This window comes from Pan paniscus, chromosome 10 (genome assembly GCF_029289425.2).
Source record: "Pan paniscus chromosome 10, NHGRI_mPanPan1-v2.0_pri, whole genome shotgun sequence".
Classification (NCBI taxonomy): domain Eukaryota; kingdom Metazoa; phylum Chordata; class Mammalia; order Primates; family Hominidae; genus Pan; species Pan paniscus.
In genome coordinates, this window is record NC_073259.2 from 8,095,613 (window position 1) to 8,971,741 (window position 876,129).

Here is an 876,129-nt window from a genome sequence, read left to right on the forward strand (position 1 = left end):
GGAGCGTGGAGCTTCAGTATCACTCACTCTGACAGTGGCACCAGGGAGTCTGCACTGCAGATTTCTCAGCATTGTCGGGAAGCAATTATTGTCAAAATGTTGTTAAAATACGATGCTAATTACATTTTTAAGCAGCAGTGCAAACCTCTTCTTTTGGAATCATACAAAACAAGTACTTGAGTTTCTGGAAGGAGGTCCCAAACAGCAACTCTAGGGAAAGGCCTATAGGAAGGCTTCAAAGTCCTTCAGTTCTAGGCCTTTCTGTTGTCTTGCCACCAAGACAAGGCTTAGAGAGATGATCAAAGGCCCTGCAACTCTGGCTGTTGGGCAGGCCCAAGTCGCATACCAGGAGGGACTAGGGAGCTGGCACCAGGAAGTCACTTGAGTACATTTCAGGAGAGCATGAGGCTCTGTTAGGAAGGAAACATGATATTCCCCCACGGATGGAGGCTGGCAGTCTCCAGTGGATCTGTCGTTTGCTCAGAGCACATGCTCTGCAGCCTGGAGAGCTCTGCAGAAATGGTCCCTGTTATCCCCATGTTTAGCCACATTCGTACTCTGTGCATACAAAACGCTGAGTCACAGTGCCAGAATTATAATATGCCCCGAATAAAATGTGGTCTTTCCCCATCTCCCTACCTCCCACCCCGCCCCAGACAATGATGGGCCAAGACTGCCAGCATTCCTGGCGGGAGAAGCAGCATGGGAACTGAGATTGAGTGTGATGGTCTGAGGGGAAGTGAGTGACCGGGATCTTTAAAGCTAAGGGTTAAAAGTCTTATGTAATGAGGTTAGGTCACGATGAGGACTGCTGTGTAGTAAGGAGGCCTGGATGAAGACGGTTCCTGTTGGGGGAAGGGAGGAAGGAACTACGGCATGTTATTTCATGGCAGCAGGGGCAGGCGGGTGCAGGTAATGAAGAGGAAGGAGCCATCACAGTCAGGGAAGAGGATAATGAGGCGGAAGTGAAATCCGAAGCAGGAGCCCAGTTGGAGTGACCTGCAGGTGTCATGGAGACCACGAGATACGGAGGCCCGAAGCTCAGCCCTGAACAGGGGTGGACACACATGTTTGAGGTTGTCGGGATGAAAACTACCAATGAGGTGATAGGACGGGTTGTTCAGAGTGAAGTGGAAAACAAGACCAAGGGCTGAATCTTGGGAAATGGACACACAGAAGAATAAGACCAAGCAAGCAAAATAGACAAAGGAATGTTAAGAGAACAGGCAGCAGCGCCAGCCTGGAAGCCGCGGGAGGAGGAATTTCAGGACAGAGCTGTTTATCCGTGCATTCGTTCAACAGTCTGCCCAGCTTGGTGCTAAGGCTAGGTGGTGGTGACACACAACAGGGAGGAAATTGACACCATCGTGCTGGAGCTCACAGTCTAGTGTGGGAGAGACACTATGCAAATAAATAGGCAACTATAAATTGGGGTAAGTGTTATGAAGGAAAAGTAAGTGTAAAGTCGGGCTAATAACAAAGGTTTCTAATTTGGACTGGCAGGTTAGGAAAGGCTTCTTTGCAGAATTAAAATTCCAGCTGAGAACAGAAGGATGAACATGAGTTATTGAGGGACTGGCAGACCCTTAACCGTTTGGCTCTGCATCAGAAGAGTGTGAGAAGTCACTGAAGGGCATTCAGAACAGAGCTGAGTGGGAGGTTGATTTGGTTAGTTCTGAGCTCCTGAAGGATCACTGCGATGTCAGGAAAAGAGCAGGGAGGAATGAGAAGCTGCAAGAGCCTGACACAGGTGAGAGGTAACGTGGCAGCAGCTCAGGCTGCAGAGGGAAAGAAGGGCTGTGTTGTGTGTGTGTTCTGGGGTGCTACCCCTCAGGGTTGCAGGGCACTGGTCTTGGGAGTCGGTCTCAGTGAGGGAGATGGGGTGCAAATGGGCCACGACAGGGTGCTCACTCAGGCAGTGAGGCCATGGACAGGGAGGAAGATAGGAGCACGTGAAGAGGAGTAGCATGAGTGTGGGAAGCGCTGGCCTTCATTGTAATAAAGGCAAGGGCAAGCTTCAAGACAAGGAAGAAGTCACGGAGCAGGAAGAGGTGAAACAAGCTGTAGGGGAAGCAAGTGCTTATAGGAAGGCATTGCTTCTGAAGAGGAGAAGGGTGACAGCAAAGACAGTCTGAGGCCCTGAACTTGCTCAGGAAGGAGGAGTTTCTGTGCACCTGAAACTAATTGGAAAATGAAAGAAGAGGAGTCCCAGAGTCTAGTGCCCACCAACCTCCAGCTAGCCCTGGGATCTTGGCCAAAGCACTCCGCTCTGGGCCTCAGCCTCATCCTCTGGGAAAAAGAAGGGTCAGACTGACATCTCTGCAGAGGCTGGGGTGGGGGGCGGAAACCACCTGCAGCAGTGCAAGATTTCATGTGAAGAAAGCATTCTACACCTGGAGAAACTGCAAACCGTAGGTCCGTGTGGTATCTAAGGGTCCCTTCCAGTTCTGTAAAGCCTACAGTTCTGTAAAGAATACAGAATCAGAAACAGGCTCTGATGGAGGGGTCAGTGACAGGAGTCACTCCGAATGAGCTCAGCCATCTCATCTGCCAAAGCAAGGGTCAGGGGTCACAGGAACTTGAAGGACAGTATAGAGACTGAAACCAGTGAGTCGTCGAGAGGATGCTCAAAGGTTGCTGGGCAGCACTGATGCCACGGTGGAGACTGATATCATAAATGCGCAGTCAGCCATATTTTTGGCAGACTGTGAAGCCTGAGAGCACTAAAAAGAGACAGCGGCGTGACCCAGGGTGGGGCTTAGCCATGCAGGCATGGCAGAAGGCCCAGGCGGTGTGGAGTCTCTGTGGTATCACGGGCAACATTGCCATGACTGTAGTCAAGCCTGGTGTTAAAGGGTGAGAGTGATGGGGAGGATCCAGTGAGGACAAATGTTGGGTCCTCTACAAGAGCAGGAGGGATCATAGAAAGGGAGGCTCTGGCCAGAGTCATGGAGCATCTGAGCTCAGCACCCAGGAGTGGAAGCAATTCTATGCCGTGCAAGGGCAGGATGTGGCCCTCCCAATAATAACAGCTGTGGGGGAGAGGACGTCCTGGAGTTAAGGATGCTGAGTCAGACGCATTGTCAATGTGGATGATGACTGCAGTGCCATCTGACTTATGTTAAAGGGGAATTTGGGACAATTCAGGGAAATACTATTTTACACAGCAGGTAGTAAACATATGGCACTCTTTCCTCTAAGAAGAGGGGAGAGGCTGAAAATATAAATGGCTCTCAAGAAGTTCAAATATGTCTCAAATAATGAAAAATGCAAACTGAGTAACTAGGGGAAAAAAGGAGTTTGGGGTTTGTCTCTAATTCTGAACCTGAAAAGCACGAAGGAAAATCATGGTCTCCCAGAAGGTTTGTCTTGGAGTCCTGGGTGGAGAAAGTATCTGGGGTTGCATGAACTTCAGTTCCTACCCAGTGGATCTGTTCTGATGGTCTCATGTTCCTTACCAGCCTTCTCTCCCTCCTCGCTCTTCTTCAAGAATCCGCTCAACCTGAGGTAGGAATTGTGCCTCATTGGAACAACAACGGTGGAGAAAACCAGGAAGCCTTCTGAGTGTGCTGTGCATAGAGAAGCCAGAGCCCCCAGCTGTTCTCAGAGTTCTTTGGAGATTGTGAAGATCGGTAGCAGGGAGGCATTGGCCACAGTGAACCGGCCTAGGGTGTGGACCAGCACCATGGCACCAAGGCATCTGGGCTCCTGATGGCACCAAGGCACCCGGGCTCCTGGCTTGCGTCCTCTCACTGCAGGAGCACCTTTCCAGCCCAGAACCCTGGGCCACCTCCCAGGAGGCAAAGAGGTCCTATCATTAACGCCAAGGTGTGCAAAGGGAGCAGAAAGAACCAAGGCGTTCAGACGTCACAGAGTTCTCACCTCAGCTCCCCATGGGCATGGAGTTTTCCCTGGCCTCCAGACAAAAGCCGCTGAGCAGTGTCCTCCCCTTCGCAAGGAGTGGAGCCTGCCTGACATGGAACTTAGCCATTCGGCGGTTGCTTGTCAAAAGTGCCAGCCTTTAAAAGCAGATGAGGTTTTGATCCCCATGAACCTAAAATTCTGCTCACAATCCCGGAGGACAGCAACAATAGCAACAAAATCAGTCTTCAAGTGTGGTGCCCAGGCTTATCCAGCCAGACCTGTAACAAAGCAGACAAGAAAGCTCTGTCCATTTCGTGCTCAGAATGTGCCCGGATGCCACAGAAGGACCTGTAGTCCACGACTGTGCTTGAAGCAGGACCTCCTTTCCCAGCACCCCCAGCGCCAATCCTGCTTCCCAGGGTCATTTCCCCTGGAGACGAACACTCAGGATTAGGTTTCCCCAGAGGGGAGCTTTTCAGAGCCCACTTGCACTTGTGACCCGCTTGCACTGTGAGCAAGAGAACGCCTCATGGCAAAGGGCCGGTGGTCGTCATCAAGGGGCACCCCAGACAGGACTACTGAGGTGTTTCTGAAAGAAGGCCTGGGACCAGGCTAGGCTTGGAGTCAGAGTGACAAGGCTGAAGTCCGTGGTCACCCACTTGAGCTTATGGTTAACAGCAAGGGGAGACAACCACCCAAAAGCAGCCTGGGAAGATGCTGAAGGTCTGGGGCTCAGCATGGCCCCGCTGGAGAAGAGAGCACCTAGGTTCCCCAGCACCCAATTAGCAGCTGGGAAACATTTGTTTGCTGGTTAAACTGTGGCTGTAAATAACAATGCTGCCCTGGGCTCCCAGTCCCCCTCCCACACGCTGTTAACCTGTGATTAAGCCCTCCAGCCCTCACAGGCAGTCTTTGGGGGTGGGATGAGGTTATTAGCTAACCGTTCGGAGCAGTAAAGGCGCTTGGCTCAGACTCGCAGTGCCCCAGAGATGTAATTATCTCATGCACGATGGCTTTGCCACCTGTCACATCTTCTGGCTTAATTTTTTTTAATAAGAAATAACGAGAGGGGCTGGCGTTTTCTTGCTCTGCGACACAGCTAGCTGTGTGCCGCGCTGGGACGTCGCAGGCCTGCGGCGGTTGCCTCCCAGACTCCCTTCTCCTGTTTCCTCCCCATGCCTCTCCTTGTTGCTCCACCACTGTCTCCATCCCTTTCTTCATCTCTAACTTGCGTTCTGTCCTTCTGCTTCTCCATCTGAACATTGTCACCACCTGCACTATCCCCAGCATTCATGCCCTTCTCCTAGCACCAAAGCCAAGCTGACAGGTGCCTTCTAATGGTCTCAACTGTTTACATTCTCTCACTCTGCCTGTCTCTCTCTCTTTGGCTCAGCCTTCTCTCCTCCACACTTCTCTTTTACAGTCTGTCCCTCCTGCCCTCTTCTCCAGCCTCCTGCCTCCCCTGGACTCTTCCCTACATGAACTAGGGAGCCTCAGGACTTCCTTGAAGGTTCCGCCTTTCCATGGAACCTCCTCCCTGTTCCATGACCCTTCCAGGCAGCCACCCTCACACCCACCCTGAGGTTCTGCCCAGAGGTCCCCAGGTCTTCAGGGCTGCGTGTGACCGTCAGCATCCTGGGTTTCTCCTCGGAATCTGGGGCTGGCGCCTTAGGCCCCCTCTGCAGCTCTTGGGTGGGGGCTGTTGTGGCCCCTCCATTTCTGGCTGGCTCCTTTTGCTGGTCTTCCCTTCATAACCCTACTCTAGCTGGGCTCTGGCAGACAGCTGTGAGGTCTGTGCCGACCTGTTCTTGCCTGTGATTTTTCTGCTGTTGGGGTCCTCTTGTCATCAGGAGAGGCCTTTTCTTTCTCTGCAGCTTGTCTCAAGATACAGCTCTTCCTAACCTGACCTCATGGAAGTTTCTAGGCAGACCCTGAGGACCTGCTACTCTCCCTCTGCAGCAATGATTGTCTATACTTAGAAGATGCTAGCCAGGCCAGACCTCAGTCTCCACATTCAAATACATAAATAGGGTTCTATCTCTCCCAAGATGTTCTAGTTCACACCATGCCTCCTTCCAGCACCCACACGAAATTACCTGGGGAACATCAAATTTCCCTGGGACTGTTGAACGTCTTTGAAATGCACGTGTGTGTCCATCCTTTGGTAACATTTCCTTTTTCTTTTTCAGCCACCGGATCTCCAAGTCAAAGTTCAGGTGAGTGAGACTCACGCTGCTCTTCCTTCCTTCTGCCACCAGCTCTGTCCTCAGCCACCCTGTTGGGTGGCCCAAGGTAATACCTACAAGTTGCCAGTAGTGTAAGGGCTGTTCTTCTAAGGGGGTAACTACTTTCTGTATGGCCATCAAGAAAAAGCTTATGGCTCAGATCAGACAAATAATCCAGCGGTTGATATTTGTTGAATGATCTTGGACTGTCCATCTTTTTGGCAGCACAGTCCCTAGGAAGTTGTCAGACCAAATGTGTTTTCCTCCCTTCTAAGATGAAGTCCAGTTAAAAGAAACATAAAGTGAACCCTTGCGACTGTCATGACCTACTTCATGTTTATAGAATATGGTGAGATATGAACTTTGATGATGATGGAAAGCACATAGGATTATGACACCCGTCTGTGTCACTGCTCTTGACAATGACAGAACCTACAAAAGGATCCAGGGTCCTCAGCCCCCATCTGCCTCCCAGCCTCACTTCCTGCACTTCCATGAAAATAACCTTTGTTCCCCCCTACAAGGAACTTCTTGCAGTTATCCAGATGTTCCCTATCCTGGTGCACGCTGAGGCCCTTGCATGGAGCCAGTCCTCCACTTAAATCACCATGCCCCCATGCCTTCCTCTGGAGAACTCACACTTCTGTTCAGACCCTCAGATGTGACTGCTTCCGTGTTACTGCTTTCTCTCCCATTTCACTGGGCCTGGAAAATACCTTCTGCAAACTCCAGGGAGAGTTACTCAGCTCCCCCTTCCCTGGTGCTTTGCTGATGCCTCTGTCACAGCACTCAGCACCTGACACTCGGATTACTGGCTCACAGTCCCCTGCTTCCAAAGGCTCTGCCTGCATGCCTCCAGGGGTTATTTCCAGAGCACCCAGCTCAGTGCCTGTCCAGTGGTGAACGTCCATACATGTGTGTTGAATGAATGAGTGGACAGATGTGTGCAGGGAGAATGTGAATTCACTCCCACAAAGCTTGTATGTGCCAAAAAATATTGGTTATTTTTCATAATTGAGCTAATCTTGATTCCCTAGCCCTATCTCCTACATGGCAGGAGCACAGAGAAATTTTTATCCAGCTGAGTAAATGTAGCCCAGTGCTGTATTTTAAACAGTCCCTTAAGGTAAAGTGATTTGTCTCTCAGATTGCCTCTCTCCCAGCTCCTCTCTTGGACGGAGCTGGACACATGGCGGAGAGGGACTTTGAGATCCCAGGAAGCAGGGAATGATGAGGGCTGGTCCTAGAAGCCACGCGAGCCCTCTGGATGCTTGCTTATCTCTGCTGCATGGGGCTAGGCTGAACTGCTGTCTGAACTGGTACCTGCTGAGGTCCATCTGGTTAGGGCATCCACTGCTGGAGTCCATGCCCTCTGCTTGCCTCCGGCCTTGAAATCTCCACCTCTGCTCTCTGACCCTTGAGTTCTGTTGGCCCGCTGACTTTAGCACCTCTACACCTCAGCTGAGGACATGGACACTTCCAGGTCCCTCACACTCCGTGAAGGAGCTGGAGGAGGCAGCAGCCCTATGACAGGCTCATTGGCCTACCGGTGTCCCATCACAACCTCTGTAACAGCCAGGATAAGCTTCAAGCCAGGGGCTGACCTTCTCCCAGGGTCTGCCAAGGCACTCCACCAGCCCCAGTGTCGCCGGGCTTCCCGTGGCCATCTGGGTGTTTCTAAAGCAACCCCCCACCAGCCTCTTGGGGTGTGGTGACCAAGGGCTAAAAGTTAAGTGGGGACCCTGGTGTCTGACTTTTGCTCCACTTCTGACACCTTCTTTCTCTCCCGTTTCACTAGGACTGGAAAATGCAGACTTTTTTCCCAATCCCTGTTTCTCTCAAACCAAGACCCCGTCTACATAAAACATCTAGGGTCAGGCCCATCCGCTCCAGCTCTTATTACAGAGAAAGAGCTCCAGAAATATAAAAAAAATTTCTCTCTCTCAGTAATGCTTGGCTGTTACTGCTTTATCTCCAGCATCTGGAGAAGTGGCTGGTACATAACAAGAACCTAATAAATACTTGCTGGGTGAGTGAGTAATTAATAAATGAATGATCTTGCCCCAGTAAGACAATAGACTTGACACAGATTCAAACAAAATATCTAATTTGACAGTCAAAGCTGAAAAAGCATGTTGTGCTTTAACAGTTCCAAAGCCCCCACACAATAAGAGTAAAGGGATTAAAAATACACTTGAAAATATTTCCAAAATATCATTCTCAGTTCATGCAAGTGAGTAAATCATAAATTAATAAATGAATGAATGAATGAATATGATCCGGAGGATGGAAGGGAAAATTACCTACTTGTGTCTCGAGTTAGAGATTGCCTGGAACACTCTGGGAACATTATTTTCATCCAGTGATCTATGGTGCAAGCTGTGCTTTTGAACAAGAGGGAAAGAGCAGTGGTGCCTGTAAACCTCTGGAGTCTCCCTCGGCCCTGAGGCTTTGCTATGTGCTGACCATTCAGCCCTGATCATCTGCCTCTGGGAAGGCCTTCTCCTTCTGCAGCCACCCCTCAATACACCGCAGCAATGCGGACAGCAGATTTTGTTCTCCTAAAGGCTTACAGCTAGTAGATTGGCACTATCATTGAAACTCATTTCCAGATGAGGATCCTGAGGCTTTGAGAGGCCCAGGGCACAGGGCTCTAGTATGGCTGAGTCAGAGCTCATACCCAGGTGCTCTGCTGCCAATCACTGTGCCATCCTTGTGATGAGGTTCTGCCCGGGAATAGTAAACCCTGTTCCTGTATAGCTAGTGTGTCTGCAGAGTGTAACTCTAGAGCCATGCTATTCAACAGAAATATAGTGCAAGCCACATATGTACTTTTAAAAATGTTCTAGTAGGCAGGTTAAAAAATAAAAAGAAACAGGAAATTTCTTTGATTTAAACCAGTATCTCTAAAACATTACTATTTCAATATGTAATTCACATAAAAATTATTAATGACATATTTTGCATTCATCCTTTTGTGCCAAGTCTTTGAAATTCAGTGTGTGTTTTGCCCTTACTGCACATCTCAGTCTGGACTGACCATGTTTCCCATGCACGGTAGCTGCATGTTGCTAGCGGCTGCCACGCAAGGCCACGTGGCCCTGGAGGTTTCACACATGAGCAGGTATCACACAGCAGCCGTCTAATCTAGATTCAGCAGTTCACTGATGGTGTCTGATTAGGGAATATCAAAGGTTACAAATAGATTGAAAATGCCACCAACGTTTTCAAAGTATTCCTGATCATTTTCTCAAGTTAGGTGAAACAGTTTAACAATTACAGATAATGGAATTTGAGTCTCAAACTGGCCTTTTCTTTTGCAAAACAGAATGATCCAAAGTCACGGTTTCTTTAAAGAAGTGTAAGAATGGAGTCTTTAGGGAAAATGTGGCCAGTGAGTGGATTACAGCCATAGTAGAGGATTCCCTTGGTAATCCAGGTTTTCACTTAGAAGAATTAGTTAAAATAAGAGATTTGTGACATTTGGAGCTCACTGTTCAGAATAAATGTAAACAGTTATGAAACAAATGATTCAGGAAGTCTTTTGTAACCTGAAGGGATTAATTAGACAAGTTGGAGTTTCTGGATCTCAACTTTACGGAGTTCTGAAGTGAACCTCACAGGGTTCTGAAATTGGGAGGACTAGCTTGCCCAGTCTTCAGTGAAATGTGCTTCCAATGTTCTCTTCACTTCTGCCATACCATCAGCAACAAGGCACAAATCCAAATTTGCCCCAATCTCTAATAGTCCTTTGTAAAGTTACTTATTTACAAGAGAATTAAACTTAATGATTTTCTGTGGTGTTTGTTGTTGGTTCTGGTTAAAAAAAAAAAAAAAAAAAAAAAAGTGGAAACTTACTCTAGCCACCAGAAGGAGCCTGCAGGGCCCATCATTTTGATGTTGTCGACGATTCCAGATGCCTGTGCACCATTGCATGTCAAGCAAACTATTTTAGGAGCACTGCCCGCTCCTCACCTCCACCCTCAGCCCTGGTTCACAAGAGCTCCGGGAATCTTCAGCCTTGTCTTCCAGAGGGAGGTAGTACATTTGCGTAGAGTTCGTCTCTGCTGCTCAACCGTGCCATCAGCCAGGGGTTCCCGTGCAGGATGGACTGTGCTGAGTCCCATGGGTCTGTAACCAAGTGTAAGACACAACCCGATTCCTTCCTGGGTCTTGTGGGCTCCGCGGAGAGGCAGGAACCATACAAATGAAAGGTAACTGACAGTACAAGGAAATGGGAACTCATTTCCTCTGGGGACCCTTCTCGCCTAAGGTGTCCTTTCGTGTGCTCCCTGGTGGACCCGCCCAGCACTCAGGCCCTGCTGTGACTGCTCACTTGGTGGTCTGTGTCTCCGTGTCGGTTTTACGCAGAGGAGGCCTGTGAGCGTTGTGCTAGCTACTGAGTATCTGGTGCCTAGCCCGTGGTCAGTGTTTAGTAACTATTTCTTGGATGTGTAACTAAAACGAGTAATGCAGACAGTAAGCGCTGAAGAGTGCCAAGGCTGAGAAGACTAGAAGCATGCATCGTGGAGAAGCTGGGACTCAGTGTGAGCCCCACAGGAGGGGCAGGACAGAGAGGATGAAGCAACGGTGGAGTTTCCGGTAGCTGGGAGGACTTGCCCTGCAGCTGGACAGGCAAGAGGAAGGCCCAGTGTAGGGAGAAGGGCAGGCGGAGCTGGGGCTGCGAGAGCAGAAGTTTAGAAGCAGTGATCCCGAAGTTTAGAGACGTAGATGGGACCCATTCGTATCCATCCCTCTCTCCTGTGTCTACATATGGAAGGTTCTATTTCTAGAGAAAATGACTTCCAGTTAGTGTGAAGGGAACATGAATAGCAGGCAAATTTCTCCTCCCTATTTTATCATTTAATTTCTATATCCTCCATGCATATGTAAACATAAATAAATTTACACATTCTAATAAACCATTACATTTATTATACAGTAGGAAGTGTTGCCAGGAAACCAGTTGTCAAGCAAAGCTGTATTTTGAAGAGTGGGAGGTGTATAATTATCTTTAAATACTTTCTCCGGATAGTAATTACCCCACCCCCAAATCCATGTGACTCTCCCAATGGGTCTGCTCAGGAGCACCCCAGTTTAAAGGGACACCGTCCTGTCCGCTCCGGCCACTCCTCAGGGGTCTGTGTGGAGCAGCTCCAGACCCATGGGACCGGCCTGACCACACAGCACCCATACCCACTACTCCCAAGCATGAGGATAAAGGGGCATAATCAAGCTCTCATATTAAACCCACTCCAAGACAGCTCTACATACCGCAGAGAAAGCAACCTTGATTGCCTTGGACTCTGAATAACAATTATCAGTGATTTCTGGAACTTGAGACTGTATCTATTTAAAACATGTTCTTTGCAAACTTCACTGTCAGCTCTTTAAGATCAGATATGAGTTTGTCCTGAAAATTCATTTTTTAGGGGAAAAAACTACTTGCCAAATTTCTGTACAGTATTAATAATCACAATCACAGGAAAAAAGCAGAGGCATGCCCTGCAAGATAAGACTGTTTAGTATCAAGATCTGGCAAACTTCAGAGGTCGCCTCTCAAGAGGACCATCTGGGACTCATTGTCTCATTTCTTTGTCCCTCTGTCCACCCTCCACCATCCTCCCTCAGATCCAGGGCAGTATGTCTGGGGGTGCAAGAATCCCAAAGTGCATTTAGAAATCATAACGTTTTAAATTGTTAATGTTTATGGGCACTAATGGGTGTATATATTTATGAGGTGCATGTGACGTTTTGATCCAGGTGTACAATGTGCAAAAATCAAACCAGGGTTATCAGGGTATTCCTCACATCAAGCACTTATCATTTCTTTGTATTACGAACATTCCAATTCCAGTCTTTTAGTTATTTTAAAATATGCAATAAATTATCATGACTGTAGTCACCATCCTTCTCTCCTATGTTGTATGATCAAATATTACATCATATTTATTCTATTTAACTATATTTTTTCACCTATTTACCATCTCCACTACCCTTTCCAGCTTCTGGTAACCATCATTCTACTCTCTGTATCCATGAGTTCAATTGCTTTAATTTTTAGCTCCCACATATGAGTGAGAATATGTACGATTTGTCTTTCTGTGCCTGGCTTATTTCACTTAATATAATGGCCTCCAGTTCCATCCATGTTGTTGCAAATGACAGAATTTCATTCTTTTTTATAGCTGAACAATATTCCATTGTGTACATGTACCACGTTTTCTTCATTCATTTGCTGATGGGCGCTTAGGTTGATTCTGTATCTTGGCTATTGTAAATAGTGCCGCAGTGAACATAGGAGAACATAGGAGTGCAGATATCTCTTCAGTATACAGATTGAAAAGCATGTTTTCCACCTGGTGGCCTGCTTCCCTGTGTAGTGGATTTTCCCCCAAGTGGTAGGCCAGTGTCCCATGTAAGGTGTGGCCCTCACTGGAGATGGCCTTCAAGCTAGAGCAGAACACTGCCCGGATTAATCCTTTTTCCCCTCCCTGCTCCTCAAGCCAAAAACTAAGTTCTCCCTGCAGTCCTGAAGAAAGAGTACCCTTCTTTGATTACTCTTCACTCTCCTAACCTCATCTCAGATTTAGCAAAGTCTTGGTAACAGGATTTTCTGCAGATCATAGATAGAAAAATGACAGTAGAAAGGTGGATGAAGTCAGGCTACTCCAAGAGGCAATTCTGGGGGTAGGTGCAGGGATCCGTAACAGCCCAGGTTGGCATCTTGGAGTTTGCTGATGTTTGGAGGGGCTTCTGCTCTGGAAGTAGAGGACCAAGGCTGAGGGCAGTACACATAGCACGGAGCTGTCCCTGCCCCCTGGGGCACACCCACACGTGGTGCTGCTACGTGCCCAGGGGCTAGGAAGGAATAGGCCATTCACAGACCAGTGAGTTCACACAGATAGGGCTTGCTGCTCCACCACCAGCATAACTTGACCCAGGAGGTGACGCTGAGGCTTGATGGTCATCTCTGGCAGGAAGATTGGAGAAACGGACTCATGCCATGGACTCTGATTTAGAATGGAGGACCTCATTTCAGCTTCCTCGCGCTGAAGTGGAGGGCCGGTTTTCACATCCAGACTTAGTATGCCACACACAGACACACACACACACACACACCGGAAACAAAGTTTTATGTAAAAATATTTTTCCTTACTGCTTACTTTAAAAAGCAGTTTCCTTATGCTATGATACGCACTGTGATATTTTCCACTCTATTCCTTTATTCAGTGCCAGGCATGACCTACTCAATAGATTTCATGACCCACTAATGGGCTGCAGTGTGAGGTTTGAAACCTCTGCCCAGAGGCAGATTCTGCCTGCTTATTTAGAGGAATGTCTGTCTAGACTAGAGAGATTCATAGAAAGGAGATCATTTTATGGAAAAATACAGATATTCATGGACTTTATCACCAGGATTCTACTTTGTTTCTCCTCCTGCCTTCATTACCCAGGCAGGAGCTGTATCTTCAATGCCTCGTGGGTCTGCGTACAAGCCCTACAGGTGCCCCAAAGCCATGTGCAGAGCTAAGCACCCCATTTTTCTCATAACTGACCCCTCTGCCTGGAGCTCTACTCCCACTCCTCTGGCCCTCGTCTGTGCCGCCCTCCCAAATCGCCCCAGCTAAAAATGTTGGCAGTCCCTTCCATACCCGTCTGTCTTATTCTGCACATCCGCTCATCTCAAGGGATTCTGCCTCTAAAATTGCTACCAGCTCTGTGTCATCTTTTCCGTTAATATATCTATTGCCTTCATCATCTCTAACCTGGAGAACAGGAAGAGAATTCCTCATACTCTCCCTGGTCTAGAAGGTGACAGAGGGGCTCTTTTTGTGGGGTGTTCCGATCCAACCTGATCATGTCCTTTCCCCCTCCCCAAGCCCTCAGCATGGCCCCTGCAGTCTCCTCCTCAGCATGTCTCCAGCTATGGTTCCTCTCTCCTTGCACAGTGCAGCCATTTATTAACCATGTCGTCTACTGAATTCAACCAAACAGAGCTGTATATTTTCTCTGTATCAGGAAAATGAAAACGCCTCCACCATAGAATCTTAAAATGTGTTTCTTTAGGATCATCTCAGCCACTGGTTCTCAACCATCATTACACATTAGAACCACCTGGGGAACCTTAAAAATACCCAACCCCTAGAGAATCAGACTTAATTGGTTTGGTGTTGGGGCTTGCGGACCAGTGGGGTTTTGGGGAGGGTTCCCTAGGTAATTCTGTGTGTAGCCAGGTTTGAGAATCACTGACAAAGGCTCCTAAACCAAGATACGGGGAAGAGTCCATGGAGCATGGGTGAGCTTTGAGGGGCCTGTGTGCTGCGTGGGCTCTCATGTAAAGGTGTGTGTGTGGGCATGTGCCCATTTTTCTGAAAGGCAGATCTAAACATTCATCAGATTCTGGAAAGATTCTATAACCCAGAAAAACAAAGAGCCTGTGCTCCAGATGAACCCCTTCTACCATATGGATGTGGCACACAGAGTCAGGGCCAAGAGGCTGGGCAGAAAACTACGGACGGCTCTGCCTGCTGTGATATTGGTCGAGTACTCAATCTCCCCAGCCCTTAGTTTTCTCCTCCACAAAAATCAGGATAATGCGTGCTTTGCAGAGTTACTGAAAGAATTGGAGAGAAGGCATGAGAAGTGCCTGATGTGGTACTGGGCCCCTCCTCCACTGTTACTAATAATGCTCTTATTGCTTACAACACTATTTCTAAGAATGCTGTTTTACAAAAAATTTAAAAAAACTTCCATTTATTGAGCATCTTCAACTTCAAAGCAGCCAGATGCATTATAAGGTATTTGATCCATCCCCACAATAACCCCATGAGGTCGGCCCTCTTCCCGGGAGAACTGAAGCTTGGAGGAGTTCAGGGGCATCCCCAAGGCGGCAGGGCCTGGTTAGCTGGGTGAGAAGCTGGGCTCCTTGCCACCAGATTGGGCTGCTCTAGCAAGGCCAGATCAGTGAGGGGCGAGAAGAGCCACGGTGCTGCATCTTGGGTTGGAGGAAACCTGAATTCACAGCCAACCCCACCCTTCTCTCCCTGTCCCCTTTCCAGCCGCTACTGGCGCCGGTGGAATCGGTTCTGCAGAAGGAAGTGCCGCGCCGCAGTCAAGTCTAATGTCTTCTACTGGCTGGTGATTTTCCTGGTGTTCCTCAACACGCTCACCATTGCCTCTGAGCACTACAACCAGCCCCACTGGCTCACAGAAGTCCAAGGTGAGCGGCGGCCCCAGCTCTGCTCTGGTTTCCTCCTGGTAACTCAGCCCCAAGGCCCAGGGGAAGGCATAACCACAGGCAGAAGGTGGAGGGGAAAGCAGCCAATGGTCGTGGCTCTTGGCAGGTGCTGTGCTGGAGACACCAAGGGCCTGGCAGTTCCAAAGCCCCACAATAAAATGCGCTACCTTGTTAAAAACAGACACGGCTCTCCTGACTGGGCCCACACCATCAGCCTGCCCCAAAGTCACTGTTGGGCCCAGGTGATGAGGAAAGGGGCTGCAGCTTGTTTGCCTATCTCAGACCCCTGGCTGTCACCTCCCCAGCATGGATTTTAAATACCTGGGGGCCTTCCTGCAGCCCTGAGGTGGCCTTAACCAGAACACATGAGGATGGAATGAGCAAAAAGGCAGAGAAGAGAATAGGGCCTGAGCACAAGGAACCGTCTTCAATGGGTCGTTCATTCTCATTATCCTTCCTTGGGCCCCTAGACGAGGGTCCCACTAGCCAGGCCTCAGCATCATTGCTGGGCAGTCAAGAAGACCTGGCCCCATCCTCCACAGCTGCTTTCCAGAGTCCTGGGAGGCAGGGGGTCTAGTGGCGGAGAAGTCAGACTCAGACAGTGCAGCTCCAACTGTTGGCTGTTTGGCCTGCACAGGCTACTCACCTCTTTGAACCTCCTTTCTCATCTCTGAAAATGGGCATGACGATGGTGGTACCATCCCCACAGGCCTGCTATGAGGAGCAGAGATTGTGTGTGCTGAGCCTATGGTGCATGGGAGATGCTCAGTAAATGTCTGTTATGATTGTGACGAGAGAGCCCTTTCCCATTGGCTTGGCCCTAACTTCTGTTCTGGCCGAGGTGGATGGGAGAGGTGTCATGGGGGATCTTTTTTCCAATGGAGATAATTACTGTATTTCCTTTCCCTGCCTCCCTCTCTGCCTCCTCTGGCCCTGCTCGGATCTCATCCCTCTCCTGGGCCTGCCAGACACGGCGAACAAGGCCCTGCTGGCCCTGTTCACGGCGGAGATGCTCCTGAAGATGTACAGCCTGGGCCTGCAGGCCTACTTCGTGTCCCTCTTCAACCGCTTTGACTGCTTCGTCGTGTGTGGTGGCATCCTGGAGACCATCCTGGTGGAGACCAAGATCATGTCCCCACTGGGCATCTCCGTGCTCAGATGCGTCCGGCTGCTGAGGATTTTCAAGATCACGAGGTACTGGGCTCCCCCTCTCACTTTGAAGAGGGGACTCAGGAAGAAGTTCTTCCAGAGGGCAAGGGAGGTGGCAAGGCCTGGGTGGGAGGGGGGCTGTTCTTCCTCAAAGGGTGTCTCTGAAGTTCACATGCAATGGAGGTAGTTTGTGTTCATTTAGATGGCACATCATTTGGAAATTCCTCTGGCTGCTAATACCAGAGACTCAACTCAGTAATGTAAGCAAGCTAGGGACTTATTCAGCCATGGAAAAAAAGTCCAGAGGCAGCTAGCTGAGGTGCCTTCAAGAAGAGGGTCAGGGACTCAGTCTCTTCTCCTGTGCTTCACCAGCCTTGGTGCTGATTCTTCTCCAGGGTCATAAGATGACTTCTGGAGACTGAGCCATCACATTCAAATTGGAGGTGGGAAGAAGAGAAAGGAGCAAAAGGGCCGACCACCCCGGCCAAGTCAGCTTCTCCACTCCCAGAAGTCACTCCCAGACACACCCATTAGGACTGCTGCTGTCAAAAAAACTGAAAATCATAAGGGTTGGCAATGACATGGAGAAATTGGAACCCTTGTGCACTATGGGTGGGAGTGTAAAATGGTGCAGCCACCGTGGGAAATGGTATGGCAGTTCCTAAAAACGTTAACGATAGGATTACCCTCTCATCCATCAATTCCACTTCTGGGTATATGCCCAAAATAATTGAAAGTAGGATCTCAAAGAGATATTTGCACACCCAAGTGCCTTAGACAGATGAATGTATTTTTAAAATGTGGTCTACACATACAGTTCAATATTATTCAGTCTTAAAAAGGAAGGAAATCCTGACACATGCTACAAAGTAGATGAAACTTAAGGACATTATGCTAAGTGAAATAAGCCAGTCACAGAAAGACAAATACTGTATGATTCCATTTATACGTGGCTCTTAGAGTAGTCAGATTCACAGAGACAGAAAGCAGAATGGTGGGCGCCCAGGGCTGGAGAGAGGGGGCAGTGGGGAGTTAGTGTTTAATGGGTTCTGGAGATGGAGGATGGTGGTGGTTTCACAACAGCGTGAATGTATTTAGCACCACTGAATTCTACAGTTTAAAAAAAAAGGTTAAGATGGTAAATTTTATGTTATGTGTATTTTAACACAGTGAAACAAATTGGAAGAAATCTTCCAGAAATCTCAGCAAGGGCTTCTGTTCTTGAGCACCTGAGCTGTTAGGGAGGCTGAGAAATGCAGTATTCTAGCAGGACAAGTTCTGCTGAAAATGCGATCAAGATCTAGCCACTGTAAAGGGCTGTGGACACTGCACTGCAGATGGTGTTCACCCTCTGTCCACATGGCCACCCCTCCATATGTCAGTCCAGCACCTACCCAAAGCAGGCCATCTCCTTCACTGTCTAGGCCAAGCAGTGATTCTCAAGACAAGGACAGGGCTGAGGGCACCATGCTCTAGGACAATGATTTTCACCTGACTTATGACCACTGGGAGTGGTGGAATCAATTTATTGGATCACAACCATCATTTTAAAACATACTGAAATATAATTCATATCCCATATATTTACCCCTTACAATGTGTAATTTAATTGTTTTTTTATATTCACGGTTATGCAACCATCACCATGTTCTAGTTGTAGAACATTTTCATCACCCCAGAAAGAAACTCCATACCCATTCCACATTTCCCCCATCTTCCCTCCCAGCAACCAAATTCACTTTATGTCTCTATAGAGTTGCCTATTTTGGACCATTCATATGAGTGAAATCTTATAATATGTGTTTTTGTGATGGCCTGTTTTACTTAGATTAATGTTTTCAAGGGCCATCCATGTTGTAGCATAGATCAGTACTTTGTTTCCTTTTATGGTGAATAATATTCCATTGTAGGGATATGCTACATTTTGTGTATTCATGTATCAGTGATGGACATTTGGTTGTTACTATCTTTTGGCTCCTATGAATAATGCTGCTATGAACATTCATGTTCAAGTCTTCCTATAGATGTAGGCTTTTGTTTTTCTTGGATAGGTACCTCGGAGTGGAATTTCTAGATTATTTGGTAACAATATGTTTAAGATTTTGAGGAACTGTCAAACTGTTTTCCAAAGAGACTAAAGCATCTTACATTTCCACCAGCAATGTATAAGGGTTCCAATTTCTTCACATTCTCACAAGCATCGTTTTTAAAGAAAGAATGAAATAGAATAGGAAAACATCAGAGGGTCTCACATGAACGTAAACATTGTTTCATAAAAAGCTGAGATGCAGACCTGACTTGCAGTAGAATACATATTTCTTAATGTGCGTTATGATCAACCTTAGAAGACATATGGGAAACACCTGGAAGGAATTTTCAACCTGTGCCCCTCTAAGGTACAAGTCCCCTGTCCTTAAAAATCTGCTTTGGGGGCTCCCAAAATCTCTGCTTTGGGGAATCTTTGATAACAGGAGCACTAAAATCATCCGTTGGATTGTGATGGGTAAAAAGGGATGGAGGTTGGTGTCTTCAGTTCAGGATCTGGAGCTGATGGCATCTTGCTCAGAGCGTATTTCTGAGTGTCCCTGGGTATTGCTCTTCTCGTCACAATTCTCTTGGCAACCACCCAGAGCATGGTCACATGGTGTTGTGGATGGTCCGGGGAGGTAGACATTTAAAATGTTTCGTTTAGTGCACAGAAAGGACTCAATATGCAGAAGCTTTTATTATTCATCTAATATTATGACTGCTATTATTAGAAGGAAGAAGGAGAAGAGAGCTAATAGTGACCTACATATTCACATACTCTTGTTCTTACTTATTTACCCACTACGTATATACTGTGTATTGAGCTCAGAGAGATGGAAAAAATCGAAAAATAAGGCGTATGGCATGAACTAAATCCAGGAGAAATGTATAGTCTGGTTAGGGAGATGGAGTTTGTGCACATGAAGAGATTAAAGGAAAATCTATGACAGAATATAATGAGCTGGCAAAGTGTGGTGGGCGTGGGAATTACCTGCTGTGAGAAATTGGGAGCAGGAGATAGCTCCTGGAGAAGGTTGAATCTCAGATGAGGGACTTAACAGACACGCACGATTAAAATCCAGAAGTTTAATGCTCCTAAGCAACCGCCTTCTTTCCCTCTCTGATCCCATCGAAAGAGAGCTCTTCCTAAGTGTCCTCAATATGTTGGCATTACAGAAAGTCCTTGGTTTACAGTGAAAGTGGTAGAAATCCTTATATCAGCAATGATTACCATGCACCAGTGCTTACTCTGTGCCAGATAGGGTGAGCAGAGGCCTACGAATGTTAGCTTGAGTGATCCTCCCAAGTACCTACATGAGGATGAGGATAGGCTACTACTATTATTATTCCCACTTTGCAGATGAGAAACTGAGGCTTAGAGAGTTGTCAGTTGCCCAAGGTCACAAAACTGCTCAGAGGTAACACTGGGATTAAAAGGCAAGGCAGGTCTGTGGTCTGACTTGAGGTGCTATACTCCTAACCACTGCCATGCACTGCAGAGCTGAGAGCTGACCTGTCTTCTTGTCTAGGTCCCTGAGACAGGACTTAAAAGATCTTTATGCCCTGGTTCTTGTTAGATAATTGCCGATTCTACTTGCTCCTCCTGGGGTCTGGTAAAACTATTTTTAACTTGCAGTTTTCAATGCCTCTTAAATAATTCTCAAAAGTCCCTGTTTTGGGCTTTTATGTATATATTTCTATAGAAAAGAAATCTTGCTGCTATATATTGTTATGACATCTTGAAAAGATTTAACATTCATTCTATTTTTAATCACCAATTTATTTCTAATCTGAAGATATTGCCAAGAAACCATTTTTAAAAATCTATCTTAATCAGAGAGCTTCCTGTAGTCCCTCCACAAGAAGGAGTAGTAGTATTTTCAGATCTCTATGAAGTCTATAAACAGAAAAAATCATTGTCTAATTGAAAGTGACTGTGGCAAAGGCCGTCATCTTCCTATTTTCAAGTCTCCAAAGCCTCTGGGGGCTTTCGGAAAGCAACAAAGAGACTAATTAGGTTGGGGGATCCCATATGGGATTCATGGATCCCATAAGTCTGTCTTCAGCGCCAGCCTTGGGACTGGGTGATGGTGACCAAGAAAAATGCCTAAAATATGGGTTGGGAGTGGACATTGTGGCCCCTTCAGCTGAACCTTGAAATGGGTCATCTGTGCATGGTCCTGCCATCAGACAAGTGCATGCCTTCTTCTTTTAAAATATCTTGGAAAGTACTTTGCAATGTCTTGCTGCTACTCATATGTAGAAGAAATTTCTTCTCTTTTTTTTTTTTTTTTTTTTTTTACAATGTAGTCTGAACCAGTAATTGCAATTCTTAAACTTAGCTGAACCCATGAAGGAGTTCATTAAGGAGCTCATCTCTAGAGATTTTGGCCAGCAACTCCTGGAAAGTTCCATGCTAGTGGTCCAATGACCGACCTCACTTGAAGAACCACTGGCCTAATTTCCTACTGCTGCTCTTGGTCTGCTTTCTTCTCCTAAAATACTGCCCTTCATATGCAATCGGAAAACTTGATTATTATTCCTCCTCCTCCTCTTCCTCCTCCTTCTCTTCTTCCTCCTCCTCCTCTCCTCCTCCTTCTCCTCTTCCTCCTCTTCCTCCTCCTCCCCTCCTCCTTCTCCTCCTCGTCTTCCTCCTCCTCTCCTCCTTCTCCTCCTCTCCTCCTCCTTCTCCTCCTCCTGTTCCTCCTCCTCCTTTCCTCCTCCTCCTTTCCTCCTTCTCCTCTTCCTCCTCCTCCTCCTCTCCTGCTCCTCTTCCTCCTCCTCCTCTCCTCCTCCTCCTCCTTTTCCTCCTCCTTCTCCTCTCCTCCTCCTTCTCCTCTCCTCCTCCTTCTCCTCTCCTCCTCCTTCTCCTCTCCTCCTCCTTCTCCTCTCCTCCTCCTTCTCCTCTCCTCCTCCTTCTCCTCTCCTCCTCCTTCTCCTCTCCTCCTCCTTCTCCTCTCCTCCTCCTTCTCCTCTCCTCCTCCTTCTCCTCCTCCTTCTCCTCTCCTCCTCCTTCTCCTCTCCTCCTCCTTCTCCTCTCCTCCTCCTTCTCCTCTCCTCCTCCTTCTCCTCTTCCTCCTCCTCTCTTCCTCCTCCTCCTTCTCTTCCTCCTCCTCCTGTTCCTCCTCCTCTTCCTGCTCCTTCTCCTCTTCCTCCTCCTTCTCCTCCTCCTCCTCCTCTTCCTCCTTCTTCTTCTCTTCCTCCTTCTCCTCTCCTCCTCCTTCTCCTCTCCTCCTCCTTCTCCTCTCCTCCTCCTCCTCTTCCTCCTCCTCCTCTCCTCCTTCTCCTCCTCTCTTCCTCCTCTTCCTCCTCCTTCTTCTCTTCCTCCTTCTCCTCTTCCTCCTCCTCTTCCTCTTCCTGCTCCTTCTCCTCTTCCTCCTCCTCCTCCTCTCCTGCTCCTTCTCCTCTTCCTCCTCCTTATTCTCTTCCTCCTTCTCCTCTCCTCCTCCTTCTCCTCTCCTCCTCCTCCTCTCCTCCTCTTCTTCCTCCTTCTCCTCCTCCTCTTCCTCCTCCTCCTCTCCTCCTCCTTCTCCTCTTCCTCTTCTCCTCCTCCTCCTCCTGTCCTCTTCCTTCTCCTCCTTCTTCTCCTCCTCCTCCTTCTTCTTCTTCCTTTTCTTCTTCTTCTCTTCCTTCTTCTTTTTTCAAGACAGGATCTCACTCTGTCACCTAGGCTGGAGTGTGGTAGCATAATCATAGCTCACTGTAGCCTCAAACTCCTGGGCTGAAGTGATACTCCAGCCTCGTCTCAGCCTCCCAAGTAACTGGGACTATAAGTGTCATGTCTGGCTAATATTTTTATTTTTTGTAGAGATGGGGTCTCACTATATTGCCCAGGCTGGTCTGGAACTCCTGGCCTTAAGAGATCCTCTCACTTGGCTGACCACCTTGCCCAGCCAAAAAACTTGATTCTTACATCTCCACTGTCTTCTCCATACTGTAGTCTCTAATTCTGTCAAGATGGTACTTTTGATAGTTTTTGACTGAGAAAACACATCAAGGTAAGAACTACTATGAATTCAGCAAAGCTTTTAAATTTAAATTCCTACACATCTGTGTATGTTTGAAAAGTGGTAATATGAATGCAAGACAAGGCTGTTTATTCAGAGTAGTATAATGCTTGGTGTACACATGGATTCATGGATCCCTTTCTAGAATTCTAGAATTCCAGGCTGCTCTTCCCTCACCCAGGGCCCATGGTCCAAGGGTCGGGAACAGGGATCTAAATCAATGGTTCTTCACCCTGAGGTCATGACACAGTGGTACATCCAGAGCAGCTGGATAGTGTATAGCAAATAATTTATTACTGAGAGCTGAAATTCCAAAGTTTGTGAATAGTTTCTTTAAAAAATAAAACAAATTAATATTGTCCTTGTAACATAATAGCATCACTCCGTCACTTGCATTACAAAATGCTTCTATGAATGGGTGAGATCCGGGTGGACTTACAACTCATCCATGATGCCTGAAGGGAGCAGATGTCTTTGATATATCATTATGAGGAAAATGAATTATTTACATACTGACATTTTTTGTGTTTTGTCAAAATCTGAGAACACCTTAGGGAGTATGCTACATGTATGAAGATCATTCATCCTCTTGTTGAGAACACCTTAGGGAGTATGCTACATGTATGAATATCATTCATCCTATTGTTTCAAGACAAAAAAAAGGCCAGGAAGCCTGTACTAGACTGTAAGAAAATTACTTTATAGAAAAGATTGAGGAAGACAAGATTCCTGCTCATTGAAAACAGTGGGGCACACGCATGGCCGGAATCTTTGTCATCTTTGAGTAAATGCCCCAGTACGGTGGGCCTTCCAGCCTCATCATGGATTGGGTTCTTCCACCTGTGGCTCTCGGTGCTGCCCAGATTCAATATCCAGTTTTTCTACTCTTTGTCAGCCCAGTCTGACATATTCTGTGGGGTGGGAGAAGGGCTTCAGACAGATTCAATCCGGACGTGATACCAGTTTACTAATTGCATCTCATTTTTGACACACTTGGTTTTCAAGTGCAGTGAGGCCCCTCTAGCACCTGCTGTTTTCCCTCTCACACCTTCAATCCCTCTTTATTTCTCCTGCTGCTCCTCCCCTGCAGCTCCCTTCCCAGGCCTTGAAATGGGAGCTGGGGCTGATTCAGCACAGACAGATTGGCTCATAAATCTTGGCCACATATGGGCCCCACAGAGCTCCAGGTGAGAGCCGTTAGCCCATCTCCCAGGCTCGAAATGTCTCCATGTCCCTACCAGCGTCTGGCCTTGAGCAGCAGATCAGCCCCACACCTTCCCAGCTCTTCCATCATCCTCTAGCCCCCACTCTTCTCAGGCCCCCGGGAGCCCCCACTCTTCTCAGGCCCCCGGGAGCCTCTGAGCTCATTGAGGGCCATTATTAAGGAAGTCTGTTTGGCAGATGCCCAGTTCCCTGGCAGGGGTCTATGGCAAAGGTAGCTCAGACTCCAGAGCCTGCAATGTGGCTGTCAACACAATGGGTGGTTCTCCTCTGGAATGGGAATGGACTGGTGTCACCTACTAGGAGAAAGATTAAAAAGATGCAGGTGAGGATGACTCCCTAGCCCTGACACAACTGTGGTTGGAGGGGCCAACTAGGTGACACTGAGTAGCCCCGTGGCCCAGAAGCTCAGAGAAGCATGCTGCTAAGGCCATCCCCAGGTCCAGGCCAGACCACCTTGCCCGCTTGACCAGGTTACACTCCCCATGCAGGTTCCGTTCTTAATGTGACCGAGACATCTGCTGCAAACAGAGAAGACAAGACCTTTGAACTTGTTAACTAAGTCAACCCTTGCCTCAAAAGTGAAACCACAAAATGGTCTTCCCAGCCTGCTAGAATGGACGGGAGCAGGGGCAGGTACCAGTAGAAACTGAGCCGGTAGTTGAGGCATTGGGGCCCAGGTTGTCCCAGACCAAAATACTCTAGAATTCTGCTTGACTCCTCCTGGCCCAGCCCAGCATATACGGTTCTGCCTCTGGGCATCCTAATCCCTCCCAGCTCTATTGTGTCTTAAGGGGCTGGGGCTCAATTTGACGGAAGCTCTGCTCTGAGGACACCCACTCCTGTGCTCACTTGCTGGATGGATTCTACCTGCTTCCCCAGGTGGCCTCAGCCAATTCTCACTCCTCTTCACTCCATTGCCTCCCATGAAGCCCCAGCCACACAGATTCACCACAGGGGACTGCTTTATAAGTGCTCTTTTAACAATAGATCACTTGCCACCGAAACTAAGAATTTTTTTTTAGCCTTCAGGATGAGAACATTTTGGGCAGGTATCAAACTCAGTTATGACCTTCTCTGGAACACAGAGAGAATAGGGTGGAACATTTGCAGAGCATCCGAAAGTGGTGGGTACTGTTATTTTGAAGATCTCTTATTTATGGCAAGCTCAATGCTCTGCTCTATACCTAGAATAAAGGTAAAGGACCTGGTCCTGAGCTCTTTGAAGCAAAAGGTTCATGAGATGAAAGTTCCAGTTCAAGGAAGGCTCGGGTCACTTTATATTATAGGAGAGGAGGAAGAATTCCACAGAGCCCCAAACCCAGAGACAGACCTAGAGAAGGGGAAACAAATGGAGATAAAAGGATTTCTGAACAGATGGTGGTAACTTAAATCAGGAGAGGCAGAGGGAAAAGGTAACAGAAGTGACATGGTGGTCGGCAAGTGAGAGAGCTTAAAGGGAGGCTGGGAGTAGGAAGGTAGAGGGAAGGAGAGAATTTAGGCGGCAGAGAACTTGATGTGATGAAAAGCCCTCAGATGTGCTGTACTTTTAAGGATAAAACAGTGAGCCGAGTGGGTCAGATGGGGGATGGGGTGAGCAGGGACGCACAGTTTGGAGAGAATGATTCCAGCAGCCAGAGAATGGGAAAGGAAAGTTGATGCCAATGATGGCGACGCAGGCAGAGTGTCTGGGGGGTGATCTAGAGCTGGACACCGGCACCCAGGTGCTGTAGAGCCCACAGTACTGAATGTGAGCTTGTGGGCATGTGTGTGCACTGCTCTGATGAGAGAGTGCTTCATTTTTCTGCTTTTCCATGAGGCCTGTGACCAAAAGACATGAAGTGCTTTGCTCTGCTGCTGCTCGCTTCTCTCCAAAGCTCTTGCCTTTTTGGTGTGTGAGCGTGTGTATCTCATATTTTTGACCAATGAGGAAAAAAGCTTCAGCTGATTGTGAATGTGCCATTAACCCCTCTAGTTTACCACCAGTGAATCTTCCTAAAAAAGATGGTGATTCTAGGATAGGAGGCAATCATCCAATCTTCAGGCCATAGCTGTGCGAGCCATCAGACCACATTAAGAGGAGGGAGTGTGAGGACCTGCAGGACCGCCAGCTGTTTATTTAAGTGGTGTTTCACCTCACCCTACCCACCGCAAAGGCTGCCACCTGGACACCTCCAAATCCCATCCATATCAGTGATAGTGAGCCGCCACCCTCAACCTGCTACCAGCCAAGGCCTGCCAGTCTCCAGAATTCAGCCCATCTCCTCTGAACCCTATCAGCATTCTTTGCCACATCATCATTTCAGCAATTCCTTTGTCTCATCTTCTAGATGAGCACATAAAACATCCCTGATAATTTGCACGTTAGGAATGGAAGCCTTCTGCTCAGCAAGCTGAGCACCCCTCGTGATGCCAGGCCCCGGGCAGCAGCCTGCCCCCTTTATCCTGCTGCAAAGGAAAGGAAAGGACAGGTGGCAGGCGTGCCTCGGGCCCAACCCCATCTTTCTCCCTGTTGAATGGGAAGCAACAGTAGGCTGAAGACAAACAGCACAAACAACCATATCTCTGTCTGTCTGTCTGAGCCATGTTTTAACTGTGTTACTGGTCCCCAGGACAGTGTCTTTCCCCTCAGGTGTTTTTCATGTAGACAGTAGGCTGGTGCCAATTCATCTTTTAAACAGAGGCTGACCTGTGCCCTCAAAACTGGGACCAGTGAATTTGAGAATGTGAGTTCTTCCCCAAAGGTGACACATGTTCACAGTGATCTGGAAATCCTACTCCCAAGGTTTGCTGAAGCCACAGAAACCCTGTTTTCTGTAGGACATATTGATACATATTAGTTTGATGCATGGTCTGGCAATGGAACAGTCAGGAATCTCAGAAAATCCCTCCCCATGGATGTAGGGAAGCTATGGGAATAGGAAGGCTATGGGAGCAGGGGCAGGCAGCCACTTCTCACTGTTTGGCAAAGTGTGTTCAACTTAAGTGCACACGCACACAAACACACATGCACAGAAGCACCCATGCACCTCCATGGCCCCTTGCCTTTCCCTCCAGGAAGTACCAATGTGTCATACGAATAGTAAGGTTCATTCATTCACTGAACAAAATGTTTGCTCATCACCTGCTTTGGGCCAGGCACTGTTCTAAGCTCCAAGGATATAAATGTAACAGATGGGTTCCTTCTCCCATGGCCTCACATTCTGGCGAGGGCAAGCAGACAGTAAGCAAAGAAGTAATTATTCTTTGAGAGTAATGAGGGATAGAGCGGTGGCCAGGGGAGATGTGAGGCCTGAAGGAGCTGAAGGGGTGAGCCCCACCGACGTCTGCCAAAGAACCTGCCGACGGACAGCAGCATGGCCTTGGTCAGGCAGGAGCATGTATAGGAGTTGGAGAAAGTGAGGGGGCCCGAGGAAGGGGAGTGCAGCTGGCTGGTCGCTGAGGCTCTGGGGCCAGAATCTACAGCCTCTGCTAGGCCTTTGGGAGGACTCTGGCTTTGACCCAGAGGAGAAGGGGAGGTGACTGAAGCAAGACTGAGGCTTCGTGGGCCTCACCTCATAGCAACACCCACTGCTGCTGCAGCTTGGACATCAGCTGCCTGGAGCAGGGGTCCAGGCAGCGAGGATGAGGAGGCGGTGGGAAGTGGCCAAAGTCAGGACTCGTTTTGAAGATGGCGCAGAAGGATTTGCTGATGCAGAGTGTGAGAGAGCCAGGAAGATGACTCCGAGGACTTTGCCTTGAGCCAAAAGCTATGGTTCTCATTTCCTTGAGACGGAGAAGGTGATGGGTGGGAAGCAGGAGCTCCGTCAGAGCACGAACCCGGTGTCGTGCAGCTTGGACTTTCCCAGACACCCCAGGGGTTGAGGGAGGCAGTTTCCCAGACTTTCCCAGGGGTTGAGGGAGGCAGGGGCGGCAGGGAGAGTGGGCAGAGGGTGCTCCTCCAGACACAGCTCTGTGTCCCTGCCCACGTCCTTGCCTTTGGCCTTCGCTCTAGGAGATCCCTGCTAGTTTCCATGCTCCATCTCTGCCTTCCCAGGAGTGTTCTCCCCTCTTAGAGACTGGATCTGTTCCTGGCCCACAGCTTCCTCCTCCCTGGAGCCCCAAGCATTCTGAGGGGCTCCCAGGTCAGGAGGGCCCCCCCACCTCACCATCCCTCTCTGCTCCTCATCTGGGGCCTCCCCGAGACTTTCTTGCTGACGGCACCTGGCCCTCTCCCTCTGCAGCCATGACCTGCTTGTCATGCTCCCGTTGGTCCCCATGGCTGTCAGACATACCTGGGTCTCAGGTATAATCCCAGTTGCAGTTATTTCCCACATGCCTCTTTACTTCATGAAAACGAAGGCTCCAACCTTCCATGACCATTAAGGCTTTTCCAGAATCTTCCATGACAGTTGAGCGCACAGAGGATCTCTAGAGGATTTGTGACTTCAGTGCACATGCGGACACTCTTCCCTCGGATACAGCTGGAAATTCTTGTTATAAATATGCTTAAAGTTGCTGGTTCCCAACTCCCAGTGTATTGGCAGGTGTTGGACTGGTCGCGTGAGGATTACCCCAGCCCCAGAGTCAGCCCCAGAGTCAGAGATTAGGGTTTCATGGTGCAAGGGAGGGACCTGGGAATCAGGATTTAGGAAATGCTAACACACCCCTACTGGTATTATTGTTGTTGTTGTTCTATTATTAATTAATTAATTAATATTTTAGGACAGGGTCTCACTCCGTCACCCAGGATGAAGGGCAATGGTGCAAACATAGCTCACTGCAGCCTCAAACCCCTGGGCTCAAGTGATCCTTCCATCTCAGTCTCCCCAGTAGGTGGGACTACAGGCATGCGCCACCACACCCAGCTAATTTTTTAATTTTTTAAAGATGAGGTCTCACACTGCTGCCCAAGCTGGTCTCAAACTCCTGGCCTCAAGCAGTCCTCCTGCCTTGACCTCCTAAAGTGACAATCCTCCCAAAGGGGGTTATAGGCATGAGCCACCACCATGCCCAGCCACCTCTACTGATGTTGATCACCGGGCAGGCTTGGGAAAACTGCTTTAGCTGTAAGAGGGGAGGGTGTTCTACCCCCAGAGAGGTTCTCTTACTTTTTCCTTTAAGCAGATCACTACAGCCTCTAGCCTGCAGGGGCTCCAGGCAGTCCATCACACATACTGGGTTGTACAGAATTTATATAAGGACAGAGTTGGGAAGCTGGAGGGGGACAAAACCCTGCAATCTTCTGCCGTCTAAAATTTAGAGCCTATTTTGGTGAGACAAGACTGTATAGAACAGATACAAATAGATGTATATTAATATTCTGCAACAGAGGGGGTATGGCTGGCAGGCAAAATAGAAGTAAGGAAAAGCTGGATTTGTGGAGGCCAAAGGTGCCCTCGAGGCTGCAGGTTGGTAAAGAGTTCACGTTGCCATCCAAACTATGACCCCTCTGCTTCTGTCCCTTGGTGTGGAACCATTCTCTGCAGAGATGAGCCCAGGCTGTGGCTGCAATGGGAGTGGCTTGCATGCCACTCACTGAAGCAGCAAAAGCAATCCACTGTCTGGATTGGTGATGAGCTGGGAATCTCTCAAGGGAGTGACCTAGGAGGCAGGTGGGCCAGAGGGGGCCAGAGGGAAATGAGATTGTTCTGTTCTTGCTCTTGCTCCCTCAGGGCCATGTCCTTTTACCATGGTGCACTTCCTGGTCCTGAGCTGACCCTCACACAGGCGCCCACCCTGCATCCAGCAGTCATTAGTAGGTTCCCCCTCCCACTTTGTCATGAGAAAGGAATTTTCCCAGGATCGCTGTATTTATAGTGGAGAGAGGCCCCAGGACTGTAAGGAGTGGGGACCTCCTCCCCAGGAATCCCACTGAAAGCCTATGTCCCCTCAGGACCGAGCTCCTGCCCACTCAGAGGACTCGTGCTTTGAGCTGCCCCAGTGGGTGTGACAGGTTTGCTATAATCTAGGATTTCCCAGACTCACCTGCTGATCAGAATCCTGTAGGATGCTTGTTAGAAACAAAGATATGTCCCCTCAGGACCGAGCTCCTGCCCACTCAGAGGACTCGTGCTTTGAGCTGCCCCAGTGGGTGTGACAGGTTTGCTATAATCTAGGATTTCCCAGACTCACCTGCTGATCAGAATCCTGTAGGATGCTTGTTAGAAACAAAGATATGTCCCCTCAGGACCGAGCTCCTGCCCACTCAGAGGACTCGTGCTTTGAGCTGCCCCAGTGGGTGTGACAGGTTTGCTATAATCTAGGATTTCCCAGACTCACCTGCTGATCAGAATCCTGTAGGATGCTTGTTAGAAACAAAGATATCTGGGCCCCAAACTACAGCTAATGAATCACAATCTCAAGAGGAAAGGCCCTTAAAGAAACAATTCTTAGGACGGGGTAAACTTGGGAAACCACCAAGCCATGAACTCTCTCTTACCCGTGGGTGACCTAATTCCTGCCTCTGCTAGAAGGCTGCTGCCTATAGGCTGAGCTCAGACTGGCATTCATGGTGGGGGAAAAAAAGCTTGCTTTCTGTTTAGAGACCAACAGTGACAACAATGATTACCAACCTTTATCAACTATGTGCCAAGCACTCTACAGGGGGCTCTTTGGGGAAAGGTGGATCATGTCACCCAATCCTGCCATAGCCTAATGAAGTAAGGGCTACAACAATCTCCATTTTTTTTTGATGGGGATGCAGAAGGCAGGGAAGTGAAATGTCTTGTCCAGAGGCACATGCAGCGGGTAGCCGGCAGAGCTAGGTCGCGGGCTTCTGACCACTGTCCCCCTCTCTTCCCCAACAGATTAATCATCCTGAGACCTTGAATTAACTCCCTCCAGGGTGGCAACTCACACCACCACCAACACCCATCCCCCACGGGCAGGGAAAAAGAGCATAGAGTGGCAGCTCCTCTGAGAACCTGCAGTGGGCAGTTGTGAGAATGAGGCACAATGGGGAGGACAGCAAGGGGCAGAGTGCTGACCTCCCTCCTGTTGGCTCTCAGGTACTGGAACTCCTTGAGCAACCTGGTGGCATCCTTGCTGAACTCTGTGCGCTCCATCGCCTCCCTGCTCCTTCTCCTCTTCCTCTTCATCATCATCTTCTCCCTCCTGGGGATGCAGCTCTTTGGAGGAAAGTTCAACTTTGATGAGATGCAGACCCGGAGGAGCACATTCGATAACTTCCCCCAGTCCCTCCTCACTGTGTTTCAGGTACGGACTCTTCTCGGCTGGGATTCGGACTCGGGGTGGTTGAGTGGCGGGGTGGTGGGAGGAGTGTGGGAAGCTGCACCCTTTTACCGGGCAGCCACAGCCAGCCTAGATCAGCCCTGGAGAGCCCATGCCCGGGAGAGTCTTGAGTTTTTTCTGTAGTTTCCCTGTCCCCATCTGCCACGGAATTCCACTAGTGGGTGGACCATTAGGGGAAGCAATATAAGTGGTTTAAAAATGCCTTCTCAGGAGAATCTCTTGAACCCAGGAGGCGGAGGTTGCAGTGAGCCAAGATCGCACCACTGCACACTCTAGCCTAGGTGACGGAGCAAGACTCCGTCTCAAATAAAAAAAAAAAAAATCGTTCTTATCCATGGAATCCTTTACTCAAATTCTCCATGAAAGCCCAAAACATAAAGAAAAGCAGACTGCTCTTACTGGGGGAGGGGAGGGTGACGAAACCCTGGCTTTCCTACCATGCTTGTCCCTCGAAAAAAATATTACTAGCCCATCAAATTTGTGATTTCATAGATATTTTGGCTTAGGGCAAACTCAAAGTGGCATCTCTTTAAGTTTAAAAGCAGATCGATTGAGAGGTAAAAATGAATCATATGTAGATGTTGTCAAAATCTTGAAGATGATGCCCCAGTGACGAATGTTTGGGGAAAGCTGGTGTAGCCTGTGGCTGTCTCAGCAAACACACAACTGCAAAAGGGCCCTGACGCCTTACCCCCAGGAATGGCTGACGGTCAGCTCAAGCATGTGTGGGGAAAGTCAGAGATCTTTGGGCCAAAAAGCCCTTTTAGTCACCCTTCAAATAATATTATGCCAATGGCCAGGCATTTTGATTATGCCAATGGCCAGGCATTTTGTCTAAGGACAGTTCAATAGCTCAGAGCCCCTGGGGGGGAGAATTGGGGGCCAGGAGGAGGGAAAGAAGTGAAAGGGAAATTTTGGACAATTTTGTTGACGTAGTGGGGCAGGGCAGGGTGGTTTTGGGTTTGCTGTTGGTCTAACGCTGTGTCCCTTATTGGTGGGAATGTGTCATTCAGATCCTGACCGGGGAGGACTGGAATTCGGTGATGTATGATGGGATCATGGCTTATGGCGGCCCCTCTTTTCCAGGGATGTTAGTCTGTATTTACTTCATCATCCTCTTCATCTGTGGAAACTGTATCCTTTGCTGCTGCCCCCCACCCCTGCGGCCCCCAGCCCCCAGCCTGCAGCACAGTGCCAAACGGGCACGCCCCGCAGGTCCGGGCGGTCCTGCTCGGGCTCACACCACCCAGCCTAGAACCCCATGGCGGTGGAGGTGGGTCTGGGTGGAAACCGGCAGCTTTGGCATAGGTGAGGTTCACCTTCCTGAACCCTCCGAGCCCGCAGCGGCGCCGCGCTCCGGGCGGGCTCTCGTCGTAATCTAGGTGAGCGACGCCCCCTGGCGTTGCGGCGTGTGCAGCCACTCACACCGCCTGCGATAGGGACGCGCTGGAGCGGGCCGGCTGCCCTGGGGCCGCTGCGTCTGCTCAGAGGCGGGACGCTCCGTGAGGGAGGATGAGCCGTTGTCCTTCAAGTGACCTTCAGCTCTCCTCCTGCTTTTTGGTCAGCAGCCCTCTCTCTGATGCTGCTCCCCAGGACTTTAGTCACGGGCAGAGCTGCACAGACTTCAAACAGCCCCAAAAGCTCCTTCCTGATCCTGGCTCGGGCAGGTTTCCAGGGCACAAGCCACGGGTGCTGCTTCTCTTCCCCAGCTCATAACCCCGAGAGAGTCACGTCCAGAGCCAGGGGTAACATAGGAACAGCTCTGGGCCAAGTCCCAGCTAAGGCAGTGCAGAAAACACAGTCATGGAAGCCTGCAGACAAGGTTTCCTCTTTTCCCAGCTGGATGACCTCTTGCAGATTGAAGGTCCTCTACCTCAGTGTCTGTAAAATGTGGCAATGGAATCATAGAACCTACTACATAAAGGGTCGTTGGGAGTTTTCATGGGATCATGCATGCAAGGCCTCTGTCACATTCAGAAGCCACCCTGGACAAAGCCCCTCTTCCCCGGCCTGGGTTGCGGCTTCCCTGTGTGTGAAATGATATGAATGTCTGGGTGCCTGGGGCCGGGGGTTAGACTTCACAGACTTAAAGCCCCCTTCCAGCTATGCTTTCGTTGATTCTGCAGTTCTCTGACCCACAGTGTTTCTGTTGGTGGAGTGGGGTGAGGAGAAAGGGCAAAGAACTGTCTCCATTGGGAACTCCCAAGCCTTGGCTGGCTCCAGATGGACCCTCCAAGGGTCTTCGTGTGTGCAGGCTCACATTAAGAGTTGGCAGAGATACCAAGCCACCCCCTCAGCGCCCAGTTATAATAAACCGCTCTTAAGAGCGTTCTGCATCCTGCTAGAGACAATGCTGTTTATAATGTCAATTACAGCCAGTCATCTCAGCAGGGAAAGCAATCATGAAACCCAGCAATTAAAGTGCAAGGCAGGGCTTGCTGCCTCCCTCCCGCCTGCTCCAGTGTGCAGGCTAGCCTGTTCTCATCCCTCTTGATAGCTCCAGGTAGCTAGGAGGGTGATGGGGAGGAAGGGGAGGGGAGGAACACTGTTGGGGTCTGACTCCCTCAAACTGATTCACCCTCAAGCTCTCTCTGCTGAGGAGCTCTACCCTGCACGTCCTACATCCCCCGTGCCCCCTGTGCCCACCAAAACCCCAAGCCAAGGGTCATTTTCTTTAAGAATGGACACAAACAGATATCCTACTGAATGTGTTCTTGGCCATTGCTGTGGACAACCTGGCTGATGCTGAGAGCCTCACATCTGCCCAAAAGGAGGAGGAAGAGGAGAAGGAGAGAAAGAAGCTGGCCAGGTAACCCTCTAAGCTTGCCCAGGCCCGGGGCTCCAGGGCTCCCATTCTGGAATGTCTTCCCACTGGTGGCAGAGAGAGCCTTGACTGCTAGCCTCTGTTGGCTGTCCCTCCTAGGAGGACTCTGGGTTTGGGGCTTCCTAAGTTGGGCCTCTCTCCTAATTCCTAAGCATCACTCTGGTAGGGACCATCGTGAATTATAATAATCTCTGCAATGGTGTCATATTCTCCACCTGCTGGGATTATCTTTTGAGAAGCTGTGATAGGTGGCAGGAGTGTAGGGTGGGGAGAGAGAAAGGTAACCACTCAGTTGGGAAACGCAGCTCCAGCTTACAGAGGGAGTCCTCCTCACTACTTTATAATTCATCTCCAGTGTTAGGAAGGCAAGACGGGGCCCTATGTTGTATCCTATCATTATCTAGACGGGACAGTTCCAGGCCACACAGCTGCCGGGCACTGAGCAGAGCTCCTCCAGGAGCCAATCCTAGATGAGATCCACCATCCTTTTCTGCTTTGGTGACCCAGGCATCTCTGGAGCTGGAAGAGGCCAATTGCGTATCAGGCAGAGCAGGTGTGGCTCAGCCCCGTAGCACTTGTGACTGAGCTGCACACGGGAAGCGTCCTGGAGAAAGGAAGATGGACTCAGACCCAGGGGATCTGTCCCCTCTGGCCCCAACAGGCCACAGGGCGGTTCCCTCCTACACTGTTCCCTATCACTCCAGTAAACAGCCATTTATTTTTTTCTGCTGCTGACTGGCCAGGACTGCCAGCCCAGAGAAGAAACAAGAGTTGGTGGAGAAGCCAGCAGTGGGGGAATCCAAGGAGGAGAAGATTGAGCTGAAATCCATCACGGCTGACGGAGAGTCTCCACCCGCCACCAAGGTGAGGAGCTGTCTCCTTCCTGGAGCTGTGAGGCCGGTGCTCGGGAGGGAGGGCCACAGCCTTCCCAGGCCAGAACCCCCTGGAGAAGAGGAGAGAAAGAAAGACACCCGGTGGAAAGAAAGCCAGTGGGGATGAACAGGAGAGCTGGGAGGGGGAAGAGAAGGCAGATTGGCTGGATCCCAGCCATCTGCTGATGTCTTGAAGGAGATATGCAAAGTGACAAGTACCTATTTTTGAGCTAAGTCACTGACTAAAATGCAACTTCAAGGCTACTGCAAGCCTCTTAACTTGGGGACGTATCTAACTGTATTCTTCCCCCTTCTCCCCTGTGACTGTCTAGATCAACATGGATGACCTCCAGCCCAGTGAAAATGAGGATAAGAGCCCCTACCCCAACCCAGAAACTACAGGTACCAGTCCCACTGCCTAACCTGGGATTGGGAGATTGGGGGCAGAGATCTAAATTCTAAAGCCACGTGCGAGTGGCCATATATTAGAGACCATGGTTCCAGTGTCCCTCTGTAAGTACCTTCCACTGCTAGTGTCTTCTATCTCTGTATTTAAGCATCATCAGTCAGCATCTGGGAGGCAGGTTTGTTTCTGGTTTCCTCATAATGAGATCACATTTGAGCAGTGCTTTTGTGTCCTTTCCAAGCTGGATTCAGTGTACATTTAAATTTTTGTTACATTACATGTTGTAAAATCATTATTAATTTATATAATGTATTAGTATGGCATATGTTGCAACATTATGCTCACTTAATATTAATAGTCAATCCCAAGTCTGCCTTGCCCCTACTCAGGAGGCAGTGCCGAGTGCAGGGACAGCTGCCACCACAGATGTCCCACTTGTTGCTTTAGAAAATGATTTCAGGTCTCATTATAAAAGGCGCGCTTACTGACTCCATCTTTTTATGCTTCTATCTGATACCTAAATTGGCAGGCAGGCTGCTTCTCAAGAGCTTTAATGTCAGAGATCAGAGGTCCTCCCTCCAGGCTTCACTTCCCTGCTCCCTGAAATCCCATACCCTGTGCAAGGCCTGGGCTTGCCTTCCTCTGACTTAGGATTGCAGATATTATCGCCAGTTTCAAGCTTGAAGTCAATAACATGCTATCAAGGGACTGTTGATTTTACTGACATTTCCTTGTTCCTGTAGGTTAGGCTATATTTGGGTTGTTCACCAAGTTAGGTGGCTGAGAACCTCCTACATTTATGAGCAAAGCTCAGTTTCCCTTTTTGCTTTCCCTCCGCTGGTTCTCTGCTTAGAACACTCACAGGCATCCTTGGGAACCAGACTCCCTGTGGTCACACCATCCTCACTCCCCTCCTCCTGCAAGGGAATAGGATGTGGTTTCCTGGAGCTTGGATAGAAAGAACAGGAAGGGCGTTTTCATATGCCCGACATTAAGCCTTTGAAGTTCTTAAAACCCCTTCTAGGGTGAAACCGTTAGGGAATTTCAACGACGTACTAGAATTATTGAACAAATGCAATGGGAGGATCTTGCCTTGATCCTGGAGCAACAAATACACTTTAAAATGACGTTTTAGAGGGAATTGGGGGAAATTGAATATGGACTGGGAACTAAATGATTGAAAGTACTTTTGTTAATCTTGTTGGTATAATATTTTGTAGTTCTGTTTTTAAACTGCTGCAGTGCTTATGGCCAGAGTCTAAATGTTTACGAGTTGCTTTGCTTTTAAAATATTCCAACAAAAAAAAATGGGGACAGAGAAGATAAATGGAACAAGATTAGCAAAATGTCCAAAGTTGTTGAAGCTGGTTATATATATGAGGTTTAGTATGTGAGACTGTACTCTTGTGTAAATCTTTAAGGTTTAAAATGAAAGCCGGTAATAAAACAAATTCCTTAGAGCCCTGAGAAGAGCCCTCCCATGGGGCCAGCCTCCAGGATGGGCCTCCCTGCACACACAACAGGGCAGATCTAGCATGAGGGTCTTTTCACACAGGCAACCAGCTGCAGCCAGGCCTGTACGGCAGATACACCTCTTGCATCTTCAACAAAAATATCAAATTCTATTATTCTAAATCTATACTCTTGGCTTTTCTTTTCTTTGTTGCTCTAATGAAATCAAAGAGAAGAATGTTAAAAAAAAAAAAAAAAAAAAAAAAAAAGGGCTAATGAGGATTTTGTCACCAGTTCGGCCATCCTAGAAATGCCTCTCACGTAGCTACCCGGTGGCTCTGAGGACTGGGGGATGCTTACGCTTTCCAGCTGAAAAGCTCTTCCCACCCTCTGCTGAGGCCTCAGGATTCTTGAGATTTTTGAGTGTACGGCCCGCTCCCCGTCATTTCTGTTGGTTAGATGTGTCTCTTTACTTTCGTGTTGAGACCTCTGGTCCATACCCTGAGGCTGCCCTGACTGCCCCACCACGTACACCAGCCACCACTCCGGCCTTTGAAGCCAGCCCCAAGCATGCCCATTTGTGCACTATCCCTGGTCTCCAGGTCCTCATCCAGGAGGCCCAAAGGGCAACATGCTCTTAAAGCTGGTGGCCCCACACATCACCCTGCCCCCAAAGGCTAAGTCAGCTTGTGCTTCCCAGCTCTTCCTGCCTTCCCATTTCCTCCCCTCCCTGCCTCCACAGTCAGCTCCTGGATCCTTTAGTGCCAGGTGCAGCAGAAGTTCCCAGAGACTCCTCCGAAGATCACGTGGCCTGTTGTCTCTGTTCTGGTCAATCTCTGGTTCCTTCCTGCTTCTTGTTCTCCCGAACCACGAATGGCAAAGAGCCTGATCTACCATTGTGCTCCCAACCGCTGCCCCTTCCAGGCCACTGGCCCCTGCCATGCCTGGTTCATGCAGGTGCCCCTTAGCAGGCAGCACTGGTGAGCATCCCTCCTGCTCTGCCTTCAGCCAGACCACTAGGGAGAAAGGGCCGGTGTCAGGGAGCACACTGCCATGCTCTCCTGCTCCCTCCCTCTCTCTCTCTTGCCTTGTCTCCTAGGCTTGCCCCCTGCCCTCTCCCTCTCTCCTGGGCTGTCCAGATTGCACCCAAAATGATGTATCAGAGTGGCCAAGTGGGAGCTGGACTCCAGAGTGCACTCTGCTGGCTGCAGCTTCAATTGCCCTCGCATGACCACAAATACTCAGAGGAGGGGCCTGTTTCTAATTCAACAAGGGGCCATCGAGGCCAGCCATGGCCCTAGAATCCTTCCCTCTCTGTTTCATCTGAAAAGCTCGCCAGCTGCTTTCAACCTCCCAGATCGGTATACCCGAATTATAGAGAAAAACCCAACTCACTGAAAAGGAAAGTATTGTGCCCAGATGAGTGGAAGCTAATTCTACTTTTGTTTAATTTATTAATTTATTTGAGTGAGCATGCAGATGTTTGCAAGAGCCACTAAGGACTTAAAGTTAACAGGTACACACTAAAAAAAAAGGAGTGCCACCAGACACTGAGTAGTCAGCACCGCCTGTGCTGGGGGAGGCTTTCATTGCTGCAGAGGGTTCAAGGACAAGGAGAGCCATGAGGTGGTGGAGTCTGGGGGCTTCATGCAGAAGAGTGGTCTTGACTGAGCTTTGAATCAGGGAGTTGGAGAGGCTGAAGGAGTTTTTTCAGGATCGTACAATCATCAGAGATGCTGAGAGTTGGGAGGAACCTTGTAGATATTCATGAACTACTCATGAAGCATTTCATGTGTGCCAGGCATTGTGCTAGGTACCAGGGACATGGGGGTCCTTGTGGTGGGCAAACAGGGAAGACCCCCACCCTCCTGGAGCTGACATATCAGTGGGGAGACAGGCAGCAGACAAACCAACCAAAAAGGTGACATCACATGATGTGAAGATAGTAAAATCAAGGATTGTGTTAGGGGATACTCAGGGGTCAGGCTGCTTTGACTGTGTGGTCAGCAAAGGCTTCTCTGAGGACACAGCATTTGACTGGAACCTGAAGGATTCAAAAGAACTAGACATGGAATCGGAGCGAAGAGCTCTCTAGGTGGAGACCCTGAGTGCAGAATCTCTTACGGGGATGCACTTGGCTGTGGGGACTCCAAAGAGGGCCAGTGTGCCTGCAGCAGAGAGAACCAAGGGATAGTGCCCTGAGGCGAGAGGCCGGGGCAGGGCAGGAGGGCAGGGCAGAAGGTGCAGGGCCATGCGGGAGGGTCTGATCCAGTGCCCTAGAGGGCCACCAGAACGTCTGAGCAGAGGAGGCCCTGACCTGATGTCCGACTCACCCTTTCAGAGATTCCCTCTGAGTGGTGTGGATAAAGAGCAGTGGTGTTCGAGAGCAGAACGGGGGCAGGGAGGATACTTGCGCAGTATCCAGGCAGAGAGGATGGCAGCTTGGACAGGGGATGGTGCTGGAGATGCAGAGAAGTGGTCAGGCTTGGGGTACATTTTGCAGGTAGGACCAGCTGGATTCACTCATAGCTTAGATGTTGGAGAGAGGGAAAGAGGAATGTAGGGTGACTCTGAGGTTTTCTAATTGAGCCAGCGAAGAGAAAATCCCCAATGCAGAAACTGTATCCACCACCTGTGCTCCTTGTGCCCCAAGGCACTGCTCCGGGTGTCTGGCCCTTACCAACCAGGCACTCCCTTCAGCTGGTAGCAGACTCTTGCGCCCTGCTAGAAACTAAGCTCCTTGAGGACAAGAACCATGGCTTTGTCTTCTCAGCCTTGGGCTCAATACTCTGTAGGCACTAGATCTTACAAATGTCTTTACTTTATGTGGCCAAGAGCAAAATCACAGAAGTGAGGATGAGCATCAGATGGAGAGGGGCAAGGGTTGCCAAGGACCAAGGGTGGGGCTTTGAGTGCTACCCTGGTTTTACTTTGGAATCCTCTGACCTGCCTTCTGAAATGCAGCAGCAACTCCAGCGTGCAGCAGCACCTCACTTCCGATGCTTTTTCCAAACCTCCAAGAACAAAAATTAGAAAAGAAAGATCCCTAATGTATTCTACTGGCATTTGGGAGTAGGAGGCTAGGTGGTTCAGTTGCCAACCCCAAAATGAGCCTTGCCTGACTTTCCCTGATCTGTCAGCATCCCTCCTCATCCATAATACCTGCTAAGCATCACATGCTGTCAAAGTTGTGTTCCTTTACAAATCTGAGTTTGTCCTTCAGAAATCGTTTCCTCTTAAGCACTGTGCCTGAGGTTCAGCTGCTGTGTGTCTGAATGGACCAGCTAACTTGCTTCTCCCCAGGAATGGAGCTCAGCATAGAGCTTCATAAACAGGGGGGAGCTCGTGCAGATGTAAGAGCCTGCACCGTTTTCCATTAGGAAGTTCGAATGGCACAAAGCTATAGTAAATATGGGTTTCTGTAAACACAAATGATTAAAATAAGCATAAAATTACCTGTTTTCAAATTATCACAAAGAAGAAAGTGTTGGGTCATTTCGAGCAAAGCTGAAAAGAATGCAAACACCTAGGCAGGAATTAAAATCCTTCCCAATTAAATTTCACTTGAAATACCATGATTTAGGCCAATTCTGGTTTTACTTATTCGACTTTAAGTAGAAGACTTTTCTTTTACATACCAAGGGTTGGGTGTCACAAGAACTCCAACTCTTGTCCTGTAGACAGTTTTTCATCTTGGGCCTCTCTTCTGCTGAAAAAATATTAATTGTCTTGCTGGCCAGCTCTAATTACCCTAGGGAAAGAATCTGATTGATGCCTGTATGGTACTGGCCCTCCAAAAAAGCCTTGGGTCCCTAAATGCTTGAATGCTTTTTGCTTGATAAAGAATTGCTTTCTCTGCCAGGCATTTTTTTTTCTTTGCAGTACCTGGCTTTGTTTGAACCAGAAGAGGGAGAACATGCAGAGGCACAGCTGTGTCCATGAGACGAGCATCCCATAACTATCTTTCTCCAGCCAGACTAGTATCCCCTTCACCTTCATCTTATACAGAGTCCCCTTCCTTCTGAAGGGTGTGGAAGTTCAATCATCATCAAGAAATAAGGGCTTCTAGTGCCAGGCAAAGCTTTTCTTTCCAGGGTTTTCAGCACATAGGGAGAAGGGACAGACATTTAAAATCAGTCATCAAGGTACTGGAGGCAGAGGTTCTGCTGGGATTCACGGAAAGGTCATTCCCTGGAGCGTGAGTACTCAGGAAAGTTGGATGGAGGATGCTATCTGGATTGGGGGTCCTTGTGTGCTCTGCAGAGAGGGAGATGAAGAGCAGCTCAAACAGAGAGAGAGAGAGCATGAGGAAGGACGGAGCACACAGTGAGCTTGTCAGCTCACTAGGGCTGCCATAACCAGTGACCACACACTGGGCAGCTTAAACAGCAGAAATGCATCCTTTTACAGTTCTAGAGGCTGGAAGTCCAAAATCAAGGGGTCCGCAGGGCCAAGCGCCTTCTGAAAGGCTCTTGGGAAGAATCCTCACTTGCCTCTCCTAACTTCTTGTGGTTGTCGGCAGTCCTTGGCTTGTAGATGCATCCCTCCAATCTCTGCCTCTGTCTTCACATGGCCTTCTTCCCTAAGTGTGTTTTTGTGTCTCTGTGCCTGTCTTGATGAGGATAACAGTCATTACATTTAGGGCCCATCCTAGCCCAGAATAACTTCTTCATAACCAATTACATCTGCAAAGGCCATATTTCCAAATAAGGTCACATTGCAAAGTTCTAGGTAGGCATGAGTTTGCGGGGGAAACTGTTCAACCCACTGTAGTGAAGTGCTCAGAAAATAGTTTCGTGTGAGTGGACAGTTTGTTAGGGAATAATAGGTGGTAAGGACCTGACTGAGAAAGATGTTGAGCATTAATTTACAGGCTTCGAGTCTGTCCCATAGGTAGAGGTTGTAATAAAAGCAGCAAACACTTACTTACAGAGCGGCTGCTATGTGCCAGGCACCGTTCTGAGGTATAGAGGTACTGTTATTATTATTCCACCTTAGATGGAGAAACTGAGGCACAGAGAGACTCAATAAAATGCCCACAGCTAGAAAGAAACAGAGCCAGGATTCTGGTCCAGGCGATTGGCTGGAGAGTCTGCTCTTCACTCCCATGTTGTTACTTTCCCCTCTGAGCATCTTCAACACATTTGACCAGCCCAGGATGAGCAGTGCTTCCCGCCATGAGCATTGTGCTGGCAAGCGCAGGAATAAGCTGTCTGACTTTGGTCCACATTAAATGTGGCCACTGGCCGGGAGAATGAAGGCGCTTCTTTAATTGGTGTCGGTGTCTAAACCTTTGCATGAAGGGCCTGTTGTGGTCAGTAGTATTGCCCTGTTATCTCGACAGCACATGAATTTTTTTTTTTTTTTTAGTTGCAGAAATTGGGAAAGTGTTGGTTTCTAATTCCTGGAACTTCCAAGAGTGGGGTTATTTGCAAGGGATTCCACAAGCCAACTCAGCCATACCCTTTCCCCAACCTGCGGCCTAGATAGATGAGTAACACCTGGCAGTGCCCTGTCCTACCTGGTCACCTTTTTTCATACCTTACAACTAGGATGACCAACGACCCCAGTTTGCCCAGAACTAGGGGGTTTCCTGGGATGTGGGAATTTTAGTTTTAAAACCAGGACAAGTTGGTCGCCCTACTTACAATCCCCCTTATTGTGCACTGCCAGATATGACTTCTCCAACAGAGATGAGCTGCAGCAGCACCCACAGGGAGACAGCAGAATGTCTGTCTTGGTTGGTACCCTACATTTTCAGAGCCATAATCATGTCTGCCAGTAGGAAGGTCTCTGAAAGTGGTAAAATAAGTGGGAGTGCTGGAGTTATTTAGAATGGTGCTGTTCTTCTTACAGGAGAAGAGGATGAGGAGGAGCCAGAGATGCCTGTCGGCCCTCGCCCACGACCACTCTCTGAGCTTCACCTTAAGGAAAAGGCAGTGCCCATGCCAGAAGCCAGCGCGTTTTTCATCTTCAGCTCTAACAACAGGTGTGCAGCAATGGTGGGGAAGGTGGGGTCCTGCTCTCTCTAGTACCAGCCTGGCAGTTGCCTGTATTTTACCTGAACCTCTGGATGGAGACTGAGACTCTCCCAGCTCCTTGAAAATTGTATAAACAGACACTCATTTAGGGAAGAGTCCTGGATTTTGAATCAGAAGACTTGTGTTTATTTTTCTCTCCACTTTTTGAAATGTTTAAACTCTTTTTCTATTCTTTGGGTGATTACCCTTGATAATTTACTAATTCCATTTAACTTAACAAAATGTGATGTTAAACAATATCAAGAACCTCCTCCTGTATAATAGAGTGACCTTAGACTATTTTAACTCACTCATCTGCTCCTTACTTACATGGAATCGTCATTAGTATTTTAGTCCAACTTTTATTTTTAATCCAACAAGTTAGTGAGTCTTACTGTTATATAGATACTGTGTGTTTGGATATATGTACACCTTACCATTTTATTTGTTCACCATTTTTTTACTCATTTCAGTCCATCCTTTAGCTAGCATTTTCTTTCTTCCTAAAGTACATTCTTTAGAGGCTCCTTTAGTTCTGTAATGGCGAATTCAATGGGCCTCTACTTACCTATAACTGTTTTCACTTCTTGCTCTTGAAAGATAGTTTTGCTGTGTACACCATTTTAGACAGACAGTTTTTGTCCTGCAGCACAAGAAAGGTGTTATTCCACTGTAAAGTCAGCTGTCATTCCAACTATGGTTTCTTTGTGAGTAACCTAATGTTTATTTGTAGCTGCTTTTCACATATTCTGTTGCCTTTGTGGTTGTACAGATTTACTACCATGTGTCAAGGTGTGGATTTCTTTCCATTTGTCTTGCCTAGAATACATTCTGCTTCCTAAGCCTATGGATTTAGATTTTTATTCAGTTATTGAAAAAGTACAGCCATAATGTTTAAATATTGCTTCTTTTTAATTCTATATTTCTTCCTTCTGACACTCCAATTGGACATCTGTTAGACATTTTCATTCTGTCCTCCCTGTTTCTTAGAGGGTCTTACATATCTTTCATCTCCTTGTCTTTCTGTATTCTGGGAGATTTCTTCAACTGTATCTTCCGGTTTCTTAATTCTATTTTCAACTTAATCTATATTACTGTTTAAACCAATTTTTAATCTTGACCATTATATGTTTTTGTTTCAGTCAGTTCCATTTGTTGCTTGATTTTCCAGATCCATCTCTAAATCTAGTAGTTTCTATCGATTCCTCATCTTTGTGATTTAGTCCTTTATTTCATTAAATATTTCAAATATAGTTGTTTTATAGTCTATATCTAATATTTCCAATACCTCCAGTCTTTGGAATCTAAATCACTTATCCAGTGTTTCTTCAGATTTCCCATCTTAGTGGCTTGTCCTTTTGTGCATCTGATGATCTTTGATTGTGACCCCAACACTTCCTCTTCATTTGTGAGAGTCCTGAAGACCTAAAGTAGGTCTGGGGAGACTTTCTTCCAGATGCCCCTTGGAGGCGTTGGCTTGGCCTAAAATTCCCAGGCTTTCCTGCCCCACCTCAAGACTGGCTTAACCTGCAATCTCTTGACAGTACTGCTGTTATTGGCTTCCATCCTCAAGCAATTCTGCCCTCCTGGCTGGCTCTCTCTCCATACGTAGCCTCAGCTCAATGGAGGTTGGTGGGAGGGGTTGTTGGTTTGAAGCAGATGATTCTTACAGCCATCTCCTAACTCTTATAAACCAGAATTGTCTCAGAGAGTTTGGCCCTTCGAGGGTTTGGTGGTTCTGCAGCAGGAGGGCTTCTCAGAGCATTTAGTCAACCATAATGCCAGGAGCAGAAGTCTGAAGGCCTGGGTTGAAGCCCTGACTCCCCCACACTAAGGCTGTGTTTCTGGGCAAGCCTCTCCTACTTGGGTTTCAGTGTTCTTACCTGTGAAATGAAGATGATGACACCCATCCCTTCCTTCCTACATTGTTGTCAGGATGAGATGGTGTACAAGACACTTTGGCATTTAGGAACCTAGCATTTTTGGTGCTACCACTGAGTGCCTAGAAGCTCAGTTGGGTAATTGTGCTGGGGCATGGATGTGAATTGCACATTTAAAGCTATTACACAGGAGCAGATCACCTACAGAGAGCCGGTTTGGCCGGCCTCTCAGCATACCCAGCTCCGGGTAGTCCTATTGTTCCTTATGCATAAGCATAGAGTAGATCTCATAAAGTGATTTCTTTTCAATGATAGGGAAAATAAGTCCCCAAACAAAAGCCAGTTATGAATGTCAGAGCAGGATTTGGGAATTCAGAGATTCTCAAAGGTCTCAGATGTAACCTTCTAAAATATCAAAGATGATATGTGCACCATGGGGGTGAGCAGTTGTCATTACCAAGCAGCAGTAAGACTTCAGAATGAAGAGGTCACTTCAGGCCAACAAGCACCTGTTGCCAGCTGCTGGGGATAGCTGAGGAGAGGGGCTCCCAAGAGCCGACTGGTGCTTCCCCTTGTCTGCCTTGACTTGTCTCTCCTCCTGTCCCCCTCCCGTACAGGTTTCGCCTCCAGTGCCACCGCATTGTCAATGACACGATCTTCACCAACCTGATCCTCTTCTTCATTCTGCTCAGCAGCATTTCCCTGGCTGCTGAGGACCCGGTCCAGCACACCTCCTTCAGGAACCATGTATGCATCGCCTGTGTCTCCTGCACTCCTTCCCCCTGGGGCTGTGCCGGGCCCACAGCTTCTGTTGCTGACATCATTGTTCAATCAGGAGCCCAATTCTAGGTGTCGTAATTAGATCCACAACTAACATTTCATTAAGAGAGTAGGGCTTTGATAGAAAACCACCCTAGGACCACAAGCAAATAAGAGAGCATGTACCCAAATGCTCAGGCTGGTTTGATAATTGGCAAAGATCAGGACTTTCATTGCCTGTGGATGTTCCCCAGGAAGCTCTAGTTCCCTGCAAACTTAGTAAAATGTGGCCACTGACTACATGCCCTCCTTTGCTCCCAGCATACTCTGACCAGAAGGGGAGCATTGGCAAATAGGTGCCAATGATATGGCTGACCTTACCTAAAAGAGAGTCTTGGTACCTTTGGTAGAGTAGAACCAAATGTGAGGACCCACCCAAGGCTCTGGTGAACAATATTAAAGGCCAGTTTAAGAATTGCTCTATCTCAAAACCTCAAAACTTTGTCAAGTCCCAACCAAGTGGGCATGAAGACAGCCCGCTGATCTAAAGCCATACCCATGCCAAACCACTCTGCGCTCCTGGGGCCTGCTTGGTCCAGGGCTGTCTTACCGAGGTTAGCAGGTGTTGGCCCCATCCCTGATCCGTCACCTGAAATATAAGAAGTATGCAGTCCTGGAGCCGGTCCTCAGCCTGTGCAGACCTCACCTGAAGGATGCACCTCCCTTGCCCCAGAGGACATAACCCAGGAATAGATGTCCACCACCACAGGAAGCTGGCCAGCTCAGTCCCACCAACGTGAGCGAAGCATTTTGAATCTCCCTGCAAAAAGACAAACCCCATTCTCTGTCCTTTTGACAAGCATCTCAGTGGTCCGATTTGGGTTTGTAAGTAAATTGGATTAATGGGAAAAGCATCCAACCAGATGCTGCTCAGATCCAGTACCAGCTGAGGCATGCCCTGGAAGCTCACCTCACTTATCTGGGGGCTTCAAGGGAAGCCGCTGTGCTGCCTGAGGCTAGCCCCGCCTCAGGATGGCTGTGTGTGTGCCGCTTGCCCCCCATGTCCATCTGTGTCCCTGTGCAAAGGCTTAAGTGCCAGGCATCTCATTTTGAAGTGTGGCCCCTTTTCTGGTGAACATCCACTGACCTCTCTTCCTGTCCTGCTTTTCTCCCTTCCCCATCCCATCCCCACCCTGTTCCTTTTTGTTTTGCAGATTCTGTTTTATTTTGATATTGTTTTTACCACCATTTTCACCATTGAAATTGCTCTGAAGGTAAAGCCCCCATCCCCTTCTGCTCCTCCTGTCCCCCTTGTGCCAGCACCAGGTCTCTGCCGCTGTCTGTCGCTAACACACATGCTCCTTCCTGTTGGTGTGGGGTTCACTCTCAGAGCCACTAATCCAATTATGCTTATTTTTCAGATCCTAGGCAATGCAGACTATGTCTTCACTAGTATCTTTACATTAGAAATTATCCTTAAGGTAATGCAACCTGGGCAATGCATCCTCTGTCGCTTTCTTTGTCTATCTCTGCTCTGTCTGGCTGGATCTTTTGTCTTTTCTGTTTCTTTCACTCTCTCTTTTTTTTACTCCCAAGCCTGAAATTGGAAAAATGAGTGCCCCTCACTTTGTGTGATGCACTTTGCCCAGACTTAGAAGCCAGGGGCAGCCTACCCCACCACAGCTCCTCCCTCCAGCCACCCCTAAGCAGTCCGTGGCCTGGAAGGGACACGTGTTGGCTGTGCCAACATTAAGGCTGCCATTTCACTGGTTTGGGCTGCAGCCGTCAGCAGCGCCAGACATACATGCCCACGTGCACCAGCTCCGGTTAATTGATACCTGAGCCCACGTAGGACTCTCCTTCCCTCCTCCTGCTTCATACACTCTGAAAGTGGGAAACCTCCTGGGGCGTGAAAGAATCACTTGAGCTACTCTCTTTGGATGCCCATCCTTAGCACCTTCCTCAGTACTTGCAGCAGACATTGGGTCTAAGCTGGGGTTGGGGCCATGTCACAGTGATCACAGGCCTACTGTGAGATGTGGAGCTGGTCTCCCAGATGAGGGCTTTTAGCAGGCCATTACAGACTACTGCCGACCCCTCAGTCACCTGCTGCAAAGCTTTGTCACAGTGCCCCTTGCCCTGAGCGTGGGGGAGGGAGAATTGTGCTGGAGAGCTGAGTACAGCAGGATGAGAGCAGGTGCCGCAAGGAACCTGAGCACCCAGCCCCCAGCCCCCAGCCCTTGCCTGCTGCTGGCCCAGCTCAGTTCTGCTAAGGGAACTGCTGCAACATTGCTACCCTCAGAACAGGCAGAGCCCACCTCAGGGCAACACTGGGATGAGAGAGAGAGTATTCCTCCATTTTTCGGGTATATTTCTGAGTCTCTAAACCAATGCATGGCAAGCCAGTTCATCTGAGAGTCAGGGTGTGAGTTCCATGACCTCAGGGAACGTGTGCTCCTCTCTGAGCAAGGGGGTAGATTCTACCCTTTCCCCAAACAGAAGGACTAAGGCTCTGAAGCCCACGCTTCAGCTTTAGCTTCTTCCTGGGAGACTAGCCTGGGATTCCCCCTCCCAAGGAGTCCAGGCTCCCTTGTCATCCTATCGCTGTGGCCAATGCAAGCTGAAGTCCACACCTAACTGATGCCACTGCCAGCTGCCGGCCTCTCCTTCCCTGATGAGACTCCCTCATCATGGCCCAGCCTGTTGATGGACAGGACAGTTCAGACACATCCAGATACAAATTGAATGGGGCAGTTTTTATGTGCCTTCCCCTGTGTCCTTGTCCCCAGGACACTCAGGTGCCCCCAGCTGCCATCCCTGGTTCCTGCTAACCAAGTATGTGGCTCAGATTTTTCTATTCGGCTCGTGGAGAGTAGATCTGACCAGGCCCTGGTTCCTGGAGGTCGGGAGAGGGAACCGAAAGTTGCATGGCTGCACTAAGATGCACCGCAGCAAAACCTGTTTTCCATGGTGAGCTGCTTTGCTTCCCGGACTTCAGATGCAGGGAGGCACACAGACCCCAGAGTTCTTTCCCAGGACAAGAGACGCTCTGAGGCCCAATTCTCAGTGCCCTTCTACAGAGCTGCCCTTGTGGATTTCAATGGTGCTATTTCTCCTTCGGGATTGCCATACAAGCTGAAGTGAAAGGTCTCTTTGCAAGCATTGTCATGGCAAGGTCCTTCCATCCCGTCCCTCTTCTACTTTCTTCTATGCTCAGCATGCTTCTGAATAGAAACGCCGATGCCGGAACACTCCCCTGTACCTCCTTCCCACTGGGTCCCTCTTCCCGGCCTAAGGCCCGGTGTCATGTCATGGCACAGATGACCGTGGCTGTCCAAGGGGGACATTTAGCACAAGGAACAGTGGAAGGGCCTGGAGATGTTTGGCCTTAAAAAGGAAAGGCTTGTAGGCTCACAACGGTTGGCCTGAGTCATACAACGGACCGTCACATAGAAGAGGAAGAAGGCAGAATCAAGACCAATGAGTAGAAATCACAAAAAAAGACAGGTTTCATAGCTAGAAGAGCTGCCTGGAGAGGCAGGGATGGCCCGTGGTTGAACAGAGAGCTTTCCTACCCTTCCAGGCAGAGCTGGCGAGCCACGTCCCATTCCTTTCCTTCCTCAGGATGGAAACACCCCAGCAAGGGCCCCTTCCCAAGTAATGGTGTAGAATTAGGAAAGCAGGACCGAGGTGGCTGGCAATCAGAAAAAAGGGTCAAAGAGGAACAATTAGCACTGGGTACCTGAGTCTGGCTTTTCCTGATGCCCTGAACACCACAGATGACTTTCAAGTAAATGCTACATTTTCCCCGTGTCCATTTGCCCTTTCTTGTACAGCCACTCTTCCTCTGGCCCTGCCTGGATGCGTGTTCCCACCGCCCCCATATGCACACACATGCACTTGCTCAAGTGTTGGTCTCATTCGAGGGTCCCTAAACAAAACAGGAGCCCAAAACCAGAGGACAGAGTTGGCACTCTGAGCCTCATTAGTCCACCCATCTGAGGAATGCAGAGGGTTCTGTTAGAGCTCAGTAGTAGCCTCAGAAGATCCAAGCCAGGAGCAAGAAGGGATCAGACCCAGTGCCTTCCTAACACAAAAAGCAAGGTGGCTGGGGAAGTACTGGGCTTTCTGCAGGCACAATTAATATGAATTATGGGAGCCTCCTGAGTCCAGTCTCTGGGGGTCCCAGCTCTTCACCAAGAGGCAGGGAGGCAAGGCTTCCAGATGGTGGGCCTTCTAGAACTATACTCCCTTGCATCTTTTATGTAATCTACCCACTTCTAAAAACCATTGCCCAACACAGGTGCCTGAGTCCTTTGGGACCCCCTGCTGCAAGAGATAAATGGAAAGAATTAGGTTGCAAGAGCTATTTTTGCCCATTTCCCTCTGTGTTTGCTTTTGAATGGCTCTGCGGACACTCTGCCCTGGGCATGCTCTGATTCCAAAGAGATGAACTGGACCCCAGATGACCGGGGAGCCTTGCTCCACCTCTCCACCGTCGGCTCCACATTTTCCCTTTGGCCGATGCTTCCTGTCCGCTGCCTGTCACAGCCCTTATCCTGGATAACCACTGGCCCTTACGCAAGTCGGCAAAATGAGAAAGGCTGTAAAGGTGATTTGTTGAGCACCTGCAGTGCGCAGCTTTACACCAGGCTCAGAGGGTGGTAATAATGGCCAAGTCCTGTAGCAGTCATCGTCATCTTGTGTGTTCTCTTTTAAAAAGTTTCCAGAGGGCTTTCACAAAGCCAGGGGATAGTTTCCTCACCTTTTGATGAGAAAACAGAACTTTTCTCATCCAGGAAGCATCCAGAATTCAAATCCAGGCTGTAGTGACAGCTCACCCTTTTATGGGGTCACCATGTGCAGGGTGGCATCCTAAGTATTGTACATAGAAGTACCCACTTGATGCTTACAACCCTGTAGGGTAGACCTTATCCTCTTTTTTCCAGTGAGGAAACAGAGGCACTAAGAGAATTTGAGTTTCTTGCTCCAGGCCACAAAAATAAAATACCACAGGTCTGGGATTCCAGCCCAGGCTGCCTGGCCTCAGAGCCTGTGCTCTTAGCCACTGAGCCTCATAGCCCCTCTGATCACACAACTTTTGCCCTTAAAGAACTCCAGATGTAGTCTAGAAGCAGGACAGTAGAATTGAGTTTAGAATATTTGGCATCAATAATAAGCACCCTTTGAGGCCAGGAAGGGGAGGTATGCTAATTGCCAGGGTCACCGCTGGAACTTCTCACCAGGCACCAGGGTGACCAGCTGGCCTAGTTTGCCTAAGACTGAGGAGTTTCCTGGGATGCAGGATTTCTGATGATAAAGCAAATCTGGGCAAACCAGGATGGCTGGTCACCCTGCTGGGCATGCCCCGCCCCCCAACCCACCCACTCACGGCAGATGTCTGGTGCTCTCAGCTGGCCTAAGGACTCAAGCATTTGGAGAGGCAGTCGGGATGTGTGCTCCCAACCCGACAGCATCAGGAAAGGACCCTGCAGGCCCGAAGCCATGGACTTGGGATGTGGAACAGCGCGAAATTAGAGTGGGATGGTGGGGCCCACTTGAAAGGGCTTTGAATGGAGGACTAAAGAGCCTGGCTTGGCCTGGCAGGTGCAAGGAGCCACCCAGCAGTCCTGGGCTGCGAGAGTCTTGGGTGGTTGTGTGCATGGTAGCAGAACTCTTTTCTTGGCACTATAGCGCCGTCTTTGTCCTTCCTGTTCCCCATGGATGGTGCTTGGGACTTGCCCAAGGGATGCTGTGGGAGGAAGGGGTGGTGTGAGGGGTCTCTGGGCTAGGGCTAGGGCCACTCACACTGGTGTTCCTCTGTCCCTCCCTGCAGATGACTGCTTATGGGGCTTTCCTGCACAAGGGCTCTTTCTGCCGGAACTACTTCAACATCCTGGACCTGCTGGTGGTCAGCGTGTCCCTCATCTCCTTTGGCATCCAGTGAGTGGGAGCCCCTCAGCCCACGATGGGCCATGCAGCTAGCAAGGGTTGCCAGAGAGGACAACCAGACCCTGGAGGGCCTGCCTGCAGGGCCACCGCAGTGTGATGAGAGCGGGGTGGGGCCTCCAAAGCTGTGCATGGTGGCTTTGGGTTCTTGGATCTGTGTCCTCAGTGGTCTGATACTTGGGGCACATTGATCAGGTGAGAATATGTTTAATTATCTGGGTTTTGCCATGACAGGCAGGGCCAGGCTCAGCTATTAAGAAACAGTTGTCTCCAGGACCTTCCTGCCTCCTCCACCACAGCCCCAGTGCCCTAGGCTGACCTTCAGCAACCCACAGTCTGCCACTGCCGTGACCTCCCCTGACCTGGACCCTCCTTCTCCCTTTCTCTCCCCTCTCTCTCCAGCCAAAGCACCTCATGTATGAGTGTATGTGTGAATGTGTATATATATGTCTGTGTAAGTGTGGGGTGTATGTGTGCACGTGTGTGGATGTGTGGGGTGTGTGTATATGTGTATGTGTATTTGTGGATGTGTGGGGTGTGTGTATATGTGTATGTGTGTTTGTGGATGTGTGTATGTGTGTGTATGTATGTGTTTGTGTTTGTGTCTGCATATGTGTCTATGGGTGTGAATGTATATGTGTATGTATGTGCATATGTATGTGTGTGCATGTGTGTATGTGTGTGACTGTGTATATTTGTGTCTTGTGTGTGTGCGTGTGTGTGTATGTATGTGTGTGTATGTGTGTGTGTGAGTTTTTCATTTCACTGGTCTGGGGTACAGTCTGGGTGTGAGTTCTAAGAGCTTTCCAGGTGACTCCCCTGTACAGCCAAGCTTGCAGTCCTCGTTCAGGTGTGGAGGATCTGATTACTAGTTTCTACCAAGTTCTAACAGCTGATAGTGTGAATCCTACACTTTAACTTTCAAAGCACTTCCACATACACATTCTTCTGTGGTCCTCACACACACAAAACGATGGGGGAGACAGGGCAAGTGTTATCATGATTGTATAGATGGGAAATTTGGAGTTCAGGACATCATGACACTTGCTAAAGGTCACACCTGTGGTAGAGAAAGGCCTAAGTCCCAGGGTTCCTGGGTCTCTCCTCCCAAGAGTGTTTTCATGGTTGGCTGAGATCATGCAGGGACCAGGACCTTGGGAGAGACCCTTTTCTGTGATCATCAGTTATATTACCCCATATTTTCTGCCTGGGAGCCTACAAGTCCAGATTTGAATCCCAGCATGGCCACTCAGTCACTATTTAACCTTGAATGAGGAATTCTTCCTCTTTAGCCTGTGTTTTTCCCATCTGACCTTTAAATCCCTTCCATTGTGATTCAGTGCAAACTGACTCCCTCCCAGAGAGACTGTAGGAGAGACACAGTGATAGATAGGAATGGCCTTTGCATCTCTTGGAATAAAAGAGTCATGCACCAGAGAAATCGGATCTTTCCACCAGCCCCTTCTTGAGCACATCATCCTGACCACACAAAGCATGAAATCAGCGCTTGCTGGCCTGTCATTCATTGTTTAGGTCCCAAGGCAAGTATGAGGCTCTCCGAAAGCTTGAGAGGCTATCTCAGGTAGTTAGCCCGTGAGGGTTAGGATGTGCTCCATAGCTTCTCACCAAGGTGGTAGGGTTAATGAGCACCACCTGGGTAGGATGGACAGCTCCAAAAACCATCCAGGCATCTTGCTTAGGGACCTGTCTCCTGCTGTCTCCATTGCACTAGGGAAAAGCCATAGCCGGAGACTCCAAGAAGCTCTGGCTTGGCCTCAGCATCCCAGGTGTATGGAACCTGTAGTGCAGCGTAGGAGCCAAAGGGACTGGCCTTCTGAAGGGTCACTGAAAAATCAACTGACAAAAGAAAGGTTAATTGGAGAAAAAGCATTCACATTTATTTAACGTGTATACACAGAGCCTTCAGAATGCAGACCCAAAGATACAGGGGAAACTGACCATTTTTCTGCTTAGGTTCAAAAAAGTATGGGCAGCCATGTAGAAATGTGATTGGACAAGAAGCGTAGGATCTAATGCGAATGGACCGAGTGGGGAACCCAGCAAGGCCTGTCTCTAGGTTCTTCTTGTGCTCTCTGTGAAGCTTTCCCTCCTTCTGGGTCAGGGACAGGCTCCTGTCTGCAACAGGAGTCTGAGGATCTACACTCCCACATGGTGGATCTGGTCATTTTTTATGGCCAGTTTTTACACAGAAAAGCAGAGGGAAATTTTGAATAATATTTTTAGGTTGTGTGGCTGGCTTTGGGGAAACGGGGTTCTGGGTTCTGGTTTCTGTGACCCATCTTGGGGAAGAGGGATTCTAGTGTCTATGGCTAGCCTGGGAGGAGAAGGGGACTGAGACAGGAGGGCAAGAGAAGGTCAGAGAAAAACTTTTGCTTCTGAGACTGCTTCTAAGGCAGTCGTTTCGGGGTGTTGTTTCCTGAGCCCCAACAGCGAAGCCCATCCTTCCTTGGAGTCCTGAGTGTGCTCTGGGTGGGTTTTATGTGTAGGTGTCAGGGGCAATATGTGTTTGGAGATAAACACTAAGAAATCTCCTCCCCATGACATCACCTCCAGCCACAAGGCCCGAGATCCCACCGTTAGTACGGCATTCCTTTAAGTGTAGTAACGTCTTCAGCAGGCCTCATGAGCAGGTACCATTCAGGCAGTTTCTCAAGCACACGGCTGGGTGATTTACATAGAATTCTTATTTAACCCTTGCAAAGACCTTCTGAGCTGATTACAGACCCATTTTACAGATAAAGAAACTAGAGCTCAGAAAATTTAGGAAATTTGTCCTCAGTGCCTTGGCTAGCAAGTGCCTGCACTGGGGTCTGAATTCCCATGGCCTTGCTCTGAATTTCTTTCTGTGACACTGTGAATGCCCCTGTGAGTAGCACAGTACATTGCTAATGACCTGCCATGAGCCACCTTGCATATTATTTGGTCACCCACAGGAAAGCCCCAGGGTTACAGGCAAGCTCCAGGCTCTCACGGGATGGGAGACAGGAGTAGAGAGTGGTCCCAGAATGCAAACGTCCCCAAGATGGGCTTTATGTTTTCTCAGGTTTGCCTTGGATTCACCTGTCAGGACATTCCCTTACCACATTATTTTTGCTCCCCCCAGAAACAGGAGGAGCTTACTACCCTGCCTGTTTCCCTCTCCCAGGTCCAGTGCAATCAATGTCGTGAAGATCTTGCGAGTCCTGCGAGTACTCAGGCCCCTGAGGGCCATCAACAGGGCCAAGGGGCTAAAGGTGAGTTGAGGGCTTGGGTAGGGAGTCTCCAGCCAGCCCATTGGGGAGTGGGAGCTCCACAGAGGTGAGGGGTGGGTTGGAAGGAGATGATGGTCAGACCAAGTGGCTGCCATGTGGGGTCCTGGACACTGGTCCCACTGCATGTCCCGGTTCCGTAATGAACAGAATAGTAACAGAGGCAGCCATCCCAAGTGTCTGCCCTAAGCAGAATGTGCCAAAGGGAGATCCCACACAAACCCTGTGCCCCTGTGGTGCCGCCGTCCCTATGTTCCTTCCACTGTAAGATGGGAGGTTGGCAGGACTTTTGTCCTTGTAGTCACGGAGAGTCCAGTGGGGGCCTTTGCATCCCATTAGGGTCCATCACTTCCCGTGTGACTTTGGGAGCGTAGCTTTGCCCCTGTCAGCCCAATTACTCCCCGTTGTGGCAAATGGGCTGCCCCTGCTACCTCCTGGAAAGGCTCCTGGCATCTCCTGAAGCCACATCCCTCTCCCCGTCCCTTCCCACTACAGCATGTGGTTCAGTGTGTGTTTGTCGCCATCCGGACCATCGGGAACATCGTGATTGTCACCACCCTGCTGCAGTTCATGTTTGCCTGCATCGGGGTCCAGCTCTTCAAGGTAAAGTCTGGGCTCCGTTGTGGTCCTCCTACCTCCCCTCCCATCAGCATTCCCGGGGAAGGGAACTGGCAGATACAGTACAAACGAGACAGTGTCCTGAGCAAGACTTGGCCTGGATATAACCTCCACCTGCAGCCCAACTCAACCTTCAGACCAGGGGAGGGAGGCGCTAGAAGGAGGCATCGGGCCACCAGGCCAGAGGCCCCTCACCCTCTCCACTTCACCTGCCCTTGAGGTCACTGCCCTTCCTTCTAGAAAGGGAGAGAGAGGGACTTTCATCCTGTGGAACCTCTGTGTCAGTCACTTGCTTAAAGCCTGCAGCGGTGACCTATTATCAACAGCATCACGTCCCCACTGCACCACCCAGCTTTCAGAGCCCCCAATCTGTCAAAGTCAGCTCCTGCTGCTTCCTGCAGCACTCCTCGTGTCCTCCTTGGACTCTGGTCTTTTTTGCCCTCACCCTTTTAGTTCTGCTATTCTCCCACCTAGAGCATTCTCCCCCGCCACCCTCCACTGTGTAAACTCCCATCTAATTCATCCCTCTGAGCCCAGCTCCACTTCTCCCTCCCTGGCGAGACCTCCCCGGAGAGTACAGCTCCCATGGAGCCGAGCTCCTGTTTTTGCATTGCAGTGCTACTTGCAGCACTGGCGTCTGTATTCACCACTGTTCTGTGCGTGTGAGTCAGGCCCTGCCCATCTGGATTCTGCACTTTTTATCCCACTGTCCCTAGCACAGTGCTGGGCTATGGAGATGCTCACTAATTGCTTTTGGATTGACTCATTGATTACTGAACATCTCTGATACTCTATTCTCTGCCTTCCAGGGAAAGCTGTACACCTGTTCAGACAGTTCCAAGCAGACAGAGGCGGAATGCAAGTGAGTAGAGGTGGGAGGGCAGCCAGGGCCACGGCCGGTCAGCCCCAGGAGGCTGGAGGCTTGACCAGAAAGGAGGGACAGCTCATTTTCTAAGACTGCAGTGGCACCTGCGCTTTGCCTGTGTGTAATCTGGCCTCACGGACACAATGTGTAGCATTTTTTGTTCCTGAAGTTTCTGCCCACTGAAGCTCCTCCCATGGCTAGAACGGTGAAGTTCAAGCCAGGCAGTCCCATCCCACCCAGCATTCAAGGTCACTGGCAGGCCAGGCGTGAAGGAAGATGGGAGATCCCAGAGTAAACTCCTTCTCCTCCTCTCTCAGGGGCAACTACATCACGTACAAAGATGGGGAGGTTGACCACCCCATCATCCAACCCCGCAGCTGGGAGAACAGCAAGTTTGACTTTGACAATGTTCTGGCAGCCATGATGGCCCTCTTCACCGTCTCCACCTTCGAAGGGTGGCCAGAGTGAGTATGCAAAGCAAGGCCTCATGAACCCTGACATTCAAGGGCCACTACTGACTTTCCAGCCCATCCCCACGTTTTGTTAATGTCCCGCACTCCCTCTGGAGGTCATATTTACCTGGGTCCTCCCCAGGCAGTGAGGTGTATTTCTAGAACTTACAGTCCACTGTCACTGCTGAAACAGACTCTTCTTTCTCTAGAAGGTGTCAAGAAACTCCCACCAAAAGTGACCTTTTTTTAGCCCTCTTTCCAACCTCAGCATGAGCCACAATGTCAGAGATCTCTGTCATTACCCTTATGGCATCTGGGAGTTGGGTGTGGGGAGAGCTTCTCCAGGTGTGGGCCCTGTGGTCACCATAGGATTCAAGATTGCCACTCCCAGCGTGCCCTTCATTGGGTAAAGATGGCTGAGATGTCTTTGTTTTATTGACTGGATCCCGGTCTCCTTAGAAAAACCTTGCCTGTATTTACAGTGGAAAGCAAGAAAGGGATGGAAGCCCGGGCCCCACTTGCTCTGCAGAGGCAATGCGTTTGTGCGTAGAGCAGCCCATAGGCCTTGCACGCTGCATCACCTCTACCAGGCAGCTTCCCATCAGGTCCTTATATCTTTGTATAGATACCTGCTTTTCCCCCAATATGCATTCCAGTGAAATTAGAATCTGAAAGTCAGAAAATTCTAAATGTTTCTAAGTCAACAGCAATGCATGGATCTTAGGTAAGAGTCACATTATTATGTGGTAAGATATAGGTGATAGCTGGAGAATAACCAAGTGCTGTGCAGGGCTACAGAGGAAGGGGAAGAGATAATCCCTGTCCATGAAGAATAACAAGCTTCATGGAGCACACAGCCCAGGCTCAAATGAATGGCATATGTATGTAAACTGCTTAAGTCTAAAACCAGGCCATTGGTGATGATCGGAGTAGCATGGGTCATGTGAGTGTTTTTATCTAAGTGGATATTTGCTCTCGGAGAGATTTATTTTACATTCCTTCTAACATTCTCTGAGCTCATGCCAGTTTGCAAAGCTGTCTCAATATTTACCAATATTTCCAGTGTTTTAAATCAATGTCCATGACTCATGTTACATTTAAATAGCTCTTCACAGTTTCAAAACACCTTCCTATACATTATTCTAACTACCCTGCAAGGTAGGAAAGTCAGGAATTATTGTCTCCAATTTACAGATGAAGAATCTGAGTCTCAGAGAGGTTAAACGCTTTGCCCAAGGTCACACAGCCAGTAAGAGGCCGAGCTGGGACTCCAGCCCAGAGCTGTCTCCTGCACCCTGATCCCTAGGATCCCTGGAGCAGTGGTGCCATCCTTCCGCAGAGGGGACCCTGCTTCTCCAGTTCCCTCTGTGGGACCTGTCTCCTCCTGCAGGCTGCTGTACCGCTCCATCGACTCCCACACGGAAGACAAGGGCCCCATCTACAACTACCGTGTGGAGATATCCATCTTCTTCATCATCTACATCATCATCATCGCCTTCTTCATGATGAACATCTTCGTGGGCTTCGTCATCGTCACCTTTCAGGAGCAGGGGGAGCAGGAGTACAAGAACTGTGAGCTGGACAAGAACCAGGTAGCTTCCTAGGAAGGAGCGGAGGGAAGCGGGGCCCACGGAGGGAATTGCAGCCTGCAGCCCACCCCGCAGAGGGGCTGCAACAGGGAGAGGCCGTGCAGATACTGAGATCGTCTCTCTATTCCTCAACCAGAGTGGGCTGTCAGTCTTTTTGAGGGACCTGTGCAAAAGAAATGCAAATTCCTGCAAACCCCAGATCTGGCAAATGTACTCAGCCAACAAATATCTATGAAGCTTCTACGTAAGGATACTCTATGATAGGTTTTGTCAAATCTCATGCCCTATCTAGAAGTTAACAAGTTAGAGGGACCCAAGTGGGTCGGCACCATGATACGGAGGAGAGAAACTAGAACTGTGAGGGAGTGAGGGCTTTTGGGGTGGGGAACAGAACGGCTTCAGGAAACCACTCTTACATGGTTTCTTAAGTAAAACCCAGAGGCTTGTGTGGGAGGTGGGGGCAGGAAAGAGGCTTAAGTGGGAGTGAGATGGTGATGCCAAGTATCGTGACAGGTTCTGTTAGCCGTGAAGAGCTGGCAGTGCCGTAGCTGAGTCAGGAAGCTGTCATGGTGGGAGGTAGATGTAGTGCCTCAGGTCTGTTCTCTAGCTTGGCTCCCACTTGGAGGAGTCCGTGGGGAAACACATCCCTGTCTGTGAATAAGGAGTGCCCACGGGAAGGAGCGCAGCATGATGTGCCCCTTGTGACCCTCACCAGGCCAGCCAATCCCCTGTGGGTTTTCAAGTCTACATCTCAGGCATAGACTCACTCTGCTGGCTGCTGTGTGGACCCTGGATTGAAAGAAGACAGGAAAGAGAGGAGGCCAGTTAGAAAGTGGAAATGAGAGAGGATTAGACCCCGCTCTAGTATCCGGTTAATGATGGTAGCGATGGAAAGAATAGGAGGAGGTAAAAGCGTTAAGACTCAGGCGTTGGACACCGGGGCTGAGGGTTTGAGAAGAAGCTGGGGACATTCCCCAGTTCCTGATCTGGAAGCCTGGGCAAAGTACAGAGAAATGGACTGGCTCTTTGCCAGAGTCCCAAGAATCTAGTTAGCCCAGAATCTCCTTCCCTCTCAGTGAACTGTGTTTTTCCATCTTATGGACACTGGCAAATAAGAAAGATTGATTTAGTTGGCCAGGCACAGTGGCTCATGCCTGTAATACCAGTACTTTGGGAGGCCAAGGTGGGCGGATCACTTGAGGCCAGGAGTTTGAGACCAGCCTGGCCAACATGGTGAAACCCCGTCTCTACTAAAAACACAAAAAATTAGCTGGGCATTGTGGCGTGTGCCTGTAATCACAGCTACTTGGGAGGCTGAGGCAGGAGAATCGCTTGAGCCCAGGAGATGGAGGTTGCGGTGAGCCAAGATCATACCACTGCACTCCGGCCTGCTGGATTTAGGACAGGAAAGAAAAACTGAGGAGAGAAGTACCCAAGGAGGGTCTGTGGCATGGGAAGTAATCAGTGAGAATCACAGCTGTCAGTTGGTCAGGAAGCACATTCTTAGCGATGCCGACTCCCTGCCGAGGCACATGCCAGGCATCACCAGGGTGAGGAAAGGAGGTGTATGGTCCCTGCCTAGGACCTTGTTATGGGGATTTGACAAGAAGGGGCTCTCTCCTTGATTAAGGGGGCCATGGAAAAATCAAGACATTTTCCAAATAACACCTCCCACCTGTAAGTGAGCCGGAGCGGCCAATGATTTCTCAGACTTCCGGAGAACCCCACCCCACAGTGTGTGGTCTCATCACATCCCACACTTCTCTGCCAGCTCCCCCCACACCCTCCAGGTAACTAACCCCACTCTCCCCATCCTCCACCACCCTCCCAGCGACAGTGCGTGGAATACGCCCTCAAGGCCCGGCCCCTGCGGAGGTACATCCCCAAGAACCAGCACCAGTACAAAGTGTGGTACGTGGTCAACTCCACCTACTTCGAGTACCTGATGTTCGTCCTCATCCTGCTCAACACCATCTGCCTGGCCATGCAGGTCAGTCCCAGGAGGCGCACAGCCACGGTGCTGCAGAAGAGAGTGTGCCATGGGGATGGAAAGTGTAACGGAGCGGCAGGCAGCTCAGTGCATCGCTTTCCTGGTCACCAAGGGAGGCATTTGGAGAAAGACGAGTGTTCTCTGTCAAGGATGTGCTCCTCTCTGGGCCTTACGGAAGAATCCATGGCACCCTGGGTTGATCAATGGAGAGAGGGGAGGAGATGGAGAAGGGAGGGATGAGCTGGATGTGTTCATTGTTGGTTGATCAATGGGGAGAGGGGAGGAGATGGAGGAGGGAGGGATGAGCTGGATGCATTCCTTGTTGGTTGATCAATGGGGAGAGGGGAGGAGATGGAGAACGGAGGGATGAGCTGGATGTGTTCGTTGTTGGTTGATCAATGGGGAGAGGGGAGGAGATGGAGGGGGGGGGGAGGAGATGGAGAAGGGAGGGATGAGCTGGATGTGTTCCTTGTTGGTTGATAAGTGGGGAGAGGGGAGGAGATGGAGAAGGTGGGGGAGGAGATGGAGGAGGGAGGGATCAGCTGGACGCATTCGTTGTCGGTAAGGCGTGGCGTGTGGAGGTGGGTTCTGCATCCACCTGTCTTCAGGGACAGAGCTTGTTCCCAAGCTCTCTTGAGTGCCAGAGTCTCCATAAAGTTGTCACGGCCAACCAGGGAAATGAACACAGATGTGTTCAGAGATGGCAGAGCAGGGAAGATCTTGGAGGTTCTCCTGAGTCCTCCTGACTGCCCACAGAGAGGTGGGCAGCCCTCTGGGGGTTTGGTTCAAGGAAGGTCTTGCTGAGGCGAGGGCCTCCGAGAAGGCTGGGCAAAAGGTGGGGAGGAGGAGCGACCTCCCTGCCCCGTGTTCACAGCTCCTCCCCTCTCCTGATGCAGCACTACGGCCAGAGCTGCCTGTTCAAAATCGCCATGAACATCCTCAACATGCTCTTCACTGGCCTCTTCACCGTGGAGATGATCCTGAAGCTCATTGCCTTCAAACCCAAGGTAGGCCTCTGAGAAAGACCTTTGATTCCCAGGCATCAGGGGTGGACAGAATGGGGAGGTAGGGTGCAGGTATTGAAGGCAGAATGAGGGGAAGAGGGAAAAAGGCATCGGTGAAGGACCATCCCTGCTCCGATGGTCAGTGCCCCAACTCCTACACCTGCCCAGAGCTGAACCAGGCCAACTCCAGGAAACATTCTCAGCTCTCAGTGTTGACCCTGGCTGGCATGCACAAGCTGCAGATTCCTCGCTGAGCTGAACCTCTGAGCCTCTCCTAGGAGAGGCAGGTGACGGTCTTTCTCCTATGTCCCATCCTCTAGTACATAACCTGTTAATAGAAGAAACTATGCTCATAGACTGGCAGACCAAACCTCTCCAGGCCCAGCCCCCCAGATCCACTCAGGCCTCTGTTCCACCCTCCTCCCATTTCATCAGCCACACAGACCAACCTCATATAAAACATTCAGCCAGGGCTGGATTTGCTCAGGGCTCAGGACTCAGGGCTCCAGCCCATGGGCACTCCTGTTCCCTGCCTAAGAGGCTATGGCATTGCTCCTTACATGCTCTGGGGCAGGAAGAACAATTACCAGCAAATTTCTCTGCTTTGTTCCTTGTGTAAGGGCAAGAAGATTAGGCCTGCTGCTGAATGAGGCAGGGTCAGAATTCCTGTTCTTTGGATCATCTGTGCCCTTCCTAGCCAGTCACCCCCATTGTCCTCAGTGGTGGAGGAGCAGACACTGGTATGAGCCGCACCTTCCACCCTGGGCCTCTGTAGATGGGTCAGAATCACGGGTATCCACTGGCCGGGATTCACCACCAGGACAGCTGCTTCTGAGGGAGGCTATAAGAGCAACTGAGCAGCCCCCAGGCTACCATGACACCTTTTGGAGAAGGATGAGAAGGAACGAGTTCTAGGAGCATCATGCAGTTACAGACTTGAGACAATCTCTCCAGCTTACTGAGCCTTCTCCTCCCTCCTTTGGTAGTTTTCCCAGATGCAACACAGATCAACAGGAGGCCAAGAGCAAGAATCCCTGGCCATATCTTCTATTTTCATTCAAGTTTTTACTGGTCTCAAGATTAATTGGGGGTGGGGGAGGGTCCAGCTCGGCCTTTGAATCCATGTTCATTGAGGAGATATCCACAGCCTTCTTTGAATGAATATTCACTCACACTTTGGATTCCATATCATGTGCTACATGTATATCATCGCACGTCATTCTCAAAACGTCCCTTTAAAGTAGGTATTAGCATCCCTCTGTGCAGAGGGGGGAAGGGAGGCTCAAACAATTAAGTGTCCAGGATTAATTGATCCACTGCTAAGAACTGGCAGAACGGAGACTGGAATCCGGCACCTCTGACTTCACTGTATTTTCCACCACACTGAGGTTAACTATCATTTTCCCATGTCAAGTGTTCTGCGGGTATTTTTTAGAAAGAGGGAAACCACCTTGGAGGGACTTAAAAGATAAGACAATATTCCTACAATGCAGATTCTTCTGTCACTCAAAGAATGCCTGGGGATCCCAGCTGATTTTCATAGAGGAAGTCCTCTAAGGGGCATCCTTTGGTGATAGAACGGTGGTTTCCTGCCTTCTCCAGAGAAGCAAGTACACTCTTTTTCACCTTCCTGTACAAGTCCCATTTAGGAGGACAGATCTTGTCCTGACCTAGAGAGGACCCCTGGGTTGCCCTGACACCTTCCTTAGGGCACACGGTGTCTGTGCCCACACATGGTCCTATTCCAAGCCCTGCAGCCCAGGAGCTCTGACAGTTCACCACCCACAGCAGCATGACCAGCTGAGGCCAGGAGTGCAGTCACTGCCGAGCCGAGCCTCAGTCTCAGATGACTCCTCTCAGTGGAGAAACTGGCATCATTTTCATCCAGTGTCACGAGACATGTGGTTTAAATATTTCAAAGCCTTGAGTCATTCCACAATTGACTCAGATGCGTTTCTGACGATGTCTGAGGCAGTCTGGAGAGCCTGCAGTGGACTTTCTGAATCATGCCTCCTGAGCATGGGAGACATACAGACAACCTTCCCTGGGAAGTGCATGAAATTGACACCTGCAGGAGCCTCCGTCCTCCACCTAAAAGACACTCCACCTAAATCCTGCCAATCAAGGAACAAGCCAGTTTCCTAGGAAGTAACCATTGTGAGTGGTCTAATCTATAAAGTGCCTCCTAATTTCCTCTGTCCCTGGTTTTCTATTGTGAGAAGATGGGGCAAGATAACAGAGACTTTTACCCAAGAAGGAAGACAGCCATCCTGGGCCCATTTGCATTTCACATTCCAGGGTACATCTATGGTGTAAAGAGAAAGGAAAATGGATCTTTCCCTGTGAATTTCCCTAAAGGGGCTCTGGCAAGAGGGCGATAAAGGTCACCACCCCATTAGGAGCATCATGGAGCACAGCTGAGTCCCTGGATTCTTACTGAGCTATATTCTTCATTCACAAATAGACTCCAGGTAAAGCAGCTCCAAAATTTTCAGGCAGAAAACCAAACTGGAAAAACTTGAAGCTCTGGAAGAATATCCAGCTGGATCTGGCCCAAGAACCAGTGGCTTCTAACCATGACCTGAATCCATGACAACTTTCATTTCCCACCATTAAGTAGGACTCTGTGCTGCACTTTTTATTTCACTGGCATGGTTGTTTGTGTATGACCCAGATGAGCATCAGCATTTGCTGTGAAAGGATGGCTAGGAACCAAGGATGTTGAAGACAGTCTGAAGTTGTCACTGCTTATGTTTCGTCTCTGCAACTGGCTGGTTGGTTGGTCCATCAGCTGGTCAACTTGTATTCTTGCTTCATTCTTTCATTGTTTTCATGGTCATGGATGTTCCCAATTTCTTCATTTCTGTGTGTTCTCCTCACCACTCCATGGAAAATAAATTTACTCAAGTAAGTCCCTGCCTTAAATCTAACCATCCCACTCCTTAAATTCATACTCTGTTCAAAAAAAAAAAATCACACAAAGAAACTAGGAATCAACATAAACCAGTTTAGATTGAGTCGGTCCCTGACAAAGCCTCAGGAACCCGCGGGCATGGTTTGAAGAGAGTGAGGTGGATCATGCCATCATTGATTTGAACAGTGAACAGTTACCCAGAAGGATCTCCTTCCCTAGAAGTGAGAGGCCATGACCTGGAGATAACTGGATGGCCCCTGCACCCCACACGAAGGTGCAGGACCAGGCTGGGCAGCACGAAAAGTGCTGGCTGGAATATTCTGAAGGTAATTAAATAACTGGATAGTCCTATCATGAACTGAAGCTTGTCAGCAAAGACAGGAAAATAAATTTTAAAGGTACTCTTATAGATTTGATAAACTGAAAAATATGCAATGCCTGGGGAAAAAGTCTAACAGAAATGGCTAAGATCTCTACAGAGAAAATGATAAAATTGGAAGGAATTCAAGAAAAGCTGATAACTGAAGACATCTATCATGTTCCTGAATTGGAAAGCTCAATATTATTAAGATATCATTTTTCCTCAAACTGATCCATAGGCTCAATATCATTCCAGTTAAAACTCCCAATTGCACTTTGCTGGAGGTGAGGATGGCAGGAGAGGGAGCCACACCATAAATACTTTATGGCCAACAGGATGAGGCTGGGTGGTCCTGAGGCTTCAGCCCCTTCGGGCAGTTCTGAGGTCACCAAGGAGGGAATGCACAAGAGCCTGGCGCGGGAAGCAGCGTCTGTCTCAGCTACTCCAGTGTCAGCTGCTGGTTTGGTAGTGGGAGTGATGATGTCACTTAGTTGCCTGAGGTTTGCTGTCGAGGATGTCTCAGCAAGGGTACTGGGGGGGAGGAGCTGCAGGAGGCGATGAGTGAGAGGCTGCGCTCCAAGCTTCTCCTCCTCAGTGGAATGTGGTATGCCAGGAAGGCAGGGGTTCACCCCGTGGAAGGCTCCTAACTCCTCCCCTCCACACAGGCTCCACCTGGGCCGCAGAGGGGTGAAGCAGCTGAGACTCACCTCTGCCCCTCAGCTGAAGCCAGCCCACTCAGGGAGTAGCCAGTGCTCACCTCCCCAAGAGGAGGACGCTGGAGGGGCCTTGACCCTGGCAGCTCTCTGGAATCAAAGTCTCGGTCTCCCTTTTCGGCTTTCCCCCAGCCTGAGAATGGTCCAGAGGGGAGAATGGACCCAGAGTGAAAGCACTCATTGGCCCCTCTGACCCCCTGCTTTCTTGAATAAGCAGCTGAAACCTCGGGAGGTCTGGCCCCTTTCCCACACGTTCCCAGTCTCCGCTCTCTTTCTGTCTGGGCCTCCTCAGCCCAGCTGCTCCAGCTTCACAAAGCCAGATGGTTTCTCTCATCCCCCTACCCTTTCTTCTGGTGATTTTCAGCCAGAAGTTGACGCATATATAGTGGAGCCCCTCTTGACTGGGTTAGACAGTCTCTCGCCCTGGCCCGAGTGAGTTTCTTCCACTGTCAGTTACCCCAGCCATCCCTGGCTTTCCCCAGCCGGTGGCAGCTGCGAGCACCCAGGCCCTTTCCCTGCAGACTCTTTCCCACCCAGTCCTGAGCTGGTCCTAAGAAGGCAGCAAGCGCAGGTGAGGTCTGGAGTTAGTCTTGCTGCTGCGAGCCCCCATAGGGTGTGTCCCGTGAGCCATGGGGCACCCAGACACTCTTTTCCACAGTCGATTGGACTTCTGTCTAGATTTCCCCATTAGCATTTTATTGCCCTAGTGACAGAAATCTAACAGCCCTGAGCCCCTCTGGGTTCTTAGCTGACCCCCTCTGGGGTGCAGAGCCTTGTCCAGCTGCTGGCCAGACTTGCCGCCTCATGGCCTCCATGCCACTTCCGAAGTGGAGGCAGCCTCCTCACCACGGCTCCTCTCCAGACTTCCTGCCGGCGCCCTTGCCCTGCACGCTGGTCTCTGCTGGGCCCGACAGGCCTTACCACAGCCATCTGGGGCTGTGGCTCCTGTCTGCCACCACACACAAAGGATGTGGCTGGCATTTTCAGAGGATCAGCTAAGAATGGGGCAGCAGTTCAGTTGCCACAGTCTTGTCGGCTTTGAAGCCCCTGTTATCTTTCAGGAAAGAGGAAATGAAGGCAGTGAAGCCTTGGCCTTGGCTGCTTCTCAGAGAGTAGAGAGGCAGAAAGAGGAGCGGTTTCTCCGGTCCCCCACCTGTTGTCCTGAGGAATCCATCAACGAGTCCCTGGGCACTTCCTTTATCGAGAGTGAGGGATGAGTCAGGACTAGTCGGTAGCCTGGTGAATGAGATGCTACCAGAACCAGAGCTGCTCGGGACCCTGGAGGTCAAATGCTGGCTCTCTCTTGACCCTGGAGGTCAAATGCTGGCTCTCTCTCTTGACCCTGGAGGTCAAATGCTGGCTCTCTCTTGGGGCCACTCTTCATAGCACAGCTCTGGGCCCAGCCTTGCCCCGGTCTCACTGACACATGTGCCAGCTAAGCTATAGGGAGGGCCAGGAGGCTCTGGAATGGTCCTCCTAGTGGCGAGCACCTGGAGTTCGTGTGCCAAAACCAGCCCGCTCTGCATCGTGAAGGCTCTGAGCTGACAGAGGCTGTTGTTGGCCTTGGACTTTCCACACTCAGGGGCAGCCGTCCTCGTATCCAGTGTGCCCATGTGGGGGCAGGGATCCTGTGGCTTCCAGAGCAGTCTTTTCTCTGCAGGCTCTGCTGTTCTTAGGACTGGTTTCGCTCTTGCAAATGATTCTTGGCCCTGACATGGGTGGGCACAGGCCCTGCGGAGGGGAGAAATCTTTGGGGATACCCTAAGGATGTGGCTCAAATGGAAGGGTCATCACCAGCTGCCTTGTTTTCACTGGGCTTGTGTCGAAAGGCACAGATGAGGGCTAGGTTGGGGCTGTAGGTTCGCATATGGATGAGCAGAGGGAAAGTTGGAATGAGGAGGTGGGTGCATGGGGAAGAACACTTGCTTCCATAGAGAAACGACAGCCCAGTTTCTCATCTACTCTGTCAGCTCTGTCCGTATCTAGAAACTTCTGTCCTTTAGATTCAGCATCTGGCCTCTTTGGGCAAATAGCTTTCATCACATGACCCGAAGATGCTGTGGTCCCTCCTCCAGCCAGCTTGGGGTTCTCCAGGGGCATCCATGCCCTGTGCAGATGCAAGGGGACTTTGGAGGCTGAGGGTCCGGATTGCTCAGGTGTGGACCTGCTGTTTTAGGTATTGGAGTCTGTGGCACCAGGAGTGAGCTGCTCCCAGGAAAGGGACCAGATTCTGACATTCCCCTGGCAGGTGGAGAAGTTGGGAGGGCACCCTCAGCAGACAACTCAGCCCCCAAGTCAAAGGTCAGATCTGCTTGTCTGAGCAAGGGAAGAGAAACCACCTTTACGAACTGTGGGCCAGGCCTCTTTCCCCACCCAGGCCAGGGTGTCAGTCTGGATGGTAATCAGACATGTTCTCTGCCCCCGGGAGGAGGCAAGTGGACTGCACACCAAAGAACAGGCTCCTGAAGGTTGCCAGTGGCGACAGAAACAGCCACAGGAGAAGAGAGTGCATGAGCCTGTGTCAGAGCAGCAGCTCATCAGCCTAAGGAGAGGTGTGGCAAAGGCCACGAGGCCCCAAACTGCCCCACCGGAGCCCTGGGGCAGCCAGGGCTGAGGCAGTGGGAAGAAAGCCAGGGCCAGAATTCCTCTAAAGACACCAATGTGGCCACCTGAGGGGCCAGGGGAACCCTGCAAGCTAAATCCATCAGGCCTGAGCTGAGCCTGCCCCGGAGGCAGGAGAGACTCCGATGTCCACAGACTCTTCCATGGACTGTTGAGAGACATTTCAGAACGTGTTCTTAAAAGCTCAGTCAAGGACCAGGAGAAGGAAGGGGAAGTGGGATGGCCAGGAGGAAAGGATGCACACTGGAGCCCATTCCTCTTTTTGAAAGCGGAGAATCTTCTAGGAACTTGGTTTGTTTTTCAGTCATGTTTTCGGCAGCAATGACATTGCTGGCTGAAATGTACTTTCTCTCCAACTTGACCTCTGCCTCCACCTGCACCGCTCACCAGGAATCATCCTCTTCCAACTGTTTTAGATTAGCCATGCACTTCTGTATGATGCAGTAATTTTTGTGAAGTTTTAATTTTTACAAAGCAAATTTTGCTTTATGTCTTCGCTTCATCATCCACTGCCCCCAGATCCCACCCAGAGAGGAAATTCTGGTAGATTGAGACCCAGGAAGCCTAGATCCCACCTCAGCATCACCTTGAACCAGCCAGGGCTGAGCAGACGGGACAGGAAGAGCTTCCTACAAGCACTTGTTCCTTCCACGTCTGTTTCTCTGTAAAGTAGGAAGACTGCCTTAGCATACTGTGGTGAGACTGAGTGAGGTCATATCTACAGAGGAATGAAGGCTTCAGGGAAAGTGCCATTCAGATGAAACTCAGCCGGATCCCTACGCCTGGGGAGTTTGCACCCAGCCCTCTAACTCAGCACCAAAGGAACTTCACCTCCAGCCTGGGTGTGCCTTCTTGTCTGTGACCATTTTAAATGGGCCCTTTTGCAATATTGGTATTCTGTCGTCTTTGATCCTGAGCCCATGTATTCTATCCCTTCAGTCTGATTTCTGTCTCACACCATGAAATAACTTTAAGGCTCATCTTAATGCATCCTTGAAGTTGGGTTGTGCAAGCATCAACCACGCTACCAGCATCTAAACTATCACTCCCCTTTCCTGTGGCTAATGCAACCCATTAGTCGGCTTTTCAAGCCTTCAGCTCAGTTTTTCACCATTCCCTCTCTTTCTCGGTGCCTAGGCCTTGCCATTCTTCGTATTCTTTATTTCAAGGACTCTTTGTTTGTGTACTTGGCTAGTGTTTTGCTGCAGGCTAAAGTTCACCAACAACCCCCAAAATATTTTGTTGAGCAGCTCACGTGCTAGGCGGTGTGCTTGGTACCAGGGACTCAATCATGAATACAAGCAGGTAGGTAAGGCCACACTTGCCTGGGGCGACTTTGGCCCACTCTTGAGACTTGTAGCATCCCCAGTTCACCCTCTCATTTGTCACTAGGAAAACTCCTGTCAGCTGGCATTCATATTTCAACTTAAAAAGAAGCAGTCAATAATCAATGCCTGCACCTGAGATCAAGTAACATTTAGAAGCACTGGAGGGAAGCAAACAACATATATTGTCAATGAAGAACCAGACATGAAGCTGGATATTTTACTTGCCTTATCTCATTCAATCCATAAGACGAATATTATGGCCTCCCATTTTACATCTGAAGAAACTGGAGATCAGAAAAAGGCTAAGTCCAGAGCTGGCTTTTTGTTGTTATTGTCAGTTTGTAACAAACACCATCCTGCTTAGTATGCACCCTACACTGCTCTAAGCACCTTAATAGGAATGCATTTAATCATCGTAAAAATCCTGGGATTCTATTGCAGGCTTAGGTGACTCAAAAGCCACTCTTTCCACGACAACCCTATTGAAACAAGAAATGTGAATAAGCCATGTTGTTGCTATGCACTTAGTGAGTCCTCAGTAAATGTTAGCTGTCTTCCTTCTAAGATCCGAGACGAAAAGAAAGAAAGCCATTCTCGAGTCACTACCCTCTGGAATGGAAAGTGTTCACTCCACTCCTGTGTCCTGCCACCTTCTCTGAGGCCCCTTGCCACCCTTCCCTCTCATTCAGCCATTCTGTCTGTGGCCCCTGCATTCCCTAGATTGCTTTGGACCTTTGAATTTTGTTTCCAAATCTGAGTTGACAAGCACTTTCAGGAGAGGGGGCAGTCAGCTGACAGGTGGGCTCAGGAAAGTGAAACAGAAGCCTACTACACACTCATCTGCATGTGTTTCCCCACACACTTGCACACACATTTGCAATGGGAAGACTTACACATTGGGGACACAAAAATTGCCAAATTCGTCAATGGTGGGAGCTGTTTCATGTTCATCTCTGTGCCATGAGAGGCATTCAGTGAAAGTTTGATGCATGCATGCATGAATGGATGAATGAGAATTGTGAGCCCGGAAAAGAAAGTCGGAATATTAGTGTCAGAAAGGATTGAGACCATTGAGCTTCCATCAGTGCAGAAATCTCTACACAGTCCTACTTTCTGCCATACGAGTCTCCTTGTTTCTAGAGGTAGCTCTGTTGGAAATCCTTCTTTATACTGAATTAAAATGCACCCCTCTGTAACTTCCACTTATCCCTACTTCCTTTTCCATCTTTCCTTTCTATAAGTAGTTCTTGAGCGCCTCAGTGATGATGTTGAAGCATGGTACCATCTTTATAGGGCTCACAGAGTAGTGCGGGAGACACCAATACACAACAAACAAAGGTTTCAGATGGGGTAAGGGCTGGGGTGGGGAAACTGAAGAGTGTGGGTGAAGAGGCACCTGTTTAAAATAAGGAGGTCAGGAAGGCACCATTTCTGCTGAGCCCTGGAGGTTGAAAAGGAGCCAGAAGAGGAGCATTTCAGGCAGAAGGAAGAGCAAAGACCCCGAGGCAGGGGCAAGCTCAGCTCGCTCTGGAAACTGAGAGTGGCGCGTGAAAAGGACTGTGCCAGAGCCCACAGGCCCTTCAGGATCACGGTGAGGGGTGTGCACTTCCTCTGACTGTCCTTGGAAACCGCAGGGATGGGCCATTCAGTGGGGGGATTATATAATCTGATTTTCATTTTTTAACCAGCATGCTGGCTGCTCATTGACAAATGACTGGTGTGGTGAGATGGGGAGCAGCAAGGAGCCTGATGCTGGGAAGGCAGGTGGCAGTGGAAGAGATGGAGCGAGGGGGGCAGAGTCATGACATCACTGGATGGCGAATTGGATGTGAGGGTGAGGAACAGGAATCAGAGACGGCTCCGGGGTTCCTGGCTTTCCCTGAGTGGATGGAAGAGTGGTGTCATTTGCTGAAATAGAGAAGAACAGGAAGAAACCAGTTTAAAGTGAGAATGTGGGGATATATTAGGTTAGAAAATGTCACGTAGGCTGTGAAAATCTGGAATTCAGACAGGCGATCTGGGCTGGAGATGTATTTTAGGAGTCAGCGCCATCTATTCCCTCTGAAGATAGAAACTCCAAGAATCCTGTCCAGAAGCCTTCAAGTCCTGGGAGAAGAGTTGGAGAACGTGCAGAATCACAAGGAAACTGGGAGAGAAGAGAGGAAGGAGAAGGAAAGGGGTCCGGAGGCCAAGAGCCAGGAAGGCTGAAATGAGGGGTGGAGAAGAAAATATCATTCCCCAGGATAAGAGTAGAGATGAGTTAAGCCAGCTGCAGAGAAGGAAAGGGGTCCGGAGGCCAAGAGCCAGGAAGGCTGAAATGAGGGGTGGAGAAGAAAATATCATTCCCCAGGATAAGAGTAGAGATGAGTTAAGCCAGCTGCAGAGAAGAAAGAAACGGTCCTCCAGGCCTTCTAGAAACTGCAGACAGGCAGAGGGAGGCCAGAATGCTGCCCTGCTGTCCAGAGGGTGACACGAAAAGGGCCGGACAGAGGCCAGTGTGCGCAGGCCCTTCAGGACCACAGTGAGGGGTGTGGACTTCCTCTGACTGTCCTTGGAAACCACAGGGATGGGTCATTCAGTGGGGGAACTGCATAATCTGATCTGGGGTCTTCAGTGTGCACCTTTACCCTCACCCACGTCCTCCCATACTGAGCATCACAGAGGTCCCTGACTCTGCCCCTCCTTCTCCCATACTAGAAATCCTTGCCCTGGAGGAGCTCAAAAGCCAGGCCTTCCCAGACCTTGCTGGACATGTTTGCGACAGAACCAGGGCCCTCTCCTTTTCCCAGCTGTGCAGAATTGAATTTGCCGGCCTCATGATTCCATAAAAGGAGTTTCCAAGACAGACCTTCTGCACTTCTCTTTGGCTAAGAGGTTCTTTGCTATAAAAAACACAGGATAATGGGGGAGTGTACCCCGCCCCCAGCCCAGTGCTGAAGCTAGGGACAGGCGTTCTCATACAGCTCTCTTCTTTCCTTCACGATCTTTCCTCTCTCCTCGCTCTGCCCACCACCCACCACCTCACCTGTGTTCCGCCCCTACGATGGTTGGGGCCGCCTGAGGCTCAGAAGTCTGGCCGGCTCAGTTTTCCATCTCCTGGTGGCCTTCCGTGGGGCCTCAGGACAGATCTTCAGGGCCAGTGGCTGTTCTCAGCCTCGTGGGGACAACCCTGACCACAGCAAGAAATGCCCTGCTCTTGGAGTCACTTTTGAGGAAGACGTTTTCATCTCTATGTAGTCTTTCGATGTACAGGGAAATGCCTTAAAATCTTCTGCAGGAGCCCAGGCCTTCGTCGTTCACTGCTCTGTGTTCAGCCCTGCTCTTTGGGAAGGTATTCAAGAACAGTCTAAGATGTTGCCTGAAGAAAAAAAAGTGGCAGTCTAGTGGCACGAGGGTTTAGCATTTGGGATGAAAGGAAAGTGGCTGTGATTGGGTCACGCTCAAACATCGAGACTGTTGGTTCCTGCCCGGCATTCTCCCTCCCATCCCTCCCCTGCCGTAGCCTCTCTGGGTCCCTGCAGAAGCCTCGCTGTTCCTCGTGGTTCTGCTTGGTCCTGAGTGCCCCCACGAGCCTCTCCATGGTTCCCCATTGTCCACAGAGGAAGCTGCTCTGGCCGGCCCTGTCCTCCAGCCCTTGTCTCCTTTTCAGAGCCACCCATGCTCTCACCTTTTCCGTGTAATAAATAATAAACACCTCCAGTGCTGCATCCTTCAAGCTGCCTCCCGAGACCAGCCTGGCTAGAAGTGGTCTCCACCACCTCTGAGCTCCCAGAGCACCCTTTTCCCTCTTTCTGGTACTTAATCAGAGCTCTTGCTGGAAATGTCTCATCCTTCCAGCAGGACTGGAAAGTCTTTGAGCAGGACTGTCTCTTGGTGGCATCCACACTGACCTCCTTCCAAATGCTAGCCCAGTAACACCGTGTGCCTGTCATCTCTGTCAGTGTCAGCTGAATGAAGGCCAACGGAAGACAAGACAGGCAGCTTCCTCTGGGGTGCCCCTCCTCGCAAAAGTGACTCCAGCCCCTGGCTCACAAGCTCCGGCATCCAGCAAGGACACCCCCTTCAGTTCTCCACCCACCACAGGAGCTTGTCACTCTCTGGGGTGGTCTGCTGGAAAAGAAAGCAGAGATGGAAGGCAAAGACAGTGGCTCCGGAGCCGCCATCCGTGCCGTGCTCAGCAGGACTTAGCAGCATGGCCACCCAGGTCAGGGAAATTCTGGCTCAAGTGTGCTCAGACAGTTCAGTGCAGAACTCAGGGCCAGTGAGAGGTGCTGGGCCCTGAGACTACCTCAGGCCAAAGTTCTGAAATTCAACCCTCCCAGGCTTATTGGAGGATGGGGTCCTTGTTTGGGGGTTTCTTTTGTTTCATTGGTTTTTTGTAATGCTGATGAACACTTCCACAGACCTAGTGTTCTACAGAACACAGTTCTGGAAATCTGTAGGGCGTCACCATGATTCGGGGAGGTAAAACTGACATTTAGTGTTTAGCGGGTGGGACTGAGGATGCTGAAAGTCCTACAACATGTGAGAGGGTTCTGCCCAGTGAAGGAGCATCCTTGGGCCCTGTGGAATGATTGGGAAATACTTATCCAAGGAGCACCCTTCATGGGTGATGTTCAGTGACACCGATAGTGGGGGAGTCTTCAGTGGCTGGCCAGGGGCCGAGGCTCAGCAAGGATAACACTGCCACTAGAAATACGACCGTATCTTGGATTGTATGACTGCATTTCCTCACTAACCTGGAATATTCACATTGAAGAACTTGAAGAGCAAGCAAGAATTTTATTTCAAAAATCGTACAGAAACCTAGACATTCTCTTGGGCTAGGTCTTCAATCCTTTCTGGACCCAATGCTCTTCTTTTTGGAATAGTCTCCCCACCCACTGTATACTCCATGTCCCTACAGAGCTCCACAGCGCCCCGTGGTGGCCAGCGTCACCTCCTCTCTAAGAACCCACACATAGCCTCAGGCTGGCTGACTCAGCGTCTTAGTGACTTTTAGATGAAACCTGTTTATCCAATCTATTGAGAAACTGCAGTGTCTGCCACCGTCCACAGAAATCCCTAGGTAGAGAAATGCATTAAAAGGAGTAGAAAAGGGACCGGGAAAGAAGGGCAGCAGCTGCGGATGAAATGCGGCAACTCTTGCCCCAGCCTTCGCCATCGGCACAGAATTCAGAGGCCAAAGCTGTGTGGGCCAAGCTCCCGCATTCCCCTGATTATTATTTATTTGCAGAGTGCCCACGGGGCACCTGGTGCCACGCAGTGCTCCTTAGACAGGCAGGCCCCAGCTTTGCCAGGAGGACCTTCCCCCGCTCCCCCCGCCCCCCGTGGCTCTGCACTCAGGGATTTGCATTTTGTTACAACACTGTGACAGGTTTCTTTCCGGCCTTGCGCTGGAGAGCTTAAAAGTCACTATGAAGGATAAAAAATAATTATATGACTTGCATAAAGCCTTCATGTGGGAAGGGTAGTATTAGCTATTACATTTAATTATTTAATGTAGAAAATTATTCACACGGTGTAAAAAAGCCCGGTGGGAAAGTACACTGTGGTTTCCGTCTCTGGCCCTGCCACGGGGAAGGAAACTGGAACACGCCGGTCTGGTAGGAAGAAGAGGGATTCCCAGACCTACAGGGTGCGTCGGCGATAACCCGACCCACCGAAGCCCGAGGTGCTGCCAGTGCTTCCGGCCCTGCGCTGGGTCAGCCTGCCTTAGGGGCAGGAAGGACCTTCTGTGACACAGGCGGTGGGCAGTACAGGAAGGTAGCCTCTCAGCAAGAACCCCACCAACAACAGCAATAGTAGCAACTGTAGCAATCAGTGAGCACGTTCTCGGTGCCAGACAGGGCAGGTATGAACTTATATCATTCTCACAAAGCCCTATAAGGGGCCAGGCACAGTGGCTCACACCTGTAATCCCAGCACTTTAGGAGGCCGAGGCCGGAGGGCCATTTGAGCCCAGGAGTTCAAGACCACCCTGGGCAAGACCCCATCTCTAAAAAAAAGAAAAAAAAATTCTATTTTTTAATTAGACAGATATAGTGGCACACACCTGTAGTCCCAGCTCCTTGGGAGGCTGAGACGCGAGGATCTCTTGTGCCCAGGAGATGGAGGCTGCAATGAAATATTATTGCAACACTGCACTCCAGCCTGGATGACAGAGCTAAACCCTGTCTCTAAAAATAAAATAAAATAAAACCCTACAAGGGCAAGTACCCTGGTTATTCCCATGTTGCAGGTAGGGAAGCTGAGGCACAGAGAGGTTAGGTAACCTGCCTGCACAACCCGAGGCTCATTGTGGGAAGTGAAGGCGGTCTATCATTTTATTCACATCTTGTTCAAGAGTGTGGGTGCAGGTTGCCGGCCAGATGCCCTGGCCATGCCTGGAGCTGGGCATGGCTCCCTCCCCCACAGCCACCTCTGCCCAGCGCCCTGCCTGGCATACCTGTGCTCTCTCCAGGAGCACTCGCCCACTAGGTTAGAGAGGGTACAGGGCAGGAGTGACAGGATGGGCTGTGGGAGCTTTCTGAGAGTGCTGAGCAGGAAGGGACCTCTCTGATCGGGGTTTGGAAAGCTCTCTCCATGGCCTTGGTCCTGTGGATTGGACTGGAAGGGGTTCTAGGCAGGCAGGCGGTTTTGAAGGCTGCCACAGATTCAAGCCCTCCCATAGCAAAGGAGAGATTGCTCCTCCTCGTTCCAGCCACACCTGATGCTGCTTGTTTCCTGCCTTCCCTTCTTCAGAGTGCATGGTGCTGTTCATTTGAGCTTAAAGTTGCCTGTGTGTATGGCCATGTGTCTGCCTAGCCTTATCCCTCTCCAAGGAGGCATTGATTCAGCACCCTAGTCCTGGAGGCACCTTTGCAGAAAACGGCTCATTTATTCCAGCATGAGTAGTGTGAAGCAGCTATTGGGATCCCCTAATCTACCCAGGTACAAACTGAGGCAGAAAAAGAGCCTCCTGAGACCCCCAAATGGAGCTTAACCCATAACCCCAAATTTTCATCTGCTCTCAGTGGGGAAGATGGCAGGCTTCAGGAGGGCTGATTCATATTCGTATGCCCAAGCCTTGCATAGTTACAGGCCTCTAGTAAGTGCTTATTATGTGTTGATGAGATAAATAAATGAATGAGTAAATAAATGGACGAAGGCCTTCAAAAATGTCCTGGGGAGGATAAGCCTTAATTCCAAAGAAAAATGGGAGCAGAAAGTGTCCAGTTAACAGTGTGCATTCTAAGGAGTGTGTGTTCCTCCTGCAACTAGGAGAGCAGCCCCCCTCACCTCCACCCGCCTGGAGTCCTCTCACGAGGCAAGCACCCAGCCCCTGCCCACTCCTGCCCTTTGTCCAAGCCGTCCTCAAGCTAGCTGTGCAGCATGCGTCTTGGGGTGCTTCTGAATTAACACATCACAGGATGGGAGCTGACAGAGGAGGGCAGAAATCCCCACCTCCTCCCAGGCTGCTGGCAGCTGTGTGCTCCAGTTATGCCTTCTCCATTAGGCGCCACTAATTTCCATGATTACTGTTATGTCTAAATGGCATCCTGGTGTAATACAATTTATATTATCTCTGCTTGGTGTCGGTTACCATTGTTTTCATGATATTCAATGGGATCAACTCTGCATAGACACATAGACACGCACTGAGACTTCACCGCCGCCACCGCCACCGCCACCGCCAGCTGCCAGTGGGACCCAGCTCCTCTCCCCGGTTCATTCGGCTCTCATCATTTCTGGGACCCAGAAAAGATCAGTGTTTCCAGGAGCTGGGCACGGCTCCCTCCCCCACAGCCACCTCTGCCCAGCGCCGTGCCTGGCGCACCTGTGCTCTCTCCAGTGCTTGCTCACTCAAGCAGGACCTCTGCTCTCTTGCAGGGACCCCCTTCCCTAGGTCCGGTGAAGCCATGTGTTGCCCCTCCCTCCCTCAGCGCCGCCCCACCTTGGCAGCCTCCAGCTGCTTCCTGACTGATGTTCCTAACCCTGTCTGCAAGGGCCCTTCAGAGGACCCTTTGTCCTTTTCCACTCTCCGTCTCAATCTCAGCAGCCCCACTTCTAATCCAGCCCAGAAGTCCTGCAGCCCCTCCAGTCAGCACGCTCCGTGACCCATGTGTCCTAGGAGGGGAAACCAGGTGTTCAGAGTCAGCTTCCCCACAGGGCCGGGGAACTCAGGAGCTGGCTGCCTCCCCTGTGTTTCTTGGGGCAGATAAGGAAGGCAGGCAGGAAGGAACAGAGAAGAGAAAGAAATGAGTCATGGCAGTGACAGCACCTCTGCCCTCCAAATGCCTAAGACTGACAGCACCACCCCAGGCAAGGAGTGAAAGGTGTGCGGACTTCGTCGTGGATGCCTTCTTGCCGCCAGCCTGATTGAAAGCTGGTGCGGCCTCTGCTCTGGGCAGAGAAGGAGCGAAGGACTCGGAATTGAAGGGCAAAGGCGTGCACCCGTCACCCCTTCCACAGCAGTCCCCTCGCAGCTCTCCTGTAACAGACAGAAAATGGGCCCCTGCCGCCGCCCCTCTCGATAGAAGAGTGGCTTCTAAGAACCTAGCAGTTAACTGTCTACATGAACTCGAGTCTTACAAAATGCAGCCGTGACAACCTGCACCCCGTCGCCAATCCCAAACGGCGTCAGCCAGATTTCATTCAGGAGAGTTTGAATACTAGCGACCTGGAGGATGGGCAGAAAAGACCTGAGAGACAGACTAAAGGAGAACTCAAGATTCCAGAACCTTCAGCTTCCTCCTTCCTCCTTTCACACACCTAGGCTTTGTTTCCCTGCTGTTCAGTCCCACACCCAAAATAGAACCTGTGACTCCTACGTCACTAGGCAGAGCAACGCTGGTAAATAATGACAGTGGCTGACCGGGCGCAGTGGCTCACACCTGTAATCCTAACACTTTGCAGGGCAGAGACAGGAGGATCACTTGAGACCAGGAGTTCCAGACCAGCCTGGGCAACATAGCAAGACCTCATCTCTACAAAAAAAAATTAAACAATTAGAGGGGCGTAGTACTTGGGAGGCTGAGGAGCTTGAGACCACAATGAGCTATGATCACACCACTGCACTCCAGCTGGGGCAACAGAGAGAGACCCTGTCTTTAAAGTGAACATTTTTTTTAAAGGTAGAAATTCAGAGATTTTGGTCATCATCCTCTGTCTGGAACATTCACACATCCAGAACACCTATTCCTGAGGAGGCCGGATAGAGTCGGTATAAAGAATAGGCATCTCTTGGATTTTTTAAAAATGCTTCCCTAGGTATTGGTCCTCACATTAACCCTACGCAAGACATAGGACTGGTGCTTGTATGGATAATAATCAGATTATGATTACCTCCCCTCAGAAAGCTCAATCTCCAGCCAACTGGAATAAAGACAACGGTGATGACGAGATTCTTGAAATTGCACTTGAAGGTGTAATGAGGTGGAAGCCTCTGGACTCTGGTTGCTTTTTGTTTTAAGCGACTGCACACAGAGGGCTTGGGAAGTGTTCCTCCAGTTGGCAAGAGGCCCACGATTTCTTACATAGGTAGTCATCCCATCCCTTTTCCCACTGGGAGATGGGCATGTCTTGTCTCCAAAAAGCAGAGGACCCGGGAGGTAGGCATTTTACAGCCAGGAAGTACCACTGGACCATGACCCCACAGTTAAGACACAGTATCTGGGACCAGAAGAAAGCAATAAAAGGTCAGGACACATGTGCCTTGTGGATGGGAGCAGAAGAAATGGCAAGTTCTGAGTACTTTGGATGCATGGTCTCCTTTCACCCTCACCTCAACTCTGTGCTTTATCCCATGTTCTAGGTGTGGAAACAGTGGTATAGGGAAGTTAAGTTATTTGTTCAAGGCTACCCAGCTAGTCAGTGGCAGAGGTAGTGTCTGAACCCAGATCTGCCTCCAGAGATCAAGCTTTTCACCACTATGCTGCCTCTTTCAACTTGGTATATCTCCAACGATGGAGCCAAATCAGGGCATGGACAACCAAAATGGAAGAAAATCCACAATTCTCGTGCATGTGAAATGCATCCTATGATGCTTTTGCAGCAGTTGTTCCTTCCCAGCAATGATTTTCTGATGTCAATAACAATTTGGTGACCATTTTCTCAGCCCACCCCTATCAGTGAGTGGAGGTGCTGTGGCACTCAGGCCTAGGTACTGGGACCTGCCCTGAGATGGCCAGAGGAGAGGCCCATCTTATGAACACATCTCCAGAGTGGGGAGTTGGAAGGGGGAAATCCACTCAGCCTGTGGGATTGGGGGATGGCGAGGGCAAGGCTTCCAGCTGCAAAAACGCTTTCCCTTCCGGGCAGCCCGCCCTGCGTGGCTCTGAGGAGCTGGACAGTAGAGGTTTGGTTTGCCACTTCAAGGAGAGCCAGGAAAACCCTTTCTCCAACCCCTTACTTCTCAACCATTTGGGACACAGTCACCAGAGAAATAAGGGGCAACAGGTATAACCAGACTCCAGGTCAGACTGATTTCGTAAGACATGTATGATTTTCTTCCCACCCTCCCTTCTCCATTACACCCTTAAAACCCCTATTACTAATGGTTTCCAGCAACCGAGGGGGCGGGCAAAAACAGGGAGAAGAGAGATGAGACAGCATCAAGCCCTTCCACTCCCGAGAGTGTTGGGAAAAGTATTCCTCCTAGGACCCAACCACCTGGGGACTTGGGGACCAGCAGGAAGGACCTGGGCCTTGTTTCTGGGCAGGGTGTGGTCCAAGTGGGAGGAAGGGGCTGTTGAAATAGCGGGAGGAGGGGACAAAGGGGCAATGGGGATGGAGGCCTGAAAGCTGGCCCTGAAATTGTCTTCTTGGTCCAGCTGGAGGACTGAGGGGCTCTGGGCACCAAAGGCAGGACGGTGGGAGGATGGGTCAGGGTGAAGAGCTGCCTCTTAAAGGGACCCTGTTTGTGCCCAGACATGTACCCTCACCCACTGCATTCCAGCTCTGTGGAAATCCCCCAGGGCTGGGGCACAGGAGCTCTCAGCGACAAGGAACCTGGTTGGTTTCTGCAGCTCCCAGGTAGTGTGCCACCAAACAGATGTCAGTCTAAAGCCTGGAGTAGCACAGCCTGCTGAGGACAAGTGTGAGGCACAAGGCCTTAACTCCAACAGAGCCCAGCCAGTGCCAATCCAGTGAGAGCCAGCGTGGAGCCATGGGAGGAGGGGGCTCCCATGGTCAAGAAAGAGGGGGCTGTGCCTTCTGTCTGCACATATACAAAGAAATCTGGGAGAAAGGGTGACCAGGGGTGCACAGCCAGGCGGTTAACAGGGTTCCTTTAGGTCTCAGCCCTTCACCCTTGTGTGCCCGCTGATTAACTGTGTGTGTTTCTCTGGTTTTCAACACCAAACCTTTGCTCTGTTCTGTCCATTTCTTCCTTTTCCTTTCTCCATCTTAGAGGTGTTGCAGACCAAGGCCAACTTACCCATTTTGTTTCAGGTCTCTCTGGTGGATGAAGATTCCAACTCATCCTCCTTTCTTGAGCACTGACACTCACACCTTCCTCTCTCTCCTCCTTCTCCCACACCCAAATAATGTTTTCTTCCACGTTTTCTAGGCTGATGCAGAGAATTCCTGGATTCTTCTCTTGTTCTTGTTTGTCTCCCTTCTCTTCCTTGACTTCCCTGCCCTTCCCTTCTGAAATAGCTCTACCCCACAAAGACAGTATTCATATCGAGAGGGTCACCCAGTGTTTTCCAAAATCTAATTTTAAGTCTTATGCATAGCTGTAGTTCATCTGGGGTCTTCACTTCTTATTTCCCTCTCCCCAAAATCACTATTCTCCTTTTGCCCTGTGAATGATATCTGAGAACCTGAGAGCGAATTGGTTATTTCCTGCTCATAGCATGTGACTTAAATGGGAGAAAGAAGTCTCTCTGCCTCATAGGCTCCACTATATTCAGAAAAATACCCTGGGAAGCCAACAAGAAAGCCCCGATTTGAAGCTGACCCTCACCTCACCCATGCCCTGGTCAGCTAATCTCTGCTTCGCCCATCCTGGCTGTCCGGTCTCCGTGGTGGCATTTCTGTTTTCTTTCGGCAGAAATGCCTGGGAACCGAAAGGCCCCTTTCCCTGTGACCTGACCTCCCACGCTAAGAATAACAGCCCCAGGACAGCATGTCTTTCGGTCCCTCTGGAAAGAGGGCATGGCTGGGAAGTGGGAAGTTAAGGGAGCTGGATAGAGCTGGGAGGAAAGGGAAGAACACAGATTCTTGGCTTTGTGAGTAAAAAATGAAGAGGAAAAGTTGGCAGCCTTCAAGTGAGCTGGGGAGAGATCTGGGAACCTCTCGGAGGACGCTTCATGCTTTCATACCCCACTCCGACCTCAGAATTCCACCTCCTGGAAGCCCAGAGGGCAGGCAAATACTGGTCCCACTGAAAAAATGTGGCCAGCCCTGTCTTGTCCCCTTTGCAGACCATTTCTAAACTAAAGGCGTGAATGTTTTTTCTTAAAGAAGACAAATCTCTGTAGTACTCGGTCCTTTCCCCTCCACCCATGGGGAATATGACCGCCTGTAGCTGGGGGTGTATGGGGAATATGACCGCCTGTAGCTGGGGGTGTATGCCCCCATTCGGTCACAGAACATCGCTGTGCAGGCCCCTACACCTCCTACACCCAAGAAATCCATGTGCTAAAGAGTCCACTCATCCAGGACACCTGGGGTCCTGTAGGGCCTCTGGGACAGCCCATTCCTTGGTTGACCTGTTGTCCAAGTACATGAAAAAAGTCTTTTAAGAACATTCGTCCCTTCTCTTCTCCAAACATGGTGAAAAATAAACAAAATCCATAGCTACAGAATCAAGTGGTAAAGTCAGGATACTGGTCTTCCCCTTCTGTGCCAGAATCTCTCCTTCAGGGCACCACTGTCTTCATCCCCTTCTAGGCAGCCAGCCTCCCCCAACCTACCAGCCTATCCCTAGCAAACCCATCCTCAGGAAACGCTTTGATCACCACGTGCCCTCTGCGTGGCATCTGCATTCAGCAGGACCCTACCTCCAAATGACCATGAAAGAACCTGGGGAGGGGCTTAGAAAGCCTCAGAAAGCCCTGTCAAGAGCCACATAACCCACTCCCGGACTAGGAGCCCAGCCTTGCCTCTGTCTCCTTTCCCTTAGGAAGGTCTTTGCCAGGGTTGGAACTGCCCCTGGAAACACTGGGGCACCCAGTGCAGGAACTAGGATGCCCTGATTTGATCTGCAAGAGTTGCACTTATTATGGATCTTATTTTAACAATTTGGTCCTTCTTTTATTTTTGAGCTTTATATGAGTCACCTCTGAGCCCAGATAACCTGCCACCCTGCGGCCCACACTGATGGCTGTGGTTTTCAAAGCCTTTTTCATTCCCAGCTTCACCCATAGGACCGAGCCCACTACCCTCTGAGGGGTCACACACCTGTGTTCCCTCCCTCCAGACAGGCCCTTCTGCTGGAAGAGGACTGGGGGTGCAGGAGATGTTCAGCGTGGACTGAGAAGAGAGCATAGTAGCCACATCCTGCCGCCTGGCGATTTGCACCACCCCCCCCCACACACACACCCACTCCTGCCCCTGGTGGGACGTGGACAGGGCCTCTGTGGAGAAGGGGTAGGGTGGGTGGATCTGTAGGATGGGGGCCACGTGACCGAGGGAATGCGGGCAGTAGGGTTAGAGTGTCGCCTCCCTGCTGCTCCTTCCTTGCTGGTGCTCCTGGGCTCCTGGCCATGGTGAGGGCGTCCGGAACTCCAGAGGCAACACGGAGGTGCCTGGACGATGATTCTGATGGTGGTGTTGCTCTGTTCTTGTCTGTCTAATATTCCTTTTTAATCCCCATCCTGCCTGCCCTCCCTTATGTAGGGTTACTTTAGTGATCCCTGGAATGTTTTTGACTTCCTCATCGTAATTGGCAGCATAATTGACGTCATTCTCAGTGAGACTAATGTGAGTATTACTCTGCCCTCCCCAGGAAACCTCCTCATTCCTCCTCCTCTGCCTCGTCTATTTCTCTCTCTCTCACTCTCTCTGTTTACCTTCTTTTATTTTTTTTTTAATTTCCTGTTTTTACCCGCCTCCAGTCATGCCTTTTATTGAACCTGCCGTCGTCCTGTGGGGGAAAAAAAGTGGGAGCTTCTCCTCCTTTTTTTCCATTTACCTCAGCTCTGCCCGGCGCTGCCGGGCTGGGGCGTGGAGCTGAGCAGAGGGAGTGGCGGTAGAGGGGACACACCGCCCGGCTCCCCGGGGCGGCCACAGCCCCACGCCACCTTTGAACTAACCCAGCTTTTGTCAGGCCTCTGCACCCTGCGAAAACCAGGTTATCCAGGTTTGAGCTGCCAGAACTGTAGAGTGGTAAGAGAGTGTTTAATATGCCCACGTAACCTCTTTCTTTTCTCATTTTTTTTCTCTTCTCTCCCTTTTTCCATACCTTTTTTTTTTTTTTTTTCATTTTTCCTCTTCCCTTTTGTTTTGTTTTGTCCTTTGTTGTTGGTTCTTCTTCTCTCTCTCCCCGGCTGCTCTGCCCCATGCAGCACTATTTCTGTGATGCATGGAATACATTTGACGCCTTGATTGTTGTGGGTAGCATTGTTGATATAGCAATCACCGAGGTAAACGTAAGTACATGGCGTCTGTCCCTAACCGTCCGTGCCTGCTCTAACACTCATTTGCCTTTCCCCGGTTTGTTTCCTTCATTTTATTTTCTCTCCCCACCTTCTTATTTTTTTTTTTTAATTTGTTTGTTTGAATTGGTTTGAAGGTTTTTTTTTTCCTTGTTGCTTTATTTTGAAATCTTTTTTTTTTTTTTTAACTTTGGAACGCATTAGGCCTTCCCCTTTTCTGTTAAGTTCTGATTGCTGCATCTTTTCTCTCTCCCGTACAATCAGCCTGGCATGACTCACACTGTATCGGAGGAAGCAGCTCTGGGAGCTGTGGAGTGAGAACATGAGGGGATGTTTGCCACTCTGGGCAGCTGCTGGGGCAGGGACCCAAACCTCTTCTGACCTCCACCTTCTCCTCCAGCCACTGCCTTCCCTACTCTCTCCTTTCCATCCCCACAGCATCTCAGAAGGGAGCTCTCTCAAAGTGGAACACCCTGAGATAAGGCTAAGACTCAGCCTACACCGTCAGCCATAGCCCACCCTCGCCCAAGGACCACCCATGATCTTGGGTTGAATGGGCTCTGTTTTCATTTAACATCAGCAGCCCATGCAGGCGTCCAGGTCCCTGCAGGCTCATTTGGAAGAGGAACGAGAAGGGGAGGATCAGTCATGTCTGAACTCTTCTCTAGAGGTGGTGGGTGACGTACTGAGAGCTGCTCTGGGTGGACCTTTCCTCCTAGTTGCTGTGGAAGCAGGCCCCATGTGAGCGCCTCACTCCCACATGCACCTGCCACCCCTGCCCTCGACCCCTGACCTCTCACACCCCTGCCCCTGGCTCCCGAGCCTCAGACAGCACCCCAGCCTCTGCAAGGCCTCCTGCCACCTCCTTCTCCCAAGAGGGGCCTCCTCCTATACAGTTCCTACCAGTTCCTGCACATGTCTTTTCTGTTACCTGGCATGTTTAAATCTCTCTTTATCTATAGGCAAGCCTTCTTGCGGTCTTTAACATGTGTTGTTTAATTTTTTCGTCATTATTTTTCCTTAATTAAGAGACTTGGTAATGTTTGCATAGACTTTTGATGCACTGAACTATTGAATAACAGCACAGAGCAGATGCTTTAGAGTTTTGATCTAAGATGTTTGGAACTACCCAGCCCACCACCCCCAGCCCCTCCATGCACCCTTACTCCCCTCTCCACTCCATCTTTTGCTCTCAGTCAGTTACACTGCCGTGTTATCTTGCCGGCCAGATTCTTCCAGATTAGAGACCCCTGTCTGCTCCTCTTTTAGCAGATGGACTATGGAAAGCGGTTGTCACACTTGTCATATGTCCCCCACTGTAGTCTGGTGCCCCAACCCTGCTCACCCTATAGCTCCAGAGACCACGGCCCCTCTGTCTCCCTGTGTCTCTGAGAACTGTCTTTGTCCGGTGTGTGTGTATGTATATGTGCGTATATGTGAGTGCATGTCTGTGTGTGTGTGAGCATGTGTGCATGTGTGTGTGTGTGTGTGCACACATGTATGTGTGTGAGTGTATGTGTGTATGTGCACTCTCTCTTAACTTCTCCCAGTAAATCCTCAGATCATTTTTTTAAAATTAGTCTTCCTACTCATGCTCTGAGACTCCTCTCCCCTTTCTGAATGGGCCCCAGTTTTGCAGCTGGATGAGCCCCAAGTTGCTGTTCCCACTCATGCACATAAAGGCCAGAGCTTCTGTGCCCAGAGCTTGTGCCATGCAGTGCTCAGCCGTGGGAGACACTGCAGGGAGAGAAACAGGAAAGACAGGGCAGCAGTGGGCTCTGCCCTCAGGAGGTTTCCTTTCCAGACAGCAGTGCAGAGCCACATTAAAATCTATGCAGAGGGGCCGAGAGCCCCACAGCAGGAAAACGCAGAAAGGTGACAGCAAGCTGCCCCCCTGTACAGTGGCCCACTGCAGCTCTGGGGGTCCTATGAGTTCTTCCTACAGTCGCCAAGGCCCCTGTCACTCAGTCTGCAATTCTCTCCCAAACTATTCATGTCTTTAAAGAAAAAGAAAAAACAACAAAAAAGCATTTTCTAGGATATAAAATTTATAAGAAAAGGGGGCTCTGTTGGGGATAGGGAGGGGGCCTGAACCCATCCAGCAGCTCCTGACATTGGAATAGTGGTTTTCTATTTACAAGTCACTTTGCATTTATCTGACAACTCTAAACTACCCTTTAAATTTGACAGGTAAGAATTCTCATCCCCAATTTGCTGATGCTAAAGGTGATGATGGAGAGATTAAGTACCTTTCCAGTGCCTCAGAGTCAGCCTAGCCCTCCTGGGGCCAGCTCACTTCCTGCTAGGCCAGAATTCCTGGTTTCTGTACTCCACAGTGCCTTTTGGTAAACAGAAACCTCACCTGTCCCTCCTGGTGTACTGCCACTAGCCACGACTTACTCAGAACTTACGTTCTGTAATTGATATCTTAAATAAGCACAGGGTTTTTTCCACTTTCTAAATAAGCAATAATCAGCCACCCTGAGAGTTCCGCTGCCCCTGTGTCCTCCCACACTGAGATGCTCCGGACTGAGGCATTTGTGGCTTTGAAGTCCCACCGAAGGATTGTCGGGGGACAGAGTGGCAACTGTGCATGTGACTGACAGCAAGAGGAGGTGTCCTGAGACCCAACACCTATTTCAGAGCCACTTTCTCCCTCTCCCACACAACTGATGGCTTCCGAACCAAAAGAACAAACATAACATCCCCCAAGGCAGGAAGGCGGTTTGGGAGAGGAGAAAGCTGGACTTGAAGTCAGAAAACTGGCAGATTGTTGAGTCTTGCTGCTGCTTCCTGTCAAAGCGTTACCAACATGCCCAGAGACTCTGTTTTTTCATCTGTCAGAGGAATGTGGTATTTACAGCAGTGTGTTTTGAAGCTCAAATAAGAGCATCTATTTAAAAACTCTATATAAACTGGTAAAGCACTGTGGAATGGGAGGAACTGTGGCACCCAGGCAAATGACATTCCTTCCAAAGTTACTGCTGGTGTCACTCGGAGGGCCTAGTCTCCAACCAAGACCTTTTGGTTAGTCTAATTATAACTTACAACTCACAGTCGAGAGCCCTGTTTCCCAGATATGCTTAGACCCATAGAGATGGCCAACAGGTACAACCAGATCAAAGCCAGCACACACACACTTACCACGGCCCATAACTCTGGGCCTTGAGGGGCCTGCTCTGAAAGCACAGTCCGGCTTGACCCTGGGCTCACATCGCAGCCAGTGTGAGGGACAGCAGCTTAATTGAGCAAGGTCGCTCCCTCCCACTAGATTCTGCCTCCAGGGCATTAGCAGCTTATGGACGTCCCCAGCATTTTCTTCCAATCCCATGGGATCCTTCAGAAAATCCTGCATCCCTGGGCCCTGCTCCGGGCCTTCCCAGGTATTTTGAGTCATCCTCTCATCACAAGACATATATTCCCAGGGATATGGTCTATTTGGAAAGAGTCTACATTGTTAGCCTCAGTGTGATCCTTGAGGGCGTTTCACCTGTAACCTGCCATCTTTAACTCCTAAACCCCTCCCCAGATGCCTTATCCACCCTAACTTTCCTCCAAATATTCCCCACATTTAAACTCGTCTCACCTTTTCTCTTTCCCGGGCTATGGGGCCCTCCCTCTCAGGAACCATCATTCATTCATTCCACAGCATTTAGAGTCTCACTTCCTATATGTCAGGCACCGTTTGAGGCACCTGGGATCCATCAGTTGGCAAACCAAAAGCCCCTGCCTTCACAGATTTGCATTGTAGACGGGAATAATCAGACAATTCACAATGCAATGAGGACAGAAAATAAGGAACTCATACGGTGTGTTAGAAGATGATATACGTTTTAGGAAAAAAAGTAGTGCCAGATAAGGGGGCTCCAAGGTGCTGGGGAGCAGTGATGGCAGGCGTTGGTTTAAATAAGATGGGCTTCCTTAAGGAGGTGACAGTTGAACAGAGCAAAGGCATGAAGGAATTGAGGATTCTCCATGTGGAGATCGGGAGAAGAGGTAGCAGGGCAGGAGGAGCCAACCTGGCTGGTGCGGACTGAGCTGGGAAAGGAGAGGCGAGGGTAGCAGAGGGGTAACTAACAGGTTCCACTTTTGGGCTTTTACTCTGAGCAAGAAGGGGACATACTGGTGGCTTTGAGCAGAGGTGTCACGTGACCCGACTGGTTTTTAAAGAGACCACCCTGGCTGGCTGTAGGAGTCAAGGGTGGAATCTGGAAGATCATTTAGAAGGCAAATGCAGTCATCCAGGTGGAAGATGCATAGCGTGGAGCAAAGTTGTGGCAGTAGAAGCGGTGGAAAATGGCCAGCCCGTCACTCTGTTTTGCAAGCAAAATTAACAGTGTTTCCTGACAGACTGCATGGGGGCAGGAGGAGAATTGCCCAGGAGGACTGGGAGGTTTGGCCTAAATCAGAGGAGGATGGAGCAGGTAGGCAAGGAGGCGGGCTGGAGGCGGGGCCTGTGTGAGTTAGGAAATGCCAGAGCACAGTTTTGACGTATCTGTTAGCCCTTGGAGGGGAGATGTCAGGTGGACAGGTGGACACACGGGTCAGAGGCCTGGGGATGGAGTCATTCACAACAAGATGGTACCCAAAGCCCCAGCACTAGAGAAGAAGAAGCAACAAGAGGCAGAGGAGCGGAGAGGCCTGGGCCAGGGCCTCTGGCGTGAGGAGATCGGGACCCGCAAACTTCTGTTCATCTGGGAGATGCCGCTGAACAACTGCCAGGTGTCACAAGAGGACCGTCTTCAGGCCCCCTCATGCGGTCATGCTGAATTCAGCCTCAGCATCTGAGCCATGGGCCCCGGCCCTTCTCCTGCCAATGCATCACCTGGGTCTACATCCGAGCTTTTCTTCCTCTGTGAGCCGGGGAGGTAAGAGTGCGATGTTCTGCTGCTCTAGGGAAGCCTCTTGCTCTTCCTCAGTGCTTGGGTCTGAAATCATATTTTCCTGTGATTGTTCATGAAAGTTATGACAGCACCAGAAACTGCTCCCTAAACATCCCAAACTGGAATTAATTTGACTGCTTGGGCCAACAGCCTTTCCCAACACACTTCTTTTTCATTTTGTATTTTAAAATATACTGAACAATAGAAAGTGCTGGGCAGCCTGAATTCCTGCATTATGGACATAGAGAAACATTCCCAAGTTGTCAATGAAGAAGCCTTGATTATGCTTCCAGCTCTGGTGACTTAGAGCAATGAACTCCATTCTCTGGGCCTCAATTTCCTTGAATGCAAAAGTGAGGAGTGAGAGGTTTAGGATGGTCTCTTGCAACTCTAGCCTGCAGTGATTCTGACTTGGGCATTTTCTGACAGCTGGAGGTGGATGCTTCATTGCCCCCATTGCCTTGCTGGGTTCTGAGGTGCTGTTTCCTGTCATCAGGCACCCATGGTGTCATGGGGATGCTTCCTCCAGGGAATCATCTGCATAGAGATAATCCCTGAAGCCACAGTGCTGAAGGGCAGCAAGGGAGGACAGGCTCCCTTGGCTTTGGTGGAGCTCACCTGGAGATTCTCCAGAGAAAAGGAGCAGGAGAAAGACCTTCGGGGAGCAGAGCAGGCACAGGGAGGGGAAAGAACACTGGCCCTGGAGCTTCTGGGCACAGCTCGCAGGAGGAATTGCTGAAGGCTTTGCACGATGCACAGAAGTGTCCAGAGCAGGGAAATAAAGCTAAGCAAAGGTGGCACTGGCTGTGAACATGAGAAGAGGACCGACATGAGGATGACCTGATGAGCACGGATCAGGCATCATGCTGAGGACACCATACACATGATCGGATGAAACCCGTGTGCTTACTCTCCACATGGGGAAATCAAGGCTCAGACAGGACGAACATCTGCCCAAGGCCACACGGTGAATGGGAGGCAAATCTTGGATTCAAACTCATTTCTGTCCAAGAATTGGCTCTTGCATTTCACAGTGCCCGCTGGCTAAATCCCTGGGCCAGGCTGGCCTGGGCATCACTGAAGGGCAGGGCCCAGTGGCTCCTGCACTCATTCAGTGCCTCCTGGCAACGGGACTTGGGGCGGAGCTGCCTGACTTGACTTCTCTGTGTCGGTTGATGCTGCGGATGCTGGATCCACAAAGCCTGGGATCCCCCTGGGATGCTCAGACAGAATGCAGGCTAGACACCCAGATCCGTGTCTCTGGTTACAGGGACCAGAAAGCAAAGGCCAGGAGGCGCAGAGCAGCACCACTCCCTTTGCCCAGTTAGCATCTGCATCTGCAGCTGAAGAAAGAGACTGGGAGGAGGGGGGCCAGAAGGAGCAAGCAGCGACAAGGCAGGGCAGGGAGTGTCCAGGGATCAGCATGTCGGGATACTGGTCCCAAGTCTTCCCCACCTTCAGGCCCTGAAAGCCTTTCTACCTTAGTATCTTTCCACTATAGGCCCACAGGCACAACTTCCTATAACTGTCACTCAGTACTCCCCACAACAATCACAAGCAAGCCGGGCTCCTCTCTGGCTCTGGGTCCTGGAAGGATGGAGGAAAAGCAGTCAGTCCTGAGTCATAGAGAGAGCTACTTGCTGCACGTCCACCCCCTCAGGGGTGAGTCAGCTCAGCCTGCACGACTCCAGCCCTCTCTCTCGGCCTGCAACCCACAGTGCTTGCGTTGGACAGTGGGCCTGGCTGTCTCTGTCTGCCTTTGTGGCTGTAACCATGCCTCCTGCCCCCTGCCATGGCAGAGAAGGGGCCAGAATGGGCACAAGAAAGGCAAGGCTGAGTGCCCCCCGCTGCCCATAGTTGTGATGAGGAAGGAGGGTAGAGAGATGTGGTCAGAAAGCAGATTTGTCCAAGGACATTAGGGTGTACACACCTTAGAGACCACCTAGCCCAAACCCTTATTTGTTTATTCCTCAAAGGTACCTTGAGCACCCGCTGTGTGATGTTGCTTGAGGATATACACATTTTCTAGATGAGGACACAAAAGGCCAGAGGCAGGAAACAGCTTGCTCATTTTCACAGGTTTTTTCACAGCAAGCTGACCGGAACTCCCAGTCAGTAGGGGGCTCCAGTGGGTGCTGTTGCCAACCATTGTCTAGATGACATTGGTGGGTGTGGCCTGAGCTGGTTCTAGGTCACATAGATTAAATCAAGTTCCGTGGTCTCAGGACAGCTGGGTGGGGCAGAGCTTATCCTTGACATCTCCCTCCAGCCCCACTTCTCATTGCTGGAGCCTCCTGTTGCCCTCGGAGTCCCTTCCAGCTTCTTCCCACTTTCAGCAACAGCCCCCACCACCAACAAACCTAATGCTACCAAGGTGCCTTGTTTCAAAATGAAGTGATTCCAGCACAGTCATTCATGCTGGGTGGTAGCGACTCAGTGAGCTGCCCTTCTAATAAATCATTGTACCTTGAAGAGAAGGCCATGCTCAACCTGCAGGTGGAATGTTTATTGTATCTCAGGTGAGCCTTTAGCAACGTGACCCCTGAGTGGGGAGATTACTTTTGTGAGGTCCCTCCCCATCCCCCCACAAAGGCTGTTTTCTACTCTGCTTAAGAGTATGGCTGGCCCTTGAGAGAGTTAGCAGAGCCACCCTCATTCCTAGAAGTGGGATGAAGCATCTGACCATCAGCAGTCCCCTGGGAGGAGGCCGAATGCCCCGGATCTCAAGGTCTAGGGCGAGGCTTGTTGTGTGAACTGGTGTGATGTGGGGTTGAGGGGGTGGGGACAGAGAGACGGGCCTGAGAAGTGGCCTGGTGCAGCGAGTCTTCTCAAAAGCTTTTGCCTTGAGAAGTACCCTGCAGGTTTGACCCGAAAGGTCATGGGAACCTGTTTTTTTATAGGCATCCAATTTGGGTTGTTAATTCAGCTGTGTGAGATTGCCGAGGTCCTGATGCGGCTCTGACCCGTCCAGGCTCCCCTTGCCCTCTGCCTTCTGCCCCAAACTGTGTCACTTTTTGTTTCCCTCAAATGCTCTTTCCTTTCCTGTTCTCATCTTATCAACCCACATACGGCCCTCTATTCCCTTCCCCTCCATGTAAGGGTGGGAGGAAGTTGCCTAGCACACCCTTTGTTGTGGCCAGACAGCTGATTGTACCTGGCCAGTGTCTGACACTTCAGTTCCTACAGGCTCAGCAACCTGCTGCTGGGGTTTTTTCCAGAAAGCCTGTAAAGCAAAGGCACCTAGAAGATGCCATGAGCTGGTAGTGAGGAGACACAGGAAGGCTCAAAGATACGTAGGGTGCCTCGAGAAGCATGGCCACTTCTGTTGATGCCCATTTACTCTCATATTTGGTGCTCCCACCCAGGGAATCATCTGTTTGTTTCCTTTTTGAGTCTCTGTCCCGCCCTGCCCCACCCACTCTGTTTCTCTGCCTTTCTTCTCTATCTTGTGACCTCTCCCTCTGGCATAAGGAATTCTTTGATGTAGTTAGTACTACTGGCACCTTGATTTCATTCGTTTATTCTTCGTGGGCTTTTTGTTGGTGGAGGTTGGTTGGTTTGTTTGAATGACTAGATGCTGGGCTGTCCTTCCCAGGGGAAGATGAAACTCCCAGGCAATTCTGTAATCAGTCTTGTTTAGTGTGTGTTTCTGGCAGGTAATAACACCTTGGGAGCCATCAGGTTGCACATGATAACAGTGAGACCCTGAGGCTTCAGCCACTTCCAGCCAGCAAACTGGTCACTGCAGCCAGTAGCACAGGGCATAGCTCTCAGCCATCTACAGCTTCACACACAAAGCAGGAAGAGCAAAAGAGGGCCAGGAGCTGCAGCCCCACGCTGGGAGCCCAGCTGCCAGTCCCCTTGGGGCCAAAGACCCCTCGAGGGGAGTTCTGAAGGGGCATTTCAACTCAGTGTCTGTAACTCCAAACACACAAGAAAGGCAAGAAGGGCCCTCTCCTTCTAGCTGGAATTCCACTTTGGAGAAACACAAAAGCCCGTGGGTTTCCGACCTGGGGGTGGTGGCCTGGGACAGAGTCCTTTCCATGGTCCCCGTCCATCTTTAGCTTTATCCTGGTGCGTTCCCTGCCCTTTGTTTGTCTTCTTCTGCTCAGTGCTCCTCCTCCATCACTTCCGTCTCTCCACTCACACCAAACCAAAATGGGAATTCTGCTTAGAATCGCTTCCAACTACGCATACCTCATTCATTTGCTCTTCTGTCTGAAAGCCACTGGCCTCTACCCTCAGCTCCTGTCTATCCCAGCTAACGTTTGTTTAACCTTCGCCTCTCTTAGCAAGTACCTGTTCATTCAGCTTTAGAAGGCTTGCAGCTTAAAACATGCTTGCCTTTGGCCTCCTTAAAATGTCTTGCCCCGCTGCCATCCCCAGTGGCTCCAAGATTCAGCACCTCCCGACTCCTCCTGAGATATGCATTTCTCCTGGTGGGAAGGGGAGATAAAAGGATCATGAGGATCCCCACACACACACCCTTAACCTACACCTGCTGGCTCCTGGCCATGAAGTTGGCGTCAGATGTCTCCAGCAGCCCCTGACCCCTGCCATTCCCAGCTCTCTCTGTGCACCAGCCTGACCACCTCCTCCCGAACTAGATCACCTCCGAGGTCTCTCCCTCAAAGCCCCACCCCTTGGTCTTCCTCCACACCATGACACCCCCCAACAGAACCAGCTGTTGTGTCTTGCAGGTCAAATTGAGATTGGAGGTAGTACAAGCGGAGAAGCGGAGCATGGGGAGGGGGTACTGGCTGGATGGAGACCTTCAGGTGGCTTGGAATGAAATTTATATCAGATCCACCTCCCTAAGTTCTGGACAAGACATTTAAAAAAAATATAGCAAGGGTTCTGTAGCAGGACCACTATTTAGAGACTCACACTCTCATGACATTACTTTTGACATCTGTTTCAGAGGTGCGTGGAATCTTAGTGACACTGAGGTCATACCGTTGTCTCAATGGCAGCCATTGGAATTGGGCAGTGCTTTTCTGTAGGGCCAAGACCAGCCTTCTCTGGAGGAGATCAGAGGTAATCTGCACCTTTCAAAATCAGCCTGCCAAGGAGAATGCAGCCATGGCTTATGCCCCCTTCACAATGCTCTCTGGCCACCTGACCGCAGGAGAGTATTGTGGAGGACAACTGGGTTGGGTATTCCAGCCTAGAGATCTACTGCTCAGCCCCTGGATTTCTATAATTCTTACCCTTGGCTGTGCTTTAAAAAAATAATAATTTTTTAAAAACTTATTTTCGTATGGTGAAGAGCTATTTTTCAACTACCTTTTAAGTCTCCAGAGAGACCATGTAATGTGGCAACCAGGAAACACATCCTGCGGCCTCCCACACCATCCTGGTGGGAAAATCCTCCACCTGGGAGGATCCTGTCTCTGCTGGCCTCTGGCATTCCCTGAGTATCGCCCCTCAGCATCCTAAATGTGGCCTAGACCTGTCACTCCAATGAAAATAAGTGCATAGTGAGTGCCTTCCAGAAACAAAGACTTCATCCACTGAGGTGTTACTTCTCATTTGACCCTGAACTTAGTTCAGAAAGACAGCTTTCCAGAGACCTCCCTCTCATTAGCTGCCCTGCACCACTCCCCTCCTCACTGCCAGTTCTGCCAAAACAAGGCAATCTGCATAAGCATATTGAAGGAAGGAAATCATCTTTCCTTTCTGTTTGCCCTGAGCCTGTTATCTGGAACCACTAACCAGAGCTCTCTCTCTCTGAAAATGCCCGACCTCTGCCTCAGATACGGAATAATAACCTCATTTCATTTATATCAATTACGTGAACAAATTAAGTTAATTGCCCCAATATCATGAAATCGTTGAAAATTACCAGATCATTAGAAAACAAGGATGAAAGAATTGGCTGCTCAGAAATTTCTCCACGCCTACCATTAGTGGAGACAGTGCCATATTAAAAATCAGCCAGAATGTTCAGGTTATGTAAGCAGCTCTGTTGGCTGCCCTACAAGGGGAATGCAGTCTCCAGGCTTGGGGGTGTATGTCTTCAGGGAAACCTACGGCCCCTTTCTTCCCCAAGAAAGACCACAGCTGGAGAAACTACAAACTAACTCAAGGGCACCGGCAGCAAATCTGGGAAGGGGTCAGAGATTAATGGCCCAAGTATTGATGGCTACCAACAAATTCTGAATTTACATCCAAAGGTAGAACTGATGCTTTGTAGTTTCTCCAGGGGCCGTACTTGGTGTTTAAAGAGAGTGGCAAACCACAGAAACTAAAAGTGCTGATCCTGGGATACCACAGATGTCCAACTCCAGCAAGTCCAATCTCTCCTTCCCTCTCAGCAGGGGATTCATTTGCCAAGGGGAAAGGGTACCAAAGACTCTAAGGATGACGTGGGATCATGTAGGAAATGCCCAGGGCATCAGTAGACCTCGGGGGCCTTGGGGGCAGGGGCTGTGTCTTAGGCTGCTTCCTATTGTTACCATGTAGAAATCACTCAGGGATTGCTCTCTGATTTCATCGTGAGTGGTTACTCATTTGTGAGACCACGGACCTTGTAAACATAGCTCCTCATGTGGAAACAGGTGTGAGCGGTGGTAGAGGCAACACTGTCCTAGCTACTCAAAAATGCCCTGTGAACAGCATGGCTTAAGGCTCAAGAAAAACTTAATCTTTGAGTCTCTAGATTCTTCCAAAGTTGGTCTCTTTGGAGAGTTGTCATTACCGGGGCAGGAGAATGCCACACAGAGATCTCAGAGCGTCCTCATTCTTCCTCTTTCTACTGTCCTCATAGCTGCTCCTGACTTTCTCTTGTCTGCCATTATAGAGACATGCCATAGGAAATGTTAAATCAATACATGTTACTAAAATACAAAATACTATCAAGATTATCTGAACACATCCAAAGTCAAGTCTTGAAGTGAAATATGACTTAAATAAATGAGGTCTTAAATGGGAGCTATAAAATGCAACAAGAGAAAAGACAGTTAAGACAAATGTTTAAAAATCCCAAATGAAGGATTCTGAATGTTTAAGAAGTAAAACAGGTTTTTTTTGGTTTTGTTTTGTTTTGTTTTGTTTTTGTTTTTTTGATGCCTAGAGGTTGGTTCAATTAGGCCAGGTAAGCCAAGTACCTGGGTGCGTTGTCAGAATTATCTCCATTTTGGTCCTGTTCAGGCTGGGATTGACCCAGAAGACCCTCAAGCATTTGCCCAGGGTTCTTAGAAGTGATGAGCAGCTGTGATGGTTTGCAGGATGGATCCAAGAGGCCAGCAATGGCTCAAGCTTCCTGGGAACTCTGCCCAACACTCAGGAGTTAACATGGTGTAGGTTACCTCCCTCTGGACCTCCCTCCCTGCCCCACTGAAGCCTGAGAAACACAGAACTCCTTGTCCATGAGCAAGGGAGCTCAAGCACTGGGCCAGGAGCGGGGCAGAAAGATGCCAGTGGATAGCTAGACCTGACCATCCTGGGCAACTATCACACACCAGAGCAAAAGGGGTTTAGGTGCTTTGCCAAGAAATTTCTTCTGTGCATGCTTGTATGAGAGAGACAGAGAGAGAGAGAGAGAGAGAGAGAGTGTGTGTCTGCCTATGTTTGTCTCTGTGTTCAATCTCAGCCTGCTAGCCAAATACTAGGGACCCCACACCCTGCAATCACAAGGACTGACCTGGCAGGTGGAATCTTCATGAAGCAGAAGCTGAGATCTAGAGATCCAGATTTAGAGTGTTCTGTAAAGCCTAGAGAAGTGTCCCTTTCTCCTCCCTCACCTCACCCTATATCTCCACCATCCCCTAAAAGGGCATCCTACCAACTAGCTATGAAAAAAAAAAAGAATTTGCTGAGAAATCTGTTACCCAAGAAATATTTTCAGGCTGCAAGCAAATGTCTAGTTGTGCACATTTCCATCCTTCAAAAATTCCATAACACATTTTCCTTGTTTGTACCTTAAAAACAGAAATACGAGAGCAACCATCTGAAAGTGGAGAGTAAAAGCCAAGTCCTGACTTTCTAGAAAGAGTTAGCAGCTCAGATGGTCAAGATCAGTCGGGGCTGAGCCCTCTGTGCTGGAGCCCAAAACGTAAGGGCACCTTCCCAGATCCAGGCTCCAGGAACTCGGGGAGAGGGCTGGCCCTGGGATACTCACCAGAGGCCAGTTTCCTCAGCTTCTACCCCCAAATGAGTTCAGCAGTCAGACCCGTGAGAACAGCTTCCTGGGGTGTTAGTGTCCTAAATTGTGTGCAGGGCTTTCAAGTTTAGAAAACAATTCAACAGTCATTTTTCATGCCAACGGCCAGGGCTCGCCGCACCTATAGACCAACAGCTAAGCAAGGCCATCTCCTGCCCGAGCCTGAGCTTTGAGAACAAGCCCCATTATGGAGTGGGTTGAGGCCACCTCTGGAGGCCCTCCTCAGTGTTGACTTGAAGTCGGTCTCCCCTAAACCTGAGAGGCCACTGCCCTTGCTTTGTTTAAATATATGTGGGCAAGGATAGGCTCTGGGGTCAGCAAGGCCTCTGTCCTTCAGCTGGCCCTGCCTGGGGTAAGCTAAAGTGCACAAAGCCTAAGCCCTCATAGGTTAACAATGGCTAATAAAAAAAATTAAAACAGGCTTGGCACAGTGGCTTACACCGGTAATCCCAGTACTTTGGGAGACCAAGGCAGGAGGATCGCTTGAGGCCAGCCCACGAGTTTGAGACCAGCCTGGGCAGTATAGTGAGACCCTATCTCTAAAAAAAATAAAATAAAAAATTTAAATTAGCCGGGCATGGTGGCACGTGCCTATAGTCCTAACTACTAGGGAGGCTGACGTGGGAGGATCATTCGAGCCCAGGAGTTCAAGGCTGCAGCGAGCTGTGATGATGCCACTGCACTCCAGCCTGGGCAACAGAGCTGAGACCCTGTCTCTAAAACAAAACCAAACAAAAAATTTATAAACCTCCATCCACAAAATCCCAAAGACCTCATCTGCTTATCTAATAATATTATGAATGTGAGTTATTTAAAGGGCATAGGTAGGAGAACGCCTGTGGGTCCTTGATTGACATGAGACCCAGCAACACAGACCCCACACTCACGGGGACGCCCCAGGACCTGCCAGGCCTACGCTTTCACGTTTCTTTCACTTGTTTCCTTTTGCCCTCTTCTGCCACTGTGTTGCTCCCGTGTCAGCCAAGACCTAGAATACCGGGCATCTTCATGGGAGACTCATTACAGCTTATCTCTATCTGCCTTTCTTTAAAGCCAGCTGAACATACCCAATGCTCTCCCTCTATGGTAAGACCAACCCTCCCGACCATGCTCCCAGCTTCCGTGTCCCCCTCTAACACCCCCACTCTCCCCACCCCGAACTCCAGAGTCCCTGGGAGCCCCACCTGGCTCTCATTGCATGTGGCCACCGTGTCTGCCGTGTGCCTTGCCTGCCTGTTCCCTTCTCGTGTGAGCTGTGAAGATGCTGTTTGTGCAGTGGTGGTGTTTTACCCCTGAGCTTTCCTTGGGGTGGTAATTCACTGTGAGCTTGACTATCTAACAAGCCACTGGGAGAGAATGGGACCCGAGGTCCATTTCCTGTTAAACACCCTGAGGACTCCACCGGCCAAAGCCTCTGACCTTAATCTGATAGGAGAAATTTGCAGAGGGTACCTATGAGAGCCATGGTAGGGCTCCAGGGTAAGGAGGGAAGACAGGTGCTCTAGGCAGGAGATGGAAGGGTGGACGATGATTCCTGTTAATCAGTGTCTGTGGCTCCTAGCTTCCCTGTGCTTCAAGTGAAAGGCCGCCATAAAAGGTTTCAGCTGGGATTTGTTACTGAGCGCGTGATTGAATTTCCAGTCACTCCAACCTTGCTATCCCTTGCATTTTTCTAAATTCCTGAAGTCCGTTAAAATTAGGCTACAGCCACTGTTCCGCAGCAAGCTGGAAGCAGAAAAACAAGCTCCGTTGATTGGACCACTCCCGTTGTAGGAGTCTCTGATTCGCGTTGGTTGAAGTGATAAAAGAGACGCCATTCAGTGTGACCTTGAAGCCTCCTTGGCCCAGCCGCCTCCAAAAGGCTGCCGTTATGCATTTCTAACTGGGCCAAGTATGAGTTTTTAGAAGGACCAGTGGGGTTGATTGACCAAGCCATCAAGTCTGCAGGCCGAGGCAAGCTTGGGTGGGTTGATGTGTTCCCCAGTGCAGCCTGGCACTGCCTGGCCACAAGGCTGCCACAGGAAAGGCTGAGCCCGGGTGCTCTACCCCGCTTCCTGGGGACTCTGCTTCTGGGATCAGCCATCTGGATCTGCCTCCTTTTTGCATTGTTATTTGGTTTATTAGAGAAAATTGGTGCATCCAAATGGCAATGTGTTTATTCTCCTTCTCGAGCAGCATTAGGAAACTGCAGCCACAGGGGAGGGCTCTGAACAGTGGAATGGAATTCACACTGCAAGCTTGGTGTTTGGCGTTTTTTGGGTTTTTTTGTTTGTTTATTTTGTTTTTTTAACTGAGCAGATCCAGATGCCCCTGTGGCACCAACTTCTCAAACTCTTGACACTTGCAGCTGAAGTTCTCCACTTAAGCTTGTTCTTTCTTTTTTTTCTCCTTTCTCGAACACGGTGGAACTGACAGCTGAGTTATAAAATCCTAAGCCTCCTCTGCATACTCCTCTGGGGAAACACAACCTCCTTTTAAGGAGTGAAAATAGAATTTCAAGCAGATACACAGGTGATAGAAACACAGAGATTAAGGTCATCAAAGGCTTCAGAACACACAGGCAGGGAAGAGCCCAGGGCAGGACAGGGCTGCTGCCTGCAGCTCTTGACCCAGCCCCTCAGGTACCCCTGCAGCAGGTCCCGAGACCCACCTGTCTGTCCCCTGCCTTGAGGGGAACAGGAGCCTTAGGAGGAACTGAGGCAGCTCTAATTTTGAAGTATAAGAAATATTTTTGCTCTTCTCCTGTTTGGAAGATCTGGAAAGCAGGAGAGGTCTCTGGCTTGCTTCTGGGCAGAGTGGTGGCTGCCTTCGGGTCTCCCTGCTTCCCTCATAATCTCCTGTCCTGCATAGTGAGGGGAGCGGCCTCTGACGCCTCATCAGGGTGGGCCAGAGCAGGCAGCGCAGTTAGAAGGGCTTTAGCGCTGGATATTGCCAGTGAGACTCTGACCTAGAAATAATTAAAGATAAAAGGCAAGGTAAAGCAAGGAGTGGGGAGGGCCCAGGTGGCCCTAGTAACAACCTGAGCAACCTGGGAGGTGTGGACGGGACCAGTAACAGGAAGCCCCGAGGGTCCATTCTCTCCCGGTGCCCGCAGGTCTGGGTGAGCTGCACTAGCTCCGGATTTGGCAGTGGCTTCCTCCTGGGTTCCTGCTCACCAGGCCGATGTGGGCAGAAGGAGGGCCAAGTGGGGAGTCAGCTCATGTTCTCAGGTTTGGAGGCAGAGGACCGCAGGGCAGCCCGTCCTGCCCCCTGAGCCCTGGCCAGGCATGTGCCCAAGCCCCCAGGCTCCCCCAGGTCCAACAGCAGCAGCCCAAGCACCTCCAGTCACCTTGGCCTGCACTCCACCCTTCCTCGCCTTCACCTTCCCTCTCCCCTTCCCCAGGGCCCCTGAGGGAGACCATCTGCAGGAGCGTCACTTGCAAGGGAGGCCTCCCCTCCCTTACGCTGCCCCTCTCCCTTCCAGGGTCTTGTACAGCCTGAAGGGTTGGAGCCTTCTAGAGGCCCCAGGGCAGAGGGGAGTAGGAGGGCAACAGCTTCAGAGCAAGGGCTGCAAACCAGACCCTCTCCAGCACTGAGTAGCACCCCTAATCCCTCCCTTTGGGACAGGGGCTGTGGAAAGTAGAAGGAGGTGATACAAGGAAAGTGCTGGAGTCCCAAGCAGCTGGGGCATGAGGTCCTTCAGGGGGCAGCCCACCAGGACCCCCAAATCCACTCATACCTACAGCTGGGAGAGAGGCCAGCCACCAACCCACGTCCTCGGAGAGTGCTGGGCTCCACTTAGGACGCAGGACTGTCTGCCCACACAAACGGGAGACAGGCTAGGACTGCTTCCTCAGCAGTGCAGAGGAGGGGTTCCCAGGGCAGCTGGCTCTGGGCCTAGAAGATTCCAAAGCCTATGGTAGTTCCTGATGGAGTCGTCTGTGCTCCATCCAGGGCATTAAGAACTAGGAATGAAGGGGAATCGGGGAGAATAAAAACACAGGACCACAGCCCAGCGGCCTGGGCACAGTCTAGCTCTGCAGAGACCATGGGGCTGGGCTGTCCACTCATTAAAGTGGGCGGCCGCCCTCCCATCGGAGGGGGGAGTCTAGTGCAGCAAACCCTGGCCTGCCTTCCGCCACTGCCGCTGAGGTCTGTATTTCTCGGAGGGGCCCTCCTGTTCTCACCCCCCTCTTGCTGTGCTAACTGCACCTCCTGTTGCCGACGGGTTCCAGAACGCAGAGGAAAACTCCCGCATCTCCATCACCTTCTTCCGCCTGTTCCGGGTCATGCGTCTGGTGAAGCTGCTGAGCCGTGGGGAGGGCATCCGGACGCTGCTGTGGACCTTCATCAAGTCCTTCCAGGTAGCCGCCCCTCATGTCCTGCGGCCCGGGGATCGCGGGGCTGCCGCGTGGCCCAGAACACAGCTGACACAAGGAGGAGCCCTCCACTCTGGGGCCCTGCTCCTTCCTCTGTGTGGCAGAACTCGGCCGCTCTGCCTGGCTCCCTGTTTCCGCACTGAGAGGCCTAGATGAAGCATGTGGTTTCCAAGGCAGGCTCAGAGCCCCAGAAGGCCAGGTGGTAAAGGAGGGATGGGAGCTAAGGGGAGGCAGAAAGGGTCTGCCTTACTTTTAACCATCGTTTATGTCTTTCTGCACAAGAATTTACTGGACAAAGGGGTTTTGTGGTAAGGAACAAACCTGAAAAACACGGGCCTGGACAACCTGGTGACCGCTATGGCCCTTCGAGTTCAGCATTTTCAGAATCTGGCCATCGCCCTCCTCCCCGTAGGCGTTTCAGCAGCATCTGCTGACAGCACCTGTTATGTCCTCGGCCAGAGTCGCAGGACCCTGGTGTCCTCCGCTCGGCTAGAGAGGCCCTTCGAATGGGCCCAGGACTGCCTGGCCATGTGATCAGTTCCTCTGCTCAGCCATTGTTTTCCCGTTAAAACAGAATGACAATCAGCCCCTGCCAGCTCGGAGGAGTCTTTGTAGGTTTGAAGTTAAGGAGAAGCAAAGCGCTTGGGTCACTTGACTTCCCCCAGATGAGCGCAGAACCCGTGAAGGCGGTTTCATGCTTCCCTGGGCTGGCGGAACGCAGGCTTCTCTCCCCCCATGGAGGGGCCGCTCTCAGCCTTTCCAAGACGAGATTCTGTCAGGGAAGATGGCCTTTGTGTGCCCCACCCTGGCCAGTCCCTGCCTGGGGACAGGGCATGCCTGGGCCTGGTCCAGGTGAGGAAAGATGCCCATCCCCGCTCTGCCCCCAGCAGCCTCCTGCCAGGGACTGACCATCCAAGGCTCTCAAGGGAGCTCCCAATGGCCAGGCCTCCCCGAGCCGCCAGGGCTGACCCCTGCCTAGTGATGAGCTGGGGCTCCTGCACTCTGAGCCCAGCTCAGCCCAGGCTCTGGGGATTCGGAATAGTAGACACCAGCGGAAGCAGGACTGCCGCTGACTCTGTACTTGGGTGCATGCGGAACCCACGGCTGTGAGTTGCCATACTCTCCCTGCCCCCCCGACATCTCCTGGGGCTGGGAAGAGGCACAGACTGGGTGACTGCGAGGGCCTGATGGTGGCGCAGGCGTTCAGGCCAGGCAGCTGGCGCCTGCTCTGACGGCACCCTCTAGTGACCGGTGGCCACGGCTGAAGCGGCGCCCGGGAACACGGGCTGGGCCTCCCATCCTGGGGACCGTGGCCTGTCCCCAGAAGTCGCGGGGGCTCTGGAAAATTAGTTGTCTGAGTTGCCAGGCAGATAATGCATGGAGCGAATAGAACGTATGGAACCCAGCTCTGCAAGGCATTGCACTAAGCACTTTATAAGCCTTAAATCATTTAAATCACAAAACCGCTGAGAGGTATTATTATTATTTCCATTTTTCTGATGAGACTGAAGTTCAGAGAAGTTAAGTGCCCCAACCCTCATAGATAGAAAGTGGCAGAAACAGGATTTGAACCCATGATCTTTCTTTTAAATTTTTCCTTATTAAATTTTGTCATTGCAATAGTAATACCCGCTCCCTACAACTAGTGGGATGGAATTAAGCTGTGGAAAGAAAGGGTGTAACTTGCCACCACCCCACTCCTCCACAGGTCACCACAGTCAGCGGGGTGCTGTCCTCCACGATTTCTCCTGCCTCGTACAGACACACCGCACATGTGTAGTCGGAGGAGGTTTTGCTCGTTCTTGATTGTTTTGCCCAGGTAGTGTCGCACTATATCGTTACTCTGCGGCCTGCTTTGAAAACCAAGCTGAAAGGGGAAGTCAGTTCCGGTTTCTCAGACCTTCTCACAGGTTCCCCGTAGTCCTGTGGGACTCTTGGAAGTGTCCCCCAGGCCAAACCGGGCAATAGCTGATGGCTGCAGAGACAGGGATGCGGCGCTCCCTGGGAAGGGGCCCAGCTGGCCTCTGCACTCCGGCCTCACAGGAGTCTCCTGCACTTCCTTCCAGGCCCTGCCCTATGTGGCCCTCCTGATCGTGATGCTGTTCTTCATCTACGCGGTGATCGGGATGCAGGTAGGGAGGCTCCCACCACGGGGCTCCTGGCCTCCCGCTCTGTCTCTCCCCAGTTCCCAGCACCACATTCCCTAACGCCTTCCTCCCTCCCTTCTCCCTTTCATTCCTGACTGTCCCTCTCCCTCCTCTTCCATTTTCTGAGGCCCAAAAAGCCACAGGAATTGGAACTTTCCCTAAATGGATCTCCTGTAGGTAGCAGGAGAATGTCCCGGTACAGAATACAGAGCCCAGAGAGCCTCCCTCCCCGAGGCCTGGGTTCTGCTCTTGGTAGAGGAAAGACACTCTCGAGTTATGCAAGGGGCCTCAGGACAGACACAGCCCCTTCTCAAGAAACAGCAGCAAGGTGTGTCTGTTTGTGTCCAGCACCCCTGTTTGTGTCCAGGTCTGATGGGCCTGAGAGTTACCCCAACCAGATTCATTTGAAGCTAATGGCTGAGAGGGAGGGAGGGAAGAAGGAAGCAAGGAAGGGCCAAATCAACACAAGGTTCACCGCATCAAATGTGCAGCAGTTTTCTGGGGCCTCCCCTCCCAGGTGCCCACTGCACCATTCACCGCAAACCTAGGGCTCTCCATTCCCGTCTTGGGGCTCCAGCTTGAGTCCCAAGGCCAAACTTGGCAGGGCGCCCACACTAGCCCAAAGCGCTTCCTTGGCCGCTCCTTCAGGAAGTCCCCTACTTGCTCGTCGCAGAAAGACCCAAGATTCAGTTGCCAAAACCTTTTGAGACTAAAAGAGCTACCTTGATACCTGATAAAGGTGGCAGTTTCGAAGATAAGCACAGCTTTAAAAGACCAGGAAGAAAAGGGATTTCAGGAATGCATTAAGCTTGCCCTAGCCTCAGATCACTCACTCCACATCACTCCAAAATGCAAGAACTAAATTTGAAAGAGTGCTTGGACATGCAGAACTGAAATAGCAAAGAAAATAGCGCAGTGCATCCTGTGTCCTGTCAGAAGCAGGATCCCGGTCCCAGCATCCACCGCTCTCAGCCCCAGCTCCCACTGGGCTGCAGGGACTTTCCTGAGGCTGTGGGCACTTTGATTCTCATGCTTGTCCAGTGTAGGGATTTGGGCTCAGGGGCTGGGTGGGGCAGCAGGTGCCTGCCAGGTTGCATGGGAAGACTGTTCAGCTTGTGGCAGCCAGTTCCAGGAACACCTGAGACCCCTGAAGAGACCATTGAACAATGGTGGGAAATTAGGACCCTATCTGTCCACAAATCACTGAACACCTCTTCCTTCTCTCTCCTAGGTGTTTGGGAAAATTGCCCTGAATGATACCACAGAGATCAACCGGAACAACAACTTTCAGACCTTCCCCCAGGCTGTGCTGCTCCTCTTCAGGTGGGTCCCTGAAGACATAGGTGCACAGATACACACACACCTGCATGGTGCCACACTGTGGCCTGGTGGTAGAATGAAAGGGAACTGCTTCCTGGGGGGTAGGAAGGGAGAGGATGTGTGCTTGCTCTCTGCCTGATAAGGAGGCCAGTGGGTCCATTGTCATTTATGATAACTTTCCACAGAGCAACCCACTATGCACTGGCACACCTGCTGGAAACCAGACAAAACCATTAGGGGAGCAAAAGTCACATGCTAAAAGCAGCCTGGCTTGGAATCTGAACAGGCCCAAAGCCAACCTGCCGACACACTTTGTGACCTTGAGTGAGACATCTAACTTCTCTGAACCTCAGTTTTCTTGTCCAATAAGTACAGATATCTATCACTATACCAGCACCTGTGCCATTTGCCGTGCTGGGCGCTTATGTCCACATGCACTGGGCGTCATCCTCACTTAATCCTCAACACAATACTAGCAAACTGAATCCAACAGTACATGAGAAAGATGATACATCATGATCAAGTGGGTTTCATTCCAGGGGTGGTTCAACATATGCACATCAATAAATGTAAGACACCATATTAACAGAATGAAGGAAAAAAGACCCACATAATCATCTCAATAGATGCAGAAAAAGCATTTGACAAAATTCAACATCCTTTCATGATAAAAACTCTCAACAAATTAGGCATAGAAGGATGGTACTGCAACACAATAAAGGCCACGTATGACAAGGCCACAGCTAACATCATACTTAGTGGTGAAAAGTTGAAAGCTTTTCCTTTAAGATGAGGAACAAGACAAAGATGCCCACTCTCACCACTTCTATTCAACATAATAATACTGGAAGTCCTAGCCGGAGCAATTAAGCAAGTTTTAAAAAGTTATCCAAATAGGAAAGGAAGAAGTGAAATTTTCTCTGTTTGCTGATAACATGATCTTATATATAGAAAATCCTAAAGACCACCAAAATCTATTACAACTGATAAACTAATTCAGTAAAGTTGCAGGACACAAAATCAACCCACAAAAATGAGTAGCATTTATTTACACTAACAATGAACTATCTGAAAGAGAAATTAAGAAATCAGTCCCTTTTACAATAGCATCAAAAAACTAAAATAAAATACTTAGGAATAAATTTAATGATCTAAACTGAGAACTCATAAAACATTGATAAAAGAAATAGTTGGTGACACAAATAAATGGAAAGGTATCTTGTGTTCATGGATTGGAATAATTAATATTGTTAAAATGACCATACTACCCAAAGCAATCTACAAATTCAATGCAATTGCTATCAAAATGCCAATGTCATTTTTTATGGAAATGGAAAAAACAATCCTAAAATTCATATGGAACCACAAAAGACCCTGAATAGCCAAAGCAATCTTGAGCGAGAAGAACAAAGCTGGAGGCACCACAATGCATGATATAAAAATCTGTTACAAAGCTATAGTAACCAAAACAGCATGGTACTGGCATAAAAACGGACACATAGAGCAATGGCTCAGGAGAGAAACCTGAGGAATAAACCCACTGATTTACAGCCAGTTGATTTTCGACAAAGGTGCCAAGAACACACAGTGGAGAAAGAACAGCCTTGTTAATAAATAGTGTTGCCAAAGAGGAAAAAGGGAATTACTTTCAAAATCATCGTTAGCATTAGACTTCTCATTAACAAAAGTATATATGTAATAGAAGACAATGGAATAATATGTTCAAAATTATGAGGAAAAATGTATTTTTGAATCTGGCCCTCTAAATACAGTCTAATCAGCATTCCAGTAGTCAAGCAAAATAGAGACATTTCCAAGTGTTTAAGGACCCATAAAGTTTACTCCCCAACATAAGTCTTCCCTGGAGCAATTACTCAGGCTGTACTTCCACAGAATGAAAAATGAATCAAAGAAATAGAATGAGCAGAGTAATGATATGAGTAAAAAATAATGAAGTTTATAGTTATGAGTTATGAACAAGGACATTATAAAGTTTATATAAAGTCTAGATACTTGTTAAGGGGAAAATGTACAAAACCTTAATGACAATTTGGAAGTAATATTTTATGTTATCTCTACAAGGTAGGAAGTGAGGTGGTAGAAGAATGAGAAACATGAAACCATGCTAAGATTCTTCTCTTGTTTGGGGATAACAGTATATACTGTTTAATTCTGTACATAACTAAGGGAAAAGTGTGTATACATATATATGTTAAAGATTTAAAGGTCAATCACTAAAAAAATAGAAATGGAATGTATATATTCTAAACCACTAGAGGAAAAAAATGGATGGATAAAACTTAGCAATTCATCAAAAGGAAGCTAAAGTAAAAGTAGAAAAATAAATAAAACATGGAAATTAGAATAATAAAATGAGATGGCAGGAATAAGAACAAAGATAATAATTGCTAAACTTATTGAGCTAAAGTTCACTATTAAAACATAGATACTCTGATGTTGGCTTTAAGAAATCTAGCTCTAGCCTGTTTATAACAGATACAGTAAAACAAAATGGCCTAAAGAAAATGCAAATAAAAGGATGGAAAAACGAATACCATGTAAGGCTCACAATGTAGACGTAATAATAGCAGTAGCAGAAGAAATAGAATTCCAGGTGAAAGGCATTAAACAAGACAAAGAGGGATTTTATATTGATAAAAGGTATAATCCATCAAAAATATATAATAGTCATAAAACTACATGAGCCTAACAATATAGTTTGGAAATGTATCAATTACATACCAATAGAAGTATAAGGAGAACACACACACACACACACACACACACAGTGGAAGATTTAATACAGGTAGAGCATGACAGATCAAATAGACCAAAATAGAAAAAACGGTAAAGAATATCTAAATAATACAATTAACAGACTTGAACTTATCGAGTTATACTCAGTAAATCGCCAAAAAAACACATTCTTTTTAAACACCTCAGAAACATTCACAAAAATTAGCCAAGATTTAAGTCACAAAGAATTTAACAAATTCTAAAACTGCCCTTACTTTGATATAGCCAAATTAGAAATTAGCCATAAAAACAAAAACCCCTCCAAAATCTACTTAAAAATTTGGCACTCTTCTTAGTAACTCAAAGCTGAAACTACAATCTACAGTCATGCACCACATGATGACATTTCAGCCAATGACAGACTGCCTAAAATTAAAATGGAGCTGAAAACTTCCTATCACCCAGTGACGCTATAGCATCAAAATGCAGTGCAGTGCCTTACTCAGGTGTTCGTGGTGCTGCCAGTCATAGATAAGTATGGCCCACACAATTATGTACAGTACATAATATTTGATAATGAGAATAAATGACTGTGTCACCGGTTTATGTCTTTACTGCACTATACTTTTATCATTATTTTGCAGTGTCCTGCTTCTACTTATTTTTTTTAAGTTAACCGTAAAACAGCCTTAGGCAGGTCCTGCAGGAGGTATTCCAGAAGAAGTCATTGTTATCATAGGAGATGACAGCTCCATGCATGTTAGTGCCCCTGAAGACCTTCCGATAGGACAAGATGTGGAGGTGGAAGACAGTGATGTTGATGATCCTGACCTTGAGTAGGCCTAGGCTAATGTGTGGGTTTGTGTCTCAGCTTTTAACAAAAAAACTAAAAAAAAAAAAAAAAAAGTTCAATATTAAAAAAACATAAAATAAGGATATGAAGAAAAATATTCTGTACAGCTGTACAATGTGTATTTTAAGTTGCGTTATTACAAAAGAGTCCAAAAGTTAAAAAAAATTAAAAAGTTTATAAAGTAAAAATGTTACATTAAGCTGAAGTTAATTTATTACTGAAGAAAGAAAAGTACTTTTTATAAATTTGTGTAGCCTAAGTTTATAGTGTTTCTCGTCTCCAGTGGTGTACGGTAGCGTGCAGTCATGTCCTAGGCCCTCACAGTCACTCACCACTCACTCACTGCCCCACCCAGAACAACTTTCAGTCCTGCAAGCTCCACTCATGGTATGTGCCCTCTACAGGTGCACCGTATTTAAATATTTTTTACTGTTCCTTTTTTACTGTTCCTATTTTTACTGTTCCTTTTCAGTGTTTAGATATGTTTAGATACACAGATACTTAGCATTGTGTTCCAGTTTCCTGCAATATTCAGTACAGTCACATGCTGTATAAGCTTGTAGCCTAGGAGCAGTAGGCTGTACCACAGAGCTGAGGTGTGTAATAGCTATGGCATCTAGGTTTGTGTGAGTCCACTCTATGCTGTTTGCACAACAGAATTGCCTAACCATGCATCTCCCCACTGTTAAGTGACACAGGACTGTACTTAGAAATGAGGGCCAGAGCACCAGATCTTAAACGTATGAGATGCATCAATCAGCACCAAAGAAAAAATTCAGAGCCTAAAATTTATTTATTTATCTAAAAAGATGTATATTAAATAAGCTAATAGATGGGGAAAAGAATAGTAAAATAATCCCAGAATATGAAGGAATGCATTTTTAAAAATAAAAGCATAAATTAATAAAATATGGATTTTATCAATAAACCCTAAAGCTGATCCTTTGAAAAGACCAATAAACAGACAAACCATCAAATCCAATTTTTTTAAAAAAAACACAACAACATCAGAAATGCAAAAAGCAACATAATTACAGATGTGGAAGTGATTTTTAGAATGATAAGAGAATTTCATGCCTCTGTTTTGTGGCACTTCAGAGGTGATCATCTACTTCAAGATGAAGCAGAAAGTCTCCTTCCCAGCCAGTGGCTGCCAGAAACTCATTGAAGTGGACAGTGAATGCAAACCATACCTTTTATGAGAAGTATATGGCCTCAGAAGTCGCTGGTGCCACTCTGGGTGAAGAATGGAAGGCTTATGTGGGTGGAATCAATGGTACAAATGACAAGCGAGGTTTCCCTATGAAGCAGTGTGTCCTGACCTGTGGTTGTGTCCACCTGCTACTGCATACGGGGCATTCTGTTATAGACCAAGGAGAACTGCAGAAGGAAAGCACAGATTGTTCAGGGTTGCATTGTGGGTGCCAATCTGACTTCTTAATTTGGTTTTTGTAAAAAAAGATGGGGGAGAGAGAAAGATATTTCTAGACTGACTGATACTACTGTGCCTTTTCACCTGGGGTCCAAAAGAGATGGCACAGTCCGATAACTTTTCATTCTCCATAAAGATGATGTCCATCAGTGAGTAAACCCCTAAACAAAGGATGTCAGGAACCCAGGACCAAAGCACCCAAGACTCGGCATCTTCTTACTCCACATGTCCTGCAACACAAATGCTGACGTATTGCTCTGAAGAAACAGAACACTAAAAAAAAAAATAAGTAAGGCCCGGTGCGGTGGCTCACACCTGTAATCCTAGCACTTTGGAAAGCCGAGGCAGGTGGATCATGAGGTCAGGAGTTCGAGACCAGCCTGGCCAAGATGGTGAAACCCCGTCTCTACTAAAAATACAAAAATTAGCCAGGCACGGTGGCAGGCACCTGTAATCCCAGCTACTCGGGAGGCTGAGGCAGGAGAATTGCTTGAACCCGGGAGGTGGAGGTTGCAGTGAGCCGAGATTGTTCCACTACACTCTAGCCTGGGCGACAGAGCAAGACTCTGTCTCCAAATAAATAAATATAAGGAAGAGGTTAAACAATATGCTAAACTTTTGGCCAAGAGAATGAAGGAGACCAAAGAAAAATGCCAGGAACAGATTTCCAAGACATGGAGGCTATGCTCACTGAGAGCTTCTGAGTCTATCAAAAATAAGATTTTCACCAGGCATGGCAGCTCACACCTGTAATCTCAACAACTTGGGAGGCTGAGGTGGGAGGATCAGTTAAGACCAGGAGTATGAGACCAGCCTGAGCAACACAGCAAAACCCCATCTCTAAAAATAAAAAATAAAAATATTAGCCAGGTGTGGTGCCATGTGCCTGTAGTCCCAGCTACTTGAGAAGCTGTAGCGGGAGGATCACTTGGGCCCAGGAGTTTGAGGTTACAGTGAGCTAAGATGGCTCCACTGCACTCCAGCCTGGGTGATGAAGTGACATCCCATCTCTAAACACATACACACACACACACACACACACACACACACACACAAGATTTTTCTAAGAGTAGCAGACAAATAATATCAGACTTTTAAAAAGAAGACAGAGAACATCATGAACAAATATGCAAATATATTTGAAAACCTAAATGAAGCAGACGCTTTTATGTAGAAAATAAGAATTATAAAATTATCTTAAGAATTAAAAAAAAACAACTACAACAGAAATTGAAAAGGTAGTCGAAAATTTAGCCTTTGAAAAGGCCCAGGATTCAATATTTTTATTTGTGAGGTCTACCAGACTATCAAGGAGTGGATCATTCCAATGTTATATAAACTTCCCAGGAACAGAAAGATGTAGAAAACCTCTTCACTCACTCCATAAGACTAATATAAAGCTAATGCCAATGAGAAAAAGAGAAAAAAGCAAGCAGTTATAAATATGAAAATATGTACACATAACTGTCATTGTTTGCAGACAACAGGCTAATTCAAGTAGAAAATCCATGCAAATTAACTAAAAACCCTTTAGGACAATAGAATTAATAAAGTGGAAGATTAAAAGATTAACAAAGAAAAATAATTGCTTTCCTGTACTGGTAATAACTAATTAGTAAATGTAATAGACAAGATCTTATGCTATCACTTTTTCAATGTTATTATTTTGTAACTCTTACCCAATAAAATAAGACAGGAAAGGCCGGGCGCAGTGGCTCACGCCTGTAATCCCAGCACTTCGGGAGGCCAAGGCGGGCGCATCACGAGGTCAGGAGATCGAGACCATCCTGGCTAACACGGTGAAACCCCGTCTCTACTAAAAATACAAAAAATTAGCCGGGCGTGGTAGCAGGCACCTGTAGTCCCAGCTACTCAGGAGGCTAAGGTGGGAGAATCTCTTGAACCCAGGAGATGGAGGTTGTAGTGAGCCAAGATTGCGCCACTGCACTGCAGTCTGGGGGACAGAGAAAAACCCCATCTCAAAAAAAAAAAACAAGACAGGAAAAATAAAGGATAAGAATTGGAGAGGAAGAAACAAAATTAAATGCCAAAAAAGTTGATTGCCTGTGTATACATACAAGAAAAATTACAGAAAATTGCTAAAACTAATAGGATAGTTTAGCAAATATTCTGTAATATGAAATTAATTGTATTCCCTCTATATCAGCAGCAAATGGATATAGCTTTTAAAATATAATGTTGAAACTATACCATTTTAAATGTACAACAAAATAAAAGGAGAGAGATGCCACGTTTCTGGCCAGGAGACTTAATATCATAAAGATGTCAGGATTCTGCAAATGAATCGATAGCTCAGTGCAATTCTAATAAGACTCCCAACAGGATTATTCACAGAGGCTGAAACTGATTCTACGGTGTCTATGGAATAGAAAAGGAAACTGAATAGCCAAGACAAATGTTGAAGAACAACAGGTTGGCAGGACTCCTGCACTGTGAGAGGGCAGGACTTACTATAAGGCAACTTACTATGCAGACAACACAGTACTTCTGTACCAAGATAAACAAATAAACCTGAGGAATGCAATGAAAAGGCTAGAACAAGACCCACACGCCTACGCAAACACAACTTACGGCAGAAGAAATACTTCAATTAAGTAGGTAAAGATGTACTATTCAATAAATAGTATTAACAAAATGACTTATCTATACAGAAAAAAATAAAAGCATATTTCTACCTCATATCAAACATGAAAATAAATTTCAGGTCAATAAGTTATTGTGGAAAAACAAAACTTTAGAACCTTTAGAAGAACACAGAAAAGAATGTCTTTATGACCTAAAATAGAGAAGGATTTTTTAAACATGATGCAAAAAGCACAGAACATAGAGGAAAAAACTATAAATTTGACCTCATTGAAATAAAAAACTTAGATTCACCAAAATACACCATAAGTAATACCAGAGACAATCCACAAATTGGAAGAAGATATTTCTGTTGCATATAACTAACAAAGGGTTAAGAATAGGCATGAAACCACCATGAGACTCCACCTTACTCCTGCAAGAATGGCTGCAATTTAAAAAATAAAAAATAATAGATGTTGGCATGGATGTGGTGGAAAGGGAACACTTTTACCCCGCTGGTGGGAATGTGAACTAGTACAGCCACTATGGAAAACAGTATGGAGATTCCTTAAAGAACTAAAAGTAGACCTACCATTCCATCCAGCAGTCCCACTCCTGGGTATCCACCCAGAGGAAAAGAAGTCATTATGTGAAAGAGACACCTGCACACACACATTTATAGCAGCACCATTTGCAAAATGATGTAATGGACTTTGGGGACTCGGAGAAGGGCAGGAGGATGGTCAGGGATAAAAGACTACTGCTTGGGTGATGGGTGCAGCAAAATGTCAGAAATCACCACTGAAGGACTTGTCCGTGTAAGCAAAAACCACCTGTTCCCAAAAAACTATTGAAAATTTTAAAAAAGAAGAGAGAATAGAGTATCTTTTTTTTTTTTTTTTTTTTTTTTTTTTTTTTTTTTTTTTTGAGACGGAGTCTCACTCTGTCGCCCAGGCTGGAGTACAGTGGCGTGATCTCGGCTCACTGCAAACTCCGCCTCCTGGGTTCACGCCATTCTCCTGCCTCAGCCTCCCAAGTAGCTGGGACTACAGGCGCCCACCACCACACCCGGCTAATTTTTGTATTTTTAGTAGAGACGAAGTTTCACCATGTTAGCCAGGATGGTCGTCATCTCCTGACCTCGTGATCCGCCCACCTCGGCCTCCCAAAGTGCTGGGATTACAGGCGTGAGCCACCACGCCCGGCCAGAGAATAGAGTATCTTAAGCACCCTACAAACGAACAAGAAGACAACCTGAATCAAACAAGCAAAAACATGAACATGCAATTTAATGGAAGATAAAATTTAAGTTCTCAATCCACTAATCATTTTATAACCAAATTAAAACAGCAATGACATATTATCTCACACAAATTATATGAGCAACATTTAAAACAATTCACTAATGAACTGATGAGTTTGTACAGTAGTGTTATTTCTCCTACACTGGTAATAGGAGTCTAAGTTGGACAAACCCTTGGAGGTCATGGAATATCTAGTAAAAATAAAGATGCATGTAGTTTAACTGGCAATTCCACTTCTAAGTGGATACCCGAGATATAAATCTGCATGTTTATTTCAGTGTTATTTGTACTAGTAAAAGAAAAAAATGAAAAACCTAAACGTTCCTTAACAGGACAGTGGATTTTTTTACAGTAAGTTCATAGAGCATACTCCTGTACAGCAGTTAAGGTGAATGAACTGGAACTAAAATACATCCAAAGGGCTAAGTCTCAAAAACATCACATGGATTGCAAAAACAGCAAGTTTTCGGAAAAGGTGCAATTTGTTACTGTTTACATAAAATTTTAATAATGCTATGTGTTTCATATTTAGCAAATATATCAGAGCATTCAGGGAATGATGAACATCAAGTTCATTTTAGTAACTCCCTCTGGGGAAGGAGGAAAGGGACAGGTGGGGAGGGATGCAGAGGGCCCTCCTTGGCATCTGTAGGATGGGCTGCATGAATGTGGCTCTCCCTCCCCTCCAGGTGTGCCACCGGGGAGGCCTGGCAGGACATCATGCTGGCCTGCATGCCAGGCAAGAAGTGTGCCCCGGAGTCCGAGCCCAGCAACAGCACGGAGGGTGAAACACCCTGTGGTAGCAGCTTTGCTGTCTTCTACTTCATCAGCTTCTACATGCTCTGTGCCTTCCTGGTAAGCCAAGGGGGAACTCAACAGCCAGCAGCCATGACTGCCCAGTTCCAGGGCAGCCTGAACCCTCCATCTCTGCAGCTCATGGTCAGGGCAACCCTATCAGAGGAGCTGGCTTGGGAAGACTAAGTTGGCAGGGGTGTCCAGCCACATGGAGAGAAAGGCAGAAAGCCCTGGGCCAGAGTGAGCTCCACCAGCATCTTGCTTGTCTGTTCTTGGCTGTTGTCATGGTGGCATTGTCCCAGAGGACAACGGGGACATGTGGGGGCCTAGAAAGAACTGTACTTTTTTGGCGTCTTGCTGAGGAGTGAGGAAAAGGGGATAAAGTCCCCCTCTGTCCTGCACAGCCCTGCCCAGCAGCTCGGTAGGAGGGAAGCTGTCCAGCCCACGTGTGGGTTCATCACACACAACTCTCAGGGAAACTGTGTCAAGTTTATGTCCAAGAGACCCAGGTTCTCAGGCTGGTAGGATGCATGACTGGTCTTTAGAAATGTTGGCTTCTGCCATCAGTAGGCCCCAGCTGGCAAGGGGGTTCCAGAGGCAGGTGTGTAGTAAGGTCTTCTCACAGCACCTCATTGTACTGTTCCCCACAGATCATCAACCTCTTTGTAGCTGTCATCATGGACAACTTTGACTACCTGACAAGGGACTGGTCCATCCTTGGTCCCCACCACCTGGATGAGTTTAAAAGAATCTGGGCAGAGTATGACCCTGAAGCCAAGTAAGTTCCCAGAGGGAAATCCTGATTCCCCAAGCTGAGAGAGGGTATAGCTGACCATACCTGCAGGAGGGGCTCAAGGTTGGCCAACACTGGGTGGATCAATTAGAAACACTGGACTGCATCAAACCCTAGGGTGAAAGGTCAAGGGCCAGCAGGAGGAGGCCCGGCACCTTCAATTAAGTCAAGAATATATCTACTAGGTTGGGTGGGGTGGCTCACACCTGTAATCCCAGCATTTTAGAAGGCAAAGGTAGTTGAATCACTCGAGGCCAGGAGTTCAAGACCAGCCTGGCCAACATAGTGAACCCCATCTCTACTAAAAATACAAAAATTAGCCGGACATGGTGGCACATGCCTATAATCCCAGCTACTCAGGAGGCCAAGGCATGAGAATTGCCTGAACCTGGGAGGCGGAGGTTGCAGTGAGCTGAGATCACACCACTGCACTCCAGCCTGGGCGACAGAGCAAGACTCCATCTAAAAAAGAAAGAAAATAATATATCTACTATATTCAGTTGAATGGAAGGATAGGAAATTCTAGTATCAGGAATAACTAGTAAGTGCTCAAGTTAGGATAGGTAGGGCCGGGGAAAATCTTGACTCCATTCCCGCTTCTGGTCTAAAGATCAGTCACATTCGGCTGACCCTCAGTAAATACCTTTTGGTCAGAAGGTTAGTTCATTCAATCAGCAAGTATATATTGAGAATTTTGTTGCACTGCTAAAATCCCTTCCACCTTGAACATAGCATGGGCAGAAAATTATTCATTAAAATCTAAACACGTGTATATGTATATTGGTTTGGGGCTGTGTCATGCAATTCTGCAACTCTGTACTGAGTGTGACTAATAGGGCTGCCACACTGTGCAGTGTTGCCCATATGAGTGGGCCCTGCCCCTCAGGCGCACGCGTCCTGGGCTGCTGGCAGTGACCGTGGCTCTCTGATGCCCTGTCCCTCCTCTCCCTCCTCTTCTAGGGGTCGTATCAAACACCTGGATGTGGTGACCCTCCTCCGGCGGATTCAGCCGCCACTAGGTTTCGGGAAGCTGTGCCCTCACCGCGTGGCTTGCAAAGTAAGAGATAACGGGGTTCATGGGAGGGAGAGAGAAAACAGGGGAGGTGAAGTGCCCATTTCTTGTGATCCTTTAAGGGAATGAACATACTAGTTTATGTGCCTAAAGATTACATTTTAAGGGTCCTTCCAGCTCTAAATTCTCAGGCTCTATGAGGGAATAACAGAGTGAATGCCTCCTGTCCTACTGAGCCAGGGACCCAGCCCTGGATAAAGGACTTGTTCAGTCCATCCTACTGCACCATCCGGGCATCCTGGGGTGGGAGACTTCCCAGCCTAGGCTAGAGGGGTTCAGCGTTCTTTTCCTGGAGTTGGAGGGCCATTAGAAGGCCCAGGCATTGACTTCAGGGGTCTTTGAGTCCTAAAATTTTTCATAAAATCACTAAAATACAAAGTTTACCAGGGAGAGGATTTCTCACTTTAATCAGATTCCTTAGTGAGACCATGACCCAAAAAAAAAGTGTCGTTTCCATTTCTCCCTCCCCTCCACCATGGCCACTCTGTGCTCCTTTTCTCCCTCCTCTCCACCGTGGCCATTCCATGCTCCTTGTTGGGGCAATAATGAGCTGGCAGAGAGCTGGGGGAAGGGAGACCAGAGGGCTGGAGAGAGGAGGAAACTCAGATGGCAGGAGGATTCGGCTCTGTGAGAATCCACTCATGGAAAACGCAGATTGAGGGAACATAGAACCTTCTACTTGTGCTCTGTTTACCGAGTTTCTTCTCATTTGTGCCTCCACTTTGTTCTAAAAACAAACAAACAACAACAACAACAACAAACAGATTTTAAGAGATTCCCAAGGGCATAGAAAATATCAGAAAAAAGGAGTATAAAATAAATGCAAGGTACAAACACCATGCAAGGCGAGGGTGGGGAGGGGTGCCGCCTGGAGGGGGCTAAAGTGCGTCCATTGTGGCCTCCGGATGGGCCTGGGCAGGCTGAAGCCTGGGTGCGAAACTTTCCAGTGGCCACGATACAGTTCACACCATCCATGAGGCTCACCAAGATCTGGTCACTCAGGAGAAGTGTAACCCTTCTAGACACTGAGATTAGCAGGAGGTCACCGTGTGAGCTGACGAATAGCCCCCCTTGAGCATGCCCTTGGCATGGACGCTGTGGTGAGCTTCACACTGCGCTTGCTCGTCATGACCCATTGCATGCTGAAGGTCCCACACCAGAGCTCGGTGCCAGGGAAGCCTTTTCTGGGGGTGTGCTAGGAAAGAAGAGGGCAAGACAGCACTACCCAGTGTCAGCAAGCTTCTCAGTGCCAGGGAAGCCTGTTCTGGGGATGTGTGCTAGGAAAGAAGAGGGCAAGACAGCACTATCCAGTGTCAGCAAGCTTCTCAGTGCCAGGGAAGCCTGTTCTGGGGATGTGTGCTAGGAAAGAAGAGGGCAAGACAGCACTATCCAGTGTCAGCAAGCTTCTCAGTGCCAGGGAAGCCTGTTCTGGGGATGTGTGCTAGGAAAGAAGAGGGCAAGACAGCACTATCCAGTGTCAGCAAGCTTCTCAGTGCCAGGGAAGCCTGTTCTGGGGATGTGTGCTAGGAAAGAAGAGGGCAAGACAGCACTATCCAGTGTCAGCAAGCTTCTCAGTGCCAGGGAAGCCTGTTCTGGGGATGTGTGCTAGGAAAGAAGAGGGCAAGACAGCACTATCCAGTGTCAGCAAGCTTCTCAGTGCCAGGGAAGCCTGTTCTGGGGATGTGTGCTAGGAAAGAAGAGGGCAAGACAGCACTATCAAGTGTCAGCAAGCTTCTCAGTGCCAGGGAAGCCTGTTCTGGGGATGTGTGCTAGGAAAGAAGAGGGCAAGACAGCACTATCCAGTGTCAGCAAGCTTCTCAGTGCCAGGGAAGCCTGTTCTGGGGGTGTGCTAGGAAAGAAGAGGGCAAGACAGCACTATCCAGTGTCAGCAAGCTTCTCAGTGCCAGGGAAGCCTGTTCTGGGGATGTGTGCTAGGAAAGAAGAGGGCAAGACAGCACTATCCAGTGTCAGCAAGCTTCTCAGTGCCAGGGAAGCCTGTTCTGGGGATGTGTGCTAGGAAAGAAGAGGGCAAGAAGCACTATCCAGTGTCAGCAAGCTTCTGCTCCAGCTTGATGCAGAAGCATATTTGTCAATACACAGAGAGGACATGTAGCATCTCCTGCAGGCAAAGCTCCTGTGATCCTTTCTCTTCTCTGGGCTGCGGACGAATGCTGCCTGGCAGGTGGGCTCCCAGCACATGCTGGCGTACAGCTGGTCTTTGCTGCCAGTGGAGAGCACGCCTGCAGGCCTAAACAGACTTTCGGGCAGGGCGCAAAGCTGGGTGGCCTTCACATCCTTTTGTGGAAGTGAAGGTCTGATGAGGACAAATTTCATACCTCTCCCACTCCGTGAGGAGGGTCAAAAGTAGTTGTGGCAAAGGCAAGATTCTCCCTGGAATGCTTCAGGGAGCATTCACTCCCTGCCCACTCCAGCAACACCCACACAAGCTGCATGTCACCCCCAGCATCCTCTGTGTATTAGGCCATCCTTGCACTGCTATAAAGAAATACCTGAGACTGGGTAATTTATGAGAAAACAGGTTTAATTGGCCCACAGTTCAGCAGGCTGTACAGGAAGCATGGCACTAGCATTCTGCTTCTGGGGAGGCCTCAGGAAGCTTCCAGTCATGGTGGAAGGCAAAGGGGAGGCAGGTGCATCACATGGAAAGACAGGGAGCAAGAGAGAAGGAGGAGGGACCACACACTTAAACAAGCAGATCTCATGAGAACTCACTCACCAAGGGGATGGTACCAAACCATTTATGAGAAATCCACCCCATGATGCAATCACCTTCCATCAGGCCCCACCTCCAGTTCTGGGGATTACAATTCAACATGAGATTTGGGCGAGGACACAGATCCAAACCATATCACTCTGCCACGGTGTTCTGCAGTCCCCTAAGCACCGCCTGCCATCATCACCAGCTTTGCTTCTCTTCGCCTGCAGCGCCTGGTCTCCATGAACATGCCTCTGAACAGCGACGGGACAGTCATGTTCAATGCCACTCTGTTTGCCCTGGTCAGGACGGCCCTGAGGATCAAAACAGAAGGTAAGGTCGCCCGTGGGCACTGGGAGAGACACTCAGAAGGTCTAGCAGACAATCAGAGAGGAGCTCGGCAGCCTGCAAAGTGCTCAAGGGAACTTCCTGCCCCAGACAGCATCCGAGCGGGGATACGGGGGTAACCTGCGCTCCAGGACATCGCAGGGCCCCAGCCTGCTCATGACTTCTTTGCTTCCTGAATGGTCTCCCTGCCTCTAGCTCAGGGGTTTCCAATCTTTTGGCTTCTCTGGGCCACATTGGAAGAATTGTCTTGGGCCACACATAAAATACACTAACAATAGCTGATGAACTGAAAAAAAACAAATCGCAAAATACTCAATGTTTTAAGAAAGTTTACGAATATGTGTTGGGCCACATTCAAAGCCGTCCTGGGCCGCATGTGGCCCATGGGCTGCAGGTTGGACAAGCCTGCTCTAGCTTATTCATTTTGAACTCTAGCTTTCCGTGAAACTCTGGGACTCATTCTGGGTGGTATCTTGATTGAAGTCAGAGGGTATAGCTCACAAAACAGAAGGAGACGGGTGTTACCTGAAGCAGGACCAACCCCTGTCTAAAAGGACTTATACTGGCTACAGGTGGGTGTCTCAAATGCTCAACTCATTAAATTAATAGGACTGTGCTGGGAAGACGTGTGGGAAAGGGGACACAGTGACAAGTGGTGGCCGTGGTGGAGGTCATCGCACACATTGTGCGGGCTGAGCCTGGCTTAAGGCTCTTAGCCAGCGGACAGGTGAGGATTCAGACCTCACCTGTACCACCTAGTCAGACCGGGCTCCCTCAGGGCTGCGTCTACCTGGAGGGGCCCTTCTAGTTTTCACAAGGCACCCTAAGGGCTAGCAGCAGCCTGAGTGAGATAATCTGCTTGCTTTATGATGGATAAGAGTTTGCGAACCACTATGGGAAAGGCTGTATTAAACACACCTAACAAGATACCATTTCTCTCCAAGAGTGTCCAGCCTTGGAGTGTCTAGTGTTTCTTAGAGCGTGGTCAAAAGACCACCTGCTGCAGAATCAGCTTTGGGTACCTGTTTAAGCTACTGAGTCCCAGGCACCCACACAGACCTGCTGACGCCAAATCCCTGAGCATGGGGCCCAGGAATCTGCATCTTGAACCAACTACAGAAATGATTCAAACCCACTGGTGTAGTAATTACAGAAAACACAGATGAGACAAGCAGTATGCTTCCTTCCCCTTCCTACACTTCCAGCTTAAAGCTCAGGCTGTCCGTCAGTGTGTTCCTCGGGGCAACAGAAGGAGCCCCGGGCAGGTGGGAGGCTCAAATCCGAGTCCCTGCTCTCTCACTAATGACATGAGTATGAGCCATTTACTCTCTCTCTACTTCAGTTGCTCCATTGGTAGACTAGAGAAAGGTGATGACATCTGGGAATTTAATTCATTGAATAACCCAGACATGGGCCTTCTCTCCGTTAGATCCTTCAAAAACAATAACAGAAACATTTCAAATGAAGTGAAACAAGAACCAGTCCACCAAGACACAAGTCAAAATAATTAGCTGATTTTTAAAAAATAAAAATAGGGGCCAGGCGCGCTGGCTCGTGCCTGTAATTCCAGCACTTTGAGAGGCCCAGTCGGGCAGATCCCGAGGTCAGGAGATTGAGACCATCCTGGCCAACATGGTGAAGCCCCGTCTCTACTAAAAATACAAAAATTAGCCAGGCGTGGTGGCACGTGCCTGTAATTCCAGCTACTCAGGAGGCTGAGGCAGGAGAATCGCTTGAACCTGGGAGGCAGAGGTTGCAGTGAGCCGAGATCATCCCACTGCACTCTAGCCTGGGCGACAGAGTGAGACTCCATCTGAAAAAATAAAATAATAAAAATAGGACAAGTTCTGCTACTAAATTAAAAAAAAAAAAAAAGCAAAGGCTTAAAAAATATACCATCAGTAGCCAATGCAATCACTCAATCTGAAATGGGTGTAAATAGGCCTATTTCTGACTGCCAGAAAACCAAAACACACTTTTTTTTTTTTTTAAATGGAATCTCGCTCTGTCGCCAGGCTGGAGTGCAGTGGCACAATCTCGGCCTGCTGCAACCTCTGCCTCCCGAGTTCAAGCCATTCTCCTGCCTCAGCCTCTCAAGTAGCTGGGACAACAGGCACGTGCCACCACACCTGGCTAATTTTTGTATTTTTAGTAGAGACAGGGTTTCACCATGTTGGCCAGGATGGTCTCAATCTCCTGACCTTGTGATCTGCCCGACTGGGCCTCCCAAAGTGCTGGGATGACAGGTATGAGCCACCGTGCCCGGCCAAAACACACATTTAATTCACACATATGTGTGTATAACAAGGAAGAAAACTGGGAAGGAAATGTGTTCGTATGCTAACACTGATTATCATGAGTAGAAAGATCAGCAGTGACATCCACCTTACTCCTTTAGTTTTTTTACTTTCCAAATTTTCTGCAAGGAATGTTACTCCCCTATGTTCAGAGGGAAGGAGAGGCGATATAAATGACTGCCAGGAGGAATATGCTGTAATACTTAAAGATTGATGTAAATTAAGGATGTGAGATTTTGTTCCCTAGAGGAACAAAAGGCAGGGAGGTATGGAAGCAAGAATTCAGCAGGGTCGAAGGTTCACTGTCAAAGCCAACCACATGCCAACTGAGGAAGACCAATAGCTAGTAACAATGAGAAAGACTGACCAATCAAATGCAGGGACCCAATTCTGAGGAAATAAGAGTTCCAGAGAAAAGAGGAGAAGCCAGCCATGTGGGAACTACAATCCTGTCAAGAATTACAGACTATCTTTTAAACACAAAGACATTTCAGAACAGCTACCAAAGGGCCCGAAACGCCCCCACCCAAGGGTGAGCCTTCATCAGACACGGGCCCTCCACAAACTTGTTAAAATCCTAAGAAAGAAAGACAAAGTCAAGTCTTGGAAGCAACTAGAAAGAAATGTGAGAAGACATCTACATTTGTGAAGATGAGGCTTGCATCAGTCCTCACCCTTCAGACTTCTCAGCGTGGAAGGAATTGGGGCAAAATTAACACCTACCTCAGAGAAGCAGAGCTGTCATCCCAAGTCCAGTACCAAGCCAAACAAGCTTCTCTCTTGGAACATAGAAGGAAGAGCTCTCATCCCAAGTCCAGTACCAAGCCAAACAAGCTTCTCTCTTGGAACATAAAAGGAAGATAGTGAAAAATACTTAGATGACATGAAACAATTGTCGGTGAACTTCCACAATTACATAGACCATCATGAGAATAAATTAAGGCTGATAAAAAAAAATGAAAGGTCCTTTTGGAAGCTATGTTAATTTCTTAGGTCTGCTGTAACAAATGATCACAAACTGGGCAGCTGGAAACAAGAGAAAGTTCTCTCAGTTTAGGAGACCAGAGACCTAAAACTAAGGTGTCAGCAGGGTTGGTTCTTTCTGGAGGCTCTGGGGAGAGTCTGTTCCACCCTTTCTCCCAGATTCTGAGGGCTGTGGACGATGCCTGGTGTGCACTGGCTCACAGCACATCACGCCATCTGTGCCTCCGTCTTCAAATAGCCTCCAGGGTCTTGTGTCCTCTCCTCTTCTTGGAAGGACACCAGCCACACTGGACTTAGGGCCCACCCTCATCCAGGATGACCTCACCTTAACTAATTACATTGCTGAAAATCCTATTTCCAACTAAGGCCACATTCTGAGGTTCTAGGCAGACATGAATTTTGGGAGGACACTATTCAGCCCAGTACCGAAGCTAAGTATATTTGAATACCATGTGTGTTAGGATCTTGCACTGCGTGTGTCAGAAACCTCCAGCTACCTCTCCCGTGAAGGGGATTGATCATCTGTGCAGCTGGAAGGCCCAGGAGTCGTCCCCTGCCTTCAGGTCCTGTTTGGATCTGGCATTTGGGGAGCTCGGGATTCCGTCAATCCCTCTACTGCCACCTCTGCATGCTCTGCCCTGTGGCCCCAGAGGTGGATTTGAACCCAGGCAGTCTGACACAAGAGCCCTCAACCACAATACTGGACTGCCAGTCCTATGCGAGAGCAGTAAACATCCCGTGTTGGTTTCCTACTGCTGCAAAGCAAATTACTACAAGCTTTTCAGCTTAAAAAGACACCCCGTTGGCTGGGCATGGTGGCTCACACATGTAATCCCAGCACTTTGGGAGGCTGAGGCAGGTAGATTACCTGAGGTCGGGAGTTCGAGACCAGCCTGACCAACATGGAGAAACCCCATCTCTACTAAAAATATAAAATTAGCTGGGCATGGTGGCCCATGCCTGTAATCCCAGCTACTTGGGAGGCTGAGGCGGGAGAATCACTTGAACTCAGGAGGTGGAGGTTGCAGTGAGCCGAGATCGTGCCATTGCACTCCAGCCTGGGCAACAAGAGCAAACTTCTGTCTGAAAAAAAAAAAAAAAAAAAGACACCCTGTTAGTAGCTCATGGTTTTGCAGGTCAGAAGTCCAGCAGTGATGAAGCTGGGCTTTCATAAGGCAAATCCAGGATATTGATCAGGCCATGGTCTCTTCTGGAGGCTCTGGGGGAGATCACGTTGTTGATGGAATTCATTTGTTGCAATTGTAGGCCTGAGATCCTCACTTTCCTGCTGGCTGACAGCTGGGGACCCCCTCAGCTACTAGAGGCTGCCTCTCTCAGTTCAGCCCACATGACTGTTTGCTTTCTTCCAGGCCGGCTGGAGAGAACTCTGCCTTTAAAGGGCTCATGTGACTAGGTCAGGCCTGCCTAACGTCCCTGTCTTAGGTCATAGGTGCCGTGTGCCATATAACCTAATCTTAGGAGTAAAATCTATGATGGTCAGGGGCCCAGGCCTTTGGCAGCATGTGTACCCTATGAGGAGCATCTTAGAATCCTGCCCCCTACATCTGCCCTTACAGCTGTAAGGCTCAGCTTTCCTTTTTCACCACTGTAAGGCTAGGACCCCAGAGGCTGCATAAGGCAGGCATCTAAGTAGGGGAACTCGGGACAGAGCCCTCATCGACAGATGTACCCTCCAATCACCCATGTTCCCTGTGACTGCCCAAGGAGGTCCATGAGAAATGCCACCCATGGGGACCAGCTCCCCACTGCCCGTGGCAGGGCCATACGTGTTCCAGCTGGTGAGCGCATGGCCGCCATTGTTCCTGCCCAGGGGCTGGGCTCAGTCTACAAGGAAGAGCACTGAGTGCCGGTGGAGGGGCCCCCTGGCTGGCCTGAGCCACAGGCAGGGGGAAGGGGAGAGGAATGGCATTGGACGGGGCACAAGAGGGAAGGGGGAAGGAAGGAAAGTGGAGAGAGGAAGGGGAAGAGGAAGAAGGTGGAAAATGGGAAGACTGGGGAGAAGTGAAGCAAGCAAGCAAGAAACTGATGAGTCAGGGTTGCGTGGGGCAGATGCCACCATCTGTGGCTTCCTACCTTACGCAGAGGGACCCAGCCCATCAGAGGCCCACCAAGGGGCTGAGGATCCTTTCCGCCCTGCAGGGAACCTAGAACAAGCCAATGAGGAGCTGCGGGCGATCATCAAGAAGATCTGGAAGCGGACCAGCATGAAGCTGCTGGACCAGGTGGTGCCCCCTGCAGGTGGTGAGTGCTCCCTGGACTCCCGCACCTTGGCCACTGCCTGGCCGTGCCCCCCTCTGCCTGCCTCTCCTCCAGCTGTGGCACCCTTAGAATGCGGAAGCATCCCCTGAGACTTGCTTCTTGAGTCCCCTAGGCTTGCTGGAGGTCTGCCTTCAGACCCTTCCTGCGGGGCTCAGAGGCCCTATTGGTTAGAAGGGATGCAGGTGCAACGCCCTGCACAAACTCAGAAACAGAAAGTCAGGTTGGAAATCTGGTACAACCCTGCTTTTTACATAGGGTAACAGGCAAGTCCCTGATGCTTAGGGGTTTGGCAGAACTTCTAAAGAAACTCCACAAAGTATAGGTTTCCCATAAACCTGATTGCTGTAGGATTGCTCTAAGGCCCTCAAACGAGAATCCCCTGAGATTCCTCCCCTCTTGGATGACATTCTTTTTGTTCTTCCAAGAGCAGTGTTTCTTGACCCTATCAAGCCCCAAATCCCTTTTTATAGCAAAGAGTTTATATTGCCTTTACTATGATCCTGAATGAAAATTATAGATAATATAACTTTCCTATACATATAATTTCCAAAATATTAATATAATGCCTTCACTCTAACATAAAATCTATTAAAAGCAGATGTTTCCGATATGTAAATACTCAGGCATAACTATACCAGAAGGTACATTTAATTGATGAGATCTTCTCATGCACCCACTTACAACACATACGGCTGGGTTCACAGGAAGCAAGACAATACTGAATACTGTCAACACTTTGATTTGCCATTTTGAAATAAGGGGTAAATCAGTATATAAAATAAGTGTGTGTATAAATAGCCCCCCCACACATAAACACACACACATACTTACACATATGCAGAACAACCGTGATGTGACACTTACGGTGAGTGACCCACACACCATAAAGAGCATTGCCATCAGGAATACAGTTTTCCAAAATGCGAACCTCTCTTGGCCAAGTTTAAATAATCCAAAGTATAGTTTTCCTCAATTTACACAGCAGTTGTATTCCTGGAAATTGTCAGGTGTGTTAAAACCATGCAAAACAATGTCCTGTGTTCATTTGCAAAATGAAATTATGTTCCGAGCCCAGAGACTCCTAAGCAGAATCATGGATGTGTGGCATAAGCTTGAGAGCCATGCAGAGTGCAAAGCTGTGATTGCAGAACATGCCTGCACTTTAAGGGACAGGTCTGGAGCTACTTAATGCTAGTGGCACCCCCACAGTACCCCGACAACTAAAAACTACCCCACACATTTACTGTGCCCTCCTTAAGAGGCGACACCACTTGTGTTGAGAACCATTTGCCAGAGGGAAAGCCGGATTTGGGCTAAGTGAAAATCTCGCCAGTGCCATGTGATGTTTTACATACATCATTTTATTGAATCCTGACATTTCTGTGAAGTTTGCTCAGGGAACTAAAGTTCTTAGAAGCTAAGTTGCTGGCCCAAGGTTACCTGGAGAGTCCAGAGCAGATTCAGGATTCAAACCCAGGCCCCAGGGAACCTAGGACTCCAGGTAGGACTCCAGGCTTGTCCCACCATGCAGTTCTTCCTTCCTGACTGTGCTGGACAGGGGACCCTGGGTTTTTCCCTCCCACGTGGAAAGGGGGTGCTTGCCAGAGAAGGGAGGGGTCATCACTGCTATGGACGTGGCTATTTTGGAGGGACAGGTAGGAGGAGGAGAACCCTCACCAGCCCCTAGATTTAATCCCCAGCTGTCTCTTGGGCCCGTGGCATCTCTTCACAAAGAACCAGGAGGTAGATCCAAGGGGCTCCTCCCCAGGCATGAAATGTTTCCTCTAAGAACTTATGGCTTCTCCACCATCAGGTTTACTCCCAGGAAAGGGACTGATGATGTCACATATAATCTTGGGTATCCAGCCCAGCAGGGATGCAGCCAAGCCACCTGGCACAAAAACTCAATCGGGTTTGAAAGAAAAATCCAAACTTCCATGGGAAGAAAGCCCTCCTTCCACCAGCCCCTCCCTCCGAGCTAAGCTGAACCGTTTTGCACTTGCACTTGGAAGAGTGGCCAATTAATGAGGGACATTTGAATCAAATAAGAGTTAGCAAGTATCAGTTAAGTTAAAAAAAAAGCGGGAAATAATTTTGATGATAGGCTACCTTTTGCATAAAAAAAACAGGAGATAATATGTTTGATGATTTACATAACTAATTTGCACTAAGAATCTCTGAGAAAATACTCAAGAAACTAGATTATCTACAGGAGGTGGTGACTAGGCAGATAAGGGCTGTGGTGGGAGAGACTTTTCACCATAAGCCTTTTTATGTTTTTTTTTCCTCTCTTTTTAAGCCTTGTGAATGTATTACCTCTCCAAAAATATTAAACCTAAAAAGTTTTAAAAAGTTTTGGATGCTGAAAAAAAAAAATGAATGAAGTTCAACTGAATTCCCCTGCTCCCCTCTTACCCCCTCTCCCCTCTCCATACGTCTCAGATGATGAGGTCACCGTTGGCAAGTTCTACGCCACGTTCCTGATCCAGGAGTATTTCCGGAAGTTCAAGAAGCGCAAAGAGCAGGGCCTTGTGGGCAAGCCCTCCCAGAGGAACGCGCTGTCTCTGCAGGTGAGGGCCTGGGGGCGGGCCCACACTCCAGGAAGGTCCTGGTCATTGCCTCTGACCTCCAGTCAGGGTCCCGGTCCCTCCCCAGCAGGCTGGAGGCCAGGTCCCTGCAGAGGGAACCTTTCAGAGAGCTCCAGACCTTTCCAAAGATGGCTGTGAGAAGGGGGTGATGTGCCCTTCCCTACCTGCCACCCACCGACTACCCTCCATGGTCCTGCCTGCTGTCATAGCCCCCAGATCTCTCAAATACTTCACTGAGGCTCCCATGACAGCCCCTGACCCCTGGTGCCCCCTCCTAATAAGACTTCATCCCTCCTGGATGGGCGAGTGGATTGTTCTATCAGAGGGCAGCCCAGCCCCCAGTTCACACACAGACAAACCTTCCGGAGGGTCGACTGGCTGGGTGGAGGATGCCAGGGCCCTGGAGGGACAGGCCTTGGCCCGAGGCTGTGGCTGGCTGGGGAGCTTGGAGGAAAGGGAGCGTGGTCCTCACCATCCATCCCTTGGATTCCAGGCTGGCTTGCGCACACTGCATGACATCGGGCCTGAGATCCGACGGGCCATCTCTGGAGATCTCACCGCTGAGGAGGAGCTGGACAAGGCCATGAAGGAGGCTGTGTCCGCTGCTTCTGAAGATGACATCTTCAGGGTGGGTGGTGCCATGGCGCACTCTCGACCCCTATAAAGTTCAGTTTGGAGCAAGAGGTTGGGCTGGGGTTTTGCGGGGAACGTCCAGGGGAAGGAGCTGCACCAGAGGAAAGGGCTACTTCCAGGCTCTTCCTGATGAGCTGTCTCCTCACCCCTTTGCCTTTTCCAAGCCTGACTCCATCCCAAGGCAGGGCTCCCTGGAAACAGCAGCTCTCAGTGTCACTGGCTCTCAGAGAAGCGGGAAGGAACCACCTTCCTAAGGGAAATGTTTCCTAGGAGAAACTTCTGCATTAGAAGTTGCAGAGTGGTCACCCCTGGGGCACATCTAATCTGCAGGCTTGTTTTGTTTGTTAATATTTGAAAATCAAGACTTCTGGCATTCTTTGGAAAAGTCAGGAAACCTGGTAATATTGAGCTTGCATTCCCACAGGGCAGCAGAGGGCTGGAGCCTAGAGGCGGTGGCCCTTTGAGATGGAGCATAGCGTGTGTTCTCCAGGTCTCAAAGACCCCTCCACACCTCCCCTTTCCCTCTCCTTTCCTGGAGACTGAAGCTGCCCAGCAGTTGCAATAGTGAAAATTAAAACGGCTGTACCAGAATAAGGGGCGTTTATTACTCATTTGTGTTGCCTGCCTCACCACGCTGGTGTTTGGTTACAAATCCTTCTATAGCAAGGGAGAAGCTGCCAGCCATAATTGTGCAGGACCCTGCTCACACCGCTCTCTCCCGGCCCCGGGCCCAGTTCCCAGGCTGTGGAACACACAGGGGGCAAGCTGAGTCCATCCTGCCCCTGCTCCGTCTCTTCCTCATCCTTATTCTCATCACTGGTAGACAGACATTCGTCACTGAGTGGCCTCAGGGACATGGCATGGTGGTGACACAACCCGACAAGACACCAGAAACCAAAGCCTCAGTCACCAAGGCCCAGGGATGCTCTGATGTCAAGGGTTGGAACAACCGTGCAAATAGCTACTTGCCCACTTCCCCAGGACAAGGAAAAGAATACCGGGGAAAAACACTTGCTCCTGGTTTTAAATCTCTCTGAGTCCCCGAGGGGAAAAAGACCATCATGCAGGAAATTCTTCATTTTCAAAACCGTTTGGCCAACCAGCTTTTAGCTCTGTGAGCACACTGGGTTTCCATTTTTTAAATCTGGTTAGAATCTTCTGGTCGCTCTCCCAGCCCCCGCCCTCACGGTGTGCTGGCTGCTCTTAGGGACCACCATCCTAGACGTGCCCTGGAAACTCACTCCCAGCCTTCAGGGGCTTCACTGGAAACCTCCAGGGCAGCTCATACCAGCGGCAGCCCCTTGCCCAATCCCATCCCCACTGGTGGGTGGGTTCTCCCAGCTGCTGCAGAGGGGAGTCCAGAGCCTGAGACTCCGGGTCCCTCCCTCTCTGGAGCAGCCAGGCATGAAGAAGGTCCTCAGGTGCTCCTGGCTCCCAGCAGGGCTGTGCCTCCCCGAAAGAAGGCAGCCCGCCTTCCCAGGCCCTGCGCTTCCCTGACCTGGCTGTGGAGGCTGCTCTCTGGGAGGAGTGGGTGCTGAGGGGCTTCTCCACCCACCCCTCCTTCTTGCCTACAGAGGGCCGGTGGCCTGTTCGGCAACCACGTCAGCTACTACCAAAGCGACGGCCGGAGCGCCTTCCCCCAGACCTTCACCACTCAGCGCCCGCTGCACATCAACAAGGCGGGCAGCAGCCAGGGCGACACTGAGTCGCCATCCCACGAGAAGCTGGTGGACTCCACCTTCACCCCGAGCAGCTACTCGTCCACCGGCTCCAACGCCAACATCAACAACGCCAACAACACCGCCCTGGGTCGCCTCCCTCGCCCCGCCGGCTACCCCAGCACGGTCAGCACTGTGGAGGGCCACGGGCCCCCCTTGTCCCCTGCCATCCGGGTGCAGGAGGTGGCGTGGAAGCTCAGCTCCAACAGGTAAGTGGGAGGCTGGCCACCCCAGGCGGCACACAGGGCCCACGTGCTGCAACCCTCAGGAGACAGTGGAGGAGACGGAGGCCTCGGCCAGCCACTTGTCCCTCAAGCTTCCAGGAGGTTGCTGCCCCGGACTCCAGCAAGAGCAGGAGGCACTATGCTGTCTCCCAAGTCCTGCCCTTGATCAGACGTGGCAGGCTCAGGGCAAGTCAGCAGTGGCCTGCAGCGCTGGTTCTCCCACAGGGCCCTCTCCTCTCCCACGCTTCCTGAGTGGCAGAATGTGATCATCAGATGTTTGTGTTCCGGCTTCACAACAGAAACCATCCCGTCTGCCCTTCCCCGAGTCTCTGCCCAAACCTGGCCTTTCTCCCAGCCGAGATGGGAATGGTGTTTCCATTGCTTCCCTGGAGCCCCTTTGCCAGCCTCCCGGAGAGGGCATCCCACTGTGGGAGGCGCCCTCTGTAGCACTGGCCCATTCTGCCCAGCACAGGATCATTCCTGGAGGTCTTGACTGTACCTCTTACTCCTGACTCACTCTTTTCTCCTTGTCCTCTCATCCCTGTGCTCTACGATGCACTGCTGTGACATGCTGGATGGTGGGACCTTCCCTCCCGCCCTGGGCCCCCGCGGGGCTCCTCCCTGTCTGCATCAGCAGCTCCAGGGTTCCCTGGCGGGGCTGAGAGAGGACACACCCTGCATCGTGCCTGGCCAAGCTTAACTGTGCTGCTCTTCCAGAGTAGGAGAGTGGCTCCCAGCAGGCGGCACAGCCCCCCAGCATGCCAGGTTCTTGACATGCTCGCCCTCCAGCTCAGAAATTAATAGAGAAGTGGGAGCTTCTCTCTAAACCCCTGGAAAAGTGTCCATCCAAGGAGCAGGCACACCTGCCACTGGCCTGCCTGTCCCTGCAGAGGGCCCATTTCAAGAGGGCTGCATGCAAGCCCATGGGACTCAGGCATTTAATTGTGTCAGAAGACAGGCCAGTTAAAAGGACCATCTCCCTGTCTGCTTTCCTTTCCGCAAGGTTGGCTGGTTTAGCCACCCAGAAGCAGCACTGGGGGCATCCTTCAATTCATGAGGCCTGCACTGCTGCCTTCTGTGTGCACAGGGCAGTGTGCTGGGCACTGGATTTTATGTGCCGGCCTGAAGGGCTGGCTTTGCATAGGAGAGGATCTAATCTAGGCATCTAGTCTTGGGGGCCTGCACCTGTTGTGGGAGCCTCATCCTTCTCTGCAACCTCACTCCCCTTCCACGGCCTTTGAGGACTCAAGTACTGGGTCCCCACACCCCTTCTCCCCTCTGGCCTCATGAAGCTTCTGCTTAAGGAGGGCTCCACATCCGTCTTTAGCATCTCAGGGTGAACTAATTCCCCACCCTCTAAGGGCATTTTCATGTGAAGCTTTGTTCTCTGTGACATAAGGGGAGAGGGATGTTTAGAGGAGCTGGGGGAGGAGACCCCAGGGGATTTCCTTGTCCCCACAGATACATCTCTCCACAGAGCAAAATACATGCAAAGCACCCGGCACAGTGCCCAGCACACAGTCAGTGCTCATGAAGTGTCGGTTCCCTCTGCCCACTGCAGATGGTACAAACACCACACAGGGCATCAAGCTTCAGCTTGGTAAAGAGGAGGAGCATAGCCCACGTCCCAGCTCCCTTGTCCCCGTGTCACAGCTCAAGGCTAACGGCAGCTTTAGTGCCAGCATTGCTTGTGCTGAGGATGGGCCAGCACATCCTGTGCCCAGTGGCCCCCAAAAGTGCTGCTGCCTGCCTGCTGCTGCTCTGCGTCTCCAGCTCCTCCCTCCGTGCTTCACCAAAGCCCACTCCACCTCCCTCCCCTCCCAGTCCTCCTGGAGCTCCCACCTCTCATCTTTCCTTCCACTGCGGGGCGGGTGGCAGTCTGCAGTCCTCCTCCTCCTCCTCGAGAGAGAGAATTGCTTCTACCCTGCCTGGGATGCTCAGAGCCAGGGCACTGATTTAGCACTCGGCTCTGAGAGGATGGACCAGGATCTTTCTCGGATGCCCTCAGGGGTCTGAGGATAAAGTGGGCCCAGCATGCAAGGTCTATAGAAAGCAAGACAAAGGGAGGCACTGAGCTGAGCTCAGACAGGAAAAGGAAGAGGCCTTGGTCGAGAGCTAAAGCTGACCTGACCCTGTCCCAGCAGGGAAAGGCACGTTCTGGTGTGTGAGGATCTGGAGCTCAGGAGGGATTCAGGCTCAGCAGGGACTCAGGCTCAGTGCCTTCTGCTCAGGAGAGCAAACCCCTCTAGGTGAGGCTTCCTCTCTGTGCCTTTACCCCAGGGTGCCAGTGTCAGAATCAAGGGCACCATCAAAATAAGAGGCCAAGGACTTCTCAGCTATGCCAAATGCCAAAGACCCAGGTGTCATAGCTGGAGGTGAGTGGGGGGCAGCCTCTAGGTTAGGCAGGGCATATGTCATTCCAATTTCATAGGGAAACTGAGGCATGAGGTGGACCAAGTGACTTGGACCAGAGGGTAAGTGGATTGGGGTCAGGACTCCTGGATCCACATCAGACATCCTTCTCCCATATGGGACCCTCACCCTAATCTGAACACTTCTATGGATCCATCAGCAATCACAGGAGAACAAAGCACCAGCAACTGTATGCCTGTTCACGTGTGGGTGCTTGTGTTTGTGCACGTGTGTACACCTGCATGTGTGTGCGTGTGTGATGCTTTACTTGCTGAAGGAAGTGGAGGAAAGTTGGCAGTTTCTGATGTTTTTCTTCATCTTGGATATTGTAGGTGCCACTCCCGGGAGAGCCAGGCAGCCATGGCGGGTCAGGAGGAGACGTCTCAGGATGAGACCTATGAAGTGAAGATGAACCATGACACGGAGGCCTGCAGTGAGCCCAGCCTGCTCTCCACAGAGATGTGAGCTCTGCTGCCCTCTGCTGAGGCTGACCCAAGTGTGGGAACAAATGTGGGGAGGCAGAGGCAGGTCCCTGAGATCCCTCCTCTGGGGCTGATTGCAGGAGGAGAGGAGATCACAGAGAAAACATCTGCACCGCCTCTTTCATCTCCTCAGTGAAATGGGAGCCCCCCAACACAAACACAACACACAAACACACACACAAACAACACACAACACACAAACACAACACACAGCACACAACACACACAAACACCACACAACACACACACAACACGCAAACATGCGCGTGCACAAACACAACACACGCACCCACACACACCACACACACGCACACACAACACACACGTGTGCATACAAACAATACACACACAAAACAGCACACAACACGCACCCACACACCACACACAAACACAAAACACACGCACCCACACACACACCACACGACACACACATACACAAACACACCACACACACAGCACACACACAAAACACACGAACCCACACACACACAACACACACATACACAAACACACCACAAAACACACATAAAACACACCACACAAACATACAACACACGTGCACGCACACAATACACACAACACACACGCACACACACATGTGTGCGCACAAACTACACAACACACACAACACACATGCGCGTGCACACAAACTACACACAACACACACATGCGCACGCACACAAACAATACACACAACACACAACCCACACACAAACGCGCGCACACACACCACACAACACATACACAACACAAACGCACGCACACACACAACACACACAAACACAACACACAAACGCACGCACACACAACACACACAACACACACACAACACACAAACATGCGCACACAACAAAATGCGCGTGCACAAACAACACACACAACACACGTGTGCACATACAATACACACAACACAAAACACAGCAAACACGCACCCACACACCACACACACACAACACAAACATGCACCCACACAAACACACAACACACACAAAACACGCGCCCACACAACACATACACAAACACACCACAAAACGCACACCACACACAAACCACACACCACACACATACACAACACGTGCACGCACACAATACACAAACGCACACAACACACACAAACGCGCGCACACAAACACATGCGTGCGCACACAGTACACACAACACAACACACAAAACCGCACGCACACACACCACACACAACACAAACGCGCACGCAAACAACACACAAAAACGCGCACAAACACACCACACAACACACACCACACACATACACACCACACACAAACACAAAACACACAACACAAACAACACACAGCACACACGCGCGCACACACACCACACACAACAGCACACACAAACGCGCGCATACACAACACACAAACATGCACGCACGCACACACAACACAAACACCACACGCACGCACGCACACAAACATGCACAAAAACACCCACACACGCACACACAAACACACAACACACAAACACATACACACACCACACAACACACACAAACGCGCGCACACACAACACAACACACACAACACGCACCCACACACACACCACACAACACACACATACACAAATACACCACAAACACACAGCACACAAAACGCACACACACAAACGCATGCACAAACACACATGCGCACGCACACAATACACACAACACAAAGCACACACAACACAAACGTGCGCACACACAACACACAATACCCAAACGCGCACGCACACACAACACAACACGCGCGCACACACACTACACGCAATAGACACATACCCACACACACCACACACAACACACACACACACACACCACACACACAAACATGCACACAAACACACACGCACCCACACACCACACAAACACACACCACACACACACCACACAAACGCACCCACACACACCACAAACACACAAAACACAACACAGCACAAACGCGTGCGCACACAGCACACACAACACAGCACACACAAAACACAAACATGCACGCACGCACACAAACACGCACACACACCCACACACCACAAACCACACACCACACACACCACACAACAAACAGCACACAGACACAAACGCGCACACACACAAAACACACACCACACAACACGCACACAGCACACACACCACACACATACACAAACACACCACACACACAAACAGCACACAACACGCAAACACGCGCACACACAACACACGTGCGTGCACACAAACCACACAACACACAACACAAACGCACGCACACACAACACAAACACACAACACACATGCGCACACACCAACAAAACACAAACACACGCACACACAACACACATGCGCACACACCAACACAACACAAACACAAACGCGCGCGCACACACCACACGCAATACACACGCACCCACACACACCACACACAACCACACACACACCAAACATACACAAACAAAACGCACACGCACAAACACAAACATACGTGCATGCACACACAAACACGCACACACACACACCACACACAAAAACGCGCGCACAAACACAAAACACACACCACACACAACAGCACACACACAAATGCGCACACACACACAAACATGCACGCACGCACACAACCACACGCACGCACAAACACACGCACAAACACACCACACAACAGACACACACAGCACACACACACACAAACGCGCGCACACACAACACACACAACACACCACACAGAAACACACACACAACACGCACACAGCACACACACCAAACACACAAAACACGCACCCACACACACCAAACACACACATAAACACACCACACACACAATACACACACAAACGCGCACACACAACACACACATGCGCGTGCACACAAATACAACACACACAAAACACACAAACGTACACACACACAACACATGCGCACGCACACAATACACACAACACACACAACACAAACGCGCGCCCACACACAGCACAATACACAAATGTGCACGCACACAGCACAACACACAAACACGCGCACACACACACCACACGCGATACACACGCACCCACACACAACACACACACATACACAAGCACACACAACACAAAACACGCACAAACACAAACGTGCACGCACACACAACACACGCGCACACACACAACACAACACGCGCGCACACACACCCACACACACACAAACACACACATACACACACCACACACAGCACACAGACACACACAACACAAACACAAACACAACACAAACGCGCACACGCACACACAACACACACAAACACACAAACACACACAACACACACATACACAATGCCCTTTTTAGCTTGGGCTTTCCTCGCCAGGAAAATTTCTGAACATTGTTTTATAAACATTGTAGGCTGTAAGACACAGTCATAAATATATTTTCTGGTGAGACTCAGTATGCACATACATATATAGACAATTAAACAAGTGTTTCAAGACACTGCTTATAATGAAGCTGCCCAGAAGAGGGCACTGGTGGCAAAGCCAGGCCTGAGATTTTTGTCCTTGCTGCAATTCTTAAGAGTATTTTTAGCTGCAGTTCTAGATCCTTTAGAAGGTTGTGACATCCATTTGGTCACTAATGACTAGCCCTTAAAAGCAGGTGCAGCACAGCACAATATCAGAAACTATCAGAATGCGTCAAACGTCACAAAGGTAAGCGCTGTGCTGGGAAACACTTGCTTAATTGCCAACAGATGTGTGTATCTGGGGGTCTCCTTGAGAAACATCTTTATGACTCTGAGTGACATCCACAGAAGTTTGAGACACAGTGTTTCCGAAGCTTTTCTGGCTCTTCTCACCCTCAAAGCCCTGTCTCATCTGTTACTGTATACGTGACTCACAACAGGCCTCCGAGACAGAGAGGGCATATGTCATTTCAATTTTGTAGAAAGGGAAACTGAGGCATGGGGTTTTCCCCAGGGGGTAATGCCTGGGTCCCATGGGCTTGCGTGCAGCCACTTGAAAATGGGCCCTCTGCAGGGACAGGCAGGCCAGCGGCAGGTGTGCCTGCTCCTTGGATGGACACTTTTCCAGGGGTTTAGAGAGAAGCTCCCACTTCTCTATTATTTTCTGAGCTGGAGGGCGAGCATGTCAAGAACCTGGCATGCTGGGGGGCTGTGCCACCTGCTGGGAGCCACTGTCCCACTCTGGAACGGCAGCACAGTGAAGTGTGGCCAGGCACGATGCAGGGTGTGTCCTCTCTCAGCCCCGCCAGGGAACCCTGGAGCTGCTGATGCAGACAGGGAGGAGCCCCGCGGGGGCCCAGGGCGGGAGGGAAGCACTCACCGACCGCTCCCAGCATGTCAGTCCATTCAGTTCCTGAAAGGACTTCAGAGTGAGGAAGGACTAGCCTTGCAGGCTTTTGAAGACAGGAAAGGTGTGGCTGGAGGTGGTGGGAGGGGACACCAGGTGCCCCACCGTGAGGAGTGTGGGGAGAATGGCAGCCAGGCCAGCACAGCATGTGGCTTCCTGGGGTCCAGTGCTTTCTGCTCGGGAACTGGATGGGAAGAGTAGCAGAAGCACCTCCTTTTCCCCAGCATAGAAAGAAGAATCGAGTGAGTAAGGAAAAGCATGGAAAGAGTCCCAACCAGTGGCGCTTGACAAATCACTCAACTGCCCTGTGCGTTCATGTCCCCATCAGCAAAATGGGACGGTGGGGGTGACAGGCCTTCTACTTTTCTGACTCAGTGAAACACGGTCAATATAAAAAAGGGAAATACCTGAAGCTCCTTATGAGATAACTGTCTCTAAATTGATTCTTAGAGAATACAAACGAATGCCTGACCACCTACCCTAGAAATCAGGAAGAGCATATATTTTAACCTATTTCGGTTATTCTAGAGTGCTTGGTGCACCAGGCACTCTGCTAGGTTGTTAAGAACCCAGTCTCCATCCTCAAGGAAATTCCACAAACTAGGAAACTAAGAGGGTCTCAGGAGAGGAAGATAACACAGAGTTTCTCACTACCCCCAGAGTGGTACAACCCCCAGGGGTACAGGCGTTCAGAGAAAGTTGAGGGCAGGGTGACCTGAACTGGTACCATGCACAAGGTGAAACGGAAGCTGGATCTGAAAGAGCCGGGGTGATTTGCATAAGAAGAAAATACAATAGGGAGGCCTTAGCTAGCTGAGAGTAAGAGCAAGTCTTGAAGGTATAAATACTGCGGTCTGCACTCTACCAGCCTTCCTGCACATCTATAAATCATCCAAGTCTCTGTGCTGTGCCATGAGCAGGCGTGGAGTCACTCTCAGAGGTGTAGGGTGGCACCAGGGACCAGCGAGTCAGTGGTCTCATCTGGGAATGAGGTTGGAATGCAACTGTGCTTCTTGGATTGCAGGCTGACCCAGCAGAGATTGTGAATCAAAATTTTAATAAAAATAGAACAGACTAAAGTGGACTAGGACTCACCAGGGTGCAATGCATGCACCGAGGGTAACCAAAGGCTATGAGGTTTCATTCCATCAGGTGTGTCTGTGCATGATGAGAAGCTGTCAAATCTACTTCTCATCGAGTTTCCATCAAAGGCCTGGAAGCCATAGACTAGATGCCCCATGAGGTCCCTCACAGCCCTGCTGTTCACCTACTGAGTGACCGTAGAGTGGTTGTAGGCAGCTGCTTATGTGCTCTTGCTGATGAGGGGGTGGCAGGGTGGGAGAAATCGGGGGGTGGGTATAAGTTTGGGCGAAAGTTGAGGGTCACTGGGGAAAACAGCATCAGCTCATGCAAACACGGGAGCCAAGGCCATTCCCCAAAAGAACTTCATGGGCCTAGGATTCTTTCCGCTTTCTCAACACCTTTGACCCCAGTGTGCCTTCACTGCCCCAAGTCAGAACTGCAGGCTTATGAGACAGGCTGCGGGTGAGGAGCTGGCCATTCCCACTGAGCAGGCCTGGAAGACGCCAGGGGCAGGCCAGAACTTCTTGGGGTGGCAATTCCCCAAACCTGCATGTAAGCACAAAGTGGGCGTCCCTTCACTAAGGATCAGAGCAAAGTGCTTTCTGGGGGTGCAGCTGTCCCTGTGGGTGGCCACTTCTCAGCCTCCAGGAACAAGCCCCATGAGCTCTCTGTTCCAGGCTCTCCTACCAGGATGACGAAAATCGGCAACTGACGCTCCCAGAGGAGGACAAGAGGGACATCCGGCAATCTCCAAAGAGGGGTTTCCTCCGCTCTGCCTCACTAGGTAAATGCACCACTCGCTCTCTGGATGTGGTCGGCGGTTACTCCCAAGAGAACACTGGTCAGGGACGATTGGGAAATCGTTGTGGCCTGCCTCAAACCAGCCCCACACAGTGGGGCATTTCCAAAGCAAGGAGACAACATTCCAAAGGCAGGGTGTGCAGGGATGAGCCCTGGACACCAGAATACGTCTCAGACGAGGGGAGGGGAAAGGAGGAGCGTCTCGGGCCATAGTTACTGCTCCTGGCACCCCACCAGAGTGTGAACTGTCACAGGCCAGCGTCCTGTTTCCCTGCCCTGATCATGGCTCTCTGGCTGGCTTTGCAGGTCGAAGGGCCTCCTTCCACCTGGAATGTCTGAAGCGACAGAAGGACCGAGGGGGAGACATCTCTCAGAAGACAGTCCTGCCCTTGCATCTGGTTCATCATCAGGTAGCTCACACTTTTGGACAGGCCACTGTCACCTGCTAGCAGGCCAGACAGTCCCCAGGGTGACGGACAAATCCTGAAGACATCAGTGGGTCCTGCCTGTCTCAGATGGCTGGCACGTCCTGCCCCTGCCCTAAGAGCCATCCCTGTAGGGCTTCACACTCCTGTGCAGGTGAGAGCCACGGTAGGGTCTGCGGCATCGCAGGCGGGGGCCTAGGAAGGGCTGGTGCACAGGAGCTCTTTGTGTGATCCTGAGGACCCACAGCTGCAGGTTCCACCTGAGCTTTCTTCTTAGGCTGCCACAGATGCCACTGACGCCTCTGACACTGGCCTATGCCTCAGGGCACTCAGGAAGATGTACTTGTACCTAGAGTTTGAATATACCTGGAAATTTTGCCACACAAAAATCCATCCAGTGACATACAGAAGTGATTAAAGAACCCACCAGCAACATGGTCAAGAGTAGGGAATGACATCCGTGGGAAGCAGGTCCAGGGAGATTCCATAAATGAAATGTCTCTTGGCATGGCTGACTCCAGCTGAGACAGTGAAATCCAAGATGCCAGGACCAAACATACCTTAGTATCTTTGAACTTCAGTGTTATCTAAGGCCAGTCTATTAACCCCAGGCAAACTGAGGTCTAAACCTGGGTTTCCCAACATTCTGACCTTATTAAAGTTATACTCTTTTATAGCATGGACCTGTGTTTTAAATGGACCTATGCTTTGTACCCAAAGGCATTCAACTGCCAATCAAAACTCATAATCAGCATGAGATGGCCAGTGTGGCCTGGCTGAGTTTATAGTACTTCAGCTCCAAGAAATAAACAGGTTTTCTTAGCCTGTGTGGCATTGTCTTCCACTGGGCTTTCTGAAATAATGAATATGGCCTTACACTTTTCTCAGATTCCCAGGGACCCAGGAGCCCCAGGCTGAGGACCACCATGGGCAGGGGCAGGAGGTGGAAGGATGTGGGGACACTGTGTGTGCTATCTTAAAGATTTCTAGAAGTCGATTTCGCCTATCTGTTCTTGTCGTACTGGTAGGCACGAAACTCTCCTCTTCATCTCTTTCTCCTCCTGTACTCTGTGACCCTGGAGGTGGTCTTTCTCCACCACAGTGTCACTCTCTCCCGGGAGCACATCCCATCAGAGCAGCTTACCCTGCAGAGCCTCTGCCCTGGCAGGTTGTCATGGCAACAGCCAGGCAGGCCTGGTCCCTACCCTCAGGATGCTCAAGAATATTCAGGGGCAGAGGGCGTACCGTGTGACTTTTTTTTTTTTTTTTTTTTTGAGACAGAGTTTTGCTCTTGTTGCCCAGGCTGGAGTGCAATGGCACGATCTCGGCTCACCACAACCTCCACCTCCCGGGTTCAAGTGATTCTCCTGCCTCAGCCTCCCAAGTAGCTGGGATTACAGGCATGCGCCACCATGCCTGGCTAATTTTGCATTTGTAGTAGAGAAAGGGTTACTCCGTGTTGGTCAGGCTGGTCTTGAACTCCCAACCTCAGGTGATCTGCCCGCCTTGGCCTCCCAAAGTCCTGGGATTACAGGCATGAGCCGCTGCGCCCAGCCCTGAATCTTTTAATCACAATACAGCACCGGATTTAACAATGGCTCAAAGACAACCTGAGCTAGAGACTGGCAGGGCATTATGAACGGCCCCATTAACTGTAAGAACTAAAACCACAAATACCGGTTTTCCCAACTCTTTGTGAGGTGCACAGCGCTTCTTCACAGACCTCACTGCGCTTGAACCTCACACCTGCCCCGCAGGGCAGATGGATAGACAGCATTCGTTTTCTGGCTTTACAGACATGCAGGCCTCACCCTGCTCTCCATTCTATTGAGGACAAAACCAAGAGCGAGAGAATGCACGGCTGACAGGTGACCAGACCAGGGCTAAAAGCAGGTTACCACGACTCCACCCAATCCCAGCTTTCAGAAGTTACAGGAGAAAGAGATCACTTCAGACCCAGATGATCCTAAGATGTATTTTGAGATAGTTGAAAGTCATGCCAGGTTGAGATAGGACCGACAGGGGAAAACAATGGCATGGGAATACCAGGCAGGTGGAGCTAGCTGGACACAGCAGCTGCAAAGCAGTGCTTGCTCAGAAGCAGGGGCCTGCCTTGCTTGGGGTCAGCCACTCCTATTAACTCACACTCCTTGTGTGTCCGCAGGCATTGGCAGTGGCAGGCCTGAGCCCCCTCCTCCAGAGAAGCCATTCCCCTGCCTCATTCCCTAGGCCTTTTGCCACCCCACCAGCCACACCTGGTAGCCGAGGCTGGCCCCCACAGCTCGTCCCCACCCTGCGGCTGGAGGGGGTCGAGTCCAGTGAGAAACTCAACAGCAGCTTCCCATCCATCCACTGCGGATCCTGGGCTGAGACCACCCCCGGTGGCGGGGGCAGCAGCGCCGCCCGGAGAGCCCGGCCCGTCTCCCTCATGGTGCCCAGCCAGGCTGGGGCCCCAGGGAGGCAGTTCCACGGCAGTGCCAGCAGCCTGGTGGAAGCGGTAGGTGACTCGCAGATGGGCAGGGGGGAGAGGCCACGGGCAACAAGGGGACTTGGCATGTGGGGCTGAGAAGGGAGCACCTGGCTCTTGCCAAATTCATCGCAGTCAATATCTGAGCCGGAAAGACCCTCCCTCTCAGGGCTGCAGGAGGGCTGGTGTGCGGAAAGCCATGACTGCACAAGATGCTATGGGCTCTCTTGAGGCTAGACCCACTGCAGAGGGTGGCAGAAACCACTGAGCAACTTATCCCTTATGCTGCAGCTGCTCAACATGCAAATGTGAGCCTGGCTGCCTTTATACACAGACAGGCAAGATCCAAGGTGCTCAGGCCTGACTGCCCGTGAGCATCACCTGGGGAGCTTTGGAAACCCAGGACAGATTAACTGATGATTGTTAAAGCTCTTCGATGATTTTAACGTGTAGCAAGGTTGAGAGCCACTAGCCTAGAACAAGCGAGCTGTCAGTCCCACTGTGCTCTGCCTGGTCAGAGCATCTAGTGCAATCCCGGCACCACATTATTAGGGACCTTTGACACACTGGAACAAACCCAACAGAGGATGACCAGGATGGCAAGGTTCCTAGAAACCATTTCCTAGGAGAACCGTTTCAGGGAATTCGGGAAGAAAACCTGGAGAGGAGGTGACTTTGGAGGTTGCGATACACCTCTCACACCTGCAACGGGTGGGATGGGGAAAGGGTGGCAGGCTCAGCCCACCAGCGGACAGATTTCAGCTCACATGAGGAAGACCTTCCCAAATGAGCTCTTCCAAGATGAGACGGGCTTGCCTGAAAGGTAGTGAGCCCCCCATCATCAGACATAGCCAAGCAGAGACTGCGCTCATCTGGGCATCAGGCTGTCGTGCAGGAGGTGGGGCGTTAAACCAGGTGGCTTCCAAGGTTTACCTCTCAAAGTCTGGTATTCCTGTGGCCTCGATCATCCTGCATTCATTTCACAGACCTCCCCTGAGCGCCTACCATGTGCAGGCCCTGTTCTAGGTACAGGGACACAGCTGAGAAACAGAGCTTCTGCTCTCATGAGCTCACATCTTGGTGAGGAGAGACAGATAATAAACACACACATATATAACACATCAGGAAGGTCAGGAGTGCCAAAGAAAAACTAAGCAGGGCAAGGAGAGAATGAGTGTCGTGGGCAAGGAGCAAGACAAACAGATGCCTGGAAGGAGCGAGTGCCAGGCTGCACTCAGCTTCCCCCGACCCGCTGGCTCAGGAGCCGATTTTCCCATAGCCAGGCACTAAGCAGCCTGTAGGGAGGACAGAGAAGCTTAAGGGTCACCTGCTGGCCCTTCCCAGCAGAAGCAAGGCAGGGGCATGCGCCGTGTTTGCACAGATACCTCACCCCTGGAAAGGCAGCGGCAGGCAATGGGCAGTGGGCCTGTCTCAGCAGTTTCACCAGGGAGAATGGTTTCTCTGAAAGAATAGTATAAAGGTTCAGTGGGTGTCAGAAAGGAGAGAGGCAGGCTGGGATCTGCTGATACAGCATCAGGGCAGCCCCCCTGGCCCCTCTGAGAGCCAAACCTACTCTGGTTTTTGTTTTGGTTGTTTTTTGAGACAGGGTCTCGCTCTGTCACCCAGGCTAGAGTGTAGTGGTACAATCACAGCTCACTGCAGCCTGGGGCTGCTGGGGTCAAATGATCCTCCCACCTCAGCCTCTGGCCTTGCTAAGATCACAGGTGTGCATCACCACACCCAGCTAATTATTCTTAAATTTTTTGTAGAGACGAAGTTTCCCTGTGTTGCCTGGGCCTGGTCTCGAACTCCTGGGCTCAAGCAGTCCTTCTGCCTGGGCTTCCCAAAGTGCTGGGTGACAGGTGTGAGCCACCGTGCTGGGCCATAAGCAAGTCTTTATATATTTGATGACAGTGTTTGACCACCCCAGCCAAAGCTTCTCTGGCCTGCACATCCCTAATTCTGGCAGATGCTCCATCTCCACTTGTTCCCCATGGGTGCCCCTCCCAACACACACACGTACACGTGCACACACGCACACTTCCCCAAGTGACCTACCAGATACCCCTCGCTCTAGCCCTCAAGGGAAGAGCTGGGCTCCAGGAATAATGTTCCTTTGGTTCTTCATGGCTCCCACCCCGCTCCTTCAGGTCTTGATTTCAGAAGGACTGGGGCAGTTTGCTCAAGATCCCAAGTTCATCGAGGTCACCACCCAGGAGCTGGCCGACGCCTGCGACATGACCATAGAGGAGATGGAGAGCGCGGCCGACAACATCCTCAGCGGGGGCGCCCCACAGAGCCCCAATGGCGCCCTCTTACCCTTTGTGAACTGCAGGGACGCGGGGCAGGACCGAGCCGGGGGCGAAGAGGACGCGGGCTGTGTGCGCGCGCGGGGTCGACTGAGTGAGGAGGAGCTCCAGGACAGCAGGGTCTACGTCAGCAGCCTGTAGTGGGCGCTGCCAGATGCGGGCTTTTTTTATTTGTTTCAATGTTCCTAATGGGTTCGTTTCAGAAGTGCCTCACTGTTCTCGTGACCTGGAGTTAACCGGAACAGCGTCTTCATTCATTTCTGTTGGGACAAGACGCGGAGCCTGGGTGTGCGAGCCGCCCTCCGGGAGGAAGGCGCCCGGCTGCGTCTGCAGAGGCGGGGAGAGGAGGCGGCGAGGGTCCCGGGGCGCGAGGAAGGCGCCTGCCCTCTCCCAGCCCGCAGGCCCCGGGCCCGGCCGCGCCTCTGCGGGGAGAGCACCCCGGCTTCCCGCGCGCCCTCACCAAAAGGACCCTACAGCAAACGGGTGTCTTTCGACTCTGCTTGTAGAAACCATTTGCACATATTCTGTACGAGCCTCGCTGTCTCCCTAGAGCCAGGGCCCTGCGGATTTGGAGAAGGGAGCGGGGCAGGACTTCCAGGAGGACCCCAGCCCGGCCCGGAGAGGGAGGAGGCGGCCTCCAGGGGCGCGGAGCTTTGGGGACGGGCGTCGGGCCGGCAGTGGTGCCGCTCACTCCGTCCCTGCCCACCTGCGACGGGATCCCCCGACCGGCACGGGCCACGCCGAGCTCCCGGCCAGCCGCCGGCCCGCAGGCAGCGCGAGGGAGGAGCTGGGCCGCCGGCTCCGCCCAACCAGGTGGTGCTGAGCTTCCGCTGAGCGCTCTTTTGTTTTGTGGTTTGACACTTTTCTTGACAGCATGTTGCAGTTTCTTTTCGGTTTTGGTTTTTTTTTAATGTTTTATTTTGTTTTCCCAGGGGGAGGGGAGGAAGAAGAGTGTTTACAAAGTCCTGTAGCCCCCTCACCTTTCTGTTTTCACTTTTGCCAATGTACATCGGGTTTGGTTTTCTTGTATTATTTAAACGGTTGTGGTTTCCTTTTTCCACGGAGGTTCAATAGAAGCCGCTGCAGGAGAGTTTTACCAACCATTGTGTATGCCCAATAATTTGTTATCATTTCCTTAGGTAGTAACCTATTTTTGTTCTGGTTTGGTTCGGTTATCTAATGGAAAGGTAACTGGCAATGCACTTGATGTGGTCTTGCACATGTGGGTGATAGAGTTGGGTTCCTTTTTATGCTGGGTGTACAGGTGGGTTTGGGAGAGAGGAGCATGCGCGAGAGAGTCTCCGAGTGTGTGCGACGCGTGTGTGTGTGGTGGGTTGTCTGTGTGCATATGTCCTGCCTGTGTATATGCACCCACACCATGTGCCCGTGCACACCAGTGACTACGCAGTCCCCCCTTTCTGGTTTAGCTGTGGGAAGATCTGAATCTGGGGCCATTTGAAAGCAAAAACAAACCACTGTCTCTGCTTCTGAAATGGGAATCAGTAACTCTTTGCATTTTCTGTCCCACAAGATATGCAAAAACAATGCAATAATATTCATTTAAAAATACAATTGTGAGTTGTGTTGGCATTAAAACTGTATTTTAAAAAAAAGACACAGAAATTTAAGGGAAAAACACAAGAAGGCATTTTGCTTCAATATATTCCGTGTAATGTTTTATTGCATTGATAATGTTTCTGTTGAAGAAACCGTTATACTTGAATTCAGGTCAGTTCCAGTATTTTTCAAATATTTTTTTAAAACTGAATTGCAATTGTGCCAAGCGAATATAATGAATTGAATTAAGTTGGTTTTCGGATTCACTTCTTGTATATTTTGCTGCATGTAAAGTAAATCATTTTGTATTTGGAGTGTGACAAGCTTTACCTTTGAACTCAAGTGCTTTTCTATATGTGGTTCGGGGAAAGGGAACAAGTTTTCTTTAGTTTGCACAATGAGCAAAGGTATCACCAGTGTAGTCATTATTCTGCTCTCCACAAACAGGTTTGGACATTACTGTTTTGCATATCTTGTGTTTGCTTACATTTCCCTCAATTTTTCCAAAATCGTTTGCTGGGTATGTTCGTACCGCCTCTTGCTGTGAGAGACCAGGACCTATTTTATTCCAGTCTTCACTCTGTCCACTCTGCTCTGGTCATCTGATTTGGTACTTCTCCAAGAACAGCCCTTCACTGTGAGGTGCAGGGAGGCGTTCTGACAAGCCCTCAGTCACTGGGCTGTCATCCGCATCCCCCATGGAAGAGGTAGCTGGCTTTCCCTTCCCTTCCACCACACGGACTTTTCTCTTTGGCTTCCTTAGGAAAGTGTACACTAACCGGGAGGATAAAATTAAAGTCAGGCTGCTTGGAGGGAGGGGCATCCTCACTTCCGGATTCTGCTCTACCCAACAAGGACAGCAGGGGCTCAAGAAAGGAACTGGTGAAACCCTGATCCATCTGAAAGTCAACTCTGCGTGCTCCTTTCTCCATCCCTTCCTCACTCTGGAGCAGCCTTTCCTTCAGGCTTGCCCTAATGTTTGGGCTGCCAGGGAGGGGGCCAGGACAAGGGAAGAGGCATCCGGAGCTCACAGTGGGGGTGGGAACAGATTTTTGTGGGGGCATCTCTAATGCTCACTTATATCTCCCTAGAACATCACTCTTTTGGTGCTGTGTCCTTCAAATGTATGTCAACAGTGGTGGCTGAAAAGGGACTGCTTTGGGGAAAACAGGACCCAACCATTCACCCAGAATTGACCCATTAAATATCTTCCAGTCCTAGTGTTCCCTGAGCCCCTCTTGGCACATATATAAGTAAGCTAGAAATTATTATAATAAGGGACAGTCCATTCCTCTATGACAGCTTGATGGACTGATTCATGACAAAGTGGAGAAATGTACTCAATACTCCCCGGTTAACACAATCTAGAAACAGAGTTTCTTTACGGATATCCACACCCAAGTCATCCAAACTTTCTTGATTCCTTTTCACTGCCATCAAGGTCCTCTAGAAATTGAGTTTAGGTATCATCCTTTGAAAAGTTCCCAAGATTTCTACCAGGAGGTACACACAGGCGTTCCCTGTCTAGGGCAGGAGGACTATCCTAGCTTGACCTTCTGATCCACTAGAATAAGACTGGCGTACGATGCCTGTCATCAGAACAGACTGGCACAAGTAGTGACATCAATGAACCACAGCCACAATCTTCCAAGTGATGTCTACTCTCCACCTAAAATGGAATTTTCCCCATGACCTTGTAAAACATAATTGTCACATCTTCCATACCCCTCCTGACAGCCCCCAAGTGTCAGGAGAAAACAGTCAGGGGCTAAGGGCCCAAGGGACTTGAAGAAACAAGAGTTTAAGGTCTGCAGTTTGGTCAACTTAATTCTTGTCCTCCGACCAGCCCTGCCTCTTTCATTTCCAGACCTTGGAGAATTTTTCCCAGCTTTGATTCAGAAGGTACTAGTTATAACCCCTTTCCTTCTTCTGAATCAAATAGGCCTCACTCTCACTGGGAAATCCACTCAAAGGAGCAAGGCAATGTCTCTCTATTTCCCAGTTCCAAATTCCAGGTGCTTGTCTGGAGTGAAGCTACCCATTACTTTCTCCCAGCTTTTCTCCACCCAGCATGTCTCCTGCCCATGCAGCTGAAGACAGGGGGGCAACCTCAGGAGAAGCAGGCCTTTCCATGCCCAAATTCATCTCCTGAGCAACAGTGACACCTAGAAAATGAGGACTTTGGAAGTCACCCAAAAGATGGTGGCTACTTTATGGAGTCCTGAAGATACACAGCCACCACTCCTAAAGGCAAAGAAAGAAAACACGAATGTAGGTCAGGGATGGAGTGGAACCCTGGTCATCGGGGTTTTTAGCCTCATCGTGGGAAAGGTGGCAAAGGAGGATGATGGCATCTCCATCCCTAGAGGCCAAGAATTGAAATATCATTATCAAGGATGAGAAACAATTCAGCAAAGAGGCCACAAAAAGGGCCTGCTGACTCCCAGAAGACGTCTTTAAACCCCAGGGGAGGCAAATACTTGCTGATGGAGTCTGGGCTGATTCCATATTTTAAAGAAGACCTGCCTCTGGGGCAAATATCAGCACAGAGAGGACTGGGAGGAGAATGGAGGCAAGAAAAGGGCATAGTTTGACTCCCTCTGTGTCTCTTCCCAGTTCATGGAAGGACGTGTTCAGCTCCCCCACCCACAGTGACCAGTGTGGTGGAGCTGCTGACATCTCAAGGATCTATTTGGGAAGGTGAGAAGAGTACTCGTTCCATCTGGGGGTGTTGTCCCAGCCACGTCAGCCTACCTGGTGGGATGTGGGGGTGTCTGCTGCCCTGTCCCCCCTCTGCTGATGTCCCTCCCCTCAGGCTGTCCAGGTGCCACCTGACACAGGCTGCTGTGCAAAGGCAGGCGGGGAAGCCCAAACCTCACTCCCAGGGAGGCCCTCAGCCGCCAGAGTCCAGGTTCTCCAGAGGCTACGATTTGAGGAGGTTGAGGGGGAAGACAGGAGGGAAAGAAGAGTCCTACAACTGTCAGGAATGGGGCACCTTTCCCTGTCCCTAAGCAAAGCTCCCTCTTCCCACTGCCCTCCCCAGCCCCAGCTCCCTGTCCTCCCCAACACCTAGTGAGAAAGACGGTGCGTGGAAGGGAGTCCCATGGGCAGATGCTTACACAACCTCTTTGTGAAGCCTCTTCTGGGTTTAACTTCATTCATCAATTTATTCTTATGTCAAAGCAATGAAACGTTTCTTTCTGGAGCCAGATACCAATATAACAGGTGAACGGGTTTCTGCCACATCTCTACATTGACGGGGGATGCTTGAACCACCTCCCCAGGACACACACCATTAAGGCACAAGGGCTGGGGTTGAGCTCTAGATAAGGGACTTTCCTGCTCCTGCAAGGGTGAGCACTGTATACACAGACAAGGAGGGTGCAGCAGAGTGACTCCCTTGGGTGGAAGTAGTACCATCAGAACCTACTATTATTATGACATAAATTCTATTTACATACATTGAGAGAATACTACAATCAACACTTTTTTCCTGGGATGACTTTAAGAGGTTTGAGCCACAGCACCTGAAGTGGCAAAGATCCGTGGTCTTTGTAGGGTATTAGAGAACTCTTCCGGTCACCTCTGAAAGCACTCTAGATCTTGCAGCTGAGTGGATGAAGTGTAACAAATCTGTTGAGCGCTGAGAGGAGTCAGAATTAGCATTTTTCATGAAAGTTCCCCACGTCTCTACTAAGAATGAGGAAGAAAAGACTAAGACTAGGTAATTACACAGAGGCTTGAAATGTTACGTCACCAGAGCCAAGTCCTCTCCCTTCAGATCAGTTACTGGCTGCTACACAGGGACACCCCCACCTTTTCAGGGCATCCCATGCACTCCAATTCTCAGGATCTAAGGAATTTGACTTTGTAGGGATCCCAGAAAGGGCACTGTGCCACTTCCCCTGGTGTGAATCAGACATACATTGTACATTCATTTCTAAAATTCACTCATGCACCTCAAACCAAGGTCATTATCCAAAAAAATTTAAAAAAAGCTCTGGGTGGAAGAGTTCGTAAGTTTTAAGAGAGGGTCATTTCTATGTGAGGAAATGCAGAAATGGACAGAATGATTCTTATTCACTGTTTGGGTCTGGAGAATTCCCATTGTGGAAGTCTTAGAGATCTCAAGTTTATTACCAAGGGAATAAGGAAAAAAAGGTGAGCAGGCACCAGGCCAAGCAGTGGCTCCCTTGCCAAGGAACCTGAGGCTGCAGGTTTCAGGGACCCCCTTGAAGAAACCTCTCCTGGCCATTGGCCAGGAGAAAAGAGAAGTCTCTCCTGTAGAGTCACAAGAGAGGCAAAAGAGGGTGGGTCACTGGGTCCTGGACATAGCCCCCAACCCCAAGACTTCCCGATATGGAGAAACTACACCAATGTTTAAAAGGGGAAAAGGAAAGAACTTGTACATCAAGGGAAGATGATTTGTAAACACACAGTCCTGTGCAGAAAGATCCCCTTCAGGAGGTGTCTCCAGCATCCCAAAGCTGTGCGCACCTTCTCTTTTCCTGCCTCAGGCCACCTATGCATCCAGCTGCAGCCCATCCCCACACCTGAAATCCATCTCTTGAATCCCAGCCAGGTTATATACCACCCCATTGCCATGTCCTGTCCTGGCCAGAATGCATGCTGTTCCCCCAAGCCTCGTGGGAGTAAGGCCATGGGAAACAGAGATGAACATGTCTGGACAAGTCTGTGATGGTAGTGGATGAGAATAACCCATGGCAAAACACGCACATTCATTAAGAAATAGGGCGACAGATTCCCTTTGGTGAAGCACTGAAAGGTCTATTACTCTCATAATATTGCTGTTTTATTTTAATCCACCAGAGCTACCATGCAAAACTTTCCTCCTGTGAAACGCTCCAGATAAAGCTCCTCTAATCTCCCCTTCCCTCATGTCCTCCAGCTCAAACCCACCTTCATCCCCCAAACCAATCTGTATCATGCCTGTTATCAGAGAGGCACAGAAAGATGGGCAGTGCCTCCGTTGTCACCATTCCCCACACCCCTACACACCTCCACACCCTCCCCTCCAGGCTCCACGACTTCACAGTCTTACTGTTGTAAATATCATTGTACAGTTTGTAATCCTCAAATAATCCCATTGTCAGAGGCCTCGCCTGATGAGCCTTCTCACCCTCGAGAAAGGCCAGGGAATCTAGAAGGGACAACCTTTCAAGGAGAGAGCTTCAGGGTCATCTCTGTGTGAGACACTATTGTATATTCCTGTAAGATTGCATTTTTATCTAAGGAATGATGTTATTTAAAAAACAAACAAAAAAAACACAAAAAATAAGAATTGCAAATAAATTTCTTAACAATGTCTACATTGACTTCATTGAATCTTCCCTCTTCCTTATTTCTTCCTTTCTGTTTCCTAGAGGTCACAAATACAAACTTCACTCAGTTATCTCAACTGTCTGGGATCCCCAAAAGGAAGAAGACTGGAGAGAACACAGGAAATATGAATCCAATGATAATACCTAAGTCCATTCAGCAGTTAACCCATCCCCTATTTCTTCCTTCTCATGAAAGAGTTGACAGAAAAATGGCCAAAAGTTAAAAAGGAGACAAAATCAGAGGAATTAAATGGCTAATTCACATGGATTAGACAGGAAAAGCTGTCTCCGAAATTGGTTTTGAAAGAAGGACAGAAGGGAAGAGGGATGGAATGTAGGAGAGAAGAAAGGAGGGGGAGATATGATAATATATAAAGTACTATGAGGACTATACAAATGTAAGATTGCTTTTCTTTTTTTTTGTTATTATAACTTAATCTGATTTCGATAAACCTTTCAGAATAACCGCTTAAGTAAAAATAATTTGTCCCAGAGGATTCTGGGAAGATGGCAGAGTAAGGAGCACCAAGAATCCTCCCCGATAGACAACAAATACACTGGCAGAATCTGTTTTGTTTAACTATTAATATTTTGAAACTCTGGAGTCTAATGAAGGTTTGCAACTTTCAGGGGGAGGCTTGGACAGTAAATCAAGGTTGATTTTGGTCAATTTCAGCTCTTAGTACAGTAGCAACTAACCCACTCTCCTCCCCTAGCCCACTTTCTACTCCTGGAAGGGTGAGCACTGCATAGACAGGCATGAAGAGATAACCAGTGTGACTTCCTTGGGTGGAAATAGTACCAGCAGAACCTATTATTATTATGAGAAAGTACTATTTATCTCATAATACAGGCAGCTGAGCACTTGTCCAATAGCACCTTGCACACAGTGTGTAGAGGCCAGAGTGGGCTAAAAATATCCTGTTCTTCAAATTTCAGGGATCTTTGTTCAGGATACTTATTGCTGCTTCGAATCACAGAGGTGCAAACACAGAGGTGGGCAGCTACTTTTGTTGCACCTCTCCCCACTGCTGCAAGCCCCTCCACCACTAGCTGAAGTGACTCCAGATAATTTGAAGAACCAGCACCCCTCTTCCCCCTTCACTTTTCTCTTTTTCCTTCTTTGGGAGACAGACATTAAACACTAAGACACTCAAAAGCAACTGCATATACAAGGAAAATTAGAAAGTGACTGCACATACCCTGGGAAAGAAACAGGCTCAGAAAACACCTGAGAAGACCTGAAGTTTACACCTCATGCTGATGCTTGGCACAGAGTGGCCTAAAAAAGACAAAAACACCACCACCAAACCCTAAGGAAGGAGGAAACTCTGATTTTCAGGGTTATCACATTCTTAGATTCAAATGTCCAGTTTTCAACAAAAAGTCACAAGGCAAAGAAAGAAACAGGAAAGTGTGCCCCATTCAAAGGAAAAATAAATAAATTAACAGGAACTGCTCCTAGAAAAGACCTGATGGCAGATCTACTCTACAAAGAGTTTAAAACAACTCTCTTAAAGATGTTTAAAAAAAAAAAAAACTAGGGGAGGAGCCAAGATGGCCGAATAGGAACAGCTCTGGTCTACAGCTCCCAGCGTGAGCGACGCAGAAGACGGGTGATTTCTGCATTTCCAACTGAGGTACCGGGTTCATCTCACTGGGGAGTGCCAGACAGTAGGTGCAGGACAGTGGGTGCAGCGCACCCTGCGCAAGCCAAAGCAGAGCGAGGCTTCGCCTCACCTGGGAAGCGCAACAGGTCAGGGAATTCCCTTTCCTAGTCAAAGAAAGGGGTGACAGACAGCACCTGGAAAATCGGGTCACTCCCACCCTAATACTGTGCTTTTCCATGGGGCTTAAAAAACGGCACACCAGGAGATTATATCCCACACCTGGCTCGGAGGGTCCTACGCCCACGGAGTCTCGCTCATTGCTAGCACAGCAGTCCGAGATCAAACTGCAAGGCGGCAGCGAGGCTGGTGGAGGGGCACCCGCCATTGCCGAGTTAGTTGTTTGATTAGGTAAACAAAGTGGCTGGGAAGCTCGAACTGGGTGGAGCCCACCACAGCTCAAGAAGGCCTGCCTGCCTCTGTAGGCTCCACCTCTGGGGGCAGGGCACAGACAAACAAAAGACAGCAGAAACCTCTGCAGACTTAAATGTCCCTCTCTGACAGCTTTGAAGAGAGCAGTGGTTCTCCCAGCACACAGCTGGAGATCTGAGAATGGGCAGACTGCCTCCTCAAGTGGGTCCCTGACCCCCGAGTAGCCTAACTGGGAGGCACCCCCCAGTAGGGGCATACTGACACCTCACACAGCCGGGTACTCCTCTGAGACAAAACTTCCAGAGCAATGATCAGGCAGCAGCATTTGCAGTTCACCAATATCCGCTGTTCTGCAGCCACCACTGCTGAAACCCAGGCAAACAGCGTCTGGAGTGGACCTCTAGCAAACTCCAACAGACCTGCAGCTGAGGGTCCTGTCTGTTAGAAGGAAAACTAACAAACAGAAAGGACATCCACACCAAAAACCCATCTGTACGTCACCATCATCAAAGACCAAAGGTAGATAAAACCACAAAGATGGGGAAATAAACAGGGCAGAAAAACTGGAAACTCTAAAAATCAGAGCGCCTCTCCTCCTCCAAAGGAACGCAGTTCCTCACCAGCAACGGAACAAAGATGGACGGAGAATGACTTTGACGAGTTGAGAGAAGAAGGCTTCAGACGATCAAACTACTCCAAGCTACAGGAGGAAATTCGAACCGATGGCAAGGAAGTTAAAAGCTTCGAAAAAAAATTAGACGAATGGATAACTAGAATAACCAATGCAGAGAAGTCCTTAAAGGAGCTGATGGAGCTGAAAACCAAGGCACGGGAGCTACGTGACAAATGCAGAAGCCTCAGTAGCCAATGCAATCAACTAGAAGAAAGGGTATCAGTGATGCAAGATCAAATGAATGAAATGAAGCGAGAAGAGATGTTTAGAGAAAAGAGAATAAAAAGAAACAAACAAAGCCTCCAAGAAATATGGGACTATGTGAAAAGACCAAATCTACGTCTGATTGGTGTACCTGAAAGTGACGGGGAGGATGGAACCAAGTTGGAAAACACTCTGCAGGATATTATCCAGGAGAACTTCCCCAATCTAGCAAAGCAGGCCAACCTTCAAATTCAGGAAATACAGAGAATGCCACAAAGATACTCCTTGAGAAGAGCAACTCCAAGACACATAATTGTCAGATTCACCAAAGTTGAAATGAAGGAAAAAATGTTAAGGGCAGCCAGAGAGAAAGGTCGGGTTACCCACAAAGGGAAGCCCATCAGACTAACAGCTGATCTCTTGGCAGAAACTCTACAAGCCAGAAGAGAGTGGGGACCAATATTCAACATTCTTAAAGAAAAGAATTTTCAACCCAGAATTTCATATCCAGCCAAACTAAGCTTCATAAGTGAAGGAGAAATAAAATACTTTACAGACAAGCAAATGCTGAGAGATTTTGTCACCACCAGGACTGCCCTAAAAGAGCTCCTGAAGGAAGCACTAAACGTGGAAAGGAACAACCGGTACCAGCCACTGCAAAAACATGCCAAATTGTAAAGACCATCAAGGCTAGGAAGAAACTGCATCAACTAATTAGCAAAATAACCAGCTAACATCATGATGACAGGATCAAATTCACACATAACAATATTAACTTTAAATGTAAATGGGCTAAATGCTCCAATTAAAAGACACAGACTGGCAAATTAGATAAAGAGTCAAGACCCATCAGTGTGCTGTATTCAGGAAACCCATCTCACGTGCAGAGACACACATAGGCTCAAAACAAAGGGATGGAGGAAGATCTGCCGAGCAAATGGAAAACAAAAAAAGGCAGGGGTTGCAATCCTAGTCTCTGATAAAACGGACTGTAAACCAACAAAGGTCAAAAGAGACAAAGAAGGGCATTACATAATGGTAAAGGGATCAATGAAACAAGAAGAGCTAACTATCCTAAATATATATGCACCCAATACAGGAGCACCAAGATTCATAAAGCAAGTCCTGAGTGACCTACAAAGAGACTTAGACTCCCACACAATAATAATGGGAGACTTTAACACCCCACTGTCAACATTAGACAGATCAACGAGACAGAAAGTTAACAATGATACCCAGGAATTGAACTCAGCTCTGCACCAAGAGGACCTAATAGACATCTACAGAACTCTCCACCCCAAATCAACAGAATATACATTCTTTTCAGCACCACACCCACCTACTCCAAAATTGACCACATAATTGGAAGTAAAGCACTCCTCAGCAAATGTAAAAGAAGAGAAATTATAACAAACTGTCTCTCAGACCACAGTGCAATCAAACTAGAACTCAGGATTAAGAAACTCACTCAAAACCGCTCAACTACATGGAAACTGAACAACCTGCTCCTGAATGACTACTGGGTACATAATGAAATGAAGGCAGAAATAAAGATGTTCTTTGAAACCAATGAGAACAAAGACGCAACATACCAGAATCTCTGGGACACATCCAAAGCAGTGTGTAGAAGGAAATTGATAGCACTAAATGCCCACAAGAGAAAGCAGGAAAGATCTAAAATTGACACCCTAATATCACAATTAAAAGAACTAGAGAAGCAAGAGCAAACACATTCAAAAGCTAGCAGAAGGCAAGAAATAACTAAGATCAGGGCAGAACTGAAGGAGACAGAGACACAAAAAACCCTTCAAAAATTAATGAATCCAGGAGCTGGTTTTTTGAAAAGATCAACAAAATTGATAGACCACTAGCAAGACTAAGAAAAAAGAAAAGAGAGAAGAATCAAATAGACGCAATAAAAAATGATAAAGGGGATATCACCACCAATCCCACAGAAATACAAACTTCCATCAGAGAATACTATAAGCACCTCTATGCAAATAAACTAGAAAATCTAGAAGAAATGGATAAATTCCTCGACACGTACATCCTCCCAAGACTAAACCAGGAAGAAGTTGAATCTCTGAATAGACCAATAACAGGCTCTGAAATTGAGGCAATAATCAATAGCTTACCAACCAAAAAAAGTCCAGGACCAGACAGATTCACAGCAGAATTCTACCAGAGGTACAAAGATGAGATGGTACCAATCCTTCTGAAACTATTCCAATCAATAGAAAAAGAGGGAATCCTCCCTAACTCATTTTATGAGGCCAGCATCATCCTGATATCAAAGCCTGGCAGAGACACAACCAAAAAAGAGAATTTTAGACCAATATCCTTGATGAACATCGATGCAAAAATCCTCAATAAAATACTGGCAAACTGAACCCAGCAGCACATCAAAAAGCTTATCCACCATGATCAAGTGGGCTTCATCCCTAGGATGCAAGGCTGGTTCAACATACGCAAATCAATAAATGTAATCCAGCATATAAACAGAACCAAAGACAAAAACCACGTGATTATCTCAATAGATGCAGCAAAGGCCTTTGACAAAATTCAACAACCCTTCATGCTAAAAATTCTCAATAAATTAGGTATTGATGGGACATATCTCAAAATAATAAGAGCTATCTATGACAAACCCACAGCCAATATCATACTGAGTGGGCAAAAACTGGAAACATTCCCTTTGAAAACGGGCACAAGACAAGGATCCCCTCTCTCACCACTCCTATTCAACATAGTGTTGGAAGTTCTGGCCAGGGCAATCAGGCAGGAGAAGGAAATAAAGGGTATTCAATTAGGAAAAGAGGAAGTCAAATTGTCCCTCTTTGCAGACGACATGATTGTATATCTAGAAAACCCCATTGTCTCAGCCCAAAATCTCCTCTAGCTGATAAACAACTTCAGCAAAGTCTCAGGATACAAAATCGATGTACAAAAATCACAAGCATTCTTATACACCAATAACAGACAAACAGACAGCCAAATCATGAGTGAACTCCCATTCACAATTGCTTCAAAGAGAATAAAATACCTAGGAATCCAACTTACAGGGGATGTGAAGGACCTCTTCAAGGAGAACTACAAACCACTACTCAATGAAATAAAAGAGGATACAAACAAATGGAAGAACATTCCATGCTCATGGGCAGGAAGAATCAATATCGTGAAAATGGCCATACTGCCCAAGGTAATTTATAGATTCAATGCCATCCCCATCAAGCTACCAATGACTTTCTTCACAGAATTGGAAAAAACTACTTTAAAGTTCATATGGAACCAAAAAAGAACCCGCATCACCAAGTCAATCCTAAGTGAAAAGAACAAAGCTGGAGGCATCATGCTACCTGACTTCAAACAAGGCTACAGTAACCAAAACAGCATGGTACTGGTACCAAAACAGAGATATAGACCAATGAAACAGAACAGAGCCCTCAGAAATAATGCCACATATCTACAACTATCTGATCTTTGACAAACCTGACAAAAACAAGCAATGGGGAAAGGATTCCCTATTTAATAAATGGTGCTGGGAAAACTGGCTAGCCATATGTAGAAAGCTGAAACTGGATCCCTTCCTTACACCTTATACAAAAATTAATTCAAGATGGATTAAAGACTTCAATGTTAGACCTAAAACCATAAAAACCCTAGAAGAAAACCTAGGCAATACCATTCAGGACACAGGCATGGGCAAGGACTTCATATCTAAAACACCAAAAGCATGGCAACAAAAGCCAAAATTGACAAATGGGATCTAATTAAACTAAAGAGCTTCTGCACAGCAAAAGAAACTACCATCAGAGTGAACAGGCAACCTACAGAATGGGAGAAAATTTTTGCAACCTACTCATCTGACGAAGGGCTAATATCCAGAATCTACAATGAACTCAAACAAATTTACAAGAAAAAAACAACCCCATCAAAAAGTGGGCAAAGGATATGAACAGACACTTCTCAAAAGAAGACATTTATGCAGCCAAAAAACACATGAAAAAATGCTCATCATCACTGGCCATCAGAGAAATGCAAATCAAAACCACAATGAGATACCATCTCACACCAGTTAGAATGGCGATCATTAAAAAGTCAGGAAACAACAGGTGCTGGAGAGGATGTGGAGAAATAGGAACATTTTTACACTGTTGGTGGGACTGTAAACTAGTTCAACCATTGTGGAAGTCAGTGTGGCAATTCCTCAGGGATCTAGAACTAGAAATACCATTTGAGCCAGCCATCCCATTACTGGGTATATACCCAAAGGATTATAAATCATGCTGCTATAAAGACACATGCACACGTATGTTTATTGCGGCACTATTCACAATAGCAAAGACTTGGAACCAACCTAATTGTCCAACAACGATAGACTGGATTAAGAAAATGTGGCACATATACACCATGGAATACTATGCAGCCATAAAAAATGATGAGTTCATGTCCTTTGCAGGGACAAGGATGAAACTAGAAACCATCATTCTCAGCAAACTATCGCAAGGACAAAAAACCAAACACCACATGTTCTCACTCATAAGTGGGAATTAAACAATGAGAACACATGGACACAGGAAGGGGAACATCACACACTGGGGACTGTTGTGGGGTGGGAAGAGGGGGGAGGGATAGCATTAGGAGATATACCTAATGCTAAATGACGAGTTAATGGGTGCAGCACACCAACATGGCACATGTATACATATGTAATAAACCTGCACGTTGTGCACATGTACTCTAAAACTTAAAGTATAATAATAATAAAATAAAATAAAATAAAATAGAAAAAAAACCTAAAGAAAGATACAGAGAAAGTCAAGAAAAAGATGTATGAACAAATGGTGATATCAATAAAGACACAGAACACCTAAAAAAAATTCTAAATTTGTTTTTAAACAAAAAAAATTCTAAAGCTGAAAATACAATACTTGAAATGAAAAATTTGCTAGGGTGATTTAAAGTCAGATTTGAGCAGGAAGAAGAAAGAATCAGTAAACTTAAATATAGGACAATGAAAATTATTGAGTCTGAGGAACACAGAAATAAAATATTGAGAAAAGTAAACAGAGCCTAAAAAGACCTGTGGGACACCATCAAGCAGATTAATGTACACATTGTTGAAGTCCAAGAAGAATAAGAGAGAAAGAAAGGAGAAGAGATAACATATGAAGAAATAGTAACTGGAATTTTTCCAAATTTGACTAAAGACATGAATATAAATATCCAAGCTTAACAAACTCTAAGTAAGATGAAAAAGACCCATACTAAGACATCTTATAGTTAAGTTTTTGAAATATAAAGAGAGACTCTTAAAAGCAGCAACAGAGAAGTGACTTATCACACACAAGAGTAGTCTAAGTAAGATTAACAGAAAATTTCTCACCTGAAACTTTTGAGGCCAGAAGGCAGCGGGCCAGTATATTCAAAGTGCTAAAAGAGAGAGAAAAACAACTGTCAGACAAGAATTCTATATGTGGCAAAATTGTCCTTCAAAAGTAAAGAAGAAATTAAAGCATTCCCAGATATGCAAAAGCTGAAGGAGTTCATTACCACTAGACCTACCCTGCAAGAAATTCACTCCTGCAGGGTGAAATGAAAGGACACTGGGCAGTAATTTGAAGCTGTATGAAGAATAAAAGATCTCAATGAAGGTAAATACATGGGCAACTATAACTCTGCTTTTTCTTTTCTACTCCACTTTTTATTTTCTACTTAAGAGACTAGTACTTAAAAAATACTAATCTAAAAGGTAGTATTATTGTAACTTTAGTTTGTAACTCAACATTTTATTTTCTACATAATTTCAAAGACTAATGCATTTTCCAAAATTATTAGTTTGTGTTTTGGAGCACACAGTGTATAAAGATGTAATTTTGGGACAGCAACAACTCAAAGGGCTGAGGACAAAGTAGTAAAGAAGCAGAGTTTTTATGTTATTGAAACTAAACTGGTATAAATTCAAATTACAGTGTTATAATTTTGAGAGTTTAAATACAATCCCCATGGTAACCACAAAGAAAGTTGCTATAGAATATACACAAAAGAAAATTAGAAAGGAATTTAAGTGCTTTACTCCCAAAAAAATCAACTCAACACAAAAGAAGACAGTAATATAGGAAATGAGGGACAAAAGAAGGTATTAGAAAACAAATGGCAAAATAACAGAAGTAAGTCTCTCATTAGTAATTACTTTAAATTTAAATGGATTAAACTGTCAAATCAAAAGACAGAGATTGGCAGAATGTATTGAAAAATATGAGCCAACTATATGCTGTCTGCAAGAGACTCACTTAAGATCCAAAGACACAAAAACAGACTAAGAGTGATAGGGAAGATATTCTATGCAAATAGTAACCAAAAGAGAGCAAGAAGGGCTATACTAACATGAGAAAAAATAGACTTTACATTTTAAAAAGCTTACAAGAGACATTATATGTTAATAAAAGGTTCAATACAGCAAGAAATTATAACAATTATAAACAGTTTCACATCTAATAAAAGACCATCAGTATATGTGGAACAAAAACTTAGGCAGAATCAAAGGGAGAAATAGACAATTCTACAATAACAGTTGGAGATTTCAATACTCCAGTGCCAATAATAGATTGAATAACCAGAGAGGATAAATAAGGAAATAGAGGACTTAACACAATAAACCAACTATATCTAACAGACATACAGAAAACATTATTCAGTTACACAAGCATACAGATTCTTCTTAAGAGTACATGGAGCGTTTTCCAGGGTAGACCATATGTTAAGCCACAAATGAAATCGCAATAGATTTTAAAAGTTATCATACAAAGTATCTTCTCCAACCACAGCAGGATGAAATTAGAAATCCAAAATAGAAGGAAAGTTGGAAAATTCACAAATTTGTGGAAATTTAACAGCACACTCTTAACTATTGAATCAAAAAAGTAGATATCACAGGAGAAATTGGAAAATAGTTAGAGACAAATGAAGACAAAAACACAACATACCAAAACCTATGGAATGCAGAGAAAGCAGGGCTAAGGAGAAATTTTATAGCTATAAGTTCTTACATTTAAAAAAAAAATCTTAAATTAACAACCTCTCCTTACAACTTAAGAAATTATAATGAGAACAAATTAACCAAAAAGGAGGGAAAATTATAAAAATTAGAACAGTAATAAATGAAATAGAGAATGGAAAACAATAGAGAAGGACCAATGAAACCAAAATTGGTTCTTTGAGAATATCAACAAAATTGACAAAGTTTTAGCTAGACAGACAAGGAAAAAAGGAGAGGAGACTTAGATTGCTAAAATCAGATATGAAAGTGGAGGCATTACTACCAATTATACACAAATCAAAAGGACTATAAGAGTACTATGAACAATTGTACACCAAAAAATTGGATAACCTAGATGAAATAAACAAATTCCTAGAAAAACAAGACTCACCCAGACTAAATTACAAAGAACTGGAAAATCCACATCATGCTATAACTAGTAAGGAGATTAAATCAATAATCAAAAATCTCCCCATAAAGAAAGACCATGAACCGGATGGCATCACTGGCAAACTCTACCAAACATTTAAAGAACATCAATACCTGTCAAACTCTTTCAAAGAAAATTGAAGAGGAGAGCACACTTCCTATCTCATTCTTTGAGGCCAGCATTACCCTAATACCAAAGCCAGACAAAGATACTACCAGAAAAGAAAAATACAGACCATTGTCTTTTATAAACATTGATGCAAAAATCCTCAACAAAATACTAGCAAGCCAAATTCAGCAGCATATTAAAAGGATTATACACCATAACCAAGTGGAATTTATTCCTGAAATGCAAAGATGGTTCAACATATGAAAATTGATCAATGTAATAGACCACATTAATAAAATAAAGGGGAAAACACATGATCATCTTAATTGGTGCAGAAAAAGTATTTGACAAAATTTAATATCCTTTCATGATAAAGACATTCAACAAACTAGCAATAGTAGGAAACGACCTCAACATAATAAAAGCCATATATGTAAAGCCCACAGTGAGCACCACGCTCAATGATGAAAGACAAAAGGCTTTCCCTCAAAGATCAGGAACAAAGCAAGGATGCCCACTTTCACCACTTTTATTCAACATAATACTGAAAGTTCTAGCCCTAGCAATTAGACAAGAAAAAGGAAAAAGTCATCTGAATTAGAAAGTATGAAGTAAAATTAGCTCTGTTCACAGATGATATTATCTTCTATGTAGAACATACTGAGGATTCCAGACACCAAAAAAGTTAGAACTAATAAACGAATTCAGCAAAATAACAGCATATAAAGCCAAAGCACAAAAATCAGTTGCATTTCTGTACACTGATAATGAAAAATCTGAAAAAGAAATTTTGAAAATAATTCCATTTACAGTAGCATCAAAAAGATTAAAGTACTTAGGAATTAAGTTAACCAAGAAGATAAAAGACTTATACAATGAAAACTACAAAACATTGCTGAAAGAAATAAGAAAGACATAAATGGCAACATACCCCATGTACGTGGATTAGAAGAATTCATATTATTAAGGAGTGAGTGCCACTGAAAGTGATCTGAAGATTCAATGCAATAACTACCAAAAGTCCTAATGATACTTTTTGCTGAAGTAGAAAAACCCATCCTAAAATTTATATGGAATCTCAACAGACATCAAATAGCCAAAACAATCTTGAAAAACAACAAAGCTGGATGACTCACACTTTCTGATTTCAAGACTTACTATAAAGCTACAGTAGTCAAAATAGCATGATAATGGCATACAGACAGACATACAGACCAATGGAATAGACTCCAGTGCCCAGAAATAAACCCTGTATATAGTCAGCTGATCTTTGACAAGGGTGCCAAGACCATTCATTGGGAGAAAGAACAGTCTCTTCAACAAATGGTTCTTGGGAAAATGTATATCAACATGAAAAAGAGTGAAATCAGACCCCTATCTACTACCATATACAAAAATTAATTCAAAATGGATCAAATACCTAAATGCAAGGCCCAAAACAATAAAACTGCCATAAGAATTAAATTCTGCCATATACTACAACATGGCTGAAACTTGAGGACATTATGCTAAGTAAAAATAAGCCAGTCACAAAAAGACAAGTACTGTATGATTCCACTTATATGAGGTACTTCATGTAGTGAAAATATGCATTTCAATTTTACAAGATGAAGAGAGTTCTGGGGATGATAGTGGTGATGGTTGCACAACATTATGAATGTATTTGATGCCACTTAATGGCTATTTTGTTATGTGTATTTTGCCACAATTTAAAAACTAAAAAAATATAATCTGTCCCCAAAATACATGTATATTAGCTGAATACAGTTGTAGGAACTCTCCCAACCTCTCCCCATTGATGATCAAGTTAATTCTGAGAATTACAGAGCCAACTTCTGCAAGTTGACGTAAGCCAACTTTTCTGCTTCCCCACTAGAACCTCCTTCCACCCTGCCCCATCACCCAGAGCCTGAACCCTGGAGTCTCGAGTTGCATTGGGGGGGGGGGGAAGAGGAGTTCAAGAACTAGAGAGAGCAGCAGAGGATTGACCTCATCTGAAATTGCTGCTTGCCTCGGCTCCAGGAACAGGTTGCAGGTGTATTTACCAGAACCCGGCACACTAGGTCATAATCTATTGATAGATCACAATCAGCTGTAAAATGTTGTTACCAGTAATCATTAAAGCTTCAAAGTTTGCAAATGGCATTCTTAATCAACTATAACAGATTCAAGACTTATAAAGAAATTACTCTTTTTCATTTTGGTATGCTTTCTTGAATGAGAGTAAAAAGAGTGGAGGTATAACCGATGCCAGGAATTAAAAAACCATGGAAGCATTTCACCAGAGTAAAAGTCATCCAACGTGTATATAGGGCCACACTTCTGCTTTATAATTTGGTGTCAGCTGTTTAGGTCTATCCTGGCCTTCAGCCACCTTTTCCTGCACCAGATCTACTTCTGCCTATTTTATCCTCTATATAGTAATAGTAAGCAGAGCCAAGCATTCTCTCTATATATATCTAGCTCTTATTTTATCTCTCTCTCCCACTATTATCATATGGCTTACCAAGTAAATGGCTCAGCAGTCTGGCAATCTCTTGCTCTTCAGAAGCACATTTGGAAATATCAACTTGAGAATTCAGACTGTGGGAAGTGGTGAAATAGAAGACCCTGTACTGACCATGAACCAAACTGCTGGACGGCAATCCAGCATTTACAGAGCTCTATGCTGCACATTATTCAACATTATTCCAGCTAATAATGAAATAGGAGTTATAGTTTTAATTGACTGTAATTTCATGTTTATAATTTTCTAGGGAATCTCACAGGGAGGAGAGGCAGGGCAGGACTTGGCACTCTTGAACAGCTTTAATAAAAACAAAATTTCACATAACCCCATAAGATATGGTGGCCACTTAGCCCAGGTGTTTCAGTGATGTCCCCGTTGACATACCATGTGACACAATTTTAGAATCAGAAGACAGTTTATACATTTGTGTGCAACTGTCTGTATGGCATGACTCCTGGGACTCAATAAAGCCTTCACTTCTCACAGCTTATGCATGCAACTCTAGCATCAGTGACTCTGCCCTTTAACTTGAGGCATTACTCTCACAGTGTGGCTCCTGAAACAACTATCAAAATCACATGAGGCCTGGCGCAGTGGCTCACACCTGTAATCCCAGCACTTTGGGAGGCCCAGGCAGGCAAATCAGAAGGCCAAGAGTTTGAGACTAGCCTGGCCAATATGGTGAAACCCCATCTCTACTAAAAATAGAAAAATTAGCCAGGCGTGGTGGTGGGCGCCTGTAGTCCCAGCTACTCGGGAGGCTGAGGCAGGAGAATCACTTGAACCCAGAAGGCAGAGGTTGCAGTGAGCTAAGATTGCACCACTGCATACCAGCCTGGGCGATAGAGCGAGACTCTGTCTCAAAAAAAAAAAAAAAAAAAAATCACATGAGATGCTTGATTAAAACATGGATTCCTAGGTCCCGCCCCAGAACTTTTTAACCAGATTCTTAGGTATTGGAGCTCATCGATATGCATGTTAGAAAAGCTCCCCACATAGTTTTTTCTTACATCAAGGGACCACTGGTATCAGACTTTGATTCCTTCTAAAATGCAAAGTCACTGGGAGAGGAAATGTATAGTTTTTTATCATTCCATTCCCTTATAGTGGGTAACAAAGGTTTGAGGGTATAAATAAAAGACTGGAAAACAGGGTTTGATGGAAAATGGGTCCAAAGGCTGTCAGCTTTACGGTAAATTAATGGAGAGGGAGGGAAAATATGACAAAAGGTGGGAGAGTAATGGGTTAGGTAAAACAGCTAGAGGCATCCTAGGGCAAACCTCCTGTTTCACCTACCTGTAAATTTTGATTTGGCTGGAAAAGCAACGAAGTCAGCTAAAGCAGGAGTTCTGACTTCTGTTCCAAGGACCAGGAGAAGTAACAGATGGCTTGATCTTCTGCACATAGCTGCATTTTGGACATCTTATTAGGAAATTTGAAAGGCTTCTTCTGCAAAATGCTTTGTGGGTATCCTGGTCCTCAAAATAGGGCTATTGTCAGTGGGACTGTCCCTTAGTCATATTTATGGCATCTTAAGTTAGAGGAATGCCAACACTCAACAGCAGGAATTACACCAATGGGCTAGGGCTTGCCAGTATGAAGAAACAGCAGAGAAGAAAGGATTCTTAGGTGTTGATACAAACTATGTGTTTTCTCCCTCACTGGCCTTTGCATTTTAACAGGAATCAGTCTGGTACCAGTGGCTCCTATCCCTAGGTGGGGCAGTTGGCAGGGAGGTCCTGAGGAATTACCCATACTTCAGTCATTCTCCAAAGATAGCAATGATACAGCAGTCACTCCTAGAAATCCTGCCTAATGATCTTGAAATTCCAGGCTTCTTTTCAAGAAAGGAGAGGATTTGAGATAATGTTAGAACTAGGGTGACCATATAAAACATGGTCTCAGCCTATAACGTTTGAGAATAAAAAGCACATGAGCCCTAAGTTGTTGCAGGCCAACTAAGACAATTGATCGTCCTGGTTAGAACTCAGGAGAGAAAGTGCAGCCTGCGGAAGATGCAGGATAAGTTACCTGGCATTTGGTAAACAGGAGCCTCCCTTTTCTTCACTCTTGTCCCCTAAAGTCAAGTATCCTCGTAATAATCAGACTGATCTTTTTAAACAAATTAGACCACACCACACCCCTGCTTTAAACTGTTCAATGCTTTCCCATCACACTTAGATTAAAATCCAAAGTCTTTGCCGTAATCCATAAAACCCTACATGATCTGATTCCATCTACCTCTCTGCTCTCAGACCTCATTTCCTACATTGTCCCTGTCCTATTCACTCACCTCCAGCTGCAGTAGCCTTCTTTCCAACCATTAAACAACCAGATGTATTCACTCTTGTGCCAGGTATCAGTTTATTGCCTCGCAGCTCTAAATCCACCCTTCTTTACCCTGCTTTGAGATACTAGAGGTGGGTCCTGTAAACATTTCTCCTGTGCCAGATGACTCAATGTCAATAGAGGCTTTATCAATAGAGAGCCCTGAAGGGACGCTGCAAGGCAACTGCAAGCTAAAGGGACTTTTCCCCAAATTTGTGTGCTATTTTTAAGCATGGCAGCCCATGCAGTGGTATGTGAGAGATCTGGTCATGCTCATCTCAGTAGCCCTTGCAGACCAGCTCCAGCCTGCCAATGCCCTCTAACTAGTTTCTCCTCCACCCAGAGGCCACCCCTAGAAGCCAACGCTCTGGCCAATGCTCTCTGGAAAATTTCTTTACCACTGGCAGACTGTGCGTGCCAATGGCAGCCATTCCTTCCCAAAAAGGTACAAATCAGTGTTGAAGTGGATGGTAGGGAGAGCTTTTCTAAGTTCTCAGTTTCTTCTTAATTTGCCCCCCTCGGCCCTAGAGATAGATAGCCGCTTTTTGCATTTGCGACTTCTCTTTTGATAATTAATCACCTATCACAAGTTGCAATTATTAATACTAAATTTTTCTCATTTAAATTACTAGTGTGTTTTCTGTTTTCTGATTGAACCCTGCTATAGCATTGGTATTGGGAGTGGTCTGAGAAGATAGATTTTCAAAGATGGGATTTGAGAATTGGATTAGTCATGGATTTGGGTTTGACGGAAGTGCTGAGTTCATTGCCAATGGGAAATCAGATGCTAGTTATCCATGACATACAGTGACATTTCAATAAGTAAGTTAGATTATTACCTGTGGTTGATTATGATGATGTGCTAACTAAAACAAATGCCTTGGGAGCCCTAGTGGCTACTGAATTTGATTATAACAGCAGTAGTGATGACAACAGTTATTGCAGTGTGGAACTGATTTTCCTGAATGCATTACTGCGCTTACAGAAAAGGACAAGCTCAAGATCACAGTCTGAGAGTCCAAACATTTCCATGGCAGTTTTAGTACATTTTCATGTCTCATAACCACAGGGCCACTATTGCTGAAAATTGAACACCACATTTAACTGTGAAAGTGGCTAGATTACAATAGCACTGGTATTCGCAGCCTTAACAAGTTTTTCATATGAACATTAGGGAACTGATGGAGAAATAATGAGACCCTGAAAGTTGGAATTGGGAAATCTGGTAGGATTCTAATGAAATTGAGAATCTTACATTTTCAAGACACTCTGATCACCTTTGACAGTGGAAGTAGATCACTTCTACCATGACTAGCCTTCCTTTGCTGGAAAACCCTATGATAACATCATCTGGGGAAGAAGCTTTGAAAGAGTTGTTATTTCTCCTCAAGACTCACTGTAATTAACCCTTGTTGCCCATAGACCCACAACACAAGTCAAATCTCAGCATGTTTCAGATACACGGTATGACCCAGGAGAAAATAGCTCATACATGAAGATAGTTAAATATACACTTTTCATGTGTGTATGTGTATGTGCGTGTGTGTGTGAGAGAGAGAGAGAGAGAGAGTTTGGTTCTGTGTTCCCACCCAAACCTCATCTTGAATTGTAATCCCCACTTTTTTTTTCCTTTTTTTGAGACGGAGTTTCGCTCTTGTTGCCCAGGCTGGAGTGCAGTTGTGTGATCTCGGCTCACTGCAACCTATGCCTCCTGGGTTCAAGCAATTCTCCTGCCTCAGCCTCCCGAGTAGCTGGGATTACAGGCACCCACCACCACTCCTGGCTCATTTTTTGTATTTTTAGTAGAGACAGGGTTTCGCCATGTTGGGCAGGCTGGTCTCAAACTTCTGATCTCAGGTGATCCACCCGCCTCGACCTCCCAAAGTGCTGGGATTACAGGCGTGAGCCACCGCACCCAGCCAATCCCCATGTTTTAAGGGAGAGACCTGGTGGGAGGTGAATGAATCATGAGGGCAGTTTCCCCCATGCAGTTCTCTTGATAGTGAGTGAGTTCTCACAAGATCTGACGGTTTTATAAATGTTTGACATCACACATTCTCTCTCACCTGCCACCATGTAAGAGGTGCCTGCTTCCCCTTCTGCCATGATTGTAAGTTTCCCAAGGCCTCCCCAGCCATACAGAACTGTGAGTCAATTAAACCTTTGTTTTATATATATTACCCAGTCTCAGGCAGTTCTTATAGCAGTGTGAGAGTGGACTAATACAATATGTGTGTATAAACATATATATACACGCACACACAAACACACGCATATATAATATAGATTATACATTATATACATTATTCTTCTAATCTGCGCATGGAACATACCCTAAGATCAACTACATGCTCCGCCATAAAACAAGTCTCAATTTTAAAAAATTTCAATCATACCAATCATCTTCCCAGACCACAGTGAAATAAAATAGAAATGAATATCAAGAGAAACTCTCAAAACCACACAAATACATGGAAATTAAACAACTTGCTCCTGGATGATTTTTGAATAAATAAGAAAATTAAGGCAGAAATCAAAGAATTATTTGAAACCAATGAAAATAGAGATACAACATACCAAAACTTCTGAGATGTGTCAAAAGCAGAGTTAAGAGGAAAGTTTAGAGCACTAAATACCTACATCAGGAAGATAGAAAGATCTCAAATTAACAACCGAACCTTGTACCTGAAGGAACTAGAAAGACTAAAATGAACTAACTCCAAAGCTAGCAAAGGAAAAGAAATAACTAAAATTAGAACATAAGTAAAATTGAGTCCCAAAAAACCATACGAAGGATCAATAAAATGAAAAGTTTGTTTTTTGAAAGGATAAACAAGAAAGACCCATAGCTAGATTAACAGAGAAGAAAAGAGAGAAGATCCAAATAACCCAATCAGAAATGACAAAAGTGACATTAAAATTAATCCCACAGAAATACAAAAGATCCTCGGAGACTACTATGAACATTCCTATGTATGCCAACTAGAAAATCTAGAGGAAATAGATAAATTCCTGGAAATACATGACCTCCTAAGATTGAACCAGAAAGAAACAGAAATCCTAAGAGACAAATAAGAAGTAATAAAATTGTCCAGGTGCAGTGGCTCACGCCTGTAATCCCAGCACTTTGGGAGGCTGAGGCAGGTGCATCATGAGGTCAGGAGTTCGAGACCAGCCTGCCCAACATGGTGAAACCCTGTCTCTACTAAAAATACAAAAATTAGCTGGGCATGGTGGCAGGTGCCTGTAATCCCAGCTACTCGGGAGGCTGAGGCAGGAGAATTGCTTGAACCTAGGAGGCAGACGTTGCAGTGAGCCAAGATTGTGCCACTGCACTCCAGCCTGGGCGACAGAGCACGACTCCATCTCAAAGAGAAGAATAAGAAGGAGAAGGAGAAGTAATAAAGTTTAATTGGTAATAAAAAACCTAAAAAAAATCACTGGTCCAGATGGAGTCACAGCCAAATTCTACCAGACATGCAAAAACGAGCTGGTACCTATCTTACTGAAACTGGTTCAAAAAATCAAGGAGGAATTCCTCCCTAACTCATTCTATGAAATCAACATCATTCTGATACCAAAATCTGGCAAAGACACAACAGAAAGAAAACTATGGTCCAATATCCCTGATGAATACAGACACAAAAATCATCAACAAAATACTTAGCAAATTGAATCCAGCAGCACCTCAAAAAGTTAATTCATCGTGATCAAGTGGGCTTTATTCCTGGGATCCAAGGATGGTTCAAAATATACAAATAAATAAATGTAGTTCACTACATAATCAGAATTAAAAACAAAAACCATACAATCATCTCAATAGACACAGAAAAGCATTCAATCCAATCCAATATCCCTTCACGATAAAAATCCTCAACAATAGCCGGGCGTGGTGGCAGGTGCCCGTAAACCCAGTTACTTGGGAGGCTGAGGCAGGAGAATCACTTGAACCCAGGAAGCAGAGGTTGCAGTGAGCTGAGATTGCGCCACTGTACTCCAGCGTAAGCAAGAGCAAGACTCCATCTCGAAAACAAACAAACAAACAAAAAACCTCTCAGCAAACTAGGCATTAAAAGAACATGCCTCAAAATAATACAAGACATCTATGGCAAACCCATAGCCAACATCCTACTGAATGGGCAAAAGCTGGAAACATTCCCCTTTAAGAAATGGAACAAGACAAGGATGCCCATTCTCACCACTTCTATTCAACATAGTACTAGAAGTCCTAGCCAGAGCAATCAGGCAAGAGATAGAAATAAAAAGCATCTGAATAGGAAATGAGAAAGTCAAATTATCTCTCTTCACTGACAATATGATTCTATACCTAGAAAACCGTAAAGATTCTAGTGGGAGACTTCTACATCAAATAAACGACTTCAGCAAAGCCTCAGGATATCAAATCAATATATAAAAATCAGTAGCATTTCTATTCACCAATAACACTTAAAATGAAAGCCAAATCAAGAACATAATCCCATTTACACGTATCAAAAAAGTAAAATACCTAGGAATCTAGGATTTCTAAGATTACATCTAAGATTTCTACAAGAACTACAGAGAGGTGCAAATCAAAATCACAATGAGATACCGCCTCACACCAGTTAGAATGGCTATTATTAAAAAATCAAAAAAATAACATGTTGGCAAGGCTGTGGAGAGAAGGCAATGCATTGTTGGTGGGAATATAAGTTAGTGCAGCCCCTGTGGAAAACAGTTTGGAGATTGCTCAAAGAATTAAAAATAGAATTATAATTCTATCCGGCATCCCATTACTGGGCATATACCCAAAGGGAAATAAATCATTCTACAAAAAAGACACATTCACTTTTGTTTATTGTACTAGTCACAATAGGAAAGACATGGAATCAACCCAGGTGCCCAGCAACAATGGATCGGATAAAGAAAATGTGGTACATATACACCATGGAATACCATGCAGTCATTTAAAAAATGAAATTATGTTCTTTGCAGAAACATGGATATAGCTGGAGGCCATCATCCTTAGTGAATTAATGCAAGAACAGAAAACAAAATACCACATGTTCTCACTTATAAGTAGGAGCTAAACGTTGGGTATGCATAGACACAAATATGGAAACAAGAAACACTGGGGATTCTGAAAGAGAAGCAAGGGTTGAAAAACTACCATCAGGTCCTATGTTCACTACTTGAGCAATGGCATCACGAGGAGCCCAAACCTCAACATCACGATATACACTCATGTAAAAAATCTGCATATGTACCCCCTAAATCTAAAACAAATAATAATAATAATAAAATTTTTTTTAAGATTTGGATTGAGTCACTGCAATGAAAAGTCATGGTCTCTCACCCAGTTTCCAGTCCTAAGCCAATTTACAGGCCAAGAGTCCCATGGTTGAAGGGGCGGGACTCTGAAGCTTTGCTATTGTATATGCAGTTAATATTCCTCCAAGACTTCCCTCAAGAGATTTGCAGTCCCTTACTGGAGTGACCAAGCACTGGAGAAAGGGAACTACTCAGACTCCTTAGGGATCACTAGACATTGGCTCTGAGATGCTGCTAATTCCTAAGGACTCATGACATCATTGTGTCCCACCAGTCAAAGTAGGAGCTTATGGTCCCCCTGTAATAGATGGAGTCTCAGCCCAGGTTCCACTCACAGTGACCTTGGTTGCTCCACAAACCCACCCTGTGGCTCTTCTCTCAGTTCCTGAATGCATAATTAGAATAAATGTGCTTAGAAACTGGAAGAATCCCCACATTAGCTCTCTGACCCATAAGGTAAGGGTGATTGTGATACAAGGAGCTAAGTGGAAGCTCCTAGAACTTCCCCTCTTTACCAAGATGGAAGGAACATCACATCCCTAGAGGAAATGCAGAGATCAGTGCCACCATCAAAGACCTGAGAGATACAAGAGTGGTGATGCCTAACACGTCTGAATTTAGCATGCCTGTTGGGGCCATGCAAAAACTGAACGAATCTTGAAGGACAGCTGTGGATTATTGTAAACTTCATCAGATGGAAATTTTGATTGCAGCTGCTATCCTAGTTGTGGCATATTTACTACAGCACGTGGACACAGCCTCTGGCACTTGGTATGCAGGAACGGACCTAGCTAGTGCCTTTTTCCTCCACATTAATTTGCAAAAGATAACTAGAAGTAGATTGCTTTTACTAGGCAGAGTCAAGAATACATTTTGACAGACTTGTCTCAGGACTACATCAGCTCTCCTCCTCTACCATAATACAGCCCAGAGAAATCCCAGTCATTTGACAATCCACTAAACATCACACAAAATACCATTATGCTGATTGAGTCTGATAAGCAGGAAGGAGTAAATCATTTGGATGTCTTAGCAAGACATAAATGACCCAGAAGGTGGAGAATCTATATCACACAAATTGGAAGCCCAGCAGCTCCGTGAAGTTTCTGGGAATCCAAAGGTGTGGAGCGTGTTGAGAGATCCCCATCCAAGGTGAAAGGCAAGTTGCTGCACCAAGCACCACTTACCACACACACACACACAAATACACACACACAGAGACACACACACACACACACACAGACACAAACACAGACACAGACACACAGACACACACACAGAGACACACACAGACACACACACAGACACACACACACAGACACCCACAGAGACACAGAAACAGACACACACAGACACACAGACACACACAGACACACACACACAGACACACCCACAGACACACAGAGACACACACACAGAAACACAGACACACACACAGACACACACACACACAGACACCCACATAGACACACACACAGACACACACAGACACAGACACACAGACACACACACAGACACACAGAAACACACACAGACACACAGACACACACAGACACAGACACACACACAGACACACACATACAGACACCCACATAGACACACACACACAGACACACACAGACACACAGACACACACAGACACAGAAACACACAGACAGACACACACACACACAGACACACACATAGACACACACACACACACAGACACCCACAGACACCCACAGACACAGACACACACACACAGACACACACAGACACACAGAAACACACAGACACACAGACACACACACAGACACACACAGAGACAGACACACACAGAGACACACACACACAGACACCCACAGACACACACAGACACACACACACACAGACACACAGAAACACACAGACACACACACAGACACACAGAAACACACAGACACACACACAGACACACACACAGACACCCAGATAGCACACACACAGACACACACACACAGACACACACACAGACACACAGAAACACACAGACACACACACAGACACACACACAGACACCCAGATAGCACACACACAGACACACACACACAGACACACACAGACACACACACACACAGACACACACACAGACATGCAGACACACACACAGACACACAGATACCCACATAGACACACACACACAGGCACACACACACACAGACACACACAGACACACACACACACACAGACACATGCACACAGAGACACACACAGACACACAGACACACACAGACACACAGAAACACACAGACACACAGACACACACAGACACACACACACACAGACACACAGAGACACACAGACACAGACACAGACACACACAGACACACACACAGACACCCACATAGCACACACACACAGACACACAGACACACACACAGACACACAGACAGACACAGACACACAGACACACACAGAAACAGACACACAGACACACAGACACCCACATAGACACACACACACACACACAGACACACACAGATACACAGACACACACACACAGACACACAGAAACACAGACACACACACAGACACACAGACACCCACATAGACACAGACACACAGACACACACACAGACACGCAGACACACACACAGACACACACACAGACACGCAGACACACACACAGACACACACAGACACGCAGACACACACAGACACACAGACACCCACATAGACACACACACAAGGCACACACACACACACAGACACACACACACACAGACACACACATGCACAGAGACACACACAGACACACAGACACACAGAAACACACAGACACACAGACACACAGACGCACACACACAGAGACACACAGACACAGACAGAGACACACAGACACACACAGACACACACAGAGACACACACACAGACACCCACATAGACACACACACAGACACAGACACACACAGACACAGAAACACACAGACACACACACAGACACCCACATAGCACACACACACACATAGACACACAGACACACACACAGACACACACACACAGACACACACACACACACACACAGAGGTGCAAGTCTTGGTAGTCTGTATTTTGGAAGCAACACCTTGTCCTGGTTTTGACCCAAGTCACCAAAAAGGCTGAGAATTTTGAGTAACGATCAGCGCAAGGGAAAGTTCTGTACCAAGTCCAGGCTACAATGCAAATTGCTCTTTCACTTACTTTATTATCAAGCTGATCCAATATTTTCTGTGTCTGTGGAAAACAGTAAGGTTTTTGGAGTCTCCAGCAAGCACTAATAGGAGAATCACAGTGCAGACCTCTCAAATTTTTAAATACATATATGCCCTCTTCTGCAGATGAATATTCTCCTTTTTGAGAAATACCTTCTGACTTGCTACTGGCTCTTGATAGAGATCTCTTCATAGCATGTTAGGACCACACAGGCTGAGCTTTTTATCAGAAATTTTGTGTTATCTTATGTTAGTCAAAAGGTTGGGTGTGCACTGCAGCAATCCATCATCAAGTAGAAATGCTATACAAAATCTGGGCTCAAGGAAAGTCAAGAAACAAGTTATACGGACCAGTGACTCAGATTCCTTTGATACTAACACCTCCTACATTAACTTCTCTCTCCCGGTTCAGGCCTGGGACATCACGGGGAGTTCTGTAAGATCAACCGCCTGAGGAAGAAAGAGCTTGAGACTGGTTTATAGATGTTCTCCATGATAGATTGACCACCCAAAAGTAGACAGCTGCAGCACAAGACTCCACTAAGGAGTGCTACTTTATGGGAGTGAGAGGGAATGGTGAAGGAAAATTCTTCAAGGGGGCAGAATTTTGCCCAGTATCGTTGGTTGCCAAGTTTGCTGGACTGAGAAATGGCCAGAAATAAAAAATCTACGTGACTCATGAGCAGTTGTTAACAGTTCGAATGGTCTTGAACTTGGAAGGAACAGAACTGAAACACTGGTGAGAAAGAAGTCTGAGGAAAATATATGTGGGAGGACTTCTTCTCCGAATTGGCAGCCTGAAGATATTTTTGTCCCACGTGAATGCTCACCAAAGGGCACTCACTGCAAAGGAAGCTCTCAATAATCCAGTGGACAAAATTACACACTCTGTGACTATCAGTCAGCTTCTTTCCTCAACCACCCCATTGACCGCTCAGTGGACCCACGAACAAAATGGCCATGGCAGGGATGGAGGTTCTTCCTGGGCTTAACAATATGGACATCCCCACTGAACTGGGAACTTCACCTGATGGGTCATAATCTACTAACAGAATATATCAACACCGAGCCCCGTATGGATCCATCCGTCAGGGATACCAGCCATCCTCCTCATGGCAAGCTGATTACCTTGGCTCTCTTCCACTATTGAGAGAGCAGAGATTTGTCCTCACAACAGCAGACACATATTCTGGATATGAATTTGCCTTTCCTGCCTGTGACTAAACCTGGAAGTACCGAATGTAGCCAGCAATGGACATAATGTCTTTGGAAAGAGTATGAGAACTTCACTTGTACAAAGGACAGTTACAGCTTATTAGGGCATGTGTGTATAGAAGGATATATAGAGAATTTGGGTGGCCAAACAGATAGACTGTGCCAGTTATCAATGTATTGCCTCCCAACTCCAAATCCATCCCTTCTTTTTCTGCTTTGTTATACTGGAGCTGGACCCTATGAACATTTCTCCTTTACCAGATGGCTTGATGTTAGAACTTGTCAATAGTTAATACTAGGACACTGAGAGGCAATAGCAGAAAGAAAGGAATTCCTTCTGGTGTCCTAGTTTTTGGCGCAGCAGCTGGTTCTTTGGTTTTCAGGAGGCTTGGTAGCACCCACTCATGGACTGGCTCCTGCCTGCACCCTCTGGCAAGTTGCTCTGCTCCTACAGATTAGCTCTGACCCAGGAATTCTGCCAAGTTTTTTTAATCATCCAAGGCTACAGGTTTCTGTGGCAGCCACACATTCTTAGTGTGGCTAAGACTCTTTGTTCTCTCCCTCAGCCCTAGAGGTAAAAGCTGCTTTCTGAAATTGCTACTTCTGGACAATTCTAAGTCTTCTTTTTACCATGTTAAGTAGTCAGCCACTTTTAACTAGTTAATGAGTCTTTGTATTAAAGTCTCACCATTCAAATTACTGTGGTTTCTGTGCCTATTGATCCCTGACCAATAGACTATCTCAGTAAGGGTCAGGACCCTTGCCATTGTCACTGCCTGAAACAATCTTCATCTAGACCATCAACTGTTCAAACCCAGCTGCTGACTGACTGCTGTTTCTGTCCAAACTTTCCTTCTTTTATGGTTAAACTGAAGCCTCTGAGGCAGCCTCCATCTACCCTTTGAAACAAGATGGCACAGACCCAACCACTGGGGGCCATTGTCTGCAACCAGGATAAGCCCAGGAGAGTGGACATAAAAGGGTTACTTGTGACATAAACCAGACGTTGAGTTTTGAGGTTTGACTCTCAATGAACATGCTTGAGAACAGTATTTCCACTACTTACAAGCCCTAGAAACATCAAGATTATCTGAGCGGTTGTGGTTATACTCTGTGTGCCCAAAAAGTGTTTGTCAAGTCCCTACTATGTATCAGAAACTGTTCATAGGCACTAGGTATACAGCAACACTTGGTTCTTATTCACCCCTAAAACGTCCCACATCTCTGAGAGGCAATCCCTCTTTTAAATAACTACATAACTCCATGCGTGCATTGGGTAGACCCTCACCTGCATGGTGCCTGCTGGCCTTCCCACAAACTCAACTGCATTTCAAAAGGGAGACTCCAAGGGCCATGCACACAGTGGTGTAGGTTACTCAGTGCACAAAGATCCCCAGCTTAGGATGAGTGTGGAAGGTGGCATCAAGCAGCTCTAACTGCTGAGTCTTGTGCCTGCTGGGGTTGTGGAAGTCCACACACACACAGTTGTAATTGTGTGCACAACTGTACTGGGACCTCAAGTTTCACCTTGCTGAGCCTAAATGTACAACGGAATGGATCTATTCAGGACCACGAGTATTTTTGCAGGACCGGCCTGTGCAAGAGCTTTCTTATCCAGAGAGAAAGCGCAGGAGCTGCTGCAGCAGCAGAGTGGTCTCAGTCTTGGACACTCTACTAAGACTTGCTCAGGCCTCTTGCAGTAAGCTGGGTTTGCTGCTGCAAGAAGTGAAGGAGGATTGTTTTCTGGGAGGAAAGAAAAGGATGTCTCCACACATGCCTAATGCTGAGATCGCTCAGCTTCCCTTGGCTCCTGTACCATTGCAGGGGCCCCAGAGTCACTGTGTTAGTTTTCTAATGCTGTGTAACAAATGTCCACAAACTTAGCAACTTAAACCAACATACATATATCATCTCACAGTTGATATGGGAGACCAATCATGGGTCCTTAGCCTGTGGCCTCACAAAGCTGTAATGAAGATATATTCTGGGTTATATTCTCATCTTGAGGCTTGACTGGGGAAGAATCCACTTCAAAATTTATTAAAATTTTTGGCAGAGGCCAGGCATGGTGGCTCGTGCCTGTAATTCCAGCACTTCAGGAGGCCAAGGCAGGTGGATCACCTGAGGTCAGGAGTTCAAGACCAGCCTGGCCAACATGGTGAAACCCCATCTCTACTAAAAATACAAAAAAATTAGCTGGGCATGGTGGCGGGCACCTGTAATCCCATCTACTAGGGGTGCTGAGGCAGGAGAATGGCTTGAACCTGGGAGGTGGAGGTTGCAGTGAGTTGACCATGCCATTGCACTCCAGCCTGGGTGCCAAGAGCAAGACTCTGTCTCAAAAAAAAAAAAAAAAAGTTGTTGACAGAATCAATTCCTTTGCCGCCTATGACCAAGGTCTCCATTTACCTACAGGCTGTCAGCTGGGGGCCACTCTCAGCTCTAAAAGGGTGCCTGCAATTCTTTGCCATGTATCTCCCTGCATTGGCCTTCTCATAACATGGCAACTTACTTCCTAACAGCCAGCAAGGAAAACTTTTGCTCTGCCCTACTCAAATGGACTTCCACATAACATACTATGATCACAGGAGTGACGTCCTTTACCATACCCTATTAGTTAGAAGCAAGTCACAGTCTCTGTCTGCACGCAAAAGGAGAGGATTGCAATGGGGACACCAGGACACAGAAAATCACCAGGTCATCTTGAGGTGTATATGACTACACTAGGGGAAAATTTCTCTTCATTCAGGTGATCTGTGAACATCATGCTCACTTGAACAGCACAGACTGGATGCCCCTGCTCTACATCTCAACTTTAGCCCCTGGATGGAGCCCAAGCCTTGGGCACAGCATGGTCACTCAAACTACTTTTGAGGGTGATATGCCTAACACAGGATGAGGTGACTGACCATACCTTCTCTGAAACATCCTCCTCATTCTAATCCCCAGCTTTGCCCATCTCTAAATGTGAAGAGATTTTGCCATGTCTAGTCAAACTCCCTTGTGCTTGCAAACACCAGGACTTGGCAGGGAGCCCCAAAGAGTAGTTAATAACCTAGTGTAGACCTGAGCTAGGCTGAAGTTTATCTCAAGATAGATGGGTCAGGTCTGGGAGCAAGTCACAGTTCTCAGTACGGTGAACCCCAGTGGGTTGCTTCCACTGACTCTCGTTCTAACCCCCTTGCCAGACCTAAGCCAATTTTCAGACTGGAGTCCCTTTGTTGAAGGGGTGGGACTTTCAGCATTGCCACAATATGTACAGTAAATATTCTTATAAAATGCCTCCTGTTCCCCAATGGTACTCATCCAGGTATATGTAGTCCTCACCGGAAACTCAAGTGAGGCATCAAGACTGAGGGCTCTCCTAAGAGTTTGGGGAATTAATTCCAAGAGGAAGAAACAGGGTGACCCTACCCTGAAAGCACAGCTGAGAATTTTTCTCTGGGGAATAATGGCCTTCTCTGTATTTAAAACCAATGCTAGAGAGGCCAGAATACAAGCAAATTGATCTAAAGCTCTTTGTTCCAGGACTATAAGGACTCTTCCGGATTTGGAGACATTGGAAGAAAGCTTAGTGTCACAGGCTTCAGGTGAGAATCAAATTAGACAGCCTACGTGAAAGAGTTCTGCAAGATTCTCAACTGCATACCACCACCCGTAGTCAGACAGCCTTAGCTTGGCTGTAGAGAGAGAAAACTCTTAATGGAACAGCAAATGTTTATTTTTTAAAGGAGAAAACCAAAGAAGGTTAGCAGGAGGAAGCCCTGCCCCAGACACAATATTTACAGGAACACAAGCGTTGTGTGAGGGAGAAAAGACTTTAAGTAAGAAAGGTGTTATCCCTCCCAAATTTCAATCATCCAAAATTTAGAACTCAAAAGGCCCCTGAATGCATCATAAAGAGGATGGCCATGCAGGACAAGGTGATGAGGGTGTGGATGGACATCTGATTCTCCAGGGTTACTCACCTCAGGCAGAGAGAGGGGCCAGGGAAGCCATCGGTGCTGTAGTGGTTATTGGCTTTGCTCACCACAGGCAGGCACTGAAACAGGAGAAGGAGCAGAAACACATGCTGGGTGCCAACCTGCAGGAGAAAGCACAGGAGGTGGAAAAGCAAAATCATCTTCTCTGGTGGAAGTTCAGGATGGATTTCTCTGGGGAGGTGGTGTGTTCCTGGATTCCCACCATGTAGCCCTCCTCCACTTCACCTGCTCCCAGCTCCACTCATTCCCCTTCACCTTGCTTATGCCAAAGCTGAGCCATGAATTCCATAAGGAAGAATAGGACTGTGAGAGGAAGAAGTACCAAATTCCCATTATAGGATTGCCAAATTTTTTTCAAAATACTCCATCAAGCAAGGATAGGTGATTTTGCCAGGGCACTGGGAATCTTCACGGGTAGTGGTCCAGGGCACATGGACCACATACCCCACCACTCCATACATGGCAATTAAACCAAACCACAGCTGCTACCCAATGTAGTAGCCAGATGTTGCTGGCCACAGAGTACAGTACAGGGATCAGTGCAGCCACTGCCGCTGCAGTCATCTCCTTCGACTCTTAGGGGACCAGTGGAATCTAAGACCAGGAGAACTCTGACAGTACCTTAGGAGAAAAAGAAAAGCAAAGAGAGTTCAAGGTCAGAAAGGGAGAGAAGCTGCCAAGAATCCTAAGCACATCCAAGAAGGCTGCTCGAGTTTTAGATCCATCACGGGCTCTCAGTTTCATATCTCTACAGCTAACCTAAGCAGGAAGTGTTTGTGTTCCCATGATGTGGTTCTTCCTCTCTCTCTGTTTCAGTCTGTGATAAAGGCTGTCCACCTCTGGACACCACACAGCCCAACTACTGTATTATAATTACATTTGTAGATCTTATCTCTCCTCTTCCTAAATGTGAGGAATCAAGCCTTATTCACATGTACAATGCACATATCATCCAGCACAGAGTTTTCATCTAATAAGGAACTAATTATGCTTGACAAATGAATGAATGAATGAGAGAAGGAACAAATATATGAATTTAACAATTTTTCCTTTTCAACTGTTAGATTAAGGGGGTACATGTGCAGGTTTGTTACACAAGTAAATTGTGTGTCACCAATGTTTGGTGTATGAATAATCCCTACACTCAGGCAGTAAGCACCTGATAGGTAGCTTTTCCACCCTTACCTCCTCGCCCACTCCCTCCCTCTAGTAGCCCAGTGTTTATTGTTCCCATCTTTATGTTCATGTGTGCTCAATGTTTAACTCCCATTTATAAGTGAGGACATGTGATATTTGGTTTTCTGTTCCTGCATTAATTCACTCTGGATAATGGCCTCCAGCTGCATTCATGTTGCTGCAAAGGACATGATTTTATTATTTTTAATGGCTGCATGGTATTTCATGGTGTATATATACCACATTTTCTTTATCCAGTCCACTGTTGGTGGCATCTAGGTTGATTCCATGTCTTTGCTATTGTGAATAGTGTTGCAACAAACATACGAGTACATGTGTCTCTTTTGAGGAATGATTTATTTTCCTTTGGGTATACACTCAGTAGTGGAATTGCTTGGTCCAATGGTAAGTCCAAGCTCTTTGGGAAATCTCTAAACTGCTTTCCACAGTGGGTGAACTAACTTACATCCCCATCAACAGTGTATAAAGATTCCCTTTTCTCCATAATGTCACTAACATCTATTATTTTCTGTCTTTTTAATAACAGCCATTCTGACTGGTGTGGAATAGTATCTCCTTGTGGTTTTAATTTGGATTTCTCTAACGATTAGTGATGTTGATTCTTTTTTCACATATTTGTTGGCTGCATGTATGTCTTCTTTTGAGAAGCGTCTGTTCATGTCCTTTGCCCACTTTTTATTGGAGATATTTTTGCTCATTGATTTGTTAAGTTACTTTCAGATTCTGGATATTAGACCTTTGTTGGGTGCATAGTTTGCAAATGCTTTCTTTCATTCTGTAGGTTGTCTGTTTACTCTGTTGACAGTTTATTTTGCTGAGCAGAAGCTCTTTAGTTTAATTAGGCCTCACTTGTCCATTTTTGGCTTTGGTAAAATTGCTTTTCAGAGCTTAATCATAAATTATTTGCCAAGGCTGGTGTCCAGTATGGTATATCCTAGTTTTTTTCTATGATTTTCATAGTTTTAGCTCTTATGTTTAAGCCTTTAATCCATCTTAATTTTTGTATGTGATGTAATTTTTGTATGTGATGTAATTTTGTATGCTATGTGATTTTTGTATGTGATATAGGAGTCTAGTTTCACTCCTCTGCATATAACTAACCAGTTATCCCAGCATAATTTATTGAGTAAAGAGTCCTTTCCTCATTGGTTGTTGTTGTCAACTTTGTTGAAGATCAGATGGTTGTAGGTATGTGGCTTTTGGGGGTAGGGGTCCCCTATCCTGTTCCAATGGTCTAGGTGTCTATTTTTCTACCAGTACCATACTGTTTTGGTTACAGACTGGTAGTGTGATGACTCTAGCTTTGTTCTTCTTGCTTAAAATTGCTTTGGCTATTTGGGCTCTTTTTTGGTTCCATAAGAATTGTAGCATAGCTTTTCATAATTCTGTGAAAATGGTGGTAGTTTGACAGCTTTGGGCAGTATGGCCATTTTAACGATATTGATTTTTCCAGTTTATGAGCATGGGATATTTTTCCGTTCGTTTGTGTTACCTATGATTTCTTCTAGCAGTGTTTTGTAGTTCTCCTTGTAAAGAGCTTTCACCTCCTTGGTTAGATGTATTCCAAGGTGGGTTTTGTGTGTGTGTGTGTGTGTGTGTGGCTATTACAAATGGGATTGCATTCTTGATTTGGCTCTCAGCTTGAATGTTATTGGTGTACAGAAATGCCACTGATTGGGCCACACGTGGTGGCTCACGCCTGTAATCCCAGCACTTTGGGAGGCCGAGGTGGGGGTATCACGAGGTCAAGAGATGGAGACCATCCTGGCCAACACAGTGAAACCCTGTCTCTACTAAAAATACAAAAATTAGCTGGGCGTGGTGGCGCATGCCTGTAATCCCAGCTACTCAGGAGGCTGAGGCAGGAGAATCACTTGAACCCAGGAGGCAGAGGTTACAATGAGCCAAGATGATGCCACTGCACTCCAGCCTGGTGAGAGAGCGAGAGTCCATCTAAAAAGAAGAAAAAAGAAGAAAAAAGAAATGCTACTGACTTTTGTACATTGATTTTGTACCCTGAAATTTTACTGAAGTTGTTTATCAGCTCTGGGAGCCTTTTGGTGGTGTCTTTAGGGTTTTCTAGGTATAGAATCATATAATCAGTGAAGAGAGATAATTTCACATCTTCTTTTCTTATTAGGATGCCTTTTACTTCTTTCACTTGCCTGATTGCTCTGGCTGGGACTTTCAGTTCTATGTTGAACAGGAGTGGTGAGAGTGGACATCCTTGTCTTATTTTAGTTTTTAGGGGGAATGCTTCCAGCTTTTGTTCATTTAGTATAATGTTGGTTGTGCGTTTGTCATAGACGGCTGTTATTATTTTGAGGTATGTTCCTTCAATGCCTAGTTTGTTGAGGGTTTTTATTATGAAAGTATGTCAGATTTTACCTGCTGCTTTTCCCATGTGTATTGAGATGATCATATGGTTTTTGTTTTTAATTGTTTATATAGTGAATTACATTTATTGATTTGCATATGTTGAAACAGCCTTACCTCCCAGGAACAAAGGCCACTTGATCATGGTGAATTAACCTTTTGATGTGCTGCTGGATTTGATTTGCTAGTATTTTGTTGAGGATCTTTGTGCCTATGTTCATCAAAAATATTGGCATGTAGTTCTTTTTTTGTTGTGATCTTTGCCAGATTTGGGTATCAGGATCATGCTGGCTTCATAGAATGAGTTAGGAAGGGGTCTCTTCTCCTCAATTTTTTGGAGTAGTTTCAACAGGATTGGTACCAACTCTTCTTGTATGTCTGCTAAAATTCAGCAATGAATCCATCAGGTCAGAGGCTTTTGTGTTTGGTAAGTTTTTTATTACTGACTCAATTTCAGAACTTGGCATTGGTTTGTGAAGAGTTTTGATTTCTTCCTAACGAAGTTTTGGAAGGTTATGTATTTCCAGGAATTTTTCCACTTCCTCTAAATTTTCTACTTTGTGTATAGAAAATAGAGGTGTTCATAATACTCTCTGAGGATTTTTTGTATTTCTGTGGGATTAGTTGTAATATCACCTTTGTCGTTTCTGATTGTGCTTATTTGGAACTTCTCTCTTTATCTTTGTTAATCCAGCTAATGGTCTATCAATCTTGTTGATTTCTTCAAAGAACAAGCTTTTGTTTGTAGTGAGTCTTTGTATGGATTTTTGGGTCTCAATTTCATCCAGGTATGCTCTGATTTTGGTTATTTCTTTTATTCTGCTAGATTTGGGTTCAGTTTGTTCTTGTTTCTCTAGGTGCAATATTAAATTGTTAATTTGACATTTTTCTAACTTCTTGATGTAGGTGTTTCATGCTATAAACTTTCCTCTTATCATTGCTTTAGTTGCATCCCACAGATTTTGGTATGTTGTGTCTCTACTCTCTGGCCCTGTTAACCACTATTCTACCTTCTATAGTCAAATTCAGAAGAATTTCATTTGAATTTGACTACTCTAGGTACATCATATAAGTGAAATCATAGAATATTTATCTTATTATGACTAATTTATTTCTCTTAGCATATCTTCAAGGTTCATTCAGGTTGTAGCATGCATCAGAAGTTTCTTCCCCTTAAAAGCTAAATAATATTCCACAATAAGTATATATCACATTCTATTTATCCATCCATCAATCACTGAACATTTGGGTTGTTTCTACCTTTTGGCTATTGTAAATAAAACCTTCTATGGACATAAGGGTACAAATATCTGTCGAAGTCCTTGCTTTTGCTTATTTTGGGTAAATAACCAGAGAGGGAATTGCTGGATAATATAGTAAACCTGTGTTTCATCTTTTGAGGAATCATCACACCATTTTTTTTTTTTTAAGGCAGAGTCTCGCTCTGCTGCCAGGCTGGAGCGCAGTGGTGAGATCTCACTCACTGCAGCCTCCGCCTCCCAGGTTCAAGCAATTCTCCTGCCTCAGCCTCCCAAGTAGCTGGGATTACAGTCGCGCGCCACCACCCCCAGCTACTTTTTGTATTTTTAGTAGAGACAGGGTTTCGCCATGTTGGCCAGGCTGGTCTTGAACTCCTGACCTCAGGTGATCTGCCCACCTTGGCCTCCCAAAGTGCTGGAATTACAGGCATGAGCCACTGCGCCCGGCCGCACCACACCATTTTCTACAGCAGCTGCACCATTTTACATTCCTCCCAGCAATGCACAAGGGTTCAAATTTCTCCACATCCTTGCCAACATGTTATTTGCTGGTTGTGTTTTCTTCAATAGCGCTTTTGGTTTTCATTGAATAATGATCTCAGCTAGTGCTGAAGAGTCTCTTTAAAAGCTACCTAAGACTCGGCATATTTTAAATTTACTCCCAAGGATCAGATCACATTCAAGCAGATTACAGGCGGAATCAAGGGGGCAGCCTCCAGAATGGGCTGGCTCTTGTTCCCTCTCCTCCTTAGGTCTCCTACTCAAAGGACAACCTCTCCCCTCCCACCAACTGCTCCACCCTGCAGAATCTTCCAAGCGGCCCCATGAGCTGAGCCTCCTGCCTGTCTCTAAGTCTCCATGAATCACCACGCTCAGAAAAGCAGGTGCAGGAGAGCCTGAAGGCCTAATCTCCAAGAGTTTAGAAGGCAGGTGTTTGTGGGATCAGGGGCCTGCTCTGAAGACTGGGCAAAGGCCCTGGGGATGCTGTTGTTGGGACCTGTTTTTTTTCTTCCATCTGCCCCTAGATTCAGAGGTGCGGCAGTCTGACCTGGAATAGACCATCAGCAGGTCCCACAAGGGTATCAGCACTTTTTCCATTTCTTTCAAACCTCCAACCCCCCTCTCCCACACTCTCATCTCCTCTCATACTTTAAACTGAAAAAACAGAAACTGCCGGCCAGGAAGCGCCTGTTTTCTACCCTTCCAAACCCACAAACCTCCTTTTTCTTCCCCCTTGTCACAAGGCGGAAATACTGCAACTCATCTCTTTGAAGGCCCGTCCCGGGGGCGTTCCAGGTCTCAGCCCCAGGCCTCCTCAGAGACCCTGCACCATTTGTCAGCCGCCTCCCTCTAAATTCTCAATTTCTACCTCTCTGCAGTCATCCCATCTGCAGCCAAAGAGTGTCTCCCATCTGACCACCCATCCCCACCACAACATACCCTCTCTCTCTGTCCTCTTCACAGCCAAGCCCCTTGGCAGAGCGGACACCAGCCTCCATGCTGCCTTCAGCTCCTCACCTCAGATTCACCCTCAACTGCTCCCACCTGGTGAGGTCTGACCTCCCTCTTCTTCAGGCAGGTGATGTGCTGCTGTAATTAAGCAATGGGAATGACTAATTCACTGTGGTGCTTTGTTTTTATCTTGCCTGAAATAGCAGAGCTACATGGGTAGTTAGACTAATTCTATTACACTGGGTTCATGGTACATTTCTTTTCCTTTCCCCATAGTTTTAATGGTTACTTTATAGTGTGATACCACAGATCATAGTATAAGCGACCATAAAGTCTTTGGAGCTAAAAGTTCTAGAAAGACAAGGAGAGACACACCTGGTTCAGTTTGTATTTAACTCAAAAAGCAATTTCAAGGCAATGATGATATAAATTATAGCCCAAAGTGTGAAAAAACAGTATGTAGCCATTTAATTCTAAATCCCCAGTGATGGGCATAGAGAAGCTCTCAATAAATATTTGTCAAGTGTGTAAATGAATGATATAAAGTCAAAAGGGAAAAACCACAGATGTTACATGCTTGACAAACAGCATGGCCAACTGTGCGTGCCTACCAACACACACCAGACACATGCACAGAGAGACGAAACAGGTGAAGCATGGGATGAGGAGCTGCAGGCTGATATCCTTTTTCTGTTGTTGTTGTTGTTTGTTTCTTGTTTAATAGCATCACAGGGAATACAAGCTGGAGGGGGCGTGCCAGAGTGCTCTGCAATACAGTTCTACGCTCTGTGTGTTCCATTTGGTAGAAAACATGGTTTTGGTTCTCTATTCCCATACCCCTTGATGGCAGGAGAGATAAGGTCTCCTTGCAAAACTCCTACCAGGCAGGAGCTGCGGGTATGGTCATCTTTGGAAACAGTCTGCCACTGGGGACTTTAAGGACGTTTCCTTCTTGAAGTTGCAGGAAATCCTATCAAGGCACTTCTGCGATGATGGATTATTCCTAATGATTCATGGGCCAGCAGGTGGGGCTGCATCTGGCTAGCCTACTCTGTCCCACATAGCGTCAGCCTGGGTGTTCTTGAATGAAGTCCCAGTGGCCAGCAGCTGGGCTAAGCTGAGGATCACTCACACGATGCCTGCCTGGTCCACACACGTCCCCCCACCCCCACCCCTTGCCTGATTGCTCTGGCTGGGACTTTCAGTACTATGTTAAATAGGAGTGGTGAGAGTGGACACTTCCTAACTCAATCTCTTATCTTGAGTTTCTTCGTTGTGTGGCAACTGGTGTCCCCAGAGACAGGATCTTTGTCATGGCATGGCCTCAGAAGCCACACAACCTCACTTCTGCAGTCTCAGACTCAGGGGAAGGGGAAGGGGAAGGGAAAGGGATGCTGACAGATGCTCCCCCTTGATAGGAGGAGAGATAAGATCTTGCAAAAATCCTGCCAGATGGGAGCTGCAGGTATGGTCATCTTTGGAAACAGTCTGCTGCTGGGCCTTTAAGGACGTTTCCTTTCTGGACCTGCAGCAAAGCCTATTTCAAGGCACTCTTGCTTAGCAGGCAGCCTGGTGAGTAGACTCGGAGAACAGTTTCATGAAGCCCTGGGTGTTCTTTTTAAATATCTCAGTTGACATGAACACAAAAATGAGCAGCTGGGTCTGGAGCAGGTGGAAGAGTAACCTGAGGCCATCTAGTGGCATTAAGACCAGCCATGGTGGGGACCTTTATGTGACCTACCAACCATGGGCTCTGGAATCTTGACCACAGCCCCCAGCAGGGTACCCTGATCCATTTCTGTCTCTCTACAGTATTACCTGGGGGTTTTAGTTTTGTCACTTGGAATTGCATAAACAGTGTTTTAGTACAGTTATTTTTATTGTGGTAAAATATACATAACACAGAATTTACCATCTTACCCATTTTGGGCAACACGACACAGTGGCATTAAGCATGTTCACATTGTTGGGCAACTGTCACCACTCGGGAGGCTGAGGCAGGAGAATTGCTTGAACCTGGGAGGCGGAGGTTGCAGTGAGCTGAGATCGCGCCACTGCACTCCAGCCTGGGCAACAGAGCAAGACTCTGTCTCAAAAAAGGAGAAGAAGAAGGAGAAGGAGAAGGAGAAGTGAATTCATACAATATTTGTTCTTTTGTGTCTGGCTTATTTCACTTCACGTGATGCCCTCAAGGTTCATCCATGACATAGCATGTGTCAGAATTCCATCCCCTTTCAAGGGTAGATAATATTCCATTGTATGAGTAGACCACACTGTTTACATATTCATTCATCAGGGAATGCTTGAGTGGTCTCTACCTTTGGGCTATTGCGAGTAAGCCTTCTGTGAACGTAGGAGCAGAAATATTAAAAATGATTCATAAAGGAAAATTTATTCAGCCAGTACTTGAGCATCTGTTCTGGACCAGACGCTGTGCCAGGGACCATGATAAACAAAACTGTAGGCACAGCCAACCGTCTCCTGGAGTTCAAAGCCTAAAGCGGACAGAGAATCAGTGCGGTGAGGTAACTGTCAGGACAGGAGGAACAGGTGCCCCGTGGACACATGAAGCCTGACCCAACTCCAAGAAAAGGCCCCAGAGGGTGGTGTGACTTGGAATCTGGGATCTGAAAAGTCAGTCCGGGGCAAGGGTGTGGGAGCAAACAGGAGTGGGCAGAGAAAGAGGCAGAGACCCAGAAGCATCTGAGTCTGAGGGTGAAACTTGTGGGTGAGTGGCAAGCACCCAGGCCAAGGGACATGGGGGTTAGAGTGGGTGGTGTCGGCCTTGTGAGCCTGTTAACAAGCTTGGGTTTATCTTAAAATCATAGAAGTCACTGAAACATTTCAAATAAGGAAGTGACAGGATCTAGTCTACATTGTACATGATCAGCCTGTCTGTGGTGTGAGTGGATTTGAGTGGATAAAGGCAAAAGTTCAGGCAGGAAGCTACTGTTCACAGCCAAGCCATCAAGGACAGAGGCCTGAGCTCATTGACTAGCAGGGAAGGAGACAAGGCACAGTTGGGGGGGATGACTGAATCCAGGAAGTGAGAGAGAAGTTGGCACTAAGGAAAGAAAGCCACAGGTAGTTATTAAACAGTGGATTCAAGCATAAATCCAGGTGCAGTGAAATATTGACACTGTCGAGTGGCATCTGGTGCTCATGTTCAGTTCTCTTCCAAGGACCTGGGGATATCTTGGTCTTTGGTCAGATTTTTCTTCATCAGCCTCATTCCCTGCAACCTGTTAGGCCTCCTGGATGACGCACATCCAAAGAGTTACCATTTTCGGAGCATAATCTATGTCCTGTGAGCCTCAAAACAGTCTATAATGAATCGATTTGTGTCCCCCTAAAATTAACATATGGAAACCCTGACCCTTAATATGACTACTTGAAGACAGGGGCTGTAGGGAGGTATAAAGGTTAAATGAGGTTGTAAGCATGAGACCTTAATCTGACAGGACTAGTGTCCTTACAGGAAAAGGAACAGATGTTACAGATGTCTTTCTCTGCGTGTACATAGAGAAGAGGCCACGTGAGGACACAGCAAGAAGGCAGCCATCCACAAGCCAGGAAGAGAGCCCTCCCCAGAAAACAACCCTGACAGCATCTGAATCTCAGACTTCCAGCCTCCAGAACTGGGAGAAAATGCATTTCTGTTATTTAAGCTGCCCAGTCTGTGATATTCAGTATGACAGCCCAAGCAAGCTATGCACAGTCTTAAGAGGTAGGCATTATCATCCCCATTTATAGATGAGGAAACAGGCTCAGAGAGATTGACTTGACTAAGATCCACAGGTGGTAAGCTGCTCATCCGCTGCCCTGCAGTGGAGACTTCCTTATAGCAAGCCTTTTGTTTTTGCAGAGAGTTTTGTAGGCATATCTTTGAAGAACCAACCATTTGACAACTCTATTTCTAAAGCTCCAGCAGTGGCTCTGCATTACAGCCTGCTGTGCAGATCCACACAACGATGGAACTACACGGCCTGCTCTGCAAGATCACCCCAGAGATGGCTTCCCAGTCTTGGAGATGCAGAGATTTGCTGTACTTCTCTGTCCTCCTGCAATAGTGACAGATGTTTTCAGTCAGCTATACACTTTTCAGCTGGAAAAGCGTGACTTTGTGGCTATATAGGATTCCCCATGGGTCCCCTGCACCTCTCTTCTGTAACCGCGATGCTACAAAGTGCGCAGAGGAGCCCTGCCGCAGGGTTTCCAGTCACCTTCCTGTAAGCACCCTGCACTCCCAACCGTCTGGCTACAAGTCCAGTGGGACATGAGCCCTTACTGAAGCAAGCTTTGACGTTTTAGTTTGAACCAGATGAAATTATGATTTTTAGAGGTAAAAATGATCAAATATCAGCAATTTCATATGAATCAATGTAATCAATGCAGCTGGCCCTCACTCCTGCCCCCTCCCTCTCATTCAATCCTCTCAGGCTGCCCTCAGATCACCCCAGATCCCTGGCTTCCTCCTCCCACCCTCCCTGGCGGAGCCCCCGTGATGGACAGAGATGGACACCTGCGAGAGAAGTCCACAAAGGAAGAGAGAGGAAATGGTCAGAGAGGTAGGAGGACAGTGTCAGGGCCCAGAACCCATTACCCCAACATATGGCCCCTTGGCCTCCTGAGTATTTTCTATGGAAGCAAATGGAGAAAACGTCAGGAGCAAGAAGGTCACTCTCTGACCCACTTCTCCTTTCTCCCCTGAGTGTGGTCAGAAAGGAATTCTCCGACTTGCCTTGCCTGAAAGTAGGTCAGGAGACTCTCATTCCAGAGAGGTCCTGGCTCGGTCCCCATACCCCTTCTCCCCTCTGGCCTCATGAAGCTTCTGCTTAAGGAGGGCTCCATGTCCGTCTTTAGCATCTCAGGGTGAATTAAGTCCCTGCCCTCTAAGGGCATTTTCATGTGAAGCTTTGTTCTCTGTGACATAAGGGGAGAGGGATGTTTAGAGGAGTTGGGGGAGGAGACTCCAGGGGATTTCCTTGTCCCCACAGATACATCTCTCCACAGAGCAAAATACATGTAAAGCACCCGGCACAGTGCCCAGCACACAGTCAGTGCTCATGAAATGTCGGTTCCCTCTGCCCACTGCAGTGGGTACAAACAACACACAGGGTGCCAAGCTTCAGCTTGGTAAAGAGAAACATAGCCCGCGTTCCAGCTCCCGGGCCTTGTCCTCTGCGTCACTGCTCAAGGCTAACGGCAGCTCAGGCCCTAGCATTGCTTGTGCTGAGGATGGGCCAGCACATCCTGTGCCCGGTGGCCCCAGAAGTGCTGCTGCCTGCCTGCTGCTGCTCTGCGTCTCCAGCTCCTCCCTCCGTGCCTCACCAAAGCCCACTCCACCTCCCTCCCCTCCCAATCCTCCTGGAGCTCCCACCTCTCATCTTTCCTTCCACTGTGGGGCAGGTGGCAATCTGTAGGCCGACCCGAGAAAGAACTGCCCCTCCCCTGCCTGAGAGGCTTAAAGCCAGGGGCACTGATCCAGCTTTCAGCTCTGAGAGGATGGACCAGGATATTTCCCTGATGCCCTCAGGGGTCTGAGGGTAAAGTGGGTCAGAAGCAAGACAGAGGGAGGCACTGAGCTGAGCACAGATGGGAAAAGATCTTGTGGCCCAGAGCTAAAGAAGACACAACCCTGTGAGCAGAAGGCCCTATCCCAGCAGGGAAAGGCACGTCCTGGTGTGGGAGGGTTGCAAACCCCTCTAGGTAGCTTCCTGCCTGTGCCTTTACTCTAGGGAGCTGGTGTCAGAATCAAGGGCACCATCAAAATAGGATGCCAGGGACATCTCAGCTGTGCCAAACAAATGCCCAAAGACCCTGCTATTGCAGCTGGGGGTGGGACAGCAGCCTCCTCACAGGCCCACCCTGCCCTTTATGGCACAGCCCAGGACCCACTGTCAAAGCTGTCTCTTCCCAGTCTCAAAGCACTGTCTTGTCTGTTGCCTCATTTGTGACTCACTATAGGCCTCTGGGTCAGGCCGGACAAATGTCACTTCAATTTCATATAAAGGGAAACTAAGGCAAGGGGTGCACCAAGTGACTTGGACCAACAGATAAGTGAATTGAGGTCAGGACTCAGATCTCCTTGGCTCCACACCAGACAACCTGCCACATGGAGGCCTCACCCTAATCTTAACACTTCCATGGATCCATGGCTTCATCAGCCACCACAGGAGTACAAGGCCACAGTAATTGCATGCATGTCCGCATGTGTGTGCAGATGTGCATGTGTATATGCATGTGTGCAGATGTGTGTGTGAGTGTGCATGTGTGCATGTATGTATGTGTGTGTGCAGATGTCCACGTGTGTGCGTGTGTGCAGATATGTACGTGTGTGTGCATGTATGTATGTGTGCAGATGTGCATGTATGTATGTGTGCAGGTGTGCAGGTGTGTGCACACATGTGTACTGTGTGCATATGTGTAGATGTCCACGTGTGTGCATGTGTGCAGATGTGCACGTGTGTACAGATGTGCACGTGTGTATGTGTGTTTGCACATGTGCGCACGTGTGTATGCGTGTGTGCAGGTGTGTACCTGTTCGCATGTGTGTAGCTGTGCACGTGTGTGCATGTGTGCAGATGTGTACGTGTGTGTACATGTGTACAGATGTGCACGTGTGTGTGCATGTCACATGTGTGCATGTTTAATGCATTGCTTACTGAGGAAAGAGGAAAAGTGTTGGCAGTTCCTGATGTTTTTCTCCGTCTTGGATATTGTAGGTGTCACTTCCAGGAAGGCCAGATAGCCATGGCATGTCAGGAGGGGGGTTGGGTCCCAGGACAAAACCTATGAAGTGAAGATGAACCCACAACATAGGAGTCCTGCAGTGAGCCCAGCCTGCTCTCCACAGAGATGTGAGCTGCCCTCTCCCAGCCAAGCCCTGGTGTGGGAACAGATGTGAGGAGGCAGGGGCAGGTCCCTGAGATCCCTCCTCTGGGCATAATTTGCTGGAGAGGAGATCACAGAGAAAACATCTGCACGGCCTCTGTTATCTCCTTAGGGGAGCGGGAGCCCCCATCACACACACACACGCGGGCGCACACACACACACGCACACACGATGCTTTTTAGTTTGGGCTTTCCTGACCAGAAAAATTCCTAAACATTGTTTCTTAAACGTTTTAGGCTGTAACCAACAGTCATAAAAATGTTTTCTGGTGAGATTCAGTGTACACATACATCTATTGACAATTACACAAGTGTTTCAAGACACTGCTTATAATAAAGCTGCCCAGAAGAGGGCACTGGTGGCAAAGCCAGGCCTGAGATTTTTGTCCTTGCTGGAATTTTTGGAGGATTTTAGTTGCGGATCTAGATCCATTAGAAGGTGGTGACATCCATTTGGTCGGTTATGACTAACACTTAGAAGAATAGCATAGCGCAGCACAGCACAACAGAAACTATCAGAATGCATCAAATGTCACAAAGGTAAGCACTGTGTTGGGAAACACTTGTTTCATTGCCAATAGATGTGTGCATCTGGGGGTCACCTTGTGAAACGTCTTATGACTGTGGGTGGCATTTACAGCAGTTTGAGACACAGTGTTTAGAAGCTTTCCTGAAAAGATGTCAGAGTGAGGAAGGACTAGCCTTGCAGACTTTTGAAGACAGGAAAGGTGTGGCTGGAGGTGGTGGGAGGGGACACCAGGTGCCCCACCCTGAGGAGTGTGGGGAGAGCGGCAGCCAGGCCAGCACAGCATGCGGCTTCCTGGGGTCCAGTGCTTTCTCCTCAGGAACTGGATGGGAAGAGTAGCAGAAGCACCTCTTTTTCCCCAGCATAGAAAGAAGAATCGAGTGAGTAAGGAAAAGCATGGAAAGAGTCCCAACCAGCGGCGCTTGACAAATCACTCAACTGCCCTGTGCCTTCATGTCCCCATCAGCAAAATGGGGCGGTGGGGGTGACAGACCTTCTACTTTTCTGACTCAGTGAAACACAGTCAATATAAAAAAGGGAAATACCCAAAACTCCTTATGAGATAACAGTCTCTAAATTGATTTTTAGGGAATACAAATTAATACCTGACCACCTTCCCTAGAAATCAGGAAAAGCATATAATTTAACCTATGTTGGTTTTCTAGAGTGCTTGGTGCACCGAGGCACCTGCTAAATCATGCCTTAAGGAGATCCCACAAACTAGTAAACTAAGAGGGTCTCAGGAGAGGAAGATAACACAGAGAGTTTCTCATTAATTGCCCTAGAGTGGCAGAACCCCGAAGGGTACAGGCATTCAGAGAAGGTTGAGGGCAGGGTGACCTTAGTAGGTACCATGCACAGGGTCAAATACTAGCTGGATCTGCAAGAGCCGGGGTGATTTGCATAAGAAGAAAATATAATAGGGAGGCCTTAGCTAGCTGAGAGTAAGAGCAAGTCTTGAAGGTATAAATACTGCGGTCTGCACTCTACCAGCCTTCCTGCACATCTATAAATCATCCAAGTCTCTGTGCTGTGCCATGAGCAGGCGTGGAGTCACCCTCAGAGGTGTAGGGTGGCACCAGGGACCAGCAAGTCAGTGGTCTCATCTGGGAATGAGGTTGGAATGCAGCTGTGCTTCTTGAACTGCAGGCTGACCCAGCAGAGATAGTGAATCAAAATTTTAATAAAAATAGAACAGACTAAAGTGGACTGGGACTCACCAGGGTGCAATGCATGCACTGAGGGTAAGCAAAGGGCATGAGGCTTCATTCCATCAGGTGTGTCTGTGCGTGATGAGAAGCTGTCAAATCTACTTCTCATCGAGTTTCCATCAAAGGCCTGGAAGCCATAGACTAGATGCCCCATGAGGTCCCTCACAGCCCTGCTGTTCACCTACTGAGTGACAGTAGAGTGGTTGTAGGCAGCTGCTTATGTGCTCTTGCTGATGAGGGGGTGGCAGGGCGGGAGAAATCGGGGGGCGGGCATAAGTTTGGGCGAAAGTTGAGGGTCACTGGGGAAAACAGCATCAGCTCATGCAAACACGGGAGCCAAGGCCATTCCCCAAAAGAACTTCATGGGCCTAGGATTCTTTCCGTTTTCTCAACACCTTTGACCCCAGTGTGCCTTCACTGCCCCAAGTCAGAACTGCAGGCTTATGAGACAGGCTGCGGGTGAGGAGCTGGCCATTCCCACTGAGCAGGCCTGGAAGACGCCAGGGGCAGGCCAGAACTTCTTGGGTAGGCAACTTCCCCAAACCTGCATGTAAGCACAAAGTGGGCGTCCCTTCACTAAGGATCAGAGCAAAGTGCTTTCTGGGGGTGCAGCTGTCCCTGTGGGTGGCCACTTCTCAGCCTCCAGGAACAAGCCCCATGAGCTCTCTGTTCCAGGCTCTCCTACCAGGATGACGAAAATCGGCAACTGACGCTCCCAGAGGAGGACAAGAGGGACATCCGGCAATCTCCAAAGAGGGGTTTCCTCCGCTCTGCCTCACTAGGTAAATGCACCACTCGCTCTCTGGATGTGGTCGGCGGTTACTCCCAAGAGAACACTGGTCAGGGACGATTGGGAAATCGTTGTGGCCTGCCTCAAACCAGCCCCACACAGTGGGGGCATTTCCAAAGCAAGGAGACAACATTCCAAAGACAGGGTGTGCAGGGATGAGCCCTGGACACCAGAATACGTCTCAGACGAGGGGAGGGGAAAGGAGGAGTGTCTCGGGCCATAGTTACTGCTCCTGGCACCCCACCAGAGTGTGAATTGTCACAGGCCAGCGTCCTGTTTTCCTGCCCTGATCCTGGCTCTCTGGCTGGCTTTGCAGGTCGAAGGGCCTCCTTCCACCTGGAATGTCTGAAGCGACAGAAGGACTGAGGGGGAGACATCTCTCAGAAGACAGTCCTGCCCTTGCATCTGGTTCATCATCAGGTAGCTCACACTTTTGGACAGGCCATTGTCACCTGCCAGCAGGCCAGACAGTCCCCAGGGTGATGGACAAATCCTGAAGACATCAGTGGGTCTTCCCTGTCTCGACGGCTGGCACGTCCAGGAGTCCAGGAGAAACAGGCCTTTCCATGCCCAAGTTGGTACCTTTTTGGGTGAGAACACTCTGAAAATGAAGACTCTGGAAGTTATTTTGAGCCACACAAGATCAGAGATAGCCATGTCCAAGCATATTTGTGTCTGTCCACAATTGCAGCCTTTTATTCATTTATTTCCATAATAAAAGTCGTGAGCTACATGAAGGGTCCAAGGAGACAATTCTCCATAGAGCCTATTTCTACCAAGGAATTACTCATAGCAAGAGTGCTATGTACAGAAGTCATCCAAAGGGTCGTGTAAAGTAACCAACCTTTGGATGGTTACTTTACACCATCCTTTACAATAGGCCTGACAATACACGCCCAGCACTCCTAAAGGCAAAGAAATAGAACAAATGTTTAGGAGAAGGATAGAGTGGAACCCTGGTCGTCGGGGTTTTTAACCTCATCAAACCATCATAGAAAAGGTGGCAAAGGAGGATGACGGCATCTCTGTCCCTAGAGGCCTAGAATAATTAAAATATATTTAGAAACAATTCAGCAAAGAGGCCACAAGAGGGGCCTGCTGATTCCCAGAAGACCTGTGTAAACCCCAAGGGAGGAAACTACTTGCTGATGGAGCCTGGGCCAATTTTGTTTTTTAAACAAGATCTGCCTCTGAGGCAAATGTCAGCACAGAGAGGACTGGGAGGAGAATGGAGGCAAGAAAAGGGCATATTTTGACTCCCTCTGTGCCTCTTCCCAGTTCATGGAAGGACGCGTTCAGCTCACCCACCCACAGTGACCAGTGTGGTGGAGCCGCTGACATCTCAAGGATCTATTTGGGAAGGTGAGAAGAGTACTCGTTCCATCTGGGGGTGTTGTCCCAGCCACGTCAGCCTACCTGGTGGGATGTGGGGGTGTCTGCCGCCCTGTCCCCCCTCTGCTGATGTCCCTCCCCTCAGGCTGTCCAGGTGCCACCTGACACAGGCTGCTGTGCAAAGGCAGGCTGGGAAGCCCAAACCTCACTCCCAGGGAGGCCTCAGCCGCCAGAGTCCAGGTTCTCCAGAGGCTACGATTTGAGGAGGTTGAGGGGGAAGATAGGAGGGAAAGAAGAGTCCTACAACTGTCAGGAATGGGGCACCTTTCCCTGTCCCTAAGCAAAGCTTCCTCTTCCCACTGCCCTCCCCAGCCCCAGCTCCCTGTCCTCCCCAACACCTAGTGAGAAAGACGGTGCGTGGAAGGGACTCCCATGGGCAGATGCTTACACAACCTCTTTGCAAAGCCTCTTCTGGGTTTAACTTCATTCATCAATTTATTTTTATGTCAAAGCAATGAAACGTTTCTTTCTGGAGCCAGATACCAATATAACAGGTGAACGGGTTTCTGCCACATCTCTACATTGACGGGGGATGCTTGAACCACCTCCCCAGGACACACACCGTTAAGGCCCAAGGGCTGGGGTTGAGCTCTAGATAAGGGAATTGCCTACTCCTGGAAGGGTGGACACTGCATAGACAAACATGGAGGGAGAACCAGAGTGACTTCCTTGTGTAAAAAATTGACTTTCTTGGGGGAGACGAAAACCCAGAAATAATACAAGGTCAACACATGCAATACTTAATTCAATACTTACATGCTAGCAATAAATAACTGGAAATTTTAAATGTTGCAAAAATTACATTTATAATACTTCTGAAAAATGAAATCCTTAGGTATACAAGATTGTCTACTCTGAAAACTTAAAAAGTGCTATAAACAAAATCAAAGAAGGTCTAAATAAATGAAGAGATATTCACGGATGGGAAGATTCAACATAGTAAAAATTTCAATTCTCCCCAAATTGATCTGTAACTTAAATACAAATCCATCAAAATCCTAGCATAGGATATTTTGTCTATATAGACAAACTGATTTTTAAATTTATATGCAAAAGTGAAGGTTAAAAGATGAATTTAGTTTCGTTTAGATGAAAATACTGTGCTACAGTATTTTAAGTCCTACTTTAATGCAAGAGTAATCACAATCGTGTGGTTTATTGAAGGAATGGATACAGAGACCAATGGAACAGAATACAGAGTACAGAAATGAATCTACACAAATATGGCCAAGTGATTTCTGACAAAGGTGCAAAAGTAACTCAATAGAGAAAGGGCATTTTTTCCACAAATGCTATGGGAATAATGGAATTTTCATGTGCAAAATTTGAACCTCAACCTGAAATTCCTCCTAATATCAAAATTAGTTCCAAAGGGTCACAGATTTAAATGTAACATGCAAGACTATAAAACTTTTAGAAGAAAACATAGGAGAAATATTCAACATCTAGTTCTTAGACATGACACCAAAATAACAATTCATATGTGGAAAAACTTATAACACGGACTTCATCAAAATGTGGGACTCTTGATCTGTGAAGGATCCTATTAAGAGGATGAAAAGACATGCTACAGACTGAGTGAAAACATCTGCAAGCCATATAGCAGACAAAAGACTTATATCTAGAATCCATGAAGAACTCTCAAAACTCAACACATTTAAAAAAAAAAAAATCTCGGCCGGGCGCGGTGGCTCATGCCTGTAATCCCAGCACTTTGGGAGGCCAAGGTGGGAGGATCATGAGGTCAGGAGATCTAGACCATCCTGGCTAACATGGTGAAACCCCATCTCTACTAAAAATACAAAAAATTAGCCAGACGTGGTGGCACGCGCCTGTAGTCCCAGCTACTCAGGAAGCTGAGGCAGGAGAATCACTTGAACCCGGGAGGCAGATGTTGCAGTGAGCCAAGATCACAGCACTGCACTCCAGCCTGGGTGACAGAGCGAGACTCCGTCTCAAAAAAAAAAAAAAAAAAAGACAATCCCATGAGAAAATGGGCAAAAGACATGAATAGACATTTCACCAAAGAAAGGATGTGAACAGCACATGCACACATGTAAATATGATCAGCACCATTAGCCCTTAGGGGAATGGAAATTCAAGCCACGTGAGCTATTGCTATGCCTGTTAGAATGGATAACATTTAAAAAAAAAAAAAAAACACCAAATGCTAGCAAGAATGCTAAGAAACTGGACAGCTCATGCACCATTGGTGTGACTAGACCTTCCCTTCCTTCCCTTCCCTTCCTTCCCTTCCCTTCCCTTCCCTTCCCACAGCCACTGTGGAAAATATTTTGGCAGTTTCTTATAAAACCAAACATACACTTGCCATGTGACTCAGCAATTGTACTCTTTGGCATTTACCCCAAAGAAGGAAAATTTCTTTCTCCCTATTTAAGGAAAAGACCACTTAGCATCTTTGAAGAATGTTCTTTTTCTTTTCTTTCTTTCTTTCTTTCTTTTTTTTTTTTTTTTTAACAGATCTCACTCTGATGCCCAGGTTGGAGTGCCGTGGTGTGATCTCACTCACTACAACCTCTGCCTCCAGGGTTTGAGTGATTCTCCCATCTCAACCTCCCGAGTAGCTGGGACTACAGGCATGCTCCACCATGCCTGGCTAATATTTTTATTATTTTTTTATTATACTTTAAGTTCTGGAATACATGTGCAGAATGTGCAGGTTTGTTACAAAGCTATACACGTGCCATGGTGGTTTGCTGCACCCATTAACCTGTCATCTACATTAGGTATTCCTCATAATTGTATCCCTTCTTTAGCTCCCCCACCCCCAGACTGGCCCAGTGTGTGATGTTCCCCTCCCCGTGTCCATGTGTTCTCATTGTTCAACTCCCGCTTGTGAGTGAGAACATGCGGTGTTTGGTTTTTTGTTCCTGTGTTAGTTTGCTGAAAATGATGGCTTCCAGCTTCATCCATGTCCCTGCAAAGGACATTAACTCATCCTTTTTTATGGCTGCATAGTATTCTAAAGTGTACATGTGCCACATTGTCTTTATCCAGTCTATCATGCATGGGCATTTGGGTTGGTTCCAAGTCTTTGCTATTGTGAATAGTGCTGCAATAAACATACGTGTGCATGTGTCTTTAAAGTAGAATGATTTATAATCCTTTGGGTATATACTCAGTAATGGGATTACTGGGTCAAATGGTATTTCTGGTTCTAGATCCTTGAGGAATCGCCACACTGTTTTCCACAACGGTTGAACGAATTTACCCTCCCACCAACAGTGTAAAAGTGTTCCTATTTCTCCACATCCTCTCCAGCATCTGTTGTTTCCTGACTTTTTAATGATTGCCATTTTAACTGACATGAGATGGTATCTCATTGTAGTTTTGATTTCCACTTATCTAATGGCCCGTGACGATGAGCTTTTTTTCATGTTTGTTGGCCACATAAATGTCTTCTTTTGAGAACTGTCTGTTCATATTCTTCACCCACTTTTTGACGGGGTTGTTTGTTTTTTTCTTGTAAATTTGTTTAAGTTATTTGTAGATGCTTGATATTAGCCCTTTGTCAGATGGATAGATTGCAAAAATTTTCTCCCATTCTGTAGGTTTCTTGTTCACTCTGATGATAGTTTCTTTTGCTGTGCAGAAGCTCTTTAGTTTAATTAGATCCCATTGGTCAATTCTGGCTTTTGTTGCCATTGCTTTTAGTGTTTTAGTCATGAAGTCTTTGCCCATGCCTATGTCCTTAATGGTATTGCCTAGGTTTTCTTCTACGGTTTTTATAGTTTTAGGTATTAAGTTTAAGTCTTTAATCAATCTTGAGTTAATTTTTATATAAGGTGTAAGGAAGGGATCCAGTTTCTGTTTTCGGCACAGGGCTAGCCAGTTTTCCCAACATCATTTATTAAACAGTGAATCCTTTCTCCACTTCTTGTTTTTGTCAGGTTTCTCAAAGATCAGATGGTTGTAAATGTGTGGTGTTATTTCTGAGGCCTCTGTTCTGTTCCACTGGTCTATATATCTGTTTTGGTACCAGTACCGTGCTGTTTTGGTTACTGTAGACTTGTAGTATAATTTGAAGTCAGGTAGCGTGATGCCTCTAGCTTTGTTCTTTTTGCTTAGGATTGTCTTGGCTATATGGGCTCTTTTTTGGTTCCATATGAAATTTGAAGTATTTTTTTGCAATTCTGTGAAGAAAGTCAATGGTAGCTTGATGGGGATAGCATTGTCTGTAAATTACTTTGGGCAGTATGGCCATTTTCACGATATTGATTCTTCCTATCCATGAGCATGGAATGTTTTCCCATTTGTTTGTGTCCTCTCTTATTTCCTTGAGCAGTGGTTTGTAGTTCTCCTTGAAGAGGTCCTTCACATCCCTTGTAAGTTGTGTTCCTAGATATTTTATTCTCTTTGTAGCAATTGTGAATGGGAATTCACTCATGATTTGGCTCTCTGTTTGTCTATTATTGGTGTATAGGAATGCTTGATTTTTGTACCCTGATTTTGTATGCAGAGATTTTGCTGAAGTTGCTTATCAGCTTAAGAAGTTTTTGGGCTGAGATGATGGAGGTTTCTAAATATAGAATCATGTCATCTGCAAACAGAGACAATTTGACCTTCTCTCCTCCCATATGAATACCCTTTATTTCTTTCTCTTGCCTGATTGCCCTGGCCAGAACTTCCAATACTATGTTGAAAAGGAGTGGTGAGAGAGGGCATCCTTGTCTTGTGCCAGTTTTCAGAGGGAATGCTTCCAGTTTTTGCCCATTCAGTATTATATTGGCTGTGGGTTTGTCATAAATAGCTCTTAATTATTTTGAGATACATTCCATCGATACCTAGTTTATTTAGAGTTTTTAGCATGAAGGGATGTTGAATTTTATCAAAGGCCTTTTCTGCATCTATTGAGATAATCATGTGGCTTTTGTCATTGGTTCTCTCTATGTGATGGATTACGTTTATTGATTTGCATATGTTGAACCAGCCTTGCATCCCAGGGATGAAGCCAACTTGATCCTGGTGGATAAGCTTTTTGATGTCCTGGATCAAAATACTGGATTCGGTTTGCCAGTATTTTATTGAGGATTTTTGCATCGATGTTCATCAGGGATACTGGCCTGAAATTTTCTTTTTTTGTTGTGTCTCTGCCAGGTTTTGGTATCAGGATGATGCTGGCCTCATAAAATGAGTTAGGGAGGATTCCCTCTTTTTCTATTGTTTGGAATAGTTTCAGAAGGAATGGTACCAGCTCCTCTTTGTACCTCTGGTAGAATTCGGCTGTGAATCCTTGTCGTCTTGGGCTTTTTTTTTTTATTAGTAGGCTATTAATTACTGCCTCGATTTCAGAACTTGATATTCAGAATTTCAGAAGGAATTCGACTTCTTCCTGGTTTAGTCTTGGGAGGGTGTATGCGTCCAGGAATTTATCCATTTCTTCTAGATTTTCTAGTTTATTTGCATAGAGATTTTTATAGTAATATATGATGGTAGTTTGTATTTCTGTGGGATCAGTGGTGATATCCCCTTTATCATTTTTTATTGTGTCTTTTTTATTCTTCTCTCCTTTCTTCTTTATTAGTCTGGCTAGTGATCTATCTATTTTGTTAATCTTTTCAAAAAACCAGCTCCTGGTGGCTGGCAAGATGGCAGAATAGAAACAGCTCCGGTTTGCAGCTCCCAGCAAGATCAAGGCAGAAGGCTGGTGATTTCTGCATTTCCAACTGAGGTACTTGGCTCATCTCATTGGGACTGGTTAGACAGTGAGTGCAGCCCACGGACAGCCAGCCAAAGCAGGGTGGGGCATCGCCTTATCCAGGAAGCTCAAGGGGTCAGGGAACTACCTCCCCTAGCCAAGGGAAGCCATGAGGGACTGTGTCTTGAGGAACAGTGCATTCCAGCCCAGATACTGTGTCTTTCCCACTGTCTTTGCAACCCACAGACCAGGAGATTCCCTCGGGTGCCTACGCCACCAGGCCCCAGGGTTTCAAGCACAAAACTGGGCAGCTGTTTGGAGAGACATCGAGTTAGCTGCAGGAGTTTTTTTTCATACCCAAGTGGCACCCAGAACGCAAGCGAGACAGAACCGTTCACTTCCCTGGAAAGGGGGCTGAAGCCAGGGAGCCAAGTGGTCTAGCTTAGCAGATCCCACCCCCATGGAGCCCAGCAAGCTAAGGTCCACTGGCTTGAAATTCTCACTGCCAGAACAGTAGTCTGAAGTCGACCTGGGATGCTTGAGCTTGGTGGGGGAGGGGTATCCTCTAACCTTTTTTTCAGCGTTCTTAGTTTCCTCGCCTCCGCCGCGCTGCAGTGGATTCCACCCAGTTCGAACTTCCCGGAAGCTTTGTTTACACTGTGTAGAACTCTAGAGCTGTGCTTGGACATCCGCTGCTCTTTTCAGAGCCAGCAGGCAGGAACATTTAAGTCTGCTGAAGCTGTGCCTACAGCCACTCCTCCCCCCAGGTGCTCTGTCCCAGGGAGATGGGAGTTTTATCTATAAGCCCCTGACTGGGGCTGCTGCCTTTCTTTCAAAGATGCCCTGCCCAGAGAGGAGGAATCTAGAGAGGCAGTCTGGCTACAGTGGCTTTGCCGCACTGCAGTGAATTCCACCCAATTCGAACTTCCTGGAAGCCCTGTGAGGTTAAAACTGCCTACTCAAGCCTCAGTAATGGCAGATACCCCTCCCCCACCAAGCTCAAGCATCCCAGGTCGACTTCAGACTGCTGTGCTAGCAACGAGAATTTCAAGCCAGTGGATCTTAGCTTGCTGGGCTCCATGGGGGTGGGATCTGCTAAGCTAGACCACTTGGCTCCCTGGCTTCAGCCCCCTTTCCAGGGAAGTGAACGGTTCTGTCTCGCTTGCGTTCCAGGAGCCACTGGGGTATGAAAAAACACTCCTGCAGCTAACTCGGTGTCTGCCCAAATGGTCACCCAGTTTTGTGCTTGAAACCCAGGGTACTGGTGGTGTAAGCACCCAAGGGAATCTCCTGGTCTGCGGGTTGCGAAGACTGTGGGAAAGGCATAGTATCTGGGCCGGAGTACACCATTTCTCAAGACACAGTCCCCCACGGCTTCCCTTGGCTAGGGCAGGGAGTTCTCCAGCCTCTTGAGCTTCCCAGGTGAGGTGACGCCTCACCCTGCTTCTGCTCACCCTCCGTTGGCAGCACCCACTGTCTAACCAGTCCCAATGAGATAAGCTGGGTACCTCAGTTGGAAATGCAGAAATCACCTGCCTTCTATATTGATCTCATTGGGAGCTGCAGACCAGAGCTCTTCCTACTCAGCCATCTTGCCCGCAAATACTTTTTTTTAATTTTTATTAGAGACAGGTTTTCACCATGCTGTCCAGGCTGGTCTTGAACTCCTGATCTCAGATGATCTGCCTGCCTCAACCTCCCAAAGTGCTGGGATTATAGGTGTGAGCCACTGTGCACCTCCAAATGTTCCTTTTTGATGAGACTTGAGCATTGAGGGAAAATTGTTTTTCTGCTTTTGCCAGACAAGTAAACAAAACAATAACAACCAAAACAAAACAAACATGTGAGACTGAGGGAAGCGCAAATGGGCCATTGAGGAAGTTGGGGTAGAAAACAGCGTCTTTTTGGGGCCTGAATAGAATGTTGTAAGTCTGCCAAGCCAGATCACGTTAGATCATCACCTCTTCGATTCCATGCTTCTGGTCAACCTACCCTGTGAGCTAACATGCCCTAACCCAACTTCTCTAACTCTACAGCAGATGCAAGAAGAAAATTAGCTTTTATGGAATACAGGAAATCTTCACAAGTATCCCCCAGACTTAAAGCACACATGAAACTATATGAAGATGAGATTCCCAGCTCTACTTTCCCCTTCCTGATCCCCTTTAGCATAACCATTGTCAAGGCCAGGTGCTGACCAGGTGTGATTTCCTCCAGCTGTTCTTCCCTTTTGTTCCCCATGACCTGTCTAACCAGAGAAATAAAGCTGACATAGCCGCAGCCTTCCAGTACAGAGGAGAGCTCATGCCAGCCCCTTTCATGTCTTCTTCCCATATGCCTAGTTCACAGACCTCATGAATGAAGAAAGCTTTAGGCCCTAGGTCCTGGGAAGTTAACATTTTTCTCAGGACCCAAGATGAGATTTCAGTGATCAGCAGATAACCAAGAGGAAATCAGGTTTGCAGTTGCTGGCCTTAACAGGAAGATTTAAACAGCCAGGACATCCAAATACCAACTCCATCTGCCAACTGTCCCCTGTATCATCATTCCCTTTCCATCATGGCCAATGACCTTGCATGGAAATCCTTCTTGAGTTGAAGGAAAAAGCTATAACCAGACCAAGTCCTCAAGCTATACCTGAGTCCTCCATTAGTCTGATGGGATGCTTCCTTGCATGGCTTCAGCTCTGCAGGAATTCAGAAGAAAGGTGCCCCCTCCGGTCAGAGCAGAGAAAGCTTCCCCTAAAGAGCCACTCCTGGCTGTGACGCCCACTGCAACAGGTAAAGAGCTACACTTTCTCTTCCTCTGCCTCCAGCTCCCCTGCTTTCCCATATCACTCCTGCTTTTCAGCTATGTCCTCTGCCTCCTGAATTATCCTGTACCCGAGTACTATTCTTCCTGGGCCCCAGCCCTGTTAAAGCCCTTCACATGCCTTTTTCCCAGTCTCCATATTTTCATATCTCACTCACCATTCAAATACTTTTACTACCCAAACTTCCTTCCAAATTTTTCCTAACTTAAAAAAATCTTTCAGTGGTTCTCTTTTCTTCAGTTTAATCTTCACTCAAACTTCCTGCCAGTCTAGTCCCCTTTAAATCCGCCAGTTCTCAACGTCCCCAGTCGCTTAAAACCCATTTATTTCCTCCTTTGCCCCTACCGATGGTCTGGTTACTCCTTTTTTGCTCCAACATTCTCCAAAACTTTCTCAAGCACAGATATCGTTCCTTCGTCATCCCCAAATCTCCTGTCACGCTTTTGTCCCCAAGCGTCTTCTCACCCCTTCACGCCACATCACCCCGGTCCTTTAGACTCCTGCGCATTCTATTTCCCCGTTTCCTTCTCACACCCACTTTCTTCCCTTGCTCCCACCACAGCAGTGCCCATCTGCTCCTCCCCGCTCACTCAGGTCTCCTGCTCAGGACGCCCTTGCCGAGGGCGCGGGGCATTTGTACTGAAGAAGGGCTCCGGGAGCAGCGCAGCAACTCGGTGACCCCTCCTTCTACTTGTATGTAGCGGCCCCAAGTGTCCCGGGAGCTGGTGGGGCGCTTGGGCTGTATGAGCCCGGCAGCCAGGAGGCTGGGGCCGCGCCAGGAGCTGTCCGTGGTGCTTAAGCGGCGTCTGCTCGGGCGCGGGGTGTGGCGTGGCGGGTGAGCGCTGTCCCTGGTCCTGGAGAGGTTCCTGGCCCCCAGTGGCAACGGTGAGAGCAGTGGCCCAGAAGGCCAGTACCGGGAACGACGATGGCGGGCACAAGGGTGGGCTTGCAGCAGCTGCTGCTGGTGCTCCCACAGGCTGCGGTTCTCCGCGCTCAGCTCATCCAGCCGCCGCTCCTGCTCGTCGATGCGCTGGCGCTGGATGTGGACGAGGCTCTGTTGCTTCTGCACGATGGATGGCCCAGAGCCCTTGAGGTACAGCACGGCGCGCACCGGGTTCTCCAGCAGGCTCTCGATGCCACCCACCGCCGCCTGCGCCCTGCCTGCCCCTGGGCTGGCGCCTGGGAGCGCGAGGGCGCAGGAACCCAGCAGCCCAGCGGTCCTCTCCCACGGGCCCAGCCTCCCTCCCGCCGCCAGCCCCGCGTCACCGCCACCCCGATTGTCACACACTCACCACGGGGAGAGGCCGCGGCCCAGAGCACCCCTTCCTGTCTCTTGGCGTCCAGAGGAGGCTCTGTCTCCCGCTGGGCAGAGAGGAGAGGGAGGAGGCCAGCGAGAGGGAGCCTGTGTCGGGGCGTGGGAGGGAAGCAGGATAACGCAGGCGACCCGAGAAGGACGGTGAATCTGACTGGCAAGACGGGAAAGTAGGCGAAGGGGAAGAGGTGATACAGGGAAGGTGCGGTGGGGCCGGTAGGAGAAGAGAAGCAGGAAAAAAAGGAAGAGAAGGGGAGAAGCTGGCAGAGAGGAAGAAGAAAAGGGGAAGGTGGGGGCAAAGAAAGAGAGAAATGAGCTGGAGAAGAGGAAGGCGTGGGTCCCTGAAGGGGCACAAATTCTTTTCCCAGGCCCAGGCCTTCCAGGGGCTGGAATCCATCTAGAGACCTGCTGAGGAGAGCCCACACTCGCCTCTTGCTCGCAGCAATCTATTGTTCCGGGGAATTCCCTGGAACACAAGGATCCTGGAGCTCTAAGCGACCTTAAAGAGCATCTGGTCCTGCTCCTTCCTTCAGCCATGATGAAACTTGGGGTGGGAAGACTGTTCATGCTGGGTTTTCTCTGGGAGTGAGACCTCAGGACGGTTTTGGCTGTTTCTACTAGGAACACAAACTAAATAAACCAGGCCCTCTGTAGCAAGGACTAATTCTTCCAGAAACTTCTGAATAAATCATTCTATTTGACAAACATTTATGAACTACAGGAGGAGGTGACTCTTAAAGTGAGAAAAGTTTTCCAGAAAGGAAGGGCAGCATGAGCAAAAGCTCAGAGATACTAATCAGCATCAACCAAATCATTCATTTCTATAATAATTTTATGTAAAGGACCTGCCAGATGCATATGTGCAAAGTAATGTACTAGGATCTCCACCAGGCATAGATAAGAAATTATTGTTTCTGTAATCAAATTGATTCCAGTATAGTAGAGTAGATATGTCATGCACATGAATCAGTAAAATACAAGTCAAGATCTCTGTAAGAGCTCTTCAAGCCAAGTGCCACAGAGCTTAAGGGAGGGAGAGGCTTCATTTGACTATGATGATCTGATAAGGTTTGATGGAGGTGTTATTCAAGCTGGACCATGAAGAATGAGAAGGATTTCAACAGGTAGAGACAACAGTGGGCCACAGATGGGGAAGATACAGCAGATAGCAGTAAAAGACTAACAAACAGAAACAGAGCAGTATGGTTTAATCTAATTTGGCAGGGAAATTACCCTCTCTTCCCTTTTATAGGAGCAGGGTAGGAAGAAGGCTGGGATGTGGGTGTTAGCATATTTGTTGTTATGCTGTTGCATTCTTTACACAGGTGGCCCATCGGGCTCCTGTTGACCTCCTGCTCTTCCAGGATAGGCATATTTGTGGGTACCATGTGCCCAATGAGCCGGGCCACCCAACCCCTTCTAGTGCCAGACTTGCATGACCTTATAGGAAGTTATTTGTGCTATGAAAATACAATGACTTCTCTGCAGTTCTGATGTGTTTTTATTTTGCTTCTATCCCATGTACCTTCTTAGCAAAATTCCTTTTGTAAAGAATGAATGAAGGAAGCTTATCCACAGCTGAGCCCACGGCTGGGGGAAACAGCACCCTGGAGGATGCTTTGGTAGTGACCAGCATTCCATCTAAAGAATGGAGGTTGGGGGGTGGAACTAGGACACACAAAACCTCAAACTCTTTTCTTCTGAACTTTCTTTGCTTGCCTATTTGGTTTGTTGCCCAGGATTGTGTGCTGATAGAGACAAATACTATAAGTGAAACAGCCTGCAGCATAATTATCCATGGGGGTTGTTGAAAATGCAAATTTCTGGGCCCTGTATCAGTCCTGCTGTATTGGAATCACTAAGAATGAGGACCAAGAACTTTCATTTTTTAACTTCTTGCTGTTATTTTTTAAAAATCAACTTTACTGACTTACAATTTATATCCAGTAATAGGCACTCATCTTGATTGCACAGTTCAATGAATTTTGACAAATATATACATCTCCGTAGTCACCACTACAATCAAAATCTCCATTATTGCAAAAAGTAACCTCATGCCCCATTGCAGTCAGTCCTCCCCTCCTCAGCACCAGTTAACCACTGATCTGCTTTCCGTCAATATATGTTATTTGTGCCTCTTATGGAATTTCACATAAATGGAAATCATACAGCTTGTACTACTTCATGTCTTTCTTTTTTGCTCAGCATAGTGCTTTTGAGGCTTAATCATTCTGTTATGGGAATCTCTCGTTTGTTCCTTTTATTTTTGGGTCGTATTCACAAAAGATATACCATCACTTATGTATTCACCTGTTGATGAACATTTTGGTTGTTTCCAAGTTCTGGTTATTTTTAATAAAGTGGCTGTGATTTTTTTTTTTTTTTGAGCCAAAGTCTTGCTCTGTCACGCTGGATGTACTGCAGTGGTGCGATCTCGGCTCACTGCAACCTCCACATCCCGGGTTCAAGTGGTTCTCTTGCCTCAGCCTCCTGAATAGCTGGGATTACAGGCATGCGCCACCACACCTGGGTAATTTTTGTATTTTGAGTAGAGATGGGGTTTTGCCAAGTTGGCCAGGCTGGTCTCAAACTCCTGACCTCAAGTGATCCACCTGCCTTGGACTCCCAAAGTGCTGGGATTACAGGTGTGAGCCACCACGCCCAGCCTTGGCTGTGATTATTAATGGACAAGTCTTTGTGTGGACATATTTCATCTGTTTTATCAAGACTAAAATTATAGAATTGAAATTGCTGGATTACATAAAAATATGTATTTAACTGAATAAGACACTGCCAAACTGTTTCCCAAAGTGATGGTACTTTTTTTTTTTTTTTTTTTTTTTGAGACAGGGTCTTGCTCTGTCACCCAAGCTGGAATGCAGTGGCGCGATCTCAGCTCACTGCAACCTCCATTTCCCGGATTCAAGCGATTCTCCTGCCGCAGCCTTCCAAGTGGCAGGGATTACAGAAGCCTGCCACCAAGCCCAGCTAATTTTTGTATTTTTAGTAGAGATGGGATTTCGTCATGTTGGCCAGGCTCGTCTCGAACACTTGACCTGAGGTTATCCACCTGGCTCCCAAAGTGCTGGAATTTCAGGAGTGAGCCACTGCGCCCGGCCGATGGTACTATTTTTAATTCTTGCCAGCAACATATGACAGGGTCAGGTATTTCACATCCTTGCTAACATTTGGTATTTTCATCCCTTTTTTATTTAATCCATTTGAGTGGGCAAGTAGTTGCATATGAATATGGTTTTAATAAGTGTTTTCCTGGTGACTAACACCATTGAGTATCTTCACATGTGTTTTATTGTTTACTTGTGTATCTCCTTTGCCCACTGTTTCTATTGAATTGTCTGCCTTCTTATTTTTGAGTTGTAAGATGTGTTAGGACATTCTTGCATTGCTATAAAGAAATACTTGAGATTGGGCAATTTATAAACAAAAGGGGTTTAGTTGGCAAGGTTCTGCAACCTGTACAGGAAGCATGGTGCCAGCATCTGCGTACCTTCTGAAAAGGCCTCACAGAACTTTTACTCATGGCGGAAGGCAAAGCAGGAGTCAGCACATCAAATGGCAAAGGCAGGAGCAAGAGAGAGTGGGGGGGAGGTGCTACACACATTTCAACAACCAGATCTCACAGGAACTCATCACCATCCTGAAGACAGCACCAAGCCACGAGGGAACCGCCCCCAAGACTCAAACACCCTATCAGGCCCCACCTCCAACACTGGGGATTACAATGCAACATGAAATTTGGGTGGGGCCAAATATTTAAACTATATCATAAGACTTCTTACTACATTCTGGAAAGCAGTCTTTGTCAGATGTATGTATGGCAAATATTTTCTTCCAGCCTGTGGTTTTCCTTTTCATTGTCTTAATATCTGTTGAAGAGCAAAGATTTTTATTTTGATGGAAAATATACTGATTTTTATTCTATGCTTCATGCTTTTTGTGTCCTATCAAAAATTATTTGCCTATTCAGGGTTATAAGCATGCTCTCTTTTTTGTTTGTTTGTTTGTTTGTTTTGCTGGAGGTTTTATAGTTTTTGCTTTCAAGTTTAGGTCTATGATCCACTCCACGTTAACTTTTGTGTTCAATGTGAAGAGTTAAGGTTCATTTCTTTCTTAAGTGTTTGACAGAACGAAGCCATGTCTGCCCAGAGGTCTCTTTGTGGGAAGATTTTTAAACTACACGTTCAGGTTTTTTAATAGGTACAGGACTATTCAGGTATTCTATTTCTTTATCTATCCATTTTGGTATTTGCATCTCTGGTAGGCAGAATGACCTCCCAAGGATGCCCATATCTTTGTCCCCTGAACCTATAAATGTGTTACTGTACATGACAAAAGGGACTTTAAAAATGTTATTAAAGTAAAGGTCTGGAGATGAGAAGTTCATCCTGGATTATATGGGTGGATCCAAAGTAATCACAAGTCTTTGTAAGAGGGAGGCAGGGCCTATTCAACAAATGATGCTGGGATAATTGGCAAGCCACATGTAGGAGAATAAAACTGGATCCTCATCTCTCACCTTACACAAAAATCCACTCAAGATGGATCAAGGACTTAAACCTAAGACCTGAAAAAATAAAAATTTTAGAAGATAACACTGGAAAAACCCTTCTAGACATTGGCTTAGGCAAAGATTTCATGACCAAGAACCCAAAAGCAAATGCAACAAAAACAAAGAGAAACAGGTGGGACTTACTTAAACTAAAAAACTTTTGCACGGCGAAAGAAACAATCAGCAGAGTAAAAAGACAATCCAGAGTGGGAGAAAATCTTCACAATCTATACATCCAACAAAAGACTAATATCCAGAATCTACAAGGAACACAAACAAATTAGCAAGAAAAAAGCAAACAATCCCATCAAAAAGTGAGCTAAGGACATGAATAGACAATTCTCAAAAGAAGATATACAAATGGCCAACAAACATGAGAACACGAGTAACATCACTAACGATCAGGGAAATGCAAATCAAAACCACAGTGTGATACCACCTTACTCCTATAAGAATGGCCATTATCAAAAAATCCAAAAGTAATAGATGTTGGCATGGATGCAGTGAAAAGGGAAAATTTCTAACTGCTGGTGGGAATGTAAACTAGTACAACCACGATTGAAAGCAGTGAGGAAATTCCTTAAAGAACTAAAAGTAGAACTGTCATTTGATCCATCAATCCCACTAAGGGATATGTACCCAGAGGAAAATAAGTCATCATATGAAAAAGATACTTGCACACGCATGTTTATAGCAGCACAATTCGCAATTGCAAAAATGTGGAGCCAGTCCAAATGCCCATCAATCAATGAGTGGATAAAAAAAACTGTGGTATATGTATGATGGAATACTACTCAGCCATAAACAGGAATGAATTAATGGCATCCACAGCAACTGGATGGGACTGGAGACTATAATTCTAAGTGAAGTAACTCAGGAATGGAAAACCAAACATCGTATGTTCTCACTCATAAGTGGGAGCTAAGCTAAGAGGATGCAGAGGCATGAGAAGGATAAAATGGACTTTAGGGGCTCAGGGGGAAAGGGTGGGAGGGGATGATGGACAAAAGACTACAAATTGGGTTCAGTGTATACTGCTTGGGTGATGGATGCATCAGAATCTCACAAATCGCCACTAAAGACCTTACTCATGTAACCAAATGCCACCCGTTCCCCCAAAACCTATGGAAGTAAAAAATTAAAAAAAAAAAACAAGCCGGAGATGGGATGTGACCAGAGAAGCAGAGGTCGGAGTGATGTGACTGCTGCTGCGAGCCAGAAGCCAAGGGATGCTGGCAGCCGGAGGATGCTGGGAAAGGATGGAAACAGATTCTCCCCTGGAGCCTGCAGAAGGAGTACAGTGCTGTCAATACCTCGATTTCAGCCAGATGAAGCCCAGTTTAGACTCTTGGCTTCTGAAACTGTAAGATACTAAATCTGTGTAGTTTTGGGTCACTGTGTTTGTGGTAATTTATTACAGCTGCAAATGGAAACTAAACTAGGTTTCTAAGGTGGAAACTTAGAGTATTAATTTTAGACTTTTCTTCTTTATTAATTTAAGCACTTAGAGCTGTAAAGTTCCTACCAAGCACTGCTTTTGCTGGAGCTCACAAATTTTGTTTTCATTTTCATTCAGCGCAAAATATTTTGTAATTTCCTTTGTTATTTAAAAGTGGGCACGAAAGGTGGATTTTGGTGCTTGTGCCTCGGTTGACCTTGTTAAGAAGAGTGACTGAGACATGTCTCAATCAATTCCAGGTTTAATTAGCCAAATTTGAGGATGTGCTGAGTCCCCACACCCCTTCTCCCCTCTGGCCTCATGAAGGCTCTGCTTAAGGAGGGCTCCATGTCCGTCTTTAGCGTCTCAGGGTGAATTAAGTCCCTGCCCTCTAAGGGCATTTTCATGTGAAGCTTTGTTCTCTGTGACATAAGGGGAGAGGGATGTTTAGAGGAGCTGGGGGAGGAGACCCCAGGGGATTTCCTTGTCCCCACAGATACATCTCTCCACAGAGCAAAATACATGCAAAGCACCCAGCACAGTGCCCAGCACACAGTCAGTGCTCATGAAGCGTCGGTTCCCTCTGCCCACTGCAGATGGTACAAACAACACAAGGAGCCAAGCTTCAGCTTGGTGAAGAAGAGGCGCATAGCCCACGTCTCAGCTCCCGGGCCTTGTCCTCTGTGTCGCAGCTAAAGGCTAAGGGCAGCTCTAGTGCCAGTATTGCTTGTGCTGAGGATGGACCAGCATGTCCTGTGCCCTGTGGCCCCCAGAAGTGCTGCTGCCTGCCTGCTGCTGCTCTGCGTCTCCAGCCCCTCCCCACGTGCCTCGCCAAAGCCCACTCCACCTCCCTCCCCTCCCAATCCTTCTGGAGCTCCCACCTCTCATCTTTCCTTCCCACTGCGGGGCCGGTAGCGATCTGTAGGCCTCCCTGAGACAAAACTGCCCCTACCCTGCCTGAGATGCTCAGAGCCAGGGCACTGACTAGTGCTCAGCTCCGAAAGGATGAACTGGGATCTTTTCCCAATGTTGATGCCCTCTGGGGTCTGAGGATAAAGATGGAGGGAGGCACTGAGCTGAGCTCAGACAGGAAAAGGAAGAGTTCGTGGTGCAGAGCTAAGGAAGACACAACCCGGCGAGCAGAAGACCCTGTCCCAGCAGGGAAATCCACGCCCTGGTGTGGGAGGGTCTGGAGCTCAGGAGGGATTCAGGCTCAGCAGGGACTCAGGCTCAGTGCCCTCTGCTCAGGAGAGCAAACCCCTCTAGGTGAGGCTTCCTCTCTGGGTCTTTACTCCAGGGATCCAGATTCAGAATCAAGGGCATCATCAAAGTAGGATGCCAGGGACACCTCAGCTACAGCCAAACAAATGCCAAAGGCCCAGCTGTCACAGCTGTGGGTTGGCGGGGAGCAGCCTCTTCATGGGCCCACTCTGCCCTTTATGGACTCGGGACGCTCCGTCAAAGCTGGCTCTTTCAACCCTCAGAGCACCGTCTCATCTGTTGCTTTATTTGTGACTCACAACAAGCCTCTGAGTCAGGCAGGGCATATGTCACTCCAATTTCATAGAAAGGGAAACTGAGGCATGTGTTGGGCTAAGTGACTTGGACCAGACGGTAAGTGAATTAGGGTCAGGACTCAGATCTCCTTGGATCTATACCAAATGCCCTCTCACACGGAACCCTCACCCCGATCTCAACACTTCAATGGCTCCACGGCTTCAATGGCTCTCACAAGAGTATGAGCCCACAGCAACTGCACGCATGTTCACGTGCGTGTGCACCTGTGTGTGTGCATCTGTGCTTGTGTGTGTGTGTGTTTCTGTGTGTATGTATATGTGCGTGTGTGATGCTTTACTTGCTGAGGGAAGGGGAGAAGGGCTGGCTGGCAGGTCTTGATGTTTTTCTCTATCTTGAACATTGTAGGTGCCACTCCCGGGAGAGCCAGGCAGCCATGGTGGGTCAGGAGGAGACGTCTCAGGATGAGACCTGTGAAGTGAAGATGAATGATGACAGGGAGGCCTGCAGTGAGCCCAGCCTGCTCTCCACACAGAGATGTGAGCTATTCTGCCCTCTGCCCAGGCTGACCCAAATGTGGGAACATGTCTGGGGAGGCAGAGGCAGGTCCCTGAGATCCCTCCTCTGGGAATAATTTGCGGGAGGAGAGGAGATCACATAGAAAACACCTGCACAGCCTCTGTCATCGTCTTAGAGGAACAGGAGCCCCCAACACACACATGCACACACACACACACACACACACACAAACACACACACACACACAATGCCCTTTTTAGTTTGGCCTTTCCTGACAAGGAAAACTTCTAAACATAGTTTCTTAAACTTTTTAGGCTATAACCAACAGACGTTAAGTATATTTTCTGGTAAGACTCAGTGCACACATACATATATTGACAAGTGTTTCATGACATTACTTATAATAAAGCTGCCCAGAAGAGGGCACTGGTGGCAAATCTAGGCCTGAGACTTTTTTGTCCTTGCTGGAATTTTTGGAGGATTTTAGCTGCAAATCTAGATCCATTAGAAGGTGGTGACATCCATTTGGTCAGCTATGACTGGCTCTGAAAAGAATAGTACAGCACAGCATAGCATAATAAAAACTATCAGTGTACATCAAATGCCACAAAGGTAAGCGCTGTGCTGTGAAACACTTGCTAACTTGCCAGAGATGCATGTATCTAGGGGGTCTCCTTGTGAAACGTCTTTATGACTCTGGGTGGAATTCGCCGAAGTTTGAGACACGCTGTTTCAGAAGCATTCCTGAAAGAACTTTAGAGTGAAGGAGGACAAGCCTTTTAGGTTTTTTAAGAAAGGAAAGTGTAGCTGGAGGTGGTGGGAGGGGGGACCAGGCCCCCCCGCTTGGGGAGTATGGGGAGAGCGGCAGCCAGGCCAGCACAGCATGCAGCTTCTGGGGGTCCAGTGCTTTGGGTAGGAAGAGTAGCAGAGGCACCTCCTTTTCCCCTAATGTAGAAAGAAGACTCTAGTGAGTAAGGAAAAACATGGAAATAGTTAACACCTAGTTCTTAGAGATGACACCAAAATAACAATTCATAGAAATAAAAACTGATAAAGTGGACTTCATGAAAATGTAGGCCTTTTGCTCTGTGAAGGGTCTTATTAAGAGGATGAAAAGACACGCTACAGACCGATTGAAAATAACCACAACCACATATCTGACAAAGGACTTGTATCTGGAATCTAGGAAGAACTCTCAAAACTCAACACATTAAAAAAAAATCCCATGAGAAATCAGACAAAAGACATGGACAGACATTTCACCAACACAGTAGCCAAACAGAAAATGTGCACATGTAAATATGGTCAGCACCACTGGCCATTAGAGAAATGCAAAATAAAACCACAATGAGCTATCACTATGCCTGTTAGATTGGATAAGATATAAAAAAAAAAACAACCAAGTGCTAGCAGGAATGCAAGAAAACTGAACATCTCATACATCGCTGGTGTGACTGAAAAATGGTACGGCCACTTTAGAGAAGAATTTGGCAGTTTCTTAAAAAACCAAACATGGGCCGGGCGCGGTGGCTCACGCTTGTAATACCAGCACTTTGGGAGGCCATGGCGGGCAGATCACGAGGTCAGGAGATCGAGACCACAGTGAAACCCCATCTCTACTAAAAATACAAAAAATTAGCCGGGCGTGGTGGCGGGCGCCTGTAGTCCCAGCTACTCGGAGAGGCTGAGGCAGGAGAATGGCGTGAACCCGGGAGGCGGAGCTTGCAGTGAGCCGAGATCGCGCCACCGCACTCCAGCCTGGGTGACAGAGCAAGACTCCATCTCAAAAACAAACAAACAAACAAACAAACATGTACTTCCCATGTGACTCAGCAATTGTACTCTTTGGCATTTACCCCAAAGAATGAAAATTCAGGTTCACAAAAACCTGTACATGCATGTTCCTAAGAACTTTATTCAGGAACTTTATTCCTCACAGTGGAAACCACCCAAATATTTTTCAATGGTGAAGGAGTCAACAAAGTCTAGGATATCCATACAAGAGAATACCACCCAGGAGTAAAAATAAATAAACTACTGATACAGGCAACGGCGTGGAGGATCATAAGAGCAGGAAGCTTGGTGAAAAAGGCCAGTCTTACAGAAGGTTACACACTACACGGTTCCGTGTACATAACATCCTCCATATGACAAAACTAGAGATGGAGAACAGAGAAGGGATTTGTGGCTGCCAGGGACACAGGGGCAATGTGTGGGGATGTGGCTCAAAAGGAGAATCACAAGGGAGGTGAGCTCCACTCGGTGATGAGACAGTTCTATGGCAATGGCAGGGGTGGAGATGGTTACAAGATACTACACATGAGATCACCTTGCGTAGAATACACACACAGTGCATACAGACACTGAAAGCTGCATAAGGTCCATAGTCTAACAAGGTCCGTAGTCTTAACAATAGCCAACCGATGCCAATGCCCTGGTTTTCTCTCTACTACTTTTGCAACTACCTGTGAATCCACGATTATATCCAAAAAAAAGTTAAGAAGAGAACTAGCAGATAGCAGCAACAAGATGATTGATTAGAGTCAGCCCAATGCCCATCCATAGGGGACTGATCAAATAAACTAGAGTCCATCCACACGATGTATGCAACAATAAAAAATAAGGACTATATTTGCCACCTGGTGTGCATAAGTGATAAAAGCAAGATTCAGAGCACTTGGAGAGACTGCACTACCTACTGTGTGAGAAAAAAAGGGAAATCAGAATGTACCAGAAACACACATTTGCTTCTTTCCACAATAAAAATGGCAAGGACAAATCAGAAGCCAATGAATATGGTTCTCCCTAGGGGTGACTGAGGAACAGGTTAAGAGGATCCAGATAGAAGCAAAACTACTCTGAGTACAACTGTAGTTGTAACTTTTTAATTATGTAAATCCTTACATCACCAATATCTTCTATTAAGAAAGGAGAACAGAAATTCTAAAATTTAACACAAATTTTAAAATCTAAATTATATCAATTTCATGCTGTAACCACACAGAAAATGATTACCTCAGTAACTTCTGAACAAAATACTCTGTCTGTACCCCCGAGTGATCTCAATTCTGACAACAAAAGAACGGCAAAGAAAACTGAAGCTTCATGTGGTAAGTGGGGAACAGGGTAATCAAGAGAAGGCCGGAATATCACATTGACCTTAGCATAAAGTGAGCCAAATCTCTAAAAACACAGCCAAGCCAATTTAAACATAGGCAAACTGCCTGAACCTGAACTTCAACCCTTTGAGCCAAGTACTTTATAAACATTGTCTCACTCAGTTGCAGAACAGCTGCATAAACCAGGTACTACTGTTCTCCCATTTTCCCAGAGAAATTGGAGTAGGGAGAAGTGGCATAAGTCCCCAAGGCCACACAGCTAACAGGAGAACCAGGCTCTGGACCTGCAGGGTAGGGAAGTGCAGAGCCCATGCTTCTAACCTTTAATTCCTTGGAGGGAGCAGAGAGGAGGTGGCCACAGCCCTAGCTAAAGAGTAGAAGGAAGAAGGGAAAATTCTCCTCCAAGGGAGCAGACCAACATTGCTTAGACCCTAACCCTGATCACACTTCTCTCAAAGCTCTGTGCCCAAGCTTCATCCTCAGGTTGATCTCTTTTCCCGCCCTTGACTGCTCTGTTCTCAGCTCTACAGGGTTGACAAAATTCATGTCGACCTAAAACCCAGAAGGTGACCTTGTTTGGAAAGAGGGTCTTTGCAGATGAGATCAAGGTAAGGGGAGCTCACAGTGGATTAGAGTGGGCCCTACCTAGTACAATAACTGCTGTCCTTATTAGGAAGAGAACACACACACACATCACACACATCACAGACACACACACACGAGAATGTGCCCTGTGCAAATGGAGGCAGAGCTTTGAGTGATGTGTCTACGAGGCCCGGAACAGAGGGTGCCAGGAACTAGCAGAAGCCAGGAGAGAGCCATGGAGCTGATCTGCCTCAGAACCTCCAGTAGGACTCACCCTGACAACACCTTGACTTTGAACTTCTAGTCTTCACAACTGAGACAATAAACACCTGATGTTTAAAGCCAGCCAGCTATGGTGTGTTATTATGAGAACCCTAGGAACCCAATACACCGACTTTCAAGGGCCTTATCCCACTGACCTCCAAGCAGGCCTGGATCAGTGTGTCTCAGTTCTGGGAGCTCCCACGAGCCTGCAGAGAGACCGTGGGGACTTCCTGAACAGTGACTGAGGAGGAAAGAGGGACTCAGAGTATTGCCCCAATACTGCCCCTTCCTCCTCCTAAACTCTGCTGGGCTCTTTCTCTCCCCCAGGAAGGCTTCCCTGCTAAATTCTGCCCTGCAACTTGTCCTGTACATTTCCAAGTGCTGCCTTCCTGCTGTGAACTTGAATGGAGTCCTCTGTTTTTTGCACAAAAGCACAAATGTCTGCTTGGGATATAGCTCATCCTACTGGGTTGAGACTTCCCTGACAGATTCCCCCAGCCCTGCGTTCCCCACACCCTAGGCTGTGCCCATTCTGGGGCTCTGCTCCTGGTGCGTGCTGCTTGGGTCAGTAGCAATGACTAGGAGGTCGCTGGCACCAGGGAAGAAAGAAGGCTGGCCTGGCCATCTGCAGGGCAATCACAAACGCCAGGACAGGGCATTTCTCCCGCTTGCCCTTTCATGAATAATGTGGACCTGCCCAGAAAAAGTGAGTATCTGCCTTTAAACCAAAACCTTATCAAGAAAGTAGGCGATATGCCTGGAAGGTCTCCTACAAGATACTTGTGGGCCCGAAAAATGGCAAGAAGCGTGAAAGAAAAGGAAAGGCCACACTCTGCAGAACGAAGTCCTCAAAAGAAACCCAACTCCAGATTAAAGCCAATCTTGCTGGGCAGCCAGGATTCCCAGCCTGCCCCAAATACGAGGAAGCCCTGTCAAACGCCCACCCACCACCACCAGAACCACACGAAGCCAACAGTCCCTGAAGAAACCAAACTCTTTCATAAATAGTAGAATATTCTGTTTCAAAAAATTCTTCTTAATATCCTCAAAGAAATCCAAGCAGCTATGGCATCAATAAAATGAGAACAACCAGTCAAGATAAAGGAATACTCAGAGAGCAGGAAAGAGTTCCTAGGAGGAAAACAGAAGAATGCAGATGAACACACAAACCTGCCCTCCCTTGTTTCAAAAAATTCTTCTTAATATCCTCAAAGAAATCCAAGCAACTATAGCATCAATAAAATGGAACAACCAGTCAAGATAAAGGAATACTCAGAGAGCAGGAAAGAGTTCCTAGGAGGAAAACAGAAGAATGCAGATGAAGACACGAACCCCCTGCCCTCCCTCCAGGAAACCCTGGTGGCCCTGCAGGAAAGGGACTCAGTCTCCTACCCCTGGGTTCCCTGCAGTGGCTCACCCATGGGCCGTGAGGAAAGTCATGTCTGTACCTTCCAGCCTGGATTCAGCTGTATGACGGCTATAAAGGGAGCGAGTCAGCCGGGCACGGTGGCTCACACCTGTAATCCCAGCACTTTGGGAGGCCACGGTGGGAGGATCACGAGGTCAGGAGATCCAGACCATCCTGGCCAACATGGTGAAACCCCGTCTCTACTAAAAATACAAAAAATTAGCTGGGTGTGGTGGCACATGCCTGTAATCCCAGCTACTCAGGAGGCTGAGGGAGGAGAATCACTTGAACCCAGGAGGCGGAGGTTGCAGTGAGCCGAGATCACGCCACTGCACTCCAGCCTGGGCAACAGAGCAAGACTCCATCTCAAAAATAATAATAATAATAATAACAATGAAATAAATAAAGGGAGGGAGTCAGTGTCCACCTTTGGGCCAGAATATTCCAGGGGGACAGTGATCATCAATGAGTGCCCCGTGGAAGAATGATAATCTCCTGGGTGGAGGAGAGGCTGCCTCACCTAGCAGCCCCTTCCTCTGATGAGGCCTTCCTCTTTGTTTTTCTTAGAGATGACAAGAGGGCCTTCCATAAAACTTCCAAGCCTACAGCCTCCCACCCTCTCAAAAACAACAACAGTTGACAGCCTTCAAAGAGCTCATTACCACACTGGCCTGTCCCTCTGTGGATCTGGACTCTTCCTTCTGCATCACCTCTGACGGGGGCAGGCAGAGCATGCTCCAATAGCAGGTGAGAAGCAGCTTTGTTCTACTATCCAGCTCAGAGAGCGACAGGAACTTCCTAAGATCTGGGATGAGACAGAGGTGTGACCAGAGAGCAGAGCCCAGGAATGCCACTGAGGAGAGGGGACTTCATATTATAGAGAGGGATGCCAGAGGCCAAGGGATAGGCAGGGGCCAGACACGGGTGCCTCTGGTTCAAAGCCCACACTCTTCCGGGGTCCTCCACCCACAAGAAGAGACGGGAGCCACAGGACTCTGGACTGCATGTCTGCCCAGCATGGAGTGTGGCCCACATGAGCAGATCCACCCAGATGACGTTCCAGAGGGACAGGGAGGCTGCTCCCCTCCTCACCCAGAGGAAGATTCATCCCTCAGCTTGGAACTCCATCCCTTCCACAGTCAGCCCCACAGCCCAGCCCCACTTCTCCTCCCTTTCAAACAAGCCCTCACCCTCCAGGATCTGCAACATCTTGGGAACCTCCCACATCCACAGCTGGCCCACATTTGACTTGATGACGGGGTACAGGGAGGCGATGGGATGCGGAGCATATAACAGCTTTAGGGTGTTTTTTCCAAATGCCTTTTCTCTGTAGGGCTTCAGGGAGAACAACTGAACAGCCAGAGAAGCAAATGGGAGGCAGAGAAGAATGAAGGCAAAGAAGAAAATTAGAACAAACCCATGGAATGGTAGAGCTGAAGCTGAGCCCTCCCATTCTTTTCCACCTGCTGAACAAGTTCCCCAAAATGCCCTCAGATGCCACCTCCTCTGTGACGCCCTCCGTGACTCCTGGAGGCCAAGTTATCCATTGCTCTGCTAAGATCCCATTGCACTTGTTAGTACCTCTGTCACCTTTAACTGTGGGTGGTGAGGTTACTCCCAGGTTTGTCTCCCTCACTAGCACTGTGAACCCCTCGAAGCCAGGTGTATATCCTGTCTCTCCACTAGCACTGTGAACCCCTCGAAGCCGGGTGCACATCCTGTCTCTCCACTAGCACTGTGAACCCCTCGAAGCCGGGTGCACATCCTGTCTCTCCACTAGCACTGTGAACCCCTCGAAGCCAGGTGCACATCCTGTCTCTCCACGTGTTCTTTATGTCTTTCACAGCACTGGGAAAATTAAGAAACTCAAAACATGCTTGCTGAGAAAAGGAGGTCAGAAAGGCAGGGGGACTTGTCCCAGGTCAACAGAGAGAAGCTCACAACAAGGCCACACAGAGAAGACAGCCAGGCCCTCCCTATGTCCTCTGCCTCCCCCTGTTCCAGTCCTATCACTATGTGCCCAGGGCCCCCCCTCCAAGCCCGTTGGCCTGAGGCGCCTCTTCCCAGGACCCCCGTGACCCTCGGCCCTCCCTCCTCACTCCATATCTGGCATCAGGCCTGGAATGGAATGGCCCTGGGCTACTGTGAACTGATTGGATGGATGACACCATGTCCATCTCAGCACCACTATCCACAAGGTGGGTCAGTAGTCTTTGTGGGGAGATGACCTTGGAGGGTGAGTTAAAGAGAGGGCAACAGAAGAAGACACAGTAAGGGTGAGCTCCCAGGAGCCCACCTCCAGCCCCCACTGGCATCCCCCATCAGTTCTTCAGAGCAGGAGCACAGGCAAAGAGGAAATGAGCATCAGTGTCCATGCCGAGGCCTTGTGACATCTCCACTCAGCCTAAAGACCACCACTGCATGTTCCAATCACCTCGTGCTTATATATATATATAAATAAATTTTTAATCATTAACTTCTATATTACAAATGCTAAATCAATAGATTTTGTATATTCATTAGTATTATCTATGTAAACACTCAAGTTACCTGCAGGTAGAGAAATATTTATTTTTTCCATTCCAAATTATTACGCTTTTATTCCTTTTTCTTGCTTTATTCTAATGCCTGGGACCTTCAGAATAGAAGTGATAAGGGAGTGCATTCTTGCCATGTTCATAAAGTTATGAAAACAATATTCAGTCTTTCATTATGCACTATAGGGTAAGCTTTAGAATTTTGTCATTTCCAGAATTTTATATGATTTTAAATGATTGTCATTTCCAGAATTTTATAGAAATCTAATCATGAAACATGTACTCTTTTTTGTCTTATTTTTCTACAGAGCATCATTATTTTGAGATTCATCAATGTTGCTATGTATAATTAATTCATTTATTTATATTTCTCAGTATGTTGCTCATTTCCTTATATTGTTCACTATGTTGCACAGATATAACGGAACATTTCACCTGTTCACCTCTTGATAGACACTTGGTTTACTTCCAGTTTGGGCTACTACAAATAAAGTGGCTATAAAAAAAAAAAAAAGACCACCACTGCATCTTCAGCTTTAACAACAGTGACCACACCACTGAGGAAGTGCTGAACAGACACCCTCACCCCTTCTCTAGCCCCACTGGGTTTAGAGGTCAGGGATGGGACGAGTATAGAGCCAGGCTCAGAGTGGGGCAAAAAGAGGACAAAGGAGCAGGACTGTCGGTGCAGCCATGAGTTTGTAATTAACAAGAGTGCTTTTCCACCTGGATGCCAGTGTTGTGAAAAGAGGACTAAAGGTGACAAGGAACTGGTTCTACGGTGGCTCCCTTCCAAAGGAGGCTCCCTTTCTCCACTGCCAGGGGCTAATTGCCTCAGGCTGCTCCCTGACCTTTGACCTTCCCCTTCTCATCCTGGCCCTGGCTCAATCTGTGGCCTCATCCCCACCGCAGAGCTGTACCCTCTCCCCATCTCACACCCATGCAGGGCCTCAGCCTGCCCCCACTGCCCTCCATGCCCGCAGCAGCTGGAGCCTTCCTGGCTGCCCCTCCCCATAGACCACCCAGCCTTGTACTCACGCCTGCCATGGAAGCTGCTGAGGTAAGTGTGCGGCCCCAGGGAGTGGGCCTGCAGAGCCACCTTCCTGGCTGCCTTGCTGAGGACCACGAAGGCTGAGATGTGGCTTGGTTGGCATAGAAGGTTTATGAGTACCGGCAGGGATACCTGGCAGGTGACACGCAAGGACCTCAACTCCAAGCCCAAATCAGTCCCCGTTATGAGTTCTCCAACCCCACAACCCTGGATCCCTTTCCTGGAGGGGCAGTAGAGGCCTGGACGCACAGCCCGCTCTTCCCATGTGCTCACAGCATCTCTGACTCCATCTCTGACTCTCCCTCTCTCGCTCTCTCCTCTCTTACCCCTTATTGCTAAAAGGTAACCAAGGTCCTTATGAAAATCACTATAGGCTGGATAAAGAAAATGTGGCACATATACATCATGGAATACTATGCAGCCATAAAAAAGGATGAGTTCATATCCTTTGCAGGGACATGGATGAAGCTGGAAACCATCATTCTCAGCAAACTAACACAAGAACAGAAAACCAAACACTACATGTTCTCACTCATAAGTGGGAGGTGAACAATCAGAACACATGGACACAGGGAGGGGAACATCACACACCAGGGCCTGTCGGGGAGTGGGGGGCTAGGGGAGGGATAGCATTAGGAGAAATACCTAATGTAGATGACGAGTTGATGGGTGCAGCAAACCAACATGGCACATGTATACCTATGTAACAAACCTGCACGTTCTGCACATGTACCCCAGAACTTAAAGTATAATAAAATAAATACATAAATAAAAGAAAATCACACTAGGAAGGATGTGCTTAAACAGAGGGGCTTCTTAAAATTTGAAATTGTGCGACTTGTTATCGCCTTCACTGGGGAACATTCCAGAGAAGAGGAAATGTTAAAGGTCAGGAGACAGGGCTTGCTTGGAGGGAGAGCAGCTGTGCCTCCAGGAGGAGAGGAACTCACAATCCTCCTACAGAAGGGGCAAGGGCAGCCCAGAGAGCAATGTACTCAAGGGTCCACAGCTAGAAACTGACCTACAGACTCAAGGGTCCACAGCTAGAAACTGGCCGAGGGACTCAAGGGCCCACAGCTAGAAACTGACCTACAGACTCAAGGGTCCACAGCTAGAAACTGGCCGAGGGACTCAAGGGTCCACAGCTAGAAACTGGCCGAGGGACTCAAGGTTCCACAGCTAGAAACTGGCCGAGGGACTCAAGGGTCCACAGCTAGAAAATGACCGAGGGACTCAAGGTTCCACAGCTAGAAACTGGCCGAGGGACTCAAGGGTCCATAACTAGAAACTGACCGAGGGACTCAAGGGTCCACAGCTAGAAACTGGCCGAGGGACTCAAGGGTCCACAGCTAGAAACTGGCTGAGGGACTCAAGGGTCCACAGCTAGAAACTGGCCGAGGGACTCAAGGGTCCACAGCTAGAAACTGGCCGAGGGACTCAAGGGTCCACAGCTAGAAACTGACCGAGGGACTCAAGGGTCCACAGCTAGAAACTGGCCGAGGGACTCAAGGGTCCACAGCTAGAAACTGGCCGAGGGACTCAAGGGTCCACAGCTAGAAACTGGCTGAGGGACTCAAGGGTCCACAGCTAGAAACTGGCCGAGGGACTCAAGGGTCCACAGCTAGAAACTGGCCGAGGGACTCAAGGGTCCATAACTAGAAACTGGCCGAGGGACTCAAGGGTCCACAGCTAGAAACTGGCCGAGGGACTCAAGGGTCCACAGCTAGAAACTGGCCGAGGGACTCAAGGGTCCACAGCTAGAAACTGGCTGAGGGACTCAAGGGTCCATAACTAGAAACTGACCGAGGGACTCAAGGGTCCACAGCTAGAAACTGGCCGAGGGACTCAAGGGTCCACAGCTAGAAACTGGCTGAGGGACTCAAGGGTCCATAACTAGAAACTGACCGAGGGACTCAAGGGTCCACAGCTAGAAACTGGCCGAGGGACTCAAGGGTCCACAGCTAGAAACTGGCCGAGGGACTCAAGGGTCCATAACTAGAAACTGACCGAGGGACTCAAGGGTCCACAGCTAGAAACTGGCCGAGGGACTCAAGGGTCCACAGCTAGAAACTGGCCGAGGGACTCAAGGGTCCACAGCTAGAAACTGGCCGAGGGACTCAAACTCAGGTCTCCAGAGTTACCTTCAATGCCCGTCTTTCGCTGCACTGAGTCACGTCTCAGAGGAGACCCAGACCTTTGAGCAGAAACAGATGGAGATCAGAAGGGGAGGAAGAGACACTACAAGGGGCTAGATGGAGGGGAGGGAGGAAGAAGGCAGTCTAAGGGGGCAGAATAGTGATCTTGGGAGGCAGGGGAGGAGGAAATGGAGAGGCCTCTTTGGCCCTACCTGTATGTACCATTTGTAGAATCTTGGCACACATCTGCTGGGTATCTTCTTCATTCTGGAGAAACAAAAGAAAGGATCAAGACATGGAACCAATGCCAACTGAATCTCCCAGGTATTGGCCTCCCCTGGCCCACTGATCAGGGGTGTGGATGCCAAAGCACCTCCCTGTCAGGCCAGCCAGGCCCCTATTCTGTGTCTCTGCTCCCACCCCTTCCCTTCTCTGTCCCCTGCCCCTGGCTCACTCCACCCTCGGTCCCCTCACTTGCACCAGGTCCTGCTCACTGAGGGCTCTGGCTGGCTGAGCCTAACAAGGTGGTGGATGATGATGTACCCCTGGGGCAGAGTCAAGTAGCTGTGCTGCCCCAGCATCTTGATGAAGCTCAGCAGGGGCATGTGTACCTTTGGATCACAGACCATCACATGCATGACAGGAAGGGGCTGCAGGATGGCCTCTTGTTCCAGGTGAGCACACAGTGGACCAGAGCAGGTCAGGGAGGTCTTTAAGGACCTCAGGCCTCCTGACTCCAAGTCCACTGTGACTCTTCAGTGGGCACTGTGGCTGTGACAGACCACCCGTGACTGGACCTGCCCACTTCTGTCCTCTGCTCTGAAGTTCCGATCCACTCCAGCTCCATCATCCTCCTGGAGAACTCCAAGTACTTACTTCCCATACTTCATATGCCCGCAGATACTGAAATTGGCAGGAGTGTTGGTGGAGGGGAATCCAAGTAAAGGAAAGGTCTCGTGTTTTGGCCTCTGTAGGGAAAGCCAGGAAGCAATCTGGCAAGTCCTGAGGGCCCAGCCCTCAAGAGCCCAGCCTCCTGTGACTCTTCTGGAAACTGGGCCCTTGTTTTTCAGGCTGATGCATTGTTCTCTATTTAACACTCAAAACCAGCATGCCCTGCTGCAGCTATCCCAACGCACTGTCCTACACCATCCAGAGCTGGGAGTCTCTGCTGCCTGCACCCCTGACTGCAGAGCTTCTTAAAAATACAGCTTCTCAGGTCCCACTCCAGCCATGAAGCCCAAGGCTTTCTCCTCCCAAGCAACCTGTGGGTTCTTGGGGCCTGAGTCAGTGTCATTTGGAGCTCCGTGTCTCTCCTGAGGACACAACAGTGCTGCCCACAGAACAGGCTCAGAAGGGGGCATTTAGGCACCACCTCTCCACTTCTCAAACTCTTCTCTGGTTTTAAAGAACCCAAATGGAACTGAAGGACAGGGGTCTGAGCCTGAATTGGCTTGGTGAGGGTGCCTTCCTACTCATTCCCTATCTCCCTCTCCTCTCCATTTACATGACACCAGGGTCTCAAGAAAGCAATTGCCCTCCCAGCACAGACACACGGCCTCTACGCTCACAGGTCTCAGATCTTTCTGTATCAGCAGAACCACTGAACTCATCACCTCCTTCTTCAAGGTCTCCCTCTGGGGCACTAGAGAAAACACAGGCGTGCAGCTGGAGGTCAGCCTCCTCCCCGCCTCTGCTGCTTGGGGAGACATCAGATGACAGCCGGGCGGGAGGAACACCAGGTACAGTCCTGGCCGTCAAAGGCCAGGTGGAGTCTCCACAGGCATCTCAGCCATCCCTGTGCCTCCAACCACACTGAAACCCACCAGCCTGGCCGGTACTTTCCACAGGAGGGCATTTGAGCCCCACTCCTTGCCGGTCTCCATGACTGCCCACACAAATCCGCCTCTCCAGCCAAGCTGTCCTCTCCTCTGTCCATCTCAACCTTTCCAACCTCGGCTGCTGCTCCTCTCCCCTGTGGCCTCCTTGTCCTGATCCATGGTCACAGGCTCCTCTCTACTTTTGGCCCATCCCCTCTGTAAAGCCCACCCTGGCTTCCCTGACCTCCCCCTGCTTGCCTTCCTGTTGGCATCGCCACTCCCGTCTAAGCAGCCCAGTGCATGTTGTCCCGCACTGTCGCCATGTGGACAGCCTCACCCCCTACCCTACAGTGAGCTCGCTAAGGGCAGGGGCTGTCTTCTGTATGTGTATTCTCCGTGCCTGTCACAGTGCTTAGTGCACAGCGAAAGCTTAACATCCATACCTGACTGGAGGTGAAGCCTGCTCTTCCAGGCGGTAATCACAGATAAACCACTGTAAAACCAGCTGCAGAGCAGGCCCTGTTCTCAGCACCTCACATTTATTCACTCCACCCTCACTAAAAATCCCTAAAGGTAACAATTATTTTTACCTCTGTTTTTCAAATGAGGAAATAGAGGCACAGACTAAAAGTCATTTGCCCAAGGCCACATAGCTAGTGAGAAGCACAGCCAAGATCCCAACCCACTGAGATGACTGCATTTAAAATCGTGCTTCTAACTACTATACCAGACTGTCTCCAGAGAAAGGAGATTTCCTAGGAACGATCAAGTCCTAGAACCCCAGGACCGTGCCCCATTCCCACTCCCTCTACAGGACACATCCCTGAAGACTTGCAGGGCTGTCACTGCCTTGGCAGGCTCTTCGGGTTTGACGATGTTTTCCAGCAAAATCACCAGCTGATCCCTGCCATATAACTTGGCTATCAGAAGGGTGTGAATACAGGGCAGTCAGGGGTATGTTTAAATGGCAGGTAATACCCAGGCTTAAATCATGCTCACAGCAAACCACTGACCATGACTTGGACGAAAGAAAAAGAAAGAGAACCAGGTCCACCCAGCATTTGCCATGTGCCGAGCATGTGCCAGGTGCCCCTCCTGCCCCACATACCTGCCCACAGGCAGCGCACAGTTCCCATCAGTGCTGTCCTGTCAGGAGCACCTTTCTGAAATGGGGATCATGCCAGGAGAAAGGGGAGTCAGCCCCAGGTGAGGCAGTGGGAACAATAGGGGTGGGGTGGGGCCATGGCTATGCCCTTTCTGATTCACTCAATTTCAGGCAAAGTTCTCATTAATTACTTTGAATCTTGTCTCGGAGGATGGAACCCCCACCTTCCCATAGGAACCTAGGCCCCAACTCCGGCCCAGGGAGAGACTAAAGGGGTCCTGAGTTCACACGTGGGCACACACACATGCATGCATGTGCACACACATATGCACACATACACACACATGGCTAGGAAAACATATGAACTTACTCAGTATGTTGAAAGCCCTCAGAGCTAAGCTATGGTTCAGCATGGAGTAACAATCTGAGTAGTATTTGCCACTTATCTGTAGGGAGACCAAGGCCTTCAGGCCCAGGAGGATGGAAACCAGGGATCCTACATGTGGAGGAGGAAACTGAGGCATGAAGCCATGCAGTGCATGGCACCAGGCTGTAAGGAGAGCAGAAAAGTGGAGCCCAGGAATCCACTCCCAGCCCCAGAAGGAACAAGACAGAGGCCAGCCAATTAAATACAAGGAAGGCATCATCCTTTTACAAAATGTTTAATTGTCCTCTGCCTACTCCACAACACAGAAGACCTGGCACCTCCCACGGGCTGAAGGAGGGCCTTGAACCTTCTGCCTTTTCCCTAGAGTCCAGGGGGAGCCACAGAGGCTTGTCACCCCAGAAAGCACACAGGATGTATCCAAGTTACCTCATGGAAAACGTCCCACTCTGTGCCCAGAATCCAGGCATTTGCCTGTTTCAGAGAAGCCTGCAATGTGTGCAGCAAAGGTCACCATGTCAAAGACCCCTGTACCGTCTGGAGATGGTGATCTGGTCTGGGGAAGTCATCACCACCAAAGAAGAGAGAGGGCAAGGACAGGATGCCTCCGGCCTGCCGCACCCACCAGCTGGAACAGCACCCCTGTGATATTCCCCAGCTGGGACTCCAAGTTAACACCTCCACAGCCACTGAGAGCCAGAGTCTCGGCCAGCTGGCAAATGCACTGTGTGCACAAGGACAGAGTCAGGACAGGTCGTCCCAGCCCTTTCCACAGCCTCAAGGGAAGTATTCCTTCCTCATGTCTTCGAGGTTGGTCCAAGCCCTTATGATTTCACATGGCCCTCTCGAGCCTTCAAGGCAGGACCAGGGTGCCGCTCTCCCGTCGCTCAACACAACCAGGACTGGACCCCTCTTCCAAGACCCTGCACTTATTTTCAAAGAACCTCACTACTCCAAGAAAACCTTAAGGGAATCCAACACTGCAAGTGTTGGGTGACCTGAAAGAAACAGGAGTCAATCTAAGCATCCATCAACAGACAAATGGATAAAGAAATTGTGGCATATATTTAACAATGGAATATGATTTTAAAATGCAAATAAAAATCCTATAACATCGGCCTAACAGAGGCAGAATTCTGAGATGGCCCCCAAAATTCCAGGGCCCTGGTATACACACATCTTCTGTCAGTTAGTCACGCAGTAATCTCAGTGTTGATGGGAAGGGATTTTGCAGTTGACATTTATATAGGGGGATGATCCCTGTGTGCTTGACCTAACCACATGAGCTGCTCTACATCTGGGCCTAGAGGTCAGAGGAAGGGAAGGCAGAGAGACTCAAGGGCAAGAGGGATCCAACGAGGAAGCATTGCTGGCTCCAAAGCTGGAGGGTGCCTCAGGGCAAGGAATATGAGTGGCCTCCTTGAGGTGAGAGTTGGCCCTGGCTGACATCCAGCTGGAGAACAGGGAATTCAGTCCTACAATCATGAAGAGTACATATTTTGGTAATTTGTGACACATCAAGAGAAAACGGATGCGGCTCCACACTGTGCTTTCATGGCCATCCTGCTGACTGAGCCTCGTCCCACCCTTGGGAGGCAGGCGCGCTGTTACCATTTTACAGATGAGAAGGAGGTGGCTCCAGAAAGGCGAGGGATCAGCTCAAGCCCTCACCCCGAGTAAATACCACTTGAACACCAGTGGTCTGCACAGGAAGCCTGGCCACACTGCCTCCTGTGCATGCTCCTTCCAGGGCTGCTGTGAGGACAGAGGTGTAACAGCACCGCGCAAAGACCTGCGCGCAGGAAAGACGGCTCATCACTGAGTTAAGGCGGTGAGAGTTCTTAGCGAGTGCCCTGGGTCTCAGGGTCACCCTCCAGGAAATGGCCAAGTCGCGCCAGGATTCATGACTGCTCCATGATTTGTCTCCCCGTCGTCTTTTGCAGTGACTGCTGAGAAACGTAGCTTGCTTGTCCATCCAACACACAGGGCATGTCCTACGGAGATGCCCCAGAAACTTCTCCCCACGCACAGTGGCCTTTGACAAAGGGGGCAGGGCCACTCAGGACACGTGCATTCTGACCAGCCTAGGCCTTGAGCCAGTGTGTCAAGGTCACACGGAGGTCTCCTGGGTCACACTGCTCTCTTTCTCTGCGCCTCTTCTTTCCTCAGAGCCCCTTCTCACATCCCTATTCCCCGCAGAAATCTGCACTCCCCATCACCCCAGCTAAACCTTGTTCTTAGTCATTCTTTCTCACTAAGGCATAAACTGCAGCAGCATAAAGAGGAGTTCTGCACCTGGGGATTAGGGATGAGTTTCACAGGGCCTGAGACTCTCCGGGATTGTGTGCAAAATCCTGTGCAAATGTGTCTTTCACCAGCTTCTCAAAGGGCCCTGAGTCTCCAAAGGGGTCCAAGAATCACCGGATAAACGATTTTCCCAAAGTTCACGCAACCTGGCTCGTCAGTGCTTCCGTGTGTTTTATAAAACATGACTGCATCGCAGTCCCCAGGCAGCAGTCATCGCAGGCTCTGCAGGAACACGCGACAGCAAGCATCCATGAAATGGGAGGATGCTCCGGCCATGGGAGCATTTCCAGGGCATACAGAGGGCTTTTCTCTGCCCCTTGATTTCACTCCACGGAGTCAGCACCTTCTCATCTACCCAAAAGGTGGCCCCAACAGCTGGCCCTGCAGTGAAAAGGTTCTCCATGCTCATGCTGTTCCCTCTAATTGGTTTTTGTTTGTGAGCTGAGATTGCATGACTGCCCTCCAGCCTGGCAGACAGAGTGAGACTCTGTCTCAAAAAAAGGAAAAAAGAAAAATTGGATATATTTTGGATATAATTTGGATATTTATGGTGCACAATGTAGTGTTTTTCAAATATGAGCACACTGAGTTATGTAACATGCATGGCCTCACACACTTACCATTTTTTGTGGTGAGAACACTTCAAACCTACTCTCTTCACAATTTTCCTGTCTGCACTGTGGTGTTGTTAACTCTAATCACCATGTTATACAGCAGATCTCTGGAACTTCTTCCTCCTGCTTAACTCTGACAAGCATCTCCCCAACCTGCACCCCCAGCCCTTGATAACCACCATTCTACTCTCTGTTTCTATGAGTTCAACTTTTTCAGCTTCCACACGTAAGTGACACTATGTGGTTTTGCTTTTCTGTGTGGTTTCTGGCTTATTTGCTTAATGTTATGAATGCCCTTCGTATTCATTCATGTCACAAATGTCCTTTTTTTTTTTTTTTTTTGAGATGGAGTTTTGCTCCTGTTGCCCAGGCTGAAGTGCAATCTTGCAATCTCAGCTCACCACAACCTCCGCCTCCCCAGGTTCAAGCAATTCTCCTGCCTCGATCTCCCAAGTAGCTGGGATTACAGGCATGCGCCACCATGCCTGGCTAATTTTGTATTTTTAGTAGAGACGGGGTTTCTCCATGTTGGTCAGGCTGGTCTCGAATTCCCAACCTCAGGTGATCCACCTGCCTCAGCCTGTCAAAGTGCTGGGATTACAGGTGTGAGTTACTGCATTCGGCCAGGATTTCCTTCTTTTTAAAGCCTAAATCATATTCCATTGTTATATATATGCCCCATTTCCTTTATCCATTCATCTGCTGATGTAGGCTTAGGTTGATTCCATTTCTCAGCTATTGTGAATAGTGCTGCAGTGCACCTGGGGGTACACATATCTTAGAGGAAAAGCTTACAACTTTATCCCATTCTGTATGATGTTAGCTTTGGGCTTGCTATATACAGCCTTATTGCATTGTGGTACAGTCTTTCTATATCAAATTTGTTGAGAGTTTTCATTATGATAGAATGTTGAATTTTGTCAAATGCTTTCTTTGCATCCACAGAGATGATCCTATGGTTTTAGTCCTCCATTCTATGACTGTAGCATGTCCTATTTATAGACTTGTGTACACTCAACCACGCTTGTATCCCTGAGATAACTCCCACTTGATCATGGTGAATGATCTTTTTAATGTGCTATTGAATTCGATTTGCTAGTATTAGATTGAGGATTTTTGCATCTATGTTCATCATGGATCTTGGCCTGTAATGTTCTTGTAGCGTCCTCCTCTGGTTTTGGCCTCATAATTTTCTCCCAGATTTTGGGAAAAGTTGGAGCAGGATTGTTACTAGTTCTTCTTGAAATGTTTGGTAGAATTCAGCAGTGAAGCCATCAGATCCTGGGCTTTTCTGTGATAGGAGACCTTTTATTACTGATTCAATCTCCTGGCTTGTTATGTAATGGTCTGTTATGTCTGCCTCATTCTTCAAGGTGCAATTCAAACCTGGCCTCTTCTGAGAAGCCTTCCTGAAATCCCTCCAGGCAGAACTAATCCCTTCTCCTCTGGGCTCCAATAGCTGGTAATGCAGCCCTGCTGGTAATGCAGCACGTACCACGCCCAAGAACAGTTGTGAGGGTTTCCCTCCCCATAGATAGAAAGCAGCTCCAAGACACGCAGAGTGACTTGCACTTCCCTCTCTCCCTAGCCCTGTATAGGGAGCTACCCAGTCAATGTGGGATGATTGACTCAGGGCTCAGCAAACTTTCTCGGTACAGGATCCAAGAGGAAATAACTGAGGCTTTGTGAGCCATACATGGGGTCTCTGTAGCAATTGCTCAACTCTGCCTTGCTGCACAGAGGCAGCCCTGGATAATATGCAAACTATACGCAAATGAGCAGCCTGGCTGAGTTCCAGTGAAAACTTACAGCAACAGGTGTCAGGCTGGAGTTGGCCTAAGCTACAAAAGACAGGTTAGGGAGATGGACAATGGGTAGGAAAATACAGTTAGATAGAATGATTGCGATCTAGTGTTTGGTAGCACGATAGGGTGGCTGTAGTTAACAATATTATATATTTCAAAATAACCGACGGAGTGAAATTGGAATGTTCCTAACCCAAAGAATTGATGAATGTGTCAGGTGATGGATATCCCAATTACTCTAATTTGATTATTACACATTGTATGCTTGCATCAAAATAGCACAGGTACCCCATAAATATGTACAACTAGTATGTATCCATATTAATTAAATATAAAAAAATTAAGACAGGTTATAAAGAGCATAGATAACATTGCTTTAGACATATCCAATGATATGGATAATGGAGTTAAGTATATCCAGATTATACAGTTATGTATGTGTAAACCACATATATACACATATCTATACACATATGTATGTGTACATAGACAAAAACATATGAATGCACAGATAAAACTGAAAGGGCATACATCAAAATGGTAACATATCCAGATGGTAGATTTAGATATAATTTTTCTTTTCTTCTAAGGGTTTTTTAATATATTCTGAAATATTTAATATATTCTGAAATAAACATGTTACTTTGTCACTTTTAAAATGTTATTTTTAAGAATGTTCTCTTAAAAATGCATTTAAACTGACAAATTAGAAAGTGATCTAGTAAAAGCAAGGAGGCTTATAGATAAATCCTAATTCTAGTGAGTACAACAAATATTTTCTATATGCTGACATTTATAAGAGCATTTAAGATAAATCTAGTATAAATGCTGAACTCAGAGTGAGTAAAAATGACAAATACTTATAGGACAATGCATGCAATATTATAGGTGCATACAACGCTCTGAAAGAATACAGAGGAGGGCATAATTAACTCTGCAGGAGTTAGGAGGAGGTTCAAAGAAGAGGGTCTGGTGAGTACGGATTTTCAGAATGTAAAGGAATAGAGGGGATGATGTGAAAGGAGGAAGAACCTCCCAAAACAAGACAGCAGGGCAGGGCACGGTGGCTCACATCTGTAATCCCAGCACTTTGAGAGGCCGAGGCAAGAGGATCACTTGAGCCCAGGAGTTTGAGACCAGCCTGGGCAGCATAGCAAGACCCGTCTCTATTTAAATAAGTTCAATATTTTTAAAAGACAACAGAGTGGCCGGGTGCGGTGGCTCACGCCTGTAATCCCAGCACACTGGGAGGCCGAGGCAGGTGGATCACGAGGTCAGGAGATTGACACCATCCTGGCTAACATGGTGAAACCCCGTCTCTACTAAAAGTACAAAAAATTAGCTGGGCATGTTGGCAGGCACCTGTAGTCCAGCTACTTGGGAGGCTGAGGAAGGAGAACGGTGTGAACCCAGGAGGCGGAGACTGCAGTAAGCCGAGATTGTGCCACTGCACTCCAGCCTGGGCAACACTGCAAGACTCCATCTCAAAAAAAAATTTAACTGTAAAATTAAAAGGACAAATATTTAAAGCATCCCAGGCACACCTGACCTTAGTGCCAGGAACTGGAGTGCTTGAAGTAGCTGCAGACAGATTAGCAGCTAGTAACTCATTAAAATGGATAAAATCTCATTCCAGTAAACCCACAACCTTCCAGCATGGGCCTCATGGCCATCACAAATATGTCACAGTGCTGCAGAGATTTTGTTTATGGCCAGTTCTGGGGCCAGTTTATGGCCAGATTTTGGGGCCTGTTCCCAACACTTCATCATGTTGGTCAGGCTGGTCTCAAACTCCTAGCTTCACGACCCGCTCTCCTCGGCCTCCCAAGTGCTGACGTGAGCCACTGTGCCTGGCCTAAGAACATACATGAATGTCCAATAAGCACATTAAAAAGCGCTCAACATCTCTAGTCACTAGGAAAATGTAAATTGATCCACAATGAGATGTCACTTCACACCCACTAGAACGACTATAACCAATCAGCAGATAACAGTGAGTGCTGGAGAGGATGTGGAGAAATCAAAATCCTCATACACTGCCAGTGAAAATACAAAATGGTGCAGGCTGGGCGCAATGGCTCACACCTGTAATCCCAGCACTTTGGGAGACCGAGGTGGGTGGATCAAGAGTTCGAGACCAGCCTGGGTCAGGAGTTTGAGACCAGCCTGACAAACATGGTGAAACCCTGTCTCTACTAAAAATACAAAATTACTTTTTCACAAGATGGCACTGAAAGCAGAGAAGGAAGCTCCTGCCACTCCTAAAGCCAAAGCCAAGGCTTTGAAGGCCAAGAAGGCAGTGTTGAAAGGTGTCCACAGCCACAAAAAACAGAAGATCTACATGTCACCAACCTTCCAGTGGCCCAAGACACTGCAACTCCAGAGGCAACCCAAATATCCTCGGAAGAGCACCCCCAGGAGAAATGAACTTGACCACTATGCTGTCATTAAGTTTCTGCTGACCACTGAGCCGGCCATGAAGAAGATAGAAGACAACAACAACATGCTTGTGTTCACTAAGGACGTTAAAGCCAACAAGCACCAAATCAAACAGGCTGTGAAGAAGCTCTATAACATTGACGTGGCCCAATTCAACACCCTGATTCGGCCTGATGGAGAGAAGAAGGCGTATGTTCAGCCATCTCCTGATTATGATGCTTTGGATGTTGCCAACAAAATTGGGATCATCTAAACTGAGTCCAGCTGGCTAATTCTAAATATATGTATATCTTTTCACCATAAAAAAATACAAAATTAGCCGGGTGCAGTGGCACATGCCTGTAATCCCAGCCACTTGGGAGGCTGAGGCAGGAGAATCACTTGAATCCAGGAGGCGGAGGTTGCACTGAGCCGAGATTGCACCATTGCACTCCAGCCTGGGCAACAAGAGTGAAACTCCGTCTCTAAATAAATAAATAAACAAATAAAATGGTGCAGCCACTTTTTTGGAAGACAGTATGACAGTTTCTCAAAATGTTAAAAACAGAATTGCCTTAAACCCAGCAACTTCACTTCTAAGTATGTACCCAGGGAAGATGAAAATGTATGTCCACACAGAGGCTTGTATGTGAATGTTCATGGCAGCACCATTCACAAGAACCAAAAGGTCAAGACAACCCAAATGCCCATCAACGGGCAAAGGGATTAAAACATGGAACATACAACGGAATACTGTTCAGCAATCAAAAGGAAGTTCTGGTGCATGCTACTACATTGATCAACCTCAACAATGCAATGCTTCATGAAAGAAGCCAGATGCAAAAGAACTCACATTGCCTGATTCAGTTTATATGAAATATCCAGAACAGCCTAATATAGAGACAGAAAGTAGATAACTTGTTGCCTAGGGCTGGGGATGAGAATGAAAAGTAACTCTGATGGGCACAAGTTTCTTTCTGGGATGATAGAATGTTCCAGAAGTAGATTTTGGTGATGGTTGCACAATTCTGTAAATATACCAAATATACTAAAAATCATTGAACTGGACCAGTGTGGTGGTTCACATCATCAATCTCAGCACTTTGGGAGGCTGAGGCAGGAGGGTCACTTGAGCCTAGTAGTTTGAGACCAGCCTTGGCAACATAGGGAGACCCCATCTTTCCAAATAATTGAGAAATTTGTTGGGCATGGTGACACACGCCTGTAGTCCCAGCTATTCTGTAGGCTGAGGCAGGAGGATGGCCTGAGCCCAGGAGGTCTCAGGTCTTAGCATGGCCAAGGACGACAGCCCTCCGTGATCCTCCCCCTTTCTGAGATCCTCCTCCTGCCCCCAGTGCTCTGTGTTCAAACCTGAGCGCACCCTGTAGCGTCACACTCAGCCCCGACTCCCCTGCCTGGGTGCCCTGCCTGGCCTAGGAACCGGAAAAACCTACCCGCTTCCAAGACTCAGCTCAAGCACCTCTTCCTGCTGGCTGTGTGGGGTATTGTTTGTTTGATTGTTTTCAGACAGAGTCTAGCTCTGTCACTCAGGCTGGAGTGCAGTGGCGGGATCTCAGCTCACTGCAACCTCTGCCTCCAGGATTCAAGTGATTCTCGTGCCTCAGCCTCCCGAGCAGCCTGTAGGCACCAGCCACCACATCCAGCTAATCTTTGTATTTTTAGTAGCTACGGGGTTTCACCATGTTGGCCAAACTGATCTCGAACTCCTTACCTCAAGTGATCCGCCGGCCTCGGCCTCCCAAAGTGCTGGGATTACAGGCGTGAGCCACCGCGCCTGGCCTCTGCTGAGTGTTTTCTGATACCCCTCCTGGGGACCCCACAGTCCCCTGAAGAGCCTTCTGCCCCAGCGCCTCGCCCCGCTGGTCCTGTATGTTTCCATGGCTGCCTCGCCCTCCTAGACCACAGCCTCCTGCAAAGTAGGGCCCCGTATCTCAGTTGGCTTTGCGCTCCCAGTGCCTGGCACAGAGCCTGGCTCCCAAGAGCACTCAACGACCCTTGAAAATTGACCGGAATCCCGGACAGCGCCGAGGCAGCGCGGGGAATGGGAGCGTGATCTGCTGCCCTCTCCTGGCAATGTGAAGCATTGTCCTAAGCACAGACACTTCCCTCTTCGCTGTACAAAAACAACTGCAGGATCGGGAAGCTGGAAAAGGAGCTGATGGAGGATGGGGGATATGGATGCTGTCTAAGAGACAAACTGGATTGAGGGGTTGCTGAGACTCTGCCATCTCCCACACTTTTCCCACGTTCGTGGACGCAGGGGCGAGGTCAGTGCTTTCAAAGGAGGATGCATCCTCAGAGAGGCTCTCGCTCCCCCCATCAAACCCTATACTCTTGGATGAGATCTCGCTTGTCAATATACGCGGTTGCCATGTTGTAACTATCACTGCACCTTTAATTCACTTCAGTGAGCGATCACTGAGTTTTTTCCACCATTGTTGTAAAATTTGTTTTGCTCTTGTGTGTAAAAAGACTGTGAATTTAACCACTGGCTTCTCCTGATATTAACTCGGCTTTCTACTGCTGGGAGGTTGTCTCTGACATTCTGGGTTTCTCAGCCTTCTGTCAAAATCCAAATACAGTCAGTCCGCAGTATACATGGGGGACTGGCTCCAGGACCCTCCCTTGAAGATACTAACATCACAGGTGCTCAAGCCCCTGATACAGAATGGCACAGCGTTTGCAGACAACCTATGCACACCCTGCAAGCTCTTTCTTTCTTTTTGAAGGAATATAAAACTATTTGTTGACCACTGTTCACCAGTATTTACAATAAATTAAACAATATATAGTAGAATAACATTCTGCTTGCTACAGAGTTGTTTTTCCTGGCTTTTGCTGAACCAGTAAAGAAAATACTGAGTCTACATGTAAGGAATGAGTCAGGGTGTGTTAGCACTCCTCACACGGGGACACCAGCTGCAGGGGGTCTGTCCTTTGCAGACCTCTGACCCAGTGACAGATGAATGAAGTACACTGACACTCAGATATTCTGCTTTGCCAGTCCAGCTGAGTGTCTCCGAGCCGCTTACAGACTCCAGCAGAGTCCTGTAAACAGTTGCGACTCGGCCCTGACCAGCTAGTGAGACTTGGATTTATTGGTAAAGATTAATTGACAAAAGACTTGAGTCAACACCACTAGAGGGTAATTGACATTGTGGACTTCCCAAGTAGAAAGCACTTAAGCACCCACCGTACATCAAAGGTTAATCTTAAGACCATATGAGTAAACAAGCTAGCTAGGTAACTTCCCCACATTCTTTTGTTACTACTTTAATCTATTTAACTAAAGGTAAAGGGACCAGGCTGCCTTTAGCCAGATCTATTATCAAAATGATGCAAACTTCTCGGCCTTCCAAGAAGATTTCTGTCTATCTCTATAACAATCCCTAATATTTTTCCCACCAGCCTGACTGAATCTCTACATTGGGGTAAAGAAGAAACATACAGGTCAATAGTTGAGATTACCAAAGGTTGTTCACACATTTATGGCAGCAGGTCCTAGACTGCCAACACCTCTAACCATCTCATTAGGTTTCTATGAGCCAAGTCTTACATATTCCATGAATCATGACTTTAAGTCAATATAGCAACACAGATTTCAAAATGTTTTTAAGGAATGGCCCACTGGAGAAACTGTCACATGTTCACTTAACTCAGTTTTGTTTAGCTAATTAAAACACACCGGGATGTGTCTTGTTTCCTCATCTGGATGGGGAAACCTCCAGTGATGGCAGTGATAAAATTTTTCCATTTAGGAATTTTGCAAACAAACCACTTCATTTATAGATATAGATGCTTTAAAATTAGCCGATTTAAATTGTCCTATTAAGTAGAATTACTTATTTCCCTTGAAATGTATGGCTTCAGGAAGCTTTTCACTTTAACTTGAAGTGATCATCTCGTAGCTTGCTTAGAATAATGGCATCTCAAAAACATGGGTTTGCCTGTGGCTTTTGTTTCGGTGAATTTTTTTTAAGAAAACATTTACATGTGCATTTTATGTATATACAAACTAAATAAATAAATAAATAAATAAATAAATAAATAAATATCTAGATGGTCCTTAGGCTTATAAGAAAACAAGTTTGGCCAGGTGCAGGGGCTCATGCCTGTAATCCCAACACTTTGGGAGGCCGAGGCGGGCGGATCACCTGAGGTCAGGAGTTCAAGACCAGCCTGACCAACATGGGGAAACCTCATCTCTACTAAAAATACAAAAATTAGCTGGGCATGGTGGCACATGCCTGTAACCCCAGCTACTTGGGAGGCTGAGGCAGGAGAATTGCTTGAACCCAGGAGGCAGAGGTTGCAATGAGCCAAGATCACGCCATTGCACTTTAGCCTGGGCAACAAAAGCGAAACTCTGTCTCAAAAAAAAAAAAAAAAAAAAACACAAGTTCTGATGGAGTAATGACTGAAAATTTCCCCCAACATATAGAAAAGCTGTTCTTTAATGCAGAAGAAATAATATACCATGGTATCAAATGTTCTTTTCTAATAAAGGAAGTAACTACAGAAAGCTTTTATTTATTTGTTCAAAGTAACCAGTATTACTGATGAAAAAAAAACCCCAACAACTCTTCCAACACTACTTTCAAAACAAACATATTAAACTTGATTTTCATTAGAATGTAGTTATTTTGTCACATTAGTAAATCAAAAAGCAAGACCCAAATGTTATATATATATATATATATATATATATACACACATGTATTTTTTTTTAATGTGAACAATTATTGAGTTTCATCTTCTGGACAAAAATGCCAAGTTAGTCTCTCTTCATAAAAAGCAATTACTGGCCAGGCATAGTGGCTCACGCCTGTAATCCCAACACTGTGGGAGGCTGAGGCGGGCTGATCGCTTGAGGCCAGGAGTTTGAGACCAGCCAACCCAACATGGTGAAACCCCATCTCTACCAAAAACACAAAAATTAGCCGGGCGTGGTGGCGAGCACCTGTAATCCCAGCTACTTGGGAGGCTGAGGCAGGAGAATCACTTGAATCCAGGAGGTGGAGGTTGCAATGAGCCAAGATCATACCACTGCACTCCAGCCTGGACGACAGAGCAAGACAGTCTCCAAAAAAACAGCAGTTACAACTGAGAAAACTGCATACTTGCTTCTTTTGCCAGCATGAAGTCTGCCTCACCTGAATCTTTCCACCTCATGAGAAACATCCATTTTCCGCTGCCATCTGTGGCACCAATTACTCTTTCAGGATCAAGACCTGTGGCAAATCCTCTTGGTTTGTCAGCAGCATCTCTTTTCTTCTGTGATTTGCTGACATCAGATTCACTGTGAGATACAGATTTTCTTTTAGTACCATCTTTTTCTTTACCAGCTTTTTGAGAATTAAGAAAAGCTTCAATTAACTCTGGACAAATTAAATTAAAAAAAAACATTTTGCAAGTGAAAAGACATGCCACAGACTAGAAGATCATTACTATATATATATATATGTGTGTGTGTGTGTGTGCGTGTGTGTGTGTGTCAAAGCAAATTTTATCTATAATATATCAAGAAATCTCACAGATTAATAACCAGACAACAAAATTCTTTTTTCTTTAATTTTTTTTTTTTTGAGACAGAGTCTCGCTCTGTCGTCCAGGCTGGAGTGCAGTGGCGTGATCTCGGCTCACTGCAACCTCCACCTCCCAGGTTCAAGCAATTCTCCTGCCTCAGCCTCCCAAGTAGCTGGGATTACAGGTGCCCACCACCATGCCCAGCTAATTTTGTGTATTTTTAGTAGAGACGGGGTTTCGCCATGTTGGCCAGGCTGGCCTTGAACTCCTGACCTCAGGTGATCCACCTGCCTCGGCCTCCCAAAGTGCTGGGATTACAGGTGTGAGCCACCATGCCCGGCCAACAAAATCCTTTAAAATGGACCAAAGATTTAGACAAGTCTTTCACAAAAGAGGCTATCCAGATGGCCAATAAGTATATGAAAACTGTTCAACTTAATTAGCTATCGAGAAAATACAGATTATGTATTATGTATCTAGCTCTACATCCCCCAGGTGCACTACAATGAAAAGGACTGACAATACCATGTGTTGGCAAGAGTGTGGACAAACTGGTGCTCTTGTACACATTCGGTGGGAGTGTAACCTGAACCACAACTGCAGGCAATTGTCAGTATCTACCAAAACCAAATATAAGGAACACCCAAACCCAGCAATTCCACTTCTTAGGTATCTACCAAACTGAAATAAGCACGTATGTTCATCAAGAGTCATGTACAAAAATATTCAGAGAAGCTTCATTCATCATAGCCAAAAACTGGAAGCCCCAATGTCATCAACAATAGAATGGATACAGTGTGGGGTGTTCAAACCATGGAAGATTACAAAGCAGTGACAGGTAATGAGCTACTCCTGTCTGCCACGAGATGGATGAATTTCACAAACATAATGTGGAAGGAAGGAAGACAGTCATAAAAGAGTCTATACTGTACGACCCCTCTTGAATGATGTGCAAAACAGATACAACTAATCTGTTATGACAAAGGTCAGAAGAGTGGTTACTATTGGAGATGACGATTGACTGGGAGGGAACATCCAGGAGCCTTAAGGGTGCTGACATTTTCTACATCTTCATCTGGGTGACAGTTCTGTGGACACATACATATGGAAAAATGTATCAAGCTATACATTTAAGATATATGTTTTGTCCTTTGAAAAGTAAGTAAATATGATTTTCCATATTTCAAGCTCTTCCTCAAGTTCTAGCTCTTTGTGAGGACTTCCCAAATGCTTTTTCCAGATGCTGCCATTCTGCACTTTGAAACTGTGCCACACTGGCTAGTCCTGGGTTCTGCTCTACTTCTCTTTATAGGCAAGCTCCTTAAGGGAAGGTAGATTATGTCACAGACTCTGCACTCCACAGCCTCTGGTACAGACCTAGGAACCTAGTAGGTGCTCAATAAACATCTTTCCACCGGCTGGCCATCTACAGGAAGTATAAATTTGCGGGGGTGGGGGGGCAAGCCCTGAGGACAGGGGCTGTGGGACGTTCTCCATCATTTTCCCCTCAAGGAAAGGAAAGAGAGGATGGTTGGGGTGCCACATAATTAATCAATGAAGCCCCTGGCAAACAAGGGCCCCTTAAAAAAAAAGATACCCCCTCTTCTCCAAGGGCGTATGAGTCTAACGAGGGACAGATTGGTCTATCCAGGAATCTATGTGAGAATCCCCACCCCTGGCCAGGGCTTCCAGCAACCTTTCTCCCCATGAGGAAATTAAACCTGAGGAGGTAAACCCAATGGAAAACCAAAATAACTCCCCCAGAGGAGGCTACTTGTAGAGAGAAGGGCTACATAACATCTCATCTGTGAGCCCTATGTGAAGAGTGAGACTCAGAGATACTGTGAATACACATTTTGGCTAAATGCTAAAGGGACACATATTAAAGTCAATATCTGACTAAACAAAAACTATTACCAACAAAGAATGAACTTCCAGGATACAAGAATAAATATGAACTCTCAAATAAATTATTGTTCCTATTACAATTCATACCTTTTTTAAAAGTTAGGAGACTGATCATAGAAGTTGGATGTTATAGTGAAGGAACAATAATGTCTTAATTTCTCAATAATGACAGCTGCTGGATTGCTCTTGTGATCACTGCAGTGCACATTTATGATCTTAAATATACGTTTACTTTCAACTGAGGATGATGGAAGTTCAGACTATTTTTCCCAAGTGGCAATCCATGTCCTAGTTATGCTAATTAGATATGATAATAACCTAGACACATACATGATGCTTTTTCATATGTAAAATTTTGTGTTTAGTTTTTGGTAGAGACAGGGTCTCACTATGTTGCCCAGGATGGTCTTGAATTCCTGGCCTCTAGCAATCCTCCTGCCTCAGCCTCCCAAGGTGCTGAGATTACAGGCATGAGCCACCGCACCCGGCCACGTGATCCTTGATCACACACAAGTTCAAGGAAGACAGAAATAATGCTGAAATCAACCTTTGGCTATTTGACCCTCTGAAGATCCAGGCCAAAGCCAAATTTCAGTGCATCCACAGATACAGTAGGATGAAGATTTGCTACTTCCTATCTCCCCAAGAGCAAAACAGAAATATGCGTATTTATCAGAAGGAAGAAATTAGATTTTATAAAAGGAAACAAGCTTTGTTTCAGCAGGACAACCACCAAATATCCCATTACCTCCTCTCAAGGAGATCAGCTAATGGTGGGATTCATGGAAGTGTTGACACCAAGTCTACCTTTAAGGGGCTTTCAGTCTTGTTGGAATGACAGAATATCAGCAGGTGAAGCTACTGTGAGTTACATGAGATAGTCAAGTTCATAGTCAAGTGTCCAGGAGCATAAAGCACAGATGTAATTTAACATTAGAAGAGAAGCACTCCTCTGGAACTGATGGAGCAAAGCCTTATCTAGACCAGTGGCTTTCAACTTCAGGGCTGGAGTCTTCCACATCTTCAACTGCGTATTCCAAGGCCCGGGTCCTGCGGCTCATGTCTGTAACCCCAATACTTTGGGAGGCTGAGGCGGGCAGATCGCCTGAGCTCAGGAGTTCCAAACCAGCCTGGGCAACATAGTGAGACCCCATCTCTACAAAAAATAAAATTACTGGGTGTGGTGGCATGTACCCGTAGTCCCAGCTATTTGGGGGACTGAGGTAGGAGGATTGCTTGAGCTCGGGAGATTGAGGCTGCAGTGAGCCATGTTCACGCCACTGCACTCCAGCCTGGGTGACAGAGCTCGAGAGCCTGTCTCAAACAAACAAAAAACACAACTGCATATTCCAGCAATCAACAGGCTGAAATGTGGCACACACACTACCACTCACCTACGCCCTGTGTACCATATACAAGTTCAGGTACTTCACACGTAATATCCCATTGCCAGTCTCAGTGGTTCACACCTGTAATCCCAGCACTTTGGGAGACCAAGGAGGGAGGATCACTTGAGCTCAGGAGTTCAACACCAGCCTGGGCAATACAGGGCGATCCCATCTCTACAAAAAAAAATTTTTTTAAGTTAGCCAGGCATGGTGGTCTGTGCCTGTGTAGTCCCAGCTACTCCAGAGGCTGAGGTGGAAGGATTTGCTTCAGCCTGGGAGGCGGAGTCTGCAGTGAGCTGTGATGCACCACTGCATTCCAGCCTGGGCGACAGCGTGTGACCCTGTCTCCAAAAAATAAATAACCCATTTAATCTTCAGAGAAAACCCCTGAGAGAAAGGTATTATCATGACAGCCATTTTAGGGACAAGGAAACCTTCCTCCAGGACTCACACGGTGAGTTCAATGATGAAGCTGAGATTTGAATCCAGGTAAAGAGCTTGTGCTGGAATTGGAATCCAGGAGAATCCAATCCAGAGCCCATGAGCTTAACCTTCACGCAGGTCTTCACTATGCACAGGCCTCACATAGGGGCCTACTATTTTTAAATTGTATGAAAATGAGACTAAAATCACTAACATAAATAAATGTTTTAAGAAGTATGTAGAGGCCGGGCACGGTGGCTCACGCCTGTAATCCCAGCACTTTGGGAGGCCGAGGCAGGTGGATCACGAGGTCAGGAGATGGAGACCATCTTGGCTAACACGGTGAAACCCCGTCTCTACTAAAAATATAAAAATTTAGCCGAGCATGGTAGTGGGCAACTGTAGTCCCAGCTACTTGGGAGGCTGAGGCAGGAGAATGGCATGAACCCGGGAGGCAGAGCTTGCAGTGAGCAGAGATTGCGCCACTGCAGTCCAGCCTGGGCAACAGAGCAAGACTCCGTCTCAAAAAAAAAAAAAGAAAGAAATATGTAATACCTTTTTTGGTCAGTAGAGTTTCTATTTTCTCAATCAACAGACACCAAAGTTAACAAGAAAATATGTAAAGGTCTTTAACAACTTTTTTTTTTTTTTGGCATTACATTTTTGACAAATTATACTGGGAACATTCTAACTTAGGCTGGGTGACAGATTTCCAGCTTTCATTGTACTGGTATGCTGCATAACATGTATGCATACATGAACACACACACCTATATGCATTTCAGTCTTTTGAACGATCCAAATATCATACAATTATTTGGATGTTAAGTGCATTGTCAGCCTAGGAAGGTCAAGATATGAACTGTAGAAACAAGGGGTCTTCATGTGTAAATGATGGGCCCAGAGTTTGGGATCTGAGCCAGGTCAGCTCTAAGAGGCTCAGTGTGACAAGAACAAAGTTTCTGATCCCAGCAGGAGCCACCTACAGATAAGGTGGATGAGAAAAAGTGTGCTGACTTCCTCCCGCAAAAAAAAGGGGACATTTTGGAAGAATTTCGAGTGGTACCAGTCACACATCTTTAATGAGAATACTAACTTAAATGGCCTGGGGAAAGGGTGAGGAGATAGAGGAAAGAGACTAAAACATGTGCACACTTTCTACAGTATATGTAATTTTATGATCAGAAAAATATCACATAAACGACCAGGAAATATTCTAAGAGAAACAGTAAGTTCCTGCTCCAGGATTCAAGACCCCTAGTTTCCTCCTGTGGTTTCTCCTAGTTTCTGCCTGTGGTCCCCTAGTTTCCTCCTTCACCGTGTGGGGACAGAGCTTCTCACCGGGAACCTTGCCCTCATGCCCTTCCCTGTCTCACAGACCTCTGTTTTCTTAGCCCTGTGTCCCCATCTCCACTGCAGCGCCTATCAGATCACACTAAAACGACCGTTATTTACCAACTGCGGAGTTGGAGGCGAGCACTGAGCTAGATACCATACACAGATTCCCGCTTTTTTAACCATTAAATCACCCTCTTTTACAAATGTTACTATCTCTATTTTACAGACAAGAAATCGAGACATGAAGATTAACTAACCTGCCCCAATTTAAACAGCTAACATAACACATGGGCCACCCAACGTCCCTTACTCCAAAGCACATGCTCATTCCACTAGGGTATTAGGCTATGTGTTAATGTAACGGCAGGCAATCTGAAGGGCTCCACTATGTACGTGCCGAACAGAATTAAAGGGGGGGTCCCACACTGTCCGCTTCCGATGAAGAAAAAGACGCAGAAAAGAAACCGCCACACGTGGAGAATCAGTAGGTGCAAGCCAAGGACAGTTTGCGGTAAACTGCCACCCCGGAAGCCAGCACCCACCATCCTGGTCTCCCGGAGTTTGGGTGACCCCTGGCACTGTTACTTCTGCATAAAAGTAGTGGATTTAACCCCTACAGAGGCAGCGCCCCGTATCCTCTGAAGCTGTCTCCAGCCACCTAGAGACGTCTTCATTATGGCTCAACTCATTTGGGCTGTAAATTGCTGAAGCGAAGGGCTTTTTCTTCTGCATCCAAGTTCCCTCGGCAGGGACTACAATAAATCATCACATTATGACGCTGAAAGTTCATCTCTAAAAAGCTTTCAATTTAGTTTGATGAGACTAATGGCGTCCAATCGCACAGTGCCGGGCACATAACGGGAAGTCCAAAAATACAGTTATTATTGGAATAAAAATTCAGGCTGGGGGCAGTGGCTCACGCCTGTAATCCGAGCACTTTGGGAGGCCGGGGCGGGCGGATCATTTGAGACCAGATGTTCGAGACCAGCCTGAGCAACATGGCGAAACCCCGTCTCTACTAAAAATACAAAAATTAGTCGGCGTGGTGGCGGACGCCTGTAGTCCCGGCTACAGAGAGCCAAGATCGCACCACTGCACTGCAGCCTGGGCGACAGAGCAAGACCCTGTCTCAAAAAAAAAAAAAAAAAAAGGAAAAAAAAAAATCAGCCAAGACTTGGAAAAAGAAATTAAAAAAAGGAAAATTCATGCAGCCAGTAACTATTGGGACATCACTCACCAGGCACTATGCTAAACTGGGGTTAGGTGCTGAGCAAAACCAGGCCCCTCTCTAGATGGCTCTCTAGGTCCCACGACCATGGCTTAGGTGACACCGGCACCTGCGCGCTCCACAGCCTGTCGAAAAACACTCGGGAAGCAAACATTGAGAGGAAAATACTCCTTCTGTGGGCCTTTAGGAAAACCGAGTGACTTTTTTCGTGAGGGGAACCCATCTTTGTAAGCATTCGGGGAAACGGCAGTTTTATTACCGCCGGGAAGGGTCCCCTGAGTGTGTGCCCCGTCTGAGTTCCGAGCTGGGCGGGCCATGCCTTGCCAACCCCGCTGCTCGCAGCATCTGCAGGCGCTGAGCGAGGCATCGCTGCCCGGCCAGGGCTTCTCGGATCTGGGGAAATCGAGGTCGCTTTCCCCGGCTCTCTGCAGCGGGGCAGCGCTGTCCACTCACTCCCCGCTCCCCGCGCACGCCCTTACCCTCTTTCCCCCAGGTAGGGAAGGGTCTACGCGGGTCATAGCAGAGAGGCCACGCCGCCCGTGGTGACGGCCGGTCCCGGGGAGGGGGCGCCGCCACTGCCATCCCGCAGCCTGCGCTCCCCACACCCCGCCGCAGGCGCAGCGGACTGGTGGAGTGATGTCGGGAGATCGATCGAGAAGAATCTGGAAGAATCCGGTTAGACAGGGAAGCGGGCGGGGATGGGAGGGAGGGAGGAAGGGCCAGGGGAGGCCGCCGGGGAGATCCCGAGTCCGAGGGTCCCAGGAGAAGGGGGAGGGGGCAGGCAGCCAGAAGGAGGCAAGAACCGGAAAAAAAAAGAAAAAAAAATTCCGAAGCGCCCGCAGCACTGAGCCCGAACCGGCTCAGTCCCGCCGTCTCTAGAAAGTTCTGCACCCCGCCCCCTCTGTCCGCCCTCCCGCTCCTCCCAGCCCCTCCCTCGCGGCGGGGCGGGACCAATCGCTCCCCGAGCCGCTCCTGACCCACCTACCCCAGCTCTCGCGCCGCGTGCAGAAGTGCTCAAGCCTCCTCGCGGTCCGCAGTCAGTGCCGCCGCGCCCGGCCTCCCGCACGCCCCGCAGGTAGCGCCCCCGCCCGCGGCCCAGAGTGCGCTCGCGCCGGCACCAGCTCCCGGATAAACGGCGCGCCGCGCGGCGATGACAGCCGAGGAGATGAAGGCGACCGAGAGCGGGGCGCAGTCGGCGCCGCTGCCCATGGAGGGAGTGGACATCAGCCCCAAACAGGACGAAGGCGTGCTGAAGGTGAGGGGCGGCGGGGCCTGCGGAGGCGTCGGAACCCGGGGCCCCGCGGGCCGCCCTTCCGCCGCGCCCGGAGCCCGCGGCCGGGCACGGGTCGAGGCGGCCGCCTTTGCAGCCTCGCGGCTGTCCCGCCGGGGGCCGGTGGCATCGCCGTCCCGGACCGGGCTGCGTCGTTTAAGGCACCGAGGCCGGCCATGCGCTCGGCAGGGGGGCGGCCTAGGTGCGCGGGCCGAGGCCCCAGGCTCCCCAGCCGGCAGCGCCCGGGCCCGGGCAGGGGGTCGGGATTGCAGTGCCCACCCCGGCGCGCGCGGGGCGGCGGAGAGGGGCGGGGCGAGGCGACCGCCGCGGGCACCCGAGCCGCAGCCCGGGGCCAGGCCGGGCCTCCCACGCCACGCCGCCCCCGACCCCGCGGCCCCAGCGGAGCTGCCAGCCGCGGGCCGCCTCGTTGGTGGCGGTGCCAGGGCTCGCCCACCCGGGCGGTGGAACACGGGCCAGGACGGGGAGCGACTCCCCACAGTGCTTTCCTGGCCCTTCGGCCTTTGTGCGACACAGGCGTGACAGGGTTCCGGCGCCCTCCCGGGGTCCCCTGCCGACGCCGGGACCCAGCGAGGTCCCCACTCGCCGCGCGGCGCCCCCTCCCTCGGCCCCGGGGAGGCCGGGCGCGGGGCATGCCGGGAGCTGTAGTCCCCTCCCCCCTCCGCCGCCTCCCGGAGCCAGGGCTGCGGGGTGTGGGGCGGGGAGGAGGCGCTCTGCTGTGGAGCCTGCCGCCGAGTGACCGCTCGACTACAAATAGCCTGGGGAGCTGCGGGGAGGGCATCTTGACCTGGGCCAGGACAACCTGCCTTGGGTCGGAGCAGGTTCCAGGGAGAATCAGAGATGGTGAATTCCCAGCCTGCGTCTTATGCCTTCTCTCCATCCGCTGCTCCTCCTCATCCTGGCTTCCCACCGCTGAGCTCCGCGTGTGCGGCACCCACCTCAGGGGGCCTTTACCTGGTCCAGAAGTGCATCTGTCTTTGCACCAGATTATTGGGGACCTCAAGCGTCTGCTCCAGCGGCTCTCCTGTGGCATGTGACTTCCCCTTCTCGCTCCAGCGTCCTGCTGTTTTCTACGAGATTGTTATTCCAGGAAGGCTCATTTCCCCTTTGATCCATCATTCCTTCCCTTTTACCTTTCTACTCCTCAAAGCCCCTGTCTATTCTTCGTGGAAGCTTTCCCTTGGAGGGTAACCACACACCTACCAGGTGGCGCTAAAGAAGCCTTTACGTTTCTGGGAAATACTCCAGCCCTGGACTTACTACCAGAGGAATACTCAGCTCCCAAGTCAGAGTTTAAGGTCCCATGGAGAGCCTCCGGGTTCACCTATAACCTGGTTTCTTCCTTACCTGTTTTGAACTGTTTCTATTCTCTTCACTCATACTCCTCTCGTTCTCCTGTCTCCAAACCAGACCTTAGTCTGATGACCACTGGCATGAAGGAAGAAGGAGGAAGTGTGGCATAAATACTTCCCCCTTTGCCGATTATAATAATAATCTATTATTCAACCTTTTACTGGTCTAATCTTCCAACAACTGTAGGAGATAGGGATTATCATCACTGCTTTACAAATAAAGTGTGGAGAATTTTAAAAACTTACCATACAGCGGAAACTTGAACTCAGATCTCTCAGCCTTTTGTCTCCTTTTTCAAACCAAGTCTTGCTGCACCTCAAGAAAGACAAGAAGGTTAGTTGACTCCTAAGCCAAGCTGCTAGTAACTGAATCTGGAGGGACAAGTAGGCAGAGGAGGATGAACACAGAGAAGTCCCTTTATGTTCCCTCTGGAGGCTTGCAGGCAGTGCTGGTGCCCCTTTCTGCCCCAAACCCTGGGGTACTCACTTTCTCCCCCTTCCTCCCAGGTCATCAAGAGAGAGGGCACAGGTACAGAGATGCCCATGATTGGGGACCGAGTCTTTGTCCACTACACTGGCTGGCTATTAGATGGCACAAAGTTTGACTCCAGTCTGGATCGCAAGGACAAATTCTCCTTTGACCTGGGAAAAGGTAGGCGTGGTCAGTGGGCTGGTAGGATAGGTTCAAGGTGGACACAAGCTGTCACAAGCAGAAACCATTTTCTCAGGACCAAGCTCAGTGAGGAATGGTTTATCACAGTCTGTTAACTCCTTCGGTCACTCTTTTTTTTTTTTCTACCGTTCTGTAACTATATTGATCTCTGTCTCCCCTTCTCCTCATCACCTCCCAACACCTTACTCCCCCTTCAAAGGTGGACTGTCTTGCATCTTAAACTCTTTTGTTCAGGGTCACGTGATCTTTTACAGTTCTTAGACCTGGTAGCACTTAATACAACCAGGTACCTCACCTTCTGGTCCCATTTCTAAAGGATGTCCAGCTCCCCCATGAGTGTGGTGCAGTAACTCTTCAGGAGCACTGTTTGAGCCCAGAATCAGAACCCTGCTAAGGCGGTCCTGTTTGCTTCTGTACCTGCAGGGGAGGTCATCAAGGCTTGGGACATTGCCATAGCCACCATGAAGGTGGGGGAGGTGTGCCACATCACCTGCAAACCAGAATATGCCTACGGTTCAGCAGGCAGTCCTCCAAAGATTCCCCCCAATGCCACGCTTGTATTTGAGGTGAGTGTTTGGTCACTGAGATCCAGGCTAAGAGCCAGGCCTTATCTCAGCCCAATGCCTGGCTGCCCTCCAGCCCTTCCTGCTTCTTGGAGACAATGTAGCCAAGGCTGAGGGTCTGGCCTTATGGGAGGAGAAATGCAGAGGGCTCTGCTGCTGCTAGTAATGGAAGTAATAGAAGCTTCAGGTGGGAAGAGGCAGGCACAAGCCCCTCTCCAGACTCAAAGCATGGTCGGGGTTAAGGCATCTTTATCTCCAGAGCGGTACCCAGAAGAATACTGAAAGGAGTCGGGATGTCAGAAACTATGTCCCGTTATAAATGGCAGTACAGAATATTGGTGCTCTAGAGACCAGAAGAGGGAGCAGTAGCTCCCCTGTGGGTCAAGGGCTGAGAAAAGGCTTCACTGAGGAGATAGAACTTGACATTGTTCAATCTGAAAATGGTTGAGCCAATCCGTGGGCCCTTGAATACTGAGAAACTGCTGAGAGATGTTGGGTAATCATTTCTAATATCTACCAGGTTGGGCTTATCAGGTAGTGTGAATTAGGATTATCTGGGACGCGTCCTGATATGTCCGTGTTAGTAGAGCAGGTAGCAAATAGATTGCTCTCCTCAGCTTAACTGAAATCTATGTAGTCTGCCCACCTCTACCACAGTTGAGATTAGGGCAGCTCCCAAGAACTGAAAAAAAGTGCCACTCTACCCAACTCCTTGTGACTGCCTTTGTGGTCAGATCCGGCCTGGCAGTTAGTAGGGACTCTCTCGGATGAGAAAGATTGTGTTTCACTGCCCATGAGTTAGCATGGGAAGGAATTGTGTCACATCTTGTCCCACAGGTGGAGTTGTTTGAGTTTAAGGGAGAAGATCTGACGGAAGAGGAAGATGGCGGAATCATTCGCAGAATACAGACTCGCGGTGAAGGCTATGCTAAGCCCAATGAGGGCGCTATCGTGGAGGGTGAGACAGTACAGTCTGGGCTTTCAATTCTCATTCTGATATTTAGGCCTTGTGTGGCTTTGGGCAAGTCACTTCCCTTCTCCGAGCCTATCTTCTTGTCCATAAAATGATGGGTTGGACCATATTCTCTTCATATCACTCCAGATTTGAGAACACAGGAGAATCTTGGGATGATGGGGGTGATGCAGGGAGGCTGATGGCATCCTTCCTCAGTCACCTGCCCTCTTACAACTCTGGTACACTGCCTCTCTTTCATGCCAGTTGCACTGGAAGGGTACTACAAGGACCAGCTCTTTGACCAGCGGGAGCTCTGCTTTGAGATTGGCGAGGGGGAGAACCTGGATCTGCCTTATGGTCTGGAGAGGGCCATTCAGCGCATGGAGAAAGGAGAACATTCCATCGTGTACCTCAAGCCCAGGTGAGGGGTGGGCACTTCGTAGAGGAGGCAGGCAGGCAAACCAAGATCAAATATATAAAATGAATTGTAGAACCAGCTGTTTGTATCCTTTTTAACTCTGGCCACACCAAACATACACCATTATGATATCCTCAGTGTACTTAGAAGTATGGCCCAATTGTCTACATCTCCTTGGATCTAAGCCCAGTCTTTTCAGTCATAGTTGCTACAGATTCTCTCCTCTGCCATCAAGATTTTCCTCTCCCATTAATTCATTCAGTCATTACTGAAACAGCTACTACATGCCAGGCACTGCTGAAAATTCCTAGGGGTTCAGAGACTAATAGAACATTGTTTCTGCCTTCTAATTCTAGCTCATTGTTTAGTGAGGTGCTATTTAAATTAGTAATCACACTGCTGCCTGGCTATAAGTTATTAGAAGGGTATGAAGGATGCTGAGGGACCATCTGACAGTGTGAAGAGGCCAGGGAAGATTTGCCAAACATTTGAACCAAGTCTCAAGGGATGGGAAGGTACTTTCTAGGAAATGGACAGGAAGCCTCTTCAGCCTGGAGCAGGTTAAGTGTTGCCAAGATGATACATAGTGTTTTTCACCCCTCCAGCTATGCTTTTGGCAGTGTTGGGAAGGAAAAGTTCCAAATCCCACCAAATGCTGAGCTGAAATATGAATTACACCTCAAGAGTTTTGAAAAGGTAAGTTTGCTCAGGGTCTTCCCATCTAAAGTCAAGTTCCACCCTGTACGTGACTCTGGGGTAGCTGACAACTTTGTTTCTCTCCTGGGGTGTGGCAGGCCAAGGAGTCTTGGGAGATGAATTCAGAAGAGAAGCTGGAACAGAGCACCATAGTGAAAGAGCGGGGCACTGTGTACTTCAAGGTGAGCCAACAGTCACTGTCCTAAGGACACTCCCAGGAAGAGTTGCTCTGAGCCTCCCCTTCCCTTGGTGACTGAGATCATTTTCTGCCAAGAAGTGGACAGGTTGGCACCTGCCATCTTCACTTCATATATGTGAGCTTGCTGGCCTTGCCAGTGGGAAGGGTGGGAGCAGGAACCTCTTGTGGCCATGTGTCACTGATGTCTGCAGGGTATAAGAGCCTAGTACCACTGAAACTGTGCCAGGTGCCTGAGCCTCTCTCCCATTCCAGGAAGGTAAATACAAGCAAGCTTTACTACAGTATAAGAAGATCGTGTCTTGGCTGGAATATGAGTCTAGTTTTTCCAATGAGGAAGCACAGAAAGCACAGGCCCTTCGACTGGCCTCTCACCTCAACCTGGCCATGTGTCATCTGAAACTACAGGCCTTCTCTGCTGCCATTGAAAGCTGTAACAAGGTGAGGCCCCCTCAGAGGTCATGGAAGCAGCATTCACAGGCAGAGTTGGGTGAGCTGCCAGCATGTCTGAAACTTCCCCTTGGTGACTAGGGCAGGGATAGCAGGGTGGATCAGTGGGAGCTCTGAGGTTACAGACCAAAGGCACGGATGCAAGTATTCACAGCAAGAACCTTAGCTTTGGTGGGAAGCAGTTGGCAAGAAGTAGGAGGACATGGAATGGGAAGAATCACATAAAGAGTTTTCTTCCACCTTGGTTCTTAGCCTCTCCGCTTACCTACTTGCTTTATTCTAAAGTGAATGTTAATGTCTGAAGTCTTTATTTCATCCAAAGACCTGCTGTCTTCCCTCTCTGCCTGTTGGATTAAATGAGGTTCCTTCCTAGACCCTGGATTGTTCCATTTAATGCCCCAGGCCTTGTTCTTCCTGGGGTGCAGCCAGCCACTTGCATTCCTCCTCATCCTCCTGAGGGGTACCTTTGGAACCAGTCTAGGCCAGATGAGCTACAAGCCCTGAGCTCCCACGATGTGGCTTCCTCTCTGCATTCTTTAGGCCCTAGAACTGGACAGCAACAACGAGAAGGGCCTCTTCCGCCGGGGAGAGGCCCACCTGGCCGTGAATGACTTTGAACTGGCACGGGCTGATTTCCAGAAGGTCCTGCAGCTCTACCCCAACAACAAAGCCGCCAAGACCCAGCTGGCTGTGTGCCAGCAGCGGATCCGAAGGCAGCTTGCCCGGGAGAAGAAGCTCTATGCCAATATGTTTGAGAGGCTGGCTGAGGAGGAGAACAAGGTGAGGATTGGGGTGGGGAACAGTTGGAATAGCATCCCTCCACTTAACCTGGCTACTGTGGGCTCTTTGTGCCTTTGGTTGTCTGTGCCAATCCCGGAAACCAGAAGTTGCCTTTTCCCTGGAGCATTAAGGAGCACATGTTCCTGCTGTTGGGGCCAGTGTTCTGTGATCAGTGCGGGAAACCTACCCACAAGCCCCAGAAGTTGGGTTGGTTACCCTGAGTGTAATTCCCGATTTATGTTTTCTTGTGGGCCAGGCGCAGTGGCTCACACCTGCAATCCCGGCACTTTGCAGGGCCAAAGTGGGAGGATCACTTGAACCCAGTAGGTAGAGAGACCTCAGTGACTTAGGATGGCACCACTGCACCCCAGCCTGAGTGACAAAATGAGACCCCATCTCAAAAAAAGAAAAGCTAGATGCTTTTTGTGTGTGATTAAATAAATAATACACTTAGTTAAATTCAAACTGTACCAAAGCATACAGTCAAGTCTGCCTCCCCCACCAGAAGCAGCTGCCCCTTCGGGGTCTTGGATGGTCCAGTGTATTGCGTCAAGGCACAGGCAGAGGTTCCTGTTGCTTCCTCCCTTTCCCCTAACACGAGGCAACGTGCTCCACCTATGATTTGGCGCATACTATGCTTTTTTCACGTAATAGTAGCTAGAGGCTTATTTTACATCCGTATTTAAAGAACTTTTACATTCTTTCTTAGGCTTACATAGTATTCCATTGTATGGATATGGCTTATCTTAGTCAATCAGTCCCTTTTTAGTCTTCCAGTGGTTTTTGTTTTGTTTTTTTTTTCTGAGACAGAGTTTCGTTCTTATTGCCCAGGCTGGAGTGCAATGGCATGATCTTGGCTCACTGCAAACTCCACCTCCTGGGTTCAAGCGATTCTCCTGCCTCAGCCTCCCGAGTAGCTGGGATTACAGGTGTGAGCCACCACACCCGGCTACTTTTTGTATTTTTAGTACAGACGAAGTTTCATCATGTTGACCAGGCTCTCGAACTCCTGACTTTAGTGATCTGCCCACCCCTGCCTCCCAAAGTGGTGGGATTACAGGTGCCCGCCACCACACCTGGCTAATTTTTGTATTTTTAGTACAGACGAAGTTTCATCATGTTGACCAGGCTCTCGAACTCCTGACTTTAGTGATCTGCCCACCCCTGCCTCCCAAAGTGGTGGGATTACAGGTGTGAGCCACCACACCCAGCCAGTCTTAAACAGTGTTCTAAACCAGCACTGTCCAGTAGAAATATAGTATCAACCACATGTAATTCAAAATTTTCTGGTAACCATGTTAAAAAGGTGAAAAACAAATGGAATTAAATTTTAGTTGCATTTGTGTATTTTTCAAACCATCTTCAAAATCCAATGTATATTTTGCACTAAAAACACGAGTTTGAACTAGCCACTTACAGTAGTGGCTACCATACGGGACAGTGCTGCTTAGAACAGCATTGCAGTGAATAACCTTGTGAGTTCATAATTTGTACATATACAAGTGTTCTGTTTTGTTTTGTTTGAGACAGTGTCTCTTGCCCTGCCACCCAGGCTGGAGTGCAGTGGCACAGTCTCAGTTCACTGTAACCTCTGCCTCCAGGGCTCAAGTGATCCTCTTGTCTCAGCCTCCCGAGTAGCTGGGACCACAGGTGCATGCCACCACGCCCAGCTAATTTTTGTAATTTTTGTTGAGATGAGGTTTCACCATGTTGCCCAGGCTGATCTCAAACTTCTGGGCTCAAGCAATCTGACCACCTCAGCCTCCCAAAGTGCTGGGATTACAGGCATAAGCCACCAGGCTTGGCCTATACAGGTATAGTTTTAGGACAGATGTAGGAGAATGGGTGTATCTATGTAATTCTCCTAGAAATTAAGTGTGTGTTTTTTCACTTGGGAAGTCAGCCCGTTTGCTGTTCCTCTTCCTTGCAGGCCAAGGCAGAGGCTTCCTCAGGAGACCATCCCACTGACACAGAGATGAAGGAGGAGCAGAAGAGCAACACGGCAGGGAGCCAGTCTCAGGTGGAGACAGAAGCATAGGCCCTCTCCACCAGCCCTACTCCTGCGGCTGCCTGCCCCCCAGTCTCCCCACTCCACCCTGTTAGTTTTGTAAAAACTGAAGAATTTTGAGTGAATTAGACCTTTATTTTTCTATCTGGTTGGATGGTGGCTTTAGGGGAAGGGGGAAAGGTGTAGGCTGGGGGATTGAGGTGGGGAATCATTTTAGCTGGTGTCACCCCCTCTTCCCTTCCTCCATTGCACATGAACATATGTCCATCCATATATATTCATCAGAATGTTAATTTATTTTGCTCCCTCTGTTAGGTCCATTTTCTAAGGGTAGAAGAGGCAGGTGGTAGGGATGGGGTCTGATAAGAACCCAGGGTGGAGAGGGAGACTCCTGGGCAGCCGTTTTCCTCATCCTTTCCCTCTCCCAGTCCATTTCCAAACGTGGCCTCCATGTGGGTGCTAGGGACATGGGAAAAACCACTGCTATGCCATTTCTTCTCTCTGTTCCCTTCCTCACCCCCGACGGTGTGGCTGATGATGTCTTCTGGTGTCATGGTGACCACCCCCTGTTCCCTGTTCTGGTATTTCCCCTGTCAGTTTCCCCTCTCGGCCAGGTTGTGTCCCAAAATCCCCTCAGCCTCTTCTCTGCACGTTGCTGAAGGTCCAGGCTTGCCTCAAGTTCCGTGCTTGAGCAATAAAGTGGAAACAATAAAACCTGGGTGTCAGACAACCCTTTCTGTTCAGCCTTGGAGGGGTGGGTATGGGTGGGTACATAATGGGTAGTGGCACAATCAAGGGGTCACCCACTTAGTCCCAGTTGAGCTTAAATAAGTGCAGCATCTCATGTAGATGCCATAGTTGGGCAGGAAGCAGCCCCACCATGCTTGGCTTCCTGAGCACTGCACAGGCTGCCGCTGGGATTTGTGTCTATGGCTTCGCCCAAGGTTCCCAGCACTCCCTCCCTCCAGCAACCTGGCAGTTTTTAGTGCCTCTGGTTTTCTTCCCTGACACTTAGGAAGACGAAAGTATAAAGATCTCGAAGACTGGGACACCATGCATGTTCATTTTGAAGTTGAAATTGGTCTTCTGCCTACCTCTGATCTGGCAGAGGTATCTGCATTTTGGTTTGTTAACAAGGTAAAACTCCTGGTGTCACTGACCTCCTCCTGTCAGATAACTTACATGATTAAGGTTAAGACTAAAGCAGTGTGTTCACGTCCAGCTTCCTTCTCAGCCTTAACAGGAAAAGGCTTGTGCTTTTTTTCTAACTATGCTTTGACCCTTAACTCCTATGGCATGATGGGGCCCTGGGAGAAGCCAGGCAGCACAAGCCAGTCATGCTGAGCTGCCTCCAGATAATCCTGGCTCCAGGCCAGAGCCCATGTCTGCCCTCATCCCTCTCTCCTACTGTGAGCTCTCCAGTCCTTTCCCAACAGCGATGTGGTTGTCTGCTTAGCCACATGCCTGTATAGTTCCTTCCAGAAGAAATGTATAATGGTGGAAGATGTATTTCTGTGTGAAATTTTTCACCAAGTCATACAACACAGCTGATGCTGGAGCCAGGATTAAAATTGGGGTGTACAAGTCTCCCCGTGTGAGTATCCCTTGAGCCCAAGACACCAAGGATGCAGAGAACTGTGACTGTGCCACTGCACGCCAGCCTGGGCAAGAGAGTGAGACCGTCTCTTTTTTAAAAAAGTCCCTGTGTAACTGCTTTCTTACTGGGCTTACCTCACATCACAGCCCTGTGTTTGTGGTTTGTGTCTGGGTCCTCTTGGTATTTCAAAAGTAGTAGATTCTTAACGCCTGCAGCCAACAATAATCACTAACTCAAGCATTTATGGAGTAAGCCTAGCACTGTACTGACAGCATCACATGAGTGAAACTGAATCCTTGCAACCATCCTACAAAGAAGGTATAACTTTAATAACCCTATTTACAGATAAGAAAACCAAGACTCAGAAGTTAAATGGAAAGGTGAGGTCTCTGAACTAATCCAGACTCTCCCATGAGGTTCCTTTGGCAAGTCCTGGGCTTCTGTCCTCATCTGCAAAATCGAAAGCATTCCTGAGGTTTCTTCCAGCTCCGCATCCTGTAGGATTCCAAGAATGTAAAACTGCATTTAACCGTGGAACATCTAGAGATAAGTCTTAGTTTATGTAACATTAAAACTGTCTAGTGAGGATGTTTTGTTAAAATGCCTACAAGTCTTTCAGCCTAAAAATAATCCTGCCACATACTCAAGTCTGCCCTGGGTCAGTGCTACAAGTTCATTTCCCAGTCAGTTGTCCCTGCCTACCAACACTTAAATCTTTCTATATGCAGAGAAATGTGCCTGAAGAAAGAAAAGCTAGTAGCAAGCAGTACTGTGAGCTTTTAACAAGCTTTGCAGGTGGTCTCTAGAAAAATTTAAAATAGGGTTTATCTTGCCCTAGTGCTGGTTCTAACATCAAGTTCCATGAATTTTATCTCCCAAGTATTTCTACTCTCTCCATACTAGTACCGCTCCCTCCCATCACCATGCACTCCAGCCTGCTCTCCTGCAAAAGGCTCCTATCTGGGATTCCCTCCTGCCCCTCCTGCAGTTCACTCTGTACTGCATCCCAGTCGTGTCCCTCCGAGTACTTAAATCACTTTCAATGATTACCCATCCCATTTAGGCTAAAGAATCCTTATCATGGCCCACAAAACCCTGCAAGGCTTGGCAAAGTGCACTTAACCCTTGTCCTCACTCTATACCAGCTTCGCCACCCTGAGGGTGAATGGAGGACTGTATTCCATTTCCATTGGAGAAAAAATATGTGAAAGGCACTTTATGCAGGACTAGTAAAGTGTAGTATCTTTTTAGAAAATGTCATTACTGGAAAAAAAGTTAGAAAGCAGAACTTCTCAAACCTTATTCCTCTTACGTCTCAGTGACTAATTTTCCCTTTCCAAATGCAAAACACCTCAGAACCTTATAACAAGTTGAAATGACAATGCACTAAGGGCAGTGCTGAATACAACCAATGTAAGAGTCTGGACATTGTAAGTAAGGAAAATTTGTTCTCTTTCTGGAATTCATTATTGCTGCCTTATGGCTACAGTTCCCCAGCTGTTTGCCAACCTCAGATAATGTGGATGCATTAACTATCCCCAGTTAGAAAACCTAGGAATAATAAAAACATTAATTTATCCTGTGCTAAATAACACTACCAATTTTTTTTAATCTAATTTATTTTCTTTTTTTTTTTTGGAGATGGAGTCTTGCTGTGTTCCCCAGGCTGGAGTGCAGTGGCGCTATCTTGGCTCACTGGAACCTCCACGTCCCAGGTTCAAGCAATTCTCTCTCGGCCTTCCAAGTGGCTGGGACCACAGGCGCACGCCACCACGCCTGGCTAATTTTTGTATTTTTAGTAGAGACAGGGTTTTGCCATATTGATCAGGCTGGTCTTGAACTCCTGACCTCAGGTGATCCACCCGCCTTGGCCTCCCAAAGTGCTGGAATTACAGGCGTGAGCCACTGCGCCCAGCCTATTTTTTTTCTTTTTTTTGTTTTTTTGTTTTTTTGTTTGTTTGTTTAAGACAGGGTCTCACTATTTTGCCCAGGCTCAGTGCACTGATGCAATTACAGCTCACTGCAGCCTCAACCTCCTGGGCTCAAGAGATCCTCCCAACTCAGCCTCCGGAGTAGCTGGGAGGGACTACAGGCACATGGCACCATGCCCAGCTTTTTTTTTTTTTTTTTTTTTTGGACAGAGTGTAGCTCTTGTTGCCCAGGCTGGAGTGCAATGGCGCAATCTCAGCTCACCGCAACATGTGCCTCCCAGGTTCAAGCAATAATCCTGCTTCAGCCTCCTGAGTAGCTGGGATTACAAGTGCCTACTACCATGCCCAGCTAATTTTTGTACTTTTAATAGAGAAGGGGTTTCACCATGTTGGCCAGGCTGGTCTCGAACTCCTGACCTCAGGAGATCTGCCTGCCTAAGCCTCCTAAAGTGCTGGGATTACAGGCATGAGCCATTGTGCCCTGCCATGCTATACCAATTTGAGAGGCAAAGTAAGAGTGAACGGTCTCAGGGATGATCAAGAAAAAGCAATGCCTTTGTGAATGTCGAGGGTCCTGTGGCTAGAAGAGAGGATCAGCATGTATATTCTATATTCCATTGAATCTTCAGTCTCCTGTTTTAGAAGTGCATCAGACATAAACTGATTTGTATTTTTTTAGGTGAAATTCACATTTTTAGGTGAAACAAAGTTAACCATTTTAAATTCAACAGTTTGGTGGCCATTTAGTCTTTACAGTGTTATCTAGTTCCAAAACGTCTTCCTCATTCTTTGTGTTTTAACCCTATCTCCTAATGTTTAAGTGACACAGCGACAGTGAACTTCTCATCCATCAGTAGTCTTGAGCAGACAACCCTGATGAGTTAGTTCTAGGATTAAAGCATCCCAGAGTTGGTGGTGCATTTTAACAGGGGCAAACTTGAGGAAGGCAGTGAGACTTAGTAGAGCTCTGAATAACAGCATTTCTCTCAGTGCAGAGCTGCCCCACACTACTCTGCCAGTTTCTAGGACAAAAAACCTAACTTTTCCGACACTTTAATATGCTAAGGTGTACCATGAATGAGAGAGGGGAGGGGGAAATGGTGATACAAGCCAAACCGAGCCCATTAAGCCCTGGACCCTGCCCCCAAGGTGGTGAGGCTCTGGGCCTCATGTTTTGAAAGATACTTGGAGACCCTGATTCTTACCTGGGCACCCTGGGCAAACAGAAACCATTCTGTCTACTGTCGGAGGATGAAGTAGACAAAGAATCTTCCTAGAAATGCTTCCCACTGGCCGGGCGCGGTGGCTCACGCCTGTAATCCCAGCACTGTGGGAGGCCAAGGCAGGCGGATCACGAGGTCAGGAGATCAAGACCATCCTGGCTAACACGGTGAAACCCCGTCTCTACTAAAAATACACACACACACACAAAATCAGCTGGGTGTGGTGGCGGGAGCCTGTAGTCCCAGTTACTGGGGAGGCTGAGGCAGGAGAATGGTGTGAACCTGGGAGGTGGAGCTTGCAGTGAGCCAAGATTGCGCCACTGCACTTCAGCCTGGGCGACAGAGCAAGACTCCATCTTAAAAAAAAAAAAGAAAGAAAGAAACGCTCCCCACTTAATCCCCCCATCCCCTCCTATGGAGATTTCTATTGTTTGTAAAGAATATGCCACCCATACAACTGTATCCATGTCACCTAACCAGGAAGATACCCTAATTAGACAGTTTTGGGGAGCAAGACAAAAACCAGCAGAAAGAGTGCTTGGCTTAGACAAGATGGAGTTTAGATGGTGCCCAAAGAGACCTAGCAACGTTCCAACTAGAAAGGGGCCAAGACCAGGAGTGCTCTTTGTGGAGCCAGGGATCTGTCCGTATGGCTTTACAATGCCTAGTCATACAAAACACTCACTGGACTTAAAGTAACTGATGCAAGGTGGGGAGAGGCACAGGCATGGAAGGACTTCACTTGTGCCCTATTTCTTGGAGACCTATCTTTCCTGCCTAACTTTATTTGGCTCTCTTGACAAAAGCCAAAAAGCGTGGTATAGAAGTTGTGATCATACGTCTAGGCATGGTGGCCTGTAATCCCAGCACTTTGGGAGGCCGAACACTTTGATCACCTGAGGTCAAGAGTTCAAGACCAGCCTGGCCAACATGGTGAAACCCTGTCTCTACTACAAAAAAAATTATCTGGGCATGGTCATGGACACCTGTAATCCCAGCTACTCGGGAGGCTGAGGCAGGAGAATCGCTTGAACCCGGGAGGCGGAGGTTGCGGTGAGCCAAGCTCGCACCATTGCACTCCAGCCTGGGCAAGAAGAGTGAAACTCTCAAAAAAGTGAAAAAGAAGGCCGGACGCAGTGGCTCACACCTGTAATCCCAGCACTTTGGGAGGCCGAGGTGGGCGGATCATGAGGTCAGGAGATTGAGACCATCCTGGCTAACACAGTGAAACCCCTTCTCTACTAAAAATACAAAAAATTAGCCAGGTGTGGTGGCGGGTGCCTGTAGTCTCAGCTACTCGGGAGGCTGAGGCAGGAGAATGGTGTGAACCCGGAGGGCAGAGCTTGCAGTGAGCCGAGATCGTGCCACTGCACTCCAGCCTAGGCGACAGAGCGAGACTCCGTCTCAAAAAAAAAAAAAAGTAAAAAAGAAGTTGTGATCATAATTACATGACCTTCATGGCAAACATATTCTACAATTAAAAACAGACACCCTGTGTCACAGAAAGATCCAGACCAAGAAACCCAAATGATGAGGAAGATAAAACTAAGGCACTGGGGAATCCTGGGTTGGGGTCTGATCTTAGATAACTGGGTCAGGCCAAGGCACCTGATGAAAGAAGCTGGGTGATCTCATCTCTTGTTCTGAGTTATTTAGTAATATATTCCTTTTAAAACCACTTCAGAGGCCGGGTGCGGTGGCTCATGCCTATAATCCCAGCCTTTGGGAGGCCGAGGCAGGTGGATCACAAGGTCAGGAGTTCAAGACCAGCCTGGCCAATATGGTGAAACCCCGTCTCTACTAAAAATACAAAAACAATTGGCTGGGCGTGGTGGCAGTCTCCTGTAGTCCCAGCTACTCAGGAGACTAAGGCAGGAGAATCGCTTGAACCCGGGAGGCGGAGGTTGCAGTGAGCCGAGATCGTGTCATTGCACTCCAGCCTGGGTGACAGAGGGAGACTGCCTCAGGAAAAAAAAAAAAAAGAAAGAAAGAAAAAACCACTTCAGAGGTAAACTTTTTTTTTTTTTTTTTTGGAGACAGAGTCTCACTTTCACCCAGCCTGGAGGGCAGTGGCACCACCTTGGCTCACTGCAACCTCTGCCTCTTGGGCTCAGGAGATCTTCCCGCCTCAGCCTCCTGAGTAGCTGGGACCACAGGCATGCACCACTATGCCCAGCTAATTTTTGCATTTTTGGTGGAGTCATGGTTTTGCCATGTTGTCCAGGCTGGTCTTGAACTCCTGAGCTCAAGTGATCTGCCTGCCTCAGTCTCCAAAAGTGGTGGAATTACAGGCATGAGCCTCCACAGCCAACCTAGAGGTGAACATTTTGATACTGGTTTTGGTTTTCCCACCCCTTAAAGGCCTAATATGAAGCTTAGGATTTGAACTAGGATGAGATAATAGAGATGGGGTAGAACACGGGGTGAGGGAGCATGCAACTGCTCTGTAAATGAGAAAATGTATTCAAAGCACCAGGAATACCTGTGAGACCCAGTGCCTTTTAATGGACCTGGCCATCCCACAGTACACAACCAGAAATATGAACTTGTAACACAGTTCAGCCTCAGAATATATCTGCAGTCTCCAGTATTTGTCCAGACTTCCTCCAGTTTACTGTTCTGACCTGCTGTTCTTTCTTACCTGGCTGTCAGATCCACTGGGACATCCAGGAAAAAATCTGCCACCCCCTTACCCCAAGAAAAGGTCTTGCCCTCCAGCCTCCTCCCACTATGTACAGACATAGAAAGTAGGGACAAGCCGGGCATGGTGGCTCACGCTTGTAATCCCATCTACCTGGGAGGCTGAGACAGAAGATCTCGAGCCTGGGAGGCGGAGGTTGCAATGAGCCCAGATCGCACCACTGCACTCCAGCCTGGGTGACAGAGCAAGACTCTCAAAGAAAAAAAAGAAAGAAAAAGAAAAAAAGGGGCCGGGCGCAGTGGCTCACGCCTGTAATTCCAGCACTTCGGGAGGCCGAGGCGGGCAGATCAAGAAGTCAAGAGATCAAGACCATTCTGGCCAACACGGTGAAACCCCGTCTCTACTAAAAGTACAAAAATTAGCTGGGAGGCCGGGCGCCGGTGGCTCATGCCTGTAATCCCAGCACTTTGGAAGGCCGAGGCGGGTGGATCACGAGGTCAGGAGATCGAGACCATCCTGGCTAACACGGTGAAACGCCGTCTCTACTAAAAATACAAAAAATTCTCCGGGAGTGGTAGCGGGCGCTTGTAGTCCCAGCTACTCCGGAGGCTGAGGCAGGAGAATGGCTTGAGCTCGGGAGGCGGAGCTTGCAGCGAGCCGAGATCGCACCACTGCACTCCAGCCTGGGTGACAGAGCGAGACTCCGTCTCAAAAAAAAAAAAAAAAAAAAAATTAGCTGGGCGTGGTGGCGCTCGCCTGTAGTCTCCGCTACTCGGGAGGCTGAGGCAGGAGAATTGCTTGAACCTGGGAGGCAGAGGTTGCAGTGAGCCGAGATCGCGCCACCGCACTACAGCCTGGCAACAGAGCGAGACTCCGTCTCAAAAAAAAAAAAAAAAAAAAATTAGCTGGGCGTGGTGGCGCTCGCCTGTAGTCTCCGCTACTCGGGAGGCTGAGGCAGGAGAATTGCTTGAACCTGGGAGGCAGAGGTTGCAGTGAGCCGAGATCGCGCCACCGCACTACAGCCTGGCAACAGAGCGAGACTCCGTCTCAAAAAAAAAAAAAAAAGATAAAAAGGAACAGCCCCTGGTCCAAAATCCCAGATAAGGTAGAATCATTTTTTTTTTTTTTTGAAACACCAAGTGCGAGTCAGCCTGGGTTTTTAGACCTAAATCTAAAAATGTATTGAACACCTGTATGATTTCATAAATATTGCCCTGATTGATGAGGCACCCCAAAGAAAGGCAGAACTGGATTCAACATGGAAAGAAAGTATCCCAAGAAGCCAGCCATGAGAGTGAGAGTGACAGTCCCATCTGTGCTACAAGAGTAAGTTTACTGAGGTTGAGATGCAAGAGCTTTGTGCTGGGGGGCCACAAGACAGAGCAGATCCGGAATCCAGGCAACCTTCACTTCCAGCCTGAAGACTCCTACGAACTATGATAGTAAATGATGGAGAGGCCCTAGGGTTTGGGATCAAACAATTCTGGTTTGAGCACGCACCCCGCCCCCACAATCCTTCCTTCTGCCATTTTACTTAATCTTGCTGAACCTGTTTTCCTCAGCCAAAAAAAAAAAAAAGCTCGCATAGTGGCTGAACTAATTATGTGAAATATGTGAAATGTGCTTTGCAGCAGGTGGCTTTTAAACTATTGACCAGAAAACACATACACTGAAAAAAAAAATTTTTTTTTACATTATAAGCCAGTATACACATATAAGTACATACAATTGAAACAAGAGTTTCACAAAAACTGTACTTACCTTACTACCTGGGAGTCACTTGGTATATTATTATCGTGTTTAATTTTTTCTATGCTGATTGCAACTCACTACATTGTTTTCACTCCTAATGGGTAGTTTTTTAAAAACACTTTTCAAAACCATGCAATTATCAGTTATTACGAAGATTAGTAAGATTCTCAGGAATGGTCTGATGGCTAGGAATCTTCATTGCCAGGGAAACAAAGGAAAAAGGTCAAGGTTATTAGGTCAAGCCCTTGGGAGCCCTGTTGCCAAGGGAACAGATCGGCCCCGTCAGGGTTGGTTTACCCACGGGCTGCAGCCCTGTGGAGAAAAGGAGTGGCCCGTGGGCCTGTCACTCACATCAGAGTTGGGAAGCCCGCCTCCAAGCCCGGAAGACCCGCCTCCTCTGTAAGGTTAAAGGAGGAAGAGGCAGAGATTGGAGGTTCAGGCAGTGACGTAACTTTCTGCCTTAGGTGGCCTTCCGCTCTGGCGGCTGTCGCGACGGGGGTTCAGGGAATATTTACTGGGCCTCTCCGCTCCCTCTGCTCTTGGAGGTGCCATGAGGTCAGTTAGCTACGTGCAGCGCGTGGCGCTGGAGTTCAGCGGGAGCCTCTTCCCGCACGCAATCTGCCTCGGAGACGTTGATAACGATACGGTAGGTGCATGCGCACCGCAAGAGACAGCCTGGATCTGTGCAGGGACGGGGCAAGGGAAGTGGAAGAGGCCGCCTGAGCGTGCCACGTGAGCGTGAGCATGCGCGCTGTGGCTAGTTTGGAGCGCTAAAGAGAAAAACTTTATTGATAGCTTCAGTGTTCGTGGTTGGTTTTGTTCCTTGGGAGGTTTTGTTTGTTTGTTTTTTGAGACAGTCTCCGTCTGTCGCCCAGGCTGGAGTGCAGTGGCTTGATTTCGGCTCACCGCAACCTCCGCCTCCGGGGCTCGAGCGATTCTCCTACTTCAGCCTCCCAAGTAGCTGGGATTACAGGCGCCCGCCACCACGCCCGACTAATTTTTGTGTTTTTAGTAGAGGTGGGGTTTCACCATGTTGGCCCAAAGTGCTGGGACTACAGGCCTGAGCCATCGTGCCCAGCCCTTCTCGTTTTTTAAATAAATTACCACAGGTCAAGCAGGTAAAACAATGCCTGGCACACAGTTTAGTGCTCACTTAAGTGTTAGTGGTGGTGGTGGTGGTGGTGTTAGTATTTTATTCTGTTTTTCTGCAAATCTTTACTGAACTGCTCATTATGCACCAAGGACTCTACTACATTCTAGGAATTCAAAAATGAGCGAGAGAGTTCCAGTCCTCAGATAGCTCATAATCAAGCTGTGTAATAGTCACCGGATAATAAAATGTAATGAGATGCATTGACTAAAGTATGTAGAGGATTCTCCGGTGGACCATTAAAGGGAATAGTGTCTGAAGCTCTTTTTTTTGCAGACTTTATCTTTTCATTTATTATCTATTTCATAGTTCTAATGCAAAGCACTGTATTGCCCCCTTCTACCCTCTGCCCTATCTTCCTGCTCGGCCTCCCTGCTTCACAGTTCCTTAACTGTCCTGTACTTATTTCCCACCGCCCCCTAGTGCTGTGATGCAGAAGGTATTTTATGAGGCCTTTTTTGGCTCTACCCTCTCTGGGGAGGAAAGAGTTATTCTCATAAATTTGTATTATGTTTTCTGGGCTTTCGTGTTTCTTCATGAACTGCCAAGCAGTCCAATTTTATGAGAAAATTAGAGGAGGAATTTTTAAAATTTTTTTGTTTTTTATAGAGACAGGGTCTCACTCTGTTGCCCAGGCTGGAGTGCAGTGGTGCAATCGTAGCTCACTGCAGCCTTGAACTCCTGGGCTCAAATGATCCTACTGCCCCAACCTCCTGCGTAGCTGGGACTACAGGTGCCTGCCACCATGTCTGGCTAATTTTTTTTAAAGTTTTGTAGAGATGAGGTCTCACTGTGTTAACCAGCCTGTTCTCAAACCTCTGGCTTCAAGCAGTACACTGGCCTCAGTGTCCCAAAGTGCTGGAATTACAGGTGTAAGCAACCTCACCAGGCCACACTTTTAAACAGTAAATTAACAAAACACCTTCAGATATACATTATTTTCCATTTTATCTGATTGCCTTCTTTGTTTAAAAGCATTCCCTTTTTTTATAGGTTTATAGCACCAGCTTTTTTGAGATTGTACTTATCTAAAAGAATTACACTATTACACACTCACTTCTACAATGTTAGATATACTACCATTTTTTTTCACCTGAGTTGTAAGCTCCATTACTATAAGCTCCATAGGGATAGGAATGTTTTAATCTGTTTTTTCCACTGCTATATTCTCAACACTTAGAACAATGTAGGCACTGGCCGGGTGTGATGGCTCACGCCTGTAATCTCAGCACTTTGGGAGGCTGAGATGGAAGGATCATTTGAGCCTAGGAGTTTGAGACCAGCCTGGGCAACACAGGGAGACTCCGTCTTTACAAAAAAATAGAAAAAATTAGCCAGGTGTGGTGGTGCATGCTTGTAGTCCCGGCTACTCAGGAGACTGAGGCGAGAGGATTACTTGAGCCTAGGAAGTTGAGGCTGCAGTGAGCCATGATCACACTACGGTACTCCAGCTTGGGCAACAGAGTGAGACCCTGTCTCAAACAAACAACAAAAAAACAGAAAGAAAAGAAATAAGAAACACCAAGTAATAGAAGGTTTGATTTTAAAAAAACCAGTTTTATGCTTCTGTGATCTGATATTCTCACCAGGAAGTCCCATAACAATTATAACAATTAAAAAATAAAAATTTTTTTTTCTTTTTTTTTGAGACAGAGTTTCACTCTTATTGTCCAGGCTGGAGTGCAGTGACACAATCTCGGCTCACTGCAACCTCTGCCTCCCAGGTTCAAGCGAACCTTGGCCTGCCTTGGCCTCCCAAAAGTAGCTGGGATTACAGGCGTGAGCCACTGCGCCCAGCCAGAAATCAAAGATTCAAATAAATTCCAATTTGTTTCTAACTTTTCCTTACTGTTCACCTGTTTATCTCTGTTGCCTTTAGAACTAAATTTCTTGAGAGTATTAGTTCAATGTATTCTGGGAAGAGGAAGGGGATGTTGGCTGTACCCCCAAGAGGAGATCATAAAGCAATTTGCAGAAGTGGGGTTTGAAGCCACTTGGTTAACGTCGTGAGCCCCTGTAAAGGGCAGCTACCCAGATACAAATGGTGGAGAGGCTCCATACAGGGACCTCCCTTCTCTAGAGCTTAGCCATCACTTGAGGGCACTGGAGGCCCAGAGTGGGGAGCAACCCCTTCAGGCTCTGCCCCCTCAGGCCCCACCATCCTTTGTGGTTCCGACATACACCTCAAGATCAAAAGGCCTTGCTAGAGGAGGAAAGGCCCCAAGAGTTCACATTGTCTTTTTATTTGGCCCCTGATTAAACATGAGGTCTGAAGTTAGATTCTCCAAAACTCCACCATCTTGGGCTGTTTTCAAAACATGTCCCATTTGTAATGGGCAAATTCAAAGAGCCAAAGTCAGGCATGTGTAACCTAGAGCTGTTCAGGTGGCATACTTTTCTGGGGTGGGCCATAGATTGTGTGTAGCCTCAATTCCTGTAACCTCTCCTGCCCCCTAACACACACACCCCTAAATGGAAATAAAGAACTGGGAAACTATGGTTGTGTTGGCCTCAAAAGATTGTTTTGTTTTGTTTTTTGAGACAGGGTCTTGTTTTGTCACCCAGGCTGGACTGCAATGGCACGATCGTGGCTCACTGCAGCTTCAGGTTCCTGAGCTCAAGTGATCCTCCTTCCTCAGCCTCCTGAGTAGCTGGAGCTGCAGGTGTGCACCACCACACCTGGATAATTTTTTTTTTTTTTTGAGACAGAGTCTCGCCCTGTCATCAGGCTGGAGTGCAGTGGCGCGATCTCGGCTCACTGCAACCTCCACCTCCTGGGTTCAGGCAATTCTCCTGCCTCAGCCTCCCGAGTAGCTGGGATTACAGGTGTGTACCACCACGCTCAGCTAATTTTTGTATTTTTAGTACAAACGGGGTTTTACCATGTTGGCCAGGCTGGTCTCGAACTCCTGACCTCATGTGATCCACCCGCCTCGGCCTCCCAAAGTGCTGGGATTATCGGCGTGAGCCACCGCACCCAGCCTTTTTTTTTTTTTTTTTTTTTTTTTTTTTTGAGACAGAGTCTCACTCTGTCGCCCAGGCTGGAATGCAGTGGTACAGTCTTGGCTCACTGCAAGCTCTGCCTCCCGGGTTCACACCATTCTCCTGCCTCAGCCTCCCGAGTAGCTGGGACCACAGGCCCCTGCCACCATGCCCGGCTAATTTTTTGTAGTTTTAATAGAAACAGGGTTTCACTGTGTTAGCTAGGATGGTCTCAATCTCCTGACCTCGTGATCCGCCCGCCTTGGCCTTCCAAAGTGCTGGGATTACAGGCATGAGCCACCGTGCCTGGCCTTTTTTTTTTTCTTTTTTTTTTTCTTGAGAGACAGGGTCTCACTCTGTCACCCAGGCTAGAGTACAGTGGTGCAGTCTTGCTCACTCACTGCAACCTCTACCTCCCAGGCTCAAGCAATTCTCCTGCCTCGGCCTCCCGAGTAGTTGGGACCACAGGCATGCACCACCATGCCTGGGTAATTTTTATATTTTTTGTAGAGACAAGGTTTCACCATGTTGGCTAGGCTGGTCTCGAATTCCTGAGCTCAACCAATCCACCCGCCTCCACCTCCCAAAGTGCTGGGATTATAGGCATGAGCCACTGCACCTGGCCTCACCTGGCAAATTTTTAAATTTTTTTGTAGAAATGGGATCTTGCCATGTTGCCCAGGCTGGTCTCTAACTCTTGGCCTCAAGTGATCCACCCACCTCCACCGCCCAAAGTAGTGGGATTACAAGTGTGAGTCATTGCACCTGGCCAGACTTTTAATAAAGTAGATGAAGATACAAGTTGAGGTCTCGTGATTACCCTTGGCTAGGCTAAGTAGAGAAGAGCTTGAAGAGGTTCAGCAGAGTCCCATCCTAACGCTTTCTTCTCTCTCCATTTGAAGTTAAATGAACTGGTGGTGGGAGACACCAGCGGGAAGGTGTCTGTGTATAAAAATGATGACAGTCGGCCATGGCTCTCCTGTTCCTGCCAGGGAATGGTCAGTATTCACTTCCCTGGGCCTGGAGGGGGGAAGGGATCCCTTCTGTCCGGGGACCGCCTAGGGTGAGCCCCACACAGGTGCTCACCCATGTGTCCTGACTCCCTAGCTACTGGGCCCAGCCACTGACTTGCAGCCAATTTGATTCAGGGAGGGCAGCCCCCAGCTAGTGCTCCCATCTGTCCTCACACACGCGTGCGTGGGCTGGGGTGTTTTTGTGTCGTGGAGTACTCCTTGACACTTTATGGAAGTTGCCTAAGGTTGCTTAATCTTAAAGTATAGTCAAAAATGGGGGCAATAATTTGAATAAGTCTAGAAATGTGATAGCCTAGCTCTATTAAATACAGAGTTTCTATTTTATTTTAAGTGCAGGTTGTCTTAACCGCCTCAGGTCTTCATGTTGCTGTCTGGGTAAACCAAACCTACAGCACAGTAACGCCGTTAATAAAGACCATCACCATGGTTCATATGGCGAAAGTCTTCAGTGAGCGATGGTGATTCGAAAACCTGCCTGCTCCTCCTGCTTCACAGAGATCAGGGAGTACTGGTCTCCCTTAGCGTCTCCCTGAGCCTCCCTTTCTCTCTTACAGCTGACTTGCGTTGGGGTTGGAGACGTATGTAATAAAGGAAAGGTAAGAACTATAGGGGACCTTCCTTGACTCTTAGCTCACAGTGGAAATCAGTTGAAGGTTAAAGGCTTCAGCTCTGACCTCTGTGATCCGATTATCAGGCTTGTTTCCAAAACTCCCTCCCCAGTCCATCTCTACTATACCTCTGTTTGTCCTAGAACCTGTTGGTGGCAGTGAGTGCTGAAGGCTGGTTTCATTTGTTTGACCTGACACCTGCCAAGGTGTTGGATGCTTCTGGGCACCACGAGACACTAATCGGAGAGGAGCAGCGTCCAGTCTTCAAGCAGCACATCCCCGCCAACACCAAGGTCATGCTGATCAGCGACATCGGTGGGCATGCCTACCTTTGCAGGCAGCCAGGAGAGTAGGAGTCAGTGGATACTAGAGCAGATCCCAAGGGATTGGGGTGAGAGGGAGAATCCGTATTCATGTATGCATTTGTTATGTGCTGAGCTCCCATGATAAGCCAGGCATCACTCAAGGCACTGGAATTGCCGTAGTGAATAAATAGACAAAAATTGCTGCCCTCCTGGGCCTTATTATGAAGAGACAGAAAAGAAACAATACAGGCTAGGTGTGCTGCCTCTCGCCTGTGACACCAACGCTTTGGGAGGCTGAGATGGGAGGATCACTTGAGGCCAGGAGTTCCAGGCTGTAGTGAGCTATGATCTCACCACTGCACTCCACTCCAGCGTGGGACCCTGTCTCTTTAAAAAAGGAAAAGAAAAGAAACACTATACATTTTGTAAGATAATTAAGTAGTATATTAGAAGGTAGTAAGTACACGGCTGGACGCGATGGCTCATCCCTATAATCCCAGGACTTTGGGAGGCCAAGGCAGGCAGATCACTTGAGTTCAGGAGTTTGAGACCAGCCTGGCCAACACGGTGAAACTCTGTCCCTACTAAAAATACAAAAAGTAGCCAGGCATGGTGGCAGGCGCCTGTTATCCCAGCTACTCAGAAGACTGAGGAAGGAGAATCGCTTGAACCCGGGAGACGGATGTTGCAGTGACCCAGGATCATGCCACTGCATTCTAGCCTAGGCAACAGACTCCGTCTCCAAAAAAAAAAAAGAAAATAAGTGCAGCCAACCACGGTGGTTCACGCCTGTAATCCCAGCACTTTGAGAGGCTAAGGCAGGCGGATCCCTTAAGCTCAGGTGTTCAAGACCAGCCTGACCAACATGGTGAAACCCCATCTCCAGTAAAAATACAAAAATTGGGCTGGGCACAGTGGCTCACGCCTGTAATCCCAGCACTTTAGGAGGCCGAGGAGGGCAGACCACAAGGTCAGGAGACTGAGACCATCCTGGCTAACACGGTGAAACCCCGTCTCTACTAAAAATACAAAAAAAAAATTAGCCGGGCGTGGTGGTGGGCACCTGTAGTCCCAGCTCCTCGGGAGGCTGAGGCAGGAGAATGGCATGAACCCAGGAGGCAGAGCTTGCAGTAAGCCGAGATCGCGCCACTGCACTCCAGCCTAGGCGACAGAGCGAGACTCCGTCTCAAAAAAAAAAAAAAAAAGAGCTGAGCGTGGTGGCATATGCCTGTAATCCCAGCTACTCTAGAGGCTGAGGCAGGAGAATTGCTTGAGCCCGGAAGGTGGAGGTTGCAGTGAGCCAAGATTGTGCCACTGCACTCCAGCCTGGGTGACAAAGACTCTGTCTCAAAAAAAAAAAAAAAAATAGTAAGTGCAATGGAGAAAATAATTCACAGAAAGAGCTAGAGTGTCGAGGTAGAGGTAGCAATTTTAAATGGAGTTGTTAGGGAAATCCTCACTGAGAAGGTAACATTTGGTGAAAAAAAAAAAAAAAAAAAGTGGCGAGCAAGGGAACCATCCAGATAGGGGGCTTGTAGGTGGTGGGAGATACGTGGGATGAATTGGGACACTTTAAGTTGCGTGTTTGAGAAGTAATATGAAGGCAGAGAGCGGATAGGAGCTGCGGAACAGATGGACCAAATGGACGGGCAAGATGCCACAAACACAGGCAGGGGCGGGGGCAGACTGAGGGTGAAGTGAGTAGCACCGCAGATCGGGCGTGAAGCCGCACTGGCTGGAAGGTGCCACTGTTAGCAGAGGAGCGGGGGCTGCTCGTGGGACTCCAGAGCCCATCTTGTCTTTCATGCCCACAGATGGAGATGGGTGTCGTGAGCTGGTGGTGGGCTACACAGACCGTGTGGTGCGAGCTTTCCGCTGGGAGGAGCTAGGTGAGGGTCCTGAACATCTGACAGGGCAGCTGGTGTCCCTCAAGAAATGGATGCTGGAGGGTCAGGTAAGAAGCTGACTCTGGGGAACCAGGCCCCAGGGAGCTGGGAGGAAGGTCTCCTGGAGGAGGCAGTGGGAGAGCAGTCATGGGGCAGGGCCAGGGTGGGGAGAAGTGAAAAGTCACCTTGTCAAGAGAGACCCAAAGACCATTGCAAATCAGGGGCTTAGGGGAAATTGCTAGTAACAGGCAAAGAGAAGGGATGTTGGGCTAAGAATGAGGAGTCTGAAGGTCGGTGTGGAGTGGCCGCATCAGGACCTAGACCCCAGCTGGGACATGCACAGGGGAAAGCATGTGGTCTGTGTGGAGAGGACGGTGCCAGGCAGGAGCCCTGGAAACTCGAAATCCTTCCTCCTGCTGCTACCCTTGAAGTCCAGAGGGCTGTTCCCAGGACTGCTGCCCTGCCCCCGCCCCCGCCAGCCCCCCACACCCACTGCCCCCTGCTGTTCTCTGCAGGGACCCACTTCCTTCTCTCTCCGTCTCCCTTTAATCCCATTCCCTGGTGCAGGTGGACAGCCTCTCAGTGACTCTGGGGCCACTGGGTCTTCCTGAACTGATGGTGTCTCAGCCAGGCTGTGCGTATGCAATTCTACTGTGTACCTGGAAACAGGACACTGGATCCCCTCCTGCCTCTGAAGGGCCCACGGATGGCAGTAGGTAAGGGGGTACAGGCCAGTGGATGGTGTGGGGGTGCATGGAAGCAGGATGGGCTCCCAGATGCCACATGGTAGTAAAATGGGTCTGCAGTTGGCAGAGCTGCCTCACCTAGGTCCCAGCCCAAGCACCTTTGCCCCACTGGGGAAGATTACTTTAAGACCAAGGGAATCCTGGGCTCTAACTTTGTAGCACCTGAAAGAGGTCCTGAGATTCCAATCTGGCAGCCCCATCCCTGTCTTTTCTGTTTGCCACATGGGCCAGATAGGGTCAGTGGTAGGTTTCTAAGCTGATTCAAATCCCAGAAGCTCTTGCAGGGATAGGGGTTACAAAGGGCTGGAGAACTCAGCTCACTTGGTCTCCCGCTTGATCCATCCACCCTGCTGTGCACAGGGAGACCCCAGCTGCCCGAGACGTGGTGCTGCACCAGACATCTGGCCGTATCCACAACAAGAATGTCTCCACTCACCTAATTGGCAACATCAAACAAGGTGAAAGTGTGGTGGGTGTGAGGGAGGGAGATGAGGGGTAGCCGTCAGTTCTGGAGAAGTGGAAATCCATAGCTTTCCCCTCATTTCGAGCCCTGTCCTTCCCCTGCTGCTGCAGAACACCCCTCTCCCCGTAGGCTCTGACCTTGCCCTGCCCTTTACATTTTCTTCCTCTGGTCCTCACAGGCCACGGCACTGAGAGTAGTGGCTCTGGCCTCTTTGCCCTGTGCACCCTGGATGGTGAGCAATGCTAGGATGGGGTATGGGGGCTGTATGCCTGTATGGTCTGCTCGGGGCCTATCCCACCCACACTCAGCCTGCCTCTCCCCCGGCAGGGACACTGAAGCTCATGGAAGAAATGGAAGAAGCAGACAAGCTGCTGTGGTCAGTGCAGGTGGATCACCAGCTCTTTGCCCTGGAGAAATTGGATGTCACCGTGAGTGGAAAACCTGGCAGAGCAGAGCATTCCTGCGTTTTCCACATGGAGAGATGAGATTTGGAATAATCAGGCTATTCTCACATCCCAGGAAACTCCCAACCTTTATCTTTAGTCTCTGTCTCTTTTTTTTTTTTTTTCCTTTTTTTTTTTTTTTTTGAGACAGGGTCTCCCCCTACCACCTAGGCTGGAGTGCAGTGGCATGATCTTGGTTTGCTGCAACCTTTTCTGCTAGACTGAAGCCATTCTGTCACCTCAGCCTCCTGAGAAGCTGGGACTGCAGGCGTGTGCCACCACACTGGGCTAACTTTCCTAAACTTTTTGTAAAGATGAGATCTCACTATATATGGTTTCAAACTCCTGGGCTCAAGCAATCCTCTCGTCTTAGCCTCCCAAAGTGTTGGAATTACAGGCATGAGCTACTGTGCCTGGCCTTAAGTCTCTTTAGATAGGTCTAAATCCATCTGAAGCAAGTTTGTTTCCTCTTACTCTACCATATTTAATGCTATACTGTGCTGTTAGATGTCTGTCATTTCCATAACTTCAGCAGAAGTAGTAGCCCCAAAGAAAAGTTACTGTAAGAGCCTGGAAGTGTGTTATTCATCCCAACTCCAGAGGCATATTTTGTAGGTTTTTCTTGTCCATATATGAATCTCTATTTAATATCACTGTGGCCCCTGAATCAGCAGGTAGGGGCTATACTTTATATTGCCATCAGGCATGCTTGTTGGTTTAGGAGAAGAGGCAGACCTGGGTTTGAATCCTGATTCTGCTGCCTCCTAGCTGAGTGGCCTTGGGTGAGTGACTCTATTTCTATGAGCTGGGGTTTCCTCAGTATGAAATTGCCTACTTCCTAGGGTGGCTATGAGCATTATGTGAGGTGGCTCATTTGACAGTTGCGTTTACTGCCGAACCCATGGGTGAAATTCCTCCCCAGCTCGCTGTTTGTCATCCAGAATCCAGTCCACAGCTCCTTTATGTTCCTTGTCTCTGTCCTTTTTCAGGGCAACGGGCATGAGGAGGTAGTTGCTTGCGCCTGGGATGGACAGACATATATCATTGATCACAACCGCACCGTCGTCCGCTTCCAAGTGGATGAAAATATCCGTGCCTTCTGTGCAGGTGACCCCCGCCCCCATGGCCCCTTTCTAACCACACTTAAGTTAGATAGGCGTGTTAGGCATGCCAGGGAAGTGTTTGCCCCTCACTTCCCTTTCTGACGTATCCCCTGATGTAAGTCTTCATTCACCAGTGAGTTCTTCAGCTCTTTTGTTTGGGGGTGAGGGGTGGTCACTACATTGCCATCTTGACAATTTTAAATAAGAAGAAATAAAAGACAGTAACATCTCCACCCCGAATATTTTAAAGAATGGAATGAGTTTCTGTCATCTGTCTGGGGTGTGTGAAGACATCAGGAAGTTCTTTTCCACCTCAGCATGCCAGGTCTCTGTGAAGAAAGTTCTCCTAGATCATTTTCAGTAGTTCCAAATCAGGGGCCTTGGGAGGCAGCACTCACTCTCTGGGTGACTGGGGGATGCATTTGGAAGGAGGGATTGGCACCTAAGAGAAGCTTTACTTTCTGATCGTGTTTTGCTAGTCTCGCCCTTGGGCGAGCAAGGCCGTCCCTCATCACTCCAGGGATATCACTAAGATGGGAAAAGCAACAAATAGCACCTTTTTGGATGCTATTCTGCCCGGGTTTTGTTACTATGGTTTTTCTACATCTGAAGTGAGCCAGGTCTTTTCCCATCTTACTTGTTTTACTGAGTTCCCAACAGAGAAGAAATAGCCTTTAATTTTTTTCCTGACATCAGTGGGAGGATGGAAAGTGCTGACTCGGAGGTCTGTGTCTTGCTGTCTGCCCCCCACCGTCGGCACTGAAACTTCCTGACCTTTGTCTCCCTGCCAACATCTTCCAGGCCTGTACGCCTGCAAAGAGGGCCACAACAGCCCCTGCCTCGTATATGTCACTTTCAACCAGAAGATCTATGTGTACTGGGAGGTGCAGCTGGAGCGGATGGAGTCTACCAATCTGGTGAAACTGCTGGAGACCAAGCCGGAGTACCACAGCCTGCTGCAGGAGCTGGGCGTGGGTGAGTCCCAGAAAAGCCAGTGGCCCGGGTGCCCAGGAGACCCACAGCCTCTTACCCACCCCTTCTTGGCTCTCAGATCCTGACGACCTCCCTGTGACTCGTGCCCTGCTTCACCAAACGCTCTACCATCCAGACCAGCCACCACAGTGTGCTCCCTCAAGCCTCCAGGATCCCACCTAGCTGTACTTGCCTCATAGCTGGTGAAGGATTCTTCTGAACCCCCACCCTACCCCCTAAAGGTATCTGTGGTATTGGCAGGATAGGGAATATGCATTACAGAAATGCAGGATTTGACTCTGGGCATGAAAGATGGCAGCAGCCGTAGGGTGACCGTGAACTATAGACCTCGCAGTCTTTTCAGTGAAAGAAGAGACAAGTTGACCCTCTGCCCATTTCCTTATGGACCTCACCCATCACGCCAGCAGGGTCATAGGACCCTGGCCTTGTTCCAAATCGTCTGGGACATGACCCACTCCCCACTGTCACTGTGTTGAAAACAGAGACTTGTTTGTGTGGCCCCAACACCCATAAGGAAACCAGGCTTTAGGCCCAAGGGAGCAGTGGAGGTAAGGGCTCCACCCCATCTTAAGCTCTGTCTTCCGTGGCACAATTCCAAGTTCTTGACGTTAGTAATTGTTAAAGGAATGGCAAACTGTTTTGTTTTGAGGGATCTTTCTACAGTCTGGTCTTACCCATGTTCCTAGCAACCCTGAGATGATTTTCTTCCATTTACCAAAGCAGCCGGGTCAGTGCTTTCTCACGTTGCCGTATTCTTCAGGTATTAGTCAGCTTCAGAAGCCCTGCTCCCATTTTTCCACCCACCCATTCCCCCATAAAACAGCTTATTGTCTCCAAGACAATAGACATTTAAAATGTGATGCGGGTTTATGATCCAGACCACAATCAGAATTATATCTTGGGTCATTTGTGTGCCGTCTGTTCTTGATTCTCTATGCTCTAAATCGGTGTTTTTCAAACTGTGGTTGCAGTCCTTTGGTGGATTATGGCCAGCATTTTTTAAATAGGGAGAATAGAATAAAGTAAAATAGAAAATAGCAGAGTACGTTGCTCACAGTGTAGGTAAGTATTGTTTTGTTAGTCATATGTGCATGTGTGTACTGAGTGCCATGTAAAATGTATTCCTGCTGTGGTAAGCTGTGGTCAGAGGAGTTTGAAAGCCATTGCTTTCAAATTCCTCTCAATTATACTGACCCTAGTCAGATGGGTCAGCCTGGGCAAGGGCCCACATTTACATTTCCTTTCTGTAAGGGACAACGGGCAGTTATCATTCAGCTCTTGATAGGCAGGGAGGAAGACCAGAGAAGAACATCGACATAGAGAAACAAGAGTTTATTCCAATGGAGAAGCAGCTGAGCCGAGGGCTTGCCATTGGGCCTGGGGTCTGCAGTTACAGAAGCAGCAGGAGGCAGACAAGGAAAGGCACAGCACAAGACCCAGGAAAGCGGACCTTGTGGAGCAAGGCAGTGAGGGCGAGGAAAGCTTTTAGGATTTTGAGACCAGGTGCTATGGCACACGTGATAAGTGAACCCTCTCCTTTCCTTCTGAGGGCAGGGGAGGCAGCTGAGAAAGGGCAGGAGAGGCAGCTGAGAAAGGGCAGGCCAGGTGTCACAGGCAGCTCCTTGCATCCCGGTTCTTCTCTAACCCAGTCAACCCCAGGCTCAAGACTGTTTCAGCCCAACGGTCCCAGTTCCCTTGTTCAGGTTAGCTGTACCACTGTCTTTCTCTGCTCCTTTTTTGTTTGTTTTTGGAGACAGGGTCTCACTCCTTCACCCAGGCTGGAGTCCGATGGCACGAACTTGGCTCACTACAACCCCCATCTCCCAGGTTCAAGCAACTCTTATGCCTCAGCCTTCCAAGTAGCTGGGATTACAGGTGTTCACCACCATACCTGGCTAATTTTTGTATTTTTTAGTAGAGATGGGGTTTTGCCATATTACCCAGGCTGGTCTCAAACTCCTGACCTCAAGTGATCCGCCCACCTCAGCCTCCCAAAGTGCTGGGATTACAGGCATGAGCCATTGCGCCTGGCCTCTTTCTTTACTCCTAATCCATGATTTGAGAGACTCAAACCAGCCAGAAAGACTCTCAGGGGTCTGGTGTCTTAAGGTTCGGGTTCTTCTCTTCACAGTGAATTCAAAAAAGCCTCTGTCTCCTGACAGACCCCAAATTTAAAAAAAAAAAAAGCCTCTGTCTTTTTGCTTTGGCAAAGCCTGGCAGGGGATTAGAAAGCCACTGATTCCAGGACAACGCAAGCTTAAGCTCAAGAGACCAGAGATGGGGATAGGAAGAAGGCCTAATGAGGTGGATAGTTCTAGAAATCAGAAAGAATGCTGAATAGGTGAAGTCTGAGTGGTGACAACCTCACTGTCCTGTCTGCCTCACAGGAGCAGTTCTCTACAAGGCTTTTCCACACACACATGCAAGGCTCAGGGGCTCAGTGGGTACAAAAAGCCAGTGGAAGCGGATAAATACCTATAGCGTTAATAGCAGAAGTATGTCCAAGGTTTTGCACAGGGTAATCAAACAATAACTGGCTTCAGACATTTGCAGCCACAGGAAAAAATAGCTCTCAGCCTTATGAGATGGACATTCCTATACTAACTCCCGCTCTTTGTTGTATTGAATTCTGGCTGTTTTTTCCCCCACTCAACTGTGAGCAGATGTGCAGAGACTCCGAGAGGCAGACACCAGGAGGTCCAGGGACATAGGTTGGTGAGGCATGGCGGTCTAGTTGTGGGAGATAATGAGGCCCAGAAGGTGTAGTGAGAGACATGGTGGTGTGGGAAGTTGAGTTGTGTTTGGGGTGGTATTGGGTGATGGACAAGGACAGCGGTCAGCAGAGCCTTCGACCCAGCCCAAGCAGGCACCCCATTGTGCTTAGGTTCCTATCTGTGGTCCTGATTTGGCTTTGCTTTTCTTGGGAGGAAGATGAATCAGAATCCTGGCATTGTGGGCCCTCTAGTGAAAACTCGTCCTGGGGAGTAGGACGGCTGCTGAGAAGCAGAGAGGAATGCGGCCAGCTGGGGAAAATGGGACAGCAGGGGTCGGGGAGGTGATTGAAAGGGCAGACACCGTAGTCCCCAGCTACCTGGCTTCAAGAGCCCCCGTTCCCCACACGCCTCTTCTTCTAAGGCAAGGTCTTTCCCTCTGGGGACTGACTGAGACAGCAGTCACTGGCCAGGCTCTTGGTACAAAGGCAGGAAGGGTAGCTCTGGGAACGGGGCTTTCAGCCGCAGCACTCCGTGCTCCAGGTCGATGCAGCACTGCGGGGTGTAGAGCAGTCATGCCGGGTCACCTCAGCCCGCCACCTGCCTCCCGGCCGCTCCTTTATTTCCCCCTCCCACTTCCTACAGCTTCCACCTGCCTTTTGCTCTTCCCCCATCCCCATTTCCCTAGACTCCTGTTGAAGGGGGTGACCCAGTTCTCTTGATTTTTCACTTGGTGGTAAGTAAGGAACCTCTAAGGAAGCAAAGGGACAGTTGCCAATCTCTAAGTCACTCTCATCAGAACCTGGTCCAGGTTCCACACCTGTGCCTTCTACTGCTTTTTCCCAGTGCTTTGGATCAGGCCCTGAGTGGGTGCCTTACCTTGAGAGAAAGCAGAGTCTGCAGGCCCAGGCAGAATTCAGGACTCTCAGCATCTATAGGAACAATTTGAAAACAGAAGAGGCTGAGGGTTCCCGGTGGTCACTGCTGCCCTCCTCTTAGCCGTTGCTCCTTCTCTGCCCACCCCATCCCCAGATCCGAGGACACTGGCACAGAGATGGGGGATAGTCAGAACATCTCTGGGAACTCCTCGTGCTGCAGGGACTGAAAGTCTCGGCCTTTGCCCCACCCCGAAGAGAAAGGTGAGGTGAGCACCAGGGCTGTTGCAGAAGGGGGGACTTACCCACCACCTGTGCCGAGCACACCACAGTCTCCTGCCCCAGCTGTAGCTCCAACTGCTCCACCTGGGTTGGGGGCCCAGGGGACAGGTCCCCAGCTGAGGCTTTTAGGACCCTTTTCTCTAACCTGTGGTTGGGAAGCAAGGGTTATGGCTACCACAGCCCCTAGAGGGTTCCACCCCATTAATCAGCAGGTGTCCCTCTCTACTATGGGTTCACCTCCAACCCCTGACCTCACGTGGGGTCTAAATCCTTGCCTTCTCTGCCAGAGTCTTCTAGCCACTCTTTTGTTAAATAACAGCTTTATTGAGATAAAATATGCAACTGTCGTCACTATCTAATTTGAGAATATTTTCATCACCCCAAAAAGAAACCGTGTCCCCCACTTGCTTGTTTGGGCCACATTCTTACCCCAGGCGGCTGAGACATCCAGCAGAGATCCGATTGTATTGGGTGCCTGTGTCAACGGCCACTCTAAGCAGCTGGTCCTGGCACTAAGAAAGAGGAATCGTGGTGAATCAGTGAGTCCCTAGGGGAATGGGTTGGAATTGGATCCTTCAGTTTCCCAGCCCATTGATGATTCCCTCCTAGAAATGAGTGGAGAAAATGAACTGTCTTTAAAACTGGCTTTTATCGGGGCCAGGTGCGGTGGCTCACGCCTGTAATCCCAGCACTTTGGAAGGCCGAGGCGGGTGGATCACCTGAGGTCGGGAGTTCAAGACCAGCCTGACCAGGGTTTAGTAGAAACCCTGTCTCTACTAAAAATACAAAATTAGCTGGGTGTGGTGGCGCATGCCTGTAATCCCAGCTACTCGGGAAGCTGAGGCAGGAGAATCGCTTGAACCCGGGAGGCGGAGGTTGTGGTGAGCCAAGATCGCGCCATTACACTCCAGCCTGGGCAACAAGAGCAAAACTCTGTCTCAAAACAAACAAAAAAACTGGCTTTTATGAGACTCATACAATAGGGGCAGAACTCCCAGATAAATAAATCAAAAAAGGAAGTGGACCAGGTGCGGTGGCTCATGCTTGTAGTTCTAGCACTTTGGAGGCAAGAGGATCACTTGAAGCCAGGAGTTCAAGACCAGCCTAGGCAACATAGCAAGACTCTGTCTCTACAAAAAATAAAATGGAAAAAAAAAAAAGTGGTTATATGTGATGGGTTCATAAGTTTGGGGAAGATCTGCCAGAAACGGAGAAACGGTGATCTGTTTGTTTAGAGGAATCCTTGGGAGTTTGATGGCCTCCTGGTTCGAAAACTCCAGGTTAGGAATAGAGAAAGGATGAGAAGACTGGAATCCCTGTTAGGAAACTCAGATATGGGTAACCAAGAAGTTCGCTATTGGAAACAAAGGAAGACAACTTCACCTACTTTGTGACATAGACAGACATTTTGATATACACTTGGATATACACACACATCGTTTTCTCATTCCAAACATTCATTGAGTATCTACTATAAGATATGTTACCGGAAGGTACATCAATGAATGCTATTCTTTAGGAGTCTAAAGGAAGTATAATATAACTCTACTATATGGCAGAAAGTTTTATGGTCTATAAAAGGATGTGAATGCCCTGGCCCTGTGGCTCACACCTATCTATAATCCAAGCACTTTGGGAGGCCAAGGTGGAAGGATCGCTTGAGGCCAGGAGTTCAGGACCAGCCTGACCAACGTGGTAGTCTAAAAATACAAAAAAAGAATTAGCCAGCTGTGGTGGCACACACTTGTAATTTTAGCTACTCAGAAGACTGAGGTGGGAGGATCGCTTGAGTCCAGGAGGTTGAGGCTGCAGTGAGCTCTGATCATGCCACTACACTCCAGCCTGGGTGACAGAGTAAGAATCTGTCTCTAAAAAATAAACAAAAGGACTGGAAAAGTCGAGGGGTGTGGTGGTTCACGCCTGTAATCCCAGCACTTTGGAGGCCGAGGTGGATGGATCACCTGAGGTCAAGAGTTTGAGACCAGCCTGACCAACCTGGAGAAACCCCATCTCTACTAAAAATACAAAATTAGCCAGGCGTGGTGGCATTTGCCTGTAATCCCAGCTACTCGGGAGGCTGAGGCAGAAGAATTGCTTGAATCTAGGAGGCAGAGGTTGCGGTGAGCCAAGATCACACCATTGCACTCCAGCCTGGGCAACAAGAGCGAAACTCCGTCTCAAAAAAAAAAAAAAAAGGGCTCGGCGCAGTGGCTCACGCCTGTAATCCCAGCACCAGGAATTTGAGACCAGCCTGGCCAACCTGGTGAAACCCTGTCTCTACTAAAAATACAACATTAGCCAAGTGTGGTAGCGTGGGCCTATAGTCCCAGCTACTTAGGAGGCTGAGGCAGGAACATCGCTTGAACCCAGGAGGCAGAGGCTGCAGTGACACAAGATCATGCCACTGCACTCCAGCCTGGGTAACAGAGCAAGACTCTGTCTCAAAAAAAAAATTTTTTTTTAAAAAAAGGACGTGAGTAACATGCCTTAGAGGTTGGGAGGGAGGAAAGGCTGCTTCCTACTGGGGAAATCAGAAAAGGTTTCAAGGAGGAGGTAACATCTGAGCTGGGCTTTTGCCTGCAGAATGTGGACCCAGAATGATTGGAGAGCAAGAAGAGCAATCCACATAGAAGAAGCACAGAGCAAAGACGGTGGCCGAGGACCAGTGGGAATTTATTGCGAACGTTCAATAGTGACTGAGTGGTTAAGTGGTTCCAGAGATTACAGGGCCAATGCCTTAGAACACATGAGTTTTTTCCAGAATTACGTTATCCATGCACACACACCATTTGTCTGTGTAGAGCACACTGAGGAGTACTTACTTAATTTAAGTATTGTATTTTGACCAAGGAAGGGGGGCAGAGTAATGGTGGTGACAGATGGAGTTGCACCAAGGAGACATGGGTTGGGGCAGGGAGGAAGGAGGTGGAGGATCCTGGTTAGGTCCAGGCTAGGGAGAGAGGTGCCCTTTCTCCCTCCCTCCCTCTCCCATCAGGGCAGAGCAGAAAGGAGAGCAGGTGAAGTGAGTGATTCAGGGTTGTTAATGAAAGTGTGTCCCTGGGAGGCCTCTCACCTTGCAGTTGACCAGAAGAGCTGGAATCTCTGTCCTGCTGGTCTTCCTCCTGCTCTCCTGGCCATGAATCAGGGCCTGCATCCGGGGAGGCTCCCCCTGAAGCCAATTCGGGTTTCCCTCCACCAGGCGTCTTTGGATCACACTGCGCGGCTGCTGGCTCCATCACAAAACAATGAAGGTAGGCAGTTCTAAACCCAGGCATCCAGGCTGCTCAGTTACCCCACTTAGATACCCCAGGATGCTCCCCCAACCCCCCCAGACCTGAGCCTTGCCCTAGGAGTTTACCCTAGGGTCCCAGATAATGAGAGCAGAGTAAGCCCCAGTATCAAATCATGCCGTTTTCCTTGGACACCCATAGATTGCTCAGCAGTGAAGAAATGGGAAGAGGAGAATGGTCCATTCTCCGTGAAACTGACTTAGTAGCCGAAGGGACATTTCAGGAATTAGTATGCTTGGGGGAAGTTTTGTCTCAAACTTACATTTTTTTTTAACTAGGAGGGTTTTTTTTTTCTTCCCCTCTGACCTCATCCTTCAATGGGCTTCAGATCCCAGGGTTGGTGGTATGATGAAAAACAGTAAGAAACTCAAGAACTAGGCCAGGCGTGGTGGCTCACATCTGTAATCCCAGCACTTTGGGAGGCCGAGGTGGGTGGATCACTTGAGGTCAGGAGTTCGAGACCAGCCTGGCCAACATGGTGAAACCCTATTTCTACTAAAAATACAAAAATTAGCTAGATGTATTGGCATGTGCCTGTAGTCCCAGCTACTCGGGAGGCTGAAGTGTGATGGTCACCTGAACCTAGAAGGCAGAGGTTGCAGTGAGCCAAGATCACACCACTGCACTCCAGTCTGGTTGACAGAGCAAGACTCTGTCTCAAAAAAACAAAACCAACCAAACAAAAAAAACTCTTTAAGAGCTAGGATGCTGGGAGTCATCTTTGACCTGTCCCTCATCTACAACCACTCCCATTCCATCCAGTCACTTCCCAAATTCTGTAAGTTTTGCCTCCTGTGTAGAATCAATCTGTCCCTCCTTTCCTTCTCTCTCTTCTTTCTTTTTCTTTTCTTTCAAGATGGGATCTTGCTATGCTGCCCAGACTGGACTCTAATTCCTTGGCTCAAGGCATTCTCTAGCCTCAGCCTCCTGAGCAGCTGGGACCAAAAGCTTATGCCACAGCACTTGGCCTCCATCCTTCCTTTCTGTTACTGCCTGTGTTCCAGACTCCCCACAGCTCTCTCGGATCCTTGGAACACCTTCTTAAGTTCATAACCTGTCTCCAGACCTGTTACCTTTCAAATACATCTGCTTGGAGCTTCAGCCTGGAAGCTAAAAACCTTGCTACTCCAAAATGTGGTCCTCAGATCAGCAACTTTAACATCATTTCGAAGCCTCTTAAAAATGCACTCTCATACCTACCGAATCAGATGTTTCATTGTGACAAGATCCCCAGGTGATTCATGTACAGGTTAAAGTTTGAGAAGCACCAAAGTAAAACATGAAACTAACCATGTATTCTCTTATTTAAAATGCATCAAAGACCCCCCACCCTACCCCGCATTGCTTGCATGATAGAGCTCAAGCTTTTGAAGGTGATCCACAGTCCACATGACCGGGCCGTGCCTCCTTCCCTGCCATTCTGTTTATGGGCCCCAGAAGCACCGCTCATACCAGGCTGCTTTTTGCCTCCATGTCTTCACTCCTCTCTCCTCTCTTCCTGAAACTCCTCTTCCTCACTCTTCTCGAGGCTAGACTGGATGACTGGCTTAACACACTTTATTTGAGAGAGAGGTTGTATCTTAAGTTTGAGATTCTGTGGACATCCTATAATGCAGGATATACCCTCTCCAGGATACCCTCTCTGAGTTCTTCATGCTCCTCTCTCCATACATGCCAAGCTGGGGTCCCTTGTCTTAGCTCCCTTTGCCATGCTTCTCACAAATGTTATGTATGGATTTTACTCCCCCATTAGCCTGGAGAGCGCTTGAGTCTACCTCACTCATTTTTATATCCCAGGGCATGGCTCAGCATCTAGTAGGCACTCAATAAATGCTTGCTGCAGACTGACTCTTCCCCCAGGCTCTATGCACCTCTCCACCTGCCCTCTCTCCTTGGGAGCCTGGGATTGTTTTTCTTCCCTTAGATTAATGAGGCCCTTGGGGTTGCTCCTGGCAGCAAGGCTGCCAGCAGGAGACCCAGTGCTGGGAAAAGTTCAGCGAGCTCTGGGACTGGCTGGAGAGACTGGCTCTGCACTTCCCATCTTCCACCTTCCCACGATGAACACAGGCTTCAGGCCCCTCCCGCTGTTGTGCAGTTTGCTCCTCAGCCATCCCAGGGAGGGAGACGATGGGGTCTTCCCTGCCTGTTGTGCCTTTGCTCCCAAAGCCATAGGAGGTAACTGCTAGGGATCAATTGGGGATATCCTAGGCAGAGGGGAGAGGTGAAAAGCCCGGGACTTTCTCATCAGAAGGCGGGACCTGCCACTCCAGGATGGCAGTGTCAGTAGAGCACCTTCTCCTGGGGCCAAACACATGTAGGATGGTCCCCAGTAGGTTCTAGCCATTGAGAGCCGAAGAACCCGCTTCCCTGCTCCATCCCTGTTTTTCAGCTATGCTTGCTGCCACGGCAAGTAGGAATAAGCCCCTGGCAGTTCCCTGAATTAAGTCTCAGTGCAATCCCTTTTCTCATTGGGAGCTAGGGAATTGCCAGACCTCTGGGCTGTGGTCCTGGTGGGGGCAACCCAGGCTGAGAGGAGTCTGGAAAGGTGGAGCTAAGTAGGGAAAGGCGAGGTGCTGCACTGGCCTTCAGGTTCCCGGGGAGAAGCAGTTGGTGGAGCACAGGCCTGCAGACATGCTTCCAACCTGTCAGTACAGGCCTGGTTGAGTACCTCTTCTCAGACTAGGAGAGGGGACAGGGAACCGAGTGCTCCCAAGCCTTTCTACAAAGGATTTCCTCTCTTCCACGGGTCAGAGGCCAGGAATATTTCTCAGACTAAATGGAGTAATAGCTGGGGGAATAATAATAATAGCATTTAGATAGTGCCTGCTATTAGGCACTGTTCTAAGTGCTTTAAATATATTAGCTCTAACAACTCTCCCAACAATCCTATGATTGATTTGATTCTCATTTAACAGATGAAGAAACTGAGGCACAGAGACGTAAAGTCAATTGCACAAGTTAGTAAATGGCAGAGCCAGGATCTGATCCCAAGCGAAGTGGCTGCGCAGCCCCGCTTGTCAGCACTGCCTCTCAGAGGGGAATGCCTGAATCTGCAGTTGTCCCCCGCCCACTCACATCCTCACTGTTACTCCCCTGCCCCATTCCTCTGAGGCCAAAGCTGCTGCAGACATGGGATGGGAGGAGAGGAGCCTGGAAGGTTCATTCCACTCAGGAGTGGGGGGAGCAGCACTCAAGGCGGCCAGGGGGCCCCGGCAAGAGCCACACAAAACCCTGATGCCCTGGGAAGGATGGAGACCCCCGAAGTTTTGATTCTGAGGAGAAAGGACAAGTGGATAGACAGACCTGGTGGGGGGAACCTGTGGTTTGGGGGAAGCAGGAAGTCACAACCCTAAACTGGCCAGTCCTCCAGGCCCTCCTGGTTGTAAGTGACCACTCTAGAGGGTTCCTGTGTTCCTGTAAGCCCCCACTTCTAAACAGCCTAGCTCCTCACCACCCTCAAGTTTGGGGCCATTAGAGGAAAAAGGGAAGCCGAGCAATGAGAATAGGAACCCTCAGAGCCACCAAACCATGGGAACATCCCCGGTGAAGAGCCTTGAGTTGGCAGGATGACCTCTCCCCATCTCAGCAAGGGAGCGGGACCTGAAAGCTGAGGGTCTGCACTTTCTGGTCGTGCCTCCTGCTCAGGATCTGGGAAGTGGAAGGAAAAGGCCAGGGGACGCTGGCGGGGGAGGGGTGTTGCCTCACCAAGTCCTTGGAGGTGCCGAGCCTCTTGAGGCTGTCCAGCGGGAGCAGGTCAGCCGAGTCCTTGTGCAGGAACTGGGTGGCCTGTTTTAGCTGGCGCTGCTGGCTCAGGTGGGCTCGGTCTCGAAGCTGTGCCTCCTGCCCCCTCGTCCTGGCTTCTCCCTCATCTCTCCTGGCCTCCTGCTTGGTGCTCATGGCCCCTGCTGGAGGAGTGGGCCAGGGGCTGCTTGGTGGGGGCGTCACCGAGTCCTCTCTGCTTCTTCCTGCCTGTCTCCGTCCCGTCCTGTGCTGCAGCTCTCTTTCCAACAGGAGGGTCTCCACGGGAGGGAAAGAGGAAAAATAAATAACATGCAGGAGCAGCCGCGTCAGTCTCCAATTTCCCGAGATTGCTGTAGAGGGAGTGAGACTCCAGCTGGAAAAACCCAGTCCTAGAAGAGAGGGAGGGTTGGCAGGGCCCACAGCTGGCTGACTTGGCCGCGTCCCCAACGCTGGGGTCCTGGTCAGAGCAGGCAGTGGATGGGGCGTGTGTGTGTGTGAGAGAGAGAGAAGGAGAGTGAGAGACAGTGCTGTAAACTGTCAGGGTGCCCGTGCCAGGTGGTTTGCGAGGAAGCGCTTGTCACTGTGTGGGGGCAGCAGCCTTAGTGCACCTCCCAGCGTGTGTGGCCCCCGCCCTCCTCTGCATCCCTCCCAGGCTTCCCAGGACTGCCCAGCTGTTTTCTCCTGGCATTATCTGCAGCCCAGGGCTGGCGCGCAGGCCAGTAACTGGGTTCAGATCAAAGAGGGGCAGCATGAGAGCGTCCTTCCCTCCTCTCATCCCCCTAGCCTTACCTTGTTAGGTCTCTTGCCTCCCGCCTAGCAGATGTCAGAGTCTTTAACTAATTGACTCTGGATTCTGGGTTCCAGGGAATGACAGGAACAACTCTGAATCTTCCCACGAGTAGAAATTGTCCCTGGCATCTCGGTCTCCTTTATATGACTCTCCTCAAGTCCTGGCTCTTTAAAAAATGTTTCATTTCAAATATACAGAAGTTATAAAGAATAAGATAACCAGTACTCTTCACTCATCACCAGTTTAAAAAATAAGCTGTTGAAGCTCCCTGTGCACTTCCACTTCCGCCTGCTGAAATTGGTGTTTATCAGGCCCAGACTTCTTTATATTCTTTATGCAAATACTTACATATGCATTCTAAGCAATATGTCGTTGGTTTTGTCCTACTCACTGTATTTATTCTTCTGCAATCTGCTCTTTTTTGCTGAATAGTTTTTGTTAGTGAGATTCATCCATACGGTATGCCCGGCTCTAGTTAATTGACTTCACCTGCTGTGTAACATAGTATTCCATTAGATGCATGCATGACATTGAGGAAATGTAGGTTATTTTTCATTTTTAGGTCTAACAAACAATGCGGCTATGAATATTTTTGCACACATCTCCTGGGGCACCTATGTAGGCATTTCTCTAGAGTATACACCTACACCTAGGAGTGGAATTGCTGGGGCATCCCATATACAGCTTTGCCTTTTTGGCATGTTGCCAGAGTGTTTTTACCAGTGCACACTCAGACAGCTGCACACGGGCTCCTGAGGTTCCACATCCTCTCCAGCACTTGGTATCAGACTTTTTCTAGCCCTGGCTTATCAGCAGATTTTTCTCTCCAGCCTTTCCTCTTCACCATCAGGGAAACGCATTGGCCAAGCACCTGTTTACCTGTGTTGGATGCTCACAGGGTGATTACCCCACCTGAGCCCTGCTCCCTAAGGGTGCAGTCTGACTCAGACAGCTCCAAGGCACATGTACTTTCAGACAAACCAGATGTCTACTGAGCTTCTAGGAACCAAGCCTCTTTGAGACACTTTCACAACCACTGCAATTATATGAAGAAATACTGTATTCTAATCCCCATTTAGAGGGAAAGAAAGTGTTACGGGTTGAATTGTTTCCTTCACCCCCCAAATGTACCCCTACCCCCTAGTACCTCAGAAGGCGACCTCATTTGGAGATAGGGCCTTTACAGATATGGTGAAGTTAAGATGAGGTCATTAGGATGAGCCTACTCCCATATGACGGCGCTCTTATTAAAAGGAGGAAGTGGGACGCAGAGAGAAACGCACATGGGGAGAACGCCGCGTGAAGGCTGAGGTCGGGATAATGCATCTGCAAGCCAAGGAACACCTAAGAGGACCAGCAAACCACCAGAAGCCGGGGGGAGAGGCGTGGAACAGACCCTGCCTTACAGCTGTCAGAAGGAACCAACCCTGCCAACACCTTCCTGTTGTACTTTCAGCTTCCAGAACTGTAAGATGACAAATCTCTATTGTTTTAGCCACTCAAGCTTGTGATACATACTTTGTTATGGCATCCCCGGGAAACTAGTACATTAAGTCTTAGGACCCAGCACGGTGGTTCACGTCTGTAATCCCAGCACTTTGGGAGGCTGAGGCGGGTGGATCACCTGAGATCAGGAGTTCGAGACCAGCCTGGCCAACATGGTGAAACGCTGTCTCCACTAAAAATGCAAAAAATTAGCTGGGCATGGCCGGGCGCGGTGGCTCACGCCTGTAATCCCAGCACTTTGGGAGGCCGAGGCAGGCGGATCACGAGGTCAGGAGACCGAGACCATCCTGGCTAACACAGTGAAACCCCGTCTCTACTAAAAATACAAAAAAATTAGCCGGGCGCGGTGGCAGGCGCCTGTAGTCCCAGCTACTCGGGAGGCTGAGGCAGGAGAATGGCGTGAACGCGGGAGGTGGAGCTTGCAGTGAGCTGAGATCACGCCACTGCACTCCAGCCTAGGCGACAGAGAGAGACTCCGTCTCAAAAAAAAAAAATTAGCTGGGCATGGTGGCATACGCCTGTAATCCCAACTACTTGGGAGGCTGAGGCAGGAGAATTGCTTGAAGCTGGGAGGAGGAGGTTGCAGTGAGACAAGATTGTGCCATTGCACTCCAGCCTGAGCAACAAGAGTGAAACTCCGTCTCAAAAAAAAACCCAAAAAACAAAAACAAAACAAAATTAAAAATTAGCCAAGTGTGGTGGCATGTACCTATAGTCTCAACTACTCAGGAGGCTGAGGTGGGAGGATCACTTGAGTCCAGAAATTCGAGGCTGCAGTGAGCTATGATGGCACCACTGAACTCCAACCTGGGTGACAGAGCGAGACACTGTCTCTAAAAGAAAAAAATTCTTAGAAAATATGCCCAAGATTCAGTTATGATATAGCAGAGCAGGTGGTCCAGTCCTTGTGTTCTCTCTCCCAAGTTCTGTTCAATTTACACTGTGCCTAAAGGAGAATACTGATAGAGATGATAAACACGGAAAGAAAACCAAACTGCAATAGGATGCCATTTCTCAAGATTTGCCCCACCCAGAGCCCAGCTTCATTTAGACTTAGCTTTAGTGGAACTTTCCAGCTCCCTCCCATGTCTTGACATCCATTACCACCATATGTTTGCTTGGGATAGAGGTCAAAGAGGATCCTCTGGCATGTTTTGCTGGGTTCCTGTAGTCATTTCAACAGGATTAACTATAATCTATAATTGATAGATTATTGAGTGACACACAGCGTGATGCTGGGCAGGCCCCAAGCTGAAAAGCATCTCCTCCAACTTACTTTATTCTTAGCAATTCATTCCTTTGGTTTGAAAATTCTTCAGCATCTTCAAGAGTCCTTTACTAATGCATCCTTTGGGGGAGTTATGCTAAATTATCAACTCACAAGGATGAGATGGCTCTAGGGAGCCAGCCTGCCAACATGGATGGGCTGTCCCAGGCTCTCAAGTGAGCTCAGGTCTGTACACTGCACCCCAGGGAAGAGTAAACGTGCCTGGGGCATAGAATGGAGACTTTGGAGTTTGGAGTTTGGAGTGGGTTTGGGGACATCAGCTTCTCTTTTCCAGTTAGTCTGATAAGTCCTTTGTTGCCTGGCCCTGGAAACCACTTGTGCTCCGAAAATGCCATTCTCTGGAATGTAGCTGTGGAGTAGGAAGAGAGTTGGCCCCTGTGTTCTGTAACCCAAGCAAGTACTGTCTCACTGCCATCTTGGGGCAGGCTCTGCAGTAAGGAGAATCTCTCTTGCCTTTTTGTGTTTCTTGGTTTCTTCCTTTGTAAATACAAGGCATAGTCTCTGCCCTTCCCCCAGATTGCCAGAAGAGTGGGATATATTGTTCTAGCAATATAAAGCTCTGAGGCCTTTCTGCAGGACTGTAGACATCCCTTTGCTGTGATAGTGAAGAATGTGAGGAGTGTTGTGAGGCTAGGCGAGCGGCCCAGCCTTGCCCATGACAGCTCAGTCTCCTCCCCTCATAACTTTTTTACCTAACAGAGAATTAAAAAAAAACAATTTAGCTGGGCACAGTGGCTCATGCCTGTAATCCCAGCACTTTGGGAGGCTGAGGCAGGTGGATCACTTGAGGTCAGGAGTTCAAGACCAGCCTAACCAATGTAGTGAAACGCTGTCTCTACTAAAAATACAAAAATTAGGCAGGCATAGTGGCGCATGCCTGTAATCCGAGCTACTCAGATGCTGAAGTGGGGGAATCACTTGAACCTGAAAGGCAGAGGTTACAGTGAGCCGAGATCATGCCGCTGCACTCCAGCCTAGGTGACAGGGTGAAACTCCGGCTCAAAAAAAACCAAGTAATTAATCAACAAGGAATAACTCTATTGGTCTCTAATAATGAGACAGAGGGGGAAGAAACTTCGTCCAACTATTCAGGAAGATTAAGCAATTCTGAACCGTTAGGAGTAGAAGAAGTGAGCGTATTCTCGTCCAAAACACTTGGAAAATGTCTGTTATTCTCTGAAGTGAATGGATCTAAATTCAGAAATGCTGAGAGAAAAAATGAAAGTGAGAAATATGGCTCCTTCGCTGCATTGGTTCTTCTATGAATGAAGTTTTTTTTCCTTCAGAAAAAAGTAGTTATTGAGCACCTACTATGTACTGGACGCTGAGCTAGGCCCTGGGTGTACAGTGGAGAGCCAGATGAGGTCCCTGCCCTCATGGAGTTCACATTCTAATGGAGCAGGTAGATAATCAACAACTAAATTTATAACCTCAGGTGGTGGTAAGTGCTGAAGAAAATACACCATGGAATAGTATGGAGCCATAAAAAATAACAAAATCATGTCCTCTGCAGCAACATGGATGCGGTTGGAGGACATTATCCTGAGCGAATTAACACAGAAACAGGAAACCAAATATTGCGTGTTTTCACTTATAAGCGGGAGCTAAACAGTGAGTACAAATGGACACAAAGATGGGAACAACAGACACTGGGGACTCCAAAAGCGAGGAAGGAAAGAGGAGCTAGGGCTGAAGAACTTCCTGGTGGGTACTGTGGTCACTCTCTGAGTGACAGGATCAATAGAAGCGCAGACCTGAGCACCATGCACTGTGCCCTTCTAACAAACCTGCACATGTACCCCCTGAATCTAACCAAAAAAAAAAAAAGGCAAGATCTGTCAGGTTCATGAGTAGGAAGGTTCAATATCATAAAGATGGCCGGGCGCAGTGGCTCACACCTATAATTCCAGCACTTTGGGAGGCCGAGGTGGGTGGATCACCTGAAGCCAGCAGTTCAAGACCAGCCTGGCCAACATGGTGAAACCCCGTCTCTACTAAAAATACAAAAAAAAATTAGCTGGGTGTGGTGGCTCATGCCTGTAGTCCCAGCTACTCGGGAGATTGAGGCATGAGAAACACTTGAAACCGGGAGGTGGATCAAGTTGAAGTGAGCTGAGATCATGTCACTGCACTCCAGCCTGGGAGACAGAGCGAGACTCTGTCTCAAAAAAAAAAAAAAGGATTTAATTTCTTCCCCAATTTGTCCATAAACTCAATATAATTCTAAATATCATGCCTGTAATCCCAGCACTTTGGGAGGCCGAGGCAGGCGGATCACGAGGTCAGGAGATTGAGACCATCCTGGCTAACACGGTGAAACCCCATCTCTACTAAAAATACAAAAAATTAGCCGGGCGCGGTGGCAGGCGCCTGTAGTCCCAGCTACTCGGGAGGCTGAGGCAGGAGAATGGTGTGAACCCGGGAGGCGGAGCTTGCAGTGAGCTGAGATCACGCCACTGCCCTCCAGCCTGGGTGAGAGAGCAAGACTCCGTCTCAAAATAAATAAATAAAATTCTAAATAAAATCCAAATACAATTTTTTTTTTGTAGAAAAAAAGAGAAAAAAGCAGGGTAAGAAGAGAAAGTGGTGGAGTTGAGCTGGGCAGAGTGGCTCTTTTAGAAGCGATGACATTTACACATAGGTCACTATGGAGAGGGCCATGCAGACACCTGGAGGAGTGCCACAGACACAGGGAAGAGTGCAGGTAAGACAGGGTAGTCTGGGATTGTCCTTCTTATGTCCCCAAACCCGCCTGGGGCAAGGGGGTGGACTGGCCTTTCTCCATCCCCTCTGTCAGGCCCGTCTCCTCCTATGGCCAGTCACTCACATCTGCAAGACAACAGACTGGCTGCAGTACAGAACATCGTCTCTTGCTATGGAGAGAATAGGGTTAACTTGTCTATACCACGAGCAAGCCCTTGTCCTGGATCCCGCTGCTCAATCACCCTGGCATAGTGCCCATCCCACTGAATCTGTTAGGCTGCCAGAGCCTGGGTCCCTCTGCAGAACGGAGATCACGGAGTACCACTGAGTGCGTTCTCAGACTCGCCAGAGGGCTCTGGTGTTTTTGTATTTCTAGCAATGATGAAGGGGCGGAGAAGGGCTTAAAAAGGAAGGCTCCCTTGGCCTTCCAGCTTGATAAGCCCTCAGGCACAAAGGCCTCCTAAAACACTTTCTGTCTTTAGATAAAACCAGACCACACCTTGCATTTACCACTGGGTGTCAGACAGTTATTGGTGATCCTAAACTCATGCTGTCTGATACAGTAACTACTAGACATGTATGGTTATTGAGCCCTTGAGATGTGGCCAATCTGAACTGAGATATGCTGCAAGTTAAACCACACACTGGATTTTGAAAACAATACAAAAACCTGTGTGAAACATCTCATGAATTATTTTCTAATTGATTGCATTACTTTATATTGATTTTTTTTTTTTTCTTTGAGACAGAGTCTCACCCTGTCACCCAGGCTGGAGTGCAGTGGCATGATCTCGGCTCACTGCAACCTCCGCCTCCTGGGTTCAAGCGATTCTCCTGTCTCAGCCTCCCGAGTAGCTGGGACTACAGGCGCCCGCCACCACGCCCGGCTAATTTTTGTATTTTTAGTAGTGATGTGGTTTCACCATGTTGGCCAGGATGGTCTCGATCTCCTGACCTCGTGATCCACCCCCTTCAGCCTCCCAAAGTGCTGGGATTACAGGCATGAACCACTGTGCGTGGCCCCATATTGATAATATTTTTGATCTATTGGGTTAAATAAAATACATAAAAACAATAATATAATAATAATAACAATGTAATAATAAAAATTAATTTCACTTGTTTCTTTTTTTTTTGAGATGGAGTCTTGCTCTGTCGCCCAGGCTGGAGTGCTGTGGCACGATCTCGGCTCACTGCAACGTCTACCTCCTGGGTTCAAGGGATTCTCCTGCCTCAGCCTCCCAAGTAGCTGGGACTACAGGCATGTGCCACCACGCCCAGCTATTTTTTTGTATTTTTAGTAGAGACAGAGTTTCACCATATTAGCCAGGATGGTCTTGATCTCCTGATCTCGTAATCCACCCGCCTCGGCCTCCCAAAGTGCTGGGATTACAGGCATGAGCCACCACGCCCAGCCTTGTTTCCTTTTTTTTAAAAAAAAGTAAGAAATGTTTTAGGCCGGGTGTGGTGGCTCAAGCCTGTAATCCCAGCACTTTGGAAGGCAAGAGGATCACCTGAGGCCAGGAGCTTAAGACCAGTGTGGGCAACATAGTGACAGCTCGTCGCTACAAAAAAAAATTCAGCCAGGCATAGTGACATGCGCCTGTAGTTCCAGCTACTCGGGAGGCTGAGGCAGGAGAATTGCTTGAGCGCAGGAGGTAGAGGCTACAGCGAGCCAAGATCATGCCATTGCACTCCAGCCTGGGTTACAGAGTGAGACCCTGTCTCAAAACAAACAAACAAAAAATTTTAATTATAGATGTTGCTCCATTATGTTTCTGTTGGAGAGCCCTGATCTAAATAGATTCTACAGCTCCTTTCCTCTTTCCTGATAGAATCTCAATTCTCTCAGGAAGTTCTTTTTTAATCTAAGTTCTGGTGGCTGTATTCAAAGTTCATGCCCTCTTATCCAAGCCTAGCAGAGATAGAGATGAACTGTATCCCACCTTCCTTGTCATAGCCGTTCATGCCTTCAGAGATCTTTCCATCTTTTCAGCATTCTTTCCTCAAGGCTGAATAGTGCCAATTCTTGTCTCTGCTGGTGGGGATGGAGAGGAGAGCTCCTCTGGCCCAGTGAAATCACCCAGTCCAGTGCCCTGCCACATAAGGAAATTCCCGGAATATTCTTTATAGAATGGGTTATTCAGAGCTAGACAAACAGCTCTCTTGAACCCGTGGAGGGTTAAGGGCAGCCAGTTTCTATTTCAGGCTTTCTCCTCTGGGCCTGTCAGATCTGCTGAAGACAGGAATGAAGTTGTTTTCCAGAATTCTCCTGTCCAGCAAGGGCCGCAGGCAGCCCGTGCTGCCAGGAGAGCACACCTCCCTACTGCCATCCCAAAGAGGTGGATCTTCCAAAGGCTGCCAGGCAAGGACAACATTTTATATTTCTGACACTAGGATTATTTTCCTGTTTCATGGATGGCAAAACCAAGGCACAAAGAGGTCAAGTGCTTTGGCTCTGTTGATGAAAGCAGCCTGAGCATGGCATGGTGAACTCAGAGGGGCCTGATCAAGAGTTCCAACTCATGGCCGAGCACGGTGGCTCATGCCTGTAATCTCAGCACTTAAGGAGGCCGAGGTGGGTGGATCACCTGAGGTCAGGAGTTCGAGACCAACCTGGCCAACATAGGGAAACCCAGTCTCTACTAAAAATACAAAAATTAGGTGGGCATGGTGGCGTGCGCCCATAGTCCCAGCTACTCAGGAAGCTGAGGCAGAAGAATCACGTGAACCCGGGAGGTGGAGGTTGCAGTGAGCTGAGTTCGTGCCACTGCACTCCAGCCTGGGTGACAGAGCGAGACTCCATCTCAAAAAAAAAAAAAAAAAAAGTTCCAACTCTGTCCCTGTACTAGCTGGGTGACCTGGGGTGAAGTGCTTAATCTTTTGGCATTTGTTTCTTCATCTGTAAAAATGAAATAACACATAATCTGTAGAGTTGGTGCGAAGTTTGAATGAGACAGAATAGCAAAAAGTAGTAAACTAGGCCAGGCATGGTGGCTCACGCCTGTAATCCCAGGACTTTGGGAGGCCAAAGAGGGAGGACCTCTTGAGCCCAGGAGTTCAGCCTGGGCAAGCATGGCGAAACCCCATCTCTACTAAAAATACAAAAAAAAAAAAAAAATAGCCAGGCATGGTGGCACACGCTTGTGGTCCCAGCTACTCAGGAGGCTGAAGTGGGAGGATTGCTTGAGCCTGGGAGGTAGAGGTTGCAATGAGCTGAGATCACACAGCTACACTCCAGCCTGGGTGAGAGTGAGACCCTGTCTCAAAAAAAATAAAATAAGGCTGGGCATGGTGGCTGACGCCTGTAATGGCAGCACTTTGGGAGGCTGAGGTGGGCGGATCACATGAGGTCAGGAGTTCGACACCAGCCTGTCCAATGTGACGAAACCCTGTCGCTACTAAAAATACAAAAATTAGCTGAGCATGGTGGTGTGCGCTTGTAATCCCAGCTACTTGGGAAGCTGAGACAGGAGAATCACCTGAACCAAGGAGGCAGAGGTTGCAGTGAGCCAGTATCACACCACTGCACTCCAGCCTGGACAGCAGAGCAAGACTCTGTCTCAAAATAATAATTATAATAAATTAAATAATAGCAAGTTGTATGCCTCAGTTTAGTATCTCCAAGATGGAAATCATACAGGACCTACCTTCAGCACTCCTGTCCCTCCCTCTTTGTTTATCTTTTTTTATTTCTCGCTTCCATTCCCCTGTATTTTCTCCCTCCTCCTTGCCTAAGCTGTGGGCCTGCACTTGGCACCCTTGGACACGACCTCCCCTTCCTAGTGATACTCAGACTGAAGAAGTCACTGACTGTTGTTTGGGAACCATGTCATGATACCTAGTGTCAATGTTCAATAAACACCCAGTAAACATAAGGGTGGCTAAGGGAAGCCACACATCGAAATTCCTGTCTTGGAATTTGGACAACGGCAAGATGCAGCCACATTCTTTACAGGCGTGGAGGCATTCGTGAGGCTCTGCCCTGGGACTGGCAGGGAATGAACGGGCTTGGGACTAACGTAAGTGGAGCAGCTATGTGAAGAGCCACGGGAACCGCTACCTGTGATGGCAGGTGGGCAGCAGCCACCATTGACACTGTGTAATGAAAAGAGCAAATGTGTGCGGCTCGGTGGCAGCACAGCTAAGGACAGGGCTCAGTGATGGAAAAGAGGCATGAAGACAAGGGGCTCCCAGCAAGTGAGGCAGCGATGAGTTGGAATGAAGGCTGGAGGGTCGCAGGGAAGCTGGAAAGTGAGTTGGGGGCTGTCTGCAGAGGGGATCTTGGCTCGAGTTTGTCATCTCAAGGAGCAGCTATGGGGCTTTTTGAGGCATGGTAATTAGATGAGACAACCCTGGCAGGGCATGACTGGCAACGTGGGTGGCCCTGTATGGTCCCCAAGGGGTTCCCAGTCCCCACAGCTTCCCGACTCCCTGGCCCCAGCCATTCCTCAAGCTCCCAGCAGCTCAGGAACTTGCGTCAGCAGCTCAGGTCATGACACCAAGATCAGGCTTGGAAAGGGGGAGGTGGAGGGAGGGGAGTTTTTGGCCCGGAAATGGCTGGGGAGACTTCCTTTGCTGGGATTAACTATTGCCCGTGAAGCTGGTGGCATTCAGCAGGGCACACGGTGTTCTGGGGAGTGAAGTATGTGGGGGAAAGGGGTGTCCATACCTTCACCCCTGCCTCCCTCTCAGAGCTGCACTCCAGCTGTGGTGAAAGAGTGGATCTTTAGGCAGATACAGATACAGAGATTCCCCCCACCCCACCCCACCAAAGGCTTTCAGGACCTCTAGGTTCATTCGTGTGTGGGGATGGAGTAAGGAGGTTGCTCATGCTTGCCAGCCAAGTGTATGTAGGCTGAGCTGGGGTGATTTTCTTTTTCTTTTTCTTTTTTTTGTTGAGTTAGGGTCTCACTGTATTCCCCAGGCTGGTCTGAAACTCCTGGGCTCAAGCGATCCTCCTGCCTCAGCCTCCCAAGTAGCTGGGACTACAGGTGCACACCACTGCACCTGCCTGGCTGGGGGTTGCCTCGTTAGGGTCCCCAGGCCCGGAAGGTCGCGTGCTTGCTATTGCTGCCCCGCAGACCCCCATGGCCTGCTGGAGCTAGGGGGTGCCAGAAGCCTTACTTCTGTGTCTCTGGCCGATAAACAAGAGAGCCTGGATACTGCTGCAGAGCAGGGGCTGTTCCGGAGAGCAGGGCTGGAAGGTGGTGGGGCGGGGTGAAGTCCTGACTAGAGGCTGGGAGCTTCTGGGTGGGCAGGGTCTGCCAGGGCAGGAGCCTGTGTGAGTGCAGCTTCCTTTCTGCCCGCCCCTAGCTTAAGGCCAGAGAGTAGGCAGCTTGTTTTCAAGAATCCCAATGGCTTTCTTCTTCTCACTCCCTAAATCTTCTTGCCCACCCTCTAACCATGCCCAGGGCCTCTCGCTGTGAGGTGGCAAGTAGCCCGAGAAGCAGATGGTAGCCCAGGCCTTGCAGTCCCCGCTCCGGCACACCCCTCCCGTCCTCTCGCCAGGAGGCTGCCTGGCTTTGTGGTCCGGGGCAAGTCACTTCTTGACGGGCTTCACTTTGCCCATCTGAAGTCTGAGGTTGTTAGGCGTGTTTTCTAATGGCCTGCCCAGCTCTGACATTTTTGGATCCTATGTAAAGGGAACCCTCCTTTCCACCCTCATTCCCAGTCCAGAGTGAGGAGATTGGGTAAATTCCCAGAGCCCTGGCACTCCCGTGGAGCAGTCAGGAAACGCTCCTTCACCCCTCAATTCTGCTCTCACACACCCCGTCGCACATACACTCACATACACCAAGCAGAGAGGAGCAAAGAGAAGGACCATGTAAGACAATCACGGACATGGCGTTAGAAGGAAACTGAGAAACGCTCTACAAGAGTTCGATGTATTACATTATTTTTAATTTAGATGAAATTCACATAACACAAAATTTACCATTTTAAAGTGTACGTACACTTCAGTGGCTTTTCATATATTCACAGTGTTGTGCAACCACTACCCCTATCTAGTTCAAAAATATTTTCAGTTCTCCCCTCCTCCAGCATCTGGGAAGCATCCATTCACCTTCCAGCTCTGTGGCTTTGCAGGTTCTAGACATTTCATGTAAATGCAGTCATACAATATGTGGCTTTTTGTGTCTGGCTTTTTTCATTTAGCATAATGTTTTCAAGGTTTATCCATGTTGTAACATGTATTCTTTTAAAAAAATTTTTAATGTGTAAAATATACATATCATAACATTTACCTTTTAATCATTCATAAGTACACAAATCAGTGGCATGAGGTGGTCCATTCCCAATGTTGTGCTGTCATCACCACTGTCTGTTTTCAGAACTTTGTCATCATCATCCCCAACAGAAACCCTGTACCCATTAAACGGTAACTCCCGGCCAGGCACGGTGGCTCACGCCTGTAATCCCAGTAATTCCAGCACTTTGGGAGGCCGAGGTGGGCGGATCACAAGGTCAGGAGATCGAGCCCATCCTGGCTAACACGGTGAAACCCTGTCTCTACTAAAAATACAAAAAATTAGCCGGGCGTGGTGGCGCACGCCTGTAGTCCCAGCTACTCGGGAGGCTGAGGCAGGAGAATTGCTTGAACCCAAGAAGTGGAGATTGCAGTGAGCCAAGATCACGCCACTGCACTCCAACCTGGGTGACAGAGTAAGACTGTCCAAAAAAAAAAAAAAAAAAAAAAGCCCCCCAAAAAAATCACTGACTCCCCATGCCCTTCCTCCAAGCCCCTGATATCTTCTGTTCAACTTTCTGTCTCTATACGTTTGCCTATTCTAGGTACCTCACGTAGGTGAAATCATACAATATGTGTGTGGCCTTTTGTGTCTGGCTTGTTTCACTCAGCATGATGTTTTCAAGTTTCATCCACACTGTAGCATCTATCAATACTCCATTTCTTTTTATGGCTACATAATATTCTATCTACTTATTATTTTTATTCTATGAACACTGATTGACAGCTTCATTTCTGGAGGGCCGCCAGTGTGCTACACACTTTGCAGGTCCTTCACCTATATTCTTGTATTTATTCCATTTATTTATAAACGAATGGTCCCCATTGCGCAGATGCGGAACCTGAAAGCCAGAGGGAATAGCGACTTTTCCAGAGGTCACATTGCTGCGTAGTGGTTAAAGCAGCTCTAGAGCCCTGTGATGTCTTGATTCCCAGGTGCCTGCAGGGCTTGAGAGAAATGGAGACAAAGAAGGCCGTGGGCAGGAGGCCAAGAGAAGCCCAGCAGGTGCGACCATCAATGTGGGAATGTGATGGGGGTGGGAGGAGGTGAGGTAGGGCCCCCACCATTTCAGCTTCTTCCCCTCCAGCCACCTTCCCATCGCCCTCCCCAACCATCTCCACCCCAGCCAGGGCCAATACCATTCTGACTGTTGCTTTGCCTGCCTCTACTTTACCCCTGGTCTTTGACTCCCTGATAGAAAAAGCTGAGGCCCAAGGCCTCTGGGCTGACTGCTCTTTTGGCATAAGTCCTCCACACCCTTCCCCCACAGGTATCCCCAACAGGGTGTGGAGAGGCCGCTCTTTTACCTTGAAGTTCTACTTTGTTCTACTCTTGTTCCTCTGCTGAGACCTGGTTAGCCTTCCTGGGGCCTGACTCTCCCATTCTCCGGCACCAGCCCTGACCTGACCTCTCCTCCTCCAAACCCTGCATGGGGCCCTGCAACCAAGCACAGCTGTGTCTGGTCTTTGTCCAGACATCAAATGGTCCAGGGAGGGGGTGGCATTGTGGTTATTTTTGCCTAAGAGGCTTTCTATACCCTGACCAATCCCAGCCTCATTCCCAATGGGTTATGAGAGTGGAGATAGCTGTTTCTTATCCATGTTTCTTACAGTGCCTCTTCCCCCACCCCAACAGACACACACACACACACACACACACACACACACACACACACACTCCTTCCTTCCCACTTCTCCTCTCCTTAGGAACTGGAGCCCCTCCCTGTTCTCCCTGCCCTACCCAGCCTCCTGGCCGCAGTCCTCCCACCTTCGATGAGAGTCCTCCAAGGAAGAAATATAACAATTTAGAATTTCAGTTGAATCTCCAATAGCCTGGGGTACAGAGGTGGCTTGAGGCTGGGAGGATGGTGGAGAGGCTGTTCTGCAGAAGCCAGAGTCCTTTTGCTACCCCAGGGCCTCTTGCTGAAGGAGCATTGATTGAGAACACTGGAGCCTGAGGCTCTGGGTATCACGATCGTCCCCTCTGGAAGCCCTTCTAGAAGTGTCCAGGTCTTCTCTTCCTCTTCCTTGCTGGGGATTTGCTTGCTTGTGCCTTGGAGAGATGGTGGAGGGGTAAGGCAGTTCTGTCCTTTATCAGGGTTTGGAAATCCCTTATGAGGTCCTGGCTCAGGGGCGCGCTGGGCAGCAAGGCCAGCTTTAGCACCTTCTCCTGGTAGTGAGGCAGAGGGTTCGGGCAGGGCCAGCTCCTGGCGAAATTATTGGGAAACGGATTGGGCATGAGCTGGAGGCCCTGGGGTTCAAACCTCCCACCAGCGGATATGTGCCGGTACCTGTTGGGAGAAGGGTATGGAGAGAACAGAGAGATCAAAGAAGAGATCCAGGCACAGTGGAGAGACGGGGAAGGGGAAGGGTGATGCCGCTGTCCACAAGCTAGTTAGCCATCAGGTGGCAGGGAATCCCTTCTGTCTCTCCGCCTAATCGGATATTGACCTATGCCAAATGGCCTGCACCTTATGTGTGTGTGTTGGTGTTAGGCTGGTGAAATAATGTCGTGCAGCTGGTAAGCCTTCCATCCTTTTGACATACTGCATATAATATTATGATCCAGATCCCAATCCAGATTCTAACTGTCCTTCAAGTCTCACCTTTTCCACTAATGCAGTGACAGTGGGAAAATCACAGAACTCAACTCAACTGGATAACTGCCTCTTCTCAGTAAGCCTGCGGTATTGGGTCGAACAGTAGGAAACAGACTTTTGTTTCTTTTAACACAGCTGAATAGTGGCCAGTTTTCTATGACTCAGCACACTTTGCCCCTGGTTTGGCAGATAGTCCCCTGTTTGCTGTTGTTGGTTTATGCAGGGGCTCTCAGCCTGGCTGCACATTACAATCACCCTGGGAGCTTTTAAACACAACCCACCCACGCTGCCCTCAAGGTCAGTTAGTTAGAATCTCCAGAGGGAGGCCCAAACCTCAGCATTTGAAAAAAGAGCCCCTAGGCCAGACCCAGTGGCTCACACCTGTAATCCCAGCACTTTGGGAGGCCGAGGCGGGTGGATCACAAGGTCAAGAGTTCGAGACCAACCTGGCCAACATGATGAAACTCCGTCTCTACTAAAAATACAAAAATTAGCCAGACATGGTGGCAGACACCTGTAGTCCCAGCTACTCGGGAGGCTGAGGCAGGAGAATCACTTGAACCCGGGAGGAGGAGGTTGCAAGCAGTGAGCCCAGATCACGCCACCGCACTCCAGCCTGGGCAAGAGCAAGACTCTGTCTCAAAAAAAAAAAAAAAAAAAAAATGGGGCCCCAGGTCATGATAATGGGCTGCCAGGTTTACATGTAAATGTTGTATTTCCCCAACAAGATCATGCTTACATCTCATTCTATGTCTGAAGTCCTCTGGGTCCCTACAGCTTCAATGCTTCAATGTGCTCACTGACTGATCCAGAGTCTTTGTTTTTGTTTTGTTTTTTTGAGACAGAGTCTCACTCTGTTGCCCAGGCCAGAGTGCAATGGCATGATCTTGGCTCACTGCAACCTCCATCTCCCAGGCTCCAGTGATTCTCCTGCCTCAGCCTCCCAAGTAGCTGGGATTACAGGTGCACCACCACTCCTGGCTAATTTTTTATATTTTTAGTAGAGATGGGGTTTCACCATGTTGGCCAGGCTGGTCTCGAACTCTTGACCTCAAGTGATTCGCCCGCCTTGGCCTCCCAAACTGCTGAGATTACAAGCATGAGCCAACACGCCAGGCCCAGAGTCTTTTTTTTTTTTTTTTTTTTTTTTTTTGAGACAGAGTCTCGCTTAGCCAGGCATGGTGGCACGTGCCTGTAATCCCAGCTACTTGGGAGGCTGAGGCAGGAGAATCACTTGAACCCAGGAGGCAGTGAGCAGTGCCGAGATCATACCATTGCTCTCCAGCCTGGGTGACAAGAGCGAAACTCCATCTGAAAAAAAAAAAACATTAAAGATTTAAAGATGTATAGGGCACTTACCGTGAATGGAGTTTGCAAGACTGGAAGTTGCTCTGGGTAAGTGAGTGAGTGGAGAGTGAGTGAGTGAATGTGAAGGCCTAGGACATTACTGTACACTACTGTGGACTTCATAAACACTACATGATTTGGTGACACTAAATTTATTTATTTATTTTGAGATGGAGTCTGACTCTGTCCCTGATGCTCGAGCACAGTGGCCATGATCTTGGCTCACTGCAACCTCCACCTCCTGCGTTCAGGCGATTCTCCTGCCTCTGCCTCCCGAGTAGCTGGGATTACAGGGCCCCGCCACCATGCCTGGCTAGTTTTTGTATTTTTAGTGGAGACAGGGTTTCGCCATGGTGGCCAAGCTGTCCTTGAACTCCTGACCTCAGGTGATCCACCTGCCTTGGCCTCCCAGAGTGTTGGGATTACAGGCGTGAGCCACCACGCCCGGCCGCTAAATTTGTTTTATTTTATTTTATTTTATTTATTTATTTTTATTTTAATTTTTTCCCAAGATGTAGTCTTGATCTGTCACCCAGGCTGGAATGCAGTGGCGTGATCTCAGCTCACTACAACTTCCACCTCCCGGGTTCAAGTGATTCTCCTGCCTCAGCCTCCCCAGTAGCTGGGATTACAGGCATGTGCCACCACGCCTGACTAATTTTTGTATTTGTAGTAGAGAGAGGGTTTCACCATGTTGGCCAGGCTGGTCTTGAACTCCTTACCTCAAGTGATCTGCCCGCCTCGACCTTCCAAAGTGCTGGGATTACAGGCGTGAGCCACCATTCCCGGTCCACTAAATTTATTTTTAAAATGAGGTAATTGTGCTAAAATGTTAAGACAACTTCAACATCATCAGGCAGGAGTTTTTTTTTTTTAGCTCCATTATAATCTTATGGGACCGCTGTGGTATATGTGGTCTGTCATTGACCAAAAGGTTTTGTGGCACATGACTTCCTGTTATGTGTCCTGCCTTCTCTGGGGACCTAATTCCTTGTCTGAGACTTGTCTGAGACACATTCCTTCATTCCTGGTTCCAGGGCCTGGGCCTACAGCAGTAAACATGTGAGACAAGGATCCTACTGTCATGGAGATACCATACTAATAATGGTACAATCTATTGAGCCCCTTCTGTATGTATGCTAGGCCCTGTGCCATTTGACCCTCTAACCACCTTAACCACCTGCTGTGGGAACTGTTTTTTTTTCTTTTGAGCTAGGGTCTCACCATGTTGCCCAGCCTGGAGTGCAGTGGCACAGTGATGGCTAACTGCAGCCTCGACCTCCTGGGCTCAGACAGTCCTCCCACTTCAGCCTCCCATGTAGCTGGGATTATGGGCATGTGCCACCATGCCTGGCTAATTTTTTGATATTTTTGTGGAGACGGGGTCTCATATGGTGCCCCAGGCTGGTCTTGAACTGGCCTCAAGCGATCCTCCCACTTCGGCCTCCCAAAGTGTTGGGATTACAGGCATGAACCATCATACTCGGCTAGGCAAGATACTTGACCTGTCCAGCTCAGATAGCCCACCTGTAAAATGGGGTTAATGAGGCCGGGCACGGTGGCTCACGCCTATAATCCCAGCACTTTGGGAGGCCGAGTTGGGCCTGAGGTCGGGAGTTCAAGACTAGCCTGGCCAACATGGAGAAACCCCGTCTCTACTAAAAAGTACAAAAATTAGCCAGGCATGGTGACGGGAGCCTGTAATCCCAGCTACTCAGGAGGCTGAGGCAGGGAGAATGGTTTGAACCCAGGAGGCGGAGGTTACAGTGAGCCAAGATCACACCACTGCACTCTAGCCTGGGCGACAGAGGAAGACTCTGCCTCAAAAAAAAAGAAACAAACAAACAAAAAAAACGGGGTTAATGATAGTTTCTACTCAGAAGGTCCTGGGAGATTAAATAATACAGAGAAGTGTTTGGCAGAACACCACCTGGCACTGTCATGCCACTGTGAGTCTCTCTGGAGTGCTGTAAGTCTTTCTCCCCTTTGCCAGGGTCAGCACCTATCAGCAACTGGCAATCTTCAGGGCAAGGGTAGCAGGGAGGCAGGGAGAAGCCTGGGTCCCCACAAAGGAGACTGATCTCTCAAAGTCACCAACCTTTGGTGTGTTTTTTTTTTTTTTTTGAAACAAAGTCTCGCTCTTGTCACCCAGGCTGGAGTGGTGCAGTGGCATGTTGGCTCACTGCAACCTCCACCTCCCGGGTTCAAGTGATTCCCCTGCCTCAGCCTCCTGAGTAGTACAGGCGCCTGCCACCACGCCCAGCTAATTTTTGTAATTTTAGTAGAGACGGGGTTTCACCATGTTGGCCAGGCTGGTCTCGAACTCCTGACCTCAGGCGATCTGCCCGCCTTGGCCTCCCAAAGTGCTGGGATTACAGGCGTGAGCCACCAGGCCCGGCCTGGTTTTTTTTTGTTTGTTTGTTTTTTTGTTTTGTTTTGTTTTTCAGATTAAAAATCTTCACAGCCACTCCAACTCCCCAGTGCTTTGGTCCTGCCCTTGGGATTGGAATTTGAGACATTCCTTTTCATTGCCTTCCCCGTTTCTTGTTACTCTTGCATGCGTAGTGCCTGGGCTGGACACAGTTGAGAAGCATCCGTGAGTTCCCAGGGTGGCCGGGAGGGGGAGTTGCAGGGTTCACAGCGGCTCCTCTCAACGTTCCTGACTCCGCTCCGACTTCTCAGCCCTGCCTGGAGGGGCTCAGCCACTGCTTTTAGCTGTCTGCTGGCTTTCTACCCTTCCAGCCTGAACCCTGACTTCCCCATGAGGCCTTCCTGTGGCGGGGACACTCCAGGTCGCTGCACCCCTTCTCTCCTGAATTTCTGTAACAACATCTAACTTTTATTTAATTAATTAATTTATTTAGAGATGGAGTTTCTCTCTTGTCGCCCAGGCTGGAGTGCAATGGCACCATCTTGGCTCACTGCAACCTCCGCCTCCCAGGTTCAAGTGATTCTCCTGCCTCAGTCTCCTGAGTAGCCGGGATTGCAGGCACCCATCACCACACCCGGCTAATTTTGTATTTTTAGTAGGGAGGGGGTTTCTCCATGTCGGTCAGGCTGGTCTGGAACTCCCGACCTCAGGTGATCCGGCCGCCTCGGCCTCCTAAAGTTCTGGGATTACAGGTGTGAGCCACCGCGCCCGGCCATAACATCTAACTTTTGTTCAGTTCTTCCACATATTCACTAGCTCAATTTATCCTCCCACAGTGAGGTCAGTACCTGAGGCTCCCCCCTTCATCGGTGGGGGAGCTGAGGCTGGAGAAGCTGGGCACCTCACCATGGTGATGGGGTTGGAACTGTACTCCAGGCCTTCGGGCTACAGCTTTCCCTCCAGTTCTTTACATTAATAACTGACTTCCTTACAACACCCCCTGTCTCACACTCTGGGCCCTTTGCATGTGTAGCCTTTTTTTGATAGCTATCTTTGCAAAGCTCCTTGAGGGCAGGCACTGAGTCACACTTCTCTGTATCCCCAGTGCCTAGCAGGTGTCACCTGCATAGCCGTCCCCCAGATTTTAGTGAAATTCCTTGCCTCCACTCGCTGTTCTTCCCTTGTCTCCACCTCGTCCTTCCAGCTACACTCAGAAAAGAGTTTGGTTTTCAGATGGCCAGAGCGGGGAAGGACAGAGTCCCGGTTAGAAACAGGAACCCGAGACAGGGAGGGGTCACCTGGGCAGGGCAGGCTGGGTGGGCTCCCTGAGGAGGCACCGTCTTACTTCTTGAAGCTCGCTGGCGGCTGGATGTTGCCCTGGGCATCGAGTGGGGGTGCTCTTGCCTCACTCCTCAACTTGAGCTTCTCCACCTCCTTCAACTCCTTCACTGTCCTGAAAATCACCTGCTTCTTCCTTTTCATGTCCACAAACGTGGGATAACAGTGGATGAAGGTCAGGAAGCTGTTTTGCCCCATCCAGGAGGGAGGGGGGATGGGGTGCTCCGTGGGGGGGCATCTGTGGGCATTGGAGTCGGTCAGCCAGCGCCAGACATTGCTATCGTAGGGCCTGTCAGGCCGGGTGGGGAAGGTGGCAGGCAGACGGCACACATCGAGCCACGTGTGAAAGCCCCAGGTGTGCTGGGCGCCACCCTTCCAAGGGTGGATGAGCCGCTGACGCACCTTGGACTTCATATCTGTGCAGGGCGGCAGCTTCAGAGCCAGCTGGTGGTAGGCTTGCCGGGTGAAGCCAGGGAACTCCCAGGACTCACTGGGGAGGAAGAACTCACGCTGAGCCCACGTTTGGGAGGATGGGAGGGACTCGCTGGCCTGGACCATCTAGGGAGAGACAAAAGGGAGCCTGGGGAAGGTTGTGCAGACAGGGGTGCAGAAAGGTGGGCGAGGCACTCTGCTCTCCTTCCCAGGCACGACCTCTGCCAGCCCAGGATTCTCATGAGGACATAGAAGTCCTGGCAGGGCCGCATCTCCATCCCTCTCCTTCCCGGCGGAAGTTATGGCTGCTGCGTATCATCTTCACAGTCACTCATCTTTTGATCTCTTGCCATTGACCATATTTTGGCTTTGACTTCCCACCCTCTGTGCTCAGCTTTCACTCTTTACCTTCACCTGCCTCCTCCGTTCTGGCATCCCCACATTCCCACCCAGGAACTGGTGCTCCTTAGAGGGCACATCAGGCCTCAGGAAATCATGAAGGGAAATGCTCCCTACCATGCCAAGGGGGGCAGCCCACCTTCACTTGCTCCTGGTCTTGGCGGCATACCAGGAAAGTCCTCCAGAAAATAGGGCCAGGGGTTTTCCCATCCCAGACTCCTCTCAATACTCATTTGTCCGTCACTGATGCTTTCCTCCCACTCCTCATTAAAACGCTAGTATAGAAAGCATCTAGAATGGCAGCTCCTTCCCCTTTCTGCACCCTGCCCCCCATGAAATAAACAGCAGCAAGTACATATTGACGCTGTGCTAAATACTTACAAGCATCTTATTGAACCCCCACAACTCTATGAGCAAGTATTGCTATCGTCCCCATCTCAAAGATGCAGAAAGCAAGACACAGTAAGGGTGGGTGACTCACACAGGGTGCTGGTGCCTGAGTGACAGCTGGGACTTAAGCCCTCTGTCTGTGCTCTTGCTTGGCATACCATGCTGGCTGAAATGAAATGGCCTTACTTAGCACAGTGCCTGACTGCAACAAAAATGTGCCTCTTTTAAAATGCTTCGCCCTCCTATCCATCCCCAGGGACGTTTTCTCTTTTTAGATGGAGTTTCACTCTTGTTACCCAGGCTGGAGGTGCAATGGTGCAGTCTCGGCTCACTGCAACCTCCACCTCCCGGGTTCAAGTGATTCTCCTGCCTCAGCCTCCTGGGTAGCTGGGATTACAGGCGCGTGCCACCATGCCTGGCTAATTTTGTATTTTTAGTAGAGACGGTTTCATCATGTTGGCCAAGCTGGTCTCAAACTCCTAACCTAGGTGAACCATTCCCCTCGACCTCCCAAAGTGCTGGGATTGCAGGCGTGAGCCACTGTGCCTGGCCCCCAGGACTTTTCTGATTGCAAAAACCCACCTGTTTCTTGAGCTTGGGCCCCTAAGTCGTTTCTACAAGGTCACCCCAGTGGGTGGGGCTGGGAGATGTGGCACTAGCCAGGCATCTCCTCTCTTTTCTGAGCTCTGGGTTCCTAGTGTCATAGGATGAAAAGGGGAAGACAGCAGAAAATGTATGGGCCAGGCAGTCTGCTGCCCAGAAGAAAGCCTGGCCCACTATAAGGGACAGCCTGTAGCCCAGTGGGGTACAAAAAGGTAGGCAGCAGAGATGGGCCACCCCCTACCTGCAGGAAAGGTTCTTCCATATGAGATGGGTGACTGGGCCCTCTGAGTGATCTTTGCCGGTTACTGGCCATTCTTCTGGGCCTCAGAGCCAGGAGGGGCGGCTTTGTGGGGAAGCCCTTTCTGGCACCATTGTTTACTGCTGGGGTTGCTATGGTGATGCTGCTTGAGTGGTGATGCAGAGAAGAGGCCCTCACCTGTCCCTGGAGCCTCTTGTGTCCCTTGGGCCCCTGGCTGCTTTTCAGGTTAGACAGGCAGGGGATAGCACTTTCTTCAAGTTCTGACTGCAAAAAATGGTAACAGGAGCTGCTGCCAGGCAGAACAAAAGCAGGGCAGGCTGGCTCCCAGGCCTCAGGGTGGAGATGGCAGTGGGAATGAAGCACCTGTAACTGGGCCTTTCCTGCCCTAATGTTCAGGGGGCCCAACCCCCTTGAGCTTGTCTTATTAAGAACCCTCAAAAGGCCTAAGTTAACCAGCAGGTCCAAAGGTCCCAAGGAACAAGGTCGGAGATGCCAGGGAAAAGAGGTGAGCTGTGCAGGACTAGCACTGGGAAAACTGGCAATTTGTGTTGTCAAGTGTGTGCCTGTGCAAGTGCTCCAACTGCTGCTTTGGGTGAACTTCAGGCCTTGCCTCTTCCCTATCAATCACCATCGTCTCCATCAACACCCTCTTTCTTTTCCAACCTCTCCTGGTGCCTTAGGAATCAGACGCCAATAAACCACAGAGCCCAGCATGTCCACCTTCGCTTTTATTGAGTAGTTAGTGTTCTCAAGCTGGCTCACACCCATGCGGTCAGCTGGGGCCTAGGGTGGCTCTTTGCAAAGCTGAGGGGCAAGCTAAGGAAGCCAGGCAGGTCAGGGGCCCTTTCGGCCTTCTCAAGCCTCCACCTGAGTTCTCGTCAATGCCAGTCTCCCTGGTATGATTGGGGACATTATCAGAGAAACATCTAATAGCGCACATCTGGGCACCCACACTCTGCTTCAGTTGCATCCATCCTCCCACCCCAAATTCAACTCCTGACCCAATACAAAAGACTTTTTTAACCAGGATTTCTTCTTGCAGGAAAGCTGACTTGGAAACACGGGGAGGTGGCAGGGAGGGGCAAAAAGGACTCTGGCAAGCAGATCCACTGGTCTGGGTCCCTGCAGTGAAGAACCCAAGATCCAGGTACCTCAGCCTGGAAGAAACCGTGCACTGCAGGTCTTCCCTTCTCTCAAAACTAAAAGCAAGGAACAGAAGTCAGTTGAAACCCCAGGTCATCCTACCCACCTTCTGGCAGTCTCTGGATAATGATCTAAGGAAATAAGCTTACATTTATAATTAGAGGATAATTTGGAGAATTTATACTATTTACATGGGCCACCCTGCAAAGATCAGGGAAGGTAAGAGACTGCTGGGCAGAGAATGGAAACAGGCTGGGGAGTTCCTAATCTCTTTTCACCATTGCCTTTGTTGTTCCCACCCTTCAGCTCCTGGCAGGGACAGCAGAGGAATCAGATACTCTTAGGGAACACAAGGTCCCAGCAGTGGCTAGGGTGTGACTGCTACTTTTGCATCATCAGGCAGCAGGGAGCTAAGAGGAGCAGAACAGTCCCTGCCTGCTGTCCTCACTCAGAGGCTTGGGGTGCACTGAGCCTTGGAGTGCCCAGGACGGTGGACAGCTTGAGCACAAGGGCAAGGGCAGGGCTCTACTGTAGCTCAGGAATAAACTGGGACCAGTTGATGTTGTCAGGGCCCAGTGGGTCCTCGTCCAGGCCAGGAAAGCTGATGTCCAGCAGGATCTTGCTGAGGCTGTCATTCATTGTGTCTAGGACCAGGCCTTCTGTCAGAGAACGATTGGCTGCAAGGCCAGAAACCTGTGGCTCCGGGGAGCCTGGCTTGGGGACGTCTATATCTGAGGGAGAAGAGTTGCCAAAGGGGACAGAGATGAGGTCTAAGGGTTCTGAACTGAGGAGCTTTTGCGGTGATTCAAGGGGGGGAGCACTTTGCAAGGGAGTGGTGCTGAGATCCATCAGCCCCAGGGAGTCAGGCAAGGGGTCAGAGGCACCCTGGGGGGTTTGTACTGGGCTGAAATCCAGCCCCCCTACTTTGGCTGGGGGCGTGAGCCTCCAGGATTCAGGGGTTCTGGGGAGGACAGATTTGCTCGGGGTGGAGGAGATGGGCAGCGTTTCCTTAATGGGTGTCTTAAAAGGTCCTCCCACTTCCTGGGAGTAGCTGAGCTGGGAGGCAGGCTCAGAGGAGTCTGCTGGGAACGGGAGCTCTGCGGCCCAGCGGGAAGTACTGGGCCCCTCTGAGAAGAGCAGCTCCGGCTCATCCACACAGGGAGGCAGTAGATGCTGTTTCCTCCGAGACCGGCTCCTCTCCCTCCTCTCCCTGTGTTGAATCACAAGCATTTCCGAGACACACCGGGTTGGGGACCTAAGCCCACTGTAGGACTTCTTGGGTCTTGGGGTGGGAGATTGGGACGAATCCTCCCAGGAGTGAGACGATTCCTCTTTGAAAGATGGGGCCGGGGAGGGCCACTCTTCCAAGGGAGGGCTCTCCACTTTGATGGGTCTCGTTAAGTGTGGCATTTCCTCCCCAGGCTGGATTTCTTCCTCCTTGATAGTCTGAACTGGAAGCAAAGGAGAAAGCCCTTCTCCAAACAGGAGTTTCTCCTCTTTCCCTGGTCCTGCAGAAGAAAGAGGAGCTATCCCCTCCTCAGCTAGCAGCACCTGAAAGGTAAACAGAGACAAGGTGAACCAACGGTCACCAGACAGGACGCACAAAAATATCACATACTGGTTCTGATCCTCTTTGTGTCGTTTTGAAGTCTTAAAATCTATTAAATATGAGAATACAATGTATGTTGAAGTTGGTGGTTCAATTCTGGGGGTAAAAGATGAGGGTATGTAGTATGTAGTGGCATAATTATAATAGCATTCATCCGAGAGAAAATAAAATTGCATGCTTATCTTACACTGTATACAAAGATTTAATGCATGAAAATAAGAAGCTTAGGCTGCTCTGATGGTAGCGGGTAGTGACATTATTGTCACTAAAGTTGGTACACAACCCCCAACTGCTAAATTTGACTGGCTTAAAAAAAAATGAAAACCTTAAAATCATACAAATCCTGAAAGAGAATCTAGGAGACTACATATACAATCTGAGGGTGCGGGTGACCTTCTTAACCAAGACTGGAAACCCAGAAACTGTAAAAGAGAAGAGAGACATTTGACTACATAAAACTTTAAAATTTTACTGTAGCAAGAGATACCATAAACAAAGTTAAGAAACAACAAACAAACAATGCCTGTAATCCCAGCACTGCAAGACACTGAGGCCAGTTTGAGAGCAGCCTGAGCAACATAGTGAGATCCCATCTCTACAAAAAAATTTTTTTTAATTAGCTGGGTGTGGTGGCATGCACCTGTAGTTCCAGCTACAGGTGGGAGGCTGAGGTGGGAAGATCACTTGAGCCTGGGAGGTCAAGGATGCAGTGAGCCTTCATTACACCACTGCACTCCAGACTAGGCAACATAGCAAGATCCTGTCTCAGAAAAGAAAAGAAAGGAAAGAAAAGAGATAAACAATAGAAGTAGAAAAATATCTTCAGCATAAAAGAAAGAACATTATTTTAACAACAAAGAGCTCTCACAGGGGGCTGGGTGCGGTGGCTCACGCCTGTAATCCAGCACTTTGGGAGGCCAAGGCAGGCAGATCACCTGAGGTCAGAAGTTCGAGACCAGCCTGACCAACATGGTGAAACCTTGTCTCTACTAAAAATACAAAATTAGCCGGGCGTGGTGGCATGCACCTGTAATCCCAGCTACTCGGGAGGCTGAGGCACGAGAATTGCTTGAACCCAGGAGGCAGAGGTTGCCAAGATCACACCACTGTACTTCAGCCTGGGTGACATAGCAAGACTCCATCTCAAAAAAAAAAAACAAAAAAAAACAAAAAAACCAAAAACAACTCTCACAGGCCAGGCGTGGTGGCTCATGCCTGTAATCCCAGCACTTTGGGAGGCCGAGGTGGGTGGATCATGAGGTCAGGAGTTCGAGACCAGCCTGGCCAAGGTGGTGAAACCCTGTCTCTACTAAAAAATACAAAAATTAGCTGGTCGCGGTGGTGGGCGCCTGTAATCCCAGCTACTTGGGAGGCTGAGGCAGGAGAATCGCATGAACCCAGGAGGCGGAGTCTGCAGTGAGCTGAGATCACACCACTGCACTCCAGCCTGGGTGACAGAGCAAGACTCCGTCTCAAAAAAAAAAAAAAAAAAGAGCTCTCACAAATTGATAACAAAACCTATATAAAAATGGGCAATGTTCATAAATAAGCAATTCATAGAGGACAATTCCAAGTCACCAAACATAATGACAAGGTGCATCAGACTTACTGATAAAGAAAGAAAGATAAAATTAAACAAGCTGGTGATGGGTGTACCAAAATCTCACAGATCGCCACTAAAGAACTTACTCATGTAACCAAACACCACCTGTTCCCCAAAAACCTATGGAAATAAAAAATTTAAAAATAAATAAATAAATAAAACATTTTAAAAAATTAAACAAGAAGATATAACCTGTATATATTAGATTGGCAAATATTAAACAGACTAATAATACCAATTGCTGGCAAAGATATAGATCTTATCATATATTGCTGGTTTAAACATGACTTATCATAGCTTTTTTGGAAAGCAATCTAGCAATATTTAGTAGAATTTAAAATATCTTCTCACCCAACAATCTCACATCTGGGACTCTATCCTACAGAAATGAAAGCACTAGTAAGAGAGATCCTTGCAAACATATTTATTGCAGTGGCGTTCATTGGGCAAAATTTGAGAAACAGAATCTGTCCATAAAAGTGGAATGGCTGAAAAATCTGTGGTGTAGCCACATCATGGAATATTACATGGACACTAAAAAATAATGAATTAGGACTATGCCAAGTGACTTGGAAGAAATTCCATGAGGTATTGTTGAGTTAGAGACATGTAGAGGCTGGGCCTGGTGGGTCATTCCTGTAATCTCAACACTTTGGGAGGCCAAGGCAGGCGGATCATGAGGTCAGGAGTTCGAGACCAGCCTGACCAACATGGTGAAACCCCGTCTCTACTAAAAATACAAAAATTAGCTGGGCGTGGTGACGTGCGCCTGTAATCACAGCTACTCAGGAGGCCGAGGCAGGAGAATCGCTTGAACCCAGGAGGCGGAGGTTGCAGTGAGCCAAGATCATGCCATTGCACTCCAGCCTGGGAGACAGAGTGAGACTCCGTCTCAGAAAAAAAAAAAGAGAGACATGTAGAGAAGTATGTACAACAAGATTACATTATCAATGTTCTATGTGTTGTATGTGTACATATAAAATGGCTATCGCTATACATGTATATTATAACTAAGAGCATTGATAAAATATGCAAGAAAGCATCATAAATTATCAACCAGTTATCTTGGGAGTAGGGGTGATGTGGGTGATGGTAGGGTGGAGAGGGGAGCCAAAAAGGAAAGGGGAGAAAAAAACCACGGCATGAAAACCAAAACAGTGTACACGCTACAGCCACATTAATGAATTTACGCTAAATTATGTATGTTTGGTATAATTTTGTGTGTAATATATTTTATTTATAATTAAAGAAAATGTTTTTTAGAGACAGGGTCTCATTTTGTTGCCTAAGCTAGAATGCAGTGGCACGATTATAGCTCATTGCAGCCTCCAGCTCTGGAGCTCAAGTAATCCTTCTGCCTCAGCCTCCCAAGTGGCTGGGACAACAGGTATACATGAAAATGCCTGGCTAATTTAAAAAAAAAATTTTTTTTTTTTGTTACAGACAGGGTCTTACTTTGCTGCCCAGGCTGGTCTTGAACTCCTGGCCTCAAGTGATCCTCCTGCCTTGGCCTCCCAAAATGCTAGGATTATAGGTGTGAGCCACTGTGCATGGCCTAAAAGATTTTATATATTAAAAAAAAAGCAAACCCAAGTCGCTCTAAACTCCAGATTCTGTGCTATTTTCATCTCTGAAGGGGATGGGGGAAGCTTTTCACTTTGGTCGTGTGTCAGCCCTTACTCACAGAACCCTTTAACAGTGTTAAGTGCAGATCTGACGGCTGATCCAAGTTGGCTCTGAATTTACCCTTCTCACCTTCCCCTCAAGCTGGACCAGTGATACTCAAGCAGGGGTGATTCCCTCCCTGCCAGGGGACATTTGGCAATGTCTGGAAGCATTTGAATTGCCACGCCTGTGGTGGGTGCTACTGGCGTCTAGTGGGGAAAATAAGGGATGCTGTTAAACACCCTTCAATGCACAGGACAGTCCCTCCCACGCCCAACAAAGAATTCTCCAGCTGTAAACGTGAATAGTACTTGAGAAACCCTGAGCTAGTCTGACCCAGTCACTCTACTACTGCCAGGTACAAACTGCATTTCCTGCCTCCATGGCACTGCCCATTAGCATGCTCTCTCTACACCTGTTTGCTTACCCAAATCTACTTTTCTTTTCTTTTTTGAGACAGGGCCTCACTGTTGCCCCGGCTGGAGTGCAGTGGTGCAAACAGGGCTCACTGCAGCCTCAACCTCCTGGACTCAAGTGATCCTTCTGCCTCAGCCTCCTGAGTAGCTGGTACCACAGGCATGTACTACCACCGTGGCTAATTTTTTTTTTTTGCATTTTTAGCAGAGACTGGGGTCTTGCTATGTTGCCCAGGCTGGTCTCGAACTCTTGGCTGTAAGCAGTACCCCTGCCTCGGCCTCCCAAAGTGTCGGGATTACAAGTGAGACCCACAGCGTCTAGCCTCAAATCCACTTCTTTCTTTTCTTTTTTTTTTGAGACAGAGTCTCGCTCTGTCACCCAGGCTGGAGTGCAGTGATCTCGGCTCACTGCAACTTCCCTTCCTGGGCTCATGTGATTCTCCAGCCTCAGCCTCCCAAGTAGCTGGGATTACAGGCATGTGCCACCAAGCCCAGCTAATTTTTGTATTTTTTAGTAGAGACGGGGTTTCGCCACGTTGGCCAGGCTGGTCTCAAACTCCTGACCTCATGATCCACCTGCCTTGGCCTCCCAAAGTGCTGGGATTACAGGTGTAAGCCACAGCGCCCGGCCAAATCCATCTCTTTCTAAGGCCTGCCTCCCTTGTGTATCTTCCTTAATCATCCTAGCCCATCTATCACAATCACTTTTGTCTGAATTCTTACAAGCTCATCAGGTATTTATGGGCCTTCTGACACCACTTACATTGTAATCCAAATACCTTTTTAGCTCTTCTAATGCTATTACACTTCCCTATGTTTTTATGCCTTTTCTACCCAACTAGATTTATAAGCTCTCAAGGAACACTTATCAGAGTGCTTTGCAAGCTGAAGGTTCAACATTCTTAATTGGCCAGAATCTCTCTTCAGAGGAAAATAGGACACCCACCTTGGGGGCGATGCGGACTCGCTTGCTATGGCGGGCAAGCTCTGAGCTCATGAGGGAAGCCGCCAGGGGCAGTGGCACCTTCACCGAGGGCTGCAGCACCAGTGACTGGTTCACCGGGAACTGGATAGGCACCAGGTATGAGCTGACCCGCGGTAGCAGTGGCTTCATCTTCCGCCCTAGGAGGAAACACGAGAGATCAGGAGCAGGGGGACTGGAGTACACCCCTTCTCAGCCCCAGGAGCTTTGCTCTCCTTCTCTGGGCTCAGATCCCTTTGAGGTGGGAACAGAATCCCAGAGTCTGGTTCCCTAAAGATATGGCCCCAGAACAAGGACCAGGCCCGAGGCCCACTCTCCCATACTAACGTGCGCCCAGGGGGAGTTCGGTTTTGATGGTCATGTTCCGGCGGAGCTCTGGATTCGGTCGTTTCTGCTGCTGCTTGTGGCAGACGGGGACAGAAGGAAACCAATGTTAACACAATAAGGTAAAGAGGGGATGGCAAAACCCCACCAGCTGCTCTGGTGGTGTGTGCTTGAGTTAATGACAGCCCAGAGAGAGGAGGCCAACCTGAGGGGATGGACGTAGGCGAGCAGTCTCCAAAACTGTGATGAGTGGGCAGGTGGGTGGCCTACAGACACATGATGGCAGAGTGGCACTACCGCTGCACCCACGTGTCCTCAGCACCCCTGGGGGATGCCAGAGCAGGTAGCTATATGCGTGGCAAAGAAAAGCTAGGCACAAAAGTGAGCAAACGAACTGCCGCCCCTGAGGCTGGTGCCATGCGCTTGTGGCTGCTGCAGCACGCTCCCCTGCTGTGCCCCGCTCTGCTCAGTGTGCCCTTGTGATGCCCATGGGAGGGGAGGGAAGTGGGTGTGTGCCTGAGCCTCAGGGTGTTCTGTGTCTAGGGCTGGCACCTAGATAAAACATGGCCATAGGCACCCTTCCCCACATCACATCTTGTCTCTGTCCACTAAAGCCATGCTGAGCAGTGAAAGGAAAACAAGGCCAAGCCCCGAGCCAGAGGGAAAGAACCTTACTGATTCCAAGTGCTCGGGCAATTGTGGAGACCCTGGGTCCAGTGGCTGGTGGCGGCCAGGCATTGTGGGAGAGAAATGAGATGAAGTTACCACCAACGTGGTCAATTTGACCGGATTGGGAAAAACACCTATTCCTGACTGATGACAAAAGACACCCCAGACAACTGCCCCTCCCAGGAGAATGGTTACAGCTACCAGCAGCCTTATGGGCACTCTGAAAAACCAAAATAACTTCTTTCTGAAAAGACGTTCTGGTAGCTCAGCTTCTGGTCTCCAGCCTAAGGCAGGCTTTTTTTTTTTTTTTTTTTTTTGAGACAGACTTTCACTCTTATTGCCCAGGCTGGAGTGCAATGGTGCGATTTCAGCTCTCCACAACCGCCGCCTCCTGGGTTCAAGGGATTCTCCTGCCTCAGCCTCCCAAGTAGCTGGGATTACAGGCATGCGCCACCACACCCAGCTAATTTTTGTATTTTTAGTAGAGACGGAGTTTCTCCATGTTGGTCAGGCTGGTCTCCAACTCCCGACCTCAGGTGATCCACCTGCCTCAGCCTCCCAAAGTGCTGGGATTACAGGCGTGAGCCACCACACCCAGCAGGAAGGGCTTTTTTTAGAGCAAGCATTCCCAGAATTTCTTGTAAGAATCCCCTGAGATGCTTGCTAAAAATACAAATTCCTGGGCCCATCCCAGAAGCACTAAATCAAGAGCCCCAAGAGAGGGGTCTGGGAAGCTGTGTTTTAACAATGTCCCAGGCAATTCCCATTCACAGGGAAGTCAGGAAAACACTGCCCTGGGGAGCCCTTTCTGTTGGGTCAGAACAGCCTTCTCCTTGCTCTGGTCTGGCACAAAAATGTGTCATTTGGTATTTGTCAAGTGTACTTAATTCACTGGGTTTTGTGCAAGTCACTAATTGGGTGGCTGGCTTCTAACTTTCCCCTGATCAAATGAAAGCATCACTAGCAGAACTTGTTTCCTTTTGAGATGGCTATGACAACCTCCAACTTAGGCCCTATTTAGAGGAAAGCAGGGCGTTCACCTTAAACACTTGGTCCAATGTCAAGTAGCGGTTGGCACTGGGGTGAATGGTCCAGAAGGAGACCTTGCCATTGGCAGACGTCTCCCGGACAAACATGTCGTGCAGGGAAAGGTTGTGGCGGATGGAGTTCTGGAAGAAGAGCAAGACAACTGGTTATCAGCTATTTTAGATTCAGAAACATCACCCTTCAAACACATGGGGAAACCAGCCTCAGGCCCCTCCCACTGTGCTCAGCACAGGCTTCGTCTGGTGTCTTTGCAGGCCTGCCTCTCGGCAACTCTCCTGACACTCCACACCGCAGAGCCGTCACCCTCAGCCATAAACCCATCTATTCTATGGGAATAAAGACTGATGCCAACCTTAGACTGTGATAAAGAAAAGACCTAGATAGCTGTCAGGGGCTAGAAAAGCAGAGTAAGGCTGTGAGGTAGTGATCAATAGCAAGAAAGGTGGCTCAGAGAAATTAAGAAACTAGGGAATTAGGCCCGGCGTGGTGGCTCACGCCTATAATCCCAGCACTGTGGGAGGCCGAGGTGAGTGGATCACTTGAGGCCAGGAGTTTGAGACCAGCCTAGCAAACGTGGCGAAACCCTGTCTCTATCAAAAATATAAAAATTAGCCAGGCATGGTGGCGCATGCCTTTAGTCCCAGCTACTCGGGAGGCTGAGGCAGGGGAATCACTTGAACCTGGGAGGCAGAGGTTGAAGTTAGCCGAGATCATGTCACTGCACTCCAGCCTGGGTGACAGAGTGAGGCCCCATCTCAAACAAACAAACAAGAAACTAGGAAATTAAGGCTGGGTGTGGTGGCTCACGCCTGTAATCACAGTGCACTGAGAGGCTAAGGCAGGAGGAGTGCTTGAGACTAGGAGTTCAGACCAGCCTGGGCAACATAGTAACCAGCCTGGGCAACTGTTTCTACAAAAAAAAAAAAAAAAAAAAAAAAAAAAAATTAGCGGACTGTGGTGGTGCACCTGTTATCCCAGCTACTTGGGATGTTGAGGAGGGAAGAGCTTGAGCCCAGGGGGCTGAGGCTGCACTCCAGCCCAGGCAACAGTGAGACCCTGTCTCAAAAAACAAACAAACAAAAAACTAGGAAAGTAAGCTGATGGAAAGGAGTAAAATTAAAAGTTCTACCATGAATTAGCCAGGCGTAGTGGCAGGCGCCTGTAGTCCCAGCTACTCGGGAGGCTGAGGCAGGAGAATGGCGTGAACCCAGGAGGCGGAGCTTGCCGTGAGCCGAGATCGCGCCACTGCACTCCAGCCTGGGTGACAGAGCGAGACTTCATCTCAAAAAAAAAAAAAAAAATAGTTCTACCATGAGGGGCCAGGTGTGGTGGCTCATGCCGGTAATCCCAGCACTTTGGGAGGTCGAGACGGGCGGATCATTTGAGGTTAGGAGTTCGAGACCAGCCTGACCAACATGGTGAAACCCCGTCTCTACTAAAAATACAAAAAAATTAGCCAGGCGTGGTGGCGCATGCCTGTAGTCCCAGCTACTCGGGAGGCTGAGGCAGGAGAATCGCTTGAACCTTGGAGGCGGCGGAGGTTGCAGTGACCTGAGATCTGCCATTGCACTCCAGCCTGGGCGACAGAGCGAGACTCTATCTCAAAAAAAAAAAAAAAAGAAAGAGTTCTACCATGAGGAAAACAAAGCACACTTGACTTGGAATTGAGCACCCGTCAGAAGACCTCATCTGTGGCTCTGACACTGACCAACTGCGTGAGCTATGTTGACTCCCAGGCATCTCGGTCTTTCCATGAATGAAGTGAAAGGAAAACCCCTGCCCACTAGAAATGGTATGTGACGCTATAGGAGATGACATCTTGGGTCATGAGGCTCACAGACAGCATTCTTTTTTTTTAATCAAGACATTTTCATAAAACTACTTAGCCACTCTAGCTGCTGGCATCTAGGACGGCTGTTGAGTGTAGCAGAAAAGTGGGCTTGAGTGCTACATTGAAGACCCTCCATGGACTTTAGGTAGTAACACATGAAGTAGTTAAAGAGCTCTTCTTAATGATTTTGCCTGGATTCAATAAGATTGAGTCACAATCTAAAAGATACATTTGTTTATCATTCTAGTATCCTTTGCACTTAACTGCTGTCCCAGATACAAGTTGCAGTACAGCACTGGAGACAGACCGTCAGGCTGGACTGACCTTGATTTTGGTTGCTGTGGGACATATTACCTTCCAGCCTGGCTTGGCAATGTGCTTAAAGTAGGGAAAGTGGTCCTCAATCCACGTGTAGATGTCTTTCAAAGTCATGCGCTTCCTCTCAGTGCTGTTGATGGCGAATTGTATCATGGCCATGTAAGAGTAGGGTGGCCGCTCAGACACAGAGTTCTGCCAGGACGTTGATGGTCTCGAAGGCTCCTCAACCTGAGGGTTATGACACAGGGAATGACATGAAAGAGTTCATGAGAACTACCCCCAACCCAAGCCCTTGAAGAACATCTAGAGAAACCTTTATCCCATAGGACGGTCTAGAAACAAACTCATCTGAGACCACTATCTCATAGAATAAAATTTTAGAGTTGGGAAGAATCTTGGAGATGATCTAGCCTAGACCCTAGCCAATAAGAAACTGGTTTTGTCATCCATCATTTTGTTGAATTTAGAGAAAATCCAGTCCCTTCCAGTTGAAATTTCTCAGGAAAGTTTGAGTATGTACTTTGATTCTCAAAGCATTGATGTTACACTAAAACCACACCCATTTTTCAGACTTTTGGGTCAAGAAACCTAGGTCTTAGTCCCATTTCTATTCCTAATGTGCTGTGAATAAACGCATCTCATTTCAATGTTTGTATGAGAGAAACATTCTCAAGACTATGAGTCAGACAATGTCTGCAAAGCACACAGTTAGCTAAGTTTTAGGCAAAGAGCTGATCATTCACTTTTTTTTTTTTTTTTTGAGACAGGGTCTCACTGTGTCACCCAGGATAGAGTGCAGTGGCTGGATCACAGCTCACTGCAGCCTTGACCTTCCTAGGCTCAGGTGATCCTCCTGTCTCAGCCTCCAAGTAGCTGGGACTACAGGCATACACCACCACGCCCAGCTAATTTTTTTTTTTTTTTTTTTTTGAGATGGAGTTTCACTCTTGTTGCCCAGGCTGGAGTACAATGGTGCGATCTCGGCTCACTGCAACCTCTGCCTCCTGGGTTCAAGCGATTCTCCTGCTGTGGCCTCCCAAGTAGCTGGGATTACAGGTGCCTGCCACCATGCCCAGCTACTTTTTTTGTATTTTTAGTAGAGATGGGGTTTACCATATTGGCCAGGCTAGTCTCGAACTCCTGACCTCAGGTGGTCCACCCACCTTGGCCTCCCAGAGTGATGGGATTACAGGCATGAGCCATTGCACCTGGCAATTTTTTTTTTTTTTTTTTTTTTTTGGTATTTTTAGTAGTAGAGACCAGGATTTTGCTATGTTGCCCAGGCTGGCCTAGAACTTATGGGCTCAAGCAATCTGCCCACCTTGGCCTCCCAAAGTGCTGGGATTACAGTTGTCAGCCGCTATGCCCGGTCTCATTCACATTTTTAAAATTTGAGATATTACTTTCTAAAGTACACAAATTTTATGTATATAGCACAATTAATATTTACTTACATACACACGCATGTAAATTTTCACTTTTTTTTTTTTTTGAGACAGAGTTTCACTTTTGTTGCCCAGGTTGGAGTGTAATGGCTCACCGCAAGCTCTGCCTCCTGGGTTCAAGTGATTCTCCTGCCTCAGCCTCCCGAGTAGCTGGGATTACAGGCATGTACTACTGCACCCAGCTAATTTTGTATTGTTAGTAGAGGCGGGGTCAGGCTGGTCTGGAACTCCCGACCTCAGGTGATCCACCCACCTTGGCCTCCCAAAGTGCTGTGATTACAAGCATGAGTTACCGCGCCTGGCCAAATTTTCACTTTTAAAGATTGTTGAGCTGGAGGCTATGATCCTAAGCGATTTAATGCAGGAACAGAAAACCAAATACTGCATGTTCTCACTTATAAGTAGGAACTAGGCTGGGTACGGTGGCTCACGCCTGTAATCCCAACACTTTGGGAGGCTGAGGCGGGTGGATGACGAGGTCAAGAGATTGAGACCATCCTGGCCACCATGGTGAAAACCCATCTCTACTAAAAATAAAAAAATTAGCCGGGCGTGGTGGCGGGCGCCTATAGTCCCAGCTACTCGGGAGGCTGAGGCAGGAGAATCACTTGAACCTGGGACGCAGAGGTTTCAGTGAGCAGAGATTGTGCCACTGCACTCCAGCCTGGCAACAAAGCGAGAATCCGTCTCAAAAAGAAAAAAAAAAAAAAAAAAAGAGGCCAGGTGCAGTGGCTCACGCCTGTAATCCCAACACTTTGGGAGGCTGAGGCGGGTGGATGACGAGGTCAAGAGATTGAGACCATCCTGGCCACCATGGTGAAACCCTATCTCTACTAAAAATTAAAAAATTAGCCAGGCGTGGCGGCAGGCGCCTGTAGTCCCAGCTACTCAGGAGGCTGAGGCAGGAGAATCACTTGAACCTGGGATGCAGAGGTTTCAATGAGCAGAGATTGTGCCACTGCACTCCAGCCTGGCAACAAAGAGAGAATCCGTCTCAAAAAGAAAAAAAAAGAGGCCGGGCGCAGTGGCTCACACCTGTAATCCCAGCACTTTGGAAGGCCAAGGCAGGTGGATCACGAGGTCAGGAGTTCAAGACCAGCCTGGCCAACATAGTGAAACCCCATCTCTACTAAAAATACAAAAATTAGCCGGGCGTGGCAGCGGGCACCTGTAATCCCAGCTACTCAGGAGTCTGAGGCAGGAGAATCACTTGACCTGGGAGGTGGAGGTAGCAGTGAGCTGAGATCGCAGCACTGCACTCCAGCCTAGGAGACAGAGCAAGACTACGTCTCAAAAAAAAAAAAAAAAAAGCAGGAGCTAAACATTGAGCACACATGGATACGAAGAAGGGAACAGTAGACACCAGGGCCTTCTTGAGGGTGGAGAGTGGGAGGAGGGGGAGACAGAAAAACTACCTAGCAGGTACTATACTCACTACCTGGGTGACAAAATCATTTGTACACTAAACCCCAGCGACACACAATATACCTATGTAACACACCTGCACATGTACCCCCTGAACCTAAAATAAAAGTTGAGAAAAAAAAGAAAATAAAGGTTGAATGAATGATTTACACATATATACAGTAGAATCTAGATGTGTTATATTGGTAACTGTGGGAAAAAAAAACCCAGACTACACAATTGGGTTAGATCAATTTTGATTGCTAGGGAAGTATTTAAAATTCGTATCTAGGCCAGGCTAGTGGTTCATGCCTGTAATCCCAGCACTTTGGGAGGCTGAGGCAGGAGGATCACTAGAGCCCAGGAGTTGAAATCAGCCTGGGCAACATAGCGAAACCCCATCTCTACAAAAAATACAAAAATTAGCTGGGCATGGTGGCGTGCACCAAGCTGGCGAGTCCCAGCTACTTGGAAGACTGAGGTAGAAGGATCAGTTGAGCCCTGGAGGTCGAGGCTGCAGAGAGCCATGACTGCACCATTGCGCTCCAGCCTGGGCAACAGAGCAAGACGCTGTCTTAAAAAAAAAAAAATGTATATGTATGTATATATATAACTGACTTTATCTGCTATTAATATCTTCTAATAAAATTACCTTGTTATATTCTATTCAATTCATACTGTTCATACTGTTGGGTGGCATCTTTAAAGTTCAAGTGGATTCCCAAAATGAAGACCTCTTAATCATTTCCTGAATACCTACTAAGGACAAAATACTAGACCCAGTGCTGGCTGGAATACAGAGTGACCAAGGGAATCTGCCCTCAAGGAAATTTCACAGATGGGGGAGAACAGATCCCAGGCAGAAAAGTAGCTCAAAAATTATACAGAATAGCATGAAGTGGAGAGCTAATACCAGAACTTGGCAATTCTGGTCCATCAGGCCACTTGATCCATTTCCCTATCTAGGAATTCCCTGCACTGGATGTGATTTCTTTAGTGAGGGACGGAACAATTCACCTTAACCTGTCTCTGCTCCAGGTGACAATTCTCCTTTTCCTCCATCTCTTGCTTGATGCTGCAGGAGCCCAGTCCATCAGAACTCATCTTTCGAAGCCACTGGATGTTGGATAGGCTATTGTTGATAGTGCAGCCTGCTGCCTCACCATCTGCTAGAGGGAAAATAATCCAACACCCCACTTAGCTGCCTCATCAGATGCCCAGTGTGTCCATCAGAATTGGTGGCTAGCAGGCCGGGTGCAGTGGCTCACACCTGTAATCCTAGCACTTTGGGAGGGCGAAGCGGGTGGATCTCCTGAGGTCAGGAGTTCAAGACCAGCCTGGCCAACATGGTGAAACCTCGTCTCTACTGAAAATACAAAATTAGCTGGGTGTGGTGGCACACACCTGTAGTCCCAGCTACTCAGGAGGCTGAGACAGGAGAATCGCTTGAACCCGGGAGGCGAAGGCTGCAGTGAGCCAACATTGCGCCACTACACTCCAGCCTGAGTGAGACTCTGTCTCAGAAAAATAAAAAATAAAAAAGAATTGGTGGCTAGGGATCACTTGTCCAAGACCTCTGCCTTTAGGGACGGAGAACACATGCTGAATCTATTGTGGCTCTAAGTTACTCTGCCCCATTGTGCATTTCAGGAAAAATTTAGGAGCATAGTTCAAATTGCATTTCAAGCTGAGCCACACTGAGCCTTAGAGATCAATCAAGGCAGCCTTACAAAAGAATTATTGAGATATGCACACCAAAAAAGTCACTTTTCAGCCTGGGCAATATAGTGGGACCCCATCTCTGCAAAAAGAAAAAAAAAATTAACTGGGAATGATGGTGCATGCCTGTAGTCCCAGCTACTTGGGAGGCTGACGTGGGAGAATGGCTTGAGTCCAGGCATTCGAGGCTAGAGTGAGCCGTGATTGCGCCACTGCACTCTAGCCTGGGTGACAGTGCGAGACCGCATCTCTAAAGAAAAAGTCATTTTCCTCCTCTTGCTTCAGTTTTCTCCTTTATCAAGAAGGAAAATGAGGCCAGGCGCAGTGGCTCACACCTGTAATCCCAGCACTTTGGGAGGCCGAGGTGGGCGGATCACCTGAGGTCAGGAGTTCAAGACCAACCTGGCTAACATGGCGAAACCCTGTCTCTACTAAAAAATACCAAAATTAGCCAGGTGTGGTGGCGGGTGCCTGTAATCCCAGCTACTCAGGAGGCTGAGGCAGGAGAATCACTTGAACCCAGAAGGTGGAGATTGCAGTGAGCTGAGATTGCACCACTGCACTACAGCCTGGGCAACAGGGCAAGACTCCATCTCAAAAAAAAAAAAAAAAAAAGAAGGAAAATGAAGTCAGGCGCTGTCGTTCATGCCTGTAATCCCAGCACCTTGGGAGGCCCATATGGTTGGATCCCTTGAGCTCAGGAGTCCGAGACCAACCTGGGCAACATAGTGAGACCCCTTCTTTTTTTCATTTTTATTTTATTTTTTGAGACAGAGTCTCCCTCTGTGGCCAGGCTGGAGTGCAGTGGCATAATCTCAGCTCACTGCAACCTCCACCTCCCAGGTTCAGCGATTCTCCTGCCTCAGCCTCCAGAGTAGCTGGGACTACAGGCGTCTGCCACCACGCCCAGCTAATTTTTGTGTTTTTGGTAGAGACGGGGTTTCACCATGTTGGCCAGGATGGTCTCGATCTCCTGACCTCATGATCTGCCCGCCTCAGCCTTCCAAAGTGCTGGGATTACAGGCATGAGCCACCGCACCTGGCCAAGACCCCTTCTTAATAAAAAAAAGAATAAAAACTTTTTTTTAAATAGAAATTTTTTTGTTGTTGTTGTGTTTCTTTTTTTTTTTTTTTTTTTTTGAGACAGAGTCTCGCTCTGTTGGCCAGGCTGGAGTGCAATGGTGCAATCTTGGCTCACAGCAACCTCCCTGCAACCTCCGACTCCTGGGTTCAAGCGATTCTCCTGCTTCAGCCTCCCAAGTGGCTGGGATTACAGGGGCCTGCCACCATGCCCAGCTAATTTTTTTTATTTTTAGTAGAGATGGGGGTTTCACCATGTTGGCCAGGCTGGTCTCAAACTCCCGACCTCAGGTGATCCACCTGCCTTGGCCTCCCAAAGTGCTGGGATTATAGGCATGAGCCACCACGCCTAGCCAAGATTTTTTTTAAGAAAGGAAGATGATTTTTACTTTCTTTTGGGTCAATGGAAAGGATAAACAGAAATAATCCTTTTCTAACATAAAGAAAGCAATAGAAATTCTAAATTATAATTGTAACCCTTTCAACAGCACCCAAAGGAGCTGGGTCAAGCTTTCAGGATGAAGGCTAGATGCCTGATTGTTTTGGTTTTTTTGAGACAGAGTCTTGCTCTGTCGCCCACGCTTGAGTGCAGTGGTGCGATCTTGGCTCACTGCAGCCTCCTCCTCCTGGCCTGGGCAACATAGTGAGGCGATTCTCCTGCCTCAGCCTCCAGAGTAGCTGGGACTACAGGCGTGTGCCACCACGCTCGGCTAGTTTTTTTATATTTTTAGTAGAGACGGGTTTCACCGTGTTGGCCAGGCTAGTCCAAACTGCTGACCTCAAGTGATCCACCCGCCTCAGCTTCCCAAAGTGCTGGGATTACAGGGATGAGCCACTGTGCTCGGCCAGAAGCCTGACTGTTGCAAGCATCAAGACTGACTACAGACCTTGCCACTACAGAGGAAAGGCTGGGCTCCCTCACCCCTTTCCCTGGAAGACCACATACCACAGGTCTCCCGTTTCTGCTGGCAAAGGACTCCAGGTGGCCTAGGAAGATTCACATCCCTAGCTGCAGGTTTTGGTCCCAAGGTCTCCAGGGTCACTTCTGTCCTTTTGGCATCATAGCTGGTTTGGGTTTGAGGCTGGAGTCCTGGAGGCTGAGTTGGGGCTCCCCCACAGCTGATGAGGATGAATTTGTTGGGCCCACTACTGCCACTCTCTTTTCCCTTGGCAGTCAGTGCTGTGATGATGCTGTGAATATTAGCATTGTTGGGGATGGCCACTACTTGCGTGTTGGGCATGGTGGGGTGGTTAATAATCTTGATCCCAGCTGGAAACTTGCAAGAGTTGGACTCTGCCACTTCCTTGGAGGCCTCTGCTTGATTAGACTCCTGTTGGGCAGGGGATCTCTTAGGTTCCTCCTCTGATGTTTGACTTGGGGCATTTTGAACAGGAAGGGGCAGCCTCCGTCTTTTGAGAATCAGTGGCCGACGGGGGCTGGTTTTCATTATGAATCTGCGTTTTCACTCTCCATTGAGAATCACAAGTGTGGACCCTGGAAAATGCAAATAGTGGCAAGATGTTAGAGATTTTTTAGGCTGAGAAGAGGTTCTTTTAGAGAAAGGTGCTCCTCTTTATATGACCAGGAACATGAGCCTAAAGGCCCAGGTAAACATTCCATGGACTTTTGTAAAGACCTCAGATAATAAGGAGATAAGCTTTACTGACAAAAGAAGGCTAAAATTACAGCAGACAGAAGCAATTCAAAGGGCAAAAATGGGACTGGCTTGGAGATAAGACAAAGATCTCCTTGAAGCTTCAGAATATTTGGCTACAGAAATGGATGGGATAGCTACAAATATGTGGAAATCTCTATAATTGCCTACTATAATATAAATAGATCACTTGCAATGACTGTATGGACAGAAACGGAAGATGCTAGAATAGAAAAGCATATGGTAATTAGGAGTCCTGACAAAACTCTGATCCCATAATCCATTCAAGACAAAGGATTTTAATTTTTTTTTTTTTTTTTTGAGACAGAGTCTCACTTTGTCACCCAGGCTGGAGTGCAGTGGCACGATCTCAGTTCACTGCAACCTCTGCCTCCTGGGTTTAAGCGAGTCACATGTCTCAGCCTCCTGAGTAGCTGGGATTACAGGTGCCCACCACCACGCCCGGCTAGTTTTTGTATTTTTAGTAGAGACAGGGTTTCACCATGTTGCTCAGGCTGGTCTCAAACTCCTGACCTCAGGTGATCCACTCGGCTTGGCCTCCCAAAGTGCTGGGATTACAGGCGTGAGCCACCGCGTCTGGCCAAGCCTTTTAATTTTTATATTACTTTGTAAATAGGACCAGTGCACACAGAATCAGGGAAGAAAGGCAGATTGTACTGTTGCCACACTACTGGAAAAATCATCTCCCAGTTTACAAAACCTCACATAAAATGGAAACCTCTACTGAAGGCCCATGTAAAGTTGTGCAGCTTGTCACTGAACAACTCTAGAGGGTGACATTTATTTCACAGGCTATTATACTTGCTCTAATTTAAAAAGCATGTTTTCTTTTACAATTTGTATTGTATTTATACAGTGGCATTTTAGTACTTGCATGTGGTTATATATATTTTAACTAAGCATGCCACTTTATTAATTTCTTTTCCAGAAATAAGACTATAACCCCTGTCTTCTTAGTAACACAATGAGCTATCATCAATACACTAAGGTGGTTCTGAAATGCTAACAGTGTAGTCTTTTTTTTTTAAGTCTTTCGTTGATTTTTTTTAATTTTTTTTGAGACGGAGCTTCACTCTTGTCACCCAGGCTGGAGTGCAATGGCGCAATCTCAGCTCACTGCAACCTCGGCCTCCCGGGTTCAAGCGATTCTCCTGCCTCAGCCTCCTGAGTAGCTGCGATTACAGGTGTGCACCACCGCGCCCAGCTAATTTTTTTTTTTTTTAGTAGAAACAGGGTTTCACCATGTTTGCCAGGCTGGTCTTGAACTCCTCAGGTGATCCACCCGCCTCGGCCTCCCAAAGTGCTGGGATTACAGGCGTGAGCCACTGCGCCCGGCCTTTTGTTGATTTTAATAGATACATGGAATACTCTACCATTAAGCAAAATTGTGTAATTCTATTTCATGGAACTTTGGAAGACAGAGGAATTGGCTGTCTCTTTTTTAGGACACTTATTCTCTCCCTGAAAAGCAACTGCACTTCTTTGACATTTGTCATCTGCATAGAGTTCACAGGCCCTCCACACCTCTACCTTCAAATCTCAGTTTTACTTTCACCTCCGATCTTTCCAGGCTTCCCTCTCTCCCCGCATCAATCAGTAGATATTATTCCTCTTTTTCCACAGGATATCTAAGTCTTAATTTTCTCTTCTACTTCCTGACCAGCCTGTTGTTATTATTGCCAACACTTTCTTGCCCGGGAAACTTCCAGAGTGGCTCCTCCGACCCATCCCCATCCTGAGCGGGGAAATCTTGCTACATTCTCAAGAACCAGGAAAAGGGCCCTGCAAAAGGGTAAGTAAGATGGAGGCAGTGTTGCCTAGTGGTGAGACAGCCTGGGAGCAGGGGAGTGTGTATGCAGGTTGGTCTTTGACTCAATGTAGTACAATCTCAGTCTTCATCTCAGCCACAGTCGGCCTAAGAAGGTGGGTCACCCCAGCCCTCCCGAGGCCGCGGGCAGGGTGCAGAGGTCAGACTTCCAGGGAAGGCCAAGGGGCGCTTTTAGTAGTGAGAAGGCCACGGCCAGGAGGTGGATGCAGAAAAAATTTGCACCGTGGCTCAGATTCTTCCCGTGTGGCCCAAACCTCCACTCGTGGCCCGTGCCCTGCTGCTAGACGCCCTGACCTCCGCGCCCGGAGGCCTTGCTCCCCGCCTGTGCCCAGGCCAGGCCTGGGACTCCATTGCTGCATCCCGCTCACCTCCAGACTGCAGTCGCCGCCGCCGTTAGGCCGTAGCTCCGAAGGCGGGCTCCGGGCTCCTCCAACCTGGGGGCCGAGCCAGGGCCCCGGACGGGGGCTCGCGCCGGACCGGCCGGGTCCCCGGCGGTGCGGGCGGGGTGGGAACCCCGGGGGATCCCGGGAGGGGAGGGGGTCCCGGGCCGGGGCCGGGGGTGGGGTCTGGCACCGGAGCTTTCAGTTTGTTCCGCTGTTTGAAATTGGCGCCGGCGGAGCGTTAAGGTCACGTGACGGAACGTCGCCAATCGGCGCCGGCCTTGTCTCGGCATTCCGGGCTCGAAGGCTGTGCGGTCTGACAGGAGCTGCGGCCCCGTCCGGCCCGGGCTGGTAAGGCGGACCGCAGGCCGGCTTGTGGGGGAAGAAGTGGCCGTGGGGCCGGGGAGGGGCCGGAGGGGTCCCCGCCGCGTGGGTGGGCGAGCCGAGGCAGAGTTTGGGGACGCGCGGAAGCGGCGTGACAGGCCCGGGTCCCTGGGCCCGCTTTCCCTGCCGCGCTAGTCACGCCAGGCGACACGCCCCCGCTTCCCCTCAGGCTCCTCTGCTCCCCTTTTCAAAGGTCGGCTTTAGTTGATTTCCTAACTGGGGGAAATCGTACCCCATTTTCCCACAGTGAACGATCGTCTGCTCCCCCCGATTAGACTAAGTTCCTTTGAGGGCTGCGTATTACCTCCGCTTTCTTCCATCTTGAAAAAAAATGTCGGCACCATGAACCCTACCTCAGCGCGAAATCTTCAAGTACTGACCTGTCTTTTGCCCCTCCCGAAGCCAAGCCTTCGGATATAATAGACCGTAGTGCTTTATTTATTTACTTAGTCAACCAGTCTAGTTGAGCAACTGCTGTGCGCCAGGCACCGCTAGGCCCTGAAGATACAATGGCAGACAAGGTTCTTTCCTTCCCCTGGGCTCACAGCCCAATCCTGGAAGAGGGGCACAGACATTTTAATCAAATAAACAAATGTGGGCCGGGCATAGTGGCTCACGCCTGTAATCCCAGCACTTTAGGAGGCCGAGGCGGGTGGATCACTTGAGGTCACGAGTTCGAGACCAGCCTGGCAACATAGCGAAACCGCTTCTCTACTAAAAATTAGCCGGGCGTGGTGGTGCGTACATTTTAATCAAATAAACAAATGTGGGCTGGGCATAGTGGCTCACGCCTGTAATCCCAGCACTTTAGGAGGCCGAGGCGGGTGGATCACTTGAGGTCACGAGTTCGAGACCAGCCTGGCAACATAGCGAAACCGCTTCTCTACTAAAAATTAGCCGGGCGTGGTGGTGCGTGCCTGTAGTCCCAGCTACTCTGGAGGCTGAGGTGGAAGGATCACCTGAGGCCGAGAGGTGGAGGCTATGGTAAGCCATGATCACACCACTGCACTCCAGCCTGGGCGACAGAGGGAGACACCGTCTCCAAAACAAACAAATGTTGAATTATTGCTGTAAATTGAAACATTAGAGGTTAATGATACTTTGAGTATTTACAATAATGAGATCTTGAGAGGTAGGACAGGAAAGGCTTTTGTAATGAGAGCTTGGTGTGAGATCTGATGCCTTTTACAAAGAAAGGAGGGAACTCCTCTAAGCAGAGGGAATCAGGCGTGCAAAGGCTGGATGGCAGGAGGAAGCACAGTGAGTACAAAGGCTAAGGAGTATCTGAGGGGTTTGAGCTAATCGACCTGAATGGAGTGTGGTGGGAGTTGAAGCTGGAGCCGGAGGAAGCAGAGCCTTAGCCATACCGAGAAGTTTTGTGCTTATCCAAGAATTAAAGGAAACCAGTCATAAGCTTTAAGCAGAAGTGAACCCAGGTCAGATTTGCATTTTAAAAGGTCCCTCTATAGCCGGGATTGCTAGAGTGGATTAGGGCAGAACCGTTGGATATTGCAATACTCCAGGCAAGAACTGCTGGAGCTTGAAAAAGTGTGGCAGGGAGAGAGAGGGAGGAAGAGAAAGAAGGAGACAGAGAGAGTAAAAAAGGGGCATTAAGAAAACATGTTTAAGAGGTAAAGTTGAAAGGGCTTGATGGTGGGTTGGATGGGAGGTAGAAGTGTCAAGATTTTCAGCTGCATAACTGAAGGAATAATGACACTATTCCCTGACCAAGGGCCCTGGAAGATAATCACTTTGGCCAAGGGACGGGCGGGGGGTTGTCAGGGGAATGATCGTGAATTCAGTTTTTGTTTTTTTACTACAAAGCAATGCTCAGAATGAGTTTTTTTTTAATTATATATTTATTTTTATTTATCTTTTTATTTTTTAGAGACAGGGTCTTGCTCTGTCCCCCAGGCTGAAGTCCAGTGGCATGACCTTGGCTCACTACAACCTCAACCTCCTGGGCTCAGGTGATCCTCCCACCTCAGCCTCCTGAATGGCTGGGACCCCCTACAGGCACATGCCACTACACCCATCTAATTTTTGTATCTTTTGTAGAGACAGGGTCTCACTCTGTTGCCCAGATTGATCTTGAACTATTCGGTTCAAGTGATCCTCCCACCTTCACCTTTCACAGTGTTGGCATTACAGGCATGAGCCACTGTGCGTGGCCAAGTTCAGTTTTAAACTTGTTGAATTTTTTTTTCTTTTCTTTTTTTGAAACAAGGTTCTGGCTCTGTCACTCAGGCTGGAGTTCAGTGGCACGATCTCGGCTCACTGCAGCCTCCACCTCCTGGGCTCAAGTGATCTGCCCACCTCAGCCTCCTGAGTAGCTGGGACTACAGGTGCACGCAGCCGTGCCCACCTGATTTTTTTTTTTTTTTTTTTTTTTTTGAGACGGAGTCTCGCTCTGTCGGCGGGATCTCGGCTCACTGCAAGCTCCGCCTCCCGGGTTCACGCCATTCTCCTGCCTCAGCCTCCCGAGTAGCTGGGACTACAGGCGCCCGCCACCACGCCCGGCTAATTTTTTGTATTTTTAGTAGAGGCGGGGTTTCACTGTGTTAGCCAGGATGGTCTCGATCTCCTGACCTCATGATCCGCCCGCCTCTGCCTCCCAAAGTGCTGGGATTACAGGCGTGAGCCACCGCGCCCGGCCAGCCCACCTGATTTTTTGTATTTTTTGTAGAATTTGGGTTTCACTGTGTTGCCCAGGCTGGTCTCAAACTCATGAGCTCAAGCGATCTGCCCACCCCGGCCTCTGAAAGTGCTGGGATTACAGGCGTGAGCCACTGCGCTTAGCCTTACATATGTTGAATTTGAGGTGCGTTTGAAATATCTAGTTGCTGTTCAGGTAGGTAATGGGATATTTGGGTCCCAAACTTAAGGAATTCTAAAATATATAAATATTGAAGTCATCTACTTCTAGGTGGATACTGAAATACAGGCAGATGAGTTTGCCTAAGAAAAGTATATAGAGTGAGAACAGCTCCAAAGCACAACCAGAGGGGAAGGACTTAGACAGCAGAATGAACTGACCTCTAATTAGAGCAGAAAGAAGATAGATGTTGATACGCATAGGTTTGTATATTTGCTTTCTGGAAAATGAGAGTATTTCCTTTGATGTCTTCTGTATTCTTTGTCAAGTAGGAAGTAAAGTCATTTGTTAAGAGAAAAGGGGTGTTCTGAAGTTCTAAGAAAGTGGGCAGGGTGTGGTGATTCACATGTAATCCTCACACTTCAGGAGGCCGAGGGAGGAGAATCACTTGAGCCCAGGAGTTCAAGCAAGACCTCATCTCTACAAAAAATAAAATAAGAAACTAACTAACCAGGTGTGGTGGTGCTTGTCTGTATTCCTAGCTATTCGGGAGGCTGAGGCAAGAGGATCTCTCGAGCCCAAGAGTTTGAGGCTGCAGTGAGCTATGATCGTGTCACTGTACTCCAGCCTGGGCAACAGAACAGGACCCCATCTCTAAAAATAATTTTAAAAATTAAAATAAAAATGTTCAGGCTGGGCGTGGTGGCTCACGCCTGTAATCCCAGCACTTTGGGAGGCCGAGGTGGGCAGATCACCTGAGGTCAGGAGTTCAAGACCAGTCTGGCCAACGTGGTGAAACCCCATCTCTACTAAAAAATAATTAGCTGGGCGTGGTGAGGGCGCCTGTAATCCCAGCTACTTGGGAGAGTGAGGCAGGAGAATCGCTTGGACCTAGGAGGAGGTTGCAGTGAGCCGAGATCACGCTACTGCACTCCAGCCTGGGCAACAGAGTGAGTCTTTGTCTCAAAACAAACAAACAAAATTTCCACTTTATTTATTTATTTATTTTGAGATAGGGTCTGTCTGTCACCTAGGCTAGAGTGCAGTGGCACGATCATAGCTCACCATATCTTCAAATTCCCAGGCTCAAGTGATCCTCCCACCTCAGCCTCCCAAGTAGCTGGGACTACAGGTACATGCCAACATGCCAAGCTAATTATTCTTTTAAATTTTTAGTAGAGACGAGGTCTCACTATGTTGCCCAGGCTGGTCTTGAACTCCTGGCCTCAAGCAGTCCTCCCATCTCAGCCTCCTAAAGTTCTGGGATTACAGGCGTGAGCTACTGCACCTAGCTTGGAGAAGTTTTAAGATAATCTTTGTGGAGAATGAGTTGATCAAGGAAACAGGATTGCTGAGCAACGTACCCATTTGAAGCTGATGACTTTCAGCAAGTCATGAATTTCAAAACTATAGCCATTGCTACCACTGTTATCTTTTCACTGGATTTCTGTGGTAGCTTTTTGTTTGTTTGTTTTCTAGACTGAATCTCGCTCTGTTGCCCAGGCTGGAGTGCAGTGGCATGATCTCGGCTCACTGCAACCTCCGCCTCCCGGGTTCAAGCGATTCTCCTGTCTCAGCCTCCTGAGTAGCTGGGATTATAGGTGTGTGCCATGACGCCTGGCTAATTTTTGTATTTTTAGTAGAGATGGAGTTTCACCATGTTGGGCAGGCTGGTCTTGAACTCCTGACTTCAAGTAATCTGCCCGCCTCGGCTCCCTAAACTGCTGGTATTACGGGCATGAGCCACTGTGCCCGGCCTCTCTATACTTTTTATTCCTTTCCGACTAGAATGTAAGCACCACAAGGGCAGAGGTTTTATGTTATTCTCTGGTATATATTTTCAGCACCTGGAACAGTGCCTAGCACACAGTAGGCACTCAGTAAATATTTCTCAAGTGAATGAATGAGTGAATGAACAAATGGATATATATATTTTTTGTGTTTTCTATAAGATGTTAGTTCCTTAAGAATAGAAACTTTGGCTGGACATGGTGGCTCACGCCTGTAATCCCAGCACTTTGGGAGGCCGAGGCGGGTGGATCACGAGGTCAGGAGTTCGAGACCAGCCTGGTCAACATAGTGAAACCCCGTCTCTACTAAAAATACAAAAATTAGCTAGGCATGGTGGCGTGCGCCTGTAGTCCCAGCAACTCATGAAGCTGAGGCAGGAGAATCGCTTGAACCCAGGAGGTAGAGGTTGTGGTGAGCCAAGATCGCGCCACTGTACTCTAGCCTGCGTAACAGAGCAAGACTCCATCAAAAAAAAAAAAAAAAGAAAAGAAAAAAAGAAGAGAAACTGTGTCCTTTTTTTTCTTAACCTGTATCTCTACTGCCTAGTCATATAAGTCAAAGCATATTATTTTTTGTTGTTGATTGAATGGATCACAAATGCATAGAACCAACCTGCTCTGTTGTGTCTTTCCAGCATGCTCAGCTGCAACTCTCATTTACCTCTCTACCTATTGCATTCAACCTTGTGTCCCACCATTCCACCAAAGAAGCCCTTATTAAAGTTGATCTGGGCCAGGCGTGGTGGCTCATGCCTGTAATCCCAACACTTTGGGTGGGCGAGGCAGAAGGATTGCTTGAGCCTAGGAGTTCCAGACTAGTCTGGGCAACAAAGCAAGACCCTGTCTCTACAATAAATAAATAAATAAATAAATAAATAAATAAATAAATAAATAAATAAATAAAACTTTTAAAAAAGATGCTCTAGGCACCTTGTGAGAAAAGTCGGGTTGGAGATGGGGGTGGAAAAAGGAAGCAGGGAACTCAGTTAGAAGGCTACCAGAGGGGCCAGGCATGGTGGCTCACGCTTGTAACCCCAGCACTTTGGGAGGCCGAGGCAGGCAGATCAGTTGAGGTCTCAACTGAGTTCAAGACCAGCCTGGCCAAAATGGTGAAACCTCATCTCTACTTAAAATATAAAAATTAGCCAAGCATTGTGGCAGGTGACTGTAATCCAACCTACTGGGGAGGCTGAGGGTGGAGAATTGCTTGAACTCAGGAGGTGGCGGTTGCAGTGAGCCAAGATCAAGCCACTGCACTCCAGCCTGGACGAAAGAGTGAGACTCCGTCTCAAAAGATAAAAGTATAGAGAAAAATCAAACAGGTCAAGGGGTTGAGTTGACTGTTACTTTAGACATAGTTATTAGGGAAGGCCTATCTAAAGAATTGCTAGTAATCCCAGTATTTTGGAAGGCTAAAGAGGGAAGGATTGGTTGAGCCCAGGAATTTGAGACCAGCCTAGGCAACACAGTGAGACCTCATCTCTATAAAAAATGTTTCAAAAAAAGTTAACCAGGTGCAGTGTGCTCGCTTGTAGTTCCAGCTACTCAGGAAGCTGATGTGGGAGGATTGCTTGGGCTTTAGAGGTCGAGGCTGCAATGATCCATGATCACACCACTGCACTCCAGCCTAGGTGACAGAGCAAGGCCCTGTCTCAAAAAAAAAAAAAACAAAACATAGAAATCCTGGGGTGTGGTGGCTCACACCTGTAATTCCAGCACTTTGGGAGGCTGAGGTGCGCAGATAGCTTGAGCTCAGGAATTCAGGACTAGCCTGGGCAATACAACGAAACCCTATTTCTACAAAAATACGAAAATTAGCCAGCGCTGTGGCACGAGCTGTAGTCCCAGCTACTTGGGAGGCTGAGGTGGGAGGATCACCTGAGCCTGGGAGGTCAAGGCTGTGGTGAGCCGTGATCATGCTACTGTACTCTAGCCTAGGCGACAGATGAGACCCTATCTCGAAAAAAAGAAAAAAACGAAAATGGGAACACTGGCTGGCTGGATATTTGTTAATGTTAAAGAATTTATATATTTGTTTAGTCGTATTAATGGGAAGGATAGAATATATTTTTTCTTTTTTTTTTTTTTGAGACGGAGTTTCACTCTTGTTGCCCAGGCTGGAGTGCAATGGCGTGATCTCTGCTCACCGCAACCTCCGCCTCCCGGGTTCAAGCGATTCTCCTGCCTCAGCCTCCGAGTAGCTGGGATTACAGGCATGCGCCACCACGCCCAGCTAATTTTGTATTTTTCGTAGGGACAGGGTTTCTCCATGTTGGTCAGGCTGGTCTTGAACTCCCGACCTCAGGTGATCCACCCGCCTCGGCCTTCTAAAGTGCTGGGATTACAGGCATGAGCCACCGCGCCCGGCCAAATATATTTTCTTCCAAATAATCCAGGGATAGAAGAAGTGGCTAGGGGTGTAGATGGGTCAGGATTAGCCTAGCCGACAGTTATTGGAGCTGGATAATTGGTACACAGGGTCCATTACATTATTCAGTCTACTTTAGTATATATTTGACATTATCTGAAGTGAAAAATTTTTTAAAAGCCAGGTGGGATCAAATTATTCTGCTTAAAGTCCAAACTCATATGGTGTCACCTGTTTTTTTTTTTTTTATTTGTTTGTTTGTTTGTTTTGGAGACGAGTCTCGCTTTGTCTCCCAGGCTGGAGTGCAGTGGTGCAATCTCGGCTCATTGTAACCTCCACCTCCCAGGTTCAAGTGATTCTCCTGCCTCAGTCTCCCATGTAGCTCGGATTACAGGCATGCACCACCACACCCGGCTAATCTTTTTTGTTTGTTTGTTTGTTTGTTTGAGACAGAGTCTAGCTCTGCTGCCCAGGCTGGAGTGCAGTTGCGCAATCTCAGCTCATTGCAACCTCCATCTCCTGGGTTCAAGTGATCCTCAGCCTCCTGAGTAGCTGGGACTACAGGCATGTGCCACCACACCCAGCTAATTTTTGTTAGTAGAGGTGGGATTTTGCCATGTTGGCCAGGCTGGCCTTGAACTCCTGGCCTAAAGTGATCAGCCTGCCTCAGCCTCCCAAAGTGCTGGGATTAGAGGCGTGAGCCACCACTCCCAGCCTAACTTTTGTATTTTTAGTAGAGACGAGGTTTCACCATGTTGGCCACCTGGTCTCAAACTCCTGACCTCAGGTGATCCGCCTGCCTCAGCCTCCCAAAGTGCTGGGATTACAGGCGTAAGCCCCCTCACCCAGCCATGTCACCTATTTTTTTTTTTTTTAACCTCAGCCTGACACCATGTTTATCCTGAGTTCTTGCCATTTATCTTCTCATACTGTGTCCAGATACATTGAATTTGTAATTCCCAGAATTCACAATACTCTGTCTCGTCTCCATGCCTTTGTGTACACTGTTCCTCAGGCTGGAGTGCCCTCCTTGCTTTTTTGTTTCTTCTATGCCTTTCATACCTAGGTCAGGTATCTCCCTTTCCAGAAAGCCTCCTTTGGAATGAATGGAACCATACTGTATTCTCATACAGTGTTGTAAATGTCTGTTTCCCTTTGCTAGACTTTCAGCTCCTCGAAACAGGGATGACCTCTGTATCACTACAAGTGCTTTGCACTCAGTTAATGATTGTTGAATAAATGGTTATTCATCTTTAAATTCCCAGCACCCAGCATGACACTTAGCACATACTCAATAAATGTTCGTTAGATGAATGTTGAATATGAATATTGTGTTTTGCTTGGTGGTTGTAGGTATAGGAGGCTGTGCTCCCCAAAGCCTTGAAGTTTATGGTAGAATTGGCTGGCAGAGGATCAGGAAGAACTGGGGAATCATTTGAATTATTTGCTCCCAGCTTTTGTTTCTTCTCTACAGGCATGGGTTGGAATTGGAGCCTATCCCCCAACCCGAAGGCTAACAGCATCATGTGGTTACTAACTGTTCCTCATTCACCGGTTGATGCCTCCCAGAAAAAAACGCCGCCAGCCTTCCCAGAAAGCCCCGCTGCTGTTCCACCAACAACCACTGGAGGGCCCCAAACACAGCTGTGCATCTACACAGCTTCCCATCACTCACACTCGACAGGTGCCCAGCAAGCCCATTGACCACAGCACCATCACTTCCTGGGTAGGCCCATGGGATTACTATTTGACTTTTTTTTTTTTTTTTTTTTGAGACGGAGTCTTGCTCTATCGCCCAGGCTGGAGCACAGTGGCGCGATCTTGGCTCACTGCAAGCTCCGCCTCCTGGGTTCACACCATTCTCCTGCCTCAGCCTCCCGAGGAGCTGGAACTACAGGCACCCGCCACCACGCCCGGCTAATTTTTTTGTATTTTCAGTAGAGACGGGGTTTCACCGTGTTAGCCAGGATGGTCTCTATCTCCTGACCTCGTGATCCGCCTGCCTCGGCCTCCCCAAATGCTGGGATTATAGGCGTGAACCACCGCGCCCGGCCTACTTTGACTTTTACTCTGTTAGGTTTTCCAGAATGAGGACTCTTCTGCCCCTTGAACCAGGGACTCCAAAGAATAAGATTCATGGGGGCGGGGGCAAGGAGTTAATGTATTCTGTCTGTGGCCAGCCATCTTCCCTGGTACATCTTCTTTTCTCAGTTCAAACTGAGGAACGGGTTAGTTGGAACTGGAGTCTTTCTCTTCCCCTATTTTCCTCTGAAAGAGTTCAGTGTAAAAGTTTTTTTACCCATTAGCTGGGTGAGAATGCCAAATAAATGGCAGAACAAGTTAAAAATGAGATTGTTCCCTCAACTTCATGTGAAAGGTGGAGTACTTGGCTAGATACTCTGTTTATTGTGTAATGGATTGAACCTTGAAAAATAAAACCCCATAAGAATAGCATATGTCATATTTTGACCGCTTAAAAGCCCTGGGAAGAGAGGCCGGGTGTGGTGGCCCATGTTTGTAATCCTAGAACTTTGGGAGGCCAAGGAAGGAGGATTGCTTGAGCCCAGGAGTTCGAGACCAGCCTGGGCAACATGGTGAAACCCCATCTTTACTAAAAATATTAATAGAAAAATTAGCTGGGCATGGTGGTGCGCACCTGTAGTCCCAGCTATTTGGGAGGCTAAGGTGGGCAGATCTCTTGAACCGGGAGGTCAACGCTGTAGTCAGCCAAGATTGTGCTACTGCACTCCAGCCTGGGCAACAGTGTGAGACCCTGTCTCAAAAAAAAAAAAAAAAAAATAGAAACCCTGGGAAGAGAATATAGCTACTATACAACAGGAAAGTAGTATAGTAAAAGGGCCAGACAAAAGCATAAGCTTGGCTTAGGAGTATTTAATAAATGTAACTTATTCAGGACTGCTTGGAAGAACCATAATACCTGCTACAGGATTGTGGAAGAAACCTAAACATCAGAATCCTGTGGATGAGAGTAGGAATGAACATTTATTGAATATTCATTATATGCCAGGTCCTCTGCTAGTTCTCACCCGCTATGCTTGGAGTTGGCTATTCATTAACTGAGGGCCTTCTTTGTTCCAGGCATTCTGCTAGGTGCTGGGAATCAAGAACAAGACCACTGGTCCCTACCCTCATGAAGTTTAAAGATAAATAAGTTATATCTAGACCAGACGCTGTGGCTTCTGCCTGTAATCCCAGCACTTTGTGAGGCTGAGGTGGGTGGATCACTTGAGGTCAGGAGTTTGAGACCAGTCTGGCCAACACGGTGAAACTCTGACTCTATTAAAAATATAAAAATTGGCTGGGTGCCATGACTCATGCCTGTAATCCCAGCACTTTGGAAGGCCGGGGCGGGTGGATCACCTGAGGTCAAGAGTTCAAGGTCAGCCTGGTCAACATGGTAAAATCCTGTCTCTACTAAAAATACAAAAATTAACTGGTCGTGGTGGTGCGCACCTATATTCCCAGCTACACGGGAAGCTTAGGCAGCAGAATCGCTTGCATCAGGGAGTCGGAGGTTGCAGTGAGCAGAGACGTGCCATTAAACTCCAGCCTGGGCGACAAGAGCAAAACTCTGTCTCCAAAAAAAAAATACCTGGGCGTGGTGGCAGGCGCCTGTAGTCCCAGCTACTCGGGAAGCTGAAGCAGGAGAATCACTTGAACTGGGAGACAGAGGTTGCAGTGAGCCGAGATGGTGCCACTGCATTCCAGCCTAGACGTCGGAGTGAGACTCCATCCCAGGGGGAAGAAAAAAGTTATATCCATATGGTGTGATGAAGTGAAAGAGACATCATCCCCTTTCCTACACATGAGGAAGCTGAAGGCCGGAGAGATGGAATAATTTGCCCAAAGCTTCCTGTTATTATGCCATTAGACAGTTATTTTAGTTTTGTGTTCATTACTACAGTAGACCCCGATTTAAGAGTCTGGTCATCAGATATAGTTTCCTCTCTTAGGTTAGTACTTAGTTAGGCTCACCTCACTTTTTTTTTTTTTTAAGGTATCACCTGATTTTGATACAGCAGCAGGAAGCTTGTTCCCAGCCTACCAGAAACACCAAAACCGGGCGAGACACTCAAGTCGAAAACCTACCACCTCCAAGTTTCCACATCTAACTTTTGAGAGTCCGCAATCTTCCAGTTCAGAGACATTGGGGATCCCCTTAATCCGAGAGTGCCCCAGTGAATCAGAAAAGGATGTTTCCAGAAGACCCTTAGTTCCAGTGCTCAGTCCCCAAAGCTGTGGGAACATGTCAGTGCAGGCACTTCAGAGCTTACCTTATGTGTTCATTCCACCTGATATCCAGACCCCAGAGTCATCGTCTGTGAAGGAAGAACTCATTCCCCAAGATCAGAAGGAAAACAGCCTTCTAAGCTGCACTCTTCACACTGGCACTCCTAATAGCCCAGAGCCTGGACCTGTTCTGGTTAAAGACACCCCCGAGGACAAGTATGGAATAAAGGTCACATGGAGGAGACGACAGCACCTGCTTGCTTACCTCAGGGAGAGAGGGAAGCTGAGCAGAAGCCAATTCCTTGTGAAAAGCTGACTGCCATCAGTAATCTCAATAGAAAAGAGATATGTTTTCTGGAGTCATAAAGGAATTCAATTCCTAGGGTTTTTGTTTTTGTTTTTGTTTTTGTTTTTGAGATGTAATATTGCTCTGTTGCCCAGGCTGGAGTGCAGTGGTATGATCTCACCTTACTGCAACCACCACTTCCTGGGTTCAAGCGATTCTCCTGCCTCAGCCTCCCCAGTAGCTGGGATTACAGGCACCAGCCACCATGCCTGGCTAATTTTTTTGTATTTTTAGTAGAGATGTGGTTTCTCCATGTTGGCCAGGCTGGTCTCAAAATCCTGACCTCAAGTCATCTGCTGGCCTTGACCTCACAAAGTGCTGGCCCAGCCGAGATTTGTTTTCTAAGATACTTTGTGTCATGAACAGTTCAGTTTAGTGTCATGAACTATTCACTTCATATTTTTCTTGTATTAACTGTTTAAATTTTTAAAATATCTTGTAGTAACTCTTTAAAATGTATGTAAGTAAATGGCTGCAGAAAGTTTTTTTAGAGAATCCTGCTTCCATCAGTAATACAGCAATATTACCCCATCCACTAATGGTCTTTGTTTCCTTAACCACTACTCATTAATCCTTAATCACCTCATTCAAACTAATTCATTCTGCATTTTTGAGTACCAACTCTTGTCAGGCTCAGTGGCAGCTTCTATGACCTGATGGATGGAAAAAAATCAAACTCTGTGACTCTATGGTTGACTGCCACCTCTGCAACCTTGACTCATCTGCTGAAAAGGCAAGAAGAAGAAAGGGCAGCAAGCCCTGTTTTAGGGACTACATAAGATGAGGGGAGATAAGGGGGACATAGATGAGTTATTTAGGATTGCTTGTGTTTTGAGTTTTTGTTTCTAACTGAAGAAATCTGTCAATATTAAATAGGGTGGGAAAATGGTTTCTTAGAATAACTGTTCAACTGTGTGTAAATAAGGAAAGTTTTCAATGAGTATTACTTATTGTAATTAATGCAGAAGGACTTCCCCAGTCAACCGAATGTCTCGGCCTTTTACTCAGACAAGTAGCATCTCATTAAACCCATTCATTTAGCATTCATTCAGCTGGACCTACTGTGTCAGGTCCAGCCCCAACTAGATCAAGCAGGGATTACTGTATATTTTACAGATGGGAGTTTGATGCAGAGAATGAACCATGCACAGGTCACACAGTGAGTGCACGCTGACCCAGGCAGTGTAATGGCCCACTCTCAGCGTGTGCCTCCTAAAGTACTAACTTGTAGGTTCAAAACCAATGTGGAAACAACTTTGACCTTAGAACGCCATAAAGCCATTTGTGCAGTGACTTGTGAGGACTCAGGATGTTTTGTAGGGACTATAATGTGCATGTCGGTAGGGAGAAAGGGACTGACATTTGGGGACGGGATTTATTGGAGACAAGAGTACACATTTAGACAGGGGCTCTCACGGTGGGCTATGGATGTTTGAGGAAGGCCCACAGGAGGTAGAAAGGTAGATGGAAAGAGTCTCCAGGACGGGCCCACGCCTGTAATCCCAGCACTTTCGGAGGCTGAGGCGGGTGGATCATTTGAGGTCGGGAGTTAAGAGGCCAGTCTGGCCAACATGGTGAAACCCTATCTCTACTAAAAATACGAAAAATAGCCAGGCAGTAGTGGCCCCTGCCTGTAATCGCAGCTACTCCACAGGCTGAGGCAGGAGAATCGCTTGAGCCTGGGAGGCGGAGGTTGCGGTGAGCTGAGACCGGGCCACTGCACTGCAGTCTGGGCGAGAGAGTGAAACCCTGTCTCAAAAAATTAAAGTCTCTGGATTCCCTCGTGTGCTTTAGGGGAGTCTGTAGAGCAGGTCTAGGAATGACCTAAAAGCTTGGGCTGGAGTAGGGGAAGCTTAAGTTCTGTGCAGTCGAAGTTCAAGGCCAGCCTATGGAAGATGCGTTTCACTGGGAGTGACTGATGGAGTGGAGAGGGTACCAGAGGGGGTCCCCGAAGGCCGCTGGTATCAGGGCAGGGGCCAGAATAGGAAGCGGCAGAGGTCTGTACATCCTCACAGGGCAGACCTCGGGAAGCGCTCTGGGTGGGCTCGGTAAAAATGGCGGGGGTGCGAGGAGCCGTTGCGTGCCTGGCGGTTGGTGGGGTATAGGAGACTCCTCTGACCGGACTCGCCTGCTGGCCGCGCGGCGGGCGAGGCCCAGGCAAAAACAAAGTCTTCCCCCTCAGTACCGGCCCTGCGAGGCGCTCCAGAGGACCAAGCCTTAGCTCGCGTCACCCCACCCCCGCGCAGGCGCGTTTAACTCCCGCTCGCCTCCCGCCCCTTAGCAACCCTCCCGCATCGTTGGGCCCCGGCAATAGCCAATGAGACAGGAGCCACGAGAACACGGACCAATCGGCGTCGGCGACAGTGTGGAACGCGGTTGCCAGGAGGCGGGACGCGGCGGCGTGCCAGCCTAGCCACTCTAGCGACGGCGGGGAAGAGTGTGTACGTGGTGGGGGCTTCCTCGGTGGCGGGCATGGAGGCTTCGCGCTGCCGGCTCAGTCCCAGCGGCGACAGGTCAGACAGGGCCGTGGCAGGTCTCCTCCTGAGCGAGGCGGAGGGGCGAAGCGAGAAGGCGGAGGTCCTCTCCGGGAGCCCTGCGGGGAGAGGGCGGGACTCGGGACTTGGCGACTCAGGGAGGGACTGGTTTCGGCGGCGGGAGGCGACCCCCTCGCCCTACTCCCGTGTGGGGACCCCTTTCTCAAGTGGAGCGGCGGCACTACATCCCGCGCCGTGGGCAGAGACCTTTGGTTCAGGTCCCTGCTCAGGAACTTCTGGAGTTTTCGTGACGGGATCCCTCGGCCCCTCTGGGCCTCGGGTTTCCCTCGGGGGAGAGGCGCTGGCCCCGCTTAGCTCCCACTGCCCGGCGGTGTCACAGCCGAGAGGGGACCCAGCCCCTCCCGGGAGGCGGTGCGGGGTTCTGACGCCGCTGCTTCGGACGGGTAAAGCTGAATTCTGGAGCAGAGTCCGAGGAGCGGAAACGCGAAACTTCTTTTTCCTCTCTGCTTTCCAGTGTTTGTCTCTGATTCGGGATGGTCTGACTGATTTGCCAGTGGGCCACACCCCTTGTTTGTGCGCCTCTTTCTCTGCCAGAGGGAGAGCCTCGGAAAAAAAAGGATCCAAAATCTCAGCGTGTCACTTTCTTGTTCGCTAGGTTAATGAGAAGTTAATGGGAAGCCGTTTGAAATCATTGGTTAGAAACTTTGGCGTCATCTGAGGATTTAAGTCCTACACGCCAACTGTATACCCCGCTTTTTATTCCATTACCAAGACAAAGATTTGGGGCCAGGCGCCTTGGAACACGTCTGTTATCCCCAGCACTTTGGGAGGCCAAGGCAGGAGGATCGCTTGGTCTCAGGAGTTCGAGACCAGCCTGGACAAGATAGCGAGACCCCCATCTCTAGAAAAAAAATAAATAAAATAAAATCAATCAGTCAATCAATTAAAATTTGGCCGGACACGGTGGTGCGCGCCTGTAGTTCCAGCGACTCGAGAGACTGAGGAGGGAGGATTCCTTGAGCCCAGGAGTTCCAAACTCCTGTGATGGGCCACTGAGCTCGCTAGCCTGGGCAACGCAGTGACATCCTGTCACTTAAAAAAAAAAAATGATTTGACGTGTAAGGATTTAGTTTGATATTTCCACTAGTAGATATTTAAACAATTTTAAGCCATTTTAAACAATTGTCACAAAGTTGTTGGGGGTAAAGAACATGTATTTTCCTTTTTCGTCAAGTTCTATTGAGGTGATAGCTGCACTCTGAAATTTGTTCACTGTGCTTTTTTTTTTTCCCCAAGTCGAGGAAGAAAACTACATTTACAGGTGTAAGTGGTAGGGGAGATAAGGTTAGTAGTCAGCATCTCTGGTTGAATTCAGAAAATATTTGTTCAGTTGTGGGCTCTCAGTTTTAATTCCATGAATTTAAAGTAGTAAATTTCATGAGTACCAGATGTTTGATATGACTCAGATTTTTTGGGGAAAAAAAAAGGGATGCAGGATTGACTTTGAAATTGGGACCAAGAGGCTTTTCCTTCCTTTTTTTTTTCTGGGACGGAGTCTCTCTCTGTCGCCAGGCGGTAGTGCAGTGGTGCGATCTCGGCTCACTGCAGCCTCCGCTTCCCGGGTTCAAGTGATTCTCCTGCCTCAGCCTCCTGAGTAGCTGGGACTATAGGCACGCGCCACCACGCCCAGCTAATTTTTGTATTTTTAGTAGAGACGGGGCTTCACCATGTTGGCCAAGATGGTCTCGATTTCTTGACCTCGTGACCTGCCCACCTCGGCCTCCCAAAGTGCCGGGATTACAGGCGTGAGCCACTGCGCCTGGCCCCCTCCTTGTTCTTCCGAAAGAAACTAGCTCTTTAAATTTTCTTTTCTTTTCTTTTAATTTTAATTTTTTTTTTTTTTTTTGAGACAGGGTCTCACTCTGTCGCCCAGGCTAGGATGTGGTGGGCGATCTCAACTAATTTCAACCTCTTCCCCAGGTTAAGCGATCCTCCCACCTCAGCATCCCTAGTAGCTGGGACCACAGGTAAGTGGCACCACCTGGCTAATTTCTTGTATTTTTTGTAGAGGTGGGGTTTCGTCATGTTGCTCAGGCTGGTGTCGAAGTGAGCTCAAGTGATCTGCCTGCCTCGGCCTCCAAAACTTCTGGGATTACAGGCCTGAGCCACTGCACTTGGCCCTAAATTGTAAAATTGACATCAAAGGGGAATGTGTGAGTCACCAAATGTTTCTCCTGCCCTCTGTAATGTTAGTGCAACTTCTATCAGTGTTTAACTCATTTGTTACTAAGAGGGAGTCTCTTGCTTTTTTCTCTTTTTGGGCTTCAGGTTGTGTGTTTAATGTGTTTTTTTTTTTTTTTTTCCCAAACGGAGTTTCGCTCTCGTCGCCCAGGCTGGAGTGCAGTGGCGCCATCTTGGCTTACTTGCCTCCTGGGTTCCAGTGATTCTCCAGCCTCAGCCTCCTGAGTAGCTGGGATTACAGGCATGCGCCACCATGCCTGGCTAATTTTTATATTTTTAGTAGAGAGGGGGTTTCTCCATGTTGGTCAGGCTGGTCTTGAACTCCCGACCTCAGGGGATTCGCCCGCCTCGGCCTCCCAAAGTGCTGGGATTACAGGCGTGAGCCCCCCAACCCTGCCTGGCTGTTTAATGTTTTTGATGAAATACATTGATAGAATTTTCTGTATTACTGCCTTTCAATGTAAGGATAACAACCAACTTTTAGGTTTTCTGTGTTTTTTTTTTTCTTGGAATTATGTAACTTTTATCATGAAGCAGATTTATTTTCAACAAAATAGAGAAATTATTAACTACAAATATTTTTTTTAATTTTTATTTTTTTGTAGAGACAAGGTCTCACTATGTTGCCCAGGCTGGTCTTGAAGTCCTGGTCTCAAGTGATCCTCCTGCCTCAGCCTCCCAAAGTGCTGGGATTACAGGTGTGAGCGACCAGGCTTGGCCTATTTTCTTATATCAGAAATATTTAGTGAAAATTGGAGGTGAAATTTGAAACAACACTCAGGACCTTTGTTGAGGCTAGGCATTTTATAATATAGATTCCCTGGAGATGACAGGGGTTGGCTAGTGCTGGAACTTGAGCCCTATCTGGCCTTTTGTAAGTGATAGAGAATTGAGAATTGAAGGCGTGCTTCCCACTGTGGTGTGACCTTGTGAGCTGGAGTCATCTAAGAAATCCCAGTCGGTAGTTTGTCCATATGCCATGATTTCTCTTTAGAAATATAAACAGTAGGCTGGGCGTGGTGGCTCACACTTATAATCCTAGCACCATGGGAGGCCAAGATGGCGGGGGGGGGGGTGGGGGGGGTGGGGAAATCACCTGAGGTCACGAGTTCAAGACCAGCCTGACCAACATGGAGAAACCCTATCTCTACTAAAAATGCAAAACTTAGCCAGGCATAGTAGCAGGTGCCTATAATCTTAGCTACTCAGGAGCTGAGGCAGGAGAATCGCTTGAACCAGGGAGGTGGAGGTTGCAGTGAGCCAAGACTGTGCCAGTGCACTCTAGCCTGGGTGACAGAGCAAGACTCCGTCTCAAAAAAACAAAACACACACACACACACACACACACACACACAGAAGAGATCTGTCAAGATAAAAAGCTCAATAATAGGCTGGGTGCAGTGGCTCATGCCTGTAATCCCAGCACTTTGGGAGGCGGAGGTGGGCAGATCATGAGGTCAGGAGTTCGAGACCAGCCCAACCAACAGGGCGAAACCCTGTCTCTACTAAAAATACAAAAATTAGCCAGTTATGGTGGTGTGCGCGTATAGTCCCAGCTACTCCGGAAACTGAGGCAGAAGAATTGTTTGAACCTGGGAGGTGGAGGTTGCGGTGAGCCGAGATCACACCACTGCACTCCAGCCTGGGCGACAAGAGCAAAACTCCATTTGAAAAATAAAATAAAATGAAATAAAAATAAGAAATAGTGAAAATAAATAACATTCCCGAAGAGAGAAAATGTAACCCCTGAGAAGGGAGAATTGGGCAAAAGTTAAAATGAACTTAAGTTCTGAGTAATGTCTGTTTGAATCTACAAGTAATAAATGCATTCTTTTAACTTCTGGATTAAATCATACATCTTAAATAGCCTTTTTGTTTAGTTCACTCAAAAGAATGCTTTTTGCTTTTGCTGTGTGGTACTTGCAAAATCAGGAGGGGTTTACTCTAAAATAGTTTTCCCTGCAGCATTCTTTGGGGCTATGGGAATGCTCAAATCAGCGGCCAGCCTTTGCTTCTCATTGCCTCCCTCTCCCCAGGCAGTTCTCCCTGCTCTGATTGTGTCTCTACTAAATGGGCCTCCTAGGAAATGGATGTTCATTCCCTGGCTTCAATTAAGTTAGCTCCAGATTGTGGCCGTCTTTCAAGCAGAGGACAGCTGAGCTTAGAATACTAACATTTCTCCCTAGATGAGGAAGGATAGATGTCAAAGGAATTCTTTTCTGACACTTCTCATATGACCTTTTTGTGTCTTTTCTCAGAAGCAATATTTTGTTCAAGCCAGATGTGTTCTTGGTGTGTCAGTATGTGTAAAAACATGGCCTTCGAATATTGACATTTAGTATTTGGACAAGGTGAACCTATTTGTTAATTGAGTTAGGAAACATACTTTGTTAATAGCTCTTTCCACAATTATCTGAAATTGTTATCAGTTTGAACATGATGAAATCTGATGACTCTTTCACTCTATACAGTTATTTGCCACTTAATGATGGGGATGCATTCTGAGAAATGTGTCATTAGTGGATTTTGTTGTGTGAACGTCATAGTGTACACAAACCTTGATGGGATATCCTACTACCTACCTAGGCCCTGTGGTACAGTCTGTTGCTCCTAGGCTACAGAGCTATACGGCCTGTTACTGTACTGAATATTGTAGGCAATTGGAACACACTGGTAAGTATTAGCGTATCTAAACATATCTAAACATAGCAAAGGTACAGTGAGAATACTTTTTTTTTTTTTTGAGATGGAGTCGCACCTTTGTTGCTCAGGCTGGAGTGCAATGGCATGATCTCGGCTCACTGCAATCTCTGCCTCCCAGGTTCAAGTGATTCTCCTGCCTCAGCCTCCCAAGTAGTTGGGATTACAGGCGTGCACCACCATGCCCAGCTGATTTTGTATTTTTAGTAGAAACGGGGTTTTACCATGTTGGTCAAACTGGTCTTGAACTCCTGACCTCAAGTGATCCACCCGCCTCTGCCTCCCAAAGTGCTGGGATTACAGGCGTGAGCCACTGTGCCTGGCTGACAATGTAGTGTTATCATCCTTAGGGGACCCCCGTTGTATATGCAGTATGGTTGACCTAAATGTCGTTATTCAGGGCACTCCTCCCCAGGGCTGCTTAAAAATCCATTCACTGACTTGGAAGTTCTACCTAAAAATAGCAAGTCAGCTGGCATTTTTAATGAACATATTGAAATACCAGAGAATGAAATTCCTGCCTCTGCTGACCATTTTAATACACGTGTTCAATCGTGTGGTTTAACACATTCAGGTAGATTGGGAGTGAGACTTGTGATTGAATTCGGGCTCTTTCACTGATCAGCTGTTTGACCTTTAGAATATGAACTATAGTTGTAAGTTTAAAATTGCTTTCCTGTGATGTGTAGAAAATAAGGCTGTAACAAAGCAAGAAATATTTTTCAAATATGCTCCTGGAAAAATAAAATTATTGCTATTTAGCTTTGCAGGAAGAAACTTCAATAAATCTACAAGGTAGGTGCTATAATCTCATTTTACAGAGAGATATGAAACTCATATGAAAGGAGTTCACCTCCTTTCTCCCGAAATTCATTTAGAGCATCTATGAGTTTCATATCTGTCTGTAAAATGAGATTATATGCCTACTTTGTCAAGGTTATCGTGAAAATTATCACACATCATATGTGAAAAATAATATATATTTAATATAATTCCTGGCAGGCAGTATTAAATATTCACTAAGTAGAACTGTACTTAAGTGCAACTAGCAGAGTGACAACACATTTTAACAATGTTTCAATAACAATACAATTTTGGACTTTTAAATTTTTTTTTTGGAGTCTCGCTCTGTCACCTAGGCTGGAGTGCAGTGGCAGGATCTCGGCTCATGGCAACCTCCACCTCCTGGGTTCAAGCAGTTCTCCCTGCCTCAGCCTCCTGAGTAGGTGGGATTACAGGTGCCTACCACCACCCCTGGCTAGTTTTTGTATTTTTAGTAGGGACAGGGTTTCACCATGTTGGCCAGGCTGGTCTCGAACTCCTTACCTCAGGTGATGCACCTGCCTCGGCCTCCTAAAGTACTGGGATTACAGGCATGAGCCACTACGCCCAGCCTAAAGATTTTTTTAATACAGGGGAAATTATTAGAAATTTCTGGGTTTCCAACATTCGAAAGCTTTTGAAAGGTGATAAAGTATTATGATGAAATCATTAGTCTTCTCACTGAAGTGAAGATTAAGGTAACACATTCATTTGTAGTATTAAGAAGTATTGTAAAACAAAAATCTTCCCAGGCACAGTGGTTCAGGCCTATAATCCTAGCACTTAGGGAGGCTGAGGCAGGAGGAAGGAGATCACTTGAGGCCAGTAGCTCAAGACCAGCCTGGGCAACATAGTGAGACCCCCTGTCTGTCTGTTGGTCTGTCATGTTCGTTTGTTCTCTCTCTCAAGAGATAGGGTCTTGCTGTATTGCCCAGGCTAGTCTTGAACTCGGGCCTCAAGTGATACTCCCACCTCGGCCTCCCAAAATGCTGGAAAGGCATGAGCCACTCTGCCTGGCCGAGACCCTGTCTCTTAAAAAAAAAAAAAAAAAAGTCTAGGCCCAGTGCGGTGGCTCATGCCTGTAATCCCAGCACTTTGGGAAGGCAAGGCAGGCAGATCACCTGAGGTTAGGAGTTAGAGACCAGCCTGGGCAGCATGGTGAAACCCTGTCTCTACTAAAAATACAAAATTAGCCAGGTGTGGTGGCGCATGCCTGTGATCCCAGCTACTTGGGAGGCTGAGGCATGAGAATCACTTGAACATGGGAGGCAGAGGTTGTAGTGAGCCAAGATCGCGCCATTGCACTCCAGCCTGGGCAACAAGAGCGGAAACTAGATCTCAAAAAAAAAAAAAAAAAAAAAAGATATAATAGCAGTTGCAGTTTGAGTGCTTACTATGAGCCAAGTTTCATTTAATCTTCACAATAACCTTCTGAGTTAAGTGTCATTGTCCTCACTTTGTAAATTAGGGAACTTGAGGCTTTACTAGGTTAAGTTGTACTGGGAACTGTGCTGTAACCACATAGCACACGTCTCTAAATGGGGACTTACAATTAGTTTGAACTAATGTAGGCCAAGCCAGGGGTCAGCAGACCTTTTTAATTATTTTTTTTCAGATGGGGTCTTGCTTTGTTGCCCAAGCTGGTCTTGAACTCCTGGACTTAAGCCATCTTCCCACCTCAGCCTCCCTAGCAGCGGGGACTATAGGCATGCACCATCACCCCTGGCCAGTAGTCCTTTTCTGCGAAGGTCTTAACCAAAGGTTTTTGGTTTTGTGGGCCATACAGTCTCTGTCCCAGTTACTCATTACTCAGTTTTGCTGTTGTAGCACAAAAGCAGCCATAGATAATAGGTAAGTGAATGAATGTGTCTGTTTCAATAAGACTTTATGGACACTGGAATTTGAAGACTTTTTTCTTTTTATTCATTACTTCCTGCACAGTGATAATTTCTTTTTGGGCTGGGGGGACAGGTTCTCACTATGTGCCCAGGCTGAGTGCAGTGGTGCAGTCGTAGCCCACAACAGCCTTGAACTCCTGGGTTCAAGCAGTCCTCCTTCCTCTGCCTCCTGAGTAGCTGGGATTACAGGTGTGCACCACCACACCTGGCTAATTTTTAAATTTTTTGTAGAGACAGGGGTCTCACTATGTTGCCCAGGCTGGTCTCAAACTCCTGGCCTCAAGCAGTCTGCCCACATAGGCCTCGCAAAGTGCTGGGATGACAGGCATGAGTCACTGCACCTGGTTGGAATTTGAATTTAATATAATTTTTACATGTCTCAAAATATTATTCTTCAGATATTTTTAACCTTTTAAAAATGTGAAATTCATAGGCTGGGCACAGTGGCTCACGCCTGTAATCCCAGCACTTTGAGAGGCTCATGCGGGTGGGTCACCTGAGGTCAGGAGTTAGAGACCAGCCTGACCAACATGGAGAAACCATGTATCTACTAAAAATACAAAATTAGCCGGGCATGGTGGCCCATGCCTGTAATCCCAGCTACTCGGGAGGCTGAGGCAGGAGAATCGCTTGAACCCAGGAGGCTGAGGTTGTGGTGAGCTGAGATCACACCATTGCAATCCAGCCTGGGCAACAAGAGCGAAACAACGTCTCAAAAAAAAAAAAAAAAAAACAGCGAAATTCATTCTTAGCTCAAAGGCAGTACAAAAACTGACGGCAGGCCAGATTTGGCCCACACGCTATAGTTTGCAGCCCCTGTGCTAAATCATAAAAGTATTTTTTCCTGGAAGGTCATAGTTATTCATACTGTGAATATTATTTAAGAGAGCATTGAAGATTGTTTTTATATTAAAATGGAACCCGTTACCTTATGGAATAAAACCCAGAATTTAATTTTCAAGATAAAACTTGGAGGCGGGGGCCGGGCGTGGTGGCTCACGCCTGTAATCCCAGCACTTTGGGAGGCCAAGGTGGGCGGATCACGAGGTCAGAAGTTCGAGACCATCCTGGCTAACACAGTGAAACCCTGTCTCTACTAAAAATACAAAAAATTAGCCGGGTGTGGTGGCAGGTGCCTGTAGTCTTAGTTACTTGGGAGGCTGAGGCAGGAGAATGGCATGAACCCAGGAGGCGGAGCTTGCAGTGAGCAGAGCTCATGCCACTGCACTCCAGCCTGGGCGACAGAGCGAGACTCCGTCTCAAAAAAAAAAAAAAAACTTGGAGACGGCTGTGGTGGCTCACATCTGTAATCCCAGCACTTTGGGAGGTTGAGGCAGGCGCATCACCTGAGATCACGAGTTCGAGACTAGCCTGGCCAATGTGTTGGAACCCCGTCTCTACTAAAAATACAAAAAAAATAAAAAATTAACCAGGCGTGGTCGCACTCCTGTGTTCCCAGCTACAGGGGAGGCTGAGGCAGGAGAATAGCTTGAACCTGGGAGGAAGAGGTTGTAGTGAGCCGAGATTGCGCCACTGTTCTCCAGCCTAGCGACAGAGCAAGACTCTGTCTCAGAAACAAAAACAAAAAAACTTGGATTCTAAAGATACGTTGTTCTGTAGATGGTCTCTGGACCGTACTTTCCTCCTTTCTCCTCAATTTCATTTAGAGCATAAAAGCACTTTCTTAGGCTGTTTGAAGCACTTGGATTGGAAATGTTGCCTACAGTAACCTGTATAAACATCAATATATCAATAACAGATTATTAGTGCAAAATTTAAATGTCCGAAAACTGAAAGGGAATAATGATCGGTGACTGGGTCTATGAAATTACAAAAGTAAAGCCTAAGGGAGATGGCAAGCTTTCCTATTCTGCTACCCTTGTCAGCTGATGTCTTGGTATAATTAATAAAGTACTCTTTTTAAACTCAAAAACATCTGTTTTGAATAATACTTTTTTTTTTTTAACACCCTACCTTTGAGGTAACTATTGTTAATAGTTTGTGTATATCCTTCTGGAATTCTTCTATTCCTGTAGACCTTGCAGATACTTTTTTTTTTTTCTACTTACAGTTATTTTTATTTTTTGTTTTTTGAGAGTGTCTTGCTCTCTCACCCTGGCTGGAGTGTGGCGGTGTGACGATAGCTCAACCTCCTGGGCTCAAGCAATCCTCCCACCTCAGCCTCCCAAGTAGCTGGAACTATAGGCATGCGCAACCAAGCCGAAATACTTTTTTTTTTTTTTGTAGAGACAGTTTCACCATGTTGCCCAGGCTGGTCTTGAGCTCCTGGGCTCACGCGATCCTCTTGCCTCTTAAAGTGCTGGGATTACAGGCGTGAGCTACTGTGCCTGGCCATGTTGTGGTTTCAGTACACACTTACCTAATGACTAATCATATTGGATATCTTTTCATGTGCTTATTACCCATTCGGAAAAGTTCTTTTGTGAATATTTTGGGCCCTCTCCCCCCACCTCTTTTTTTTTGAGAAAGGGTCTCTGTTCCCCAGGCTGGAGTGCAGTGGCACAATCACGGCTTACTGCAGCCTTGACCTTCCTGACTCAGGCAATCCTCCTGCCTCATTCTCCTCAAGTAGCTGGGACCACCGGAGCGCTCCACCACACCTGGCTAATTTGACTTTTTTTTTCTTTCTTTCTTTCTTTTTTTTTTTTTTTGGTAGAGACAGGGCCTCCTTATATTGCCTAGGCTTTTTGCCCAATTTTTATTTTATTTTATTTTTTGAGACAGAGTATCACTCTGTTGCCCAGGCTGGAGTGCAGTGGCGTGATCTCAGCTCACTGCAACTTCCGCCTCCCGGGTTCAAGCGATTCTCCTGCCTCAGCCTCTTGAGTAGCCAGGAATACAGGCAAGCACAACCACACCTGGCTTATTTTTTGTATTTTTAGTAGAGATGGGATTTCACCATGTTGGCCAGGCTGGTCTCCAGCTCCTGGCCTCAAGTTATATGCCCGTCTCAGCCTCCCGAAGTGCTGGGATTACAGGCGTGAGCTACCATGCCTGGCTCCAATTTTTAGTTAGGTTGTTTGTCTTAATGTGTAAGAGTTCTTTAGATTCTAAATATAAATTTTTTGTTGGATATATGTTTCACAAATATTTTCCCTAGTTTGTGGCTTGCCTTCTAATTTTCATAACAGTATCTTTGCAGAACAAAAGTTTTTCATTTTGATGAAGTCCAACTTGCTGATTTTTAAGTGTGTGAATTTAAGTAAAAGTCATAATCATACCTACAGTTTTTCTTCTAAAGGATGTTAGTCAATCTTCAAATAAGCATGAATAACTAGATTTAAGAATAAAAAATTGTTTTTTGTAGTTGTTTTCTTGAGGTAAACCTTTTATTTCCTTTATCTTTCCTGTGTAATATCTTTGCAGTAATTCCTTGTCTCACACATACTATGTTTATTTCTGATAGGTTGAGTTGAACCAAATTTTTGTAAATTATATTTATTTTAGCTTCATGCAGCAGCTAATTACTAAATATTTACAATTATGAATTTCTCTAAATTGCCAAGTTGTCCTCTTTATCACTGCACACTGGCACTTGTTGCATTAATGAAAGAAGATAACTATATCTAATTTCTAAGTCTAAAAAATATCAATTTGTGATGTTCTGAAGCAATACTGTAGTCAGTAAAGGAAGCCTTCACTCAAGTTACTATCAGGAAAAGCAACGGGCTGCTCACAGGCTTTATTTTTACAAGTCTTATCCTGCTGCTTTCCTGGCAAGGATGGTGTTTACTCTCTCCAGTACCACAGAAGGAGCCTGTTTAGCCTCCTGCATCAGTGGCCAAATTGCAGTTGAGTGCTGATTACAGCATCCTTATCTGGCACAGTGTAGGAAGCAGCAAGAAACACTCTTGATTGTTTAGTGGCAATAGATTTTGTGTTACTGGCAGCTCGAAAAATTTACACTTAACAGGCTGAGAGAAGTTGACAGGAACATTGAGAGTCCCGAATAATCATAGATTCTTGAGGGTCATTAGTAACATTATTCAGTGCTTCAAAGTACTTGGCAGCGTGGTCTGTTGGGTATAGCACTAGACTAGCAATGGAGAGTAATGTTTTAAAGTATGCTCAAAGTTTCTCTGTTACTTATCTTTAGCAAATTTCTTCATTGTTCATACCATCTTCATTCCCTAGAAATACTGTGTGAGCATAATTTAGGTGCTAGATTAAAGGGCAATGGGATTTTTTTTTTTTTTTTTTTTGAGACAGAGTCTCGCGCTGTTGCCCAGGCTAGAGTGTAATGGCGTGATCCCAGCTCACTGCAACCTCCACCTCCTGGGTTCAAGTGATTGTCCTGCCTCAGCCTCCAGAGTAGCTGGGACTACAGGCACGGACCACAACGCCTGGCTAATTTTTGTATTTTTAGTAGAGATGGGGTTTCACCATGTTGGTCAGGCTGGTCTCGAACTCCTGACCTCAAGTGATCTCCCCACGTTAGCCTCCCAAAGTTCTGGAATTACAGGCATAAGCCACTGCACCTGGTAGCAGTGGGATTTTTAAAGGTAGCCAGTCCACAACAATGAAAAAAAAAATTACCGAAATGTATATTTTCTTTTTTTCTCTTTGAAAATGTATATTTTCTTTTTTTCTATTTTGAAAAAATTTGGCTGGGCACGGTGGCTCATGCCTGTAATCCCAGCACTTTGGGAGGCTGAGGCGGGTGGATCACCTGAGGTCGGGAGTTCAAGTCCAGCCAGACCAACAGGGAGAAACCCCGTCTCCACTAAAAATACAAAATTAGCCAGGCGTGGTGGCGTATGCCTTTAATCCCAGCTACGTGGGAGGCTGAGGCAGGAGAATTGCTTGAACCCGGGAGGCGGAGGTTGTGGTGAGCCGAGATCACGCCACTGCACTGCAGCCTGGGCAACAAGCGCGAGACTCTATCTCAAAAAAAAAAAAGAAAAAAGAAAAAAATGAAATTTGCTGAAAAGTCGCAAGAAAGCACAGTTGATAAACCTATGCCCTTCACCTAGATTCATCACTAATATTTTTTATACCTGATTTTAAAAAATCTTTTTAGACTTACAGAAAATTTGCAAAAATATTAGAGAATCCCTCTATACCTTTCACCAAGTTTCCCCTAATGTTAACATCTTCTTTTTTGTTTGTTTTTTTTTGAGATGAAGCCTAGCTCTGTTGCCCAGGCTGGAGTGCAGTCAGTGGCACGATCTCGGCTCACTGCAACCTCCGCCTCCTGGGTTCAAGCGATTCTGTAGCCTCAGCCTCCTGAGTAGCTGGGATTACAGGCGCCCACCACCACGCCCAGCTAATTTTTGTATCTTTAGCAGAGATGGGGTTTCACTGTGTTGGCCAGGGTGGTCTTGAACTCCTGACCTCGTGATCCGCCCGCCTTGGCCTCCCAAAGTGCTGGGATTACAAGCGTGAGCCACCGTGCCTGGCCTAATGTTAACATCTTATATAACCATAGCCACATTATCAAAATCAGGAAATTAATATAGAATCAGTACTGTTAACTGATTCACAGGCCTTATTTGAATTTTGTCAGTTTTCCCACTAATGTCTCTTTCCTAGTCTAGGTTTTTTTGGTGTCCGTAAATAAAGGTTCACCACATTGTCAGAAAATTCTCTTTGTGTACACTGTGCAGTGTTGTAAGGCCTTGTAGTTATCTTCAGTTAGTTTTTATTTTATCTGTCTGTCTCACCTATATCTATCTGAGATGGAATCTCGCTCTGTTGCTCAGGCTGCTGTGCAGGGTCACAGTCACAGCTCACTGCACCCTTGAACTCTTGGGCTCAAGCACTACTCCTACCTCAGCCTCCTGAGTAGCTGGGACCACAGGCTCATGGCACCATGCCCAGCAGGTATCTTCAGTTTAGCCTTTACTGGCTGGTAAATGGAGAATAGTTCAAGAGAATGGTGTTCTATGGGCATTCTCCTCTGCCACGCTTGAGTGTTTCTGTGTTTCTTCAAGATGTGTGTTTAGGGTTTCCCCTGTTTGTACCAAGAAAATAGGAAATTTTCTTTGAGAAAAATGAGAGGAAAAAGAATTACTCCACTTTTTTTTTTCCTGTAGAAATTCTTTCTGTTTTGTGTTGATTTATTAACCAGGCTTGGTTATGGTTAGGCTTACTATTCAATAACTAAGTTAAAATGAAGGAAAGAGAATATTAACACAGGCTGGGCATGGTGGCTCATACCTGTATCCCAGCACTTTGGGAGGCCGAGGTGGTCAGATCATCTTTACCTGAAGTCAGGAGTTTGAGACGAACCTGGCCAACATGGCGAAACCCCGTCTCCACTAAAAATATGGCAGGCACCTGTTATCCCAGCTGCTTGGGAGGCTGACGCAGGAGAATCGCTTGAATCCGGGAGGTGGAGGTTGCAGTGAGCTGAGATCGTGCCACTGCACTCCAGCCTGGACGACAGAGTGAGACTCTGTCTCAAAAAAAAAAAAGAATATTAAATCAGAAAAATGTAAATTTATTAAGATGATATTCCAGATTAGACTAGAAATTTTAGTTCAGATTGAATATGTCTATAAAATATCTTTTTTTTTTTTTTTTTGAGACAGAGTCTCACTCTCTTGCCAGGCTGGAGTGCAGTGGCGTGATCTTGGCTCACTGCAACCTCCACCTCCCAGGTTCAAGCAATTCTCTTGCCTCAGCCTCCCGAGTAGCTGGGACAACAGGCATGTACCACCACGCCCAGCTAATTTTTGTATTTTTAGTAGAGACGGGGTTTCACCATGTTGGCCAGGATGGTCTCGATCTCTTGACCTTGGGATCCACCTGCCTCCGCCTCCCAAAGTGTTGGGATTACAGGCGTGAGCCACCGCACCCGGCCTTATAAAATGTCTTTATAGGTTATAATTTAACTAAAGGTATAACTTTTTAAGTTATAATTTATTTAAACTTAGAACTCGGGGAAAGTGTGACTTTTGATATATAGGAGACTTGTAAATGTTACAGTTACTTAACATGTATTTATTGTCTCTTCTGTTCAGGTCAAAATGCTTTGATTATACCCTATTTATTCAGATTGTCTGTTCAGCTTGCCCAGGCTTGATGAAAGGAATCAAGTGGTGTCTAGATGTACTGTCAGAGACACACCTGTTTTTTTCACTATTTGAGGCCTTAAGAGAAACGTTTGAAAACTTTAGTCGTATGCCAGAACTTAGCATTTTTGAGGAAGTTTTAGCATGGGTGGGGAATGATTTGTTTTCCCCCATGCCAGAAGTCATCACACCTTTGGTTTAGTGTTGAGAACAGAGTGCAGATTTGTAGCAGCAGCTGTTTGAAAATACTAGTTCATGGTGGAGATTGCAGTGAGCCAAGATCATGCCACTGCACTCTAGCCCAGGCGACAGAGCCAGACCCTGTGTAAAAAAAAAAAATTTTTTTTTTTTTTTTGAGAGAGAGTCTTGCACTGTCACCTGGGCTAGAGTGCAGTGACGCCATCTTGGCTCACTGCAACCTCCGCCTCCCAGGTTCACACGATTCTCCTGCCTCAGTCTCCTAAGTAGCTGGGATTACAGGTGCCCACCACCATACCCAGCTAATTTTTTGTATTTTTAGTAGAGATGGGGTTTCACCATGTTGGCCAGACTGCTCTTGAACTCCTGGGTCTCGAACTTCTGGGCTCAGGCAATCCACCCACCTTGGCCTCCCAAAGTTCTGGGATTACAGGCATGAGCCACTGCGTCTGGCCTAATTTTTTTTAATTAAAAAAAAAAATGGCTGTAATCTCAGCACTTTGGGAGGCCGAGGTGGGTGGATCACCTGAGGTCAGGAGTTTGAGACCAGCCTGGCCAACATGATGAAACCCCGTCTCTACTAAAAATACAAAAATTAGCCGGGCGTGGTGGCACACGCCTGTAATCCCAGCTGCTGAGGAGGCTGAGGCAGGAGAATCGCTTGAATCTGGGAAGCGGAGGTTGCAGCGAGCCAAGATCACGTCATTGTACTCCAGCCTGGGCAAGAAGAGTGAACCCTTCATCTCAAAATAAGTAAATAAATAAATAATAAATTTTAAAAAATGAAACTACTAGTCCATAACAGTGGACTTTTTCCTCCAAGTTTTCCTTTTGCTATATAATGTCATTTTATGCAGAACTTTAAAAAATTTATACTGATACACGGCCAGGTGCAGTGGCTCACGCCTGTAATCCCAGCACTTTGGGAAGCCGAGGTGGGCAGATCACTTGAGGTGAGGAGTTCAAGACCAGCCTGGCCAACATGGCAAAACCCCATCTCTACTAAAAATACAAAAATTGGCCGGGTACGATGCCTCACACCTGTAATCCCAGCACTTGGGGAGACTGAGGTGGGCATATCACGAGGTCAAGGTCAGGAGATCGAGACCATCCTGTCTAACTGGTGAAACCCCGTCTACTAAAAATACAAAAAATTAGCCCGGTGTAGCAACGTGCACCTATAGTCCCAGGTACTCGGAAAATTGAGGCAGGAGAATCGCTTGAACCTGGGAGGCAGAGGTTGCAGTGAGCCGAGATCATGCCACTGCACTCCAGCCTGGGCGACAGAGTGAGACTTCGTCTCCAAAAAAAAAAAAAAAAAAATACAAAAATTAGCTGGGCATGATGGTGCATGCCTGTAGTTCTAGCTACTCAGGAGGCTGAGGCACGAGAATGGCTTGAACCCGGGAGGCGGAGGTTGCAGTGAGATGAGTTCAAGCCACTGCACTCCAGCTTGGGCAGGAGAGAGAGACTCTGTCTCAAAAAAAAAATTTTTTTTTATTCTTATACACACTGAACACCTGTAATGTTCTAGCACTCTAGTTTTGTTTTTGTTTTATCTTTTTTTTGTCACACTATATTAATGAAGGATTTTTAAATTTGGGATTTAAAAATACATGACTGCAGATAAAAAACATTAAAGAAACATAGGAACATATGTAGGTGAAACATGGGGGGCACAAAGTCAAGGCCAGAGGCTGTTGTATCTGACATTTTTGTTTATTTGTTCCTCTTTGGAGCTGGGAGAAAAGAGATTTATTGAGCACCCAGTGTTTTTGTATTTGTTTTTTAAACATGAAGGTCATGAGTGAATTAATAGAGAGGCATGTCAGAAAATCACAAAGCACCTGCACATCTGTGTGAGGGTTGTTAAACCTGCCTCCCAAGTGATGAAGAGGAAGAATCTTTGAGACAGCATGCAAATTGAAGTTGCTATGCATTAGTAAGATGCATAGAACCTTCTAAAATGTAGGAATATAGTGGCACACCATTAAGCCATACATAAATGCTTTGGTATATTTGCCCCAAATGTAGCAAAAACCATGTTTCTCTTTGTGGTAATGGAATTTGTCTTCTTAAATAGCACCTTGTAGTTCCAGTTTTTCTGGCGCTAAGTTCCCAGTAAACATTTATCATCCAAATAATTGAGAACCATTTATGCCTTATTTCATACTTCACACTTTCCAAGAATGCCGAGTCACAAAATAAAAGTCTTAAATTAGGAAATTGTCAAAAATAGAAAAGGCTTCAGAGAGAGGTTTTTTGTTTTTTTCCTGTTTGTTTGTTTTGAGCCATAGTCTCACCCTGTCGCCCAGGCTGGAGTGCAGTGGTGTGATCTCGCTCTTCTCCACCTCCCCGGTTCAAGCGATTCTCCTGCCTCAGTTCCTGAATGGCTGGAATTACAGGTGTGGCCACCACACCTGGCTAATTTTTTGTATCTTAGTAGAGACAGGGTTTCACTATGTTGGACAGGCTGGTCTCGAACTCCTGACCTTGTGATCCACCTGCCTTGACCTCCCAAAGTGCTGGGATTACAGGTGTGAGCCACCGTGTGCCCGGCCCAGAAAGTTTTTAAATGTTCAGAAGGGCTTGGTTTATCAGCTGAAGACTGGTTTTATTCCATTTTTATTGTTTTTTTCCTTCTTCAAGCAAATCTGTCTCTCAGTGGCGATAAATGTCATCTGTTCATCCATACTTACATTCCTCTTCTCCTTTGATGACTGGCATAGTAAGTGTTATTAATGACAGACTTGAGTAAGTTTAGTGAAATGCCCAGATCTTCAGGAATTCAGTAGGCTCTAGTAAGATGCTATACACAGTGAAATTTTTCCCATCTTAGAACTAACTCCAAAAAATAAATAAATATATTTGATTTTTCAGATGTAATTTAGATGCCAGAAGGAGACCAGAATTGGGGTCTGTTTCTGCTGTTTAGCCTTACACATGACTCTTCAAGTCTGTTTCTTCATCTTCAAAGTGTAAAAAATAATGGTACCTAGTTCCTAGGGCTGTTTGAAAGAATAAACAGAATAATACCATGTAAAATGCCTACCACTGTGTTCAGAGCATAATGCGTACCTAAGACATTGTTTAAAACAAAAGGAAATCCCTGCATGCATGGGGTCTGTGTTTTCATCTTTTTCTTGTCCTTGGAGTATTTCAGTCTCCTCAGGTCCTCTGGAATAAGTGTGGTGTTAAGGGTGGGAAGTCCTCCTGTAGCCAGTGTGGGTAGCCTCTAGAAGCTGATGCCTTCTATGAGGCAGAATCGATTGGTTCCAAATAGCCCAAAAGAGTACATACGTAAAAAGATGAAATTGACAAGGCGTTTTCTCTTTATATACTTGCTTTATTATTTTTTTTTTAACAGTGTCTTCCATGAAGAAATGATGAAGATGCGACAGGCTAAGCTGGATTATCAGGTGAGCAGAGTCTCCTCTTTTGAAATAGGTGGCCAACTGTACTGACCGTGATGCTGATGGTCTTGGCTCTGAAGCCTTTGGCAGGGCTATGGAAAGAAGACTGGAAAGGAGAAGGCTCGGTGGTTACCTGTGAAGCAGTGTCTGGAGTTAGTGGTTGCTGAACCAAGGCTCTGGCTATGGCAAGACCAAAGTGCTTTGAGGATGTCAGCAACAAGACTGGCCTTGGATTTACAATCACCAAAAATTCCTTGGCGCCTTTCTTTCTGAGGAATTAGAAGAGTGTTAACATTGTATTTCTGTGTAGTAATTTGGTTCTGCTACCTTAAGTACCTCTCTACGATGTCATTTCACTTAACTGCAAGATGGTGTTCTTATGCGAAAATGCATATCCGAGCTTGCTGCCGTGCTGCTTTCAAATCTCCATCACAGGGCCGGGCGCAGTGGCTCACGCCTGTCATCCCAGCACTGTGGGAGGCCGAGGCAGGCAGATCACGAGGTCAGGAGATCGAGACCATCCTGGCTAACACGGTGAAACCCAGTCTCTACTAAAAAACACAAAAAATTAGCCGGGCATGGTGGCGGGCACCTCTAGTCCCAGCTACTCAGGAGGCTGAGGCAGGAGAATGGCGTGAACCCAGGAGGCGGAGCTTGCAGTGAGGCGGAGCTTGCAGTGAGCAGAGCAAGACTCCGTCTCAAAGAAAAAAAAAAATCTCCATCGCATAGAGAATAATTTTCTTCACAGAGCTGCTGGCACATTTAGTTTGTTTTCTCCATTACACTAAGCTCTGTGAGAACAGAGCTAAGCATGTTTTGGATAACCATTATATCAGAAGTTCTCAGCACAGTGCTGGACATGTAGTAATCCTTCATTAGGTATTTGAACAAAGGAAGGACTAAATGAACGGTTTTGTGTTGTTACATGGTGTGATCATCATATTCAGGTAGCTTAGAACGTATACCCAACATACATTGCATTTATATTCGCTTTTTTCTATGAATCTATTCTAATTCAGCAAATTCTGTAGCTAGGATCGTTAACAGTCAAGATGTCTGGATTCAGTGGGTGACTAAAAGTCTCTAAAGTTTTGTCTTCTCTTCTTTATGTGGTTGGTGGAACTAATAATGGGACTTCTAGCCTAACAAATTATTTTAAAGGTGGAATTACTGAAAACTAAGAAACAAACTAATTTACTGTGATCTTGGAGAAAATTCTGTTACACACACACACACATATACATACACACTTATCCCTCTGCCCGCAGAGATCACAGTAATTGTGATGAGCCCTTAATTTTCTTCATTCTGTTGCAGAGCAAATTGTATTTAGGGAGAGGTGGGCACAAAAATGTAGATCTTTGATTTATTTTTATTCATTTTTATTCTTAGGCATCCTAGTATCGTAAGGCCCAATTGTACCTACTTTGTTAACATTAGATAAAATCTATGGTTCATCTATGGATCATGTTCTAAGACATTAGTCTTTAAATTTTGTATATAGATACATTTTCTGAGTTTTTTTTTTTAAGGTGGCCCTAATATTTTGTAATTGTATTCTTTTCATTGAAAATGCTACATGTGATAATAAATGTTGTAACTTCTGTAAGCCTTTTTGTAGCACAATTTTTTTTAAATTATGTTTTTACATAGGTAATAAAAACATAAGAATTCAAATAATATAAGATAGATGTTTGATGAAAACATCTCTCTCTGCTTGGCTCAGTTCTTTATCAGTGGCTATCACTGACTTTTAATATATCTTCCAGAGATAGTCAGTGAATTTTTTTTTTTTTTTGAGACGGAGTCTCACTCTGTCGCCCAGACTGGAGTGCAGTGGCGCAATCTTGGCTCACTGCAAGCTCCAACTTCCGGGTTCACGCCATTCTCCTGCCTCAGCCTCCCGAGTAGCTAGGACTACAGGCGCCTGCCACCACGCCAGGCTAATTTTTTTATTTTTTATTTTTTTTTTATTTTTACTAGAGATGGGGTTTCACTGTGTTAGCCAGGATGGTCTCGAACTCCTGACCTCATGATCCGCCCGCCTTAGCCTCCCAAAGTGCTGGGATTATAGGCGTGAGCCACTGCGCCCAGCCTTTTTTTTTTTTTTTGAGTCAGTGAATTTAGAGACATAAAATTTTATAGGAATTTTTTTTTACATGCCTAGGAGTTTCAAAGGAATATTTTAAAATTAAAAAATCTCTTTGGATCAGATGTATACATTCTGGTGTTAAATAATGTACGAGAAGCTGGCATGGTAGTGTGCACCTGTAGTTCCAGCTGCCTGGGAGGCTGAGGAGGAAGGATCCCTTGACCTCAAGTGTTTTAGTTCAGTCTGGGCAACACAGCAAGACACCACCCTCCATCTCCTAAAAAAAAAAAGTGTATGAGAATATTGTTAGAGCCATGAAATGCCAATACGTGCTTAAGAAGGAAGTCACTCAGTAGGGGGTAAGGGAATTTCCACAAATGCAAGCTGAGCGTTCAAATGGTGTATAACAGCAACAAAGGCAGCACCACATAATGAAGAAAACATTGGGCTGGGAATCAGAAGGCTTTGGTCTAGTTCTGGCTCTGCCATTATTCAGCTGTGTGATTTTAGGTAAAGTTCTTAAAGTCAGTTGGCCTCAGTCATTTCATCTGTAGAGTGAAGTTAGACTGGATAAAATAATAGAATGTTAGAAAGAATCTTAAGCGTGTCTAAGTTAGAGCCAAGATGGAGGCATATTGAGGAAGGGCAGGCTACAGCTCAGCCCAGGCATCCCAGGTGGAAAGTATCTTGGTGCGAGCTTCACAGTCCAGAGTAGGCCAGCCTGCCCAAGGGATACAGTGCACACCCATCAGTGACGGTGGCACATCCTAGCAGTTACCCTCAATGGAGGTGGCAGAGGCTGGGGAAGCCCTGCCCAGATGTACATTAGATTAGACTCAGGAATTCTGCTATGGCAGTGTCCCTTTGGTTGAGTGTCACTGGTCATGAGCTCTGTAGGATAAGAAACAGCTAAAAGCAACCAAAGTTAATCAGTCTCCCGAGGATTGGTTTGTATTAGCCAGTCTCGTAAGTGATGAATCTGAATCTGAGAATCACTTTCTAGTGAACTGTGTTCGAGAATTAGCTGGTCATTACATTCCCAGTAGAAATATCTGTGGGAAGTTTGCGATCAGGACATAGCTTGGTATATTCGAAATCAGAGCAGGTAGAGTTTGTAAAATGCTATTTATAGTGACACATTAAAATATGATAGTAGGATTAATTCACCTCTTCTGAAGGGATATACCTACCCAAGGAAGGAGATTCGCATGTGCCCAGGACATTCTCCCTGCCTTAGTGCTAGAGACATAGGGTAGATCTTGTTCTTTTCCTTCTCTTAACACATTCTTTTTTTTTTTCTTCTTCTTCTTTTGAGACAGTCTCCCTCTGTCGCCAGGCTGGAGTGCAGTGGCACGATCTTGGCTCACTGCAACCTCTGCCTCTGTGCCCAGCCAGTTTTTCCACATTCTTACCAACACTTGTTATTGTCTGTCTGTGATTTAGAGCCATTCTGGTGGGTGTGAAGTGGTATCTCATTGTAGTTTTGATTTGCATTACCCTAATGACTAATTATGTTGAGGTGTGTGTGTGTGTGTGTGTGTGTGTGTGTGTGTGTGTGTGTGTGGTGGCCTTTTATTTTTTTTATTTTTTTGAGATAGGGTCTCGCTCTGTCACCCAGGCTGGAGTGCAGTGATACGGTCATAGCTTACTGAAGTCTTGACCTCCTGGGCTCAAGCAATCCTCCCACCCCAGCCTCCCAAGTAGCTGAGACTACAGGCATGCACGACCACACTTGGCTAATTTTTCTTTTTTCTTTTCTTTTTCCTGTATTTAGAGATGGGATCTTGCAGTGTTGCCCAGGCTGGTCTCAAACTTGTGACTTCAAGTGATCCTCCTTCCTCTGCCTCCCAAAGTGCTAGGATTATAGGCATGAGCCATCATGCCTGGTCAAGTTTTATAGTTTTAGCTTTTACACTTTCTGTGGTTTATTTATTTTTATTTATTTATTTTTTCTGAGATGCAGTATTTGTCTGTCCCCCAGGCTGGAGTGCAGTGGCACAATCTCAGCTCACTGCAACCTCCGCCTCCCAGGTTCAAGCAATTCTCCTGCCTCAGCCTCCTGAGTAGCTGGGATTACAGGTGTGCGCCACCACACCTGGCTAATTTTTGTATTTTTAGTAGAGACTGGGTTACACCATATTGGTCAGGCTGATCTCGAACTCCTAACCTCATGATCCGCCTGCCTCGGCCTCCCAAAGTGCTGGGATTACAGGCATGAGCCACTGTGCCCGACCTCTGTGGTTTACTTCTAAAACTGACGTATAATAATTGTACATATTTATGGGGTACACATGATATTTGATACATGCACACAACGTGTAATGATCAAATTATTGTAATGATCATGTTATTTAAGGTATCCATCACCTCAAACATTTGTCATTTCTTTGTGTTGGGAACATTTCAAATCTTCTAGCTATTTTGAAATATACAATAAATAATTCTTTTTTTTTTTTTTTTTGAGACGGAGTTTTGCTCTTGTCGCCCAGGCTGGAGTACAATGGCGCAATCTTGGCTCACTGCAACCTCTGCCTCCCAGGTTCAAGCAATTCTCCTGCCTCAGCCTCCTGAGTAGCTGGGATTATAGGCATGTGCCACCACGCCCAGCTAATTTTGTGTTTGTAGTAGAGACAGGGTTTCTCCATGTTGGTTAGGCTGGTCTCGAACTCCCGACCTCAGGTGATCTGCTCGCCTCAGCCTCCCAAAGTGCTGGGATTACAGGCATGAGCTACCACTCCCAGCCAATAAATTATTCTTAACTATAGTCACCCTCTTGTGCTATTGAACACTAGAACATATTTCTTCTATCTAACTGTATGTTTGAATTAATTGATGTGTATAGTGTGAAACAGAGATTCAGCTTCATTCGGATATCCAGCTTTCCCAACACCATTTATTGAAATACTTTCCTGTTGAGTATATCTTGCTTTTATTTTTACCAGTTTCACTAGGATACTCTTTCTTGTTTTTGAGGAGAAGTCTTTCTCTGTTGCCCAGGTTGGAGTGTAGTGGCGCAATCTTGGCTCACTGCAACCTCTGCCTCCCAGATTCACGTGATTTTTGTGCCTCAGCCTCCAGAGTAGCTGGGATTAGAGGAGTGCACCCACCACGCCTGGCTAATTTTTGTATTTTTCGTAGAGATGGAGTTTCACCATGTTGGCTAGGCTGGTCTTGAACTCCTGGCCTCAAGTGATCCACCCACCTTGGTCTCCCAAAGTGCTGGGATTACAGGTGTGAGCCACCATACCTGGCAAGATACTCGTTTTCAGGGTATGTGGGCACCTTAGCAAGCTGCAGAATGGATTTTCTTTTCTTTTCTTTTTTTTGAGACAAGAGTGTAGCTCTGTTGCCCAGGCTGGAGTGTAGTGGCATGATCTTGGCTCACTGCAACCTCTGCCTCTCGGGTTCAAGCGATTCTTATGCCTCAGCCTCTCGAGTAGCTAGGACTACAGGCAGACGCCACCATGCCTGGCTAATTTTTTGTATTTTTAGTAGAGACAGGGTTTTGCCATGTTTGTCAGGCTGGTCTCAAACTCCTGGCCTCAAGTGATCCACCCATCTCGGCCTCCCAAAATGCTGGGATTACAGGCGTGAGCCACTGCGCCCAGCCCAGAATGGATTTTCTGATTCTTGCTGTGATATTTCTGACATGGATGCATATTAGGTAGAGTACATTTATTTCGTCTGATGAAAATGGATTAAAGTACAACATAGTTCCTTTGAGCCGAGTTGCTCATCTATTTGTATGATGAGAGGTCATCACTGCACTGAATGATATTTTAAGAAGTCTAGTTTAAAAATTTTAGTCTTACCTTCCTATGATCTTGCTTTGTGGGCGGGGAGATTAAGTTAGTTTATTTATTTATTTATTTATTTTGAAACAGAGTCTCGTTCTGTCGCCAGGCTGGAGTGCAGTGGTGCAATCTCAGCTCAGGCTCACTGCAACCTCCACCTCCCAGGTTCAAGCGATTCTCCTCCCTCAGCCTTCTGAGTAGCTGGGACTACAGGCGCATGCCTCCACGCCCAGCTAATTTTTTTAATTTTTAGTAGAGATGGGATTTCACCATGTTGGCCAGGATGGTTTCAATCCTTTGACCTCGTGATCTGCCCGCCTCAGCCTCCCAAAGTGCTGCGATTACAGGCGTCAGCCACCGTGCCCGGCCGAGATTTTTAAACAAACTGATAGACTGCAGACAACTAGCCTGATGCTGGTTGTACTCTGTGGTTGGTCAGTCTGTTGGAAAACTGTCATAGTGTAACCTTAGCCCATCACCTCTAGGGTGACTCCTTCTCTAGGAAAATTGAGAATTAGTTAAACTATCATTAATTTAAATGAGGTTTTATTTATTTTGAGATGGTTGCTCTGTTGCCCAGGCTGGAGTGCAATGGTGCGATCTTGGCTCACTGCAACCTTTGCCTCCCGGGTTCAAGCAATTCTCCTGCCTCAGCCTCCCAAGTAGCTGGATTTACAGGCTTGTGCCACCACATCCAGCTAATTTTTGCATTTTTAGTAGAGATGGGGTTTCCGGCATGTTGGCCTCGAACTCCTGCCCACCTCAGCCTCCCAAAGTGCTGGGATTAGCCGGTCAGAGCTTTATTATTTTATTGGATAAAGTTATTTCATGGAAATTTCCACCTATCTGATCTCCTTTAATTTCTTATTGTTTATTTTGACATCACCATTCAATATTTTAGCCCCAGGCAGTATAGTAAGACATACCACTAAATTCTTGGGAAGATAGATTCTTTTACAGTTCAGTTCCCAAGATAATTAGGAAATTTTAAAGTGATTAAATTTTAGTTTATATGACACTTAAAATCATGAAGGCAGTGTGTTTTAATTGCATTTAGGGCATCTAACCATCAGCTCTGGCTTTCTTCCTGGCTCCCTGACTTACTCTATCTTGGTAATGAGTCCTTCATTGATGTAGCCTCGTTTAAAGCACTCTTAGGTTTTCAGGGAAGTAAAATATAGATGGAATAGGAATTGACATTGTTACATTCAAACACAAGTAGCACTTCTCTCCTCCCCCATCCAAACTGCATGACAGTTTTCACCAAGATGGCAGCTTGCACATATATGTTTAATGGTATTTTTCTTATTTGTAAACTTGGACAGTAGTAAGATATATTCAATACTGAGGTATAGTAGCTGTGGCCCTGATTACAGTTTGAGTCTACAGTTGTTTTTTTCTTAAGCCATTGGTCTAAATGAGTTTGATTTGTCTTTAAGTAGATAGAGAGAGGCTTCCCCAGATACCTTGGCAGGAACACTGTGGTCAGGGGTCTAGTCTCCCCTTAACAAGTGAGAGCTTAGTTTGTCAGTGAACTGGATATAACCAGGTCCTTTGGCACAAATTCACACTAGTTAAACCCACACCAGTAAGTTTTAAAACCAGAACCCCAAGTTATTAATTTATAAAGGGAGCTCTACTCTTTCAGTGTGTATTCATGTCTACTGTTCATAATACTCTTTTCCTGGGAATACGATACCTAAGAAGTTAAACTTCAAATTAGAAGGCTTATTGGTGAGCAAGGAATCAGAGGGAATGAGGTCAGGAATTTGAGACCAGCCTGGTCAGCATGGTGAAACTCCATCTCTACTAAAAGTTTAAAAATCAGCTGGGCATGGTGGGGTGCACCTGTAATCCCCGCTACTCGGGAGGCTGAGGCAGGAAAATTGCATGAACCCGTGAGGCAGAGGTTGCAGTGAGCCGAAATCGCACCACTGCACTCCAGCCTGGGTAACACAGTGAGACTCTGTCTCAAAAAAAAAAAAAAAGATACTTCTCTTTCTTGGACAAACCTGATAACCCTATCAAATTCTAGCTCTTTGGCCTCCCTTTTCTAGACCACAGCAGAAAACTCCTTTTCTATAGAAAATATTTTCCTTGGCCAGGTACGGTGGCTCATGCCTGTAATCCCAGCACTTTGGGAGGCCAAGGCGGGCGGATCATGAGGTCAGGAGATCGAGACCATCCTGGCCAACACGGTGAAACCTCGTCTTTACTAAAAATACAAAAAATTAGCCGGGCGCGGTGCCGGACGCCTGTAGTCCCAGCTTCTCGGGAGGCTGAGGCAGGAGAATGGCGTGAACCCGGGAGGCAGAGCTTGCAGTGAGCCGAGATCGCGCCACTGCACTCCAGCCTGCGTGACAGTGCAAGACTCTGTCTCAAAAAAAAAAAAGAAAGAAAATATTTTCCTTGCATGTGAACCCCATCTCTACTAAAAATACAAAAAAAATTAGCTGGGTGTGGTGGCAGGTGCCTGTTATCCCAGCTACTCCGGAGGCTGAGTCAGGAGAATTGCTTGAACCCAGGAGGCAGAGATTGCAAGTGAGTTGAGGTTGCACCATTGCACTCCAGCCTGGGCAGCAAGAGTGAAACTCCGTCTCAAAAAATAGCTACAGCATTCGTTTTTGTTTTTGTTTTTGTTTTGAGACAGTCTCGCTCTGTCGCCCAGGCTGGAGTGTAGTGGTCCAATCTCGGCTCACGGCAACCTCTGCCTCCCAGGTTCAAGTGATTCTCCTGCCTCAGCCTCCCAAGTAGCTGGGATTACAGGCGCTTGCCACCACGCCTGGCTAATTTTATTTTTTAATAGAGACGGGGTTTCACCATGTTGGCCCGGCTGGTCTCAAACTCCTGACCTCAGGTAATCCGCCCACCTCGACCTCCCAAACTGCTAGGATTACAGGCGTGAGCCACCGCGCCCAGCCTACAGTATGTGATTTTGTTTCATCGATCATTTCACAGACTATGTATGAGACGAAATAGCTGTGGCCACATAGATAAGATATGGCAGTTTCTTATGATTTCAGTACTTCATATTTACCACCTTTTCAGACAAGTTACTTTTTTTTTTTAAATGGAGTTTCGCTGTTGTTGCACAGGCTGGAGTGCAGGGGCACAATCTCAGCTCACCGCAACCTCCGCCTCCCAGGCTCAAGCGATTCTCCCGCCTCAGCCTCCGAGTAGCTGGGATTACAGGCATGCGCCGCCACATCCGGCTAATTTTTGTGTTTTTAGTAGAGACGGGGTTTCTCCATGTTGGTCAGGCTGGCTTTGAACTCCCGACCTCAGGTGATCCGCCCGCCTCAGCCTCCCAAAGTGCTGGGATTACAGGCATGAGCCACTGTGCCCGGCCAGCAAGTTACTTTTTATCCATTATACAAGACTTCTTGGTTGCTAGAAGAATTTTTTTTTTTTTTTTGAGACAGAGTCTCGAGTCTTGCTCTGTCACCCAGGCTGGAGTGTAGTGGCATGATCTCAGCTCACCACAACCTCTACCTCCTGGGTTCAAGTGATTCTCCTGCCTCAGACTCCTGAGTAGCTGGGATTACAGGCATGCGCCACGACGCAGGCCAATTTTTGTATTTTTCATAGAGACGGGGTTTCACCATGTTGGCCAGGCTGGTCTCGAACTCCTGACCTCAAGTGATCCACCTGACTCTGCCTCCCAAAGTGTTGGGATTACAGGCGTGAGCCACTGCGCCCGGCTGCTAGAAGAATCTCAGTGGCCAATTCTGTTTGGTGGAAGTCATTATAGCCTCCTGTGTATTTAGTGTTCCTGGGTTAACGTCCTTCTTCTATTCATGGTAATTCATGAAATCTCAAAATAATCTCCAAACAACTTAGTCCTTGCTCTAACACCTATTCATTCTTGATGGTATATTCCGTATTGGCACGTTATCTTAACTCCCCAATCTTTTCCCTCTATATGCAAGCTATTGAATTAATCAGTGTGCTCTCATCAGCCCAGTTCAGGAAAAACACACTTCCTTTTTTGATAGTCTCACCCCTTGGAGTGACTCTTCTTCCTGGAGGCACTTTTCTAAAACAGTATTGATGGAAAAAAGTAAACAGATGGCTTCTTTTGCCTGAAAAACAGTAGGAAGTGGGTTATAATATATTTGTTTTTTAATCATGTCTTTATTTTTTAGCATGGGGCTTAACATTTTTCCTACTCTGAGTTATCCCAGATCAATAATAATTTCTATATATTATAAGCCCTTATGTGCCAAAAGGTACTAGTACTATGTGCTAGTACCTTCCTTTCCATTTCATTGGCTTTTTTTTTTCTCATAGTCTGTCATGCTTGTTTCCTGACTTTTCTTGCTACCATAGTCTTTATCTTGCTTTTATTCATAGAGTTGACTGCTTTCTATTTGATATGTTCCAACTGCCATTTTTTTCTTCTCACCCTTGATCCAAATTTGATTTCTAATTATATAAGGTAAACAAGAATGCCAAACTTACTGCCCTTTGACTAATTAGAACATGGAAATAATTTGAGTTTTAGAGAATAATGAAGTTTTTTTCTTCCATTTACAAAAGTAAGAAAACTTTGAAAAAAAAAAAAGACTAGAAAAGAGAAAACAATCATGCCATAGTCTGCCACCTGAAGAAACCACCCTTGCTGTGTTCCTCCATCTGTCCCCCGTGCATGTGTGTTTGTATGTTTTGAGCTTGTGGTCACATTTGATAATGCTATGATGATTCCCATACATCTTTAGTAGACTTGGTTACAAATGCACTGTGTGGGGCAGGTGCAGTGGCTCACGCCTGTAATCCCAACACTTTGGGAGGCCAAGGCAAGCAGACTGCTTGAGCTCAGGAGTTTGAGACCAGCCTGGGCAATATCGGGAAACCCTGTCTCTACAAAAATACAAAAAATAGCTGGGCGTGGTAGCACACACCTGTAGTCCCAGCTCTTCAGGAGGCTGAGGCAGAAGGATTGGGCGCGCCTTGGAGGTCAAGGCTGCAGTGAGCTGTGATGGTGCCACTGCACTCAGCCTGGGCAACTGAGTGAGACTCTGTCTCAAAAAAAAGAAAAAAAAAAATGCATCATCTGATTTTAAATAGATCTTTATAGGTGTTAGGTGTTCAAAAGTATTTGTTAAATGAAATGATTGAATCCTTACTCCTCTCTGTGCCTCAGTTTTCCCATTTCTTAAATGGGGAAAAAATAATTTACAAGATGTTTTGTGAGGATCAGTGAAAAACAAACTGGGCATGTTGAAAATGGTTTGGTCATGTCAAAACTCTCCTTGTTGGCTGTCATATCGCTTTTTTCCTAGAGGCTACTACTTGAGAAGAGGCAAAGGAAAAAGCGCCTTGAGCCATTTATGGTGCAGCCCAATCCAGAAGCCAGGCTACGTCGGGCAAAGCCAAGGGCCAGTGATGAGCAGACTCCCTTGGTGAACTGTCATACTCCCCACAGCAATGTCATCTTACATGGTGTGTATTTAGGCAGCATCACTTCCTAGTGGGGTACAATTTTCACAAACCTAGAAGGCACGAGGATTGTCAGACGGACCAAAGGGACAATATTATTAGCACCATTACTAGGTACCTTCATAAATCTTTATGATCACATTTGGGGTCTTTGAGGAGAATAAAAGCAATGATATAATCAGTGGAAGATGCCTTAAGGTTTGCGTCCATTTTAGAACTGTTGTTTTCTTTTTTTTGAGACGGAGTTTTGCTTTTGTCGCCCAGGCTGGAGTGCAATGGCGCGATCTTGGCTCACTGCCAACCTCCTTCTCCCAGGTTCAAGTGATTCTCCTGCCTCAACTTCCCGAGTAGCTGGGTTTACAGGCGCCTGCCACCATGCCCGGCTAATTTTTTTATAATTTTAGTAGAGACGGGGTTTTACTATGTTGGCCAGGCTCGTCTCGAACTCCTGACCCAGGTGATCCACCCGCCTTGGCCTCCCAAAGTGCTAGGATTACAGGCTTGAGCCACCATGCCCGGCAAGAACTGTTGTTTTCTAGATGCCAGATCAATGAGTTTAGAATGACCTATTTGAGGAGCTCTTGATTGTTAAATCGTGGCAGAGGTGAATCATGAAGCCGGGAATAGGTAGAGAGCGTCCGTTCTTCCAACAGATAGTTGAAAGGACCATCTGAGATGGTGAGGGGCGGAGGAAGAATAAGATTGTAAGTGCCTCTAAATCAAGCCACTGGAGCTATTGGCTTGTACAGGATCTGTACTATGGAGGACCTACTTTGTTTTCTTGGTCTCATTCTTAAGTTTCTGAAGTACATATTACTTCAGTTACTGAAGTACAAGTACATATGACTTTAGTAACAGAGCATGTTAATAAAGTGAACACCAGGCTGGGCGTGGTGGCTTATACCTGTGATCCCAGCACTTTGGGAGGCCAGAAAGGCAGATCACTTAAGGCCAGGTGTTTGAGACTAGCCTGGGCAACATAACAAGACTCCATCTCTACAAAAAAATTAACAATTAGCCAGGTGTAGTAGCACACACCTGTAGTCCCAGCTACTCGGGGGACTGAAGTGGGAGGATCGTTTGAGCCTAGGAAGTCGAGGCTACAGTGAGCTGTGATTACACCACTGCTCTGCAGCCTGGGTGACAGAGTGAGATCCTGTCTCAGAAAAAAAGAACACCAGTTCTGACCTACTCTCTTAACAAATGTTCTTACGGATGTTAAGAAAGGACGGAAGATAAAATGATTTGGTAGTTCTTAATTCTGATCACATACGCCAAATCTACCCAACTAGTGAATAATACTTTGCTCCTTTTTTAAAATTCATTTTATTTTGGCCCTTAGGTATTGATGGTCCAGCTGCTGTCCTGAAACCAGACGAAGTTCATGCTCCATCAGTAAGCTCCCCTGTTGTGGAAGAAGATGCTGAAAACACCGTGGATACTGCTTCCAAGCCAGGACTTCAGGAGCGTCTCCAAAAGCATGGTGAGGACTGGTAATGATTTTAAGGCAATTTGTCTTCTTACTCAATTGTAATCTTTTCCTTTCTTTTCATTGTGGGTAACAATCTACATGACTCAAAATTACTCATGGCTTACGGCCTCACAGAGGTGACAGTATTTAGCATCTTTTACATCTGAATGTTGGTAATTGTCAGCAATGGTAGTATTTATACTGTTGCCTGAGAAAAAGAAGATAATTAAATATAAAATACTAGCTACCATAGATGGCCATAGATGACTGTTTGTCTCTTTTTGACTATTTTCAGTTCCCACCCTCTTCTTCTGACAGAGTTGTCACTCAACCCCTCTACTCCACCTCCATTTCATAGTTGGTGATGATTGATAGCCTTTCTTCTAGTTGGAGCTCTCATATCCATAAATATTACCATACATTTCAAAGGTCCCTTGTAGTCTTCTTTCCTTTTTAGAAAAATAATTTTTTTTTTTTGAGACAAAGTCTCACTCTGTCGCGCAGGCTGGAGTGCAGTGACGCGATCTCGGCTCACTGCAAGCTCTGCCTCCCGGGTTCACGCCATTCTCCTGCCTCAGCCTCCTGAGTAGCTGGGACTACAGGCGCCCGCCACCATGCCTGGCTAATTTTTTGTATTTTTTTAGTAGAGACGGGGTTTCACGGTGTTAGCCAGGATGGTATCGATCTCCTGACCTGGTGATCCGCCCGCCTTGGCCTCCCAAAGTGCTAGGATTATAGGCGTGAGCCACCACGCCCAGCCGAAAAATAATTTTATAATGAGAAGGGATTAAGCATCCCCTTTGCAGATGAGAAAACTGAAGCCCAATAATGAATATGTATTGGGTACCTACTTTGCATTAGGCAAACATTGCTAGGTCCTGGCATATATGAATCAGGAGATTCTACCACGGAATGGCATAATAAATGAACGTTTAAACAAATTTGTATATTCACTTATTTAGAAAGTATGTTTTGGCCAGGCTTAGTGGCTCACGCCTATAATTCCAGCACTTTGGGAGGCCAAGGTGGGTGGATCACCTGAAGGTCTAGAGTTTGAGACTAGCACATGGTGAAACCCCTCTCTACTAAAAATATTTAAAAAGTAGCCAAGCATGGTGGTGGGTGCCTATTAATCCCAGCTACTCGGGAGGCTGAGGCAGGAGAATTGCTTGAACTTGGGAGGCAGAGGTTGCAGTGAGCCAAGATTGCACCATTGCACTCCAGCCTGGGCAACAAGAGTGAAACTTCTCAAAAAAAAAAAAAAAAAAGAAAAGAAAAAGAAAGTATGTTTTGAGTCCAGGCATGGTGGCTCATGCCTATAATCCTAACACTCTGGGAGGCTGAGGCGGGCAGATCACTTGAGTCCAAGGGTTCAAGACCAGCCTGGGCAACATGGAGAAACCTTGTCTCTACAAAAAATGCAAAAAAAAAAAAAATGGCTGGGTGCAGTGGCACACACCTGTAGTCCCAGCTACTTGGGGGGCTGAGGCAGGAGGATGGCTTGAGCCTGGGAAGTGGAGGTTGCACTAAGCTTGCGATTGCACCACTGCACTCCAGCCTGGGTTACAGAGCAGGACCCCGTCTCAACAACAACAACAACAAAAGTAAAGTAAGAAAATATGTTTGAGTGCATACCATATCTGAGGCAACATTCTAGGTACTTAGGATACATGAGTAAGCATGGTTCCTGCCCTCATGGAGCGCTTATTCTAATTGAAGCTTCATGCACTTAAATAGGCTAGAGCTAGAAAATCAAGGTGCTGAGAGAGCCCGACGCCTCACTCCACTTGGACACTTTCCCAGAGAAAGTGATATTTGAGCTAGTGCCTGACTCAGGAAGAGGTGCTGGCCAGTTCAGAATGGCAGCAGCTCAGGGCGTGTGGTCATAGGGTAGGAAGGGGGATGTAGAGAGATGAGCCAGGAGAGGGAAGTGGGCTCTAATTATATGGGACCTAATAGACCATGTCAGGAATTGGGACTTTATCTAAGGAGTAATAGAAGGCTGGACATGGTGGCTCACATGTGTAATCCCAGCACTTTAAGAGGCTGAGGTGGGAGTATTGCTTGAAGTTAGGTGTTCAGGACCAGCCAGGGCAACATAGCAAGACCCAGTCTCTAACAAAAAAATTTTTTTAATTAGCTGGGTATGGTGGTACACACTGGTAGTCCCAGCTACTTGAGAGGTTGTGCTAGGAGGATTGCTCGAGCCCAGGTTATTGAGGATGCAGTGAGCTATGATCATGCCACAGCACTCCAGCCTGGGTGACAGAATGAAACCATGTCTTTAAAAATTAAAAAAAAAAAAAAATTGGGTTGGGTGGAGTGGCTCATGCCTATAACCCCAGCACTTTGGGAGGCTGAGGTGGGAGGATTGCTTGAGCCCCAGAGTTCGAGGCTGCAGTGAGCCAAGATTGTGCTGCTGCACTCCAGCCTGTGTGTAGAGTGAGACCCTGTCTCAAAAAATAAAAATTAAAAATAAAAATTAATTTAAAAAAAATAGGGCTGGGCGCTATGGCTTATGCCTGTAATCCCAGCACTTTGGAGGCCGACATGGGTGGATCACAAGGTCAGGAGATCAAGACCATCCTGGCTAACACGGTGAAACCCTGTCTCTACTAAAAATTAGCCAGGTGTGGTGGCGGGCGCCTGTAGTCCCAGCTACTCGGGAGGTTGAGGCACGAGAATGGCGTGAACCCGGGAGGCGGAGCTTGCAGTGAGCCGAGATCACGCCACTACACTCCAGCCTGGGCGACAGAGCGAGACTCCGTCCGTCTCAAAAAAAAAAAAGAGCAGTAAGAACCTGTGAGGAATTTTAAGCTGAAGAATGATATGATCACAGTTGAGCTGTGGAAAAATTACTGTGTACCAGAAAGAAGGAATTGAAGGGGGCAAGTCCAGAAACAGGAAAGCTATTTAGGAGATCGTTTGACTGATGATGGCCTGACCTCCAGTTCCAATATAGTGTGGTGTTTGCAAAAGCACAGGCAGGGGAGATGCAGAATTGCTCTGCTAGGGCAATGAGAAGAGACAAGAGAGGTACCAGGAGGAAGGGAGGGGGTGATTCCACTGAACAAAGAAGGATGTGTGTCTGCCTACGTGCTAGGGGAGCGGGGAAGTAGCTGGAGCCTGACATTGTGAGTGTCCATCATGTGTCAGGCACTTGACATGTACTACCTCATCTGATTTAATAGTTGTAATAGTGCCTTGGGGGTTTGTAAAGACAGTTTTCCTGTCTTTAACATGAAGGTGACCATGGTACTTTCCTATTATTTTACTACCACTATTTTTACAACAAAAGAAAGTGAAAGATATGCATTGGACAGATAGGATGAGTCGGAGCAAAAATAATTTTCTATTTAACCAAAGCTAAATTACTCACCCTGAGTCAACTAGCTGAAAAGTGGCAGATTTAGATTTTCTGATTCTTAGTCTCGTTCTTTATCCCTGACTGTAAACACCACACTGTCTCCTTGTGCACTGCTCTATGAAATGGCTGTTCGTTTTCAGAATTGGCCTTCCAGTGCCAGGTGAGTTAACGCCTTTTCATGTCTCAACAGGTTGCATCTTGACTATAAAACCCATTAAGTGCTGTTTTGATTAAATTCTAAGAAGTGTCAGTTTGGCAGATTATGTCCCTGTAAGTGGGTCCAATTTGCTTGTCTTAAAAGTTTCAGAGAGATCTTTGATCTCTCAAGACAGATTCACAGGAACTGAGTTCTTGGTATTAAAATGGCATTTGAAAGCATAGTAATAGGTGAAGATAGCCATATGATAGTGATATCTCAGGAGTTTCTGCCTTTTTGCTACCAATAAAAAGGGGGGGTGCCAGGTGTGGTGGCTCATGCCTGTAATCCCAGCACTTTGGGAAGCCGAGGTGGGCGGATCGCTTGAGCCCAGGAGTTTGAGATCAGTCTGGGCAACTTGGTGAAACCCCGTCTCTACAAAAAAATTACCTGGACATGGTGTAGTCCTATGTACTCAGGAGGCTGAGGTGGGAGGATCACTTGAGCCCGGGAAGTTGAGGCTGCACTGAGCAGCTGTGATTTGGCCACTGCACTCCCACCTGGGCAACAGAGTGAAACCCTGTCTCAAAAAATAATAAGTTAATATTTTAGACAGCAGAAGGAAAAAGTGTCCTTCGCAAAGCAAATAATTTTTTTAAGTAACAACTCTTTTGAGATATAAATTACAGACCATACACCTCATCCATTTCAAGTAAACAATAGGCCAGGCATGGTGGCTCACGCCGGTAATTCCAGCACTTTGGGAGGCAGAGGCAGGCAGATCACCTGACATCAGGAGTTCGAGACCAGCCTGGCCAATGTGGTGAAACTCCGTTTCCACTAAAAATTCAAAAAAAAGTAGCCAGGTGTGGTGGTGGGCAGCTGTAATTCCAGCTACTCGGGAGGCTGAGGCAGCAGAATCGATTGAACGTTGCGGGTGGAAGTTGCAGTGAACAGACATCGCGCCATTGCACTCCAGTCTGGGCTACAAGAGCGAGACTCTGTCTTTAAATAAATAAACAATAAATTGGTTTTCAGTACAGAGTTCTACAACCATTTTCACAATCAATTTTACAAAATTTTCATCACCCCCAAAAGAAACCTCATAACCTTCAACAGTCATTTCCCATTTCCCTCCAATCCCCTCAGCCCTAGGCAGCCACCAGTCTACTTGCTGTCTCTGTGGATTTGCCTGTTCTGGACATTTTATATTGATAGAATCATACACTATTTGTCTTTTTGTGTCTAGTGTTTTACTTGCATAATGTTTTCAGGGTTCCTTCATGTTATAACAAGTGTCCGTACTCCATTCTTTTTATTGCTGGATAACACTCCATTGTATGGATAAACCACATTTTGTTGATCAGCTGATGGACGTTTGATTGTTCCCACTTTCCCTGTTAGGAATAATGTTGTTATCAACACTCATAAGTTTTTGTATGGACCTATGTTTTCAGTTGAGACTGATTTTTTTTTTTTTTTTTTTTTGAGACCAAGTCTTGCTCTGTCGCCCAGGCTAGAGTGCAGTGATGTGATCTCGGCTCACTGCAACCTCTGCTTCCTGGGTTCAAGGGATTCTCTTGCCTCAGCCTCCTGAGTAGCTGGGACTACAGGTGCCTGGCTAATTTTTGCATTTTTAGTAGAGACAGGGTTTCACCATATTGGCCAGGCTGGTCTCGAATTTCTGACCTTGTGATCCACCCATTTCGGCCTCCCAAAGTGCTGGGATTACAGGCGTGAGCCACTGTGCCCGGCCTGAGATTGTTTTTTTAAAAACTGACCTTTGTCTTATCCTTGTGTTCTTCAGTAAAGCTAATACCAATCTATGTATGTACCGTATAAAAATAGATCATTTTTCTTTCCGAGATGTTGAATGTGCACAAAAAGTGGTTCAGAGAAAAAAGCCACACTTGTTAATTCCATCTGTAAATCTGTGATTTGAGGACCATTTCAGTGAGGGGTAACTTCACCCCGCAGATACTAGACACAAGGGAATTTACTTTAGGTCTTGCTCTGCCTCTTTCTCTTGGAGAAATGATTCTTCCTGAGCCTGTACTCCCACATATAAATCTGAGGCTCGTCACTCTTTCATAACACACATCGATCACACTTTATTTCACATCTGCATTCCTCTCCAGATTATATACTCCATGAACAAGAAACAATAGAAAACAAAAAGACTATCAGTATCTCCTCCTCTAACTCAAATGTAAGAATAAAATGAAAAAATAGTTTTTCATCCAGCAGTTTTAAATTTCCTATAAAAGACGCTCCATAAATCCAAAGTACTAGTATTTCAAACATTCCTAATTAGATTTAGTTAACTAGACAGAGATTAAGAAAATGCCGGGGGGCCAGGCATGGTGGCTCACGCCTGTAATCCCAGCACTTTGGGAGGCTTAGGCGGACAGATCACCTGAGGTTGGGAGTTCGAGGCCAGCCTGACCAACATGGAGAAACCCCGTCTCTACTAAAAATAAAAAATTAACCGGATGTGGTGGCACATGCCTGTAATCCCAGCTACTCGAGAAGCTGAGGCAGGAGAATCGCTTGAACCTAGGAGGCGGAGGTTGCGGTGAGCCCAGATTGCAGCATTGCACTCCACCCTGGGCAACGAGAGCGAAACTCCATCTCAAAAAAAATAAATAAATAAAATAAAAAGAAAATGCTGAGGGGAATAAAACTGCTGTAAAGAATAATGCATCATTGAATTTTTTTTTTACTGTGGTAAAATATGCATCGTAACATAGAAGTTACCAGTGTTGGCCTGGCATGTTGGCTCACACCTGTAATCCCAGCACTTTGTGAGGCCAAGGTGGGCAGATCACCTGAGGTCAGGAGTTTGAGACCAGCCTGACCAACATGGTGAAACCCTGTCTCTGCTAAAAATACAAAAAAATTAGCTGGGCTTCGTGGCGCACACCTGTAATCCCAGCTACCGGGGAGGCTGAGACAAGAGAATTGCTTGAACCCAGGAGACGGAGGTTGCAGTGAGCTGAGATGGTGCCACTGCACTCCAGCCTGGGCAACAGAGTGAGACTCCATCTCAAAAAATAATAATAATTTACCAGTGCTGCAGCTCTTTTTAGAATTTGTCTAGCAAGTTTTCCTGTTTTTACTGAAGCCTTCCCTTCCCTTCCAAATAACAAAAAGTACACTTTTTTTTTTTAAGAGTTCGGGTGTCATTCTGTCACCCAGGCTGGGGTGCAGTGGCACAAGCATAGCTCACTTTAGCCTCAAAATCCTGGGCTTAAGTGATCCAACCACCTCAGCTAGCTAGGACTACAGACACACAGGTACCATCGTGACCAGCTAATTTTTTTTAAAAAACTTTTTATGGAGACAGGTCTCAAACTGGTGGCCTCAAGCAGTCCTTCTGCCTCAGCCTCCCAAAGTGCTAGGAGTTCAAGCACGAGCCACTGTGCCCTGCCTAAATTTGTTTTGTTTTGTTTTTTTGAGACAGAGTCTCTGTCTCCCAGGCTATAGTACAGTGGCACAGTCTCGGCTCGCTGCAAGCTCCGCCTCCCAGGTTCAAGCGATTCTCCTGCCTCAGCCTCCTGAGTAGCTGGGACTACAGGCGCGTGCCACCACACCCGGCTAATTTTTTGTATTTTAGTAGAGATGGGGTTTCACCATGTTAGCCAGGATGGTCTCAATCTCCTGACTTCGTGATCTGCCCACCTCAGCCTCCCAAAGTGCTGGGATTACAGGCATGAGCCACCGCGCCCAGCCTGCCCTGCCTAAAATTTACAACTTTAATCAATTTTAAGTGTGAGATTCAGTGACATTAAATGCATTAACAATGTTGTGCAACCATCACTACCATCCATCTCCAGAACTTTTTCATCATCCCAGAGACTTCACACCCATTCAAGATAATTCCTCATTCTCCCCTGCCCCCAGCCCCTAGTAACCTCTATTCTACTTTCTGTCTCTATGAATTTGCCTGTTTTATGTATTTGGACAAAATAGTTGTGTTTACGGTCAGAATAGTTAGGAATGTTTTAAGCAAGAAAATTAAAACTATCTTTGTTTCAAAGACCTTTTTTAAACAGTGTTGGCAGTGCTAACAGTTCTTCCTTTTCTGCTAGATATCTCTGAAAGTGTGAACTTCGATGAGGAGACTGATGGAATATCCCAGTCAGCATGTTTAGAAAGACCCAATTCTCCATCCAGCCAGAATTCAACTGTATGTAGTTCTGAAACTTCTTCCATTAGAGCTAATTTGACTCTTTCTCAAACATATCTTCAGTATTTATTTATTTATTATTATTATGTATTTTTTGAGGTGGAGTCTCGCTCTGTCACCCAGGCTGGAGTGCAGTGGCATGATCTCAGCTCACTGCAAACTCCGCCTCCTGGGTTCACGCCATTCTCCTGCCTCAATCTCCCGAGTAGCTGGGACTACAGACGCCCGCCATGACACCCAGCTAATTTTTTGTATTTTTAGTAGAGACAGGGTTTCACCATGTTTGCCAGGATGGTCTCGATCTCCTGACCTCGTGATCCACCCGCCTCAGCCTCCCAAAGTGCTGGGATTACAGGCATGAGCCACCGTGCCCAGCCCTCAAACATATCTTCAGTATTTAAATACCATTACTGAGTGAGGGTTCCTTCAGAAGTGTAAGCTCAAATTTAGTTTATGATCTAATTTTTTCTGTCTCAGGTCAGCTATTGTGAGGCTTTGTCCCATTTTGATACTTACTCTTCATTACTCTCAATATTCATATACTTAATTTAACTTTTCAGTTTTCCTCATTCTGTCAGAAGACTGAAGACACGGGTAAATTACTAAGTTGCTTTGTCCACTAAGTGTTTTTCAAAGAGAATCAGATTTTGAGTCTCGGCCTGTTGTTGCTCATGTATGGCTGTCCTTTCAGGATACAGGCACTTCCGGTTCTGCTACTGCAGCCCAACCAGCTGATAACCTCCTGGGAGACATAGACGACCTGGAGGACTTTGTGTATAGTCCTGCCCCTCAAGGTGTCACAGTAAGATGTCGGATAATCCGGGATAAAAGGGGAATGGATCGGGGTCTCTTCCCCACCTACTATATGTACTTGGAAAAAGAAGAAAATCAGAAGGTATGAGAATTGATTTCTAAGAAAACTCTTGAGAGAGAGAAGAATGTTGTGGGAATAGATTGTTGATGGGCCTTAGGGAACTAACTCTGGTATTAGACCAAGCCAGCTGGAAGTAGATTGTATCTTTCAGTCCCCAGATGCTGTGTTCTCATTTTCTGCAAAGAGCTCATGGTCTAATAGGCAGCAAGCTCTACCCTCCCACAAATAAGAGCTTTATCCACGAAGTGGGAAAATGGACGGGTAGTTGTTAATGTAATTATTTTCACCTGTCTCCCATGATTGAGTTTTTGAATGTTACTGTTTGTTCTTTTGGTTTTTCTTTTTATTACGGTAGAACATGACATTGTGGAAGGAGAGTGAGTTTTAGGGAATAGGAGGAATTAGAAATACAGAAGGACCTACAAGTTAAATGTCTTGTTTCTCACCCTAGAAATTCTAATTTATTTTATAAGTTTGAGCCAGCGATGAACTTTATTTTATTAATTTTGTATTAATACCAGGTCTTAACAGACGATTTTAAGAGCCTAGAAATAAGATAATGATACTAGGTGTTAATTCTTCTAACCACCATTTATTGAGTGTTTACGACAGACCAAGCATATGCATATATATCTATATATATTATCACCTGTAATCCTTGCAGCCACCTTGTTAGGTAGGATTTCTTGTCTCTGCTTTAAAGATGAGGTAACTGGGGCTTAGGGAGTGACTTACCTACCCCACATTGCACTAAGTGGTGGCAGAGCCAAATTCAAACCTATTTCTGCATAATTCTAAAGTCTTCCTGCTTAGCCACTGCTACTCTCCTGCTTCCCTATTATGGTCCTAGTCTAGGAGAGTTTAGGAAGGATGCCTATATAGGATGGTATTCATGCCATTGAGGTCACAGTGGTTTAACACAACAGCAGTATAGAAAAAAGAGTATTTCCTCCCTGGAGAGGCTTCCCTTTTGTCCCTTCTTGCCCTTTGCCTAATCAGAGTCTTTCCTGATATGCTTCACCAGATGTGGTTGACATTCCTCTGTCTGTGTCCCCATGGCATGAAGAAAGCTATCACAGGCCAGGTGCAGTGGCTCACACGTATGATCCCAGCACTTCGGGAGGCCGAGGCAGGTGGATCCCTTGAGGACATGAGTTCGAGACCAGCTTGGCTAACATGGGGAGACCCTGCCTCTAGCAAAAAATTTAAAAATTAGCCAGGAGTGGTGGCATGCACCTGTAGTTCCAGCTACTCGGGAGGCTGAGGCAGGAAAATCACTTGAACCTGGGAGGCAGAGGTTGCAGTGAGCTGTGATTGCACCACTGCACTCTAGCCTGGGTGACAGAGTGAGACCCTATCTCAAAAAAAAAAAAAAAAAAAAAGCCATCACAGTAAAGAATGGGAAGGTTTTCAGGATCCTGTCTCTCCTAAAGTTGGAAAGACTCTTAATCATGGCATTGGATGAACATTGATTGTTATTTATTTATTGGATTTTGCAAGGTTGCCCAGGCTGGCCTTGAACTCCTGGACTCCAGTGATCCCTCTACCTCAGCCTCCCAAGCAGCTGGGATTATAGGCTCATGCCACCTGGCCCAGCTTTGGAGATTTTTTTTTTAACTGGAAGTTTTAGGGATGAAGTTGTAACTAATTATATGGAGAATCAAGCTAGTGAATTTAGAAAAACTGTATAGGAAGAAAACCCTGATAGTGAATTCTTTTATTTTTATTTTTATTTTTTTTTTTGAGACAGAGTCTCATTCTGTCACCCAGGCTGGAGTGCAATGGCATGATCGTGGCTCACTGCAAGCTCCGCCTCCTGGGTTCATGCCATTCTCCTGCCTCAGCCTCCTGAGTAGCTGGGACTGCAGGCGTCTGCCACCACGCCTAGCTAATTTTTTGTATTTTTAGTAGAGACAGGGTTTACGGTGTTAGCCAGGATGGTCTCAATCTCCTGACCTTGCGATCTGCCCACCTCGGCCTCCCAAAGTGCTGGGATTACAGGCATGAGCCACTGCACCCGGCCTGATAGTGAATTCTGATAAGAGAGTTAGAGAAAGGGATAAAGGCCCAAAGATTAACAGCTTGACATATGCTGGGGACTTGCTAAACACTGGCTGAATGAATATGTAGGACAACCATGACCAGAGGTGGGGCAGGTTCTCTGGACTTCATTTTTGACTGACACTTTTTCTTTTCCCAGATATTTCTTCTTGCAGCTAGAAAGCGGAAAAAGAGCAAAACAGCCAACTACCTTATCTCCATTGATCCAGTTGATTTATCTCGTGAAGGAGAAAGTTATGTCGGCAAGCTTAGGTGAAAGCAACCTTAGATCACTGTCCTATTCTTTCTGATAGTCTTATTCCTATAGTTGCAGAACAGTCCTTATCTTGGTTACAACTAGCATGTATTGATGTTGTAATCTTAAAAAAAAAGAAAAAGGAAAAAAAAAAGCTGGGCGCAGTGGCTCACACCTGTAATCCCAGCACTTTGAGAGGCCAAGGCGGGCGGATCACTTGAAGTCAGGAGTTGGAGTCCAGCCTGGCCAACATGGCAGAACTCCCTCTCTACTAAAAATAGAAAAATCAGCCAGGTGTGGTAGAACAGCCTGTAATTCCAGCTACCCGGGAGGCTGAAGCACGAGAATTGCTTGAATCCAGGAGGCAGAGGTTGCCATGAGCCAAGATAGTGCCACTGCACCCCAGCCTGGGTAACAGAATGAGAGTCTGTCTCAAAAAAATAAAAAAATAAGGCTGGTGTGGTGGCTCAGGCCTATAATCCCAGCATTTGGGGAGGCTGAGGTTGGAGGATCACTTGAGGCCAGGAGTTTGAGACCAGCCTGGGCAACACACTGAGATATTATCTCTTCAAAAAACTTTAAAATTAGCCAGGCGTGGCAGTTCTCACCTGTAGCCGCAGCTACCCAGGAGGCTAAGGTGGGAGGATGACTTGAGCCTGGGAGTTTGAGGCTGCAGTGAGCTATGATCCCTGCCACTGCACTCCAGCCTGGGCGACAGAGCGAGACCCTGTCTCGAATTAGTAAGTAAATAAAAAGTTAAAAGAAAATCTCAGTTCCTTCCTTGCTTTAATGAGATATTTTTGAAAAAGTGATGATGAACATTGAGACATTTGGAGAACAGGCAAATAGGCTTCCATTTTCCTTCTCTTAGATTGTGTTTGTATGAGAAAAAAAATACAGATCATCATGGTGACTTTTTCTCCTGACTCCAGATCCAACCTCATGGGGACCAAGTTTACAGTTTATGACCGTGGCATCTGCCCCATGAAGGGCCGGGGTTTGGTAGGAGCGGCCCACACCCGGCAGGAGCTGGCTGCCATCTCCTATGTGAGTGCTGCTTTCCCAGGGCCGCTGCCTGCCCTCCTGGTGTCCTGCTGGCACTTTTCACCTAGTGTCGCTAAAGAACCTCCCTCCCAAGCTTGTTTCTATTTCTGTGATTTCTGTTGCTGTACCATTTTCTCCATGTATTTGAGTTTTCGTTATTTGAATTGCCAAGTTCAATTATTTTTCACTCTCAGACTATTTCTTCCCTTCTTTCCTTTTCTTTTTCCTGCTGCCGCTTAATTCAGACCTTTCCTTCTTATCCAGTGGCCAACGTTACAATAAATTAAAGCGGATCTTTTTTTGCTTTTAATCTTTTCCTATCTAGTTCACTCTCTTTTTTCTCTTTTTAATCTCTTTTTCTTATTTTTCTCCTCTTTTTGGCATTTATAGTCCACTTCTTTTTAAATTTTATCTTATTATTATTTGTTTTATTGTACTTTTTCATTTTATTTCACACCCGGGAAAGACTTGAGAACTATCTAGCTCATTCTCTGCTGCTACCAAATGAATCTTCCTAAAACGAGGCTCCAGTTGATCCTCCTGTTCTGCTTCAAATCTTTTAGTGACTACCCATTGTGTGAGATCTAACATGGTAGCATTTGCTTTCAGACTTCTCTATTGGCGTGCCCCTCCTTCCCATCATTCTAGCCAAGCAGCCCTCCTGTCATTCCTTTGTCCAACCACACTCATCTTTCCTCCTTGGAGAGGCTTCCCTTTTCCTCTTTCTTGCCTTTTGCCTTATCAAAGTCTTTTCTGATGTACTCCACTAGATGTGGTTGACATTCCTTCATCTGCGTCCTTGTAGCATTTGTAACCCACATGTATTTGTTGTTACTTGTTCAACATGAACCGTCTCCACCAGTTTGTAAACTCTTGTGAATTCTTACTCATGGCTATATCCATGCTAGCACATGGCTTGGCACACAGTAGATATTCAAAGAGTTGTTGAGTAAGAGAAAGCAAGAAGGAATTGACCCATCTCAGCTGGTTTTTTTATTCCAAAGTCTCAACTTTCTTAAGTTGAAATTAATCCCATGAGATCTTATCTACATGCCTGAGAACCATCTGACTTCACACTTGAATGTAAGGTGTCTTTCCTCTATAGCTTTCATATATAATCTGCTTGGCTTGGCTGGGCTTGGTGGCTCACACCTGTAATCCCAGCACTTTGGGAGGCCGAGGCGGGTGGATCACCTGAAGTCAGGAGGTGGAGACCAGCCTGGCCAACATGGCAAAAACCCGTCTGTACTAAAAATACAAAAAAAATTAGCCAGGCGTGGTGGCAGGCACCTGTAATCCCAGCTACTCGGGAGGCTGAGGCAGGAGAATCGCTTGAACCCAGGAGGCAGAGGTTGCAATGAGCCAAGATTGTGCCACTGCACTCCAGCCTGGGTGACAGAGCAAGACGCCATCTCAAAATAAAATAAGAATAATCTGCTTGGCTCGACAGGCATTTTTAATACCTAGTGCAGGCCTTATTTAACCACAACTCATTTTCACTGTATGTAATATAGTGCTATGCCCTCACTGGGAAATAAATATGTGTTGGTGCTGACAAAGTTGGACAGTTTGTTCACAGTTATCTCAAATCACATTTAAGACTCAAGAGTAAGAGGCCGGGCGTGGTGGCTCACTCCTGTAGTCACAGCACCTTGGGAGGCCAAGATGGGCGGATCACCTGAGGTCGGGAATTCGAGACCAACATGGAGAAACCCCGTCTCGACTAAAAAAAAAAAAAAAATACAAAATTAGCCGGGTGTGGTGGCGCATGCCTATAATCCCAGCTACTCAGGCTGAGGCAGGAAAATTGCTTGAACCCGGGAGGCGGAGGTTGTGGTGAGCTGAGATTGTGCCATTATACTCCAGCCTGGGCAACAAGAGTGAAACTCTGGTCCCAAAAAAAAAAGAGTTAAGAGTAAACTCTCAAGCCAAGAGATTCTGTTTTAAATGTGGGTGTTTAAAGAAGGTATAGGCCAGGTGCAGTGGCTCACACCTGTAATCCCAGCACTTTGGGAGGCTGAGGCAGGCAGATCACGAGGTCAGGAGATCGAGACCATCCTAGCCAACCTGGTGAAACCCCGTCTCTACTAAAAATACAAAAAATAATTAGCCAGGCGTGGTGGCATGTGCCTGTAGTCCCAGGCTGAGGCACGGGAATCGCTTGAACCGAGGAGGTGGAGATTGGAGGTTGCAGTGAGCTGAGATTGTGCCACTGCACTCCAGCCTGGCGACAGAGCGTGACTCTGTCTCAAAAAAAAAAAAGAGAATTATAAAGAGATATAATATTACTTTCCTGTTTTTGATTCTCTGTTTACAGCAAAGTAATAAAATTATTTTTGGTACACCTGATTTTTTTTTTTTTTTTTTTTTTCTGAGGCAGAGTCTCACTCTTGTCGCCCAGGCTGGAGTGCAACGGCGTGATCTCGGCTCACTGCAGCCTCTGCCTCCTGGGTTCAAGCAATTCTCCTGCCTCAGCCTCCCGAGGAGCTGGGATTACAGGCGCCCGCCACCACGCCTGGCTAATTTTTGTATTTTTAGTAGAGACAGGGTTTCACCATGTTGGCCAGGCTGGTCTCAAACTCCTGACCTCAGGTTATCTGCCCACCTCGGCCTCCCAAAGTGCTGGGATTATAGGCGTGATCCACTGCCCCGGCTGATACAGCTGATATTGTCAGCATCTTACATTCCCAAGAAAGTCTCATGTTATAAAAGAATGTGGTCTCTATTTTTTTCCTGTTTCCAAGTTCTGCTTTGTTTTCCTATCTTCCAGGAAACGAACGTACTTGGATTTAAAGGTCCTAGGAAAATGTCTGTGATCATTCCTGGAATGACACTGAATCATAAGCAGATCCCATATCAGCCACGAAACGTGAGTAAGAATGTATTTAAATCAGTGAAAGACTCTAAAAGACAGTAGTACAATACACAGAGATTAATACAAAAAAAAAAAAAAAAAAGATTGAGCTTCCAGAGCCCCACACTGGAGATAACTCCATACACTTCTTTAGGAAAGCTGCCCCTCCAAAACCTCAGGATAAGAGCAGTTGCAGAGTCGTTGCCTTGAAACCATTTTTTCTACAAAGAGAAATGCTGGATGATGTAGAATAATTTAAAAAAAAACCTGTCTTCATTGTTGGCTTTCATTCTTCGCTTCTGGTTTACCCTTTCTGAAATGGAGAAAGTATTCTCCTACTCTACCTTCTACGTCGTAGAGTTGGAGTTCTCAGTACAAAGTAATGATTTTCCCTTTGGACAGAACCATGACAGTTTGCTCTCAAGGTGGCAGAACAGAACTATGGAAAATCTGGTTGAGCTGCACAACAAGGCCCCCGTCTGGAACAGTGACACTCAGTCCTATGTCCTCAACTTCCGTGGCCGGGTCACTCAGGCGTCTGTGAAGAACTTCCAGATAGTCCACAAAAATGACCGTAAGCCTCCAGGAAGGGTTGGGTGGGAAGAGGAGGACAGATGCTCTTACAGGATGGGAATGCACATTCCCTGTACGTGATAGGAAGTGACAGTCAGCAGATAATCATGGAGGAGAGACAGGATTTCTTTGGAAAGATGAAACTACAGTTTTAGAGAAAACTTGTAAATCACTGTGTTGAGGAGGGGAGAGGAGTGTGAGAGAGATGCTATAGCAAATCAGAGAAGTTGGCTGGGCACCATGGCTCACGTCTGTAATCCCAGCACTTTGGGAGGCCGAGGTGGGCAGATCGCTTGAGACCAGCCTGGGCAACATGGTGTGAAACCCCATCTCTACAAAAAGTAGAAAAATCAGCTGGGCGTGGTGGCAGGCACTTGTAGTCCCAGCTACCCGGGAGGCTGAGGTGGGAGCATCACTTGAGCCAGGAGGTCGAGGCTGCAGTGAGCCGAGATTGCATCACTGCACTCCAGCCTGGGTGACAGAGCAAGAACCTGTCTCAGAAAAAAATAAAAAATCAGAGAAGTCATAGAGTAGGTTGTTTGGGAAACAAAGGCAAATGACCCCAATAAAGGTTCCTGGCAGCTCTAGCCTGCGGAGTTTATGACATTCCCAGCAAGCTGCTCTCTATTCTACAGAAACCTGGTGATTAACTGGCCTATTTGGAGGATTCTTTCTGTATCATAAATAGGATCCCAGCACTTTGGGAGGCCGAGGCAGGAGAATCACTTGAGCCTAGGTGTTTGAGACCAGCTTGAGCAACATAGTGAGACCCTATCTTCACAAAAAGTAAAATATTAGCCAGGCGTTGTGGCGCTTGCCTGTAGTCCCAGCTACTCAGGAGGCTGAGGTGGGAGGATCACTTGAGCCTGGGATGGGAGGTCAAGGCTGCAGTGAGCTGTGGTCATTCCACTAGGCTCCAGCCAGGGCGACAGAGCAAAACCCCATCTAAGAAAAGGAAGAAAAAGAAAAAGATTTCCCCGAGTGCAACCACATTATATTCTAACATGTTGATTTCTTTCTGTTTCTAGCTGATTATATAGTCATGCAGTTTGGACGTGTGGCAGATGATGTGTTCACAATGGACTACAACTACCCACTTTGTGCAGTACAGGCCTTTGGCATCGGTCTTTCTAGCTTTGACAGTAAGCTGGCGTGTGAATGAGAGAACAGTCAGGCAGGGAGCCCTTCTCCCCACAGAGCTTTCAGGAGCAGACAGTGGCCTCCCCTTCCCCTCCCTGCCCCAGAACTTAAAGAGCAATAGTTTGCCCCTTTTGGAACGACCCCTGAATATATAAAACACACACACGAAGAGCAACAGTTTGCCCCTTTTGGAACGACCCCTGAATATATAAAACACACACACGAAGAGCAATAGTTTGCCCCTTTGGAACGATCCCTGAATATATAAAACACACACACGAAGAGCAATAGTTTGCCCCTTTTGGAACGACCCCTGAATATATAAAACACACACACACCCCGCACCCTCTCACTCCTTTTCCAGGTTTCATAGACTTGGTGAGGGATCACAGCTTAGCATGGGTGAGAGATGATTTAAAGCACAGGGAGATTCTTGTCACATTGGGGTCTCCAAAGCTAGAATGGGATTTCATGTGCTTGGAAACTTGAAGTAGAATCAGGGACTGACATCGCAGTTCCTCTCCTCTCTTCATTCCCTCACAGCAGATTGGCCAGCACCAATCTTAGTCAGAGTGGCTGTGATCACATTTGTGATCAATTATGTGAGAATTTTATATAATTGTCTTCATTTCAATTAAGGCTGAAAGCATAAACTCTAGAGGTGACTCAGTCAGGACTGACAGTAATGTGATAATTGCCTTCATTTTCAACCCAGGAGTGCCTCTCACAGCTATATGACTACGGATCCATTAGTGAGGAGCGACACACACACCTGTAGGCATCCTGTGCAAACACTTTGTCATTATCAAGAGAGATGGCAGTATTGACCATTTAGTTTAGTTAAAAAAAAAAAAAAAAAAGGTGGCAGGAGAGGCTTTGGGGAGGATCAGCCAGCAGACATGAGCACTGCTGGCCCGTGCGGCAGAGCTGTGGACTTTCTTCTCGGCTCCCTCAACCCTGGCTCAGGCACAGAAGGTGTTTTGCTACGTTTTTTTGATTATTACACCCCTCCACGTATTATGTGACTCTTACACCAGTTCACCCTTCCCAGAACGTATCCAAACCTTGAGAATGCAGGAGCTCTGTGAGCTCCACCGTCAGCACCATTCAGCTGCATCCCTTGTGCACAGAACTGTTTGCCAGTGTTGGGTGGGACACCCATGGCGGCTGCTCCCTCAGACCTCCTTTCTGTGGACTGACCTCTCACCTCCGCCTGTTGTTCCTGCACCACATCAGATAAGCATGTGAAGGAGAGCCAGCTGGCAGCTGCGGGACCCTTGGCTTGTCCCCCACCGACAAGTCCCACCTGCTGGGTGAGGACGAGACTGTTTCCATCTCAGGCATGTATCCCACCAAGTGCCTCCCTCACAGCCATGCCCAGAAGCCTCACACCTCGTCACCACCACCACCCCCCACCCCATCCTGAGGCACAGCCTGGCAGATCACCCTGGTTGGCCACAGAAGCTATTAATACACGACAGCATGTGGGGAAGGACTTACGGTGGGCCAGGTGGACCTCATCCTGCTTCTTCCTCCCTCTGGTTTAAAGAGATATGTAAACTAATTTCACATAATTTGTGTGTGCAGGTGATTGGTTTTTACATAAGTCCTATTTATACCTTTTATATGTTACAGAAATAAAAGTTAATTTATATAAAAATGTGTCACTGCCTTTGCAAGTCCTATGCCTCAGGAAGTTCCTACTGTCATGTTCTATAATCATAATTGTCATCTTGGGCCACGTGCAGTGGCTCACGCCTATAATCCCAGCACTTTGGGAGGTTGAGGCAGGCAGATCACCTGAGGCCAGGAGTTGGAGACCAGCCTGGTCAACACGGCAAAACCCCATCTCTACTAAAAATACCAAAATTAGCTAGGTGTGGTGCATGTCTGTAATCCCAGCTACTCAGGAGGCTGAGGCATGAGAATCGCTTGAACCTGGGAGGCTGAGGTTGCAGTGAGCAGAGATCACACCATTGCACGCCACCCTGGGCCACAGAGTGAGACCCTTGCCTCAAAAAAAGAAAAAAAAATGTTTTGGTAACACATCAGTTCTGTAAAACCAGGTGATTACTAACAGACTTTTAATCCTGATGTAGAGCAGGAATCTACAGACTAAGAAGGCTGTGTTCCGGAAGCTACCTAGACACACTATACACATGATAGCCAGGGGCATCTGGACAGAGGACGGGACCGAGAGCTGAGCTTAGCAAGGCCACAGAGGGTAGAGTGTACATTCTTTGCATGCCTGCCCAGGTCCGCTTCCCAGGTTTGTTCTTGTTGGCATTCTTTACTGGTTCAGCAGCAACACAAATGAACTATCTCATAGACCCCATCGCTTGCGTCTGAGAGTTAACGTTTTGTTTGTTTTTTGAGACGAAGTCTTGCTTTATCACCCAGGCTGGAGTGCAGTGGGCATGACCTCGGCTCACTGCAACCTCTGCCTCCCAGGTTTCAGCAATTCTCCTGCCTCAGCCTCCTGAGAAGCTGGGACTACAGGCGTGTGCTACTACACCCAGCTAATTTTTGTATTTTAAGTGGAGAAGAGGTTTCACCATGTTGGCCACGCTGGTCTCGCCTTGGCCTCCAAAAGTGCCGGGATTACAGGCATGAGCCACTGCACCCGGCCTTTTTTTTTTTTTTTTTTTTTTTTTTTTGAGACAGTCTGGTTCTGTTGCCAGGCTGGAGTGGAGTGGGGTGATATTGGCTTACTGCAACCTCCGCCTCCTGGGTTCAAGCAACTCTCCTGCCTCAGCCTCCCGAGTAGGTGGGACTACAGGCGTAAGCCACTGCGCTTGGCACCCCCCCCTTTTTTTTTTTTTTGAGACAGGGTCTCCTGTTGTCCAGGCTGCAGTGCAATGGTGTGATCTTGGCTCACCACAGCCTCAACTTCCTGAGCTCAAGGGATCCTCCCACCTCAGCCTCCTGAGTAGCTGGAACTATAGGCATGTGCCACCAAGACTGGCTAATTTTTTGTATTAAAGTACAGACAGGGCTTCACTGTGTTTTTCAGGCTCGAACTCCCGGGCTGAAGTGAGCCTCCCACCTCGGCCTTACAAAGTGCTAGAATTACAGGCATGAAACACCATGCCCAGCCTTCACATTTTTAAGCTGCCCTATGTTCAGAAGTTGAAAAAAAATGCTGGGTGTGGTGACTCATGCCCAGCACTTTGGGAGGCCGAGATGGGAGGATCATTTGAGGTCAGGAGTTCCAGACCAGTCTGGCCAACATGGCAAAACCCTGTCTCTACTAAAAATACAAAAATTACCTGGGTGTGGTGGCGGGTGCCTGTAATCTCAGTTGCTTGGGAGGCTGAGGCAGGAGAATCACTTGGACTGGGAAGGCAGAGTTTGCAGTGAGCCAAGATTGTGCCACTGCACTCCAGCCTGAATGCGACTCTGTCTCAAAAAAAAAAAAAAAGTGTCCACAAAGCTTTCCTAGGCTTTCTGGCTCTTATCAGCATCACAGTGATGAACCCATGGAAAGAAGCAAGAAGAGCCTAAAAATCAGGACAAGAGCTGGAGTCGATTCTTACAACTTGATTTTTCCTTTTTTATTTTTTTAGTCTTCCACATGCACAACATGTATTTTCTTTTTCATATGATTCTTTTTGGCTAAGGTGCATGGCTGGCCAGTTTTTCTGTTTTTTTTTTTTTTTTTTTTTTTTTTTTTTTGAGACAGGGTCTGGCTCTGTTGCCCAGGCTGGAGTGCAGTGGTGTGATCTTGGCTCACTGCAACCTCTGCCTCCTGGGCTCAAACCATCCTGCCACTTCAGTCTCCTGAGTAGCTGGGACTACAGGCATCCACCACCCCCAACTAATTTTTTAATTTTTGATAGAGACAGGGTTTCACCATGTTGCCCAGATTGGTATTGAACTCCTGGGCTCAAGCGATCCTCTCCCCTTGGCCTCCCAGAGTGTTGGGATTACAGGCATGAGCCACCATGCCTGGCCCAAATAGATTCTTTGTGACACAGTTTTGTACACTAGTGATCAGGGACATACTGGTGGGCATTGACATGAAAGATTTCAGCAAGTGTCAATTACAAGTCTAAAAACAGGCCTGCAAAAGGCTCTTTTTGATCAGTTTAATAGATCATAGAAGAAATGAACCAGCATCAATTCATTTCCTTGAGATCAGCATTGTAAGTGCAGAAATAAAGTGATGGTTCGACTAAGGCAAAATCTTCCTGGGTTCTGACCCTATTTCTGCCAATGATTTGCCACGTGCCTCCTTTATAGATTGAGAGACTTTGAACTACGTGCCCTTTTACATTCTTTTTTTCCTTTTTTTTTTTTTTTGAGACAGAGTCTTGCTCTGTTGCCCAGGCTGGAGTGCGGTGGTGGGATCTCGGCTCACTGCAAGCTCCGCCTCCCGGGTTTACGCCACTCTCCTGCTTCAGCTTCCCGAGTAGCTGGGACTACAGGCGCCTGCCACCACGCCTGGCTAATTTTTTGTATTTTTAGTAGAGACGGGGTTTCACCGTGTTAGCCAGGATGATCTCGATCTCCTGACCTCGTGATCCGCCCGCCTCGGCCTCCCAAAGTGCTGGGATTACAGGCGTGAGCCACTGCGCCCGGCTACATTCTTGAATTACATGTTTCTCCGCACTCATGGTGACAACACTCTGGCATTCCCCTGTTTTGAGCTGAACTCACTGGTTACCCCTGGACAGCTTCATGTTCATGGCTCATGTTCATTAGCTCTGTTCATGGCTAAGGACGGCTAGCCTGAGAGGTGACACAGAGTTCAGGGAAAGCACAGATTGCCTCAGCGAAGGCACCATGGAGAGGAGACCGGAATTGTGGAAGAAACAGGATCGTGCACTGAGAACTGTCCTCTTTATTCTACCAAGTACGATTTATTAGCCAAGTTGACATTTGTCGATTTGGTTATAGTAACTCTTACAAGCAATTCTTAAGACACACACACAGCTTGCTCCTGAACTCCAGCATGTTGCAAGCTGCGTTTTTCCTCAGCCTCCAGCTCCTGCCCGGGAACTGTCTGCACGTCTAACACCTGCTTCTCTTCAGTCCACAGCTCTCTTAGCCTGGCCCACGCAGGCCCCAGCCAGGGGCATGCCAAGGACTTGCCAGTTTCTGTGCCACCTCCTGAGACACGTTTCCTGACCACTGGCATATTGGATCATTTTGCCTCCTTTCCTGCTTACGTCTCCTCGTTATCACTGTCGATGGATATGCTTTAAAAGTCTCACAGTCTTTTTTATCAACCAACAGACTCCCCTCATCCACTAAAAGCTGGGGCTGCCACAAATGAAGGGGTGCAGTGAGAACGGTAGATGGTTCCATGGCGCCACCTACTGTCCAGGAATGCATGTTGCAAGTGCGTTAAACGGGCAGACGCGGAAGTCACCAGGCGAAAACAGCAAGCCGACCACATGACCATGCAGTTACCAAGCACCTCGTGTTAGACCATGGCTCTCTTCTGAAAGCCTGAGAACACTAATATTTCTGGAGTTTAGAAAGTAGTTAAGGTGCCGGGCGCGATGGCTCACGCCGAGGCGGGAGGATGACGAGGTCAGGAGATCGAGACCATCCTGGCTAACACGGTGAAACCCCGTCTCTACTAAAAATACAAAAAATTAGCCGGGTGTGGTGGTGGGCGCCTGTAGTCCCAGCTACTCGGGAGGCTTAGGCAGGAGAATGGCGTGAACCCGGGAGGCGGAGCTTGCAGTGAGCCGAGATCGCGCCACTGCAGTCCAGCCTGGGCGACAGAGCAAGACTCTGTCTCAAAAAAAAAAAAAAAAAAAAAAAAAAAAAAAGAAAGAAAGAAAGAAAGAAATGAGTTAAGGTATTCCAGGTAAAATGCCCAGGATCTGGCCGGCACAGAATAAACACTAAGTATAGTGGCAGATATCTATATTATCTTTTTTTACTTTGAGGCAGGGTCTCACTCTGTTACCCAGGCTGGAGTGCAGTGGCATGATCTCACTGCAGTCTTGACCTTCCCAGACTCAAGTGATCCTTCCATTTCAGCCTCCGGAGCTGCTGGGATACAGGCATACAGGCGTGCGCCACCACGCCCAGTTAATTTTTTTTTTTTTTTTTTTTTTTTGTATTCTGTAGAGATGGGGTTTCATCATGTTGCCCAGGCTGGTCTTGAACTCCTGGGCTCAAGCAATCCTCTCACCTCAGCCTCCCAAAGTGCTGGGGTTACAGGTGTGAGCCATTGTGCCTGGCCATCATTTTTATTAATGTTCTTTAAAAATAAAACAATGAGCTCGAATGGTGGCTTGCACCTGTAATCTCAGCACTTTGGAAGGCTAAGGTGGGAGGGTTGCTGGAGCCCAGAAGTTCCAGACCAGCCTGGGCAACATAGGGAGACCCCATCTCTACAAAAATAAATTAGCCAAGCACTGTGGCACGAGCCTGTAGTCCCAGCTACTCGGGAGACTAAGGTGGGAGGATGGCTTGAGCCCAGGAGGCTGCAGTGAGCCAAGATTGTACCACTGCACTCCAGCTGGGCAAAAGAGTGAAACCCTGTCTCTAAGAAAAAACTTAACAGAACAATGATCTTCTTAACCACGCACTTATACAGAATGGTTTATACATGTTTATAAAGCAGATTTAGATGGTTTTTCAGAGACAATAGGAGAGGACAGAAGCACAGCATGGTTTAATCAGGTTACTCCACACACCCAGTGCTAGCCCAGCCCTGATCCTACCTCCCTTTCCTCACTTTGTACCCATCTCTCTTGTTTTTACTTGAAGTAACTGCCTGTACAAATATTAGCCCTGATGTTGTTGGAAATTTTTGAAGTATTTCAAATACAAAATGGGCCTCCAAGATTCTTTCTAGATGTGCCTTGTCTTTTGGTCCGTCAGGCCTGAGCCCCAACACGGCTTTGGCCATGACCAAAGCGGGGTAAAGCTGGGGGCGTAGGTGGGGGCAGGCTTTTTCCTGGTCTATCACCAGCCTTTACTATACCTCTTTGGTTTAACATTGGGGCTCTCAAGCCACAGGGTTTAACATCTAGTTAAGCACTTTCTACCTAGATTCTGCCCCTTGTCATGAATCTTAAGTGTTTCAAGAATAATTATCCAAGGCTGGGCGCGGTGGCTCACGCCTGTAATCCCAGCACTTTGGGAGGCCGAGGCGGGCGGATCACAAGGTCAGGAGATCGAGATCATCCTGGCTAACACGGTGAAAGCCCGTCTGTACTAAAAAATACAAAAAATTAGCCAGGTGTGGTGGCGGGTGCCTGTAGTCCCAGCTACTCGGGAGGCTGAGGCAGGAGAATGGCCTGAACCCAGGAGGAGGAGCTTGCAGTGAGCCAAGATCGCCCCACTGCACTCCAGCCTGGGCAACAGAGCGAGACTCTGTCTCAAAATAAATAAATAAATAAATAAAAATAATAATAATTATCCAGCAGTTCTCTTTCTTCCGTAGTTTGGGAGTAGGAAGATTAGGAAGGAAGAATGGTTTGAGGAGAAAGGAGGGTGACTGGCAGAAGAGGGCTAGGAATTAGAGCAGCATTTTTAAAGTGTGTCTAGGCCGGGTGTGGGTGCAGTGGCTCACACCTGTAATCCCAGCACTTTGGGAGGCCGAGGCGGGCAGATCACTTGAGGTCAGGAGTTTGAGAATAGCCTGGCCAAAATGGTGAAACCCCATCTCTACTAAAAATACAAAAATTATCCAGATATGGTGGCGCACGCCTGTAATCCCAGCTACTCAGGAGGCTGAGGCACAAGAATCACTTGAACCCGGGAGGCGGAGGTTGTAGTGAGCCAAGATTGCACCACTGCACTCCAGCCTGGGTGACAGAGTGAGACTGTCTCAACAACAACAACAAAAAAGGTGGGTCTAAGTTCCATTTCCAAAGTACTGATGCATACTTACGACAAACTATACCAGGCTAAAGTAGAAAGTGACCTTGAAAAAGGTTTCCTGATTTTTGCCTTTGGTCAGTCGTATGTTGTTGTATATCAGCTACTTTTTTTTCTTTTTTTTTTTTTTTGAGTCGGAGTCTTGCTCTGTCACCCAGGCTGGAGTGCAGTGGCGTGATCTCGGCTCACTGCAAGCTCCGCCTCCCGGGTTCACGCCATTCTCCTGCCTCAGCCTCCTGAGTAGCTGGGACTACAGGCGCCCGCCACCACACCCGGCTAATTTTTTTTGTATTTTTTTAGCAGAGACGGGGTTTCACTGTGTTAGCCAGGATGGTCTCGATCTCCTGACCTCGTGATCCACCTGCCTCGGCCTCCCAAAGTGCTGGGATGACAGTCGTGAGCCACCGCGCCTGGCGTATATCAGCTATTCAGAGAGATAGAGATACATAAATGTAATCTTTGGGCCAGGTGTGGTGGCACACACCTGTAGTATTTCCAGCTACTTGGGAGGCTGAGGTAGGAGGATTGCTTACGTGCGCTAGGATTGCACCACTGCACTCCAGTCTAGGGATAGAGCAAGACCCTGTCTCAAAAAAAAAAAAAAAAAAAAAACACACACACACACACATGATTAATGTACAAATTGCCTATCTACAGGGGACTAGTTAAAAACACTAAGGTAAGGCTGGACACAGCTGGCTTATGCCTGTAATTAATCCCAGTACTTTAGGAGACCCAGGCAGGAGTATTGCTTGAGCCCAGGACGTTGAGACCAGCCTGGGCAACATATCAAGACCCTGTTTCTACAAAAAACAAACAAACAAACAAACAAAAAAAACCACACAACACTTTTTTTTTTTTAATCAGCCAGGTATGGTGACACATGCCTGTAGTCCCAGCTACTCAGGAGGCTGAAATGGGAGGATCACTTGAGCTGGGGAGATCGAGACTGCAGTGAGCCATGATCACACCACTGCACTTTAGTCTGGGCAACAGAGAGAGACTCTGCCTCAAAAAAAAAAAAAAGAGGGAAAAGCCCACTAAGGTACTTCCCACAATGGAATACTGTGGAGAATCAACAAGTATGAGGAAGACTGTATTGATTGATGTGGAAATGTCTGCAGGATCCATTCAGTGAGAAGTGAGCTAAAGAACCACGTATACAGTATGCTTCCTTTTGTGCACAAGGGTGGGAAATTGCAAGCCCATTATTATTTTTGCATAAACACTGAAAAACTGGAAACTAAAAAGTGGGTTAACTATAGGAGCAGAACAGGGCACAGGAAGGCAAGACAGATGTGGGAGGAATCCTTTTCTTTTTTTTTTTTTTTTGAGACAGTCTTACTTTGTCATCCAGGGTGGAGTGCAGTGGCACAATCACGACTCACTGCAGCCTTGACCTCCTGGGTCCCAGTGATCCTCCCGCCTCAGCCTCCTGTGTAGATGGGACCAGAGGCACATGCTACCATGCCCGAGTAATTTTTTTTGTTGTTGTAGAGATGGGGTCTCACTATGTTGCCTAGGCTGGTCTCCAACTCCTGGACTCAAGTGATCCTCCCACCTCAGCTTCCCAAAGTGCTGGGATTCTAGGCATCCACCATCATGCCTGGCCAGGAGGAATCATTAAAAAAGAAGTTTTAAACCATATGAAATTACTACTATTAAATAATTAATTATTATTATTATTATTATTTTTGAGGCAGAGTCTCACTCTGTGGCCCAGGATGGAGAGCAGTGGCGTGATCTCGGCTCACTACAACCTCTGCCTCCCAGGTTCAAGCGATTCTCCTATCTCAGTCCCCTGAGTAGCTGGGACTACAGGCATGTGCCACCACGCATGGCTAATTTTGTATTTTTAGTATAGATGAGGTTTCACCATGTTGGCCAGGCTGGTCTTGAACTCCTGACCTCAAATAATCCACCCTCCTTGGCCTCCCAAAGTGCTGGGATTATAGGTGTGAGCTATCACACCAGGCCAATGAATTTTTGAGAATGGTTTCGTTTTGCTGACCAGACTGAGTGCAATGGTGCAATCATGTCTCACTGCAGCCTCAACCTCCTGGGTTGAAGCGATCCTTCCTCCTCAGCCTCCCAAGTAGCTGGGACAACAGGTGTGTCCCATTAGCCACCACACCAGGCTAATGTCATCTTAATCCTCTTCTTTCTCATTCTTCACACTTAGTAACTCCCATACGTTTACACATTTACACTTGCTTTCTCCCACAGTCCCACATTTTTTTGCAAGCTCTGCAAGTGTTATCCAGTTGTTGCTGGGCATCTCCCGCTGAGATGGTGCACAGCTGTGCTGGCCAACATGTGGCTATTTACATTCAAATTCATTCAAATTCAGTTCTTCAGTCAGGCTAGCTACATTTCAAGTCCTCAGGCTAGTGACTACCACAGTGGACAGTGCAGATGGAGAACATTTTTCTTTCTCTTTTTTTTTTTTTTTTGAGATGGAGTCTCGCTCTGTTGCCCAAGCTGGAGTGCAGAGGTGCGATCTTGGCTCACTGTAACCTTCAGCTCCCCAGTTCAAGCAATTCTCCTGCCTCAGCCTCCCGAGTAACTGGGATTACAGGTGTGTACCACCACGCCCGGGTGATTTTTGTATTTTTAGTAGAGACAGGTTTTTGCCATGTTGGCCAGGCTGGTCTCGAACCTCTGACCTCACGTGATTCACCTGCCTCAGTCTCTCAATGTGCTGGGATTACAGGCATGAGCCATGGTGCCCAACTGTTTTGTTGTTGTTTTGAGACAGAGTGTCATTCTGTTGTCCAGGCTGGAGTGCCGTTACGTGATCTCAGCTCACTTCAACCTTTGCCTCCCGGGTTTAAGGACTTCTCGTGCCTCAGCCACCCAAGTAGCTGGGATTACAGGCATGCTCCACTGTGCCCGGCCGAGAACATTTTCATCATCACAGAAAGCTGTGTTGGAAAATGTTAGTTGGTCTACAGAAATCTCAACTTCAGGTTCCCAAGCTAACTATCTTCTTAGCAATTCTGCTCCTGTGTTCCACTCGTAGCAGCCTGAGAGGCAGACATCATGACTCCTCTGTTTTCCACACATTCAATAAATGTGGAGTGAAAAAATGAGTGATGAGGAAACCGAGGCTCACTTAGTAGGTGGCCAAGCTGGAATTTAAACTCTGACTGTTTAACGCCCCAACAAGGTCATCGCACACAACTTAGTGAACTCTCATTTTCAGAATATTTTATCAAACAGGATTACTGCAGATGAAGATTTTAGCTGAGCGAGATTGGAGAAAGCCTTTCCTTCCTTTTGACTTTTTTTCAGGAAGCTCCTGGATAGCTGAGGATAAGACCCCGTAGGAACTTCACCCTGCTTGAGAATTGTGCAGAGAAGGCTTCCACCTCTGTGCAATGGAAACCTGTTGTTTCTTTCAGTTTGGAAATATATATACACTGAATTAGTCAGCCTGGACTGCCATAACAAAATCCACAGACAACAGAAATGCATTTCTTACAATTCTGGAGGCTGGAAGTGGAGGATGCAGGTGCTGGCAGGTGTGGTCTCTTCTGAGGCCTTTCTCCTTTTCTCCCTCTGTGTCCTCACATGGTCATCCCTTGGTCTGAGTGTTCTGTGTCCTCATCTCTTTCATGAGGACACCAGTTACAATAGATTATGGCCCACCCTAATGACCTCATGCTGACTTAGTCACCTCTTTAAAGGCCTTATCTCCAACACAGTCACGTTCTGAGGTACTAGGGGTTTGGACCTCAACATACAAATTTGGAGGGACACAATTTAGCCCACAGCATATACTGTTCCCCAGACAGTGGACCTAGGGCCTGTTCTCTTTCACATTTCTTTTTTTTTGAGACAGGGTCTTGCTCTATTGCCAGGTGGGAGTGCAGCGATACAATCATGGCTCACTGCAGCCTCGACCTCCCAGACTCAAGCAATTTTCCCACCTCAGCCTCCCAAGTAGCTGGGACTACAGGCACATGCCACGACACCCGGATAATTTTGTTTTTATTTTTTGTAGAGATGGAGTCTCCCTATGTTGCCTGGGCTGGTCTCGAACTCCTCACCTCAAGTGATCCTCCTGCTGCAGCTTCCCAAAATGTTGGGATTACAGTTGTGAGCCATTCCGCCTGGCCTACATTTGTCTTTCATGAAGACATAATAGAATGAATAGTATGCTTATCAAATTATTGACTACTTTTATTCTATAGACAGTTGGGGAAAACAAAAACAAAAACAAAACAAAAACAAAAAAAAAACCTTTGATAAAGATCCGTTTTGCCTAGGTGAGAGGATAGCTTGAGCCTGGGAGGTCCAGGCTGCAGTGAGCCATGATCCTGCCACTGCACTCCAGCCTGGGTGACAGAGCGAGACTCAGTCTCAAAACAAAACAAGGCCAGGCGCAGTGGCTCACGCCTGTAATCCCAGCACTTTGGGAGGCCGAGGTGGGCAGATCATGAGGTCAAGAGATCGAGACCATCCTGGCCAACATGGTGAAACCCGTCTCTACTAAAAATACAAAATTTAGCTGGGCGTGATGGCAAGAGCCTGTAATCCCAGAACTTTGGGATGCCAAGGCGGGTGGATCACCTGAGGTCAGGAGTTTTGAGACCAGCCTGGCCAACATGGCAAAACCCCATCTCTACTAAAAATACAAAAATTAGCTGGGCATGGTGGCGAGAGCCTGTAATCCCAGCTACTAGAGAGGCTGAGGCAGGGGAATCGCTTGAACCCGGGAGGTGGAGGTTGCAGTGAGCCGAGATCGCGCCACTGTACTGCAGCCTGGGAGACAGAGCTCTCGCTCAAAGAAACAAAACAGGCTGGACGCGGTGGCTCACACGTGGAATCCCAGCACTTTGGGAGGCCGAGACGGGCAGATCACAAGGTCAGGAGATCGAGACCATCCTGGCTAATATGGTGAAACCCGTCTGTACTAAAAATACAAAAAATTAGCTGGGTGTGGTGGCAGGTGCCTGTAATCCCAGCTACTTGGGAGGCTGAGGCAGGAGAATCGCTTGAACCCGGAAGGTGGAGGTTGTAGACAGCCAAGGTCGCGCCACTGCACTCCAGCCTGGGTGACAGAGCCAGACTCCGTCTCAAAAAAAAAAAAAGAAAAAAAAAGAAACAAAACAAAACAAAACAGGAAATGGTCTGTTTTGTCCTTCAAAGCACAAAATGAAGTTCAGCTGATGTCAAGTGAACATTCTCTTAAGGAAAAAATTAAATAAAAGTATAGGATGGGCCGGGTGCAGTGGCTCACACCTGTAATCCTAGGACTTTGGGAGGCCAAGGTGGGCGGATCACTTGAGGCCAGGAGTTCAAGACCAGCCTGGCCAAGATGGCAAAACCCCATCTCTACTAAAAATAAATAAATAATAAATATAGGATGGAGAGGTTAGAAAAGAAAAAGCACCTGAGTCACAGCTGACCAGCAGGAGTCATTACATAATACTTTCCAAGGTATGGGGAGCCGCTTTGGGGAAATCTCCAAAGCAAGATGTGGCCCGGCACAGTGGCTCACACCAGTAATCCCCACACTTAGGAGGTCCAAGGCAGGAAGATGGCTTGAGGCCAGGAGTTTGAGACCAGCTTGAGCATATAGGGCAATCTTGTCTTTACAAAAAAAAAAGTTTTTAATTAGTCAAGTGAAGTGGTGCACACCTGTAGTCTCAGCTACTTGGGAGGCTAAGGTGGGAGAATCACTTGAGCCCAGGGAGTGAAGACTGCCGTGAGCCCTGATTGCACCACTGCACTGCAGCCTGGGCAACAGAGCGAGATACTGTCTCAAAAATAAAAAAAAAGTAAAATATTTGCCTTTCACCTAAAAGCTAGGAAACAATCTCTCTTTACTCTGTCAGTTTCCTATTAGGCCATTCAATCCAGCTGTCAGTTGTTTGTTTGTTTGGTGGGAATGGTTTGATTTATCGGGGAAAAAAGTTTCTAGAGTTGTAAACTGGCAGTCAGCAATAGTTGAAACAAATATGTAGGATAATGAGTGGATCGATGAGAAGTCTAGAAGACTTACATGGTGGCGTTTACTCAGAACCTATTCATTGAGTTCTTCTAATCCTATATAACCTCTTTGCTACCACCACCAGCTTTATTGAGGTATAGTTAATAAAAATTGTATATATTTATGGTGTACAATGTGCATTTTTTTTTTTGAGACGAAGTCTTGCTCTGTCGCCCAGGCTGGAGGGCAGTGGCACAATCTCGGCTCACTCCGCCTCCTGGGTTCCATGGTTGGCCACGCTAGTCTCGAACTCCTGACCTCAGATGATCTGCCCACCTTGGCCTCCCAAAGTGCTAGGATTACAGGCTTGAGCCACCGTGCCCGGCCACATTTTTTTTTTGAGACGGAGCCTTGCTCTGTCGCCAGGGCTGGAGTGCAGTGGTGTGATCTCGGCTCACTGCAACCTCCGCCTCCCAGGTTCAAGCGATTCTCCTGCCTCAGCCTTCCAAGTACCTGGGAATACAGGTGCGTGCCACCACGCCCAGCTAATTTTTGTATTTTTAGTAGAGACGGGGTTTCACCATGTTGGCCAGGATTGTCTTGATCTCTTACCTCGTCATCCGCCTGCCTCAGCCTCCCAAAGTGCTAGGATTACAGGCGTGTGCCACCACGCCCAGCCTTTTTTTTTTTGAGATGGAGTCCCTCTGTTGCCCAGGCTGGAGTGCAGTGGCGCCATCTCGGCTCACTGCAAGCTCCGCCTCCCGGGTTCACACCGTTCTCCTGCCTCGGCCTCCCGAGTACCTGGGACTACAGGCACCTGCCACCACGCCCGGCTAATTTTTTGTATTTTTACAAAAAAGGCGCCAGGCCTTTTTTTTTTTTTTTTTTAATGGAAGACTTCACGAATTTGTGAGCTCGGGGGCCATGCTAATCTTCTCTGTATCAGTATCCAATTTTAGTATATGTGCTGCCCAGGCAAGCACCACAATGTGATATTTTCATATGTGTAAAGGGTTTTGTTTTTTAAAGATGTGGAGAAATTAGGGAAGGGTTAGATATATAGTTCTAGTCACATTTGTCCCTGATTATAAACTACAAGTTTGTTACAGAAAATAAAGAATAGGAGGCCGGGCGCTGTGGCTCACGCCTGTAATCCTAGCACTTTGGGAGGCCGAGGCGGGTGGATCACGAGGTCAGGAGATCAAGACCATCCTGGCTAACAAGATGAAACCCCGTCTCTACTAAAAAATACAAAAAATCAGCCCGGTGTCGTGGCGGGCGCCTGTAGTCCCAGCTACTCAGGAGGCTGAGGCAGGAGAATGGCGTGAACCCGGGAGGCGGAGCTTGCAGTGAGCCAAGATGGCGTCACTGCACTCCAGCCGGGGCAGCAGAGCGAGACTCCGTCTCAAAAAAGAAAAGAAAAGAAAAGAAAGAATAGGGCTGGGTGCAGTGGTGCATGCCTGTAATCCCAGCTACTGGGGAGGCTGAGACAGGAGAATTGCTTGAACCTGGGAGGCGCAGGTTGCAGTGAGCCAAGATTGTGCCATTGCACTCCAGCCTGGGCAACAAAAGCAAAATTCTGTCTTAAAAAAAAAAAAAGAATAAAAACAAGAAACTAGATCCCGTTAATTTGCAAACTTTCAGAGATAATCCCTTTAAAATACTTTTTCAACTTTTTTCAAAAACAGGGTCATCTGATATATAGTTTTTATTTATTTATTTATTTTATTTTATTTTTTGGAGACGGAGTTTCGCTCTTGCTGCCCAGGCTAGAGTGCAATGGCGCAATCTCTGCTCACCGCAACCTCCGCCTCCAGCGTTCAAGCAATTCTCCTGCCTCAGCCTCCTGAGTAGCTGGAATTACAGGCATGCGCCACCACGCCCGGCTAATTTTCTATTTTTAGTAGAGACGGGGTTTCTCCACGTTGGTCAGGCTGGTCTCGAACTCTCAACCTCAGGTGATCCGCCCGCCTCAGCCTCCCAAAGTGCTGGGATTACAGGCGTCAGCCACCACGCCCGGATATTTATTTATTTTTTGAGATGGAGTTTCACTCTTGCTGCCCAGGCTGGAGTGCAACGGTGCGATTTAGGCTCACTGCCACCTACACCTCCTGTGTTCAAGTGATTCTCCTGCCTCAGCCTCCCAAGTTGCTGGGACTAAAGGTGCGTGCCATCATGCCTGGCTAATTTTTTGTATTTTTAGTAGAGATGGGGTTTCACCATGTTGGCAAGGCTGGTCTTGAACTCCTGACCTCAGGTGATCCACCTGTCTCAGCCTCCCAAAGTGCTGGAATTACAGGTGTAAGCCACCATGCCCAGCCCCTATATATAATTTTTAGAATCTGCTTTTCCACTTATATCATGAATGTGTCTGGTTTATTTTATTTTATTTATTTTTTCTGAGACAACGTCTTGCTCTGTCGCCCAGGCTGGAATGCAGTGGCGCAGTCACAACTCACTGCAGCCTTGACCTTCCGAGCTCAAACAAGCCTCCCACTTCAGCCTCCCAAGTAGCTGGGACCAGAGGTGTGTGCTACTATGCCCAGCTAATTTTTTTTTTTTTTTTTTTGGTAGAGGTAAGGTCTCATTATATTGCTCAGGCTGGTCTCAAACTCCTGGGCTGAAGAGATCCTCCAACCTCGGCCTCCCAAAGTACTGGGATTACTGATGTGAGCCACTGTGCCCAATTAATGTGATTTTTAACTTTGACTTTGGAATATAGCCAACACAAATACCCCTACATGAAACCACCCAGCCCTGCCCACACCCTTACTCTCCTCCTCCTGCACAGTCCATCATCAAGCTTGAGTGAGGATCCATTTGTAGGATCCAGACAGCTGAAATATTTCCACCAAAAGACTCATTCCTGAGGGTCAGTGAATTAGGGTCCTGTCCCTTAAGAAATGTAAACATCCCTGGGAAGGGTTGATGTGTGGGTAAAATCACCTTGCCTTTAACTCTTCAGAATTTGTACATCTGTTAACTTTCCTTTACCTAGACATTCCTCAACAGCTCCAAGCCTGAGGTCCCCAAAGCTCCAGAGCTCTCCAGGAGACTATAAGGGTATGGGCCAGAAAGTCAAGATCCTGAAGATACACCTTCCCAGCTTGGATCACTGATGGTCTTGGATAGTTAAGACTTAGAGGGAATAAAGATCTCCAAGTTCGTTGTCAGCAGTCTACGCTAAACGTGACACCAGGGTTGCTTTCCTGTTTCCACTCTGGACTCTCCTGCTTTCCTCTCTGTCCCCTGAACCTGGCTGGATTCCCCTCCGACCTCACCCCACTCCCCTCTTGCTTGAATTTCTTTTCTTTTTTTTTTTTTTGAGACGGAGTTTCATTCTTTTTGCCCAGGCTGCAGTGCAATGTCGTGATCTCAGCTCACTGCAACCTCCACCTCCTGGGTTCAAGTGATTCTCCTGCCTCAGCCTCCCGAGTAGCTGGGATTACAGGCATGCACCACCACGCCCAGCTAATATTGTATTTTTGGTAGAGATGGGGTTTCTCCATGTTGGTCAGGCTGGTCTCGAACTCCTGACCTCGTGATCCACCCACCTCAGCCTCCCAAAGTGCTGGGATTACAGGTATGAGCCACCGTGCCCAGCCCTGAATTCTTATCTCACTTACTGACACCAACCATTGTTCAGCTGTTAAAGGTTAGCGATTTTTGTTTTCTCTCTCACTACACAGCCAAATGATCTGAACCGTTTCCTAGCTCCTTCCCCTCCTCCTCAACCTCAGGACCACTGCTTGAGTTTTAGGGCACCCCGAGTCTCCAGTCCAACTGCAAGACTGTTGCCAGAGGGTCTTCTTGATGGTGCTGCTGATTATGTCACACTTGTGTCTTTTTTGATGCCTAATTCTTCAGCATGGCACGCAATGACCTTCAAAGTCTGGTATCCACTTCCTTCAATCTTATCCACATCTCTATTCTCCAGCCACACCAGTTTACACAGCTTCGCTAAACACACCAGCAGACTGGCTGCCTCACCTTTGCAGGTGCTATTCCATGTGTCTTAAATGGGGTTTCCAGTCTCAGTTTGGCAAACCCTCATTTATCCTCAAGAGCTAGATCAAATGCACTGTAATTGGATTTCACTGTTCCTTCCCTTGGGTTCCCATTGAACTTTGCATAATTGTCTTCTCACCTAGACTGGAACTACTTGAGGAAAGGGACCTACCCCTTCCCTTAGTGCGGTGTCAAAGTCAACAAACACTCCAATGATTGCTGAATTAATATAATTATTATTAATTACTTTGAGACAGGGTTTCGCTCTGTCATCCAGGCTGGTGTACAGTGGTGCATTCACGGCTCACTGCAGCCTCAACTTTCTGGGCTCAAACTATCCTCCCACCTCAGCCTCCTGAGTAGCTGGGACTACAGGTGCAGGCCATGATGCCCAGGCTGGTCTCGAACTCCTGGGCTCAAGCGATCCACCTGCCTTGGCCTCCCAAATTGCTAAGGTGACAGGCGTGAGCCACCGCGCCCCCCATGATTGCTGAATTAAATAGTTGGTGCTTAGTGTGTACTTCACGTGGCGCTGATATGCTGCCTTGTGTTTTGGTCTTTTCATGTGCATGAGGTGTGACCAAGCCTTGACATGACTCATTATTTAACAAGAATACCACAATTCATCTATTCAGATGAGGGCTGCGTCTTCAACGCCTTCACCTTGCAGGACTGGATGCTTAGCTCAGTCATTGCTTGAAACACTTTTGGAATACCTGTCTTGGAAACAACTTTGGCATCGATAGCACTTTCCTTTCAATATCTTCCACGGTAGCAATTGTTTTTCATTTATGCAGCATTTATCATGCACTTCCCTATCCCAGGCACCAGGCTGGTTCTGTGTGAAAGATAAGATAAATCAGACATTACTCTGTCTTCAAGGAAGTTTCTGTTTGGCAAGGGAGATAAGATCTAGACAACCACCCAACACAAGGCTAAGTGATAATGCCCCAGAAAAGGTTGGATTTGATTTTTGGAAAAAGCCAAAAGTCCTTTGGTTTCAGTCTCCTGGCCAGGTAGATGATGGCGCTGCCTGCCAGCACACTGCTTTAAGCCCGTTTGTCCTAAGCGTCTCCAAACAAGGAGCCCAGCGTGTTTCCAGCACCTCCTGCCCCAATAAGAGATTCCTGGGCATGTGTGTCTGAAGTCCAGACTCTCACCGATGGCAGTATACACCGAGGCCTCCCCAGCTAAACTCTGAGCTCTTTGAGGGCAGGTGCTGACGGCTGATCCTGATCTTCACAGTATCTGGACTCATCATACACATTAGATGAATATTCATTGAGTCACTGAGCCCAGAAGGCGTCTCATGGCATGCCACATGGACTTCAAACCGAGTGCCCTTTCTCCCATGTGGTTTACTCGTAGTGGCTGTTTTACAGATGCCCAAGGGGCAGGAGAGAAAAACGGAAAAAGCTAAAGCCGGGGAGGGCAAGCGAGGGGGCACTGGCAGCGGATCTGGGAATGAAGCCCGCGAGTTCCTGCTTCCTGGTTCCCCGGAGCAAGTGTCCTTTGGTGGGAGCCGCAGGGAAGGGAGCAGCCCTTCCTGCGCGCCGGGAGCCCGCCCCTTCCCCGGCCTCCCAGGGACTCGTGCGGAGGGACGCCGGGTGGCGGGGCGGGAGTCTGGGCCCCGTCCACCCCCCCGCCCCCGGGACAGCCCCACCCCGGCGAAGAGGAAGGCTCTCGGCTCCTGGGAAAGGGAGTCGGGACCCCGCCAGGAGGGGAGGGCGCGGGGCGCGCAACGAGCAGCCAAAGAGTCGGAGCGGAGAGATCGAAGGGCTAGTGGGCGTGGGGGCCGCAGCCGAGGCCCGGGTGGAGGGGTCCCCGCCGTCCCTCGGCCCCCTCTTCCGCCGCCCGCCCCGGCCCCGGCCCCGGCCCGGCCCCGCCCCGCCCCGGCGGCCCGGCCCCTCGCCCGCCCGCGCGCGGCGCAGTCTCCTCCCCGAGGTGCCGGTGGCCCCGCCGCCACTCCCTCCGGCTCCCTCCCTCCCGCCGCGGCGCGCATCTCATTCCAGCCCTCATTCCGCGCATTCCAGCGTCCTCCTCGCACACTCGAGGCCAGGGGGCGGGAGGGCCGCAGCTCCGGCGCCGCCGCGTCCCGCCAGGTGAGAGGCGCCCGCGCCCGCCGCACCCGCCGGCGTCCTCACGGGCCGCGCGCCCCACGCCGCCGCAGCCGACCGCTCGCGCCGCGTGCTCGGCTGCTCTTTTCTTTCCGCCGCCCGCGTTCCCGCCTTGGACCTCTGCGCTTCGGCGCGCTCCGTCCCGACCTCTGGCTTCCCTCCGCGCTCCGGCGCTGCTCGCTGCCCCTCTCCCGCTTCCCTCCTGTCCGCCCCGCGCTCCCCTCCTCGCTCCCGGTTGACTCACTCCTCCAGGAATAGGGATCCCCGTGTTTTCCCGTCAGTCCCATTCTGGGAAAACTCCTCCCTCCGCGCGCTCCGCTCCGCTCCGCTGGGCGCACCGGGGCCGGTCGGCGCGGGGTGGGCTTGGCCCCGCGGCCCCGCCTTCACTGCGCCGCCCGTCGGCCCCGGCCGGAGCCCGGCTCTGCGCGCTGACGCCCTGTCGTCCCCGCAGAGCGATCGCCGCGGCCGGAAGAGTTGGCGCTCGGGGCGGACTCCTTGGAACTGGCTTAGCGCACCCATCCCACCTTCCCGCACCCTGGGACCGGTAAGGCTGGGGCGCGGGGACTTGGTAGGACTTTGCCGGAGGGCAGGAGTCTGCGCGGTGCGTGCGGAGCTCCCTCCCGGGACGAGACTGGGAAGAGCGAGGCACGTGGAGGCGGCGCGACTGAGGCTGGTGGAGGCGAAGCGGCTCCAGGGGCGGGTAAGGGGGGTGGACACTCGGGACTTTGGGGGAAAGGGAGGCCGGTGTGGAAAGGACCGGAGAGGCAGAACCGAGAGCATCGGCAACAGAAGAGACCCAGCACCCATGCCTCTTTTCTGCTGGGCCCTTTTCGAGCCTGGAAGGGAGAGACCTGGAGGTAAGCGGACTGCCTGTTTTAAGTGCAAAGGCGATGCGAAAGTGGGGGGACCCCTGCAAAAGGTCCTACACCTCAGGGCTTGGGAAGCTGCTGTGTTTCTTGATGGGGACTAGTGGATCGATCCAGGGAGCAGAACTTTCAAACCCCAAAGTGAACATTTCCCCCGTTGTGCTGAGGCACTTGAGGCCCCGCGGACTGACTGCGTCTGTGCTGAGTCTGTGTGACACCTGACTGCGAGTCCCCCTCGCTTTGAGTCTCTGTGTGGGTGATGTCTGTTCACGTGTGGCTCACCTTGGCTTCCAGTGGGCGTATTTGTTTGTGTTGAACGTGAGTGACAGAGTGTGTGTATATGTCTGCGTGAGAAGGGGCTGTCTGAAAGTGAGTATCTCTGAGTAGGTGTGTAATGCCACGTCTCTTGAGTATGTGTTTCTCTTCGAGGATGTTGGTTCTGGCTAGGACTGTTCTTCCTCCCTACATAGCCGTGGGCAAGAGTCAGTGTCTCTGGTTGCCTGAGTGCAGGGATAATTTGACTGTGGTTTTGGAGTGTGTGGCCTCCAGGCTCCGTTTCCCCTGGACCGGGCAGAGCTGGAAGGAAGCTGTCTCCACCTGCCTCTTGGAGCCAGGAGGCTGACTTTCTCAGGGCGAGGGTCTTGTGCTTGCCTGGAATAGGTCAAAAAGCCGGTAGGAGGCTGAAGGAAGTTGAGATCTTTGCCTTTGGGGGATGGGATGGGCGAGTGAGATTTGGGAAGGTTTGTCGGGGTGGATCCCCGGGAAAAGGAGACAGTTTTGAATCTGGAGACTTGTGTAAATAGTGCTTTTAAGTTGGCCCCAAGGACAAACAGGGAGGTATACCAGCCTGAACTACTTTTCCTGGTTTAACTCTCCTTGGAGCTGACCAGGTAACCCAGTAGAAGAATCCCTCATTCTTTCCAACTTGCTAGACTCTCAGCACTTCCTTTGAGAAGAGGAATGAGTAGCTTGTTGCATGAGGGCTTCAACGTGGATATCATGTGTAGGGCTTCTTGGAAGGAAGGAGCCAGAAACTGTCTCGGGGGTTGGGGGTTCTCGTCCTTGCTCCTCCATCCATCCTGAGGATGTGGATGTTCTTGTGGGAAACACCTCACCCTCTCACCTCTTCGGCCTGGTGTGCGACTGGTCTAAAAGCAGCACTGATGGAGTGGAAAGGGCACAGGTTTGGGGTCAGGCAGACCAGGGTACAAATCCTGAGTCTCTCACTACCTTTAAGGCTCTCAGGCTGTTTCCTGGTGGATAATACGAGCGGAGCTTTTCTGTCCAGAAAGTTTCTTGTGAAAAGTCGATGTCTGCAGAGACCCCACCCAGTAGCACAGTGCCTGGCACATCCCATGGACTCCATAGGATAGCTGTTGTATCCAGTGTTTCCTTCGCTTATTTCAGTAAGAACCCCTTTTTCCTAGGGATTAGTGTTTTTTGAATTAGTGTTTATCGGAGCACCATTTGAGAAACCTTGCCCTGTCTATCATGTTTATTTAGCAAACATGAATTGAGCATTTACTATGAGCCAGGCCCTACGCTGTGTTCCGCGTCCTTAGGAATCCAGGGTCCTAGTGGCCCAGGTCAGGAGGGAGGGGGACAGACAGGGCTTTGTCACCAGAGAACAGAGTGCCAGCTTCTATTTTCTGATTCCAGTTTTGCCTTGGCCCCAGGGTGAGCTTGCTGAACATTATTAGATACCCTAATGTCAGCATCTAAGTCCCCCATTTTATTTTACTTTATTTTCATTTTATTTTATTTTATTTATTTTTGAGACGGAGTCTCGCTCTGTCGCCTAGGCAGGAGTACAGTGGCATGATCTTGGCTCACTGCAACCTCCGCCTCCTGGGTTCAAGCGATTCTCCTGCCTCAGGCTCCCGGCCGGCTAGTTTCATATATATATATTTATATATATATATTTATATATATAAATACATATATATTTATATATAAATTTATATATATATTTATATAAATTTATATATATATTTATATAAATTTATATATATATAAATTTATATATATATTTATATATAAATATGTATATATATTTATATATATTTATATATTTATATATAAATATATATATTTATATATATTTATATATTTATATAAATATATATATTTATACATAAATATATATTTATATATATTTATATAAATATATATTTATATATATTTATAAATATATATTTATATATATTTATATATAAATATATATTTATAAATATATATTTATATATATTTATATATAAATATATATTTATAAATATATATAAATATATATTTATATAAATATATATATTTATATATATATTTATATATAAATATATATATTTATATATATATTTATATATATTTTTTTGGGATGGAGTTTCGCTCTTGTTGCCTAGGCTGGAGTGCGATGGTGCGATCTCGGCTCACCACAACCTCCGCCTCCCGGGTTCAAGCGATTCTCCTGCCTCAGCCTCCCAAGTAGCTAGAATTATAGGCATGTGCCACCATGCCCCACTAATTTTGTATTTTTAGTAGAGACGGAGTTTTCCATGTTGGTCAGGCTGGTCTCCAACTCCCAACCTCGGGTGATCTGCACACCTTGGCCTCCTAAAGTGCTGAGATTATAGGCATGAGCCACCACTCCCAGCCGTTTTTTGTATTTTTAGTAGAGGCGGGATTTCGCCATGTTTGCCATGCTGGTCTTGAACTCCTGACCTCAGGTGATCCACCTCGGCCTCCCAAAGTGCTGGGATTACAGGCGTGAGCCACTGCGCCTGGCCTAAGTCTCCCATTTTTTAGATGGGGAAACTGATGCCCCTAGAGGGACAGTCACTTGCTTAATGCCGCAACCCTGGTGAGTGGCAGAGCGGGGATTAGAACCTATGCTCTCCCCTTGGCGTTCTGTCTCCTGCCCTGTGGATTGCAGTGCTTGTACACCCCCTACTCCCCCTAGCCGCCTTCATCCAATAGGCGCGGAAGCTGGAGCAGACTGACGGGCCATGCCTTGTGGCTCAGATAAGGTTGGTAGGAGGCAGAAATACTCTGCTCCGTCCTGGCAGAAAGCACATAGCTGTTCTGGGGAAGGAGCCGTCTCACTGTGGAATCTGTGGAGTCAGGAAGGGGCCCTCGGGTCTTTAAAACACACCCTCCTCTCCCCTTGATGAGCCGGCAGGTGAAGGTTCTCCCTATCTTTTTAGATCTCCTGGGTTGCAAATATCACAACCTCCTTTGATTTCCACTCTGGAGTCTTGCCCCGGTGACTGTCACAAAGCAATGCCTGTTGCCAAACCTGTGGCTCCTCCTTCTCCTTCCCAGTGGAAGTGGAGGACGTTGGTCCCCAGCTTTGGACCTTGCCTTTCCTGCAGTTGAGGTCAGTCCAGTGGCAGTTGGAAATTCAGGGCTTGTGAGGGTGGCTTTACCTTGCCTGTCTTCCTTTGCCCCCATGACCCTTTGTTGGCCGGGGTTGGACGACAGCTCCCTTTAAAGCTCTGAAATTGGAGCTGAACAGCTGCTGTCCAGTAAAGGGGGGTGAGGGGGCTGTCAGCAGCCAGGGGGGCCCAGGTGGAGGTGGGGGCAGGGCTTTGTCACTGGGGAGCACACAGTCTCCAGCTCCTATCTTCTAATTCCAGTTTTGCCTGGACCCCTTCTGAGATGACGGTTCTTCCCTTGCTTTTGGTTTTTCCCGCTACTATCCGGGAGATTCTAATCACACCTGTGTGATCTGGCCCTGGGGCCCTTAGCTGGTGGGGACTGGATATTTGGGAAAATTTCCACTAGAACTCAGGTCTCCAAGATCTATGCCCACGTCCTCCTGCATTTAATACAGGGGGGCTCCTGGAAGGGCCAGAGGATGGGCCAGGCTCCCTGTAGCAGGGGCTGGCTCCTTGGCTTGGCGTGGGCAGGCGGGCCCCCATGGGTGGGGACTCTGCTTCCTTTGACCCAAACTTCATGGGAACAATAGACTTCAGAGGAGTCACCAGGGGCAGGAAATGGGAGCTGTGCAGAGGCAGGGGTGACCCTCCTGGGGGATGGGATTGCATATCCGGTAGAGGGTTGGGGGCAGTGCAGAGGGCGCTGGGGAGGGGCTGATGACACATAGGGTGGGCCTCTGGGGTGGGGCCCTCCTCCAAAGGGGGCCGTTGACTCAGTGTGAAGCTAGAGCTCAGTGCCGGTTCTGTGCTGAGCTTTCGGCTCTTACTAGCACAGGGCTCGTGTTTGCCAGCCTCCGCTCGTGCCACGCTCGCCCCTGCCAGGACTTGGTCTTCCCCTTCCCCTCAAGCCCCTGAGATGTCTTTGTGAATCATCCTGGCTGGGATAAAAGGCTGGTGTTGTTGCTCCCTGGCTGGTCTCCACCTTGGCCGTGAGCACTGGACAATTGTGGCTGGAACGGCGATCTTGGGTTGTGGGCAAAGCTCTGGACAGGGAGTCCCCAGGCTGGGGTCGCTGGACAACGTGAGGGATTTCTTTCTTTTTTTTTTTTTTTTTGAGGCGGAGTTTTGCTTTTGTTGCCCAGGCTGGAGTGCAGTGCTGCAATCTTGGCACACCACAACCTCTGCCTCCTGGATTCAAGCGATTCTCCTGCCTCAGCCTCCTGAGTAGCTGGGATTACAGGTGCCTGCCACCACACCTGGCTAATTTTTTTTTTTTTTTTTAATAGAGACAGGGTATTTCCATGTTGGCCAGGCTGGTCTCGAACTCCCAACCTCAGGTGATCCACCCGCCTCGGCCTCCCAAAGTGCTGGGATTACAGGCGTGAGCCACCACGCGCCTGGCCATGAGGGATTTCTTTAGCCGCAGGCAGAGCGAGACAGTGGGTGGAACGTTCTGGAGGTGGAGGACTCTTATCTTGCCTCCATCTTTATAAGGGTCGACCAGACTTTGTGAGAAGGCCACAGCTTACCCTGAGAGAATTGTGAGTCAGACCACACGAGCTGCTTTGCCTGAGTTCAGGTTGCCGGATTCTCACAGATAGGCTTTGGGGTCCCAAGAGAAGGTGTAGGAGTGACCCCAGAACTACTGCCAGGACCTGGAAGGAGGGTAGGAGTAGGAGAGACAACACATGCTGTCTTGATTTGTTTCTTCAAGGGAGCAAGATGGGGACCCTGGAAATGGCAGACTCCTAGAATTGATTCCTTGCCCAATTCTTGGTTAGATTTTGTTTTTTAATGATTTTTTATTTTTTGAGACAGAGACTCACTTTGTCACCCGGGCTGGAGTTCAGTGGTGCAATCATGGCTCACTCCTTGAACTCCTGGGCTCAAGCAATCCTCATTGCCTTAACCTGAGTAGCTGGGACTACAGGTATACTCCACCACACCTGGCTAATTTGTAGTTTTTTTGTGGAGGTAGGGTCTCGCTTTGTTGTCCAGGCAGGACTCAAGCTCCTGGGCTCAAGCAATCCTCCTGCCTTGGCCTCCCAAAGTGCTAGAACTGCAGATGTGAGCCATCATGCCCTGCCAATTTAAAATTTTCTAGTAGCCACCTTAAAAAAAAAAAACATGAAGTTAATGTTGGTGTTTTCTTAAACCCTAGTATTATCAAAAATAATTTCAGTGTAATAATTTTTTTTTGAGACGGAGTCTCGCTCTTTCGCCCAGGCTGGAGGGCAGTGGGGCGATCTCGGCTCACTGCAAGCTCCGCCTCCCGGGTTCACTCCATTCTCCTGCCTCAGCCTCCCGAGTAGCTGGGACTACAGGCACCCGCCACCACGCCCGGCTAATTTTTTTGTATTTTTTAGTAGAGACGGGGTTTCACCATGTTAGCCAGGATGGTCTTGATCTCTTGACCTTGTGATCCACCCATCTCGGCCTCCCAAAGTGCTGGGATTACAGGCGTGAGCCACCGCGCCCGGCCATAAATTTTTTTTAATTATCATTATTATTATTATCGTAGACAGTGTCTTGCTCTGTCACCCAGGATGGAGTGCAGTGATGCGGTCATGGCTTATGCAGCCTTGACCTCCCAGGATCAAGCAATCCTCCCACCTCAGCCTCCTCAGTAGCTGGGACTGCAGGTGTACACGGTTGCACTCAGCCTAGGTTAGATTTTTGAACAAACAATATGTGGAGAGTGTGAAAATGAAGTTGAGATACCTAGTAGCCAACCTGGGTTCACTCTACCAAGTCTTAGAGAAAACAACTCTAATTTGAGTGGAGGAATGTTCAGGAAGGCTTTTCAGTCTAATGATCTTCTTGGTACAAGAGAAAGCAGTGTGGTCTGGCTGATACAGCAGGGAGATGGATGTGTGACTGCTTGACCCACTACGCTGGACGCTGACTCCTGACTCCTGGGCTTGTGTTACTGTGAGGAGGTCCCTGTGATGTGCCGCAGGGCTGTCTTTGGCTTAGTCCTCTATGTTTTCCATAGATACGAGCCTCTCCCAGGAGCCTGTGTGTCCTGTGTCTTCTGTTTCTCATTTCTTTTTCTTTTTTTTTTTTGAGATGGGTCTTGCTCTGTCACCAGGCTGGAAGTGCAGTGGCGTGATCTTGGCTCACTGCAACCTCTGCCTCCTGGGTTCAAGCAATTCTCATGCCTCAGCCTCCCAAGTAGCTGGGATTACAAGCACACGCCACCATGCCCAGCTAATTTTTTTGTATTTTTAGTAGAAACAGGGTTTCACCATATTGGTCAGACTGGTTTCGAACTCCTGACCTTGTGATCTGCCCTCCTTGACCTCCCAGAGTGTTGGTATTACAGGTGTGAGCCACCATGCCCGGCCTATTTCTTTTTTTGAGATGGAGTCTCGCCCTGTTGCCTAGGCTGGAGTACGATGGTGTGATCTCGGCTCACTGCAACCTCCGCCTCCTGGGTTCAAGCGATTCTCCTGCCTCAGCTTCCTGAGTAGCTGGGATTACAGGCACCTGCCACCACGCCTGGCTAATTTTTGTATTTTTAGTAGAAATGGGGTTTCACCATGCTGGCCAGGCTGGTCTCGAACTCCCGACCTCAGGCGATCCACCTGCCTTGGCCTCCCAAAGTGCTGGGATTACAGGAATGAACCACCACACCTGACCCTGTTTCTCGTTTTTATGGGCGTTGAGGGTAGCAAACATTGGCTGATAGAACCAGGGTTCGAAATCATCTCAGTTGACTGGAATGCTGCCATTAAGTAGAAAGATGAAGTTTAAAAATATTTCTCTCTTAAAATTAATACATGTACATTGTAGGAACCCTGGAAAATAAAGAAAGGCATAAAGGAAAAAAAATGATACATAATACTATAATTCGGGTGGGCTGGTATTTAGGTGAATGTCCTTCCAAATTTGTGTTCATGCAAATCTATATATTTTAACATAATTGCAATTATACTCTATCCCGTTTTTTTCCCTACTGAATGCTATCTAATGGGTAATAGTGCATGTCATAAAAAATATTTAAAACCATAATTTTAAGGATCCAAGTAACATTGCATTCTATGACCATACTATATTTAACTATGCCCTACTGACTTTAAAAAATTGTTTTTAGTTTTTAGCTTTTAAAAATTACTTGACATTGAGCAATGTTGAACATATACTTATCTCAAGAAGAAATGTAATAGGTCTAAGTGTAACATCCTGCATTTAAGTTCAAAACATCAATTATGTAAGTCTAGAATAGAGTGGGACTTACTATTCATTCATGTTGAGGGAAAAGGCTTGGGGTTTTTGGCTGAAAAAGGAAGGAAGAGGGAAATGAACATTTTAATGCCTGTTAGGTGCTAGACCATTATTCTAGACATTTCTGCCTTCATCATCTCATTTCATCCTCTCAGCCCTGTGAGAAAGGTTTGGTTTGTTTTTGTTTTGTTTTTCAACCTCTACTTTACAGAGGGGACACTGTAGAAGTTATACTGCAGTTGGAGTTTGTACCCAGGTCAATCTGACTCTCAAACTGCCCCATTAAACCATAAGCCTGTGTGGGCCAGTGCTGTGGTAAGGTCTGTGTCAAGGGAAACCTTTACCCACTAAGCTCTGTGACCCTCCGGCCACATTGGAAGCCACATCTGGTTTTGGAAAGTTTATATATCCTGAGCTGTTAAGTATTGAGCTCGCCATTTTTGTGGGTCTTCCTCTACCCCCAACCAGTGATCTGATCTCAAACATGTGGGTCTTTTTTTTTTTTTTTTTTTTGAGATGGAGTTTCGCTCTTGTTGCTCAGGTTGGAGTGCAATGGCGTGATCTCGACTCACCGCAGCCTCCACCTTCCGGGTTCAAGCGATTCTCCTGCCACAGCCTCCTGAGTAGCTGGAATTACGGGCATTTGCCACCATGCCTGGCTAATTTTGTATTTTTAGTAAAGATAGGGTTTTTCTATGTTGGCCAGGCTGGTCTCGAACTCCCGACCTCAGGTGATCTGCCCACCTCGGCCTCCCAAAGTGCTGGGATTACAGGTGTGAGCCACCGCGCCCGGCCTTTTTTTTTTTTTTTTTTGTGAGACAGGGTCTTAACTCTGTCACCCAGGCTAGAGTGCAGCGTTGCAATCACAGCTCACTGTGGCCTCAACCTCCCGCGCCCAAGTGATCCTCCCACCTCAGCTTTCTCAGCTACTCAGGTCTCAGTAGCTGGGACCACAGGTGATACCATGCCCGCCTAACATTTTTTTTGTTTTAATTTTTATTTTTCATAGAGACAGGATCTTGCTGTGTTTCCCAGGCTGGTGTTTTTTTGTTTTGTTTTGTTTTAATAGATAGGATCTTGCTCTGTTGCCCAGGCTGGAGTGCAGTGGTGTGATCATAGCTCACTGTAGCCTCAAACTCCTGCACTCAGATGGTCCTCCTGCCTCAGTCTCCCAAGTAGCTGGGATGACAGGTTTGTGCCACCATGCCCTGCCAATTTTTAAAACTTTTTGTAGAAACAAGGTCTTGCTATCTTTATTTTGCCCAGGCTGGTCTTAAACTCCTCGCCTCAAGTGATCCTCCAGCTTCAGCCTCCCAAAGTGCTGGGATTACAGGTATGAGCCACTGTGCCGGGCCTGTGAGTGTCTTAACAGAGGCTGGATGAGGACTTAGAACCTGCCCAGCATCTGGGTGCTGTCATTTCTCATTTCTAGAAGGTAGGCACCCTTTACAGCAGTAGCAGGTTAGGTCCATCTGACCTGAAGTCTATTACTTCATTATGTAAAACCACATAAAACTAGTGGGCCCTCTGTATCTGTAGGTTCCACATGGATTCGACCAACCCTGGATCGACAGTGTTCAGGGGAAAACATTCCACAGAGTTCCAGAAAGCAAAACTTGAATTTGCTGCTCACTGAATGCTGCATTGAATCCATGCAAATGAAGTGATGTGCATGCGTTGTGTTAGGTATGATAAGTTCTCTAGAAATGATTTAAAGCACATGGGAGGATGTGCGTAAGTTATGTGCAAACACTATACCGTTTTATATGAGGGACTTGAGCATCCTCGGGTTTCAGTATCCTTAGAGGCCTTGGAACCGATCCCCCACAGATACCAAAGGACTACTGTACATAGAGTTTCATTATGTAGAACTTACTAGGGATGCTTTGGAGGAGTCTCTGCCCTGCATGGGAAAGGACTAGGTCACCTCCAGGGCCACTGCTTCCTCGAAGATTTTGTGGTCCTGGGCCTCAGTTTCTCCACATATCAGCATGCGGGGATTCCACTAGATGAAACACTTCGGGATTCCTGCTACAGGGAGGTAGAGCGAAGCTGCACCTGGAGTTGGAGGCAAGGCTTGGGACGAGGGTGCAGTGTCTGAGCAGTCAGAGGAAGCAGAATGGGGAGATGAGGGAATTATTGCGTGGCTGCCATCGTCTTTGTCCAAACGAGCATGGTGTTAGGAACAGGCGGAATCTGGGTCCTGCCCTGAGGCTGGAGGGTGGGGAAGATGACCCCCCACAACCCCAGAGAGCAGTGGCTATCAGTGCAGACTCCAGAGTGGTGCTGTCCAATAGAAATACAATGTAAGCCTAGGAGCTACATTTAAAAAGTAAAAAGAGCTGGGTGTGGTGGCTTTTGCACATGGTCCCAGTTACTCAGGAGGCTGAGGCGGGAGAGTTGCTTGAGCCCAGGGGTTTGAGACCAGCCTGGGCAACATAGCGAGAACCCTGCCTCTAAAAAAAAGAAAGGAAAACTTAACTGGTAAAATGCATTGTAATAATATATTCTTTAACCTATGACTACAATATTATCATTTTAATGTAATCAATAGTAAAAAGTATCCATGAGATAGTTTACCTTTTTTCCACAGAAAGCGCTAGAACTGTAGTGTGTATTGTACACTTAACACGTCTCAGTTTGGACTAACCACGTTTCTTGTGTTCAGTAACCACGTGGGGCGAGTGGTCGTGGTTGGCACTGTGTGGCTTTCCAGCCAGCCCGCCTGGGTTTGAATCTCTGTTCTGCCACTTAACACCTGGGTGGGATAATAAGATTAATAGAACCAACCTCATACGGTGTATGTGAAGACTAAGTGAGTTAATATCTGTAAAGTGCTTAGTTCTTTCCCTGGCACATAATAACCACTGTGTAAGTGTTTGTCAAATAAATGACCTATAAATGGTTCTTAAAAACTGTCGAAGCTGGAATTTGTAAGAGGTAGGGGGTCGATGATGTGTGTGGAAAAACCCAATCGTAGAGTGGCCCTGTGGAGTTACTGATAGTCCACGTCTGTACTGTGGTAGTTCTCCATAATGAAATGGACTTCAGATCCGAAGATCCTAATCTACTCTTTGCTGTGAAGAGCACCTGCCTTCTGGAAGTGAGAAATGACAGCATCCTGATGACAAGACAGGTTCCCATCCCTCAGCAGGTGCATCCTGAGCATCTGTCTGCCTGGGGCTTGAACTGTGCCGGGTGGCATGCAGGAAGCAAAAGCATCCTCGGAAATGCTCCATCATAAATTGCATGACCTCATGTTGGAATGAGAGGTGGGGTCACTTCCAGCACTTGGAGGTTGAAGCAATAGTTGCTGCTTATGCAAGAGAAGAAGTAAGCTGTACCAGTGCCTCCCATACCTCCTCAGGGCACTGCCAGCCCAGCACAGCCAGCTCTCCTCTCTTGGCATCAGCTCCCTCCGACTGCACCTGCCCTCACCCAATCCACAGCAGCCACAGCACCCACGGTGTGCCTGGCACTGTGCTAGGTGCAGCGGGAGTATGGAACGGAAGCCCTGGTTCCTGTCCTCACGGAACTTGCAGGGAAATGGACTGTGAAGCTAGCAGTAACATACTGCAAGACGAAAGAACGTGCACAAGCAGGGTCTGTGGCAGTGCCTGGTAAAGGATGATTGATTCTGTCCCAAGGTCCCAAGAGGAGGAGGCAGTTGAGCTGGCTTTGAGAGTGGGTGGGGTTCTGACAAGCGTGTATATGTAAGAGAGAGGGAAGCAGACAGAGAGGAAGAGAAACAACTATCCTTGAGAAGACAGAGAAAATGTAGTGATTTGAGGGCTATTGTCATGAAGTGATGAGAGGAGCGGAGGTAAGTGGGTTTTGTTTTTTGCAGGTTTTATTTTTATTTTTATTTTTATTTTATTTTATTTTTTTGACAGAGTCTCGCTCTGTCACCCAGGCTGGAGTGCTGTGGTGCGATCTCGGCTCACTGCAAGCTCCGCCTCCCGGGTTCATGCCATTCTCCCGCCTCAGCCTCCTGAGTAGCTGGGACTACAGGCACCCCCCACCACACCTGGCTAATTTTTTGTATTTTTAGTAGAGACGGGGTTTCACCATGTTAGCCAGGATGGTCTCGATCTCCTGACCTCGTGATCTGCCTGCCGCGGCCTCCCAAAGTGCTGGGATTACAGGCATGAGCCACCCCGCCTGGCTGTGGGTTTTATTTTTATATCCTTTTTTTTTTCTTTCTTTTTTTTTTTTTGAGGTGAAGTTTCACTCTGTCACCCAGGCTGGAGTGCAGTGGCACGATCACAGCTCACTGCAACCTCCGCCTCCCGGGTTCAAGTGATTCTCCTGCCTCAGCCTCCCAAATAGTTGAGATTACAGGCACGTGTCATGATGCCCGGCTATTTTTTGCATTTTCAGTAGGGATGGGGTTTTGCCATGTTGGTCAGGCTGGTCTCGAACTCCTGACCTCAAGTGATCCCCTGGCTTCAGCCTCCCAAAGTGCTGGGATTACAGGCGTGAGCCACAGAGTCTCACTCTGCCACCCAGGCTGGAGTGTGGTGGTGTGATCACAGCTCCCTTCAGCCTTGAGCTCCTGGGTTCAAGCAATCCTCCTGCCTCAGCCTCCTGAGTAGCTGGGACCACAGACATGTGCCACCACACCTGGCTAATTTTTAAAACATTATTTCTAGAGATAGGATCTCACTGTGTTGCCCAGGCTGGTCTCAAACTCCTGGGCTCAAGCCATCCTCCCGTCTCGGACCCTCAAAGTGCTTGGATTACGGGTGTGAGCCACCATACCCGGCCAAGTGGGTTTTATGAACAGGGTGGGTTTGAGCTAGGCCCTCTGGGCAGGATAAGAAGGTCTTATTTTACGTTTATTTTTTACGTTTATTTAGAATCAGGCATCATCTCTCTTTTTTTTTTTTTTTTTGAGATGGAATTTCGCTTTTGTTGCCCAGGCTGGAGTGCAATGGTGCAATCTCGGCTCACCACAACCTCTGCCTCCTGGGTTCAAGTAATTCTCCTGCCTCAGCCTCCCAAGTAGCTGGGATTACAGGCATGAGCCACCACGCTCCACTAATTTTTTGTATTTTTAGTAGAGACAGTGTTTCTCCATGTTGGTCAGGTTGGTCTCGAACTCCTGACCTCAGGTGATCTGCCCGCCTCGGCCTCCCAAAGTGCTGGGATTACAGGCGTGAGCCACCGCGCCTGTAGAAAAACATCTCATCCTATAAAATAGAGTGAATCTTTCCCTAAATTTATTTTTAACATACATACAGCAAAATACACTGTTTTTGGTAAGTAGTAGATGTTGACAAATGCACAGAATGTGTTTTCACCGCCACCATCAAGGTAAAGACTGTTCCATCCCCCAAACGATTCCATCATGCAGTGGCCCCTTGGAGGTCATCCCTCCCCCTTCCCCTCTTGGCATCCCCTGGCCACGCTGATCTGTTCATTCCTATAATTTTGCCTTTCAAGAATGTCTCACAAATGGAATCATGCAGTTACGCAGCTCTTTGGGTCTTTGCTTCTTTCACTCAGCAAGGTCATAGCTCACTGCAGCCTTGACCACCCAGGCTCAAGTGTCCCTCCCACCTCAGCCTCTTGAGTAGTGGAGACCACAGGCACACGCCACCACGCCCGGCTAATTTTTGTACTTTTTGTAGAGATGAGGTTTCGCCATGTTGCCTAGGCTGGTCTTGAACTCCTGGCTCAAGCAGTCCACCCGCCTTGCCTCCCACAGTTGTGGGTGTGTGCCACCATGCCCAGCTGTTGTTCTGAGAGTTCTTTAATATTCTGGATACAGGTTCTTTGTCAGGACAGTCAGATCTGTGATTTACAGATGTTTGGAGGAAATTAATTTATGGAGAAAATCTTCACAAGATGATGGGAGTGAGGAACTCTGAAAGTGAGGTGAGAGTTTGGTGTCCTGAGCTGTGGCCTTTCTCACAGTGCAAGATGGGACCAGGAATGAGGAGTGGGGTACACCTAGAGAATGACATGAAAAAGAGGAGTCACGGGGCCTTCCAAGAAGCTCTGTTCCTGGCGTAGAGCATGGTTCAGAATGAGAGGCACAGGTGGGAATTTTGGTTTGCCAGGCATCCTTCCTGCCTGGCGGGCTGCACCAGGTCTGCGGCTAATGGCCTGCTGGGTCAGGCCGGGCTGGCCCCATCCAGAAAAACAAATGTTCACGTCCAGCCTGCATTTCAACCACTTCCATGGCCTTGTTTCCAAACCGGATGAGCGTGCCTTCTGGAATGGGAGGCGCGGTAACTGGCAGGCCTGCAGGAGTAAGGTGCTGGGTGTGTGGCTGGTGCAAGACAGAATCAGTGGGGGTGAGTTTTCTGGGTCAGGGTGAGTCCTCTGGGATGGTAACCTCAGCCTAGGGTCTGAGTGAAGGCTTCCAGCTATTTTTTTTTCTTTTTTCTTTTTTCTGAGACGGAGTCTCACTCTGTCGCCCAGACCGGAGTGTAGTGTCACGATCTTGGCTCACTGCAGCCTCTGTCTCCCAGGTTTTCAAGGTGCCTTAGCCTCCCGAGTAGCTGGAATTACAGGCTTGAGCCACCACGCCTGGCTAATTTTTGTATTTTTAGTAGAGATGGGAGTCTCGCCATGTTGGCCAGGTTGGTCTCGAACTGTTGACCTCAGGTGATCCACCTGCCTCGGCCTCCCAAAGTGCTGGGATTACAGGCGTGAGCCACCGTGCCCGGCCAGCTTTGAGCTGTTAACAGAATGTCTGAAACATCATAATCTTCCTTCCTATCCCTGACCAGGCAGGGTGGCTCTGGGACAGAAGACTTACATGAAAAATGACCAAGGCCAGGATGGATGCCGCCTCCCACTTCTTGTCCAAGCTCATTCTAACCCCGCCTGCTCCTATGTCCTCAGAGCCATGGCCCAGTCCAGATGCTCGAGTCTTCATTCTTCCCCCGGGGGTGCAGATGCTTTTCCGGAGGTGCTTAGGGCGTAGGGCTGGAGAGTAGGGCAGAGCTGGAGTCCTACTTTCCCGGAGCTCCTAGTGCCCCACTGCCTCCAGCACGTCCTGTGGCTCCCTGAGGCTCTGGGTCCTGGAAGGCATTCGCTGGTGTGGAGACTCCCTCTTCTGCCTGGCTCCTCCTTCTCCCAGGGCAGGGCGTGCACCGAGGCCCCACCCCAGATGCCCGTGCTGCTTGCACACCTGGTTTGGGCTGACCCTCGGGTTCTGACAGGGTGGGATCCTCCTGCCTGTCTTTGAGACAGCAGCTGATTGAGGGCAAACTCACCCCCGAGGCTGAGGAAACAAGTGTGCTGGCTTTGACGGAATTCCAGGGCAAGTGCTTCTGCTAGTCACTCCCGGGCTAAATCTATTAATATTTTCAGATCTGCATTTTCCTAGGACACACCTCCTTAAAGTGAAGCCAACTGGTTTGGTTGAGTACTTTTGCCTCTCAAGTACTGTATTTTCATAATTTTTGCTTTTTGCTTTATTTCACTTTTAAAATTTTGTATTTATTTATTTTTTAGTATCCCTGTCATGGCAACTTTTGCTTTATTCTAGAACCCTGAAGAAAGGCCCCGAGGAGAAAAAGTCTCTCAACCCTTAAAAAAAAAAAAAAAGACTATAATTTTGAGTAGTTTGGGGTTTATAGAAAACTTGAGCAGAAAGTAGACTTCCCGTAGATACATTCTTGCCCCGCCCCCAGTCAGTTTCTCCTAGTCTTAACATCTTGCATTTGTTGCAATTGATGTACATTTGTTGCAATTAATGAGTCAATATCGGCACATTATTATTATTATTATTATTAGAGACGGAGTCTCGCTCTTGTTGCCCAGGCTGGGGTGCAATGGTGTGATCTCGGCTCATGGCAACCTCCGCCTCCCAGATTCAAGCAATTTTCCTGCCTCAGCCTCTCAAGTAGCCGGGATTACAGGCATGCGCCACCACACCCAGCTAATTTTGTATTTTTAGTAGAGACAGGGTTTCCCCATGTTGGTCAGGCTGGTCTTGAACTCCTCACCTCAGGTGATCCGCCCACCTCGGCCTCCCAAAGTGCTGGGATTACAGGCGTGAGCCACCGCGCCCAGCCAGCACATTATTAGAGTCCATAGTTCACATTAGGGTCCCTTCTTGGTGTTGTCCACTCTGGGTTTTGGCACATGGGTAGTAATGTGTACCCACCATTACGGTGTCATGCAGAATAGCATCACCGTTCCCCAAATCCTCCAGGTTCCGTTTATTCATCCCTCCTTCCCACTTCTGGCAACCATTGATCTTTTGACTGTCTCTGTAGTTTCGCCTTTTCTAGAATGTCATATGGTTGGAATCATACACTATGTGGCCTTTTCAGATTGGCGTCTCACTAAGTAATACGCATTTGAGTTTCCTCCATGTCTTTTCATAGCTCATTTTTTTTTTTTTTTGAGACAAAGTCTCGCTCTGTCACCCGGGCTGGAGTGCAGTGGCATGATCTTGGCTCACTGCAACTTCTGCCTCCTGGGTTCAAGTGATTCTCCTGCCTCAGCCTCCCGAGTAGCTGGGACTACAGGCACGTGCCACCATGCCCGGCTGATTTTTATATTTTTAGTAGACACACCATTTTGTGTTTCACCAAGACGCCGGGCTGGTCTTGAATTCCTGACCTCAGATGATCTGCCCACCTCGGCCTCCCAAAGTGCTGGGATTACAGGCGTGAACCTCCACGCCTGGCCAGCTCATTTCTTTTTTTTTTTTTTTCTGAATAGTATTACACCCCGCTCCCCTCCCCAACCTTTTGTTTTTGCAAATGGAGGCACTGAGGCCCAGAGAGGGGAAGTGACTGGCTCAAGAGGCACCACGAACCTGTGGCAAAGCTGCGCTTGGAGGCTAATTTGCCTTCCTCTGGGTACCTGTTTCCAGGGGCCTCTGGGCCGGGCGCTGTTCTGGAACTAAACCTGTATCATCACAGCTTTGTCCAGAGGCTGAGGGGAGGCCAGGGGGCAAGGCCTATGTTCACCACTTGCCTTGACCCACTTCCTGCATGTGTTGGGTGGGGCCTGCAGATACCCACGCCCCTGACGCGGAAGGGGTTGGGGGTGGGGTTCCCAGCTTCCACCTCCCTGAGAGCTGAGGAGATGGGATGCTGGGTCCAGGCAAGTACTCGCCACCCCACTGCCGCCCGGGCCTGGGGGCTGGGTGGGAAGAGACTGCTTGGGTTGGGCCTGGGCTGGGGCCTGCAGCATTTAGGAATCTTATCTCCCTCTGTTGCTCTCTGAGCTGCCCCTCCCACTGGAGACTCCTCCCAGCTGGCCTGCATCCCAGGCCATCTCCATTTACTTAATTTACCTCCCCTCTTGCTAGCCTGCAGGCCTCCTGCTCCTTCCTCTCCGTCCCGCCCTCCATCATCCCTCGTGATGACTACAGGGCAATGACCGTGAATCACGTGCGAGGAGCCCCTGTTTGGGCCGGGCTCTGTGCTCATGTCTCATGGACATGATGGAATTCAATCCTCACAGCCGTTATTTGGGGAGATTGAGATTGCACTGGTGCCTCTTCAGTGGTTGGGAGGACACTGAGGATTAGAGTAGCTTGCTCAGGACTCCCAGGTCCCTGTGAGGCTGGGCCAGGATCTGAGCTCAGGCGTCTTGAGTCCAGAGCCCAAACGCTAAATCTCTGCCCCAGGCGTCTCTCTCTCTCTTTCTCCCCTTCCTGCTCTCTCTCCCCTTCCCCCTTCCCTTCTTTTTCCTCTCTCTTTTGACCAGGCATTGCTCAAGGGGTCCAGCTCTCTGACTTTTGTTCCAACATCTCCTTAGCCTGGGAAGGATTGTGGGGCCTCCCCTCCTCTCACCTGCTCCCCGTTCCCCATCCTGTCCTGAAGCCAGGTGTGATGAAGGCCTCACACCAAAGGATGGCCGGGAAGGTGCTGCCGTGCATTGCCTTGCAGGGGCTTTACTTGCTTTTCTCAATCCTCAGTGGCTCTGCAGGCAGGAATGCTCATCCCCATTTGACAGGTGATGAAACAGAAGCTTTGGGGAGGTTCAGTAAGTTGCTGAACAGCTGTGCAACGTAGCTGGTGAGAGGCAGGTTTCACTCAGGTCATAGGACTCTGAGGCGTCTTTAACATGTCCCGGACTTCACGTGGCCTTTCCCGAGAACTTGTTGCATTTCAGGAGAGGAAGGGGCACTGCTCAGCAAGAGGAAGGCACTCCAGTGGTGGGAGCTCAGGCCCCGGGACACCTAGGTTTTCTTGGTCTTGTTTTCTGAGAAGGGCCCTTTTTTGGCCTCCGGCAGGCCCTGGCCCTTCCGAAATCACAATGGGATCTGTTTGTTTCTAACTGAGTACACAGCCTGGCCCGGCCCAGCCCAACCAAATCCATTTCTCTGCTGGGTTCTTTCCTTCTCCACCAATCCCTTTCCTTCCATCCCTCGGGACTCACCTGCCTGTAACCTGGGGACTCTCCTGTCCTTCTCTTTTCTTTTCCAGCTGTAACCAGGCCCTTTCCTTTGCTCCTGTATTTCGGGCCCAGGTCCCCTGCAGACCCTCTTTTCCTTCTGTGCCCTCTTCTTTTTGTCTTCTATCTCCTGGTGCACTTTAAACAATTTTTTTGGTGAAATATATGTAACATAAAATTTGCCATTTGAACTCCAAGTGTGCAGTTTGGTGGCATTAAGGACATTCACAATTGTGCTGCAGTCTCCTGCTTCCATCTCCAGAACTTTTTCATCTTCCGAAACTGAAACGCTGTACCCGTTAAACAGTAAGTGCCTGTTTTTTTTTTTTTTGTCTTTTTGTTTTTTTTTGTTTTGTTTTGTTTTGAGAGGGAGTCTCACTTTACTCACTTTATTGCCCAGGCTGGAGTGCAGTGGTGCGATCTTGGCTCGCTGCCTCCGGGATTCAAGTGATTTTTGTGCCTCAGCCTCCTAAGTAGCTGGGACTATAGGCGTGTGCCACCGCCCCTGGCTAATTTTTGTATTTTTTAGTAGAGACAGGTTTCACCATGTTGGCCAGGCTGGTCTCGAACTCCTGACCTCAGGTGATCCACCTGCCTTGGCCTCCCAGAGTGCTGGGATTACAGGTGTGAACCACTGCGCCTGACAATGACTGTTAATGTTATGAATGAAACTCCCCATCCCCAACCCCTGATAGTCTCTCTTCGGCTGTCTCTATGGATTTGCATATTCTCAGTACTTCATGGAAGTGAAATAACATGAGATTTGTCCTTTCATGACTGGCTTGTTTCACTTAGTGCAATGTCCTTAAGGTTCATCCATGTTGTAGCCTATGTCAGAATTTCATGCCTTTTTTGTTTGTTTGTTTTGGAGATGGAGTCTCACTCTGTTGCCCAGGCTGGAGTGCAGTAGTGTGATCTCAGCTCACTGCAACCTCCGCCTCCCTGGTTCAAGCGATTCTTGTGCCTCAACCTCCCAAGTAGCTGGGATTACAGGCGCCTGCCACCATGCCCGGCTAATTTTTGTATTTTTAGTAGAGACAGGGTTTCACATTGTTGGCCAGGCTGGTCTCGAGCTCCTGTCCTCAAGTGATCCGCCCGTCTTGGCCTCCCAAAGTGCTGGGATTACAGGCGTGAGCCACCGCGCCCGGTCTCATTCCTTTCTAAGGCCGAATCATCCTCCATTACCTGGATGCACCACATTTTGTTTATCCATTCCTCTATTGATGGACATTTGGGCTGCTTCCCCTTTTGACTATCCTGGTGCCTTTTGACATTCTGTGCTTAGGAACAGTAGACAGCACTTCCGCACTATGCTTGGGGCCACTGGAGGCAGCAAAACCACCTGCAAAAGTGCAGAAGTCATAGCACTAAATAGACCCAGAACAAGACACTTGCAGGAGAGCCGACCCAGGTAGACAAAGTGCGGCGTTGCCGACCTCAGCTGGGAGCGTGCGCGTCAGGCAGTGAGAATTTGTGGCTGCTCAGTGCATGCATGTGTCCGCAAATGACTGTGAAAATACTGGGAGTAGTGATTTGGGGGTTAGAAATTTTAGCAAGTTGGCAAACTTGCAAATACAAAATCTGTGACTATTCTGTGATTAATGAGGATTGACTGTACTTGAATCTTCATAGATGACTCTCCCTCATTCCCTCCTGAGATGACAGCGTTAATCCATTCAGCAAGGCCCAATCACATCTTAAAGGCTCCATCTCCCAACATTCTTGTGTTGGCGATTAAGTTTTTAACCCATGAACTTTGAGGGGCACATTCATACCAGAGCAGCGCCCAATGCCTGTCATATAGTACATGCCCAGTGAACAGTGAGTGAATGAAGGGCACAAGGACTGAAGTACCCGTGCTGAGTTGTTAGGCATGAGAATCAGCAGGGAGAGATCTTTCTGGCAGGGGAGCCTGTTCCTCTCCTCCCTGGGAACAAGCCCTCTCCTGTGCTCACCGAGAGGCATCCAGTGATGGTCATGGAGGTTGGAATTGTGTGGCAGAAAAGTGCAGGCCTGAGATGTAGTTCTAGTCCCAGTTTTAACAGGTTTTGTGGTCTTTGGCAAGTCACTTCACCTCTCAGGGCCTTAGTCTCCTCACTTATACATTGGAGGGCAGTTTTCTCCCCCAAGATTCTTTCCTCACACAAACCCTGGGAACCCTGCCTCTCTCCGCTGGGATCTTCACTGGAGGCTGTGGGAACAGTGGGGTCCACGCAATGAAAGAGACCAAGAGGTCTTCGTGTCTGCAGAGATGAACTTCTCTAGCTCCCTTAGCCTGCCAATCCAGGCTACCCCTCCCTCCAACTCTGCACATCTAACTTGCATCCCTCATGCTGCAGAGTCAGATCATCCCCCTTCCTATTGCCAACAGAAGTGTTTGCAAAATAGGCCGGATGTGGTGGCTTACGCCTGTAATCCCAGCACTTTGGGAGGCCGAGACGGGCGGATCACTTGAGGACAGGAGCTCGAGACCAGTCTGGCCAACATGGTGAAACCCCACCTCTACTAAAAAAACAAAAATTAGCTGGGCATGGTGGTACATGCCTGTAATTCCAGCTACTCAGGAGGCTGAGGCAGGAGAATCTCTTGAACCTAGGAGGCTGAGATTGCAGTGAGTCCATATCGCTCCACCGTACTCCAGCCTGGGTGACAGAGCAAGACTCTGTCTCAATTAAAAAAAAAAAAAAGTTGGCAAAATAGGTCAAAGAAGCATCATGGCCAGGCGCAGTGACTCACGCCTGTAATCCCAGCAGTTTGGGAGGGCAAGGCGGGCAGATATCTGAGGTCAAGAGCGAAACTCCATCTCAAAAAAAAAGCAGCATCATGATGGGCAGGAGGCAGCTTGCAGTGGGGAAGGGCTTCAGAGCCGCAGTCTGAGCCTTGTCTCTTACTGGCTTTGGGCTGGGACACAGCACTTCACCTTAGGAGCCTCAGCATCTTCACCTGCCAAATGGGGCAGTGCAGCTACCTCAAGGGGATGGGGGCAGGATTGGAGGAAGATGTAGTCAAGTGCTTTGCCCAGTGCCTGATGCAGAGTGGGCATTTGAAACTGGCACCTCCTAGTGTTAAAGTAGTAAAACGTGTGTTCCTCGGTGTCCTGGGCACCTCTTTGACACTCAGCCCTCTCACAAGTGCTGGGCTGCCTGTATCCGTCCTGCAGGGTCGCCTGCCCAGTGCACAGGGGCTTGCACTGTGTGAGGAGGCAGCACAGCCCACCCGGCACTACCTGCAGGATAGGTTCTTCTTTCCCGCCCAGGTCCCCTGGCCTCCTCCCTTTGTCTCCCAGCTCCTGAGTTTCCAAGCTTAGTTAGCGTGGAAGACAGCAGACAACTGACTGGCCAGAGTAGCACGGCACATTCAGGCAATCAGTGTAGCAGCTCAGGGGCCTCTGGGAACTGGGGCTCAGGGAACCCTTCAGGGTGGAGGGGGCCTCTCACTGCACCTGCTTGTGCCCTGTACCTACCTCCACCCAAGCCTCTGACTCTCCATAGCACTTACCTGTTTGCATGTCTGTCTAGTCTCCCATCCCCATCTGAAGTCTGAGCCCCATGAGGGTCTGGACCCTTTTCTCTAGAGTTTAGTCCAAGAACAGGTACTTTAAGTAAAGAGTTAGTTGATGGACTGTTGGCAGGAATTAAATTAGTACTGAGGCCCACCCTAAGCAGGGAAGCAGTATGAACAGACTTGGGGCTCAGGAGATGGTGAGAAGCCCAGGGGTGCTGGAAGGTAGTGGGGATGCGCCTGGAAGAAGGCTGGGGTCTGCTGCTCCTCTTTCCCGTCTCATTTTAAGAGATGATTTCTCTTAAAATGAAGAGACTTCTCCATTTCTTATTTTGAGAGATGAAGCCCAGTGACCCCCAAAATCAGGGTGTTTTCTTCTGAATTCTCTGTCTCAGCTCTAGAGGCTGGAGGAGTTGTGGGGGGCTTAGGGATCACAGTGGCTGCAGAAGGCTCTGAAAGGAGGGCTCTGGGAGCGTGAGATGGATCGGACTGGGGAGAGGACGTCAGGTTGGCCTGGGGTCTGGTTCTGCCTTTTCTCGGGGCAGGTCCTTTGCCCTCCCTGAGGCTTGGCCTCTCCATTTGGAACTTAGCATCCTGATTCCCTTCCTGTCCTGAAAGTGTTTTTGGAGGAGCTTACTGTTCTGAGTATTAGGGAGATCTTAATAAAAGCCCATACATTCCTGATCCTTCTGGAAATTCCTGAGTAATTAGCACCTGTGGGCCCTAGGATGGAGCAACCTGCTGTCTTCTGGGGTTGCCCTGGGGGCTACCCTGTAGCTTTTGGTTGGGGCTGAGGCAGAGTAGAGGCTCCTGGGCTGGGCCCTGAGAACCAAGTCAGGGATTATTTTTACTCTTCTGTTCACAGCGCATGGCCCAGCTCCACGATGCCATCTGTCCCCCGCCTCCGGCTCTCCCCTGGCAGGCCCTCCTGGGTCACTGTGGAGCACTTGGGGAAGGAGGAGGAGGCTGGTGCTGGCTTACCCCATTCCATGAGCCACAGGGCAGGGCGGTGCGTGGGAGGTTTGCCTGGTGGCGGGAGGCAGCTGCCAGCCCCGGGATGTGGGCCGCGGGCAGATAGGAGAAGCTCGCCAGTGACGGCTGTGAACCTAGAGCACCAGGGACACGTGGGGCTGGGAGCAACTCCATTTCGGTAACAAACCCTGTGGCCCAGGGCCTTGGATGACCTGCTGCCCTGCTTTTCCTGGGACAGACCCAATCCTAGGGACATGGAGTGCAGGTCCTCAGAAAACCCCACTCGTGGGGCAGGGTCTGGCATTAGGAGTCTTTGGTTCTCCCCAGGTGTGTGTTCTGCTGGGCTGCCCTAGGCCCAACTTCTGCAGGGACTGATGGTGCTCACTTCACCAAGCCAGTCCAGCTCAGCTTGGGTGAAGGAAGGGGAATTCTGAGGAGGAGCGGGGCCCAGAGACCATAGAAGGGGTCAGGTGGGGTAAGGGAGGTGGCGGCCCTCCTTTCCGTCTCCTGACATCCTGTCCTCCACCGCACCCTCCACCTGACTCAGGGCATCCATCTGTACTTAGTATCAGGTCCAGAAGAAAATCTAGGCTACAACCAGGACTTAAGAGGCCTCAGGTATTAAAATGATTAATTAAGTATTAATATTAGGCATTAGGGCTTCAGACTTTCTACTTGGCATTGTTTATGGCTTAATAACAATGAAGACAATAAGAAATAGCTCTTATGAGCACTGACTGTGTCAGGCCCTACGCTAGATGACATCTCACTATGTCATCTCTCCTGCGGGACAGCCTTCTGGGATGGATCAGTTCCCCAGCCTTCTGAGCAGAGCCACACGTGAAAGTCTGCAAGGTACTTCTAGAGGCCACTGGAGACTTCTGGGATCTGGGGAGGGAGTGTGAACCACAGATACTGCTAGCACAGAAAGGACCCTGGATCCCAATGAGGGCATCCTTCTTGTTTTACAGATGAGCAAAATGAGGCCCAGAAAAATGAGGTGGTTTGTCTGTGGTTGTGTAGTTGGTGGTAGAACTGGAAGCAAAGCCAGGCTCTTGCTTCCCATACATCACACTTCCATTCTACAAGCCTCCAAAATAAGCCCCAAAGGGATTTATGCACAATTCAAGCTCTTTTTCTGGTATGCCAAAATCCAGACATTTCCTGAGGTTTCTTTTGTTTCCCAAAACTAAGCACAGAGCAATCTGTTCTCCCCACAGAGAAATCATTATTCCACAATAACACTTAACAAATATGCCTTCGTTTGTTCATTCTGTGTTCATCAGCTCTGTGCAGCGTGCTGAGGACTTACAGAGGAAGACAGCTGTCCCTGTCCCCATGGTGTCTAAAGTGTGGTGGAGACCAGTCCTTACTGGGAGATGGGGGCTGGATATGGAAAGGCAGGAATCTGCTAAGGTTGGAGTCATCTTCCCAGAGGGGGTGACATATGGCTGGATCTTAAGGCTGAGCAAGGGTTGGTCCGGTGAACAAGGAATGGAAGGGAAGTTTCAGGTAGCAGCACCTCCACCAGGAGTGGAGAAAGAGCCTAGCATGTTGGAGGGTGATTTGGATGGCTGAGTTTGGGGCTTGGAGGTGGGTTCAAAGAAGGAAGTACAGAGGGTGGTGCCTGTGTGCGGAAGGTATGGCCGGAGAGCAGGGATCAGCAGATGCAAGCGCTAGAAAATCCCATCATGGAGTGTGTAGTGTTATCTTAAGAACAAAGAAAAGGCATTCAAAATTTTTAGGTAGCAGAATCATGTGATCAGGTTTGCATTTTAGAAAAATCACTCAGGCTGGGGTGAAGAGATTATGGAGCCTGAATGGGGTTGCACCCGTCATCCAGATGTGCATCGCTGGAAGCTTGGATTAGGGCTGTGAGATAGAGTAGATTCAGGAGACATGTAGGCGACAGAAAGACAGGATGTGGTCATTAGTTAGATGTGGGAGATATTAATACGAGGGAAAAGTCCAAACAGTCATGTGCTGCTTCACGAAGGGGATGCCTCCTGAGAAATGTGTCTCTTGGCGATTTCATCCTTGTGCAACCATAATAGAGCATCCTTACACAAACCTAGATGGTATAGCCTACGACACACCCGGGCTGTGTGGTACAACCTATTGCTTCTGGGCTATAAATCTGTACAGCATGTGGCTATACTCAGTTCTATAGGCAACTATAACACAGTGGTAACTGTAACTGTTAGTATTTGTATATCTCAACATTCCTAAACATAGAAAAGGTACAGTGAAAATAAGATATAAAAGATAACAAATGGCACACCTGTATGGGGTACACCATGAATGGAGCTTGCAGGACTGGAAGCTGCTCTGGGTGAGTCAGTGAGTGAATGGTGAGTGAATGTACGCTACTGTAGGCTTGACTGTACACTACTCTACACTAGGACATTACTGATACTACTGTAGACTTTATACAAACAGATACTTAGGCTACACACTAAATGTATTTAAAATGATTTTTCTTCAAGAATATATTAACTTGGCTTTCTGTAACTTTTTTACTTTATAAACTAATTAATTTTTTGATTCTTTTATAATAACACTTTAAAACGCAAACACCTCACGCCTGTAATCCCAGCACTTTGGGAGGCCGAGGCGGGCGGATCACGAGGTCAGGAGGTCGAGACCATCCTGGCTAACATGGTGAAACCCTGTCTCTACTAAAAATACAAAAAAACTAGCCAGTCGTGGTGACAGGCACCTGTAGTCCCAGCTGCTCAGGAGGCTGAGGCAGGAGAATGGCATGAGCCCGGGAGGTGGAGCTTGCAGTGAGCCGAGATTGCGCCACTGCACTCCAGCCTGGGTGACAGAGCAAGACTCTGTCTCAAAAAAAAAAAAAAAACAAAAAACAAAACCCAAAAACGCAAACACATTGTACAGCTGTACAAAAATATTTTCTTAATTTATATCTTTATTCTATAAGCCTTCTTCTGTTTACAAAATCTTTTTTTTTTTTTTTTTTTTTGAGACGGAGTCTCATTCTGTCCCCCAGGCTGGAGTGTAGTGGCACGATCTCGGCTCACTGCAACCTCCGCCTCCCGGGTTTAAGCGGTTCTCCTGCCTCAGCCTCCCTAGTAGCTGGGATTATAGGTGCGCACCATCATGCCTGGCTAATTTTTGTATTTTTAGTAGAGACGGGGTTTCAGCATATTGGCCAGGGTGGCCTCGAGCTCCTGACCTCGTGATCCACCTACTTCACCTGTTTTTTTACTTTTTAACTTTGTCGTTAAAAACAGAGACATACCAGCCGGGCGTGGTGGCTCACGCCTGTAATCCCAGCACTTTGGGAGGCCGAGGTGGGTGGATCACGAGGTCAGGAGTTCAAGACCAGCCTGGCCAACAGGGCGAAACCCTGTCTCTACTAAAAAAATACAAAAAATTAGCCAGGCATGGCGGCGGTTGCCTGTAATCCCAGCTACTTGGGAGGCTGAGGCGGAGAATTGCTTGAACCCGGGAGGCAGAGGTTGCAGTGAGCTGAGATCGCGTCACTGCACTCCAGCCTGGGCAACAAGAGCAACACTCCATCTCAAAAAAATAAAAACTAAAAAAAATAATAAAAACAGAGACAAACGCACACATTAGGCCTGCACAGCGTCAGGGTCGTCAGTATCACTGTCTTCCACCTGCATGTCCTGCCCCACTGGAAAGCGTTTGGGGCAGTAACTCGCATGGAGATATCATCTCCCAGGGTAACAGTGTCTTTTTCTGGAATGCCTCCCGAAGGGCCTGCCTGAGGCTGTTTTACAGTAATTTTTTTTTTACAAGTAGAAGGAGTACACTCTAAAATGATGATAAAGGCTGGGCGCGGTGGCTCACGCCTGCAATCCCAGTCCTTTGGGTGGTTGAGACGGGCCAATCACCAGAGGTCAGGAGTTCGAGACCAGCCTGGCCAACATGGTGAAACCCTGTCTCCACTAAAAATACAAAAAATTAGCCGGGCGTGGTGGTATGTGCCTGTAATCCCAGCTACTCGGGAGGCCGAGTCACGAGAATTGCTTGACCTCAGGAAGCAGAAGGTGCAGTGAGCTGATACTGCACCACTGCACTCCAGCCTGGGTGACAGAGTGAGACTCTGTCTCAAAAAATAAAAAAAAAATAAAAAAATAGATATAATAAAAAGAGACGATAAAAAGTATAGTATAGTAAATAGTTAACCAGTAACACAGTCGTTTATTGTCAAGGATTGTGTACTGTACATAATTGTGTGTGCTAGACTTACACAACAGGAAGCACAGTAGGTTTGTTTTACACCAGTGCCACCAGACACGTGAGGAATGTGTGGCACTGCCATGGTAGGATGGCTCTGATATCACTAGGCAACAGGAAGTTTTCACCTCCATTATCATCTTATGGGACCCCCTTTGAATGAACGTTTGGGGCTGACTGAAATTTTGTTATGCAGTGCATGACCGCGTTCCTAGCTTTCTGGTCTCTGTGTGGATAGTGGTTCATTTCCTGAGAGAGAGCCGAGGAGGTGGAACAGGATTTGGGGACAAGCTGAACACTTGGTTTTGGGCATGTTGAGTTTGAGGAGCTCTGGAGATTGATTAGAGATGCCTGGTAGGCAGTTTCTGTGAGGACCTTCACCTCAGGAAAGATACACAGATTTGGGGATTAAACCAATAGAGTGGGAATGCAAGCCTTGGGTGGGGATCCCCCCAGGAGTCTGTTTAGGGTTTAAAAAGAAGAGGTCAGGTCAGAACCCAGGGACACATCTTTATAGAATGAGTCTGGTGAAATATGGAGCCCAGGGAATATGGAGAAAGGAAGCCTGGAGCCGACTTGGAAGACTGCAGACTCCTCCTGCTTCTTCTATGTGTTTTCACAATCAGCTTGTTTTTTTGTTTGTTTGTTTGGTTTTTTTGTTTTTTTGAGACGGAGTCTCACTCTTTCACCCAGGTGGGACTGCAGTGGCGCGATCTCAGCTCACTGCAAGCTCCGCCTCCTGGGTTCACGCCATTCTTCTGACTCAGCCTCCCGAGTAGCTGGGACTACAGGCGCCCGCCACTGCGCCCAGCTAATGTTTTGTATTTTTAGTACAGACGGGGTTTCACCGTGGTCTCGATCTCCTGACCTCGTGATCCGCCGGCCTCAGCCTCCCAAAGTGCTGGGATTACAGGCCTGAGCCACTGTGCCCAGCCTGGAATCAGCTTGTTAAGCTTTGTGGAAAACTGTGTGGAATTTTTTAAAATCACAATTTCAGGGCCGGGCACGGTGGCTCACACCTGTAATCCCAGCACTTTGGGAGGCTGAGGAGGAGGATCACTTGAGGTCAGGAGTTCAAGACCAGCCTGGCCAACATGGTGAAACCCTGTCTCTACTAAAAATATAAAAATTAGCCAGGCGTGATGGTGGCACGTGCCTGTAATCCCAGCTACTTGGGAGGCTGAGGCAGGAAAATCACTTGAGCCTGGGAGGTGGAGGTTGCAGTGAGCTGAGATCACGCCACTGTTCTGTCACGCCTGGGTGACAGAACAAAACTCCATCTCAAAAAAATAAAAATAAAATAAAATAAAAAATCACAATTTCATTGAATTTATGATTTATTTGGAGAGATTCAACATCTTCGTAATATTGTTTTCCCATTCATGAACACAGTTTCTCTCCATTTATTTAGGTATTATGACACTGTGAAATACATACTAGGGGTCTGGCGCTGTGGTTCAGGTCTGTAATCCCAGCACTTTGGGAGGCTGAGGCGGGTGGATCACCTGAGGTCAGGAGTTCCAGACCAGCCTAGCCAACATGGCGAAACCCCGTCCCTACTAAAAATACAAATGCAAAAATTAGCCGGGTGAGGTGGCGGGTGCCTATAATCCCAGCTACTCGGGAGGCTGAGGCAGGAGAATCGCTTGAACCTAGGAGGCAGAGGTTGTAGTGAGCCGAGATTGCGCCACTGCACTCCAGCCTGGGCAAAAAAAGCTCAAAAAAAAAAAAAAAAAAGATATATTGGGACTTCATTCAGTTTCCTGCCATACAACTCCCAAAATCCTTGTAATCTTCAAAACGATGTGTCTTTTTGTATGCTAATGAGTCGATTTAGGGCTTGCAGTCCCTAGGTAGCTTCAGGATGGGACCAGACTCCAGAAAGACAAAGGGCAGGATTAGAGGGGTGGAACTTTCAGCCACACCCTCCAACCTCAGGGAGGTGAGAGGGGCTGAAGGTCAAGTTGATCACCAGTGGCCAATGGTTTAATAAGTCATGCCTATGTAATGAAGCCACCATAGACACCTAGAAGGACTGTGTTCGAGGAGCTTCCAGAAAGCTGAACAGGTGGAGGGACCTGAAGGGTGGCGTACCCAGGAGAGAACATGGAAGCTTCTCGAACCGTCCCACGTGCCTTGCCCTATGCGTCTCTATCCTTTGTGAGATCCTTTAGAATAAGCTGGTAAAGGTAGATAGTGTTTCTCTGAGTTCTGTGAGCTACTGTGGCAGGTTAATTGATCTTAAGGAGAGGGTTCTAGGAACCCCATCTATAGCTGGTGGGTCAGAAGCACAGGTAAAACAACCCAGGGCATGGGATTGGCATGGGAAGTCGGGAGGCAGTCCTGTGGAACCGAGCCCCCACCCTGTGTGATCTCCTGTCTTCAAGCAACCCTCCTGCCTCTCGGCCTCCCAAAGTGCTGAGATTATAGGTATGAGCCACCATGCCCAGCCCTGTTTTTCTCAGTGAGGCTCTTTGATTGGTAAATTCTCTATTAATAATTTTTGTCTAAAAATGCCTCTATTTAATCTTCACTCTTGAATGATTTTTTGTTTGGGTTTTAAATTCAAGATTAACAGATAGTTTCTTTTAACAATTTGGTGATGTTATATTGAGTCTTCTAGTGTTACTGTTACGAAGTTTGCTATCAGTTTGTTGTTATTATTGTTTTTGAAACAGAATCTCCTTCCATCGCCCAGGCTGGAGTGCAATGGTGCAATATGGGCTTACCGCAACCTCTACCTCCTGGGTTCAAGTGATTCTCATGCCTCAGCCTCCCAAGTAGCTGGGATGACAGGCGCCCACCACCACGCCCAGCTAATTTTTGTATTTTTAGTAGAGACAGGGGTCTCACTATGTTGCCCAGGCTGGTCTCAAACTCCTGGCCTCAAGCGATCCACCTGCCTTGGCCTCCCAAAGTGCTGGGATTACAGGCATGACCCATCACACCAGACCAAGAAGTTCAATATCAGTTTAATAGTCCTTCCTTTCTAGATAATCTGCCCTTTTTACCTCTCCATGCTTTTAAGATCTCTGTTTTGGGTATTCTGCAGTGTCCCTACGTTATGTGTTCCTTTTATTTGAATTTATCCTGGTTAGGATTCAGCATGGTTCCTGAATTATTGGAGTCATCTCTTCTATTAATCTGGAAAATTGCCTGCTGTTATCTCTTCAAATGTTGCTCTACTTTATTTATTTTCTATGTTCTCTTTTTCTGGAATTCTGATGTTGAATTGCCTTATTCTGTTCTCCTTGCTCTTTACTGTCATTTAAAAAATACATCTGGGTAATTTCCTCAGCTCTGTCTTCCAGATTGTTACTTCTTTATCTAGCTTTATCTAAGTTGTTAATCCCAACCATTGAGTTTTTAATTTCAATGACTACAATGTTTATTTTTAAATGTTTGATGTAGTTCTTTTTCCAGCCTACTTTGTAGTTTTGATAATATCTTGTTCTTTCCCATATTTACAATTCCTTATTTAGGTCAATAATCATTTAAACATAATCTCTTCAGAGATTTTCAGCCTGGGACCACTGTTTATTTTTAAGAATTGGCTAGAAGTTACTAAGTGATATAAAATTCAAATTTCAAATCCATTAAAGGGTAGGCCCTTGGTTACAAATTCTTTTTTTTAAGAATTATTTTTTATATCTACAATTTAGGCTAAGACAGAGAATTTTTTTTTTTTTTTTTTTTTTTTTTTTTGAGATGGAGTCTCTTGCCTAGGCTGGAGTGCAGTGGCGTGATCTCAGCTCACTGCAACTCTGCCTCCCAGGTACAAGTCATTCTCTTGCTTCAGCCTCCCGAGTGGCTGGGATTACAGGCGTGTGCCACCATGCCAAGCTAATTTGTGTATTTTTAGTAGAGATGAGGTTTTGCCATGTTGGCCAGACTGGTCTTGAACAGCTGACCTCAAGTGATCCGTCTGCCTCGGCCTCCCAAAGTACTGGGATTACAGGCATGAGTCGCTTCGCCTGGCCCAGAGAATCTTCGCTGTCATATTTTGTCAGTGTTCTACTGGTTCTCTGAGGATTTAGGTATAGTTCCCAGTTTCAGCTTCTCTGCATCTCTCAGGTCTAAGGTCTCATCTCTGAGCAGCCATTAAAACCCGATTGTGGCCGGGCGCCGTGGCACATGCCTGTCATCCCAGCACTTTGGGAGGCTGAGGCGGGCGAATCACAAGGTCAAGAGATCAAGACCATCCTGGCCAACATGGTGAAACCCCGTCTCTATTAAAAGTACAGAAATTAGCGGGGCATAGTGGCGCACGCCTGTAGTCCCAGCTACTTGGGAGGCTGAGGCAGGAGAATCGCTTGAACCCAGGAGGCAGAGGTTGCAGTGAGCTGGGATTGTGCCACTGCACTCCAGCCTGGCGACAGAGCGAGACTCCATCTCAAAAAAAAAAAAAAAAAAAAAAAAACCCAGTTGTGGCCGGGCATGGTGGCTCACTCCATGGGAGGCCAAGGAGGGAGAACTGCTTGAGGCTGGAAGTTCAAGACCAGCCTAGGCAACGTAGTGAGACCTCTACAGTAAATACGTAATCTCTACAGTAAATAAATAATTAGCCGGGCATGGTGGTGCGTGACTAGAGTCCCAGCTACTCAGGAGGTTGAGGCAGGAGGATCTCTTGAACCCATGAGTTTAGTGCTGTACTAAGCTATGATCTTGCCAGTGCACTTCAGCCTGGGCAACAGAGCAAGACCCTGTCTCTAAAAAATAAAAAAATATAAAAATTTAAGTGACGAAAAATAAAAAACCAGCTTCCTCATTACTAAGGGAGCTTTGCTCAGTCGTTTCTAAATTTATTTATAGAGCGAGAGTTTAAAATCATCTTATCTACTATATTGCCAGAAATTAAAGTTGACAACTCTTTTAAGTAGTTTGTTTTGGGCTGGGCATGATGGCTCACGCCTGTGATTTCAGCACTTTGGGAGGCCGAGGTGGATGGATCACCTGAGGTCAGGAATTTGAGACCAGCCTGGCCAACGTGGCGAAACCCCGTCTCTACTAAAAATACAAAAATCAGCTGGGTGTGGTGATGTGTGCCTGTAATCCCAGCTACTCAGTAGGCTGAGGTGGGAGAATTGCTTGAACTTGGGAGGCGGAGGTTACAGTGAGCCGAGACTGCACCACTGCCCACCAGCCTGAGTGAACGAGCAAGACTCCGTCCCCCCACAGAAAAAAAAGAAGTTTGTTTTGGAAGTATGGAAAAATGTTTTCATGTTCAGGATAGAATCAAGACCAGAATTTCTGGTAAGAGAATAAGCTAGTTTATTCCCGATAAAGCGACTCTGCCCCCAAACTCTCATGAAAACTTACTTTAACAGCCACAGAGACAACCGGCAACACTTGTTACACTAAAAAGGCCAGTGACTCTGAAGGGCTGAGAACAAGACCTTGATCTGCACCTTGGCCTCACTGCACGACCTGGGGCATGTCCTTAGCCCTCTGGGCCTCAGTGCCCTTTTCAGCAAGCTGAAGGAGCTGCTTAGGTTTCCTGGTGGCGGGGGTTGGGGGGGGCTTTCTGCTTTTCTTTTTGAGGCAGAGTCTCGCTCTGTCGCCCAGGCTGGAGTGTAGTGGCACCATCTTGGCCCACTGCAACCTCTGCCTCCCGGGTTCAAGTGATTCTCTGGGCTCGGCCTCCTGAGTAGCTGGGATTACAGGCACCCGCCACCATGCCCGGCTAATTTTTTTATTTTTAGTAGAGGCGGGGTTTCGCCGTGTTGGCCAGGGTGGTCTCGAACTCCTGACCTCAGATGATCCACCCGCCTCGGCCTCCCAAAGTGCTGGGATTACAGGCGTGAGCCACTGCGCCCGGCCGGTTCCTGCTTTACGTGTCAGTGGCTCTAACCTCTTTCCCACTGCATGTCTGTGCCAGCTGCTTTGCCAAGCTCCTTTTGACCTCTCCTCCTGGGATGTGCCTCCCACACTTAGCCCCTCCCTTCCCTCGATCCTCACCCCCTCCCTCACAGTGCCTCTCCGTGAAGGAAATTGTCCTTCTCACAGGCCATGGGTGGGAGATGAGGGGTTTGAGGGTATGGAGGGGAATGATAAGCAAGGAATGCTCTGGGAGGTCCCACTTCAGAGGATCCGAGGTGGAAGTGGTCGAACTCAGGGGTTTAGACCCCCAGCCTGGGTTTGGGCTGCTGGGCTGCATTGCTCCTCAAGGCTAGTGGGGGAGAAGGGACGGGCAATGTGTGTGACGGGGTGAGGTCCTCCTTTACAAGTGGACTCGGTGGCTGGGATGGGGAGAAGTTGGGGGCTCTGGGAGGGCTGTGGGAGGTACGTGGTTCCCAGCTGGTACTCATAACCCAAAAACTGCCTTAAGATTACTGGTATGTCCTGCTCCTTCACAAACCCCTGAGAACTATGTTTGGAAGCTTACAGCTTGGATGGTTGGAGCCAAGAGGTCACTGGATTTGTCTCATGTTAGGGGAAGGTGGGGTTGTGACCATGAGCCTCCAGAGGCACCAGAAAGTCAATCCTGCCGTTGCTCCAGTGTGTGAGGAGCTGCCCAGACTGTTTCTTTTAGAAAGAGCCTGAGTTGGGAAGGGAACAGGAGAATAGTGACCTACATTATATTGTATATGCATTTTTAAAAATTTTTCATTGTGGCAAAAAAGACCACAAAATGTACCATCCTAACCCTCTTGAAGTATGCAGGTTGGTAGTGTTAAGTATATTCACAATGCTGCGCACAGATCTCCAGAACTTCTTCATCGTGCAAAACCGAAACTCTGTACCTGTCAAGTCACAACTCTGTATCTTTCTCCCACCAGCCCCTGGTAACCACCATTCTACTCTGTTTCTATTTGTTTGACCACTTAAGAAAATTAAAAAAAAAAATTTTTAGTAGAGATGAAGTCTTGCTAACTCCTGGACTCAAATGATCCTCCTGCCTCAGCCTCCCTAAGTGCTGGGATTACAGGTGTGAGCCTCTGCACCCTGCCGACTACTTTATTTTTATTTTATTGTATTCATTTATTTTGAGACAGAGCCTTGCTCTGTCACCCAGGCTGGAGTGCAGTGGCGCAATCATGGCTCACTGCAGCCTTGACTTCCCAGGCTCAAGTGATTCTCTGCCCTCACCCTCCAGAGTAGCTGGGACTATAGGTGCGAGCCAGCACACCTGGCTAATTTTTTTTTAATTAATTTTTTGTAGAGATGGGGTCTCCCTATATTGCCTAGACTGGTCTGAAACTCCTGGGCTCAAGGGATCCTCCTGCCTCAGCCTCCCAAAGTGCTGGGGGTATAGGCATGAGCCACTGTGCCTGGCCTAATGTGACTGCTTAGATACCTCGTCAGCAGAATCATGCAGTGTTTGGGTTGTTTTGTAACTGGCGTGTTTCACTCAGCATAATGTCCTAAAGGTCCGTCTGTGCTGCAGCACGTGTCCCGGTTGCCTTCCTTTTTAAAGCTCCTATTTCGCTGTAGGTATACACCACATTTTGTTCATCCATTCATCCATTGATGGACACTTGGTTTGCTTCTGCCTTTTGACTCTTGTGAATAATGCTGCCGCGAGCATGAGTGTACACATATATCTTTGAGACCCTGCTTTCAATTTGCTTGGGTATATATCCAGATATTGGGTCATATGGTCTTGCTCTGTCGCCCAGGCTGGAGTGTAGTGGTGGGATCTCGGCTCACTGCAACCTCTGCTTCTCGGATTCAAGCGATTCTCCTGCCTGAGCCTCCCGAGTAGCTGCGATTACAGGTGCCTGCCACCACACCTGGCTAATTTTTGTATTTTTAGTAGAAACGGGGTTTCACCATGTTGGCCAGGCTGGTCTCGAGTTCCTGACCTCAAGTGATCTGCCTGCCTCAGCCTCCCAGAGTGCTGGGATTACAGGCGTGAGCCACAGCGCCCGGCCTGTACCATTTTGCATTCCCACCAACAGTACCCAGGATTTTGCATGCTTTTTGCCCGGGGTCGATTTAATGTCAGTGCATCCCCGGCACTGCATCCTTGTCTCCTACTTTTCAGCCCTTGTCTGGGTTCCTTGATATCAGGGAGTGCCTAGGTCATCGTGCTCATTCGACAGATGGGAAGACAAGCTCTCCAGAGGGGAAGGGACCTGTTCAAGACCGCAGGCCTGATTCTCACAGATCTTTCACTTCACGCTTTGCTTCCTGAGCAACTGATTCAGGCTCTGGCACTCCCCGGAGTGCCTTCATCCCATGGCCCACGCAGTTCTTCCACCGCTCACCGGGGCTGTGGTTCCTGTCCCCGCAGGTCCAACGAGCGCTCCTCCAAGCGGAGCCTTGGAGGGCACGGCCGGCACCATTACCTCCAACGAGTGGAGCTCTCCCACCTCCCCTGAGGGGAGCACCGTCTCTGGGGGCAGTCAGGCACTGGACAAGCCCATCGACAATGACGCAGAGGGCGTGTGGAGCCCGGACATTGAGCAGAGTTTCCAGGAGGCCCTCGCCATCTACCCGCCCTGTGGCAGGCGCAAAATCATCCTGTCGGATGAGGGCAAGATGTATGGTAAGGAGCCCGTCGGGTTCAGCCCTGTACCTGAGGCTGAGGCAAGGGGCCGACACCAGAACCTTGGGGTTCCTGCCGGGCCACGGAAGGGGATGACCACTTGGGGCTTTGTCGGGTGGACACTGCTTTCTTCCCTCCTGGGCTCCCAAGGGATGGGGGCATCTGAGGAGAAGCCTGTGAGGGGGTGTGGAGGGTGGGGCCCCTGGCGGTGAGCAGAGGTGGGAGTGGGAATCTTGGAAAAGGCGAATCTGGGTGGGGTAGAACATCCCCCCCAGAGCAGGTGGGGAGCACCCCACAAGCTGTACCCCAGCAGGTGCCTGACCAGCAGGCTGCCCACCTTGGCTGTGAAGGATGCTCACTCATCCCCTCTTTCCCTCATTCACTCACTCATTCATGCAACAAACAGATGCCGAGCCTTCTGTGTGCCTGGTGTGGGTTAGACGGGTCTAGTCCCAGCCTGTCATCTGGGGTGAGGGTAATGTGAGCTCACAGATACCTGCTCTGCAAGGCAGCCTGGAGAGCTCCTAGGAGAGGCAGAGTGCTGGAGACCACTCCCCTAGGAAAGGCCCCCCCCCAACCCAGCAGAGGGTCACCAGAAACGGCTTGATCTTTGTGAGTGGCTGGGGTTGCAGAACACAATGGAAACTGTTCAGCACTGCATGGGAAGGACCAAGCAGTTGGCATGGGGCCATGATGACTTTTGGATGGAAGAGGGGGCATCTGGAAAAATGAAGCAGGGGCTGGGCATGGTGGCTCACTCAAGCCTGTGATTCCAGCACTTTGGGAGGCCAAGGTGGGAGGATCACTTGAGGCCAGCAGTTTGAAACCAGCCTGGGCAACAAAGCGAGACACCATCTCTAGTAAAAATAAAAAAAATTACCCGGGTTTGGTGGTGCTAGCCTGTAGTGCCAGCTACTGGGGAGGCTGAGGCAGAAGGATCTCTTGAGGCCAAGAGGTCAAGGCTGCATTGAGCCATGATTGCACTGTTGCACTCCTGCCTGGGTGCCAGAGTGAGGCCCTGTCTCAAAAAAAAAAAAAAATGAAGCAAGAATAAAAACGGAATGGCTGTTGGAAGGCCCAGATCAGGCTTCTGTTCCTGTTGGAAAGTGCTCAGGAATCCTAGCTCAAAACAGTGGTCTTGGGGCAGGAGTGAGAGCCCTGAGTGGGTCTCTAAGTGGCTGAAGTCAGTGACAACGGGGCCCCTGCCTGGCTTCCAACAGGATGGCCCCAGACCATCTGCCCACCCCCACGGGTTTCCATTCATTTCTCCCCCACACCCAACGCTGGTGCCACCCCCACCATTGTTGCTTGGCTCGGCTTCCCCAGGGTCGCCCTTGCTTCTGGGTTGGCCCTCCAGACTGTCCCTGCTTTGACCACTTCTTGCTCTGATGGTTGCTTGGCTCGGCTTCCCCAGGGTCGCCCTTGCTTCTGGGTTGGCCCTCCAGACTGTCCCTGCTTTGACCACTTCTTGCTCTGATGGTTGCTTATTTTTTCCTTTTTCTTTTCTTTCTCTCTCTTTTTTTTTTTTGAGATGGAGCAACTCTTGTTGCCCAGGCTAGAGTGCAATGGGCGCAATCTCAGCTCAACGCTACCTCTGCCTCCCGGGTTCAAGCGATTCTCCCACCTCAGCCTGCTGAGTAAGCTTGGATTACAGGCATGTGCCACCACTCCTGGCTAATTTTGTATTTTTAGTAGAGACAGGGTTTTTCCATGTTGGTCAGGCTGGTCTTGAACTCCAGACCTCAGGTGATCCGCCCACCTTGGCCTCCCAAAGTGATGGGATTACAGGTGTGAGCCACCGCACCCAGCTTTTCTTTTCTTTTCTTTTCTTTTGTTTTTGAGACAGAGTCTTGCTCTGTCGCCCAGGCTGGAGTGCAGTGGAGCAATCTCGGCTCACTGCAGCCTCCGCCCCGTGGGTTAAAGTGATTCTTCTGCTTCACCCTCCCAAGTAGTTGGGTCTACAGGCGTGCGCCACCACGCCCAGCTGATTTTACAGGTGTGAGCCACCATGCCCGGCCTTGCATCTGTATTTCTAAATAAAGTACTTGAATGTGTTTGTGGCAGTTAAGATAAAATTTGTCTTTAGCAGATCCCAAATAACAGTGGCTTACATAAGGGAAATTTCCTTCTCTCTCCTATAAATGTCTGGAGGGTAGGTAGTCCAGGGAAGGTGTGGCAGCTCTGCTCCATGAAGCTCTCAGGGACCCAGGATGCTTCTGTCTTGTGGCTCATGAGCATGCCTTCCATTGTGAATGTTCCCTTAAGGCCCAAGCAGCTGCTTCAGCTCCAGGAGTTACATTGCAGCTAGCAGACAGGAGAATGGGATGAAGAAGAGTGACCTGGATACATTTAAGGAAGACACTGGGAAACTAACCCCTGAAATATTTACTGGCCAGAACTCCTGTGAAGTCCCTTCCACTTCTACTTGTGAAGTTTTGCTTCTTACTTTTAGCGCCTGGGGAAGCGTCATGGGGGAGACAGCTGTGTGTGGAGCACCTGGGGGTGCCTGGTGTGGTGTTGGGTGCTTTGCAGAGGTTGTTGCCATTTAGCCAGGAGGGACGCAGCCTCTGGGACCCCCCAGGCTCTTTCCTCTGCTTTGGTGGAGGAGGGGATGGGTATAGATTGTAGCTTAGGTGTGAAATGAGAAAGGGCAGGGGGAGTGTAGGGAAGGGCAGGTGGCTTGGCTGGGGAGTTGTGGTGTATGTCCTGGACCCTTCACAGGGCAGGTCTGTGTGCTTTAGAGGCAGAGGTGGGCCGGAAAATGTAAGTGTGCATGAGGCATCCAGCAAGGGGCAAGGGCGGAGGGCGCTGTGGGTGTCTGGGAGGGCCCTGTGGAGACGCCAGAATGCACTAAATCAACAGACATTTGTGGAATTGAGCACCCCTGGGGACCAAGGGCTTAAGGGCTTTGAGGACTTGCTTTTTGGGGGTGTGTGTGTGTGTGTGTGTGTGTTAAAAAATACGTAACATTTTCCATTTTAATCATTATAGTTTTTCAGTTTATAATTTGATGGCATTAAATATATTCACATTGATGTACAGCCATTACTACCACCCATCGCCAGAAATATTTCATTTCAAAGTGAAATTCTTTACCTTTTAAACAATAATTACCTATTCTCGCCATCCTCCCCGCCCTCCAGCCCTGGCAACTGCCGTTCTGCTTTCTGTCTTTATGGGTCTGACTCCTTTAGTTACCTCATATAAGTGGAATCATACAACATTTGCCCTTTTGTGACTGGCTAATTTCACTTAACACAAGGTCCTCAACGTTTATCTGTATTGTAACCTAGGTCAGAGTTTCCTTCCTTTTTAAGGCTGAGTAATATTCCATTGTATAGACCACATTCTGTTTATCTGTTCATCTGCCGACGGACATTTGGGTGGATGCTTAGTTTTATTTAGTTGTTATAGGTAGATGTTTCTGTCCCTGCTTCACATATAAGGATACTGGGGTTAAGAGACCGTGACCAAGCCTGGGGAAGCGCCAGGCTGTGGATCTCTGGCAGGACTTGGGTTGGAATTCTGTTTGGCAGGAGGGAAGCCACTGACTCAGGGAAGCAGACTGAAAACGGTTTGGCAAACTGTCCTGGCCATGTTGGCATCTCGGATGCTGCTCCTTCCCTGTGCTGAGACCCAGGGAGGGGCATGGGATGGGGACGCTCGGGAGGGCCTGGAGGAAGAGTGAGGAGGGGCAGAGGTGCTGCTTCACTGTGCTTCATAACACGTCAGCGCTCCCAGCATCCTGGGCATCCGTGATCTTTCGGTCCTTTCAAGGGTCCCTTCAAGGAGGGAGGAATGGCACCTCTGCTTGCAGATGCAGAAATGGAAATTCAGGGAAGCCAAGAGTTTCTCCCAGTCTCTCAAGTTGGAAGTGGAGAGTGGGGCTTTAACCCAGTTCTCCTGCCTCCGAGCTTAGCGTTCCTCTGTCAGCTGAATGGCCTTGCTCCTCCACTGCCTGGCCCTGGCTCCAGGTGGGTCAGGCCCTGGGCAGGGCCCTGGAGGCTGTACTGCAGGCTCTGACAACCGCCCAGCCCCCACAGCACCTGTCCTGCATGAGAATAGGTTCTGCTGGGATCCAGACACCCGCTCACCCCGTCTCTTCTTACCAGTCCCGGGGGCCGAGCCAAGGCAGGACTGTGTGGGGACTGATGGAGGGCTCTCAGCAGGCAGCGCTGACCAGCCCGGCTGGGAGCTATAGATAGCTCTGAGCTCACCCGCAGTGTGTGGGATGGGCCCTCTGGGAGGCGGAATGGGAGGCCGAGCTGAGAGCTGACTCAGACCTCAGCTCACCATGGCTGCTCCCCTCCTGTCTTCTCATCTTCCCTTGGGGGATCTGCGCTTCCCATCCTCTGTGTACCCCAGCCCCATTCTGAGCCCCCAGCTGCTTCCAGCATCCCCAGAGCTCTGGTCTTTTCTCCCCCCTCACTTCCCTGCATCCAAAGGCCACCAGCCCCTTTCCAAGTGGGCCGGCCCGGTGGGGTACGGGGTGGGGCTAAGAGGATGATTCCCGACCTGGGGACCGGGCCTTAGCTGTTTGAGGACAGGGGTTAGGCCTGCTCCGAGCTCCGCCCACGGCACATCCAGCATAGGACACGCTGACCAAGGCCAGGCAGACATGCAGATGACATGCAAAGCAGCACGGCAGATTAACACCTGCTATTTCTGAGCTGAGTCTCCCACGCTTGTTGGCTCCGGCCCTCCCCTTGAGCACCTCTTACCCTCCTGGGCCGGCTCCCCAGCCCGGGGTGCTTGCCTTCTCCTGCTCACGGCCGCTTTCATTTCTGCCCTGTCACTGTGTGACCCTCCCCCTGGCACAGCCAATGCTGGCCATGCTGACCTCCTTTGGCCAGGCTCACAGTCGGCCTATCCTAGCGTGCAGGTGGTGGGACTCGAACAACTTCTCGCCCCCTTCTGCCTGCTCCCCGCCTTCCCCGCTCCTCACACTCAGTGCTGGCCGGGTGGGCTCGTGTCCCGCCTCCTGCTCTCTGGAGGGCTGTGGCTGGCTCTGGGGTTCCCTCTGCATTCATCCCTTTCTGCCTCCTATGCTTCTCACCTTCCTGAGGTTGCTCTTGACTTTCCTGAGTCTTCCTGCCTCTTTTCCCTGCCTCTCTCTCTGCTTCTCCCCTCCTGTGTCCCAGGTGGGCCATCCTATTAGCAGCCCGTCAGTTCTGATTAAGTGACCACCCCCCACTGGGCAGGCCGGGCTGAGGCCGTGTGGTCTCTGCTCTCCACGACTTCATGGTCTAATGAGAGGGGCAGGAAAAACTTCTCTGGACAGTTAGCCACCCAAGCAGACACTGGGGTTGTCCACAGCCGATATTAACCAGATTTATCTTGGGAGTTTTCCTGAAGGAAGCAGAGCTGAGGGTGAGTGCTTGTCTTGGTCTGTTTTCTGTTGTTGATAACAGAATACCTGAAACTGGGTAATTTATAAAGAAGGAGTTTATTCCTTACAGTTACAGAGGCTGGGAAGTCCAAGGTTGAGGGGCTGCATCTGTGAGGGCCTTCGTGCTGGAAGGGACTCTGCAGAGTCCCGAGGTGGTGCAGGCATCCCGTGGCGAGGGGGCCGAGTGTGCTTGTTCAGGCCTTTTCTTCCTCTGAGACAGCCCCCAGTCCCACTCCTGCGCTCTGTTAGCCTATTAATCCCTGAGTGGATTAATCCATCGTGAAGGCAGTGCCCTCAGGGCCATATCACTCCTTAAAGGCCCACCTGTCAATACTGCCAGATGGGGATTACATTTCAACATGAATTTTGGAGGGGACTAATATTCAAACCATAGCAGTGCTCCAGGCAAGGGGGTGGAGAGATTGTGAGCATCAGCCTAGAGGCGAGACTTCACATGGTGGGTTTGGGGGACCCTGGTGGAGGATCAGGGCAAAGCACTGTTGATTCCTCAGACTGTCAGAGGTGAAGGGATTCCCTCGTTTTCTGGATGAGTCACACAGCTAATAAGAGGCAGAACCGGGACCAGACTCAGGCTGAGTTTGGGACTAGATAGAGCACGTCGAGGGTCTTTTCACAAAGGTGATGGGACAGAGGTCACGGAGTCTCACCTGGGCTCCTGCCCCCGCTTCTTCACCATGGCCTCATTTGCAGGATTCTCTGCTCCTCTTTGCTTTGTTGCCCTGTGGGTTTCCAGCTGCTCCTATGCTCCTCCCTATGGCCTACAACCCTGACTTCAGGTGCCTGGAGGCTTGATGACGGGAGTGTTCAAATCTACTCTGTCCCTGAGAGCTGGCGTGACCTTGGGCAAGTTATTTAACCTCCTTGGGCTTCATTTTCCTTTTGTAAAGTGGAGGTCATAATACTACTACCTTTGTGGGAGGTGTTTTGGTTTATTTATTTTATTGTGAGAAAAATATATATTACGTAAAATTAACCATTTAAGCCATTTTTATGTGTACAGGTCAGTGGCATTAAGTACATTCACCTTTTTGTGCAACCATCATCACCATCCATTTCCGGAACTTTTCCATCATCTCAAATAGAAATTCTGTACCCATTAAACAATAATTCCCCATTCCCCTCTGCCCCTATAGCCGCTGGTAACCTGTTCTATTTTCTGTCTCTATGATTTGCCTATTCTAGGCATTTCATAAAGGTGGAATCAAGCCAGCCGCGGTGGCTCACGCCTGTAATCCCAGCACTTTGGGAGGCCGAGGCGGGTGAATCAAGAGGTCAGGAGTTTGAGACCAGCCTGGCCAACATGGTGAAACCCTGTCACTACTAAAAATACAAAATTACAAAATTAGCTGGGTGTGGTGGTGTGCATCTGTAATCCCAGCTACTTCAGGGGCTGAGGCAGGAGAATTGCTTGAACCCGGGAGGCGGAGGTTTCAGTGAGCCGAGATCATGCCACTGCACTCCAGCCTGGGCAACAAAGCGAGACTCAGTCTCAAAAAAAAAAAAAAAAAAAGTGGAATCAGGCCAGGCGTGGTGGCTCATGTGGCTTATGCCTGTAATCCTAGCACTTTGGGAGGCCAAGGCAGGCAGATCACTCGAGGTCAGGAGTTCGAGACCAGCCTGACCAACACAGTGAAACCCGTCTCTACTAAAAATACAAAATTACAAAATTAGCTGGGTGTGGTGCGCACCTGTAATTAGCTACTCGGGAGGCTGAGCCACGAGAATTGCTTGAACCTGAGAGGTGGAGGTTGCAGTGAGCTGAGATCATGCCACTGCACTCCATCCTGGATGACAGAGTGAGACTCCATCTCAAAAAAAAAAAAATGTAATCATACATATTTCCTCTTTTATGTCTGGCTTATTTCAGTTGGCATAATGTCCTTAAGCTTCATCCATGTTGTAGCGTGTGTCAGAATTTCCCTCTTTTTTAAGACTAGGTAATGTTCCATTGTATGGAGAGACTGCATCTTGCTTATCTGTTCACCTGTGGATAGACATTTGTATTGCTTCTACCTTTTGACTACTATGACTAATACTGCAGTGAACATTGGTGTACAGGTATCTTGAGTCCCTGGTTTCAGTTCTTGTGGGATTGGAATTGCTAGCTCATGTGGTAATTTTATGTTTGAGTTTTTGAGGAACCACCAAACTGTTTTCCACAGCAGCTGTATCAGTTTACATTCCCGCCAGCAATGAACAAAGGTTCTGATTTCGCATATCCTCATCAACGCTTGTTATTTTCCATTTTTTGGATCATAGCCATCCTAGTGGGTGTGAAGCGCTATCTCGTGGTTTTTGATTTGCATTTCCCTGATGATTAGTGTTGTGGAGCATCTTTCCATGAGGTTATTGGAATAAGACATTGCCTTCTAGTGTTGTAGTAGGGATGAGAGCACACAGTAGGTGCCAAATGCACAGCACAGGGGTGAGGGGAACACGTACCTGCCCTCAAGGAACTCACAGTGTGGCGGGGGAGCATGACTAGGACGGACACTGAGGCAGGAATGGGCATGCCCTCTTGGGTGGGGAGCAGTGCAAGCTTCCTGGGGCTTCCTGGAGCTGTGGCCTTGAAGCCTGGCTGATTTCACCAGAAGCCTCAGAGCCCTCCAGGGACAATGGGAGGAACAGCTCAAATGTCAGGCCCAATTGCTGCCTTCTCAGGCTTCAGTCAGAAGTTCCTTCTCCACAAATAGCCTCCTCCTCCAGCCCCAGGTGTTTATGGCTTCAGTTGATCCCTGGATAGCTGCACCCCCCCACACACACACCCCGGCCCCCGCTTCCAGGCCATTGGGGATTAGGGTGGGGCAGCGAGGATGGGCCCAGCCTCCTCTCCCTGAGCCCCAACCTACAGGGGTGCAGTGTGGCACTTGCTCACTCCACCAGAGGCCTACAGTGAACCAAAGATGTCCACGCACACTTCCACCCACTCTTGGGTGGGGAGGCTTGTGCCCTCAGCTCCTCAGTCCTTTTCAAGTTTGAAAGCTAATAGCATTCATTATAATAGGGCTTCGTTAACAATATTAACAGTAATCGCTGACCTTGCTGGCCCTCTGCTGAGTGGTGCGTGCTTTACTTACTCCATGCCATTTAACAGTTTATGGTCTAGTGGGTGGGCTGCCATGGAGAGAGGGGACTCAGCACAGAGGAAATGAGATACAGAAATGACCTAGCCCAGGCAGGATTTTGCAGCTGGGGTAACGTTTTCAGCGGTGCTATGTGGCGGAGGTGGCCGGCAGGGTGTGTGTGAGGCTGGGTGTGGGGCTAGGAGAAAGCAGAGATTCCTCGTGGACGCTGCATCAGGAATGCTCCACCCTCAGCCTTTAGGCCAAGGCTCCTGTTCCTCCACGGGCAGCCTTCGCCCCCGGTGGGGTGGGGCCGTGGGTGTGAGCTGGGGGCTGTCGGACACATGTGCTCTGACAGATGGACAGATGGGCCCACAGTCTGGCAGGGGCGTCCTTCCCATCCCCACCCAGGCCTGCCCTGGGGTTGGCCGAGGCCACCTGCCACGTTGCAATGCGCAGCTGCCTGACTGGCCTCCTCCTTCCCCAGCCTGTGTTCTCAGCCACCAGAGGGGGAAGCCTGCAGTTATGCAGCTAGGGGCAGAGCTGGGACAAGGACAAGGACAAGCCCCTCCCACCGCCACCACCTCAGCTGGGTGCTTTACAAGTTTCTCACTGCCATGGCCCTTCTTTGCCGGCTGTCACTGTGGTTCCCACACTCTACCTGTAGGCCGACGCTCCCTACTCCCTTCCCCTCTTGCCCCTGACTCTGGGGGCCTTCTGGTGTCTACATGATCCAGGATACGCTGGCTCCCACCAGCTGTGGGTACCACTGTCCATGAGTGGTGGGCAGGACCTCAGGTCCAAGTAGTTGGATCTCCCTCCAGGACCTTACCTCATGCAGAGACTTAGGAATCGGGGGGATTGATCCAAAGGGAAGGAGCAGCATCGTCCCTTGCGGAGGAAGCTCAGCCCTGTCGGGGGAGCATATCCTGGGGGGAAATGGCCAGCATGTAATACTCTCGAAGCACTGGGGACAGCCTTGGAAAACATACCTTCTCGTGGTGCCTGGGACACTAGCAAGCCATGAGACTGTGAATAAGTCATTTCCCCTCTCTGGGCTTCCATTTCATCATCATCAGGCTAAACAGGACCTCTAGAGTCACGTGGTCCAGCCCTGCTTCTGAGAGAAGTGACCTCCAATTCCCTGTTCATTCGGAGTGGTACCATGCAGTAGCCACAGATGGGCACTGGCACCAGACTACATGGACCCGAATCTCAGCCACATGCTTGCCTGCGACCCTGAGAAAATTTCTCAACCTTGCTGTTTCCATGTCCATAGCGTCGATGAACCCTGAGGAAATTTCTCAGCCTTGCTGTTTCCCTGTCCGTAGCGTGGATGACAGTACCACCCTCATTTAGCTGTTGTGAGGATCGAAAGGGTGAATGCAGATAAAGCTGTCACAGGATACATATCCGTATCCGCACAGATACTTGTACTGATGAGGTATGCAGCAAGTGTTCATTGTCATTAACATTTTCACAGGAGTGACAGGCCACGGCAGCTCCCTCTGTGTGTAAAGCCTGGATTAGATGCCAGCTGGCCTGGAGGCAGGGAGATGGCTGCGTTGACCTCTAGAGCACCGCTGGTGGCAGGAAGGAAGCTGCTTGGGTCCCCTTGGCTCACACACCCACAGACACCCCACACTTCACTCCCTCACGGGGGGTTCTCAACTGCCGGCATCACCCCTGATCAGCACAACGAGGCTGGAGGGTCTGAGATGAGCCAAAAAGGGAGAGGAGGAGGAAGCTCCACAGACAGCCAGGGAAAAGCACAACTTTAACAAACACAAACCTGGAGGACAGTATGCCAAGTGAAATATACCAGACGCAGAAGGACAAATGCCGAGAGGGCTCACTTAGAGGTGGAATCTAAAACAGTGGAGCTCACAGCAGCAGAGAGTAGAATGGTGGTTACTGGAGGCTGGGGTGGGCGTGACGGGGAGATGTTGGTCAACGAATATAGTTTCAGTTAGATGGGGAAATGTTTTTGGTTTCTAGTTTTTGTTTTTCCGTTTTGTTTGTTTGTTTTAGACAAGGTCTTACTCTCTCTCCCTGGCAGAAGTGCAGTGGTGTGATCACAGCTCACTGCAGCCTCAATCTCCTGGTGACCCTCCTGCCTCAGCTTCCTGAGTAGTTGGGACTACAGGCATGTGCTACCACGCCTGGCTAATTTTTTATTTTTATTTTTATTATTTTTATTTATTTATTTATTTATTTATTTTTTTTTGAGACAGAGTCTCGCTCTATCGCCCAGGCTGGAGTGCAATGGTGCAATCTCGGCTCACTGCAAGCTCTGCCTCCTGGGTTCACGCCATTCTCCTGCCTCAGCCTCCCGAGTAGCTGGGACTACAGGCGCCCGCCACCATGCCCGGCTATATTTTTTTTGTATTTTTAGTAGAGACGGGGTTTCACTGTGTTAGCCAAGATGGTCTCAATCTCCTGACCTCGTGATCCACCTGCCTTGCCCACCCAAAGTGCTGGAATTATAGGTGTGAGCCACCGCACCCAGACTTATTTTTATTTTTTTGTAGAGATGGAGTGGGTTTCACTATGTTGCCCAGGCTGATCTTGAATTCCTGGGCTTGGGCGATCTTCCTGCCTCAGGCTCCCAAAGTGCTGGGATTATAGGTGTGAGTCATGACGCCCAGTCAAGGAGGAATGTTTTTGGAGACCTATTGCCCAGCATGGTGACTGTAGCGAATAATAACATATTGCATTTTTCATAAGTTGCTAAGAAAGTAAATTTCATGTTCTCATCATGAAAAATGATAAGTATTTGAAATGATGGATATGTTAATTATTTGATTCAATCATTGCACGTTATATACGTATATCATAACATCACTTTGTACCCCATAAATACAGGTTGAGCATCCCAAATCTGAAAATTCAAAATCTGAAATACTCCAAAGTTCGAAACTTTTTGAGATGTGCGCCTTGAAGGAGATGCTCGTTGGACCGTTTTGGATTTCGGATTTTAGGATTAGGGATGCTCAGCTGGCAAGTATATAGTGCAGATAGCCCCCAAATTTGAAAAAAACCCCAAATCTGGAACACTTCTGGTTTCAAGCATTTTAGATAAGGGCTAGTCAACCAGAATGTACAGTTTAAAAAAAGAAAAGCCAGGCGTGGTGGCTCACACCTGTAATCCCAGCACTTTGGGAGGCTGAGGTGGGCAGATCACCTGAGGTTGGGAGTTCGAGACCAGCCTGACCAACATGGAGAAACCTTGTCTCTACTAAAACTACAAAATTAGCTGGGCGTTGCCTGTAATCCCAACTACTTGGGAGGCTGAGGCAGGAGAATCACTTGAACCTGGGAGGCGGAGGTTGTGGTGAGCCAAAATCGCGCCATTTCACTCCAGCCTAGGCAACAGAGCGAAACTCCGTCTCAAAAAAATGAAAAGTAAAAATAAACAAAAATAAAGAAGAAAGAAAAAAAAAACAAAGATGGGCCGGGTGTGGTGGCTGATGCCTGTAATCCCAGCACTTTTGGAGGCTGAGATGGGCAGATTACTTGAGGTCAGGGGTTCGAGACCAGCCTGGCCAACATGGTAAAACCTGTCTCTACTAAAAATAACAAAAATTAGCCAGGTGTGCTGGTGTGCGCCTGTAATCCCAGCTACTTGGGAGGCTGAGGTGGGAGAATCACTGGAACCCGGGAGGTGGAGGTTGCGGTAAGCCGAGATCACACCAACTGCACTCCAGCCTGGGCGACAGCGAGACTCCCTCTCAAAACAAAACAAAACAAAAAAAAAAGAAGACGGCTGAGCTTGCCTTAGACCCTTGGTGTGGCTCCTGTCCAGCCCCATTACTAGCCTCTCGCCCGGGGCTGAGACGGCCTTTCTAGCAGCAGAGCCCTGGAACCTTGTGGCAGAGGGTGAGGGTAGTTGTGGGGTGGTGGGCAGGGGCTCCTTGCAGAGGCTGAGTCCTCTGTGATGTTTGGGGTTAGGGTCTCAGCTGATGGGGGCCAGGGCCTCCCTACTGCTTCTCACCACAGGCTGCAGAGGAAGCAGCACTGTTACGGGGCAGTCCTGCCTGATGAGAGGAGGTTCCATTAACTAAGCATCCTTGCTTGGCCAGGCCTTGGGCCATATTCAAGCACCTGAGCCAAGAGTCACACCTGGGCAGTTAGTCCTAGGTCTGCTGTGGGTGATCTGGTGCAGTTCTCTGGCAAATAGGTATAATTACCTGCCCATTGCAGGGAGGAGGTGGATTTACTGTGAAGTTAATGAGGTTTACGCGTTAGGACCCAGCACTTACATGGGCCCCTTCCAAGTCCCTAAACTTAATTTTTGCTTCATTGAAGTGTAACTGACATTACAACAAACTGTACATGCTTAAAGTGGCCAAGCTGATACATTTTGACAGATGTATGCACCTGTGAAGCCATCACCACCATCAAGATAATGAATATGTCCATTGCCCCCAAGTTTTTAACCTAATTTTGTATTTTTAAAATTCTTTTTCCCAAAGGGAGCCTCCCAATTGCTAAATGTCTTAGGCCTCACAAAAGTCTGGGTTTGCTCATGTACAGAAAAGTTCAATGAGACCAGGATAGGACACGCCTTAAAAGTTACGTCGGACTAATCAGAAGTAAAAGGTTATTTGCATGTATTTAACTTACCCCTTTGTCTTAGAAGGCTAAAACAGTTACGGGACATCTGACCAGTATCTTAGCATTCATTCCCTCATCATTCAGGCAGCAAGTATTTATTGAGCGCCTACAATGTGCAGGCAGTTTTCTAGGTGGTGGGTATAAATAAGTGAATAAATAGACCAAAAATCCCTATTTGCATGGACTGTGGTTCTGACGGGGGTGAGGGCACAGACAGTACTCAAATAAGTTAGATTATGTATTATGCTAGAAGGTGCTGTGGAGAAAAGTAAAGGCAGTGGGTGCCAGGGTGGGCGGGTAGGAGTATGATTTCAACCCTCAGTGGGGTGGTCAGGGAAGAGACAGTGGCACCCAAGGGGTGCAGGTGGTGTGGGACTCTGGGGCAGAGTGTTCCCTGGAGGAGAAACAGGAAGCACAAGGACCATAGTGGGGCAGGTGTGGGCCTAGTGTGTTTCAGGACAGCAAGAAGTTTAGGATGGATCGGGTAGACTAGATCAGAGAGGTGACTGAACTGGGGTGGCCAGATCCTGCAGGGGTTTCCAGGCCATTGTAAGGACTTGGACACTGTTAATCTGGGGCAGATGGAAGCCATTGGAGGGCTTTTGAATTTCGATAGGGTCGCTGCAGCTGCTGTGTTGAGCATGGACTTGGAGCAGGGAATACAGGTGGAAGGTGATGATCCTAATCCAAGTCAGAGATGGCGGGAGCTTGGACCCTGTAGGGTGCGGTGGTGCACAGTGGCTGTATGAATTCTGGATGTGTTTTGGAGGTAGAGCCACACCAGACTCATTCATTCATTCAGTGAGTAGGTGCCAGGTACTGGAGATGCAGACTTGAATGGAGGCATAGTCTCTTCCTCTGAGCTGTTGAGAGTCTAACAAGGAAAGACAGACACGGATAACTGATGAGCACACGATATCCTGTGTGCAAGGGACAGGCCAGAGGAGCAACCAAGAACCGTATCCCAGATGGTCTGCCATCCCCATCCCTCCTGCTACACCGTCACCCACTTCGCAGCTCTTGGGAACCTCTCTTCCTCCCTCATGCTTTTCCTTGCCCGTAGACTAGTCTCTGAGCTGGGTTACTTACTTGGGCCTAGAGCATGTTCATTTTACAGAAAAGGAAACTGAGCCACAGAGTGTTCTCACTGAGCCAGCGCTGAGGTCTATTTCCTACATCTGTAGAAATTTGGAAGAATCTGCGGGAAAAACCTTAAAGGAACTAGATTTAAGAAGAGACGGCTGGGCTGGGTGCAGTGGCTCACGCCTGTAATCCCAGCACTTTGGGAGGCTGATGCGGGTGGATCACTTGAGGTCAGGAGTTCGAGACCAGCCTGGCCAACATGGTGAAACTCTGCCTCTACTTAAAATACAAAAAATTAGCTGGGCATGGTGGTACACACCTGTAATCCCAGCTACTTGGGAGGCTGAGGCAGGAGAATCGCTTGAACCTGGGAGGCGGAGGTTGCAGTGAGCCGAGATCGTGCCATTGCACGCCAGCCTGGGGGACAAGAGCGAAACTTCGTCTAAAAAAAATAAAATAAAATAAAAAGATAAAAAAGAAGAGAAGGCTGAGTGAAAGTCCTTAAAGGGAAGAGACTTACCGTGCTCCCAAAGCTCATTGGTGGAGCTGCCAGGCTCTAGCCTGGCTCACCAGCTCCCAGGTCTGTGGCCCTACTTCATTCACCCACCGGTGATGACTTAGACCCGAGATGCTGCATGGGTGGCTTTAGTTAGACCTGGGGTAGAACTGTCGACCGTTCACTGGACCGCCAAAGCCTTTCCCTAGAAAGCTTTGAGAGGAGACATCTTGTGGACTCAGGGTTTCAGGTGCAGATCAGACCACAGACAGTGTCCCCAGACTCCAATTCTCCCCCGACTCCTTCCTCTGACACAGACGAGGCAGTGGTCCCAGGCCAGCTCACCTTTTCTGGCAGACCTCTGGAGAGTAGCCTCTTAATTCGGCCTTGGCACTGGGGAAAGGTCAGCTCGGGGGTCAGCTTGGCCTTGGCCGTGCACTCTGGTTACAACCCAGGTGGCAGGCAGCCCACTCCCCTCACCTCCCTGGGCATCAGCAGCTGCCTCCCACGGACAGCCGCAAGCCCTCCCGGTTCCGCAGCACAGGGCGGGCTGGCACCTGCTCCCTCTGATCCCCCCACTCAAACCCTCTTGCTCTGCCTCTCCTCATCCGATGCTTCTCCGTATGGTCTAACACTAGCCAGGGGTGAAGGGCCACCCAAGGGCTTGCCTGACCACCCAGCCTGAACTGGCCCCCGGTCCTCTGAACACGTCCCTGTCCGTAGCACCGGTGGATTCCATTGTGTGGGCACATGCTGCTCCTGAACTAGGTAATGCTTTGAAATAAGGAAGCCCTTTCCATCATCTTTTTCAATACTGGAAACCATGGATGCTCTGGGGTTTTCCAGGTTGCTTCAGGCACAGCAGCAGTCCCTCGGGGGCTGGGCCCATGGGGAGTGCTCAACCTTCCTTGTTGAGGGGTCTGAGTCAGCCATGGGGCTGCACATGTGCACTGACTGGCTTTTCTTTATGAGCGGACGGGCTCAGGCCTCCTCTCCAGGGACACTAAGTGTCTCCAGCAGTTGCACCCCCCCATGCCCGCTGCTGCCTGCAGACAGGACAAGAAGTCTGGACGCTCCTACTCATTTACAGAGGCGGAGGGCACGGTGGCAGTCACACAGGGCAAGGCCGAGGGCCGGGCAGCTCCCTGGAGCCTCCCAAGTGTGAAGAAGGCCCAGGAGAAAGTGTGGGGAGAGGAGAGGAGGCCGCCAGCGCTGGGTGAGGAACGGTGCCGGGGGTCAAGGGAGGCTCTGGAAGTTCCTCAGGCTGTGCGTGTTGGTGGCCACGGACCCTGCTAACCTTGTTCTCGGGTTTCAGTCCCCACAGTGAGGCCTTGTCTTCCTCTCGCTGTTGGGAGATCCCTGTGATCCAGAGAGGGAACCCACAGAATCCTCACCCCACAAATCCGCTTAGGATGGGCAGAGAGTGAGGGCAGGGCTCCTCCGTAGAGGGTACCCCGCACCCCCTCACTGCTTCCAGCCTTTTGTCCTTCTCTCCACTGAGAGGCTGCTGGTGTCTCCGCAGGTCGGAACGAGCTGATTGCCCGCTACATCAAGCTCCGGACAGGGAAGACCCGCACCAGGAAGCAGGTGGGCCTCAAGAGACGGGTAGGGGTCCCGGGGGTGGTACCCCAGCACCAGCCTGCTCCCAAGGTGGGCCAGGCCCTCCCAGGACCAGACGCAGGCTTTTGAGGGGCGGCAGCTCTGGATGAGTTATCCCTGTTGGGCGTGGGCGTGTCACGGGTGGTCCAGTTTTCTTTTTCTTTTTTTTTTTCTGAGACGGGGTTTCATTCATGTTACCCAGACTGGAGTGCAATGACGTGATCTCGGCTCACCGCAGGATCTCGGCTCCTCCTGGGTTCAAGTGATTCTCCTGCCTCAGCCTACCGAGTAGCTGGGGTTATAGTCACCTGCCACAATGCCCGGCTAATTTTTTGTATTTTTAGTAGAGACGGAGTTTCACCACATTGGCCAGGCTGGTCTCGAATTCCTGACCTCATGTAATCCACCCGCCTTGGCCTCCCAGAGTGGTGGGATTACAGGCATGAGCCGCCACACCTGGCCGGGTGATACAGTTTTCTTGGGGTCCCTGCTGCCATCACTTAGGAGGAAACCCCTTGCCTCTCTGGAGAGTCATCAGCCCCCATCTCATCCTTCTCCAGGACAGTAGGACAGACAGTAAAACATTGGCACTACTTTTCTTTTTTGTTGTTGTTGAGACAGAGTCCTGCTCTGTTGCCCAGGGTGGAGTGCAGTGGCGCAATCTCAACTCACTGCAACCTCCGCTTCCCGGGTTCAAGCAATTCTCCTACCTCAGCCTTCTGAGTAGCTGGGATTACAGGAATGCGCCACCACGCCCAGCTAATTTTTGTATTTTTAGTAAAAATGGAGTTTCACTATGTTGGCGAGGCTGGTCTCAAACTCCTGACCTCAAGTGATCCACCTGCCTTGGCCTCCCAGAGTGTTGGGATTACAGGTGTGAGCCACTGCTCCCTGCCGGCACTGCACTTCTGAAATATTGCTGGCTTCTGGATTAGCTGGGCAAGGCAGGACTGAGGCCCCACCAGTTGACCCTTTCATTCATTCATTCATTTGGTCCACAGATGTGGGTTGAGGGCTGTGGAGGGCGAGAGTCAGGAAGCCAGGCTGGGGAACACAGGTTGTTGGGAGGTAGAGACAGGAGCCCTCTCTCCCTGCCACAGGTCTCCAGCCACATCCAGGTGCTGGCTCGTCGCAAAGCTCGCGAGATCCAGGCCAAGCTAAAGGTAAGGAAACTGCAGTGGGGGTGCTGGAGTGGCCAGGAGTGGTGGCCAGCAGCATGTCTTCCCTTTGGGGTCAGGGCATCGCTGCTGGTGTGCAAGTCAGTGTGCTTCTCTCTGTTGAGGAGAGCCAGGTTGGGCCTGTAACCTCTCTCCCATCCGCACAAGAGGGCCAAGTGTGTGGATGCCTGGCTCCCCACACCCTGGGAGCTACAGGCCAGGCTCCTGCTGGGATCCCCCCTTGCTGGCTCCTGCTTAGAGGGGCTCACACGGCTCAGAGCAGCCGGATCACCCGCCAGCCCTCATTTCTTGAGGGCCCCTCAGTGCCCTCGACTAGAACATGCGCAGTGGCAGGGGCATGGGGGGGCGCCTGCTGTGGGGGTGGGGGTGGCGTTTATGGTACTGTGGGAGCTGGGGAATTCCTTCCTGCTTCCTGTCCTGTGGGACTGGGGGTTCCTTCCCTTCCGTGGGTCAGCCCCATCTTGCAGGGCCTCTGCTGATAGGTGACGGCCCTGGGGGGCCTGATGTTGCTGGCATTCCCCTCGGGGTAGCCCTGCTCCCCACAGGAGTCAGGCCTCTGGGACCCTGGAACCAGGGGCCTTTGGGTGAACACTGGGAGGGAGTGAGCTCTCCATCAGGGAGGTGATGACGACAGAGGCTGCACAGCCAGTTGGTGGGAAGATCTGACATTTGAGGCATTAAGTCTAGACCATTTATAAACATTTTTATTTATTTATTTTTAGAGACAGGATCTGTCTCTGTCACCCACGCTCAGTGCAGTGACGCAGTCATAGCTCACTGCAGCCTCGACCTCATAAGCTCCAATCACACTCCCACCTCAGCCTCCTGAGTATCTGGGACCACAGGCAAGTGCCACTGCCTGGCCATTTTTTTCTATTTTTTTATAGAGACGAGGTCTCCCTATTTTGCCTGAGTGGGTCATAAACCCCTGGGCTCAAGAGATCTTCCTGCCTTGGCCTCTCAAAGTGCTGTAATAATAGGCATGAGCCACTGGGCCTCGCCTGCAAACATTTTTTTTTTTTTTAAAAGCAATGTAGCCCCTTTTCTTTTTTTCCCCCAACAAAATATCACCCTGATGTGTTACCAGAGGAGCCGTTCTTGTCAAAGCTCCTCTCCTCCCGCGAATCCTTTCCCACCCCTTGGAACTTGAACTCTAGGGACCTCAGAACCCAGTTTAAAAGCTACTGGGAGGCCAGGCGCAGTGGCTCATGCCTGTAAGCACTTTGGGAGGCCGAGGTGGGCAGATCACTTGAGGTCAGGAGTTCAAGACCAGCCTGGCCAACATGGTGAAACCCTGTCTCTACTAAAAATATAAAAATTAGCCAGGTGTGGTGGCGCACACCTGTAATCCCAGCTACTCGGGAGGCTGAGGCAGGAGAATTGCTTGAACCTGGGAAGTGGAGGTCGCAGTGGGCCAAGATAGTGCCACTGCACTCCAGCCTGGGCAACAGAGTGAGATTCCATCTCAAAAAAGGCCACTGGGCTAGCTGGGCATGCACGCCTGTAATCCCAGCTACTTGGAGGTTGAGGCCAGGAGTTGGAGGCTGCGGTGAGCTGTGATTGCACCTGTGACTGGCCACTTCAGCCTGGGCAACATTGTGAGACCCCATCTCTAAAAATATTTTTTATATTAAAGAAAAGCCACTGAATTAGATGACCTTGAAAGTCCCATCTGGCCCTGGCAGTTCATGATCCTGACACTGGAATCTCAGAACGAGTGGGTGGGAACCACAGACCTTTCTGCCTCCTAGGAAGCCACACCCCACTGCCCACTCAGTTCCATTCCTCCTGCCATCAGCCCAGCTGTTCCCCGAGCCCCACAGCTGTGGCCTGGCACCTCGCTCCTTTTTCCCTGGGACAGCTGACCAGCCCTCAGCTGTTGCTCCCTGCCTCTCAGCCTCAGCTCCCACAGCCATGGAGCCCAGCCCTGCTCCCTGTTTCCCCTCTTTTGTCTGCCTCTGACTCACCGGGACCCTGCAGATGACCACGGTGAACAGACTTCCCACTACTGGGTTTAGGGCAATCCCTTGGGGGCCGGCTGTGTGGCCCACATTTGCTTCAGGGAATTGTACTTGTCCTTGTCCACAGGTTCAGACCTGGGGCCCAAGGACAGCCTTCAGTGGATGGCTGGACAGACACCAAGGGGAGCCATAAACTCCATAAAATATGCAAATTTTCATGTATATGTGAGTTGCCTTGGAGAGATTGCTGTGAGGATTTTGTCATATTCTCAAAGGATCTAGAACCCAAAGTGATTAAGCTCTGGGTTGGACAGTGATCCAGTAGAAATCCCTGAGTGAGAGGCTGGGTCCTAGGCCTGGATTTGCCCCGTGGCCGTGAGTGCTTGGGCAGAGTCACTGGGACCTCCTGGTGCTCCAGTTTCCTCATCTGTAAAGTGACAGGCGAGCAAGGTGACATCCAAGTTCCCCTCCCGGCCCCGGTTAGTGGCTCCGTGGCTCCATTGCCCGGCTACTGCTGTCACTCCCCATCAGGTCCTTCCCACTTCCTCTGACCCCTGCCCCACCCTGCCCAGGCCGCAGTTTCCTGAGCCCCAGCCGTTTGTTTAGATCGAGTATCCAGGAAGGCAGGCACTGAGCAGATGCAGCCCCGGCCTCGTGATGGAGTTGTTAAGTGCCGAGGTCTGCGGGCTCGCAGGGGTGTGCCTGCCAAGTCCCTCATGCCCTCCTGCGGGGAGAGGTTGGGGGCTGGCCTGGGCACTTTCCTCCTGAAAATTCCAAGTGTCCTGGGAGGAGACACACACTTAGACTTACTAGTTAGCTCCCTCTTTGGTTATCAGAGACAACCTCTGAGAGCAAAGTCCAAGTTTGGCCCCAAAAGGACAGTGGGGAGGGGGCCAGGAGGGGCCAGGGACAAACCTCATCTATTTCACTGCTTTGTCCACATTGACAATGGCCCACTACTCAGAACAGTTCCCCACTCCCCACCGCCCTCTATGGTGCATCTCCCCCGACCCCTTGGTTTGCATGGCCCCCCGTGTGCCAGTCTGGTCCAAGCTCACCTGGTCACCATCACCACTCTCAGCACCCTAGTCACCCAAATTCTCAGAGCCTCAGTTTCTTCATCTTAATGATCCTACAAGTCCTGTCAGTCTCACAGGACTCAGTGAGGTTGTGTTCTTGAAAACCTTCCGTGGGCTGCCTCATGCCACATGGGTGAAATGGTCACCTTGAGAGGATGAGTGGAAGGGCCTGCTGTGTTCTGGCTTCACACCTGCACGGCACCAGGATGGCGGGGGAGCACTGAGCCTCCCTGAGCCTCCGGGCCGCGGTGCTGCCCACCTCATGGAGCTGCGTGTGGACCGCGTAGAGGCATCCCTGGGAAGAGCTGGCGAGCTGCAGGGCTCACCGTTGCTCCTCAACTTCTATTTTTAGTTTGTGTTTTAGAGACTCCACTCTGTCACCCAGGCTGGAGTGCAGTAGTGCTGTCACAGCTCACTGCAGCCTCGACCTCCTGGGCTGAGGCCATCCTCCTGCCTCAGCCTCCCAAGTAGTTGGGAGGTTCTCAACCTTTGTATCACTTAAGGGAGATCCAGGTCTACCAAGTTAATTATTATTAGTTATTCAATAATGGTTTTATCTTTGTCATTAAAAAAAAATTCATGGCTGGGGGCGGTGGCTCATGCCTATAATCCCAGCACTGGGAGGTCGAGGCAGGAGGATCACATGAAGCCAGGCGTTTGAGGCCAGCCTGGGCTAATGAGATGCTGTCTGAAAAAATAATAATAATCAGAAAGATATTTATTTATTTATTTAGACAGATTCTTGCTCCGTTGCCCAGGCTGGAGTGTAGTGGTACAATCTCAGCTCACTGCAGCCCCTGCTTCCCAGGTTTAAGCAATCCTCCCACCTCAGCTCCTTGAGTAGCTTGGCCTGCAGGCACACACCACCACACCTGGCTAATTTTTGTATTTTTTGTAGAGCCAGGGTTTCTCCAAGTTGCCCAGGCTGGCCTAGAACTCCTGGGCTCAAGCAATCTACCAACCTCAGCCTCTCCAGGAGCTGGGATTACAGGCATGAACCACCGCTTCTGGCCAGATATCAAATTTCTAATCAGAGCCCCTGAGTTGACTCAGTCGAGCCATTTAGCCCCGATAAAGCTGCAGACAGTGAATAATACTTGCTGTTCCAGCCCGTGTGTGTGTGGTCTTATTTTGGATAATCGCTGCTGGGTACAGTAACGCATGCCCGTGGTCCCAGCTACTCAGGAGGCTGAGATGGGTGGATCATTTGAGCCCAGGAGTTTGAGGCTGTAGTGAGCCATGATTGTGCAGTACTCTAGCCTGTGCGACAGAGTGAGACCCTGTCTCTGGAAAAAAAAAAAAAAGAAGAAGAAGAAAAAGATACAATTTCCATTAGGCTTCTTGAAATAGGGAATGTTGTGTCATTGGTTTTGAAGACCTTTGGAATTCGGGCACTCAGGATGGAAACCACTGGCTTACATGAATATAACAAACGATTACTATTGTTACCCGTGCCATCCAAGTGGCTTTCCCTGTGTGCTTATTTGTTCCGGGCCTATTCAGGGTGAACCCATCCTCTGAGGTCTTGGAACCTTTGGAGGGCAGACAGTGGGTATTTACATTCTGACACGTGAAAGATGGGTGAGTCCCAGGTGCCTGCAGTGCCCAGGGAGATCCTTAGGGCAGGACTGAGGCAGGAGGGGCCACAGGAGATGGTCTCTTGCCTCCAGACAGCCCGTGTGGCCAGGGATGATGTTCCTGTGCACTCGAGGAGGGATCCAGCAGATATTCATGCATCGTTTTCACAAGACAGGTGCTGAGCTAGGCACCTGTGGTAGAGAGGTGAGCAAGGCATAGAAGGTGGCCCCATAATTAATAAAATGACAGATAATGTCTCTGTAAGCTCTGATGAAAGAAGCAGGGCAAGTATCATGCCCCTTTGACAGATGAGAAAACTGACCAGAGAAACCAGCTGACTTTCTCAGTTGCAAAACAAGTTAATAGCACGGCACAGACTTAACGCCTGGTCCCCCAGCTCTGGCCACTGGCAGCGAGACAGCTTCCCTGACCCGAGGGCCAGACCTGCCTGGCCTCAGCCTGACTAGTGACCCTGCTGAGGTCCTCCCTTGCAATGTCTCCCCCAGGACCAGGCAGCTAAGGACAAGGCCCTGCAGAGCATGGCTGCCATGTCGTCTGCACAGATCATCTCCGCCACGGCCTTCCACAGTAGCATGGCCCTCGCCCGGGGCCCCGGCCGCCCAGCAGTCTCAGGGGTAAGTGGGCTGCCGAGAGCTGGAGGCCAGGCCAGCCCTCTCCTCCTCCCTCCTCCCTGTTCAGAAGAGCCAGAAGCATTGGCCAGCCCAGATTTCTCTCACCTGAGTCCTCTTGGCCAGGGCAGTCAGGGAAGGAGGGAACAAGGACCCAAGGGCCACACACGTCCCGGCTTGGCTGGTATTGGGACGGCTTTCTTGGGGTCCTCGGCAATGACTCCACAGACTTCACAAGGGGGAAGGGGGAGCTTCCAGGAGCTGACCACCTGGTAGCTCTGCCAAGTTGGCCTAATTTACAGATGAGGAAGCTGAAGCCAAGGGGGCTGAACTGAAGCCTGAGACCAGCATGTACCTGGGCAGCTTGTGCCACGCAGCCTCATTTCTGCCCTCCTGCCAGGTGGAGAGCTGGTGCCCCAAAAACAAACCCCTGGTCAGATTTTAACTTTCCCAGCCATGACCATGTTGGCCACACTCTCAGAATGATCCAGAAAGGCCCCTTTTCAGAGCTGTCTCCTCACAGGGGCTTTCTTGGCTCCAGGGACTAAATGAGTCTTCAAGGCACCTGCAGCACCGCCCTAGGCACGTGGGGAAGGGGCAGTGCCAGGCCACAGCATTTTTCAAAGTGCGTCCCAGAGAGCACTAGTCCATCTGCATGTTAAACAGATAGGACACAGTGGTTCTGTGAGTAAGTTTGGGACCCTTGGCATTAAGTGGGTTCTTGGCACTGGGACTTTTCTGAGCCTTAGGTCTGCACTGTGACTCTGCGGGGGTTGCCCTGTGCCGTGTGGACCACACCTGGGTGCTTTTCCCATGGAGCCCCTCATCCACAGGGCCTGAGAGTCCCCTGAAACTCACTCTGGGGGTGCTGCTGTGGCCTGTTAGCATTCACTAGCTAGGCGAGGCCTCGGGCTCCAGCCTCTCCTCCCAGTGGAGGCCCTGCCCGGTCCCACCCCCACCCCCACGCCACAGGGCCCCGGGTGCACCTGGGGCTGTGCTGATTCCATGCCTTTTGCCTCCTCAGTTTTGGCAAGGAGCTTTGCCAGGCCAAGCCGGAACGTCCCATGAGTGAGTATGGCCTCTGGTTTCTCTTGCCAGTTGCTCCCTGAACTGAACTTGAACCCATAAACTCATGGCATTAAGCCTGGGCCCCAGGGTGTGCTGGGGCCGCTGCTGGGGTCGGCCTTTCAGGATGGCTCTGAGCTCAGGGATTGGGCTCTCCTACTGTCAGCCATCACTGGGCTCATCTGTGATGTCCACACCCTAGGGTGGTATTTGCCAAAACTCCAGTCTGTCCAGGGTATAGGCAGGGCCAGAGCTGGGGTCCCCCAGGGGAGGAGGCTGGGAAGCAGACCTCTGGCTGGCCTGGGAGGAGGAGAGGGAGGGGTGGATTTCTTCATCAGACACGCTGTGTCTGTGGACCCGCCACGAAACCCAGGGGAGTCGGCAGGGGCGGGAGTAGGAGGCCAAGGCCCATCAGGACCACTGAAATCCAGACCACCAGGACCTACCACACAGAGACCACTGGACCCAGTGCAGGGATCCGGGGCGGCGGCCTGCCCGATGCTGACACCTCCCCTCCTGTCTCTCCTGCAGTGTGAAGCCTTTCTCTCAGCAAACCTATGCTGTCCAGCCTCCGCTGCCTCTGCCAGGTGGGTGGGCGCTGCGTGGCCCCCTTTCTATCGCAGCCATGTGGCTCCTGCCTCTGGGCCCAGGCCCCCAGCAGCCGAACGCCTGCGTGTCCCTCTTCGATGCTGCCCCGTCATGCACTCTGACCACACGTCCTAGTCCCTGGCCACACCCCATTCCTTGCCCCCAGCATGCACACCTCAGCCGTGTGCCAAGCCCCTTCATGCCCCTCGGGTTGCCTTGCTCCTGTCTCCTCGAAGCTGTGCTCAGGGCTTGTGGGGCACGTGCAGTTCCAAGGGCAGTGCCTGTGCCCTGGCGGCTGCCCCACTTGGCCGGCCTTGTTACTGCAGTGTGCCTCACACACCTGGTCCTGGGAGGGCCGAGGGGTGTCTAGCTCACCAGCCTGGGGCCCCTCCCAAGAAGAGGGACCCTTGTGGGAGAAGACCTGGTGGAGGCAGCCAGCGGTGCTGACAGGAGCCCCCACCCCGCCCTCTCACTGACAGGCTCTGCTCTGTCCTCGCCTCTTTCTCAGGAGGGGCCCTCACCACCTCCCACTCTGTAGGACAAGACCAGCTCCTCACTCTTAAACTGCCCTTTCTGGTGTGGAGTCTGCCTGCCCGGCCCCTTGGCTTTCCCTGCCACCAAGAGCAGCCCTGCTGCCTTCTGCCCCCCAGGTCCTGAAGGCTGCTTTCTCTCGTTCACACATCAAAACAAAGTCACAGTGTCAGGTCCCGTCCACCCTCTGTCTCATGCCAGTCTTCTGTCCACACTGACCGTGTCTTCACTCCAGGCCTGCTGGCTTTTGCCTGCGTTCCTGCAGCGGCCTCTTCACCGGCTCGCTGTCTCGTCTCACCTCCTCTCGTCACCCTGTCACTCACCAGAGCTTCAGTCTCACGGTGTTGCTTCCAGGTTTATGGTGCCTTCCTGGCCCCCTGGTGCCTTCAGGACACGATCTAAACTACAGTAGGACTGGAGTAGGTTCATCTGTTAGCAACGCTGGATTGAGAGGCTCTTCTGGGCCAGGCCCTGTTCTGGGAGCGGGGGAGACACATGTGATGCAAACAGGAAACGTCCCCGTCTCTCCGGGATGATGCCATATTGTAATAGCGGATTCATCTGGTTATTTCCCCGACTGGAACAGAAGTTGCTTGAGGGCAGGAACTTAACAGTGCCTGTTCTGGAAGCCTCTCGGTCCCGCAGGGCCCCAGCTGCCCTCCAGAATCCAGTCTTGCTCGGCGGTTCCATGCAGAGTGCTGAGTGGCCCGAGTTGTACCAGGCGAGCCCCTCCCCACCAGGGCAGCTCCAGGATGCCCTGGCCCAAGCCTGGCACTCCCTCCACCACCTCTGATAGGAGGTCCATTTAGGGAGACAGGTGGTCCCCCAGGCAGCACGTGTCTGTCCGAGGAGGCCTGGGGTCCTTGCAGAGGGTGCGGGCAGGGCGGGTGTCCGTGACCAGGTTCCATGTGCCTTTCTCACTTTGTGCAGGGTTTGAGTCTCCTGCAGGGCCTGCCCCATCGCCCTCTGCGCCCCCGGCACCCCCATGGCAGGGCCGCAGCGTGGCCAGCTCCAAGCTCTGGATGTTGGAGTTCTCTGCCTTCCTGGAGCAGCAGCAGGACCCGGACACGGTAGGTCCTGGCCTCTGCCTGTCCAGCTCCCTGGTCACCCCCTCTCCCTCTGTTTCTGCTTCCGGCAGTCTTGCCCCACTCCATGCTGGGGCTTAATTCAAGTTCCCTGTTCCTTTCCGATCTTCCCTTCTGCCCTTCCCCCCACTCCTCCTTTCCTCCTTCACGTCACCCCTCTTCCCTCTTTCCCTCCTCCCTGGCTTCCTTTCCGTGTCCCAGCGCCCAGTCAGCGTCACGCTCCTCCCTCCCTGTCCTGTGTTCCTCCTCCCCTCCTAACCCAACCGACGCTTAGTCCAAGGTTGCTCTGGTCCCAGCCCCACCCCTACACTGTCCCAGCCTCTCTCTGGCTCTGAGAAGCGGGCAGGAAGCTGAGGAGTCTCCTGTGTCTGCTCCATATCCTATGGGATACCAGCCTGTCCCCTTCGGTGTCCAGTGTCCTGGGTGACCAGCGTCACCTGCAGAGGTCAGAGGGGGACCTGGAGGAGGTCAAGGTGACAGGATGCCAGGGCCCTTCTCACTCTGACATCTTCAAACTTCTTCTTCTTTTTTTTTTTTTTCCTTGAGACAGAGCCTCACTCTGTCACCCAGGCTGGGAGTGCAGTGGCATGATCTCAGCTTACTGCAACCTCCACTTCCTGAGTTCAAGCAACTCTCCCGCCTTAGCCTCTGGAGTAGCTGGGATTACAGGTGCCTGCCACCACACCTGGCTAATTTTTGTATTTTTAGTAGAGACTGGGTTTCACCATGTTGTCCAGGCTGGTCTTGAACTCCTGACCTCCAGTGATCCACCCACTTCGGCCTCCCAAAGTGCTGGGATCACAGGTGTGAGCCGCCGCGCCCGGCTCAGACTTCTTTTTAGCTGAGGAACCCATGAACCAAATAGACCTTTACTTAGAAGTCCAGGATGTAAAACAAAAGGAGTAGACTTTTACCATCTCCATTTTACTCATGGGGAAACTGTGGCCCAGAAAGGCCAAGCGGCTTGCACCAGGTCACGTGGTGGGCGCGCAGAGCCGGGGTTGTCTGTCTGACCGTCTGGCCTGTGCTCCGTCTCCCTCAGACCCACTCTCTCCACAGTACAACAAGCACCTGTTCGTGCACATTGGCCAGTCCAGCCCAAGCTACAGCGACCCCTACCTCGAAGCCGTGGACATCCGCCAAATCTATGACAAATTCCCGGAGAAAAAGGGTGGACTCAAGGATCTCTTCGAACGGGGACCCTCCAATGCCTTTTTTCTTGTGAAGTTCTGGGTAAGCCTGGGATAAACCCTTCCTTCCTGCCACCAGCGTGTCCGTGGTAGTGAGAACGGGGCGAGAGTGCCCAGAGTGTGCCCTTGCCACGGTAGAAACTTGGGGAGGTGGCACCAGTGAGAAGGGGAGAGTAAGCCCAGCATGGCTGTGGGATGGTCGGAGCTGAGCCAAGGAGCGGGGCGGTGATCCCAGAGAGCTGGCCTAGTCGAACGAGGCCTTGTCTCACGGGTGGGGATGCAGCTAAGCCCGGCTAGCAGTGGAGCCCTCAGGAGGTGAGGAGGTGTAGTTCCAGAAAAAGACAAACGGGACCCTGCGGGGATAAGTGAAGACATGACTAGGAGCGCCCTTGTCACCCAGGTCTTTGAATGACAAGTCCTGCATGGGTTTCCGGGCCTGGAGCTGGTCCTTCGGTGCTCGTGTCCAAGGCATGTTGGGCTGAACAGAGCTTGGAGAAGGGGAGGGAAGTGTTGGATGGGTCACCCAGCTGACTCTGCTCCAGGGCGAGGCCACCCCACAAGAAACACCCACCCAGCTTCTCAGATAGCTCAGCCTGTAGACTTGGCCTCTGCTGCCCTCCCACCGCACCCCGGGCAGGTAGTTTGTGGGCGGAACCTCCTCCATTGAAGCGTCTTGTCTGAGGCCGGGAGGTACAGTAGCTGCTCTGGGAGCTTAGCTTCCTGGGGGCCCAGTGTGTGCAGAAAAGGGGTGCGAGGAGAGAGTCAGACAGGTAAGTGCTAATGAAGCCAGCGGTGAGGAAGGGCAGGAAATCAGGCTCTGTGACTGAGGCCTCGAATATTCTCAGGACACGGACTGAGGCTTGGGCGGCTCTGCCCGCATTCCTCTTCCCCACTCCCCTTCAGCTCTCCTCACGCTCTTTTCAATGCCTCTTGTGCGGAGATTCTTACCCTTTATTTACTCCCAGACCACTTTCATAATCTGAAAGCTTTACTTTTCCTAGAAAGAGGCATATTCACACCAAAGTTTATATAGATGTTCAGATGGCTTGCCGGCTCCCAGTGAGCAGCTCCCAGCCTGGCTCTCATCCACAGCTGAACTTGGGGGCACGCTGTCTCCAGAAGGGGCAAGTGTTGGAACTGAGACCTAGGGCCCCTGACCTTTAAGACACTTAGCATTTGCGCTCTGCCAGCGGAATGGAAGTTGGACCCTGGCCTGAGGGATGGGCACATCTATTGGCAGAGATGGGAAAGGCTGTTGCGGCCTGGGAGTGCATGAGTAGTAAAGGCAGAAGGAGGTGGGCTCTGGAGTGAAGTTGAAGCCGTGGGTAAAGAGGGAATAAGAGGAGACAACTGGGAAAGTGAGTTAGATTCTGGAAGGTCTTGATCATACTAAAGTTTGAGTTTTAACCTGTTCTGGAATGAAAAATAAGTAGTATTTTATTTTACTTGGTCTTCTTTTTAAATCAATGCATGTTCATGGTTAAAATGTTAATTAATACCAGGAGGCTTATTTAACGAAAGAGAATGAAGGGCCAGTTGCGGTGGCTCATGCCTGTAATCCCAGCACTTTGGGAGGCGGAGGCGGGCAGATCACGAGGCCAGGAGTTCAAGAACAGCTTGACCAACATGGTGAAAACCTATCTCTACTTAAAAAAAAAAAAAAAAATTAGACAGGCGTGGTGGCACACGCCTGTAATCCCAGCTACTCAAGAGGCTGAGGCAGGAGTGATCACTTGAACATGGGAGGCGGAGGTTGCAGTGAGCAGAGATGGCGGCCACTGCACTCCAGCCTGGGCAACAGAGCAAGACTGTCTCAAAAAAAAAAAACAAAGTGAAAAGCATCATATTCTTGTCCTACTCCTCCCCACACCCAAATCCCAATCCCCAAAGGTAGTCACTGCAAATTTCAGCTGTTTATTTTGGGCTTTATCTCTTTAGTTCTAAGTAATATGCTTATATTGCTGTATCTCGATGTCAGGATTAAGACATTATATTTTCATTTCATTATGGTAGAAAAAATTAGCTGTGTTACATCACTTTTCCCCCTTATCATCCCAATGTAATAATATCCAACAAGTTATTTAATTTAGTAAAAGTCATAAAATGTTCACTTTTTTTTTTTTTGAGTCTTGCTCTGCCACCCAGGCTAGAGGTGCAGTGGCGTGATCTCGGCTCACTGCAAGCTCCACCTCCCGGGTTCACGCCATTCTCCTGCCTCAGTCTCCCGAGTAGCTGGGACTACAGGCGCCCGCCACCACACCTGGCTAATTTTTTGTATTTTTTTAGTAGAGACGGGTTTCACCATGTTAGCCAGAATGGTCTCGATCTCCTGACCTCGTGATCTGCCCGCCTCAGCCTCCCAAAGTAATGTTCACATTTTTTGACAATGTAGATTGAACACCAAAGAGCCAAGAACGGGCTGGGTATGGTGGTTCATCCCTGTGATCCCAGCACTTTGGGAGCCCAACGTGGGCAGATTACTTGAGTTCAAGACCAGCCTGGGCAACATGATGAAACCCCATCTATACAAAAAGTAGCTGGGTGTGGTGGCGTGGGCCTGTGGTCTCAGCTACTCAGGAGGCTGAAGTAGGAGGATTGCTTGAGCCTGGGAGGCAGAGGTTGCAGTGAGCCAAAATCGCACCATTGCATTCCAGCCGGGTGACAGAGCAAGACCCTGCCTCAAAACAAAAAAACAAAAAACAAAACAAAAGTACAAAGAGTCAAGAAGGGTATTATGATTACATTTTTACCTCTTGTACAACTTTTTTTTCCTGCAAATAAATGGCTCTTGCATATTTTTTAATAAGCCTATTCTTAAAATTTTACAAATTGCTCCATCAGAACCACCATATAAAATTAAAAATTTTTTTCCCCAAATATTCAAAACTATTAGATAATTTATCAGTTTCTCCTTTCTTCTGGAGATCTTTCTCCTGGCTGCCTCTGTTCTGCTCCAGTTTGAACGTGTTATTCTTTTTTTTTTTTTTGAGACAGAGTCTTACTCTGTCGCCCAGGCTAGAGTGTAGTGGCGCGATCTCGGCTCACTACAACCTGTACCTCCCCGGTTCAAGCAATTCCCCTGCCTCAGCCTCCTGAGTAGCTGGGATTACAGGCACCCGCCATCATGCCTGGCTAATTTTTGTCTTTTTGTAGAGACAAGGTTTCACCGTGTTGGCCAGCCTGGTCTTGAACTCCTGACCTCAGGCGATCTTCCCACCTCAGCCTCCCAGTGCTGGGATTACAGATGTGAGCCACTGCGCCCGGCCTGAGCATGTTATTCTCTAGGCTTGCCCTACAGTTGTCATCCTGAGCCTCCCCTATATTGATACAATTTCCTAGCTCTTGCATTTCTCTCTTTATTGGTATAACCCCTTCATTTTGTGGGAACACATCCTCTAGTACCTTCTAAGAAAAGATGCGTGGTACATAAATGACCTTGCTTCTTTGAAATGTCATTATTTTTATTATATCCTTATACTTGACTGATTGGTATTGGTAGTCTGGGTAAAGAATCTAGATCATACGTCATTTTCCCTAGAAAATGATGACTTTTTTTTTTTTGAGACAGGGTCTTGTTTTGAGATGGAGTTTCGCTCTGTTGCCTAGTCTGGAGTGCAGTGGCGCAATCTTGGCTTATTGCAACCTCCACCTCCCAGGTTCAAGCAATTCTCATGCCTCACCCTTGCAAGTAGCTGGGATTACAGGCGTGTGCCACCAGGCCTGGCTAATTTTTGTATTTTTAAGAGAGATGGGATTTTTCAGTGTTGGCCAGGCTGGTCTTGAACTCCTGGTCTCAAGTGATCCTCCCGCCTCGGCCTTCCAAAGTGCTGGGATTACAGGTATGAGCTATCGTGCCTGGCCTAGAAATGATTTTCGAGGATCATTCTTTAGTGCATTTGTCATTATCTTCTGACATAAATAGTCTGATAGCATTCTAATTCCCTATCCTTTATTATGTAACTTTTTTTTTCCTCTGGAAGTTGTAATATTTCTTCTTTCTCCCTAATGGCCAGTTTCACATTGGTGAGCTTTGGGATATGTGTTGTTTTACTTCCCCGTCTTGAGCCAGGTACTTGGTAGGCACTTTTAACTGTGAGATGAGCCTTTCAGTTTTAGGAAATTTACTCGTATTATTTCTTTGATAATTTATTTCCCTCTGTTTTCTGTTTTCTTTTCCAGGAATCTCTGTTATGATGTTGGAACCCTCTATGATGTTTACCATTTCTTTATTTTCTTGGACTTATCCTCTACGATTTTTACTGTTTATTTTCAATCTTGGTCTGTTTTCTTAGCGATTTCCTTAATTTTGTATTCTAACTCTTTTCTGAATTAGTTAAGGTTGTGTCCAAGTGCATATCACACAAACCCCAAAGAAACAGTGGCATAAATAGTTTTTCTTTCACATCAAGGAAGTCTGGAGGTAAAGACTGTCCAGCGCTGGCCCAGTGCTCCTGACATCATGAGGGACCTGGCTTCTCTCTATCTGCTGTCCTCAGTGTATGACTTCTGTACTCAGGGTCATGACTGCTGGAGTTCCAGCCACTGTAGCCATCTTCCAACCATCAAAAGAAGCCAGTTTAGCTCCCTGTAAGGGGCCTGCTGGGAAGCCCCATAATTAGTTGTGTGGCTGCATCTTGCCGTAAGGAACCAGGGAAAGGTACTTTTTTAGTTGGGTAAGTTGCTGTTTTGAATAAAATCAGAGCTGTAATACTGTAGAAGAAGCTGCATACATCCTTTTATGGATGTATCTTAGTTCAGTTGATGACATTTTGTTTTTTCTGGGTAGTTTATAAAGTGTGCATCCTACAGTTAAGGGTGAATTAGATGAGTGGAATACAGCAGCATCTCTGCCACACCTTCTGTTGAATATTTAATTTCGGCTCTGACATTTTAATTTTCCAGAGCTCCTTCTTGTTCTGTGATTGCATCAAGATGTTTGATGGATGTAGTTTTTCTCCTCTTTTTCTTAAAGGTATGAAGTAAGCGTTATTTCTTAAGTTTTCTCCTGCTCCTAACCCTCCCCCCACCCACGCCCAGACTAAGTCTTGCTGTGTTGCCCAGGTTGGAGTGCAGTGGTGTGATCTCGGCTCACTGCAACCTCCGCCTCCCTGTTCAAGCAATTCTCCTGCCTCAGCCTCCCAAGTAGGTGGGATTACAGGTGCCCGCCACCACGCTTGGCTAATTTTTGTATTTTTAGTAGAGAGAGGGGTTTCGCTATGTTGGCCGGGCTGGTCTCGAACTCCTGACCTCAAGTGATCGATTTACAGGCGTGAGCCACCACACCCAGCCTCCTGCTCCTTTCTTTGTCTTTGTTTCTTCTTAATTCCATTTTTCTGTTTGTTTTGGTCCTTGTCTTTCCAGCTGGAGGGTTTTCTTTGGTGTCTTTAGTTCTTAGCTGCCTGTCTGTATTTTTTTAACAGCTTTCTTGCAATGTAATTAACTTACCTTACAGTTCACCTACTTAAAACATACAGGCCACGCACAGTGGCTCACATCTTAATCCCAGCAGTTTGGGAGGCCGAAGCAGACAGATTGCTTGAGCTCAGGAGTTTGAGACCAGCCTGGGCACATGACAAAAACCTGTCTCCACAAAAATAATACAAAAATTAGTCAGGCGTGATGGCATGTGCCAGTAACCCCTACACTTTGGGAGGACGAGGCAGGTGGATTGCCTGAGTCCATGAGTTGGGGACCAGCTTGGCCAACACGGCAAAACCCCATCTCTCCTAAAAATACCAAAATTAGCCGGGCATGGTGGTGCGTGCCTGTAATCCAAGCTACTCAGGTGGCTGAGATGGGAAGATCGCTTGAGCCTGGGAGGCAGAGGTTGTAGTAAGCTGAGATCACACCACTGCACTGCAGCCTGGGTGACAGAGCAAGATCCCATCTCAAAAAATAAAGTATACAATTCCGAGTTTTTAAGTATATTCACAAAGTTGTACAACCATCACCACAATCAATTTTAGAACATTTTCATCATCCCGAAAATAAGCCCTGTTCCCTTTAGCTGTCACTCCCCACTCCCACCGCCCAGCCCTGTGCAATAATCTACCTTCTGTCTTTGAAGCTTTGCCTATTCTGGACATTTTGTATAAAAGGGTTTGTGGAGGATGTGGTCTTTTGTGACTGGCTTCTTGAACTTGGCATAATGTTTTCAAGGTTCAGCCATGTTGTAGCACGCACGTTCCTTTTTATGGCCAAATGCTTCCTTGTACGGAGAGTCCACATTGTTTATCCATTCATCAGTTCATGGGCATTTGGGTTGTCTCCTCCTCTTGGCTGTTAGGAGTAGTGCTACTGTGAACATTACGTACCAGTGTTTGTGTGGACATTCATTTTCATTTCCATATGCTTACGTCTGGAATTACTGGGTCATATGGCAACTCTCTTTCACTTTCTGAGGCACTCCCAAGAGTCTTCCGAAGTGGCTGCACCGTTTTCTGTTCCCACCTGCAGGGTATGAGGGTATGAGGATCCTATTTTCTCCACATCCTCACCAACACTTGATATTCTCTGATTGTACCCATCCTAGCAAATGTGAAATGGTATCTCATTGTGGTTTTTATCTGCATTTCCCTGATGACTGATGATGGTAAGCATCTTTTCATGTGCTTACTGGCCATTTGTATATCTTCTTTGTAGACATGCCAATTCAGAAATTTAGGTCCATTGCCCTTTTTTTTTTTGAGACAGAGTCTTTCTCTGTCACCTAGGCTGGAGTACAGTGGCGTAATTTTGGCTCACTGCAACCTCTGCCTCCCAGGTTCAACTGATTCTCCTACCTCAGCCTTCTGAGTAGCTGGAATTACAGGCACGCCCCACCATGCCCAGCTCATTTTTGTATTTTTGGTAGAGGCGGGGTTTTACCATGTTGTCCAGGCTGGTCTTGAACTCCTGAGCTCAAGCAATTCGCCTGCCTCAACCTCCCAAAGTGCTGGGATTACACGTTTGAGCCGCTGTCCCCAACCCCATTGCCCATTTTTATAATAAATAGGGTTATTTTTTATTATCGAATTATGAGTTCTTAGTTCTGGATGAAAGTTCCTTATCAGTTACATGATTTGTAATTATTATTTCCCATTCTGTTGAATGTCTTTTCACATTCTTTTTTCTTTTTTTCTTCAGAGACAGAGTCTTGCTGTGTCTTCCAGGCTGGAACGCACTGGCATGATTATTGCTCACTGCAACCTTGAACTTGGGCTCAAGTGATCCTCCCGCCTCAACTTCTTGAGTAGCTGGGACTAGAGGCATGCACTACTACACCTGGCCAAATTTTTTTTTTTTTTTTTTTTGAGACGGAGTCTCGCTCTGTCACCCAGGCTAGAGTGCAGTGGCGTGATCTCGGCTCACTGCAAGCTCCATCTCCTGGGTTCACGCCATTCTTCTGCCTCAGCCTCCCAAGTAGCTGGGACTTCAGGCGCCCGCCACCACGCCCAGTTAATTTTTTTGTATTTTTAGTAGAGACGGGGTTTCACCGTGTTAGCCAGGATGGTCTCGATCTCCTGACCTCGTGATCCACCCGCCTCGGCCTCCCAAAGTGCTGGGATTACAGGCGTGAGCCACCGTGCCTGGCCCAAGTTTATATTTTTATTTAAAATTTTTATAGAGGATGTCACTATGTTGCCCAGGCTGGTCTTGAACTCCTGGCCTCAAGTGATCCTCCTGCCTCAGCCTTCCAAAGTGCTGGGATTACAGGTGTGAGCCACTGTGCCTGGCTCCTTTTCACATTCCTAGTAGTGTCCTTTGATGCACAAACGTTTCTAGTGTTGATGATGTCCAGTTTATCAAGTTTTCCTTTTGTTATTCTGGTTATATTTAGTAGTGACTGGGAGCTGTTCGTGCAAGGTAGGACTTGTCACCTGGTGGGTTTCGCTTTAGGGTGATTGGGCTTGGGGAGCTAGCTGTTTGATTGGGGAAATCAATAAATATATGTGTTTACTGGACTTTTTTTTCCTCCTGAGGTGATTTAGTTTCTCCAGAGACGATTCATCTAATTTCCCTGGAAGGGACATACTTGGTCACAAGTGTTCTGGTAGTGGGATAAAGGGTCGGGGGTAGGGGCCCTGACCATTTCTGATGCTGGCTTTCACTTAACTCTCCTGTTCTTACTCCCCCTCTTCCCTCTCTTTTGAATAAGCCCCGTGTCCCTGAGACCCGTTGCCCTCCTGTTTAATTTCTGAAAATGGTCACCCTTTGGTCTTCTTTAAAAAGTTTTTTTGTTTGTTTGTGTGTTTTTAAATTTTTAATTTCATAGAGACAGTGTCTTGCTATGTTGCCCAGACTGGTTTTAAACTCCTGAGCTTAAGCCATCCTCCTGCCTCAGCCTCCCAAAGTAATGGGATTACGGGCGGGAGCCACCACACCTGGCTGACCCTTTGATCTTCTACCGATGCATGGGAGGGGTGGGCCTGGGGGCTGGACTGTCCAGTGTACAGACTTTTTGTCAGTTCCTGGGGACAAATCCTGTTCCCTCCGCTCCCAGCCACGCAGCTCAGCTTCTTATCTGTCACCCCTGAAGATATTGGTAGGTTGTGACTCTTTTTGCTTTCTCTACCCCGTGGAATCCAGTGTGGTCCTAATCAGCTTTGAGTCTCCAAAGCTTGCCCAGCTCTCTTGTCAGCTGGTCTCTTTGTTTTCTTTATCTTTGTGGTGCTGCATATTGTTTAAAGTTACTTGCTGTTGTCCTTCTAGCTGGGTCTCTGGAAGGGGAAAAAATAAACTTGGGTAGTCAGTCTCCCGCCTTTAGCCAGGTGTCCAGGATGATGGGGTGACCTGTGTGCCACTTTGAAGGGGTCGGCAGTCGCTGTTTGGAGTGCTGGGCTGAGAAGGCTCTAGCAGGGAGGAGTGCTGGGTGGACGGTCACGGCCACGTGCGTAGCCAGGGAAATATTTGTCAGCCCTTCTCCTTAAGCGATGAGGAGTCATTTAAGGTTTTCGAACAGGGCAGGACGTGGCCAGGGTTGTGCTTAGTTGGTTAACTCCGGCACCCAGACTGGAAGCAGGTGTGAGACTCCTGCAGTGGAGACCAGGCAAGACGCATGCGCCTCCTGAGGACCTCGGCCGAGAGGCTGGCTTCAGGGTGTGGCGTGGGAGTCAGGATGCTGTCCACTTTTTCTCAGGAGGGGCTTAAATCATCTCCCAGTCTCCCTTCCAGCCCCGGTTGTGGGAATTAGAACCTGTACAGCTGGCAGTGGTGCTTCCCAACCCTGCTGTGAGTCTGAGGGGGCCCCCAGCCCCCTGGAGAAGCCTTCACCCTTGCTTGAGCACTCACCGCCCCCGGCCTGTCCAGGCTCAGCCCTGACTCAGCAGAAGGAGCTTAGGCGAGCTGATCTGTGGCTCTTTCCCGGCATGGCTCAGGACCCTGGGGATACAGTTGGGGTCAGAGGGGAGACCCAGTTGGCAGTGGCAGGAAGCACTCATGGGAACACTGCCTTAGAGCGGGAGGTGGCATGTCCGGGACCCTCTTGCACTAGCTCCTGCCTTTAGCTATTGGTGATATTCTGTGTTCTTCTAGCCACCCTCCAGATGAGGACCATCCTAGGTCTCTTGTTTCACAAGTAGGGGAAACTGAGGCATGGAGTAAGCAGGGCCTGGCCCTGAGTCCCCCAGCCAGGGTGACCTCTGTCCTGTGGGCACTCCTGTTGGATACTTGCTGTGAGATAGATGGGTCCAGATAGACCGAGAGAGATGACAGCTGCACTCTTCTCACCACGTTACGTACAGTCACACGTCTCGTCCTCACCACAGCCAAGACTGTGGATAACCTCATCTGCAGAGGGGAAACTGAGGTACAGACAGGTAAAATCACCTGCCAAAGGTTGCCCAGTTCATAGTACCAGACCCATACCAGACCACGGATCCATACCTGAGCAGCCTGACCCCAGGGTGTGTGCTTGGAGCCACCATACTAAACAGTCCTCCTTGCGAAGTCACTGGCTGCCCTCCATGCAGCATCCTGGAGCTTCTCCTGCTCCCACTGGAGAAGGCTCTGAATTGTCTAAAACAGATCCCCAGCCCCCTGAGGAACAGCAGGCAGTGGCAGCGTGGGGAGAGCAGACTTAGCTCTGTGCAGTCAGTGTAGAGCCAGCCCCTTAGGCTTCTTGTGCGTTCTTGACCTCAGATATCCCTTCCAGAAAATAGGGCAGTGGCCCTACATGGAGACTAAGGTTGCCAGGGAGGAAGGAGGACCTAGAAGGTACTTTTCCAAACTTGGTAGTGGCCTGTGTCCTCTCTTTCTTTCTGACTCTTAGGGGAGTTTGGAGGTGGGGGTTGATGGGAGAAGAGAGGGTTGGGACAGCTGGTGCCAAGGACATGGGATCCGGCAGGTTCCCTTGTGGACTGTGTGCTCCGGCCATGTGCTGTATGGACCCAGCGCGGCCCTCGGCTTCCAGGAGCCCGCACTCTGGATGGGAGGATCCAGCACAAGTCTCAGGGTCCTGGGACAGGAGCCGCTGGACAGGGGGCTGTGGTGTGCCCACCAGCAAGGCCCTTCTGATGTGTCGTGGCAGGGCACGGTGGGCAGCAGTTGGCCCCAGCTGGGGCAGAGTCTCAGTTCTACCACTTGAGAACTGTGTCCTGGGCAAATATTGGCTTCTCTGTGCCTCTGCTTCTTTGTGTGAATAGTCAGCAGTTTGATCTTGGGGACCTGCCAGGGGCTGTGTCGCTGAAGACCCCGTGTGTGTGGCCGGCTGGTACTGAGTGGGGGGCTGTGGCCTGCCCTTGCCCCACCCCTTGCCTGAGCCCTCTGAGTGCCAGCGGCCTGGGCAGGATGAGGACGGGTGAAATCAGAGATGAGGGAGCGCTGGAGGCCAGGGCACCTTGGCGGTCATCTGCTCCCTCCTCTGCATGTGTGGGGCGGGCAGAGGCACCAGAGGAAGACACATGTGTGACGGGGAAAGGTACATATTCGTGTTTGCTGACAACGAGACTTTGCGTCAATCGTGAGTCCTCACAGGCTGCCCCGGCTCCCCCAGCATCGGGAAGCTCCTGTCTTCTGCTCCCTGGCCTGGTCCCGCCTTCCCCCTCCATCAGCTGGTGTGAACTTGGCCACACACAATTAGGAAGGAAAACTGCTCAGGCAAGGAAACGGTGTCGCCTCTCCCGGAGCCTTTCTTTTCCTGCCTGGCTGTTTTCTCAGTCCTGGCTCCCAGGCCCTGAATGTGCGTGCTGGAGAGGCAATCAGAACCCCCTTGGAGTGGGAGGAGGACTTGTCCGTCCCCAGTCCAGCCTCCCTGCCTGCCCCCTGAGTTACTGCTCTTACTGAGGGCGCTGTGGTGGTCATTCATAGACTCTCGGACTGCTGGGACACATTTCCAGCTAGAAGTAGCATCTGCCAGCCTGAAGGGCTGAGGCTGCTAGGGCTGTGCACAGCCTCAGCCCTATCTGATGAGCGCCACGGGGCCTGGAGCAAGGGACTGATGCGATGACGCCCCCTTCCTCCCCCAGAGCCCCGCAAGTCCAGCAGAGGCCACCTGTCTCTGGGGCCGGTGAGAGGGGGCCTTTGGTCACTGGTGGCCATTAACGCCGCTCTGCACATTGGAAATGCCAGGCAGAGCCGGGCTGCACCGTGGAGGCAGCAGAGTACCCCAGGCCTTCCTCCCATCTCAGCCTGCTCTTCCCTTTCAGGCCCTGACATTTCTCCCAGGCACATACCAGCACATGACAATGAATCTGAGCCCCTCCAGGCCCCCACACCCGGGCTGCGGCTGTCTCTGCTCATCTGTCAGTCACCCGATCCCCCACACCTGTTCCAGGCACAGCTGCCCACCCGCACGCACAGCTATGAATAGGGCGGAGGGAGGGTTGCAAGGGGGCACTCACAGGCCAGGGGGCCGGGGCAGCTCTCATTTTTTCTTAGGCCAAGAAGCGTAGCTTGTTGGGGTGGGTGCTCAGTGTGGGGGGATATGAGGGTGGACAGGAAATGTCAGGAGTATAGCTGCAGGAGAAGGGGTGAGGCTGTAATTAGAAGGATCCAGGCACTGAGGACCAGTCGAGGTGCTCTGGGGCGGGTCGTCCGCGTCGCCGGCTGGTGTGTTCCGGGTTTATGCAGTGTGAACATGAGTTCTGGGGCTGATTGTGGGATCTCTCTTTCTCCCCCTGACCCATTGCTCAACCCCAGCACTTGTATTCTATTTGTTCTCCCGATTATAAATTCCCTGAGAGCAGAAACAATGTCTCAACCTCTCTGGGCCCCCCTGCCTCTAGCACTGCTGGCCTGGGCTGGATAAATGGGCACCTGAGCGATGGGAAGAACCAGGGAGTGGGAGCTGATGACAGAAGAGTGTATTTGAGATGGGGGTGGAGCTGGGGCGCAAAACTCTCAGGGTGAGCAGGACAGGGTAGGTTCCTGCTTGCGACTGAGGGACCTTGCTCTTCTCACTGGTGCCACCCGGAGGTGAGAGGGTGAACAGCCGCCTGCAACCTTGATTGAAGGCCCACCCTACTAAGGCCCTGGGAGAGCTTAGTTCTTGCCTCCGGGGAGCATCGTATCTGGAAGGGGGCAAGGACATCTGGACAGATTATAACAAGCAGGGTAATAGAGGGGGATCTGCCAATTGCTCCTGGGGGCTGGGGGCAGCTGCTGCCTCTGTGTGTCTGGAAGAGCTTGGAGGTGTGGATGCCAGTCCTTCCCAGCTTGGCACATAGGATTCTTCTAAGGTGGCACATGGATATGCATTTTTTTTAATAGTTAAGTAGTTGCCCAGGCTCAGTGGCTCATTCTTGTAATCCCTCCACTTTGGGAAGCTGAGGCAGGAGGATCACTTGAGCCCAGGAGTTCGAGACCAGCCTGGGCAGCATGGCGAAGCCCTATCCCTGTGTTTTAAAATAACTTTATTTGAAAATATGAAAAATAGTTATAGGCCAGACGTGGTGGCTCACGCCTATAATCCCAACACTTTGGGAGGCCGAGGCAGGTGGATCACTTGAGGCCAGGAGTTCGTGACCAGCCTGGCCGACATGGTGAAACCCCATCTCTACTAAAAAAAAAAATACAAAAACTAGCCGAGCATGGTGGTGGGCACCTGTAATCTCAGCTACTCAGGAGGCTGAGGCAGAAGAATCACTTGAACCCGGGAGGCGAAGGTTGCAGTGAGCTGAGATTGCACCACCACACTCCAGCCCAGGCGACAGAGCGAGATTCCGTCTCAAAAAATAAAATTAAAAAAATAGTTATATAGTTATTTTCATATATATTAGAAAGAATAGAATCCTTGATTTCATGGATTTATTGCTTAGAACGGAATTAAGGAATAAAAGTGAGTTGATTTAAAAGAATCAGGATGTGTCGTAGATGGCACATGAATGTGGCATTGATCAGAGGGGCCATGCACGGTTAAAGTCTGAGGGTCACCACCATTGATGCCTGGCCTCATCTCTTGGTGTTCCCCACCATGTCCAGTGCATCCTTCCCAGGCAGCTGGGCTTCCTGCCAGCGGCATTTCAGGCATTGTTCACATTTCTGCCCTGTGCTTCCAGCTACAGCATATGTCCTGAGCACACAAACTGCCCCTTTTTAGGAACAGTCTGACAAAGTCAGTCTCCTAGGAGGAGCAGGTGACTTCGAGAAAATAGGAGACAGGCCAGGTGCAGTGGTTCACACCTGCAATCCCAACACTTTGGGAGGCCAAGGTGAGAGGATCACTTGAGGTCAAGAGTTTGAGACCAGCCTAGGCAACAGCGAGACCCTGCCTCTACAAAAAATTTAAAGATTAGCCAGGTGTGGTGGCACATGCCTATAATCCTAGCTACTCAGGAGGCTGAGGGGGGAAGACTGCTTGAATCCAGGAGTTCGAGGCTGCAGTGAGCCGTGATCATACCACTGTACTCCAGCCTGAGTGACAGAGCAAGATTCTGTCTTTAACAAAAAAAAAAAAAAAGAAGAAGAAGAAAACAGGAGCCCGAAAGCCTGGGTTCTGGTCCCATTCACCTTATATTTGCCTGTAAGACCTTCGGCCAGTCACAGCCACAGTTAAATCTAGTCCGGCAGAGGCCTCAGCCACCTCTGCCATGCCCCCCTGGGCACCCTGCCTACAATGTGTCATCCCCTCCCCCCCAGCATCACAGATGGAGACAGAGTGGGGAGACTGAGGCCAGCTCAGGGGTGGTAGTGGAGGGTGCTTAGGATAAATGCTGCTGTCTGTTTCAGAGGCTGAGCATTGACACGAATGCTTTTTTTCCCTAATGGCCTCATCAAAGCCGAGGCAGGTGCACTGAACCATATGCCATTCTGTTTCAGCATGAAAACAGCCTTTTTTTCCTCATCATAAATGTAATCCACCCTCATTCTGCTCCGTAGCCTGCTTTCCCACTCAGTGTGTTTGTAGTCATCCATGATAATAAATGCAGGTCCTTCTCAGCATTTTTTGTGGCTACATAATGTTTCTATTGTGCTATAGACAATCAACACCCCCCGCCAGTCTAGAGAAAGGTCCTGCTCTGGGAAACTTCTCCAAAGGAGAGAAAAATAACGATTGAGTGTCCCCTCATGGCCAGTAGTAGAATTGCTTGGTGCCTGGCTCTGAATCTGGCCAAAACCTTCTGGGGTTCTAGGGATCCCCTTATCTTTGCACGGAAGAGTCCTTGGTGTCAGAACCTTGACCAAGGCCTGACGCTTTACTGCATTCGTAGGGCTGCGCTCTGGGCACAGCTTGCAGTGATTTCAGACCGGGGTGTGGGTGGGAGGAGCGGCCTCCCCTGAGAATAAGCCTTTGTAATGTGCCTGTGCGTTGTTTCTGAGTCTTGACTTGTTCTCTTAGCACCCCTGGCTCAGATGGGGTGATTTGATGTGGGGCTGGAGTTCTGGGCATGGGGACCCCTAAGGCATAGGGCTTCAGGAATACAATTCCTGCCTCAGAGTCCCCGAAGCACCAAACTGTCTCATCTGGTGCCTTCCTTTCTTCGCTGTGGCACTCTGCTGGTTTGGGACAAGTATTGGGGTTGGAGGCTGAAGACCTGGGGTCTTTCACGTACCAGCTGGATGGTGTTGGGCAAGGCTAACAGTCAGGACCCCTCGTGGATAAAGCCGAGGCCGTGGTTTTGGGTGTGAGGTCGGCACGGAGTCTTACTCCGCCTTTTCTAGAAGGGAAGTTTCAGATCAGCCCCACATCCAGCAGGAGGCACCCTGGGCTCTGTTTTCATCAGGGGAAGGAAGAGCAGCCTGTCTGAGGCAAGGTGAGAAGCTGACCTAGAGCACCAGTGGCTGGGCCTGTGAAGGGCCTTGTGAGCCAGGCCGGGGACCAAGACTCCTGTCCCTTGTGGCTAAATGGCTCCATGAGACGGTGCAGTGACTTGTCTTCTGAAGAGACTCCCAGGGCAGTTAAGAGAATGAACCAAAGGGAGGGACAGCTGGTGCTGGGGAGATTGCTCTGGAGGCTGAAGCAGAGATGTCAAAAGATCCAAGGTGACGGGACCCAGCAGTGCCTAGAGAGGGAAGAGGCCAGCCCCAGAGCCGTTTCTGAGGGAGCATCGATCAGGTCTCTGGCGAGACAAGAGGATGAGACAGGAGCAGCCTTCACCCCTTCCACCCTCCCCACTGCCGGTCTCTTGCCCTGGTTTTCTGTTCTCATGCTTCCTGCACTATCAAAATTGACTCTGGAATAATTCTGATAGACGCATTCAAACTAAAATAGAGCTGACTGGTAGAGATTCAAACCTTTGCAGTTTAACAAGAACAAAGTCTTAGACTATGAAACTTGAAGTCTTAAAGATGGAATCTGGGGCTCCCACCTGCTGGGTGTGTTAATATCGGGGCAGGCAGCAGTGGCCTGAAACTGTGTGGGTCCCAGTGTCCTCTTTTCCCATGATTTAGGCAACACGACCTGATTTTGTACCAGGCAGAGATGTAGAGGAATGTGGAAGCTTTCTGGCGTCCTACTGTCTACCCTCAGTCTGATTTCTTCCCAGCCCTAGAGCCGGGACTGGGACCCTGAGGTCTCCTTGATGCTCCCGTCTGACATGGCACCTGCTGACACTCCCTCGCCTTCCCCCTGTCTCCCTCCAGGCAGACCTCAACACCAACATCGAGGATGAAGGCAGCTCCTTCTATGGGGTCTCCAGCCAGTACGAGAGCCCCGAGAACATGATCATCACCTGCTCCACGAAGGTCTGTTCTTTCGGCAAGCAGGTGGTGGAGAAAGTTGAGGTAGGAGGCCACCCTGGCGGGTGAGGGCCGGTGGCAGTGGTCTGTGTTTGCTGGGCGTGGCTTCCATTTGCTTTCAGGAGGAAAGCCCTCCGTTAGGGAGCCAGGACAATCCCTTGTTGCCTTCCCTGTCTGCTGTCAGTGCTGTGTGCCTCCCACACTCCCCTTGGCACCAGTGTCCTGCCCAACTCACCAGAGCCATTGCTGCCCTTTCAGGATCTTCCAAGCACGTCCTTGCAGGCACCCCCGGTCCTCTCCAAGGGCAGAGCCGCAGCACAGGCAGGGCCCTGGGCATCTACCTAGTCCAGCCCTCTGGCTTCACAGCGGAGGCCCCGAGAGAGCGGAGGCCTCCCACCAATCGCCTGCACGTGGTCACACAGCTCACTAGTGCAGAAGCAGGGCTAAGATCTCTGTCCCCTACTCACTTTGAACTCCATGAATGCCTAAAACTGTTCCTTCCCTGATTTTCTACTTATGGGTACCCTGGAGACCCTGCTGTAATGGAAGTTACAGAAAATTCAGGCCTGCCTTTTACGGTTTCTCCCACTCTGCTAAACCCCCGGCCAAGGGCAGTGCAGGGCAGTGGTGAGGAGCATAAGCTCAGGTGAATCCCCACCCAGCCACCCTGCTTTCCGGTGCGTGTCTGGGGGGTTGTGATAAAATCCTCTGTATTTTGGCCCTAAACAAGGGCCAAGTTATCTTCACTGTCCGGGACACGGTCTCCTGCAGCACCCTGTGTTCTGGGCCCGCTGCATAGTGGCAGTGACAAGGAGCTGGGACTGAAGGCCTCCAACCCAAAGCACCTGTGGACTCTGAGAGTCCGCGGCCCTGTGCCGCCCACACGCTTGTTAAACCTCCTCACCGTGCAGCCCAGTCTTCGTCCCTCTCCTCACCCCGTCCCCAGATTGGTCTGAATTAATGAAGTCCTACTCTCACAGTCTGTCAGTTATTGATAGCCTTCCTCATGCCAAATGCAGCCAGATGCCCGGCCAGCACCAGGGAGGAGACATTCCCCCACACAGTGCTTCTCCGCCTGGCTGCACCTTACAGTCTCCTGGGAGCTTTGGAAACACACCAGTGCCTGAAACCCATTCATCACCCCTCAGTCTCTAGGGTAGAGTCCAGGCATTAGTGGTTTTTGAAGAGTTCCTCAAATTACTTATTTCTACTTAAACTTGTAAAACTTTTGAGATAATGGTGGATCCACTTGGGCTCATAATCCCATGTGCGCTTTACCCAGCTCTTGCCCTGGCCATATCTTGCATAACTAGAGTGTAAAGTGGACAACCAGGAAATTGACGTTGATGCAGTCCACCAAGCTGGTTCAGATTTCACCAGTTTTATAGGCACTCCTATGTGCGCTTGCATGCGTGTGTGTAGACAGGGAAATTTGCATGATCACCACCAGACTCCCAGGGGTCCCTGTGTGCCCCTCATGGTGTCCTCATGTACAGCCAGGATTGAGAGGCTCCTACCACTGCTCCTGTGTCTCCTTAAGCTCCCCTCCTGCCATCCCCGGTTCCTGCTGGTCACCCATGGAGAAAGGAGGTCTTGTTTAATGTCCACCAACCTAAGAGGGTGACTTTCTTTTTTTCTTTTTGTGAGACAGTCTCACTCTGTTGCCCAGGCTGGAATGCAGTGGTACGATCTCAGCTCACTGCAACCTCCGCCTCCCGGGTTCAAGCGATTCTCCTGCCTCAGCCTCCAGAGTAGCTGGGAGTACAGGCACGCGCCACCGTGCCTGGCTAATTTTTGTATTTTAATAGTAACAAGGTTTCACCATGTTGGCCAGGCTGGTCTTGAACTCCTGACCTCAGGTGATCCGCCTGTCTTGGCCTCCCAAAGTGTTGGGATTACAGGTGTGAGCCACTGCCCCTGGCTGGGGGTGACTCTTTTCTTAAGGGCCCCCAGGCTTTCTGCCTTTCCTTCCCGTGGAGTTGGGTCTGGGCTGGAGGTGGGCAGAATGGGATTCTAAGCCCCTGCTGTCCCCGGGTCCTGCAGACAGAGTATGCTCGCTATGAGAATGGACACTACTCTTACCGAATCCACCGGTCCCCGCTCTGTGAGTACATGATCAACTTCATCCACAAGCTCAAGCACCTCCCTGAGAAGTACATGATGAACAGCGTGCTGGAGAACTTCACCATCCTGCAGGTGTGCGGCGGGTGCTGCGGGTGTGGCTGGAGTCTGTGTGTGGGTAGTAGCCATGGCGTGCCCCATCTGGGGCCTTATTAACCCTTGTCTTTTTCTCTCCCACAGGTGGTCACCAACAGAGACACACAGGAGACCTTGCTGTGCATTGCCTATGTCTTTGAGGTGTCAGCCAGTGAGCACGGGGCTCAGCACCATATCTACAGGCTGGTGAAAGAATGAGAGACTCGGGGAGCAGGGAGGGGGGAAGAGACGTGTGTGCAGGAAACGGGGACGTGGGGAGGGGACCTGCAGGGGCAGCCCCCTGAAGTGCCAAGAGAGCTGAGAGGAGCAGTTGTGACTCTACCCAGGAACAAACTGTGCCTGAACCTGAGGTGCCCAACCCCAAATAAACCCAAGATGCTGTGTATTTTCAGAGGACCTGGTCTGGCTGTGTGAGCCTCGGGAGGGACTGGGGGAGCAAGGGGGCCATCTGGGAGGCAGGCCGGAAGCAGTGCTCAGAGACGTACCCCGGGCAGTTCTGAAGCCAGCGTCCCAGTGGACTCAGCCGGGAACATCGCCGGACCCTGGAACTGAAGATGTGACGGTCCCTGTGCTACCTCTCAAGCCCCTGCACTGTGGTGCTGGCCACGCTGTGAGGCCCGATGAATGCATGGGCCACGCACCCACAGCCACGTGCGCCCCTGCTGCACTCCCAGGACGGTTCACACAGAGAGGCCCCCTCCCCTGGGGGGTGGGTTTTAGGTGTGGCGGTGACAGTTGTTGGACGGGGACACTGTCAGAATTCTCTGGATAGTTTCCGTCCACCTCAGTGGATGTGGATTCCGTGACCATCTTCCGTGACCATCTTCCGTGACCACGTTGGGGGCACTGGTTTCAAATCAAAGGACCCTGAGGCGGGGAGGGCAGGAGGCGGCAGGGCTGAGGCCGGCCTGAGGAGTCTTGGCGGGAGGTTGGGTGCACCAGTGTCCTCTTGGCTATGGCCAGGAGGTTGATGAGAGGTCTCTGGTGCTCCGCTGGTCCCCGAGAGCCATTGGTGCTTGTGAGGCTTGTTCAAACTCTGTCCCAGCCAGGGTGCCTGTTAGGTGGAGGCCTCCTCAGAGCCAGCCTGCACCATCTAACTTCTTCCCTGAGGGGTAGTTTCTGTGCTCCCAGGGGTGGAGGAGGGAGTGGACCCCACCCTGAGCCTAGACTTAGATATGCAGCTGAAGGGGTTCCTGGGTTTCTTTCTCCTGAGAACTGGCATGGGCTCTGAGTTTTGCCAGTCCTGGCTTCGGTCCTAGTATTCTAAGCTGCCTGACCTTGGGCATTTGTCAACCTGTCTGAACCTTAGTACCCTTTCCTCTCTGTAGAGTGGGAAGAGATGGAGTCTGTGAAGTGCCTGGTGCAAGCTGTACTAATACATCTAACAATGAGCTCCTCCCTCCCTCCCTTCCTGCCTCCCTCCCTCCCTCCCTGCCTCCCTCCCTCCCTGCCTCCCTGCCTCCCTGCCTCCCTGCCTCCCTCCCTCCCTCCCTCCCTCCCTCCCATGGGGAGGCCAGAATCTGGCTGCTTGCTGCCACCTAGTGGCTCTTTGGGGTCATCTTCCCTCATAGGAACCACAGATCCAGTAGCCTAGAGCAGAAAGGGAAGGAAGATTCAACCTAGGGGTGTTTATGTTTATCATGTGTCCGGCACTCGGGGAGATAGTGCATGGGACTACATAAGTAAGACAGCATCGAAGAGGTGTCTTGGAGTGTGGTTAGGAGCGAGGGCTCTGGAGTCAGACAAGCTACAGACTAGCTGAGTGACCTTGGGGCAAGTTATTTCATTTCACTGTGCCTCAGTTTCCCCATCTGTAAAATTTGTATAACGATAACCTACCTCGCGTATCTACAGTGCCTAGCATAGTGCCCCACATAAATGTGTTCACTAAATGTACGTCGTTATTAATCATAGGAGCTTGCAGTCTCACTAGGGCCGACTGGAAAACTATTAAGTGATCCTCAAAGCCACTGGCGCTCAGAGACTAGAGAGATCAAGGTGCAGAAGACTCAGGGAAGGGTAGTCTTGAGGGCAGCTGCCCTTAAAGGGTGGGCAGCATTTAGTGAAGCAGATGGAGGGAAGTTGACCAGCATCCCAGATGTGGGGAAGAGGCCAGCAGCCTAGTCTCCTCCACGGCCCAGCCCCCACTGTCTTACCAAAGAACAGCTTTAACCAAACCCCTCTGGGCATCAGGACCACTGCTACACCTCTTGTCAGGCTGCAGAGCTATGCAGTCTGGAGGCCCAGCTCTCGTCAGAAGCTGGGGCATGGGCTCTAGGGGAACCTGGGGTCAGATGAGCCCCTGAGCAGGTGGCAGGTGCCTACATGTCCCAGTGTGGGTTCGTGTTTGTGTAAGGCTCTCCTGCCCCCACCCCCAGGCACCAGCACAGCCTTTGCCTTCACTCTCTCCCCTCCCCTGTCCCTGGGGGATTGAATAAGGGAAGCTGGGGTTGGCCGTCCTTCTAGCTTGATTGGCAGCACCAGCGCTGTGACGGAAGGATGTGTCGTGCCAGCAGCCTCTTGGCCGCAGGACAAATGCACATTTAAAGAGATAACCTTTTTGTGTCCTGGCTGGGAAAGAGGTCAGTGCAGATGTTTTTGGGTCCAGGTGTTGGCTGTGAGTTTTCCTTTCCTCTATGAACTGACCTCAGCAGCCTAGTGGACAGTCACCTCCTTACAGGTGTAAAATCCAAGCCAGTCAACCATAGCAGGTGGCAGACTTAGCTGCCTTCCCTGTGGTGTGGTGCAGACCATGACCCTTGAGGCAAATGGGTGAGCTGGCCCCACCTCGCCTGCAGCCTCCTCTGAGGCTCCCCTGCTGCCTCCCCACTAGCCTCCCTGAATCACCTACTTCCCAGCACCCCCAGCCCGTAGTTCTCATCCCGTCTTCCATCTGCGATCTGGCGCTCATTCTTCCAGAGCCAAAGAGGAATCCCCTCTTCTCATGCAGAAGACAGTCATGCCTGCCCTTGTGTGTCAAAAGCATTGCATTTATGCCCTGTTAGAACCCCTGTCACAAGCATGGTGCCTGAACACAGGTGCCTCTGTGGTCTCTTCTCATCCTCACCCAATGGGTACTATGCTAGCCCCATTTTACAGATGAGGCAAACGTGGCACGGAGAGCTCCACTAACTTGCCTGGATGATTCATGCATCCATCCATTCACTTAGCAAATACTTATTTAACTTCTGCTTTGTGCTAGGCAGTGGGGATGTGGCAGTGGGAATGTGGCAGTGGGGATGTGGCAGTGGGGATGTGGCAGTGAGGAAGACGACAGGCTCCTTGGGAAGCAGAGTAAGCAAGTGAGGAGACAGGCGGGCATGGTGAGGCTGCGCAGGCGCTGAGATCGAGTTGCTGGGGGAGGCCTCTCTGAGGCGGTGGGGCTTGAGTTGATTCTGAAGGACAAGAAGAGCCAGCCCTGGGGGAGCTGGGGGAATGGTATTCCAAGTGGAGGGAACAGCAGGTGCTGGGGGCAGGGAGGTGACAGATGTGTCCCAGGTACAGAGAACAGAGTGAACAGGAGAGAGGAGGGGGCCAGGGCATTCCAGGTGGGGAAAGGCAGCAGGTGGCCCGGTGGTACCCCCTCTTTTGGCGAGGGCTTTGGACCTTACCCGGTGTGATGGGAAGTCCTGGAAGTGTGTTAAGCAGGGGAGTCTTTTTGATCAGATTTTCTAGAAAACGACAGTGCGCTGCTGTGGACCTCAGAGAGGCATGTGTGATAGTGTGTTTTGGGCTCTTCCCACGAAACTCGGCTCTGCGCAGTGAGACCTCATTTCCTGGTTCTGTTTGATGAGTGAGCGAATGCACATGGCAGGCGGTCATGTCCCTTGGGCCTGTGAGGTGAGGAAGGGTCCCTGAGCCCTGTGGGGATAGAGACTCTTCCACCATTCTGACATGATCCGAGTTAGCAGGCAGCACTGTCCAGATGGAAACGGGGATGGGAGACAGACCATCTCTCTCAGCGGGTCCAGCCATGAGCCAGCAGACTGTTTCCCATTGGCCCCCATCTTTCAGAGTGGGATGATCTTTCTAACAAAGAAACCCACACAGGAGTTTGGTGTGTGTGTGCGTGTGTGTGTGTGTGCATTACCTTTCAGGATGGAAGCCGGTGGGGTGTGGAGCGAGGGGCTGGCATGGTTGGCCTCGCCCAGCTCCTGTACCTGTGTGTGCCTAGAGCATGCACCTGCTCCCTCTGCTGGGCTGAGACTCAGAGGACACTGGGCAGGTGGTGGGGGGTAGGAGGGTCGTGGCTGTGTTGGGTGGGGCCACATCAGGTGTGTGGCACAGAGGGGGAGGGGGAGGGGGAGTGGCAGTGTGTTCCACCCAGCAGTCCCTGTGTTTGACCTCTTCGTACACTCTCTGTTGTATTAGCTCTCAGAATGAAAACGAGATACTTTTCCCCAATCTATGTACGTTGTTCTTAAGAATGTACACTTGGCCAGGTGCAGTGGCTCACGCCTGTAATCCCAGCACTTTGGGAGGCCAACGTGGGTGGATCACCTGAGGTCAGGAGTTCAAGACCAGCCTGGCCACATGGCGAAACCCCATCTCTACTAAAAATACAAAAATTACCTGGGTGTGGTGGTGGGCACCTGTAATCCCAGCTACTAGGGAGACTGAGGCAGGAGAATTGCTTGAACCCAGGAGGTGGAGGTTGCAGTGAGCTGAGACCGCGCCACTGCACTCCAGCCTGGGCAACAAGAACGAAACTCCGTCTCCCAAAAAAAAAAAAAAAGAACTTAAAGTTAAGCCAGGCCAGTGATTGAATTGACCTCTTACAAGTCATGTGATCTTGGACAGATACCCTCTAGGGAACTTCATAATCTCATTTGTGAAATGGGAATAAATGCTCCGACTTGGGACTGCCACTGGGAGGAGGACAGGTCATGGTGTGTGAAGGAGCAGGGCCACCCCTCGCTCACGGCGCGCTCAGGGAATGTGAAATGTGGGTGTGTAAAAATGTCCCCTGACTCCGCCCTTCCCGCCCCTAAAACACACGCACATGCACGCATACTTATTTTTAGAGAAAAAAAGCTCTAATGTCCCTCAAAGAAGGTGAGGAGAAGACCTCGAGTCTTGGTTTAGCGAAAACTGCCCCGTGCAAGGTTGTGCTTTTAGATTTTCGTCCTCACCCTGGTGTCAGGAGAGGGGAGGGAGTGTTCTAAATCGGGGAGATAACTTTGTGGCCCATTAAGGGGAGAAAGAGGCCCCAAGGGAAGGTCTAGAAAGGAAAGACAGGCCGGGTGCTGTGGCTCACACCTGTAATCCCAGCACTTTGGGAGGCTGAGGCGGGAGGATCACTTGAGCCCAGCCTGGGCAACATGGCAAAACCCCATCTGTACAAAAAAATAGAAAAATTAGCAGGGCATGGTGGCGTGCTCTTGTAGTCCCAGTGACTTGGGAGGCTGAGGTGGGAGGATCACTTGAGCACAGGAGGTCAGGAATGCAGTGAGCTGAGATTACATCATTGCACTCCAGCCTGGGCAACAGAGCAGGACCCTATCTCAAAAAAAAAAAAAAAAAAAGGAAAAGAAAAGAAAGGGAGGGCAGAGCAAATGGAGGACTAAAATACTCTAAGAAACTGTCAGGAAATCTGGCTTTCATTCAGCTTCCTGAGAAACAGCAGGGAGAGGTGGTCAGGTGCCTTCGTAGAAGGCGGGAGCCCCATTGGTAGAAGTGGCTGAGTCTTAAGCTCATGGATGTCTAATACTCAACCTTCAGTTTTTTTTTGTATTTTTGCTATGTAAAACCCCTTCATCTCTCCAAATCTTCAGTAAAGTCTGCTACATACACAAAGGCCTTTGTGTGTGTGATCTTTTTCTTGGAAATGACAGGTGCACACCTGTCCACAGAACACAGAGGTGGCAGCAGCAGGTCGCAGCCACCGAGGCCATCACAGCCTGAAGCAAGGCAGTGGAAGCGGGGACTCAGCCGTGCAAGCTGCCCAGCCTCCCACCCAACCCCCCCCCGCCCCCCCCCCCCCAGAGAATGAAAAGCACTCAGGGACGCCTCCAAGCCTGGGGTCAGGTTCAAGCCAGTATCCCTGGGCTCCCCGGGAACAAGTGTCTCCATGGCTATCTGGTTATCTCAGTCCTTTACTGTCCCCAAGTGAGGTTCCAGGAGGGAGTTCTGTCACCAGGTTCTGTGAGCACTGCACCTTTAGGAGCAACAGTAAATGGACACAGGACCCCCTGGATTTGAAGAGTGGTCAAAGGGAGAGGTTCAGGCAGGGGCCGGCAAGATGTGATCCCTAGCTTGGCATCCTAGGAACTCGAGTCTAGCACTTGGCTCAGGAATAAGCAGTCTTACTAGCAGCCCACATGACTGACTTGCTAGCCAAAATCAGAGCAGCGTGATTGATAAGCCCAAGTGCCACTTCATTAATTCACACGGAACAGCACCGCTCCCAGCACATGGGAATGCTTGTATCTGCCTGTCAGCACATTCCTTCCTCCATGGAACACCAGATCACTTGCACTCGGGAGCTTGTGCCAGTGCTTACGCAGGGAGTTGCCCAACCTTAAAGGATTGCAGGCCATTGATGTTGAGGACCTGGTGCCCCTGCATCCACTACAGGGACCTGAATTCTCCCATCCGAGAATCAAGAAATCCTTTTTTCTGGACATCGGTTAGCAATGACTTTTTGTTTGTTTTTTTAGAGATGGGATCTCACTATACTGCCTAGGCTGGTCTTGAGCTCCTGGCCTCAAGCAATCCTCCCACCTCAGCCTCCTGAGTAATTGGGATGACAGGCATGAGTCACCGTGCCCAACAACATTTTTTGCCACCACAAGTCCATTCTATCAGAGGTCCCCAACCCCTGGGCTGCAGGCCAGTACCCATCCGTGGCCTGTTAGGAACCAGGCCACATAGCAGGAGGTGAGCAGCAGGTGGGAGAGCAAGCATTACCGTCTGAGCTCTGCCTCCTGTCCAGCCGTGGCGTTGGATTCTCACAGGAGCACAAACCCTGCTGTGAACTGTGCATGCGAGGGATCTAGGTTGCGCTCTTCTTAAGAGAATCTGTTGGCCAGGCGCGGTGGCTTACGCCTGTAATCCCAGCACTTTGGGAGGCTGAGGCGGGCAGATCACAAGGTCAGGAGATCGAGACCATCCTGGTTAACACGGTGAAACCCCGTCTCTACTACTAAAAATAGAAAAAAAAAATAAGCCAGGCGTGGTGGCGGGCACCTGTAGTCCCAGCTACTCTGGGCTGAGGCAGGAGAATGGCGTGAACCCAGGAGGCGGAGCTTGCAGTGAGCCGAGATCGCGTCACTGCACTCCAGCCTGGGCGACAGAGCAAAACTCCGTCTCAAAAAAAAAAAAAAAAGAATCTATTGCCTGATGATATGAGGTGGAACAGTTTCATCCCCAAACCATCCCACCTGCACTCCCCGCTCCATCCGTGGAAAAATTGTCTTAAATGAAACCAGTCCCTGGTGCCGCAAAGGTTGGGGACTGCTGCATTACATCATGCAGAAAGCGACGATGCTGCTGGATAGGGTACAGTATGCAGCTAGCGGTCACTCCCCAAACACTACTGAGCACCTGAGAGTTGGCTGCTCGACTACACTCATTTTTAGTAGTTTAGGGTTCAGAGGGGGATCATTCTGAAGCCCCCTTTGTACCTGGAGCAGTTTCTCCCCGCTTCCTCTCCCCGTCTGGGTGGAGAGGCAGGAGGCCTGCCGGTCGCATGCTCAGCACCTTCCTTTCAGACTGTAGGCTGGACCAGTGACCTTTAGGGCTGGGAGGGTGGAGGAAGGTCTGCTTTAGACTGAGTTCTTTTTGGTTCAGGCTTGTGGGTTGTGCTGGGCATCACAGACAGGCTTACAATTTGAGACTGACGAAAGCAAGGAAGGAGAAAGGAACAGGAAAACACAAGTGGAAGGGATGTGGGAGGAGCCAGGCTGGGAGTCCCATTATTGTCCCTGAGAGTTGTCCTTTCAGGCACTGCCAGCAGTGATGAGCGGGGTGAGGGTGGCTGGCACGGCCCAGTGCTATTCTGCCACAGCCAACAGCTGCATTTCCTGAGCAAACGCTAGAAGCAAGTACAGTCCTAGGTGCTGGGGATACAGTGGGGCAGAATACAGAGGTCTTCAATCTCCTGTGGCCTCCCTTCTAGCAGGGGACTTCCAAGAAACAAGCAACAAAAAAGGTAGGTAAACAAGAAAGCAGCAGGAGGTGATGTGTGCCTTGATGAAAATAAAACCGGATGATGTGCTGGAGTAGGGTTTGGCCAAGTCCAGCCCAGCGCCTGTTTTGTTTGTTTTTCTTAGAGACAGGGTCCCACTGTTGTTGCCCAGGCTGGTCTTGAAGTCCTGGCCTCAAGTGATGCTCCTGCCTCAGCCTCCCAAGTAGCTGGGGCTACTGGCCCACACCATCACATCTGGCTAAGAATGGTTTTTACATTTGTTTGTTTGGAGACAGGGTCTTGCTCTGTTGCCCAGACTGGAGTGCAATGGCACAATCACGGCTCACTGCAATCTCAACCTCCTGGGCTCAAGTGATCCTCCTGTCCCAGCCTCCCGAGTAGCTGGGACCGCAGGACAGCGCCACCTTGCCAGCTAATTTTAAAATTTCTTGTAGAGGTGGGGTCTTGCTATGTTGCTCAGACTGGTCTCGAACTCATAGGCTCAAAGTGATCCTCCCACCTCAGCCTCCCAAAGCACTAGGATTACAAGTGTGAGCTACCATGCCCAGCCAGATTTTGTTTTAAAATGATTGAATAAAAATTGAAAGCAGAATAACATTTGTGACCCTGGAAAATGATATGGAATTCCAGTTTCAGTGTCCACAAATAGAGTTTTGTTTGTTTGTTTTGTGAGATAGGGTCTTGCTCTGTTGCCCAGGCTGGAATGCAGTGGTGCTATCTCAGCTCACTGCAGCCTCCACCTCCTGGGCTCAAGCAATTCTCCTGCCTCAGCCTCGAGAGTAGATAGGACCATAGGCACATGCCTGGCTAATTTTTGTATTTTTTGTAGAGACGAGTTTTTGCCATGTACTCCAGGCTGGTCTCGAACTCCTGGACTCGAGTGATCTGCCCGCCTTGGCCTCCCAGAGTGCTGGGATTACAGGTGTGACCCACTGCGCCCGGCCATAAATAGAGTTGTATTGGAACATAGCCACAGTCCCTTGTTTACAGATCTTCTCTGGCTGCTTCTATGCCACAGTGGTAGAGCTGAGTGGTCGTGGCAGAGACCATATACAGCTCACAGCACCTGAAATATTTACTATCTGACCCTTCACAGAAAAAGTTTGCCCACTCCTGCATTAGGGGGTGGCTGGAATGGCTTTTTCAGAGTGGGTGGTCCTTGAAGGCCTCTCTGAGGCGACATAGCAGCCAGCCACGTGAAGACCTGGGGAAGGAGCCCAGGGCCAGTGTGTGGAGGCAGGAGAGCGCACATGTTCAGGTGGAGAAAGGGGGCTGGAGTGACGTCCTGGTCCTGCTCCATAGGGTGTATCTTTAATCATTTACTAGAGGAGAGTAGCGGTTTCGGGAGGTGGTTTTTTCTCCCGCTCCATCTGTTTCCTCCCAGTTGGCTTTCTCTTGGTTAGTTTGGGTCTTGGCCATTCATGGCAGAGCCCTTCCTCAGAAGCCCAGCAGTCCTGGTTGTTCAAACTTAAGACTGGGAGCTAAAAGCCGATGAGAGGCTCTGACTGTGCAGCAGGTGCTGGCGGCTGGGTCGTGCTCTGTGACCATCTGGCTGGGCTCTTATTTTAGGAAGTGAGTTTCTTTAGGGTATTTCCTCCTGGCCTGGTCAAATTCCATGGATGGGGTTTCTTCAATTGCTTGCTGGGGAGAGCATGTGGCCACCAGCATTCTGGGAACCAAGTGCTGGAATGTCTCAACCTGCAGTATGGAAACTTTCACTAATCCCCCTGTTTCATGCACTGTGTGCTCTCGCATTCAGCTGTAGCTGGTGTCCCCCAGGGAGAGAACTCCCAGCTGCTGCCTGAGCTGTGGAGGGGAAGTCCCCCGACTGCACGGGGTTGAGGAGAGATTTGGGGAATCTATCTCTTCTTGAGCTCAATTTGATCAATTCTTCTGTCTTTGGCCCCATCTCTATCTCTACTTCCAGAGATACCTGGTGCCACCAATTCATGACTTTTGAAGGGTTCAGTGGTATGAGTCATGCTCCTTTGTGGCTTTTCCTGGTTTAGGATTCAGCTTCCTTCCCCTTCTCCTTTCCTTCCTTCCTTCCTTCTTTCCTTCCTTCCTTCCTTCCTTTTTTTAGAAGGAGTCTCGCTCTGTCACCCAGGCTAGAGGGCAGTGGCGTGATCTCGACTCACTGCAACCCCCACCTCCTAGGTTCAAGCAATTCTCCTGCCTCAGCCTCCCGAGTAGCTGGGATTATAGGCATCTACCACCATGCTGGGCTGATTTCTGTATTTTTAGTAGAGACGAGGTTTCACCATATTGGCCAGGCTGGTCTCAAACTCCTGACCTCAAGTGATCCGCCTGCCTTGGCCTCCCAAAGTGCTAGGATTACAGGCATAAGCCACCATGCCCAGCCCCGTTCTTGCTTGTTTCCTTGCTTGCTTTCCTTCTTATTTCTTTCTCTTATTAATATTATTTTTTTGAGACAGGTTGGAGTACAGTGGCATGATCTCAGATCACTGCAAGCTCCACCTCCCCGGCTCAAGTGATCCTTCCACCTCATCCTCCAGAGTAGTTGGGACTACAGGTATCTGCCACCATACCTGGCTAATTTTTGCATTTTTTTGTAGAGATGGGTTTTCACCATGTTGCCAAGGCTGGTCTTGAAATCCTGGACTCAAGCAACCCACCCGTCTCAGCCTCCCAAAGTGTTGGGATTACAGGCATGAGCCACTGCACTCTGGCTTGGCTTTGCTCTTTCTTTCTCTTTCCTTCCTTCCTTCCTTCCTTCCTTCCTTCCTTCCTTCCTTCCTTCCAGCCACCACACTCTGGTCTCCCTCCCTCCTTCCCTCCTTCCTCCCTCCATCCCTCCCTCTCTCCCTCCCTCCTCTTTCTTTCTTTCTTTTTCTTTCTTTCTTCTTTTCTCTTTTCCCTTCTCTTTCTCTCTCTCTCTCCTTCCTTCCTTTCTTTGTTTCTGTCTGTCTGTCTGTCTTTCTTCTTTCTTTCTTTCTTCTTTCCCTCCTTCTCTCCCTCCCTTTCTCTCTCTCTCTCCCCCTTCCCCTCTCCTCCCCTCCTCTCCCCTTCCCTTGACAGAGTCTTGCTTCGTCGCCCAGGCTGGAAGCGCAATGGCATGATATAAGTGATTTAAGATAGAAAAGTATTTCTCTCTCATGAAATCTGTCCATAATTGTTAAGGTACTCCATGGTATCAAGGACCCAATATCTTTTTTTTTTTTTTTCAGACAGTCTCACTCTATTACCCAGGTTGGAGTGCAGTAGCACGATCTCAGCTCACTGCAAACTGTGCCTCTCAAGCTCAAGGGATCCTTCTACCTCAGCTTCCTGTGTAGCTGGGACTCTGGGTGTGTGCCACCATGCCCAGCAAATTTTTTGTATTTTCCACAGAGACAGGGTTTCACCATGTTGGAGTATTTTGGACTCAAGCAGTCTGCCCCCTTGGCCTCCCAAAGTGCTGTGATTACAGGTGTGAGCCACCATACCTAGCTCCAAGATCATTTTACCTTGTTGCTTTACAATGGGTAGTTTCTATTCCTAAGGTAATATCATGGTCCAGAAGAGCTTCAGGAAATCCAAGACCATTACATAACATTCCATTCAACTGAAAAGAAAAAGGAGCGAAGCTTTTGAAGGCCCTGACAAGATTTTGTGGTAGGGAGACTGCTTTTTTTTTTTTCTCCTAACATCTGTTAACAAAATTTCCGTTATCATCTTTTTCTGGTAATATCTGGTAGTTATGTATGTTGCTGACACCTCAATGTCTGAAATCGAGTAAGAAAGTAAGATCTATGCGGCCGGGCGCGGTGGCTCATGCCTGTAATCCCAGCACTTTGGGAGGCTGAGGTGGGCGGATCACCTGAGGTCAGGAGTTCGAGACCAGCCTCAACATGGGGAAACCGCATCTCTACTAAAAATACAAAAAAAAAAAATCAGCTGGGCGTGGTGGTGCATGCCTGTAATCCCAGCTACTCGGGAGGCTGAGGCAGGAGAATTGCTTGAACCTGGGAGGCGGAGGTTGCGGTGAGCCGAGATTGTGCCGTTGCACTCCAGCCTGGGCAACAAGAGCGAAACTCAGTTTAAAAAAAAAAAAAAAAAAGAAAGTAAGATCTGTGCTGCTATGGTTTTAATGTGTCCCCTGCAAAATTCAGGTGTTGTCAATGTGATAGTATTAAGAGGTGGGGCCTTTAACAGGTGATTATATCATAAGGACTTCTCCCCTCATGAACAGGATTAGTGCCCTTATGAAAGAGGCTTCCCATGGCTGTTGGCCCTTTTGCCCTTCTGCCTTCTGCCAAGTGAGGACAGTGTTCCTCCCCTCTGGAGGATGCAGCTTTCAAGCCACCATTGTGGAAACCAAAATTGGACCCTCATCAGACACAGAATTTGCTGGAACCTTGATCTTGGACTTCCCAGCCTTCAGAACTGAGAGAAGTAAATTTTTATTTTTTATAAATAAACCAGTCCCAGATATCTGTTATAGCAGCACAAAAGGACTAAGACAATGCTTTCTTAGACAATGGGTTGCTCAAATGTCGAACTCTGCTGTTTTATGCTATTTCTATAGTTTACTTTTCAAGATTTTACTTTATTAATATAAGCTTTACAATTTTATAATGTACTGATACACATTTTTATGGTGTTCTTATTATATTCCATGGAAAATGGCAAAATAAATTTTAAGATTCCAGAAAAAAAAAAGAAAGAAAGAAAGAAAAAGGAGTGAAGAAGAGCATGCCCCTCCCTTTTGGGAATTTCTGGAAATTGCATTTCTGCTTACCTTCATTGGCCTCACTTAGCTGCGGGAGCCCCTAGGAAATATGGTTTTTATTCTGAGTGACCATATGCCATATGGAGGAATCCTATTACTCAGGAAGCAGAGGAAACCAGCGATCTCTACGACAAATGCATTTCTCTGCCCTCATCTTAACTCTCTGTCAGTAGCATTTGACCACTACTCCCGGAAACTTTTTTTTCTTTTTTAGAGATGGCCTCACTCTGTTGCCCAGGTTGGAGTGCAGTGCCGTGATCATGGCTCACTGCAGCCTTGAGCTCCTGGGCTCAAGTGATCCTCCCACCTCAGCCTTCTGAATAGCTGGGGACGCAGGCATGCGCCACCACGCCTGGCTAATTTTAAAATTTTTTGTAGAGACAGGGGTCTCACTATGTTACCCAGGCCAGTCTCAAACTCCTGGGCTCAAGCAATCCTCCTGCCTTGGCCTCCTAAAGTGCTGGGATTACAGGCCTGAGCCACTGTGCCCAGCTTCTTCTTCTTCTTCTTTTTTTTTTTTTTTTTTTTTCCAGAGACAAGATCTTGCTTGGTTGTCTGAGCTGGAGTGCAGTGGTGTGATCATAGCTCACTGCAGCCTAGAATTCCTGGCCTTAAGCAATCCTACTACCTCAGCTTCCTGAGTAGCTGGGACTACAGGTGCATGCCATCGCACCCAGCTAATTTATTTCATTTTATTTTTTAGAGATGGAGGTCTCACTATGTTGCCCAGGCTGGTCTCGAACTCCTGTACTCAGGTGATCCTCCTGCCTTGTTTTCCCAAAGTGCTGGGATATGGGCATGAACCACTGTGCCCAGCCACCCTGACTACAGCACTTTTCAGTTTACAAAGCACTTTCTTTTTTGTTGTTGTTTTTGTTTGTTTTTTGTTTTTGAGATGGAGTCTCGCTCTGTTGCCCAGGCTGGAGTGCAGTGGTGCAATCTCGGCTCACTGCAAGCTCCGCCTCCCGGGTTCACACCATTCTCCTGTGTCAGCCTCCGGAGTAGCTGGGACTACAGGCGCCCGCCACCACGCCCAGCGAATTTTTTGTATTTTTAGTAGAGACGGGGTTTCACCGTATTAGCCAGGATGGTCTTGATCTCCTGACCTCGTGATCAGCCCGCCCACCTCAGCCTCCCAAAGTGCTGGGATAACAGGTGTGAGCCACTTCGCCTGGCCCCCTACAAAGCGCTTTCAAATACGACGTCTTTCTTGCCGTTTACAGCTACACTGTGATACTGTAGACATCCTCTTCACAGATGAAGAAATAGAGGCTCAGAGAAATCACTAACTCAACGCCACTTGGTTACTAGGTTGCAGATCTTGCACTGTACTTCAACTTGGAAGTCCTGGCGCCTCCACAGTGCTCGTGAAAAGAGGTGGACAGCAGGTGACGCATGTGCAGGGTTTGCCTAAGGCCAGGTAGGAGAGTTGGAAGCTGGCCCTGAAGGCCCCAGAGAGCACCAGCATTAAGCGAGAAAGCAATCCCTTTTTGGTGCAACAATTACCCTCCCTCCCTGCCTCCCTGCCTCCCTGCCTCCCTGCCTCCCTGCCTCCCTGCCTCCCTGCCTCCCTGCCTCCCTGCCTTCCTACCTTCCTTCCTGCCTTCCTGCCTGCCTTCCTGTCTTCCTGCCTTTCCTCTCTCTCTCTTTTTTTTTTTTTTTTTTTTTTCTTTTTTTTAAGACAAGATCTCATTCTGTTGCCCAGGCTGGAGTGAAGTGGCCCGATCTTGGCTCACTGCAGCCTCTGCCTCCCAGGCTCAAGCAATCCTCCCACCTCAACCTCCAGAGTAGCTGGGACCACAGGCACGCGCCACCACGGCCAGCTAATTTTTCGGTATTTTTTTTTTGTAGAGACAGAGTTTTGCCATGTTGCCCAGGCTAGTAAAATACTTATATTTCTATAGGGGTGAGGTGGGGTGCAGGAGATTGTGGAGAATAGAGGGAAGTAAACATTAGACAAGCACCACGAGAGGGAAATGTGCTTGCCAGCTGGCGCGCTAGCAATCCCATCTTAGAAGTAATCAGGGAGTAATCAGATGTTCAGACCAAGAGTCTGCTGAGTGTCTTGTGACTATATCAATGTTTTCTCAGAATCAAAGGGATCTGCTTCTCTTTGCAGCCTCCCTCCCTCAGAGGCCAAGCTGAGAAGTTTTGAAGTTTGGCATGATTCTCTTATTCTGCTTTTCCTTGTCAGTAACTACTTTGCTGACTTCTTTCCAATTTCTTTCTCTAAATCCCCACCAATCCTGCACAGACCCTTTGGGGCTGGTGTATGCCAACATTATGTTGAAGTTGCCGGGGACACACAGATTTCTGATTTTAAGCTGTTTAAGGGTTTGCACCGTCTTAACAGCAAGCAAAGGTGAGTGACTTGTACGTAACTCGCTCAAGTTGACACAGTCGGAGAGTGGAAGCTGGGACTCAAAGCCAGCCTGTGACTTCTTAGACCACATGCTGTCTCCCAGCATTAGTTCTGGAAAAGGAAGAGCCCCCAGGAAACACCATTCTGTCCATCACATCCCTGTGCCCCTTTCATCTTGAGGGACCCACCCTAGCACTGGCCCTGGAGACACATGAAAGCACGCCTCAGATGCCTGCTCCTGGGAAGGCCTCGAGCCCCTCCCGGCTTATAATTGGCCCACTTGCTCTTTCTCTTCATCTGGCTGGGGCTTGGATTCCTGGCTGGAGTCCCTGGCTTTGATATTTGCTTTTGCTCTCCTGGTTTGGCAACTCATCGCATTCCCCTGGTGGCCTCCATTTTCTGTTAGCCCTCTGCCCTGCTCCCTCCTCTGGGTTTGTGTCCTCCCAGGGCCTCCAGTAGGAATTCTAGGAATGCCTAGAGTCCAGACAGGCCTCATTCATCCCATAAACATGTACTAAGCACCTAGGGTGTGTCTGTCTGCTGGGGATGCAGCAGTGAAGAAAATCAAAGTCCCTGCCCTTAAGGAGCTTATATTCTACTGGGGGGAGTCACATAACAAATGAAGAGTTGTGTCAGGCCTCCTATTCTATTTCTCCCCCTCCCAGCCATACCCAAACTACTCTTTGATCTGATCTCTGTGACAGAGGCAAGGCCACACACACACTAGATCAACAGAGGGAGTGTGAGATGCAGAAGTGAGAGGGGGCAGGTGCCCCAAAGCCTCCTGACACAAGGTCACCGCTGCTGTGTGAAAGAAAATGCTAGAGAAGGCTGGGTGCAATGGCTGACATCTGTAATCCCAGCATTTTGGAAGGCTGAGGCAGGAGGATTGCTTGAGTCCAGGGGTTTGAGACCAGCCTGGGCAACATAACAAGACCCCTTGTCTATAACAAAACAACACTACAGAGAGAGAGGGCGGACCTGGCTGAGGGAACAGCTCCAGCCTGTGTTCACTGGGACCGTGGAAGGAGCCACATGCACAGGTGCTCACTTGTGAACAGCACCTACTTTCTGGGCTTCAGAGCATGGTCCCCGGAAGAGTGGCAGTGCATCATCTGGGAGCCCACTGCACGTGCAAACCTCACCCCACCCACTCCAGTCCTTCCCAATCAAAATCCGCAGGGGGTTCCTGAAGTTTGAGAAGCAACAGAGCTAGACTTTTTGACCAAGTACAGATTGATCACCCCAAGGCCATGGTCAATCCATGATAACTCCTCTCCCCCATGGAGATGGAGTAGGGATATGAGTGGGATACAGAGACTTCCTTCCATGGAAAGATATGTATTTGAGCAGCATATTCATCACTGTTTGTAAAAATTAGTGACTTTTCTCTTTACAAACAAAACACCAATAAAAATGAATGAAAGAAAATTTAATTTGAAAGAGGTGCTTCCTTTTAATTTGACTTGTAATATTTTTAACTGTCAAAATTTCAACAAATAAATCGCTTTCTATACTTTTGTGTTAGTTTATAAGCTACTGAGTCACGGTCAGTTGAGTTTTTAATGCCTGAGGGAAGCTTTTATGCATGGAGAGGAACAAAGTTATCTGTGTATTTTACTTATGTTTCCAGTTTATTGAAGGTGTACATTTTATTGTTATTTTCATTTTTATTTGTTTTACTTTATTTTGGGGGGACAGAGTCTCGCTCTGTCACCCAAACTGGAGCATAATGATATAATTATGGTCATTACAGCCTTCAACTCCTGTTCCCATGTGATGCTCCTGCCTCGGCCTCCCAAAATGGTGGGACCACAAGCATGAGCCACTGCACCCAAAGTTGTACGTTTTCAAGACTAGTTTTGTTAAGTTCAACTCATACGATTTATTACTTTGCTCATAAATCTAGTATTTTTATGTTACTTTGCTCATAAATCTAGTATTTGTATCACTTGTTCTTTGATTAATGCCTGATTAGCTTATAAATTCTCTAAACATTAAATATTACTTATAAGCTTGATTAATTAAATTAGCTTAGGCTGTTTAAACTATATTAATATTAATATTCAAACATCTAACAAGGCAGATATACAAATCTAACAAAATCTTAGACACTAAGCATGTAGCACTAATAATTTAAACACTATTCACAAAACATAGCCTCAATTTATAGACCCAATTAGATTTATTTAAGCATTTAACCACCAAACTTAATCTACCTAAATACTAAACTAATATCACAAGTTTAATGTCACATGCTTTTACACTTTTCCAGCACTTTAAAAAGCAGATTTTAAAATTCTATACTTTAAAGTTGTTAGTGGTTAATTTTATATTATGTGAATTTTACCTCAACTAAAAAGCAGATAAAACCCAAATCATCCCAGTGTTTGCAGTAGTTATTACCTAAAGCTATTAAAGTAGTTACTCCTTAAAGGTATTACAAGAGTATTAATCTACGTTCGTGTCCATCATCTTCTTTATATTTATTTTTAAGCCTCCATCCAAAGAAAGAAAGCAGAATTAGCCTCACAGTTGGGCTGAAATGGCTCAGTTGAAGATGTAGGTCTGAGGTACGGTTACAGATCGGGGTATGAGTTCCAGATTTGGAGCTGCCGTGCTGTTCCAGTATGGAGAGATGCTTGGAGCCTGGGCACTGGGTCTGGGAGTGGGGCCTGGATGTGCCTCCTACAGTCATTTCTCCCAGGCTGGCAATTATCAGTGTGGGTGGCTTCCTTTGGTCAAGTTTTTCCTGCCGCATCAACAAGATTCATAGAACTCTCACTGTTTTGTTTTGTTTTGTTTTTTGTTTTTAAATAACTCAGTGCATCTTTCATCCCTGAGTGTCCTTTAAATCTCATTACCTGATATAAATACATAAGTACAAGAAATTCGGGCTGGGTGCGGTGGCTCACGCCTGTAATCCCAGCACTTTGGGAGGCCAAGGCGGGCGGATCACTAGGTCAGGAGATCGAGACCATCCTGGCTAACACGGTGAAACCCCGTCTCTACTAAAAATACAAAAAATTATCCGGGCGTGGTGGCAGGCGCCTGTAGTCCCAGCTACTCGGGAGGCTGAGGCAGGAGAATGGCGTGAACCCGGGAGGCGGAGCTTGCAGTGAGCCGAGATTGCGCCACTGCACTCCAGCCTGGGCGACAGAGCGAGACTCTGTCTCAAAAGAAAAAAAAAAAAAGTACAAGAAATTCATAGCTTAATTATGAATCAAAACTTGGCTATGGTATGCACAGTGTTTGAAAAGTGGACACTTCAGAACAATTGGCTTTGGCAAAACAACAACAACCAAAAACCAGTTGACATTTTCAGGAGCTCACATATACTTCTTTTAGTATAACCCATATCCAGTACCATTATGGACTCAGGCTTTTCACTACACTTTTGTTTTCTTTTTGATAATCAGATGATCACAGTTTTGCCTTTTTTTCCTTTCTTTTCTTTTCTTTTTAGAGACAATGTCACTGCAGCCTTGAACACCTGGGCTCAAGGGATCCTTCCACTTCGGCTTCCCAAGTAGCTGGGACTACAGGTACGCGCCACCACACCCAGCTAATTTTTTTATTTTTTGTAGATATGGGGTCTCGTTATGTTGTCCAGGCTGGTCTTGAATTCCTGGCCTCCAGTGACTCTCCTGCCTCAGCCTCTCAAAGAGTGGGGATCACAGGCATGAGCCACCGTGCCTGGCTGGCTTTGACTTTTTTTTCTTTCTTTTTTTTTTTTTGAGACGGAGTCTTGCACTGTCGCCCAGGCTGGAGTGCAGTGGCGCCATCTCGGCTCACTGCAAGCTCTGCCTCCCGGGTTCACGCCATTCTCCTGCCTCAGCCTCCCGAGTAGCTGGGACTACAGGCGCCCGCCACCACGCCCGGCTAATTTTTTTGTACTTTTAGTAGAGATGGGGTTTCACCGTGTTATCCAGGATGGTCTCGATCTCCTGACCTCGTGATCCGCCCGCCTCGGCCTCCCAAAAGTGCTGGGATTACAGGTGTGAGCCACCGCACCCGGCCCAGCTTTGCCTTTGTATGCTGCGTCCTTTTTCCTTTTAATACTACCTCAAACATTTTTGTTTTTTAACTTACATACTTCTAGCAAAGTCTGCTCAGGCCGACTCTGATTTTTCTTGCACCAAGGTATGGAATCAGCTATTCCCCAAGGAGCCCTGTTTCTTTGAGTGGCAAATGTTATCAGTTGAATGTTACGTCTGGGCGCTCATGGTGCGAATCACATTATCCGTGTGAGAACTAAAGGCAGGCGTCTACTTCTAGTGCACTCCAGTGGGAGCTGGGAAATGAGTTTGTGCTGATGTGTCCAATCAACTCCAACTCTAAGTCCTTTAAAAAAATACACCCTGTTATAAAAGGTTTTCATTTGTTTCTCCCCTTTTAAACTTCCAGCTTATTCTTCTTTTATAAAAACAACTACATATATATATTTTTTTCTACCTCCTTCCGCCCATATGTGTATTCCAATTAAAACATTAACAAACTTTTTAATGTCATAAATGGATGTATACCTACTTAGATCCCAGACACCCTGGCAAGGGCTTCAAATGTGCCATCTTCACTTTTATACTCCTTGTGTGTCTTATCAACCATCATCCTCTGGTCATTTATTGACAGTCACACAATTTCATTTCACCCAACTCTATTGAATTCATGAGACTTTGATTTCAATTTCAAACCATCGGCGTGGGTTCCTGCTGTCCAGGAGCAATCGTGCCTTCTGACTCTTCCCTGCGTTTGGTACTGGAGATCGGGGATGTCATTTTCTCATTGTTTCTCCCTGTTGTCTTCAGGGCTCCTCTCAGACGGTCTCTGCGACGTGCTCTTCAGAGAGCTTCCGGAGGAAATATAATTAACATGCATGTAACAAAGTTAACCTTTTTCACATTTTTTTTTCTTTTTTTTTTTGAGACAGTCTTGCTCTGTCACCCAGGCTGGAGTGCAATGGCACGATCTCGGCTCACCACAACCTTCGCCTCCCAGGTTCAAGCAATTCTCCTGCCTCAGCCTCCCGAATAGCTGGGATTACAGGCTCCTGCCACCATGGCTGGCTAATTTTTTTGTATTTTTAGTAGAGATGGGGTTTCACCATGTTGGCCAGGCTGGTCTCGAAATCCTGACCTCAGGTGATCCATCTGTCTCGGCCTCCCAAAGTGCTGGGATTACAGACATGAGCCACCACGCTCAGCCACACATGGGTTTTTATAAATAAGCAGATTTCTTTTTCACAGTGCATGCAATGGAGAAAAGCAGATAACTCTATCTCCATCAGCTTGTCCCCAAAGTCCAAGCCCCTCTCCTTGTCACCCAGCACACCCTCATCTCAAGTGCTCAGCCTTTCTTGTCCTGACCCAGCTCCTACCTTCCCCACATCCCACTTCCTCCACCCTGCTGCCCTGACGTAACCAGCAAACGTCCTATATCCTCGCCCCTTCTGAAGAGGACACACCCTAAGAGGCCACCATGATCCCTGGCTCCTGGTGCTCACACCTCTGTGTAATGCCCTCTCCTTGAGTACATGTGCACCTGTCACTTGCTTCTAATGAACAGAATATGCAGCGGGGTTGGATGTCACACTGTGATGGAGTGATATTATGAGACTGTCTTGCTAACAGACTTGTTCTGGAGACTTTTTGCTGGCTCAGTGAAATGAGCAGCACATTGGAAAGGCTCACGTGGCTAAGAACTGAGGGCAGCTTCCAGCAGACAGCCAGTGAGGAATCAGGAAACGAATTCTGCTGCATCCCGAGTGAGCTGGAAGCAGATTCTTCTAGTGGAGCTTCCAGATGGCACTGTGGCCAACACCCTGATTATAGTCTCCTGCGATCCTGAGCAGACAGCCCAGCTAAGCCATGCTGAGACTGACTCACAGACCCTGTGAGATACTAAGTTTGTGTTGTTTTAAGCCTCTGAATCTGTAGTAATTTGTTCTGCAGCCATAGATAAATAAAGTCATACCCCAGCACACACTGTGTCTTCCGTAGCCCTCCTACAGTGGTGGTTGTCATTTTCTCCGTGCCACAGCTTAAAAGCTGGGCAGTAAGGTCATTGTCTTCTTTGCTTTCCATTTCCCTTAGGCTTTTTCTGAGCCTCAACCATACAGCTATGCCACCCTCTTCCCTTCCTGAAAGCCTCTGTCATCCACCGACCTCCAGGTCCCTCCTTCTTCAAAGATCTCTGCATCAGTCTCACCACTTCCTCCTCACCTGTGTGCTGCTGTCATCCTAGGTCAATTCACCCCTGGTTTGGGTGAAATTGTCAACAGTCCAACTGGGCTCTCAGCTTCTTGACTCCCTCTTCCCTAAAGATCACCTCTACTGTCACTAAGCCACCCACTTCCACAGTCACAGTTTGGGCTTTGGCACTATTGGAAGTTGAGACTTTCCACTTCCAAATCACTGATTATTCACTCTCCTCTTCTCTGACTGCTGCTCCTTTCCCCATGGCTGGCCTGTGCGGGTACCCCCACTGCACCTGTTCACCATCATCAGCACCTCTGATCTGTGGCTGTCTCTACTTATCCCCATACCATCAGCTGTCTCTCTCCCTTCCTTCCTCCTTTATCATGCTTAGAGTCCATGTCTCTAACAATGTTGGTCAAGCCCTAATCTTGATCCTTTGTCATTTTTTTATCCTATCTGGCAAAATCCCAACTGTGTATGGACCCAACTACCTATTACTGTGCCTGCTCTCAGGCAGCCTCTGGGAAAGTCACACAACAGGGCATATTGGTTCTACATAAATTCATGATTACTACATCCAGAGGTACCCTCACTACACCTGGGGAACCCCAATAAGTGTCTGATTAACTTACTTTCCCACAGCGATTATTTCAAATCCCTGTCGATCTCCCCAAGCCCCTGGCCCTTCCTTCAAATCTCCACTTGCAGATGACCTTGTCTCTTTCTTTTTTTACTTAGAGACAAGGTCTTGCTCTGTGGCCTAGCCTGGAGTGCAGTGGTGTGATCTCAGCTCACTGCAACCTCTGCCTCCCAGACTCAAGTGTTCCTTACATCTTGGCCTCCCAGATAGCTAGGACCACAGGCAAGCACCACCACACACAGCAAATTTTAAAATTTTGTGTAGAGACAAGCTCTCACTATATTGACCAGGCTGGTCTCAAACTCCTGGGCTCAAGCAATCCTCCCTCTTCAGCCTCCCAAAGTGCTGGGATTATAGGTGTGAACCAATGCACCCGGCTTTGTCTCTTCCTTTCTCTTTCTTTCTTTCACTTTTACAGGGAAATAGAAGCCACCAAATAAAAATTCCCATCTCGAACCTATAAATCCACCTGTATTTGCTCTCATCCTATACTTCTTTTCCCTCTGAAATAGCCTTTGCCATATTATGACTGCAGAGAAATCTGGCATGGCTGACTCCATCTTGCTGCTGGCCTCACAGGCTGGCTGTCTTTGCTCATTCCTGGGCATGGGCCAAGCTAACTTTGTGAGAAATTTAGTTCATAATTTAAATGATAATAGCCCCCAAACTAAATTGCCCTTGTAACGCTAATGAAAGGCCATTGCATTAGGAGGATGAGAGGGGTCTGAATTCTACTAAGGTGTGGGCATAGTGAAACGCTTCCTAGTCATTATTGCAGATGTCACAAGATGTGGAATTTCCCCAATTACTCCTGTAAATAACATCACTATTGTAGAATCTGGCCTTTTGAGATGTCTTTTCTGGTTTTTGCATTTCTGATGATCAGTGGCTCCGCCTGGACTTGCCAACCAGTCCTGTCCCCACCGCTCCCCCCAAGGAACCAACTCAGCACAAGAGAACAGCTTTGACTTCTTATGATTTCATCTCTGACCCAACCAATCAGCACTCCCCAATCCCTGTCCCCCTACCCAGCAAACATTCCTTGAGAAACCCTTGTCTCTCAATTTTCAGGGAGGCTGATTTGAGTAATAAAACTCTGTCCCCCTACCCACCAAACCATCCTTGAGAAACCCTTGTCTCTGAATTTTCAGGGAGGCTGACTGAGTAATAAAACTCTGGTCTCCTGTTAAGACAGCTCTGTATGAATTAAATTCTTTCAAGGCCAGGCATGGTAATCCCAGCACTTTGGGAGGCTGAGGCAGGTGGATCACCTGAGGTCAGGAGTTCAAGACCAGCCTGGCCAACATGGTGAAACCTTGTCTCTACTAAAAGTACAAAAATTAGCCGGGTGTGGTGGCACGTGCCTGTAATTCCAGCTACTTGGGAGGCTGAGGCAGGAGAATCGCTTTAACCCGGGAGGCAGAGGCTGCAGTGAGCCAAGACTGCACCACTGCACTCCAGCCTAGGTGACAGAGCGAGACTCCATCTAAAAAAAAAAAAAAAAAAATTCTCTATTGCAATTCCCCTGTCTTGATAAATTTGTTCTATCTGGGCAGTGGGCAAAATAAACCTGTTGAGTGGTTATACCTCCTGTTGCGATGCAAGTGCTGTCATATTTTCTGCCTTAGCCAAATCCCTACCCTTACACTGTGAATTCTATGAACCCATTTGTGGACCTCCCCAAAAGCTTCTAAGTGTATATTTTTTATCTCCTTTCTTTTTCCTTCTCCTTCTGAAATTCCAATTATCCATACATTAGACATTTTCATATTGTTCCACAGGTCTCTGAGGCTCTGTTGTCTCTTTTTCTTTCCAGTGTTCCATTGATCTCCCTTCAAGTTCATTTGCTCTTTCCACTGAGATGGTGGAATGGTCATTAAGCACATCCAGTTAATTCTTTGTTTTTGTTTTGAGGTGGGGTCTTGCTATGTTGCCCAGGCTGGTCTCAAACTTGTAGGCTCATGTGATCCCCCCACCTCAGCTTCCTGAGTAACTGGGATTACACTGCACTGAACACAGCCAGTGAATTTTTTATTCTACATATTTTTGTTCTAAAATTTCCATTTTGTTCTTTTTAATATTTTGTATTTTTTGGCTGTGGCTTCCTATCTGTTCATTCATTATGTGTGTGTTTTTCTTTATATTCTTCAGCATAATGATAGTAGTTGCCTTAATATCCTTGTCTGATAATTCCAACATCCAAGTTACCTTGAGATTGGCTTCTGTTGTTTGTTTTTCCCTTGAGAATGGGTCATGTTTTCCTGGTTCTTTGTATGCTTAGTAATTTTGGATCATATCCTGAGTATTTTGAAGGTTATGTTGAGGAGACTCTAGATTCTGTTTAATTCCTCAGAAAAAGGCTAATCTTTTTCCTTTAGCAGGCAATTCACTAATCTTTTTTCTTTAGCAGGCAATTTATTGCAAACCAAGTTTGCAATAAAACCAGTTGCAAACTTGGTTTTATCCTCAGTGGGCAGGAGCTCGGGTCTCAGTTTAGTTAGTTAGTTAGTTAGTTAGTTTGTTTGTTTGTTTGTTTTTGAGATGGAGTTTTGCTCTTGTTGCCCAGGCTGGAGTGCAATGGTGAGATCTTGGCTCACTGCAACCTCTGCCTCCTAGGTTCAAGCGATTCTTATGCCTCAGCCTCCTAAGTAGCTGGGATTAGAGGCATGTGCCACCATGCCTGGCTAATTTTGTATTTTTAATAGAGACGGGGTTTCTCCATGTTGGTCAGGCTGGTCTTGAACTTCCAACCTCAGGTGATCCTCCTGCCTTGGCCTCCCAAAGTGCTGGCATTACAGGTGTGAGCCACTGCACCCGGCCTCGGTTTAGTTTTTTTATCTTTAGCTAGGCTGCCTGCAGGTTACCCTGTGCATGTGAGGTTAAGCAGGAATCAGAGACTTAGGCAGAGTTTATATACAGAATTCTGGGTTTCTCTTCTCTGGCTTTCCCCTTTCCAAGACTCACCCCTCACTCTTCAATAACTTTGATTACTCTGGGCTCCACTCTCGGGTTCCTCTCACTGGAAAGCCAGCGGGCTTCTATTGGAATTTTAGCTGTAAACCAAAAATAAAATTCTAAGCCCCCACAACCAACTGAAGGCCCCCTGCCACCTCAGCTGAGGGCATTCCAAAGTAAACTTGAAAAACTAGTTTGGGCAGTGATAAGAATAGGTGTTAGGACATGTCTCATTATACCCTCCTGCCTTTGGGATTCAGGCACAACTGACCAGCATCAACATCAAAACAGAGATCTTAAGACTGACAAAAAGACTCTGTGCAATAAGACACCAAATTCCAATCTGACTCTAGTATAGCATCACATGACATAGCAGTCTCTGAAATAAATTATAGTATTTTCCTCCAAAACGTATTTCTTTGACATATTTAAAAATGGTCCTGCAAAGCTGTCTCTTGTGGAGGAAATCTACCTTCTATAGAGAATTCCCCTTTTTTTCCAGGTCTTTTCCTGACCCAGGAGAGAATTAACTCCAAGTTTGGTGCCTTTTTAGATCTGATAAGAGACATTTCCCATCTATTCTCTCTGATGCAATAAGAAACTTGCCAGCCTGAACAATATGGTGAAACCCCATCTCTACAAAAAACCCCAAAATTAGCAGGGTGTGGTGGCACATGACTGTAGTCCTAGCTACTTGGGAGGCTGAGGTGAGAGGATTGCTTGAGCCCAGGAGGCAGAAGTTGTAGTGAGAGAAGATCATATGACCGCATTCCAGAGTGGGTGACAGAACAAGATTCTGTCTCAGGAAAAAAAAAAAAAAAAAAAAGCCAGGCACAGTGGCTCATGTCTGTAATCCCAGCACTTTGGGAGGCCAAGGCGAGTGGATTGCTTGAGCCTAGGAGTTTGAGACCAGCCTGGGCAACATGGCAATACTCTGTCTCTACAAAAAAAAACCCAAAAATTAGTTGGGTGTGGTGGTGCGTATCTGTAGCCCCAGCTGCCCGGGAGGCTGAGGTGGGAGGATCACCTGAGCCTGGGAGGTTGAGGCTGCAGTGAGCCATGATTGCACCACTGCACTCCAGCCTGAGTGACAGAGTGAGACCCTGTCTGGAAAAAAAAAAAAAAAGAACCTTCATCCTCACAACCCCTTAAGCCAGACACTCCCTTCTATTGATTCCAGTTCTTTAGATAATAACTCAATCAATTGCCAATCAGAAAATCTTTGAATCCTTTGAATCCACCTATGACCTGTAAGCTCCCCTCCCTGTCTTCAAGTTGTCCCACCTTTCCAGACCAAACCAATGTGTACTTCACATGTATTGACTGATGTCTTATTGTTTTTTTTTTTTTTTTTTTTTTTTGAGACAGAGTCTCGCTCTGTTGCCCAGGCTGGAGTACAGTGGTGTGATCTTGGCTCACGGCGATCTCTGCCTCCTGGGTTCAAGTGATTCTCCTGCTTCAGCCTCCTGAGTAGCTGGGACTACAGGTGTGTGCCACCATGCCCAGCTAATTTTTTTGTATTTTTAGTAGAGATGGGGTTTCACCGTGTTAGCCAGGATGGTCTCGATCTCCTGACCTCATGATCCACCCGCCTCGGCCTCCCAAAGTGCTGGGATTACAGGCGTGAGCCACTGTGCCCAGCCGGACTGATGTCTTATTGTTATGGGTAGTTAGGCATGAGTGAGGAAGGAGGGGGCTCCCCCACCCACTAGGAATGTCAGATGATGACTTGGCAATGATCACATTGCCTCTCTAAGAGTGATAAATGGCAGCTGGCACCAGGGAGAGGCCATTTCCTGATGGTCCACACCTGTTGCACTAAAGTGTTAACTGAATGCAGGCGCCAGGGAGAAGCAGCTTCCTGGGCAGGTGCATCAACAGACAAAATGGCAGAGTATGACTTTCCGGGGGCAGTCCACTGGAAAATCAAAGAAAGCCTCGGAGGGGTGAGCGTACAACTTCCTAAACACACTGTGTGTGCTCACTTCCCAAGGGTAAGGGGGACAGCACACGTAAGGGCAGCCCACCCTAAGGGAAGAATCTTGGGATGGGGCCAGCCTATAAAGTCCTAGGATCAAGGTTAAACACTGCACTTGACCTTGGTGCCTGCTTGGGTCTCTTCCAAGTGCACTCTCCTTTCCTTTCTTTCCTGTTCTAAAGCCTTCTAAATAAACTTCCACTCCTGCTCTGAAACTTGCCTCAGTCTCTTTTTCTGCCTTATGCCCCTCAGTCGAATTGTTTCTTCTGAGGAAGCAAGAACTGAGATTGCTGCAGACCCGTACGGATTCGCTGCTGGTAACTGGGATACCTTCCACCGGTAACATTATGCCTCCCTGAAAGGTGTGAAACCAAACTGTAACCCAGCCACCTTGGGCATGTGTTCTTAGGACCTCTTGAGACTGTACCTTGGGTCTTGGTCACTCATATTTGGCTCAGAATAAACCTCTTCAAATATTTTACAGAGTGTGACTCTTTTCGTTGGCATAGCCATCCTATGCTATGACCGTGGCCAACACAAGGAAAATCCACAAAATCGTGGACCCATTTCATGCCAGGTGCTTCCTGAACATATTGATTCCCCTCCAAAACCTACCTGCTTGGGTTTACTCTCCAGAGCCCTTAGGTAGGTAGGTTTTCTGTTTGTTTATATATTTTGTCCAGAATGTATAGATTTTATCTGTGGGGGATTGGTCAGCTAGGCACTGATTTCTCCATATCAGAAATAGGACTCTGCCCATGAGTTTTAAGTGGGCTCAATTCTCCCATAAAACTCCCCAACCCTCCCTTGATTTCCAATCTCCTTCAGCAATCTGCCCTATGTGTCTTCCCATCCACAGCCAATTTTCTTGAAAGAATCATTTTACCATCTTTATTCCTCAGTCCCTACTCCCTTCTCAGCCCCTCCAACACAGGTCTCTGCCTCATCATAACAAACAAATGGCTTTTGCCAAGTTCCCCAGTGACCTTCAACTTAACTAAATCTGATGGACACTTATTAGCTCTAATCTTCCTTGAATTCAGCATCTTTCCCTTTACATCTAGTCCTCTTCCACTGTTTCTTATCTCAGTCATTTACTCCACCAACCATCCTCTTAGACTGGCCAGAATATAATGAGTCCTTTTTTTTAAAAAACACGGTTTTGCTCTGTTGCAAAGGCTGGAGTGCAGTGGCATGATCACAGCTCACTACAGCCTTGAACTCCTAGGCTCCAGTGATCCTCCCATCTCCATCTCCCAAGTAGCTGGGACCACAGGTACACACCACCATGAATGGCTAATTTTTGTATTTTTTGTAGAGATGGGGGTTTTGTTATGTTGCCTAAGCTGGTCTCAAACTTCTGGCCTCAAACTTCTGGCCTCAAGCCATCCTCCCATTTCGGGTTCCCAAAGTGCTAGGATTACAGATATGAACCATTGCACCTGGCCAATGTGTCTTTGTTTACACCTTCCTTTCTCTTATTCCTTATGTTCATTGCTGATGTAAATTTCACGTTTTTTTTTTTGTTTTGTTTTGTTTTTTTTTTTTTTTTGAGACAGAGTCTCGCTCTGTCGCCCAAGCTGGAGTGCAGTGGCACAATCTTGGCTCACTGCAAGCTCTGCCTCCCAGGTTCACGCCATTCTCCTGCCTCAGCCTCCCGAGTAGCTGGGACTACAGGCACCCGCCACCACGCCTGGCTAATTTTTTGTATTTTTAGTAGAGATGGGGTTTCACCACTTTAGCCAGGATGGTCTCTATCTCCTGACTTTGTGATACGCCCACCTCGGCCTCCCAAAGTGCTGGGATTACAGGCGTGAGCCACCGCGCCTGGCCCTCAAAGTGCAAATCTAATCACGTCACTCTCTTATTTAAAACACTTCACTGATGACTTACTTATATACATGCCAACATTTTTTACCTGGCCTGCCATAGGCTGAGGCTTATCTAATTCTTTGTCTTTAGCTCACACTGTGATCCCCACAACTTCTGCTGCAGACATATTAACATTTTCTGTGCGCTGGGAAGTTTGTGTTTGGGTTCAATGCTTTTAATAGGTCAGACCTTTTATAGGTGGTTTTGGTCTGTAGGGCAGAATTTAAAGTGATTTTAAACCATGGAATTGCCCTTGATAAACACATAGGAATATTGTAAGTTCAGTAAGAAAGCTGATACAAATATAGCTGATATGGCTATTACTATTACATTTATTGATTCCAACCAACCATGCAAATTCCTCAGTTGTTACCCACCTGTTCAGATAGATGGTGTACATGTCCACGTGTGAGCACGTGTGTGCATGCACACGCACACACAGAAGCACTTGCAGATAGTTCCCATGTGTTTCTGAATACTGTACATCAGGTTGTCAAATGCCAACAGCTTTAGCTATACCTGAAGACCTTTTGCAGGGGCATTCTGCTTTTCTTGGCCTCTGTATTTACTGTCTGATTTTACAATGTTGTCTGTGCATTTCTGTCTTTACAGAGTACATGCTGACCATCAGCAATCCCAGACATAGAATCTGCTCTTCTTCAGACCACGACCTTGTAAAACCTAGGTGGCTCCAGACACCCTCCTACTCCAGAAGTGCATGCTTTCTGTAGGCAGTGACCCATCTCAGGTCACACACACACACACACACACACACACACACACACACACACAGAATTACCGGCACTCATTACGCTCAATGCTTCTGATCAATCTTTCTGTTTTTTACTCTTGGGAACTTGGATCCAGCCCACTCTCACCCCCACAAGACATCTGAGGATAGCCAGGAGTCTGAAGGCCCCAATTTGAAAAACACACAGTCTGGTATGGTCCCTGATGCCTGTTTTTGTAAATACAGTTTTATTGGAACACAGTCATGCTCATTTATTTATGTATTTTTTATGACCGCTCTCCTGCTTCAATGGCAGAGCTGAGTAGTTGGGACAGAGACTGTATACCCTACAAAACTGAAAATATTTACTATCCGGCTCTTTACAGACAAAGTTTGCTGGCCTCTTCTAATCTATGTTTTCCAATAGTCTTAGCAACAATCAGTAACAAAGTAGAGTTGCCAGATTTAGCAGTTAAAAACACAGAATATTCAGTTAAATTTGACTTTCAGATAAACAAATACTTTAAAAAAAAAAAAAAAAGAATAAGCATGTCTCAACAATCACACGGCAGCCCTGTATAACAAAGAGTTACACAAGACCCCTGTGGTCCTCTCAATCCTGCCACCTGCCTCACTTTGAGCCTTGGAGGAGAAAGAAGGTGAAGAAAGGAGGGGCCCTTGGGATGATGTGCACCCGCCAGAAGAGGGCATTTGGGATGGAAGCAGAAGAACAGTCTTTGGTCACTCTTCCCTGCCTCACCTTGACGACTGTGGGAGCTCCAGCGTTTGAGGTCCTCTTGGTGCCTGGTAGGTGTCCGTGACAAGTAACCACCCTACAAATTGCACGAGCGAATGTGGTCAAGGAGGTGAAGTAGGGAAGGAACTGTTTCCTCACTCTGGCATGTGCTTCTTTAAAACAGCAGCTCCAGTGGGCATTTAACTGATGGTTTATAAGTTTTCCCCTTGTCTAGTTTCTTGCCCTGTTTTTTTAAAAAATTATTATTTTTTCTCTTTTTCTTAAAAAAAAAAAAAAGCTACAAAAAGTGGAAACAAGGGCTCACTATGTTGCCCAGGCTGGTCTCAAACTCCTGAGCTCAAGTGATCTCCCGCCTGGGCCTCCCAAAATGCTGGGATTACAGGTGTGAGCCACTGTGCCCAGGCAATGCCCTGATTTTTATTTTTTCTTTAAAAGTAATTTATTTGATTCTGATTACAAAATACAGCTAAGGAGCACGGGCAATGCCTGCAGCCCCTTGGTGGCACATCTTCCCAGTCTATGCTTCTATAAATACCCTTTGTACAACAGCAAGCTCATGCTGTCCCAAAGCGCTTGCGCATTCTAACAGCTGCAGAGTTGTATGACCAGGTGGAAAGTTAAACAGACGCTCCACTCACAAGGTAGGGCCCCTCTAATTAGTCTTCCGGCTCCCTTTTGCTAATAGTAACTGGTTGCTCTTCCTATTGGTCATAGATAAATTAGACCTGCATAATTCTCCAAGTGCTTTCAAGTAACCTCAGAAGGCAGTGACTAAGACCCTTTCCTTGCTCCCAGCTTCCTATGTCCCAGGCTGCCTGCGGCACCCGGACTGCTGCTGCCCCCGGGTCCCGCACATTCCAGGGTGATGATGGAGGAAGGGCAGGCCACGCCAAGCATGAGGAATGAACAGTCTTTATTGGGCTCAGACCAGGGTCTGTGGGTCTTGAGGACCTCTGTGTATTTGTCAGTTTTCTTCTCCACGTTCTTTTCGGCCTGTTTCCGTAGCCTCATGAGCTGTTTCTTCTTCCGGTAGTGGATCTTGGCCTTCTCCTTCCTCTTCTCCTCCAGGGTGGCTGTCACTGCCTGGTACTTCCAGCCAACCTCGTGAGCCAGGCGCCCCAGATAGGCAAACTTTCTTGTAGGCTTCAGACGCACGATCTTGAGGGCAGCAGGAACCACCATCCGGTTTTTCTCGTCGTAGGGCGGTGGGATGCCGTCAAACACCTTGAGGCGGTCCAGGGCGGCCTGGCCTCGCTTGGTCCTGTGGGGCAGCATGCCTCGCACCGCCCGCCGGAAGATGCGCTGGGGGCCCGGAAGTGGTAGGGGCCTCAGGAAGATTGGTGTTCATCCGCTTGTGGAGGAAGGCCAGGTGCTTTAACATGCAACATGTTTCTGTAGAAATTGCCAGAAATGTTGATGCCCTCGCAGCGTACGACCACCACCTTCTGGCCCAGCAGTACCTGCTTTGCCACGATGGCCGCCAGGCGGCCCAGGAGACGGCCTCGACCATCGAGCACCAGGACCTGCACCTCCGCCATCTTCCCTGGTCGCCTGGGAAAGCATTTATTTTTTCTTTATTTTTTTTTTTTTTGTGAGACGGAGTCTTGCTCTGTTGCCCAGGCTGGAGTGCAGTGGTGCGATCTCTGCTCACTGCAACCTCCGCCTCCCAGGTTCAAGTAAGTCTCCTGCCTCAGCCTCCGAGTAGCTGGGATTACAGGCGTTCGCCACTACGCCTGGCTAACTTTTTTTTGTATTTTTAGCAGAGACACGGTTTCACCATGTTGGTCAGGCTAGTCTCAAACTCCTGACCTCAGGTGATCTGCCCACCTCGGCCTCCTAAAGTGCTGAGATTACAGGTGTGAGCCATCGTGCCCAGGCGACTTTTTTTTTTTTTTTTTTTTTTTGACAGAGTCTCGCTCTGTCGCCCAGGCTGGAGTGCAGTGGCATGATCTTGGCTCACTGCAACCCCCCCCTCCCGGGTTCAAGCGATTCTCCTGCCTCAGCCTCCCAAGTAGCTGGGATTACAGGCGCCCGCCACCACGCCCAGCTAATTTTTGTATTTTTAGTAGAGACGGGGTTTCACCACGTTGGCCAGGCTAATCTGGAACTCCTGACCTCAGGTGAGCCACCCGCCTCGGCCTTCCAAAGTGCTGGGATTACAGGCGTGAGCCACCACGCCAGGCCCAGGCGATTTTTATAGATGTGGAAACTACTATTCTGTACTGGTAGACATGAGAGTGGAACTCTTTTTTTTTAGACGAAGTCTCGTCCTGTTGCCCAGGCTGGAGTGCAGTGGCACGATCTTGGCTCACTGCAACCTCCGCCTCCCAGGTTCAAGTGATTCTCCTGTCTCAGCCTCCCGAGTAGCTGGGATTACAGGCCCAGCTAATTTTTGTATTTTTAGTGGAGACGGGGTTTCACCATGTTGGCCAGGCTGGTTTCAAACTCCTAACCTCAGGGGATTCACCCACCTCAGCCTCCCGAAGTGCTGGGATTATAGGCGTAAGCCACTGCGCCTGGCCGAGAGTGGAACTCTTCATACATTCTACCTCTCACTCTACCCTCAGGTCATCTCCATGTCAGAGGGGTGGTGGAAGTCTCTTCAGGTGGAAGATTCCTCCGAAGTACCTTTGTGCATTACAGTCTGGATGGAGCAGTAGTTAACTGTGCAGGCCCTGCAGCCAGACAACCTGGGGTTATATCCTAGCTTAGTCATTTGCTGGTGAAATGACCTTGGAGAAATTACTTAACCTGTCTCAGCCTCAGTTTCCTCATCTGTAAAAATGTTGGGATGGTGATGCTACTACCTACCTCATGGTGTTGTTGTGAGGATCAGTGGGTTAGAACATGTAAAGTACTTAGAACTGTGCCTGGCACATAAACACTTAGTACATGTTAGCTGTCAGCTGCTTTGCAAGTCACTTGAAACCTATGGCCGAATGTGAAGTGTTGGCGGAACCCCGCTCCGGCAGCGTGCACTTTCGCCACTAGGTGTCGCAATTCAGCAGGCACAGTCCTGAAGCTTGACTTGGGGTGGTTGGCTGGGACTTTAATTTTAGCCTATTGTCATTTTTGATTTGATTTGGTGATTTTAAGGGGATAAACTGACATGCTATCTTTTGAAGTCCCTGGGGATCCAGAAATTCCAGCAGAGTTGCTGACATCCAGGCCTGGAAGGAGCTGTTTGGAGTCCTGCCTTTGTTCACAGTTAAAAGGGCATATAATTTATCATCCACACCAGGATATTTCGAGAGTGAAAGGGGACTTAGGAACTATGCCAGGACAAGAGGAGTAAGTAGGATGTGCCCCCGAAACCTGGATACAGTCACCCTACCTATATCTAACCTCAGCATTTTTCAGAATCTCCTCCAGAAGGGAAATGCAATGACATTTCCTCAGAAGCCTGGTATGATAAGCAGTGACTTCATGCGTTTGTAAGTCCCTTCCCCAAGAGGGTGGTGCCTCATTGTCAGGTTTACTTGCGTTTAGTCCTCAGTGGACACTATCAGTGTGTCTGCTTCACAGACCACTAGTCACCTTTGTGTCCTTTATGCTGAATAATCCCATCTCCTCTACAGCTTTTCTTCAGAGCTTCCTTCCAGCTGTCAGCCCCTCAGAGGCACTGAGGCATTCATCTCTGAATGTGGTGAAGGAGAGTGAGCAGTGAAGCCATTTTCTGGGCTATTGCTGAGGGATTTCTTCTAAGATTTCATCTATCTCTAAGACTTCACAATTCCATTATTTCAGATTTGCTCTAATTAATTAATTAATTTGAGACAGAGTCTCACTCTGTCACCCAGGCTGGAGAGCAGTGGTATAATCATGGTTCACTGCAGCCTTGACCTCCCGGGCTCAAGCAATCCTCTCACCTCAGCCTCCCGTACAGGCATGTGCCACCACGCCCATGCACACCTGGCTAATTTTTGTATTTTTAGTAGAGATGGGGTTTTGCCATGTTGGCCAGGCTGGTCTTGAACTCCTGGGCTCGAGTGATCCACCTGCCTTGGCCTCCCAAAGTGCTGGGATGACAGGTGTGAGCCACTGTACTCCGCCTATCTTTTTTTAAAGGGCAGGAGGAGTTTGGGAGGCCAAGGTGGGAGGATTGCTTGAGGCCAGGAGTTCAAAACTAGCTTGAGCAACATAGTGAGGCCTCTGTCTCTACAAAACAAAACAAAAACGAAAACAAAAACAAAAACAAAACAAACAAAAACCCCAATTAGCTGGGTATAGTGGCATGCACGTGTGGTCCCAGCTACTTAGGAGTCTGAGGTAGGAGGATCCTTGAGTCCAGGAGTTGGAGGCTGCAGTGAGCCATGATGGCACCACTGCCCTCCAGCCTGGGTGGCAGAACAAGTCCCTGTCTCAAAAACAACAAAACAAAACAAAAACCAAAAAGGGCAGGAGGAAGCTAGCATTTGTAGAGCAGTCACCACACATCACATGTTGTGCTTTTGCTCCATCATCTTGGTCAGCCCATCAACCCTGTGGAATTGGCTTTTTTTTTTTTTTTTTTTTTTTGAGACAGTCTCGCTCTGTCAACCAGGCTGGAGTGCAGTGGCACGATCTTGGCTCACTACAACCTCTGTCTCCGAGGCTCAAGCAATTCTCCTGCCTCAGCCCTCTGAGTAGCTGGGATTACAGGCATGTGCCACCACACCTGGCTAATTTTTGTATTTTTAGTAGAGACGGGGTTTCACCATGTTGGCCAGGCTGGTCTCAAACTCCTGATCTCAGGTGATCTGCCCGCCTTGGCCTCCCTAAGTACTGGGATTACAGGTGTGAGCCACCATGCCCATCCCCATAATTGGTATTCCTATGCCCCATTCCACAGGTGAGAAAACAGGCCTGAAGAGGTCCCAGCCCATAAAAGCAGAGCCAGGATTCAGACAGGTGTGTCTGGCTCCCAAGCCCTGCGGCTACTCCCTCACCAGGCTGCGTCCAGTGGTCTGCCAGTGAGTTGGCTTGCTGGCAGACAATCCTAGTATATCTCTTTCCCTGTCTGAGACCCAGTTTCCTTTTCTGGGTACATGTACCCAACTCTGCCGCAGTGACTGGAGAGATTGGGGCTGGTGGGGGTTCCTTGGGAAGACTTTGTTAGGGGCATTGAACAGGGCTTTGGATGAAGCAAAATGTGGAAGGAGAATATTTTCCTTGTGGGGAAAGGGAGATCAGAAGGAAATGGGTTACGGGTTTAGTCTAATAGACAAAAACAAGATTGCATGTGTGTGACGGAAAGGGGCCCAGAAGATGAGTGGAAACTTCCAGTCTAATTAGCAGAAAGCAAAAGTGACCCTAGTGATTATAGCCAGGTTTTAAAAACTTGTCCCCAGTCAAGCTTAGTGCAGTGGTAGGGCACGTGGGAAGCACAGCATACAGTTTCTTTAAAATTTTGAAAATTTTCACTTTTAAAGACAGGGTCTCCCTCTGCTGCCCAGGCTGGAGTACAGTGGCATGATCCTAGTTTACTGCAGCCTCCAACGCCTGAGCCTCAGCCTCCGGAGCAGCTGGGGCTACAGGGGTGTGCCACCACACCCGGTTAATTAAAACATTTTTTTTTTGAGATGGGGTTTCCCTATGTTGCCCAGGCCGTTCTTGAATTCCTGAGTTCCTGAGCTCAAGCAATCCTTCCACCTGGGCCCCCCAAAGTCCTGGGATTACACGCGTGAGCCACCGCACCTGGCCTAGAAGACATTTTTGATGACAGTAATGATGAGAAGAGATGGCGTTTTAGTGCTCTTTGGAAACAAGTTTAGGCCTTCTAGCTTTAAGAATCCGGGCCTATAATCCCAGCACTTTGGGAGGCAGAGGCAGGAGGATGGCTTGAGCCCGGGAGTTTGAGACCAGCTTGGGCCCAGGGAGACCACCGTCTGTACAAAAAAAATCAAAAACTTAGCCGGACGTGGTGGTGCGCGCCTACAGTCCCAACTACTCTGGAGGCTGAGGCGGGATCACTTGAGCCCGGGAAGTCGAGGCTGCGGTGAGCCGTGATCGCACCACTGCACTCCTGCCTGGGCAACAGAGTGAGTCCTTGTCTCAAGAAAAAACAAAACAAAACAGAAAAACAAAAAACAAAAAACACATAAAATCCAGGCCTGAAAAAGCGCCCGGGCCAGACATGCCTAGCTGGAGTTTCTCCTGCCTTAGCGCACCCCTCAGGCACACAGTGCCCTGTAGTCGCCCTTGGAGGCCGCCAGCTCCCGGGGAGGCATGGCCCTTTCTGCAGGAGGTGTCTCAGGCAGGCTCCAACACACACCCGCGCTGTCAGCATCTCACACAGTCCGCCCGAAACACCAGGGAAGGGGTTCGTAGGTGTGGGGGTGGGGGGGCGAGGCCAGGCAGCCTGGAGCGAGGGGGAGAGCCGAGGCCTGGGCCAGGACGGCCCTTGGGTGCCGTGTGGGCGCAGAGCCCAGGAGAGCGCACTGCCAGGCCCGGACCTCCCCGCCCCTACCCCGGGAAGAGGCCCGTTCGCCGCAGGGGGAAGGCGTGATCATAGCACCTCGGAGGAGCGGCCGGTCCCGGCATGCGGGCGGCGGGGCGGGGAGGGAGGCTTCCGGAACCCCGAGAGAGCACCCGTGCCTCGCGGGCCCCGTGCCCCGTCCCCGGGCTCCGCTTCCTTTAACGCAGGGGACCCAGCCCGGGGCAGTGCCGGGCGCTGGCGCCGGCGCCCCCCTCAGCCCTGCGCTCCTTCTCTGCCCCGCCCCTCCCCGCTCCGCCCCCCGGGCCGCCCAGCCCCGCAGGCTCGCCATTCCCGGGCAGGCCCCGCCCCCTGTTTCCGCTGGCGGCGGCGGCGGCGGCGGTGCCGGAGCGCGAGCAGAGCGGAGACCCCCAAGTCCTGCGGGCGCGGTGAGTGCGGCCCGGGCGGCGGGCGGCGAGGCGGGTCTCGAGAGCGTGCGGAGTCGCGCGGCCTTGAGCCGGCGCCGGGAGGGCTGGGCACCCCCAGGCCGAGACCCGAGAAGGGGGAGCGGCCGGGGGCGCCCACGGGAGGCAGTGTGGGCAGGGCGGCGGTGGGACGAGAGGACGAGGAACAGAGTAGGCGCCGTGCGGGAAGCGGGCCGGGAAGGGGAGGATGGGTGCGGGGCCCGGGCACCGAGCGAAGTGGGGTCCTCCAGGGGATGGCTCCGAGGAAGACCGTTTCAGAAAGGGAGTACCCCGGGGCCGGCAAGGGTTTCCGACTGTGTGACCCAGTGCACCGCTTGGGACAGTCCATACAAGGACCCCAGAGAGGGCCAGGGGGCCTTCGGGCAGGGCTGGGATATGGCCTGCAGCCCCCCGGCACCCGCGACCGCTCCCTGGGCCACTGCTGGAAGATCAGCACTCCGAGTGACAGGACTCTGGCACACCCCGAAGTTGGAGATCTAGCCCATCTGTGCACTCAAGTTTGGGACTTCAAAAAACTTTCTTGTGGTTTTTAAAAAAAGATCCAAACAAGAAACCGGCTTGTGGTTGTAAGAGCAATATTTGTACTCGTACCTCTTGGAACTGGAGTCTTGGATCTCCTCCCTCTTTGAAAAATATACGAGTCACTTCTTCATCTTCCCCCAAATGCCTGTATTGTCTGGGGAAGCTTGGGCTAGTATGGGATCCCTTGAGCCACCTTTTTCTCGCATCACCAAAACGGGGGGTAAGAAGGCAGGGGCTTACCTGCCTTACCTGGTAACTCTTAGTTCAGAGACCCAGTCTCATTATGTGCGCGTGCCCTTCTGACCTGCAGCTGTCCTTTTCCCTGGGGTGACTCAGGTATTTCCTCCTCCAGGAAGCTTTCCTGGACTAGTGGAGAAAACTGGAGACTCATGCGAGGATCCCTATATATACCTGCCAGCTCCCTTCTCTTTACTGAAAATAGCCACAGAGAATGTTGAATATATGCTTTGCTCTAGAGATACGCAGCCAGCTTGCCATCATAAGTAATGGGGAGGGGAGGAGAGGGATTATGGATAATTTCAAACAATAGCCTGGACAAATCATTTATATTTAGCTAAGGAATGCAGCCAGAGAGGCAGACAATTACACCGGCTTCCTACCCTCGGCTTGGTCCTGGCATGGCTGATGCAGCTGGGCTGTGGGTTGGAGGGAGAGGATTGGGGTAGATAAAACTTGAAGTGTTAATTCAGTTCTACTCTCACTCACTGAAGACCCCCTGTGTGCAAGTCCCTGAACAGGTGAGAGTAGGATTTTTTTTTTTTTGGTCTGGTTTAATCAGATTTTAATATTCTGGCAGGGCTTTTTAAACCTATGAACAGATATTTAATATTAATAACAATAACTAGTGTTGATAAAGTAATTTATAGTTGGCCAAGTTTTTTCTATGCACGTTACATTAGCTGTATATAATTTTATTTAATTCATTCGTAATCTTGTGAAGTTTGTTACTTTTTTTTTTTTTTGAGACAGAGTCTCACTCTGTTGCCCAGGCTGGAGTGCAGTGGCAGGATCTCAGCTCACTGCAACCCCCGCTTCCCAGGTTCAAGCGATTCTCCTGCCTCAGCCTCCTGAGTAGCTGGGATTACAGGCGCGTGCCGCCACGCCTTCTAATTTTTGTATTTTTAGTAGAGATGAGGTTTTGCCATGTTGACCAGGCTGGTCTTGAACTCCTGACCTCAAGTGATCCACCCGCCTTGGCCTCCCAAAGTGCTGGGGTTATAGGCGTGAGCCACCGCATTGGCTGAAGTTTGTTACTTTTAATTGCCTTCTTATAGGTTAAGAAAATGATACTCAGAGAGAATAAGTATCTTATCTAAGGTCACAAAACTCATTAAGTGAAAGAAGCAAAACTTGAACCCTGGCTTCTGACCTTCCTTCCTTGTGCCATCTATTCTGCCATCTGCCTCTCTGCCCTTCTTCTATTTTATTTATTTATTTATTTTTGAGACAGACTTTTGCTTTTGTTGCCCAGGCTGGAGTGCAATGGCACTATCTCAGCTCACTGCAACCTCTTCCTCCTGGGTTCAAGTGATTCTCCTGCCTCAACCTCCCAAGTAACTGGGATTACAGGTGCCCGCCACCACACCTGGCTCATTTTTGTATTTTTAGTAGAGATGGAGTTTCACCATGTTGGCCAGGCTGGTCTCAAACTCCTGACCTCAGGTGATCCACCTGCCTTGGCCTCCCAAAGTGCTGGGATTACAGGCGTGAGCCACCGTACTTAGCTCCTTCTTCTACTTTTTTTTTTTTTTCAGAGACAGGGTCTTGCTTTGTTGCCTGGGCTGGAGCACAGGGACGCAAGCAGCTCACTGCAGCCTCCAACTCCTGGGCTCAAGTGATCCTCCCACCTTAGCCTCCCGAGTAGCTGGGACTATAGGTACAGGCCCCATGCTCAGATAATTTAAAAAAATTTTTTTTTTTTTTGGTAGAGACAGGGTTGTGCTATGTTGCCCAGGCTGGTCTCTGGTCTTGAACTCCTGGTCTCAAGAAATTCTCCTACCTTGGCCTCCCAAAGTGTTGGGATTATAGGCGTGAGCCACCACGCCCAGCCCCTTTCCTCTATGTTGAGCCTTGTCTTCACCTGGCACCACCTATTTGTGCAACCTTGGGCAATTTACCTCCTCTTTCCAACTCTCTGTTTTGGTGGTATATTGGATTAGAAATATTCTAGAGTCTCTTCCAGCATCAGATAATTAACAGTGTAAGATATTGGCAGCCACTCAATCAATTAGGAAGTGTGCTTTATATAAAAAATTTTAAAATTGTGGTTAAAAAAACACTGAATGTAAAATCTTTTTTTTGTTGTTGTTGTTTTTGAGACGGAGTCTCACTCTGTCGCCCAGGCTGGAGTGCAGTGGCATAATCACAGCTCGCTGCAACCTCCGCCTCCCGGGTTCAAGCAATTCTCTGCCTCAGCCTCCCCAGTAGCTGGGACTACAGGCGCCCGCCACCACCCTTGGCTAAATTTTGTATTTTTTTTAGTAGAGACGGGGTTTCACCATGTTGGCCAGGCTGGTCTTGAACTCCCGACCTCATGATCCACCCTCCTCGGCCCCCCAAAGTGCTGGGATTACAAGCATGAGCCACCGCGCCTGGCAAATGTAAAATCTTAAGTGTACATTTTAACCATTTTTAAATGTACCATTCAGTAGCATTAAGTCTATTTACATTGTTGTGCAACAGAGCTCCAGAAATTACCTTGTAAAACTGAAGCTTTAATATTCTTGAAACAACTGTTTCCCCCTCCTCCCAGCCTCTGGCAGCCACTATTCTGTCTGTTTAGTGTGCTTTATTAAGCTCCTGCTGTGTGCTTAGTAAATGCCGACCTTGAGGAATTAATCAGGAGAGTTGTGGAGAAGCAGCCCAGCTTAGGTGGGAAGCCCTTGAACCTGGGGTGGCTGGAGGGAGTGCCCCCTTTTCGCAGGCCTGTAACCCCAGGGCCAGCCAGCACTGTTAAGTGAATGGGTGAGTGGGTTGGGACTTGGGCAGGTGCCTTCACCTCCTTTAGTCTCAGCTCCTTGCTTGCAAAATGAGGATAACAATACCAAGTACTCAGGGTGTTGGGAAGGAGCCATGAGCTGATGTATGTGAGGCACGTAGCTCAGGGCCTCATATACAGCAGGTGTGCAGTAAACGGTGGCTGTTATTTATAACCTCGTGGAGGAGACTGGACTAATATGCTTGGAACAAGAGAGGACAAGACTTCTTTTCTCTGCCGTGAGGGCCCAGCCTGCAGTGGTTGTCATCCTCACTGACTAAGAGGGAGTGGATCTAATCCAGGTGCATTCGCCTGGCATTCAGCATCCTGCCTGTCTAGCCTTATTGCCACTCTCCTCCCTCCTGGAACCCTTGGTTCTAGCCAGACTTATCTCCCAAGCATGCTTTGCGCATTCCTTCTTGGCCCCTTAGTTGATCCTCTTCCACCTTCCTGGATAGTTCTTCCATCCTTCTCCTCTTTCAAGACCTTTCTCATGTCTGAGCTCCTTTCAAGACCCTGGCATCCCATCCCAAATGAACCTCTTTTTCCTGGGAACCCCTGTGGCATTTTCTGTCTTCATTTTGCTCCTGGCCTTTATATACTTCCTTGGGTGGTTCTCTAGTGAACTCCACAAACAGTGTATGTGTCACATGTATAAGAGTCTGTGCTGGGCTGGATGCGGTGCCTCACATCTGTAATCCCAGTATTTTGGGAAGCTGATGTGGGAGGATCACTTGAGCCCAGGGATTTGAGACCACCCTGGGCAACACAGTGAGGCCTCTGTATCTAAAAAATTGTGTGTGTGTGTGTGTGTGTGTGTGTGTATATATATATATGTGTGTATATATATATGTGTGTATATATATGTGTGTATATATATGTGTGTATATATATATATATATATGTGTGTGTGTGTGTGTGTATATATATATATATATATGCCAGGTGTGGTGGTACACACCTGTGGACCTATGGTCCCAGCTGGAGGTGGAAGGATTGCTTGAGTTCAGGAGTTCGAGGCTTCAGTGAGCCATGATTGTGTCACTGCACTCCAGGCTGAGTAACAGAGCAAGAATTCTGTCTCTTAAAAAAAAAAGTCTGTGCTAAGTTCTGATGCTGCAAAAATAAAAAAGATAAACGTCCTTTTCTTCATGGGGCTTATAAGCCAGTAAAGAGTTGAGAAACGGGTTCGAAAGATGACAGTTCAAAGGACAAGGCGAATGGCTTCTGAGAGCAGAATGTTATGTGGGTTGAAACAGTTCAGTCACCTTGATTGAGGAGCACCGTTTCATGCAGCAAGTGGTGGTGGACATGAACCCCGGAGGGGAGCTTGCATTTCAACAGAAGGAGGAAGGATCAGCCTGGGGCTAGGCACTGAGAAAGTCGAATGGTGCTTGTGAATGGTGCAGGTGGGCCAGGTGTGGCATGTGTGCAGGGAAGCCATGGAGGAGAGGTTGGGCAGGTAGACAACAGCTGTATTGTGGGTGGCCTTCAGATCACCAGCCAAGAACTTTATCTGTCCATTCATTCTTCCAAGAGAACTTGAGTGCCCACCGTGTGCCAGCATTAAACTGGTGCTGTGGAGATAGCCATCAACCTTGGGAGGCCCTGGGAAGTTTGCAGGTTTTGAGCAAGGGTAAGAGAAGCAGGGCTGGGCTTAAGGAGGGTGAATCTGAGGTCTGTGAAGAGGGGACATCATGGTAGGGAGAGTGGCTGGGCACTTGTGAGGAATGGTGAGGAGGCAATGAACCTGAGACATTTTGGAAGTAGGATCAGGATCATTTGTAACTTGATTGGATGGGGAGGTGAGGAAAGGATGAAGGTGAAGGGGGATTGAAGCTGATTCTGTGCTGGGTGATTGTGAAAATGCAGTGCCATTTGCTGTTTCCAGTAGGCATTGTTTCGTCCACTAGATTGCAAGCCCCTTCAGGGCATGGATTCTAACTCCCTCTGATGTTCTCCTTGACCCTGAAATCACTGCTGTGAGGCACAGAACAGAGTAGGCACAGTGGACCCCTCACGATCTCAAGAAATGAAGCTTGCACTTTCTGGCATCCCAAATTTGTATCCACAGCAATATTTGTTCATGGGCCTGGCTTTCTCCGGAGTCATGTTTCTGCAGAGTCAAATGTTTCCTGTATATATCCTCACACCCCAAGTTAACTGCCCTTTCAGTTTCTGCTGCAGTTTTATTTCTCACTTGATGGCCATTTTCCACCAAGTTTTTATTGCTCCATAAGAGTAACTTTGAATGTGGTAGAGATGAAAACAACAAGGTGGCCCTTTCCTTTATATTGACCTCATAGCGTACGCAATGCAAACACATCTCAGTGAGTTTACACACTTTTACATATCTTGAAACTTTGGGTCACTTGTGAGTGGCCAAAATTGTAATATTAAATCCTTGGATGACAAAGGTCTACCCCAGGGATGACAAATACATGGTGAGGATTCTGTTACTTCTGTAACTGCCCGTGGCAGACATCACTAATCAATCGCAGCTGTCTTTTCTGCTGGGCCAGGGCTTGGGTTCTGCTCATAATGCCTTGGGTACCCACCGCCAACTGAGTGGCATTAGCACACTGCCTTCCTGTTTGCCATTTCTGGCCTTCTCCATTTGTTGAGTGAGCAGTTTCTTGGTAGGGGACTGCTGCCCCAAAGAGTGGTCCTTGATGGACAGAATTCACCCGGGAGTGGCTTCTTACCAAAGTGATGACCTAATTTTTTGCCTTCCTGCAGGAATATCCTGGAACCTTCTTTTGTTTGTCAGCAGCCAAGGTGTTTCCAGGAAGTTCAGAGAGAACAGGTCAGTGTTGGTCCGGGTCCATTGTGGGGTAGGGCCTCTGAACGTCTGTGTGTTACAAACTCTGTCTGAAGTCAAGGTCTTTCTTGCCCTTTAACTGTGGGTTGGGCAGGATAGAAGAGGATGCTGACATTTTCTAGTTGTCGTGCCCTGACTCCTGGCTTTGATTTTCTAAGCTCCTTAAATTGGGCTTTGGGGGCCAGGCAAGAATGATCTCCTCCCCACTGTTTCTGATTGGTGGCTGATGGTACTCTTAGATTCTTTCTTGGCCACCCCATTTGTGTGGAGGAAGCCTAGGGAGAGGCCTGTAACTTCCTGCTTCCTGTCTCCTCCCAGCAGGCTTGGGAGCCAGGGTGGAGGGGCCTCCCACAACAGGCCAGAAGAGAAGATGCAGGAGTCCTGGCCAATCCTTAGTGTCTCCATTTTGCTCTGCCCACCGCCCTCCACCAGGACCCCTACGGGGCCCTCTTCCCTGATCCTCCAGGCTCCTGGGGGTCTTGCTGATGGTTTGTTCATTGTTCCTAGCACTTGTGCATCGAGGCCTCCGCTGTGCCAGACTACAGACCAGGCAGCCAGACAGTGGGGGTGGACGGTGCTGATTCAGGTTCCCTTGGGGTGCTGTTTACTGACCTGGGCCTTTTTATGTTTAATTTATGTGTGTTTTCTCCTGCGGCTTCTCCCTGCTGGGTGATTTGTAAAATCTTACCTTCCCTGAACCCAATGGTGTAGTCGGTGGAGCAGGGAGAGGGGGTGGAATGGTGCTGGCTGGTGGCTCATCTTGCCAAAGATTCTCTTGTCTGTGAGTTCAGCAGGGATTATTTGGTGTCCCACGAGTGGCCAGGAACCTCTTATTGTCCTGCCGTGCCTTGCACTTATACCTAGGATGCCAGTATTCATATTTGTCATCATGATCAGACTCAGTTTTAGACCCTTTACAAATGTCCACAACCAATTTAACTTAATCAGATGAAGTTATAATTTAAATCTCATTTAACTTTCACAAAGGCCCCGTGGGGTAGCTGTCACGTCCTCCTCCTTTACCAGCGGCAGCAGGTAAGGCCCACATAGAGTTAGCCGGAGCAGGGGCTCCAGCCCAGATGCTATGACCCTGCAGCGCCTGCCTTTTCTAATGCAGACCTGCGGCTGTTCTTAAGTGACTCTGGGAATCCGCTCCAGGTCCCTCCCTGAGCCTGCTTGTGGCAGGAATGCCTGAGCTCCCATTTTAAGTCCTCCTCCTGCCTCCCTGGGGCCCGGATGGGTGTCTGCTTTCATTCTTGCAGCTCTGGGATTTGAGGCACCGCGTATATCACTGGATGGTGCAGTGCCGCTAGGCACGTGGGCCTGGGTGGAGGAAAATCAGTCTGGTGAAGATCAGGCAGTAGCCGTCCAGGTGCAGTGGCTCACGCCTGGAATCCCTGTGCTTTGGAAGGCTGAGGCAGGAGTTCAAGACTAGACTGGGCAATATAGTGAAACTTTGTCCCTATTTAAAAAAAAAAAGACCGGGCGGCAGAGAGGGAAGGACTTAAGGACAAGGGAATGACCGTCCTGCTGTGCGGCACGTCCCCCACATCCCGTGGGGCCTGTTCCTGGTGGGCCCTGCCAGACAGAACTTGGTGAAGGGCTCCCCAGGAGGCCTGTATGGCCTTGGGGAGACACAGATAGCCCCTGACGTCACCAGCCGTGTCTATCCAGATGACCGTCTTTCCTCTGTGCATCTGCGTTGAAACCCAAGTGAGGGAGACGTGAGTGGAGGCCTCAGCAGACAGGACGTTGATCCTCTCTGATGGCTGTGGCTCCAGGGGGCTTTGGTTTTGCATTTCTCGTCATGCTCTGGAGCCGTGCTCTGGGATGTTGACCAGCTCTGGGGTGGGAGGTTCTTGTCCTGGCTCCTGCTCCTACCTGTAACTGCTGTGCGAACTTGGGCAAGTCGATTGGCTTCTTCAGGCCATTTTCCTCACCTACAAAGCGGCAGATTGGGTGACCCACTGCCAAGGTTCTTTCTGGCTCTGCTGGAGGTGGTTTCTGAGGTGGGATGAGTTGGTATGCCTGGGTTTTGGCTTCCAGTCCTGGGCCTGCCTTCTGCCTCTGACTAGTGCCTTCCCGGCCTCTGACCTGGAGGTGGATGGAGGAGGAAAGAGTGAAGTTAATGAGTAAACTGGAGATGCTGACTTCTGATAGGAGCAGACTGGGGGTGGAAGTTGTTTGTGGAGATGGTCCCCTGCCCCGTGAGTAGCGAGTGGCGGGGTCCTACTGCGTGACTTCTGTCCTGTGTAGACGGCTCTGCTGTTGATTTGGTTTAAACTCTCTTCTTCGTGCCCGTGCCTGAGGCAGTGAGGAGTAAGCCTCCATTGCTGGACTCCAGCCCTGCATGTTAATCATTTCAACTTCAATCATAGCCACAGCATAACGAAATGAGAATACCTGCCTGGAGCAGGTTAGCTTCCAGACTCTCTCCTTGCTCTCAAACCAAAACTGTAACCAGAATTTTAGCCTGAACCAGGAGGGTGCTCTTCAGAATGGGAAGGAGATAGAAGAACCCCTTTGCTGGCATCTGGAGTTGGGAGCATGATCCTATCTGCATTTCAACCCGATACTTTGGAGCCAAATGTAGATTTTTTTTTTTTTGGCCTATTGTTTAGTATTATCTGTGCTTTGATTTACCACACCCCTTCCGCCCTCTGTTTTCTCTCAGGCTCCCTTACAGTGGATGGCTGGAAATTGATGATACTTTGAATATTCACTCACTTTCTGAGAGTCTTGTGACCATTTCTACTCTCAATGGTCATCATTTTTAGAACATCTGATCTTGTGTTAGGAACAGGAAAAGATCTGGTAGAGAGCAGTCCAGGGGGTCCGAAGAGTCAGGAAGCTCAGTAAGTGCCCCCTGAAATCCTCCCACCTGCTGGAGAGGCTTTGCTGTTATTGCAGGAAGCCTGGAGGGTCTTGTGGCCTTTGGGGTACAGGATCTTGGTGAGGCTTTGGCCTTGTCCTTAGTAGCTTAGGGTTGCTGCTAACTCTTACAGCACGTTTGTGCGAAATTTGAAAAATGGCCCTTCTTCAGGTTACAAGCAAAAATTAAAGTGAATATATTATTGTACAGCTGGAACAAGGTCCAACTGTGTCTGAGGCAACCCCCTTGAGCCCTCGTGGGCAGTGACCCTGGCTGTGCGCACACTTGGAGGCACGCCGCCTCCAATCATGGGGTGCACATGTTGCTGGAAACACACACAGTCTGGTCCCTCCCCTTGCAATGTGGGGAATGTGTCAGGTTCAGAGTCAGGGAGAGGGCCTCTGAGGACAGTGAACAGGTGAGGGAAGTGAGCTGGGGTGGGAGGGATTCTCAGAGCAAGATTGAAACAGGGTGCAGCCATGCGCATGTGTGGGTGTTAGTGACTATGTGCACACTTGCCTTACATGTGTGTTGGGTGTGCTTGCATGGGTTTGTGTGGGAGGGCACTCTGCATTGTTTTGGCAGTCAGTGGAGGGGCCCACGTGTGCACTCTCAATAGATCAGTATAGGCCAGACACAGTGGCTGTCATCTGTAGGCCCAGCACTTTCGGAGGCCAAGGCGGGAGCATTGCTTGAGACCAGCCTGGACAACATAGTGAGACCTCGTCTCTAATAAGAATATAAAAAAAATTAGTCAGGTGTGGTAATCAGTGTGTGCCTGTAGTCCCAGCTACTCAGGAGGCTGAGGCAGGAGGATTGCTTGAGCCCAGAAAGTTGAGGCTGTAGTGAGCCATGATCGTACCACTGCACTCCGGGCTGGGTGACAGAGTGAGACCCTGTCTCAAGAAAAAAAGGGTCCGGGCATGGTGACTCACACCTGTAATGCCAGCGCTTTGGAAAGCCAAGGCAGGCGAATCATGAGGTCGAGAGTTCGAGATCAGCTTGTCCAACATGGTGAAACCCCATCTCTACTAAAAATACAAAAATTAGCCGAGCTTGGTGGTGCGCACCTGTAATACCAGATACTCGGGAGGCTGAGGCAGGAGAATTGCTTGAATCTGGGAGGCGGAGGTTGCAGTGAGCCAATATTGGCCACTGCACTCCAGCCTGAGCAACAGAGCAAGACTCCATCTTGGAAAAAAAAAATGTCAGTATATACCTGTGATGTGAGTGCCTTCCCCTTAGATGGCAGGGTAAAACCTGGACACGGTACCTGGGAACCCTGCTGACGGCCTCTCCCCTGGCCACCTGCCAGTGTGGAGACTGAGGCTTAGGGGCCCAAAGCTCTCCGACAAGCCCTGGGGGTGGCAGTGCCAGGGACAGTAGGAGAAGATCCTGCCTCAGCAAGTCCCCAGCCCCGTCTCAGGGCCAGGCTCTACAGGAGGGCTCAGAGGGGCAGGGTGCCCAGCTGAGTTGGGATGAGCTGTGTCTTTCCGGGCGTGTGAACATGCAGGATGACATGTTTTGTTTTAGAGAAAATGAGGCAGAGGTCTGGGCTTGCAGTTCTCCACTTGTCTTAATCCTGGGAGATTCTAAACAGCTGTGTTTAAAAACTGGACATGCAGATTGCAAAGACCTGAGTGAGGAGGAGCCATTGGGTCCCCCAGGAAAACAATTAGGTTTGAAGCCAGAGTTTGGATTTGTTCGACCATTTTGAGTGCTGTCTGCAGCATGTGGGACCTGGAGGCGCTTACAGCATCACCCATGGTGTGAGTCACTCCAAATTAGCAGCCATTTCAAATTGGCTTCCACTGACTTGCTGCTGGGGATGGGTGGGGCTGGGGGGGAAGCTCCAGGCCTGGCTGTCACCCATCATCCAGGCCGTGGCCGGCAGAGAGGGGAGGGGGCTGGAACAACCTGTCTTGGCTCAGCCTGCCCCCACTGTTGGCCAGAGAAGCTGGAGCTGGTGGTCTGTGAAGGTCTCCTGGACGGAGCAGTTCGTGCCCGCAGTGCAGGGAGAACACTGGAGACCATGCAATTCAGGGCATGGTTGGTGGAACTTTTTCTTGGCATCCATTTGAGAAACTCAGAGGGGATCAGGCTGGGCCTTGAGGGAGGGCTGGGATTTAGGGAGGGAAGAGAAGGGTCTCTGAGGGGTTGTAGTGCTGGCTGGGAGCTTGGTTGGGGTGGGGACAGGTGTGGCCTGCAGGAGAGGGTGAGCTGTTCCGTCTGGGGCACCTGACATACTGCTTGGAGCAGCTCAGGCGCGGGAGGCTGGTGGTGGGAGCCAGTGTTGGTCTTTGAACAGTGGAATGACAGGATGAAAAGGGACATTATAGGCTGGGTGTGATGGCTCACGCCTGTAATCCCAGCACTTTGGGAGGCCGAGGCAGGCGGATCACGAGGTCAGGAGATCGAGATCATCCTGGCTAACACGGTGAAACCCAATCTGTACTAAAAATGCAAAAAATTAGCCGGGTGTGGTGGTGGGTGCCTGTAGTCCCAGCTATTCGGGAGGCTGAGGCAGGAGAATGGCATGAACCTGGGAGGTGGAGCTTGCCGTGAGCTGAGATCGCGCCACTGCACTCCAGCCTGGGTGACAGAGTGAGACTCCATCTCAAAAAAGAAAAAAAAAAAAGAAAAGGGACATTATAGGAAAAATTAGATTGTAGCAGAATTCAAGGTGAATTTTTTTTTTTTTTTTGAGACGAGTCTTGTTCTGTCCCCCAGGCTGGAGTGCAGTGGCGCGATCTTGGCTCACTGCAACCTCCCACTCCCTAGTTCAAGCGATTCTCCTGCCTCAGCCTCCCGAGTAGCTGGGATTACAGGCATGTGCCACCACGCCTGGCTAATTTTTGTATTTTTAGTAGAGACAGGGTTTTACTATGTTGGCCAGGGTGGTCTTGATCTCCTGACCTTGTGATCCGCCCGCCTTGGCCTCCCAAAGTGCTGGGATTACAGGTGTGAGCCACTGCGCCTGGTCTCAAGGTGAATTTTTTTTTTTAAAAGCATCCTTTTGGCTGGGTGTGGTAGCTTATGCCTGTACTCCCAGCACTCTGGGGGGCCGAGGTGGGAGGATCAGTTAAGCTCAGGAGTTTGAGACCAGCCTGGGCAACATAGCAAGATCCTGACTCTATAAAAAATTAAAAAACGTAGCCAGGCATGCATACCTGTAGTCCCAGCCACTCGGGAGGCTGAGGTGGGAGGGTTGCCTGAGCCCAGGAGTTTGAGGCTACAGTGAGCTGTGATCACGCCGCTGTACTCCAGCCTGGGCAACAGAGTGAGGTCCTGTCTCAAAATAAATAAATAAATAAATAAATAAATAAATAAATAAATAAAATAAAAGCATCCTTTTTTTTGTTGCAAAATAATAAAAACTCATTATAATATCCAAACATTACATAAATTATAGAAGAGGAAAATCTCCCCTAATCCTACCCATCAGAGATAATCACTGTCAATACTTTGGTTTGTATTATTTCCAGATATTTCTGGATAGACTAGCATCCAGCCGTCCACCTATTTATCTTCTCAATTTCCATAAATAGAATTGAATTCCACTTACTGTTTTGCCCGTTCTTTAGGCATCGTTTCACATCAGTACATTCAGAACAACCTTATTCTTTTCCGTAGTTGCGCAGACTTGCTGAATGGATTTTGTTCCATTCATCACTGAGGTCTATGCTGCATAGACCACCCCAAAATATAGTGGATTAACACAAACACCATTTTCTTTGCTTCCAGTTCTACGGGTTAGCCTTTTGGGCTGGTCTCTGCAGTCTTGCCTGGGCTTATTAATGCGGTAGCAGTCAGCTGGTAGCTCTGCAGGCCCTGGACAGCTCAAGGAAGCTTCATCATATATCTGGTGGTTGGTGCTGGCTGTCAGCTGGGCTCCCCTGCTACATTGTTTCTCACTGTCAAGGAAACTAGCCTTTCAGGTGAAAACAGTCTACAAGACCTCTTAATATCTAGGCCCTGAAGCCTCACACACGCATTGTCTGTTGATTGCTGGTAAAAGCAAGTCATGGGACCAGCAGAACTCCGGGGGCGGGCAGACTCCACCTCTTGGTGGGAAGGCTGGCCACGGCACAAGGAAGGTATGTGTGTTCCAGGTGGGGAGGACGCGGACATGCGATCCCTCCCTGTGCCCAGAAGCATGAGGAATAGACCCCACAGGTAATGAGGAATAATGAGGAATAGACCGCAGAGATAATGAGGAATAGACCCCACCGATCTTTGGAAGATAGTGCAGACCCCTTCTCCTCCCAGATCACTGTTCATCCCCAGATGGGTCATCCAGGGAAACTGGCAAACACTTGATCTTCATGTTGGGTGTCCTTTGAAGTGGAGTCAGTGTGTTGTGTGTGTGCACGCGGCTAGCACTGGCAGAGGCTTGGGCTTTGTAGTAGACAGTGTCTCCTGCCCTGTGGCTCTGAGAGCTGTAGAAGTCAAACCTTCCTGCCCTCTGCAAGCTGCCAAGAGCTTGTCTTCTTGGTACTCCCTGCTAATTTTCACGGCATCTCTGAAAAATGTGTCAGTGAGCGACAGGTCTTAAACAAAGCTAGTCCGGCCTTCCAGGCCCAGGCGTCTGCTGGGATTTTATTCATTCATTTGCCAACCACTATGCTCCAGGCTTCCTCCGCATCCGCTCATAACCTCGGATATGAAATAAGAGGGCCCAGGCCTATGTGATTCACAGACTCACTTTTCCTTCTCAGGCAACTCACAATGGACTCGACACCGTGACTTCCCACAAGGTGTTCGTTTTTATATTTAGTTTTCTCATCACCTGCCTTAGTGGCTGTTCCCTTCCTGTGAAATGTCACCAATGGCAGGGAGGCAGGAGGAGGCAGGGGAAGAGCCAGTGATGGGTCATTAATGCATCCCAAACCCCAGCTTAGAGGATGCTGCAGTGAAGCTGCTGGTGGAAGAGTTCTCCCCAGCGCCAATCATTCATCAAACTTACGTCTCCCTGGAGATCCGAGGCTGGACCTGATGAAATGCACTTTCCCGTGCAGCAGTGTTCTTTTGCCTGTCAACTGCTGGGTGGTTTTTGCATTCATCAAATAAGAACAAAGGCAGAGTGGGCTTAACGCGTTTGAAATCCCCTTGGTGTTTTATTGTCTCCCTGCTCCCCCTCAGCAGCTTTTAGTAAAGAAATGTTTTGTAGCTGAAAAGGTTCACTGTGAAAGCATTCTGCACCCCCACAACTCTGCCTCTGGCCTGGCCTCTTCAACTGTGCTGTGGGAGAGGAGGTGCTGAAGACTGTGTTGGAGGAGGGAGTATGGCCTGGCACCGCAGCACCCTTGGGAGCTCCCAGTGCCTCTGGGTGACTTGGGGGTGCCAGCATTGTGCTCCTGTTGCAGGGTTAATGAGCTGATCAGCTCACAGGTTTTATATTAATCAGTGCTCAGTGTTGACAAAAACATGCAATGCTGACTGTGCAAACCTTTGAGAAATCTGGCATCACGGACAAGAAAAGAAACCTCAGCAACTGCTTTTGGCCATAGAATTGGAAAAAACTGGATAGAGCTCCTCAGCCTGCTCCAACTGAGGGCTCGCTAGCTTGAGGCCTGTAGCAGGTAAATTCCCCAGAAGCAGAGACCTGCGAGGCCCTCCCTGACTCCTTAGTTCTCTGCTTAGGTCCCCACTCCACCCCTCCATTACTTGTTCTCCATGGCTGTGAGGATGGATTCAAGTCATACTGTCAGTGAATCAGTAAGTCGTTACTGTGTGCTTTGATTCCTCAAGGGTCTGAGGCATCTTTTGGCCCAGGTGCTCCGTGTGATAAGAGAGCTTTAGCCAAGTGTAAAGTTAGGTCAGTCCCCAGCTCTTTCTGCTCATGGCTACAAATGTCTATTTCTGTTTTACCCAGTTCCCTCGTAGTTCCCGAGGGCCCAGTCCTGCAGCACCTATAAAACCCAGGAGAGGGCTCTGAAGGCAGCAAGCCAAGTAGGAAGGGATAAGATTGCTACAGATACAGCCAGAGCCCCCTGAGAGGAGATGCCTGCCTTGACTCAGCAGGGAGCTCTCACTGCTGTGTGGTCACACCTAATTTGACATAAAAAATGACGCTACCCACTTTCATCATCCACCTTACCCACTGCTTATCCAAATGGGTCTCAGTTGTTCGGCACATTGGATGTCCCCGTAAGGACAAGGATGGTCCTTCCCTGAGGATGCTCAGTGGACTCCCTGGGCGCTGAGGATTGTTCTTCAGGAGCACAGTAGCAACATCTTCGGAACCAGTGTGTGGCTTTCCTAGAGAGGCCGCAGTCGACTGGCTGAGAGGGAGGTTAGAAATGAGTAGGCAGACCTCCCTGCCACCACGCCCAGGGCTGGGGGAACTGGCGAGTGCTTCCAGCCTGCTCTTGGCCTGGACACTGCAGGCTGGGCCTCTTCCTGCGAGGAGCTCACGTTCTGATGTTCAGATTGAACCTGGAACATGGAAAGCATTCAGAGTCCTGGCGTTGACCTGAATCATACACATTGTCTTCTCTGGGAATACTTTTGGGGCCGCTGGCCTTTGGGATGCTGACATGAATTGTGGGACACACTTAGGCCAAGAAGGGAAGCCACAGAATTGCCCCCAGTTCTGGGAGATGGGCTGGCAGTCTGGTTTCCTGGGCCCACCTTCCAGTTGGCTTTGGTTGTGCTGTGCCCATCAGCCGAAGTAGATGGACTTGACCCTGTCTTTGGGGGCCAGGCGTGGAGGGCAGTAGGGATCTTGAGTGTGAGCCCCCATCCTGATTCTGGGGCAAGGGAGAAGGTGAATTTGACCACAGGAAGAAAAGTGGAGAGGTAGGGTCTGGTCTCCAGCTCACCCATAAAAGCTGGTGAGTCTCCGAGTGCCCTCAGGTCTGTGGGGAGGGCATCAGCTGCAGTTCCTGATTCTGCTACAGAACGTGGATGGGGGCTGCGGGCTACCTCATGCCACCTCCAACCCAGCCACAAGTTTCTGTTGCAGGGAACAGAGGGCAGATCAAATGGATCCCCCATTAGAAGAGTGCCTGACATAGAGTAGGCCTTAACAGATATTTGTTGATGGGAGATAAGAAGGGGATAGTGAGTTACAGCTATGGAAAGAAACTCAACTGGGCCAATCACAGTTTGAGGGATTGAGGGAAAGACCCCATCCTACCTTAAAATGCCTCTTCACTAGCTTGGCCAGCTGGTGGAACCCCTGCCGTTAGATGTTTGTTCTTTTGGAGGCTCTTTGGTTTTCAGGAGTCTTCTCTTGATTTGCTTTGTTTTATTGTTAATTTGTACTTATTTATTTATTTTTAGAGACAGGGTCTCGCTCTGTCATGCACGCTGAAGTGCAGTAGCGCAATAATAGCTCACTGCAGCCTCCAACTCCTGGGCTCAAGCAATCCTCCTGCCTCAGCCTCCTGAGTAGTTGGACCACAGATGTGCAACACCATGATTGACTAATTATTATTTATTTGCAGAGATGGGGTCGCACTATGTTGCCCAGGCTGGTCTTGAACTCCTGGCCTTAAGGGGTTCTTTTGCTTCTGCCTCCCAAAGTGTTGGGATTACAGGCATGAGTGAGCCACCACGCCCAGCCCAGGAGTCTTCTCTTAAAATGCCACAGCCTCTTGGAGAGGCTTCCTGTTTCTAGCAGTGGCAGGAGATCAGCATGGCCTTTTGGAGATGAAATCTAAGAGGTAGGGTCAAGCCACCCCTAGATTCCTGCTTTCTTTGCGCACCTTCCCAACACTGCCTCTAGAGGAGAAATTCCCAAACCTTTTCTTTTTGTGGAAACTGCAGCAGAGCAGAAGACTCCAGGGACCTCCCCATGCCTCTCCAAGAAAATTATTGCCAAGCAGTCCTCATAGGCATTCATAGGATGATGGCGTGGCTTTAAAGAAACACCTAAGGGAATATCTGTTTTTTTGGGTGGTTGTTTTAAATCAGTTATCTTCTTGTTGTTGTTGTTGTTGTTGTTTTGAGACGGAGTTTTGCTCTTGTTGTCCAGGCTGGAGTGCAGTGGTGCAGTCTCGGCTCACCACAACCTCCGCTCCTGGGTTCAAGCGATTCTCCTGCCTCAGCCTCCCGAGTAGCTGGGATTACAGGTGGCTGCCACTACTCCTGGCTAATTTTGTATTTTTAGCAGAGATGAGGTTTCTCCATGTTGGTCAGGCTGGTCTCGAACTCCTGACCTCATGTGATCCTCCAGCCTCAGCCTCCCAAAGTACTGCGATTACAGGCGTGAGCCACCACGCCCGGCAAAAATCAATAATCTTTAATACAGTCTTGATTCAAGTCAGGAACTAGAATATAGATACTGCCACATCCTAAACCCAGTGCTGTAGGGACTGGTCTGTGCACCTGCTGTTTCTGAGACCTTGCAGCCACCTCTGCCTCCCGATTCCCCACGACTCCAGGGTCTGCGCTGCCTGCTAGAGAACTGACTTACTGGCATGGGACTTCTGCGGCCTCACTGGCATTCTTAGAGGCAGGGGCATTTCTAACATCTCTCCTAAGTATCTCTTGTGCGTTGTCTCTTTATTCCTTCTGAAGAGCAGAGGTCTTGGTTTTCCATTCACTGGTGCTTTCCCTGTTTTCTCATTGCCTGGCACCTGGTGGACACAGAAATATTTTTTGAATGAATGAATGAATGAATACTGCACTTGTGATCTAAGAGAGGTGGCCCTAATCTCGTCCATTTCTCCAGGACACTTAGACACTTGCTTGCTTTAAAACCACCCATCTTCATATCGCAGGGGTTTCAAACATTTCAGGAGAGGCAGTGAGGATCTTTCTTTCTTTCTTTCTTTCTTTTTATTTTGAGACGGAATCTCGCTCTGTCGCCCAGAGTGCAATGGCATGATCTCGGCTCACTTCAAGCTCCGCCTCCCGGGTTCACGCCATTCTCCTGCCTCAGCCTCCCGAGTAGCTGGGACTACAGGCGCCCGCCACCATGCCCGGCTAATTTTGTTTTTTTGTATTTTTAGTAGAGACGGGGTTTCGCCATGTTAGCCAGGATGGTCTCGATCTTCTCACCTCGTGATCTGCCCGCCTCGGCCTCCCAAAGTGCTGGGATTACAGAGGATCTTTCTTAAGTCAGGAGCTCCTTGTTAAAGTGTCCATGACTCTGGGAGGGGAGTTATGCTGCCTTTCCCAAAAGAGGTGGCGAGGACATTGAGGGAAGAGGAGGCCACTGCTCAGAATTTCACGCTGAGGATACTGAGGCTGGCTTTCCTTGGGTGTCTGGGCAGTTCAGCAGACGAGGCTGGAGCCAGGCTTTCTGGATTGTGACCCAGATTCTGTCGTTTCTCTCCCCCTCCCATGCCTGCTCCCGTCTTCGTCAGCTCGACCCAGGGTCACCTCAGAGCTCCCAGCAGAGTCTGTGGGCAGCTTTGGAGGAAAACATGCGCCCAAAATGGCCAAATCTATGAGGACTTGAGAGAGGCACGTGTGTGGCTATTTTGGGTTTGGTGGGCTGAGCTCAGATCTCTCTGGCATTCCCAGCCACTGGCTTCTGAGAATTGAGCAGAATGGAAGGATGTTAAAAAGTGAGGCTCCAGGAGCAGCCCAAGAATTTGCTCATTCTTCACCTCTGGGAGGAGGTGCTCACCCCGGAACCCACAAGGAGGAATGGGGCTGAGGGAAGGGACTATGGCAGGGAGGGGGCAGGGGAAGAGAGGGAAAGTTCAAGACGATTTCCTCTTCCTCTTCTGTGACTTCCTGGAGGAGGGGTGGCAAGTACAGTGCTGGCCCAGGGCCAATCTTATAAGGTAGCAGGACTTAGAGCCCAGAGGAACGGCTCCCCCCACAATCCATGCCTCTGGGGGAGTTGCCTGGTAACAGCCATTGGCTGGGGTGGTGCATCAGCCTCTCTGCCTCTCTGAATGTCTCTTTCAATTTCTCTGTCCTTCTCCCACATCAGGCTAGGGACAGCTCTGGTCTCAAATGATTGGGGAGTCCTCATCTCTTTCTCCCTTCCCCAGAGTCAGGCAGAGAAGCCCCTTTCACTCAGTGCACATGAGGGAGACATGTGAGCACCTCCTCCGTGGAAGTTCAGGAGCTCAGTGATGCCGGGGTCTGTCTTTGCCCCTGAGGAGCTAGTGTGGACGTGTGGAGACACGCATGTGTGGATGTGCATCGATGCAGGACGTCAGCCAGAGTGCAGAGTGCAGAATGCAGCCGGATGTGACAGGCAGAGCGGGTCAGTGGGAAGAGCTGCCCAGTAGGAGTCAGGGCCCCCAGCTGGCCTGGGGCAAGTCATGTCATTTCTTGGTGCCTCAGATTTTTCCATCGGTCAAGTGAGGGGTTTACGATCTCTGAAGTCCTTTCTGGCTTAAGAGTTACCTGATTCCAGGAGTTGCAGGGAGAAGAACCTTAAAGATGGGTAGAATGTTTTCATTGCCTCTGTCTTTGTTCCAAATGGGGTCTACCCTTGGACCCATCTCAGCTGGGTTGTTCCCATGAAGAGGGGGCAGGCTGAGGGCTCAGGTGTTACACTCGGATCCCAGACCTCGCTTCTGTTCTCTGGACCCTCCTGTTAGGAAAACTGCCAAATTTGCCTTTAGATTCAGAAAATCAGTTGCACCTGTCTAGAACAAGGTGGTTCATCCTTGGCATGCAAGGGAGGGCTGAGTGACTGCCTGAGACCCACAGAGCCTGCTGGGGACTGACATCTGCTCCCATCCAGCCTCATTCTCCGCTTAGAGTCACTTTGTCCGTATTGTTTCTGTAATGCCAAATTACTTGTAGCTCTTTCTTCCTTTCCCAGTCATGAGGTTTCATTTTTCATTGTTCTCAGTGTGATCTACCTTGCTTGAAATGCTTCCCGGATATGGCATTGTTTTTTTTTTCTCGCTCTCTCTTTTTTTTTTGGGATGGAGTCTCACTCTTTTGCCCAGCCTGGAGTGCAGTGGAGTGATCCCGCCTCTCTGCAACCACAGCCTCCTGGGTTCAAGTGATTCTTGCTCCTCAACCTCCTGAGTAGCCACGTGACTATGGGTGTGCGTTACCACGCCCGGCTAATTTTTGTGTTTTTAGTAAAGATGGGTTTCACCATGTTGGCCAGGCTGGTCTCGAACTCCTGACCTCAGGTGATCCACCTGCCTTGGCTCTCCAAAGTGCTGGGATTACAGATGTGAGCCATGGTGCCTGGCCTATTTTATCTCTTAACTGCATTGTTTTAGCAAATTTGAAAATTTGCTCAGCTGTTGTTTAAGTATTTTTCCGTCTCCACTTCCCTCTCCTTTCTTTCTGGTACCCCAATTATATGGATATTTGACTGTTTGCTATTGTCCTGTAGGTTGCTGATGTTGTTATTTTTTCAGTATTTTTTCCTTCTGTGCTTCATTTTGAATAGTTTCTATTGCTATGTCTTCAAGCGCACGGATCTTCTGCAGTGGGTAATCTCATGTTCAATCATTCCCTCTGGTGTATTTTTCATTTCTGACATTGTATTTCCCATTTCTAGACATTCCATTTGAGTGTTTGTTGTATCTATGTCTCATCATGTTGATGTTTTCCTCTGCATTCTTGAGCTTTGGAGCGTACTTATAATACTTGTTTATTTCATCTTTATCTACTAGTTTCATCATCTCTGTCATTTTTGGGTTTGTTCTGTTGACTGATTTTTCTGTTTATGATTTTTCTCCTCCATATTTTTCTGCTTCTTTGAATGTCTACTGATTTTTAATTGGATGCCAGATCCTGTAAATTTAATGTTGATGGGTATTGGGTTTTGTTATATTTCCTTGAGTGGTATTGGGCTTTATTCTGGCATTCATTTAAATTACTTGGGCTCAGTTTCATACATTTGAGGTTTGCTGTTAAGCTTTGTTAGGGTAGACCCAGACCAGCCTTTAGTCTAGGGCTCATTTAGCCTCACTGCTAAGGCAACACCCTTCAGAGGATTCTACCGAATACCCTGTGTTTTTGAGGTCTGTCCACTCTTTTTTTTTTGGGACAGAGTCTTGCTCTGTTGCCCAGGCTGGAGTGCAGTGGCACAATCTCAGCTCACTGCAAGCTCCGCCTCCCGGGTTCACGCCATTCTCCTGCCTCAGCCTCCCGAGTTGCTGGGACTACAGGCGTCCGCCACCACGCCTGGCTAATTTTTTGTATTTTTAGTAGAGACGGGGTTTCACCATGTTAGCCAGGATGGTCTCGATCTCCTGACCTCGTGATCTGCCCGCCTTGGCGTCCCAAAGTGCTGGGATTCCACGTGTGAGCCACCGTGCCCGGCCAAGGTCTGTCCACTCTTGCTGGTGGGAATGTGAACTCTGTCTGGCCCTGTGTGTGCTCCACAGATTGTTGGGCCTGTCGCTTTCCAGTGGTTCTTTTCTCAGTCTTGTGGATTTCACCCCACTGGTGTGCAGATCAGCCAGAGAGTCCGGGTACTCTTCTAGAAGTCTCTTCGCACTCTCTGCTGTCCTCTCGTCTCTGGTATTCTGCCCTAAGAATCTTAGCTGCATGAACTCTAATTCCTGTCTCCTCAACTTGGTGAGACCTCTGGACTCCATTTGGATTCCTGTTGTCTGAACTGCTGCGTGGAAGCTGCCTCCAGGAAGTAAGCTGGACAATCAGAGGACTTGCCTGTTTTGTTCCATTCATCTGTCAGGGATTGCAGTCCTGTGTTGCCTGTTGCCCGATGTCTGAAGTAGTTTCGTGTGTTCTGTCCAATTTTTCAGTTGTTTTAGGTGGGACGGTAAGTCCAGACCTTGTGGCTTCACCAGGGCTGTCCCCAGGAGTCCTGCATTATTTGAAGTCTCACCCCAGGCATCACCTCCTTTCCTGGTGTCATCCTTCTGCACTGGGGTGGGTGCCTCTAGGAAACACTCCTACAAGAACCCATAAGCAGCATGTTCTTTTCCCCTTACTTAATTTATCTAGCTTTGTTGTTATCTCTCTAAGTTGGCTGTGTCTTTGAGTACAAAGATGATATGGCGTTTTTCTCATCATCCCTTGTACCTAGCTCAGTGCTAGGTGGCCAATGTTTGTTGATTGAACAAGTAAATGAGAATAAATGGAAGACAATATAAGTGAACCATGCTTCATGGTTACTAAGAAGAACAGTACCATCCCGGGTGTGGAGCTTGGGCTCCCAGGAGCTCATATCACACCTGTAGCATTGGGTTTACTTAATTCTGGTTGGGGCATTGGCAAGTCTGAAGTCATCTGGAGGAGGGTGACTGGGAGAGTGGAAACTACACTCCATAGGAATTGGATGAAGGATTTGGGAATGTTCATTCTGTTGGGCAATTGTCTTTTATGGAGTACTATTGGAGGGGGGCATAATAACAGTTTTCCAACATGTGTAGGATTGAGGACTGAACTTAGGACTCTTGGTGAAGGATTCTAGGCCATTAGATTTGGGTCTAGGTCCAGGAAGAACTTTCTGAAAATTGAACCATCCAGCAGAGAAATGGGTACCTTGAAGATAGTGAGCTCCCTGTTGCTGCTGGGATTTAAGCCAAACCCATGTCTGTTGCTTAGGGATGCTGTGTTTGGAGTTGTAAAGTTAACCAAGATGTTGCATGAGGTATCTCTTAGATGCCACTCTACACAATTTTGGATCTTACTCCTCCTCTGAGCCCCATGATTCATCCTCTGGCAGCCTCCCATCCCCAGCCTACACACACATCCAGAAAACACACCTGGAATGTGCTCCTTACTACTGTTTTATGAAACAAGCACCCCCTGTTTCCTGCCTAAAGTGGATTCTTCTCGGGCCTCGCGGACTGGCTGCTGCCACCCCTGGGCGGTGTCTGTGCTCATCTCCATCCTTCTGACTTCGGCCTGACTGGCACCCCATTGATCTGGGTCAGCCCCTTCTGTCAGCACCTTGTCCCATTGTTTCCTGTGTCTGGAGACATAGTGCCTTTGAGACAGAGGATGGCTCTGATTAGCCCGTTGTTTTCCCTGCTCCCTGGTGGCTGGGGCTCCCAGCGAAGCCTGGCGGCCTTGCTGCAGCCATTCCACTGCTCAGGAATATGGCTCTGAATGGATACTGTCACCCTTGATCTGTTCATCTGCTCCTTTCTCTGGGTCTCATGTCTCTTCCCCTAGGGTCTTTCTTTTCCTCGGACTGGAAGCTCCTGAGGAGGTGTCACCCCACTGGGTCAAGGATGGTTTGCTGCGCATTGTAGAGGCTCAGTTAGTAGTGGTGCTGGCAGAACTCTTGAGAGAATCTTGGACGCACCTGCTCTTTCCCCCTGCTTTTTTTTTTTCTTTTTTTTTTGAGTTGGGACCTTATTCTGTTGCTCAGGCTGGACTACTGTAGTGTGATCATGACTCACTGCAACTTCTGACTCCTGGGTTCAAGCAATCCTTCTGCCTCACCCTCCTAAGTAGCTGGGACTGCAAGCTCATGCCATCATGCCCTGCTAGCATTTTAAAAATTTTTTTGTAGAGGCGGAGTCTTGCTATTTTGCCCAGGCTGGTCTCGAACTCCTGGCCTGAAGTGATCCCTTTGCCTTGGCTCCCAAAGTGCTGGGGTTATAGGTATAAGCTGCTTACCCTGGCAAAGGAGGAATTTTTTTTTTTTTAGACAGAGTCTTGCTCTGTCACCTAGGCTGGAGTGCAGTGGCGCGATCTCGGCTCACTACAAGCTCCGCCTCCCACCAGGTTCATGCCATTCTCCTGCCTCAGCCTCCTGAGTAGCTGGGACTACAGGTGCCCGCCACCACGCCCGGCTAATTTTTTGTATTTTTAGTAGAGATGGGGTTTCACCATGTTAGCCAGGATGGTCTCGATCTCCTGACCTCGTGATCCGACCGCTTCGGCCTTCCAAAGTGCTGGGATTACAGGCGTGAGCCACCGCGCCTGGCCCCAGGGAGGAATGTTTTTTTGAGAGCTATTGCACAGCATGGTGACTACAGTAAATAATAACATGTTGCATATTTCAAAATTGGATCTGGAACAGAGGTCACTTAACCCATATTTGTGGACTGAATGAGTGAGCCCCAGAGAGGGACATCCCAGTGTCCAGGTGGGCAGGACAGTGTTCCACCCAACCTGCCCATCTTTTGAATGAGGAAGATGAACTCACGAGGTGAAGCCATGTGCTCCAGGCCACTTGCTGTTAGGTGGGAGAGCCTGTCTAGAAACCTACATGTTCTGCCTCCTAGTTTCCAGCTGGTTCCCTTGGGGGATGTCAAGACAGTAATAAAAACATGATATAATCCCAGTCAGCGTTGACCAAGTACATTCTGTCGTGATGTGCACAGTTTTGTCCTACTTCTTAAAATGCACTCACTGAAAAGAGATTTCCTGAGCCTGTTCTCTATTCCCCTTGGCTGCATCACCAGTTCCTGCCTCAGAACACACTTGCTCTCAGTGTGACTATGATGAAAATATATTCACTATTTTTGTCAGCCTTGTCCGTGGTAGCTGTTGTCTGCATGCTGTTTTAGGTCAACTAATATTTTACCGAGGATTCTTATGTTGGTTATCTTTCCATTCCTCACGTGCTTATGCGTATGGGATTTGCTCACTTATGCTTTAGCTGAACACTCATTGAACACTTCTGGTGTGCAGGCAGGCTCTAGGAACCAGGGACTCAGTGGTGAATCGGACTGGACGTGCCCACCTGGGGACCTCAAAGGTCCTGACAGCTGGGTCCCCAAGGCAGGAGCTGTGTCTCTGTGACTCTCTCTGTGGTTTCCTCTCCACACTCAGGACCCCTAAACTGGGACTGCAAGTTGGCCTGGGGGATGCTGCTGGGAGAAATCATTTTGGGGTCTTTGTCTCCGTAGGGCTCCCCACCATGCCATGCACGAACATGTATTCCTAGACACTGCTCCTGTTGTCTCTTGGCTGTGACTTTGAGAAGTGGCTGGGATGAGGCAGCCACCAGCCTCAAAGGACTGGCACCTGGAGAGTGGGAAAGTGGGCTTAGGGCTTGTGTTTCTGGTCCCAGCCTCTGCTTGGTTCACACTAAGTGTCCTAAGCCTCATCCCACAGATATTTGAAGGGCTCCTCTGGCCAAGCACTGCTCCCGGCTCTGGGGCTGCAGGAGTGAGGAAAAATCCCTGCCCTCAAGAGCTCATATGTTGGTGGAGGAGACAGACAATGAAAATTGGTGTATATCAGGAGGTGGCAAATGCTATGGAGGACAGTAAAGCAGGGCAGGACGGGAGGATGAGGCGGGGTCAGGGAGCCGTGAAGGCGTTACTGAGGAGCTGGCATTTCAGGAGAGACTGGAAGACAGGGAGGGAGTGAACCTGCGAACATCTTGGGGTGGTGCCTCCTGGGGCAGCGGGAGCAGGAGGTGGGAGCACATGAGGCCTGTTCAAGGCTGGTACAGCTGGAGGGGAGTGAGCAAGGGGAAGGTCATGGGATTTGGATTATCTAGGCCATCTTAGGGGCTTTAGCTCTTATGGCAGAAGAGATGGGAGCCATGGAGGGCTTTGAGCAAAGGAGTGGGAGAGCTGGCATACATTTCAAAAGGATTGCTGTGGCTGCTAGGTAGAAAATCGGCTAAGTGACAGTAGCAGTACTAATAACTGTTTTTTTTTTAATTGTTGTTGTTTTGAGGTAGGGTCTCACTCTGTCACCCAGGCTGGAGTCCGGTGGCATGATCATGGCTCACTGAAGCCTCAACCTCCTGGGTTCAAGAGATCCTCCCACCTCAGCCTCCTGAGTAGCTGGGACTGTAAGCATGTACCACCACGCCTGGTTAATTTTTGCATTTTTTGTAGAAATGGGGGTCTTGCTATGTTGCCCAGGTTGGTTTTGAACTCCTGGGCTCAAGCATTCCTCCTGCCTCAGCCTCCCAAAGTGCTGGGATTACAGGCGTGAGCCACTGCGCCTGGCCTCTAATCACTGTTAGCTACCAAGTGCTTATCGTGTGCCTGGCTCGGTGCAGACCCTTTGTGGCACCTCATTTAATCCGCCCAGCAACTTTACTCCAATTTACTTAGCAAGAAGTTCAGAGAAAGTCAACATTTTGTCCGAGGATACAGAGCTAAAAGGTGGTGGAGCCAGCTGTCAGCTTAGGTCAGGCAGGTTCCAAAGGTTGTGCCCTGGACTCTTGTCCATATTTCCAGAGCAAAAGGACCGGTCATTTAGGACAACAGTGGACAGGCGTGTGGGGGTGATGGGCAGGGGGACCCTGTTCCTGTTCTTTGGCTGCTCTCAGGCGTTCAGCTAGTCACCCTGGGAGAGGGGTGAGGGCAGACCCTCTCCTTTAACTCACTTGTGTGGTAGGAGGAAAAGCAAATTGTTTCCAGATGAGGGGAGGCTGCCTGGGGAGTGGAATTTGTGCCCCGTCTGCGCACAGCAGCCTCTCTGGGCCTACAGGACCCTGTGTCTTTGTGTTCAGACAAGACCTGCTGTGTAGAGGCCTGAACTTTCTGCCGCTTGGGCTCAGCGCCCCGAGGCAGGCAGATGGAGGAGTGCGGCAGATGTGCCGTCCTCTCCCAGGGGAGGGAAGCTCCTTCTGTTTCCGAGTGAAGTCTGGGCCAACATGCCCCCTATTTTACCTATCCCTTTCCTTCCAAGTAGTTCAGATCATTTTCAGAACGTCACTTCCATAATCCTTATATTTATTGCTCCCTGAGGAAGTAAGGAAGATATTTTTCCTTGTCTTAAAAAAAAAAAAAAAGCTACAGGCTGGAAAAATTGGGGTCAGAGAGTAAGGCTGGGGTGGAGCAAGGGAGGGAACCCAGGAGCCCAGGCCTCCGTGCAGCTTGCCTTGAGGGGGCAGGGAGGGAAGAGGCGAGCTGAGCGGGAAACAGGGGCTTCTGGATTTGGGGGTGCTTCCTTTTCTGTTAACCGTGTGCTTTGGTGTCTGAATCCCGGTGGGGTGAGGGTCCCTGCCCTACCTAGTAGCTGTCTCAAGGAGTGAACATGCCCCTGGGGGCCTAGGGCCTGCTTTGTGCGAACGCGTGCACACACACACACTCACGCATGCACACACTCACACATTCACACACGCGCGCGCACACTCACACGCTCACACACACTTTCACACACTTTCACACACGCTCACACACTCACACGCTCACACACACTCACATGCACACATGCTCACGGACACTCATGTTCTCAGGTGTGCTTGGTCCCATCCACAGTCATCACCGCCTCTCTTACCCTCACGTGCTCATTCGTATGTGCAGCGCACACTCAGTCTTGCACACACACACTCATATGCCCACTTACCCCTCACCCACTCCATCCTCACCCCATGTGCACCTACACATAGCATGCACACTCGCTCTTGTGCGTGCACGCACACACACACATGCCTGCCCATGCTGTGGCTCTCACACACACGTGCGTGATTGCTTAGTTCGCCTGTGCATATACCCACCTATACCCACAGGGAGGTGTTTGGGGGACACATGTCAGAGACGGGCACCAACAGCTGGCAGCTGACTTGGCATGGGAGTTTCTGACAGTGGTGGAGTCCCACAATAATGGCTTTTAGCTTACCACATCCTGTGCCTCAGTTTACCCCTCTTGTATAATAGAGAGAGCTTGGAGAGACTGAGGACACAGGAGACACAGGTGGTTGAGTGTTCTGAGATCTGCAGACTGGGAGGCATTATGCCTGTAAAATGTAAAGTTCACAAAGGCAGAAACTGGTGGTGGGAAGGGGAGGAGGTCCTTGGAAAGAAAGATGGGACTGGGCCTGGTGGCTCACGCCTGTAATCCCAGTGCTCGGGGAGGCTGAGACAGAAGGATCACTTGAGCCCAGAAATTTGAGTTCACCCTCAGCAACATAATGAGAACCCTGTCTCTGCAAAAAATAAAAAAATTGGCCACACGGGGTGGCATGTGCCTGTAGTCACAGCTGCTTGGGAGGTTGAGGTGGGAGGATCACCTGAGCCCAGGAGTTCGAGTCTGCAGTGAGCCATGACGGTGCCACTGCACTCCAGCCTGGGCAACAGAGTGAGACCCTGTCTCGACAAAACAAAACAAAACAAAACAAAACAGTAAAAGAGGTGCCCCTCCCTAGGCTTCCTGGCTATATAGCGCCAGGCTGCAGCTGGCTTCTCAAGCTCAGGCTGACTGTCTTCCCCAACCTTGAATATGTACCATCAGCAAAACCAAGACCTTGGCTGCAGAGCCCTTGGGGCCCTGGGGATGGAGGGTGCATTGGTCAGTAGGGTGGAAAAGGACCATTTTGGGAAGGAAAGGCTCCCTCCTGGCTGCTCAGATCCCAGCGGGTTTCCAGCCACAGAAGCAAAGCAAACAGGCCCCTGACTTTGTTTCTATTTCAGAAACCTTGCCGCCACCACCACCACTGCTGCCACCGCAGAGCACGAAATCATCACGGGGCTGTGGAAATCCAATTAGACTTGAGCCGCCGGCGGCCCCCTCCTTGGGGAGTGGGGGAGGGAGGCTCTATCTAGAAAGCTGCCTCCACAAATTTGAGTTAGAGTGGTGGAGGGGCCAGACTGTTACTCATCCTTGACTGTTTCTTCTGACCTCGAAATCCAGCGAGTGAAAATCTGCGTGAAAACCTGAGGTCTGCCAGGCGGCACTGCAGGGGGTGGGAGTGGCCTGGAGGCTGAGATGAGATCCCCAGCCTGTTTGGCTGCCTGATGGGTTGACTCAGGGCCTTCGTTCCCAGTCTTTGGGCCTGGGATCTTTCTGAGCCTTAAATCTCTGGGTTTCACAGGCTGGGGTGAGGAGAGAGGGACCAAGGACAGCAGACCCCCAGTCCAGCCCCCCTATCCCTGTGACCTTCATCTGGGGCCATGCATGCCTCTTGTTAGGTCTGGCTTTCCCTTTCTGTTTGGGGCACTGGCTTCGTGGTGGCCTCTTCCCTGTGGGACTGCCAAGCTGCTGCAAGGACCTTTAGGTCACCCCCAGAGACAGCCTTTTGCTTCAGTGTCCTCATTCTTCAGGCTCAGATTGGCTGTATTTTATTTATTTGTAAATTACCTTGTTCCAGAAAAGGTGGTCAAAACAAATCCAGATACCTGGTGATATCGCTAGTGCTACCTGGGCATGAATTCATTTTTTCCTGGCTTGAGTTTCAAATGTCAACTGGGACTCTTGTCTCTGTCCAGGCCCCCAAGCCTTTGCACATATTCCTGCTGCCTGGACCAACCTCGTGCTATTTATACTTTCAACTCTATTCCTAAACCCAGTAAGAAACTCCCCAAAACCTCCATACCTGATCCTCACATTTCTGGATACTCCTTGTGTACTCAGTTTAGATGTCACCTCCCTCCACTAACTAAGCGTTCCCCTCTGGGTGGAGTGCCTTTCTTGTGTAACCCCATAGCACCTGTGCTCACCCCTGTGCTGAAGGTATTGAAAGGAATAAGACACAGTCTCTCCTCCAGAGTCTGTGGCGTAGACAGTGAGTCATCGGATGCTACAATGTGCTGTGATAAATGTATCACAGGGACAGTGCAATGGACCACATAGTAGGTACTCTGTGAATATTTGTTGGTCTTGCAAATCTGAAAAAACTATTCATTCTGCATTCACACTTCCTTGATATTTTGGCTTGGTATAGGATCTCAGCTAGGTTCCAGCCCCCTATCCTGTGCAAAGCATTGCTTAATTTTCTTTTAAATTCCAGGGTTACTCTCAAGAAGTCTAATGCCATTCCAGTTTTATTCCTTTGAAGGTAGCATGGCTTTTCTCTCTGGAGTCTCTGGTGTCCCGTGGAAAAGTCTCTCTGTCTCTAGTGTTCTGCTGTGTCACACATGACGTGATTTAGTGTGGCTCGACTTTCATCCACTGTGGATCCTTTCAGTCTTGAAACACCCACTGTTTAGTTCAGGGAAATTTTCTTGAGTTACTTCACCGATGGTCTCCTTCCCCCGTTTTCTCCTTTCTTTTGGAACTCATAGAATTTAGATATTAAATCTCCTGGATTGGTCTTACAATTTTATTTTCTTTCCTATCCCCCTCCTTTCCTTTCCTTTCCTGGAGATTTCTTCCACTTTATCTTCCAGCCTTCTATCGGGGTTTTTATTTTAGTTAGCAGATTTTTAATTTCAAGAAATTTTGTTTTCTAAGTATTTGTCTTTTATAGCAGCCTTTTGGTTTTGGTTTCATGGGTACAATATCATTATCTTATTTGTCTAAGGATATTAATGATAGTTTCATTTTGGGAGGAAGGATTCTTTTTTTTTTTTTGAGATGGAGTCTCGCTCTTGCCCAGGCTGCCGTGCAGTGGGCGGTCTCAGCTCACTGCAAGCTCCGCCTCCCGGGTTCACACCATTCTCCTGCCTCAGCCTCCCGCGTAGCTGGGACTACAGGCACCCGCCACCATGCCCAGCTAATTTTTTGCATTTTTAGTAGAGACGGGGGTTTCACCGTGTTAGCCAGGATGGTCTCTATCTCCTGACCTCGTGATCCGCCCTCCTTGGCCTCCCAGAGGGCTGGGATTACAGGTGTGAGCCACCGCTCCCGGCCAGGAGGAAGGATTCTTTACTGTTTCATATAGTCTGTGTGTGTATGTGTGTGTGTGTGTGTGTGTGTGAGAGAGAGAGGGAGAGAGTGTGTGTGTGTGTTTGTGTGTGTATTTTCTGTCTTTCCTGTGAACATTTTCTTCAGAAGTCTAGTGATCCTCGGAAGTCCTTACATTTTTAGTGAGGCATTAAAAGGTGATTGGAACTTGTGTGTGTATGTAGCTTGTGGATTCTGGGCCTTGTGTAGGGTGACCTAGTTGGCCTGTTTTGTTAGGAACCTAGTAAGTTAGTGCCAGGCGTGGTGGCTCATGCCTGTAATCCCAGCACTTTGGGAGGCCGAGGAGGGTGGATCACCTGAGGTCAGGAGTTTGAGACCAGCCTGGGCAACATAGTGAAACCCGTCTCTACTAAAAATACAAAAAATTAGCCGGGCATCGTGGCAGGCGCCTGTAATCCCAGCTACTCAGGAGGCTGAGGCAGGAGAATTGCTTGAACCTGGGAGGCGGATGTTGCAGTCAGCCGAGATCGCACCACTGCACTCCAGCCTGGGCAACAAGAGCAAAACTCTGTCTCAAAAAAAAAAAAAAAAGACTTTTTAGGGCATAAAACTACAATTTTAAAGAGACCAGAGGAGTTGATGATAGCAACACAATCTTAGAGACTGTAGGTAAAAGGACAGATGTTAATTGGCTTGTGAAAGCTGAATCCTAAAGCATCAGCAACCCTATGAGCACCCCAGAGCCGCCAAAAGGCTTAGCAATCTGCAGCACCAGGAGGGGCTGAAAACAGGAGGTCAGGTTAAATGTCTGCTTAAGAATCAGTCCCACTCCCCAGATCTCTGCCCCCGCTTCCCTTAGCCAGGTAAGTGTCCCTCCTCCACCTCAGCACAAGACTGGGGAGTGGGCTTTTTCTGTGGAGGGGGTAAAGCAGGAGGTCCTTAGTCTGTGGACTGAGGAAACCAGGCCCAGGGAAGATAGGGTGTTAGGTTTAAGTACAGAGGCCAAGACCCTGCCCTCTTCCTCCATAGGCTCCTGGGCACAGGAATTCCGTTTTAGATCTCCCTGGTAGACTAGAAGGTTCTGCTCTAGGAAATATTAACAGCTCAATAAAAAATACCTAGGATACTAATTTACAATTTTTTAAAAGAGACAGGGTCTCTTAAAGCCACCACGCTGGCCAAAAGTCTCTTTTCTCTTGATTTAGTGAGGTATGGGGCACAGTGGAGGTAAGTGTACCCATTCTCTTGGAGATCTTTGGCCAGGACATAGCTGGTGCATTTACTTGCCTTCATCTGTTGTTTTTAACAGTCCAATGGGTGTTTTTTTTCAGCCTTGTGGGAAAGGAACAAAAGTCCATTTCCTTATGTCTGTTTGTTGCAGGATCCTTTATGCCTAGAGCTGTGCTGGTTACATAGGAGTCCTCAGTCCTTGCTGGCTGAATGAGTGAACACATGAATGAATTGCAAACAGACTTGGAAACAAAAATGCAAACACAAGCACAGTTCACCCAGGTTCAGACTGTTCTGATGTGCCAGTCATTTACTGTAACTCTGAACATGTTACATATGCAAGTATTTAGCATTGTTTCTGGCTAGCGGTGGGGACACTGTTGACTTTTTCTTCATCCTGGTTTATTTTCTCTGGCTGTAGTGAACATATGTTGATTCTTCAATTTTTAACCAGGAGTTAAATGAACAAAAATAAAAAAGCATCCAGTTTAGAAAGGAAGCGGCAACCCAGGCACAGTCTACAGCTTTTACAACCTTCTGCAGGTCACTCTGTCGCCGTAGACTGTAGTTCTTGTTCTGTAAAACAAGTGGTTGGACCGGCTGCATCGAAGGTTTCATCCAGGTGCGAGTGCTGGGATTTTGCTGTTGTCCTCTCTCATTTGTGGCACAACAGTGTAAGTCTCCTGTGGAAAAGAACTGCTGTACCTTCACTTTTCTGGGCCAGAATACCTTTCTTCTGCTCCTCCTCTGAATTCTTGTACCACTTCAGAACATAGTCCAGATCCTATCTCCTCGTAACACTTCTCAGCTGCTCCAGGAGATGCCCGTCCCCTTTCGCCAGCCTCCTTTGACATTTTTGGTTCATAGTTGGATATAGAGGAAGGAGGATAGAACTTGAGGCCTAATAGTGCCAGGTTTGAGTTTTAATTCTGTTACTTGTTCACTGTGTGACCTTGGAAAACTCACCTAGTATCTCTGAGCTTCTCTTTTTTCATCTATCTAAAAGAAATTTATCATAAAACTTACCTGATGAGGTTTATGTGAGGATTAAATGAGATATGTATTTAAAACTGCTCTCCTTTACTGTGTGACACAAAATAGATACTAACACAAAAAATGATAAGAATGATCAGTGTTTATGTGCATTACCTTTTTTTTTTTTTTTTTTTTTTTGAGACAGAGACAGAATCTCACTCTGCCGCCCAGGCTGGAGTGCAGTGGTGCGATCTTGGCTTACTGCAGCCTCCGCTTTCTTGGTTCAAGCAATTCTTGTGCCTCAGCCTCCTGAGTAGCTGGAATTACAGGTGTAATTCCACACCTGGCTAATTTTTGTATTTTTAGTAGAGACGGGGTTTCATCATGTTGACCAGGCTGGTCTCGAACTCCTGACCTCAGGCGATCCACCCGCCTTGGCCTCCCAAGGTGCTGGGATTACCGGCTTCAGCCACTGCACTCAGCTGCATTACCTTTTTTACTCACATTGATTATTTTTATCTCACCATGAGGAGGCTGAGCTGTAAAGAGGTAATTTGCTCAAGGTTACAAATCGAGGACAGGTCGCCTTTACATTTTCTTTAGGTGTTTTGTGTTTGTATTTAGTCCGTGAATATTTATTGTCTAGGAATTTATCCGTTTCTTCTAGGTTTTTCAATTTATTGGCATCTAGTTGCTATTAGTAGTCTCTAATGAGCCTCTGAATTTCTGTGGTATCAATTGTAATGTTCCTTTTTTTTTTTTTTTTTGAGATGGAGTTTCACTCTTGTTGCCCAGGATGGAGTACAATGGCACGATCTTGGCTCACTGCAACCTCTGCCTCCTGGGTTCAAGCAATTCTCCTGCCTCAGCCTCCTTAGTAGCTGGGATTACAGGCGTGCACCACCATGCCCAGCTAATTTTGTAGTTTTGGTAGAGACGGGGTTTCTCCATGTTGGTCAGGCTGGTCGCAAACTCCCAACCTCAGGTGATCCTCCTGCCTCAGCCTCCCAAAGTGCTGGGATTACAGGCATGAGCCACCGCGCCCGGCCTGTAATGTTCCATTTTTATCTCTGATTTTATTTATTTGGGTCCTCTTTTTTTTTCCTTAGTCTGGTTAAAAGTTTGTCAATTTTGTTTTTTTCTAGAATTAAATTATTTCTCTTTTTATTTAAAAAATTTTTGTAAAACTGATTTTGTTTCATTGATCTTTTACATATATATTTTTTATTCTCAATCTCATTTATTTTTGCTTTTTTTTTTTTTTTTTTTTTTTTGGAGACAGAGTCTCACTCTGTCACCCAGGCTGGAGTGCAGTGAGTGGTATGACCATAGCTCACTGCAGCCTCGACCTCTTGGGCTCAAGTGATCCTCCCATTTCAGACTCCCCAGTAGCTGGGGCTATAGGCACATGCCACCACACCTAGCTAATTTTTAATTTTTTTTGTAGAGATAAGGTTTAACTGTTGCCCAGGTTGGTCTCGAACTCCTGGCTCCTGCAATTCTCCTGCCTTGGCCTCCTACTCCTAAAGTGTGGATATTATAGGAATACGCCATTGTGCCCAGCCTGTTTCCAGAAATTCTTACATTTCCTTCTTAACTTCTATATTGACCCAATGATCGTTCAGGAGCTATTCCATGAATATTTATTGAGAGCTAACTCTATGTCAGGTCATAGTGCTGGGAATACAGCAGTGAGAAAAACGAAGTTACCGCCCTCATAAGCTTACATTCTAATGTAAGAGCCCATCAAGGGAATACATGTCTGTTGGGTAGCGGGAAGTGTGGTGGAGAAAGGGATGGGGTAAAGGCCTAGGGGCTGCAAAAGAGGGCATGTGTGGTGGGGAGGGAGAGCATCTCCAGTCAGTCACATCTGATGGACCCTGCAAAGGATGGAGAGAGCATCCTGGTGGATGCCTGGGGAGGCTCATTCCAGGCACTGGGAACACAAGTGCAATTATGTTTGAGTAGTGGGACCCGGCTCTGAACAGGTCCTGAGGCCATGATGAGAAATTGGGCTTGTTTCTTCAACTTGCTCTTTCCTGTTGAAGTCAAAAGATGGCTTCTTTCTTATTTTGTGTCCTGTACTATATTGGGTAAATAAAGTGGTGTGTACTTTGTTAAGTGATCAATAGATACTTTTTTGGTTGATGAACTCTTCCATCTTCTATCGTCTTAGGCTGCCTGGTGTGGGGTTGTACTAGGTGTATCAGATGGTTCTCAGTCCCCTTCCCACATTCTCCAGTGACACAGACCTGGAGCTGTGAACCCCGGGAGACCCTCAGGGGTGTGCCAGTTCGAGAGTGCCAGCTGCCATGCACGCCCTGCCCTTCACTCTGCCCTGCAGCCTCAGTGTCCTTTTACTCTTCTATTGGGCCTTGCGCCCTCCCTCTTTGAGGTTTTGCAAATGTGGCTCCCTCCATGTCCCCAGGTCCAGAGGCAAGTCCTTCTGCAGGGACGCTGTCTTTGACCCTTGGCCTGGGCAGGTCCCCTGGTTCCACGTGCTCACTGGGCAGTAGGTTCTTCCCCTCCCAGCAGCATTTCCCCCCATTTATCATTGTGTACTCACTTGTGTGATCCTCAGACCCTGACTATCATCCTCAGTGGGCCATAAACCCCACGAGTACTTAATCATCCCTTCTCCTCTCCTGCATCTCTGACATCTAGCTCTGTGATCAGCCAGTTTCATCTGTCAAGGACCTGACTGTAAACATGTTAGGCTTTGCAGACCATATGGTCTCTGCTGCAGCTTCTCAACCCTGTCCTTGCAGCACAGAAGTGGCTGCAGACACTACGTAAATGAATGCAGCTGTGTTCCAAAAAATGTATTTACGGACATTGAAATTTAAATTTCATGTCATTTCCACACCATGAATATTCTGCTTTTGATTTTTTTTCAACCTTATAAAGTATAGAAACCATTTCTAGCAGGCAGGCCATACAGAGACAGGCGATGGGCTGTATTTGGCCCACAGACTGTAGTTTGCTGACTCCTCATGTAGGGCAGTGCGTGGTGTATAGCATGTGTTTAATGAGTTTGTTGAGTGAGTGAATGACACCTTAGACACTGGCAGGAGGTGGTGAATTTGTGGGGTGCTGTCTTTCTTTCATTAACGCCATAATCGCTCTCCTTCATCAGATTCCCTGCAGTCTGGCCACGCATGGTGGCTCACACCCAGCACTTTGGGAGGCTGAGGCGGGTGGATCACCTGAGGCCAGGAGTTTGAGACCAGCCTGGCCAATGTGGTGAAACCCCACCTCTACTAAAAATACAAAGATTAGCCAGGCATGGTGGCGGGTGCCTATAAGCCCAGCTACTCCTGAGGCTGAGGCAGGAGAATCGCTTGAACCCAGGAGGTGGAGGTTGCAGTGAACCGAGGTTGCGCCATTGCATTCCAGCCTGGGTGACAGAGTGAGGCTCCATCTCAAAAAAAAAAAAAAAAAAAAAGATTCCCTGTAATCTGATAACATTAAGGAAGAAGGCCAACAGGTTTGTTTTATTGAGATGTTACTCACATACCATAGAGTTTGTCTATCTGAAGAGGACAGTTCAGTGGTTTTTACTATATTCTCAGCGTGTGACCATCAGCACTGTCAATTTTAGAACCTTTTTATCACCCCCAAAAGAAACTCCATTAGCAATCATTCCCATGCCCCCCTTCCCTGCCCCCAGTTTTTCTCCCTGTCTGAGTCAACCATTAATGTATCTTTTGTCTTCATGATTTACCCACCCTGGACATTCATATGAATGGAATTATACAATATGTGGTCTTCTGTGACTGACTTCTTCCACTTAGCATAAGGTTTTCAGGGTTCATCTGTGTTGTAGCACTTGTCAGAATTCCATTCCTTTTTAGGGCTCAGTAATATTCCAGCATACGGACAGACCACATTTTGTTTATCTGTACCCATTCGTCATTGACTGACATGTGAGTTATTACCACCTTTTCTGGCTTAGACATAATGTGGCTGTGAAGTTCATGTGCCATGCTTTTGTGTGGCCATGTGTTTTCAATTCTCTTGGGCAAATACCTGGGAGTGGAATTGCAGGTGGTCTTAGCTCAGGCTGCTGTATATCACAAAGTCCCACAGACTGGGTGGCTTATAAACAATAGGCATTTATTTATCCCAGTTCTGGAGGCTGGGGGTCCCAGATCGGGGTGCCAGCATGGTCAGGTGCTCGTGAAGCCCTCTTCTGGGTTCTAAACTTATATCCTTACGCAGTGGAAACAGGGCAAGAGAGCTCTCTGAGGTCCCTTTTCATTAGGGCACAATCCCATTCCTGAAGTCTCCATCTTCATGACCTAATCACCTCCCAAAGGCCCCACCTGCTAATACCATCACCTTGTGGCCCAGGATTTCAACATGAGAATATTTTGGGGACACAAATATTCAGTCTGTAGCACCGGGTCATACGATAACTGTGTGTTGAACTGTTTAAAGACTTCCAGACTGTTTTCCAAAGCAGCTGTACCGTTTTACATTCCCACTAGAAGTGTGTGAGGACTCCAGTTTCTCCACATCCTTGCAGACAACCTTTATTTTTATTTTTTTAACAACCCTTTTTACTGTCTGTCTTTTTGACTGGCTAACTACTTCTTAAGCGGACACATTTCTGATTGCAAGACAGTGGGCTGAACTTGATCATTTAGATAAAAGTTTCACTATTTTCTTTTGTAAAAGCAATGTATGTTTATTGAGCATTCTGGGAAAACAACTTGATCCCTGCTAGTGATGTCCCTGTTGCATTTGATCACAGCCTGCCAACTCTTTAACAGGTCTCTCAAGACCAAGGCTGCTACCCCTATAAGCTGCATAGCAGATCAGGATGCAGGCCCTGGGGCTTCAGACTGGGGTTCACAAACAAGTTCTGCTGCTGCCTGGACACTTGACCTTAGCAAGCTGCGAATCCTCTCTGAGTCACAGTTTTCTCATTGGTAAAAGGGATGTTTCTGGGTACCTACCATGTGACGACAGGCATCGTACTTGTCTTACTAGGTTCTGATGAAGATGAAACACGGCAATGCTTGTGAAGTGCTGGGGATAATGCACTTCCTGAGCACTTAGAATAAACGATACTCAAAACCGAGAAAGAGCCCTCCGTCCTGAGGTCACGCAGCTCGGCAGGGCTTGTGATTGTTGTAAGGTAAAGAGAGGCCCTTGGAGGAGGAAGGGTCCCCGTAGGTCACCCTCACACTGGATTCCCGTCATGTGGCCAGCATTTGCTTGGCTGTTTCTGCTGATGAGAGCTGCCCCCCGCTGCTGCACAGCTCAGGTTTTCAGCCCTGCCTTTCCGGAGCCATCCTTTGGCCGTGCCTCTGCCGTCAGAGCCCGGGAGCGCGCGCCTGCCCTGTCGTCCACATGACAACCTGGGAGTATTTGACAACAGAACCCCTCTGTCTCTTCTCCAGTTCCATCAGCTGTTTCTCAGATAACTTCATTTCTAGACCCCACCACCCCTGTGGCCGCCCTCGGACGCATTCTGGCTTGGTTGTTGTTTGTTGTTTCCTGGACTCATCCTCAGCCCGAGGTGGCTCTGAGGGGTACAGGGACATCCCCACAGGGGACAGACACAAACCGAGTGTCAGAAGAGTTATTAAGCCTTTCAGGGTGACAGATCTTCACCTTTCCAGGCAGGATGGCTTTAGGAAAGGAAGTAGTCAAGCAGGATAGATAGTCTCATTCTAAATTACGGAAAACAAAATTCCAGCTAAGGCTTGTCCCAATTTCCCCTCCTGTTTTCCAGGCTGTCTTGGGTGGCTGCACAGACAGTTCCTCGTCATCCAGGTTTCCTGATGGGTGTTGCAAGGGTGACCCATTCTGCTGGAAGGGCTTGTGATGGGAGGGTTTTGAGTTTTCCTGCCGTCATTTCCTATCCTGATAGGGCAGAGTCGTTGGTACATTTTTTGGACTCTGTTTTATAAGCTGCAGGAGGGAGATTGTGGTGAGTGGCTCATTAATAAAAGCACTTCAGCAGAAACAGAACGAGGGGAGGGGAGAGGAACTGGTTGGACTATTTGCCCGATTTTTGTATCCTAGGGCCTGTCTCTTCCGTTGGTGGGAGAAATCCAAGTGCGTTTAGCAGTCCCTCTGCTGCTGCCCGTGGGGTAAAAACCTTGTCATTTTGTAAAGAGGGGCAGCCTGGAAACCCACCGTGGGCCCAGCTCTGCCCCGGGGCAGGCAGCACACATTCTGGGTATCTCCCACTTCCTCAGGCTGAGTTTTGGAAAGGCCATCCTTAATTTCTTTGTAATTGTGCTCCAGGCTGATTTACATAACTTTATTTTTCTGTGGTTAGTTACTCATTCAGAAATTCTCCTGTCCATCTGTTCTTCTGGGAATCTGAGACTGTGGGAACAGCACATCCCAGGAGAATTCTGGCCTGATTTAGGGGGTTGGAGCAGTTGTCCAATCCCCTGAGCAGATCCAGGTCCTGGACCCCTCCAGCGAGAGGAAGCACCTTGGGAGGCAGTGGCTGCTGGTCCTGGGACCTGCGGAGCTGTCACCTCAGGGCTGGGAGGTGAAGGGAATGGCCTGAAGGTGGAGGAGGCATGTGTGGTAAGAGGCAGTGCAGGGAGGTGGTTAGCGCCCCATGCCAGGTTCCCCTCCTGGGCCTGCCACTCCCCAGTTATGTGACATGGGAAGCTATTTAAGACTCTTTTCTCGCCTGTGAAGTGGGGATTATAAAGGCTCTAGTTCACAAGGTTATTCAAATGTGAAGTGAGTTGATATGTGAAGCATGTAGAACCCCCCTGGCATATAGAAAATCCTCATCCTCATTTCCAGCACTAACAGCTGCATTATCACATTTACCTGATTCCCACACCGCACCGCCCCCCCACCCGCCTTTTTTTTTTTTTTTTGAGATGGAGTCTTGCTCTGTTGCCCAGGCTGGAGTGCAGTGGCACGATCCTGGCTCGTGCAACCTCTGCCTCCTGGATTCAAGTGATTCTCCTGCCTCAGCCTCCCGAGTAGCTGGGATGACAGGCACCCACCATCATGCCCGGCTAATTTTTGTATTTTTGTAGAGACAGGGTTTTACCATGTTGGCCAAGCTGGTCTCGAACCCCTGACCTCAGATGATCCGACCGCCTTGGCCTCCCAAAGTGTTGGGATTACAGGCATGAGCCACCGCGCCCGGCCAGACCCCTCTCTGCTCTTTTTTTTTAATGGAACAGGGATACTTATTTTATATTTATTGACAAACATGGGGAAACATTCCTCTCAGCTCAGCCCCACTGCATCTGCAGCCCTTGGTCTCCTTAGCACTCCCTCCCTGCAGCTGTGCCCAGCGGGTCTCTCCCACTCCCAGCCGCGGTGTGAATTGGCCTTGCGCTGACTGCCAGGTAGCAGCAGCCTAATTTCTCTGCCTAGTTTCATCATCTGTGACCTGTGGAAAACATTTATGCCTCCTTTTCTTCCCTCCGGCCCCTCCAGAGATGTGATGAGGGTCAGTTGACATGTTAAGCCTGGCACGCAGGTTGCAAAGACAGGCAGGACTTCGGTGGACAGTGTGGGAGAGCTGTGGGCGCAGGACCGAGATCGCCCTGTCCACAGGGACCCTGGAGTATGGATGGAGTAGGGTGAAAATGGAGCTTAGCACCGCCTTTGGGACACTGTCAGCAGATGCAGCCCCTTGGGCTGTACCCTCGACAGCGAAGGTAGGGGGATGTTGTTTAGAAAGTCAGTCCACAAATGGGTATTCTCCAAGCTGGTTCCCTGACCCCACACTGGACAAGTTGCTATGCTCTCTGCCCTCAGGATGCTTATAAAGTGGCCAAGGGTGGATAAGATATCAGGAGGAAAGTCTCAGTGGTGTGAATAACCAGCAGTTCCTGCTTTACCTTTGATGCATCAGGTGCTGCACTAGACATCTATTTATAGGTGAGAAAAACAAGGCTCAGGGGGGTTCACTGACTCCCCAGGGTCATCCAGTTTGGATGCCAGAAAAGGGATTTAAACTCAAATCTGGGGCATTCCAAAGTCCGTGTTCTTTCCAGGTGGGGAAACTTGGGTCTGAGCTTCGCCAGGCCTGCTGGGACTCCCGGATCAGCCCCTGCCTTCCAGGAGCTCCGTTGTGAAATGCCCTTGCCCGTGTGATGTTTGTGTGTGCTTTTTTCTGCAGGAAGTCTTGGCCTTCTCTCCCCCCCCATCCTCTCAGCCCGTCCTGCCCCTGCCCGGAGGGCTGTGTGCTTCACTGGAGGGCCTCTCTGCTGTGAATGCACCCCCGCTCCTCTCCACTGACCACATCCTGTGCACCCCCCTTCTCCCTTCTTTCAGGTCACCTCCTTTGATTTGGGGAGGAGAATGAGCCATTGGCAGGTGAGAGAAACCTGTGCTGAAAGGTGTGGGTGACTTTGGGCTTTTGCTCCTGTGGGGAGGTGTTGGCTCTTCCCAGGTGAGAATATGCCCTAGCCCAGGTTGGGCTAGGGCAGGAGGGGAAGTACGGTGCCCTGTCACTCAAAGGGCACAGGCCTGGCCGCCAGTGCCCCGGAGTCTGGTGTTGCTCCAGATGGGCTGGCTGTGTGACCATGTGCACGTCACTCTGCTTTCTGGGCCTGGGTGCCTCTCTGTAGTGCAAGGAGTTTGTGCCAGATGATCCTGGAGGTCCTTTCAGCCCAGCAGTTCCGCGGTTTCAGATGCCTGCTTGGGAAATTCATTGCCCACTCGTTCCCTCTTCCTTTCCTCTGTTGCCTCTTTAAAATGAAGGTTTACTTTTCAGCTGGTGTTAATTGGAAAGCTTTAATGTATGCTTTGGAATGAGTGGGAGGAATTCCAAGGCCATAACTCCCTGAGCCCTCAAGCGTGGAAAGTTTTTCAGTAAGAACGAGTTCAAACAGGATCTTGGGGGCCTGGGGACAGGACACAACCTTGGCGTGCTCATTCACCTCAGGGAACACAGCTGGCTCTTTGGAACCTGGCTGATTAAACCTGGCAGGACCTGGGTGACAGAAACCCAGCAGGGCCAGAGCTCCTCTGTCTGGGGACCCTTGTGCCACCAGCAGCCACAGCCTTCCCCTGGAGCCTGCTCTCCCCACTCCTGTGCCAGCCCGTCACTCTCTCTTCCCCAGCTGCACCAGCCCGCACTCTTGCCCTGCCCCAAATACACGTCATGTCCCTCTGGCTTGCCTTCTTTAGCTCAGCCCTTCCCTGTCCCCTCCTCATCTCTCTACCTATTGATGTCACCCCTTTCCTTTTATGCCCAGCGTTTCCTTTCCACTAGCCCAGGTTGGGCTAGGGCAGGAGGTTGAGCTTGGCACAGGCCTGGGCCAGGGACCACATACAGTGTAAACTGGACTGTGGGGCTGGGAGGGCTAGGGGAGCATTGCCGCTGATCAGTCAGTCAGTTCATGTTGACCAAGCCCCCATCACCTGCCCGAGGTGAGGCCGAGCTCTTCCAGTGAATGAAAAAGATGTACACACAGCACTTCCTTGGGGGAGCTACCCATAATGGGGTAGACCAGCCCCCAGGAGGGACCCTTACGGAGTGGTGGGTGATAAACTGCTTCTGTAAGTGAGAGAGGCGGCTTGGGCCTTCAGAACTCAGGTGGGAGTCAGTAGGCCTGGGTCCAGCCTGCCGCTGGCCACCGGCTCCTTTGCAGGTTGTGGCTCAGTCACAGGACCTGTCTGAGTTTCATCTTGTGGAATGAGAAGGTTGGGGTGGGTCTTCCTGAAGTCCCTTCCAACTCTGCATAGTTAATAGTCACCATTTATCAAGTGCTTTCTGTGTGTCAGGCGGTGTGAAATGCTTGACAGACCTAATCCCATCTCATTCTCCCAGAGCGAGGCTCTTTTATTTGCCCTCATTTTGCAGATCTCAGGCTTAGAGCTGAGGTTGCAATCCAGTGGCCTCTAGGTCTGATCCAGGCCACAGATGCGTTTTGTTTGGGCGCAGCTGACATACTGGAGAGATTTTTCAAAACAGGGGATGTTGGCCTTTTTTTTTTTTTTTTTTTTTTTGAGACAGGTTCTTGCTCTGTTGCCCAGGCCAGAGTGCAGTGGTGTGATCACAGCTCACTACAGCCTCGACCTCCCAAACTCAAGTGATCCTCCCACCTCAGCCTCCTGAGTAGCTGGGACCACAGGCACATGCCACCATATCTGGCTAATTAAAATGTTTTTTTTTTTTTTTTTTTTTTGTAGAGACAAGGCCTCACTATGTTTTCCAGGCTGGTCTCAAACTCCTGAGCTCAAGTGATCCTCCTGCCTTGGCCTCCCAAAGTGCTAGGGTTATAGATATGAGCCACTGCACCTGGCTGATGTTGGCTTTTTAAAGTTGGAAGGTCTAGTTACACTGAGCCTGTGCTGCCCAGTGGCAACAATTGGCTGGATCTGGCTCTCAGGCACCACCTCCATATGGGGCTGTGCTTTCCTGACCCCTCAGTCTTGACACAGTACTGGGACTTGCCCTTGTACACAGTAACTTCATGAATTTATGTTTTCCGCCTTGCAGGTACTTGAGTTTGCAAACCTTGACTGAAGGCTGTGATGTTATACTGTATCAGTCACACAGCTACTGTTAGGGACAGTATTCCAGCTTGAGTCTGTCTGACTTTAAACTGTGAACCATCCTGCTGTTTTTCTGAGTTCTCCCCTCCCCTCCCCTCGTTTTTTCTCTTAAAAAGAGATAGAGTTGGCCGGGCGAGTGGCTCACGCCTGTAATCCCAGCACTTTGGGAGGCCGAGGCAGGCAGATCACGAGGTCAGGAGATCAAGACCATCCTAGCTAACACAGTGAAACCCCATCTCTACTAAAAATACAAAAATTAGCCGGGTGTGGTGGTGGGTGCCTGTAGTCCTAGCTACTCAGGAGGCTGAGGCAGGAGAATGGCGTGAACCTGGGAGGTGGAGCTTGCAGTGAGCCGAGATCACGCCGCTGCACTCCAGCCTGGGCGACAGAGCGAGACTCTATCTCAAAAAAAAAAAAGGAGATAGAGTCTTGCTCTGTCACCCAGGCTGGTGTGCAGTAGCACAATCATAGCTCACTGCAGCGTTGATCAGGGCTGAGTAGCTAGGACTTCAGGCACACACCACCATGCTTGGCAAATAAAAATTTTTTTTGTTTGTATGTTGTCCAGGCTGGTCTCAAACTGGTCTCCTTCTGTCTTGGCCTCCTAAAGTGCTGGGATTACAGGTGTGAGACACCACGCCTGGCCCTGAGTTATTTCTAAATCCTAGCAGGGATTTTGAATCTTTTATCTGAGCCTAGGAGACCATAGATAAGGAAGTTGGCAAGAACCCCTCTTAACAGAGGTTTGAATCCCCGCATCTGTCTGAATGTGCTCCTGCAGGGAGGTGGCGTCCACTTTTGGATGTTGCTCATGTTTTAGTCCAGAGAAAAACTGTCCTCTTGCTACACAGTATGTCCTTTCCGAATTAATTAAATGTCATTGTTTTTTCTCTACCACTTGTTTTCCTACACCTTGGTTTCTATTTACTGGCAGGTTGAAAGCAGGTGACCCCGCCTCCTTGCCCCTAGGAGGGCTGCCAAAATGCCAAACAGAGAGCTTGCGTTTTGCCCCAGGCACTTGGAGGCAGGAAACAGGGATGTCTGTTTGGACAGTGGATGCTTCAGGGTTGGTCAGGGGTCCCTGGGGGAGAGGCAGGCAGGATGCTAGGCCTCCCAAACAGGGAGGCGGCCCCACAGGGAGCCCTGGTGGAGCTTGAGGCTTCCTGCATTTAGTGTTGGTCTGTCCGGCTGTTTCCTCCTGATAGAGTGGCTGGACAATGCCACAGTGACTCAACTCCAGCCCCGTCGACAAACAACAGGAGATTTGTCCAGGGTCAGCTCGGGAGTGGCGTCTGCATCCCTCACCTGCATCCAAGCTGCCAGTTGGGAGGAACCTGTTGCTCCTTGAACCGCTTCCCTGCTTACTCTTGGTGCCCTAGAGCCCTGTCCCAGTTGGATTGATTCAGGCTGTTTCTTTTTGATTTCCCTGTAGCTTGTCCTTAACCCTTCTTTGTGCACAGCTGACCTAGAGCTTCTGTGGCTCTGTGCTGACCAGCTGCCCGCCTGCCGTCCCAAGCCTGGCATTGCCAGACCTCCCTTGCCCTTGGCCTGAGGCTCAGTGGGTTTGGCACAGTCCCCAAAGGTTCTGAGTCTCTCTCCAGGCATTCAGGGCCTGGGCGAGCTTCAGATGAGAGAGACAGCTGTATGATTCATTAATCTCCAGTGTGTAGAGGATTAAACAATTTTTTGGTGGGTTTGTTATTATGTATTTTTTTTTTTTGGAAAAAATTATTACTTATTGAGTATTTTCTAAGGCTCCTGTCATGGTTACTAAGAGCTTTGCATGCATTACCTACCTTAATCCTTGCAGGCACTCTCTGGGAGAGGGATGGTTACTCCCATTTTACAGATGAGTCTGAAGTCCAAGAGTCTAGGGAGCTTGCCCAAGGTCTCAGATCCTTCCCACTTCGTATCCTGTGACACATGACTTAGGGAGGGATGAGGATGTGCGGAAGTTTAAAAAATAGTTTGAGAACTGTTGATGAAAGATGAGAGGTTTAAAAGGAGCTGTGCAGGGAGGAGGCAGAGGTGAGCCGGGCTTGGTCCTTGCACTCCTGGAGTGCAGGAAGCAGGCAGGCCACCAGCTGCCTCTGATGTAAGATACAGTATGGTTGGTGCTAGCAGTGGAGCTGCCAGGGTAGTTTGGAAGCACATTTTCAGCTGGTATATGAGCAACTAGTAGAAGACACTTCAAAACAGAAGTGAGAAATTCCTGGCCCACAGAACGGATTTATCTGTCAGCATGACTTAAACTGTCCATGTAGAAAATACTGAGATATAGTCCCATTTATGTCTAGAGTTGCAAAAATGCAACATTGCTTAGAATTATTTTTAGTGCAATTATTTGGAAGTTTATATCAAAGGCCTTAGAAACATTCATTCATAATTCTGTTCTTTGGAGTTTATACCAAAGTAGTTATATTTTTTCATTGCAGCACTATTTATAGTAGCTAAAAATTGGAAGCATACTGAATGTCTAACGATAGAAAATTAGTTACATAAATTTTGATACATTCTTTTTTTTTTTTTGGATGGAGTTTTGCTCTTGTTGCCCAGGCTGGAGTGCAATGGCTTGATCTCGTGGGTTCAAGTAATTCTCCTGCCTCAGCCTCCTGAGTAGCTGGGATTACAGGCATGCACAACCAACACGCCTGGCTAATTTTGGATTTTTAGTAGAGACAGGGTTTCTCTATGTTGATCAGGCTCATCTTGAACTCCCAACCTCAGGTGATCCGCCTGCCTCGACCTCCCAAAGTGCTGGGATTACAGGTGTGAGCCACCGCGCCCAGCCTGATGGGCCACTGTGTGGGCTTTTAAAAATTATGTCTTCAAGAATTATATATAATGACTCAAAATAGGCCAGGTGTGGTGGCTCACATCTGTAATCCCAGCATTTTGGGAGGCTGAGGCAGGAGGATCGCTTGAGCCCAGAAGTTCGAGACCAGCCTGGGCAACATAGTGAGATCCCTGTCTCTACAAAAAAATTTTTAATAAATTAGTCAGGTATAGGGGTGTGCCTCTGTGGTTCCAGCTACTCAGGAGGCTGAGGTGGGAGGATTACTTAAGCCTGGGAGGTGGAGGCTGCAGTGAGCTATGATCATGCCATTGCGCTTTAGCCTGGGTGACAGAGTGAGACCCTGTCTCTGAAAAAACAAAACAAAATAACGTTAATGAAGAAATGTCAAGCAAATATTGTAAGATATAACACTACAAATCCTAATTTTTTTTAAAAAAGAAGAAAGGTTAGAGGAAATACACCAAAAATGCTAATGGTAGTTAGTGATTATTAGTGATTTTTTTTTTTATGTTATGTACTTGCTAACATTTCTCTAGTGAACCACAACAACAAAAACATCAGAAGTGCTTGATTATTAGTGATTTTTTTTTTTTTATGTTATGTACTTGCTAACATTTCTCTAGTGAACCACAACAACAAAAACATCAGAAGTGCTTTGGTGTCTCAGAGGATTGCAGAGTGTTTTGCTGCGTGCTCAGCACAGCACCTTTCATTGCAAAACAGGCTCCAGCACTTTCCAGAACAGGGCTTTAAGTGTGCTTGGGAGATGGGGCCTCTGCATTGGAGTTCCTTCTTCCTCTCCTCTAACACATTCTTCCCCCTGCGGTTTTCTCCCTTAATTGGATGTAAATTTACAACTAAAGAATTATTTAAAAAAAATAGGTACTGTTCTTATTGGCTGTTTTTCCGAATACTCTGACGAGAGAGACATTTCATATTTTTCACTCTATAAGAAGACGCTAATTTAAGTTTCTTTCTTCTCATGCAATTTAATTGATTTTTTTTCCTCTGTGATTCAGATGATGTTTGTCAGATAGAAGAATTTGCTACTCCTGCCTTAAATGGCCTTTGAAAGCCCAATGTAAAATAGTGCCTTGTTGTTGTGGCCTGCTGGGTGACACCAGGGCAGCCTGGTGTCACCACAGAGGAATGGGAAGGAGGGAAGCTTGCTGTTTTAACAAAGTTCTGTGGCTGACAATACGTTTGAAACTGACCCTCAAGCGAGCCCAGAGAACACTTGTGATCATAGCCCAAGAACAGCCTTTTTGTTTGTGTTTCATGGATTATGAACGAGGACTCAGCACATCGCCTGGCATTTGAGGGCTCAAAACCTGTTGTTTGGATGAATGCTGGCCTTTGTGGCAATATTCCCTCCCAACAATAGAGACTTCTGTTGCGTTTGTTGTGTTCAAGTGTCTAGTGAAAATGCTCTCCTATAGTGGTTGAGAAAGTAAGTTTTGGATGAGAGATTCAGATCCTGGCTCACTAGTGTAGCGACTGTGAACACTTCTCTTAACCTTTTGCAGCTTCACTTTCCTCCTCTGTCAAATGCATAAGACCTCACAGGGATGTTGTGAGGGTTAAGGGAGAGTACTTATAAAATGCTTAATAAGGGATCGGTAACTATACAGCCACGCGTTGCTTCACGACTGGGCTGTGTTCTGGGAAATGCACTGTTAGGTGATTTTGTTGTTGCGTGAACATCAGAGTGCACTTACACAAACCTGGATGGTATGGCCTACGGCACACCTAGGCTCTAGGGCAGAGCCTTTTGCTCCTAGGCTACAAACCTGTACAGCATGCTTCTGTGCTGAATACTGTAGGCAATTCTAACACAAGAGTGTCTGTGTGTCTATACGCTGGAGCTGCCAGAGTGATTTGGATATGTGTGCCTTTACCGCACCTTTTCTATGTGTACACTAAAAATACAGTATAAAAGATTTAAAGTGGTACCCCTGTATTAGGCTGTTCTTGCACTGCTATAAAGAAATACCTGAGACTGGGTAATTTATAAGGAAAGAGATTTGGGCCAGGCCTGGGGGCTCACACCTGTAATCCCAACACTTTGGGAGGCGGGGGCAGGAGGATCCCTTGAGCCCAGGAAATTGAGACTAGCCTGGGCAACATAGTGAGACCCTGTCTCTACAAAAACTACAAAAATTAGCTGGGCATGATGGTGTGCACCTGTAGCCCTAACTACTTGGGAGGCTGACGTGGGAGGATTGCTTGAACGTAGGAGGTGGAGGAGGCTGCAATGAGCTGGGATTGCACCACTGCACTCCAGCTTGGGCACCTGAGTGAGACCCTGTCTCAAACAAACAAACAAAACAACAACAAAAAAGATTTAATTGACTCATGGTTCTGCAGGTGATACAGGAAGCAAAAAAAATTCATGGAGTCTCGCTGTGTTGCCCAGGCTGGACTTGAATTCCTGGATCAAGTGATCCTTCTACCTTTGCCTCCCAAGTAGCTGGGACTACAGGCTTGGTAGCATGTCCAACTTGTGCTAGACTACACTAAATTTATAAATTTATATAAATATTTTTCTGGCCAGGTGTGGAGGCTCACGACTATAATCCCAGCACTTTGGGAGGCTGAGGCAGGAGGATCACTTGAGCCCAGGAGTTGGAGACCAGCCTGGGCAACATGGTGAGACCTCTACATCTTGTCCCGCTGGAAGGTCTTCAGGGGCAATACATAACGGAGCTGTTGTCTCCTGTGACAACGATGCCTTCTGGATACCTTGTAAAGGACCTGCTTGAGGCCGTTTTACTTAACTTTAAAGAAAAAAATTTTTTTTTTTTTGAGACGGAGTCTTGCACTCTTGCCCAGGCTGGAGTGCAGGGGCGCAATCTCGGCTCACTGCAAGCTCCGTCTCCCGGGTTCACGCCATTCTCCTGCCTCAGCCTCCCGAGCAGCTGGGACTACAGGCGCCTGCCACGATGCCCGGCTAATTTTTTGTATTTTTAGTAGAGATGGGGTTTCACCGTGTTAGCCAGGGTGGTCTTGATCTCCTGACCTTGTGATCCACCTGCCTCGGCCTCCCAAAGTGCTGGGATTACAGGCGTGAGCCACCGCACCCGGCCACTTTAAAGAAAATTAATTAAAGGCGTATACTCTAAAATAATGGTAAAAGTATAGTATAGCAAATACATAAACCAGTAACATAGTTGTTTATTATTCTTAAGTATTATGTACTGTCCATAATTGTATGTGCTGTGGTAGACATATTTTTAAAAAATTCATGGGGTCTTGCTATGTTGCCCAGGTTAGACTTGAACTCCTGGGCTCAAGTGATCCTTCCACCTCCACCTTCGTATTAGCTGGGACTACAGGCTTGGTGGCATGCCCACCTTGTGGTAGACGTTTTTACACGACTGGCAGTGCAGTGGGCTTGTTTACATCAGCATCACCACACACACGTCAAGACTGTGTGTTGTTGGATTACGACACCTATGATGTCACTGGGCGGTAGGAATTTTTCAGCTCCGTTGTAATCTTAGGGGACCACTGTCGTATGTGTGGTCCGTCATTGGCTGAAGCATTGTTATGTGGTGCATGATGGTACTACCGATATTACAATATTGTTATTTTTGGCAGAGAGGTTTTTCCCATTCTTGTCTCTGTTCTCAAGTTGTTTGGGGTGGCAGACGGAGCCAGGGATGTGGTTCAGTGTCCATTATCTCATAGATCCAGGGCCCTGACCACTTTTTCTCCAGCTCCACCTGTAGGATGCCCTCCTTTTGGGCCTGCAAACACAAAATGGCTAATCTCACTGACTTTCTTGGATATTCAAGCTCAGTGGGAAATGAACTTTCAAAACACAGAAGGCGTGATTTCAGAGTGTCTTCAAGGGGGCCTTACACACAAAAGGAGGCTGGGCGTGGTGGTGCAGCTGTAGTCCCAGCTACCCAGGAAGCCAGGGCAGGAGGATTGCTTGAGCCCAGAAGTTCAAGACCAGCCTGGGCAACATAGTGAGACCCTGTCTCAACCCCTGCCCCAACAAAAGCCCCACGAAAGGCTGAATTACCCATAGCCCCCCAAGAAATACCTTCCCGGCTTTATGATGAGTCAGGCACCTGGGTAACCACTCTGTTCCTCACTAAAAGGAAAGACTAAACACTTTGAGATTCAGCACCTCATCACGTCACCATCATTATATTTTGGAATTTTTTATTGTGAAATATATGCAACATAAAATTTACCATTTCAACCATTTTTAACTGACATTAAGTACATATACATTATTGTGCAATCATCACACTATCCCTTTTCACAACTTTTTCATCATCCCACACTGACACTGTGCACCCATTAGACGATAACTTCCCATTCTCCCCCTACTTCCAGCCCCTGGTTACCACCATCCATTTTCTGGCTATGAATTGGATTATTCCAGGTACCTCATGTAAGTGGGATCACGCAATATTGAACCTTTCGTGACTGGCTTACTTCACTTAGCATCGTGCCCTCAAGGTTCATCCATGCTGTAGCCTGTGTCAGATTTCCTCCCTTTTTATGGCTGAGTAATATTCCATTGTGTGTATATGCCACATTTTTTTGCCCTTTTACCCAGTGATGGACATTTGGGTGTTTCTACCTTTTGGCTATTGTGCAGCATCATATTTTAAAATCAAGTGCCCACTCTCCTCCTCTCCAGTCACTCCAGTGGCTCCCCACTGCCTGCACACCCACCCACAGGACTTTGCACAACCGAAATGGATGCACATGTTAGTAATGTGACATGTGTATTCGGAGGTAGTTTTTCTATGCATTGGATCCGTCTATCCATCCTCTTTATGAAGCTGTAAATGCTCAAAGGCTAGGAGCTAAGATTAATAATTCCTTCTACTACCTCCTGAGAGTCTGTTTCAGGAAGTGGTAAAGGATGTTGGTTAGGAGTGTGGGTTGTGAGGTCAGACCACATGGGTTTGCATCCTAATTCCACCACACACAAGCTCTTCATCACATGTATCCCTTAACTCTTTGGCACTCAATTTGTCCACTTATGAAATGGCCTTGTAGGGCTGTTAAGAACATTAAATGAGATAATCCATGTATAGGACTTGGCCTAGTGTCTGATACATTGTAAGCCCTTGAATGGTAGCTTAAGCAAAAATTAAGAGCTCAGCTTCCTTTCAGCATTTGCCTTTTTCATCTTCATAATTCCCTTGCTGGGTGGCTCAAGGGTAGGATGAATGGTTCCTGTCGTGTGGAGCAGCGTCCCTGGGGCCAGCTGTCCCTCGGGGAAGCAGTGATGGGAGCCTGGCAGAGGTAGAACCCTGTTTATTGTTCATCCCTGACCACCCCCTCCATGCCCTCTGCGCATTCAGATATCAGGTGTACTTGGAGGTGCCCAGGCCCCTGGGTCTTCTTTGATCCCTCCCTGCAGCCTCTTTCTTGCGTGGATCACCGATGTGTGGGACGAACTTGGCAACTTGGGAAGGTCTCTGGGCGGCTGTACCGCCTCTTTGGCCCTCTCCAGGATAGTGCTGTTGGGGTGGCCAGAGGGTCACTTCCCTCCTACTTCCGCTTCCCCCGGTGGCCAGCCCTGCCCCACCAGCCTGGGAAACCTGATTCCTCCTGCCCTCAGTGCCAGCGCACTGGCAGGATCTGGCTGGGCATTTGGCAGCCGCTTGAAGCAGCCTGTGGTTTCGCCCTAAAGCTGATCGAGCTGGTGAAAACAGAAGTTCCCCATTTTTCCCCCTCTATTTAACAACATTTCTCCAAATGTTTACTTGATCCTCTCATGTTTTCTTGTTCGCGTCAGCTACTGGCTTTCCGCTTGCTGGCCACAGCAAGGCAGGGAGAGGTTTGCTGCTGCTTGGGGCTGATTTTCTGCTCTGGAAAGGCATCTCCAGGTGTGACGGACAGCAGAGGGTGGGAGCTGGGCAGATGGTGTCTGGAGGCAACACCCCAAAGTCAGGTGACTGCATCCAGGTGATAGGGCTTCTCGGGACTGGCCTGGGGCAGGGTGGCAGAGTGGGCCCTTCCTAACTGCGTGACCTCGGGCAAGCTCCTGAACCTCTTTCGGCTTCTGCTTCCTCACCAGTGAGATGGGGATAATAATAGTACCGGCCCACAGAGATGTGCAGAGTCAGTGAGATAACCTACACAAAACGCTTAGCAGAGTGTCTGGCACACATGGCCGTGCTCTAAAAATGTGAGTTACTTCTATTTTTACCGGCAAACTTTATTTTTGCTGTTTCCAGCCTTCTGTTTCTTTGCACATTTTCTTTTTTTGTGGCGACCTTGATTCCTTTAGGATCCCAGTGCTCTTGGATCACTCCCTTCTTGCTTCTAGCAAAGCCCACTCTTGGGAAGGGGTCTTACGTGGTAGCCGCATCGGATTTCAAGGGCAGAACCTTCAAGGTCGTTGGGGCCAGTGCCCGTGTGGTATTTGTTTTTGCTGAGCGGCTCTTTGCTGTGCTGCATCTCCTCACCTCCTTTGACGGGGTACACACGCTCTACCTGCTGAGACAGTCTCCTCCATCTTTGTCATTTTCTCCACTTTTGGGGAAAAAAAAAAGAAACCAGATGTTTATGGAGCCCTTTACGTGCCAGGAGCTGCTGGGCACAGTCATCTCATTTCATGGTCCCAGCAGGCCTTCGAGGTTGGTGGTGTTAATTGCAGTTTTTACCGAGGCACCGCGTGGCTGAGTAGATAGCCGGAGGTCACATGCAAGCAAGCGACAGTGGGACTTGGTTGAGCCTGGACATGCCGAAGCTGCGGCCCACGTTCTCTGTGCTGATGGTGGCGTACAGCAGCAGCCAGTTGCACAGGTGCTCACATTAGGATCTCAGCCCCTGCACTTACTGGATGCCTGTGGGCCAGTTACCTACCTTCTCCAGCCTCATTTTCTTCACCCGAAACTGGGAGCCCAGTCCCATCAACCTCCTAGGGCTGTTGTGGGTATGAAGTGAGAAAATCCTCTAATGCTGATGAAAGCTTCTGGCCTGACCGTGGCAGGTGTGCAGGGAATGCTGGCTGTGATGTGTGCTGTGATGCTGGAGCTTGGCTTCCGGGAGGTTCCGTACTCTGGGAACTTGCAGGACAGGTCCTGTCCTCGGACCTCTGTCGTATAGGCCCTCAGGTGTTCGTTACCAGGTATTGTGTCCTTCCCAAAGTCCTCGCAATTTTTTAAAAACATTTTTTTCTTGTGGTAAAATACATACAAAATATATCATTATAACCATTTTAAAGTGTGTAATTCGATGGCATTTACTACATTCACCGTGTTTGTAAAACCATCACCACTACTTGCTTCCATGGCTTCTTCATCACCCTGACTATGAATCCTGCACCCCTTACCTGTGACCCCCCAGGCCTCTCACCACTGGCAACCACTGATCTGCTTTCTATCTGTGGATTTGCCTCTCCTGGACATTTCGTGTAAATAGAATCATACAGTATGTGGCCTTCTGTGTCTGGCTTCCTGCACTTAGCGTATTTTCAAGGCTCACGCATGCTGTAGTGTGCATCAGTACTTCATTCTTTGTAAGGCTGAATACTACTCCATTATACCTATGTGCAATATTTTGTTTTTCTGTTCTTCTGTTGATGGACATTTGGGTTGTTTCCACCTTTGGGCTGTTGTAAATAGAGCTGCTATGAACATTCATGCACAAGCTTTTGTTTGGACACCTGTTTGCAATTCTTTTGAGCATATACCTAGGAGTAGAATTGCTGGATCATATGGTAATTCTATGTTTTAACGTTTTGAGGAACAGCCAAACTGTTTTCCACAGCGGCTGTACCATTTTACATCCCTGCCGGCAACGCATGAGGGTTCCAATTTCTCCACATCCTTGTCAACACTTGTTATTTTCCGTTTTAAAAAAATTATGGCCATCCTAGATGTGAAGTGGTATCTTACTGTGCTTTGATTTGCATTCCCTGATGGACCATGACATGGAGCATTCTCCTTCAGTTCCCGCATTCCTGTTTTCACCTGACCCGGATTGAGTCTCTCCCACTGTTCTGTTCATGCTTCTCAACATGTGGCCCCATTTGTCTAGATCCTGTTTAAAACACCAGGCCCCAGGGCAGGCCTCCAGCTAGGTTGGGCGAAGCCTGGCATGGACGACTCCCACTTCCCTGGTTCCAGATATTTGACTTTTTCCTATTCAGTCTCCTCTGAAAGGCGCCACCCCTCCCCAGCCCATGAAGCTTCCCAGGCTCAGGTTCTTCCATCCCTAGTGGCCCTGTGGCTCTCAGCCTCATCGTCCCCACCGCCCGCCTGTCAGGTAGGTCAGGGTGAGGACAGGCGCCACCCTGAGGCTGCCACAGAGCTCCTCCCCATCACCTTTGGGGCCATTAGGAAGCGGTCAGGTCGTGCCTCCTCCAGATTGTCTCGAGAGGCGTTGTAAGAGCCTCACTCCCCAACGCCAGCAAGCTTGCTCCCTTGGAGTATGACTTGAAGGCACCATTTGATGTCTTTTGGGTGGGTTTACGGTTTCAGGCCTATTTCTAACTGGAATCAAAGACTGTCCCTCGGTGAAGGAATTTCAGGCATGAATGAGCAGATGCGTGAGGTATTTTGGGGGCAGAGAGTTTGTCCCTGTGCTCCAGAAACCACTCCACCATCTGCCTCCGTGCACAGGCCCCACCCATCCTGGAAAAAGAGGGGTCCTCTCCTCCCACTTCAGGGCTCTGTCCCGGGAGGCCTGGTCTGTCTCACCAGGCACTTCCTACAAGTACAGTTTGGTCATCTGCCAGCAGTCTATTTGTCTAAAGTGTTTATTTACTTTAAAATAAGACTCAATTATTATATAATTTTTTTTTGCTGTAAAAAATAAAATAACATAAAAGTATCAGTAAAATGTGAGGCCCCATTCCTATGCCCCTCTCCCAGCCCCAGGGAGCCTCCCAGGGGAAATCACAGGAGAGCCTTGGTATGGACTCAGAATCCTTCCAGGCCTTTCATTCCAATGCAGTCATCTTCCCTCCACCCTCAGCTAAGGGCAGCTCCAAAACAGACAACACCAGCAGGCTGAGTGTACCAAAGAAAACGAGGTCAGTGCCCTAAAATCATGCTGCTTGAAGTTGGATGAGCAGGTGGTTTTTTTTCTCCCCAGGTGGCTCTGCTCAACTCTGGTGTGCAAACTTGAATAAGGGGTGACTGGGGAAGGAAACCAGAGTGCAGAGGGTGGAGGTTTCCAAAGAAACAGGTCTTGTGAAAATGGATGGATGACGGGGAGGAGAGGAAATTGGCATTAGCATCACCTCTTGATCACCTGCCATGGCACGGGGTAATGGCCAGACAGCCACCCAGGCGCAGTTTCTAGCTTGACACTTACTGGCTTTGCATCTTTCGGTGAAGGTAAGTTATTGAACCCCCCTGGGTCTCAGTTTCTTTGATTATAAACAGGGTCAGCGCTTAGGGCTGTTGTGAGGGACTGATTCTTGGAACAGCCCCTTAGAAGGTGTGTAATGTAAGGGTTGCCGTCCCGATCTTGCAGGGTGTCAGGCTCCAGGCTGGTGCTTTGCTTCCTGTGTCAGCTCAGCATGGACGCTTGGCCTTCCTCGTCAGCCTTTCCCGCCGTGGACTGTGGCTAGAGCAGAGCTCAGTAGGTGGCATTGCTAAAAACAGGCACCCCACTCCCAGGATTTGGGTGTTTAGTGTGTTTTTACTGTGTGAATGAATGGGTGATGGGTTGAGACTTTCTCCTCTCCCAAGATGAGAGTATTGTGGGAACAGTTACACAATTAAGGGTCACTGGCACTTTAGCAGGAATTAGTGTCATAGAGATTTTGACCTGAAAGGGACCCGAGATGATCATTCATTGTATAAATGGGGAACTTTGAAGGTTCAAGGAGGGAAGAAACTTGCCAGTCATGTCATACAGCCAGTTAGGGGATGGTCAAGGCTGGAGCCCAGCTCCCCTCATTCTGTCTGTCCTGCCTCATATCTGCAAGGGTCTGCTTGCCTCCGCTTGGGGCTGCTGCTTTGGGGTGGAAGGTCGCTTGGGTCAGAGGGCCTTGGGTCACAGGCAGATGGGCCCTCTGGAGGGATGGAGGGAAGTTTGGGGACAGTGGCATGGCCGATGGCTGTTTGGGGCCCCCAACTTCTGAGACAGAAGGCGGGAAGCATTTGGGGCCCTGGGATCCAGTTTGGTCAGGCCTGGAGAGCCAGCTGCTCTGCTGGTGAACGTGACTGTGAGCTGAGAGCAGGGGCTAGCTCTGCTGGGGAAGGTGGACGTATAGTCAGGCGATCACAGTCCAGGGTGGATGAGGGTGATGGCGTGCAGCGTGGAAGCGGCAGTGACGTTTGTACAGGCACATCATCCATGTATAGAAGGGAGGAAGAGGAACAATGTGGAGAAAAGCATGGCAAACGCAGGGGCTGGCTAGCTGTGGAGGACATGGGGGAGTAGGGGAGAGACCACTCGGAGGTGCCTGCAGTCAGGGCTGGCATCTTGTTTGCCTGTTCCTTCTCAGTGCCTAGGCACTGCATTGCTTTAGAGTTGGGGCAACATTATTAATTGATTGATTGACAGGGTTTTGCTCTGTCACCCAAGCTAGAGTGCAGTGTCACGATCGGAGCTCACTGCAGCCTCGAACCTCCTGTGCTCAAGCAATCCTCCCACCTTGGCCTCCTGAGTAGCTGGTACCACTGATGCACTCCACCACACCTGGCTAAATTTTAAATTTGATTTGTAAAGATGGGGTCTCACTGTGTTGCTCAGGCTGGTCTGGAACTCCTGGCATCAAGTGATCCTCCTGTCTTGGCCTCCCAAAGTGCTGGGATTACAGGAGTGAGCCACTGTGCCCGGCCACCACGTTTTTATTTGTTACGGGGGTGTGTGAGGCACACTCCTTCCTTAATCCCTGGGAAGATAGGCAGCAGGCTTTTGGTGTTCTGTGGGTTTTTGACACGTTTTCTCCTTCTTACACCCTCTGCTTCCTGCTAGGTTCTGCCTCAGCCAGCTCATCATTCAGCCCTGGTCCAGGCCTGCAGGGTTGAGGGGCTGTGGCCCTGAGGCTTGCTTGGTGGCCTTCTGGCTTGTTGCTGTTCTTACTGATGTTGACCACTAGATGGCAGCAGGAAACTATCAATTTCTCCCCCAGGTCCATCGTATTCAAGTCAAGCCCTCTGGTCTGGGTGGATCAGCCATCGCCCCTTGATGGGGACTCAAATCCCACATCTCACCGATTCCAGGATGGGTCTGAGGAAAGGCTGGGATGAAGCCGAGGCAGCCCTCTCAGACGTACCCTGTGTCCGACTCTCCTGTGACATTCTTGAGAAGTGGCTGTCTCAGCTCAGGTAGTCCCAGGGTTGGGAGATACCCTTTTAGTAGAGTTCCCACCATTAGGAAAAGCTTTGCCACATGTGCTGGCTGGGTTTTCAGTGTCTTAAAGGGTCCAGAAGCCGAGACCCAGTGTCCCTGAGGAAAGTCCTGTTGCTCCCTGAGGAGTCCCCGGCTTGGTAACCTGTGCAGTTATTGAGGGCACTGTGGTGGTGGGAAGCAGTGCTCCTGGCCTGGGAGGGACAACAGCGTAAGAGCAAGGGCCATGCTGCACATCAGCAGTGACATGCAGTAACAGCAAACATGTAGGAAGCACTTCGTGAGCCAGGGATGCCCTGACTCCTTTGCTTACATTTATTGGTTTCCTCCTCTTTGAGGGGCAGCCCTGAATCCCTCCTAATCAGGTGCAGCTGAGCGGGGCCTTGAATGCAGGCAGGCTGGCTCCAGAGTCCCGGGATGAGTCACGCACCACTCATCGTGGGCATTCTTAAGCCTTTGCGTGGGGCTCGACAGTTTGTGTTACAGTTCACGTGGCTCTTCCTCAAATGCCTTATCTCATTGGTCTCCCCCACAGCCCCTGTGTCAGGTTCTGGGGGATCCTCCTTTTTGCAGATGAGGAAGTTGAGGCTCAGAGAAGTGAAGGATGCCTCCAGCATTGCAAAGACAGGACACCAAACCCTGTCATTAGATTCTGAGTCGGGGTGGCTCTCCTTTTGTAGTGAAGCGGGTTTGCATGAGTAGGGTTGGAAGGAGGGAGAGGAGCCCTCAGATGCCTGAGGTCAGGGCAACTGTCAGAAAATCTATTCTGTTCCCAAACCCTCTGTAAGAGGAACACATGTGCAGGTGCCCGTGGGAAGCTGAAGCTCCTGCCCAGCCAGTAAGTAAACAGGAGCTGGAGGGAGAGAGTGCGAGAATGAGGAGGTGGTGACCACAGCCATCTGCTCCCGCCATAGTGTACCCCTCAGCTGGAGGCAGGGGTGGGGGGCACATTGGCTGGGGACCCCCTCTAAGGCAGGGCTGGAGAAACAGTCCCCACTGTGCACTGTGGAGCCGCCAGGTGGTCCCAGCTGCCAGAACCCCTGCTCCGTCCAGTCCTGCTGTGAAGGCTTCGGGTCTGGAAGGGCATCGTGTGCTTGTGGTGGGATCTGAATCCCAGTTGGCCTGTGGAGCTACCACTGCTACTCTGGGATCAACTGAGGCAGGGGACTGCGGCCGGGACCCTCTTTCCAATTGGACCTTCTCAGGGGCAGGACCTTCCAAGCTAAGGGGCAGCAGTGGATGGCTCCTGGGCTCCTTGTCGTCTCCTCTCTGGGATGGGTGTTCTTGAGGCCTTGGGCTTCCGCCCCCATCCCACCCTCTCTGGGGTGTGGAGACAGGGCCCACTTGGGCATGTCAGCTTCCCTGGAGCTCCCGCAGCTGGGCCCTGCCCACGTTTCCCTGGGCCACGCTCTCCTGGCTGCCCCAGGCCTCACCACTCTCTCACTGGAACACATAAGTGCCTGCCCCTGGAGCCCAGGCCACTGTCCTGACTCCTCGCCCTTCCCAGAGCCCCGCCTCCTGCTGCCTGCCTCCCACGTGGCTTCACATCCTGCGGGTTTTTCCAGCTGACACAGCCCTTGTAGATACATACTCTGCTCTGGGCACCCCACATCCATGCCAGGCCCAGATTTGGGCCCCAAGGGAGTGCTACCCCCTGGGTTGCAGTTCAAAGGCTTCTGCTTTCCAGCCAGATGGAGGAGGGCTCTATCCCAGGCTCCAACATCCTGCTTGGCTCATCTCCCCCACCCCCTGCTCCAGCTGCGTCCTCCCTGTTGTGCTCCTGGCAGTAGGTTTGCTGAGAGGGAAGGGGGATTCCTTTCCTCTTGGCCTCTCCTCTCTCTATTACATCAGCCTACAGCCCAGTACCCCTGGGGTCTGCTAAGGGAGGGCTTTTTATTTTTTTCCAGGGGAAATAATTCCACCTCTTGTCACACGGATTTCTGCATGCAGCTCTTCAGGGGCTTGACTTCCTTCCCTCGTCCTATCCCAGGCCCCTTGAAGCTCAAGAGAGGGGCAGCTTTGTTTCCTTAAACAGGGGCTGCTGCTGGCTCTGAGCCTCCGAGGAAGGTCATGTGAGGAGTCGGGTGTCTGGGTCCCGCTGTCCCCCTCACTGGCTGTGTGACCCCAGGACCATCCTTGCCTTCTCTGGGCCTCAGCACTCCCTTCAGGAGCCTAGGACTGCATTTGTCGTCCATGGGTGGTGAGGGGGCAGTGCCCAGCGGTGCCCGTTCTGGAATGGAGGACTCTGCCCGTGGGTTTGGTAGTGTGATTTTTCCACCCCTGGGCTGGCCCCTCTGCCTGGGGCGGGTGTAGCTGGCACACCTGTTAGGAATGAGGCATCTCCTTAGTGCCGAGGAGACGAGAGCCCTGGGGCTGGCTGGGAAGTGCAGGGCCCAGCTGAGAAGGAGAGTGAGCTCAGTCTCCTCACTGCGGGTCATTCACCACCTCCCGGAGTCGGTTAGAGGAGGGGGCTAGTCCAGGGTGAATTGGTGGGATGGGAAGAGGCCCCAGTGCCCAGCTCTGCCCAGTCCTGTCTCCTCGCTGGGCTCTCTCCTCCTGTTTCTCTTTTTCTTTTTTTTGAGACAGGGCCTCGTGCTGTCACCCAGGCAGGAGTGCAGTGGGGTAGTCATGTGCAGCCTTCACCTCCTGGGCTCAAGTGATCCTCCCTCCTCAGACTCCCAAGTATTTGGTGTCTGGGACTATAGGCACGTGCCACCATATCCGCCATACAAAAAAAAAAAAGGGCCTTTTTTTTCCTTTTTTGTATTTTTGTAGAGATGGGGTTTCGTCATCTTGGCCAGGCTTGTCTCAAAGTCGTGGGCTCAAGTGATTCGCCCACCTTAGCCTCCCACAGTGAGCCACCGCATCCGGGCTACCCTGTTTCTTCTTTGTTTTGCCCCATCTACCTCCTTCCCTTTGCTTGGCTTTCTTTCCCTGCCCTTGTCTGACTGCTGGCCGAAGGTTCCAAGCCCTGTGGGCAGGGTGGGTCCTGGACCCTGTTCTCCGCCCCTCAGCCCCTGCTGTGTTCTTCTTCAGGCAGGCGGAAAGCTGCACCCTGCTCCCCAGCTCAGAGCCCAGGGCTACAGGCTGTGGACGCCCTGAGGAGGGTTTCTCTGGGCCTGCTCCCCCACCCTCCCTACACGCTGTGCCCCAGCCCCTCCCCAGAACCCACATCTGGCCCAAGTGCTCAGTTTTCTGGGCTGTAAATTGCCTCCCGCTGCCCCTTGGCATCCTCTCAGGTTTCAGCTTCATGGCTGTTTTGCTTTTGGTGGGGGGCGGTATCCAGGGAAGGCTCAGCTTGTTTCCTCTCTTCCTCTGTCTGAGACCATGGAGAGAAATCCTTGGCAGGGTTGTTCTCGATCCTTCCGTCCAAGTGTTGGTGAGCTGTGGTTTTCAGCAGGTGACTGAGTAGGAACCAGTTCTAATTAGATTTCCCCCTTTTCTGTTCACACCTCCCCCTCCCCCTCCTCCCCTCACCCTGCCAGTGGCCAGCCTTCCCCAAGTGTCCCCTGCCGTGCAGTGGAGGGGCTTGCAGTCGGCCAGCCTGGGGATGGTGGGATTCGCTTCAGGCTGCGCTGCCCTCTGCTCCTTCTTGACCTGGCCCTTGGCCTAATGCTCAGCCTCAAGGGTCCCCTCAACTCCCTGCATCCCCTCAGATAACTTTTCCTTTTTTTCTTTTTTTTGAGACAGGGTCTTGCTCTGTCACCCAGGCTGGAGTGCAGTGGTGTGACTCCCAGGCTCAAGCCGTCCTCCCACCTCAGCCTCCCGAGTAGCTGGGACCACAGGTGTGAGCCACTATGCCCAGCTCATTTTTTTGTATTTTTGGTAGAGATAGGGTTTCACCATGCTGCCCAGGCTGGTCTCAAACTCCTGAGCTCAGGTGACCCACCTCCCTCGGCCTCCCCTAGTGTTAGGATTACAGGCAGGAGCCACCGTGCCTGGCCTCAGATAGCTTTTATGTTCCTTCACAGCAGGTGACTCTCTAGCCCCTGCAGCTGACCGTCAGGGGCTCAGGCCGTTGCACCCACGTGGCCTCCCCAGGAGCATCAGCTCCAGCTGGTCCCTGGGCAGATCCACTCTCCCCGCTGCAGAATTTGCTTTGCACTATTGCCTTAGCTCATCCACACACCTGGGGAAGCCTGCTTGCTTAGGCCTAGGAAGGGTATCTCAGGGCAGCCACCAGGACAATCGGGTGCAAGTAATCATCAGATTACTACCCAGAGCGTGGCCCATGGACCTGGGCTGATCTGTAAGGATTTAAGTCCTGGAGTGGAAAGCGTGCATTTAGTAATGCTGTAGCGGTTGACCTGGCCCTGACATTTTATGTTGTTTAGTGTTTCCCAGGGGTAGCTCCAGGGGAGTCTCGGAATTTGGTGGTTGGTACCAAGGAAACTTGTAGGGATTTTTAGTCGACACTGAAGGACTTCTCTCATCGAACAAGGTACAGGCCAGTTTGGGTGTTGTTGAAATCTGGAGGAGAGTCGTGTGTGGTGCGAAACAGGTCACAGTAGGATCATGCACTGGCCCGGGATGGACGGGAAATAGAAAGCCTGGCATTGGCCACGGATCAGCTGAGAAGTGCTGCCCTCTGCGTCCCAGGCCTGCAGAGGAGTCCCTGCAGGGAAGTTCAGAGGGTTTCTTAGGAGCAGCTGAAGGGATTTTTAGATTTGGTATGGGGTGGTGAGGAGGCGTTTGGGGTTCGATGATGAATGCCCAAGGAAAGTTCAGGATTTCTTGGGGGAATTGGAATGAGGAAGATTTGTAGTTTGGTGTGGGAAGTCAAAGGGTAGTTTGGAGTTTGAGGTAGGAGGACTCAGGGATGTTTGGGGTGTGGGGGCCCACAGGGAAGGCTCAGGGAGGGCACAGAATGCTGTGAGGTTCCTGGGAAAGCCCAAGGGAAGAGTGGGTTCAGGAGTGTGGACCAGGGGAGGTTTGGAGGTGACAGTGGGAGGCTGAGGGGAGATTTGGGGTTTTACTTGCCAGGTGGAAGGGCATTTGGATGTGTCTAGATTAAGGACCAAGGGTGTTTTGGGTTATTGGAGAAGGCTGAAGGGAAGGCTGGGTGGGGAAGGGCCGTGGGAAGTGTTGGGGTTCATAGTAGGGGAGGGAGGGGGAATTTTTGGGTTCCGTGCATGGGGCCAGAGGTGAGCCGTGAGATTCAGTTGACGAGGACCACGGGGCTTTGGGGTCCTCGCCAAAGGAGGGGTTTGAGTTTTGCCTTTCCCAGGGTTAGCTCAGCTTCCACAGTCTCTGTCGGCTCTCAAATACCCCGTGTCAGGAGGAAGTCTAAAGGAATCTTAACCTGTCCCCTTCAGACCTGCTCCTTGGTGCCAGAACCTTCTTCCTCCCTCAGCTTCCCCAACTCTCTCCACACAAAGGCAGCTGTGGCGTGCTGTGAGAGCACACAGGGATCTTAACTCAGGGTGACGCCCAGTGGCTTTTCCAGCCCGTTCGCCTCGGTCTCCCAGCCTGGTGGTGATGGCTATCCGGCCGGCCTCTGCAGCGCACGGTGATGCCCTGGTCTCTGCCAGCTCACCTTCCTCCTGCCCCGGGCCCTGCTCCTCTGAGGCCCACACGTCTTTCTAGGGCCAGCAGGAGTCCTGTGTCTTTGAGGAGGCTGTGCGTGACCCCGTCACCCAGTGGCCTGTCCCTCATTCCGTGCCCTCATTTGCCCTTGGCTGTGTCTCGGCTGCAGCTGCGCTTGTGTTTTGCCCTGACTCCTCGGTGTGCACGTGTCTCTCCAAGTCCTAGATGGTGGCACCCCAGAGGCTGGGCTGCGCGGCCTCTGTGTTGTATCTTAGCTGCTGGGGAAATGCAAGGCCACTGGTCTAAAGGCTTTTCTCTGAGTTGGGGCCACCCATCCTTAGTCCCCACCCACCAAGCCTGGCCCGGACATGTTCTGTGGGCTGCTCTTGCTTTTCCCCTTTGCAGGAATAGCCCCACATCAGAACAAGTCACCTCCTCCCAGTGGCAACCACCTCAGACTTGGATGCAAGGACCCCATCCCAAGGTGTCCCTATAAGTTTCTCCTGTGCCCGGAAGCCGACTTCCTCTGTCTGGCGCTTTCCCATGTGGCCAGCAGGTGCATAGCAAGGCTTGGTAAGACGCTGAGTGTCTTACCATGGCCAGGTGCTCACAGGAATCCTGTGTGACAGGTGCCTTCTATGGAGGAGGAGACCAAGGCACAGAGAGGTTAAGGAAGCTGCCCAGTGTCACACAGACTGAGATTGTCACCGCTCTGCCTGACTGCTGCTGGGGTGACGCTGCTGGGCCCAGATGCCCTCCAGGGAGCCCGCTGCCTGCTGTCCTCCCTCACTGCAGCCTTTATTTTACCATGGAGTGTCCCCACCCAGCCACACCACTGGGCTTCCCACTTGGCAACTGAGTTTCCCCTTTTTCTCTGGCTGGGGACCCCTCCTCCTTTCCTTGGAAACTGAATGGGGCTCATGTTGGCCCCTCTGTGTGGGCCCCCTCCCCGCCTCTCGCCTCCTCCCTTCCCTGAGAAGGGCTGAAACCATTCCCAGGCTGGCCCTAGATGCGGGACAAGGGCTGTGGGATGAAAGGTGATATATAAATGTAAGGCGATGATTATTTATTTGACAGGGACAGCTGCCTCTGGTAAAAAATGTAATCTAGTAATCCTTTTGTGAAAATCGGATCCGAGGCTCAGCAAGCCGCCTGAGACAGCAAAAGGCCACGTTCCCTCCCTGCTCGCCCCTGCCCCCCGCGCCATGCTCTTACTCCTGATGCCCCGCATCCCTGCCCCCGGGTGCCTGCGGCGCGTATCTCCCTGTGTGTGTGCTGCACCTGTGCATACGTGCTCTTGCTTTTGCTTTTTTGGGTTGTTGTTAACATCCTACATAATCATAGGACGACTGTCAAAACCAAGAAGTTAACATTGGAATAGCGTTATTAACAATAGACTTTATTTAGATTTCACTGTTCCCACGAGCGCCCTTTTTCTGCACCAGGAGCCTCCATTGCGTTGAGTTGTCCTGTCTCCTTAGGCTCCTCCGTCCTGCGACAGTTCCTTAGTTTCTCCAAATCTTTCATGACCTTGACAGTGGTGAGGAGTGCTGCTCGGTCACTCTGCAGGACGGTTTTTCACTCTGGCTCTGTCTGGCGTTTTCTCATGGTTAGACTGAGGTTCTTTGTCTTTGGAGAGACCACTGTGGCATGGTGACGTGTCCTTCTAGGTGTGTGGCATCAAGGGAAATGTGATGTCTGTGTGTCTTATTACTGGTGATGATGCCCTGCTCACTTGGAGAAGGTGATGTCTGCCGGGTATCTCCTGTATGTAAAGTGGCCCCTTTTTCTTTATAATTAATAATATTTATATTAATTATAATTAATACACCATTAATGTCTTGAGGGCAGGCACTTTGAAACTGTCCTGGTTTTTTCTCAAACCTTTGCTCACTAATTTTAGCATCCATCAGTGGTTTTTGCTTGCAACTCTTATAATTGTGGTGTTTGCCTAATGGTAATTTTCTGTTTCCCTCATTTCTTCTGCATTTATTAATTGGAATTCTCCAAGAAGGAAGAGCTATTTCTTCTGTCCCACTTATTTATTCAATTAGTTATTTTTATCATTACAGACTCATGGATATTTATTTACTTCATAGATAAAAAATATAAATGTATGGATATGGGATATATAATAAATATCAGGATATATATTTTATCCTATAGGTTAGAGTTACAGGAACAGCACAATAGATATTTGTTTTGTTGCTCAATTTGCTGCAGCCTTGGCCATGGGGAGCTCTAGGGAGCGCTTTCAGATGGGCTTCTGTGCCCTTTGGTGTATTCCTGTCTTTTCTTGAGCTCTTCCTTTCTTTCTGGCACACGATGCTCCGGGTCGTGTTATGTTTCTCCTGCCCCAGGCCTGAATCGATCACTTCTCTAAGGAGCTCTGCTTCTTTTTGCCGGAGCATGGTGTTTAGAAACCAAGATCTAGGTGCTAGGTGTGTTCATTGCTACTGGGGTGTCATTGCTTCTAGGTCCTCTCAGAGAACAGAACTAAGAGATAGATATATACGTCAACCCAGGCATGGACACATATCTGTATCTCTGTTGTTCTGTTTATTTGTGTTTATATTTACAAAATCACGAGTTTGTGCTGATTTATTTATTTATTTATTTTTTATTTATTTTACTCTTTTGAGACAGTCTTGCTGTCACCCAGGCTGGAGTGCAGTGGTGCGATCTTGGCTCAATGCAACCTCCACCTCCTAGGTTCAGGTGATTCTTCTGCCTCAGCCTCCCTAGTAGCTAGGATTACAGGCACCTGCCACCATGTCTGGCTAATTTTTGTATTTTTAGTAGTGACAGGGTTTCACCATGTTGGCCAGGCTGGTCTTGAACTCTTGACCTCAAGTGATCTGTCTACCTTGGCCTCCCAAAGTGCTGGGATTACAGGCGTGAGCCACTGTGCCTGGCCAGTGAGTGGTATCCCTATAAGAGGGACACAGGAAGCACCATGTGATGACAGAGACGGAGGCACAGGTTGGAGCAATGTTCCTGCCAAGGATTCCCAGCAATGACCAGAAGCTAGAAAGAGGCCAGGAAGGATCCTCCCCTAGAGGCTGCAGATGGAGCCTCTGCCAATGCCTCCATTCTGCACTTCCAGCCCCCAGAACCGCGAGACCGTAAATCCCTACTGTTGAAGCCTCCCAGCTCGGGGTACTTTGCTGCAGTGGCTCCAGGAATCACATGGAGTGGTTTCTAGTGGGGGTTGCAGGTGCGGGCAGCTTCTATCAGGCTCCTGCCTGAGATCATCCTTTCTCACATCTGGGTAGCCCTGGGCTGCGCCCTGAGAAGTGAACACAGAGGCATTGCTAGCATGTCAGCCATGGCCAGGTGCCCCTTCGGTGAAGCTTGTGTTTGGGCAAAATTAGAACCCAAAAAGCTTGTATTTAAACCATAGCTGCTGCTGATATTTGTCCCTTTTCCCTATTCCCCCAGACCTTTATGTTACGAGGATAATCTGATCATCAAATTGTGTTTCTTAGCGTTTAATTGGACTTCAAATCAGTTGCATTGCTTTGTTTCCTTGTGCAGAGAGCTCAAGGGCACCTCCTAGGAAATGTCCCTCCTTGATTTCACACATCAAGGTCATTCCTAGGGCTCCTTTTTCTTCCCCCCACTCCCTTGTGAGCACACAGTGCGTGCAGCAGCCCTCGGCGTCCTCTGGTGGATGACGCGTTTGTCAACTGCTTGGACCGTGAGGCCCTCCGGTCAGGACCGCGACTGCCCTTGCATTCACCTCTAGACTCTTGAGCACGTGCAGAGCTCTCAGTGCCAGCTCAAGGCTCTCTCCCGTTGTGTCCTCCCTGACTGCCAGTCCATGGTGCTCTTGTTCTTCCTTGGCAGTGCTCTTGTTTGGGAAATGACCTTTTTGTGTGAACTTGTTTTGACGTGCCAGCTTGATGAAGAGCGCCTCCAGGGCCAGGGTCCTCCCGTCCCTAGGAGGTGTTCAGCTAGGGTTTGCTGTGGATTTCCTCCTTTTTGATACCCGTGGGCAGAGGAGCACCCACCTCAGTACATCTTGCTGAGTTTGGGGCAGAAGACTCAAGTGCATATGGAGAAACTGAGTCCCAGGTGAAGAGAAACTCACTCGTCACCCTGCATTCTAATAGCACATACACAGTGAGGGCAGAAGAACAGGGACCAGGTGTCCGGAGCTTCCCGGCAGTCCTCTCTGCCAGGATCATCCTGTCCTGCTCATTCCTCATTTTTCTGTCCAGATGGCTGGGGGAAGGCGTGGCTGGCATCCGCCAAGGTGATGCATGAACACATGGGGTTCAGAGCAGAGAGGGCTCAGACCATTAGGGGTGTCAGGCTGGGAAATCGGAAATGAAAGGCCTGGCGTGGTGGCCAGCAAAACCTCCTCCTGGTGCAGTGTTCCGAAATCACCTGTGGTGGGTTTCATTAGCACGGGCACAGGGGAGGGAAGGCCTCTTGGCAGGCAGAAGAGACAGATGGGCTGCAGGCACTGGCTTGGCCTTGCGAGCGAGCCACGGGGCACGCGGGGCCTGGCGGTGGCCTTCCACCGTGAGGCTCCCGCAGGCACAGGCACGAGGACCCTTTCCCACTTTGAGGCTGTGAGCTCCCCCGGCAAGCCCACTCCCCTCCTGGACCTCAGTCTTGTCATCTGTAAAATGAGAAGATTGGGCCAGGTGATCTTTGAGGTCTCTCTGGCCCTGACAGCCTAGATTTATGACCCGTGGTCATCGGGGGAGTGGTGACTAGGTTTGTGGCCAATGGCAAAGGGGCAGGAGGGCGCTGGGATGCGAGGTCAGGGGATGGAGCCCATTGGAGGAGGACAGCTTCCCCTGGGTGTCTCAAGGCCCTCGGGGAGCTTAGGGTGGGGAGACTGTGTGGAGATGGTGGTCTCTGAAAAGAGGACTTTTCTTTCTCCATAGTCCCCTGACAGTTTGGTTTTCATTCTGCCCACCTGTCTGTCTACCCTCCGTCTCTCCTACCAGTATCTGTGGAGCACCTCCTGTGCAGGGAACACAGCTGTGCACGAGACAGACAAGGTCATTGCTTTCATGGAATCCAAGATCCAATTGATGAAGACAGGCATTAGACAAACAGTTCACAAATAGTTAATTACACTTGGAATAAGTTTAAATGCCTCTGTGCGCTCTGCTCTTCCTCCTCGATCTTACTTTTCTGCTGCCTCCACTCACCTCCTCTTTCCTGCCTCCTTACCCTTCTCCACCTGCTTTGTGTCTATGGCCTTTCTCCACCCACCCAGTGCTGAGATCTTCCTGGGATTCTGTGCTCTCTAGGCCAGAAATGCAAAAAGCTATAGATCTTGACCTTTCTGCTTGTGCGTCTGGGCATTCTCTGGGAGGAGAATGGTGGTGGATCCCGTGGCCTCCTGAAAGGGGTGTGGGTAGATTGTAAGCTTTGGGGCCATGCTTTTTTGGGTTTGCATTCAGATTGTGACACTTACAAGCTTGCACAAGTCCCTTATCTTCTCTGAGCCTTAGTTTCCTCATCTGAAAATGGGTTTAGCCACACTCACCTTTCAGTATTATTTTGGACATCAAATGGGTAGATGTAAGTGAAAGTTCATTGTTGGTGCCTTGACTATAAGGTGTTTGATTAAAACTAGCATTCTCTCCCCTTTTCTCCTTACTTCCTTGCTGCAGGGTATGTAGTGAGATATTTTTGAGTTTAGGGTGGAGACTGGAAGCAGGGGAGCCCTGGCCCTCTGTAGGTCACGCTCCAGCCTGGAACCCAGCTGAGGTATGGAGGAGCTGCTGGGCAGCAGGAGGCGGGGACCACGGTCCCTGCCCTGGGATGAGGAGCCCGCCAGGGGCTGGAGAGAATGACAGGCGTCCCATGTATCCCAAAAATGCAGTGTGGTGTGACAGCTGCCTGCTGCATCCTGCTGAGTGTTGGGGCCCGGGAGACCCTCGCTGAGGAGCAAGGTTGGTGGTGGGCATGCTGCAGCCTGCGTCCTGGTGGCATCTCCACCGACGCGACGGGAAGTGGCCTCTCCCTCCTTCAGGATCGCCCCCACCTTCCCTGCCCACTTCCAGATTCAGTTTGAGCCACCTAGGGCCTGTTCTGCCCCCGAAGAGAGAGAACCAGCCAGCCCAGTGCTGCAACGATGGAAGTGTTCTGTTCTGTACCGCCCAGTACAGTAGTCACCGGCTACATGTGGCCGTTGAGCATTGAAAATGGGACTGAAAATGCCCCAAGGAGCTGGATTTTAAATTTTATTCAGTTTTAACTTAAAATGGAAATGGAGGTGGCCACATGTTGCTAGTGGCTGCCACGTCGGACAGTACTGTTCTAGACCAGTGGTTTTCACCTGCAGTGTTGGCTCACACTGGTGGGTGCCCTTTGGTGAGAGGTGCGTTGTGAGTGCCTTGCTCTTAGTAAGAGATTACTAAGCTGTGTGAGTGGTGTACACATATGTGGAGTCGGGTGGGTCGGGGAGCACAGCTTGGCAGATAATGGATGGGCTCCTGCAAGTCTAATCTGGGTACATTTGGAGATCGAGTGGAGGGTCTGGATAGGGGAGAAGGAGGAGAGAAGTCTCAAGCACTTCATTCATCCTGGAGACAAAGCGCAAAACTAGGGAAGGAATTTTGAGCAGTGATTCCTTTGAAAGAAAGGGAGGAAGGGCATACATCCCAGGGCCATTGGCTAAAGCACTGTATGGATTCTATAGGGGCTGGAGGAGACCTGAGGCACTAGTGTGTAGCCTGCTCATTTTACAGATAAGGAAACTGAGGCCCATCATACATTGGACCAGAATCTGATCCCTCTAAGAACTACCCTGTAAAGTAAATTATCTGCCTCATTTTGCAGCAGATAATTGCAGAGAAACTGGAAATCAAAGCCATTGGGCATTTTAGTGGAACCAAGTTTTGGTCCCAAGTCAGTCCAGAGTCACAAGCTGAATTTCTCAGACTCTCAGGCCAACACCCACACTGCCAGCTCATGGCATCCTTTCCAGCAGCTCGGGCTGGGTTCAGGATGCTGGTGTTCCTCCTTCAGCACCTGCGGCCTGTGAGGTGGCCAGCGGTGGGGCTGTGGCTGGCAGGGTATGGAACGTGGGCAGGGAGCGTGGCCGTGGTTGTGTGGGGCTGCCTGCTCCAGGGCCTAGAGCGTGCACATGACCACACTGCCAAGTGGCCCTGCTCTTTGTGGAATCCAGAGACGACTGCCTGAAAGGGACCAGGAGGGACAAGGGAGCAAGGTCGGAGTGGAGCCGAATGCTCATATTCCACTCCTTACAGAGCAGCACTCAGAGGAGACCTGAGTCTCTGCATCCTCTCCAGCTCGGCTGGGAAGCTGCCCAGGCGGGGGAGGGACTGCCCCATCCAGCTGTTGTCCACCTCCCAGCCTCCCCACGGCTGCAGCTGTCCCAGCTCCATCAGTCACGTCCAAGGCTGGGTGGGAGGAGGGGATGAGGAGAAGAGGGGGCCTCTCGGGTGTGCCTGGCCGAGGTAACTTTGGCTCCTGCCTCTAAGGAGGTCTCCAGTTGCTGAGGGAAGAGGGGAGGGTGGTGGCTGCCTCCTGGATCCTGGGTAAATTGTGGGGTGTGGGTAGCTCAGCTTTCAGCCCCCCGCCATTTGTCTCTCTGGGAGGGCCAGTGTTTTATTGAAAAGAATAGAAATGATCGAATGCTTCCTTCATCTACATCTAACAAGTTCTTTTGGCACTTCTTAGCTTTGCTGTAGTTTTTGTGAATGAATAAATGAAGGGCTCCTCACCTGCCTCCAGGGTAGGGAGATGGGGTCTTTGTTTCTTCCGGCTTACTGGTTTGATGATGGTCAGGCCCTGTGTGTAGGGGCTGGACTTGGGGAGTGTGAGCTGTAAGGATGGGTGTATTTTGTCCTCCAAGTGTGGTAGGAAGGAGGGAGATGCCCATCTTGGCATTACCATTTTCTGCAGCCAGATACATGCCTTGCCTTGTTCTCTCTTTTTTACCTGAAATTCAGCAGAGTCCTTGAAGTCTCTAACGACCTTGCATTGTTCAGAAGCTAAAGAGAGAGATGCAAAGAGAGAAGTGGTCCTCTTTCTTGGCCAGACCTCAGTTTGCCAGGCTGAAGAATGGAGAAGCATTGCCACCTGTCTCACTCCAACAGACAACAGCATCATGGTGTAAAGAGTTGATTTGAGCCCTTTGGAAAAAAGGCCCTAGGGGAGAGACACTTATTTTGTTTTTATTCTGAGCTTTATCTGATCTCAACACAGGACAGGATGGGTGTTAGCCAAGTAATAGCCACCAGTGATTCAAGACCTGGCTTGGAGTTAGAGACATCTGGGGAGCTTTTCAATAATTCAGGCTCCTGGGCCCCCATCCCAGATCTTCTGAGTCTGAAGCTCTGGGAACGGGGGCAGAAAGCTGTATTTCGAAAAGCTTCCCACATGATTTTGATGCAAAGGTAGGTTTGCCCCTTTGAGGAGAAATCCCTTGCTGAACAGATATTCGTAAGTGCTTTTCTCTGAAGTATGCCTGACTTTGGGAGCATTTGTTAATTGATTTATTCATCCAGCCAGCGGACATGTAGTGAACGCCCATGGCGTGCCAGACACAGCTCTGGGCAGAGGGGTGTGGGCAGGATTAGGTGGAGTGTTCTTCCCTCAGGGAGGGCACAGTCCAGTTTGGGAGACAGACAGCACCAGCAGTGACAATGTAGCATGAAAGGTGAGGTGTGGGAGATGCCCGCTGGGCCCGTTACATTTGGCTGGACTTCAGAGAATATGTCTCGGCCTCCCTCGGTCTGTTTCCGCCCCTCTGCCAGTTATAGGCTTAATACCGTTTTTATGTGTATTTGAACAGAATAGGGCACATAGCTGACTTGATGCTGGTGCCCAGAGAGATTAGGGGGCTTGACTAAGGCCGCACAGTGAGTTAGTATTTTGTTGATGGGGGGGGGGCAGGAATGGGGAGGGTTTCCTTTGAAAAATCTGTGTCATAAAACCCCTAAATGGATTGTAGTATATATGGGCTCTGCAGGTGGCAGACAGACATGGTGTCAGTCTTGGTTTCAGTCTGTGGCCCAGTGTGAATCTTTGGTTTCTTGTCTACATGCTGAGGCTGATATATACGCACGTTGCTGCTGGTTCTTAGAATTAGAGATATGGTATGGTTGGCCCATGCTAGGTGCTCAGTGAATGCCACTTTTTCTTCTCTGCCGTTGTATTTGGTGTCTTAAGTGAGGAGAGTATGCTTTTTGGGGCCTCAGACTCTCTGAGCCCTCCTTCTAGCTGGGGGTTGCCTTAGCTAATTCCCACTTACGAGCTGATTTCAGGGTGCTGAGTTCCAGGCCCTGCAGGAGATCGAATGCTGCCCCTTCTTCACCCCACGCCTGGCCTGGCCTTGGGGAGCCCTCCCCTGTCCTGTGCCTTTTAACTCAATACTCCCTGACAGCCCCATGCAAATTGCTAGAGCACTCAGAACGCGCATTTCTCATAAGGCCCCTTCACCCAAGCCTTTGTCCTTCTGCTCAACGTTAAACTCTGTCAACATTTTTTCCCAGTGAAGTTCTTCCTCCCTCTGCAGCGTCCCCAGCCTCCAGCCAGCTTCGCTAGCCAGGGACACAATTGGATTGCAATTTCTAGCACTTCCTGGAGATCAGGTCCCTGAAGAGCTATAAAAATCCAGCGGTGTTTCTGGCCACCTTTCCATGTGGTTTGTAGTGCACTGTCAGTCACACACGCCTGCAGAGCATGTGTGTGTGTGTGTTTGCAGTCGCATGTTTGCACACGTGTGTGCGCAGTCGCATGTTTGCACACGTGTGTGCATGTGTGTCAGTGGGTGCATGCATGCATGTGTATTTGGCTTTAAGGGAGGCTCTCATATTGCATTACCTATGTTGCTAGTTTCTGGCTGCCAGTTTGCATTTCTTAGGCGGATTTTCTGATTCCAGGCTCAGGAGGGCTCCCCTGCACTGTATGTAATTGGGCACGAAGCCCGTGGTGGGGTGGATTTGGGTAATGGCAGGGCTGCATTCCTCCCATTCTTTTCTCACAGGAAAAAGTGCCTGGATATAACCCTGTGGTGGGGATTGCTTACAGGAGGGGCCGGCTGCCTGCCACCAGCCTTCACATTTGGCCTCTGTCGGCCCCCTCCAGCCTTGCCCTCCCACCTCCCCTCAAGGCAGATGCCACCAGCTGGGTGGGCACTGGGGCTGCGCATGCCCCCTCAGTGATTAATGGCCTGCAAGACTTGGCTGCCCTCTTCCCGCCCATGCTTGGTGGGACATGGCGCCCATTTCCAGGGTCTTCTTCCTTAAACCCAGATATGAAACAGAATAGGGCAGCCTCCAACGTGAAATGTCTCTTACTCCCTCCCTTCCTTGCTCCCTCCAGCCTTTTTTCCTTTCTTAAAAACAAAACAAAACAACCGTGGTGTGCGCCTGTACTCCCAGCTACTCGGGAGGCTGAGGCAGGAGAGTCGCTTGAACCCGTGAGGCGGAGGTTACAGTGAGCCGAGATCGTGCTATTACACTCCAGCCTGGGCAACAGAGTGAGACTCCACCTCAAAAAAACAAAAAAACAAACAAAAAAAAACACACAGCCAATCTTTGGAATTGAAAAGTAAAAGCCCAACAATCAGGCGTAAGTAAATTTCCTGCAAATGGGATGCCTGGTGGAGGGGGCTGTGATTTGCTGCTTGGCGCAGACAACTCTGAGGAATTTTTCCTCTCCAGCTCTCATTCCCTTGGGGAATTCATGGCGAGGAATCTCTCCCTGGGGAGTCTGACCAGCTTGGAAGGAGGTAAGGTAAGGAGTGCTTCCTGTTTTCCAAGGCACACCCCCCGCCCCCCGTCATAGCTCATAGGGAAGCAGCTGCCACTTCCCAGCCCTCCTTGCCTGGCCACCAGGGAGGCTGCTGCGGGGTCAGCCCTCCTGATTGTCAGTAGGATCCTGGCACCCAGCTCCTCCCTCACCCGCCACAGGGTTTGGCCTGATGCCAGGGTGGGCTGGGATTTGGCATCCCACCGGCCCCTCTTTTTGGAAGGTCCTGTGGCAGTCCTTCTGTCCTTCTGACACACCTGCCCCCACTTGGTAAGCAGCCTTCCCCTGAGATCTAGTTCCTGAGTGTCCCCAGCGATGGACACAGTGAAACATGTATTGAAAAGAATGAGGGAAGGACAGTCTTGGGGGAGAATGCTGGACTGGCTGTTTCTAGCCTAGAGGCTGTCGTCAGAGCCCCGTTCTTTTCTTTTCTTTTCTTTTTTTTTTTGAGACGGAGTCTCGCTCCGTTGCCCAGGCTGGTGTGCAGTGGCGCGATCTTGGCTCACTGCAACCTCCGCCTCCCAGGTTCAAGCAATTCTCCCTGCCCCCGCCTCTCAAGTAGCTGGGACTACAAATGCCTGCCACTATGCCCGGCTAATTTTTACATTTTTAAATAGAGACGGGGTTTCACCATGTTGGCCAGGCTGGTCTTGAACTCCTGACCTCAGGTGATCCACCCGCCTTGGCCTCCCAAAGTGCTGAGATTACAGGTGTGAGCCACCATGCCCAGCTGAGCCCCCTTCTTTTCTTATGCTGCATCAGAAGACAGGGACTCTGAAACCAGAGCAGAAATGACAGAGCAGCAGAGGCGCTCTGGGGTGGGGGCCCCAGGACGGCATCTGTGCTCAGTGCGAACGCTGAGCTTCCTTTTATGGTGTGTGCACGCCTGCGCGTGTGTGGGGTGTGGTGGTGGTGGTGGTGGTGCAGGGCAGGCCTTCCTTCAAGCCCTCTTCAGACTGATTTGTGACACCTTTTCCTTGTGCCTTACCCCTGTGGGAGTCCCGGAAGGGCCTGAACAAAGCAGACATTTCCTGCCTAGCCCTTATCATCATGTGCTAGTTTATTTCAGGGTCAGGAGCTATTGGGCATTTTAAAAAAATACTTATCATGTAAATAATGCCGTATAATAAGAACACAAATCAAAGAAATAGGGGTATAAAATGCCTGACAAACCTGCCATCATGACAAATCAGTTTTTTATTTTCCATGATGCCTTCAGTCTGTATTTGCTTGCAAACATAATTTTTTTTTACATGGTTATAGTCAATAATGTAGATAGAATTTTGTGTTCTATTTGCTTTCTTTAACATTTTAAGAATTTTGCATTCTATTTGCTTTCTTTAACATTTTACTATAAGCTACATAATCATCGCAATTATGATCATCATCATCATCACACTTTCAAGTGGTTACATAGGAAATGTTTCCTATTTATCCGTTTTCCTACTGTTGAATGTTTAGCTCACAATTTTAACTTACCTAAATAGTAGAAACTGCATTAATACATTAATATGTTAATATTATATATATGTGTGTGCGTGTGTGTCTGTGGATGTATCTCTGTCTGTTTCTCTGTCTAGCTGTCTGTTCCCCTTTCCTACTGTTGAATGTGTAGCTCACAATTTTAACTTACCTAAATAGTAGAAACTGCACTAATACATTAATATATTAGTATTATATATATGTGTGTGTGTGTGTGTCTGTGGATGTATCTCTATCTGTTTCTCTGTCTAGCTGTCTGCTCCCCCTTTTGCGTTATTTCCTTAGGACAATTCAAGAAGCCAAGCATTCTTTCCTAGAGCAATGAGGGATCTCATTCTGGGTTATTAAATACCAGCCGGAAGTCAGGTGCCTGAGAGCAGCCACAGGGTTTAGCTGAAATCTTGGCCCAAGTCTGTTTTCACACACTGCCCTTGGGAAGGCGGTCAGGTAGCAGAGGTCCTGCTTTAAAGGCTGTTCACTCTGCATTTTTATCCTATCTCCAGCTTCGAAGCCCGCTGGCCTGGTACATAGATTTTGAGTATGTTGCTTCACTCATTCAATAATTCCTAAGTGCACTCCCCATCTGACCCCATTCAAAGCAAGAGAAATAGGTCTCGCTCGCACCCTTAGGGAACTTGCAGTCTGAAATGACCGTGGGCTCACCCATTCAATTATATTCAATCAACTTTATGCAAGCCTGCAAACTCAGATGAGCAATAATAGCCCAGGGTGGTGGGCCCATCAGCGTGTTCCTCCCTCCCTTCCTCTCTTCCTTCCCTCCCTTTTCCTCAGCGTCCTGCTTTCATTGTTTTGCAGCAGAATGACCAGCATAGAACATGATGTACATGTTCGGCCGTGCAAAAGAGGAGCTAGTGCTTAAGTACAAATAGGAGACATGATTCTTTTGTTTTAAATAAATACTTAGCCTGACTTCGGTCCTGTGAGCATCTGCACTCCAGGCCTGAGCAGCTGAGCTGCCTCTCACATGGACCTGCCATGATTCCATGATTGCCTGCACGCCCAGTCATCACTACATGGCATTAGGGTGCCAGTGGTTGAACGTGATCACAGTGAGCCCCTTTTCTAGCGACTTCTCCAGCCCCCTACAGACATGATCTAGCTAGGACAGAGACAACTGGAATTTCTCAAAGGGCAGTGGTCTGTAACAGTTAAGCATTCTACATGGTTCTCTTGGTTCCCTAGATCTTCCATTTTTCAAGGAAAATTTGAACTTCTGATTTTTGGGTAAAATCTCCTAATTTTTAACTATTGGCAGCTAATTAAAAAAAAATTAAAATGTGATGCAGACCAAATAAAACCTGTGCGTGGGCTGAATTTGGTCTGGGGGTACCAGCTTGTGACCCCTGCTTTATGTATTAAAGGTAGGGTGTTATGCTGGGCACTTTGGGGAATATAAAGAGCATAAAGTGATGAAATTAATAAAAATCATGGGGTGTGGGAGAGGCAGCTCACACACAGAGCATAACACAGTTGGCTACGCAAGTGAAACCGAAGGCGGGCTGTTCCGGGAATGCTGGGCAGAGACTGTTGATCGTGTTCTGAGCTTTTAGGAAATCAGCACTAGGAGACCTCTCCTGAATACCTGTTAGAAGAGACCATATCCTCCAGGCCTGGTGTGGTGGTGCGCACCTGTAACGCCAGCATTTTGAGAGGCCGAGGCGGGAGGATCCCTTGAACCCAAGAATTTGAGGCTGCAGTGAACCATGATTATGCCACTGTGGCCCTGATGACAGAGCAAGACCCTGTCTCTTTAAAAAAATAAATAAATAAAGAGGGAGCGAGAGCAAGACCACATCTTCCTTTTCTAGTCCCTTTGGGAGGAGTTAGGCCTTGAGTGAGAGATGGCTTGAAGCATGGAGTTGGAACTGGGAAGACTGGATTAGGTGGGTGCCGAGTAAATTTCCTTTTCTCCGTTTTCCCATCACACAGTGAGGAAAATTGTCCCCTTTGGGCAGTTAGCAAGTATATATTGTAGGCACACTGGAGGCGGAGTTGCCAGGGCCCCCTCTTCCTCCCCTCCGAGATCTCTAGGGGGAGATAAAGGGGAGTCTGTCTGAAGTGCTTTGAACTCTTCAGGACGCCGAAAGGACTTGAAGACGTTGCTCCATGGTTTTCCCGGATGACAGCCATGACGTATGAGCCTAGTGATACTTAAGAGATACGACTTGCTAGGGAAGTAAACACCCAGTGTTATTTATTAGTTATTTAAAAAACAAAGCTTTTCTTAGCTGGGAGGTTTCAGATCAGTGACAATGTCAGCTCCAGTTTTCCTCTGTTAATAACAGGCCAGCCTCCTCCCCAGCCTGTGTCAGCGGCATTGAGAAGTGTGTCTGGGGTCTGGGTGCACCTTTGGCATTTGATGATTCCCTGAGAGGAAGGGAAAATGGTACTGAAGACCCGGAAGGTTGTGCAGGGCCAGGACGGATCTCGTTGTGAATAATAAAGCAAGCTGCCTTCCAGTGCTGGGCCTTTTGCTTTTATCTGTGTCCTCCCTCCATATAGCCCCCTCCAGGACTGGGAGAGGGAGGGGCAGCAGGTGGGGAGTCGGGGGGCCAGGAGACAGGGTGCTGATAGAGGCATCTCCTGTCTTCTTGATAGGGGAGGTGTTGGAGTTTGGGATCTAGGCAAGACTTGGACTTTGCTTCTTACAGTTGTTTTTTTGTTTTTGTTTTTTTTGAGATGGAGTCTCACTCTGTCACCCAGGCTGGAGTGCAGTGGCATGATCTCGGCTCACTGCAACCTCCCCCTCCCAGATTCAAACCTCCCAGATCCTCCTGCCTCAGCCTCCCGAGCGGCTGGGATTACAGGCATGCGCCACCACAACTGGCTAATTTTTGTATTTTTAGTAGAGATGGGGTTTCACCATGTTGGCCAGGCTGGTCACGAGCTGCTGACCTCAAGTGATCTGCCCTCCTCAGCCTCCCAAAGTGCTGGGATTACAGGCCTGAGCCACCACTCCCGGCCTGCTTAGAGTTGAATGGAATCTGGAGATGAGTGGGAGGGTTAGCTGGCTAGCTGGGAAGGCTGTGGAGCAGGAGAAGGGCCCAGGGCAGGGGGCAAGGGCTGAGGGCTAAGGTTGAGGTGAGGTCTGATGAACTTGAGGGCCACTGCATTTTGACCTTGAGTAACTATAGTATTGATAAGGACAGTACCTTTGCAGTATTGAGTACAAATTCCCCCCCGCTGAGCCTCATAGAAACAGGCGAGAGAGGGCAGAGCAGGTTTTATTATTTCCACTTAATTCAGGCTGAATGTGGTTTTTTTTTTTTTTTTTTGAGACGGAGTCTCGCTCTGTCACCAGGCTGGAGTGCAGTGGCGCGATCTCAGCTCACTGCAAGCTCTGCCTCCTGGGTTCACGCCATTCTCCTGCCTCAGCCTCCCGAGTAGCTGGGACTACGGGCGCCCACCACCATGCCCGGCTAATTTGTTTTGTATTTTTAGTAGAGACAGGGTTTCACCATGTTAGCCAGGGTGGTCTCGATCTCCTGACCTCATGATCCCCCCACCTCGGCCTCCCAAAGTGCTAGGATTACAGGCGTGAGCCACTGCACCCAGCCTGAATGTGGTGTATTTTAAGAATGTGGGTTTTTGAAGCTAGACACATGTGGGTTCAAGCTTAGCCCTCTGACCTTGACGAATCTCATTAGCCTCTGAATCTCAGTTTCTCCATCTGTAAAATGGGGAGACCAATGCTTGCCTCACTGGGTATTTTGTAAGGGATGAAAACCTAAAATAGTCTTTGGCATATAGTAGACATTGAATAGTGAATAGCAGCTGCTACTGCTGTCAGTGTAAACTAAGAAACAGACCTACAGAGGTCATCTGTCCTGCTGGAGGTCACAAGGGAAACAGCCAGGACTGGAACCACGGTCCCGGACCTTTTAGGCCATGTTCTTCCATTCCCGGGACACTTCTTTCCCCTTCCCTGATCAGGTGGGTGCTGGGCAGACGCGGGCAGGCAGGCACCACCGCTGTCCAGGACGCATTTATGCCTGAATTGTAAGTTGTGGGCTGTGCCTGGCCTCAGACATGATTATAGGGTGCTGACAAAAACAGCACCCCCTGATTAAGATGATGAGCGAAAACGCACCCGGGCTTTTGTTCACTGAGCAACTCCATTGTGTCTTTCTCCCCTTTCCCACCCCTCCCTTTATCTACTAAAAAAAAAGAAATGGAAAAGATGAAGGACTGTCAGCACCAGATCACAACACGGGCTCCAGGAGTTGGCGGCTTTTCAGTGCCTGCGGGGTTTCCTCTTCTTGCTTTCCTCGACCAAGTCTAATTGAGATAAATCTGAGGGCTCCCCTCGGAGCACAGGGCTTCCTGCTTCCCTGTGTCCCAGAGGAGCGTCCCCTGGGGCTTGCTTTGTCAGCACTCTCCCCTGTCCCATGGATGCCTCCTACAAGATCTGTGGAAGTGGCTGTTCAGTCTGTCTGCTGCCTGTGGGTGGAGCCACCTTTCCCCAGCACCCCACAGGTCATGTCACACTCCCTTTTCCTATCTCAGATCTGTGCTTCCATGTATAGTGTGCAAGGCTCTGCAGAACTTGACCTCAGCTTGTCTTTGTGCTGCCATCCTCCACTGTTCCTTGCATAAAGCATAGGCTTCCGTGGCTCACGCCTATAATCCCAGCACTTTGAGAGGCTGAGGCAGGTGGATCACGAGGTCAGGAGTTCGAGACCAGCCTGGCCAGCATGGTGAAACCCCATCTCTACTAAAAATACAAAAAGTAGCTGGGCATGGTGGCGCGTGCCTGTACTCCCAGCTACTTGGGAGGCTGAAGCAGGAGAATTGCTTGAACCTGGGAGGCAGAGGTTGCAGTGAGCCGAGATCGTACCATTGCACTCCAGCCCAGGTGACAGAGCAAGACTCTATCTCAAAAAAAAAAAAAAAAAAAAAAAAAAAAAAAAAGCATAGGCTTCCACTGTGTCGGCCAACTTGCTACTTCCTGACAGGTCTGGAAGCCACCTGCCTTTGTGCTTTTGATCACTCAGCCTCTTTTGCTTGGACAGCCCTCACCCCAGTGGAATTAGGCCCAATCTTTGCGGATTAGCTGGAGTGCCAGCTCCTCTGTAAAGCGCGTCTTGCTTGGGAACGTACTCCTCCTTTGCCTGGCACGTCACAGATATGAAATTAATGTTGGCTTTGCTTAGGGACCTCTGCTGTGACTGTGCAGGTCTCTTCCAGGGCCTCCTCAGAGCTTGATTGTCTGCGCTCCCCACCCCCTGCCAGGGAGCCTATTTACACTTCTATTGTACATGATCTAAGTTCTTAGGCATTTTTCTTTCTAAGTTTAAAGTTCTCTTACTTTTCCCATTATTGTCTGTTGTTTCTGAGCCTCGGAGGCTATGGCAACAGGAGGGTGAAGTAGAAAGCGCACTAGGTTGAGAGCAGGAGCCGTGGCTTCTCCTCCCAGCTCTGCCTCTCACCAGCTGTGATTTGGGGCAAGCAGCTGACCTTATCTGGGTCGGTCTCAGTTCCCCGTCTGTAATACAAGGGGTGGGCTAGCTAATTTCTAGGATTTGTGGATGGGGTTTTAAAGAACAGTTTTCCTGAGATATAATTTGTATACCATCACACTCTCCCATTGTTACAGGCTCAATTTTGCCCCCTGCAAATCCTAACCCCATACCTCAGAATGTGACTGTATTTGGAGGGAGAGAAGATCTTTAAAGAGGTGACTGAGGTTAAATGAGGTCACCAGGGCAGGCCCTAATCCACCATGACTGGTGCCGTTATAAGAGGATATTAGGGGCCTGGCACCATGGCTCACACCTAGAATCCCAGCACTTTGGGATGCCGAGGCAGGAAGACCACTTGAGTCCAGGAGTTTAAGACCAGCCTGGGCATCATGGCAAGACCCCTCATCTCAATTAAGAAACTGTATATATAGAGAGAGGATATTAAGATAGAAACAAACACAGAGGGAAGACAACGTGAAGACATAGGGAGAAGACGGCTATCTACAAGCCAAGAACAGAGAAAATGGAAGAAACCAATCCAGCTGACACCTTGATCTTGGACTCAGCCTCCAGAATCATGGGAAAATAAACTTCTGTTGTTTAAGCCACCCAGCCTGTGGTACTTTGGTTATGGCAGTCCTAGCAAACTGATAGACCTATTTGTATATTTAATATACAACTCAATGGTTTAATCTGTTCAAGTTGTATAACCACTGCCACAATTTATATTTTTAACACGTTATCACCTCAGAAAGAAACCCCATACCCACTGGAAGCCATTCTCTATATCCTCCCAACCCTCATTCCTCCCCCAGCCCTGGGCAACCACTAATCTGTGTTCTGTCTGTGGTGTTGCTTATATTGTGGATGCTTATTTTAAATGGAATCATGTAATACGGGTTTTGATTTTTTTGTGATTGGCTTCTTAGCATAAGGTTTTCAAGGTTCATCCATGTTGTAGCATATGCCAGTACTTCATTCCTTTTGATTACGGAATAATATTTCATTCCATGGGTATGCTACGTTTTGTTTATCCATTCATCACTTGATGGATATTTGGGTTGTTTCAGTTTTTTGGCTATTTTGAATAATGCTGTAATGAACATTTGTATATAGATTTTTGTGTGGACATGTTATTTATTTCAGGTATCTAGGAGTGAAATTGTTGGATCATATGGTAACTCTATGTTTAACTTTTTGAGGAACCACCGAACTGGTTTCCAAAGTGGCTATACCATTTTACATTCCCACCAGTAATGTATTCCAATTGGGAATTAGGTTCTTTTCCAATTTCTCCACATCCTTGTCCACACTTGTTAATTTCTGTCTTTTTGGAGCCATCCTAGTGAGTGTGAAATGGTATCTCATTGTGGTTTTCTTTTGCATTTCCCTAGTGATGAATGATGTTGAGCATCTGTTCTTATACTTATTTGCCACTTGTGTATCTTCTATTCATATACTTTGTTTATTTTTAAATTGGGTATTTGTCTTTTTATTATTCAGTTGTAAGAATTCTTTACATATTCTGGTTATAAGCCCCTTAATCAATATATGATTTGCAAATATTTTCTCATATTCTGTAGGTTTCACTTTTTTTGATGGTGTTATTTGCAACATAAGAGTTTTTAATTTTGTGGCTGCGGTGGCTCACGCCTATAATCCCAGCACTTTGGGAGGCTGAGGCAGGTGGATCATCTGAGGTTGGCAGTTCTAGATCAGCCTGACCAACATGGAGAAACCCTGTCTCTACTAAAAATACAAAATTAGCCTGGCATGGTGGTGCATACCTGTAATCCCAGCTACTCATGAAGGCTGAGGCAGGAGAATCGCTTGAACCCGGGAGGCGGAGGTTGTGATGAGTCGAGATTGCGCCATTGCACTCCAGCCTGGGCAACGAGAGTGAAACTCGGTCTCAAAAAAAAAAGTTTTTAATTTTACTGAAGTCCAATTTCTCTAGTTTTTCTTTTATTATGTTTTTGGTGTCATATCTAAGGCATAATTGCCAAACCCAAGGTCACGAAGAGTTATACCTATCTTGTCTTCTAAGAGGTTTATAGTTTTAACTCTTATATTTAGGTCCATGATTCATTTTGAGTTCCTTTTTGTGTATGGTGTGAGGTAGGGGGCCAACTACATTTTTCACCTGTGGGTATGCAGCTGTCCCAGCACCATTTGTTGACATAAATAGGATCTTAAAGGACACCTGGAGCCCTTTAAAACCCACCACCTGGGGAGCAGGAGGTAGGTGGAGCACCTAGCGTGGGGCCTGGCCTGGGGAAAGTGCTCTTGGAAAATGCCCTTTCCTGCTGGAAGAGCACCAGTGAGCAGCTCCCCAGCCCCTGCTTCTCAGCCTTTTGTGTTGATATTGTACAATTCTGTGTGTGTGTAACTTGCTGTTCACTAGACCCAGAATGGTGCTTGCTATGGTTTGAATATTTGTCCTCTCCAAATCTTGGGTTGAAATCTATCTATCATCTATCTATCTATCTATCTATCTATCTGTCTGTCTGTCTGTCTGTCTGTTGTTTTAGAGATAGGGTCTCACTCTGTCACCCAGGCTGGAGTGCAGTGGGTGCACTCCAGCTCACTGCAGCCTTGAATGCTGGGGCTCAAGACATCTTCCTGCTTCAGCCTTCCAAAGTGTTGGGATTACAGGCATGAGCCATGGTGCCTGCCTGGCCTCCTCAGGTTGAAATTTGATCCCAGTGTTGGGGGTGTGGCCTAATGGGAGGTGTTTGGGTCATGAGGACGGATCCCTTATGAATAGATTAATGTCCTCCCTGGCGAGTGAGTACATCCTCACTGTAATAGTTCCTGTGAGAGCTGATTGTTTAAGAGCCTGGCACCTGGCACCTCCCCCCACTGTCTTGCTTCCTCTCTCACCACGTGATATCTGCCTATGCCGACTTGCTTCTGCCTTCCACCATGAGCAGAAGCAGCCTGAGGCCTCACCAGATGCTCAGACATCAGAATCGTGAGCCAAATAAACCTTTTCCCTGATCAATCATCCAGCTTCAGGTATTCCTTTATAACAACACAAAACAGACTAAGACAGTGCTGTATGCAGCTGCATGCTAAATAATTGATTCAGGTGATGGTGAAGGTCAGAACAGGAGGATGTGGGCTTACATCATAGCAGGGGAGTGTCCCTGGCTGAGAGACCTGCAGGAACCAACAGCAGAGAGGTTATCAACTCTTGTTCTACCTGGAGAGGTATTTGAGGGCCCCTAGGTCCAGCTGATGGGGCTCTTGGAAGCCGTTGATCAAGCCAGGGAAAAGATGATAGTGACAGCCAAGACCAGAGGTGATGAATGTTTAGAAAAAAAAAGTAATTTTCAGCTTTTTGGCTCCTTTAATCTAACCCTGCTTTTGGGCCAGAAGAAGACCATTTTCTTTCCCCTCAGCTCTTTCTCAGCAGAGCTAATAGGTCCCTGGGGTAGATTTAAGGGAAGTTAATGAAACAAGTTATGGTTATACCAGGCTCTAGGCTACACGTCGCCCTTCTCTCCCAGGCCTCCAGGGCTGAGGCTCAAGGCACCATCTCCCCTGCCGTGAGAGCTGAGGCAGCCCTGGAGGCCCCAGGCAGCCTATTGGAGAGAACGTCAAGGTAGGGGCAGCAGAACATCAGAGGGACACGTCTTCTCCTTCCTCCCACTGTGGACAGCATGGGAAGGGAGAGTCTTGCCAGTCATTGGTGAATCTCCCCAGTAGGGCCCCAACTCTCTTCTCCAAGTGTATTCCCATCCCCTTCCATGGTCCCTGGCTGCGGTCCACACAGAGCACTCCCATGCTTGTTCGTGCAGCTCTCTGCGGAGTCCCCAGCATCTAGACACTGCCTGGCATGATCAATAGTGGTTGAATGAATGAATGCTTTTCTACCTTGAGCTCAAGCTATTCCTTTCACCTCATTCCCCGTTGCCCTCTGGCTGTTTTCAGAAGTCTGCCAACTGTTCAAGGGCCAGCTTAAATGTCTTGTCTATAAGCCCCATAATTGAATATGACAGTCCCATCTTTTGCTTCTCTCGCTCTTTTGTTTCTACCTCTGTTTGGCACTTTCCACACTCTACCCCATGGTAAGATATTTGTGTGTCTATTTTAACCCCAGCATTGAAACACCCTGTATAGGGCAGGGACCATGGCTTTCTGTTCGCATTTTATGTCATTTCTCCTCCCTTCCACCCCGCTACACCTAGGATGGTGTTTCATAGACCTTTGCCACGCAACAAAGTCTGCTTAACTATAGCACCTGGGTCACACATCGTTGGTGTTGGGTCTTTTTCCCGGGTTACTGTTCTGCCTACAGCTTTTTGCCACTCAGAGGATTTTCCTGGGTTTCGCATCCTGGAGTAGGAGGTATTTACGAGAGACAGATGTCAGCGTGTGGTGTTCCCAATCCATTGCGTATAATTTACATATCTCTGTGCAGCTAGCATCAGTGAGACCACACTACTAAGGTATTATGCTTGACTCCTGGCAGGAAGAATTGGAGCAGATAACACATCAGTGGTAATCCCTTGCTGTGCCCTGGAGGATACAGAAAACCTCTGGTGTGAGTTACTGCCTGTGGATATTAGAGACTCACCTGCTGTCATTAATGTAGAGGCTGGATTTCCCTCTCCAATCGATTAGGCAGCTCTCTCTGTTCTCTCCTCTTTGCAGGGAGGAGGCCACTCCTTCACCCCAGTTCCTGATCTGGAGGGTGGGGCTGAGAGGGGCAGGAGGGCCAGCGGGAGGGGACCCAGTTAGAAGGCCAAGCTATAGAGGTCCTTTGGGATAGACCAGTGGTACTGAGGCTGGACCGTTCATTAGGTGCAAAGTCCCCGATGAGAGGAAAGGGAAGGAAGGAAACGGTGGCCTGCTCTGTATTTAGATGAGCTTTCTCTTTCCTAAGGTGCTTTCATATGAGTTTTTGCTTTCTATTATCAAAACAGTCCTGGGAGGTGGTTTATCTTTGTTTTCAGACGTAGGGTCTACAAAGCAGAAAAGAAGGTGATGCACAGCAGAAATGAAAGAGGAGTTTGCTTTACACTCTGTGGTATGTAGCATTGATCAGGGAGCTCCACCATGGCTGGCATGCAGTAGGCATTTGGTATGTGTTTGTCCAATAAATGAATAGCAGGCACTCAACAAATCATCCTTGATTTGAAATAAAAGTTTTTCTGGATTTTGCTTCCAGCTCACTCTGGTCTTCTTTACTCTCTGGCTGTTTCTTCTCTTCCCTGTTGGGTTAGCTCCTCTCCCTGGCCCTTGCACTTGTCCCAGGCCTGCGAGGGGAGATTGACACCCAGAGGTTGCTGGATCGTGGTGATGCAGAGGCATCTTGCGGTGACTCCTGGGAGCCAGCAGTGTCGTGGTAGGTTGGCAAGTGCCTACTGCAAAACCCTCCTCCTTTGCTGCAGGTGGATATTGCTACTTGATCACAGCACTGTTAACTCTGCACCCAGACTGAGCCTGCTGAGCCTTCTCGGTACAGCACTCCAGGTTGCTGCCACCAATGGGCCACAATGGCATTTCGGATGGCAAGGAGGTCCTGTCTTGGGTAGAGTAAAGAGCATTAGGGTGAGGGTCAGAGGACCTAGCTCTGAATCCTGGCCTCTCCATTTCTGCTTTGTGACCTTGGGATAATCCCTGGACATTCCAGAGCCTTGAACGTGCTGGCTTCTCAGGTCCCTTCAAGCCCTGAAATTCTAGGATTCTGTGGTTCCTTTGCTTGGGAGGAAAGAGGCTCTCGTCTGGTGGCCTGGCCGTAGAGGGGTAGGATTAACCTCCAGGGTCAGCGAGCTTGCAGAGCTCAGGAAATGCCTCTCTCTGATCTGTATTTGGTCCAGAGACAGGTGGTGGAGCTAGAGGAGGGGAAGTTCACTCACAGCCCTAGGCTGGGGGAAGGGAGGCCTAACTCAGCTGCTGTTTTTCCTAATGGAATGAAGGTCTTTGGACCTGAGTCCTCATTGCATCTAGATCTTAGCAAAGAAGCAGGAAGTACTGGCCATGAATCCCACTGCTCATCCTCTCTGTTCGTGGGGAAAATAGAGGGATTTCTTATTGCTAATTAATGGGGGTTTGCCAGGAATCAGGGTTCATTTGCTGATTTTTCAGTAAACTTTATGAAGTGTCAATTCCTTGGGCAGAATCTGCTCTTTGGACTTGGAGATGACCGCCAGGAAATCACTTCCTTTGAGACATACCCCATGCTCTCTTATTTCACGGGGGAGAAGTATTTAAAATGTTAGTGAGTGAGTTCTGTTGCTGCCGCCATACTGCAAGGCGAGGGTCACGGAGCGTTTCTCCCCATTGTACAGAAGGAGATACTGAGGCCCAAAGAGAGTTGCTCGCAAAGCTGTGGGTCTGCTGGCAGCTGGGAGGGAGGCGCCTCTGCTTGTAAGCTCTCAAGGCTGCGAGTGAGCTGTAGGCAGTCTGTCTGTGTCTTTGTGAGGCGCCCGTGAGATTAGCCACTGAGCAGAGGTTTAATTTATGATGGCGCCTAGTATTCTCGTCCTGCTGCCTCCTAGAATCTGCTGCATCATTGGAGTTGCCGAGCTCCCAGGGGTGTCTTAAGTCTCATAAGTAATCTGTGTCTCAGCCATGTTCGAGGCAGCCTCATGCAGGGGACGGGCCTCAAGGAGTGGCTCTGCACCGAGGCTCAGGCCAGGCTCAGATTTGCCCAGGTGTGGATGGAACTCGTCGGTCTAACAGGGCCATGGAGGGAAGTGGCCGAGGTGTGGGAATGATAGGCATCTGAGTCAATGTCACTCTCGAAACGCTCTCATTTGGTCACTAATGATACAGCAGATGTAACAGTTTGGCATTCATGACTCCTCTTGATGAAAATGGTTGAAATGAGGACCTAACATGGGAAAGACACAGAATTCTAACAATATTCAAGCAGTATTAAGTAATGTAAGCCTAATGTATATTGTAATATTTTTCATTAACTTCAATTTAATAGACATTTATATTTTAATTTGTGATGTGCTTAGTTCTTGCAGTAACGCTGCCTTTCTTTAAACAAACGTTCCATATTTTGCACTTTCCACTAATTTAGAAAGGATTTGTTATTACTGATTAATGAGGTTTTACTAAGAATAGGATCAAAGCATCATACTATCTAAAGCTGGAAGGTTCCTTAGAGATTATCTCATATTCTTCATTTTAGAGATGAAAAAAGACTAGTATTATACATATAGATGATCAGTGATTTATTTTACATGAACAGCTTTGTCCTTTTATATGAAAGGGCTACTGGGATGAATAAATGGATAGAAATGGAAAATGTTCTAACCTTCTGTTGAAGTATAACATATGTATGCAATGCAGCATTTGATGATTTTTTATAGAGAAGTGAACACATCTGTGGGACCAGCATCCAGATTAAGAAACAGAACATTACTAATACCTTGCACATCACCCCCATTCCCCTTTTGAGACTTTACTCCTGCTCAAGGGTAGCCACTAACCTGATCTCTAACAGCATAGATTAGTGTTTTGTTTTTTGTTTTTGTTTTTTTCTTCTTTGAGATGGAGTCTCGCTCTGTCACCGAGGCTGGAATGTGATGGCGCGATCTTGGCTCACTGCAACCTCCACCTCCCAGGTTCAAGCGATTCTCCTGCCTCAGCCTCCTGACTAGCTGGGATTACAGGCATGTGCCACCATGCCCAGCTAATTTTTGTATTTTTAGTAGAGATGGGGTTTCACCATGTTGGCCAGGCTGGTCTCGAACTCCTGACCTCAGGTGATCCACCCTCGGCCTCCCAAAATGCTGGGATTACAGGTATGAGCCACCATGCCTGGCCCATAGACTAGGGCCTTTACATAAATGGGATCATACAGCTTGTGTTCTTTTGTCTAGCTTCTATTTCTCAACATTAAAAAAAATAAGATTCATCCACGTTGCTGCAAGTGGCTGTAGTTCATTGATGATCTCTCACTAATGAGATATCTCACTGTGACTGTTGATTTCACTGATGGCCAGTGAAGATGAGCAGGAGGAATGGGATTTTGAACATAGATGGAGGTTTTTAGCTCTTCCATTATGTTAGCTACTCTGTGCCAGCCAATGAGGACACAGAGAGACTGCGACACATTTTAGGGATGATAGATAAACATATAACTTGAGTGCAGTATTGATCAGCTTAGGAAAAAACTGTGAGCCCCTGGAGATTGGGCTTATCTCTTGTGTACTTTTGCACATCTTTCCCCTTATGATTAGGATGGTGCTTGGTGTACAGGTGCTAATAAAACTAGTGGGAGGGTCAGCCCAGGGTTGGGCTGGAAGGGATGATGGTGATGGGCTGGGGTGGATGTGGAGTCATTAGCCCATGATGAGCTGGATTTGGGGCATGCACAGCCCTCACAAATGTGGCTCCAAGTCCAGGCAACTGCTGCCTAAGTGCTGTGAGCATGGCCTCCCGCTTGGGATCGGGATGGCAGGGGCTAGGAGCTGCTGGGGGCCAGATGTGGCTGCTGACCTGGTGTGCAGGGGCCAGGGCTGACTGACTTTCCTCCGGGGGCTTTGGCTGGCATCAGTCTGGCTGGGGGTGGGGGAGCCTTAGATCACACCTGCAGAGTTCCCATCTGGGGCAATGTGCCTGTTTGCCTGGACCACCCTCCTGGGCCCATCCCACTGGCTCCTTTGGGAGCTCTGGGTCTTATTCTGCAGGGTCAGGTCATGGGCCTGTCCTCCTGGGAGGATTGGGGTCAGTTTGGGTTGCAGGCCTTTGTGGATAAAAGCATGTCCTGGGGTCCAGCGGACAAGCAGCAGCAGGAGATACCCTCCCATGTCACTCATTCTGTGCCACAGAAGCCCAGGCCGGGGGAGACCACACCACCGTTCCACCGTTTAGCTCAGTGCCCTGCAAGGCAGGAGTAGCACCAGTCATCCTTGGCAGAGAATCATTCGCTCTTTTCTCTATCATGGGAAAAATCTTCATCCCTCTACACTGTGCCAGCTCTTTCCAGATGCTTCAAACCTTTTTAGTTGCTAAGGTCTTCATAAAATCTCCCCTCTAGCGCTCGTCTTTTTGCTTCCTTCAATTCAAGACCGAGAGGGGAGCCAAAATCTGTGCCTTCCCAATATGTTCCGGGTGCTGCAGGGGTGCTGGGTGAACAAGAACTGGGCCTGTCTGCAGCTGCTCAGCGTCAAGCACACAGGAGAGAATGAATTCAGGACAGAGTCTAAGAAGAGGCTGCAAGGGGTAAGAAGAGAGTGTCACAAGCTGGGAGGTGCCAGAGCTGGGGGGCGGTGGGGAGCTGACTTACTTTCTCTTTGCCCCCCTCTATTTCTATGTGTGAGTCATTGTCACTTGCTTGTGAAGTGCTGCATCCAATCTCTTTACGAATGGATGTCTCAAGAGCAGTTATAGGCATTGGGAAAAAATTGAGCTCTGGATGGAGAGGATTTGATAAATCTTAATTCTCTTCCCAGACCAGGCCCTGTCTCTCTGGGAAGCCGAGGCCACTCTCCGCCCCCTCTCTTTTCTGTGTCTCCACCATAAAGTACTCGTTGAGTAAATGAATGAATCAGATGCACTGCCTCGAGGGCCCCGCCTCCCTCCCGGCCAGTGTGGGCGTGCAGATGGATGAGCTCAGGTTTGGACGTGACTCAGAAGGAAGGTAGTGGGGAAATACAAGGTGGTGATCTCATGTGGCATTAAACGGAGCTGGGAACATGAAGTGTGTGTACGCTTCTCTTTTCATCATTTCTCTCCTCATTCCAGACCCCCTGGCAACAGTCTGCCAGGATGAGACTATGGGGCAGCCAGAGGAGAGAAAACTGGCTCCATTTTCACCCGCCTGTGAGTTCTCAGGGACCATTCCATCTTCTGCACGTGGAGCGTGGGAGAGGGGCAGAGGCCATCACTGCACCGCCCACCTTCAATGCTCTGTCTTCCTCCTTAGTCTGCAGAACGCACCCACTCTGTTTCGGGTGGGTGTGGGCAGGTTGACCTCAGGGCTGGGGGAAGGTTTGATTGACTTTGGCATTCTCTGAGAGAGGAGTGGAAGAAGCCCCTGCTTTAGAAGTCAGGGCAGAGAGAGGGAGTTCATGTGATCTGGTGGAAAGACCTTTGGCTTAGAAAGGAGAAGCTCTGATTTCTAGTTCTGGTTTGGATATTAGTTTGGTGTCCTGGGAAAAGTCCTTTATCCCCTAGATCTCCGCTTCTCCACCTGTCAAATGGGCAACACGTGTACCTGCCCTCCCTACTGCCCAGAGTGGCCATAAGGACCACATGAGTTAATGGTATGACAGCCTGGGAAAAGTGAAAAATGCTGATAAAAGTAATGTGATCCATTATTAATAACAAACCCTGTGAACACTCAGCACCATAGGCATCAGTCTGGATGTGGGAATCACAGCTAGAAAAGGCCTAGATCCCTGCCTGGGCATTTGGGAAAGGCTTCCATGCCTGTGAGCTTGTTGGAGGAGTGGGAACCATGCGAGTGAGTTTGGAAGACTTATCAAGGAGGCAGTTTTGAATGACATTTGAAGGCAGGAAGAAGATCGTATCAGGTGTCAGGGTGGGCAGGGTGGCTTCCTGAAACCTGGGGGAGGTGGAGGGTGCAGAGAAGCTTAGAGGTGTATGCAGCTCCCTGAGTGGGACTCAAGCCATCCACTTGAACCCAACCATGGGGCACCTTCTCTCCTCATTTTTGCTAGGCAGCATGGGGAAGGAAAGAGCCCTGATGGAGGAGTCAGAATGTCTTGGGGTGGGGGTGGGGGCATACTGAATCTCATCTCTGCTACTTTCTGGCTGCCGTGACCTTGAGCAAGTCCCTTTACTTCTCTCTGTTCCACGTCCTTCATCTGGGAATGATAATACCTGTCTCACTGGGTTGCTGTGAGGATTGAGTGAGGCAAACAGCCTGGAAATAGAGGGTGCTCAATAAATGTCACTTACATCTGAATTTCTCTCCCATCCATCTCGTTTATGGTGTTTGCAGGGAATATTCTGCACTGATCCCTGCCAGGGCTCAGTATTTTCCTTCCTTTTCCATGGAGACAGACTTTGCAGTTACTCCAGTTTTATACCTATAGCCCAGACTCCTACGTTGGACACACCAATCTACGGCCAGCTTGCTCCAGATAGCATGTAGCATAGGATTCCGCATGTAATATACATCTGTGGGAAGAAACTCAGACTCCAAAGGCAAACCTTATAATTAAAAGACTTTTAGAAGCAGATTTTGTTTTTCTGTTCCTCCTTGTCAAAATTACATTGTTGGAAACAAAATCTGATCTGGTGGATGTGCGTGGCGTAGATAAGAGATCACTGAGTCAGTTCTGTGTGTGGGGGTTGTGATGGGGGAGCAGATGGCCCTGGTCATGCATGTGGCTTCTCCTGGCCACAGAGCACCTTATCTGTAGAATGAGATGGCTGCAGAGATCAGGCCTACCCAGCTGAAAACACCGCAGGAGAGTTGGGGAGGATGGCTGGAGGTAGAGCGGAAGGACCTGCACAGCTGTGGCACCTGTGGGGCTGCTGGCTGAGGCTTCGAGGTCCACAATCACCTCGTTACCTGCCGGGTAGGGACTCCTGGGTTGGTGCTCTCTAAAGCTGCTTCTGTTTCTAAAGTTCTTTGACTCATAAAAGCATCGCATCCGTATCTCCACTTGGATGACTAATAGACGTCCTAATGTACTGAAAAGCACACTCCTTGCCTCCCCACTCCTGTGTTCCTTTGTAGATCAACCAGCATTCTTCCTTCTTTTGCTGCTTCTGTGGCTATAGCCCTGATCCAGCCACCGTTCGTCACCTCGTGCTTGGATTATGGGAACAGTTTCCCAGCACGTCTCCCTGCTGCTGCCCTGTCCCGACGCGCGCCGAGACCTTCTGACTTTTCTGTTTAAAGCAGCTGCCCCCGCCCAGTCCTATCTTCCTTATCCCTCTTTATTTTTCTACATAGCATATGATATATATATTCTTTTTTCTTTATTTGTCACCCCCATGTCCTCAAATTGGAATGCAAGCCATAGGAGGGCTTGTTTGTTTTTCCTCCTGGTTTTGTGTACTGCCATAAACCCAGTAACTAGATCACATAACTAATCCGTAATCCACAGAAACTGTTTGCTATCAGTCTGCAAATGATTGCCCACTCTCTTCTCATGTTTTCCATAATGCCAGCCCCAACCTTGAGGATCCCTTAACCCTGGATGTCCTGATAGCCCCTGCTGTCCCCTCTCTCATTCATCAGACCCACCTATCCTTCCTGTATTGTTAGTTACCCATCCCTGTGTGTCCCTGTGAGTAGATCTGATAGATAAGATAATTGAGTACTTGGTCTTATACTTCTAACCCCCTTTACCCAGCACAGACCTAGTACATAATAGAAAATGCCCAGTAAATGCAGCATTCATTCATTTACTGCCAAATTTCTTGATGAACTGCTATTGACAGATGATTAAAATTCAATCTCAGAAATATTCTGGGCCTTTGAAAGGTGTGTCCTGCTGGCCTGAAGAAGGGGCTGTGACCAGATGGTGGTTCTGCACTCATAGGTAGGGTGTGGTCCTTGTTTGCAGTGAATCTCTGGGAGCGTGGCAGTTTCTCCCGTGTGTCACGTTCTCCCTGTGTCTGCATCCAGAGTGGCCGCAGTCCCCAGGGGATGAAGGGTGCACCTATTTCTTTAAATTTCCATGGAGGGTCGAAACTGCTCCTTGAGATTTTAAAATACGCTTCATTGTCCCCACGGTGTCAGGTAGCTAGTTTATGGGTCCCGTCCTGGTTGTGATAACTCAGGCTAAGCTGGATGATAAACGAAAGTGGGACAGAGCTGCGGGATAAATATTGCTACAGGGCATCTCCAGCGGCACAAATCACAGGGAAAATATCTCCCAGGCTTTTCATCTCTCCTCTTCCTCCCTGGCCCTCTGGTAGCAGCCAGCAAAGCAGGATCCATCCGTCACCCTTCCCCCGCCCCCACCCCAGCCTCAGCTCTCAGCGCACTGCTGGGAGCCAGGGATGCAGATTGGTCCTGGTGCAGGCGGCCCTCTGCCTCCCCGCCCAGCTCTGGAGGCAGCTCCGGGGAGCCGGCATGGTCAGGGTCATGCTGTTTTCAGTTGTGGACGAGTGCTTAGCTTTGCAGACCTGATTCTTTATCTCTAAAACGAGAGAGATTAATAACTGGTGGTTCTTAGTCTGGCGCGAGCGGGTGCTCGTGTCACTCACCGGGGGAACTTAAACGCCACTTGCTGAGTCCCACCCTAGCGCGTAGAATCACAACCGCGGGGGTCTGGTCTGGGGTGTTTTCACTGACGTTTGGTTGGCCCTGCCAGCGGTGCTCCCGAGGCCCACTCCTGGCCAAGAGCCACTCCTGGTACAAGTGAGGACTGAGATGGACGATGGGGCGGGCAGTGCGATGGGCCACTTCCTTGACCGGCTCTTGTACTAGATCCATCAGCACTGTCACTTAGCGAGGCTTTCTTCAGCTTTGGAGGGATGCTGGCTTCGTAATCAGCGTCACCCTGTAGGTGTTGATTGAGCCTGCAGGGAATACCAAGCACGTAGGCATGGAAAGGTAACTAACCGCACGCGGCAGGCGAGTCTATTAAACAGAGAGGCTGGTCCCAGCGCAGGTTGTTACCACCGTTGGGCCCTCCCACCACCTGACCTTGAAGCGCACTCAGCGGTTTCTCTCACTCCACGCCCGGGTTCTGCTGACTGTGCCTCTGCCTTGTCTCTGGATGCCACTTTCCCAGTTCAGGTGCTCAAGGCGTCTTACCTGAACATTACCACAGCTTCCTGACAAGTCTCCTCCAAGCTGTCCTTTGCTGTCCTGCAAAGTGGCTGTGCCCACTGACCTGGTTGGCTGTGCCTGGCATGTGGAGGATGCTCACTGTGCCCGGGTGGATGAGTTCAGTGGTTCCCTGTCTTCCCGAGGAAAGCCCAGAGTCTGTGTGGCTGCAGCCCTGCCCGTGGCCCTCACGAGCTGTATGACCACCCGCTAGACTCTTCTTGTGCTTTCTTGATTCTGCCACGTCCTTGCCATCTGCTGGGTCTCGCCTGTGCTATTTGCTCTCCCTGCAATGCCCTTTCTCTTCCCTCTGCCAGGCAGACTGTACTCACCCGCTGGGCGCAGCACAGGTACTCCCATGGGACACCTCCTCATCTATGCCCATACTGGCATTGTAGCACTTACCACATGCTCGTGCTGTTGAAAGAGTTTGTTTTTGTGTATTTTTTTATTTTTAGAGATGAGGGCCAGGCTGGAGTGCGGTTGCATGATCATGGCTCACTGTAGCCTTGACCTCCTGGGCTCAAGTGATCCTCCAACCTCAGCCTTCCAAGTACTTAGAACTACAGGTGGACACCACCATGCCTGGCTAATTTTTAAGTTTTTGTAGAGACGGGGGTCTTGCTATATTGCCCCTGGTCTTGACCTCCTGGTCTCAAGTGATCCTGTTCCTCGGCCTCCCAAGTTGCTGGGGGATTGCAGGTGTTAGCCACTGTGCCTGGCTCTGCCGTTTGTTTAAAGATCTCTCTCTCTCCTTCCTGTCTCCCTCCCTCCCTCCCTCCCTCCCTCCCTCCCTTCCTCCCTTCCTCCCTTCCTCCCTTCCTCCCTTCCTCCCTTCCTCCTCCTCCTCCTCCTCCTTAAATTATAAGCTGCTTGAAAACAGGAACCAGCTGAGGTGAGCCCATCGACCAAGTGAAATGCCCAGCAGATCTCTGCCTGATAAATGTTTGTTGAATGACTACAGCGTGGTGTTAAGGATGTGGACCAGGAAGGGATGTTTGTATTTGTTGTGTTCTGACCTTGCCAGATGACCCTGAATACATTCATTTATCCTCCAAAACTTCGTTCTCCGTCATTTGTTTGTTTGTTTTTGAGGCAGGATCTTACTCTGTTGCCCAAGCTGGAGTGCAGTGGCACGATCACTGCAGCCTTGAACTGCTGAGCTCAAGCGATCCTCCTGCCGAGTACCTGGGGCTACAGGCACGTGCCACCATACCTGGCTAGTTTTTTAGTTTTTGTACAGACAGAGTCTTACTATGTTGCCCAGGCTAGTCTCAAACTCCTGGCCTCAAGCAGTCCTCCCACCTAAGCCTTCCAAAGTGCTGGGGTTACAGGCTTGAGCCACTGCATCTGGCCATTTCCCTCATTTGTAAGGAGAGTTTACAGCTGATGATTTCTAGATTTCCTTCCAATTCTAACATTCTGAGATTCTGTGTGTTAGAAAATGAAGAGAGGTTTGTGTGTTCATTTCCAGGAGCCCGTGTGTTCTGCTGTGTTTGGGGCCAGGGGCTTCTTCTTGTAACAGGCCCAGCACACCTGGCCTTCAGCTGTGGCTTTTTAAATTTTTATTTTTATTTATTTTTATTTTTTGAGACGGAGTCTCGCTCTTGCCCAGGCTGCAGTGCAGTGGCGCGATCTCCGCTCACTGCAAGCTCCGCCTCCCGGTTTCATATCATCCTCCTGCCTCAGCCTCCCGAGTAGCTGGGACTACAGGTGCCCGCCACCACGCCTGGCTAATTTTTTGTATTTTTAGTAGAGACGGGGTTTCACCGTGTTAGCCAGGATTGTCTCAATCTCCTGACCTCGTGATCCGCCCGCCTCGGCCTCCCAAAGTGCTGGGATTACAGGCGTGAGCCACCGCGCCCGGCCTCAGCTGTGGTTTTAATGGACATGATTGATACCTGAGGAGCTCCTGATTTGGTAGTGTGAGAAGGCCGCCCGGACCTTACGCCCCCTGCCCTGCCTGTCTTCTTTTCTTCCTTATTTTCTGAGGAGGTGGCCAGGAGAACTGGGGAGGCTTTTGTCCGCAGCTCTGCGCCTTGTGTGATATGAAGTGTTGCGGACACACCCCTGAGTGCTGTGCACACGACCCCTGCAGGGCGAGGCTGGGGGCATCATTTGGGATGAATGTGCTGTCCTGCAGGACCTAGGAGCAGGGGCAGCATCTCACCTGGGGTGAGACCTGGCAAGCAGCAGTGCGCTAAGCCTGAAACCAGAACTGGGAGGGAGAAGTGGCACGAGAACGGTCAGTCTTCCTTGGCCTTGACCTTGAGGACATCAGGGTGTCTGGGCTCCTGGAGGCGGGTGTGAGACAGAGAGGCAGAGAAGGAGGTGGAGATCAGTGCCCGGCAGGGACCTGCCAAGCTGTGGCAGCCCCTGTGAGCTGCAGTGGCACGGGCTGCCTTGCAGGAGGTGTGAGATAGAGAGCTGCAGACACCGGGAAGGTCAGAAGCGTGGCCAGGGAAAGCCAGGCACCTCGTCCTTCCCATCTCTCTGGGTTCATTTCCTTTGGTACTCGGTAGAATAACTTTGAAAGACCCAGCCTCTCTCGCTGTGCTCACGGGAGCCCAGAGCAAGAGCTGCACTTCCCAGCTTGTCTGGAGGCCTCTAAGTGAGCAGGCCCCAGGGTCGCGGGAGGGAGTGCATCTAGCCCAGATTTCTTTCACTGTTGCAGTAAGTACCTGGCCTTTCTGGTGTCTTGTTTCCAGGCCTCAGTTTCTCCTTCTTTGCTACCCTGCCCCACCTCCGTGGCTGGGTGTGGGACCGGCATCGCACCACTGCAGCCGAGTTGCTTTATAAATAGAAAGATACTTAACACCGACCCTGGAATCAAACAGGGAGGTGGCTCTGGGGAGCAGAGTTTTAAAAATGAGCATTGATTTCTGGGAATCGGCACACTGCATGTTAAATAGACCCACGTTGGCTCCCAGGGCACTGCTCAGCCCTGCCTGTATGCCTTTCTCCTTCCCAGAACAAGCCCTGCCCATCCAAGCTCTCAGAGGGTCTGAAGAGCCACGGGGATGAGATTCGTCCCAGCCCTCACCTCTGTGGGTGCTCCCTACCTGAAGTGGCTCTCACGCGCTTCTGTTCCCTGGCTTGTTCATCCCTTTGTCCCCTGCTGTGAGCCAGGGACAGTGCTAGGTTCTGGGATTGAAAGATGAACAGCAATCACCCCAGTGCCCCTTCTCCTCTTGTCTCAGCATCGAGCCTTACGGAGCAGTATGCAGAGTGAGAGTCTGAATGGGGGGAGCCCAGCGATTGGAGAAGAGAAGGTCCAATTTTGCCTGGGCTGGGGAAGGAAGAGCCTTCATGGAGAAAACTGAGCGTCCAAGAGAGGGGCATGTGCTCTGCACAGGGAACAGAATGTGCGAAGGCATGAGGAACCACGCGGCTGCGTGCAAGCAGCTGGCATATACCAGGCACCTCATGGCTGCTAGTTAAGTGTGGGCTGGGGATTGTCACGTCCGTGTGCTGCCTGCCACCTTCTTTTAGCCTCCTGTGGTAATGAAGGACATTCCGTCCACATCTGTTGATTGATTAAGATATTTCTGTCTCTTGGTCCAATCACAATTTAAAAGTTAGCTGAAAGAAGACTAAATAGTTTAAGAACGTCGCTGCTGCTAAGACTTCCTTCCTTTTCCTTTGGTGGCTCAGACTCTATTCTGGGCCCTCGTCACAGCGAAGAAAGTATCTGTCCTACATTAGGGAAAATCCCAAGAAAAACTGAAAGCAGCTCTCCCATCTTTACATCATCTGCCTCCACACCTGGCTGAGAATCGTGCACCTTTCAGGCCCTCCTGAGTTGCCCGGTCTTTCCTTGATTACCCACCAGAGCCCGTCTTTAAATATTCCATGAAAATTGGGGCCACTGAAGTGTGTCAGCTGCGAGTGAAATGCACAGAGCCGAGTGTTAGAAAGGTGCCCTGCCTTAGCGGGAAGAGTACCATGGACAGCAGGGCAAAACGAGGAGTGGCTGGGAGGCCAGTTAGGAGTCCATGAGCAAGAGGTGGCCGGGGGAGTGGGGAGGTGGTGGGACCCCCAGGAGATGTGCCACACTCTTGCCAGCATTGAGTAGCCTTGTTTAAATTAAAAAAAAAAATTTAAGCTGATAGGTATTTTGTCACTTAAAAAATTTTTTTTTTGAGACAGAGTCTCACTCTGTCGCCCAGGCCGGACTGCAGTGGCGTGATCTCGGCTCACTGCCAGCTCCACCTCCTGGGTTCACACCATTCTCCTGCCTCAGCCTCCCGAGTAGCTGGGACTACAGGTGCCTGCCACCATGCCCAGCTAATTCTTTGTATTTTTAGTAGAGACAGGGTTTCACTGTGTTAGCTAGGATGGTCTCGATCTCCTGACCTTGTGATCTGCCCGCCTTGGCCTCCCCAAGTGCTGGGATTACAGGCATGAGCCACCGTGCTCGGCCAAGAAAATTTTTTTGAGATGGAGTCTCGCTCTGTTGCCCAGGCTGGAGCACAGTGGCGCAATCTTGGCTCACTGCAGTCTCCGCCTCCTGGTTTCAAGGGATTCTCCTGCCTCAGCCTCCCAACTAGCTGGGATTACAGGTGCCTGCCACCATGCCCAGCTAGTTTTTGTATTTTTAGTAGAGATGGGGTTTTGCCATGTTGGCCAAGCTGTCCTTGAACTTCTGACCTCAGGTGATTTGCCTGCCTCAGCCTCCCAAAGTACTGGGATTACAGGTGTGAGCAACCGCACCCAGCCTTAACCTGCTAGGTAAACAGTGATGGCTTGGTTGTTTTAATTTGGATTTCCATGATTTGTAATGTTCCCAAGTTTACAACCAGGAAACAAAGAAGTGAAATTCCTAATCACAGAATGATTCAGTCAGAGCCCTCTTACTCAAGAAGGACAGGCGGGTGACGGCCAGTGTCCTCGTCCGCCAGGGTGTGAGGTCCTGTCGGCTGTGTCTGGGCCGTGTCTTGCCCGCCGATGGGTCTCTGGGCAGATGGTTAGCCCCTGGCCCTCAGTCGTGCAGGTTTCTGTTCTGCAGGTGGCATGGTGTCATGGGCACAGAGGGCAGTGGTGTTTTCCTGTGGTGGTATTGATCAGGGATGGGTAGTGCCGGCCTTTCCCCGCTGTATGCTCTTGTATCTCTGCCATTCTTATCTTTTTTTGTGAACTTTTCTCACTGTCTCCGCTACCCATGTATCCACTCCCCATACAGTGCTTACCATAACAGCTGTGCTTTTTTTTTTCCCTCCATTTGCATTTCTGTCTTCAGCTGTGGCCTGTGACCCATGGAGATGAAGGGGTTTCTTTTTCTTTTTTTTTTTTTTTTTTTTTGAGACAGAGTTGTTTCGCTCTTGTTGCCCAGGCTGGAGTGCAGTGGCGTGCTCTCAGCTCACTGCAACCTCCGCTTCCTGGGTTCAAGCGATTCTCCTGCCTTAGCCTCCCGAGTAGCTGGAATTACAGGCATGCACCATCACGCCTGGCTAACTTTTGTATTTTTAGTAGAGATGGGGTTTCACCGTGTTGGCCAGGCTGGTCTTGAACTCCTGACCTAAGGTGATCTGCCCACCTTGGCCTCCCAAAGTGCTGGGATTATAGGCGTGAGCCACTGCGCCCGGCCAGGTGAAGGGATTTCTGATGCTCATGCTTACCCCGGTGCCTGACGCTTAGTAGGCACTCCATAAACATCTCTTCTTCCCTTTCCTGAGAGTTTAGTTGCAGTTTTCACAAAATGTCAACGAGACGGGTTGTGTAGAACATTAACACTTAGAATGTGGTGTGTCTGGGTGGGGGTACAGGTGGGCCTCTGGTCGCGCTCACTTGCCCTGGCTGTGTGGTTTGAGGGTGGGCTTAGCTGTGGGTCAGGCAGGTGAGCTTTCTGGGCATTCTGTGCATCTGCTGTGGGGGATCTGATGGACAATGGTGGAGACACCCTGTGGCTCGCGCCCATCCCCCTTGGTCCCCATCACATGTGGGGATCTGGTTGCTTATTCTCTGATGTGGTTTCTCCTGGGAGGGCGGAGGAATGAGAGTTATTCTGTAGCTTTTTCTGAAGAGGAATGTGTGATTTGAACAATGCTGGGCCCAGGATGCCCTGGATTCCTCTGTCAATGTTGGCATTAGACAGGAACTATCAGGAGCTGGAAATAGGCTGCGGGGCCCGGCTGAGAGGGCCCATTGTTTGTGGCAACCCCACACTCACCATCCTGCCTCATCCTGGAACCATGGATGCCGCAGACAGGAAGGCACCTCCCAAAGTCATCTAGGAAGGAAGGGACCGTGCTGGGTGCATTACACACCCCGACACTCACCCCACTCTGACTCCAGGTGGGGTGGGGTTCAACCGGCCCAGGGTGGTAGCTAGCACCTGCTTCAGTCACCTGTTCCCGTCTTTAACAGCTCTGTCTTCTGCAGGCTTCCTGTTGCATTTTAAGCCCATTCCTCTCATTCAGCCCTAAGTGAAACAAGAGAGGAAGCCACTGTCCCCCTGCTCAGAGCCTTCAGATGCGTGAGGGCGTGATGTTTTCCTTCTGTTTTGGAGAACCAGCAGGAGGTGGTGTCTACTCTAGACACGTGAGGCAGACAGCTGAGTAGAATTTGTAACGGGTAAGATATTGGCTTGGTTTAGAATTGGTTTTCTCTAATTTAATAGGTTAGGAAGGTATAGTTGTATTCTGAGCTAACATCATGCATTTTTTTAAACCAACGTTGATTTGTTTCAGCAATCAAGTGATGAATCCATGAATAAAGAGTCCACATTACATATTGTCCATTCCAGATTTGGGGCACGATTCTCCCCATTTTGCAGGCGAGCATGTTAAATCCAGATTCTCAGCCAGAGTTCTGTCTGGCAGATAGTGGTGAGATTGACGGACTCAGGAACACATTTCCACTGACAAGACGTGCGCCGTCTCTTCTCACGGTACACGTAACGTTTTGGCACATCTCCATCTTGAGAGTGAATCCCAGTGTATTTCCTGCAGCTGGTAAAGCTTCCTGGCCAGGTGCAGCTCCTTGCAGAAAGTAAGCAGCTCTGAGTTTCATGCCTAGAAAGTGCAAATTCTCATGGGCGGTGTACCCATGTTCCGAGACTTGTGGGCCATTCGTGTCACCATTAAAGACCCAGGGCATTGTTTCTCCAAACATTGTAATTCAGTGCACACACAGCTACACCTGAGAAAACGTTTCATTAATTAATTCTTGTCTACTGTGTGAGATGCCTTCTGGTGTTTTCTGTTTTATTTTTTAAAAATACTCTTCTGGGCTCGGCACGGTGGCTCACACTTGTAATCCCAGCACTTCATGAGGCCAAGGTGGGAAGGTTGCTTGAGTAACATAGTGAGACCCTGTCTCTACAGAAAAAATAAAATTAGCCAGGCTGGTGGCCCATACCTGTAGTTCTAGCTACTCAGGAGAATCACTTGAACCTGGGAGTTGAAGAGTGTAGTCAGCTGTGATTGTACCACTGCACTCCAGCCCAGGCAGCAGAGCGAGATGCTGTATCTAAAAGAAAAAAAAAAGTCTTCTGACCCACTCAGCCGATTTTATAACCCAATAATGGGTCACAGCCTGCAGTTTGAAAAGCATGGATCTAGGGGTTGCTACAGATGAAAGCAAATGGAAACAATTAACAGGTTAACTTACTTGGCTCACAGTTAAATATCTGTTATAACTCAGATGCTTTATTTCTTGAAATTGGATTTTCACCTTCTTTATTTTCGTCGATGTTGCCAGAGTAAGTGCCTGTCACCTAGGAAGCTTGGATGGGCCCTTTTTAACAAGGTCTCCATCACCTTAACATCACCTTTCTAAAATAAATTTGGTCTTGAGACAGAGGTCTTAGGATCTTAGGTTAACAGGATTATTTTTCATACTAAAATGATAAACAGAGCTCTGACTTGTGAATCCACGAAGTTATTCTATTTTTCTGTGCACCTGCTGTGTGCCAGGCGCTTAGGTGGTGCTAGAGGTACCGCACGGCTCAGATGTAGGAGTTCAGGGCCCTGCATTTTAGGGAGGGCACTGGTAGACCAGGAGGGACAAGGAGGAGACTGGGCAGGGGGCTTCGGCATGAGTCACAGTGGAAAGATGGGTGGGGGGGATGTTTGCTTGGGGAAGAGAAGACTCGGGGCCCATGGCACCATCTTATGTGCGAGCGGCTGGCGCCCGGGAGAGGAATTAGGCCTCTGCTTTACTACTCCAGAGGGGAAGACTAATTGCATTAGCCAGAATCATGACGGGGATGATAATTAAAAGAAATATTATCTACTGTGTATGAAGTGTGGTGTGTGCCAGGCACGGAATCGGGCCCTGGACATAGATCATCAACTGTGTGTGGTTGGACATTTATTGTATCCATAATTCAGACAAGGAAACTGAGATGCAGAGAAGGAAAGTGCCTTGTCATGGGGCAGAGCTGGGATTTGAATACGATAGGACTGATTTGACCCATGTCTCCCTACCACCTCATCTGCATCTCTCAGGCAGAAAGTGGAGGTAGGCAGGTGGGGGCCCAGAATGCTAAGGCAGTGCCCATGGTAGTGAGAGCTGAGAAATGACAGCAAGGCTGCCTGGTGACCTCTGGCCTGTGCAGAGGGGAGGAGATTGGACATAAGTAACACCTAGTGAGCTCATTTCATCCTAGGACAGCCCAGAAGGGAGGTAGGCTTTATGCCCCATGAAGCTCATGGGGTTAAGTGACATGCCCAAAGTCACATTGTCCCTAGGAGATAGAACTGGGACTCACTCCTGGGCCTTCTGACCCCAGCCCTTGTGCCCTTCCCTCTGCCCTGCACTGCCTCTTACTTCCTGTGATTCACTTCATCAGTCTTTTCTCCAGATTCATTTTACCTGCTTCTCCTTGCTCCTTTGCTGTATCTGACAGGCCACCTGCAGCGTCCCATGGGTGCCTGAGCTCAAAACTGCAACCACAGCCAGAATCCAAGCTGACTGAGAGGTGTTCCCACAGTCAGTGTGTGGACATGCACATGCACATGTGTTGTGTGCTTGTGTTTGTGTGTTGGAGGCCTGTGTGCCTTGGGAGGGGGCTTTGAGGTCTTTGGAGGCCCGTGTGTGATATAGGGTAGACAGGAATTTTTGGCAAGTTGGGGCTGGTGGAGAAGGCTGTAGCCCCCTGGACCCCCAGCCCCCAGTCAACCCTCCTGTGGGGCGCTACCAACCCTTTCTGAAAGGTGGGCTGGGAGGGAGCAGATCAGGGAAGTTAATTACTCAATTAATTCACCCAGATCAGACTGGCTTTCTGCTTGGGGGATGCTCTGCTTGATGGAATGAAGAAACTGCTAATTTGCTAATTCTGGTTACTGATGGAGGGTGGGGGGCTTCAGGGTTTTGGAGGTAGGAAGGCTGTTGCTGCACCCACCCGAGGCTGCCTGGGGCCCACAGCCTCCTCTGAGCTGATGGCCTTGTTCTTGGCCTAAGGTGAGGGAGCTCTTTTCTCTTTCTCTTCCTATGACTTTCTTCCCTCTTCCTACCTTTTTTTTTTTTCACTAGATACCACCAGAAAAGTTGGCGGGGCTGCAGTTCTTCGTTCATTCATCTGCCCATTCATTCATTCAACAGCGCTATTGAGCAACTGGCACACGACTAGGGTGTGGGAGATGCTAAAGGTGACTCAGCAGGAATACAACTGGCACCCCATTCTCTCGCAGCTTACAGGTCTGTCCGCAAAGAGAGACCTGCCCCTCAGGCTGTCAGCCAGGCCATGTGATCGAGAGGCAGTGAGGGGGAGAAAGTGGGAGGAAGTTGTGTGTTGAGACCACCAGGCGGGGATCTGTAACTGGGCCATCAGCCTGAGAAGCCTCCATGCCAAGGGAGGGGAGGCTAATTGGAGCCTAGAATTGGGGCAGGCAGAGAGGTGAGCCAGGCCACGCAGCCCTCCCTGAGGCTGCAACAGCCAGTCAGGAGCTGAGCACAACACAGAGTGGCGGAGACAGGGTCAGGGCCGCATGGTCGGAGACAGATGCCCGAGGCAGGTTGAGAGCTGTCTCCGGGACTGAGGCTCGGAATACTGGGGATCTGCTCTGTCGGCTTTGCTGGGGTTAGGGCGTACCTGAAAGTGAACAGTCAAAGGCAGAGCTAGCGCCATTGCTGATGACACATGCAAGTAGGAGCACCCGCGGTGGCCAAGTGCTCAGAGAAAGCTTCTGGAGGGGTGGGGGCCCCAGGGTGCCATAAAGAAAGGCCACTCTGGAGTGATTTCTTGCTGCTTCTTCCTTTCCTTTCTCTCCCACTGCATCCCTCTGTGCTAGGCACATCTGGAATATGGGCTTGGGCTGAACAGAGGGATTTAGGCAGATCTGAGATCTGTCCCTTCTCAAAGTGGGGAGGGGAGGTTTTGGCCAGGATTTTCTCCGCAGCTGGCGTGACCTCCAGTTCTTGACAGAAATGTGTAAGGGTCACCTTGGCGGTTAGGTGCAAATGTATCTTCAGGGAGATGAACCCAAGGACAGCAATGGAGGTTTTATACCCAGAGAGGCTCTAGTTTGGGGAGAGTTGCTGGCGGAGGTAGGAGATTAGCTGCTGCTTGGTTAGTGAAAGGATGAGCCAGTTAGATCCAGTCAACAAAGAAAGCACGGGCTCTCAGGGTTGAACACAGTTCAGAATCCCCCACAGAGCATTCACAGGGCAGGTTATCAACATTCTGCCTCCAGATACTTTTAGGCCAGAGTGGGCCCCAGAATTTGCATTCATCACCAAATACCCAAGGATTCTAGAGCAACTGGCCTGGGACCCACGCTTAGAGAAGTAGTTTTAGAGGGAACTCAGCATTTGGGAAAGAACACTGGACTAGATGTATGAAGACCCGGGTTCCAGTCTACTCGGTGATTGGCCTCAGGTGTGTGCCACTTCACCTTTGGAATCTTTTTGTAAGTTGGGTACAATGATGTCTGCTGCAGTGACTTCCTAGGGCTTTTGTGATGGTCGCGTATGTGAAATCCCTTTGAACAGCATACATTTTTCTATAATTGCAGGCTGTTGTCATTGCTTCTACAATTATAATAGAAATGTCCAGAAGGGTCTGGATTGATTGAAGCCAGGGAAGGGAGGGGGAGGGAGAAGTAGACCAAATGATCTCTGACGGCCCATAGCTTCTGGGATCTTCCGTCAATAAGAAAATCCAGCCAGGCATGGTGCACACCTGTAATCCCAGCACTTTGGGGGGCCGAGGTGGGCAGCTCGCTTGAGTTCAGGAGTTCAGGAGTTTGAGACCAGTCTGGGCAACATGGCAAAATCCCGTCTCTAGAAAAAATACAAAAATTAGCTGGGCGTGGTGGTGCACACTTGTAGTCCCAGCTACTTGGGAGGCTGAAGTGGGAGGCTCACTTGAACCCAGGAAGTGGAGGCTGCAGTGAGCTGAGATTGTGCCACTGCATTCCAGCCTGGGTGACAGAGTGAGACCCTATTAAAAAAAGAAAAAAAGAAAGAAAGAGAAAGAGAAAGAAAGAGAGAAAGAGAAAGAGAAAAAAAAGAAAGAGTCCAAGGAATGTCCCTCTTCCCCCAAATCCAGGTTGTGAATCTATTTCTTTAAGGTGTGGGCGCTGGTTTGGTCTTGAGAGAGACAGGTAGCAAGGGGAAAGGTAGCAGGGCTCCCCGATGATAGCACCGTCTGGATTTCCTTCCTCTTTCCCTGGTGCTGATGTTGCTTCAGCTGAGCGATTAGAGCCAGGGATGCTGCCGGGAGCCCCGGGCATGTGTGACCCGTCCTGCCCTGCATGGTTTTGCTGACGTTCTGCGGCATGAGGTCGGGGATGGGAATAGCTTGCACCCGGAGTTCCTGTTCTGTGCGTTCCTTCTCAAGCCAGCTCTCGGAGGCTTGGGTGTCCCTGGCAGAGCAGGGTTGGAACAGGGCCTCTGTGTTGCACACCTTCAGGGGGCACAGTTCACAGGGAATGCAGTGTAACTGTCCCGCTGGAGTGGCGCAATGGCAGACTTCCTCCCTGGCCAGCAGGGAGGCATCCTTGCTTTGTTACTAAACTCCGTTGGTTCCTTGGTTCTATAGTCTTTATTCTGTTTCAGTGTGCAATGAGGTCAGCAGAAACACAGATAATAACGAGGCTCATGATAAGAGTAGTGAAGACTGTGTTACCCCTAGACCACTTCCATCATGTTTGGTTTCAGCATGCATTTAGAGGCAGTCATTTAATCAGCAAGTATTTATTGAGTGTGGCTGTGTGCCTGGCACTGTGCACAGTCACTGAGGGGAGACGGGGCGGGAGAAGGGAGTTGGGGGACTCAGCGGATAAGCTATCTCAGACAGTAGCAGGTTAGCTCCTTTCTTTGGCCTGTGCTTTTGGTATCTGTCTCATGTTGTTAGCACTTGGAAGATGGGTGCTGTGCTTGTTCTAGCTTTGCTGGAATTTCTAGGGGTTGGCAGGGTGGGGCTAGGAGTCATTTTGCTGTGGAAACTCAGGGGGTCACTTTCAGAAATGGAATGTAGGCGTGCCCAGTGCAGCTCCTGACTCACTTTCCCCATGGCTGGTGGATTTGAGGGTGGGCCTGGGAGTTTCCAGTCTGTGTAGAGAAGGGGTGGTGGTAAGGGGATGACCAGTCTCCCCTTTCGGAGCGCCTCAGGTCAGCACTCCTTAGTGAGTTTGCTTCCCTACCTCCACCCCGGCTGCCAGCCTGCTGTGGCTACGTGCTGCAGCTGGGCCCGCAGAGCTTAAAATAGCAGCGTGAGCTGGCCGCTGGGCATGTGGGGAGCCCGCCTGAGGCCTGATGGGGCAGCCGCCTGGGCTTGGGGCTCTACTGGCTTTAACCACTGGGGTAGAGAGTGTTTTGGGGGGTTTCTTCTAGGCCCAGAGCTGGAGAATGGGGAATGGATGTAGCTGGAGTTCGGGTGTGGCTGGTGCAGAGGGGAAGCAAAGGGCTTGTCTTTCCTAGACCTTTGAATAAAGGGAATGCCTCGAACCTGACCTTGGAGGCTCTCACTGTGGAGCTCAGGGGCCTTCAGACTTGGTGTCCTGTTTGGCCTTAGCTCCGGCCCTCGGTACTGCCCAGGGTTAGCCATGTAGGTCCCATTAGAGCCTAAATGAAGAGAGAAGATGAAGTGCGAAGGTGGGATGGAGGATGCAGCTGTGCCAGGTCACAGATGTCAGGGCCAGGGCAAGAACGCAGGTATCCTGAGTCTCAGCTGGGCAGGCGCTAACTACAGGGCTCCCTCACTCCCCAGTTGCCTGCTCTTGGGAAGCCAAGATGGCACCTAGGGGTTTGGGAGAGACCTTTCCCAGGCATTCATACATTCTTTCAAAAATACTTACCCCTGTCTTGTGTGAAACTCTGTTCGTAGCTTTGGGAATACAGCAGTAAGTGAAGCAGAGCAGGAGAAGAGGGATGGAGTGTGCTGGGGGAGGTACAGTTTTGAATGGGGTGGTCAGGGAAGGCCCCATGGAGAAAATGCCATTTGAGTGGAGGTTTACAGGAGCTGAGAGGAGTGGCAGTGCTGAGATCTAGGAGAAGAATGTTCCAGGCAGAGGGGACAGCCAATGTAAAGTCTCCAATGTAAGAAACAGCACAGAGGACAATGTCGCTGGAGTGGAGTGAGTGGGCCAGGAGTTCGTTTGTGTGTGTGTGTGTGTGTGTGTGTGTGTGTGTGTGTGTATACACACAAGTTCTAAGAACTTTGTCTTTTTCTTTGAGAGACATGAGAAGGCATTAGGGGGTTTTGTACAGATCAGTGGCATGGTCTCACTTAAGAGACACGATCACTGTAGTATAAGAGCTAATTTCAGTTGTGTTTTTCTTGGGGAGGCCCCAGGAGACCAGACAGGGGGCTGCCCCATCCTTTCCCTATGACTCATCCAGCCTCTGTTTCTATTCCCCAAGCTCTGACCTGAGACTTTTACTCCTGGGGAGGAGGGGGCAGGATGGTGCTGGATTTCTTTTCTCTGCCTGGAGTTTCTTTTGGAGGGAGGGAGATGGGTTTGTTACAGTCGTTTGCTGGAGCCTACTTGTACTGGTTCTTGAGAGCCTATTAGAAAGTAATTAGAACATTTGCCTGCCAGTAGCTTGAAATTGGCTGTGGTGGGAGTACTTACACCATGGCATTGGCAAGCACTCTGAATCGGGGCTTTTCCCCTGTAGAGCTGATTGTTGAACGTCTACCAGCCCACCACGGGATCGTTACCTCTACTCTACCTGTGCTGTGCTTTCAGAGGGGAGGGCCTCTGTTTTCTTTCACTTGGCAGATCACCTGTGTTCATGCCGTGTGGTCAGAAAGAGCACAGGGGACACTGGATGAGGGTGATGAAGATTGGGGTTGGCGGGGCAGTGGTGTGTTTTCCAGGATTGGCAGGGCTTGTCCTTTGGTGTTGTGATGTGGGGCGTCTCTGCTTTTCCTAGCTGGGTAATCCTAAATGCACGAGTGTCCTCTCAGCCTGCTTCCTTCCTTCCTCTGCCTGCCTTTGTGCAGGTGGCATGGGTATGTGTATGTCCAGGAGTGGCCAGCTTCGTCCATAAAAGCGGGGCCCAGCACTGGACCCAGGTAAGGCCGCTTGGTGTAAGGAAAGATCACTGTTTTCACTGTTTTGGAAGTCAGGAGACATAGGTTCCAGTCCCAGCTCTCCTTACCTGCTTAGACGAGTGCTCTCCCCTCTTTGGCCCTTTGTTCCCTCTTTTACAAACGGAGACAACTTCCCTGCTTATCTTGCAGGGGTGTGGTGAGGGTCAGATGTGATCATTAGTATGAGAGCCCCTCAAAAAAGCTGCAAGAGTCACCATGAACAGGCCTTGGCTTGTGGTATTCAGGCACGCAGGCCTCTCTCTCCTCTGTCCTCATTCTGTTTGGATGCCATGCAAGCCCAGCACGTACCCCTTCTCCAAGAAGCCCTTCCTGATGGGCCAGACTCTCCCTGGGCAGGTCCTCGGGGCACTCCCAGGCTGAACCCCCAGTTCTCGCATGTACTCAGGGGTACTTCTGTTCCACCCTTTCATTTGATTGCTCTTTGCCCAGATGCAGATGGAGCGTTTGCTCTGTAATGCTAATTCTCCTTGGCAGCATCTGCAGTGGCAAGCCCAGGGTGGCATACCTATGGGTGCTGGGGAACTCTGCAGGGACTGATTCATCAGCATAGGTGTCTCGCTTTTATCGAGCTCCTATGAAGTGTGATGGCTGGCTGTGGTGTGTGGGGGTGAAAGGTTCCAAAGACAAGTACCTCCCACTTGATAAAGTAGTTTCCCAGACACTGCCTCATCTGTCCCTCACGGTCACACTTAACCCCATTATACTGATGAGGAAACAGAAGCATGCTCACATTCATTCATTCATTCATTCATTCAAGACGTGTCCTGCACTCAGGGAGCTGTCAGTGTCTCCCCGGGTTCCACAGCACTGGGGTGGCCTGCTCTGTGCCCTGCCAGGCTCCTGCGGTACTACTGTGCTTGCTGTGTGTTCATCTCTGCAGGAAGCAGACGGGGCGGCAGGGGGAATGTGCATGCATGGAGGGATGGGGGCTGCACCAGGGTGCTAGTCAGGTACCCGGGCCTGGGTGGCAGAGGAAGGGAGGGGGCAGCATCAGTGCCCGGGGTGTGTCCCTGCTGTGTCCGGCTGGCCGTGGCTTCGGGCTGGCATTTCCTCTGGCAGCAGTGTGGGGGAGGGGAAGAGCAGGTGTGCCCTGGCGCCTGGCCTGGCTGGGATGTGGAAGCGCCTCTTGGGGCTGGAGCTTGGGGGATGAGTGACATGCAGCCACCTGGACACATTGGGCCTCACGGAGCCCAGCCACATTCTCAGAGCTCCAGGCTGGACATCTGAGCGCCCCCGGTGGTTTCTGTAGATGGCTGGATCTGGTGGGCGACTCCAGAGAGGGCCTCCAGAGAGGACTCACGGTGGTGATCTGTCAAGGTGAATACCTCCCAGATAGGCCGAGGGCAGTGTTAGAGGGTGTCCGATACGTACACTGAGGTGAGTATGTGTGGTGAAGGTGGGGGTGAGGCTCGGGGGCTCTGTGCAGTGTGGGAGGGACTCAGTTTCTCTTTAGTTTCCTAAGTGTGCACCATGTATGGGGCTGCGCTGGTTGCCGCAGAGGAGCGCGGGTGAGCTCTCCCCGCTTGGAGCTTCTAGTCTTGTACAAAGGAAAAGCATTTATGCAAATAGCTGTCATGCAATGCAGAGTAAAATCAGTGTCCAAAAGAGAAGACTAGAACAAGAAGAGTGCCTCTTCATTTTGGGGGATCTTTCTTGGAGGATGTGGCATTTGAGATGAACCTTGAAACATCTCCTCAAGGCTGAGCAGGATGGGGGAGGCTTCGGAGGTGGAGGGCAGGTGCATGCAGGCACAGGGGTGGGCTGCACCTTGAGGGGCTGGTGTTGCTGGAAGCAGAGGGCACAGCTCTGGGATTTGTGGGGAAGAAGGCTGACAGAGTACCATGTAGAAGGGCCCCAGTGACAAGCTTGAGTATTTGTGTTTAAATCCCTGGGGAAGTTTTTGAGCTGATGGCATGTGCCAAGCTCTGCCTTGGGCCAGTACTAGTGGCAGCATGTGGCAGGGTGACTACAGAGGGAGAGGGTGCAGGGAGCCTGGTCAGGAGACTGGCAGACAGGAGGCAGCCCAGTCATGTGTGACTGGGTTACAACAGGAACAGACCTGGGCTGGAGCAACCTAAGAGCCTTTGAAAGCACCTTTTGGGACTGTAAGAGGCTTGGTAGCCTGGATGGCTGATTTGAGGGTGTGAGTTGTGACTATTTTCACCTCAAGTACCTTGAAATGAGAAAAGATGCCTCCAGGTTTCAGATGGGCTAGATGCCTTTAGGAGGCCCCCTTCAGTGGGAGGCACCTTGAATGACAGCCCCATAGCTATGGGCCAGCCTGATGGGGAGGAGGGAAGAGAGATGGAGTGAGACGACAGCCAGTGCTCCTTTCTTACTTTACAGAGCGGCCGATGGAAGTTCAGAGGCCACAAGTGACTTAATGCACTGCGGGCCTTCAAGCCATAAGACAGCCATTAGGGATGCCCAAGTCTGTCCCTGCCACCCATCCAGACACCTCTCACTCTATCAGCGAGAGTGGAACATGCACAGGCTCCCTCCCATGAGGGATGCAGAGCAGTGTGGAATCTGGGGCGCTGGTTCTTCTCCATCTTCTTCACTTTACAGCACCCCCAAGTGCTGCTGACACACTGCCTTCTTCCACATTGGCTCTAGTACCAGCCCCGTAGAGGGAGAGTGGGCCAAGGGAGGCAGCAGGCAGCAGCTCCTGAAATCAGCAGAAGGGTCCCAGCTGCACAGTCAGGCTGGATGTGAGGTTGCAGAGCGCCGTCCCAGCTGGCAAGTCAGCACCCTCTGTGGAGTGGTTTAGGAATATTGGATTTGCTGGGTCAGTCCATTTCCACTGGTGCATGGTAATAAGTCGCAGGCTTCATCACACTTCCGTGTGCCCGGCGGTCTGCCTTATCTCATCCTCCCTGCAGCCACCTGCCTTCCTTGATAAGTACTAATAACAAATGCCTTCTTTCTCCTGTTTTCCAGGAGCAGTGGGCTCAGTGTGTGCATATGTGTATGGGCAGGTACATCTGTCTGTCCAGCACAGTGGCTCTTACTCCAGGCCCTTTTGAGGATCTGACAGGGATGCTGATTGGCCTTAGGATGAAAGATGGGCTGCTTTGGAACTTTCCTGCAAAACAGGGCCTGAGAGCCCAGAGTGGGTGACTCTTTGTCCAGGCAGACTATCAGCCCCGTTCTTCTAGGGCCCAATCTCTGCTGCCCCCTCTTACCTGGTAAACATTCTTTAAGAGGAGATGACTGTCCTGCAGGAGTGGCCATTCTGACTCTTTTTGTAAAGCTTGCCCTGCTCCAAGCAAAGGCTGATTTTTCTAAAGAGCTGCTCTCACCTTAAGGTGCACACAAAGTTTCTTCCTGTTGCTACTCATGCATTTAGCAGTGGCTTTAGAGCACCAGTGTGCTAGACAAATGCCAAGTGCTTGGAAGACAAAGAGGAGGGACACAGTCCTTGCATTCAAGGAGCTCACAATTTGGGAGTGGGGGAAGGTCAGGGAACAGGTGGCATCATGGCAGGATTAACTATGTGTTATTGGTATACCAATGAGGCTTCCTGGAGGAGGTGACAGCACCCTGATGCCAACTGGATTGTGGATTTTAGCCATTTGGGGTGTGGGGGAAAGGGGGTTTCAGGAGGAGGGAGCATCCAGTGCAGAGGCCAGGGGATGAGGGGGAATTTGATGTGGGTTAATTTGGTGGGAGTGTAGGCCAAGAAAGGTATAGGAGATGGAGTTGCTGAGAGGAGTGGGATGGGCAAGCAACTGTACAGATTTTAAACTGGCATCCAGGGTCATCTGTGCTCTGGCCCACCCTCCTTTCAGGCTCCCTTTCTGCAAAGCTTCATTCCAGTGGAGCGTGTGGGTGCCTCCCAAATGTCCTGGGCCCTCTGCTGTGCCCCGGCTCTGCCCAGCTGCCCCCCTGCCAGGGTGCTCTTCCCCTTCCCCCCTGCCTGTCCAGTGCCATTTCATAGGGTGCGAATTTCAGGGCTCCAAGGAACCTTAGAGAAACAACTAGTCCAGCCTGCGTGTTTTGTAGTTGAGGAACCAGAGGTTGAGCAACTAGAGGCCACACAGGTCATCAGTGTCCTCAGGCTTTGTTCCTTAGGTGGCACGAGGTGATCAGACACCTGGAAAGCCCCGGAAGCCCTCCCTGCTGGCCCTGCCTGCCCTGTGCCTGCCCTCCCTTGAGCTCCTCTGCATGTGTTCATCAGGTATTGATTGGGCCCCTACTGTAGGTCAGGAATAGTACTGGGTACTGGGTGTAAAGCAGTGAGAGAGACATAGGCAGTCTCTGCCTTTCTGGGGTTCATGGTCTAGTAGAAGAATCAGACAGTAACATTGTCACCCTAACAAACATGGATTTTCCAATGATGGTGACTGCTATGAGAAAAAAAGGGGCAAATGGTGCTGTGAGGAGTTGTATTGAAAGAAAGGGGGCTTTAGTTTTGACAGTGGGGGGCAGCCAGAAAACTAGAATAGACCTTCTTCAATAATTCACAAGAGCTCAGGGGTGAGTAGAGTGAAGCCAGGCAGTGGGCCCAGGAAGAGCATCCAGGCAGAGGGAACAGCATGGGCGGAGGCTCTGAGGAGGTCAGAGCACCGAGAGTTCATGGCTGTGGCAATAATGGGTGAGCAGAGAATGTTGGACGGGGGCTGGAGAGAAAGGCAGGGATCAGTCATGCCGGCCCTTTAGGGTTGCTCTAAGGATTTGGACTGTACTAGAAAAGTAGACTAGGAAACACACAGGCACACACACAATTGTAATCCAAGTAAGATAGGAAGCCACTGATGAGGTTACAGTGGAGAGGCACATGAGTGGGAAGATTGCATTGGCTGCTCTTGGTGAATGGGTGGGCGCAGGAGGGAATGGAGGGCTGCAGGGGCTGCCACAGGACCCCAGGTGAGCCATGAAGCAGGGCTGGACAAGGGCGGGGACGAGGAGGATGCCAGGTGCAGGGAGGCTCTGCGGCTTGGACTTGTGTTTGCTTCGAGGTGGGAGCAAGTGACAGCCGGGAGCCAAGGATGAGTCTGGGGCTTCTGGCATAAGCAGTGGGGTGAGAACTTAAGCCGTTTGTTGAGAAGGAGCGGATAGTGCCAGGGAGCACATCCGGGGCAAGGTCAGTCCCTCCTGGAGCTGTCTGGGAGACAGCCAGGGGGATGACAAGCAGGAGTTGGGGACCTGTGCTTGGGGCTCAGGAGACAAGTCAGGTCCAGGTGTGCATTTAGGGGTCCCCAGCATGCAGATGGCCCTGGAACGGAGGAGATGGTCATATAGAGGAAAGTTGGGCAGAAGAGAAGAGGGCTCAGAGCTGAGGGCCTCCCTGAGGAGGAGGAGGAGGGCAGCCAGCATTTCCCTTAGAATTTCAGCCACACAACATTAGCTATTGATGATGTTTCTTTCTCTGTTCAGCTACACTGTAGCTAGACAGGAGCTGGTTCCATGTTGACTATAAGTATTGTTGGGAATGATAATAGTGCCTCCATCCATTGAACAGCTTCTGTGTTCCCTCGTAACCTTTATTCCTTATTTTTTTACATAGTGCTGGGGAAGGTGCATATTATTTCCATTTTCTAGCTGAAGAAACTGAGATACGGAGCAATTAAGTGGTCATTCTAGGCATCCAGCAGTGGGGTAACTCACTCTAGATGGGATTTGGACACAGATTCATCTAGTCCCAAGGCCCAGAGTGTTCCCCCTTTGTGATTTTACTAGAGTTTTGTTCTCTGTGGTTGAGTTGGATAGTGGTATGGACAGGGGCTGACCCACAGTAACCAGGGCATGTGGTGGGAGCCGATTTCGGGGACAGTGGGAGTGAGGTTGGCTTTGTGACAATCCACACCACCTGCCTGGCTCCTCATGGTCCAGAAGGCACATTTTCAGTACTCCTGGCTGGGGCAGGATTGCTGTAGCTGGTTTATAGCTGTGCCCGTGTTTCCTCGGCGCTAAGCTAACTGATCTTTCCGAAGGCCCCAGTACATGCTCTGAGCAGTGTGCCCACCTGTCGTGGGTAGACTGTACACACAGCCAAGGGTCTCTGCATGGCCACGTTTTCTGGTAGCCAGAAGTGGCCTCTGACAAGGGCTGACCGTAGCCGGGGGGGCAGCTTTGCTCTTGGGCTTTGAGAGGTGACACGCAACACTAGGGAATGTGTAAGGGTTCACCAGAGACTTGGAGCTGGGGCAGCAGTGCTCCTGGCTGTGCTCCGTGGAGCCCCTCCAAGAGGCCCAGCCCACTCCGATTGGGCAGAGGTCGAGGGGCTGCCTGTCCCTGACTTGCTCCTGTCTCAGTCTTCTCTTTTTTCTACCTCAGATCTTTCCCACCTCTTCCTCCATACATTTGTTTATCTGTCCTTCTGTCTGTCCATCCATCTATCCATTCCAGGCTGTGCCACGTGCTGGGGATATGGCTGTGACTGAGACAGTTGACCGCATGGCATTTGCACTCCTATCTGTAGCTGGGTGTTTCAGCTGGTCAGGTTGAGACGCCCTTGGATAGCCTGCTTTCCAGGAACAATTCCATAGATTTCTGGCTTGGGCCCCATCCTTTAGTTAATGAACTCAGGGCTGTCAGTCTGTCCTTGAGGAGAGCTCAAGATTTAGGCACACTGGTCTGCCTTTCCCCTCCGTCCTCCAGCACTTCCTGAGTACCTGCTGTGGGGTGGTCACTGACAGGCACTGGGGGGTGGGGTAAAATGACCCAGACACAGCCTCTGCTTTCTTATAGAAGCTCAGTGACCGGAGCAGAGGCAGGTGGGCAAACTGTAGTTGGAGTCTGAACAAAGGGCCAAGAAGGAGGGAGGAGCAGACCTTTCTCCAGAGAGGGAGGTACCCTGGCCACCCTTTGTGTCCCTCTGTCTGTGAACTATCCCACCAAAGCCAAACCCTGCTTGTTTTTTTCTTTTCTTTTTTGAGATAGGGTCTCACTCTGTCACCCAAGCAAAGTGTGGTGGCACAATCATGGCTCACTGCAGCCTCGACCTCCCGGGTTCAAGTGATCCTCCCGCCTCAGCCTCCTGAGTAGCTGAGACTACAGGTGCATGCTACCACACCCAGCTAATTTTTGTATTTTTTGTAGAGATAAGGTCTCACTATGTTCCCTAGGTTCATCTCGAATTCCTGGGCTCAAGCGATTCACCTGCCTTGGCCTCTCAAAGTTTTGGGATTACATGTGTGAGCAACCATGCCTGGCCTTTCTTTTCTTTACTAGTCTCAGAAACTTAAAAAAACAAACAGATTAAAAACAAGTAACAGTACCATTCCTTCTTTTCTACCCCACCCCTTTCACCATCGATGTTACCGTCCTTCCTGAATCATGGCCAAGTATGGTAACACCCAATCTCCTAGCCCCTGCCCTGTAGCCTCCCCCCACCATGTGGGCCCCCTGCTAGGGATCTCTCCATTGTTCTCTTTTGGCATGGTTGCTAAATGGTTTGCTCAGCAACGAAAGCATTTTCTGTACTGTACAGTGGAAGAAGATCCCAAATTTGGAGTTTAAAAATTGGGGGGAGGTGAGTAGCTCTCCCTTCTAAAATGGTGCCCGTCTCACAGGCTCTTTTGGGTGGCAGTCAGTGCTTTGTGTCTAACCTGAACCCTGGCTTTGTGGGAGGCTGCCTTGTTTGAGGCTTAAAGGCACAGGGTGCCTCACAAGCTGTACCTTGTGTCAAATGTGGGAATATTCAGCATGGGTCAGAAAGGGGCTGTGGGCTGGCCCATTGGTTCTGATTGTGTGTGGGTGAGGGAGAGACCAAAGACTGAGCCCTGTCTCATGCTGCCAGCCTGAGGAATTCACAGAGAGGCAGAGAGAGCTTGGCATTTACTCCAAAGCCCACATCTCCCCAGTTGCCAACCAGCAGAGATGTGGCATGTTGATTTCATGTATTCACTTTTCTTCTTCCCCTCTGAGAATGCTGTACTTACTTCACTTTTTTTGTTAAAAAAAAAAATAAAATAAAAGTGAAGTCAGGCTGCCTTGTTCACATGCTCAGAGAGCCCCCTGAAGGGCAGCCTGCACCTGCCAGCTTGCCTGGGTGGCAAGCTGAGAAGGATCAGGAGCTGCCAGAGGGATGATGTCTCACAGCACCATTTCTATCTGATTGTTCCGTCTGCACCCCCAATCTAAGGAACTGAGGCAGCCACAGCCACTGGTCTTTTCATCTCTTGCCTCTCCTCCACCCCGATGCCAGTGCCAGGCCCAGCTTCCTAGGGCACCGGTTAATCATGGGCCCCACTGCTTGGGACACTGCAGGATGCAGCCCAGACTTTTCACATGCCATGCAAGGCTTCACAGGGTCGCTCACTTTGACCTCTAAGCACCTTCTCTTGCTTCAGTCAGGCCTGTCCCCTCCCTGCCTCCCGAAGGTACCACACTCACACCTTTCTAGGGTGGCCACCCACTTCAGAGAGCCCTTCTGCAAGGGACAGCTCAGTGCCCGTCCTGCCACGGTCTGTGCTCTGTGCATCAGTCTGCTTTGGGCTTCTCTAGCTGCAGTCGTGAGTGGGGGTAGAAGGTGGGTCGCTTCAGCTAGATCTGAGCTCCTTGAGGCCCACGCCTTGTCTTACTCAGCTCAGCTTTGTGTCTTCCGTGGGTCCTTGTTCCGCGTCCTCTTATCTTGAACAAACCAGCACCAATGGATGGTGTGCTCATGGTGAGAGAGGGAGGAGGAGGGACGTGTTCCTAGAGCTGCCTTCCTGAGGCTGCTCTACCACCTTCCCCCTAAGATAGACTAGATTACGCTGCGTCTCCCCACACCAGCTTCCTTCTTCCAGCCTGTGTCAGGTAACTCAAGGCCATCTGGGTGATGACTCGCCTTTCTTATTAGCAGTCCAGGAGCACTGCCCCTTACTCAGGGTCCTTTCATCTAATGACATCACATCAGGACATGGTATTTCAGGTTCCCCGTTGTGCTTTAAGAGTCTGTTAGCCTGGAAGATTCTTAAGGGCAGAAACTTGTAGAGTCTAAGAGAGTGTGGCGCATGGGCTGTGAAATCAGTTTTCTTTTCTGTAAAACGGGGATAATAGGGTATACCTATCTTGTAGGGTTGTCATGAAGATTGAGTGAGTTACTTTGTGGGAAGCTTGGTCCCTGGGGTAAATAAAGACTTATACGTTAAAGTTGCTTTTATGATTCTGATGACTAAGCTGAGTGCCCTGATGGGACTTCACTGCAGCTTTGCTCAGGGACTGACAGGTGTGACTTCAGTGCCCTTTGACAAGTGTGACCAGAGGAGGCAGAACTGTTGCATTGCAGCCTCCACTTCCTCTCTTACCTGCCTGTTGTTTCCCCCTACCTGCTGGGGACCATCCCAACCCCAAGGCCCTCAGACTTCTGAGGAAGTGGTTAGTGGCACAAATTCATTTATAATCAGAAATGAAGATGGAAAGATCCAGGGACAATGAGGCAACTATTCTGCCTGGACAAAGTGTGAGCTGGGCAGAAGAGATGGAAAAGGGTTAGGAAGTGGAGGGGGCCACCCTGCGAGGGCCCTCCGTGACACCAGGCCCCCATCTGAGACTGGTAGGATCAGCCCCTCCAATTTGTTCAGTCTCATGTCCTCAGACTCTCCTCACATCCACCAACTGACTTTATGCTTGTAACACCTCTAGGGGGTAGGCTCTTTTAATCCCCATGTTAAAGAAGAGGAAACGGGAGCTCAGAAAAGCAAACTGCCTTGCCCTTGATCACACAGCTAAAAAGAGCTCAAAGTGAAAAACAGGTCTCTTGACTCTTGGTCCAGCTGGTAAATGATCTATCCCTGCATCAAAGAAGTAATGTTGTGAGAATGAAGCGGCAGCCGTGGGCCCCTCAGGAGCGGCCAGGTGAGGCTGCAGAGGACAAAAGGCATTAGCCATGCCAGTCAGGCAGCCCTGATGCTACATCAGGAGGCGACTAGACATCTGCCCCTTCATCTCCAGACAGCATCGGCGGGACTGCTGTGCCGAACCCAGAGAGAGTAGCTGCTGGTGGCTGTAATACACACTAGGTTTTATTCTTGGGCTCCCCATCTGAGTTGGGAAGGGGCTCAGGATGGTAAAACCACTGCAGGTTCCTTTAAAGTAGGGGAGCTGCACTCAGAATGGGAGAGCTCTCACCTCTAGGAGGCGGGCCTGCCAGGGAGCCAGTGAGGCTGCAGGCTCACCAGCACAGGTCACCACCAGCACAGGTCACACCAGCACAGCTCACCACCAGCACAGGTCACCACCAGCACAGCTCACCACCAGCACAGGTCACCACCACAGCTCTGTGATGAGGGTCTGGAAGTCCCTTTGGCTGGAATTCATGTCGCCCTCCCACCATGGCCATGCCTGTTGTGGTAGCTCTGTGTCTGCCCATTTGTGCTGCCTTGGTGATTAATGCCCTTCTGTCTTCCTAACTGGATTGTGGCTGCCTGAAGGGCAGGGAGCCCCACTTCTCATATCTGTTTCTTCGAGGGCCTGGCCCAGGGTTTAGCACACAGTTCTAGGTGTGACATGAATACCTGCTGGGATCCAGGGAGGACTTTTCACACCCACCGCCCCAGGTAGGACATGAATTCTTCCATCCAGCCATCCCTATTGAGCGCCTCCCAGAGGCCAAGCCCTGTGGTAGGGGATGGGGTTACAGAACCTGGTAAAATGTGGCTCTTGCCCTCGGGTGCTCTCAGTACTCTCTTCCTGAGCGACTGGAAGGGTAGCAGAAAAGAGAGGTGGGCTCCCCACCCGCAAGTCTTCTAATCCTCATCATTTGCAAAGTGTGGTGTCCCGGTCGGCAATGCAGACTTCTGCACTAGCCCAAGGGAGGCTGCCCAGTTGCAGTGTTTTACGGTAGGATGTTCCCAAGCCCCGAGCAAAAGCTCGTTTCTCTGACCTCACGGGAGAGCACCCAGACAGTGGCCAAGGGCACCCCTGCATCACTCTTGGCACAGGCGGGGTGAGGAAAGGCAAGGTAGGACCCCGCTTCGTCCACCTGTCCCTGTCAGCCTGCCTGGGGTTCCAGCCGCCGCAGCGTCCCAACCGAGAACGCGGGGCAAGGGTTCGCGCAGCTGCAGGAGCCTGGCGGAGCGCCTTGTGTGCGCGCCCGTGCGTGCGCGCCGAGGGGGCGGGGGGGGCGGGGAGGGCGGCGCGCACCCCGCAGAGGCCCCCGGCGCTTTCCGATACCTCGCGCCTCCCTGCGGTCCCTTCTCCCTGTGCGCCCTAGCCAGACCCACGTGTGCAAAGGCATGGAGGGGGGCGTGTGTGTGAGAGAGTGTGTGTAGGTCTATCCGGGAGACCGCGTGCCCTGGCCGGACAGGCCCCCAAGTGCATAGGGGGCAGCGGCCAGCTCGACAGCGGCCGCGCTTCTGTCCCCCTCCAGTCCTTCTCCCCAGACCGTTCCTCTGGCTTGCTTGGGCCGTGGGTACCTCCAGCCATCCCCCTCCTTTCGCCGCCCCCTTGCTCGGGTAAAAGAGACCAGCGCTTTCCGTTGAAGGTTCTGGTTCACCCCTCAGCTGCAGAGCCCTTGACATTTAGCGAGTGCTCGCGGCGCACTTGTTTAGGCACACAGCAGAACGCTAATCCCATTAAAGATAATGTGTCATTGGGGAGGGGGTGGCTCCCCAGCGGGGCCGGGAAGGCCTCGCGGCCATTGGTCGAATGCAAAGCAGGGGGCGGGGCCGAGGGCCCGGGGAGGGGGCTCCAGGCGATTTCAGAGTCGCGAGTCGGGGCCGGGATTTCGCAGGGAAAGCCCAGCGGTTGCAGCTGCGGCGGATCCCTCGGCACTGTCCGCCGCGCGCCGGGGCAGCCCAGGGCCGGCGGCAGCTCCGCAAAGTCGCGGAACGAGAGGAGGCGGAGCGCCGGCCAAGTGGTGGGGCTCAGCGCTGGGGCTGGGCTGGGCTGGGAGAGGTGTGCCCAGGGAGCCTGGATCCCGGTGCCCTTCTCCCTCGTGTGGAGCGGCCAGTGCGGCCAGAGGCGAGCTGACGCCCTGGAAAGAGAAATCAAATTGCAGCCTCCCCAAAGACGCTGAGTTACGCGGGCGAGCCGGTTCCCGGGGATCGTTCGCGAGTGCGCAGAGAGCCGCGCCGCGCCGCGCCGCAGAGCCCTCCCGGGCCCGCCGGCCAGAAGCGGGGCGCCGTCCGACAGGCAGCAGCCCCTGGGCGCGGGGTTCGGCCGCGAGTGAGCCCCGGTGCAGAGAGGGGGCGTGCAAGGCTCCGCCGGCCCGCCCGCAGCCCGCGCCCGACTTGGGCGCCCCCTCTGTCCCATTCTGGGAGCGATGCCCCCCGCTCCTCGCACCCCCCGGGAACGCCGCGAGCATGGAGAAGTCGAGTAGCGAGGATTCTTCGATCCATCGGAGTCCATCTTTGGACAGCAAGGACTCGGACTTTGCCAAGCCGTCCACCTCCGGCCGCCCGTTCGGCCGCGGCTTCACGGCCGGCGCCTTCTACGGCACCGCGGGCTCCCGGGGCCAGAGCCGCGCCGAGGCCGGCGTTAAGACCGACAAGTACAATGCACCCAAAGGCAGCAAGTACGTGGTGTTTTACCTGGACCTGTCCTTTGTGTTCCTCCTAGAATTTAAGAAGTGCAACATGGCCAGAGGCTGCCTCTGCTGCTTGAAGTACATGATGTTCCTCTTCAATTTGATATTCTGGGTAAGTCCTTCCGTTTCTCTCTCCCTTTGCCCTCTTCTCGTCCTCTTGGCTTACCATAGCGTGAATACCCTCTCCCTCTTCGGTGCTGCATTGCTCTGCTCTCCGCACAGTGGTAAGTGTGCTTTAAAAAAAAAAATTGCCCCCGCCCCCCTTTCATGCACCTTTGTCTTTCCTTTCTCCCTCTCTTTGGTGGCTGAATGGGGGCTCCAGCTTGCCTGTCTTCAGGAGAGACTTGCTCTACTCCTAGGAGGCTGGCAAAGTTTGGCACCACCTCCTTCCCCTATAAGAAAACCCAGGCTGGAAGTGCCTCCGACTGGGCAGCCTGCAGTAATGGCTGTGGGCTCAGAATTTTTAACAGCTGTGAGCCTGAGTTGGAGATAGGCACAAGTGAGGATGTATTTCTGAGTTTCTTCTTGTATTCCTCCTGAATGCACAAGAATACAATCTGCAGCATTTTATGGGAGTGGGTTGGAAGGGGGCGGGGTGTAGAGGCCACATGTTCCCACTCCTTTCGGTGAATCCTAGGAAAAAGAGGAGGAGCCCCTGGCTCAAGCCGACGGACCTGCTTGCTAGTCCTCAGATATGCTCCCGGGTTGGGGCCTGGGTGGGAAAGGAGGGGTGTGGGGGCATGCTGCCATCGGGTGGCTGGCTGCTGCTTTTGAGGGATTGCAGTGGACCGGGCAGGGAGCTGGCTGGCCACGTGCTTCCAGGTTCTGGGAGCCCCAGTGGCCGGAAGGGACAAAGGGAGACAAGCAGGGTGCCCCTGTCCTTGGTGAGAGGCACTTTTGTAGAGAAGGTATGAATGGGTAGGGCAGCTGGGAATTGCTCTCTGTCCTCTGTGTGACTCTGGAGGCTGTGCGCACATATGTGCACGTGCATAAGAAATACTGGTTAGGAACATTTGAAAACTTCTTAAATTCATCTCGAATCGTTCCTTCATCCCAATTGCCGTCTCTGCCTTTCTTCACCCAAGCCCCGACGTAGCACAGATGTTTGGCTCAGTCGCAGAGTCTGTCCTGCCCTCTGGAGGCTGTCAGCTGTCCGCTGCCCGTGGTCCAGGAGGAGCACTGGGGGCAGGAGAAAGTCATTCAGAGTGAAGTTGGGAAGAAGCAGTTGTGCCGAAGAGGCATTCAGCTTTTGTGTGGAGTGATCCACATTAGCCGAAACACTTTTTAGGGCGGGGGTGTGTGTGGAGGGGTGACTTTTCCCATAGAATGACAAGCGCAGGAAGAAGACTGGGCTCTAGTCTTGGTTCTGCATTAGCTTCTTGTGTGACCTTGGGCAAATCACTTGGTCCCTGAAGGACTGGACTTCCTTTCCAGTCCAATAGGGGCTGTCGTGATGGTCTCCCTGCTTGTCCTCACGTCACTAGTTACATGCCATCTGGGGTGGGGGCAGGCATCCTCATCTTCTCTCTTGGGGAGAGAAGCCCCACTCCCTGCCTGGGGTGTGGGCTGCTTTTCCAAGGAGACTGGTTTGAGGTGACTTGAGTTGGATTCCCCTAGTTGTCACCATGGGTTGGGCCCTCCAGCCACCCTAGTAGGATGTTACCTGTCATGTGCCTAGAGTTTTATGGAAGCTGGGGCAGATAGTCTCACTCTTTTTCTGGTGGCGAGCACCACTGGAATGTCTCTGGCTGCCTTGTGGGCCAGTGCCTCCTGGTCCTGTGACCCATCTGCCAGCATCTGTCAGCCAAGTACTGCTGTGTGCTTCCCTGGTGCCTTTGGATTCACACGAATGCTGTCCTTTTCATTGTTCACAGCTTCCTTCTCCATCCTTTTTTGTAGTCCCAACTTATCTTTTTGTTTTGTCCCACCCTGCCTATATTAAGCCTTATTAGGAAGACCCTGGGGCTTGTAACCCCACTCAGCTGCGCTCACTCCTCCCCACCCCCACCCTGCCACCTGCTGGCCGGAGTTGGTATAACTGCCTGCGGTGCCTTTCTTCTCCAGGATGAGCCCAACGTGGTTTGGCGACCTCCTCACTGGCTAGTACAGTGATCTGTACCCTGCACGTTGTAGGCCCTCATTATATGTTTGTGAATGAATGCATGGAGGGCCAGAGCTGTAAATCCACAACATGTTGTCATGTGGTAGTGGTTCCTGAGTTCCACTTGATGGGGAAGAGAAGTTAGATCTCACGCTTGCCTCTGATAAAGGCTCTCCTAGCGCCATAGCTATGGGATGACAAGCAATTCTTCCCATCTTCCCTTAAAACCTTGGCAGAGGTTAATGAGCTAGTTGGTGGAATATATTTTCGTTACGGTTGATAGCGAGAGAACTTGCTGTCGCTTCCTAATTAGAAGGTACTGATTACATTCTCTTTACCAGGCAAGGAGTTGTTCTCTCCTGGATTCTGACTTTTCTGATTACTTAATATTTTCAGAATTCCCATGACATGCTGTAAGCAGGGAAAAATTGAATCTCCAAGACCCACTTCTTGTATGCTAGTAGCAAATGAGATGATTAAATAAGACATAGACCTTAGGTAAGATGGGGAATTTGGCAGAAGACAAGTTTGTGCTTGTGTGTAAGAGTGTTTGCCACTGTGTTTATCGGGAGGTGGAGGAGCAGGTGCAGCAGGGTGTTGGCCAGGATATAGGGGCTGTGGGTCACTGTGCTCCACTCACATGAAGGCTTCCTGCAGGCTGGTGCTTGGCCTGATACTGGGGAAGGAGCAGAGGAAAGAGCAGAATGGGAAGGGAAAACCTCAAAGGCGGGTGGGGTGTTGATGAGTCAGGGTCCCTGGGAGGCCTCTGTTGCTGTCTTGTGCAGGGGGGCAGGGGGAGCATGCAGGCTGGGTCAAGCCCAGCCCTCTGGGACCGGGTGCAACTGTTAGGAATTTTGTAGCCTTAACTTGTAGTAGTCTTGTGGCTCAGATCCAAAAAGGAGGCTTTTCTGAAGGATTAGAGTTGAACCTGAGGGCTGCGATCAATAGATAGAACTCTTCTCATAGATCCCGGAGCCTACCCGGTATTTCTCCAAACTCACCGCTGCCGCCACACCACCCCGCCCCGTGCCTCTGAGCGCTTGGGAGGATTCCCATGTGGAAGAGAGGTGCAGCTGTCGTACATTGCAACCCTTCACAGGCATGCATAGGTGCCTCACCACTGGGTGGAGCTTCTAGGGTACTAGTATTGGTGAGGGCTGGGTGACATCACTGGGGGTAGGTTGGCAGGTGGAGCCACACAGCCCATGGTCCTCCTCCTTACTAAGAAAAGGGCAGGTGCCTCACAGGCTGCTGGGTGCCTGCCTGCCTGTGGGGGTCCAGGTCTGCTCCTGACACTGCGACTTTAACCAGACAGTTCTAGCCATGTTGGCAGCCCAGTGCACTGTGGGAATCTGGGGCCTCCAGGAGGGCAGCAAGGTGAGGGTAGAGGAGAGGGAGTCAGTGGTCACTCCTGACTGAGTCCCATCTCCTCTTTGTCTTCTGCATCCCCTGCCCCGACTCTCAGGGCTAAAGACAATGCTGGCTTCTAGGTGGATAGGGAATAGGAGATTTGAATTGGGATGAAAGTTTCCCCATACTGAGGATCCTGTTCCCCAGTAAGCACACCCACCCTAAGGGATTTCTCCTAGCAGTGAAAACCATCTGGGCATTTTCCTCAGTCAGCCCCATCTCTGGGTCCTCCCGGGGCCATCTGGTAGAATACTGGTAGTAGAGATTAAATGATTCTAAGCCCCTCCCAGAGGGCAAAGGAGACTCGGAGCTTCAAACTGTGAGTAGAGAAGAGCGTATAGGGGTGGGCTGGAAAAGGGACCTCTGAATGCTGGGGTCATGTGTACCCTTCCTGGGGCAGCAAGTCCTGATCCCGTCCAGCTCTTCCCAGCCCAAATCAAGTTCCTGTCTGATGTGGAGGGGTGGGGGCGGGGCTGGGGCTGCTGGCATAATTGCTACTTAGGATAATGGTCATTTTTCATGCTTGCCAGCAGAGCTGTCCCATCACTTTAAATTATGGCTGGCAGAGCAGTGACATTCTGGCCCATTGGAAAGCCTATTCCTTGTGGATCGCTCCCTTAATGAAGGCTAATTAGCTGAGGAGGCCGTGTTCAGCCAGCCTGCTGGAACAGGGAAAAGGTTGGCGCAGGGTGGCCCCGGGCAGAGTGCTGATGGGGCCCTGATTAAACTCCCTTAAGTGAGGTCAGGGCCCTCGCAGACGCTGGCTGTCTTAGGGTGCAGGCAGCATGGTCGGGCTCTCCAGCTGCATTGGTGGCACGTGCTTAGTACTGGCTCGGCCATGTCACGAGTGCCTCTGTGGGCTTGGGCTGGGGTCTGTGCATGGTCAGTGTTGGGTGGCCTAGAGTGTCATAAGGAGTCTATGGGGTGCCTTCTGTCTGAAAACAGGAGTAGTGAGTGGGCTCAAGGGTCCCAGCAGGGAGCTCGGGTTCAGACCTGGCCTCACCTGGCATCTCCAGGCAGAGGAGACACAGGGTAACCTGGGCAGCAAGAGGCACTTAGGGCCCCCCCCCCCCCGCCAGAGTGCTCAGGTGTGAGGGGTTCAGGCTGTCTTCCTAGGGGCTGCAACAAGTAGATCTTAAGGGTGGCTCAGGCTGGCCTCTGCTGGGGGAAGGGGGACAGGTGCGGGGCCTGGCAGATACCCCAAGACTCCTGGAATGTGGCCGTGAGGGAATGCCAGGTCTGTGTTCACTTCCTCTCCACAGCATTAAAAATTAAACTTCCTTGTCTTAATATCTATTTTTAAATCTTGTCAGAGCAAGCATTGGTGTCAATCAGGAGGGGGTGGGGAGGAGGCGGGTAGAGAAGAGAAAGTCCCAGCTGAAACAGGGTAAGCAGCTCGCTCTAGCCTGAGGAAAGGGCCGCTGGGCCCTCCACCCTGGCCCGTGAAGAGCACAGAAAACACCCTCCGGCCTCTTCCCCAAATGGAGAGGCCTCGTCCTCCCCTGCTCCTATCTCCATGCGCCTGGCTGCCCTTGGCTGAACTTGGTGGCAGACTCTGTGGCCAGAGGCCTCCTGTGGCTTATCAGGGTGCTGGGGTCCCAGTTGGGTCCATTCACTCATGCCACAGCTATTTACTGAATGCCCGCTCTGTGCACAGTATCCTCCGGTTGGTGAGAATGGGCTGACTGGGCTCGCAGAGGGCGGATCAGTTTTCTCGTGCCAGGAAGTCGTGGAATCGGGAGGTCATCTGGCCCGTCCTGCGCTGAGCATTTGAACACAGGGCTGCCAAGGGAGAGGTGAGAGCATTCTAGGGTGAGGCAGCAGCAGGCCTGCACCCAGAGCCCTGGTGGCCTGACTTGTCCTTTCCTCCCCTCTACACCCACACAGCCACTTTCTGACTCTCCTGCTCTGAAATGTTTATTCCTGTCAGTAAGAGAGGCGAGAAAAAGAGCCTTCCTTTTTTTTTTTTTTTTTTCTTTAGTTTGAAAAAAAGAATCAGCGAATCCTGTGGCCTTTCTGTTTCTTCCACCGAAAGGGCTGGCAGATGCTCTGTGGCTAGTTGAGCACCTGCCGTAAGCCGGGACTTTGAGCTGCTCAGAGTTGCATGGAGAAGTCAGACACATAAGCAGATCATTACAGTTCTGAGTGGTAGCTGCTTAATAGAGCTCCTTAATGGAGTAACTAATACTGTGTAATAGAGACAAGATATAGAGATAACAGAGTAGAGCAAGTGACACCTGGGTTTTGAAGGATGAATAGGAGTTTGCTGATTAGATCAGACTAGGGGGTCCAGGGCAGGGAGAAGGGTGGGAAGAGAGAACACAATGGTCCAGAGCCTATGCCAGGGGAGAGCTAGCAGTCCAAGGGGGAGACAGCACCAGCTGGACACATGCAGTGGGCTGAACCCAGAGAAACAAAGGGTCGTGCCAGTCTGGTGGCACCCTTCAGGAATGGCTTCTGGGGGTGGAGAGTTTGGAGTGGGTTCCGAAGTTGAGGGGCACTGCAGCAGTGCCTGGGGATGCTGGCTTTCCAGGGCTCCTAGGACAGGGTTGTTTTGTTTTTCTGGCAGAGACCACCGTGACAGGTCTTGCTGTGTCACTCGGGCTCAAGCTGTCACTGTAGGTAATCCAGCTTTAGAGAGATGCCCCTGTTTTCTCCCCCCTTTCCAGCCTCTCCCATCCAGCTGTGATATGCCTGTTTATTTGGTTCCAGTTAGGAAGCTTTGAAGCCGAGCTAAACCCATCGGGCAGAGTTAAGTCTTCTGAGCCAGCTTTGTCTCTGCTCACATTTGAAAGCTAATCTGCCAGCAGAAGTGGTTGGGGGGTTGGGGTCCGCTCCTGGCAGGGATGTTAAAAATGGCACACGGTCAGGCGGGGGAGAAGCACAAGGTCGAGATGTGGCTTCTAACTCGACTCTTTAACCAGCCATGGGACATCAGGGGAGATCTGAAACCTCTTCTCACTTAGTGAGTCCCTGGTTTGATTCAGGTGGGGTCTATCTCCTCTCCTGTGCACCCCAGCAAACTTTGAGGCTCCCAGGAGAACTGGAGAAGCCCTTGGGCAGGGGAGGCTGCAGGATTTCAAATCTCCCTTGCAGTGGCTAGCTCACTGCATCAGGACCACGCAGAGAGGCCCTGTTTTAGTGGCTGGTGCGGGGTGGGTGACCGGCCAAGGAGGAGAGGGACAGGGCCCTGCTTTCAGGTAGCTTTCTTTCCACTCCAGGGGTTCTTCACTAGAGTGGATGTTCGCATCAGCCAGGCAGCTTTTACATGAACAAAGCCCCGCCTGAGTGGGAGCCTCCAGAAGTGAGGGCTGTGTTTTGAAGGTATTCCTTTAACCTCTTGCTATCTGGTTTCCTCACCTTGGACTGTACCACCTCTCCTATAGGGCCGTGCTGAGGCCTGCAGGAGGTGCTGTGTGCATGATGCAGGTCTACTGCTCAGCAGGAGGCCTGGCGCCTTGGACTTCGTGCGCAGGAGCTGTGGTTGTTAGTATTACTGTCGCTCCTGCAGTGAGAGCGTATGAGCAGGAAGTTAGGTGCCCACGGGTTGGAGTACGGACCGCTTGGATGACAATGCCAGGCAGGGCGTTGGAGCCCTGGGAGGATCCCCAAGTGTCGCTCGGGCTGGGGATTGCTCTGGATGTCTTCGGGCCTTCGGGGTATATGGGAGAATGGGGGCAGCTGGGAGGGCCAGGGGGGTTTCTTGGAATGAGAGTTATAGGTAGGGAGAAGGATGTGGTCTCTGACCCCAAGGCCTGCAGGTGCACCTGCCATGCCTCTGGGCCTCCCAGAAGGGGCAGCTCCACATACTTCTTCTGCCTCCCTTTGTCCTAGGGGTGACAAGTGGGGCCTGGACCCAGCCAGCTGGGCTGGTGGTCACAGTGCGGGGCCCCCACAGGCCCTTCGGTGGATGTTGGATTCCACTGGGCAGCTTGGCTTGTGACCTGGGCTGACCAGGACACAGAGCACACAGGGCTCCAGGTCCGGGTCACTTTCCCAACCAGAAACACCGTCACCCAAAATAAGTGACAGTTGTAAAATACATCATATGTAAATTCACGTACTTAAAAAAATCATAAAACAAACGCCTACCCACTTAGAAGCCTAGCTTATGAAATAGAGGACTTTCTATACCCATGAGCCTCTGTGACCCCCATCTTCTGCCTGAGAGAGGACCATTCTCTTTGAATCTTGTGTGAAGTGTACTCCACATGTATTGGCATTCTTAAACACGGCATCATTTAGTTTGACTGATTTTTCAACTTTTGGTAAACAGAATAGTTCTGGATGTAGTTTTAAAAATTCAGCGTTGTGCCAGGCGCAGGGGCTCATGCCTGTAATCCTAGCACTTTGGGAGGCCAAGGCGGGTGGATCACGAGGTCAGGAGTTCGAGACCAGCCTGGCCAACATAGTGAAACCCTGTCTCTACTAAAAATACAAAAATTAGTCGGGTGTGGTGGCGGATGCCTGTAGTCCCAGCTAGTCAGGAGGCTGAGGCAGGAGACTTGCTTGAACCCGGAAGGCGGAGGTTGCAGTGAGCCAAGACCACACCATTGCACTGCAGCCTGGGCAACAGAGTGAGACTCCATCTCAAAAAAATAAAAATAAAAAACTAAAAATTCAGCGTTGTGTTTCTGGATTCACGCACGTTGATAGTTGTGGCCATAGTGCACACCTTTCCATGGCTCTTGGTATTTCATTACATCAATGTGCTGCAGGTGTATTCTTCTGGTAATGAACATTTGGGTTATTTCCTCCTTTTTCTAAACAACACTTCTGTAAACATTCTCGTATAAGTCTTCTGGTGTACATGTGGAGGCGTTTCTTTAGGACAGTGCTTCTGGAAGTATCTGTGGTGGAGGACTGTCTTTTAAGTTTTCAGTTCTCAGAGGTGGTCCTGCTGCACGTGACTAGTACACGGTTGAGAGCACACGTGTCTTGCCTGACGAGCTCAGCTGTACCTGAGTGAGTCAGCTGATGGTGTGCTGGGGTGTTCTGGCAATGTCAGATTGCTATAGACGTTTCTAAGCGTGGGCCGGGCGCGGTGGCTCACGCCTGTAATCCCAGCACTTTGGGAGGCTGAGGCGGGCGGATCACGAGGTCAGGAGATCGAGACCATCCTGGCTAACACGGTGAAACCCCGTCTCTACTAAAAATACAAAAAATTAGCCGGGCGCAGTGGTGGGCGCCTGTAGTCCCAGCTACTCGGGAGGCTGAGGCAGGAGAATGGCATGAACCCTGGAGGCAGAGCTTGCAGTGAGCCAAGATTGTGCCACTGCACTCCAGCCTGGGTGACAGAGTGAGACTGTCCCAAAAAAAAAAAAAAAAAAAAATTAGCCGGGTGTGGTGGCGGGTGCCTGTAGTCCCAACTACTCGGGACGCTGAGGCAGGAGAATGGCGTCAACCCAGGAGGCCGAGCTTGCAGTGAGCCGAGATCGCGCACTGCACTCCAGCCTGGGCAACAGAGCAAGACTCCGTCTCAAAAAAAAAAAAAAGAAAAAAAGTTTCTAAGCATGAAGCAGTTCCATGGACCACACCTTGAGGAGCGCTGCTCTGGGTATATAGGAGTGTAATGGCACCGTGGAGCTTCAGGATATGTACCTGCCACCTTTCCTAGATAATGCCAGATTGTTTTCCAGTGAGGATGTATCAGTGGACATTCCCACCAGTGGAGAGTCAATGGGGAATGGTTTTTGGCATTCTCCGGTACAGTGGATGTAAAATGCTATATTATAATGGTTTTAATTTGCATTTCTTTGATCACTAGTGGACATCTTTTCATATGTTCCTTAGCCATTCTTTCATCTTCTGTGAATGCATGTTTGTCTTTTGTTCATTTTTTATTGAGTTGCGTTTTTTCTAACAATTTTTAGGAGTTTTATTTATGTTTTGAATACTAATGTGTTAATTAAATGTATTGCAAACAGTATGTAGCTTCCAGTTTATAGTTTGTCTTTTCACTTTCTTCATGGGGTCTCTTGGTAAACAGAAATTCTTTATTGTAATATAGTCAAATTTTCAGCCTCTTCTTTGTTAGACTGTACTTTTTAATGTATTTAAGAAATACATGCTATCTCATGGATGTCTTTTTTTTTTTTTTTTTTTTTTCCTTTTGAGGCAGGGTCTCACTCCTGTCAGCCAGGCTGGAGTGCAGTGGCACAATCATGGCTCACTGCAGCCTTGACTTCTCTAGGCTCAAGTGATCCTTCCATACCAGCCTCCTGAGTAGCTCAAACTATAGGCACGTGCTACCAAGCCTGGCTAATTTTTGTATTTTTTGTAAAGGTAGGGTTTCCCTATGTTGCCCAGGCTGGTCTCAACCTCCTGGGCTCAAGCAATCCTTCTGCCTCGGCCTTCCAAAGTGCTGGGATTACAGACGTGAGCCACGGCGCCCTGCTTCAGCTTTACAGCCTGGTAGTAAGACAGTGCTTGTCGCAACATAATCAGTGCCTGTGAATTGTTGAATGAATGAGTAAGTGACTGAAGATGAGTTCCTGGACTGATTTCTGGAAGCTTTTCTTTTTATATTTAAGTCCTTAGTATATTTGGAATTTATATTTGTATATAAGATAGGCCTCTGATTTTTCCTCCATAGCTCCATTGATTAACTAGTCCACCTTTCCCCACAGACCTGTACCGCCACCTGTGTTTCTGTGTATGCCTGGGTCTTTTCCACTGGACTGTTTGTCTATCCTGATGCCGCACTGTCTTCGTTACTACAACTTTATAATAAGTCTCAATATCTGGTAGGGCAAATCCTTTCCTCTTATGCTTTTTCAAGAGTATTTTGGCTGTTCTTGGCCCTTTGTTCTTTTGCATACATTTCAGAATTAGTTTGTCTTGTTTCACCAAAAATCAGTCAGCCAGCCTCTTCCCCCAAACCCTTTTGATATTTTGGTTGACCTTTCATTGAATTCATTCATCATCTTAGGGAAAATTGCTGTCTTTTTTTTTTTTTTTTTTTTTATCCAAAATGTGTTTATTGAGATGGTTTCCCACTCATCTTGACTCAGAGTGCTTTTAGTGCTGCTTCCTCCTGAAGGAACATCCTTCTGTAAGCCTTGCTTTTCCTCCTGTAGGCTGGCAGAGGACAGTGGAGCAGCCAACACACAAAACTACCGTTTGTGCATGGCTAAAGACCGTGGTGATTTTATAGCATCCTGGGCATTTCGCATCCATGAAGTAGGAATTGGGGCTCTGCACCAGGCGTTTCTTCTTGTGTTTCCTCTTCTCCTCTTCTGGAGAGGGATGAAGGAGATCCTTTGCGAGAGGCATGTTCTTGTGTGCGTAGGTCGTCACCGCCGGAAAGCAAAATTGCTGTCTTTGTATTTCTTTCTTTTATTTTTTGAGATATAATCTTTCTCCGTCACCCAGGCTGGAGTGCAGTGGCACTATCTCAGCTCATCGGAACCTCTGCCTCCCAGGTTCAAGCAATTCTTATGCCTCAGCCTCCCGAGTAGCTGGGATTACAGGCGTGTGCCACCATGCCTGGCTAATTTTTGTATTTTTAGTAGAGATGGGGCTTCGCTTTGTTGCCCAGGCTGGTCTCGAACTTCTGACCTCGTGATCCGCCAGCCTCGGCCTCCCAAAGTGCTGGGATTACAGGCGTGAGCCACCATGACCGGCTTATCTTTATATTTCTATTCATGAATATGAATAGTATTCTACTTATCTATTTCTATTCATGAACATGGTATATTTCACCATACATTAGGTCTTCTTTAATGTCTTTCTGAAAAGTTTCATGAAGGTTTTATACATCTTATGTTATATAGAGACTTCTTTTTATATATTTTTTAAATTTTTTAATTTTTTGTAGAAACAGGGTCTCCCTGTGTTGTCCAGGCTGGTCTTGAACTCCTGGCCTTAAGCAATCCTCCTGCCTTGGCCTCCAAAGTGCTGCGATTACAGGTGTGAGCCACTGCATCTAGCCTAGAGACTTCTGATCTTCCATGCTTTGCCACCCTCCCCCAGGGTTCAGCTGAGCTCTTGTGCACACGCACTGCAGACCTGATGAGGGAATGGGGCACCCAGAGGTGAGAGGGTGGAGGAGCCCGCTAGCCAGCTAGTCTTCTAGTGGGTGCAGGTCAGGGGTGAGCACCAGGTATGGTGCTCAGTGCTCTTGCCTAGCAAGGGGGGCCTAGTGTCTGTGTTCATGTCCCGCACCTGCCATCTGTCTTCTGATCAGAACAGGGTTTGTAGAGGAGGCAGGCTCTCCAGGGACTATGAGAAGGGTGAAAAGGAGAGGGCTCGAGGATCTGGAGGATGGAAGATGTACAACGTGGGAGGATGCCTATCTGGTGAAGGGATTGTGGACAAGCAGAGGGAGTGGGGAGGGTGGAGAAGGAGAAGGCAGGAAAAACATGGTGATATTGGAAGCCAGAGAAAGGGGCTAATGCAAAGGGTGTCAAACAGATCTGTGGAGCGCTAGGAATTGCTTGGGTACAGCGGTGTGCTGGTTGCGGAAGACCCCTTTTAGCAATGGCACTTTGGATCATGCGGGGAAGGGCATTAAAGAACGCCAGGTGGAGGAAGGTCTGGAGGACATGGGACTGTGGCTGGGCGGGCAACCTGGGGAGTCTGTCTGCAGGGGTCTCTAAGCAAACGGCAGTTGCTGGCGGTGAGGATCCTGTGCCTTCTGTTCTCTGTACAGTGAGGGCGGGTGTGTTCTGAAGCCTCACTCTGCCCCCTGCCCTCTCAAGGGGGGCTTCCCCCGCTTGTTGGCAAGAGCTCATTGGACCCAAATCAGAGCGACAGCTTGTCAGGCCGATAAGCCTGGGCTCTGGGCAGGAGCTCTTTGATGTCTGAGCCATTTAGGACACTCATCGTGACCAGTCCCTGGGGCTCAGAGGCCTGGTTGGGGAGGAGGTTCAGGGACCCTCAGGAGAGAGCAAGGGTGGAGGGAGGAACGCTGATGCAGTACTGAGTGCACGAGGTGCTCACTTTGTTCCCATTTATGGCAGCTAAAGAGAGCTGCAGCGAAGCCCCCCTTCCCACTTCCAGCCCCCCTTCACCTGTCCCTTTCTCAGCCTGCCTGCTGGGAGGAGGGGAGTCTGAAAAGTGCATATTTCACAAAAGCCACTCCGTAGAGGGCTGTGTGTCTTACTCAGGAGCTGTGGGAGGAATATTGACAAGATTCTCTGCATTGCCGATTAGCTTTCTGTCTTCCCACCTAGATGGAGACTTCTCACAACTTGGGGCAGGGAGGGGCTGGGCTGGGTGGCCACCCAAACAGCCTGCGGGATCCTGGGGTGCCTGGCCATGCATCCTGCATTTCCTCCCCACTCCTACAAGTGCAGGTGTGCAGCTCTTCTTGGAAGATGCATGCCAGTTAACTCTCGCTTGTATCTGGGATCAAAGTGGCAGAGTGGAAAAGAGCAGGGAGTTGATCCCAGAGACCTGGGTTCTAGTCCCCGGCATGCTTGCTAACTAGCCGTGTGATCCTGGGCAAACTGCTTCTCTCTCTGGGCCTCAGTTTCCACATCTGGAAAATGATAGACTTGGACCAGCTCATCTCTGAGGTCTCTCTGGGCCCTGACATTCTGTGGTTGTATATGTTTCTTTTGTTCCCTTTGTCTTTTTAAGGAGCTGATGATTATTGAGATATTTTATCTTCCTTATCCTCATAGTAGCGTCGGTAGAGTGATGGACCAGGGATGAGTTTCTTCTGTCTCATAGGTGGTGACACTGAGAGGGGACTGCCTCACCTGGACTGCGTGTGTGCTCAGTGTGCTGGAACTCACTGCCTGGACAAAGCTGCCCTAGATTTTGCCATTCCTGGAGCTCACAGGCCTGGAGTGAGCGGCTGCCTGCCGCGGGGCTGGGTCGAGACAGGAGCGCTGGGTTCCAGGGTGGACGAACTCCGGTGGATTTGCCTCTTCGGACCTCCAGTTCCTTGCTTAGTGGTGGGGGGAGAATCTTCCCTGTTAGCCCATTTCCCACTTCAGGGCAGCAAGAAAGGGAAGTCGTTTCTGGGCCTGGGCAGGAGATGGGGCCACAGCCACAGCAGTCAGTTGATTTGAACACGCCCTCCCCCCTGCAGGGGAGGGCCTTCACGCCCTCTAAGCAGGTAATGAGGGGGTGGGCTGCCGTATTAAGCACCCTGGCTACGCTGGGGAGAAGCTCTGCACCTTGTTTGACACACAGAACTGTCGCGGCTCCTTCCTATTGTTAGAAGCCTTAATTACTATTGTTCCAATTCCTCCCTCCAGCGATCCTCATTAGGAAGAGCGTTCTTGTTTCTTCCTCCTTCCCCCCATCCCCCTGAACACGTCTTCGGGGCTGTTCCCTGGCGCTGCCTGCCTCTCACCCGGCTCTCCCCTGTTCACTGTGCCCTTCTACCCAGGGCAGCCCCTGACAGCCCACCTCCCTCATCCCCTGGCCCTGGCCTGCGCTCCCACCTGCTACCTCTTTAGGAAACAAACACATACCCTTCCCACCCCCATCCCCAAGTCTCCCCGTTAAACTCATGGCTCAAAGCCAGGGATGCTTTACCTTGTGTGTGGATTCAAGAACCTGTCCTACCCGCTTCTCTGGTGGTTGTGAGAATCCAAAGCAAGAGAAGGGTGGTGCCTTAAACTGGAAAGTACTGCACACATTTAGGGGGTGTCCGTGCACCAGCGCCGCAGGCCATAGCTGGCTGGGGGAAGGCTTGGGCTCCCCTGCTGCTCTGCCATTGCCTCCCTGGGAGGATCTTTGACTTCAGCTTCTCTTCCGTAAGGTGGGAATCAAATCTTAATCAAACTTGCCTGGCCAACCTGGGAGCCTTGTCAGTGGGCTGCAATGGGATGGTGATCCTGAAAGTACTCTGAGGCCTAGGAAGGGTTCTGCTGATTGGAATCAGGATCGCCAGCTTATTTTTCTTTTCATGACTTCCTGTTGTTCTCTGTATCTATTTCCATCCCATCTCTCAGCCTTCCTAGAGGGCCCTAAAGCTGTGCAATGATTTGTTCCCTGGGGAATTTCTCCACCAGGCAGCCCCAAGTCATGTTGCTGGCTCCTGCAGTTGCCTGCTGAGGCACCCCAGCGCCTGACACCTGGGGAACCCCACTTGTGGGCTGTCTGGGAAGTGTGGGGGTGGGAGGGGCCCCTCATTTCCCTCCAGCTGCCATTTGCTGCTCTCTCCAGGCTCCGTGGTGGGCCCGGCACAGCCTGTATCAGAGTGGAGAACGTAGGTTGGTCCAGAGCACGTTCCACCGGGACCTCTCTGTCTGGCTTGCTCAGGCTCATTTCTTCTGTCTGGGGACTTACGGGGATGAGCATGAAAACCTGTGCATCCTGGAATCAAAGGGACACGGCTCCATGTTGCCAGCGGTTGATCCATTATCCCTGGTCGCCCTGCTTCCTTCTCAGTCGCTCTGGCCTCTGCTCCCTCCTGGAGTCCTGGGCTGGGAAGTAACCTCAGTCCATGCTCAGAGCCACCCCATCCCCACCCCACCCCTACCCCAGCCCTGGGGCCCTCTGGGAGCTGGGGAGTCTGTGCTGTGATTGGCAGGAGTTGGACAGATTTGCTTGCTTGGGCTATCTGCCCGTGGGGCTCTCAGCTGGATCATCCTGCGACTACTGACTAAGCAGCCAGATGGCTTCTGCTGGGACCATCCAGATGTGGGAGTAGGTTTTGGAGGTGCTCATTCGTGCCCACATGGCCCTGGGTCCACGTCTCTTTTGCTCCCCTGAGATGTCCAAGCTCACACTGGGCACTCGCTGGTCAGAGTGGTTGGGGTTCTGGAGGCGGGGCTTGGGAGGATATGGGGAGCTTCTCCAGCGTCAAGCCTCCCTTTTACCAGGATTTTCGTACTGTCTCAAAGCACCCAAAGCTCTTCTCAAACACATCTCGTCAGTGGGGAGGCTTATACAGAGAGGGAGATGGGGTGCCTGGTGTCCAGGTCCCACTGGGCACAGGGCCTGCAGGGCTGAGGTGGAACCCACTGGAACCCGGAGTGGCCCTAGTGGGCCTGGAAGCCCGTTTGTCACAGGTGTGGTCCGGAGGTGGTTCTGGCTTCCAGATTCAGCCATGTGGATCCCCTAAGGGGTCACCTGCTGCCTTTCTCTGCTTCCCAAAAACGTCCACGTGGGCTTTTTTCTCTGCAGGCACCCTAGGGAGGTGGAACCTCCTTGGCCAAGGCCCTCATCTCTAGCCTTCAGACACAGATCCCCAAGGCCCCTGCTTTGGAGGGCTCTGAGGGCTCCCTGGGTCCTGGTGAAGGTCCAGGCCAGGCCACCACCCCAAGGGCCCACTGTCCTGGGGGAAGCTGAGCCTCCTGAGTAGGCCCCTGAACTGCAGTTGGAGGAAGGGCTGGAGAGGAGATGAGAAGCGGCAGACTGGCTGAGAGACTGCTCAGAGGGCAGCCTGTTGCCCGGCTGTTTAATTTACTGGAGTTATTTTTCCTCATCGTTCCCTTTCTTTGGTGTTCCCAGGCTGCTATTCGTGGCTCTTTCCCTGCTGAGCTCTCTTCACGTCACTGTATTTAGGAGATAACTGAGGAGCTGAGCCTTCCACCTGCCCCTGGGCCTCATGCCCGGACCTTGGATGCCAGGGGCTGAGGTGTAGCATCCTGGGGTCCCTGATGGCAATGTCCCCTGAGTTGGCTGGGGTTGGGCTTAGATCTTGCACTCTACGTGACCGGCAAGGGAGGTGGTCAGAGACACCCTCAGCTTCTCTGACATCTGTCTAGCTATGGAAGTGTCATCAGGAAAGATCCTGCCCAGTGTTGCTGGGAATGAGCCACTCCTTCTCTTCTGTCATGCTGGGTCTGTGATGTCCAGAGGCCCCGTGTCATTGAGGCAGCGGTGAGGGCCCTGTTTGGGCTTGTTCTTGGAGAGGAGGAAGTTGAGTCACCCCAGACCATATTACTCCCTTTCACTTTCCCCAGGGAATTCAGAGACTTTTCCCTTTGGGAGGGGGAGAAGATGACCAGAACCCGCAGGGACTCAACTCCCCTGGCTTCAGCTGTCTGCTGCCTGCATCCCTTCACCCCTTCACCCCTTCACCCCAGCATCTGATCATCTGTCCCTTCCCTGCTTCCAGGCCTTCTCTAGCCTGGTCTGGAAAGTGTGACGTAATATGGGGAAGACAGCACGCGCTCTAGGGATGGCTGAGCTTGCTTCTCGGTGTCACCACTTCCTGTGTGTACAGTACAGAGCAAGGTGCTTAACTTTTAGAACCTTGACCTTCTCATCTATAAAATGGGTTGATGATAAGACTACTTTCTAGATGGGTTCAAGGAGCAACTGAAACACTGTATGAAGAGGTTTCAGGTCATTGTGTGGTGTGTGGTGGGTGTGTTGGGGCCGGCTGAGTTTTGCATGGGATAATGATACCCTCTGGGGTGGCATAGCCATGCTCCTTGGCAGGACAATATAGGATGTGTACAGATTTTGGGTGTGCATGCCTGCGTCCTGTGCTCAGCCCCCATTTTTTCTGTGGGCCCTGGTTTTCTCTAGGCTTTGTTTTGGCTTTCTCTTCAGCAGAATGAGGTGTTCTGTGTCTCCCACCAACCCCAACTTCCTCGGGGGCAGGGAGCAAAGGACAGATGGGGAGTGAGCTCACAACTCCGAGTGCTTTGAGATCACAGCTGAGGTCAGGGAGGAAAGAGAAGGAGGCGTGTTCTCTGCTTTTAGGATGCTCCCTTGAGACTGCATGTTTAAACTAGATTTGAAACCTCTTACTGAGCTCTCAAAAGGACTGCCAGGAGGAGACCTTTGGGGCCTGCAGTGGCCAGACTACCTAGGGATCTGGTTGGGGCTATGATGGCCAGGACTTCTCACCTGGCCTTCTCAGGCAAGCCTGGGTGGGCCGGGGGTGATGGCGGTAGGAGCAGGCCTGGCTGCCTTCCTGAGGGCCTTGGCAGAGAGGGAGTAAAAGATAAAAGTAGGACCTGGGAATGGGGAGGAGGAGAGGAAAAACGCAAAGGGAAAAGGAAGGAGAAGGCACCGGGAAGGCTAGCTACTCTAGCACTGGGGGCTGAGCCCGCTTGGCTGGGTGCCTCGGGCCACCTCCCTTCCTCTCTGCAGTGATTAAGACATCACCAGCTGCCTGTGTTCTTAGCCCCGCTGGCTCTCTGCTGCCAATAACAAATGCATCTGGCTGGAATCTGGGTCATTAAAAAAAACAACCTGATATTTCTCTTTTTCCTTTACCCCCCGGCAATCCATCCTCTGGAATATAGCTGGAGCCCCCCAAAGAGAGGTCAGAGGTCGCAGAAAACCATGGTGGACATGTCAGCTGTCAGGGCCACTCAGGCAGCCAGCCAGCCACTCTTGCTGGATGTCTGTTTTCTGTTGTGTCTGAGTTGTTGTGAAGTGAAGGCCCCAAATACAGAGCGATGTGCCAGAGACAAGGGCTTACAGGTGGCCCTTCCCACCCGTGGGCGGCCGGGGGAGGCCGGACGGTGTAGTGGCTGTGATGGGGGCTGTGTGTGTAAGCTCGGAGTTGGACAGCCTTGGGTGTCAGTCACTGTTGCCTGTGTGATCTAGCAAGAATGTTCGACCTCTCTAGACTCAGTTTTGTTCCTTTTTGTGAACAATGACAGTGACATGCAACCTGCCCTGTGCGGTTGTTGAGTGGGATGCACAGGGACTGTCCTAGCACAACACTCAAGGAAGGGTGGCCATTGCCTTAGTTTGTCACCATCATTATCCTATCTCTGTTGAGTGGCACCTCCTGCGGGAGCTGTGTTTGCTCAGCCGCAGTACCGACCCCCATCTCCCGGTGTGGGTCGGGCACCTGTCCAAGGCGGACCTTCTGTGAGGATGGAGGGAGGGCGCCTTCACCTCCTGCCTCAGGAGCCAAGAGTCAGCCAGACAGGCAGCTCTCCCAAATGGAGATCCTTTGAAGACTATAAAGATTTGTTTGTACATCTTTCTCTGGGATTTGAGAATATAGATGAGTAGAGAAAAATGGAGGGAAGGTGGAAGGGATGACTTAAGGGAATGATAGGGAGGGGAACATCACACACTCTGGGGCCTGTCGGGGGGTGAGGAGCTAGGGGAGGGATAACATTAGGAGAAATACCTAATGCAGATGATGGGTGTAGCAAACCACCATGGCACATGTATACCAATGTAACAAACCTGCACATTCTGCACATGCGTCCCAGAACTTAAACTATTAAAAAAAAAAAAAAAAAAAAAGGAATGAGACTGGGTGCTGTGGCTCACGCCTGTAATCCCAGCACTTTGGAAGGCCGCGGCAGGCGGATCACCTGAGGTCAGGAGTTCGAGACTAGCCTGGCCAACGTGGTGAAACCCTGTCTCTACTAAAAATACAAAAAGTAGTGGCGCATGCTTGTAGTCCCAGCTGCTTGGAAGGCTAAGGCAGGAGAATTGCTTGAACCCGGGAGGCGGAAGTTGCAGTGAGCCGAGATCACGCCATTGCACTCCAGCCTGGGTGACAAGAGCGAAACTCTGTCTCAAAAAAAAAAAAAAAAAAAAAAAGGAATGAATCTAGGAAGTTTCTTCAAAGAGGCCTTATTAGTAGTTACCTGTAACAGCTACCATTTCTGAAGCTGACACCGTGCTGCGCCGTGGCCCAGGCTCTGAACCTGTGCTACCTTATGTCTGACTGATTCCAAAGACTTCCGTGCTCTTAACCACTATTTTGCCCTTTACTGTCCCAGGCTGGTAACAGACCGAGGTGTCTCACTGGGAGTAAAGCACCCTCAGGGTTAGGCGTGGGTCTAGGGTGCATGGGTGGGCACCCCAGAGGCTGACCGTCACCTTCCTGACTCTCCAGCGGTGCCTGCATAGTCTGCGGCACAGCATAGCTCACAAATATTGGCCGAGATGCTTCTTTGGAGCAGGCAGAGGTGAAGCTTCGTCGATTCTGCTGCACCTGGGCCATTGGCTGGGAGGTGGAGGCATAGGAGAGATCTGCAGAGGAATCCGATGTTGATATGTTTTCCTGGGACCCACTGGAGGACCCAAGTCCGGAGGCTTAGTCCTGCTGCCCTGGCCTGTGGGGGATGTTACTGGTGTGCTGGGCCGGGGCTGTCTCAAAATAATGTGAGACCTGTTTCCTGTGCTGCCGGGGAAGAGCGCACCACACCGCCCAGCACAGAGGGCTCTCGGTGGGAAGGCAGGCCCAAGGAGGGCTGTCATTTCTGGGTTCTTCCGTTCAGAGGACAGGGCCCTTCCTATCTTAGACCTTGGATGAGGAACACATTGGCCTTTCTCTGTGAGGTGGTTCCTGACTCTGGGGCCATCCTTCATCCGTTGCTCTTTTCCAAAGATGCAGAGAGATATTTCAAGTCTGCTTTTATGGCTTGGTGACTGGAGAGTCCTGGAGACTCAGCATCAGGCTGAACTTTTGCAAGCCTGCTGGCTGTTGGTACGGGGAGGAGGGGAGAGAAGCCACAGGGACCGGGATACTGGGTCGCCACCCTCAGCAGGTGGCCAAGACTTTCCAGGCTGTCCTGACTGCAGGCGTTGTTAGGGCAGTCCTCTTGTTGGGACCACACTCTAGGTTTTGCACCCATCCTTTACTGGTCCCTTCCCTTATTCATTTATTCATTCAAATATCTGCTTATACTGGGAAAGACAAAAGCAAGGATGAAACAGTCTTTGCCTTGTCATGGCTAGACTGTGCAACATATTACAACAGTTTATTTTCCATTGAAGATAAGTTATTTTTTATTTAAAATATTTTTCTCTTTTTTTTTTTTTTTAGATGAAGTCTCATTCTTGTCGCCCAGGCTGGAGTGCAATGGCGTGAATTTGGCTTATTGCAATCTCTGCCCCCCAGGTTCAAGTGATTCTCCTGCCTCAGCCTCCCAAGCAGCTGGGATTACAGGTGCATGCCACCAAGCCCGTCTAATTTTTGTATTTTTAGTAGAGACAGAGTTTCACCATGTTGACCAGGCTGGTCTTGAACTCCTGACCTCAGGTGATCCACCTGCCTTGGCCTCCTAAAGTGCTGGGATTATAGGTGTGAGCCACCGTGCTCAGCCTAAAAAATTTTTTTGAGATAGGGTCTCACTCTGTCACCCAGGCTGGAATCCAGTGGCATAATCACAACTCATTGCAACCTTGAACTCCTGGGCTCAAGTGATACTCCTGCCTCAGTCTCCTAAGTAGCTGGGACTACAGGCATGTACCACCACGCCCAGTGAATTTTTAAATTTTTTGTAGAGATAGGGTCTCCCTGTGTTGCTTAGGCTGGTCTCAAGTAATCCTCCTGCCTTGGCCTTCCAAAGTGCTAGGATGATAGGTATACGCCACCGTGCCCAGCCTAAAGAGAAGTTTTAAAGATACCTGAGCATCTAATTACAGCTTTCCTTTCGATGTTGTAAAACATGTTGTTTAAGGAACACGGGACGAGAGTGTATTGGAAAGAAAGCGGCCAGCTGCCTTAGCTGCTCTGTTATGAATGTATCTCCTTAGACCCACACAGGGTTCTCTAACTGTCTTTTCCTGAAAATTCTTCCAATAAGCATTTATTGAACTTTTACTATGCTCAAGGCACAGGGCTTGGTCCTGCTGGCATGCAGAAGTGGGGGACGTGGCCACAGCTGCCCTGGGAAGAGGGGGGCATGTGGAGGGGATCCCCATTTCCTATACACAGGGCCCTGGCTCCATCACAGATGAGGCCTGGTTGGTCTTGGGTCCATAACTTGTACTTTCAGAGTCAGGAAGCAGATGCTGGCAGGCTCGGAAACCTCGTCCAGGTTGGACGGTGGTGGTAGCAGAGGGATGAGCAGCAAGTGCTTCCTGGGCATTTATCAGCACACGTCTCCAGGCGTAAGACCTTCTGTCTGCCAGGCTAATGGGCCACCCCTGGCACCCCATGGCACTGCATCTGGTTGGATTTACAGGGGTCTTGGCTCTCAGCCTCATCTCTGTTCCTTAAACCCGGCTGCCTCTCTGGATGCTGCCCAGAGGTGACGCTGATCAGATTGTGTGGGGAAGCCTGTGTGATGGATGGCTCATTTTGTGTCCTGGGTCTGCAGCCCACATTCCTGCCAAGAGCATACCTGATGCAGGGCCCTTTCTGCAGTGGTCCTCAAGAAATATTAACTGGTAATGAGGACCAGAGACTGAGGTTCACCCATGCTGGCTTCTTCAGGTCCTTGTTCTACCATGACTAATAGCCCTCTCCTTAAACCACCCCCCAGGTCCCACGCTGGGATGAAAGACCAGCTGACCCTGATCCTCACTGCAGGTTTGTCCTATGGCGGAGATCCCGAGGGGGCCCTAAGTCACAGCTTTGGCCATCCAGACCCGGGGAGCCATCACTGGAAAGTGCCTATCAGGCTAAGGCAGAGGGGTGGGGTGTGGGCGGACTGTGCCAGCCCACCGGGCAGATGAGGGACCTGCAGGAGCCGAGTGCCTGAGCTGTCCTCCCCTGTCTATTAACTCCCCATTAGCATGCGTCAGTGCCGTCGCCTCTATCAGTTTGATTTATGCCACTGCGGTTTTGCTTACAAATTAGAAGCCGCTATTGTGCTAGGTCGGCTTTAAAATCGATGCAGAGTAATTGCAGTACATGGGTAGCTGGACGACATTAACATGAGAAATGTGCTGTAGTCGTCATCCTTGGAACAAACATGTCCAATTACAGTGAAATTCTGTGCCCCTTACCCGGCTAATTTGAAGACAGCTCACCGCCAAGGCCTCCTCCAGCATGGCCAGCCCTGGGCAGAGATCGTCACGAATGGATTTGACGGGAATGGGGCTGGGGACTGTCATGTTGAAGCCCCGTGGAGATGTGAGACAGGGACCTCGTTTGTTCCAGAGTCTGTTCCAACCCTCCCTGGCTTTTGTGGCATGTTTTCTATGCAGTTTGCTGCAAGGATGCGTTGGGCATGGAGTAACAGCCCCGAGACCGTCCTGCAGTACTGCACGTGTGCGTGTCTGTGCTTTGGTTTGTCTGTGTGTCTACCTTGTTTTAGAGTAAAAAAGTGAGTCTGAGGCCAGATCATCAGTCTGCACCTGCCTCTCCAGCAGTCCCTGCATTTCCTCACCTATAAAATGGGAAGGGGAACACTCCTTATGGAGCTGGTTCAAGTACTGAGCGAGAGACCAGGACTACAAGTGTTTTCTAACACAGGGACATGAATTCAGCTGTGGCGGCGGCAGCTTGTTAGGAGAGCGATCAGCCTAGGGGCTGACGGGGTGGCCAGGCGTCGGGATGGCATCCAGTCTTCTCTGTCTGCATGCTGGAGTCACGTGAGAGATTTACAACAGAATAGGGATGCTGGGTTCCATCTCCTGAAATTCTGTGTCATTGGTCTGAGGAGTGTCCTGGGCATCTGGACACGGGAAAGCTCCCCAGCAGGGTCTCCTGTGCAGCCAAGGTTGAAGCTGCTTCCTAGTCCATTTCTTGCTCTTCAGATGGATTTGTGCTTCTTTAGGTAGGACTCATCCTAGTAAAAAAAAATTTTGTTTTTCTGAATTGATAAGCAGGAAGTTCCTCCTTCCATCAAGTCAGAATCCTTACCGCCTCAGACGTAGCCTACTTCTTCTTTTGTTAGCTGAGACATGGGTAGGTGGCCCTTCCATCTCTCTGTGTAGTAGGTGTCAGGCAGCATCTGGTTTCCCTTGGGACCCTTGTGCACTTACAGATGGGACCGGGAGGCTGTGGATGACCGAGGGTGGTGCTGCTCTGCTGGACACCGTGCTAGGCGCCCTCACGGGCTGGTGAAGTGGAGTAAGAGCCCTTGGAGATCTGTGGAGCATCAGAGAGGGGAGAGCAGAATGCAGCGAGTCTGGCCCTCCCTTTTTCACACACGAGGAAGCTAGGAAGAACCTACAGAAGGAAAGGAGCTTGGCTGGGAAATGCCAGTGAGCTGGGGGCAGAGGCGGAATCAGGACCCAGGCCTGGCTCCCGTTCAGGGTTGTTTTCCATGCTGGGGCAGCCCAGCTGGGAGAAGTGACCCCTGGACTGTGTATCTGGGGAAGCTGTGCCCAGAGGGGCAGGATCCGCGTGGTTGATGCCGAGCAGCCTGGGATCTCCGATGAGGCCTAGCGTCTGCTCATACCCAGATGAACGTACTGCGCCAGGGTGGCCGCGTGATGGGCGGGGGTAATGACAGCTGTCGGGTCTGGTTTGACGTCAGCACGGGCCCCCTGACAGATTTCCCGGTTCTGTCAGCTTCGCTTCAGCAGTGCTCTTCCTGTCTGGTAAAAGCAGATTTGTGTGAGATCGGCCCTCTTGAGGGGCTTGTGGGAGGCTGCTGCAGGGAACAGAGCTGTGGTCAGGGTTACAGGGCGGCCACGCTCCCATGGCTCATCCTGATGGGGCAGCCAGAGCTTCAGAATTCATTCAGAGGTTCATCCAGCCACTCCACTATGTGTGCAGCTGGTGGTGGGCACCTTTGCGGGGCACAGGATCCCATAGCCCATGCGGTCAAAGAGCTGCCATTCTCTTTGACAGTGGAACAGAGACAAAGAATCATCCTCACACCCTGTGGTCTGAGCTGGGTTGGAGGTAAACACAGGAAGCCGTAAGGGCACCCAGGAGGGGCCCCCAGCCTCCAGTTGGGGGACCGTGGGAAGGCTTTCATCTGACCCACAGCGCACAGAGGTGAATGATTTCAGGCGAGGCCTGGCTTTTTCTCCTGCTGTCTCTGTACCCTTAGCACCTGCCACTCCCCAGCCTGCCCAGGGGGCCTGGAGGACTGCCTCTCACATGTGCACGCACAGGACAGCCTGTCCTGTGCGGTGGCGGTCACAGCATTTTCTCTACCTTTCTTGAAAGTGAGGCCTGCAGAGACTGAAGGCGCTTGGAGGGAAGGTTGTCACACTCACGGTGGGGAGTGACCGCTTCTGGGCAGAACAGGAGTCACGCACGTGCAGAAGCGCTGGTCTGGGGGCAGTGTTCAGGCAGCTGCCAACCAAGCCTGATGCCTGTGGGATGGGGGACCGTTGTTGCATCCTCGTGGGAAGATGAGCAATGTACCCCTGCACAGTGCCTGACTCATGCTTGGTTCCGGAGCTTAAGAAAGTGGGCAGACAGCCCCCCGCCCTCCACAATAACAGGAAGCCAGGGGCCGAGTAATTGCCTTAAGCCTGGGGAAGCAGAAGGGATTTTTTTTTTTCAAATAGGTTTCGCATATCAGAGGGTCTTGTGACTAGGGCCCATCTTTACCCGTGGGCCACCAGGCTGAGAGAGGTGGACTCCCTAGAGAGGTGGACAGGTTCATCCTCAGCTGGAAGAACAAAGCCATGCCAGAAGGACCAGAGGGACAGTCCCTGTGCACGCATTCTACCTGCTGGGCCAAGCTGGGAGCCAGCTGGGGACCGTTTTTTCTTTCCTTCTGAAGTCCCAGTAAACCACACAGGGCCTGTTGATACTCTGAGCCTGACTCAGGGAGAGGGGTCAGAGTTGTGGTTCTGCTGTCTCTCCTGCCGAAGTCTATAGGGAGAGGTGACATTAGAGGGGAGACTGGGGGAAAGGAGGGGACAGGGTTGCTCTGGCTGAGTGCAGAGGGAGGAGATGGGGTGTGATGGGGTGAGGGGAGGACGGTCGTGAGGGGCTGGTAGAGTTAGGAAGGCAGACGTTTTTTATCCTCTAGTTGCACATAGCGGGAGAAACTCCTTTAAAGACCGGAGAAGATAACCTGCCATTCTTGGTCTTTGTGCTTGGAAAGGAGTATTCTCAATTTGTTCACAAGTTCAAGGGGACGAGCCTGGGTATTAGGGAATGATCCGCTCTTGAAAGGTCAGATTCACATCCAAGCAGCCTTAGGAGGGCTTACTCCTGAATCCTCTGGCCGTGAGCATTCTTAAGGGGCCATGTAATCTTTTTTCCCTCCTTCTGGGTAAAATGCTGACTGCTGATTTCTTAGGGATGGAGGGTCCTAAGCCTCTGTAAGTGTGCTTGGATTTGAGGGTGTGTATATATGGCTGAGGCAGAAGGATTGCTTGAGCCCAGGAGTTTGAGGCCAGCCTAGGCAACATAACAAGACCCCATCTCTTAAAAAAATTATATATATATATATGTGTGTGTGTGTGTGTGTGTATGTATGTATATATATACATATATATATATATATATGTATATATATATATATATTTTTTTTCCTCTTCGAACTCCTGGGCTCAAGCAGTCCTCCTGCCTTAGCCTGCCAAGCAGCTGGGACAACAGGCATACACCACTGTGCCTGGCTTCTCCTAATATGTGGTCTGAATCCTTCCCAAGAAGCCCGAAGGGTTTCCAACAGTATCCTTGATGGTAGAGAGAGGCCAGGTTATCCTCCCATTGGTTAGTGAGATACTGAGTGCAAGAGGGAGACCTGACACTTACCTGCATGTCTGGGTGGCTGAGGCTGGAACTGAATCCTCGTCCCTGGGCCTCTGCCCGTACCTACACTGCACTCTGTACTATGTTGTATCTGGCCCTCTGTATGCTGGCAGTAAACACCACAGTGGGCAAATCCAAATGATTGTTTAGTGGTAAAAAATTAAATGCAAGAGCTGAAGCCAACAGCAGTTTCATTGAACACAGGGAGACTAAGAGCCCCAGAGCAGCATCAGAAGTCATCGGCTGTACATGTGTCCTGGGCTGAATGTGTCCCCCAGGGCTGCGCAGCCTGGGCCATTTTGCCCTGCTGGGGGCAGGCTTTGGAGAGCAGCTTTAACCCTCTGACAAGGGCTGGCTTCTGACAGCTCTAGGGCAGCCCATCATGGCCTGTGCTTCCTGGGCCCTCTGAGACACTAAGGTCAGACGCCTGAAGGGACAAAGCTGTTTTTAGTGGGGAGACTCCCCATGGAGGGTGAAATTTGCATTGAGTGCTTGGAGAGTGGCAAGTTAATGCTTCCTGGCAGCACCAGGAAGCCGCAGGTACCTGTGGACAGGAAAATGGGTCATGAGGGAGTGTTTGGTGTTTGTGTGACAGGCAGGCTTGCGTGCCAGGCCCGGCCCCAGCCTCCCCTTCTCACACGGACTCACACTCCATCTCCACTGGCCTCTGGCTCTTCCAGTCGGGCCACGTCCTCTGCATGTGAGGCAGGGGACTTAGGTGTGCTCACTTGCAGCTGGGGCTTGGTGTCCATGGGAGGCTTGAAGACAGGAGGAAGCCGGTTGGCAGGCCCCAGGGAGGGCTGGTCCTGCTCGGGTGGGCTGGGTGGTACAGGTTTGACTTCTGCCGAGGTTATAATAACGATCTAACAATGACTGGTGTTCATGGGGTGCTTTCTGGCTCAGAAAACGCCTTCATATACATCTCTCATTTGGTCCTTGTGGTCCTTTTCAAGGAAATAAGAAAGGCAGCTAAAATTCATTGAGCAATTACTATGTACCAGGCACTATGCTAAATGCTTTGTCTGTATTTAAAAAATCCTTGGCCTGATGTGGAGGCTCACGTCTGTAATCCCATCACTTTGGAAGGCCGAGACGGGAGGACTGCTTGAGGCTAGGAGTTTGAGACCAGCCTGGGCAACATCACAAGACCTCAACTCTACAAAAAAATATAGAAAAATTAGCCAAATGTGGTGGCATGCACCTGTGGCATGCACCTGTAATCTCAGCTACTTGGGAGGCTGAGGCTGGAGGATCACTTGAGCCTGGGAGATCGAGGCTGCAGTAAGCTGTGATTGCACCACTGCGCTCCAGCCTGGACAACAGAGCCAGACCCTCTCTCTTAAAAAAGAAATAAATAAGCTCTCCTCACATCCTGCTTTTGAGTCCCCATTTCACGCATGAGGATACTAAATCTCAGAGGTGTTGGGGGACCAGTCACACAAGCACTAGGGGGAAGATCCAGGACTCGCTTAGGCAGTTGTTTCTGAGGCTTTGCTCATGCCCTCCCCACCCCATAGGGTGGATGAAAAAGGCCCCACTATTGGCAGGCAGGCCTAGAAGTGAGTGCTCCTAGCTTTAGTGCTGAGCCCTGTGCTGCCTGGCTGCAGAGCAGCGCCCCACTCTCCTTTCAGTCCCAGCATGAGTTGATGTTGGTACAGTTGATGTTGCTGGGAGGAATCTTGGCACAGCTCCCTTCCAGGGTGTGTCGGTTTTCTGGGACTGCTGTAACAAATTACCATAAACTTGGTGGCTGAAAACAACAGAAGTCTACTATGTCACCATTCTGGAGGCCAGATGTCTGAAATTGAAGTGTTGCAGGGCCATGCTCCCTTCGAAGGCTCTAGGGAAGAATCCTTCCTTGCCTCTCCCAGCTTCTGGAGGCTGCCAGCATTCCTTGGCTTGTGGCTGCATCACTGCAATCCCTCATCTCCTCCTCCTCTGTATACCTCCCTTTGCCTCTCTCTCATAAGGACGTTCCTGTTGGCATTTAGCCCTCCCAGGTCATCCAGGATGACCTCCTTATTTCAAGATCCTTCATATAATCACATCTGCAAAGACCCTCTTCCAAATAAGGTCACATTCACAGGTTCCAGGGATTAGGACATGAAGTTATCTTTGGAGCCACCATTCAACCCATGGCACAGAGCATCCCCAGCTACTGTGGGCACAGGGGACAGGAGTTGGTCCCATTTCGGGCCCAGAGAGTTGTGGGGGCCACAAATCTGTACCAGCCTCCTAGCAAGGGGCAGCAAATAGAATCAAGAAGATGAATCCCTGTCTTGGGTCTCAGCCTCAGTGGTCTCGTGGCCTGGCCTTCGAGTTGCCTTTGACTGTGAACCTGCACTGGGTGTGTGGCCCTCGCTCTGCCTTCTTTCCTTCCATCTGTCCTCATTTCACTCTTGTGTGGCTTCCTAATTATCTTGCTCCCAGCAAATCCCATGTATTCTCTCTCCCTTGTCCTCCCAGGATCAGAGGCTTTCCCCTTGCCTCTGGCCTGACCGCCTTCTGCAGCATCCCTGTCTGGGGCTTGCTGGCAAGTAGCTTTCACCAGGACCTATCTGTGTATTTGAGGGCTGTGGCCAAACTGAAGGCCCTAGATTCAGGGCTGGCTGGGGGTAGAGGATGCCTCAAAGATAGGGCTGTGTGCCATCTTCCTGCTGGGTTTTGCTGAACTCAGAGTGAGAGGAAGCAGGCCTGCAGCGGTTCATCACACCTGCCAGGCACAGCTGGGGCTGAATGCAAATGAAGCCCCTTCCAGCCATCTCTCTGCCCAGCAGCCTTCTCTCTGGCAGGCAGGCATGGTTGCACCAGCTTCCGTTGCATAGACATGTCAGGGACCCTGCTGCTGTGTGGGAAGCCAGAGTCCGACCTGGCTCCCCTGGGCTGGATACATTTGCCTCTTAAGCCCTGGGTTGGAGAGAATCCAGGGCTTGGTCCCCATCAAGAGACAAGAGCACAACGGAGCAGTGTGTAGATACTTTTCTTTTTCTTTGTTTATTCCCCCTTCCTTCCCTCTCCTCCCATCATCTGTCTGGGACTTCTCTCCACGAAGCAGAAAACCTACCAGCTGGTTGTGTCCTGCATCACTCTATGGAGGCGTCCCCATCACTGGTCTCTCCCCAGGATTGCCCAGAGCCTGTGGGGACTCTGGGTGGAGATGCTTGGAAGGCCGGTGCCGGTTATAGGCATCACACATTGTCCAGGAGGATGAATGCTTTTGAAGGTCAGCAGGACCCAAGTTTAGTTTCCAGGACTTCCTGGTGTTCAGCTGGAAGAGTGGATGAAAAGACAGGTCTTCCTGAGGCATAGTCTCACAGCCAGGCTTCCCCCTCCCTTGTGAGCCTGACTCCCCTGCCTGCATCTCACCGTCTCCTTTTTCCCCGCCTGCCTTCACCCCACCACCAAGAAGGTAGTGTTTTCTATTGTAGGGTGGCGCCCATAGGAACTTTTCTTTCAAGTCCTGGAACTGAACGTCCCTAGGAAACAGTAAGTCATTTGCTTCTGCAAGCGTGGGTGCCCACGGAGCGCTCTTCAGCACTTCGGGGTGTGGTCTTCTCAAGTGGGGGTGGCAAGGTTTCCTCAGCCCCTGGAGACCCTGCCTCATACCCAGGGGTTTTCCCCACACTGCTCTGGGAACTGAGGGGTAAGAGTCCATGCCGGCCTGTCCCACCAGCTGCCCTCAGTTATCTCCTTCCATCTGCAGCACACCCCCGTTCTCATCCACATGCAGCCCCTGCTCCGATCCTCAGTTCCCCCGAGGAGATATCAAGTTGTTGGAAGGCTCACCTGTCCTCGGCCCCCCTGGAGACCCCTGCAGGACTCCCTGGGGCCTCCTTGACCCCCATCTGGAGGCCCCCATTCAGTAGGATCTCAGCGCGTACCTTCCTGCCTGGAGGTGCGGAGATAGGGTTGGGAGCTGGGGGCGGGGGTGTATGCTATAAAGGGCCCAGCGTGACCTACATAAACCTTCTGCCTGGGAAGTGAAGGATGCCTTTAATTGGGAACGGTGCTTAGTCGAGAGAGTGCTTGCCTGGGTGTGTAAGGATTGTGGTTTTTTAAAAATAATTTTAATTTCTCGCCAGAGAATGCCATACATTCTTTCTTTCTACCCTGTGGAGTCTCTTATCGCCGCAGAAAGCAACAGAACAGCAGGTGCAGAAATGAGAGAGGCAGGGGAGAATGAAGGGAAGCGGGGCAGTCCCAAGTTCCCTAACTCTGTGACCTTGGGCCAGGCACTGCCGCTTTTGGGGCCTCAGAATTCCTATCAGTTCACTTGAGCCCTAGGATACCTCTAGGCAGAAAATTCTGGTCCTGCTGTTACCACTGAAGACATCAAACATGCTCTGAGATGGGGAGTCAGCGAAGACAGCACTCCAGGCTGGACCGGGCCCTAGCCCGGACAGTCCTGGCATCAGCCCCGCGTCACTACGGAGAGATGCCGTCGGCAGAGACTGAGAAGGAGCTAGTCAGATCCAGCCATCCCAGCCTGACCATCCCATGCCCCATGCCAGCCCACCCTAAAGAGGTCAACCTCAAGGGGCAGAGGACTGAGCCAGCAGGGGCGGGGTGGGTGGAAATTCACATGGAATTGGCCAGCCCCCATGCCAGGGCAACAGATGTTCGCTTTGGAGCCTGGATGGGGTTCGCTCCAGGTTGTGGGCGGGCGGCGCCTTCAGATGATCTCCCGGCTCGGGTTACTTGTTGGCTCTGGGCAGGGCCTTTCACTTTGGGGGCTGTCTGGCCTCCAGGATTCCTCCCACCTCTGCCTTTTCACCCGCTGTCGCGTGCATGCCCAGCCAGCAGAGCTGGCCACCTTGCCCCTGATGCTCTGAGCTCCCTGTGCCTGGGCCTGGCTCTCAGTGGGGCTGTCTCAGGCCAGGGCAGCGTCTCCCCTCTCCCTGGAAGTACCCTGCTTATCCTGATTGCAGCAGTACGGTTATTTGTGCCCTTGGAGGGATTAAGAGTCTGTAGGGCCTTCACCACGGGCCTCTTCCAGAGGTCCCTTCTGTCTGGTTAGGAACTGCAGTCCTGGATTTTTCTTTTTGGTATGATTCTTGTGGGCCTGAGGATGGCAAACTTTGGAATTTAAGTGGGCATAGAATTCCCAGCTACCAAGGTGCCGTTACAACCAAGTACCCGTTCCTCCTATATGGTAAATCCTGAGAAATGTGTGTAGTTTTCTCTTAAAAATATCTCCTCTCTTGATCGCTGGCTTCTGTTATGTTTTTTTTCCCCACAGTGAGATATGCTTATTTTTAAGAATGCTTCCAATAACCAGAGGATATGAAACCAGTTTAATTTTTTACCCCACTAAGAGATAAGAAGGAGGAGTCAGAGGGAGGGATGTGGACACAGCAAGAAGGATTTGGGTGGGATCATCAGGGTAACTGAGGACCAAAAGCCCATCCCCTGCCCTGATGCTTTCCGTCTCCTGCCTTCTGCTCCCTGCAATTGGTCCATGGAACCTTGAACTAAAAGAAAACTTAGAGGACATTAAATCGGGTGGTTTTGAGGCCAGCTTTGCATCGGAATCACCTGGGAAGGTTGCAGAACTATAGACTTGCAGTTCCTACCTCTAGCGACTGAGTTTGTTGGTCAGGAGTGGAGACTGGGCTGTTTGTTTAACAAGGTCCCCCAGTGATGCTGGCGCATCCAGCCCTCCCTGTCCTTGGAGCGGGATTTGGTGCATGGGTCTGGCGCAGCCCTGGCTCTCCCGTTCCTCAGACACAGGAAGCGCAGCTCCAGCCACTCTCAGTGGGCACCTGCAGGTTTACGTTCCCTGCCTCCAGAGGCTGCTCACTCCATTTGGGGAAGTTTTAGCCATAGGAAGTTTTCTTGCTGGGCCTGGATCTATTTTTCAGAGCCACACAGAAAGATTTTCCTTTCCCTACTTGGGGTCTGGCCTTCTCACAGGAGGACAGCTGTCCCACCTGTCCAGTCTTGTCACCTCTGTCTACATACTCTCTATTCCTTCTCAGGCTTTTCAGGTGCCTTTGCTGATCACAGGTGTGGGGAGGAAAGCCACCCAGGAATGGGGACAGAGAACTTGAGACTTTGCTGGCTAGGTCAAGCCGATTTTTTCTCTCCAGGGCCACCTGTCGTCTCATTCCTTTCTGTCTCTTTTGGTAGCTTCAGCTTGAAGCTACCAAAGCTTGAATTCTCAAGCTTCCAGGATTATGTAAATTAGTAAGGTTAAAAGCATTTAAAACTATTAAGTAGTGTTTGATAAATACAAAAGAATACATGTAAGTTACAAAGTTTAAGAAACACTGTGGAATCCACCACCTAGCTGAATGTGGATTGTCACAACACATCACCTCTAGCCCTGCTCCATCCCTGTCCCATCCCCTGGCAGAGGGCACCCTTCTCCTGAGGGCATTTTTATCAGCCTTTTGCCTTTTTATGTAATGTTGCCCCTCAGATGTTTCCCTAAACGATGCATTCTATAGTTGCATGTGCTTCTGAGCTGTGTAAAATGGTATTGTGCTACATGTAGCTTTCTGTAGCTTGCATTGCTTCTACTAAATATTGTGTTTCTAAGATTCATCCATGTATCGTTTGTACTTGTAGTTCATTCATTTTCCCTGCTTTTTAATATTTCATTGCGTGTTCATTGTTACCAGTTTTTTGCTGTCACGAGCAAAGCTGCTGTGAGCATCTTTGTGTACATTTCTTTCATGCACATGAATAATAGTTCCTCTATGGCATACACTGGTGAAATTGCTGCATCACGGGGCAAGGAGTTTTCCTCTTTTGAGAAATGCATCAGATCTCAAAGAAAAGAGCAGTCCTGTTGGCAGGGGTTGTGGGCTATAGAGGTGTGTCTGTCCTAGCCTGAGTAGCAGCCAGGTCTCTGCAGGGAATATTTCCCAAGCTGAGTAGCAAGAGCCAGGTTCCTTCCAGCACTCCCATCTCGGAGCCCCCACAGGCTGCAGAGAATAGCAGAGTTACTTTACACAGAGCGGGGATGAATGGAGCTTGTGTAAACGTGGGTGTGTAGGGCTGAGACGTCCTCGAAGATCTAATTTACTGCCCTGCTTTCCCATCCTGGAACCTCTGCCAAGTGCCTATAAAAAAGATGAAATATTTAGCCAAGATCGGGGAAGGAAGAATCAAGGCAGACTTTCACATTGGCCATGCTGTTGAGAAGGTGGTTTGGGCAGTTTTCTTCTACACCATCCCAGATTTAAATCCTGGCCATCCTTTGATTGTCTAGTTGAAATTCCATGGTCTGAATGAAATCTTTTTGTCCCCACATGCAGGCATCTTACCTTCCTCTGAATTTCTCAGGTGCACTTAACAGCTATGTTGTAGTTGAGACTATGGCCTTGAGGGCAGGGCCTTTGTTTCTTACTCTTTCATGACCCCCTCCCTCTGCTCTGCCCACCCTGCAGCACTGACATAGTAGTAGGTACTCATTAAATGCAAGCATTGATTGACCTGCCTGCAAACTGGGTGACAGGCTACTTTATCATCTTTCCCATTCCTTACCTCCAAAAGTAACATCCCAAGAGCTGTATTTCTGGGAGGCTGAGACACCTGTTTTGAAAAAGGCTTTTAAGTGCACTGTGCAGTGAGGGGCACATCCTAGGCCAGGCCTGCAGTCAGAGTGGAAGCGTGGAGTGGTCTGTGCTGCTCTCAGCACTCATTCCAGGATCAGCTGCTGATGGCAGGGCTTGGAGAAGGGCTGAATCCTAGCAACTCTACAGGAAAGAAGAAAAATATCATCTCAGTATCCCAGGTTTTCTCAGGCAGCAGAAGGCAGTAGTAAACAACCCAGAGGGTCCTGAGTTGTCGCCGTTTAGGAAAAAAATATAGGTAAGTGAGGCCGGGCGTGGTGGCTTACGCCTGTCATCCCAGCACTTTGGGAGGCCAAGGTGGGCGGATTACGAGGTCAGGAGATCGAGACCATCCTGGCTAACACGGTGAAACCCCATCTCTACTAAAAAAATACAAAAAAAAAAATTAGCCGGGCATGGTGGTGGGCGCCTGTAGTCCCAGCTACTCGGGAGGCTGAGGCAGGAGAATGACGTGAGCCCTGGAGACGGAGCTTGCAGTGAGCAGAGCTTGCGCCACTGCACTCCAGCCTGTGCGACAGAGCGAGACTCCGTCTCAAAAAAAAAAAAGAAAAAAAAATATATATGTAAGTGAATGAAGGAATGAGTGGAGTGAAGCGGCAATGAGTGAACGAGAGCACAGACCAACAGCGTGCTGTAGTGGCAGGAAGCCTGGCCGGAAGCCTGGAGCCTTGGGGTTCGCACGCTAGCATTTTCCTTACTTTTTGGGTGACATTGGAAAAGCTGCCCAATGTCTTCTCAGCTTCCTTATCTGTAAAATGGGGCAAAAGTACATATGCCCCAGGGTGGTTGAGAAGATCAGAGGAGATCATGTTTGTGAAAGTTCCCACTTCCCTTGAGTCCTTGTCTAATGTCACCAGGGGCTACATGGATCAACAAGACTGTGTGACGAATGCGTGTGTGATTCCCTCACTGAGTAGGTTTGAATTTGGAAGGTGTCAACTGCATCCTGTCTCCCACCCTCTGATGATGGCTGGTTATTTCAGATGGGGAAGGCGGTGCCTCTGTGAACTGGGCTTGTCCTGCAGCCAGTTTGGTGCTTTCCCTGTGAGCTGGACTGTGTGAGGGCTGAGGGCTGACTCCAGTCAGTGGCACCTTCCCAGTTTGCCTGTGTGGGGGGACAGCAGGTGCCAATATGATTAGCTCTGGGGGCTTTGGCCTAGCTTGCCTGCAACAGCACTTAATTTGGGGGAGTCCAGCCAATCTTCTCAAATGAGGACTTGCTGAAGCCATGGCTCATGTTCCAGGATTCCCCTGGACCTGCTGCCGCTGGGGCGGCATGAGGGATCCTGATTCAGGGTTCCACAGCTCTGTCCCTGTGACTTGAGGCTGCAAACTTCCCCAGGGCTAGGGGCAGGCTCTGCTGTTGTTTCTGTTCCTTTAGCGTCCCCTGCAAGCCTGTGGTGTTTGGAGAAGAACAGTGCACCTGAAGTCAGAAGGCCTTGGTTTGAACCCCCTGCTCTGCCTCCTGAGCAGCAGCTCTGTGACTCTGAGCCAGTTGCTTAATGTCTCTGAGCGTCATCTTCCTCACTGGTGGAGAGAAGACAATAATCTCTACCTTGAGGGAATGGTGCAATAATTTAATGTTAATTACCATTTATCTAGTACTTTCTGGGAGTGACAAACACTTGGTAAACACTTTACAGGCATGATTTCCACAGCAAACCTGAGAGGAAGGTGTTATGCCCTTTTACAGATGAGGCAGCTGGAGCTCAGAGAGGTTAGGTAACTTGCCCTGGGCTGCACAGCTGGTAGGTTGCAGAGTCTGTTCACTTCAGCTGCCTGCCTCTGAGGCCCGTGCCCTTCGCTGCCACCAGGATGCTTCCTCCAGTAGATAAGATGATATGTAAAGAACGCCCGGCATGCTGTTGGCTGGATCTGAGTCTCACCCAGCCCGTGGAATTTGCTGAGAGACTGCGGCTTTCTGGGGACTGGAAAAAATGGAGGCGGGGGTAGAGAAGAGACGAGTAAGCCTGGGTCTGTGCTTCCCAGCCTTTGTAGGGGAATCATCCGAGAGTCCAGGCGGTGGGGTATTTTTGGTAGCAGGCTCATGACTCTTCTCCAGGTTCAGCAGGAGGGAGATGGTGGGTAGTGACGTACAGGGACATAGCTCATTCTGCAAGTTCATGAAAAGCTCTGCAGGCTCAGATCCTGTCATCACTGGGCACCCTCTGGGTTCCTAGTACTGTAGGGCACATTTGAGCAATGTCATACAGATGTGGCCCTGCCCTTAGGGAGCACCTGGTTGTCAGATAGAAACGAGCACACATGTGAAATGACTGCGAGCAGCAGCCAAGGCAGTGAGCAGTGCGGTGTGAGGATTTGTGGGAGGGGCCATTGCTTTGAATGACTCATCAGGGAGGGCCTCCTAGAGTAGGTGGGGCGGCAGCTGAAGCATGGGTAGAATGTGTCCAGGAGAGAGGAGGGGCTGTGAGATACATCAAAAGAGAAGGCTCATCCCAAATTTGGGCCACGGGGTCATTGTATTATCCTGATCAATGTCATCCCCTTTGTCACATTTTTAAAGTCTCCTGTGTCAGCCGCTCTATAGGAAGCCCATCACACAGATATTCCTGGGCTTGCCTCCTGATGACTTACAATCAAAGACAGGCTGGTGCCCACCTACGTGAAATGTGACCTGCAAAGCATTCTGTGAGGCCGTTCTGGTCCCTGTATTTCCCACCTATTCTCCTTATACCAGCGCTACCTGTTGGCCACAGAACAGAGTGTCCCTCTGGCCGGGAGAGACCTCAAGTTGGCTTTGCCAAATTCCTTCCCTCCTCCCTCACCAAGGACACTCCAGTGGACAGCCAGAGCCTCTGCAGCCCTGTCCCACCCGAGGCAGGCTGCCGTGGAAGGGGCAGTGCTCTTAGCCCACTCTTCTTTCTCTGAGCTTGGCCTGCCCTCCCGGTTGGGCTGGAATCGAAAACCTGATTGATCTCTCCAGAACAAATGGCAGTTTTATGATGTAGGGTTTCAGCTTTCTGCAAGTCTCCCCCTCCCCAGGCACAGAGAGGGCAGGGTCAGCTTGCCCCCTTCCCTTCCGAAGCCAGAGGTGGGCATTAGCTCCCTCCAGCTGTCCCTGAGTCCACACAGCCAGCTGCTGCCTGCTGCGAAAGGGCATTGCCGCCGCCATCTGCAGCTCATTTCCCTGGTGTGAATTTTGCAAACAACCTTTTTAATCATGTTTATGAACTCAGCGTACATTTGCTGCAGGTTGAGTTTCCCGTGATGATGGAAAGCTTGGTTATAAAGCCAGCAGGTTGGGTTTCAAAATCCAGCCTCATTGTGGATCCTTCTCTACCTTCCTCTCCTCTTCCTTCCCTCCTCTTCCCTCCCCAGTCAACCTCAAGAGAAGCACTAGAATATTCCCTCATTTTCCCAAGCTGTTTACAAAGCCCTTCTCTCTCTCTCGTAGAGAAGATGCATTATCCCCATTCTACAGGTAACAGTACCGAGGGTCAGAGACACCACGTGATCTGCCCAAGGCTCATGGTTAACAGCCACCGAGCTGAGCCTTGAACCCTGCTTCTGCATCTGTGTCCTCTGCTGTTCCCACTCTGCTGAGCAACTTTGACCTGGCTGGCATGACAGGCGCCCTCCCTGTGCATCTCTCAAAGTCTTCTCCTGCCCCACCCTGGGGACATGTGGCCTGAGCACAGTCCGCAGCTGCCAGGGGCCAGCTTTGTGCTGAATTGTGGTTTGTGGCTTTTATTTCTTCCCACGATGCCCTTCGTGAATGTCATTGAGTTTATTAGGTCCGGCTCCTTCTCCTTTGCTAGCTAGGAATACCAAACCCTACATGGTCCTGTTACCCAGAAAACATCGCCGACCCTTCCATGCCTCACGGGAACGGCCCTGGCTGAGAGTTGGGGCGTGTTGGGTTTAGATTCCAAAGGCAGCTATCCTTTATTCCCTGTTCGAGGAGAAAGTCTCATGCCTTCATTTCTCCACTCAAAAAACGGGGTAAAGATTCTCTCTTTAAACCCTGGTCCCTACTGGGGCAGCAGGAAGGTGCACTGGGAAAGTCAGCAGAGGCCATCTGACAGCAGCAGCAGATGCACCGTTTAGTGCTTGGCGTCTGTTGAACTGGGCCTCTCACCCATGAGCGTGCAGCATACGTAGGTGGGTGGTGGGGCCGCCCTTTGTGTGTGTAACACCTTCATTCCCAAGCTGTTTCCTTGCTTCATGCTCTCTCTGGTTTCCCTGAAAACATGCAGACCCTCCCAAAAGAGGGTCGGGTGGCCGCCATCTCAGCCCAGAGAGGGGTAGGTGAGTTCCCACTGGCACCCAGCATGGCGTTAGACCTGAGGGTGCCCTGATTCATCCCCTGATCATGCCTTCTGTTTTCCAGGCCTGACTTCATCATCCTGGGAAGAAGAGAGCAAGTGCACATTCCTCCCTTGTGAAAAAGAGGGAGAGAGGCAAGGCGTAGAGGGGTGCCTGGTGGGTAGTGAAAAAGAGGGAGAGAGGCAAGGCGTAGAGGGGTGCCTGGTGGGTAGGGAAAAAGAGGGAGAGAGGCAAGGCGTAGAGGGGTGCCTGGTGGGTAGGGAAAAAGAGGGAGAGAGGCAAGGCGTAGAGGGGTGCCTGGTGGGTAGTGAAAAAGAGGGAGAGAGGCAAGGCGTAGAGGGGTGCCTGGTGGGTAGGGAAAAAGAGGGAGAGAGGCAAGGCGTAGAGGGGTGCCTGGTGGGTAGTGAAAAAGAGGGAGAGAGGCAAGGCGTAGAGGGGTGCCTGGTGGGTAGGGAAAAAGAGGGAGAGAGGCAAGGCGTAGAGGGGTGCCTGGTGGGTAGTGAAAAAGAGGGAGAGAGGCAAGGCGTAGAGGGGTGCCTGGTGGGTAGGGAAAAAGAGGGAGAGAGGCAAGGCGTAGAGGGGTGCCTGGTGGGTAGTGAAAAAGAGGGAGAGAGGCAAGGCGTAGAGGGGTGCCTGGTGGGTATTGAAAAAGAGGGAGAGAGGCAAGGTGCAGAGGGGTGCCTGGTGGGTAGGGAAAAAGAGGGAGAGAGGCAAGGCGTAGAGGGGTGCCTGGTGGGTAGTGAAAAAGAGGGAGAGAGGCAAGGCGTAGAGGGGTGCCTGGTGGGTATTGAAAAAGAGGGAGAGAGGCAAGGCGCAGAGGGGTGCCTGGTGGGTAGGGAAAAAGAGGGAGAGAGGCAAGGCGTAGAGGGGTGCCTGGTGGGTAGTGAAAAAGAGGGAGAGAGGCAAGGCGTAGAGGGGTGCCTGGTGGGTAGTGAAAAAGAGGGAGAGAGGCAAGGCGTAGAGGGGTGCCTGGTGGGTAGTGAAAAAGAGGGAGAGAGGCAAGGCGTAGAGGGGTGCCTGGTGGGTAGGGAAAAAGAGGGAGAGAGGCAAGGCGCAGAGGGGTGCCTGGTGGGTAGGGAAAAAGAGGGAGAGAGGCAAGGCGCAGAGGGGTGCCTGGTGGGTAGGGAAAAAGAGGGAGAGAGGCAAGGCGCAGAGGGGTGCCTGGTGGGTAGGGAAAAAGAGGGAGAGAGGCAAGGCGCAGAGGGGTGCCTGGTGGGTAGGGAAAAAGAGGGAGAGAGGCAAGGCGTAGAGGGGTGCCTGGTGGGTAGGGAAAAGAGGGAGAGAGGCAAGGCGTAGAGGGGTGCCTGGTGGGTAGGGAAAAAGAGGGAGAGAGGCAAGGCGTAGAGGGGTGCCTGGTGGGTAGGGAAAAAGAGGGAGAGAGGCAAGGCGTAGAGGGGTGCCTGGTGGGTAGGGAAAAAGAGGGAGAGAGGCAAGGCGTAGAGGGGTGCCTGGTGGGTAGTGAAAAAGAGGGAGAGAGGCAAGGCGTAGAGGGGTGCCTGGTGGGTAGGGAAAAAGAGGGAGAGAGGCAAGGCGTAGAGGGGTGCCTGGTGGGTATTGAAAAAGAGGGAGAGAGGCAAGGCGTAGAGGGGTGCCTGGTGGGTATTGAAAAAGAGGGAGAGAGGCAAGGCGTAGAGGGGTGCCTGGTGGGTAGGGAAAAAGAGGGAGAGAGGCAAGGCGTAGAGGGGTGCCTGGTGGGTAGTGAAAAAGAGGGAGAGAGGCAAGGCGTAGAGGGGTGCCTGGTGGGTAGGGAAAAAGAGGGAGAGAGGCAAGGCGTAGAGGGGTGCCTGGTGGGTAGGGAAAAAGAGGGAGAGAGGCAAGGCGTAGAGGGGTGCCTGGTGGGTAGTGAAAAAGAGGGAGAGAGGCAAGGCGTAGAGGGGTGCCTGGTGGGTAGTGAAAAAGAGGGAGAGAGGCAAGGCGCAGAGGGGTGCCTGGTGGGTAGGGAAAAAGAGGGAGAGAGGCAAGGCGCAGAGGGGTGCCTGGTGGGTAGGGAAAAAGAGGGAGAGAGGCAAGGCGCAGAGGGGTGCCTGGTGGGTAGGGAAAAAGAGGGAGAGAGGCAAGGCGCAGAGGGGTGCCTGGTGGGTAGGGAAAAAGAGGGAGAGAGGCAAGGCGTAGAGGGGTGCCTGGTGGGTAGAGAAAAAGAGGGAGAGAGGCAAGGCGTAGAGGGGTGCCTGGTGGGTAGGGAAAAAGAGGGAGAGAGGCAAGGCGTAGAGGGGTGCCTGGTGGGTAGGGAAAAAGAGGGAGAGAGGCAAGGCGTAGAGGGGTGCCTGGTGGGTAGTGAAAAAGAGGGAGAGAGGCAAGGCGTAGAGGGGTGCCTGGTGGGTAGGGAAAAAGAGGGAGAGAGGCAAGGCGTAGAGGGGTGCCTGGTGGGTAGGGAAAAAGAGGGAGAGAGGCAAGGCGTAGAGGGGTGCCTGGTGGGTAGTGAAAAAGAGGGAGAGAGGCAAGGCGCAGAGGGGTGCCTGGTGGGTAGTGAAAAAGAGGGAGAGAGGCAAGGCGCAGAGGGGTGCCTGGTGGGTAGTGAAAAAGAGGGAGAGAGGCAAGGCGCAGAGGGGTGCCTGGTGGGTAGTGAAAAAGAGGGAGAGAGGCAAGGCGCAGAGGGGTGCCTGGTGGGTATTGAAAAAGAGGGAGAGAGGCAAGGCGTAGAGGGGTGCCTGGTGGGTAGGGAAAAAGAGGGAGAGAGGCAAGGCGCAGAGGGTTGCCTGGTGGGTAGTGAAAAAGAGGGAGAGAGGCAAGGCGCAGAGGGGTGCCTGGTGGGTAGTGAAAAAGAGGGAGAGAGGCAAGGCGCAGAGGGGTGCCTGGTGGGTAGTGAAAAAGAGGGAGAGAGGCAAGGCGCAGAGGGGTGCCTGGTGGGTAGTGAAAAAGAGGGAGAGAGGCAAGGCGCAGAGGGGTGCCTGGTGGGTAGTGAAAAAGAGGGAGAGAGGCAAGGCGCAGAGGGGTGCCTGGTGGGTAGTGAAAAAGAGGGAGAGAGGCAAGGCGCAGAGGGGTGCCTGGTGGGTAGTGAAAAAGAGGGAGAGAGGCAAGGCGCAGAGGGGTGCCTGGTGGGTAGTGAAAAAGAGGGAGAGAGGCAAGGCGTAGAGGGGTGCCTGGTGGGTAGGGAAAAAGAGGGAGAGAGGCAAGGCGTAGAGGGGTGCCTGGTGGGTAGGGAAAAAGAGGGAGAGAGGCAAGGCGTAGAGGGGTGCCTGGTGGGTAGTGAAAAAGAGGGAGAGAGGCAAGGCGTAGAGGGGTGCCTGGTGGGTATTGAAAAAGAGGGAGAGAGGCAAGGCGCAGAGGGGTGCCTGGTGGGTAGGGAAAAAGAGGGAGAGAGGCAAGGCGTAGAGGGGTGCCTGGTGGGTAGTGAAAAAGAGGGAGAGAGGCAAGGCGTAGAGGGGTGCCTGGTGGGTATTGAAAAAGAGGGAGAGAGGCAAGGCGCAGAGGGTTGCCTGGTGGGTAGGGAAAAAGAGGAAGAGAGGCAAGGCGCAGAGGGGTGCCTGGTGGGTAGTGAAAAAGAGGGAGAGAGGCAAGGCGCAGAGGGGTGCCTGGTGGGTAGTGAAAAAGAGGGAGAGAGGCAAGGCGCAGAGGGGTGCCTGGTGAGTAGTGAAAAAGAGGGAGAGAGGCAAGGCGCAGAGGGGTGCCTGGTGGGTAGTGAAAAAGAGGGAGAGAGGCAAGGCGCAGAGGGGTGCCTGGTGGGTAGTGAAAAAGAGGGAGAGAGGCAAGGCGCAGAGGGGTGCCTGGTGGGTAGGGAAAAAGAGGGAGAGAGGCAAGGCGTAGAGGGGTGCCTGGTGGGTAGGGAAAAAGAGGGAGAGAGGCAAGGCGTAGAGGGGTGCCTGGTGGGTAGGGAAAAAGAGGGAGAGAGGCAAGGCGTAGAGGGGTGCCTGGTGGGTAGGGAAAAAGAGGGAGAGAGGCAAGGCGTAGAGGGGTGCCTGGTGGGTAGGGAAAAAGAGGGAGAGAGGCAAGGCGTAGAGGGGTGCCTGGTGGGTAGGGAAAAAGAGGGAGAGAGGCAAGGCGTAGAGGGGTGCCTGGTGGGTAGGGAAAAAGAGGGAGAGAGGCAAGGCGTAGAGGGGTGCCTGGTGGGTAGGGAAAAAGAGGGAGAGAGGCAAGGCGTAGAGGGGTGCCTGGTGGGTAGTGAAAAAGAGGGAGAGAGGCAAGGCGTAGAGGGGTGCCTGGTGGGTAGGGAAAAAGAGGGAGAGAGGCAAGGCGTAGAGGGGTGCCTGGTGGGTAGTGAAAAAGAGGGAGAGAGGCAAGGCGTAGAGGGGTGCCTGGTGGGTAGGGAAAAAGAGGGAGAGAGGCAAGGCACAGAGGGGTGCCTGGTGGGTAGTGAAAAAGAGGGAGAGAGGCAAGGCGCAGAGGGGTGCCTGGTGGGTAGTGAAAAAGAGGGAGAGAGGCAAGGCGCAGATGGGTGCCTGGTGGGTAGGGAAAAAGAGGGAGAGAGGCAAGGCGCAGAGGGGTGCCTGGTGGGTAGGGAAAAAGAGGGAGAGAGGCAAGGCGCAGAGGGGTGCCTGGTGGGTAGTGAAAAAGAGGGAGAGAGGCAAGGCGTAGAGGGGTGCCTGGTGGGTAGGGAAAAAGAGGGAGAGAGGCAAGGCGTAGAGGGGTGCCTGGTGGGTAGGGAAAAAGAGGGAGAGAGGCAAGGCGTAGAGGGGTGCCTGGTGGGTAGTGAAAAAGAGGGAGAGAGGCAAGGCGTAGAGGGGTGCCTGGTGGGTAGGGAGAAAGAGGGAGAGAGGCAAGGCGTAGAGGGGTGCCTGGTGCGTAGGGAAAAAGAGGGAGAGAGGCAAGGCGTAGAGGGGTGCCTGGTGGGTAGGGAAAAAGAGGGAGAGAGGCAAGGCGTAGAGGGGTGCCTGGTGGGTAGGGAAAAAGAGGGAGAGAGGCAAGGCGTAGAGGGGTGCCTGGTGGGTAGGGAAAAAGAGGGAGAGAGGCAAGGCGTAGAGGGGTGCCTGGTGGGTAGGGAAAAAGAGGGAGAGAGGCAAGGCGTAGAGGGGTGCCTGGTGGGTAGTGAAAAAGAGGGAGAGAGGCAAGGCGTAGAGGGGTGCCTGGTGGGTAGAGAAAAAGAGGGAGAGAGGCAAGGCGTAGAGGGGTGCCTGGTGCGTAGGGAAAAAGAGGGAGAGAGGCAAGGCGTAGAGGGGTGCCTGGTGGGTAGGGAAAAAGAGGGAGAGAGGCAAGGCGTAGAGGGGTGCCTGGTGGGTAGGGAAAAAGAGGGAGAGAGGCAAGGCGTAGAGGGGTGCCTGGTGGGTAGCGAAAAAGAGGGAGAGAGGCAAGGCGTAGAGGGGTGCCTGGTGGGTAGCGAAAAAGAGGGAGAGAGGCAAGGCGTAGAGGGGTGCCTGGTGGGTAGCGAAAAAGAGGGAGAGAGGCAAGGCGTAGAGGGGTGCCTGGTGGGTAGCGAAAAAGAGGGAGAGAGGCAAGGCGTAGAGGGGTGCCTGGTGGGTAGTGAAAAAGAGGGAGAGAGGCAAGGCGTAGAGGGGTGCCTGGTGGGTAGTGAGTGGTGGGGCTCTGTTCTCTGTTGTCACATTCTTGCTGGGAACGCTGGGCAGGAGCCTGCTTGGCTGGGACTTGGCCCCTCTCTGAGCCAGGCCTGCCCGTGAATGCTGCCTCCCTGACTCAAGCCTGTCATCTGAAAAGCACACGCTGGCACACCCACACTGAGGGCAGCACCTTCTTTCCCCTCTTGGTCTTAACTTTTACCCTCATTAACATGATCATGATGGTGCCTGTATTCCCATTTCCTCAAGCCCTCCATGGGCGAGCAGTGTGTGCCAGGCAGCCGCCACCTTCCCCGCTCCACTGCCCGAGTTGGATCCCAGCAAACGAGGTCAGAGAGAGAGGAGCTCATTTTTTGCCTTTTAGAAGTAGAAAGTCTCTTTGCCAGGTCTGCTGAGCTTTCATTTGGTCTGAACTGGGTAGAGGTTACTTGCATAAGTCAGCACAGACAGTGGCATTGCTGGGGTGGAAACCCAGGAGTCCTGGTTCCTGGTCTGCCCTCCTGGACTTACCCTTCTGGGAGAGTCATCGGAGCTTCCGACAGGGTCCTGATGGGGAGTGGTGGAAAAGGGATTCCTTGATGGGGAATAAGGAAGGAGCTGAGTGCGGGGGAGGAAAACAGCTGGGGATGTGGAAATTTTGAAAGGGAATAAAGCCAGAAAAACACTGACTATATGGGGGGGGACGAGGGAGGGCATTGCCACGACCAGAGGTGCAGAGGAGAGGCTTGACAAAGAAGGGCCAGGTGTAATGAATGACCTTATTTAGTCCTCCTGTCCCTGTTACTCCCTTTTTTTTTCCTTTTAGCTTTTTATTGTGGAAAATCTTAAACATTCACAAAAATAAAGCACATAATGTAGAGAACCCTTGCGTAACCCTCACCCGGCCTCCACAACCTTCCATTCCTTTATTTCCTCTACTTTCACCCCCTGTTTTCCTCCTGGAGTATTTTAAAGCAGGTCCCAGACATCCTGTCATTTTACCCACAGCTACTTTTCCAGCTCCTTGAGGGGTGCATTTGGAGTCCAGAGGCCCCGCTGCAGGCTACGGGGAGAGAGAGAGTTGTGTGGACGAGGTGGGAGAGTGTGGGGCCAGGTGGGGGAGCAGCCCGGGAGCATCGTGGATGGTCCTTGAGGCGTGCTCAGCCAAGGGGGCCAGCAGTCACTCTCGCTGATTGAGTGCTTGCTACGGGCGGGACATTGCACTGGGTACTTCACACACTTCGGGTACTCATTCCTCAGCACAGTTAAGAATGGTGGGCTCGGAAGGGTCTGGTGACGTGCGCGAGCTCACACAGCTGGGCAGTGAGGAGGCCAGGATTTGAATCTGGGTCTCAGGACTCCAAAGTCCTGGTCTTGTCTGTCGCTGCACTACCTCTGGGGGTGTTAAGACACAGCTGGCACTTGAGGGAGTAGGTGTTTAAACCCAAGGCTGTCTGGCTTCAAATCTATGATCCTTACGCTATGCCAGCCTGTCTCCACTGCACTGTGGTGTTAAATACTACGAGCATAATATGAACTCCTGTGATTTAATGTAGATTTTATATATTACAACAATAGCACTGAGATGGCGTGGACGTTGGAGAGTTGTGGCTTGCTGGCTGTTGCTGTAATTAGGTCTGTATAAAAAAAATAGTAGCGATCAGTAAACATGACAGAATGGGGAATATCACTAGTAATCAAAGAAATCCAAATTATGCCAACAATAGTATGCTATTTTCTTGCCTTTCACATGTGCATGGATTTTTAAACGGATAATTGCTAATATGATGGAGCTTTCTACTACAGCACTGGTGGGGTGTAAGGTGTTAAAACCTTTGAGGAAAATCACTTTGCAGAGGGTTCCAAGAGCCTTGAAAACAGGCTCATCCTCTGGCCCATAACTGCAGCTCTAAGACTCCATTCTAAGAAAACAATGAGAAATGCTGTCAAAGATTTTATGTGTTAGGGTGCTCATTAAGGAAGAATTTATAATAAAAGAGAATTAAAAGCAATTTAGGTGTCCCACATTAGGGAGAATGGCTAAGTAAAGTATGATATGTGCGTGGATAAATGAGTTTGGGGAACGATTAAATGATAGGGGGAAAGTGTTCACACTGTGGCATGGCATTTATATACTATGTATTATAGATGTCTAATTATATATTATGAACATACATACTGTAAAGTTTGCTCTTTTTGGTGTACAGTTGAGTTTTGAAAAACACAGTCATACATGTGTCAATATAATTTTAGGTGAGGAAAAATGGTATATGGTATGTTCCTAATTTTTAAAAACATATGTGTCTACAAATACAACTTCATATGACCAGAAGGACATCAGTAAAGAGTGATCAAACTAAGTGGCCCTGGAGAAACAGCCTGCATTAATTTTAAACAAGCACTTTCCTTCTGGGCTCGTTTCTTCCCCGACATTCCGTGAGTGCCCTTATCCCAGTCATGGTCAGCATGGTGGGTGTGGGCTCCGAGCCGTGACAGGCGCTGACCTTGGGTGGAGGCCCCGGCCTTGCCAGTGTGCCCAGCGGGGCTGGGGAGGCGGCTGGGCACAGCGAGCCTGGGCTCCGGTGTGTGTCACTCGGCTCAGTATAGAATGGAATGCTGCTCACTGGGGCCGTGTCCTGGCCGAAGATCAGTGGAGGGCAAAGTCCTCTCCCCTGCCCCCTCCTCACCGTCTCTGCCATGCAGCTGCTTCGGAGTTGGGGCTCCAGCACGCAGGGGGCCACTTGCCCTAGAGAAAGAGAAGTCCGCCAGTTCTCCCAAAGACCTAGAATTCCTCCTTTTCCTCTGAGTGGGGTCAGCGAATCAGGGGAGAGAACATTCTTGCTCCCCGCCCACCCTGCCACCTCTGATGTTCCTGAGGCCAGCATCAGGGGTCTCCCGGTTAGGGCTTCCTTGGACCCCTGGGGGTGACATTATTCTTAACTTTGTTCCCAGCAGGGAGAAGCCTGTGTGTGTAGTTGGTCCAAGAATCTAGAAGCTGCTCTTTCAAAGTCATGAGCTGGGTTGGGATGGGGTTGAGCTGCTTCAGGGCAAGGAGGCCCTTGCCAGCAGCCTGGGAGTGGCTCTGCCACCCGCCCTGCTCTAGGCTGGTGTGGGTGTGGCCCAGGCCCTGGACATGCCTTCTGCCCGATGTCTGGAGCCCTGGGATGCCACCCAGCCAGCCCCACCTCCCACCTCTAGCCAACAGCAAGCACAGCTCCCATTCTGTAGATGAAGAGCAATAGCCTGGACATGTGACACGGCCAGTCCAAGCTCCCACAGTGAGTTCTGAACAGAGCCCAGAGTAGAAACTGGGTCCCCTGGTGGCCAGGTGTTTCTTTCCCCTTTGCCTGCCAGCTCCCCGAGGATGGGGACTGTCCCTGCTATCCTCTGCGGAGCCCAGCTGACAGCTCAGGGCTGCGTGTGGAGGATGTAATGGACAAGCAAGGGGCTCCAGCGGTCACCGGGCTTGACTCCGGCCTCAGCTGGAGGGGCAGCTGCCACAGTGGGGAGCCCCAGCTCTGCCCTGAACATATTGTGGAGCCTTGGACGCATTGCCCCCTCTCAGGGCCTAGCCACCTGCTGATCTCCCAAGGACTCATGTCTATTCTGGTTTCTTTCCTCCCAGGATTTTGAGTTGTGCCGACTGCCAGGCATCGTGTTTCCCTCTGGTGGCTGCACCACACCTCACACATGTTCCCTGCTGTGCAGAAGTGATGTGTGGGCCTGTCATAGAGGGACCCTGTGGCAGGGCATCCAGACGGGAGCTCTGTGGGAGAACTGGGTCTCCAGGTCTCCTAACCAGTCTCTGAATCAGCCTGAGAAAGTTGGGGTGTGGATGGTACATTTGGAGGGATGAAGGAGCAGGGAAGATGCCATCAATGGACCTTAAAATCCAGTGTAGAAAACAACCCAATAGAGTCATCCCTGCAAGCATCATAGGATGCCTTGGTTTCCCTTGAGCTTTTCTACCGCCTTCCCTGTACCCGAGTTACTGTCCGTGGTTGAGTTCCCCATCTCGTTGTCTGCTGGACTCACCCATCATCTTTCCACCATCACCATCGCAACCACTGTATGTGGAGTGTTTCTCATGGGCCGGGCACGGAGCTGGGTGCTTTACCACCTCATTGAATTCCTGCTGCAGCCCCAGGAGGCAGGGGCTCCTGTCGTACCTTATGTTTTGCACATAGGGCGGCTCAGAGAAGTTAAGTAATTTGCTCTGGTTTCACGGCAGTTTGTGGTGCACCAGCTCTGTCTGACTCAAGCCCCTCACCCTTCCCATAAGGCTGCACCGATCCCCTCATCCCCACAGGGCTGAGCCCTGAGCCCAGGAGATAGGGCTGTTGGCTAAGCAGCTTAGGGCACAGCCAGATCACGGCACAGGAAGCTTCAGTCGTGGGGACCGATGAGGTGGAGAAGCAGCCAGGCATCGGCCCTCCTGCTGTCACCCTCCCTGGCTTCCTCTTCAGGGAGGGTGACAGCGTAGGGGTTGACACCCGTGGTCTGGTCTTGCCCAGGCTGGCTGAGGAGGGCCATGTAGGCCCCTTTGATTTTCTGTCTCCTCTGATATGGGGTGTCAGGCAGGTGGAGAGCCCAGCCCAGCTGCTCTAGGCAGCAGGGGAGCGAGAGGTGACTGACCTCAAGGCCGCCACCTCTGAGAAGACTTCTCTTATTGTACTACCCCCTGCAGTCATCCTGGGGTTCTGCTGCCTCCACATGCCCTTTAGTTCTGCATTCCTGGGAACCAGGGCTTACCCGCAGGGTCTTGGCAGTCAGTCATAAGTTCTCTGGTGCCTGGCACCTGGGCCAACACTGCCCTTTCAGCTTGCCCGTTGGGACTGCTGGGTGTAAGCTTTAGCAGCAGGGCCTGTCTGGGAGCACTTTGTCCCCCACAGTGGACTCCAGGGTGATGGGTGCTTAAGTGATGCTGTTTTTGACCCCAACAGTCTTCTTGGGGGCAGGGAGATGTCTATGTCTGTGACGCAGCCTTCTTGACCCAGACTCTTGTCCCCTCCCCAAGAGACTGCCAGCCACATGGGCCCTGGTCCCAGTAGGTAAGCGGGTCTTGGCTGGCCTTATCCTCCCCCTGCACTTCCCTTCTTTTTCTGGACCTCCAAAGCCCTTCAGCCACTCCCTCAAGGCCTGTGGACATCTCGGGGTGAGGTGTGTGGAAGCCCCACCTACTCCCGCTCCACCCCAGCCGGAAGGAGGCCATGTCCTTATTCTCTGCCAGCTGCAGCCCTGGAGCCAGGTCCCAGCCCTCTGCAGATGGCGTGAGGTGCACAGATGGGGGCAGAGGCAGCTGGTGACGTGGGCTGGGGCCTCTGAAGAATGGCCTGGCGAGGTCTGCTTTAGGAGAACGCACTTTTGAGCCACCTCACACCCCACCGGACCACGCGCTGCAGGCAGACAGCGAGCGCCAGTAGCAGCAGGTCCCACCAGATGGCGATCCCCCAGCCACCCCCCTAAAGGGGACCATGTGGTAGATGGTCTCTTTAGTCACGGTGTGAGACCCGGGTAATGGGGAGAGGGTTTGCGGGGGCCAGAGCTCAGCAGTAGAGAAGGGAGGGTGTGTGGTTCACTAGGCTTGCCTGCCCCAGCCAGGCTCGGTGGAGTCGGGAGCCTCGAGGGTTTTCCCTGCTGAGGCTCTTCCTCCCCTGCTCCTCCTGGGGCAGTGGACACAGCCTCACCTCTCAGCATCCAGTATTGTGCTGTGGTAGTTTCAGGGGCCCCCTTCTGCCAACCTCTCTCTCTCACTCTGTGCGTTAGCCTCTTGACTCTGTGGGCATCCCGGTCTTTCCAAGGACTCTGTAGCAGCCCAGCCTATCTAGGTGCTAAGTGCTCCTGGGAAGAAGAGAGGAAGACAGACCACCACGTCCCCAGGTACGGCCACACTCCTCTCCAGCCCAGGCAGGTGCATTCCCTCTGCTTCTCTCTGGCAGCGCCTGGTTCTGGAACTCGGCACTGCTCTGACCAGACCATCCAAGCGAGTGAGCAGGTGCCTGGACCAAAGCACGTTTCTTGCACCTGCCAGCCGGTGGAGCAGCCCTGGAAGGTGCCAAGCCCATTTCTGGCTCTCGGGCCTTGGCCAGGGGTGGTGCCCAGGGGGTGCAGGAAGGATGACCCTGGAACCACTCCTGGGTCTCCACCCTGACCATGGAAAGGGAAGGCTGACTCTTGCCGAGGGAGAGAAATGGTTTTCAGTGTTCTTTTTCTCAGCCCCCTTTTGTGTGCTGCAAAGGAGGGAAGCAAGTTGAGTTGGCAGCCCAGGGGAAGGGAGTGAGGCGGGGGCAAAGTTTCCCCTTGATTTGCCGTATGACCTCGGAACATCTCCTTGGGCCTGGGCCACCTGTAAACTGAGGAGGGAGAAGCCTGCCTGCTCCCTGTCCTCTCTGCCTGGCCTCCTTGCAGTATATCGGAAGAATCAGAGCCACCAAAACAGTCAGAAGAGGGGGTGGTGGAGGCATTTGGCTGCATCTCCCAACCCCCAACACGCTTTGCTCGCAGCACCTGGGTGTGGTGGGCAGACCGGCCCGTGGCACGGAGCCATCGTCAGCATGGATGCTGTATCTTATCTGCATTTGTGGTAACCGGTGGGGGTCTCCAATTCCTTGTACTGAAGAGTCTTTGCTGGGCAGATTTGGGCATTCTCCTGCCCAGCCCGCCTTGCCTTCTGACTGTGGCGCAGAGAGGAAGGTGGGGTGGGCAAGAGAATGCCCAAATCAGCCCAGCAAAGATTCTTCAGTATCTCCCTCTATATTGGGCTATTCTTGCATTGCTATAAATAAATAACCTGAGACTGGGTGATTTATAAAGAAAAGAGGTTTAATTGGCTCATGTTTCTGTAGGCTGTACAGGAAGCATGGTGCTGGCATCTGCTTGGCTTCTGCTGAGGCCTCAGAGAGCTTTCAGTCATGGTGGAAGATGAAGGGGGAACAGGCACTAAACATGACAAAAGCAGGAGCAGGTGAGATTGCGGGGCAGGGGGTGGTGCTACACACTTTCAAACAACCCAATCTTGTGAGAACTCACGATTGTGAGGACAGCATCAAGGGGATGGTGCTAAACCAATCATGAGAAATTCGTCCCCATGATCTAGTCACCTCCCCACTTCCAGCATTGGGGGTTACAATTCAATATGAATTGGTGGGGACCAATATCCAAACTCTATCACCCTCTTCCCCACCTTTTCCCAGCTCCAGCTCCCCACCCCACTCTTTGAGAGCTCTGCAGCCTTCGCTGAGGTCAGGAGAACTTTGGCTGCCTTGGCAGAAGGCCTTGAACACTGTTTCCTTCCTGAGGATGCGTCCTGTGCTGGGCAGGGAAAGAGGCAGATGGACATCTGGCAAAATTTCCCACTTGAGAAGTTTGGGATTCCGAGCCCATTCCCCCCTCAGTGCCAGGGAACAGTAGCCCAATTGTTCCAAACCCGTGTTCTCTGTGTCAGTGTGCCTACATCCCTCCTGACCATGACACTCCCATTCCTGGGCCTAATAATAGCCCCTTTTGGGGTAGGGCAGAGCAAAACTTGAGTTTGTGGCTGTTCAGATCCATCTGGTATCTTCCCCAGCTCCGCTCTCTGAATACCGCCCCACCATCCCACCAGCCTGCCATCCAGGTGGCTCAGAGGAACTGCCCTAGGACCAGGGGGGAAGACATCTCTGCTTTGTAGCCTCACTTGCTTCCTGGGGCAGAGGGAACAAGACCAGGACCGTTCAGGGGATAATGGCGTCCTGGGTGAAGTGGGGCAGGTTCCAGGATAGATTTTCTGCAATGTGCTTTTGGCCGCTGGGAGGATGGGTGGCCTGAAAAGAGCACAGCCTGGGAGAATGGGTGGAAGGGAGGGTGCGTGTTTTTCAGGGCAGAGAAGAGGAGCAACGTACTGTGCACACATGGAAGGCACCCAGGACATGTTCACTGTGTCGAGCATCGTCGGGTTTATTAAGAAGGTGTCTTGGGAATGACTGTGAGCATGTCCTAGGCCTGGCCCTGAGCAGTTAAGGTTATAGCAGAAAGGACTTGACAAAGGCCCGTGAAACTTACTAAAGGCAGAGTCAGAGAGAGGAGCTGCGGTGACAGCTGCTTGTGGCTGATGAGCATTACTGGCCCCCCGACCCGCGTCCCCAAGTAGAGTGAGTGCCAGTCGCCAGATGGTTGGAGTGTAAGCCAGCTTGGGGCAGGAGATGGGACCTAAAGACGTCTGGGGGTCCTTTCTGCCTTTGACTCTAAGTCTTCAGGGCAGGAGAAACCACAGGAGTGCCGAGAGAGCGTCAGTTCAGAAAGACTTGCAGGGTCTCAAATCCTCTTCGGAGACAGACATGGGCGAGGGAAGACACCTTAAGAGAAATGGAGTTTTCCAGTCTACAAAGTACCCGTAGGGAGTACCCACTGAGTAGGTGTGACTTTGCCTGTGAGCCAGTCTAACTTCACGTCCATTGTCATCTCCTTTTGACGTTGACCATCTGGTTTTGAGAATAGGCTGGGCGGTTCAAATCTCGGTCAGCCTCCTCCATGCTGGTGTCTAGCCCAGCCTCCTCTCCATGGATCTGTTGATGCCAGTTCGCTGCACGGGCTGTGCTTGTGGCTTCCCTGTCAACATCCCCCTGGGCTATTTGTTTCCCACTGCTGGGCTCCCAGACTCGCTATTGAGAGGAGGGGCTCCCCCACCATCCTGCAGAAATGCTGACCCCTTGCCTGTCGCTTCTGTTGCTAGAACAGGGCAGCATGTACCTTCTGTGTGTGCATGCCAGTGGGGAAGCGCAGCGGGGCATGGAGGATGATGGATTAGAAGACTGCATCTTAATCAAATGACAGACTGACTGTCTGCTTGCCCCTTTCCCAGAGATGTGCTCAACCTCTCCGGATTAGAGCAACAGCCACTTCATTTTAATCAGGGAGCTAATGGCTCCCTGAATGCCTCTTTCCTGGCAATGTCTGTCCCCTGGGGATTTTGATGAGATTGCCCTCACATGACACTCATACTCCCTAGGTACTTTCCAGACTTCCTTCAAGGTGCTGTGGCCCCCCTAGGCACACTCTCTACTTATTTAGCTTTGAAATTGTCCTGCCTTTTCTGAACAGATTGGAGGTGTCATTCCTTGTGGGATAGACATGGGATAGAGTTTGTGAGGGCTGCAGAGGACCACTGGGGTGTAGCCCTTTCTTGGGGCTGCTGCTGTTTCTTTATGAAAATGTGTGCTCACTTAGTTTCCTTCTGCCTTCTTGCCCTGGACTTAATGTTTCTGAACATTACGCTCCTGATCTCCTGCCCTCTCTTGTTCTTCTCTCTTTCCTTGACAAACCTGCCCAGCCTCTTGGTTTCAGCTATGGATTCTGATAATAACTTCTTACATTAAGTGCCTTTGTAGTTTACAGAGCATTTTTACGTCCATTACACTCATTCCTTACAGTGAGCCTGGGAGGTGGAATAGATCATATATATATATTTTTTTGGAGTATAAAATTGAGGCACAGAATGATTAAAGCCACAGTTTGGTTATGCCCCCTGCTCCCCAAAAGAATTTGACTTTGAGGTCACACAGTGTGTGGCTGAGCCCAGAACGGACCCTCCCTCACCACGTTTCCAGCTACATCTGGTGTCTCCATAAACATCTTCCACTGGTCTTTCAAACTTGTTTCAACTTCTTGCTTCAAAAGTCCTCCTTGGTCCTCTGGTTCGGTAATGGATCCCACCACCTGCCCAGCTCCCAGGCTGGAAACCTCTGTCTGCCCCCCTCCGCACCCACGCCGCCTCCCTGAGGCCCCTCCTGTCCGTCCCACCCGTTCCTGTGCGTTTTTACTGCCATGCCCCTAGGCCAGGCCTCACTTTGCCCAGTCACTAGGTTGTTCCCTGATCTCCCTGTCCCTAGTTCCTCTTAGTTCATTCGATACAGGCCTGCCAGAGTCTGCTTCCCAGGGCCTTAGCCATGTTAACAGCCCTCTGTCTGCTTCTGCACAAGGCCCCACCACAGAAGCCAGTGGAATTCATGTTCCTCCATCTTGTCACCTGGACCCTCCAGCTGCGAGTCTTTCTCAATGACTCCAGGCACCCCGCGGGCGGTCAGACCTCACTGCTCTCTGTTCCAAGCAGTCACACATGGAGCCTCCCAGGAAGTATCACTTCCTGTCCCACTTCCTGCCCGCATGGCTCCTGCTTTCCTTCCTGCCCACCATTCTCTCCAGATCAATTACCCGTGCTCATTACCAGCCCTCCCCCTTTTCCTTAAAGTTTCTGTCTCAAACGTTGCTTCTTCCATGAAAACTTGCTCTCTCCTCAAGGCAGAACCTCTGAATTCCTCTTGGCTTTGCCTCCCTCCTACAATCCTTCATGCTTTTCACTCATACCTTGGTCGTCTGTGCCCATGCCCGACGTTCCTGAGGGCCGAGCCCATGTCTGACTTGTCCACAAGGTCGGAACGGACTGTGGTTAGGGCTGCTCGCCGAGCACCTCCATATAGCAGGTGCTGTCTTAGGGCTTCACATATGTTTGGTTTCATCTCCAGATCATCCCTCCAGGGCAGACATCCTTACCTTTGTTTTATGAATGAGGGAACAGGCCCAGAGAGATTATGTGATTTGTTCAAAGCCTCTGAGTGAATGATGGAGCCAGGATTTGAACTCTGGATGTCAGACTCCAAATCCCGCATGTTTTCCTCCTGCAATGCTGCACCTTGTTGATGAGTGGGGTTGATTGCCCCTTGTCCTCTCACCATGCACAAGGGCAGTGCTGGCTTAAAGGATTTCATTTTAAATCCCTTAAAGTTAAAGGATTTTATTTCAAAGAAATTAAACTTTCCTCCATTTCTTTGAAGAAATTAGGACTACCCATGCTGGGTCAGCAGTCCACCCATCGGGCATGGATGGTGGGTGGGGTGGGATGTTTCCTCCAGGGCTGTCTTTGAAGGTCAGAAGCGTCCAGTGCCCCTGTTTCCTGTCATGGCCCTTGTGTCTCTCTCCCTGGTGAGTTTATCAAAGTTCTCTTGATCTTAGCCATGTTTTTATCCTGTGCCACCCTGCATGGTAATGAGCCCCTTGCCTTTGCCCATTGCGTAAAGCTCAGACGCCCTTTATTTGTCCTCAGATAATGCTTTCGAGCTTCAAGGGTTGCCTGGGGTTCTATTTCAGGATCTGTTAGGCAGGTCCGTGTTGGCCCTCTTCACTGTCCTTCATGATTTTGCAGACTCTGATCCAACCCCATCAGCCCTGTTTTTCCAGAATGGAGTTCATGCCTTTCTAGGGTTCACCCATCATGTCTCACTTTTTCACATGCCTCTTGGGTGTCTGGTGTATTTCATGTGTGAGAATGAGTCTCCCCAGAAGAGTGGGGTGCCCTGAGGGCAGGGCCATTATTCCCTTTCCTCTAGACCTGCTCACAGCTCCACACACAGGAAGACCTTCTCATTGCACAGGTAGCCCAAGACGCCCTGTCCTTCTCCCACTCCCAGGCCTGGCCAGCCCATGCTGAGGCCAGCTTCTCAGCAGCCACAGATATCACCCGTCTCAGGTTGGCTGGCTCAGGGTGCAGTGTCCATGACACCAGAACCCTTTCCTGGTCCTGTGACGGAGCGCCAGGGGTATGCAGAGCTTGGCTCTCGGGTGACTGTTGGCTGCCAGGCCCGGGGAGCGGCCCGGTGAATGGCCATGATGGGCACAGCAGCCTGCCCTGAAGAAGGGCCTCGGGCCCTGAGAGGGACTGAGGTTGGACCGGGGTGACAGGGTGGCATATGGGGATGGCACTGGGCTCTGTTCCATGCACTCTCTCTTCTCCTTTCTGCCTCCGCCCGCTTCTGCCTTTCTTCCTCATCTTTATCTTCTTCCTCCCCCTCCCCCTGTGTTTGGGGAGTTATCTCAGTCAGAGGCATGATCTAGTACTACCCTCTCCCCAGGTTAGTGTCTGAAGGATTTCAGTTGGTGACTTTGTGGCACTGTGGGCTACTTAGAAGTTGTGGACATTTTCAAGATCAAAGGCTGTCTTTGGAGATGGCTGGGGAGACTTGGTGGCATGTAGAGCCCCAGCAGAGACCTCCTCCATGACTAAGCATTCAGCTTGCGCCCGCTGTGTGCCGCAGGCTGTCCACAGGCCCCAGCAGTGAGCTGCCCCGGTGATGAAATCCCCTCGCATTGGTGGCATCCTCCCTGGTGGAAGGGTGCTAGGGGTGTGGGGAGGAGGAGGGGTAGGGTCGGGGACTCTGAGTGGCAGATCTCGACTAATGATGGTCATGTCTGAGAGGGGAGAAGGAAGTTCTTTTTTCAAAAGTTCTTTTTTCAAAAGTTGATTTCTGATTATAAAACTAGTATAGTCACTGGAGAGTACTGGAAATAATAGAGAGATATGAAAATAGCATAAATTAAAGTCATTCACAATGCAATCATCTAGAGATAACCACCGTTCTGCTTCTGGTGAATTTCTAGGGCTGTATGTGTGGGAAGAGGTTCTTTTGTTGCAAAGGACATCTTTAGTTTTAAGGGACAGCGGGACACACAGGACGGTGGGTTCCAGCACCTCTGGCTGCCTGGGCCTCCTTCCTCTGACCGTTGGCACCAGCTGTCAGCCCCTGGAGGAATGGGCGGCCTGTCGGCACCGGCTTGAGCTCAGAGCTGGGATGGGAGCGTTATGCTGGAAAGGGGACCCGGCTCCCAGGGAGCCCCTAGTGTAGTGGAGAAATACGGAGCCAGAAGGGGCTGGGGCCAACAGCTCACGTGACAGCCCCTGCCTGAAGCAGAGTCCTGGCAGGGGGCCACTGGGCTTCCACCCAGACTTCTCATGGTGGGGACCTCATGGTTAAGCCACCACATCGGCCAGCTCTGGGTCCCTGCGTGAGTGAGGGTGAGGGGTCGTTCTTTACTTTGTAGCTTCTAGCACCTGGCCCCTGTTCTGCCCCGCTAGAGTCTCATGGGGCAGACCCCATGAACCATGGAGCCCCCCCTGCACTTAAAACTCTGCATACCTCCATGTTCAGAGTTGCCGTGTCCCTCAAGTTCTCTAAGAACAGACACCTCTAGTTCCTACCCAGTTCCTGTGGGGAATATGATTTCCACACTCCCTGGTGCTGGTGTGGCCAGGGAGAGGTGTAGCCTCTGGCCAGGCTTCGTGGAGCAGGTGAGACTGGAATGGCGTTTAGAGGGTATGGTGATGGCAGCGAGATGGGGAAGCCCATTCCAGGCCAGGGAATGGCACGCAGGAATGTTCATCCGTGGCAGGTGTGTGCACAGGCCTGTGTGAGCGGGTGCTCTCTCCGGGGCCAGGGAGAAATCCCAGCCCCTGGGCTCCCCCCAGCCCCATGCCCTTATATAGCCGTCCCTGCACTCCCAGAGCTCCGGGGGTGGGGACGGAGCCCCCTCCTACTGTACACATGCGGGGAGCCTGCCGCTAGCTGGGCCGGGGCCGACTCTTGCAAGATCCTCTTGTCATCACAGCCGGAGTCAGCTGTTGGTTTGGGAAGCCTTCCCTGGTCCAGTGTTTCACAGCGCGCAGCCAGAAATATAACCCTCCTGTTTGCCAAGAGCATGGGATCTTGGCAGGCATCCGTGTGGCCTATTTTAAACTGAAGGGAACAGAAAGAGGTGCCTCTCAGGCTAAGCTGAGGACCCTTCCTTTGCAGGGCTGAGTGAGCGGGCTGCTGGGGGCATGTCACTTTCTCCCTTGAGGGCCAGTGGACACCTGTTAGGGGGAGGGGGTGCAGAAGGTGGGAAATGGGGCTATTTCAGGGCAGTCTGGAAGAAGGTTTTCACGATTGCACGGCAGGCCCTAAACTCACATTTGGAGACCTGGTTGTCATGCCCTCCCACTGAATTGCTGCGTGGCGTGTCCAAGTGAGCCACTGCACCGCCCTGTTTACTCTCTCCCACCTGGAAAGCAGGGGCTCATGTGGATCTGACCCACCTCTCAGAAGTGCTCCTGTGTCCTTGGGGGTGGTGATCAACACGTTCCGGGATGTCTACAGAGCCTGTCGTACTGCTTCATGTATTACAGTCTCTCTCTCCCACCAGCCCAAGCCTGCCCTAAGCAGGCCCGCGTTCCTAAGAAAACCAAATAAAAAGACGATAGGAAAAATGCAGTAAAGATCATTAAATTGCTTAGGAGGCTGCCTGCTGGCTCAGTGAACAAAGTAATAACAATCACTCATGAAGGATGCAGTGGAACCTGGTGCTTAAGATTTTGGATTCTGGCTTTGACCTGCCTAGCTCTCACCCTGGTAAGTTCCTTGACCTCTCTGGGCCTTGTTTCTCATCTGTGAATGGGGGTGACAATGGCACCCACCTCTTCATAGGTTGTGGTGAGGATGCAGTGAGATAGTTGGTGGAAAGGAAGGGTGTCTGCCGCAGGAAGTGTTCGCTGAGCTCGGCCAGTGCCATGGGGTTTGCAGAACATCCTTGTAGACAGACAGTCCCTGCGATGATGAAGCTCAGAGAGCACAGGCCAGCGATCAGCCCAGGTCCACTCGGGTAGAAATGGCAATCTTCATTAAAGGTCCACAGGGTGACAGGTGGGAATTGGGATCTGGCGACTGCCCTTGGACCCCTTTTATTGAGAGTGGGAGGCTGGTGGTGGTGGTGACAGGGTGTTCGTTCTGGAGGGAATGTGGGCAGTGTGTCCCTGGGAATGTTCTATCTGCTGTGCGTGGGCCTGGTGGTGTGCCCTCCTGGCCAGGCATCAGCAGCACCTGTGGATGTTTGGAAGCCCCAAAACCCCAGGTGCGTGGCTGCAGCCTTGGGGACTCTCGTGCAACAGGAGGTCCAGGGTGGAGCCTGGACATCCACGGTGTGAAAATGCTCAGGTGATTCTGATGCCCAGCAGGGGAGTGGAGGGATAAGGATGATAGCGTCAAATGGGGCTGGGAACAAGTCCTGGCCCTTCTGCTGAGTCTTGGTTATCAACACCACCTCCTGTGACTGGTGTGAAGTTAAATGGAACGATGCATCCGGAGCACCCAGCCCCGAGCCTGGAGCACAGGCTGGTTCTGTAAATGGTGCTGACAGTAGTCACTCCTGCAGCACAGGCTGGGCAGGGGCCCATGCCTCTGTGAGGCCCTGCCTTGTTTTATTGGGGTCAGGTGCTTACTACCTTCAGGACTCCAGCTTCTTTTCTGACCTTTTCAATGCTCAGACACTCTCTTCCTTGCCCTCATCCCTGCCCCCTGCCCCACCTCCTCAATGCTGAGGGAGTCTCTTCATTCTAGAGGTGAGAAGCGAGGGAGAACTGCCCACAAGTCAACAGAAAATGGACGCGAGTGCCCAGCCTTGCCCCTTCCCCTGGGTCAGGCCTGTGGGCACATTCTACACCAACCTTGTGCCCGATCCAGGTTTCCAGCTACATGCTGGACATTTCTTCACCAAAGTGACAGCTAAAATGGATGACTCCTGGGTTCTGTCTTGTCCGTTCTGATGATGATGATGACAGCAGTATCCAGCCCTGTAGAATGTTCACCAGGCACCAGGCACTGCTTCAAGTGCTTTTTGTGTATTAACTTATTTTTGCTTTCTGGTGACCTTGAAGGGCATACTCTTAGTAAACCCACTTAACATATATAGAAAATGGTTTGCACATGAACTGTGGGTCGCCAAGGGCTCTGTTTATGAGTATGCCTTCCCCAGTCCTGTCCTTATAATATTGATTCCAAGTCAGTTTCCATTAATGATCCATGAATGATGTCCAGCATGCACCACGTATTTTCATGTGGACATTTCTGTCTATGGTTTGTGACCACTGCATGGGGTGGATGCATCATGCACACATGTGTGTTGACTGTTGAGTGACTTGTATTTGTCGGTTTCCAGGGGACAGGGGAGAGGCTGGAAGGAGGGCAGCAGCTGCCCTGTCGCCAAGAGATTGGCTTTGACGCCAACCTCCCCACCCTGTGAGCTTCCTGCTGCAGTCTTCAGCTCCCCTTTGTCCCCCAGAGCCCAAAATAGCAATGCACAATCAGGAGAGACAATGAGGAGCAAGGCACGCAGCTGAGCAGGAGGGCTGATGGGTGCAGGGACAGTCAACCTTGGGCCTTCCGGCCTGACTCTGTCTGTCCCGCCAGCTCCGGGCTTTTTATAGAGAGGCTGTGTTAGGCGAGCCTGGGTGAGCTGTGCATGGACCTCATCTGACTGTGGCATGTGGACCCTTCGCAGAGGTGGCCTGAGGAGACATGGCCCCCAGGCTGACCTGGGTTTGAATCTCCCCAGCAGCTGACTGGCTCTGCCCACGGCCACATCACGTAATGGGAGCAGCGATCAGGGCAACTGAAAAAGGAAACGGGCCGAGCCCAACCCAGCTCTATTATTAAACTTTTCTCTAGCACTTTCTCCCCACTCAGCCCTTTGCCACCATATTCCTGAGATTGTCCCTGTGCCACCCCAAAGGCACATGGCCTTTGTAAGCTGGTGTGGGGAGGACGGCACGGGGGCCTGTGTCAATTCCATGGAAGCACCAATGGGATTTCTTTCTTGTTTGGTGTCATAGGGTAATTGGTTTTTAGAAAGAACTGGGGTGTCTAGCTCAGTAACCCAGAAGCCATAGACGCTTTTTCTTTTAGGTTACCCTTAGAATATGGTGAGTATCTTTCAAACAGACATGCTCTAGGCAAAGCCTTTGTGTAGACAAATAAATGAACCCATGAGGGTTTGGCTTTGTTGGAAATTGTTAGCATTCTCCTCCGTACAGAGATGAGAGCATGATTTGGTAGAGACGTAGATCGTGTGGCAACAAGCTGGACACCCCTTTGTACCTCTGGTGTGGGAGGTCCCAGTAATCAGGACGTATGCTTGTGAGTTTTCTTGAGTTGAAAGCAACCCTTCTCTTGCCTGCTATGTCTTTCAGGCAGGGCTGTTAGCTGGTCACCCGCCTCTTGCAGTAGGTGGAGGTACCTCCTGCACCCAGATCTAGGCCGGTCCCCCATTGCCATAAATACCCCACTCCCACCCCTTTGCTGCTTTGGCCTTTCTTCAGACTGTTGGGTTGTCAGGAGCCAGAGAGGTGATGAAAGAATGAGAAAGAGGGAGGAGAGCTGTGGGGGCGGGGTCCCGAGGCCCAGTGGTGAGCTGGTGAGAGAGGCTGCAGGAGCCAAACCACGTCCGATAGCAGTCCTGGGGGCTTCGTAAGGAGCTGCCCTGGAAAGGCCGGGCCCCGCTGAGCGCAGCACTCAACTCATCAGAGATGACAGGACAGAGCCACTTAGGACCAGGGAAGGCACTTGCCGCAGGGGTCCGGCAGTCGCAGCCAGCATGACGGAGGCCCTGAGGCCAAGGCCACAGGCCTGGCGCCGGTTACCGCATTGGGGTGGGAGGTGTCTGGTTCCCCCCAGAAGGCGAGTGGGTTATAAATAGCGGATGACGGGCTGTAGCGAGAGCTGCCTCTAGCGTAATCGTCGATTTCGGGAGTGGCCCGGCTAGGGCTGGGAGGGCTGGATGAGGTTAAATTCGGCTTTGTTGGCTGATTGGCATTTCTTGAGCTGGGTGCTAATCTCTTCAGGAGGTCAGATAAGCTCCCCAGCGGCGCCCCTGATCTTGACTTTGGTAGCTGGGTTAACTCTTTCGGGGGACTACAGAAAACCCCAAAGTCACGACTATTTCGCATTGCCTACAAGACAGCAGGAGCCATCATGGAGCTGGACTTCAAGAGGGTCCATCCAAGAGTGGGTTGGCTCCTGAAATACACGGCGACTCTCCCATATGGCCATCTCTCTGACGAGTCCGTTCCCTGGGGAGGACTGTCCTGGGATAGTCCTGTAGCAAATGAAGAAATCAGCTTCTTCGCCCTGGGGAGTAGCTTAGATCCAGGGAGAACCTGGTTTAGTTGAATATCGAGGGTGAGTTGGGTGGCAGGTACCAGGCAGGTGACATTGAAGTTTGGGTTTTCTTCTCATCCTGTCACCCTTCTCACAGTCTGATGAGTTAGGAGACCGCTCCCCACCAAGTTCCCAGCGACTTGTACTGTTCTCCAACCTTATAGGCAAGAGCAGAAAGTGCTGCTCTGTGGGTCTTGGGCTTTTGTACCTGAGTCTGCTGGTGGCATGACATCTCGCCAGTTCTGCAGGGAGTAAGGGTGGGTTTCTAGTCCTGCTTTCTCCTAGGGGTCTCGGAGGAAGCATGTGGGCAGTTCTCTGCTCTTTTTCCTTCGTGCACCTTGGGGTTTCAACCTGGTTTTCTCTTCCAGGTCCTACCCCATTTCCTCCCAAGTGGAGGATGTTGCTCTACTTCCTGCTGGGATTTATAGACCATACTATGGGTTTCTTGGAACCTCTTCTTTCCAGGACTGTGAAATCTGGTTCCCATGGAGTGTCCCAGCCCCTGATGAGCCATCCTCTGCTTGATGGCTGCTGTCTCTGCAGCATCCAAGAACAACAGTGGCTGCTTGTCCCATTACAAACTCAACTGACTGAAACCTGCTGAGACACTGTGGGAATAAATTATCCCCAACAAGCTCTCTTGTGAAAAGCCAGGCCTGTCTCCTGCACCTCCCGCCCCCTCCTCGCTGGCATCTCAGCAGGGTTCCCAGAGGCAGCCTGCTGCCTGTCCTGTTCTGACACCCTTTCTACCTACTGTGATGGTTTCTTTCTAACCACAGGTGTGATAGGTCAAGAGACTTTGGGCGGGAGGGGTGGGGGGGCGGCGGGGAGGCGACTTGTGCAGCAGGTGCCCAGAGGTGGTGAGGGTCTGATTCATTCCTTCTGTTTCTTTTTGTGTTCACCAGAGAAAGAGACCTCAGAGGAGGAGGATCTTAGATGGTTCTGCAGGACAAGCAGGCCCTTCCCCCCAGGCAGAGGTGTGGCCTGAGCAAAGCCATGTTTGTGGGATGACAAACTTCCCTCCCTGTATTGTGGAGTAAGATGTTCACAATGGGGCTCCCTGGGAGATAAACCTGGGGTCAGCTCATGGAAGACCTTGAGTGCAGGGCAGAGGATCTGGGCTCCACTCATGGGCAGTGGGTGCCAGTGAAGCTCCTGAGCATGGACATGGCATGGTGAAAAGCAATTGCAGAAAGAATGATTGAGGGGGTGGCAGAGGAGAGAGGTACAGGGATGGCTTTGACAGCGTAGGGGTCTCAAGGGCTGGTTCGTCTGCAGGTGCAGCTTGCTCAGTCTCGGGCTGAGTCCACAGGCTCTGGGGGTTCAAGAAGGGAGAGCCTTGGCGAGATTCATTTTGTGTCTGAGTCCTGTGGGTCTAAGACATGTCCTTTCCATCCAGGGATATATTCTGGGGCCCAGAATCACCTTGGTGTCCTCTCCTTTGAGATGGGGAAAGAGAGGGCAGGCCCTAGATTACTGTGGGGAGGGAGACCTCAGTGAGTGTCTCTGGCCTGGGTCATGTAGCTTGCTGTCTTCTGGCAGCAATGAAGAGTGGTCGTGGGAGCCTTGACTAACCCTGTTTTGAGCTGCTGCTTGGCATTTGAGACCACAATGTCAGGCAATCTTGTGGACACCATTTCTTATCTTCCCTCCTCCTCCTCCCACCAAGGCTGCAGGGAGCTTGGGGTAACTCTAGAACCCAAGCAGCGCTGAATAACATCATTCCTTGACCCACTCCCCTGCCCTCAAGTGCCGGCTCCCAAGATCTTCTCCCAAGCCATGAGAATGGTGGGTTGACCTGGGTCCAGACTTCCCTTGGTTACTTCCAGCAGAGATTTATTGAAATCTCAATGCACAATGCAAATGTATTCATGGTCTCAGTGGACCAAGAGTGCCCAGAGGGCAGCCAGACTACGTTGCCCCCCACTGTCTCTTGTCCTTAAGGTGGGATCCTGAGATGAGATGGCTGATACCCCAGTGATGGTGCCTCTAGGCAGCCCAACACCTGTGGAGCTAGAGGTTGGGCTGATTTAATTAGAAATAGAGCGTGGGTCTGAGCCCCCAGCCAGCATCCAGAAAGAAGGAATTTTACATGAATGTCCACTCTGTACTGAGCATGGTGCTTATTTAGCCTATTAGTTTGCTGCTATCATTTTCATTTTGTATGTGAGGAATGAAGGCATAGAGAAGTTAAGTCACTTTCCTGAGTTTGCAGAGCCAGGACAGGTATTTCACCTCACTGGAGTCCACCGACTTCATAGCCCAAGTTCCTTCTTGCTCTTCTTTGACAGAGCTTTTCACGGCCTGCAGCATTTTCTCTTTGCCGTAACTCAGTACCCTGCTACCACTCCCAGGATCCTGGTGATGCTCTAGAACTTTATTCATCATATACTAAATGGTACTTTAGAGGAAAGTTCTCAAGGACAGATTTCCAAGCCCTGGTCTCCTCCCTCCCTCCATCCCTCCCTCTACAGGTATTTACTGAGCCCTTACCATGTGCCTGGCACAGTGCATCACCGTAGGGGTGCATGAGGAGCAAGTCAGGATCTCTCCTGTCACAGAGCTCACGTTTAGCAGGGAAGACAGACAATGATAAATAAACACTTGAAGTAGTAACAGACTGTCACAAGAAACAGAAAGGAAGCAAGGAAAACTTGAAGGATAAGCATGAGCCAGCCATGTGACTACCTAAGGAAGATCATTCTGGAAAAAGGGAACACCAAAGGCAAAACAGAGTGATGGGCCTCGGACCCAGCAGAGGCCTGTGAGTGGGAACCCAGCACGGGGGTGGCGAGGAAGGCAGAGGCCAGGTCTTGTCAGCCGTGGGAAGGACTCTGTTCCACATGTGAGCAAAAACCACTGGAGAAATTTGAACAAGGACCATCCTGGCTGCTCTGTGGAGAATGGGTTTGGAGGAGCAAGAAGGGCTGCTGGGAAAACAGAAAATGATAGCAGTGTAGCAGTGGAGGTGGGGAGAGATGGATGAACTGGAGATGGGAGTTGGAGGCAGAGCTGGCAGGCCTCACTGATGGATGAAAGAGTCACTTGGTTCTCTGTAGCTTGAGCAGGAAGATTTCTGCTGAGTACCTAGTACGCGTGAGATGCCTGTGAGGCATCCAGGCAGAGATAACAAGGGGGCATGTGGGTGCAGGAGTCTGGAGCTCACAGGCAGGGCTGCCCACTCCGCTTGACGGTAGTCAGATGGGGGTGGCCCCTCAGGGCATTTTACCATCCTGTGCGGTGCTGGACATAGTTTTTGGCATAGTTTGTGCTTAATAAGTGACTATGGAAAGAGCAAGATGATGGCGTGAATGAGTTACCCGGACAAAGCTCATTAGCAGTCCCTGTTGTCACATGCCTTGGGGTGGGGATGCAGGTTTGTTCCCAGTGGATTTAACACCATTTCTGTGCCAGTGAAGAATTTGGATGTACTTGGTATTTGTAGGGATGGGGCTTGACCCTTGTGGTTCTTGACAGCAGAAGTGGAAACTTTTCCCCAGGGAACCAGCTGGGGCTACGCAGAACAGGGCGAACCCTCATAGTCCCGTGCAGCTGGGGCTACACAGAACAGGGCGAACCCTCATAGTCCCGTGCAGCTGGGGCTACGCAGAACAGGGCGAACCCTCATAGTCCCGTGCAGCTGGGGCTACGCAGAACAGGGCGAACCCTCATAGTCCCGTGCAGCTGGGGCTACACAGAACAGGGCAAACCCTCATAGTCCCGTGCAGCTGGGGCTACGCAGAACAGGGCGAACCCTCATAGTCCCGTGCTGCTGGGAGCTGGCCTTCTGTGAAAACAGTTCAGCTCAGAAAATATCTCTCGGGAGCCTACTCTACGCGAGGCACCGTAGGAGATGCAAAATGAGCAAGATCCAGGCCTGCTTTCAAAGAGTTCGCTGGGGCAAGTCCAACAGGAGTGAATATCTGCAGGGCAAAATGTGTTCAGTGAGGGAAGTCAGGTGCTCCTGGAATACAGAGGTGGAGGGGCAGGGAGGGCGCAGGCCATGGGCCCTTCATGGAAATGATAGGCACTGCTGAGTGGTGGAGGGTGGAGGGAAGGGCGTGGCTGGTGGAGGACTCCCAGAGTAGAGGCATCAGCCCCAAAGACGGGGGGTGTGTTCCCAGAGGGATGAGGACCCTAGATTGCAGGTATAGTTGCAAAAGAATATGGAAATGATGAGCCTCTAGAGGCCTTGAAGGAACGCCATGATCAGCCATATCCCTTGGGTTGTAGGAGCCCTCTCGGGTCTGGAAGGTGTGATGTGCTCTGGGCAGAGTGATTGGATTGTGGTGACAGAGAGGAGGTGGGGTGACCAACCCGAACGCCTACCCTGTGTTCTGGCCAAAGGGATGAGACTGGGAACCAGGTCGGGAGAGTGGAAAGGAAGAGGTGGCTGCAGGAGATTTGCGGGGATGTGGCCTAAGGATTAGCAGGTGGATGAAATGTGGAGGGTAATAGTGGTGATGGTGATAGTTAACTTGTATGAGTACTGACTCCGCGTTAGGCTGCGTTCTTGTTCTAAGAGCGTTAGAAGTTTTGTCCTATTTAATATTCACAACAGCTTAATATGTTAAGTACCGTATGCATTTTTGGAGGAGATAGCATTATTATCCCCATTTTACAGATGAAGATTTGGAGTCACTGAGGTCAGCTCACCCAGAGTTATATCTGGCAAGGGGTAGAGCTGGGATTCAGAACCTAGGCGCTGGCTCGAGCCTACGCTCTCAACCGTGGGCCCCAGGTCCAAGCTGTGACTCCCGGCTGGAAGAATAGATGGAGAACTGCGTCTCCAAAGTAGGGGACACAGGCGGAGAAGCATGTTCAAAAGACTAGGACAGACACTCTGCCTCCGAAGATGTGACTCGGGGCATGCGTGACACACAGGAAGTGGGCCTACTGCCTTTCAGTGCAAGCAGGGAGTTTCGGGCATTTTGCGATTTGAGAAGCAACGTGGGCACCCTGTTCGGGAAACCTTGATTTTCACCCTCATGATGAACTGGGAAGAGAAGCCCTGAGGGGTACCTGCACCTGGTGCAAGAGCAAGACCCTGACCCATCCTGCATGTCCAGTGTCCACAGTGTTGTGTCCACAGACTGAGGACACTGGGCTTTGACTGTGAGGGCACCTGACGCAGCCTTGCCCTTCCCCCAAGGATGCTCTGGCCTGGGTGGCACTGGCTAAGCATCCCCATTTCAGGGACTTGGTGACCCGCTTTTTGCGGAAGGGGCAGAGTCTGCAGGATTACATCGTTGGAGGTTTGCTTTTGCAGCAGAGGTCAGAGTTTCCTGAACTGAAGCCAGACTCTAGCTCCCCTGAGCAGCTGGTGCCAGGAACCTTAAGGTTCTAGCTTCAAGTAAAATCTGGTTCTTTTTCTCTTGAATGATTTCTACTTCCAGAGATGCAAAGCCGCCACGTGGATGGCAGTGGCACTGCTCCCTGCTTGTTTGAGGGTGTCTGTTTTGTGGGTGCCTGGAGGCAGCACCCTAAATCCCTCCACTTGCAGTGTTATTTCTTTTGGCTCCCGTGCCAGCCTATATCTCAAAAGTCACTCTTTTGAGAGCTGAAGGGAACGCAGAGCCACAAAGTGCAGGCGTCTGCATTCTGCCGTGCCCTCCTCGGCTCTCTCTGGCTGCTGCTCTTTTTTTTTTTTTTTCTGTTGAATAAGCAAAAGCAAGAGCAAATGTATTCCTCGGATCTCATATGAAAATGTGTAGTAATTGTTTCTTTTTGCTATTTTCAATGTATTTCTGTTCTGTTCATTGAACTTTGTTCTCGGTGCCTCTTGCCAGCTCACTATTTATCACATAGGTCATCCCTCCACCCTGCCGTTTGCCCTTTATGAAATGGCATCTTTCCCCCTCCAGGTCTTGGTGGTGGGAATGCTTATCCTTACCGTGTAGGGGTGGGAGGAGCGGAGGGAGGGCCTGCTGGGATCTGACTTAAGAGCCTCCCCCAGCCTGTAATTGGTCAGAGGCCGCGCACAGCTCCGCTCGTTCCAGGTGAGTAAAGCGCCTGGACTCAGACGTAATTGATTCTGACTGATATCCAGGTTGGGGTGTAATTAGCAGTCTTGATTTAATGGCATTGTGGCCTGAGACTGCCATCTCCTCCCTTGTATTTAAATGGCCGTTTCCCTCGGCAGGCAGGAAACTGGCATCAGACCTCGACGGTGGGACCCTGAGTAAGTCGCGTCTCCGAGCCTCGGTTTCCTTAACCAGGGCCTTTGACCATGATGTCGTCTCACAAGGGGGCGAGCAGTAAATGGCAGCACGTCTCAGGCCCAGCTCACGTGACACTTGGACATCATTTCCTGCCACTCTTAGGGAGGCAGATGTGCTGGGTTCCAGCCTCCTGGCTCTGTGGGCAAGTCACTTAGCCTCGGAGGCCTCTGCCTGCTCACCTGTAAAATGGACTCATAGCAGTTGCCTTACCTGTCTCATACAGCCAGGGAGAGGACTAAGCAGAAGCACAGTCATAGGTTCTTAGGGCTGGAGAGGGCTTTGGATATTATTAGTTTCAACCTTTTGTTTTATAGGTGGGAAAACCAAGGCTCAGAGGAGTGAGTGACACCCAGGATGACCTGGCCCGTTGGCAGCACATAGTCAGTGAGCCGTGTTGTTTGGGCTTCATGACATCGCTTCGTCTAAAGGCTTACCTGTCTGTTAGCTCATAAGCATATGCGGAGAGGCGCACCTCTCCATGTGTGGCGGTGGACGGGCAGATGGCCCTTCTCCATATGCTCTGGCCTGTATGAGCAGGAGGGTCTGAAGGAGGTGGTGCAGCAATGCACCGGCCTGGGGAGGCGCTCCTGTTGCTGAGCTGAAAACTTCTTTGCTTCAGCATTCCCACTTCCCTCCTTCACTCGGGCTCCCACAACCCATATATGTCTGTTTATGAAAACCAGGGCCTCTCTGTGCCCAGCGTTGTGCTTGATACTAGGGAATTGTGCAGAGAGGTCTGAAGGGAGGCAGGACAGGCACCCGGCAAAGGTCAGCACTAACAAGGCAGGAGAACGTTCTGGGGCCGATGACGGCCAGTCGAGCCACTGCAGAGTGTTGGGGGGTGAGGGAGGATTGTGAGCCTGGAGGAGGAGGTGGGGCTTCAGCTGGGCCTTGATGGCTCTGGATTGGACCGAGAACGGTGCAAAGGGAAGAGGAAGGCTTTTTAGGTAGAGGGACATGCCGTGAGCGGGTCTGGAGGTGGAGGCGTGGAAGGTGCATTTTGTGAACCGGGTTTACAATGAAAAGCAAGGAGGTTCTGTGAGAGGAGCATTTTTATTTGCAGAGTTTTTATCAGGTAGTGATTGGGCAGGCAAGTGTCTGAGTGATTTAGGTCACCCAGCAGAGCACTTGGGACCGTTACTTTGGCTCAGAGCATTGCTGAGAGCCTGACTGTACCTGTCGCTGTGACACTTGGCTCACCCGCCTCGAGGAGGTAATGGGGCCAGAGGGAGGCAGGTGACCTCCCAATCCTCCCCCTGTCTGAGAGGCCTGGGTCGAATGGGGCACAGGGGACCTGGGGAAGGGGGTGGGGACCCAGTCTTGCTTTGGATTTGCCTCGGCCCCTTCTGGGTCACAGAACAGCTTCCCGCCCGCCAGCCCGCCTCAACCCGCCTCCTCTGGAGCTGGCTTTCCGCTTATCTTAATTTATTGATGAAAACTTGTTTTACGGTCCAGAGCACAGACGGCAGCAGCTCCCTGCCAAAAGAAAGCACGCCTGCAAATCGGGAAAGCAAGCCGCCTCCCGGAGATGGGTGGCTGGGGACCGGCAGGACGGCAGAGGGAGTAGAGCCCATCTGGGCAGACGCTGCTGCAGGCCTGGGTGGACAGGGCTCGGGGAGGCCCAGGAGCAGCTTCTGTGTGCCGGCTGGGGCCGGGGCAGTGCGGGCAGTGGCAGGACCTCCCTGCCTCTCTCCACCACAGGCTCCTGACTCACGGCTGGCCTCCGTAACCTGGGGAAGGATGGCTGCAGGCCATAAATACTCATAATGGCTTTCATTTATAGTTGTGTGCAAGGCGCCATGCTAGGAAGTTTATTTTCACGAACCTCATTTAATCCTGACGACGACTCTATGTGGTAGGTACCATTAATTCCCATTTAAAACATGAGCACCAGAGAAAAAGTCGTTTTCTGCGGTCCTGCTGGCTGGTAAACGAGGGAACCTGGAACTTTAACTGGGTCTACCTGGACCCAAGGCCAGAGTCAGCCACGGCTGTCTCTAACCCACACACTCCAGCTCTGGCCATTGTCCTATCTCACACTGCAGCCACCTCTCCAGCCTGGTGGTGTTGGTCCAGCTGGCCCGGCTATTCCCAGGGTAGGACCCTGTCTCATGATCTTGTGTGTGGTAGAAGCCAGCGCAGTGCTGGGCTCAGGGCAGATGTGTGCAAGGTACCTGCTGAGTAACTAACTGGCTGGAGGATCCCATGGGCAGGTTACTCTTTTCCAAAAAGCAGAAATCCTTTCAGTGGCTTCTGTGCTTTCCTCTGAAACTCCGCATCCTTGTGGGTCAAATAAGGAAATTCTCAACATTCTTGCTCACTACATCAGTCAGTTACAGGCACCGCGTGGAAAAGGGTCCAACTCCAAGGGCTCCAGTGTTTTCACCTGTAAAATGGGCTCCACTCAAGATCGTCATCACCGTTTGCAGAGACACGGTACATGAAAGCGCCCTCTGGAAAACAAATGGCAAAGCATTGTTATTATTTCCATGAGCTCCTGTTTTGTGGAGATACAGGTGCAAAAAGGTCCACTGAGCTGCAAATTTGTTTATTTTGTTCCTCCTTGCTTCCTCTTGGAGAGTGGTGGAGCCAACAGCTTTCACAGCTCTGGCAGAATCAGCAAAGCAGGTAGTCGCCCTCGGCTGGACTGAGCGTCTGTCCGCTGCTCCTGCCTGCTGTGGCCGTGTGCCCCCTCCTTTCCCCACCCCACCACCTGGGCTGTGTGTCTGGGTCCCTCCACTTCTTGGCATGCCTGTGTCACCTCCCCCAACTCAGGTTGGGCTAGAAATTTGTCGAACATGTTTGATAAAATGGAATCTTAGATCTTTCTCAGGTCTGTAGGAGGCAGGTAGAGGTTATAATCACAAGGGTCATAGCAAATTGGGTTAAAATCCCAGCTCTGTCAGCTCCATGTGTGAGCTTAGACAGGATACTCAACCTCCTTGATCCTTTGTAAAGTCAGAGAAAATAATAGTAACTGCCCTGTATGGCATTTGTGGAAAGGGTGGGACTCAGTTCTTGGTGTGTGATATGGGCTCGGTTAATGCCAGCTTTCTCCTCTACTTGGCTGCCTCCATCCCCACTAGTGTCTTCACCAACACTACTTTTTCATCCTGTCCTCCTCGGCTACAAGGAGCACTCCAGGCCCAGAGGCTTGTGTCTGCACACTCTATCACAGCTAGCCTTCCTTTCTCAGAGTAGGGACGTGTCTGGGTGACACTCTTTCTGGCTTTCATGGGAAAGAGCCAGGCAGATGACCCAGATCTCAGCAGCGGGAGGTGGTGGGTAAGAATGTGGTTTTTGGAGTCAGATGTCCTGGGTTTCTTCACTGAACCTCGCTATGCTTGTGTTCTGTCATCTGCAAAATGGGGAGGACAAAGATGCCACTGGGTTGGGAGAATTAAATGAGGCTATAGAGGCAAAGCACTCAGACTAGCACTGGTGCACGATCGGCACTCGTCCACAGCCACAGAACATGAGGAGGAAGGGCAGGGAAGGCGGGCCGTGGGCGCTGGGAGCAGGTGCAGCTGCACCACGAAGAGCTCCGTGACCTGGGACACGTTTGTCTGGGGAAACTGTGGACAGGCCAGCAGCTTTCAACGGAGTAACCTGAATTGCCATGCACATGTTGCAAACAGGATGGGTCACAGCCTCCTGTGTGACCAGGAGAGCCCTGAAGTGGGCACAGTCTGGCACGGGGCAGGGAGGGATCTCAGGTTGTCACTTAAGTTGGTGCTGAGACCATCTCTGGCAGAGAGACCTGCACTGAGCCATCCCGTGTCCCCCATGAAGCATGTCAGAAATGCCAAAATGCTGGCGTGGGTGGACGCGGCTCCCGGCTGGAAGTATAAATAATCAGGCTGTGGGCACAGGATCCCCAGGGAGAAGATGCTCCACGTGTGGGCCCTGTCAAAGGGCTAGAGCTAGAGAGTGTGTGGGTGGCTGTGTTGGGGCCAGAGGTGGACCTGGTTGTCAGGCAGTCTTTCCTGATACCTATTTGTGTAATTATGGTGTTACTTGCTGAGCTAGAGCCATGGAAGATCACCCTCATTACATTATTGAAAGGGCCTCCGACCTGCCATGGGTGGAGCCGAGGCAGCTGTGCCGAACGAGAGGCACCCAGTCATGAAGTCTTCACTGTGTGACTTTTCTTCACCTCTGGGGGCACCTCCTTTCCCAAAACAGGGAGAATGGTGCCCCCAGCCCCTTTGCCATCCTGAAGAATGAGTTACAGTCTCCTAGACGATTGGAGCTCTTTGCCAGAAAGATGGTATCCTTGTCCTGTTCTCCTGCATTTTCTAAGGAGTTTGAGTAATAACACCTTGTACAGCATTTATATTCTGAGGAACACAAAGTGCTCGGCAGGCGGAACCCTGTTCATCCCCACGGTGTCCCTGAGTGCTGGGGAGGTGCTCTTCTCTCTCTGGTTTATCAGAGAAACATCTCAGAAAGGTTAAGTGGCTTGCCAGAGCTGCACTGCACCTCCTGCTCCCCTGGGCTCCAAGTCCTGAGGTCTGGGCTGCCCATGGTTCTGCCTTCTCTGGGAAGCCCAGGTAGCTGCCAGTTACATTGCCATCCATGAAGGTTGGTTTCTTAAGCCCATCTTGCCTCTCACAGCAGCCCTGGCTTCACAATTACTGTGTGCTTTGATGCTGTCAGAAATGCCTTTCTCCCCAGAAGCACAAAACAAAACAAGTGCAGGAAGGAAAAAATATGCTGGTGGTTGGAAAATCCTTTCTCAGACCCCTCTGACAAGCTATTCTGAGTTCTTGGTGCCTTCCCTTCCACTTTACAGTGACCTTGGGAGTTGAGACAGTGCCGTGTGCCGGGGCCTCAGGCTGCCTCCTCGTGGTTCCTCCCTGGGCAGCCGTGGCTCTGGCATGCAGGTTATGAGAGCCACCTGACCATCCCCCACTCCTGCCCAACGTAGAGTGCCCACCCTGCACATCATGCAGTGTTACTGGGTGCGGGCGGCCTGAGACTCCACGCTGCCTTCTGACCAGTGCTGACAAGTTCCAGAGTTTGGGGAAAAGGCATGTCGAAGGGTCCTCCTCACCCCCTACTCTCCCAGCAAAGGGCAGTCCCTTCCACCAGCTCAGGGAAGCGAAGCCTCCAGTGGAGGCCGTGACTGGTTTGTCAGCCTCCCTCTTGGGAGTTTCTTCCCCATGCCTGTTCCGTAGGTGCTGCAGCCTGCCCTCTGTGCATTCCTGCAGCCTGCCCTCCGTGCGTTCCTGCAGCCTGCCCTCCGTGCGTTCCTGCAGCCTGCCCTCTCTGTGTTCCTGCAGCCTGCCCTCTGTGCGTTCCTGCAGCCTGCCCTCTTTCTGCAGCCTGCCCTCTGTGCGTTCCTGCAGCCTGCCCTCTCTGTGTTCCTGCAGCCTGCCCTCTCTGTGTTCCTGCAGCCTGCCCTCCCTGCGCTCCTGCAGCCTGCCCTCCATGCATTTCTGCAGCCTGCCCTCCGTGCGTTTCTGCAGCCTGCCCTCTCTGTGTTCCTGCAGCCTGCCCTCCATGTGTTCCTGCAGCCTGCCCTCCGTGCGTTCCTGCAGCCTGCCCTCTGTGTGTTCCTGCAGCCTGCCCTCTGTGTGTTCCTGCAGCCTGCCCTCTGTGTGTTCCTGCAGCCTGCCCTCTGTGTGTTCCTGCAGCCTGCCCTCTGTGTGTTCCTGCAGCCTGCCCTCTGTGTTCCTGCAGCCTGCCCTCTCTGTGTTCCTGCAGCCTGCCCTCTCTGTGTTCCTGCAGCCTGCCCTCTCTGTGTTCCTGCAGCCCGCCCTCTCTGTGTTCCTGCAGCCTGCCCTCCATGCGTTTCTGCAGCCTGCCCTCTCTGTGTTCCTGCAGCCCGCTCTCTCTGTGTTCCTGCAGCCTGCCCTCCGTGCGTTCCTGCAGCCTGCCCTCCCTGTGTTCCTGCAGCCTGCCCTCCGTGCGTTCCTGCAGCCTGCCCTCCCTGTGTTCCTGCAGCCTGCCCTCCGTGCGTTCCTGCAGCCTGCCCTCCCTGTGTTCCTGCAGCCTGCCCTCCGTGCGTTCCTGCAGCCTGCCCTCCCTGTGTTCCTGCAGCCTGCCCTCTGTGCGTTCCTGCAGCCTGCCCTCTCTGTGTTCCTGCAGCCTGCCCTCTCTGTGTTCCTGCAGCCTGCCCTCCCTGTGTTCCTGCAGCCTGCCCTCTGTGCGTTCCTGCAGCCTGCCCTCTCTGTGTTCCTGCAGCCTGCCCTCTGTGCGTTCCTGCAGCCTGCCCTCTGTGTTTCTGCAGCCTGCCCTCTCTGTGTTCCTGCAGCCTGCCCTCTCTGTGTTCCTGCAGCCTGCCCTCTGTGTTCCTGCATAGGGATGGGAGACAGCTGTGCCCTCTTGCTCACTTGATCTGCCCAGGGTCTGCAGCAGAGGCTTGCAGTCTAGGGGCCACATCCTTCCATGCCCAAAGTGAGCAGGAGCTGCACGGGCTGGTAGGAGCTTGGGATTGCTGAGTCACAAGCGCTCCCTGTGTGGCCCTTTTTCGCTGCACCCACCCGCACCCCCTCTCGTGGCTGCACTGTGCATCCTCTGTCTGGGAAGAGCCCCTGGCCCCACTGCCCAGGCCCAGGATGGGCTTGATTGGGAAGAAGATGTGGTTCTGCCCCGCCTGCGCAGCCTGTCCTGGTAGGGCTGCGGCGGCAGCGGGAATCGATGTTTATGGACTGGTGAATGATCACTCCTCCTCTACAAGGCTGGCAGGTGCTCTCTATTATCTGCTGCTCTTTGGCATCCCGGCCACACGTCATTTTGTGGTCCTTCTGAGGGCTGTTCCTCGGACTTTGTTCCTTCTGACAGCTTCGGCCCTACACCGGGCCCCCTAGGAGGTTCTGAACATGCCTCTACCTTCTTTTCCAGTTCCCCATGGAGGAAGAAGGCCTGTGGGTCAGTTTGAGAAGTAGAAAGATGCTGGCACCCAAGAAAGTGGACTTGAGGCCTGCTGTCAGGTGGCCTGGGGATGGGGTATAGATGGAGGTGCGGGAGGTGACCTGCATCGCCCTGTAGCCTTTCTCCCAGAAAGAGGCATAGCTTATAATGGGGTGTGTGGGGACAGCACATGGTAGATGCCCCCATCCCTCCCCGTCTCTGGTCCTTGCTATCTAGGCATCGCCGTGTTGGGGACTGGGCCATCTCTCACCCATGCCTTCATCTTTGAAGCCCGGAACAGATTCAGGTTCTCCCTGCTCCCAGGGCTATACCAACCTAGAGTCTCACAGATGCCTTGACTGGAGCAAGCCCCCAGGCAGGGCAGGTGCCCCCCATACTGAGGCTAGGCCAGGAAGCCCAAACAGATGGGTAGCACTTCAACAGGGCCAACCCTGCTCCCAGCTAGGGGCCAGAGGACACCAAGCCCTTTGTGGAACTGGGGGCCAGGACTGCTGGTGACTGGGCATTTATCCCACCGCGCAGGGCCCTGACACCCCTGGAGGGGGGTAGGGGCTGTCCCCAAAGTCTCGGATAGAATCTCCTTCATCGTGGACTCTTCCACCCCAATATACACTTTGGGGTTTTAGATTGCAAGAGGTGTAGGTATTGTAACAGGACTCACTCTCAACTGCTAGGGGTTTTGGTCAATTGGGGAAGGGTTACAAAGTTGGCTGGAGAGAATTGACACTCTTGAAACATAATTCAGGAGCTTTATAACTGCAGAGGCTTGCAGCCCCCAAACACGATGCCCCTTAAGTTTGGCCATGGGTAGACATTCTCTCTTAGAACTGTCTCACATGGAGAATAACCCCATTCTGGTGTAATCAAAATGTAACTGGGTTGTAGATATGCAAATGCTTTATGTAATGTTTATTTGGAGGAAAATTAGGCACAAAAATATGGGTGTCATCTCCCTGACACCTATGTAAGTTGGTGAGATTAGGGGCTGCAAAGTGAAGGTGTGAAGGTGAATTGGAGGCTTTGAGAGAAAGTGTGGGGTCCAACAGTAATGACCAAGGAATCATGCCATCCGGCTTGAAGTTATGCACCAGCTCGGTGTGAGACTAAACTGTGCTATGGCTGCCACTCAAGCCAATGGGGCCTTAGGCTGAATTACTAGAAGTATAGAGCTCAGAACGTAGGAGGGGAAGAGCTGGTCCTACCATAGCTGGAGCCTAACTTTCAGTTTGAGACAGGCCTGTTTTACTTGTTCTTAGTGGGCTTCTTGGGCAAAACTAGGATTGATGCATGTTAGCCACAGGGAAGTAGATTCTTGCATTAATAAGAAAGAATTCCTGACTGATTAGAGGTATGCAAAAAAAAAAAAAAAAAAAAAAAGAATGGAGTGCATTGTGGGATGGTGAGCATTCAGACCCTGGGAGACCCGTGTGGCTGCATCCCACTCCATGGTTCCAAGGTGCTGTGGTCCTCCTACCTGCTGGGTGACTCTGGCAAAGATGTGCCTGTGACTTTGTCCCTTCATTTCTCTCCATGCAGAATTGGAGGCATCGTCTGCTCTCTTGCCTTCCCTGCCCCTCCTGCCTCTCCCTTTATGGCTGTGAGAATGAATGAGCTGCGGGGGCCCTTGGAGGCAAGGGGTGTCTGAAATACAAAGCAGCGGCTGCGCTCCTGGCACCGATGTATTGTCTCTGCTCCCCATGATGAAGTTCTTGGCAGGTTGGCTTCTTCCAGAGCCAGGCAGGTTCATTACTAGCCAGCATGTCAGGCTGTGAAATTAAAGCTGTTTTGGTTTTTTCCTTTTTAAAAAATTCTCCACATCCACTAATTTATTAAATGCCATTAAATGTTGGGCCTGGCCTTGGCTCATAGAAACATTAGGGAGCACTGAGTCCTAGCATTTGAAAATTTCCTGCTAGCAAAAAGTGGATGAGGGTGTCAGGGGGGCCAGGTCGGGGGCCACCAGTGACATCTGATGCCAGAAGCCCAGGTGCCTTGTGGGGCTCTGCAGACACATGAGGCAGTGGGGATTAAAATAGGGCAGCAGAGGTGGGAACAACCCGAGGGCACTGGGGGTTCCAGGAGTGGGGAAGACGGGGTGAACAGGAGGCTGCTTTTTCAGGAGGATTTGCATGTCTGGGTCTGGTCCTGTTCCCCAGCTATGGCCTTCTCAGGCCCCTCCGTCCATCCCCATCATTCATTCATTTATTCATTCCTCCAGCAAATATTTATCTAGTAATCCAGGCATGTTCTGGGCCCTACAATGGAAGAAAAATGGATAAGACACAAACCTGGGTCCTGGAAGTGCATGTGTGTTTTTTTTTTTCCCCAAAGTGCTGGGATTACAGGCGTGAGCCACTGCGCCCGGCCGTGTGTGTGTTTTTAGTGAGGGTAGGCAGCAAGTCTACACAGAAGCCTGAGAGGTCCTAGATGTGTCCTCTGCTGTGGGCCCGGCGCTGGCAGAGGAGTCATCCCTGGGGAGGGGCCGCTCCCACCAGTGGGAGACCGATGGGACCCATGAGATATGGGCAGTGGCTGCCCCTGGGATCTAAGCAGCATGGAAGTGGGTGGAGAAGCTCAGGACGGGGAAGCCTGAAGGGGGAATTGTGTCCCTCACCCCCAGAGAAATAGGATGCCTGCGTGAGACATACGTAACGACACGTGGCAGAAGCCTGTATTTAAACCACAGTCAGCATGGTTCAAACTGAAGACAAGGAAGACACCGTGGGGATATTAGCTAACTACAAGACTTAACAAATGAGGTGAGGCTGGAGTGTGGGCTCACTGTATGGCCATAGCCTGACTGGGCCTCAGTTTACCTGCTGCGCGTATTGTGGATGGGCCCCTGATGACAAAGAAGATCCTGATACAGCCTGATGACTTGAGGCTTTTCTCTGTGCTGGGGGCCTGCACCCTTTCCCTCCTCCGGAGTCAGCGCACGGCCCAGACCAGATCGCCCTGTGGGATTTGAAGGCGTTGCCAGCCCTGCTCTAGGCTCTGCGGATTTAACCACAAAAACAACAGACCCAAATCCTGGCCCTCAAGGAGGCCATTGGCAAATGTAAGGATGGGACTCGTCTTCTCAAATTTGGATGTGGATTTGTTTGTAGCCCTGATTTGAAGTTACTTTGAAATGCCTTCGGTTGGGGAAGGGGCAGGGGAGGCTTGGTACTCAGGCTGGCCCCTGGACCTGCTCCTGCTCCGGGGAGGGCATCAATCAGGCCTGGACCACACCAGGAGTGGCTGGTGACCTTCTGCGGGTTGGTGCTAGCATTGCCTGGGGCCCAATCCCCTGAGTCACCCTGCCTCACCCCAGATTGTCCCATCGTGGGCTAGATTATAGCTCAGTCATCTCAGCTGAGACAAACCCCTGGTTTTGGAAGGGAATTTTCCCAAATGCCACCAGCTAAGCTCTCCGGCCCTGAGCTTTGGCTGTGCCACCACAGACAGGCCTTGCCTCCTTCCTGTGCTATATGCTGGGCTCCCTCCACCAGAGGCGGCTCCCCTGCCCTGCACCTCCCTCTCCTGCTCCTGCCGCACCCTCTCCCGCCCGCTGCACTGGCTTCAGAGGTCAGCTTCCTGACTTCCCGCCCTCCTGCCTGTGCGGGGCAGGCCTGGCTCACCAAGACTTCATGGCCAACCTGTCTCTGCCATCACCTCCTCCCTCCTGCCCTTGCTCCCTCCCCGATCTCAGCCCCGGCTGTCCCCAGCTCACCAGCTGGCATCTTTGGGCATATCGCTGTCATTGGCTCTCCCTTCCCCACTGCTGGAGGGAACACATCAGATTCTTTCTCCAATGGCTGTTCTCAAGATGTTGGCAGCCCAAGGGTGGGTGCCTGGCGTGGGGGGATAGGGTAGGGGGCGGGGTTTCTCAAACTCTATTGACAATTGGGGCCAGGCAGTTCTTGACCGTGTGGGCTGTCCTGTGCGCCACAGGGTGTTCAGCAGCATCCCTGGCCTCCACTCACCAGATGCCAGGAGCAGCCCCTCCCGTTGTGGCAACCAAAAACGTCCCCAGACATGCCACATGTTCCCTGGGGAGCAGAATTGCTCCTGATTGGGAACCACTGGGCTGAGGGCTGAGAGCACCATGTCTCAGACTCGGCTAAGACTGCGCCACAGGGACCTGAGAAATGATCTCGTCCAAATCCCAAGTTTTAAAGGAAATTGGGCCTCCGAGAGCTAAAGAATCTTAAGGTCACACCAGGGAGCAGCATGATGAGAGAGGCATTTTAGGAAAAGAATCAGGCAGCTCTATGCAGGCTGGGCTGGAAACTAGAGGCCAGGGGCAGGGAGGGCAGTGGGGGCCGTGATCTGGACATGGGACCTGTGGCGAAGGCCCAGTCTTGGTGCCTGTCCCCTGTCAGTCGGAGGTCCCCTGGGAGCAGGTAGTGAAGGCTTCTGCACCAAATGCCAGAAACCAAGGTTTTGTCCCAGCCCAGCAGTGTGACTGGGGACTTCCTTGTCCCCCCGCTTAGCTTCCTGGAAAATCAAGGCGTGACCTTTGTGTTTTCTTCTTGCTGGGAGGCTCTGTTAGTGTTGGGCCATCAGAAGATGGGAGCAGAGGGCTCATCTCGGCAGGAGCCCCTTGAGGATGGGAGCATGGCAATGGGGATGTGCGTGGCACCCGCTGTACTGCACAGGCCTCCTCACTGGGCAGACGTGCACCATGCGTGGAGTTGTGCCAGGCGGGAGCTGTGATGGAGGCAGGAACAGGTTTGAGGGCTTGGAGAGGAAGCCTTCCAGTCCAGATTGCGCCCCCGTAGGGTAGGCCGCAGATCTTTCCTGGGGGCCTGGAGGACTTTGGACAGGAAATGGGAAAGGAAGCAGATTTGGGGACAGCGCACCAGCTGTGTTCCCTGAGAGGTAGAAGGCTCCCAGGTGGGTCTGGCAAGACCAAATCAAAGGATGTGGAGTGTGAAGTCAGAGAACCAGTTTGAAGAGAGGTGACCAGGTCCTGGAGTTTCTGACCTAAGAGGTTTTCCTAGGTAGAGGTACCTGAGCATCCCAGCACTTCCCCCAGGAGGGAAGTGGAGAGAGGGCTCGGAAGGGGCCCCCCCCTGCAGGTACACCCACAGTGGGAAACCGCTTCAGAAGAAGGCTGTGCTTTGAGAACTTTTCCAGGCCCGAGAAGGGTCCAGGCTCTGAGCTCTGGGGTCCTGCGTGTCTCCAGCTGCAGTGTGTGGGGGCGCCCTGCAGCTCCCCTGCAGCGAGTACCTGCGGCAGTGGGGTTTCCGCTTACTCATTCCAGGGTCTGGCTTTTAGAGCCATAAATCTTCAGCATGAAGATCATAAATTCTCCATGGTATGATTAATGAAAGAAAAATTGAGACGGCAGCATAGAAACCGACCAGATTGAAGAAAAGTCAGAGTGACTATTTGGATGAAAGTTTCAGCCATCACCGGCGAACCCAGAGCTTCTGAACCAGCCTGGAGCGCCATCTAGTGGCCGTAGGCGGGGCTAGCCCCGTTCCCGGGCGAAGCTTTGTGATGGCCCAGCTGGGCGATGCTGTGGGTCTGAGTGTGCCCATTCCTTGGGAGCCCTGACCTGGTTCCATGTGGGGCTGCGCCAGGGGACAGGAGGCACAGGCCCACTCTCCACAGTGTGAAGGACCCAGGCAGCTGCTGGACGTAAATCATTCGGACCCCCTGCAGCTCCTTGCACTGTCTCTTGGTTAGTAATACGTGGCGGTGTCTGTTCCTACCTTTTTCTTCATGCCCACCTTTCTGGTTCCCCATTTATCAAAATCCTATTCATTCTTCAAAGCCCAGCAAGGCCTGTCAGTGCCACCTTCAAAACATCTCAAATTGGACCATTTCTCACCGCTCCTCCGTAGCCCCCTGGTATGAGTCGTCCCCAGCTCTCAAGCTGGTCTGGCTCCTGGGAAGAAAGAGAGGCTCGCAATTAGGCAGGGTAGGGATGCCCACGGGAAGGTGAGGGGAGGGGACAGACGCCTCCCTGAGGAAGGGCATCTCCTTCTTATTCCTCCACAAACCCAAGCCTAATCACAGCAGCCTCCCAGTTGCTCTCCTGGCCTCCCTCGGGCCCTCCCACGGTCGCTTCTCCAAACAGCAGCCAGAGTGATCTGCTGAAAACCTCAGTGAGATCATGTCACTCTCCAGCTCTGGGGCCTTCCCGTCACACTGAGGACACTCGCACGTTTCCTTTACCTGCGAGGTCCCAGCTGGCCTGGCCCCCGGCCACCCCGCCTGCTTTGTCTCCTACCACGTGTCACCTCACTCACTGTTGTAGCACACGGCCAGCGTGCTCCTCCTTGGCTGGCCAGGCTCCTTCCCACTCCGGGGCTTTTGCACCTGCTGTTCTCTCTGTCTGGAACATTCTTCCCCCAGATAGTTATGTTGCTCCCTCCCCCTGTTTATTTGGGTTTTTGCTTAAACACCACCTCTTCCAAGACACCTTCGCTGCCCACACCCTCCCCAGTTATTTTCTGGCTCTTTACATTGCCTTATTTTTCTTCGTGGCGCATGTCAGCAACTGAAGTTACGTCATTTGTTGCTTACATAAGGTCAGTGTCTCCTGTAAGAATCTACTCTTCGTGAAGGCAGGGTCTTTGCCAGTGAGGTGTACCACTGTCTCCCCAGCTCGGAGAACAGGGCCTGGCACTGAATACGCAGGTGTTCACTTGGGTTGGTGGAGGAATAAGCGAAGGAGATGCCCTTCCTCAGGGAGGCGTCTGTCCCCTCCCCTCACCTTCCCATGGGCATCCCTACCCTGCCTAATTGCGGGTTGCCCTGTCTCAGCCCTGAGCCTCTGTTTCTTCCCAGGAACCAGAGCAGCTTGAGAGCAGGGGCTGGGCTGATTCCTGGAGTCAGCATAGTCCGCACAGGCCCTGGCACAGAACAGCTGCCTGGGAAGTGCCTTTCCAGCAAGCAGTGCCCGGAGCTGGCCACCCACTTCACGTAGCTTATTCCAATCTCATTCTCACAGCAGTCCAATAGGAAGGGGATGATATTCTCACTCTGCATACGAGAGGTTTGCAAGCTCACACCACCAGGATAAGCTGGAGCCGGGAGTCCTGTTTGGGTCTGTGACTCCCAAGCCCTTACCACCTGCACTTTCACCTGGCATAGAATGTTCTCGTCCTCCATCTGCCCCTAGTCCACCCACCCTTTAGGGACTACCTCCTTCAACTGGCTTCCATGACTGCGACAGTGATTGCCTCCTCTGAGCGCCCGTAGCGTTGACTGGGCACCAGTCCATCCCACCTGGGAGTGGTAGATTTTGCACTTTGATTGCTCCCATCCAGCCAGAACAGAGGCCCCTGGAAAACAGGTCTTTAAAGTGGTTGTAGCTTTTCTGGCATGGCACACTGCATGCTGTAGGCACTCAGTAAATACTGTTTCACTGATTGATTGGCTCCTCAGACTCAGCACACTTCCCATGAGCTGGCGGAGGGAGTCGGGGAGTGCCAGCTATATCGAGCATAAAATAAGGCAGACGTGGAGATTTGCAGCCGGTGAAATGGAAGCTTCCCCAGGTGGAGCTGGTGGCGCCGGCAGCCCCAGGGGTGCTGTTGGGGAGAGTTGCTGTTTGGTTTTGGGGCCGATCATGCCAGAGGCCAGCTTATTGGATGGGTGGTGAAGGCAGCCATGGACTCCCACGTCCCGCACACTGGCCAGGCCCCCAGCCAGCCGATGACTGCCTCCTTTCTCCATCTGTGGGAAATTGTTCTTCAGACTCCAGTGGACAAATGGCCCTTCGGGTCAGAGTAACAGGACACAGTCGCTGGAAGTTCTGGCTCCAAGAAACCCGACTCCGAGGGTCCCTTCCCACCTCCAGAGATGAAGTCTTTCTTGCTTTTCCTGACCCCAGTTCTCCCCTCTCACCAGGCCTCCGTCTTGGACACTGGGGCCTCTTCTCTATCACGCAGAGTAACCTAACCACTCACATGTGTCCAGTACCTTCCATGTATTTGTTACGCACTTTTGCCTCTGTGTGGTTTAATCCATCCTCAGAATGACCTGGGAGGCTCTTGAAACTGGCACAGTCTCCGTTGTCACATGGGGAGACTGAGGCACAGAGAGGCTAGGGGACCGTCTGGGTCACACAGCTGACATGCTTCGGGTCTGCAGCCTGACGGTAGTCCCGTTCTCACCTTGTCGGTTCTCACTTTGTCTGTGTCTCAGAGCATGGGTGGGGACCTGCAGTGTTCCCAGGTCCATTGACGAGTGTGAGAGCAGCACCAGGCTAATGGGCTTTCCTTCCTTTCCAGCTCTGTGGCTGTGGGCTGCTGGGAGTGGGCATCTGGCTCTCCGTGTCCCAAGGCAACTTTGCCACCTTCTCCCCCAGCTTCCCTTCGTTGTCTGCAGCCAACCTGGTCATCGCCATAGGCACCATTGTCATGGTGACGGGCTTCCTCGGCTGCCTAGGGGCCATCAAGGAAAACAAGTGCCTCCTCCTCAGCGTAAGTTCTGTCCAAATCCCCAGCCCCTCCAACTCCTGATCTCCTTGCACTTGGACCCCTGGGACAGGCAAGACCTGGAATATTAGCCACCTGGGTGTCCAACCTGAGCCCAGTGAAACTGCTTCTAGAACGTTCTAGGCTTGACCACACCCCTCCTCCTCATGATTGGTTATGCCTACCCCTAGTTGTCCCTCCCACTCCCTGATTAGTCAGCTCCTTTATGTCCCTGTCCTAGCTATCTGGGTTTCCTCAGGAGGAGCTGGCTTCTCCCAGACCTGGGAAGCCCCACCTAGGCGCCGCCTGTCCCTGCCTTCCACACCTTCCTTGTCCTCAGCCCTGCCCATTACCACCTACCCATGCCTGGCCCTTTCCTTTCCAGTTTTTCATCGTCCTGTTGGTCATCCTCCTAGCAGAGCTGATCTTACTCATCCTCTTCTTTGTCTACATGGACAAGGTAAGCCTTACCAGATGGGAGGGGGCATATGGAATGTCACTGCCCTTAGAGTTGGGCCAAGCAGGCCAGGGTCCCTTCCCTGGCCAGAGGAAGAGTGCTGGCAAGCAGCACCTGTGCAGAAAGGAAGATGGAACCAAAGGTTGGGAAAGCTACCAAGGAAAGAGCAGATGGAAGGTTTTGATGGGGGCAGCATGGGGCAGGCAAATTTGGAGGATGGGAGAGTTGACTTTGTATAGTCCCAGGAAGTGGAATCCTCTGCATGACCAGAGATGGCAGTGGGCTGCCTCTGGCGCTAGTGAGCTCCCTCTCACTGGAAGGAATTAAGCTACTTGGAGAAGGGATTCAGACCTCATCAGGTGGTTGGGCTGGGTGATTTGAGAGCAAACCATGAGAAACAAGGAGGAACTCTCTGGGCGATGCTGGCTGAGCAGGATTGACGGCACAGGGAAGCTCTGTTTCCTGCACTAGAGCCCTTGAGGACGGGCGCTGCTCCTGGGTTCAGGAGGATGGTGGGTGACCCCTGGTAACCTCGCCAGGCTGGGCAGTTCGCAGTCAAGAGCGAGGTTGGCCGGGATTTCAGTCTCTTGGGGCGTGGCAGGCCCTTTGGTACCATGCACTCCAGAACTGTGTAAGGAGCAGTTCTTGAAATAGCTGCCTGAGCCACACTGAAAGTTAGAGACATCGTTAGGATGAGAAAGAATAATCTTTTAGTTTTGCACTCGTGAAAGGGAAGAAAGAACAATGTGGAGAGGTTTCTCTGTGCCAGCCCTGTTCTTGGCCCTTTTATGAGAATTGTTTCCCTTCATTCTAACAACAACGCCATGAGTAGATGCTGCTGTTCAACATCAGGTAGAACAGCGGTGAGGGAGGTGAAGGTCACATGACCTGTCTTCCTCCCTCTAGTTCCCAGGGTGTGTTTTGAGAGGGGCAGTCTGTGGGGAAGCTGTGTAGTGGGGGGCGGGGGTGGCAGAGTGGCCTGTGTGTGTGGCTGGTCCTGGGATGGGGGAGTGGAGGCACGTGGTGTGTTTTTTTGCCTCTGGGTGTTACAGCCCTGGCCCTGAGTTTAGCTCTGCCGGGAGGCGGTGGGTGCACCAGAGCCTGCTGTATTCTGAAACTGGGAGTGTGTGCCTACCCCCGCACCTCTGTTGGGCCAGCAGAGGCCCCCACCCCAGTGGGCAGGGCCTTCCAGACCAGCTGCCTCCCCTGCCTTCCTCACTCCTCATCTGTCACCCACCATCCTGGGTGACCTGAGGTGGGCTGGAGAGACGAGCTGCGTCCTGGTTCCAACCGTCTCACTGTGTCCCTCCGCCTGGCAGGTGAACGAGAACGCCAAGAAGGACCTGAAGGAAGGCCTGCTGCTGTACCACACCGAGAACAACGTGGGGCTGAAGAACGCCTGGAACATCATCCAGGCTGAGGTGCGGGCTGGGCCGCCCTGGTGGGGCCAGGCAGGGAGGAGGGGTGGCGGCCGGTACTTCTAGCTGCCTTCCCGGGTGACCTGGCCGGGCACCTGTGCTTTCTGGATTTTAGCCGGGAGTGGGGTGGTACCCACGGGGGCATTTGCCTGAACTGCTGAGTCAGATGTGATACAGCAAGGTACAGCCAGGGAGGGATGAGGATACAGGAGGGGCAGGCCTGAGAGAGCTGTGGCTGAGCTTTGGGATGAATGACTGAATTTATTTTAGCAACAGATTTGCCTCCATGATGGGGCTTGGCTTAGGTGAGGAGGCCCTGGCTCTAGGAGGAGAACAAGTCCATAGTCCCAGATGCTCCCATTTTAAGCCCTGGGGAGGGGCCGGCAGGGGGTTGGGTGGCAGTCAGCTTGGGACGGTTTACAGAAAGAGCAGAGGTGCTGGTGGGCAAGCACAGGGCTGAGCCCAGGGGCCCAGCCCGAGGGGTGGGCTGCATTGCCCTCTCCGGCTCTGGTCTCCAGGAAGGAGTGCTCGCTCACTTCTCCAGTGGGCCCGGCTGAAGCCCAAAGAAGGGACAAGAAGCAAGCCCTTTGTCTCCTCCCTTAACTGCAGGGTGGCCACTTTTGCGGGGACTGGGGTTGGCCTGGGCAGGGGAAGGCCCTGGGGAGGAAGGGGCGGGCCATGGCATGTCTGACCGCCCCTTCCATTCCTGCCGGCCAGATGCGATGCTGTGGTGTCACTGACTACACAGACTGGTACCCAGTGCTGGGGGAGAACACGGTTCCCGACCGCTGCTGCATGGAGAACTCCCAGGGCTGCGGGCGCAATGCCACCACGCCTTTGTGGAGAACGGTGAGGCTGGGGATGGACCGCTTGGGTCCAAGAGCCCGTGTGTGGATGCCCCGGCACGGGGAGCCCTATAGGGGAGGCTGGGCCCCGGACACTAAGAGGTTGGCTGAATGTGGGGTGGGGCGGGGGCTCACAAAAATAAAGCCAAAAGACAGGTGGAAAATGGGGGGTGGGGCTGGACCCACAGTTGGGAGAGTCAGAGGGTGAGGGGTTGAATGGGGTCTGAGGCTCTGCAGCTGGCCTTGCGGGTGGGGCGGAGGCTGCACCAAGGGAGGGGGACAGGGCTGAGGCCAGGGAGGGCTGGGAGGTAAGAGCGAGGACGAGGTGGAAGGAGAGAGTGAGGTGGGGGCTGGGCTGCAGGGAGCGCGTGCTTGGGCTGGGACCCTAACCTCGTGGGCCTCGCTCCCCAGGGCTGCTATGAAAAGCTGAAGATGTGGTTCGATGACAATAAGCACGTGCTGGGCACGGTGGGGATGTGCATCCTCATCATGCAGGTAAGAGGGGCGTCCCCAGCAGCCTCGCCCACCCTGCTGGCCTCAGCCGCAGAGGGAAGGAAGCACAGAGAAGTGAAAGCAGTGTTGGTACACGGCGGAGGGTCTGGAATTCATCACAGCTATTCAAGCTTAGCAGCTGTGCCTGCCGCCGTTTCCGCAGAGCTCTGATGTGAGAGCACGTGTCTACTCAGCACTGAAAGTGGTGCTCAGGGCTGCCTGTGGCCAGGCCCAGGCTGGGATATTGAAGCTGGAGTCAACCCCCGTGGGTTCCCCCAGTTCTGCCCAAACCTTGAGCTCAGAGAGCCATGCAAGACACACACAGTGTCCCCCGGTCACCATCTTTACAGCCTGTGCACATGGCACACTCTCTGTGGTGACCGTGAGACCACACCGGGCTTCCTTCTGCCTTCTGCACTCCTCTGGGTCCCCAGCTCCTTTGAGGATTCAGGAGGGAAGGGACACAAACAAGTAGTGACATGGTCCTGAGCACACATCACTGGAAAGACAGCCCTGCTGCTGCCAAGACATCGCACCATGTATTCCACAAGCAGACAAGAGAGGCTTGACAGGAGTCCTTTATTTTTCTTTTTTTAAGAGACAGGGTCTCACTTTGTTGCTCAGGCTGGAGTGCGGTGGCGCCGTCATAGCTCGCTGCAGCCACAAACTCCTGGGCTCAAGCCGTCGTCCCACTTCAGCCTCTCAAGTAGCTGGGACTACAGGCATATACACCACCATACCTGAATGATTTACAACTTTTTTTCAAAAACAGATGGAGTCTCCCTCTATTGCCCAGGCCGATCTCAAGCCATCCTCCCACCTTGGCCTCCTAAAGTGCCACCGTGCCCGGCTGGCCTGAGTCCTGAATGATCCCTGCCACCTCCCACTCCCCACCTTGGCTCCTGTGAGCCCCCACGTAGAGCCAGGTCCTCCGTGCATTCCGTGCTTGCCGCGCCCCTCTGAGTAGGCACGCGTGTGCATCCCGCAGAGGTTCGATGGCTTCTGGTCTAACAGCCCCACGAGGCTGAGCCAGAGTTCACCTGTGTGTGTCTCCAGGGTGACCTCTGTTCATGGTTTTCTTCATGTCTTCATTCCATAAGCATTTTCCTGGCACACCAGTGGCCATCCCCGCTTGCTCTAGGTGCCCTGTGACATCCCAAGCCTCTCGGGGCTGAGGTCAGGTCCAGTCTGCTGCAGCTCCTGCCTCAGGCCCCTCCCCGTGTCTTTCAGATCCTGGGCATGGCCTTCTCCATGACCCTCTTCCAGCACATCCACCGGACTGGTAAGAAGTACGACGCATGAGCGGGCTGGCCGGGAGTGCCCACCCCGCCCTGCTGCCCTGTGGAGGGAAGAGGATTGAGCTTTGTGTCGCCTGCCTGCACTCTCCAGATATGACCCCTGCACCCACCCCCCACAGCCTGCCCTACCCCACCTACCCTGCCTCAGCCTCGGACTTCTCAGTGGGTGGAGTGCCAGGGAGGAGGAGGCACACGGAGACCTGGGGCTCGGGGCCCCTGGATTCCTGCATCTGCATATGCGTATTTGCCAAAGACGACAGGGTGGGCTGGGGTGCGCTCAGGAGGAACCCCCAGCACTGATGGGCTTCTGCCCCTGCCCTTCCTCACACTGACACTTTGTCCCCACATGGGGTGGGGAGCAGAGTGCCCGCCCCGTGGAGATACCGCCCCAGCGGGGGGTGCCACCATGGGGCACCTGGCGGGGCGGGGGTCTGCCGGCCTCTGGGCAAGGCCCCTGGAGCATCTCGCCCAGGCTTTTTATACCTTACAATGTAACTTTTTTATTTTATTTTACTCTATGATTATTCAGGAATATTATCTCTCAGATAAGTTTAGGGTTAGATTTCTGATTTGTAACTTTTTACTGTGTTGATTTCTTTAATGGTTTGACTTTTTTCCCCTGAGGGTGAGGGATGGGTGGGAAGAGAGGACATCTGTCCAGTCTCTATCAGGACAGACCACCGTGCGACACCCAGGAGGCTCTCGGATGGGGCGCGCCTGCGCCCTCAGAACGTGTGGGAAGAAGGGGGTGTGGACAGGACACGGGACCTTGCCAGGCCTGGTGTCTGAGGACAGGAGCCTGGGAGAGGCGGGTGGAGCGTGAAGCAGGCTGGAGGTGCCCCTGCACGGGAGGTGGCGTTTGCTAACCAATCGAGCTGGAAATGCCAGGGCAGGGGGGCCCCACGGTGCTGTGGCAGAGCTAGAGGGGTCCTTAGACTTTTCACTGATGAGCAGTTGTTGGTTTTTTCTTTCTTCCTTCCTCCCGCTCTCTGCTGGCACTCGAGGCTTCCCCTTCCACCCCATGTGGGTATTCCCACAACAGGTTCTGCACACCCCAGTTATTTCACAGACATTCCTGCTAGAAACTGTCAGACAAATACCTCTCTAGTTCGGATGCTGCTCACTTTCTCCCTTGCTTCTGGAAGGGGAAGCAGTCCTTAGGTTTTGCTGTGCTGGGACAGTGGCAGGGGACCCACAGGGGTGAGGACCCACGGTCCTCCCCACCAGCCTTGCTCAGCTGTGGGTTGCCCTGCTGGGAAGGAGGGAATCACGTCCACCTGGGTCCCAAGATCTTCGCCTCCTTCCCTGGGGCCATGGACATCAGCAGTGGGTTGGGTGGCGATTATATCATCTGTGATCCCAAGGAGAAGAAATACAGAAAACCCAAGAGAGGTCAGACTGGCTCTTGTTGCCGGAGCCACGGGAAGAAAGCAGCTGGAGTCACGCACGTGCAGAGCTGGGCCTGGGAGAGAAACGGGCTGGGGAGTGAGGCCAGGAGTGGGATTCAGCTGCAGCAGGGCGCCCCCTCCAAACTGCAGCTGGTCTGGCTTACTGTTTTGCCGTTCAAAAAGGTCGCGAATCCGTGGGACTGAGCACGGGGACCTCACCCGCTAGCCAGCGTCTGCTGCACTTGATCAGGTGGGACCTTGGTGGGCGGCTGCCTTTCCTATACAGTTTGTCTTGTCACCCTGGTTTCCCACTGGGGCCAGGTCTCTTCTCCAGCCTCCACCTGCCTGTCTGATCCAAGAGCTGAGACACGGCCACCCAGCACCAGTCACTCCTCTGTTCACCTTAAGTAACACACAAATCGGGAACAGGAGGACAGAACCGTTGGCATTATCAGGATTCGTGTTTTGCGGGGGTGGGAGTGGAGAGTAGGGTGGTCTTGTGAGTTGGGCAGGGTAAAGACCGCTTCCCTGAGACAGGGGCAGCGGTGCTGATGGAACGCGGGGGAGGCCCACATTTGAGCAAAGCTGCCCTGCCCTTGTCCCCTGGCCTGGCTTCCTGGTAAGGAGTTTCAGCCGCCTCCGCAGGAACCCCCAAAGTGCAGGTTCCGGAGCAGACACATCTGGGCGGAGAGACTCAGCACACAAGTGCTGCAGTTGCACGGTGGGACCCGAGGCCTCGTGCGTTTTTTGCTGTGGGTGGGGTGGGTGGGTTGGTTTATGCCTATCAATGCAATTTTTAATTTTTGTTAATATCAACAGCAAAAGCCTAGTGCATTGGGAGATGTGCAACCTCCCTGAAAATCTTTTCTGTTTCTGGAGTGCTTCAGGGGTGGCCTCTGGCCCCAGAGCCTTTGCCGCAGTGCCCCCACCAGCCCCCACCTCATCCGTCTGTTTGCAGAGCCTCATCTACAGGACCCCACGCTGCCTTCTTTACTCACTCTGCGCTTGGCCGTTTTGTTATTTGGCTTAGTCTACATTGGGCGGGAGTCTGTGTGCACAGAGTGGGTGTTCCTCCAAGCCCCTTCCGCTCAGAGGGCCACACCCAGCGATGCCAGTGAAGGTGGCACAGCCTCTCTTCAGTTTCTCCTGACTGTGATCTCACTGGGGCAGAATTCCCCTGAGAGAATTCCCTCACTCACGGCTCCCTTTGCCAGAGTTAGTTCAATCAGGTCTGATGTGAGCAATTTACACACTTGTCTCAGAAAGTCCCTCAGGGTTTGTAGAGGACTGCAGGGGGGCATCCGCTGCAGACTCAGCCTTTCTCTGCAGCCATCCTGCAGCGGGGGTGAGCGGGCACAGGCTGAGAACTGCTCTTGGGTGGTGGAAGCAGGTGTCACGGTGCAAGTCTCCCCCTGCACCCCTCCCCCAGCTTGAGCCGTGTCACCCCCTCTCCCTCCAGCATGGGCCTGCGTCTCAGGCTCTCTGGAAGGCAGCCCTGCCCCGGACCCTCTTGCAGGTGTCCTGGTTTGACTTGGAACTAGGTGGCCATCTTTCCAGGCTTTGGTGGCCCAAGAGCAGTCTGGGTGGATGGAAGTGGCTGTCCCCTCCTCTCCAGCCCCTGCCCACCCACTGGTGGAGGTGCTAACTAGCAGGGACGTGGCATAGGATGGGAGCTGGGCGTGAGGTGCTTGGGGTCCATTCTTTGTCCCTCAGCTTCTCAGAGTCCGGCCAGCCCTTGTGTTCCCGTGCCCCCCACTTTCCTCCTCCCCACTGCAGTGAGGCAATAGTCCAGGGTGGGGCCTGGCCTCCCTGCCCTGATTGGGGACTCAGGAGGTGAGGCCTGGGGGGCTTCCTGCCCCCTCTTTGCCCACCTGCCTGCCCCCGGGCAGCACGGGAGGGAGAGCAGGGTGAGCACGCTTGTTGGTTTCAGATGCACTTTCTGCTTGCAATGCCGTATCTGTGCGTTCCTTCATCCTGGTCCTGGCTTTATGGAACACCATGTTTTTAGCATGTTTTTAAATAAAAACGGATAAAGTGTCAAAAGCACAGCAGGCTGTCTCTCAGTGGTGTGTTTTATTCACTCAGCCAAAACTGTGACTTAGGTCGTGGTTGGTGTGAGGGACCCAGAGGGATCAGATACCACTCCTACCCTTCATCCAAGACACACCCCCAGGGGGACCTCATCTCTCTTTTGGGGCCCAGGTCACATATCTGCTGGCGTGGGGAGGGTCTCTGTCCTCTCTGGGTGCCTGAGGAATCCTAACATCCCCCCTCGAAACAGGCTGGATCAGGGGGCAGTCCCAGTGCCCGAGGTCTTCTGCCTGAGAGGCTGAAGTCCTGTCTCCGTACCAATCACCCATCACACATGGCCAGTCCTGTGGCCAGGCCCCGAAGTGTATCGTGGGACGGGTATGGAATAAGCCACTAGCAGCTTCCAGTAGGGTAAGGGGCTTCCTGTAGGGGTGGGGGCTGTCAGTTTCAGAAACAGTCTTCTTCCCAATCCCTGTGATGTTCCCGGGGTTCATCTGACCTTGATGTCTCCTAGGACTGAGGGGGCCTCACAGTGTGTCTTGGCCTTTTCAGGGTGACTGGGACAGCCTCAAAGAAGGAACAAAATCAGGATGAGGATGGTCAGCAGGGAAGGCCATTAAAACCGCGAGCAGGAAGAGCTGCTGGCTGGGCCACTGACGTTGCCGCCTTCCTGCAGTCGAAGTCTCCCGCGGCCTTGGTTGGGGTCCTGGTGTGTGGGGTTTCCTTGGCTGTCAGTCAAGGTGACAAGTTGCAGATGAGAAGCTCAGAACTCCCCTTGCTGGTCCTCACTGTGTTCATGTCCCCAGGGTGGAGGCAGGCGTGAGGGTGAGTGTGCATGGGGGTCTGAGAGCAGTTGGAGCTTTGGAGGTGAGCATCTTGAAACCGCTCTGCCTGTGGAACTCCATCTCCCACCTTCTCAAGGGAGTGGCCAGGTCCACACAGAATTATCCCAAAACATCAACCTCCGGGGCCCCCTCCTGCAGCCGCTGTGTCCCAGAGCCTCCAGAGACGGTGCCTTGAGTCTGAGCCACCCTCTGTCTAAGGTCCAGCTGGAGTGATGTCCCTGGGAACCTCCCCAGGATATTTACCGAGAGAGACTTTGTGGCTGTAGGGTCAGGATTGATCATGGCTGAGGAGCAGGTGACCCCCTCATCGTCTGCGGAGGACAAACCAGCTCATAGGAATTTGGGTGGATGCCACCCTGTCTCTGCTCATTCTTACTCTCGCTCCTGCCCCCAGGCCTGTTGAGATGCCCACTGGGTCACTGTGCTGTGTTTTGGGGCTTCCAGGCAATGGAACACACTGGCTGTTCTCTTAACCCTCGGCTCTGGTTGCCCTGGCTGTGCGGGAGAGGAGCATCTTCTTTTTCTGGGGACTTCTAGTGACGAGGCTAGCACCTCTGGGCTGGGTCTGGGCTCCTCGGTCTAGGGAGTGGCTGAGATGACCCTGGGGTGGGGGGTCCCTCCTTTGCGCCCCCACTCTTGTGTGTTGTGATGGAACTGCCTCCCCATTGGTGCTCAGCAAAGGGCAAGTGAGAAAGGGTGGCTTCTGAGCCCCGCCAGCTTTCCATGGGGCCAACAGTGGCGCTTGCACAGACAAATGTCTGTTTGCCCAAAGACTTACTGAATACTCACTCGTGCCAGGCACCTAGAACACAGTCGTGGACGACACAGACCCAGTCCCTGCACTTTCAGAGCCGACCATTTAGTGGGGACCCCAGAAGAGTGCCTGTGATTGCAAGTAAGTAGTGGCAGCAATGTTCCCAGGGCACTGGGAAGCCCTGGGGGACAGTCACTGGCTGAACCTGGGGAAGTGAGGTCTCCAGAGCAGGTGATGTCAAAGCTAAGGGCTGAAGGTGGAGGTGTTCACCTGGCAAGGAGAGGCAGGAGATGTGTCCTGTGGATGCTTGTGGTCCACAGAGCTGGAGCGCAAAGGGTGAAGGTGAAGGTCTGGAGATGGGGGTGACCACCAGATCACAACCTTGAGAACCAGGCCAAGGAACTTGAAGTTCAGGCTGAGAACAGTAGGAGCTGTGGAAAGGCTTTAAGCCCAGGCGTGACAGGCTCAGATGTAGCCTTTAGAAAGCTGGCTGTGGCTGCAGTGTGGAGAGTTGTCAGGGACAGGGGAGGCCACCGGGGGACCAGGCACAGGTGCCGCAGTGATTTAGGTGACAGACGATGGAGCCTTAGGGAAGGGCAGTGGGATGGAGATGAAGCCGGAAGATTTGAGAGATGCACAGGAGAATCTGTGAGCCTTGGTGGTTAATTAGATTTATGCAAAGAGAAGGAGCGTTCTTGCCACTCGCCCAGCATGACACCCTCAACCCGGACAGGCAGATGACTAATTGTTTGCATCAAATGGATGGATGAATGTGTTTTCTGGGTTCGGTGCTTCTGTGCAGGAGATGACAGAGATCAGCATGGTGCAGTTAAATCTCTTTGTTTGTGTTGAGCTGCACAGCTTGCAAAATGCTTCCATAAATGTGATCTAGGCTCCTCCTGACCAAAACAGTCTTATCGGCTGTCACTGTGCTTAAACTTTCACCATCAGAGATGCACCAAGGTGTGCATGGAAGGAGCACTGATGTGGGTGCCAGAGGACCCGGGTTAAACTCCCAGTTTGCATTTGGTGTCCCTGTGAGCCTCGGAACTTGTCTTGGTTTTGTTATTTGCAAATGAGGATAATGCCTATTTTATAGATTTGTTGTGGGGATTAAATGGAGACATGTATGTAGAGGCATCCGGCTTGTTCCTGGACCAGGATAGGTGCTTGGCAAGAAATTGGTTGAACCTGGGTCGCCACATGAAAGGCAGGACCCCAAGGAAGAGCAGCTTTCAGCCCAAGGACACAGGAGAGCGGTCTGGGAAGGGGCGCTGGTGTATGAAGGGAGAGTGAGCTGCCCGCAGGGGCTCAGGGAACAGGCTTCCCCATGCCTTTGTTTTGCCCTGGGCTGGCTCAGCAGCAACACTCAATATTCCACAGAAGCAAGAAGGAAGCCAGATTAAATAAATGTCATTTTGGACACAAAAATATTGACATTGCGATGGTCCCTTCTTAAAGCCGTCAGCAAAGCTTGGTAGGCTATTGATTTAGCCATCTCATTTTTGCTGACTTTAATGACAGGAGCGAGATAGACTATTGTCTCCTAAAGCTAACAAAAAGAGTAACAGCACTCCACAGGGCACGCTGGAGCCAAGCCCTCCTGATTGAAGCTGACGCCCTGGAACCTCTCCTTTGCAGCCCAGAGACTACCAGGTAGCTGAGAGCCAGCTGGGGCAGAGCTGGGCACTGCCTCGTTTTCCTTGGCCCTATGTGCAGAGGAGAGAGGTGAACGGGGACACGAAGGCCGCACAGTGGCCTGTGGCCGGGTCTTGCAGTTACCACCTGTTGCCCGGAGATTTTTCTTCTGGTTACTGAGTTCTGGAACAGCCTACAGCAGTGTCCAGAGCAAGGCCAGGCTAGCTTTGGTGGTCGAGGGGAACTGCAGCCCACACGCTCTGATTTAATGACCTCAGGAAGCTCATTGTCCTTTGCCTCCCTACTCCCACCTCAACTCCTCCACTCAATTTCTGGAATCAGAATACAGTTGGTCCCTAATTTATAATGGTTCAGTTTATGATTTTTTGACTTTATGATGGTGTGAAAGTCATAGGTATTCAGTAAAAACGCTTATCACTTTCTTTCGAGTACACATACAACCATTCTGTTTTTCATTTTCAGTGCAGCATTCCATAAACGACATGAGATACTCAACACTTCGCTGTAAGGTGGGCTTTGTGTTAGATGATTTTGCCCACTGTGGGCTAATGCAAGTGTTCTGAGCACATTTAAGTTTGTCTAGGTTAAGCTGTGATGTTGTAGGTTAGGGTTTTTTTTTTTTTTCCTGAGACGGAGTCTCGCTCTGTCGCCCAGGCTGGAGTGCAGTGGCGTGATCTGGGTTCCCTGCAAGCTCCGCCTCCCGGGTTCACGCCATTCTTCTGCCTCAGCCTCCCGAGTAGCTGGGACTATAGGCACCCGCCACCACGCCCAGCTAATTTTTTGTATTTTTAGTAAAGAAGACGTTTCACCGTGTTGGCCAGGATGGTCTTGATCTCCTGATCTCGTGATCTACCCGCCTCGACCCCCCAAAGTGCTGGGATTACAGGAGTGAGCCACCGCGCCCGGCCATTAGGGGTATTAAATGCATTTTTGACCTATGGTATTTTCAACTTATGATGAGTTTATTGGGATGTGACGCCTTCGTAAGTCAGGGAGTGTCTACATGTTCTCAATATATTTCTTTTCTCTGGCAAGGGACCCTAGTTCCTGAAAGGACTCAGCCTTCTTATTTACCAGATGGCCCCTCCAAGAGAGTGTGTTGGGTTTGACCTCTGGCCTCCAACTCAGGGTTCTCTAAAGGAAGATTAGAGATTCCTGAGCTATTCTCAAGATTTTAAAAGTCCCAGCGAAGTTGTTCCTCACCCCCATCATGGGAACATAAACCCTTTGGGTCTGGCTGGCTGTGTTATGCCCTTAGTGCAGTGGCATGGTTTGTACCTTGCTAATGGAAAGGGCTGGGTTCCCGCTTCACTCTTTCCCTCCTCTCCCCTGGTCTGGTGCAAAGCCTCCCACCGGATGCTCCGCAGGTCCTCTCCTTCCTGCTCAGGTCACTGCCAGATAGGGCTTGACCAGTGACAGAAGCAGGAGGAAAAAGAAGTAGGGGCTTCTTGTGTGTTTGCTTTTTTTTTTTTTTGATACAGTTTCACTTTGTTGCCCAGGCTGGAGTCCAGTGGCGCAATCTTGGCTCACTGCAACCTCGGCCTCCTGGGTTCAAGCGATTCTCGTGCCTTAGACTCCTGAGTAGCTGGGATTACAGGCACCTGGCATCATGCTAGGCTAATTTTTGGTATTTTTAGTAGAGATGGGGTTTCACCATGTTGGCCAGGCTGGTCTCGAACTCCTGACCTCAAGTGATCTGCCCACCTCGGCCTCCCAAAGTGCTGGGATTACAGGCATGAGCCACCACACCCGGCCTCATGTGTTTGCTTCTAAGAGGAAAATGGCTGTTGGCCCCTGTGCCCTCGCCTCCCCACCAGCAGCCTCACTCTTTTCAGTTGTGGAGAGAGAGTGAGAACCAGGGTCCCCAGCTCGAGGCACCCTGAGGCAGCAGTGACAGCCCAGCTGGGGCTGACATGAGGCATCAGTACCTGCTAGGAAGTAGTGGCAGCTGACAGGCCAGCCGGCAGCCACCAAGGCACAGCTTCAGCACAGCTTCTCACTGCCTGCCCGGATGACAAGGCCCAGGGCTGTGGGGACAGCAGTCACCAACCACTGACAGTGCTGTGCAGCAGGGAGGGTCCTGGAGTGGTACTTGTTCCTCCTCGGTACACACACACTCTCAGTGATGGTGGAGGTGAGTAGATGTCCAGGTCCAATGGGACAGATGACGGTGAGCGTGCCCTGGGCTGGCTTCCTTCCCCTGTTCAACATCCAGACAGTCAGAGGCTGCTGCTGTGGCTGTTGAGTGAATGACTGAACGTTGGCCAAGGAGGTCCTGAAGATACAGGAGAGCAGGGCAGGGCTGGGGCTCTCGTGTGGAGCGGGTCCCCGCTGGACCTCGGGTGGATCCACCTGTTCACACAGCACGTGGCCAGGCTGTGTCGGGTTCACACCACACCAGGTGTGGGGTTCCATTCTCAGCTGCCTCCCAGGCCACCCCCACCCCTCTGTCTGGGGATCCCCTGAGTCCAGCTTACCCGGGTACTCCTCAGGCTTCCCACCCCACCTCAAGCAAGTTTTCTAGACAGAAGAGTGAATGAGAGAGAATGAGTGTCCATGTCATAGAAGGGAAAGCGTATTTCTTTTTCCTTGCGCTGGGCAGCCTGATGGCCTCAGCAAAGATTCGTGTTTTTGCATTGAGATGAAAAGGTGTCCAACTCTGGATCTGGGGATGAGGACAAACCAGCTGGTCCAAGGTGGAGAAACCCTGTCATTGTGGAGTGAGGTGGTCTGGGGGTCCAGGTGGCAGTAGGAGTGTGTGTCTCAGCCAGGGGGAGCCCCATTGCTTGTGACCTCTCCCCACACTCTGCCTCTCCTGCATCCAGGCAGAGGGCCATGCACGAAGTGGGGAAAGGCTCACCGCAGATTTCTTAACAGGCTGGTCGCGCATCCTGGTAAACGGTGTGAAGATATTGACTGACCCGAGGCAGAAAGCTTTATGAGGAACACAATTCAAGTACACATGTTTGAGCCTGGCTCTCGCTGACAGCCAGGAGCTAATGACACTTGTGAGCAGAAGAAGTCAATTCAAACAAATCATGACCAGAGCTGACAGAAGGGTAAGCAGGACCTGCGCAATGTGGCCAGTGGGTTTACTCACGGGGAAGCCACAGCTAACGTGGCTTCAGGATGTCACCATACATTTGGTGAACTGATGGCAGGGGTTTCCTCGCAGTGGAGGGAAAAAAATCAACAGAGGTAGTCTAGATAGAATCCTTTATTAATCATTACCATGCCCCTAGCACATGAAGCTGGGCTTACACTGAGGTCAGCTATGGAGAGGGGTGTGTTTACAATGAGAGCAGTTTCTCTATATGCAGTAGGTTAAGCCATCGTCTCTGTTTCTGGAATACTGTGATGACCCACATCCATGGGCCAGCTGGTTCCAGGAGCCCATCTGGCCTTGCTGACACTGGGCTGCCTGAAGGATTAGCCGCACTTGCACAGGGCGGGCTGGGGAAGGGGAGTCCCAGGTTTATAAGCAGGAGGAGGCAAGGCCCACGGGAGGCAGGGAGCATGGGCTGGGCCGTGTGCTGAAGCAGGAAAAGGGAGGCAGGGCACAGCGGCTCATGCCTGTAACCCCAGCACTTTGGGAGGCTGAGGCAGGAGGATCACTTGAGCCCAGGAATCGGAGACCAGGCTGGGCAACATAGGGAGATCCTGTTTCTACAAAAAACTTTAAAAAAGTAGGAAAAGGGAGCAACAAGGATGTTGTCGTGCCTCTCCCAGGGCACATAGGAGGTGGTGGGAAAGCAGGCTGGGGAGTGCAACCTGTCTCCTTCCAGGAAGGGACCCAGCCACCGGGTCTCCTGGCCAAGGCCACAGACCATCCAAGAGCCGTCCAGGGCAGGGCAGGGCAGGCGCCGCACAGATGCACAGTGCGAAGGCTTTCCTGGTCGGCTGTGAGCGACCATAGCGGCATGCTTCACCCCCAACCCCACGATGGAGGTAGGGGGACAGTTGCAGCTAGGCAGCCTGAGGGATTTTTAAACCCTGAGGGTGGTGGCAGTGCCCCTGGGGCGTGTTCTAAAGCAGTGGTTCTTAAAGTGTGGTTCCAGGGCCAGCAGCAGCCCCTGGGGACTTGTTAGAAATGCAAGTTATTTGCTCTGCTTCTCCTGATTAGAAACTCTGGTGGTGGGGGCAGCAATCTGGAAAAGCATCCCCCCGCCCAGGTGATGCTGACGCCCACTCAAGTTTGATCACTCCTGGCTTAGACGCTTGGTCACGACGTTCTCAGCAGACGTAAGCACCACCCAGCGGCGGTACCAGAGACTGGTTGTCTCTGCAGCCAGTCAAACCCCCTTTCCTTCCTCAGGCTCAGAGTGGCCAGTACACGGAGCATGTTTTCAACGCAGGTCCTAGGGTGGGTGGTGGTGATGGTGACTGTTCCACCTCACTGCCCCTGCCTGAAATCCTTGAAGAGGGGCCCGGAGTGGCAGACTCTGAGACCAAAGCTGGCAACAGGGCTGGAGGGTCCCGGGCACATCATACTGACATACCATGGCCCCCCTGCCCCCAGGGCCACATTGGGCCCTTCTGGCTGTCAGGGCCTTTGGCCGTGCACAAGGTGAACTTCCCAAAACAGAAAGTAGTGTCCACTCCAGAGCCCCGGCAGCAGCAGGCGCTTCGTATAGCATGGAGAAAGAAGGCAGAGAGGGGTGTCGCCTGAGGGGGAGGTGGTCAACACACCCCCAGGCATCCCCTCCCTGCCCAGGCTGGCTCTGGCAGGGGGCGTGACCTGAGGTTTTCTCCAACCCCCAGTGATCTCCACACGGGCATGAGATTCCACACCCTGTGTGAAGGCTCCGAGGGCTGAGGGCCAGTCCCTGCTCTCACAGCGGGGTCAGCATTGGCACCTGAGACGATGGGCCGGGCTGTTGCCAGGCTCGCTTGCTGCCTGAGCCCCTGCTCCAGGGGGGCCCGGCTGTCAGCCTGAAATAAGCTAGGCTTCTGCACCACGCACATGTGCAGGGCAGCTGGCACCTGGCCCAGATGCCAGATTCCGTTCAACCTGGTGGGAGGGGGTGCCGAAGCTGCTGCTATCGGATGGTGCCCTGAGGGACACTTTGTTTCTGAACCTCAGCCTGAGCACTTGTTACAGAGATGGAGAACCATGGGACGCGGAGGACAGGGGGCTCCCAGCTCAGCTTTGCTTCTTTCTACCCGGCTGGAGTGGCAAGACAACAGCCATTATTGCTGACCAGCAAGCCTCTTAACCCTGCTGAGCCTCAATTTCCTCACCTGTAAAATGGGGGAAATACCTTTTTGTTGGAGTAACTGCAAGCGAATGTACTGACGGCAAGTAACACGTTCTAAGTGCACAGTCGGCCCTCAGTAAGTACAAGGCATTCGCCAGACACCCCGCAGGTGGCCCTGCCTGGAGGGCTCCCGGGGTTGAGGCTAGACTGTCGGGGAGTGTGGAGGGGGAAAGAGAAGAATGGGCACACACACTTCATCCCCTCCCCCAAGGCCAGGTTCCATCCCTGTCCACTCCCTGCCTCCCACCAACACTCGTCATGCGGGGGACACAGGGACGGACGTACCCTTCTGTCTTGGTGTCTGCCCCTTAGGGAACGGTGGCATGGCATGTGCAGGGTGTGGACGTGCTGGCCTGAGCTGTGTGGGATCCCAGTACCTGTTGCTTCTCTGCCCGGGCCCTGGTGGGCAGGAGGCTTTTGCCCTATACAGGACTGGTGATGACTTTCCACAGGCATGTCCTCTCTCTCCAAGGAACTCAAGACTGCTGGCCTCCAAGCAGGGGCCCGGGAGGACCTGCCCTGGGCATCCATCTCCACCCTGGGCAGCCCGAGGGCTACACCCAGCTGGGGCTGCATCCTGGGCTCTGGACTCCAGCCATTGTGCATTCCTAGGCAGAACCTGCCCTGTCTTGGGCCTCTGTTTCCTCCAACCCTGTCTCATCTCCCAGGCTGCTGGCCTGGACATGGAGGTCGTATTTCCAAGAAGCTCTGGGCTGTCCTACCACTTTCTGCAGCTTGGACCAGCCAATCTCCCCAACGGAAATCTGGGCTGGACAACCGTCAGCGCAGGAATCACAGCTAATCCTGCCCCCAGTCAGGCTGGCCCAACCCAACACATGGGGCTGGGGCCGACGGGGCAGGCTCTCCTGGGCTGCCACCTTTGTCTCCCATCCCTGCCAGGGCAGACAGGTCAAGCCATAGCCCTCCTACCCACTGCTGCCTCTCTTGGTGCCCCACCAGGAAGAACAAGACCCTGGCCCAGCACGCTCCCTCTTTCTCAGCTCTCAGTCTGTAGGTCTTGTCAGTTGATATGCAGCACTTCAGAGCTCTTGGGAGTCACGATCAGTTTTCGGTGATCTGCACGAAGCCCAGCTTGGAGGGCAGCAAGGATAATCACGTCACACTGTTTCTCTTGGCCGTGGAGCCGTCATTTCTGGGAAAGCTGGTTTTCCTTTTAATGAGTTCACATTGGCCACCCCAGGCCTTTCTAGGCAGAGGAGATAAACCAGCCCAGCCTCTCAGTAGCCCCTGGGGAATCCTCACAGTAGAGGCGGCAATCTGCCCCGAGAGGCTGGCTTTCTCTCTGTCCATGTGGGCACTTCCCGCTCTGAGGATACAGTTTCTGGACAGCTTAGGGCTGTGTTTGTGACCGCAGTGAGGGGCCTTCAGGTCACTCCTGTGTACGGGAGCAAGCACACCCCTCCTCAGGGCCAGCCCAGGTCAGCAAGGGCTGTGCTCAGCAGGCTGGGAGCTGGAACATGTGGAGAGACCAGGTGTGACCTCTCCCAGCCTCGGCCTTCGCATCACAAGGCGCTGTGCTTCAGGGGGGAAGAGGGCCCACCTCTGGGGAGAAGTGCAGGACCTGGGAGGTATGGAGGCCAGGCGTGGGGTTCCCGTGTTATGCTCAAGGTGCCCACTTGTAAGAGCCATTTGGGGGGGTACCTATGGTTGTCGCAAAAGTTGATACCTATCCTTCATGAGACTGCCAGCATGAATACTCTGTATTTCCTAGGATTTCCTCTCTGTTCTCCCTTAGTATTTGGGAAAGTTCTTCCTGAAAACTCCCTGCCTAATTCAAGAGAGATGCAAGAGAGGACCAAAGGAAGGGACTCTATCCAGCCTGGGACAGGTGGAAAAGGGAAGCAGAGCGAGACTCTCTGGAAGCAGCACGGTGGTGGCCCCAGGGTTGGGGAGAGGGGGCCCCAGGAAAAGTGAGGTTCGGGCAGATCCCCTGTATTCAGAGCTGCCCCTTCTCAGCCCTCCAACTCTGCAGGGCCTGTGATTTAGTCCACCCTGGGATGAGTTTTACACCCACCAACATTAAGAGCTGAAGATAGTTTTGAAACCAGGCATGCCTCAGCTGGGCGAAGTGGCTCACATCTGTAACCCCAGTACTATAGGAGGCCAGGGTGGGAGGATGGCTTGAGCCCAGGAGTTTGAGGCCAGCCTGGGCAACATAGGGAGACCCCATCTCTACAAAAAGTTTAAAAAATTAGCCAGGTGTGGTGGTGCCTGCCTATCATCCCAGCTGGTCAGCAGGCTGAGCTGGGAGGATCGCTTGAGCCTGGGAGGTCAAGGCTGCAGTGAGCCCTGGTCACGCCACTACCCTCCAGCCTGGATGAGAGAGCAAGACCCTGCCTCAAAAACAAAAACAAAAAACCCACTGGCATTCCTGAGAATCAGGGCCCAGACCAGGAGATCCCCGAGGGGCATATTACTATAGAGGCCGGGGCTTGGGGCCAGGGTCTCCCAGAGGGATTTCTCCTGGGAAAGCCACTAGGCAGGGTGCAGGGCTCTGCTCCTGGTGCAGCATGTGCTAGTGTGGCCAGCATACCCCACATCCCTGCCCTGGCAGCTCCACCCAGCCTGTGGCTGCCCTGTCTCTGGCCTCCCCACCTCCAGGCCCTGCAGGAAGGAGTGAGGCCAGCAGGACACGGCTTTCCAGGTGAGGCAGTGTGGGGAGTAGGCAGGTCGAAGGGCTAGCTAGGTCATCTAGGGGAAGAGCCACTCCTACCTGTCCCACCCCATGCATTTCCCAGAGGGGACAGCAAAGCGAGGGCTTCTGAGCACTGGTGGGGATCCTGCCCAGAATGCAGGCATCCCAGGGGACCCGGGTTTTCAGCCTTGTCCCAGGTTTGGGAGCTGGGAGGGAGCAGAGGGCCCAAATATCACCCTCCTGTGGTCCCTGGCACCCCCGTGCCTGGTGAGGGTCCTTCTCCTGCCAAGGCTCTGGCTGTGAGGGCTCAGAAATGGAGAGGAGGGGGCTGAGGGTCCCCGCCTAGGTGGGGAGCCATGGTCTAAGGCACTTGGTGCATTTGCAGGGGCTGGACACAGAGGAGGGAGCATCTGTGGCCCTAGTGGAGCTGGTGCTAATGCTGCAGGCCTGGCAGGTGGATGTGGCGCCTGTCCTTCGAAGGGCAGTTGGCAGGGGACGCAGTTGACCATGTGTAAAAATGTCGCTGGAGCCTCGGTGCAAGCAGCAGATGAGACCCATCCTGCAGGTGGAGAGGGCAAAGGAGCAAAGAGAGATCAGAACTCCCTGAGGCTGTCAGCCATCAGGGCTCTGGAGCAGTGCTGCTCATGCCCAGTGCACATGTGAGTCCCCTGGGGCCTGGAGAAAGGGCAGCTTCCCGCTTAGGTTGGGGTGGGGGCTGCAGTTCCACACTTCTAACAAGCTCCCAGGTGATGCCCGTGAAAGTGGGGGAGTCGCACTCCGAGAACTACTGTCCAAGAGCAGGGCGTCACGCACTTTAATGGACATAAACCACCCGGGGACCCCCTTATTACAAGTTTGCAGGCCTGGGTGGGGGCCTAAGGGTCTTCGTTCCTAACAAGCTCCCCGTCGATGCTGTGGGTCTGTGGTCCTAGGGCTTCTCCAGAAATGGCCTAGTTTAATGAGATCCCGAGGAGTATTTCTGCTCCCTCATCAGAGCTGTCTGAAGCCGCCTTCTTCTCTGGGAAACGGCCTGTATTTTGCTGCCCTCAGACTCCAGAACAAAACTCAGGTCCGTTATGGATGCTCTGCCATGTGCAAGAGCCATGGGGGAAACGGAGACTCTGGGAGGAGCCCCTAGAGCTGTCACCAGCTCTGACAATGAGCGCAGAAGGCAGCGCCAAGCCCAGCCGCAGGAGTCCCGCCTGCCAGCCCCTCTGTCGGCAACCAGGGGCCGAACAGGAAGGGGCTGGAGCATCCTGCCCAAAGCACGCGCAGGCTTGGGAAGGTCGCTGTCCGCCCCGTCTCACTTCCCATTTCTAAAACACAGAGGACCTTTATTCTCCCACCTTGCTCTTCATGGACACCCCCCGCCCCCCGCCACCTTCTTCTTCCTCTCTTCCCTCCCACTCAAGGATGCACTGGGATAATGTCATCATGATCCTGATAATGATGATGACCTGTTGTCAGGTCTCGACTCTGTCTGCAGGAGAGGGGCACTGGGCTAGAGCAGCCCCGTGAATGTCCCGTGCCACCTGGGGTGACAGTAGATCCCCTAAGTATAGAAACAACACCCCGACTTTCCCCAATGTTTCCAGCTGCTGCTGCTGCCCTGACCTTGCGAATCTGGATGTAGAGGGCAGGCTGGTGGAGGTGCCTGTGGGCCGTACCCACTTGTCTCTCGGCAAGGCTAGCGAAGAAGGTAGCTTCTTCCCCTCCTCTCCTCTCCATCCCTCCAAACCTGGAGGGCAGCAGGGAGTGTGACCACTGCCTTCAGCTTGGAGACTCGGTGCTGAGGGCTCTGTTAATCCACCTCGGGGCCTCAGGGTCACAGCTGAAATGTGGCTTAGGAGGTTATTTCATGTCCCACTAGCTTAAGCAAGTGGCTGTCACGTCCCCTCCACCCACGCAGGTGTTATGCAGCATGCCCTCTTCCCCTGTCCCCACCTCATGGGTTGATGATTTTCCTGTGCACTTTCTGGATCTTTCTGATCCATGCTAAGGGGGAGGCCAGAAGGGAGCTGTTAGGCCAGCACAGATTTGTGCTGTAAGCGAAATTCACGTCTCCTACAGTGTACATCTCATGCTGGGGGAGGACAGGAGGAGCTAGGCTCTCAAGAGACACACTTCTGCATGACATGTGTGTTCCCAGGGTGCTCCCAGGAGAGGTCCAATAAGGGTGGAGGTGTATGGGCCAGACTCATCAATGTGGGTCCACATGCACACACACGCGCGCACACCCCCACCCTGAATCGTGCAGAGGGCACAGGATACTGACCCACCGGATCCCTGAGTAAGCATCAGCATCTCTCTCCTGACAGAAGACGCGAAGAAACCAGCACGGAATGGCTCCAGGCAGCCAGCAGGGGGCGAGCAGAGACAAGACAGGACAAGTTCCCTGCAGGTGCTGGAGAAGGCCGACCGGGTCGGGCCGGGCCCTGGGGCCCAGCTGCATGGTGTCTGGTGCTTTTTTTCGGCAGCTGCCTGGGTGTGGCACTCGGCCACACGTGGGACATTTTTTTAACAGGGAAGTCGTCATGCCTTCAGCTTCTTATGAGGTTTCTGAGTCAGCTCCTGGCTGTCATCAGAGAACACGAAGGAAGGGCCAGGGAAGTTCCAGGAAGTCATTCCAAAGTGATTGCTTGGTTTCCCTTTTCACCACCTGCAGATCCCAACACTCCAGGATGGTGCAGGACATCAGTCTCAAGGTAACTGGTCACAGAGGTGAGAACCTTACTGAAAAATCAGAATGTGAACCCTGGAAGGTTCCTGAAAGATGAGCTAGACGGTTTTGAAACTGTATTGGGAATCCCAAGTGTAGCTCAAGGCTACTGGTCTTCGAGGTACCAGGCTGGGTATGTCGGGGAGGTAGGTGCCTGGTGTCTGCCTGCTGGCGACGATGACTGCGAGCCCTTTCTCAAGACTTCGGCCCACCTGGGACTTGGGCAACGTAGTGCCCAGCATCGGCCGCCAGAGGGCGCTCTAACCTGAGACTTGGCGGCCGCAGGGCTGGCTCAGTGGACCGCAGGGGAGAAAACAGGGCAAGGGGTTGAGCCCATCAGGAGCCATTCCACAGTGACCATGGAGGAGCAGAGACTGCATGGTGGGGGTTGTGAGTGGGGAGAAAGCGTCCACTGCCCAACGACCTGGTCTCCTTGGCATCAGACTTACACAGCAGCTCCATCCACCTTGACCTTAGGGCTCAGGGCATCTGCAGCCCTACTGCCGGCCCTCGGCCTCACTGCCCTCATCTGGCAGCTTCTATGGGCTCTCGGGGCTGGAGAGGTCAGGAAGAAATAGACAGAGTGGGCCAGGCTTGGTCGGAGTCCATACAGAGCAGGCCCCCTCTGCACGGGGAGTCACAGGTTTCTGGAAACCTCAGCTGAGCCTGGTGCAGTGGCACAGAGCAGCCCTGCCCCAGTTCCCAGTGGTGACTCCTCTGGGGTTCAGCACATGGGACAGAAGACCTGCCCTGGGGAGGTGCAAGAGAGCGGCAATGCTAACGCCTCCTGGGCTCCCTGGCCCTGCAGGTGAGTGAGGATGAAGGGGAGCAGGCTGGTCTGGCCAGGGAGAAACTGGGGCTTTTTTTTTTTTTTTTTTTTTTTTTTTGAGAGACAGTGTGCCCTTGCAGAGAGAATACAAATGATGGTGTCACGTGTTGAGCACCTGCTATCTGCTCAGCAGTGAGCCAGACACTTCCATGGGTGTTGCTAATTCCCATCACCAGCTACCAGATGAGGTCCGGTCAGCCCCATTTCACAAATCAGTGACTGAGGCTCAGAGATGAAATAAATGGCCCTCAGTCACACAACTTGCAGGTGGCAGAACCAAGGTGAGTGTCCCTCCAAAGGCTAGAGACCCTCCTCCCAGCATGTTAGGCTGTAGCTGGACCCTCCAGGCCCACAGACCATGTGGGTAGCTGGCACCATCATCTGAAAGGACCCTATGCTGGGAGGCTCTCCAAGCCAGCCAAGGCCACCATCCCTTGCTTCTCTTTCCCACAGACCTCTGAGTCGGGGTAGGGAGTTTGCGAAAGCGAAGGGCCAATATCAGGAGATCGGGGCGCCAATTCAGGGGGTGAGACCCTGGGCAAGTTGCCTCTCTGGGTCTCAACTTTCTGATCTGTAAAGTGAGAACGCCACTCGTTGTCTGGCCTGGGTCTCAGGTTGTTGTATGGACCCAGTGAGAGGAAGTATCGGAAATCCTCTGAAGTCTGCGGACAGCTGGATAAAGGCTTACGGAGGCTTTCCTTTGTGCCACGTGCTGTAAGTGGGTCACAGGCATCACCTTATTCTTATTTAGACCTTAGGAGGTTGAAGAAATTATCCACATTTTGCAGATGAAGGGTTGAGGGATAGGGAAGTTAAGTAGCTCGAGGTCACACAGGAGCAAAGCCAGGACTGGACTCGGGTCTTCTGAGGCCTAAGCACTACTCTTCCTCTTCCGTAGACGGTGCTCATAGCACTGGACGGGGAAGGGCTGGGCAGGACAGCAGGACTGCTGGGCCCCTTCTAGAAGGACAGCCTACACTTGCGGGGGCTCTCGCCTCTGAGGATTCCCTCCTGGCTCCCCTCCCTTGGACCCTTGACTACAGCAGCCTGAGAGAGTGACCTTGACTTCCTGGGTGGCAGCAGGGGGACTGGGTGGAAGGGAGAAATGGGAGCCAAGGGCATTGCTTATCCTCAGGGAGAGAGCTGGATGTACATAGGGGAATGTGCGTGCACACACACGCACGCACACACACGCACGCACACACGCACATATATACAGTTGTTCTGGATTCCAAAATCCACTGATGCTCAAGTCCCTGATATAAAATGGTGCAGTATTTGCATATGACCTCTGCACATCCTCCCACATTCTTTAAATCATCTCTAGATTACTTCTAATTCCTAATACAATCCACAAGCTATGTAAATCGTTGTCACGCTGTATTGTTTAGGGGGTAATGACAAGGATGTTCAGTGCAGACATAACCATCCTTTTTGTTAGTACTTTTATTCCACAGTTGGTTGAATCCAAGGATACAGAACCCGTGGATATGGAGGGCTGATGGTACACACACACACACCCCCACAGACACACACACAGACACACACACAGACACACAGACACACAGACAGACACACACACAGACACACACAGACGCACACACAGACACACAGACACACACACAGACACACACAGACGCACACACAGAGGAATGAATGCAGATATGTATACACTCACACATGCACAAGCACCCTAAACACACATAGTGCATACCACCCCACCCACATAGACCTGGGAACATGGGGACCCCCACGGACCCACACACACCACGGCAGGCTTGCACACTGACCCCCACATGCACACACTCAAGGTGCATGCGCGTACCTGAGCCCACATCCGCACTCCTCCCAGGCCCCTGTTCCTGACAAGTTCATGTTGTCCCTCAGGCATCTTCCTTCGTGTTCTCTGGGGGAGAGACTGACTGTGGGAATCAGCCTTGGTTGCAAAGGGAAGCTGAGAGAAGAGAGCAGCGCAGGGCACGGACATGCCAGCCCAGTTACTGGAGATATCTGCCGCTGGAGACGGGTTCAGAGCCTAGTTTAATATCCCAAGTGAGTATTTCCTCCTAGTCTCCCAACTGCAACTCACCTCCAGGCAGGCCACCCTGATGCCCATCGCCCCCATGAGTAGCAGGTAGCTTGGTGAGGCAGCCTCCCTGCAAGGGAAGGGCAGGTGTCATGGCTTTGGCTCAGAAGCAGGCACAGGTGGGGAGGAAGGGCTGGCCGTCCCGGTGCATATGGCAGAGGCAGAGGGTGGACCAGAGGACTCATGGGCTGGACCTGGCCTTGAGTGGCTCACAGGTTTCGTGGGTGGCCCCAGGGGCATGCCGTGGTGCCCTGGACTCTCTCAGCAGGAGCTGCTTGTCCCAGGGCTTTGTAGAGCGTCTGAGGGGCCTGGCACTGTGGGCTCGTGGCCAAGAATCATGTGTGCTCTGCTATTCCCACACCCATCTGCCTGACCCCAGCCCGTTGAGGGCTCCTGGAGGCCAGGCTGGGGCCCTTTCCTTGTCCCCAGCTTGCGCTGGGGCACTTACCACCCCCTTGCAGATGTTGGAGGGGTGGGCCGGCTGGCTGCAGAGTGCCACCACTGCCTTGCAGCCGCTGTCGGGCACTGGCGGCTCTCACCTCCCACGACAGCAGGTACGTGCTGCGCTGCCAGTCGCTGAGCTATTGCATCCGTAGCACTTGAACTGCAGGGGGAGGCAGAGGCTGGAGGTGAGAAGCCTGTGTGGGGTTCCAGGGCCGACGACACAGGATTCAAATACTCACCCAACCCCTCTTTGCTCTCCCTGCGATTTCTGCCTTCCCTGTTTGAGCAGAGAGCTGGTCTCTGGGGGCCAGCACTGCCCGCAGGACACCTATCTGCTACCTGCAGCCACCCAGGTCCTTTAGGGAGATTATGCTGGGTGTCCTGGGGGCAGGGTAGGTCTGTGAGGTGGGCAAGATGGAGGGGGGGGTCCCCAGAGAGGGGGGCTGTGTACTGCTGCCTGACAGAACACAGGCTGGTGACAAGCCACAAGGGGCAAGGAGGCCCTGGTCATCCAGGAGGCAGGACACGGGGACAGGGACCAGCCTTGCCAGGGGTTCCCAGGTGAAACCTCAGAGCCCCAGACATGCAGGGACACAAAGGGTGTCCCAGAGTCCACGGTGTGGGCAGGTCAGTGTTGGCCAGAGGGGCCGGTGTGAGTGCTGAGTGAGGCCCGGGGTGGTCGGCACCACTCCAGGGCAGGAAAGTGCCAGCCAGGGTGGAAAGCAATTCAAAGGCAGCGGACTCAGGCCACTTCCTGCCCTTCTGAGTCAGGGCCCTGAGACTCCAAGTCCCTACACAGGCCACAGAACACAGCGGCCGGGAGGCTGTCTCTGGTGTGGGAATGGGGCTGGGTGGGCGGAGCCGTATTAGTTCATTAGTTCAGCTACCAGCATTTTGCTAGGTTCGCCATGTGCCTGGAGTGAACAAACATGAGTCAGGCACCAGTCCTGCCCTGAAGTAGTGTAGCATTTACTGTAGTTTAGTAGAAGACAATGGAAGCTTGTGTGTGAACCCCAGAGAAGGAAGGGGTGAATCCTCTGTCCAGGGCTGGGAAACGTCCACAGGGATGGACGGGGCTGCTGGGCGTCCTGGCCGAACATAACGGCAGCAGACAGGGCAGGGACTGGCGCAGTGAGGGCAGGGAGTCACGCGGCCTCGCACATCCCTGTGTCTCTGTGTGTGCTGGTGCCGCACGACTGCTGGGCCACTTGCTTGTAAAATGGGGCCAACAAAAGGACCTGCACCCTGGGCCGTCATGCGGACTGAAAGAGGTGATTCATGGAAAGCAATTACAAGAGAGCCTGGCGCAGCACCCGCAGTTAATGAGAGACACTTTTGTGATCATCGTCATGTGAATGCAGGTGCTTGTGCCCGTGTCATTTACATCCATGGGGTGCTGCTGGGGGGCCCGACGCTAGCCCTGGCTCTGCAGCCACTGCTTTCTGGGGTTTCGGTCTCCTGCCTGAGATGCAGGTTGGGGTTCTAACTGTTCCCAGCCTGTGTGAGGGCCTGCGTTCGCGTGCACCGGTGCCCTGCAGGTCTTGGTCGGTGACACGGCCTCTGCTCTTAGTGGCACCTTTCCTCGTGCCACTCCCACCCCCTCCACCTAAGCAAACCCTGCCCCTGCCCCACGGAGCCCTCCCCACCTCCCCTGCTCCCTATTCTGGGGGTGCCCCAGCCTCGCACTGTCTGCACGTTGCCTGCTGTGTGTCTGGCTTTCTGAGCGAGCTCGCGGGCGGGATTCTGTCCTATTCTATTCTTGTCTCCCCCAGGTCCTCACAGGCGCGGCCCAGTGACTGCACACTTAGTCTTGCACAGGGCTGACCAGCGGTGTGTGCTGCCCCATCCCAGTCCAGGGCTAAGTCTGTGGGGTACACGTGTGCCTGTGGGTGTGCACCTGTGTATACACATGTGCCCTAGGCCACTATTTCAGAAAAGAGACCCCTCTGCCAACTGGGAGCTGAGCCCGAGTCTCGGGGAGATGGGGTGAGGGCTTCCGCACTGAGCCATGATGCCCCTGGATCTTGGAGCTCATGATGTCTATGTCCTCCACTTGCCTGACGTTCCCTGGACCAAGACCAAGGCCCCAGGCCCAGGGGGTGAGGGTGGGGAGTGGGGTGGCAGAGAGAGGGGGACCAGAGCAGGTGGGTAGAGCAGACTTGGATTTTCTGACACAAACCCATCAGGATCTGGAACAGTGGCGTCCAGGAGAACTTTCTGCGATGGAGGCAGCGTCCTGCATCTGTGCTGCCCAGCTCGGCGTTCACTCACCATCTGGGGCTCCTGAGCGCCTGAAATGTGGTTGGTGTGAGCAAGGAACTGGATTTTGTTTAATTTAACTGTAAATAGCCACATGTGGGCGGTGGCTGCCGTATTGGACAGCACAGCTCTGAGGTCCACTGCCCGCCCCCTATGTCTGGCAGGATGGTGGGCCTCGCTGGAGGGATCTGCCGCATCTTTTCTTGGAAAGGAGACCACCTTTCTGTCCCTCAGCATCCTGTCTGCTGGCTCACAACTGGAGAGTTCTGTTGGTGGCTTAGCTGAAATACCCCCGTCGGGTAGCGCTCCCTCTTATGGGGCTTCAGCTCCCCGCTCCCCAGGGAAGAAGGAAGGCAGCCTCACAGACAGAAGAAACCCGGAGAGAGGCTTCCTGGCCCAGATCCTGGCAGGAGATGGAGTTCTCCTGGTACTGCCAGCTTCCTGCCCACCAGGACCCAGAACGGGAAGACAGCAGGGGTGGGTTTGGAGGAGGGAGTCAAGGAGAGGGAGGGAGAGGAACCAGGCTTCAGCAGGCACTTCTCACGGTGGTAGGGACTTTACAGGTGTGACCGAATTTAATGCTCACATACCCTAAAGAGGCTTCATTTTAGGGATGTGGCAGCCGAGGCTCAGAGAGGGTAAGTAACTTGCCCAGGGCCACACAGACAGGAAAGAAGAGAGTCAGGATTTGAACCTGTGTCTGCTTGGCCTTCAAGGCCATAGGGCATGGTGTACCTCCTGCTGCAGCCGGTCTACTGAGGCGGGGATCTGTGTGGCTCTAGCCTGCCCGTAGTTCTTGGTCAGAGTCTGGCTCAAGTGCTGCTTCTGTTCATCACTCAGCTGAGGAGTGATAAGATGGCATCAGCGGGACCACCCCACCCTTGCCTACCACCCAGGCCTGCTGCCAGGCCTCCCCAGCTAACTCTAGAGCACTGTGGCCTGTGGATGGTGTGATGACTATCAGTGGGAAACAGGGTAGAAGATGGCCATAAAGAGGAGGTTACAGAAGCTGGGCCATGATTCAGGGTGCAGGTGCACTGAGCAGAGCTGAGGGAGGCTGGGAGGCTCAGGTAAAGGGTGGCAGCCAGAGGTGGTGGGAGGCGGAGGTGAGGCTAGACACCAGAAACTGAAATGTCTGTTGATCTTAATTTTGATTAAGAGGTGATATTCAAAATACTTACAATTGTTACCCTGTGAGCACCATTCCAGCATGGCTTAAACAGCCAGCAGGGTTGTGTTGTCTCTACCAGCTGAACGTTACCCTGGTCATGGCCTCAAACTCTCGATTCAGAGGGCAGCAGGGTGGGAGCAGATGGGACTGGTTACTGCATCCCTGTTCAATCCAGGCAGGTAAGACTCGATCCTGTCTTCAGGGTCTTCCATGTGATCCTGGCCCAGGCCTTTCTTCTTGGATGCCTCTGACAGATGGATTCATCCTCTAGACCATCCTTGAAAGGGGAGAGGGATGACCTAAGCTCCCACGGGAAGCCCCCCTCCCCAACTCCCATGCAGAAGACATCAGCATCAGTGGAGTCAGGGAATTGCTGAAGCCAGGGCCAGCAGCTGGGATCCAGATGTGTGGAAGATTGCCAGGGTGGAAAGCGGGACCACCCCTGTGCCTGCCGCAGCTTCCCCCATCACCACGCACCCCCCTTATCCCCGCGCATGGCTTCATCGGGACACGGACAGAGAATGGAGGAGGAGGAAGCGTCCACTCACCCTCTGGTAACACACATGGGCCGGGACTCCCGCCACCAGCTCAACCAGATAATAAGCAACAGGCAGAAATACTAGGAGCAAGGAGAGAAGAGGGTCACCACCAGGGATCAGGACACGCCTATAACCGATGTTTCCCCAACGTGGTGGGGGTGGCAGAGATAGCTGCTAGGGACCCCCATCACCTGTGCCATCTTCCTTCTCTCGCCAGCAGCTCTGGACATCCCAGCCTTGCTGGCTGCTGGCAGCGAGTTTTCTACTCATCCCTTTGCTCATTGGACTGGCAGCAATTCAGTAATCCACCCACCCATCCAATATGTATAAATACTTGCTGTATGCCAGGTGCCAAGTAGCGTAAGACAACTATTGTCCTCAAAGTTATTAATGGTGGGGAGGACAGGTGAGTGATTACAATCAATGTAATTGCTATCAATGTAACTGTGGGTTAAGCCCTAGAAATGATGGGAGGCTCCTGGCGGGGAGGGCAGTCAGAGAAGGCTTCCTGGAGGCGGTGACACCTGAGGGGCATCTCTAAGGACAAGCAGGTGTTAGCCAAGCGAAGAAGGAGGGAAGTGCATTCCAGGCAGAGGGGAGCACACGTACAAAGCCTGGAGCCTGAGGAAAGCATGGGGCACTTGTGTTCAGGGAGCAGAGTGCGCCCACATGGCTGGAGTGCAGGGCTGGGCAGCAGCAACCAAGGCTCAGGAAAAAGCAAAGGCAGAAATCAGAAAGGTGATTCGTGTGTCCTCTTCTAGCCCCGATGCCCGTTCCCTGTCCTGCGTGGCCCCGCAGGGGTTCTCAGTTCCTCTCACCGCTGCCTGGCTGCCTCTAGGCTTGGGGTTGCCCTTCTTGCTTTATGGCCCCGCTGCAGCCACTGCCTGGCTTCCTGGCCATGTACACACGCGGGGAAGGTGTGACCCTCCTCATTCCCAGCTGACTTTCCACCTCAGGGAGGCTCCTGCTCCACCCTGACCCTGGTGTGTTCTTGCAGCAGCCAACAGGTCTGAAACGCATGTCAGGCCCACTTGGGCTGGAGGGGGCAGGGAGAGGGGGATGAAGCCAGATAAGTTCAGGCAACCGAGGAGCACTGGGCAGGAACAAGGGAAGAGAAGGGAGGAGAGAAGACGGGGGAGGACTGTTGATGGAAATTGGCCCTGCCCTGGGGGAGTTCAGCCGCACTCATGAGCACCTCTCCCCGAGCTGCCCCTGGGCACTGCCCACCCCTCTGGCCACAGCAGGGCAGCTGCCCGTAGTCACTGGGATGGCTGGGTTCTAGGGAAGGCCCAGGCTATGGGTGACACCTGACGCTCTAGGGCTCACCCAGCAGGGAAAGGAGGGTGGGCTGGAGGGAGACAGTTGGGGGTGGGGGGCTCCTTAGGATGGACTGGGGCTGTGGCCAGTTTCAGAGGCAAGGCCAATGCAGGGGCCCATGGGGCTTATCCAGTCACCTCCTGCACCATTTGGCAAGGAGCCTGGTATGAGCAGGGCTTAAGGAACACAAGGAGAGGGGACATTTCTTCATACAGGGAAAGAGCCTCAGCACAAGAATAAGGCTTTTAAATGAAGCGAGTTACTCGCCCCCTGCTCCAAGTTTACTGCGCCGTATTTGTTGTCTCCCAGCGTTGGAGCTGGCCAACAATGGGGATAGTGGGGGAGTTTCCCGTCTTGGAATAACGGTGTCAGGCCTGCCCCCATCACTTGAGGGCCTGAGACAAAGCCTATGAAGCAGGTCCCTACCTCACTCCTTTTCTACCCCAGGTTCTATGCTGCACCAGGAAAGGCCTCCTGTCCGCCCTCCCCCAGGGGGAGATGCCCCTTAGCCGAGCCTGTGGAGAGGGCTGGGTGTGGTGCTGTGTGGGTACAGGTGAGAGGGGCACGTCCCAGGGGTCCCGTCAGCTCCAGGACACCTGTGCAGACGCTGCATGCATAGGCTGAATGGACAGAGGATTCCAAGCTCCTGGGTTCCTGGGAGGAGGTCTAGAAGTGGGGGAAGGGAGCCGCAGGTTCCACAAAGGGACATCTCTCAGCCCCACAGACTTTCCACTCCATGGGGAGAGGTGTGGAGGAAGGAGGGCTGAGTGCGGCCCAGGCAAAGGCCCCGCTTGCCTGGGTCTGTGGGTGGTATTGAGTGGTATCCCCAGGAAGCTGAGGCAGGAGGCTGACCAGGGTTTGTGGATGGTTCCTCTGCTGGGGGAGCCCCTGAAAAGTAGGACCTGAATGCCAAGGGAGGCTGGAAGAGATGCCCATGAACTGGCCTTGGGTCCAGTCTCCACCATCTGCTGACTCCAGTCGGGTGGTTGCTAGTGCCTTGGTGTAAATTAGAAAAATGTGCTCCAATGAGAAAAAATGTGGCTCAGCAAGAGTCGAGTGGCCCGCATTTCAGCCTTCTCTGGTCCCCTTGCATAGGACGCAACGTTTAGGGCCATCCACGGTGGCCCTGACTGTGGGCTGTGCCTCCCCGTCCTCATCAGCAGATGGGGAAGATGACAGTACTGCCGGTTCTGCCCACCCCAAGTGGATGGGGGCACCCAACAGGGAAGTGGTGGGAGGGACAGGCTTCAGTGGTCTGCCCTGCCTCCTGACTTCCCTGAACTTGAGGTCCCGTAGCATGAGGTGTGTGGTCCTTGTCAGCCAGTGGCAGGTGCGGTTGGTGCAGCCCAGCACTCACCCTCCTGGGAGCCGCCTGGCCCATCAGACAGAGTGTGGCTGCTTCCACCCGCACCCAGACCCCCGCACTGCTGGGCCCCACAGCTCCTCTCTGACATGGGTGCCTTTCCCGCTGGCTCCAAATTGCCCTCCCCTCCCACTGTGGTGCACAGGCCGACTCCCTGCTGCCGCCCAGAACCTAGAGAGAGTGAGGTGCTGCAGCGTCTGTAACTGAACGGGAAGACCCAGGCCTCTGGCAGCAGGGAGGGCTGCATCCTGGCATCTCACCACCTTCCTTCTATTACCACCATGGGCTGGGAGTCAGGCCCAGAAGATAGTCCTGAAGAGGTGGCAGCGTCACGCTGCTCCCCTGGGAGTCCCTGCCCTGGTTGCTATTCAAGACAGGGTGGGGAACAGGGAGGATGGGAAGGGAGAGACAACCTCACTGCTTAAGTTTAATGGCAGGCTGTTAGCACCCGCCAGTGCTGCGAAGTCCGGTCAGAGGCATCACACAGGCTACCGACCTGCTGGAGGGGTGAGGAGGAGGGGGCCGAGTGCTAGGCAGGGGTGAGGGGTGTGGGGATAGCCTCCCGAGTAAGGGGCTCCAGCATGTAAGGACACCTGGGAGGGGAGCGAGGGGCCAGCCTGGGGCTTCAAGGGACTGAGGCTGGGTGGCCCCAGCTGCTGGCTCCAGGCAGCAGCTTCCGCAGCAGGAGGGCTGCAGGTGTGTGACTCACCTGGGTGGGGGAGGCCCTGAGTCACGGCTCCTGGTGTGACAGCCCCAGGAAGCAGGCCAAGAGCCCTGCTCATCTGGATCCCGCACTGAGGCTGGCTAGAACTCCCGGGCAGTGGGCCGGGCTGTTGGGCCTTTAGCTGTGTGACAGCACAGATGCTAACAAATCCACCTTTGCCCCGCTACCCTGCATTTACCCAGCGTTTCCTGGCTCCCTCCATGCATCGGAATCATCTCAGGGCTCCCGCGGCACAGGTTGGCTGTCTGCAAAGCGGAGAAACATCCCTCGTGTTGCTTTATGAAGCTCCTTTCATGCAGGCCAGGCATCTAGCCTTCAGGCCTTTGCTCTCCCCGTCCCCAACTGCCTGGAATGCCGGTGCCTCCTTGTCCTTCAATACCCAGCTCAGCTCAGTCATGGCTCCACTAAGCCATGCCAGGTAGCAGCGATGGCTACTCCCTGCCCTCCAATGCCTGCAGCGTGTTATCTGCCGTCTCCTGACACCAGCACTTTCTGCTTTGCCCCTTCTCTCCTCAGCTAGGCGGGGCTCCGCCTCCGTGTCCCTCCCCATGCCTGCTGCATGATTCCTGGGTGTAGGTCTCCACTGGATGAACGGCACAACTTCCCCCACTGCCCTGTATCAGTTGCTTTTGTTTCAGGTGTTACCACTGTCCCCCCAGAATGACTGTGAGCTTCTGGGCATGGGGACCAGCGCACTCCTCCACGGTGCCTGGTGTGGCACTCAATGTAGAGGCATGCTTGGTGAACATCCCCTGATTAAGGTGTGGGTGTGCGCTGTCTTACAAAGCACACCTGGGAGGCAGCAGGAACCCGTGGGAGCGTGCCAGCCCCACACTGAGGGCAGTAGTTTCATCTTTTTCTGGTACTTCCGAGAGTACCATAGAGCAATTACCTTAGTTAAATTTATACCAGTGCTTCTCAACCTGGCTGGATTTGGCCCTCAGGGGACATTTGGCAATGTCTGGAGACTTTTGCTGTTGTCATTAGCTGGGGAAGGAGTATTACCAGTGGGTAGAGACCAGGGATGCTGCTGAGCGCCCTACAGTGCACGGGGCAGTCCCCCACAGCAAAGAATTATCAGGCCCCAAATGTCGGTAGTGCCGAGGTTGAGAAACCCTGGGCCACACATTGACAGCTGACGCTGGGACTTGATTTGTTTATGTGCCCCTATACACTACAGGAGGCACAAATGGAAGATCCGAGGAGCCAGGAACGGAACACGGACAGAAGCATGCACGGCCTTGTGTGCTGTGCCTGCCTGGGAGGGCAGCTCTGTGGCAGGAGGCTGCTCACCTGGACACAGGAAGGATCGGGGAAGCCCGTACTGCTCCAGCTCACATCCTCACGGGACCTGGAGGCTGGAGAGGGAATTCCAGGAGTCCAGGTACATCCTATCTGGTCCCAAGATCTCTGAAGGGTTCCCTGGGGATAGTCTGTTTCCTGAAGCAGCTGTGGAGTCCTCCAGCTTCCTTCGTGAGCTGGGGAGGGGGGTGCTGCTGTGATTCTGTAAGAGCTTGACTCTAGGAAGCACGAAGAAGGCTCCAGAGACAGCTTTTGCCTTGATTAAGTTTGATTTGATGTGTTTTTGAATTATTAAACAAAAGTCAGTAAGAAATTCTCAGGTGCCCTGTAATCTGGAGGAGTTCTATTTCCACACGGTTAGTATCACTGGACCCCATGCTGTCCTGCTTCTCCCAGCTCACCAGACCAAGGAGGGTCCATGCTGCACCAGCAGAGCCCCGCATTCTCTTCAGCGCCGCCACCCCCCCCAGAATTGCTGGCCAGTGGCTTAGGAGGCAACACCCCAACTCAGAGTGTGCTGGTCTTGCTTCTCAAGCCTAGTAGGAGAAGAGCAGAGGGGCACGCAGTGTTTTCAGGGCAGGAGCAGCAGAAAGCATCCCTTTTCTTTCTCCAAAAGAAAAAAAAAGCACCCTTCCTTGGCAGAGTCAGCGCCTTGCTCATGTGAGCAGCCCAGGAGCACCAAGCAGAGCCTGGCACACGGTGGTGCTCCATGACAGTGACAGCCAACATGTATGAGTGCTCCCAGGTGCCGGCCCCCTTGCAAGCACTTTGCGTGTCTCTCCCATCCACCCTCAGAGATGAGTACTAGTATTACTCATCACATTGCCACGTGGGCACGAGCATCAGCCTCGTTTTCTAGATGAGCACACGTGCGTGGAGAAGCTAAGTAGCTTGCCTGAGGTCACACAGCAAATACGTGGCTGGGTGAGGCATGGAACCCAGGAACTCCGGCTGCAGAGCCTGTGCTCGCACCTGCTACGTGCTACTTTCCCCACTGAACAACGGATGCGCGGATGGATGGATGAGCACTGGGCTCATGTAGCGGGGATTCAGCACGTTAGGGCTGGTGTGGTTCAGGTGGACACAGGGGTGTTAGGTGCTCCCCCAAGGGACAGGGTGTCAGGAGGGGTGAGGGATGAGAGGGTGAAGATGGAGAAAAAAAAGGGAAGCCCAGGGAAGCTTTCCCCAGGCACACGAGCATCCCTCACTGCCCTGCGCTCAGCCTCTTGCCAACTGTCCAGGGCACCAGCCTTCTGTGGTCCCCTTGCATAGGACACAACCTTTAGGGCCATCCATGGTGGCCCTGTGGGCTGAGCTTCTGTATCCTCGCCAGCAGATGGGGTAAGTCAGTGATGCTCCAGGCAGTACCCCCTTGGGCAGGCTGCCCTGCTCCTTGCCAGCAGTGGTGGAGCATCTCCTGCCTGCTCCTCCACCCCCGTGGCTTGTCCTGGGTTCAGGGCCACGGGCTGTAATGTGGGTCTCTGCCCCCTCCACCCTTCCCTTTACTCAGCCCAGCCTACTCTGATCTCAGAAGCTAGTCACTGTCTCTACAGCCTGTGAAGCATTCCCTGTGTGTACACAGATCCTCACACAGCAAAGCCTCCAGCCTCCCTGCCTTTGCTCTCTGGCTGTTCCTCCTGCCTGGAATTCCCTGCCCTGGCCCCATCTGTGTTCCGTTTATTGGCTGCTCAGCCACCAATATTCAGCTCAGGCATGGCCTCCATAAAGCCTTGGGCCAGAAGCTTCTGACCCGTGAGCTCACTGCTGGCATCCTTGTTTCCGAGCCTCCTTCTGGCTCCAGGCCTCTCTGCTTGTCTTGCTCCCTGGGCTGTGTACACTTGGATCCCTGCTTTCCCTCCTGGCTCTCACCTGTGCCTTGTTCTGCCTTCGTGGACCCTGTGCACCGGGGTGTGAACTGAACCTGCCCAATGAACTCCAGTCCGACCCCCAGCTCCACTCTGGTTTTTGTGACCAGTCTGCCCCCTGCAGACTCAGGGCTGCACCATCCTTCTAGAAGCAACCATCTAATGGCCTGGTCTGATGGAAACGGGTAATGAGAATCCCAAAGAAAGCTCCTCTAGCATCTGCCTTCCATAAGAACGATTCAATTTCAGGCTCAAAACATAGAGGGAACCAGTGTTTTAGGCCCAGAATGGGACCCAAACGTTAATTCCCACCCCCTTCCTCATACCATAGTGGGGTTTTTTCCATTAACTCTTTAACAGAACAGCTTAAACTAGAAGCAGAGTTGGATACTTTCTAAAACTATAGCTCCAAAGTGAAGCTGGAACAGCATAGCATTTTCTGAATCAAACCAATACTTTCTTTAATGAGACGCTTTGCAGGAAATATGCAGAAATATTTCTCATTGTGACATTGAGACGAGTAACTAGAAATGGAATCTTTGGAGGGACTTATACCACATGGGGGCAAACTGAGCCCCAGATAAGAGTTTCTGGGGCAGATGCACTGGTGCATAAGAGACAGGGCAACTGAGCTTCAGCTGGTGCCATCCTTGAGGTAAGTTTGAAGAACTTTGTAAAACTGGAATTTCAGAATTTCTCCATTGGACTGATTCTGCCACAAAGAGGGAGCTTCGTGGAAGCATTCATTCCTCTTTTGTCTCTCCAACCATCCTGTATGATTAGAGAGACACAGGGTTTGCAAAATTTCCTGCAAGTGATAGCCTGATGGTGGAGGCTTGGTGTCCAGGCAGGTCGTGACGAGGTGGAGGGACTAGCCTATTCCCAGAACAGCCTCGCATCAGCACAACACGAGGATCAAGACGTCGCCAAGTTAAGCTGGAGGGAGAAGAGCCCAGCCTGAGGCTCCCAGCCGGCTGTGTTTGAGAGGATCACAGAAGCAGGTGGAGGGAGGGCCAGGGAGCCCAGAACGACCGGCCAAACAGGAAAAGACGAAGCCAGCTGTTTAAACGGCAATGACCTCAGGGCGAATTATTTTCTGGCAATTAACCATGGACTGGAGGCAGCTCAGAGGTGCAGCTGCCTGGCCTGTTTGTGCAAACCAGAGGATGTGAATTTGGAAGCCTCAAGCCATTCCTGTAACAAGATGTCATTGTCGGAAGGCTGAAGGTGACCTCTACCCGTCCTGGCCCCAGCCCAGGGCTCACAGCCTGGGCTATCCAGCCGCAGCTATGGCGGAGGTTGGGACTCAGCCATTCCACTGGGAGCAGCTCTACAGTGAGGACAAGAGGATGAGCTCTGGCCAGTTTCTGATACTAACATACATTCCTGACCCGGGGGGCTGGGAGCAGAGAAGAGGACCAGGGCTGGGGTAAGGAGAGCTGTAGATGAGATGGAGTGAGGGTTAAGTTGGAAGAGGCAGGGAGGGAGCAAACTGGATGCTGGGGAAGCAGGAGGTATTCTACAAGCACATCAAGGAAATGCAGCTGAGCAGTTGCACTTGCTCACACCTGTAAGCCCAGCAACTTGGAGCTGAGGCAGGAGAACTGCTTGAGTCCAGGAGTTCGAGACCAGCCTGGACAATATAGCAAGACCTGTTTCTCAAAAAATAAAATAGGAAAAAAAGAGAAAATGTGGCTGAGGCCATCCAAAGCGCCAGCCCAAATGTTGGGGTCTAAGAGGAACGTGTGTGTGTGTGTGTGTGTGTGTGTGTGTGTGTGTGTGGTGGGGGGTGGGCCCGGAAGGAGAACAGAATTCCAGAACTACACGCCCAAGACAGGCGTCCACTGAGCTTCAAGCTGGGACTATGAAGAACTTAGTTGGAATGGGCTGAGTCAGGGCAGCACCCAGAGAGGGCAGCAGGGCCTGGCCAGCAGGCTGGGGGGATGGGGGCCAGGTGCCCCATGGGGAGACACAGAGCAGGGGACTCAGAGGATGCTCAGGGGATTCAGGTATAGGGAGGTGACCAATTGCCACTTCTTCCCAGCCCCCCCTGGAAAGCACTAGACATTCCCGTGGCTGTCTTCTCACAGGCTTTGGACAGAGATGGTGCAGCCTGCAGATACCTGTGCACACAGGTGGACAGAAGGGACTGTGCAGGTGGTGAAGGTGGGATAAGAGCAGTGGCAAGGGCCCCAGGGCAGGACTAGTGGTGTGTCCCTAGCAGTGGTAATTCGTTCTAGGACAAAAGTGGCTACGGGGGGTAGGGAAGGCTGCCAAGAACAAGAGTGAGGAGATACCAAGAACAGGACAGCCTAAAGGTTAGGAAAAGTCCTGAGGCCCAGAGAGGTCAGAGCCTCTGACCAAATCCAAACACAAATTCAAACCACCTGCACGGTCCTTTACCTTTTAATGCAGGCACCTGGTGTTCCTCGCTAGAATCCAAGCCTAGAACTGGGCCACAGTCCCGTGCTTCCCCTCCCCTTCTCACCCTGCGTTTTGCCCAGCAGAGCAGGAAAGCTGAGAATGTGCTGGAAATGCTTGTTGAGGCCGACGTGTCAGGCAGCCCATCAGTGCAGGATGGAGCCTCGGTTGCAGAGAACTGCAGGGAGGTGGCGTGGAAGCTCATTGGCTGTGAGAACTGCTCCGCTGCGACAGTGCTGCTGGAGGTGGCGGTGAACAGGTACACCCACTGCAGCCTGGAGAGGTGGATGTTGACGCAGAGTCTATGAGTCTCTTGTGCAGCCAGCTCAAGGCTGGCTCTTCAGGATGTTTGTGTCCTGCTTCCCAAAGAGCCTTCAGGCTTCAGAGGTCATCTTCTCCATTCCCCTGGCTCTACCACACAAGCCACCCTGGATGGGGAGAGGTTCATGCCAGAGAGGGGTCGGGATTCTCCAAGCCCTGGCTGCAGGAGAATTTTTGGAGCATGGGGGCTGTCATCTGACCAAAGATGAAAATACCACCTAACAGATGAGGCAAGGCCCACCGTGGGGCTGGGTGGCTGGTGGAGCAACAGAAAGGAACATGTGGGTGAGAAATGAGGGGACGATGCAGTCCAGTTCCCGGGTCCAGGGACCCAGGTTCCCCCGAACTTCCCACCAGTCCCAGCTTCTTTAGAGGATGTGGCCCAGCCAAGGCTGTGGGGGTCTGGGGGCAGTGGGCCCAAGAATAACTCTTACTTATGTAGGTCTCTTCTCAAAGGAGCTTGGCCATGGTGATGGTGATGAGAATGTTCACCAGAGCCACATTTTTACAATCTTTATATAATGTGGTGACTCGTTTCCTAAGACCTGAAAAGACTTCCTCCTTATCCTCACACCTCGTCCCAGGTAAAATGGCAACGCCAAAGTGGCAAAGCAGAAAGCAGTGACTTACCTGAGGCCCCAGAGCAAGCTGGGCAAGCTCCATGAAAACCAGCTTTTCAGCCTGAGCCCAGATATTATCTTTGATCCTGGACCCCATTGCCCTGGCTGACCAAGCCTCGGCATATTTGATGGAAGTGTTGCAATTCTGGCTCCCCTCATTTTCAGAAATTAGTTTCTAGGACTTCTTACTTTTTAATCCATCCCCTGATAAAGACCCAGTTAAGTCTGAACCATCCATCATGATCTTCATTTGGCTTAAGATATAAAAGTTTTCAGAGCCCACATTCAAAACTCTAAAAATATCTTCCTCTTTTGATCTAGGTGGCATCTGTCCTGGTCATCGGCCTCGGGTCCAGATGGCCTGAATTATCTGTCTCTCTCATGCAGTCTTTGCTAAAAGAGAAGGTCTGGTGTAAATAATTTAAACCCCATTCCCTTCCCCTCTCTGCAGATTTCTGATGCCAAGCTGATCATCGTCTCAGCACCAGCAAAGACATGCTATTCCCGTCCCTGACGAGCATTTCCTTCTTGAGAAAGTGATTTTGAGGGGCTGCAGATGTACTTGGAGGAAGGTTTGGGCCGGGACAGATGACGTGCCCATGTGGGAGCTGGACGGCCCCTCTCTGGGTAGCTCCCTGGGAACTCCCATGTCCGCCTCCCGCTGCCTCCTGATCCAAGGTGGATGCACTTCATTCGAGGCCTGGTCTTTCATCCTTTCCTCTCCTCTTCAGGGACCACTTTGTCTAGTGCTAGACTCATCGTGCTTCCCCCTTGGGGCTTCCTTCAGCCCTCAGCTGATTCAAGATTTCAAAAGGAAGTTGGACATGGAGAGGAAAAAAGAAATGAAACCAGGAAGAAACCGCCAAGAAGCACACAACGCGTTTATGCTGCCTTAACCACACGCTTGACTCTAAATGGGTTTAAAAATTCCTACTTGTGTTAGCCCAAGAAAGTTTCTGCAGCCGTCTTTTTGGTTTAAACAATCAAATGCTCAATAATTCTGGGGCTGGTGGGCCAGGATATGGGTTACTCAGATCTTCTGCTTCACCCCATGCTCGGTCCCTGAGCCAGTTCTGTCATTGGTTCTTTCAGACCAGGGCAGGAAAAGTCAAGAAAGCAAAAGCAGATTCTAGGCCGTGGGGTTTGCTGTTTGCTAGCCCCCTGGCAGAGATGCCTGTCCTTGCAGTCCTGAACTGGTGGCCAAGTGTGCATGCATGCACGTGCAGGTGTGTGCGTGTGCAGGTGTGCATGCGTGTATGTGCGCGCACACATTCATGCTTGTACATGTTTGTGTACATGCACACTTTTTTCTGCTTTCAATTTCAAGCTGTTGCCTCCCTGATGTGTCTGTTTAGTGACTTGAACCAGAAAGATCCCCGGTTCTATGTGGGATGAGAATGAACACAGGCAGGTCTCCACAGAAGTGAGTAAAGTAGAGCTGAGAAGAAGGACATTGTCTCATGCCAGCCTGTCCAATAGCCACTTTGCCCCAGCCCTGCCTCAAGCCCCAGAGAGATGACAAGGCTCTCTCTGTTTGTTGACTCCTTGAAGCTCAGAAAGGTGGGTCAAGAGGTGCCCATCAAGCATTTAGGCAAGCACAGGACCCTGATCTTTACTAAGTCTCCACATCTCTCTTACACAGCCCTGGGCTCAGGGCTTGGTCCCCTCTGGGCAGGCCATCCAGACTAAGTGACAGTCAGATTGTGTGTGGGGAGGCTAGAGACATCCATTCTTCATGGATCAGCCTGAATGGCTGGACAGATCGTGCAAATGGATTGTGTAAGGCAGAGTGTGGAAGAGGAGGCTGTGATCAGTGGCTTGGAGAGCAGAGTGTGGTCAGGTGCTAAACCTAAGGCTTTTCTGGGAAGAGCTCTTAAGATTAGACTGTTCTCCCCAAAAGCCAATAATTCTGAGTGTCTCCATTAATGCCTAGGTAGCCCATACTCTCACCCAGCCAGTGCCCTTCAGCCTGGAACCTTTGGATGGAGGATTGGACCTTGTGACCTTCAAGTTCCCTTCCAAACTAAATATGCTCTAACCCAGGTATGCTGTTCTTTTCTTATATAATGGGAGCAAGGAGGCACTGGGATGCCCAAGGCGTCTAGGGTCTCACCATGACACCCCTGGTCTCCTGCCCTAGTGGTCTGGGCTGGGTCCTGCACAGAGCCCTCTCTTGTCATCAGCCAGATCTCCAAGAGCCACGGCTCCACACAGACCTACCCATAGATGGACGGCAGGGTGTGCCCTGCACACATTCATCCCTGCCCCGCTCAGCTTCCTGTCCCTCTGCCTTCCTTCAGCCTTGGCCCCCAGGAGAAGCAGACTCTTGGAGGCAATTCCAACAGACTGCAATTCCCAGTCCAGCTCTGGCCCTTACTTCCTGCACGTCTCAGCCTGGCCTCCTCATCTGTAAAGCAGGGGTGAATACTACCTCTTTGGATGCAGTGGAGTGTGGTGGGCCATGGTGGGTCAGAGCATGGGCTTGGAGCTAGACCACATGCCACTCACCAGCAATGTGTGTCGCACATTTGAAAACTTCACATTTTCCTGCTGCCTCCACATCCCCAGACACAGGTTGTGTGCACCTGCCTGGGTGACCCAGTGCACTATTGTCATGGGGCCGGCTGTGCCACAAGTTCCCCTGACTGTGACCTAGTAACATTCAAATGCACTGGTGGAATTCCCTCGTGTCTGTTTTTGGTGTGCTTCACTCTGATCCCCGATAAAAAAGCCTCACCCGCTCTCTGCCCCCCACCTGCTTGGTGGAGCCTGGGCCCTGGGTGCTCCTCCCATGCGACCCCTCCCAGCGGAGTGTGCAGTGACTCTGTGGGGCCTGTGAGTCTAGGAACATCTGTTGTCCTGTGCCTCTCCTGTGCCCCCTCTTGCGGCTGCCCCCGATTGACCATTGCCTAAAACAATCACACACACAGTGTGGTTCTGGACAAATCACTTCCCTCCCCCTGCCCTCTGTTTCCTCCCCTGTCAATGCACATAGTAAGAATAAGCTGCTCTTTGGGGCACAGAGAGGACCGAGTTGACATGCGTGAGTGTTGAGAATGGTGCTTGGCAGAGAGTTCAGATTATCGGGACTTTGCAGGTTGCTATAGTAAGGACAGAGGTAGGTGGCTCTCGGTGAACAGTGGCCATTTGTGTTCTAATCAGGCCCCAGGAGGAATGCAGGGGGCTGTTTCCCCGTGCTGCAGGGACTACTGGCCTTTAAGGGCTCCTCAGAACCAAGGGTCTGGGTCAGAAGAAAGGTTCCAGGTGAGGGCTTCTGCCTTCCCTCTTGTGCTGTCCAGAGGTGAGTCCTGTCCTCCCTCAACAAGATGACCTGGTGGAAGGAAGGAGGCAGCGGAGACCACGCGGCTTGGCTGCCTGCCTGTGGGCAGACCTCCAGGTGTGAGGGGCGGAAGCTTGGCCTGAAGCCTGAGGCCAAGCTGAAGGCCAAGCCTGCTGAGGGGCACGGAACCAGACAGGACACAGTGGGCTCGCCAACACTGCAGAGGAAAGGGGTTCTCTCTCTGGGCCCAACAGCACTGGTCCCGCAAGCCTCAGGCCCCCTAAGGGCTGGTCGGTGCTGCACAGAGAGTCTCCACCCCAGGCCATGGTACATGCCCGGTTCACTGTCCCACCACATGCCTCCATCCAGCTATGTTGGTCAGGTCTAGGATGTGCCACTCGGCTCTCGGGGACCTCAGCTGAGCGATCGCATTGCCCAGGATGCTGGAAATCCTCACGATAGGCCCCAGGCTGGAGGGCTGTGTGGGCGTATGGCTGGCCCCTGGCACACCAGTCCCCAGTGCTGGAAAAGAGCTCAAAGCCCATGCCCTGGGGCCTTCACCCTGCAGGCCTATCACATCCACTCTCCCAGCGCCCTGGCTGTAGGCTCTCCCTCTCTTCAAAACGGGAGGGCCATCCTAAAGGCCCGTACACAGGTGCTTCATATCCACAGCTGGAAAGTAGGTCGCTGCTGGTGAGAGGCAGCAGGGGACGGTCCACGGGCTTTCGCGGCACCCTTCCTCTGCCACTGGCTCCCTGGGTCACTGTGCAAAAACAGAGGCTGCAAAGTCTGTGGTGGAACCCGGGAAGCCGGAGAAGGAACACGGGGGCCTTTGAGGCTTCTTCCCGCTGCCCGATTCCTTTCAGGCTTGGCCTGATTTCTCTTTGAGACTTGGGCTGGTTCTGCCCCTCACACTTCCTTGCTGGTCTGGACATTTTTCGGCCTCATCTGTCCTCTTCTTCTCTTCCCACACACTAGGCTTTGACCCTTGGGAGGGGCTGTGGGGTGAAGAGAGGCCCCAGGCAGCAGGGAGCTTGCCTCTGCCAAGAGGGCATGGAAGTTAGGGAGTTGGGGTCTGCCTGAGTCCTGAGCTGGACTCCAGGCCTCTGGTCCTGCACGTTCCACCCCAGCCTCCCCTCCTGACACTCTGGGCTGCTGCGGATCTTCCCAGCTTCCCAGGCGGAAGGCTGTCAAGGAGGCTCTGGTGCCTGTAACACCAGCCATGCACCAGGCGCTCTCCAAACATTCAGATCAGTGGGATCTGATCAGGCCTCTAGATCTAACCTCCAGGTGGGCATGTTAGACAACATCACGGGGGTGTCACCAGAAAATCCAGACTGGGAGAAACGTGACAGGACAAATGACCTGGTTCTTCAGCACATACATTGCAAGAGGAGAAAAAAGGAGAGAGAGAGATTGATGGTGGAACTTAGAGGCTAAAGGAGACTTAGGAGACCAATTAACTGATTTTAACACATGGACGTAATTTAGATTCTGACCCCAATAACTTTTTTAAAAAGAACAGTTTATGGGTCAGTTGGGGAGAGCTGAAACTGCCTGGTTATTTCGTGATATTAAGGAATCAACTGTTAATAGTTTTTAGGTATGATAATGGTAATGTTACTATGTTTTCTGAAAGAGGATCCTTAAGTTTTAGAGGTACATACTGAAATATTTGTTTTTTAAATGTTTTAAAAAGTTTATTGCTCTTTCAGAAATATGCTGACATATTGACAGATGATTTGATATCTGGGATTGCTTCAAAACCATCCTGGGGAGGGGAGAGGGAGGGATGGAGGGGAGGGTGCAGGCCAGCGAATGGAGATGGACTATGAAGTGGTAACTGTTGAGCCCTGGGTGATGGGAAGATGGAGGTTCATTAAAGCACTTTTTAAAATTTTTGCACATCTTTGAAAATTGCCATGATAAAATCTGGAAGGAGCAGGAAGAGAAACAGGAAGAGAAAGGATGAAAGAGAGGGAGAGGAAGACGAGGGGAAAAAGGAGGAGGAGGAGGAGGAGGAAGAGAAGGCAGAGGAAAAGGGAGAAGAAGGAGAGGAAGGAGAAGGGAAGGGAGAAGGGGAAGGCAGAGGAAAAGGGAGGAGGAGGAGAGGAAGGAGAAGGGAAGGGAGAAAGAGAAGGCAGAGGAAAAGGGAGAAGGAGGAGAGGAAGGAGAAGGGAAGGGAGAAGCGGAAGGAGAGGAAAAGGGAGGAGGAGGAGAGGAAGGAGAAGGGAAGGGAGAAGCGGAAGGAGAGGAAAAGGGAGGAGGAGGAGAGGAAGGAGAAGGGAAGGGAGAAGCGGAAGGAGAGGAAAAGGGAGAAGGAGGAGAGGAAGGAGAAGGGAAGGGAGAAGGGGAAGGCAGAGGAAAAGGGAGAAGGAGGAGAGGAAGGAGAAGGGAAGGGAGAAGGGGAAGGCAGAGGAAAAGGGAGAAGGAGGAGAGGAAGGAGAAGGGAAGGGAGAAGGGGAAGGCAGAGGAAAAGGGAGAAGGAGGAGAGAGGAAGGAGAAGGGAAGGGAGAAGGGGAAGGCAGAGGAAAAGGGAGGAGGAGGAGAGGAAGGAGAAGGGAAGGGAGAAGCGGAAGGAGAGGAGGGAGAAGAAGGAAGGGGCAGAGGAGAAGGAGAGGGAGGAGGAGAGACAGATGAGAGGGAGCTGCTACTGCAGCTGCCGAGGCTGGCCTCCTGGCCTGTGTCCTAAGATCCTGGAGAACACCAGGCTGGAGAGCAGCCACCCCCTCTCTGGCTGTCCCATGGCCTCAGCCGCTTCCCACTCCAGGACTGGAGCCCTTCTTCCTTGCTGGGGACCTCACTGGGAAATAGGGTGGTAGTGCAGGGTCCCCCTCCCTGCAGAGCATGGAGAGGCAGCCCTTCTGCTCCTAGGAGATGGTGCTGTTGCCCAGGAAGCCGGTCACCATGACGAGAGTACCCGCTCAGATGAGGATGCAGGCGGAGGCAGTGAAGGTGCTGGAGGCCAGGATGCTGAGGTAGCTGCTCCTCTCCACCAGGGTCCAGATGCCCATGGCCAGGACAGCTGCCCCCCTGACCTGCAGGAGACCACCGGGTTGGAGCAGGGGGTGGTGGGGGCCTCAGGAGCTGCCATTCCTTGAGTGCCTGCTGGGTACCAGGCACTTCTCGTGCATTGTCTTATTCAATTCAGGCCTCCTAAGAGCCTGTGAGAACAGTGTGGTGGCCTAGCTTTACAGATGAGGAAACGGAGGCTGAGAGAGGTTTGCAGGCTTGTCCAAGGTCACACATGTAAGCGAGCTGCAGATTTTGCATCTGGGTCTGACTTCTGATTCTGTGCATCTTACTATGGTTCCTACTGCATATGAGGCGGGGAGAAATGACTTCAGTTTTGGGGATGACTAATATACCTGAGTCCCTTCGCCTCCCCTCCCCTCAGAGCGCTCCCTCCCTCTGTCCACGTTTCCCTGATGGATGTGGAGGTGCCATTTTGAGCACCTCCCCTTGTTCAATCCTTATATTTGCCCATTGGGGAAGCACGGCTGGGCACCTTATCCCTCCCTGTTCTACAGAGGAAGGAACTGAGGCCCATGGAGGAGAGGTAAATGGCCCGAGTTAGGGGCAGGGCCAGGACCAGGACTCAGAGCCCAGGGCCTGCTCGCTCAGTCTCGCTGCCTCCATGATGGCAGGGCCACTGTGCTGGACAAGTTGGAGCTCCCTGGGACCACAGGAGGAGGGAGGAGAACCTTCTTTGCTGTCTGATTCCCTTTCAGTCCTGAGAGGGGGCAGGGACGGGACACTGCTGATTTGCAGGTCTGGGGGATGCCTTCTTGGAAAGAGAGTACCTGGGAAATGTAGCTGGGGTGGTGGGGCTTGACTGTTCTTTCCTGCCATGAAGCTGAGGAGCCCTTTAGTGACTGTTATCCTCAGCAGAGCATAGTGGGTGGGTGCAAGTGTCCTCAAGGTGCCGGATGCGGGCTGTTTGGAGTGTTTTCCCAGGATTTGGGTCCTCTGGGACCTCTGACCGTCTCTGTCATTTGCTCCTGGGAAGGTGGACTTCTGTCTCCCAGTCTCTCTGCCCGCCATTTAGGGACGGGTCCATTTCCTCTGATGGTCAGTGTCTGTGGGAGTGGGACCCAGCCATGAATTTTTTATGAAGTTCCCGGGTGATCCCAGCTGAGAACCATTGCGCAGAATTAACGAATGGGGTCCAGGTGTCCTGCCCTCCTCTTCCCAGTTGGTGGCGCTGTGCTGAGCCTCGCAGAACACAGTGGCTTCCCGGTCGCTCAGTCCCAGGAGGGGCCCCTTGAAGCTCCAGGTTCCCTCCCCTGGGAGGGGTTGCCTGGAGGGCTACTGAGATTTGTTCAGGACCTGAACCCCATCCTTTCCCTCTGTCTGTTTGTTAGGGTGTTTGCTTTGGCAGAAGCTTTAAGGTAGAAAGTGGGGTAATCCTGAGGAACAGAATTTTCATCTAAAGGGGCAAAAATCAGATTATGCAAGAAAGGAAAAAACCATGGCTCCCAGGGGAGTTGGAGGCTATGAGAAATGCAGCCCCGGAGAGGAGCAGTGTGGATTCGGCCGACCGGCCGACGGAGGCCTGCTCTCTGCCAGGGCACCTGCAGGCCACACAAATGGGGCTGGGATCTTGCAAAGCTTGCAAAGTGACGCCGGATCCTGGGCCACGGGGCAGGGTCTGGAGGGACACACTTCCCTGATTCAGGTCTAGAGAACAACAAATCCACATGCATTGCTGTCCAGAAGAAATCAGGAGATGAGTCTGGGTCAACGGGGCCTGGTTATACTTAGCCAGGGGTCTGCAGGAGCCAGAGTGCTGCAAGTCCTCCGGGAAGCTCCTGCCGGGGACGTGGCCAGCTCTTTAGAAAGCAAGCTTTCCTCTGAGCAAGGGAAGGAAAACTGCTCACTGTTGGAATGGGTCACCAGAGGGTGCCACGGGAGGGCGGAAGTCAGCAGGTCTGCGTGCCAGTCCTGGCTGTGCCCTTGACTGGGTGTGTGACTGTGGACAGACAGTTGGCCTCTCAAAGCCTCAGTTTCTTCATCTGCAAATTGGGGGCACTGGATGGGAATATCTCTGAGGTCCCTTCCACATGGTTAAACTGTCCCTGTTAGTATTGGGCAACAGTGTTCTGCCAAGACACCACCAGCAAGATGCTTCTGGATCAGCGGCTCATGGCTGTCACTCAAACCACTTGGAAACTGCCCAGTTCAACAGAAAGCAGTGGAAGACTGGTGGGGCAGGGAGAGCGCTGACCCCAGTGAGCGGTTTTAACAACCATTGGCGTAGAGTTGATTCAACAGTATTTGGCTCTTTGTAGAAACTGGGTTGGTTTTCTGTGGAGTATTAACTGCATTTCTCAAAACCATAGTCTGTGGCCGATTAGCCAGCAAACCCTGCATAGGGTGAAGTCAGGCAATGAGGACGTGAGCAGACCAGTAAGGGCAGAGCAGGTCACCCATGCCGTGTAATTTTAGGAACTTCCCATTTATAGGAGAGAAACATTGCCAAAGTGTGGCCAACGTCATCATGGGGAGAAGCGTTAGCTTGAACTGCCACACATGCCTGGGGCTGGATAGAAATAAGGCAGCAGGCCTGAAGGAAAGCAGGCAGCGGCGTAACAGTTAATGTAGGATTTTTCTTTGTCCTGCTAGCTAGGGCTTCTGTGTTGAGAGCTGGGGGGAGGATGGGGTGGGGCAGGAGCCAGGACCATCGGACGCCCAGTAAAGAAGGATCCCCCGGGCAGGGGAGTTCTCTACCTTCGGTGCTGGGGTTGGGTGGGGGGAGCCCATGGCATGGGAGGCAGAAATGCACTGGCTAACAGTATAGTTCATTTGTTTGATGTTTGCTACTAGGAACCAAGCATCACGCTGGACTGAAAAGGTTTTTGGCCTGGACAGGAGTTCCCCCACTGGGAACCACACACATCATCCGTGTCTCTCCTTCCAGGTCGGTCTGGTCAATGGCACCATCACCCACCCACCCTAGACCAGACTAGACACCTCAGGGTCATTATTGACTCCTTCCTCTCCTCTCAATGACAGCCAGTTCTCCTCTGCTCTCAAACCTGTCTCCATCTCCCCACCGTCAGCTCCCAGCTCCTGCCCTACCTGCAGGCTGGCACGCTGTGCCCCAAGGCACCCCCTGCTGAGCAATCCCCACAGGCTCCAACAGCCAGAGCCCCAAGCCCAGACTCTTTTGCATGGCCTCAGGGCTCTTACGTGTCTGGCCTTAACCTATTTTTGGCTTTATCTTCTGCTACTTTCCTTCCTCCGTACCTGGGCTTTAATCACCATGAACAAAGTAGTTGCTTTTCTTGTAAACATTGTAGATACCCATTAACTATGGCAGCAATAGTAGAGTGGTAAAGAGGGTGAACTCTGGGGTGAAGTATCGGTGTCCGAGTCCAAGCCCCTCTGTTTACGGCTGTGTGGATTTGGATAGGTTACCAAACTCTGGGCCTCTGAGAGGCTCTCTCCTGTCCCTTCCCAACCTGCTCGCATTGTTCTCTTTGCCGTTCCTTTTCCACTGAATTCCTGCTCACCCATGAAGCCCCATCTCCAGTGCGGCACCTGCTCTGACTGTGCTGGGCAGGTGAGCTTGTCCCTCTCGTGCACACCTGTGGCACTGCTCCCCTCACAGCAGCCCTCGGCCCAGGGATGGGAGACTCCCCCGACTCCCCTCAGAACCCCGGGCCCAGCAAACCACCTGGCACCTGGCAGCCGCCCACATGAGCGTGGGACTCCACGAACGGGGCTTTGTAGGGGGCTTTGGAAATAGCGGCATCTGCTCCCCTCACCCGTCTGTCTGCTGAGCTTCTGAGGCAACAACGAGTATCCCCCTTCCCTGTTTTATGGCCGTTTTTATTTTTGGAGGGGCAGTCTGCAAAGCGCCAGCAGTCCCCGAGGGCAATGGACTTTCCTCCAGGTCATTAGGAAGAAGCCCCTGGAAAGGATCTTCATGCCAGACCAATGCTTGGCTATTCTCGTTCTTTCTTTCAACCCACACCCACTGTGCACTTGCTGTGAGGACGCCAGGCTCTCAGGCCATAGTGGGGTCCACACCTGTCACTGCCCCTGCCCTCATGTCGCAGGCCAGTGACTGGATGGGAAGGCCCAGCAATCACCAGGGTGATTTCCATTAGAAAGAGAGGAGAATGGGTCTAATTTCAGGGAGGGGGGCTGGCAAACACAGCCTGGGGGCTCAGGAGAGGACTGGGAGGCCATGTCTGAGCAAGGCTCGGTTGCTTGTAAAGAATGGTACCCCGTTCCCACATCAGAAGAGTCAGCTGAACCCCGGGCTGCAGTCCCAATAGTGCACTGCTGAGCCTGGCGCTCACCTGCAGGGTAGATGGCACCTCAGTGCCACACCTGAGCCTCTGAGCTCTCCAGGAGGGCATAGGCAGGCATGTATCAGGCACCACTGCTCACCCTGCTTGTGAGTGACCTTTTTCTGAGCACCAGGCAAGCATTTCTCCCCGGCTCTGTCCATGCTGCCATTGCCTTGGTTTGACTGAATCTTCAAGGACAGGCTTGTCATGCTAAGGGCCATTTTCCACTTTGAGGCATTCTTTTCTTGGTTCTCTGGTTTTAAAGAGCACTTGATAAAATAAATCAGAGCACTGCTTCCCCCTCTGTCTTCCCCATCCCATCTACCCTTATAACAAGAGCAGAATCTCATGGGACATACCGAGGGGTGGAGCTGGAAAGGAACATAAAATCACCTTCCAAACCCAGCTCAGTATCCAAGGGAAACCTTCCTTGGAGCTGTCTCTCCCCACTCCTCAGCAAACCATTCTGTCCTCTGTACCAGCTCCATGTCTTGCCCATGTTTTTGTAATTATACTCATCACTGCCTATTTGTTTTATTTGCTACCTTGTGTGTCCTCTTTTAGCCTCTTGATAAAACCTTATTCATCTTGGTATCTCCAATGGAGTCCTACATGTGGGAGGGAAGAAAGAAGGAAGGAAGGGAGGGAGGAAGGAAGGGAGGAGGGAATTGAGTTCAACCCCTTTTATATTCTGGAGGGAGAAACTAAGGCCCAGAGAAAAGTGACTTTTCCACAGTCACACAACTAGCCAGGGGAAGCATGGAGTCTAGAACTCAAGAATCCTAATGCTCAGTTTAGTGTCCATTTTACCAATTGGGCTGCTGACCCACACGAAGCTGCTTGGCCCAGGAAGCAAGTTGTGCGGTGCCTGGGCTACAGCAGATCTAGAGTCCCTGAGCTGCAGAAGGGCAGCTAGGAGGGGTGACCACAGCTTCATCCTGACTTGTCTCACTCACCATGGCCCCGAGCAGACCAAATGCACATCCCTCTTGATATGGTTTGGCTGTGTCCCCACCCAAATCTCATCTTGAATTGTAGTTCCCATAATCCCCACATGCCGTGGGTGGGACCTGGTGGGAGGTAATTGAATCATGGGGGCAGGTCCCCCATGCTGTTCTCATGAGTGAGTTCTCATGAGATCTGATGGTTTTGTAAGGGGCTTTCCCCCCTTTGCTTGGCACTTCTCTCTCTCCTGCCACCTTGTTTGCTTCCCCTTCCACCATGATTGTAAGTTTCCTGAGGCCTCACCAGCCATGCTGAACCATGAGTCAGTTAAACCTCTTTCCTTTATAAATAACCCAGTCTTGTGTATTTCTTCATAGCAGCATGAGAATGGACTAATACACCCCGCAACCATGGCCCTGTCCCCCAGCAGATCCTGACAGCCAAGAGGAGTAGAGGTGCCCCGAAAGCCGTGGGGAGTCCCATGCCATTCAGCATCTCAAGAAGCGGTGCAGCAGAGAAACCAGCTACTGGGTCCCTCACCTGTTTTTCCTCAGATGGCAAGCCCAGGAAGGGGGCAGAGGCCACGTTCAGTGGGGTGATGCTGTCCGAGGTGAAGGGCTTTCTAGCTCTGGCAAAGAGGTGAGCAGAAGGCCCCACCAGGGCCTCCCTAGATCCTGAAGTGATGCTCCCAAGCCACCTCATTCCCCTGCCAGGCTTGGTCCTCCATCTTCTCTGCCACCTGTCTTGGTCCCATGCCTCCTTTAAGGGCTCCCAAGCTTCCCTGTAGGCTGAGCCCTCCTGGCGGCCTGGGAAGGAGCAAGGTCTCCGCTTCAGGAGCAGAGGCAGCCTCTCCAGTCACGGAGTGCTTCCCATTGCCTGGCAGAACTCCTGGGAGGCTGGAAAAGTTTTGATTATGAACACAGCCAAGCAGCTAATTAAAATAATAAATTAGAGAAAAACATTGCAGGGGTAATGGTAGCTGCAGGGAGCCATGGAGGAAAAGGGAGGGGAAAGAAACACATCTTCTAGGTGGCCGCCTAGGAAAGCCTGGGCCACATTTTCTTTTTAGGGCCATGAAAGAGGCATGAAAGAGTTGGCATTTTGGTTCCTCCCCTGCTCAGCAGGATCATCCCATAATGATTATGACTTAACTGAAACCCTAGGTGGGGTGGTGGGAGTCAGAGATAGGGTGACGGGGAAGAATTGCCACCTGAATCCTGCTTCATGTTTTGCAAACTTTGGAATGTGACCCATTTGGGTGATAAAATAAATTTAGTGGGTTGTAACCTGCACTAAAAAAAGTGAGCTAAAATAGTAGAGAAAATATCAGCATGCATCTGTATTAGGATTTTCTAGATGGGCAGAACTAATAGGATCTACGTATATATGAAAGGGTGTTTATTAAGGAGAATCGACTCACAGGATCACAAGGTAAAGTCCCACGATAGGTCGTCTGCAAGTTGAGAAGCAAGGAAGCCAGTGGTGGATCAGTCCGAGTCCCGAAACCTCAAAAGTAGGGAAGCCGACAGTGCAGCCTTCAGGCTGTGTCCAAAGGCCCAAAAGCCCCTGGCAAACTACTGGTGTAAGTCCAAGTGTCCAAAAGCTGAAGAACTTGGAGTCTCATGTTCGAGGGCAGGAAGCATCCAGCATGGAAGAAAGATGAAGGCCAGAAGACACAGCAAGTCAAGTCCTTCCATGTTCTTCTGCCTGTTTTATTCTAGCCACGCTGGCTGCTGATTAGACGGTGCCCACCCACATTGAGGGTGGGTCCGCCTGCCCCAGTCCACTGACTCAAATGTTAATCTTCTTTGGCAACACCCTCACAGACGCACCCAGGAAAAATACTTCACATCCTTCAATCCAATCAAGTTGACACTCAGTGTTAACCATCACAGCATCATATACGTAAGGGTAAGTTTAGTTTTCTGAATGTTTCGTGTGAGCATTTTTTATGCTTCCATGCATATCATGAGTCACCATCAGAAAAGTCTCGAAGTCAGCACTATGGACAGAGAAAGTCATTAAAGAGACCAGGCATGCCCATCAGTCTAATCATAATAGTTATGCATAATAGCTAAGCACCGACTATGTGGCACAAATTGTGCTATTTTTCTAAATAGTAACCTCTAATTCTTACAGGTATTGGTATTCTCATGTAGCATATGAAAAAACTGAGGCTCAGTGAGATTAAGTGATTTGCCTAATGTCTTAGTTCAAGCTGCTGTAACAAAATGCCACAGTCTGGGTGGCTTAAACACCAGAAATTAATTGTCTCACAGTTCTGCAGGCTGGGAAGTCCAAGATCAAGGTGATCTGTTCTGGGTGGGGCTCTCTTCCTGGCTGGCCAATGGCCGCCTTCTTGCGGTGTTCTCACCTGGTGCTTGTCTATGGAGAAAAAGAGAGCTCTCCCTCTCTTCCTGTTCTTAGAGGATCATCAATCCTAGCAGAACAGAACCATGCCCCTATGGACTCATTTAGCCTTACTTACCTCCCTGTCTCCAAATACAGGCACATTGCTGGTTAGGGCTTCAACATATAACTTTTGGGGGGACACAATTCAATCTGTAGCACCCAATGTCCCAGGGCAAATAAATAATGGAGTCTGAATTTGAATCCAAACTTGAGTCTGAGCCTTCCCAGCATGCTGTGCTGCCTCGTTAATTCATGAATGCCCCGAGGACACTAGGAAAGTATGCGATTTAGAGCTGGGGCTGCAAAGCGTGGTGACCAAGCACACAGGCCTGGGGCCAGGCAGCACTGGGCTACAGCTCCGGGACAAGGCAAAGTGCTTCCCATTCCTAAAGCAGGGCTCTAAGAGAGCCATTCACAGCTTCAGGCAGGGCTGGGAGGATTAATGGGATGATGCACCTGCAAGGACAAGCACAGAGGCCCACCATAGTGAGTTCCAGGAATGCTGGGAACTTTGTTTACTGATAGACCCTATGGGCCTAGACCCATGCCTGGCACTTACTAGGTGCTTCATACAAATTGTGGACTGAGTTTTTAATTGTCATTTTCATCACTGACCTGGTATTAGAATACCTGGGTGCCAGTGTTAGCTTTAGCAACACTATCAGACCTTGGGTGAGATTCAGAACCGGGTGGCCTGTTCCCTGTCTGTAAAGTGAGGATAATAATGACACTTACCATCCAACAGCTCCTGTCAAATGCTGGGCTCAGAACTGCATTGGGGCCAACCCAGGTTTCCCCTCTCTGTGCTGGGTTTCGATAAAGAGTGCAGGGTGATAGACTAGAGAGGACCTCGTTCTGGGGGAGAAAGGAAGCTTGTGTTTCCCCTGTGCTGTGCCTCATACCTCGGCAGGCTCAGGCAGGAGGACAGCAATTGGACGCTGGGGGTGTCTGTGTGGGAGGGAACCTTCTCTTGTTGGAAGGGATCCTCACTGGCCAACGCCCCCTCCTGGGGAATTCTGGTGAGTTCCTAGGGACTTGGTGCTCTGTCCCTAGGGACTGGGCCTGCAGGCTGCCCAGTGTCTACCCCGGAGGAGATTGCAGCAGGTCTTGGGGACCGGACGCCAGGAACCCCTGTGTTGGAGACTGAGGTCTGAACCTTCAAAATCCAACCATCCCCCACCAGGGAAAGAAGTCTGAGCTGAGCTGGTCCCTGGGAAGCTGGTCCACGGCCAGCCAGGCCCTCGGCAGGGGTATTTTTAACTGGAAGCAGGGAGCGCTGCATGAAGGAAGCTCCCCTTGCTGGCAACTGCACCAGTAACACACTTGCTGCGCAGCTGTGTGCACTGCCACCCACAGGCCCTTCTCCTTCCCTCCCCAAAAGGATGCACACACCCAACAGGCCCTGGGTCCTCCCCAACCGTGGTCACCATGTCTGCTGCCCACTCCCACCTACGGGACCTTGGCACAGGCAGGAGCGCAAGGTCCGAGGCCTTCCACAAATATTTGGGCAGAGCACCTCAAGACAGCCCTAGGGACTAAAGAGCCGATGACCCTCTGGCCCCATCTGCTACTGCCCAGCCCTCTCCTGGTGCCCGGCCGGTGGTGTCTACACGGAGTCCACCTCCTCTACCCTCCCGTCTCTGCACTTTCCTGAAAGTGCTTTCCTCACAGCTGCCCCTCTGTTGCTAAGCCCAGTGGCCTCTTCCAGGCCTCAGAACACTTGATGTTGCCTTACCCTTCAACACCGCTGACCTTCTCAGGCCCCTGGCTTCCCTCCCACCTCGCTGACTGTTCTGCCTCAGGCTCCCCTGATCAAACTGTAAGCACTGATCAGCTTGTCTGGGGCTCTCTTGGTTTTAGACTAAAAGTCTCACATCCTGGGAACTCCCTCAGTTCAGGGCAAACTGGGACTGTGGGTCACCCCAGACTCATCCTGACCTTGGGGACACCCTAGACTCACCCTGACCTGTGGGGACGCCCTAAACTCACCCTGATCTGTGGGGATGCCCATGTCTCCTTCTTGCCTCTCGTTTCCTCTCGATCTCCATGCTCTCCCTAAGGGATCTCCCCTATTTCTGTGGCTGCAGCTGCCATTGGGGTGGGGATGATCCCCAAGTCTGGGGTGCCAGCCTAACTCTCTCCTGAGATCCAGACCTGTAAGCTAACTGCCTACAGGGCATCTCTGCTCAGAGGTCTCCTGGCACCTCGAAAAGTCACCATGTCTACATCTGATCTCACCATCTGACCCCAAACTTCTCTCTCCAGTCTCTGGTTTCAATGAAGAGCTCTACCATCCATCAGGAGATTCATATCCCAGGCACCTCTTCCAGCCAAAGGAATCTCTTCTTGTCAATTTCACCTCCTAAATCCCTTGACTCCAAGTATTTCTATCCCCACTGTCATTCCCACAGTGCAGGTCACTACCATCTCTCACTTTGATCAGTGCGAAGTCTAGAGGAAATGTCAACAGTGGCCATTCCTGGGATGGCCAGTGTTATGGGTTGGACTGTGTCCCCCCAAATATATGTTGAAATCCTAACCACCGGAACCGTGAACATGGCCTTATTTGGAAATAAGATCTTTGCAGATGTAGTCAAGTTACAGTGAGGTCAGAAGGGTGGGCCCTAATCCAACATGACTGGTGTCCTTGGAAGAGGAAGACGTCACGCGAAGACAGAGACACACAGGAGAGCAGCATGTGACAGCAGAGGCCTTAGAGATTGGAGGGAGGCAGCTGCAAGTCAAGGAGTGCTGAGAATTGCCAGCCACTCTCAGAAGCTGGAAGAGGTGATAAAGGGTCCCTCCCCTAGACGCTCCAGAGGAAGCACAGCCCTGCTGATGCCCTGATTTTGGACTTGTAGCCTCCAGAACTGCGAGAGAGTGAATTCCTGTTGCTTAAAGCTATCCAGTCTATGGCACTTTGCTACAGCAGCCCTGGGAAGCTAACATAGGGAGATAAGGACAATTTTCATTTTCTTAGCATACTTTTCAGTATTTTAGAGGTGATCTGTAGTGGATACACAAGACTTTTATGATTAGGAAAAACATAGTCATTCTTAAAAAGAAGTGCTCATCAGTAGGAATCCTAAGTGTCCTATTGGATTTGTCCCTGAGAATTGAAGCCATCTATGCCACACAGTTTACTGTCCTCATCAACACAGCTTTTTTATTCCACAGGAGACTCTTGCCCAGGAAGATAAAAGCTGAACATAATTTTATTGTTCATTTCGGGGACTTTGCAAATAACATTTACACAAACAGCAGATTGTACAACTTTTTAATAGCATCTAATGACTGTCTTTTCACCAAGACTCTTCAAAAACTCTTGCCTTGCCATGTCTTCCCATCCCAAACTCCTAGGTCATGGCTCTTCCCAATCTTAATCAAGTCCCTGCAGGAAAGATGCTCAAAACTCAGACATATCCCATTTGCATTTGGTTTTCTGAGATGATTCTAAGACTCTGTAAAGGGTCTTCTCCCTTACCATGGTAGCAGGAAACCTGGCTGCCTTATCCGAGGGTTGATTTGGTGGTATTTTCAGGCATTTGACATCTGATATTCAAAATATTGCATTTATCGAATGCAACCCCAATCATCCCTGAATTGTAGCCAGGGAAACAGGCTCCTCGAACTTCAGTTGCTCAAGGCCACACCATTAGTAGCTGGCAGAGCCTAGGTCCAGCTGCCTGCAAAGCCTGCACTCTTACCCTTCTCCTACTTTCCCAAATTTAGTGAGACTGTAATACAAAATACTTATATTCTGGTGTCTGGCTATTTTTGGGTGGTATTCGGCTCCCAATTGTCCAGATAATGGCCCCAAGCGGACAGGCTATGGTCCTCAGGAAGACATCACCCAGGCAGGTTTCCTGCGGGGAGTCACCATAGAGACCATTTCCATCACAGGCAGCAGCCCCCTGAGCTTCCAGGACTTCTGTTTCCCTGCCCTGGGCCTGGAGAATGTTAACCATGAAAGGCAAATGGGCTTCGGTTGGAAACAAGCCATTATTAGCCACTATTTCAGGCAGTCACATTTCCCACAAGGCACTTGCGCAACAAGTTAGCAGGGAAGAAAGAAGCCGAGCCTTTGTACAGCGGGGCCAGAACACAAAGCTCATTGTGATGTTTGTGCTTCTATTCAGACGCCACGTGGTACGGACTCCACGCCAACCTGCAGACCGGATTCTTTTCTTCCCCCTCAGTAGCAAACATACACATTTGCTTTAAAGTAGGCAGAATTTGCCCATGGGTGGTCTTTGATTTGGAAGAAATCAACTTCAAAGTGGTGACTCACAAAAAACAAAGGTGGCTTGACTCATTCAGTGCTCGGGAAAGGGGATGTGTGTGCAGAATTCACTCATCCAGAAGCAGAAGTTGAAGACAAGGAGTAAATACTTCAGGTAGACAATCAGCTAGTCATCCTGCTTGGTCTTGTAATGGGCCATGGCTGCTGAGTCTAGAGAAGGCACACAGGCTGGGCTGGGGAATTACCGAGAGCCACCTCACCCCTCCAAGAGCCAGGGCGCCTCAGCCAGGTTCCCTTTGAAGGGCTTATTTGCCTGTCTTGCCAGGGATCTTTGAGGCTGTGGGTGTGCAGCACAGAGTAAAGATCAGGGAATCGCAAAGGCTACTGGATGCCTTAGTGGAGGTGAATGTGGGCAGAATTTTCCAGACCTTCAGGTGCCAGTTTTGTTCTCTTGACAAAGGTCTAACCTACAAATCTTCCACAGATTTCCCTGGCCTTGTTGTGTTCTTATTCTCTTTCCCTGTCTCATCGGGGTTGCAGGACACAAGTTTATCTGTCATAGACACACACTCTTTCTCTCTCTCTCTCTCTCTCACACACACACACACACACACACACACATGTTCAGCATGGCTGCTTTGCAGTGGAAACCTGTACTGCACATCCACAGGTGTGGCAGGAGTCCCATATCAGAGCATCTGTGCCGGAAAGACCTCAGTGATGACCCATTCCACCTCACCTGGCCTCTACACCCCTTGACTTCCCAGATGAGGAAGCGGGTCCAGACAGGCCCAGACTGTTTGGCAGAAGAAGTCTAAGAGCCTCTGGAGTCTTAACTCCTTGGGTTCAAACCCTGATATGTCACAAGATGTGTGACACTTTGGGCAGTGACATGACTTCCCATCTCTCAGTGTTCTCATCTGTAAATGGGGATAATGATACGTACATCATAGGGTTGTTTTGAAGATTGAATGGGATAATCTATGTGACGTGTTTAGCATAGTCCTTGGCACATAGTATTTAATGTTAGCTTTTATTATTACATGCCGTAGAGCTGGTACTAGAACCTAAGACCCCAGTCCTAAAACTCCACTCTTTGCCCCAGCACCATGCTCTGTCTCTTGTCCGGACACCCATCAATGGACTTTCTAGGGAAAGTCAACATTGGTGATAAAGGCAGAGAAGGCCCACTGTACTCAGTAATCCCATTTGCTTCTTAGTCAGTCTGAACCTCAGTAAGTCTGAAGCCTTTATGGTTTCCTCTTCACCTGGACCTACTTGTACCCCTGGGCACCTGCACACTCACAGAGTAGTTGCTCTTTAAGAAATTGTCCCCATTTTGGGAAGCTCTTTTATTTCAGAACATACGCAATGAGGCATTGGTTTTGCCCATGACCTTCTCTTCCTCTATCATTCCCAACCCCCCATCAGGCCCTCCTCCCCCCTTGCTCTTGCCTCTTTGGCTGGTGCTGGGCCAAAGCCCAAATTACTTCCCTGAGCCACTGCTCTGCCTTTTATTTCAAGCTTATGGGCTCACGGAGACAGGGAGAGAAGAGGAGAGAAAAGAAAAGGTGGCTGTCTTATTTGGGATTTCTATTTGCAGACCTTGAAGAAGGTAATTTAAGACTGTTAGTCTTCTCATTAAAAAAAGACAAAACCCATTTTTCTTCAATTTAGTTTGAGAGATAGGGTGGTGGAAGAAATGTAGGAGAAAAAAAGGAAGCCTGTCGAGAATGGTGATGGATGGGGGTGGCCAGGCAATCGAGCAGAAGCTGTTTGGAGGTCATTCTGCAGTCGGCCCTGACAAGAGACTGGGTGCAGCGTCCTCTGGGTGCCATGGGTTTTTAGTAAGCTGAGGGATTTGTGGGGGCCTGGGCGCTACTGTCTGCAGTCTCCCTCCCTCTGCACGTCCCTCCCCTCCCAGCCAGGGCCCACTAGACTCCTAACACGGAACCTTCTCTCGATCTGCAGCAAAGGGGCACGATTCACTCACTCAAACCAAGGGGTCAGGGCCCCTGAAAGGAAAATTGTATTTTTTAAAAAGGACTTCAGGCAGAAGATAGGACTTAACAAAGAAAAATGTAATTCTAATGGTAAAATTATAGCCATTATTGGTAGAGAAGATAGAACCACAGAATGTCAGGGTTAAGGGGAAACCTTGGGGCTCACTTAATTCAATCTTTTGCAGACAGAATGAGGAAATTTACCCATCGGAGCTAAAACGCACATTTTAAAATGACTTCTCTAGAAGTCTGTAATCGATGGTTGCAGTTTTCTATCCCCCACTATTCAAGGCTCCATCTCCTGTAATATCCCACCACACTTGGGTCCCTGTGCTGGGAGTGGCAAAGGCCCCAAAGAAACTTGGAGCCAGATGCCTGGATCTCAAAGCTAGCCTTGCCATTTTACTGGCTGTGTGACCTTGGGCAAGTTACTTAACCTCTCTGTGCAGGTCACATTTATGGAACACTTTCACGTGCCAGATGCAGACCTAAGTGCTTTACGTGCATTATTCTGGTGCCTCTTTCCAATACCCCTATGAAGTAGGGCTAGTCCCATTTTGCAATATAACCGAGGTTCACACAGGTTAAATAACTTGTCCAAAGTCACACAGCAAGTAAATGGCAAAGCCAGAGTTGAATGAGGAATCCCTGGCTCTGGCCTCAAGCTCTTACCCACTGTGCAGTACTCTCAGGACTAGGGAACCCAGGGCAAGGCAGGAAGGGGTGGGGGGCAGAGACTGATGGTTTCCCTAATACCCACTGTGCAGTACTCTCAGGACCAGAGAACCCAGGGCAAGGCAGGAAGGGGTGGGGGGCAGAGACTGATGGTTTCCCTAATATTTGTTCTCCCCTTTTTCATTGGGAGTAGAGCATCTTCATTTTAATTGGGTACTTGGTCACCTGGAGCAAAAGACATTTCCCAGCCTCTCTTCCCGCTAGGCATAGCCAGGATTCCCTGTTTGCCGGAGAGCGGTATGTAAGCAGAAGTGGTATATGCGGCTTTTTAGAAGGATCATTTTTTGGTATCTGTTTCATGTTCATTTAAAAAGAATGTACATCCTGTCATTGTAGAGTACAAAATTCTGTATGTGTCGATTAGGTCAAATTTGTTAATTGCACTTTTCACATCTTCTGTATCCTTACTGATCTGGTGTCTGATTGGTCTATTGGCTATTGAAAGATGCCTATTACAGACTCTCCCTACAAGTGTGAATTTGTCTATACCTTATTTATTTCTCTTAAATTTTGCTTCGTATGTTTTGCAGATATTTTATGGAGTACAAACAGATTTGGAGTTAAGATATTATTCTGGTGGATTAATCCCTTTATCATTAATAATGTCATTATCTATCTTTTAACAGTTAGAAGTATCTTTTTTTTTTTTTTTTTTTTTTTTTTTCTGAGACAGAGTTTCATCTCGCTCTTGTTGCCCAGGCTGGAGTGCAATGGCGCAATCTTGGCTCACTGCAATCTCTGCCTCCCAGGTTCAATCGATTCTCTTGTCTCAGCTTCCCGAGTAGCTGGGATTACAGGCATGCACCAACACACCCGGCTAATTTTTTGTATTTTTAATAGAAACGGGGTTTCTCTATGTTGGTCAGGCTGGTCTCGAAGTCCTAACCTCAGGTGATCCACCTGCCTCGGCCTCCCAAAGTGCTGGGATTACAGGCATGAGCCACCACACCCAGCCAGAAGTATCTTTAGAGTGGTGGGGGCATGTCTCTCTTCACCCTTTCCTTCTTCCTGTTGGTTGGAATGCTGATGTTGTGGCTGGAGCTGAAGCAGCTCTATTGAACCATGAGCTGAAAACTATGGGTTGAAAAGGAGTAACAATTAGTTCAAAGATTCTGGGTCTCAGATGGTTTTAGAGCTGCCGTTCATCCCTGAGCTGCTTACCTCCAGACTTAGTTTACATTAGAGAACAACAAACTTGTAGCTTCTTTAAGCTACATGTTTGTGCCAGGGGCACTGCAGTGGGGGCAATAAGACCAGAGGCCCATGGCAGGCAGTGGTCGCCGAGCTCTTCTGACTGTACACCCCCTCAAATTTCTTATTTATAATTTTTATTCATGTACTATTGTCCATTTATATAGCAGGTATTCATCAAAACTTCATTTTGCAGTTTTGAAAGTTAAAAAATAATGAGGGATAGGGATTTCAGTAAGTTTTCCCTGTATCCCAGTATATTGTCTGTTGCCACCTTGGAGACCACTGGTGCAGAGTGTGCATGGAGTGGGTGAGAGCTGAAGGTTAGGTGGGGTCAGGTCAAGAGTGACCTTACATGTGAAGCTCGGGGACTTGAATTAATGTCCTGAAAGTGATGCTGACCCCAGGAAGGTGGTGCTTAAGTTCGAGAAAGAGATGGTGGAGGAATGGAGAGTAGGGGACAGACACCTGACTGGCGCAGAGGGAGGCCCCATCAGGCAGGCAGTGTGCTCCAGGAAGAGGCAGGAGAGGAAAGACCCCAGGAGTGGGCAGAGGAAGAAGCAGCCAGGTGGGAAGTTGAAACAGAGGCGGGGGTAGAAGGAGAACCAGGGGAGTGGGGGTCCAGGAAGCCAAGGAGGACAGGGTGGGCTGCAGTACTGCATGCTTGCTAAGAGGTCCAAGCAAGGGCTCACCTTTGTCCATGAAGGATACATGGGGATCATAGGGATGCACCATGAAGGGAGAGGAAACAGAGACCTGGAGGTGAATATTTTCAAATGAGAAGGCTGGGAGGGAAGCAGCTAGAAGGTCAGGGAAAGGAAGTGCTTTTGTGTGATGAGGGAGGGCGGCTTGGGCATGCCTAGGGCACTGGGAAAGGCTCCAAAGCCTGCTTAACTCTGCTGCCTCCGGGGAAGGGGACAGGGCTGAAGGAAGGTGAGCGGAAGAGCTCCAGCCACCACTTCCAGCCCTCCTCCTGACTGTCCCAGTGGATTCCCCTCTCTAGGACCTCATTGTACCCCAATTTCCTTTTGCCTGGAGAGTGATATATCAGGGGAGGTAGGTGGGGGAACATGGCAATGGCTGCAGCTGCCCCTGGAGAGGAGAAAAGCAAACATAAGCCACTTGATGTGAGCTTATCTGCCAGCGAATGGAGGGGCCAGGGCTTTGGATAATCCCCCAAATCATTTTTCATTGAGCTTTGAGTGTCTTATGATGGCTGGGAAGCCGACTGGCCTTCCTAAGTGGGTGTTATTTCTGTTCATAGCAGTTGGGAGCTGGGCTTCGGAACCAATTGAAGGAAGTGTTCCTGAGGGGCACCAGCTAGACAGCAGGGGGCAGGCAAGGCAGAGACTCCCACTACGGGTGTAACCAATGCTGGATGCAGAATCATGGACAAGCCTCTGAGGACAAAGGAGAGGGACCGTACCTCCCAGATCCCTGGCCTCACGATGCTGATCTCTTCCTTGGCCTCTAAAAGGCACATCTGTGTCCTCCCTTTGGCCCTTTGTTCAGGCTGTGGCCTGAATCTGAAACCCCTGCTACTCTGTCCCAATGCTCCAGGGCTCAGGGGGACTCTACCCCTCCCTGAAGGTGGCTATTTCCACCTTCCCAGACCCCCAGGGCAAAGCCCAGCATCCACGGACTGCAGCAGTTGGCCTGGGTGCTTCTCAGCATCTTATTTAACAGGCTGACTGATTTGGTTACCTTCCCGAGCTTGTGGACTGAGATGGGGACAGCGGTGCCACACAGTGGGGTCCAGACCCTCTTTCTGGCTCTGCCCTTTACTTGCTGCCTGTGCTTGGCGAGGCAAGCCACTGCCCTCCCTGAGTGTTTGGTTTCCCACCTGCAGGGAAAAGCAGCGGTTCTCCTGCTTAGGTCTTAGAATTACCTGGGGCACTTGTTAAAGTGAAGATCTCAGGGCCCACCCCCAGAGTTTCTGATTCATTAGGTTTAGTGTGAGACCCTGCAGGATTTGCTCCCAGGCAGGGTGACTGATAATCCCCATTTGCCCGGGACAGAGGGATTTCTTGGGATACAGGAGTGCTGTTCAGGGTTAAACCTGGGCAATCCTGGGAAACCAGGATGGCTAGTCACTGCTCCCAGGTGCTGCTGGTCTTGGGACCACACTTTGCATCAATGTTCTCTAAGGTCCCTTCCAACTCTGAAAGTCCCTGTGCCTGCAGTATAAGTACCCTTCACCTCTGAAACAGGCATAACTGGGTGGGACATGAGGGTGGGCCCGTCCTCTCATGCAAATTCACATTTAGGACACAGTTCCTGTTGAAATGATGAAGATCTCCCAGATTGCCCGGCAATGAGCCTCAAGGTGCCTTCCCCCCAGGAGGAGGTTCTGACTGTAGCACAAAGGTGGGATTCAGGGGCAGCCAGCAGGTGCGGGGGCAGTGAATGTCATCGTCAGGATCCATGCCATAGGACATCTCAGAAAGGCAACCACAGATGCCTTGATGGTGAACTGATGCATTTTGGGGACTTTCATCAGGGCTGGATGTGTAATGGCATGGCTGTGAGACTTGAGGATCATTGTCCTCCTACTGCATCCCCCCGCTCTCCCAAGCAGATGCGGCTCAAAGCACAGAGATGCAGGATGTGTAGGAAGAGCCCAGCTGGCTGGCCAGATGTGCCGGGAGTCCTGGTGAGCAGGGCAGGCTCCAGCCGGGGCCAGTGCCCAGGAGCACAGGGTACCACAGGTGTTGGCTGGTGGGCAAGACCAAGTCCTTTAATAGTGATGGGGAGCAAGGGGTGGGAGCTGGCTGTATAGATCATACATAAACACATGGCGTTTTGAGGCCCTGGGTGAGCTGCATCCTTCACTCCCTCAACAAACATGTATTGAGTGCCTGCTATGTGCTATGTGCTGGTACTTGGAACAACTGGACTTGCTCCTTCAGGAGGTCACAGCAGTCGTGAGGGTGGGGCACATGCATGCAAACAACTTCCAGACACTGGAGAGCACTTTCAGAGATGCTGGCCCGTCCTGATGGGAGCGCAGAGGGACAGGCATTGATTCTGCCAGACGAGGGTGGTGGGGGTGGATGGCAAAAGAAAGGGGCATTTAATTTGGTCCTTAAAAACAGGCAGGGTTTCTGCGGGCAGAAAAGGAGGGAGAGCTGCCCAGGGAGAGGGGACAGTGTGAGCAAAGGCCTGGCGGCATGGCTGGGCAGGGTGGGCCGGTGGGGCAGGAAGGGCTGGGAAGCCCTGTCTGGGCCTGGAACAAACTTGGCCTCACTAAGTTGTGACTTTCTGCTTTCCCCCACATTCTCTACTCCTGGGATCTCACCAACCTCTTATTCTTTGTCTGCTCCCATTAGCAAAAGCTGAGGTTGGGAGGGACCTGACTCTCCGTTCCCTAAGGGAAGAGCACCCCATACCAGGGGAGGGCTTTTGGGGAGCCTGATGTTTCTGAAAACAAACAAGCAAACAAACAAAACTGGCATATTTCACTTAACATAACGTCCTCCAGGTTCATCCACATGTCACAGACAACAAGATTCCCTTCTTTTATAAGGCTAAATAGCATTCCATTGTATATATATGCCACATTTTCTTTACCCATTCATCCCCTGATGGCCACTTAGGTTGATTCTGTATCTTGGCTATTGTGAACAGTAATGAAATGAACATGGAATGCAGATAGCTCTTCAACATACTAATTTCATTTCCTTTCGATAAATACACAGTAGCATCTTATGTTAAGTGAAATAAGCCAGGCACAGAAAGACAAATACCACATGATCTCACTCATACGTGGAATCTAAAAAGTTGATCCCATAGAAATAGAGTGTAGAATGGTGGTGGGGGGAAGTGGGGAGGGGAAGAGATGTTGGTTAAAGGGTATAAAATTTCAGTTGGACAGGAGGAATAAGCTCAAGAGATCTATTGCATGTCGGGACTCTGTATGGTTAATAACATATTGTATTTTTTTTTTATACTTTAAGTTCTAGGGTACATGTGCACAACGTGCAGGTTTGTTACATACGTATACATGTGCCATGTTGGTGTGCTGCACCCACCAACTAGTCATCTACATTAGGTATATCTCCTAATGCTATCCCTTCCCACGACAGGCCCCGGTGTGTGAAGCTCCCCACCCTGTGTCCAAGTGTTCTCATTGTTCAATTCCCACCCAATGTATTCTTTTTTTTTTTTTTTGAGATGGAGTCTCACTCTGTCACCCAGGCTGGAGTGCAGTGGCAGATTCTTGGCTCACCGCAAGCTCCGCCTCCCGGGTTCACGCCATTCTCCTGCCTCAGCCTCCCGAATAGCTGGGACTACAGGCGCCTACCACCACGCCCAGCTAATTTTGTTTTTGTATTTTTAGTAGAGATGGGGTTTCACCATGTTAGCCAGGATGGTCTTGATCTCCTGACCTCGTGATCCGCCTGCCTCGGCCTCCCAAAGTGCTGGGATTACAGGCGTGAGCCACTGTGAACACATTGTATTCTTAAAAAATGCTGAGTGATGATATATGTTCTCACCCTAAAATGCTATTAGGTTGGTGCAAAAGTAATTGCAGTTTTTGCCATTGAAAGTAATACATGAAATACATATGTTAATTGGCTAGATTGTCACTCTATGATGTATATGTACTTCAAAATACCATGTTATACACAGTAAATACTTATAATTTTATCAGTCAATTTTTCAGAAAGCAAAAATAAAGATCCCCCCTCCCCCAACAAAACCAGTGCCCCCCCCCCCCCGCCAACACACACACACACCCGTGCCCCTTCAGTTAAATAAGTGTCAGTTTCCACCTTTGAGTTTCTGGCCAACAAGAGGCCACGCCTGCCTGATGGGCAAAAACAGTAGGAAAGGAAAAAAACAGTCTACGTGGTTGAATGTATGACTTCATTTCGGGTTTTAATGAAACTTAGTGACAGTCCCCGCACGGTGGATTTCCTCTCTCCATCTAGACAGCCTCGCCCTTCTGTGCCTTTGCTTCCCTGTGGTTTCATTCCACTTGTCTGTGGTGGGTGTACAGTGCGACTGTCCTTCTGAAGCAGAGAAGTAGGACTTCTTCAGACCCTCGAAATGGGGCAGCTGGAAGGAGCCAGAAGGATTCTGAGCTCAGTCCTTTTGAGAACTGAGGCAGCTGGGCCCTCGTGGGGTGGGAATTGGGGTGGGGGACCAGGAGGTCACACTGTGGTCAAAGCCACACTGCAGATCAGTGGCAGGGGAGGACCTGGTCTCCTGTCTCCCAGGCCAGTGTTTTTTCCATGGCCACCAACAAGATTTTGATTGGCTGATACAATAATAAACATTTACTAAATGCTATCTCATGCTAGCCACTAACCTAAGTGCCATACGTGCATTAGTTAATTTAATACTTATAATAATCCCACGATGGGATTATCTTCCCCTTTTACAGAAGAGAAAACTGAGGCACAGAACACTATTGGAGAGCCAGGCACATGAGTTATGTGCAGAACAGATGTTTGACTTTTCCCAGCACAGGTCTAGTTTGGATTTCCTGTAGCTTGGGGATCTCTGGTGAAAACTAAGAGCTGGGGGATCTGTCCAGGGCAGAGACCCCAGTTGGGGGCTGGGAGGCACAAGGCCAGTATTTTCTGAAAGGATCCTGGGTCAGGAGGACCATGATGGCTGTCAGTAGAAAGAGACCAACTGTTTGGAGAACCCTCTGGAGGGAACCATACCTTCTCCCTAGTCCTCTATCTCTCTGACTTTGAAGCTGGGGATCCAGCGGCTGCCAGTGCCACCACTGAGGCACAGGCTGGGCTGGGGTCTCTGGGCAACTGCCTTTCCTTCCTTCCTTCCTTCCTTCCTTCCTTCCTTCCTTCCTTCCTTCCTTCCTTCCTTCCTTCCCTCCCTCCCTCCCTCCCTCCCTCCCTCCTTCCTTCCTTCCTTCCTTCCTTCCTTCTTTCCTTCCTTCCTTCCTTCCTTCCTTCCAGGGTATACCCAGACTGGAGTGCAGTAGCGCAATCGTGGTTCACTGTAACCTCTGCCTCCCAGGTTCAAATGATTCTTGTGCCTCAGCCACCACAGTATCTGGGATTACAGGCACATACCACCATGCCTGACTAATTTTTGTATTTTTAGTAGAGACAGGGTTCCACAATGTTGGCCAGGCTGTTCTTAAACTCCTGACCTCAAGTGATCCACCCGCCTTGGCCTCCCAAAGTGCTGGGATTACAGGCGTGAGCCACCTCGCCTGGCCAGCAACCGCCTTTTCTTTTCCATTACCATGTTTGTTGTGTGCAGGTAAATGAGCACAGGCAACTCTTTTGGACTAAACTTAGGGTTTGATTGCTAACTATAGAGTCATGTGGATGGTGCTGTAGGTGGAACTTGAATTAAAACCCTAGCACTAAGAATTCCTAGTCTTTATGCCCTGAGAGACATGGTTTCCTAAGTACATGACTATTTTTTACTTCATTTGCAAGTACCAGATTGCATTTTTGTATTAGTCAGGATTCTGCTCCTACTGTCAGGCAAGTGGTTCAGCTTCTCGCATCCTCTAGGTGTATACATACACAGGGAGACTCTGGAGGTGCCTGTACGCAGGATCACAGTTTGCTGTTTTTCCTAGATCCTTTTTTTTTTTTTTTAATTCTGTCTGACCTATGAAATGAGGACTTCTCCAGCGCTTGTGACAAGAATCAGTGACCAAACAAACACAAACCCAGCGCTAGTCAGCAGGTTAGGGGATCTGGGTGTGAGTACCAGCTGCCACCTACAGCAGTGTGACCCTGGGCAAACCCTGTGACCTCTGGAGCCTTAGCTTCCTCCTCTGTAAGATAGAGATGACGCTGGGCTGGCTTTGTCTCCCTTGCATGGTGGCTGTGAGGACTAAATGGGATGGAGAGTTGCAAGAACTATGTATACTGCAATTTTATAACTTCATTGCCAGACAAGGGTCATGATGAAACTCACATCTCTAAGAGCTTCCCAAATGAAGGACAAGAGGCAAAGGTTGGGTAACCCTAAATAATACACCGGCCAGGCTCTGTGTCTGATGGTTATGGATGGAGTCTCAGGGCCTCTGCCCCTCAACCCTCTCGGCCCGCTTAGTGGACTCTATACAGATGATTGAGAGGGGACCCTGTCCCCAGGTGGCCATGAAGAATTCACCTGCAGAAAACCAGGACCTCTATTTAACAAAGCAGATTGGTTCAGACAGGAAAGCCATTTTAAAAGAAGAGAAAAAAGGCCACGGCTGCAGTGAACATTACGCACCTCATCTCTGTTCTCAACACGACAGCAAGGCACTGCAAAAGGACACCCTGGGCGGGGTGGGGGGGTGGGAAGAGGTGCCCCCCAGCTGGGGCTGCAGGTGGGGTGCCCTGTGGGTAGGGCTCCAGGAGGCAGCACCTGGGCCTCTGCCATCCCAGCAGGGCTAGTGAGGTCATCGAGTGCAGAAGGTGACAGCTGTCTTGGTGCTTGGGTCACCCCTACACATTCCTTCTCTTCTGATCAACCCTATCCCCAATCCTGCAATGTAAGGGGGGCTGAGCTTATATCTAGGAACCTGGGTTCTGGTCTCGCTTCCATTTCTAACTTGCTTGTGACTGTCGGCCTTGGCTCTTCTCATCCATAAAACTGGAATGACTGTCTTCTTTACCAGGTTGGGTAAAGATACTTCCTCACTCTAAGACTTACTGCAAGCGCAGGAGTTGTGGGCCATTGCTGTATCACTTAAATCTTTGCGCATTTCCTTGTGAGCCCGGGAATAACTGTGGTGTGTCAGGTATGGTTTTAGTACAGTTGTTCCTCGGCGTACATGGGGGATTGGTTCCAGGACCCCCTTGTAAATCAAAGTCCACACATGCTCAAGATCTGCAGCCAGCCCTGCAGAACCTACATACATGAAAAGCCGGCTCTCCATATAATTGGGTTTTGCATCCCGTGAATACTGTATTTTCCATCCATGTTTGGTTGAAAAATAGAAGTGGATCTGCACAGTTCAACAAGCCCGTGCTATTCAAGGATCAACTGTCCTTTGTAAGTAATATCCCTTTTAATCCTCACAACCCTTTAAGGTAGGCACACACATCTTCCCCACGTTACAGAAGGGGAAAGAGAGACAGAGGTTAATCCTGCTTTGCACCTATTGTCAACATAATTAAGAGCAGTACTCCAGTTCACTTCAAAAATGTCCCGGCTGGGTGTTAAGTCCTGGCTCTTCATCATGATGTTACACTGCTTGTCAACAACATTCTGAATCTTTCTGCCCCATCTCCTCCATATTCTAAAGGTATCTCCAACCCACTTCCTGCTCTTATACCCCATGGTCACCAACCCCCATGAATGAAGCCCAAGGCATGCCCCTTAACTACATTACTTGACAACATCTGAGCTAAGTTCTGGGGTCCTGAGCACCCAACACAGCACCCCATGTATTGGTGTCCGATGCTGAATGAATGAGTGAACGAATGAGCAAATGCACTGAAGAGCCACGTGAATGCTCATGAACTCTGGGAGAGCTACATAAATACCTCTCACCCCATCTTGCTCTCACCCGGTTCCTCAGGAAACCTGTCAAAGAAAACAAAGAGGAGCTTTCCCTGAGCTTTCTCTGCCTTCTTTGCATCTTCTTCTTTTTTCCCTCCTTCTTCAGTGTCAGCCTCAGATGAGAAACACAGACCTATATCCATTGTACATCAAAGTAGAATATCTTTTTGAAAATAATCCAAACGAGGCACAAATGGGAACAAGACAGTTTCCTTGATGGGAAACACCTGAAGGCACAATCAGACACTTCCGTAGAGGAGTCAGACCTCAGAAGAAACCCACAGCAGGAGGGGACAGCTCTGAGAGGTGTCGGAAATGAACATGCAGTGGACCCCCTTCTCCTAGCTCTACACCTTCTTTTCTTTGCCTTTGCTCCAGGTCTTAATGATGGACCCACAGCAGAGGCTGGGAAAGCCCAGTGCCCCTAAGGCCCACGAACAGTGAGATCTCAGTGTGGCAAACACAAGTGGCTTCCTTCTCCTGCCGCAGAACCCAGCATCACAGACAGCTGGTAGAGAGAGACAGTGTGCGTGTGTCGGATCTGAAAGTAGCTCATTAAGTAAACACATGCCAGATCCAAGGAAGGCAGGTCACCCTGCCTGTTCCAGAAATGTATGATTTCCTAGTCATGCAGACAAGGTGTTTTAGGGCCCCGAGAAGCCACCTTGACCCCCTGCACGTCCTCCAGACACTGGCCAGTAGTTGGAAAGCCCAGCCCCCGGCAGCTTCAGCCATAAATAGTGGTGGGGCCCTCATATGGGCCAAGTTTCTCATTTAACTGTTTCAATAACTCACTAAGGCAGTTGCTATCGCTTCTGTTTTATAAATGAGGAGCTGAGGCTCTGCTGGCAGACCCAGGAATCAAGCCCAGGTGTTGCTGATGCCAAGGTCAAGGCTTCTCAGGTTTGGGCTTTTAGTAGACTTGGAGGAGGGAAGAAAAGCTGCCCCCATGCAGAACTGATTTATCTGTCCAGGCTTGGTCCATGAAGCACTGAGACACCTCCTGAGAAGCTGTTCAGAGGAAGGATGGAGGCTTCAGGAGTGGCCCATTCAGGGTGAGCCTAAGCTCACCCTGATCTGTAAGGCAATGAGCAGCAGCAACAGGAATGCCCAAGACCCCAGGGTGCTGGGGTTCAGCAGAGGGTGGGACATGGCTGAGACACAGGTGCCTGCATCACCCTGCTCCAGGGGGAGCTATCCACATCAGAGTGACTGTGAATGGCTGCCCCTGGAATTGTGCAGTGCACAGTCTGGGCAGGTGTGCATAAATGCCCAGCAAGTACCTAGCTGCTCACTGGACAAGCTGCTTATCTTTCTTCTAGCTCTCATTTCCAGCAAACCAACACCTCTTTACCACCCATCCTTCCCTGCCAAGCCGGGGTGCCTTCTTTCGGATGGGGCCAGCTGGAGGAAATCCTTTTATTGGATGTTTCCAACCAGGAACTGGGCAGCACAATGTATCTCGGATGAGCAGGTAAGGTAGGTGACTAAGGGTTGGGCTGCTCATGTCCAGTGAGGGTTTGGAGGCTGGTACACCTGACAAGAAAACCCTCATGGATCCCTTTAAATAGATAGGCCTTAACTGTGATCTGTAGGTAGATTTCTTTCTTCCAAAGGATGGGAATTGGCATTAAACTTAACTCAAGTTTGATTCAAGTAGCCAAGACTGTTAGTGATCTCCCAAAATTTGTTCTTCTCTTCTTCCATTATAATGGAGCTGTAACTGGGTACATGGCCACCTAACCAGTGACTGCATTTCCCAACCCTTCAAGCAGCTAGATCTGGGCATATAGTAGTTCTTGACAATGGAATGTGAGTGGAAGTACCGCTCCATGCCTGGACCTTAAAACATTGTCCCTACACATCACCACAATCTTTTCCCTTCCTGAGAACTGGGACAGAGATATGTCTGAAATCCAGCTTCAACCATGCAGACAAGGACAGCACCTCAGAGAAGTGTTTCTAAGCTTAAGGGTACATTAGAATCACCTGAAGGACTTCTGAAAACGCAGCTGGCCCCACCCCCAGCGATTCTAATTCAGTAAGTCTGGGGTGGTGCCTGAAGTTTGCATTTCTGACAAGTTTCTGGGTGACACTAGGGCTGCTTGTCTGGAGGCCACATTTGGAGACACACGCTGTCCTCGGGGATGGTACAGAAACAAGATGGCAGGATCCGGGATCCCTGTATGACTGTGTGGAGCATAACAGCTTGCCTACCCTGACTGTAAGATGAGAGAGAGAGAGAGAGATAGAAAAACTTTGTGTTTTTTTTTTTTTTTTTAAGCCACTGTCCTATTGGGTCTCCGAGTTAGTACCTTAGCCTTTACTCTAAACTGACTCATACCCTTGGTGGTCAGAGTCTTCTCTGTATAAATGTTCCTCTCAGAAAAGAAAAAGAGCTCCTACTCTAGCTCCAGCTCTAGGAGCAACAAATTAGTCCTTAATCAGACTAGTACATGGAGCCGGGATAGAATCTCAGCTGTAAGACTGCAAAGCTCAGCCTCATCAGAATGCATGCTGTCTCTCAAGTCACCCACAGTTTCCTGGATCCTGTCTCCCTCTTGAGTTACTGCCAGATCTTTCTTCCTCTGAAGCTTTACTTCTTTGTCCAGTCATCCTGCACCCCACCACTGTCTGACCTCCTTGCCCACTCTACTCATCCCAAAGTTACTGTCATTGCCAGAGCCAAAGGTGGCTTTTCAAACCTCCTCCTGCTTCACCTCTGCTGAATTTGAAGCACTGATCACACCTTCCTTTTGAAGACCCTCTCCACTGCTGGTTTCGTGGTACATTCTCACCTCGTTCTTCTCCTGAGTTTCTAATTTGCCTTGATCTGAACATCATGACCTCCAAGTCTCCAGCTTCGTCCTCTCTTCCTTGGCCTCATCCACTCATCTTCTTCCTGGCTTACCCCTTTAAGGCTGGCACTCCCTCCAGGGTGAGGTGGGGAACATTTTTTGTTCTTTGCCACCCCCATTCATGCCCAACCCCATCCACCTCCAGCAATCTGATGACTCAAAACCCTGCTGAGCTGCAGGCTCCCTCCCATGGCTGCAGGTCCCTCCCATTCAGCACGCCCAAAATGCAGTCAACAACATCTCCCTGCGACCCATTCATCCCCTATTCCTAATCTCAGTAAGTGACACTCCATCGCCTGTGCAATGCTCACCCCTTTTTCTCAGTGTCACCACTTGCCTCCCCAACATGCAATGCTTTACCAAGACACCCCCTTCTGCAGCTCTCCTCAAAGAACATCCTGCAAATCTGTCTATTGCACTCTTCTCACTGCTGCCCTGCTTGCGTCTCCCCTCCTCATTTAGCATTGCAGAAGGTCTGCTGAAGGTTCATGTATCTGTTTTCCCCTCTGAGATTAACTAGTTAATTAATCTATTAATTTATTGAACATCCCTGGCCTCACTATGTGGCATAGGTGCTGGAGATGAAGAGAAGGGAATGAATGCCGCTGTCTCTGAACTCCGAGAGCTCACGGCTGGAAAAACGGACACGTCAACATCACAATGGATGAAGTTCAGGGGGAAACATGTGCAGGAGGGATGAAGAGGGAACTATGGACATAGGTTTTTAAGGATGAGGAGGAATTAGGCAAAGAAGGTGAAGGGAAGGTATGGTTCAGGCTCATGATCGTGGACTTTGTAAGCAAAAGGGGACCACCAGATTATGAGAATTAGAGTCACCAATTATGAGGTTAAATGAAAGAAATCCAAATGGCCCAGTGGGTTATAAACCAGAGTCTGGGGTTGGGGAATGAGCATTTATTTAAATGAATTCTAAAAATACACTTAGCAGCCCAGCTATCTGAAGGGAGAATTGGGCATGTATTAATCGATTTCCTGTAATTCTGCAAGACCACAGCGGAGGCCAAGTTGTCTATGACAGTCAAGGGCTGTCCAGTCTGCCCTGCAGTCAGTCCATGGAAGCTGGCCCAGGCTGCCCACCTGCTGGGGTGGACCTAGCTAGAGGGGCAGAGGAAACCGATGGTGAGAAGACAGACCCTAAGCTCACTCATGAAAATCACTGGCTTTCTACACTAAGAGCACAGAGTTTTAATCCTGACACACTGGGTCTTCAAAACACCTTTCAGAAATATACTAACATGCTTACTGCTCCCTTGAATGAGCTTAAATATAGGGAAGGAAACAGTCTATAATTTTTCCCATACTTGGAGAATGGATCTATGATTTCCATAGAGAAGAGCCCATCTTTTCTTCACCCGTGAGGAGCCACATGTAAAGAGGCCCTGTCCATGTCCATGCGGGAGCTGCTTGCTCACCTCCCCTCCTCGCCCCCGAGTGAAGGCCAGTGCTTGGCAAGAGGGAATCTGGTTGGGGAAGAATGTGTGCTCCTGGCTCCCAGGGGAGGGGCAGGGACTGAGGAAGTCCTCACTTCCCATGATGATCAAAGAAAGGGGAATTGCCAAAGTGATGCTAGGGACAGGGCCGTCCGCTAACTGATGTGCTGTGTTTATAAAGCTAGAGGACACGATCGCAGGGGCAAGCAAAGGCCCAGGTGTTGGGGATGGGGTCTAGATTCAGGAGGCCTTCTCTACTTGCCAGCACCTTGAGCAAGTCACCACCTCCCTCTGTGCCTCAGTTTCTTTATCTGTACAATGAGAAAGTTGGTGTTCTAGTAGATTCTTTCAAATAAGTTTTTATGTAGAGCCTCGATATATAAAAAAGATAAAGCAGAGCCCCTCTGGTTGAAGGGGTGTGTTAAGCCCCTCTCCACTCATTTAAGCCCCTCTCCACTCATTTAAGCTCCTCTGACCACTGTCTCCCTCCGCCACCGACCCCAAAGCTGGGACCACAAAATTCCTGCTTGGACACTCTAGGAGACCAACAGGCAGCCAGCAGCTTTTCCATTCTTCAATTGCCTATCATCATTCCACACTTGTTTATGGTTAAAATGTGGGGAGAGCTGGGACCATATCACAGACTCACAAGACACTTTTAGAACTGAAGGTGGACTCCAAGACCATGGAGAAGCCCTTCATTTCATAGACAATATTCAGCTTCTGCTGACCTCCAACCTGGTCCCAACCCCTTTCCATTTCTTTCTTTTTATTGGGATAAAATACACACAACATAAAAGATACCATTGTAACCATTTTACAATGGGAGTCCTTTCAGATCAGCTCTGCTCTGCCTCCTCAGACCTGGAGCTAGGACAGAAGCATCTTAAGGGGGTCTTCCCTGTCACTCTGCTGTCCATCCAAGCTGGGCCAGCCAGTAGCTGGAGGCTGGTGCCTTGCAGAAACTCCAGAAGGCCAGAGGGCTGGGTAACCATGAGACTGACAGCAACATCCACAGTCCCCCAGGAAGCCAGGCAGAAGCAGACAACACTGCAGGCCCAGCAGCCTCCCAGGCTTGGGTTTAGGACCCAGACTGGAGCTGGAGGCCCACATGCGTCTCTGTTCTCAGGGGCCAAGGTGAGTGTTCACTGCTGTGTACAGGGGTGAAGGGAAGGCACAGAGACCATGGATCCTCAAGGCTGTCTAGAGGATGTGGGAGGCACGTCCATGCCCCTGATCAACAATGATCCCAGCTTTCAGACTGGTCTGAACCAAGAGCTCTCCACTAGGCTTGATGCAGAGGACTCAGAGCCTAGGACAGGGGGCCCTCAATAACACTGCTGGCCCTTCTAGGGTGGGGTCTCCAGAGCAGCACCCCCCAGGTCCACAGCTGCAGCCACTGGGAAATGACTCTGGTTGGATGCTGCAAAGGACACCCACAAGCTTCAGAGAGAGGTCCTCTGTAGGGCAGCTCATACACCATCCTGAGCACAGGCAGAAGTGTGGCTTTTGTCCCCTTCCCCATCCCTGGTGCCAGGAGGTGGGTGAACATAAATGTGAGCCTGGCTCTCTGGTGTTTGCTTCAGGGGCTGGGATGTCACACACATCGAGGGAAAATTAATGTCACCCTTGCCAGCTGCAGGACCTTGGGCAGGTCATCTGATCTACCTGAGCCAGTGTCTTCTGCCCAGTGGGGATCAAATGCTGAGGATCCCCGAGAGAGTGACCGTGATGCCCCAGCCAGTGCCTGAATTCAGTAAGTACTGGCTGGACGTGCAGCTGCCCCTCCCCAGCACACAGCAGCAGCCCAGCAAGGGATAGTGGCAGTTTGGATGTTCTGTGGCTTTGGCAGGATGGGCCAGGCTGGAGAAGAGTTTACTGCGGGGTGGAAGGAGGAGCTCTCCCACAAAAGCCTTCCTCATGCACGACATTTCATGCTTAAGGATATTCATAACCTGCCCGCTGGGAATAGGAAAGCCAGCGACATTTCCTTCCTGGCAGCAGGAATTGAATAAACAATGTCCGAATAACTTAAAAACTCATCTTCTTTCCCAGACAGAAGGATTTGTACAATTTCTCATTTGCTTTCAAAATAGTGCCTGTCTTGTCTCTGGAACAGGATACTATGGCTTAGCAATGAGACTAAAAGACCATTCCTTGCAGGGAATTATAACTTTGGGGCCCCTGAAATGGTATGAAAAGTTTTACTATTTATGTGCTGCAGTTCCACAGGTTTTAGCAGGTCTCCAAAGGGGTTTGCGACTCCCTCACTCAAAAAGGGTAAGAACCACTGACGTGCAACCCTTCTTTTTTTGTGTAGGCCTGAACTGTCAACTCCCAAGAGTAGACTATTTTCCCGGTGCAGGCTCAGAAACCCAGTGGGCTCCAGAGATGTTACTAGAGGCCGAGCTGGAGCTAGAAGCCAGGTAGCCCAGGTGTCCAGACTCCTGGCCCAGCCTGCCTTCTCCCACACCACTCTGGCTGATAAATCTGTGTTGAGGGTGAGGGAGAGAACACTGATGCATCCAGATTTGAATTCCAATGTTCACTTTGGGACTTGGATGTAAATCTGTTAGGTCTTAAGTCCGAAGGTGATGTGATTTATTGAAGAGAGCTTGGAAGTTGCTAAGCTCCCTGACAAATAAACCATGCCTCTCCATCTCAGGTCTGTGAAAACATGTATTTTAGGGACTTAGAAATCCCTTTGGAAAGCATTAGAATCTTCTGCTTGCAAGAGAGCCAAGCACACAGATACTTGTCTGTTAAAAAGATGCTCGACCTTTTTGGGCAAGGAAATAATGCACGCACATGGTGATTAACCAACGACTCCCACACTGTTACCCCAATTCTTTCCAAAAAAAGGAAGATTTTTAGTTCCATGAGTTATTGAGGGAGGATGTTATAGAAACCAACTTGGCATCAGAATACCCTCGAGAGTGCCCAAATCAGCTCCTTCATCATGTACTCATCACATCACCACTACCATCATCATGCACGCCCCATTGTGTCCAAGGTTTAGAAAGCTGCCTGCCTGTCTCACATGGAGAAGGAACCTTAGAAATCAGCCCACTCTCATATTTTGGCTAAAGAGACCAAGAGGGTGGATGTCATTTCTCCATTCTCAAGTCGATCAAGTCTGAGAAGAGTTGAGATGCAAATCCGTATCTCTGATTCTCAGCCCAGTGCTCCAGGCTAGGGAGGACTGTGGACTTACAGTGTTACCCGCCCCCCCCCCGGGGTCATGGCCTTTGTGCTCCCATTGTCTGTGGCTGTAACCAAGGATAACGATACTAAGCCATCAGAAGCTAATGAGCACACAGCGCTTTGGAGACATGAAGATCTGAAAGGCTGCCTCATTATTATTGACGAGGATGATAATGTGTAATATTTATACACCACCTTGACTGCTAATTTCCAAAGTGAAGGAGGAATTTAAGGACCCAGTCAGCTCTGTTGGTAGCGATGGCATTCTAGACAACCTGGACAGAAGATCTCTGGTTGCTCCAAGTGCCTCTGGTCCCTGGATTCTAAGATGAGCACATCACCAATCCAACCTTTGTATGGTGTGGACTCACTTCTTGCCCAGGAAACCCAGGAAAATGGGCAAGACTTGGGAGGGCTGGGAAAGATCACTTTGCATATTTATAAACTCAACTAGTGTAGATTAACTGAAATGCCATATCACGCCTGATCACAGGCAAGCTTCCCTACCTCCAGTCCCGCCTATTTTGAGGCCAGACCTCCCTGGGTTTGAATCTCAGCTCTGCCATTTATTGGTTTTGGGATTTGGGGAAGGTCTTTAAGCTCTGTGTGCCTCAACATTCACAACTATAAAATGGGGATAATAACGCTGACTTTAGAGAGTTGTAATGATTACAGGAGATAATGTATGTTAACACCTCGTACTGTACCTGGCACGTGGTAGGCCTTCAGTGTAATTCTTATTACATTCTTATACCTGCCCCACAGGCTACATCACTGGAGGGCAGGAATCTGGGGCCAAGTACCCTGTGGGAATCTGTCCTCCCATAGGGGGAGGTTAGGAGAACAGAATTCACCCATCAATTACGAGGTGAAAGTCAGCAGTCCAATTTTCCTACTTCCCAGGCATGTATAACATTTATTTAAATTATTTCAAGATAGTTCAAAGTTGTGTTTAAATCCTTGTTTACCAAGTGGGTACCTTCTGTAAATTAATATACTAACATTAAAAGATAAATATACATGTAATAATGAAAAATAGAGCCCAATGTTAAAAGTATTATAAATGATAATTTTCTAGGGAGGAATTCATTATTATCATTGGTGGAGTTATTCTGTCCCAAGCTCTGGTTCCTGCAGCTCACTTCACCTCCCAGGGCCTCAGTTATGTGTAAGAGAACAACTGTGGTTATTTCCAAGCTCAGACCTGAAGCCTTTCGGTTCCCCCTTGTCAGCTTCCGTGCTTTCAACCTGATCCATTCGTGAGGTTTGCCTGCCATGAGCAACCATGAGCACGGCCTTTAAGTTTGAAAGGCCAAGCCTTAGAGCAGTGTTCTCAAACTTGAACGTGCTTCAGAATCACCTGAATGCACACTGGTAGGTTGCTGGACCCCTCCCAAGAGTTTCTGAGTCAGCAGGTTTGGGGTAGGGCCTGGGATTTTGCGTTTAACAAGCAATGTTGATGCTGCTGGTCCCAGACCTCACTTTGGGAACTACTGTATTAGAACTACTTTTGACCTCAGATGTCCACTAGAACCACCTGAGGATTAAAAAAAATCAATTCCCAGGCTGCACCCCAGGCGAATTAAATTGGGACCTCAGAGGCTGGTACTCAGAGAGACAGCAGTGTCATGCACTGAACTGACTTAGGTGTTGATAACCCCAGGCTGATGCGGGAAAGATTAGGGGTCAGCAAACTTTTTCTATAAAGGACCTGTTAGTATATATTTTTGGCTTTGCAGGCCACATATGGTTTCTGCAGTATATTCTTCTTTGCTTTTTGTTTGTTTGTTTCAAATCTTCGAATATGTAAAAAATAATTCTTAGCTTTCAGGTCATAGGGTAAAAACAGTTTTGGAGCCCTGGAGAATTTGCATCAACCAGGCACGAATCTGTCAAATTTAATGATGAAAATAGCTACTCACAATTAGCATTATTTATACAATAAATTAAAACCAAGGTGAATGTGGATAATTTAAATGAATTAAAGGTACAATGCAAATGTGGCTTCTCCTTACCAAACTTTTACTGTTACCCATCACTGCTCTTTCTAACCGAGTTCTCCTTTCTGAAAAAGAGGAGAGGGGTTTCCTTCTGCCTCCGCCCCCTTTCTGGTTCACTGTACTAGCATTTGATTCCCTGTACTTGCGAGTTGAAAGCCCTTAGCTATCTGTTCAGTGCCGTCAGAAAGTGTTAATTGCCTTTCTAGGATTTCATTCTCTCCCAGTGCTTCCAGTTCTAACTTCCTGTCTCACCCTCTCTCTCCACACAGAGGAGTTTCTTTCTTCTGGAAAGCCTGGCTTAGAAGCCTCTGCGTGTACAAAAAAGGATCCCCAAATGCGGAGTTATCTGGCACTTTCTCACATCCTCTTCCTTGTGCCTCTCTTCTCTCCCAAAGAGTACTCCCTCAATAACTAAGCCACTCCCTCCTTCCCTCCCGCCCTGCCTCATCCCAACCTATCTGCTCAGCTTTGGTATAAAAATGGTCATGCCTAGAACAGCAAGTGAGTATCTGAATGGGCCTAAGAACTCCTAGAAGTTTTTTACTTTTCAATCTGTTCCAAATCTCAGACAAAATGGACAATTCCACCTCTACTCTGATCATTTGCTTTTAGAACCTGTTAGTAAAACACCTAAGCTCTTAAAAAGGTAAATGATGTAAAGCAGGAGGGTGGAGATCTGGATATATTAATAGAAATGGAAGCCTCCATCATTTTCTAAACATACAAATGACTAACTTGAATCCTAGGGCCCTTGGATGGCCCACCTGTTGAAAGGACTTGTGTTGCCTTAACTGGGCCACCATTTAAAAATGTGACCACAAAGCCTTGAGGCAGGGCTGGCTTCATGGGTGTGCAACATGTGTGGGCTCACAGGCTCACATTTGGAAGGACCCTGCATTTGGTTTAATGTCCTGCTGTTGGCATCTTGAAATTCTTGATAATTTCATCTTTGAACTTGTGTCTCATAAGTGAAGTCCAGTGGGACAGTGGGACATGAACATTAGCTGAAGACATGTGCATATGTGTGTCTGTGCCTTCCTGCTCTCCATTTGCATATGGTGTTCACGATGCCTGTGAGCACAGAATTCCAGGGATCCACAGTGCATGGTAGCTCAGAGAACCTCAAAGTGAGCCCAAGACAAGATCTCTGCGACAGAGTAAACAGGTCGTTCACAGCACTGAAAAGCCACACTCTATGTTGGAATCAGAACTTTGTTCAAATGCAGAAAGATATACATTCTAAGAAACACGAACAACCGAGGAACCTTATGATATCCTATCCTTTCTCATTTGTGTTGCTTCCTGCTTTAACCAACCACTAACACCAAAATGATGACATAGAAGGAAAAAAAAATAGGGTCATGGATAGTTCCCTTTTCCTTTCATCCCTCTTAACTTATTGTTAGGCATTTCAAGGAATTCTTTAAATTAGTTGGGCGTAGTGGCACATGCCTGTAGTCCCAGCCACTCTGGAGGCTGAGGTGGGAGGATGGCTTAAGCCTGGGAAGTTGAGGCTACAGTGAGCCATGATCAAGACACTGTGCTCCAGCCTGGGTGACAAAGTGAGACTCAAAAAAATTTTAAGAAAAAAAAAAAAGGTTCAGAAGAAAAAAGTACAAAGGATAGAGGTGAGCTGTGTTGTCCTGTTTGTTTGAGGTCAGTTAGAAAAAAAAATTACATTATCTTATTTAACCACATAGCCGGTATGGTAGCTAGACTGTACAGCCTTTTTGGCAAGTAGAAGTTTAAGTTTCCATAAATATTCTTGAAATACTATAAAGAGATTTCTCTTTCATAGCTGCCTTTCATAGATAAGTAGTAGGGTTTTGACCTTTGTCCTGTACCCTGGTTTTAGAATAATAGTCCTCAACACTACCTGAGAATAGAATTATGTTTATTATTGTGGAGACGGCGCCTTGCTCTGTTGCCCAGGCTAGTCTTGAATTCCTGGGCTCAAGCGATCTTCCTGCTTCAGCCTCACAAAGTGTTAGGGTTACGGGCATGAGCCACTGCACCCGGCCCCTTTCTGAGCCTTTTAAACACACTGGAATTCTGTTAGTAAATGACCTAAACTGATTTTTTTTAAAAAAATGTAAATGATATAAAGCAGAAAGCTAGACACTGGATAGTAAAACCAAACTATTAGTGATATGGCCTTTCATTAATATTTTTAAGATACAGAGTCAAATTCTCATTTATATGGAAGTCTGGCTGACAAAAGTCTTTCAAACGATGAAGTCCCTGTTTAGCAATAGTAAATTGGAACGAGGCTGAGAGCCACTGGGGGGTTATCCCACGCCACCATCAGTGGGGGGCCCCTACTCAATGCTTCAGAACAGACTGGGGAACCATCAAAGCAATTCTCCCGAACATTTCCTGAGCCTCTGTAACATCCTCAATTTTCGGCGTTTCACAACAAGGACACTTCAGCTCTAAGCAGGGCCATGCGCTTGCACATGAGCGGTGAGGAAGGGAGAGGAGGCTGTTGGGGTGCAGACACTTTCCTTCCCATAGTTGTGTGTGTGGAGTAGCATGGAAGTAACAGTTGGAAAGGGAAGAAAGGGGGTGCCTGGTTGGCCTGGGGCCTAACCAGCAGGAGGTCACAGACCTCTGGACTACTGACAGAGGAGACCAGCATCAGACAATCCCATAGCGGTCACCATCTGAGAGCCCCCTCCTCACCATGGGCCCTTTTCCAAACCACTTCACTGTGGTCATCAGACACTTGGGTGCTCCATACCCTCTACTGAGTTCAGCTCAGGCAGGCATCCATGCACCTGATTAGGAATTACAGGTCATTTTCTCCATTTACAGATGAGGAAACTGAAGCTTAGTGAGGTCACATAACACAGGGAAGTTCTCACGGAGAGGAAGGGGCATAGCCAGGATCCACGCCTGGACCATCTACCCCCACAGCTGAGCTCTCCTGCCACCCTTGCTGCCTGCTGCCTTCGCCTGCAGGCTCTGCCCACCTTTCCTTTTTGGGAGCTCCAGGTGTGGCTTGGTGGGTGCCAATCAGTCTGCACTGGGCTGTTTTCTCATCTGTTCCTGGGTGTAAGTTTAATCTCTTCAATAACCAGCACTCAGCATTCAGGGGCTGGGTCCTGATGCATTTCTTAGGGCCTGGAGGTTCAAGCTTATAGCAGACACTTGGTGAATATTTGTGCACAGTGTATATTTGTTGCCCCCTCTGCAACTCTATCTGTGCTGTGGTGTGTGAGCCCAGAAACACACCAAAGTCAGCCAGAGTGGGGACATGTACAAGAAGCAAAGGAGTGTCAAAAGGAGTGAACAGAAGGCCCAGTTCTTTACTCCCATCTTCTCTCCATTTGTCTCCACAATCTCCCTTAACAGCCTTCCTAAACCAACCAAACAAAACAATGATGCCCCCTTGTCTGTTGCGGGCATGGCCAGTAATGCTCCTCGCACGGGGCTTAGGAAAGGGAGAGGTAATGGCCAGGTGCAGTGGCTCACGCCTGTAATCCCAGCACTTTGGGAGGCCTAGACGGGTGGCTCACAAGGTCAGGAGATCGAGACCATCCTGGCTAACATGGTGAAACCCTGTCTCTACTAAAAAAATACAAATAAATTAGCCGGGTGTGGTGGCAGGCACCTGTAGTCCCAGCTACTCGGGAGGCTGAGGCAGGAGAATGGCATGAACCCGGGAGGCGGAGCTTGCAGTGAGCCGAGGTCACACCACTGCACTCCAGCCTGGGCAACAGAGTGAGACTCTGTCAAAAAAAAAAAAAAAAAGAAAAGAAAAGAAAAGGGAGAGGTAATCTAGGTTCTGTGCCCCAAACCTGGGCACAGTGTTGGACACAGCAGTTGCCCTACCATTTCCAAGTGTATTTATAGAAGAAAACAGCACGAGACAATGTTTTACATGGAGACGAGCTTGGAAACCCTAGGATGCATGGCTGCTGTAAATACAGGCCAAGGCTGGTGCACCACGTGGCTGTCCTGCAGGCTCAGCACTCACCCAGAGAGCAGAGCTCCCCTGCACTGCCAACTACTCAAGCAAGACAATGCTGAGTGGGCATCTCCTGGGGATGAGGCACATCTGGGCAGGCTGCCTGGGAACACACCCAACAGAGGACGACGACAAACACAGTCACCTTAAATAAGGAGCTATCAAATATCCATGTGTGGTTTCTCCACCTTGCAGATGTGTTGTGTTTTTTCCCTGTCCAGGGCCTGTCTCTGCCATGGATCAGAGTTCCCACATAGCCCTTGCTACTGTATTGTATGCAAAATCGTTTTCATATTAACTCCAACCAAAAATTCAGGAAATTAAATCAGTTGCATAAAAATTGCTGTGGATCAATGCCATGGCCAAACCGAAATGAGCCACGGAACAACCACTCTGTGTGCGTGAATCCTGCCTGTGACCCTCACAGAAGGCCAAGTGTGCATTACTTCCAGGTGCCGTACAACTGTTTCAACTTGGAGCTGAAAAGATGAAAAGACCCCTTGAAGTCTTCTGGTGCAATGGCTTTCTAGTTTTATTTTAGTGGGAGAAAACTTTCTTCAAAGGAAATCCTACCTGGAAGCCAGCATGTAACTTAGATGAACCCCAAGCTGCTGGTGTAAGGGATCCAGGGCCATGGGGCTTGCTCTCCCTGTCCAAAGCTCCTAGGAGCACAGTTTGAAAAACAGGCATGCATCACCCCCAGCCCCTTGTTAACCTCTTTGTTCACTCATTCACACAACCATATTTCTTGAGCACCTACTGTGTCTAGGTGCTGGTGAGCCAGCAGGTGACAGGACAAACGCAGTCTCTGCTTTCATTAAGCTCACACTGTAGTAGGACGTGGCAAAGGGAAGTTCAGAAAGGGTGGCCCGTGCCACAGAGGAAACAGATCACGGAAGTGATGTGAACGTGACAAGGAGGTGGCCACTTTAGATGGGGATAAGGACAGGCCTCTCTGAGGAAGTGAAACACAAGCTGAGATCAGAATGACAATCTGGAAAGATGCCCTGTTTTGGACCAATGAGGAAGCAGACCCAGTGAGGCAAAGCAACCTTCCCCAGGACATGGCGGGCAGGGGCACAGCTGGGACCTGACTTGGGTTTCCAGCATCCTCCACCCAGGGCTCTTCGCTTTCACAGACATTACTAAACAGCTACCACATACAAAGATGTCTCAGTGGGCCCTGTGCAATGGTTCACACCTCTAATCCCAGCACTTTGGAAGGCTGAGGGAGGTGGATCGCCCGAGGTCAAGAGTTAGAGACCAGCCTGGCCAACATGGTGAAACTCTTTCTCTACTAAAAATACAAAAAGTAGCCAGGTGTGGTGGCGGGCGCCTGTAATCCCACTCCATCTCAAAAAAAAAAAAAAAAAAAAAATTCTCAGTGACAGGTGACATCCAAGGGCAGATAAACCACCAAACCACGTCCTGCTGTTTGGTACTGTCTGGCGTGACTCTTCCCTCCCCTCCCCTCCCCTCCTCAGCTGGGGCCAGGGCTGGCCCTGGATCTGAAGGCTCTATACCGCAAAAGACAGAGCCCTGCAGTTGACACCCTAGATCTGTGATCTTGGCTGGGAAAGCTTCTTCATCTCCTGTCTCTCCAGCTGCAAACAGGAGGGTGTTCCTTACTGCTTCATTTGGCATAAAGGTAAAAGCAAGATGGTGGGCATAAGCCCACTGGTTCATCTGGAGGATGGCTCTCTGGAAAGGCAAAGTGCTCCGGGCGATTTAAAGACATCAAAGCCAGTTTTCCTCCTGTGCTATAGAAGGTGTTCATACAAGAACTATGAGAAACTACACAGGTCTATACATATTTTACACGCAAGAGTCAGACACTCCTGCTGTGCTGAATATGACAGGAAGCAGCCTGCAAATGGCTCGCCTACTATCCACAAACCAAACAGCTCCAGGCCACCCAAGCACTCCCCAGACCACCAATTCTGCACCTGTGGCCCAGCAGTGCCCCTGGCCCTGGGAACCTTACTGCTGCCAAAGCACTTTCAGGCATTAACTAATGGGAGCTTCCAGCCTCCTTGGGAGATAAGCCAGTGATTATTAGTCCCGTTTTGCACACAGAGTAACTGAGCCCCAGACGACCTTTCCAGGCAACAAAGCGAATGACACAGTGACAACCATTAAGTTCCAATTCAAATCTAGGTCTCCAGACTCCAGCTGCTGCTTTCCACTACAAGCCAGCTGCCCCCAAATTGAACACACCCTGGCCTAATACCACCCTCATCCTCCTGCCACCCCACCCTCCGCCTGCATACACCCGATGCCCCAGAGTGCACTTAGGACTTTTTTCAGAAGCTGCCTCTTCTCACAACCCCACCTCAGAATACTTGCCACACACTGCAGACCCCTGGGACACTATTCCTGCACACACAGCAGCTGAGACCCATGTTAAGATGCTGTTCGGCCGAACCCAATTGAGCCGCCTCCCTTTCACACTTTCCAGCCAATGCACACGTTAACACTGCACATATCGCCTAGGAAAGCTATACACCCCAACACCTCCACACCCTCCTCCTTTCATAGGAGCCGGCCAGCCGCATGTGCAGGGATGGGCCCACAAACAGGTGACAGGGCCTGCATAATCATGTTGCCACAAATGCACAGACGTGCCCAGGGAACACAGGACTCCCCTGCACAGGCAGCCTGACCCACTGGGAACAACGTGCACCACACACAGCAGGTGCCTGCATTTAGCAAACCCTGTGTTGCACGGGGTAGGCAGCCACGGCCTGTCCACATCTAGCTAAGCCGCCACGGCCTGTCCACATCTAGCTAAGCCGACTTTGAGCCTGTCGGCTAAGCTTGTGCACAAGAGGCAGCTACTGGAATTCAGGGTGGGCAAAGAGAGTGACATTTTGAAGAGGGACAGCCATGTCCCGGGAGGGCCCACGGCCCTCAGAGGCCCAGAGCTCTTCCCGAGGCACAAGTGCAGAAGGCGAACTCAGGCGTGTGGTTAAGGACACCCTGCTGCGGGCCCCTGCACACACCAACGCGTGCTCCCACCCGCCGCGACTCCCCCGGGATGCCTGCCCCGCTCCTATCCGCAGCCAGCGTCCCCCTGCCCGCCGGCCCCGCCACGGTCCATCAGGGACTGCGGGCGGCGGAGGTGGCGGCGCCTTGCCGGGACCCCCCAGCCTCCCTCCCCCGCCCCCGGCGCCCCACCCCACGCGGGCGCGCTTCTCCCGCCGCAGCCGCCCGCGCTTACCTGGCCCGGACACGGGGCTCCGCTACGCGGTGATGGAAGCTGAGCCTAGAGAGGCGGAGAGCGGCGGCTCGCAGGGCCACCCAGCGGCACCTGGCCCGCGCCTCGGCCCGCCCCTTCCTTGCCGGCCGGGGGAGTGTCCGCGCGCCTCCAGCCCGCCCCGCGCCCCGCTGCGGCGCCCAGTGCCCGCTGTCCTCCCCTGGCCAGCGGGACGCGCCCGGGAACCCCGCACGCGGGCGGGCCGCCTCTTTGTCAGCAAGTTTGCCTTTCTGTGATTCAGAGCACGCGGAGCGAATTAAGTGGAGTTAGGGGTACTGTGCGATTGTCTGGGGGAAACCTGCGGGGAGCGCGGGAAGGGGTGGACTTGATGAGCGGCGGCGGAGCGGCTTTCAAACCTTCCCGCCCTCCGCAGCCCCCAGCCCCCGCCCTACCCGCCCTCTCAGATCCCTCTGTCTCCTGCCTAGGTCGGCCCCTGGGAGAGGTTGGCTCCTGGGGGTTCCCAGGGACTTTGGGGACAAGGTTTGATGACATAGAGCTTCCCCACGCCCCCTTCCTCCCCTCCCCTCATCCTCCGCCCCGAGACTCCCATCACTGCCCTGTCCCTCTCAGGGTCCTGGGGACCATCGGCCTTGCATTCCCTGGGCCCAGGGAGAATCAAGATTCTTCCTAATCTGGAGCAAAAAGAGTAGACGGTAGGGCCCAGCTGTCCCTGCCTGCACCCAGCGGAGGTGCAAAGCTGTCCCTAAGTGGGTCTGTCCTAGCAGTGGGGCGTGCATTATGGGTTATTTCCCAGAGCAACGGTGGCCTTGTGCTTATCCAACCATGTTCTTTTGAAACTTGACTGCAGCGAGCCGGGTTATCCATATACCAGCTTGCTAGGTCAGGGAGGCCGCTACTGGGGGGCAGGGAACGCGAAGCACGCCACTGTGCCCCAGAGCACCAGTGCTCTCAATGCCGCAGCTGGCCGCTGGGAAAGGCTTCGCACAGGGCCATGCGGGAAGGAGATGACAGCCACAGTCCCCTGAGATGAAGACCTGAATGCAGAAGCTGCCGCGAAGGAGTCCCCAGAGCTTGCTGTGCGCGGTGCAGGAGGAGGAGTGTGCTGGGGGTGAGGGGGTAAAAACCTGAAGTCTGGAGGAGACCTGGAGTGATGTGAGGTTGAGTTTCGTGTGGGGCAAGCCGGGTTTGAGAAGCAGGCCACCTTCGTCCAGGGGCACACATCCAGCAAATGCAGTGGGAATGACCTGTGGTTCTTAGGAGAGAGGCTGAGGCAAGAGATGCGATTTTTGGAATCATCTGGAAAGAAGTTGGGCTGACAAGAGAAGAAATGGAGCGAGAGGGTAGAAAAGATAGAGAGAACAGGGCTGAAGACAGAAGCTGTCTAAGGAGGGGAAGGAGCCCATGAGAGAAACCATGTGGGAGGGTCGGGACTGTGTGGAGTGAGAGAACTCAGGAGAAGAGGGATGTTCAGTGGGGGCCTGGGCTACAGGGACATCAGGAAGGAAGTGCCCAAGAAAACAGGTTTAGATTTGGAAATCAGGAGATCTCTGGGGGCTTTCAAGAGAATTATTTGAGTGGTGGGTTGTGTAGACAAGATTGCCACTCCTTGGGGGGCATCAGGATCCTGGATCCAGTTGGTTGATCCAGGGACACAAAGGTTCATTTCTTTGCTTTCCTTCAGGGGGACTCCGAAGGGCCTCCCCAGAGCCACAGCTTCCAGAGGGATCTGATGAGGCCTCTGTGGAAAGCAACGCAGTTCAAGTTCAGTCTCTGCCTAATCCTGTTTTCCTCACTCTCTCAAGGTGAGTGAGGTCTATGGCGGTAAGCCCCCCCGCCTCCCCGTAGACCTCCTGGAATGCCTGGAACAGCTCAGCAACCTGGGCACAGGTGGCTTGAGACAACCTAGCCGTTCGGGCCTGCTGCCAGAGTGAACGCCACAGGGAGGCCTGCCGGGTCTGGGGAGCATGAGCTGGTCAGGCCCCCAGTAGACCCCTTGCAGGCTGATCTCCATCTCCATGCAGAGTCTGTATCCTAGAAATCCAACCTGAGATCCAGCGGCACCGAGAAAGGGTGAGTGAAACAGAGAAAAGGTGGGATGGAGGGAAGAACAGAGGTGGGAACCACTCAGCAGGAGCAAGAAGGGGTGATGGTGGGAGACAGGCAGGAAGGCGTAGGCGTGTGATTTGATGCCTCTCCCCTCCACCTCCAAGGAAGCTGTTTCAAGAGATAGGAATTGTCAGAAAAAGCCGGAGAAGGTGGTGTTAAAGGAAAACATTGAGAATGGGGAGTGAAGACGAGGGTTTTTCGTAGCAGAAGATGGATCTTCAAAAGCCAGGAGGCAGAGGAGAGCAATGCCGTCGGTGAGATAAAGGTGGAGGGAAGCTGATATTCCCTGAAGTTAGTAATATTAAAACAGTACTGAAGAAAGAGAAAGTTGGAAAATGGTCGAGAGGGACCTTTTAGCAACATGAGAGGGCGAGGGATGAATGGAGCTCTGGACCAGGATATTCCCTCTGCGGCACCATCCCTGGGAACGTTAGACGTCTGGGGTAGTGAACCAACAAAAATAGAATATGCAATTAACAATTTCCCAGGAATCATGTTTACACATGTAAAAAAAAGACAAACAGGTGAAAGTAATTTCAATGATGTATTTTATTTAACACAATATATTTTAGATATGTGTTAAATAAAATATATCATTAAAATTGACGTGTCAATATAAAAAATTAATAATGAGCCATACATTTTTTTCCTTCTAAGTCTTCCAACTCTGGTGTGTATTTTACCTGTATTGCACATCTAAGTTCAGACACTAAATTTTCTTTGGAAATACCCGATCTGTACTTAGATTTCATAACATTGATGGTTGAAGAAGTTCATTTACAAACCTAAATTGCCCCATATATACCTATGCTTTCTAATAACAGAATAAAATGATCAGTCTTTAAGTTAATTAAAATGAAATAAAAAACCCAGCTCTTCAGTTGCATGGAGCACCTCTCCAGTGTTCAGTGGCCCCACATGTGGCTAGTGGCTACTAGATCGGACCACACAGGTCTAGAATTGGAATTCTGAGACTTTTGGATTTTGGCTTTTATTTTTTTTTTATTTTTATTTTTTTTTGAGACGGAGTCTCGCTCTGTCGCCCAGGCTGGAGTGCAGTGGCGCGATCTCGGCTCACTGCAAGCTCCGCCTCCCGGGTTCACGCCATTCTCCTGCCTCAGCCTCCCGAGTAGCTGGGACTACAGGCGCCCGCTACCACGCCCGGCTAATTTTTTGTATTTTTAGTAGAGACGGGGTTTCACCGTGTTAGCCAGGATGGTCTCGATCTCCTGACCTCGTGATCCGCCCGCCTCGGCCTCCCAAAGTGCTGGGATTACAGGCGTGAGCCACCGCGCCCGGCCGGATTTTGGCTTTTATTTTGTCCTGATTTTCTGTGAAGGAATGGGCTTGCCTACCCCCAGTGCTGTACCACTAAAAAGATCCTCATCTGTTCCACCTCATTTCACAAAACTCACTTGAAGAAGACGAGGGAGAAGTCTGAGAGTCCATCTATGAATAGGGAAATGGGGCTTTGGCTTGGACTAGAAATGGTATGAAGGAGATGAGATATGAGTTGGAAGTATCCCGTTTTGATTTTTGTTCTATGTTCATAAGAGGAACGAGGTTTATTTGTCAGGTTGGGTGCCCCAAAGAGCGAACCGAGAGTGCGCTGTGATAATGCACGGGGCAACTCTTTCTTGCACAAACTCTCATCTTAGTAGTTTCCCTTGAGCTCTGGGCACTGGCTGCGTCACAAACAGGTGGACGCAGCTGCTATATCTAGGCCTCATTTTCTGCATCTGCAAACTGGGAGAGTAGTTCCTTATTTGGAAAAATAGGAGGGACCAGGGAAATCCCAGATTTGGAGACGGGTGCCTCTCAGCCAGGCCTGTAGCTCATCCGCTGTCCCTAGCTGGGTGCCAGCAGCTTCTGCATTCAGTCCACAGTCTGGTACCATTTGCCTGCCTTTATATCTGATGGGAGAGATCTGTCATGGGATGCAGGAGTGAGGGACGTTCTAGATACTCCTTTAGAAATGTAAAAATAATAATACTTAGGCATCCTTGCTTTTATCTGAAATGGCCTACATCTCTTGCTACTTGGAGGTTCAGGATAGATCTTGTGAGACCTCCTGCATGCCAGCACAGGGCCTGATAGCCTTACCATGCAGCAGCAGTATCTATAACCATTCCTAGAAGTGGAGTCACAGAAAATACCATGGTAATTGTGGCTTTGTTTTGAGGATGGTTACCACACACACACACACACACACACACACACACGTGCATGGCATGGAGGAGCCTGACCTGTTATTGTTGGCATCCCCAGGATACATGGCACATTAGCTTAGTGTTCAGGTTGTACATAAACCCTCAAGGTCAGGAGCTGTAACACTTGGATTTCTCCGTCCCCTGGGCATAAGCCTGTCTTTCAAAACAATTTCTGGCCACTGCCTAGAAGAGTTGCAAGATAACAAAATTTCCCTTGACAACCTCTACTTCTGCCTCCCTGACATCCCTGCTTGGTTAAGCTGCTGTCCTGATGTGGCCTTAATAAAAGTACTCTGTGTATAGACTCTTGACAGAGCCATTCCTGGGAAAAACAGCTCCGTTCTTGGAGACAGGAAACAATGCCCTCAGCATACAGATCAGAGACAGCTTGTCTGACTTGGCCCGCTTCCCCATCTTTAAAATGGGGAGAACTTCCTGCCTCGGCTTACCAAAGTGCTGGGATTACACATGAGCCGTGTGCCCAGGAGAGTCGCTTGAGCCCAGGAGTTCGACACCAGGCGGGGAAACACAGGGAGACCTCGTCTTTACCAAAACCAAATATATACATAAAATAAAATAAAGTAAAATACAATAAAATACAATAAAAAATGGGGAGAAACTCCTCCTAGGATTCTTTTTACAGTCTTAGAGAATGGAAACTGGCCTTGGTTTCTTCATCCATGTGAAAAATAGAGCTAAAAAGCCTCTCGTCAGCACCTTTCTCTCTTCTAGCAGGACTGAGGAATGACCAGAGGTTAAATATTGATGAGCTAGAATTAGCTTCAGTTCAATCTGCATTTGACTAGGAACTTGATGACTGAGCCTGCTCATTTTTGCAACAATACCTGGGGTAAAGACATGACTGTAGAATTGAACCTCACAATCTCAGGTGTAATTCCCATGAGAAAGATATTACACCAGAAATAGGAGGTTTCCAGCTGTTCTCAGGCATGCTTTCAATAACACTAAGAACATCAGTTGCACTAATTGGTGCTTGAAATAATTATTGATCTTCATCAGGTGTGTCAAAAGCATTGCTCAAATGTCCAACTGCTTGTCATGCTCTCTTGGCATTCTATGTGAAGGACTTCACAGCCTGTTTCTTTCCCAGGAGAGCATTAGCTAAGGCAAAACATAGAAAAACACATCTAGGATACAGATAACATAAGTACAGACAGCTGAGCAAATATATAAATAACACCCGAAATGACACTTAAATATTTACAGCTGGAGATTTCTGCTACGTGCAGCACATACTGCTAATCCTCTCTCATCTCCAGGAAGTTTTCAAAAACCTGCTTCTGTAACTAGCAGACAGGTCTTCTGGATCCAAGGTCACCTGCTGGGGAGAAAGAGAAGCCTTTGGATAAACATCACAAGTTTTCCTGGAGCATCGATTTTATTTAAGATTTTTTGGAAAGAAGGGAATAAGGTTTTTACCTTTGTAATGTTTTTACAAATATTTTCAAAAGTGTAACATGTATATATGCTCATTTTAGAAAGTTTGATCAGTATAAAATATTAAAGAAGAAAGTAAAAGCTCATTTGGAATCTTATCTGTTGGAAGGAATCACTGTCTTGCTATATGTTGGTGAATATCCTTTTGATGATGTGTATGTGTGTCAGTGTGTGTTTGTAACCTGAATTTTTAAAGTTTGAGAATATATTCTAGTCGTCTTTTTATGTCAATGGATATAAGAATATATTACATCATGTTTGATGCAATATTTTGATATACCACGATTTGTTTAATCAGTCCCCTATTAATGAATATTTAGGATGGTTTTAATTTTTAAAATATTTTACAATGTGGTTATGAAACATTCTTTCATATATATACTTGCCTACTTATTCAACTATTTCTTCAGGATACATTCAGAAATGGAGCCACAGAAAATATTTCTTTTGGTGGATGGACGCAAACACACACATACATATGTATATGTGCATATGTACATACATTCACACATACATGCTACATACGTGTGTGCGTGTGTGTATATATATATATAGACAGAGGGAGAAAGAGAGAGAGGAGAGTCAGAAAATATATTTTAAACTTAAATATAGCCATTATCTCTTGAGAAGGGACTTGTATTGGGGATGTATTCAAAGAGGAATTTGACCAAATTTGTAATGTTTAAGTTTTTTCACAAGTAGAAAATATATGTGTAACTTAAAGTTAGTTAAAATTAAAGGTAACAGTAACAAAAAAGGACAAACTAAAATAGTTATCAACCAACAGTCACATATCATTGGAAATTATTTGCTTTCTTCTGCTGAAAAAACGTAACTATTAAAAGAATACAAATAGGATATATTGACGTTAGACTGCCAAAAGAAAAGAAAAGGAACCAGAACGTCGAAAGTCTTGATTAATCCAGCAAAAGTAAGGAGTGGAAAAAAAGAAAAGAAACAACAAGAGAGCACAGCAAATAAAAAGTACAAGGATATGAAAAAGTAAGTCCAAATATACCAATATTTAGAATTAATACGATTTGGTTAATATTTCCATTAAAAGATAGCAAGTCTCTAGGTAACAAAACAAAATGCAGTTATATGTTCTTCAAAAGGGACATGTACAAAAAGAAAGTGATGGAAAGTTGCAAAATAAATTAATGAAAAATATATACACATTAACCCAGGAAATGTTAGCACCAAGAAAAAGCTGTGCCAATATTAATAGGAAATAAAATGCATTCAAAGCCAAAAAGAATTGATAGTCAAAGAAGAAATTTTTTGTTTTGTTCTTGTCCATTCATGAACCTTTGTGTACAGCTTCAAAATGTATAAAGAAAAATGATAGCACAAGTAGACAAAAAATAACCAAGGATTTACATGTGCACTGTTGAATGTAGTAGCCACTAGCCACGTAGTACAGCCAATGGCCACTAGGTTATTGACCATTCAGAGATGGCTAGTCCAAATTGAAATGTGCTCTAAGTGTTAAACTTACACTGGATTTCCAAGACTTGGTATGAAAAAATAAAGTCAAATAGCTCATTAATATTTTAAAATATTGATTACATATTGAAAATATCATATTTTAGATGAGTTAAATCTACTAAAATTAATCTTACCAGTTTCTTTTTACTTAAGGTGGATGCCAGAAAATTTTAAATAACATGTGGTTCTCATTATATTTTTATTGGACAGCACTGAAGAAGATTTAAATTAATACAAATAAAAATACGGACCAATAATTACATAAAAGAAACATTTTGACTTATCAGAGATTTTATGTTCTTTTCAATAATGCAACACTTATAAATTCATCAATTACCTGACCATAGGAAGAGCTCAAAAATGTTTAAAAACTAGCTATTGCAGAGGCTGTGATACCTAACTACAAAGCTTTTCCAGGACTCAAATGGAAATCCCTGTTGCCTGTACCAGTTACTGTTGCCCTTCCCAGTGATTGTGGGGAAGTGCCTGTACAGGTGGGGTCTGTGTGTAGCATGACCCTGATGATGGGGACTACATCCTTCTTGGGAGCCCAAGTCACCTGAGGTCCTACTCTGCCTGTTGGCCCCACCTCACAGGATTTGTTGAGTCAGAGCTCCCCTTTCAGAGAGCAGTGACAACAGCTTTAGCCTGGGAGGCTATCTACAAATTGCTCTGTGTTTATGGAGGTCTGGGAGGGGATAGACCTGACTGGCCCAGTGGTTCTGAACTATTCACCTGATGACACTGATGTCCTAGGCTCTTTCTTCCACATGGATTTTATCACTCATTACTTGGGGTGCTCTAGAGCTATTCTTGCCTTGTGTAGTTCATCCTACTTATTTTGGCTTGAGGGTTTTTTGTTTTTTACTTCTCTGTGTGTTTTTTTTTAAATCAATTCAAACCTATTTCTAAAAAAAAAATCATCCTTAATATTTCTAGTCCACAGGTAGAATCCTTCCTTAATTTCCAGCAACAATATAACTCTATTTCTTTTTCAACAATTAATTTCTATTATTTGATGGGACTTTCAGTAGGTGGGGGTATGAAAGCTAGTATGCTATCTGACCCCTTGATCCATGATGAAATGTAAATTTTTGTATATTTATCTCATAACCAGTCACCTTACTAATGATACTTTTCATACCAAAATAAACACTGATATATCATTAAGAAGAATGCATGCAAAATATGCAAGCATTTTTCAATGACATAGGAACTGAAACAAATTGGACAGTTGTGGAGGGCTGCTATACTGCAGCTCCCTCTTGTTATTAGGGAAAGGTTGAGAGGACACCACTTTGGAAGTTCAGCTTCAAAAAGGATATCTTTACTGCCTTGAGATGGCCTCTCACTCTCTCTCTCTGTCTGTCTTCCTTTTTCATCCAAATAAATCAATTCAATTCCAATAAAATGCTCTAATAAGGCCTCTTGGTTGCCCTCAACTATAGACAAGGCTAAGTTTGTGCGTGTGTCACACAAAGGCCTGCACTCAGATGGGCCCAGCCCTCATTTAATGCTCTGCTGTTGCTATCTTGAAATTTTTAATTGCTTTTGACTAAGAGGCCCACATTTCCATTTTGTACTGGGTCACACAAACTAGGTAGCTGATCCTGAATACAGGCTTCTACTCAGCAGAACTTGGTCCTTGGTATTTCTGCCAAATACCTAGCTAGTGTAATGCATTTTCCACCCAAGCTAAAAGATTAAGGCTTGTGGCATTTTGCTGAGCCCAAAGAGGGCTCCATTACGTGTATCTTAGGAAAATTCTTACCCTTTCTTCAGGGTTGGTGGTGGTGGTGGTGGTGGTTTGAATCTGGGGGAAGGAATATAACCAGAGCCACATCGCTAAGATTCTTTTGTGAGCTGGCTTCACCTCACCTCGTGACACTCTGTTACTGATGGTTTCCTCTCCAGTCCGTATCAGGGCTTGCAGTGCAGTACGTGAAACTTGTCCTTTCTTCCACACATCTGCCCAGTTGGTTCCCGTTGCTTGACATAATGCCCTTTCTCACCCTGGCTACTTGGTGAACTCCTACTCAATCGTCAAAATTTGCTTTCGTTATCACCTCCTTTAGGTGATAACTTGGCCTCCTCGGACTCTCTGGGTGGAGCTAAGTGACTTGTTCTTATTGATGTGACATCTCCAAGAATAACTTAATCATGGAGCAGAAATTATTTTTTGCATAAGTTGTATTATTGTATAAACCTCTTTTTCACTAGAACCACTAGACAGATGGTTCCCAACCTTTTTTTTTTTTTGTTTACTGATTTTTTTTTTTGAGGTGCACACATCAAGACATGAAAATGCTAAAGCATATTAAACAAGTCAGGAGTCATCGCAGTGTAATCACTGCTGCAGTATCACTGGGTCTCACAGCAACTGTAAAAGCATCCACTGTGTCCACACTATCACTTGGTCTCCATTTATTGCTGATTTTTCTGTTCTGAGTTTATGGTCTAGTATATCTCAGATGCTACATTTTCTAATGTTGCAGTAAACACCAAGTTGGCTGGATTTTACATTTCTCACCTCATCTCATAGGCAGCTTACCCGGTTCTTCACTGTCATGTGACTCTTTGGGTCTGTGCTCCATTTGACAGACGTTACTAACATCTATATCCCATTAGAACAAAAATATACATTAGACATTTATTGAAGTTTGGCAGCCCACCGTAATCACCAGAGTCAGCTGCATAGATTGCAGGCTACACCAGGGTACTCAGCTGAAAGGGCAAAGGGGACCGATGATCCGTTATAATGTGCACCAGGCTTTGTGTTCCCCAGATGGCATCTTCCCAGAACGGGGGCCCTTTCCTAATTTGTACAAAAGTATCATTTGGACTAATGGTGGATGCTCTGACTGGGCGCATCCAGGGTCAGCTGGGAACTGCTGGAGACCAAGGGCTGGATTCTAGTTGTCTTTTCTTTCCTAGCACTTGCATAGTGCTAGAGAGTAACAGACTTAATAAATGTAGAATAAATATAAAACTATCAAGACAGTCTGCTGTTGGTGCGCAGCATGACTTGGGCCTAGTCTATAACATTGTTAACGTGAGTTTCCCAATCTCGTCTGCTGCTGGTGCAGATTTAAGTGGCTCTTAAATGTGGTGTTGGATACACTGGTGTGACATGGTAAAACTACAGCTGTCCCCCAACTCCCAACCTCCAGCCTCCAAGAATCATTCATAGCCCTGGATTCTTCATATCTGTGCTGCAGTCCAAAAAATTCCCTGGAAATACATCAAGCTCTCAGTCATCCTTCATCAAGTGAACTGCTGTTGAAAGATAGGGTGGGGTCTGCTGCCCTGACGGGCTTTCTTCTTTTCAAACTGGAACCCCTGTAGTCTCTCTCCCCACTCCCTTTCTTGCATAGCACAGATGTGAAGACCACACCTGTAGAAATTAGCACTCACTGAGAATTCAAAAATCCTAGAACTGGGTGATAGCTTAGAGGTCACCTTGTCTAATCTCATTTACAATCAGGAGACTGAGAGTTGGGGAGGGAAGTATTGTCACAGGGTTGGTGTTGTCAGAATAGCATCCGGAGCCCAGGTTAAGACCGCCTCTCTCCTGCGCTCATGTGTGTGCCTTATTTTTTCCTTTCATTCAGGTCTGAAGCAGTTTCCCTTCCCATCTGCCCCCTGAGCTGCTGATATGGTTTGGCTCTGTGTCTCCACCCAAATCTCACCTTGAATTGTAGCTCCCACAATTCCCATGTGTTATGGGAGGGACCCAGTGGGAGGTAATTGAATCATGGGGACAGTTCTTTCCCATGCTCTTCTCATGATAGTGAATAAGTCTCATGAGATCTGATGGTTTTATAAAGGGGAGTTTCCCTGCACGAGTTCTCTTCTCTTGTCTGCCACCATGTGAGACATGACTTTCACTTTCTGCCATGATCGTGAGGCCTCCCGAGCCATGTGGAACTGGGAGTCCACGAAACCTCTTTCTTTTCTAAATTGCCCAGTCCAGTGCAGCACCCAGAGGCCAAAGCCACATGCTTTCTTCAGTCACAGAGTTCCCGCCACGCCCCTCATTATGTCTCCAGCATTTGTTTCTGAAGACTTGGGAGAGAGAGAGATGGGGCCAGACACAGGCTTTGCAAAGATGCCTTCTTGGAAGCTTGGTATGGGGTCTGACCCTGCCCCAGGCTCAGAGCCTATGGTTGGTCCTGAGGGTTAGGGGTTTTCTGTCATGCCCTCTGTCTCTCTGCTCCCAGGCTGGCCTGGGGGCCTGCCTGCCTGCTGTGGGACCCTCCAAGGATGTCTGAGCAGCAGAGTCAATCTCTGGGGACACATGTGGGGACTCCAAAGACTGTGTGCTTTGTTCTCCATGATAGATGGATACATGAGACTACTGGAGAGAGGAGGCAGTGCCCAAGGTCACAACAGGACTGTGAGCCTGGACAAGGGTCAGACCAAGTTTCCGTGCTGCTCTCTGTCTGGGACTCAGGGCCGCCCTGGCTCTTGTCTCACTGTGATTGCACATACTGGATGCCAGGCTTATCTGCTTGCATTCAGGGTCACAGACAGTAAGGCTGAGCTTGGAGGGTGTGGGTGGGGAGGGAAGGATACCGAGGTAAGACAGTGAGTCCCTGGGCAAGTATTTGTCAGAGCAATAGGAGAAGAGAGTGAGGTGGGGGAGCAGCGGAAGAATGCAAATAGCTATTGTGGTCCTTGGCCACTTTGAGACTTCATCAGGAAGGCCTACCCTGACCCTCATGCTCTAAATGAGACCCCCCTCATTATTTTCTCTGTTCTTTTTTATTATAGTACATATTACAATGTTTGACTACTTCTTTGTATGTTTGTTCTTGTTTATATCTGTCCTGGCCACTAGACCATATAGTCATAAAGGCAGGAAAGACGCTGGCTTTCCCTTTGCCTAGGACCCAGCAGCGCCTGGCATATAGCAGGTGCTCAACAAATATGTGATAAGAAAATGCGGTGATGGGTTGATAGGTGCAGCAAACCACCATGGCACACATTTACCTATATAACAAACCAGCACATTCTGCACATGTATCCCAGAATGTGAAATAAAATAAAATGAAATAAAGAAAATGAAGGAAGATTTTTTTTAACTTTCCTGATTCAGTTTGGGCAATGATATAAACCAAAATACCATTGACCATTGAATAGCTGCAACTTATCTGTGAGTACTCACCATTAGGTGCAAGTTTAAACCCAAATATAAATTATATAAATGATAGAAATATATTTTCTAATGGACATGAGTTAATTAAAAGTACAAGATTATTTTAGATTTTATTATTTCTCGTATTTACTTCATGGCGTAACCAATGATCAAGTCTTGGACATAATGATTTGTAATCTGTCTTACTTTGTGTAGAAAATAATGTTAAAGGGGTTTCTGTTTTGTTCCTTTGATATGAGTACATAGGGGTTGTAAGTATTTTTGAGCATCATAAGGGAACAAAAAAACCCTGACTCACTATGCACAGCCTCAGAGGGTGCTGTTCCTACTGCAGTTTATGTGCAAGGCACTCCTGCAGTTGGGCAGTGCACATCCTGCACAACCTTGCAGGAGCAGCCTCATGAAAACCCAGGCTTGAGCAGTGCACATCCTGCACAACCTTTCAGGAGCAGCCTCGTGAAAACCCAGGCTTGACAACTCATCTCTCTGCTTTTACTCTTGCCCTTCTTCTGTTCTTTTCACGCATTTAGAATGATCTTTTCAAAGCTACAGTGAGAGCGTGGCACTTGTCACCTTAAAACCCTCCAGTGACTTTGTACTGAGAACAAAGTCAAAACCCCTCTCCCTGGCCCACAGGGCCCGGCAGGACCTGCCCTTTGCCTGCATTTCCTACCTGTTGCTTACCTTCCCTCTCTCCCTTGCTCACTGAACTCAGGTCCCACTATCCTTGTTTTCCTTCATCATTTAGCCAAGCTCATACCTGACTCAGGGCTTGCCCCTGCGTGCCCTTTGCCTGGACCAGTCTTCCTACCTGGCTTCCGACCTTCCACCGATCTTCACTGGCTGTTTTCTTCTCATCCTTTCAGGTCTCAGCTTCAACGTCACCCCTAGGACAGCGCTTTCCTGACCCCAATTCTAAAGTGCACTCCTCAATCACCCTTCATGACATCTGTCTGTCTATTCCCTCCTCAGAACTCACTCCTATCTACTATGTCCTTGTTTCTCTGTATTTATGTACTTGTTATCTTCCTCTCCACTAGGCTATAAGCCCCACAAAAGCCGAGATGTTATCTTGGTTGTTCATTGCTGCACTTCCAGTGCTGAGAACAGTGCCCACAGTAAGTGTGCCAGAAATACTTGTTACATGAATGAGTGAAAATCCACAAGGGGACTTGGTCATGGTGGCTCCCGATCTGGCTTGCTTATAGATTGGGATCTAGAAAACCAACAGGAGCCTGCTGTGCTGGAAAGAGCAGTGGCCCAGAAGTCTGCGTGCCTTTTCTTGCAGTGGCCTTTAGCCTCTCTCTCGGGGTCTCCTGAGATTGGGGGTCTCTGAGTCAGGGGCCAGGAATCTTTGTGCCCTTCAACTACACAGTGAGGGCCTGCTTTTTCCTGAGGACCAGAGGTTTTGGGTAGCCGTGATGACAACACCTCCACTTTCCATCGTCACAATGACTTTTCTATGGGATCCTGATGTTGGGGGAGATGCCTGACTCTTTTGGTCTGAAACTGAAAGTTAAACAGAAAGCAATACTTTTGGAGGCAAGGAGACATACTGGGAAGGGGACTGGCACCAGAACAACCTGGGCTGGGGACTCAGCCCCTCACTTACCAACCAGATGACCTTAAATATTTTCCTTATTTCTCTGAGATGTAGCTTTGGCAAATAGGAATGCTCATCCCTGCTCACATATTTGCAGTGAGGAGTACAGGAGTGGACATACCTGCAGCTGAAAGATGTCAGCTCACCTCCCAATGCCTGAGCAAGCTCCAGCGTGCCTTCAGGAAAAGCCCTAAGTCCGGGTCAGAGATCCCAGCCTGCAGGTGATTCCCATGGAGGCCATCAGGGGCTACAGGTGAGAGGTGGGCTTAGCTTGGTGGAGGGAAACCAAAAACAAGTCACTTGTGAGGAAAGCAAAACAGTTTGTTTATTTATTTTGCGCCAGAATCTTCAGTGCGTGACCCTACGGAAATGGCTCTGCAGAATTGGAAAGGATGGAAGCGTGTTTATCAAGCTTTCCTGGGTAAACTTCATTTGCATTCCTAGAGTTTTCATGGTAGTTTTCCAAGAGACGAAGTTGTTTGTGGGCTGGCTTACCTCCTCCCCAAAACAAATCACTTGCATTTTTCCTCGCGTGTGGAGGTAGAGGACTACTCTTTGTTGAGCTCTGCTATGAGCCAGAGATGGTGCCAAGTATTTTAAATACTATGTTAGACACAATAGAGGGGCTTGCTCAGCAGCAGCCAAACACAGACTTCGTCCCTCATCGTCCTCTTTTAGAGAGCCTGGAAGTCTAAACACTCAACTTCCCAGCACTCTGGAGGTGGCCATGTGACATGGTTCTACCCAGTAATATGTAAGTGACAGTTGTTAGAGAAGGCACCTCTTCCGAACTAAAAAGGCAAAGTTTCAAGAAGAGAAAAGTCTTTGTCTCCTTCCTACTTACCTCCTCATCCTGCCTGTAATATGGTTGTGATGCTGGAGGGTGCAGCAACTATGTTGCAATCATGAGGCAAGGCAAAAGGATGAGGCAAGGCATCCCCAGGCTAAGGATGGAGGAGATAAAAGACAGAAAGAGTCTAGCCCCTGACAACATACTGTCTTTCATTGAAAACAGAATATTGGAAGACATATCATTAAGTACCATTAAGACAGATAAAGTATTGCTAATTAAACTACAACGGGCCATTGTTTTCAAGACACTTCCACAATGTTTGAGATGCTGGAGATGTTACCCTGATCTTATCACTGTATATTATATGGACTGAAACATTAGTATGTCCCCTGTGAATGTGAGCAATTATAATTTGTCCATTAAAAAAGTAAAATTAAGAAAAACATCATGCAGAAAAAAAGACACAGCTAGATTCCCAAGACATTAAAATGTGGGAAAAAAATGTAGATTTTGAACAGGTGTCTCTGAACCTTGGAATATCTACCTGTGGACTTCTTACGTGAGAACAACAAACTCCTAATTCTTTTAGGTGTAGCTGTTGGGCTTTCTGTTAGTTGCAAGCAAAACACACTCCTAAGTCCATGGACTCCTCCCGATCACTTCTTGAGAGAGGCATTAATATTTGTATTTTTCTAATGAGGAGATCGAGGCACAGACGTTCAATGGACTTTCCCTGGTATGTAATCACACGGGTCGTAAATAGAGGCCGAGCCCACCGTGAGGGCCTCCAACTCCAGTGTTCTTGACCCCACATCTCACTTGCTCCGTTGCTGTTCCTGCCTTGTGTGTGACCTTCATGGCATGGCTGTGAAGAGTGATGAGCCACACCGTTTCCCTGTTTCTCTGCTCAGAAGGACACTGCCCCAAAACACACCAAGAGATTTGAGCCTGTGAGCTGGGAGCCAGGACCTCAGAGTTCAGCGACCTTTCTGGCACCAGGTTTCCTTAGTTATTTGGGCAGTTTGCTTTCTTGATCTTGCTTTTTAAAAATTTTTTATTTTCTTAACTTTTATTTTAGGCTCAGGGGTACATGTACAGGTTTGTTGTACAAATTATTTCCTCATCCAGGTACTAAGCCTCGTATTAAATAGTTATTTTTTCTGCTCCTCTCCCTCCTCCCACCCTCCACCCTGAAGGAGGCCCCAGTGTGTGTTGTTACCCTCTTTGTGTCCATGTGTTCTTGTCATTTAGCTCCCACTTATAAGTGAGAACATGTGGTATTTGGTTTTCCATTCCTGAGTTCGTTTGCTGAGGATAATGGTCTCCAGCTCCATCCATGTTCCTGCAAAAGACATGATCTCATCCTTTTTATGGCTGTATAGTATTCCATGGTGTATATATACCATATTTCTTTATTCAATCTGTCATTGATAGGCGTTTAGGTTGATTCCATATCTTTGCTATTGTCAATAGTGCTACAGTGAACATTCACGTGTACGTATCTTTATGGTAGAATGATTTCTATTCCTCTGGATATATACCCAGTAATGGGATTGTGGGGTCAAATGGTAGTTCTGCTTTTAGATCCTGCTTCTTGCTTTCCTTCTCTCTGTGCCCTTCCTCAGCCTCAGTTGAAATGAGAAAGAACAATTTGCATGTGGAAGACGCTCATATTCATACTTGCCGTATAAGCCTACATGTTTCCAGTGTGTGGGGCTGGAGAGGACACAGATGAGCTGCAAGTTTGGAGTAAAAGAATCCATGTCAAGGCCTCTTGCCAATTAGTCAACTTTCCTTTGCCCCTGCGAACCTGGCCTTTGAGGACAGCCACCTGGAGAGGGAGGCATAGGGGAGGGGTTAGGACTCCAGGCCAAAGGCTAGAGAAAGAGGCAGTGTTTGTGTCTGTAGCTAAAGGGAATGCCCCTTTCTAACTGATTTTCATTTCCTGAAGCAAAAGGAGGAGATGAAATCGTTAAAGGGGTGTTAGTGTTAAGTAAGAAAGAGTGGGCTTTTCCAGATCTCTCTTTTCTGATCGGTAGAGTACGTTGAGAACAGCAGGGGAATATTACATGAGATATGGGTCAAACGAATACATTAGAACATTATGGGTTTTTTAGTGTGTGGTTTAAAGAATCCCTTGAAATGCCTAAGCAGCACATTAGGAAGGGAACTGCTCCTTTGGGAGTGACTCATGTAAAATGGGCCCGGTGCAGAAGCCAGAGTGTGCAGGGTAGAGCAGCTCTTTAAGGCGCCAGGCGGAGAGGCGGAGGCTTGGCTTAATGTGGGACCATGCGTGCTGGCGTTTCTCCTAGGACCTGGACTAAGGGAATTGGGGGTGGAGGGTGTGGTGGGGGCTTTGTGCCATCTCCTGTTCCCCCATCAGATGCAGGAGCAAAGTGGAAAAGTCCTCTGGGGATTTTCTTCTCTGATACAAGGGAAGCACACACAAATGATCTTTTCCTGAGAAAACCCATTGAGAGCAGTTTCCCACACGCCCCGACACTCAAGGTCCAACCCAGTCCAGGCTGCTGGCTGGAGAACCGACCTTTAAAACTCTTGTTTATGTACAGCCACAGCTTCAGCCCAACTCCAGCCTGGCCTGGCATGGAAAACCAGGAAGTTCCTGTAAGAAATATTTTTAAGGGTCTGTGTACCTCACAGGAAGCCTTCAGATTGCAAACATGTGTCCAAACTGCTGACTTGGAGTAAATGGGTCAACTTACTCAGTCTAAATTGGAGAGCCTGATTTCTGCACCAGGGAGGCTGGCTGTTTGAATGTGTGCCAGGTTGAATGGAGTCTCTGGCTTCAGATGGATTCAAGCTGAAAGAGGTTTCTTCTGTAAGTCAGCTTGTATGGTAATTTCTTTCCTTTCTTCTTCCTGCAAGTGAAATAGTGCAATTTATCTTGACCCCGTGTGGGGCTGTTGGCTTTTTTCCTCTTTTTCTTCTGCAGAGCCTGCTCATGTCTCTGTTTCTAAGTTCATAACATGCTGCTCTGGGCTTTGCGGCTCCACAGTCTTATTGACTGTACACTGGTGCTTTTGTTTCAATTAAACTTTTAATTTTGAGATAATTGTGGTTTCATTTGCAGGTGTGAGAAATAATTCAGAGAGATTCTGCTTACCCTTTACCCAGTTTTCCCTCACCTTGCAAGACTATAGCACAATATTGTAACCTGGAAATTGACCTTGATGTAATCAAGATACAGAACATTCCATCAGAGGATCCCTCTGTTGCCCTTCATAGCCACGCCCACTTCCCTCCCACCTCCCTAAAAGAGGAGACTCCTTCTTTTATCTTTGGCAACCACTAATTCATTCTCTATTTCTGTAATTTTGTCATTTCAAGATAGCTACATAAATGGAATCATATAGTATGTAACCTTCTGGGATTGACTTTTTTGGTTTTACTCAGCATAATTCTCTGGAGATTCATCCAAGTTTTGCCTGTTATCAATAGTTCCTTTTGTTTAACTGTTGAGTGGTATTCCATCTTGCGGATGTACTATAGTTTGTTTAACCATTCACTCATTGAAGAGCATAAGGACTGTCTCCAGTTTTTGACTTTTAGGAATAAAGGTGCTGTGAACAGTCGTGTACAGGTATTTGGGTGAACATGAGTTTTCATTTCTCTGGAATAAATGCCCAGGAGTGTAATTGTGGGGTCATATGGTTGTTGCATGTGTGGTTTTTTGAGGAACCACCAAACTGTTTTCCAGAGTGGCCGTACCATTTTACATTTTCACCAGCAATTTATGAGAGGCCCGGTTTCTCTGCGTCCTCACCTGCATTTGCTGGCCCTACCTTTTATTTTAGCCATTCTGTTAAGTGTGTAAGATAGCTTAACAGCTTAAATTTGCATTTTCCTAATCGCTAGTGATGTTGAATGTTTTTTCACCTTCTTATTTGCCATCTGTACGTCCTCTTTGGTGAAACGTTGGTTCATATCTTTTGCCCGTTTTCTAATTTTTTTAATGTTGAGTTTTAAGAGTTCTTATGTATTGTAAATACTAGTTCTTCGTCAGATATGTGGTTTACAAATATTTTCTCCTTGTTTGTGGGTTATTTTTTTCATCCTTTTAACAGGATTTCTCACAGAACAAAAGTCTTAAATTTTAATGAAGTCCAGTTTATCAATTTTTCCTTTTATGAAACATGCTTTTGGTGTCAAATCTAAGATCTCTTGGCCTAACCCTAGATCATGAAAATTTTCTCCTGTGCCTTTTCTGAAAGTGTTATAGTTGTATATAACTCCATGATACATTTTGAGTTAACTTTTGTATACCATGTAGGACTTAGGGGAAGGGAGCTTTTTTCTCTTGTAGGAATCCAATTGCTCCAGTACCATTTGATGAAAAGGTTCTCATTCCTCCGTTGAATTACTTTTGTAGCTTTTCCAAAAAATCACTTATGCGTATTTGTGCAAGTCTATTTCTGGGCTCTCTATTCTGTTCCAGTGAGCTATGTGTCTATCCTTCCACCAGTACCATCTAGTCTTGGTAAGTGTAGCCGTATATTTTGATATAATAAGTCTTAAAATTGAGTAGACTAATTCCTCCCACTTTATTCTTCTATTTCGAAATTGTTTTAGCTATTCTAGTTCCTTTGCCTTTCCATATACATTTTAAAATAAGCTTGTCTATATCTATAAAAATCTTGCTGGGATTTTGATAGGACTTGTGTTAAATCCATATATACATTTGAGGGATAATTATCATCTTTCTTCTGTTGAGGCTTCTAAACCATGAACGCAATGTGTCTCTATTTTATTTAGGGCTTTGATCCTTTTAACAGTATTTTGTAGCTTTCAGCATAAAAGTCTGCTATGCGCTGAATGTGTCCCCTCAAAATTCATATATAGTGGTATCCCCAGTGTGGTGGTATTAAGAGGTGGGGCCTCTGGGAGGTGATTAGGTCATGAGGGCAGAGCCCTCATTAATGAGATTAGTGCCCTTATGAAAGAAGCTGAAAGAGTTTGTTCACCTGGACACAGCAAAAAGCTGCCATTTATGAAGCAGAAAAGGAGTGCTCACCAGACACTGAATCTGCTGGTACCTTGATCTTGAACTTCCCAGTCTCCAGAACTGTGAGAAATAAACTTCTGTTGTTTTAAACTTCTGTTGTTTTACCCACTTTAGGGCATTTTGTTACAGCAGCCTGAATGGACTAAGACAAAGCCCTTGCACATGTTTTGTTGGATTCATATCCAAATGTTTCCTTTCTGTTTTGAGTGATTGTAAGTGGCATTGTATTTTTAATTTTTGTGTCTGTGTGCATGCTGGTATATGGTGATATACTTGATTTTTGTGTGTTTATTTTGTATCCTGCAACATTGCTGAAGTTACTTATTAGTTCTAGAAGCTTTTTCTGCATTCTTTGGAATTTTCTACATAGACAATCTTGTCATGCAAGTGGGGAGAGTTTTATTCCATTCTTTCCAATTCACATACTTTTTATTTCCTATTCTTGTCTTATTGCACTGAATAGAACTTCCAGTACTACATTGAATAAGAGTGGTAAGAAAGGATAGTCTTGCCTTGCTTCTGATCTCAAGGAGGAAACAGTCAGTATTTCACCGTTAAGCATAATGTGAGCTGTAAATATTTTTGGAGATGCATTTTATCAGGTTGAGCAAGTTCCCCTCTATTCCTATTTTTTTTTTCTGAGAGTTCCTCTTTAAAAAAATCATGAATGGGCATTGGATTTTGTCAAATGTTTTTCTGCTTCAATTGCTATGATCATGTTTTTATTTTTGTTTTTTCACCTGCTTTAGGCCAAACAATATACTATTTACACTATTCTGAATACTTTGAACTGCAAATGATAGATTAAACCAGATTAAAATTTGATTAAATTAAAAGAAATGTATTTTTTTCTCTGAACAAGATATCTGGAGGCAGACAGTTCCAGGGTTGGCTAATTCAGCATCTCAGTATTGTCAGGGCTCTGGGTGTTCTCTGTGATTCTCTGGGCTTTTCCTCGTGGTTGCAAGTCGGCTACAGAGGTCCCAGGTGCCGCTAGTACGAGATGTTCTCCTTTTTTTTTAATCACAAGGAAAATCTTTCTCAGAATCCTAACAGGCTTTTATGTCTTGTTGGCCAAAGTGAGCCCATGTCCAAACCTAAACCAGTCTCGCAAAGAGAATGGAAACGGGAGTGGAGTCCCATGAATAGTTTAATCCAGTAGTTCTTACCAGGGGCCCTCCTGGTGTGTTGGATGACAATTTGTTGTTGTGCAGGATTGTCCTGCTCACTGCAGGACATTTAGCATCCCTGGCCTTCACCTATTAAGTGACAGTGGAGCCCTCCAGTCATGGAGACAACTTCTTTCCAACTTCCCCTGGGTGTGGCGGGTGGGGGGTGGGGGGTGGCAATAACACTTCTCATTGAGAGCCATTGGTTTAAACCAATTATGATTCACTCCAAGGTCAGTCAGTGGAGTGACCAAGCCAGGACTGGTTTAGTTTAATACTATATATTGAATTCCCAATTATCTGCTTTTATTTCTCATCGCTGTGACATCTAATGATTATTGTGTGTTTATTATGAGACACAGTGTGCTAATTGATTTATATCCTTTATCATTTTACTTTTTATAACAACTTTAGGGGATATGCATTCTTATTGTCCCCATTTTACTGATGAGGAAATTGAGGCCTAGGAAGATTAAGGAAGTTGCCCAAGGTCTGATTCCAGAATCAGCATAAGCTGCTATACCATACTGCTTCCCCAGGAAAATAAGTCTTTGTTGTCTTTTGCTATCATTTGTTCTGAGTGGTAGCAAGACAGTCTTCAAAAGCCGGGTGATTCTTCCCAGACTGTACCCACAATTTCAGTCCTCCAGTTGGAGGAATTATAGAGGGAAGATGAATGCATTTACTCCAGTTATGTATGGCGGAGAAGGGGTAAGAGATGAAAAGCATGATTTAGCCATATTATTTTGCTTTCTCTAAAAAGAAAACTCCTTATTAGATCAACACTGTAACTATTAGGCTATGTCTTAATTATAACTTAGGCTTTACAGTTCTTAAGCAAAGATATGACTAAGGCAAAATTAAAATATGGCAATGAGTATACGTTGTCTCACTCAAGTACTGTTTTCAGTAACTCCTTATCTAAGTCTTGGCTTTCTTTACACTTTTACATATTCTAAGTGATTCCAGGCATTGCAAAGCTCTTTTGCCTGTGCAAGGCTTCCAGGAACCCAGCCACTGGCAGCTTTGGTGTAGGCACATTCTTAAGAAGGGACATTTTCTATTTTGCCTTCATTTGTAGCTATTCATGACTGACTCTCCATTCTTTTGTCTGCTTGTTCATCTGTCCATCCATCCATCCATCCACTCAGCCATTCTTTTGTTCAACAGTGATTTACTGAATTCCTACTTACTATGACTCTTCTATATTTGACATGCCACACGATGTTCAGCAATGACTTCTACTCAAGAGCTAGTTTTTAGTTTCACACTGCTTTTCTCTTGTTCTTTATCTTTTGCTTTTGTAGCTCAGAACAGAAAAATCTATAGAAAAGATCTTGCTACCAGGCTATGGGACCCTCTGGTCCATGGCGATATCTTACTGTCTTTGTGTCTTTGGGCTGAGCAATGCCTGCAGCATGGTGTATGCTCAATAATGCTCATGGAACAAAACGGTGTGGTTCCTCTTCCAGGAAGTGCTGCCATCTCTCTTTTGATTCAGAATAGGTTTACCTAGGTGATTACATCACTAACATTGTATTCCTCTGATTTCTTCCTCATGATAGGACAGATTTTACTAAAAAGTCAAAAATTATTTATTACATTATGCCGTTCCTCTTACTTTTCATGCCAGATTAAATTTTCTTGGTCCTTCAATGCCCACTTCCAATATCAATAAACTAGTAACCTTTCCCCAACCTACTGAAGTCGCCATGTGGAGTTGGTCATTCTTTCTGTCGATTCCATATCATCCCCTTCATTCTTTTGTCTGCCCGTTTGTCCATCCATTTATCCATCCACTTAGCTATTCGTTCGTTCAACAATGATTTAGTGAATACCTACTTACTGTGACCCTATTAAGTTTTACAAGCCACACAGTGTTCATCAAGGTGTTCATATGCCTGTCTACCTTCTTTTTCTTTTCTTTCTTTCTTTTTTTTTTTTTTTAATGGAGTCTTTCCCTGTCATCCAGGCTGGAGTGCAATGGCTCAATCGTGGCTCACTGCAACTTCTGTCTCCTGGGTTCAAATGATTCTCTTGCCTCAGCCTCCTGAGTAGCTGGGATTACAGGCGCCTGCCACCACTCCTGGCTAATTTTTGTATTTTTAGTAGAGACGGGGTTTCACCATGTTGGTCAGGCTGGTCTCGAACTCCTGACCTCATGATCCGCCCACCTTGGCCTCCCAAAGTGCTGGGATTACAGGCATGAGCCACCGCGCCTGGCCTAATTTCTTGATTATGTGTTTGTTTCCTCCAATAGGCTATGAGCCCTTCAAGCAAAGACAAGAAATAATGTTATTGCTCTTTTTGCATCCCAAGTGCCTGACACAAAGGAAGGTGGAGGAAAGCGTGCAGTCAATGTATGTAGAATTGCACTGTACATGCAATAGGGCCTGCCTTCTCTTCAACAGGCATTGCTTTTCCTCTTTTAAGCTGCATAGAACATTTAAAAAGCACACAGCAACAATAATTTCATCAGCAGATGAAAGAGGATGTCAAAAGAGAAAAATAAACCGGGGTAGAGTTGACACAAATAATCAGAGGATGTCCCCATTATAATTACAGCAACATGGATTGAGTTATGCCAGCTCCTGAGAGGAATTTGATCTCCTTATTGTGTGTATACTTTATCATCCTCTCAGCATCCCTTTTCTCTTTGGTATTTCACATATGGCTCTGATGTCTCCCTGCTTTGTAGATGGGAAAACTAAACTCCAGAATGGGCTAATGGCTTGAGCCATCTCACATAGCAAGGCAGACACTGAGAGGTGGGCATAAAATAAACATGTTTAGATTTTAATTATTTCAATCAAATCAAGAGATCACCATCACCAGAATATCCTATTAACTATATATCAAACGCTTATTATGTGCCAGGAACTTTACATGCATTATCCTTTCTCCCCAATCTTTATTTTGAAAACATTAAAACCTTCAAACAGCTGGGAAGAATATACAATGAAACATCTAGTTTCACTAATTGACTTATTTCTTACACCTAGTTTCTTCCACTTAGTTTCACATTTTTGTTTTATTTCTCTCTAAATATATTTGAATATATTGAATTACATGCAGACATTATGACTTTGCTCCTAAATATTCCAGCATACATCACTTCAGAAGAAGAGCATTCTCTTACATAACTAAGATACAATAACCACACTCAGGAAAGTTAACATTAAAATAATTTCATTATCTATTACATAATCCTTATTCAAATTTGCCTTATTTTCTCAATAATTCCTCCCTTCCCTTCCCTTCCTTTCTCCTTCCTTCCTTCCTTCTTTCCTTCCTTCCTTCCTTCCTCTCTCCCTCCCTCCCTCCCTTCCTGTCTGTCTGTCTTTCTCCCCTTTTTCTAAATTCAGGAACTAATTGAGGATCACACGTTGCATTTACTTTTCATATTTCTGTAGTCACCTTTAATTAGAATCACTTCCCAGCCTTCCTCCTCAACCCCGTTTCATGACATTGACAGTTTTGAAGAGTTCAAGCTTCTTGTTTTGCAAAATCCCTTTAGTTTAGATTTGTGTGATGTTTCCTCATGGAAAGATTCAGGTTAAATATTGTTAGCAAGAATATTGCGTAAGTGACATTGTGTCCTTCTCAATCATCCCATCGGGGGCATAAAATGTCAATGTGTCCCATCACTCATGATGCTATGATCACTTGGCTAAGGCAGTGTTTGCCAGGTTTCTACATTGCAGAAGTACCATTTTCCTTTGTAATTAACAAGTAATCTGTGGAGCGATACTTTGAGGTTGTGTGAATACCCCTCATCAGGTTTTGTCTAATGTTTTTAGTATCCACTGATGATAAGTGTTTATTATCATTTTAGAGTCTCACCATAACCCTGTGAGGTAGACACTATTATGACCCATATATTTACAATGAAGAAACTGAGTCTTAGAGAGATGAAGAAACTTGCTCAATGTCTCACAGCTAATAAGGGACAGAGCTGAGATTTCAGCCCACATCTGGCTGTCTCTAAAGCCTGTGCTCTACCTACTACACTGCACTAGCTGAAAGTAGACTTTCTTATCTCGCTTGCTCCAGGCAAGACAAGAAAAAAGTGATAGTCAAGATCATATAGACACAATTTATTTCGTCTCTCAAGTCTCTTCCCTCTTATTTCCTAAGCACTTTTTTTCCCCAAAGCCTGATGCGTGTCAGTCACTCTTCTCTGACTGTTAACCTGGAATGTGGTGAATAAATTATATTTTATTCCAGTGAACCTTAGGCTGTGGAGTTCTGCTTTGATTCCATCCCACGGTGCCCAGGACCACCTGCTTGCCAGCACCACACTGGGAATGATGTCATTACATTCTGGAATCATCCATTCCAGTGTGAGAAAGACCACTACATACATTCATAGGGAGGATTACAGTGAATCCTTCTGGGTTCTTTCATAAAGGGGAACTTGGGGGTACCGAGAGATGGAGGTGGGGAATACATTTTTCTATTAGTTTCAAAGGAAGAGCTCACCTAGCCCAACTCCCTTCCTTTGTAGATGAAGAAACTGAGCCCTGGACTGGTAAGTGGACTGTCCAGGGTCAACGCTGGTGACAGACAGATCTGGGGCTGGAACTACAGATTCCATGCTTATCACGCTGCAAAATCCCTAAGGTTACACTCTCGTCTAGCCCTGCTCGCCCAGCCCTTGGTCCTCTGCTACTCCTCCCCACCCTTCTCTTCTCAGACTTGCCCTTTGGAAGGCATTCGCTCATTCTTTCCTTCCTTCCTTCCTTCACTGGGTTGTTCATTCTTCAATAGCATTTGTTGTCCTCCTACCATATGCCAGATCCTGTGCTGGCCTTAATGGGTATGAAGCAAAAAGAAACACAGTGTCAGCCTTGAAGGAGGCCACTGTTTAGGTGAGTGGAGGGGAAGCATATAATATGACACCATGATCGGATGTGCTAAGCACTAGAGCAATGCTCATCTACTGCCCTGGGGACACAGAAAAGGGAAGGATGCTTTGAAATTATGCGGCTGCTTGGGAGTTTGCTGGGGAGCTACCCAAACATAGCTCCATTACTCAGAACACTCCTGGAATTCCCTTTCCTTCTGCTAGTCTTCCCAGAGGAAAGGGAGGGCAAGTATGGGAAGCAAGGGAAGGGCAGAACATGGCTGGTTGATGAGTTTGGGGGGGATTCTAAAGGGACCCAGAAACATACCCGATCAGACTCAGGACTAATTGGTGCAGCTGGGTGGCTGCATCCGCTGCAGGCCCTTAGGAGCCTAACGCTGGTTATTGGCTTGGCTCAGTTAAGAGAGCTTGAGCCTCCTCCAAGGCTGCCCAGTGTCCAAAGCCGCCTGTGCTTCTGGGCATGGGGAGAGAGAGTGGGGATAAGAAGTGGTGAGGATGCTGAGAAGCCAGGACGCAATTGCCCTAGGGCACTAATTGCAGCTCCAGCTGCAGGAAGCCCTGTGATCTTCCCACTTGCTGCTCAGTACACTGCATAATGGGCTCTTAGTTATGGGATTTAAACTAAGCCTGAATCTTATTCTGCACAAGGGAATAATCACATCACAAGCTGGAAGGAAGGAGTATGCTGTACTGATTAGACCAACGCAGTGAAAAGTTCTGGCTGCTGTTTTCTGTTCCTACTGCTGACCGATGGCACAATTCAGGCCAATTAGGAAACATCTGCTTACCTATCAGTGAACTGATGTAATGACATCATACAGCATGGCTTTGGGCTATGCTGGACCTCCCAAGTGAGCCCTCCTTTCCTTAACAACTGTGACAATTGAATGACATTTTACTGTGCCAGTCTGTTTATGGATCACCTATTTAATCCTCACAGTAACCCTAATAGTAGCTACCATTACGATTCCTGTTCTGCACAGGAAGAAATAGAAGCTCAGAGAAGGTAAGTTACTTACCCAAGGTCACACAGCTAATAAATATGGCACTAGGACTGAATCAAGCAGTGTGATTTCTGAGCCCACACTCCTAGCCACTAAGGAAAATTGCCTCTTAGTCCCAGGAGGATGTGACTTGGGCAGGAGTTCTAGCACTTGTTACAATTCATGGTCATGTTATTCATTCCTTTTGCTATTCATTAGATTATAAGCTCCATAAGGTCAAGGAACAGGCAGACTTGTTCACCACTGAGCCTCCGGAGCCTAGCACCTCTTAGCACATAGTAGACGCATCATTCATGTTTTGGGCTGAGCGAATAGCTCTGGATCAGGCCATATAGCCTATTGAGTATTTTGCCAATTACACTAGTAGGAGAGGCCAATGGTATAGGCCATTCCCTGGGTCTGAATTGTTCAGTTATGGGAACTAACTGTGTTCTAAGGAGTGGGCTCTGAGGGGATTCACCAGAGTTGCTCCTTCTTTTGCCCTTGCTCCCATCTCCTATAGCATGCACTCATCTTGTGATTCATTTTTTTCGATAGATCTTTAATGAGCACCTATTATGTGCCAGGTGCTGTTCCAGGTAGTTCACTGGAACAAAGCAGATAAAAATGCCTCTGACACAGAGCTTGCAATCCACTGGAGGGGAAAACCATGAGCAATAAATAGGCAAAACGCACAGTGCATACAACAGAATACATGCTTAGGAAGGTAGATATGAAGGATCAGGGAGATGGGTGGCCACTAAAGCCCTCATTAAGAAGGTGGCATTTGACAAAAGGCTAGAAGGAAGTCAGGGGGCAGCCATACAAATGCCTCAGGGAGAGGGAACAGCCAGCACAAATGCCCTGGGGCAAAATCACTCTGTCTGTGGGACGAGCAGTGGGGAGGTCACTGGAGCGAGAGACGGGAGTGATGGGAGAAGAGTTTGGAGAAGTGACCAGAGCTAGGTTATGTGAAATCTTTTAGGTAATAGCTGTAAACTTGGCTTTAAATCTGAGTGGAATGCGAAGCCACTAGAGGATTTGGGCAGAGGAGGGATGTGATCTGACTTTCCATGTTATCCTGTACCAAAGCTATTTGCATATCTGTCTCCCCCTCTAGTCTGTGAGGTTCTCAACACTGGGACCATGTATATATTCCCAGTGCCAAGCACAGTAATGATACACGGTAGATGTTTCAATACATGGCCATCAAATGAATGAGCACATGAAAAATGCAGAACCAGTGCAGAATGAAACCAACTGAACTAGGGTGCAGATGGGGACCCAGAGGGCAGATAAATGCACTCTGAATTGATGAATGAAGGGCATTTAATGGAGTAGGTGCCTTTTAATCCAGGACTAGAAGCAAGAGAAGCCTATCCACAAATACAGAGAGGAGAAGGATATTGCTCCTGAGCAAGGAACAGGAGCAAAGGGTTGGAGGCATGGAAGTGCAGGGCAAATTAAGAAAATACCAAATAGACAAATGTTTCTGGTATGCAGGATGAGAGGAGGCACACAGTGGCATCAGAGGCCAGAATTACAGCCTGGGGCCAGATCATAGAATCACTTACATGTCAAGCTAAGAAATTTGGATTTTATTTTATTTTATTTTTTTATTTTTATTTTTTTAAATTTATTATTATTATACTTTAAGTTTTAGGGTACATGTGCACAATGTGCAGGTTAGTTACATATGTATACATGTGCCATGCTGGTGTGCTGCACCCACTAACTCATCATCTAGCATGAGGTATATCTCCCAGTGCTATCCCTCCCCCCTCCCCCCACCCCACAACAGTCCCCAGAGTTTGATGTTCCCCCTCCTGTGTCCATGTGTTCTCATTGTTCAATTCCCACCTATGAGTGAGAATATGCGGTGTTTGGTTTTTTGTTCTTGTGATAGTTTACTGAGAATGATGATTTCCAATTTCATCCATGTCCCTACAAAGGACATGAACTCATCATTTTTTATGGCTGCATAGTATTCCATGGTGTATATGTGCCACATTTTCTTAATCCACTCTATCATTGTTGGACATTTGGGTTGGTTCCAAGTCTTTGCTATTGTGAATAATGCCGCAATAAACATACGTGTGCATGTGTCTTTAAAGCAGCATGATTTGTAATCCTTTGGGTATATATCCAGTAATGGGATGGCTGGGTCAAATGGTATTTCTAGTTCTAGATCCCTGAGGAATCGCCACACTGACTTCCACAATGGTTGAACTAGTTTACAGTCCCACCAACAGTGTAAAAGTGTTCCTATTTCTCCACATCCTCTCCAGCACTTGTTGTTTCCTGACTTTTTAATGATTGCCATTCTAACTGGTGTGAGATGGTATCTCATTGTGGTTTTGATTTGCATTTCTCTGATGGCCAGTGATGGTGAGCATTTTTTCATGTGTTTTTTGGCTGCATAAATGTCTTCTTTTGAGAAGTGTCTGTTCATGTCCTTCGCCCACTTTTTGATGGGGTTGTTTGTTTTTTTCTTGTAAATTTGTTTCAGTTCATTATAGATTCTGGATATTAGCCCTTTGTCAGATGAGTAGGTTGCGAAAATTTTCTCCCATGTTGTAGGTTGCCTGTTCACTCTGATGGTAGTTTCTTTTGCTGTGCAGAAGCTCTTTAGTTTAATTAGATCCCATTTGTTAATTTTGGCTTTTGTTGCCATTGCTTTTGGTGTTTTAGACATGAAGTCCTTGCCCATGCCTATGTCCTGAATGGTAATGCCTAGGTTTTCTTCTAGGGTTTTTATGGTTTTAGGTCTAACGTTTAAGTCTTTAATCCATCTTGAATTGATTTTTGTATAAGGTGTAAGGAAGGGATCCAGTTTCAGCTTTCTACATATGGCTAGCCAGTTTTCCCAGCACCATTTATTAAATAGGGAATTCTTTCCCCATTGCTTGTTTTTCTCAGGTTTGTCAAAGATCAGATAGTTGTAGATATGTGGTGTTATTTCTGAGGGCTCTGTTCTGTTCCATTGATCTATATCTCTGTTTTGGTACCAGTACCATGCTGTTGTGGTTACTGTAGCCTTGTAGTATAGTTTGAAGTCAGGTAGTGTGATGCCTCTGGCTTTGTTCTTTTGGCTTAGGATTGACTTGGCGATGTGGGCTCTTTTTTGGTTCCATATGAACTTTAAAGTAGTTTTTTCCAATTCTGTGAAGAAAGTCATTGGTAGCTTGATGAGGATGGCATTGAATCTGTAAATTACCTTGGGCAGTATGGCCATTTTCACGATATTGATTCTTCCTACCCATGAGCATGGAATGTTCTTCCATTTGTTTGTATCCTCTTTTATTTCCTTGAGCAGTGGTTTAGGTTCTCCTTGAAGAGGTCCTTCACATCCCTTGTAAATTGGATTCCTAGGTATTTTATTCTCTTTGAAGCAATTGTGAATGGGAGTTCACTCATGATTTGGCTCTCTGTCTGTTGTTGGTGTATAAGAATGCCTGTGATTTTTGTACATTGATTTTGTATCCTGAGACTTTGCTGAAGTTGCTTATCAGCTTAAGGAGATTTTGGGCTGAGACAATGGGGTTTTCTAGATATACAATCATGTCGTCTGCAAACAGGGACAATTTGACTTCCTCTTTTCCTAATTGAATACCCTTTATTTCCTTCTCCTGCCTAATTGCCCTGGCCAGAACTTCCAACACTATGTTGAATAGGAGTGGTGAGAGAGGGCAGCCCTGTCTTGTGCCAGTTTTCAAAGGGAATGCTTCCAGTTTTTGCCCATTCAGTATGAGATTGGCTGTGGGTTTGTCATAGATAGCTCTTATTATTTTGAAATACATCCCATCAATACCTAATTTATTGAGAGTTTTTAGCATGAAGGGTTGTTGAATTTTGTCAAAGACCTTTTCTGCATCTATTGAGATAATCATGTGGTTTTTGTCTTTGGTTCTGTTTATATGCTGGATTACATTTATTGATTTGTGTATATTGAACCAGCCTTGCATCCCAGGGATGAAGCCCACTTGATCATGGTGGATAAGCTTTTTGATGTGCTGCTGGATTCATTTTGCCAGTATTTTATTGAGGATTTTTGCATCGATGTTCATCAAGGATATTGGTCTAAAATTCTCTTTTTTGGTTGTGTCTCTGCCCGGCTTTGGTATCAGGATGATGCTGGCCTCATAAAATGAGTTAGGGAGGATTCCCTCTTTTCCTATTGATTGGAATAGTTTCAGAAGGAATGGTACCAGTTCCTCCTTGTACCTCTGGTAGAATTCAGCTGTGAATCCATCTGGTCCTGGACTCTTTTTGGTTGGTAAGCTATTGATTATTGCCACAATTTCAGAGCCTGTTATTGGTCTATTCAGAGATTCAACTTCTTCCTGGTTTAGTCTTGGGAGAGTGTATGTGTCGAGGAATTTATCCATTTCTTCTAGATTTTCTAGTTTATTTGCGTAGAGGTGTTTGTAGTATTCTCTGATGGTAGTTTGTATTTCTGTGGGATTGGTGGTGATATCTCCTTTATCATTTTTTATTGCGTCTATTTGATTCTTCTCGCTTTTTTTCTTTATTAGTCTTGCTAGTGGTCTATCAATTTTGTTGATCCTTTCAAAAAACCAGCTCCTGGATTCATTAATTTTTTGAAGGGTTTTTTGTGTCTCTATTTCCTTCAGTTCTGCTCTGATTTTAGTTATTTCTTGCCTTCTGCTAGCTTTTGAATGTGTTTGCTCTTGCTTTTCTAGTTCTTTTAATTGTGATGTTAGGGTGTCAATTTTAGATCTTTCCTGCTTTCTCTTGTGGGCATTTAGTGCTATAAATTTCCCTCTACAGACTGCTTTGAATGCGTCCCAGAGATTCTGGTATGTTGTGTCTTTGTTCTCGTTGGTTTCAAAGAACATCTTTATTTCTGCCTTCATTTCGTTATGTACCCAGTAGTCATTCAGGAACAGGTTGTTCAGTTTCCATGTAGTTGAGTGGTTTTGAGTGAGATTCTTAATCCTGAGTTCTAGTTTGATTGCACTGTGGTCTGAGAGATAGTTTGTTATAATTTCTGTTCTTTTACATTTGCTGAGGAGAGCTTTACTTCCAAGTATGTGGTCAATTTTGGAATAGGTGTGGTGTGGTGCTGAAAAAAATGTATATTCTGTTGATTTGGGGTGGAGAGTTCTGTAGATGTCTATTAGGTCCACTTGGTGCAGAGCTGAGTTCAATTCCTGGGTATCCTTGTTGACTGTCTCGTTGATCTGTCTAATGTTGACAGTGGGGTGTTAAAGTCTCCCATTACTAATGTGTGGGAGTCTAAATCTCTTTGTAGGTCACTCAGGACTTGCTTTATGAATCTGGGTGCTCCTGTATTGGCAGCATATATATTTAGGATAGTTAGCTCTTCTTGTTGAATTGATCCCTTTACCATTATGTAATGGCCTTCTTTGTCTCTTTTGATCGTTGTTGGTTTAAAGTCTGTTTTATCAGAGACTAGGATTGCAACCCCTGCCTTTTTTTGTTTTCCATTTGCTTGGTAGATCTTCCTCCATCCTTTTATTTTGAGCCTATGTGTGTCTCTGCACGTGAGATGGGTTTCCTGAATACAGCACACTGATGGGTCTTGACTCTTTATCCAATTTGCCAGTCTGTGTCTTTTAATTGGAGCATTTAGTCCATTTACATTTAAAGTTAATATTGTTATGTGTGAATTTGATCCTGTCATTATGATGTTAGCTGGTTATTTTGCTGGTTAGTTGATGCAGTTTCTTCCTAGTCTTGATGGTCTTTATATTTTGGCATGATTTTGCAGTGGCTGGTACCGGTTGTTCCTTTCCATGTTTAGCGCTTCCTTCAGGAGCTCTTTTAGGGCAGGCCTGGTGGTAACAAAATCTCTCAGCATTTGCTTGTCTGTAAAGTATTTTATTTCTCCTTCACTTATGAAGCTTGGTTTGGCTGGATATGAAATTCTGGGTTGAAAATTCTTTTCTTTGAGAACGTTGAATATTGGCCCCCACTCTCTTCTGGCTTGTAGAGTTTCTGCCGAAAGATCCGCTGTTAGTCTGATGGGCTTCCCTTTGAGGGTAACCCGACCTTTCTCTCTGGCTGCCCTTAACATTTTTTCCTTCATTTCAACTTTGGTGAATCTGACAATTATGTGTCTTGGAGTTGCTCTTCTCGAGGAGTATCTTTGTGGCATTCTCTGTATTTCCTGAATCTAAATGTTGGCCTGCCTTGCTAGATTGGGGAAGTTCTCCTGGATAATATCCTGCAGAGTGTTTTCCAACTTGGTTCCATTCTCCCCGTCACTTTCAGGTACACCAATCAGACGTAGATTTGGTCTTTTCACATAGTCCCATATTTCTTGGAGGCTTTGCTCATTTCTTTTTATTCTTTTTTCTCTAAACTTCCCTTCTCACTTCATTTCATTCATTTCATCTTCCATCACTGATACCCTTTCTTCCAGTTGATCACACTGGCTCCTGAGGCCTCTGCATTCTTCACGTAGTTCTCAAGCCTTGGTTTTTCAGCTCCATCAGCTCCTTTAAGCACTTCTCTGTATTGGTTATTCTAGTTATACATTCTTCTAAATTTTTTTCAAAGTTTTCAACTTCTTTGCCTTTGGTTTGAATGTCCTCCCATAGCTCGGAGTAATTTGATCGTCTGAAGCCTTCTTCTCTCAGCTCGTCAAAGTCATTCTCCATCCAGCTTTGTTCCATTGCTGGTGAGGAACTGTGTTCCTTTGGAGGAGGAGAGGTGCTCTGCTTTTTAGAGTTTCCAGTTTTTCTGTTCTGTTTTTTTCCCCATCTTTGTGGTTTTATCTACTTTTGGTCTTTGATGATGGTGATGTACAGATGGGTTTTTGGTGTGGATGTCCTTTCTGTTTGTTAGTTTTCCTTCTAACAGACAGGACCCTCAGCTGCAGGTCTGTTGGAATACCCTGCCGTGTGAGGTGTCAGTGTGCCCCTGCTGGGGGGTGCCTCCCAGTTAGGCTGCTCGGGGGTCAGGAGTCAGGGACCCACTTGAGGAGGTAGTCTGCCCGTTCTCAGATCTCCAGCTGCGTGCTGGGAGAACCACTGCTCTCTTCGAAGCTGTCAGACAGGGACATTTAAGTCTGCAGAGGTTACTGCTGTCTTTTTGTTTATCTGTGCCCTGCCCCCAGAGGTGGAGCCTACAGAGGCAGGCAGGCCTCCTTGAGCTGTGGTGGGCTCCGCCCAGTTCGAGCTTCCGGGCTGCTTTGTTTACCTCAGCAAGCCCGGGCAATGGCGGGCGCCCCTCCCCCAGCCTCGCTGCCGCCTTGCAGTTTGATCTGAGACTGCTGTGCTAGCAACCAGCGAGACTCCGTGGGCGTAGGACCCTCCGAGCCAGGTGCGGGATGTAATCTCCTAGTGCGCCGTTTTTTAAGCCAATCGGAAAAGCGCAGTATTCGGGTGGGAGTGGCCTGATTTTCCAGGTGCCGTCCATCACCCCTTTGACTAGGAAAGGGAACTCCCTGACCCCTTGCGCTTCCGAGTGAGGCAATGCCTCGCCCTGCTTCGGCTCGCGCGGCCCGCGCACGGTGCGCGCACCCACTGACCTGCACCCTCTGTCTGGCACTCCCTAGTGAGATGAACCCGGTACCTCAGATGGAAATGCAGAAATCGCCGTCTTCTGCGTCGCTCACGCTGGGAGCTGTAGACGGGAGCTGTTCCTATTCGGCCATCTTGGCTCCTCCCTCGAAATTTGGATTTTATACTGCAGGTAATGGGGGGGCCTTTGCAGGATTTTACAGGTGTGGGGCCATTTTCAAAGGTGGGATTCAGCCCATTCGGTTTTGGCTTGCAACCTGTGAGGACAGTGGAGAATGCCAAAAATGGTTCTGTGTATGGGAGGCAGTGCCTCACAGTGTGGCTGCAACACAGCACTGTTTATTGTGTCAATTTAGTGTGTAGAAATACTGTCATGTTCAGAAAGAGAGTTGATCTCATACTTCACAGAAGGCTTTGGGGATTCCCCTTTGAGGAGCCCTCAGACATTGCACAGTGAAAGATTTAGTGGTTTCCTCAGGTGCATTCCAGTAGGAGCCTGCGTCCAGCTCAGGAGTGGTGATGACTTCACTACGCTGCTCATCCAACCATCCAGCCCTTATGTAAAATCAATCAGCCATAAGCTTCCTGGGCTCACTTCGTTTCTTCTCCTGTGCTGGAGGAGACTGGTAGAGTCAAGACATGATGTGTTGTGCCCCTGGGTGGCATGTAGCTCCATTACTATTTAGCCTGGAAGCCCAGGGTCAGTCATGATGACGTTAGGAGGCTTACCAGGCAGGGGGAATGCAAAGGCAGTCATCTGAGGTCATCTGATAGATCTGGCAATGAACCACACTGGGTTCTAAATATGCGGTGGGGCTGCTCATGGTGTGGGGGAATGGCCCTGGGAGGATGGAGATGAAAGTTCATGTCAAAGTGAAAGCTGTCAGCCTTTCCTTTGAAGGAATGGGCTTGTTCCCAGGCTGGAGGTTAAGGTGTCCACTTTCCTGCCTTGACTCTGAACAGCTAAGACTGTCTCACCCTCTCACCTTTTCACTCTGACTTAGTCTAAGTTAACTGAAAGGGCTCGTTGGCTCTCCCCACCATACTTCTGTTGCTTCATTGTGGAGCAGGCCTGAGCACTGCTCACTAGTGTGTCTTCAGCCTAGGGTTATGGTTACTGTAACTCACTCTAGATGGAACACTTAGGTATCATGAACCCACAGGACACAGATGCAGATGAGCAACCCTTTTACCAGCAAGTAGCTTTCAAATTTGGCGACTGGGGAGCTGGAGAGGGGCAAAAATAGAGTGGTTCAGAGAATCCCCAGTGTCAAGCTTTCAGGGAGTTTAAGCAAGAAGGCTGCAGTTTGGGGACTGGAGGGAGAAACTTCTACCAGTATCCCCAGTTTTCTTTCAACTGCATTCAGGGGAGAATAACCAGTATTCCTCTGCTGAGATGCAGCAGGTTTGTCTATAATTTACTAAAATGATGTGGTGGAAGGGAGCCGGGCCCCAGAGACATCATGAGCCTCTTGTGTACAGAAAACCGTATCAGGAATATAACTGTACCTGAAATGATGTCCTTGGAGGAGTCAATGTCGTGAATTGTGCTCTCCCTCACAGTGAAGTTAGGGACAACCATTACAGCATCTTCTCCCTCATTCCTTTGGGAGGGCCCTCAATAACGTAGGCTTATTATCTACATGCAATTTTTATACTTTGGATATTAGTTTAAGTTGGACAACCAGTAGAACTTTCATCATGGATGCAGATTATAAAGATTATCTTCATAATAATACAAGGATTTGGGGAAGGGCATAGGCTAGAGTGAGCATGTGAGTCTGATTCTTAGTGGATCAATGACTATACCCCAAGGCCAGATAGAAGAAATTTTTTTTGGCTTGGTTAATGAGTAACAGTGTTATGACAACTGTCAAAATCTCTTGAAGGCTTTAAAAATGCTCGTAACTTTTGACCTAAGAATCCAACATCTAGGAGGAAATTTATAGCACTAAATACCCACATCAAAAAGCTAGAAAGAGCTCATTAACAACCTAACATCTCAACTAAAAGAACTAGAGAACCAAGAGCAAACAAATCCCAAAGCTAGCAGAAACCAAGAAATAACCAAGATCAGAGCTGAACTGAAGGAGATAAAGAGATGAAAAACCCTTCAAAAAATCAACAAATCCAAGAGCTCTTGTTTTGAAAAAAATTACTAAAATAGGTAGGCCACTAGCTAGACTAATAAAGAAGAAAAGAGAGAAGAATCAAATAAACACAATCAGAAATGATAAGGAGGATATCACCATTGACCCCACAGAAATACAGACAACCATCAGAAAATATAAATACCTCTATGCACATAAACTAGAAAACCTAGAAGAAATGGATTAATTCCTGGACACATACACCCTCCCAAGACAGAACCAGGAAGAGATCGAATCCTTGAAAGGACCAATCAGGAGTTCTAAAATTGAGGCAGTAATAAATAGCCTACCAACCAGAAAAAGCCCAGGACCAGAGGGATTCACAGCTGAATTCTACCAGAAGTACAAAGAAGAGCTAGTACCATTTTTACTGAAACTATTCCAAAATATTGAAAAGGAGGGACTCCTCGCTAACTCATTCTAGGAGGCCAACATTATCCTGATACCAAAACCTGGAAGAGATACAATAAAAAAGAAAACTTCAGGCCAATATCCTTGATGAACATCAGTGCAAAAATCCTCAATAAAATACTGACAAACTGAATCTAGCAGCATATCAAAAAGCTTATCCACCAGGATCAAGTTGGTTTCATCCCTGGGATGCAAGGTTGGTTCAAGATAGGCAAATCGGCCAGGTGTGGTGGCTCACGCCTGTAATCCCAGCATTTTGGGAGGCCGAGGTGGGTAGATCACCTGAGGTCAGGAGTTTGAGACCAGCCTCAACATGGAGAAACCCCGTCTCTACTAAAGATACAAAAAAAATTAGCTGGGCACAGCGGTGCATGCCTGTAATCCCAGCTACTTGGGAGGCTGAGGCAGGAGAATTGCTTGAACCTGGGAGGTGGAGGTTGTGGTGAGCTGAGATCACACCATTGCACTCCAGCCTGGACAACAAGAGTGAAACTCCGTCTCAAAAAAAAAAGATAGGCAAATCAATAAACATTATTCATCACATAAACAGAACTAAAGACAAAAACCACATGATTATCTCAATAGATGCAGAAAAGTCCTTTGATAAAATTCAACATCACTTCATGTTAAAAACTCTCAATGAACTAGGTATTGAGGAATATACCTCAAAATAATAAGAGCCATATATGACCAACCCACAGCCAATGTCATACTGAATAAGCAAAAGCTGGAAGCATTCCACTTGAAAATCGGCACAAGAAAAGGATGCCCTCCTTTCACCACTCCTATTCAACATAGTATTGGCCAAGCAGTCAGACAAGAGAAAGAAATAAAGAGTATTCAAATAGGAAGAGAGGAAGTTAAATTATCTCTATATTTCTTTGATACAGGATAACATGATCCTATATCTAGAAAACCTAATTGTTTCAGCCCAAAAGCTTCTTAAGCTGATAAGCAACTTCAGCAGAGTCTCAGGATATAAAATCAGTGTGCAAAAATTGCTAGCATTCTTATACGCCAACAACACGCAAGCAGAGAGCCAAATCATGAATGAACTCCCATTCACAATTGCTACAAAAAGAATAAAATACTTAGGAATAAATACAGCTAACAAAGGAAGTAATGGACCTCTTCAAGGAGAACTACAAACCGCTGCTCAAAGAAATCAGAGAGGACACAAACAAATGGAAAAACATTCCATGCTCATGGATAGGAGGAATCAATATCGTGAAAATGGCCATACTGCCCAAAGTAATTTATAGATTCAATAATATTCCCATTAAACTACCATTGACATTCTTCACAGAATTAGAAAAAACTATTTTAAAATTCATACGGAACCAAAAAAGAGCGCAAATAGCCAAGACAATCCTAAGCAAAAAGAACAAAGCTGGAGGCATCACTCTACCCAACTTCAAACTATACTACACAGCTACAGTAATTAAAACAGCATGATACTAGTACAAGAACAAACACATAGACTAGTGGAACAGAATAGAGATCTCAGAAATAAGACTGCACTCCTACAACTATTTGATCTTTTACAAACCTGACAAAAACAAGCAATGGGGAAAGGATTTCCTAGTTAATAGGAACTGGGAGAACAGGCTAGCCATATGGCGAAAATTGAAACTGGACCCCTTCCTTACGTCATATACAAAAATTAACTCAAGATGGATTAAACACTTAAATGTAAAACCCAAAACTATGAAAGCCATAGAAGAGGATCTAGGCAATGCCATTCAGGACATAGGCAGGGGCAAAGAATTCATGATGAAAATGCCAAAAGCAATTGCAACAAAAGCAAAAATTGACAAGTGGGATCTAATTAAAGAGCTTCTGCACAGCAAAAGAAACTATCATCAGAGTGAACAGACATCCTACAGAATGGGAGAAAATGTTTGCAATCCATCCATCTGACAAAGGTCTAATATCCATAGTCTATAAGGAACTTAAACAAATTTACAAGAATAAAACAAACAACCCCATTAAAAAGTGGGCAAAGAACACAAACACTTCTCAAAAGAAGACATACATTTGGCCAACAAACATATCAGAAAAAGCTCAACATCCCTGATCATTAGAGAAATGCAAATCAAAACCACAATGACATACCATCTCATGCCAGTCAGAACAGCTCTTATTAAAAAGTCAAAAAACAATAGATGCTGGTGAGGTTGTGGAGAAAAGGGAACACTTTTACACTGTTGGTCGAGTGTAAATTAGTTCAACCATTGTGGAAGATAGTGTGACAATTTCTCAAAGACCTAGAGGCAGAGATACCATTTGACCCAACAATCCCATTACTGGGTGTATACCTGAAGGAATAGAAATCACTCTATTACAAAGATACATGCACATGTTTGTTCACTGCAGCACTATTTGCTATAGCAAAGACATGGAATCAACCTAAATGCCCATCAGTGATAGACTGGATAAAGAAAATATGCTACAGATACACCATGGAATACTATGCAGCCTAAAAAAAAGAATTGAGATCTTGTCCTTTGCAGGGACATGGATGGAGGTGGAAGCCATTTTCCTCAGCAAACTAACACAGGAACAGAAAACCAAACACTGCATGTTTTCCCTTATAAGTGGGAGCTGAATGATGAGAACACATGGACACATGAGGGGAACAACACACTGAGGCCTATTGGAGGGGTTGGGGGAAGGAGAGCATCAGGAAGAATAGCTAATGGATGCTGGGCTTAATACTTAGGTGACGGGATGATCTGTGCAGCAAACCACCAGGGCACACGTTTAACAATGTAACAAACCTGCACATCCTGCACATGTACCCCTGAACTTAAAATAAAAGTTGAAGAAAAAAAAAGAATCCAGCATCTAGGAATTTCTCTGAAAAAAATACACATAGAATAAATAAGATAAAGATGTTTATCATGGTAATGTTTATAATAGTAGAGAAACGCAGTCTTTAGGATGAGTGCAGTGGCTCACGACTGTAATCCCAGAACTTTTGGGAGGCTGAGGCGGGCAGATCACTTGAGCTCAGGAGCTTGAGACCAACCTAGCCAATGTGGTGAAACCCTGTCTCTACTAAAAATACAAAAATTAGCCAGGCGTAGTGGCATGTCTGTAGTCCCAGCTACTCGGGAAGCTGAGGCAGGAGAATCACTTGAATTTGGAGGTTGCAGTGAGCCAAGATCATGCCACTGCACTCCAGCCTGGGCAACAGAGCAAGACTCTGTCTCAAAAAAAAAAAAAAAAAAAAAAGAGAGAGAGAAAAAATGCTGTCTTTAAAAATTGCTATTTCAGGATATCTGGTGACATGAAAACATATTTATAATTTTTTTAACTTAAAAATATTATGAAATATTTTCTATAGAAAATCACAGGAAATCAAACAAACATCCATATGCCCTTTAGCCAAATTCAACAAATGTTGACATTTTGTCATAGTTACTTAAGAATGTTTTAAGAAATGAAATGTTGTAGATACTGTTGAGGCCTCTTTTGTACTCCTCTCTTCCCTACCTTCCCATTGATAATTATTTTTCTGAAATTGGTATGTATACTTCCTGTTCAGAAGTTATACTTTTACTACATATATGTATTTCCATAAAATATATATCATTTTTATAATTTACAAACATTTTAGCTTCCTTCAATGTGCTGTTTTCATTCAACAAAATTTCCAAGATTTTACCCAGTTTGATATACGTAGATAAAATAAATTTTCTTGCTATATGTAGTATTCTAACTAAAAAACACATTTAATACACTTTTAAAACTGAATTGTAATGGCTCAATGAGTTATCGCTAAGTGAACATACTCATCTAACTACCACCCAGGTCAAGAAATAGAACATTAGAGAATATCATCTGTACCCCAGGAAGTCTCCATTATGCCCATTTCCAAAAACTATCCTTTTCCCCTACAAAAGTAGCCACTGTCATGATTTCTAATAACATCAATTTGCCTGTTTTTGAACATTATATAGTAGGAATCATGTGGTGCTCTACATTTGCCAATTAGTTCAATTGTTAATTAAGTTGTTCGGTTCTTCCCTTTCCTTATTGATTTTATTGGGTCCATTATCAGTGATTGAGAGAGATGTATTAAACTCTCTCTCTATGAGTAGGAATTTCTTGTTTCTCCTTTTAATTTTGTCAATTTTTGTTAAAATATATTAAAACTATGTAGTTGCATGCATATAGATTTATAATTGTGATAGCTTTCTGATGAATTGACCACTTTATGATTATGAAATACCTCTCTTTATCCTGAGTAATGTTTTTGCCTGAAAGTCTATTTTTTCCCTCTATTAGGATAGCCATAGCAGTTTTCATTTGGTTAGCCTTGGATATCTTTTCCACTTTTTGATTTATGAAGTGTACTCTTCCATTTGCATGCTTCTAATGTAGATATACCCAAGACTGGGTAATTTATAAAGGAAAAAAACTTTAATTGAGTCACAGTTCAGCATGGCTGGGGAGGCCTCAGGAAGCTTACAATCATGGCAGAAGGGGAAGCAAACATGTCCTTCTTCACATGGTTGCAGGAAGAAGTGCCAAGCAAAGGGGGAAGCCCCTTATAAAACCATCAGATCTTGTGAAAACTCACTCACTACAACAAGACCAGCATGAGGGTAATCGCCCTCATGATTCAATTACCTCCCACCGGGTCCCTCCCATGACACATGGGGATTATGGGAATTACAATTCAAGATGAGATTTGGGTGGGGACACAGCCAAACCATATCATGAAGGATAGCTTTATTGGGTATAGCATTCTAGTATTCTTGGCTGACTTTTTTTTTCTTTTAGCACTGTGAATATATCTCATCCCATTCTATCCTGCATATCTCATCCCATTCTATCCTGTCTTGCAACATTTCTCCTGAGAACTCTGTTGATGGTTCTAACTCTGTTAATGGCGATTCCCTTATATGCAACTTAATGCTTTTTTCTTGCTGCTTTTAAAATGCTCTCTTTGTCCTTGACTTTTGACTATTTGATTATAATATGCCTTGAAGTGGACCTCTTTGGGTTGAATCTGTCAGGGGGCCCTTTGAGCTTAATGGATCTGGATGTCTATGTCTCTCCCAAGACTTGGGAAGTTTTCAGCAATTATTCCATTAAATAAGCTTTTTGTGCCTTTCTCTGTATCTTCTTCTTCTGGAACTCCCATCATGCCAGAGTTTCATTGCTTAATGGTGCATCATAAGTCCTGTAGGCTGTGTTACTTTTTTCATTCTCTTTTCTTTTTTTCCCTCTGACTGGGTAATTTCAAAAAACTTATCTTCAAGTTCGCAAATTCTTTCTTCTGCTTGATCTAGTTTGCTTTTGAAGCTCTCCATTGTACTTTTCATTTCATTCACTGAATTCTTCAGTTTCAAGATTTCTGTTTGGTTGTTTGTTTCTCTTTGGTTCTGTTTTATGATATCTCTTTGTTGCATTTCTCACTCAGATCATGAATTGTTTCCTTGATTTTGTTGAATTACCTATCTGTAGCTTGAATCTCATATCTTGCTGAGTTTTCTTTTTTATCTTTATTTAATATTTCTACTTCCTTTTCGTCCCTCCCTCTCTTTCTCTCTTTCTTTCTCTTTCTTTCTTTCTTTCCTTCCTTCCTTCCTTCCTTCCTTCCTTCCTTCCTTCCTCCCTCCCTCCCTCCCTCTCTCCTCTCCTCTCTTTTCTTTTCTTTTTTTTCTTTCTAGATCATGTCTAACTCTTTTGCCCAGGCTGGAGTGCAGTGGTGTGATTTCAGCTCACTGCAACCTCCACCTCCAGGGCTCAAGTGATCCTCCCATCTCAGCCTCTCAAGTAGCTAGGACTACAGGCACTCAACAATATCCTTGGCTAAATAAAAAAAAATTTTTGTAGAAATGAGACTTCCCTATATTGCCTAGGCTGGTCTTAAACTCATGGACTCAAGCGATCTTCCTGCCTTGGCCTTCCAAAGTGCTGGGATTATAGGAGTGAACCACTGCACCCAACTGAGCTTTCTTAAGAACATTATTTTGAATTTCTTTTCAGGTGATTAATAGATTTTCTTTATTTTGAGGTCTGTTCCTTTGATGGTGTCATTTATTTTTTGCTTTTTCATGTTTCTTTTACCCCTGCATTAATATCTGTGCATCTGGTGGAACAGCTACCCCTTCAAAACCTTACAGAGTGGCTTTCATAGGGAAAGACTCACCTGCAGAGGGGTCTTCAGGTGCCGGTTGGGCAGGCTGTGGTGGCTCTGGATTGAAGTGGATTCAGTAGTATAGCCCCTGTGCAGCTTCTTCAGCTGTAATCAATGTCAGGGATGATTGTGAGTGCCTCAGTAGTCTAGGCTGCAGAAGTTTGTGGTAGCAGTGTATGCTGTTCTTAGTAGCAAGAGCTTTTGGGGTTTTCCTGTTCTCATTTTATCCACAAGGGTGAGTTTTAGATGAGGGTATCCTTCTTGGTGTTGGGTTAGACATGGCCCATGAGCAGCTGCAGTGGTGCTGGGTTCTGGGGTGCAGGTGCTCAGAGTGGCTGTAGAGCCCAAGTCCTGGGCCCAGGCTCTCACAAACCTACTGTGGCACCTGGGACTTGGGGTGAAGGTTCACTCTCTGTGAAGCATGGGTGAATGCAGATGGCCCACAAAGCTGGTGTCGGTGACTCTGAGGCACACTGCAGCAGCTCAGGCCCTGCTGGATTTTTAACTATGACCCTGACTCTGGGGTGCAGGGCACAGCACTGGCCCAGCTTCAGGGAAGAAGGGGTGCTGTGGAGGTTCAGGTCCAGTGAGCAGAACACAGCTGTAATTCAGGAGCTGGAGCCAATAGGTCACAGCAGCAACTCAGGCCCTGGGGAATAAGGCACCATGTAGTGGTGTCTCTAGACCTTGGGATGGTGGGACATGCCAGTATCTGAGGCTCGGCAAGATAGCAAGGACCCAGGAATGGTGAAATTCAGCTGCGGCTTGGGCCTCAGGAAGCATGGAGCAGCACAGCAATGACTCTATTCATCGAGGAGGTGGGGTGCCTCAGCAGCTCCGAATCTGGGTGGCTAGTCTAGTCCCAGGGAGGCAGGGTTTTCCACTTGTTTGGCCTGGGGGCGGGGTGAGGTGTCCCATCTCAGTCAATGCTCTGTTTTCCTGGGATGTGGGATGCCACATCAGCTCAGCCCTGGAAGATGCAGCTGCTCAGCTCATCCAAGGCATTTATTTCCTGGGAGGTTGGGAGCCACTTCAGCTCAGGTGCTGGGGTTGTGACTGCTCTGGGTAGCTAAGGCAGGGATTCCCTGGGAATCCACAGTGCCTCATCAGCTTCAGTACCAGGGGGTGTGATTGTTCTGGGTAGCCAAGTCACTGATTCTTGATTTTCCCAGAGATGGGGTGCCGCTTCAGCTCAGGCCAAGAGAGGCAGGGTGTAGCAGCAACTGGGAGGCGTGGATGGAGTGGCTCTGGCCCTCTGGCAGCCTGTTACCTCTGGTTAGCTCCTGATCCTGTAACATATACCTTCAAGTTTTCCAAATGAATTTCTGGAACGTTCACCAAGACTCTTTTTTTTCTGGAAGGTCCTAAATTCTAATCTGTCTTCTCAGCACCATAAAACTGCCCAAAATTCTCTCCTTGAAATTTGAGGCATCTGCCATGTGCAGTTACAGAATTTGGCAAACTTATTGAGGCAAAAACAAACCATGTTTTTTAGGTTTCTCAAGTTTTCAATTTTTATCACTTATACCTCATGAGATTTCTGAAGTTCTGATGGTTTCTCAGTCCCCTGGCAGTGACCCACTGCCTGGGCAAAGCTTTCTCAGCTTTTTACCTATTCACAGAATTGACAGAGGCTCCCAGCTTCCTCTCTGCAATTCCCCCTCCCCATAATCAAATCCTGTATAGGTCCCATTGGCTCTCAAGATCTCTGATGCCTGTAACTATGACCCTTGCATTTTACTTGCTTTTCTTTGTTGTTATTGTTGGTTTTCTGTTTGTTTGTTTGTTTTTTTGAGACGGAGTCTTGCTCTGTCGCCCAGGCTGGAGTGCAGTGGCACGATCTCGGCTCACTGCAACCTCTGTCTCCTGGATTCGAGCAATTCTGCTGCCTCAGCCTCCCACACAGCTGGGACTACAGGCACGCACCACCATGCCCAGCTAATTTTTGTATTTTTAGTAGAAACAGGGTTTTACCATATTGGCCAGGCTGGTCTCGAACTCCTGACCTCGTGATCCACCCACCTCAGCCTCCCAAAGTGCTGGGGTTACAGGCGTGAGCCACCGCACCCAGCTGCATTTTATTTGCTTTTCTAATTACATTCCATGGGGCATTGGTCTGCCATAGCAATCCTGGTAGTAAAAGCCCTCTAGGCTTCTTTATTTTACATTTTTAAGTTCTAAACATTGTGTCTGAAAAATATAGGGGTAATTTGAGGTTCTAGGTGATGTGATTTTCCTCCAGAAAGTACATATGCTTGCTTCTGGCTGTTAGCTAGTCCAAGGGTAGGCCACCTTAATTCAGCCAGGAATTGGCATGCTTTGAGGCTTGGCTTCAGTCTTTGGAGGGCTGGTTTACTCTTGTAACTAGAGCATAGCTCTTTGGGGTCCCAGCTGAATGCCTGGGGTGTTTGCCAGGCTTCCTCCTCCCTGGCAGAACCTGCCCTCCATTTTGGTTACAGCAGTTTGACAAGGCTGCTAAAAGCTCATTCACTTCTCAGCTCCTGATCCTCAGTCACTCTTCTTGCTTATAGAGTCTACCTGTTGCTTTGAGGGGTGGAGAGGCCTCAAATTCTGGGTTCATTTATCTTGATTTCCTTCCTCTTTCAGATTGTAGCACTACAAAATTTCATTGCTTTGATCATCTTTCAGTTGCCTTCAAACAAATATTGTTGTATGTTGTCCAGTTTTTCTAGTTCTCCAGGGAGTCAAGTTCAGCACCAACCTAGCCAGTACATACTGGAGGTGGAACTTTCAACAATACAAAATTCTTCACGGGAAAAAACCCCTGTATGTGCTGTATGGTACTAGCTTGGTTAAAACTAAAAGCGTGTAATATGTGCTGTGGTTTGAATGTGTCCCCCACATTTCATGTTTCGGAAACTTGATCCCTGAATTCACATGTAGATGATATTTGGAGTTGGGGCCATTGGGAGATAACTAGAATTAGATAAGATCATCTTATCTAATGGGTCAAGGGGCCCCATGATGAAACTGGTGGCTTAATAAGAGGAGACAGAGAGATCTGAGCTGGCATGCTCTTGCCCTCTCACCATGCTGTGATGCAGGAAGGAGGCACACACAAGGTGCCAGAACCTTCATGTTAGACTTCCCAGACTCCAGAACTTAAGAAATAAATGTCTTTTCTTTATGAATGACCCAGTCTCAGCTATTCACTTATAGCAATAGAAAATGGACTAACTGTACAGTCAGCCCTCCCTAACCATGGGTTCCTCATTGGTGGGGTCAACCAATCAAAGATTGAAGATACAGGCATGCATTGTTTAACAATGGGGATATATTCTGAGAATTGTGTTGTTAGGTGATTTTATTGTTGTACTAACGTCATAGAGTGTACTCACACAAACCTAGATGCTATAACCGACTGCACACCTAGGCTATCCCTACTGCTCCTAGGCTACAAACCTCTACAGCATGTTACTGTTCTCAATACTGTAGGCAATTATAACACAATGGTAAGTATTTGTGTATCAAAACATCAAAAAGGTACAGTGAAAATATGGTATAAAAAGTTAAAAATTGTACACCTGTACAGGGCACTTACCATGAATGGAGCTTACAGAACTAGAAGTTGTTCTGTGTGAGTCAGTGAGTGAATGGTGAGTAAATGTGAAGACCTAGAACTACTGCGAACTTTACAAACACTACACTTAGGCTACATTAAGTTTATAAAAAATGTTTTCTTTCTTCAACAAAAAATTAACTTTAGCTCACTGTAACTTTTATACTTTACAAACTTTAAATTCTTAAACACTTTTTGACTCTTTTGTAATATCACTTAGCTTAAAGCACACATTGTACAGCTGTACAAAATATTTTCCTTTTTTATATCTTATTCTATAACCTTTTTCTATTTAAAAATTCTCTCTTTTTTTTACTTCTTAAACCTTTTTATTAAAAACTAAGAAGCTGATATGGTTTGGCTGTGTCCCCACCCAAATCTCACCTTGAATTGTAATAATCCCCATGTGTCAAGGGCGGGGCCAGGTGGAGATAATTGAATTATGGATGCGGTTCCCTTATACAAGATTTTTGTATTTTTAGTAGAAACAGGGTTTTACCATATTGGCCAGGCTGGTCTCGAACTCCTGACCTCATGATCCACCCACCTTGCCCGCCCAAAGTGCTGGGATTACAGGCGTGAGCCACCATGCCCAGCTGCATTTTATTTGCTTTTCTAATTACATTCCATGGGGCATTGGTCTGTCATAGCAATCCTGGTAGCAAAAGCCCTCTAGGCTTCTTTATTTTACATTTTTGAGTTCTAAACATTGTGTCTGAAAAATATAGGGGTAATTTGAGGTTCTAGGTGATGTGATTTTCCTCCAGAAAGTATATACGCTTGCTTCTGGCTGTTAGCTAGTCCAAGGGTAGGCCACCTTAATTCAGCCAAGAATTGGCTGAATTGTTTGTATTTTTAGTAGAGACGGGGTTTTACCATATCGGTCAGGCTGTTCTCATGGTAGTGAATACGTCTCACAAGATCTGATGGTTTTATAAATGGGAGTTCCCCTGAACAAGCTCTCTTGCCTGCTGCCATATAGGATGTGTCTTGCCTCCCCTTTGTTTTCTGCCATGATGGTGAGGCCTCCCCAGCCATGTGGAACTGTGAGTCAATTAAACCTTTTTCTTTGATAAATTACCCAGTCCTGGGTATGTCTTTATTAGCAGTGTGAGAACAAATGAATACAGATGCAAACATGCATACTATCCTAGGCCTACACAGGGTCAGGAGCATCGATATCACTGTCTTCCACTTCCTCATCTTGTCCCACTGGAAGGTCTTCAGGGGCAATAACATGCACCGAGCTGTTATCGCCTATGATAACAATGCCTTCTTCAGGACTACCACAAACCCATGAGTAATGCATTGTGCCACAATGTTACAATGGCTAAATGTCACTAGGAGATAGAAATTATTCAGTTCCATTGTAGTCTTGTGGGACTACCATTCCATATGTGGTGTGTCGTTGACCAAAGTGTCATGTGGTACATGACTGTATTCAGGGGAAAAAAAACAATAAAAAATGATGCAAATTAAAAATACAGTATAACAACTATTTACATAAAATTTACATTACATTATATATTATAATCTAGAGATGATTTAAAGTATACGGGAAAATGTGTATAGGTTATATGCAAATGCAACACCATTTTATATAAGGGACTTGAATAACGACAGATTTTGGTATTCACAGGTGTCCTGGGACCAAATCCCCCATAGATACAGAGGGATGACTGATTTATGTATCGAAAGACCAAAAAGACATAGGTCAAATTGTTAGTAGTGGTTCTCTTGAATGACTGGAATATAGGTGAGTTACTCATTGTCTCTGTGCTTCTTGTATTTTCTAAATTTTCTAAAATAAATACGGATATTTTGTATTTTAAAAATGCTAATTTTGTAAAAGATGACTGCCAGGTAATAGTAGTCAATCAGGAAAGGCAGAAAAGGCAAGAAAGCTGGAGGAAAAGGTGATAATATGGGAATAACAAACCTGGATTCTTCCTGCTGCACTCCCCAACAGTCTCACCGCACTTCTGACTCCAGATGTCTGGGGGTTTCTCCCCATCAACAAGCAAGCCATCCTCCAGAAGGGACACCTGCTGGTGTCCTCCAGTTCATTTCAATTCCGACACTATCTGAGATTCCCTTGACCTTGACACTCTTAGTGGTGGGAACTGGAGTGGCTTGTTTCACTCAGCCTGTCAATGGCTACTTTTCTTGAGAAGGAGCCTGCAAGCGAGTGTGGGAACCGGAGTGAATGGAATGATGGGACTGGTCAGTTGCTTCTCTCTGGCTGGAGCAGGCTCTGTTGAGGCCCTGCAGCAGCCTACAAGCCCCTGCTCCCTCAATATCTGGGTTCTTGTCTGGCATCCAGAAAGAATCAGGTCACACAAATAGATTGAAGGGCAGTGTATGCAGAGGATGATATTGGGCGATAGAAGAGGCTCTTGGTGGAATGGGGAGTTGGAAAGGGGATGGTGTGGGAAGAAGGTGATCTTTTCCTGAAGCTGCACCATCCGAAGTTAGGCGAGTCTCTCCACAGTCTCTGATGCTCAGTTGTATCTCTCCTTGCTGCTCAGCCTCTTGTATCCCCACTGCTCAGTCGCTTGTGTTGCTCTACCAGCTGCAGTCTTTTTATGAGCACAGGATTTGGGCATGGCAGGCCAAAACAGCAACATTTGGGCAGAAAAACCAGGTCAGCTGTTTCGCTTAGGGCCAAAGTTCCAGGCTTAAGGGTGGGGTTTAGCCAGCCCCCATTTCCAATGCCAAACCCAAGCCCCAGGTTGGTTTACCTGTGCTTCTGACCCACCGGCTATACATTGGGGTTTCCTCAGCCTCCTCCTTAGGTTTGATTGATTGGCTGGAGTGGCTCACAGAACTCAGGGAAACACTTACTTACATTTGCCAGTGTATTGTAAGGGCTATCACAAAGGATACAGATGAAGAGATGCATGGGGCGAGGCATGGGGAAGGGACATGGAGCTTCCACGCCTTTCCTGGGTGCCGCTGTCCAGGTGCCTCCACTTGTTAAGCTTTCTGGAAGCCCCCCGAACCCAGTCCTGTTGAATTTTTATGGAGACTTCAATACATAGGCATGATTAACTAGATCATTGGCCATTGGTGATCAACTTAACCTTCAGCCCCTCTCCCTTCCCTAGAGTCATGAGGTGGGGCTGAAAGTCCGAACCCTCTAATCCTGTCTTGGTTTGAGTGACCAGCCCCATCCTGAAGCTACCTAGGGGCTGCCAGCCACCAGTCAATCATTAGCATACAAAAATACATCACTTTGGAGATTTCCAGGATTTTAGGAATTGCATGTCAGGAAACTGGATGAAGACCAAATAAATATTTCACACTATCACAATATACCAGAAACTGAAAAATTAGATCTCCCATGAGACCCATAGAACAGTGGAGGAAGGAAGGTGGGGCTACAGAGAGATGATTGCAAAATAACACCCAAGAGCTGGAAAGGAATCAGTACATCTTCTCCAAACCCCTCACTGTCGTTGTATGCATGCAGACACGCGGGCTCATGAGGCCACATGGCTTGCCATCAAGTTAGTGACAGTGCTGGGTCAGGAGCCAGGTCTCCTGATTCCCAGGCCAGTGCTCTTTCCGGAGGAGCTTGTGGAGTAAATGTGAGCTGGGGTAATCACAGGGCTCTCCCCGCAGGACAGGGACAAACTAGGGCTGCCTGTGCAGGATCACTTGATCTAGCCGGACCTTCTCAGGTAGAGGAATTGCCAGAGACATGGCTGTTGGTGGGAGGCCCTCCATTTGGCTGGTGAGAGATGAGCTTCAACAGGGATGGCAGTGTCTATGACGCCTTTCTAGCATGGCACTCAAAAGCCTCCTCGGCCTGCCTAGGTCTCCTCGCTCCACGGGCCTCTCCTCTAACTCCTGTAACCCCCTACAACTCTGTTCTGGTGGCTTCATGCTGAGTTATGACCTTACTGCCCCTAAATAGGTTTGTGTCTTTGCTGACATCATCCCCTTTCAAGAGATTTTTTTCCACTCCCTCTCTCCTACCTGAAATCTACCTACCCCTCAAGGTGTAATTCTAATCCTCACCATCTTCAGCTAGTGGAGCCCAAGTGTCTCATGTGGAGAGGATCCTCCAGGCTTTGCATTTTTCTTTGGCTGGTGTCAGTCTTCTTGCAGAGATGCTAAGGTCTGGAAGGCAGGAATCAATTCTCCCATTTGGTGGCGTGCTCCCAGGCATGGAGGAAAATGTCTTGTATGAGGCAGGCACTAAGTAAACACTTGTGGAGTGACTGGTGGGCTGTTGGAAAGAAACGTGTGAGAGGCTGGGGCACATCCAGAAGGAGCTGACAGAGGATTTTGAAGAGTAGTGGGCAGCACAGAGCTCTTTACAGGAGCCTGTTAAAGGCTTTCTGCTGGCTGCTTTTCCTCCCTTGATTCTGATGTCAGTTTCAGAAAGACTTAGGACCCTGAGTCAGGAGGGAGCAGATATTAGAAGGAGAAAAACAAGTTGTGCTGTTGAGGAAAGACAATGTCAGGAGGAAGCACTATAGTGGAAACCCAGGTCTGGAGAGATTAGAAACTGCCTGGATGGAGATTGCGCTGCTGCAGGCTTAAGTACATTTTCTCAGATGTGGGGCAGGCTGGCCTTGAGAACAAAGAACAGAAATATGAGTTTGGGCAGAGAACAAACAGTATGTGAGATTTTTGGTGGCAAATAATGATAAGCCAATGTGCTTGGGTTTGGAAAGAGGGGCAACTTCCCGTTTAGCAGACGGAACCTTATTAAGGGAACTATTATACTGATCTGAAGCCAGAGTTTTTCAGGTTTTTGATGACTTCCATTAAGTGCCTGAGCAGAGGCGTGTAATAGAATGTGGAAGCCAAGGAGATTTATAAACCAAGGATGTTTGAATGAGAAATGTGGAGTTCATAAATTTTGGAGTCTCTTGTTGCCACACAGAGGTTTATTTGGGGGAAAGGATTTGGAGTCTATCATATTAGAATTAGCGGCTGTTGTGATCAGATTTCAGACAGCAACACAGGGGTGGGGAGAGAGAACAAATCTTGCCTTCCCTGGCTGGGGGATTTTGGCAGATTCTCAGAGGCTGGGCTCATAGGAATTAATTTGTGGAAAAGGGAGCCATGCAACATGAATTAATTCAAGGAATTATTGAGAATGCAGAGGAGCGTCCAGCTCTCATGTTATTCACAAAAGAATGAGGACACTGTGGGTTTTGGAAGTAGCTTTTAAAAGGCATCCAAAGCATCTCATGTTGGTGATATAAATGTTTGGGGAGGGTGAGAAAGAAGAGCTGGGTAGGGCAGGAGGAACTTTATGTATCACTGAAGTAGTGTAATATAATTTAAAGAGGGTTGGTAATTTGACCCCAGCTTAAAATATGACCTGTACTCAGGAACTCAGCTCCTGAAACTTTACCATCAGGTCTTCATTCCATATCGTCACTCGTACTTCACTCCAGTGAGGTTTATGGGATTATTTTTCCCATTATTGAAGGGACTTTGAATGGCACCTGGGAAGAGAAGAGATGAAGAAGAGACAAAAATCCCATGCACTCAACTTGTTTTGCCTTGAGAGTGACCTTGAGTGTGCTCTATCTTCAGAGAGGCCTGATTTGAAGCCACCTGCCTGGTTTCATATCCCGGCTCTGCTCCTTACCAGTTGGGGAACTTGGGGCCAGCTATTTAACCTCTTTGTACTTGCATTTCCCCACCGGTAAAATGAAGAAAAATGGTCATACCTACTTCACAGGTTGTGAGGATTAAATGAGTTCATGCATGCAAGATACTTAGAACAGCTCCTGGCACATAGCAAGTACTCAATAAACATTTTCTATCATTCTTTCTAGCTTTCAGGATGGCAGCACCTGCTGTTCTGAAAGATTTTCCCATCTAGGCTCCAGCCAAGTGCAGAAGAGTTCGAGGCTGAGGTTGCCAGGGGAAGCAGACATTTCTGAGTTCTCCATTTCTCAACTGCAAACACCTTGAAAGGCTCTTCAGCCCTTTCCTTAGCAACCTTCACAGCTTATTCTAAGTCCCGTGTTTAAGAACTTGGAATTGCAAGGTGTTTTAGAGGCGTTTTTTTT

The 876,129-nt window shown here is 49.4% G+C and overlaps 14 protein-coding genes, 8 long non-coding RNA genes, 1 other non-coding gene and 2 pseudogenes across 72 annotated transcripts in view; 14 read left to right on the forward strand and 11 right to left on the reverse strand.

Annotated features, from left to right (window-relative positions):
- The window catches only part of CACNA1C (calcium voltage-gated channel subunit alpha1 C), a 651,888-nt gene extending 501,052 nt beyond the window's left edge, over positions 1–150,836 (forward strand). For 5 of the 12 annotated variants that reach the window (XM_055095249.2, XM_063593287.1, XM_055095252.2 and 2 more), the window contains exons 11-47: positions 6,054–6,080; positions 15,152–15,312; positions 16,299–16,524; positions 30,725–30,932; positions 31,982–32,102; positions 33,663–33,777; positions 34,536–34,656; positions 34,997–35,066; positions 42,379–42,511; positions 45,040–45,169; positions 46,603–46,662; positions 51,018–51,124; positions 54,297–54,384; positions 54,895–55,002; positions 55,827–55,879; positions 56,200–56,346; positions 57,725–57,926; positions 59,755–59,913; positions 60,810–60,920; positions 83,351–83,434; positions 97,541–97,573; positions 100,702–100,830; positions 102,912–102,977; positions 104,224–104,315; positions 113,913–114,078; positions 114,669–114,796; positions 115,772–115,868; positions 118,830–118,932; positions 124,332–124,490; positions 126,951–127,078; positions 127,590–127,724; positions 129,304–129,656; positions 132,416–132,544; positions 138,625–138,731; positions 139,055–139,158; positions 141,338–141,670; positions 143,791–150,836. In XM_055095249.2, coding sequence (XP_054951224.1) covers positions 6,054–6,080; positions 15,152–15,312; positions 16,299–16,524; positions 30,725–30,932; positions 31,982–32,102; positions 33,663–33,777; positions 34,536–34,656; positions 34,997–35,066; positions 42,379–42,511; positions 45,040–45,169; positions 46,603–46,662; positions 51,018–51,124; positions 54,297–54,384; positions 54,895–55,002; positions 55,827–55,879; positions 56,200–56,346; positions 57,725–57,926; positions 59,755–59,913; positions 60,810–60,920; positions 83,351–83,434; positions 97,541–97,573; positions 100,702–100,830; positions 102,912–102,977; positions 104,224–104,315; positions 113,913–114,078; positions 114,669–114,796; positions 115,772–115,868; positions 118,830–118,932; positions 124,332–124,490; positions 126,951–127,078; positions 127,590–127,724; positions 129,304–129,656; positions 132,416–132,544; positions 138,625–138,731; positions 139,055–139,158; positions 141,338–141,670; positions 143,791–144,090 — 4,993 coding nt within the window. In that variant the 3' untranslated portion in view covers positions 144,091–150,836. Of the gene's footprint in view, positions 1–6,053; positions 6,081–15,151; positions 15,313–16,298; positions 16,525–30,724; positions 30,933–31,981; positions 32,103–33,662; positions 33,778–34,535; positions 34,657–34,996; positions 35,067–42,378; positions 42,512–45,039; positions 45,170–46,395; positions 46,456–46,602; positions 46,663–51,017; positions 51,125–54,296; positions 54,385–54,894; positions 55,003–55,826; positions 55,880–56,199; positions 56,347–57,724; positions 57,927–59,754; positions 59,914–60,809; positions 60,921–82,682; positions 82,767–83,350; positions 83,435–97,540; positions 97,574–100,701; positions 100,831–102,911; positions 102,978–104,223; positions 104,316–113,912; positions 114,079–114,668; positions 114,797–115,771; positions 115,869–118,829; positions 118,933–124,331; positions 124,491–126,950; positions 127,079–127,589; positions 127,725–129,303; positions 129,657–131,815; positions 131,921–132,415; positions 132,545–138,624; positions 138,732–139,054; positions 139,159–141,337; positions 141,671–143,790 lie in introns of all 12 variants that reach the window. The other 7 variants (XM_034935160.3, XM_063593288.1, XM_063593291.1 and 4 more) reach the window with 6 other exon arrangements.
- On the reverse strand, positions 118,408–127,000 carry LOC117975343 (uncharacterized). Its single transcript, XR_010108883.1, has 3 exons — positions 126,924–127,000; positions 121,968–125,501; positions 118,408–118,913 (listed from the first exon to the last, which is right to left on the reverse strand). It is a non-coding gene; the product is annotated as an uncharacterized LOC117975343 (long non-coding RNA).
- Positions 150,837–193,486: 42,650 nt separating the features above from the next.
- LOC100971137 (uncharacterized) lies at positions 193,487–198,644 on the forward strand. The gene is made up of 3 exons (XR_004665558.3): positions 193,487–193,613; positions 195,486–195,592; positions 195,917–198,644. It is a non-coding gene; the product is annotated as an uncharacterized LOC100971137 (long non-coding RNA).
- A 6,290-nt stretch (positions 198,645–204,934) lies between these two features.
- LOC129393464 (IQ motif and SEC7 domain-containing protein 3-like) lies at positions 204,935–206,748 on the reverse strand (the record flags this gene model as incomplete). Its single annotated transcript, XM_055095204.2, has 1 exon — positions 204,935–206,748. A coding segment is annotated over one exon (699 nt), but the record flags the coding sequence as incomplete, so codon positions are not given.
- A 24,544-nt stretch (positions 206,749–231,292) lies between these two features.
- LOC100970801 (large ribosomal subunit protein uL23-like) lies at positions 231,293–236,641 on the forward strand. The gene is made up of 2 exons (XM_034935180.2): positions 231,293–233,998; positions 234,299–236,641. The coding sequence occupies exon 2, from the start codon at positions 236,174–236,176 to the stop codon at positions 236,639–236,641; it is 468 nt and encodes a 155-aa protein (XP_034791071.1). The 5' UTR covers positions 231,293–233,998; positions 234,299–236,173.
- Positions 236,642–246,060: 9,419 nt separating this feature from the next.
- Positions 246,061–258,292, forward strand: FKBP4 (FKBP prolyl isomerase 4). The gene is made up of 10 exons (XM_034935179.3): positions 246,061–249,454; positions 251,347–251,491; positions 251,936–252,078; positions 252,913–253,033; positions 253,295–253,451; positions 254,054–254,144; positions 254,243–254,326; positions 254,596–254,781; positions 255,331–255,570; positions 257,501–258,292. The coding sequence occupies exons 1-10, from the start codon at positions 249,350–249,352 to the stop codon at positions 257,606–257,608; spliced, it is 1,380 nt and encodes a 459-aa protein (XP_034791070.1). The 5' UTR covers positions 246,061–249,349; the 3' UTR covers positions 257,609–258,292.
- Positions 258,293–259,483: 1,191 nt separating this feature from the next.
- LOC106635325 (uncharacterized) lies at positions 259,484–267,075 on the reverse strand. The gene is made up of 2 exons (XR_001338685.3): positions 266,732–267,075; positions 259,484–259,670 (listed from the first exon to the last, which is right to left on the reverse strand). It is a non-coding gene; the product is annotated as an uncharacterized LOC106635325 (long non-coding RNA).
- Positions 267,076–267,112: 37 nt separating this feature from the next.
- Positions 267,113–296,638, forward strand: ITFG2 (integrin alpha FG-GAP repeat containing 2). Of its 11 annotated transcripts, none has more exons than XM_055095257.2 (14): positions 267,186–267,368; positions 271,757–271,852; positions 272,443–272,484; positions 272,640–272,811; positions 274,616–274,755; positions 275,255–275,403; positions 275,794–275,891; positions 276,075–276,128; positions 276,224–276,324; positions 277,329–277,446; positions 278,244–278,417; positions 282,179–282,290; positions 285,503–285,554; positions 291,379–294,416. In XM_055095257.2, the coding sequence occupies exons 1-14, from the start codon at positions 267,273–267,275 to the stop codon at positions 291,598–291,600; spliced, it is 1,626 nt and encodes a 541-aa protein (XP_054951232.1). In that variant the 5' UTR covers positions 267,186–267,272; the 3' UTR covers positions 291,601–294,416. The 11 variants fall into 11 exon arrangements, 9 of the variants coding, with proteins under 9 accessions (XP_003820398.2, XP_054951232.1, XP_034791063.1 ...); XM_034935172.3 differs by having other exon boundaries at positions 282,179–282,285; XM_034935170.3 differs by lacking the exon at positions 291,379–294,416 and adding an exon at positions 286,598–289,245.
- On the reverse strand, positions 281,565–289,645 carry NRIP2 (nuclear receptor interacting protein 2). Its single transcript, XM_008973780.5, is given in 7 exon segments — positions 281,565–281,701; positions 282,026–282,078; positions 282,327–282,448; positions 282,733–282,815; positions 285,377–285,529; positions 289,299–289,577; positions 289,580–289,645. Coding segments are annotated over 7 exon segments (849 nt in total). The 3' UTR covers positions 281,565–281,608.
- Positions 296,639–296,938: 300 nt separating the features above from the next.
- TEX52 (testis expressed 52) lies at positions 296,939–311,742 on the reverse strand. Its single transcript, XM_003820391.6, has 3 exons — positions 311,593–311,742; positions 309,535–310,085; positions 296,939–304,162 (listed from the first exon to the last, which is right to left on the reverse strand). The coding sequence occupies exons 1-3, from the start codon at positions 311,662–311,664 to the stop codon at positions 303,868–303,870; spliced, it is 918 nt and encodes a 305-aa protein (XP_003820439.2). The 5' UTR covers positions 311,665–311,742; the 3' UTR covers positions 296,939–303,867.
- Positions 311,743–312,323: 581 nt separating this feature from the next.
- On the reverse strand, positions 312,324–332,892 carry FOXM1 (forkhead box M1). Of its 12 annotated transcripts, none has more exons than XM_057299355.1 (10): positions 332,738–332,871; positions 329,812–330,360; positions 327,084–327,232; positions 323,254–323,445; positions 321,062–321,190; positions 320,028–320,072; positions 319,356–319,425; positions 318,993–319,168; positions 316,052–316,085; positions 312,324–314,304 (listed from the first exon to the last, which is right to left on the reverse strand). In XM_057299355.1, exons 2-10 carry the CDS (start codon positions 330,311–330,313, stop codon positions 314,291–314,293), a joined length of 1,311 nt encoding a protein of 436 aa, XP_057155338.1. In that variant the 5' UTR covers positions 330,314–330,360; positions 332,738–332,871; the 3' UTR covers positions 312,324–314,290. The 12 variants fall into 12 exon arrangements, with proteins under 12 accessions (XP_057155338.1, XP_057155337.1, XP_057155340.1 ...); XM_057299354.1 differs by having other exon boundaries at positions 327,084–327,235; XM_057299357.2 differs by lacking the exon at positions 320,028–320,072 and having other exon boundaries at positions 327,084–327,235; positions 332,738–332,892.
- Positions 312,637–319,127, forward strand: LOC129393468 (uncharacterized). The gene is made up of 3 exons (XR_008620325.2): positions 312,637–312,757; positions 314,175–314,311; positions 318,889–319,127. It is a non-coding gene; the product is annotated as an uncharacterized LOC129393468 (long non-coding RNA).
- Positions 332,893–332,992: 100 nt separating the features above from the next.
- RHNO1 (RAD9-HUS1-RAD1 interacting nuclear orphan 1) lies at positions 332,993–345,686 on the forward strand. Of its 2 annotated transcripts, none has more exons than XM_003820357.5 (3): positions 332,993–333,100; positions 341,581–341,832; positions 344,125–345,686. In XM_003820357.5, exons 2-3 carry the CDS (start codon positions 341,665–341,667, stop codon positions 344,671–344,673), a joined length of 717 nt encoding a protein of 238 aa, XP_003820405.1. In that variant the 5' UTR covers positions 332,993–333,100; positions 341,581–341,664; the 3' UTR covers positions 344,674–345,686. The 2 variants fall into 2 exon arrangements, with proteins under 2 accessions (XP_003820405.1, XP_003820408.1); XM_003820360.5 differs by having other exon boundaries at positions 332,999–333,100; positions 341,581–341,790.
- A 1,288-nt stretch (positions 345,687–346,974) lies between these two features.
- On the forward strand, positions 346,975–396,436 carry TULP3 (TUB like protein 3). Of its 5 annotated transcripts, XM_063593295.1 has the most exons (13): positions 346,994–347,216; positions 349,112–349,225; positions 365,462–365,513; positions 376,676–376,835; positions 378,175–378,315; positions 385,898–385,995; positions 386,687–386,890; positions 389,070–389,182; positions 390,098–390,212; positions 392,980–393,078; positions 393,466–393,637; positions 394,665–394,778; positions 395,492–396,436. In XM_063593295.1, exons 3-13 carry the CDS (start codon positions 365,478–365,480, stop codon positions 395,512–395,514), a joined length of 1,275 nt encoding a protein of 424 aa, XP_063449365.1. In that variant the 5' UTR covers positions 346,994–347,216; positions 349,112–349,225; positions 365,462–365,477; the 3' UTR covers positions 395,515–396,436. The 5 variants fall into 5 exon arrangements, with proteins under 5 accessions (XP_008972019.2, XP_063449365.1, XP_008972020.2 ...); XM_008973771.4 differs by lacking the exon at positions 349,112–349,225 and having other exon boundaries at positions 346,975–347,216; XM_034935181.3 differs by lacking the exon at positions 346,994–347,216 and having other exon boundaries at positions 347,241–349,225.
- Positions 384,875–384,935, forward strand: LOC112436783 (U7 small nuclear RNA). The gene has a single exon (XR_003025476.1). It is a non-coding gene; the product is annotated as a U7 small nuclear RNA (small nuclear RNA).
- Positions 396,437–409,445: 13,009 nt separating the features above from the next.
- On the reverse strand, positions 409,446–409,545 carry LOC112436768 (U6 spliceosomal RNA; annotated as a pseudogene).
- Positions 409,546–414,486: 4,941 nt separating this feature from the next.
- Positions 414,487–496,567, forward strand: TEAD4 (TEA domain transcription factor 4). Of its 4 annotated transcripts, none has more exons than XM_003820349.6 (13): positions 414,487–414,672; positions 415,139–415,544; positions 450,459–450,713; positions 466,904–466,968; positions 468,081–468,143; positions 473,283–473,411; positions 474,430–474,473; positions 475,002–475,057; positions 476,520–476,659; positions 477,734–477,907; positions 493,864–494,004; positions 496,003–496,155; positions 496,261–496,567. In XM_003820349.6, exons 2-13 carry the CDS (start codon positions 415,493–415,495, stop codon positions 496,372–496,374), a joined length of 1,386 nt encoding a protein of 461 aa, XP_003820397.1. In that variant the 5' UTR covers positions 414,487–414,672; positions 415,139–415,492; the 3' UTR covers positions 496,375–496,567. The 4 variants fall into 4 exon arrangements, with proteins under 4 accessions (XP_003820397.1, XP_063449367.1, XP_054951234.1 ...); XM_034935184.2 differs by having other exon boundaries at positions 414,640–414,672; positions 415,139–415,231; XM_063593297.1 differs by lacking the exon at positions 473,283–473,411 and having other exon boundaries at positions 414,623–414,672.
- Positions 496,568–513,242: 16,675 nt separating this feature from the next.
- TSPAN9 (tetraspanin 9) lies at positions 513,243–744,989 on the forward strand. 4 transcript variants are annotated; one of them, XM_034935188.3, is made up of 11 exons: positions 513,243–513,261; positions 514,886–514,964; positions 525,674–526,598; positions 539,687–539,753; positions 654,744–654,823; positions 736,858–737,049; positions 737,429–737,503; positions 738,820–738,921; positions 739,636–739,767; positions 740,175–740,258; positions 741,486–744,989. In XM_034935188.3, exons 5-11 carry the CDS (start codon positions 654,761–654,763, stop codon positions 741,555–741,557), a joined length of 720 nt encoding a protein of 239 aa, XP_034791079.1. In that variant the 5' UTR covers positions 513,243–513,261; positions 514,886–514,964; positions 525,674–526,598; positions 539,687–539,753; positions 654,744–654,760; the 3' UTR covers positions 741,558–744,989. The 4 variants fall into 4 exon arrangements, with proteins under 4 accessions (XP_034791079.1, XP_034791078.1, XP_034791076.1 ...); XM_034935187.3 differs by lacking the exons at positions 513,243–513,261; positions 514,886–514,964; positions 525,674–526,598 and adding an exon at positions 533,278–533,391; XM_034935185.3 differs by lacking the exons at positions 513,243–513,261; positions 514,886–514,964; positions 525,674–526,598; positions 539,687–539,753 and adding an exon at positions 533,298–533,391.
- Positions 527,055–529,302, reverse strand: LOC100986894 (large ribosomal subunit protein uL13-like; annotated as a pseudogene).
- Positions 665,191–665,529, reverse strand: LOC106635329 (small ribosomal subunit protein eS27-like). Its single transcript, XM_014347070.4, has one exon. The coding sequence runs from the start codon at positions 665,495–665,497 to the stop codon at positions 665,243–665,245; it is 255 nt and encodes an 84-aa protein (XP_014202556.2). The 5' UTR covers positions 665,498–665,529; the 3' UTR covers positions 665,191–665,242.
- LOC134728511 (uncharacterized) lies at positions 683,441–684,370 on the reverse strand. Its single transcript, XR_010108980.1, has 2 exons — positions 684,249–684,370; positions 683,441–683,730 (listed from the first exon to the last, which is right to left on the reverse strand). It is a non-coding gene; the product is annotated as an uncharacterized LOC134728511 (long non-coding RNA).
- Positions 741,647–743,971, forward strand: LOC103786388 (uncharacterized). The gene is made up of 4 exons (XM_055095205.1): positions 741,647–741,824; positions 742,781–742,945; positions 743,125–743,191; positions 743,479–743,971. The coding sequence occupies exons 1-4, from the start codon at positions 741,647–741,649 to the stop codon at positions 743,969–743,971; spliced, it is 903 nt and encodes a 300-aa protein (XP_054951180.1).
- Positions 744,990–751,438: 6,449 nt separating the features above from the next.
- LOC103782705 (uncharacterized) lies at positions 751,439–823,555 on the reverse strand. 7 transcript variants are annotated; one of them, XR_008620335.2, is made up of 12 exons: positions 823,428–823,555; positions 789,071–789,652; positions 770,889–771,073; positions 769,774–769,840; positions 766,201–766,271; positions 765,663–765,929; positions 765,217–765,321; positions 764,402–764,513; positions 762,227–762,382; positions 761,782–761,848; positions 757,759–761,598; positions 751,439–756,703 (listed from the first exon to the last, which is right to left on the reverse strand). It is a non-coding gene; the product is annotated as an uncharacterized LOC103782705 (long non-coding RNA). The 7 variants fall into 7 exon arrangements; XR_008620330.2 differs by having other exon boundaries at positions 757,759–761,646; XR_008620331.2 differs by adding an exon at positions 788,191–788,546 and having other exon boundaries at positions 757,759–761,848.
- LOC134728425 (uncharacterized) lies at positions 769,854–781,609 on the forward strand. Its single transcript, XR_010108791.1, has 2 exons — positions 769,854–770,979; positions 775,270–781,609. It is a non-coding gene; the product is annotated as an uncharacterized LOC134728425 (long non-coding RNA).
- A 1,555-nt stretch (positions 823,556–825,110) lies between the features above and the next one.
- Positions 825,111–829,374, forward strand: LOC130540645 (uncharacterized). Its single transcript, XR_008954634.1, has 3 exons — positions 825,111–825,494; positions 825,635–825,795; positions 828,968–829,374. It is a non-coding gene; the product is annotated as an uncharacterized LOC130540645 (long non-coding RNA).
- The last annotated feature ends 46,755 nt before the right edge of the window (positions 829,375–876,129 follow it).

What these genes read in the sequence shown, in the direction of transcription:
- TULP3 (XM_008973771.4), top strand. Translation starts at nt 347,176, where the DNA reads ATGGAGGCTTCGCGCTGCCGGCTCAGTCCCAGCGGCGACAG. An exon ending in CTCAGTCCCAGCGGCGACAG is followed by an intron (nt 347,217 to 365,461) that starts GTCAGACAGGGC and finishes TTTTTTTAACAG; the next exon opens with TGTCTTCCATGAAGAAATGA. An exon ending in AAAAAGAAGAAAATCAGAAG is followed by an intron (nt 386,891 to 389,069) that starts GTATGAGAATTG and finishes TTCTTTTCCCAG; the next exon opens with ATATTTCTTCTTGCAGCTAG.
- TEX52 (XM_003820391.6), bottom strand. Translation starts at nt 311,664, where the DNA reads ATGGCCAGTAACCGGCAAAGATCACTCAGAGGGCCCAGTCACCCATCT. An exon ending in TGGAAGAACCTTTCCTGCAG is followed by an intron (nt 310,086 to 311,592) that starts GTAGGGGGTGGC and finishes GTCTCTCCCTAG; the next exon opens with ATGGTCCAGGCCAGCGAGTC. An exon ending in CCGCCAGCGAGCTTCAAGAA is followed by an intron (nt 304,163 to 309,534) that starts GTAAGACGGTGC and finishes TTCTCCCAACAG; the next exon opens with GTACCGGCACATATCCGCTG.
- TEAD4 (XM_003820349.6), top strand. Translation starts at nt 415,493, where the DNA reads ATGCCTCTTTTCTGCTGGGCCCTTTTCGAGCCTGGAAGGGAGAGACCT. An exon ending in AGCAGCAGGACCCGGACACG is followed by an intron (nt 476,660 to 477,733) that starts GTAGGTCCTGGC and finishes CTCTCTCCACAG; the next exon opens with TACAACAAGCACCTGTTCGT. An exon ending in TTTTTCTTGTGAAGTTCTGG is followed by an intron (nt 477,908 to 493,863) that starts GTAAGCCTGGGA and finishes GTCTCCCTCCAG; the next exon opens with GCAGACCTCAACACCAACAT.
- ITFG2 (XM_063593293.1), top strand. Translation starts at nt 267,273, where the DNA reads ATGAGGTCAGTTAGCTACGTGCAGCGCGTGGCGCTGGAGTTCAGCGGG. An exon ending in ACGTATGTAATAAAGGAAAG is followed by an intron (nt 272,485 to 272,639) that starts GTAAGAACTATA and finishes TGTTTGTCCTAG; the next exon opens with AACCTGTTGGTGGCAGTGAG. An exon ending in GGGCCCACGGATGGCAGTAG is followed by an intron (nt 275,404 to 275,793) that starts GTAAGGGGGTAC and finishes TGCTGTGCACAG; the next exon opens with GGAGACCCCAGCTGCCCGAG.
- RHNO1 (XM_003820357.5), top strand. Translation starts at nt 341,665, where the DNA reads ATGCCTCCCAGAAAAAAACGCCGCCAGCCTTCCCAGAAAGCCCCGCTG. An exon ending in ACAGCACCATCACTTCCTGG is followed by an intron (nt 341,833 to 344,124) that starts GTAGGCCCATGG and finishes TTTTTTTTTAAG; the next exon opens with GTATCACCTGATTTTGATAC.
- FOXM1 (XM_008973774.4), bottom strand. Translation starts at nt 330,313, where the DNA reads ATGAAAACCAGCCCCCGTCGGCCACTGATTCTCAAAAGACGGAGGCTG. An exon ending in TGGAGCAGAGACAGGTTAAG is followed by an intron (nt 323,446 to 327,083) that starts GTGAATTGTTCC and finishes CATAACCCTCAG; the next exon opens with GTTGAGGAGCCTTCGAGACC. An exon ending in CATTGGACCAAGTGTTTAAG is followed by an intron (nt 320,073 to 321,061) that starts GTGAACGCCCTG and finishes GGCCGCCACCAG; the next exon opens with CCACTGGACCCAGGGTCTCC.
- LOC100970801 (XM_034935180.2), top strand. Translation starts at nt 236,174, where the DNA reads ATGGCACTGAAAGCAGAGAAGGAAGCTCCTGCCACTCCTAAAGCCAAA.
- FKBP4 (XM_034935179.3), top strand. Translation starts at nt 249,350, where the DNA reads ATGACAGCCGAGGAGATGAAGGCGACCGAGAGCGGGGCGCAGTCGGCG. An exon ending in AGGACGAAGGCGTGCTGAAG is followed by an intron (nt 249,455 to 251,346) that starts GTGAGGGGCGGC and finishes CCTTCCTCCCAG; the next exon opens with GTCATCAAGAGAGAGGGCAC. An exon ending in CTCCTTTGACCTGGGAAAAG is followed by an intron (nt 251,492 to 251,935) that starts GTAGGCGTGGTC and finishes CTGTACCTGCAG; the next exon opens with GGGAGGTCATCAAGGCTTGG.
- LOC103786388 (XM_055095205.1), top strand. Translation starts at nt 741,647, where the DNA reads ATGACCCCTGCACCCACCCCCCACAGCCTGCCCTACCCCACCTACCCT. An exon ending in ATACAGAAAACCCAAGAGAG is followed by an intron (nt 742,946 to 743,124) that starts GTCAGACTGGCT and finishes CCGTTCAAAAAG; the next exon opens with GTCGCGAATCCGTGGGACTG. An exon ending in CGTCTGCTGCACTTGATCAG is followed by an intron (nt 743,192 to 743,478) that starts GTGGGACCTTGG and finishes TCCCTGAGACAG; the next exon opens with GGGCAGCGGTGCTGATGGAA.
- LOC106635329 (XM_014347070.4), bottom strand. Translation starts at nt 665,497, where the DNA reads ATGCCTCTCGCAAAGGATCTCCTTCATCCCTCTCCAGAAGAGGAGAAG.
- TSPAN9 (XM_008973768.5), top strand. Translation starts at nt 653,768, where the DNA reads ATGTGTCATTGGGGAGGGGGTGGCTCCCCAGCGGGGCCGGGAAGGCCT. An exon ending in TCTTCAATTTGATATTCTGG is followed by an intron (nt 654,824 to 736,857) that starts GTAAGTCCTTCC and finishes CTTCCTTTCCAG; the next exon opens with CTCTGTGGCTGTGGGCTGCT. An exon ending in TGTGCATCCTCATCATGCAG is followed by an intron (nt 740,259 to 741,485) that starts GTAAGAGGGGCG and finishes CGTGTCTTTCAG; the next exon opens with ATCCTGGGCATGGCCTTCTC.